General features: G+C 46.3%; 16 protein-coding genes, 3 long non-coding RNA genes and 1 other non-coding gene across 42 annotated transcripts; 8 read left to right on the top strand and 12 right to left on the bottom strand.

Annotated features, from left to right (window-relative positions):
• Positions 1-2,339: 2,339 nt before the first annotated feature.
• NUDT16L1 (nudix hydrolase 16 like 1) lies at positions 2,340-5,053 on the top strand. 4 transcript variants are annotated; one of them, XM_007181523.2, is made up of 4 exons: positions 2,341-2,538; positions 2,619-2,879; positions 3,605-3,827; positions 4,768-5,053. In XM_007181523.2, the coding sequence occupies exons 1-3, from the start codon at positions 2,386-2,388 to the stop codon at positions 3,824-3,826; spliced, it is 636 nt and encodes a 211-aa protein (XP_007181585.2). In that variant the 5' UTR covers positions 2,341-2,385; the 3' UTR covers position 3,827; positions 4,768-5,053. The 4 variants fall into 4 exon arrangements, with proteins under 4 accessions (XP_057384579.1, XP_028022216.2, XP_007181585.2 ...); XM_007181522.2 differs by having other exon boundaries at positions 4,763-5,053; XM_057528596.1 differs by lacking the exon at positions 2,619-2,879 and having other exon boundaries at positions 2,340-2,538; positions 4,763-5,053.
• Positions 5,054-5,265: 212 nt separating this feature from the next.
• ANKS3 (ankyrin repeat and sterile alpha motif domain containing 3) lies at positions 5,266-36,151 on the bottom strand. 5 transcript variants are annotated; one of them, XM_057528583.1, is made up of 17 exons: positions 35,962-36,151; positions 30,577-30,794; positions 28,189-28,387; positions 27,872-27,993; positions 26,592-26,673; positions 17,152-17,287; positions 13,232-13,390; positions 11,354-11,491; positions 10,733-10,842; positions 10,286-10,453; positions 8,011-8,135; positions 7,404-7,545; positions 6,861-7,033; positions 6,465-6,550; positions 5,918-6,001; positions 5,722-5,812; positions 5,266-5,645 (listed from the first exon to the last, which is right to left on the bottom strand). In XM_057528583.1, the coding sequence occupies exons 2-16, from the start codon at positions 30,744-30,746 to the stop codon at positions 5,733-5,735; spliced, it is 1,974 nt and encodes a 657-aa protein (XP_057384566.1). In that variant the 5' UTR covers positions 30,747-30,794; positions 35,962-36,151; the 3' UTR covers positions 5,266-5,645; positions 5,722-5,732. The 5 variants fall into 5 exon arrangements, with proteins under 5 accessions (XP_057384566.1, XP_007181581.2, XP_057384567.1 ...); XM_007181519.2 differs by having other exon boundaries at positions 5,266-5,625; XM_057528584.1 differs by lacking the exon at positions 35,962-36,151 and adding an exon at positions 35,635-35,919.
• Positions 36,152-36,650: 499 nt separating this feature from the next.
• On the top strand, positions 36,651-47,499 carry DNAAF8 (dynein axonemal assembly factor 8). Its single transcript, XM_057528593.1, has 9 exons — positions 36,651-36,863; positions 38,336-38,477; positions 38,954-39,082; positions 41,231-41,737; positions 43,333-43,450; positions 44,839-44,980; positions 45,867-45,995; positions 46,444-46,566; positions 47,385-47,499. The coding sequence occupies exons 2-8, from the start codon at positions 38,370-38,372 to the stop codon at positions 46,538-46,540; spliced, it is 1,230 nt and encodes a 409-aa protein (XP_057384576.1). The 5' UTR covers positions 36,651-36,863; positions 38,336-38,369; the 3' UTR covers positions 46,541-46,566; positions 47,385-47,499.
• Positions 47,500-50,017: 2,518 nt separating this feature from the next.
• ZNF500 (zinc finger protein 500) lies at positions 50,018-59,666 on the bottom strand. Of its 3 annotated transcripts, none has more exons than XM_007181516.2 (7): positions 59,486-59,666; positions 58,323-58,820; positions 56,178-56,361; positions 55,907-55,974; positions 54,801-54,912; positions 52,796-52,909; positions 50,018-51,781 (listed from the first exon to the last, which is right to left on the bottom strand). In XM_007181516.2, exons 2-7 carry the CDS (start codon positions 58,722-58,724, stop codon positions 51,156-51,158), a joined length of 1,506 nt encoding a protein of 501 aa, XP_007181578.2. In that variant the 5' UTR covers positions 58,725-58,820; positions 59,486-59,666; the 3' UTR covers positions 50,018-51,155. The 3 variants fall into 3 exon arrangements, with proteins under 3 accessions (XP_007181578.2, XP_007181580.2, XP_007181579.2); XM_007181518.2 differs by having other exon boundaries at positions 54,801-54,909; XM_007181517.2 differs by lacking the exon at positions 59,486-59,666 and adding an exon at positions 58,972-59,395.
• On the bottom strand, positions 59,300-66,210 carry LOC103000838 (uncharacterized). Its single transcript, XM_057529689.1, has 7 exons — positions 66,118-66,210; positions 65,051-65,115; positions 64,763-64,887; positions 64,043-64,307; positions 63,866-63,949; positions 63,254-63,414; positions 59,300-59,727 (listed from the first exon to the last, which is right to left on the bottom strand). The coding sequence occupies exons 1-7, from the start codon at positions 66,208-66,210 to the stop codon at positions 59,300-59,302; spliced, it is 1,221 nt and encodes a 406-aa protein (XP_057385672.1).
• Positions 66,211-67,114: 904 nt separating this feature from the next.
• Positions 67,115-67,854, bottom strand: LOC130704906 (uncharacterized). Its single transcript, XR_009005465.1, has 2 exons — positions 67,745-67,854; positions 67,115-67,394 (listed from the first exon to the last, which is right to left on the bottom strand). It is a non-coding gene; the product is annotated as an uncharacterized LOC130704906 (long non-coding RNA).
• A 4,028-nt stretch (positions 67,855-71,882) lies between these two features.
• Positions 71,883-82,088, bottom strand: SEPTIN12 (septin 12). Its single transcript, XM_007181515.2, has 9 exons — positions 81,926-82,088; positions 79,340-79,465; positions 79,181-79,262; positions 77,646-77,783; positions 77,392-77,509; positions 77,199-77,294; positions 72,954-73,050; positions 72,186-72,237; positions 71,883-72,102 (listed from the first exon to the last, which is right to left on the bottom strand). Exons 1-9 carry the CDS (start codon positions 82,086-82,088, stop codon positions 71,883-71,885), a joined length of 1,092 nt encoding a protein of 363 aa, XP_007181577.2.
• A 6,373-nt stretch (positions 82,089-88,461) lies between these two features.
• SMIM22 (small integral membrane protein 22) lies at positions 88,462-88,942 on the top strand. The gene is made up of 3 exons (XM_007181514.2): positions 88,462-88,597; positions 88,675-88,760; positions 88,859-88,942. Exons 1-3 carry the CDS (start codon positions 88,462-88,464, stop codon positions 88,898-88,900), a joined length of 264 nt encoding a protein of 87 aa, XP_007181576.2. The 3' UTR covers positions 88,901-88,942.
• A 308-nt stretch (positions 88,943-89,250) lies between these two features.
• ROGDI (rogdi atypical leucine zipper) lies at positions 89,251-95,369 on the bottom strand. Its single transcript, XM_057530021.1, has 11 exons — positions 95,216-95,369; positions 95,068-95,139; positions 94,293-94,375; positions 94,007-94,061; positions 93,203-93,283; positions 92,328-92,423; positions 90,987-91,085; positions 90,520-90,633; positions 90,390-90,439; positions 90,151-90,277; positions 89,251-89,845 (listed from the first exon to the last, which is right to left on the bottom strand). Exons 1-11 carry the CDS (start codon positions 95,285-95,287, stop codon positions 89,804-89,806), a joined length of 891 nt encoding a protein of 296 aa, XP_057386004.1. The 5' UTR covers positions 95,288-95,369; the 3' UTR covers positions 89,251-89,803.
• Positions 95,370-95,811: 442 nt separating this feature from the next.
• GLYR1 (glyoxylate reductase 1 homolog) lies at positions 95,812-132,237 on the bottom strand. 8 transcript variants are annotated; one of them, XM_028166336.2, is made up of 16 exons: positions 132,117-132,237; positions 131,031-131,067; positions 130,005-130,084; positions 119,502-119,640; positions 118,711-118,953; positions 115,026-115,112; positions 114,048-114,104; positions 113,235-113,285; positions 113,072-113,145; positions 109,954-110,053; positions 104,537-104,629; positions 103,745-103,846; positions 102,870-103,032; positions 102,372-102,551; positions 101,930-102,054; positions 95,812-98,016 (listed from the first exon to the last, which is right to left on the bottom strand). In XM_028166336.2, the coding sequence occupies exons 1-16, from the start codon at positions 132,152-132,154 to the stop codon at positions 97,942-97,944; spliced, it is 1,644 nt and encodes a 547-aa protein (XP_028022137.2). In that variant the 5' UTR covers positions 132,155-132,237; the 3' UTR covers positions 95,812-97,941. The 8 variants fall into 8 exon arrangements, with proteins under 8 accessions (XP_028022137.2, XP_057385030.1, XP_057385033.1 ...); XM_057529047.1 differs by having other exon boundaries at positions 104,537-104,647; positions 132,117-132,169; XM_057529050.1 differs by lacking the exon at positions 95,812-98,016 and adding an exon at positions 100,403-100,900 and having other exon boundaries at positions 104,537-104,647.
• Positions 132,238-132,309: 72 nt separating this feature from the next.
• On the top strand, positions 132,310-170,343 carry UBN1 (ubinuclein 1). Of its 3 annotated transcripts, none has more exons than XM_057529045.1 (18): positions 132,310-133,047; positions 137,266-137,553; positions 141,061-141,147; positions 141,705-141,800; positions 142,161-142,295; positions 143,017-143,120; positions 143,829-144,267; positions 150,923-150,993; positions 152,399-152,528; positions 152,705-152,823; positions 152,962-153,090; positions 153,275-153,418; positions 161,997-162,047; positions 162,148-162,190; positions 163,307-164,530; positions 165,585-165,828; positions 166,105-166,276; positions 168,201-170,343. In XM_057529045.1, exons 2-18 carry the CDS (start codon positions 137,305-137,307, stop codon positions 168,274-168,276), a joined length of 3,513 nt encoding a protein of 1,170 aa, XP_057385028.1. In that variant the 5' UTR covers positions 132,310-133,047; positions 137,266-137,304; the 3' UTR covers positions 168,277-170,343. The 3 variants fall into 3 exon arrangements, with proteins under 3 accessions (XP_057385028.1, XP_007181571.1, XP_057385029.1); XM_007181509.3 differs by having other exon boundaries at positions 166,105-166,194; positions 168,201-170,342; XM_057529046.1 differs by lacking the exon at positions 137,266-137,553.
• A 74-nt stretch (positions 170,344-170,417) lies between these two features.
• PPL (periplakin) lies at positions 170,418-215,136 on the bottom strand. 2 transcript variants are annotated; one of them, XM_057529043.1, is made up of 23 exons: positions 214,922-215,136; positions 194,345-194,444; positions 190,134-190,217; positions 189,703-189,857; positions 188,921-189,041; positions 188,201-188,326; positions 188,065-188,106; positions 186,829-186,990; positions 186,625-186,732; positions 185,593-185,688; positions 184,193-184,315; positions 183,952-184,098; positions 183,165-183,316; positions 181,770-181,867; positions 181,445-181,602; positions 180,346-180,524; positions 180,127-180,265; positions 179,179-179,372; positions 177,725-177,875; positions 176,877-176,960; positions 176,050-176,166; positions 175,456-175,548; positions 170,418-174,005 (listed from the first exon to the last, which is right to left on the bottom strand). In XM_057529043.1, the coding sequence occupies exons 1-23, from the start codon at positions 214,981-214,983 to the stop codon at positions 171,348-171,350; spliced, it is 5,349 nt and encodes a 1,782-aa protein (XP_057385026.1). In that variant the 5' UTR covers positions 214,984-215,136; the 3' UTR covers positions 170,418-171,347. The 2 variants fall into 2 exon arrangements, with proteins under 2 accessions (XP_057385026.1, XP_057385027.1); XM_057529044.1 differs by lacking the exon at positions 190,134-190,217.
• Positions 215,137-229,650: 14,514 nt separating this feature from the next.
• On the top strand, positions 229,651-271,304 carry SEC14L5 (SEC14 like lipid binding 5). Its single transcript, XM_057529055.1, has 16 exons — positions 229,651-229,817; positions 230,523-230,637; positions 244,964-245,113; positions 245,532-245,663; positions 247,944-248,072; positions 248,651-248,843; positions 252,446-252,558; positions 255,032-255,221; positions 257,142-257,230; positions 257,324-257,394; positions 258,992-259,163; positions 262,786-262,920; positions 263,694-263,828; positions 264,291-264,518; positions 265,868-266,046; positions 268,332-271,304. Exons 2-16 carry the CDS (start codon positions 230,575-230,577, stop codon positions 268,438-268,440), a joined length of 2,088 nt encoding a protein of 695 aa, XP_057385038.1. The 5' UTR covers positions 229,651-229,817; positions 230,523-230,574; the 3' UTR covers positions 268,441-271,304.
• Positions 262,913-276,699, bottom strand: LOC130704869 (uncharacterized). The gene is made up of 6 exons (XR_009005389.1): positions 276,177-276,699; positions 272,002-272,212; positions 271,284-271,455; positions 270,960-271,082; positions 264,270-267,734; positions 262,913-263,956 (listed from the first exon to the last, which is right to left on the bottom strand). It is a non-coding gene; the product is annotated as an uncharacterized LOC130704869 (long non-coding RNA).
• A 1,173-nt stretch (positions 276,700-277,872) lies between these two features.
• NAGPA (N-acetylglucosamine-1-phosphodiester alpha-N-acetylglucosaminidase) lies at positions 277,873-286,948 on the bottom strand. Of its 3 annotated transcripts, none has more exons than XM_057530249.1 (11): positions 286,831-286,946; positions 286,283-286,741; positions 285,151-285,290; positions 284,069-284,177; positions 282,843-282,971; positions 282,155-282,360; positions 282,003-282,050; positions 280,829-280,957; positions 280,537-280,668; positions 280,388-280,451; positions 277,873-278,880 (listed from the first exon to the last, which is right to left on the bottom strand). In XM_057530249.1, exons 1-11 carry the CDS (start codon positions 286,914-286,916, stop codon positions 278,757-278,759), a joined length of 1,626 nt encoding a protein of 541 aa, XP_057386232.1. In that variant the 5' UTR covers positions 286,917-286,946; the 3' UTR covers positions 277,873-278,756. The 3 variants fall into 3 exon arrangements, with proteins under 3 accessions (XP_057386232.1, XP_057386231.1, XP_007181570.2); XM_057530248.1 differs by having other exon boundaries at positions 277,874-278,967; XM_007181508.3 differs by having other exon boundaries at positions 277,875-278,967; positions 286,283-286,738; positions 286,831-286,948.
• Positions 286,949-294,525: 7,577 nt separating this feature from the next.
• C15H16orf89 (chromosome 15 C16orf89 homolog) lies at positions 294,526-307,232 on the bottom strand. The gene is made up of 8 exons (XM_007181507.2): positions 307,016-307,232; positions 303,051-303,200; positions 301,513-301,663; positions 300,093-300,210; positions 297,946-298,081; positions 297,168-297,272; positions 295,614-295,700; positions 294,526-294,847 (listed from the first exon to the last, which is right to left on the bottom strand). Exons 1-8 carry the CDS (start codon positions 307,224-307,226, stop codon positions 294,717-294,719), a joined length of 1,089 nt encoding a protein of 362 aa, XP_007181569.1. The 5' UTR covers positions 307,227-307,232; the 3' UTR covers positions 294,526-294,716.
• Positions 307,233-312,696: 5,464 nt separating this feature from the next.
• ALG1 (ALG1 chitobiosyldiphosphodolichol beta-mannosyltransferase) lies at positions 312,697-323,743 on the top strand. The gene is made up of 13 exons (XM_007181506.3): positions 312,697-312,908; positions 313,841-313,918; positions 314,056-314,159; positions 315,561-315,709; positions 317,187-317,276; positions 317,614-317,724; positions 318,475-318,596; positions 318,779-318,817; positions 319,134-319,193; positions 319,910-320,020; positions 321,155-321,269; positions 322,172-322,247; positions 323,362-323,743. The coding sequence occupies exons 1-13, from the start codon at positions 312,707-312,709 to the stop codon at positions 323,491-323,493; spliced, it is 1,389 nt and encodes a 462-aa protein (XP_007181568.2). The 5' UTR covers positions 312,697-312,706; the 3' UTR covers positions 323,494-323,743.
• Positions 323,744-324,311: 568 nt separating this feature from the next.
• EEF2KMT (eukaryotic elongation factor 2 lysine methyltransferase) lies at positions 324,312-337,555 on the bottom strand. 2 transcript variants are annotated; one of them, XM_057529524.1, is made up of 8 exons: positions 337,410-337,555; positions 335,179-335,241; positions 333,204-333,284; positions 332,491-332,592; positions 327,964-328,097; positions 327,585-327,880; positions 326,180-326,424; positions 324,312-324,449 (listed from the first exon to the last, which is right to left on the bottom strand). In XM_057529524.1, the coding sequence occupies exons 1-8, from the start codon at positions 337,503-337,505 to the stop codon at positions 324,363-324,365; spliced, it is 1,104 nt and encodes a 367-aa protein (XP_057385507.1). In that variant the 5' UTR covers positions 337,506-337,555; the 3' UTR covers positions 324,312-324,362. The 2 variants fall into 2 exon arrangements, with proteins under 2 accessions (XP_057385507.1, XP_057385508.1); XM_057529525.1 differs by having other exon boundaries at positions 326,180-326,329.
• A 9,447-nt stretch (positions 337,556-347,002) lies between these two features.
• Positions 347,003-384,384, top strand: LOC130704938 (uncharacterized). Its single transcript, XR_009005490.1, has 5 exons — positions 347,003-347,586; positions 347,742-347,915; positions 371,460-371,633; positions 371,995-372,052; positions 384,236-384,384. It is a non-coding gene; the product is annotated as an uncharacterized LOC130704938 (long non-coding RNA).
• A 58,194-nt stretch (positions 384,385-442,578) lies between these two features.
• Positions 442,579-1,012,708, top strand: LOC114237879 (uncharacterized). Its single transcript, XR_009005405.1, has 4 exons — positions 442,579-442,684; positions 665,520-665,558; positions 788,128-788,187; positions 1,012,618-1,012,708. It is a non-coding gene; the product is annotated as an uncharacterized LOC114237879 (transcript).
• The last annotated feature ends 134,099 nt before the right edge of the window (positions 1,012,709-1,146,807 follow it).

Raw genomic sequence — 1,146,807 nt, 5'->3', positions numbered from 1 at the left:
TTCTGCCAGAAGACAAAATGGGCAAGGCCCCCGGAGCCTGTGTTCTAGTCAGTGAGACACCACACAAGTAATCCAAGTCTTCCCAGGTCTGGTTACTGTTAGGAAGAGAGTCAGCGGGTCACGAGATGGAGTTGGTTTAACCTGTGGCTGGGGAGGGCTTCTCTGAGGAGATATTTCAGCTGAGCTCTGAAGGCTGCCAAGGAGCTCTCCGCGGAAGAGCACCCCAGGCAGGCGGCCCAGCAAGTGCAAAGGCCCGGAGGCAGGAGTGGACCAAGTGTGTCCAGCAAGTGGCTGAAGCATCAGAGTTGGGGGTGTGGGGTGCAGACACCTTGTGGGGTAGTTTTAGTCAGAGGCTTCTAAGCAAGGCAGCAACTTTCTCTAGCTGTCATGTGGGGAATGGATTGGAGGGGCAGGTTTGGCTGCCAGGATGCTGGAGCCCAGCCAGGGCCCTCTGCTTGGTCTGAGCTCCCCTGCCCAGTGAGCAGCCTCCCCGTAGGGAAAGGCTGGGGCTCCAGAACACCCACTGCAGCACTGCCTGAACCACCACCCACCAGCAGGGCCCTGGCTCCTTTGTAGACACAGTTCCAAGTAGCTTCCTCTGGTCCCCTCTGACTCAGGCAGCCTGTCCCTGCCCCAAGGAAGGCTTGCCACCCTCGGTCGTGCCTGGGTCTGGCATGGTCCCAGTGTGGGAGAAGGGCGTTCAGTGTCACAAGGGTTCTTGCATGGGCTGCACTGGATCTTCCTCCACACTGCCCCCAAACCAACCCACCTCCTTTCTTAATGTCTGCGGCCTGGAGGTGGGGTCCTCTCTGAATTGGCCCTTCCCCTTGATAATCTCTCCCCTTCAGACACGGTTACTTGCCCTGGAATCTGGCTTCCCCTTGCCAGCTGTGGCTGCCCCACCTGAGCCCTGACCCCTGGCAGAGGGCCATGGTGGCGGAGAGCCTCTCTCTTTGGGTCCTTACTCCCCACGTCTGACAGAACACCACCGAGGACCCAACGTGAATGAGTTTCTGGCGGATACTGCCAACCCTCGCCTGCCCTCTGCCCCTCTCCTTCTCAGCCCCTCTCAGGGCACAGAACTTGCCCTCGGCTGCATGGCTCTCCTGAGGCTGTGCCATGGCACCCATCCTATGAGCACAGGCTGTGGTGCCTTCACTCAGCAAATCCATGTCCACGGTGGGAGAAAAATGGAGCTTGGGCCCGCTGGTGGAGCGAGTGGCACCATAGGGTCCAGGGGAGCCCCGCTACTCTCCCTCCGATGCTGTTTCTGACGCTTCCGAGCCCTAGCGACTTCCTTCTCCAGTACAGACACCTGGTAAGTAACTCAGGCCCCCTTTTGCCGAAGCTTCACGGTTTTCTGTTGTGTACACTGGGTAGGAGACAGTGGGAATCTTGGGTGGGATCCTGGCTCTCACAAACTGCTGGGTGCCCTCAGGCAAGTCCCATTCATCTGAGCCCCAGGTTCCTCCTCGGAATAAAGTGGGGGAGACCCTATTTCCTCCAACAGTACCTGGCATATGGTGTCTGACAGGCAGGGTACTTGGTGCGCTGGGCTGGGAAGCTCCCTGCCCCGGGATTTAAATCACTTCTGCCCCAGCAGGCTGGGCTTAGGGAGCCCCAGGACTCCTCACCATGCACCCAGTTCAGTGCTGGGCGTGGACTCGTACTGTGAGGGCAGTTGGAGCTTTGCCAGACCCTGCTTTCCTGCTATTCTAGTCAGGCAGACCAGCAGTGACCTTGGATTCCAGTGCTTAGCCGGCAGCAGAACGATGGGGCTGGCGTGCGTGCAGGGGAGGGTTGTGTCCTCTGATCCCAGGGCTCAGCTGAGCCCCCTAGGGGAGGCAGGAGGCGCCCTCGCGCCCAGAAGCTGGAGCCGGCCAGGCCTGGAGCTGGCGGTGGGAAGCCCGCGGGGCGGCGCTCCCAGGCAGGAGCTGGGGGAGGGCCGAAGGCAAAGAGATGGTTGGGGCTTCTCCTGCCCTCTTCGGGGCGGGCAGTCTGAGCCGTGACTCCGCAAGCACCGCCCCCACCCCGCAAGCGCCGCGCGCCCGAGAACCAGGAGTCCGCGCTCCACTCCTGCGAGCTGGGCTGTCGCGTTGCATCCTGGGCTCTGTGGTTTTCGAGGACCGTGGGCGGGGCCCGCTCGGGGTGCGCGGCTATTGGGTGACGGCTGGGGCGCCAGCAGCCATTCCCTTTGTGCCCGCCCCTTCCGCCCCGCAACGGCGCGTCGGAGAGCCGTGACGGGCTCTGACCTGGTACGCGTCAGCGATTGGCGGGGGGGCGGGGCCCAGGGGCGCGGCTGTCCGCGGATTGCTCGGGCGCGGCGGGGGCGGGCCCGCGCATGCACGTAAGGGCGGTGCCCGGGTCGCGGTGGGTAGTGCCAAGATGTCGGCGGCGGCGGTCCCTGAGCTGAAGCAAATCAGCCGGGTGGAGGCGATGCGTCTGGGGCCGGGCTGGAGTCACTCGTGCCACGCCATGCTGTACGCCGCAAACCCCGGACAACTCTTCGGCCGCATCCCCATGCGCTTCTCGGTGCTGGTGAGGACGCGGGAGGACGCGGGCGGGCGGGTACGGGACGCTACTCGGACCTGCGCCCGTGACCCGGCGCTCCCTTGCAGATGCAGATGCGCTTCGACGGGCTGCTGGGCTTCCCCGGGGGCTTCGTGGACCGGCGCTTCTGGTCGCTGGAGGACGGACTGAATCGGGTTCTGGGCCTGGGCCTGGGCTGCCTGCGCCTCACGGAGGCCGACTACTTGAGCTCGCATCTGACCGAGGGCCCGCACCGCGTCGTGGCGCACCTGTACGCGCGGCAGCTCACGCTGGAGCAGCTGCATGCTGTGGAGATCAGCGCGGTGCACTCGCGGGATCACGGCCTGGAGGTGGGGGCCGCTGTCCGGGCCCCGCCCCCCGCCCCGGGGTTTGGCTCTGGCCCCGCGGAAGGCACCGATGGGTAACACGTTCTCCTGAGGGTCCCCTGGACAGTTTGGGAGGGTGTCGCTGTCTCCAGCTTTGGGGTGGGGAGAGGGACCAGGGGTCGGCTAGGGTGGGAGGCGGGCCGGGGCTGGGGCTCCCTCGGGGCTGTGTTCCATCTGCCTTGCTGCCTGCCATTGCCAATCCTGGGAATGGGGAGTGGGATCGGTGGGAGGATGGGAAGGGGCGGTGCCTGCTCCGGGAGGTGTGAAACTGCAGAGGAAAAAGAGGATCTTGTAGGTCTGGGTTTATGGTGTGGGGGATGAAGGCTCTACTAATGGGTTTTATAGTCTGGAAGACTGGGAGTGGCACTTGAGGTGTTTGGGATTCACCAGGTGAAAGAGGGAGCATGGGGGTGTGGACTGCGGGGCTTCCTGCCAGTGGATGAGGGCTGGGACTTGAGAGTGGGATGTGCATGGGGATGGCCTTGAAACTTGCTTGGGGAAGAGAGGGGCTGCATCGCACCAAGGGAGCTGGCTGGCTTCTACCTCACCCAACCCTACCCGGGTCTCCCATTATGTCCTTGGCAACCTGGCTGTCCTTCCCGTGGCCTAGCAGCTCACAAGCCCCTCCTGCCAAGGCTATGCCATCCGTGTGGGGGCCTGGTCCCAATCCTGGTCTCCTCTCCATGCAGGTGCTGGGGCTCGTACGCGTCCCACTGTACACCCAGAAGGACCGAGTCGGTGGCTTTCCCAACTTCCTGAGCAACGCTTTCATCAGCACAGCCAAATACCAGCTCCTCTTTGCCCTCAAGGTGCTCAACATGATGCCCGAGGAGAAGCTGGCTGAAGCTTTGGCTGCGGCCACGGAAAAGCAGAAGAAGGCCCTAGAGAAGCTGCTCCCATCTTCCTCCTGAGGTTGCTGCTGTGCCTTGTGTCTGTCGCCCTCCCCCTGGCTCTCTGTGCCCGTGGGCTGAGGCTGGGCCCTCCAGCTTCAGTGTGGGAGTGTGTCTTCTAGCATGTTCTGTGCTTGACCCATTCTGTGGGGGGGGGGGGGGGGGGGGGGCACTTCGTCATCTCCACTGCCCAGAGCAGTTACTGGCTGGTGGCCTGGGTACACTCACTCTGAAACGAGCTCTCTGCGCGCGTTGTGGGCTGGTGGAGCCCCAGGTGTTGCCTGATAGCCTCAGTGGGTAAGTGCGCATGCACTTGAACCCTGGAGAAGTTGCTTTGTTCTCGTGGCAGTTTTGTTCTTGTGGAGGCCAACTTTGGGTTGACTCCGTCCTGCGTCGTGCCCCGAGCCAGCCCCAGGGTCTGGAGAAAGGCCAGCCCAGGATAGGAGGTTATGTTATGAATTTTGGTTGTTAGCTTTATTTGTGGTGAGTTTTCAAAGCAGCTTTACCCTCTCTGTCTTGGTCCCTGTCCCTGCAGAGAGTCAGGGCCGTGGGGCCCAGATGTACAGGGAGCTGCTGGAGAAAGGACAGTAAAGTCATGCCTCTGCTGTTCTGTGTGTTCTTCGGTCCTGGCTACAGGCCTAGGGGTGGACGCAGGAGGGTGTCCCCTTCCCCGCCACCCAGGGACCTGAGGGCAGGGGCCGGGCCTAAGAGCGGGGCTCTGGGCACCATTCAGGTGGAGCTGATGCAGGCCTCCCCTCCCAGGTGGGGGTGCCAGCCACCTCCCCGTGTTGATGGTGGCACTGCCAGCCGTGGACTCTCTGGGCCATGGGCCTGGTCTGGTGGTTTCTTCACTGAGACTGACAGTGTGAGGCCCCTCCCTGATCCTGGTGGCTCTGGTGGCGCCTGGGCTGAGCCCACTGCTTCTTCCTTTGAGAGCCTCCCTCTTTCTGTTCCCAGCACAGTCTGCAGGCACCTCCAGGAAACAGTCTGGCAGCACTGGCCAAGCGTGCACAATGACAACAGCAGAGCCACCACAGGACAGGAAGGTCACCACTGGCGGTCTCCTATGGCCCTATGTCTGGAAAGACTCCTCAGCGAAGCTCACAGTTTCCACAGCGCCGGCCTGGTAAGGAAAGCAATGCTCCCGGCCCAGCCTGGGTGTCCCATCTTAGAGCCTCGATGAAGTGGCTGGCACATGTGGGCAAGGACACTCTGCTCTGTAAATAAAACACCTGTACTCCTCTCTTATTTCTGGGGCCTGCTTCGCTCTCCAGGTAGCTCTGTAGAATCGTGGGGGTTCTGATGCAAAGGTGGCCCTAGCTACAGGCAACAGAGGGATGGGGCAGCAGGAATCACCCATTCGGGCCTGCCCTGAGCATGGTGCTCTGGGCGAGGGCCCTGGCACAGCTTTCCTCTTGCTGTGGTTTATCAGCCAGTACCTCAGGCCGTGGGACCAGAACTGAACCCCTCACCAGCCAATCTTAAACTTTATTTTCCAGCAAATGACATATGCTGCCCAGGCGCGCCGCCTCAGTCCTCACCCATCTGGGCGAACCTCAGTGTGGCGCCTGTGGTGTGTGGGGACGTGCTCTCCCCAAGGCCCTGCCTGCTCTGGGCCCCACTCCCGGGTCTGGACAAGAGACCCTCGTCTTGCCTCAGTGCGGGCCTTGCTGCCCTCGCACCGGCCACAGTCCCGTCCTGTCTGCCAGCTGCTCCTGGGGCCCGATCCTCTGGCCCTGGCCACTGCAGCTGCCCGCTCGCTGGCCTCCTGTCCTCCAGGCACACAGCTTCAGGGTGGATTAGTCACCCCACGTCAGATTCTGAGAAGGGAAAGAGAAGACTGAGGGGGGGGCGCTCGCTCGGCTGCACAGCTGCCCTGCTCTCGGGGCCGAGGTCCTGGGCGGACAAACACTCACCGTCCCCCTGGCTAAGGCTCCCGCCAGTTCTCCTTCCCGTTCAGCACTTGCAGCTTCTCCAGGCTCTGGGTCACTAAGCACAGCACTCGCCCTAAGAACGGGGGCAGAGAGTTACTGCTTCGCAGTCTGGAGGGCTCGAGGGCACAGGAATGGATGACCTTGAGGGCTGGTGGGCTCTCCGGCCCCCTGGACTCACCCATCTCCCGGACTTGATCCTCCAGGGCTCCCGACAGCTGAGGGAGGCTCAGGGCGTGCAAGGCGGCCTGCCAGCCTTTGGAGTCTGTAGGGCAGAGAGCTGAGTAGGCCTGGGGTGTCTGTGCCCACAGGCCCTGCCTCTTCGTCCTGAGCCACTGCGACCAGGGGATGCCCCCCAAACCTTTGGTGGCATACGTCCCCCTCATTACATCAGAGTGTTCTCCCACTTGTGGAGCAAAGCGCTGACGGCCAGTCAGGGCTCAGCCCCAGGAATGTGTGTGAGGGCCCCTGCCTACTGCTGGGCTATGCCCTGGGGGGCCCCAGCCAGGGGCTGCAGAAGTCACTTGAGGTCTTGGACAGTGGAGGCAGCCATGGCCCAAAGGCCACCTGGAGGGACAGTGAGGACATGGGCTTGGGCACGTGAGAGGATCTGGGGTGGGGTGGTGTCAGTGTGATAACCACACTGAGACAAGTGGGAAAACCCAGCCTGGGGAGGCGTCCCTGCCCTCTGTCTACCTGTTCTGAGTCCAGGACACTGCTCTCCTTACCAGCTGTGGGGAGGCCTGGGCCCAGCGTGGCCTCAAGCGGGGATTCATCCTGCTGCACTCGGGTGGACAGCTCAGCTTGACAGGCTCTGCCGGACACAAGAACCAATCGCTGGTGAGGGGAGAGGCCAGGCGAGCGCAGACACCCTTCTCCCCAAGTGTGAGGAGGGGCTCTGCCCTGTGCGCCCTGCCAGCCTGTGCCTGTGCGGCCCGGGCAGAGAAAAGACCCACACGGGGCCCCTCTGCTGCCTGGTCTGCCCTGCAAGGAGGGACAGCCAGATGAAATTGGGGTGGCAGTGACTCCAGGAGGCCCTGAAAACGACCCATTCTTGGAAGAATCTGGAGGAAACAGTGACTTGGCCTGGCCCTGGCCCGGGGGCAGCTTGGACACCCACTTACCGCAGCTGGTCCAGGACGAGCGCAGCGTCCCGGGCGAGGGCCCAGGCCTCCTGCAACTGTGCATGGACGTCCTTGCGGGCGCCGTCCTGTTCCAGGAGGCAGCTCTCCACCACAGCCCGCAGCTCCTGCTCCTGCGACACCAGGCCCCGCATGGCCTCCACCTCCTCACAGCGCTGCAGCGGGAGAGGCAGCAGATGCAGCAGGCCGGTTCAGGGGTGGGGAATGACCACTCGGGCAGGGTTCCCCCACCCCAGGTTCCATCTCTGCCATCTGACTGCCTCCTCCTCTCCTGGCCTGGGGGGACCTGTCTCCACCTTGGAGCCCCCCCGGCCTGGGCCCCTTCCTGCAAGCCCTGCGGTGTGCGCTGCTGACACCCTTTCTCCCCCCTGTGCCCACCTGTGCGCCCCACTGCATCCGAGCCATGATGCTTCCCGGCCTCGCTGTCCTGTCACCCGCCCTGGCTGCTGCTCTCCGCTGATTCTGGGCATCTGTCTCCACGCTGTGTCCTTCTCTGCACATCCCCTGCCCCAGCTCTCTACTTACTTTGTGCAACTGGATGGCGAGCTCCTGCATCTCGGCTTCAAGCCGGTCGGCGTAGGCCAGCTCCAAGGCATCACTGGGGGGGCGGGCGCTGCTGTGCCAGCGGGCGATGGCAGAGGTCATCTTTCTCTTGGGCCCAAACAACCTACAGCAGGGAGTGAGAGGACACGGATCAGCACCTGCTCTACGTGGAGGCTCCATGGGCCGTCCTTCTACCAAGACTGTCTGCTAGAAAGATCCCAGCTTTGAAGGGGGAGAGGAGCCCCCAGGATCCTGGGACAGAAGACAGAAAGCGTCGTAAGGAGTCGTGACCTTCCCACCCTGCCTGGCTGCTGCTTTCACTGGACAGGGAGCTGGGCCTGCTAGGGATGCTCTCAAAGGTGGACAGTGGAAAATGTCAAGGTGCCCTGAGCACAGCAGTGTCCGCTGGGCCAGCTCGGGGCCTCGGGACCCAGGCTGCCTGCACCTGGGCTGGGAGCAGCTGCAGGAGTGGACAGCTGACAGAAGGGAGAAAGCCGGCCACTGGACAGGGAGGCTCTCCACCCAAATGCTGGGAGCTGCACCTCAGCTGGTTCCTGGGCATCGTGGCCACAGAGGCCCTGGGACTCACGTGATGCCGATTTCCTTCAGGTCGCTCTCAGTGAGGGTCAGAAAGATGCGGAGGTCCACGTCCTGCTCCTCAAACACCTGCAGGTATTTGAGGCAGCCGATCTGCTCCAGCAGCGTGGCGAGATCCTAGAGGGTGAGGAGCCAGGGCAGGTCAGAGGACAGGCAGGCCACGAAGACGTGGGGGCAGGAAAAGCCCCGTGCTGCACACAGAGCTGCCTTTCTCCTGCTGAGCACCTGGCCTGTCCTGAGCTCTGCTGACTCCCAAGTTCGGCAGAGAGCCTGGGCTGCCCCCTGTGTGTCCTCAGACAGGGCAGGCAGGGCGTCTCTGGACCAGTGTCTTCACTGCAGCAGGAAGCACACCCTGTGGCAGGTCTGCGGCAGCAGCTCCTCTCGGTCTCTGCTGACCCGGGACTCTCTTCATTTCTCCTTCACTCTGGGGGACAGTCTTGGCCGGACGTCGCACTGTTGGTTAACATGTCGTCCCATGTCTTCTGGTCCCTGTGGTTTCTGATGAGAAATACGCTGTTAATCGTCTGGAGATCCCCTTGTATGTGCTGAGCCACTTGTCTCTTGCTCCAAGATTCTTTGTTTAGTGACACTCTGATTGTGATGTGTCCAGGTGTGGCTGTGAATTTAACCAGCTTAGAGCTCATTCAGCTTCTTGGATGTGCAGGTTCATTTTCTGATCAAATCTGAGAAGATTTGGCTTTTTTTTTTTTTTCACTGAAAACTTTTTTTTTTTTTGGCCATTTGGATAGAAATGGGAATTTATTTGCCAGGAAGGATGATCCCATGGGACCAGTGCAGGGCCTCCTCTTTGCTAATTCTGTGTTTGACCACGATGCAGCCTGCCCTGCACTTCTTGTCTGCGATGCTGAAACCTGGCCTCCCCAGCACCACGTAGAGGTCCAGGCTGTAGGTACCAATGCCTGGTGTTTGATCCCCAGATCGACGTGTTCTTGGATCCTCAAACCAAAATTTCCAGTATCTGAGAGATTGTTTTTTCTTAACTTGCATTCTCGCACCTTTAGATGTTTCTCCAGGATTTCTTCTGCTTTGGCCCCACAGACTGTGCAGTGGACGGCAGTCTTTTCATTTCCCCTGATAAGATTTGGCTATTTTAAAACATTTTTTCTACTTTTCCCTCCCTCCTCCCCAGGAACACCATTACGTGCACGCTGTTACACTTGCTGGTGTCTCACAGGTTTCTGTTCATTTTTCCTCATTCTTCTTTATCAGATTGGATAACCTCAAGTGATCTATGTTAAGTTTTCTGGTTCTTTCTTCTGTGTGCTCAAACCTGCTGTTGAGCCCCTCTAGTGAAATTTTCATCTCAGTTATTGTACTTTCAGTTCCAGAATTTCTATTTGGTTCATTTTTATTTCTATCACTTTATTGATATTCCGTATTTAGACATGGTTTCCTTTAGCTCTTGGAACATATTTTATTCTTTTTTTCGTTTCTGTTTTACAAACCCTGTGTCAAGGGCTGACTTTCAGGAGGTGGCAGTGACGGAGCTGCTCTGCTACATAGGAAACCCCGACCCAGAAGCAGGTAGCTTCGCCCCACCGGCTCCTCTGCCAAGCACATACACCAAATCTTGGAACATATTTAAAGAAGCTGATTTAAAGGCTACGATCGGCATGTGTTTAAGGTATCGAGAGGTCAGCTGCTCACCGAGCCTGGGAACACAGGCGCTGGAGAGAGCTCCCCAAAGGGGCTGCGAGGAGAAACCAGCAAAATTACAGGCTTTTAGTGAAGAGCAGAGCTGTGACTTTAATAAATGGCAAATACTGACTTCTCTTCCACCTTCGTACCACTTATGCCCACAGAGGGTGGGAGAACACACTAGGCAGTGGCGCTGCTGCTGCACCTGTAATCCTGGACAAACTGCTCAGTCAGAGCAGCCACGATGAGAAAGGCAGCAATTAAGTTCTCATTAAGTCCCGACTAAGTGCCACTTTGACTCTGCTTCCCATGCAGCTTGTCACTGTCACCTGAAAGCAGCTCTGTGATGCTGGTCCTGTGTTTCTCCTCCCCAGGCTCAGGGAGGCTGAGCTGAGCATGGAAACCAGGGGGAGAGACGGATCCCTCCATGGAAAGGGATGAACAGAGGCCCGGCAACTGGCTCCTCTCACCATTAGGAATCCTCTCAGCCCGAGCAGCTTTCTAGGTCGTGTGGAGAAAATCATCCCACTCTTTTCTCTCGACAGTGCCGGCCCCATGGGAAGTACAAATAAATGCCTCACAAATCACGAGAAGCCCCACGGTCTTACCTGGGGTCCTGAGTAGGGGGACCTGGCAGTCTGGGGGATCAATCCTGGGGCACAGGAAGTCCCGGTGCCAGGAGGCCACTGGCTGTCGCTGCTGCTGTAACGATTCTTGGTCTTCACGTAGCTTTTAGTTTGTTTGCGAACCGAGCTTTTCCGCGCATGATCCGAATCCTGTGGTGAGAGGTGTGGTGTTTAAAGCAACTGCGGGGCCGGCAGCTGACGTGCTGCATCCAGGCTCTGCTCCCAGCCCCACCGCCAGTGTATGCGGCTTCATCTGCACGCTCCCCTCACGGTTGGGAAGGCCTGAAACTTCCCGAAACTGCCCCGCCTGCCAGAGGCCTCCCCGGGGACGGCCCGCACGGCCCTGCATGGACATGCTCCCCTAAAGTGAACGGCTAGGCAGCCCCCGCGACGCCGGGGGCAGGGGGCGGGGGGGGGGGCGAGGGTCACCTCGTTGCTCTCCAGGGAGGCCTCGCTGCTGAGTTCCGGGGCCCGGGCCAGGCCCTCACTGCTGCTGCTGCTCCGCGCGGCCCCAAGGCGGGCACAGAAGGCGTGCTCTTCTGACAATGGCGAAGACGAGGACGCCTGACCACAGGCCTCGCCCGTGGCGACTCCCCAGAGCCCTGTCCCCGAGCGGCTTCAGCCACAGCGCTCCCCGGCCCCTCCAATCGTTCACTGTTTGCTTCTGCTTCACGCCGACTGCCGGGCCAGGCCCTTCCTTTCTAGGCTCGGCAGGGTTTGTCTGCTCTGTTCACCGATAAATGCAAGCATCTAGCCAGTGCTTGGCACACAGGACACTCGGTAAACAGCTGTGGAATGGACGATGCACATAACATACGAAGACATTTCCTAAGGACTTACCAGTCAAGAGGCTAAGCCTGTCTGTCTGGACTGACTCCCAGATCCTGCTCAGAGAGACCCTGGGCGAGAAGTCTCCTCACCTGTCCCCACGCCAGATTATGACTCTCCTCACAAGAGCCAGAACCTTCTCTAACCTTCACCCTGTCCTCTGCCAGATGGACCCGTCACAGGGCCACGGCCCAGCCAGACTGGTGGCGGGGGGGTGCGTACCCCGGCTGCTGCCGCTGCTGCTCTCCACGTCCCGCTCATTGATAGGGGAGGTGACGTCCCTGTAGCAGAGGCCCCCCTCTTCCAGGGGGTTCTCATCGCTGCTGTTGAAGGTGACATAGCCCCGTGGAGGCACCTGCTCTGTGGACAGAATGGGGCACATAAATCCTCACGCATGCATAAGGAAGGACGAGTTCTTCCTTCCACACGCAACCACCTCCTCAGAGGGGTCTCGGCGAGGGGAGCCCCAGGACAGCATTCTCTACTCGCCACGGTAACCTGGACAGAGCCATGCCGTCTGCATGTGAGGAAACAGGCTCCAAGGGGTTAGTGACCAGCTTGTGCCCAGCAGCGGGTGCACGTGGAGCCAGGCCTGGCAGTGGCAGCCTATCACGCCACGCTGTTGCTTTGCCAAGAGGACAAAGTAGGAGACGGTAAGCTGTATTTACAGATTCCTGAGCCAAAGGAAAACTATACTACAAGGTGTTCTCGCAGCTGGAAACATCTACTCTCATACACACACAGGCCTGCATGGCCCCTGTGACTTTCCAGCACAGGGGCCAGTCAACCCCAGTCAAGAAGATCCAGCTGAACAGGAAGGTAAGAGGCCCCAGCTAAACATTAATGGCAGTGACAATGAATTATATGACCTCTGAATGTCTACCTGCGAGAAAACAAGGAGAAGAGGCAGAACACAAACCAGAGTGTTTAATTCCGCCTTTGCCCCTGCCTCTGCCCCACAGAAAGTACGTGTATTTGCATGAAAGAGCCTGGCTGGTGGGACCACAGGTAACTTATTTTCTTCTTTATACCTTTCTGAAGTTAGAGATTTTTTACATCAGCACATGCTATTTATCATTCAAAAATTTTTAACTTTTGGCAAAGAGCATATATGCACTTACAGAAAATTAAACTTTCACACAGTGTAAGAAGAAAAACAATCTCCTGAAAGGCCGGAGCTGAGAGGCTGGTGAACACTCCTCCCTATGCCCCGGCCACAGCTCAGGCGGGACAGGTGGCCTGGGCTCCTCCAAAGGAACAGACTCTGCCACTCATCCCAGAGCCCCGAGCTCCCAGCTGCCAGACCAGACGCCTGTGTCCTCGCCCGCAGCACCGGCTCACCAGTCAGCCCCCCGGACATGGGAGGAGGCAGGCCTGGTTACCAGCCAGCGCCAGGACCCCTTCCAAGGGTCTGAGAAGGGAATCAAGTCCTCACATGGTCTCCTGGCTGGGAGGGGGTTCTGAGGGCTTCTCGCTAGACCAGCGGCCTTGCCACTGATGGGCGAGACCCACACTGGAGTCTGGTCACTCAGTCAGGCCAGCACAAGAGACAGCGTCAAGCCCAATTCGCCCCAAGAACTCAGCGCCTGTGCTCCCCAAGAGCATTGCACTCAACACTCAGGAGCTGACGGTCTGACAAAAACTCAGGCCATCTGGAAACTCAGGGTCTAGGGTTCTGGCCCACCAGGTGTCTGGTAGGCAGTTCTCAAATCCACACCCTGAGAAAAGAGCGTGAGGGCAGAGTCCTCCCCAGGAGATGTGGCAGAGACAGGAAGGGGACTCAACGGTCACGTCCTCCCTGCTGGGCTGACCCACCCACGTGAGGAATGATCCGAGCTCAGCTATATCTCTCCTACAGGAGAGAATGTTCTATTTGTAGTTTTAACCAACAGAAAGGAAACTCAAAGGACGAACCGAAACCCAAGAGCGAGCCACTGACTGGCGTGTCTCCATCCCTGTGATGGACTCTTGAGTCCTTGAGCCGCTGCTCCCACCCGGCAGCCCAGGCGGCGCCCCCGCCAGGAGCCTGAGAGTCACTCGTTCTCTCAGACAGAATCCTAGACTACGGTGTCGAAGCCACCGGGATCGTGGGGCACTCACCATAGCAAGGCTGCTGCATCCTGCCTCCGAGTCCAATAGCTGTGAGCCTGGCCAAGGCTCGCGGCCCCTCGTGGATGCTGAGGCCCTTCTTCCGACAGGGCCTCTGTCTCTGAGGGATGGGGCAGGATTCATCTGAAGAGCTCAGATCTTCGTATTTTTCTGTGGGTCAAACACCAAAATTTAGACAGTATGTTCAGTGATGGACTAATTTACTAATCCTCATAATGAACTGAAATAAAGATCATTGTAATTGCTTTTTTCCTTTTCCTAAATTAAGAAAAGTGTTCCCAGGATGTCAACTGTAAGAAATGCCACAATGGGCGGGTCCACTGCTCAGATGGGCCACAGGGACATGGGGCGGGGGGGGAGTAAAATTGCTAAGTATGGTGAGCGGATCCAACTCATCCCTCTCGCTGAGTTTCCAGAATTTTTTACAACATGTAAGTATGTTAACAGTCAGAAATACATTCTGTTCTAAGCTGAGGTGACAAGTAAGATCCATCTCTTCATAAACATATGGCAACGGCAGTCACAACTTCTTAAACCATTTTATATTCTCAACCTGAACAATCTCTTAGGAAACAAGTGCCACATGACAGCTCTGTGTGCTGTTTTACGACCCGTCTGAGCTGAAGAGCTCAGTGTGCCCACAGCTGTCATTTTATAGCTTTTCATTGTTTTCCATATTTCATTACACCTAGAAGACAAAATTCAGGGGTTTATTTGTAGAAGGTACCCATTGGGTAAGATCTCACTTTGGAGTTGGTGAACTGGGGTGGAGACATGCAGAGAAGCCCCTCATTACCACTGTATCCCCTGTGTGCTGGTGTCTGTTACAAAGCAGTCCTGAGGCCAGGAAGGGAGCGGCTCACTCAGACGTGAACTGAAGGCTCAGCCCAGCCACTGCCCGAGAGCAAGAGAGTCACTGGCCCGGTTTCCAAGCCCAGGCCAGTGACGCCGAGTGGACCCCTCCCTCACACTCCAGGATCCATGCCGCCAGGAGGAGACTGGGGTCTATCCAAGCAGAAGCTGAAGGAGTCATAAAAAATAAATGTTCAGGCAGGGGAACCAAGGAAAAGGTGGCTCCACGAGTCTGAGCCTCCTGACGTGGCCCCTTGATCCCATACAGCTGGCAGAACAGACAGAACCACACGAACCCCACACCCCAACATGGCCCAGGTGGCAGGGAGCCCCACAGACGCCAGCATCCCTGATGCCCGGGAGGAGGCGAGCACCCGCTCCAGCAGAGACTCAGCACTCACCCCATTCTCTGCAGAGAGACTAGTGGGTCTAGGAAACACACCACACAGAAGAGAGACGTGGGTAAAGACCAGGCCCAGATGGTTTCACAGGAGAATCCTTCAAAGACCACATGGGGGACTTCCCTGGTGGTCCAGTGGTAAAGAATCCGCCTTCCAACACAGGGGATGGGGGTTTGATCCCTGGTCGGGGAACTAAGATCCCACGTGCTGCGGGGCAGCTAAGCCCATGCGCCTCAACTACTGAGCCCGCACTTGTGTGCTGCAAACTACAGAGCCTACGCGCCCTGGAGCCCACGCACCACAACTAGAGAGAAGCCCGTGTGTTGCAATGACAGATCCCACGTGCTACAACTAAGGCCCGATGCACCACCAAAAAAAAAAAAAAAAAAGACCACATGGGACCAATGCTACATAAATTGTTCTAGAGCACAGAAAGGAAGGGAAACTTTCCAGTTCTTTTAATGAAGTATAATATTGAGACCTATAACTGATAAAGATAGACAAAAGAAATTCACAGACCAACATCACTTATGAATATCCATACAAAATTAATAAACATTAGCAAACAGAATCTAGAACCACATTAAGAAAAGAGTACACCAAGTGGGATTTATGCCAAGAATGTAAAGTTGGTTCATTATTAAGAAATTCATTAACATAATATACTGTGTTAATAGGTGTAAGGAGAAAATTCACAATCATCTCCATAGATGTTGAAAACACCTTTGACAAAATTCAGCACTTACCCTATAAAAACATTCAAGAATACAGGAAATGACAAATACTTTCTTTTTTTTTTTTTTTTTTTTTTTAAAGGATCCATGGTATCCCATATTTATTATTATTTTTTTATAGCTACTTTATTTATTTATTTATTTATTTTTGGCTGTGTTGGGTCTTCGGTTCGTGCGAGGGCTTTCTCTGGTTACGGCAAGTGGGGGCCACTCTTCATCGCGGTGCGGGGACCGCTCTTCATCGCGGTGCGCGGGCCTTTCACTATCGCGGCCCCTCCCGTTGCGGGGCACAGGCTCCAGACGCGCAGGCTCAGTAGTTGTGGCTCACGGGCCCAGCTGCTCCGTGGCATGTGGGATCTTCCCAGACCAGGGCTCGAACCCGTGTCCCCTGCATTAGCAGGCAGATTCTCAACCACTGCGCCACCAGGGAAGCCCGACAAATACTTTCTTAACATGATAACATATATGCAGACCTTACTCTGCAAGCCAACATCTTACTTTTTTTAAAAAAACATTTATTTTTTATTCTTTATTTATTTTCATTTATATTTTTTATTTTTTGGCCGCACCACACAGCACACGGGATCTTAGTTCCCCAAACAGGGATTGAACCTGCGCCCCCTGCAGTAGAAGTGTGGAGTCTTAACCACTGGACTGCCAGGGAAGTCCCAAGCCAGCATCATACTTAACGTGGCACTTCTGCTAAGATCAGGACCAAAGTGAATGCTCACTACCTCATCTCATTCAACGGGGAACTGGAGGGATTAGTGAGTGCGATGAAAGCAAAGAAATCTGAAGTACAAAAATCAGGAAAAAAGTAGTAAATCTGTCTCTATTTGCAGGTTTTATGGCAGTGTACCTGGAAAACCCTAGAGAACAGATAAATAAAACGAATTCAGACAATGAAAGAACTCAATAAGGCAGCAGGCGGTAGAACTGTGGACAGACAGCAGTCGCCTTCCTCTGCACAGACAACAAGCCGTTCAAGGCTATGATGGCAGCATTAAGAGGGATAATGCGTTTACAGCAGCAATGACGAAAATCAGACCCTCAGGAATAAACTTCAGTTATATGCAAAATGTATTTGAGGAAAAATTTAAAACCCTCTTGCAAGACACGAAAGTACACTTGAACAAAAGGACGTCCCTTGGTCTTAGGGCGACTCAACAACACAGAGAAGCAGTTCATTTGTACATTTGCCACAGTCACAAAAATATCAGCACGCTGTTTTTAAGCAGCTAGACAAGCTGATGCTCAAGTTCACACAGAAAAGCAAGTGCCAGGAAACACTGGAGAAGGAAAGCTATGAGGAGGGCCGGCCCCACCAGGTGGCAACACATGTCAGAGAAAGCCTCTGTCATTTACACAGGGTGGGTCTGTGTGTGCAGAGTCCAGTGGAACAGAACAGGCAGTCCAGAAACAGACCTGAATGCAAACAGAAATTCAGAATATATGGTAAAGATCACTAGGTCAAAAATGGACTTCTAAACACATGATACTAGAACAACGGGGCAGCTGTTTGGAAAAAACCATCCGTGAAAATACATTGTGAATGGATCAGAGATCTACATGGAGAAATGAAACCATACACATACTAGAGAAAAACATGGGCAATTTGTTGTACAACCAGGGCATAGGGCAAGATTTTCTGTGACTTAAAACCCAGAGGCAATAAACGATGAATTTGACTACATAAAATTAAAACATCTGCATGGCAACAAACAGCACAAGCAAAGTCAAGAAACAAAAACCAGAGTGATCCCCTCTGTGAGCTGCCCTCCTCCTCCCTGTCCTGCCCATCCTCAGCCTGGCAGTCCCGCCCTACATTCTACACCCTCTCCCCTCAGCCCGGGTCCCGGCGAGGCTCCAGGAGCCAAAGGGGAGGAAGGGACGCCAGCAGAGGCCTGGCCGCAGATGCAGGTACCTGGGCTCCGGTAGAGGCTCTTGGGCAGAGAAGGTGAGTGAGCGTCTATCAGCCCCACAATCTTCATGTGTCCATACTGCTTGGCCAGCATCCGGGCTGTGGCTCCACTGTGGTCTCTCGTGTCCACTTTGACTCCCTGTGAAAGTTTGTGAAAGAAGAAGAGTTAGGAACCTCGCCCACAAAGCAGCCTGGCTTCGGGGCTGCAGACCCTGGAGGAGAGGGAGGGCGCTGGCATCTTCCTGACAAGCCCACATCCCTGCGAGAAAGTGGGGAAGGCAATCTATCTATCTATCTATCTATCTATCTATCTATCTATCTAATCTATCTATCTATCTATCTATCTATCTATGGCTGCGTTGGGTCTTCGTTGCTGCACAGGCTTTCTTTTTAGTTGCAGCGAGCAGGGGCTACTCTTCGTTGCAGTGTGCAGGCCTCTCATTAAGGTGGCTTCTCTTGTTGTGGAGCATGGGCTCTAGGTGCACAGGCTTCAGTAGTTGTGGCACATGGGCTCAGTAGTTGTGGCTCGCGGGCTCTAGAGTGCCGGCTCAGTAGTTGTGGTGCACGGGCTTAGTTGCTCCACAGCATGTGGGATCTTCCTGGACCAGGGCTCGAACCCGTCTCCCCTGAATTGGCAGGCAGATTCTTAACCACTGCACCACCAGGGCAGCCCTGGGAAGGCGCTTCTTAGTGACAAGAGTGTGGGGCGCCCGGCTGTCTCTGAAGCTGCAGACACACACTAAATGGGGAGCATGTGTCCCACTCGCTGCACCTCTCTTCAAACAGAGAAAACTGGAGACAACAGATTCACTGGAGGGCCAGCCTTTAAAAACCATAATCAGATTGGGAGCACCACCCTTCTGAAACAGAATTTGGTAACTTTTACCCAAAGCCCTAAAAAGTACTTATCGTCTTCAGCACAACAGTTCCACTTCCACACCACATATCTGCAATAACAAAAACCCGGAGACAACTTAAATGCTCAGGGGGGTGGAGAGTCAGCTATATTACTGCCATAAGTGCTGGTATTTACAAATAACAAAATTATAACCAAGATTTAAAAAGGACCACGATACAAAACTGTATATATACAACTGCGACAAAACAAAAAAGTATATAGAAAGTAATACTGGAAGGAAATATGCCCAAACTGTTAGTATTATTTTTAAGCAATAAGATAATGGGGATTTTCACATCTTCCTAATCTTCTATATTTTCTAAATTTACTACTATGAGCACGTTTACTTTTGAAACTGGAAAAGCCCAATAAGCTTTCCATTTTGAAAGCTTCAACCATGCAGCCTCGTAGTTGATGGTGGGACTACGAGCCCATGCTCTGGAGGGCAAGTCAGCAAGAGACAGTTGAAACCTGAAAAGTGTGCACGCCCTCCGACCCAGAAATTCCACTTCTGGAAATTTAACCTCAGGAAATAATGAAGGATATACACTAACATTTAGGATCTTCCCTGAAGCATTTAGCATAGTGAGAACTGAAAAGAACTAGTTCACTAGGGGATTAGTGAAATAAGTGAGAACACATAAAATGGAACACCACCCACCCACTTACATGACGGGGCCAAGTGTACGTAGAAACCTGGGCAGGTGTGCACAAGACATCGTTAAGAGAAAAAAAGCACATTACAAAACATCCTGTATAATGGAATTCCACTTTGACTTAAAATATTTATCCATAAAAAACTAGGATACTTGGGAATTCCCTCGCAGTCCAGTGGTTAAGACTTGGGCTTTCAGTGCCGTAGACCTGGATTCGATCCCTGGTCGGGGAACTAAGATCCCATAAGCTGCATGGTGCGGAAAAAAAAAAACTAGGACACTCAACAATGTGTTAATGTGTGCTATCTCTGGGTGATGGGATTATGAGTGATTTTTGCTTTCTGTTTGCTTAAATATACTTTCTAATTCTTTTATAGCAAGTATATATCGCTTGTATAATAAATATTTACATATGTACTTTTTTTCCCCTACTTTAGAAAACTATGATCAACTGACAGTCTTGGTTGAGCCCAGTACAGAAGGTGATTATCACACTTCCCACTGCTAGGAAAAAAAACGCATTTGTACAAGAGCCTAATTGAGCTTTACTTTCTATAATCCCCAACTTTCCAGAGCTCTGGTTAGAAATCAGCAATGAAACCTTCAGCCTTAAAAGATCATTTCTAGGGGGATGGCAGGAGGGAAAATTGGATGAAGGTGGCCAAAAGGCACAACATCCTGGGGAGAGGGGCAAAATAGGGGTAGCGGATTAAGAGGTATAAACTATTATGTAAAAATAAATAAGCTACAAGGATATATTGTACAAACAGGGAATGTAACCAATATTTTATAACTATAAATGGATATAACTTTTTGGGTTTTTTTGGCTATACCTCGCAGCTTGAGGGATCTTAGTTCTCTGACCAGGGATTGAAGCGGGGCCCCTGGCAGTGGAAGGACGGAGTCCTAACTACTGGACTGCCAGGGAAGTCCCTAAATGCAGTATAACCTTAAAAAATTGTGAATCACTATGTTGTATACCTGTAACATATAATATTGTACATCAACTACATCTCAATGAAAATTTTTAAAAAGGCACAAACTTCCAGTTGTAAGTAGAAACTAGGGATGTAATGTACAACATGATGACCACGGTTAACACTGCTATGTGTTATATAGGAAAGTTAAGAGAGTAAATCCAAAAGAGTTATCATCACAAGGAGACATATGTATATAGATATTTGTATCTATAGGAGATTATGGATATAAACTAAACTTATTGTGGTAAGCATTTCGTGATATACAGAGGTCAAATAATTATGCTGTACACCTTAAACAGTGATGTATATCAATTATATCTCAATAAAGCTGAAAAAAAGATAATTTTTAGTTTCAGTTTGATAGAAGGACCCAAAGGTTTCAACCAGAAAAACAATACCATCTTTTTTTTTTTTTAAACAAATAAAGCGATTTTGTCCAAATTCACTTATCTATTTCTGTGTAATTAACCATTCTTTTTTTTTTTTTTAAGAGGTCTCCCTAAGGACATGGTATTTTTTATTTATTTATTTATTTATTTATTTATGGCTGTGTTAGGTCTTCGTTTCTGTGCGAGGGCTTTCTCTAGTTGTGGCAAGCGGGGGCCACTCTTCATCGCGGTGCGCGGGCCTCTCACTATCGCGGCCTCTCTTGTTGTGGAGCACAGGCTCCAGACGCGCAGGCTCAGTAACTGTGGCTCACGGGCCCAGCCGCTCTGCAGCATGTGGGATCTTCCCAGATCAGGGCTCGAACCCGTGTCCCCTGCATTGGCAGGCAGATTCTCAACCACTGCGCCACCAGGGAAGCCCAACAATACCATCTTTACTGAAGGATTTTTTCTTTTTTTTGGCTGCGCCACGGGGCATGTGGGATCTTCTTAGTTCCTCGACCAGGGATCGAACCCGCACCCCCTGCATTGGAAGCACAGAGTCTTAACCACTGGACCGCCAGGGAAGTCCCTGAAGGATTTTAACTAATACCTATTTTTAAGCCTGGAAGACTTCAACTTCAGATTATACTAAAGGGAAAAAAGAGTAGTAACACTATTCCTTAGTGAGGAAGAAAACAGAACTGACAACAAGAAGGCTCCAAAGGTGAGGGAAGAAAATATTAGAATTTCCATCAATTTATTTATCCTTTAAATTTTTTTGTTTTTCTATTTTATAATGTACATAATATGTAACTAGAGAAGAACATGATAGAAGTTCATTTTAACTGACAGGAAAATGAGTTCATTTAACTGACAGGAAGGTGGGATCACAAAGCTGAGAGGCCGTGAACCAGCGTGATGGGGGGGGTTACTCCCCATGAGGAGGCCATAGCACCCTCAGCTCCCTCCTAGGAGAGGCCCAGCCCACCCTACATGGTCCTACTGGAAGGAGGGACATGGGGTACGAGGGAAGTGGCTGCAGCCCCTTCCTCCCCTGGCAAAGAGCACGGGGTGCCCGGCCTCCAAGTGTGGAGCCTGGCTAAGGGGGCAGGTCAGGGGACTGGGTGGGCTCACCCATGACTGAGCAGGAGGAAATCTGCAGCCAATGAGGAGCATCCACACAGGGACAGCCAGACGGCCTCCCTAGCAAAGGAATGACCCGGCCCATCAGCCAAAAAGCAACCACCAGAACTGACCAGCCCCTTCCACTCCTGATTAGTGCATTGGGGAGGTTCACTGTTGATTTCCTGAGTTTGATAACTGTACGTGATAATGAAAGAGAAAATTCTTGTTTTAAGAAAAACATACTAAAGTATTTAGGAGGGGGACTTCCCTCGTGGCAAAGTGGTTAAGAATCCGCCTGCCCATGCAGGGGACATGGGTTAGATCCCTGGTCCCGGGAAGATCCCACATGCCGTGGAGCAGCTAAGCCCGTGTGCCACAACTACTGAGCCTGCGCTCTAGAGCATGCGAGCCACAACTACTGAGCCCGCATGCCACAACTACTGAAGCCGGGGCGCCTAGAGCCCATGCTCCGCAACAAGAGATGCCACCACAATGAGAAGCCCCGCTTGCCACAACTAGAGAAAATCCGTGCGCAGCAACGAAGACCCAATGCAGCCAACAAATAAAGAAAAAGAAAAAAAGAAAATGGTTTCTTTAAAAAAAAAAAAAAAAAAAGTATTTAGGAGGAAAAGGGCATTATGTCAGCAACTTACTTTCAAATGGTTCCAAGAAAGATAATAGGTATATAGAGACTGATAAAGAAAATGAAGTGAAATGTTAACATTTGGGGAATTCAGTGAAGGTATGCAAATTCTCTGTACTATTTTATAACATTTCTTTAAGTCTGAAATTGTTTCAAAGTTTAAAATTTAGAAAATTTTCCAAAATAAATCCAATACAATTTGTTTTCCCTACATACGAGTCACCCACATACAATCTCAGACCCAGCCGGAGAGTAAAGGCACCAAGTGAGGGTGTAATCTGCACGGTACGTAAATGATCAAAAGTCTGATTCTCTAATACGTTTTCCTTTTAAAAAATTTTAACAGTAACTGTCCCTTATGGTCTCCAGTTCTACCTTATTTAAGATCAGGCTCTAAGCTCAGAGGCAGAAGTTATGCTTTTCACAGCCAGGGCTCCCTGCCCTGCATCGACGCCTGTCCCTTTGCTACGTCTTAAGGAGGCCTAGTTCATGTGAGTGGAATTACCTTCAAAGAATAATTATGTTCAGAAAAGGAAGCGCAGATGGCAAATAGATATATGAAAAGATGCTCAACCTCACGAGAAATCAGGGAAAGGCAAAAATCAACAGGAGACCACTCAGCTGATAGCAGGTACCAAGGGTTTTGAGGGGACAGGAGATGCAAGCTATGAAACGCTGTCGGAAGTGTGCAAACTGGGACACCTACGGGGGAGAGCAAGGTACACTCTCTAGTGAATATGCACCCAGCCTACACACCCAAAATTCTGCTTTGAAGAACACATCCTGATCTCCTATAGAAATCCCTTCACATATGCTCAAGAGGACAGGTAGAAAATGCTAACTGCAGCACTGATGGGAATAGCAAGGTGGACATGACTTAGGGGTCCACTGACAAAGGAATGGAAAATATACCGTATTCATACATTCAATAAATACAGAGGTGATAAAATGAGTGAACCCCGTCTACATGTACCACACTGTGTTAAATGACACAGTCATTATATAAATATATAACATATAAATAAATATATTATTTACATAAATCTTTAAAATATATAAAACAAGTCTACATGCTGCTTAAGGACACACAGCATGTGATGAGAGTATAAAGTCAGGGACAGGAAGGGTACAGACCAACATCTGGATAGTGGTTACCTCTGGATTCATGTGGATTAGTTGTATTAATATTATCTTCTGTACTATTTTGAATGTTTAAAGTACTTCATAATTTAAGAGTCATAATGCTTACTGCTGTGGACAGCGTTCAAGTTGGTACAACTTGGTCTTTGGATAGCAATTTGGCAACATCCACATTATGGCTGTACTTAGGCTACATCCAAAACTTCTACCTTTAGTACCGAACTGTACAAATGTGGTCGCACAAGTGTGTGGAGAAGTATGTGTGCAGATATCCCACACAGCACTGTGCATGAAGGCAAATACAACTTGATTCTATCTGCAGACCACTGTTAGAGAAACTGATTCATCCCTACAAGGGAGTGCTATGCTGCCATACAAGAGACAAGAGAGGGCTTCCCTGGTGGCGCAGTGGTTGAGAGTCTGCCTGCCAATGCAGGGGACACGGGTTCGAGCCCTGGTCTGGGAGGATCCCACATGCCGCGGAGCAACTGGGCCCGTGAGCCACAATTACTGAGCCTGCGCGTCTGGAGCCTGTGCTCCGCAACAAGAGAGGCCGTGATGGTGAGAGGCTCGCGCACCGCAATGAAGAGTGGTCCCCACTTGCCGCAACTAGAGAAAGCCCTCGCACAGAAACGAAGACTCAACACAGTCATAAATAAATAAATAAATAAATATAAGAACGTGAATTTCTTTAAAAAAAAAAAAAATCTTAAAAAAAAAAAATCTTAAAAAAAAAAAAAAAGAGACAAGAGAGCTTTTTTTTTTTTTTTAATTTTTTTATAGCTACTTTATTTATTTATTTATTTATTTTTGGCTGTGTTGGGTCTTCGGTTCGTGCGAGGGCTTTCTCTGGTTACGGCAAGTGGGGGCCACTCTTCATCGCGGTGCGGGGACCGCTCTTCATCGCGGTGCGCGGGCCTTTCACCATCGCGGCCCCTCCCGTTGCGGGGCACAGGCTCCAGAAGCGCAGGCTCAGTAGTTGTGGCTCACGGGCCCAGCTGCTCCGTGGCATGTGGGATCTTCCCAGACCAGGGCTCGAACCCGTGTCCCCTGCATTAGCAGGCAGATTCTCAACCACTGCGCCACCAGGGAAGCCCAAGAGAGCTTTATATCTACTGATATAGAACAATCCAGGATAGACAAGTTTAAAAAAAAACAAACAGGATTTCCCTGGTGGCGCAGTGGTTAAGAATCCACCTGCCAAAGCAGGGGACGCAGGTTCACTCCCTGGTCAGGGAACTAAGATCCCACATGCCACGGGGCAACTAAGCCCACGTGCCGTAACTACTAAGCCTGTGAGCCACAACTACTGAGCCCGTGCGCCACAACTGGAGAGCCCTCACACCACAACTACTGAGCCCGTGCACTCTGGAGCCCATGCGCCACAACTAGAGAGAAGCCCACGTGCCGCAACTAAGACCCAACACAGCCATAAATAAATAAATAAATAAGACAATTCATAAAAGAAATACAAATCGTCAATAAATAGGTTTTAAAATGTTCAATCTCACTAGTAAGTACAAACCAAAACGAGATGCCACTTTTCTCCTATCAAACTGGCAAAACTTTACGATGGTAACATCTAGGGCTGGTGAGGATGTGAGAAAATGGGCATCGTCATGTATTACTGGTGGAAAGGACAAAAGAGACATCCTTTTTAGTGGGAATTTGTTAGAACTTACTAAATATTTCCCCCGTTGAACTTTTTAAACAACTTTATTAAGATATAATTCTTCTACCATGCAATTCATCCACATACAGTTTACACTTCAATGGTGGACAACCACCACCACAATTTCAGAACGTCTTCATCACCCTGAAAAGAAATCCTGTACCTCCCCCCAGCCCTAGGCAACCACTAATCTACTGGTTTCCACAGATACGCTTATTCTGAACATTTCATACAAAAGGAATCATACAATATTCAGCCTTTGTATCTGGCTTCTCTCACCTAGCATATTTTCAAAGTCCATCCAGGTTGTAGCACAGGGAAGTACTTCACTCCTTCTTATGGCCAATTAATATTCCATTGTATGCATGTAATAATTTTATTTATCCGCTTATGGACATTTGGGTTCTTTTCACCGTTTGGCTATTACAAACAATACTGTTATGGACATTTATGTACAGGATTCTGCCTGGACCTGTTTTCAGTTCTCTTGGGTATATACCTAGGAGTGGTATATATCCAAGTGCTGGGTCATATGGTAACTCTATGCTTAACTGTTTGAGGAACTACCAGAATGTTTTCCAAAGAGGCTGCATCATTTTTCATTTACAGCAGTGTATGAGGGTTCCAATTTCTCCACGTCATTACCACCTCTTGTTATTGTCTTTTTTTATTATATTATTATTTTCCTGGTTGTTTTGATTTGCCATTTTCCCTGATGACTAATGATGTCAAGCATTTTTCCATGTGCTTATTGGCCATTTGTGTATCTTCTTTGGAGATGTATCTTTTCAGATCCTTTGCCCATTTTTTCATTGTCTTTTAATTTAACTGCCCTGTTTTTTTTTCTTAAATTAATTAATTTATTTATTTTTGGCTGCTTGGGGTCTTCGTTGCTGCGCGTGGACTTTCTCTAGTTGCAAAGAGCGGGGGCTACTCTTCATTGTGGTGCGCGTGCTTCTCACCGCGGTGGCTTCTTTTGTTGCGGAGCACGGGCTCTAAGCACGTGGGTTTCAGCAGTTGTGGCAAGCACACTCAGTAGTTGCGGCTTCGCGGGCTCTAGAGCATAGGCTCAGTAGTTGTGGTGCATGGGCTTAGTTGCTCTGTGGCATGTGGGACCTTCCCAGACCAGGGCTCAAACCGGTGTCCCCTGCATTGGCAGGCGCATTCTTATTAACCACTGCACCACCAGGGAAGCCCTAATTGCCTTTTTATTAGGACCTATTAAGTTCAAAATGTGAGCACCAGCAATCCCTCTTGTAGAAATACAGCATATAGAAATAACTGCATGCATGCTAAAGCTGTGTGTGCCAAGATATTCCCTGGAGCACTGCTTATAATTGCAAACTGTTAGAAACCTAAATTTCTACTATTAAGGAACTGACTGAACTAACTATGGCATGGATACTGCATGGAATACCATATAAGGGTAAGATGTCTATGGCATATTATTTTTTAGAAGCTGCAGATCAAATACACAGTAGAATCCCACTTTGTTCAAAACAAAAAGCCATGTATGTGTTTGCAGGTGTCTACAGACATACTTTCTCAGCAGAGGAAAATCCAGGGTCTCTTTATCAACCAACTGGGCATCTTGTGGGGGAACAGGGGGTGGGTGGAAAAGGAAGGAAGATATTTGCCTCCTTATTCTATATAAATTTTTTTAAGTGATAGGACGATGAGTGCTATTTACTGTTTTAAAATTTTTCCCATACTTTTCAAATAATAGTATTTTTAAAATTATTACAGGAATAGGTGTCTATAGTTGCTCACCACTGTACCCCTAATGCCTAAGCACCACTCAGCACTTGGCATCAACAGATACTCAATGAAAATGTGTTGAATAAACGGATGAAGAGCAGTTATTTCTGTGTAGGATAAAGTTCTGTTATAGTTTATTCTTCAGTGATATGATGCCTCACTTGCTGTGACTAAATTATAAGCTAATCAACAGGGTCACTTACATGATTCAGAAAATACTGCACAATTATTTCATGGCCAGCGGCAGCCGCTTCCATCAGAGGAGTGAATCCATATACGGGATCCCTGCAAGATGGAGACTGCAGTCAGATGGTGAGCAGAGGAAGCTCTCAGGGGCGGAAGCGTGCCTGTTGCAGACAAAACCTCAGCGACGCAAAGCCACCCATCCCCAGGCCCAGAGGGCTCCCTGAACGGGGAGAGATGAGAAAGTGAGTATCAACATATCAGTCCCGTGGTTTCTACCCCAGGTCTAGTCTTTTGTTCCTAAGACAATCTGTCTCCCATCTTCACTCCTCCTTAGCTGTTTCCCCCTGCTATGGCCTGAATCTCCACTTAATCACAGCAAAAAGCAGCTGTCGCCCTTCACTGCTCACAGACAGCTAGCACCTCCTCTCCACCTATCCAGATATCCTACATTTTGAGATCAACATCCTCCAGGAACCCTTCCAGGAGCTCCAGGACTAACGATCTCCTGCCCTCACTACACCTAATGCTTGCTTACGGTTAACTCAGCGCCCTCTTCCGAGTGCCCCCCACCCAGGTCCTCACTGGTTCACCTGGGCTAGAAGACAGGAAGCAAGCTAACCACTGGTTTTCATCCGTTCGAAGACACATGGTTTTCACATGCATCGCTGAAGTCAGAATGTCAATAAACGAAATGCATTTTAATTAGAAGCATGTTTTTTCTTTCTTAGTGGCCTGTAAACCTACAGTGTGTTAAAACGGCTGACACCAGCCAGGGTGTGCAGTGTCAGGTGAATGCTGGGTTGAAGAGGATTATCATGGAGACATGCTTTAGAAAACAACCCTACTTCCAGCTTATATTTAAAACTTATGACTGTTTTCAAAGTATCACCTCACCTGATATATACAGAAGGCAAGAAAGCTATAGGGATTTAGCATTTAATGCATGTCAATTCAGTGCCACGCACTATGTTAGGCCCCTGTTATATGACAGAACATGTAGTTCTTCTAACAGTTCTATGACATGGGCATTGCCATCCTGTTTTCAGATAAAGGAAATAAGGCACAGAGAACTTAAAATGCTGCACACAATGCCACCTGACAGATGCATGAGAAAGCTAGGACGATCCCCATGCCTCCACGCCTAGGCGGGACTGTCCCCTCTGTCCCTTTGTCTTGAGCCTGTCAAACCAAGGCAGGGGCTGCCTGCACTCCAGCCTCTAGCTGCCTTGTCAGTTGCCCTCCTCAGAGTCAGACATGACCACCCCCCTCCTGCGGCCACTTAAGACCTCGTAATCACCTCACATTGGCGTTCGCTCCACTGTCCAAAAGGAACTTGACCATCTGCTGGTGCCCAGCACTGGTGCAGTGGAAGAGGGCAGTCCAGCCTTGAATGTCCTTCATTTCTAGCTCAGCACCTTGCTTCAAGAGAACACAGAATGCTCGTTAAGGCCGCGTCTCCTCTGCACAGGGTGGGCGCCCTCCAAGCCATCACGCTGAAAGAATCGAAGTGATTACCCGAGCACACGCACGCACACAGGGGCCTGCAGTGGTTCACGTCTCTGCAGAGCGGTCGGGGGCCCCTCAGGTTTCTGGCCTGAGGCCCTCGTAGCTCACCTGGAGGAGGAAATAGGCGATGCTCTCGTTGCCACAGCTGGAAGCCAGCATCAGCGGAGTCTGCCCTTCCGGGGTCGGCACATTCACACTCACCCCCGCCTCGAGCAGCAGGTGCACGATGGTATCGTGTCCAATGTAGGAGGCATACATCAGCGGGGTCCAGCCACCACCATTCTTCTTATTCAAATCTAACTCTCTCCTAAACAAACGCAAGACATGCTAGACACGCCAGCCATCTCATAGGTGGGGTTTACCAAAGCCGGTGGCCAGGCCAGGCCAAGAGAAAGAGCAGGAAGTGCTGACATGCTGACAGGAAGCAGTCACATGCCACCCTGGATGTCACTGGCGGGGGAGGGGGGGGGAGTGACTACACTTGCCGGACAACTGCCTTTGCAAACTTCCTCAAGTTTGCCTCCCTCCTCTGATTTTTCGTTCTCATCTGCACGCTCCTCCTACCCTAAGGCCAGCAATTCTCTTTTTTGCTACCACCAGCTACATAGACGGTTCTCAACCACGGGAGATTCTGCCCCCAGGGGACAGTTGGCAAAGTCTGGAGACATTTTTGGTTGTCACACCTGGGGAGGGAAAAGCTACTGGCATCCGGTGGGTGGAGGCCAGGGACGCTGCCCAACATCTTACAGTGCACAGGACGCCCCTCACAACACAGAATGAGCCGGCCCAGGCTGTCAGCAGTGCCGAGGCCAAGAAACCCCGACCTGCAGCCTTGACTACCTCCCGCCAACAGACCAGTCCGCTAGTCCAGCACCAAGGGGAGAGGAAAGAGGAGGGGACTCAGACAGTGGACGATTTCTCCTTTGTTGTCCTACCCTACAGAAACATTCTTGGAAAAATCCGTGACCAAAGAATCCTGTCTTTCTCACTGATTTCCATTACAATTCTGGAAAAGTGTTTCCTACAGGAAAAACAATGCAGGCTTCCCAACCCAGAGTTTGGGGTCAGGGGATGGAAGTAAGACCCACTTCCAGGAGCATCCTGCCTGTTTCACGCCCCAGTCTTTCCTCCTCCACAATCCTTGCCTCCAGTGGAGGTACCAAGTGACAATCGACCCATGCAGTTCGTGCCTCTCCTAGGTACACACACTAAGCTACACCAGACAATTAGTTTCCATTCACCAGCACGTTCTACTGACCCTGGCCTTGGACCCAGGCAGCCACTTCCCAGGTCCTGATCCCAGGAATGCAGGGGTAGCCACTGGCTGGGAGAGCCGCCTGGAGACCAGCCCATTCTCACCACATGCCCGCCCACATGGACAGGGAGGCGCCCCCCACCCCCACCCCTTAGCAGAGCGGCCCAGGGGTTCTGGCAACCCCCTTCAGCCGAATCCTCCCTTCTGACCCCTCCAAATCCCCCTCGGGTCCCCAGTGTGTGTTTACTGTGCACCAGCCTCGGTCTCAGCAGGTGTCACAACCCCAATCAGAACACAAACACTTCCTAGAGCCGTTCGGGACTGTGCATTTTAACAGCACACCTGAAGGCTTAAAAGCCTGTGAATGTTAAAGGAGCAGAACTATAGGTGGGGTCGTGGTGACCCTGTCGGGGGATGTGCTGCCTGCACACCCAGCCGGTACAGGAGTACCAACTGGCCAGATGCTCATAAGTGATGGCTACGACCTGGGAGCCAGAAACGGGGCTTCCACGAGGCTCTGCTTTAACTCCCCAAACTGGAACTGGAAAAGGCCCAGGTAGGTATGGACATAGGTTGCTTCTCTAAGTTATCAATGAGATGATAACGGTGAGCACAAAGTGTGGCAGACAAAGTGGGAAGAGATGAGAAGATGGATCCCTTTCCAAAAATTACACTGAGTATCAAACCGTACTTCAAACAAGAAGGCGCTAAGAAGCAGTGCTGTTTAGGGGGACCTAATATGCATGTAAGATCAGTGAAAACGGCATGTGGGCAGTGAGTAAGGTGCAATCCTCCAGGTGGGGATAACCCCACCTCCTCCTCTATGGCAGAAGCTAAAGGGGAGAGGGTGGCAGGAGGGATTAAAATGAAGCTTCTGGGGAAAGAAGGCCATAGGGCGTTGCTTTCAATCTTTATTTTTGTTTTGTTTGAGCATTTCTGCAATTAGTGAAAACCATAAAATTACTCTGGTTAAAGTAAGCCTGAAATGAACAATTTCTAAGCCTATGAAAAAAGTTTAAGCTGCCTTTTTCTTCCTCGGAATCAAAACTGCTTTCCTTATCGGCGTCCAGCATAAATCATCACAGACAACAGCCCAAGAGAAGCAGCAGTTGATCTACCCAAGGATTAAATGTCTACAGCTGTGGGCAAGGCCCCCGCTAGCTTCCTGATGGCTCCACCTGAGAGCTGAACCATGGAGCTCAAAAATCCAAGAGGAAGGAACATTTCCCAAGATCTCTTACCGCTGCACACATTCCTTCACCACTTCATACTGGCCAATGGAGGCAGCTGTGTGAAGATCCAAGGGGACAGCCAGCTCCTCCCGGCTGACCTGCGCACCCAGCCCGTGCCACATGGACAAGCTGCGGCTCAGCAGCTCCGGCTCGCTGGCTTCATCGCTGAGCTCCGACATCGCTGTGGAGGGAGGCACTGGGGTCGTTAGGTCTTTCCTTCCTGGTAGCTACACGGAGTGAAAACGGCATGGTCACACTCCTGCCCACAGCAGGCAGCTATGTCACTGCCCTGACAGACTGTTGCCCAATGTACCCAACTCCTGGGACTGACCAGACAACTTCCTTTCAATAAATATCGTATGTGGTAATTCCCTGGTGGTCCAGCGGTTAAGTTTCCGCGCTCCCAATGCAGGGGGCCCAGATTCGATCCCTGGTCAGGGATCTAAGATCCCGCAAGCCCTGCAGTGCAGCCAAAAAGAAAAAAAATTGTATGGTTCGGGCAGCTCCATCATGCTAGTACTGGTGAGCTTGTCACTAGGCAGAAAAAGAGGAGCACATGTGTCATAAACTGTGGCATATATTTTCCTTTATCGACCCCCAGGCCCCACATTCTAGAAAGGCAACTCAAGGAGCCTGACAACCTCTTGGATGGGAAGCAGAGAAATGGTAATTAGGTCAGTGGACCAAATCAGCTCTCAGATGTGGTGAAAAAGAACCCTGCGGCTTCCTGGTGGCGCAGTGGTTGAGAGTCCACCTGCCAACGCGGGGGACACAGGTTCGATCCCTGGTCTGGGAGGATCCCGCATGCCACAGAGCAACTGAGCCTGTGGGCCACAGCTGCTGGGCCTGCGTGCCACAGCTGCTGAGGCCCACGTGCCTGGAGGCCGTGCTCTGCAGCGGGAGCGGGAGGCTCCGCCACGGTGGGAGGCCCGTACACTGCGGCGGGGAGTGGCCCCCGCTCGCCGCAACTAGGAGGGGCCTGCATGCAGCAGGGAAGACCCAACGCAGCCAAAAATAAATACATAAAATTAAAAAAAATAAAGAGTCCTGGGGCTTCCCTGGTGGCGCAGTGCTTAGGAATCCGCCTGCCAATGCAGGGGACACGGGTTCGTGCCCTGGTCCGGGAAGGTCCCACGTGCCGCAGAGCGGCTAGGCCCGTGAGCCACAACTACTGAGCCTGCGCATCTGGAGCCTGTGCTCCGCAACGGGAGAGGCCGCGACAATGAGAGGCCCGCGCACTGCGATGAAGAGTGGCCCCCGCTCGCCGCAACTGGAGAAAGCCCTTGCACAGAAACGAAGACCCAACACAGCCAAAAATAAATAAATTAATTAATTAATTAATTAAAAAAAAAAAAGAGTCCTGGACTTGGAATTAGATCAAAATTTAGCTCTGCTACTTAGCATCTCCAACCCCTAGTTCCTTACTCTTTAATGGGGACATGATATTTCCAAGGACTGCAGTTAAAAACACATGGCAGAATGGACAAACAGTGGCACGTCCACACAATGGAACACTACTCAGCCACAAGCAGAAGGAATAAACAGGTGATACACACAACACATGAACGAATCTCAAACGCATCATGCCAAGTGTAAGCCAGACTCAAAACGCTGCCTACTGTATGATTCCATTTACAGGACTTTCTAGGAAAGATAAAACTAAAGGGGGGACTTCCCTGGCGGTCCAGAGGTTAGGACTCCGTGCTTCCAATGCAGGGGTCGCAGGTTCGATCCCTGGTCGGGGAACTAAGATCCCGCATGCCATGTGGCATGGTCAAAATAAATAAATAAATAAACAATACAAGTGCATGTGTTTAAAAAAAAATTTTTTAAATAAAGGATAAGACTAAAGGAGGATAGATCACTGGTTATAAGGGTTAGAGGTGGGGGGCCCACAAAGGGACTGCAAGAGGGAATTTGGGGATCATGGACCTGTTCTGTATCTTGATTGATGGACATATGACTCTATACATTTATCAAAACTCATAAACCTGAACACCAAAATGAGTAAATTTACTGTATATAAATTTTAAAAACAAATTTTGAAACAAATGGAAAGAAAGCTCCAATACAGAAACCAGGGTGTGACCAGTGTTAACTGACTAGGAATCTACCTATGCATCCATTGAATGTGGGAGAGACGAGGGGGAATGGGATAGACTGGTTAATTTGTGGGGTGACACTTTCCCCAAGATGGGACAACAGCAGGATGAAGAGCCCTTCATTCTAGGAATCCTAACCCATCAAGCCCAAGTCATCAGCTTCCTAGTAGAACCCTTGGTCCAGGAGTGACAACTGTCTCCTGTTCTACCCTGGGTGGGAAAGAACAAAGACCAAAGTGTAGAAAAGGAAGAGAAGGAGAAAACAAAGAAAACCACTTCCAGTTCAGATGGCCTAAAGGTACCACAGCGGTTCACAGATGCCATTAGCACGTCAATCTCTACTAATGAATGCTTCCAAGCATGAGATACAGCCAAGATGGCCAAACAACAAACAAGCCACCAATTTGGGGGACAAAGAATCCGTCGGCCCTTGGCCAGAGTATGTGTAACAAAGTTCAGAGCAAAGCCCTGCTTCCTGGAACCACCTGTCCACACTGGCAGGGCCTGAGAGCAACCAGCTCTCTCACTTTTCAGGCGGGAACCCCCAAGCTGAACAGTCCAGGCCACAGAGCCTGGATAAGAATCCAAATAAGCTGAGTGTCAGTTCAGCACTCCTTTCAATACACCCCTCAAGCCTTTTTTGGGTGTGTTTCTTCTACTCCAAATGCCTCCTCCAGAGTGGGACCCATGTTCTCTCTCCTTTTATTGGAGGCTCACCTGTCTGACACCCTCCAGCACGCTGAGGAGCAATCAGAATCAGACCCCCACTCCAGGAGCCCATGGAGGGAGAACTCGGATGCCAAGAGACCATAAAGCTATTGGGTTGGCCAAAATGTTCCTTTGGTTTTTTTCCATAAGATGGCTCTAGTAGAGCTTAGTTGTCTTTAACTTCATTTGAAACAATTTTGTTAGATTGTATTGTGACAGCTGCCATATCAGCGTGCATTTTAAAAAAAACTTATCAAAATTGGTGAATTTTTGTGTAGCCATTTTAACAATGAAGATGGAAGACAAAAAAGCAACATTTTCAGCATATTATGCTTTATTATTTCAAAAAAGGTAAAAACACAACCAAAACACTGCAGTGTATGGAAAAGGTGCTGTGACTGATCGAACATGTCAAAAGTGGTTTGAGAAGTTTCGTGCTGGAGATTTCTCACTGGATGATGCTCCAAGGTCAGGTAGACCAGTTGAAGTTGATGGTGATCAAATCAAGACATTAATTGAGAATGATCAACGTTATACCACGTGGGAGATAGCCGACATACTCAAAGTATCCAAATCAAGCACTGAAAATCATTTGCACCAGATTGGTTATGTTAATTGCTTTGATGTTTGGGTTCCACATAAGTTAAGCAAAAAAAATCTTCTTGACTGTATTTCCACATGTGATTCTCTACTTAAACATAACTAAAACGTTCCATTTTTAAAACAAATTGTGGGGACTTCCCTGGTGGTCCAGTGGTTGAGAATCTGCCTTCCAATGCCGGAGATGCAGGTTCCATCCCTGGTTGGGGAACTAAGATCCCACATGCCGCACAGGGCAACTAAGCCCATGCACCACAACTAAAGAGCCCGCATGATGCAACTACAGAGCCCACGTGCCACAATGAAAGATCCCACATGCCGCAACTAAGACCTGATGCAGCCAAAAATAAATATTTTTACAAAAAAAAAAAAAAAAAATTGTGACAGGCGATGAAAAGTGGACACTGTACAATAATGTGGAACGGAAGAGATCGTGGGGCAAGCGAAATGAACCACCGCCAACCACACCAAAGGCCGGTCTTCATCCAAAGAAGGTGATGTTGTGTATATGGTGGGATTGGAAGGGAGTCCTCTATTATGAGCTCCTTCTGGAAAACCAAACGATTTATTCCTACAAGCTCTGCTCCCAATTAGACCAACTGAAAGCAGCACTCTACGAAAGCGTCTAGAATCAGTCAACAGAAAACGCATAATCTTCTATCAGGATACCACATGACCATTCGTTTCTCTGATGACCAGGCAAAAACTGTTACAGCTTGGCTAGGAAGTTCTGATTCATCCACCATATTCACCAGACATCGCATCTTCAGATTTCTATTTATTTCAGTCTTTACAAAATTCTCATAACGGGAAAAAATTTCAATTCCCTGTAAGACTAAAAGGCATCTGGAACAGTTCTTTGCTCAAAAGATAAAAAGTTTTGGGAAGATGGAATTATGAAGCTACCTGAAAAATGGCAGAAGGTAGTAGAATGAAACAGTGAATACGTTGTTCAATAAAGTTCTTGGTGAAAATGAAAAATGTGTCTTTTATTTTTACTTAAAACTCGAAAGAGGGCTTCCCTGGTGGCTCAGTGGTTGAGAATCTGCCTGCCAATGCAGGGGACACGGGTTCGAGCCCTGGTCTGGGAAGATCCCACATGCCACGGAGCAACTGGGCCCGTGAGCCACAATTACTGAGCCTGCGCGTCTGGAGCCTGTGCTCCGCAACAAGCGAGGCCGCGATGGTGAGAGGCCCGCGCACCGCGATGAAGAGTGGTCCCCACTTGCCACAACTAGAGAAAGCCCTCGCACAGAAACGAAGACCCAACACAGCCATAAATAAATAAATAAATAAATAAACGTGAATTTCTTTAAAAAAAAAAAAAAAAACCCGAAAGAACGTTTTGGCCAACCCAAGACTATTACTTCCTTTATCACCCTGCCGCATGCCAGATGCTCTACGATGATGGGGTATTCCTTACGAACAAAATTGTATTCACACATACATCACGTATACTTGTAGAAAATCTTTTGCATATCGCTTCCAGGATTTATTTCCAGGAAGTAGCACTAGGAACGCAACCCTCTGATTTTCCTTTTACCTTTGTGTTCTGTCCCTTCTGTAAAATGCTAAGTATTCGTTACTTTTAAAGCAAAACAAAAAACAAACAAAAAAAATTAACAACAATAACAAAAAAAATGACGTTGCTGCTGACCGTGGCATCCACAGGGAGGTGGTCTGTTAAAGCCGGAGGGCACCGCGTCCCGCCCCCGGGCGTGGGCCTTCCGCTGGCCCGGGGTATCCCAACCTCGTTCTCAGGCCCTGGGGAGGGTAACCTAGGGAACTACCCTAGCACTGACATCTCCCAGTAACCCTACACCGCACGTGGCTTTATCGTCCCCGCTCCCCAGCGGCAAAGCGGACGCTCGGAGTCATAAACTCAAGCGGCGAGCCAGCGGCGAGCCAGCGGCACTGCTGGGACGCCCCGAGAGTGCGCAGCAGGTGAGGACACCAGGCGGGGCAGGGCCGCCGCGGAGCCTACCTGCGCTGGGCCTCGGGCCGCGGGCAGCCCTGGGGCTGCCGCTGCCGCCGCCGCCGCCGCCTACCCCTGCCCCCTTGCCGCCGCGCTCCCTCGGCCGCGCCCGTCCGCGGTCTCTCCGCGCCGGCCGCCGCCACAGCGCGCGGACCCAGCGGCCCCGCTCCCGCCCCGGAAGTGGTTGCGAGAGGCGCGGAGCACGCCGGGACGCTCGCGGGTCCCCCGGGCGCTGTGGAATTCGTCCGTCCCGCATCCGGACCTTCCGGTCAGCTCGCCCGGCTCGCTGTGTGACGTCGGCGGAAGCCAATGAGCAGGGGGGATTCGCCCTACCCCGCCCCGCCTCTGGCCAGGGAAACCAATCGTGTTTCAGGAGAGACAGGACGCGCCAAGTCCCGAAAGAAGAGCGGGGGGTGGGAAGGAGTTGGCAGTCCAGTAATGTAAGACTCTGCTGAGAGGGGATTCCGAAGGCGGCGATAGCCTCAGTAATTGCGCCGCGGCCCAAAGGGGAGAACACAACCGGAGGGACGCGCTAGAGCCTGTTTATATCCCTGTCGGGACCGCGCCAGGAGGGGAGGATGAGGCCGAGGTGAACGGCCTCGGGCTTGCCGCAGCTGCGGAGATAAATGTTGGGAGTTGGACGGGGTGGGGGCTGGGGAAACGAGCTGGGGATCGGTGGGAGGACGCACGATGGGTTTCCTGTTTCCGACCTTTAGAATTTAAAAGCCTGACCCAGGAGGACTTTGGCGTCTAGTTGTCATAACAACCGGCTGACCGGCGGCAGGAGGGGGTCGGGGTCGGAGGTTTGGGCGGAGCTAACGGGCTGCAGCCAAGAAACGGACGTGGAGCCAGTCAGGATTCGGGGGGACCTGCTGTTTCGTGCAGCGTTTAGCGTAAACCTCGTCTGCTGGGTGAGCCAAGCTCCTCAACTTGGCGTTCAGGACCCTTCACGATCTTGTCCGTTTGCACCGTATATTCCAGCAACTGAAAACTTCTTCCGCCACATGTTGGGCACTTTTCACTCCTCTGAGCTCTTACGTGCTCTTCCCGCAGCCTGTAATGCCTTTTCCTCCCCTATTGCCTTGTCCTCCTGGAGAACTTAGAGTCTCTGGTAGTCCCCTTCACCCGGGTGATTCTGTCGCCCTCTGATCTGCCCTGCAGCCGGAGAACATCCCGTGATGTATATACCAGATATGTCCCCACTCTGCTGTTCCCAGGTCAGGTGCACCAAGCTCCTAACCCCACTCCTGTGAGCAAAGAAGAAGTAAGAAGCCCCCACTCACCTGCTGCTTTCCTGATGGGAACCAGGGCTGGGGCAGGAGTGTTCTTTTCCCATTTCATGGTTACAGAGGCCTCTCAGGCTGCAAGTATTCTCCAGACACTGGCTCTGAAGTACCATCGCCCCACATTTCTAAGCCCCCTTGACCCCTGAGTGACTGGGCCTTCTGTTAGACTCTGGGACGTGTTGCCTAAGTGGCTGGGTATAAGGGGTTGACTGTCAACTCCAAAAAAAGTGTCCGCGGGACTCCAAAATGTCTCTAGTCTGTTCCTTTGTAAGGGGGCAGTAAACAGTAGTGGGACTTGAAATCCCCTCTGACTTTGATACAAATTCTGTCTTTGTCTTTACTAATGATATAACCTCTCTGAGCCTATAAAATGTAGATAGGGCTTCCCTGGTGGCGCAGTGGTTGGGAGTCTGCCTGCCAATGCAGGGGACATGGGTTCGAGCCCTGGTCCGGGAAGATCCCACATGCCACGGAGCAACTAAGCCTGTACGCCACAACTACTGAGCCTGCACGTCTGGAGCCTGTGCTCCGCAACAAGAGAGGCCACGATAGTGAGAGGCCCGCGCACTGCGATGAAGAGTAGCCCCCGCTCACTGCAACTAAAGAAAACCCACACACAGCAACGAGGACCCAACGCAGCCAAAAATAAATAAATAAAATAAATTAAAAAAAAAAAAATGTAGATAATAATAGTGTCTGTTGTATGGGATATACATAGTTTACAAATATCTGTATGTCATACACATGTATCATTCTGTATACCATCCATATACCTACACATCAAGTACATATAGCATTATATATCAATACATATATCTATATATTATCATAAAATATCACTATGTACATACATCTGCAGGCTCCATACTGCACTACACACACATACACACTTGCACACACACACACACAATGCAGGGCACAGTGCCTGGCCCTCAGTAACAGGAACCTGCAGACTAGAAGGGAGAAGGGGTGGGTGGTCTCCCAATCTGTTTTCATCCCCCAAGGCAAGGGATGGTCTATGCTTTGAAAAGGCAGCCCCCTGAGCTCTTGACCCTTTGCTCCTAGACCCTCTCACCTCAGTCCATGTCCTCTGCAAGGTTCCTTGGATGATGGCACGCTGAGAAGCATCCCATGGCATCCCATGACAAAGATGTGGGGCCCTTACTGCCCAATCCCTGGGATACCATCCTTGAGGCCGTCAAGGAGCAGCTCCCATCTCTGGACTCAGATTCCTCCTCGGTAAGCGAGCACCTTCTTCCTACATCTTCCTAGGCCCCCAATGCACTTTCTTCCCGTGACAAACATGATGCTGACCAAGGACCGCTTTGGAGCTTATCAGCTCAATGTCATGTAAGTGAAGCGCCAAGGTTCCCTGTTGCAGAGGACGGGGAGGGCCAGACTCTGCTCTTTCAGCTGTCACCTCACTGCTCTGTTCATTCAGTGCCAGGCACTAAGTGAGCACCTGCTGTACGCAAAGTCTTAGGAGTGGCAGGCACGTGCAGAACTGGGCGCCCTGGATCTCACCTTCACCAGGTGGTGCTGCCAAGCCCATTTCTAAGTCAGCGGCAGGAACCAGCCATGGCGAGTCCCTTCGGAAGAGAACTGGTCTTCCCAGACAGCTGGAGAGCAGAGGGGCAGGGAGGGTGGGTGGAAGCTGAGGTGCACCTGGCCCTGCCTGCTGCCATATAATCCAGAGAACTCTCATTTGTCCACAGTCAAACTGCGAGGAAGAGGAGCTGATCATCTTCCAGCGAAATCAAACCGCCCTGATTCCAGACTTGTCAGAAGAACTGGCTGAAGACCCTGACAGGGCCTGGGTCACTTCCTCTGGGTCTCCTCCTGAGGTCTGTGGAATGCAGGATCCAGGGATCCACGAAGCCAGGACCCTTTAAGCACAATAGGGTGTGGGTGTGGGTCTGGGTGTCCATGACCCTCGCTAGACTCTAACAGCAATGTGGGTCTAAAGAGGTTAAAGCCCTTGGTATAGCATCTCTGCACACCCAAGCCTTTCTCCAGGTATAACCCAAGGAGTTCAGACACCAAATATCTAATGGCCTTGTGCACGTCATGCTCCCAGGAGCCCAGAACACTTAGAGCTGGGGGGAGGTGGGGACTAGATTTTCTATCTGATTTTGCCCCCTGCTCTTACCTTTGACCCCTCACCACACACACACACACACACACACACACACACACACACACATCTCCCAGCTGTCCTATTTCCACCTGAGCTGTCTGACCATTGTCACAATTTGTTGTCGTAAATGCCTCCCTTAACCCAGCTGGCTTCAGCACTATCCGGCTTCTCACAAAATCCTGCCCTCCCTAAACATCTGTTGATTGAATAAGGGCAACAGTGGGGATTCAGAGGTAAGAGGTGCCCCTCACTGGGGAGGTGAGATGAATACAGAAAACAATTAGCAAATGCCACAGAACGCTCAGTAATTATGTATCGTAGTTGCGGTCATTGCCAAATGTCAGAGGAAATTTTCCATCCTCTTGTCTCCCCATTTCCCAGGGTCCCAGGTAAGACCAAGAACTCTTAAATCTAAAGTTAATGTCTTGATGCTTAGTTAAAGCAGTGGAAGGAGGTTTTATTCAGTAACTACTGACAGCAGGGGAAAGAGCTGAGCTCCGTCTGATTTGTGCAGAGGTGACGGGTGTTTCAAAGGAAGACTGAGGGAGGGGGTGAGGAGGGCTCAGTGGAGTCAGAAAAGTGAAAAATCACAAAGAGCCGGTCAGTGAAGCTGCAATTAGGCCAGGTGTGTCTGCTACCTGGCAGGTGTGGGAGGCAGGAGCCTATCCTCCCACAGAGAAGGGAGGCAGAGGCCCTGTCCTTCCTGATGAGTACATTTCAAGGGAATGGCTCTCAGGTCAGTGACAGATGCTTCTGGGCTGTAAGAGTGACATATTCACAATTATAAGCCCTTTTTAGTAAGTGCTCTAAGAAAGAGACGTCAGGGGCCTATCATCAGGTGTTGGCTAGAACAAATAGTAAATTCTGGCAGCATGGAGCTTTCTCAGGCAGGCATTTTAATGGGGCGCTGGGGTAATCCTAGGGGCACAGGCTTACGCTGCCAGAAGCCATGCTGGAGTTTGGTATTTGGACAGAGTGGGTACATGCCGAGACTCTGCAGTTCTGAGTGCAAGCACTGACACAGGGTCATCTTACAGAGCCAGGGCGTGTCCCCTCCCAGCACCATGACAGAAATCACCCACACCCTCAGCCATGCCTAGAAATATATCTGAAATAACCTCAAACAGGAGAATTGCCAGGGCTGCGAAGTCCCCTGATTAGTTCAGTTGGAACCATGTCCATGTCACTTTATTTTGTGTTTTCTTCATTTCTGCAATTACCTCGGCAACTCTTCTGGACAATTATTTTTTAACCTGGGATGGGAAAGTCTATACCAACTCACAGGGGTTGAGGCCGTGGGCTCACTCTGGAGACAAAGGGCCTGGGTCTCATCTTGTCCACCTCTAACTGCTGTGTGCCTGTTCACAATGGCCAAAAGCGGGGAACAACCTGAGTATCCATCAACAGACAGAATGGTTAAACACAATGAGGACCATCCATACAACAGAATATTATTCATCCACGAAAGGAATGCAGTTCTAACACGTGCTGCAACATGGGTGAACCTTGGAAACACTAAGCTAAATGGAAGGACACAAGAGACAAGTATTGTGTGATTCCACGCCTATGAAATATCTTAAACAGGCAAACCCACAGAGACAAGAAGTAGATGAGCGTTTACCAGGGGCTGGGGGAGGGGAGGTACAGAGTTTCTGTTCAGGGTGATGAAAAAGCTTTGTAAATAGCCGGTGGTGATGGCTGCACAACATTATGAATATACTCAATGCCACTGAACTGTACATTTAAAAATGGTTCACATGGCAGATTTTATGTTCTATACACATCTTACCACACGCAAAAACTCCCCGAGGTATGTTTTGAGGCTGCTAACCGAGGACGCTTGTTTCCCCCCTAGCCAGCTGTAGTGCCTGTGGAATCTGCCGGAGAACCCTGGGGAGAGTGGAACGCTGGGGCCCAGCCCCAGAAGTCAGCCTCTCTGGAAGGAAGGGCCCCTGGCAGGCCTTTGCAGAGCTGTGACGAGAGCAGCTCTCTTCTCAGGATGCCTGCAGAGACCCCCACGTGGCAGGATGACAATGGGCGCACAGCCTTCAACACCAGTACATCACAAAGTCCTTGCCAGGGGCCACAGGGAGAGGCCACTCTCTCCCCTCAGGAAGCAGGCCTGCAGACAGAGCCCCCAGGCGCTGCCTCATGGGCCCAGGAAGGCTCAGACTCTGCAAACCGCAGAGCCCTCCGGAGGGAGAGAAGGAAGATGATCAAGAAAGACATACTTCACAAAGTCACCTGGGATGCCCAGGACCCAGCCTACCAGGACCTGAGTGGAGTGAAGGAGACGCCCTGTGATGCTGCGGAAACGCTGCCGGAGGGGCCCCAGGGGGGACTGCCCTTGCTCTCCCTCCAGGTAGGCGTCCCCCTAGCCCAGCCTTCCCCGGGGCGATGGTCCTCCCCAGGCCAGCTCGAGGGCTGGCCCACTACGCCTGTCTTAGTCTCTTTGGGCCACGGTAACAAAAATCCCATAGACTGGGGGGCTTAAACAACAGAAATTCATTTTTCACAGTCTGGAGGCTGGAAGTCCAAGGTCAAGGCTCCATCACATTTGGTGTCTGGTGAGAGCATGCTTCCTGGTTCATTTGTAAGGGGTGAGGGAGCTCTCTGGGGTCTCCTTTTTAAGGGCACTAATCCCATTCATGAGAGTTCCACCCTCATGACTTAATCACCTCCAAATACCATCCCATTGGGGGTTAGAATTTCAACACGTGAATTTGGAGGGACAAAGAGACTCAGTCTATAGCAACAACCTTAGGCCCATGGCACCAGGCCCACCATCAGGCAGGCAGTCCTACCTATCTGACAGACCATCCTCAGGTAGAGTTAAAGTGAACAAGGAAGAGCAAGGAGACCCCAGCCTTCTTTAAAAAAAGAAAAAAGAAAACTAATCCCAAGCATGATCATGAAGATATATGAGATAGGTAACAGATTTGACAAAGCATAATCTCAAAATGTTCAAGCCCTTGTTCTCATACAAATGGTGAGCCCCTGTATTTAGCTCATTAACAAGGGGACCAGCAGGATGACAAAGCCGGTTCAAAGAGATGAGAAACTGGGATTTTGTACATGGTGGGGTGGGGAGGGGGGAAGGAACGCGGAGATTAAATTGCTACATTAAGTACAATAGGTCAGCACCTACAGGGCAACAGAACTGGTACCTTTGGGGTTAGCTGCTCCAATGGACGGAAAAGAAAACCGTCACACTTCTCAGTTTTACGAAGTTGTCAAACAGGTGAGCCCTGGTCAACTGTGCACACCAGCCCTCCCCTAGAAAGATGGGTTCCTTGGAAGATGCTCCCACATGACACTGAAACATCACAAAACTCGTTTTTGCCTTACTTGATAAATTTTCTTAACAACTTAGAGAAAACTGGCATCAAGGTGTACATGGAGGTCACTTTCACCAATTCCATCCTATCAATTCCATTCTTTCCTTGAACCCCTTTATCTTCATTCCCCTATGGGGCTACAAGGAGCTGCAAGGCCATACACAAGACACAGTAATTCCTGATTAACATCTTCCCCCCTCATCACACCACTGCCTCCACACCTCTCTTCCAAGCCCTCCAGTCCTAGCACCTGCCTGGAACAATCTGTTTCTTAAAAGAGCAAAACGTTTTAACCTCCCAACATTCTAAACCTGCATGAACCTAAATAGTTTTAATATGACACTGAGTTTCCTCCAAGTCAGACAACGTCTTTGTGCCAGAAATAAAAGTATTGCGTAGGAAGGTGGGTGGCCTCACCAGCCTTCACGGAGGCAGCTCATTCTGCAACCCACACGGGGTGGGTGAGTGGGGGTGGGTGAACGAGCTGCCTCATCTCAGCCCTGGTTTCTGCCCAAGACATCCCAGGACTGCCTGTGTGGGTCACGGCAGCTGTGAAATCTGGTGCTCCTGTCCCTGGCACCCCACAGCAGCCTCATAATCACCACTTTAATTATTTCAGCAACTTGAAGAGTGGGATTTGGATCAAGTCCTTCAGAGTCTGACAGGGCGAGAAGAGGACCCGGGAGATTGCGCTTCTGGAGCCGCGTGGTGGGCAGCGGACCGCCTCCAGGTCCGAGGTCTGAACTTGAGCGCTAGGGCCCAAGTGCATCCCCACAAGTGGCTCCTTCCAGGGCCTCCCAGTAAAATAGGGCAGTGGGCTGGGCACAGTCAGCCCAGCAGCTCGCCACGTCTGCTGCGCCTCTCTGCTGCTCGGCCCTCGCTGTCCTGCACACCCAGGATGCAAGACTTTATCCACCCATCCATTCACTCACTGACATTCATTCATCCATTACATATGTGACTGCCTATGTTCCTGGGGTGGACCAGGCCTTGGGGATACGAGAGGAAGCCCTTCAGACAGGGTCCCTGCCTTTTCTTCCCCCCCACCTCCTCGGACCTGCGTCTCTTTCTTTCTGGGAGCAAAGTAATCCTGCATTTGGTACCCCTTCAGCCCGCTCCTAAACAGAATCCTGTTTCCACTGCCTCCACGTTTACCAAACAAAGCCAGGGATGATTCCTTCATTGCACTTGTGGCCTCGCTCTGGGCAGTTTCGTAAAAAAGTTCCCTGTCCCCTCCCGGCCACTCTGGCCCACAAAGGTGAGTGGAGGCAGGTCTGAGGCAAAGGAGCTGCAGGGGTTCTGGCCTCCGGTTCCAGAGCAAAGGCTCCTTTGTAGCCAAGGGCCCCTGGTGCTATTTTAAAAAGGATTTTGTTTGGAATTTAACCCCTTAGAGCATGATATGGAGAAACTCACTCTCCTACAAGGTGGGGCAGGGCTGGGGGGCTGTAGTTGGTGCCCCCTTTTGGCGGGCAATGTGGCAGAATCTGTTCTCTGTTTAAATGCACATAAGCCTTTAATTAAGCTATTCATTCCACTTCTAAAGTCTGTCCTAAACACACCCTCACAGATGTTCATTGCAACATTGTTCATACTTGTGAAAAACTGGAAACAAACCACATTCAATATTCAGAAGGAGTCTAGCTAATCAGTCAACCAGAGAATTCTCTGCAGCTCAACAAATGGAATCTATCTATCTATCTATTCATTTCTCTCAACACAGAAAAATGTAAAATATATTCAGTAAAAAAAAAAGTCTATAGAGGATGATCCCGTTGCTATTTAAAAAGAAAAAGCAAAGCAAATACGCAGAACTGTTATTGATGGTTCCCTCTGACAAGTGGGACCGGAGTGAGAATGTGGACTACACGGTTAACAGGACGTCACCCCTGCTTCCCGGGCTCACACACGGCTCCCTGCACAAGAAGACAGCGCCCCTCACCCTGCTGAGCTGGAGGGGGGCGACACAAAAGCTCTGAGCAGCAGAGGGTGGGCTGGGCCTCTGCTGGCCCCCAGCCCTTCTCCGAGCACAAGCCCAGGCATGTCCACACGAGGGGTCCTGAGGCTCAGGCTGCTGTGAGTCAAAGGGGGCTGCATCCCCACTAAGCTGCCTCCCCCCTCCCCACAGACCATGCCAAGCCGAGCACCCAGGACAGGCTCATGGAACAACTCACGCTCCTGTGTGCCACGCAGTCCAGAGCCTTTTCCTCTGCCTGGAGGGTGCCTTCTGACACGCCCCAGGACATCAAGCCGCAGGAGGCCGGAAGCAGGTGGGACCACGCATGGCCCCTGTCCTCTCTAGAACTGGCTTCTCTCAGCATTTATTGGGCCTTGATTTATGGGTGGGGCACTTGATGTGTATTTCTCTTTCATCTCAAGAATATGATTAGGTAGGTGCTACCATTACCCCCATTTTACAAACAGGGAAACTGAGGCTCAGAGAGGTTGCCTTGCCCAGGACATAAGTGGCAGAGCTGGGACTCAAGCCCCAAAGCACCTGCTCTTTCCCCACCCCACGGGAATCCTCCTTTCACCATCCACACGGCCTCCCCGGAGGAGGACCCTGCCCCTCTGGCCACCATTGATTGGGCCAGCCCTGGGCATCTGACCCCAGCCAGGCCAGCTGTGGTGAGAAAGGCTGAAGCTGGGTTATGGGGTAGGCAGATGTGGGGACAGGGCCCTGGGGTCCCTTAAGGCCCAGCTGTACCCTGACTCTTCCCACACTCTGGTTGTCCACCCTTTTTAGGAATCTGAAAGCCAGTAATTCCCTTTCTCGCCCGAGCTAGTTGGAGTGGGCGTCTGTCCCTGGCAACCCGTGTCCAGTAGAAAGGACACTGCACTGTCCAGTCAGTGGCCACTGGCTATGTGTGGCTAGTGCAGCTGAGGAGCTGAATTTCTAATTTAAATTAGCTCAAATGTAAATTTAAATAGCTACTTCTGGCAAGTGTCTGCCATACTGGAAAGTGCAGGTACAGAACAATTAATCATCGTGGCAAGTTCTATTGGACAGCGCTGGCCTAAGTCTTGAGGGTTGTTCTCAGGACCTGCCTCAGTGTCCTGCACGGGGGCACCCAGCTGGTGGCAGGAAGCCGCCCTGCACAGGTCACACAGTGATCACCGGGAGGTGACTCAGCCACCCCTCTCCTCTCACCCCAGATGCGCTTCCAAGGAGCTGGGCTTCCAGGCGCTGGCCATGGACACGCGGCTAAGGAGCCCAGCGGAGCCTCCCACCGTCTTCATTGACCTGCGGCCGACAAAGCCATCAGACCAGGGGCCCTCGGAAAGGTACAGGGAGCAGTGACAGCCCTGCCGCAAACCTGCTGCTTCGGGTTGCCACGTTGGCCTCAGGAGGAAGGGGGACTTGGACAGGCGGGTCCTGGGGGCACTGCTCACTTGAGAAGTGCTTTTAGCCAAGAACTGAGCTTGGCCTACAGTCCCACTGGGTCCCAGCAGCAGGCTCTCCCCGCAGGTTGGGAGGAAGCTGGGGCCAAGGGTTATCTTTTCCTGCCGGAGTCCTAAGCAGACTTAGCCTAGGCTGGGGTACCTGGCCCTGGCTGCGTCCCTCCACCACTTGCAGTGGCCCTTTGGTTTTGGCTGGCTGGGCTTTGGCTGGCCTGCCCATCCTCCTGCCCTGGGTCACCAGGGAGACCTGGGCGCTCCAAGTCCCTGGTGGGAACCACGCCTGGAGTGAACTGGTTATGTCCAGAGGAACCCACCTTTCCTGTCCCCGCAGCTGCAGCTGCAGCTCCAGCTCCAGCTCCCACTCCAGCTGCAGCTCCAGCTCCTCTGACAGCGAGGAGGAGGGGGAAGAGGAGACAGCAGCTCGGTGAGACCAGCAGGGCCCAGCCAGGCTACGGTAACCACAAGGGGGCTCTCGCCGCCTGAGATGCTCACCTCGGCCTCAGCAGCAAGCCGCGGCCCGCATGTTAACATCGGTGCTTTCAGCTGTCTGGCACCCACAGAGCTAGCACAGCAGGGTGGGAGCGGGTCTGGGGGGCGGGTCTGGGAGGCGGGCAGGGGAGCCCAGCAACGTCTGGCCTGGCCTGTTCTCCAGACATCCCCAAGGATGCTTAGCTCGGCTTGAGAAGGGATTACGTTTTCTTTCTGAAAAATTGCCCCCCAACTTGATTTGCTCCCTACTAGTGATGGCAATAAAAGTGAAGAGAAAGTGAAGGGATGGAATAAAGTGATGGCTGTCAGCCAGAAATGAAAGGCTTGAGTCAATTAAGTGAAATGTCAAATTCAGGGAAGGTTCAGGTCTCTGACACGCGGAGGCCACCCCGTGGTCGTGGGGTGAGTTCGCATTATATGCTCTGGCAGTCTCCATCATTTTTGGAATTACAGAGCCTGAAGATCCCATCCTTTGGGAACGTCAGAGTCTAATGTAGCTTTTCCCCAATGTGGCATGTAGCTAGGCATTATAGGATTAAAGAGGGAAACAAACTTGGGTTGAGAAGTGTCACACATGTTTCCTCCCAGAAGCCTTTAACATGCTGACACGCTCTGTGAATCGGCGAGGGCCGGAAGGCCGCAATCCTGACTTTTTAGTGTCTTGAGAGCCAGGCACACGCTCCGGAAGCGCTCTGGTTTTCCTCTGTATCCTGTTTCGGTGGCAAAGTATTGGGAGGTTGGCTCCACTGGGTGCTGACGGAGGTTGCTTCTCTTGTGTCACAGGGACTGCACGGGGAAGAGTCAGCTCCTCCAACAGCTCCAGGCCTTTCGGAAGGCATCGGCTCAGCCCAAGCTGCCAGCTGGCGAGGGTCCCGGAAGCCAGAAGGCTCAGGCCCCTGGAGATACGGCTGGATCCAGACCCGGGGGGAAGCAACATGTAACACTCTGGGCTGAGAGACAGAGTGCCCAGGCCAGACCCCCAGGAGGAAGTCCCAGGGCCCTGGGGGACCCTCTTGGGCCAGGGACAGCCAGGGAGGCCCTGGTGCCTCCTCCAGGCCAATTGTAGATGCCTCTGGTAACGGATCTGAAAAGGTGAATAATCTGAGGTGAATAAATGGATAATCTGACTTTCCATCGACACCCGAGGCCCTAGTGGTCCCCTCGCTCCCCCGTCTCCATCAGAATGTGCCTTTGCAGCACAGGGACCCTCCAACTGAGGATCTGCTGCCAGCCCTCTGCTAGAATTCAGTCAGAACATCTTCATGCACTGAGAGCAAAGATGCCAGTGCAAACTTGTACGTGTAGCATGACAAATCAAATGGCCCCAAATCCTCTGAAAATGGACCAGAAGGAAACACCGCGAAGACAACAGTTTTGTTCTGATAGTGGGACTTCGAGGCTTTTTCACCTTTTTCCATTTCTGCGTTTTTTTCTCTTTAATGTGCATCTATTATTATTATTTCTTTTTAACCACAAAACTGAAGTAAAACTCCTTTAGAGAATTTCAGGGTTGAAAAGGTCTTGAAAAATTTAGCTTCATTTTCTGAGTCCTGGATGTTTGCTCTTTTGTGTTCCTAAATTAACACACCACCACACACACACACACACACACACACACACGGACCAACTGGACTTTTTGATAGAGGGGCAGATTGAAATTCGCTTTTTTTTTCTTCAACCAAGACACAAAGGCATGTACGTATGTTTTAGGGTCCTTCCAAAGTAAAGGTGGATGGACTTCTAAATATAGATAGAATGTGAATGTTCTAACACCTGAAACTGTCTCCGTGGACAACCAGCAAGAGCTGGGGGCCGCAGGCAGCTCTGCCGTCTACTTTCCTAGAATTATCCCCCCGACCTCCCACCCCCGGCCCCGATGTTCAGAGTCCTTCCATAACTGTTGTTCTCAGCCCACCTGCTCCCAACAGGCTGAAGCCCTGATCTGCAGCACCTCTGTTCTCTCTCCAACTTGTTTCCAAGGTCTCAGAGTCTCAGCGCCCATCTGCCCTGTCTGCCAATGGGAAGAACAGAGCAATCACCTCGGGCTCCCCAGGCCATGGGATCAGGCAGCCCAGCAGGGTCCTTGGCATTTGGGCACATGTTCCAGCATTCAGCTGGGGTCACTGCCGGCTGCTATGCACTGAGGCTGGGCAAGGGCCTCTTCCCATCCAGCCCTGCACCAGGTGAGACAGGCCCTGCCCAGCCTCAGCCAGCCACATGCAGCCAGGATAGGCGCCACAGACTCTACTTGATGGGGCCACGGGGGCCTTACCAGCAGCCCCCATTCCCCACAAGGGACATTTTCATTACAAGCCAGATGTGAGATGGCTTCCACCAAGGTCATGGGAGGCCCCGGGGAGGCCTCTCCAGCAGGGACTGTGGCCAGACTACCATCACCTGGGACCCCCAGATCCTCTCCCCCGGCACAGGCCCCCCACCCTCCACTCCAGGGTGCACACAGCATGGTCAGGACTCAGCCGCTGGGCAGGCAGTCTGAACGTGGCACACGGCCTCCACTGCAGCCACTAGCCCTCAAGAACAAAGGCTATTTTTAAAATTCCATTTCCCCCACTCTCTACCCCTTTTAATGGCGGTAGGTTCACTCAGAATGTTCCCCCAACAGTGACAGTAAATAAACTCTTAGTTCCAAGTTCAACTCTGCAAATTACTGTCTATCAAGGAAGGCCAGGAGGATGAGGTGGTGGGAGCTCGGACCTGGGTTGAAAGCTGGTCCTGCCACCTGGACAAGGTGCTTCAAGCTCTCGGGTCTCAGTTTCCATCTAGAGCAGGAGAATCATGAAGTCCTGTTACAGGACTGTGAGAGAGAATGTCATGGAACAGGCATTGGATGGGCCCAGCTCTCAGGTGGCAGAAGGTAGCCACCTCCAGCACCAGCCTGGATGTGAGAGAAGTGAGCCTGTGAGGGGCAGGTGGGTGGTTGGTGACACTGGCCTGGCTGGATCTGGCTGGATAGTACGTGCCCCGCAGGGTTAAAAACCATCCCTAGGGGCTTCCCTGGTGGCGCAGTGGTTGAGAATCTGCCTGCTAGTGCAGGGGACACGGGTTCGAGCCCTGGTCTGGGAGGATCCCACATGCCGCGGAGCGGCTGGGCCCGTGAGCCACAACTGCTGAGCCTGCGCGTCTGGAGCCTGTGCCCCGCAACGGGAGGGGCCGCGATAGTGAAAGGCCCGCGCACTGCGATGAAGAGCGGTCCCTGCACCGCGATGAAGAGTGGCCCCCACTTGCCGTAACTAGAGAAAGCCCTCGCACGAACCAAAGACCCAACACAGCCAAAAATAAAGAAATAAATAAATAAAGTAGCTATAATTTAAAAAAATAAAAAATAAAAAATAAAAAAAAAAAACCATCCCTAAACTGGGCGGCCCCATTCTCCAGAGAATACACAGGACAGAGCACAGGGGCCAGAAGGACTGACGTCATTTATTAAGGGAACAGAGAAGAGCAGGTCACACACCCTGGAACCTGGGTTGTGTGGAAAGGTAAAAATATGTCTAGCAATTGGATGGAACATTCCAGAACCCAGTGGTTTCAGAGCTGCCCCACAACTTTACTAATGACTAAAGCAAACAAGGTCTCTTACTGCTCCCCTCAGCCACTATGAGACCATGGATGTGAACAGATCAGAGAGGCACATCCACCTCAGAAATTCAAAGTGGGGCAACCAAGGCCGGCCTGCGTCCTGGGACACGGCCACTTGGGCCGGAACAAAGGTAGCCCTGGCACTCTACCCTGGGGACTTCCTGATGGGCTGGGGGAGGTTGAAAGATGGGATCTCGGGGAAGCATTCCCGCACCAGCCATCCATCCTACAGAACAGCCGTGGCTCTGCGAAGGTGACCCACAACCACTGTGATACTGGAAACCGCCCCCAACAGGCTACATTTTGAAAGTACAGCAAGGTTCGGGGGGGAAGACAGGAGACCAAGCCCAGGTAAGGCTGGGGTACATAAAGCTGCAAGAGACCACAGCCATTGAGGCTTCCCCCAAAGTGGGCAGAAAAGTGTCCCCCCAAATTCATACCCAGAGTCTCAAAAGGTGACCTTACTTGGAAACAAGGTCTCTGCAGATGTAATTAGTTAAATCCAACGACTGCGTCCTTACAAGAGGAGATGACACATGAAGACACACACGGAAGAGGCCATGGGGAGGCAAGGCAGAGTGACGTGGCCACGAGCCCAGGTGCACCAAGGACAGCTGGCAGCGCCAGGAGCCAGGAGCGCCCTGGGACAGATCCTCCATCAGAGCTGTAGGAAGGACCCAGCCCCGCAGACACCCTGATTTTAGACTCTGGCCTCCTGAACCGTGAGAGAATTCCTGCTGCTGTAAGCGGCCCTGCTGCTGTGGTCCTTTGTGTGGCTGCCCCAGACCCTAATACACCTGCAGGGCCCAGCTTCCTTCCTCGGCCTGGGCCCCCCAAATGTCCCACCGCGTGTCCTCATGCTGAGGCCTACAGGAGCAAACGGAGTCTGAAGATGCCTGAAGACCAGAGTCTCTGGCTCCGGGACAGAAACGACTCTGGCAGCTTCCCGAATTGTCAGGCTCGGGTCCCGGGGTCGTCCTGGAGCCTCTGGGGTCTGTGAAGCGGCTGCTCCCCCCCATGCGTGCGCTGGTGCTTGCGGAGGTCGGTACCCCGGCGGAAGCCCCTACCACAGGCTGGGCAGGTGTGGGGCTTCTCGCCCGTGTGCGTCCTGCGGTGCGCACTGAAGTGCGAGCTGTTGTTGAAGCGCTTCCCGCACTCGGTGCAGGCGTAGGGCCGCTCCCCGGTGTGTGTCCTGCGGTGGATGACCAGGCTGGAGCTCTGGCTGAAGCGCTTCCCGCACTGGGCGCAGGCGTAGGGCTTCTCGCCTGTGTGCACCCGCTGGTGCGTGCTGCAGTTGGAGCGGTCGCCGAAGCGCTTCCCGCATACCTGGCACTGGTAGGGTCGCTCCCCGGTGTGCGTGCGCTGGTGCTTGGTCAGGTGGGACGTCTTACTAAAGGCCTTGCCGCACTCGGGGCACGTGTGCGGCTTCAGGACCCCAAGGGGCCCCCCTCTGTCTGGAGGCCGCTGGGGTCTGGTCGGACCGGGCCCCTGACCCGGACCCGGGAGCACCTGGCCCCACCGTGTTCTCATCGACGCGTCCGCCCTGGCATACTCTCCATCCTCAAACTGCCTCCCAAGCTCTGAGACAGAGAAAGCACAGTCGCTGAGGGCTCCACGGAGAGGGGGAGAGGGAAAAGGGGAGGCAGGGTGGGGCGGCCCCTGACACAGAGAAGTGCCTTCAAATTCCCCCTCCACACTCTCCGCAGGATGCATCAGTCAGAGCCTGATTCCGGGAACTAGAACCACAGGCAGACTCACAAGGCCGTGAGGTGGTACTGTGACAGTCCCATTTACACGAGGATGCTGAGGCCCACTGACCTGATGGGGGAAGGACAGGCCCTCCCAGCGCCGGGAACTGTCCCTGCCGAGGTGCTGTCCACCCCACACCCCCATGCAGCCCCCTCCTGCCTCCACACTGGCTTGTCCAGGAAGCCAGGCATGGGCTCGAGCTCACATCCACCTCATCTGTACAACTGAGACAGGATGGTACCAGACCCCTGGCCTTTGGTAAGAGTTTTTACAAAGGAACTGAGTCTGGCAGTTCCTCCAACGGTCACAGAGTGACGTGACTGAGCAACTCCATCCCAGGTGTAGGCCCAAGAGAGTGAGTGCCGCTGGCTGAGTGACACTCAGGGCGTCCTGAGGACCCCATGCCCAGCCCCTCTTGTCTCCCTTGGGAGCGGCTTCCCTATGGTGCCTGCGTGCAGCGCCATGTCCCAGCTCAAGGTGGTAGGATTCTCTTGCTGCTCGAGCCCCAAACCTTTCTTAAAGCCACCTGTCTCCCTCACCTTTCCTTCAGGGCAGGTGAGCCTGCCTTTGTAAATGAAGTTTCATGGCCACGCCCATGTCTTTTCATACTGTGACTGCTTTTGTGGCTGCTTTTGTGCCAGGACAGCAGAGCTGAGGCATCACCAGGGAGACCATACGGTCCATAAAACCTGAACTATTTACTATCTGGCCCTTTTCAGAAAAAATCTGCCAACCCTTGCTCTAAGCCCTTGAGCCTGAACTCCACAAACACAGTCGCCGAGGTCTAAGCCCAGGAGAGGGGAGAATCTCATCTGGGACATCCGTCTCCTCCCAGACCCCCTCACCTGAGCCAGCACTGCCAGAGACTTCCCTCAGCCCCGAGGCCGCACAAGCTGGGTCCCGCAGGCCTTGCCCTCGTCCCTCCTGGGCAGTCAGACAGGGCCCAGGAGCGGGGAGTCCTGCTCATGGGGAAAGAGAAGAGAGGGTGTGAGTGTGGCCGGGACAGAACACAGGACTGCAACCTCCTCCTCGTGAGGGCAAAGGGGCATCCGGAGAACCTGCAGGGAAAAACTCCATGCCGCAACAGAGGTGGGGGGCGCTCTACTTCTGTGCAGACTGCTTCCTCAGAGAGAGAGGAAGTGAGGAAAAACAGGGCCCAAGGCTCTCCCCGGCTCTGGGAGGGAAACCAGATGCCCCGAGGGGTCAGAATTTCATCACAACAGAGATAAGTAGCCAAGAGTTACAACACACAGCAGGACACAGCACAGAGCAGTGGGACAGCAACAGTGCACACAGCACGCCAGTATTCGCGGCAATAGAAAGGTTTCATCTTCATTTGTTCTACAGACAGTTTGGAATAAATGAAGATGTAAAAGAAAGTACGTGATCATTAATTTTCTGTGCCAAACTGGCCAGGCTACAGTGTTGTTGTTTGGTTAAATACCAGTCAATTTTTTTTTTTTTTTTTGGCTGCATTGGGTCTTCATTGCTGTGAGTGGGCTTTCTCTAGTTGCAGAGAGCAGGGGCTACTCTTCATTGCGGTGCGTGGGCTTCTCACCGCGGTGGCTTCTCTTGTTCCAGAGCACGGGCTCTAGAGCGCAGGCTCAGTAGTTGTGCCGCATACGGGCTTAGTTGCTCCGCGGCATGTGGGATCTTCCTGGACCAGGGCTCAAACCTGTGTCCCCTGCATTGGCAGGCGGATTCTTAACCACTGCACCACCAGGGAAGCCCTCAATCAATTTTTTATCTTTATTTTTTGACCGCGCTGCACGGCTTCCCAGATCTTGGTTCCCTGACCAGGGATCAAACCCACACCCTCAGCAGTGAAAGCACAGAGTCCTAACCACTGGACCGCCAGGGAATTCCCTAAATACCAGTCTAGATGTTGCTGTGGAGGTTATTTTGTAGATGTAATTAACATCTACAATCAGGTGACTGTAAGGAGAGCAGATTACCCTCCACGCTGGGGGGTGGGCCCCACCAAATCAGTTGAAGGCCTTAAGAGAAAACTTGAGGTTTCCTGAAGAAGGAATTCTGCCTCGAGACGGCAGCCTAGAAATCCTGCCTGGGTTTCCAGCCAACTGGCTTGCTGTATGGATTTCAGACTTGCTAGCCTCCACAACTGTGAGAGCCAATTCCTTAAAATAAATCTCTCTCTACACACACATATCCTAATGGTTCTTTTCCTCTGGAGAACCCCAACTGATACAAAGCAGGATCTCAACTCCTTTAAAAAACATTTCAGGGAGTGAACAACTGTCAAAAGTGGCAGGATGAGCTGAGAAGGGACAGCGTGGGGTGGTGAGGAGAGGCCATAGACAGGCAGGGCCTTGCCAAGAGCAGCTCTGCCCACGGGGGCCAAGGACGGCACAAAGGCTGAACTGACACTGGACAACCGTGTGGGTAAAGAGTGAAAGAAGGAACTCGGGACAGCTCTGGGCATCTGCCTGGGATGTGGGCAAGCAGCCACACTGCCCCCGCTGCAGATGGGACACTGATGGGACACTAGCAACCTTGGCAGTGCAGGGCTGCCCAGCGCTAGGACTCACCAGGGAATGCCCCCGGCTCACTAAAGCAACCCCTGGGCACAAGGCCCACAAGTTCCTATTTTTAATATGCTGCCCAGTGATTCCTCTGGCCACTAAAGTTTGAGACCTGCTGGAGCAGCTCCTGTAGGCGGGGGGAGCCAGGGAAGGTGCTGAGCAGGGAGGTGGCCTGGGCCTCGGGTCCTGGAGGCCAGCACACACCACAGCCAGCCCGAGAGAAGCAGCCACCCTCCCTGACACTCACCCACATCAGAGACACAAGCCGGTGTCTGACAGACAACAGCCAGGGTCTCCCTGCACATACCCTCATCCTCCAGCAGCATGTCGCAGCTGTGGTCCTGCTGAGCCAGGTCCAAGCACCCCCACTCCTCCTGGGACAGGTACACGGCCACGTCCTCCAAGGTCACCGGCACCTGCTGGAACGCAGCTCACTCAGAGCCTGGTGGGCTCACTGTCCCCTCCACTTGTGTGATGATGGCAGGTCCTGTTTACCTCCCCCTACTTCTTCCCCTCCCCAACCTTTCCCTTTCTGTATGTTGTTATGCACCCCTTCCTTCCAAGCTTGGCTCAGACACAGCTGGATCCTGCTCTTTGGGAGGACACCGTCACCACCAAGCTCTGCCCCAACTGCTGCAGGGCCAGAGACTGTGTGGACAGATGTGCTGCGTGGAACATCTGGATCTGCTGAGATCCCAGCCACTGGGGCCCATGCTCCTTGAGGACACGAGTTAGCATGCCCTGCCTCAGCTCAAGCCAGCCCCAGGACCCAAATGGGGTGACCTGGGGACTTCAGAATGCCTCTAGGCCAGTGGTTCCCAAATCTAGCACCAGACTGACCTGGGAGCACGATTAACACCCAAGAAAACAATATCCAGAAAAGGCAAATCCACAGAGACAGAAAGACTGGTGACTGCCAGGGGGCTGAGGGAGGGGGAGGGGGGAGTGACTGCTAATGGGTGTGGGGTATTTTGGGGAGGTGATGAAAATGTTCTAAAATTGATTTGATTATGGTGATGACTGTACAACTCTGTAAATATATTAAACACTGTATACTTTAAATGGGAGAATTGTATGGTAAGTGCATTATATCTCAATAAAGCTGCAGTTGAAACAAACAAGCAAAGGAGACTCTGCTTCCAGGCCAGGGCTGGGGGAAAAATCTATTTTTACCCAGATGCCAGGAGATTTTAACATACAGCTGGGTTTGAAGTGACTGCCCTAACTCACCATTGAGACTCCAGGATCCTCCAGGGCACACCTAATACTCAGGTGGCATCTGAGAACAGGGAGGATTTCCCAGGAGGTGAAGATCCGTCTTGGAAACCCACAGACCTGACCACGCAAGAGAAGTGTCCCCGTAACAAGAGCACCGGACACACGGGGATGCTGCAGATCAGGAATGCCACTCACCTGGGACCAGGCTGAAAGGAAGGATGTGGCCAGTGCCGCCGTCTCCTGACACTGGGAGGCCGCTGGGCCTGGGGAAAGAGCACAGAGTCACCTACCCGTGCACATGGAGGTGAAGGCTGGACACGTCCAGCTGCTCCCCATCAACACTCACCCGGCCGGGAGCCTGCCCACCCCACAGGCACACAAGCCTGACCCCCTGCCACACTCCTTTCCTTTCCCTTCCCTTCCCCAGTGCAGGGCGTCTCTTTCCTCAAGAGGGGCAGCTACTCACCCGTCTTTGGCCAGAGCTGGGGGCCTCTTTTTGGTCTGTAGCTCAGCTGGGCTGGGGACTGCTGGCTGGAGTGCTGAGCCCCTTCCTCCAGAGACAGCTCTGCTGGCTGGGCCTCCACCTGGCATTTCAAGAACCACTCCCCTGTCCCATGGGCCAGTGCGTCATCAGGGAGTACCTCCGGATCCTGCATACAAACAGAGATCTGCCCACTAGCTCCCAGAAGGTCAGGAGGAAACCCACAGGGTTCCCCATCCCTCCTGTCTCGGGCACCCTGGCCACCCTGTTGCCAGGCTCTGCCTTACCACCGGGTCACCTTGTCGTGTCTGATGGCCTCTGCGACCCTCCAAGCACCTCCCTCCAGTCAGACCCCAGGGAGAAGGCATGTGACCCAGGAAGAGGTCAGGCTCCCAACCTGGGGAAAGGGAGGCCTGCTCCACTCCTGAGACCCTGCAGTCTCTCCCCATCACACTGTGTTGCTGTCACCGTCACACTCTCACCCTTCCTTCCTTAGTGCTCCTGAAAAACCTGGGCCAGAAGGGCCCCAAATCAGGTCTCATTTTGGAAGCCTGAGTTACTGCACTTGCTACATTTTTTGAAATCATCTACAAACCCTCTGGAATCATCTATTTCCTAATTTCAGTGAAGGTGAATCAGAAAAACAGTCTCAGAGTTTACTGACGTCTGTAACAGTACTAGGGACAAGATACATCCCTGGGGAACTGAAACCAGCACCAGGGACCCTGTCTAAGGCTCAAAATTCCACACCTCTGAGAGGAGACAGTCCCCGGAGGTTACAGGGTGCCCAGTGACAGAGGAAAGCCATGACGGGAACCCCAAACGCCAAGGCTGGCAGGGCTGAGAAGGGCTCCTGGGTTCTTGTTGGCCACCACGAAGGCAGGATGTGCTTAATGCATTCAACTCACCTTATGGTCAAGTTTTTTGGGGGTTTTTTTTGGCGGGGAGGGTTGGGGGGGGTCTATCCTGCCAGATGCAAAAGAACAGCACTGTGTGGCCAGTGACACTGCCACAGGGAGAAAGGTGACCTGCAGAATTTGCCAAATATCTAATCAGTAGGAATTAATCTGACCCAAGCAGGAGAAATCTGTAAAAGACTTCGCACTCCGCAGATGTGGTTAGAAGGAGCTGAGTTTGCTCTAGAGTGGCGCTCTCTGTAGAATGATGGAAGTGCCCCATATCTGCACTGTCCTTGTCCAGGGCATAGCCACTGGCCATGTGTGATGACAGCCTTTGGAATGTGGTCAGTGTGACTTAAGAACTACATTTTAAATTTTATTTAATTTTAATTAAAAAAAAACACACATGGCTAGTAGCTACTGTATTGAATGGCGCAGCCCCAGAGAGACTGAGGAACACCTGCGGGCTCTAACCAGGGCACCCACCAGCACCTGGTCTTTCTTCCTAGTGCTTCTCCTTCTTTGGGGATCTCTTCAACTCCCAAGGCTCTGCCTTAGAAGGTCTCCAAACTCTCTCCCATCAAAACCTGCATCTGGGGCTTCCCTGGTGGCGCAGTGGTTGAGAATCTGCCTGCTAATGCAGGGGACACGGGTTCGAGCCCTGGTCTGGGAAGATCCCACATGCCACGGAGCAATTGGGCCCGTGAGCCACAACTGCTGAGCCTGCGCGTCTGGAGCCTGTGCCCCGCAACGGGAGGGGCCGCGATAGAGAAAGGCCCGCGCACCGCGATGAAGAGCGGTCCCCGCACCGCGATGAAGAGTGGCCCCCGCTTGCCGCAACTGGAGAAAGCCCTCGCACGAACCGAAGACCCAATACAGACAAAAATAATAAACAAATAAATAAATAAATAAATAAAAGAAAATCCTTAAAAAAAAAAAAAAAAAAAAAAAACCTGCATCTGGCCTACATTGGGATGGTGTTAACAAACCAATCCACACAGCTTAGAAAGGGCTAGCGGGGCTACAGTGGTTAATCAACGGGTGGACACACGCTGGCCAACGTTGAGAAACACTCTGCAGTTGCCTTCTTCAATTCAGTGTCTGGCCAGCCCCAGGTACTCCCAGTGACCGAGGCTGGCCACGGCTCCGGAGCCCAAGGAATCTACAAACACAGACCTCAGCAGCAGGGCCCCGTTTTCTCACCTCAGGGCTAAAATGCCCCCCACCTCACCCGCTGCCTTTGTTTCCTGGGCTCCCGCTGCAGCCCTTCCACGAGGACCACGGCCTCCTCACCGCTCTCTGGCTGCTGCTCCCGCACCCGGGCCTGGATCTCCCCTGGCAGCACCGTCAGGAACTGCTCCAGCACCAGCAGCTCCAGGATCTGCTCCTTGGTGCGCAGCTCAGGCCGCAGCCAGCGGCAGCAGAGCTCCCAGAGGCGGCTCAGGGCCTCCCGAGGTCCGGCCACCTCCTGGTAGCAGAAGAGCCGGAAAAGCTGGCGGAAGGTCTCAGGGCTAGGGTCTTCAATCTCCAGGGAGGGCTCCTCTTCCCAGCAGCAGTCCTCTTCCACCTTCACGATCAGGATCTCATCCTGCTCCAGGGGTGGCGGGTGCTGGAAGCCGGGAGAGGTCGCCATTGCTCCTGGTGGGCCTTGCTCCTTCTCTGGCCTGGAGCTCACACCTGTCTCTCCCTATACCTCTGGCCAGACACTGGGGAAGATGTTTCCAGGGCTCTGTGGAGAGACAATAAAGTCATGCAGGGTGCAGCACTGGGGCTGGATAAGTGTCTGAAACCCATAAGGCCCTGCCCTAGCCCCAAGGCCAACGTGCCCTCACTGGCAGAAAGAAACAGTTAAAGTAAATCCAACTGTCTTTGCTACTAACCCTCTAATTCCCAGGAGAGGTACTTAATCTCTGGGTCTCAGTTCTTCATGTGAAAGAAGACATGCTGACACCACCTACACACAGGTTGCTTCGAGAACTAAACGGGAAAATAGTTTATTTTAGCACAGTGCCTGGAACGCGGTCAGAGTTCTAGAAACGCTGAGTTTTCAATATTACAGTTGGCCATTTTTGGATGAGGTCCGTTTGGAAATATGATGAGAACCAGAGCCCCCTCTGCCCAGGAGGACGCAGATTCTGTCCCAATCTGAACCCCGATTTCGGGCTTCAGGAGCCTGAAGCCCATCCGCGGGCCCCACCGAATGGATGGTCACCAAGGCCTCTCCAACTCCAGGGTCTTGTGAGGGTCAGGAATCCCCGGCTGGGCTGCTCTCCCGTCTCGTCCCCTCAGCTGGAGGAAGAGCGGTGACCGAGGCCGGGCACAAACTAGGCTCCGGCGGGCGAGGGCCGCGGAAAGAAGCTCGAGCTGGGACCCTGCGCCCGCACCCGCACTCACCGGCAGCGCTGAGACTCGTGGGGGGGTTCGGGGCAGGCCCGGAGCGGCAGGTTGGGACGGGAGCGGGACAGCGCACGTGGAGGGCTCGGCGGGCCAGAAGCGAGGACCAAAACCCTTAGAACGCAGAAGCGGGACAGTCAGCAGCGACCACAGGCTGAGCCGGCGTCGAGCTCGAGAACGAGGCCGCGTGGGCGTCCCACTAGAAGCATTGTGGGTAATGTAGTCCTCGCACCTTTGGCCGGCTGTGGAGAGTGAGAAGGGCCTGGGTAGGCGGGTCCATGGGAGCCATTGTGAGTAACTACTCACATCGTGGGTCCTCGTACTACTGGTTGAACCGACTGTCAGGCATAGAAACGAGATACGTAGCGAGTCCGCGAGATGCACTGTGGGTAACGTAGTCATCCCCTGGCTGAGCCGCGGCCCGGGGTAGATGGGTCCTGGGAGGAGTTGCAGGAGACGGTTGTTCCTTCAACTTCAGTGCGCATGAGCGAGGCTCCGCAGTTTCTGGGCCATTCTCCCTGCTTCTCTTCCATCCACCCTCCCAGGCCTGAGGAACTCCACGGTGGAAGGGACCCTGGAAATTTACTCTTTTACTTACATAGTACTATGTATGTGCCAGGCTCTGTTCTAAGCGATTTGCAATTATTAAATCAGTTCATCTTTGAAACAAAGGGGGTACTATTATCCCTATTTTATAGGTGAGGAAACCGAGGTGCAGAGAGGTTCAATGACCTGCCCAAGGTCACAAACACCCAGTAAGTGCAGAACTGGGGTGAGGTTGGAACCCAGGTGTCTGTCTTGGTCCAACTCCTTAATTTTAGAGACTGCAAAATGAAGACTCACAAAGTTCTTGCTGGGTGCATCTTCGTTATCAATTGCTTATTTCTTCATTTGTTAATTTGATCAACAAATATGTATTTATTGGGCTCTGCTTTGTGCCAAGCAGGCACGATGAGCAGGAGGTGAACTGGACAGTCAGTCCTTGGTGTCCCTGTGGAGCCTGGGGGAGGGAGGTGTAGGCAGGTAGGGAGGTCTGAGCAGGAAGAGGGTCATGGTGAGAGCTGTGTGCCTAGTGGTGAGAGCTCCATAAACATCATCACTAACAACCAGACAACCCTTGAGTTTTTCAGCTTTGGCATCCTCAGGCCTAGCGCCTCAATCAACCCTCCCACCGGCTTCTTTCTTTCCTTCCATTTCTACTTTTCATTCTCTCTCGCATCCCACTTTTCCCCCTACATCCAATATCCAGTTTTTCTTGTGAGCACACAGGCAGAACAAGAAACCGGGCTGCCCACCACTGTTCTGGAGACACCCCCACACACACACCCCCGGTGGAAGGCAGGACCTTTTTAAGGGAAGATGCCAGATTTCAGGACAGCCTTGTGGTGGGGCTTGAGGAAAGGCAGGACCACATATGCCTCATTTTTGCCTTATAATCTTGGGCTGCTGTGCAATGCTGTGAAATCTCTCCTTGGAACCTGTGTTTTGGGTCCATTATTAAATTTTAGACAGACAAGAGGATACATCAGTTAACGGGTCAGGAGAGCCGGGATCTTAGAGGGAACCAAGGTGCGGAGCCATTCAGAGCACTGGCACTCAAGCCAAACACAAGAAGCCTGCCATTCCATCGTCCTCAGGAGGAGGGCATGGAAAGGGGTAATTTGAAGAAGTCACAGATGGGTATGTAGTGGGGGAGGAAGAAGAGAGATAGAAGTGGAAGAGGGAAAAGGAGGAAAACAGAAGAGACACTCTCGGCTCTGTCTGGAGGGACAGACAGGTGTGGGGACACCAGCATTTTCAAAGCTGCCGCACAACTTCCTGTTTCTAACTGCCTCCTGGTTAGCGGTGGGGCCCTGGCCTTGCGACTCTTCTCATCTCCTCGGGGCCAGATATACACAAGTTAGCAAGTCCATGAAGTGACCAAGGCCCGACTAACGTAGTCCTGGCCCTCTCCTCTCTGGGCAGTTTTCAGTGAGTAGAGCCAACAGAGATTTAAAGGTTAAACTTCTACTTTGCCCAGGATTTCTTTCTTAATTCTGTTTTGAGGGGGACACAGACATTCAGTCCATAACCAGCATACACCAGGATGAATTTGGGCCTACCCTGACATACACCCAAACCAGTGCTTCAGAACCACCACTTACTAACTGGGTAAGCCTTACCTTTGCCTCGTCTGTAAAATGGGGATTGTCATAGCTCCAACTTCTGAGAGCTGACAGATAGGCTTCGATGAGATTATGTTTGTAAAGGACCTATGATGATGTCTAGCACGTAACAGATGCTCCATAAACATCAGCTCGTGACCTGTAACCACACTGGGATGAAGTCTGCAGACCTCAAGATTTGTGGATCTTGGATGCCTGGGCCTGTGAAGTTTCTGTAAGAGGTCCACAACTCATTCAGGTGCCAAGCATCGTTTACAGTCTGAATTAAAAGCATTTACAGTTATATATATATATATATATATATATATATATATATATATATATATATATATAATCACATGCCACTGTTTATTCTTATAAATGTAGCTTGTTTTCATAGCATTTATGGAGTTTACAAAACAGTTCGAGTTAAAATGGCAGCCTCACACTCACAGAAGTTGGCAAACAACTGAGAGGCACACGTAGATCCTCCTCTGAAGACAGAGGGGAAGATCATCTCCAGGCTGATGGTACATAATCCATAATCACATACTGGGTGTTGGTTCAGCTCACAGTTACTCTTATGACTTAATTATGGCTGGGAAGAGATGGTCTACCATCAAGCACTTTACAAGTGTGGGCCATCTTTGGTAGCAATTTCCCAAAGTCCAAATGACTGAGAACCAACAATTCAGTACAAGTCAAACAGTTTAGCTAATTTGACTAAATTATCTAGAAGAGTCATCAGAGAACTACAGTTTTCAAAACCTGATATGTAATGGGTGCTTTTTACACTTTTTCTAAGGCCTTTGTGAGCTAACAATAAAAGCTAATGTTTTTTAAGTACTTCCTAGGTCCATGGTGCTTGTGTTTTTACTGTGCTACTTAAATCCTCACAATGACAATCGTGTATATATCATTATGATGCAAGTTTTAGATGAGTAAACTGAGGCTCAGAGAGGGGCAGAGCCCTGCCCAAGGCCACACAGTTAGGAAAGTAGAACAGCCAAGACAGACTTGGGCACGTAGGCTCCAGAGCCTGCTGCTCAGGCCACTCCCCTGAACGCAAACTTGAATGCCAGCCAGGTAATCACAGCTCTGTCTTGGAGTAAATATCCAAACTGTATCTTGGAAGACTCTGGTCTTGTCCCAAGATTCTCCTTTGAGGCGGGCAACCAGGGCCCCTCTGGTTTTCTCGGCACACTAGGCAGATCTGCTTGGCATATAGTAGATGCTCGGTAAATATTTGCTGAACGACTGAATAAATAATGGGGTGTAATTTGTTCTTCAGACACTTAACTCTGCTGCCCAACCTTATCACAAACTTGATTCCGACAATAATATAAATGGGGGTTAATAGTACCTATTTCCCAGAGGATATTTACTACAGTTAAGTGACACAGCACATTAAAATACTTTGCTCTAGGGTGAAACATAGGAGCACTCAGTAAACAGTAGTCGTTTTGTTATTATTTTCATCAACAGAAAGGATGAAGGATAAGAGGGCTTGCTGTGCAATGCTGTGAAATCTCTCCTTGGAGTCTGGCTGCGTTTTGGTTCCATTATTCAATTTTAGACAATAAATCAATTTATTGATTTACATTTGGATTACATTTACATTTACATTTGGATACATCAATTAACAGGGAGGCAGGAGATAGCCATTGTTTACACCTCGAACCACCCAGCATTTGAAACTTTATCTGTCTTTTCCCTGCAGCCAGCAAGTTAAATGAGAAGTAGATGGGTAGGACTTCCCTCGTGGCACAGTGGTTAAGAATCCGCCTGCCAATGCAGGGGACACAGGTTCAATTCCCTGGTCCTGGAAGATCCCACATGCCTCAGAGCAACTAAGCCCGTGCACCACAACTACTGAGCCTGTGCTCTGGAGCCCGTGTGCCGCAACTACTGAAGCCCGTGCACCTACAGCCCATGCTCCACAACAAGAGAAGCCACCACAATGAGAAGCCTGCGCACCGCAATGAAGAGTAGCCCCTGCTCGCCACAACTAGAGAAAGCCCACGTGCAGCAATGAAGACCCATCGCAGCCAAAAAATAAATAAATAAATCGTTAAAAAAGAAAAAAAAAGAAGCAGATGGGTAAGAACAGGCGTGCAAAACATGATGATTCCTTTGAGGGAGAGCTGCCTGTAGGATGAAGGCATCACGGAGAAAGGCTAGAGTGTGGAGGAAGAAGGGGAATCAAGGCCCACCAGGCATGCTCAGAAATCCTTACCCGTGGGGATGACGTATGCTAAACTCCCCTGCTCGCGGTCGGCCCAGATGTGGCTCAGAATAGGGTGAAGATTCACACCCTTCTCTTGGAAAAAACACATAGTGTCATAGTCTGCTCAGGCTGCCGTACCAGAATATCACAAACTGAGCACTTAACCAACAGACATTTATTACTCACGCTTCTGGAGGCAGGAAGTCCAAGATCAAGGTGCCAGCAGATTCGGTTCCTGGTGAAGACTGTCTTCCTGGCTCATAGATGGTGACTTCTCTGTCCTCACTTGGTGGAAAAAGACAGTGATCCCTTTCTTCCTTTAATCTTAGGTACCTCCTATAGACCCTGTCTCCAGATATAGTCACGTTGGGGGTTAGGGCTTCAACATGAGTTCTGGGGGGACACAGTTCAGTCCATAGCACACAGCCAGACCCACAAACACCACCAGTCCCTGGAACGGCAAAAGATTCCCCTCAGACCACCACCCACACCTGCTCAAACAAGGGCCGGCGGGGAAGGCAAGACTGGGCTTTCGACACAGACATGCATTTGTGCACCAAACATTCTGGAATATTCTTGTTTTCCGCAAAGACATGGGCTCTCTCCCATTTTTCTTAAAACACGTGTCCCTCTTGGTCTTTCTTCTCTATTACCGTGTGTGAGAGTGATGTGAATGTGGGGAATTTCTCTCTACAAGAGACACAACAGTGCCATCGTGACAGGTGGAGCAGGTGCAAGGCCTCAGTGTCAAGGCCACGGGAAGCAGTGGGGGATGCAGGCCCTACACTGCCTGCCAATCTGATCACTCCCCAGAAACCAGATATCTGGATGTTTAGGTGAAAATTCCCAGTTTTGAATGTAGACCCAAACTGGGTTTAAATCTTGTGTGACATAAACCAAACTCACCAACACGTTTCTGGGCTGTGTCTGGCACAAACAAGGATGTACAGGCAGACCTCGTTTTATTGCACTTCACTTTATTGAGCTTTGCAGATATTGCATTTTTTACACATTGAAGGTTTGTGGCCACCCTGCATTGTCAGATGATGGTTAGCATTTTTAGCAATAAAGTATTTTTAAATTAAGGTATGTACATTTTTTTAGACATAATGCTATTGCACACTCAATAGACTATAGTATAATGTAAATCTAACTTTTATATGCACTGGGAAACCAAAAATTCACATGACTCACTTTATTGTGATATTCTCCTCTTTGTGGTGGTCTGGGACCAAACTGGCAATATCTCCAAGGTATGCCTGTATACATAGACAAAAAATGATGCAGGTGGTAATAGTGCCATGAAGAAAAACACACCAGGGGAGGGGAAAGAGCAATGCAGTTGCTCTTTTGGGTAGAAAATATCTAGACAAAGGACCATTCATTCACCTGGGCTCCATCTCAGGAAGGGAAGCCAGCATCTCCTTGGCTTCAGTACTTTCTCCAAAGGCTTTCTTAAAAGGGGAGGAGGCCAGAGCTAAGAGAAGAGAAATAAAATGTCCAGCTTCCTCCAAGAAATCTGCTGTGGGCTGAAGCCAACCACACAGAGGAGAGACAGAGACAGACACACAGAAGCACAGCTGAGGAATGGGCTTCTTTCACCACTTCTAAAGAAAAAAATTATTCATGGCACTTGTTAGGGACCACTGAGGTTACTGAGTCCAAGCTTGTACTGCTTGTTGAACAACAGGCCAATAAATCAAGAGACGAGTTGTTGGGGCAAGGAACAGCGACTTTATTCAGAAAGCTGGCAGACTGAGCAGATGGTGGACTCGTGTCCCAAAGAACCATCTTGCCTGGGTTAGAATTCAGACTTCTTTTACACTAAAAGGAGAGGGAGTAAAGTCAAAATTTCCTGGTTCTGGCTAGCCTCCGGAGGGGATGTGTTAATTTCTTTCAGTCGTTCACAGGTGGGTCTGGTGAGGAATGTTTCCTGTGAGCTAAACAAAGGTATTTTAGCTTAATGCTCATTACCTGGGAGGCAGGGTTCCTAGAGATGGGCCATTATGGATAATTTAAGCTTATAGGCATCATCCCTTTAGTGACCTGTAATAGAATACAAAGGTTCTTGCCTGTTACACTGCAGTGGAATTTTGCAGTGGAGAGAGATCAGGTTCAACTCTGAATACAACAAGGAAAGGTGGGAACTTAGAGCCAAGGTGCAGGGCTGGGGGGAGGCATTGGAAAATTAACAAAAGGAAGCATCAGGGTAAGAGGGGTTTCTTGCTGAAGGAAGGCCAGGGTGATCAGACATCAATCACCTGGGGGATGCGGGAGGATAAGGAACCCAGTTGGGGTGGGGGCAGGTGGTTCTGGCTAAACTGGCTACAAGTGAACAATGCAGAGATGAACATGGAAGCCCAAAAGTCAGGGCCTAGTTGAGAAGAGAGTTCAAAGGAGCCTGAATAGAGTCTGATCAAGAAAATAATCTTTGCCACCACTTCCAGGGGTAACCCGGCTCCCCATTCCTGACAAAGAAGAGTGCTCTGGAGAAGCAGGACGTGCCCTTTGGGGGTTCCAAAGGCAGAAGTTGTCCACAATAAAACTGTAAAAGGGAGGCCAAGTGCCTTTGCCTACACTCTGCCTGGGAGATAAAGGCCTCCCATGTCAAGGCCTAGCCCTCCCTCCTCAAAACCCCAACAACTTCTAACCCCAATTCCTTGTCCTGCCTGCTTCTTTCTGACACAATAATAATGGCCACCAATTTCTGATCACCAGGCAGTACGCATTCGCACTCCGTTTGTTCCTAATTTAGTAACGCCAGAGGTACTGTATCTCTACAGGTTAAAAAAAAAAAAAAAAATCCTGAATCTCTGAGTTTTAGGTACTGAACCCACGGGGGATCATATGGCTAGGAAGTGACAGCAATGAGATTGGAACATAATTTTTTTTAAAAAAATAAATTTAGGGCTTCCCTGGTGGCGCAGTGGTTGAGAATCTGCCTGCTAATGCAGGGGACACGGGTTCGAGCCCTGGTCTGGGAAGATCCCACATGCCGCGGAGCAGCTGGGCCCGTGAGCCACAATTGCTGAGCCTGCGCGTCTGGAGCCTGTGCCCCGCGACGGGAGGGGCCGCGATAGAGAGAGGCCCGCGCACCGCGATGAAGAGCGGTCCCCGCACCGCGATGAAGAGTGGCCCCCGCTTGCCGCAACTGGAGAAAGCCCTCGCACGAACCGAAGACCCAACACAGCCAAAAATAAATAAATAAATAAATAAATAAATAAGAAAATCCTTAAAAAAAAAAAAAAAAAAAAAAAAAAAAAAATAAATTTATTTATTTATTTTTGGCTGCTTTGGGTCTTTGCTGCTGCGTGCGGGCTTTCTCTAGTTACGGCGAGCGGGGGCTACTCTTCGTTGCGGTGCGTGGGCTTCTCATTGCGGTGGGTTCTCTTACTGCAGAGTTCGGGCTCCAGGCACTCGGGCTTCAGTAGTTGCGGCTCGCAGGCTCTAGAGCGCAGGCTCAGTAGTTGTGCTGCACGGGCTTAATCGCTCCGCGGCATGTGGGATCTTCCCGGACCAGGGATCAAACCCGTGTCCCCTGCAATGGCAGGCGGATTCTTAACCACTGCGCCACCAGGGAAGTCCCTGGAACACAAATTCTTGATTCCAGAGCTACAGCTACTAAGTCCCGGGTTAATCCACCCTAGCCAGTAATAATATCGCAGACATCCTAAGGCCTGACTCAGTCGGCTACACTTGACTCTCTTCCTGTCCTTTTGGCTGAACTCGCTCTGTAGCGCGCCCGGTGACGCCACAGAGAAAAGAGGCCGGGAAGGGGAGGCAGTCCGTATTCGAGTCCCGCCTCTACCCCAAAGGCTGCGGCCGCACGCAAGTCACCGCCCTTCCCCAAGTTTCAACCTCCGCCCCCTGGAAGGAGCAGCAGCTCACCTCACGCAGTAAGCGCACAATAAAGGACAGCGTCTGCTGCGCAGCGACCGAGACCAAGAACGGACCCACCACCGCCGTCTCGCGCGTATTTCCCAAAGCCTCGCGCGAGGACTGTGCCCGCCGGAAGCGGAAGTCGCGGGCGCCGGAATCGGGGAGCGGGCTGGATTACTTTCCCAGCGTGTTCCGCGCCGCGTCCGACTGGCAGATACCCAGGGGACTCCTTGGGGCGGGGCGGGGTCACGTTGCCTTGAGGGTCTTTCCTGGAGGTGTCCTTGCGAGGGCCTGGGGAGAAGGGGCGTTAGCCTCTGGGTGTGACTTTGTCGTTGCCGAGGCCACGGGCCAGTCCCTTGTGTGCTCTTAGCCTCAGTTTCCACATGTGTGAATGGGGGAGGTTAAGTCGTTCAAAATCCTTTCATCCGTTCATACATACATTTTTTAAAGCCACATATGAGCGATCACATCTGCCAGCTCTGCTAGGTGCTGGGGTTTCGGCGGCGGTGGTGAGCAAGTGCTTTCTTTCATGGAACTTACGTTCTACAAAGAGGCATACAGCGGACAAATCATTGCACAAATAATTGTTTAGTCATCTCTTTGGTAAATGCTGCCAAACGGATAGAGAAGAGGGGACCTGTCCCTCTTAGGATGGACGTGACAGTTGAGCAAAGGAAGGAAGGTATCTTAGAGTTAGCCTGGGGAATGGGGGAAGAGGGGTCCACACAGAAGGAACCGCAGGTGTGAAGGTCCTGAGGCCCAAGAGATCGGGGTGCATTTGCGGGACAGAAAGGAGACCAGTGTGGCCCTGGTGCAGGGGGCCAAGCTTGGGAGATGAGGCTGGAGAGGTGAGACCAAGCAGGAGGGCCTGGGCGGCTCCTGTGAGGATTGAGGGTTATATCCTAAGAGGAAGGGGAAACCAATAGAGTTTGGGGTTTTAAGCAGGATAGTGTCCTGACAGGAGAGGAAGCTTTGTGGAGTACAGATCTCAGGGAGACCAGAGGCGAGCAGTGAGAGCAGCTGGAAGCTCCCGGGGCCCGGAGTTGAGGTAATACTAGTGATGGTGGTAGTCATAGAAGGAGGGATCTGACCCAGATTCCTAAAGCAGAAGACACAGAGCCCTGGGGTTGATTCGGTTGGGGTGAAGGAGGGAGAAGGTAAGAATAACAGATTAGTAGAGGATAGTAACACCTGGGATAGGTACTGTTGTGATTTAAATAGGCAATAGAATGCCTGACATAATAAAGGCTTAATATATGCTAATTTTGTAAATAATAAAGACTGCCTCTCTGTTCAGAGCAGTGTTCTTTGTAATGATAAAACCTAAAAACAGTTTCAATGTCGATCAACAGAATGATGGAGGGATAAATCTCACAGAGATTGTTTGTTTTTAAAATTTATTTATTTATCTGCGCTGGGTCTTAGTTGCGGCACACGGGATCTTTGTTGCCGCATGCTAGATCTTCGTTGCAGCATGCGGGATCTTTAGTGTAGGCATGCAGGCTTTTAGTTGCGGCATGCAGGATCTAGTTCCCTGACCAGGGATTGAACCTGGGCCTCCTGAATTGGGAGCACAGAGTCTTAACCCCTGGACTACCAGTGAAGTCCCTTAACGTGCTTTTTTCCCCCTATTTATTTATTTTTGGCTGCATTAGGTCTTCGTTGCTGCGTGTGGGCTTTCTCTAGTTGCAACGAGTGGGGGCTACTCTTCATTGAGGTGCGCGGGCTTCTCATTGTGGTGGCTTCTCTTGCTGTGGAGCACGGGCTCTAGGCGCACGGGCTTCAGTAGTTGTGGCACACGGGTTCAGTAGTTGTGGTGCACAGGCTCAGTTGCTCCACAGCATGTGGGATCTTCCCGGACCAGGGCTGGAACCCATGTCCCCTGCACTGGCAGGCGTATTCTTCAGCACTGCGCCACCAGGGAAGCCCCTAATGTGCTTTTTTAACAGCAGCAGCAACAACAACAACAAAACAGCCATTATTGGGAATTTGCATTCTTGAAATATTGAAACCTAGCAAATATTCTCATAAATAATTTTAAATAACTGCAGTACTAATTTTTAAGCAGGCATTATTGGTTGTATACTGTTCCTATTTTAATTTTTAAAAATTTCTCTTCACCATCTAAGATTTTATACTTGCAGTATAACATGGCTATGGTAACGTGCACAAATCTGAAGGGTATGGCTCAAAGAATCTTACAAAGCTGTACACCTGTGTAACCTCGCCCAGATCAAAATATAGGTCATTTTCAATTCTTTGAAGGCTCCCTCATGCCCCTCCCCACTCGGCACTCCCAGCCCTTGCCCAAAAGCACAAATCTGATTTCCATCACCTTCAATTGATTTTTCCTGTTCCTGTTCAGAGTTTCCTGAACTCTGTAAAAGGGCATCCACAGGGTGCATTCTCTTTGCTGGCTGGCTTCTTTCACTCTCCATTAGGTCTGTGAAACTCACCCATGCTGTTGTGTTTATCAGTAGTAGGTTCATTTTTATTGCCCAGGAGCGGTCCATTGTGTGACTCTACCATAGCTTATCCACTCTCCTGCCACCCAACATTTGCAGTTTCCGGTTATAGGCTATCATGAATTAAGCTGCTATGAACATTCTCGTCCGTGAAATCGGGGGAATATTTTATTATACCAGGTACATGGGAATTCATTTTGTGATTCCCCATTTTAAAAAATGCCCACTATTGTTAATACGATGACTGTATCATTATGACATGAACCTGATTAGTGTACCACATAAAAGAAACCACCGCCCCCCTCCGTGCCTACAAAACGGAACAAAACAATCAGTAAAATGGCTCCTTATGGGACCCGGGCATCTGTGAACAGGCTTGTCTTCACACACCCTGAAGTAGGAGGTCGGCGATGCTGTCCCTGTTTTCCAAAGGAGGAAGTGGATTCTGGGATGTCAGGTGACTTGTCTGAAGTCCTAAAGTCCTGCAGTTAAAAAGCGGCAGAGCTGGAGTTGTAATCCGTGCTTGCTGGGCCTGGGGAATCCCAAGATGTGTCAGCTGAGGCCTTCACCCACACCCAGCTGACCCAGGTCAGGAAATGCAGAAGAAATCGGTGCACAGCTGTTACTGGGGACACAACTGAATCTGTGCCAAGCATGGGCTGCAGCATCACTGTGGGCGTGGCAAGAGCTTCCAGAACTGGAGGTAAAGTCATCAGCAGAGAGCAGGACCAGCTGTCCTTGGAATACCCACCCCCCCAAAAAAGATTGCCCCAGTGACCAGGAGCGTGCAGGCCGGCAGCTAGGATACCACTGCTGCTCCCCATGGTCACTTCCCGAATGCTCACCGCCTGCTTGCGCCCTAGGGGAGCTTGGGTGTACCACGTGGGCTTCCGTGAAGTCCATTTCCTTTCAAGGGTTCCAGAGAGTCCTGGGAAGTGCTCACACACCCTGTGGGCACAGCCTCTGCCCTGTACCTGTGGTCTCTGCTGTTCCTGTCATCTCTGAGAGCTGTTTCTCCAGGGGTGGCAGGCACATTCCCTGAATCACTCCGTTTTGTCCACACAACAACACTGTGGGAGTGATAGTATCACCCCAGTTTTATAGATGAGGAAACTGAGGCCCACAAGAGTAAGTGACTTGCCCAAGGTCACATCGCACAAGGTCAGTGGCAGGGCGGGGATTTTCACATCAGCTTCGCCAGACTCCAAAGTTGGAGTTGTTTTCTCACCATTCTGGTCTGCCAGGGTGGGGCAAAAGGGAAGGCAGGAGTGAGGGGCACAGAGTTTGGGGAAGATGGCAAAGATGAGGAGTTTTTAAGTGTTTATGACGCCCCGTGCAGGAGGGAGGCTTTGGGACAGACGGCAGAGCCTGATACGGACCAGCAGAGCATGATTTGGAACTTGACTCTGGTTCTGGGGCAGAAGGCGCTGGTCGTCCAAGGCAGACCCTCCCAGGTCTTCAAGACTCCTGAGGGCCTGAGAGTCTCACACTATTTTAACAAGAACAATACTTTTATTTGAGGATAGCTCAAAGAAGTCATTTACAAAACGCCTTTTGTTTTCAAAGCACAGCTTTTCATAAAAAGCAACGTCCACCCTTTAATACATGCTCTAGTACACAGGTGTGTGTCAGGGGGCTGCCCAGGACTTGGGGAGCCCCGCGGGCCCGGGATGTGCCGGTGCTCAGCATTCCTCATCTGAGTTGTCCTTCGCCCACCAGCAGACCTTTGGGGGTCCGGGGCTGGCCTGGGGGCCAGCGGGGGCAGGGACGGAGGCCGGGGCCGGGGCCAGGTTCACCCAGCCGGGCCCTCGGGGCAGCACGTGGCTTTCATTCAGTCTGAAGATGCGGTAGTTCTCATAGTGGACGTTGTGTGTGATGTCCTTCAGGTCTTGGAGGTGGGAGCTGGGAGATGGGCGGCAGGTCAGCAGGACTTCCAGGGCATCCTCCAGGGCCCCCACAGCCCCCCGGGCTCCCCACATGCTCACCGGATGAGCAGATCTCTCAGGAGGGGGAACTCACAGTGAGCCATGTTCTCCACTGCAAGATACGGCACCAAACCCCTGAGCACAGGCTCTGTTCCACGCCCTGCCCTCGGCCAGCACCGAGTAAGCGCCTGCTGTATGCTGCACACCCCCTGCCACCGCCAGCCCTTCCCCCCATTTTTCCCTGTGTTAGCCCACCTCCCGTTCGTTTGTTAGTTCATTCATTCATCACGGCTGTGTCCCAGCCCCTGGTACAGGTGGCTCCTATAAACAGTTGTTGAATCAGCAGGGCCTTCCTCTGCTCCCTCAGGTACCCCCTCCCATCCCACATTTCCTTCACTGTGCTTTTTCCACCTGTCCTTGTCTGGTCAGCTCTGTGGGCACAGGGATATTATTGGTCCCGCTTTCACTGTATCCCTTCAGGAATTCCACATAGCATGCCTGGCACACAGTAGGCCCACAATCAATTCTAGTGAATGAATAGGGTGCCTCCTGGGTGCCAGGTATCATGCAAAGCGGAGGCTCTGCCCCCTCCAACCACCCTATGAGGTTGATGTTACAGTGATACCCATTTGACTGTGAGGAAACTGAGGCCCAGGGGGTCGGGGAACTTGCCCGGGGCTTCCAAGCTGCACAAAGGAATTTGATCCCAGGTCTGTCTGTTTCCTGTGCCGGGCTCTGTGGTGGGTGTAAGGATGCCAAAGGCAACAGGGCGTGCCCCGCTTTTCAACATGTTCTCCCCTGAGCCCTCGCCAGGGCCCCTGCACTGACCTTCAATGATGCCCCACTTTGTCTTCCGGCCCAGGACACACCTCCCATTCACAATGTGCTCTCGGTCAGCCCCGACCACAGCGAAGGGGATACGTTCCTGCAGGGAAGGGACAAGATCGGAGGGTTGGCCCCACCTGGGAAGTAGAGAGAGAAGACACTGAGATAGGAACCTGTAGGATGCTGTCCTTTGTGGGGAGAGAAAGTGATAGAAGGAACACAGATATCTGAAGTCAGAAGACACAAAGTCTAATCAGTGCCTCGGTTTCCTCATCTGTAAAATGGGAGTCATGACAATACTGATGCATGGCTCTGTGAATGTTTGGGAAGCATAATTTTGGGCTTAGCATAATGAAGGGGTTAGCAGAACAAGTCTTGGAAACCAAGTGTTACTCAGAGCTACACTAGTGATATAATTCTGCTCATGCCCAGTTTCTTACCACCTTCAACCATTATCATGAGGGTTAAGAGATAATTTTGTACTATAATTCAAAAAGATACATGCACTTCTTAGTTCATAGCAGCACTATTTACAATAGCCAAGACATGGAAATAACCTAAATGTCCATTGACAGCTGAATGGATAAAAAAGATATGGCACACACACACACACACACACACACACACACACACACACACTGGAATATTACTCAGCCATAAAAAAGAATGAAATAATGCCACTTGCAGCAACATGGATGGACTTAGAGATTATCATGCTAATTGAAGTAAATCAGAAAGAGAAAGACAGGGACTTCCCTGGTGGTGCAGTGGTTAAGAATCCGCCTGCCAATGCAGAGGATATGGGTTCAAGCCCTGGTCCAGGAAGAACCCATATGCCACGGAGCAACTAAGCCTGTGCACCACAACTACTGAGCCTGCGCTCTTAGCCTGCGAGCCACAACTACTGAGCCTGTGTGCCACAACTACTGAAGCCTGTGAGCCTAGAGCCCATGCTCCCCAACAAGAGAGGCCACCGCAATGAGAAGCACGCGCACCGCAACCAAGAGTAGCCCCTGCTCGGGGCAACTAGAGAAAGCCCGCGCACAGCAATGGAGACCCAATGCAGCCAAAAATAAATAAATAAATAAATTTATTAAAAAAATGAAAGAGAAAAACAAATACTATATGATATCACTTATACGTGGGAATCTAAAATATGATACAAATGAACCTATCTACAAAACAGAAACAGATTCACAGACATAGAGAACAGATTTGTGGTTGCCAAGGGGGTGGGGTGGGGGAGGGATGGACTGGGAGTTTGGGATTAGCAGATACAAACTACTATATAGAGACTGGATAAAAAACAAGGTCTTGGGCTTCCCTGGTGGCGCAGTGGTTGAGAGTCCGCCTGCCGATGCAGGGGACACAGGTTCGAGCCCTGGTCTGGGAGGATCCCACATGCCGCGGAGCGGCTGGGCCCGTGAACCATAATTGCTGAGCCTGCGCGTCTGGAGCCTGTGCTCCGCAACAAGAGAGGCTGCAATGGTGAGAGGCCCGCGCACCGCGATGAAGAGTGGCCCCCGCTTGCCACAACTGGAGAAGGCCCTCGTGCAGAAACAAAGACCCAACACAGCCATAAATAAATAAATAAAAATTTAAAAAATTAAAAAGATATCTTATAAAAAAAACCCAAACAAACAAGGTCTTACTGTAGAGCACAGGGAGCTATATTCAAAATCCTGTAATAAACCATAATGGAAAAGAATATGAAAAGGAACATATATATATTTATAAATATGTATATATAAATATATATATACATATACATTATATATATATATATATATATATATATATATATATATATGTATATATATAACTGAATCAGTTGGTGTACACCAGAAACTAAGACAACATTGTAAATCAACTATACTTCAATAAAAGAAATTTAAAAAGAGAGAGAGAGGACTTCCCTGCCCGTCCAGTGGTTAAGACTCTGCCCTTCTCTGCCCTTCCACTACAGGGGACATGTGTTCGATCCCTGGCGGGGGAAGATCCCACATGCCGCGGGGACCGGTCAAAAAATTAAAAAGAAAAAAAAAAACAGAGAGAATTCTGTAAACCAGGGGCTGGCAACCTATGGTTCCTGGGCCAAAGCAGGCAAGTTCGTTGGCATACAGCCCCCGCCATTCATTTACTCTTGTCTATGTTGCTTTCATTCTACTACAGCAGAGTTGAATAATTGCAACAAAGTCTAAAATACTTACCATAGTCTGGCCCTTCACAAAAAAAGTTTGCTGAGCCCTGTTGTAAATTCTGGTTGTTTACTTATTCATCACAGGAAGTGGAGATTAAACACACAAATGCTGCATGTAGGTTTGTTTTTCTAAGAATTAAGTTGTGATGGGGAATAAACTGATGCTAATAATAATAACTGTCTCTTGCACACTTATTATGCATCAGCCCGTATTTGACCCTCAACAGATGTTATATATCTGGATGATTTATTGAGAGGTTAATTTGAATACATTCTCCTTTATTTCCCCCAGCACTGTTCCAGCTGTGACCAGGCTGCTGTCCTTGCTGGCCTCAGGACAGAAAGCAGAAGGTCAAGGCTCTTTGAATCTTTCACAGGAAATACTGTTCATTGCTCCAATGGGGAGCGGAAAGAGGGAATGTGTGGAGAAACTGGATGCCAGACAAGAAGCAGGGCTTCCATGTACAGATGTGCAGTTTGTGTACTGCACAAACGTAACCCACCATGAGGCTGTGTAGGGCTGAAATCCCATGCAGGCTCCTTTCTGTGAAGGAAGCTACTGCCTTTTTCTAATTCAAGCTAAAGCGCTGTGTAGGTTAGCAGGGTCCCTGGGGGAGGGAGTGGAGGCCAGGTGTCTATGGATGAAGAATCCCAGGCCTCACCCAGGTGCTTTGCAGGATCCAGACAGACTGACATTGAATGTACCACAAGGACAGGAAGATGGGGGCTTGGAGGTGAAATTCAGTTGATTCAGAGAAAATGAAGATGTGAGCTATTTCCTTTCTTTCTTCCCCTCCCCCTTTCTCTCTTTCTTTCTCCCTTCCTCTCTCCCTTCCTTCCTCCTTTCCTTCCTTCCTTCCTTCCTTTCTCTCTCTTTCTTCAACTTTACTGAGTATAATTTACATACCACAAAATTCGCCCTTTTAGAAGTACAGTTCAGTAGTTTTCAGTATTCTCACAAGTTGTGCAACCATCACCAAAATCTAACTCCAGAGCACTTTCATCACCCCAAAATGAAAGCCCGTACCCTTTAGCAGTCACTCCCCATTTCCCCCTAAACCTCCCAGCCCCTGGCAACCAGGAATCTATTTTCTGTCTCTATAGATTTGCCTATTCTGGACATTTCATGTACTGGAGTCATATAATATTTGGCTTTTTGTGTCTGGCTCCTTTCACTTAGCATCACATTTTCAAGGTTTATCCACATTGGGTTTGGGTTAGGGTTAGGGTTAGGGTTAGGGTAGGATCTATCAGAACTTTATTCCTTTTTATGGCTAAGTAATATTCCCTTGTATGGATAGACCACATTTGTTTATCCATTCACAAGTTAATGGACATTTGGAATGTTTCCACTTTTTGGCTATTACAAATAATTCTACTATGAACATTTGTGTATGAGTTTTTATGTCAACATAGGTTTTCATTTCTTTGGGGAGTGGAATTGTTGGGTCATATAGTAACTTAGTGTTTAACCTTGAAGAATTGCCAGACTGTTTTCCAAAATGGCTGCACCCTTTGACACTTCCACAAGAAGTGTGTGAAAGTTCCAATTTCTCCACATCCTCACTAACACTTGTCATTGTGTGTCATTTTGATACTAACTACCCTAGTGGGTGTGAGGTGGTGTCTTATTGTGGTTTTGATTTGCATTTCCCTCATGACTGATGATGTTGAACAATTTTTCATATGCTTAGTGGCCATTTGTATAAATTCTTTGGGGAAATGTCTATTCAAATCCTTTGCCCATTTTTAACTTGGGGTACTTGTCTTTTATTGTTGATTTGTAAGAGTTCTTTATATATTCAGGATACAAGTCCCTTATCAGATATATCATTTGCAAACATTTTCTCCCATTCTGGGGGTTGTTGATATGACCTATTTCTTGCTCACCTTGAGTTTGTGGATGAGTGGAGATTCATACCTGCTAGAAATATATGAACTTTCCCCAAGTTGCAGAGAGAGACGAATCTTCAGATGGAAAGGATGAGTGGAAAGCACATCACCCAGCCTCGGTCCCACCAGCCTCCCCACCTCCCATGGCCTCCTACCCGGATCTTGCTGTTGAGGATCTTGTCATTGATGTCCTCATCGAAGCACTTCTGTGGATACACCTCTATGCCGTGAGTCTTCAGGTTTTCCTGGATCTGGGGACCACACACAGGTGACCTCAGCCCACCTATGCACTCTCCCCCGCCTCCACACCCCCACTGACCTCAGACTTGTCCCAGGTGCCCAGATCACCCTGTGCCTGAAGGCTTCTCGCTCCTCAATGGTCAGGCTGTCGGCCCGGGCGATCACAGGCACCACGTTCACAGTCCGGCAGAGCCGCTGCAGGAACTCAATGTCCAGGGGCCGCAGGCTGCTCAGGCGGGGCAGCGATGGCAGTGAGCATACGATGAGTGGGTGGCAGCCCACAGCCCACCCTGGGGGTCCCTCCTCCTCCTCTTATTCTCCCCACGCAGGTGGCCCTCTGCCCGCTGGCTCAGCCACCTCACCAGTGCCCGGTGGGCGGCACGAAGTACACGCAGCAGTGCACTCGGGTGTCGGGGATGTGTCTCTGCCGGGTAATGAGGATCTCCTCCTGCAGGTACTTCTCATACTGCTCACTGATGTAGCCCAGGATGGGGTCCCAGCTGGGGTGGGAGATGGCTCAGCCTCAGAACCTCGCCAGGAGCCCCCCTCAACCTAGGTCCTCTGGGTGCTCTCCCCTTAGGATGACCAATCGCCCCGTTTGCCTGGGACACAGGAATTTCAGTCCCACACAACCTGAGGCCCTTGGTCACCCAAGTACCATCCCCCCATACCCTTGCATCTTCAGAGAGACCCCTGCTTCCTCTTCCGTAAAATGAGGACAGTAAGAGAGCGCCTACTTTGTAGGGGAGGAGTGAGCATTAAAGGAGAGAAATTGCCGCAGCCTGGTTCAAACCACCAGGGACTCTCGCCCAATTGTTGCCAGGGTCCCTTCCCCCCACAGGACTATTGTCAACACAGCGGCCAAAAAGATCCTTTTCCTGCTCAGCCTCCAGTTGCCAAAGAAAAGCCAAAGTCCTTATGTTGCCCTACAAGTCCCTACCCCATCCCACTGCTGAGCTCTGCCTCCCCTCCCCACCCCAACCCCACTTCATGGCTTTTGCACCTGCCGCCCTCTGCCTTGATCACTCTGCTTAAAACTGCACTCCCCCACCAACTACAGCTCCATCCCCCTTTCACTCCCAGAAGTGTCCTGTGTTGGTGATAAAGAGTTCAGGTTCACCCTCCACATAACTGATTAATTTTGTTCACTGTTTGCCTCCCCACACCCATGACAATATACATTTCATGGAGACAAAGATGTTCATCAGTTCTGTTCATTGCTGTATCCCTGTGTCTAGAACAGAGCTTGCACATACTAAGTGCTCGGTGAGGTGCTGTGTGCTGGGCTGGCTTCACGGGAGTGTGGATGGAGCCGGCACTCAGGGCTCTGAACCAAGAAGGGCCCACGCAGGGCTGAATGCTCTGCGGGTGTGGTCTTACAATTCTTAGTAATTTTTGAATAAGGGCCCCACATTTTCATTGCACTGGGTCCCACAAGTTGTGCAGCCAGTCCCGATTATATGTGTGTGTGTGTGTGTGTGTGTGTGTGTGTTTCATCTCCTTGAGAGCCTAGAACAACTCTGCAAGGGGGATGTCGTCATCCCCAAGTTACGAAGAAGGAAGAGGAGGCTCAGAGAGCTTGCGTGGCCAGGCTCAGGTTATGCAGCTGGGAAGTGGTCAAACCCAGGGGTCCTGACTCTGGAGTGTGGGCTTCTATCCCCCTGCCATACCATAGCCTCTATCGAGTGCTTCCAGGCAACAAGCAAAGACCTTTACATACTTGACTCCCTTTGATCTTGGGGGGACAGTTGCACACACCCATTGTACAGGCGAATAAACTGAGCCTCAAAGATGCCACAGCCAGGTGGCTCCAGGCCTGGATGTTTCCCAGAGACTGGAGGGGCAGGGGCAGGGGCAGCCAGGGCTCTGCCCTCCCCACCTCCCCGCCAGGACCCACCACTTGTCGTTGTTGATCTGGTCCCCGAAGCCGGGCGTGTCGGTCACGGTCAGCTTAAGCTTCACGCCGCTCTCCTCGATGACTGTAGGGGGAGAGCAGAGGGCTGAGAGTGGGCCTGGGTGGGTGGGGTGGGGGTGGGGTGAGGGGGTGCTCTCTCACCGTGGGTCACAGACTGCAGCTGCAGCGTCTGGGGTGTGGGCACCCCCAGGCCCGGCATGGTGGACTTGCACATCTTGGACTTGAAGAGTGTGTTCACCATGGTGGACTTGCCCAGCCCGCTCTGTCCTGTGAGTAATCACATGGCAGCAACAATGGTGGATGCGTTAGGCATGTTTCTGAAATTCTTAAATAAATTGTTTTAGAAAGTAAACTGTTTTCTAAGTATAACAAATACAGAAAAGCACGTATTATCATAAGTCTCCAGCTCAATGCCTTCCCCCATTTTTTATTGAGGCAAAATTCGTATAATAAAAAATTAACATTAACCATTGAAAGTGTACAATTCAGTGGCATTGGGTACATGCACAATGTTGTGCAACCACTACCCCTATCTAGCTCCAAAACATTTTCATCACCCCAGCAAGAAACTCTATATCCATTAGGCACTCACTCCCCATTCCCCCTCCCCCGCAACCTCTGGCAACCACTAATCTGCTTTCTATCTATGGATTTGCCTATTCTGGACATTTCTTTTTTCTTTCTGGCCGCGGCACTCGGCTTATGGGATCTTAGTTCCCCAACCAGGGATGGAACCCGGGCCCTAGGCAGTGAAAGTGCCGAGTCCTAACTACTGGACCTTTGGGGAATTCCCTGGACATTTCATATAAATGGAATCTCGCAATATTTGTCCTTTTGTATCTGGCTGCTCCCACTCAGCATAATGCTTTCAAGGGTCAGCCACACTGTTGCATGTGCCAGAACTTCATACTTTTCATGGCTAAATAATATTCCATCAGATGGATAGACCACACTGTGTTTATCCATTCATCTGTTGATGGGCAGGTCGATGCATTTTTACAAATTAAACCACCCATGTATGCAGCACCAGATAAAGAGACAGAACACACAGCTCCGCCCAAGACCACTCCTGCCTCCTCGCAGTAACTGTTAACACAGCCCCAGGGACAGCCACTCTCCTGACCTCATCAGTAGGGAGCAGCGCTGCCCACCCTCTACTTGGGGAATCACACAGCACGTGCTCTTTCATGTCTGGCTTCTTTTAGTGAGATTCCCCTTTGCTGCCTGAGCTTGTAGGTGGTCCATTCTCCCTGCTGTGCAGGCTTCTCAAACTCCGAGGACCACACCCTGCAGTAGGAAACATCCTACATCACAGGGCAGGACACGCTTTTGTGTCTAAAACTGAAACTGGGACTTCCCTGGTGGTGCAGTGGTTAAGAATCCGCCTGTCAATGCAGGCAACAGGGGTTCGAGCCCTGGTCTGGGAAGATCCCACCTCCCGCGGAGCAACTAAGCCAGTGCGCCACAACTACTGAGCCTGCGCTCTAGAGCCCGCGAGCCACGACTACTGAAGCCCATGTGCCTAGAGCCCGTGCTCCACAACAAAGAGAAGCCACCGCAATGAGAAGCCTGCGCACCTCAACGAAGAGTAGCCCCTGCTCACCGCAACCAGAGAGAAAGCCCACACGCAGCAATGAGGACACAATGCAGCCAAAAATAAACAAATAAATAAAATTTAAAAAATTAAAGAAGAACTGAAATTGTCCTTTGGGCTGTGCTATCCAATATGGGAGCCACACCTGGCTATTGCCACTGGCAGTACGGCCATACGCCAATCTGAACTGAGATGTGCTGTCGGTGTAAAAGAACAAACCATATTTTGCAGACTTGTTATGACAAAAACAACGTAAATGATCTGATGAATAATGTTTTATATGGATTATATGTCGAGATGAATAGTATTTTTGGAATATATTGGTTTAAGTAAAAATGACAATTAAAAGTAAGTTGTCCTAAAAAAAAAAAAAAAGTAAGTTGTCCTGTTTCTCTTTACTTTTCTAAAGGAAGCTACTAGGGAATTTAAAATTATGTATGTGGCTCCTATGACATTTCATTTTTTTTGGCCGCGCTACGTGGCATGCGGGATCCTAGTTCCCTGACCAGGGATTGAACCCAGGCCTCCAGAAGTGGAAGTGCAGAGTCTTAACCACTGGACTGCCAGGGAAGTCCCCTCCTATGACATTTCTATCGGGTACCTCCACCTTAGAATAATGCCCTTAGTTGGTGCTACACACTCTGACATTTTATGTTCCATTATATACAGTTTATTTTGTGAGAAGTGTAGTTTTTGACCTACAACATTAATTTTGCATATATAAAAATGCAATTCCGGATAAAACTGACCCATGGGGAACCTCCTAGATGCCAGGCACTGTGCTAAGCCAGATGAGGAAACTGAGGCAGCGAGGGGTCAGAGGCCCTGCCCCAGGTCACACACTGGGGGTCGTTAAGGCCTGGGACCAGGATCTGAGTCCGGTGTTCCCTACTTCCTGCCACACATGGCCTCCCTTTTTATTGCTTTGTTTGCGTTTGGTTGGGGCTTCACGGTGATTTTTGTCTTTTCACAATTCAGTTTCCCAGATTTCCACCTACAACACTCTTGTGAGGTACGACTATCAGGCCCACTTTATAGATGGGGAGACTGAGGCTCTGAGAGGCGACAGGTCCAGGCCCACAGGGTGGCGTCCATTGGTGTGTCCTCCTGTGAGCCCGAGGCCCTTCACTCACCAACGACCATGATGTTGAACTCAAATCCCATCTTCATGGCCTTGATCTTCAGTTGGTCCAGCACAGCCTCGATGCCCACGTAACCAAGCATCTCGCAGGGTAGGGTCCTCGGGCTGGAGGCCCGTGACGAGCTGGGGGAGGGGGACTGCCTCAGGGGGTCCATGGGGCCGAGGAACAACGATGCCTGTCATCCGGGTGGGGTGGGGAGAAGGGGGTCACTGGGGCTCCAGAGGGGGACCACCCGAGTTCTCATTTCTGAACCCTGACTCCTGAGACCTGCTCCCAGGCACTCCCGTACTTCATGCCCCTTCACCTATGCACACCACAAGTCCCCACTGCCCACGGGGTTTGTTGAGGGGTGCCTGGGGGAGCTGCCTCTCAGGGGAGACTGAACCCGCTTTCTGATATGCACCAGCCCCAGGGATCTGTCTCTCCCCACTCAGACTCTCCCTCAGCAGAGTGTGGCCAGCCTGTCAAAACACAGGGGCTGGACCCATGGGGGACAGAGAAGGAGAGAAGCAGCCTCATGTGGCACCTGGTGGCCTTGGATCCCTGTGGGAGCCTTGGGGGGCTGTCCTGTCCTGGAAGACCCTGGTTATGTGCTGAGGGGGAGGGGAGAGGGTGACAGTTAACTGCAGAACCTGAGCTCCACCCCCTTCCTGTGACCCCACCTGGGGGCTCCTCTGCAGCAGGGGGCTGAGAACAGGGACAGGTAAGCTACTCCACCAGGCCCTTTCGGGTCACTGCCCTATAACCCTCACAATGACCCCGGCCTAGTTCTATAGACAGGAACCCCCTGCCCCTGCCCCGGGGAAGCGCCTTTGCCCAAGGTCACTTAGCTGGTAAGTGGTAGCTCTGGGCAGCAGCCAGTCCCTCTACTTCCAAGTTCATGCCCCTTAACCACTCTGTTGGGGAAGCAAACCTGTGACCCATGGCCAGAAAGTACAACATCCATGTGTTTTCTTTGGTCCGTCCATTGTTGGCATCGTAGTGTTTTAAATTGCCAATATAGCCAGAGTTTTGTCTGTGCACAACACTGTTTTAGGAGGCCTAGGATGTTAACTTGTTAATAATCATCAGAGCCCTGTGAAGTAAGTGCTGTTACTACCCCCAGTTTCCAGATCAGAGAGTCCAGTGAGTGGTTCAAGGTCACACAGTGAGGAAGTGGCAGGGCTGGGATCTGTGTCCACATGCTCACCCTCTGTGGCCTCTTTTCTTGTTCACACAAACCTCTAGATTTCTGGTGTATCTTAGAGATTATAAGCCTTGGCAACTCTGGGTCCAGCCTACAGCTGACTCAAGCTGCCCTCTTTTCTTTTCTTTTTTGGCCACGTCACGCAGCTTGCAGGATCTTAAGTTTGCTGACCAGGGATTGAACCCGGGCCCTGGCAGTGAAAGTGCCAAGTCCTAACCACTGGACCACTCGGGAACTCCCTAGCTGCCCTTTTTAGATGGGATACGTGCTCTCCAGTTTGCCATACTCCTCACCCCTCCCTAATGTCTCCCCAATAAGATGTTTCCTATACCAAGTTCATCTCACTCAGTTATTTCTTTCTCACCTGTTTCCTGGCACCTGAGTTTGCAAGCTCTAAGCAATCCTCTGTCTCCGATGTTGGCAAATATTTTCTGTAAAAGGCCAGATAGTATAGATTTTAAGTTTTGCCAATCATAAGATCTCTGTTGCAACTACTCTTTGGCTCTGCCGTTGCAGTGGGAAAGCAGCCACAAGTAGATGGACAGGAGTGGCTGCGTGTCAGACTATTTACAAAAGCAGGTGGTGGTTTGCCGCCCCCACTCTGCCCACCAGGACTCAGCAACTCTGCCCGATCTGCTCAGCTCAACTGTCCTGAGCTCCAGCAGCCTCTGTCCCTCCCTGCCCATGCGCTTCTGCTCCCCCACTTTCTACACATCTGAAGACAAAGGCTTAAACTTCACTTTCCAGGCTTGGAGGCAGAGCCTGCCCTGAACGCGTGCCATTCCTGCTGGAGAACTCTCTCAAGCTACGCCACAGCTCTTGAGGGACATGGAGAGGCTGGCCTCCTCATCAACACAGATGAGAACGTTCTGTGCGGATGACCAAACAGCGCTGCTGACATGGAGACCCACCTTGCGCGGGAGGAGACTCTGTCTCTGGGAATGTCTCCTAAGGAAATAAGCCTCTATGCCCAGAAAACACTTTCTCCAGGAGAGGTGTCACGCGTGAGTGATGTAGGAGTCTGGAAACCTGGGGGGAAGATGCCCACGGGGACTGCGGACTGGAGGATCAGGTCTGCAGAAAGCAGGACCATTCAAGGCGCTCTTGGCCATGTGGACTGGGGAAAGCCAAGGGTAAAGTCATCAGAGCAGAGTGCGGATGGCAGGTGAGCCCAATGTATCCAAAGAATCAAGACTGGAGGGAATCGTACCCACAGGTTGGGTGAGAGTAATACACAACCATTTAGTGCATTCATTGTGCCAAGGGAGTGTTTACATCGATTATTCCATTCAATCCTCAGCAGCCTGAGGAGGGGGATACTCTCCATACACCCACTTTACAGATGAGGAAACTGAGGCAGAGAGGGGTCAGGGGGTGGGCCTCCGGTCACACATGGGTGGGTGTTAAGGGCTGGGAGCAAGACCCGAGTCTGAGGTCTGACCGGCTTGAAATGCATCCTGCCATGGCCTCTATCCCATCATTGCTCTGCTTAGGTCCAAGGGGCTCTAAGGGTGCTTTTTGTCTTTTAATGACTTGGAATATCCCAGATTTTCTTTAATGAGAATAAACAAGAAATGAGGCACCTGGGCGTCTGGACAGGAAGACAGAGGGTCAGTGGGGAGAGGAGAGGACTGGCTCCTGCCCACTGGGCCAGGCCAAGGGGTGGGCAGGGGCCACAGTCGTTAAACCATCCCCCCTCCCCGCTTTTTTTTTTTCAATTGAGGTAAAATTCACAGAACATAAAATTAACTGCTAGCCATTTTAATGTGAACAGATCAGTGGCATTTAGTATTGATACGTTCACAATGTTGCAAATCTACCACCGATACCTAGTTCCAAGACATGTTCATCACCTCTAAAGGAAATTCCATTACCACTAAGCACCCTATCCCCATCCCCCTGCCCCTGGCAAACACTACTTTCTGTCTCTATGGATTTGACTATTCTGGACATTTCATATAAACGGAGTCACATACTATGTGGCCTTTTGTCCTTCTTTCACTGAGCATCATGTTTTCAAGGTTCATCCACTTTGTAGCATATGTCGGTGCTTTGTTCCTTTTCATGGCTGAATAATATTCCACCACATGGAGAGACCATAATGTGTTTATTCATTCATCAGTTTGTGGATATTTTGGGGTGTTTCCACTTTTTGGCTATTATGAAAACTGCTGCTGTGAACATTTGTGTACAAATTTCGGTGTGGACATGATTTAATCTCTTGGGTATATATATCTAGGAGTGGAATCGTTGGGTCTTATGATAACACTATGCATACCTTTTCAAGGGACCGTTTTCCCCAGTGGCTGCGTCCCTACCCCCTTTTGCAATAGAACAGTCATTTCAAAGTTACCCTCCCTGGGCAACAGGAATCTGAGATCTCAGAACAGGATGGAGGGGATGGAGGGTGTAAGATGGGGATCCCAGCACAGGAGACTGTATTACATGGTGGTCAAGGGCTCTGGGATCTGATGCCTGGGTTCCAGTTCTGACTTCTCTGCTCACTAGGTGTGGATGGAAGAATCATGGTGTGCAAAGAGTTCCCATCCGAATCCCCGGGAACCTGTGAATATGTTACCTTATGTGGCAAAAGGGACTTTGCAGATGTGATTAAGGATTCTGATGGGGAGATTATCCTGTGGGCCAGTGTAATCACAGGGGTCCTTATAAGAGGGAGGCAGGAAGAGCAGAGCCAGAGAAGGTGTGAGGATGGAAGCAGAAGTGGAAGTGATGGGGGTGGGGCATGAACGAAGGAATGTGGGTGTGTGGCCACTAGAAGCTGGAAAAGCCGAGGAACTGGGACTTCCCTGGCGGCACAGTGGTTAAGCATCTGCCTACCACATATATACAATGGACTATTACTCAGCCATAAAAAGAAATGAAATTGAGTTATTTGTAGTGAGATGGATGGACGTACAATCTGTCATACAGAGTGAAGTAAGTCAGAAAGGGAAAAACAAATACCGTATGCTAACACATATATATGGAATCTAAAAAAAAAAAGGTTCTGAAGAACCTAGGGGCAGGACAGGAGTAAAGACGCAGATGTAGAGAGTAGACTTAAGGACATTGGGAGGGGGAAGGGTAAGCTGGGACAAAGTGAGAGAGTAGCACTGACATATATACACTACCAAATGTAAAACAGATAGCTAGTGGGAAGCAGCCCCATAGCACAGGGAGATCAGCTCGGTGCTTTGTGACCACCTAGAGGGGTGGGATAGGGAAGGTGGGAGGGAGACGCAAGACGGAGGGGATATGGGGCTATAAGTATGCGTGTGGCTGATTCACTTTGTTGTACAGCAGAGACTAGCACAACAATGTAAAGCAATTATACTCCAATAAAGATGTTAAAAAAAAAAAAAAAAGAATCTGCCTGCCAATGCAGGGAACACGGGTTCGATCCCTGGTCCGGGAAGATCCCACGTACCGTGGAGCAACTAAGCCCGTGCGCCACAACTACTGAGCCCGCGCTCTAGAGCCCGCAAGCCACAACTGCTGAGCCCGAGTGCCACAATTACTGAAACCAGCGCGCCTAGAGCCCGTGCTACGCAACAAGAAAAGCCACTGCAATGAGAAGCCCACGTACCACAACGAAGAGTAGCCCCCGCTTGCTGCAACTGGAGAAAGCCTGCGCGCAGCAGCGAAAACCCAATGCAGCCAAAAATAAATAAATTAAAAAAATTAAAAGAAAAAAAAAAAGCCGAGGAATTGATTCTCCCCTAGGACTTTCAGGAGGAACACAGCCCTGCCCACTCATTTTAGACTCTGACCTCCAGAACTGTAAGATAATAAACTTGCATTGTTTTAAGCCACTAAGTTTGTGGTAGTATGTTATAGCAAGAACAGGAAATGAATACATGTGTGACCTGAGCTAGTTGCTAAACTTCTCAAGGCCTCAGTTTTCACATCTGTAAAATGGGAATGGCAATAATACCCACTTTAGGATTGCCATGAGGAATACAGGAGGTATGTATGTACACGCATCCTTCAGGGATATTGTGGGTACAGTTCCAGACCGCCACAATAAAGCGAATATTGCAAAAAAGTGAGTCACATGGCTTTCCCAGTGCATGTAAAAGTTGTTTACACTATATTGTAGTCTATTAAGTGGGCAATAGCATTGTATCTAAAAAAGACAACGTACGTACCTTGACTAAAAAATACTTTGCTAAAAATTGCCAAAATAATTACAATAATAACATCAAAGATCACCACTCACAGATTGCCATAACAGATATAATAAAAATGAAAAAGCTTCCAAATGCTGCTGGAAAATGGTACCGATAGACTTGCTCAACTCAAGGTTCCACAAACCTTAAATTTATCAAAAACGCAACATCTGTGAAGTGCAGTAAAGAAAAGTGTGCCTGTATAGCGTCAGGCACAGAGCCTAACATTAGCCAACATGTTTTCCCAGCGAGACCGTAAGCCCCACAAGGACAAGGAGGTGTGTCCACCTGATTTACAGCCGGTCCCAAGGGCCTAGCAGGCCTGGGCCCTGCTCTGGGGGGAAGGGGGGAGGCGAGGCAGCTCCAGGTGCTGTGTCAGGGGCCCCCGGCTCCAAGTTCTGGGGAGAGAGCTCATTTGAGCGACCATAACCATCGTCTCACAAGGGTCACTGTGAGGATTAGAATAGAGAAGGACCCCAAAGGCTGCTGCTGCGCTGCCAGGCACACAGTCGCTGCCCAGGCAAGGGCGGTGGTACAGAAACTTCTCCCTCCCCTCCCCTCCTTTCTTCTTTTTCACCTCCCTCCCTCCAACCTGCCACCATTTTTCTTCTGTCTTTTCTTCATTCATGAAGTCAACAGCGGCTGAGTGTCTGCTGTGTTCCAGGTTGGCTGTCTGATCTATTGAGAAAAAGTGAAAAATCCCTGGAATGAAGAGGCCAAGAGGCCTGTGGCCTCCTCCTTCCGCCGCACCTGCTGAGGTTGGGAGGCAGTAAGTACACCTGCGGGGCACAGGCCCCGCCCTCACCGGAGCTCCGTCAGCACCCCCACGGGCCCTGGGGGACTGGTGGGGGGCGGGGCTGGTTGCCAAGGCCTCAGGTGGTGTGGACCCGGAAGCAGGAAGTAGTCTGTATTCCCAGGACCTAGTACCTGCTTGGCTGGGAGATTTCCAAGGCAGGTGGGGGCCCACGGGTGGGGCTCCTGGGGGGAGTGGGCGGGGAGGGGCTTGCTCAGGCCAGGGCCAGGAGAGAAGTGGAAGCGAGGCTGGGGTAGGGGCTGGGGCCAAGAGGGGTGGTGTGGGAGGGCAGGGATGCGGCAGCCCCAGAGGAGCCCAGGGTTCTGAGGTGGCCCTCTGGGGGGCTGGAGCAGGTGGTACCCAGGACCATCCAGCTGAGATGGCCTCGTTAACGGAGGATGTGGAGCAGGAGCTGAGCGCCACAGCCCAGCAAGTGCTGGGGAAACTGTGGAGCCACCAGCTGTTCCAGTCCAAGTGGGACACCGGTGCCTTCATCATCTTCCTCGTCTTCCTCGGTGAGTGTGGCTTGGCCTCTGGCCCCCGGCAGCCTCCCAGGCCGAGGGCCATATCTGGATACCCACCCTGCCCGCAGGCGTCGTGGCGCTCCTGCTGCTGGCCGTCTGCATCCATTGCTGCTGCTGTGGCTGCTGCCAAAGCCGCTCCTCCAGGTCCCGGAAGGTGAGCCCGGAGCACCAGGGCCAGGCCGAGAAGGTGGCGGTGGGGCGGGCCGGGGACCGAGGAGTGAAGCCACCAGCCCCTCTGTGCCTCTCTTGCAGAAACACTCCGTGGGATTTGATAACCTTGCCCTGGAGCCTTAATGCGGAGAGTCCTTGCTCCCCTGCCTTTGTCCTGCTGGGCAGCAATAACAACGCCTTGTTCAGCCAAAACCTGAGTCTGGAGTGTATTCTGAACCTCCCGTCAGGGTGGGCAGTGTAGGCCCCCACTGCTTCATCCAGATGACCCCTGTGTCCCTCACAGCCTTCAGATGGCATGACTGTCACCAGGAGACCTCGGGTGACGTGCTGCAGCCACCCAGCCGCTGCCCATTCACCATCCCATTCGGCCCCTCGGAGGCCAGGGGTTCAGTCACTGGGTACTCGGCCCAGCTCCTGACTATCAGGGACCCCTGGACAGGTCCCTACTCAGACAGACAGACAGACAGAAGGGCTCCAGGCAAAGTCGGATGGTTTTTATTTCTTGAAGGCCCCGTCAGGGTTGCCAAGCGAACACAGTCAAGGGCACTACAGCTCGTGGTGGGTAGCTTCTGTCCTTCCCTCCCAACTCAGAGCTTAGGGCCACCACCCACCCCTCAGGCTCCAGTGGGAGGGGGTGTGTGGCTGCCCCTTGCCATCCTGGAGGAGCTCGACAGGCTGCGAAGAGGGGAGGAAGGAGAGCCCTGGGCCTGGCCCCAGCCAGAGTCCAAAGGTTCCTGCCTTGGGGGGAAGGCAGGGCTTGGACTATAGGCTACCTCGAAGCCCCGCCTTCCTGACCTCCCCCATTCAAAACAAAAAGCACGCCAGTGGCCAGTGTTCCTTCCTCCCAGTGTGTCCAGTGTTGACAGGCAGGGCAGGGTGAAGAGAGAAATAAATAGGCTGCAGTGCCGAGCTCTGGCCGGCACTTTGTGTGTGTAGGTGTGTGTGTGTGGGGGGGGGTGGGGGTGGGGAACAGGGACTCCTTGGGCAGGGGCCATTCCCAGGGAGACAGGCTCTTGGGTGCTCTGTTCAGAAAGGCCTGTAGCTCCAGTAGCTGGAGAACACGGAGATCTGGGGAAGGAGGGAGATGGGGGGACATGGTGAGTGGTGGTGCTAGGGGATCTGGCCCCTGCTGCACCCTCTGTGACCCAGGCGAGATTTGAAGGTCATCCAAGGGCCATGTGTCAGGAAAAGGATACTGTTGCCAAGCAACACCATGGCCAACGTTTGGGGTGTGCAGAGGGTACGACAGATCTTAAGGTTAGGGGGCGCTTTAGAGATGTGCCGCCCAAAAAAAGAAGGGGCTAAACAACCTGCTGTTTGGCTGGCCTAATCTGCGTGAGGCCCAGCCCGGCCCTGACCCCCCATGTCCCCACCTTATCCTTGAGCTGCTGGCAGAGCTGCAGGGAGACGGTGAAGAAGACGAGGGCGTCGTTCAGCCACGGGATCACACACTCCACCTTGTGCACGTGGCTCACCTCCAGACGCTGTGCACCCCACTCGCTGCGGGGAGATGGGAGTGTCCCTGAGGGCAGTTCAGCCGGCCAGGACCCCATCCCCTGAGTTGCAGATGTGCGAGGGTGCTCCAGGGACCTCTCCCAGGCAGCGTACTTACAACATGGCCCCAGGGCTGTGAAGCACGGCACCTCCGGCTGGGCGGAAGTTCTAGGCAGAAGAACATCAGACTGGATCAGGCCTGGGGCCTGGGGCGGGCAGGGGTGGGGTGGGGGGGGCGGGGTGCTCACCTTGGTGGAATTGGGCTGCAGGGCATGCAGCTGGTACACGGTGAGGCAGAGCTTGTTGAGGTTGATGTAGACGTTGACCAGCAGGTCAGAAGGCAGGGCAGGGGCGAACATCCGCTGTGGGGAGGGGGGCCGGGCAGGCACATCCCACGCCCGCCCCTCCAACCACCCTGGGGGACTCCCAGTCCCCATCCCATGGACTGGGGCTTCCAGAGTCTTCTCAGGTACCCCAGCTAGCTTCCTGCACCACTGGGCTTGGGACCCACTGATCCAGATCAGGGGGGTACATATCTGGGGGATGCAGAATGGAAGCCAAGGACTCCATCCCAGAAAACTGCACATAGGACTCTGTCGACAATTTGGGGCTTGCAGGACCTCCTGGCACCCCTGTGTCCCTCCCGGGTGCGAGCTGGGCCCCTCTGTGGGGACCGCCTCTCCTGGAGCAGGGGCCAGCCTGAGGCACCACTGACCGTAAGCCCGCTGGCAGCGATCTCAGGCAGAGTGAGGGTGGCTGGAGTGGTGAGCCGGTTTCGGGCTCTGGTCAGCTGCAGCATCACGGCATCCATCAGCTGGGAGAAGGGGGCTGGTCATAGCTGCTGTTAGGGCAGCGGGGCCTGGTCCTGATCCCATCCCCCTCCCCACCCCCGTATCAGTAGCAACAAAGTTATGGTAGCTCCTAGCTCCTTCCCTGGAGGGTCACAGTCTCAGGGCCCGAACCCCTGCAGCAGGAGGCTTGTTAAAGATGCAGGTAATTGGGCTCCAGCTGGGGGTCAGGGGCAGGACAGAAGGTTCTACTGCATGGGATCCTGGGTATTGGTCCAATGGGGAACAGAAGATCCCAGAAGTTAGTCCCAGGGGCATGAGGGCGTTGTGGATGAGAGTACAGGCAATGAAGGAGCTTAGAAGAAGGGATCCTAATTCAGCTTGGGTGCAAGGGGCCAGGGAGGGCTTCCTCAAGGAAGAAATGGGATGGCTAAGTTGAGGCCTTATGGTGGACACCAGCCCCATTTTCACAGGTGAGGAAACTGAAGCTCCAAAGGGTTAAGGTCACACAGCTAGGGAACGGTGGAACCATCTGCACTCATCCCCTCCCTTTGCCAAGGAGCAAAGCTTTGGCTCGAACTCAGAGCCCCAGCTTCCACTGCTTCCAGCTATTCATCCAGCTGTTGCCATGGCGCTGGGGTCACATGGCTCCAGGGAAAGGCAGAATTACTGGGTGGAGGCATGGGGGCTGCACATTACACCCCAGAGGGCAGTCACAGTTCTGAGAGAGACCTTAGCCCATCTGGTTTCAAATTTTCATGAGGTCCAGAGAGGATAGGTGAACCACCTGAGGACACACAGCAAGTCAGGGGCAGAGCTAAAGCATGAACTCAGGGCATCTGAGCTTCATCTTGTCCCTCCACAGCACATGAATTCATTTTGTTAATTACAAAAGTTTTTCTGTTGCTGGTACTAAAACCTGTAGCTACTGTTTACCAAGGGCTTACTAGAGACCACTTTACCTGCATCATCACGACTGGCAGTCACTACAGCTTGTCCCCCTTTTACAGGTGAGGCTACTGAGGCACAGAGTGGCTAAGTAAGTGACTTGAGGTTGCACAGCTCATAGTGGGGGCCCTGGGATCAGAGCCCAGGTCTGTTTCTGGAGCCTGGGCTGTGAGCCTTTCAACTGTGGCTGGATGGACATGTATACACTGAGAGGTGAAGGGTCAACCATCGGCTACACCTGAGAATGTGGGGGCAGAGCTTTCCAGGGGCCCAGTCAGAGGTCAGGGAACCTGGCTCTCCCATCCCTGCGGGAAGCTCACCTTGAGGACCTCTGCTCCTGTCCTGAACTGGTAGCTCTCGTCCCGGTTGGCAAGGAGGTAAATGGCTTGGCTCACGTGGTTCCTGGCGTCTTGGATCTAAAAACAGCACCCAATGAGCGGTTAGTGGCCTGGGCCTCGGCAGGGAGAGGAGCCAGCTTCACAGCAGCCACGGTCCCTGGGGGCCCCAGCCTATGGGCCCCCACCCTGAGGGCCTATCCTCCTAGGAGGGGCAGGGTGGGTGCCGCCTGCGGGCCAGGCCCTGGCTGCGTGCTGTGAGTCAGGCTTGGTCCCTGGCCTCATGTGGCTCACTTTCCAAAGGAGGACAGAGGGTAATAGAGTAAAGGCACAAGGTAACAGACTGTGCAACTTGCACAAGGAAACAAACAGGGTGATGAGGGCGGTGAGGGGGAGGCTCCAGGGAAGCGACTCTTGAGCTGATGCTCGTGTGATGAGAAAAGCTGAGGGAGTGGGCTCCAGGCAGAGGAACAAGCCCGAGCAAAGGCCCTGAGGTGGAAACAGCTGGTGACCAGTGAGAGGAGAGAGGGAGGGGGCAGAAGCCAGGCCCAATCACATAGGTGTTGTTAGGAAGCATGGACTTGGTCTCCAAGAGCCAGCGGAAGCCCCTGGAAGCTCTGGGCAGGGAGTGACTTGTTCAGGGCATCCCTGTGGCTCCCGCTGGGCTGGGGGCCTACACATAAGACAGACTAGGAGACCAGGCACTGCCCACCACAGCTGTGCTGCTAGGAAACACCTTCCCAAGCCTGCTGCGGCTGCAGGTCCCCACAGTGGCCAGCCCAGGAGGCCTCAGCGCTGCAAGGGACTGCCCCTGCCTGCCCTTGCGCCCCTGAGCCCTGGCCGGGGAAGGGCCCGGTTACCTGCTGCAGCTTCCACTGCTTGTCCTCCCTGAAGGCAAAGTGCAGCAGCTGGTTGTTCCTGGGCATCTTCAGGTTCACGTCCTGATGGGCAAGAGCGGGATAAGCTGGGCAGAAGGATGCCCTCCTGCTTTTGGCCACTCAGCCCTTGAGCCGGGGGCAGAAACGGGGTGTGTACGGTGGCTCAGGCCACAGCCACTCCATGGGGCAGAGGGCCTCTCAACACCCTGGCCATTTGGGGAGTGAACAGGGAGGTCAGGAAACAGGAACTCAGGCCCAAGAGGAACCACAGAGAAGTGAAAGGGAAAAGAGCCAAGAAAGGGGAAGGCGGCTTTGTCTGGGAGGAGGCGTGTAGTTGTGGGCAAACGGGGAACATGTGTACATGCCAAGGGACGGAACGCCCACCCGAGGAGAGGGACCTTCCCCCAGGCCTTGGCACCTGCCACAGGGTCAAGTGCAGCTGGAGCTCAGATGTTGGCTGATTGCACTTTGATCTGGGGCTAGCCTAATCCTGCCAATGCCCACGCTTCCTGGGGCCCAGAATCCAGGTAGGGCTGGGTAGCGCTGTGTGCAAAGCATTCCTCCCCCCTTCCTGCACCTGTCACTGAAGCCACACACCAATCTCATGAGCGGGTTAGGGAGGGTGTCATTTTACAAACAAGAAAACTGAGGCCCAGAGAGGTCAAGGATCCTGCCCAGAGTCACACAGCTGGCTGGCGGCAGAGCTGGGATAAGCAGGAGGCCCCACGCTTTTCCCCACTGGGTCCTGTGGCAGCATGGGAAGGGGAGAGGGGCCGGGAGACTCACCGCCTGGCTCAGTGCATCCCCTTGCAGAGTCAGCACGCCCTTCACCTGGTCTGTGCTACAACACGTGGGGGTCAGAGAAGCGCCTGCAGCTGCCCCTCCCACCACCCCATCCTCCCAACAGGCTGTCCCTGGCTGTCACAGGATGGTCCAGCCTGTCCCACTGCATACCCTCTGGACGTTGGAGCTGAAATCAGTCTGCAGGGCAAGGCCGTGCCACCTGTCCTAGAGGGTATCCCAAGTGTCCCCCCTCCCCAAGAGCCCACTCCCCAACCCAGCCCAGGCTCACCCACAGCTGCCCAGGATGAAGTTCTCCTGCTTTGTGGGCCCCTCGGTGCCTGAGCCCGGCAGAGTGAAACGGAGAGAGGCCTCCTGCGGGGCAGAGGGGAGTGGGGTAGAGTTCACCCACCCCAGCCTAGCCATGTGTCCAGAAGCCCCACTCCCAGGGCCCCTCCCCCACAGCCTGAGTTTCAGGTCCTACCTGAGCCGATACCTGCTCTTTCCACACTCCCTGGGAGCTTACTGTGTGCCCAACCCGGGAGAGAGAACCGAGAGATACCCTCCCGGCTTGGGTAAGGTTCGGAAGTGGGGAGCAAAGTCAGGGGAGACAGTAGTCATGGCAACCCGCAATTTTGGCTTTACTAGGCACTGCCTGGACATTTTTTTGTGATTCTATGGTCTTTTTTTTTTATCACAACAGCCCTGAGGCCGGTACTAGTATCTTCTTTTTGCAAAGGGAAGGCCCAGAAAGATCGAGTACTTGGCTGAGGTCAAAATGCTGGGTCCAGATCTGAGGTTAAATGTCAATTTCAAAGGAGGCCTTCTCCGACCCCCGGGCTCAATCCAGGCCCGCCGCGCTCACAGGGCTGCTTGTGGATTGGGTAATTATCTGCTACTGCCCCCCGGCTAGACTCTAAGTCCTCTGAAGGCAGGGCCTGGTCTGAACACGGCGCGTCGCGTACACAGTCGGCGCTCGGGCGGCAGCCGCGGGAGGCCGGGGAAGGAGCCGCGCTGGGGGAGGGTAGGGAGGGTGGGCGCCCGCACAGGCCCTCAAGGCGCGTTACCTTGAGGATGTCCTGCAGCTGCCTCAGCACGGCGTGCACCTCGTCATGCAATAGCCAGCGAAACTCCTCCTCCTGCGGGGACAGGCCCGCAGTCAGCCGCCCGGGCCCGCCGCCCCCCGCCCCACCCCGCCCCGCCCGCGCGCCTCACCAGCACCGCCCGCTCCGCCGCCGTCGCTGCCATCACGGTCGCCATCGCCGCCGCTCGCTGCCCAGCGACCATCACCGGCCCGCCGTCCGCTCCCAGCTCAGTCCTCCGTCGCGCCCGGGCCCACCCCCCTCGCCGCCGATTGGCTGCACGGGCGCCCGCCCCGCCTCCAGCTCGCGACACTGTGAACGCCCCGGAACCCGCCCGCTCCGGCTCACCCCGGACACCGCCCTCACCAGCCGCGGGCGCTGAGTACTCCGGAGCCGTATCCATCGCTACTCTCGGGCCGGAGCGCCAGGGCTGCTCGTCCCGCCCCTTCTCGGCCCTGATAGGGCGCCCTGCTCCGTGCGCACTCACCGATTGGCCGGCCCGATAGCTTGCTCTCGCCGCGCCCGGCGATTGGCCGACGGGGCACCTTGTTTCCGCCCGATCTCGCCTCCGGCCCACTAGTTCCGTCGGTCCGAGAGGGACTAACGCGCGGACCCTACAGTCCCATCGCCGTGCAGAAGAGGCCGCCGCTCCGCTCCACGCCTGGCCCCACCCCTCCCACCACCGCACGGCGCTCCATGTCTGGGCGCAGACCACCGCCAAGGTCACAGTTGTGTTACCAAGAAACGTTTTTATTTTGCTTGCAGTAGCTTTTTGTTAATTGCACAAAATCATGTTTTGTTTTTGCCATTTAAACATTATCACACAATCCTATTATGAAAGACAAATGTTCATTAAAAACAAAGCAAAAATAAAAATTCACAACCTTAATTACCTAGATTTGTCATTTAAAGGAGGTTTAAAGGAAAAAAAAAAGGGTGGTGGAGGAGGGGCTTTCTTACAAACTTTTTCACAAGTGTCACATTTTCTCCTTAAAAGGGAAGGATTTCAAAACAAAGGTGAAATAGCTTAAACAAATATTCATAAAAAGGAACTTTACAGAATTGTCAACAATATTAAGACAACATTGACTAACCAGTTTCATTACAGCATCTTCCCCCACCCCCACCCCCCCGTGTCCGACTAGGACTAGAACAGGCTTTGTGTTCAGACAGAATTCAAAATCCCAGTGAAATTAACAACTGTGCCAAAAACCACGGGCATCTCCCCTGCCTTCCACCCATGTCTTCTGAGATCCCCTGACCTGGGTTCTGATCAGTGGAAAAGGGCCAAGCCTGTGAGGGGGAGGGGCCCCACAACAGCGTGGGCACCTCGTTATGTTTATCATCACATATTCACTATAATTGCTGACCTTTTGCAGTGTGACTTTGGAAAATCCAACCCATGCAGAGGGAGAAAACACTGACATCCTTTAGGTAACTTCTCCTTGTTCTTATGCCACATTCTAAGCCCCTCTGGTCCCCTATCCAAGGAGAAATGCTAGTGTCTCGAGGATGTCTTAGATCTGCCTCTTGAGGGTCAGGTAGCTCTGGTTCAGTCAGGCCTAGTTCTCCTCTTCCCTCCCGACAGACCCCAGGACCCTGAAAGCACCGAAAACCAAGCTGCTGGCTTAAGTGCAGACACTCATTCCTGTTTCAAGAGCTGAGCCTAAGAAATGGTCATCGTTGGTCAGGTTGGGTCTGGACCAAAGAAGGAAGAGACAGAAAGCAATACTGTCTCCATGAGAGGAAAAGGGGGAGGGAAGGAGAATGGAGAGAGGTGGGCATGCAGGGGACTTGTGCAGGGATGGGCTGGAGAAGGTGGGACTGCTGTGAGGGGATGTGGGTCAGAATGGCTCTTCAGAACCAGGTGAAGGGTCTGTGGCATAACGGAAACAGGAAGGAACCCCATACTCCTTCCCTCTTCAATCCTCAGTGGTGACCCTCAGGACCCCCTTCCCAAGGACTGGAATGCAAATCCAAATACTACAACAGCCTGGTGAGGAGTGAGCACCCTTACACCAAAGCAAGGAAGTCTGATCCCAGCCCAGGCTCCACAGTCGCGGTGACTTCTGGGCAGGTGCTGAACAGCAGCGAGGAGAGAGGGCTTCTATGAAGCTCACCTAGGGGCAGGCTGTTTGCTGCTTTCCCTGGAAAGCCAGAGCCCTGTCTTCGCTTGACTCTGCCAATCCCTTTTCAGCTCACAAAGGCATTTATGGAGAGTTGGTTGCACATTGGTAGCTTAAACATGACAATCCTCATCAGCTGGTCACCTGAGGTGGGAGGGCCCATGGGACCCTCCATTTACAGTCTGCTGGCTCATCTTGGCCCAGAGCCTCTCCCTGCGTGGGATCCAGTGGGGGACAGTGGACAGAACCACAGCCTCTTCGTTGTGAGGGAAGCAGTGGGAAAGCTTCCACTTCTCACTGCTGATTCTAGTTCCTCAACTGGAAGGGGTTTGAGATAAGACAGCTTGGAAGAAGGGAAAAAAAAAAAAAAAAGCCAGGCAGCAGTTTCTGGGCAGCTTCTATCCTGGGGCGAGAGCCAGTATGGTGGGTTTTGTGTGTATGTGTGTGTGTGTGTGTGTGTGTGTTTGTGTGTGTGAACACACAGCCACCTAGTCCAAGGCCGGTGCCCAGCTCAAGAGCTTTCCCACAGGCCAATCCTGCTGACACCCCTCCCCTCTCCAGGACCTCCAGGGGAGGAGCGATGCTGTGTGCTGTGCTGATGGCAAGTCTCAAAGTCTGTAAAAAAGAAGATGGAGACAGGTGGACTGGTCCAGAGTTAAGTCCCAGGACCCCAACTCCATGTGAGGAAGAGGGGGTCAGAGGGAAGATGGGGGGTGGGGGTGGGGTCAAGGGCTTAGTGTATATAGGCTCGGTACACGGCAGACATGTCATTGTCAGACTGGTCCAGTGCCTTGGCTCTTTTGTACACCTGGAAAAAAATGACATGGGCTTAGTCTGGCCACAAAGCTGACTTAGAGACACAGATCTGCTTCCGAGAGGCAGTCCTCGATGTGGTTAGGTAGGTAGGTTCTGGAGTCTAGGCTGTCTGGGTGTGACTCCTGGATTCTCCACTGACTGGCCTAACTTTGGACAAAGTGCCTCAGTTTCTCTGTGCCTTCACTACTGCTTCTTGACTTTATGGAGAAGGTAACAGGGTTATTGTGAGGATTAATGGAGTGAGGAATGTAAAGTGCTCAGAGGCAGGGCTCAGCATTGTTAGTAGTTATAATCATGTTCCTTCCTGCCCCAAGGACTTCCCATGTTATTCTCTGGGCCACTGTCCCTGTCCTTCCCTCAGCATTGGCTGGCTCCTTCCCAATCAGCTCCAAGGCCTTTCCTGACCATCCCATCTGAAGCAGCGGCTACACCACTTTACCCAGCCACCTCCATCCCTTTACTCTGTTCCACTTTATTCATAATTCTAACCTTCTGCAATTCTTACTTGTTGAAACATTTATGTGCTTACTTTGTGCCTCCTTCCATTAAAATGTAAGCTCTACAAGGAAAAGAAGGGGCTGCACCCTGTGTCCCCAGAGCCTAGAATGGTGCTTGGCAATTAACAGCCACCCCAAAGGAACTAGATGAATATGAAAGAGTGTGAGAAAAATTAAAAAGCCATCGTTCAACAAGGGCAGCACAACATCCAGTCATGTTGAAAAAGTGCAGCTGGACACAGGTTCCTCTCACACAGTTGGCCGGCTGCATTTTTTTCTTTTTCTAAACATGATGTCCACTACAGCTCAGGTGTAGCTGTCAACTCAGAATGAAGACTAAATAAAGACCTTTTGAGATAAAAGAGAACTTAATCATTGCCAGCAAACCTGCATTCAGGAAATGCTAAAGCAAGTTCTTCCAGCTGAAAGGAACACAATACCAGAGAGAAATTCTTCAGAAAGGAAAAGAAAGCACTGGAAATGGTAAATTAGAGAAATATGAACTTATTTTTTCTCTTAATTTCTTTAAAATACATATGACTACTTAAAGCAAGACATTCTGACAACGGTGGGTTTAAAACAAAGACAAATGTAACACATAGGACATTTGTACCCTAAAGCAGGGGTTCTCAACCTGGGGTCATTTTGCTCCCCACCTGGAGTGACATTTGGTAATGTCTGGAGACACCTTCTATGAACTGAGGGGGTGCAACCGGCATCTAGTGGGTAGAGGACAGGAATGCTGCTAAACATCCTGCAATGCACCGGACAGCACCCACATCAAAATGTCAATAGCGCCCAGGTTGAGAAACCCTGCCTTAAAGGATGAGGGAGGGAGAGGTAAATGGATCTACATTTTATGTAAAGAGGTCTAATCTAGGATGTGAAATTAAGGATGCGTATAGCAATCCTTAGAGCAAAGACAAAAGAAAAATGATGCACTGTTAAAAAGCCAATAGATAAAATGGAATTTTTAAAAAATATATTTATTTATTTATTTGGCTGCGCTGGGTCTTAGTTGTGGCGCACAGGATCTCGGGATCTTCGTTGCGACATGTGGGATCTAGTTCCCTGACCAGGGATTGAACCCGGGCCTCCTGCATTGGGAGGGCGGGGTCTTAACCACTGGACCGCAAGGGAAGTCCCGATAAAATGGAATTCTAAAATATATTCAAATATCCCAAAAAAAGGATATCCCAAAAGAAAGGAGGAACAAACAAAAGCCAGAGGGGACAAATGGCAATCAAATGATAAAAGAGTAGCTCTAAATCCAACCACATATCAATAGACTTCAAGACAAAGACTAAATGTTAATGGACCAGTTAACCTCAAGATCCTGAACTCCAAACAGTGGCCAGAAAGTGCCGTGCTCCATCAAGAAATTAACCAAAATGTCTGTTTCCAAGCCAACGAATCCTGTAGTCAGGGGAGAGGCAAGTGGAAATCACCTCACAGAGAAGTGCTCCCAACACAAGCCACCATGGAACCCTTCAGAAGTAACCACAGTTACAAACTCAACGAAAAATTATATAACACATGAGGAATTCCACTGCCAAGAGAGAACCTGAATGTAAGAAAGGAGGAACCTGAAATTGTACTGCAAACTGGGAAGTGAAACAAGTACTCTGAGATGTTCAGACACACGAAGGAAGGACAGAGACACAGAATTCAAGGACAGAAGATTATAAACTATGAAAAGGCAGGTCTGAAAAGAACAGTACTGTGTATTTTTTATTTATTTATTTTTGGCTGCGTTGTGTGGCTTGCGGGATCTTAGTTCCCCAGCCAGGGATGGAACCTGGGCCTCCAGCAGTGGAAGCAAGGAGTCCTAACCACTGGACAGCCAGGGAATTCCCCAGTACTGTGTATTTTTACTTCTTCTTTGTCTCTATAGAACAAGCCACTTGAGACCTCTATTTAACCTGAATAAAAATGCATATAGCTTATAGCACTTGGAAGACAGAGTCTCTAAAATAAATGAATCTGTGTGATTCATGTATGTATGTGTTTCACAAAATGTAGTTTTTTAAAAATTTATTTTATTATTTTATTTTTTGGCTGCGTTGGGTCTTCGTTGCTGTGTGCAGGCTCTTCTCTGGTTGCGGCGAGCGGGGGCTACTCTTTCTTGCGGTGCGCGGGCTTCTCATTGCGGTGGCTTCTCTTGTTGCAGAGCACGGGCTCTAGGCGTGCGGGCTTCAGTAGTTGTGGCTCGCGGGCTCTAGAGCACAGGCTCAGTAGTTGTGGCACACGGGCTTAGAGGCTCCGCGGTATGTGGGATCTTCCCGGACCAGGGCTCGAACCCGTGCCCCCCGCATTGGCAGGCAGATTCTTAAAAACTGCACCACCAGGGAAGCCCAAAATGTAGTTTTTATTGTAATTCTATGGTAAAGACAAATATTGCTCAGCTGTTTTTTTTTCTTAAGCTTATACTTCTATCAGATTGAGATAAGAAAACTGAACTTCTAAAAAACTGTTTCCAAAAAGTACCTATGTAGGTGCTTAATAAACGTCATTCAAAAAAAATGTTAAGGACTAAACAACCCAATTAATAGGCAGACACTGTCAGAATGGATAAAAATGCAAGCCCCAATTATAGACTGTCTACAACAGACACAATTTTAAAACAAAGGTTGAAAGTAAATGGATGGAAAAAAATACATCACATGGAAACCGTAAGCATGAGAAGACTACAGCAGCCATATGAAAATCAGACAACAGACTTCAAGACAAAGATCAAGATGGACATTTCTTAATAACGAAAGAGCAAATTCATCAGGAAGACATAACAATCATAAACGGCTAAGAGCCCAATAACAAAGACATCAAGCAGAATAGACAGAATTAAAGGGAGAAACAGATGATCCCACAATCACAGCTGGAGATTTTAACATCCCTTTCTTAGCAATTGAAAGAACTAGAGAAAAAGGTCAGTAAAGATAATCTAAAAAAATACTACCAACCATCTCGACCTAACTGATATGTGCAGAACACAGCACCCAACTGCAGAACACGCAGTCTTCTTAAGTGAACATGGCACACCCACCAAGGCAGATCATGTGCTGAGCCACAAAACAAGTCTGAATCAATGCAAACAGTTAAAAGCCATATGTAGTATATTTTTTTGGATCACAGAGATACATTAGAAATCAATAACCATTAGGTATCTAGGAAACCCTTCAGGGTTTTTATTTGTATTTGACAAATAATCCACAGGTCAAAGAAGAACTCCCAGGAAAGTAAGCATGGCTCGGAGGAAACATACTTAGGAAAGGTCTAAAATCAACCACCTAAGATTCCACCTTGAGAGGTTAGACACAGAGCCAAGCCAAGCCAAAGTAAGCAGAGGGAGGAGTGCAAGGGAAACAAAGGAGGGCTGCTGGGACTAGCACCGAGGCTTCCTGCTGTTACCTCATTGGCTGCAGCTGCCATAGGAGTCGGATGGTTGACGGCATCACCCAGCGCAATGGCTAGACGGAGATCCTTCTGTATGTATTTCAGGTAGAAATCAGGCTTAAAGTTTCCTTGCAGGATATCTGAGGAGGGAAAGTCATTCATCAGAAGAACTGAAAGGATCCTAAATAAGAAACCACCTGGAGTCCTGTCAGAGGTCAATACCTAGCATTTCCTCCCCCTCGGACACCCAAGAGACAAGTTCCCAGCCTGTAGCCCCAAATCCTATCTACCATGTCTCTGGATGCTCTCTGACTGCGGGCCTGGACTGACTGGAGTGGGTGCATCATTCACACACAATGAGTCCCTGAAGAAGACACTGTTCTGTGACATCTGCCTGACCCAGTTCCCAGCTTCAACCAAAACTACAACACAAAAAGAGAGGCCAAAGGCAACTTACTTTGGCACTTCTGGTCCAGGAAGATGCTGGCCAACTGTCCCTGATTGAGGATGTCCAAGAGTGTCTGCTGGGACTGGCCTGTCACTTGGGCCAGGGTGAGCCCCTCAGCGATGGTGGCCATGAAGCTCCCCTGGACCATGTTCACGATCAGCATCATCTTAGCTGCGTTGCCAACCTCACCTGCCCAGGGCAAAGCATCGTGGTCACGTCCCAAGAATCCCGTGGGGAGGGACTTTCTGCCCACCCTCACCCCTGCTTGGACCCACCTCTACACCCAGAGGAGGCCCCATTCACCTGCCCCTGACAGAACTGGCTCTGACCCTTCTGGCTCTTCCTCCTTCCAGGCACTGACTGTGCAAGTCAAAGGAAACCTTCCCACGGGGGCCCCAGGCAGAGAGGCCGTGCGGGACTGACGGTGTCATCAGGGTGGTCTAGAGGGGATGTGGCCCACCCAGCATCCAGGCCTGAAGTGGCCCGACAGGTGGGCAGGCATGTTACCTAGAAAGAAGGAGGTCTTCCCCATTGCCTGGAAGCAGCTGCTGCAGTCCTCATATAAGCCCCTGTCTCCGGCCGCTAAGATCACCAACATCCCATCATTAGATAGCTGCTGATTCCCTGAGACCGGGGCTTCCAGAAAGCGGCCCCCCCTGGACACAATCACCTGGAAAGGAAAGTCACAGCTTCTGGAGACCTTGCCTCTCACGAAGGTCTTGGGCAGGAAGCAAGGAGCATACTGGGGCAGGAGCACTTGACCCTCCACGCCGAGGCCCCAAAGCTGACGCCCGTACCAAGGTGCTGGACTGACACTGGGAGGGTCAGCAGACTGTCCTCCACCAGGTGCCTGAATCACATGCGGTAGACAGAGAGAAGCTGGGGTGTCCTCACAGGCTCCCATTTACTCGGAGTTTCTCACAAAGACCAAAGACTACAACCAACGTTGACAACGCCAATGGCGTGGTCGACCACACTTCCTACAGACACTGTCCTACCTTGATTTCAGCCACCCTTAGAAGGCACATGGGCCACAAATCACCACCCCCTCACTTGGGCCCAGTGGCTCAGCGTGGTGGAATACTCTGCTAGTATCTGTAGAAAGCTGCTTAAATCAAAAAGGCCCTGCTGGCAGCCTAGATTGCTTCTGAGAGGCTGGCAGCTATAGGACCTGATGCCCATCCCAGCCAGGAAACAAGTCTCCTTTCACAGCCACTCAGACTAGCTGTAGATTTGAAGGCAGAGAGTGAAGACAGGCTAGTCCCAAAGTCTCTGGCTTTGGCTCTAGAGTAACTAAGTTGCCCACACTTCGGCATGGTTAGCCTGGGTCTTGGGCTCCAACTGAAAGGATGCTGGAGGGCCAGCCCGAATGAGGCCACTACCTGGGCCAGCTCGGTGACTGTGTCAGCATCCACTGTTGACATGTCCACGTAGCACTTCCCGGGGCGGATCCCTTGCAGCACACCACTGGGGCCCAGCACCAGCTGTGGGGACACAAGGGAGAAGCAATAGCCCAGGCTCCCAGCCAGACACCCAGGAGCCCCTTAGACCTAAGGTCAGTGTCCTGTTGATTTTTTGGCTCATTTCCCAAATAGAAGCTAAATATTAAGGCTCAAAAGGGAAGAGCATGTAAATAAGCAAGGGAAAGAGGAGAATTTATGGTATGCTCCCATTTATCTTCAAAAAGAACATGTGTTTCTTTTTATTAAAAACCTCCCATTGAAAAGATGGAACCTCAGTATTTATTTTTTTTGGCTTCTTTGGATTTACTTGGATTAGTCCAGTCATGAGTTAACAAGATGACTACTGCACTTGAACTTTTAAAGCATACAAATACAGCGATAGCTAAACATAGGAACTTGTCACATGGACCACAGGCACACCAAAGCTTCCAGCTCAACAGGAATACATGAGCCTATGAGGAACCATTTCACGTTTCAGCACAGACCTCAGGGACCCTAGTCAGTTTCATTCTTTGTTCTGAATTAAAGGAAGTCTGTATTCAATCCATGCAAACACCCTTCACAATGGGAGATGGCCCCCAAATAGGAAATCCACCGCCCACCCCTCCCCCAATGCAGACACTCACTCAGTGCTCAGGGGAGAAGGGGAGGAGGCCAGCCAGTTTTCCCAGCCACAACCTGAGACGCTGAGGGGAGGGAGGGGATCCTTACGTCCTTGGCTGCCTTTGGATCCGACACGCAGGCAAACGTGATGTCACAAGTTGAAACGACTTCAGCGGGGGTTCTTCCTAGGCGGGCCCCCTCCTGGATGAACAAATCACACTGCAAAAGTCACAGATCCTAATGTGAGCTGCAGGCAGTGCACAACACACACACCAGCCAGGCCAGAGATGCAGTGCCCAGTCCTCCTGAGTGGCCTTCCAAGGCAGGAGGCTGAGACTGTGAGCCAGGGACCCCAGCGGGTAGTCTGACTGCTCAGGGAAGTGGACGGGAGCCGCTAAAGCACAGTCTTGTGTTTTTTTTTTTTTTGGCCGTGCTCATGTGAGATCTTAGTTCCCTGACCAGGGATTGAACCCGCGCCCCTGCAGTGGAAGCGCAGAGTCTTAACCACTGGACTGCCAGGGAAGTCCCCAGTCTTGCCTAGGAGGATGTTCCATGTTCTACTTCACAGGAAGCACAAAACAAACGTCTGCTGAAGGTTTCCTGAATGAAGAACAGGATGTGAATAGTACTTGTCTGCAGCTCTTTGTGGCTGTCGCTATCTTGGCTGTGGTGAAATCTACACAGTGCCCTGTGAGCTGGGGAAGCAGGGTTGGGGCTAACAGGTTGCCATTCCTTACTGAATTGTTTCTGGGGGCGGTCTATAAGCACTAACTTTTCTTTTCTGAAAATTAAAATCACCCAGAACATCTCATAACAAAAATACATCATTAACATTTTGCTGTATTTCCTTTTTCTAAAGGCATTAAAAAAAGTATTTAGAATAATTTGGACCTATTATTTTGCATCTAACTTTTAATATTTTATATGATTACATCTATCAATATTATAGACTTTCATAATTACTGTTTATAATGCATGGCTGCAGGATACTCCACTGAGAGATATACCTGAATTTACCTAATGGCTCTCCTGCAGTTCAATATCTGGCCTGATTTTAATTATAAATGACCCCAACAAATATACATCTCTTCTATTTTTTGAATTTAGATCTCTGTAAGTAGAATATAACAGGCTCCGAAAATGGTTTTAAAAAATGTAGACAAATGGCTTTCGAATAGGGCTGTGTCCATTTATAATGATCTCTGGCAAAGTCTCAAATCACCAACACAGAGCACATTTTTTAAAAACAGCAAATAAGTACACATAAATACATTAAGAATTTGTCCTACTAGATGATTTAACAAGACAAAAATGGCAACTTTCTGCTTGATATATTTTGATTACTCCTGATTACTGAATCTCTTTAATACCTCTGTTTATTCATTGTTTCCTCTTTGTGAGCTACTTAAAAATCTTTAAATCATTATTACTATACTATTTCTTTAACAAGAAATTCCACTCCTGGTTTTATACCTAAAGAAAACAAAAACACTAAGTCGAAAAGATACACACACCCCAAATGTTCATAGCAGCATGACAACAGCCAAAATATGGAAGCAACCTAAGTGTCCATCAACAGATGAATGAATAAAGAAGATGTGGTACAAACCGCTTTGCAGGGCAGAAGTTGAGACACAGATGTAGAGAACAAACGTATGGACACCAACGGGGGAAAACCGCGGTGGGGTGGGGATGGTGGTGTGCTGAATTGGGTGATTGGGATTGACATGTATACACTGATGTGTATAAAACTGATGACTGATTAAAAAAAAAAAAAAGGATGTGGTACACACAGAGACACACACATAGAGGAGTATTAGTCAGCCATAAAAAGAATGAAATCCTGCCATTTGCAACAACATGGGTGGACCTAGAGGGTATTATTATGCTTAGCGAAATAAGTCAGAGAAAGACAAATACGCTACACTATCACTTATATGTGCAACCTAAAAAACAAACAAATAAATGAATATAAATAAAAGAAACAAGACTCATAGAACAAACTAGTGGTTACCAGTGAGGAGAGGGAATTGGAGAGGGGCAAAATAGGAGTAGGGGACAGTACAAACTGCTATATATAAACTAAATAAGCTACAAGGATATATTGTGCAGCACAGAAAAATATAGCCATCATTTTATAATAACTTAAATGAAATATAACCCATAAAAATACTGAATCACTATGCTGTACACCTGAAACTAATGTACTAATGTAAATCAACTATACTTCAAAAAAACCAAAACCAAACAAACAAAACCCCCAAACCCCCCCCACAAAAACTAGGGAAAGGGCTTCCCTGGTGGCGCAGTGGTTGAGAATCTGCCTGCCAATGCAGGGGACACGGGTTCGAGCCCTGGTCTGGGAAGATCCCACATGCCGCGGAGCAACTGGGCCCGTGAGCCACAACTACTGAGCCTGCGCGTCTGGAGCCTGTGCTCCACAACAAGAGAGGCCGCAACAGTGAGAGGCCCGCGCACCGCGATGAAGAGTGGCCCCCACTTGCCACAGCTGGAGAAAGCCCATGCACAGAAACGAAGACCCAGCACAGCCAAAAATAATAAATAAATAAATAAAATAAAAAAATTAAAAAAAACTACACAAAAATTGTTAGGGTAGTGGGAAATTTTTAGAAATAAAAAATTTTTAAATTCCAAAAAACAAAAAATAAACTAGTTGGCGTACCTTTCATTTTTGTTGTTGTTGTTGTTGTTGTGAGGAGTATTATCAAAAACTATTCATGGGGGTGCTGGGATGAATTAGGAGAATGGGACTGACATATATACACTACTATGTATAAAACAAACAGCTAATAAGAACCTACTGTATAGCACAGGGAACTATACTCAATGCTCTGTGGTGACCTAAATGGGAAAGAAATCCAAAAATAGAGGATATATGTATACGTACAGCTAATTCACTTTGCTGTACAGCAGAAACTAATACAACATTGTAAAACAACTATACTCCAATAAAAATTAATTAAAAAAAAATTCATCTTGGGCTTCCCTGGTGGTGCAGTGGTTAAGAATCCACTTGCCAATGTAGGAGACAGGGGTTCAAGCCCTGGTCGGGGAAGATCCCACATGCCACGAAGCAACTAAGCCCGTGTACCACAACTACTGCACCTGCGCTCTAGAGCCTGCGAGCCACAACTACTGAAGCCTGCATGCCTAGAGCCCGTGCTCCGCAACAGGAGAAGCCACTGCAATGAGAAGCCCGCGCACCACAACGAAGAGTAGCCCCTGTTCGCTATAACTAGAGAAAGCCTGCATGCAGCAACAAAAGATCCAACTCAGCCAAAAATAAATAAATAAATAATAAAAAAAAGAATCTGCCTGCCAATGTAGGGGACATGGGTCCGAGCCCTGGTCCGGGAAGATCCTCCATACCACGGAGCAACTAAGCCCATGCGCCACAACTACTAGGCCTGAGCTCTAGAGCACGTGAGCCACAACTACTGAAGCCCGTGCGCCTAGAGCCTGTGGTCCGGCAACAAGAGAAGCCACCGCAATGAGAAGCCTGCACACCGCAACGAAGAGTAGTCCCTGCTTGCCGCAACTAAAAGAAAGCCTGTGTGCAACAATGAAGACCCAATGCAGCCAAAATAAAAAATAAGTAAATAAATAAATTTATTAAAAAAAAATTCACCTTTTTCTTTGGTGACTTAAAAAGATAGACTTAAAAGATCTATGTTAATATTTAATTTTGTTTTCTTCTGATTTTTCCTTTTGAAAGAAATAGGACGGTAAGCAGCAGAGCTGTCTGATTCCAAACCCAAGTTCATAATTGCTTTGCTCTACTGTCTTCCCATAAATTAATCTGGAAAGAATGGCTATGTTTATAACAATTAAGCTTTCCAATCAAGAAAACAGGATGACCGGAGGCACTTCTATCAAATGGGAACATACTTATAATGCAAACCCTTAGATTCTACCGATGTTCTGCCAAGTATGCATGTCTAGATTTCCTGGTTACCCTGGCCTTGAATCAGAAATATCTGCCGACAGGGCCCCTGAGATCTCACTCCTGACTCAGGGCCCCGCAGCACCTACCCAATGCCCAGCACCTGAAGCCCACATCTCTTAGCATGGCCTTCAGTCTCCTTTCTCCCAGGCTCCCTCAACTCTCCAACCAGTTCCTTATTATTCTTGAAAAGGACTGTTTTAACAAAGTGAACTTCTTACTTTGCCTAGAACATTTTTGTTAATTCAAATCCACCAGCTCTACTACCTCCCTTCATTCCAGCTCTCACCTTGCTGCACACACAGGATGCTCACCCCATCATTTCACAAATACATGCTTAGCCACACCTTGTTCCTCAAGAGGCTGGTTCTTTCTTGGTCTCTTTGTTCCTGGCAAGTACAGTGCTTTAGTTTTCTGGTACTTAGACAATGGTTCTTTATTTTCTTTAATTTTACTTATTTATTTATTTATTTATTTATTATTTTATTTGGCTGTGTTGGGTCTTCATTGTTGCGCGTGGGCTTTCTCTAGTTGCGTCGAGTGGGGGTTACTCTTCGTTGTGGTGCACGGGCTTCTCATTGTGGTAGCTTCCCTTGTTGCAGAGCACGGGCTCTAGGCGTGCGGGCTTCAGTAGTTGTGGCTCGCGGGCTCTAGAGCACAGGCTCAGTAGTTGTGGCGCACGGGCTTAGTTGCTCCGAGGCATGTGGGATCTTCCCGGACCAGGGATCGAACCCATGTCCCTTGCGTTGGCAGGTGGTTTCTTAACCACTGCACAACCAGGTTAAGTCCTAGACTATGGTTCTTTACCTTTTCCTGGATGGGAACTTGATGGGAGCCATGGCCTCTCTCCATTACAAAAGACTTGGAATTCCATTTCAGGGCATGCACAGACCCCTTGAATCCATGAACCACCTTAGGTTAAGAACTTCTAAACCTGTCCTGTCCCATATGGTAGCCACTAGCCACAGGAGACTGTTTATTTTTAAGTGAAACAAAATTTAAAATTCTTCAGTCTACTAGCCATGAATCAAGTGTTCAAGAGCCACATGTGGCCAGTGGCTACCACACAGGCCAGTGCAGATATAGGACATCTCCTTCACCACAGAATGTTCTACGGCACGGTGCTGTTAATACAATCCAAACACAGAACATAGTGCAGCCATTAACAAGGACGAAGGAGATCTGTTGATACACACTCTCCATATCAATGAATTCATTACACACACACACACACACACACACACACACACACACACACACACCCCTCTTGCATGTGCATGGAAAAACCTGACAGGTTTTTTTCCTATTACTTATTTCAGGTACTGGCAGAGAGAGGAAAATTTCCACGTCATTTTATACCCCTGGGTGTTTTAAACGTTTAGTTTTTATGATAACATCCTACACTGGTATATCTACATCCCCACCTGCCTGAACTAAGAGCTTGGCTTCTACTCCATGGCATGCAGAACAATGAAGAGAGACAGGAGCGAGATTCCTATCCTCAGTTACCCCAACGGTCAAGGCTCTGTCCCACCCAACAAGCACCACTATGAATGCTTACTTTCTCTGCAGTCCGGTTCCAGACAGTCACCGTGTGACCCATTTTTAGCAAGTTGGAGACGATGCCACTTCCCATGAGGCCAAGGCCCAAAAATCCTATCCTGAAAAAGAGAGAGACTGATCAGTTCAAGGTGGGGGGTGGGGTGGGGGAGGACAGGGTGAGATCCTGAATGCCACACAGGCTCCGCTTCCTCATAAACCTGGGGAGCCTCACCTCAGACCACCAGGAACACTGCTCTGTGGTGTGCTGACACCACCACTGCAGAGCCAGAGGTAGTGCAGGCGAAGTGTGCCTTTTCTTATTATGTCACTGTTCAAAAGTGTTCATAAGTTTAAACAGGCATTTTTAAATCCTCAACTGCCACTGCAAGAAGTATGACTCATACGGTTTATGGCAAATCTTCCAAATCATTTCCTTGTTGCTTTGATAGAAGGTCTGAGCTTACAATTCCATTACAGTGAGAAGGCAGACATTTATCTTCAGATCCTGCAACAGTTCCCTATCAGCCACCTCGAGTCCTAGGCCTTGAGATGCCAATTTAAAGCACCTTGGGATCCATGACAAGTAACAGGAGCAATAAGTGCGCAGCCAGCCACCTTCCTCGACTGCAGGAGTCGGCATCCTGGTGCTCACCTCCCCTTCCAGCTCCACGCCGTGCACCACCTCTTGCCGTCAGCAGGGACAGGGCTTGCCCCGCTTCTTCAAAGCCTCACCTGAGCTTTGGAACCAATCTTTTTCAGTGCATGGATTCTTCTCCTGAACCTCTTTCCCCCCGTTGCTGCTCTACCCTGGCCCGTCCTTCTCTCCACCACGCCTTCTAACTGCAGGCCCATTATGATCCTTCTGTGACTGAAGCACTCAGGTGGACAGTATGTTCGGCTTACCTTCACTTCCTACAGCTTGCTCCTTCCTACAACCCCTAGAACTTGGGGGCTATGAGCTGCTACATGCTTTTATAGATGATTTTACCTTGCCCAAATGTCTCTTCTTGGTTCTTGCACTTCTGTAACTCTCCTTGCATGAGACATGGCTAAACAATGCCTCTTTCTTCATTTAATTAATTAATTTTTTGGCCGCGTTGGGTCTTCGTTGCTGCACGCGGGCTTTCCCTAGTTGCTGCGAGCCAGGGCTACTCTTTGTTGCAGCGCGGGATTCTCATTGCGGTGGCTTCTCTTGTTGTGGAGCATGGGCTCTAGGTGCGTGGGCTTCAGTAGTTGCAGCACGTGGGCTTCAGTAGTTGCAGCACGTGGGCCCTAGAGGGCGCGGGCTTCAGTAGTTGCGGCACGTGGGCTCAGCAGTTGTGGCTCGCAGGCTCTAAGGCACACGGGCTCAGTTGCTCCACAGCATGTGGGATCTTCCCGGACCAGGGCTTGAACCCGTGTCCCCTGCATTGGCAGGCGGATTCTTAACCACTGCGCCACCAGGGAAGCCCTCTTTCATTTATTACCTCATGTTCTTGTTTTCAGCTTGTGTTTCTCTCAGCTCTAGGATCCTCTGCAGCTTCTCCACTTTGACCCGTCTTATCCTTTCAGTATTTTCAGTCTCCTGGAAGTCATATCTGCAGCCACCTTTGCAAATTGGCTCAGAGGTTCCCCTACCCTTGCTGGAATATGCACTCTCATACTCTGTCCCAGCCTGCTCTAAGTCATTTGAATCAAATGCTGAAAATGGAACCCACCACCTTCCTCACCAAATGGCACCCTTGACCACTAAGTTTCAAGCCAAAGCTTAAAAACAAGGAGGTATCTTTTGTCATTCACAGCTATCTGGGTAGTACAAGTTTTCCCTATGATTCTAAATCATGACAGACTAATTCTCTTTCCTTTTCTTGGTGTTCCAGGACACCGAGAAGACCTGGGGATAAAGTTTATGCATTTTAAACACAGCAGCTGACAGCCCCTCATGGTGTCCTTGAGGCAAGATGGACAATGTGGACCAGGTGGACTGGGTACGATGCAGCTGGTCGGCTCTGCAGTTGGCTTTACACTCATGTTAACAAAGGGTTTGACGGATGGGAGAAAACACTGGACTCTGTCCTTGGCCTAGAGCTGGATTTTTTTAAAAAGCCAACAAAATCCTCATTAATTTAATGGGCAATACCCATTCCTCTTTTTATTAGCATATAACATGCCTCTAGCTCCTTCACTCCACTACAGAAGTTCACTAAATATAACTGACAGAACAAGTGACTTCAACAGTACAAAAAGTGATGAATAATGTAAAAGACACTGTTTTCAGTCTGAGAAAGAACCCTACAGAAGACTCAGATGGGAGATTCAGACTTAGCTACGTACTTCAAGAGAATGCTCCTTCTTCAAGAACCCTTTCCATCAACAAAACTGGCTGTGAGAATCGAGGGAAAGGCGAGTGTGGATGCAAGCTAAGGCCTGGGGACCACAGTCAAGCCCCCCACCTGTCTGGCTGGGGCGGAGGGCAGCAGGCAGGTGCGCAGGACGGACAGGGAGGTGACAACAGGGAGAGCCAGGGAAGGCAGGACAACGCGCTGCCTTCATCTTTTGCCCCCACCAGGACCAAGGACAGTGGTTCTGAGAGTGTGGTCTCCTGATGAGCACCAGCAGCTATCTGGGAATCTGTCCACCCCAGACCTACTGATCAAGAAACCCTAGGGGTGGAGTCAAGCAATCGGTGCTTTACGAGCGGCCTTCCAGGTGATTCTTTTTTTTTTTTTTTTAAGTTAGCTGTTTTATTTATTTTTTTGGCCATGCTGCAAGGCTTGTGGGATCTTACTTCCCCTACTAGGGATCAAACCTGGGCCCTTGGCAGTGAGAGCTCGGAGTCCTAACCACTGGACCGCCAGGGAATTCCCCAAGGTGATTCTGAGGCACAGGAAAGCCTGAGAAGCACTGATCCAAGTGTTCCCTGCTTGGAGACTCACCAGTGAGCACGAAGCCAAATCCACAGTACATTTATAGGGCAGCTTCTGTCTCCCACAAGTCAAATTACTCCTAGGCAAGTCGTAAGAATTACAACTTTCCCTTTCTCTTTCCATTTAGTCCCAGCAACGGTTGGGACACAACCCTTAACAAGCCACCTTGAGGTCACCCTCTGGCCCCAGCAGAACCAGAGGCACAGGAAGCCTCTTCATCAAAGGTCCTACTTTTTGTCTGTGGGTGTGATGCTGCCATTCACAGCCGTGCTGTCTGCTGCCTGGATGGAGGTGGACCCAGTCTCCTAGGGGAAGGAAGCACAAGTCGTTAGGTCAGCCTGTCCATGTGAGGCCCTGATGAAAATAAAAATGAGGAGGCATGGAACCTACGTACCTCTTCACATATTTTCAATTTCTTTGTGATTGCCTGGTAACAGACAGCTGGCTAATAAAGAAGAAGTGAGAAAACCACTTATTAAACTGAACATTTAACCAGTCTTCATTATGATTTCCCTATTAAGGTTAGGTCCAAAGCGGGAAGTTAACATCAAAAACTTATTTGGGGAAAAAAAAAAAAAAAAAACTTATTTGGTTTCCAACCTTACTGAATTCCAAACCACACATGAAAAGTTAACTTGCGTCACTTCATTCAGCTCTCACGCAGCTCTACAAGATGCTTTTGCTGATCATGACGTTGAAAATCAGAGGTGTTAAGTCATGTGCCCATAATTACAGACCTGGTCAGTATAACTGGGCCTGGAATACAGATCTGTCCAACTCCAAGGCCACATACCATCAGCAGATCCTATCAGGGCTCAGCCTAACCGATAGCCCTGTAGACACTTGGGGAAACTCCCCCCACACTCTCAGGGCTCATGGAGACTGCCTTCATCCAGCAGCACTGGCTACCTTGTGCGTGGTCGACAGCTCCTGAGGTTTCATTTCCATCCTAGACTCTGAAGGCAACCGCAAATGTCTCAACCACACAGCCACTAAGTTTTAAAAGCTTTTTTGGGTTCATTTTTAATCTTAACAGTGCCTGATTCACGAGTGGTCCTCTATGTAACTTTTAAACTTAACTAGTTGCTCTGGGCAGCAGTACAGGTAGAGTCTAACTTTTCAGACTAGGGTGAGGTTCCAAAGGAGCAGGACTCTCCCCTCAGGCCAGCTCCTGACCAAGGATGAAGAACCTCAAAGAACAACTTACCTTCTCGGTTTGGCTGAGCAGGAAGTGATGGAAATGAGGGTCTGCATCTTTAACAGGCTGAAACCAGAAAATGACTTAATAAAACAAGTTATCTTCCAACAAAGGTCACCTCCTTCTACCTGATAACCAGCTTCTCCTCTGGATGAAACACCTCTGGGAGCTGGGCTCATTCTTACAACTGCCTGGAAACTCTTCTCCCATTGCTGGTCTAAGCCTTTCATAAACGATGCCCATTCTACCTGGAGGAAAACTGGTTTCAAGTGGAAAAGAATGAACGTTTCTGCCAGGTTGGTGGATAAGTTATTCCCAAACACTGGAATAATATTTAAAAAGCATACTATTTTTTAAATCCATCATTCACCAGTCACTTCGGATGACCCAGCAGACCAAACCAAATTCTCAGACTTTTCTGATCTTAGGATTCTGGCCCACTTGTGCCTGGTGCCAGACCCTTGAGTGTCTTGACTCACTGAGGATCAGTATGAACAGAAATGAGGAGACAACAACTGCAGGACTGTCAAGGGCTTTTCCTAAGTAGGCCCAGCAACAGGGGGACAGTGCATCCACCCCAAGGATAAGGTAGTGTGCAGCTACCAAACATCAAAGCTGTATATACAGTGAAAGGGTGTTTATGAAGTACCAAGTGGAAAAAATCTGCAGAATGATCCCACTTTTGTGAAAACCAACATTACTCCCGAAAGTAAAAACTGTAACATGGGTATGTGATTATATAAATGATGGTTAAGTGGGTGCGCCAAAGGGTTTGGAGTGAGTTACATCAAGCTTAACAGTCAGGATGCCCCAGGGTGGAGACCTGTGCTTTTTAACTCATTCACTTCTGTACTGTTTGGCAATTAAAAAAAAAAAAAAAAGCCTCATACACAAGAAAAGTGGGGGAAAGGAAAAGCACATCACACAGTCAGGCCAGGAAACCAGCTCCGAGGCTGGGCTTTTCCTGGCCCACGGAGAGGTTATTACCTCGCTCACGGTTGGCTGCCATTTAAACGCGGCCATGGGTCCGGCCATCATCCCCTTCACAGTACTAGACTCGGGGATGGTGAGGTCCTACAGAGGGAAAGGCAGATGGTCAAAGCGCTGTGGCGCCTCAGGAGCAGGTGTCTTCCCGCCTAACGTGGGGAGCACCTCTTCACTGTTTTGCTCCCTTGAGTCACACTCCACCCCGAACCAGCCCTGCCGGCTCCACGGTCTCCCCAGGCACGGCTCTGATGACTGTCCATCGGGAGAAACAGGGCAAGTTCTTGTCAACACAGAGGGAGCCTTTCTTCTTCTCTGTTCTGGAAGTAACAAATGTGTTCCTGTGCCAAAATTTCATAAGGATGGAGGTAACGGGAAAGCCCAATTGTGGTCTGTAGTGTGGTCAGCAGGTCACAGAGAAAATTCCTTATGGCAAATAATGAACATTAAGACAACAGTACTGGCTTCAGAAGGAATCCACCATATCTCAAAAAAAACTAAGAAAGCCACATGGAGCAGTGAGGAGATCTGCCCAACTTTTTACAGCTGCTAAGTGACAAAGCCAGAATTAGAACACAGGATGGTCAGGAGCCAGGAGCCTGCTCTCTCCCCAGACAGAAGGTAGGAACCATTTGGGTGGGGGAGTCAAGAGCTCAGTGGGGCATGTTGAGATCTCCACTGGACAGCCGAGGCGAAATGCAAGGAGGGCCACCGAGGCTGGAAGACAGCAAACGGGGAGAGGGACATGAGGTCAAATCTGTGGTGGAGAGGCAAGAGCAGATCAGCTGTAGAGCTTTATCCCTAGACACCTGGCCCGCAGTGGAGACGCTCAAAAAAAAAAAAAAAAGAGGCCCAGTGCAGTACTGTCTCAGAGAAGTTTCTGTCATGACGGACACGTTCTGACTCCACTGTATCTAGTGCAGTAGCCACGAGTCACATGTCATTATGGAGCACCTGCTAGTGTGACTAAGAAACTGGATTTTAATTTGGGTTTAATGTAAATTAATTTAAATGTCAATGGTCACCAGCCTAGTGACTGGTCTAAGGCCACAACAACAGAAGGGAGTAAGGCGAGAACACAGCTCTCTGTCCAGTACTGACCAAAGGCCTCGACTCCTGGCTCCTTGCTCTCTGCACAAGTCTGGATCTCAGGAGAGCCACGGACAGTTCTGTCCTGTCCGGATGGTTCGTGCCCAGAGTTGCAGTTCTCAGCTCAGGACTCAGAAATAAGAGCCCCAGAGAGAGGGTGAGTGTGCACCCGTCACACGGCTCCCACACAGAGTCTAGACACAAACCCAGCCTTCGCCTTCCCGCACATAATTGACACCCCTGCCGTCAAGGTCAGGCTTTTCAGTTAATCCTCATGGGACAGAGAATTACGGCCCAGAACGGCAATCATCTGGGGCTCTGCCCAGTTATAAGCTAGGCTACTGTGCTGTTCCAGAGAGGAGCTCGCCAGCCAAATGACAATTACTATAGCAACACACACTCTTTTGTGAGGAGTCCCTACAAGTAAGCCTGGCAGCAGCCCCTGGGGTTGCACTAAAACAACCACACTCTCACTGCACAACAGGCTACTGCTAAAAAATAATAAATGTACAATGTTCATCAAATGTATAGTGTCGCAGGCACTAAGTACTTGGCTTGTGTTACTCATTTAATTCTTAAACCTAAGAGGCTTTATTATTTTCAATGACCAGACAAGGAAACTGAGGCAAAGGTAGTTGGCCAAGGTTGCACAGCTGTAACAAGTCACGGAGTCATGATTCAAACTCTAGGTCCTCCTCCTAACCTCTCCTTTATACAAAAAGAAGTTGTTTCTCTCCAGGGCGAGCACAGGAGTTGGTGAGATCCATGGCTTAAGATACCAGACAGCATGAATTTGGAGAACAGTATAAAACCTGATAGCCCAGATTTCTGTGAGTCCCCAGGAAATGAATTCAATTGGATCAAATCAGATCATACCCCCTGAAAAATTCTTCACGCACTGCTCCTGGCAATTTCTAAACTTTTTCCACCTTTGGCTGGAGGTTCCCTGCACTCATGGTCACCCGGGCTGTCCCCACCGCTACAGTTGCTCTCATCTACTCTCTGTCTTAGGTCATCTAACAGCGAGAAGGACCTTCTCTAACGCAGAGATTGCACAGTGGCAGCTGACAGGCTGAATCTAGTCCAGAGAGATGTTCCTTTGGACCTAAAAGTGTTTTAAAAATTTGAGTTAGCTTCTAACATTTAAAACTGGAACATTTCACTTAAAAAAAAAAAAAATCTGTATTTCCAGCTTCTCTTGAGAAAAACCAGACGATTTGGCAAAAGTTGGCTGTAACCCTGAGGGGGGGGCCTTGGCCTCCCCAGACAGCAGCCGCTGCCACCCCTAATGCTCTCGGCCCAACCTCCTGCTTGAGCACTCTCTCCCTTCCCTGCCTGGTCTCACTGGTGTCTGAACTTGCAAGTTTTGATCTGACATTCAGCATTTCATCACAGCCTCATCACCTGTCTGTGCCAGCCATCTGGCTTCTAACCCCTTGATCCTGCTCTAACAATCTTCCCCTGTGTTTTGACAGACTACCCTCTTCACCTCAAATTCTCCTCCCTTGGCTTCTAAGACTCATACACAAATCTTTTTGGGAAGAAGGTGAGAGGTATATTATTTCTGCTTTACTTTACTTTGCCGGCTCTGCCCACTTCTTCCAACCCTGAGCTATGTGCATTCTCTCTGCAAAGCCAACTTCTGCCCTTCACTCTTCTCTCTCCTTGCTTCCCCCGAAGACAATCCCTATCTGGTCTCATGGATCCAACGTCCTCTCTAGATATTTGCGCCTCCACATCTACATTTCCATCCTATGTTATTGGAAGCCTCCCTGGCAGTCCAGACATCACTCCAAATGCATCACACTCAAAACAGAACTGGTCCTCTTGCCCCGTAAGCCAGCTCCTCTCCTTACTCCTCTGCTCAGAAAAAAAGGCATCATCATTTCCCCAGGCACAGACTTGAAATCATCTCCCTTCCCTTTTTTCCATCATCCCCTATATGTAACCAGTTACCAAATCTTATGAACTCTTCCTCTGAAGTGCCTCTCACACAGTTCCTTTCAATATTTGCTAACCCACCCACCACCCACCCCCACCAAGGAAAGCTCCTTATGAACGCACACCTGAAGTTACCCTTCTCGTTGGCTTTGAGCCTTTCTTCTCTGCCCGCCATGATCCCTAACACACAGCTGGGCGCACACTGCCACCTCCACTTCCAGCTCAAACACCTTCACGGCCCCCTACTGACTCCATGATAGTATAACACTGCTTAAGTAGACCTCAAGGCTCTTCACAATCGGGTGACAACCTATCTTTACCTGTCAGCGCTTCTACCAGTACTGAGACTCTGCATGCCAACATCTAGCCCAGGTGGGCTGTGCCCTTCATGTATGGAAGGCCTTCCCTTCTTTCCTGCTCAGCCCTTTCCAGTGCCAGCCCTTGCACGCTGGCTCAGGTGGACCCTTCTCCTCCCTCGACCATCTGGTCCACCCGTGCATCCAGGCCGTGCCCCTCCCCTGGTCTGCAGAATTCTTTAGGGCAGCACATAGCAGAGGACTCTATGTCCATTCAGGGAGCTGAAGCATACCGTAGAGCTCAGCTCTCTGGTATACAAAAGAAAGTCACTAACCCCAGAAGCTACAGAGATAAAACAAACCTTCTCATCCTTTGGGGGCCGACCCCGCTTCCGGGGACTTTGCTCTTGGGCTCTTTTCAGAGGGGACTTGGAGCCTCTCTCTGAGGAGCCTGAAGACACCCTCTTCTTTCCTTCTCCCATGTTCTTCTTCACCTTCCCTTCAGACAGGCTAAGCTTGCGCTTCTCATCACCTGAGTTTGGCCTACTTCTCTCCTCACTGGAATTACGCCGATTCTTGTCATCAGCAGAACTGTGGGATGATGTCTGAAAGTTGAATAATAATAATGATAACCACCACAACAGCCGCCACCATCACTACCACGATTTACAGGAGCCACACCCTGTGATAAGTGCTTTACGTGTGTTATCCACACAACAACCCTATGAAGTAGGCTCTGCTGTCAACTCCACTTATATTTGCGGAAGTGGATTGAAAAAGAAATTCAAGTCACTTGCCCACAGTCCCCAAACTGGATTTACATCCAGGGAGTGGATATAGCCCAGAGGCCGTGCTCCTAATCTCCATGCTATAAAAGGGAGAAGGCCTGTGCTATACTCAAAAGCTGAGATACTTCTCCTGGGTCCAAGAGACTTTCCTAAGAGCAACAATCTATTCCAGAAAGGTCAGCCACATGCGTGGAGTTTCAAGTTGATTAGCAAAAACGCTGATACCTTAGAATTGAAGTAGCTCTCTCTCCACTGGCATTGCATTAAGAATAGTTTCGGGTTCGGGCGATATTTAATCTGTCAGTTACTATGTAAAAATAACTAGTCTGGAGTCGGCATAAAGTGAGAATTGTGGAGCCTCTCACCTGGTCTTTCCCTTTGGCTCTCCTGAGGAACTCTTCTACGGCATCCACAGCTTGCTGGAATCGTTTCCCCTTGTTAATCTTTATCATTTCCTCCTTATGTGCATGATATGGCTTGAGCTGTTCCACTTTGATCCAGGCACTGGCAGAAAACATAGAGAAAGGATATGATCCACACTGCCTATGCCCAAAAGTATCAAAGACCTCACCCCAGCAGAATGCAAATACCTGTTTGGTTTAACTGGACTTTGAAACAGGCCTGCCATTTTTTTTCAAAACATGCTATTGACCACCCCAAACTCTTGAGCCTAAAAGTATGTTTTCTTGAAACAAGTCAAACCACCACCACCAAAATCAGCATCCTCCAAATAAAATCACTGCACTGCAGGTTATTTCCACTCTTATTCACCAGCCTTCCACACTGAAACACACACACTCTGCCACTAGCTCAGGGCAGAGGAAACCTGTAGATGTGCTCCCATTCTTACTACACAGTACAAATGGCCCCACGTGGATCCCAGGGAATCAGGGCTCTTGGAAGCGTTATCAACCACGGCAGCATCACTGTCCGTCAAGAGCCTGAGCCAGAATGATGACCTGTCAATCCACTGAGAATGTGGGATGCTACGAGGGCTAAAGAAAGGCAACATCTTCAAAAATCTGCTGCTTCTACAAATGTTTGCAGCCTTGGAGCCTATATTTGTTCATAAATGATTGTACCCAGGGCTACTAAACCACACAAAACTTGTGACACATTGGAACAAGGGCAGTAGTCACAAAAGCAGGCTTTTAAAAACAAGATTCTACTTGAGATTAAAGGAAGGGGAACATACTCTTCCGATTTTTAATTCCTACCACCAATGCAAAACACATGAAAATGAAAAAAGCCATCAACTCTGGAATAACTGGCCTACCACACTAACCTGCATAAATCTGCCCCAGCTGGCTTTTGTGGTTTCCCTAAATGACATTCAGTTTCCAGAACACCAGTAATAATGGAGAGAATTTTATAGGCTTGGCAAGGTAAGAGTTGATTTACATATTTTACCATGTAATACTCAGAGGTTTCATAGCATAACCTTCAGAAAAAGTGGGTCAAGTCAAGGATATAGAAACTGGGCTATCACACTAACTTAGGATTCTTTCCTTTAGAGAAAGCTAGGGAATATTCACTAATAACAGTAAAAGTGCTAACCTCTGCACATAAAAATAGAGCTACCAACCCAGCAACAGCCACCTGTGCTTTGAGTGGTTGTGCTAATGGCTGTGATGATGGGTCTGCACAAGCACAATCTCTGGAACCATCAGTCTGCAAACTAGGACTAGGCATGTTATCTATGAGTAAACAAGACTAGAGAGAATGAAACAGTGAACGGGCACTCAGACGCTGGTCTTATTGCACAGAGCTCCAATGAGATGAAGTAAGCAGGTACCTTCCTAGTGACCAACTCATCTTGAGGTTTGAAATTGGACACAACAGACCCAATGGGTCTGATCTACAAGGAGGAAAAATGGAATTAAATTTTGACCCCACATTATTTAGCAAGTGCGTTTGTAGCATTTCTAAGGACAAACCAACCACCAGAGCAATCAGAAGAAAAGCCAGACACACCCTGAAAAGCAAGTCAAACTTTCAGATTAAATGGCAGCTCTAAGGTGACACAAGTGTCAGTGATGAAACTTAAAGTCCCACAGTCCTCAGGAGAAGCCTCAACCCTCTCCGAGCTTCAGGTCAGAAGCTGAGACCTGCCCAAGTTCCTAGCATAAGAAAGACTGGGTGGTTTTCATTGAGTCCCTTGAGATGGGACAAGAGACTCTAAGAACCCCTAACTCCCTCTTCCTCAACCCCCTCACTTGAACCTCTGATTCAAGTGGAAAGGTGAGAACATCTGTGGAGGAAGCACTAATAAATCCATGCCTATCTGTTAGTTGAAGCATTTTAAGTGCATTACTGACTTCTGCCAGGAGAACAGTATAGTCAAAATTCACTCATCCTAAATAAAGACTGGCATTTGAGATACTAAAATTTTCCTCTTATGACCATCTTTGAAAAGTGAAAATAGTTTGCTAAAAGAACTGACAGTATAAATAGGACTTCAATAGGATAAATGCAAGAAATGTTTATCTACTTAAGAAATCAACCTCTTGTTGGAGAAACATCCTGTCACGTCAGAAAAACAGTAAATAAAAAGCCAGGAAAAAAAAAAAAAAAAAAAAGCCAGCCCACTGGAGCCCTAGGAAGATTATCTCTTGAAAGCAAGATGAATTGAAATTCACTCTGGCCATCTCAATAATTTTCTCTCTGAAGGCTATATTGCAAAACTCTCTCTCCTTAAAAAGGGCAAGCTTGAATTTCAGCTGGAGCTTCAATAAGCCCCACTCTCCATCCACTGAGGCCCATCAGGTGGGGCCTGGCATGCAACTGGTGCTCAATAATCACCTAGTAAATGACACCTTCTAGGCACATTCAGGGGGGCTGGATTGCCGACCTCTGGGTTAAATAATGTATGGTTGCAGAGGCTTTTTGTAGTTGTTGCTGTTGTTTGTATGTTTTTAATGTGACTGTTCTGTTTCTTTGCTTGATATAAGCTGTAACTTGTGATTTCCCTCTTAATGAGCTCCCAATGCCTAGGTGGAGCTGTACCTTTTCCAACCAATTTGCTGTGGGCTGGGAAGTCAAAAAAATCAGGCTTAGTCAAGTTGTGTCTAACCAACCGGCTTTGCTTCTATATACAAAGAAGTTAATTACACGTTGTTTATAGAAGTAAATGCCCGAAAACAAGCTAACTGGCAATCAGTGAGATCATTACAAAGAATGAAATGGAAGGTCCCTTAAGATACTTGGCTAAGTGGAAAACAGCAAGATACACAGCAGTGTGTGTAGTATGCAAGCACTTGTGTAAAGACGAGGAAAAAGGAACATGTAACTTCCTGATGATGTGCAGTGTCTCTGGAGGGACTCGCCATAAGAAACTAGTATAATTGGATGCCTATGGGCCAGAAATTGGCTGTCTGAGGGATGAGGATGAATGGAATTGTTTCAACGGTTTACAGCTTGATTTGCGGGGAAACCATGAATATCTATTACTCCTAAAAAACAACGTATCAACGATAAAGGCCTCTGCTGTAGCACATGGGCTACTCTGACTGCCCAGAGGGTTCTCCCCCATGACTTCCTTGTGTAGGTCTGCTCAGGTGGGTAGCTACTGCCTGGCTGCCTGTGTAACAGCACCTGTAACACGGCCAAGAGCAGCAAACTTACCCTGGTATTCTGATACACCTCCTACAAATGCCTTCCATTTGAGAATATAAAACTTCCACTAAGCCACCTTCCGATCATACACTCAAAATAAATTTTAAAATTTCACATTTTCAAACACTTCCATAATTCTGACCCGCCTTCCCCTTAAATTAAAACTAAACTATGATATCATAGTAAAGAAGCCAGTCTATGAACAATCTCAGGCACCCTCGTCTATGTGTCTCAGACTTCACAGCAACAATGACCTGGGCGGGAGAGAGAGAGTACACACACGCAAGCACAGCCCACAGGTGAGAACAAGGATGAGGTCAGAGATGTGTGTTCACCTCTCCATCTGGATTTGGTGAGTACCGTAGTACTTAATAAATAATTTCTATGCTTGCCCCCTCCCCGCTTAAACCAATGAAAGAGATTGAGGATTACTGAGGTGTTACAGGTCCAAGTCTAAGCTATTCAGAAATCAAGACACCCAAAAAAATGCAAATCAAAAAACAAAACAACCAAAAAAGCCACAAAACAAATAACTAACAATTTCAGTTAATTTCAAGCAACTGATTATCATACAGACATCAACAAAGACTTGCAGGGATTTCCCTGGTGGTGCAGTGGTTAAGAATCCACCTGCCGGGCTTCCCTGGTGGCGCACTGGTTGAGAGTCTGCCTGCCAATGCAGGGGACACGGGTTCGAGCCCTGGTCCGAGAAGATCTCACATGCCGCGGGGCAACTAAGCCCGTGTGCCACAACTACTGAGCCTGCGTGCTACAACTACTGAAGCCCGTGCGCCTAGAGCCTGTGCTCTGCAACGAGAAGCCACAGCAATAAGCCCGCTTGCCACAACTAGAGAAAGCCCGTGTGCAGCAATGAAGACCCAACGCAGCCAAAATAAATTAAAAAAAAAAAGTTAAAAAAACCCCCCCAAAAACAAAGACTAGCAGAGAAAATAGATTTAGAAGATTTTTGTTTCCAAAACTTGAAAACATTCCCAAATGCTGGATAAGGCTCTCAAGCTGCACTGCCAACACCAACGTGGCCAGCCACTTTTCATTCATGACACCTATTCCTGGGGTCCACTGCCTCAGCCACGAAGGGAGTCACCTGTAGGACAGGAGCTGCTGTTGGCACTGGGAGGGGAGAATCTGCTCAGAGCTCTCTAGGATAACTACTGTTCAGCTCTGGCAGAGGGACACTGCTGGCTCACTCCAAATACTGGAGCAGTGGTTCTCAGTATCTGCTTGGCTCAATTCTCCAACCATTGCATGTGTTGGATGCAGGGAAAGTGGGTCAATCAGGTGCCAGGTGAAAAGAAAAGGGGATGCTCAGATGGTTCCAATCTGCTGTGCTTCTAATTATGAGCCACAAACTTTTCTAGAAGTTACGTCATTATTATTTAAAAAAATTTTTTGGCCGCACCTCGAGGCTTGTGGGATCTTAGGTCCCCGACCAGGGACTGAACCCGGGCCCTCGGCAGTGAGAGCGAGGAGTCCTAACCACTGGACCGCCAGGGCATTCCCTCTAGAAGTTACTTTAGCACTCACTCAGACACCTCACAACCAGGCTGTCCCACCTTATATCTAGCTTGATGTAAAAAGTACCTCAGGCTGGGACCTTGGACATCTTATCACTTAAATCCTTATGTTTCCTGACTCTTAGTTTCTACATCTGTTGAAAAATAAGAACCAGAAAAACTACGTTTCCTGAAAGAGCTATTGTGAGGATCAGATGCAAAGACTGCTATAGAAACTCTTGTTTGGGATTTACCCATTGTTTGCCCATGGTATTCTTTGAACTGGTTTGTTTCTGGTGGTTTTTTGAGCACCTGCAAACTAAATGAACTCCCTCCATTCTGCCATTCACGGCCACTGATGAAACTTTTAAACCCTGAGCTCAGTTTCTTCTCTGATGAGCAGCCACCTGTTCGAAGTGGGCCATCATGTGCCTGAGACTTAATCTTTGGTTGTGGTCATGTGGTGGAGTTGGCAAAATTACACTGAAGTTATTTTCCCCTCTGAATTTTTGCAAAATAGAAATGGACTGTGGGCAGTTCCCACGTAGCCACCTAGGCTCAGCTGAATCCAGCCATTTTATATTAAGTCCTTCCCCTCACAGGGGAGGCTGGTTGGGAAGGTCTATTCCTCGCTTCCTTTTTGTGAGGGGGAGCGAAGTCAGGAACGAACTATGTTGCCATCCTGGTGACATCACCCCTGGCCCTCTCTTCCTGGTTCCCTCTTCCAGTGGGAAGTCAACATAATTTGCTAGATGTTTTGGAAGAGGAAGAGAGAAAAATCAGGTTTCTAAAAGACTGAAATCACCATTGATCTTAAGAAGCTGCCCTTTTTACTCTTTAATAAAAGTCCCTGCTTAACATAAAAAAATCACATCTCTCTCTGTATTTTAAGTAGCATGTCAGTTTTGAAACTGAACATCCCTGACTGAATCCTATGTTCCTCAGGAATACAAGAACAGCCTCACTGGGTCAGAACATGTCCACCGAGGTCAGGGCCCAGTGACCAACGGAGCCCCTAGAACGTGCCAGGAGCACACGACCCTCTCCCTGGCATCAAGCATTAAAGGTGAGGTAGAGTCCAGCCTCTGCTGTAGCCACTTACAGCTTTGCCCATAGAAAGTCATTCTCATCCCTAAAAAATCCACTTGCATTTCCTGTCTAAACCACGTCTCACACAGTTCTCCTTATATATGTCCTAAACACAGTCACACAACATTTATTCTACTCACGGTGCCCCTTGTCAAAACACCTGAGGATTTATGAACAAGTCAGTGTTTATCTCTTTAAGGCCGCTCTTTATTTCACCAGTTCTGATGGTGTTTTTTTCTCAGTCTTCGCTTTTTCACATTAAAGAGTCCTCTCTTTCACCTGATTCAGTCCCCTTTCCCGATGCTGACTAGTTCCAACAGATCCCATTAGGATGATAGATTAGACAGCACATAGTACTCCTGGTGAGGCACGATACAGTTTTTACATAAAGGTGGAACGATGTAAAAATAAGAAAAAAGAGTAACAAGGAAAAAACAAAACCAACCAAACAAAAAAAGGTGGAACAATGTACTGTTTTGTGTTCAAAGCCTTTATGGTCAAAAGAACAGACCTGGCTGACATCCTTAGGAATCTCCAACTCCCAGATGCCTTTCTTTTCAAACACAGATCCTTCCCACTCTGCCCTACCATGGGCAGGGTCTGTCTGTCTCTCTCTCTCTCTCTCTCACACACATTTTCCTTAAAGCCACCTGCTTCTTATCAGCTTTCTTCTTTCGTAACAGATCTATACCCCGACCTGATGTTTGTCGAACACCTGCTCTTGCCAACCAATATTATGAGTAAGTGATGCTACTTCTTCATAACTACAAGGTAGGGGGTGTTATCCCCACATGTGGATGAGGACACAGAGTCTTAGAAAAGTGAAGCAGCCCAAATCACAGAGCACGCAAAAGTGGTATCTGAATATACATTAGGCTGGTAACAAGCCAGAGCTCTTTCCCCAAAGTAATTCGCTGCTACCAAACAATCTGGACATTTTGCCTTCAGTTAATACAAAGATTCTAAATAAAATCTGCCTAACACTGATCACTAACAACCCTTCTCCCTTTAGAGACATACTGCAGATCCTTACCCTTTGTTTCCTTTCATGAAGGCAACTGCTTAGCCACAAAAAGTTAACATGTTAGTTCCCTGGTAGCTTAATTTTTAAATGGTTTTTTACGAACACTATCAAGGAGGTTTAGAAGACTAAAGATATTATATCTCGCCACTGCTGTGTATCCACTTGCTTACGAATCTCCTCAAAGAACTTTAGTTAGAAATCACATCATCACCACCACCAACACGTTATTTTTGTGTCCAGGAAACTCATCCTTTTCACTGGCTTCAAAGGTTTGCCTGGTTGAGTGCTTGAGTGCTGAGATTCCCTCAGCTCCAATTTCCTGTGTCCTATTTGTAGTATTTCGTATACATAGGGACGACAGTTTATTCTTCTAGCCTTCCAGCATTTAAAAAATTATCATAAAAACACAATAGCTTTCAGGTCTCCTGTAAGCTGATTAACTCCCCACTTTCTATGAGGTCCCATATGTATTTCAGACTTGTGTACTTCTTCATTTAGCTAACCAAGCTGGGCCAACCACGTTGCCCCTGTTCTCCCCAAGCACAAGTTCTTTACCTCACACAGGAAGGCTCTCTCTGTCCACACATCCAACTTAACTCCCAGTGGTTTACAGTAGCCCCACTGCCTGGAATGCCTTTACTATTCTTGCCTGTCCAAATTCTAGCCGTCCTCCAGAGTTTGACCTAAATCCCGTCTCTCCAGCAACCTTCTTTGACCTAGCTGTTCTCCGCCGATCTCTCCTTGTTCTAGAACCCTTTAACAATAATTCTACACATCACTCATTCTGCACTTAATCCCATATAAAATGTTTATGTCTCGTCACCTGAGTTTATGTCTTGTCCTGAGTTCCTGGGAGATGGGGACCACAGCATTTGCTTTCCTGGGAGTTCCCTTTGGTGTCCAGCAATGTGGAGTGTGGCTGTACAATCATACTTGTTTGCATCCAGACAATCTTTGCTGTGAAATTCAAGGCATTACCAGAACATTCCCTCTTCCAGACTGTCTCTTGCTCTCACAGCTCTGGGCCAGTGACTCCCTTGAAATACTGCCACCAAAAGGCTGCTGAGTTGGTTTGTGACAAGAACTGGGGCTGGGTATGTCTGTATATGTTTTTGGTGAAAACAGACATGCCATGCAAACTCTAAACCAGGATGAGCACTCTGACACATAAGCTTGCCAGTGAAAAATACTGTTGTAAGAGATTTTCCTATGGAATATTATATATCGCTTTCTAGAAATGTATATTTTAAATGTTGGTATTAGATATATCCGAAAAGTCACAGACATTTTTCAAACCCAAAGCTACGTTTTCCTGTAAGAATCATAAATAGAAACACAACTACTTAAATCAAACCATCTAGCTAGACCCAGGCAATCAACTTGATGGAGTGATGAGAAAGCTAAACAAGTTGCTGGAAACTCAAATATACATTCTTCGCTTCACTGTGACTTCTTATATGGCCTATTGAAGAATCTCAAATTAATAGTCCTGATTTCAACTCTAAAACAGATCTGGTTAAAAAGCTTTACTGTTACAAAAGACCCCGAACAGCCAAAGCAATCTTGAGACAGAAAAACGGAGTTGGAGGAATCAGGCTCCCTGACTTCAAACTATACCACAAAGCTACAGTAATCAAGACAGTATGGTACTGGCACAAAAACAGAAACACAGATCAATGGTACAGGATAGAATGCTCAGAGATAAACCCACGCACATATGGTCACCTAATTTATGACAACGGAGGTGAGGACATACAACGGAGAAAAGACAGCCTCTTCAATAAGTGGTGCTGGGAAAACTGGACAGCTACATGTAAAAGAATGAAATTAGAACACTATCTAACACCATACACAAAAATAAACTCCAAATGGATTAAAGACCTAAATATAAGACCAGACACTATAAACCTCTTAGAGGGAAACATAGGAAAAACACTCTTTGACATAAACCACAGCAAGATCTTTTTTGACCCACCTCCTAGAATAACAGAAATAAAAACAAAAATAAACAAATGGGACTTAATTAAACTTAAAAGCTTTTGCACAGCAGAGAAAACCATAAACAAGACAAAAAGACAACCCTCAGAATGGGAGAAAATATTTGCAAATGAAACATCAGACAAAGGATTAATCTCCAAAATATACAAACAGCTCATGGAGCTCAATATCAAAAAAACAAACAATCCAGTTAAGAAATGGGCGGAAGACCTAAATAGACATTTCATCAAGGAAGACATACAGATGGCCAAGAGGCACATGAAAAGATGCTCAACATCACTAATTATTAAAGAAATGCAAATCAAAACTACAATGAGGTATCACCTCACACTGGTCAGAATGGCCGTTATCAAAAAATCTAGAAACAATAAATGCTGGAAAGGGTGTGGTGAAAAGGGAACCCTCCTGCACTGTTGGTGGGAATGTAAACTGATACAGCCACTATGGAGAACAGTATGGAGGTTCCTTAAAAAACTAAAAAGAGAACTACCGTATGACCCAGCAATCCCACTACTGGGCATATACCCTGAGAAGACCATAATTCAAAAAGAGACATGTACCACAATGTTCACTGCAGCACTATTTACAATAGCCAGGACATGGAACCAACCTAAATGTCCATCGACAGATGAATGGATAAAGAAGATGTGTCACATATATACAATAGAATATTACTCAGCCATCAAAAGAAACGAAATTGAGTTATTTGTAGTGAGATGGATGGACCTAGAGTCTGTCATACAGAGTGAAGTCAGTCAGAAAAAGAAAAACAAATACCGTATGCTAACACATATATATGAAACAAAAAAAAAAAAAATGGTACTGATGAACCTAGTTGCAGGGCAGGAATAAAGATGTAGACATAGAGAATGGACTTGAGGACATGGGGTGGAGGGGGAAGCTGGGGCAAAGTGAGAGTAGCATCGACATATATCACTATCGAATGTAAAACAGCTGGCTGGTGGGAAGCTGCAGCATAGCACAGGGAGATGGGCTCGGTGCTTTCCGATGACCTAGAGGGGTGGGATAGGGAGGATGATAGGGAGGATGAGAGGGAGGCTCAAGAGGGAGGGGATATGGGGGCATATGTATGCATATGGCTGATTCACTTTGGTGTACAACAGAAACTAACACAGTATTGTGAAGCAATTATACTCCAGTAAAGATTAAAAAAAAAGCTTTATTGTTAGAACGCTAGATCAAATCATCTAGTTTTACAAGAACAAGACTAAACAATTACTTTAAGATGAATGAAATTTTAGCTTTCACTGTATACCTCATGCCTGAGCCACGATAAACAACCATTAAAAGAGAACCAAACAGTTCCTGATAAAAAGAACTGCCTGTGGGGTTGGGTAAAGAGACGTGAGAACTGATCTCAATGAGGTTATCATATTTGGAAGGTGGCACCCCACTTCCCACCTGACTGACATTGTTATTGGTCCCAGGACAATTTCTGGGAGACAAGAATAGCACCTTTTACTTAGGTATGAAGCCAGAATGATATGCCATTTCTTATAGACTACAATGAGACTGAACTAGGATCCGCAGAATATTCACAAGGCAGCTTCAACCCAGGGCAACTCCCAAACGTAGGGAAAGTGAAACTGTTGGTGAGCACTACTCACTGATCTTCTGTTCCAAAAAACTTTACAAAGAAGCATTTCTTCCCACGCGGTTTCTTTAAGTCCTTGGGTGGGTTAACAATCTAGAGGATGAAAGGGAAAAAAAGGCTTTTTTCCACAGGTATAAGTTGGTAAGAAAAAAAATGAAATAAAACAAAAGAAATACATTTTAAAAAACAAAGCCAAACACAGGGCCTAGTTTATGTCCAAATCTGTCATTTTTCTACTGAGATATGTGGAAATGTGCAAATATTCTAGGAGTTCCCTACATCTACTATGATCTACAGTGTTCAGCAGATACAATATACTTTTTACTAAAATGACCCTGTTTTAAAAGCAGTTAAAACTAAGGCCAACGTCATTCCCCCCTGCAATGTGAGCCTGTCATCACTGAAGAAACATAGAGAATACTCTTAAAAATACTTCTGTGCAGGAAGAGTTGAGACAGGTAACAGCGACAATGAAGAACAACTGAGGCACTGAAAATGCCATATTGCAAAGAGACAGTCTAAAGACATTTCCTGGGCTCCTAGCAAGAATATAAAAACAGAACATTTGGAAAGCTATGAGGGCTCGCCTCATGCAAAATGTGGAATGCCAACTTCTGCAAAGATGCACTGGAGTAGCACATATGGTAAAATGGAAAAAAGATTTAAACTTAGTTGGGACAAAAATACTTTGACTTTTCACTAACCTACATTTAGATTTTTCTTCCTGGAAAATTTATTTGCTTCTCCTTTTGTTAGATTTAAGTGCAAAGCTAAATTCAAGTTAGAATGGATTTTCAGGGTTAAAAGACTTTATCACAAACCACCTCTGATTCAAGAAATAATAACTTACTGCAGATTAAAGGACCTGGTTTATATTATACTGTCGTTTCTAAATAAACTGATACTAAAGAAAAAAAAATTCCGAGTGTTATTTAAATAAGTCCAGTTTAACTCAATGCTAGAAACTGAGGGGGAATACATCTTACATTCTCCCCTTCCTCAAACCCGACTTCAGACGTCTTAGTAGCAAGACACTCACCTTTCCCGGCCAAGGAGGATACCGGCCGAGTTTCCCCCTAGAGAAAACACAGAGAGTCAGCATTTGCCGTGGAAAAGCCAGTCCATCTTCAACTCACTCAACATGCAATTTCTTTTCCTAAATCTCCACTTCCACCCTCAAGTGCCAGAACAAAAGCTGGCAACCCGGAGTTCTTAACGTGACTTCCACAGCTAGGCCCAAGAGGCCCAAGTCCCTTAGAAATGCAATGCAAAATTGTAGACTTATGTGCATAAGGTATGGGCATTCTGCTGGTGAGAAGGAACACAGAAAAACAAAACCACCAAGAGTCGTTTGTCTAGAGCCTCTCCGTGACGTGACGGGGGTGGGGAGGCAGTTCGCTCTGTAAACACAGACTTCCCCTTACAAAGTCTGGTTTAATTCACCAGCCCGGCTTTGACAAATGCTTATGGAAGCCCTTCCTCTGGGTCGAGAAACGAGCTACGCAGCTCGAGGGAGGCGGCGACAGTCAGTCTCGGTTCGAGCGGTTGTCTGGGACACAGAAGCAGACCACGAGAGGCACCCAAGAAGGTACTGGTCACTGCCAACCCTTCGGTTGTAAAGGAAAAGTCCCCCTTCCATTTCTTCACAGGGCAGCGCCAGCAGGCCGGTTTCGACACCCCCGGCTGAGCCGCCCGCACAGGTCAGTTCCATCGCAACGCAGGTTTCGACGGGCTTGCCCGGACGAGATGGCCCCGCGGGCTCTCCGGCTCTCCTCCTTTCCCGGGAGCCCCAGCCAGACCCCGAGGCGAGGACCGGGCGTCCCCCGGAGCCGCACGGCACCGGGCATTCCCCGCACGGTGGCCGCCGGCGTCCGGGTCCGGAGCGCAGCCCTCCCCGGGCAGCCTCGGAGCTCAGAGCCGGGCCCGCTGCGGCCAGCCTCGGGCTCAGTCCCCCGGGGCCAGGCTGCCCCTTCCGCCCGGCTTCGTTCCCAGCGCCGGCACCTGTCTCGCCCTCTCTCCACGACCTGGAGCGCATAGAAAAGTAGCCTCGAGGCGGGCCGTGCACCTCACGCCTAGGGAAGCAGCTCCCCGCGAACCTCGCTTGGCCCTGGCAGCCCGGACTCACCACACCAAATCGCCAAGCCGCAGACTCACAGCCGCCATCTTACCACCCAACCACCGCCGACGCACGGGCCGTCGGGAACATCAGGTCGCCCCGGCGCCGCCCATTGGAGTGAGCCCGGTCACATGACGGGGGCCGGCCGTAACCGGCCACGCCGCTGCTTTGACGTCACCGCGCCCGTCGGGACTTATTGGCCGGTCGAGCAGCACGTGACCCGGGAGCAGCGGTCTCCGCGCGCCGGATCCCGGAGACTCCCGGCTCCTTCCCCCTCCCTCCGGCTTGTGACAACGAAGCGCCGGGGTCTGAGGCGGCGGCGACGGTGCGGCCGGCCAAACGAGCTAGGGAGCCGGCCCTGTGGCCGCCCCGCCCCCGGGCCCTGGCCTCCAGCTCCCTCCCTCTCGGCGCTTCCGTTACGGCCGTTAGTCCCTCGCGGGCCCCGGGGCCGGCCGTGTTGCCGCGCCGGCAGCTGCCCTGACGGACTTCAGCGCGGCCTGGAAGACAGCCTCCGCCCGCGTCCGGGGCCCCGCACCTGGCGGGCTCTGCGTGGTCGCCCCGGGCAGCGGACAGGTCCTTCGGAGCGCGCTTTCTAAAGGCCGGCGTCCGGGGAGCCGCTCCGAGCCTGCGTCCGCGCCCCAAGTTCTCCAGGGGCGAAGTGCTGCCCGCCCCGAGGCTCCGAGTTGCCTGGCCGGCGTGGAGCCGGCGTCTCTCCGCTTCCTCTTGGGTTGGCGCGGCGGCACGGCCGGCGAAGCTCCCCCCGGGCGCGCGGGGACCCGGCCATGGGCCGCGACGCGGGCTGGCCGCCCGCCGGGAGGCATGGCTCGGGGGCCGGCCGCTAGCAGCGCCGCAGCCCGGGCTCCCGGGCCGGCATGAGGACGGCCGCGGGGGGACGAGTGCGGCCCGCGGGGCCGTAGCCTGCGTTGCGCCGGTGACAAAGGTGCGTGTGTTTGTCGGGACCGGGCTCTCATGTAAGCCTTGTTGTAGTTTGACACTTTTAGGGAAGTTGGGAGCAGGCTGTTGTGACAGCAGGAAGGCAGATGCTAGGCGTAGTTGCAGTACGTTAAAACTAAACCATTGAATGGGGAACTGTGAACAGCAGTTCAACACAGCGTCTGCCTAAACGTCAACATCCCAGGTAGAAAATAAAAAAATTTAAAGGTCCCAATCCCAGTTCCAGAACCCAAACAGTTAAGTCAGGTGTTGACTTAACTTAGAACCGGACTTTTCTTGAGTCACCGCCTGCTTGAAAAGGTGGCAGGTCCACACGCCGTTTCCTATGGGCGTTTTGTTACAGGGAGACTGGTTGTAAGCGGGTTTTTAGCGAACTGGCTTGTCCGCAGTCTGGTTTCTCTTTGGAGTTCAGTTTCCCTGAAGTACCGTCAGCTGTTTTCAGGAACTGTCACTTACTGTTAACTATTTTGTGTTTTTTTAAAGACGAGTTGGTCATTTAAAGCGTATTTGAGTTTCCAGGATATACCTTAATAAAATTCAGCACACTCTTTTAGTTTAGAAATTATTAATTTTTGAGGAATTGAAGGATACTTGAATGACTTCATAAAATACATGAATCTTAAATCAGCTTCACACTGGACCTAGAGACATTTCCGTTAGAGTCAGGAACATGGTAAAGAATATATTGTCTGATATCCTGGCAGTTCTAGCCAATGCAATAAGACATGAAACAAAAATAAAACATAATTTTTCAGAAAGGAGAAGACAAAATTCTCATGTCTGTGAATGATGGAACAGCCTATTTTTAAAAACAAAGTTAAGGGAAAACCATTAAAATAAATAAGAGTTCACTGAACAGACTAATTATAAAATCAGCATACAAAATTCAGTTTTTCTACGTTTCACCAATAATCATTTTGAATATATGATTAAGAGGATATGTAACAACAACAGAAAGTACTATTCCTGGTAATAACCTGAGATGGAAAAGGAGGCTAGTATTTCTTGGATAACATCAGTTGAAGTTTTTTAAGAGGGATGCTTTTGTTTGTAGAATACTGTACTTTTATTTAGAATTAATGGGGACTTCCCTGGTGGCGCAGTGGTTAAGAATCCACCTGCCAATGCAGGGCACATGGGTTCGAGCCCTGGTCCAGGAAGATCCCACATGCTGCGGAGCAGCTAAGCCCGTGTGCCGCAACTACTGAGCCTGCACTCTAGAGCCCGTGAGCCACAACTACTGAAGCCTGTTCACCGCAACTACTGAAGCCTGCACGCCTAGAGCCCGTGCTCTGCAACAAAGAGAAGCCACCGTAATGAGAAGCCCACGCACTGCAATGAAGAGTAGCCCCCACTTGCCGCAACTAGAGAAAGCCCGCGCACAGCAACGAAGACCCAACGCAGCCAACAATAAATAAATAAATAAACAAATAAATATTTATAATTAATGGTCAATTCATTAAAATTGAGTATTTAAATGCTTAGCTTTTTTAAAGCCTTTTAAGCTTTGTTGACAGATCTTTTATTTATAAATCTAAGAATGTTTACGTAAAAATAAATGTTTGATTTTTGACAAAGTTTCAATTAAGGCAACAGTTTAATAGATTAAATTCCCATAAACAATGAGCTCTTTTTTACGAAATTAAATTCCCTTAAATGTTTTACACTGCATTTAAAGCTTTATATGCTTGTTCTCTCAAATACTTCAAAATTCTAAAACAGTGAACTTGTAAACCTAGAAGTTAAATCTTTCCAAGGACTTAACTCTTTTAAGTCTAATAAACGTGTAAATGTAAGGTCTTTTAAAAGCACACTTTAAAATTTAGTTATGTTCCCTTAAGCATTTCAGATTAAAATTGTAAGTCTAACATCATTCATTAAAATGTCTGATTCTCTTAAATGTTTGAAATGACTTAGTAACAAGCAACAGCAATTATCACGATGACTGTAAAACTTAAACCAAAATCTAAGTGTTAATATGCTGTAGGTTTGATTTACTTTATTTTCTAGTCTTACTACTGTAATTTCTCAGGCCTGCAAAGTCACTTACACAACCAAGAGATGAATTTTTGCCATCTGGGTTGATTGAAGTTACACTATCTAAAATTTGGGCCGAGATAAGGTTACATTTTAAAATTACTGCCTGGTCAAGGGCAGGGACCTAGTTCCCACTTCTAAGATGACCTTTCTGCGTCCCATCAGTTAACATGCAGATTCTCTTCTTACAGTGAGAGTTTGCCTGCATTTATGAGTGGGGGACCTTTATGCCTTCACCTTCACCTTCACTTTGCCTGCTTTTATGAGTGGGGGACCTTTATGAAATCCCTTTCAGCTGGGATTTATTTCCACAATCCAGAGAATCACGACTGTTGTGGGGGCCTTGAAAGTTTCTTTTAGGGGAATTTCTTTTGACATCTTAGTGCATGATGGTCTTTTGCATCACCAACCTGTTTTGCTGCCAGTTGCTTTGTTTTCTAACTAGAATTATTTTAACTCTTCATTTTTAGATATTTTACTCCCTTACCTGGTCTTATAGATCACAATTTTATGGTCATGATAGAAGAAGTGAATATTGCATGTATACAGATACACATGATGTATATGGATATATAAGATATATATAAATCTTCCTGAACTAATTCACATTTATGATTCATTTACATTCAGAATGCAGTGACCTTTTTGGGGGAACTTATCAAAATGATTTTTAAATTGATCTGAAATAATTAATAGGCTAGAATAGCAAAGTATTACTTTTAAAAGAATAATAAAAATGAATCTTTAAGTTGTTGAAATATACCATAGAATTTTTCAAATCAGTGCTGTACTGGTTCAGGAATCTAGATACTAGATGGATATAACAGGATGAATTTCAGAAATAGACCTTAATATATTAAAGACATGTATAATATATGCCAAATCAGCAGGGAAAAGAGGGATTATTTGGTGATTGATGCTGGGGAGAAACCAGGTTAGGGCCTCACCTCTCACCTTATAGTAAATTCAATTTGGGTTAAAGAGCTCAATGTGAAAAATGCATCTATAAAACAAGAATGGGTAAATTCTTTTACAAGAATTACTTGGTTGGAGGAGGACATTCTAGGCATAAAAGAAATGGAAGAAGCCATAAGGGAAAAGAGCCTAGTTTTAACTGCATAAAAAGCTAAAATTTCTTTCATCATACCTCACTCTATGCAAAGTTAAACAGTAAATAGCAAAGCAGGAGAAAGTATGAGAGATATGACAGGCATTACATATTTATTATTTATATATCTATAACAAGTCAAAAGCCCTTACAAATCAATAAAAAAGCTGCGATTTTTTCAGCCATTCCCTTAATGTTGGACACTCAAGTTGCTTCTATCATTTTTCATATACAAACAAGGCTACAATGAATATTCTTATTTATTGGTGTGGTAGAATGTGGGTTTTAAAAGGTAGGACACAAAATTACACATAAAGCACACACACACAATATATAGTGTGATTTACATGTTTATATCCTGTAAATCCTTGGAATTCTGGAGTTCACAATATACTTTGATCATTTCCAAGGAACTTTGAAGGTCTTTGGCCTGTGATAATTTGTCATTTTGCTGAGGCCCAAGTTTGGGTGGTGAGAGGCTGGTGTTAAGAAGTTAGCCTAGCCATACTGCTTCTGAGACAGCAGTCTTACTTATCCTGGGGTAGGCAGTACTTCTCTGAACTGATGAAAACTGTCATTGTGAAGAATGGCCCTACATGAAAGTAAACTGCTGGTGATGAAAATAAAGAGGTTTTAAGAAAGAGGTTATTCTCAGCCAGGAGTAAAAAAAAATGTATTGGATAAATTAAATGAAAACCAATTTTCTCTAGGATTCTTTGCAATTCTGAGGATTCTTTAAGGCTCTATCAGCATGGGTTCTCTAGTGTCGAGAATCTAGTGAATATGCATAGAAAAAAAAGACTGGAAGGAAGTATGCTAAACAGTGATTATCTCTGAATGATAGGATTTGGGGTGCTTTTCATATCTATATGAAATTTTTTATATTTAAAATAAATAGTATTTAAGAAGAAAAAAGCAGTAAATGATAAGATAAATTTAACAGTGATTCTTCTTGACAGTGAAATTTTTTTTTTAAACTTAAATTGGTGTAACTGAACAAGAAAAATCACCATTTTTATCATCTCGGTTTGACCTGGCTCTTCTTTTCAATGTTAACAGAAGCCATGCAGTGACACCTGGTAAGACTTGTTGGTAGCCATGTCGGAGCCCCACAGGGTCCAGTTCACCTCTCTCCCAGGTTCTTTGAATCCTGCATTTTTGAAGAAATCCCGGAAAGAGGAGGTTGGGGGAGCAGAACAGCATCAGGACTCTGAGCCGGCTGCAGCAGCTGTTCGGATCACACTTACTCTCTTTGAGCCAGATCACAAGCGCTGCCCAGAGTTCTTCTACCCAGAGCTGGTGAAGAACTTACGAGGGAAGGTGAAAGGACCTCAGCCTGCAGACAAGGTATACCCCAGTGACCCCAGCTCACTCTGCAGATCTAATGCTCTGGGCAGCGTGTGTGGATGGGGCTTCCGGAGGGTGGAAGCAGTACTAGAGAGGCTTTGGGCTGCCCCCCAAAGCAAGCACAAGGTCTGCTGGTTTTTCCTCTGGCAGGAAGGGATAGAATTGTTTCTAGAACCATTCTCCTGATTTCTGCTAGAGAAAATGTATGGCACATCCAAGGCTAATTTGAATTATGGCTAACTAATATGAATAAATACCAAATTTTTTCATACCAAGTCTATAAATGTTACATGTAAGTGTGACTAGTCCCTGGCTTTTCCAGTGCTGGAATTTCGTGCTGGACATTTTTCTTTTCCAAGGGAATCTCACTGTGCCTAATATGAGGGCAAGCAAAAGACACAGCCTGTTCATCTCTTTTGAAAAGTAGTATTCTGGATAGTTTCTTTACCTGGATGGATAGAATCCTATTTTTGTGGGTTTTGTTTTTGTTGGGATTTCTTATCCCCCACTCCCCACTGGAATTGGGCAGCCTTTAGGGCTTTTGAGAATCAGTTTGATTTTTAATTAATTAATTAATTAGTTTATTTATTTATTTATTTTTGGCCGCATTGGGTCTTTGTTGCTGCGCACGGGCTTTCTCTAGTTGCAGCGAGCTGGGGCTACTCTTCGTTGCGGTGTGCGGGCTTCTCATTGCGGTGGCTTCTCTTGTTGCGGAGCACGGGCTCTAGGCGTGTGGACTTCAGTAGCTGAGGCTCTCGGACTCTAGAGTTCAGGCTCAGTAGTTGTGACGCACGGGCTTAGTTGCTCCGCAGCATGTGGGATCTTCCTGGACCAGGGCTTGAGCCCGTGTTCCCTTCATTGGCAGACGGATTCCCAACCACTGCACCACCAGGGAAGTCCCAGTTTGATTTCTTAAATGTTTTTTAAATGATCTATTTATTTTCCTGGCAGACTGTTTTACTTTTTTAGTATGGAATGTTTCAAACATGTACAGTGTAGAGAGAATAGTATAACAAGCCCCCATGTACCCATTACCCAGCTTCAGTTATTACTGATATTTTGGCAATTCGTTAACATTGTAAAAATTTTTTATAAACTTTTTAACTGAATTATGTACATAAGGAAAGTGCACATATGATAAATATACAGTTTGATGGATTTTAACAAACACCCATGTAATCTGCACCTGGATTACAAAATATAACATTTTCCAGGACAATAGAAACCCTCCTTCTGCCCTCCCAAAATACTGCCTCAGCCCTCAAGGGTAACAACTGTTCTGATTTCTAACAGCTGAGATCAGTTTTGCATGTTTTTGTATTTCATATAAATGGAATCATACAATTTGAGTAGGAGCTAGGTCAAGAGCATTTATTTATAAGCACCTACTGTATACCTGTGTGCTAGGCTGGCCTCTGAGGGAAAGGTGAGTAGGGTCCTGCATTTGCAGCATTTGGATCTCTAGAGTGGCTCTCAGTGAAATGGGGATTAGGCTAGTACCTGGCCCACAGTGTGTCTGCGGGGTAGGGGGGCGGGGTGTGTGGATGAGATCATGCAGGTGCATGATTTCTAGCAGATTGCCTCAGAGCCAGTGCTCCAGCAGTCTAATCCATGGTTGTGCTGTTTGGAGTGAGTGCCTTTGGTTAGAAGGATTATCCACTTTTCTTTACTCAGATAAAAATGTGTTTCCTTGGTAAAGATCTGATTGGCTGAATGGAAACCAGTTCAGTCTGTGCCAAGGGTCAGCCTGTTGTATGAGGGCCAGTGGTCAGGATGAGAAAAAGTAATTTCATATCCATTCATAAACTCTTTTCCAAAGTAGGAACAGGATTTTCTTCCTTGAGAGGAATACACAGTAGCAGGGATTGGTTAAGGTATTTATTTACGGGCTCAAACCAAATTAGTAGGTCAACTGAAATTTGAACTCCAGTGCTCTGATTTCACCTTTTTGGGGGTTCAGATGCCCTCCTCAATTGCAGAAAAATGCATGGGGCTTACACAGAGAACTTTGGATCCAGTTTCAGGGGATTCACTCCTGGCCTTCAGATTCAGAACTCCTGAATTAACATGTCTACTCTGCAGTGTTCAAAGCATAATGTAATCTGACACATTCATGTATTAACTCACTTAGCATGTATATCTTAGAAAGTGAAGGCACTGTGCTATGCTGAGGACTATGTAAACGTGGGGAAGTTGCCGTCCCAACCTTACAGGAACTTTGCACTCTTGTAGATGTTTTAGGAGAATTACACCAGCACAGGTAGCAGAAGTCACAATGTGGTAATGGTTTAAGTCTGGTACAAATACAGGCCCCGGAGGGCTTAGACAGAGAGGAGCTTACATTCCAGATGCTGTGTTGAGACAGAGCTGGACCTTCATACATTCAGGAAATAGTGGATGACTGCTGTTTGCAGGGCATTAAGGAGTATGCATTAAATCCAGCGCTGCTCCAGGTGGGTGGGTTTTCTTAAAATTATTTGAACCACTTAGGTTACATGTGATCATTGTAGAAAAATTAGAAGATACAGACAAGCTGTTTTAAAGACCACCCATTTATGGTACGTACATGTTCTGTAACGTCCCATTGTACGTGTGTGTCCTAAATCATTTAACTGATCCTTTATGGGTAAGTGGAGTTTCAGTAGGCAGAGATGGGAGGGTGAGATGGGAGAATTTTGTTTTCAAACAAGCATCTGATCTTTAGTGTTTTTGGACTCCAAAGTCTTAAGTGTATTTGGTACAGGAATTTTTTATTAAAATTAAGATTCCTTACCATGGAAGCTTAAGGTCCAACTCTGAAAAATTTTCTCAAGAAAAATGTAAGAGTAAGTTTATGGAATATAAATAAACTTTGGAAAAGCGCATGAAAGTATCTGGAGGGAGTATTGAGATTGGGAGGGAAGGGAGGTTATTGATCCTTCAAGATAGGCTTCCAAGGAAAGGTAATGCCATGAACTTGGGTTTGACTGTTTGTAGCTCTGAGAGAAGTGCAAGTTCATACCACTCTTCTAACCAATAAGGCTGAATAGCTGTCAAGAGCTTGTCCTATGCTCGGTGGGTTCTTAACCTTTTTGAGCCATTGACTGCTTTGGAAGTCTGGTGAAGCCTATGGACCCCTTCTTAGAATAATGTTTTTAAATGCATAAAATAATTTTTAGGATTACAAAGGAAATCAGTTGTATTGGAACACAGTTCTACACGGGTTGAGCATCCCCTGACTAAAGTCCCTTTGCCATATTTGGAGCCCTATAGGACCTAGTGCTGCGTGTGATGGGTGATTGTAGGCATTTAGTCAAGTTCTCTTGAATCTTGTGAATGGAAATTTTACTTTCTTACACAGCTAAGGTAAACACTGATGGGAAGTTAACATGTATTCTACCTTGTCTTTTCTGAAAAACAATTGTTTTTATTATGCAGTTTATAGGTGTTGAGTCAGTGCAGGCACTAGGAATAGCATTGTGGGAATTTTTTTGTGACTCCTATTTTTGTGGAATGGTCTCTTTACAGAAGAAAGATCTCTCGGATCCTTTCAATGATGAAGAAAAGGAAAGGCATAAAGTGGAGGCCCTTGCCCGGAAATTTGAAGAAAAATATGTAAGATTTCTCTGTTGGATAACAAAACAACCTTGTTGGGTGGGAGAGGTTTTCAGACATTTCCATATTCCTTTAGTGGTTTATCATCTAATCAACACTGATGTGGAAACAAGTGTAGACCTTGGAGAGAACAGAATGAAGTTATTAAACAAATGCATTAAGATAAGAAAACGCATATGGCAGGAACTCATGTGTGGAGCTAAACGGATGAATAAATAAGGGGCTTTTACCCTTAGAATTTATCCTGAGAATAACATTTTGGTGCAAAGCATATGAAGCCATTTAGTTCTTTCTTCTGTCTTAGGCCACTCTATGCATTTACAAATCTGTCCTATTTTGAAAGGTCTTCAGGGAATGAGGTTTTGGTGTGTGTGTGTGTATGAGACTGTTCCAGTGCTTTATAACCTTTAGTCATTAGCTGATGGAGTTCAAGGCAACAATTAATTCGGTGTATTAAAAAAACCCTGTGACCCTAGACCTAGAAATTTGTTAAAAGGGTCGTGTTATGTGTTCTTACCACAAGTACAAAAAAGCATGTGATCAATTTTAAATTTTAGGGTGGAAAGAAACGTAGAAAAGACCGAATACAGGACTTGATTGATATGGGTTATGGTTATGATGAATCTGATTCCTTCATCGATAACTCTGAGGCGGTAAGTACTTAATGAAACCTCTGAGACCACCAGAACCACTGCACCCTAGCATCTACCGACAGCGCCTGGAGGCTGGGGGTGGAGTCAGTGGATGTGCCCTTAGCCCGAGGAAAGAGCTTCACTGAAGGGAGAGGAAGTGACACCTTGATCGGGGCCTTGGTTCCCTTTATGAAAACGGTGATCAGAGATGTCCAAGACACCTTCTGACTCGGACATTGGTGATTGACCAGAAACATGTCTTAGCATGCTGCCTGAAATGTGACAGAGAAACATGGTCACATCTGCTCTTTCGAGACGTGCTCTGCACCTTTGGACTGTAGTACAGACCTTGGAGCTGACCGTGTGTTTTCCCCCCTTCAGTACGATGAACTTGTTCCTGCTTCTTTGACTACAAAGTATGGAGGATTTTACATTAACTCGGGAACGCTGCAGTTTAGACAGGCGTCGGAATCTGAGGATGACTTCATTAAAGAAAAGAAGAAAAAATCTCCAAAGGTTAGAACGTTGCTCGCTTTTGGATTTCAGAAGTGCTTTTTTACATGACCTTATGAGATCAGTAGGTGACTTGTCAGAATACGTGCTGGTTTAGGATGACTCAGGAGATTGGCGGAAAGGCACCAGCTGTGCCGAGGTTGGCGGTTCCCTTCTCACACGTGTGCTGTGGCGAGGTGCCGTGAACCTGGAGGTCTCGGTCATTGTATCCATGCCTGTGTCCTTGCAGGCTCAGCAGGGATTCATTCCTCGAGGTGGTCCCAGGGCGGGGACGAGGGCAATGAAGGGTGTGGAGTGAGGGGCGTTTGCACCAGCTTGCTGTGTCTCTTCTGTGGACATGTAGAGGACTTCAGTTCCCAGGGCTGTCACCCCAACGAAAACAAGTCAGCCCTAAGATAAGTTTATTTTGAAAGCTATCTACCACTGCCTGTGTGTTTAAAATGCAAGGTAGGCCCACACATAGCTCATTTTAAACCAGAAACTGTTCAGGCTGCAGAATGGCCTCTGTTGCCTCAGGCCCGGGTTTCCCAGAAGCCGCTGTCAGTTGGAATGCTGTCCTGACCTGTGGGTCTGTGGTCCAAGGACTGAGCGGAAAGCTTTTGTTCGTGAAGGAAGTAAGACAGCTCTCAGGATGTACCCTGGGCGGAGCAAGGCCGGTGCTGTGTAGTGCACTTGCTCCCAGAGTTAGGGAGCCGTGTAACTGTGCCTTGTCTTTAATTCTCAGAAGCGGAAGTTGAAGGAAGGTGGTGAGAAGATAAAGAAGAAGAAAAAAGATGACACTTATGACAAGGAGAAGAAATCGAAAAAGTCCAAGTTTTCCAAAGCCGGGTGAGAGGCAGCAGCTTCTTTGCTAGGATGACGTCTGAACTGTTAGGGCAGGACACCTGGGAGCTGACTCGCCCTCCTCCTCACAGCTTCAGAAGAGGCAGCAGGGCCTGGCCTTGCGTTTCCCGTCATGCCTCCCACGGTGCCATGTGGGCATAGTCTGTACTCTCACATCTCTGTGTGTCAGACATCAGAGTTCTCTCTGTCCCACTGTCAGTGTTGGCAGCTATTTCTGTCAGTGTGTGATTGCTGATGTTTCCTGTTCTCTTGGGCACCCCTCCTCTGCCCCAGTTCTCCTGTCTGTGTTCCCCCTTTGTCTTCTCCGGTCCTGCTTCCTTTGCCTCACTTGGTCTCACCCCAGTCGCCCTTCAAGTTGCTGCTGCTCTCTGCTGCTCCTGCTTTCTCCCTTTAAATATCTTTCTTACCCCCCCACTTTTTGCAACCTTTTATTTCAGCCTGGCAGTGGTTTTTAAAAACCCATCGGATATGTAGCATTTTGTGATACTGTTTTGCTAACCTATATTAAATCTCAAGCTTTGGTCCCAGCAAGAAGGAGCTCCGTATGCCAAGAGGAGGGAGGAGGAGTAACAGGGTGGACTTGTGACTGAGGTTCCTGGAGACCATTGCGCTGGGAGAAGGGCTGAAGCCCCTCTGAATTTCCCTTTTGAGGTGTACTGCAGCCTTAGTAACTGACTTCCCCCTTGCTTGCAGCTTCACAGCCCTCAATGCCAGCAAGGAGAAGAAGAAAAAGAAGTATTCTGGGGCTTTGAGCGTTAAAGAGATGCTGAAGAAATTTCAGAAGGAGAAAGAGGCTCAGAGGAAGAGGGACGAAGAGCATAAGCCCGTAGCAGTCTCGTCGGTGGAAGCTCAGGGCCTGCGGGAATTGGAGGGCGCCTCTGACCCTTTGCTCTCGCTCTTCGGCTCCACTTCTGACAACGACTTGCTGCAGGCGGCCACCGCCATGGACTCGCTGACTGATTTGGACTTGGAGCAGCTGCTCAGTGAGTCTCCAGAAGGAAGCCCCTTCCGCGATATGGATGATGAAAGCGATTCCCTTGGGGTGGGACTGGACCAGGAATTCAGGCAGCCCTCTTCCCTTCCCGAAGGCCTGCCTGCGCCCCTGGAGAAGCGCGTTAAGGAGCTGGCTCAGGTATGGTGACATGGAATGGCCGGGCTCTCCTGGAAGCAGTCTGGGCAGTTGATGCTGGTCCCGAACCACTCGAAGCTCGTGGCCTAGAGCAACCCTTAGTCAGTGGGCAGTTCCAGTGTCAGCTCTTCCAAACTTTCTTCTCATCCCAAGTGAGGGAACAGTGGAAGCTCTGCCTGTCAGGCATCATTTCTCAGCCTTTCATGGTTCCTTCACTCCTGGAGAATTTACTGTCTTCTGGAGAGATTTTCTCTTTTCCTACTTTCTGCCTGTCAGAGTATCTTTCCTTTTGTATGATAGACTGACACTAATGTTGGCAGCAGGCAGCTGAGGCAGAGATCCATATTTTTAGTAATCTTCTGAAGGTTTTGAAAATTCACAGAAGTTTGCAGTCATATGTTGGACGTGGGGCAATGCTTAGTTGCCACTGGGTTTAATTGCTCCCTGGACTTGCATGTCACCAGTGTTAGGTAGTGATTACAGGAATCCTAAATTGTGCTAAATAAGAAGGAGCTGAACCATAAATGCTGTCCATGCCCCATGTTAAAAACAATAACAGTCTTCAGAAAATAGCAGACACTGCTCCTGTTTTCCCCTTGGTGATTGGGAATTGATCCCTAGAGCACTAAGGACTGTCAAGTCAGTGATACGTGAATACTGACTATAAACCAAGCACGGGTCGTTAGTTATGATGACTTTTAGTTAAAATACCGTTTTACCGTGGACATCATGACTTGTGACACAACTCTGGTGGTACTTACACTCTATAGCTTAAGTTTTAAACCAGTGATTCAGAATCTCTGTTGTGTATAATATCCTTTGTGTTTTAGGGCAGGGTGAAATGTTAACCACTGCTACAAATGATTTTCTCACTTCCAAAAAACACTTGAACACAACATGTGAAATAATTCAAATGTCTTATTCAGAGCTCTAGTTCATCCTTGTAGAACATGCACAGTATTCTGTTTGAACATAACCATTTAAATGAATTATGCCATGTCAGGATTCAGAGTATATCTTAACAGGATGTTAAGGTGGAAATAGTTGAATCTGAACTTGGCATGTTTGAGCATACTGTCCTGTGCTCTCTCTCAGAATTTATGTTAGAAAACATTACTCCTTATTCTTTTCAATCCTCTGGTTTGTAATCAAATTATTTTGTAGCTTCTGAAAGCCTTGTTGAGTGAGCTAAGATCTATGTGGCAGTAGCCAGTCATTTTTTAGAGAAAAGTAAAAATGGCTCTTGGATGTGTCCCTATTCCCACCAAAGACTGTGTTCTAGTCTGATAATTTAGACTCATTATTTCATTTTCTTGGGAAAGATGGACAAATCTAGTGGAAACAGTGGTTTAATGTGAAATGGCGTTGGATTGTGACTTGCGAAAACCTCGCTTTCTGGAGTCTGTTGGGGGGACAGTGAGCAAGCTGTCCTTCCTCGTTGACTGCCAGGTCTTGGTTGTCTCTTGGGCACGGTGGAGACAGGGTTCAGGATGCCATAGGGTAAGGTAGGCTCGGGTTCTGGTGAGGAGGTGGTGACCAGGAGGCATACTGGCTTGAAAATATGTTCAAATGTGAAATTGATACTTCAGTCATCACCTGCCCCTTCTCCTATAACAGCATTAAGAAATTTGGGAAATGAAGTGGGAAGTGGGTATTACCCACCATCCCGCCACTCTGAAAACTATTTTCAATTTACATATTCTTTTCTAGTCTCTGTATATATGTATTCATGCAGTTGTAATTATAGTTGTGAATAATTTCCTGTTTTTTTCACTTAATAAATATTATTTATAAAGCCCTCATTACTTTTAATGGTTGCATGAAAAAGAAGGCTTAATTTAGAAAGTTACTTAATGCCACTCTAAAAGATCCCCAGCTGCTCCGTTCCCACCAGGGCCCTCCGCTTGGGGCACTTGGAGCTTCCTGCATGTGTGCATGAGTGCTCTAGACCCAGACCCTGTTGAGAGTCTTCTGGCAAAGAGATTCCTCCCAGGGAAAAAACGCCTATGTACACAAAAATTGCATATAATTTCAAAAGCTACGCATGGATATTTGGATCCTTAATAAGAGGCCCTGTCCTAGATCTTGAACTGGACATTGCATTTTTAAATTTTAAATTAAACTTGATGTATATAACTATAACATTAGCAGTGTTTATGTGTTTCTCACTTTATATTTCACTCCCCTTCTTTTTCTTTTTTACCCTCTTCTTTTATTTTTGTAATAGTTTGTTTAGATTTTAAATCTTGGCCCTAGAGGATACATGTATCAGTTTCTACCACTGTCTAAAAATCTACACCCCCCCCCCCCCGCCCCCAAACTTGGTGGCTTCAAACAGTGACTCATTTCTCCTGACTGTGGGTTGGCCGGTGGTTTGTCTTCTGGTCCTGCCTGGACTCGCTCTCGGGGCTGTGTTCATTGGGCAAGATGGGGGCTGGCGCTGGGACAGCCAGGATGGCAGGGCCTCTCTCTCCTCCCGTCTTTCATCCTGGGCTTTTTCAGGGCACGACAGTCTCAGGGCAGCATTTCACGAGGGAGCTGTAAGGTGGAAGCTGTAAGGCCCTCATGATCTAGCCTTAGAAGTGGTATGCACCACATCTCTTCTGCCACAGTGTATTGGTAAAGCAAGTCACCAACCAGAGGCCACCTCTCCATGGGGGAATGCATGTACTGGGAGGCGAGGAATCTGTGGTCCTGTTTGCAGTCCACCACTGTACTTAAGCAGATTCTATTCTTAACGTGTATCAGTCTCCCTGGGAGAAGTTTTTGCTGTTGGAAACAAAAGTTAGATTTGACTTCTAAGTAGATGTGATACTTAAAACTTTTAAAAAAACTTTTGAAAATTTATGTATGTTAAAGAGGTACTCCAAGAGGGCGACCTTGGATACTCCAGAAATGTTACTGTTTTCTTCTCATATTAGCTCATTTTCCACTTCTTACTTTCTTGTACTGTACATTTTTTTTTTTTTTTTTAATTTTATTTATTTATTTATTTATTTTTGGCTGTGCTGGATCTTCGGTTCGTGCGAGGGCTTTCTCTAGTTGCGGCAAGTGGGGGCCACTCTTCATCGCGGTGCGGGGACCGCTCTTCATCGCGGTGCGCGGGCCTTTCACTATCGCGGCCCCTCCCGTTGCGGGGCACAGGCTCCAGACGCGCAGGCTCAGCAGCTGTGGCTCACGGGCCCAGCTGCTCCGTGGCATGTGGGATCTTCCCAGACCAGGGCTCGAACCCGTGTCTCCCGCATTAGCAGGCAGATTCTCAACCACTGCGCCACCAGGGAAGCCCGTACTGTACATTTTTATGGGCCCCAGGGAACCCAGTGGTTTGATTTGATGGCCTTACCCCTGTCTTCTCTTAATATGTATTGGTTGTGTTTTTTGTCTTGATTGTTGAAAAGTTCAGGTATGTTGCGCCTTCATTTTACTGTCGTGATGTGGTTTGGCAGCTACTCAGCCTGCTCCATACAGATGACCCAGCTCTGTTTTGGTCCTCTTCAATCCAGCATAAAATGGAAATGATACTGATACTAAAAATAGAAAAGAAACAGAGACCCCATGTCACCCACCATTCTACCTGCTCACTGCTTACCCTCCTATACAGTTAGAACCCTTGCATTGCAAAACCAGGGAGACATGGATCCAAGGAGAATAAGGTAGAAAAAAAATAACAACTTGTTTGGTCTTTTTAAAAAAGAAAATCATGCCAGATTTCATTCTGTTCAGCAAAAACAGGTACAGTATATAAGGTTGTGATCTCAGTGCTGAAAGGCTACAAGTGGCTCTTATAATGAATAAAAGAGCTCATTAAAAGGCTATTGGAACTATTGTAAATCAGCATGATCTGGCTGTTTGGTCTAACTTCATTTCCTAGTTAATCTAGGATTGATTGATTCATACAACTCCTTGGGCAAGGGTGTCTGTCTTTAGGGTTGAGGGATGTCACTTCTTTCTGGTAGACTATCAAATATATATCCAATTGCTCTTTTAATTAGATTTATTTTAAATTTTATCTCTGAGGATTTTGTTTTATACTTGACTAATTATCTTCAGTATAAAACCAAATCCTCAGAGATACTGGTCTACAGGATTCAAAAGGCATCAGAAAAAAAAAAAAAACACATTTCAAAAGGCATCAGGAAAAAAAAAACTTAAAAAAATTTTATAGCCAGAAAGCTTCTGATATGGCTGATATCTAAAGATAAAATCTGATTGGCGGGAATGCCCTGGAGGTCCAGTGGTTAGGACTCTTCGCTTTCACTGCCAAGGGCCCGGGTTCAATCCCTGGTCAGGGAACCAGGATCCCACAAGCCAAACAGTGCGGCCAAAAAAAAAAAAAATTGATTGGAAACCTGAGCTGTTGATGGGTCTGACAAACAGGTATTTGAAATACGTGTTAATTAGGCTGAATTAACATGAAGGTGCTTCTGCATCTTATAACTAGCAGTGTATAAGCTAAAGCAACACAAAGACTCAGTTTTGTTTTCTCTCAGACTGAAGTCATAATCCCAGTACACTAAAGGTGCCACGGTGGATTCCAAATCCTCTGACAGTATAAGAAAGGGCAAGTGAATGGGTTACAGTGACACCCTTTCTTTCTTCCCTTTCCACCTGCTATCTCAGGCCTCTGCGCTCTCCTCTAGCCGTGCTTGAGTTTTGCATATCCTCTGCAAGTTTTGTTTGGTACTAAGCTTTTCTTCCTCGAGTCTTCATTCTTTCAGTGATAATCTGTTCATTTGTTTGTTCATTCATCCACTCAGCTGACATTTACTAAGTAGCCATTATGTGATAGGCAGCTGTGGGAAATATATTGATGAGTAAGATGCAGTTGTCCTTCTCCATGAGCTTGTTATACAGATGGATTGGTAGCCATGTAAACAACGGGCTGTGGGACAGAGCAGGATGAAACAAGCTCCGTCGTGTTTGGATGGCCAACTAGATGGTCAGGTGAACAGCCAGACTTGAGGAAGTGAAAGAGGAGCTCTTGGGGGTACATAGGAATCGGACTGGAGGCAGCAGGCTTGGCCAGCCTCATGGGAGAGAAGGCCTTATAGTAAGCCAGGGCACAGGGCTGAGGATGGGCAAGTTGTTGCATAATGAAGACTCCTGGTATGCGGTGGGAGGGGCTGGAGTGGATGGCTGGGGCCAGATCCTAAAGGACCCTAAATACCAGGTGGAGGAGTTTGGGTTTGATTCTAGGCTTGGGAAGGGCTGCCAAAGGGTTCTAAAGAAGAGTGGAAGGATTTAAGAAGGGTGGAGTGCTGTTATTAGAAGTAGGGACACAGGAGGAGGAAGAGCAGAAACTAGTAGGTTAGGTTTTGGACAAGTCAAGTTTGTATACTAGAGGGTCATTCATTCATAGAAGTAATTGAAGATTCTGGTCCAGAGCTTAGAAAAAAGTGTATAGAGTAGGTTTAGATTTGAGAGACCTGTGTGTGTTTATGTTATTTTGAAGCTGAGGGGGAGACATTATCAGGTGAAGAGGGTTCTAGATAGAACCTGGGAGCCCATCTGCAGCTAAGGAGCTAGTGGAGGAGACAGGATGCAGTCAAGAGGTCAGGAGAGGACCCAGAGGATGCAGTGAGAGGAAGGCCAGTGGGGCCAGAGGAAGGTGGGTGTTTCAGAGGGTTGATCAGGATTGATCATTTCATTTAAGACAATCACCTTATTGTCTTTGTTTGCCATCATTGTTATATATGAAGCCTGAAATTTTATTTTGCTTAAAGACTTTGGACCAGCAACTCTTGGGTTTAGATCAGTGGTTCTCGATCCTCTGCATGCTAGTCACCAGAGTTACTTTTTAAAAAGTACTGATGCCTAGGCCTCTTTTAAGGAATACATTATTCCCCAGAGATTTTGATGTGATGGGTCTAGGGTGGGGAAAGCTGCCAGGTACTTGCAGTGTGCAGCCAAATAGAGAACCACTGGTTCAGGCTTTTGCAGTTTGCTTTCCTCACTTGTGCATTCAGTGCCCTGGTTGCCCACTGTGGTTGCTTCAGGAGTCTCCAGGCTTGCCATCCAGGGTGTTATTAACTGTGTACTCATGGGAAGCAAAACACTGTATAGCAACCTGCTCTATCTTGTGTTAATAGGTAGTCAGGTATGTTAGTCATTCCAGTGGTCTGAGTAATAGAGTTCATGATATACCCTAATTAGATTATGAATTTTCAAAGAATTATAGTCCTTAAATGCCAAAGCAGCATATTATTATTGTTGCTATTATTACTATTATCATTATTTTGTTTGCTAAAGACCTTCAAATACTGCAGGTTTGTTAAAGTTCTTGATTGTTTGGTACTGTAGATGTATGGAGATTCCAGCTCACAGTTTAGATGATAGAGTGCTGGGCACAGGAGTTAGCTTGCTGGCTGCATCAGATGCTTCATGATTCCCTTGACTCTGATTTTCTTTTATGTGACTGTTGTTTCAAGTCCTGGGAAGAAGGGACAGTCCGTAGATGCTTCAGCAGCATGTGAAAAGAGCTGGATGTACCACTTCTGGAGCATACAGAGATCATAGGTGAACTTAATCTGGGATTAGGGCTGAGTAGGGAAGGGCATGGTGAGGATTTTATCATCAGGTGTTCTGTAGGCCTGTGGGTGAGGGTGAGGGCCTTGCGGGGAAAGTGCACTAACGGATGTTACTGTCTACTGTGAACCAGGCTGCCAGAGCTGCTGAGGGAGAAAGCAGACAGAAGTTCTTCACCCAGGATATTAATGGCATCCTCTTAGAGTGAGTATCTTGTTTCTTTGTATCTGCTGTTACCATGCCTGGGTTCAGCAGTCTGGGGGAAATTGGGAGTATGATTCAACTATGTATGGGATAGGAAAGCACTGATGAGATTTTTAAAGATTGGTTTTTATTTATTCTTATTCTTTTAAAAAGGGTCGGGGGAATTCCCTGGCCGTCCAGTGGTTAGGGCTCTGAGCTTCCACTGCAGAGGGCATGGGTTCGATCCCTGGTTGGGGAACTAAAATCCCGCATGCCGCTAGGCAAGACCAAAAAATACATACATACATACATACATACATACATAAATACAAAAATAAAAAAGGTCAGTGGCGGGGGACATCAAATGTTTGTCTCTAGGAAATGATAGACCATACTAATCTTAGGCAGCAGACATTATTAGAACACTGTACATAATAGTCATGGTGTGCTGGAAGAGGATTTTGTGCTACGCGTGAGATGAGAGGAGAGAGAAGGCGTTGCTTGTCCATCTCTGGGAGAAGTAAGAGACACCTTGGTGCAGGCAAGGCCCTGCCCTCCTGGGGCACTCCTCAGCATACCTGGTCATTCTCCTCTTATTCTCACTTTTGCTCCCAAGGCCAGTGCTCATCATCCCGTAGCCCGTCTAACAAACACCCCAACCTCGGAGACATCACACTGTATGAATTGGATTAAAAAGAAAACAAAAACAAAAAAAACCTCCACGTGTATAAATCCAAACCAGATTCTTTGTACCTGGCCCTCCAGCTTTGCCACCTTCTCTCCTGGTTGCATCATGTAGCAGAGGAAGCTTATTGCCCAACAGCTGAGGATTTTGCACATGTAAGAACAGTTGTCAAGACTAGGGAACGTTCTAGCAAAGGACCTTGCCTGCCCAGAATGGAGACTGGCCACTTGGGTCAGGGAGCACCTGAGAGTCAGCACAGATGAGGGGTTTGTCTCCTGGAGCGTGCCAGATACAGAGAACTCAAGGGATTGAAGACAGACTGTGTTCTGCTCATCTAGATGGGGACACTGGAGGGATGAGGATTTCCCTGACCACCTAGTCAGGGACGGAACTTGGAAATGGAAAAAAAAGGAAACTCTGCTGGAAAGTATTTCCTGTTGACCCCAAGTAACTCAATTACCTTCCAGTTTGAAAGCATTTATGCTTTCTTTGTTTATGAAACTCAGAAATTCAGACCTTGTTCTTTTAGGCTCTGTTTTCTTGACACCTTTGACTTGGTCTTGTCTTTGACCTGAGAGCCTGACCCACTCTACCTAACCAAGCTTATTGGGTCTGGTGACTGCTGGAGGTCTGTTGTGCTGGCTGCTCATTTACACTGTGACAGGCGAGATAAGGCTTGGCTTGCTCTTGGCTCCTGCAGACGAAAGGAGCTGCGGTGAATAACTCTGCTCTGTTCTTCAGCATAGAGGCGCAGACCCGGGAGCTGAGCAGCCAGACCCGTTCCGGGGTATATGCCTACCTTGCTTCCTTCCTGCCCTGCAGCAAAGACACCTTGGTCAAGCGCGCACGAAAACTTCACCTCTGTGAACAGGTGGGTGACTTTGCAGTGGAGCCCCTTGGCTTCGGGGTGCAGCGGAGTGGGTGATGGAGTCTTCATAGATGCCACATCTGCTGCTGCGCTGCCTCCGTGCGATTATTCCTATAGTGTGTGCTCAGTGTAAGAAGTGATGCATAAACCAGACTTATGATATGTCCTGCTCTCCGCAGGGGGGGCGTCTGAAGGAGCCTCTCCAGAAGCTTAAGGAAGCCATTGGCAGGGCAATGCCAGAACAGATGGCCAAGTACCAGGATGAATGCCAGGCACACACGCAAGCCAAGGTCGCTAAGTAAGTGTGTCCCATCACTCCCTGCAGCATTCTGACCTCCTTTTCTTAGAAGTCCTGGGGGGTGGGGGGAGATGGTGGGCAGAAGGAAGCAGTTCTGCAGTGACCTTAGAGTCCCGCCTAATTCTTTCTACCTCCTAGGATGCTGGAAGAGGAGAAAGACAAGGAGCAGAGAGAACGGGTTTGTTCTGATGAGGAAGAAGATGAAGAAAAGGGGGGCAGGAGGATAATGGGACCCCGGAAGAAATTCCAGTGGAATGATGAAATCAGGTGTGCCCAAACTGGGACCTTGCCTCAGTGGAGGGTTTGTGGGGCCAGTGTCTGAGCATGTTCCCGTATTTCTAATGAAGGTTAGAATCATTTACTTTAATCAGGGCTGGTGAAAGCACATGATTGAAACCTTGAAGAAGCATTTGGGGTAGTTTAAAGGTTCTGACTTCTGCCCACTCTTCAGGGAGCTACTCTGTCAGGTGGTGAAGATCAAACTGGAGAGCTATGACCTGGAGAGGAACAAGGCCCAATCCTGGGAGGACTACGTGAAGGCATTTCTGGATGCTGAGGTCAAACCTCTCTGGCCCAAAGGCTGGATGCAGGCCAGGTGAGGGCCCACGAGCAGCCAGTGTGGTCAGTGTGACCATAGGGTGGAGCGTTCTTGCGGTAAAGAGATGTCTGAGTGATTCTTTTGCACCAGGCCCCAGAGCCCCACCCTCAGAGAGTCACTGGCTAGTGGACTCGACTCTGATTTCACCTGAGCGACTGGGGGCTTCTCCGTCTCCCTTAGAAGAGGGAAGTTATCTGTGGGGTTTTGTCTTTGTCATTCTTTATCCCACTTCAGTTCAAAGTTGGCTGTATGCTTATCCCACTTCAACCTGCCCTTTCCTGAGATAATGGCTCCTACTAGAAGAAGTTGAGAGACAGATTCGTGTTAGGAACATTTTAATGTTCTGAACAGAATTCTTATTTGCAACTGGCAGGGGTGACTACTTCTTAGAGTTAAGTGCCAGACTTTCCTCACAGGCTACTTTGTGTTATATAGCTTCCCACGAATGGACTATGTCTGCAATACACAGAGAAAGTTACCTGGAACTAGTGTTCTTTAGAAAAAAAAATTTTTTTTTTTTTGGTGGTAAAATACACTTAATGTAAGTTTAGCATCTTTAATTGCACAGTTCAGTGGTATTAAATACACTCACATTGGTATGCAACCATCACCACCATCATCTCCATCACTTTTTTCATCTTGTAAAACAAACTCTGTACCCATTAAACACTAACTCCACATTTCCCTCTCCCCACAGACGGTGGCAGCCACCATTCTTCTGTTTCTATGATTTTGACTACTTTAAGTACCTCATATAAGTGGAATTAAACAAAGTGTTTGTCTTTGTGTCTGGCTTACTCCACTTAGCATAATGTCCTCAGAGTTCATCCATGTTACAGCATGTGTCAGAATGTTCTTCCTTTTTAAAGCTGAATAATGTTTACTGTATGTATACATTTTGCTTATCCATTCATCTGTTGATAGTACTTGTGTTGCTTCCACATTTAAGCTATTGTGAATAATGCTGCTATGAACATGGGCATACAAATATCTCTTCGAGACCCTGCTTTCAGTTCTTTTACATATATACCCAGAAGTGGAATTACTGGATCATATGGTGATGTTGTGTTTAATATTTTGAGGCCTCATCATAATGTTTTTCATAGCAGCTGTTATCTTGTTACATTCCCACCACCAGTGCACAGGGTTCCAATTTCTCCACATCCTCACCAACACTTTTTTCTGTTTTTTTGGTAGTAGCCATCCTAATGGGTATGAGGTGGTGTCTCGTAGTTTCGATTTGCACTTTGCTAATGATTAGTGATGTTGAGCATCTTTTCATGTACTTACTGGACATTTGTATATCTTCTTTGGAGAAATGTCTATTCAAGTCCTTTGCCCATTTTCTAATTGGTTTGCTTGTTTTTTTGTTGTTGAGTTTTAGGAGTTCACTTTATATTCTGGATATTAATCCCTTATCAGATACATAATTACCAAATATTTCTCCGTTCTGTGGGTTGCATTTTTACTCTTTGGATAGTGTCTTTCAACCTAGATGAAATGGACAAGTTCCTAGAAACACAAAACTTACCAAGACTAAATCACAAAGAAATAGCAAATCTGAATAGACCTATAACTGTGTTTATTGTTTATTCTCTAGTTTGCTTATTTCTGCTTTAATCTTTATTATATCCTTCATTCTGCTAGCTTTAGGTTTAATTCTTTTTCCACTCCCTTAAGTTGTAAGTTAGGTTGTTGATTTGAGACCTTTCTTGTTTCTTTTTTTTTTTTTTCTTTTAAAAATTAATTAATTAATTAATTTTTGGCTGCATTGGGTCTTCGTTGCTGCGCACGGGCTTTTTCTCTTATTGTGGCGAGCAGGGGCTACTCTTCATTGCAGTGTGTGGGCTTCTCATTGCGGTGGCTTCTCTTGTTGCGGAGCACAGGCTCTAGGCGTGCGGGCTTCGGTAGTTGTGGCATGCGGGCTCAGTAGTTGTGGCGCACAGGCTTAGTTGCTCCGTGGCATATGGGATCTTCCTGGACCAGGGCTTGAACCTGTGTCCCCTGCATTGGCAGGCGGATTCTTAACCACTGTGCCACCAGGGAAGTCCCTAAATTTCTCCTCTTATCACCACTTTTCACTTTGTCCCATAGGTTTTAGTATGTTGTGTTCTTATTTTCATTTGTCTTTTAAGTATTTTCTAATATTCCTTGTGATTTCTTCTTTGATCCATTGATTGTTTAAAAGTGTGTTCTTTTTTTTTTTAAAGAAATATTTCTTTTTTTTTAAGATTTTCTTTTTAATTAATTTATTTATTTATTTTTGTCTGTATTGGGTCTTCGGTTCGTGCGAGGGCTTTCTCCAGTTGCGGCAAGCGGGGGCCACTCTTCATCGCGGTGCGGGGACCGCTCTTCATCGCGGTGCGCGGGCCTTTCTCCATCGCGGCCCCTCCCGTTGCGGGGCACAGGCTCCAGACGCGCAGGCTCAGCAATTGTGGCTCACGGGCCCAGCTGCTCCGTGGCATGTGGGATCTTCCCAGACCAGGGCTCGAACCCGTGTCCCCTGCATTAGCAGGCAGATTCTCAACCACTGCGCCACCAGGGAAGCCCAAAAGTGTGTTCTTAAAAGTTGTTTTTGTCTAGTGTATCTGCCATTTGTTTTTTCCTCACAATTTTGTTAGTTTTCCAGTTTTCCTTTTATTGATTTCTAACTTCATCCCTTTGTGGACAGAGAAGATACTTTTTATGATAGCTTTCTTTTATTTATTTTTTTATTATTTTTTTTTAGCATCTTTATTAGAGTATAATTGCTTTACAGTGTTGTGTTAGTGTCTGCTGTATAACAAAGTGAATCAGCTATATGTATACACATATCCCCATATCCTCTCCCTCTTGCGTCTCCCTCCCACCCTCCCTATCCCACCCTCTAGGTGGTCACAAAGCACCGAGCTGATTTCCCAGTGGATAGCTATATTTTAAAATCTACTGAGAGTTCATTTGTGGCCTAACATATTGTTTATGCTGGGAAATGTCCCATGTGCACTTGAGAATGTGTGTGCTGTTGTTGTTGGGTAGAATGTTCTCTATCTGTCTGTATCTGTCTGTATCTGTTGTTGGGTAGAATGTTCTGTATCTGTCTATATCTGTCCAGCTTTTATTGTAGAACTGTTTATTTCTCCCTTCAGTTCCGTCAGTTTTTGCTTCATATATTGTATTTTAATGGTCCGTCAGGTGCATGAATGTTTATAATTGTTATATCTTCTTGCTGTATTGAACTTTTTATTAATATATAATATTCTTCTTTATCTTTTGTAACCTTTTTTTTTTTTTTAAGTAGAGGGAAGGATTATTTATTTATTTATTTATTTTTGGCTGTGTTGGGTCTTTGTTTCGTGCGAGGGCTTTCTCTAGTTGCGGCAAGCGGGGGCCGCTCTTCATCGCGGTGCGCGGGCCTTTCACTATCGCGGCCTCTCTTGTTGCGGGGCACAGGCTCCAGAAGCGCAGGCTCAGTAGTTGTGGCGCACAGGCTTAGTTGCTCCGCGGCATGTGGGATCTTCCCAGGCCAGGGCTCGAACCCGTATCCCCTGCATTGGCAGGCAGATTCTCAACCACTGTGCCACCAGGGAAGCCCTGTAACCTTTCTTGATTTAAAGTCTACTTTGTCTGATATTAAGATAGCCACCTCTGCTCTCTTGGTTATTATTTGCATGGAGTATCTTTTTCCATCCTTTTACTTTTAATCTGTTCTTGTCTTGTCTTTGGATCTCAGGTCTTTGGCTCTTTTTTTTTTTTTTTTTTTTTTTTTGGCTGTGTTGGGTCTTCATTGCTGCACGTAGGCTTTCTCTAGTTCTGGTGAGCAGGGGCTACTCTTGGTTGCAGTGTGCAGGCTTCTCACTGCAGTGGCTTCTCTTGTGAGGTGCGTGGGCTTCAGTAGTTGCAGCATGTGGGCTTATTAGTTGCGGCATGCAGGCTTATTAGTTGCGGCACACAGGCCCTAGAGCATGTGGGCTTCAGTAGTTGTGGCGTGTGGGCTCAGTAGTTGTGGCACATGGGCTCTAGGGTGCGCGGGCTCAGTAGTTGTGGCTCACAGGCTCTAGAGTGCAGGCTCAGTAGTTGTGGCACACAGGCTTAGTCACTCCATGGCATGTGGGATCTTCCAGGACTAGGGATCGAACCTGTGTTCCCTGCGTTGGCAGGCGGATTTTTAACCACTGCGCCACCAGGGAAGTCCCAGGTCTTTGGCTCTTGTAGATAGCACATAGTTAGATCATGCATTTTATCTATTCTGCCAGTCCCTGTCTTTTGATTGGAGTGTTGAATCATTTACATTTAAAGTAATTACTGATAAGAAGGGACTTACTTCTGTAAGTTGATCAACATACAAAAACTCTGCCCCCTTAACAGCTCTGCTGCTGTCACAAAAGTACATTTTTATACATTGTGTGCCCCAAAACATAAACTACTAGTTTTTTAAATGCCTCCTAAGTTTTGTAGAAGACAAGATTTGGAGTTACAAACCAAAGTTACAGTAATAATAGCTTTTAAACTAATTTTTTTTAAAAAAATATTTATTTTATTTATTGGCTGCGTCGGGTCTTAGTTGTGGCACACGGGATCCTCGTGGCATGCGGGATCTTTCGTTGCGGCGCGCGGGCTCTTTGTTGCGGCACGAGGGCGTCTCTCTAGTTGTGGCCTATGGGCTTCTCTCTAGTTGTGGCACACAGGCTCCAGAGCACGTGGGCTCTGTAGTTTGTGGCACGCGGGCTGTCTAGTTGAGGTGCACGGGCTCAGTAGTTGCAGCGTGCTGGCTTAGTTGCCCTGTGGCATGTGGGATCTTAGTTCCCCCACCAGGGATCGCACCTGCGTCCCCTCCACTGGAAGGTAGATTCTTAACCACTGTACCACCAGGGAAGTCCCTTAAACTAATTTTTTTTCTTTAAATGTATTAGTCTCTTAAATGATGTAGAAAACAAAAAGTGTGGTTACAAACCATTGTTGTTATAACACTAGCTTTTCTAATGGTCATGTATTCACCTTTTTGAGATCTTTATTTGTGCATGTAGCCTTGAGGTGCTGTCTGGTGTCCTTTCATTTCACCTTTAGGACCCTTGAGCATTTCTTACAGGGTAAGTTTTTTTTTTTTAATAAATTTATTTATTTTATTTATTTTTACTTTTGGCTGTGTTGGGTGTTCGTTGCTGCACGCGGGCTTTCTCTAGTTGTGGTGAGCGGGGGCTACTCTTCCTTGTGGTGTGCGGGCTCCTCATTGCGGTCGCTTCTCTTGTTGCAGAGCACGGGCTCTAGGCGCGCGGGCTCAGTAGTTGTGGCTTGCAGGCTCTAGAGCGCAGGCTCAGTAGTTGTGGCGCACGGGCATAGTTGCTCCATGGCATGTGGGATCTTCCCGGACCAGGGCTCGAACCCGTGTCCCCTGCATTGGCAGGCAGATTCTTAACCACTGAGCCACCAGGGAAGCCCTACAGGGTAAGTTTTTGATCATGAACTCCTTCAGCTTTTATCTATCTGGGAATGTCTTAATTTGTCCCCCACTTTTTTTTTAATTGAAGTATAGTTGATTTATATCTCCCCCACTCTTGAAGGTCAGTTTTGTCAGATATAGTATTCTTGGTTGACAGTATTTTTCTTTTAGTACTTTGAATATATCAGCCCACTGTCTTCTGGTCTGCAGAGTTTCTGATGAGAAATCTGCTGATAATCTTGTTGAGGATCCCTTGTGTGTGATGATTCAATAATATCTGGGTGCTTTCAATATTCTCTCTTTGCCTCTGGCTTTTGAAAGTTTGATTATCATGTGTTTTGGTGTGGGTCTCTTTGAGTTCATCTTACTTGGAGTTTTTTAAGCTTCTTGGGTGTTTATATTCATGTATTTACACTTACATTGTTTGCTTTCACATTTGGAAAGTTATCAGCCATTATTTCTTCACTATTCTCTGTGCCCCTTTCTCTGTCCTCCTTCTGGGACATCCACGCTGTGCTGGTGTGTGCTTGTCTGCTTGATGCTGTCCCACAGTTCCCTTGACTCTGTTCACTTTTCTTCAGTCTTTTCTTTCTGTTCCTCAAACTCGATAATCTTCATTGTCCTGTTTCACGTTCACTGTTTCTTTTTTCTGCCTGCTCAAAACTGCCTTTGAATCCCTCTACTGAATTTTTTTTGTTAATTAATTTTATTTATTTTTGGCTGCGTTGGGTCTTCATTGCTGTGCACGGGCTTTCTCTAGTTGTGGTGAGCGGGGGCTACTCTTTTGTTGTGATGTGCAGGCTTCTCACTGCAGTGGCTCCTCTTGTTGCAGAGCACAGGCTCTAGGCGCATGGGCTCAGTAGTTGTGGCTCACGGGCTCTAGAGCGCAGGCTCAGTAGTTGTGGCGCACGGGCTTAGTTGCTCTGCGGCATGTGGGATCTTCCCGGACCAGGGCTCGAACCTGTGTCCCTTGCATTGGTAGGCTGATTCTTAACCACTGTGCCACCAGGGAAGCCCTGAATTTTTTTTTTTTAATATTTATTTGTTTTATTTATTTTATTTTTGGCTGCATTGGGTCTTAGTTGCAGCACGTGGGATCTTCTTTGCGGTACACGGGATCTTTGATGCACCATGGGCTTCTGTCTAGTTGTGGCGAGCAGGCTCAGTAGTTGCAGCACACAGGCTCTCTGTTTGTGGCGCACAGGCTCCAGAGCGTGTGGGCTCTGTAGTTGCGGCACACGGGCTCTCTAGTTGCGGCTTGCATGCTCATTAGTTGTGGCACGTGTCCTCAGTTGCCCCGTGGCATGTGGGATCTTAGTTCCCTGATCAGGGATCAAACCTGCGTCCCCTGCATTGGAAGGTGGATTCTCTACCACTGGACCACCAGGGAAGTCCCCTCTACTGAATTTTTCACTTCAGTTACTGTACTTTTCAGCTCCAGAATTTCTTTTTGGTTTCTTTTCAGGTTTCCCGTCTCTTTATGGATATTTCCATTTTGTTCATGTGTTATTTTCTTGACTTTCTCCACATCTTCCTTTAGTTCTTTGAGCATCTTTAATACAGTTGTTTTTGTCTAGTGTATCTGCCATTTGGTCTTTTTTTTTTTTTTAATTTTATTTATTTATTTTTGGCTGCATTGGGTCTTCGTTGCTGTGCGAGAGCTTTCTCTAGCTGTGGCGAGTGGGGGCTACTCTTCATTGCGGTGTGCAGGCTTCTCATTGCTGGGGCCATTGCTGGGGCTTCTCTTGTTGCAGAGCATGCGCTCTAGGCACGTGGGCTTCAGTAGTTGCAGCACACGGGCTCTATAGTGTGGCTCACGGGCTCTAGAGCACAGGCTCAGCAGTTGTGGCACACAGGCTTAGTTGCTCCGTGCTGCCATTTGGTCTTTTTCAGGGACAGTTTCTGTTGATTTGTTTTTTTTCCTTTGAACAGGCCATATTTCCTGTTTGTTTGTGTGCCTTGTGATTTTTTGTTGAACACCAGACATTTGAGTCTAATATTGTGGTAACTCTGGAAATCAGATTCTCCCACTTCTATAGGGATTGCTTTTTTTTATATACTGTTTTTGCTTATCGGTTGTTGTTGTTGTTGTTGTAGGTTGTCGCTGTGTTGAGGATCAGCCTGATGTGTGAACTTAGTGTGTTACCCTTAGGTCATTTCTGAGCTTTTTGCTGGTACATGCAGTCACTTTCTAATTGTTCCCATGTAGGTAGTTTTTTTTTTTGTTTTTTTTCCTTTAATGTCTGACACCAGAAAGGGGAAAATCAGAAAAAGAGGAGGTTAAAAGGTGGTGCCAGCCCTTTAAATCCCCTGGCAGTCACTTCAGCCCGAGGTGCCACAACAACAGCTGAGTGCACCTCCCACCTCTGTGATCCGAAGCAGTGATCAGCCATCAGAGCACAGATCCCTCATCTTTGGAGACCAGGGTCCTTTTTGCCCATGCTTGTTTCCACAAGCTGTGTGCAAGCTGCTCCAGGAACACCTGCACAGGCCGCTGGGTGGGGGATGGGCAGCTGCTACTGTGTTGAGACCTGAAATTAACCACAGTTTACTCATTTAAGTCTTCCCCTGGAAGTTGTAAGCCTTGAACAGCCTCTAGAGTTACAGAATAGTTCCGTCAGATGGATTCTGCCAGGGTAGTGTTGTCCAGGTGGGCAGACCATTCCTGGTGCTTCCTACTCAGCCGTGTTCCCAGGACCCTCCTCTTGGAGCTAGTGAGTGTTCTTGGTTGGGCAGGCCTTTTCTTGTCTCAGTGTCCCTGTAAATAGAATTGCTCTTGTCACTTATAGATTGGACTCCTGAAGGTACGTAGGGGAGGGCGTAATGAAATTTTTGTTGTTTCTCTGGGAAAAGATAATGCCATGGGTCACTTCACATTTTTACTTTTGGAGAGGGATGAGAATAGGCAGTAAGGAAAGTGCTCCTGACTTTAGGGAAAAATCACTGTGAGAGGTTTGGGGGCAGACCCATAGCTTGTTTTGGTGAATTCTAGCTCCTTGGCTTTCAGGTGGCCAGTGCAGCTACTAAGGCCCTGTCACCAGCCCACTGACATTTAATGAGTGACAGCCGCTGAGTACCAGGGAGGTGACAAGGCTCTGAAAGCAGAGTCTGCTTTCAGGGGGCTTGTGCACACTTCCCAGTGTTCTCTGTTTGTTCCAGGACTCTGTTTAAGGAGAGCAGACGAGGCCACGGGCACCTGACGTCAATCCTGTGAGTGTCTCAGTGTTTTTTCACTTGTCAGGACTACTGGCATTTTTATCTCCTTCGTGGATCTCCTCTGAACCTTTCCTGTGTTCATTCCTTTGAACAGGGCCAAGAAGAAAGTAATGGCCTCTTCCAAAATGAAGGTGAAGGTGAGTCAGCCTGCCCAGGTCACATGTCATCTTTTCTCATCTCTCTGCAGCCATGCTCCTGGCAGCTCATTGAACTTTGCTGGTCTTGTGGGGATAGCTCTTTGGGATTAGGTTGTACCAAGAGGCAGCCTGGCCCACAGGAGTGGCCTGGGGTCGGCAGGGCAGAGACCTGAGTCGGGCCACTAGTGCCCTTCAGCCCCAGTTCTAGGAAACAGCACCCACCTGGCCAGTTCCTGGGGTCGTTGGGGGTCAGGTGAGGTCCTCCTGACAGCCCTCTGAGGAGTGGTGAGCCCTTGCAAATGTGAAAGCGTCACAGTGTGAATTGTCCGAATCTCTTATGGAGGAGCACCATCCTGGTGAAGAGCAGGTGAGCCTGGATCTGCCCCGGGCAGGGCGGGAGGCTTTGTCCAGTTGGCTAGCAGACGCGGAGGGGACCGCGACGGTTGGAAATTAGAGACTGTGAGACGACTTTGATGTGGCAGAGATCTCAGTGTAGTAAAAATTGCCATTTCACCAAAACTCTTGCCAGTTCCTGAGGCTTTGTAGTGCACTTCACCATACCTGAACAGTCCGAGGGAACAAGCATGCAGATTAGTTATTCCTAAGAGTCTGTTGAGCTCCTCCAACATCCTTAAGACTCACTGCACCAAGTGCTCGGGAGGCGGGAGTGACAGGACAGACCCCGTTCCTGAGCCCACGGAGGAGACAGGTGCCGGGGAAACCAAGGAGGGAAAGAAAACTAAGGCAGTTCCCCTGCCCCACGTCATTTTCTGATTGTGGCTAGGAGCACTGAGGTAGTATGAGGGCCAATAAGGAGAACATCTCTTTGCTCGAGTCTTGTAGTTTTTCAGAAACAGAGCGAAGAGTTTCCCTGTGGATGTGTGTGTGCGTGCTTGCGTCAGCCCAGCCCCAGCCCCAGGCGTGGGCAGAGGGTGGCGGGGTTTCGGCATTTCCAAGTTCACACATGCTTGGCACCTGCTCCTTTCTTCCCTGGCTTTGTGATCCACAGGAAAGCCTGCTGCTTTGTCTTGTATTCTCATGCATATGTCCTGTCAGCAGGGCCAGTGTTGGCATCTTTGGACATTTGTAAACATCGGCCTTTCTGCTTTCCTTTAGGAATCATTGACTAAGCCTGATAAAAAGGTTTCCGTCCCATCAGGCCAGATTGGCAGCCCCCTTGCTTTGCCTTCAGAACACCTGGGAGGAGGCCTGAGCATTGGGGCTGCAAACAGGGAGCTCTCATCCCAGGCATCTGGCAGCCTTGCTAATCCTGCTCCTATCAACGTGGAGGACTCGTTGGATGGAGACTTGATCCGTAATTCGGCCTCCTCGTTGGAGGCTGTGTCCAAGGAACTGGCTGTACTGAACAGCAGAGCCAGCGGGAGCTCTGAGTTCACACTGCCTGCACCCTCAAAAGTGCCTGCAGAGAAAGTCGCAGGTGTTTTATGTACGGAAGAAAAAAGGAACTTTCCGAAGCCCAGCCCTTCTTCTGCCCCACCACCCTCTAGCTCCCTGCAGTCACCCCTCAATTTTCTGGCTGAACAGGCTCTGGCACTGGGGCAGTCCTCTCAGGAGAAAAAACCAGAGAGTTCTGGCTACAAAGAACTGTCCTGTCAGGCTACCCTCAGCAAGGGCCTGCCAGAAGTGCAGCAGTCCAAAGCAAAGCACCACAGTTTGCCACGGACGTCTCACGCACCCCAGGCAGGAGCTCCTGTGCCCAGCCCCCAGGTCAAAGTCTTTCATGCAGGCACTCAACAGCAGAAGAGCTTCACCCCGCCAGCTCCGTTTGTCAATAAGCTTCAGGGCCCAAAGCCTGCCTCCCCTCAGTGTCACCGTTCCCTCCTCCAGCTCGTCAAGACAGCTACCAAAAGCCAGAGCTTCCATCCTTCCACGCCAGTGTCTTCAGGAGGCACACCAGCCTCCAGCAGCAGCTCTCATAAGACCCCAGCCTCGTCCTCCACTGCCCTGAGCCATCCAGCAAAACAGCACTCAGCCAGCTCTTCAGGGCCGTCTTACAAGAACAGTCCCTTTGCCGGCTCTATCTCCAAGCACGGGGTTTCTTCTGGCAGCTCTTCCTCTGGAGGAGCACCAGTCCAGAGCTCTGCTTCCGGGAGCTTGCTCCCTGCTGTGCAGCCTCCCTCCACAGGACAGTCCGCCAGCCGGCCCATCCCAGGCTCTGCAGTGAAAAAACCACCTATTTCCCAGAAGTTGACCCTGGTGGCCCCTCCAGGTGGTCCAAATGGAGATTCTAGTGGGGGGACCCAGGGAGTGGCCAAGTTACTGACCTCCTCCCTGAAGCCCAGTGCGGTGAGCAGCGTGACATCGTCTACCTCCTTGCCAGTGAGTATCTTGAAGCAGCCCTCTCCTCGTGGGCCTTGTGGGCAGGGCCGCTGGCCTTGCTCTGGTCAGAGAGTGAGATCTGACGCTGAAGGTCAGGTAGGAACAGAGCCCGGAAATTGAAAGGAGGACCGGGCTTCCTGTTTCCAGGTTTCTACTTTTCTGGTGGCAGGACTCCCAGTAGAGCCTGAAACTTCTCCTTGGGAGGACAAGTGGAGGGAAAGGACTGGTCAGCACCATGTTTGCAGGGAGGCTATGGATCTGGATGGCATAGAATGAGCTAGAAAACTTTCCTTTCATAGCCTCCTGCCTGTCCATCTCTCCAAGCAAGTAAATGAAATGCATACTGTCTCTCAGATCATTAGTTATGTGGAGATATTCATGCCCTAGGAAGATCAGTACCTTCTAAGAATGATCCTTTGATTGGGTTTGGAAAGACTCTGTAGGTCAGACAAAGGCGATTTGACAGAGTCCAGTGGTTAATGAGGTTTGCCTGTAGGTGATTACAAGAAGTTTGGATGCAGGTTGGGGAAATGAGAGCGAGCTTATTTTTTTCTCCATTTTTCCAATATATGAGACAACCATGTGGTTGGAAAGGACAAAACTATAGAAAGGTGTGTTGAGCAAAGTTTCACTTGCCTGTGCCCTCCTCCTACACCCCCTGTAACTGTTCCTTAGTTTCCAGGTTTTTCCTGTTTCTTTCTAAAAACAAAGATTAATACTTAACAAATGTGTGTGTGTGTATGTTTTATGGATATAAGTATACACATACACATATTCCTATATAGTTATATTTGTGGGTATCCTTCCCTTTCTTTCTTGCACAAGGAAGGCATATTTAACACCTGCTTTTTAAAATCAACTCTGTTCTGGGAGCCCTTCCATGCCAGTTCACAGAGACTCTCTTCCTCCTCCCTTTGGGGCTGCAGTGGAGGGGGTTCCTTCACAAGGGGCGGCTGACGTGCATGTGTCCCCCCAGGTATGGTAACAGGTTTGGTTTGTGAGTGAGCTCTGGATGGGGCTGGAGTGCTGATCCCTTTGTGTGCTTCCTCCCCAGAAAGGAACGAGTGGGGCTGTGCTGCTGACCAGCTCCTCACCCTTAAATCTACTGTCTTCATCCTACAAGGCAGGCAGCCCAAAGCTGCCTGGGGCCTTGAACTCGAACCCCTTGGGGATTATCTCCCAGCTCCCCCTCCACGTAATCTCCTTTAGTGCTGACTCCTCCGCTAAAGCAGGGGTCTCCAAGGATGCCATCGTCACAGGCCCTGCCCCTGGGACGTTCCACCACGGCCTCGGCCACAGTAAGTGTCTCCTTCCTCCCCACACTGGAGGTAAAGAAGGTGCCCCAGTGCCTCTGTGTGACCCACAGGTTCTGTTGTCATGTGCTGGGTTCCTGTGTTTGTCTGGTGTGTGACCGTGGGCAGCCTTCCCGGGGACCCTGCTGAGCCACCCCCTTGGGGTTTCCATCCAGAACCAGTGCAGTAGGTCGCCTGGGGCTCTGGAGCGCCGAGGATGCTTTCCACTCCTGTCTTCAATGTGTGTGCTTTGTTCTTCTCTCCCTTCCTGTTTCCTCTCAGGTCTCCTGGCTGGCTTGCACTCCAGCCCGCCCCGCGCAGCGCCCCTCCCACACGCTGCCGTGTCTACCCACATCCCGCAGAGTCTGCCAGGTAATTTCCAGGTGGTCAGAGTGCCACATGCACTGTGGGGCATTCCCCTCCCCCATCAGAGGCCTTGTCTGCTGCCAAGGACGTAAGTGTCTGCCTCTCATTGTCACCATGTTGTGTGGGTTTGTCCTCTGAGGCTCGGCTCTGTGGGTACTCAGACTGAGGTACACAGGCTCTGTCTACCGCTGTGACATCTCCTGGGTCAGCCTTGCCCTCTGTGATGACAGAGGAAGTCATGATGGCCTGTGTACAAGGCTGAGGAGTTTCCCACCCATAGCTCAGCATTTCCTCTTTAATTAACAAAAACTAGAAGGGTAATGGTGCTGATTTCCCAAGGGCTAGTTGGGGCACTACCGGCCTTTAGGTTCACACTGCTACCCCTTCTAGGGGGTACCAGCTAACAGAAGACTCTAAATTTAGTTTAAGTAAAAGGGAAAGTCCAAGTAGCAGCAGCAGGTGACAGTGGCAAGGCTTTGGGAGGGACCCTTATCCCTGATGTCAGCATGTGTCCAGGAGAGGAGCAGCTTTCGCTTCAGTCCAGGTGTCAACGCAGAGATTTGGGATCACGACACGACTGAGGCAGCGTTCCCTGTCTTCCCTGGGTCTCCTCTCCATAGAGCAGTGGCTTTCAGAAAGGGACTGGCCTACGGCCCTAGGTTCATAGCTGTGAGAAGAGGGCCCTGAGCCAGCACCTGCACAGTGAGTGGTCTGCCTTGCCCTGTCCTGGGACGTTGGCCCTTAGGCACACGTAATGCAGTGCTGCTGGGAACCCTCACGGGATCTTGGTTTTGGCCTGCTGCTCTTCTTACTACTCTAGACCTGTTCCAGAAACGACCTGGGGGCTACATTGCTCAGGGGAGAGCCATTCTTGAGGAAGCTGAACCTGGGTAGCCCTGGTGGATGGGTCCTGGGTAGACGTGAGGCGGGGAGCTGCCCAGCTGGACGTGCCTGGGACCTGCCGTGCTGAGAGCTTTGGCCCCGTGTCCGCCTCCAGATGTGCCGTGGGTCCCTGGCCCCGTGTCCACCTCCAGATGTGCCGTGGGTCCCTGGCCCTGTGTCCTGAGGCTGACATGTTCATAGTGACTGCCAGAGGCCAGCTGGGTGCAAGAATGGACTGTAAATCCCCAAGATGGAAATGTTGCTTTTTCAGAGAAAGAAAGTGGGGGGCTAAGCCTGTATCAGCAGTTACTCCGTTTTCCTCTGGAGAAGCAGTCAGATGCAGGGACTCATTCCACAAGCTGGTGGTGACAGAGCCATCCAGGCGAGAGCTTGTGGCTGTTGAAAGATTGCACTTTCTCTGCTTTCCAGAACACTCTTTCAAACAGAAAATAATTGAAGAGCCATTGAAAACATGACCATTGGTCTGTGGTATTTTCAGCAAAAAAGGGAAAAGCGTTTTCTTGTACCATTTCCTACCTGTTTTTCCTCTGGGTGTGGAAACGCTATCTGAAAAGCATCTATGCTAAAACAGGCTATTTGAATATCTCTCTTTTAGACATTCTTTGCGTTGTAGGATTACATTGAGTGATTGTCAGTGAAAAGATGTCTGCTTGTTCCAGCTGTGACTTGTATCTGCTTTGCTTTCTTTCCCACGTGGACTCAGAATGCCAGTGCCTTTGAGCTTGTCCTTTTAGGACCTGAGGGTCTTTGATGGTGTGGTTGCTCACTGTGCTTTTCAGTCCTCACCATGGAGTCCGGCTCTGCCCAGGGATGACAGCTGTGGCTGAGAAGTGGAGTGGCCCGTGTTGCACAGCAGAGCCGCGGTTCTGTGAACACGGTGCTCAGCCAGCAGCTGCCCTCCCAGCGCGTGGCACTCTGCACGCACCGCAAGGAGCAGCACACTCAGATAACCTGCCAGTGTGTCCGGCTCCTTTGAGCCTTAGAACATTCAGTGTTCAGAGGCTTTTGCTATTTAAAGAAGTGATCCCCTTGAGGTTTGGTTACTGGTGCCTTAAGGGAATCAGAGATCCTGAAAATCTTATGCTCTGTTTTTGCTTACTCTTTTTCAGATGCTTCTCAGCTTCATGGGAAAGGGCCCAGTGTACCACGGAAATTGTGACTTTCAAGGGAAAGGCTGGAAGCTGAACGAGTAGGTCTCGGAAGTCGGATAATAACTATGCTCTTTCTGCCATTGATTTTCTTCTGGAGAAGGCATGAGTGCTAAAGTGGAGCGTCTCTTGGCACGTGCGATGTGCCTTCAGTTAGGGGAGCAGCCCCGTGCTTCTCTGGAGGCCCTGACCAGCCTGGTGCTCCAGGCCTCTCAGCTCTGTTGCAGACAATCGTCGGAGGGGCAGCGCTAGGCTGGGGAGTGTGCCGGGTCGTGTTCAGAGCTCTGGTGGCGGGGCAGAGCAGGTGGCGCACCTGTGCTTCACATCTGCCCGACCCCCTCACATTTGGTCAGAGTACCTCATGGCACCCTACTGGTCCGGGCTCCTTCTGGCCACAGTGGGCTCCCTGGATGGTCACGGCGTCCGTCCATCCTCAGGCTGTGTGCTCAACAGGACAAACCCAGCTAACATCACAGCTGGGAGATGTACCTTGTTCTTTGAAAAATACACCCAACGTGTGCTCATCGTGGGGGCCCGTCTCTCCACTGAACATGACAATGAAGCTCTTTTAGAGAAAAGACCTTTGTAGATTCAACAATTGTGGTAGGATTTTTAAAGACACTTATTTTTGGCTCAGTTTTCATCCTTACCATTAAATGCATTGGATAGAATGGGACTATTCTTCGCAAGTCATGTTGTTCCTAGGAAGACATAATTCCAGTGCCTTTACGGTGGAGCAGAATTAGACACACATCCATTCAGCCCTCTGAGTGGATCTCAGATGAAGACCTTTTTTAAAGAGATGTCTGTATTTAAGACATAGCCAGTTTGAGTTTTTTATGGTTGCACATCATAATCTGTGCCGTCCTGACTTGAAGGTCATCTGGGCCCACAAATCCCAGGCCCCAGTTCAGCCAGGGCCCCCACTTTGTTTTTCCAGAGTTCATACAGGTGGACTGCAGAGCCCCAGAGCCCTTCTTCATCTCTTCGAGGGCCAAGGATATGAGGGGTTCCAAGTCACAGGTAGACATTCCAGTTTATTTAAAAACCATTCTCAGGCAGAGCTGCAGGAACAGGCCTCTGTGAAGCATCTGCCGTGTAGAAACAGGCCTGGAGGTCCTGGCTCTCCAGGCAGCAAGGCTATGCATTGACTTCAGGGTGACATGCTGACGAGCTTGGAGAGCACGTCAGAGACAGATTGGGACAGTTACCCCAGAGCTCAAGTCATCCCACTGTTCCCACTCACCCAGTGGCTGCTTCACAAAGATTTTATGGCGCTTGCCTGTCCTGTGCAGTCTGAACTGACTGCTCTAGCTAAGTGACTTCTGATACGTTGAGAGTAAACAGCCTCCTCAGAATGTACGCCTGTGTGGAGACACGGGCAGCTCTCTTGGTTCCTGACTCCCAGGATACAATGCTTGGTAACTCACGATTCACACAGAGGTTGCCTGGTTTCCAGGGGGAGCGAGACCTCTGCCAGCTAGTCGGCCAGGCCTGTGCTCTTTTTTACATAAAAACCAACATGTGTTTCACATTGGGCTAAGTGGATTCCTTATCCCTTTATTATATCTATTTTTTGCAACTTGGGTTTCCAGTTTACAGAATAGTCTTAGGTAGTAGCAAAAGAGCCAAAGAAGAGATTTGTATTGCTGAGCTCAGAGCCGCGCAGAGGCCGTCCGTGAACGCTGAGCAGCAGGAGAACACCCTGGTTCCCTTCCCTGCAGTGCTCCCTCCTCCCCGAGCACCACTGAGTGTGCGGCTGGAGCAGTACCCTCATTTCTTAGGAATCTAGTGATGCCTCTTGCCTCAGGGAAACGTTTCTTTGATGGGGAGTTTATGAGGTTTCTTTTCCTTGTTGATGCTTTATTTGTGGTAACGAAAGAGTGAATGACTTAAAGAGCCACGGCAAGGCAGGTCTGTTGGCAGAGCAGGCTCATGGGCCATGGCGCTGCAGGGCTTTCCTTGCCGGCGTTTCTTGGGTGTGAAAGGGCTGTGGCTTTCATGCAGCGACTATGTTGGTGTTGGGGGTGGTGTGGAAATTGTTAATCTTGTATAAAACCACCCAATAAATTGTTTCAAGGTTTCCAAAACATCGTTTCTCATTTATTTCCTTTTACCATATTTGCAAGTAATTCTTTCTCCCTTAGGAGCTGGTATGTAGGGAACATTCATTTTGGCTAAAAGCCAAGAGGGTGTTGGAGAATAAGCCTCACATGCAAAAGAGGAAGAAACACACTTACCATGAAATTAGAATCAAGCCACCAGGTGTTTGTTTATTTTTGCGCTATAAATAGAATTCCCTATTACTTCCCATTTTCTTACATGATACGTGAGATACAGAGGGCCCGAAATTTGGTAGAAAATCAACCGTGGAGTTTACTAAATGGCAGTGAGATAAGCAGGACTAGGCACCAAATCTAAGGCTAACAGCAACACAGTCCACTAGGAAAGTACTTTAATTTCAGAACATGAAATGTTCCCTGATGGTGCGTTTTCTTGGGACAGTCTGGCTTGACAGTTAAGCTTCATTCGAGCACCACGGTCAGATGCTGTTCTGGTTTCTTTGCACCTTTTCTGGCATAGAGCCCAGATCCGTCTCCCCAGAAGGCCTCTGACGAAGAGTCGGCTGAGCCAGAATCCCGAGGGGTGTGAATGCAGGTCACAGGCCTGGGGAGCTGTTGCTTTGCTGAAGGGAGGCCTTTCTGCCCTAGAGTTTCCCCTGCTGGGGTGTGGAAGCCAGTGCTGCATGGAGCGGGCTTGTCCACCCCAGTTGTTGGTCGTCGTGTGCTTTAGTAGTTTTCAGTTGCTTCCAGGTATCACACAAGGAGTCTGTTTATGGGACTGTGTGGGAAAAGGAGAAAGAAGAAGGGCACTGCGGGTTTGAATCATCGGGAGATGAAGCAGGTCACTCACCTGGTTGGATGACGGTTCAGCAGGTGCCTGTCCCGCTTGTGGTTGAGCTGTGCTCTGAGCAGCTGGGGGACACACGGGGTTGGTTCTGCACGGATTAAGAGCTGCACGGCGCCAGGGAGAAAAGATACCGAGGAGAGTACTGGGCAGGAGAGAGAGCCAGCATCTGCTTCCAGGAAGGTGAGGGTGGGGCCGTGCCTACTTCTCCCCGGACACCAGGACGGCCAGCTCCTGGATGGACATATCCTTGTTGACGTAGCGGTCGTACTGGGCAGGGGTCAGCCTTCCGTTCTGCAGGGCCTCTTCGATGGAGAACTTCTTGCCAGACTTCCTGTCGTGGATCACGGAGGACTCCCCGTTGGGACCCTTGACGGAGATTTCCTCCCAGTCGCACTCCTGGTTCCTGAGTTTCACAAACATGTTCCAGTCGATGAGGCCGGCCCGGCGGGCTTCCTCTGGGGACAGTTCGCGGCCCGAGTCGGGGTCGATGACCACGATGGAGCGCCGCAGGTGGTTCTCCCTTTGCTCCCGCTTGATGGCCACGGAGCCCAGGCGCCGCTGCAGCTCGTCGATCTCCAGGTCTTTGTCTCTGGAGAGCTGCCTGAGGTCGTCCAGCTCCTGCTCCAGGGACCGGAGGCGGCAGTCGAGCTGCGCCCCGGGATCCGCTGCCACCGGCATGCTCCTTAGGCCCCGCGTCTCCGCCACCGCCATCTCAATTTCGGACTGGAGCCTGCGGGCCTCGAGCTGCAGGCTCTGCCTCTCCAGCTGCAGTTTGTGGTTCTCTTCCCTCAGGAAATCCAGCTCCTTGGATGACTTGGAGTTACAGAACTCCAGCTCCGACAGCTTGGCCTCCAGCCGGCTCACCTCCGCGTCCAGCGCCCTCTTGCTCTGGCTCTCCGCCTCCATGCTGCTCTTCAGCTTCTGAATTTCCTGCTCGGTGTCGCCTCTCTCCACCTGGATGCTCTTGGAGAAGACCACCTTCTCCTTGACCTCCATCTTCTCCAGGTGCTCCAGCTTTTTCCTCAGGGTCTCGAGCTCACGCTCCAGGACCTGCCGCCGGTGCCGCTCTTCCTCCAGCTGCAGCGTGAGCAGGGTGTGCTCCCGGGCCTGCTGGGGGTCCTGCTGCAGCACCACCTTCTGCTTGAGGGTCACCTTTTCCCGGGCCTCCCCCGCCTCCTCCTCCAGCTGGGCCAGCCGTTGCTTCAGGTGCTGCACCTCCAGCTCGGCCTCCCTGCGTGCCTGCCGCTCGCACTGCAGCTCCTCCAGCTGGCGCCCCAGCTCCGCTCGCCTGCGCTGCAGCTGCTGCAGCTCCCCGCGGAGGCCATCGATCTGCTGCAGCTCCGCGTCGATGCTCTCGGTGAAGGCGTTCACCTCGGCCTGCAGGCCCGGCTCCTCCTCGTACCTGACGACCTCCTGCTGCACCGTCTTCTCCTTCACCTGGGAAAGCTCTTCCTCCTTCTGTTTGATTTTCTCCTCCTGGGACGCCCTCTCTCTCTCCAGATCCACTTGCTTCTTCTGTTCCTCGGACAGCTGGGCCCTCAGAGACTCCACTTCCTCTTTGGTCTGGGGGTCTTCCTGGAACTGCAGGATCTCCTGGACCACCTCCTTGGTCTGCACCTGGGGTTTGGCCTCTTTCAGGGACTGGATCTCCTGCTTCAGCTGGTAGATCTCCAGGTCACACCTTTCGATGAGTCTGGTCTTGTCGATGATCTCCTCCCTGAGCCTCTGAAGCTCTTTCTCCATCTCGGGGTCGGTCTTGTACTTGATGACCTCCTTCGTCACTTCCTTGACCTCCACCTGGGGGCCCCGCCTCCGGAGCACCTCCAGCTCGCTCTGGTAGCCCTTCAGCTGCTCCTCGGCCCCCCGGTACTTGCACTCCTGCTCGACCAGCTCCAGGCGGAGGTTGGCCACCTCACTCTCTGCCTTGGGGTCTGGCCGGACGATCTCCCGCACTTTCTCCTGCACAACCACTTTGGCGTTTTCCTCCTCCAAGGCCCAGATCTTTCGGAGCAGCCCTGTTTTCTCCCTCTTGTTGGCACGAGCCTTGGCGGCCTCGTCCTCATACTGGCGTGTGAGGTCACTCACCTCCCTCTCGGTTGCCACATCCTTCTCCACCTTGAGCACCTCCTTGATGGTGATCTTGCTCTCGGCCATGGCCCGCTCCTTCTCCAGCCTCTTCAGCTTGTCCTGGAGGAAGCTCAGCTCCTCCTCCTGCTTCTCCCTGAGCTGCTGCTCCCGCTGCCCGTCCTCCTGCAGCTTCCGGAACTCTGCCTCCAGCTGGGGGTCATTCTGCAGTTTCACCACCTCCTTCTCGGTGACCTTCTCCCGCACCTGGTTCTTCTCCTGGGCCAGGGCTGCGATGCGCTGCTGCAGGAGGAGCGCCTCTGCCTCCCGGCTGCCCTTCTGCCGCTGCAGCTCCTCCAGCTCCTCCCGCAGCCTCAGGACCTCGCTGGCCTGGGTTTGGTCCGGCTCGATGCGCAGAACCTCCTTGACCGTGTACTCCTGCCCCCCGTCCCTGGCCTCCTGCTCCAGGGCGCGCAGCCGCAGCTGCAGCGCCTCCAGCTCCTCCTGAAGCAGCTGGTTCTTGCGCTGCTCCTCCACCAGGGTCTGCTGCGTCTGCCGGAGGCTCTCCTCCAGCATGGGGTCTGGCACCTTCTTGAGCACCTCCTTCCTCACCACCGCATTCTGCGGGCTCTGGTTCTGCAGGGTCCGGATCTCCTCCTGGGCGCTCCTGACCTCATCCTCCAGCTGCTGCCTCCGCTCCGCCTCCTCGTCCAGCTCCTTCTGAATCTTCCACGTCTCCTCTGCTCCGGAGCCCGGGAGCAGGGCCTCATGGCTCATGCCTGCCTCAGGCTGCTGGGAAGGAGGAGACAGCGCAGGGTTAATGCCGGACTCTGCACGGCCCGACCCCACCTGGCCACCCGCCAGAGGTCAGACTGCTTGTCCTGCGGTCCCTAGGAGACCCCCTCAGTGCCGGGTTCACTAGAGTCCTAGGCTTCCTTTTTTTTTTTTTTTAAATATTTATTTATTTATTTATTTATTTATTTATTTATTTATTTATTTATTTATTTATGGCTGTGTTGGGTCTTCGTTTCTGTGCGAGGGCTTTCTCTAGTTGTGGCAAGCGGGGGCCACTCTTCATCGCGGTGCGCGGGCCTCTCACTATCGTGGCCTCTCTTGTTGCGGAGCACAGGCTCCAGATGCGCAGGCTCAGTAATTGTGGCTCACGGGCCCAGTTGCTCCGTGGCATGTGGGATCCTCCCAGACCAGGGCTCGAACCCGTGTCCCCTGCATTGGCAGGCGGATTCTCAACCACTGCGCCACCAGGGAAGCCCCTAGGCTTCCTTTTGAAAATGGTAAAACAACTAGTTTAAATGCATCTGGGAAAATATTTTAAAACCACAGAAGAGTGTGAAGCAGAGGCTGTCTGTCACCTCTGGTCCTGTTCCTACAGGATACTATCACCTTTGAGACACGTATGTTTTTGCGTGTGACACGTATTTATTTTTTCCACACTAACGGTGATGCCTGTTCTGCACACTGCTTGTTGCACTTATGGGAGAATCTGCAGCGGCACAGAGAGCGCCACCCCGTCGTGTGACAGCTTCGTCATTTTCCATTGTGTGGACAGACCCTGGCTCAGTCGCACACCCATTGCTGGTGAATATTGAGTTGCTTCCACTTTCTTAATTATTACAATGTTGTCGTTAACATTTTGGGCTTTTAAAAATAAGTTACCGGGCTTCCCTGGTGGCGCAGTGGTTGAGAATCTGCCTGCTAATGCAGGAGACACGGGTTCGAGCCCTGGTCTGGGAGGATCCCGCATGCCGCGGAGCGGCTGGGCCCGTGAGCCACAATTACTGAGCCTGCGCGTCTGGAGCCTGTGCCCCGCAGCGGGAGGGGCCGCGATAGTGAAAGGCCCGCGCACCGCGATGAGGAGCGGTCCCCGCACCGCGATGGAGAGTGGCCCCCGCTTGCCGCAACTAGAGAAAGCCCTCGCACGAACCGAAGACCCAGCACAGCCAAAAATCAATCAATCAATCAATCAATCAATCAATCAATCAGAAAAAAAAAAAAAGTTACCTTTTTCTGGGTACTCAGCAAATGTTTGAGGGATGGGACATGTAGGTTGGACTCATGTCCACAGGGGCACAGGCGTGGGCTGGCGTCTGCACTGGCGCCACCCAACCCTGTTCGCAGGGGGACACGCCCACTGGTTCACAGGCTGTTTCTCTGAGGCACAGTGAGTCTTATTTCTCAGCTCTTGGGATAGTTTTGAGTAGAATGCCTTACTGAGATCCATTACCTGTCTCAGGAGATTCAGAGCAAACTCCAGATTCTGCAGCCTCTGTCTGTTGATGGCATTAACTTCCGTGAACTTGGCAGCAAGAGCCGTTTCCTACAGGAGAGCAGACAGGAGTCAACAGACTAAGCAAAGGTGAGCTGGACGGTGTTTGAAAAGTCTGACATTTGGGGAGAGAGGGTACCTTCTTGCCCCTTCCTACCTGGAGTTCTACTACAGTCTCATCTACAGGAGAGAAAACTAGATTTAGAGTCAGAAGCCTAAACCCCAGCGAGTGACCTTGAGCAGGTCTGTCTCTGAGCCTTAGCGCGTTCGTGTATGGAAGGAGCTGATAACATCGGCCCTCTGTGTGTGTGTACTTACTTACGGGGCGCAGGGGGAGTCCGTGGCTCTGGCTCAGATAAGCCCAGCAGGCTGTCTTTCTAGGCATATCAATGTCGCCACCCCAGAATAAGTTGTTATCTCCTCTTACTGAACCTGTTGGCACCCAGGAGGGCTCTTGGGCCAGTTTCCCTATTGTGTGTGCGTCTCTGAGGCCTGCATGCCATGCTCTCTGGAGCGAGGGAACCCCGAGAAGGCCTGGCCTGCAGAGCTCACCTCTTCCCTCACTTTGGCGGCAGGGGACTGGAGCCTGGCCCTCTTGCTCATGTGGCTGCTTCTTCCATTCTCCAAGTCAAGGAGGGACCTGAGTTTCTCTGCTTCCAACTCATAGTCCTGCGTGAGAGAGACGTGGCAGAGGGCAGACAAGAGCAGGTGAGACCGAAATGTTCTTATACCCCTTCCAGCTGACTGCAAAGGTCTTCCGCTCAGCCACACCCTGTTCTGACTGCCAGGAGGTTTTGAGAACCATAGATCCATCAGTGGTACATATCTACATCCCTGAATAACATGTGCGATGAGAAAAAGTAGGCCCACAATCCCCCTCCATCCCCAAAGCATGCTCCTTCCAGGCCCTCCCTGGCCTAGAGACCATGGCATTCTGCTTTCTTCATTTAACTCCGTACCATAAGAGTTATGGCTTTTCTCACGTTGCCTCCTCCTAATCCTCCTGTGCATCAGTTTGATGACTTTAACATCCATTGTGTGGTTAGATGATAATTTACTAGCCGTTCCTCTGCTATTGGACATTTAGGTTATTTCTAGTTTGTCTGTTTTGCTATTGTAAATAATTCTGTTGTACAATGATTTTGTTAATCCCATGTTATTATTCTTTCATATTTTTTCTTTTAGGATAAATTCCCCCAGTTACTGCTTTAAACAGTAGAAAATCCTTTTCTGGTATTCGATGCCCAGTACCATCTTGTTTCCCAAAGGCCTGTGCCGGTTTGCGTGGCCGCCAGCAGTGCCTTAGGACACCCCCGCCGGACCAGCTGGTGGGAAGAGGCCCTGCTGCTTTACACTCCGGGCAGGGTGTCACGTCTCACCTTGACAGCTTGCTGGTACTGCTGGGAGTGGGCGTAGACTTTCTGTACTTCCTCTTCCCTTCTTGCTATCTCATCTAGCAGGTTCTGTAAAACAACAGAGACTTTGAAAACCAAAAATTAAAAAAAAAAAAAAAAATCCAAAACCTAGATAGAGTAGCTGGATTCCTTGGAGTCTGGAATTCTTCCGTAGCACAAAGTACAATGAATGGCTTCCTTGTTTACATTTGTTTGTTACAGAAGGCAATTCTAAGGCCCTGTGAAGAAGGGCCAAGAAGATAATTATCTTTGGCAGGAAAGTTGTGTTTATTGAGTGCATCAAAATGTCAGGCACTGTTCTAGTATCTTTCTTAGATTATCTCACTGAATCTCCCAACATCCTGTGCGGTAGGCACCGTCCTCACCTCCAGTTTATGAACGAGGAAACCCAGGCACAGTGCGGCGCAGTGACTGGCCCGTGGGCTCATGGCTAATGGGGGTGCGAGCAGGATTTGAGACCAGGCCGTTGGGCTTCCCGTTCCTCGTCCTTCACCCCAAGGCCCTGCTGCCTTCTGCGGAGCCAGGACTCTGGGCTTTGGAAATGGGTTTTTCCCCCTGAGGGCTCCCCTGTGTCCCTGTAGCTATTTGCTTAGTTAGCTGGCTTGCACGGAGTGTCCACTCTGGGCCAGGCCCTGTGCTGGGCACTGAGGACGGAGAGGTGAGAGAGACTCCGTCCTTGTTGTCAGAGACTCGGGTGCTGGGAGCCTGCCTGGCCAGGACCGCTGCCAGGCCCCCGTCCACGAAGGGGCTTGCTAACCTCCGACCCCCCCCTTGTGACCATCCTCCTGTGAACGCGGAAGTGGCCTTCTCACCTTCTGGTTGTTCAGCTTGGTCTCCATCTGGCCGAGGCCGTCTGTCTCCTGGGGCTCGTAGCTGGGGATGTGGGACAGGAACTGCAGCAGGTGGTCGCGGCCACTACAGAAGGCGTCGTGAGCAGCCCGGGTGCTCTGCAGGCTCTGGACCCTGCGGGGCAAAGCCCGTCAGGCCTTTGAGCTCTCAGGTCTCACTGAGAGCTGCCTGCCGTCCCTTTTTAAAGAGGTCATCAAAAGTAATTTAAGTGGAAATAACCTAAACGTTCACCAGGAAGGAAGTAGTTAGGTAAATTACAGAATATTGTGTTGGAATACTGTGCGGCCTCTGTAAAACGCAGGAAGGCCCGCCTGTGTGGACTCACAGGGATGCCCACTGTGAATTCTAGGACCTAAATAACTCATGGATCCAAGGGGAAATCACAAGGGAGGTGAGGAAATCTTTTGAACTCACTGAAAATAAAAACATCAAAATTTGTGGGACACAACGAAAGCAGTGCTTAGTGGGAAGTATGTAGTTTTAAATGCTTAGATTAGAAAAAAAAGAAAGCTTTCAAATCAACAATCTAAGCTCCTACCTTAAGAAAGAAAAAGAAGAGCAAATTGGACTTAATGTAAGCAGCAGTAGGAAATAATAATGAGCAGATGTCAGTGAAACAGGAAACAGGAAAACAGGAGAAAGATCACCGCAACCAAAGCTGGTTCATTGAAACCGTCAATGACGTGATAAACCTCAGACATAATGATCAGGGGGGCAAGAAGAATAAACAGATACAACAGAAGAAGATACAACATCAGGAATGAGAGAGAGGACGTTCCCTCAGATCCTGCAGATAGTCAAGGATAAGAGAATACTATGAACAATTTTATGCCAGTAAACTCAACAACTTGATGAGGTGGACAATGTGTCCTTGAAAGACACAAACTTCTGAAGTTGCTCAAGCATTAGATAACCCAAATGGTCCAATATCTATTAAAGAGGTTGAATTTGTAGTTAAAAACCCTCTTACACACAAAAAAACAAATTGCAGGCCCAGATGGCTTCAGTGGTGAATTCTTCCAAGCATTTAAGGAATTAACACCCAGTCTACACAAACTCTTCCAGAAAACAGAAGAGGAGGAGGGAACACTTACTGACTCACCAGGCCAGGAAAATATATGACAGAGAAAATAGCAAGACACACTGTATGTGGTGTATTGTCATTCGTACGTTAATCACCTACCCCAGCTCATAGAGAATGTTTTTGAAAGGACACACAAGAAACTGGTAGCAGTGCTGATCTTGGGGGAAGGGTTTGGTCATTATAATCCCTTTGTGTTTTTTATCTTGTATATGTACTGCTTTTTTCAGAAAGAGGAAATTCTTTAGAAATCAAACAGCCTTCAGCGTTGTCTGCAGAAATCCCACTTTGGTGCCTTAAGGCAGACTAAGCCGAGGCCCCCCGCCGCCCCCTCACCTGCGCTCCGCCTGCTGGCAGAGGCTGTCAAAGCGCTGGCGCAGCTTGTGCACCTCGGCCTCCTGGCGCTCCAGGTCCGGGCAGTGCTCCTGGAAGCGGCTGGCCAGCGAGCCAGAGCACCGCTTGGCAGCCTGCAGATTCTGTTCCACCTCGCTGAGGAGGGCCTTCCGGGCCTGCAGCTCGGAGGCCATGGCCTGCCGGGGCGGAGAGGCAGATGGCAGGTGCTGTGGCCAGAGCCCCGGGGCCCGGGATGGCGCTACCCAGAGCTCTTGGGGCTGCCTGCTTTTAGCGCGTGGCAGGCCTGGACCTGGGCGGGGACCGGCGCTTTGCCTCTGAGTTTCTCCTCAAACCCGTGGTCATTTCTGCAGTTTCCATTTCGTTACAATGACCAGTACCCTGGGAAAACTAGCTTCTAAAACCCTGCGGCACACGGCATGTGCCTATGACACCGTGCCCGGGACTGGAGTGGCCTTGGAGAAGGCTCTGGTCTCTGAGCCCGTTTCCTGGGCTCTGAGGTGAGGCCCTCACCACAAAGGGCAAGGGTTTTGTGAGATGCTTTGTGAATAAGGGGCCTCCCGCGGGCTCACAGACCCCAATGCTTAGAGCGGGCCCAGCGGCAATGGGGAAGAGGGCAGATGCTGGGCTGGGGCAGAGGCTCCTGTGCTCAGCGGACACGCTGTGCAGGCATGTGGGCCCAGGTGGCCAGATCTGCTTGTCCAGAGACACTGGGAATCTGGGGGGATTATGTGGACATTCGATTTTAAGACAACAGCACCTGATTTCCACAGGCCACAGAAACCCTGTGTACGGCTGAGACTCCAAACCTAGAGAGACTTGCTGCCCTGGGCCTCGGGCCCCTCGACTGTGCACAGGTGGGGTGGCAGGGGCGCCTGGAGCCCACGCCCAGCTCAGAGAAAGGCTCCTGAGGCGCAGGGTCCCCACACTCACCGCCAGCTCCTGCCTCTTGCTGTCCAGGGCATGGCCACTCTTGGGCACCGTGTCCTCCTGGGCCAGCTGGTTTTCGTATGAGGCCAGCACCTCCCGGCCCTGCTGCAGGCTCTTCTCCAGGCGGTTGGCGACGTCAACCCTGAGGACATGAGTCAGGAGTTGGGGGGCAGTGCTGGCCCTTGACCCCGCCCAGCCTCCCCACTGCCCGCCTGCACCCACTTCTCCTGGGCCGCGTCCAGCAGCTGCACTAGGCGCTCGTATCTGCGCTGGGTGTCCTCCACCCGTGTCCTCAGCAGGGCCGCACTGCCACTGCCCGGGAGGGCCTGCATGAACGCCTCGCCCTTGGCTGTGCTGCTCGCCTTCTCGGGCTCGATGCCCAGCAGCTCCTTGGTGATGCTCTGTGGGGACCAGAGCCCCTCGCGTTGACCACGGCCGGCAGCCACCCCCACCCAGGGATGTCCTCCCCGGGGGGGCCTGACTGGGGATCTGGGTAAAGCCGTGTTTGTAATGAGCATCCCTGGGAATTCTGACACACTGGATGGTGACTCACGAGTGATGAATATGAATAGGTTCCTGTTCCCACTACTTCACACGGCGCTACTCATCTTTGGGGACAACTCCAATGAGGTGGGTGCGACTCCAAGCAGCTTAGGAGGGGACATGGTGGGGCCTAGCCCCAACCCCACCCCTGTATCAGGCGTCCTCTGGCCTTGGCTCGGCCCCAACCAGACCAGCCCTGGTGTGAGCCCCGCCAAGGGCCACGGCACTTCTCCAAGCCCCGTTCCTCTCCTGTGAACTGGGAACAGTCACGCCCATCGTGGAGGGCGCCGAGGACCTGGGAAACTGTGTGTGTGTGTAAAAGAGGTGAGGAGTAGATGGTGTCCATGCGGCTCATCTTGCCCCATCCTGCTGAGGCCCCCTGAGTGCGGATCAGCCCATTTTACTGAAGACACTGAGGTTTGGGCTTGAACGGTGTGTCTGTGCTCAAGGCGAGTGAGCCGGCCCTGTCGCCCCAGAGCCCGTGTGCTGCCGGGCACCACGGCCTCTCACTCAGCTTAGTGCTGATCTGCTCGGGTTGCAGTCCTGCTGTTGTCAGCTCTGCCACGAGCCCTTTTTCCTGGGTGTGTCTTGGGGGCGCCAGGCCTCAGGGACCTCCTCAGTCTTCGGCCTAGAGCAGCCCCCGTCCCCACGACTCACTACTTCCTGTTACACGTGGCAAGTGGTCCCTTTTGAGCACCAAGACACCCCATGGGGATGAGACCTTGAGGAGGGGCCCCAGGGAGCCAGTGGGCCAGCCTGTGCCCCCAGCCTGGGGTACCTTGAGGTCCTCAGCCCGCTCAGCACTGTCCTGCACGGCCCGGCCCTGCTCCAGTGGCGGCCGCAGGATCCCTGTGATGGCCTTCTCCTGCCGGTCCAGGTCGCTGGCCACCTTGTCCAAGCCGGCCAGCAGCTGCCGGCCCTGCAGGTCAGAAGCATCTGCCGGAGGGAAATCAGAGTCGGGTGGCAGTGGGGATTGTGAGGCCCAGGGAGGGGGCGTAGGAGGGCCAGCCTCCCCACCTCCACTGTCCCATCTGCAGCACAGACCCTGGGCCCGGCCCCGCCTCCCTGTCCCCTCAGAGCCTCAGGCAGCATCTGGTACCCACCTCCAGAGTTCTCTGCCTTCAGCACCTCATGCCGCTGCTGGAGCGCCCTTCTGCTCCCAGCTGCCTTCTGCCGCAGGCTCTGGTACTGGCTGCCCAGGCTGTGACAGCAAAAACGGGCTGGGGACCTGGGGCAGCCCACTGCCCCTACTGCCCACTGACACAGGACCCTGGACTCTGGCTAGACAGACAGCCTCGAGGAGTCGGGAAGCTCATCAAAATGCTTTGAAAAGTTAACACGACACACGTAGAAAGGATTTGCTGAAACGCTGGTCTTTCTTTGCTCTTGGGTTCAACGGACCCCTTCTTTTCCTCCTTCCTTTCTTTGTCTCTCTTTTCTTCAATAGCAAGTCTTACTATCTAAAATTATCTTGGGCTTCCCTGGTGGCGCAGTGGTTAAGAATCCGCGTGCCAATGCAGGGGACACGGGTTCGATCCTTGGCCTGGGAAGATCCCACATGCCGCGGAGCAACTAAGCCCGTGCGCCACAACTACTGAGCCTGCGCTCTAAAGCCCGCGAGCCACAACTACTGAACCCATGTGCCACAACTACTGAAGCCCGCGGGCCTAGAGCCCGTGCTCTGCAACAAGAGAAGCCACGACGAGAAGCCCATGCACCACAACAAAGAGTAGCCCCCACTCGCCACAACTAGAGAAAGCCCACGCACAGCAACAAAGACCTAATACAGCCAAAAATAAAAACAAATAAATAAATTTATAAAATAATCTTGTTTGCTCATTTGTTTTCCCCACCAAGATGTTACCCCTGAGGGAGCAGTACACAGTATGTGCTCAATACATATTTGCTGAATGAATAAATGAAGGAATTCCTTGAATCACTCATTCAACAAGAGTTCTTGGGTACTTGCTTTGCACCAGGTACTGAACAATGCCCTGAAAATAGTAAATCTCAAGGAGCCCCTGCCCAATGAGACTGACACAGACGCAAAGCACCCTAATGAGAGCAGCATGAGCAGTGGGAGAAGGTGCTTGAGAAAGAAGCAGCAGCCCTTTTCCTGGAGCCAGGGTGGAGGATGAGGGGGCAATCAGGGAAGGCTTCACAGAAGAGGTGACCCCCAGGCTGGGTCTTCAAACCAAGAGGCCTGAGCCAACAGGTGGTGGGTTGGTGTGCAGGTAGAGGGAGCAGTATGTGCAAAGGCCCAGATGCCCTTGCAGAAAAACCACTCCCTGATGTGTGCCCAGAGCCAGAGATTCACACACAAGTCAGCTCGGCCAACGGGATCTGCTGCTGTCCCACTTGAGCCTCCAAGGGGGTGCAGGTGTGGGGATGTTAGTGGCACCCTGAGGTTGAGTTGGGGTGCCCAGGGCTGTGAACGTGGCCTGAGGGGCCCAGGGGGTGCGGCCAGTCCACGCTGGCTCCTTCCTTTGCCCCTGTACCTGTCGGCCAGAGCCACGGCCTCGGGGTCGGTGGGAGGGATCATGAAGCAGACAGCCGGGGCAGTCAGCTCATTCCCTGCGCTGTCCGTGAGGTCCCAGCTCTCCCCGTTGTTCCTCTGCAGGGTGTAGCTGTAGCCCCGAGAGATTAGGCCCTGGTGGGGACAGGCCAGTCAGAACACATGGAGAGACCTGCCCCACCTGGTGGCCAGGAGCCCAGTCACCATCTCAGCCCCACCCCTAACTCTGGGACCTGGGGAGTCTTAGTGTGTTTCTCAGACCCTCCCCCAGAGGTTCCATCATAGAGAGTTGAGAGGGGCCAGCACCAAGAGAACATGTGTCGGGTCTGCCGGCCGAGCACCCACCTGGATTTCCCTTTGGGGAGACCCCGTGCAGTCCCAGCCCATGTGTTCTCGTCCCTCCATTCCCTGACTTCTGGGGGTGGACATGTGACTCAGGTCTGGCCAATGAGAGAATGGCATCCCTGGCCACAGTGATTGGTTTAGGCTGGACACATGACTCAGAGCGGGCCAGTGAGAACCTTCCCTGGGACTTCTGCTGGAATGACTGGGGCCACTAAGCTGGTAGGACAGAAAAGGCCAGGGCAGCAGGTGGGGTGATGCAGGGGCATTGGCAGAGAGGACCCCATGATGGAGATGAACACAGGCTCCTGAAATATTTGAGACCCTGCATCCAGCCATGTCACTCCTAAGGCCTTTCAGTGACATGAGAAGAGGCAGATCTGGGCCCAGCCTGCCTGAGGCACCTGGAGCACCAGGCAGGGGCTCACCTGGTCACTCTCAAAGTCACAGAGCGCCTCCACGGAGATGGGCTTGAATGGCGTCTCCCGGCGGTACTTGAGGGGTACCACCTGCTGCCCTCGCTTCTGCAGGCCCTGCACCTCGTGCTCGTACTTGTCCAGAGCCTTCTCCTGGTCCTAAACATGGCGGGGAGTGCCCAGGTGAGATCACGCAGCCTTCCCCGGTCAGCAGGCAGGGAGCTGGGGAGGGGCCTGCTCAGGCATCACTCACGTCCAGCTCCCGCAGCATCAACTCAATCTGGTATTGGTCTTTGAAGTCGGGGCTGTATTTCTGGTTCAGGTCTGAGTCCACCTTGCACAGCAGCTCCTGGGCATCCTTCACGTCTTTGTGGAACTAGAGGAGACCAGGGGGGCCCTGTCACGGACAGGACAGTGCTAGGACACCTGGGGCTAATCCTGGCTGTGACTTTAAGCCCATTCCCAGGTGGGGCTGGGCCTCCCACTCACCCTGAATCCATGGGCTCTGCCACCTGGGGACACCCACAACCCTCCCCAGCCCAGCTTCCTGGGGGGCTTCACAGGGAGAAACCAGGTCCCTTCCCATCAATCCATGCAATGCCACCTCTATGATGTATTGTTTTCATGTGTATACACCAGTAAGCTTAGGGTTCTTCTCTATTCCACTCTTCTCTTTGTGCTAGGGACACCCTGACTTATTCTAAGTCTTAGTACATGGAAGATAAGCCTCCCCACTTGGTTCTAGAAAACTCTCTTGCCCATTCTTCAGCCCATTAGCTCTGGAATCATTCATTGTCAGCCGTCCCCTGGGCTGCAGCTATGAACATGACTTCGGGATCCCTGTGAAGCTCATAGCCCAGAAGGGCTGACACTGAACCAGGAGTTAGTTACAATAGTATCGTCTGAGTTCAAGTGTCCCCAAACCACCTACTCATAAGAATCACGTGCAGCTCTCTTGTTAAAAACACAAATTCCTGTGGAAACAATGCAGCATCCATCAACAGGTGAATGGATAAACACAATGTGGTCCATGCATACAATGGAATATTATTCAGCCACGAAAAGGAATGAAGTTCTGGTTCATGCTACAACATGATGAACCTTGAAAACATTATGTTCAGTGAAAGAGCCAGATACAAAAGTCCACATATCATGTGATTCTACTTCTATGAAATATCTAAAATAGGCAAATCCAAAGAGACAGAAAGTAGATGAGAGGTTACCAGGGGTTGGAATGGGGAGTGATTGTTCATTGGGTACAGAATTCCTATTTGGGGTGATGAAGAAGTTTTGGAAAGACAGTGGCAATGGTTGCACAACTTTGTGAATGTAATGAATGCACTGGATTGTACACTTAAAAAGGCCTAAAATGGCAAATTTCATATTATATATATTTTACCAAAATTAAAACTCCACACACCTACTCCTGTGCCTACGCTATCCTGGTGAGTCAGACTCTCCAGCCCCAGCCCCCAGGGAAGGCAGACAAGGGCCCAGCAAGCTTGGGGCACGCCCACGTCATCAGAAGTGTAAGTACTGGGAGGCCTGGGCAGGCAGCCCTGCAAGGCTCCTGGAGGAAGTAGCACTGAGGCCATGAGTGAGCCAAGCAGGCACTGGGTGCTCCCACCAATGGGGCCCTGGGCTGGCAGGTACCTGGTGGTACTCTTCCATGTACTTCAGATGGCTCTCCTCACAGATGAGCAGGTTCAGGTACTCCTTCCAATCTGCATGCACAGCCTCCATGTGAGCCTGCCAGGAGAAAGGAGGCAGATTGCTGCTGGCCAAGCACCGGGGACACGAAGGGAGGGATGGCAGGATTCCAGACCAGGAAAGGATAGAGGAGGGGGTATCTGGCCTCTGCGTATGTGTGGCTCCCAGCCACCTCCCGCCCAGGGGTGGGAGGAGGAGTGAGGGGAACGTGTTGAGGCACCAAGCAGGGCTGCTGTGTACGGGTGCTCAGGTTGTACACTGCACAAGGGACAAGTAGGGGCTGTGTCTGCCCAGACAAAGTGGTGCTTTTAAAAAAATCTCACAAAGGTACTCCCCAAATTCAGGTCCACCAGAGCTCAGAATGTGACTTTATTTGGAAATAGGGTCTTTGCAGATGTAATTGGTTAAGGATCTCAAGATGAAATCATCCTGGATTTAGGGTGGGCCTGAAATCCAATGACTGGTGTCCTCATGAGAAGAGGCAATGACACACAGGTGAGAAGGCCATGTGAAGACACAGAGGCAGATACAGGAGTGATGCAGCTCCAAACCAAGGAATGTCAAGGATTACCAGCAACTACCAGAAGCAAGGAGAGATGAGGAAGGATTCTCCCCTAGAGACCTCAGAGGAAACAAGCCTGCCAAAACCTTGATTTCGAATTTCTGGCCTTCAGAACTAAGAGAGAATAACTTTCCTTTGTTTAAAGCCACCAAGTTTGTGGTCATTTGTTACAACCGCAATAGGAAACTAATATGGGCACCACATGGGCTTCAGAAGTCCAGGGACTGAGGGCAGGGCATCGAGATAATGAGAGGATGCAGGGTCAGACAGAGCAAGAGGAGTCAGCAAAATGGAGAGACAGACAGATGCACACAGGACACCCACCTTGGGGCCTGCCTGAGTGTAGGCGGCCCAGAGCAGAGGCCACCCGGAGGGCAGCCTGGAGGAGGCGTCCCTTCCCGGGGCTCACGTACCTCAATGGATTTCCTTCCGGGGTGCTTGGCGGCGAGCAGCTGGTCACCCTCGCTGTGCAGCTTGTTAATTCTCTCCTCTTTGGCCTCCAGGTTCCGGTTGATGAAATTCTGCAGCAGGGGCAGTGGAGGGGCTCATTGTCCAGTCAGGCAGCCCCGTGCTCCTTCCCAGCCCCCTGGCCCGCACCCCCAGAGCCCAGTGCTCACCTCGTACTGGCGCCGGCGGCTGGGGTAGTCGAGGTTGCAGTCGCTCCAGTCATACTGCATGCGGCTCTGGGCCTGCTGGTCCAGCCAGTACAGCTCATTGGTGCAGCGCTGCATGTAGTCCTGCAGCGAGCTCAGGTGCTGCTGCCGTGCCTGAGACGCCGCCTGTGGGTGGGCACGGACAGGGCTGTGGCCTTGCCGGCAAGAGCCTCCCTCCACGCCTCCTGCTCCACTGCACTCCCTTGGATGAGTCACCTGACCGCCCCCCCACCCCGAAACCCCTTCATTCGTTCAGCAAATGTTTTCTGAGAATCTACTAAGTGCTGGGCACGGCTCCAGGCCCTGCGGATACAGCAGTGAACAAAACAAAACCCTCACAGAATTGACATGTTTGTGGAACGTTAGTTTACTTGTCTGCAAAATGGGAATAACGACAGCACTGATCTCATAGGGCACCAACCCTGGCATACAGTTGGTGCTCAATAAACATCAGCAGCTACACTTCCACTTTTTCTTTAACATGTCATGGTGCTAGGGGGATCGTGGCAAACTACCACAGGGCAAGGAGGAGGGGAAGGAGGAAGGATGTCTGCGTTCCACTCTGCAAATGAGAACAGCAGTGAACACACGTGTGGGGCCCACCACGTGCCAGGACTGTGCTAAGGACTTCTCCAGCATCAACTCATGCAATCCTCAAAGCATCCTATGAGCCAGGGACTGCAAGTGACTGCTTTACAGATGAGGAAACTGAGGCTCCCAGAGGCTCAGCAGCTTGTGCTCAAGGTTTCCCCACCAAAAGGGGCGGAGGCAGCCCAGCTCCAGAGCCTCCTACCGGCTCTACTATCACCGTCTCTGCATTCTCACATCTGAGGCGTCTGTAACGTCCACAACATTTATGCATCACTTGTGCAGTTTTAAAAAGAAGACATTCTTTAAAGGTTTTGAAAAAGGAAATAGAAAAACTTCCATTTATTAAGCATGTGGCATTGTATCTGGCACACAGTAGGTGCTCAATAAAGAATTAAGAAGCAAATAGTAAGATGAACTGTATCCATGGGGTCTCTTGGGGTTTTCCACGAGCACAGGGCAAACAGGGGCGCCTCTCAGGTAGGGGCTCGGGGTACTGCCTCTTCCCACTTCATCCCCCTCCGTCCTGTTTGAAGTGTTTACCGCACACACGTCTGTCCCCACGGGCCCGGCTTCCCATCCCCTCCCATCCCGTGCCCGGGGGCGTCTCACCAGCAGTTTCTGGTACTTGGCCTGGAGTTCGCCGTTCTGCTCCTGAGGACAGAGCCGAGGGCATGAGTTAGGGCGGGACCCGCGTGCAGGTGGGAGCCCCTCCTCCCCGGGGCCCCCTGCACCCCCGTGCACGTACCTTGCCCCGGTCCTTGGTCAGGTGGGGCCTGATGGCCTTGACTTCATTGTGGAAGATGTTGTGCTGCTCCACCTGGTGGTCCACCAGCGGCAGGTCCGACCCGAAGCTCTGGCTGCTCAGCTTGTCCTGGCCGGGCGGGCGGAGGGACAACGTGCATGGGGGTGGGCCAGGGACTCAGGACTCGCAGTCTACCCAGCACCCCATACCCCGGGAGCCTCGGCTCTCCTCCTCATGGTGCCGGCCAAGGAGTGAGTGAAGTGGCCCCGGAGGGACGCAGAGAGAGGCTGTCACATCCCAACTCATTTAATCTCACAGCAATCTCAGAGGCCCTCACGGTTACTGTTTCCATTTCACAGATGGGGAAACAGAGGCTCGGCCGGGGGAGTCACTTGCTTGGGGTCACCCAGTGCCTGGGCTTCTCCATGGTGGAGATGGGCTGGTGAGGGCACAGGAAGGGCAGTGGCTGGCCAGAAATCTGGCCACTGCCCCCAGCCTGCCAGGACTCCAACGAGCCCGGGAGGGTCCCAATCTCCACCACTTCTGCTGTGTGACCCTGAGCTAGGCACTGCACCTCTCTGAGCCTTGCTCATCTCATTGACACAAACATCAGGAAACACCAGGAACACAACTCCCTCCCTGGCAGGACTGTGGTGCCCGTTCAATGGTAGAGGTCCCCCCGGCCCACACACAGCCCCACCCCAGCTGAACCCGGGTCCATACCAGCTTTTCCTCCACCAGCGCCTCCCAGTTGACCTGCGGGTCCACCTCCTTCACTGCCAGGTTGTAGACCTGTTTGTGTTTCCCGCGGAGGTTGGTCACACGCTCCTTCAGCTGACAGATGCTGAGCGGGGAGAGTGGCCACCCTGGTTAGCGGGGCTGGTTGGCGGGTGCACTGCCCATGCCACGAGGGGGGGCCTCCCACCCCAGCCCCTGGCCTCAGCTTTCTGCTCAGTGGCCTGGTAGGACAGGGTGACTGTGGCCTTGGGTCCAGGCAATCACTCCCACGCTGCTCCTGTCCACTTTCCTTCATTCTACCTTCCCCCACCAATGTTTCCTGAGAGCCCTACTCTGCACCCAGAACCACAGGAGGTTCCAGAAGAAACAGGCAGATCTGCTGCTCTCTGGAGCCCACCATCCAGCAGGGCTAACGGGTGGTGGGGGCCGTGACAGTGAGAGTGCTTTGTCCACATCTAAGCTGAGGCGAGAGCCAGGCGCTCGGGAAGCCAGCTGGGCATTAGGCAGGAGAGAATGTGTTCACAAGCTTGGAGGTCAGGGGGCTGTGGTCACACTCTGACCAGGACAGGAGACACCAGCGCTCCGAGCCTCAGTTTCCCCAACTGAAAAATGGGTTGTCGTGAGGATAACATAAAGTGTTTGGCTCGTGCTGGCATCCAGTTAACCCTCAACAAACCCCAACTCGGGTTCCTGAATGCTGAGTGGCTGCAGCCCCCTTGCCCTGGCCCCGAGCAGGTCCCGCAGGACCCGAAGCGGAGGGGACCTACTCCTCGGCGATCATGTCCCCCTGGGGGTGCTTCATGTGCTTGGCGATGGCCGTGTCTGCCTCCAGCACATACAGCAGCTTCTCTGAGTCTGAAACCTTCTGCAGGGCCGAGTCCCGGTGCTCTGGCTGCCGGCCCTCCTGCAGCCGGGCCAGGTCCTGTGAGAGTCACAAGAAAGGGGAGGGGAGAGAGAGTGGGCAGGGACTCAGTGGGCACAGCTGGGATGGGAGGGACGGGAGGAGAGGGGCGAGCGATGGTCTCCCCCAGCCCTGCCCAGCCTCTGCTCAAGTGCCTGCTCTGGCCGGCTCGGGACACAGCCGTGCACAAAGAGACATGGCCCCCACCCAGCCCAGGGGAGAGGAAGACCCCCAGAAAGGCAAGTCACAGATAAACCTCACAAAGGTGACTGCAAGTTCCTACAAGTTGGTGCTTACCAAGGAAACACAGCAGAGATGGAACATGGGGGACCTGCTTGAGCTCTGGGGGTCAGTGAGGCCCCTCTGAGGTGGTGACACAGGCTAGGAAGGAAGGAAGAAAGGGAAGAGTGTTCTAGACAGAGGGAATAGTCTGTGCAAAGGTCCTGTGGGAGGAAAGGATGCCTGTGATTGAGGCCAGAAGGAGGGACGGGGGAGGAAGTGGGAGACGGGGTCCCACCTATCCTTAAAGGCAATTCCTCCAGGGGCTCTGCAGGGAACAGGGTACAAGCTGGGAGTACAGTCAGGGGTTGTGACAGGGCCCGGGTGAAGCTGAGGGTGGCCCACGCTGGGGTGTCACCAGTGAAATGGCAAGAATGGACAAAGTGGGTGGGCATCTGGGAGGTACAATCGATAAGTCGCTGATGAGCCCAGGGTCTCTGCTTATTTAGGGAAGAACAATGAATGGGCAGCGGGTACAGCAGGTTTCTAAACACAGCCCATGAATCCACTTAGTGGACTTTCAGGGAGCATGGCTGGGCACTGTGCCAGGCCCGGGGGACCCCAGGCCCAGGGGGGACGAGTCAGAGACTGGACTGGGGGTCCAGAGACTGGACGGGGGTCACATGGGGGAACTCGCGAGGCCAGTCCCCTCCCCTCGCTGGGTCTCGGCGTCCCCATCTCTGCAATGGGAGTAAGAGAAACCCCTGCTTCAGAAGAGGCATCCAAGTGACCCAAGGACTCTCCCTCAGCAGCGAGAAGGTGGGAGCACAGACGCGGGCTCGTCAGGGACGAGCCTTGAAACCATGCAAGTGAGAGGAGCCGGACACGGAAGGCCACGCTGCGCAGGACTGGTTTATGGGAACTGCCCCGAGTCGGCTAATCCACAGGCAGAAAGGAGGTGAGTGGTTGCCAAGGGCTGGATGGGAGTGGGAATCCGCAGTCAATGGACACAGGAGATCTTACGAAGGGATGAAAAAGTTCTGAAACCAACCTATAGAAATGACTGCACCACTTGGTGATGTTACTAGAAATCATTGCACTGTACGTTTAAAGGGGGTGCATTTTTCTGATCTGTAAAACATGCCTCAATAAAGATGTTAAAAAAGAAAAAGGAAGAAATGGCAAAAGGAAAAAGAAGTGAACAGAAGTGATGTGGTGCCTGGTACAGTGTCAAACGACTCAACTTCCTCTCGGAGGAAGAGAAGGTATCCAGCCCGTTCTTCCAGGTCTTTCCTGGGCCGGGAGGGCTGAGCAGCAAGTGGGCCCGGCGCCCTGAGGGGCTTGGGGGTGAGGTCGACATGGCAGAAGTCCAATGGCGCTGGGCCATCGCCCCACCACGGGTGGGTCTGGCCAGTTAAAAAGTTGCAACAAAATGTCATGGTTCTTGGCTTGGGTGGAATTTTATCAGCTCCACCATCACCAGCTGATCTGAAGCTCTGTTGGGCAGTTATAGTGTCAAAGATTAATTTTGCAAAAGGAGGAAGTAAATTAATCATTTCCTAATTCACACAGGTGCAGGTGCTGTGTGGGAACGCAAGCCCTCTCCAGCCAAGAAAGAACATCTAGTGGAGAGATGCCACGTGGGTGTTTGACAGTCAACAGTTGGACAAGACTGATCAATGGGAACAGAGGTCAGCACAGTGGTTACCTCTGGGGGATATTGATTGGGAAGGTCCCTTGGGACCCTTCGGGAAATGTCCTCTATCTTGACCTGAGTAATGGTTTCATGGGTACCTACTGAGGCAAAAACTCACAAGGGTGAGCTCTTAAAATTTGGACACTTTCCATAGACAAGTTTTTTAAAGTAAAAAAAAAAAAAAGTCATAGGGACTGACATATCTTGTAAATGACACACACACTGATGGACAGATGAGGGATAAAGCAAATCCAGGAGATGTTACTGGTACAAATCCAGGAGATGTGGTGAGGATATGGATATTCTCAATTCTTCCAACTTTTCTGGCGTTTAAAAATTGGGATAGACACAAAAGGTCACATACTGTATGATTCTGTTTATATGAAATATCCAGAATAAGCATATCCAAAGAGACGGAAAGCAGATTAGTGGTTGTCAGGGGCTGTGGGGAGGAGGATGGGGAGTGACTGCTGATGGGCATGGAGTTTCCCTTTGGGGCGATGAAAGTGCCTTGGAACCAGATAGAGGCAGTGGTCGCACAACATCGTAAATGTACAAAATGCCACGGAACTGTACACTTTAAGTGGTTAATTTTATCTTATGTGAATCTCACTTCCATAAAAAAATAGGAAAGTTCAAGAGAACATTTGGGTAGTAAAATTAATAATGATGTTTCCTTCCAAAAAAAGGAAGGAAGGAAGGAAGAGAAAAGACAGAAAGATTAGCCCATGCAGTCTTCAAAGCGTGGTTTCTTTTTTTAAGTTTGTTCATTTGAATGAAAAGAAAATAGTTCAAAATTATCTCCCTAAAACATCCTTGTTACTTTGAGTCATTACTCCAAGCAAATACAATGAGAGAGCTGGATGCTATTCACACACACAGGAAAAGGTCACAGATACACCAGAAGGTTAATGGATGATCGTTCTCTCTGGTGGTGGAATTATACGCCATCTTAACTTGCTTCGTTATACTTGTTTATCGGTCCTGAAATGTTTGTAACGAACACATATTACTTTTATTAGGAGGAAAAAGGGACACACTCCAAAAAGCTGTTTTCATTTAGGAAAGCACACGCCACCATGGCAGTCTCAAGAGAGGGGACAAAAAAATTGCCAAAGCGGCTGGGTACCAGGGCAAGGGCATGGCCAGAGGGAAGGATGCTGGCAGGGCCGGCTGAAGCCAGAAAGAAAGGCGGGAGGTGGAGGCAGGAAAGGAATGAGAGAGGGGAGGGGGGACCCTGGGGGAGGGGGGACCCTCTTGCCTTTCTTGCCCCACTCTCCCCATGTCCCCACTTCTCACCCTCCCAGCTGTGCCATCCCCAGCCCACCCCTGTCCCTCAGGTCTCAGGGGGACTGGCCCTCAGGTGGGTGGATCCCTTGGCTGTCAGAGGAATGGCAGCCATGTCTGGGCCTGGGGACAGCAGTGGGGCCGGCCGGACCTTGACCTCTCTCGTGACCTGGCCACCCTCAGCCACCCACTCCTCTGGACCCGCCTCTTAGTCATGCCTGGAATGCAGATGAAATACAGACGCCCAGTTAAATTCAAATTTCAGATTAACAATGGATAATTTTATAATATTATTATATCCCAAGTAGTGCATGGGATATACTTATACAAAAAAAAAAATTGTGTTCTAAAATTCAAACTTAACTGGATACCCTATATTTTTATTTGCTAAATCTGGCAACCCCACCTGTGGGATGCCTCTGGGGTCAGCTCTGTCACTGACATAGTCCGCCCTGGCCCTCTCTGAACCTCAGTTTCTCCAGCTACAAAAAAACGTATAAACTCAACCGCACTGGGCTGTGGAGGGTTCAGAGAGGAGGTGGTCATTTTAGCAGCTCACAGGAGTGAGCAGGGCTCCGGTGTGGCCCACGGTGCAGGATCCCCAGGAGAACCTTTGGGCTCAGGTCAGTTGTTATCCCCATGTTACAGGAGAGGAAACTGAGGCACAGAGAGGGAAAGTGATCTGCCCAGCCTGCATCTGAGTAGTGGCAATGGTAGGAGAAGTAAGGATGATGATGTTGATAATAATAGTGAGCCCTGCACTGCAGCTGCATAATCTGATCGAATCTTTACAGCAGCCCGGCAGGTGGGGACAATCGCTCTTATCCTTTCAGAGGGAATCGCATGAACAGAGAGGTAAGGTGACTTGCTCAAGGTCACACAGCAAGTGGCAAAGCTGGGATCCTAACCAGAGCCTGGATCCTGAGTCTGTGGTTGTCCTCCAGCTGGGGCCAATCAGCTGCAGCAACTTAGTACCCGGGGTGGAGGAGCTGCTATTACCAGCAATAATGAGGTTCCTCTTCAGTGCATCTCCACCTGGGCACTTTGACATTTGCAGCTGGATCATTCCGTGTACGGGGCTGTTCTGTGCACTGCAGGGTGTATAGCAGCATCCCTGGACTCCACCACTAGACGCCCGCCCACTGCACTCCCCCAGTTGTGACGGCTAAAAATGTCTCCAGATGTGACCACATGTCCCCTGGGGGCAGAATCACGCCCAGGTGAGAACCACGGGGTCAGACAAGCCCCTGGTCCTGAGCAGGGCTGGTGGCACAGGAGGCACCGGGGTGGGAGATGGGGCACTCACGCTCTGCAGCTTGGCCTCCGTGTCCACGATGTTCCTCTCCACCTGGTCGGCATTCTTCTGCAGCTGCTCAATCAGCTCTGACAGCTCCTTGATAGAGATGCTGCAGGCGGAAGAAGGGAGGTAGGCCGAGGGTCAGAGGGCAAGGGCCGGGTCCCCACCAGCACCCAGCCTCCCAGGCTGTCCCCAACCCCAGGCTCGGAGCAGGAGCTGTCCAGTGAGCCTCAGATGGAGCTTGGTTGTCCCCCCAGGGCAACGTCACTAAAGGCACAGAAAAGAGGCAGCACCTGGCAGGGAATCAGCCCTCGCTCTGGCCATCACTCTAACGCTTCTATTTTACCACGTTGGCAGAGCACACTTACCCTTTTTTTCCACATTTTTTACTGAGATGTAAAATTCACCCTTTTAAAAATTCAGTGGTTTTTAGTGTATTCACAAGGTTGTATAACCATCATCACTATGTAATTCCAGAATGTTTTCATCACCCCCAAAAAGAAACCCCGCATCCTTTAGTACTCACTCCTCACCATCCCGCCCTACAGCCCCTGGCAACCACAAATCCACTTTCTGTCTCTATGGATTTGCCTATTCTGGACATTTCATAGAAATGGAATCATACGAGTGAGGCCTTTCATGTCTAACTTCTTTCACCTAACAATATTTTTGAGGGTCATTCATGTTACAGCATGTGTCAGTGCTTCATTCCTTTTTATGGCTGCATAATACTCCACAGCTTGAATATCCCACATTTTATATATCCAGTCATCCACTGATAGACATTTGGGTTGTTTCCACTTTTTGGTCATTACTGATCAGGCTGCTATGAACATTCCGGTACAAGTTTTTGTGTAAGCAGCATTATTAAATACCTGATACTTTTAATCTACTCACTCTTTATATTTAAATAAATTTACTAAAAAAGGGACCTTGCTCTTCCCATTGCAAACATAAAACCAGAAGTCCTTGCCATCAATGGAGGTAACCACCAAAATAAATTCCACGGAAATAAAAGGACAGCATTAAGTTCTAGCCAGACACTCGGCCGCCTGCACACGTTGAAACTGAGCCTTGCCCTCACCTGCTTAAAAGCAGAGCTTGGCACATACTGCAGCCAAGTTAGAGCTGTGCTGGCACCAGGCTGAGACCTCCTGGGTGTTCTCAGAGCACCTGAGAGAGACCGGAAATCAGAACGGCTTTCTCACTTGGTGTTTCTGTGTTTCCTCCTGTCACATCTGTCTGCCCCCCGAAATCACACCACAGACCACTCTGGCAAACACTACTGTGGGAGTGAAGACCTTGGCTTTGGGCTCAGATGTGGGTTCTCGCTGTGCGACTTGGCCAAGCTGCTGTCCCTCTCTGTGCCTCTGCTTCCCGCTGTCAGATGGACCTTTCCCAGTGGGGTGTTAGGGATGGGAGTGAGGTTATGCAGGCAAAGAGCTGGGCGCCCAATAAATCTCACAAAGGTTCAAAGGTTCATGATTATAGTCGTTAAGGAGCCTTACTGATCCAGCTCCGACTTTGTTTTCTTTAAACAAAGGAAGAAACAAAGACCAGAGAGGGAAAGCAACTTGGTTAATGTCACACAGCCAGCCAGCCAGCTGGCCAGCAACGGTCAAGATTAGTACTTAGTCCTCTAATCTCCATCAAAGACCTTTTATACCAGCTCCACGGTGGGGCCTGAGAAGCTAAGCATCCAGAAGCATCATTCTGCCCACACTCAAGCACTTACTATGTGCCAGGCCCAGTAATGCACACAGGCACAGCCACCCCCAGACTGGGAGGAAATCAGCATTTATAGAAATAGTCACGAGACTGAGGCAGGCATGACCAGGCAAGCCTCCTGACCAGCTTGGTAGGAATGGGGGTGGTCAGTGAAGGCTTCCTAGAGGAGGTGGTGGTGGCTGGGTTCTGAAGGATGAAGAGGAGTTGGGGTTTGTGGGCAGAAGGCTCCAATGAAGAGAGGCCATAAAAGAGGCAGGTCCTGGGTGTGTCCCTTGGGGTGGGCCAGGGCAGGGCTCTTGACCGTCAAGCAGAGCGGGCAGCCAGCTCTTCAGAGTGGAATTCCTCAAATCAAGGCCTGGGACCCACCTATTGTGGCATGAAACATTCAGATTCCCAGGCACTAACCCAGAGCCTCTGAATCTGGATCTCCAGAGATGGACCCAGGAAGCGGTATTATTGCTACTATTGTTTTTACAGGTTCCCCAGGGGACCCTGATACCCTCCAGGGTTTGAGGTCCAACACCGCAGGTACTGCTGGCATGGGGGGAAGCTGGAGGGGGGTGGAAACAGGCATACAAACAGAAGCTGTGAGTCTGTCCAACCATGTCCCAAACCTTGCCTGAGGGCCTGCTCTGTGCCAGGTCTGGACACACAGGAACTAGGGGGAAGAGGGGAGGGTCTTAGGGAATAAGACCCAGGCCACACCCTCTGCAAAGTCAACCGAGGAGGCAGCCTTTCCCAAAGTGGGGCCCCAGGAACCCCAGTCCTGTAAATCACTCCTGGAATGAAGGCTTTGTCAGTCTAGGCAGTTAGGAAAACCCAACTCCTCAATAAGTTCAGGAGCCAGTAAAGGCTCTGAGAAGTCCTGCAGTGGAGAAAGCTGGCATTCAGTGGAGCATCCAGGAAGGCTCAGAAGAGGGGACTGTGGGTGGGGGATCTGGGTAAGGAGGGATAAGGCTGCCAGGTCATGGGCTGACCCCCACTGCCCTCCCTGGGCGGAGCACATGGGGAATGCGAGCACTTCTGCCCTCAGCCCTACCCCAGCCACTGACCCCAGCCTGGCCTCAGCACTCAGACGTGTTGAGTCTCAACCCAATATTTAACCCATGACAGTTGGGGCCACCACTGGGAACCTGCAGTGTAGGTTAGGTGGGGGCCTCATCCCTGTCAGGTCCAACGCAGCTCCACCTCAGGGCATGGGGCCAGCTCTCAACCAGCCCCTTCACTGGTTGGGGCAGGTTCGAGGAAAGTGCCTCCTGGACCCCACCCTGGCCAGCCCATTAGTCCAGCTGAAGCCCAGCACTGGAAGGGGACACAGGGTGGGGGTGGGGGAGACAGCCAGCCCCAGGGACCTGGTGCTCCTTGTGGAGAACAAAGGACAGCTCAGTGGGAGCTGTGGTCAGACAGGCATGGGTTCCAAGTCCTGTTGGACCACTTACTGCTTGGACCATCCCAGGTAAGCACCTTACCCTCGAGGCACCTCAGTCTCTCCATCTGTTGACTGGGGATGACCACAGAGTCACCGTGGTAATTGGACACTTAGTGCACACGCTTCACCAGACATCAGACACATTCACAGGCACTGCCTGGATAGCGTCCTCACCCTAAGCCCCTGGGGGAGGTTTGTGTGCCCCTTTACAGGTGAGGAAACCAGCAATTTTACTTGATAGATATCAAGAAAAATGAAAACATAGGTCCACACAAAAACTTGTACACAAATGTTCATAGCAGCACTATTTACAATAGGCAGAAAGTGGAAATAACACAAATGTTCAACTAATGAATAGATAAATGAAATGCAGAATATCCATACAATGGAATACAGCTCAGCCAAAAAAGGAATGAAACGCTAATACAGGCTACGGTAGGGAGAAACCCGGAAACCACTAGGCTAAGTGAAAGAAGCCAGATACAAACAGTCACAAAAGATCCACTTATATGAAATGTCTAGAATAGCTAGATTCCTAGAAGCAGAAAGTAGATTAGTAGTCGCGAGGGGCTGGGATGGGGAGGAAGAAGGGGAGCAAGTGCTAAAGGGTGTGGGTTTCTTTTTAAGGTGATGAAATGTTCTAAAATTGATTATGGTGATGGTTGTATAATTCTGTGAATATACTCAGAACGGCTGAATTGTACATTTTAAATGAGTGAATTACATGATATGTGAGTTATATCTCAATAAAGCTGTTATCAAAAACATTGGCAAGTGCCATTTGTAAGTGATAGGGGTTTGTTTCTTCTTCCTTCACCACCTCGAGTGGTCCCTGCCTTTTTATCCTGTTTTCCATGGAGGCTGGGCCAGCTCTGGGTTATGCCCAGCTGCCTGGAAGATGCTAGTTAAACACTCACAGAGGGATGACCATGTGCCCGGCTGGTGCTAAGCAAATCACATATAGATTAGCTCATTAATCCTACCACCCCCGAAGCAGCACTGTTCTGAGCGCACAGAGCCGTTAGATAACTTGACCACAGTCTCACTGCCAGAAAGCAGGGTGGAGCTGGGATTCCGATCCAGCCCTCTGGAGAACGTTTGCCTTTTGGGTTTGGAGTCCTGAATGAGTGGCCCCAAAGGGTCCTGCATTCCTCCTGCCATCTAGCTGGCCATGGGAGCAAACGTGTGTCCCCTTGAGAGCTGCAGAGCCCCACACCAGTAGTACAGGAATGTGGGTGGGTTGGGAATCCGCAGGGAGGGGGTGCAGATCCCAAGAGGGCTGGGAACTGGCTGGGCCGGTCCAGCTTTTCATCTGGCTAATGAGCCACACTAAGGCAGCCAGACGTGGCACCAGGGGGCTGTCAGCCCAACTGATGGAGGCCCAGATACAGCCCTTCCCTAGCAACCTCTTCTGAGTCTGGTCCCACCCACGGAGATGAAAATCTCCTGGCTGAGCCAGGAAAGCCGAGGTGCCCCCACCCACCCAGAGAAGGGAAGGGATCAGGGAAGCGGCTCTGAGTGACAGGCTGAGAGAGGGACAGGCCCAGCCTCCCTCCACTTACTCAGAAGTTTAACATGGACACAGGTGCTGCGGGCAGTGACCATGGGCACTGGTAGTTGCATTGAAGTCATCCAGCCCCACCTGCTCATTACATATGTGAGCAAACTGAGGCCCTCAGAAGCGAACACACCCGCCCAAGGTCACACGGTGGGCAGCCAGTGTCCTTAGTCAGACAGGGTTCAAATCCATTTGTGTAACCTTGGAGGAGCTACTTTACATTTCTGGGCCTCGGTTTTATCATTTGTCAAATGGGCGAGATACATCCTATCTAGGTAAGTGAGGTGGGCAGGGAGGGTCAGGGTCACTTCTGGAAACACCAGAATCTCAAGCTTCAAAGACCACTTTGGGGTTCAAGGACTGAGCTGGAGGTTGAGAGCAGCCTCTGGGGGCCCATAAGCAGATTAGACATCATGTAAGCTCACGAGTGGAGTGTCACCAGTTTTACCAGCGCCTAAAACAGTGCCTGGCACACAGGAGACACTCAACAAATACTTATGCTGTACAGCAGAAACTAACAACATGGTAAATCAACTACACTCCAATAAAAATTAAAAAAACAAAAACAAAAACAAATATCCATTCTAATCACCTAGCTTAGGGGCCCCATAAATGGTGACAAAGACTATTCATGAAACACCTATTCATTGCACTTTTACTCCCTGCAGGGCTTGCCATTCAAATGAGACTGAGCCTTTACACTGCTCCCTGATCTGTGCATGGGGCTCTGCCTGTGGACCCCCTTTCTCTTCTGGGAACCCCTTCCTGCCAGTGGTGCCTGGTCCTGTAAAATAGGTTCCTTCTAAAAAAACAGTAACTTGGGGGCTTTCCTGGTGGTGCAGTGGTTAAGAATCCACCTGCCAATGCAGGGGACACAGGTTCAATCCCTGGTCTGGGAAGATCCCACGTGCCGTGAAGCAACTAAGCCCGTGTGCCACAACTACTGAGCCTGTGCTCTAGAGCCCGTGTGCCACACCTACTGAAGCCCACGTGCCTAGAGCCCATGCTCCGCAATGAAGAAAAGCCACCACAATGAGAAGCCCGTGCACCACAACGAAGAGTAGCCCCTGCTCACCGCAACTAGAGAAAGCCTGCACGCAGCAACGAGGACCCAACACAGCCATAAATAAATAAATTAATTAATTAATTAATTAATTAATTTTTAAAAAAGAAGTAAATGTTAAAAAAAATTCTTATAAAAATAAAAACCAGTAACTTCACAGCGCTGGGGAGAGTAAGGTGAACAATGCCAGGGAGAAGGTGCGTCTACATGGAGGACACGGCACTCTCTCAGAATCCTCCTCAATAACGCACAACCTCCACGTCATCGCTGGGAGCCAGCAGACAAATGCAAATTGCGGGACGGTCTACAAAACACCTGACCAGACCTCTTCAAAAGTATCAAGGTCACAAAAGACCAGACTAAGGGTTAGATGACAGACCTGACGACTAAATGCAACCTGGGGTCCTGGAACAAAGAAGGCATCGGGGGGAACTGGGGAGGCAGAACAAAGTTCATAGCTCAGTTTTCTAAAAAAAGGTTCCTTCTAGATTTCCAGGTTTTCCAGCAAAACCCTATAGGAACGGATGCTTCTGGGTGATGGTGTGTCCAGGATGCCCACCTGGACAGGTAGGGCAGTGGGTGCTGCGGCCTGACACCCCATCTGGTAAAAGCTGACGGGGACCCAAGACTAGGCTGTCCCCAGAAACGGCCCTCTCAGCCCAGCCCAGGCTGCAGTCAGGGGATGAGAGTGGGTTTCACAAGCCAGGTATGGTCACACCCAGCAGACTGGGGCTGTTTCTCCAGAGAACCTGCCCTTGTTTTCTTTTCCAGGGCTGAGGAAGTTGGAGTCTGGCAAGGGTCCAGGAGGGTCGAGGTCCCATCCAAGGCACGACAAGGGGCCCAGTTTACTTGGTCTGTGTATGAGACTCCTGGTAAGAGGAGGGAAAACGGGGTGCAGACCACCCGGGGGGCTGCCTCAGAGCCCCGGGGTGGGTCTGAGGACACTGAGGGACAAACAATTGCTTTCTGGGTCTGAGCCCACAGGCACCAGCCTGGAACAGACGTCTCTTTGTATCTCAGGATGTACTCGGAGTGTTGGAACTGTGGGGAGACGGCCTGGGAGCCTCAAGTGGCATCGGGTACGCTCGCTCTGTCACCGGGAGTTAGAAACTCAATAACCACAGCCCAACCTGCTTTGCAGGTGGCCACTCACAGCCCAGGAGGTCAGCTGCAGAGTGGGGAGCTGGGGCTGGAACCCAGTGCTGTGATGTCCAAGGGGCAGCCCAGGACAGCCTGTGGTCTGGTCAGCGGGCCAGCAGGGATGCCAACTAGAGAAGTGAGGACAGAGGTGGCACTCCAGGTCACCCAGACTCTGTAGATGCTCCATATGGAGCAGAAAGAAAGAGAACACAGGCGTCTCAGAGGACCCTCAGCCCCACCCACCACTAGTCACTTCTTCTTGCTATAGTTTGTGTGGGGAGCCCCTGGCCCTTTCCCACGATATAGCTGTACTGCAGTAAAACCTGGTGGTTAAGCACCCAGACCAATGGCAGGCAGCCTAGATTCAGATCCTGACTCAGTCCTTGTTAAGCTGTCAGTTACTTAGCCTTTCTGGGCCTCAGGTTCCCCATCTGTCACTGGGGGTCATGGCAGTCCACACCCCTCAGGGCTGAGGCGGTTAATTGAGAGAGTGGATAGAGGACTTCCCTAGTGGCACAGCGGTTAAGAATCTGCCTACCAATGCAGGGGACACGGGTTCAAGCCCTGGTCTGGGAAGATCCCACATGCCGTGGAGCAACTAAGCCTGTGCTGAGCCTGTGCTCTAGAGCCCGCGAGCCACAACTACTGAGCCCGCACGCCACAACTACTGAAGCCCGCGCGCCTACAGCCCGAGCTCCGCAACAAGAGAAGCCACCGCAATGAGAAGCCTGCACACCACAACGAAGAGTAGCCCCCACTTGCCGCAACTAGAGAAAGCCCGCTCACAGCAACGAAGACCCAACGCAGCCAAAAATAAATAAATAAACAAACATATTTATAAAAAAAAAAAAAGAGAGAGAGAGAGAGGGGATACAAAGTGCTGCCTCAGGGGGAGCCCGGGGTTCTCTGCTTCCACCCGGAGTCACCACCCAGGGATTTGGGCTCCTTTTAAGGAGCAGATAAAGGCCAGCAGCTAAGGCTCCATGTGAGAACCCACGGGCACGGAGAGCTAAAAAAAGACCGCGGGCCACCCACACCCTCCACACCGATCCTTGTGCAAGCCCAGACGCACTCTGCTTCCACCTTGTGGATGTCACCTCGCCCGGGCGTGGAGAATTCACAAGTAAACTCAATATTTGGAAATGTCTCCTCCAACTCCTGCAGGGAGAGGCCGTGCACGTATACGGGTAATGAGGCTGCAAGGAGGACGCAGCTCCCAGGCCCAGTCTGGCTGAACCACCTTGGGTTTGGACTAAGGATCAGGTCACTAGGTTTGGGGATTTGAGAGGTTCAGGGTGTTTCTACCATGAGTTTGCTGCTCTGAGAACTCTCCCCTGTCTGCATCCGGGAAACCACAGGATGGAAGGGTGGGGAGGCCTCATCTACCAGGTCGTTTAAGCAGAACCCCAAGAACCACCCCAGATCCCTGCCTCTCCCTCCCCTGCTTCTACCTAGGAACAGACCCCTGTGCTCCCATCCTCTCTCGGGCCCTAAGGTCTTCACCTTGATCAAGAGCATCACCTCTCACCTGGACCAATGCAATAGCCACCCCCAACCATCTCCTTGCACCCTGACTCTCGCTGCCCCCAGCCAGCTTTGGCACATTTATCAGAGATCTTTCAACGATGCAACCAGATCTCACCATTGTCTGGCCTCAAACTTGCCAATGCTCCCAAACACTCTCAGAAGAGAGCTCACTCTCCTGCCCAGGACCTGCCTCTCCCGCCCCAACCTTTGCTGCCTTCAGCTCTCCCTCTCCTGGTCACCCTGTACCAACTGGCCCATTCCTCTCCATCCTGCCTGCAGGGAGGGAAACTGAGTCAGCCTGGACCAGGGAAAGAACGTAGACTGAGTTTGGGCTTGGGCAGGTTCCTTAGTCTCTCTGTGCCTTGGTTTTCTCATCTGCAAAATGGGTATAAGAATCAGCCCCACCCAGAGGGTTGAGACAATTCAAGGAGATGATCCTTGTAAAGCACTCTGGACCTTGGACGTGGCTGTCACACCACGAAGGCTCAGGTTTGTTCCACCTGCCTACGCTTAACTTCCTTGTCCGCACAATGAGGTTATTGCATCTACTGACCGGGTAGCAAACAGAAGCGGGTGGGGTTGGCTCTATGTCACTTTGCTTTCAAGGCCATCGCTGCCCAATAAAAACAGAATATGAGTATATTTGTAGTTAAGTCTTCCTAGTAGCCACGTGAAAAACATAAAAAGAAACAGATGAACTTAACTTTTATACACTATTTTATTTAACCACATATAGCTAAAATGTTATTTTGACAGCTAGTGAATAGAACATTATTAGTGAGATAGTTTACATTCTTTTTTTCACAGTAAGTTCCTCAATGTCTGGCATGTGGTGTACACTTGCAGGACATCTCAGTTTGTTCTAAGCACATCTCATGTGGCTGGTGGTTAACAAATAGGACAGCACAGTTCTGGGTGGTTCTGGGGCCTCTGGACCACTTTGCTCTAAGCCCATAGTGACTGCAGCCCATCAGTTCTGCCATAATGAAGCTGATAGATGCTCAGAGCATCTATCCACTTCACTTAGTGCCTGGTACCTAGGGACATGTAATAAAAGGTCATTTCCTGCCACTCTCCCACCAGACCCACACAGGCTGGCCAGACACCTGCCCAAGGCCAGGCCTCATCTATGGGTCTCTGGCTGCCTGACTTCAAAACAATCCAGGGCTCCCAGCTGTGCCCATCAGAGCATGATGCCTGGGTGTGCAGTGCCAGGGCACACAGACCACAGCCCCACACCCTTTCCCAGGCCACTGGAGCTGTAGCATCCTTGCCCATGGCCATGGGGCAGAGCCAGGGGCACATGGCCTGCTCCAGCCATCCCTCCCTCCTGCCTGAGAGAACGGCCTCTTTCCTGACCTGCCACTCCAGGGAGCAGCTCACACCCCAGACACCACGGAGAGGCCACAGCTCTGCCATAACCCCCCACGCCAGCTGTCACTGTGCCCCGTCGGTCACAGCCCAACTTGCTTTCTCTTTCCGGGTGTAGAGATGGGAACTGGCAGGTTAAGAGTGTGTCTGATGGGGACGGCCCTTCCTCCCTGGCCAGGGCCACCTCACCTTCCAGGCCTGAGTCAATCCCCATGTTCTGGCCCTTGATCATGTCCATGGTTCCTCCCTTTTGGGGTTAATTCTGTCTCTGTAGGTGCCAGCGGGGAGGATCAGTCTCGGAATGCCTGGAATGCACAGGAGCCCACACCTCTCCCAGGAACCAGCCTCCCCAGCCTCGCCCCTCCTAGAGCCCAGAGAAGGGGTCTGACCTCCTACTGTCCATGTAGGCAGGCTGCCTCCAGGGCCAGCCAGGCCCTAAGCGGCTCCCAGGCAACCTCCAAGCTCATCTTGGGGGCTAGGTGGCTCCCAGCCTCCACCTCCTTTAAACACCGCCTGGCTGAGAGAGTGAAGGCTATCACTCCAGGACACCTGCCCTGTCCCTGCCACAAAGGCACACACAGTAGGTGCAAGAAATGATTGCTGAATATGAACAACCAAACACTGAGAGGACTCACTAGGTGCCCATCACCCACTCAGCCCTTTCCTGCCACATCTGCTGAAATCTCGCAGCCCTGGGAGAAGGGCACCCTTATAGTAATTGGGGCGCTTTTCTTAATTCTGTGTATTAGGTTATAAACTTTTGGACAAAAAAGATTTACTCATCTCTTGGGTTGGCCCTTCTGTAGCCTTTAATTCCAGGCCTTGCACAGGCTTGGGGCTCAACAAATAGGTGTTGAATTGAGCAGACATTTTATAGCACGTAAACAATTCTTATTGCTCCATTTTCCAGATGAAGATAATTGAGGCTCAGAGGGGTTAAGAAACCTGTCCAAGGTCACACAGTTGAAAAATGGTAACGCCAAGATTTGAACAGGTGCCAGAGCCATCTCCTCAGAACATGGGGGATGTCAATACTATTCCACAAACAAAGTGACGGGAGATATTGGGGAGGCGGGACAAAGCAGCAAGGCGTGCACCACCCAGGGGAGGTATGGTGATTTACATCTTGTTGGCATCTTTATCAGTATAATTAAACCCAGTGGTTGAGTAACAATCAGTGGTGGTAGCTGAGGGTGAGTCATTCTCCTAAGATGTCACCACAAGGGGCTCCCAGCCTGTCCCTCTGAACAGGCCATTGTGGGGAATGAAATGGTATGAAGAAACCCCTCCCTGGGCTACGCCTTCCCCCAGCGCCAACACACAGTCCTGCTTTGATCCTAACAACCCATCATCACGGTTGGTACTATCATTGCTTGCAGTGCAGATAAAGAAACTGAGCCTGGGGAGGAAGGAAGAATTGTCTGGAGCCAGAGGGTCAGCATCTATGCTGGTGACTGCTGCCACACACACCCCCCCCCCCCCGCCAGTTTTCCAGATAGCCAATATTTCTAGATATTCAGTAATTGCTGAATAAATTTTCACCCCCACCCCCCAATCCTTGTCCTCTCTCTGCCCCTCTTACAGGTCCTGGGGATAGGCCCTTCTCCATTACCAAGTCGTGCCACAACTACTGAAGCCTGTGCGCCTAGAGCCCATGTTCCGCAACAAGAGAAGTCACTGCAATGAGAAGCCCGCACACCGTAACGAAGAGTAGACCCCACTCACTGCAACTAGAGAAAAGCCCGCACGCAGCAACAAAGACCCAATGCAGCCAAAAATAAATAAATAAATAAGTATATAAAATGTTTGCTCAATTCAACACCTATTTATTGAGCCCCAAGCCTATGCAAGGCCTGGAATTAAGGGCTACGAAAGAGCCCCCACCAAAAGATAAGTAAGTCCTTATTGTCCAGAAGTTTATGGTCTAATAGGCAGGATTAAGAAAAGCACACCAATAACTATAATTCCAAAGATTCAGATTGCCTGGGTCAGGGTATTTTCATCCATTCTGCCCCATTTAGGCCTTGTATCTTAACTTAATTGTGAAAATACAGCTCAGTCCAATAAAATGCAGGGAAAGAGCAAGAAGGAATCAAAGAGAAAGCATGACAATAGGAAATACAAAATAATATGGCAGGAGTAGGTCCAAACACATCATTCATTACAATAAATGTGCATGAGTTAAATTCACCTGCTAAAAGATAAGACTCTCAGGTGAGAACAGGAAAACAAAAAAAAAAGCCAGCTCTATGCCATTTTATAAGGCACGTACCTAAAGCAAAATAACACAGGAAGGTTGAGAATAAAAGAATAGAATGCGACAGACTAGGCAACTGCTGCTTTAGCTCTTTTAAAGGAAGAGCAAGGTGCATATAACTCTATGGACAAGTTATATTGCCCATATACTTAAGACGATCAGTGAAAACATGGGGTTTGATGGCTGCACATCAAAAGACTGAAGTCTGGGCCCTGCCTCACTGATTCTGACTTAACTGGTCTGCAACAGGACCTGGGCATCACCTTCAAAGCTCAGATGATTCTAACGTGGAGGCAGGGATGGGAACAAGGGAACGAACCACGGTCTTGTGTTACAGGGTTAGGGGAGCAGATTGAGGAAGAATCCCCAGGTCTCTGCAGGAAGGAAGTCTTGTAGAAAGCAATACCCAGGAAGCACCCAACAAATACCAGATTGACTGGTCAACTGACTGATAGGTTCCCTACTAGAAACTTCCATGGTAATTAGCTGGGTGTGGATGAATTTACTGTCTATTAATCCTGGGGAAGTAGGTTCTAAAGTGAGAGGGCTGCTGGTATAGTAACTCCGGCTCCGTTTCATGGCCCAATCTGTTTCTGCCCAGGGAAGACCTCCCCAAAAGCATGTGCTTTTGGGCTCTCATTACAGACACATACACAGAAGTTCAAGCCACTTTGGGTAACACCAAGGCGTGTCTTGGAGATTTTTGCAAGGTTTAAATGGGGCTCAAGCCAATCTCAACACTCCTGGTTGTTACGACGTCATTCCGGGTTTGAGACCAGTGGACAAGGAGTACTGGCCTTGGTTTATGAGGCACCTACTATGTGCCTGATGCTTCACACATGTCACCTCCAGTTCTCTCCATTATCCTACATGCCTCTGATTTGCAGATTCAAAACAGACCTCCCGGGCTTCCCTGGTGGCGCAGTGGTTGAGAATCTGCCTGCTAATGCAGGGGACACGGGTTCGAGCCCTGGTCTGGGAAGATCCCACATGCCGCAGAGCAACTAGGCCTGGGAGCCACAGCTGCTGAGCCTGCGCGTCTGGAGCCTGTGCTCCGCAACAAGAGAGGCCACGATAGTGAGAGGCCCGCGCACCGCGATGAAGAGTGGCCCCTACTTGCCGCAACTAGAGAAAGCCCTAGCACAGAAACGAAGACCCAACATAGCAATCAATCAATCAATCAATCAATAAAAAAAAAAAAGACTCCTCATTAAAAAAAAGAACAAAAAAAACAGACCTCCCACCACTGCTTACTGAGCACCTGCTGTGTGCTAGGCATCGTTCCAGGGATGTGGCAGTGACCACACAGCCTGCAAAGCCCCTGCCTTCATGAAGCCCAGAGTGGGGCAGGAATGTGGCCAGCAGCACAGCTGACAAGAGGCACAGCTGGACCTGGAAGTCAGGTCTGCATCTCCCAAACCCAGGCTCTTTCTATTCTACCCACCAAGCCCTCCATCCCTGCCCTTAGCTTCAGCTTCCCTCTCAGTAACATGGGGGTTTTGTTGCCCAGTTTATAGTTGAGAAGAGTCAAGCTCCTTATCCGGAGCAGCAGGACTGCAGCCCTCTCTGTTCTTGGTGGCATAAACTCAGAATCCTTCCTCAACCTTCAACTAGAACCAAAAAGTCTCCATGCCCAGGATGGAGAAGTGAAAACCTTAAAAGCCATGAGTCTGAAATCTGAGCCCAGGCCGCTGGCGCAGCAAAGAATTCTGCACGTGACTGTTTTCCTGCAGCTGCTCAGCCTTCCAGGGTCAGCAGGCCTTGATGGGGTGGAGCTACTGGCCAGCGAGCAGCCCATTGTGCATTTATCATATAAGACCTGACAAACCCTCTGCCCAGGAAAGGATGGGCTGGCGACCAGCTGGGACACCCTACCAGCCAGCTCGCCTGCTCCCAGCTCATAGCAGCTGAGACTCTGAAACTCTGAGCCTCACCTGGAAAAGAGAGATGAGGGTAGTATTACCTAAGAAAGACAATACAATCATAATTTAGGGAGGTTGTTCCAAGCTAGGACTCAACCTCAGAGGCTGTCATGTGTTCACACCTTTCCCAGTTCCCATCCTGTTGTCCCCTCTCCCACTTCTGAGACTCTCCCTGTGTGTCTCTCCATCCAGAACCCTCTGGCTTGCCCTCCATTTTTTAAAAAGATAAATAAATAAATTTATTTATTTATTTAATTTTTGGCTGTGTTGGGTCTTCGCTGCTGCACATGGGTTTTCTCTAGCTGCGGTGAGCAGGGGCCATTCTGTTGCGGTTCATGGGCTTCTCATTGCAGTGGCTTCTCTTGTTGCAGAGCACGGGCTCTAGGCGCGTGGGCTTCAGTAGTTGTGGCACGTGGGCTCAGTAGTTGTGGCACACGGGCTCTAGAGCGCAGGCTCAGTAGTTGTGGTGCACGGGCTTAGTTGCTCCGCGGCATGTGGGATCTTCCCGGACCAGGGCTCGAACCCGTGTCCCCTGCATTGGCAGGCGGATTCTTTTTTTTTTTTTTTAAAGTTATACAATTTTTATTTATTTATTTATTTATTTATGGCTGTGTTGGGTCTTCGTTTCTGTGCGAGGGCTTTCTCTAGTTGCGGCAAGTGGGGGCCACTCTTCATTGCGGTGTGCGGGCCTTTCATTATTGTGGCCTCTCTTGTTGCGGAGCACAGGCTCCAGACGCACAGGCTCAGCAGCTGTGGCTCCCGGGCCTAGTTGCTCCGTGGCATGTGGGATCCTCCCAGACCAGGGCTCGAACCCGTGTCCCCTGCATTGGCAGGCAGATTCTCAACCACTGCGCCACCAGGGAAGCCCGGCAGGCGGATTCTTAACCACTGCGCCAAGGAAGCCCTTGCAGCCTGTTTATGGAGCACACAGAAGATGAGGGATGGGACAGGGGACTCTCTGCTCAGGCCCTCCCATGCAGGAAAGGGAAGGGCTCCACCTGCCTGGAGGCAGGAAGGGGTACCTGGGGCCTCCCTCCCCAGGCTCAGGAGGATGCAAGACAGAAGACCCATCAAAAGCAGAGAGAACAAAGATCAAGGACCATTTCTGTCTTCCCACTCCTGAGACAGGCCAGGGCAGGCAGGCTGGGAGAGTGGCAGGTGGCACTGGCAACACCCCGCACAGCCCTGCCTAGAGCGGAGAGGAGCTGGGACTCCTGGGTCCTCCTCCCTTGACAAAGAGCCTTGGAAATACTCCCAAAGGCAGCTTCTCCCCCAGCCCCCAGGGCCCTCCAGAGGTCCCTCAGCCTCCTTAGAGTATTGCCTAAAAGGTATGAATTGAGCTCAGCCTCTCCCCACAAAACTCCCTGTCCCCAGATGAGTGCCCTGACCGTGCCTGAAATGCCACCATTAGCAGCCATTGTTATAGGTTCAGCTCTGTTCTGTTCTGAATCTAATTTACTAGGTCTCGTTCCTTCTGCCAAGCAAACTGGGCAAGTGAGGGCAAAGCCAGAGAGAGGAGAGGCGGAAAGGGCTGCTGGGTGGAGTCAGGGATACAAAACCCAATGACTCCACCATCTGGCCTGCAGCAGTCCCCAGAGACAGCTGCCCCCAGCCCCAAGTACAGGTGGGGAGACCTAGTTTCCCTCCCCAGGGGCCCTGAGCCTCCAGCATCAGCCATTTGTGAGTTGTAAGCCCAAGGTGAGTGTCTTTACTATTGGCCTCAGTGTTACCCTCTGTGAAATGGGACACCACCACCAGCCTGGCAGGCTCAGTGTCAGAATGAGATGCTATAACGTTCATGGCCATGCTGGGAGCACAGTAGGTGTTGAGAAATGGCTGCGTGGACCACTCGGTCCTGGTCACCCACATGGTGGGAGGTGGGCTTTGCTGACGGGTCCTCCCCCAAACTGTTCAAGCTTTCCAGCTGTCACTGATCAGTGCATGAGTGTCTCTCCATGTGTCTTCTTTTTTTTTTTGGCTGTGCTGCACGGCATGTGGGAGATTAGTTCCATGACCAGCGATTGAACCCACGCCCCCTGAATTGGAAGCCCAGAGTTTTAACCATTGGACCGCCAGGGAAGTCCCTCCATGTATCTTCTTTTTTAAAAAAAATATTTTATTTATTTATTTGGTTGCACCAAGTCTTAGTTGTGACACATGGGCTCCTTTGTTGCGGCTCGCTGGCTCCTTAGTTGCAGCATGCGAACTCTTAGTTGCGGCATGCATGTGGGATCTAGTTCCCTGACCAGGGATCGAACCCGGGCCCCCTGCATTGGGAGCTCAGAGTCTTAACCACTGCGCCACCAGGGAAATCCCCCTCCATGTGTCTTCTTAAGCGGGGGTCCATGTGAATGCTGGGGTGAATGAATGAGAGTCAGCTGACCTCCTGCCCCACTTGGGCTGCAGCCTCCACAGCTGGAAGAAGACCAGCTGCCTGGTCACCTCTGGTCTTAGCACCATCCTCATCTTTAATAGCAGTGTGTGGTTACCAATATTGGCTGCCATGATTTACTGAGCACTCACTGTAAGCCCTGGTCTGGGGCTGGGCCCATCACATGCATTATCTTGCTTGATCCACTAGTGACCTCACCAGCTGGGTGTTCCTGCATCACTCCCATTTCACAGATGAGGAAACTGAGACTCAGAGGTGTTACCTGACCTGTCCAAGGTCACACAGCTTAGGAGAGACAGAGCTGGGGCTTCATCTCACACCTGGATGGCATCAAACTCTATGCTTTTAACCACCGAGAGGCTCAGGGTACCCCGGCTGGCTTCCAGGAGGACACGCACCTCTTTCACCAGCCTCCAAAGCCTTGGGCCCTGCCTCCCACATAGGGCACCCCCCCCATTAGGACTGGGCCATTCTTGCAGGACTGTGCCCAGGTGAGGTCAGGAAGCAAGGCGAGGCTGCTGGGTGCTTATTGGGGCCCAGGCCTGTGTGGAGGGGCAAAATTAGCCCCATTTTACAGATAGGGAAGCTGAAGCTCACAGTGAGGCCAAATTTCTTTGCCAAAATCAAACACAGGCAGAATTCAGTCTAACTCCAGAGCTGGAGCTAACCACTCCATTTCTCCCGATGACAGGGCAGACACCTCCCCAGGAAGTCCTCCCTGATAGCCCAGGTCTCCCCGTAACCCTGACAGCCCTCACTTCAGACCAGTCAGGGAGAACCAGAGCCATCGGGCTGGAGACCTCGTCTGTCCAGCTCTACGTCTCCCCGCACCAGGCTCCCATCACCACCACAACACAGTCCTGTAACCACACTAGTAATTAAGCAAAATTCCATCAAGTGCAGAGAGACTGTCAATGTCTCTTCCACATCCACCCCCACCGCCCGGGAATGGTACCCCTGGAGTTGTGCAGTGCACTGCCTGTCCATCACAGCATCCAGCTCAATCCCAGACACATAGTAGGTGCCTATTCGAATTTATTCAATAGTTATAATCATCATAGCTGCCGTGGACTGAGGCTTCCTATAATTCTCAACCCTTCCCTGCATTATTTCATTTAATCCTCATGCCAATGATATCACCAGGCAGGTACTACTTTTATGCCCATTCTACAGGTGAGAAAACAGAGGCTCAGAGAGGCCAAGCAGCTCTCCTTAGGTCACACAGCCGGGAAGCAGGGGCTGGCTGGAGCTGTACTCTCAGCCACAAAGCAGGGCGGTAGGACCAGGGCCCCTCGAGACCCTCCCTGCTGAGCTGGATACTATCCTCAGTGACCTGCACCATCAGGCCTGACCCTGTCATTAGTTCAGGTGTGCACACCAGTTCCCACACCTGTCATTAGGAACCAGGGCAATGAGAGCAGCTGAGTTCACACCCAGTTTCAGCTGCTAAAAGGCTGACAAACAGGGAGGGGTGGTTTTCTCCAAGGGGGCTCTCCATTCACTAATTTCTGTTCACTTGTGCAGTCCAAAGCCCGTGACTGCTGGGTGTGAAGGTCGCAAGTCCTGGTTCCTGGATCCCCTTTGCTGGGGACAGGGATGCTGACCCTCAGCCTGGGTAATTCCTATGTGCTGGGGGCATTCTCTCCGTTGTTACATATGCTCCTCCCAGCAACCCTGTGCAGAAGATATTAGCACCATCCCTGCTTTGCAGACGAGGAAACAGGCTCAGAGAGGTTTCTGCCCATAGCAGATGTAGCAGAGCTGGGACCAGAGGTGAGGAGCTCCTACCCTCCTCAATACTGAATCTCACTGGCAACCCCGCCCACCTTCCCCCAGACAGAGGAGGAGGGCCCCAGAAAATTCAGGATGCAAGAATAACTTGGGGGTCAGCACCCTGTGACCAGCGACCACATCTTAGAGTTACAGGTACAGGGCTATGCACTGGGTAACACTCAAGAGATTCTTGTTGACAGAATTGGGCAAGAGGCAACCCCCCACCCCGCAATCTGGTCCATGAACTTGTCCCCACCAAGGGGAAGGGGCAGAGGGACATGCTGGGCTGGTACGACCATGGGCACCTGGCTCCTACCCAGGGCTGTGACTGTGCGAGGCCATGGGGGTGTGAAGGAAGAGTCTCTCACCCCATCTTGGGGAGAGAATAAGAAAGGCTTCCTGGAGAAAGAGATCTCTAAGCTGAGATCAGTCATTCAGCCAGGGGCAGAAGGTGGCTGCTTTGGGCCAGGAGTATTGAGAGGAGCAAGACCTGTGTCCTTGCCACCCTGAGTCCCCGAAGCTGTAAAGGATGGGAATTCCTTCCTTCCTATCCTCTGCTGGGAAGGCCAAGACCCTCCCAGCTTGTCTGGATTCATTATAACTTTTGTTAAGTCCAAGCCCAGCCCTTGGGGAACTGGATGGATGGAGAGCTGGAGGAAGGGGGAGCTTGAGGGATGGGGGAGGCAGAGGGCAGGGCGAGGCTGGCCCATCTCCTGGTGTGTGGGTGTGTGCGTGTATGAAGGACTGGAGGGGCCCCAGTCTTGGTGGGGGGAGAACAGAATAGTCCTCCGTGCCTGGCACGGAGCATTTGATTGTGCAACGTCTGAAAGAACAGTTCAGGGACTGGACGGGACCCCAGCTGGGTTTGAGAGCCAGCTGGACTCAGCCACAGAGGAACAGCGTGCAGGGTCCTGCCCATTCCCTGTGGATGTGAAAGACCAGGGAGGCTTGTGTGTACGTGTATGTGTGTTGGGGGGGGGGGCGGGAATCTTGGGAGGGGAGGGGAAGAAATGTCTCTGAGCTTGAAACAATGCAAAGGAGAGAGGGGGCAGTGGGGTCACAGGACAGGGGAGTTTCTGAAAGGACTGGAACTCAAAGAAATGGAAGGCCCACACTCCCCATGCCAGTGCCCAGGCCGCCTGCACCTGTCAGACAGGTCTGCCTGGACTGGACCACAGGGGCAGGGTGGGAGCCCAGGCCAGAGTGTCCTTGCTTTCATCTGGGGCCTGGGAAGGAGTGAGGGGCTGCTTCCGGTGGAGGGGGTGTCTCAGGTGAGGGCACTTTGGCGTGGATACTCACAGGCAGGTGGGCTATGCAATTGCTGAGCTCCCCACCTGCCTGAAGCCCCTTGTCGAGAGAAGTCTGGTAAAGGCTCCCTCCCAGCTAGGAGGCCCCGCCCCATTTTCCTTAGAGAGAGGACAAGGCAGGGTCTGATTCTGCCCCCACTCTCGATCTCAGCATCTCCAGTTATGAAGTGAATACATTAGGCTTAAAACCGACGTGGGCTGCCGTTTCAAAGCAAACACATTGAGACACGTTATTCCCTTCCCAGGCAGCCCTGAGAACCCGAGGCTTAGAGACGCCGCCAGTTTCGGGGCTTTGTGATTTCTCAGGGGGCAACCACGCCCCTGAGAAATCACGCAGGGAGAAGGCCCCATAGTCTCTCAGCCGATGCGCAGACCCCGGGGCGGGTGGTGGACAAGGGGTGCCTCAGCCCAGGTTCCCCCAACCCGACCCCACACCCACCGGTTCCCCTGGACCAGGTTCTGGAGCGCAGGATGGCAGGTGCTGGGAAGTACTGCCGCAGGTGGCACAGCCCCACCAGGCGCCCCCCCCCCCACGCCTGCCTGACGCCAGGAGCACCTGCGCGCTCTCCAAGAAGCACTGGTGAACGCCCGCCACTCAACGCCTCACGCCCCAGCTCAATTTCACGGCCCGGGTGCGCCCCTAGACGATGCTTCTTAGGTCCCCTGCGCACCCCATTCCCCGGCCTTGGGTGTAGCGTCCTCCAGAGGACACACCACTCTCCACCCTGGCGGTGCTTCCTGGCCCAGGAGGACCCTTGGCGCAAGGGCGACCCCGCAACACCGAGGTCCCCTGTACCTCCAGCTAAGTTCCTCGCCCTCTAAGCACCCAAGCCAGAACTCTCCGGTGCCAAAGAGCGTGTTTTCCCTCGGCTCCCCCAGCCCATCCGCATCCCCACCTTGGCGGTGCTTCCCAGCTCAAGGGTGGCCCCCGGGCCCCGCGTTCCCGCGAGTCGCGCACTCCTGGCTGGGTTCCCAGTTCCCTGGGCCTCCCAGGGCAGTGCTTCCTGCGCACCCCCCATCCCCCTCAGCCCTCGAGGCCCGGCTGTGCCCCCCACGCCCTGGGCGGCGCATACCGGCCCAGCGCGCCGCCAAGCGCGCTGCGCATGGGCGCCTCCTCACCTGCGGGTCCGAACCGTGGGGCTGTATTTGCCTTTGTTTCTCTTCCTGAAGAGCGAGTTCATGGTGGCGCTCGGGGTGGGCGGGTGGGACGTCGGGTCGCGGCGCCGGGCTGGGCACTGGGCTGCGGAGGCCCCGGCGCGCACCAAGGGGCGGGCAGCGGGCGCAGGTGAGCGAGAGCGACGGTACTGGAGCCCCGAGTGCTGTGCGGCGGCGGCGCGCGGTCACTACTCGCGGGGGGCGGGGCGCTCGCAGGCCACGGGCTCTCCCGGTCGCTCCCAAGAAGGTGGTGCTTACCTTCCCGGAGGAGGGGCACCAGGCGGGCGGGGCTTCCAGGCTCGTGCGGCGCCGGGCCAGAGCGAGTGGGGCGTCCGCTCTGGACTGGGGGTGGGGACACCGGGTCTTGTCAGGACGCAGCCCACCGCCCAGCACGGACATTCGAGATGCTGGGCAGGCGGGCGGGGGCTCACTGGCCACTTTACCGAGCGTGCTCAGTACCCCCTCATCCCCCCACTCCGGGCCTGGCGCCCCCCTGACTGAGGGCCCCATCTGGCTCTCTGCTGCCCCTCTTGGGCATCAGCGCTCCCTTCTCGTTGGCTGAACCCAGGTGGGTGCCCACCTCCCAGGTGTGGCAGACACTGGATGGGTCTCTATGCCTCGGATAGCTAGCGAATTACATTCAGGTGGTAGCAGTGTCGATGGCAATTGAGAGAAGGGGGCTCTGGAGTGCGCCTGCCTGAGTTCAAATCCTGCCGCTACAGTCAGCTGACTCCTTGGCAAGGCTTCTTGCCGTTCCCAGCCTCAGTTTCCTTATTTGTCAAACAGTGATAACAACTGCCCCCATCCCATAGGAGGTTCCTGTAGTTAATTCACACAAAGCACTTAGCACAGTGGCGGAAGTGCCAAGTTAGACTCTGTGCCAGCACGAGTCCAGGTTAGACCGTGGCCCCGTTGCGCCCTGTGCCAGTAGAGAAGGCTGCAGTTAGCAGACAGTGAACTGAGTCTGGCGGTGAGCTAGAGTGGGGCCCTGGCAGTGGGGAGGGTTCAGCACCACTCTGGAGGGCGCTGGGGGTTCTGAGCCCAGCTGGGAAGGAGGAGCACACAGTCCCCCGGGAGATGCCAGAAGGCATCGGAGATAAGCTATGGCCAAAGGGCTCAAATGGGGAGCAATGAGGTCTGAGGGGCAGGGAAAAAGGGGCCCCCACTTGGTATCCAGAGTCCTCAGGGCAGTCCCTTCCCCAGCTGTTTTTTATTTTAAAAATAAGGAGGTTGGTGGGGAAGTTGATGCCTACAGACTTTTCCTGTCCCAGACCCCAGAGCATCTGAGAACAATGTCCTTTAGGCCACTAGTGTCCCTGCCACCAAAGGACTTCAGTTTTGAAGTATTACAGAGACTTTAGGAAAACCTTATTCCTAAGGGGGCATCTGCGGATGGGCTTAAGCGGGTCTGTGGATCCTCCTACAGTTACTTTCAAAATGTGTGTGTCCAAATGTGCATTTTGGGGGGGAGGGTCTATCTCTTTCAACGGGTTCATTCATTGACTCATTCAACAGACATGAACACTCTCCCAGCCTTGGCTGCCTGGTTCTGCTGCGTTGATGAGGAAAGGGAAAAACCAATAAAAACAGCAAAGAGCCTTTCTCTTAAGGGAGGGGGAACAACACATATTAATAATAATAGTAATAATAAATTGACGACCTCAAATTGTTAACTTTTCAAAAGGGTCTGGGGACCTAAAAAGGATAAAGGACCCTGGGGGGTGCCGCAGCTCAGGATCTCCAGGGGAGTTTGTAAAATGCAGATTCCAGGGCCTTGACACACCCCCAGCTCCTGACTGGGGAGCGCAGGAAGGGTCCCAGGAATCTGAACTTTTAGCAAGTCCCCCTGGTGGTCCCTGGCCTCTTATGAGAAGCCAGGACTGAGGGATCCTGCCTGCAGCCCCCAACCTGCTCCGGTGGAGAACCCGGAACAGACCTTCCAGTCAAACCTAACCTTTCTTTCCCCTCTGAACTTGGCTCTGCCTGGCTCCTCTCTCAGACGCCCCTCCTAGGCGGGGAGTTCCTCACAAGGCAGCTGAGGGCTTGAGCAATTCCCTCCATCCTGAAGGGGCTTCCCTTCCCAAGTCTGAGGTTAGGACGGGGCTTGGCAGGCACCTAGAGACTGCAAGTCCAGCCAGCCGACATTGGGAGCAGGTGTCAGGGAGGAGCCCAGGCTTCAGAGCACAGGTTGGGCAGGCGTAGGGACCTGGGGTCTACAGAAGCCCGAACTGTGGACAAAGCGTGCTCACCCAGGACCCCTTCCTGCACCCCAGGTGAGCCAAAGGCTCAGGAAGGAACATTGTCCATCACGCTGCTTTATGGCACAGCCCTGCGTGGAAACCCTTTTCCTTCCTTCTCCTGATTACCTTTCCCTTGGAGGCTAAACCTACCTTAGGGAACGTTCATGGCAGTAGTGTTGCCAGGGAGGAGGCCCTGGAAACAACCTGCTGGCCACTGGGATCAGGGTCAGGTGGTTAAATAACCCAGGGCATATCTACACCGGGAAGACCACGCAGCTGGAAAAGAATGAGATGCCAGATATGTAGTCAGGCACCAGCAGCAAAGTGTGAGGGAGAAGCAGGGAATGTTGTGCATATACACACAGAAAACTTCTGGAAGGATCCACAACAAACTGTTAGCCATGAGCCCCCTCTGGAGAGAAATCTGAATTTTCATTATACGCTCTTTTATAGTATTTGGATTTTATTTTATTTTTTAAAATTTCCTTTGGATATTATTTTTATATGTGCTTAGATTGCTTTTCCAATGGCTTTTTTCAGCTACTCTTTAAAAACTCATTTCAAGGGCTTCCCTGGTGGCGCAGTGGTTGAGAATCCGCCTGCCAATGCAGGGGACACGGGTTCGAGCCCTGGTCTGGGAGGATCCCACATGCCACGGAGCAACTAGGCCCGTGAGCCACAATTACTGAGCCTGCGCATCTGGAGCCTGTGCTGCGCAACAAGAGAGGCCACGATAGTGAGAGGCCCGCACACCGCGATGAAGAGTGGCCCCCGCTTGCCACAACTAGAGAAAGCCCTCGCACAGAAACGAAGACCCAACACAGCCATAAATAAATAAATAAATAAATAAATATTTAAAAAAAAAAAAAAAAACTCATTTCAAAATGACCCAAGCCTGGCATTCCCTCTTCCCAGAGCCTTCCCTGCCGCCCCCTCCCCTGTCCCCTCCCCACTTTGTGCCCCTCTGTCAGTGCCCACTCAGTACCACACTCTATGGTAATCGGACTTTCTGACTGGACTGAAAGATACTGGTTGATAAGGATTATGGAAGCTATAACACTTGGGCAAAATAGAACCCATGCTGAGGAAAGAAGCCTCTCTACCTTCAAGTTGCTGATAGTCTAAGGCCAGAGACAAAGATACAACTACAAAGCCAGACTTCCCTGGTGGTCCAGTGGTTAAGAATCCGCCTTCCACCGCAGGGGACGTGGGTTCGATCCCTGGTCAGGGAACTAAGATCCCACATGCCGTGGGGCAACTAAGCCCACACGCCACAACTACAGAGCCTGCGCACTGCAACTACTGAGCCTGTGCACCACAACGAAGGACCCTGCAGGCCGCAGCGAAGATCCCACATGCCACAACTAAGACCCGATGCAGACAAATTAATTAATTAATCAATTAGTTAATTAAAAAACAACAACAAAACCAACTGGGATGAGTCTGGGGAGAAGAGCCTTATCAGGGCTCTGAAGATGGGGAGGAGGGGGAGCAGCCTGGGGAGCCCTGGGGTGGAGTCCTCGCTCAGTCCTTTTCAGCTATGTGGACAGCTTGTGGGTAGGTCATTTTGTCTCTCTGAGCCTCAGTTTTCCTCATCTGTGGAATGGGCATAACTATAGCATCCACCTCCTAGGGTGAGATCCCATGTGTTAAGCACTTGGTATGCCCCCTGGCACTGAGTGAGGGCTCCACAAATGGGAGGGGATTACCTCTGCAGCTGGAGGCTCATGCTCGTGGGGTTGAGTGTTACAAGCAATTACAGGAACTCCAAAATGCGTCAGAACTCTGGACTTCTCCAAACTTTCATATCTTCCTTCTCCACACCTCCTAGAAAAGTGAAATTTGGCTTTTGGGAGGGAACCTAAGTAGGGACCTTCAGGTTAGCAGGCTTGTAGCTCAGCTGCTGAGTGACAGCTGTGACACATGATTTAATGCCATTTCTCGTTTATTGAGGACCAACTCTGTGCCAGGCAACGTGGCATGTGGCCAACATGCTTCAGCTGATTGACTCTCCCCAGGGACCCATACCGGTGAAGCCTTCCCAGCCCTCCCCCATGGGAGGAAGCTCTCTTATCTCATGTTCCAGGGAAGAGCACTCAGAGGCCCCATGCCCAGCTGGGCTGGTTCCTGGATTAGCCTGCTCTGGCCCCGCGCTCTCAGACCCCCACCCGCCTCCACCCTCCTGGGCTCGGGCATCGGGGCCAGGCTTCCGCTGACTAGGCTGGGCCCAGCCCAGGTGCTTCAGGGAGAATTAGCAGATTTAGGGAGGAATTTGAGTTGTGCTGCACCATCCCTCCTCCCTCCAGTCTCTAAAATCTGGTTTCTGAGCTGGTGCTGCTGTGTATGTGTGTGTGTGTGCACGTGTGTACACACGTGTGCACGCTGCTCTGTGGGCAGGCCGGATGGGGTGGGAGCTGTGATCTGGCCCCGTGAATCCTCCTCTGGGCAGATGGGATTTGTTTGCTTCCATGGAGCCCTCTTATGCCAAGTGACTCATCTGCTCTGCCTGTGCCGTGGGGTGGGGTCTCGGGGAGAGTGTTTGCTTTCCTGCGGTTTACGTGATGGTTAACCTCACGGAGATGGTACCTGTAGGGCCATCCTGTTCCCTGGCAACCAGGCTATCCTTGGCCCCTGAACTCTGTCCCCTCCCTACAGCTGGGCCAGGAGGCCACCACCTTCTGAAGGGTCACCCACACCCTCCCTATTTGCTGTCATTGTTTCCCCAGCAGCTGGAGAGGTGCTCACTCACTCCCTGGCTGGCTCGGGTGTTTCTGTGAACCAGTTTGAAACAAGAAGGGCAGCATTGCCCCAGTCCTGGAGAGAGGGGTGTGCAACAGAGCCTTCTCCTCCCAGGGCGGAGGCCCAGCCCATTCTCCTGCAGACAGTCATTCTCCCATCTCCAATGGTATGGCCTCACCCCAATCTGGGGAGCATTTAAAAATGCAGATTCCAGGGTCCCTCTTCTGAGATTACAGGTGGGTGGGTCTTGGTAGAGCCCAGGAATCTGCATGTTAACAAACACATACTCCCTGGGATGCTGAAGCATGTGGGTTTCTGGGCCACCGTGAGAAACACAGCTGTGAACAGAAAGAGATGCAGCACATGCTCAGGCCCTGGTCTATATCTGCCTGGGAAGAACCCACAGGCTGTAGCTTGAGGCCAACCTCTGTTTGAATCCTGGCCTCTGCCATACATCCAGCTGTGTGACCTTGGGTAGGTGGCTTAACCTCTCTGAACCGGGTTTCCCCATCTGTAAAATGGGGATGAGCCAGTGCTCGGTGATGTGTGCAGAGCACCTGGCATGGAGGTCCCTCTCCTCCCTGCCCTCCAAGGGGACAGGAGTGGGCAGGCCCAGCTTCACCCTGTGTTCTGTAACATGTATTTACTTTTCTTGCAAAACAATGCAGGGGATGGAAAATCATGTTGGCCCTCCAGCCCACGTGGGCTGACTCACACTCAGCCCTGGTCTGGGGGCCTGGTGAGCTCCCCACAGCCCCCCTGGGACCAGAGGGGAGGCTGGGCCCTGGCAGCAGGGACAGGAGAGGGTCCGTGGTGAGTCACCCACTCGGCCTGCCCCTGAGTCATCCCCCAAGAATGTGCTTCAGGCCCCCACCGGCGCAGGGCCCCTGGAAGGCTGCCCCATCCTGGCCACCTCTTCACTGCCTGCCAGGCAGCCCCACTCTGCTGCTCCCCAAGGGAGCCACTGCTCAGATGACCTTCCTGCTGGCCCTCTCTGGATGCAGGTGTGCACCTGTACACCTGTGTCTGCTGTCAAAGTATTCAAACAGCTCCTGACCAGTGGTTGAATAGGGGCTACGCTGAGCCCCCAGTGGTCCTGCCCACCCTGGCCCTTGCCCCAGGACCCAGCCACTGAGGGGTTAACCCTCTGCTCAGCAGGGGAACTCTTGGACCTGGCCTCACCCACAGGCTGGCATCCACTCTGGCCCAGCCAGACTGCCCCATCCTCGCATCTTGCAGATCCAGGCTTCATCTTGAACCCTGGGTGGCTTTCCAGCACAACCTACTCCACATCTCTGGATACCTCATTTCAAGCCCATCCCTGGGCCTCTCAGATCAAGCTGTGAGGGCCACCCAGTGAGGAGGTAGGTCACGCTGTCAGGCAGAGAGTGGAGCTGGGTGGGGCCATGGGGCCAGAAGGCTCTGCCAGGCCTGGGATCCTCGCAGGACAGGTTACCCAACCCAATCCCAAAACTCCCCTCCCCACGACCAAGCCTACTTCCTCCTGCCCTGCCTGCCAGGGCTCATGCTGCCCGGACCGGTGGGGCTACATTTCTGGGGCCAGTGTGTTACAGCCCCTGGGAATGGCCCAGGTCAGGAGGTCAGGACCCCATTCCCTCCTGCGCCTGGGGGCCTGAGTAATGGCCAGGCCAGGCCACAGGGGAGAGAATATGAAATCAAGTCAGGTTTTAGCTTGAAGCCAACCTGGATTTGAATCCTGGCTCTGCCATGCGCCCAGCTGTGTGATCTTAGGCAGGGGGCTTAACCTCGCTGAACCTCAATTTCTCCATCTGTAAAATGGGGAAGAGCCAGGGAGCTAAGATGTCAAATCCCAGCTTCTTCATTTCCTAGCTGTGTGACCCTGGGGAAATGTCTTCAACTCTCTGAACTTGGGTTTCTCCATCTGCAAAATGGGGACTCTCTGGTACCTGCTCCATGGAGTCTTAATAGGATTCAGTGAAGTAAGACACGTAAAAATGACAGATAATAACAACTTCTGTTGAGTGTTTACTATATGCCAGGCCCTGTGCTAAGTGCTTGGCTCAGAGGGTCGGCACTGTGTTTTCTAGCTTCATTGAGGTGTGATGGACGTACAACAGAGTGTATATATTTAAAGTGTACCATCTGATGAGTTTTGACACAAGCACACAATGGTGAAACCATCGCCACAACAAAGATGACAAACTGGCCCTCTTCCTCTCCCCATTTTTCAGATGTGGAAACTGAAGCTCCAAGGCATTCAATGCCTGCTCAGGAAGGTCAGGAGGGGTCTCAGGATTTAAACCCTGTGGTCTGAGCCAGCACCCTTGTCTCCACCTCCACCACCATTCAGCAGGCGCCAGGCACAGAGTAGGTGCCCAGTGTCATGTTGAATAAATGAATGAATGAGTGAATGAGAGGGTAACTGCACCATGGTCCTGGGGAAGATCCCCAGAGGAGGACCAACCAAGGGCTAGTAGGTCCTGAGTCAGGACCATGGTGGAAGAGAAGGGAGTCATTCATCCATTCGTCCAATATTTATTGAGCACCTACTATGTAACAAGTCCTGCTCTAGGCACTCAGGATACAAGTGGAATACAATGGACACATGTTCCTGCCTTCAGGGAGTTGGTGGCAGAGGATTGGGGTGGGGGACGGTGTAAGTATGAGGTCCCTGGTGGATGATGGCACCTCTCCCATGGCCCGAAGGATGGAGCACCCCAGGCAAAGTCACAGACTGGGGGTCCCGGGGATACTGTGAGGAAAGTGTCCAGACCCCAGGCTGAGGCTGGTTGGAGCCTCTCACTGGAGGCAGGCAGGGACCCCAGGCTCCCTCCTCCTTCTCCTCCCTCCTGAGCATCACTGATGTTTCCATGGGAATCAGGTTTCCCTGTCCCGAGGGGAGGATCTTGACCTCTTGCCCCCAAAGTGCCTCCCACATGTTCACCCATCCATTTATGGAGCACCTACTGTATACCCCGTCCTGGGGATACAGCAGCTAACAAGATACAGCCTGTATACCCCGTTCTGGGAAAAGAAAGGGATAGAAAAGCATGCCAACAGCCACATTTAAATAAATGAAATGACTTAAATGCCCATCCACGGGGCAGTGGCAGATGAACGATGAAAGCATCAGGCTCTGGAAAGGCGGATGGGGGTCAGGAAGGTGGGGGTCCGTAGGCCTTGCAGGAAAGGAAGTCTAGGCTGTAGTAAGTGAACCAGTAGGTGCTGTGTTTTTGCCATTTGTGATTTAAACTAGGGCTGCCCCTATGTCCGAGAGTTTGCCTGTCTACCCCAGTCTGGACCTGCCCGGGCTCTTTGTCCACTCTCTCTGCTGAGGTCAAACATTCCTGCCCTGGACCCAGGAGGCCCAGTCACCACAGGCTGCCCTCCCGGGCCATTCTCTGGTCACTGGCTCAGTCTTAATCCCTCACCCGGGCTCAGGCCTCGGAACCGATGAGTCAACACAAGCCGGCTCTGGACAAACACCCCTCCTCCTGGCCCTGGGGTCCCTACTCCACGCCCACCCAGTTCATCCTCTTCCCAAGAAAGGGCCCAGCCTCTGCTGGTCCAGGGATGACTCGGAGCAGCCCCGGCCAAAGGAACTTCCTGCAATGCTGGAAATATTCTGTATTTTAAGGGAGGCACGAACCACATGGAGCTATTGAGCACTTGGAACGTGGCTTGTGCAACTGGATGTTTAATTTTGTTGTTTATATTTTTTTATTTACATGAATATATGACATGTTCATATCCATTTAATGAATTTAAATAGCTGCCTTTGGGACTTCCCTGGCAGTCCAGTGGTTAGGAATCTGCACTTCCATTGCAAGGGGTGTGGGTTTGATCCCTGGTTGGGGAATTAAGATCCCGCATGCTGTGCAGTGTGGCCAAATAAATAAATAACTAGCTGCCTGTGACTGGTGACTGTCACATTGGGTGGCCCCAGGCAGAGGGGAGAAGTGGATGGCCTGGAACTCTGGCCTCTCCTCAAAGCAGGGGCAGCTTGGGGTAGGGGCTGGTTGGGCAGCTAGGGCCTCAGGGACTGAGCTGTGGGGGTCACTTGGGGTCTGCTGAAGAGGCCAAGTTTAGCTTTTGGAGCCTGAGGCTGTCTGCCCCTAGCCCCTTGGTCTGACCCAGCTTGGGGGGCAGAATCATGACCCGAGCTGACCTCTTGATGTTGGAGTACCGTCTCCAGCACCATGGGCCAGCCTCCTTCATCCCTCCCAGACCTCTGACTCAACGCAATCGCAGCCCTACTCTCCCTCTGCTCGTCCCTACTCCCTGGCGCTGTTCTGACTTGGATGGGGGGCTGGCATAACATCTAATCTGCTGAAAGGCAAGAGCGACACTCCTCCTTTCAACCTAGAGGAGTCAGAGGCCACAGTGGTCCTGGCCCAGGTCCCCCTGAACACAGAGCTTGGGTGCAGGGGCTTTGCTTTTGGAAGTGACCCTCAGGCACAGGAGCAGGGACATGGGGGAGAGCACCCCAGGAGAGGCAAAGCAACCCAGGGTACAGTCGCAAGCTGGGCCCTGCAGTGGGCTGATGGTGGTCCCCCAAAGACAACAAGACCAAGTCCTAAACCCCTGCAACATGGGAATGTGAACTTATTTGGAAAAAGGGTCTTTACAGATGTAATTAAACTAAGGATCTCAAGATGAGATCATCCTGGATTTACCGTGGGCCCTGCATCCAATGACAGGAGTCCTTATAATAGAAAGGCAGAGGGAGACTGGAGACAGAGACACATCAGCAGAGAAGGCCATGGGATGCCCGACTTAGGCAGAGACTAGAGAGATGTGGCTTGAAGAAGGAGGAAGGGGCCACAAGCCAAGGAACACAGGCTCCAGAAGCTGGAAAAGGCAAGGAAACGGATTCTCCCCTCAGAGCCTCCAGAAGGAGCACATCCCTGCCGACACCTTGATCGTAGCCCAGCGTGACTGATTTCAGGTTCTGACCTCCAGAATTGTAAGATAATACATTTGTGTTGTTTTTTAAGCCACTAAAGAGTGTGCTGATCTGTTACAGCAGCAGTGGGAAATTCATACATGTGGTCCCTTCTTCCCTTCCCCACAGGGGACTTTATCTGCCACCATCATGGTGACTCTGGGCCAAAGGAAGGTCATGGGCGGAGGTGGGAGAGTAGGGGGTCGGGGAGTGGGTGTCTCCTTCCTCTTCCATCTCAACGCCAAGCTCTCAACAGAGTCTCGTGGGAGATGGACCCTCTCTCCAAGCTGGCACTATTTACCACTATTTTGTTTCAGACTTTTCCAATGTGATTTTTTTTATTATTGTGATCAAATATACATAACATAAAATTTACCATTTTAACCATATTTAAGTGCAAGTTCAGTGGCATTAAATACACTCACACTGCTGTGCAACCATCACCACTATCCATCTCCACAACTTTCTCATCTTGCAAAACTGAAACTCTGCACCCATTAAACATTAACTCCTCACTCCCCCTCTCCGTGCCCTGGCAACCACCCTTCTACTTTCTGTCTCTGTGAACTTGACAACTCTAGGTATCACATATAAATGGGATCATATAATATTTGTCCTTTTGTGTCTGCCTTCTTTCACTGAGCATAATGTCTTCAAGGTTCATCCATGAACCTTTCCTTCCTTTTTTAAGGCTGAATAATTTCCGCATTATCCCCATTTTATAGGAGGGGACACTGCAGCCACATACACTGCAGGGACACAGGAAGGAAACAGAGCCAGAACTCACACCCAGGCCAACCTGACTCCAGCACCCAGCGCTCACCACTCTGCCACCCAGCCCCCTCCCTAGCTCCCTGCTGACTCCCCTGGGGTATCCTACCTTCCTTTCACTTCCTCCCCTCCTCGCTGAGAGCTCCTGGGGCTCAGAGGCTTTACTCGCCTTTGGACCCTAACTCCACATGTAGCGCTTGCTGTAATCCCAAAGCGTGTATGGAAGTGACTGGACTTGGGGGTGGGCTGGGGGTTGAGGTGGGTGGGGCCTGGTTGTGTGGCCCTCTGGGTGAGGCTCCCCTGGACTCAGCCTCCGCTCAGTTAAAGTTGCCCAATGACCAGGACAACCACACAGAGTTGTGCAGGCTACAACCTGCACACCTGTACATGGCCACCCTGCCAATGACCCTGATGGCCCTGGAAGGTCCCCAATCTAGGAGGTCTCTGCGCTCTGCTCTTGGGAGGAGGAAGAAGGAACAGGATTAGGAGCAGCCCGGGACAAATGAGATGTGATGCAGAAAGCAGACTGAGGGTTGCTGGAGCTGGGGGGAGGGAGGAAGGAGGAGTGACTGCTTGATGGGTACTGGTTTTCTTTTGGGGTGATGAAAATGTTCTGGAACTAGATAGCAGTGATGGATGCAAAGCCCTGTGAATGTACTAAAAGCCACTGAATTGTACACTTGAAAATGGTTAAAATTTGTAATTTTTATGTTATGTATGTTTTATCATAATAAAAAAATGTCCCATTCTCTCCAGCTTCAGCACCCTCCCAGGGCCTTTATATATTCTAGGGCCCAGATCAAGGGCCACTTGTGTCCCCACAAGGGTCTGGACTCTGGACCCTCTCACTCCCCACCAGCTCCCCCGCCCCCTTCCCGCAGTGTCACATTGAGCTTTCTGAGGACATTTCCCTGCAGGATGCCTTCTGGGGGCATCTGTGTTTGGATCGGGCCCAGTGTTTTACTCAAATAAATGCATTACTGATGGTTGAGTTTCCTGTGGCAGTGGCCCGCCCACCTGTGGGAAGATATTCAAACATGCGAGGTGGTTTCTGGAGTCTTCAAAACCCACCATACCAAAAGGCAGCTGTGGCTGGGTCATTCTCACAGGGCAAGAAGGAAGCGGCAGATAGAGGCTGAACGTCCTGCCCCTGAGACTGACTTCATGCCTCCAGTGTTCCCATAGAATCAGCCCATTCTTTTGGTACCTCCTCAGTCCCGAACCAGGATGCCTGGATATCTTTGCAGCTCAGGCTGGGAAATCACATCTTCTGGGTACTTCCGCTGCAGCCCTGGGGCAAGAAGTCCTGGGTTTAAGTTCCTTACTAGCTGTGTGACCTAGGGCAAGTTACTCAACCTCCCTGTGCCTTAGTTTCCTTGTCTTTAAAATGAGGATTAACAGTTTTGGCCTTAAAAGGTTTTTTGCTTTGTTTGTTTTAATTTAGGTATAGTTATATAACATAAAATTAACCATTTTAATGTGTACAATTTAGTGGTATTTAGCGCATTCGCAGTGTTGTGCAACCACCACCTCTGTGGAGTGCAAAAACATTTTCATCACTACAGGGGTTATTTTTGAGGATTAAATGTGTGAATGTTTGTAAAGCCTTCGAACTGTGCCTGATACAGCACGTGCCAAGTAAGTGCTCAATAAACTGTAGGAGCGATTGATAGGAAAACGGAATAGGAAGCACGTGGCAGGTGGTGCTCTTACTAATTCACTTCCCTTGGCTGGAGGAGGAGGGAGTTAGGCTCTCACTCCCTTCTCGGCCCCATTTTCCACTTTGAGCTCTCTGTACCCACGCAGCGGTCGCACCCCTTCCCCCCCACCCAGTGGCCTCCTCACCGGTTGCGGGCAGGGGCGGCGCTGATGGTAGCCAGGAGACCTGGAGCCTCCCCGCAGTCTCAGGGCCTCTCCTCTGCTCCTCGTGACTTTTCTTGCCCCCAACCCCTGCATCTCCCACGCCAGCTCCTACTCCCCAAAGCTGCCACCTTCTGTGGCCAAGGAGACACGAGTGGGGTGGCCAGGATGATTCAGCCGGGGTGGAAGAGAATAATAGGAGCGTGAGCACGCCCACAACTGGGAGGAGCTCTTGCGAGCGGACCTCCCCCACTTATGAGCGCACCAGCTCCCTCCCCAGGGCTGGCATTTACTCCAAACATCCTGGGATCCCGAGGCGCTAGGAATGACCTCCAAGATCCCCCCACACTGCCAGGCCTGTCCACTTAGAAGAACCACTTGGGGAGCTTGTTAAACAAGCACGTTCCCAGGCTCTTCGAGCAGTGCACGGGACTCTGCATTTCAACATGCACCCTGCTGAGGGAAGTCTTAGGAGCTGGAGAGTTTGGGATAGATTGCTCCGCCCCACCTTTCCAGGTGTAAACATCCCAATTTGTGGTTACTTTGTGCCAACTCAATGCCTTTCGTGCTGTAACAACAGCCAACAGTGTCGCGTCCTGCACTGACGCCCAGGAGGAGCATGAGTTTCCCTGATGAAACCCGGGTCCAGCTATACATCCCGGTCTCCCATGTTGCGCGACAATTCCCCTTGGTGGCGACCCCAGGAGCCATGGACTGTCGTTTGCTGCCACCTCGTGGCAGGGATGGGAACCGTGCGCTCCATTTCCATTCTTGATAACCTTAAGAAAACGCACTGAGTACTTACCGTGTGCCATGTCCCCAGTAAGATCCTGCGAACGTGGGGAGATGAATAAGACAGACACGGTCTCTTGCCCTTGCGGAGCTCACAGTCTCCTGGTCAGACCTACAAATAAATAAAATGAATGAATAAATAAGGTGATTACAGAGTGTGACACACGCTAGGAAGGAAGCAAACGGGCTGGTTATCACAAGGTGCAACGATATATTTGCTAAACAGAGCGCTGTCTGTCTCTCTGTACACAGTCTCCCTGCCCAGAACTGTGGGCCACGCAAGGGCAGGCAGCTTGTCTGACTCTCTCTTGCAGATGGGTGAAGTCACACAGTGCTGGCACATACTAGGTGCTTAGTAAATGTCAAGTGAATGAATACACGGATGACAAGGCTGTCCAGAGCCAGCTTCTTGGCTCCTCCAGGACAAACAGATGCGGAGAGGGAAGGGAGGGCTATGGAAGGAAGGCTGGGTCCCCGGGATCCTGGGAGGGCCGGGAGGGTTTACGTGTGAGCTAAAATGAGAAGGATGGGAAATCGTCACCCTCCCGGGGAAGCCCCAGTCCACCCTGTTTTAAATTGCACCCTCACTCCGCTCGCTTCTTGAATCCCTTCCCTGGTTATTTTTTCACCTTGGTATTTTCCCCCATCTCACATAGTACTATATAGTTGCCTTATTTATTTAATGTCTGTCTCCCCCACTGAAATGTAAACTCTACGAAGGCAAGGATTTTTTACCTGTTCTGTTCACTGATGACTCTCCAGCGCCTAGAAAGTCCTGACACTTAGCAGGAGCTCTGTAAATGCAAGTATGTGAGTGAAAGATGCACGTTGGCGGCTTAGGGCAGGGCCAAAAGGGCTCTGGGGCGTAGCCAGTGGAGGGAGCAGACTCAGAGCCCAGGCGGAGGGGGTTGACCCGAGTTAGGGAAGGGGGCCAAACGTGAACTGTACTAGGGCCAGCAGGGCTGGGCGGGTCAAGGGTTCGCCTGGGAGCAGAGCTAGACTGGGGTTGGAGCCTTGGGGCGGGGTCTTCCTGGGGCTGAGCCACCCCCGAGGCTGCGTGCTTTAGGGGCGGGACCCTATGGAAGCGTGGCGGGCATGAGGAGTGGCCAGTCTGGAGAAAGGGCCGGGGTGGGGGCGTGGTCAAACAAGGATGCGTAAAATGAAGGGAGGGGCTAAGGCTGGGGTGGGGCCAGTCTGGGGCGGGGCCTGTCCAGGGGGTAAATCTGGGCGGGGCCGGGGCTGAGCGGAGTGGGAGGGCGGGGGCGGGGCCAGGCCAGGCCGAGATCTCCGCTGTCCTGGGTCCTGGAGCGCTCCCCCCTCCCGCAGGCCCCTCCCTGACCGGCCCGGACGCAGGGTGTGCAGGTCAGGACGCCCCACGCTCGGCGATCGCCGGCCCGGACTGCAGGGTCCAGCGATCGCGGTTGCGCCCCGCCCCAGGTGCTGCGCTCTGGGCCAGTCGGCCGCGGGGGATCCCGGCGGGCTCAGCTCCGTGCTGCCGCGGGGCTGCGTCCCGGAGACTCCGAGGGCTAGGGTGAGCGGGGCTTCGGGGGGCCTGTGCGTGCATGCATGTGGGCGCATGCATCAGTGTGTGTGCGTGTGTGTGAACCTCTATGCGCATCCGGGGAGCTATGTGCGAGCATGGAGTTGAGTAGGTGCGCGCTCCAGGGAGCTAGGCTTGTGTGCAAAGTTGAGGGCGTGTGCAAGGGCGGTCCCGTGTGGGAGGGGAGTCGTGCATGTGGGCGCGTGTGTGGCAGAGACAGTGCGTGTGAAGTTTGGTGAAGACTGTGTGCGTATGTTAGGGTGTCTTGGAGGAAAATGGGAGGGCAGGTGCAATGATTCTTGGGGGGACTGCAGGGTCGGGACGCCCATGGTAAGCTGTGGGGTGCAGTGGGTGAATGAATTGTGGGAGTGTAAGAATTGCGAATATGTGTGTTTCCAGGTGGGTGGCTTTATGGGGTTTTCCAGGGGCCCTCAGCACGAGGATGGAGGAAGGTTTGGGGGTACTGATTGCTCCTGAGGAGCGAGTGTGGTCCAGGGCATTGAGTAATGGACAGGGCAAGTGTTTGGGGCATGGCCCAAAGTAATTTGGGGATCACATCGGCCCCTTTGCTTTGAGGGCTGGGGAGATGTGCGGATGGGGCCAAAGGGATGGGCCTGCCCCTTGCTGGGGGAGCAGTGGGCAGGGTTCCTGCTTCCCGTGCAGGGAGCTGCTCCCTCACCAGATGCCCTCACCCAGGCTCTGTGCCCATTCCTGCCTGGCTGGCTTCCGCTGGTGGTCCTGCGAGAACATGGTGCAGAAGTACCAGTCTCCTGTCTGCGTCTACAAGTACCCATTTGAGTTGGTCATGGCGGTGAGTGACCCCTGACCCTAGGGCCCCTTGTGTAACAGTTGGAGGGAAACAAGAGGTCAGCTATGATGGGAGGGAGACGGAGACCCTCGGATCCCCAGATCAGAAGGAATTAATGAGCTACTCCACTAACCTGGTGGGTCCAGCTTCTAACCAGGCCATCCCACCTTTCCCCACAACTTCTAGAACGCTTGCCCACTGACCCAAACACAAGGTCTTTCTTTTCCTTACTGAAGCTTATCTGTTTGCATCTTGGTCTCCTTTGTCAGAAAACAAGGCTATCAAGGGCCGAGCTGTTTGCTGGCTGTCGTTTTGTGTACTGTTAGTAATAATAATAATAATAATAATGGTACATATTCTAATGAGGATGATGACAGCAGCCATTCACTGAGGGTTTGCTAAATTTACATACGTTGTTTTGTTTAATTCCCAGAAGCTCTTATTATTCTCATTCTACCTGCATTAAGCCAAAGCTTGGACAGGTGAAGGAATGGCCTTAAGTTCTGTGGCCAGGAAGAGGTAGAGCCGGGCTCGGATCTGCACGGTGGGCGGGGGTGGGGGTGGGGGTGGGGATTCCAGGACCACAACACCCCCCATGTCCTCCCTCTGCTCACACGCCCCCTCCCTTCCCTTCAAGGAAGCTGAGACCAGGGGGAGAGGGGGCGCGAGTGGGCAGGAAGGGTCTGGGAGCAGTTGTCTAACTATGCAACATAGAACTGTCTCCCAGGCCCTCCTGGATCAATGGTCTGTGCACCGTGGGGCAGGTGTGGGGGACAGGCAGACGTGGGTTTCCTTCTTGGTGCCAATCACTCTGCCTCTCAGAGCTTTCCTCCCCAGTAAAACAGAAGCAATGCTATGGGGCTGTGGTGAGGAGTGAATGAAATAGTGCCTGGTGCCTCTGGCTCAGTGCCTGGCACACAGTAGGTGCTCACTAAATGCAGCTGTCCCTGTTATTACACCACATGGTGTTTTAAATGATTGTACTGAAAGTGTAAGAAACACCAGAATCCACCCCCATCGTCCTCATCCCACCCTTGGTTGCTTAATCCCAGCCTACTATCCGAGGACTTTCATATCAGTTGACGGCTCTGTGTGTGTGTCCTCCCCTAACCTATTCTATGAATCTACCTACATATGTGTTTATAGTCACGTAAAAGATGAAAAAGCATCATTGCAGTAATCCATACATGTCGTGCTGTAATGTGTAGATGGTTCCAGGTCAGGAAAGAAGCAGGAGCAGGCCTGGGCTTGTATTGACAAGCTGGTGACCTTGGGCAAGTTACTTAGCCTCTCTGAGCCTGCACTTTCCGTCTCTAAAATGAGGATTACATGGTTTCCAAATCTGGGGTTCTGTTGTGGATTGAGTCAACACATGTAAAGCTCCCGGTACAAGGTCTGGCACAGACCAAATGCTATTACTGTTATTGTTACTGTTATTGTGTTGTTGTCTGTGGCTGTGTGACTTTCCTTCATTTGTAATGGGGGTGGGACACCCCAGAGACCTAGGGATGTGCAGTCAGAAGTGCTGCGTCCCTGCCGTTGCCTGGCTGTGCTCTGGCTGTGTGTCTTTAGAAAGTCACTGAATTTCTCTGAGCCCCCATTTCTTCCTTTGTGAAATAGGACTGGTTATATGCACCTCATAAGGTTGTAATTAGGATTGAAGGTGATTAGAGTGCATGTGTGGTGGGGGGTGGGGAGGGGAGGTGGCCAGCACAGGGCCTGGTCTATACTTAGTGGACAATAAATGGCAGCTAAATATAAATAATCATCCTCTGTCTAAGGCTCCAGACAGCTCACATATTCTGACCCTAGGACTCTTTCATTCATTCATTCATTCACTCAATAGAAGAGAGACACTGTCCCCACTTTTCTGGGATAACCTATGGCCCAGAAAGCCATGAAGCCAAGAAGCTGAGACAAACGACTATAGAATGGAAAACTAACAAATTTCTATTATTGCATGGGCTTAATAAATGTAAATTTAATTTAGTATGTTTAGGATTCTCCAAAAAATATTTACAATCATTGCATTTTAAAATAAAAATGCCTGCTAAGACTTAAGACTTAGCACTTAAGACTGTATTAATAGGACTGTTGGAATATGTGAAGTGTATTTTGTCAGCTTTGAGTTCCATAATTGACTCAGTTTACTCCCCTAGCTGTTAACAATCTCTAGGGGTTGATGGATAAATGCTTGTGGGTACAACAGGAAACAAAAGTTTTCAGATATTTATTATCTGTATTGTACTAATTTGTCATTTGTATTTTTCAAATACTATGTCACCTTATCTCCATACAGTCCTTGTTGGTGAAAGGGCCCCAAACTGCCCCAACATTGTCGACAAAGCCGCTTTGCCAACTGTTTACAAAACAGCATTGTCCCCAGAATAGCTGCATAACTCAACATAACTTGCTCGCTGTGTGGGCACAAAAGGGTTTTTCTGCACTTAATGTCGGTCTTTGTTTCTCAGCTAAACACTTGCCCTCAGTTTGGGTCAGATGCCAGGGAAGTTTCGGATGAACTCAGCTATTTTGACCATATCCGAGTGACCAGACAAGCTGGCCTTTTGGTTTTTCTGTTTAACAAACCTGACTTGAGAATCAAAGCATCCCTTCACTTCTTCAGAAATCCACCAAACCACTGAAGTTCACAAACCACTGAAACTGGGTTTGTGGAATTGGTTATAAAATAGTACTAAGGCAACCTTTCTAGAGCCAGCTTAAAATTTTTTTAAAATGATTTCTCTCTTTCATTTCAAAAATGTAACTAATCCACTGAATGGGTATCTCTCTCCTTGGGCCAAATTCCTTGACATGAATTCTGTTTCTGAAGGATGGAATTCTAGGGACCTTTGCTTTCTCCTTTCTTGATAGTATTCTGTATTATTGGGTTCAAAACAATGAGCTTGTATTATCTTGGTAAGCAGAGGAATACAATTAAGACAATGGAGGCAGCTGCCTATCCAGGGTTGGAGAGAATCCCTTGTCCCTTTGAATGTGGGGTCCCCGAAGGTGGGGGGTCTTTGTGGAGATCCCAGTATGTAGAACACAAAGACCATGTTTTGGACTGTGGACTGTGGTTATTTGAGCCCTGAAGGCCACTCTCTGGTCAGCCTACAGCCCATTGTGAATGATTTCCAGCTCATCTGGGCTCTTCTCCTGAATGGGTGGAGGTTACGAGCCAGACCCTCCAGGCCGGGTCCCTGCTCCAATTTCTTACCTGTGAAATGGAGATAATAAAGGCCGCTGCTCCTCAGAGAGCTGAAGTGAGGATTAAGTGAAGGGACATGTGTACCCAGACAGAGCCTGGCACGTTGTTTAATGCTCATGAAATATCCCTTAAGTGTATTATTATCATTTACTGTTTTAACAACTTTTTTGAGCTATAACTCACCTACCATACAATTCACCCATTTAAAGGGTCCAAATCAAAGGTCTTTAGTATATTCATAGAGTTGTGCAACCATCACCACTGTCAGTTTTAGAACATTTTCATCACCCCAGAAAGAAACCCCATACCCTTTAATCATTATCTCCTAAACTTCCCCATCCCGCCTGGCCCTTGACAACCACTAATCTACTCTCTGTCTATGGTTTTGCCTATTTTGGACACTTCATATAAATGAAATCATACACTATGTGGCCTTTTGTGACTGACTTCTCTCACTTAGCATAATATTTTCAAGGTTCATCCAGGTTGTAGAATCTATCAGTATTTCAACCCTTTTTGTGGCTGAATAATATTCACGTTATGTGGATAGACCACATTTGTTTATCCATTCACAAGCCTATGGACATTTAGATTGTTTCAAATTTGGGGCTATTATGAATAACGTTGCTGTGAACACTGATGCACAAGTTTTTGTGTGGACCTATTCCTTCCAAAGAAACCCCTGCTGTGAATGGTGGTTGTTATTTAGAATATTTAGGCAGATTCTATTTTAAATTTTATTTAACAAACATGTACACAGCACCTACTAGTTTTGAGTTCATTCAAATATTAACTCATGTGCTTCTCAGAACTACCCCATGAGCTAGGTTTGGTGGGTAGCCCCATTTTACAGTTGAGGAGACTGAGGCACAGAAAGGATGAATGGATTATCCAAGGCCACACAGCAAACACATGGCAGGTGTGGACTTAACTGCAGGCAGTTTGGCTCCAGAGTTTACATCTCCAACCATGAGCCCTGCTGTTTCTCAGGGCTGAGGATCTGAAGTTATTGGGGTGGCCTCTGGGCCGAGTAAGCCATCCCATGGGGCAGTTACCATCAGGATTGTGTCTGGAATGTCCACACCCCATCAGAACCCTGCAAAGGAGAGCAGAGCCAAAACCTACAGTCCCTGGCTTCTTGGAGGGCAGCTGATCACAACAGCCCAGAAAGGTTTAATGAACACTCTGTGTGCCCACCCCCTCAGGCCAGCTCAGAGGCAAGTACTTTAATAGCAGCCTCAGCTGCAGCAGAAGAGGAAACTGAGGCTTAGAGAGGTTAAGGAGACTGTCCCTGTGTCAGTGTATTTGTTTGCTAAGGCCACGTAACAAAGCATCGCAACTGGGTGGCTTAGAACAACGGAAATGTATTGCCTCCCAGTCCTCGAGGCCAGAAGTCCAAGATCCAGGTGTCAGCAGGGTCGTGTTCCCTCTGAAGGCGCTTGGGAAGGATCTGCTCCAGCCTTCTCACCTGGCTTCTGGAGCTCCTTGGCTTGTGGCGGCGTAACTCCAACTTTCACATGGTATGTTCCCTGTGTGTGTGCACCTCTATCTTCAGATTTCTTTTGTTTTGTTTTGTTTTGTTCTTTTTGACCATGCCTCGCAGCTAGTAGGAGCCTAGTTCCCTGAACAAGGACTGAACCTGGGCCCTCAGCAGTGAGAGTGCAAAGTCCTAACCTCTGGACCACCAGCGAATTCCCTAAATTTCCCCTTTTTACAAGGACAGCAGTCATCCTGGATTTATAAGGACACCCTAATGACCTCATTTTAACTTGATTACCTATATAAAGATTGTATTTCTAAATGAGGCCACATTCTGACGTACCCAGGGTTAGATATCCAACATAGCTTTTTTGGGGGACACGATTCAGCCCATAACTCTCAGTCAGTGACATCATTAGTAAATGGCAGAGATTTGAATTTAGGGAATCTGACCCCATAGCCTGAGCTCACAGCCAGACATTCTGGATTCTGTCTCTGACATTCAGTAAACCTCTGTGTGCCAGTGGCTGAGGTGGCTTCAGAAATGACCTGGCTGCCTCTTGTCGGTCCACTGCCCAGGGGTCCCTGTGGGGCTCAAAGCCCTGTGGTTTCAGGTCATCTCAGATTCTGCAAACCTAAAGAAGGAAGACGGCACGGAGTAGAATTTCCTGAGCAATAGGCTGGCTGTTCATCCGGAGGAAGGGTTATAGAGGTGAGGGCTGTTGGTGCAATTAAGTGTTAAAATATTTAAAGACCTGGACTTTGTATTGATAAACAGCTTGTAATTTAGCAAATGGGTTATTAATAAGGAGCAGCCTCTGAAGGTAAATCCTTGCAGCCCAGACCAGCTGCAGGCGGTTAAAGTTGGAATCGTTGTTATGGATGTAGTTTTAATAAAGCAGCTGGGGCCTTATTTAAATGAGTTTAAATTAGTTCTCTGGAGCCTGTCATCTGATCCCGTTGCTAACAGATTAAGGGAAGCAACATTTTCCACCCTGGATTTCTTACAGGGCCATGAAGGGCTCTGATCTGGGCTGGGAGAACGGAGGTGATCCACTTCCCAGCAAAGTAATCTGATTTCAGAGGGCCCTGAAATCAACTTTAGGCCCTCATTCATTAGTTTATGCATGTGTTAATTCTTGCACGTATGCATTCCACAAATATTTATTGAGTTTCCACTGTGTGCCAAGCACCGTGCCAGGTTGCAGGGGCTACAGACTAGGTGATTCTTAGCACTTTTTGAAATGCATCATTATTCTGTTAATTTGCTTGCCTACTTGTTTATATGGAATTTGCTTGTTTATTTGTTTATATGGGTCTTTTTCATTACATTAAGCTTCAGAAAGGGGGAGACCTGGTCTGTCTTGTTCTCGTTCTGTCTTGACCTGGTTCTCCTGACATGATCCCTTCCTGCCCTCATAGAGCTTGCAGTGTGTGTGTGTGTGTGTGTGTGTGTGTGTGTGTTTGTGAGACAGAGAGAAAGAGAGAGAGAGAGTGTCCAGGCAATGCCATGTAGCAGGATTTGTAATTGGGGCAGAACTTGTTTCTTTGAAGAAATGAATGTGGCTTAGTTGGGCCCCTGTGATTTAGAAAGTGGCTGGCGGGGTCAGTTCATTTCTTCAAGGACTTTGGGAGCTTGGGAAGGTGTGGAAAGTGGATTGGAGGGGGGATTTCCATCCCAGAGGCGGGGAGAGCTTGGGGAAGCAGAGTTAACCAAGGCCGGGTGCATTCCTGAGACACTTAGAAAACCTAAAATAGCATTTCGGAACTTCCCTGGTGGCGCAGTGGTTAAGAATCTGCCTGCCAATGCAGGGGACACGGGTTCGAGCCCTGGTCCGGGGAGATCGCACATGCCTCGGAGCAACTAAGCCCGTGTGCCACAACTACTGAGCCTGTGAGCCACAACTACTGAGCCCGTGTGCCACAACTACTGAAGTCCACGCACCTAGAGCACGTGCTCCTGCAACAAGAGAAGCCACCGCAATGAGAAGTCCGCGCACTGCAATGAAGAGTAGCCCCTGCTCGCCGCTGTCTAGACCCAATGCAGCCATAAATAAATATATAAATATATAAATATATAAAAAAATAAAAATAAAAATAAAATAGCATTTCCCTCCCATCATGATCCTGACATAGCACTAAGTGTCAAGACACTCTAGGTTGGCCTCGCTGCCGCCCTGCCTCTCCCTGAACCATCAGGGGTACCAGCTGATCCCGGAAGTCCGTGGGTGTGGAGCATGTTCAGAGGAGGGTTGCTCCCCACTCCGCTCCCCGCGAGTGGGAAAGAAGCCACAGCAGGCTTTTGTGTAGTGCCCTGGCCCAGCCGATGGGCTGCACATTCCCACAGGGCCGAAGAGGCCAGACGTTCCCCTAGCATGACCTCACGAGGAGGACACCAGGTCCCAGCCAGGCAAAGGGAGGCCGGCTTCCTTCCTCTTCCTTCCTTCCTTCCTTCCTTCCCTCCTTAAGCAAATATTGGCTGGGTGTCTATGGTGTCCCAGGTGTGCTGCGAGGCCACTGGGGAATCCAGTGGGGAAGGAAACAGACCTAGAGACAGAGGCATTGACTATAAACAAATAAACACAGACATGATACCCTATTCCAAATCACGATCTGGTAGGGCTATAAACCATCCAGAAGATGGCTTACCCTCTTAAAAAATTGTGGTAAAATATACATAACACAAAATTAACCATTTTTAGGGGTACAGTTTGGTGGCATTAAGTGCATTCACATTGTTGTGCAACCATCACCGCCATCCATTGCCATAACTTTTTCATCCTCCCGTACTGAAACTCTGTCCCCATTAAACACTAACTCCCTGTTCTCTCCCTCCCCCAGTCCCTGGTAACCACCATTCTACTTTCTGTCTCGATGAATTTGACGACTCTAGGGACCTCATATAAGTGGAATCATACAGTATTTGTCCTTTTGTGTCTGGCTTCTTTCACTGAGTATTATGTTTTCGAGGTTCATCCATGTTGTAGCGTGTGTCAGTATGTCATTCCTTTTTATGGCTGCATAATATTCCACTATATGGCTGGACCATATTTTGATTTTCCATTCATTTGTCAATGGATATTGGGGTTGTTTCCACTTTTTTGGCTACTGTGAATAATGCTGCTGTGAACATGGGTGTACAAATATCAATTCAAGAACCTGTTGGTTTACCCTTGTCCATTAAAAAAAAGAAATCTACTATGTGGTGACTGGCACTGTGCTAAATGTCTCACACATCTTATCTCCCTTTAATCTTTTCAGCAACCCTTACAGAGTCAGTATCATTGTCATCATCATCATCCTTTTTTTTTCTGAGGAAACTGAGTCTCAGAGAAGCTAAGTTGAGATCACCCCACTGGCAGGTGGCAGAGGCAGCATCTAAACCCCATGCGTTGTCTCTGCCACTTCACCATATCCCAGCCTTGCCCCCTGCAGGGTCCTTCTGACTTTTTGTCTCCATCGTTTTGTCTCCTGAGCTGCCTTTGACTAGAATAGCAGCAGGTTTCTCAGCTACAGGGCCATCTGGGTACAGCTGTTTCTATAGATTGTATACAGCAGTCATTTCAAAAGGTTCCAGAGTGATGTTGCCCTGGTTCACCCATGTCTGCTTGCCTTCATCAGCGGGGATGTAACTACTGCCATCGGGTGTCTGATGGCTCCTTCAGCAACTCTGAGCAACTCTGCCAAGAGCTGGGGGATCCACACAATGAAATATTATTCAGCTGTGAAAAGGAATAAAGCATTGACACAGGCTACAACATGGATGAGCCTCAGAAACATAATGCTCAGTGAAAGAAGCCAGACACAAAAGGCCACGTATTATATGATTCCATTTGCATGAAATGTCCAGAAAAGGCAAATCCATAGAGAGAGAAAGTGGATTAGTGGATGCCTAGGGCTGGGTTGGGGGGAAAGGGGGGTGACTGTGATGGGTGTGGGGTTTCTGTGGGGTGATGAGACGTTTTGGTGTTAGAGAGTGGTGATGGTTGCAAAACTTTGTGAATGTTCTAAAATCCACTGAACTGTACATTTTTATTAAAAAAAAAATATATATATATATTTATTCATTTTGGCTGCGCCAGGTCTTAGTTGAGGCACGCAGGATCTTTGTTGCGGCATGCGGGATCTTTAGTTGTGGCATGCGGACTCTTAGGTGCAGCATGCGGGATCTAGTTCCCTGACCAGGATCGAACCTGGGCCCCCTGCATTGGGAGCGCAGAGTCTTACCCACTGGACCACCAAGGAAGTCCCTGAACTGTACACTTTTTAAGAGTGCATTTTATGGTATGAGAATTATATCGCAATTTAAAAAAAGAGTTGGGGGAGTTGAGAGGATTGATACGTCTGTCCTGGGGTCTCCCAGGCTTGCCGGGGAAGCTGGGGGTGGACAGGAAAGTCCCCTGAGGAGTGTGACAGGGAGGGTACACTTTGTGCAGTGGTCACGGTTGTCAGTGCCGAATCCAGCCTGCAGCACGGAAAGAGAAGGTGAAGTGTTGGGCTAGAATATGTTGGTGTGGTTTGGATACTCTTTTCCCACTTTTGGCGGAAGGTTTGGGGTAAGCAGCATTCCAGCTTCCTTTGAATTTGCATGAGGAAGAGCAGGAAGGAAGGAGGGAGGGGAGGGGAGGAGGGAGCAGCTGCCAAGTGATTAGCAGAAATAGCTTTTCTGTACTTTATAGAATCTCACTCTTTTTTAAAATTTAAATTTATTGAACAAATGCTTATGTAGAACGAACCATGTGCCAGGCACTGTTCTCAGCTCTTAACCAAAACAGACTCCTTTATTCCCCTGATGGCTCAGTAAGAGAACTACTTTTCTTATTCTCCTTTTAACAAATGAAGGAAGGAGGGAATTGAGAGCTTGATGACTTGTTCAAGGCTACAGAGCTGGTAGTAAGCAGAGCAGAAATTCGAACCCAAGCCCCAGAGTCCACACCCTTCATGGCTAAGCTGCACTGTCATTCACTCCTTTATCATGTAATGTCTATTGAGTGTCGACTGCACGCTAGGCATTTTGCTAAGCACTAGGGATTCAGGGCTGATGAGTTTTTACTTCAGCAGTTGTGACACGGGAAAGAAGGAAAGAGGCACAATTGAGCACTCATTGGGAGGTTTCATGATTACTCCCCTTTATAGAGTAATCATGTTATAGACTAATTATGTTCTCAGGGAGAAACAGGAAGTACTGTGCTCAAGGTTACCCAGCCTGGAAATGGGCAAGTCTGGCTAGGAATCCAGGCTCCCCTTTCCACATGCTTAGTGTGTTGATGTGGATTTTTGCAGGATGGGCAGCTCATAGGAGACCTTCAATAGACGTTTCCACTGGCCTCTGCCTGCCCCAGCCCTGTCCCTGCCTGGGCAAGTTCTGGGCCTTGGACCAGCTCCCTTTCTGAGCTGGCACGCGTGGGTGTCCCTCTCCAATCACTTGGCGGACGGGCTGAAACCGAATCCTTCTGCTACCCTGTGTCCCTGAGGAGGCCACAGCATGTGTTTGTCCAGCTGGGAGAAGCTCAGGCCTGATTTGTGGGGATAGCAGTCAGCGTCTGAGGCTCTCAGGTAGGGATAAAACTAGCTGTGTGAGCTGGTTTCCAACACAGGGAGGGTCCTGTGAACTACATGATCCTGTAAGACCCTGTCACCTGCTAAAGGCAAAGGGGCCCTGATCTGAGGGTTTTGGGCCAGCAGGATTCAGGATTTCCAAAACACTGACATTTGTGATGTAGCCAGTGTCCCCTGAGAGGCAGGACTGGGAGGTTCAGGGCTGGGGGCTGGGTCAGATGGACCTGCGATCCAACCCCACCACTTAGTGGCCCTGTGATGCCAGAGTCAAGTCACTCTGCCTTCTCGAGCCTCAACTTGCTCATCTGTAAAATGGGGAAATACGAGTTTCCATCCCAGCAGGATGTCATGAGGACAAAATGGTGCAGTCAGCCCTCTGTAAATGTCACCATAACAACGGTGTCCAACACCAGCCCTCACAACCCCAAGGAATCTCTGGCTGACAGCCTCTGACCCTGGAGAATTAGCACTGGGGTAGACTCCTTATTTGGGGGCCCCCTGCCTTCCAGATGGAGCCTGGGCTCTGGGGTCTCCTCAGTGCTTGGGGTGGCACCATTGTTGAAACAGCAGTGCCTTCCCTCACACAGTCAGGGAAAGCTGGGTCCAAGAGCCCGTCTGCTGCTGATCAGCTCTGCCGTTATCTGGGGGTGCCAGACAGGGTTCTTCCAAGAGGTTTGTAACAAGAGGAAGTCGGTGAAGCTCGGTTGGCTGTGTGCACTGAGCTAACGGCCTGTCATTCCTCTCCCTGGACCCCTTTCTTGGGGCTTTTTGGGCCATTGGCAAGTTTGCATTCTTTCTTTCCTTGCCCATCGGCTTTTCTTTGTTAGCCCTAGTTAGCCCAAGAACTGAGATGGGCACAGGTCTGAGTTCAGTGCCGCAAAAAAACACATAGCCCAGGCCTTGGGTATGCCACGTGCAAGCAAGTATATGGTTAGAAGGTGCCATGAGTGCTACCAAGAAAATGAACAGGACAGAGAACAGTACAGGAGGCAGCCTTGCAGGGATGAAGGTAGGGGAGGATGTCCCAGGAAGGGGGGCCAGCACAGATGAGTCCCTGAAGCCAGAACATCTCTTGAGCCTCCAATCCAGGTCTCCTACCTTCTGGAAGCCCCTGTGACTCAAACCTCTCTCCCCCTTTGATGTCAAGTGGATTGATTAGTGTTCCAAGAAGAGGGAGCAGCAAGTGCAAAGGCCCTGTGGCAGGAACAAGCTTGGTGGGTATATTTGTTTCCTGTGGCTGCCATAACAAAGTACCACAAACTGGGTGGCTTAAACAGCAGACATTTTTTACCTCATAGTCCTGGAGGCTGGAAGCCTGAGATCAAGGTGTCGGCAGAGTTGGTTCCTATTGAGGGCTGCGAGGGAGAATCTGTTCCATGCCTCTCCCCTAGCTTCTGGTGTGGCTGGAAATCCTTGGTGTTCCTTGGCTTCACCCCAACCTGTGCCTTCATCTTCATATGGCATTCTCTCTGTGTGTGTGTTTGTGTCCAAATTTCCCTGTTTTAAAAGGATGCCAGTCCTATTGGATTAGGGGCCTGCCCCCTACTCCAATATGACTTCATCTTAATTAATTACATCCACAACAAACCTATTTCCAAATAAGGTCACATCTTGAGGTACTGGGGGGGTTAGGATTTCAACCTATGACTTTTGTTAGGGGTGGATGACACACAATTCAACCTATGACAGCATGTTCCAAAAACAGCAAGGCTGGAGCAGAGAAAAGGAGGCTGCAGTGGGAGGTGGGATGGTGGCACAGAGTAAGGAGTGTAAGAGTAAGAGTGGGATTTGTTCCGGGCATCCAGGCCTGTTCTGAGCATGTCGTTCCATCTGGGGAGCAGGAGAGAGACTGCAGAACAGAGGAATTGGAGATGCTCAGGGGCAGTGTGGCCACTGCTTGGCAGGAGATGAAGGACTGAGGGTGGAGAAATCAAGACCACATGGCCCCGGCGGAAAATGCCTGGGCTGTTTCCAAGCTGCTGAGCAAGGGGTTCCTGAGGGAGCAGGGGCTGGGCCGGCTTGGGATTTAAATCCAGGTTCACCATTTTGCACTGTGTGACATTGGGTAAGTTACTTAGTGTCTCTGGGCTCCAGTTTCCTCATTTGTCAAATGAGGGCGCCATACAGAGGATTAAATGGAAGAAGGCACACAGCTGGAGGAGCAGAGTCGAGGCCTCACTGTGTGCCAACTGCTCTGAGACGTGATCTAGTGACATCCTTACCACCAGCCCATTTTATAGATGATGAGACGGAGGCTCAGAGAGGGCAAGCGACTTGCCTAAGGTCACGCAGTGAGAAGGTAGCAGGAACTCAAACTGAGCCTGACCAGTTCTGACACATGCACCCCTTTCCCTCCATAAACTTTCAAACAAATGTCAGCATCCCTCTGCCCATCACAGAGGTGGGGCAGAGCCCAGCTCCTCTGGCTCCCTCTGCTCAGAAGGGGCTGGGAGGGAGTTGTTCGCAGTTCTTGCAAATGTGCACTGTGCCACCATTTGAGTCCTGTTGCCTGGAGAATAAAAACCCTGGGTGCCTACTATGCTCCAGGCTCTGCGTGAGATACTCAACCTGGTATATACCCATTTTCCAGATGATGAAACGGCTAAGAGAAAAGAAGGGACTTGCTTCTCCTGGAGGTGGAGCTGGGCTTCATGCCAGGTGCCTGACCCCACCCCAAGCTCTGCTTACTTTGCTATGCAGCTCCTTCCTCAGTGGAGAAATGCCTTCCTTTGAAAGAGGGTTCAAGGCAACCTGAGATGTGTAGGGGAGACACAGTTCTCAGGGGGCCTCCCTTGCCAGCCCTGAGACTAGGCCCCCAGGAGTGCCGTTGTGCATTCTCCCCTGAGGAGAGTTATTCTAACCCTGGTGTGTTTGTACAAAGCAACCAGCCTCTACACATGGAGGCAGCCCTGTCCTCCTGACCCTGGCGGACGATGCGCTGGGCTGGCCTCGTGGGGCCTTGAGTGACACCAAGAGCACCAAGCATTTCTTCCTTGTTCCTCCCGCGCCTCTGCCCTTCTGAGCTGGGTGGTCCCGCCTCCCTGCCAGGAGCCAGGAGGGATGGGAAGGAGGTGTGTGTCCTCAGATGCCGGCACTATTTTTGGAGCTCACTTTGATCCTTGATTCTGGGTCCCGTGGCTGTGACAGGCTCTTGGAGCAAACCCCGCTTGAATACAGTCAGCCACGGATGCTGGTATGCCCCCCCGCGGCTCTGACCCTGGCACTTCTGGAATTGAGCTCTCATCCTCCAATCTGGATACTTTTTCTTTCTTTTACTTGCCTAACTGCCCTGGCTAGAACCTCCAGGACAATGTTGCATGGAAGCAGCCAGAGCAGACATCCCTGCCTAGTTCCTGATCTTAGGGGGAAAGTGTCAGTCTTTCACCATTGAGTATGATGTTAGCTGGGGTTTTTGTAGGTGCCCTTTATCAGGCTGAGGAAGTTCCCTTCTATTCCGAGTTTGTTGAGTGTTGTTTTTTATTTTTTTAATCATGAAGGGGTGTTGGTTCTGTCGATTGTTTTTTTCTAAAAGATATCTTCTTTTAAAATGCCCCAAGCCATATTTAAAATAGATAACCAACAAGGACCTACGGTATAGCACAGGGAACTCTGCTCAATATTCTGTGATAACCTAAATGGGAAAAGAATTTGAAAAAGAATAGATACATGTATATGTATAACTGAATCACTTTGCTGTACACCTGAAACTAACACAGCTTTGTTAATCAACTATACTCCAATATAAAATAAAAAAATAAAAGACAAAAAGTTAAATAAAATGCCCCAAGCTAGCCCACTCTACCTTCCCAGGGCAAAAACTCAAATGTAGAGTCAAAACGTGATTTGCCAAGTCATAGCTCAGGCACTCCTGCGTCACTGCTCTAGAACAGATGTTAAGACGGTGGTCTTGGTAATACAGGCAGTGGTCACTGCTCTTTCCACAGGCCAGGACGCTCTTCTCTTCTCTGGATACCCCCTCTCGGAACTGAGACAATAGCCCAGGGAGGGCTGGAGGGAGAAGGGTTGTGCTCCGGCTGCCCCCAGCCCCCTTGGCGCTCACCCCCGCCCCTCTGTCCCCAGGCCTATGAGAAGCGCTTCCCCACCTGCCCGCAGATCCCGGTCTTCCTGGGCAGCGAGGTCCTACGCGAGTCCCGCAGCGCCGACGGGGCGGTGCACTTGGTGGAGCGGAGCTGCCGGCTGCGCGTGGAAGCCCCGCGGCTGTTGCGGAAGGTGGGCGCGGAGGGGGTCCTGGAGAACCAGGGACCCCGAGGAGGAGGGGACCGGAGGGGTGGTGGGGGATGGCGGGCGGGGGACGTGGGACCAGGGGGTGCGCTCAGGCGTTGGAGTGAGTGTGTACTGGTACCCGGAGGGCGTTCTGGGCTGGGGGCCTCCCGTGTCCAGGAGAGACGAGAGCCGGGAGGCTGGGCTGAGACTGTAGGAGGACCAGGGCCAAGAGGGAGTCCCGGGGTTCGGGAAGTCGGGGGAAGGGGGAAAAGTCGGGGATCCGGGCTCTGGCTGGTGGGCAGGCGCGGGACGGGGGCCCGGGGGTCCCGGGGTCCGAGGGTGACAGGGGCCAACCCTCTGGGTTCACGCCCCCAGCTGCCACCTCACGTCCAGCACGCACGTCCCTGCTGCCCTTTCCCTGCAGATTGCAGGCGTCGAGCACGTGGTCTTCGTGCAAAAAAACGTCTTGAACTGGAAGGAGAGGACTCTCCTCATCGAAGCACACAACGAGACCTTCGCCAGCCGCGTGGTGGTCAAGGAGAACTGCAGCTACACGGTGAGCAGAGGGCTGGAAGGCCCGGGATCCCGGCCCCCGCACCGGGCTGCGCGCTGACGTCTGTGTGGTCCCGCCCACTTCCTCCCACTTCCGCCCACTTCCGCCCTTCCACGGCGATGTCAGCTGGGATGCGGGACGCTATTTCTATCAGCAGTTCACATACACAGCTGATATATACATGTATATGTATGTATTAGTTTAAGCAGTCTCAAGAACTGGGACATACTTACTAAAATATTATTCGTGTTTATCTGAAATTCAAGTGTGACTGGGCATCTTGTATTTTATTGGCTAAACCTGGCAACCCTGCCTCCCCACCCCCTTCATGAAACTGTGCCTGTTTCTTCACCTGTAAAATGAGGTTAATGATTGTACCTACCACATAGGTTGTGGTGAGGATTAAATGAAGTAAAATATCCGAACCCCTTAGAGCAGTGCCTGGCACATACTAAGTCCTGTATATGTGTTAACTTTTTATAAAAATTTTTACTGGAGTATAGTTGATTTACAATGTTGTGTTAGTTTAAGGTGTACAGCAAAGTGAATCAGTTATACATATATCCACTCTTTTTTTTTTTTTTAGACTCTTTCCCATATAGGCCATTACAGAGTAATGAGTAGAGTTCATGTTAACTTTTAATATAATTAATGATAATTATTATTCTCCAGTACATACTGATTGAGCACCTACTATATGCCAGGCAACCTGACAAGTCCTGTGCACCCAGCAGTGGACCAATCTGCCTGACGATTGCCTTCACGGGACTTCCATTCCAGTGGGAGACACAGATGAGAAAAAAAAAATCAATATATACTTAAGACTTTGTCACAGTGCTAAGAAGGGATCCAGAATTACAGAAAATAAGAGGAGGTGACAGTGTCTTAGGTAACAGTGTCCCCCAGGCCTCTCCGAGGACATGCCGTTGAAGCTGAGATCGGAAGGTTGAGAGGGCTGGGAACAGAGTTCTGGAGGAGGAAACAGCATGTGTGAAGACCCTGAGGTGGATGAGCGAGGTCTGAGAATGGGGGCTGCGGGGGCCGAGTACTGCTGGCCTCGGGGCTGCAGTGAGGAGTTTGGAGGCATTTGCTGGGATGAACCCAGCTCTGCCACTTTCTTGCTGAGTGACACTGGGCAATTGCTTCCCCTCCCCGGGCCACCCTTCCATATCTGTAAAATGCAGCAGAACCCGCATCACTGGGCACTGGGAGGAGCAAATGAGGTAACGCAGGTGAAGCCCCTTAGCTGACGCTACATCCCAGATGGTTGGCTCAAGGTGGTAACTCCAGGGTAAAAAATGTGGCCCATTACAGGTGTTTTTTTTTTTTTTTTTTAATTGGTTGTGCCGCGTGGCTTGCGGGATCTTAGTTCCCCGAACAGGGATCAAACCCGCGCCCCCTGCAGTGGAAGCGTGGAGTTCTAACCACTGGACCGCCAGGGAAGTCCCCTGGGTGTTTTTGATGTGTCTTTGCCCAGCCTTCTGTACGGGAGACCTTGCCTCATTCATCTGTCTGGTCCCTAGACACTTTGTGTGGTGCCTCGTATACAGCAGGCATCCAGTAAATGCTCACTGCTTTTTCCTTCCACATTTTCAGCTCCTCTTGGAGCCTCCTGGAAACTGGGTCCAGGATGTTTACCTCTGGGGAGGTGTTGGTGGTAGTTTTTTATAAGTCACTTTTAGTGTAGTGTTTCTTAGAGTGAGTTCTGCCAACAGCTGGTGAGCAGTATCACCAAGGCTGCTTGTAAATACAGATTCTAAGGCCCTACCTTGGACCTGTTCAGCCCAGGCATCTGCATATTTAACAGATGCCCTGCTAATGCTTCTGCCCACGGAAGTTTGAGAGGCACTAAGCCTGGGTCTGCACAGTAGCTCTGTCCATGAAATTTGTCTTTGCTTACATATATATGCATATTTATTTATAATAAAGATATGATATATAAATACATATTTTTAAAATATAGTATTTATGTATAATTTACTTATAATGATATATTAAATATGTTATTTAAATGTATCACTATGTACAATTTTTAAGGGATGAGAACATTGGTCTCACTTTCTTCTGGTCCCTCCTGAGAAGGCTCTCTGTTCTCTAAGGCTTTAGACCTTGCATTGTTCTGGGCAGGGCCCTTTGGTACTGCTGCTGCCCTTGGGTGTTGCCAGGCTGTGACGTGCTGTCCACTGCATGCTCTGGCTGGTCCAGGTCTCCAAGAGAGCCCCCTGGGGAGGGCATGGCGTCTCCCACACTGAGACCATGTCACTGCCCCTGCCTGGCTTTCAGGTCCACCCTGAGAATGAAGACTGGACATGCTTTGAGCAATCTGCCTCGCTCGACATCCGGTCCTTCTTTGGCTTCGAAAGTGCCTTGGAGAAGATCGCCATGAAGCAGTACACAGCCAACGTCAAGAGGGTAAGAGACGGGTTCCATAGGTCATGCAGAGGAAGGTGCACAGACCTCAGAGCCTGCAGATCCCGATCTGCCACCCCAAGACCCTTAACCTTCCTCAGCCTCAGTCTCCTCATCCGTAGAATGGGTATTCTAATCAAAGTCATATCATATGAGATAATGGATGGAAAACACCCGGCCCATAATGGGGGCACCATAGTCATTGTCCCAAAGCTCCTAGGCTTGGGCAGTGAACTCTCTAGACAGAAGGACATTGTGCGCTGCTTGGTTTAAAGATCTCAGACCCATCACTGAGTGGAGGCCTGTTAGTGTAGTGAAACAGGTGAACTTCATTTTAATAATAATATATTTTATCCACGTGTTATCAATATAAAACTTATTCGCGTGCTATTTTACAATCCTCGTTTGGTACCATGTCTTGGAAATCCGGTGTGTATTTAACACTCCCAACACATGTCCCTTTGGACTGGCTGAATTTCAGCTGCTCAGTAGCCACATGTCAGGCTGGCTGGGGCCGGAGCCAGGTGGGGGCGACTTCCAGGCTGAACTCTGCGGTACTGATGTGTCTCTCTGACCTCCAGGGGAAGGAGGTGATCGAGCATTACCTGAACGAGCTCATCTCCCAGGGCACCTCTCACATTCCCCGGTGGACACCTGTCCCAGGCCCAGAGGAGGACACCCACTCCCAGGCTGGGCTGAGGGATCCTGGCTCCCTGGAGGTCTGCGGGCCTGGCAGTGCCCAGGGCCCTGCTCCCGAGATGGTCAGTACTGATGGTAGGTCTCAGCCAGCCAGCTGGGTCTGTTCTGGGGTCTGCAGCGTGTTTGCTCACTCTTGGGGGGAGGAGGTAGGGGTGGGGAGAGTTGCCAAGGGTCCCCTTGGTGTTGGGACTCAGCTTCCTCCCTCTCCGGGCTGCTTTGCCTTCTCTGTGCTCCAGCCCAAGAGCCAGAAGTGACTTATTTCTAGATCAGGAATTGACTGATCTGGTGCCTCAGGGCTTTCCTCTGTTTTATTCCTTTCTTCTGTTTTATTAATATTCTATATTAAATGAGTAATGCATGATCACGGTAGAAAAAAAATTGAAACTGCTCAGAAGATGTGAAGTAGGAAGTAAGACTCCTTTCCTCTTACTTGAGGCAACTACAGTTTTTCCTGAAATTATCTATATACGTACATAATATGCACACACATGTGTATACACTCATACACACATGTGTAACCTACATTGAACAAATGAGAGCATATATACCTTCCATTCGACATTTTGCTTTTTTTTCACTTACTAATGTTGCTTGAACAGCTTTTTGTATCAGTGCATGTGTCTTGGCACTTTGCAGTATTTTGTGGTGTGGTTGCACCATTATTTATTTATTAATAAAGATAGATTATTTATTATTTTAGTTTTTTTTTAGCCAGTCTCCAATTGATGGACATGTAGATTGTTTCCATTCTTTTTTAAAATACAAATAATGTGGTACCTCTTTGTACTTAAGGTTTTAAAAAATATTTTCATGAGCATATATATATAACACCTAATTTTGAGTTGATTTGCTGAGTCAAATGTCATATGCAACTAAAATTTTGGTAGATTTACCAATTAGGCCTGCAAAGAGGTATAGTAGTTAATGTTCCCACCAAAAATGTGTAGCTGCATCTATTCCGGACTTTACCCCAGCTACCCTGAGACTATTAGTAAATGTTTTAAACTTCTGAAGGGCAAAGAGTGACCAATGGTAGATTAGTGGCCATTTCTTTCTTTATGAGTGAGGTCGTTTTATTTTTTCATGTTTGGCAACTGTTTTTTCTTTTCTTTCTTTTTTTTTTTTTTTTCTGTGAATTCCTGTTCTTGTCCTATGTCCATTCTCCTGTTTTTCCATCAATTTCTTATTGCCTTGTAAGAGCTCTTTGCATATTAAGGCAATTAGCCCTTTGTCATATTTCAGACTCTCATCGACATGGAAAATATTCACAATATAGTGATAAAGGAAAAAACCTAGGACACACAATTGCACATGCCCCATGAATCCAGTTTTAACCATGTGCACTAATGCCCGCAATGACTGTTTTCTCTTTGGGACCACTGAAGTGTAAGCGCTTGTCTGACACAGAGATATGCCACAAAAATACATCTGGGGCTGTGTTTAGGGAGAACAAAATTCATTTGTTCAACAAATATTTATTCTGCACCAACTATGTGCACTAGATGGCTGCTGTTGTACATATGCTTTTAAAATATTAATTTTTTTTTTTTTTTTTACTGCACTTCTTCTGCCCTTTTCTGTGCGCACACTCTGCGTGTCATGCCCTGTGCCCTCCCCATTTTGCACTAGGCCTTCCCTTCCCTTTCTGTCTGTGCTGTCCACCAGCAGAGCCAGTACTCAGGATGGCTGGAGGGAGGCAGGATCATGCCCCTTCCACCCTGCTCTGTGTCACTGAGCCTTTGTGCTCAGAAGGAGAAAGGGGCCTCACATCTGCCTGGAGGCCGGAAGGAAGCTGGCGTCTACTGCCTCCCTCGTGTTTCCTCCCTCATACCCTCCTTGCCCCCTCCCTGTCTTCAGCATCTCCGCTTCTTACCAGTCTGAGGTGTTGCAGGGTCTGGGCGGTCCCTCCACAGCATTCCTCCTGACTCTGTTTACCCAGGAGGCTACTGGTGCAGTTGCCATGACCACCAGCCCTGGGCTTTTTTTGTTTTGGAGGGAAACGCTGGGTCCTGCTGCTGGATGCGCAGACATTCTGTTTGTTTTCTTATTGTGCCTTCTGCACACAAAGAACAGTCTATACCCATGAAGGCTGCTCTTTGTGGACCATCTGCACCCAGGGCTGAGATGCTAAGATGCCGAGATGCCTCACCATGCCAGCCTCTGCCACCACAGCAGTTCAGAGTGGGCAACAGGACCTCAGCTCCGAGTCCCGCCTCTAAATGCCAGCACATGCTGACCTCAAACAGCCCAATTGTGCGAGACGGGATTGAACAGTGGGCGTGAACCATGCAGCTCCCAGGCTGTATTTTGGAGTCAGGGCTGTGTCTACCCAAAACCTCGAACCCCACAAGGGGGCTGGGAGGTGGGAAGGCAAACAGAACTGGTACTTATCCGCTGCCTCCTTTATGCTGGGCACACCACAGGCATTTACCTGTTTGAGTTACGGAACCTCTCTTGGCCTCAGTTTTTGTCTTCTCTAAAGTGGGAACAATAGTGACACCCACCTCCCAGGGCTGTTGGGAGCTGGCTCAGATGACGCATGTCACTAGACATGAGCTCATATTGTCAATAATCTTCAGAGGGTGGGAATTTTTTTTTTAATTGCAGTATAGTTGATTTACAAGGTTTTACAATGATTTTTTTTTAACAACAAAAAATGATTTATTTGCAACACAGCCCAGTCCCCATCATTTCAATACAGCACGGGAGTAGGAAAGAGTCACACTGCAAGCATCACACTGCCAAGCTGCTGTACAGCAAAATGACTCAGTTATATACATATGCATTCTTTTTTTAATATTCTTCTCCATTATGGTTTATCCTAGGAGACTGGATATATTTCCCTGTGCTGTACAGTAGGACCTTGTTGTTTATCCATTCTAAATGTAATAGTTTGCATCTACCAACCCCAAATTCCCAGTCTATCCCTCTCCCTTTCCCCCTCCCCCTGGCAACCACAAGTCTTTTCTCTATGTCTGTGAGTCTGTTTCTGTTTTGTAGATAGGTTCATTTGGGTCATATTTTAGATTCCACATATAAGTGATATCATATGGTATTTTTCTTTCTCTTTCTGACTCACTTCACTTAGTAAGATAATCTCTAGTTGCATCCATGCTGCTGCAGATGGCATTTTGTTCTTTTTTATGGCTGAGTAATATTCCATTGTATATATATACCACATCTTTATCCAATCATCTATTGATGGACATTTAGGTTGTTTCCATATATTGGCTATTGTGAATAGTGCTGCTGTGAACATAGGGGTGCATGTATCTTTTTGAATTACAGTTTTGTCTGGGTATATGCCCAGGAGTGGGATTGCTGGATCATATGGAACTCTGTTTTTAGTTTTCTGAGGAACCTCCATACTGTTTTCCATAGTGGCTATATCAACTTACATTCCCAAAGGGTAGGAATTATCTTGATTTCTGAGGGTCAAAGGGACATATCACTCAGCACAGTGAGATCCAGGCTTGCCCCAGCATGAGTTTTTAGAATCACCTTGGAAATGGGTTGGAAACACTAGAAGATCTGAAGACCAGTGGCTATTTGGTGAAAGGGTCACTGTGCGCTTGGAGCTACGTTTTGGATTCAAGGTGGCCAGTAAGGCAAGGGTTTCAGAAAGGGTAGACCATGCAGCATCTCCTGCTTGTCCTGAACCCCCTCTTCTCCTCCAGGGAACAAGCTGGATGCGGACTACATTGAGAGGTGCCTGGGCCATCTCACACCCATGCAGGAGAGCTGCCTGATCCAGCTGCGGCATTGGTTGCAGGAGACCCACAAAGGCAAGGTGGGTCAGGGCTGGGGCTGTAGCGACTCAGCCTCAGGCACGGGGGGAGGAAGGGCCAGGTAAGTAAGTCTGTGTAATCAGCAATGCTGGACACTTCTATTTTTGCCTTCTTTTATTATATCCTGTCTCATGCATTCTGTACGTAGCACTGATAGCATGGTTTCCCATCCTCGGCATAGTTGACATTTGAGGACGGACAGTTCTTTATGGGGGGCCGTCCTGTGCACCATAGGGCATTGGGCAGTGTCCCTGGACCCCACCATGAGAGGTCAGGAGCTCTTCTTCCCCAGCTGTGACAACCAAAAGTGGCTCCAGACATCGCCAATGTCCCCTGGGGAGCACAGTCACCACACAGTCACCGTGTCACCACACAGTCACCGTGTTCACACAAAACCATGCATACCGTTCTTTTCTAAGAGATTTAATGATTTGCGAGGGTTGATTTTTTTTTTTTTTTTTTGTTTATTTATTTATGGCTGTGTTGGGTCTTCGTTTCTGTGCGAGGGCTTTCTCTAGTTGTGGCAAGTGGGGGCCATCTCTTCATCGCGGTGCGCGGGCCTCTCACTATCGCGGCCTCTCTTGTTGCGGAGCACAGGCTCCAGACGCGCAGGCTCAGTAGTTGTGGCTCACGGGCCCAGTCGCTCCGCAGCATGTGGGATCTTCCCAGACCAGGGCTCGAACCCGTGTCCCCTGCATTGGCAGGCAGATTCTCAACCACTGCGCCACCAGGGAAGCCCGCGAGGGTTGATTTTTGACTGCACATGGACTTTGCCTTTAGACTCTAAGCCCCACACATGAGTGTCCACCATGCATGGAGGTCCCAATCACGGGCCTGACCTTCAGCTCTGTTGAATAAGAGCTTCCAGCCTAGTCGTGAGTTGCTTGCCCTTCCTCCCCTCCCCCCACCGGGGGGCAGACAAGGGAGTTACTTTAGCGTTGGGCTGGGATGTAACCTGTTTGCCTGTTTCCTCACCTGTAAAATGGGTACAATGTGAGCACACCCCCTGCCCCCGGAGTGAATTACAAGGGACAATCCACTCCGTGTCTGGCTCAGCACAGCACTCAGGAAAGTGCACTTTTTATGGGGGCTGGCTTTCCCTTGACTGTTGATACTTGCCTGAGGGAAGGAAGGAGAGTGGTGGGCTTTAGCTTGTCACCTCTGCATGTTAGTTAGAGTCTGGGTTATATGTGTTAGGAATGCAGATTGAATCAACCAGACAAAAAAAAGCAGGGGTAGGGGTTTAATTGGCTCATATAACAAACTGTTAAGTGGGGTGTGTTAGTTTCCTGGGGCTGCTGAAACAAAATACCACAGACTGTGTGGCTCAAAGCAACAGAAAATTATTCTCACAGTTCTAAAGGCCAGATGTCTGAAATCGAAGTGTCTACAGGGTTGGTTCCTTCTGGAGGCTGGGTGGGTTGGGGGGAATCCGTTCCAGTCCTCTCTCCTGGCTTCTGATGGCTGCCAGCAGTCCTTGGCGTGTAGATACGTCACTTCCAGTCTCTGCCTTTGTCTTCACGTGGCCTTCTCCCCTCTTTACATTCTGTGTCTGTGTCCAAATTTCCCTCTTATAATAAGGACAGCAGACATTGGAGTAGGGCGCCCCCTAATAGAGTATGACCTCATCTTAACTAATTACTTCTACAGAGACCCTATCTCCAAATAAAGTCACATTCCGAGGTTCTGGGTGGACATGTTCTTGGTGGGACACCATTCAGCTGACCACACAGCCTGTCTCAGGGATGTCCCGAACCAGGACTTTTTTTTTTTTAATATTTATTTATTTATTTGGCTGCACCGGGTCTTGGTTGCAGCATGCAGGATCTTGTTAGTTGTGGCACACGGGATCTTTAGTATGTGGGATCTAGTTCCCTGACTAGGGATCGAACCCGGGCCCCCTGCATTGGGAGTGCGGAGTCTTAGCCACTGGACCACCAGGGAAGTCCCACAAAACCAGGACTTAAATGCTGTTGGGACCCCTTAGTTCTTGTATCTGTTTATGTCTGCTTCATCCCCTCAGACACACTACCTTGTTGAGCTTGGATCTGTGGCTGCTTACAGCTTTCAGTCTCCCCTTTGCCTCCATAGAGAAAGGGATTCATGCCCCTTTCTTCAGATGTAAAATTGTCTAAACGCTCTGATTGGCCTGGCATGGATTTAGTCCACCGGAGGCCATGGGAGTGGGGTCCTGTGATTGGCAACGCTAACTAAAACCACCGTTGGTGTTGGGAAGGGGGCAGGAAAAGCAGTTCCCCAAGAGAAAAGAGATGTCACCCCCAGCACAGGAGGGGGAGGTTAGGAAGCCCAAACACAGACATTCACTGCAGTCCACCCTTGGCTGCGTCGTGGTTGAGTGTAACGTCCTTTTCCCGGCTAAGTGTTTGTCAGATAAGACAGGAGACTCATTTTCCAGTTTCACCGCCCGGCTTAGGGAATTCCATGCTAAAGGCTTTCTCCTCCTTCTCTTCTCAGATCCCCAAAGACGAGCACATCCTTAGGTTCCTGCGGGCTCGAGACTTCCACCTGGACAGGGCCCGGGAGATGCTGTGCCAGTCCTTGAGCTGGCGAAAGCGGCACCAGGTGGACCTCCTCCTTCAGACCTGGCGACCCCCTGCCCTCCTGGAGGAGTTCTATGCAGGGGGCTGGCACTACCAGGACATAGGTGCGTCTCTTTACCTACATAACATGGAGTGTACACTTGGGTCACTGTCGAATGCACGTTGAATGCCCCTTTTCACCTTAGCATCTTATTATTTTTCCTTTTGGCTCTTCTGGGCATCTGGAGATGCCTTTGAGGTGACAACCCAGCCGTGAAGGCAGAGCTGGAATAGACGTTTGGGCTGGAGACAAGATGTTTCTCCCAGGGGCTGGGTCAGCCCACCATTACTTTGTGGCTGCATTAATACTGACTGAATTAGTGTCCTGGGACTGCCTTAGCAGATTACCACAAACTGGGTGGCTTAAAGCAATAGCAATTTATCCTCTCATTGTTCTGGAGGCTAGAAGTCCAAAATCAAAGTGTCAGCAAGTCAGTGCTCCCTCCGAAGGCTCTGGGGGAGATCCTTCCTGCCTCTTCCAGCTTCTGGTGGCCTCAGGTGTTCCTTGGCTTGTGGCCATGTCACCCCAATCTCTGCGTCTGTCTTCACACAGCCTCCCCTCTTGGTATCTCTCTGTGTCCTCTCCTCATCTTTTAAAGACCCCGGGTCACTGGATTTAGGGCCCACACTGATCCAGCATGATTTCATCTTGAGATCCTTAAGTAATCACATCAGCAAAGACCCTATTTCCAAATAAGGTCACATTCTGAGGTTCTGAATGGACATGAACTTTGGGGAGGACACTATTCAACCCACTACAAATATCATCTCTGGATTTTTGTATTAATCTGCCATTGACGCCAGCACCTGTTATGCTTTTCAATGTCCTTTAGTTAACAATTCATATGTATTGGGGCTTCCCTGGTGGCGCAGTGGTTGAGAATCTGCCTGCCAATGCAGGGGATGCGGGTTCGAGCCCTGGTCTGGGAAGATCCCACATGCCACGGAGCAACTAGGCCCGTGAGCCACAACTACTGAATCTGCACGTCTGGAGCCTGTGCTCCGCAACAAGAGAGGCCGCAATAGTGAGAGGCCCACGCACCGCGATGAAGAGTGGCCCCCACTTGCCACAACTAGAGAAAGCCCTCGCACAGAAACGAAGACCCAACACAGCCATAAATAAATAAATAAATAAATAAATAAATAAATAAAATATATCATAAAAAAAAGAGTAAAATAATATATATTAAAAAAAAATTCATATGTATTGATTAGGGCAAGTGCTTGAGTCTCCTGAAGAACCGGTTGACACGCTTGCTTTCAATATACAGTCGGTCTGTGTTATTCATGGATTCTGTATTTGTGAATTTGCCTACTCACTAAAATTTATTTGTAACTCCCAAATCAATACTCAGAGCGTTTTCACTGTCCTTCACGGACAGAGTGACGAAAAATCCGAGTCACCCGACGTGCACATCCATCCCCGGCTGAAGTTGAACAAGTGTCCTTCTGCCTCCTTGTTTCAGCTCCTACTGTAAATGAGTATCCTTTCTGCAGCCTATTTAGTGCCATTTTTTTTTTTCGCATTTTGTGCTTTTTTGCGTTGATTTCGCATCGTGCAGAAGCACTGTGTTCCTAAGTGCAAGAAGGCTGTGACGCACCTTATGGAGAAAATTCATGTCAGATAAACTCCATTCAGGCACGAGTTACACTGCTGCTGGCCATGCGTTCAATGTTAATGAATCAACAATGTAAATTAAACAAGGTGTCCTCAAATAGAAACACACGCAGGACAAAGTTACATACTGATCGATCGACTGACAAAAATGTCACGACCAGAGGCTGGCGGAAACTTAACCTCCTACTCCCCCCTTAGAAGCAGTGGTTCTGAGTTCCTTGATTCAGTGTTCGAGGTGACTTTATAGAAATTAACTACCGCAAATAACAAGAATTGATGGTACATATATAATATATATGAAGGATTATGTAAAAGTATGTAATTCTGTTTCCCTTTTGTCCTCCACTTGCTCGGCCCGGCCCCAAAGATGGCCGCCCCCTGTACATCCTGCGTCTGGGCCACATGGACACCAAGGGCTTGATGAAGGCCGCGGGGGAGGAGGTGCTGCTGCAGCATGTGAGTTGGGGTCCCCGCTCCTGGGAGCCCCCGGGGTTGCCTGCAGCTGGAGCAGCCAAGTGAACATTCGCCAGCACCTTCTCTGCCTTCCAGGTTCTTTGCGTCAATGAGGAAGGACAGAAGCGGTGTGAAGGGAACACAAAACAGTTTGGCCGTCCCATCAGGCAAGAACCCAGGCAAACTCCCCCAAACAGTAAAAACAGCCAAAGTTCACTGGGCATGGATGCCGTGCCAGGCAGCCTGCTAGATGCTTTACAGAAATGTCCTCACCTAATTCTTACAGTGACCCTACGAGGCAGGGACTCTCAGCATCCCTGTTCTTTATGGAGGGGAAACTGAGGCTCGGAGTGGTGAGGTCATCCAAGGCTGCTGAGCGGGGAAGGGGCAGAGCTGGAGTTTGAACCTGGTCCCATCTGGCTCGGGCTCACGGACTTTCTCCCCGTGCCATGCAGCCTCCTGGACTTGGCTTTTCGAGACCAGCTCTCCCACCCCAAGAGCCACCCTGCCAGTCTCCCAGGCAGGCAGACCTCGCAGGTGTCATGGCACATGCAGTGACCCACCACCTCCCCGGGCTGCCCCAAACTCCTATTCCTGAGCTGAGTTTCCCACACCAGTCCTTACGGTGGCATTGCCCCCAAAGGCACTTAACCTTTCTGAGCTGTGGCTTCCACTTCTGTAAACCCTTCCTAGGGTTTCTTTATGGCTTATCAAAAACAATGACTTAATGGGAATTCCCTGGCAGTCTAGTGGTTAGCACTCGGCGCTTTCACTGCTGGGGCCCGGCTTCAATCCCTGGTCAGGGAACTAAGATCCCGCAAGCCATGACTTTAAGAGGTGATGCAAACACCACATAGCACTTCCTGTGTAGCAGGGATTCTTCCAAGCTCCTTGAGTCATGTCACCCTACCACAGCCTACAAGGGAGGGACAGGCAGGACCTGCTACTGAAGTTTTTATCCTGAACTATCCTGATCTTTGTGCAAATTAAGTTCCTTTGCTATTTAGAGCTTTCCTAAAGGGGCGTCCATTGGGGTTGGAGTGGGGAATCAATCAATCAGCATCCTGGCCAGAAGCGGAATGCCCCCCAGATGGCTCAGATGACAGGGTGTCATGAAGGCACTCCTAGGAGTGGGTGGGCAAGGTGAAGGGAATGAAGCTGATGGACAGGCTCCCAGGGACCACTTGCTGCAGCCAAACAGTCATTTTCCTAATGAATTGGTTCTAATGAAATGGAGGCACAAAGAGGTTAAGTAACTTAGCCAAAGCCACACAGCACATGCCAGAGCTGGGATCTGAACCCAGGCCATCTGGCTCTGGAGTGTGTGCTCTATTTAGCAGTCAGCATCTTCTCAGCAATTAGTAGTAAAAACTGGCTTTTAATGAGCATGTGCTATGTGCCTGTCCTTGCAGAGAGCTTTACATAGACCATCTCATTCAATCCTAACAGTGGATGAGATGGGGACTGTTACTGTGATTGCTGCTGTCCTGATGAGGAAGTTGCCCGTGTCACACAGCTCTCAGGCACTTGAATTTGGGTGCTCAGCCTCGGTGTGCACACTCAGAACCTCCATGCCACGTGGCCTCCCCACGGTGGCAGGGTCCACAAGAGTGCCCTGTGGTCCCTGCCCCTTCCGCTCCCAGCACTGCCTTACTGAGCCTCTCCCTCCATCCCTGTCTGTGGGCCCCCAGGTCCCTGAGGATGGTGTTGGGGGCCCTGGGAGGTGGCCGAGCGAGGTGGAGTGAGGGGGCATCTTTGCCGCAGCTCCTGGACCTGCCTGGTGGACCTGGAGGGTCTCAGCCTGCGGCACCTGTGGCGGCCGGGGATAAAGGCCTTGCTGCGCATGATCGAGGTGGTGGAGGACAATTATCCTGAGACCCTGGGCCGGCTGCTCATCGTGCGAGCCCCCCGCGTCTTCCCTGTGCTCTGGACGCTGGTGAGAGAGAGCAGGAGGCTGAGACGGGAGGGGGTCCCTCTGTGAGCTGCTCCGCCCGATTATCCTGCATCGTTTCCTCTAATGACCAGCTTTATGGAGATATAATTCATTTCCCATAAAGTTCACCCTTTTGGGAGTTCCCTGGTGGCCTAGTGGTTAGGATTCTGGGCTTTCACTGCCCTGACCCGGGTTCAGTCCCTGGTCGGGTAACTGAGATCCTGTAAGCCACGTGGCGCAGCCAAAAAAAAAATCAAAAACAAACAAAAAGTTCACCCTTTTAAAGTATAGAATTCAGTGGTTTTTAGTATACTCACAGAGTTGTGCAACCATCACCACCAGATAGGTCTAGAACATTTTCATCACCCCAAAAAGGAAGCCCCGTCCCCATTAGCAGTTCCTCCCCATTCCTCCCGCCAGCCCCCTGCAACCACTCATCTACTTTCTGTCTCTGTGGATTTGCCTGTTCTAGCTATTTCATGTAAGTGGAATCATACAATATGAGGCTTTTTGTGTCTGATTTCTCTCACTTAGCATAATGATTTCAGGTTCATCCATGTTGTAGCAAGAATCAGTTCTTCATTCCTTTTCATGTCTGGATAATATTCCATTGTATGGGTGGACCACATTTTACATATCCACTGTCCTGCTTCGTGGACGGGAGAGCCACACTTAGAATTGTACAACGTTCCTGGGACTCCTGTGAGCTGATTCCGAAGAGCGTTGGGATCCTGTGCTATTGGGATTTTAAAACTTTTTGCCCACAACCCACTTTATGTTGCCACCTGGTCCCCTCGTGTGGCTCGTGCCTACACACACACACACACACACACACACACACCCCGAAACAACAGATTCTCAAGTGACGGTGATCGTAACTATTTACAGCATGCTCTTCGCTGTTCTTTTCTAGTCCACTCCACTCCAGATAGGCTAGTCACAGTACCAAGTTGATTTCACAGCCACTACCGGGTTGTCACTTGCAGCTGAAAACCAGCTCTGGGGCCCTGAGGCCTTGCTCCCGAAGTGTGGTCTGCAGGCCAGTGCAATGTCAGGTCCCTCTCCATCCTACAGACTCGGGGTCAGCATCTTACCGAGTACCCTCGGGATTCGGTGCCTGGGAAAGCCTGAGAATCTCTGCTGTACCTAGAGGTTCAATCAGGGTAGATTTGTGAGTTCAAAGTTAAGTGGATTCAGTGTTTTACTAAGCGCCTGCTGTGTGCCAGGCACCTCCCCAGGCCCTGGGGATGCAGAGTGTGTACCCTTGTGTCACGGGGTGTGTGTGGGAGAGAAACCCGATAGCCCCATGTGAGTAACTGCTTCACGATGCCCTGTGACATGGGCTTGGGGACGTTCAGGGTTCTTGGGGATACTAAGTCAGGGGGCGATGGGGGTGTATAATTTAGATTGGGGAGCTGAAGAAGCTTCCACTGAGAAGGTGACATGGGTTGAGACCTGAGGAAGGAGTGGGAGTCAAGCGGGAGAAGGGCGGGAGGAAGGGTGTGGTGGGTAACCTGCACAGCACGGACAAAGAAAGGCCTGGAGGCAGGGCCCGGCTGGGTGCTTCTGAGGGACTGAAAATCCAGTGGCCAGAGGAGGCTGGGAAGATGCTCAGGGCCCAGTGCCTGCAGAGTCCAGGCTGTGGCGAAGATGGGACCTTGTCCTGGGGCAGTAGGGAGCCCTGGCAGGACTGTTGGAGGAGAGGACATGAGCAGACTTCTGGGGCAGAAGGTTCCCTAGCTTCTGGGCTGCTTTACAGCTCTGCTGGGGATGGGCTGGGGAGCAGGAGCTGTGGGAGGCACAGGCAGGATCTGCTGCTGTAGCATTTTATCTTGAAATATCCTGATCTTTGTGAAAATTAAGTTTCTTTGCTGTCTGGAGATTTCCTAAGAAGATGCACGTCGGGTGCAGGTGGGAGCCAGTCGGTCGGGGTCCTGGACAGAAGCAGATTCACCCAGGTGACTCCAGTGGGGGTGTGACACACCAGAACTCCTCGCAGGGGTGTGGGCAGGATGGGGAGGCCCCAGGGGCTGGCCACTGCCATAAGCCCTGACTACCCCAGGGCTGGAGGGACACGAGGGGGGAATGTCCTTGTTACCGGAGCCCTGAGAGAGCTGCAGCAGGTGAGGGTGGCGGCTGCCAGGGGCACTGGAGCAGGGAGGGAGCGGGGAAGACGCACCCACTTCCCATCTCCTGCTGCCCCTGCCCCCCTTCCCCCACTGCCCACACCAGATGAAAACCAGTGCACAGAGCCAGGTTGCTGAGGCCCACAGGGACCACCTCCCGGGGTGGAGGCTGAAGGAGTGTGACCCACGCTGGTGAGATTTCTAGTTCCCAAATTATTTTTTAAAAATATTTGTTTAGGCTGCACCGGGTCTCAGCTGCAGCACACGGGGTCTTCGTTGCAGCATGTTTAGTTGCGGCATGCAGACTTCTCAGTTGCAGCATGCATGTGGAATCTAGTTCCCCGACCAGGGATTGAGCCCAGGCCCCCTGCATTGGGAGCACGGAGTCTTACCCACTGCACCACCAGGGAAGTCCCCTAAATGATCTTTTGCCTGTGGCATTCCTTGCTGAATTGGCTTGTGCTCTACTGTTGCTAAGTGCCTTCCTCCCTCCCTCCCTCCCTCCCTCCCTTCCTTCCTTCCTTCCCCAACTATTTCCTGAGTCAGACACCACCCCAGTATTGGGATGCCATGAAAAACCAGATTGACGTGCAGCTTAGAGCTTGGTGTTGAAATACTTTCCATCTGGGATAAACAAAACATGGTCATCCACACAATGGAATATTATTCAGCCATGAAAAGGGAGTTCTTTTGTTTTCTTTTTTATGTTTTTAATTAATTTTTGTCAGAATATAGTTGATTTACAGTGTTGTGTTAGTTTCTGCTGTACAGCAAAGTGAATCAGTTGTACATAGACGTATATCCACTCTTTTAGATTCTTTTCCCATATAGGTCTTTACAAAGTATTGAGTAGAGTTCCCTGTGCTATACAGTAGGTTCTTATTAGTTATCTATTTTATATATAGTAGTGTGTATATGTCAATCCCAATCTCCCAATTTATCCCTCCCCCACCATTTCCCCCTTGGTAACCGTAAGTTTGTTTTCTACATCTGTGACTCTGCTTCTGTTTTGTAAATAAGTTCATCTGTACCACATTTTTAGATTCCACATACAAGTGATATATTTGTCTTTCTCTCTGACTTACTTCACTCAGTATGACAATCTCTAGGTGACAAGGGAGTTCTGACTCATGCCACAACGTGGTTGAACCTTGAAAACATGATGCTCAGTGAAAGAAGCCAGTCACAAAAGGCCACATGTTGTGTCATCCCATTTCTATGAAATCTCCAGAATAGGCCAAAAAAAAAAAAAAAAAAAGCATATTGGTGGTTTCCAGGGGCTGAGGGGAAAGGAAAGGGGAGTGACTGCTAACAGGTCTGAGGTTTCCTTTTGGGGGGATGAAAACGTCTTGGAATTCGAGGTGATGGTTGCCCAACATAGTGAATGAACTAAAAGCCATCGAATTGTTCACTTTAAAACGGTTAACTCTATGTTCTGTGAATTTCACTTCAATTAAAAAAAAGACCATGTTCCATCTTGCCTCATCTCCCCCTCTCAGATCAGCCCCTTCATCAATGAGAACACCAGACAGAAGTTCCTCATCTACAGCGGCAGCAATTATCAGGGCCCCGGAGGCCTTGTCGACTACCTGGACAAAGAAGTGATCCCCGACTTCCTCGGGGGAGAGTGCCTGGTAAGGCCCCAGCGGGCCCTGTGCTTTCGGCATGGGGAGGGTCTGTGGCCTGGGAGAGGCAGGGCTGCCGATGGAAGGAGGCGGGAGGAGGGCAGGCCCTTTGTGTGTGCTCTGACCTGGGGAGGGCCTTGCTGGCTCTTTGGGGCAGAGCTTGTCCTCTCTGAAGGAGGGGCCTGACCTTCGTTCTTTCATACATAGTGAGCGAAACAGAAGTTTCCCAAAAGCTCAGAGACCAGGCCAGGCAAAGGCTTACCCCTCTGTATTCCCATCCAGGACGTTGCTAGGCAGCAGTTAGAGTTTAGCTGCTGGCTTTGCACCCTCTGCTGCAAGGGGAGGGGATTCAAATGTCCCAGCGGCCTGAACCCCAGAGCTGGTGTACCCAAAGGGACTTATCCCTAACCCACAGCCTCATGGCAGGCGATGATCAGGAAACTGCTTCCAGGGGAGGCGGCCCCAGACCCCCTTTTTCCCCCCAGACCACTTTTATTGCCTGCCCTGGGGGGTGAGATGATAGGCAGGGGTGACCCTATCTCATGACTGTGGGAGGGCAGGCCTTTTCCTTTCTCCAACAGAAATCTCAAACAGCAAGCTTTCATGATTTCAGGGTAAAGAGAGACGTTTCCTAGGAATTTTGCCAAGCTTACCCAGGCCTCCCCAATGGTCAGGATATGTATGCATGTTATAAGTGTGGCTTCAGGGGTCACAGAGCACCTTTCTGTGGGTCAGCCAGGCCTGGCTGGGCCCTGACTGTCTCTGGTGTCTTTGTCCCCCAGTGTAACGTCCCTGAAGGAGGGCTGGTCCCCAAGTCCCTCTATCTGACGGAAGAGGATCAGGAACACAGAGACCAGCTGCGGCAGTGGAGAGAGACCTACCAGGCGGCCAGTGTGCTCCGTGCGGCCCCGCATGAGGTGCCGGGGTCCTGGCCTGGGAGGGCCTGCTGGGCTGGGTGTCATCTTAGGTCAGGGACCCCGAAGTGGGGTCTGAGACAAGGGTTCTTGTGCCAGTGATTTGCAGAGGCTGAGGGCTCAGGAGAAACCTGTAAGGAGGGCGGGGGCAGAAGCTAAGCCAAGAGCCGGTTTCAGCCACCTTCTAGCCCAGCCTGATCCACGAGGAGAGCATGGCAGGGGGTCAGGCTTTTGTACCCTCACATCAGCCAGTCATTGGCTGTGGGTCACCCTGCTTCAGGGTGGATCCTCCCAGGCATTTCAGACAGAGGTGGGTCTGTTTGTCCAGAGCAATTCTTGGATTTGGGGTCGGGGCTGAGGGAATGGAGACCGGGGTGGGCACCCACACCCCTGCAGCCGACTTCCCCACCCCAGCCCCCGCCAGACTGGCCATTCAGACCTCACCTGTCACCTGTCCCCACGTAGGTCGCAGTGGAGATTCTGGAGAGGGAGTCAGTCATCACCTGGGACTTTGACATCCTGCAAGGGGACGTGATGTTCAGTCTGTACTACACCAAGCAGGCGCCCAAGCCAGGCCCCCGGGAGCCCGGGGCCAGGGCTGGCGGGCAGCTGACAGACAAAGGCTGGGCCCTGGGTGCAGATTACAGCCGTGTGGAGGCCCCCCTCATCTGCCGGGAAGGGGAGAGCATCCAGGTTCTGTTTCTTTTTTTTTTTTTTAATTTATTTATGTATTTATTTTTTTGCCCGTGTTGGGTCTTCGTTGCTGTGCACGGCTTGTCTCTAGTTGCGGTGAGCGGGGGCTACTCCTTCGTTGTGGTGCACGGGCTTCTCATTGCGGTGGCTTCTTTTGCTGCGGAGCATGGACCCTAGAGTGCGTGGGCTTCAGCAGTTGCAGTGTGCGGGCTCTAGGGCGCATGGGCTTCATTAGCTGTGGCTCGCAGGCTCTAGAGCACAGGCTCAGTAGTTGTGGAACACGGGCTTAGTTGCTCCGAGGCATGTGGGATCTTCCCGGACCAGGGATCGAACCCGTGTCCCCTGCACTGGCAGGTGGATTCTTAACCACTGCGCCACCAGGGAAGTCCCCAGGTTCTGTTTTTTGGTTCATTTATTCATTCATCACTCAGGACTGAGTGTCCACTGTGCGCTGGGTTCTGGGAATACAGCAATGGATAAACTGGACCCGGTCTCTGGCCTCAGAGACCCTGCGGGACAGTTGGGGAGAAAGACAGATTCTGGCAGGACCCCATCCTCAGAATCCCGAGACTCTTGTCGAAGATGCAGGTTGCTGGGGCCCACGGCAGGAGGGCCGGCTCAGAACCTCTGGGCATGGGGCCTGGTGTCTGTATCCCTCACCTCTCACCGTGATTCCTTATGCACAAGTTTTCAGAACCCAGGCAGCAGAGAAACTGTAGGTCTGGGAACAGCACTCGGACGTCTCACCAGAACATGAGCCACCCCTGCTGACCCCCACATTCTCCATGAGGCCGGTGCTTGCAGGTTAAACATCACCAGCCTCAAACACACATGCACGCACGCACGCACTGGCGAGCAGTGCAGATCTTACTGGAGGCTTCCTAAGGGAATTGAGCAGACAGTTGTCACATCATACACCAGCACCCCCGCCCCAGGGTCCCACCGAACATCCCAGCCTTTTCAAAGTTGCTCTTCTTATAAAAACTAACACCCTCCTTTCTTGCTGTCCCTCTGCCCTCAACAAACTCTAAGCACATTTAAGCTCCCTTTCCAGGTCTCCTCAATTTGCAAATCCCACTTGGCAGGACAAGAGCCCAACAAAATCCAGGTGTTTAACCAAACCACACCTCTGTTGTCCTATAGCCACACCCCCTAGGCCTCGACCCCCACCCCCCATCCCGATTAAGAGGAAGGCTCTCAGCTGCCAGGGATATGGGGTAACAGCAGAGGGGAAGCAAAGGTGGCTTTGGGACACCCCAAAAGGAAGGATTTGCTGGTGGACTGGTTTAGAAAGGGGCTCCTGTCCCCTGGTGGACCAGGGCCTCAGGCGTGTGGCTGCTGTGTTTCAGGGCTCCCACGTGACCCAGTGGCCTGGTGTCTACCTGCTCCAGTGGCAAATGCACAGCGCCCCTGGCCACATGGCCTGCAGCCTCCCGGGCGTGGAGGATGTCCTGATGGCCCTGCACAGCCCTGGCCCCAGGTGCAAACTCCTCTACTACTACGAGGTGCTGGCGTCTGAGGACTTCAGGTACGAGGGGCCCCGGACTCCCTTCCAGGCCAGGCCCACAGCACGCCTGAGGCCACTTTCTTCTGTGCTAGGGACACTGGATTCACCTCCTCTACTTGCCCTCAAGCTTCTCCAGGGGTGGGGCCCTGGCATGGGTGTTGTTAAACTTGCCAGTGGCTCAGCACCTTTTCATGAGCGATCAGATCACTATGCTGCTTCAGCCTCAGCTGCAGAACCTTCCCTTCAAATGAAACAATGGACAGAAGCCTAACATACCAGATTGATTGGTGGGGGGAGAAGGGGAGCCTGAGCCCTCCTATTTGTACCTCCCCTCACTCCTAGAATTCCATAAAACTGGGTTTGGACTGCTCTAGAACATTCTAGAATAATGCCTCACAGACGACTCTCTCCAAGTGTTGCTGTCAGAGGGACAGGGAAGTGTAGTGGTTAAGACCTCCAGCACTTCCTGGTTGCTCTGTGACCTCAGGCAAGTCACTTTAGTTCTCTGAGCCCCAACTGTTAAATAGGAGCCCCTACGTCATGGGGTTGTCCTGAGGATGAGATGGTTGGGGAAAGCCTGCCCTTCACCTGAGCATACAGTAAGCACTCAATAGTGGTTTCTTCCAGACCTTGTGTTTTATCTTTTAAAAACAAGTGTGATCTTGCATCCTGCTTCGTGATATATCTGTGTAGTTTCCTTCTAAAAATGACGCTTTAAATTCTTTACCAATGAGTAAATTTGAGGCTCCAAGAGGGCATTGAGTCTGGACCCATATCCAAGGCAGAGCTCCAGGGATCCTAGGGGCACATGCAGGTGGCACAGGAAATGCTGGGCCTGGGAATTCCCTGGCGGTCCAGTGGTTAGGACTCCGCGCTTTCACTGCTGAGGATGTGGGTTCAATCCTTGGTTGGGGAACGAAGATCCCACAAGCCGTAAGCACACCCCCCCCCCCAAAAAAGAAATGCTGGGCCAGCATCTTTACTCCAAAGGGAGACCCCACAGGGTGTCAGAGGGTGGTGATTCCCTTTGGGAAGCAGCCTGTTTTGGCCATTGGGGCTCAGTGTGGGAGAGAGAGACTGAGGTCCAGAGGGACTCAGACACACAGACACCTGCATCTGGGGGCTGCTGCCTTCGGAAGGGCAGGTGGAGGCTGAGGGGTGGGCCAGATGCTGCTTGCCAGCCTGTCTTGTCTGGTCAGTGTGGGGGAACCTTGCTGCCCTGACCTTCAGTAGTGTCAGGAGAGAACCAGTTCAAGGCTGCTCTCAGTGGGCAACCAGTGGCCCTGAGGGGACCAGACAGATAGGGTCTTCCATCATGGAGCAGGAGACCATGTAACCACACCCAAGCACCGATAGATGCCATGAAGTTATTCCAGCCTGGGGTCCTTGCTCAAGGTCACACTCCAGGAGGTGCTAGAGGCCTTAACATAGGGCGCTGTCAGAGCCCAGGACCAGGCCTGGCACAGGGTGGGCAGGGGTGCGGGGGTGTGGGGGAGGTGTCTGGGAAGTGACATCGGAGTTGAGATCTAGGCAGTGTGCACACGATCACCTGGAGGGCTCGTCAAGATGCAGACGCTGATTGTGCAGCTCTGGGGCGGGCCTGAGAGTCTGCAGCTCCAACAAGCTCCAGGAGACGCTGGTGATGCTGGTCCCCGGACCACACTTTGAGTAGCTGGGCCCTAAGGCTGCACTCTCCAACCCAGTAGCTCCTAGCCAAAGGTAACAATTTAAACATAGCGATTAGAACTAAATAAAATTAAAAGTTCAGTTCCTGGTCACACTAGCCACATCTAGAATGCCCAGCAGCCCCATGTGGCCAATGGCAGCCGTGTTGGACAGCGCAGATATGGGACATCTGTTATTTGTCATAGCAGAAAGGTCTCCTGGACAGTGCTGCTCCGTAGTCTGGAGTGGGATCTGACTGGACAAATTGGGCAGGAGAAAAAGGCTTCTGGCAGCAGGTGCAGACACACAAGGCCCCAAGATGGGAGGCAGGTGTCAGAGGAGCTGAAAGGAGGCGGAGAGGGGAGGCTGGAGATAACGGGGTCCCCTCTGGGCCATGCTAGGCCCCCAGGTCAGGGAAGCCCCTGAATGGTAGGTGGAAGGCTGGGCTCTTCTTGCGGGGAAGGGGGTGCAGGGAAATGGGCTGGGCTTCGTTTCTCATCACAGCTTCACTTACTTTTCTCTCTGCACTTGCCCTCTGTGCCTGGGGCGGTTACCAGCCTTGTGGAAAGGGCCCTGGGGCCTCATTTGCACCCAGGCCTGTGTCACCACCAGAAGGCAACGTGTGTGTGCTCCCTCCCCAGGGGCTCCATGTCCAGCCTGGAATCCTGCAGCAGCCGCTTCTCCCAGCTCAGCAGCACCACCTCCTCCTCCTCCAGCCAGTCCCACAGCAGCTCCCTGGTCTCCAGATAGTCAGGACCGAGCCCTGCGGGGCAGCCTGCTCGCCTCCCACATCCACAAGTATCCACGAGGCCTGGGACCGTGTGGGCTGCAGCCCTGGATCTGGACATAGCCAAAGTCGGGTTGGCTGGAGCCCCGTGGGCTCTTGAAGTGGTGAGAACAGAATCATCTCCGATGGGGCTTCGCGTATGAAAAGCCAAGGGGTGGGCTAACCACGTTCAGGTCTGGGGGCTCAGGGATGTCATCAGGCTCAGTGCCCCCCACCGCCACCTCTGGCTCTGCTTCCCTGGGGTGGCCTCCTTCTCAGGGGCCTTCTAAGACTATTGGGGCTCCCCCCATAAGAAGCAGGAATGTTGGGTGTTCACCATAGCATCTAAACCCGTAGCGATGCCCTGGGTCCCAGGATATGCTGGTGAGCAGTTATATGAGTTACAGGCTCCACTTTGTGGGGGAGCCGCCTACCCTGGACTTGAAATTCATTTTCCCAGCACATGACTGGGCAGGCCTAACCCTGACCACCCCTGACTTGAAGAGGGTGGGAAGGCCCAGCTTTTCTGCTGAGTTCCAGGCAGTGATAAAGCAGCTCTGGCTATCTTTATACTCTCTGGAGGTCCCTTTCTCTCCTGGGAATCTGTTTAATTTTAACTTTTTTGGTTGTACGTCACCTCCCAGTGGCTTAAACAAAAAAGGGTGACCATTCATGGGTGCATGTAACTGGCCAGTGTAGGAGGACTTGCTTCAGGTAAGGCTGGGTCCAGGCTCTCAATGTGTCATCAGGACTCCCCTGTGGGGTGAGGGCTATGACTTTGTTGCAGCTGCCCTGGGGCAAATCTGACCCCCAGAACCAGCTCCAATATTGAAAGACTTTCCCTGAGTTCCTGCATGGGAGGGGTGTGGGTCTCCTTGGGGTCTGAGGACATTTCTCCTTTCATTTCCTGGGCCTGCAAAAAGGCAACAGGTCAGAGGTCACCACTGGCAGCCTGCAGTCTGATCTGGCCTGCTTTTAGTGTTTTTGTTTTCTGCCTAAACAAAAGGTTTAAAAATTGGGGCATTTCACACAGAAATCAGGATTTATAGCTTCACTTAGGCATATAGGAGTGTTGGCCAAACAGAGCCACTATTGCTGTGTAAAAGACAACACAGCTGCGCCCCTGGATGGGGCCACCCCAGCCCCCACCCCTCTCTATCAACCCACCCCTAGCCCACATCACTCACTTGAATTATCTGCCTGGGAGGGACTTCACTGAAATAGCTCCACAGTCTGGGGCGAGAGACTCAGCGTTACTTTCATCTCACAGCTTTGCTTACAGTTGGGGTTGTCTCTGGCTGACACCCAGAGTCGCTGGGCCTTGCCCAAGGGGTGAGTTCACAACCACGGGGATGTCACCTCCATGCAAGCTCGGCATGACGGGGCAAGGACCTACTTCCATGCCACCCTCAACCCCATACCTGGAGTAGAGGGAAGGAGCCATCCTCAGAGAACCCCTTCTCCCCGCAGAGAGGGAGCCTTGCCCACCTTTAAGGTTTTCAGTTCACTTCTCAGATATAGGAACAAAATCCCAAACTCTGCATCCTGCATTAAGGTGTATGTGTACATGCATGAGGGAGAGAGGGAGGAAGATTGGAGACATTCTTAAAACTAATTGCTCCCATGTCACCAGGCGTTTATCGCTGGGAGCAATCTGCGATATTTTCAACTATCTTTAGGTGAATTTCTAGCTTGTCTCTACAAACTAGAAGCATTTTGGGGTAAGCTGCCCTGGCACTCCCCGCACACTTAGTGTCTAGGACTAGCCCCCAGTGAAGGATGGAGAAGCCTTTCCTTCACTTGAGGTTATAAGTGGCTTTTGACAAGTGGTACCTGGATCTGCTGATTCCAGAGAGGAAGGTCGGCTGTCAGCCGTCCAGACTTAGCAGCAGCGATAAGGAGCCTCAGCCCTCTCCTTTTGAGAGCTTGCTCTCCTCCCTCCCTCGGGAAAGCCCCAGTTCAAACACGTTTAAGCAACAAAGGGAATTCCCTGGCTCCTGTAACTGGGATGGCCAAGGGTGGTGCTTGCTTGCTCCAGGTACGGCTGCATCCAGGAGCCCAGTGTCCTCAGGCTCATGTGCTGATCCTTAGCCTCACCCAGGCCTCTTGGTTCTGCATCACTTTGTATGCTGGCCTGTCCTCTCCTCCACCTGCAGGGGAGGGTGGCTGCCAGCAGCCCCTAGCCTACAACCACAGGGCTCTTAATCTCTAAGCCAGAAAGAGACTCTTTCCATCTCAAATCCCAGAGAAGACTCTGACTGGCCCTGGGCAAGTCACGTGCTCACTCTTGTGGACATACTGGCCAAGAGGCTGGAGGTCCTGTGATCGACATTCCCTCCAGAAGCCAACAGTGGAGTAGGGGAGGGCCAGTCACCCAATGGACAAAGGGAGCTGGGCCACAGGAGCAGCAGGTGACCACAGTGGCATCTGCTGTTGTTCTTCTGTGCTGGAGGTCCCTGGGGCCCATGTTGGAGCATCATCAATCAGTAGCCATTCTTCTTACCTTTAGGAGGCTTGGGGTTAAAAATCCAAGGAAGCGCTGCCAAGCTCTTGGCTTCTAAATTTCCCCAGACCCCAGGGCTGGAAGCTCCTTGACTTGGTTTCTTTCTCCATCTTGTTCATTAACCTATTGTGGCCAGGACAGAAATGGCCCATTAGCAATAGGACCTGCCCAGGCACTGGGTTTAGGAGCCTGGGTCGTAAAATCTCGACAAAGTGGGGTTCAAGCCCCAGCCATCCTTTCACTAGCCGTGTGACCTCCAGCAGGTGACTTAACCTCTCTTTGCCTGAATATCCTTATCTGTAAAACAGGGATAGCAGTGCCTACCTCATTCAGTGGGTTGTAGTGGGATGAAACAAGAGTGGCTGTGAAGTCCTCAGCCTGGCACATGGAAAGCTCTTGATAAGAGTCAGTGGTTATTCTGATTATTTAATGCTTCTCATCCAAAGACTCCAGACTTCCTGTGAGGACAGCCGTCACTGTTTTACACACTGTGCATCTGGAGAAAAGTGGGAGATTGGGATACTAGTTACCTCTGACTTTCCCTTTTTAGAAACTGCTTGTGTTCTCTGGGCACATCCACTCATCTGTAAGAGCATCATTTCAAGTGGTGTTTCCCTCAGCAAGCTACAGAATGTTCCCCCCACGGGTTGAGACTTTTTTTCCTACCCTGCGTCTGGGATTTCTCCCCCCTGTAAAATGAACTGATCACACAGTCTGTTTCAGCCAGGAAAACACGATGTTTCTTGTTCACCTGACCGTTTGCTCCAACCAGAAGCATTAAACGTTTTAGATTTGGATATACCTCTGTTGTCCACTTCCTAGAACCCTGGAGGTTTCCCTGGGTTTGTTCAAGAATTACTCAGCTGTTGTTTAAAAGACTGAAGAGCGTGTTCAACAGGGGTGACAACACCCTCAAGGGACTGCAGATTGGTTCTTGGGGGGAAGAGGGGGGCACAAAAAAATCACGTTTTTAACATATAAAGCACAAATATAGTGTATTAGTTTCCTAGGGTTGCCGTACCAAATTACCACAAAGCTGTACCTTCAAACAGTAGAAATTGATTCCCTCACAGTCCGGAGGGCAGAAATCTGAGATGAAGGTGTTGGTAGGGTTGTGTTCCCTCCTAAGGCTTTAGGGGAGGATCCTTCCTGCCTCTTCCAGCCTCTGGAGGCTCCTGGCGTTCCTTGGCTTGTGGCCACATCACTCCAATCTCTGCCTCTGTCTTTACCTGGCCGTCACCTCTTTGTGTCTCCTGTTATATAAGGACACCCAGTCATTGGATTTAGGGCCCATTCAATCCAGGATGATTTCATCTCAAGACCCTTAACCAATTACACTGGCCAAGAATGCTGCTTCCATGTAAGGTCACATTCTGAGGTCCTGGGTGGACACGAATTCTGGGGCGACGCTATTCAACCCACCACATATGCATACAGTGCATGAACAGACACACGTGCAGTTTTCAGTGTATTAAATGTGGGCCTCTAGGACCCACTCATCACTGCCAACACCGAGTCTTGGGAGTGGGCTCCTGGATTCTACTTGCCAGGTATCCAGGTGAAGGTGAGGGCCCTGCTGTGCATCTTCCTGGGCTGCTCTGCCCTCTCCCCTGGGTTTTACCCAAGTCCCAGAATTGCATCAGAGGACAGCCAAGTCCTGACATCAGGAGGGGGCGGGGGCCTGTCTGGGGTGGCCCCTGTCCTTCCTGTGAGCTCCCCTGGGACACGGAGTAAAGTGTCACAGGCATCGTGGGATTCCCTTTTTTTTTGGCCGCAGCCGTGCAGCTTGCAGGATCTTAGCTCCCCAACCAGGGATTGAACCCGGGGCCCCAGCAGTGAAAGCGCTGAGTCCTAACCACTGGAAGGGTCCCTTGTTTTGGAGCAGGCGGCCAAGGACTGTCGGGGGAGCAGAGGAGGTGCGGTTCCTGTGGCTGCGTTAGGCGCCCCCCCATCCCCTCCCCACCCCCACCCGAGAGGGAGCAATCAAGCTGCTGCTTTTCCACTGGTTGCCCAGGAGCTGTTGGGCAGGGGCTCTCAGAACAGCCAGCCGCCATGGCTGTTCTGCGGTGAAGAGCTCCCTGTGGCAGGCGAGCTGGGGTCAGGTCCCACTGCTGACATCTGGGAGGCCCCTTGGGGTTTCGGTCCAGAGAGGGCAGAACACAACACACACAGCCTCCCTGTGGCCCAGAGGCTTCCTCTGGGACCAATTCTCCCTCCGAGGCCAGGGGGCCTCTGCAGAGGAGGCGGGTCTCAGGGTGCAAGCAGCTCTTGTGGGAGTTTGGGCAGAGCCTGGAAGGAGCTGGAAAGAGCGGGAAGGAAAGGCATGGGGTGGCTCTCAAACTTCTCCCCAGCCCATTTCCCCTCCCCTCCCTTCAGCGCCCACCAAGGCACTGCTGAGAAATGCGGGTCCCCAAAAGGCACAATTTGAAACCCCTGATCTAAGAGTCCTGGAGCCAGGACACAGACCCTTCGAGAATCCAATGAAAGCTGTGGCATCACACTTGAATCCCGTTTCCATTTCAGTGCTCCTGAGCCCACCCGTTGACCCCAGGATTGGAATCTTTTTCTGGGGTCTTTCCAGATACTAAAATTAGATAAGGAGCAGCGCAGCAGCTGAGACACATGTCACCATGGCAACTGCCCAACACACAGAACTCTTGGGGTTCCAAGTCAGGCCCCCAGGACTTCTAGTACACATTCTGTGCCCGGGAGTCTTCCATCACTCCCATGGGGTGGGGAAGGGACACTTGCACTGCCAGAACTAGTCCATATTAACCCCCGACCAGCAGTACTGATGACTTAGGCTCCTATATATTCGTGTCACAGGTGTTCCGCCAACACCACAGGTAGGTACTGGAATCTCAGACACTATTTTGCCTCCTGCTCCATGTCCCATCTAAGATCTGCAAATTCCCAAGTCCAAAATGTGCCCCTGCTGGGGTGGCATGTCATGAGTTTCAGATTCTTGGGGTTGCCAGAGACCCCAAAATCCAACACAAACTCTCTCAAGCAAAATGGGGATTTACTGGTCCATGTAATTGGGAAGTCCAAGAATGCTTCAGGTATAGCTGGATCCAGGGGATAAAACATCCCCCTTTCTTGGTTGGGTTCTTCTCCATATTGGCATCACTCTCCTCCATGTGGCCCACACCCTGGATGCTGGACAATCCTGGCAGAGTTTCTCACCCCCACTTCCAGCAGAAGTTCCAGGGTGGGCTCTGATTGGCCGATTGGGACAGATGCCTATCTCTGAACCATCCACTGAGACCACCTGGGACTTGGAGGGAGGTAACAGTGCCAGCCAAACCACAAGGATGGAGACTGGGGGAGAGGTATTACCTAAAGGCAACATGAGGGAGGCTCTCGCCTGTGGCTCTCGATGCCCTGCCCACCTTCCCTAGGCAGAGGACATTTGGATATATGAACCTGCAACTCTCTCTGTGATGGCTACCTCTCGTGGCTGTAGCATCCCCCCGTCCCTGAGAAGGGCAGACTGGAAGTGCCAGGGAGTTAACCCCCAAGAGCAGTTCTCAACCTGATGAATGAATGTAGGCTGATAAACACCCCCAGTTCCCCATGAGCAGGTGGCCAACTCCGAGGTGTTCTCTCCACCCCCCCAAAGGTCCCAGGGGTTGAGCCTGGCCGCCCACAGTGGGAGCTGCTCACTCAGGCACCATGTACGGGCTGCCTTCCCTTCCCAGACTCACTTTTCTGTCCCCCAGCAGGGCTTCCTGGGGTCGCCTCCCAAATAAACTACTTGCCCTCACATCCTAGTGTCAGGTTCTGCTGCCAGGGGACCCAGCCTAAGAAGGGAAGTTACTGAAAGAAGACAGACTGGATGCTGGGCAAAGATAGATACCAGTGGGTCTTCCCCGGTGGCCCAGTGGTTAGGACTCAGCACTTTCACTGCTGTGGCCTGGGTTCAATCAATCCCTGGTCAGGGAACTAAGATCCTGCAAGCTGCACAGCCTGGCCAAAAAAAAATATATTAAAATAAATAAAATTTAAAAAGATACCTGCTTGTGACAAATTTTTTAAAAATCCAAGGGCCACAGGGAGGGCAAATGTGGGCAGGACTCACATGGCTCAGAGTGTCCTAGGGACCCTCAGGCACGCCACGATGGACCCTCCCCGGCTACTGCTGTGCTCTCTCTGGCCTGGAGTCCACTAGGCCTGTGCCCAGCACTGTAACTCTCCAGCCAGCTGCCAGCACAGCTGAGAACAAAGATGCCCTCAGTGGATGTCAAACCCTTCAAGACAAGGGTTTCCACAGCCTGCTGCCTCAGGACCCCCGGGGGTGCTCCCTGTAAATTCCTTGACCCCCCCAACTCCCGCCCCTGAGATTCTGATTCAGTGGGTCATTCAGGGAGAATACATTCAGACCCACAGCCAGGCTTTAAGAGCTGTCTTAGGAATATGCCAAATCGATTCTAAGGTGCCTGGGAACTTGTCTGAGCTCTTGAAACTATTTCCTACCCCTGAATACTGGCAGCAAAACATCAAAGCAGCCCAGGGGTTCATTAAAAGAAAGCAAAATATGGGACTTCCCTGGTAGTCCAGTGGTTAGGACTCTGCGCTGCCGCTGCAGTGGGCATGAGTTCAACCCCTGGTCAGGGAACTAAGATCCTGCATACCACACAGCGTGGCCAAAAAATAAGTAAATAAAAGCAAAATACAAAACTAAACTTCCAGGTGGAGATGAAACACAAGGTCCCTGGAGGAACACATGAACTTGGTTGTTTGTATTTCTGGAAGAAGGAATAAAAACCTGCAACATTCTCCTGGATCTTTGGACAAGTGGTGGTCAAGTTCCTGGACATGCTGTGAAAGCCACTCCCCTCCTTCCTCCAACCTGGTCACAAACTCAGGACAGGGGCTGAGTGAGAAGGGAGAACTTTTGGTGGCTTGGTGGTGGGTATTGTGGGCTGTGGGCTGATGGGTCCACTAGGTGCTTGATGAGATGTGCCCCAGGACACCGACAGACCCTGGCCTGTGGCACCTACTGTAGGACCCAAACGTCCTGTTCCCTGTAGGGAATGTCGCAGACTGGCATGGCAGCTCTCCACACCCTGTCTCCAGGGGAGACAAAGACATACAGACCCACAGATGCATCCCTGCAGGAACCTGGAGGCTGGGAGCTGGCCTGTGACATTTCACTTCTCTGAACCGAATACTTCCTTTCTAAAGTGAAACTAGACCCGTGTTACAGTAGCTCACCTGCAGTGATGGGTTCAGTCAGCCTCCTGCATTCATGTTCCTTTGCAGCTTTTCATCAAGGGGTGAAGCTTCAAGAGGCTTCACATCTCTCGCTGGATCCCCATCTCCATGTTCATCCCAAGCCTGAGCCAGCCTCCTGGAGGATGACACCACACGGACCAGAGCTATGTCCTCAGCTGTGGCCACCCCAGACCAGGCCCCAGCTGGCCCATTAGCTGATGGCAGGCACATAAGTGAGCCCAGCTGGACTCGTTGATCCTAGCCCAGATCAACAGAATCACCCAGCTGACCTTAGAAGCACAAGAAACAATTATCTTTCATGAGAAGCAATGACTGGTTGTTTAAAGCCACCAGTTCTGGGCTCGTTTTCTGCACAGCACTAAGTAACCGCTAAGTTACAGTCCAAGATCAAGGTGCTGGCAGATTCCACTCTTGGTGATGGCCCGCTTCCTGGCTTGTAGACGGCCATCCTCTCACCGTGTGTTCTCACAGCCTTGTCCTTTTGTGTGCACGCGGAGATGGTGCTCTCCTGTCTTTTTTTTTTTTTTTTTAATATTTATTTATTTTTGGCTGTGTTGGGTCTTTGTTTCTGTGCGAGGGCTTTCTCTAGTTGTGGCAAGCGGGGGCCACTCTTCATCGCGGTGCGCGGGCCTCTCACTGTCGCGGCCTCTCTTGTTGCGGAGCACAAGCTCCAGATGCACAGGCTCAGTAGCTGTGGCTCACAGGCCTAGTTGCTCCGCGGCATGTGGGATCTTCCCAGACCAGGGCTCGAACCCGTGTCCCCTGCATTGGCAGGCAGATTCTCAACCACTGCGCCACCAGGGAAGCCCTCCTCCTCTTCTTATAAGGGCACCACCCTCATGACCTCATCTAAGCCTAATTTAATTAAACCAAAGGCCCCACCTCCAAATACCATCACATTGGGAGTTAGGGCTTCAACATACAAACCTTGGGGGGACGCAAACATTCAGTCCATCACATGCCTGGATCTATTTGAGGACCTGCTGGAAACAGCAGCACCTCCCCCACCTCCCCTCCCCCCAAAGCTTCTAAGCACACAGTGTGATATATATTCATGGGGCAGGGTGTCTCCAGGCACTTCCTAAAGACCCTTCGAGGCCACAAGTTACAAACTCTAATACTCGCAGGGATGCAGGTCACAGGCGAGGGAAGCCAGCTGCTGGGGCTGTTCTGAGCTGGAGAGGACAGATCCAGACCGCACCAGCCATTCTCAGCTCGGACAAGTCATTGCCTCCTTGCTGCGGCAGGAGGGCATCAGCTGGGGCTTCGAGCTCTCTCTTTCTTTTAAAGAGAAACCAGAGGACTTCCCTCGTGGTGCAGGGGTTAAGAATCCGCCTGCCAATGCAGGGGACATGGGTTCAAGCCCTGGTCTGGGAAGATCTCACATGCCGCGGAGCAACTAAGCCCATGCGTCACAACTACTGAGCCTGCGAGCCACAACTACTGAGCCCACGTGCCTAGAGCCCGTGCTCCGCAACAAGAGAAGCCACTGCAGTGAAAAGCCCGCGCACCACAACAAAGCGTAGCCCCCACTTGCCGCAACAAGAGAAAGCCTGTATGCAGCAACGAAGATCCAACACTGCCAAAAATAAATAAATGAATATATTTATTAAAAAAAAGAGAAACCAGAAAACTGGAGTTAATCTCTTGACTTTTAAGCGTTGGTAACTAATTTAAATTCTACTAAAACATGGTGCGGACTAAACTTTCCTCTTTCAAAGTGTGGTCCAGACACCTGCAGCCATCACCTGGGAGCTCAGTGAGACCTGCAGACTCTCAGGCTCCAGCCCAGGCCAGAATCTGCATTTTTAGCGAGCTCTTCCAGGTGATTCGAGTACACTTTAAAGTGAGAACCCCTGGATTAAACAAAATAGATAAGGGAGCTGGACATGCCCCTGACTCAGGTTAAGCAGCCCCACCTGTCAAAATCTAGGGGTCCCTCAATTCCACGATTCCGCATTCGGATGCCGCTCCAGGGGTCCTTTTATTGTATCAATTTATTCAAGTGGTAGAAAAACCCTCTGGGCGGCAGGACAAAATAGAGAGCCTGTAAACATGATTTCACCCCTCTTCCCTTTAAGGAGCTTCCCATAACAGGAAACAGAATTCTAGTTGGCAAGTTCGGTGATGAGGTCTGTGAAAAAGGGTCCCCTGATGTGGCCATAGTCTCTTCACCCCATCCGAGGGGGCTGGCTGGACCCTGCCACTTGGCCACGGTTCGGTCATCATGAGTTCCACTGGCAGCGGCCCCTGCCCCCGGAGGCCGGAGGCTCTTTGGCAGCAGCGGGGCAGGCCCTTGGGGGACAGACCTCGTGAACAGCAGGCACAGGCAGGCGGGGAAGGAGGCAGAGTCTCTCCAGGGCGCACTGTATTGCTAGGGCTGCATGTGCCACGGCAGGCGGCCAGGTGAGGGGCTGAGGCACAGGTGCTGTCAGAAGCCTGGCTTGGCACGTGGGTCGAGACCACCCAGATGGTCAGAGGCCTTGGAACTTACCCTGCAGAAGCCAGAGCTCATGGAAACGAGCCTCCAGTACAGGTCGTGACGGGCAGCTGGAGGCTTCAGTCCTTGAAGGGGTTACAGGTGTCACCTGCTGGCTCCTTCTCAGCAGCCGGGAGCTCCCCGTTCATCTCCTGCAGTGGGTGGTACACGTAGGCCCCATCCAGGTGCCGGCTCCTCGCTGCCCTTGAGCCGAGGAATAAGCACACGTTTGCCACCGTGCTGATCAGCAGAAGGAAAACCAGGGCCAAGGTGATGGCCAGCCAGGTGGTCCTGGGGGCAAGAGAGAAACCCCGAACGGGGACACTGTTGGGCGATTCGGGCTGGGGATGTGCTGGAGGGGCTCCCTCCCTCCCCTCACTTGGCTCCTCCTCCCAGAACAGGGGCACAGGGTCGGGGGCCTCCAGGGACCACACAGGAACTGTCGAGGAACAAACGGGCCTGGTGGGGTGGGGGGCACACTCCACGCATGTTCGGCAGCAGCGGGGACAGCTGTTATGTGGGACTAAGGCCGGTGCGGCCACATCTCCTGATATTTCAAGAGCAGCCGTGGAAAAAAAAAGACTTTTACGTGAACGTTACTGAGTTTCAGATGTTGCTAATAAGTGTTAATCTCAATGGGTACAGGCCACATATAATTCAGCTGGGGACCTAATCTGCCCCAGGAGGCAGCAGTTTGCATTCTGTGCTTCCGGGGATGTTGACAACAGAGGCTGGGTTCTCTCCAGGGTCCTCAAAGCACACAGAGCAGGGAGGACCCGCACCCCTTCCTCCAAGGCAGGGAGCTGGCGGGGACAGGTGGGGTCCTTCAGTGATCTTTTTTCCTTCACGCGAGTCTTTGTCTAAAGCCCTCAACGCAAAAGCAGACTGCTCGGGCAGCAGGGCCTGCAGCCGTGCCCCTCAGCACCCCATGGCTCCCCTTTCCCTCACTGCAGGACCACGTGGTCTCACACCCGAGGAGCCTGAGCTTGGGGTGCAGGGCTCCCGGGAACCACTGTCCCTGCTCCGCTGCATTTCCCAGCACACTTCCAGGATTTTCCTCCAGGCCCCACCCGACTCACAGGGTCAGGACCTCCAGGAGGGATCTGGGATCTGCGTTTGTGATGAGCTCCCAGGTGCTGCCTCCAGGACAAGGCCAAGGGGCTTTTCATTCACACCTACACCTGCTTCCCACTTTGAGGGGATGGGGCTGGGCAGGGCACCCAGGGGGCTATGGGACGTGAGAACCATGAGAAGAGAGGTTCTCCAAGTGGGGCTCCCAGACCGACAGCATTGGTTCTTGAACCCAGCTCTCTCTTTTAATACACTCCCCTGGAGATCAAGTTGAAGACCCCCTGCACTAGAAAATAAAGACCCAACACGAGGGGTGAACACCCCCAGGTGTCAGAGAAATGACATGAACTGCTCAGGGCCTCGTGCTTCTTGCACCAGAAGCTGAGAAAAAAAGCCCACACCCTGCCGCCTAGATTCCACTGCGGTGGTGGCCAGGGTCCTTCTCAGCATCTCCCTGGACAGCACAGGTGGCTGCGAGCATCACCTAGGACTCTCCCTGTGCTTATATCAGAGAATTGTCATCTGGTGCCCAGTTGCCACTTCCTAGCCCTGCCCAGGCCCTGAGCAGAGGCCACGCCTCGAAGGCAGAGGGAGGGGGGATTCCTCCCACCCCTGCAGCAGCTCCCAGAAAAGCACCTACCTGGTGAAAAGGGAGAGTTCTCCTGCCCGCAGGGTGTCCTCGGGTGGCGGGAGACACTGCTTCACTGCAAGATGCCAGGGAGAGGCTGAAGGTTGGGAGAGGAGGGGTCTGCCCCCTGCTGTCCCCGGGGAGCCTGGGAGGGGCAGTACCTTGGGAGAGGATGCTGTTCAAGGTGCGTGACCAGGCGAGGCTGCAGTTGCCGGTCTGGGGGTCGCAGGGACACTGGTGCTCACACTTGCAAGGGCTCTGGCAGCCTGGCCCATACCAGCCAAGGGGACACTCTGCAGGGAGGAGCCAGGAGGACAGAGGTGGAGGCCTCGGTGGCAGGGCCTCTCTCTGCACTGCCGGATGGGCCCAGGGGTGTGCTGAGCTGAGCCGATGCAGAAGCATCCCCTGGGCAGGGCTCCCTCCTGGCTGAGTCAGGGGCCCCTTCCAGCTTACCCTGCACACAGATGTCTCCAGTGAAGCCAGGGGGACAGGCGCAGGTCCCCCGAACTGGGTCACAGGTGGCTCCATTATGACACTGACACTTCTTGGCACAGTCCTCCCCGAAGGAGCCGTTGGTGCACGCTGGGATGGGGGAAGCAGGGCCTTTGCAAAATCTGGTCCTGCCCCCCAACCCCACCCCAGGCTGAGGCCAACGGGATTGCAAACGCATCTCTCTTGCCCCGAGTGGCCCTGTAGGTTCACATGTTCTTCCAACAGATAGTTCTGGAGAAGTTGGTACGTGGCAGGCCCCGAGGCTGTGGTCTCATGGAGGGCAGGCAGCCAGCAAGCCAGAAAACAGGTGTCAAAGGACAAGGGAGGACACACGCTGGAGGGACGGGACCGAGTGTGGCAGCAGCAAAGCACTGAGGAGGTGGGGTGGGGAGGCCTCTGAGGACCTGACGTTGAGGCTTGGAGAGCAGGGCGTGGCTGGAGCCCCCAGGGCCTGGCAGGTCATGCTGAGGAGTTCAAATTTTTCACTCAGAGCCAAAGAAAGCCACTAAGGGTTTAAGCTATGGAGGGTTAAAAGTGCGTTGAGCTGTGTCCTCCCAAAGATATGTTCTAATCTCCAGAACCTGTGAATGTGAGCTTATTTGAAAACAGGGTCTTTGCAGATGCAATTAAGTTCAGGATCTTGAAATGAGAACATCCTGCACTTAAGGTGGACCCAAGCCCAGTGGCCTGGGGTCCTTGTAAGAAGACAGAGCGGGAGACTGGAAACAGACAGGGGAGAAGGCTGTGCCTGTGAAGTCAGAGGCAGAGACGGGGGTGATGCAGCCACCAGCCCAGGAATGCATGGGGCCCCCAGAAGCTGGAAGAGGCAGGAAGGACCCTCCCCCAGACCTTTCAGTGCCAGTGCAGCCCTACTGACCCCTTGATTATGGAGTTCCAGCCTCCAGAACTGTGAGAGAATAAAGTAGTGTTTTAAGCCTGAGTTGGTGGAATCTGTCGCAGCAGCCCCAGGACACTAATACAGTGATTTACACGTGAGGCAAAAGCATAAGACAAGAGGGAAGCGACTTGCAGACCAGGGGGCAGGGATAAAGGCAGCTGAGGCTCGCAGCTGCCAGGCTCACCCTCTCCCGTGTGCCCGGGGGGCCGGGGAGGAGGCTGGCCTGGTGGCTTTTACCTTCACTGCAGTTGGACCCCGTCCATCCAGCTTTGCAGCGGCAGCCGGCTGCCAAGACAAGACCGAGAAGGTCAGGTGAGGGCCCAGGCAGGGCTGGGGCAGTGAGAGCGGGGAGCCCAGGCTGGAGCTGCCTCCCAAAGAGCCCCACTCACTCTCCGTGCAGAGCCCATGCTGGCTGCAGTTGGCGGGGCCACAGTCCAGCTCGCTGCAGGCGGCGCCCCGCCAGAAGCGCCCCGTGCACTGGCAGCGCCCCTCCACGCAAGTCCCGTGGCCGTTGCAGTCAGACGGCTGGCAGCGGGGCTCGTGCACACACACCACGGTGGACACGCGGCGAGGACAGCGCCACATGTTGTCCTGGCTGCAGAGGAAACAGGAGTGTGAAGAGAGGATGAAGTGCTGGCCACCCCAGCAACCCCTCAAACCCCTCCACTGCAGCCCCTGAGGGCTGCCTTTCCCTGCCTCTCTTCATTGTCCCTTCTCCAGCCTTTTACAGGTTCTTCCCACCCCCAACAATCCCTTCCACCCCAGGGCCTTTGCACATGCTCTTCTATGCCCAGAAGGCTCTCCCACGCCCATCTAGCCCCTCATCCTCCAGATCTCAGCTCATGCTTCACTATCCTCAGGTCTTCCCTGACCAATCACCCCCTTCCATCGGCCTGGGCAGTGTTGGTACACTACATATACTTCCTGTAAGCAGCGAGAAGCAGGGGTCTTGGCTCCTCCTGCTCTCTGCTGAATTCCCAGAGCTGGGCACAGAGTAGGTACTCGATATTTGTCGAATGAGACAGTCGGGGACAAGCTTGGCCTTGGACCTCAACAAGGGGGCTCTTGTATGCTTACCAGTGATCGGACGGGTAACTGGCCAAGGTCCCGTTGAGCACGAAGGTGGCAGAGCCCCCTCCATCCAGGTTGATGGCATTGACCACGTTCTGTTTCAGCAGGAACTCCGCCATCTCCCACAGGTTAATGCTGCGGCACAAGACCAGTGCTACTGACCTTGCCACAGCCGTTAATGTGGCAATTCTGGGTTAATGCATCTTACTTTCCACAGTGAACAGTATCACACACCCGCTATGGCAGGCAAATTTCTAAGTGCCCCGCCAAAGGTGTCCTGTCCCAATCCCGGGAAGCTATGACTATGACAAGAGATCACTCTCCTGATCATGTTATGATACATGGCACAGCTGTCTGCAAATGGGCACACTGTCCTGGATTATCTGGGTGGCCCCAGTGGAATCACAGGAGCCCTTAAAAGCAGAGAGCTTTCTATGGCTGAGGCAGAAAAGGAAGTGAGAGAGATTGGAAATACAAGGGGATTAGATGGATTTGACACACCTTTTGCAGCTTGAAGATGTACAAGAGAAGGGTATATACATAAGGGGGAATGTGGGCAGCCTCATGAGTGGAGAGGCCCCCAGCCAGCAATGACACAAAGACCTCAGTCCTACAACTCCAAGGAACTGTATTCTGCCAACAACCTGAATGAGTTGGGAAGAGGATTCTTCCCCAGAAGCTGCAGATAAGCACCCTGCCTGGCCAACAGCTGGATTTTGTCTATGGGGCACCCTGAACAGAGAACTCAATTGGGCCCCCCCCCCACCCACTGACTCCTGACCTACAGAGCTTTGATCTAACAAATCAGTGCTGCCTGTGCTAATTTGTTACACAGCAACAGCAGACTAGTGCACTCACTTTACAGAGGAGGAAACAGCAGCTCAGAGAGGTCAAATGACTTGTCTATGGCCACAGAGCCAGCAGATGGCCAAGCTAGGATTGGAACCGAGGTCTACTCCCAGCTAACTTTGTGATAATTTCCTTTCACCCAATCAGAGCTCAGGAGAGATGAGGCCCTAAGTTGGCGAGACTGAGAGCAAGTGTGTGGAAGATGATGAGTTCTTGGAAGTGGGACAGATCTAGGGACCCTCTGCCTGTGGGAAGACAAGGAACAGATGGGTGCGAACATCCCCACAGAACAGCTGGAGGTCAGAAGGGCAGCTGCTGGTGGGCAGAAGTTCCTCAGAGCAAGACTCAGCCCAGGCCTAGAGGCCCTGGCTCACAGCACTCACCCCCGCTGCTCCGTCTGCCCATCCACGTGGAAGAGCACCAGCTGCCCCTCCCGGTCGTGGCCCACGGCTGTCCTGGCTGACATCACGTTCACAAATTTGCTGAAGGAACCTGAAGGAAAGGCAGCCTGGCTGATCACCTGGCCCTTCGGGAGGCCTACTAAGCTCTGCCTGCCACTTCCTGCCAGTCCCTCTCCACAGAGACACCACTCTCCACCTCCAGGTCTATGCATGCAACATCTCCCTTCCCGTGCCCCGCCCCAGTCAGTCTCCACAGAGTAGCCAAAGGGCTGTTCTTCAATGTAAATCAAGATCAAACTCCAGGCGAAAATGCTCCAACAGCCTCCACTGTCCTTAGAACAAAATCCAAATGCCTTACCAAGGCCTGGCATGACCTCCTTAGCCTGCTTCTTCTACCTCATCTCCTGGGGGCCCACCCCTCTGAACACCCTGCAGCCACTTTCTACTTCTGGCTGGACTGCACTTCTCCCCAGCTCTTCCCATGGCTTGCGCCTTCTGATCTAAGTCACCTCCTCCATGAGGCCTTCCCTGACTGCACAGTCTAAAACAGCCCATTTCCACATCAGGGCCATGGGGAACCTTCCCTGTCCCAGTATTCCATATCCCAGTGGTTCTCAAAATCGAATGTCCATCAGAATCACACAGGGGGCTCCTTAGAACACACACTCTTGGGCCTCACCCCCAGGGATTCTGATTCCGTAGCGTTGAGGCACAGGGGTAGGGGCTGAAGTTCTGCATTTATAACAGTTCCCTCGGTGATGCTGATGGTCCACAGACATTTTAGGAACACTTCTCTATTCTCTTGTGCATAGCTCCTTTCCTCCAACTTTTTCTTTCTTAGCACTTACCACTTCTTTTCAGTATGTTTATATCTATTTCCTTTCTTATATATTCCACAAAGCAGGAATCTTATCTGCTTTAATCCCCACTGATCCCCAATACCTAGAATAGTACTTGTTGAAAGACTTCCCCCACCACCCGACTGGTTCTGGTTTTCAAGAGGCTTGTTGCCAACACCCCCACTCATCACCCACATCTCATCATACTCACTGCCCCTCCCCCACCTGTCTCCTGTGTCTCATCGCACTCAGCCGCCTGACTCTCGTTAATGTAGATGCTTCCATTGCGAATCAGCCACACGACCCCACTCAGCAGCTGCACAAACGGATTCTCAGTGTCCAGCACCTCCTCTTCAGACAGGTACCTAGACACAGGGAAAGCATGAGATTCAGTCAACAGCACTGGCAGCTGCAGGTAGTGCCCTCCCCCCCTCCCCACTACCCCCGCCCGCCCCACCGCCTGGCTACTTGATTCCTCCTCATGCCCAGGAACCTGCCTGGTCCTGGAAGCAATCTTTGCAAACAGTCCACGCATCCCAATCTCCACTTCATTTAACAGAAACAACCATCCCCAACAGTTCACAAGTCCACCTATGGCCCTCAATCTCTCAGGCCGTCACCCCAGCCAAACTACCATCTGATACCTGCGACAGCCTCTTAATTGGCCTCCTTGCTTCTACTACGGCCCAACCAGCCTAGTATCCAGCAGGGTCAGAGCAAACTTTTAAATAACCAAAGTCAAAATAAATAAATGACCAAAGTCGGTCCTGTCCTCCTCTGATATTTTGCTCCTTCCTTCAGTCCCTCACACACACCAAGCCCCTCTGCACCTCTGAGCCTTAGTGCTTGCTGTTTCTTCTGACTGCAGTGCTCTTCCTCCAGTTCTGACTCTGGCTGATTTGTGATTAATTTTCATGTCTCAACTCAAAGGTCACCTCCTCAGACAAGTCTTTCCTCATCACCTTCCCGAAACTCAACACTCTATTTACAATCTGTTCAACCTGTTCATTACTTCACTGCACATACACAATTTGAATTAACTTAATTATCTCCCTGGGTTTTGTTTATTTTTCCTAGTAATGGGGGGGGGGTGTCCTTTTTTGAAGGCCAAAGACTGTACTTTTTCACAGCTATATCCCCAGTACGCAGCACATTGACCGACACAAAGCAAGCGCTACAAGATACTGGAAAATAAATAAACTCTACAAGGAAGGCATTACTTTCCCAATCCTGAAGATGAGAAAACGGAGGCTCAGTTTGGTTAGGGGACTTGAACACGGCAGCACGGCTACACCTCAACTCTCAGGCCCTCTGCTCTAGAATCTAGGGCCTAGACAGGGACTCCCTGCCTCCTCACCCGGTGACCAGGGTCCCGTCGCGGCGGATCCCGAACTGCGCGTTCTGCAGCCCCCCGGCGCTGCTCACCCGCCGCCCGTCGCTCACAACGTTCCCCAGGCACTCGCCCCTGTCCATGCGGAAGAAGCCGCCATTCTGGGCGACGCTGCAGCCGGCCGCCCGCGCCGTCTCCTCCACGGTGGCGCGGCGCCTTGAAGCGCAGCCGCCGGGCTCGCCAGGCTCCAGCACCGAGAAGGTGCGCAGGGGCTCGGCGGCCCGCGTCAGGTGGCCGGCCACTGCGCGGTCTGCGAAGTGCGAGACGAAGATGCGTACGGTGGGACCGCGGGCGCCGGGGTTTGAGGGGGACGGCGGCCAGCTCTCGTGCTCGCGGCTGCCGGCGCGCACCCTTGTGCAGTCCCGGGCAGAGCGCGCCCGCGCGCGGGAGTAAGGCAGCAGCAAGTCATCGTCGCGGGAGGCCCTGCTGGGATGGGGCAGACGTGAGCTCGGAGTACTGTGCCCGGGTCTGGGGGAACCCCCCCAACGAGGCTTGCCCCCGGCAGCTGTACTCACCCCGAGCCGAGGTCGCCGGACGCCTCACCGAGGAAGCCGCGCAGTGAAATGAAGACGAGAAGGCAGCGACCCATGGAGGCCGCCATATTGGACTCGCGCCTCCGGTCACGTGGGCCCACCCCACATGACTCAGGACTGCTGGTGGCAGCTTTTAGCTCTGAGTTGCTTATACTTTTTTGGAAATCCCGAGATCGCTTCCTGTAATTTACTATGTTATTTTAGAAGGGGCGGGCGCTGGGGTGGCGGGAAGTTTTTACGTTGATGTAATTTGAAGTCTATGTAAAGTTAAAAAAAGTAGTATAAAGAATTCTCGTATACTTTTTACTTATCTTTACCAATTGTTAACGTTTGCGCTTTATTCATAGACTTTTTTTTTTTTTTTTGGAACCATTTGCAGCCAAGCTATGGACATCGTGAGCCTTCACCTAAACACTTTTTGTATCCTCTACAGAATATTTTCTTACATAAGCACAGGTCAAGTAAAATTAGGACATTTCACAGGTCAAGTAAAATTAGGACATTTCACATTGATAGAGTTCTATTAACTAATCCACAGGTCACGTTCAAATGTTGACAGTTGTCCACATAGCGTCCTTTGTAGCTCGCCCAAGGCAGTGTCCAGGGTTAGGTGGCCTTTTGGTGCCACTGTAATGCATGGGTCACCCAGGCGCCGGCACAAGTCTAGTTGTCCTTCAGTGCCAAGAGTTCTCAGAGCCAGGCCAGCCCCTTTCCACAGTGAGCACCGTTAGTGCTTGAACTCAGGTCTTTCTTTGAGCCACTGCTGATAACAAGCAGGACCCTGTGGGGCTCCTGGGCACGACAACCTTTCTGTGTCCCCTATTTCTTTTGACTACAGGAAATAGGTTTCATTCAGCCTCCTTGACCTTCCCTGAGTTCCAAAGGGCAGGTTCAAACATTTGCTAATCAGGGAAGGGAGGGGATGCGGAGATAAGGGAGGAGCAGTCAAGAAACAATAGTGCAGCCTCGGGGCAGAGTCCTGGTTCCTCCTCAAGGGACACACATAATATCTTTGAGCTGTTTTGCAGATACTGAAACCCCCACCAGGTGGGAGAAGTTAACTGTATGCTGCCCACAAACACTAGACCCCGGACTCGTTGGAACCAGAAGGTTGATGATGCCGACTCCCACTTACCTCACCACCAACCAATCAGAAGAAAGTCCACGAGCTGATCACGCCCTCCTCTTTGAACCATTACTATAAAACTCCTCACTAACTCCTCCAGGTTAGGACACATAGTTTTGAGGGCATTAGCCTGCTGGGGCTCCCTTTCCCTGGTAAAGCAATAAGGCTATTCTTTCCTACTTCACTCAAAACTCTGTCTCCGAGACTTAATTCAGTGTCAGGGTACAGAGGCTGGATTCGGCTTCAGTGCCCCTTAGAGCCAGTCAGGGTCAGTATACTGGGTTGGATAGTATCTCCCCAAATTTACATCCTTCCCAGAGCCTTAGAATGTGATCTTATTTGGAAATAGGATCTTTGCAGGTGTGATTAGTTAAGATGAGGTCAAACTAGGGTAGGGTGGGCCCTAAATTCAATCTGACTGGTGTCCTTAGAAGAGACTGGTGTCCTTAGAAGAAGCGAAGAGACAGACACACACAGAGGGAAGAAGACCACGTGAGGACAGAGGCAGAGCCTGGAGTGATGCAGCTACAAACCAAGTGATGCCCAAGATTGCTGGCAACCACCAGAAGCTAGAAGAGAGGCACAGAAAATATTCTTCCCTCCAGGCTTCAGAGAGAGAGCAGAGCCCTGCTGACACCTTAATTTCGGAACTAATACTGTCAGAGACCTCAAATGGGCTCCCACCACTGGCTCTGGGGCCTTGGGGGAACCACAATTAGTTCACTTTAGTGAATCACATTCAAAGTGACTGATCCTCTGGGAGTTAAATGACCTGGCCTGATGCAAATGTATTGATGTGGAGTGAATGTCTTGCTGATCTTTATATCCAGGTGCCAAAAATCATCAGCAAACAAGCCAAAGTCTGCCACCAACTTCCCTGCCCCTGGAAGTCCTCTGTTCTCAGTCAACTAGGAGTTGCAGTTGGCAGGCAGTCTATGGCAAGTTCTGACCTTTATTCTTCTCCCTACTTAGATGTTTTTCACTCCTTTGCCAAATTGTTGTAAGTGTAAGAGGGAGAACAAATCTGACTCCACATTAGATCTGTTTCTTTAACTTTCGTATTCTATTGCTTTTGCTACAAGTTAAGAATGTTGCCTATAGCCTGAAATATACAGGATAGCCCATTCTCAAGCCTCTGACCTTTAAAGGTATAACACTTTTCCATTCATATGGAGATAAAAAGTTGCAGAACAGAGGATAACATTTATCCTGTTGGAGGTTTACATGAACATTGTAACCTGACCTTTGTGGGCAGCTGCAAGAACAAAGGATTCTGGCACCAAGAAGTCTGCAACAACCAACAACACCCCTTTCCCTTTTTAGTATAAAAGAAGCCTGAATTCTAATTTGGGTAAGATGGGTCTTCGGGACACTAAGTAATAGGGAAGAACCTTTTGTATTCTATTACAAGTTAACCACTAAAGGCATGTTGCCTATAAGCTTAAATTATACATACTAGGCGATCTCTGGGAACCCTGCCTCCCAGGTAATGAGCATTAAGCTAAAATACCTTTGTTTAGTTCACAGGAAACATCCTGACCAGGCCCACCTGTGAATGACTGCAGGGAGGAAGAAATTAACACATCTCCTCTGGAGGCTGATGGAAGCCAGGAAGTGTTTGACTTTGCTCCCTCTTTTTAAAAATTAATTAATTAATTATTTGGCTGTGCCAGTTCTTAGTAGTGGCACACAGGATCTTTGTTGAGGCATGTGGGATCTAGTTCCCTGACCAGGGATCAAACTCAGGCCCCCTGCAGTGGGAGTGCAGAGTCTTAACCACTGGACCACCAGGGAAGTCCCTCTCCCTTTTAGTGTTTTTTCTATTTTTTAAAATAGATTTGTTTATTTATTTATTTATTTTGGCTGTGTTGGGTCTTCATTGCTGCACATGGGCTTTCTCTAGTTGTGGCGAATGGGGGCTACTCTTCGTTGCAGTGCGAGGGCTTCTCATTGTGGTGGCTTCTCTTGTTGCAGAGCACAGGCTCTAGGTGAGCAGGCTTCAGTAGTTGTGGCTCGCAGGCTCCAGAGAGCAGGCTCAGTAGTTGTGGCGCATGGGCTTAGTGGCTCCGCAGCATGTGGGATCCTCCAGGACCAGGGATTGAACCCTTGTCCCCCGCGTTGGCAGGCAGACTGCCAACCACTGCGCCACCGGGGAAGTCCCTCAGTTTGTTTTTTAACAAGCCCCAAAATACAGTTCTAGCCAAACCAGCTAACTAACCCAGGACTTCCTCCTTTGCTCACACCTACTTTTTTTTTTTTTAATAGATCTTTATTGGAGTATAATTGCTTCACAATATGGTGTTAGTTTCTGTTACACAACAAAGCACATCAGCCATATGCATACACATGTCCCCATATCCCCTCCCTCTTGAGCCTCCTTCCCCTCCTCCCTATCCCACCCCTCTAGGTCATCGCAAAGCACTGAGCCCATCTCCCTGTGCTATGCTGCTGCTTCCCACCAGCCAACTATTTTATATTCGATAGTGATATATGTCGATGCTGCTCTCACTTCACCCCAGCTTCCCCCTCCAACCCCATGTCCTGAGGTCCATTTTCTATGTCTATCTCTTCATTCCTGCCCAGCAACTAGGTTCATCAGTACCATTTTTCTTTTTTTTTTTTTGGTTCCATATATATGCGTTAGCATATGGTATTTGTTTTTCTCTTTCTGACTTACTTCACTCTGTATGACAGACTCTAGGTCCATCCACCTCACTACAAATAACTAAATTTCGTTTCTTTTTATGGCTGAGTAATATTCCACTGTATATATGTGCCACATCTTCTTTATCCATTCATCTGTCAGTGGACATTTAGGTGGGTTCCATGTCCTAGCTATTGTAAATAGTGCTGCAATGAACATTGTGGTACATGTGTCTTTTTGAATTATGGTTTTCTCAGGGTATATGCCCAGTAGTGGGATTGCTGGGTCATATGGTAGTTCTATTTTTAGTTTTTTAAAGGACTTCCATACCATTTTCCATAGTGAATGTATCAATTTACATTCCCACCAACAGTGCAGGAGGGTTCCCTTTTCACCACACCCTTTCCAGCATTTATTGTTTCTAGATTTTTTGATAATGGCCATTCTGACCAGCGTGAGGTGATACCTCATTGTAGTTTTGATTTGCATTTCTCTAATAATTAGCGATGTTGAGCATCTTTTCATGTGCCTCTTGGCCATCTGTATGTCTTCCTTGGTGAAATGTCTATTTAGTCACCCCTGAAAGTCCTGAATGTGACTCCATTTGTATTGAACATCCAATCTGGAGAGATAGCAAGGAGATTAGTGGTTGCCTGAGGGCCGGGGGGTGGAAACAGGGAGTGATTGCAAAGGACCCCAGAGGGTTTTAAGATAAAGCTGACAGGATGGGGGTTGGGGGTTGTGGCCTCTCCTTGGAGCCCTCAGTCCACAGGCTGTGACGGTTTATGGTGTACGTGGTTTACGTGTACTCTTCAGCTCTGAGTCATACATCTCCTGAAGATGCCTCTTCTGTTGCTGTTACCTTGTTCATACATTTTAGCAGGCTCTCTGGCTGGGAGCTCTGAGCCCCGGCAGGGCGTGGAATATAGGAAATAAGTTTCCCCCACTAAGAACACGAACAACGTTTATGCATTGGTATACGTTAATCAATCGAGGGAAAGAAGAAAGTTTAAGCAGTGTACCCAGTCTTTGCCTACTATAAACTCAGTCTGCTTGATTACGATTGTTTCCTATGCTTGTCTCCTCACCTGACTGTCATCTCTATGAGGGCAGAGACCACCTCTGCTTTTCACTGCTTTTCCCAGCACTTTGCACAGTGCCTGGTGCACTGGAGGTGTTTCACGGATATTTCTTGAATAAATGGATGGGAACAGGGTCCTTGTTTGTATTTTCAGCTGTATTTTCCATGCCCAGAGCACAGCTTGGCACACAGTATGTTCTTAATCAATATTTATTGAATGAATGGGTGGAGTATTTGTCTGGGAATGACATTGTTTGCTCGTAAATAATAGGCGACTGATAACACCCCAGAGGTGGTGTGGATGTTGGGTTTTCTAAGGAAACTCACAGCTAGGAGTCCCCCAGCTCATCTAAGCCTCAGGCAGTGTGCAAGGGGCTTAACCTGCACCATTTTATCAAATCCCTTCATGAATCCTAGAAGGTGGGTATCATTATGCTATCCATTATACAGAAAAGGAAATGGGGGCACAGAGAGGGCAAGCTACTGGCCCAAGGTCACACAGCTGTTAGCAGAGGAGGCAGCTGGCTCTGAAGCATGAGCCCTTAGCCCCTCTGCTCTCCTGCCCAGGAGGAACTTCTTTCTGGGGGGTGGGGGGCAGGGATGCATGTTTATTTTGGAGTCTGGGAAACCAAACTTGCTCTTATAAAACCCTTTTAGGAATTATAAACCAAGATCAATTTCTTCTGTCTGCACTGTGTTCTGTATCTCTTATGTAAAGTACTATGAGGGTATTTACAATATGCTAGAACCTGGCTTTGAGGTTTCCAGAGGCAGGAGGTTCTGTCATACGCTCCATGTGTGGGGGTGACCTTAGGGGCCCTCATCCTGCGTGGACTTGCCAGACCAGGCTCAACAATGTTCAAAGCCCAAGCCCTCTTCCACCAGCTAAAACTTGGACACACATCCTAAAGAGCCCGGTTTTTCTTTTCTTTTTTCCTATTTAATTCTGCGAACATCTATTAAACACTTCTCTGCTCCAGGCAGTACAGTAGGAGCTGGGCACACAAAGAGAGCACCATATAGCCCATGCCCTAAGGTGATTTAGCATCTGATGATAGAATCCACAAGTACACAAGTGTCAGAATAAGGTGCCCAAAGAGCCGTGTAAAAAAGAGGGAGGCAGGTGGGAGAACGGGAGAAGACTTCATGGGACAAGTGGCGTTCTAGGTGAATTTTACAGGACAAATAAAATCTTAACTGAACTGGGGGATGGGGTCAGGATGGGTAATCCAGATGGAAGAAAGGGAACAGTGAAGACCTGGGAAACACAGAGTGTCTTGGTGAAATGTTGCCGGGTCCAGTCTCCCTGACCACTGGTGTGGGAGGAGAGCAGAGGCACAGTCGCTGAGGGACAGAGAACCCAGGGACAGAGAATGGGACATGCTGACTTCAAGCTGATCTAGCTCTCGCTGTCACATCCCTTCCCTCCTGGTGGCTGAATGAGAATCCAGCCTGCATGTTTAACAGGAGACCTCAGGTGGTTCTGACGCAGGCAGCCACAGGCCACAGGTTGAGAAACTCTTCTAGGGAGGTCATGAGCAGTGACAGGTTGAGAAACTCTTCTAGGGAGGTCGTGAGCAGTGACAGAACAAGGGAAATGAAGCCCCCCCTCCACACCATGGTAAATGCTCACAGGATCCATCTTCAGTAGAAGCTCAGGTGAAAAGACTCATCCACTGTTTTCACCTCTCTTCAGTGCCCGCGGCAACAGAAATCCAAAGAAGTGATTCAGGTAGGGTTCACCTTGTAAATTTTTCTTCCCCGTTTGGGTTAGGATTCCCTTTCCTTGAAAGTGACTTGTAAACTCAGGTTTCTCCTAGATCATTCCGTCCTGGTTTGGTAACTCAAGCCTTCCAAAAGTGAATCGGTGTCAGGCTCCATCAACTAATCCATCACAAATTCATATTAATCTTATATTACCCCCCGCCAACGCCCCCTGCCCCGGCCTACCCGGCCCAACCCAATCTGATTCTGTGCCTCTCTTGGTAAATTTTGTTTGAGAGGTAATGTGGAAGAAATTCCCGAAGAATACAAAGTGCCAAGTGGGTATTAAATTCTGGCTCCTGGTTTCCCAAGAAAACTACAATCTCAAAAGCAAGTCACACTTGCCAACAAAATCCAGGAATGTTCCTGTGGGCCTGACAGTTTAAGAGCACTTTCGGGAAGGCATCTGGGGGCAGCAGCAAAGAGGAATAGATAGAGGAGACCAACTCTCAAAGGACAGATTTAGAACTATTCCTCCCACTGGATTATTCAGTTGGGCAAAGAAAGAGCAAAGGCTATTTTAATTTAGATTCTCAAATATGTTTAAATTGTCACATACATACGACCATCAGCCACTAAGAGCCTTCCAGTCCGAAGACTGGGTTTTTAGCTTTTTTTTTTTTTTTTAACACCCATGTGCACGTAGCCTGAAATCAGCACCATAGACACACCTGGACCTATAATTAGTTTCCAGGTCTTTTCCCAGATGAGATTAGTGTCAGGGCTCCACCTGACACTTTAGATATACTCACACTGAAGCAGAACAGGAGGGAAGAGAAGCAAGCTGGGAATGAGAGAAACATTGATGAGCCAGCTCCCCCCCAACCCCTGGCCACTGCCTCGGGACAAGCTCCCACGGGATGCGACATCATCACTGCAGGAGCAGGTAACATTTACCTGGCACCTACTACATTACAGGTACCGTTCTCAGTACTCTACAGACATAACTGTCACAGCTGTGGAGGTAATATTGGGATGGGTGCTATAATTATCCCAAGTGAAGTTGTCTGAAAGGCTGAGGAACAAGACCCAACTCCCCACTCAACTGCACTCTAAATTTATTCATCTGCTCCGTGCCTGGGTTCATTCCAGCCCCACCTCCCCAGCCCGGCTCCCCGAGGGGATGACACTGGATTGCTTTGCTTCGGCTGCCTCCTTCTCAGGGTGAGACCCAGGCCCCAGGACTAAGGAAGGAATGACGAAAGGCGTGCGTTTCACCTTCCTGGCGGGTGGCAGGCGTGGAACCATCCTTGTCAGTGGCTGCTGGGTGGTGTCGGTGTGGGCGGCCGCAGCTCTCCATCTGCTGGTGGGAGTTCCGCCAGGATGGAGATGAAGCCACCCAGGGCCGCGACAGCCATGGCCGTGTTATGGGAAGAGCAGCCATCTGGGGAGGCAGAGGCCCTGCTGTGAGTGCTGGGGGGGATGGCCACCGTTCCACTGAGAGTACTTTTCAGATGTTCCCTCGGCCAGCCTGGGGACGTGCGGCCACCAGAACTGTGTTCGTCACTTGTCCCCTGGCTCAACGATCCCCCCTCTACCCTTCTTTGCTCCAAACCCCAGTGCACCAACCCCTCCAAACTACATTTCCCAGACTGCCTTGCCCACCACAGGCAGGCATAGGTGGGGTGAGGGGAGAAGCCAGTGTATTTCTCCCCTTGCCCTTCTCTGTCTCCTCTGCGTCCAGCCTCTGCAGGCTCCACTCACCCCATCTCCTCTCACGGTCCCTCCAGCTCTGCCTCCAGGGAGGATGGGGGCTTCCTGCAGTGGTTAATGTCTGTGTTTTCTCACCTTTTCTGTTTTCAGCTCTTGCAGCACCTCTGAGTTCCCTATATTCAATTCCCTCTGCTGAAGTTCCTGATGCAGTTTCTGTTTTCCTGACTAGACTTTGACCGAGAGGGGTTATCTCTGTGACTTTCAGTGTGTAATACACCAAACCTTCTCTTTTATGTTCCCTTCACTGGAGACAGCATCTCTGGACTCCCCACTTTCAAAGAGGAGGGCATCAGAGACTCCTACCCTTCCCTCTAGCTCCCAAACACAAAGGCCCTCCACCCTGGCTCCTGGGTGGTGCTGGGAGCCTGTTTTCCTTGAGTGCAAGCCGTGTGTATCCTTTCTAGGTTTTGGTTTCATGTCTTGGTTATTTTCATTACCTGTAAATTGTTTTTCTCGCCTCTTCACTCTTCTCAAAAGATGCTGTTGGTACTGAATGGCTTTGGGTAATTCTTCATCTTCAGCAGCTGAGAGAAGAATGAAAGGTGAACTTCTCAAGATGGGTTTTTAAATATTACTGGCTAAGCCCCCTACTCTTCACAACACCTCAAGCAACTCAAGTCTTCTCTTGAATCTGGAGGCTCTTCTGGAAGTTTCCTCGTGCCCCTGCGTAGAGATACTTCCACACCACCTCAATCTGCATCTACTGATGTTTCCCAAATTGTGGTCCCCCAATCACCCATATCAGAGTGGCCAGAGGAGCTCATTGAAAATGGGGGTCTGCAGCCCCTCCACCTGCTGAATCTATAGGTCTGGAGGCCTGAGAATCTTCATTTTATAAATGCCTCTGTTTTAAAACAGACTATCTTATTTCAAAAGCTTTGGTCTTTGAGCATCCTAAGCTTCTCATTTGGGAAGCCAGCATTTACTGGGAGCCTTGTCTGTACCTGGCAAAAGCTAGGTGGTTTCATCTGTATTATGTCTACTCCTCACAGCTCAGGAAGGTGGAGATTATTTTGCTCATTTATTTATAGACAGGAAAATTGAGGCTCAGAGAGGTGAAGTGACTTACTCCAAAGAGGACCAGCTGTCTGGTGTCACATGGCTGGAAAGGGGCTGCATCCTCTGCCTTTCCACCCTCTGCTTCTTCTTCTTTTTTTTTTTCTCTATTTCTTCTTTTTATTCTTTATTTTTAAAAATTTTTGGCCACGACTCGCGGCATGTAGGAATCTTAGTTCCCTGACCAGGGATCAAACCCTGAACCCGTGCCCCCTGAAGTGGAAGCATGGAGTCTTAACCACTGGACCGGTGGGGAAGTCCCAGATTCTTCTTTTTAAACAAATTTTATTAAAGTACAGTTTACAATGTTGTGTTTAATTTCTGCTGTACAGCAAAGTGACTCAGTTATACATATACATATTCTTTTTCATATTCTTTTCCATTATGGTTTATCATAGGATATTGAATATAGTTCCCTCCACCCCTGCTTCTATGTCACCACCTCTCAGACATCTCCCCTGACTATTCTGCCTAAAGAAGCTTCTCCAGTGTTCTTTTCTCTCTCAGCCTGATGTATCCTTCACAACCATTATCAGAACTCGCATTTCACTTACTGGTTTGTTTAGGTGGTTTCTGTCTCTTTTCCTCTTTCCTCTTTTCCCTGCCTAGTTTCTCCAGAGCCTAGAACTGTGTCTGGCATATAGTAGGTGCTCAGGGAATACTTGATGAAGAAATGAATTTGTTAACACAGGTGCAGGGGTCCAATATCTTCCAACAAGACCACCTCTCATCCTGCAAAGTTTTGGCTTCCAAAACTCCGAGCCTATTTCCACGTGTGTGTGTGTGTGTGCGCGCGTGCATGTGTGTGCATGGACATGTATGTTGCACATCTTTCTCTGCACCCCAACACCAGTGCATCCTTTCCCCAACTGGCATAGAAGCCCAGCGCCCCCACCCCCACCCCTGCTCCCAGCCAGGGAGGAAGTACAGCTCACCTGGCTTCCCAAAGCATCCTTCCTGCGGCTTCTGCCAGCTGAGAATGGCCTCCAGCCACCGGAGTTTGTAGAAGTCGGAGAAGCCACCGATTCCACAGAACATGACTGGAAGCAAAGACAGGGCACCCTCTGCAGGCCTACCCCCCAGGCCCACCTCTTCCCCCTCCCCAAGGCCACCATGGTGCCACCTGCTAGAGAGAGGCGGCACCAGGAGGTGGGCACTCAACACAGTGGCTGCAAGGAGGCAGCCCTGAGGGTCTGCCTTAGTAAGCAGGGGCCCCCAAACCTGGGTCCTGCCTTGGTCAGTCTGTCCAGAGCTCCGTCACTGGGTCAGATCTTTGGGGCAGGAAGCAGTCAAAACAGTGGCAGATAAAATGCAGGATGCCCACTTAAATTTATTTCCAATAAATGACAAATTAAAAATTGTTAAGTAGGACTTCTCTGGTGGTCCAGTGGTTAAGACTAAGTGCTTCCACTCTTCCACTGCAGGGGACGCAGGTTCGACCCCTGGCTGGGGAACTAAGATCCAGCATGCCACTCGGTGTGGCCAAAAAATTTAAAAAAAGAAAAAAATTAAGTATAGCCCATGCAATGTTTGGGATACACTTATACTAAAAATGTATTTGTTGTTTATCTGAAGTTCAAATGTGCCTGGGCCTCTTATATTTTCATTTGCTAAACCTGGCAGCCCTAGTGTGTGTGTGTTTGTGTTTGTGTGTGTGCCCGGAATCAGGGACACCCCGCTGCTTTGTTCCTAGAGCAGAATGCGGGGGCCCACTGTTTTCCATGAAGAGGTCCCGGGTGGGGTAGGCATATCCGATGGCCTCAGCTCTCCGGTTCAGGTCCATCATGTTGGCACAGAAGAGGTTCATGTAGCGCTGGCTCTGGCGGAACAGCCCCTTCGTGCATCCCCTCTGGGGGAACAAACACCAAGAGACAAGGAAGTTTGTGGTCTGAGCGACACATGCGCGCTGTTACGGGAAAAGACCTGCTGTTCGGAAACGGTTTTTTAAGTGGCTGCCTTTGGGGCAGGTCTTTTCCCTTTTCCCAAAATTTCTTCCCTATCCACACTCCCAGCCTGGTGGGGCTTAGTCACTGGGGGACAGAGAGAGCTAAGTTCGAGCCCTGGCTCTGCAGCTTAGGAGCTGTGCGACTTCCACCCACTAAGTTAACCTTTGTGAGCCTCAAGGGTTTCCATGGGGAAAGGGCGATGCCGATGGGAGCTGCACCTGAGGGGCGCTCATGTCGGGGGCGGGGTGGGGGGCAGTACCATAACCTGGAAGTGCCTGACACGACGCCCGACACCAGGGGGCGCTCTAAAGCACTCTGTCACCGCATTCTGATTCCAGCCTAACCCCGCAAGCAGGCAGCTACAGCGCTGCTCAAAGCCTGGGCCGCGGAGCGGTTGCACGGAGAGGACAGGGGATGAGAACAGGCTTTGGAAACTTCTATAGCAATATGTCAGAGCAACTTTCTATCTGCTGACTCTAGTAATCACAATAACTTTCCTTGTAACTTGGCTTTTATTGTATTTACAAAAACACTGGGCTGTGACAGCTTACAAATAAATAATAATAAAAAAATCTATTAGGGCTTCCCTGGTGGCGCAGTGGTTGAGAATCTGCCTGCCAATGCAGGGGACACGGGTTTGAGCCCTGGTCTGGGAAGATCCCACATGCCGCGGAGCGACTAGGCCCGTGAGCCACAATTGCTGAGCCTGCGCGTCTGGAGCCTGTGCTCCGCAACCAGAGAGGCCGCGATAGTGAGAGGCCCGCGCACCGTGATGAAGAGTGGCCCCCCTCTTGCCGCAACTAGAGAAAGCCCTCACACAGAAACGAAGACCCAACACTGCCATAAATAAATAAATAAATAAAATTTAAAAAAAGAATCCTAATGTGATTTATTTTAAAAAAAAATCTATTAGACAAAATCAGCAAGTCCTTTCTTGGCGAAGAATTTCTGGACATTGAGTAACTTTTTTTTTTTTTTTTTAAAGGAACTCCTTTATTTATTGATTTATTTATTTTTGGCTGTGTTGGGTCTTCGTTTCTGTGCGAGGGCTTTCTCTAGTTGTGGCAAGTGGGGGCCACTCTTCATCGCGGTGCGCGGGCCTCTCACTATCCCGGCCTCTCTGGTTGCGGAGCACAGGCTCCAGACGCGCAGGCTCAGTAGTTGTGGCTCACGGGCTTAATTGCTCCACGGCATGTGGGATCTTCCCAGACCAGGGCTCGAACCTGTGTCCCCTGCATTGGCAGGCAGATTCTCAACCACTGCGCCACCAGGGAAGCCCTGAGTAACATTTTTGAATAGAGATAGCAAGCCCTACTTTGTATATAAATAAATATATGTTTAAAATGAGTATTTAGCGGGAGTTCCCTGGTGGTCTAGTGGTTAGGATTCGGTGCTTTCACTGCCATGGCCCGGGTTCATTCCCTGGTCGAAGAACTGAGATCCCACAAGCCCCACGGTGAGGCCAAAATAAAATAAAATAAAATGTGTATCTAGCAAATCTTGGCCTTGGAAGAGTGTTTGGGCACAGGAGAAGTGATGGTGGGGCTGTTTTGGTCTTGGTTTGGTTTTCTGGAAGCAGCTAGCTACTGACTTTGTTCTAAGACCTTTTTCCATCTCTTGTTTATTGAGTTCTTTCTGCTGCTTCCCTCTCTCTTTTTCTAATGCCCTATGATCCAGTTCAGCATGCAGAGTTCTCTGTGCAACAGAATCTCATCCCCACCCCCCCACCATTGTGGTTGGATTTCATGGCTGAATAATGACAGGCTACTCACTTCCGCCTCCTGAGGTCTGAAGCAGGGGTTTAAAACCTGCTTATTTTCCAGCTGTGAACATACGAAACCACACTGTCACGAGCCCCTTTCAGTCATTCTTCCTCCTCCTTGGGCTGTGGCTGAGCCCACACCAGGCACTCACCATTCTGGCCGAGAGGAAGAAGAGCAGCTGGTGAGACAGGCAGTAGCCAGAGCAGCCGGGCCTGGTCATGAGGGTCTTGCAGAAATCGGAGAGCCTGCAGGGCTGGCTGCTGTTTGTCCTGTGGGAGAAGTGGTTCCAAGCTGTTAAAAGCGTCCTGAATGAAACCCGAGGGCACAGAGCCTTTCTTGGTCCTGATGCCCCCTCTAGTTATTAGACCCCCCGGTAGGGTCCAGGCACACAGCTGTGCCAGATAAACACAGGTGTCCTGTGTCTGGATTGGCTACATTGTTCCCCCCGGCACAGGGGAGGCGATGCTGGAGCTATCCTGGGTGAGGGGAGCCACCAGGGGCTGCGACTTCCCATTTCTCCGTGGGACCCCCAAGTACCATATTTCCCAGAATTGCCCTAAACAGCAGATCCCTGGACCCAGAACAGCAGATCCCCGGGCCTGGCATGCCCACCCCCCCATGCCAGGCCTGGCCTGCCCCATGGAAGGGACAGGGCAGGTCCCTCACTGGAGCATAGCCCCTCTGCAAGCCCAGCTGTGTCCTGGCCCGAATACCTCTCTGAAGGATGCTGAGAGGGTGGGAGCTCGGACATCTGCTGCCCCTTCTGCTCATGGGTTCCATGGGTCCCTGCACCTAGGGCTGCCTCTCGGGGGTTTGCTCCAAGCTCACTGCACAGCAGGTGAGCTAAACTAGGCTGGGTCCTTCTTTCTGGGGCCTACAGCCCTGTTCTGCTTTCTGGGACTGGTTCTCCTAGCCAGATGCAGTTCACATTTGTTCTACAGAACCATAAAACAAATGTGAACTGCATCTGGAGAGGAGATCCGGTCCACCATGGGAGGTCAGCCCCCTGCAGTAGGGTCAGGTAAGGTTCTGGAGGAAGGATGCTGGAGCTGGCCCTCAAGTGTGAGCAGAGTTACTTAGGCACAGGGCCTGGGGTGGGGCAGGGTGGGAGGAGGCCCCACAGAGGCAACTGCCGGGCACAGGCAAAGGCTTTAAGTGGGAGGGAGCTGGTGCCTTTGAGAGTCTGAAGAGAGGCCCCAGGGCCTGGACCGGAGTGGCCTGGGGACCTGGAAGGGCAGAGGAGTTGGGGCTTTTCCTGAGAACAAGGAAGCTTCACACTGGGGTGGGGTGTTCACATGTGCTTTTTGGAAAGATCCCTCTGGTGTGGGGAGACCAGCCAGTTGGGGAGTGCAGGGCGTGGAGGTAGGTGATTGGAGCGGGCTGGAAGCCTCGGGTGGAGAGAGGGGGGCTGACTCACAGGGATGAGGGTGGGAGAAGGAACAGCTCTTGGGGGAGCTTGCGCCTGGTTTTGCCCAAACCCCTGGGGATTTGGAGAGTGAGTGGGACGGGAGGACTGGCGGAGGGCAAGCACTTTGGGGTTTTTCGGAAGCGGGGCCGTCCAGGGGGCCCACCCGGTTCCCAGCAGCTGCACCAGGCACAGGTCACTGTGCTCCTCTGAGAAGGGGTCCTGCTGCTCAAACGTGGAGTAGACCATGGAGGCCCTGGTGCGGGTCCAGATGTGCGGGAGCTTCCAAAACCCAGGCTCAATGGTTGGCTGGAACTCTGGCAGAGAGGAGAGGGTTGCGGGGAGACCCAGGAGCAGTGGGCCATGCCAAGCTTAACCGCCCCCCAGGTTCCTGTGGTTTTGAGCCCAGGAACGGGCTGTCCCTCCCCCGGCAGCCCTGAGCACACTCGGGTGCCTTCAGGGCTCCAAGCCTGGCCTGAGGGTTGGACACTGCATTTGAAACACTCAGGAAGCTCTTTCTCTAAAAAAATTTTTAAAAATCACTAGGAACAGTGTTGGGACGGGCTCTGACTAAATCTATCGCATCCCATGGAAGCTTGAGACATATAAGTAGGGTTAGTTGCCACCTTTTGTTCCGTTAGACTGTGGAGCTCTTATGGAACAGACTTCACGGTGATACGGGTTGGGATGGTCTTAAGGACCAGGCCTGGGAGAGGGTGGGGGACGCCGACTGCAGAGGGACAGGCCGAAGCTCGGGAGGGCTGGGGTCTGGTCATGATGTCTGGCCAGTTATCTCCCCACTCACCCCCATGGACCTGGGAGCTGGGAGCCTGGGAGGCAGGGCTGGACCATACAAGGAGCTGGTTTATATACCCACCCACCCCCAACCCAGGAACAACTTAGGCCAGGGCTTATAGGGTGGGACTCTTGGTAGGGTGACTCAAGGCTGACAAAGAGACAGAAGCTCTGCATTATAGGGCACAAGAAAGATGCTAGCAAGGTGCTAATGTTTGGGGACTTCCCTGGTGGTACAGTGGTTAAGAATCCGCCTGCCAATACAGGGGACATGGGTTTGAGCCCTGGTCTGGGAAGATCCCATATGCCGTGGAGCAACTAAGCCCACGTTCACAACTACCGAGCCTGCGCTCTAGAGCCCGCGAACCACAACTACTGAGCCCACACGCCACAACTACTGAAGCCCGTGCCCTCTAGAGCCTGTGCTCCGCAACAAGAGAAGCCACCATGATGAGAAGCCTGCGCACCGCAACGAAGAGTAGCCCCCGCTCGCTGCAACTAGAGAAAGCCCGCACGCAGCAATGAAGACCCAACGCAGCCAAAAATAAACTAAAAAAAAAAGAAGAAAATTAAAAAAAAAAAAAGATACTAATGTTTGCCATGCAAAGGGCCGGATTACCTTTTAGATCTCTAACCTCCCTCTCCTCTGGTTTAGGATGGAGGCCCCCAAGCCTGGACGTGAGCTGAACAAATGAGGGAGACCCGTTCCCTACTTTCCACCGGCTCTGTGTGGGTGGGAGAGGTCATCTCAAGCTGAAGTCAAGGATGACCGAACATCCCCAGGGCAGCTGGTTACAGATCATCCGGGACCCTCCCTTACACCGGAAGGAGCTCCACTAGGTTATTTCAGTAGACACTCCCAGAAGCCGTCTGTGTTCCTGAAGAAACAGGACTCCACCACGCTCTTACCTCTTAGGTACTTGGGGTCACTCAGGTTGAGGTAGAAGATGGATCTGTGGAGAAGAGGAGCCAGCTTTTCCGCCAGCTTCCCTGCACGCAGGCCAAGTGGCTGCACCTGGGGGTCCCGGGCCCACTTCTCCTGAACACTTTTGAGCTGCACTGGGCGAGAGCAGAGTTCATTCATTCCAACATTGGACAAATCACATGGGCAGGAAAAAAATATCCCCAGTTATAATGCTTACTGAGCCTCTCAGCTTCTTCCAGCTCCTGAGGGGAAAAAATTCCCAGAGCTTTTTGAAAATTAGGCCTCTGTGGGGCTCAGCTGGGTACTGGGGGTGGGGCCAGAGTGAGGGAAAGTGGTGGCTAAGAGCTTGATTTCTGGAGGGGGACCAGGGTTCAAATCCTGACTCTAATGCTTTCTTGTTGGGTGACCAGAGAAAGTCAGTTAATTTCTCTCTGCTTCACTTTCTTCATCTGTAGAATGAAGATAATGATAGTCCTTACTCCTTGGAGAAGGGGGTCATAAGGATTAAATGAGCTAATGCATACAGAGGACTTAACATTGTCCAGAGTGCAAAGGAAGCACTTAATAAAGTTTAGCTATTACTATTAGTTACAGAGACTTAGGGTTTGTGGTCCAGGAGAAGAAAATGAGGGAGGGACCCAGATTGCAGAGTGGAGAGCCACTGTGTACAGTTGAGCAGGTTGTACACTGCACAAAGGCAGCACACACTAATATCATGGGTTTGTAACATGTTTTAAGACAATTTTCCAGCAGATGGCAGTCAAGTGACTTAAGAAAGGTGGCACCTTTTTCTAATTCTCCCAGAGGTGCCCTGTGGACTAGCAGTGGTAGGAGAGGATGGTGGTGGCTGGAAGAGGAGGTCACGAGGTAGCCAGAAAGAGAGGAGATGTGAGGGAGAGCATCAGTGCAGGGCTGAGAGGGTGAGATGATGTAGGGCAGTTGCCTTTAGGTAGGGCACTGTGTGGGGGAGGGTGGACGAGGTTTAAGGAGGGTGCTGAGCTAGTCTTGTGGGGTGATGGGCTCTGTGACACCCTCCCCCAACTTGGCTCCCTCTCTGAACTCAAACCAGGCAGTCTAGTTCTGAAGCATTGTTCTAGACCATTGGCTCTACCTGTAGATGGAGGGTCCTGCAGTGGCACCCAGGAGGGATGCTGAATCATCAAAGAGACCAGGTGAACCCAACCTGGCCTCATGGTGATCCTGGGTCCTGAGGCTTGTTTCTGTTTCTTCCTGCATGTGTGGCAGCTGCTGCTACATTCTGGAACCCCCTCATGGCTGACAGAGGCAGCTGGAGGGACCCTTTGCTCTCTTAGGTCAATGTCCACCTGTCTAGCACCAAGTGGAGAGGACCCGGGTGATCCATGGGTATTTTGTTGCTACTGGACTCCTTCCAGAATGTGAACCCCTTCTCTCTCTCCTGCGAAGGCTGAGAATGCAGGCAGGACCCTCAGAAGGAGTGCTGTGGTAGGCAGCTAATTTTCAGGCCCCTTCAGCCCCCTCCCACTTGGAATGGGGCTGACCTGTGAAACCAACAAGAACTTAGGGAAATAGTGACATGTGACTTCCAACGCTCGGTTGTAAAAGACATTGAGGCTTCCACCTGGCTCTCTCCTGGGTCACTCGCTCTGGGTGAAGCGGCCGCCACGTTGTGAGGATGCTCAAGCAGCCCAGGGAGGGGCCCGTGTTGTGGGGAACCGAGGCCCCCAGCCACTAGCCAGCACCACCGCTCCAGGCCTGTGAGTGAGTGAGGTGGCTCATCCAGCCCCAGTGAAGTCTTCAGATGACCACAGCTCCGCTGGCCTCTGGATGGCAACCTGAGTCAGAACCACCCAGCTAAGCTGCTCCTGGATTCCTGACCCATAAAAACCATGTGATAACAACTGTTGTTGTGGTTTCAAGCAGCTAAATCCTGGCGTAATTTGTTGTGCAGCCATCGGTTATTGCAAGGAGAAGGGGCAGCGACCGTGGAGAGGGGAGGAGGGTGCGGCCCTGCTTGAGGCTGTTACGTGGCGCCCACTTGGACCACCGCTTCCCTCCTTCCAGCTGCTGCTGCCCTGGAATGACTCAAAGAACAGTGCAGAGTCAGACAGTGCAGGGTTCGAATCTACCTCCTCTGACTCGCTGTGTGACCTCGGACATTTTCTAAAGCCTATCCCCTCCTTGGCAAAAAGGGGATGATAATAATAATGGACTTATGTCAAGGGTTATGGGGAGAAGTCAGTGAACACCCCATGTGTGCGCTCAGGTCTGCCAGTGCTTAGCGGGTACCCAGTGAACATCAGCTTTTACTGTCGCGGGCACCCCAGAGGGCACGGAGCCCAGGTAGCCACCTGCCCCTCCCCTCCCTCTCCATAAGGAAACACAGACCCATGGGGCTGCTACTAAGAGCCTGTCACCACGATCTGGAATGTTCATTCAACCACTTATCCACGACCAGTGCTGTGCTCAGCACCCAGGGGGGACATAAAAGTCAGGACGATGGCCACATTGCCCTCAAGGGGTGTTACAGCAGGTGGATTTGAATCCTAGACCCCCTTCTTATCAGCTGTGAGGTGTCAGGAGGCCACTGAACCTCTCTGTGCCTCAATTTCCCCACCTGTAGAAGGAGCAAAACAGAGCACCCTCTCTGGGTTGTTGGGTGATTACATGTGGCAGGTGCCTAGGCAGCACCCAGGCGTGTCTGTGGGGCCCTGTTGAGGCTTCGTAGGCCCGAGACGCTTTTGCCTTTGTTGGCCCCCTCCTCCATTAAAAAAGTACATTGACGATTGCTTTACAACTGGGATGGTATAAAGACAGATAAAGACAGAATGTAATATATTGAAGCATTTTCTTTGACCTAAAAGTTCACTTTTTGGGACTTCCCTGGTGGCCTAGCCTAGTAGCCAAGCTTTCACTGCTGTGGCCTGGGTTCAATCCCTGGTCAGGGAACTGAGATCCTGCAAGCCGCGTGGCATCGCCAAAAAAAAAAAAAAAAAAGTTAACATCCTTCTTCCTATTTTAAGAGAAATTAAAACATTTTCATGGGTCCCTAAAAGTATCGTGCACCTAATGGGGAAATCGGCCCTGTGTGTTTATTATGATTAATTTCTAGAGGAGTAAGACAGGGCTGGGGTTAAAAGAAGGAGACCATGGCATCTGTCTTGCCGCACCCTGGTCCTGGCCTGGAGGGGAGGGGACTGGGATCTTGAGGGTCTCCAGGATGCAGCCTGGGGGAGAGGGGGTCAGAGGTGTGGGGAGGACACAAGGAGGCCCCGAGGCAGTGAGGCCAAGATGCAGGTGCAGACCCATCCCAGAGCCCCACCTCCTGCTGGGATCTGGAGTCCTGGTGGGTGGAAAGCAGCCCTGGCAACGCAGAGGGGGTGATACAGGAGTGGGGCCAGCCAGAGCCCCAGGCCGACACCAAGCTGGCTCTTTGTCACTTGGGTCAGGGAGCGTCTCCCTGCAACCTGTGCTGTGTGTGGGGTGGCTCCCTGTTTTTCTTGGCCTATCTCCAGCCCCCTCCTTGGGGATCTTATATCCCTCAAAGCTGAACAAACACTTGGCCCTTTTCTAGGAGACTTCAGGCAGCTTTGGCTGGACGTGGTGGGAGCTGAGGCTGCCACCCTCCCGTGACTACCCCTTCACAGGGCCCACTCCCTCTGCCCGCTTTTGTCCTGGCATGTCAGGAGGAAGGGACTGTCAAATGAATCATTTCCTCCTGGGAAAATAATAATTTCCAAATCTTTTCTTGAGGGGCCTCTGAATCCTTCCTGCTTCTAAAAAAATTGACCACAGCGGGGCTCCAGACACCCAAAAGGAGCAAGCCACCCTGTGCCCCTCTTTCCTTATAGTTAAAGCAGACTATTTGGGGACCAGAAGGTGGGCAGGTCCCAGGGGTGCAGAGCAGGCAGGTGACAGGCAGAGAACTGGATTCCCGGTGGCCAGTCCGGGACAACGAAAGCGCACCCACCTTCCAGCACCCGGAAGCCCACCACGCCATCCAGGTTGATTTCGGGCAGCCTCTTCTTCAGGAAGGATGTGGCTCTCTCCAGCGCAGAGAGGATGAGGCCCATGATGGTGGCCTTGCCCTCTGGGGTGTCCAGCGGTGGCAGCAAGGAGGGCTGCAGTGGCCGGGGTGCCAGCAACAAGAGCAGGAGGAGCAGCAGCCCTGGGCTGGACATGGCTGGCCTTCTGCGAGAGTCTGGGGAGCGCTTCAGCCCCGGGCCAGCCCGCCTCCACACTCCCTCCTCCTCCTCCCCCTTTCCCTGCAGAGCTGCAGAGGAGTGGCCGGGTAGGGCTGATCCAGCAGCTGTTGGGGGTGGGGGGTGGCCTGGGCAGAGAGCTCTCAAAGGGCAGCTGCAGGGGACTGACTCTGGGGGTGGTAGCCCTGGACGTGGAGCCAGCTGGCCGAAGGCTGGAGAGAGGGGCCTACCCTTTCCTTCTCACCCCTGACTCTCCAGGCCCACAGGCTATCTTGATCTAGCGATTGCAAAGGTTTTTTTGGTTTTTTTCTTTTAATTTTATTTATTGTTTTTGGCTGCGTCGGGTCTTAAGTTGCGGCATGTGGGATCTTTCGATGCAGGATGCGGACTCTTCGTTGTGGCGCGTGGGCTTCTCCCTAGTTGTGGCGTGCGGGTTTTCTCTCTCTAGTTGAGGCGCGTGAGCTCAGTAGTTGTGGCACGCAGGCTTAGTTGCCCGGCGGCATGTGGGATCTTAGTCCCTGACCAGGGATCGAACCCGCATCCCCTGCATTGCAAGGAGGATTCTTTACCACTGGACCACCAGGGAAGTCCCTTTTTTAAAAATAAGTTTGGGATAAGCTCATTTGAGGGCACACCTGCCCCCTGAACTGAACAGAGGATTTCTTAGAGTGGAGCCTGTCCAGTAGGGACAGAATATGAGCTGCAAAGGGTGAGCTTCGTGGGTGCTTCAAAATCGTCTAGTGGCCACATTAAAAAAAAGCAAAGAGAAGCAGGTGAAATGAATTTTAACAATCTATTTTATTTGAACAAATAGATCCCAATATCCAAAATATTATCTTTTCAACTTGCTGTCAACATGAAAAATCAATAAAAATTAATTTTTTGCATTCTTTTTTTAATATCATTTTTCTCCTACAAAGTCTTTGAAATCTGGGGAGTATTACACTCGTGGCACATTTCAGCTCAGGCTGGGTACATTTCAAGAGACCCACAGCCACGTGTGCTTCTCGTATCGGGACAGTGAGGACTTAGTGCCCTCATGCAGCTCACTCACTGTGAAAGTACATCTTTTTCCCTGCAAAATGTCACTGTTGGAGTACTGGGTGCTGTCCCGAACCTCACTGGAACTACTACGTGTATGCATGCCATATGCCCTTTCTAAAGAAATCTGAATTCAGAAACATATCTGGTCCCCAGGGTTTCAGTTAAGAGATTATAGATCTGTAAGAATAAAAATACCACCACCAAAATGTGCATCTGATGTTCCTTGTGGGCAGGCTCCAGGTCAGGGTCTCTCAATCTTTTTATTTTTCATTCTTGCCCTTCTCCAGCCTTGTAAGACATTTCCCTGTGAACATTTAAAAATAATAGCTTTTTTGAGATATAATTTGTTACCGAGTCCAAGCTCGCTCCATTCGCCACACGACAGGCCAATGAATGGGGAGACGAGGTGTTTTGGGAAGGAGTATGACTTTATTCGGAAAGCTGGCAGACCGAGAAGATGGCAGACTAGTGTCTCCGGTAAACCATCTTATGGGGTTTGGATGCCAGTTTCTTTTATAGTACAGAGAAGGGGAGGAGATGAGGAAGTAAAGTAAAAAGGCCATAATTACAAAATTCCCTGGTGAGGGGATGTGTTAATTTCTTCTTTCTTGAAGCCATCCACAGGTGAGCCGGGTCAGATTACCTCCCTGTGAGCTGAACAGAGGCACTTGAACTTTCAGGCAGAGGGGCAGGGTTCCCTGAGGCAGGCCATTATGTATGATTATAATAACAAAAGCAACGAAAAGAAAAGGTTAAAGTCAAAGAAACAGATTGAACATGGAGTCCAATTTAGCTCTTCCCTGTTACAAATTCACATGCCCTTTTAAAGTATACACTTTGGCAGTGTCTCTTAAAGTATATTCACAAAGTTGTGCAAACACCACCACTGTCTAATTCTGAAATATTTTCATCACCCAAAAAAGAAACCCCACATCCATCAGCAATCACTCCCCATCCCCCGTGACCTCAGCCCCTGGCAACCACTACTCTGCTTTCTGGTTCCGTGGATTTGCCTACTCTTGACATTTCACACAAATACTCATTCAATATGTGACCTTTTGTGTCTGACTTCTTTCACTGAGCATAACGTTTTCAAAGTTCATCTATCTTGTAGCATGAATCAGTGCTTCATTCCTTTTTTATGCCTGAAAAATATTCCATTGTATGGATAGATCACATGTTATCCATTCATCAGTTGATGGGCACTTGAGTTGTTTCCATCTTTCTGCTACTGTAAGTGAGGGTGATATAAACATTCATTTACGGGTTTTTGTTTGAAAACCTGTCTTCAGTTCTCTAGGGTATACGCCTAGGAGTGCAATTGCTGGGTCACGGGGTAACTGTACGCTTACGTTTAACTTACCGATGAACTGCCAGACTACTTTCCACAGCAGCTGCACCATTTTCCACAACCACCAGCGATGTGGGAGGGTTCCTCCTGCACAAGTTTTTGTTCAGAACTCCTGTGAAATTTTTGTTTGGCCGCACTGCGCAGCATGTGGGGTCTTAGTTCCCCAGCCAGGGATTGAACCCATGACTGCTGCATTGGAAGCACAGAGTCTTAACCACTGGACCGCCAGGGAAGTCCCCTGTTGAAAATTTTTTTTAAAGATTTATTTATTTATTTTTGGCTGCATCGGGTCTTAGTTGCTGCACGCGGGCTCTTCGTGGCAGTGCTTGGGCCTCTCTCTAGTTGTGGTGTGCGGGTTTTCTCTTCTCCAGTTGTGGTTTTTAGGCTCCAGGGCGTGTGGGCTCTGTAGTTTGCGGCATGTGGGCTCTAGTTGAGGCGTGTGAGCTCAGTAGTTGTGGCACGAGGGCTTAGTGGCCCCGCGGCATGTGGGATCTTAGTGCCCTGACCAGGGATCGAACCCGCATCCCCTGCATTGTAAGGCGGATTCGTTACCACTGGACCACCAGGGAAATCCCCTGGTGAAATTTTAATACTACAGATATATTGCATATTTGTTTGTGTGCTGTATCTGTATCTGCGCTTTATACATAAAAAGAGTAAGTTTTTCTTTACTCCTCAGGAACCGTTTTTTGCTGGCTTGGGTGTGCCACTGAGAACGACTGTTCCAGGTGAAGCCTGTCACTGTCATCACTTCTGTTAACCCCTACAACAACCTCTCAAGTGGGTACTATTCTTATCCCCTTTTGTACCTTAAAATCTGAGGTTCTTGGGGGGGAAGTGACTTATTTTGACCCCCTGTCTCACAGCTAGGATGAGGTAGTTCAGGGATTCCAACACCTGAGTCCACATCTTTTTTTTTTTTCTTCTTTTAAAATTTTTATTATTATTATTTTAAAATTTATTTGTGGCTGCGTTCGGTCTTCGTTGCTGTGCGCGGGGCTTTCTCTTGTTGTGGTGAGTGGGGGCTACTCTTTGTTGCAGTGCCCGGGCTTCTCAGTGCGGTGGCTTCTCTTGTTGCGGAGCATGGGCTCTAGGCGCGCGGACTTCAGTAGTTGTGGCACACGGGCTCAGTACTTGTGGCTCGCGGGCTCTAGAGCACAGGCTCAGTAGTTATGGTGCATGGGCTTAGGTGCTCCGCGGCATGTGGGATCTTCCCGGACCAGGGCTCAAACCCGTGTCCCCTGCATTGGCAGGTGGATTCTTAACCACTGCGCCACCAGGGAAGTCCCCCGAGTCCACATCTTAATCTTGGAAATTCTGCCAAGGTTCAGCCTCCTGTCTCTGGAAAGGGAAACAGTACCCTCTTGACCTCTGGGAGGACTGAATTTCATGTGTGACGTTGGCCAAGTGGGCCAGCAGTACAAGCAGGACTGGCTTGTGATGCATCCTGCTTCTCTATCTCCCTAGAGAAATGATCCCAACGCCTTCCTCAATCAGGCTTTCATATTCCAGGACGAGGCGTTTACCTCTGGTTTGTCACAACCATGGTGCCTGGTCCTTATCCTCTTAGATCATCAGAACAAGAGGGGCGCTCTGAGATGTGAAGTCCCCCTCCCTTAATTTACAGGTCAGGAAAGCCAACTGATAGAGAGTGACTTGCTCAAGATCAAGGCACCCCTGAGGCCGAGGTCTCTGGATCCCAGTCCCGTCCCACCTCAGAGGGTGCCCGGAGTGGGCAGGGCATGTGTTCCAGCTTCACACCCCTGGCAATGTAACCGAAGGCAGAGGCCTCCCTGGGAACTGGGGCATTAACGAGGCCGCCCATGGTGTCTGTCTGCCCATCCCTCCATCCGTACGTATGTACTCGTCCTCCCTTACCCTCTTCTACCCTTAGGTTTCAAGCCCTGCCTCTGCCACACACTCCCTAATGTTGTGACCTTCAATGACCTCATCTGTAAGAAGGGGAGTCACAGGGCTATTGGGAGAAGCAAATGAGATACATGCCAAGTCCTGAGCTGGGTTCTAGGGTCCCTGGTGTTGCCCCATCCAGGCTCTCACCAAGGGAGGAGGCGCTGTGTCATTTTTCTAATATGTGGGTGGGTGAGGTGGGGCTGAGGGCAGGTGGTCGCTGTGCTTGACACGGCAGCTCCCAAGGCGAGGGCAGAGGGGGTGGCTTCAAGGGGACCCCTTTCAAAGTCAAAGCACTGTCACATAGATCCACACAAAACTCTTTAGTGTGGTTACTTTGGGAGGTGAGACAGGAGGGTCAGTGGGGAAATTTTCCCTTCTTACTATGGATACTTAAAATCATTCTGTTTTTTATTTCCTTCATTGTCCTTCTCTCTCTCTGTCTCTATCTTTTCCTTTCCTTTTTTTTTTCTTTTTTGGCTGTGCTATGCTGCTTATGGGATCTTCGTTCCCCCGCCAAGGATTGGACTCCGGCTCTCGGCAGTGAAAGTGCAGAGTCCTAACCACTGGACTTCCAGGGAACTCCTTCTTTCTCCTTATATTTTAAATGTTTTATTCAAGTACAACATACATCCTGAAAAATGAATGTTTGCTGCTTGATGAATTTTCCCAAAGGGACCACACCCACCTTACCAGCACCCAGATCAAGAAACAGACCAGGACACCCCCACCAGCTCCCCACTGCCCCCTCCCACTCACTCCCCGACCCTCCAAGGCAGGTCACCCCTCTAACTTCTAACAGTAAAGAGTAGTTTTGATTTTATATAATGGAACCAGTCAGTATGCACTCTGGCTGGTCTCTTTTCTCAACATTATGCTTATGCGTTTCATCCAAATTGTTATCTCACTATATTTTAAATTATCTTAGAACTTTGAATAAAAAAATGTTCCTAGATCCCTACATAGTAACAACTTTACCTTAATACCACTAGACCTCCGCTCCCAGGTTGGAGGTTCGCGGGCCCCGGCTTAGGGAACAGGGAACCACGTCCCCGCCTCCCTTCCCTCCGCCCACCTAGGAGGCTCGGTCTGCGGCTGCGGACAGCTGGCCCAGCCGGCGCGAGCGCGGTCACGTGATGGTTGCCGGCCCGCCAAGATGGCGGCTTCCTGCGTGGCCCTGCTGGCGCTGGCCCTGCCGCTGCTGCTGCTGGTGGCGTGGAAGCGCTGGCGGTGGGGGCGCGCGGCCCGCCACGTGATTGTCGTGGTGCTGGGCGACGTGGGCCGCAGTCCCCGCATGCAGTACCACGCACTGTCCTTGGCCAAGCGCGGCTTCTCCGTGACCTTCTTGGGGTTCTGCAGTGAGTGCCCGGGGGCCTGGGAGGGAGGCTGCTTTCTCAGCCTTTGACCCTCGGCTTTGACCGCCCCACGGGGGCCGAGGCGGGGACGCCCCTTTTCCCTCTCCTCCGTCGGGCAGCTCTCCGAGATTGGACGAGCCGGGCTGTGGCCTGGATAGCGGTTGCCAGGTTTCTGCCCAGCCTCTGCTGGGTGGGTCTCTAGGAACAGTCAGCATTAATCGAGCGCCTGCCATATGCCAGGACTGCGCTAAGCTAAATGAACTCAGTGCATAGTCTCACTTACTCCTAGTAAGTGGAAAGATGTACTGGAACCCGGGTGGGTGTGACCCCAGGGCAAGTGCTGGTAAGCACATCTCTGAGGCTTCTGTCAGGCAGTGTCTGAGCCGACAGGCAACTTGTCTCCTCTCCGTTCCTCACCCTCAGCGCAGAACTCTGCACGCATGCGATGTTTCCTTTTCGCAGGATGTCCAGCGGTTTTCCCTCAGTGTGCGGGGGCAGGGGTGTCCGCTCCTCCATCTTCCCCCACTTTGACATCTTTAAAAGGTAGCTCTATCCCATGTCAGGGGAAAGAAGGAATAGCACTGGTTGCCTCTGGTCCCTGTTTAGAGTCTGCTACCCCAGGGTGAGGGGCTGGAGTGAGACTTCCTAGGGGTCTCCCTATGGTGTGATAATTCCACCGTCCAGGGAACCTAGGTCAGCTTGAGTGCCTACTATGTGCCAGGCATTGTGCTAAGTAAAAATGGCTAAGGTTCCAGCCCTCCCTCTGTGGGTGGTCAGGTGGAATCTGGACAAGAACTGGCCTCATTCTCTGTTCTGGCTACTGAGGAACAGAGAGGTTCCAAAACACTCTCCCCTCTTCAGCCTGTGGGGCGGGGATCATCTGACTTTAAATTAGATCATCTTCTCCAGCACATTAAAAGGGACATTCTTTTCAGCCTCCAAACCCCACGATGAGCTCTTGCAGAGCGACAGAATTCGGATTGTGAGGCTGACAGAACTTCAGAGACTTGCAGGTAGGAAGCAGTCAACTCCCGATTTCTCGGAATCTGTGTGTGTGGGGGGGGGGGGGGAGGGCGGGGAGCACGGGGTGGGGGGATCTGCAAATCGCCAAGAACTCCTTTACTAGTGATGGTTGTTTTCTGACTTGCAGTTGGGCCCCACATTCTCCAGTATGGAGTCAAAGTTGTGTTTCAGGCAGTGCACTTGCTGTGGAAGTTGATGTGCAGGAAGCCAGCAGCTTACATCTTTCTCCAGGTACGTGTCAGCTCCACTTCCTGCTGTGAGAACCACTGTTTTAACAGTTTTCCTTACTTTCCAGTTTAAAAAGATGTACAGATTGGTAAATAAATTGCATATTCACATGTGTGTGTATAAACTTTTAAAAACATGAGTAGGAGCTTATGGTATGTGTCCATTCTATTTATGGTACTCATCCCTTCTGTTTTTCAGTGTTTTACAGGTAGTCTTATTTTGTACTTGTTACATATCTAAGTGTTTTACATGCATTATCTCATTTAATTCTTCACAACAATCCTGAGAAGTAGGTTCTTGTGTTACCTACACTTAGAGATGAGGAAACCTAGACCCAGAGAGGTTCTGTAAGTAACCCATTGTCACACAGCTAGGAAGTGCTGGAGTCAGGATTTGAACCATGTTGTCACTCTAGTTCTGGAGTTCCACTCTTAGACTCTTACCTTCACTGCTTCTTAACGTAGAGAAGCTCCTTCTTTTAATTGACTGTATTGTATCCTGATATGAGATGTATTCTAATGTATTTGTTTAGTCTCATCTTAATGAGCACTCAGATTCTTCCTGATTTTTTTACTTAAAAATTAAAAAAAAATTTTATTTATTTATATTTCTTTATTTTGGCTGCATTGGGTCTTCATTGCTGCTCATGGGCTTTCTCTAGTTGCGGCGAGCGGGGGCTACTCTTCGTTGCAGTGTGTGGGCTTCTCATCGCGGTGGCTTCTCGTTGTGGAGCATGGGCTCTACGGGCTCTAGAGCGCAGGCTCAGTAGTTGTGGCGCACAGGCTTAGTTGCTCTGCGGCATGTGGGATCTTCCTGGACCAGGGCTCGAACCCGTGTCCCCTGCATTGGCAGGTGGATTCTCAACCACTGCACCACCAGGGAAGCCCTTTACTTTTAAAATTGTATGGTGGAGAGTATCAGTGAACATAAGTCTTTTGCATGGGTTCAGTTTCTTCCTTGGGATAAATTCCTAGGATGGGAAGTGCTTGGTCAGAGTCCATGCACTTTTAAAATGTTGTGACGTGTTACTGGATAGTTCTAGAGTAAGGTTGGGTCAATTTATCCCCCACCTAACAGAGAGGCCTCTTCCCCCCATCCTCACCACCACCAGGTATCATTAGGTGTTTTAGAGTTTCCATTCTGATAGGTGAAAAATGGTACCTCCTTGTTCCTTGAGTATTTTTTGTTTCCTTGAGTATCAGTGATCTTGGACTTCTCAGATTGGTCAATTTTCTTTTATGACTGTTTATACCTCTTGGTGAGGAAGAGGGTCTTTCTTCTGCTTATCGATTATCAAGAGCTCTGTAAAGATAATTGACTCTTTGCCATGTACTTTATTTTTGCTTGGTTTATCCTCGACCGTGGTCTGGTTTCCTTCTCTTCCTTCAAGTCTCTCTTTCCCAGAACCCTCCGGGCCTGCCCGCCATTGCCGTGTGCTGGTTTGCAGGCTGCCTCTGCGGGAGCAAGCTCGTCATCGACTGGCACAACTACGGCTACTCCATTATGGGTCTGGTGCACGGCCCCGGCCACCCCCTTGTTCTGCTGGCCAAGTGGTGAGAGTCTGGGATGAGGGTGCCGACATCATCCCCAAACTGTGGTGGGAAGAAGGGCCAGTGTGGAGACCCGGGGAAGCTGATTCCCGTATGCCCTGTGGGGGTGAGGGCAAGGCTGGGGAGTTGGGCTGACGCTGGTGACAAGTGATAGAAACAGGCCTGAGCAAAGGAGCGCATTTGTTGGCCCATGAAACTGAAAAGTCCTGAGAAATGGCTGACTTAGAGCTCAAAAATGGTGTCCTCAGGACCCCTCTCATGTCTCTCCACACTTCCTCCAGAGGTGTTTCTCAGGCTCTGGGAGCCCCTCGCTCTCATCCCCACCCCACCAGGCTCAGTGGAGAGAGCAGGCCTGTGGTTGGCTCCTGCTCACCTGGCGTCCTCTGACCCCCTCTGAGCCTGCAGGGCTTCAGTACCCCGTTGTCTCAGGCTTGGGACAAGTGCTCCACTGGAGAGCTGGGGTCCCAGGTGCACCCATACCAGATACCCAAATGGAAACTGGGGACTGCTGCTGGCAGACGGGGACGTGGGTCACAGTCTGCTGCAGCTGATGAGACAGGGAGAGGGAAGAAGGGCCTTGGGAGCAGGTTGGACCTGGAGGAGGAAGCAATGTTGTGTTCTGAGTCCGAGTTATACCATCTGCCTCGGTGTGGACTTGCAGCCTCAAGCCATTGGCCGGCTGTGGCGTTTCCCCTGATGGGTCATTCGTGGGTGATGGTCACAGCAGCAATCAGTGAGCGCTTGCTGCATGCCAGGCCTCAGGCCAAGCCTTTATCCCATTCAGACTCCAGTGCTGCCCAGCAAGGGTGTCCTGTGATAGCTGTCTTTTTACAAACCAGGAAACTGAAGCTGAGAGCCCTCATGTCACTTGCCACACAGCTAATACGTGTGAGCTCCAAAGTTCCATCCCAGGCAGTCCAACTCCAGAGCTTTCTCTGCATCCTGAGTGAGGAACAGGCCATGGTACCTACACACGTGAAATAACCCTGTTCATTTCCAGTTCTTTTTCAGTCCTGCCCTGTCACCAGGGCTCAAGTCTCAGTTTGGAGCTAATCTGTTGATAACGCCTTTCTAGCATTTGCTAAACTCCCTTTGTAACACATTGGGAGCGAGCCTCAGCCCCACAGCCTTTGCAGGGAATAGTGCAGTGTGGCTGAGATTTAATAACAAGATTTTATTGTATTTCTCCTTCATTTTATGGCAAGAGAGACTGGATTTTCCATTCTGTAGTGATATATGGTTTCTCTTGAAAGTAATTGTATTTAAGCTGAAAAGCAATCTAAAGAAAGGTGTGAGGGAAATAATAGTACAGGCGGTAGAACTCAGTGCAAACACGGGGAAGGTGCCTCGCCAGTGACCTGATTTGGGAGATCCCAGCTCTGCGGCCTCTTCTGTATCAGAAGGTGTCGAGTCCCATGGGGTTGGGGTGGTGGTTCCTGGCCCAGAGAGCTCTGGGCTGACCACTGATACGTCTTTTCAGGTATGAGAAACTCTGCGGACGCCTGTCCCACCTGAACCTGTGTGTGACCAATGCGATGCGGGAAGACCTGGCAGAGAACTGGGGCATCAAGTAGGGGCCTCGGGAGGCGAGGGGTCCCTTCCAGTGCCGTTGACTCCCAGCTGCTGTGTCATGTTGCAAGGCATTGGGAGCTCTCAGGGTTCCGGGAGGTGGTTACTGGTTTGGGGAGGCTGAGGGAGGAGGAAGCTAGAGTTTCTTTCCCAGCCAGCCAGATGGTCCAGGAAGTGTTCATGTTAGAAATTCTCTTTGTGCTTCTCCAAGTAATTCTAAAGCTTATTGTTGAGACTTGGATACCTAAGCACCCTTCTTCTTTTGGATACTTCTGGGTCTTATGTTCCTTAGGCCTTTCTTCGCCCCTCCCTAGAGCCCCCCAATGATCTCATTGCAGAGCTGTGACCGTCTACGACAAGCCAGCATCTTTCTTTAAAGAGACGCCTTTGGACCTGCAACACCAGCTCTTTATGAAGCTGAGCCGCACCTACTCTGCATTCAGGGCCTGGTAAGTCTGCTGTCTTCAGCTTTCAGCTGCCTTGTTTTATTCTCACTGCTGACCTGGAGATCTAATCCAGGGGATGGCAAACTATGGCTGCAGGCCTGCTGCCTGTTTCTGTAAAAAAAGTTTTATTGGAACACAGCACGTTCATTCATTTACATGTTGTCTGCGGCTGGTTCCACACTACAAGAGCAGAGCTGGGCTTTGCAACGGAGACCGTATGGCTCCCCAAAGCCTACAGTGTTTACCCTTTGGCCCTTTAAGGAAGTGTTTGCCCTGTTCTAGGCTGTGGGTGTCCTTACCCTCCTGCCAGTGGTTCCTGACCGCATGGCAGTGTCTGTGCACCTGTGTGTTCTCTGGGCGTGTCCCAGGGGTAGGGAGAGCCCTTCTGAGCGGCTCTCCATACAGCTGGTCTTTGTTCCTCTCAGTAACGTGGGGGCAGTTGGAGGGGTCACAGCGTCCTCATCTTAAGTCTAGGGGATGATTAGAACAGTAAGGCCCCGTGAAGGCAGGGGCTGAGTCGGCCTTGTCTGCCGTTGCGACCTCAGCACCTAGCAACACATAAATACAGATAAGAGACAAAGCAAGGTGCAGGTCTGTGCCCAGGCCTTGGGTGGTAGGGCCGCCTGGTGGCTCTGACGTGGCTGCACCCCGACAACTGGGAGCCTGCGGGCCTCACTCTGGTGGGAGAATGGCCGTGTCTCAGGCCCAAGGGCCTGCTCTGTGGCAGCTCACGGGCTCTCTCTGCTCCTTCAGCTCAGAACCCTCGGACCCGGGCATGGAGAGGTCGGCCTTCACGGAGCGGGATGCCCAGAGTGGAACGGTGACCCACCTTCCCGGGCGGCCGGCCCTTCTGGTCAGCAGCACGAGCTGGACAGGTCTCAGGACTCGCCCGGGCACTTGGGGCTCGTATGGGCACCTGGCTGAGCCTGTGTTCTCGCCGCTGCCAGGCCTGCACCCCACACGTATTCGGGGCCTCGATGAGAAAGGGGAGCACATTGAGCTGGGTGGGGAGGCATCTAGAAACTGGCCCGTGACACTCGGTTCTCTTTTCCCGTAGAGGATGAAGACTTCTCCATCTTGTTGGCAGCATTAGAAAGTAGGTGTATGGCTGTGATCAGGAGCTGGGCTTGTCGGGGGCTGCTGAGCTGCAGGATGCTCACCTGGCCTTGCGTGATGTCCTCGGCAGAGTGTTCCTGACCCCAGGGCCAGGGCCACTGGGTGGAGGTGGCAGGCGTGAGTCCCCGTTTGGGTCAGCGAGTGACCAGCCTAGCTCTGAATTGCCACCTCCAGGAGAAGGGATTGCATGGTTGGGAGCAGTGCTCCCTCCTCCTCTCCCCCATCCCCTCGCATCAGCCCCTCACTCACCCGACTACATGAGCTTGGTTATCATATATTTATTTTCCTAAACACAGAGTTCGAACAGCTGATCGACGATGGAGAAAGGCTTCCTCCTCTGGTCTGTGTTATAACAGGTATCCACCTGGGACCATCCCTGTTCCTGTATTAAACGGGGCAGTGGAGGCATGTCAGGCCTGTGATGTTTGTTGTCTCGTTAATTCTCACCCCAACTCTCTGATGTATGGTTTTCTACACCAGCTTGACAGGGGGAGGCTGAGGCTCAGAAGGGCTTCATGGCAGGGCATGGAGTCTAGACTTCAATCTCAGATAGCGTGACCTCAGAGATACTGAGTTTCCAAGCATCTTTTTTTTTAAAAAATGAGAGTCCACTGTCCAATGTCAAAGTGTTTCCAAAGAGAGGCAGAGGAGGTTTGGTTGGAGGAGGAGGGTCCTCAGCCAGCTGCCCCGCCTTGGACGCTCCTCTCCTCCAGGCCCTTGGACGCCCAGGGGCGGCAGGAGCCCACTGCTCATGCTGTGCCACCTGGGGATCTGGGCGGGGCACAGGGGCAGTCTGTGTGAGAAGCTGTATTGGTGGGCACTCTGGTGCCCGGCCAGAGTTTATCCTGGCTGTGTTCCCAGCCCAAGGCCTGCTGGGGGAATGGCCATGGCCTCAGCAGTCCAGGTGCACACCCCTTGGGGGTCGTTTCTGGAAGGGGCCCAGATGGGGGCCTGATTGGAGCTGCTGCCGGTGGGCCTTCTGCTCACGCCCTTGCAGGGGCTTCTCAGGCCTGGGGCTGGGGGACAGGGCCAGATGTGGGCCCAGTGCAGTGACTCTGGTTTTCTCTGTAAGGCAAAGGGCCTCTGAAGGAGTATTACAGCCACCTCATCTGCCAGAAGCATTTCCAGCACATCCAGGTCTGTACCCCATGGCTGGAGGCCGAGGACTACCCCTTGCTTCTAGGTAAGAGGCCTGCAGGGGGAGGGCGGGGGTTTATAAGGGAATACCTGAGGGCAGGGGACAGAGTTTTTCTGAAGAGGGCCAGATAGTGAATGTTTTACCAGGTTCTTTTGCATATTCTTTGTTTTTTTTAACCCTTTAATGATTTCAAGCCATGGTCTGCTCAGGGGCCCTACACTTGTAGGTCTCAGGCTGGGATGGGCCCTGGCTGGACTCCTGGAGAATGAGGCTGTTTCCTGGTGTGCCACCTCCTCCCTGCCTGTTTGCCAGAGTTACTTCCGAGTGCTCTTGGCCTCCACGCCCTCCACTCATCCTGCTCTTCCTCTGGGCAGAAGGGCTGGGCGGGGCTTGGGTTGGGGCCAATTCCCAAGTCTGGGAGGTACAGAGACCACGAGGTAAACAGTGTGGACTCTCCCAGTGAGAAGGGGCCGCCCTCCCTTCTCTTGCTTTGTTGACCCCTGGGGAGGGCTTATTGGCTCGGTGCTGATAGGTCTCAGCAGCCACTAAGCTGTCTCCGGAGTGGGAGGCGGGGAGCCTTTTTGTAGGCAGGAGCTCCAGCGGCACTGAGTGATGTGAGGTTGCTTCCTTGGCTTTATCTTCACAGCGACAGCTGGTTTTCTGTTGGGTCTGCTTTGGGTTCTTTTTCTAATTATTGTGATAAAATACACATAACAAAATTTGCCATTTTAACCATTTTTCCATTTTTAAGTGTATGCAGTTCAATGGCATTTATTACACTCAACAGTGTTTTGCAGTCACCGCCACTGTCCCTTGCCAAAACATTTTCATCACCCCAAGCAGAAACTCAGAACCCATTAAACAATCATTGCTGTGGCTTCTTTTAAAATATAGCGTGGTTAAGGAGAAAAAGGGGGTCACTTTAAAGAAAAACACTGGTGACAGGGCAGGTAGTTTTCAGAAAGGGCCGAGAGGCCAGGAGCGGCAGGTGGGAAGCACCTCTGTGTCCCCGCCTCCTGCCAGGCTTCTCGGCCAACCCCAGGCAGTCGTACGCGGGGTTGGGGCCTTTATGACCCCCTTTCCACTCCTCCCCGCAGGCCTCGGTCCACAGTCCTGCAGGATGTGTGGTCACCGGGCATATAGCCAGAGCTGACGGGCCCCCTCACCCTCGCCCTGCAGGGTCTGCGGACCTGGGCGTCTGCCTGCATCGGTCCTCCAGTGGCCTGGACCTGCCCATGAAGGTGGTGGACATGTTCGGGTGCTGCTTGCCTGTGTGCGCCGTGAACTTCCAGTGGTAGGAGCGGAAACCCAGTCCTCCCAGGGTTAGGTTCTCAAATCAGCAGCTGGGGGGGAACCAGCAGAATTGCCCGGGAGAGCTCCCTGGAGGGCTCCACCTCCCCGTCTGTGCAGCTCTGCCACCCATAGGGAGCAGGAGCCCTCTGGTCCCTGTGGGTGGGCTGTGCCCCACCAGACAGGGTGGCTTCTAGCTAGAGCTCATGTTGAATAAAAATTGGAGTCTTAAGTACTCTACTTGGGGGCTTGTGCTCACAGGGTGGAATGGTGGCTGGAATTGCCCGCACAACTCACATGGACTTATCTCTCTCTGTCCCTTTAGTCTGAGCTCATGTAGTTGGGTTCGAATCAGTTGAATGAATGTATTTCTGTCTCCGCTCTTCCTGGCAAAGATGGGCAGGAGAGGGCATTTGGAGATGATGGTGTTAGAAAAGGTTCTAGAAACAGTGGCCCCACCATGAGCTGAGGAGCCAGCTTCTGAATGGGAAATCCAGGATGTTGGACCCCGAGTTCAGATCGTGTTGGGATCAACCCCTTGATCACCTCTGAGCCTGCCTCCATCAGGGTTGCCTTTTACCTGGTTTCTCTGCTGTGGAATTAAGAAAAAAAAGGCAGAACTTACCAAGAACGTTCTCACTGAAGACAGCATGTAGCACAAAAAGTCCAAATACCCCTTTACTGTCCCTCCTTCCCCAAATTGGTTTGGATTTTTAATGTGTATCCTGCCAGTTCTTTTTTCTATTCAGACGCCAAATCTAAGAACAGGCTTCCTGAAACCAGACTGACTGTTCCTGCCTCCAGCTTAGCCTGCGGGTGGGTGGAGTTGCGGGGGAGCAGGTGGGCAGCTTGGGTTCTGTATCTCCTCCAGGCAGCTCTCAGACCTCCCCCCCATTCTCTCTGCAGCTTACACGAGCTTGTGAAACATGAGGAAAATGGCCTGGTCTTCGAGGACTCAGAGGAGCTGGCAGCTCAGCTGCAGGTAGCGTGTCTGCTCCCACACTGCGGCTTGCAGGGTTTTGGAGATTCCTTGTTCCTGCAGCTGGGTGGGTGGCCCTGGGCTGTGTCTGGGTGAGCGAGCAGCGGTCTCAGAGGCTGGGCTCCATTGGGCCCCGGGGGGATCAGGGCTCGCCCCACCTGCCATCTAGGTTTACGGAGCTCACACCACACAGTGATGCTAGAGCCAGGTGGACCGTGTGCTGTTTAGGGGGTGATTGGATCTGAGAAGGGAGAGTGAGGAGCGAGGGAGCTTCCTGTGCCGGCCTTATGAGATGGGTGGGCATCTTCAAAGGATACTTATTTCTTACTACAAATTACAAAAAGTAACACGTCATCATTCTTGATCATTGAGACCAAGGGCAACAGACGTTGGAAAGGCCCAGAAAAAAAAATTTTAGATTTTGCCATAGTCTCTGTCAGAACTACTCAACTCTGTTGTAACGTGAAAGCATCCACAATCTGTGGATGAAGGGGTGTGGCTGTGTTCCAATAAAACTTTATTTACAAAGACAGGCGGAGGGCCGCATGTAGCCCACAGGCTGGCGTCTGCAGACACCTTAGTTTAGCAGAGTTGGAAAGAACGCAGGCATCACCTAGTTCTCAGCACGTGGGCAGGACAGTGCTGGGTAGAGGCCAGCTCTTGGTGGAAGGAACAGCAGAGCATTGCAGAGGCAGAGGCGGGGGGCTGCCGGCAGAGCATGGGGTGTGGATGGTGAACACTGCAGCTTGGCTGTGCCATCAGGTTGGAGCAGAGCAGGAGATAGAGCATAGCTGGGCCATGAAGGCTCCCCTGCGCCTGGTGAGGGAGGGGGCTTGCTGGGTCAGGGACACTGGGGTCAGAGCTGTTGAGAAGGGTTAGTTAGCCAGGCCTGGTGTGGAAGCTGGGCCAGAGCGGGAGTCCCGCTGGAGACCCCAGGACACTGGTGGTGGTTCTGGAAGTGTGGTGAAGGAAGGAGGGTTTTGGCAGAATGACTGGCCCGGCAGCTGGGCTTGGGGTGCAGCAGGAGCCTGGGCTGCTGGGAAGGAGGAGGGGCAGCTCGGGGTGGAACCTGGGGTGGGGGCAGGAAGCAGTGATGAGGTAAGTTCTGGTCTTCTAGATGCTTTTCTCAAAGTTTCCTGATCCTGCTGGCAAACTGAACCAGTTCTGCAAGAACCTCCGGGAGTCAGAGCAGCTTCGCTGGGATGAGAGCTGGAAGCAGACAGTGCTCCCTTTGATTACAGACACGTGACCCCTCGGGCCAACGACTGAAACTCCTGAGGTGTCCTGTGCTCGACGTCATGGAGAGACCCTCACGCTGACACTCACCCCTCCTTACCTTTCATCTTCCTCCCCAGGAGCCGGCCCACTCCCCTCCTCACAGCTGCCACTGCTGGCCAGTCCCTGGGCAAACTCTGTAGAGCAGCGCCTCCCGGTGGATGGCAGCTGAAAGGCTGGCAGTGGGCACTGCCTGGGGAATGAAGTTACTTTTAATAATCAGGAGTTTTTGTTGCCCAGGAAGCTGGCTCAGCCTGCTTTCATCTTTGGAGGATCTGAATCCCTTCTCTTTCTTCTCTTCCTGTCTTATGAGTCTTTCTTTCCCCCAGTTTATGACCTTTCTGATATTTGTGTCGTCTTGAACATCTCTGCATCCTTGTTTTGTCTCCTGGTGTCTGCCTTTCCCAGCATTGCTTGGTCGTGTCCCTAATATTTTGATTCCTGCCTTGAAAACAGACTTTGCAGCCCACCGCCCTGCAAGGGCAGTCAGATGTGCCACGTGTGCAGCGGGCTTGGCTCTGCGAGGGATGTGCGTCCAGGTTGGGGGAAACATACTTGGTATGTGTTTGTTTTTATTTGCGCAAATGAAATGCTTATCTCTGAGCCAAAAATTTCATTTCTGATTTATGGTGATTTTCTTAAGAACTAAGCCAGCTGGCAGAGAGGGGTACCTACACGCTTGAACAGTTTATATTTTATTACAACAGTTTGTGGTTCCCGATTCAGAACTTAACATTCTTCAAACATTCAAGTCCAGTGGAAGTTTTATCAGATTCTTTCCAGGACAGTGATTTAATTTTCACATTATTCTTCAAAACCATTTTTAAATCTACAGCATTAGTTTCAGAATTGCCATCTCTGAGTGCTCTTCGTAGGGAAACAGTTTCTGGTCGTGACGAGGCACTTCTTCCCACGGGATCCCAGCCCGGCCTGGAGACAGAACATATGCGTCTCAGGATGTGGGGTTTGGGGATGGGACACCACCCTATCAGTGTGGGGCTTTGGGACAGGCCTGGGGGTGGGGGGAGTACAGACTACAGATTTCCAGGCCCCATCCAGACACCTGGAATCAGCCTCCAGGGGTGGGACCAGGAATCCCATTTGTAAGCAGCTCACAGCAGCCAGGTTTGCCGCATCTGCCCACTGGGCCGTGTGCATTCCTGGAAAGTCATGGCCCCACCTGGGTCCTCCATCCCGTTACCGGGCACAGCTCAGTAGGAGCTGAGGTTTGAACCCACGTCTGCCTGACTGCTCAGCCTGGTGCCTTCAGAGGCTGGACCTGCATCAGAGGGGCTCACGTCCTCTGTGTAAGCACAGATGTCTGATGAGCCCCTGGCAAGAACTGTCTTGTCATCAGTTTTTTAGGAATGAAAAATTAGTATTTATAAGAATGAAATACTAGACATACAGTGTGTAAGTGTCATGATACTGCCATCTAGGTGTAACATGTTAATAATAATGTTAATTGGTGTGTATGGAGTTTCCCCATATGTGTATTAACATAATTATTTTTTTTTAATAAAAATGAGCTTAAAAAAATGAGTTTATACTGTGTATGCTGTTTAGCACTCAGCTTTCTTAAAATACAGCGTGGATATTTTTTCACATAAGCATCTGAAGAAGGACTTCGTTATTTTTTGAGGCCGAACACCCCGTCAGTCAGCGGGACACGCTGTACAGGGGTGGGCGCTGGTCCTCTCTGTTGGCAGAGGCAGCTGTGGGAGAGCTTTGCTTGGGGGGTGGGGGTTTGGGGCAAGCGTAGGGCTCTGCACTGCTGCCCGGTCATGTGTAGGAAACCCTGATCAGGCCTGGCTCGTGGTGGGGATTGCAGGGTGGGGGTCATGGGGTGGGGGGATGGAGAGTGGGAGCCGGCTGCCTGGCTTCAGTCCATGGGTGTCTGGGTGATTACTCAGCTGGCCTGCACCCTGGTGTTTTCACGGGTGAGACAGAGGATGGCAGCACCCCGCCCCCCCCGCCCCAGGTGCTAGAGGGGCTGACGCGGGTCAGGTCTGAGAACAGTGCCTGCCTGCAGCAGTGCCAACTCAGGCAGACCCCACCCCCTTCTCTAAAGCATCCCTCACTCTTCCATTTACTGTGCGCTTGATCTAGTAACAGCAGCTGCCGTTTTCCCGAGCACACCCTTCGTGCCAGCCCTGTTCCACCTCTGAGGTGGATGTTTCTGCTGTGCAATGAATGAGGACCTGGAGAGGGGTGGCCCAGCTCCACCTGGGACCCACCTCCAGAGCCTGCACCTGACTGCTGTGTGGCCAGAACTCATCTACCCTGATACCAGCTGGCATCCACCATCCTTTCCGTTTTACAGGCAAGAAAACTGAGGCCTGAAGCCTATCAAAACCTGCCCTAAACACACAGTAGGACTGCTGGTCTCAGACTTCTGAGATCACCGCGTCAGCCGTCTCCTCCCCAGAGCACCAACTCCCTGGCCCTGGCTCCTCTGCTGACCTCCTGGGCGGAGGGTGGGGGGTCGTTGGCTCAGCACATTGTGGTCTGGGGCTTCCTGGCTTGTCTCCAGGGCCCCATTCTTTTACTTTCCTGATTTCTGCCTTCCTGGAGTCCTGTGTGTGGCCAGTGCAGTGGCCCTGCAGGCCTGGGTGGCAGCCCCTCAGAGTCAGCAGCCCGGCCAGGGGCCCGGGGCTCACCCAACTCCCTGGTGAACAGCTGACACGTCTCCGGGTTGCGGATGGTGAAGGCAACGTAGGCGTCAGGAGCCCGCTGGTCCTTCTGGCAGGCAGAGAGCTTCTGCAGGACCCCAACCAGGGAGAGGACAGTTTCTGGGCAATACAGCACATCTGCGATGAAAACCCCAGGTTACTGGAAGGGGCTCCTCCAGGACCCCAGGATGGAGGCCTCTGGGTTGTGCCAACATGGGCAGCAGGGTGAAGGCCTGGAAAGCAGCAGTTCTATTAGGTTCGTGCTGTTGGACGGTAAGAAAATTACGGGGGTAAAAAAAAACCCTTAGCAGAGAAAAAAAGCTGCTGAAAGACACTGCAACACGTGAAAAATATCCAGGACTCACTGGTGTTCCTTTAAAAGAAAAAATCAATTCTCTGCCTATGGCCTGTTTAGAAGATGCTTAATGAAGCAAACTCTGACTGCCTCCGACTTCTCGTTTCCTTCCTGTGGGGGACAAGCCCCCTCCCGCCCACCAGCCGGGCCTGCAGGGGTGAGCTGCTTAGCCTCTGTGCTCCAGCCGCTCTGGGCCTGGGTCTCAGGGCCATGGCCAGGCCAGAGCACAGTACCAGCGGCCAGATGGGGCTGGCTGAGCGCCGTGGAGGGCAACGGGCCCGTTGGTGCCCACACCGTATGCCCCTTCCCTCAAGGGTCCCATCCTTGCACCAGAGTGGGTGGTCCCTCCTTGTGGGACTCGTTTTGAGGACCTAGGACAGAGATACACAGGCAGAGCCCTCGGCCTCAGGGACACACAAGTGTGCACAGAGAAGGAAGCAGGTGCTGACAGAGGTGGGGGCACCCAGAGCTCCTTCCCCGACCCTCGGCCTGGCCCAGGGCACGCAGAGGAATCAGGATCATGCCGTTCTTTGTGGTCCTGAAAGGAAGGCTGCTGTGGCCACTTCTGCCCCCATCTGAAGACGGGGTGTAGGTGGGGCCAGCTCGGCTCCCTTGCTTTGTGGGGCTGCTCTGGCCTATTCATTTAGGTTCTGGATGGCAACTGAGAGGCCTCCCTCAGGCTGCTGGAGAGGGACGTGAAGTCTGTCCGCTGGGTTGGGGCCTGGCTAAGACTGGTCACCCTAGTCTGGCGCCCTGGGGCCGGTTCTGTTCATCGCAGGCCTTGCTGGGAAGAGCTGGTTCCTTTATAGGATGGACCATTAGCGTGGCAGTAGGCGTAGCCACTGTCTCAAATGGGAGGGCTGTGGCTTTAGGGCACCCAAGAGGCACGCTCTGTGCTTTGATGTCACCCTGGAGGCCCACACGACCCAAATCCCATCATTCCTCCCACCAGGCAGCGCTCACCGTCCCCTTCCCAGCACTGAAAGCCAGGTGGAGCTTCAGGGAGGCCACACTCCAGTGGCCTGAGCTGGGCGGTACCTGCGGCAATGACGATGTCCGGCTGGAAGGCAGCAAGCTGAGGGGCCGTCACAACGTCCCAGTCCACCTGGGCCACTGTCACCCGGGGGCTCTCTGCATCGGCGGTGTCGTGTCCTGGGTGCTGGGCCAGGGCGGTGACATTTGGCTCCAATGACAGGCCGTTGAGAAGGACGTTCCCTTGGAGCTGCTCGAGGACATGGCTGTGACAGTCGCTGAAGACGTATGCTCTGGGCCGGCACATCTTGCAAATGGCCAGGCCCGTGAGGCCGGCTCCACTGCCAAGCTCTAAGACAGTCCTGCATGACGGGGAGAAGAGGCTGTGTCTGTGATGCCCCTGTGGCAAACCTCCCTGGTGCCCAGCCCTGCACCCCCAGGTCACCTGTGAGCAAAGCCCGCTGGGTTCTCCATGGCCCACTCCGCCAGGTAGAGCGCAGCGTTCCACGTGACCAGGCCCGTGGTGCCGTGGGAAATAATGGCCGTGCTCTCGGAGAGCGTGACAGAGTCCCCGGAGGGCTAGGCAGAAACAGGGAGAGAGAATTAATCCAGCAACCAGGGCAGGCATGGATCACATAAGGAATTAGGATTTGAGTCTAAATGTGATGGGGAGCCACTGGCGGGTTCTGAGCAGGTGACACAACCCTCGTGAGCTCAACGTGTCAGTGGAGACAGAAGAGGGAAGCAACAGGGCATGTGGTGGACCCGAGGACAGTGACCCCAGAGCCCGCCTAGGAGGGAACCTGCCTGCTCCGGTAATGGGGGTGTGAGGGCCCCGGGGCAAGGCCTGAATGGCTACTAGAAACACTTAGAAATGTGTGACAATAACAGAAAACATCATTTCAGAAATAAAGGCTACTCAAAAAAGCATGAGCATAACAACAAACCAAAACATAAAAACAGATAAACCTTAAAGAGAAACAGGAAGTGAAAAGGAGCGAAATTTTAAAAATCAAAAATAAATTAAGAGATTGTCATGGTTTCAATCGTTTCCCCCCAAAATTCATATGCTGAAGTCCTAAGCCCCAGCAACTCAAAATGTGACCTTTTTTGGAGATGAGGTCTTTTTTTCCTCTTTTTTTGGCTGCACCGTGCAGCTTGCGGGATCTTAGTTCCCAGACCAGGGATTGAACCCCTGCCTTTGGCAGTGAAAGCACGGAGTCCTAACCATTGGACCGCCAGGGAATTCCTGAGGATGGGGTCTTTATAGAGGGAATCAAGTTAAAATAAGGACATAAGGGAACCCTAATCCAATCTGACTGTGTCCTTATAAGAAGAGGACATTAGGACACACATGCGGGGAGAAGACGGCCATCTGCAGGCTGAGGAGAGAGGCCCGGAGCACATTTCCTCGCAGCCTCAGAAAGGACCAACTCTGTCGACACCTTGATTTTGCATTTATAGCTTCCAGAACTGTGAGATGATAAATTTCTGTTGTTTAAGCCACAAATTTTTAGGGACTTTTAATGAAACGAAAGCAAAGAACAAATACTAAAAATTATAATTCAAGAAAGCATTCCTGAGAAAACAAACAGATTTGAAATGAATACTGAAAGAGTATACACTACACCCGAGGTCACTGACCCAGAATGATCACAACCTCGAGACGTAGTCTAATAGAATTACTGGACTTTAAAGAAAAAAAATGCTTTGGCTATCTAAGAGAAAAGGGCATGTGACATAAAAGGGAAAGAAAATTAAATTATCCTCAGGCTTTTGCACAATGATGCTTTATGCCAAAGAAAGTGGAGAAATATATTTAAGAGACTCAGGGAGAGAAGGTGTGAGTCAAGATTCAAGTAAAAATGGCTCAATCTGTTATCAACATGCAAGAAGTCCGGGAAGGTCCATCCAACGAGCCCTTCTTAAAGAACCTCCTAGAAAATGAACTTGAGACAACCAAAATGACTACAGAGACATCAATATACGGACCAATACAGAGACTGAAAAGTAAGAGACTACAGTATGTGCACGAGGTCGCTAATGTTTCTGCCTGTATCCCAGGAGGACCCTGTGATTGTGCTCTGCTTCTTGGCAAAGGGACTCTGAAGATGCATTTAAGGTTACAGAACGTGACATGGGGAAATAATCCTGGATTATCCAGGTGGGCCTGATTTAATCATCAGGGCTGATGTCTGGGAGATGCAGAAGAAAAAGAGGCAGGAGGGATTTGAAGTGGTTGCTGGCTTTGGAATCAAGGGGCCATGAGTCAGGGGGACAGGGTGACTCCTAGAAGCTGAGAACAACCCTGGGCGAAGAGCCAGGAAGGAAATGGAATCTCATTCCTGCAGCCGCAGAAAACGTAGTTGTGCCAACGACCTGAAGGGCCTGGAATGGTCCTCCCCTGGGGCCCAGTCCTAGAGACACCCTGATTTTAGCTCTGTGAGACTCAAAGAAGAGAAAGCAGCTGAGCCCAGCAGACTTCTGACCTACAGAACTGGAAGATAGTACATTTATGTTGCTTTGAGCTGCTGAGTTTGTGGTAATACTATGTAACGGCTCTATGATGACTATGTAGGGAGAATGAGGATGACACATATAAAAATTTATGCTGTTTTCAGTAACCACAGTTGGTGTGAGGGATTAGTGCTGTTGTTCTGAGATCGCTGCATGCACGAATAATATGGGATAAGCCAAAGGCAGTTGGGGGATATCCTAACATCATGCCCATGCTCTTGAGAACCAAAATTTCCAGAGCAGAAGAAAGGAGATAGGGATCCAATGCAGAAGAGGCTGAGTGAAAACCCTTCTGATCCTGAATCAGAAACATCAATATGGACTCATGAGGTATTTTCTCTTAAGAAGTATGGATATGTATCTCCACCCATATCCTAGCTCTGTCCACGGAAAGGCCTAGACAGCAGCAATGATCATCCCTAATGCCCAGACTGTGGTCTCTAAATATCATTTCCCACTAAAAGAAACTAGGGCTTCTTGAAGACATGGCTGATTCCAGGTCTGGGGCAGGAAACATACAAGATGAGTCTGGAAAAGCTTGACATAAACTAAAGTAAGAAAACTATGAGGTGATGTCAAAGGACTCAGAAGCCTATTTGAGGGGACTTCCCTGGTGGCGCAATGGTTAAGAATCTGCCTGCCAGTGCAGGGGATACGGGTTTGAGCCGTGGTCTGGGAAGATCCCACATGCTGCGGAGCAACTAAGCAAGTGTGCCACAACTACTGAGCCTGTGCTCTAGAGCCCGCAGGCCACAGCTACGGAGCCCGCGTGCCACAACTACTGAAGCCTGTGCGCCTAGAGCCCGTTCTCCACAACAAGAGAAGCCACTGAAATGAGAAGCCTGCGCACCGCAACGAAGAGTAGCCCCTGCTCGCCGCAACTACAGAAAGCCCATGCGCAGCAGTGAAGACCCAATACAGCCAAAAATAAATAAAATAAAATTACTTAAAAAAAAAAAGAAGCCTATTTGAAGTGACTCAAAATAGCACATTTTGAGCTTCAGTAACGATGCGATTTGCAATGGTTTGAACCCCTACTGGGAATGACAGGAAACCAATTCACTATCTTGAAAAGGAAAGAAGTCTGTATTCTGCCTTTCCTGTACCAGCTGTACCAGTAGGTAACCAAATACGAATGAAAGGAGGCATTTCCTTATAAAATTTCTCCAGCTAATGAATGAAAACAAAATGATAGAAAAATCACCGGGACTTCCCTGGTTGCGCAGTGGTTAGGAATCTGCCTGCCAATGCAGGGGACACGGGTTCCAGCCCTGGTCCGGGAAGATCCCACATGCCATGGAGCAACTGAGACTGTGTGCCACAACTACTGAGCCCGTGTGCCTAGAGCCCGTGCTCCGCAACAAGAGAAGCCACCGCAATGAGAAGCCTGCGCACCGCAATGAAGAGTAGCCCCCGCTCACTGCAACTAGAGAAAAGCCCGTGCGCAGCAACGAAGACCCAACACAGCCAGAAATAAATAAATAAATAAATAAGAAAAATCACCTTTTTGCATCCTTCAATGAATTAATGAGTCTAAGCTTTAAGCACCCACAAGTGCTACCATGAAGAGGATAAAAAATAGATGATGTGCCTTCTAGGACCCAGGCGGTTTTCTTGCCAAAGGGGTCAAACAGACAAGAGTCCGAGTGAACCTGTGAATCCAGCCGCCAATTTTTCGGGAACAGAGGACAGAGGAACAAGCTGAACAGCACCACGTGTGTGCGACCAAAAGCCAGCCTGTGGAAAGCTGTCCAGGCCAAACCGCCAGGAAGAGAAGGAGCTGGGGGGACCTGCGGATGAAGGGAAATTTTGAGCCAGACCTAGTTAATGGGCAAGACTATGTCCAGAGGTGCACATGGCAGTGGTATGACCTCAGAGTGATTACTCTGAAGAGAGGGAGGGCTGGGGTGGGTTAAATGAGGGCTTTGTGGGCTGGCTGCCAAAGTCCTTAGCTAGATTGGTAGTTACCATGGTGGCCGCCTTGCGACAATTCGATAATCTAATTCTTTTGCATGGTTTTCTGTATCTTTGTTTTACAATAAAAGGTTAAAGAAGAAAGAAAACAAAAACTGTTGTGTGTAGAATGGACTTCTGTGGGGTAAGAAGCCAGGTGACCAGTGAGAAGGCCAAGCACCAGGTCAGCCTGGTGATGGTGGCAGTGGACAGCGGGGAGAGACTGCTGTCCTGTAACATCCATCCATCAAATATTTATTGAGGTCTGAGTGCCAGGTCGCTGCTGTGCAATTCATGTGTGTTACCTAATTTAACGCCAGTCACCCCATAAGACAGGTGTTATTTGTTGAAGTGCTTGGTTTACAGGTGGGGAAACCGAGGCTCAGGAAGGTTAACTGACCTCGTGTAAGACTGCAGAGCTGAGGCGTCAGGATTGAAGCCACATGAGGCTGACTGGAGCCTGAATCAACTGTGTGTGTGGAGGAGGGCGCATGTCTCCTACCAGCAGGTAGCTCCGGTGGCACCGGGTGGGCTCCTCGGCCATCAGGATCTCCGCCAACGCCTCGTACAGCTCGTCCAAAGGCTCCGTGTGGATAGCTTCGTGCTGGGGGCGGGCAGGGCGAGAGCTTCAGCAAGAGGATTAAGTTGACCCTCGTGAATCAAACCAAGGTTCCACCTGCTTGCTTTTACTATGACTTGTAAAAATGGCTGGAGGATTTTCACCAAATTTGGAGGGAAGACTTGGGATGTGATTGACTTAATACAGATCACTTGGTGGGGGGACCTGGGGGACCTCAAAGAGAGGTGTAGAGAGGATGAGGGTGAGGTGTAGTGCAGGGCAGGAGAAATGGGATATGTGAGAGCTGGCAGCACAGTGGGAGAAGGTGGCATTTCTCACACTCAGGGGCTCCTGGTTGGAGTGGGAAGGTTCCATGGGGGACCAGGACCACAGAGGAGATGCAACCACTGCTGGAGACCCCTCAAAGCACAGAGGAAGTTCCCTGGCCCCTCCTTTCCTCCCCCCCTCCATGGCTTCTCATTGGTGGAACCCAGCTGGGAGCAGTTGCCCAGGGAGCCCCCTGCTATATGGGGATCTGTAGAGCAGGCAAAGAGTATGGGATGGATCTGAGCTCCAACAGGCAAAGCCCACGTTTGGAAAGCCAGCCAAGTCCTAGATGCTGCCTGGTTACCAGATGGACAGTGCCCATCACTGACCTTTCTGATGAGCTCTGAGAGAAAGCTCCAGGCATACTTCACTGACGGTGGATGCTTCACGCACAGAGGATGCTTCACGGTCTGTGACGAGGAACACAGTGTGGGTTGCTGGAGAGACTCCGCCTTAAGTCTCCCATGCACTTCAAGGGAATACAGGGCAAACCCCAGTTATCCGATTCCTGGAATTCTGGCCCTGGGTGACCCTTATGCATCTGAAAGAGTTTAATATATAAGCCCTTTCCTAAAAATATTTCTCCACTACAGTGGCACAGACCATGGCAGGTTTTCTAATGCCCTTTCTGGGCAGGAACATAGGGCGTATGGACTCAAGCTAACACCCTGCTGTAGACTGAATATTTGTGTCCACCCTACATTCACATGTTGACTCTAACACCCACTGAGATGATATCAGGAGGTGGGGCCTTTGGGGTGTGATTAGGTTATGAGGGTAAAGCCCCCATAAATGGGATTAGTGTCCTTATAAAAGAGACCCCAGAGAGCTCCCTTGCCCCTTCTGTCATCTGAGGACACAGCCAAGAAGACAGCGTCTTTGGACCAGGAAGTGGGCCCACATAGGACACTGAATCTCCTGGCACCTTGATCTTGGACTTCACAGCCTCCAGAACTGTGAGACATAAATTCCTGTTGTTCACAAGCCACCCAGTCTGTGGGGTTCTGTTATAGCAGGACTAAGACATGCCCCTTCCCAGAGCAGCCAGCAGGAACTAGAGTTTGTAGTGAGGACAAATGTGGGACCGTCTGGCTCCATAGAAGGGGTGAGAGCTCCAAGTGGTATGACAAGGCAGATTCAGCACCTGCCCTCCTGGAGCGCACACCCCCGGGTGGAGTGCTGCGCTGGCCAGGAGAGAGGAAGGTGGGGGCTCTGCCTGGGATGCAGTGGAGAGGGATGGGGGCTCTGAGGGCAACACTTCGGCTGAAGCCGAGAGAAGCAGAGAGCAGGGGAACGAGTTCCAGGCAGCTGGGTACTTGTGCAGGCCCCCACCTGGCATTTTGGGAGGGAGGGCAGGGGACGGGAACAGTGAGAGTAGGGGCTGTGTCACATGGGACCTGCTGACTGGAGGGACGTGATTTTACTCAAGGGCAACAAAATGCCCACACAACTCTTCAGGGGCTTGGCGGGTGTTAGGTTTTAACCTTGGGGTGAAAAATCAGAGCAGACTGCATGACAACGGCCTCAGAGAGGTCTGAGCTCGCAGTCCTGAACTGCTGGATCTCCTGGGAATCTTCCCTAGCTTGGCTGCATCTTCTCGACACGGTGGTCAGATGGATACTCTTGGTTCACCCTCCAGACAGGAATTCTGACCCTGGGCTCTTTGGACAGGACCAGTGGTTGGAGGGGTGTGTATGACTCCCATGCATTTGTACACAAAATGTACTCTTCTGGAGCATTTTTTCCTTGGGGTAGTGTCCACACCTTTGGGTTTTCAGAAGGATTCATGACCCTTAAAAGGGTAGAGAGCCCGGATGCAGTGTGATGTACACCTGACCCACATGGCCAGGGGCAGGCAGAGTGGGACAGGCCAGGCAGAGTGGTGGTCCTTCCTCTACCCGCACCCAGATGCACCTTAGAGTCCAAACCCCACCTACAAAAAGCAGGGGCCCATCCACAACTAGAAAAGACACACGGGTGGGCAAGACTTGCCTGCTTCTTTTCCCCTTAAACGTAAAGAAAAAAAGTCTCTGAGCAGCTAGCAAATGCTAGAGGATGTTCCTACAGCTGTCATCTCCACTTTCTTTGCAGATGGTTTAAAAAAACATCCCTCAGATTCCCTCCTCTCATGCAGCTTGTTGTATATTCTGATGTCTTTATCTAAGAAAACAAAAGAGCCGGAGCTGTCTGAGGTGCTCACACCCAGATGCAGCGTCTTTCTTTTTAAAGGATACGTGTGCACCCGTTACATCTTCATGGGCAAATCAGGCCACTGATGCGTTCCAGTGATTCTGTGATTCTTACCTTCTGCAAAATATCCAGCAGCAGCCCAGAACCTGACGAGTCCCTTAATTTCTCTTCTAGGCTCTATTCAAAGAGAGAGGGGGGAAGAGAAAGAAATCTCAAGGGCATTATCACAGGAACATTAAACATGCAGTGGGGGCTTCCCTGGTGGCGCAGTGGTTGAGAATCTGCCTGCCAATGCAGGGGACACGGGTTCGAGCCCTGGTCTGGGAAGATCCCACATGCCGCGGAGCGACTAAGCCCGTGAGCCACAATTGCTGAGCCTGCGCGTCTGGAGCCTGTGCTCCGCAACGGGAGAGGCCACGATAGTGAGAGGCCTGCGCACCGCGATGAAGAGTGGCCCCCACTTGCCGCAACTAGAGAAAGCCCTCACACAGAAATGAAGACCCAACACAGCCGTAAATAAATAAATAAAAAAAAAAAAAAAAAAAAAAAACATGCAGTGGGACATGTTGGCAAAATGCTAAGTGATCTCTCCCCAGGGAACTGGGGCCAAATGATGTGGAAGGCACAGGCAGCTGAAAGCCTGACCTTGAGAAGTCCCGGGTTACACCTGGATGAGGCAGAGAAAGAACATCAGAAGACAGACTCTTGGTTTGCATTAGCCCTGGCAGCTTAGCCTTGCCTGGGTCACAGACCAGCTCCGTGGCTGAATTGGAATTACAGGGGGAGGCACAGCATTAACACCTGGTGGGCAACCTGAAACCTTCCCATGGCAGGTTGGCTGCTTCGCTGTTCAGGTCCCAGCTCCTATGTCACCTCCTTGGAAGGCCTTCCCGACTCTCCTAAATTGATACATTTCCCTGTTTTATTGACTTTCCAGCCACCATCATCTCCCCGTGTTTTCTTGCTTATTCATTTACTTGTTTATTCTCTGGCTCTCCCATCTAATCAGGGCTTTGTCTGTATTCTGCTGATCCTGGTGCCTGGCTTGTGGAAGGCATTCTGTAAACATTTGTTGACAGAATAAAAAATACTAGCTAACACATATTCATGTAATACTGACAAAAGCCCTATGAGGTTAAGCATCATTATACACCCATTTTACTAATAAGAATATGAAGGCACAGAGAGACAAAGTCACTTGCCCAAGGTCACACAGCTTGTGTGGGGTGGGGCAGGGCCAGAATTCAAAGCAGGCTGTCTGTCTCCCAGGTCTGAGTGCTCCAATGCTGCTCTCAACTTCTTTTCTAGTCAAACCAATGGTAAGAATAGTTCTCACCACATGGGTGCTGTGGGTGAGCCTAAGTGAGCACTTAGCATGGGACTGGTGCAGAGTAAGCACTCACTCGTGCACAATTATAGTCGATATGAATTGGGCCCAATGGATGCTGTCATGAAGGTTTAAATTTGGGGTTAAAAAATGTACACATTCCTTTCTGACGGGAAATGATCTCCCAGAATGCTAAATGGTTTATGTCAATGAAACACAAATGACTAACCTCCACTCTTAAGATGGGGCAGACCTGGGGAGGAATACATGTCCAAATTGAGTCATCCCAGTGAGTTCACCGCACTTGAATTATGGATTATAAAGGACGCAGTGTCATTAGAGCCCTGGCCTTGGCAGAAAGAAGCTGCTGCCTCGGCCATGCGCCTCTGTGTGAACGGCAGGTCCCCAGGGCAGGGAAGTGAACTCTTTCGTCTCTTTCCTGGACTGTTTTGTACCTCCCTGTCTCTTCCATCAGCTGCCTCTGAGAAGGCTTTGTCCAATGCTGCTGACACAGAAGAGAACACCCAGGCCCGAGGGGTCTGTGACCTGGTCGCTGAGTTCAACGCAGCGTGGTCTCCCGCTGCCCAGAGGACGTGGGCTGTTTAAATGAGCAGCAGCAGCTGTTACCCAATGGCCAGAATAATAACTCGCTAAAAAAAGGCACAAACTGTCCATGACCCTAAAAACCCAGCGAAAAAAGGAGTTGGGAGGAAACCCCGCATTCCTTCAATTCGTGGGACTCGGTCTGCAGAAACAGCGGAGGGCGGTAAGGGCCCAGGGGAGGAGGGAGCTGGGGGCTGAGCGCAGGGTGGGCCCAAGGGTGCTTAGGTGGACCTCCTGCTCCCCGCCGCCAGCCCGCCCGGGCCCCAGCGATGCCCGGGGAACCGGACGTGATGCCGGGACCCGCGAGGGAGCAGTGGCCGCCGCGTGGCTGGGCGAGCAGGGGTATGAGGCCGGAGCCCCGCCCCACCGCGACCCCGGCGCCCCCCACCCGCCCTCCGCGCTCCCCACCGCCCACCTGCCAGGGGAAAGAGCGCAGGGCGCGCGCCGCCAGGAAGCGGCGCTCGAAACTTCGCAGCAGGGGCGCAGCCTCAGCGCTCTCCTCAGGCGCCATAGCGGGGCGGGGCCGCTGCGTTGCCCGAGAGACGGGGGGAGCGGGGCTACGCCGGGAGGCGGCCCGAGGCAACGCGCGGAGCCGGGGTGGGGCTTGGGGCGGGGCCAGGCGACGCTCGGTTCCTGGGAGGCGGGGCTTAGGGAGGGAGCCGGGGTTCAGGAGGCGGTGCCAGCCGGAGGTGCTTGCGGAGGTGGGCGGGGGTGGGGGTGGGTGGGGGTGGGTCGAGGAGTTGCAGGGGTCCTGGGAGGCGGGACTTGGGAAAATTGGAGGCGGGCCCTGAAAGCGGGCTCTGGGGCAGATTTGGGGCCCGGGAGGCGGGGCCAGGGTCGGAAGGGGGCGGGGCCAGGGCTTCGGTGGGGCGGGGTCAGGGTTTGGCGCCAGGTTCCGCCGGGCGAGGCAGCGAAGGCTCCCAGTCAGGCCAAGGGCCAGGTAACCATTCTCGCTGTTCCAGCGCCTTCTCGAGGGTCTATTTTGGCAGGGGCCCTCTGGGCAGACGCGTCGTCCCTTGGGCTTAATCCTAGCCCTCCCCCGACCCCTCTGGGACTGCGCCCTCAAGCTCAGCCTCGGGTGCGGGGGTCTCCTCAGGTCTGTGGGCCGGTGGGCTCACGCTTTCGCAGACTTTTCTCGCCTTGGTAAAAGGCACCGAGGCAAAGGTGTTGGTTGGCAAACTGCCGCGTACACGGGGGCAAGGAGAGACCGAAGAAAGCAGCAGGTCCCTCCAGGTTGGTAGGTGGCAGTTTTAATAAGTGAGGGAACTTACGAGGCATGTCGTGGGCACCGCAAGGTGAATAGATAGGTCGTCGGTGGTCCTAACCAGTCTTAACCAGCTTGAACTAGAGACAGCTGATTCCAAGTTCCTGGAAAACAACTTGGACAAACATCTTATTGTTTAGGCTCCATCTGATTGTTTAGGCTTAGAGGACCTGCCAGTCTTTTATAGCAAAAACTAAAGCGAGCTTGAGCGGTGAAGGCAGGCAACAGGTGTGATGGATTTAACAATGATTACCCTCGATTTCATTGACCTCAATGACGTCCTGCCTCTGCACACCCTCCTGCCAGAAGCTTAACAGTTTATAGCGAGGCCTTAACGGAGTCCAGTCAGTACACAGTCCAGTATCTCCACAGAACACTGCTCTCAAGGCTGAATTTTTTTTTTTTCTTTCTTTTTGGCCGAGCTGTGCGGCATGCAGGATCTTAGTTCTCCCACCAGGGATTGAACTCACGGCCCAGCAGTGAAAGAGCCAAGCCCTAACCACGGGACTGCCAGGGAATTCCCCAGGCTGCATTCTTGAAACAGCTTCTGTTGTGGGAACAGGGGGCAGAATGTACTTCTGAGGGCGGGGTGGGGTGAGGAGACGCTGGTTGACCGGGACCAGCTCGGAGGGTCAACCGGCGGTCACCGTGTTACCCAACAGGTTTGTTTGCCAGAGGCGCAGCAAGCCAGACGCTGAGGCGCCGACGTTTGCAGCCGAGAAAGGGTTATTCACAAGGCAGCCACGTGAGAAGACGAGAAAAATCTCAAACCTGCTTCCCTGTGGCTGAGGGGCTGGGGTATTTATGGGCTAAAGAAGCAGGGTCGTCTAGGACGGGGAGGGCGTGGGGTAAGGTGATTGGAAATAGGAAAAATGTGAGGTAATGGTCGTTTCACGCAGGTGCAGCTGAGCTACAGGCATCTTCATGGGACGCTTGTCCAGAAAATGGTTAGCGGGTTCTGAGGGTGGGGTTTTTGGCTGACGTCAAAAGGTCAACGAATGGACACTCGCGCATGCCCAGTTGGAGGGTCGGTGGTGCTAACCAGTCTTAACCAGCTTGAACTAGAGAGAGCTGATTCCAAGTTCCTGGAAAACAACTTGGGCAAACATCTTATTGTTTAGGCTCCATCTTATTGCTTAGGCTCCATCTGATTGTTTAGGCTACATCTTATTGTTTAGGCTTAGAGGACCTGCCAGTCTTTTATAGCAAAAACTAAAGCGAGCTTGAGCGGTGAAGGCAGGCTACAGGTGTGATGGATTTAACAATGATTACCCTCGATTTCATTGACCTCAATGACGTCTTCCAACACAAGGTAGGAGCCCCTGATCCCCCAGCCCCAGACCCCAGTTAGGGTCTGTTTCTAACCCATAGAGTCTTTCGTTCACTAAATACTTACTAAGCACCAACTATTTGCCTGGCATTATCAGGCATTGAGGATGCAACAGTGAGAAGAACCAGGAGTGGTTCCTGCTCTCCAGGGGCTCAGGGTCTCGTGCGGGAAGTAGGTATTGAACTAATTATCACACAAACAAATAAAGAAGTACAATGGCAATATGTACCGCGCTGGTGAGCACATGGGACTATGAGGGCTTAGAGTAGTAGCTTTGACTTTGCAGGGAAAGGAATCCGGAAGAAGAGTAAGAATGGTAAAGAGGTGGGGATGGGGAAGAAAAGAAAAAAATTTACTTTCATTTGACCTTATTATGTCTTGAGTGAAAAGCAGAACAGTGAAAGGCACTGGTGCTGCCTCTGGAGTTTGAACTGTGTTCAAAGTCTAATACATTTACCTTCACAAATCTCTCATAAAACTCCATTTGGAAGTGTCTTGGGAGCTAATTTGTTAAATGTGCTTGCACAAGGTAGATGAGGGGGACAGATGAAATCTTATGACTCCTTTCAGATGAGAAACACTTGAGCCCTGCTCAGCTATGAGAACGAGAGAGGAGAATTAATTCTAGTTGAATGCATTTATTCTCTTATATCTGTTCTTCTTCCACTAGAACCACATGAGCACAGCATCTGACACAAAAATTGTTTTATTCCATCAACACTTGATTTAAATAAAGAGGGTGGACTGTGGTTATTGCTGTGTTTTTACACGGAATTAAAGGTTTCTGGGTCTGAGATGTTGCATAAATCCTTTGAGTCACAGCGTCCTGGGGTAGAAACACCTGACGTATGATATGGTTGCATCTTGTCTTGAAGGAACGATGTCAGAGCTTGGTCAGGAGTACTGGTTCACCTGTGCTGTTTTGATCAGCTTTCTGCCTGCAGTAGACAGTGAACACCAAGAGGAATGGGTCAGTTAAACTCATAAATACCACACTTTCTATTGACACACATAATAGCTATTAATTACCTTTCCTCTGAGGAGCAAAAGGGCATGCACAGTTAACACCAGAGTAAGTGATACTGTATGATGTTATACTAAGATATTAATAAATCTAGGCTGGTCCAGCCTTCCTGATGCCATAGATGGCTAGCAGATTGGGGAAGAACCCTGAGTGGGCCACACCACTGACCTGCACACAGAAGACACCTTTATCTTTGTGTGGGCTCTTGGTGTGGGGACAAAGATCATAAGGTAATACATCTCAGATCTGAACTTGGAAGGATCAAGGCACTGACGGGATTTGTAATGTCCCATGGACCTCACAGGTGTGGTGTGTTCAGGTGTAAGTGAAGATTAGGACTGCTGTTTAATATAAAAAGTGAAAATTCCTGGTGGTGTTGATGTTTAAAGAAGCATTAGGGTATATCCAATCAGTCCTGTCAGTGGCAGAGGAGATGTGTATGTGCACATGTTATAGTAAAGATTCACCCTTTGGGTTTGAGGCTTTCTTTAATGATGATGATAAAAAGCTAATGCATTTTAACTGTATGGAATGGTTGCCTTCTAGGAATTATGCTGTGGGACTGGCCATTCAGTCAGTACCTTGAGGTTTTTCCTTTATCTCTCCTATGGCTAATGGTTTCTGTAGAAAAAGACCAACTGATTTCTTTCTAAAATGTTGCTTCAGGGTGTAGAGACCTTTATAGGTCATGTTTCAACTTATAGGAAAATTTTATAGTTCAAATATAAATTACGTTAAATGTGGGCTTTGTAATGGAGTTAAGGTTAAGTAAAGTTCTGACTTTCCTTAGGCTGTTTACAGTGTTCAGGAGGCCCCCGTGCTGTTGAGTCAGGGACTCTTTGAACGTAGAGGAATGGTCAGGATTGGGTGTGATAAGGGTTGCGGGTGGCTCAATCTCCTGATATAACTATGGAAATGTAGAAGGAGGTGCAACAGGTCCATAGAATGCTTTGGTTGGTGGCAGGACCAGTGTTATGGGTTGAATTGTGTTCCCCCAAAAGGATATGTTGGAAGTCCTGACCCTGGGTACATAGGAGTGTGACCTTATTTGGAAATAAGGTCTCTGCAGGTATTATTAAGATGGGAGGAGGTCATACTGGAATACAGGGGGCCGTAAATCCCATGACTGGTGTCCTTATAAGAGGAGAGAACACCATGTGAAGACAGAGACACAGGGAGAAGTTGGCTGTGTGTCGGTGGAGGCAGAGATTGTGTCTACAAGCCAAGGAATGCTGAGGATCGCTGGCAACCACCAGAAGCTAGGAGAAGCGAGGAAGGATTCTCCCCTACAGATTTCAGAGGGATCATGTGCATACCTTGATCTCAGACTTCTAGCCTCCAGTTCTGTGAAACAACAAATTTCTGTTGTTATAAGCCACGCAGTGTGTGTTATTTTGTTACAGCAGCCCTGGGAAACGCATGCAACCGGAACATAATGTTTGGGGCCCAGTGCAAAATGAAAATGGGGCCTTTGTTAAAAAAATCAAGATTTTCGAGATCAGACCAAGCTGGGGGCTGTTCTGAGTCCTGGGCCCTGTACGACTGTCCAGGATGCAAGCCCACGAGGATATCCTTGGTTACTGGGTTGTCAAAGTGCTGGACCCCTAGGCACACAGGAAGTGGTTGAAATGGATTATTACTATGTGCACTGATCAACCACAGAAAACCCGCAGAGACTACTCACTTCTTTTCCAACCAAAGGCCGTGAATGTCACACCAGCAACAAACAGAACCACAAGAACTCCTGCGACAATCCCGAGACCAATCGCTGTGTTTTGGAGAGCAGATGCCCTCTGCATGTCCGCTCCTGTTAATAAAAAATCAGGTGGTTTTAAATGATCTGATTAAGAGGCTGCTCCTGGGTCCCTGGGAAGTTTCCCATCGAGGTGCTAGTGAATATTAATTATGGAAACAAAATGTACATTTAACCCAAGAAAGTGCTCACTGTAGAGAAATCTCTTAGGGCAAGTCGTTGAAAGCCGATTTACTAAACAACCTCTTCGCCAAATGACCCATTTGCCTAGTGACCACTTTGCCAAAAGCCAATTCGCTGAAAATCAGTTGGTGGGATGTCCTGCTTATCAGTAACTGGTGGTCAAACACACCTTACCTCAGGCTCCCAGGACTATGGGACAGGCGGTAGGGGCCAAAGAGTTGTAGCAAAACTCTAAAACTTAAAAAAAACTTTCTCATAACTTAGAGAATTGGCATTCATTCACTTAGTTTTCTGCAAAACAGCCTGCTTCCAGTAAATTCACAAGAAGATTGTGGGCAGTGGCTTGGAAGGAAGGAAAAGGGTGCAGGAAGCTGTTCTTTGTACTCCATTTCAATTAAGTGTGGTTGCTCTAAGCATTTGATAAATCATCCGGCAGTGTTCTAAGTCTCTCCCCGCAGAAGAAAAGCTGGCCAGTGTTTGTAAACAAATGAATTCCCAGAGATGCTTCCTTTCTTCCTTTATGTCACCCAGATTTAGGATTTTGAAGTCTTCAGAATTCGCAACCTCATTTACAGGAACCCCTGCCCCTCTCTTTAGCCATGAGTAGAGTGCTAAGGCTTCGTTCCTCCCCTGTGAGCAGCTTTCCTCCAGGCACCCGCATGCACAGAGTTGCTGAAGGAAGGCTGCTATTCAGAATCTACAAGGGGCATCTGGGGGCAGACTACAAATGCTTGCTGAGGCTCAGAAGGATTATCGCCTGACTTCCTCTATGGAGAGCCTTCCTTTTTGCCCCAAAGGCACTATATAAAATGTCACCAACACAGTGAGGGATTTCCTACTTCTGCTACCTGTTCAGAGCTGCTGATGATAATCTTGTGCTGGGGGCACTGAAGCTGCCAGGAAACAGGATTATTCTGCTTGACTTTTCCCCCATTCAGGAAACCCCTTTTTGAATCTTTTCTGTCTCAGGACACACTACCAGTCTCTTAGTGGTGGCTTTTTTATCTTACCTGGCTGCTGGTCATAAGCATCTATAAACATTTCCTGGGTGACTGCCAGGGAGCCGTTGTGGGGCACAGGGGTAACCCCCAGGAGCTTACACATGCGGGGGTAGATGTGGATGCTGTCAAAAGGCTCAGCCAGGTGATTCTTCTTGAGGTCTGGCCCAAAAGCTCTGAATATGATCTTCATGTCCATGTAGACATTATCAAAGCCATGATCTCCTTTGCTGAAATATAATTTGCTAAAAAATAATAATAACAAAAGAGCCATTTTAGATTCCAGTCCCCTGTAAGAAAACTGCCCTTTAGTTAATGTCATGCTTGTTGGATCCAGGAAATCTTTGAAAACTTAAATGACAGAGGAAGGACACTGCTGTCTGCAGTGGCAGAGAGAGGAAGGAATGGAAGATCTTTAAGGAAGAGAATAAAGAAAAACATACCCATTAGAAACAGCATTAAGATAGTAATACTGACAGTTATAATAGGCTTAAACATAGAGGGCTTACTGTGTACTGTGAATTGTTCTGAATGCTTTATAACGTGAGGGCACTATCATTATCATCCCCATTTTACAGATGAGGAAACTGCCCTGAGTCATGTTGTAGTAGCCAGTGTTGGAGCAGGTTTCTGAACCCAGACTGGTTCTAGAGCCAGGTATGTTTCTTAAGGCACAAAAGTGCATCTATCTATCTATATCATTTTGGGGTCGGGGAGAGGATTAGAGAGGAGGGAGTAAGGACTGTAGGTAATTGCTTAATGAATGCTGGGTAGGTTTTTGTCTGTCCTCCTTTTCAAATGACTAGGTAACATCAGTCACAGCACAGCACTGTTTATCTTTTCTTAGGACCAGCATATATTCTGGCATGTAAGACATGTGATGCTCTGTATATTGAAAAGTTGGTCTCCTAGTTGGCTTGTTCAATATAGAAAGCGCTTGTCTGTTCAGCTTAGGCTCCCTCACCTGTCTAAAGGAACTGGTCCAACGGCCTTTGAGGCCATGGAGCAGCCTGTTAAGAACTGTTAAGTGCCCCCCAGTGATGGCCTCATGTGCTTTGCAAGCTCCTCAGTCCTGAAGTGAGAAGAGTCACGCCCATCAAGGCAGGCAGGTGGGTGGGAATCTGAGAAGTGGATTTAACGAGAGCATTGAGACCCAAAGGATTTTCTGTCTAATGGTCAGTTTTCTGGAAGATTAAACTCATCACAGCATCCTGTCCCTCAGACTAAATGGTTGGTCACTCTGGGAATATGACTGTTTGATTAAACGTCTTAACATCCCTCTCAACCTGTTACATCATGAACCAGGTTTAAAAAGAGGCCAGTGGCTATGGAATCTTTTCTTGGCAAGGCCTTAGCTCCAGGCCACTTGAAGGATTACAAAATACCAATAAAGTGTTGCATTTTACTGTGAATGTTTTCACTAACAATAAACAATAAGCTTATGAGTTTTCCCATACCTGTTATACTCTGGACTTGTAGCAAGCTGAGTATACAGATTGCAAACATAATGTTTGACTCCTGTTCATAGCCTTAGACAGGATTCTTCAAGCTGTACCTGGGATGGTCTTCTGTCATGTGATGTTTAAACATCACCTAAACTTTGTTCTGCCATGAATTATTGGTTAGTAGTTAAAAAAAAAAAAAAAAAAAGACCTCACTTATGTCTCACAATTAGCATTGATTTTGGTACTTTCTTCTTTAGGCTTCCTTATTTTTTTCATAATGGCTTTGTTGAGATATAATTCATAAACAATGCAATATACCCATTTAAAGTATACAATTCAGTGATTTCTGGTGTATTCACAGAGTTGTGAAACTATCATCACAACCAATTTTAGAACACTTACATCACCCCAAAAAGAAAGCCTGTACCCTTCAGCCATTACTCCCCATTCCCTCCAACTTCCCCCGGCTCTAGACAAACACCAGTCTATGCCCTGTGTCTATAGATTTGTGTGTTCTGGACATTTCATTTAAATGGAATCATACAATATGTGGTCTTTTGCATCTGACTTCTTTCACTGAGCATAATGTTCTCAAGGTTCATTCAAATTATAACATGTATCGTACTTGGTTTCCTTTTTTTTTTTTTTTTTAAAGGATTTTCTTATTTATTTATTTATTTATTTATTTATTTCTGGCTGTGTTGGGTCTTCGGTTCGTGCGAGGGCTTTCTCCAGTTGCGGCAAGCGGGGGCCACTCTTCATCGCGGTGCGGGGACCGCTCTTCATCGCGGTGCGCGGGCCTTTCTCTATCGCGGCCCCTCCCGTCGCGGGGCACAGGCTCCAGACGCGCAGGCTCAGCAATTGTGGCTCACGGGCCCAGCTGCTCCGTGGCATGTGGGATCTTCCCAGACCAGGGCTCGAACCCGTGTCCCCTGCATTAGCAGGCAGATTCCCAACCACTGCGCCACCAGGGAAGCCCCTTGGTTTCCTTTTAATCGTTACATAATATTCCACTGTATGGATAGACCGTAATTTGTTTACGCATTCATCAGTTGATGGGCATTTGGGTTGTTTCCACCTTTTGTTTATTATGAATAATGCTGCTATGGGCATCTGTGTATAAATTTTTAAGTGAACAGGATTGCCTTTTTCTGGATATATGCAAATGGGAACCAGAAGGTGTTTTTTTGGGTCAATCTCCTGGTGATCTGTGCATAATGATCAAACACATAGGCTTGGGTTCAGATATCAGCCTTACACTTCTAATCCCAAATCACTTCTCTCTAGCTTTAGTTTCTTCCTCGTTAAAATGGGGAGATAAGAGTACCTATCTTTAGGGTTGTTGGGAAGACAAAAATGAAATAGCTCATGTTAAATTTTTAACATAGCCCTGGGCACTTAACCTTGGTCAGGGATGTGTGTCATTATCATTGCATAATGGTAACGTGGGACGGGATGGGTTGTCTGGGATGTGGGGTGGGGGGTGGGGAACACTTGGAAAACAGTGGGTTGCAACTCATCATGCATGCACTTATGTTTTAATTTTTTTCAGAACGGTCCTTCCCTAGTGACTGCCTTCCAAATTCAAGATGGAATTTATTCATTTTAGAATCTACTCACCCCACTGATGTTATAACCAGAGTCAGCATACATCACGATTGGCAAGACCCGCTCGTGTTTGGCAAAATGGAAGTGTTCTGGAAATTCCTCCCTCTTGTAGACATTGAGGTGAAGGTGTGCATTTTTCAGCGCTTGGTAAACGGCTTCCTCTTGCCCTGGTTTGGGCAGGAGCATCCCAAAGCTGCCATAGTCCACAACATCAAACTTGACCAAGTCCCTGAAGCTGATGTAGTTGGTCAGGAGGATCTCAGTGACTTTGGGCTTCTTTTTCACAGTGGTCATGCCATGGTTAGATGTGATGATGACATTGAGGTGCTCAGTCAAGCTGTGCCTCTCAGTGGCTTCCAACAGGTACCCGATGGTTCTGTCGATCTGCTGAGTCATCACCCTCCTGTTCTCTGTCTCAGGCCCAAAGCGGCGTCCCACGTTATCCGGCTCTCCGTAGTAGAGTCACGAAGTCAAAGTCTTCCTTACTGAACCAGTTCATGACGGTATCGATGTTCTCCCTCCACTCCGTCTCGTTGCTATCCGGGTCGGTGTACGGCTCCACCAGGGACCGCTGGATGGCCTCCCCTTTGTACTTGGCGCCTCCCCCGGGATAGTGGAATGACGCTGTTTTCCTCCCCTGCAAGTGCAAGAAGAAAAGTCTGTCAGGGCCATTTCTCCTATCTTTCTCATAATGTGCAAAGTCCAATGTGTCAGCATCCCTGCCCCAGTCCAAAGGCGTGGAAAACATGTGGCTTCAGAGTCAGACAGGATTGGGCTTCGTTCCTGGCATCACCAGGCTCTCGTGGAATCTAAAACACCGTTAATTGTGAGACCTGCCGTTATGTTATGTGCTCCTACGAAGAAAAATGCTGCCTATGAAACCACGACACTCCAGTGACTGGCATATGCGTTCCAATTTGGGACGGCAAAATGAAGAAAACAGTTCCTCAGAATGGAAGAAAAATGGCACTTTCTAAGTTGGTGATGGTGAGTGAGTTTAATCTCTTAGTGGTTCAGTGTTCCTACCTGTAAAATGCCAAAAAATTGATGGGATTTTTGTGAGGGTTAATCCAGGTAACTTTAAGATAAAGTATTGGGCATTGTGTTCTGGCCATAGTAGGCACTCTTTTCTTTGCCTCTAGACCTAAGAAGCCACCACAAGCCTTCCCTGGTGTGTGCAGTGGACAGCTATTATGATTGCCTGCCCAGCACCCCCTCCCCCGTCTGCTGGTTTGGAACATCTGACATCCCCTGGTGGCTCTCCTCCCTACTCTTGCTCCATGCAAGATGTGTTGGGTCTACATCAGGCTCCAGAGGTAGGATGTGGCTCTGGCCTGGCCAGTCAGAGGATGCTGCATTCCCTGGCCACAGCAATTGGTTCAGCCTTGGGCCCAGGTCCCAGTCAGAGCCAATGAGATAAGATCTGTGGATTTCCTCTGGGGCTATTGGAGAGGGGAGAATCTGCCTAACTGGTTCCCATGTATAATGTTTATGAAATTTGGGGGTGTTTGCGTGAAGGGGGGACTGTCATCTTGTTCCCTGTGCAGATGTCTGCTCAGCCACTGGGCTTGACTCCCAACCCAGAGGCAACAATAGGGCAGTTAAAGGTGTGCTCGATGCTGGATTGCCTGGGTTTATCTTTTCTCTCCCACTTGGACGCATGTCACTCAGATGCTCTCCACCTCTGTTTCCTCATCTGTAAAACGGGGATGTTAATGCCACCTCGTGGGGTGGTTGTGAGGACTAAATGAATGTGGAGCATGTTAGTTAGTGTTCATTGAGCTCAGCTTTTAGTTTCCTGGAGAGGAACAAAGAGCAATGGGCCAGACCGCATGGTCAGACGAAGAGGGGGCAATGATTATCTCCTCCAGTTTCTGTCTCCTGAGGGGTCCTGAAGGTGGATCTGAAATGTGACTGTAGACCCCAAGGTTGGAGTCTGCAGAAGGAAGATGAGATTGGAGCCTCCAGTCATGGCAGAAATGGCTGCAGCATGGGGCATGGGATTCCTTACGTCAGAGGAATGGGGTGGGTCAGCCATGAAGTGCAGCTGAGTCTTACAAGGCCCGGGCAGGGCCTGGGGTTGCTGCTTGACCCTGAAGCCCTTGTCAGTGGGGCCCAGTGACCTTTATCTTCTGTGTTAGGCCATGGCAACTACACAGGGCAGTAGATTACAGCCAACAGGAAAAGGGCCCTGGCCTACCACCAAGCCATCATGGGAGGAGCTGCCATCTCTTCCCTCTCCTTGTCACCAGTGGGTAAACCAGGGAAAGAGGTGTGGGGGGCCTGAGAGGAGTAGACCATACTCCTTCTACCCCAGGCTGCTGGGGCCACCAGAGGGCTTACGGTGAGGGTAGGGAGCATGCAGGGGAGCAGAGCTTTGACTTGGTTACAAGATGAAGGATTTACTCTGAGCCGAACTGAGTCTTAAGACCGAAAATGAGGCTGTGTTAACAACACAAGTGATTTCAAAGTCATGAAAATATTAAGCGATTTACTCCCCAGCAGAAAGCTAGATTTTGACAAAGCTTGGTAAAATTGTTAGGAAAATAAAATCATTTTATGTACACTCACCAACGAGTTAACAATAAGATGGACCCATCTCACTAAATGGTTTCTGTTGTAAAGCAGCTCCTCAATCAGGACTGGGCACATAGTATGAGCTTGATAGATTTCTGGTTCTATGAAAGACTGACCTGCTTATTTGGGGAGCAAGTATTTTCCTTCATCTTGGCTATTAACTTGAGGGCTGTTCTGGGACACTTCTTGTATCACCCAAGATTTGGATGTTCTGAAAAACACTGTAAAGTTCATTGGCTTTAAAAGAACCAAGAGAGGGTGCTGGTGTAACGGTGTCAGTTTGGAGACTAAATTACAGGGAAGAATTGTGGGATAATGGCACCTGGGTTGTGGCTATCTGGTCTACAAATGGGCAGAAAAGTATAACTAAGCGTAATGCCAAAACTTCCCATGTACCATTTGAGAGAAAGAAGCAGGAAACAAATTTGGAAGTTGTAGGGGATGCTGTTGGTACCCCACCCAGATCCCCTTACTGGGCCTGCACCCACACCCATTTCCATGAGGGTGGTTGCTAATGTCTCTCAGTTCCCCCATGTTCTGGAAAATTCCCTTGCCAAGTGGCCAAATCCTGCCTCACCTGGGCAGGTATCCTATACGGCTCCTCTATCCCCAGCAGCTCATGGCCAGTGATTGACGTCAGGACATAAAGCCAGCTCCCTGGCTTCAGGGTGGGATGACTTGGGGGTGCAATTCATGTTCCAAGTGCTCCCCGTGAGATCAGGCTGAAGCTGGTCTCCAGCTGAGGCCACGTCTCACTTAGGTCCTCCTCCTGCCCTGTCAGTTTTCCTCACTCCCATCTCCTGAGAACTCTCCCTCAATACATTATGAGCACCACATCCCTGCCTCAGGCTCTGCTTTTAGGAAGCTTGACCTAAGACAGAAGTCTTAATACTAAGTACTTTGCAAAGTTCCAGAAGCTCTGCTGTCCGTAACTGTAGGTGAAATATTGTCCCCTCTGCCCTCCAGCATTAATTTCCTATTTTGAGATCCAGTTTTATTTTCTTTAAAGCACTTTCCCCAACCTGAAATTACCTTAATTTGCTTACTTTTTTACTATCTAGTTCCCTCCTCTAGAATGTGAGCTCTTGGAAATCAGGGGCTATGCTGATCTTGTTGAACGTACTTTTCCTGGGACCTAGAACAGGCCTGGCTCAGAGTAAGTGCCGACTGCTGATTAAATGTGTGTTGAACGAATGCATGAATCATGTCCCCTTTTAGGGGTGGAAAACCCATCCTATTCTCACTCTTGATTAACTTATGGAAATAGTTACAGAAATGCTTTCGCTTTTGGGTTCTAGCATCTTATTTGTAACCTCTACAGGTAACACATTTTCCTTTCTGATAATAGAATTTCTGTGGTTGCTTTAACTTGAAAATCCTCTAATATTTATTGCATTTCTGATTGGCACTAGACATAATTCTCAGTTTTTAGCGACGGTACTTTAACATCCATGTAAATTGACTTTGCTGTCAAGTATGGAATTGACTGGAAGGATGAAGCTTCTAACATTTTGTAGAACATAGTTTGACTGGCTATTTTATTATTTAGAATAAGCTGACATTGACATTGTGAGGGTCTTAGGCAGCCCTGCATATCCAGTTAAGTATTTGCCTGTTAAATCTCAGATGTTCCCAACTTGAAATTGTTTTCTTGTGCTATGTTCTCAACACATATTGTTTCTTTCTTTCTTTTTTTTTTTTTAATTTATTTATTTGGCTGCGTTGGGTCTCCGCTGCTGCATGTGGGCTTTCTCTAGTTGCAGCGAGCGGGGGCTGCTCTTCGCTGAGGTGTGCGGGCTTCTCATTGCGGTGGCTTCTCTTGTTGCGGGGCATGGGCTCTAGGCACGTGGGCTTCAGTAGTTGTGGCACGTGCGCTCAGTAGTTGTGGCTCGTGGGCTCTAGAGCACAGGCTCAGTAGTTGTGGCGCATGGACCCAGTTGTTCCATGGCATGTGGGATCCTCCCGGACCAGGGATTGAACCAGTGTGCCCTGCATTGGCAGGTGGATGCTTAACCACTGCACCACCAGGGAAGTCCCTCAACACATACTCTTTCTTTAAAGGTATCCCAAGCTGTAGTCTTAGGAAACTATGATTTTTCTCACTTGGTCCCATAAGAATTTGAGGATTTATGCTGCTTTGTGAAATGAGCTTCAGAGAGAAATGTGTGTGTGAGCATGTGTACACACAGACACACAGACACACAGACACACACACACACACACACACACACACTTGACTCTGTTTATTTGGGACCTATGATAAGCAAAAGTGCTATTTTCTACAGATACTTCTGAGAAACAATCTCAGCACTTAATTGGATGCAAAAGAGTGGGTATTTACTATTCTGCCCTTTAATTAGCATAATCAGTGTTTCCAGTAGCAATAGCAATTGGAAAATCGCTAGTTTTACTGGGTGCATTATCCTTCCTTAGTGTAGTGTTGCATCAGTGTGGCTATTACTCTTAAGTTGCTTCTTTAAAACAAGAGTTGGTACTTCTTATGGCAAAGCCTGACTGTTGGGTTTTGTACAGAATCTACCAAAACTCTTCAGAACCAATCATTAAAGAAAGAGTTTTAGTTTGGTTTTTTCTGTCTTGTCCCCTTTTTTAGGGGACTGAATTAATGTCAAAAAGCACACGGGTTTTAGGAAGGCCTGTGAAGTGTTCATCACAGTTGTGCTTTGGTGGAGAGTATGTTTAGTGGTTTAGGGAAAGGAGTTAGTTACTTGTTCTAGGGAATGGCTGAGAGGAAAGAGATGGACTCCATGTTTTTGAAATTCAGAAGTTGAGGTTGGTTCTGAGTGTTTTCATTGCTTTTCTGTATTCTGGAGGCGTCACTGAACAGAAGGAAGCTAGATGGCCAAGATTCTGTGTTTTCTCCCCCTCCCACACGTTTTCGGAGGTCGGATTATTATTCTCAGAATCTTTATGATGCATGATAGACAAGGCTTGAGCCAATACTGGGATGCATTATGTTTCTATTAATACTTTTCTAAGCAGAAGCTGACGGCACCCTCTTTCTCACACCTCTTCCAAGTTTGGAAGCTATTGTCTGGAGACCTGGCTGACACCAAGAACCATAGCTCCCCTCCCCACCCTCTCTCCAAATCCCCTCCTGGTGGTAGCCTACCATGGTCCTGTCTTGGAAGACATGAGGATCTCACCCACATCATCCCTCTGCCATTTCACATCTTAATATGATCTGTGGCTCTTCCATAGAGAGGAGAAACATGCCCCTAGGTTTTTATGGTTTTCCTGGGTCTCACAGTCATGGCTGTCTGCCTTTCTCTGAGAATTAGGACTTACTGAACTTGGTGAAACACCTCAGCCATTGATCAGGTTCAGTTATCCCAGGAGCTCATTTAAAATCCCAGCCTGCTCTCATTGGAGCCTCTCTGTTCATAGCCTGACCATTAGGGAAGTCCTGATGGAGTGTGGATACACTCGTGGACCGTGGATGGTGGAGACAAAGGTGGTTGGGAATCCCATCTCCTAGGCATCATCTGCCAAGGGACACTGATTCTCATGAATCATGATAGACTCTGGCAGTATTAATGTCACTGACGGAAAACATTTTAGTCCTATTAAAGGTTAATGCATCAGTCTCCACAAAGCTGCCTGGAAGAGACTCAGAAGAAGGATGGAATTTTCCAGTGATGGGTACAGGGCAGGCCACCCTCCTGCAGCCCTGCCCGACAATGCAGATGTGCCCCCGAATGGCATTTGGCATTTGTCCCCCTGTTTCTGGGGCAGGAGGGGTTGACCCGGGGCCGCAGGTTTGCTCTGATTACAGGAGCTTTTGCACCACCTCCTCAGGGAGCTGGCTGATGGCCCTGTCCCGGGCAGGAGCTGCTAATGGCAGAACACGATGCACCAACTTGACATTCGCTTGCCAAACAAGTGGTGTGTTGTCAGTCGCCTGGCCCTGCACCAGACCCTCTTTTTGCACAACTGCTTATGAATTCAGCAAAGAAGAAAAGCACTCAGATTATGAATTGAGCAGGAGGAAACAAAGTCCTGCAAATAAATGACAAGGAGACAAGAACCATGTATAAGAAAACACCAGGAAGGGGGAATGCCACCAGAAGCCTCATGCCAGTGAACAAATTCCTTAGCAAGAGAGGCCCTGGGTTTTGAATAGTGAATTAAGGAAGACTATCCAGACCTTCTTAGCAGCTAGGCAGATACAAGATTCACTCTGAAATCCATGACTAAATGCTTTGGCCACTGAAGAAATATTATGTCATGGTTAAGAGTTAAGAGTTGCTGAACCCAGAGTGAGTTCAAATCCTGGCTCTGCCTCTCACTAGCTTTGTGACTGTGAGAAGTTATGGTATCACCTGGTGCCTCAGTTTACTCATCTGTTAAAGGGGCATAACCTTAGCACCCACCTCAGGGTTGTGATAAGTTAATATACGTAAAGCACTTAAATCAGGGCCTCGTGCATAGTGAGTGTTATGGTTGTTATTTTTCTTGTATGGACAGAGTTTATTTGCATGGTCTATGCCTCAAAGTTTAAAAATGTGACAGAAGAGGAAGGACTCTAGAGCCCAACACTTAGGGGGAGAAAATGAACCTGAGGTAGAGTAGGGTCATTGACAGCCCCCTGTGATTCTTCTAGAGCTGTGTTGTCCAATATGGTAGCCCCTCGCCTGTGTAGTATTTAGATTTAAATTGAAGTTAATTAAAATGAAATACAATTAAACATTCAGTTCCTCAGTCTTACCAGTCACATTTCAAGGGCTCCATTACCACCTGTGGCTTGTGGCTTCCACATTGGACCATGCAGAATAGAACATGTCCGTTATCACAGAATGTTCCATTGGATAGTTCTGGCCTAGAGCTGTAGTGACCTGTAGCTGAAGTCCTGCTAAAATGTTTCAGCCTCCATTCATAAGAATGACTGATCATTTCGAGCAGTTAGTGCCAAGCAACTTACATGCGTTATCACAGTTAATCCTCCCAACAAGCCTATGAAGCAGGGATTCTGTCCATCCTCATTCTACGGGTGGGGCAAATCAAGCACAGAGTGGAGGTCATTGCTGAAGGTCACATAGCTGGAGAAGGGTGGAGCTGGTTGGACCCAGCTCTGGGAGTATAAGTCTACAGACTGTGTTCTGAGCTGCTGCAATTACACCCCCTTGCAATGTAATGTGCACGGCATGGGCTGGGAGCACAGAGATGAAGTGTCAGGACCCAAGGAAGCTTTGGAGCCAAGGCTGATGTCTTGGGGGAAGAGGAGGAGGATCTGTTCTGAAGTGATGACTCTGGAAGCTCATTGAGAAAATGCAAAAGCTGGCAACAGGTTTGGGGCTGGGAGTTCAATGCACAAATCTGATTTCTGCCTTTTCAAAGCAATAATGAATGGCTGCTGGGATACTTTCAAGCAAATGTTCTCATCAGAGTTTTCATGCCTTGAGTGGTCAACTTTGTTCCTAAGGGCTTTTATGCCTAAGTCAGAGGCAAGTGTATGAAGAGATATTTATTAAAGAGCTGCTGGGTCCAGACCCTATGATGAACCCTGGAGGTACAATCATGATTAAGCCAACTCTGCCCTCATGGAGCCTCATCCATCCATAACAGCTAAAACTTACTGAGATATGCATTAAGTGCACATCTTATTTAATCCTTACATGAACTCTATTAAATAAGAGCATCATCATGATCCCTATACCACATTTAGGGAAACAGACGCTTAGAGAGGTTAAGTCATTTGCCCAAGGCCACCCAACGTCTAACCCCCCACCCACATGCCTAGGAATGAGAGACGATGTCCCAGGAAGTCAGCCCAGGGTTTCTGGTGGTACCTGTCTCTGGGCTGTGATCCAGAGGGGGAGAATGCCATTGTCCCACCACTCAGTCTTGTTCTGTGTGGTCTTGAAGGAATACTTCCAGAGTGTCTCTGTGTTAAACATCATGTTGTGAATGACTCCGTGATCTTCGATACAGCGACCTTGGGAATAAAGGAGAGAAGGTACTGGTAAGTTCTGTGAACGGATGCTGCCAGGGGTGTCCATGTGTTCTTAAGGCCACCTCCCCCAGCATCCTTCCGGTTGGCCTACTTAATCCTGGGGCTGTCCCTCTGGGCTTCAGACTTGTTTCTCTGGGATGTAAACATTGGCAGCCACAAAGGAAGGGTCATCACATCTCACACCTGTCAGATTGGATCTGCTCCCTGGAACAGACCTCACAGCCCTGGGAGAAGTTGGTGTTGGCTGTGGAAGCTGATGAGGGAGGCGGGAAGGCAGGGGGTGGGGAGGCCAAGTTCCTCGGGTTATTCTGTGTCCAGAAGCTGAGAACCTGGGATTTGGACACTTCCTGTGGGATGAGTTTCGTCATTTGCTTGTGACGATCTGATTCTATATGGAACATCCAGTGGGCCTGATTCTCGGCAAACATCCCAGGGTTTCTCCTAGGACTCCCACGGGCTGTGCTGTTTGAGGCAACCAAGGGAATCAGGAAGGATTTCTTTCTTTCTTTCTTTTTTTTTTTTTTTTTTGCCACGTGGCATGTGGGATCCTCATTCCCTGACAAGGGATCAAACCCGCCCCCCTGCCCCTGCCCCACATTGGAAGTGTGGAGTCTTAACCACTGGACCACCAGGGAAGTCCCAGGAAGGATTTCTAGACATAGATGGGTGCAGACTTCTTTCTTTCTGCTTAGGGAAAGAAGACAGATACTGGGGGAATGTAAGCTAGATTGTTCTTGAGAACAATTGAACCAGATATGGAAAAAACCCCTGTGATCTTACATTGCACCAAGGAAAAGGGGACTGCATGTGGAGGCCAGTCTAAAGAGGGAGCTGAAAGATCCAAGGAGAGAGCTGAGTGTCCACTCCCTCGCCTCCTGGGAGATGAAGCCTCTGGGTGACCCTACTGACTGTAATAAGATAATGATGATGTCTCCAATATCCATGGTAAGAGGGACATTCTGTGACTAGAACTTGATGGTCATGGGCACAGAGAAGGGAAAAGCTCTCCACTGGGTCAGAGTCACTGCCAGACTGCTGGTGGGTAAAGTCCCCCTAGGGTGGCCAAAGCTTTCAATGGGGAAGGAGCAAACACAGTTGTGGTTTCTGCCTTGCCGGCAGGCCTGACAGCCAACCATGAGTGGGGTCACCAGAAAGAAGTTGTGCTGCTGCCAGGGATTGGGACCTCGAGGTGTCAAGATTTGGTCAGGGATCAAGTCAGACGGTTGACAGGGGAAGAGCATGGACTTCGAGTCCATGAGAGCTGGGTGCCAACCCTGAGTTGGCTTCTGAACTTGCTGTGTGAACTTGAACAAGCCTTGGTTTGCATGTGTAATGGGGAGTAGGGTCTATGTGATGGAATCATGGCACACATTTACCATCATGCCATACGCCAACGCCTTTTTCCGAGTTACTTTGGGAACATTAACTCATCTAAAGCTCCCAATAGCCCTGTAAGGTGGGAACTATTATAGCCCCCTTAGAGCTTTCCCTCTTTGCAGGAAACGGAGGCACAGAGTTTGCTCAAGGTCATGAGGCAGAGTAGGGTGTGGAACCTGGGAAATTTGATTACAGCCCCTGCTCCTCCCCACCCCAGGTAAAATTAACATAAAATTAACCATTACCTTTTTTTTTTTTGGGCCGCACCGCGCGGCATGTAGGATCTTAGTCCCCGACCAGGGATTGAACCTGAACCCCCTGCAGTGGAAGTAAGGAGTCTTAACCACTGGACCTCCAGGGAAGTCCCAACCATTAGCATTTTATTTTTTAAAAATTTTATTTATTTATTTATTTGGCTGCGTTGGGTCTTTGTTGCTGTGCGTGGGCTTTTCTCTGGTTGCGGTGAGTGGGAGCTACTCTTTGTTGCGCTGCGCAGGCTTCTCATTGCGGTGGCTTCTCTTGTTGCAGAGCATGGACTCTAGGTGTGCGGGCTTCAGTAGTTGTGGCTCGTGGGCTCTTGAGCGCAGACTCAGTAGTTGTGGTGCACAAACTTAGTTGCTTCGCAGCACGTGGGATCTTCCCAGACCAGGGCTCGAACCCGTGTCCCCTGCATTGGCAGGTGGATTCTTAACCACTGTGCCACCAGGGAAGCCCCATTAACATTTTAAAGTGAACAATTCTGTGACATTTAGTACATTCACAGTGTTGTGCAACCACTACCTCTTTCTAGTTCTAGTACATTTTCATCACCACCAGAAGAGACTCTACCTGCTAGCAGTCACTCCACAGCCTTCTGTTCCCACGGCCTCTGGCGGCCACTAATCTGCTTTCTGTCTCTATGGATTTACTTATTCTGGACATTTCATAGAATTGGACTCATACAATATGTGGCCTTTTGTGTCTGGCTTCTTTCACTGAGAATCATGTTTCCCAGCTTCATCCCCATCATAGGATGAATCTGTACTTCATTCCTTTTTATGGCTGCATAATAGTCCATTGTCTGGATAGACCAGAATTTGTTTATCCATCCATCAATTGATAGACATTTGGGTTGTTTCCATTTCTTGGCTGCTATGGATAATGCTGCTATGAACATTAATGTGCAAGTATCTGTTTGAGTCCCTGCTTTCAATTCTCTTGGGTCTAAACCTAGGAGTAGAATTGCTGGGTCATATGGTAACTCTATGTTTAACTTTTTGAGGAACTACCAAACTATTTTCCGCAGTGGCTGCATCATTTTACATTCCCACTACCAATGTTCAAGGGTTCCAGTTTCCCCACATCCTTGCCAACACTTGCTATTTTCCTTTTTCTGATTATGGGCAACTTAGCAGGTGTCAGTATCTCATTGTGGTTTTTAGTTGCTTTTCCCGAATGCCTGATGATGTTGAGCATTGCAGCCTTTGAATACCACGAGTGAGAGTACTCTGTTAGGGGTAGGTAGAAGCCAAATGGGCAAGAATATTTGGAGCCTTACAAATGAATAATGGAAGGCTCTTGAAATCTACAAGAAACCCTCTTGTTACAGCTTCCTGATGGCTGAGCCATGCCATCGCAGCAGATGACATGGAAGCACAGAGATAATTCACCCAGGGAGTGCTCCTTTGCCTTTTTTTTTTTTTTTTTTGAAACCTGTAATATCCTGAATCCCGGTCTATGTGACTCTCCACCCAGTAAAGAGAAAAATCCCTCCGGAATTATGAACACCTGCCATTTCACCAGTTCTAGTGTTTCTCCACGGTATTTTCTACCATCAACATTTGAATCAATTGAGTAGCTTGTTAAAAACAGATTCCCGGGTCCCCACTGTAGCCCTTGCTGAATTTACAGTCATGGGGTGGGGTCCAGGAGTCTGCATTTTAACAGTCTCTCCAGGTGGTTTTAGTGCCCGCTGACATGTCAGAACCACTGGTTCAGGGGCTGTTTGTTATTCACACTTGCATGTGGATTAGTTCCAGCAGACTACCCCTTGCTCCAAAATCTGGGTTGACAGTAGCCCACTGCCCCCCTCCTTAAGGGACCAGGGGGAGGGCAGGCAGCCATCAGAACCTGGATCCCTCTGGTATCTGGGGAAATATGGGGTCCAGAGCCACTGGGAGGACGTGGCAGGAGGGATTGGAGGAAGCCATGGGCAAAGAAAATTCCTCTTCCTGCACCCTATGGATTCTGGCTTCCATGCCCTGGGACCCGGAGGTCAATTATAACGTAAGTTAAGTAGGGTAGCCTGGGAACCAATCATAGAATCCATTTTCCCCTCAAAGCGGTATTACCCAAGTTTCGAACAACTAACCTAAAATGAGCTCAGGGAGCATGACCTTTCCATTCTGTGGCATGGCTCGTCCCAGTAATTGTACAAAGGGAATTGTCTCCATGGTGTTTGGGTTATTTCCACCCTGACACTTAAAGGCATGTTCTAAATCCAGCCGGTGGCTGGGGACCACTCATGAGACCCAGCAGAGTTTCCACTGCCCTGTCAGTTCCTCCTTCCCGCCTCTCAGGCCTCTTTATCCTGGTCAAGGGCCAGTTATGGAACGTGGGCAAAACAAGACAGAGGAGAGGGGAAGCTAAGAAACAAGCAGCTGCAGGGAGCCGCTATCATGGTTTTACTTGAATTGCATTTTCTGTTCTGGAGACCATGGGGGGACCTGGCTGGAAAAACTACGTGAAGGCGATAGTGTTGGCTGTGCCTGGAGTTCCAGAGACTGCAAAGGAGCTGGTTTCACTTGGGTCACATGATGCTGCACAAGTGGGGCTGGGCTTGGAGGCAGGACACCTGGCCTTGGCTCTTGTAAGCCCTTGCTCTCTCTCTGGGCCTCAGTTTCCCTGTATGTAGAATGAATGTGGTTAATGGTTTCCAAGGGGCTTTCTGGCTGTATCATTCTGAGAGTCTGTCATTACTGTCATTTCAGTGTCTGGCAACGTGGGTAATTATGCAAGTGAAACAGGAAGTAGGATGAGCTCTCCTAGTGAATGGGATTCCTGCTGCTTGCTAATTATGCTTTAATCAGGGTACAATGCATACTCCCACACTGTATCAGTTATGGCAAGGTACAGGTATTTCACCCAGCCGAGCATTTCAGGTCTGGGAAAGAACCCAGCTAGATTCAATTCCTTCCCCTGGTTCTCAGGGACTGATGTTTATTTATTTCCAAATACTTGCACCGTGAATTTAGGAAACCAGGAAGTCTAGAGTTTGATCCAACCCCTTCCTTTCTCCCTCCCTTTCTCAAATATTTTGAGCCAAGTACTATCGTAAACTGTCTCATGGTATTTACCCTCTAGGGGGCGGGAGAGAGTTAAAAAATAGAGTGTGTTGGTGCCTGCAGTACTCACAGGTATTTTCTCTTGGAATTCCCCTACTCATAGGCCCTGCTGAAAGGCAGGTTTAGGCACCGTATTTGTACCAAGTCTCCTCCCTATGTTCAGTTGGTTGGCCGGAAACCCAATTCTGTCTTTCTCAAGACTTGAACCAAGAGACACAGTAACTAACCAGCTGGTGGTGGGCTCTGCTGTCTCCCATGAGGAACCAGGAGTGAAAAGAGAAAGGTGGTCACAAGCGAGGGAAGCAGAGACAAGAAAGCCCATGGGGCTGATAAGAAAGACCACAGGGCTTCTGAGAGCCAGAGGAGGAAGTTTGGTTTCTATAATTGCAGTTTCTATTCCCTGATTCCCTCTAATTTGGTTCCCATCCTCATGAGTTTCCCTGTTAGAGCCTTGCCTTCTGTTTCTTACAACTGTTGCTCCCTGACGTGGCTGAGAGTAGGGCTGTGCCTTATTTATTTTGGTGTCTCCCTGGCACAAAGCAGAGACCTTTGCCCTTAGTAGGCATTCAACAAATATTTGTTGGATTTAATTGAACAAATTCCCTCCCATCCTCTGCCCCATATGTAGGCGGCCAGGTACAAACTGAAGAAGTAGGAAGCTGACCTTGATTTAGTCCAAAGTCAATTTGGGAAAAAAATACTGTAGTGGGATGAAAATAAACCTATACATAATAGTTAAATCATTAAATAAACCTATAAAATAAACCTTTAGTGGAATTAAAATAAAATGCATAACCTAATATACTCAATAAGAGCATCTCCCTTCCCTCCCCCCCTCCAAACATTTGCTCAATTCCTACCTACTAATTTTCAGGTGGAACAGTAACTATTTGCCAATAGACCATTTGGGCATAGACACACTTTATTATGCATTCAGTTGTTTAACAATATTTTAAGGACCTACTTGTTTCATTCAGTAGTTCCTTTGAACCAACCTACCATATTAAGCTGTAAACATGTCTTCATTTTCCTCCTGATTTGTGGGGTCCAGCGCTTCATTAAGTTCACATTCCCCAAACCAAAGAAGAAAGGTCTTATTAACCAGCTAGTGTGAAATCAATGAGGACGAACAGCTGCTAAATCAAGTCAACCAAACACCTTAAATCAACCCAGTGCTCCAATCTCAAGCAGACAAGTTCAGACCTACAGCCAAGACACTGGTGGAAAAACAGCCCCCACTGGGGCTCAAAACCACACTTACCCAAGTCTACACATCCAGAGTGCTACCCACTGATGATCCACTAGACCTGTAATAAAAGTGCTGGGGATGAGAACAGGTGGCTCAGTGTACCAGTTGAAATTTAAAACCTTATCAACTCCTGCTGCAGACATGAGGCTTGACCCCAACAGGACACCTCACGATGGGAGCCCTTTTCTGGATGGGGAAATAAGACCCTAGTGCCCATTTTACCAAACCGCTCTTGCTCATGTGTAAGTGCAGATGTAAAGTGCTGACTGCTTCTTTATTGGCATTGCTTTTTAATTATGGCCATCAATAAATCATTCTATCCTTGAACAAGACTTGAGAATGGCCCTAAGGCAGAGGCATGATTCCTCAGGAACTAGACCAACAGAGAATGGCTTTCTCACTCCCCACCTCTTCCTTTAATCCACTGTCAGAAACAGAAACGTTCTCTCTTCAAGAAGCCGGAAGCAGACGGCTGCACTTGCGTTCCATCTGGGAACTCTGTTAACACACAGTTCTACGCTTGGACCCTTCCAACCCTTCCTCTGTGTGACGCATGGACCTGCAGCACTGGTATCACCTGGGAGCTTGTTGGAAATGCAGACTCTCAGGCCCCACCCCAGACCCACTGAACCAGAGTCTGCATTTTAACCAGATCTCCGGGTGATTCATATACACGTTCAAATTTGAGAAGCACTAGTAGGAGAAACTCTAAGGTGTCACTCAGATCTTTTCTCCAAGTATCCTAGTTTCCTCATGTCAAATCTGTTAAATATGACATGGAGGTTTTGTAAAAACAGACCAAACCCTTAGGTTAGAACTGCATGCTGATGTGTTATGCATAATATGACATGATGTCTGAAATTTGCTGTAAAAGATTCAAGGAAGGAAAGAAGGAAGGAAGGAAGGAAAGGAAGGAGGAAAGACAGGGCCTTGGGTGAGGACAATGGAACAAGACTGGCAAAATGTGGACACATTTTTGCAGCTCAGTGCTAGGTACAAGGGGCTTCATTGTGCAGTTTTCTCTGCTTTTTTCTGCAAGGTGGAAATTTCCATAGTGAAAAGTTAGGGAATATCTTGGTTTCCCAGCCTTCCTTATTTTCAGTTTTTTTCCATGAATCCATTTTTATCCCTTAGTGGAAATGGCTGGTGTTGGAGGGACATCTTTTCTATCTCAGTCTGTGGTTTTCTTCGCTCTGTTTGTTCATGTTTGTGGTTTTGCTGGCTTTCAGGACTTTTTCAGCAGAAAGTTGTTTCTGGGGGAGCAGGATGGGAGCTGATTAAGGTTTATGGCATGTTCTAACTGGGTTTCCAACAACATCTGCTGGGCTTGTGTTGTTACTGGCAGCAGGAATTTAATTTCCTTTCTCTTTCCTTACCTCTCTTACCTCTTTCAGATTTTTTGTCTACTGACTAGAGTATCATGTATGTGACCTTCGGCTCTCTGATTTACATGTGATTTGCATATTACACATCTAGTCCAGAGGTTCTCAATTAGGGGGTGATTTTTACCTCCCAAGGAACATGGGGCAGTGTCTGGAGACATTTTTGACAGGCACAACTAGGAGAAGGATGCTGCTGGAATCTAGTGAGAAGAAGCCAGGGATGCTGCTAAGCACTCCACAACGCACAGGACAGCTCCCCCAAGACAAAGGAAGATCTGGCCCCAAATATCAATAGCGGGATGTTGAGAAACCCTGATCTAGTCTTAAAGATCATCCAAGCGTATTTCGCCACACTTTCTTTGCTCTGTCCCATGAAGGAGAGGTGGACTCATGACTGATTACAACATCTCTGAGGAATTTTTACTTCTTGTAAGTTGATTTTTGGGATAGAATATAAGTGACTGCTCATTTGTGCAAGTTGTGCCCTGCACACCTTCAGGGGACACCACCCACATAGTATTCATGAAAACAACCCTTTCAGAATTGCACAGTACATGGTCTACACAGCTATAAGTGGTTGCTCCAATTTTGGGGTTGCCCTGGGGGTTCTGGAACTGGGAGAGACTTTATTTCTGGCCACCGTGAGCCCTGAGCATGCCAGCGAGTGTCCTTTCAAGAAAAGAGGAAATGTGGAACTGCGAGGACCTCACTTGCATTATTCTAGACCATCGTCTCGTTATGGAACGTCTCCTCTTCACCCCTGGGCCATATCCATTTGACTAGATCTAAAATTGTCAGATTATAATATCGTGGCTTTTGTTTGAAACATGGTGGTGATAGCTTCTTATTTTCAATCAGTTCCTTGGGGGAGGAAATACACGCTGCTGCCATAAGACTTCCTATCCACCCACTATTTGCTTGGCGGGATTTCCTTAGTTTCAGCAGCATAACTTATTCTTGCTGGTCTTCAATCACTTTGCAATAAAAACTGTGATTGCAAAAATGTTCATTGTCATTACCAGTGATGGAGCAGTAAGTACAGGCTTCTGGAGAGAGAGAGGGACTCTTTCTTAAACTAGCAGAGACTAGCGTGACTTAAACTAGCAGAATGAGCTGCTCACCCCCAGAGAATGGCTTTTCATTTCGGCAAGGTCTGAGGGAAATTATGACAGAGTTCAGAGACACAGAGGGACAGTGCTGGGAGGTGTGGTCACTGAATCCACTGGCAGCCCGTGCCCTGTGGGCAGCCCCATGGATGGAGTTGGGGTTTCTTGGGACTCAGGAGTACTCTGGGTCATCGATTGCAACTCACCCCATCCCCACACTGTTGGGCTCAGGCTGGGTGGTGGATCACTGAGCTTTCTGCCGGTCCTTCTTCCATTGTTCCTCCCTCTGATAACAGTCCCTGACTTTCCATTTGGGGCCCACTACCATCCCCCCAAAATGGGTGACGTGGTTTGTGTGGGACTTGCCATTCCCCACCCTGACCTGGGGGTGGGCATGTGGTCCCAGCTTGGGTGGTCAGCATCATTCCATCCCCCCACAGAGATTGGTTCTGAGAAGCAAATTGGTCCAATGAGAGTCAATCTTGGGAATTTTGTGGTCACTCTTAAGAAAGAGAAATAGAGAGGAGAGGGAGAAGTAAAGAGAGAGCTCGATCGTTCTGATGATATAATTTGAGGATCTGGATGTAGCCATGCCTGTAACTATCAATTAATTATGTGTTATGGTTTGAACTGTGTTCCTCAAAAAAGATATGTTGGAGTCCTAAACCCCAGAGCCTCAGAATGTGACCTTATTTGGAAACAGGGTCATTGTAGAGGTGAGGTCCTACTAGAGTAGGGTGGGCCCCTAATCTGAGTGACTGGTGTTCTTGTAATAAGATGGTCATGTGAAGACACAGACACAGGAAGAACTCCATGGTTTGGATGGAGGGTTGGAGGGATGCATCTGCAAGGCAAGGAATGCCAAAGATCACCAGTGAACCACAAGAAGCTAGGAAGAGACAAAGAATTCCCTACAGCTTTCAGAGGGAGTATTGCTCTATCGACACCTTGATTTCAAACTTCTGGCCTCTAGACTGTGAGACAATAAATTTCTGTTGTTTTAAGCCACATAGTTTGTGGTGCTTTGTTATGGCAGCCCTAGGAGATTAGTATAAGTACTTTCAAATCAGTAATCTTCCTCTTCCTCCTCCTCCTTCTTCAAAATCATCATCATTATCATCGCCTTTGCCTAAGCAATAGAGAGGGTCTGCTATGGATGTGGAGACTGTGATGTGGGGTGTCCAGCCTCCATGGTCAGTCAGTGCCCCTCTTGCATCGGCCCCTGGGCCTCCAGGGTTAGACCATAATTCTGGGGCTTTCTGGAGCTCCATGCTGGGACATCATCCTGTTACCTGTTGCCTTTACACAAAGACTGATGCTCACCCCCTGGTTGTCTGAGCCCCATCCAAGACCTATTCATGGTAGGCAGAATTAAGATGGCCCCAAGATTCCTGCCTCGGATATATACGCCTTGTATAATTCCCTCCCCTTGCACATGGCTGGACCTGTGGCTGGCTTCTAACCAGTAGACATGGAAAAGTTGAAGGGATTTTGCAGATGTAACTAAGGGCCCTAATCAGTTCACTTTGAGTTAATCCAAAGGGAGATCATCCCAGGTGGGCCTGACCTCCTCAGGTGTGCTCTTAGCAGAGGGTCTGGACCCAAGCTGCCATGGGTTCTACAGCTGCAAGGAAATGAAGTCTTCCAACAATTGCGTAAGCTTGGGAGAGGACCCCGAGCCTCAGATGAGACACCACCTCAGCCAGCACCTTGATTGCAGCCTTGTGAGACCCTGAGCAGAGGACTAAATTCAGCTATGCTTGGACTCCTGACGACAGAGAGATAATAAATGGGTGTTGTTCTAAGTTGCTAAGTTTGTGGTTAATTTTTATGCAGCCATAGAAAATGAATACGGCATTCCATTTTAAGGAACTACCAGGTGCTGTGGCCAAGACCCCTGTGTGTGTGTGTTTCTGTGTGTGTGTGTGTGTGTGTGTGTGTACGTGGAGGTGGGGGATGATGAAGGGCAGGGGATGGAGCCAGGTGGGAAGAAGAAAACTACCTTGGAGGAAGTAATTGCCCTTCTTATGAGAGAGAAGAGCAGTTTGAGCAACATGCAGATCTGCCCAGTGCCCAGCCCTGGGAGCTGGAGGGAGAACATCGCCCCCAGTGTCAGGTCTTGGGAGCCTCCACCCTAGACAGAGGCCCCACTTCCACTGTCTTGCAGGTGGTGCTGGGGGGCAAATACTTGGAGGAAAAACACACCCTTTATAAAGATGCAAAGAGTTTCTCACGTGAAGAAGAGATGATGAGGTGAGATATTTTGAATTAATAGTCAGCTTTATTTTTAAAATCCTTTCTCCCTTATTCTTTCCTTTCAAACAGTCAGGATTTTTGTTTTTCATGCTCCGAGGAAAGGATGCCATGGGAGAAAGTGGAGAAAGCAGAGACTCCTTCTGGCTTTGGGGTGTCACACGCTCAGCCCATTGTGGGAGCCATGGAGGAGTTCGGGTGTAGAGGAAGGTTTGGGGGGGACCCAGGGGAGGAAGAACAAATCTCTCCTGTCTGATTCCCTGAGAGAGGAAGCAAAGAGGTGGAAGGATCCCCAAGAAAGGGGCTGTTTGTCCTTTACTCTGGCGGAACTCCAGAGAGAAGGAAACAACCCCCCCAAAAGATCTGTGGGATTTGGGAGCAGAGGGGGCAGGAGCCTGAGCTGTGCGTCAAGCCCTAGAAAGATGGCCAGACCCTGGAGACATGTACGTGTGTAGCTGGCCACCGTCTACACTGCCTGGTCCAACAGAGATGCTCAAAACAATATTCGTCAACTGAAAGGATGAATACATTGTAAGCCCTCTAACAAATTCTCCGGGAAGACTTTCTTCACCAGCATCAGGAAAGCCGATGAGGGTCCATGTGATTCTAGCTCTGGGGTGAGGGCTCAGATATTCACACACCTGACAGACCCCAGGCATGGAGAGGCCCTGCTGCCCAGATGTGGACCCAGGGGGCCCAGAGTTCTGACCTAACGAGCCAAGTCAGCTAAGTCTTATGCCCAGGGCATGGCCTCTCCCTGCTGTGCTCCTTGCCTGGGACCACGTGGTCCCTGGTCCCTTGGTCTCTGTCTAGGAAGCTTGGAGGGGTGGTTACGTGGCTTGTCAGACCTGAGCCCTTACGTGAGCTGCCTCCTTGTGCAGCTGAGCTGAGAATCAGGGAAGCAGCATCATTTCCTCACCTCTCTTCCGAGCTAACTTGCCCCGAGGTGTTCGTAAGAACTCCATTTAATTAGTCGTTGGGCCCAGAGAGCCCCTTTTATCATACTTTGTGTCAGGCCTACCCCTGGAATCTGAAGAGGTCTTTGGGTGCTGGCAGCACCAATTTTTATCCATTGTTTTTTCTATTACGGATGATGCTTTTCCACACTGGAGTCAGAGGTCGGCTTGAGCCCAGCTCATGAAGACAAGTGCTGGTGCTTTTTGCTGGTTCTAGGGTGGCATCTGTGTCATTAATACAACATATTCAGGGTGTTTACCCGCTGCCTGGGAGCTCTGAGGATATGCAACATTTAAAGGTATTTGGAATACCTTTGGACTACTTAATTAGAAGGAAGGACACTGGAGGGCTGTAGGCATGCTAGAGGCAAGAATTGAGGACCAGTGTCTGGAACTGTCCAGGGCTGAGTTCAAATCCTGCTTCTGCCCCTCAGCTGCTGTGGGATCTCGGGAGAGATTTGTACATTCATGGACCTTGGATATCTCAACTGTTCTGACTTCTTGTCACTGTTAACGAGAATCGAAGGATATGATGATCATGGTACTTGCTGAGCATTTTTGTAAGCCAGGTAGTGGTTCAACCACTCAAGACAGGGGACTGAGTGGAAGTTTTCAGGACTTCCCTGATGGCGCAGTGGTTAAGAATATGCCTGCCAATGCAGGAGACACAGGTTCAAGCCCTGGTCCGGGAAGATCCCACATGCTGTGGAGCAACTAAGCCTGTGCACTACAACTACTGAGTCTGTGCTCAAGAGCCCGTGAGCCACAACTACTGAGCCCTCAAGCCACAACTACTGAAGCCCGCGCGCCTAGAGCCCGTGCTTCGCAACGAGAGAAGCCACCGCAATGAGAAGCACGCTCATCGCAATGAAGAGTAGCCCCCGCTTGCCGCAACTAGAGAAAGCCTGAGCACAGCAATGAAGACCCAATGCAGCCAATAAATAAATAAATAAAATAAATTTATATATTAAAAAAAGACGGGTTTTCAGCTGGGGGCCAATTTGTCTCCCAGGTGGCTTTGGGCAATGTCTGGGGACATTCTTGGTTGTCGCCGTGGGAGGAGGGGGCACTCCTGGCACCTAGAGGATAGAGACCAGGGATGCTGTCCAACATCCCACAGTGCACAGGATGGCCCGCACCACAGAGAACCATCTGGTCCCAAATGTCAGTAGTGCTGAGGCTGCAAAACCCGTTTTAAAGCAGTGACTCTTCTCCAACTCAATAAATGGCAGGTCGGTTATAAATAAGAGGGACAGAAGAACATGTTTTTTCTATAAGGGGTGAATTAAAAAGAGTACCTTATGTATATAAATTTTGTTATTTATAGGCAATACATCCACATGGTCCAAGATCTAAAAGGTACACAGGATGTACAATCCAAAGTCTCCCTTCTACCTCGTTCTCTTCCTGGAGGAATCAGTGTTACCAATTTCTTGTTTATTTCTTTAGAGGTCCTCTGTGCATCTATAAGAAATTGTATGCACATATATACACACATGTTATACACACACATATATGCATGCTGCACATATTCTTTGCATCTTGCTTTTGTCACTTAATCCGTCTTGGAGATAATTTCCTACTGGACACAAAAAGCTTTCTCAGTTTTTCTTTTAAAGGTGACAGAGTATGCCGTTCTATGCATGTCCAGTATTTTACTTAGCCACTCCCCTCTGGATGGATAGTCATGTTGTTTCTATTTTCTTTTGCTCTTACAAACACTAATGTAATGAATATCTTTGTATGTACATCATTTTCCACCAAGCAAGTATGTAATGGTAGGATAGAGTCCTACAAGTGGAATTGCCAAATAAAGTTTGTGCATTTGTAATTGTATGGGATGTTGCCAAATTACACTCCACTGAAGCTGTACCGGTTTCCATTCCCTGCTGGCAGTGAATGTAGGAGAGGTGTTGGGGTGATTTTGTAATTTAAAAAATTTGCTCTCACTGTTTGTATCTTCTCATCAGAAGCCTTCTGGGAATAAATAAAAGGTGAGCGTGCCTTACCTCACAATATTATGTGCCCATTGTATTTTCAGCATTCAGGGACCCAGAATCTGCCCATGGGAGATCTTTTAAGTGTTATGAAGTTAATGCCACTGGGAAGTGGCGTTCGCTTTCTCCAGAAAAGGGCTCTTTAGTTCCTTCTTCCTGGTGCTAATAGTTCCCGAATGACTTGCCTCTCGAAGAGTTTACATGTAGGAAAATCTCTCTCAGCAAATCTCTCTCTGAGCGGTTGCTCAGCTTTATTTTTTGAGTTTCTGATTCAAACACACCTTTGAGAGTCAGGTGGAAGTGATGAAAACCTCTTCCAGCAAAAAGGCACCAGCAGTTTGCCCATCATGTCAGAGGTTCCCAGAGCTGCCCTCGGACCCCAGTGAGCGGCTCTCTGGGTGGGGGTGAGGTTCATGCTACCAGTACCCCTCCTTGCCCTGTGAGAGGGGTCTGCAGATTCCCAGATCAGAACCGGGCAGAACCAGTTCTCTGTGGCCAGGGGCACCCTTGTTCCTAGCCTGGCTTCTCCTTTCCCAGTTTCTGACCGAGTGACTGGTCAGTTACTCAGCCTTGCTGAGTCATCGTTTTCTCACCTGTGGACCAGGGACAACGCTTGCTTTGCAGTATCGTACCGGTGATAATGGAGGCAAAGCACCTGGCACAGAGCCCTGCATCAGGCTCACATTTGAGAAATGGAAGCTAATGTTAGTCTTATTATAGTGGAGTCCTTTGCATCCTGACTGCCTCCTTTTCTTATTTTTTTTTCCTTTTCTTCCCCCATCCTCAAAGATTTTTATTTAATTGTTATGTGGTAGGGCCAAGTATTTTTATTTTTTAAAAAATTAATTAATTTATTTTTTGGCTGCATTGGGTCTTTTTTTGCTGCGCACAGGCTTTTTCTAGTTGCAGCGAATCGGGGCTACCCTTCCTTGCAGTGCGCAGGCTTCTCATTGCGGTGGTTTCTCTTGTTTCAGAGCACTGGGTCCAGGTGCGCGGGCTCAGCAGTTGTGGCTCGAGGGCTCTAGAGCGCGGGCTCAGTAGTTGTGGCGCACGGGCTTAGTTGCTCTGAGGTATGTTGGATCTTCCCAGACCAGGGCTCGAACCCGTGTCCCCTGCGTTGGCAGGCGGATTCTTAACCACTGCGCCACCAGGGAGGTCCCTATTCTCAAATTTTTATTGGAGTGTAGTTGATTTGCAATGTTGTGTTAGTTTCAGGTGTACAGCAAAGTGTATCAATTATACACATACATATATCCACTCTTTTTTTTTTTTTTTAAATATTCTTTTCCCATATAGGCCATTACAGAGTATTGAGTAGAGTTCCCTGTGCTATACAGCAGGTTCTTATTAGTTATCTGTTTTATGTGTAGTAATGTGTGAATGTCTTTCTGCCTCTCTTTTAGATTGGAATCTATTTGCTTAGTGGCAACTGAAATTCTGGAACAATCACGTTCCTTCCTGTCACAAAGACCTTGTACATGCTGTTCCCTCTGCCTGGAATGCTTTTCCTTCCTCTGGACTCCTGAGGTTTCTTTCACTCGCAGCTCAACTGCCCCTTCCTCAGAGAACCCTTCCCTGCCTCTCCGAGTTCAAGTCAATTTGCCCTTGCTGTCTTCTCCTGGAGAAGCTCTTCTCTTCCTTCTTGGTGCCTCTCTGACTTGTAATGACATCTGTTGGTGTGTTTACTTGTCTAATGTCTGTCTCCCCCATTGGACCACATGCTCCAGGTGAGCTGGAGGGACCAGCTTAGGCAAAGGTCCTGAGGCCGGTGGGAGCTGGTTGGAGGCCCAGGCAGGGGACCTTTGTGATCTGGAGGGAAGCTTGTGAGGGGAAGAGAGATGAGAGAGGTCAGGAGAGAGCAGGTCGGGGGCCAGGCCATGGGGACCTTCTGGATCACTGAAAGACAAAATTTGAATTCTCTTCAAAGATCATACGTGTCCCTCCAGTGCACCAGTATTAAGCAGGGGAGTAACCTGATCTAACTGATTACTTTAAACTTTAATGTTTTATTACTTTTATAAAATTCTTTTAATGATTTACTTTTTAAAAAGATCACCGGCCACGATGTGAAAGGCAGGGTGGAGGGTAGGGTGGGCCTGGGCATTGGGGAGATCCCTTAGGAGGCTGCAGCCGTGGTCCCCATTCTGCCTGCAGGCCATGGGTTCTAGAAACAGCCCTGTGCATCCCTTAGTATTCTAAGCTAGTGCTTCTTCCAGGGGGTGACCCCAAGTGGCATTGGCTGCCTCGGTCTCCCCAGAGATGACTGAGAATCAGCTCTGTTTCAGGGAACTACGGATGCGGGGTTTCCGCCCGCATCATGGCCTGGCTGCAGGGCGGAGCTTACCCGAGGTGGTGGTGAAGTGAGACGGGGAGGTCATTGTCACGAAGGGCGGTGTGAGGGACTTGGCCTTCACGCCCTCCCGGCCAGGCGGTCCATGTCGGGGGTGTCCACGTCCTGGTCGTAGTCCCAGCAGAACCCATCAAAGGAGACCAGCAGCAGCTTGTGGAAGCTCTTCCTCCTGGGACGGGGTGGCAGCCAGCGCAGCCCAACAGGACGGGCAGCAGCAGCATGAGGGCCCTGGGCCCCGTCATGTCCCCAGTGCCTCACACGCTCACATCGCTGAGTTCACGGCCTGCTCCCATTTTCTCCCTTTTTTTCTTATCTGCAGTTGATCAAAGTTCACATTGATAATTCTGCCCCAGCTCCGCTGTGGATCAGAACACCTGGAGCGTAACGAGCTGGCACGTTCGACGTGATGGAAAAGTTCTGGAGGTGGATGGTGGTGGCGGCTGCACAGCACTGTGAATGCACTTAATGCCGCTGCACGGTGCACTTTAAGACGGTAAAAAATGCTAAGTATTATGTGTATTTAACCACGATAAAAAAAGACAGATAGTGTGAAATATTTTGGACTCTTACACGAATTCCACTGTTGTGAACATTTGGAGAACAAATTAGATTGGTGCTTTCCTTTACTCAGCATAGCCTGTTTTTATAGGGAGAACAAATTACTGTTCATTATGACTATGGAAACAGCCACTGTGGATTGAGTGCCCACAGGGCTGGGAACTGTATATACATCATCTATTCTATCCCATTTAATTTTTTTGAAATCCTAGAAAGGTTATTAGTTGAAAATTCCCTATAAGAATTAAAAAAAATCATTGTGGTCCATTAACAATAAAATTTACCATTTTTTATAGGTCAGAAACTTGGTTCTGTATAAAGAAAGGAAGAACATCAAAGAAGGAATAAGTAAAGGTAAATGTAAAATTAAAACTTTTGTTTTCCTTCTTTTTAGTTGATCTAACAGGTAATAAGTTTGTTCATACTAGTAATAACAACAATGTATTTAATTATGTATATATCATATATATGTGTATATATGTAAGTAGAGAAATAAACGTAAATCTAACAAAATATGTATGAGATCTATATGAGGAAAACTAGAAAACTCTGTTGAATGAAATCAAAGAACTAAGTAAATGGAGAGATGTTTCATGTTCATGGATGGGTAGGCTTAGTATCATCAGGATGTCAGTTCTTCCCAACTTAATCTATAGATTCAATGCAGTCCCAATCAAAATTCCAACAAGTTATTTCATGGCTATTAACAAACTGATTCTAAAGTTTACATGGGGAGGCAAAAGACCATTCTACTCTTGTTTGTATGAGTTCAACTTGCCATTTCTTTTTTCAGGTTCTACATATAACTGATATCATGCAGTATTTATCTTTCTCTGGTTTATTTCATTTAGCATAATGCCCTCCATGTTCATTTATATTGTTGCAAGTGATAAGATTTCCTTCTTTTTTAAGGCTGAATCATATTTCAGTGGTGTGTGTGTGTGTGTGTGTGTGAGAGAGAGAAAGAGAGAGTATCACATTTTCTTTATCTGTTCATCCATTGACAGGCCCTTAGGTTGTTTCCATACCTTAGCTATTGTGAATAATGCTGCAATAAACATGGGAGTTCAGATCTCTCTTTGAGATTAAAAAAAAAAAAATTACCATTTTAATCATTTGCAAGTGGACAAATTTAGTGACATTTAGTACATTCACAGTGCTGTGCAACCATTACCACTATCTAGTTTCAGACTATTTTCATCACCCAAAAGGAAACTTCATACCCATTAGCAGTCCTTCCTCATTCCTCCCTCCCCCAGCCCCTAGCAACCACTAATCTGCTTTCTGTCTGTTTGGCTTTACCTATTCTGGACATTTCATATAAATGGAATCACATAATATTTGGCCTTTTGTGTCTGGCTTCTTATACCGAGCACCGTGTTTTCAAGGTTCATTCATATTGTAGCATTTGTCAGCACTTCATTCTATTTCATGGCTGAATAATATTTTTATATATCCATTCACCGGCTGATGGACATTTGGGTTGTTTCCACCTTTTGGCTATTGTGAATAATCTGGCTGTGAACATTTGTGTATGAGCTTTTGTTTCAATACCCTCTGCTTTCCACTTAAGTTTTTCAACATATTTATTATGAGGTGGTGGTTTTTACTTTGTAGCTGAATAAACAGCTCAGAGAGGCTATAGAACCTCTCCAAGGCCACACAGCAGAAGTGAGGCTGGGACTGTAATTTTAATACTTGGCTACACATTTGCTGCACACAGGGGTTTAAATTCCTCAAGGGAACAGGCTTAAGCATCCACCCATCCACCCCACATTTATTGAGCACATACTATGTGTCAGGTGCCAGAGGCACAGAAGTATAGATGCCGAGGTTGCCTGTGGGTGGCTCAGAGTCCAGGGGACAGGCAGACAAATAAGGGGGGTCCTGCCAGAGGTGTGAATGGGAGGTGACACAGGAGAACAGGGAGAGGGTCCTAACTTGGAGAAGCCAGGAAGAGGAGGGCTCCCTGGAGGAGGTGGTGCTAGAATTGAGTTTTGCAGGCTGGGAAGAATTAGCCTGTTGGAAGCATCTTCACTCAGCCGCTCATCCAGATATGACAACAGTCTCCTAACAGATCTGCCTGTGGCTGCTTTCTACAGGTACATGGATGACATTTACCTTTACAGCTTTGGAAAGATCTGTGAATTGTATAAAGATGTCACCAGTGGGTTTTCTAGTGACAGGAGGTGACAGTCTGCCTAGGTTTTCAGGTGAAGTTTTCAGAAGGTTTTTATCTTGATGTGGGTGGACTGTGGGCTGGATATCAGACCCAGATGAGATGACACATTTCCCTCTTCCTGAAATTGCCTGAGAATTCTTTTCCAAGTATTTGCTTAGGTTGAATTTTTGGGGTGAGGAGGTGGTGTGTCAGGGGTGCTCCATTTTGTATTTGCATAACTTGGCCTCTCATTAATTAGCACGGTGTTTTGCTATACAAGGGAATTTTGTAGAATTTTGTGATGAGTATGCAGCGAAGCAGTTGAGGGTATTTTGCAGCTTGCAGGCCTGGGCTCACATCTCTGCTCTGGGCTTACATTTTACACTTGGGGCAAATCTCATAACCTCTCTGTGCCTCTGTTTCTTTCTCTGTAAAAAGGAATAATGATATATTTCCTGAGGTTGTGAGGCTCCAATGAGATAATGAATGTTGACAGGAATGCTTACTGCTCATGGGATATCCACATGCACCCCCTCACTTCCCAGTCCCCTTGTAATCGTGGGCCATGTGTTTTGAGTGGAAGCCACATCTATGACTTCCAGCCTGAAGCTTTCAAGTGCTGGTGCATAACCATCTCACCCTCTCATCCCCTGCCACAGTAACTGTGGAAGTCTTGCATTGAGATGGTAGTCTCCATCATTCTGGGTCTCTGAGTGACCAAATAGAGCATAGTCCCCAGCTAACCCGTGGTGGACATGGAATGTGAGAAGTCAGCCTCTGTTGCCAAGCCACTGAGATTTTGGGGTTAATTTGTTATTGTGGCATAACCTAGTCTACCCTGGCTAATGCAGCAGGTAAAGCACTTACATGGGTCCTTAGTACTGGTAAGTGCTCAACAAATGTTAGTTACTTTCAGTACAATAATAAATTGCTACTGATAGTTTCTTTGTCTGATCTAATGATGCCAATATGCTATTTTGTGCTTGGACAAATTGGACTTGGCACTCCTTCCAACACGTGGAAAAGACAGATGATTGAGGGCCAATAAAGCATCATTATCTTTAGTTTGCGTCCCTGGATACCCTTGGTGGCAAAGAACAACGTATGCTACTCTGGGGAAGCCAGGTCTGGAAGGGAGCTGTTGTTACCAGGATCAGGACTGTCCAAGGCCAGGCGTTCTTTGGTCAGGAGAGAACTTTGAGTCCCTGGTATGTAGATTCTCCAAGGGAATGTGAATACTGGTACTAAGTAGTCTGGCTCTTTGGGAATTGTATATTAATCACTTAGGCCCTTTTAGGGACAACACATATATATCTCAATATTCTGGAAAAACATAAAAACACATAAAACACATAAAAAACAGCCAGCAGTCATTCAGCAATCCACCATGTCCACTGAAACTTCCCCAAAGTGCAACATTTTGTGTAATCAACAGAGCTTAGTGGAGGTGGCTGGCTAGAGAGAATTCTAATTGTAGTCACTATGATGCTTATGGTCACAGCATTGCAGTGTATCTTGGTTTCTCTTTGGTGAGCTCTGGTTTGGAAGGTATAAATCCATCATCTGTTTTAGCAAATATTTATTGAGCACTTTGGATGGGGTGGAAGATGAAATATGGAGGAGAGAGTAAATCTCTTCCTGGCCACTATGTTTTCAAGCTGTCCTAGTACTCAGCTGTGGGTCATGCAGGCTTGAGGGTCCCACAGTTCCAGAAGCATCTCCCACCCATGCCATTCTGGACTAGATTCTTCTTTGCCAGCCCGGTAGAGCCATCTCTGACTCTTACTTTCTTTTGCATGGCAGTTATATCAGTCACTGGGAATTGTTACAGAAGTGCAGTGCATTTTGTGAAACTTACGGTTGATCAAGAATCCCATTAAACTTTGTTAAGAAATCTACATATTTATGACATAGTTACTAGAGTGGAGATGGAGAAATTTCCAAACACATTATAGGAATCATCCCAACAGAAGGTAATAGTCAGAACTCTTGGTTGCAAGTGACAGAAACCCACATCTTACTAGGGTAGGTAAGAAAAGGGACTATGCTTTAGTCTGGTTTTCCCTCAAAGCAGACCCTGAGGGACTTCCCTGGTGGCAGTGGTTAAGAATCCGCCTGCCAATGCAGGGGACACAGGTTTGATGCCTGGTCTGGGAAGATCCCACATGCCATGGAGCAACTAAGCCTGTGCACCACAACTACTGAGCCTGCGCTCTAGAGCCCGTGAGCCACAACTACTGAAGCCCGCATGCCTAGAGCCCGTGCTCTGCAACAAGAGAAGCCACCGCAATGAGAAGCCTGCGCACTGCAATGAAGAGTAGCCCCCGCTCGCCACAACTAGAGAAAGCCTGCGTGCAGCAATGACGATCCAACACAGCCAAAAATAAATAAATAAAACAAATAAATTTATATATATTAAAAAAGCAGACCCTGAAACAAGGATGGGAGTGCAAGTGGTTTATTTGAGAGGTGACTCCAGGGAGCACCCATAAGGGAGTGGGGAAGTGATTCAAGGAAGGGAAGAAGGCCAACATGGCGAGTTTTAGTCTGGGGTGCATGCAGTACTAGAATGGTGAGTACCAATGGGCTATGGGCATGGCATCTGCAAGAGGCCTTTTGAGGCATGATTTCCCATGTCACTGAAGTCATTCTGCAGAAAGGCAGGGATGCAGCTGAGCTCTAGGAACCAGGGGCTCACACATTACCAGATCTCTCTCTCCATCTCTGTGTCTGCCTTTGTCTGCATATCACCTCAATTTTCTCTCACTGGGGACTGGCTTTCTCCATAAGGTGAGGAGTGTGGCCACAAACACTCCCCTTTGTCTCACTCCAAAGTTCCTGTCATCACAGAGCATGTCTATATTTTCCCAGTTCCAGCTAGGAAAAACAAACCTGAGGGAGGAACTCTGATTGGCCTGTTTGGGTCAGATGCCCATCCCTGAACCAATCAACTGTGGACAGGGGGGCGGAGTCGTGTAAGAACATGGCAGCCCCCACCAGAGCCATGTGACTGGGGTAGGAAAAGGTGCAAGTCTCAACAGAAGGGAGGGGCCGGTAGGCTAAAAAAAAAAAAAAAAAAAGAGATGTCTGTGATGAAAGGATTAGGAGATGCATCCTGTTAAACCTGTTACTGATTGGGGCTTTGAACATTTTTCTGAATATAAAGTTTCACTGTGGTTCTTTCAGCATGATTTAGCAGAAAGGGAAAATCCTAGCATGAGCTGAACATTTCCTATGGGCAGGCTGTTGCTGTGGATTCAAATACTTATTGATTGATCCAAAGATCAATTACAATGCTTCTCAAGGGATGTAAACTCTGATAGGGTCTGCTTTTGATGGGGCTGAAGTCACGCAAGAGGAGAACTGGCATGTAGGACACTCTAATTTCTTTCTTCCATTGAGTACTGTCAAGTTTAGGTTCTGGCTGGCATTGGATGCACCTGGAGGGACGGTTGCATAGAAAGGATTGTGTGTTTGTGTGTGTGTGTGTATGTATGTTAGGTATTTTCCAAAGATGAGTGCAGCATCCCACAAATGCCCTTTTGCAGTGTGATTGCAAACTCTTCATTAAGAGGTGGAGTTTATTTCTCTCCTCTTGAACCTGGGCTGGCCTACGACTTGCTTGGACCAGTAGAATGCGGCTGAAGTGAGGGTGTCTGATGTTTGGTCCTAGGCCTTGAGAGCCCTTGTAGCTTCTCTTATTTTTGCTCTCTTGTAAGCCAGCACCAAGTAAGCCCTGGATCTCCTGCTCAAGGGGCCATGTGGAGAAGGGCTCTGGAGGACGAGAGGGCACATGAAGAAAAACCAAGTTCCCAGCCACCAGCAGCGCCATCTGCCAAGCGTGTGCGTGAGGCCATGTTGACCTTCCAGCCCAGCTGAGCCTCCAGCTGCATGTAGCCACACAAGTGAGCCCACATGAGACCAGCAGAGGAAATGCCCAGCCATCGCACAGAGTCATGAGAAATAACAAATTTTGTGGTTCAGAGCTACTAAGTTTTGTGTGTAGTAGAAATAGCCCACGAGGGTGTGAGCATGTGGGGTACACAATTCCCATCTGCTGAAGATCCATGAGTTCCTAGGATCCAACCCAGAGCCAACTTATGTCCTCAATGTCCTTGTTTGAAACTTTTATGAAAATTTTCTTTAAAGACAATATTTTTAGAGCAGTTTTAGGTTCACAGCAAAATCAAAAGAAGGTACAGAGATTTCCCATATATCCTCTGCCCTGCACATGCACAGCCTCCCCCATTATCAACATCCCCACCAGAGTGGGACATTGGTTACAACTGATGGACCTAACACTGGCACATCATAGTCACCCAAAGTCCATAGTTTTACAGTTCACTCTTAGTGTTGTACATTGTATGGGTTTGGAGAAGTCCTATGAAATTTTCACAGATTTGGACCATCCTCAGGGAAATCCCAAAGCTCAGAAATTATTTTGCCTCCTGGAATCTTCCACATGTGGTTGAGCCTTAGCAATTCCTAAGAAGGATCTGAAATGAAAGAAAAATGTAAAAAATGTATTCCTATGGCTTCGCTTCGGCAAGATTCATGTTGAGTGTTCAGCTAAGTGCTAGTGTTAAGCCAGATAATGGTTTCAAAGACTGCTATGGCCTCAGGGTTGGCAGGATTCGAATGGCCTCCCAGCATCTCTGACATACCTATAAGGGTTGGATTCAGCTGGAATGGACCCAGGTCTCTTTGGGCTAATATGCTATTTCCTTAAGGCAAATGCCACGTCACATCCCCTCCTAGAAATCTCCACAAATGCAACCCCAGAAGCATTGACAGAATATTGCTTTAACTGAAGATTTCAGGAGAACATAGAAGAGGTAATGTCACACATCACATGGTTAAACCTCCATCTTTTGTAAAGTTCCTCACTATATGGCCACGTCACTCTGTCCTTCCTCCCCATAATTTCTCCCCTCTGCTCTCTTTAGCCACAGCCCTTTCTCCAACCACACCGTGCCTTTCAAAACCTCTTCAACTTGCATGCTTCCTTTAGCAAAATCTTTAGCAAACCTGCATGCCTTTGGGGGACCTTAGTCCACTTGACACATGTGGACATCCAGTGACATAATCTTCACTCCTCCAGGCAGCCCTTCTGGTGTGGATTGCATGCCTGCTGGAGAGCTCATCCTTATCTTCAGCTGAACTCTTGTCTTGTAACTTCAGATCTGTTGCTCCTTGTTTGATATCTTGGGCCATGCTAAACAAATCGAATTCCTCTTTCTTACAATAGATATTTGGAATACAGCCATATTTCCTCTCTTCCCCTCCTTCCCTCCCTTCCTCCCTCCCTCATTCCCTTTTCTTTCCAGAGCAGGGGTTGGCAAACCTTTTCTATGATGAGCCAGATAGACCTTGTGTGCCTGACTGTCTCTGTCACAACTACTCAGCTCTGCCACTGTAGCATGATAAGCAGCCATAGACAATACGTAAACAAATGGACATGGCTGAGTTCCAATAAAACTTTATTTGCAAAAACACACCGCAGGTCTCGTTTTTCCTGACCCCTTGCACTGGCATATTCTCTCTAGACTGAATATCTCTAACTCTTCTTTTTTTTGGGAAGATTTTTATTTATTTATTTATTTATTTATTTATTTATTTATTTATTTATTTATTTATGGCTGTGTTGGGTCTTCGTTTCTGTGCGAGGGCTTTTCTCTAGTTGCGGCAAGTGGGGGCCACTCTTCATCGCGGTACGTGGGCCTCTCACTATCGCGGCCTCTCTTGTTGCGGAGCACAGGCTCCAGACGTGCAGGCTCAGTAATTGTGGCTCACGGGCCTAGTTGCTCCATGGCATGTGGGATCTTCCCAGACCAGGGCTCGAACCCGTGTCCCCTGCATTGGCAGGCAGACTCTCAACCACTGCGCTACCAGGGAAGCCCTCTCTAACTCTTTTGACCATTGCTTATTTGTTGTGGCTTTGATTTTCTTCTCCATTGTGGCAACCATCTTCTGAATGCCTGTTAGTTTGTCTGTCTCTCTTAAAATGAGAACAAGACGCATACTCTGCAAATGTGATGATGTAACACTCTCTCCTGCTGCATTTTGAGCAGGAGAAAGAGAGCAGGAGTGACTGTCACACTTGGAAACTCCAACTTTGTGAAAATTTGGTGGGACATCTCTGTGAAGGATGTAAACCTATTCATCCACAGGCTGGCAGGAAAGAAACCAGAAGCGTGATCTGTCGAGCGTGAATTTAATATTTGATGTACAGAGATCTCTGGCTTGTCTGATTGAGATTAGAAGGGGAGGTCTTGTCCACAGAAAATAATTTCTATCCCCAGGTGAGGAACCAGCAGATAATCATGTGAGCAGAACTTCCTGAGAACAAAGACGAGGGGAAACAGAGGTGTTAGAAGAGTGAAAAGGTCAATAATTAAGGCTATGACTGTGCTGGGAGAGGAGAAAGAAAAAAATTAGACTGCCAGGTGTGAATAACGAGAAATCTGATGGAATTAGCAGTAAAGGACAGACACTGAAGGCTTCTTTATTCCTCTCATAGTCAAAAGTTTTTGCTTAGACTGGGTGGGGGAGGAAAAGGCACATATGTTGAGAATCCTATTTCACTAAGTATGGAAGGAGGATTTTGGAAAAGGTCTCAGAAGAAAGAGAGACACGTGGGAGCTCATTGGAAGTCCCCAGAGGCTGAGCCCCCTCTTGGCATGATGCAGGGTTGAGAGGGAGGGGGATGGCATTCAATCAGGTCTTTGCTTGTCCAACACAATCACCTCTTAAACGTTGGCTGTTCTCACAGCCTAGTCCAGACACGGTCATCTGCTCTCTCTGGACTTGCTCCTAGGTTGGCCCTTCCGTTTCCATAGCTTTAGCTGCCGCTCCTTGGCTGATGACCCTCAAAGGTCCATCTCTGTCTCCTTTGAACACCAGCTTACACATCCAGTGTTTTTCTTTCTTTTTTCCACTTGTCAGCAAAGTCAACATCTCATGCTTAACATGTCCAAAGCCAGCAAAGGCAAACTCTTTCTTTTCGTCCTCCTCCCTCTCTGTGCCCCAGCCATGCCTTCCCCATTCCTTAAATAGCGCACTGGCTACCCAGCTGTTCAAGGCAGTAAACCAGGCATTGTCCTCTTTTCCCCTCTCCCATCAGCAAGTCCTGTGATTCTGAACTTTATCTCAACTTGTCTGTTCTCTCCATCTTTGCTGCCAGGACAGGACATCATATCTCAGCCGGGCTACGGCAGTGGTCTCCTAACCAGTTTTCCTGCTTCTGCTCTCAACCCTTAGCAACCCATTTCCCACCTGGAAGCTAAAGGGATCTTAGGGTCCCTGCTTTGGCTTCCCACTGCATGGAGAAAACTATCCAGACCTTGGGTCTCCTTCAGGCTCCTGCCCACCTCTCCACCTCCTTCCTGCTTCCTCTTCTTTGCCTACTCTGCTTCAGTCACCCTGGCCTCCTTTTGGGTCTTTGGACTCAGCAATCTTTTTCCCACCCCAGAACCTGTTATTCTAGCCTGGAATGATTCTCCTCTGCTCCTCCCCAAACTAGCCTCTGATCATCCTTTAAGTGTTAGCTTAAATGTCCACTCCACAGGGAGGTCTTTCCTGATCCCTTTTATAAAGAGGACTCTTGGTTATTCTCCACTTCAGCCTCTTGCTACTCTCTTCATGGACTTTATTATTTTTTCTTTGTCTCCCCCAGTAGCAATAAGCTCCTCAAGGGCCAAGGCACACCTACCTTGTTCATTGTTGTGTCACCAGCACCCAGCCCAGTGCCTGACACATTGCTGGATAAATAAGTCCAGAGTGAAGGGGTAAAAAAATGGAGAGTTACTTCTCTGAACTATAGATGATGAGATTAAACACCTTGTGTTTTCCTTAGTCAGAAATTATGTGCAATTAGGCATATAATAAATGATGATGATGACAACATCTGTGTCTTGCCTGATGTTCATCGCCAATCACTAAATTAGTCAGTTGTGCCTCTTTTGACAGTTCTGTTTTCAATATAATGATTTGTTTCTTTTAACTTATGTCTGTTGGCTTTGTTTGGGCTCGTTAGCCTAACAAAGTGGCAGATTGTGTTGATATTTGCTCTATTATTTACAATGTCATTAACTTTAAAAGTGCCTTTGCTTTGGATAAGAAGCCCTAGTTAGGACAGTGTATTAGTCAGGATGGTTTGGGTTATGCTGTTGTAACAACAATCCCCCAATCATAGTGGCTCAATACAGCAAGGTTTATTCTTGGTCATGTTATGTGTCTAGTGTATATCTGGGCATTTTGGAGGTAGTCTGTCCATTCTTAGTCACTCAGGAGTCCAGGCTTTTGAAAGTTCCATCTGCATGTGTCTCCTTGATAACCAGCACAGGGGAATCCCACAGTCTCTTAAGTGTTCTACCTGGAAATGACATGAGTTACCTCTGCTCATGTTTCATTGGACAAAATAGATCACATGGTCATGCCTAACTTCCATGTGCCTGGAAGAAGGAGAGCCAGAATATTTGTGAACAGCCTCATTGGCTGCTCCCATCAGTTACACAGAAGAACTCACTTAAATACAGTTACTTATTTGTGATTCCTCCCAAGTTCTGAAGTGAATTCTAATCCATTAGCCTTCAGAAGATATGTGCATTTCCAAGCTCTTATTGGGCACTGTTTTGTTTCAGAATGTCAGAATTAAGACTGTTCTTGGAGGACGGTATGGTGTAATGGTTAAAAGCAGGGCTCTGATGTTAGTTTGCTTGAGTTCAAGTGCTATTTCTACTGCTTGTTGGTTGTGTGATCTTTGGAAAGTTTCTTCTTTCTTTATCTTTTTATGCTTCATCAGTAAAATGGAGATAACAGCAACAACAACAATAATAGTATCATCTATCCCTATGGGGATAGCCCAGTGATTGAAACATATGGGCTCAAAGTACTATTTATTATTATTATTGGTTTGGGGGGTTAGTTACTAAATTTTGTCAAAATTAAGAGTTCAGCAACTTTGAACACTTGGTTGGGATTTATCAAAGGAACAGGTTTCTGAAGAGTAAGGATTAGGGAGAGGGGCAAAACTTAGTGGGTGTTTTAAAGATTGTGGATTTTATTTGTACAGACTTGGGGCTGAGTTCTATCTCAAGTGCCAGATAGTGAGGCAGCCTTTGCTAAATTCCATTGCTTTCCTGGGCTTCAGCCTCATCTATAACAAATGGAGTTAAGAGCATCCATTTTTCAGAGTGGAGATAAAGATGATTAAGTCAGAGGGAATGGAAATAACTTCCATCGATGATCAAAAGTGTTAGTTTACTTCCATATTAAATTTCTGTTACTGGGTAACAAATTACCACAAACTTAGCTGCTTAAAATAGCACCCATTTATTATCTCACCGTTTCCATGGGTCAAGAGTCTGGGCAGAGCTTAGCTGGGTCTCACAGGCTGTAATCAAGGTGTCAGTCAGGGCTGGGGTCTCATATGAGGCTTGGGGTATTCCTCCAAGCTTATTCAGTTTGTTGGCCAAATTCAGTTTCTTGTGGTTGTGGGGCTGAGGCTGTCAACTCCTAGAGGCTGCCCCTCTCTACAGGCAGCTCACAGCATCACCCTCTGTTTCTCCTTGGAGGCCAAGGGGTGAATCTCTCTGAAACTTCACTTTCTTTTTTTTTTTTTTCAATTAATTAATTAATTTATTTTTGGCTGTGTTGGGTCTTCGTTTCTGTGCGAGGGCTTTCTCCAGTTGCGGCGAGCGGGGGCCACTCTTCATCGCAGTGCACGGGCCTCTCACCATCGCGGCCTCTCTTATTGCGGAGCACAAGCTCCAGATGCGCGCAGGCTCAGTGGTTGTGGCTCACGGGCTTAGTTGCTCCGCAGCATGTGGGATCTTCCCAGACCAGGGCTCGAACCCGTGTCCCCTGCATTGGCAGGCGGATTCTCAACCACTGCTCCACCAGGGAAGCCCCTGAAACTTCACTTTCTTTAAAGGACTCCCCTGATTAGGTCAGGCCCACCCTGGATGATCTGTCTTTTAACTCCTGGTAGACTGATTAGGGACCTTAATTACATCAGAAAATCCCTTCCCCTTTGCCACGTAACCTAATCACAGATTCTGACCACACTCAAGGAGAGATTATACAGGACATGGATAACAGAGGGTGGGAATATTGGGGGCCATCTTAGAATTCTGCCTACTGAAACTTCCTTCCTCCCAGACGAGCAGACATTGGTGGGGGAGGAGGGGTTATCACAGCTGCGTGCGTCCCAGAGGTTGAGAGAGAGCCTGGTGTTGGCCTAGGATGGAGGAGGCTGAGAGGTAAGTGTGAAAAACTTTGTCCAATTTGTGCTTTGTTGGGGCCGTGCTTTCCTAACCAGCCACAACCAAGGTAAGACCTGGTTGTTTAGATTCCTTTTCTCTCTTCCTCCCGAGGCAGTGTCTGCAGTCCCCCAGCCCTCCCCCTCCCAACCTAAGACCCACGAGCCATGAGCTGGAATCACGAGGTGCCATGATCAGAGCTGCAGGTGAGCAACAGGTGGGACTACAGGAACAGAGCAACACCCTTGATGCTTCTTCGCAATGGCTCCGCAGACTGCCAGCCAAGGAAAACAAGTCTTGGATGAAATAAAACTCAGAGAGAAGACGAATTTTTTTTTTTAATTAATTTATTTATTTATGGCTGTGTTGGGTCTTCGTTTCTGTGCGAGGGCTTTCTCTAGTTGCGGCAAGTGGGGGCCAGTCTTCATCGCGGTGCGCGGGCCTCTCACTATTGCGGCCTCTCTTGTTGCGGAGCACAGGCTCAGTAATTGTGGCTCATGGGCCTAATTGCTCCGCGGCATGTGGGATCTTCCCAGACCAGGGCTCGAACCCGTGTCCCCTGCATTGGCAGGCAGATTCTCAACCACTGTGCCACCAGGGAAGCCCAGAAGACGAATTTTAAGTGGTGATTTTTTTTGGAATCTACCAGATGTCAGAGGCTCTTTGAAACAACACGAATGCTGTCTCATTTCCGCAGAAGGAGGCCCAGGGAAGCTGGTGTGAGGTTCAAGAACCAAATTACCAAGCACCTGTGCAGAAAAACAGTGTCTTCGTGCTCACGGGGCCGTGGGGTACACTTAATAACAAGTGATATAGAAGTCAAGGTTGGCTAGACATAAAAAGCCACTAACCCTGAGGTCTCTAGGTTCTTCTCAGCCAAAGCTTGAGTGTAACGAGGTTATTGCCAGGGAGCAAGTTGAGAGGGTCACTTCGAGACTGCTTTGGGCTGGCCTGTGACAGATGCCCACAGCTCCCCTAATGGAACTGCAGGGAAGGAAGCACCTGGTGACATCTTGATCACCCCCAGAGCCCCCTTCCCTCCCTCTGCAAATGCAGCTCCTTCTGGGCTTTGAAACACACTCTTGTCAATAGCTGTCCCACAGAAGGGACGGAAATTGCTTGCTTGTATATCACTGCCAGGCAGGATGGGGAAGGACCCTCCTCTCTCAACAAAAAGGGTGGCATGATAGAGTAAGGTGGAAGGTCAATTTGGATTATGAAGTATTCTTAGAATTGATGCAGCTCTAAAGGAGGAGGGAGGGCCCCAGCCGTCCTGGGTTGGGAATGACATTGATAAAGCCGGTGTCACCCATGGGATACAGATTAGAAGAAGCCTTTGTCCTCACCCAATGCTAAATGGGCTGCCTGTGTGATGAACTAAAATTCAGAGTGGGGAAACAATTGCAAAAGCCCACGTATCATCGAGCTTGTTGATAAATGTTAATGAGACAGGAGCAAACACTGATATGGGGCAGTATTGATTAAGAAAGGAAATAAAAAGTGCCGAGCAGTTCCTGACATTTTGTTTAAAGTGTCTCTTACCACAGCATACAATCCTTGTAAACCTTTGCTGTGATACATGTTATTGTGTCCCCCTCTTCTTCCCTGCTCTCTGCCTTCCATTCATTCTGTTGCTCATTCATTCATTCATTTATTCATTCATTTAACAAATATCTGAGTTCCTACATACATATCCACATAGTGCTACATACTAGAGTTAAAATAGTGGACAAACTCCCTCTGGGAGTTTATGGACAGTGGTAGGAGAGATACTCTAAAAGGCAACTTCAAGGCATGGCATATAGCTTGGGAAAAGACAAGGGCCCCTTAATGGGGGACTTGGGGTGAGAAGGTTTCCCAGGGGAAGTGATGGCTGGGCTGAGACTGAGATGGGGGCCTGGAGGAGGAATGCTGAAAAGCATCCCTGCAAAGGGTCAGGGGACAGAGCTTCCCAAGGTTGTGGTGGGCAGCTGCGATGGGCAGGGAGAAGGGTAAGAAATGAGGCAGAGGGAAGTGTGGTTAGTGGTGTACACAGTGGGTTAAATTGTGTCCCCTGAAAAGATATGTCCAAGTCCTAACACCTGGCACCTGTGAATGTGGCCTTATTTGGAAATGGGGTCTTTGCAGATGCAATCAAGTTAAGGTGAGATCATACTGGATTGGGAGTAGGGAGTTCTAATCCAATGACTAGTCTTCACAAGACAAAGAAGAGGGAGATTTAGATCTAGAGACACAAATATACAGGGAGAAGGGAATGTGTGATAAAGGCAGAGACTGGAGTGATGCAGCTACAAGCCAAGGATGTCAAGGCTCGCCAGGAGCCACCAGCAGCTGGAAGAGGGAGGAAGGAGTCTTCCCTAGAGTCTTCAGAGGGAGCACAGTCCTGTTGGCACCTTGATTTTGGACTTCTGCATCCAGAACTCTGATAGAATTAATTTCTGTTGTCTTAAGCCTACTTGTTTTCTATAGCAGCCATGGGAAACCAACACAGAGGGGTGGAACGTGTGCGGGGAACATACCTGTTCCTCCAGTTTCTACGAGGAGGAAAGCCGTGTAAACACCAGAAATGTGATATCGGGAGTTGTCGACTCCATTGCCCACGGGGCTGGATGGGGCTGGGGGCAAACAGAGGCCCCACCAGGAGGTACAGCCACCCCTCTGCTTCGGTTGACTGCCGTGTGGTATGATTTTTTAGTAGAAGTTAGAAATCAGATTTTTAAAAATACGTGGAAATCCTCATTTAAAAATATTGGCAGCTAGTTAACAAAAATGTAAAAACAGTGTGCAGGCAAAACCAAACAGGTGTGCAGCTCTGATTTGGACTGTGGTCTAACCATCTAAGACCTCATGAGAAAAGTTTCAAAGTAAGTGAAATTATCTATGTAAATTGCCAAACACAATTCTGTTTGTTTCGGGACAGTATAAAATTGACCGATTTCCCGTTAATATGGAAAAAAACATATACTGGAGAGGAGCTGGGTGCTATCTCCAGGGAGACCTGGAATGAGCCTCACAGAGACAGCAGAGGTCTATTATCCTCCCACCCCCAAACTTTCTGAGGCAGGGTCCCTCCATATGAAGAGGATTTCAGGCCCTATTCTGAGGACAGTGGGACCTCACACTTTAATGTGTACATACAAATCACATAAGGATCTTACTAAAATGCAGATTCCGATTCAGTGGGTCTGCGGGAGCGGGGGAGGGGGCTGAGGTTCTGCATTTCTGACGAGATCCTGAGTAGGTGCTGATGACGATGCTGCTGGCCAGAGGACCTCGCTTTGAGCAATGAAGTTTTCAAGGCACTGTGCACATCAGAGGAGAAATTCCTCAGCTCTGACACGCGTTGAATGTAGCCTGTCTGCCCATTGTCTGGAGACAGATGAGGGGATAAGCAGAAAAGGTGGAAACTACCTTCACTTTCAGAAGCAGGGGGTAGGGAGAGTCGCTCAAGGTGACAGAAAGGTTTGGGAGAGGTTCTTCTTGCTGCCTTTGGCTCAGGAGATGGAGCGGGAAAAGAGTGAGTCTGATAGAGAGGAAGCAAAGGCATCTGGGGAACCAGCTGCCCTTCCCGAACCAAATTCCGAGTTTGTCCTGGTGGAACACTGCTGTCTCTCTTTCTCACCCAGGCCTGTGGCGTCTGGCCTCTCTTCTCGTGCAAACATTTTTCTTTGCATTACTGGAAAAATTGGACCCACAGACTGAATTCACCTTCGGGCAGTTTAACTTGCGTGACCAGCACTTATTCAGCAGATAATCACCAGCCTCATTAACCTTGGCTCATTCTCAAGAGGGTTTTTTTTTTTTTTTTTATCGGGGGGAGAGTTGGTGGTAGTTGTGGTGGAACGTATGAATTATTCTTTGATAATTTCTGGAGTGTGTCGGGAGCAGGGTCATTAATTTTGTTGAGTCAACACAGCTGGTGTTCCAAGACCTGTTTGTTGGTGTTGTTGATGTGTGCATGTGTGTGTATCATGTGAGGTCACATGTACACATTTGTTTTAAAAGCTGACTAGTGACCTCTCCCTGGAGGCGTCTCTTACCCACCTGGTGTTGCCAGGAGATATGAAAACTAATGCCTTGGGTTCTATTAGCATTGTGTTTCTCAAAACAGGGTCCTTTGTCCACCTGCATCAAATCACCTGGAGAGTGTGCTAAGGTACAGATTCATGGGCACCATGAGGGACCTGCTATATTAGAATCTCTGGTGCTGGAGCCCAGGAATCTGCATTTTTTCAAACCCTCCCTGGTGACTCTGATGTACAGAATCTGGAGAATCACTGCTATAGGTGAGACTCACAGGGTTCTTTCTGCATGTCTGCTGGGCAATCCCACCTACCTTTGGGTGGTTGTCTTGATTATACTTGTATTTTATATTACAAAGCACTTGTTTCTCCCGGATCACTGGGTTGACGTTCTAAATGAACACTGTGGCCCAGTGGAGTGACCTTTGCTGCTCACCTTCATGTCCTCGTATTCTGTCGACAGCCCTGGTTATCAGCTGGGTACTCCCTCAAGACCCCACAGCTTGTAGGTGGTGGAGTCAGGATTCCACCCCCTGCAACCTGGCTTCGAAGTCTGCTCTCTTGTCCACTATAGCATGTGGCTGTTGCAGACACTCCTGTGTACACAGAGCTTCTTCTTGCACCCATGACCACCTGCTTAGCTGTACAGGGGGTAGACCAGATGTACCAGGAAGTTACCACACCGGGAACATCCTCAGCCAACCACAGGCAGCTTCCTTCCAGAACCCAGCTTCCTTCCACTTCAGGAGACAAGGTTCTGAGACTCGCTCCAGGTTGTTTCCCTGAGTTTCCCAGTGTGACTGAGCCCCAGTTGCCCATAGTAGGGACCTGCTCATCACACCTCCTGTATTGGCTTCCTCACTATCTCACATCCCTACTCCCCAGTCGTGTTTCTTAGGATCACCTCCCAGATCAACTACTTGTACCCAAACCCTTATCTCAAGGGGTCTGCTTCTGGGACATCGTCTGCTTAAACTGCCTTAAGCATATCATCTCATTTAATCTTCACATCAGCCTTGCCCAGTAGGAACCATCATGCCCCACTTTATAGATGAAGAAATGGGGGCTTAGTGAATTGAAGCCACTTGGCCAAGCCAGGACTGGAACCCAGGTCTGTTGGCACCAATGCCCAAACTCTCAGCCTGTACTTTGTACGGTGTTTTTAGGTAAGTGGTGGGTGGTACGTGGTGTGTGTCGGGTTGGGCGAGTTCTGATCTTCTCTTGCCACACCTGCCACCCTCTGAGCCGAGAGGGCATTCATGGTGCACCTCTTTAAACTTACAGTATGGGTACAGAAGGCAAGAATCCTGACATCAGGCACCACGCCCCGTGTTGAGCCAGTGTGCCTACCTTGGGCCCAGCTTACTTGTGTCCAAGCCTTTTGATAACTATGTGGGCTGAACTTGGCAGAGCGAACCCCAGGCAAGATAGACTCTTTCTGGTGGAGCCCCCTGCTCCCCACTGCCCTTGGCCTAAGCACTGCCGCCAACCCCCAACCCCTGTGAGCAGACCTCTGGGTCCCAGCAAAATCCTTCTGTCAAAACCGACTTTTCCTGGTTGGAAGGCTTGCAGGGTTTTTGTGTTGATCGATTTCAAGTCTGTGATCTTGTTTGTGGCTGCCTGGGTGGTTCCCAAGGTCTGCCTTCATGTTAGAATTTTGCACTTGAGCCCACAGGCTATTCTGCCAAGAGCAGAATTTCTATTTTAAAAGAAGTAAATAAATAAACCGCTCCGGAATGGTAATAAACTTCCAGAGTCTCCTGGGGTCCAGTCTCTCACTTGCTCATTTGGTGAATTCAGCAAGTTCTTGGGCACCAGAGGTATGAGGCAGTGAAGTCACACAATCACTGGGCAAATATCTTTGGAGTATTAATATTTGCGGGACTGTGAATGTGTAATCACATTGACGAGAAGTGCTATTGTGGAAAAGAAATGGTGATTAGAGAGAGAATAAGAGTGGGCCAAATTTTATCACTGTTACTGGGTTTGTTGTATAGATTATTACAGAATTTATAGAGTTCATAATTAAATCATTATAGATCTTGTAATTATTATGCATAATAATAAGTATAGATGATTCTCCATGCTTAGTAATATAAAGCACACATACACATACAAATAAGTGGGATTATACTGTATATATTATTCTTCAATTTGCTGCTTCTTTTAATATAGAATATATCATGAACATCTTTCCAAGACAGTGCAGAAAGACTGCCTCATTAAAAAAAAACTCCTTGTGACAGAAACTTTCAAACATAAACAAAAGTAGAATAGTGAGATGAATCCCCCTTTACCCAACTCAACAATGATCAACTCTTTTTTTTTTTTTTTTTTTTTTTAAAGTTTTATTTATTTATTTATTTATTTATTTATTTATTTTTGGCTGTGCTGGGTCTTCGGTTCGTGCGAGGGCTTTCTCTAGTTGCGGCAAGTGGGGGCCACTCTTCATCGCGGTGCGGGGACCGCTCTTCATCGCGGTGCGCGGGCCTTTCACTATCGCGGCCCCTCCCGTTGCGGGGCACAGGCTCCAGACGCGCAGGCTCAGCAGCTGTGGCTCACGGGCCCAGCTCCTCCGTGGCATGTGGGATCTTCCCAGACCAGGGCTTGAACCCGTGTCCCCTGCATTAGCAGGCAGATTCTCAACCACTGCGCCACCAGGGAAGCCCAACAATGATCAACTCTTGACCAAACATATTTCATCTAGGTGCCCCCTCCATCCGCTTCCCCCATTCCCACATTATTTTAAAGAAAATCGCAAATGTTGTATCACTGAATTTATAAATATCTCAGTGTACCTTATTCCTTTTTAACTATTATTTAATATTCACTGATAAACATACCATAACTTATTTATCCTGTCTCCTGTCGATGGGCATTTCAGCTGTGTTTAATCTAGATAAAGACACATTTTCGAGTTGCAAAGTGAATTAAATGAAAGTATTTTCTCCTCCTCTGAAGGGGACCTTACACTGCGGACGCAGACTGTCTAGACTTGTAAAACGACAGCTCACTTCGTTGTTGCCTCTTGCCATCCCAGACCCAGTGGAGAGAAAGGAACAGGTCTCTGAGCCAGGAAGGAAGGGAGGAGGTGTGCTGGCCATGGTGTGGGGGTGAGGTGGTCATCCCCACAGCCTGGTCAGGGAGGCACAGCAGTTTCACCAGTGGGTCCCAGCTAGTGTTAGGGCCATGGAATAGACTTGAGTGTTGTAGATTCCTGGGGCTGCTGCAACAAATCACCATAACTGGGTGGCTTAAAAAACAGAAATCGATTCTCTCACAGTTCTGAAGTCCAGAAGTACGGAATTAAGGTGTTGCCATGATCATGCTCCCTTGGAAGGCTCTGGGGAGAATCCTTTCTTGCCTCTTCCAGATTCTGATGGCTCCTGGCAATCCGTGGCTTGTGGCTGCATCACCTCAATTCCTGCCTCTGTCTTCATATGGCCTTCTTCCCTACATATCTCTATGTCCTTTTCTTATAAGGACACTGTCATTGGACTTAGGGCCCACCCTAATAATCTCATCTCAATTCTTACCTTAATTATATCTGCAAAGACCCTATTTCCAAATAAGGTCATATTCTGAGGTTGGGGGTAAATGTGATTATTTTTGGGGGATACTCTTCAACCTACTACAGGAATTGTCCTGGTATTTCCAAGTGCCCAGGCAAAAGGCCAAGACTTTTCTGAGGCTGAATGGGTGCTACAGGCCAGGCCACAGAGCAGTTAGGGCACATTCACCTGCAAGCAACCAAGAACCCACCTCTTGGCACGTGATTGGGAAGATCCACAAGAAGCCTAGAGGTTGGTGTTTCTGGGGATGGTTCAGAAGCTCCATGATGTCAGGGCTCTGAGATGGGGATTCTGCCATTCTCTTGGCTTTTCCCCCATGGTTATAAGGTGGTTGCTGTGGCTCAAGCAGGAAATCTTTATAGAGCTCCATGCAAAGGTCTGGAGAGAGAGAGAGGGAGGGAGGGAAGAAGGAGGAGGTGGGAGAAGTGGAGGAGGAGGGGGAGGAGGAGAGAAGAAGAAGAAATGAGATTAGTCTTTCTATGAAGGAGTAGACATCTTCCCAGGAGACATCCCTTTGCATCCCATTGGTCAAGACTGGGTCACGTGGCTGCCCCTAGCTGCAAGGGAGGCTGGGAAAGCAAGCATCTCTTTTGTTCAACCTCTGTAGATGGACCTAAGAGAGAAAGAAAGAGCAGAGGAGGGACCTCTACCTATGGATGAACAACCCCTCCCAACTCTTCCAAATAAATTTCCAACTAATGCATTGTGCTCTTCTATGTCACTATATTCAGTCTCCCCACTGCAAGAAAGTCCTGTCATCTTGTTATCTCTCAAGATCTACGTGCATGAAATCAATCGATGTGATACACCATATTAACAAATAGAAGGATAAAAACCATATGATAATCTCAATAGATGCAGAAAAAGCTTTTGACAAAATTCAACGCCCATTTATGATAAAAACTCTCCAGAAAGTGGGCATAGAGGGAACCTATCTCAACATAATAAAAACCATATATGACAAACCCACAGCCAACGTCATTCCCAATGGTGAAAAACTGAAAGCATTTCCTCTAAGATCAGGAACAAGATAAGAGTGTCCACTCTCACCAATATTATTCAACATAGTTTTGGAAGTTTTAGCCACAGCAATCAGAGAAGAAAAAGAAATAAAAGGAATCCAAATCAGAAAAGAAGAAGTAAAATTGTCACTGTTTGCATATGACATGATACTATACATAGAAAATCCTAAAGATGCCACCAGAAAACTACTAGAGCTAATCAATGAATTTGGTAGAGTAGCAGGATACAAAATTAATGCACAGAAATCTCTTGCATTCCTATACACTAATGATGAAAAATCTGAAAGAGAAATTAAGGAAACACTCCCATTTACCATTGCAACAAAGAGAATAAAATACCTAGGAATAAACCTAACTAAGGAGACAAAAGACCTGTATGCAGAAAACTATAGGACACTGATGAAAGAAATCAAAGATGATACAAACAGATGGAAAGATATACTATGTTCTTGGATTGAAAGAATCAACTTTGTGAAAATGACTATACTACCCAAAGCAATCTATAGATTCAATGCAATCCCTATCAAATTACCAATAGCATTTTTTCACAGAACTAGAACAAAAAATTTTACAATTTGTATGGAAACACAAAAGACCCTGAATAGCCAAAACAATCTTGAGAAAGAAAAACGGAGCTGGAGGAATCAAGTTCCCTGACTTCAGATTATACTACAAAGCTACAGTAATCAAGACAGTATGGTACTGGCACAAAAACAGAAATATAGATCAATGGAACAGGATAGAAAGCCCAGAGGTAAACCCACACACACATGGTTACCTTATCTTTGACAAAAGAGGCAGGAATATACAATGGAGAAAAGACAGCCTCTTCAATAAGTGGTGCTGGGAAAACTGGACAGCTACATGTAAAAGAATGAAATTAGAATACTTCCTAACACCATACACGAAAATAAACTCAAAATGGATTAAAGACCTAAATGTAAGGCAAGACACTATCAAACTCTTAGAGGAAAACATAGGCAGAACACTCTATGACATAAATCACAGCAAGATCTTTTTTGACCCACCTCCTAGAGAAATGGAAATCAAAGCAAAAATAAACAAATGAAACAATGAAAACTAATGAAACGTAAAGGTTTTGCACAGCAAAAGAAACCATAAACAGGATGAAAAGACAACCCTCAGAATGGGAGAAAATATTTGCAAATGAAGCAACTGACAAAGGATTAATCTCCAGAATATACAAGTATCTCATGCAGCTCAATATCAGAAAAACAAACAACCCAATCCAAAAATGGGTAAAAGACCTAAATAGACATTTCTCCGAAGTAGACATACAGATTGCCAGCAAACACATGAAAAGTTGCTCAACATCACTAATCATTAGAGAAATGCAAATCAAAACAACAATGAGGTATCACCTCACACTGGTCAGAATGGCCATCATCAAAAAATCTACAAACAGTAAGTGCTGGAGAGGGTGTGGTGAAAAGGGAACCCTCCTGCACTGTTGGTGGGAGTGTAAATTGATACAGCCAAAATGAAGAACAGTACGGTGGTTCCTTAAAAAAATAAAAAGAGAACTACCATATGACCCAGCAATCCCACTACTGGACATATACCCTGAGAAAACCATAATTCAAAAAGAGTCATGTACCACAGTGTTCATTGCTGCACTATTTACAATAGCCCGGTGATGGAAGCAACCTAAATGTCCGTCGACAGATGAATGGGTAAAGAAGATATGGCATATATACACAATGGAATATTACTCAGCCATAAAAAGGAACGAAATTGAGTTATTTGTAATGAGGTGGATGGACCTAGAGTCTGTCATACCGAGTGTAGTAAGTCAGAAAGAGAAAAACAAATACTGTTTGCTAATGCACATATATGGAATCTAAAAAAACGGTACTGATGAACCTAGTGGCAGGGCAGGAATAAAGATGCAGACGTAGAGAACAGACTTGAGGACACAGAGTGGGAAGGGGAAGCTGGGACGAAGTGAGAGAGTTGCCTTGACATATATACACTACCAAATGTAAAATGGATGGCTAGTGGGAAGCTGCTGCATAGCACAGGGAGATCAGCTCGATGTTTTGTGATGACCTAGAGGGGTGGGATAGGGAGAGTGGAGGGAGGCTCAAGAGGGAGGGGATATGGGGATATATGTATACATATAGCTGATTCACTTTGTTGTACAGCAGAAACTAATTCAACATTGTAAAGCAATTATACTCCAATAAAGATATTAAAAAAAAAAGATCTACATGCATCAACACATGTCAAGGATTGTCTCATGAGGCAGCTTCTGTTTGGAGGGCTCCTGCCCCAAGGAGGGGGACTTTCTGGAGAAACCCTATTATATCAGTAGCTTTAGGTTCTTTCCCCCCACAGTTAAGACTGTGCTGAAGTGAACATCCTTGTCCATAAATATTTGTACATCCATGATTGTATTTTGGTGGGTTGCATTTCCGGATGTGGGATTGCTGTGTTGGAATACATACCTCATGCATTCTTTTTTTAAAAAAATAAATTTATTTATTTATTTTTGGCTGCATTGGGTCTTCGTTGCTGTGTACGGGCTTTCTCTAGTTGCGGTGAGCGGGGGCTACTCTTTGTTGCGGTGTGCGGGCTTCTCATTGTGGTGGCTTCTCTTTGCTGTGGAGCACAGGCTCTAGGCACACGGGCTGCAGTAGTTGTGGCACGCGGGCTTAGTAGTTGTGGTTCGTGGGCTCTAGAATGCAGGCTCAGTAGTTGTGGCACACCGGCTTAGTTGCTCCGTGGCATGTGGGATCTTCCTGGACCAGGGCTCGAACCCCTGTCCCCTTCATTGGCAGGCTGATTCTTAACCACTGTGCCACCAGGGAAGTCTCATACCCTGTGCATTCTTGGTGGGAGCTTTCTCTAGGGCCGGATGCAGATCCCACTTGCTCATCTTCAAGCTGACAGTAGCCCACGGTTTTCAGGGAAAGCTGAGCAGGAGTATGCATGTCCCTTGCTTCCCTCTCAAATCCATTATCTCTGCCCGCCGTGCCTTCCCTGTTTTGGCAGCTAGGTTCTCTGATGACTCTGGAGCTGTTGTATACATTATTTATACATCTTTTTATATCACCTACTGTGGCACCAGCTGGGGACAGCAAATACTACAAACATGGCACCAATAAAAAAGAATGTGTAATCAGTCTTTAAAAATTCCTTCTTGTCTGCCAAGGGCAGCACGTGAGGGTGGAAAGTGAGCAGCTGGCTGGTCCTTGCTAATTTTGAGGCGGCTTCACTCAGAAAATGATTTCTGCTTCACCATCATTCTCTCCCTGACCTCTGGAAGAGGCAGATCCCAGGAACCCAGCAGATTTTATGGGGAGGGTGTACATGTCTGATCCCATGAGGGGAAAAATAATTTTTAAAAACACATTATATATTATGACATGGTATAAGTGTGTTTCATGTTTGGTAATTGCAATCATTGTTGCTTTTGTTGTGGTCATCCATGTACAATGCTTGGTGTCAGTCTATCTATCTCTTGTAAAAATAAAATACAGTGTGTGTGTGTGGAAAAAAAAAAAAAAAAAAGAAAGTAGGCAGGATTTATAAATTATAAGTAATTATAAAAAAAAAAAAAAAAAAAAAACACATTATACCTTCACCATAAGTGGGGGGGTATTATTACTGGCTCTGTCTCTCAGATGCTGACAGAGAAGTGGGGCTTTTTGGTTATTGCTTATTTATTTTTTTCCTTCCATTTTGTTTTATCGAGACATAATATTTACACAGTAAAGTGCACTCATCTTAAATGTGCAATTTGTTGATTTTTTTTATACATGTGTACACCGTTGTTGTGGGTTGGATTGTGTCCCCACAAAAACTATGTTGAAATCCTAACCCACAGGACCTCAGCATGTGACCTGATTTGGTAACAGGGTTGTTGCAGATATAATTAGTTAGGATGAGGTCATAGTGAATTGGGGTGGGCCCTTAGTCCAGTATGACTGGTGTCCCTGTAAGAAGAGAGAAATTTGGGCACACGCACAAACACACACACACACACACACACACACAGGGAGAAGGCTATGTGAAGATGAAAGCACAGATTGAGATGATGCCTCTATGAACTAAGAAGTCAAGATTGCTGGCAACCACCAGAAGCTTGAAGGGAGGCATGGAAAGATTTCTCCCCTAGGGCCACTGGAGAGAGAGCACGGCCCTGCTGACATCTTTATCTCAGACTTCTGGCCTCCAGAACTCTGAGACCGCAAATTTCTGTTGTCTTAAACTGCCCGCTTTGCGGTACTTTGTTGTGGTAGCTTAGCAAGCTGATATCCCGTGTAACCACCAGGGAGACGCAGATACAGTATATTTTCAGCACCCAGACATTTCTCTTGGGCTCCTGCCCAGACCATCACCTCCTACTCCACTGAGGTAACCATCTATTTTGATTTCTACGGTCATTGATCTGTTTTGCCTGTTCTTAAACTTTGTATAACTGAAATCATCCAGTAGTAACTCTTCTGTGTCTGGTTTCTTTCACTCAGTGTCATGTCTGCGAGATTCCTCGTCCTGCTGTATGTGGAGATTACTGCTGATTTTTCCCATAAACATTTACTAATCACCTACAGTGTGCTGGGTGCTGTGTTGGGCCCTGAGGATAGGTGGACCATAGGGCTTCCTTGTCCAGTTTGGAAGAGAGAATTAGAATTGTAAACCACTCACCATGAGACGGTATGGATGCTCGCTGATTGGGGGTATGGGCTAGGAGAGCCTGCAGAGCACAGGGGAGCCAGGCAAGTATCCACAAAAGAGGTAGGATGCTCATGCTGGACATTCTGGGATTGTGGACTGGCTGGAGTGGAGGCATGGAGTAGGGGTGCAGCATGTGGGCAGGGGGCTGTGAGGGGTCCGGTGTGGCTCAGGAATCAAGTGTTGTAGGAGAACGAGAGAGATTTAGCGACTGGCAAACTACAGTCCAAACAGGCCGACAACTTGCTTTTGTAAATATAGTTTTATTGGAACACAGTCACGTCCATTCCTTTACATATGGTGTTTGGCTGCTTTTGTGCTACAAGTGCAGCCTTGAATAATTGTGATAGGCTGTGTGGCCCACAAAACGTAAAATATTTACTATTTGGTCCTTTACAACAACAACAAAAAAATACATGAGCTCTGGTCTAGTGTATGTCAGGAGCCATACAATTTCGCTTCAATTATATCCCTGTTTAATAACCACCGCAGATCTGCAAGGGAGCCATTGTTGCTCCCTTATCTTAAAGACGAGGATCCTTTGGCTCAGAGAGGTAAAGTGATTTTTTAAAAAATCTTTTCATTGAAGTATAGTTGATTTACCATGTTGTGTTAGTTTCTGCTGTACAGCAAAGTGATTCAGTTATATATACATATATATATCCACTCTTTTTTAGATTCTTTTCCCATATAGGTCATTACAGAGTTTTGAGAAGAGTTCCCTGTGCTATACAGTAGGTCCTTATTGGTTATCTATTTTATATATAGTAGTGTGTATATGTCAATCCCAATCTCCCAATTTATCCCTCCCCTCCCTTTTTGCCCCTGGTAACCATAAGTTTGTTTTCTACATAACATCTGTGACTCTATTTCTGTTTTGTAAGTAAGTTCTTTTGTATAATTTTTTTTAGATTCCACATATAAGTGATATCGTATGGTATTTGTCTTTCTCTGTCTGACTTACTTCACTTAGTGTGACAATCTCTTGGTCCATCCATGTTGGTACAAATGGCATTATTTCATTCCTTTTTATGGCTGAGTAATATTCCATTGTATATAAGTACCACATCTTCTTTAGGTAAAGTGATTTTTTTAAGGTCACAAATGAGCAATAGGAGGAACCTGAGTTCAAAGGAGCTTTTCCAGAGTAACTGGAATCTCTCCAACATTCAGAGATCATTGGAGGAAGTAGGTGGAGGCCAGATTGTGGAGAGTCAGGCATGCATTTTTTATCTTTGGAGAATGAGGAAACACTGAAGGTTCTTAAGGAAAGGAATGGTGTGATCAGACAGTCTGAGACTGTCACATCCAAGCCCTTTGCTGGGTGTGGGGTCCAGGACTCATCAGGCAGGGTTTGCACTCATCCATGAAAGTCTTCTCAGGAGGGTCATTCATTTGGGAAAGGAGAGAACGTGCTGACCAATATCCCGCATTTCTGAGTTAGGCCTTGGTGCTGGGGGTCTCTCTTGACATAGCCTTGAGGATGGCGGGTAGAGAGGAGAGGCGTTTATCAGCCCAGTGCCTGGATTTAGATCTCAGCATATGTTGTATGTCATTCACTGCACAGTGTGTTACTACACACCATCTCATCTCATCCTCATCACAGACCAATAGGCGGGTGCTGTTACCAGCCCTTCTGTGCAGATGGAGAGGAAGAGAGTCTGGTCCCTCAGAACCTAGATTAGTGGCTTCAGGGTCTGCAGGGAGAGGGGCATGGGGAGTGACTGCTAATAGGTATGGGGTTTCTTTTGAGGTGAAGAAAATGTTCTGGAATTAGATAGGGGCGATGGTTGCATAACTTTGTGAATATACTAAAAACTACTGAAGTGTATACTTTAAGAGGGTGAATTTTCACTACTATATTTAAAATAGATAACTAACAAAGACCTACTGTATAGCATAGGGAACTCAACTCAATATTCTGTAATTGCCTAAATGGGAAAAGAATTTGAAAGAGAATGGATACTTGCATGGGTATAACTGAATCACTTTGCTGTAACTAACACATCATTGTTAATCAACTACACTCCAGTGTCAACTATACTCCAATGTAAAATAAAAATTAAAAAAAAAGAAAATACTTATTAATAAAAGAGGGTGATTATTACAGTAAGAGTCATATCTTAATGTTAATAATAATAATAAGAACAACAACACTAATAAAAGACTCTCAACCATGATGACACAAGGAGTATTGTCAGGGCCAAGGTTGAACTCAGGCTGTTTCCAGGGTCCAATACCGTCCTTTCCAGATCCTTATCCACCCATGTCAATCCTAAGAAACCCCAAATTACTAGTTTTATATGCTTCAGAGGGGAAACATATATGGATCCAGGAGATGGTGGGGCAGAGTGGTTGAATCACTGGATGGAAGCCCAGCTCTGCCACACATCAGCGGTGCCTCGGTTTCCCCATTTGGCAAAGTGGTTGGTAGTAACAATACCGATCTCATAGTGTTGCTGAGAGGAGTAAATGAGTTAATACAAGTGATATATTCTGAAGTGTGTCTGGCTGGTAGCAAGTGCTGAGTAAATGTTCTCCTGTCTCTTTCTGGGTTGTCAGGAATCTCAGTCTGGACCTGGCTCATAGTCTTTGAGCTTGGGCGTGCCTGCAGCTGCCTCCTCTTGGTTGTCCAAGAGATCAGGCTGATGCTGTGGTCCAGGTACAAAGGTGAGGGGAGAGAACCCCCCCCTGGGACTGATAACACTAGACCAACCTTTGTTCTTGGGTCAGTTCTCCACCACCCTGATTTTGAGCATGATAGAAGTAAGGCTTAAAAAATCTGATGGTACGGGTGTTGGGGGGGGTCACATAATAATTGTAGTGAGTTTTAATATTCAAATTAGAATTTGAGTGAACTTGGATAATCAAAAACTTTTGAATTCGACTCGACTCCCCATTCTAGTCTAGGTCTTTGCAAGGCTGAATAGCTTTGAAATGGCCATACATTTGCATAATAGCTCCCATAAAGCTAATCATTTTAGGTCTGGAAGCATTTTTGACTGCTATTTTTTTTTTGCTATTACAGTCTTCCACTGGTTCCCTAGCTGATATATAAAATCAGGGGAATTGAGGATTTTTTTAGGTGGAACAAGGGGTGTGAAGGGCCTAGCTGTGGCCCATGTGGAGCATGGAAGGACAGACCAGGCTCCAGGAAAGGTGGCATTGGCTGTGTTCCTTTTGCCATTTTGGGGTGTGTTCGGGGAGGGAGAAGAACCCAGCGGAGACTGGAGAAGGTCTGTAGTATCGGCTTATTTATTATTTGGGAGAAACTTCCCAAGTCAGTCCTGAAAGGAACCACTGCCCAACTCCCTTTGAGTTGATGAATGCCATGTAGGCAATGAAATCTGGTAAGATTTTCCTCCCATTTTTGTCTCTGCTTCCCAGATACCCAGGAGCCCCAGCCACTGGGTAGTGATCACTCTGTTTCCGTGCTTCTTGAGTTTACACGTTTAAAATAACCTGAACCTTGAAAATCTGTACATCATGGTAATGGAAGGAGGTTTATTTTAATTGAAATTTTATTGTTTTTTCTAGACAAACCATTCAAATGGTACAAAACTCAAAAGGTACAAAGGCCTCCTACAGACTGAATGTCTGTGTCCCCTGCCCCCCAACCCTGACCCCATCAAATTCATAAGTTGAAATCCTACCCCCCAATGTGATGGTATTAGGAGGTGGGGCCTTTGAGAGGTGATTAGGTCATGAGGGTGGAGCCCTCATGAATGGGATTAGTGCTGTTATGAAAGAGACCCCAGAGAGCTCCCTCACCCCTTCTGCCATGTGAGGACACAGCAAGAAGACACCATCTGTGAACCAGGAGACAGCAAATCTGCTGACACCTTGATCATGGACTTTCTAGCCTCCAGAATTGTGAGGAAGAAATTTCTGTTGTTTGTAAGCCACCCAGTCTATGATATTCTGTTATAGCAGCCCGAATGGACTAAGACAGGGATACACATTGAAAAGTCACCCTTCCATCCCTTTCCTCTGCCTCCAGTTCTCCCCACAGGCAATCAGTGTTATCAGTTTCTTGTCTCCTTCCAGAAAGTATACTTATATCTATAACTATATCTATACCTATACCTACCCATCTCCTATGAATGATAGCTTACTATAAATACTGTTTTTCATCTTATTTTTTCCATTTAAATGATATATTGGTTCCCTATTTGCTGCTATAACAAATTACCACAAACTTAGTACTTAAAACAGCACTAATTAATTTTTGTACAATCTGGAGGTCAGAAATCCCAAATGGGTCTCTCCGGGCTAAAACCAAGTTTGCTACCTTGCCTTGTCTAGCGTCTAAAGGCTGCCTGTGGTCCTTGGCTCGTGGCCCCTTCCTCCCTCCATCTTCAAAGCCAGCAGCATAGCATCTTCAAATCCCTCTCTGACTCTGACCCTCCTTCCTCCCTATTATAAGGTCTCTTGTGATTGCACTGGACTCACCTGGATAATCCAGAATAATCTCCTGATTGCAAAATCCTTAACTTAATCCTACTTGTAAAGTCCCTTTTGCCATGTGAGGGGACATAGTCTCAGGTTTCAGGGATAAAACATAGACTCTTTTGGGGCCATTGTTCTGCCCGTTATATTTTATCTTAGAGTTTGTCCCATGTTAGGGCATAGAGAGTTCTTTTCCTTGTATCGGCTGCGCAGATCTATTCCATTGTTTGATGTGCCATAGTTTATTTAAGCAATCCCCTCTTGATGAACACTTAGCTTGTTTCCAGCCTCTTGCTCTTAGAACCGCTACTGCAAGGAATAACACTTTATTTGGCACTTTTGCTAGTATATCTGATGAATTTCAAGAGGTGGAATTGCTGTGTGAAAGGGAACGTAATTTTATTAGATATTGCCAAATTGCTCTAAGGTGGTTAAAAATTTATTACAGGAAATTTCAAATATATTAAAAGTAGAGAGAGTAGTTTAATGCATGCTGTGTACCCTTGACGCCATTCAACAATTCCCAACTCATGGCCAATCTTGTTTCATCTACACCCCTCATACACTCTCCACCCCCGCCCCCAACGCCTCTGTACTAAAGAAGCAAAATCCAGACATTGCATATTCCGAAGGAGAGATTTTAACGTTTTAAACACAGTAGCATCTGTTAATGAGATTCTTGTGGTGGGACTGAACAGAGAGGAGAATCCTTCACAGATGTTACATTCGGAACACCTGTGTTCCTAGGACAGTGACCACCCCACCCCCAACCTGGGAAAGCCTGGGCATCTGCCATCTACTATCATTGCCGCTTGTTGTGGAGACAGTGGCCCATCCCACCCAACCTCCCCAGAGGATGATCTCAGAAATCAGCATTGCACTGCAGATTTGCAGAGATGATGTTCTGGAAGGTTGAGTGGCTGGGAACGAGCTGACTCAGCCCGCTGCTTTGGAACTCTGATACTGAGCGGCCCCAGAGCAATAAAAAAGTACTTCTGACCTGCCGTGTCTGCACGTCATCAGCAAGTGAGAGCCCTCTCTGTCACACAGCAGAACTTTGGTATCTTGCCTAATCAAATTTTTGCACCATTTTTCTGACAGTAATAAAAGAGGATCTCAGTGGGGATGGGCTTTTGGGGAGACTGGCTCTCTGTGTGTGGGGTGTGGTTTTCTCCACCACTCCTATCTTGACGGAGGATGGACTCTAGCTTCGCGAGTTCGAGGGTGTTACATTTATGACAGCATAACCGGGAAGGTAAGTTATCCTCCCGTCAGTGTCATGAGTGTTGGTTCCTTTCTGAGTCACCGAATCTAACGAAACATCCCAGGGAAGCAGGCAAGTTGACGTTATGCCCAATTTCAAGATGGGAAAAAGAAGGCACAGAAATGTGAAAGGACATAGAAATAAAATCACTCCCAAGATTTGCATCCCCCTCCCATTCCAGCAGTGATTCCCAGCAGTGATTCCCAAGGGCTTCTCCCTGCCTCTGCCTCCATAGCTGCCTCCCTGCTCCAGGCCCACTGCATCTCTCCTCTTGGTCATTAAAGTGCCTCTGACTGGCTCTTCGGCTCCTGTCCTTCCTCCTGCAGCAGCCAGAATATGTCACCCCCATGCTCACATCACCTCCTGCAGCTCCATCTCACTGGGCAAAGCCAAGCCCCCCACCTCCTGCTGCTCTACGCACGCCCTCCTCACCTGCTCTGGGTGATTCCTGCAACCAACCAAGTTGCAGGTCACTCACTCTTGCTGTGCTCTCCACCTGGAATGCTCTTCTCATAAGAGAGCTGCAGGACTTGACCCTGGCCTTCAGGGTCATTTTCCCTGGCCACTCAGCTGAGGCTGCCGCCCATGCCCCGCACTTATTCCCTTTCTTGCTTTACTTTACCCTTTAGCACTTAGAACTCAGTCACTAGCTTTCTAACTGTACTTATATATGTATATGTAATGTGCATGTATTATACATATAATGTCTTAATACATAGTTATATATACATATATTATTACATTACTATATATTAATTAGCTATAACTCTGTATTAATACATTCCATACATGATATATTAATAACACATTTAAAAAAATTTATTTTATTTATTTATTTTTGGCTGTGTTGGGTCTTCGTTGCTGCGCGCGGGCTTTCTCTAGTTGTGGCGAGTGGGGGCTACTCTTCGTTGCAGTGTGCAGGCTTCTCATTGCGGTGGCTTCTCTCGTTGTGAAGCACAGGCTCTAGGCACGTGGGCTTCAGTAGTTGTGGCATGCGGGCTCGGTAGTTGTGGCTCACGGGCTCTAGAGCGTGGACTCAGTAGTTGTGGCACATGGGCTTAGTTGCTCCGCGGCATGTGGGATCTTCCTGGACCAGGGCTCGAACCCGTGTCCCCTGCATTGTCAGGTGGATTCCCAACCACTGTGCCACCAGGGAAGCCCCAATAACACGTTAATATATTAATTTTTTTACTGTCTGTCTCCCTCACCTAGACTGTCGGCCCCATGAGAGCCATGATTTTTGTCCATCTTGCTCACTGCTGTACCCTCAGTGTCTGAAGCACTGCCTGGCACACAGTAGGTGCTCAATAACCATTTTTTGAGTGATGACTGGATCCAGGGCTGATCAGGGAGCTCTGATTACAGCAACCCTGTCTTGGAGTGGACAGGCTGTCCATTATCTAGAGAGCAGTGGTTTAATTTTTTTTTTTTTTTAGGTGTGCAGTAGTATAGTAGTATTGCAGAGTTTAGAAGGATTTTTGTTTCCTTGATTGACAAGATTTTCCTGGTTGTTGCATCTGGGGCCTCAGCCTTAAGCTTTTCGTTTCTACTCCCACCCCCTGAGCCCTGGGCCGTATAGGGAGAGTTTGGCTGCCCTGCTGCTGGGCCCTGAGCCAGGCACCACCATCGCAAGGAGACTTCATCAGAAATTCAACTGGTACCTAAAAGACAAAAACAAACAAACAAACAAACAAACAAAATGTAAGTGAATGACTGGTTTTAGGCTAGAATTTAATTATAAAACCTGCAGAGAAACATTCCAATTTAGGCTGAAATTTGTGATGAACTTTGGTGTTTCAGATGTGGGAGGGGAAAGCGCTTAACCATTTGGGGTCTGCTGGTGCCCAAGTTGGATCTGAAAATGTTCCAGGATCATTCCCAGAGCCTAGAAGGTTTGATACAAGATGGGGCTAAAGGCACCCTTCCCCCAAATCAGGGCGGAGAATGAGTGGGTGTAGGGGGGGTGCAAGGGGGCCTCCATTCGAGGGCATGTGGGTGTGCTCCTGCGGCATCCCTCAGTGGGGGTAGTGGGGCTGCTGTCCTGCTCCTTCCAGGACCACATTTTATATCCCATCTGCTGTTACATCTGTGGTTATAACATCAACCTTGGAGTTCACAAAGGCATATCAAGCCAGACCCTCAGGAATCAAACTCCATTCTAGTATTTAGCTCTTGGCCAGATGTAGGACTCTTAGGCGCTGGGTGAACCTGCAATGGGACAGGTGGGGCCGCATAAGACGTCTCCTTGGGAGACCCTCCTTTGAGGCATTCTCAGACCAATTCTCAGTCACTTTTCCATCTAGGTCTGCTTTTAGCTTTTCAGCAACTTCAAGTCAGTTGGGATGTTGCCTCAAAGGAGGTTTAGGTGTTTCTCTAAGTTCTTTTTTCTTTTAAATTGTGCAACATTTCCAACATGCAGAAAAGGACAGACAACAAGGAAATAATACTCCCATTAACAACATAACTTTGCAATATAGGCTTCAGACCTTTTTTCGTTTCTTAAGAGACAACATCACAGATACAGCCAAGCCACCCCACCCAATCCCATATCCCTCCTTCCCAGAGGGAAGCACCGTCTGAAGCTCCTTCCTACACATGATTCCCCGAGTGCACACTTGCCCCACATGCTAACCTGCACTGTGGCTCCTGGAAAGGGCCTCATATGTCTGGGACACTACCCCAGGAAAAAGTTTGTAGGTGGCCACCTAGTATATGATGAGACAAATGGCCTGAAGAGGTAAAGAGAGATAAATATACAATTGGTTTCATCATTTTCTTTTACACATGTGTGTATATTATTTTACACTCTTGTCACTTTTCTTTCTCTCAATTGCAACCTGCTGCCAAAAGTTAAAATGAGTGTTGAGATGGCTCAGTGATTGGCTTTTAGTTTCTGCCTAGATGCTCAACATGGCAGAAGAGGGATGCCTGGGGGATTATTTGTGTCTGTCACTGCACAAGTTTGCAAGTGTGTGCATGCTCACCGTCCCTTGCCCCCACTGTCTGCCCCACCAGTAACACATAGTTGCTCCTACCATGGTTGTGTTGCTGCACAATTCAGCTCAGTGTTTAGCTCTCTGGAAGAAAGAAGTATGTTCTTATCAATTACAGGTCGCCATAAAAGTAGGTAGGGGGTGGAATAAGCAACCACTGCCTCCTAGAATAACATGATGAAAGTGAAAGCCAAGTAGCTGAATGAATCCATGTGAAAAAAGGCATAAAATATACAGTTTTGTTGTCATTCAGTTGTAAATATTTAGTAATTTCTATTGTGATTTCTCCTTTAACTCATGGATTGTTCAGAAGGATATTTTTAATTTTTCAAATGTATGCTTGTGTTTAGCTGTCTTTTTACTGTCAATTTCTAATTTTGCTGCATTATAGTGAGAAAATATCATCTGTATAATGACAATTATGTGGATTTCGTTGAGATTTTCCTTATGGCCTATATATGTGGTCAATATTTTGCATTCGTGCCATGTATGCTTAAAAGGAATGTGGATGATCTGCTTTGTAGGATGATCTGTTTTTTAAATATATAATCAAAATTAGCAGTGTAATTGAAATCTAACTTCTTTCTCTGTCTGTTAGATCTCTCAGAACCTTATATGTTAATCAGGGTAACACTAGACAGTGCTGTTGTGACAAAGAAACACTGGAATCTCAGAGGTTTCACACAATAACCATTTACTTATCACCCACATAACAGTCCAGTGCAAGTCAGGAGCTTTCTTGGTGGCCCTTCTCCAACAGTGTTTCAGAGGTCATGGAGGTTTCCATCTTGTAATTCTGCCATCTCCTGTAGCCATGTGGATGGGAAAGAGAGGGAGCATGGAGAACCCACACTTGCTTTTAATTACCTTGGACCAGAAGTGACATGTGATTTCTTACATTCCTATTGGTGGAAATGCAGTCACATGGTAACCACAAGAGAGGCTGGAAAATGTAGTCTTCCTACATGTTCAGGATGTGCTCATGGAATGGTAGTACTTTGAGGGGGCCTTGAAGACCCTTCTACTCCTCCATTTCACAGACAAGAACAACTGAGTTCTAGAGGGGGAAGTCATTGGTTCCACCAATTAGTGGCAGGATTGAGATCAACACTGCAATATCTTTGCCTCTCCACCATCATGTTCTTCCTCTATCTCCATTCTACTGATTTCTTCACTTTCTCTCTACAAACCTCCCATTGCTGAATACGTAAAAGATAGTGATTAATCTGAGCTTCTCCAGAAAGTGCTTTTCTGGTTGGCATTGGGAACAAGAAATCTCAGTGGATAAAAAACATCAAGTAGTAGCACTTCTGTGAATGGCTCCCAAATTAGTCCCTTTACTGTTTTTCCCCCACGAAGTGCAGTTGCAGGAAACACACGTAACCTGAGATGAAGCACATATTAGAGCAAGGTTCTCTCCATAGCATTATCTGTTACTCTAATGAGCACGAAAAAGGGGAGAGAGGATGCTGTCTCTCTAGCTATTATTACCTCCACTATAGAGTTGACATACACTAGCTCATAATTGCATTATGTTTTATTCAACAAAATAACTTTAATGTTGTAGCTTAAATTGAATTCGCTAAAACATCTTCATCTCCAGCATAATGTGCCTCAAGTGTCTTCTTGGTGGCTGCGTTTTCTCCAGAATTATAGTGCTGAAGCTATGGAAATGGAGAGATTATATGCAATCTGCAAAACAATGTGGCTATAACATGGTAATTGGCCTTCCACATAATTAAAGGAACATTTCCTCATCAGAACTGTACCATCAGAGACCCAAAGGCTATCGTTGTAAAAATCATCCACTTAGGAAACCTTTATTCCCAGTAGCCTATAAACATCTGGTTATGCAAACAGATTTGCTTACTCCGTAACATTAATGGCTACTCACAGTTAAAAAATAATCAAGGTGATTGACCTATAATCTGCCTCCTTCGTGACCGACTGTCATTTTTATTTTGATGGTCGGGAGCTTTTTGACTCTGTGAAAATTATTCACAGGTGACATCAAGACCCAGGGAAGGAATCTCAAAAACCAACAACCTGTGTATTCCCAGTCTGTTAATCAATAGAAAATCACTTCAACTGGATTAGGGTCTTGTACCTGGCAGAAGGCTCTTATAGACAATGGAATTGGATTCTTACACTTGATGTGACACCCACTTGAGTCAGATCAGATTTTTGTTTGATAGACACTTGCTGGAAAATTGCTTTAGGGTCTGTGTAATAACGGAAGTCCTGTTTTTTAGATTTAATCTTAAAAAAGCAATATTAAATGTTTTGAGTTATTTTGAATATGATCTTTAAATATGGTCCTGAATAACGCATACTGAAGAAACCACCAATCAGTGTTTTTTGGGAAGATGTCTGAGGGTTGGAAGATCTCTTCCCTTCATCCATCCCCCGGGTTCTATTCTTATTCCTCTGAACCTTCTTTTGGGGGATCACCTACTCCCAGGATCCTTCTGTTGCAAGAAGGGGGACCCCTTCCAAGTCCTGAGAGTGGACTCTTGTCTAACACTCGGAAATGAATTGTCTCAGGAGACACACGTACTGACAAAGCAAAAGACTTTATTGGGAAGGGGTACCCAGGTGGAGAGCAGCAGGGTAAGGAAACCCAGGAGAACTGCTCTGCGATGTAGCTTGCAGTCTCAGGTTTTATGTAATGGGGTTAGTTTCTGGGTTGTCTCTGGCCAGTTATCTTGCTTGGCCCATATTTGGTCTGACTCAGGGTCCTTCCTGGTGGCACGTGCATCTCTCAGCCAAGATGGATTCCAGTGAGGAGGATTCTGGGAAGTTGGTAGGACATATGGACTGGCATCTCCTTCCTCCTTTTGTCGCTTCCCAAATTCTCCTGGTTAGTTTTCACGGCAGCACCATGTTCCTTATCTGGATCTCTCACAAGACAACTCATGTAAGTGGTTATCATCGTGCCTGGCCAAGGTGGGTGGTTTCAGTCAATGGTTCCCTAACACTTCAATCTTTATTTACATTCCAGAACTCTCTGCATGACTCCACTCTGGTGTATCAAACTGTACACGGGTCACTTCCACTTGTATGTCCCTCTTGCTCTGACCTCAGCTTACCCTTCCTTTCCTGACTTCTTCTGCTTTGGTTCATCAGGTCCAACTCACCCCACCATCCATCATGCTTCCAAAAAACTTAGATGCCATCCTACATTCTCCCCCCGCCCCCACCTCAATCAAGTTAGTCCATCTTCTCCCCTCCATCCACATGGCCACAACCTTGGTTCAGACAACTATCTTGTCTCACTTGGCTTATAGCATCCTCCCACCTGGTATCCTTCCCTCCCATCCATCCTCCAGAGCCAGATTTCTCTTTTTATAGCACAAAGAGGATTGTTACTCCTCTGCTTAAAGACACCTACTGGCTCCCTTTGTCCACACGATAAACATGGCTGATAAACTTTATGGTTTGGCTCCAACTTACTTCTACATTCCTCACCCCTTACTCTAACGATTAAATGAACTTCTTTCAGCTCCTTGAACACACTTTCTTTTTCTTTTTTTTTAAAGGATGAGAGGACTTTCTAAATTCATTCATTTTATTTTAATTATTTTTTAAATTAAATTTTTATTTTTGGCTGTGTTGGGTCTTCGTTGCTGGGCACGGGCTTTCTCTAGTTGCAGCGAGCAGGGGCTGCTCTTCGTTGTGGTGTGCGGGCTTCTCATTGAGGTGGCTTCTCTTGTGGGGAGCATGGGCTCTAGGCGCGTGGGCTTCAGTAGTTGCAGTGCGTGGGCTCAGTAGTTGTGGCTCGCGGGCTCTAGAGCGCAGGCTCAGTAGTTGTGGCGCACAGGCTTAGTTGCTCTGCGGCATGTGGGATCTTCACGGACCAGGGCTCGAATCCATGTCCCCTGCATTGGCAGGCGGATTCTTAACCACTGTGCCACCAGGGAAGTCCCTCGAACACTCTTTCATCTCTCATTTTTTGCATATGCTGGTCCTCTGCTTGGAACAATCTTCCACCATCTTCCTTATTTACCTAGATAACTCTTATCACCTTCTAGTCTTCAACTTAAGGGTTGTCTGATGGGGAAGTATTTCTGATCTGACACTTGATTAGGTGCCCCTTCCACTGCCCATGCAGACCCTTATCCTAGCACTTTCCAACAACCAAAGCAGATTATAAACAACGGTTTGGCCCAGAGCTTGGGAAAAAAAAATTTCCTCCCACACCTAGATTCTTTCTCTTTTTTCTTTTAACATTTTTATTGGAATATAATTGCTTTACAATGCTGTGTTAGTTTCTGCTGTATAACAAAGTGAATCAGCTATACATATACATATATCCGCATATCCCCTCCCTCTGTGCCTCCCTCCCACCTTCCCTATCCCACCCCTCTAGGTCGTCACAAAGCACGGATCTCCCTGTGCTATGCGGTTGCTTCCCACTAGCTGTCTGTTTTACATTTGGTAGTGTATATATGTCCACGCCACTCTCTCACTTCGTCCCAGCTTACCCTTCCCCCCGCCCCCTGTCCTCAAGTCCATTCTCTACATCTGCGTCTTTATTCCTGTCTGGCCCCTAGGTTCTTCAGAGCCTTTTTTTTTTTTTTTAAGATTCCTTATGTATGTGTTAGCATACGGTATTTGTTTTTCTCTTTCTGACTTACTTCACTCCGTATGACAGTCTCTAAGTCCATCCACCTTACTACAAATAACTCAATTTACTTTCTTTTTATGGCTGAGTAATATTCCATTGTATATATGTGCCACATCTTCTTTATCCATTCATCTGTCGATGGACATTTAGGTTGCTTCCACCTCTTGGCTATTGTAAATAGTGCTGCAGTGAACATTGTGGTACATGACTCTTTTTGAATTATGGTTTTCTCAGGGTATATGCCCAGTGGTGGGATTGCTGGGTCATATGGTAGTTCTCTTTTTAGTTTTTTAAGGAACCTCCATACTGTTCTCCATAGTGGCTGTATCAATTTACATTCCCACCAACAGTGCAAGAGGGTTCCCTTTTCTCCACACCCTCTCCAGCATTTATTGTTTGTAAATTTTTTGATGATGGCCATCCTGACTGGTATGAGGTGATATCTCACTGTAGTTTTGATTTGCATTTCTTTAATTATTAGTGATGTTGAGCATCCTTTTTGTGTTTGTTGGCCATCTGTATATCTTCTTTGGAGAAATATCTATTTAGGTCTTCTGCCCATTTTTGGATTGGGTTGTTTGTTTTTTTGATATTGAGCTGCATGAGCTACTTGTATATTCTGGAGATTAATCCTTTGTCAGTTGCTTAATTTGCAAATATTTTCTCCCATTCTGAGGGTTGTCTTTGTCTTATTTATGGCATCCTTTGCTGTGCAAAAGCTTTTAAGTTTCATTAGGTCCCATTTGTTTATTTTTGGTTTTTTTTCCATTTCTCTAGGAGGTGGGTCAAAAAGGATCTTGCTGTGATTTATGTCACAGAGTGTTCTGCCTATGTTTTCCTCTAAGAGTTTGGTGGTGTCTGGCCTTACATTTATGTCTTTAATCCATTTTGGGTTTATTTTTGTGTATGGTGTTAGGGACTGTTCTAATTTCATTCTTTTGCATGTAGCTGTCCAGTTTTCCCAGCACCAATTATTGAAGAGGCTGTCTTTTCTCCACTGTATATTCTTGCCAACTTTATCAAAGATAAGGTGACCATATATGCGTGGGTTTATCTCTGGGTTTTCTATCCTGTTCCATTGATCTGTATTTCTGTTTTTGTGCCAGTACCATGTTGTCTTGATTACTGTAGCTTTGTAATGCAGTCTGAAGTCAGGGGGCCTGATTCCTCCAGCTCCGTTTTTCTTTCTCAAGATTGCTTTGGCTGTTTGGGGTCTTTTGTGTTTCCATACAAATTGTGAAATTTTTTGTTCTAGTTCTGTGAAAAATGCCATTGGTATTTTGATAGGGATTGCATTGAATTTGTAGATTGCTTTGGGTAATATAGTCATTTTCACAATGTTGATTCTTCCACTCCAAGAACATGGTATATCTCTCCATCTGTTGGTATCATCTTTAATTTCTTTCATCATTGTCTTATAGTTTTCTGCATATAGGTCTTTTGTCTCCTTAGGTAGGTTTATTCCTAGGTATTTTATTCTTTTTGTTGCAATGGAAAATGGGAGTGTTTCCTTAATTTCTCTTTCAGATTTTTCATCATTAGTGTACAGGTATGCAAGAGATTTCTTTCTGTGCATTAATTTTGTATCCTGCTACTCTGCCAAATTCATTGATTAGCTCTAGTAGTTTTCTGGTAGCATCTTTAGGATTCTCTATGTATAGTATCATGTCATCTTCAAACAGTGACAGCTTTACTTCTTCTTTTCCGATTTGGATTCCTTTTATTTCTTTTTCTTCTCTGATTGCTGTGGCTAATACTTCCAAAACTATATTGAATAATAGTGGTGAGAGTGGGCACCCTTGTCTTGTTCCTGATCTTAGTGGAAATGGTTTCAGTTTTTTACCCTTGAGAACGATGTTGGCTATGGGTTTGTCATGTTTGGCCTTTGTTGAGGTAAGTTCCCTCTGTGCCTACTTTCTGGAGGATTTTTATCATAAATGGGTATTGAATTCTGTCGAAAGCTTTTTCTGCATTTATTGAGATGATCATATGGTTTTTCTCCTTCAATTTGGTAATATGCACACTGAGATTCTAAGATGCTGAACTGGAATTCCCCTGAAACCTCCTGCTTTCTCACCTAAGTTCAGTGTCATCTGGGGGCTTGCAGGGCAAGGCTGGTGACCATTTAGGGAGGAGCAGTGCTTTGAAAAGTCAACTGGAGAACAGTGTCATTGACAGATGGCACCTCAGAGTGCAAGTTAACCCAGAGAGAGAAACTCACCCCATGGAGAAAATTTGCCCAGCCTAACGGCCATACCAGAATAAAGGGCTTTTCCTGTGGGCTCTCATAGGTGCAAACAGCTGGAAGGTTTTGATTTCAGCTGGAACCATGTTCCTCTGTGGCACATGCCACTCGGCAGCAAATGTTCACTCCTGTTTCACTGATTCAAAGTGCTTACCGAAGAGGTTTAAGGGGAGTGGTGACAGTGTGCATTATGGCTCTGCCAGCTGCCAGTGGAGCTGGCCACTCTGCACAGCTGTGCAAGGGTATTTTGAAAAGTGGCTTGGCCCAACAGGAGCAACTTATCGTGCAGCCTGATTGGGGCTATTTTTGCAGAGTCCCAAACCAGGGCACTTGTTCAGATGCATAAAAAAGCTTACCTCTCTACCTCCTCTGCTGAACTCCATTTGCTCTTTACCACACATCTCTATCCGTAAGTGCTTTTACCAATAGTTACCCGTAGCCCTCCTCCAGTCTCCCTTTGTCACTGCCTCTCAGCAGGGAGCAGGAGGAAATCCTTGATGAATCTGCTTGGATGGTTTGGAGGACTCTGGCAAGACCCTTAGGTGTTTGCATTTTTAAATTGGTTACTAGTTATCTCAAATGAGCTTCTAATGAGTAGAGCTTCAGGCATTGTAGGGAAGTGAAGTGAAAATATGTTAATATTATGGCGGAAGTTTCCCTTCTCTACGTCTGCCCCACGAGTGAATTTTACTTTCCCTAGTTTATTTTCTTTCAGTCCATTGGTTTTCTAAACTCTTAGTTGGGGTCCTTGGGAGTGGGTGATTGGGGTGGTTATTTTAAAGTCAGGTTTGTAAGTTAGGACAGTCTGGTGAAGTCATGCATTATCCTGTTTGCTGTGGCCGATCGTAATGTCAATACTATCTCCCATCCTATGGATTCTTTTTTTTTTGGTATAAATTTATTGTTTATTTATTTGTTTATTTATTTATTTATTTATTTATTTATTTATTTATGGCTGCACTGGGTCTTCATTGCTGTGCTCGCGCTTTCTCTAGTTGCAGCAAGTGGGGGCTACTCTTCGTTGTGGTGAGCAGGCTTCTCATTGCGGTGGCTTCTCTTGTTGCGGAGCACAGGCTCTAGGTGTGTGGGCTTCAGTAGTTGTGGTGCGTGGGCTCAGTAGTTGTGGCTCGCGGGCTCTAGAGCACAGGCTCAGTAGTTGTGGCGCACTGGCTTAGTTGCTCCGCGGCATGTGGGATCTTCCTGGTCCAGGGATCGAACCCATGTCCCCTGCATTGGCAGGCGGATTCTTAACCACTGAGCCACCAGGGAAGTCCCATCCTATGGATTCTTTTAGAAACCCGTCACATCCCCACGGAGAGCCAGACTATGATTCCGCCCCCTTTGAATCTGTCTGTTTCCCCAAATAGGATGCAGCGGCAGTAGCTCTCTGTGACTTTGGAGGCTAAGTTCTCTTTGCAAACTTATTCTTTGAATCCGCCACCACGCTGTGAGGAAGCCCAAGCAGCCCGTGGCAAGGCCCATGTGGAGGAACTGAGGCCTCTGGCTCACAGCCCTGGCTGGGATCTCAGCTGACACTGACATCAACTCTCTAGCCACGGAATAGGCTGTCTTGAGAATGGTCCCTCCAGCTCCCACTGAAGTCACCCCAGCTGATACTGCGAAGAGCAGAAATAAGCCTTTCCTGTGGAGCCGTGAACAAATTATGTATTTTTTTGGCCACTAACTTTTGGAGCAGTTTGTTATACAGCAAAAGATAATCAGAACATCTACTTTGCATAAAGCTCTGTGGGGATAATTAATAGGACACTGGAGTCAGAATGCCTGGGTTCAAATCCCCTCACCACCCTACATCATCTAGGTGACTTACAGCAAATTCCTTAACCTTCTTGTTTCTCAGATTCCTCACCTGTAACATAGGGATGATAATAACATCTACCTCATGGATGTCATGAAGGTTTAATAATAACAGTAACAATAATAATAATAATAATTTGGATGGGTGATTCTATCACATGAATGTGAATTCCTTCACAAATGTTTTTGGAATGCCTATTAGATGCCACACTTTGCTACGCACTGGGGAGAGAGTGATGAGAAAAATAGCCTTGGTCTCTCCCTCCTGGAGCTTACAGTCTAGTGGGGCATATGGACCCAAAACAGATAAACAACAAGGCAACAACATATTATGGCCAATTATGATAGCTTTTCTGAGGGAGTGACATTTAGACTGAGGCTTGGATGAGGTGTGGGTGTTAGAAGATGGGAATCCCAGGGAAGAGCATGTACAAAGGCCCTGAGGCTCTAAAGGAAGGACCTCCCCCAATTTGAACCTCATTCAGTACATCACTGTCATACACATTTCCTCAAGCATCTGTAGGTGCTTCTTCCTGACAAGTATCTAAGTAGTTTCTGGCTCCTTTTTATAGAATTGCACCAATGCCCATGATTTGAAATATCCTCAAGGCTGCTGGCTCCAAAACCCAAACCCAATGAACACAATGAAGTGTGCATTAGTCAGGATTCTTGGCTGCAAACACCAGCAACTAACCTGGTCTATGAAGCAAGAAGAGAGTTTACTGTAAGGTTCTTGGGGGCTCGCAGAATCCACAGGTAGCTGCAGGACCAGGCTTGGGGAATGGGCAGGAATGCTCTGTGTGTGTGTGTGTGTGTGTGTGTGTGTGCATGCGTGTGCATGTGTGTGTGTGTGTGTGTGTGTGTGTGTGTGTGGCGGTTGGAGCCAGCCAGCTGGAGCTACCTATTGGAATAGAACTGACCCCTGTCTTTGCAATCCTTTATCAAGAGTCAGAGTCCTGGTAGGAAGCATCATGGGTGTTTGGGAAGGGGGTTGGCAGTGCGAAATGGGCTTTGGGATTTACCTCCTGCCAAGGCTATACACAGTGAGGACTTCTCCCCAAAGAGAGATCAGGATGCTAATGGGGGTGTCGGCACAGACCGACAAATGTCCACTCTCACATCTTTCTTGGAATGCTTTTCATGGAGAAGGAGACGGTGGCTGTCTTCCCTGGCCACCCTGGCTTCCTTGAGAGAAGTAGTGACTCCAGAATTCATTTTGGATTCATTTCTGCCTTTTCCTCACCTTCTCCTGATGGGAGGCACCATCGGGGTCTGAGCACTTGTCTGACCAGGAGGTGAGCGCCAGCCTCGTTGCAAGGCAGCAAGCGCTACATAAAGATGTTCTCACATGACATCACTGCTTTGGACTCCTTCCTAATTCACTTGTGGCTTTTATAGCCTTGGCTTCCTGACATGAGTGTACAGCATTTGTCATTATGGGACTTGGTGCAGCTTCAGGGCTGGTTTTCCTCATTTCTCCTCTTCTCTGTACTTTCATTTCATTGGAAATTATCCAAAGCATTCTCTCCTTTGTGCCCAGTGCACAGACCTTGGCTCTGAAATTGAGATGGAAAATTGTGACCCTTTGTCAATACATGGGTGGATTTGACCATGAGGCACTCTGGGCCTCCCTGGGCTGGGTTGATGGAGAAGGACAGGGAGACTGAGCAGAGTGGGGCTGGAGGAACCGAATCAGCTTTAATGAGGGGATGGTGAACCCCAGCATTCTCATTACTATGTAAAGAAGGGGTGGAGAATGTAGGCAGGCTTTGGTGGGGGTTGATGCTATCCAAGGTGGTCTAGCCATGGGCGTAGAGCCAGCAACTGCAATTCTGAACCAGTGCTGACCCTTGATCCAATTTTGGTGGCCTGAGAATTGGAGAAAAGGTGCTACCCAGTGCCTGAAGGTGTGGGTGTCAGTGATAGAGTCCATTATCTTGGAGGAGAACCGGGAGGGTCTGGGCAGAAGTGCACCCTGGCATTGTGGCTTTGGAGTCACAAAGAGCTCATTTGGAATCCTGGCTGTGCCATTGACTTGGTGAAACTGCCTTAATTTCTCTGAATTATAAGACTATAAATTCTCCTCATCTGTAATATGGAGAAAAAAATGGAATCCATACCTCATAGGGTTATTTCAAGAAATAATTGTTATGATGGCTGGTAAACTCTTACCATAATTCCTGGCACCTAGAAAGTACATGTTAACTATTGTTAATAAAGACTAGGGAGGCTGTAGCTTGCTGGGTATGCCCCTGACTTATCCCAGGACCACTACAAATAACTCCACAGCTGCAAGGTGGCTTCCAGGAACCACTGCTGGTGACCTGAGCTAGGTTGTCCAAACTGGGTTGACATCTTTAATGCCCATTTCTGAGGCTGCAGGCTTCCTCTGAAATGTCTACAGCCACTATCTCATCTCCATAGACAGTCCCCTCCGACTCTCCCATTTCTCTTTGATACTCCCCTCCCCTGGGATCCCCAGATCCCATCCTTCTGCCTAGACTCTTTGGATACCCAGTTTGCTTCCTTGTCTCCCAGGATTCCACTTCTCTTTAGGTAGCCCCGTGGCTAATGGTGCCCACCAAGTGCCAGGTTCATGTTCTTGAAAATCCAACCCCAGGCAGTCCAAGAGGCGGGTCAGGTGCCCCTGATTGCTGGGTTTCTGGGTAGGGGTTGGTTTATATAAAGGAGGAATAGGGTCTTCCCCAGTTCCTGCAGCTGAGGAGGATGGAGGGGCAGGAACCACCAGCCTTTGCTCTTGGCTGGTGAGATTCTTGGTCTTTTGGGTTCTGTCAGCTAAGTTGGGTATTGAGGATCAGTTAAAATATGTAAACATTGACTTCAGTAAAGGTCAGAGGATGGGTGTCTTGTCTTTATCTCTTCATGGGGTATTTTTCCAGGCTTCAGCATCTATCCCACTGAAGCAGAAAAGGGAATGTGTTGGTTGACATAACCAGACCACGGAACAGCTTTCTCTTGCCCATCTCCTCTCCATCTCTCACTTCTATATCTTAGTTTCTTTGCTCCTACAGTAGATGGAATTTTTGTATATGGTGGAGATCTTGGCAAATGTGTCTTGACCATTCATCCTAATGGCTTTGCCACCAGGAAAAAAATTGATTTCCCTTTCCTAGCTCCAGTATGAAAACTCCCAGAAAAGGGTTGTGATGGGCCCTCCTGGGCCACTTGTCCACCTGTAGACCAGGGGTTTGAGATACTATGATTGGCTCAGCCTGAGTCCAGGGCCAGGGTTGGATGCATCTGTTACCAGAAGAAGGCTGCTGGTGGTGGGGACACAGACAAGACCATCAGGAGAAATCACTTGTTAAATCAATGTGTGACTTGAGTCTACCGCAATGGGTGATTCTGGCAAAGCTATTTCCACTGCACTGTTTTCTTAGCCACTTCAATCCCCCTTTGGAATAAGGCAGGGCACCAGTACATTTATCAAAAAAATATATGATTCTGGGACTTCCCTGGTGGTCTAGTGGTTAAGACTCCGCACTTCCACTGCAGGGGATGCGGTTTCGACCCCCTGGTCAGGGAACTAAGATCCCGCATGCCGTGAGGTGTGGCCAAAAAATATATATATAATTAAAAAAATATGTATGATTTTGTTATGGAAGAAAGGAGTGTGAAGTTAAAAACAAAGAAACCCACAAAGAATTACCAGTAACCAGGAAATGACAAATAAATCAGTTCTGCCTTATTGTTCTTGATTATTTGTAGCTTTGAAGGTGTGGGTGAATATGAGATCAGGGTGAGGGTGAGTTCTTAGGCTCTCAGCCTGGAGACAATTTGAAAATGGAAAGCCAGCGCTTCAAATCACCATGGGAGCATCTTTACAAACCTTGACTATGCAGAGGATACAGGCTACATGGCCATATGAGAAAATGATTCCAAGACTTAGGAAGCTCTGCAGACCACCCGAGGCAGCTTCAATGGGATGCCTCAAGTTATAAGTACAGCCAAAATATTACATTTGAGGCTCCTGTGTAGAAATATTTTGGAACTACGTTTATTTTCTTGTATGTACAATTCTACATTGCCCTAGAGGGTGGCCTGCATGGCTTTTAGCTTCATAATATACAAGGTGGGTAGTGTTTGCCGAGGGATGAGGTAACTTAACTACAGAAGCAGTGCCACATTTTTAATTAACTATTGATTTGTAGGATTTGTGTATTGAGGTTAATCAGGTACAACAAGAACAGATAACTTTACTTGGCTTCCTTTAAACTCAAGTATATAAATCTGATGTGGGGTGACTGTATATTAGAAACAGAACTCTTTTTTTTTTCTAGAAGTAATCAATGCAGCCTCGAAGCTGAGAATAACAAACACAATTCAACCTTCTCCTATTTGTGAGAATCTATGTTTTATTTTCTTCTCGGGTTATGGAGCAAAGGGGACATATTTCTTTCTTGGGTTTGGAAAAACCTCATTATGTATGGTGAGGAACAACCCTTCCTATGGAAGGGACAAATGCAGTATCTTCCCAACGAAGAGTCACGTTGCATTCCCAGAGATCGCTGGAGCTGAAGGGCAAAGATTTGTCAGGAAAGAAATAATGCTGAGCTTCCTACTAACTCAGGAGTATCTTCGGGTTAACTTTGAAGTTCTAGTGACAAGGCTGAGAAAAATACACCAAGTAAGATTTCAAACTTGCTGAAAGGTTACTGTTTCTTGATGCCAGCCATATAGAACCATGATTGCATTTTTCGTGAGTGCGGGCTCCAGGAGTGAATTTTAACCACATGGTTCTTTAACTGGCAGCCTCCCAAGAGATCCTGGAGCTTACATCTTTCTTTATTGAATCAAAACCAACCAACAAACAAGCAGCTCACCCAGTTGTCCTTTTGGAATTTGGGAACAGCTGTAGTTTTGGGGTTCCAGAGCATTACCTGATACTGTCTTAGAGCCCTTTGTGATTTCCTGACTTCTTCAGATCATGCTTGTTGACCACTGGGTACAAAGGACAGGTCAGCACCTCTACCTTAGGTGGACCACTCTCTCCCACTTTCAGAATAATCTTGTTCAGTTCCTGTGGTTCAGGGTAGTCATGTGACTCAAGCTCATCCAACTGGAAGGCTTGATCCCAACGGCTATTGATTGGTTCAGGAATGGCATATTATAAGAATGGGGCCCATCATGGTTTTCCACAAATCTTTTCTTAGAGGTTTCGGGAAAGATGGTTCTTCATAAATTGGCATTGAGAGCTGTGTCTAGGACGTAGACTTGAGGCTCTGAATTACCATCTTGTGTCCACCTGGATCAAGCTTGTCTGATAATAAAGCAGAGCTGAGATGAGGGATAAAAAGAGAGAGAGAGATACAGAGAGCCCTGATGACACTGTTTGAACCTGGATCCAGCTGAGCTTGAAGCTAGGACCATTCCCTCAAGCTTCCTGGGTATATAAGTCAACAACATTTTAATACAAACTAGTTTGAATTGTTTTTCTGCTGTTTGCAAGTCAAAGAGTCTTAATGAATGTATTGGTTGAGTCTGGAATGTTGCAAACATATTACTCCATCCAGAGAGAGGTGGTGTCAACAAATAAGGCAAAAATATGGGACTTCCCTGGTGGTGCAGTGGTTAAGACCCTGTGCTCCCAATGCGGGGCCTGGGTTTGATCCCTGGTCAGGGAACTAGATCCCACATGCATACTGCAACTAAGAGTTCACATGCCACAACTAAGGAGTCCGTGTGCCCCAACTAAGGAGCCCGCCTGCCGCAACTAAGACCCAGCACAACCAAATTAAAAAAAAATATATAGTGCTGAACTGTTTTTATTAAAACAAGAATATCCAATGGCTCCAGTTGGAATGGTTCTGACCAACCCCCCTCCCACTGAGAGGTGGGATCTCTGTTCCCTCCCCTTGAATCTGGGCACGTGACTATGGTGGGAATGGCAATTTGTGACTTCTGAGTCTATGTCATAAAAGGCAATATAGCTTCCTCGTTCCTCCTCTCTACTGGGACACTTGATCACGGAACCTAGCCACCATGTCATGAGGAAACCCAAGCAGCCCACTGATAGGACCACATGGAGAGGAACTGAGGCCCAGAGCTCACAGCTTTCACTGAGCTCCCAGCCAACAGCAAGCACCGATTTGCCGTCTTGAAAGTAAACAGTTCCATTAACCAGGGTGAGGCTGCATGGAACACAGGTGAGCTGCCCGGCTGAGCACTGCCAAGACTGCAGATTTGTGAGCAGAATAAATAGTTGTTGTTGTTTTAAGCCACTGAGTTTTGGGGTCGTTTGTTATGCAATGATAGACAACTGATACAGGCCCTAAAGGAAAAGTGGGGGTGACCTCACTAAGAGAAAGGGGAATGTATGCTTGGTGGGCAGTAACATCAGATGTCCATCACAATGCTGCCACTTGGCTGCTGGCTTGGCAATTTACTCCAGACCTCATGTGCATTCTGTTATATCAGCTTGCTCACAAACACGAAATCCTGGATTGAAAGAACTTAATGAGGGACTTCCCTGGTGGTCCAGTGGTAAAGAATCTGCCTTGCAATGCAGGGGATGTGGGTTCGATCCCTGGTCAGGGAACTAAGATCCCACATGCTGCGGGGCAACGAAGCCTGCGTGCCACAACTACTGAGCTTGCACGCCTCAACGAGAGAGGCCAGGTGCCACAAACTACAGAGCCCACGTGCCCTGGAGCCTGCGTGCCACGACTAGAGAGAGAAAAAAACCCTGCACGCCACAACTAGAGAGAAGCCCGTGCGCCACAAGGAAGAGCCCAGGCTGCAAGGAGAGATCCCGCACGCCTCAACAAAGACCCCGCGTGCCGCAACTAAGACCCGATGCAGCCAACAAATAAATAAATAAATAAAAGAACTTAATGACAGTCCTTGTGGTTTAAAAGGAAAGAGACAAGAGCATTCAAAAGGAAGTACTATTTTACCCAGTGGGTGATAAACTAAAATAGAACCTTGTTGGTCTAAGAGGCAGTGTTGACTGAAACTAATAAACAGGGGTGTGGTGGGCATTGGAGTTGACTGCTCAATGGCCTTTATACCTCATCTGGCCAGTTAATCCAGGGGCCAGTAAACTCTTTCTGTAAAGGGCCAGATAGTAACGATTTTAGGCTTTGTAGGTTATGTGGTCTGTTGCAACTATTCAACTCTGCCACTGTACAGAGAAAGTAGTCATGGGCAATATATGAATGAATAGGCATAGCTGTGTTCCAATAAAACTTCATTTACAAACCCAAATGGTGGGCCAGGTTTGACCTGCAGATTGTAATTTGCTGACCCCCTGAGTTAGCCTAATTAGTGTATGTCATTACCCTGGTGACTATTTTTTATTTTCTTCATTATAGTCAGGCTATAGTTTATTACAGCAAAGGGATAAAAAGCAGGATCAATAAAGGACAAAGGTACATCAGGCAGAAGCTGGAGGATACCAGGTATAAGCTTCCAAGAGTCCTCTCCCAGGGGAGTCACACAGAACATACTAAATCCCCCAGCAATGAACTGCAGAAACACATGCAAAATGTTTTCTGCCAGGGAAGTTTGCTTGAGCCTAAAAGTCCAGGGTTTTTATTGGGGTAACTGCAGTGCTGATTGCAGTTACTGAAACTTCAGACCCCCCAGAAGGAAAGCAGGTGTTCACCATAAATCACATTTTTTACACAAACTATCCACACAAGCTGGTATAGTGTGGTTCAAGACCTCAAGCATGCACAGTGCCCTAATCAGTTAGTAGCATAGGGAACATTCTAAGACCTCAGTTCCTAGGAGCCAGCCAAAGTCTAGTCATACAAGTAGGCCTTTCTGAGAATGTACAAGATTTGAGTAACTCAAGGCTGCTGGGTTAATTATTTACTTCACAGATAGGTATCAAATTATCGTGAATTTAATGTACTATATATACATATATGATAAAGCAGTACATTATAAAATATATCAAATTATTAAATTATAATTAAATGTAAATAAATATATCATAAATGTATATGACATATATATATGATAAGCAGTACATTAAATGCAAGGTATTATTATTACAAATGGGTAGTGAGGGCTAGAGCTGTCCTAGGGTGTGACTGAGCAGAGTAATAATGGACATTTGCAAGGGAACTCCTCAGAGCAGTGAATGGGAGGCTGTGAAAAAATCCCACTGAAGAGTTTTTCTCTCTGATAGAGATTATTTTGTCACTAGAACCATTTTGTCCCTCTCCAGTTTGACACCGTACATTCTTATCATTAGCTACATATTTCTTGTACCCTGGTGACTATTATCTGTCTGGTCAATGTGTCCTCAAGTTGACCTAGTTTTGCTGAAGGGAACTTGCATTTCCTGAGTGACAGAGAGAGTTTCCCTGCATCCTCCTGGACATGAAAGTAGAGCATGAAGCCCCAAATACCATCCCATCCATCCTGTGACCAGGAGGGGAAGCAGCCTCAGGATGGAGTGCAGATTGAGGTTGGCAGAGGAGAGAAATGGAAAGAGCCAAGATCTTGATGGAATTATCCAGATGCATAAGGCACCTGGACCCTGCCCTCCCTCTGGCCTGCCACTTGTATGAGAAAATACATTTCTTTACTGGGTGAGCCAGCTTGAGTCCAGATTTTTTGTTACTTGACTCCAAAAGCATCCTAACCAATACAAGCTTCACATGGATTTGGATGAGTCTGTGCATCACCAGTCACTGAGTGAACCTGAGTGGTTTGGGGACATGGCCTTAAACTTTTGAGAGCGATGTCATGAGGGGAAGGCATGCATCCTTCAAACCACACAAAACCAGGACCAATTATCAGGGTGGAAATTCCTGTTAGGTGGAAAATGTGCTCAGAGCAGGAGAGTGTGAATTTGGGACCCCTGAATGTTGTCGTGGAGCCACCGTCTGGTCTTTTGACTAAATTTGAAAGTAATTTATAATTGTCACGGATCTATTGATTTAGGATGAGATATTTTCTCAAAGAATATCAAAACAAAAGGCTTCAACCAACTGCTTTAGGTTGAAGGCAGGGGGTAGGGTAGAGGCACCTGGGGTGAGAGGTGGGTGGTACTCACAGCTGAGCCACTGTCGCCAACCCTGATCCCATTCATCTCCCTCATGTTTTTTCTACATGGATTTCCATGGATTTTCTATGTGGTTTAGGAGAATAGCGTATTTTTAAAAACTTCTTTTTTTTTTTGGTGGTAAAATAGATGTAACATAAAATTTACCATTTTAACCAATTTTAAGCGTACAGTTGAGTGGCATTAAGTACATTCACATTATTGTATAGCCCCCAACACCAACCATCTCCAGAACTTTTTCATTTTCCCAAACTGAAACTCCTTACCATTAAAGACTCATTCCCACTCTCCCCTCCTCCCACCACCATTCTACTTTCTCTCTCTACAAATCTGACTGCTCTAAGAACCTCATATAAGTGTATTCATGCAACATTTGTCCTCTTGTGTCTGACTTAGGTCACTGCACAATGTCCTCAAGTTTCATCCATGTTGTAGCATGTGTCAATTCTATTTTCTTTTTAAGACTGAATAATATTCCATGTGTGCATATACTACATTTTGTTTATTTTTTATTTTTACCTTTTTATTTTATTGATTTATTTTTTGGAGGATGGCACGTTTTTAGAAAGTGTTATCCCAAATGCTGAAGTCCGAAAGAGAGAGACAAAACAAGACATTGGAACTAGCGGAGAAAAAAGAGCCAGTTCATACTCCCAGGCTCTGCTCAATGTCAGCACTTTTGGCTGTTTTAGCTTCTCTTTATCTGTTACCAGGATGGCTCCTTGGAGCTGTGCTCTGATCTCCACTGTGTCTCCCTGTGCTGAGATCCTGTCACAGGCAGAGTGGGTAAGAGTGTAGGTTGTCATTTCCTAGCTGTGGGATCTTAGGGTTCTGAGCCTCAGTTTCTTCATCTTTAAAATGTGCATAATGACTGTGGTGTGTGTGTGTGTGTGTGTGTGTGTGTGTGTGTGTGTGTGTGTGTGCGCGCGCCTGTGTATTTAGAGGCACAAATGAAGCCATCCTCTCTACAACATTCTGCAACTTTTTTTTCATAAACCGTATTATCTTAGAGATCTTTCCATGCCAGTGCATAAAACTTTGCTCCATTTTTAGTAGCAGCATACATTCTGCTTTAGGCTACACCATAAATTCATTTAGCCAATCTTCCATGCATGGACATGTAGACTGTTTCCGGCTGTTTGCTTTCTCAAATGATGCTGCAGTGAATTTCCTTATACGCCACCTTGGTTCACTCATTTGAGCATATCTCTAAAATCAATCCCTAGAAGTGAGATTTCTGGGGCAGAGAGTATGAGCATTTAACATTTCGAAAGATATTACCAAATTAGACAGTTTAATTTGCAAGTGTGTCTTATTGGTAGAAAATTTGTTAGATTAAGTCCACCCTGTAAATGTTATATTTGAGTAGTTCATTTATTAAATTGATTTGTGTTCTGCCTCTTCCCCAAAAGGGCTCAAGGAGGCTTATAGCAAGAGGCAAATCAAATAAAGCCTGAAAATAATAAACATACAGAGAAAAGCCAGTACGGTAACAGTGACAGCTAACACTTATTTTCAGCGCTTGCTGTGTGCCAGACACTGTTCCAAGTGCTTTCCATGTATGAATTCATCTAAACCTCACAGTCTTACTAGGAAGGGACTATTAACACCCTCATTTCATAGATGGGGAAGCTGAGGCACAGAGGGGCTAGATTACTTGTTTAGTGTCACAGGGTTAGTAAATGGTAGAGCTGGGATTTGAACCCTAGCAGTTTCACAGTATGCTTTCTTAGCCATTATGAGTCTCTACCTCCCCAAATCAGGAGTTACAGAGAGGAGGGAGGAAGCTGGACAAATAAGGGCTATCGTCGTTGCTGCGATTCACTGATTTATTCAATCATCAGTTTATTTACTCACTCATTCAACAAATATTTATCAACAGCAGCTTTTTGCCAAGAGTGCTGGGGATTTCAGTGAACAAAAGAATATGTGGTCCGTACCTCTGCTTGATTTTGAAGGTCAATCCACTTTGTGAGTGTGCTCCCCTGTTCGACGTGTTCATTTGAGAGTGAGGACCCTCTGAGCCCTGGGTCCTCAGTCCCTGTATCGTGGCCTCTGCCCAGCTCTTGTACCATCAGGCAGTGCCCTGGGCCTGATCTTTGCAGCTCATCAAGATCCCCTGGGAGGGGCAGGTGGGGCAAGATTGCAGCAGCCCTGTAAGCCCATTCCCTGGGCCTGGAACTGAGCTATGACTTCCTTTTTGCTGAAGGTGTGGTGGTCTCAGGTCCCAGAGGGAGAGGGGCAGCCCCAGGTTTCTGCTTCCTGCCCTCTGGTGGGAAAAGTGCTGGCCACACAGCTTTTGCCTTGCTTGGACACCTGATTGACCAGGCTTGGATAAATCGAGGTTTTCAGTCTTAGTTTTCCATTTGTAAAATGGTAAAAATCAGTGCCATTTCTGCTTTGTCTCTCTAAAGCCTGTGTGAGGTGAACATAAAACAAACAAACAAAATTTCCATTCATTTGACAAGTATTTTTTTAGTATCCAGGTGTGCCGGGCCCTGAACTCGGCCGTGGGGCTCTTATGAGAAACAGGATGACCAAGCTCTGTGCTCTTGGAGCACACAGGCACGTGGGGGGACAGACATGCATCAAACAGTCACAACACAAGTAGCAGCAAACATTGATGGAGTGGTTACCTCCTGCCAGGCGCATTTCTAAACACCTTACAGATGTCAGCTCAGTTAATCTTTACAGCTGCTCCAAGAAGGGGGCACTTTTATAACCCCTACTTTACAGGTGAGGAAACTGAGGCTGACAGTGATTGAGTCACTTTCTCCAAGTCAGCATCTAATAAGAGGAGAAGTGAGGAATCATTCTCAGGTCCCTGGCTCCCAAACCTGCATCCTTAGACAAGATGGTGTTTTGCTTCTATGCTATAAAGTGATATGGGGAAAAAGAATAGGATGGTCCATGAGAGAATATCATTTGTACCAGTGTGTTTTGGGAACACCCCTAGGATGAGGTGGCATTGGGGAAAAGAGATGAAGGAAGAGAAAGGGCCAGCCTTGCAGGGCTGGGTGTGTGTGGGAATTGGAGAGAGGCAGAGGGACCACACATGCAAAGGTCCGGAGGTAGGCAAGACCTTGGGGGCATTTGCAGAACAGAAAGACAGCCCTCGTCACTGGGATCGTTGAACTAGAGGTGCCTTTGAGACTTGATGCAGTGCCTGGCCTGTTGGCAGGACTCAGTGGAGGTTAGCTCTTGCTGTGTCCTTTATGAGAGAAATCAGAAGAACCAGGAAAACAGGAGATTTCAGGGAAGGCTTGCTTCCTCAAGCCTCTGGCTGAGCACAGCAGGTATCATATCAAGGTATTAGCATCAGGAGCAGATAAACCCCATTTAGTGACCTCTGGCCTCCTTCTCCAGGTGTGAGTCCTGCAGGGGACCCCCCCCCTTGCTAGGGAATCCTGGGAGGGTTTTGGGTCCCCACCTTTTGAGGAATCCTCCTTTGTCAAATTTAATGTGTGTGCTTCCTTTTTTACCATCAGCCCTGGAATGGGAAGAAGAAAGCTCCAACCTGCTTTCAAAGCTGAGCAAATAAAGCTTTTTTACAATTGGTTCCATTGTAGAGAGAGCATTAGACTGATTATTCAAATCAATTCTGGGTAAAAGCCATAAAAGAGAGCTTAAGAATGAGTTCGGTTTCCCCAGGAAACCTAGCTGATGGATTAGCACCTGAAGGGGGTGGGTAACTGGCTTCAGAGGGGACTGGGAGGCAGCTGGCACTGCAGGCAGACTCAGCGAACGTTTTTCTGGGGGACTGAAGTCAGATGTGGCCCCCACTGGTGGGGGGTGGGGATGCCCTGCTCCTTAATCCTTAATCTCCTCGGTGGGGAGAGAGTGTCCAGTGCTGCTGTTTTTTTTTTTTCTGCTCTTGAAAAGAAGGAGGCCTTGTCATGAAGCACCTTTTGGGAACATAAGCACTACCGTAGCTGGAAGGATCAGATAACCTGGTTGGAGCCCCTCCTTTTTGGTAGCTGGACGGTGGGTGGAGTGGAGGGAGGCTAAGACCCAGAGGACTGAGCAAACTATCAGAAGAGCCAGAATTCAAATTCAAGCCTCCCAGTTCCCTTGCCCAGTGCTGTTTGCATCACAGCATTAATGTCCTGGCTTAAAAAAAAATACACCCTGACAGTAAGGTCTGTCATTTATCCAACTAAAAACAATTATGCTTTGATTTGTCACTTTTCTCTTCTTTGGTATCCCACACACATGGAGAAGAACTCATCAGCATTGTCTTTATAAAAATTCTTTGTTGAGATTGGAAGACAGGGGAAAAGATAATCTCCAAGCTTGTGAAACCCTAATTCACTGAACTTCTCTGCGTAGGACTAGTTTCTGCCCTTTAAACCAGATTGCTCTTGCTTTTTTTATGCTCATGCTTATGTCTGTCTGTCACTTACTAGCTGTGTGACTCTGATCAAGTTACTCAACCTCTCCGAGCCTTAGTGTTCTCATCTGTATAACGGGAATAGTGCCTACCTCATAGAGTTGTCATGATTGGATGGCATGATTCATATAAAGCAGTTATCAGTGCCTAGCTGTGTCAATTGCTCAAAAATGTTAGCTATTTTAAGATTATTTGCACAGGGTAATGAACCTGTCCCCAGGTAGTTAACATCTGTTGTTTTTTTTTTTTCTGTTCTCGGATTGATCTGGACTGCATCTCATCCTATTACTAGGGCTGTTCGTGGACACCTCCCTCTCTCCCGAATCCTCCCTGCCTACCCCACAGCATATATGTACATACAGAGCCAATTACACACACACTTGGGTATACATAACACACACTGTCCTTTCTTAGTTTCAGGTAGGAGAGGGTAGCAAGTGTGGGCAGTGAGGAAGAACCTGAGTGCTCACTTCTTAGCCCATTTATTCCTCAATATTTTCCCTGCTCTGGACTCGGATGGAAATGTCATGTTTGGAGTGAGTGCATCCTAGGACTGGTAAATGCAGTGTGGTTCTCAGTATTTACGCTTTTGACCCCTAGTCCCTTCTACAGGGGCTCAGTGCCCAAATGATTCAGACGTCAGAGCCAAGACATGGTATCTCTAGGTGGTGCTCGTGCCTGGGAAACTGTGTTTTCTTGGCCAGCTGGATTGTGTCTCTGTATCTGTCATAGCAACTTCTCTCCTTGGGAAAAACTTTGACATCACCGCAACAGCATTAGGTAGAGGCAAAGAGCAGTAGAGCGTAGGAGGGAGGATGAGATGGGGAGGGAGGGGGTAGAGAGAAGGAGAGCAAGAGGGAGTGAAAGGGATGGATGGGGACAGAGAGTGAGTCAGAAATTTAGTCGTCCACTGCCCTGAAGGAAAGGGGGAGATTTGCTCTGGCCATGGTGCTGAAGTACAGGTCCAGCTTCGAGGGATTGGAAAGCAGGGAGCCAGCCAGCAAGAAAAGGGGTATGTGGCTAGGGTTATCAGGGTTTATGTACTGATAAAGCCTAGGAGGAAGAGAGATAATAGTTAGGAGAGAGAGAGAGAGAGATTAATCCTACCTAGGTGTAGATGAGGGGTAAGATGCCACAGGTCCATGGTAGGGAGATAACACATATCTTTTTTGCAAGTGTTCATTCCCTCAGGATCATTAAATTTTGTCTGTGTATGTATGAATATGTGTGCTTGTGAGTGCATGTGTGTAAGAACAGTGGTAATTATTACTGTATGAATTCTACTCAGCATTGGAGGCATTGCTTGGAAACTGATTTTACTCATGCTCATAAAATAGTACAGTGGCATAGCTGGGATGCAAACACAGGTAGCCTTACCTGCTGGGACTCTTGCTGAGTGTTGTCAGCAATGTGGGAGGAAAGATGAAAGCCACTTCTGTTCTGTCTTAGGAGACTCTTTTCTTAGCCCAAGGGATGGAGAATTTCCTCCTCTATCTGGTTAATCAAGGGTGTCTTCCAACCTACATGGTTGGTATTTGGTCTTCTCAGGTATAATCATCTGGAGGTGACCAGGGGTTTGCCGTCTACCTTCTGTGCCTCACATGGACCTTCCAGGGACCTCGCTGCCTTCCATCAAGCCAGGGCTTTCCGTGCAGGAAGGTAAGATGTTGGGCAGGTGACTTCATTGTGGCTAAGAGCTCAGGCTCACAAGACAGACATACCTGGCTTCAAACCTTATTTCCATCACTCACTGTGGTCTTGGGTGAGCTTTCTTCACCTCTTGTTTTTTTGCTAGCATGGATATGCAGGCTTTGGGTGTCAAGTGGTGTTTGAACTAAGGATGAGACTTGCTAGTGTTAAACCTGGAATGATTACAGAACACATTGTGGTCTTTGCTGGTTCTAAACAGTCAAGTCAGCCTGATCTTACAGTGATCACCAGAAAGTTCTGGGATGTGGTGTCACTGAAAGGTTAAGAGCATGGGCTCAAGGCAGATAATGGAGATGCAAGTTTCAGCTCTCTCCTTCAGCTTCCTCACCTATGAAATGGTGATAGTATTAATAATAATAATAATAACAATAATAATCACCTCAATGGGCTGTAGTGAGGATTTAATTAGTTAACATACATAAAGTGTTTAGAACAGTGCCCGAGACATAGTAAGGTCTCAGGAACATCAGCAATTATTATCTTGCTGATATTATTACCATAGCTCTTATCAACTGGATGGCATGTGGAAGTAACTTGTACTCTCTGTCCTCAGTCTCCTTATCTAAAAAAGGGGGCTGTTGATAATAAGTGCTTCATAGAGTTAATGTGAAAAAGAAATGAGATGGTTCACATTAGTGCCTTGTGCAGTGGAGGCATCCAGACAATGACATTTCCCCTTTTCTCCTATCCTTGGTCATATTCAAGATCAAAGTATATTAAATATTGAAGTGAATGCACAGTTTGGTTGTTCTTGCCTTGGGGGCTCAAGGAACCCTTTGTGATTTTGAATTCAGAATCTTTCTCTGAGAAAAAGGGAAACACACACATATAATCTCAGTGGGTTCAGTAGTGCATGAGCTATTATGGGTTTTTATCCCATGGCCCACAGAAACTCATTTTAATCTCCCCTTCACACAATGCATTACATAGAGTTTTCTGGAAAAAAAAGTGACACACAGAAATGAGCCCTTAAACATCAAGATGGTGATGGTGAGATGTTGAGAGTCCTAGGGCCACAGAGGGCTTGGCTTTGGTTCTGTCCAGAAGCTCTGAGCTCAGGGCCTCTGCCTGCCCCAGGACTCACTGTGCTCACTCCCACTGCTGTCCCACGACCCTGTCTGGGCCGCTCATGACTCAAGATGAGGGTGCTGGGGATGGGGCTGCTTCCCTCCTCTCCCAGGGCTGTCTCTCGCGAGCACAGGCCGTGTGGGCGCTGCCTTTGACGCTCTCTTCTCTAAACTCTGCAATTTATGGTACAGTCGTGCCAGAGAAAAGGCAGGAATTCGTCTTTGTTCTAAGTGTTGTATGTGTATTAAAAGGCTCTTGCAGCAATCAGCACCTCATGGCAGAAAACAGTGGGACACAGTGTGTACCCACTTAGTAAGAACAAGAGGAGGGGAGATTTGGATAATCAAGACAAATATCCACGTGCCCAGGACGCCTGTAGGGAGGGCTGGCAGGAATGGTTTATATAAACGCTGATGTCTGGTGTTTGCGTTCTCATCCTGGCGGATGCCTGCTCACCAGTTTGGTTCAGAGCTGAGGAGGGAAAAATTTGGGTGCTGGAGGCTTAGACGAGACCCTCAGAAATACTGTGTGTGAACTGCTCAAGTAGATGAAGAGTTGGATTGTGATGATCCTTGGGAGGAGGGGAAGAAAAACACGGGATTCCAGTCACATCCCAGAATTAAAGGTGAGATGTGACAAAGGCAAAAAGTGACATTTTTGAACCTGGAATCTGGTGACTTGTTGGACTGTCATTTGCACCTTGATAGTATAAAACATTTAACAAAAAAATTAAAGTTAAGAATAAACCACCAGCAAGATTATGCCCTCATAGTTGGGCTGATGGAAAGCTCATTGATGGCCCTGGTAGGAACTATGAGTCCTTGTGTAATTATAGGTGCAGGACACACAGGTACATGTGCATTCCAAATGAAGTAGAAGCCGAGAGATTCTGAGCAAAGATGCACAGTGACCTGGGATACAGTGTGGGGGAGAAAATTACCTAACCCCAGTGACTGCTGATGGAAGTAAGATGGGATTTATGGGATTCTCAGGAATGCTGCAGAACAGCACAAATCCTGACTTTTCAGTTCAGTACATTGGGGTTCCTGGCTGACATTGGGGGTCATGGCTAGCATTGGGGGGTCCATTGGGGGTCCATACAGGCAATGGACATGCTGTGGGTGATGTGTAGTTGGCACCAGGAGATACATGGCTTGTGGGTCAGTTGCCTGAAGAAGTTATGGGTTTGGAGGGGTCAATACCCCTGTTGGGATTTCTCACTGGAGAGGAAACAGCAATTCCTTGGGATCAGGGGTCTGTCCTTATGGGAGGATCAGTGCCCAGACAACCTGGATGGATGGGAGCTTGGGGAGAGTGTTTGTCTCATCTTGATGGAGCCCTGTCCCTCAGCTAAAAACCTAAGGCAGGTGTTAGTGTGAAGAGGGTGGTCCCAACCACTGGATTCCTCCCTACACCTCCCCGATAGCTAGATATTTGCGAGAAGGATGTCAGCAGGGAAGCAATGGGGTTTACGTTCCTCATGCCCCAATTTATGACCAGCTTAAGATGTCAGACGCACAGCTTCTCGTGGCTGACCTGGCTCCAGTGTGGGATGCTGCTGTCCCCCCCGCCCTTGCTCTGACTTCCTGACTTTGGCTGTCAGTCTCATCCTTATTCAGTCTCCCTCCTTCTCTCCACCACTGCATCTGGAAGCCTCAGGGCCTGCCAACTTCAGGGCCAGACTTGCCTTCCCTGTAAGAAAAGCACATGAGTTAACGATTTTATTAAATATACACTTTTTAAAAAAAATTTTCTCCCCTCTACTTATTTATTTATTTATTTTCTTTTTTGGCCATGCTGTGCAGCTTGTGGGATCTTAGTTCCCCGACCAGGGATTGAACCCCGGCCCCGGCAGTGAAAGCACCGAGCCCTAATCACTGGACCGCCAGGGAATTCCCAATAAATACACTTTCTTTTTGAGCCCTTATTATATGTTAGGCTAAGAACTTTATATACAGAATTCTGTTCACTTCTTACAATAATCCACAAGGTACTATTACACTCATTTTACAGGTGAGAAAACTGAAGCTCCTAAAGGTCTGTTTTCCTGCCTGAGGTTGTGTGGTTAAGAGTAAAACCAGAACCCCACTGATCTCTGCCCCGACAGCCCCAGCTGAGCTAACCTGCTCTCTAAGCCCTACCGTGGACGGGTGAGAATTCAGGTACCTTTGGGACCTGCCAAAGGATGGGGTTCAGCTTTGCAGCAGATGTTGTTGGTGCCCTTGCCCCCATCCCTTGCCCTCACCACTTCTGCACATGCTGACTTGCCTTTGCCTGAGGCTCTCTATGGCCGCCAATACCCACTTTGCCAGACTCACACGGGAATTAGGACCCTCCAGGGAGTAACTGTCAGTCAAGAATGAGTGAATACCCAGCTTCCGCACCCCTAGTTGGGATAACTCTGAGGTGCACCATCTACACTTTCTCCAAGTTGGATAAGCTCTATGTCCACAGTGGTAACTTGGCTGCCAACAAACCCCTTATAAGCTGCCGTCCCTGCTCCATCTCATGTCCTCAATCATGAGTTTCCTGGAATCACCTCCAAAATAGACTACTTTCATTTAAATCCTTGTGTTGGAATCTGCTTTTCCAGGCTCTCTTTGGGATCAGGTGCATCTTTTTTGTGGGTGTGTGGGTTAGGATGGCAATCCAAAGACCCCACCAATGCAGAGGGCGTATATCTTCTTTCAAACAGTCCATAAGCTCTTTCACAGTTTCCATCACTGTAGCTTGTTGTTTTATTACTTGTTTATTTTATATCTGAGAGGCCTCCCAAACAATTTACAGACCTTTTCCCAGGTGAGAGTAAAAGGGCTTACCTTTGTTCTGGCCTTTGCCCCACCTTGACCATCAGATCTAGTCAAACTGCTGGGAAGGTGAGGAATGGTCCCGGGGGATCTAGCCCAACTGGCTTAGTAAACTCATGTCCTTTCTTTTGATGTCAGGCGCCTATGACCTTTTGATTGTCTCTAATTTTCCTGCCTAGTTTCAAGAAAATAGGGTTAACACCATGACCTTGGGCTGGGCTTGGGGCATGGGGACCGAAACCCTGAATTATACTTTCGTTTTTTTTTTTAAACCCAGGGGGTCACTGAGCTTGATGTTGACCCCATGACGATTTTATTATTTATTTATTTATTTATTTATGGCTGTGTTGGGTCTTCGTTTCTGTGCGAGGGCTTTTTCTCTAGTTGTGGCAAGTGGTGGCCACTCTTCATCGCGGTGCGCGAGCCTCTCACTTTCGCAGCCTCTCTTGTTGTGGAGCACAGGCTCCAGACGCGCAGGCTCAGTAGTTGTGGCTCACGGGCCCAGTTGCTCCGCGGCATGTGGGATCCCCCCAGACCAGGGCTCGAACCCGTGTCCCCTGCACTAGCAGGCAGATTCTCAACCACTGCGCCACCAGGGAAGCCCCTACTTTCTTCCTAGAGACGTCAGACTGTTTTGTGGTTAAGAGCACAGCCTGGACATCCTGGGTTTGAATCCCAGCTCTGCCACTGTGTTAATAACCACTGGATGGGTTTGGGGACCCACTGGGCCCACTGTGAGACGGTGGAGCTAAAACTACACTGATCATCTGACCCACATAAGCCCTACTCTGACTGGTGGACCCCAATGATGTTTTGGGTCTCCTGGAATTAGTGTCAGTTCAGAGCCTGTGTTCAGTGATCCTGGAAATGTCTGATTTTTCCCCTTTTTCGCAATGCAGTCACTCTGATAAAAGGCATGGGTCCCTTTGGGGAAAGCTGGGAGAAAGAATAAGAGCATACGTTTTTGGCAGTGTATCAAGGTCCTTCCTCAAGGGGACCCAGCCTCCCTGGGTCTGTAAACTGGTCATGTCTGGGAATTGATTGAGGGGTCCTGACTATCTGTTTTTTTTTTTTTTACATCTTTATCAGTGTATAATTGCTTTACAATGGTGTGTTAGTTTCTGCTGTATAATAAAGTGAATCAGCTATACCTATACATATATCCCCGTATCCTCTCCCTCTTGCGCCTCCCTCCCACCCTCCCTCCCACCCCTCTAGATGGTCACAAAGCATGGAGCTAACCTCCCTGTGCTATGTGGCTGCTTTCCACTAGCTATCTATTTTACATTTGGTAGTGTATATATGTCCATGTCACTCTCTCACTTCGTCCCAGCTTACCCTTCCCCCTCCCTGTGTCCTCAAGTCCATTCTCTATGTCTGCACCTTTATTCCTGTACTGCCCCTAAGTTCTTCAGACCCATTTTTTTTTTTTTAGATTCCATATATATGTGTTAGCGTACGGTATTTGTTTTTCTCTTTCTGACTTACTTCACTCTGTATGACAGACTCTAGGTCCATCCACCTCACTACAAATAACTCAATTTCCTTTCTTTTTATGGCTGAGTAATATTCCATTGTATATATGTGCCACATCATCATTTTCCATTCATCTGTCGATGGACACTTAGGTTGCTTCCATGTCCTGGCTATTGTAAATAGTGCTGCAATGAACATTGTGGTACATGTCTCTTTTTGAATTATGGTTTTCTCAGGGTGTATGCCCAGTGGTGGGATTACTGGGTCATATGGTAGTTCTATTTTTAGTTTTTTAAGGAACCTCCATACTGTTCTCTATAGTGGCTGTGTCAGTTTACATTCCCAGCAACAGTATGAGAGGGTTCCCTTTTCTCCACACCCTCTCCAGCATTTATTGTTTGTAGATTTTTTGATGATGGCCATTCTGACCGGTGTGAGGTGATACCTCATTGTAGTTTTGATTTGCATTTCGTAGTTTTGATTTGCATAATGATTAGTGATGTTGAGCATCCTTTCATGTGTTTGTTGGCCATCTGTATATCTTCTTAGGAGAAATGTCTACTTAGGTCTTCTGTGGTTTTTTGGATTGGGTTGTTTGTTTTTTTGATATTGAGCTGCATGAGCTACTTGTGTATTTTGGAGATTAATCCTTTGTCAGTTGCTTCATTTGAAAATATTTTCTCCCATTCTGGGGGTTGTCTTTTCGTCTTGTTTATGGTTTCCTTTGCTGTGCAAAAGATTTTAAGCTTCATTAGGTCCCATTTGTTTATTTATTTTTTTTATTTCCATTAGTCTAGGAGGTGGGTCAAAAAGGATCTTGCTGTGATTTATGTCATAGAGTGTTCTGCCTATGTTTTCCTCTAAGAGTTTGATAGTGTCTGGCCTTACATTTCTGTCTATAATCCATTTTGAGTTTATTTTTGTGTATGGTGTTAGGGAGTGTTCTAATTTCATTCTTTTACATGTAACTGTCCAGTTTTCCCAGCACCAATTATTGAAGAGGCTGTCTTTTCTCCATTGTATATTCTTACCTCCTTTATCAAATATAAGGTGACCATATGTGCGTGGGTTTATCTCTGGGTTTTCTATCCTGTTCCATTGATCTGTATTTCTGTTTTTGTGCCAGTCTTGATTACTGTAGCTTTGTAATGCAGTCTGAAGTCAGGGGGCCTGATTCCTCCAGCTCCGTTTTTCTTTCTCAAGATTGCTTTGGCTGTTTGGGGTCTTTTGTGTTTCCATACACATTGTGAAATTTTTTGTTCTAGTTCTGTGAAAAATGCCATTGGTATTTTGATAGGGATTGCATTGAATTTGTAGATTGCTTTGGGTAATATAGTCATTTTCACAATGTTGATTCTTCCACTCCAAGAACATGGTATATCTCTCCATCTGTTGGTATCATCTTTAATTTCTTTCATCATTGTCTTATAGTTTTCTGCATACAGGTCTTTTGTCTCCTTAGGTAGGTTTATTCCTAGGTATTTAATTCTTTTTGTTGCAGTGGAAAATGGGAGTGTTTTCTTAATTTCTCTTTTAGATTTTTTATCATTAGTGTATAGGAATGCAAGAGATTTCTGTGCATTAATTTTGTATCCTGCTACTTTACCAAATTCATTGATTAGCTCTAGTAGTTTTCTGGTAGCGTCTTTAGGATTCTCTATGTATAGTAACATGTCATCTGCAAACAGTGACAGCTTTACTTCTTCTTTTCCGATTTGGATTCCTTTTATTTCTTTTTCTTCTCTGACTGCTGTGTCTAAAACTTCCAAAACTATGTTGAATAATAGTGGTGAGAGTGGACAACCTTGTTCCTGATCTTAGTGGAAATGGTTTCAGTTTTTCACCATTGAGAACGATATTGGCTGTGGGTTTGTCATATGTGGCCTTTATTATGTTGAGGAAAGTTCCCTCTATGCCTGCTTTCTGGAGGGTTTTTATCCTAAATGGGTGTTGAATTTTGTCAAAAGTTTTTTTTCTGCATCTATTGAGATGATCATATGGTTTTTCTCCTTCAATTTGTTAATATGGTTTATCAGATTGATTGATTTGCGTATATTGAAGAATCCTTGCATTCCTGGGATAAACCCCATTTGATCATGCTGTATAATCCTTTTAACGTGCTGTTGGATTCTGTTTGCTAGTATTTTGTTGAGGATTTTTGCACCTATGTTCATCAGTGTTATTGGCCTGTAGTTTTCTTTCTTTGTGACATCTGTGTTTGGTTTTGGTATCAGAGTGATGGTGGCCTCGTAGAATGAGTTTGGTAGTGTTCCTCCCTCTGCTATATTTTGGAAGAGTTTGAGAAGGATAGGTGTTAGCTCTTCTCTAAATGTTTGATAGAATTCGCCTGTGAAACCATCTGGGCCTGGGCTTTTGTTTGCTGGAAGATTTTTAATCAGAGTTTCAATTTCAGTGCTTGTGATTGGTCTGTTCATATTTTCTATTTCTTCCTGGTTCAGTCTCAGAAGTTTGTGCTTTTCTAACAATTTGTCCATTTCTTCCAGATTGTCCATTTTATTGGCATATAGTTACTTGTAGTAATCTCTCATGATCCTTTGTATTTCTGCAGTGTCAGTTGTTACTTCTTCTTTTTCATTTCTAATTCTATTGATTTGTGTCTTCTCTCTACTTTTCTTGATGAGTCTGGCTAATGGTTTATCAATTTTGTTTATCTTTTCAAAGAACCAGCTTTTAGTTTTATTGATCTTTGCTATCGTTTCCTTCATTTCTTTTTCATTTATTTCTGATCTGATCTTTATGATTTCTTTCCTTCTGCTAACTTTGGAGTTTTTTTGTTCTTCTTTCTCTAATTGCTTTAGGTGTAGCGTTAAGTTGTTTATTTGAGATGTTTCTTGTTTCTTGAGGTAGGATTGTATTGCTATGAACTTCCCTCTTAGAACTGCTTTTGCTGCATCCCATAGGTTTTGGGTCATCGTGTTTTCATTGTCATTTCTTTCTAGGTATTTTTTGATTTCCTCTTTGATTTCTTTAGTGATCTCTTGGTTATTTAGTAGTGTATTGTTTAGCCTCCATGTGTTTGTATTTTTTACAGATTTTTTTCCCTGTAATTGATATCTAGTCTCATAGCGTTGTGGTTGGAAAAGATACTTGATACAATTTCAGTTTTCTTAAATTTACCAAGGCTTGATTTGTGACCCAAGATATGATCTATCCTGGAGAATGTTCCATGAGCACTTGAGAAGAAAGTGTATTCTGTTGTTTTGGGTTGGATTGTCCTATAAATATCAGTTAAGTCCATCTTGTTTCATGTATCATTTAAAGCTTGTGTTTCGTTATTTATGTTCATTTTGCATGATCTGTCCACTGGCGAAAGTAGTGTGTTAAAGTCCCCTACTATGATTGTGTTACTGTCAATTTCCCCTTTTATGGCTGTTAGCATTTGCCTTATGCATTGAGGTGCTCCTATGTTGGGTGCATAAATATTTACAATTGTTATATCTTCTTCTTGGATTGATCCCTTGATCATTATGTAGTGTCCTTCTTTGTCTCTTGTCATAGTCTTTATTTTAAAGTCTATTTTGTCTGATATGAGAATTGCTACTCCAGCTTTCTTTTGATTTCCATTTGTATGGAATATCTTTTTCCATCCCCTCACTTTCAATCTATATGTGTCCCTAGGTCTGAAGTGGGTCTCTTGTAGACAGCACATATACGGGTCTTGTTTTTGTATACATTCAGCCAGTCTATGTCTTTTGGTTGGAGCATTTAATCCATTTACATTTAAGGTAGTTATCGATATGTATGTTCCTATTACCATGTTCATAATTGTTTTGGGATTGTCATTGTAGGTCTTTTCCTTCTCTTGTGTTTTCTGCCTAGAGAAGTTCCTTTAGCATTTGTTGTAAAGCTGGTTTGGTGGTGCTGAATTCTCTTAGGTTTTGCTTGTCTCTAAAGCTTTTAATTTCTCCGTCAAATCTGAATGAGATCCTTGCTGGGTAGAGCAATCTTGGTTGTAGGTTTTTCCCTTTCATCACTTTAAATATGTCCTGCCACTCCCTTCTGGCTTGCAGAATTTCTGCTGAAAGATCAGCTGTTAACCTTATGGGGATTCCCTTGTATATTATTTGTTGTTTTTCCCTTGCTGCTTTTAATATTTTTTCTTTGTATTTAATTTTTGATAGTTTGATTAATATGTGTCCTGGTGTGTTTCTCCTTGGATTGTCCTGTGGATTTATTTATGGGACTCTCTGCACTTCCTGGACTTGATTGACTATTTCCTTTCCCATGTTAGGGAAGTTTTCAACTATAATCTCTTCAAATATTTTCTCAGACCCTTTCTTTTTCTCTTCTCCTTCTGGGACCCCTATAATTCGAATGGTGGTGTGTTTAATGTTGTCCCAGAGGTCTCTGAGACTGTCCTCAATTCTTTTCATTCTTTTTTCTTTAACCTGCTCTGCAGTAGTTATTTCCACTATTTTATCTTCCAGGTCATTTATCCGTTCTTCTGCCTCAGTTTTTCTGCTACTGATCCCTTCTAGAGAATTTTTAATTTCATTTATTGTGTTGTTCATCATTGTTTGCTCTTTAGTTCTTTTAGGTCCTTGTTAAACGTTTCTTGTATTTTCTCCATTCTATTTCCAAGATTTTGGATCATCTTTACTATCATTACTCTGAATTCTTTTTCAGATAGACTGCCTATTTCCTCTTCATTTGTTTGGTCTGGTGGGTTTTTACCTTGCTCCTTCATCTGCTGTGTGTTTCTCTGTCTTCTCATTTTGCTTAACTTACGGTGTTTGGGGTCTCCTTTTCCTAGGTTTCAGGTTCCCGTTTTTTTTGGTGTCTGCCCCCAATGGGTAAGGTTGGTTCAGTGGGTTGTGTAGGCTTCCTGGTGGAGGGCACTGGTGCCTGTGTTCTGGTGGATGAGGCTGGATGTTGTCTTTCTGGTGGGTGGGACCATGTCCAGTGGTGTGCTTTGGGGTGTCTGTGAATTTAGTATGATTTTAGGCAGCCTCTCTGCTAATGGGTGGGGTTGTGTTCCTGTCTTGCTAATTGTTTGGTATGGGGTGTCCAGCACCGGAGCTTGCTGGTCATTGAGTGGAGCTGGGTCTTAGCCTTGGATGGAGATCTCTGGGAGAGCTCTCGCTAATTGATATTACATAGGGCCGGGAGGTCTCTGGTGGTCCCATGTCCTGAACTCGGCTCTCCCACCTCATAGGCTCAGGCCTGACACCCAGCCGGAGCACCAAGACCCTGTCAGCCACACGGCTCATCTGCTGGTGCCTGGCAACGTGCTCCAGGTGCTGAAAATGGTGCCATCTGTGAGGTTGCTCGCAGGCCTGCGTGAGATGCCTGCCATTGTTTCTGCCGAGAGCCCCTGACCATCTGTTTTTATAATTCAAGTTAGAGTTTTGTTCACTTGACCTAGAACTCTTTTGGTTATACAGATCAAGTAAGAATTCAATATGCTTGCCATCTATTTCATTTCTAGGAACACTGTGCTGAACTGGCCACTGCTACAGTTCTGTGTGAGTTGGACTTTTCTGACTTCTGCTTTGACTCTGCCCATGACCTTGGTTGTTGAGAGCCACCGCTTGACCTCTGCCACCCTGGGATCCAGCGACCGCCCCCCACCCCCCCACTGCATTTAGGTTTCCCAATTCAGTGGCAGCAGTTCTCGCCATAGGGTGCCTCGGACACATTGCTTGCCTTCTTTACGCCGCTGTCTCCTCCTCTGTATAGTGGGGATAATAACAGGGTTTTATTTGTGCTGGAGCAGAGGGAAGAGATGGAGAAGAGAGGAAGGGACTGAAGCAAGAGGGGAACATGTAGGATGCAGAGAACCCTGGGCAGGAGCAGATCCATTTACTCATCCAACAAATGTTTCTTGAGCACCTACTGTGTGCCACCCACCATGATAGCTTTTAAGGATAAAATCACAAACAAGGCAGAGGCAGCAACTGCCTGCTGGGGCTTAGCGGCAGAAAAAATTTAACAAGCAATTGCAGCATGGTCTCAGCTCTTGGTTGGGGAAGCTCAGGACATATAGGAGCCTGGCGCTCATTGAGGCTTCCCTGTACACTGGGTATAACCCTTAAATGTCCAGAATATACCTCCTGGCTCAACTCATCACACAGCCGAGGAGGGAGCCCCATCTTGGTGCTTAGGGCATGTGTGGGGGCACACTCAGAATTATCAACCCATCACTCCAAAGTAGTTCTCAATGTCTCCTCCCTTTGTCCATTTGCACTGCTGCTGTGCTGAGTCCCTGCAGTGGTCCTCTATCTGGTCCTGCCCTGCATGCCTGGTTCCCGACAACCTCTCCACCCACCACACCACTCTCCACTCACCCACACTGCTGCAGCCCCACAGGCTTCTTGCCTCCCTCTCAGCCTCTGGGCTTTTGCGTGTGCTGTTCCCTCTGCCTGAACACCCTTCACCTGGCTGAGAACTACTCATCTTGTACACCTCCATTCAGTGTTCACTTCCTCTGCCTTTCTCCCAGCCCCAGACCTTCTGAGGCTCTTCTGTTTTAGGTTCCTGCATCCCCAGCACATTCCTCTGCAGCCCTTTGCCCCGTTGGCAATGTCAGTCAATCATCGCCTTCCCCCCCCAGGCGCTGGGCTCCACCGGGCAGAGACAATGCCTGCCATGGTCACCATTGTAACCCCCTCCCGCAATGCCATGCCTGGTTCATAGCGATGCTCAATAAACATCCTTGATAGCTAAGCACAGCTTCTAAAGATGGTGCCTTTGTATTAAGCACATCATTCTCCAGGCCGAATTCTCCTTGTGTTTTGAGCAGCTTCTGTTTTCCAGCCACATCCAAACCATTCAAGATGCAGAACAGTACTGAGGGACCAGGGTGTCCATCCTCGCAGGACGTTGGAGAAGTGGACGTCTGCTTGTCCCTACTCCCCTCCCTTCCTTGGTCAGGGAGACCGTCTGTGTGTGAGCTGCGGGCCAGGATTTGCCTGAGCGGGCCTCTTCCACGCGTGCCCGCGGTGCACGCGAGCAGCCAGCAGGTGGCGGCAGAGAGACAGGAGTGGTCCACAGAAGAGCCCAGCTCAGAGCCGAGCCGCGCGAACCCACCGAGCCCGCGCTCAGAAGCCAGATCTCCCACCGACAGGCCGCTGGTTTCGGAAGGCTGCTGGGTCCTTCCTCTCTCCCAAGTGCAGGCAGAGCCCCCCTGGAGCTATGGCCAGCCCTTCCGGCAGCCCCGAGGACACGGGCAAGCTCAGAGGCAGGGATGGCCGGCAGAGGCGGGAGGAGGAGGATGCCCCTCCGGAGGAGAAGAGGTTGAGGCTGGGGCTGGAAGGAGGAAGCGCAGCGAAGGAGGAAGGAGAAGACGCGCCACGACTGGGCAGGGAAGAGACCGGCATCCAGACAGGTGTTGAAGACAGAGGTGTAAGTGAGCGGGGGGCGCAGGAGGGACGGGGACTGGGGGGTGGGCAGGGATGCTCCCCGTCGGCGGTCAGGTCTAAGTTGATAATTGGGCAGCAACTCCTGCGGGCGGGCGGGCGCGGTGTGACAGCTTGTGGGGACCTCCTGAGAAACTAGATGCTCCGTCGTTGGTGGCAACTCCCTTCTTGTTTATGTAGGATCGACTTGCTGATTCTCCCACGACGTCGTCGCTGGCTGGGAGACCCGCGGGCTCTGCGGTTGTCCAAAAAGGGAGGGGGAGCTCTGTGTCCTGGGGGCGTCCTGAAGGGAAAGGAGGCGGGGGTTTACTCTGAGCAGCCCTCACTCTGCACACCCCATCCTGGGCAGAGGTGTTTTAGGCGTCTCTCTGGGACTTTGCTGGTTGCCTTCCATCTGGTAAGGGGCTTGGGTGGGAAGTACCGGGCACAGGCTCTGCAAACCCTGCCCTGTCAGCGTGTGTGCCGGCGGCAGCTCACCAAGCTCCTCACCTGCCCCTCGTCTTCCTGTCACTGCTCGCCAGGCTGGCTGGGCAGGGAGAGTTGAGAGAGAAGGCAGGTGGCTTCCAACCCTGAAGTCACTCTTCTCTCCCCACCCCTCCAGAGAAGGACAGTGAAGCAAAGTTCTGTGCATCCCCTCAGGTGCCGCCTAGCTCTGGTCCCCACTAGCCGAGGGTACGTGTGCGGGTGATTTGTAGCATATGTGCGTGGGTATGTGAGTCACCAGGTGTGTGTGGGATGGAGCTCCACGGCCAGCTTGACCTCCCTGGCCACTGCTTTCTGCTTCCTCTTCTGAATCTTCCAGTTGTGACCTGGCTGACCTTACATTTGGGGGTCACAAGTGTCTGGAGAACAGATGAGTACTGGCTGGACAGCTGTCCCCGTGGTGAGGGCTGCCACCTTGAGAGTTTTAAATTGATAATGGGTTTGACCTTTTTGTTTCTTCCAAACGTTTTTATTCTTGACCATTTGCTTGGCTGAGCTCGTCTTAAAAATTTGATTTGTGACTAGTGAGCCCCACAAGGGAGAGGTCCCCTTGTTTCTCCTGAATTCACGCAGGCGGCAGCAGCCTGCCTCGCATTCACTAGGCTGCATCAAAGCCCGGCTGACTCCCAGGCGCTGCTTCAGAGCCCTCACCTACCCGTGGCTGTGATTGTTCAGATCATGGGCCACCTGGACACCAGAACCAGGAGAATTTCTCTCTGAGATGCCAGGAGAAGGATAATATTTATGGAAGGTTTATTGGGACACATCGTGGAAAGAGTGGGAAGGGATGTGTCGCAGTGTGGTGAGAGGAGAGGTCCCAGGTCTGAGACACAATTATGTGGGCCGTGCAATGCTGTGAAACTTCCACTGTCAGAAGCCCTCCCCTCCTCCTGTCACCTCCCTCTTTTACGTGGAACTTTGCCAAAGACCAGGACACCAGAATGGAATGAAGTGACTAAGTGCAGTGGGATGCTTAGGAATGTGGGTTTGGAGCTAGTCTACTCGGGTGTGAATCCTGGTTGTGGCCCTCCTAAACTGGGTGACCGGGGGCAAGTGACTTAACCTCTCTGAGCCTTAGTGTTCTCAGTGGTGCAAAGGACATGTCAATAGGCCCTGTTTCATGGGGTTATTGTTCCTGAGGTTAAGTGAAGGTTATCCATAGAAAGCACTTAGCATTGCACCTGGTGTGTAGTATGTGCTCAATGAATGTGATTTAGTGCTGAAATTCTCTCTGTGCACCTTGCTTGCAGCCATGTTTGGTTCTGGGGGTTCATTACAAGAGATAAGGATCTTAGGCAAGACTCTCCATGGTAAATGCCTTTTGGAGGTTAAAGGATTTATGTGCAGAGGATGATATTTTTAAAAGGCAGAAACCCCACTAAACTTTTTGGTTCATGAAGGGAAGTGGGGATACCATGGTTTGAAGGGTTATGTCATAACTGGACAGAAATCGTCCTTGTTTTCTGAAACTGAATACGATTCTCTCCTTTTGGGACACCTGGATCTTCTGGGGACAGTGGCTCCTCACGGAGCTGGTGTCTTGGTTTTCAAGTTTAAAGGCTGGCCAAAGCACAGGCTGCCCAGAATGCCCACCAGACAGATTTCTTTTTTTTAGTTTCTATAGGAATATTCTCTTTAAAGAACCTAGAAGCAGTTTCAGGCTGGTGCCAGGAGCAGCAGCTATTTCTTTAAGGAGGAGAGCCATTTCTTCATTCACAGACCACGTTCAGATGCATCAAGAAAAACAATGCTTCTTCATGGGATTTTGTCTGTGTAGACCATTAGCTTGGCTGAAATGTCAAAATCATCTTTGTTCTTTAGTAGCAGATTATTTTTGGATGTAGATCATTTTGGGCTTTTCTCTGCAGAAGCTGCATGGGCAATACCTCCGTGTCCATGTTGTATCTAGATGTTTTTAAGGATAAAATACCCTTTCCCATTACTGTATCCAGTGCTCTGGATGGTTGAGGTTTACATGTGACTGGTTGTCCCTCAGAGTGGCTCCTGGGCTCGGGCCTTGTCTTTAAGCAGAGTGTTGCTTCCTCTTCTGGCTGCTAGGGGATGCTTTTAGGAGCTAAACTGGAGCCCCAGGATGCCGCTCAGCACCCGAGTCCTGCTGGATGTGCGGTGGAAGGAGGGTGTGTGACTAGTGAGGGCTGACCCTCCACCAGGGATCAGAAGTTTTACAGTCTTTTTGCCCCCTCCAGGACCGGTGATGCTGAGAGGGTATTGAAGAACTGGTCCTCCCAGAGCCTTTATTGATTCCTTTAGAGAGACCCCAGGGTGAATCTGACCCACAGCTCTTCCTGGAAGGAGAGAAAAGTCTTTCCTGTAGGTAATTGGTTATCAACCTCAGGTGTTTGTTCAGCTTTTCCCAAGATCAGGCAGCTTGGCATAGATTTCTGAGTTGTTGCTGAGCAGAGTTGAGCTTTCAAGGGTAATAACTCATCGGAATCCCCGAAATCCCCTGATGGACTCTCCACTCAAGAGTCCCTGGGGTTGAGACTAGAGCAGAAGGTTGTTGTCAGCATGGGGCTCCCTGTAGGGGTGAATCCAGACTGTAGGTCTTTCCCCTTCTTGGTGGTGATGGTCTGCACCTGGATATCTCAACTTTGGCACTGTTGATATCTGGGGCCAGATCATTCTCTGTTATGGGCAGCTGTCCTGTGTATTGTAGGGATGCTTAGCATCATCCCTGGCCCCCACCCACTAGATACCTGTAGCATGGATACCCTACCCCCAGTTGCGACAACCCAAAGGGTCCTCAGACGTTGCCTGTGGTAGCAGGAGCAGGCAGTCAAAATCACCTTGGCTTAGAGCCACGAGTCTACACTTGCAAAAAATATTTCAGAGTGTGGGTGTTGAGTTTGGGTCTCTGCTGTACCACTTATGAGCTATGTGGCCTTGGGAAGTTTATACAACCTCCAGGGGCCTCAATTTCCTCATCCATAAAATGGAGATAATCTCAGTGACAGGTTATGTATGCATTCAATAAAACAACAAGATAATAAATAGAAAATGCTTGGAATAGCATTTAGACACAGAAAAAGCACAAAACAAATGGTCATCTCCGTTTTTAATTATTTGGGTGAATCAGACTCCGTCCTCCATCCCCTTATCCATTGGTGACATGTAACGGGGGACACCGTCCACCTAAACCTCAGATTGGATTCGGGTAGCACCTCAGCTTTCTGCATGGAACTCATTGACATCCCCCAATTTCCTCCTTGGTTCTGGGGGTGCAGGATTCCAGGGAGCAGGGGTGTGGGTAGGCAGGCCAGATGGCAGGAGGGGTTCACTTCCACAGTGGAGAGTTCCAAAGCTGACTGCCAAGACAGGGCGTTTGGACCAACATCTGGGTTTCAGGATTCCCGTTTGAGCACAGTGGGACTCCACAGGGTGGAAGCTCTCTCTGCTGAGATATAGATATTTCCCTGGTAACGATCTCTCAAGCTGACATGAAGACATGGCCACCCACTGGAGCGTGGTGTGTCTGCCACAGCTCTTCTGTAATTTATGAGGCAAGCATCTGTGGAATGCTGTGCTGGAGAGGGAAATGGCAGGAGGTTTCCTCGTCCTCCAGGGGCCAAGAGTGGGGTGCAGGATGGTGGAGGGTCCTTGGAGGAGGAAGAAGCATGGAGGGTATTCCTTTCAGCAGGAACAGAGAGGCACAGGCTGCATACTGGACAGTTCAGACCCCTCAGCCCCTGGGGAGGTGGCTGCCTTTGTGTCTGGAGTAGTTTTAGCTGTGTTGCCCTTGGCTTTAATCATTTCAGAAATATTTAACCCCAGTGCTAGCAAACTGGAGCTTGATTTGGGCTTCTCAGCTGGAAAGAGTTGGACTGCAAGCCAGTGTCTTCCTAATTTAAAAAATTTCAGCAAGATGGTCATTGTCCCTTTGGGTCCTCTAGAACATGACTTGGAGCTCAGGGAACACGAGGGAGACCATTTTGGGGGCTGGGACAGGAGTCTTTGCCAAGGATGCTTGTGGCCTGGATGATGGCAGTGGTGGTGGTGGTGGCGGTGGAGTTGTGTACCTGAATTGAGGACCTTGAGTTGTGTACCTTATGAGATACATTTCAAAGGATTTAGGATCTATTGGGTATTGGGAATGAGCAAGATGCAGAGTCAAGTCGACCTCCAGAAAGGCAGGGAAGACCATACATTTGATTCTGGACTCTGGCTGACGTTGCTCTGAGACCCAGGTGGCAACATCTAATGGATAAATGGGTCGGGGATGGAGATTCAGACTTGAGGGTCATCAGTGTTGATGGTAGTTGAGGCCAAGAGGACACCCGAGATTGACTGGGGAAAGAAGAGGAGTGGCAAGAGAAGGGGCTTTACTATAAGCCTGGGAAGTGTTAATGATGAGAGGAGAAGAATCCATGAGAAAGGTTGGAGGACCAGCAGGCAGAGAATGTGTGGCTCCACAGACAGGAGAGGGAGAAAGACAGGGGTCATTTGTGTTGAAGAGAGCCCATTGGATTTGGCTCTTGCTGGAATTTTAATAGAGGCCAACTGGGGGGTGGAGTACAAAGATTCACCCTAAGTCTGGACACTCTAGCACCCAACTACAGTGTGTGCAATGAAACAAAGGACACTCCATGGTCTTGACACTCTTGCAAAACTATAGTTCGTGTGTGTGACTCCAAAGCCTCTGTCCTCTTAAAACACTCAGCTGTCACTTTTCCATGCTACCTTGGAAAAGGACCCAGCCTTGGTGGAGAGCCCTGCCCTGGCTGTGTTCCTCGGCACAAGATGATGTCATGGGGAGACCCTCACCTCTCTACATTGGGGGCCACTTGCCTTTTTCATTCCTTCTCCAAGTGTTTGAGCAGCTCCTATGGTGCCAGGTGCCAGGCTAGGTGCTCTTCTACAGGATGGATCAGTCCCTGTTCTCCTGGAAACCCTACTCTAGCGGAGGAGACAGATTCTGGTCCATGGGCCTAAGCCACCCCCCACCTGTGTTTGTAAATAAAGTTTTACTGACACACAGCCACACCCATTTATGTGCATATTGTCTGTGGCCACTTTCCTGCTGCAGTGGGAGAATTGAATAGTTGGAGCATAGACTGTATTGCCCACAAAGCTGAAAACATTTACACTGAGAATCTCAGGTGCGGGGTTTTGCACCCCCATGGTGTCCCATGGGGGCATGAGTACAGCGGCCCTTGAAATGCACACAGTTCTGAGCTGGGTTTGCTACAAGTACCCACCTTGTGGGACCCCAGAGGAGACGGAGTCAGCTCCCCTACTCTCAACTTTTTGGGTCTTTGGTGTCAGGCGAGAACTGAGATTCTGAGTGGGCTTTCCTTATCCCTGTGGCCGGGCACCAGGCTAGTGCTGTCTGACTTTTGGATGGGGGCGAGAAAGGAGGGAGGGAATGGTGACTTGGTGGCCCCCTCCTAAGCCTCTCTCTAAGATTGGTCCCCAGTGAGTGTTCAGGGTCCCACTTTGCACAGCTGCCAAAATCTGGTGAGGTCAACCTTCTTGGCACTGTGACTCTGGGGTACAGAGCCTCCAAATCACTAAGAAGAGAGAGAAAAGAACGGTGTTTTTTTTGCAAGCACAAGAACTTGGGTTATTGAAATTAACATTTACCCCAAAGTTTTATAATGTCTGGGCATGCATATTTAAGCATCTGCTTCAAAATCTCTCACTAATAAGCAGATGGTGCATTTAATTCCCCCTTTTTTTGTTCTCTGAGCAATACACGGCTTCCTGCACTGCGTTCCTTGCAGGCAAACTGCACATGGAGGTGACAGTACTTCTGACCATCAGCACAGATCCCCCGAGAGGCCACTGAGAGCCCTGTATTTGTGGGGCTGTTGTGAGGAGGAGCTGGCCTTTTCCCTTATCAGCTCCAGTGGGAAGTTGTCAGGTTACTCACAAGTCCACAAGACTCCTGCCTTTGCTTTTCCAGAGAGTCTCAGCTGCATCTGAACCCTAGACCTCACTGGCCAGAGAGCCAGTGTCCCAGGCAGGGTGCAGTCTGAAGGGGGAGGGGGCCTGGGAAAAGCTTCAGGGGAGGAACTCCAAAGAGTGGGTAGAGGCAAACAGGCAGAGAGAAGAGCCGGCATGCAGAAGCAAGGACCTTGAAGCCACAAAGGAGAAAGGTGGATTTCCAAAAACAGAGAGAAGAGTAGACACTATTAACGTGCTCCAAGTGTGTCTGGGTTTTGTGAATTTTGCTTGTTTCCTTCCCCCTGGCTCGTCTCACTGTGTTCCAGGGTGTCATAGAAACAGGCTCTCAGGGGCTCTGTGCAGCTCCCGGTTCTGAGGGTCTTTGGGGAACGAAGGGGCTGCCCAGTGGGTTCCCTTGGCTCTGTGGCCCCTCCTGCCTGGTCCCTCCACCCTTGACTGTGTGCGGACCCGCCTTGCCTTGCCTGTCAGACCTCCTTCTGGGAGAAACCTGGGCAGGGCTTGTGTCTTTGCTGTGGGGCTGTGTCTTGTGTCTCTGCATATGGAAGACTTTGTGACTTGGAAATGTGTTGGCTTAAATTGGAAGGCGTGTGATGCCTGCGAGGGAAAATCTACTGCCCTTTTCATTTTTCGTTTTGATTCTGTGTTCCGTGTTGTCCTGATGGAGTGGTAAGCCCTGGCCTCTAGGAATGGGGCTGGATGAAAGCATCTACATGGTCTGAGTATAATTCCTTGGCTTTTGTTCTGCTTATTAGCAATACACATTATTATTTGCTCATTGTAAAGAATTTTAGCAATACAAGTACATATAAAACAGAAAGCAAACAACTCTTTTATCTGCCTCTCTTCAGCCTTGCTTCCCAGAGGTGACACCAGGAGGGGAGGGGTTGACATATACCCTTCCACACCTTTCTCTTTGTATTCAAGCATATATAGTTGCACATAAATAGTTTAATCTTTTTAAAATAAAAATGGGATAATGATCCATTTACTGTCTGGAAAAGCTTCCTTTTCACTCAGTGATGTGTCTTTGGCATCATCTCATGGTGGAACCTGGGCTCCACCTTGCTCGTAAGGCAGTTATTCTGCTGTGTGGATGCGCTGTAATTTATTTGGCTGACCCTAGATTGATGGGTCTTTGAATGGTTCCTGCTTCCTCCCTGTTGCAGATGGCGTTGTGATGAATATCCTGGCACACATTGCTTGGGGTTCTGTGCCTGTGCTTCTCTAGTAAGTGTCTAGGGCCAGGATATCCAGGGGCAGAGGGGGATCTGTGCTGAATTTGCATCCTGGTTAAATATCTCCCTGCCTCCCCAGCCCTACAAGACTCACACGTACCATCCTCTATAGGGGTCACCCTCTGAAGCCTGAAGGGCACTGGTCAGATGGCATTGGCCGCCTCACTTCCACCGGGGTCAGTCTACACCCTGCTGCCCCTGGGGGCCCAGCAATCTCACCAGCTCCTCCTGGCAGGACCTGGCTTCTGACTGTGGCAGGTGGCCTCACCCGAGGGAAAGTTCACTTTCCCAAACATTCTTGGTTATGTTACTGCAAGTTCCAAGGTTGGCATGTGCCTCCTTTAGACCTTGCTGCTTCCCACCTGTGTGCCCTTGAGCAAGCCATTTCAGCTCTCTGATCTCAGTTTCCTCAAATGTAAAATGGGGATAATACAACAATGAAGGCTGCCTCCTTGGCTGTTGGGAGGATTCAAGGAAATGACCACCACTTCTGCGATGTTTGGCTTGTTGTGCACGTTCAGCCAGTGCTGGGCAGGTCATTGCTGAGTTTTCGGCATGCTGGTCTGTGGCTTTACCAGGGGTATGTTTTTTGTGTCGAGTCCAATGCCAGGCCCTTAGTAGCTGCTCAGTAAACACTTAGTGAGTGATTGGCAGGGACGGAGATTGGGGCGGAGGCAGCGGGAGCAGACGAAAGGCAACGGGCTCATTAGTGAGCCCCCAGCTAGTGGGCTCCAAGATGAACCTCCGTCCTCAGAGCCCCTTGCCCCTTGCTATACTTGCCAAGCACACAGGGCTCTGCTGTGTCTTCCAGGCCAGAGCCCAGGCAGGTGCCGGTCAGTGTCCTGGTGCATCAGGGCACCTCCAGCCCCAGCTTGGTCCTGGATGCCAAGTGGCCCCAAGGTGGCCGGGACTCTGCTGGTTCTGAGCCCAGACACAGAAGACAGGGAAGTGGGGGGGGGGCAGCACCCACAATTTGACCCTTTCTTTCCCCTTTGCTTTGGACCCTGCGAGGCACGTGGGCTTGTATGTGTGCATGTACTTGTGTGTGCCTGTATGTTGGTGTTCTTGTTTGTGTGTGACCTTCTCTGTGAGTTTCCAAGTCTTGGGTTGTTTGTGCCAGATTACATGCAGGAGGTCCAATTAAACTTGACTTTCAAATTAACATTTTTTTTAAAATAAGTGTATCCCAAAGCAATATTTGGGACATACTTACACTAAAAAATAATTCGTTTTTTATCTGAAATTCAAGTTTGAACGGCATCCTGTCTTTTTACTTGCTACGTCTGGCAATCCTGTGGGGGGTTGTGGGTATGTGTTGGTGTATCTCCACATGAGGGACTGTCTGTAGGCACCAGGATAGGGATGGAATGGGAAGACCGTCCAGGGCCGCTTAGTGGCCCAAAGTCTGTGGGGTTGGATGCTCTGGTTGCTGGGCCTGGGCAGTGCTCCCCAGCACCTGCCTCCACCTGCCACCTCCATTGGTTTCTCTCCCATCCCTCTCTAAACACAGGGCAAAAGCTGCCCCATCCACCCTCGTTTGGAACACAGCCGCCCAGCCAGACGAGATGCAAACAGCGTGCCAGATGGCTGCAAAGCTTTCCCCAGCTCCCTCTGGAAGGGGCCTGCAGATGAAATGGATGCCCTCGTCTGCATGGCTCCCCCTTCCAGAAAAGCCGGGCCGACAGACACTCCTCCTTCCTGGCAATTAAACTGCCCCGTGTTTTGCCAAACAAATAAAGCCCTTCATTTCCACCATAAACTTGTTCACACGCGCGGGCTGATTGATCCACCAGTGTGCCTGATTCATCAGCTCTCTCACTGGGTGGGATGAGAGGCTCTTCTCTCAGGCCCCAGTGAAGAGCTGCCTAATTTCCATCTGAAAGACTCGGTAGAAACCAACCACAGCATTGGAAGAAAGCTGCCTCTTCCCCCTTGGCAGGTTCCTCGTTTTTCTTGACATTTGACTGTGATTGAGGGGGCATTTGCATCCGGCTGGCTGGGGGCTGTCAAGGAGGATGTTGGACTTGGCCTCTGAGTCCACTGCAGCCCTTCATGGGAAAAGCCAGGAAGGAACCTTGTCCTGTGTTACTGTTAAGTCTTTTACTGAACTCGTTATAGACAAGGTCTCTGTTTCCTTGCAGCTCCTCTGTGAGGCAGGTGCTATGATCATCTGCACGCTCACTTGCTCTCTCTAGTGTCTTTCAAGCTCCTGTACACATGCTATGCGCTTTTCTGCCACAGGGACTTTGCACATCCTGCTCTCTCTGCCCGGAGAGCACTTTTCCTCCCCCCTTCACCTGGTAAACATCTCATCTGCCAGCTGAGTCACCACTGCCTCAGGGCAGCCTGGCCACACTAAGTCACAGCAACTCCTATTACCTGTTCTTATAGCACCAGCTGTCTCTCTGTTTAGATTTGGCCCAACTAGAGATAACTGTTTCTTTGGGCATGACTCTTTGATGAATATCTGCCTCCTTCTACACTATGATGACCATGAGGGTAGGGGCCATGCTTGTTCTTGATTCCCACTGTGTTTCTGGTGTTTAGCATATGTCCAGGTAGAATTTGATTAATGAATGAGGCATACCCATTTTACAGATGAAAAAACTGAGGCTCAGGAAAATTACACAATTTGCCTGGTGTTATGCAGTCACTCAGAGGTGGGGCTGGATTTGAACCCACCTGGTTGGTCTCTGGGTTCATGCTATTAATGTGGTAACTCTCCAACTGCAGAAGTGAGAGAGATTATGCAGGACATGTGTTGCCAGAATCCCAGGCGTCCTCTAGAAGGTGATATAGGAACAATATCTGCCTATGGACCTTTTTACCGTTGCATAGAATGCCCCATTAGGCATTGCATAGAATGCCCCATCTTTCTGTCTTACCCTTAGCAAAGGCCTTTGTAATATTTGAAGAGCAGTTGTCGGTGTGGGAGGATGGAGCCTATATCATATTTGGATCTCATGGTCTGCCATGGCCCCCTGATCTTCTTTAGCTTCAGTTATGCAAAATCCACACTGTCTCTTTTGGTAGATGTTCAGTTTCTTTTCCCCCTTCAAGTTTGCTTAAAACTTGATTCCACAACTGAGGCCTGCTCCCTAGCCCCATCCCTTACCCAGGTTGACTTGGATTTTGTCAACAACTACTCCAGCCTTTGGTGAAGGCCAGATTGAAGGAAAGCCTTAGAAAAGAGGATGTGTGAAGAAAGTGAAGCTACCTGATGGGTGGGCAGTCACTAGGGTCAATCCAAAGGCTGGAAGAAGGGCTGACTTGGAGAACTGGAGGAGTCTCAGGGCTGAGGGTCAGGTCCAGGTTGACTAAAGGGGCTGAGTCTGCCGGGGTGAACTTCGAGTATTTAATAAACCCCTCCTTCTCCTCATGGGTGGGGAATAATTGATGAGACTGCTAAATTTGATGGGGATTAAAGATCCTTTGGTGGAATTTACCTAGAATGCCAACAGTGTGACACCGCCAAGACATTGATTATTGATTGCCCAGCTGTCATCAGTTCATCAGCCTTCAGTTCTAGCCGTAATTTACATTAATTATCAATGCAAGTTTTTACTTTCCTAGTCAATAAAAGGGGTGTTCAGAGAGCAGTGACCAAGGCTGGGCACTACCCAAAATGATGTGTATTTCCTGGGCAAGCTTCTTGCCTGCTCAGCCACAGGTGGAAATGCATCCTAAATAACTCATTTGGTTCTTTAGAGGGCTCTGAATAAATGGCAAACAGCTCAAGTCCATTCCTCTACCCATCCATCTACCCACCCACCCATCCATCTACCCATCCACCCATCCACCCATCCACCCATCCACCCAACACTCCCCACCCTCCCTCCATCCATTCATCCACCCAATGCTCCCAACTCTTCCTCCATCCATCCATCCATCCATCCATCCATCCATCCACCCAACCCTCTCTCCCTCCTTCCCTCCATTCCTCCATCCATCCGTCTGCTTGTACCTGTGTTCATTTATTCAGTAAACACTCATTAACCACCTAGTAGATTCTGGGAAGGCACCTACTCTAGTGGCTGAGAACACAGGCTAAACCTGGGCTCAAACCGAGTTCCACCACCTCCTAACTAACTCCTTAGGCAAATTACATAGTCTCTCTGTGGCTCAGTTTTCTCATCTGACAATTGGCTATTAATAACTCCTACTGTTGCAGGTATAGTGAGGATTAAATAAGGTGCCACATAAAAAGTGCATCATCCACACTCAATAGATATTAGGTTTTACCATTTATTCTTAATCTTTGTAGGTGCTTCAGCTAACATGGTGAGCATAGGGAAGACATGTATTTGAATAGGAGAAGGCCAGACAGTTATGGGGGGGCCTGGACCAATCTTGGTGGCTCAGAGAAATGTTCCTTGAGGAACTGCTGTGTCAGCTGAGACTTGCAGGGTGGGTACCAGTTAGCACCTGGAGATCCCAAGACAGGGTGTGGTCAAGTAACCAGGGCCTGGCGGGGTTGGGTCCTGGTCCCCACTGGCAGAGTTGAGTGACCCAGCCTTTTTGTCCCCTCTGCCAAAAGTCCACCAGATCTGGGGGTGGCTCTGTTGGGAGGGCGCTGGCCATGATGGTTGGCCTTTACCCTTCATCACACTCCCTGTGTGGCATCTGGAAAGCCTGTGCCTCAGTCTCCTGTCTGGGGAGTGGGGTTAGGAATACCAAGCCTGCTTCCCTCCCAGGACTGTTAGGAGGATAAATGAGATGGTAAGTGAGGGCCCTTTGAAAATGAAAACATTCTGTTTGAATGCAAAGTGTTCTGTGACGGATATTATCTATCCTGTGAAATCATTGTTGACCTTGAAAATGTCTATTCAAAAACTGAACGGAGTAGGGACTTCCCTTGTGGCACAGTGGTCCAATGCAGGGGACACGGGTTTGGGCCCTGGTCTGGGAAGATCCCACATGTCACAGAGCAACTAAGCCCATGTGCCACAACTACTGAGCCCGTGTGCTGCAGCTACTGAAGTCCATGTGCCTAGAGCCTGTGCTCCGCAACAAGAGAAGCCACCGCAATGAGAAGCCAGCGTACCGCAACGAAGAGTAGCCCCTGCTCACCGCAACTAGAGAAAGCCTGCGCGCAGCAACGAAGACCCAACACAGCCAAAGATAAATAAATAAATAAACAAATTAAAAAACCTGAATGGAGTTAACCCTTCCTCCCTACCTACACTGGGGGAGGGGATCTGTCAAAGATTGTTGTTGCTATTTTACACACGGGGAAAACTAAGGAAGGTGCAGAAATGGGACCAGAACCCTGGACTCCTGACTCTGTCAGTGTAGGGTCTTAAATGAGTGAACTGCTTTGTATTCTTTCTACAGGGTTGCTCTGTAAGAAATATCCCTCATCTAATATTCAAAGGGGGACCTGAGACAGTTTCTAAAAACAAAAGTGGCTGTTGGGTGGGTTCAATTATCTCTACAACTGGGACAGCTCTGGGAATGAAGCAAGAAGAGACATCTTTGGAGTCAGAGGGATTTGGGTTTGAACCCCAGATTTTGACAGTTACAAGCTGGGAGAACTTGGGCAGGTTATTCAACATCTCGGAGCCCCAGTGACCTTGGAAAATAGGATGCATTGTATTAAAACTTGTAGGAAGACTCCCACCTGGCCCCTGTAGGCGGAGGGGTGACCAGCAGGGCAGGGTTTGAGTCTCACAGGTGCTCTGACTGACAACACCCACAGTCATTCCTACAAATGCTTCCCTGGCAGAGTTTTCTACGTATCAGGGATCATGCAGATGGGATGTTAACACAGTAGTCAGCACAGAAATCAACATTTGCGGGTTTATTTTAGCGCCTTTTTTGTTGTTCTTCATATTTCCATATTTCCCCAACCCTCAGGAGCATCAGAATCACATGGGAGAGGGTGTTTATTAAATATACGAATTCCTGGGGCTCATGCCCAGAGATTCTGATGCTTAGGGGCTCACCCCGGATGTATGGTTACAAAAGCTCCCAGGTGAGTCTCTTGTAGCAGGGCTGGCTCTGCCTCGGGGACCCAGTTTGGCAACCAGTCCTTGGCGCTACTTTGTTTAAATGTCAAGGTGGGCTCTTCTGCTCCATCTCGTATTATCCTCATTTGTATTCAAGGCTGTGTCTTCCCCCTGGACTGTAAGCTCCTTGATGTCAGGATTATCTGTCGTATTTGCATCAGTGAACCAAGGTTTCCATAGGTGCTCCGTGGAACAGCATTGCTTGCTGAATGGGGTCAGGCTCTAGGGAGGCGTGTGTGTGTGTGTATGTGTGTGTGTGATGTGAATCTTTGTTAAAAGAACCTTTTTGTTTTTCATCTGCATTTGCTGTGAGTCAGTGTGATTTACTCTAATGGCAGCCAGTGCAGCTTAAGCAAGGCTTTGCCCTGAAATGGAGTGAGGTTATGGATGGGCAGAGCAGCCAAAAGCAATTCCTTGGAAAAGCTTCAGTGTCATCCTCACTAATTGAACTCAAATTTTCACTTCCTTTTAACACTGCCATGAGGGCCATGTTGATTCTCCTGTGGAATGGGTACTATCAAATCGCCTGTACAAGTGTATGTGAGTAACTGGGATTGGGTTTGGGGATGGATGCATTTCATCTGTGAACAAAAATAATGGGATAGGTGTCATCATTGGTTACCACCGTGTGTGAGATGGGACTTGGCATCCAAAGGAGGAGCCTCCTTTACATCCTCAACCTTGATCAAACTGTTTCTGAATTCCTCACACACACAGTCAGTACCATGATTGGTACTGATTGGATAATACTTCAGTTTCTTCCTCTGCTGGGTAGGAAAATAAACTGTGGAATCAACTTCTCGAGGGTCCTTTCTTTTGTATCAGAGCTTTTCATGCTGGCCTTAGAACACCTGTGAGGGAATATCTGAGGTGGTTTCTAGACCTACAGTTTCAAGGTCCCACCTTTTTGAATCAGAATCTCTGATGCTGGGACCACAAAATGAACTGATAACTCAGGAAGTTTGTAATCAAGTAGGGAGATCAGAAGTGTATATGAGTAAGTGTAATACAGAGTAGGTTAAAAAACCAATACCTTGATTTTTAAATTTTTTATTATTTAAAAATTTTTTTTGGCCATGCTACGCGGCGTACGGGATCTTAGTTCCCTGACCGGGGATTGAACCCATGCCCCCTGCAGTGGAAGCACAAAGTTTTAACCACTGGACCATCAGGGAAGTCCCTACCTTCGTTATTTTTAACAAAATAGGTGTTTAAAAAATTCAAGGAATACAGAAAAGTACAAGAAAGAAAGAAAAATCACCTCAAATCTTACCACCCCAAGAAACAAACCTCCTTACTATAAAGTGAACATCATCCCAGACTCAGTCTGTATACAGATGGAAGGTTGGCTAGAGAGATGGACAGACACTTCTGATCAGACAAAATGGGATTTTTTAAAAGAAAAGGTACTACATTTACTGTTGCATAAATGTAATTGAAGAAAAAGAAACTGAAGTGACCCTGAGGTACCTGGAGATGCGTGTAGGGTCCAGGCTGATGAGGAAGGCAAAGCAAGAAGGGTGGTGAGGTTGTGAAGAGCAGATTTAGAAGGGAGGAGGGGGTGAGGGAGGTGGAAGACAAGCAAACGTAGCTAGAGTGGGAATTCTAGATCTTGAGACCAGATGGCTTTACAGTGATGATGAAGATCAAAGTGGGGGCATTAGAATGAAGCTATAAAGCCCCCGTTTGAGGCTGGGATGCATAGATGCTCCCTGTGAATGTCTGCTCATTGATGGTGAGAAATGTGAGCATCCTGGCCCTGCCAGATCTTTCCTAGGGACTCTGTGCTCTATTCCTGGGGCCTTTTTATCACCTGGCTCAGAGCAGTGGTCCCCAAAATGGTGTTCTTTGTACCATGACCATTCTATGTAAAATGTTCATGGGTCAAGGATGAAATGAAAAACAACTGGGAAAATGTTGTGGGAATGTGCACATTGGTGAAAAATTGCTTTTTATCCTTTCTGGGGGATTGTTCTTTATTTTGAAGTGATGTCTGTTCTGTTCAATTTTATTTGGCATTTTTGGATTTTTTTTCTTTCCTGAAATACTATGGGGTAGAAATGTCTAATACTTACGCATATCCAGTTCTTGTTTCCTTCTTGGTAGTGGGAGGATGACACCCCCTTCCTCCATTTCCCTCGGTGAGGCGGGGGGAGGGGTGTGACTAGTATTGGCCAATGGGCTGGGGCAGAAGTGCGGTGTGTGGGTTCTAGGCTGGAGCATTTAACACCTAGTGCATGGTCTTCTGGCTCTGTCTTCCTTCTGCTGCCCTGACGGGTGATGGAACCTCTGTTAAGTTCAACGTGGAAACAGAATCCCTTCCACCCTGCTCCTTGACATGGAATGCACATGAAGCGTGAGTGAGAAAAGCAACTCCTAAATGTCCTAAGGCACTGACACTTAGGGGTGGTTTGTTATTGCACCAAAACCTAATCCAGGTTGATTGATTATGGTAGTATTTTTTATGAGGGGGGTGAAATTGGTAGCTTAAAAATGTCCTTTCTTAACCTCACCAACCCTCCAAAAAAAGGGGAACATTATGTTGGTTCCCAAAATTAAAAAAATATTTTTTGGCTTATGAAGTAGAACAATCTGGGAGTCAAGCGTAGAGAACCACAGTGCGGAGTATCTACAAGCCCAGGTTATTTCCCTTAGCCAAGTTGTGGAGAATTTCTGTCTTTCCTATTCCACATTCCAGGGACTCTTTTTCTTTTAATATTAACATATTTGTGTTATTATATTTTTGGCTGCATTGCGTCTTCGTTGCTGCGTGTGGGCTTTCGCTAGTTGTGGTGAGCGGGGGCTACTCTTTGTTGCGGTGCACAGGCTTCTCACTGTGGTGGCCTCTCCTGTTGCGGAACATGGGCTCTGGGTGGGCTTCAGTAGTTGTGGCACGCGAGCTCAGTAGCTGTGGTTTGCGGGCTCTAGAGCTCAGGCTCAGTAGTTGTGGCGCACGGGTTTAGTTGCTCCGCGGCATGTGGGATCTTCCTGGACCAGGGCTTGAACCCGTGTGCCCCTGCATTGGCAGGAGGATTCTTAACCACTGCACCACCAGGGAAGTCCCTCCAGGGATGCTTGAAGAGACTTTGATAAAATGTTACAGCTTAAATGGTGCTGGGAGCCGCAGACTACCCTGACTCAGTTCTAGGGGTAGAATCCCTTCCTGCTTCAGAAGGAGCTTCGTGCCTTTGTGATAGTTCAACCCTTTAGAGGGATTCTGTACTAATTACATTAAAACATGGCCATGGCTTCTGCTTCGTTGTCCCCCAAATTAAACACCTCAATCACACAGACACACCCTGTCAGATTTAGTGCAACTGATTCCCAACTGTCACTAAGGACAAAATTAGCTTATATTTTTTCCAGTTCAACTGAAAGAAAATTGACAATAAAATGCTGATCAATATGTGCAGCTCAGGAAGTACTGCCTGCTTTGAGATGCAGAAGTGTTTGTTTTAAAAATCTATACTCTTGAGTAAAGAAAAAAAAATCCATCTCTCTTTTCTAGAGGGGGAAGACTGAGAGCTGGGCTTAGCAACAGCTTGACTGTCGGAGTCTGAATTAAACCAATAAAATAGACGTTCCCCTGGAAAGAAGGGTGCATTTCTGCTTTTCTGGAGGACCATGCTTTTATGGTGAAGTTTGCTCTCTGTCTTTGGTGGTGTGTGTGTCTCCGGGTGTGTGTGTCTGTGGGTGGATGTCTGCATGCAAATGACAGTGTGTACCTGTGTGGGTGTGTGCAAAATTCCCATACGAACCTCAGCTTTGCGGGAATCTTAGGGTCTTGAGTCCAGTGGATGCCATTTTAAGAAAAATCACTCAAAAACGAGACAGAAAGAATTGAAATCAAATCCCAGCTTTAAAAGCCCAGGTTTGTGGGCAGCTCTGGATTTTCTTTGTGTGGGAGTCTACCTGCCTCCATATGACATTTTTGCTTCTTTTTTAAATGATCAGAGTCAAAGGGTTAAAACTGATCATGAGCACAAAAGAGTAGATAGCGTATCTACTCTAGTAGATAGTGTAACCCTCTTTACATGAGGGTTTCTCAACTGAGAGAGAGACTATTGACATTTTAGGTTGGATATTTCCCTGTTGGGGGCTGCCCTGTGCAGGAGTTCTGTAACAAGGGGTACGCATGAGGTTCGAGTTGAGATGGAGAATCACGGTGAGACTGAGGAATTTGGCCATAGTGTCTTGAAGATACCCACAATTTCTGGAGTCCTGACTGAACTTCTGTGGAATCAGGACTGGGTGGAATTCCCAGTTGCCACCTGTCTCCTATTCATTCAACAAACGTGCAGGGAACCACTATGTGCCTAGAACTTGCCAGGAGAGGAGAAGAAAAAGATGATTGAGACATGGATCCATCAGAGGTCACTCTACCCTAACACAAATCAGATAAGAACACAGGGTCTTGTGGGGTAAGTGCCTTGATAGACCTCATCCTGCAGGCTATGTGAGAATGAAGGACTTTAAAAAAAATTACACATGAAAATGTATTGCACTACATATATTCAAATGTGATTTGTGTTAACTCTGTAGTATAATTATGCCCATATTCTTAGCATTATTATTATTATTATTTTTAAAATAAATTTATTTATTTATTTATGGCTGTGTTGGGTCTTCGTTGCTCCCTGAGGACTTTCTCTAGTTGCGGCGAGCGGGGCTACTCTTCATTGCCGTGCGCGGGCTTCTCATTGCGGTGGTTTCTCTTGTTGCGGAGCTCAGGCTCTAGGCATGCAGGCTTCAGTAGTTGTGGCACATAGGCTCAGTAGTTGTGGCTAGTGGGCTCTAGAGCGCAGGCTCAGTAGTTGTGGCGTGTGGGCTCTAGAGCGCAGGCTCAGTAGTTGTGGTGCACGGGCTTAGTTGCTTCGCGGTCTGTGGGATCTTCCCAGACAGGGCTCAAACCCATGTCCCCTGCATTGGCAGGCAAATTTTTTTTTTTTTCCAGGTAATACTTTTATTTATTTATTTATTTATTTATTTTTAACATCTTTATTGGAGTATAATTGCTTTACAATGGTGTGTTAGTTTCTGCTTTATAACAAAGTGAATCAGTTATACATATACATATGTTCCCATATCTCTTCCCTCTTGCATCTCCCTCCCTCTCACCCTCCCTATCCCACACCTCTAGGTGGTCACAAAGCACAGAGCTGATCTCCCTGTTTAGCATCATTTTTTTTTTTTTTAAAGGATTTTCTTATTTATTTATTTATTTATTTATTTATTTTTGGCTGTGTTGGGTCTTCGGTTCGTGCGAGGGCTTTCTCCAGTTGCGGCAAGCGGGGGCCACTCTTCATCGCGGTGCGGGGACCGCTCTTCATCGCGGTGCGCGGGCCTTTCTCTATCGCGGCCCCTCCCGTCGCGGGGCACAGGCTCCAGACGCGCAGGCTCAGCAATTGTGGCTCACGGGCCCAGCTGCTCCGTGGCATGTGGGATCTTCCCAGACCAGGGCTCGAACCCGTGTCCCCTGCACTAGCAGGCAGATTCTCAACCACTGCGCCACCAGGGAAGCGCTAGCATCATTTTTTGAAAGAGATTTGTTTCTTAGCAAATCATCTCTAGATTATGCTGAACTGGAAATTTACTTAGAAGCAATAAAAAACACAGGAATGCCAGGACTTATGCAGGAGATTCTAAAGTCAGTGGGCAAAGCAAAAAGTTCAATGCAGTTCATGTTACTCTTGAAAATCTCCTCCATCTTTCATAAAGTACAGAGGTCAGACTGACCACGGCTCACCAGCTTCCACCCAGCACGTCTTCCTCCAGGTTGGAACAGACAGTGGTTTCTTTGGTGAGCAACTGATGAAGTCATTGAGGGGTCACCTTTTATGAATATTTGTGTCTTCAACCCCAAAATCATTCATCAAAGTGAGATGTTCTCACTAAGGAAAGCAAGCACAAGCTCCTGCATGAAGGCTTTGCTCACAACTCCTACTTCTCTCTCTTTTCCCCCTCTTTGTTCTTGCCAAGTACTGATGGTTCATTTCCCACAGATTAAAAGAGCCCAAGTGGATGTATACCTATGAGTGGAATTGCTGGGTCATGTGGTAACTCTATATTTAATTGTTTGAGGGGCTGCCAGACTGTTTTCCAAAGTGGCTGCACCATTTGACATTCCCACTAGCAGTGTGTGAGTGTTCCAATTTCTCCACATCCTCACCAACCCTTGTTACTGGCAGTCTTTTTGATTCTAGCCATCCTATGGGTGTGAAGTGGGATCTCATTGTGGTTTTGATTTGTATTTCTCCAATGGCTAAGGATGCTGAGTGTCTTTTCATGTACCTATTGGCCATTTGTATGTCTTACTTGGAGATAGGTCTATTCAGAAATGAAAACATAGGTCCACACAAAAACTTATACATGAATATTTACAGTAGCATCATTCATAATAGCCGAAAGGTGGAAATAGCCCAAATGCCCTTCAACAGATGAATAGATAAACAAAATGTGGCATAGCCACACAATGGAATATTATTTGTACATAAAAGGAGTGAACTTCTGATACCTGCTATAATATTGATGAATCATGAAAACATTATGCTGAGTGAAAGAAGCTAGACACAAAAGGTCACATATTATATGATTATATGATTCCATTAATATGAAAGGGCAGAATAGAGAAATCTACAGAGACAGAAAGTAGATTAGTGGTTGTCTAGGCCTGGGGTGTGGGGCTGGGGGTGGGGGGTGAGAGCTAAAGGATATGGGACTGCTTTTTGAGGTGGTGAGATGTTCTCAAATTGACTGTGGTGATTGTTGTATGTATCTGTGAATATATTTAAAATGATTGAAATGAAAAAAGTGTAAAAGAAATGTAAAAAACCAAAAGAAGGCAAGTTGCAATTCTATTGATCACTTGATGGGCTTAAAAATACAGATTCCTGGGCCCTACCTCCAGTGATTCTGACTCAGTCGATCTTGGGTAGGGCTTGGGTATTCCTGAGGGATTCTGCCATTCAGCCTGATTTGGGGCCTACTGTGTCCATGGGGAACCCTCTGTCCTCTGAGATCTAGAGGTCACGGTGATGGTGGCTCATATTTCTGGAGAGCTTGCCATGTTCTAGGTACTGTGCTGATCACCTTCATCTCCTCTTTTTTTTTTTTTTTTTTTTTTTATAGCTACTTTATTTATTTATTTATTTATTTTTGGCTGTGTTGGGTCTTCAGTTCGTGCGAGGGCTTTCTCTGGTTACGGCAAGTGGGGGCCACTCTTCATCGCGGTGGGGGGACCGCTCTTCATCGCGGTGCGCGGGCCTTTCACTATCGCGGCCCCTCCCGTTGCGGGGCACAGGCTCCAGACGCGCAGGCTCAGTAGCTGTGGCTCACGGGCCCAGCTGCTCCGTGGCATGTGGGATCTTCCCAGACCAGGGCTCGAACCCGTGTCCCCTGCATTAGCAGGCAGATTCTCAACCACTGTGCCACCAGGGAAGCCCCTTCATCTCCTCTTAATCACACAATAACTTCCTTATAAGGTAGATAATATGTCCTTTGCTTTAGAGATAAGAAATTGAGGTTTTAGAAACACTTGAGTAACTTGTTCATAGCCCCAGTAGGAAGTGGTGGAGCTGGAAGATGTACTGGGAGCATCTACTCAGGAACCAATGCTTTCAAGGCCACAAATTCTGTGGTCCATGGACACCTGAAGCCCTACCTGAGATTTCTGCTGAGACTGGGGTGGGGCTCAATATCTTACAACCTTCCCAAGGTCCTGGGCATCTGAGTCCAAGTCTGCTGTCTTTATCTCCCAGTCTGCTTTGATTTCCAAAGCATAAACCATTTGCACCAAACATGAATGGATTTTGTTGACTTGTTGAGATTTGGGGTCAAGGACAGGGTCACATTGCTCCCTGCTTGGTCTTGGCCGACTCACTGACTTCTCTCACTTTGCTTCACTCCTGCATTTTTCCACATACCTCCTCCATCCTGGATTGCTCTGAGAACTCTGAGTTCTTGTCTCTTTATTTTACAGAGCACCTTCACTATTCCCTGCAAAAATCCCCAAAGTATGTAGTTGAGCCATGTCAGCGTTCGACCTGCAGAAAATTCCACAGACAGGATCTGCCCTCTGGAAAGTGTTGATACTTACAGATTGATGAGATGTTATTTTGTTTTTCTCTCTAAAATATACTGCTTACCTATCAAACCTTTGGCGCCTGGCTGCAGTCCTCAGCTGGAGGCAAGTGGGGGTGAATACTGCTCCTTTGCAACCTGAGGAGGAATGCTGCCACTTAAAGAAGGAGAAACTGGCTCTTTTGAGAGGCAGAGGGAGACTTCCGGAGCTGATGTCAGTTTGTTTGGAGGCAAAATGGTTGTTGTATTAAAATTGCCCAAACTTGGGCTGGTGCCCTGTGTGTTCAGAGCTCAAAGGCATGATTACTTGAATTTTTTTTTTTTTAATTTGTTGGTTTTCCATTCTGTTGCTTGGCTGTCTTCTGCTAATAGCTTCAGTCTCAAGGTTCAGTTCAACAGACACTAACTGCACCTACTATGTGCTGTCCTTATAGCACCTACTATGTGCCAGGCCCTGGGGATGTAGTGGCAAGCAAGGTAAACACAGCACTTGAACAGGAGACTGTGGTTCCCACTGTCAACCCCCCGCCCCCCACCAAAGAGAGAGGCCACCATTGGGCTTCTGAAGATCTCAGATCACCTTGCATCTTCTCCCTAAAGAGGGAAGGTGAAGAGCTTTGGTGTCCAAGGGCCCTTGAGGAGGATTTAGCTGAGTTGCCACCAAAGTTTGGAGTGATGGGGAGGAGCTAGCATTTGTGTTTAGAGGTGAGAAAGTGAGGGCAGCTTGATTTTAGAGGCAGTTAAGATGAACAGGAGGCTTTTTGGGATTTCCATGTGTAGTGGAGACCTGCTACAGTGAGGGTCCCTGTGGCTGAGCTTGTGGTCAGTGGAATGACCATATGAGGGTCCCCAGATATTATCAGGAGCAGCTGCAACAATGGTGACAGCTCATGGAGACTCATGGAGAAGGAAAAGAAGCCCTGATAATGACAAGATCGAATTCCCCACCTGCCAGGCGTATGGGTACTCAGAGAAGATTTAACTGGAGTTACTGAAATAGGAATGTGCCATTTCTTACACCCGGGAGGGGTGGAACAAAATATATTCCCTCTGGCTTGGAGGGAAGGAGAACGCCAGCAGACATGACTCCACCTTTCCGTTCTTAAACCCCGTGTCTAGAAATGCAGTTCCTACTGGGTCCACAGACCAAAGCTCCATAAACACTGCTACCACTGTTGCATTTCTCCTGCCTGGCGCTCTCCCCAGTTTCCCCTCTTTGGTAGATAGAGGGAGGAGGTTCCAGCATCACTTTTGAGGATGAGCTGGGAGGGAAGCTTCCACATCTCTCTCCGCCCCTTTTGTGAGAGGACACATTGATCTGGTTGGCGAGACAGAGGAAATGCTGACTCTATCCGACCACGTTCACGTATTAGTGGATGGGTTACTTTGCCTAAACTGTGGCAGTGGGGTTCACCTCCTTGGTCCCTCACACAGACCCCAGGCTTTTTGGGGCAAGTAAGACAGACAAGACCTGCCTGGCAGAGCCAGCCAGCAAGTGACTGTCCACCCGTCTTGAACAACAGGGGCTTATTGTCTCAAACACTAAGACCAGAGGTAGTTGACTCCAGGGTTTGCAGAATGAATAGCTCGAGATAACGGATTTCTTGTTTGCCTTTTCTGTGATGCTTTTGCCTTTCCCTCCCATCACGGAGGGATGGAGGAGGCTGCCACAATCCAAATATGAAGTCCTTATGTGACAACAGACAAAGGCAAGAAGGAAGGGACACAGCATCTTTCTGCACATTTCTATATTAAAACCTCTCCTGGAAAATTCCAGCAGACTTCCTACATCTCAGCCACATCAGCCCTCAATAGAGCAGGTAGAATGGAGTCTTGGACCAGTTCTAAACCAATCACTGGCTAAGGGGGGTTTGAGTAACATTACTTTAGGATCTAAGCCTCAGACTAGGGAACGACAAACTTTTTCTGTTAAAAAAATGGTAATATATTTTAGGCTTTTTGGTTTAGACACCCTCTGTTGCAACTTCTCAACTCTACCATTGTAACATGAAAGCAGCCACAGACAATGCATAAATGAATGGGCATGGCTTTGCTCCAATAAAACTTTATTTACAAAAACAGTCAGTGGGCCAGATTTGGCCCTTGGGCTGTACTTTGCCAAACCCTGCTTAAACTAATCATGATTCATTCTCTGAGGCCAACACTTCTAAGAAACATACCTGAGTGAAATAGGAGTTCTGCGAACAAGGTAGAAGAAAGGAATAACCAGTTTCTGGGTAGATAACTGATAGTGTCAGGGCCAAAGTAGCTCTTCAGTCCACTTTGTAATAAATAAAGGCAATTGAAAGATCCCCATATAGCTGTCTGTCTTTGTATCAGTTAGCTATTGCCACAAAAATGCTATGTAACAAGCCACCCCAAATCAGTGGCTTTACACAACAACTACAGTATATATTTTTGTGGATATGCAGGTCAGCTGAGGGTTGGTTGATCTAGGCTGGGTACATCTGGGAAACTCTACTCTGCTCCTTGTGTCTCTTATCTTCTTCTGGGACCAGCAGACTTGCCTGGGTGTGTTCTCATGGTGATGGCAGAGGAAAAGAGAGCAAGAAGGATTGAACACCCACTCTGCAAGCTTCTGGTCACATAATGCAGACCAACATTCCTTTGGCCAAGGCAAGACATACAACTAAACCTGATGTCAAGGGCTGGAGAAATATACGCTGACTCTTTAGTGAGAAGAACTGTGAAATCATATGGCAAAGGGCCTGGATTTAGGGCATTGTGAAGAACTGGGTCCATTAATACACTGTAATCGACTACAACCCCCAACCACCAATAAAATCCAATAAATACTTGTTTAATGCACCTGTGCCTGAATGCTTCTGGCTGCAGTCCAGGCAATGGGGACCTGGCTGGGGAGGGACCATGCAGGGCATCGCTGTCCCGTAGGTCTGGGTGTAATTGCATGTGGCCAACTCTGCACTGACCATGGCTGACTTGCTTTGTCCTGAGTCCCCAAGGGACAATGCTTGGCCTCATTCCATTCCTGAGTAATTTTGACAAAGCTGGTTTCAGGACCCTAGAAAGAAAATCAATTGTAGATTTGAATTTTGCAGGAAGTGAGAATGGTCGAATATATATACGCTTTTACATGCTGGTAATTATTTCCTCACCACAAAGAAGGCTGGCTATTAGGAAGCTGCTGTTAGATTCATTTGCCCCATGGACTCATGAGCTGTGTGTGTGTGTGTGTGTGTGTGTGTGTGTGTGTTTGTGCGCGTGCACACACCTACTTGTTGGAGCTACTTCCTTTTTTTTTTTTACGTGATGATCCATTCATTCATTCATTTATTTATTTATTTATTTATGGCTGTGTTGGGTCTTCGTTTCTGTGCGAGGGCTTTCTCTAGTTACGGCAAGTGGGGGCCACTCTTCATCGTGGAGCGCGGACCTCTCACTATCGCGGCCTCTCTTGTTGCGGAGCACAAGCTCCAGATGCGCAGGCTCAGTAATTGTGCCTCACGGGCCTAGTTGCTCCGTGGCATGTGGGATCTTACCAGACCAGGGCTTGAACCCGTGTCCCCTGCATTGGCAGGCAGATTCTCCACTACTGCGCCACCAGGGAAGCCCTGGAGCTACTTCCTTTTATAATAACATTAGCCAACATTTTAAAATAAAGGGAGGACATTAAATAGGCTTCCCCAGACAGCCACTCTGCCCTTTCAAAGTGTTTCACACATCGTAAAATAAAACAAATAAAACATAGTCACGTTAAAAAACAAAAAAACAAAAAAACAACCTCTTTGTTAAATTGGTTCTGGCTTCAACAAAAACTCTGCCTGAAGAGTGGAAGGTCCTTGTGACCCATGGTACTGCACACAGGAGTCCCACATTTCATTGCCTTTTCTTAACATCTTCAAGTTGCTGGAAAAGACCAGATGGATCTATGTGAATTTTTGAGATTTTTTTTGGAGGAGTGGAGGTTGGGATGGATTCATTTGTTCAGTATTCAGCATATATTCATGGGGTGCCTATTCCATCCTAGACACTGTACCAGGAACTGAGGATATGATAACTTGCAAAAGCAGGCAGGGTTCCTGCCTTCAGGGAGTGAGAAGTTTAGGATTGCACTTTCCAGTAAGGTAGCCACTAGCCATGTGGGGTTACTGAGCACTTGAAATGGGGAGTGTACAAATTGCAATGTGTCGGAAGTGAAAATACACACTGGATTTTGAAGACAATATAAAAAAATAACGTGAAGTGTTTCATTACTATTTTAAAAACTGTTTAATACATGCTGAAATGTTATTTTGGGTATACTTGGTCAAATAAGTGATACTAAAATTACTTTCACCTGTTTCATTTTATTATTATTATTTTAAAAGTGACTGCTACAAATTGTGAAAGGAAGCATGTGGTTACATCATATTTCTATTAGACATTGATGGTCCAGAGGGGGTCTGGGCATTAAGTTGAAAGTTAACCAGGTCATTGACACGTTTGTCACAAGTGCTCTGAAAGAGAAGTGAAAGGTATGAAGAGAATGTACACATGGTGAGAGGGAACCTCAGTCTCAGAGGGTCAGGAAGGGCTTCCTTAGACTGTCTGGAAGTTCCTCAAAAGTTTAAGCATAGAGTTTTCATATGACCCAGAGATTCCACTCCTAGGTATAGACCCAAGAGGAATGAAAACATGTCCACACAAATGTGTAAACACACGTCACAGCAGCACTATTCATAAGAGTCAAAGAGCAGAAACTACCCAAATGTTTATCAACTGATGAATGGATAAATAGAATGTGGTCCATCCGTACAATGGAATATTATTTGGCCATAAAAATGAATGAAGCACTGATACAGGCTATAACATGAATGAACCTTGAAAATATGAGGCTCAGTGAAAAAAACCAGACACAGAAGGCCACATATGGTTTGGTTCCATTTATATGTAATGTCTATAATGGGCAAATCCATAGGGACAGAAAGAAGATTAGTCATTGCCAGGGGCTGGGGGTTGAGGGAAATGGGAAGTGACTGCCAATGGATACAGGGTTTCTTTTTGGGGTGATGTATATGTTCTAAAATTGTAGTAGTTGTTACCCAACTCTGTGGATACACTTAAAACCATTGAATTGTATACTTTAGGTGGATGAATTGTATGGTATGTGAATTATATTTCAATAAAGCTGTTATATTAAAAAAATAAAGTCTTCCTTGATGAGATGACATTTAAGGGGAGACCTGGAGGGCGAATGTGTTAACGAGGTAAGAAAGGTTGGGAAGAGCATTTCAAGGTGAGGAACAGCATATGTGAAGGCCCTGAGGTAGAAAGGAATGGAGCAAATTTGAGGGACATCAAAGAGGTTCATGTGGCTGGAGCCTGGATGACAAGGGAGAGTATGAGGAAAAGGATCTGGAGGAGGGAGAGGCAGGCTCACGTAGGTCTCCTATGAAGGCACTGGAACGACACGCTAGCTGTGTCACCTTGGGCATCCTGCTTAACCGCCCGTTAGAGAAATAAAATGTGTTGTAAGGATGAAATAAGATAATTGTGCTCAGTAAAGATGAGCTTGTGTGATTGTTAACCCACAGAGCAGTGGGGAGCCATCAGAAAGGAGTGATCTGTTTGGATGTGCATTCTGAAGGTATTCCTTTGGTCTCTATGTGGAGTACGGGATTGCAACAGGAGAAGGAGAAATGGAGAGACCAGTTCAGAGGTGTTTATAATCAAACAGGTGGAGACTGTGGCTTGATTCATGATGATATCAGAGGGTGGCTGAGCAGTGAGTGGATTCCAGAAAGATTCAGGAGGTAAAACCAACAAGACTTGGCCATTGAAGGTGGGTTGAGTGGGCTGGAGGTCTGGAGAGAAAGGGTGTGAACAAAAAGCTTTGCTAATTGGGTCTTCCAGTCTGAGAAGCCTTGGGGCCTCTGCAACCAGGAGTGCTGGCATTTGTGATGAAGACATCTAGACTTGGAAATGCCATTTGCAGTATGTTCTTGTACAGTCAGCAACTCCCACCCCCCACCCCTTGTCCTGAGCTTATTAATTCTTTGTTTTAATTCATCGCAGAGGGATGTTCATTTGCTTTTGTGAGAAATACGAATGCCACTGAGAAAGCATATTAGAATAATCTGGATTGCTGTGGGGAGTGAAATCTATTCAGATTTGCGCCAGTGTTATCATATTGGTCTAAATCCACTTCTGGCCAGCTACAGGAGGACAGTCCGCGCTCAACTTGGTTTGATTTGAAAGACCCTAGCAATGAGCACATTTGGTGTTGCCAACCGAACCCTTTCATGCAGAGAAAGCAATGTTAAGGGTCTCCTCTGCTGTTTTCTCCCCCAAATCATTTGGCAGAAATGTTGCTGGGAGCTTGTTGCTGGTTTTCTTGGGTTTGATATTGCTGTGGAAAGCCTGCACTAACACTCAGCCATGTTATTAAGCCGCAGCTCCAGCGTGGGCTGTGATTTGTTTTTCCTGTGAGTGACACGACCATATTTTCCATAAAAACCCGATGCAAATAGACTCTGGAGCACCAACACCATCACTTCCCCTGATTGGGAAGGGAAGGCAGCTGGGGTGATTCTAGTTGGGTACGTGCACCAGAGTTGTTTGCGGAAGCTCATTCCTCCTAAGTGAACTCTGGGGTGTCCCACTTTGGTTTTGGGGCAGAGTTTCTAGAAGTGGCAAGTCAAATTTCAGAAGGAATTTGGAAAGTTAGGTTGGGCCCATGGCTGGGATCAAGGCTGGTCTCTGTATATACCCCAAGGGAAAATAGCATGAATTTTCTTTCCAAACGCCCTCTCACTGGGTTCCTTGGCCTCCTGTGTCTTAGAGCTGGAGAACCCACGAAATGTATCAACTGGTGAGGATCCAAAGGAGCTAAAATGTGTCCCCACATGCTGGGATTGGGGCTGCTGTTGTCACGCCTTACTCCCATCCCTGCAGTAGCCAGGCGTCCACACATGGTCATCCTTAATGAAATGTCCCTCTCTCCCCCGACTGCCTTATTTGATTCAGTCTGAACTGTGTCCATTGCTTAGACCAATGGGTCTTGACCTTGGCTGTACCTTGGAATCTCCTGGGAGATTAAAAAAATACTGATGTCTCATTCACTCAGTGTAGTGTTTTTGAGGTTTATCCACGCTGTAGTGTATATTGGTACTTCATTTTTTTTATGGCTGAATAATGTTCCGTCATAGGGATAGTCCACATTTTGTTTATCCATTCATCCGTTGATGGACATCTGGGCTGTTTCCACCTTTTGGCTATTGTATATATTATGTGACTGCATTTATATGAAATATCTGACATGGGCAAACCCATTGAGACAGAAAGCAGTTTAGGGGCTGGAGGGAAGGTGGAGGGACTGCTAACGGTATGAGGTTTCCTTTTTTTAATTTTAATTTTTATAATATTTTAAATTAATTAATTAATTAATTAATTAATTAATTTTTGACTGCACCACAGCTTGTGGGATCTCAGTTCCCTGACTAGGGATCAAACCTGGGCCACAGCAGTGAAAGCTTGGAATCCTAACCACTAGGCCACCAGAGAACCTCCATAAGCTCTATTTTCTTTTTTTTTTTTTAAATTTGGCCACGCTGTGCGGCATGCGGAACCTTAGTTCTCTGACCAGGGATCCAACCTGAGGTTTCCTTTTGAGAACATTTTGGAACTAGATAGAGGTGGTGGTTGCATAACATTGTGAATATCCCAAATGATACTGTATTGTCTGTACACTTTAAAATGGTGACATTTATATTATATACATTTTACCGCAATTAAAAAAAATACCGGTGCTTGTATTCCACCCCCAGAGGTTCTAAAGTAGTTAGTCCGGGGAGTGGAGCCTGGATTTGGATTTTAAAAGCCCCCAGGTGGTTCAAATGTGCAGCCTGGGCTGAGATCTCCTGCTTAAGACTCTCCTCCTAGGACTTCCCTGGTGGCGCAGTGGTTAAGAATCCGTCTGCCAATACAGGGGACACGGGTTTGAGCCCTGGTCCAGGAAGATCCCACATGCGGCGGAGCAACTAAGCCCATGTACCACAACTACTGAGCATGCGGTCTAAAGCCCACGAGCCACAGCTACTGAAGCCTGTGTGCCTAGAGCCCATGCTCCGCGACGAGAAGCCACTGCAATGAGAAGCCCACGCACTGCAATGAAGAGTAGCCCTGCTCACGACAACTAGAGAAAGCTCGCGCACAGCACCGAAGACCCAATGCAGCCAAAAGTAAATTAAAAAAAAAAAAGTATAAAAGGACTCTCCTCCTGGAATCGACCCTTTCATGTTATATTTGTGTTCATGTCTAGCCTCTAGCATGGCTCTGCCTTTCCATTTTCCTTCACATTTTTGGGTTAATTTGTATGCCCCAGGATCCTTGCTAACTGTGTAGCTTCTCTGAATCCAACTCTGACCTATCAAGTCAGAATCTTATAAGTGAGGCCCAGGATGGTACATATTTCACAAGCAACCCCAGGCAACTGTTATGTGCCCAATGGTCTGCGAACTACTTATGCGAACTCTTAGGTTTCCCCACTGTTCGCCTCTCCGTGTATCAGCGACTAGGCCGTTGCCCTGTGGATGTGGTGTGAACAAGGCCGAGGTGGTCCCTCTCTCATGGAGCTCTCAGTGAAGCAGCAGAGCACACAATGATACATTTGGCACAGGCAGCAGGGCCCTTGTGTTTGACTCGCGTTTGGGAGACTCCTGGGCAGAAAGAGGAGAGTGATCACAGCCCTGCATCACTTTCTCCCAGGTTGGGTCTCCCTGGGGAGGCTGAGAGCACAAGTCTGAAAACAGGTTCAAATCCAAGTTCTACATCTTCCTTAGTCTGTCAATTATGTAAGCTTGTTTTTGTATTTGTTGTCTATTGTTGTGTAACAATATTACCGCAAACTTAGTGGCTTAAATTAACACACATTTATTAGGGCATAGTTTCTGTGGGTCAGAAGTCCAGGTGGGGGGCTTGGATGGGTCCTCTCCTCTGGGTCTCACAAGGCTGCAATGCAAGGTGTTGGCTAGGCTGTGTCCTCATCTGGAGGCTCCAGTGATGATGGGTCTGCTTCCAAGCTCGCGTGATTGTTGGTGGCATTCAGTTCCTTGCAGCCTGCCAGACTCAGGGCCTTCGTTTCTCATTGGTTGGGTTTTAGTGAAGATTAAATGAGAGGATTATTTATTATTATCATCACTGTTACCAATGTTAATATTATCAGGTCATACTGGTCTTTGGTCTCCTGGATATGAAAGGCTCCCTCTTTGGCCCCAAATTTCCTCCTGAGATCTTCCTATGCTGTTCTCACAGAATCTCCTTCATCTCACCTTGGAGATCTAACCCTGGACCCTGTATCCTTTCCCCAGTTTGACTTGTCTGGAACATGGACTAAATTAACTGGGTGTTAAAGTTGGGTGTGACATTTTATAAAAAGCAGCGTCTTTACCTGAGTTCAAGATATCTTTGAGGGACTCTGTCCCTGGTAGTATCTGTAACTCTGGTTTCTTCCCTACTTTGAGTTCTTCACTAGAAGAGCAGGAGGGAGCTCCCGTCCTGTTTTAAAAGTCTGCCTCTCCACTGCATTCCAGTTTCCCGCTTGAGAGATGTTTATATACCCAGTGCCCATTGAGTCCATTTAATGAAAAAATATGTTAATGCTCTGGGCCAGATATTGTGCTTGGTTCCAGGGATGTAAAAATCAATAAGATATATCCCTGATATATCCCTGTTCCTCGAGGAGCTTAGAGTTCCGTGGAGGAATTTAGACTTGCGGTAGTGTTTTTCATTTCAGGACTGGTGTTAGTGTTTGCATACAAAGAGATTTTTAGGTGGACTGAGAGCTGAGTGTAGGTGCTACACAGACTTGGTATTAAATAATGTTTCAGTTACAGTGTGATAAAGTTATTTACTTTTTAATTCTCTCATCTTTATGACTGTGTCAAGAACAAACTCTGTAGGTGCTAAAATGTCTTAAACACTTTATATTCTCCCTTTTAAACATAAAGAGCAGGGTATAGCTCAGACGCTTCTGTAGCCAACAGTATCCAGCTAGAATTGAATAATATTATGTTGCCATTGACTTTATTTTTTGCAGACATAGCAGTAAATGAGTCCTTTAAAAAGAAATGTATTTAAGTAAAAAAAGCGATCAGCTGCTCTTTGAAAAGAGGGTTGCCATATTTTAGCACCAGTTGATTATTGCTGTATCTACTGATGGTTTAAACAAATCTGGAAGTCTGGACTTTGTGTGAAAAGGTCTAATTATTGTATGTTGGCCCAAATAAGAAATGCTGTGTGGTTCAAACAAAATACACTGGTAAGCAGCTGGTTTGTAACCTTGGTAGTGAGAGGTGTAACACAGGCAGTGTATTAATTTTTTTTTAGAAATTTATTTATTTATTTATCTTTGGCTGCTTTGGGTCTTCGTTGCTGCATGTGGCCTTTCTCTAGTTGCAGCGAGTGGGGGCTACTCTTCGTTGTGGTGTGCAGGCTTCTCATTGCGGTGGCTTCTTTTGTTGCGGAGCACAGGCTCTAGGCGCGCAGGCTTCAGTAGTTGTGGCTCTCGGGCTAGAGAGCAGGTTCAGTAGTTGTGGCGCACAGGCTTAGTTGCTCCGAGGCATGTGGGATCTTCCCGGAATGGGGCTCGAACCCATGTCCCCTGCATTGGCAGGCGTATTCTTAACCACTGTGCCACCAGGGAAGTCCTAGTGTATTTAATTTTGAAGTAATAGTAAGATCAAATCTTGGGGGAGTGTTAACAGTAAGTCTCAAAATCATGGAGTTGGATTTCTAGAGTGCTCCAAAGTAAAGACTTTGTTACTGATATGTGAGAGGTTGGTCCTATACAGCTTGGCTGGAAACATTCAGGAAGACTAGATGGTATGCCAGGGCTTGGCTTGTTGGGAGAAAGTCAGAAATCAAGAGGCATAAAAGAAATGAAAGTGACACTGAGAGTGTTGAAAAATTCAATATTCTGCAGAGTGCAGGCTGCACTGTTTGAAAAATCTGGAGTTGTGTGTTCTACTTGATTTTCAAAAAACATACAATGAAACACACAGATCTTAAGTGTTCAATTTGATGAGTTTTGACAGTTGTGTGCATCCATGTAACCATCATGCCAAACAAGATGTAGAATGTTTCCATAGCCCTAGAAAGTCCCCTGGTGACCCTGCTCATACAATCCTATCACCTCCTAGGGGAAATCACTGTTCTGATCTCCATCACCATAGATTAAGTTTGTGAATTCTTGGGCTTCATATAAATGGAATCATATAATATATTCTCCTTTTTGCCTGGCTTTTTCCCCACAACAAAATGTTTTAGAGATTGATCCATGTTTTGTGTATCAGTAGTCCTTCCCTTTTTATCTTTTATTGGTGAGTAGTAGTCCATTCTATGAATGGTCCATAATTTGTTTATTCATCCACCACTAGATGGGCATTTGTTTCTAGTTTTTTTTTGTTGTTGTAGTTGTTATTCTGAATAAAACTCCTATGAATAATTATTTGCAAATCTTTGTGTGGACATATATTCGCATTCAGTAAATACTTAGGAGTGGAATTGCTGGGTCATAGGGTAGGTGTGTATTTAACTTTGTAAGAAATTGCCAATGCATTTTCCAAAGTGATTGTACCATTTTACATTCTCATAAGCAATGAAGGAGAGTTCCAGTTATTCAAAATCCTCACCAACATTTGCTATTGTCATTATTTTTGATTACAGCCATATCAGCCAATATGAAATGGTATTTCATCATGGTTTCAATTTGCATTTCCCTGATGACTAAATAATGTTGAGAAGATTTTCATGTGCTTCTTGGCCATTTACTTATCTTCTTTTGGAAAGTTTATGTTCAAGTCTTTGTCCATTTTTCAATTGGGTTGTTTACCTTTTTATTATTGATTTGTAGGGGTTCTTTAGATATTCAGGATAACAGTCCATTGTCAGATGCACGTGTTGCAAACATTTTCTTTCAGTCTGTGGCTTGCCTCATCATTTTCTTTTTTTTTTTTTTTAATTTTTATTTATTATTTATTTATTATTTTTATTTTTGGCTGTGTTGGGTCTTCGTTTCTGTGTGAGGGCTTTCTCCAGTTGCGGCGAGTGGGGGCCACTCTTCATCACGGTGTGCGGGCCTCTCACTATCGCGGCCTCTCTTGTTGCAGAGCAGAGGCTCCAGACGCTTAGGCTCAGTAGTTGTGGCTCACGGGCCCAGTTGCTCCGCGGCATGTGGGATCTTCCCAGACCAGGGCTCGAACCCGTGTCCCCTGCATTGGCAGGCAGATTCTTAACCACTGCGCCACCAGGGAAGCCCCCCTCATCATTTTCTTAATGGTGTTCTTTGATGAGCAGCCACTTAAAATTTTGATGGATTCCAATTTATCATTGTTTTCTTTTTTGGTTAGTGCTTTTTGTGTTTGTCTAAGAAACTTTGCTAACCCCAAGGTTATGAGGATATTCCCCCTGTGTTTTTTTTCATAGCAGTTTTATGGTTTCAACTTTGTGTTTAAGTCTCTGATCCATCTCAAATGAATTTTTGTGTATGGTGTGAAGTAGAGGTCAAAGTTTCTTTTATTCCCATGTGGATGTCTAGTTGTTTTGCCACCAGTTGTTAAGAAAGCATTCCTCTCCTCATTGAACTGATTTGGCATCTTTATAAAAGGTCAATTGACCATATATGTGTGGGTCTATTTTTGAATTCTCTAATTTGTTCCATTCATCTATTATCCTTCCTTACACCAATACCACAGTATCTTGGTTACTATGGCTTTATATTAAGTCTTGAAATCAGGATGTGTAAGCTTTCCAATCTTGTTTTCCTTTTTCAAGATTGTTTTGGCTATTTTAGGTTGCTTGCATTTCCATATACATTTTAGGGTCAGATTATTGAGTTTCACGAGAAATGCTTTTGAGATTATGTTTGGGATTGCACTGAATCTATAGATCAGTTTGGGGACGACTGATGTTTTAATAATATTGAACCTTCTAATCCATGAACATGTTCTGTCTATCCATTTTATTTTGGTCTTTTAAAAGAAATCTTCAGTGTAGAGGTCTTGTAAATCTTTCTTTCAGATTTACTCCTAGTTATTTGATTTCTTTTGATACTGTTTTAAGTGGTATTGTTTTAAAATGTTATTTTCCAATTGTTCATTGCCAGTATATAAAAATTTAATTGACATTTATATATTGACCTTATATCTAGAAATATTGCTAAGCTCCTTAATTATGGTGAAGTTTTTATAGATTTCGTAGGTTTTTCTATGTACACAATCATGTCATTTGCAAATAATGATAGTTTTACTTCTTTCTCTTGTAATCTTTATGCCTTTTGTTTTTCTTGCCTTATTGCACTAGTAGGAATTCCAGCAAAATGTTGAGTAGAAGAGGTGATAATGGACATCCTTGCCTTGTTGCTTATCTTAAGGGAAAAGCATTTATCGTTTTACCGTTAAATATGATGTTAGCTGTAAGTCTTAAAATAATGCTGTAGCATATTGAGGAAGTTTCCTTCTATTCCTAGTTTGCTGAGGGTTTTTTTTTTTAATCATGAATGGGTGTTAAATTTTGTCCTCCTTTTTTTCTTAATGTGATGAATTACACTAATTGCCTTTTGAATGTTGAGCCAACTTTGCATTCCTGAGATAAACCTCATTTATTCATGTTGTGTTATCCTTTTTATCTATTGCTGGATTTGATTTGCAAATATTTTATTAAGGATGTTTACATTAATGTTCATGAAGAATATTAGTATGTGGTTTTTGTTGTTGCTGTTTGTATGTGGCTGGCCTCATAAAATTAATTGGAAATGTTCTCTCATTTTCTGAGTGTGGGTATATTTATATCATTTATTTCTTTTTTTTTAATTATTTAATTTATTTATTTATATTTGGCTGCGTTGGGTCTTCATTGCTGTGGGCTCTCTCTAGTTGTGGTGAGCGGGGGCTACTCTTCATTGTGGTGCGCGGGCTTCTCATTGCAGTGGCTTCTCTTGTTCTGGAGCACGGGCTCTAGAGCACAGGCTCAGTAGTTGTGGCACACGGGCTTAGTTGCTCCGCGACATGTGGGATCTTCCCGGACCAGGGCTTGAACCCGTGTCCCTTGCATTGGCAGGCGGATTCTTAACCACTGTGCTACCAGGGAAGCCCTATATCATTTATTTCTTAAGTACTTGATAGAATTTTCCAGTGAAAACATCTGGGACTGGAGTTGTTCTTTGTGGGAAAATATTAAATTATGGATTCAATTTGTTTACTAGCTATAGGGCTATTCATATTTTATATTTCTTCTTTTTTTCTGTTTTGGTACTGTGTCTTTCAAGGAATTTGTCCATTTTATCTAGGTTGTTGAAGTCATTGACACGATGTTGTTCATTTTATCTCCTTATTATCCTTTGAGTATCTATGTGATCTATACTGATATCAACTCTAATTCCTGATACTGGTATTTTGTGTTTTCTCTTTTTTTCCCCTTGATCACTCTCACTAGATTTGTTTGATAGACAGCCTCTAAAATGGTTCCCAGTTGTCTCTGCCTCTTGGTGTTCACACACTTGTGTAATCTCCATCACTTGAGTGTGAGCTAAACCTTGTGAATCACTTTTAATGAATAGAATATGGAAAAGGTGATAGGATGTTACTTTGTAGATTAGCTTACAAAGTTAAGGAAGCTAATCCTTGAGGAAGACTCTGGCTTCCATTTTGCAAATCCTTTCTTGCTCTTTTGCTTGTATTTCTTATAAATAGAAGTATAATTGTTGTTGCTTTTTAGTTCAGTCTATCAATCTGTGCCTTTTACAAGGAGTGTTTAGCCCATTTACATTTAATGCAATTACTGATATTGTTGGATTTAAATCTACTATCTTGGGTTTTATTTTTTATTTGTATCTTCTGTCTCTTGTTCCTCCATTTCTCCTTCCCCACCTTCTTTTAGGTTAATCAAGTATTTTTTTGTATTCTCTGTGTGCTTTGAAGTATCCTTTTGTTTAATAAGAAAACTTCAAATTAGAAAATATCTTTATTATTTTTGATCAGAAAAAAAACTGCCATAAGCTTATACAGAGAGGCTGTTGGTCTAGACTAGAGAGGATGCTTCACTAGTTTCATTAGTATGATCATCATGTTGTTGATGGATCCATACAGCACAGGACACATTGGATATCACCCCTGTTTTCTCTGGGATTTGCTGCCAGGACGTAGCACACAAACCACAGTGGCAGAGGATTCTATGCAGACAATCCACACAGGGCTCAGTCTGTGGTAAATGCTTTCTTTTGGAGTGTGCATTTCAGTTCCACGGTCAAGCTGTGTCTCTCTCCAGGGGCTTCCAGACTTCTGCTTTTGTCACCTCTCTTTCCATCACAGCTTCTTCTCTCAGTTTGATAAGTGGCAGGGAATATTCTGAAACCCTAGAGAAAAACTGTTTGTGGGAGTCACAGATGCCAGTGTTTTAGAAGAACTTCAGACATACTTCTGAGTTTGAGGGGCTTGAATCCAAACAGTGCTTTGGTCCCCTCCCCTACCCCACACCATGGTGCATATTTTAGGAAAAAAGAACCATGCCTTATAGGTGTTGAATTATCATTCACTCCATTCCTCTCCATTTTTGCTTTGTTTATGACTTAGATTAATTCTGAATCTCTTGTACCTGGACTCCTATGAAAATTCCAATAAAGTAAAAATGATTAAAATTGGATTGCCCATAGAAACTGAGATGCCGTTTTTCCCCTGGAGCTAAGTTCAGCATCTAATAACGGGGGGAGGCCCAAACTCTGCATATCAGCCTTTTAAACAAGGCACAGTGGGAATACCTCCATTTGGATCCATAAATACAAAACAGGAAATCTTAAATGGGACTTTTCTCTACAGCTTTAAAAAAAATCCAATATGAGATTATAGCTTTGATCATAACTTAATTTTTCATTTCCATTTGAACTTTAATTTTACTTAAATTTTCTTCTGACAAATCTCCAAAGGAATATTTAAGTGACACAGCATAATGCTGACAGATTATTCATATACCAGCCCTTAGGCTACCAAGAAAGCCTTCATCATCTCAGAGAGAGTTTTATTGGAATCCGTGGCTCACAAAGTATTGCTTCATGACAGCCCCTGTGCAGTAGAATTTAAAGGCTTAAGTTTTGGGAGAATTTACACTTTGGTAGCATCCTCTGCTACACCTTTTAGGAACATTAAATCAGCAGGCTCCCCAGTGATACTCCTGTGGAAAGGTGTTAGGTAATTCTCTTGCATTTTTCTCCAGACAGGTGTGTGGGGCTGGGAACAGCCCTTGTCCCTCTTACTCTTTGGGGCAGTATGAGTGGAAGGCAACAGCTGTGCCCTTCAGTTCAGTGTACTTTCCAAGGGGAGATTGGTCTGTCTTGGTGATGTGAACATGGATGCAAATCCTGTCCCAGAGCTGCTGCAAAGAGCTAATTGTACTTCATTCATTCATTCACTGAACAAATATTTATTAAGCACCTACTTTCGCCAGACACTCTTCTAAGTCTTGAGGACATACCGGTGAGTAAGTCAGACATTGTTGCTCCCTTCATGGAGCTCGTGGGCTGGTAGGGAAGACAGAAATTAAACTAAAACACACACACACATACATCCATCATAACTGGTGATGAGAGAGAGCTATGAAGAAAATAACATCTCTATGGAAGAGGAATTTCAGCTGAGATCTGGAGGATGGGTGGAAGTTAGCCAGATGAAGGGATTTTTCTCAGATAATATAGAGAAATGTTTTCATTCACGTTTCCCCTGTTCCCCGTGTGATTGAACCTCTTTGTGCAGTTATTGGCAACTTGGATCTAGTTTCATGAAATTTGCCTCTTCATGTCCTTTCTCTTTTTTTCAGTGAGTCGTCTTTTGCTTATTGATTTGCAGGAGTTTTGCTTTTCCCAGGGAGGTTTCAATCCACCTGCACGTTGTGTGGTATTCTCCAGGTGGGCTTGCATGTGGGTGGGGACTGAGTGGTGACCGCACTGCATGGAGCAGTCTGAACTGGTGGCCTCAAAGAATGCTGGTTTACTAGGATCAGTTTGGGACCAAGTGGGCACAATGTGCTGAGTCTGCGTGGGGCCCATTTTATCTGCTACACTGGATTACAGAAGCCAGGGCTTGTATTGAAGAGAAATAAAGGTTTCTCATTCTGAACTCAGCACTGCACTGGCTTCTACTGTGAGCGGCAAAATCCTGGCAGGGATTTTCCCCATGGAGCCTCTAAAACACCTGCTTTTTGTCTTTCACCAGGGGGCCTCTTACATCTCTGGAAGGTAACTGATCCGGGTGCGGGCTGGTGGTAAACACTGGGGTGCTGTTTTTCTCCTCAATGCTGTATCTTTTTTTTTTTTGGTCTGAGTGGTGACAGAATAAAAGCCCAACTTTGTAGGACTGGGAGAAGTATATTGACTTTGTCATTTAATTCCTCTTTTTTTTTTTTTAATTCCTCTTTTTTTTTCCAATTTAAGATGCTCCTTTTTTTTCTTTAACAGCAGGTTTTTATTAGTTATCTATTTTATACATATTAGTGTATATATGTCAATTCCAATCTCCCAGTTCATCCCACCACCACCACCCCTGCTCCGCTTTCCCCCCTTGGTGACCATACATTTGTTCTCTACATCTGTGTCTCTATTTCTGCCTTGCAAACCGTTCTTCTGTACCATTTTTCTAGATTCCACATATATGCATTAATATATGATATTTGTTTTTCTCTTTCTGACTTCACTCTGTATGACAGTCTCTAGGTCCATCCATGTCTCTACAAATGACCCAATTTCGTTCCTTTTTATGGCGGAGTAATACTCCATTGTATATATGTACCACAACTTGTTTATCCATTCATCTGTTGATGGGCATTTAGGTTGCTTCCATGACCTGGCTATTGTAAATAGTGCTGCAATGAACATTGGGGTGCATGTGTATCTTTGAATTATGGTTCTCTCTGGGTATATGCCCAGTAGTGGGATTTCTGGGTCATATGGTAATTCTATTTTTAGTTTTCTAAGGAACCTCCATACTGTTCTCTACAGTGGCTGTATCAATTTAGATTCCCACCAACAGTGCAAGAGGGTTCCCTTTTCTCCACACCCTCTCCAGCATTTGTTGTTTGTAGGTTTTCTGATGATGCCCGTTCTAATCAGTGTGAGGTGATACCTCATTGTAGTTTTGACTTACATTTCTCTAACAAATAGTGATGCTGAGCAGCTTTTCATGTCCTTCTTGGCCATCTGTATGTCTTCTTTGGAGAAATGTCGCTTTAGGTCTTCTGCCCATTTTTGGATTGGGTTGTTTGTTTTTTTAATATTGAGCTGCATGAGCTGATTATATATTTTGGAGATTAATCCTTTGTCCGTTGATTCGTTTGCAAATATTTTCTCCCATTCTGAGGGCTGTCTTTTCATCTTGTTTATAGTTTCCTTTGCTGTGCAAAAGCTTTTAAGTTTCATTAGGTCCCATTTGTTTATTTTTGTTTTTATTTCCATTACTCTAGGAGGTGGGTCAAAAAGGATCTTGCTGTGATTTATGTCGAAGAGTGTTCTTCCTATGTTTTCCTCTAAGTGTTTCATAGTGTCTGGTCTTACATTTATGTCTTTAATCCATTTTGAGTTTATTTTTGTGTATGGTGTTAGGGAGTGTTCTAATTTCATTCTTTTGTAAGTAACTGTCCAATTTTCCCAGTACCACTTGTTGTAGAGACTGTCTTCTCCATCGTATATCCTTGCCTCCTTTATCATAGACTAGTTGAACATAGGTGCATGGGTTTATCTCTGGGCTTTCTATCCTGTTCCACTGATGTATATTTCTGTTTTTGTGCCAGTACCATATTGTCTTAATTACTGTAGCTTTGTAGTAGAGTCTGAAGTCAGAGAGTCTGATTCCTCCAGCTCTGTATTTTTCCCTTAAGATTGCTTTGGCTATTTGGGGTTTTTGTGTCTCTGTACAAATTTTAAGATGTTTTGTTCTAGTTCTGTAAAATAATGCCATTGGTAATATGATAGGGATTGCGTTGAATCTGTAGATTGCTTTGGGTAGTATAGTCATTTTCACAATGCTGATTCTTCCAAATCAAGAACATGGTATATCTCTCCATCTGTTTGTGTCATCTTTGATTTCTTTCATCAGTGTCTTATAGTTTTCTGAGTACAGGTCTTTTACCTCCTTAGGTAGGTTTATTCTTAGGTATTTTATTCTTTTTGTTGCAGTGGTGAATGGGATTGTTTCCTTAATTTCTCTTTCTGATCTTTCATTGTTAGTGTATAGGAATAAAAGAGATTTCTGTGCACTAATTTTGTATCCTGCAACTTCACCAAATTCATTGATTAGCTCTAGTAGTTTTCTGGTGGCCTCTTTAGGATTATCTATGTATAGTGTCATGTCATCGGCAAACAGTGACAGTTTTACTTCTTCTTTTCCAATTTGGATTCCTTTTATTTCTTTTTCTTCTCTAATTGCCATGGCTAGGACTTCCAAAACTATGTTGAGTAATAGTGGTGAGAGTGGACGTCCTTGTCTTGTTCCTGATCTTAGAGGAAATGCTTTCAGTTTTTCACCATTGAGAATGATGTTGGCTGTGGGTTTGTCATATATGGCCTTTATTATGTTGAGGTGGGTTCCCTCTATGCCCACTTTCTGGAGAGTTTTTATGATAAATCAGTGTTGAATTTTGTCAGAAGCTTTTTCTGAATCTATTGAGATGATCATATGGTTTTTATTCTTCAAGTTGTTAATACAGTGTATCACACTGATTGATTTGCATATATTGAAGAATCCTTGCAGCCCCTGGGAAAAATCCCACTTGATCATGGTGTATGATCCTTTTAATGTATTGTTGGATTCTGTTTGCTAGTATTTTATTGAGGATTTTTGCATCTATATTCATCAGTGATATTGGTCTGTAGTTTTCTTTTTTTGTAGTATCTCTCTCTGGTTTTGGTATCAGGGTGATGGTGGCCTTGTAGGATGAGTTTGGAAGTGTTCCTTCCTCTGAAATTTTTTGGACGAGTTTGAAAAGAATGGGTGTTAGCTCTTCTCTAGATGTTTGATAGAATTCACCTGTGAAGCCATCTGGTCCTGGGCTTTTGTTTGTTGGAAGATTTTTAATCACAGTTTCAGTTTCAGTGCTCGTGATTGGTCTGTTAATATTTTCTGTTTCTTCCTGGTTCAGTGTTGGAAGGTTATACCTTTCTAAGAATTTGTCCATTTTTTCCAGGTTGTCCATTTTATTGGCATAGAGTTGCTTGTAGTAGTCTCTTAGGATGCTTTGTATTTCTGTGGTGTCCGTTATAACTTCTCCTTTTTCATTTCTAATTTTATTGATCTGAGTCCTTTCCCTCTTTTTCTTGATGAGTCTGGCTAAAGGTTTATCAATTTTGTTTATCTTCTCAAAGAACCAGGTTTTAGTTTTATTGATCTTTGCTATTGTCTTCTTTGTTTCTATTTCATTTATTTCTGCTCTGATCTTTATGATTTCTTTCCTTCTACTAACTTCGGGTTTTGTTTGTTCTTCTTTCTCTAGTTCCTTTAGGTGTAAGGTTAGATTGTTTATTTGAGATGTGTCTTGTTTCTTGAGGTAGGATTGTATTGTTATAAACTTCCCTTTTAGAACTACTTTTGCTGCATCCCATAGGTTTTGGATCATTGTGTTTTCTTGTCATTTGTCTCTAGGTATTTTTTGATTTCCTCTTTGATGTTTTCGTTGATCTCTTGGTTATTTAGTAACGTATCGTTTAACCTCCATGTATTTATGTTTTTTACGTTTTTTCCCCCTGTAATTGATTTCTAATCTCGTAGCATCGTGGTCAGAAAAGATGCTTGATATGATTTCAATTTTCTTAAATATACCAAAGCTTGATTTGTGACCCAAGTTGTGATCTATCCTGGAGAATGTTCCGTGTGACTTGAGAAGAAAGTGTAATCTGCTGATTTGGATGGAATGTCCTATAAATATCAATTAAATCTATCTGGTCTATTGTGTCATTTAAAACTTGTGTTTCCATAGTAATTTTCTGTCTGGATGATCTGTCTATTGGTGTAACTGAGGTGTTAAAGTCCTCCACTATTGTTGTGTTACTGTTGATTTCCTCTTTTATAGCTGTTAGCATTTGCCTTATGTATTGAGGTGCTCCTATGTTGGGTGCATATATATTTATAATTGTTATATCTTTTGCTTGGATTGATCCCTTGGTCATTATGTAGTGTCCTTCCTTGTCTGTCTTTTTTTTTTTTCAACATCTTTATTGGAGTATAATTGCTTTACAATGGGGTGTTAGTTTCTGCTTTATAACAAAGTGAATCAGTTATACATATACATATGTTCCCATATCTCTTCCCTCTTGCATCTCCCTCCCTCCCACCCTCCCTATCCCACCCCTCTAGGTGGTCACAAAGCACAGAGCTGATCTCCCTGTGCTATGCGGCTGCTTCCCACTAGCTGTGTATTTTACATTTGGTAGTGTATATATGTCCATGCCACTGTCTCACTTTGTCACAGCTTACCCTACCCCCTCCCCGTATCCTCAAGTCCATTCTCTAGTAGGTCTGCATCTTTATTCCCGTCTTGCCCCTAGGTTTTTCTGACCAATTTTTTTTTCTTTTTTTCTTCTTCTTTTTTTTTTAGATTCCATATATATGTGTTAGCATATGGTATTTGTTTTTCTCTTTCTGACTTACTTCACTCTGTATGACAGTCTCTAGGTCCATCCACCTCACTACAAATAACTCAGTTTCGTTCCTTTTTATGGCTGAGTAATATTCCATTGTATATATGTGCCACATCTTCTTTATCCATTCCTCTGTCGATGGACACTTAGGTTGCTTCCATGTCCTGGCTATTGTAAATAGAGCTGCAATGAACATTGTGGTACATGACTCTTTTTGAATTATGGTTTTCTCAGGGTATATGCCCAGTAGTGGGATTGCTGGGTCATATGGTAGTTCTCTTTTTAGTTTTTTAAGGAACCTCCATACTGTTCTCCATAGTGCTGTATCAATTTACATTCCCACCAACAGTGCAAGAGGGTTCCCTTTTCTCCACACCCTCTCCAGCATTTATTGTTTGTAGGTTTTTTGATGATGGCCATTCTGACCGGTGTGAGATGATATCTCATTGTAGTTTTGATTTGCATTTCTCTAATGATTTATGATGTTGAACATTCTTTCATGTGTTTGTTGGCAATCTATATGTCTACTTTGGAGAAATGTCTGTTTAGGTCTTCTGCCCATTTTTGGATTGGGTTGTTTGTTTTTTTGATATTGAGCTGCATGAGTTGCTTGTGTGTTTTGGAGATTAATCCTTTGTCAGTTGCTTCATTTGCAAATATTTTCTCCCATTCTGAGGGTTGTCTTTTCGTCTTGTTTATGGTTTCCTTTGCTGTGCAAAAGCTTTTAAGTTTCATTAGGTCCCATTTGTTTATTTTTATTTTTATTTCCATTTCTCTAGGAGGTGGGTCAAAAAGGATCTTGCTGTGATGTATGTCATAGAGTGTTCTGCCTATGTTTTCCTCTAAGAGTTTGATGGTGTCTGGCCTTCCATTTATGTCTTTAATCCATTTTGGGTTTATTTTTGTGTATGGTGTTAGGGACTGATCTAATTTCATTCTTTTACATGTAGCTGTCCAGTTTTTCCAGCACCACTTATTGAAGAGGTGGTCTTTTCTCCACTGTATATTCTTGCCTCCTTTATCAAAGATAAGGTGACCATTTGTGCGTGGGTTTATCTCTGGGCTTTCTATCCTGTTCCATTGATCTATAGTTCTGTTTTTGTGCCAGTACCATACTGTCTTGATTACTGTAGCTTTGTAGTATAGTCTGAAGTCAGGGAGCCTGATTCCTCTAGCTCTGTTTTTCTTTCTGAAGATTGCTTTTGCTATTCGGGGTCTTTTGTGTTTCCATACAAATTGTGAACTTTTTTGTTCTAGTTCTGTGGAAAAGGCCAGTGGTAGTTTGATAGAGATTGCATTGAATCTGTAGATTGCTTTGGGTAGTAGGGTCATTTTCACAATGTTGATTCTTCCATCCAAGAACATGGTATATCTCTCCATCTGTTTGTATCATCTTTAATTTCTTTCATCAGTGTCTTAATTTTCTGCATACAGGTCTTTTGTCTCCTTAGGTAGGTTTATTCCTAGATATTTTTTTCTTTTTGTTGCAGTGGTAAATGGGAGTGTTTTCTTATTTTCACTTTCAGATTTTTCATCATTAGTGTATAGGAATGCAAGAGATCTCTGTGCATTAATTTTGTATTCTGCTACTTTACCAAATTCATTGATTAGCTCTAGTAGTTTTCTGGTAGCATCTTTAGGATTCTCTGTGTATAGTATTATGTCATCTGCAAACAGTGACAGCTTTATTTCTTCTTTTCCAATTTGGGTTCCTTTTATTTCTTTTTCTTCTCTGATTGCTGTGGCTAAAACTTCTAAAACTATGTTGAATAATAGTGGTGAGAGTGGGCAACCTTGTCTTGTTCCTGATCTTAGTGGAAATGGTTTCAGTTTTTCACCATTGAGGACAATGTTGGCTGTGGGTTTGTCATATATGGCTATTATTATGTTGAGGAAAGTTCCTTGTATGCCTACTTTCTGGAGGTTTTTTTTTAATCATAAATAGGTGTTGAATTTTGTCAAAAGCTTTCTCTGCATGTATTGAGATGATCTTCCTTGTCTCTGTAACATTCTTTACTTTGAAGTCTATTTTATCTGTTATGAGTATTGCCACTCCAGCTTTCTTTTGATTTCCATTTGCATAGAATATCTTTTTCCATCCCTTCCTTTCAGTCTGTATGTATCCCTAGGTGTGAAGTGGCTCTCTTGTAGACAGCATATATATGGGTCTTGTTTTTGTATCCATTCAGTGAGCCTCTGTCTTTTGGTTGGAGCATTTAATCCATTCACGTTTAAGGTAATTATAGATATGTATGTTGCTATTACCATTTTCTTAATTGTTTTGGGCTTGTTATTGTAGGTGTTTTTCTTCTCTTGTGTCTCCTGCCTAGAGAAGTTCCTTTAGCATTTGTTGTAGAGCTGGTTTGGTGGTGCTGAATTCTCTTAGCATTTGCTTGTCTTTAAAGCTTTTGATTTCTCTGTGGAATCTGAATGAGATCCCTGCCGGGTAGAGTAATCTTGGTTGTAGTTTCTTCCCTTTCATCTCTTTAAATATATCATGCCAGTACCTTCTGGCTTATAGAGTTTCTGCTGAGAAATCAGCTGTTAACCTTATGGGAGTTCCCTTGTATGTTATTTGTTGTTTTTCCCTTGTTGGTTTTAATAATTCTTCTTTGTCTTTAATTTTTGTCAATTTGATTACTATGCATCTCAGCATGTTTCTCCTTGGGTTTATCCTGTCTGGGACTCTCTGGGCTTCCTGGACTTGGGTGGCTATTTCTTTTCCCATGTTAAGGAAGTTTTGGACTATAATCTCTTCAAATAGTTTCTCAGGTCTTTTCTCTCTTCTCCTTCTGGGACCCCTATAATGTAAATGTTGGTGCATTTAATGTTGTCCCAGATGTATCTTAAGCTGTCTTCATTTCTTTTCATTCTTTTTTCTTTATTCTGTTCCATGGCAGTGAATTCCACTATTCTGTCTTCCAGGTCACTTATCCGTTCTTCTGCCTCAGTTATTCTGCTATTGATTCCTTCTACTGTATTTTTCATTTCGGTTATTGTATTGTTCACCTCTGTTTGTTTGTTCTTTAATCCTTCTAGATGTTTGTTCTTCAGTTCTTCTAGGTCTTTGTTAAACATTTCTTGCATCTTCTCGATCTTTGCCTCCATTCTTTTTCCAAGGTCCTGGATTATCTTCACTATCATTATTCTGAATTCTTTTTCTGGAAGGTTGCCTATCTCCACTTCATTTAGTCATTTTTCTGGGGTTTTCTCTTGTTCCTTCATCTTGTATATAGTCCTCTGCCTTTTCATTTTGTCTATCTTTCTGTGAATGTGGTTTCCATTCCACAGGCTGCAGGACTGTAGTTCTTGCTTCTGCTGTCTGCCTTCTGCCTCAGTGCTGTATCTATGGGTGTTTCCCTTGACTTCTTTAAAGACCATGTTTTGCTCCATTGATTAGGAAAACAAAGCAGCATTTAGAGCCTGGTGTTGTGATCTCTGAGATTTTATTGAATATTTCTTCTCCATATTTCTTGCCCTTGCAAGAAATTTCTTGTGAAATTCTTCTCTTGTGAAAATAAAGGCTGTAGAAGAAGAAAAGGGAAATCCCATGTCATTGATCCTCCTGGATTTGTCAGTAAATTCCATGCGCTGGGAAGGCAGATATCAGTGGTGCTATCCCCTCATTTTGTGCAATGTGCAGGCACCACTAATCAATCCCAGCCCCTGCCCTGGTCAAATCTTCAGGATCCTCATCAATGCAGCACTCTAGTAAATTGTTGTCAATGAATCGCAGCTGGCATATGAATGGAAATATCTTTGCCTTCCTTACCAGAATTCTTTCCCTTTCACTTTCCTACTCCAGTTAGGTCCCCCCATATCTCTTTAGCCTAGAATTTTCCAAGAAGCACTAATCTGACAAAAGAGTTTTGAAGTCAAATAAGTTTAGGAAATACTACACACTAAGATCATTAAAGGATCTCTATTACTGGAGTGAAGAAATGTGCATAGGGCTTCCCTGGTGGCGCAGCGGTTGAGAGTCTGCCTGCCGATGCAGGGAACACGGGTTCGAGCCCTGATCCGGGAAGATCCCACATGCCGTGGAGCAACTGGGCCCGTGAGCCACAATTACTGAGCCTGCGCATCTGGAGCCTGTGCTCCGCAACGAGAGGCCGCGACAGTGAGGGGCCCGCGCATCGCGATGAAGAGTGGCCCCCGCTCGCCACAACTGGAGAAAGCCCTCGCACAGAAACGAAGACCCAACACAGCCATAAATAAATAAATAAATTTAAAAAAAAAAAAAAAAAAAGAAATGTGCATAATTTAGTTAACTTAAAAAAAATAGCCCCTACCAACATCCTAAAAAACATGGAATTTGCTGTCAGAAATGGTGTTCTATTTATTCATCAATTGAAGACATATTTATTATGGTAGCTACTCTGTTAGGTACTATTCCAGGTGATAGGTGCTCTAGAGATAAATAAAACAGAGAAGGTGGATAGTATGTTGCAGGGTTGAGGAGTTTCAACGTCAGCAGGATAGTCAGGGATGAAATGGTGGTACCCGAACATGAAGGAGATGAGGGAGTGAGATGTGTTGATAATCAGGAAAAGACATTCCAGGCAGAGACAGCAGCCGGTGCGAAGGCCCTGAGGTGTGGGCATGTCTGCTGTGTTCAAGAAGAGCAACAGGGCTAGTGTGGCTGCGGGAAAGAATAAAGGGTGAGGACTAGATGAGGAGGATTGAAGGGCTGTAGGAGGACTTATAATTGATTGGACTTCCAATTTGGGGTTCAGAATGGTGTAAGGTGGCAGGTGGACAGAGAAATCAATGAAGAGGCTATTAACAGCATAATCCAGGAGAGAGATGATGGTGGCTTAGGCCAGTGGAGATGGTGAGCAGTGGTGAAACTCTGAATGTATTCTGAAGGTAGATTTTGAAGGTGGGATTTCCTGACAGGTTGGTTGTGGAGTGGTGTGATAATAACAGAGGAGTCAAGGATGCCTCCAAGGATTTGGGCCTGAGCAATTAAGGATGGAGTTGTCATTACCTGAGGTAAGGAAGATTTAGGAAGAAATAAGTCTTTTTGGGGGGTGGGGTGGGGTGGGGTGGGGTGAGGGAGAAGATAGCATGGGGAGGATATCAAGAGTTCATTTAGGACATGTTAAGTTTGAGATACCAATTAAACATGGAAGTGACGGTACTGAGAAGCAGAACGCAGACTCTGGAGTCAAATTGCTCTATTACTTTTTAGCTGTGTGACCTTGGACAAATGACTTGGTGTCTCTGTGCCTTACTTTTCTCATCTATAAAATGAGATAATGATAGTCCTTACCTCATAGGGTTATTATGAGGTATAACTTGAGTTAGTATTTGTAGAATGCATAGAACAATGCCTGGCATACAGTTAGTGCTAAGTGCTTGCTGTTGTTGTTGTTACTGTATACACAAATCTGGCTCATGCTCTATCTCTTGGTGTTGGGCAGCCATTTAAGTTTCTAAACAGGGAGTTACACTGAAGTTTTAGAAGGATGAGTAAAGAAGATTTAGAACCTTTGCTGATTTGGATACAAGCTCCTACCAGCATTCCAGACACTCCTTTTTGAAAGGGCGGTATTTTGTAGAATTCTGATGATTGGAGATTTATCATAAAAGATTAAGTTGGATACAGGGGTCATTTCCCAGAGAGCGTGCCTTTTCTTCGCTGCCCCGCATCACTGGATTCTTTATGCTCTCTTTCTCTATTGTCAGCAGCCTCTGTCTGTCTGTGCTGCTCTCTGCAAGACCTCAAGGTGAAGTATCAGATCACCGACGGGTCAGAACAGCCTTTAATCTCCTCCATATTCTCTGCTATCATCAGGGTTTGCAAGATAATTTGGTGTAAAGCAAGAAGAATCATTTCTAGAAGCAGCAGCCACTGGGAGTGAGGCTTATTTCACCTCTCCCATGGCTGGCATCTCAGCAAAACTTTGGCAATCTCAGTTGGCTGGTTGGAGCAGAAATATGAAATTAGTATTTTCACTTCCACTTAAGCTTCTCAGTGAAAAAAAACCATGGCTGTTCCTGGGGCCTGGCAATGGAGTTGGTTACTCGCTTATTAAATTTCAGTTGGATGGTCCTCAGGCTAGTCACTGTCATTACTCTGCTTGCATTTCATGCCTGGCAGGGTTGAGGGTGGCGTTTGACAAATCCCATTTCTGTACTCAGACCAGGAGATTTTTCTGGGCACACAGATGTGCAGACCTTTTCTCTCTTCTCTTGAATCTGTGTCACATCCACCTACCCAGTATCTTCTGGACTCCTGATTCTCTCCCTGCCATCTTCCCCACCACCCACTTAAAAAAAAAAAAAATCACAAAAGTAACACATGCTTGTGGTAAGACAAATTAAAACAGCAAAGAAGTTTGTAGAAGAAAAGTGAACTTACTTATGGTGGGACTTACCACCATAGCTCAGAAAATATGTGTATATCTGTGATTCAGTTATTATTAATTCAGATTTCTCCTTATCTCACCCCTTCCTGTGGGGACACCTCACTCCCTCTCCCTCCCCCGCCCGCCCCCCCCCACCCCCCCGTTGATAGTGTGGAGTGTTTTATCCCAGACTTTTTGGTGCATTAACTAACACATACCTGATCTCAGACACAGACGTCTTAAAATACAAGTAATTTTATTTTATTTTCTTCATTTTTGCAAAACAGCTTAATTAAAAAAAGGTGAAGAATCTGAAAAAATTGGGAGGTGGGGGGGAACCCAAAAGAGCATACCATGTGAGTCCACTGGCTCAGTCACAAAGAAACCGTCATCAAAAAAGATATTTAAGTTTAATACAAATTTTATACAAAGAAAATGTGAAAAAATACTTCCATATGCTAAAAGCAATTAAGCTTCACAAATAAGGCCAGCTAGGCTATTTTTTTTGACAACTGCAATTCAAAAATGTTCTTTCTCTCCTATTTTCTTCTAATACTCTCTTTTTATTTCTTCTCTAATATGGGTAACTAGCTGGAAACTGTATAGTTTGCATCCTCTTATCAACAATGAAGAGAAAGTAAATGAGACTAAAATGTACAACAGAATGTACTGGAATGATATCGTACAATTAATTTTTCTCATATACATCCATCGCCTTTTTGCTCTGTTCAGTGCTTCTTGTCTTATACAACATACAAAATGGTACTACAGCATACGTAGTGTGATAGCATGGCGGTGTCCTGCTTCCTCTCACACTGTCTTTGAAATGCAAGTAATTTTAAATGGTCATTCTTGTGGTTAAAAAAATAAAGTAGTACAAAAAGGTTTATAATGAAAAAAAAATCACTTTCTACCTTGGTTCACTTCCCAGAGGCAATCTTGAATTCTTTTAGCTTCAAACCCCTGGTGGGACTTACCACCATAGCTCAGAAAATATGTGTATATCTGTGATTCAGTTATTATTAATTCAGATTTCTGGCTGTGACAGATGAGATTTAACTTCATTTCCATCCCATATCTCCCCTTCCCTCAACCTTGACAGGTTGTCATTTTTATTATATTTAGTAAAATTAATAAATAGAACTTATATTATTTTGGCTATGTAAATAGTGCTCTTTTCAGAGCAGTACTAAGATGATATTTTATTTCTTTTTTTTTTTCTAGAGTTTATAGTTGCTTTTTTTCTTCCTTTAAACCATTTGCCTTTGTTGTGTCTTAATTTTTTTTTCAAGATTTTTCTTATATTAAGTGTATGGTCAAAGTGTTTTTTTATTTTTCCTGACGACACCTAAGATTCCTGCTGGTCCAGTCTACACTGTACAGCTGTAATCCTGGGATTTCCCTGCTAGATGCTGGGGGTTTCACTGGGCTTGGCATTTTCAGGCTCTCTGGGCTTCCTGAAGGCAGGCTGGTTTCCTCTGTGTCTGATCCCTCTCATTTCTCATGTTGTCTTGGCTGGAGTTTTTTTCCACCCTGCTTCCTGTTCCCACTTGCTCACCATGCTCCAGGGATTTATTAAAATTTGTCTTTAACAGATGATTCCCCCTCTTTCTTTTAATTCTTGCAGGTCTATTGCTTTTAAAATTCCTTCACTGTCATTTTAATGGGTTTTTAGGAGGAGATAAATGCATGTACTTAGTCTGCCATTTTGAACCAGAAGTCTCACTTAAGGTTAAAAAAAAGTCTCAATTTCTGTCTTTCTGTCTGTCTCTCTCTGTATTATTATTTTCACTTAGATATAATCTAGTGATTGATGACAGTACTTTCAGACAAAACTAGATAGAACTTAGTGCTTATACTCTATAGTGAATAACATCAGGGTTAATTCACCCTGAAGTTTACCTAGGGGTTCATAATGCTTTGTCATGCTTTATAAGTGTCAAGCCATCTAAATTTTGGTAATGCTTTTCAATGATTATGTATGAGGGGGATGTGACTTTATAAAGTGATGAAACATAAGGAAAGCAATTTTATTAAATTATACCATGTGGGCATAGATATGCACAGACGTATAAGACCGCAATTCATCTGATTCCTAAAGACTTTGTTTATCTGCCTGACTTTTTTAGATGTATCATGGACATCTTTCTTTGAGCCATTTTCAAATTCAAACTGGAGCTGGAACTTCTCCTTCTGATACTATGATTTCGAGTGAACTGCTGGTTCCTCTCTGCTTACTTTGGCAGATAGGGAGCCTGAAAACCAGGCTCCTGTTTTTCTCTTAAGAGTCAGCTTTAATATCATCTCCTCTCCAGAATCTTTCCCAATCTGCCCAGGCATGAGCAGCAGAGGATAGAGTTGAAAAGTGTGGATTTGGGGATTAGGGAGACTTGTGTTAGAATCCCAGCTTCAACATTTTCCAGGGATAGTGAATGTGGTTATGTGATTTAGCATCTGTGAGTCTCTGTTCGCTCACCAGTATAATGAGGGAGAAAACTGTACCTGTCAGTGTCATTTTGGCTGGGTTAGAAATCTGTGGGCAGAGACCACACCCACATACCACTGTAAGCTTAGACTCAATTCTCAATTCATGAGAAACTTGAACAGGAGGGTTGGTGCTCACCTAGGGTGACATTGTCTGTAAATAGCAAGATCCCACTAGACTTGAGAAATTAATTTCTTACTGTGCCATCATCTGCCACTTCTTTTTTAATATCTGGTGTTTGCATTATTATTTTTCCCATACATGAAGATATTTTATTCATATCAAAGAGGCGCCACAGAGCAGTGGGAGAGGATACTTCTCAGTAAATGACCTGGAGTCCACTAGTTATCCATAGGGAAAAAAATTCATCTTGACGCATCACACTACAAGCCAAAATCAATTCCAGGTGGATTTTAGATCTAAATGTGAAAGTTTAACATTCTATTCCTAATAGGTAACATAAATATTTTCATGACCTTGGAGTAGGCAAAGATTTCTTAGAACAAAGCACACGAACCATAAAGAAAAATTGATAAATTGGGTCTTATTGAAATTAAGAATTTCTGTTCATCAAAAGACACTTTCAAGAGAATAAAAGAGGCAGGCACAGAGAGAGGATAAACATTGCCATATATTTATCTGACAAAAGACTCATATCTAAGATATGTAACTTACTAGCAAAAAGTTATTTAGAGAAAGACAGATAATCCACAGTAAAAAAAAAATGGGCACAGATTTGACTAGGCATTTTACAAAAAAGATAACTGAATCATAATAAGTATCAATGAAAAGGTGCTCCACATGGTTACTCATTATGAAAATGTAAATTAAACCCACGAAGAGATACCACTACATGTGTACCACAAGGGTTAAAATGGAAAACACTGACAAGAGCAAATGTTGGTGAGGCTGTGGAGCAACTGGAACTGCCATACGTGGCTGTGTTGCTGTTAAAACCACTTTTGTAAACACTTTGGTGGTTTGCGTTATTTTTCAGAAGGAACTCACACAAACTACACCCTTAAGAGGGGATAATTACAGAGATGTTGGCTCCTCCTTGTTATCAATCCAGACACAGCTTCAGCAAGCCCGAATTGTTCACGGGAAAGAGCTCTGAAATTGTTCCCTTTCTAGACTCTCATAGTCACGTACCGCAGCACTGTGATACTGGAGCACTGTGTGTCCTCCCCAACAAGCCTTGAGCCCTGCAAGGCAGGGACCATATTCTGTTACCTTCTGGATTTCCCAGTGCTTAGGACAGTGTCTGATACCTAGAAGATGCTTAGTAAGTGTTGAGGGGCTACATGAATGAAACCCCGTATGAATTACACAAAGGGTCAGCTTGTTATTTCTTTACATAAAATATCCAGGTAGACTTTACGTGGAAAGCAGGTTTAGGGTATTCTGATTCAATATAGGCCATGTGTTGTGAGTGGAACTCACTTGGGGTGGGAGAAGGTCTTTGAGGCACATCTCAGAACATACAGGCAGTCATCTTCCAGGGCTGTTGAAACGTAGGATGGATTTTCTCCCAACGGGGAAGACCTGGCTTAAATTATAGATGAGATGGGATGAATTAGATTCATTGAGGGGGCTCTGGGGCCCAGGGAGAGATGCATCATCCTTTACAGGGGCTGACACCGAGCTTCAGGGAGTGGCCCACGTGGACAGGCCGAGACCTGTTGAACCTCATAAGATCCCTTGGACAGAGAAAACCAGATGCAAGCGCAGAACAGGGAGGCACAAGGGCAGACGCTACAAGTTGCAGGTTGGATTTGCCACCTTGCTGCTTGTCACACGGGTGGCTGTGTTTAGCCTGCTCCAGCTCGAGGAGCTGCAGGCATTCACATGTTTAGTGACGTTTAATGACATTTCCCCAGGCGTGTAAGGGAGCAAGGCCCAGTGAGGTGACGGCATGCTTCCATTTGTGCTGGATGCCCAGCTGTTGCTTTCCGTAAGCTGTTTAATTTTGTCTTTACAGCCACCCTGAAAGATAGATACCGTTGTCCTGCTTTAGAAATGAGGGGACGAAGGCCCAGCAGCGATGCTAACTGCTTGGAGTTGTGCACAGCCGAGAGCTGTGATTTGAACGCGGGCCTGTTGCTCCATCCACTGCAATGTGGGGGGGGGTGCTCCCCGTCCCTGCAGTCCTCTGGGGAGGCCCCCAGTGTGGCAGTGGATGACGGAGCAAGGACCAGGCGACAAGGCTGCCCTGGGTGTGGCTGTCCCCACAGTGCTGTGACTCAGCATTAGTGCCATTCTTTATTTTGGGGAGATTAGGCTGGAAACAAGTCTCGGTCGGGCTCATCTTCTTCACCAGGCCCCTTTCCTGCAGAACCAAGAGGGTTGTCTAAGCGTGGGCTTCTTATTCTGTGGTCCATGGGTTCCAACATCGATGCGTGGGTGGGTATGAGAGATGGGGGTGGGTGATGATGGTCTGAACTCCCCTGGAATGTTTCCTTTCTCTGGGTAAGGTTATAGCTCCCATCAGATTCTCAAGAGGGAGGGATCCACCAGCACTACTATTTACATAAATCACCTGTTGTTCATGGTGCACTTTCCTGGTTTTCTCTCAAACCCTCCTGGTAATCTGGTGAGGCGTGTGCCGTGTTCTCCCTACTTACGTGCAAGGACACAGTGGCCTGGAGAGAGAGGTGAGGTCACTTGGCCGAGGTCACGCAGCTGGTACTGAATAGAGCTGGCGTCCAAAGGACTCTGACTTCAGGACACGTGTCCCACTGACCCAAGAGGAAACCAGCCCTCGGGTGGATACATCACTGTTGTTTGCTAGGGAAATGTGGGTGCTGCAGCTCAGGGTGCTCCCAACGGGAATGGGGGGAGGTGGGGCAGTGGAGCCCCCACCCCATGGCACGGGTGGGCTTTGGCTTTGGAGCAGCTGTGAGTGGTCGCTCTCCCATCTCCTGGGGCATCTGGAGAGAGGAAGCGTCAGGGGGGACCTCTCCATGAGGCACAGCAGGCACAGGGCTCTGAAAATGTTCTAATTTCTTTTAAAATCGGATGGAAAATAAAGAATTTTTAGGTAGAAGAAAAAATTTAAATATATGATAGTGATATATTCATCTTTATACCAACAAGGTAAAAAATACATACATACATATATATATGTATATGTATATGTATATAATTTTTTTATGGAGGAAAGGAGCCCATGAAGGCAAAAGTGCCCAGGCCCACAACAGCAGTCATGATGTGCCCCTGGAAAGGGCAGCGTGGGTCTCTGTGAGATGCCCTACCTCATGCCAGCCGTTCCGAGGAGCCGGCCAGTTTGCATCAGAAGCTGGTTTATCTGCCTGGGAAATTTATTTGGATTCTTGAGCCTCATGAATCATGATGGAACCATTTGGAAAATGTGTAAAATGAGAAGTACGGATAACAGCTGTGTGCAGTGTTTGGGGGCTGATGGGGCAAACGAGCCTGATGTGTGGAGCGGGAGACCCTGGCTGTGAACTCTCAATGTGGCCCATCTGCTGCGGAGGGAGGGAGGAGGCTGCCCGTCTGTCCGGGTGAAATGTCTCAAGTCAGAATTAGTATTTCCACGTTTAATTCCACCGTTATTGCCCCTAGGCCACATCATCATCACTGGTGATTAAATGGAGACAGAGGGAGGTGCTTGGAATTCCTATCTGCCAGGATCTAAGTAAACAGTGTTAAAAGTACTGCTGTGATTTTTCTCAGTTCCCAGCAGTGGAAATGACTGGTGTTTCTTGGAGCAGCTCCCGGGGAGTGGTCTCTGTGTAGGTGGGCTCGGAGCTGCTTCTGCAGGTGTTTGGGGCCGGGGTGACTTCCCTCCATTTCAGGGGCCAGGCAGTGTCAGGGGACAAGAGTCCCAATTATGTCCGACATGTGTTTAGCAGGGACCATTGGTTAAGTGCAGTGAGTGCTTTTGCAGGAAATTATTTAAGCCCTTTTACATTTGCGTTGCTGATGAATGTGTTCTGGAAGAGCACCAAGGAGGAAACTGTGTGAGTTGCAGTCCTGCACTGTTTCTTTCAGTAGATGGAGGTGGGGGGGACCTTCTGTCTTTCTCCTGAGACCGCCTAGGTGGTCACACTGGTTATCCAGCCTTCTATGCTTTCACATCATCTAGAACAGGGGTCCCCAACCCCCAGGCTGTGGACCACTACTGGTCCACAGCCTGTTAGGAACCGGGCCACACAGCAGGAGGTGAGTGGCTGGCGAGCGAGCAAAGCTTCATCTGCCTCTCTGCATCCCCCCCACCTATTGCTCACATTACCGCCTGAGCCATCACCCCCACCCCCACCCTGTGGAAAAATTGTCTTCCATGAAACCTGTCCCTGGTGGCAAAAAAGTTGGGGACCGCTGATCTAGAAACTTCAGAAGCACCTGAAGCCAGAGTACAAAGTTAACTCGTTATAAATGCTTATGCACCTGAATTTGGAGAGTCACCTGTTAGTGGATAAAGTGGGATTTTGTGACAGATGCCACCTGGCCCCTGTGGTATCAAGTCCCTTCCTCTTTAGGTTCTCCCTCCTCTAGCCATGAGAGATCTCATCTGCCCCACCCTTCCCCTTGCTCTCTCTGCTCCAGCCATACTGGCTATGGCTCCTAGATTGAACCACACTCCTGGACCTCAGGGCCTTTGCATGTGCTGCTCTTTGCCAGACATGCTGTTTCTACCCAGGCAACTCCTATTCATTCTTTGAATCTCAAATCAATGGTAACTTCCTCAAGGACACTTTTTCTCCCTCTCTCCTCTTTGTCAGTTACCATATCGCTTTTTCCATTTTTTTTAAACTTAAAAAAAATTGTGATAAGATATATGTACCATGAAATTTGCCATTTAGGGACTTTCCTGGTGGCACAGTGGTTAAGAATCCACCTGCCAATGCAGGGGACACGGGTTCGATCCCTGGTCCAGGAAGATCCCACATGCCGCGGAGCAACTAAGCCCGTGAGCCATAACTGCTGAGCCCACGCACCACAACTGCTGAAGCCTCTGAGCCCTAGAGCCTGTGCTGCACAACTAGAGAACACACCGCAATGAGAAGCCCATGCACCGCAGCAAAGAGTAGCCCCTGCTTGCCACAACGAGAGAAAGTCTGTGCGCAGCAACAAAGACCCAACGCAGCCAAAAATAAATAAATAAATAAATAAATAAATAAATAAATAATTTGCCATTTAAACCATTTTTGAGTATAAAGTAGCATTAAGTATTGGAATGGCCAAAAAGTTCGTTCGGGTTTTTCTAGGAAAAACCCGGAAGAACTTTTTGGCCAAGCCAGGACATTCATGCTGTTGTGCAACCGTCACCACTATTTATTTCCAAAATGATTTTCATCATCCTAAATAGAAACTCTGTGCCCATTAAGCAATAACTCCCCTTCCCTTCCTCCCCGCAGTGCTCTGTAACCTCTATTCTACTTTCTGTCTGCAAATATTGCTTTTTAAGACGCAGGAGAGGGCTGGTCTGTGAAGGCAGCCCTGGGCCTTCAACACTGATAAAAAAGAGCAGAGTCATGTTCTGGGAAATTCACGTGGATATCCGTAGGTCTGGATTCCAGCTAAGACACTTTAACTAGGTTATTTCCTCCTACTGATATTAAATCTGGCCAGCGCTCCTGAATTGGGCCTCAGGTTTTCCCACTCAGGGTAAGCAATCCTGCCTGCTCCCTTCACTCTGTGGATTGGTGGGAATTATTTAGTTGGAATTTGTGTTGATTTAAGCCAAAAAGTAGACTTTATCATACGGAGACTGAGAGTCCTCATTGTGGTGGACAGAATTCCGAGATGGTCCCTCAAGATTCCTGCCCCTGCTGTACATGCACCTTTTCCTAGTTATTCACACACCAATCCAGCCACTGCAGTAAAGGGATTTTGCAGATTAAGGTCCCAAGTCAGTTGACCTTAAGATAGGGAGATTATCCAGCTGGGCCTGATCTACATGAACCCTTCAAAAGCAGAGAGTTTTCTCTGGTTGCAGATGGGCATGTCAGAGATTTGAAGCGAAAGAAGGACTGGACCCCCTGTTGCTGGAGGTGGCCACATGGCCAGGAATACGAGTGCCTTGTAGGAACTGAGAGTGGCCCCTGGATGGCCCTCAACAAGGAATTTTGTGCCCAGGAGGAAAAGGAAGTGGGATTTGGTGAGCACATGACAGTGTTCTCTCTGCCGGAGGTGTGCACAGGGCTTCTGGGGGCGCAGAGGAAAGTCATTCCAGGGTTCAGAGAAAGGATCTGGAGGAGGTGGTGCCTGAACTGTGTCTTGAAGGGTAGGTAAGACTTAATGAGCTAAATTTGAGTTGGGGATGTCATTTAGGCAAAGGCATCTAGTGGGAAGCGCATTGGTGTGGATGGGGAGCTGCCAGTATTTACACAGAGCAGGAGCAATTGTGCTGAGCAAGTTTAGTGCTTTGCAGGAGTTTACAAAAAGCCCAGAATAGAAAGCGGTAGGTTCAAGAACAAGGCCCTCCAAAGACTACTTTCTTTTTCTTAGAAGTCTTTTAGAGGGCTCGAGGGTCTCCATAAAACTCATCACATCTGACAGACACCAGATCTGCCATACTTTTTGCTGCAGAGTCTGTGAAATGTGTCTTGAGAGAGAGAGAGGGAGGTGCCCCAACATGCCTTTGCTCTGAATCTATCTAGAGAGGACGGAGAAATGATGTTTCTGGGCAGGTATAGTCATGGCTCTTTTTGTGTAACTGTCAGGAAGTGGCTTGGAGTCTGCAGGGGGGGGTCCTGGCCTCTGTCCACATTGGGACTGCAGCCTGATGCCCCAAGCTTTGGATAAAGGGGGCTGGGGGCTCCAAGGAGTCACCAGGAAGCCCCGGGCATGATGGGGCTCTGGGATGTGTATGTACAGCCGAGCCCACGGTTTCATTATTCTCCCTGGTGCTGCTCCAGTGGCTGCCCTGTCTCTGGCTTATCACTATGGCTCCAGGGGCCTTCCATCTGTGGGCAGAGGTTTTGATTTTCAGATGCTGCTGCTGCTTCTGGTCCTGTGTCTTGGGTCACAGAGAAACTGTACTTAACTTGTGTATATCCAGTCACTGGGGACTGGATGCATTTTGACTAGACGCAGTTTCTCGACAATTGGGGTCACATCATCCTTGTTGTGGGCCCTGTCCTGTGCACTGTAGGACACTGAGCAGCATTCCTGGCCCCTACCCACTAGATGCCTGTAACACCCCTGGCCAAAAAGGTCTCCAGACATTGCCGGAGTCCCAGGGTGGGGAGGGGTGGGGTGGGGGGTGCAAAATCGCCACTGGTTGATAATCATTGGGTTAAAATCATGAGAAACAGAGATCATAATTTAATTCAAGCCACTAGGTTCTGGGGTGGTTCGTTATTCTGCAATAGATAACAGCAGTGGTGGTTATCACAGTCCCTCCTCCAGCCCCACCTGGGACTCCCGGTGGCGGTTTGGGTAAACGGAAATCTGGATCACTGGCAACAGGAGAGAATCTGCATGATGTGCTGCTTTTGCAATTCTGTGTGATGACCAGTCAGCGGGGAGGGTTCTGGGCCTGACTTCACCCAGGGTGACTGCATTGTTAAGCTTCCTTACACTGATGCTAATCACTAATTGCCCACTGAGCGCCCTGTGTCCAGCCACCCTGCTAAGCTTTTTGTAGGCTTTCTCTGGTTTCACCTTTATACCTACCATCTGCTGTGGGCCCTGGATTATTCCCATTTTACAGATGAAGACCCTGAGGCTTAGAAAGGTGAAGCACGTTGCCCACGACCTCAGAACATAAATGGGGCCTGAACTCTGGCACGTCTGATTCTGAAGCTCAGGCTCTTCACTATATTTTCCAGGTCTGGTTGTGCTCTTAACACAGAGCATTTGGGTTCTTTCCAGCTCTGGGAGCTTCTGAGAAAAAGCATAATAAAAACATAAGCAGAAGCAGTAGAAAAAGCCCTGGAAGGGTAGATGGTTGAAGGAGTCTCTCAGGTAGCCCATCAGGTACAACTGTAACTCAACCGAGTGTGCACTGCTGCTGGGGACAGCAGAGCTGGACAAGCTTGCATGTGTGTGTGCACACTTGTGGGTTGGGAGTAGGTGAGCCTTTTCGTCTGGTGCTGGGTTGGGCTCCCTGGGAGGTGGGGGGTGTGGGGGAGCTCACTTTCAGCTTCTAGGCTGTTTCTCTCCATGGCACCACTCCTGTCTTGGGAGGCATCTTTTATGCCCCCAGTGAGGCTAGTCTGCCAGGCAGCTTGAACTGAGCCGTCCCTATCAAGCAGAGAGGTTCCCAGTGCGTCAGAAATGCTCTTGCTCAATCGCTTTTGTTCTCTTAGAGCTTATGTGCAACGGGACACTTGAGCGTCCAGATCTTCCCCATCCTTCACGGATCAGCTCAGATCCTGTGGCGCCCATGACACCTCGTCCAACTGTTTCACTTATTAGCTCTGTGACCTTGGGTGAATCATTTTTTTTCCTCTGACACTCAGTTTATGATCTGAGAAATGAAGATAATAATAGCGCCTGCCTCATTTTATTTATTTTGCAGGTTAGTTTAAACAATGCATGTGGAATACTTAGAGTAGGAATCACATTCCCATGGTAGTGTATTTCATTTTAAAATTAATGCACACTAAAATTTACTTTTTGGGGGGGGTGTATGGCTCTGTGTAATTTAACACGTGTATAGATTCATGTATCCATGACCACAGTCAGGATACAGGACATCTACATCACGCCCCAAACTTCCTTGTGCTACCCCTTTGCAGCCACACCCAACACCACAGCCCTGACCTCTGACAACCACTGATCTTTCTGTCCTGGTAGTTTTGACTTTTGGGGAATACCCTATGAATGAAATCATACAGTATGTAACCCTTTTCAGGCTACCTTCTTTCATAAGCATAACACCTTTGAGAGGCACACGAGCTGTTGAATATATCAGTAGTTTCTTCTTATTGCTGAGTCATATTCCATTGTATGGATGTGCCACAGTTTGTTTAACCATTCACCCAATGAAAGTCATTTGAGTTTGTTTCCAATCTTTGGCAATTATGCATAAAGCTGCTGTAAACATTCATGTTCAGGTTCCTATATAAACTTAAGTTTTCATTTCTCTAGGGTAATACCCATGAGTGGAATGGCTAGGTCCCATTGTAAGTGCCTATTTAACTTTATGAGAGATGCCAAACTGTCTTCCAGAGTGGCTGCATCATTTTACATTCCCATCAGCAATGTACAAGGGTTCCAGCTGCTTTGCGTCTTTGCCAACACTTGGTATTGTCAGTATTTATTATTTTAGCCATTCTAATAGGTGTGGTATAGCATCTCTGAACCCCTTTAACCATTTTTATTTTCCAAGACTCACTCTGCTCCTGGCACTGGGCCCCCTGGGTCCTGGGGTATTCTAAATTCAGAGAGAGAGAATGTGACTAGCGGAGTCTCAAGGTGTATACGCCCCGGCATAGACATGGGAAGCAGGTCATTCTCCCACCCGGCAGACTCAGAGAGGCTTACACAAAGGTTTTATCAGCACCGAAAATAACAAAATAATTTTCCAAGTCCCTTCCGAGCACTTTAAGCCCCATCCACACACTTGAGGATAGGGAGAAGTTACAGGAATTCAGGAGGACAACGTTTCTGTTACATCTATTTGTTCAATAAGGACTTTCCCCATCCTCTGGCATTCCAAATCGGTGGTGACTGGACAGACCCCCTGATGTCCAGGCCCTCCATCCCCATTCTGGACCTTATATCACAGAGAATGGAAGGCAGACGGCCCTCACTTTTCCTAGCTAGGTTTCAGAGGGCTGTGACTCCTCTGACATCTGTAGGAATGTTTGTTTAGCAGAGGTAATCCATCTCTATTAAACAGAGAAATGTTTTGAAGCAGTCTGTTAATTCAAAGCCAGGCAGCCTTGATGACGATGATGTCTGGCAGCAAGTGGGGGAGGGAAATACAAGAAAGTTTTCTGCCTGTTAGGCACTGTCTGCTAATTCCATTTTAATATCAGACATCCAAATGATTAATATTATATCTCAGCAGAAAGCATAGCATGGACTCAGATATTAATTAATTAATTCATCTAGTAATATCGAGCGAGTACTATGTACCAGGCACTGTGCTAGGAACTGGGGATGCAGTCGTGAACAAACTCAAAAATCCCTGCCTTGTAGGGCAGATATTCTGATGCAGGGAGACCTTGATTGCTGAAGTATGTTAGAAAGCGATTAGTGCTATGGGAAAAGCATTAGAAGAGGGCAAGGAGTCAGAAATACTGGGGATGGGGACCTGATCTTGGAGAAGAACGTTTACTGTACCTTATGAAAGAACTGGGAACAGCAGATTCTGAGTAGTTGAATAAATTTTCATCCAGAGATTCTGAAAGTCTTGGTTAAGGACCCCCTGCATCAAAATGTCCTGGGACTCGTGATGTAAGCAAGATCCTGCACCAATGCTAATCGGATCCTGCCCCAGGCCCTGCCCTAGCCTGCAGAATCTGCATCCTTGGGCGGGGTGGGGCCTGGGGGACCGGGGGAATCTGCATGTCCCATAGCTTCCTGCGTGATTCTGAAGCACCCTAAAGTCTGAGGAAGTTTGAGGACCACTCTCTTAAGAATCCAAGTTTAAAATAGGACATAAGCTTTCAGTCCCAGGAAATGATCAGAATCGTCTCAAGCTGGGTCCAATTAAAAGAGCATTCACTGGTTTAATTCAAGTCTTGACACTGCCTGGCTTTGAAACACGCAAATGTTAATGTCGCACCTGCCACCGCTTAATTTTAGCCCTCAGAAATACCCTGGCCTTCTCAATCGGTTCCTGGGACCCTGATAGGCAAACACCCTATCCCGACCTCCCCACTCTAATCAGGGGCCCAAGCCTCCTAACTTTGGAAACAGCAGAGCTGCATCCCCCTACCCAAATCCCTGGTCTCAGCTGTGAGCTGCCCTACTTTGCAAAACGTGAGTCTCTTAACTCACTAAACCAAAATGAAGATGAAATCCAAGAAAATAATTTTCTTCCTAGCACCCCTCATAAAGCCACCAGCAGCCTCATCCATAGCTAAAACTTCTCACAAGCTGCTGTGGTCTGTGGTTGGGAATGGTTGGAAGTAAAGCTTAGGAATGGTGTCATCCTTCCTTGGGTTTATATCTTTCTGATTGTGGTTGTTTCTAAGAATGAGGAGAACCCTAGGGGAGGGGGAGAGAGATTTCAGGAAAGTTGAAGGCCCTGCGTGGGGACCAGAAAGTTCTAAAGCAAACAGCCCCGTGTTGGTTAGGAGTCAGGCACCAGGACCAGTGGTGGCTAAATCTCAGGCTAAATCAAAGCCGTTTGGGCCTGTTATGGGCTGAATTTGTCTCCCCCCCAACCTCCCCAATTTATATGTAGAAGCTCCAACTCCTGAGGCAGGGCCCGAATATGATTGTATTTGGAGACAGGGCCTTTATTTTATTTCATGTTTTTTATTGGGGTATAGTTGCTTTACAATGTTGTGTTAGTTTCTGCTGTACAGTGAAGTGGATCAACTGTATGCATACATATATCCCCTCTTTTTTGGATTTCCTTCCCATTTAGGTCACCACAGAGCATTAAGTAGAGTTCCCTGTGCTATACAGCAGGTTCTCATTAGTTATCTATTTTATACTAATTAGTGTATATATGTCAATTCCAATCTCCCAATTCATCCTGCCCCCCCTTTCCCCTCTTGGTGTCCATATGTTTGTTCTCTACGTCTGTGTCTCTATTTCTGCCTTGCAAACAGGTTCATCTGTACCATTTTTCTAGATTCCACATATATGCATTAATATATGATATTTGTTTTTCTCTTTCTGACTTACTTCACTCTGTATGACAGTCTCTAGGTCCATCCACGAGAGACAGGGCCTTTAAAGAGGTAATTAATTTAAAACCAGGCTGTTAGGGTGGGCCCTAATCCAATCCTACTGGTGTCATAGTAAGAAGAGGAAATTTGGACACAACAGGGGACACCAGGGATGCACGCAGAGGAAAGACCATGTGAGGACACAGCGAGAGGTGGTTGTCTGCAAGCCAAGGAGAGAGGTCTTATCGTAAACCAACCCTGCTGACACCCTGATCTTGAACTTCCAGGTTCCAGAATGTGAGAAAGTAAATTTCTGTTATTTAAGCCCCCAGTCTGTGATGTTTTGTTATGGCAGCCCTAGCAAACTAATACAGTGCCCTCAAGGAAAATTGTCTTGATGGTAAAGAATTGCTAATGCCCACACACAGACCACAGAACTTTTTCTAGGCAATTTTATTTAGTCAAACACAATTTTTGAGGTCCGTCAAGCCCCAGCTCTGCACATGGCAGATATAATATGGAAATGTCCAGCCCTGCTCAGTCCTGACTGGTCCCAGGCTTGTGCTGAGCTGCCAACTGGCCACTTAAGCCCATCCCCTGGCCACAGCTGATTGGCCCAAGAGTGGCCACCAAATTCAAGCTGGGCCAATCAGATTCCCACATCCAGGAATCAGAGGGGGAGATGTGAAACCCACATGGAGATGAGACCATGTGACCCCAGAGAGAGAAAGTGAGGCTATGCCTTGATTCCAGGTCCCACCCAATTCCTCCTACATATGTGTGAGGGTCCAGTGGGGGTGGGATAATCCAGATGTGGCTTGGCTTGAGGGTTTGTTCTTTTCCACGCCTTTGTCTGTCTCCCCATCTGTTCTGGGGCCAGTAGGCCAGCCGAGGCATGTTCTTCTCATGGTAGTGGCAGAGCCCAATCACATAAACTTTTTTCAAGCCTTTGGTAACATCAAATCTGTTGACATTTCATTGGCCAAAGCCAGTTACATGGCCAAACGCAAGGCAGGGGTGAAGAACTAGGCTCCGCCCTCTTTAGTGAGAGAAGCTACAGAGTCATGGCCAAAGGGTCGATGGCCAAAGAGTCAATGGCCAAAGGGCCATTTCATTGGCCAAAGGATGGGGTGAAGATTGGGGCCATGGCTGCAATCCATCATAGGCTCTCAGCAGCTCAGCTGATGGCCTTTGGGGAGTCACTGAGGAGACATCCACCTGGAGGGAGGAGCCATTGACCCACAGGCAGATAACCATGGCTACTCTGGGTACCACCTTATCCCCCCAATGGGGTCTGCAAGTTCCTCCCTTCCATCAAAACACCTCTGTAACCTTCAGGAGGGAACTCTCACTTTCCCCGCAAGCTGTCAGGTCCTAAGAGGGGAGGGGTTTTAGAATCTGGACCTATTTCTAGGTCTCTGAATATAAAATAAAGACTCAGCCCCAAATCAGGGCCAGCCTTAATTAAACCGATTTGGGAGCATGGTATCTCTGGGATTCCCTTTCTCCTTCTTGTGTCTGACTCCTGAAAAATCTCTGCCTTTCTCCTTGGCTTCTTTTGAGCAGAACCACTTTTAGGTGTTATGTAACAACACTTAGGTTGTCACCCACCCAAGGGCGTTTCCTTCTTAACAGGGGGCTTTTAAAAGCCAGAAAAGCTTTTAAGATTCAAAGAGATATAGTTTTATTTTATATATTACAGTTATTGATAGTATAATATATAATTATGGTATAGTTATTATATATAATTATATATATATATTACTACATATTTAATAGTATGTTTATAAATGTACATATATTTTCTTTTTTGTTTTCTTTTATTACAACAATAACACCCATGCATGGTAATAAAAATTCAAATGATATAAAGGAGTGAAAAATAAAAAGTGGAATGCCCCTTCCATCCACCTGTCCATTCTCCAACCTTCATCTTACTCCTCAGTAATTACTTTTAACCCCTTCTGCTATTACTTGTTCTGGAGGTCCCCTCCATGGGTCTAAACCATGCTTATACTCCTATTTCTATATCATTAAAATTTTTTTATTGACCCTGAACCTTGTGCCTCCAACTCAGAGTGAATATTTGTGGAATGAATGAAATGAATAAGAATAAATGAATGGAGGACCTTCAAGATGGCAGAGGAGTAAGACGTGGAGATCACCTTCCTCCCCACAAATACATCAAAAATACATCTATACGTGGAACAGATCCTACAGAACACCTACTGAATGCTGGCAGAAGACCTCAGACTTCTCAAAAGGCAAGAAACTCCCCACGTACATGGCTACGTGGCTGACAGGGTCTTGGTGCTCCGGCTGGGTGTCAGGTCTGAGCCTCTGAGGTGGGAGAGCCGAGTTCAGGACATTGGACCACCAGAGACCTCCCGGCCCTATGTAATATCAATCGGCGAGAGCTCTCCCAGAGATCTCCGTCTTAACGCTAAGACCCAGCTCCACTCAATGACCAGCAAGCTCCAGTGCTGAACACCCCATGCCAAACAACTAGCAAGACAGGAACACAACCCCACCCATTAGCAGAGAGGCTGCCTAAAATCATACTAAATTGACAGAAACCCCAAAGCACACGACCAGACATGTTCCTGCCCACCAGAAAGACAAGATCCAGCCTCATCCACCAGAACACAGGCACCAGTCCCCTCCACCAGGAAACCTATACAACCCACTGAACCAACCTTACCCACTGGGGGCAGACAACAAAAACAATGGGGACTACGAACCTGCAGTCAGCAAAAAGGAGACCCCGAACACAGTAAGTTAAGCAAAATGAGAAGACAGAGAAATATGCAGCAGATGAAGGAGCAAAGTAAAAACCCAGCAGACCAAACAAATGTAGAGGAAATAGGCAGTCTACCTGAAAAAGATTCAGAATAATGATAGTAAAGATGATCCAAAATCTTGGAAATAGAATGGAGAAAATACAAGACACGTTTAACAAAGACCTAGAAGAACTAAAGAGCAAACAAGCAATGATGAACAACACAATAAGTGAAATTAAAAATTCTCTAGAAGGAATCAACAGCAGAGTAACAGGTAGAAGAACGGATAAGTGACCTGGAAGATAAAATAGTGGAGATAACTACTGCAGAGCAGGTTAAAGAAAAAAGAATGAAAAGAATTGAGGACAGTCTCAGAGACCTCTGGGACAACACTAAATGCACCAACATTCAAATTATAGGGGTCCCAGAAGAAGAAGAGAAAAAGAAGGGGACTGAGAAAATATTTGAAGAGATTATGGTTGAAAACTTCCCTAATATGGGAAAGGAAATAGTCAATCAAGTCCAGAAAGTGCAGAGAATCCTATACAGGATAAATCCAAGGAGAAAAATGCCAAGACATATATTAATCAAACTATCAAAAATCAAATACAAAGAAAAAATATTCAAAGCAGCAAGGGAAAAACAACAAATAACATACAAGGGAATCCCCATAAGGTTAACAGCTGATCTTTCAGCAGAAACTCTGCAAGCCAGAAGGGAGTGGCAGGACATATTTAAAGTGATGAAAGGGAAAAACCTACAACCAAGATTACTCTACCCAGCAAGGATCTCATTCAGATTCGATGGAGAAATTAAAACCTTTACAGACAAGCACAAGTTAAGAGAATTTAGCAACACTAAACCAGCTTTACAACAAATGCTAAAGGAACTTTAGGCAGGAAACACAAGAGAAGGGAAAGACCTACAATAACAATCCCAAAACAATTACGAAAATGGTAACAGGAACATACATATTGATAACTACCTTAAATGTAAATGGATTAAATGCTCCAACCAAAAGACATAGACTGGCTGAATGGATACAAAAACAAGACCCATATATATATATGCTGTCTATAGGAGACCCACTTCAGACTTAGGGACACATACAGACGGAAAGTGAGGGGATGGAAAAAGATATTCCATGCAAACGGAAATCAAAAGAAAGCTGGAGTAGCAATTCTCATATCAGACAAAATAGACTTTAAAATAAAGACTATGGGGCTTCCCTGGTGGCGCAGTGGTTGAGAGTCTGCCTGCTAATGCGGGGGACATGGGTTCGAGCCCTGGTCTGGGAAGATCCCACATGCCGCGGAGCAACTGGGCCCGTGAGCCACAACTGCTGAGCCTGCGCGTCTGGAGCCTGTGCTCCGCAACAAGAGAGGCCACGATAGTGAGAGGCCTGCGCACCGTGATGAAGAGTGGCATCCGCTTGCCGCGGGTAGAGGAAGCCCTCGCACAGAAACGAAGACCCAACACAGCCAAATAAATAAATAAATAAATAAATAATAATTAAAAAAATAAATAAAGACTATGACAAGAGACAAAGAAGGACACTACATAATGATCAAGGGATCAATCCAAGAAGAAGATATAGCAATTGAAAATATTTATGCACCCAACATAGGAGCACCTCAATACATAAGACAAATGCTAACAGCCATAAAAGGGGAAATCGACAGTAACACAATCTTAGTAGGGGACTTTAACACCCCACTTTCACCAATGGACAGATCATGCAAAATGAAAATAAATAAGGAAACACAAGCTTTAAATGACACATTAAATGAGATAGACTTAATTGATATTTATAGGACATTCCATCCAAAAACAACAGAATACACTCTCTTTTCAAGTGCTCATGGAACATTCTCCAAGATGGATCACATCTTGGGTCACAAGTAAAGCCTTGGTAAATTTAAGAAAATTGAAATTGTATCAGATATCTTTTCTGACCACAATGCTATGAGACTAGATATCAATATAGGAAAAAAATAAAAAATACAAACACATGGAGACTAAACAATACACTGCTAAATAACCAAGAGACCACTGAAGAAATCAAAGAGGAAATAAAAAAATACCTAGAAAGAAATGACAATGAAAACACTACGACCCAAAACCTATGGGATGAAGCTAAAGCAGTTCTAAGAGGGAAGTTTATAGCAATATAATCCTACCTCAAGAAACAAGAAAAATCTCAAATAAACAACCTAACCTTACACCTAAAGCAGTTAGAGAAAGAAGAACAAAAATACTTTCTGTCCTAGCAGAAGGAAAGAAATCATAAAGATCAGATCAGAAATAAATGAAAAACAAATGAAGGAAACAATAGCAAAGATCACTAAAATGAAAAGCTGATTCTTTGAGAAGATAAACAAAATTGATAAACCATTAGCCAGACTCATCAAGAAAAAAAGGGAAAAGAGTCAGATCAACAGAATTAGAAATGAAAAAGGAGAAGTAACAACTGACACTGCAGAAATACAATGGATCATGAGAGATTACTACAAGCAACTATATGCCAATAACATGGACAACCTGGAAGATATGGACAAATTCTTAGAAAAGCACAACTTTCTGAGACTGTACCAGGAAGAAATAGAAAATCTAATCAGACCAATCACAAGCACTGAAATTGAAACTGTGATTAAAAATCTTCCAACAAACAAAAACCCAGGACCAGGTGGATTCACAGGCGAATTCTACCAACATTTAAAGAAGAGCTAACACCTATCCTTCTCAAACTCTTCCAAAATATAGCAGAGGGAGGAACACTCCCAAACTCATTCTATGAGACCACCATCACCCTGATACCAAAACCAGACAAAGATGTCACAAAGAAAGAAAACTACAGGCCAATATCACTGATGAACATAGGTGCAGAAATCCTCAACAAAATACTAGCAAACAGAATCCAACAGCACATTAAAAGGATCATACAGCATGATCAAGTGGGGTTTATCCCAGGAATACAAGGATTCTTCAATATATGGAAATCAATCAATGTGATACACCATATTAACAAATTGAAGGATAAACCATATGATAATCTCAATAGAAGCAGAAAAAGCTTTTGACAAAATTCAACACCCATTTATGATAAAAACTCTCCAGAAAGTAGGCCTAGAGGGAACTTACCTCAACGTAATAAAGGCCATATATGACAAACCCACAGCCAATATCGTTCTCAATGGTGAAAAACTGAAACCATTTCCACTAAGATCAGGAACAAGACAAGGTTATCTGCTCTCACCACTATTATTCAACATAGTTTCGGAAGTGTTAGCCACAGCAATCAGAGAAGAAAAGGAAATAAAAGGAATCCAAATTGGAAAAGAAGAAGTAAAGCTGTCACTGTTTGCAGATGACATGACACTATATATAGAGAATCCTAAAGATGCTACCAGAAAACTGCTAGAGCTAATCAATGAATTTGGTAAAGTAGCAGGATCGAAAATTAATGCGCACAAATCTCTTGCATTCCTATACACTAATAATGAAAAATCTGAAAGAGAAAGTAGGCAAACATACCCATTTACCATTGCAACAAAAAGAATAAAATACCTAGGAATAAACTTACCTAAGGAGAAAAAAGACCTGTATGCAGAAGACTATAAGACACTGATGAAAGAAATTAATGATGATACAGACAGATGGAGAGATATACCATGTTCTTGGATTGGAAGAATCAACATTGTGAAAATGACTATACTACCCAAAGCAATCTACAGATTCAATGCAATCCCTATCAAACTACCAATGGCATTTTTCACAGAACTAGACAAAAAATTTCACAGTTTGTATGGAAACACAAAAGACCCCAAATAGCCAAAGCAATCTTGAGTAAGAAAAACGGAGCTGGAGGAATCAGGCTCCCTGACTTCAGACTATACTACAAAGCTACAGTAATCAAGACAGTTGGTACTGGCACAAAAACAGAAATATAGATCAATGGAACAGGATAGAATGCCCAGAGATGAACCCACATATGTATGGTCACCTCATCTTTGATAAAAGAGGCAAGAATATGCAATGGAGAAAAGACAGCCTCTTCAATAAGTGGTGCTGGGAAAACTAGACAGCTACATGTAAAAGAACAAAATTAGAACAGTCCCTAACACCATACACAAAAATAAACTCAAAATGGATTAAAGACCTAAATGGAAGGCCAGATACTATAAAAACTCTTGGAGGAGAACATAGCCAGAACACTCTTTGACATAAATCCAGCAAGATCCTTTTTGACCCACCTCCTAGAGAAATGGAAATAAAAACAAAAATAAACAAATGGGGCCTAATGAAACTTAAAAGCTTTTGCACAACAAAGGAAACCATAAACAAGACGAAAAGACAACCCTCTAATGGGAGAAAATATTTGCAAACGAAGCAACTGACAAAGGATTAATCTCCAAAATATACAAGCAGCTCATGCAGCTCAATATCAAAAAAACAAACAACCCAATCCAAAAATGGGCAGAAGACCTAAATAGCCATTTCTCCAAAGAAGATATACAGGTTGCCAACAAACTCGTAAAAGGATGCTCAATATCACTAATCATTAGAGAAATGCAAATCAAAACCACAATGAGGTATCACCTCACACTGGTCAGAATGGTCATCATCAAAAAATCTGCAAATAATAAATGCTGGAGAGGGTGTGGAGAAAAGGGAACCCTCTTGCACTGTTGGTGGGAGTGTAAATTGATACAGCCACTATGGAGAACAGTATGGAGGTTCCTTAAAAAACTAAAAATAGAACTACCATATGACCCAGTAATCCCACTACTGGGCATATACCTTTACAAAACCATAATTAAAAAAGAGTCATGTACCACAATGTTTTTGCAGCACTATTTCCAATAGCCAGGTGATGGAAGCAACCTAAATGTCCATTGACAGATGAATGGCTAAAGAAGATGTGACACATATATACAATGGAATATTACTCTGCCATCAAAAGAAAGGAAATTGAGTTATTTGTAGTGAGGTGGATGGTCCTAGAGTCTGTCGTACAGAGTGAGGTAAGTCAGAAAGAGAAAAAGAAATACTGTATGCTAACACATATATATGGAATCAAAAAAAAAATGGTTCTGTAGAACCTAGGGGCAGGACAGGAATAAAGACACAGATGTAGAGAATGGACTTGATGACACGGGGAGGGGGATGGGTAAGCTGGGACAAAGTGATAGAGAGGCATTGACATATATACACTACCAAATGTAAAATAGATAGCTAGTGGGAAGCAGCTGCATAGCACAGGGAGGTTAGCTCTGTTCTTTGTGACCACCTAGAGAGGTGGGATAGGGAGGGTGGGAGGGACACACAAGAGGGGGGGGATATGGGGATATATGTATATGTATAGCTGATTCACTTTGTTATACAACAAAGAAACTAACACAACATTGTAAAGCAACTATTCTGCAATAAAATGTTAAAAAAAAAAGAATAAATGAATGAAAGGTATAGACTTAGCTCATGCCCTGTCCTATACCCCTCCTCCCACCCCCATTTTTATCTCTCTCTCTTCTAATGATTAATTTCATAGCTTGAAATAACACACTGTGTTCCTTTATTAACACTGGGCAGCATTTCTTGACTCTGTACTAGGTAAGGCAAGGAAATTAGTATTTCTCATTTCCTTCCACCTCTCCTGCACTCCTCAGTCTGCCTTCTGTTACTTTCATTGATGAGGTTTATTGTAGCATTTATCTTCTCTTCTCTGTCTGTAGGTTGATTCTGAACATTGAACACCCAGTAACTGGAATATATGATCTTATGGCTCTATAACTGTTACTGCAGAATCTAGTTGGGATCAAGTCCATGAAAAGGAGATGCATTCTGGACATTTTATATAGATAGAATCATATGCTGTGTGGCCTTTTGTGACTGGCTTCTTGCACTCAGCATCATGTGTTCAGGGTTCATCCATGTTGTAGCATGTATCAGGATTTTATTTCTTTTCATTGTTGAATAATATTCCATCATCTTGATATACCACATGTATTTATTCATTCATCAGTTGATGGAGAGAAAGGGGAAGAGTGGTTGCTTAGGGCTAGGAGTATGGGCGGATTGGATGGTGATGGCTAAAGGTTGTGGGATTTCTTTTTGGGGTAATGTAAACATCCGAAAATTAACGGTGGTTATGGTTGCATAAATCTATATCTATACTCAAAGCCATTGAATTGTACACTTTAAGGTGTGAATTGTAAGGTGTGTGAATTATATTTCAGTAAAGCTGTTTAAAAAAGGAGTTGTACTCCTAGATCACTAAATTAGTGTTCAAGGGAAAATGTGCCATATTTCAGTGCTTCTAAGACGTACTGCCACCCCCCGTTCATTTTGATTTATACGTGTCTCAAATCAGGGTGACATGTCATAGTTTAATTGTCAGTGCTTTTTCTGTCTTGGTGGTTCCTAAAATAATACTGCATTTTAAAACTGATGGTATCTTAGAGGCAATGAAATATATAGCAAGTAAGAATATCAGGAGGAGGGGAGAATTAAACTAACTATTTAATCGAACTAATATAAGATGCTTTTACTTTACCACTAAGATCATCCAGAGTCTCATTTCTATTTTCTTTTCTTTTTTTTTTGGCCACACTGCGCAGCTTGTGGGATCTTAGTTCCCCAACCAGGGATTGAACCCGGGCCCTCAGCAATGAAAGCATGGAGTCTTAACCACTGGACCACCAGGGAATTCCCCAGAGTCTCATTTCTATATGTGTTACCTGCCCGTTGTTATCACCCTCTATATAGATATGGCCTGACCCACAGGTGGGTGTAAATAAACCAGCACCATTACTCCCTGTTTTTCTAAGAGGTCAGGTAGAGACAGGTTTTCTTTCAGTAAACCACCTTAGAAAGGTTAAATTGATCATTAAATACAAGGGTTGGCAAACTATGGTATGTGAGCCAAATCTGATCTGAGGCCTATTTTTGTAAATAAAGTTCTACTAGAACACAGCCACGCCACCCATTCATCTGCATATTGTGTATGGCTTCTTTCAAGTCCAATGTAGAGTTAAGTGATTGACACACATACCATCTGGTCCAAAGCCTAAAGTATTTCCTGTCTGACCATTTACAGGACAAGTTCGCTGATTCCCTGACTACATAGACAATGAAAGAGATGCTGCTCACTGGGTCTGCCCCTTCTGTGCCTCCTCTGGTTTTGGTTAGAAGTCCTGCAGATGCAGAATGCCTCCAGGGGCCCTAGATCCTCTCAGGGAGGAAGCCAAGTCCCTAAGTGTATGTCCTTCTCCCCTCTCTGGGGACCAACTCAGATCTAGAGCTTCTCATGGGGGTCAAGCAGTGTCTGGGCCATGTTCAGTTTTGGAGGATTCTAGTAAATTAAAGAAGATGAAGAAGGAGCAGAAGAGGAAGGATGTGAGGAAGGAAGCGAGGAAGGGAGAAGGAAGGGAGGGAAGAAGGTAGGAAGGGAGGGAGGAGGAAAGGGAGGAAGGGAGGAAGGCAGGAAGGGAGGGAGGAAGGGAGGGAGGGAGGAAGGAGGGAGAAGAAATAATTCCAAAATGGGATTAAAAACACGGTGGTATATTTTAAATTAAACTTCTGGCACACGCACACATGCACACACACGTGCAAATAATGTAATCCAGTCGTTCACCTTACAGTGTAATTATGTGGTTCATAAGGACAAATCCTTTCAGAGTGTGGTCTGGCAATGGGACACAAGTTAAGGTTGGATGATGAAATGACTTTTCTCTCAGTACTGTCCGTGGATCTTGGTGGTTCCCTATAATTGAACTTGGAGATAATCTCGAAAGTCTGAATGTGAGACCCTTCATGTGTTTTGGCCCAGGACAGACATTCCTTTTTGCTGCCTCTGGGACAGACCCCTCTCAGCCCCTGAGCCCCCTCCCCTGAGGTTTCCTGGGGTGAGCTGACTCTCTGGGCCACACACTTGGCATTTCATTATGCAGTGCTGGTGACATCTAATTGGAATGTGATTTTATTCTCGTCTCAGTTGCATGACCTATGATACATTTGTCTCCCTAGGTTGCAAGCAGGGGTGATGCCTTATTGGATTCTTGCTGAGTTGTCAGGGAACCTTTGGAAACTGAGAAATGCTTTTCAGGAGTAAGATATGATTATTATCCTTTGTGTCTTCTTATGTCCTAGTATGCCAAGCATGGTCATATGCTTAAGAAATATGTATTTATTTCCCGATATATATCTTATGTATCTGAGACTGCAAATAGAATAAAATACTCTAGTAGAAGATAATTTTGATATAGTGAAATGTTTCCCATGACAACACTAGCTTCCTGAGGGCCAGGATTGGGTCTATCTTATTTATTCTTCTTCCCCCAAACTCTTGAAGAGTGTCTAACACATAATAGTTGCTGAATAAATGTTGAATGTTGAACACATATGTGATTTCTTTTTCTCTTAAACAACTTTATCAGACATGATTTATATACCATAAAATTAACCCATTATAAGTGTACAACTCAATGATTTTCAGTAAATTTACTAAACTTACTAAAAATTGTTTTTCAAATTATGAGTGCTGCATATTAATTTGTAAATTTTGGGCGGGGGGGGGGAAATTCAGCAATGTAGAAGGTAAGAACTAAAAGTTCTCCCTATTCTCCACCAAATTCCACTTGTCAGAAGTAACCATTTCTTTTTTTTTAAAATTAATTAATTAATTTTGGCTTCGTTGCTGCGCTCGGGCTTTCTCTAGTTGTGGCGAGCAGGGGCTACTCTTTGCTGCGGTGCATGGGCTTTTCATTGTGGTGGCTTCTCTTGTTGCGGAGCACGGGCTCTAGGCATGCGGGCTTCAGTAGTTGCAGCGTGTGGGCTCAGTAGTTGTGGCTCGCAGGCTCTAGAGCGCAGGCTCAGTAATTGTGGCGCACGGGCTTAGTTGCTCCATGGCATGTGGGATTTTCCTGGACCAGGGATCAAACCCTTGTCCCCTGCATCGGCAGGCGGATTCTTTTTTTTAATTTATTTTTTTATATTTATTTTTGGCTGTGTTGGGTGTTTGTTTGTTTCTGTGCGAGGGCTTTCTCTAGTTGTGGCAAGCGGGGGCCACTCTTCATCGCGGTGCACAGGCCTCTCACTATCGCGGCCTCTCTTGTTGCAGAGCACAGGCTCCAGACGCGCAGGCTCAGTATTTGTGGCTCACGGGCCCAGTTGCTCCGTGGCATGTGGGATCTTCCCAGACCAGGGCTCGAACCCATGTCCCCTGCATCGGCAGGCAGATTCTCAACCACTGCGCCACCAGGGAAGCCCCCGGCAGGCGGATTCTTAACCACTGCGCCACCAGGGAAGTCCAGAAGTAACCATTTCTAACAACTTCTAACATTTCTAACAATTCGATATGGTCCTTCTAGACTTTTTTCTGTGTCAAAATAACACACGATCACAAAAGTAGGCTAGTATCATCTGTATTGTTCTGCCGTTTGCTTTTTCCACCTAGCGATATATTGTAGTCTTCTTTCTCGATGGACTTAATGCATTTTTGAAAACAGCTGCATAGTGTTATGTTGTATGAATAAACATATTAAACTTTATTTTACCAGTTCTCTGTTAGTGAATATTAGCCTGTTTTTTATTTTGTTTTTGCTATTATAAATGGGGCTCTAATGAAGAGCATTGAAGGAATAGTTTTGTTCACTTGTTTTTAATGTTCCTGTAGGATAGATGCCAAGTGACTTATTTTGCTAGATCAAAGGGTTTGCACAGTTTTCATAAGCTCTGTCAAAGTGCCTTCCAAAAATTGTTTCAATTTCTGCTCTCACCAACAGTGTTTGGGGTGTCTCTTTCCTCACAAACTTGCTGAGACCAGGTTTTATAAATTTCTTACCTCTTTGGTTGTTTTCTTCCCCCTAAATTGCCAGTTTACCTCATTAGTAATTTAAAAAATTCCCTTTTTTCTTACAGGTTCAAGGGAATTCACAGTATATCACAGATATTAGCCTTTTGATTTATTTGTTGGGTAAACTGTTTATTGGATGGCTTGCTAGTGTGGGACAGAGGTGAAACTCTGGGGGCTCCTAGGTCTTCCAGGGGTTTGGATTGAAGAGAGTGAAGGTGGGGCTGGTTTTCCCCATTGTGTGGGACCTTGGGGGCAGTGGCTTCGCTGTCACCTTCATTTTCTCCATTGCACATAAATGACCAGATTAGGAGACAAAATGGAAAAATGCTATTTTTTTTTTGTCTCCCCTACTAGATGGTAAGCTTGGTGAGGGCAGGGCCTGAATCTTCTTACTCACTGCTATGTCCAGAGGACCTAGCAATACTGCCTGGCACTTAGCCAGTGTTCAGTAAATATTTATTGCATGAATGAGTGAATGGATCCTATCATAGGGTGTCCTCAGACTGTTGAAACTTTGGGGTGTTGATCATGGTGATGATGATAATATCTGTCATCTATGGACTCTTCCTTTAAGCCAGGCACTCTGCCAAGTTCTTGGCATTTCTTGTTTCATGTAATCCTCCCAGCAAGACTGGGTTGTATAGGTTATCATTAGCCCCAATCTACAGATGAGAAAACAGGCTCTGAGAGGTTAAATGACTTTCCCAAGGTACCACAGCGAGGAGTTAACCCAAGGAGGTGTGGCCCTAATGTGTGAACTCCTTATTGCTGCGTTCTCTTGGGTCAGGGCTCATCTTTCCTTTAAGATGCTGGAAATTTATCTTGGGGGACTTGAAGAACCAAGGACGAATGCCTGTCCTACCACTCTCTGACAGAGAGAGCAGCACTGAGACCCTAGAAATGGGTAAGGACTAGGGAGGCTGGAGGTGGGGTCTCTTACTCAGCATTTCCCTCGCTTGCGAGATAGTGACTCAGGGCACAAGTTCTCAATTCAGACAGGCCTTGGAGTCTGTTCCTTATTATCTGTGTGACACTGGGCAAGCTAGCGTCGCTCTGAGTCCCTAGTTTTCTCAATTGTGAACCAGAGATGATACCAGACTTCCCTTATGGGCTTGTTCTGAGGGTTGGATGAGATCATGCATGGAGGTGCCATCCCTTCTCCAGGCTCAGAGTTGGTCTCGGCACTTGTGGGTTGTCAGCGGTCAGCACTGTGGAGAGCTTGACCCCTGGTCCTGCAGCTTCTCGGGTAGGGGCAGGGGGCAGTAAGTATGCCTTGCCACCTCTGTGCACACTTGAATTTCCCTCCTGGCCCCTTGTCAGGCAACCTCCCTCTTCATCTTCCTCTGTGAGGCAGGTGTGCTTGGCTGCCCTTGGAGATGGGTAGCGATGGCTCATTCATGAAGCTGAGGGAGGAGCATCACCCGCCTGTGGGGTACAGCCGTCTCCAGAAGCTGACCGGGCTTGGACAAGCTGCCCTCTTTCCTACAGGCACTGGCTCCTGGGCCAGCCTTGCCTTCACTCACAGCTCTCAGGTGGACTTTAAATGTGCTCATGGCTTTTTAAAAGACTGCTTTATCTTCTCAGATGCCACAGCTAATGGATTTATAGATTCCTCCTTCCACTGGGGACATATGAGATGGCTTCTCTTCTCTCACTGGCTGCGTCCTACAACCATAAGTACCTTCCTTGCTGGAGCACAGGGAGATTTAAGAGGCGCCAAATTAATTGCTTTCCAAGCCCAGCTGCAGAAAGGCAGCCAGAATCTTGCTGTTTGCTCTCCAAGTGGGTGGGGAGCAGAGGAGTGCTCTGCAGAGCCAAGGAGATGGCTGACCTGTGAACAGCTGCCTTGACGGTCTGGGGTTTAGATAGTGCAGATGGCTCAGGTGACGAAAGAACTTCCCCTAACTGGGCTTAGCCTGGTGGGGCTGTCACTGGGTCTGTGAGAAACTCTCCTTTTACCACTTAGGAATGATGGCCTGTTGGGATGTGTTTAAGATGTATATTTTTTATTTTGTAAATGTGTAATGGTGAGTTTTCCCAGAGACCACTCTCCTTTCCTGGGGGCTGCCACCTGGGCATTGGTGAGCGCGTGTGTCAGATTTAACCAGTTCATTCTGATTTCAGTATGTATACAGACAAGGTGATTTGCTAAGTGTATGGATTAGTTTATAGACCCTTTAAAGGCTTTTTTTTTTGCATAAGTAAATGCAGAAATTAAAAATAGCCCCTCATTATACTTCGGAACCTAATACTTCTGTCAGTTTTGTTGTAGCCTAGTTCCTAGGACAATATCTGGCATAGAATTAGGTACTCAATAAATATCTGCCTAATAAACATTGTTGAGTGTCTGGTTTGGAAATCATGATCATCTTACCTCTAGGTTATGTAAGTCGATGGATAGATAAGTTGATAATATTATTCTGGAGGAGATGAATTTTTCTTCAGGCTCATGAGCTCTGTGCCTGACCACATAGTTGAGAACCATAAGTGGCCTGCCTACTGAAGATAGAAACTCTGGGAAGGCAGGAAGGGGGTTGCATTTTTAGAATATAAATAATTTATAGCCTTGTTTTAAGGATAGAGCATGACACAAGGCAGAGAGGCTTTTGGGATGATCATGCTGGCCACTGTGGTTGTTACTAATCCTTTTTGAAAAGTCTTCTCAAGTAACAGCTCCTCTTCTATGAGAACAGAAACTCATGTTATGCCTTAGTAGTCATGTTTTTTTCCTATGCAGACTCTTGGCCAAAGCTGGACAAGAGGTGGGCACATGACCAAAGCTGGACCAATGAGATTCTCTCTCCTGGGAATTTATAATTAGGAAATAGAGTCTTGTTAATTTCGACCATTGTTTCTCTGTGTGAACTTGAGAGCTGCGAGGTGGGTGTTTCTTGTCAAGGAGAGACAGAGACAACTGATTTGCAGAAAGAAAATGAAGGAGTCCTGGAGAGAGAAGCAGAAACTTAAGGTCATTTGATTCCAGAGAGATGGGGAGAGTAATTTTGTGACAGCTTCCCATGGAGTCTGTCTGCCCCTCCTGCCATTGGGTTGCATGAGACATTACTGTTACTGTAATATTTAGTATGTTATAACTGTACTGTTATAATAAAATGTGAATTTAAACCAGTTCAGGTGGATTTCTGTCACTTTCAACCAAACTGGCCTTAACAAGTCAATGATCATTAAGAGACCAGTCTCAAGTTAGTTTTTGGTGAAGAATTTAGATGTCTCCAAAGGCTAGAGCTAGCCTTGATAGTGAGTCCTCAGAGAAAAATGGACAGAGTAAATGGGTCGGGGTGATTGTGAACCTACCAGTATGGGGCCCTGAAGCTCAGACAAGGATGCTTTGGAAGTCAAGTGGGAGAGCTTTCCTTGCCTGGGGACTGAGAAGGAGCCACAGAACCCAAGGTGGCTGCAGGATGACAGGAGGCTGAAGGTGAGCCACACCTCAAATTTCAGGTGACCCTGGGAATCCCATCAGACGTTAGAGTGGTGCCAAATTTAAATTCCAAGTTGTTTAGAAATGAGTGGAGAAAGATTAAGTGGTCTGTTTTCCCAGTGAGCAGTGCCAGTAAAACCAACATGGGACTAGATTTGAATTACCTTAGAATAAGGAATCTGAGCTTTACAACCCATCCTTTTTTTCCCTGGTATTTTGTTTTAAGTGAATTTTTTCAGCAAAAGTCTAACTTACTCTAGGTTGAATTATGACAAAAGACAATTTTCCACATCTAGGGTTGTTCTTTGTTTGCCCATAAATGCAGAGTACATTGTGTGGCTGCATTAATGTACTGTCCTCAGTCTATTAAGAATATTATATATTAAAAACTGGGGTGGAGGGAGGCAATTGGACCAGAGTAATGATTTTCACATCTTTTCTTCATATTGTTAAGTTTGTATAGAGGTGCTAAAAATATTGCTTTAAGCATAAACTTTTATTATTAGTCAAGGTTTCTTGGAAGGTTGTTTTGAGAAGGATTCTGAGACTATGTCCTGGTTTAGTGGGAAAGAATTCTATGATCTATTAGTGATGCCTGCCTTGGGCACATAATTAGGAGTGCTGACATCTGTCATTCCTGAACTAGGAGAAATTTTTGGTAATAGTTAATGAACACATTCATGAAGCATCTAGTTGATGGGTGGAATTGAGGTCAGTGATGTAAAGGTTTTAGAGATGTGAACTGGCCCTTGCCCCTAGGAAACTTCCACTAAAGTTGATATAAATCAAGCATATAGACATGGAACAGCAACTAATAGTTTAAAGTAGTATGTGATTAATCAATTCACACAGAATGTTTGCCCTATACTAAGCACTGTCCATGGTGCTGGAGACACAGTGATGAATACACAAGACAGATCAAATTGCTACTATAGTGTGGGAGACAAAATGGCAAACGAGCAAAACAAACAAACTATATAATTCCAGATAGTGACAAGTGTTCAGGAGAAGTGTAAAGCTGGGTGAGTGGGAAGAGAGTGAGGGAGGTATATGGCTATTTTAGAAAAGGTTTTGGGGAAATCTTCTCAGAGAAGATGACAGTTGAGCAGAGACCTGTATGATACAAGGGAGCCAAATAAACAAAATATACATGAATATCTGGGGAAAGGGTGTTCCAGGTGGAGGGAACAGCAAATTCAAAGACTCCGAGGCAGGAACAAGCTTGGCGTGTTAGAGATGCAACAAGGAGGCCAATGTAGCTGGAACAGAGTGAGTGAAAGAGGAGTGGGGAGGGGGGAAATGAGGTTGGAGAGGATAGCAAGGACCAGACCATGCAGGGCTTCTTAGATCATGGTAAGGAGTTGAGAGTTTTGCTTTGAGCTGGATGGGAAGCCATTGGAGAGTTTGGAGTAGGGAATGACATGGTCTGATTCATGTTGAACAGTTGCACTGGTTGCTATTCGAAGACTCGGCTGTTGATGGGTGAGAGAGAAACAGGGTGCCCACTTAGGAGGTTGCTGCAGTATAGTACACAAGAGAGATCATGGTGGCTAGAATGATGTGGTCATGATGGAGCTGGCAAAAAGTGGTGGATTCAGGCTATATTTAGAGTTGGGGCTGACGGCACTTGCTGATAGGCTGGATGTGGGGTGGGGAGAGAAATTGAGATATCTCATAGGTTTTTTACTTCAGCCCAGAGCCAGCATCATGAAAATGCAATCTGTACAGTGGCATGGGGTCTGGCACTTACAGGGGCCCAAAGCTTGGTTTAATGCTCTGCCATTGACATCTTGAAATTCTTTTTTTTTCTCCATCTGATGACTTTTTTTTTTAACACCTTTATTGGAGTATAATTGCTTTACAATGGTGTGTTAGTTTCTGCTTTATAACAAAGTGAATCAGTTATACATAGACATATATCCCCATATCTCTTCCCTCTTGTGTCTCCCTCCCTCCCACCCTCCCTATCCCACCCCTCTAGGTGGTCACAAAGCACCGAGCTGATCTCCCCGTGCTATGCAGCTGCTTCCCACTAGCTATCTATTTTACATATGGTAGTGTATATATGTCCATGCCACTCTCTCACTTTGTCCCAGCTTACCCTTCCCCCTCCCCATATCCTCAAGTCCATTCTCTAGTAGGTCTGTGTCTTTATTCCCATCTTGCCCCTAGGTTCTTCATGACCATTTTTTTTTTCTTAGATTCCATATATATGTGTTAGCATACGGTATTTGTTTTTCTCTTTCTGACTTACTTCACTCTGTATGACAGACTCTAGGTCTATCCACCTCACTACAAATAACTCAATTTCCTTTCTTTTTATGGCGGAGTAATATTCCATTGTATATATCTGCCACATCTTCTTCATCCACTCATCTGTTGATGGACACTTAGGTTGCTTCCATGTCCTGGCTATTGTAAATAGAGCTGCAATGAACATTGTGGTCCATGACTCTTTTTGAATTATGGTTTTCTCAGGGTATATGCCCAGTAGTTCGATTGCTGGGTTGTATGGTAGTTCTATTTTTAGTTTTTTAAGGAACCTCCATACTGTTCTCCACAGTGGCTGTATCAATTTACATTCCCACCAACAGTGCAAGAGGGTTCCCTTTTCTCCACACCCTCTCCAGCATTAATTGTTTGTAGATTTTTTGAAATTCTTAATAATTTTGAACAGAGGCTTTTGCACTTTATTTTGCACCATGTCCTACAAATTAGGCAGCTGGTGTTGCTTGGGCCAGTAGACGAATGGTGGCCCCATTTATGAAGGTAGAGGGGGCTAGAAGAGAGACATTTGGGGGGTAGATATGGAGTTTGGACCATGGTCAGTTTGAGAGGCCAGTTAGGCACCCCAGTGGAGCTGCTGGGTTAGTTGTCTAGAAGAGTTTTCAGAAGGGGAAGCCTCCCTGCCAGGACTGGAGTCATGGAGGTCATTTTGAAGGAGGTGAGATTTGAACTGGCCTTTTGGGAAGAGTATATGCCAAGTCCTGTCCCCTCCCTCTGCACAGAAGAGGGGTCAGTGGTTGGCAGGGTATTGGTTATGTCCTTTAGTGTGGACTTTGTCTTAATTTTATTCTAGAGCATAGGGTGGACAGTACACGTTGACTTACTGAACAGGCATAATTTTTCACCTCCTGATTGCTTTGCTCTTATCTGCCCTTTCCCCCCAAACAGTTGTTTTGCTGATGCCTGGGGTGACCACCAACTCCAGAGGTGGGTTCTGCAGCAGTCTCTGGAGATGTGAGGAAACTTAGTAGCCCTGCCTTTGGAAACTCGGATCCACTATGCTGACAAGTCTCAGGCTTTGAGTGACTCTGTCAAAGGTGGCTGAGACAGCCTTGGGGGACTACAGAGGAGGGTCCCTGTGGGTGCTGGGATTTGTTGTTAACCCTTCTAGATACAGTCTCTAGAGTATCTAGATACAGAGGGCTTGGACTCCATCCCTTCCTTCTCTGAGACCCTGGGAATCTCATCAAGTCTCAGTGGACCTTGGTTTCTCTATTTGTAAAAGATGAATAATAACATTTCCTACTTCATAATGTTCTTGCTAAATGCTCCTTCTCCCCTCGAGGACAGTACTCCCTTCTGCTCTGGGGAAGCAGAGCTGGACCTAGACTGCATCATGAAGGAAGACTTGGTAGTCACCTACTTGTACCTCGAAGCTCATTTAATCTCTTTTGGCTTCCTTGGTACACATCCAGACCCTAATTAGGATTGGTAAAACGACATCCAGCACAGAGAGCTGCTTACCTGCTTTCCTTATTATGGGCATGTGGCTGTTTCTCCAGCACCTACTACTCCCCTAATCATATAGCAGGGTCGTGCAGTTTGTGTGTGTGTGTGTGTGTGTGTGTGTGTGTGTCCCCAACCCCACATCCAGGGATGGGTCCTGATTAGATCAAAGCAATCTGGGTAATTCCTCTTCTTTTACCCCAGTGATTGGTTCAGGGTTGGACTTACCATCCAGGCCCAAGTCAATGTCATTCCATGACCACATTGATAAGGAGTGGACACACAAATTAGAATGGTCCAATCAGAATGAGGCTTAGGACTTTTGTCCCGCCCCCACTAGACATGAGTAAGGAAGCATGTGTCCCTAGTCATTTTTGACATTCATCCAATACCTAAGGTGGGAGGCAGAGTAGGGGGAGGGAAAGAGACAGAGTGTTTGGTGACATCGTTTCTTGATCAAACCATACTTGAAGTCCTACCATTGTATTTTTCAGTTAAAGAGTTATTAAATTCCCTTTAACATTTTCATTTCTCTGAGGTTTTAAAAATTACTTTCATCCAAAATCATCCTACTGATACAAACATACTCTGGGTGCCAAGTCCTCAAATAAATAGTGAAATAAGATTTACACAGTTCGTATCTTTGCATCTAATAATATTTGGAGGATTATTCAACTCAGGACTTTTTGAATATAGCAAAGGGGTTATTTAAGAATGATGACACTCATATCATGGAGTCTAACTGTAAATCTTACTAAATAGTTCACCTGGGGTACTTATTTTTGCATGTGTGTGCTATGCAGTGGATATCTGCTATGCTTGTTTCTCTTTAAGGAAATAGTAAAAACCATTGGGCATATATAACTAAGAGACTAGTCTTTCTTCGGGTTTGATTTGATGTGTCCTGCTGACGCCTTCTACAGTATACTCCTCTTTCCTGTGCTTGTATATGCTGGGGTGAGGTGCACATCTTTATATCAAGACCCTATTGCTATTTTCAGAGAAATAAAGTTTTCTATATCAGTCATTTGTTCAGGGATTCACCTTAAGAACTGAGTCTTTACCTTCAGTATTTCTATGGAAGTTTGTTTTCCTCTAACACCTTCTGCAAACACTTACTACTGTCTCCCTAGTACATTAGATTTGTGTTCTCTGTGTCCATGGGCTGCAGCTCCCCCCTCACTAATCCAAGTGCCCCCGTCCTTTGGTCAGCTCTGTGTTCTGTGTCATTGGTAGGAGCTGTAGAGCTCATTTGTTTTGGCACCAAAAATGACCTGATTGGAGAGCAAGCTAAAAAAAACCTACTCTTCCCACTGAGTAAGAGCACAGTGTGCCCAGTTGAATCACATGCACTGCCTGTTTCCCATCTTGTTTCTCCTTCAATATTCCACCCTCTGCCCAAATTCAAAACTTGCCAGTTCAGTGTCTTATGATATTTATTCTCATTTAGGTTTATAGATTTCATACTCAAAAGGCTGTTTTTCCTCATAGGGCCCTTTTCTCTGCCATGAGGACACCCTGACATCAGGTCATGTTGGGGAAACCTGCTTGGAACTCTACTTCAATGTGGATTTTATCTACGTTTATTCCAAATTTTATCCATTGAGATTTCACATTATTTTTTTGTTGGCAAAATATAACTGTATTGCAAAGAGTAAACAAAATGATTCAACTTTGTTTAAAAAGCACTTGCACAGCACACTTAGAGGAAATAGGAGTGTCACCACAGTATCTCCAGGTCTTATCATTGATCATACTGATGGAGGCATGTTACTATCAGTAACCCCCAAGTTCATGTTTTTGCCTCAGTCTATATAAATGGGACATCTAGGTCCCACCTTGTAAAATTCCTCTTTCTCCCAGTATTTGGACTTTACAAATGCCCATCCACCTTCCTGCCCATGCAGTTACCATCATGAGGATGTCCCCATCCATGCCCAAGGGGGGCTGCCCCTGACCTTCCTTGAATTGCCCACCCTTGAGTGAGAGGCAGGGCTGTGCTTTCTACTGAGAGGGGACTTGTGCCTCCCTAGTTCTCATTGTACTTTGTCACCCAGGCCCCACTGCTGTCACCCAGGCCCCACTCTACCGGGGTCCAAAGTCTCCCCAAGTCCGAGCCAGGTCAAAGGGCCCCTCGAGAAATAGGTGTCATGTTCTTCCCTTTATCCTCGCATGTCCCTCCTCCCCTCGGTGCCCCTCACAACAAGATAGCAAAACACACCCAGTTCAGACCCAAACATCAGCTCTCGTGAATGTCCACACTTGCAGACACATGCCCAGGGAGGTCAGCCACCCTCCAGCTACATCAACAGCCAAACTGTGAGCTTCAGATCGGACTTAGCATCTCCTAAACCACGGAGCACAGCTCTGTCTCCCCGACTCTCAATGGAGGGTTTCTGTTTGTGTGAAGCAGCAGCACTAGGAAGATTTAATTTCTGTCTGCATTTGGCCCCTCACTCAGAGGAGGAGTTTCCTTCCAATGAGTGGGAGAGTGGGTGGGAGCCGATGGGCTAATGTATCGCAGGCCACTCCCACCTCCCTCCAGGTTCATGGTTTAACAAGAGGCCTTCTGGAAGTAATACCTAGACTTACAGGAATGATGTTAGTGGCACTTCAATGGGCTGGTGGGAGACGTCTTAAGAGAGCTTGACCCTCCAGAAGCTCCCCAACCATATTGTGTGGAAGAAACCCTGATAATTATGCCCGTGTGAAACTACCAGGGAAACTTGCTTCCCTCGAGACACGCAGAATGGTGTGGTTTAGAGGACAGTCACCAAATGCTTGATTGGTGCCTTTTGGAATCTGTGCTAGGACTTGGAAACTCAAAGGCTCTTTGCTTCCAGGAGCCCACAGTGTGGCAAAGGACACAGACAAACACATAGATAACTCTGGCAAACTGCATTACCTCTGCAGAGCTCCTGGGCTCTGGAGGCAGACAGGGGTCGAATCCTGCATTGGGTCCTTACTGTCTGTGTGGCCTCCTGCAGGTTGCACCCTCTGGTCTCAGGATGCCCAGGTATAAGATGAGGAATAAAAACGGTACCCATCGTATAAGGCTGTGATGAGAATTAGTGAGCACATGCCTGGCACGTCTTCAGTGCTCATAAAGTGTCTGATTTAAATCATTATCATTATATAACTTGTCATGGGAGTAAAAATGAGGGAGGAATTAATTTTGTAGAGAATTATGGGGAAGTGAAGACATTTGAACCACATCTCAAGGGCTGCATAGGATGTCACATGACGGATGAGAAAGAGGGGGTGCCATGCAGAGAGAGGTGAGAGCAAGAGCAAAGGCCTTTTGTTTCTTTAACCAAGTGCTCTCGAGGTTTTTCTTGGTCTGGTGCTCCTGCTTGGCCGTTGCATTTATCATTTGCTTTTCCCTGTGTGCATGTCTTGCCATCTCCCCTGGGTTTTAAATGCCCTGTAGTGGAGTGGAACATGCCCTGGCAGGGAGGGTGGATCAAGTCCTGGCTCTGCTGTTTTCTAAGGTGTGACCCCGTCTTGTCAAAGGTGTCATGGTACAAAGCATGGTCTCTGGAGCTGAGCTGCCTCGGCCCAGTCCCAGCTCTTTCATCAAGTGACTTCGTATCTCTGCTCCTCAGTTTTCCCATCTACAAAATGGGGATGATAACAGCACCGCCTCAGGAGCTGGTATGAGGGTTAAATACCTGATCACATGTTCAGCACTTAGGACAGGACCCAACACAGGGCAATGCCCTATCCCTGGTGGTGGATGTCTGCCCTTTGCACTGGCTGCTCCCTCTGCCTGGAAAGCTCTTCCCCACTGGGCTCGCTCTCTCACTCCTTTAGGTCTTCACTCAAGTTCACCTTGTCAATGAGACCTTACCTGGCTGCACTATTAAAAATCACAGTCTACCTCCTGGCACCTGTATTTCCTCTTCCTGCTTCATGTTTCTTCCTATATATTTGCCTTATTTGTCTGTTATTGTCTGTCTCTCCCAAATAGAGTATAAACTTCATGGAGGCAGGGGTTTTGTTTGTTTTGTTTGATGCTGAATCTGTTCATGTCAAATAGTGTGTGACACATAGTAGGTGCTCAACAAATAGTCATCAAATGAATGTGAATGAACTCAGCCCCCTTGAGCCATACTTTCATCCTCTGTAAAATAGAACTAGTAGCCAATGTCAGATAGATTACAAGATGCTGCTTTATAAGTAACAAAACCCTAGATACATAGATTAGATAACAGTATAGTTGAAGGCAAGGATTATGTCATACATATGTCTTCTTATTGACACCATACACCTAGAAAACTACTATTTATCCACCCATCCACCTACCCACCCACCCATCCATCCATGCATCCACCCATTCACCCACATACTCTCCCAGTTATCTATATGCCCATCCATCCATCTACCCACCCATCTATCCACTCACCCATGTATTTCATTCCATTATATCCCATTCCCCACCCATCCATCCATCCATTCACCCATCCACTCACCCACCCATCCATCTATTCATCTATCTGTCATCCATATACTCATCCATTCATCCACCCATCCATCCACTCATTCATCCATCTCATTCCATCCTATGCCATCATCCATCCATCCATCAACAATAAATGTTTATTGGATGTATGTTGATTACTAGGCATTGGAATAACATTAATGACTACTATGAATAGGTAAAAGTTACTGAGAACTCACTACATGCCACACACTGTGTTAAGCATTTTGCAAAGAACATTTTATTTCAACAGCCGTATGAAGTAGACACTATTACCACACCCCTATTTACAAATGAGGGAACTGAGGCACTGAGAGGTTAGAGACTTGCCTGAGATCCCATGTAGGAAGTGGTAGAGCTTGGGTTCACACTCAAGTTGGCTGCCTCCATTACAGTTTCCCTTAACCCCTGTATGTCCCTCTTCATACAGAGTTCACAGCCTGACAGTAAAGACAGATGCGGAACAAGCAATTATGCAAAGAGCAGGCACTCAATAAAGGTATTTAATGGATGTGTGCTCTCTGAGTGTTGGTTAAGAATGAGGACTCCCTTTCCGGGGAGAGAGCCAGGTTGTGAAAATTCCCAACACCCAGTGCTGTTTTGGAAACCTCACTGCCTTTTCTTCATCCATTCGTGTGTGGATGGACATTTAGGTTGTTTCCATATCTTGGCTATTGTGAGCAATGCTACAATGAACATGGAGGTGCAGATATCTCTTTGAGATCCTGATTTAAATTCTTTTGGATAAATACCCAGAAGTAGCATTGCTGGATCACATAGTAGTTTTATTTTTAGTTTTTTGAGAAACCTCTGTACTGTTTTCCAAGTAGCTGCACCATTTTACATTCCTACCAGCAGGGTGCAAGGGTTCCAATTTCTCCACATCCTCCCCAACACTTGTTGTCTACAACAGAATATTCTTCAGCCTTCAAAAAGAGGGGATTCTTGCCCTTTGTGACAACATGCATGAACCTGGGGGACATTATGCTGAGTGAAGTAACAGTCACAGAAGGACAAATGGTGCATGATTCCACTTATACATGGAATCTGAAACAGTCAGTCTCATAGAAGCAGAGAGTGGAATGGTGGTTGCCAGGGGCCGGGGGAGGAGAATGGGGATTGCTGTTCAATGAGCAGAAAGTTTCAATTATGCAAGATGAATAAATTATAGAGATCTGCTGTACAACATGGTGCCTATAGATACTATATTGCACACTTAAAAATTTGTTAAGAGGGTAGATCTTATGTTATGTATTCTTATCACAAAACAAAAAAGAAAGAAAGAAAAGAAAACCTCCCAGCCTCTGACTGGTTTGGAAACCACCACTGTGGATCTCTGGGTCTGGCGGGGTCCCCGGGAGCTGAGCTGGGTTCTGGCTGCTGTGGTCCCTGTCCCGCAGCGCCACTCAGAGGCTGGGGAAGCAGCCTGCCGCCCAGAGAGCCCTCCGTGGCTGGGAACACTCTGCACCGTCCTCCAGTTCCTGCTCACCCTGCGTTCGTTCCCACCACCAGGCATTTTTCACTCCTCTATAATTACCCAGGCTAATTAAATAAATTGATCTGCTGATGTACACTGCACAGTCATTTCTGTGCTGTAATTTGGCTTTAATAGAACTGCCGCTTGAACGAGAGGAAATGAAAGCCCCGGGTAGAAGTGGGATCTTTTAACTTTCAAGAAAAATAATTTTTCAGGGAGTTTTGGTTCCCTGCATGTGCATAATGTATGCACTTGCTGTCAGAATTAACTGGGAAACAGCAGCTGTCTGGTAAGGAGAATAATTTGGGAGCCCTTCTGTCATGAGAAACTCAGACTGACTCTGAGTCTTGACAGGAAGCTCGTAACTTTGGAGGCAAATGGGGCTCAAAGCATATTGTTGGCTCTGGGTTCTGACCTCCGTGGGGATGTTCTGGTAAATGGCTGTTGGTTCTGGATGATACAGGGGGTGTGTCAGGCTCACCCACTCTGGGGACAGGAAGTGAGGTGCCCCCTGGACCGTGTGATGGTTAAGAATGTGATTTTGGGCCTAATACCATCTGGTTCTCATGTCACCTTTGCCATTTACTAAATGTGCATTTCTTTCTGCACATTGCTCTGTCTACTGGGAACTCAGTCCCTCTTTTGTAAAATGTACCACCTTGCAGGAGTGTGGTTGAGGAATAAATGAGCTCGAGACTGCCCCACATGTGGTGAGAGCTTCAGAAACATTAGCTGCTGTTTATGTTTGTATCAAAAGCCATCGCTCACCCACCCAGCATTTGTTAAGCAATAACCATGAAGTAGGTACTGTGCTGGTGGGGCAGGACAACCCGACAGGCTTAAACCTTGCTTAGATGAACGTCTCTAAGGGGAGCCTGCTACCCTGGTTCTGCCCATGTTCAATGGGAGTCAGGATCTTGACAGCATCAATAATGCATTACTGATTTATTTCCCCTTACCATGTCCAGGCACTGCTCCAAGCACCTTATAGGTACTAGTTCAATAAGTGATAATGATTGTTATCTATTGAGCTCTGTGCCAGAGCTTTAATATGCATGATGTCATTTTATCTTCCAACCACCCTATAAGGTAGGTACATTTATCATACCCCCTTTAGAGATAAGGAAAGTGAGGCTTGGAGAAGTTAAGTGATGAGGGTCACATGGCAAGTGGGAAGGAAAGGCAGGACTTGAAGTTGGGACTATGTGACACCAGGGTTTAAACCATCTTGTCAAAGTGTCGTCAAATATGGTGCTCAGGGTGGTCACTCAGCCCCCTAACTTACGTGTGATGGCATACATTCAACTCAAGGTGTTATGATGATGACAAAAGATTTTGTTGAACATGGTTGAGCCTTTGCCCTCTAGGAAGACTTGTGTGCAAGTTACTTTATGCCTGTGAACTTAGGAGCTGGTGAGACCCTCCAGCTAATGTGGCTGAGGGAGGAAGTCAGCTTGGACCCCTTGATCTCCCAGGCCTGGGGACTCTGCCTGCGTGCCCCTTGTTATTCCTTTCGGTGGCACCATTGGTGTCTGCGAGAACTCAGCCACGATTGCACCACTGTTAATTGTGCTTTGTTGTCTTCTCCTGCGATGGAAATGGTATTTATTGATTTATTTCCCCCTCCTTAAGAAAAAAAGCTTTATTGAAGTATACTTTATGTACTATAAAATAAAATGTACTAAGTAAAATGTACAATATGTACAATAAATATGTACAATAAAATAAAATGTACTAAAAATTTAATGTAAGGGCACAATTCAGTGATTTTTAGTAAACTTACAGAGTTGTGCGACCATCACCACGATCCCGTTTTGGACTATTTCCATCAAGATATACCAATAGCCAATAAGCACATGAAAAGATGCTCAACATCATCAGTCCATTAGGCAAATGCAGATAAAAACCACACTGAGACACCACTAGGATGGCTGTGATAAGGAAGATGGACAATTAACAGGCACTGGTGGGGATTTGGAGAAACTGGAATGCGTAGACATTGCTGGTGGGAATGTAAAATAGTACAGTTGCTGTGGAAAGACAGTTTGGAGTTTAAAAAAAAAACGTTTAGCATACTTTTACCATATAACCCAGCAATTCCAATTCTAAGCATGTTTCTTCTATCAAAAGTTCATAAATAACAGAAGCAAAACCTGTGAGTCACCAAAGTAGTAATTAATAAAAGTTTATTGTGCACACACCAGAAAGACTCTGCAAACTGGGAGCACTCAAACTGAAACGTGGAATGAGGCTCAGGGGTATATTGTTCTAAAGCAGCTTATTAGTGAAAAAGCAGTGACTGTTTATTTTTCACAGTGATTGGTTATAATATTAGAATTTTCTTAAATGATAGGGAATTGGTCAGCGGTTACCTCACATCCACCTTGGGAAACAGTTTAAGTTTCACTCACAATTTCCAGAGGCATAAGCCAGAAATGACCCAGGTCAAGTTAGTCTTGCAAAATAAGCTAAAAGAAACTTTGTGTGACTAAACTGGTTTTGTCTGCTCAGGGAATTTTCAAGGCATGTCTCCATTTGTTTTTGATGTTAACACACCCAATTTTTTATCTCAGAAAAAATTTAAAACCTACAGAAAAGTTGCAAACACAATTTAGTGAGTATCTATATACCCTTCACCAGTGGTTACATATTTTCCCTCATTGGATTTCTCTCTCTCTCTCTCTTTACACATGCACACACATATGCACTTTTTATTAAACTAAATTGAGAGTAAGTAGCAGATACTGTGACACTTCACCTTTGAATACTTGGTTACATATCACCTAAGATCAAGGACATTCTCCTACAAGACCACAATGCAATGACCACACTTGAGGAATCTAATGATGATATAATACTCTTACTTAATGTACACTCCATAGTCAGTTCCCCAGTTGTCCTAATAATATTCTTTATGGCTGCTTTAAAAAAAAAGTCTAGCATCCAATCCAAGACAATACAGTGCATTTTGTTTTCATATTTGTAAAGACTTCTTTACTCTGGAGGAATTCCCTAGCCTTTGTGTGTGACAGTGTGTATGTATGTGTGTATGTATGCATGAATGGGTGTATATATGTGGGTATGCATATGTGTATGTATGTGTGTATGTTTATGTGCATGAGTGGGTATATGTATGTGAATGTGTGTGTGTGTGTATGTATGTGAATGTGTGCATGTGTGTGTGTTTTAGGCCATCCACATTTTTAAACAGTCCAGGTCAGATGTTTGCCAGAATGTCCTGCTTACAAATGCAGGATGGATTTATCTGCTTGCTGCCTCCTGCTTGGACTCAGGTGAGCCATTTTGGCAATAGTCGTACATAAGCCATGCCGTGTCCTTCTCCATGCATCACATCAAGAGATGCGTGATGTCAGTGTGCCATTATCCATGAGGTTAAGGGAGAGGCATTTTAAAGTCACTTTGGTGAGAAGAGTCACTTCCTGCTTGAAACCCAGGCTGGAAACCCATTTCCCATTGCGGAACAGAATGCTGTGTGGACTGTTGAGCACCTGTGTGGGATACCTGGGGATTCTGTGCTCTTCCTCCTGCCCAGTCCTGCGTGGTTACACGGGGTGCTGGGGGACTGAGGTGAATAGACACAGTCCCTGCTCTCAGAGGGGCTAGCGTCTGGCGGGAGCAGCTGCGGGACACGTAAGCCCAGAGCAGCATGGTAGGTGGTGAAACTGAGGGTGTGCACAGGGAAGGATGTACGCAGGAGCTGTGGGTACCCATCAAGGTCTTGGCTGATGACTGCTGGGCACTGAAGGACGAGTCTCTGTCTTTCTTGTCAGACCTTAGGACTTTTCTCTCTCCACTGTTTTTCAGTCTTTCTCTCTCTGCAACCCGGTCTAACCTTGGAAAGTGATGGACTTGAATTACAGCCCTGCCTGCATCCCTCGTGGACTATGTGACCTTAGGCAAGTTACCTTGCCTTGCTAAACCTCAGTTTTCTCCTGTGGGATGGAGTTATAGTGGTGCCTCCCCCAACCAGGCCACCGTGCTGGTTGAATGAGGCAGTACATGTTGTGCAGGGCCTGGCGGAGAAGCGATCAATACATTTGCACTATTACTATTTTTCTTTTTAATCTTGAGCTTCTTTCCAGGCCTCATCCTCTGTACAAAGTGTGCCATGCCAACTCTTTATCCCAATGTCCCCGTTGGGTAGGACACCTCTATCTTTTTGGAGCATGCTGTCTTAGGTGCTGCCCTGCCCATAAGCCAAACCTCGGACAGTCTCATTGATTGGGAAGATACCAGAGAAGGTTGGAAGGAGTGGAGAGCCCAACCCCACCTAAGGGGAGCTTCTCAGACTCTTGTCACTTGAGCCACTTGTCAGCATGAGCTGGGCAGCCCTGGATGGCATTGGCTGACATAGATAGAGGGTCATTCAGGGCTCTGTGGCTTGGTTTGTGATCAGTAGAAATTGGAAGGTATGTGTGTGTGTGTGAGACAGAGAGAGAAAGAAAGAGAGAGACAGAAAGAGAAATTCAATACTTGGATCTTCTCAGCTCAGAAAAGTTGTGCCCTTATTGGATTTGACACCTCAAACTTTGAGGAAATGGAATTTTCATGAGTTTTTCAAACTTGAGTCATTCCCTACGTCAGTAAGGGCCTGGCAGGAAACAGAGGGCATGCTTGAATTAGGATAATTCGCAGCAGCTTTAATAACAGGACCAGGAATGGTAGGGCATAGGGAGAGTGGGCCTGGAGAGGTGAGGGAAGGAGCTGTTGGTGGAATCTTGAAGGAGCTCAGGGTATGCGGAGGGCCACTTTGCAAGGAGCGATGGCCTCGGTCAAGGGCCACAGCCAGATCAAGGCAACCTGGAAAAATGTGGGGGACAAATACCCTAACCTCACTTCTCCCTCCCCCTGTGCATTATTGTGAAGCCTGGGGGAAAGGGAGCCCTCTGATGCTATTTATCAAGGTCCAATTCTGGGGCAGAGAGGAGAAGGATGGAGGGTAGATCTGGGGGCGGGGGCAAACAGGAGACAATTGGCATCTTCCCACACGTTTGTACATTTTTGTGCATGTACCCCCTCTACTTATTAATTAACTGCTATTTTTTAAGTCAGTGCACATTTTAAATTTAACTAACTCTATTTCAAAAAGAAATAACAACAAAAAATTACAACCAGCTTCACTAGCCATAAGTGAAAGGTAACTGTAAAAAAATACAATGAAAGCTAAGTAATGTATCATTCTAGTTGGGTACCTTTGCCAGGTAAAGACTCAGAACCAGAGGTCGACTGAAGCCGGGCTTAAGCATGCAGACTGGCCAGCTTTGAAGAGGTGTTAAGCGCATTGCATCACAGACAGAGAATTTCTCCTTGATGTAATTAGGAAGATTGAATGAGGGTTGGAAGAGGAGTGCAGTACATTAAATAGTGTCCCCCCAAAGACATATCCAGTCCTAACCCTCAGTACCTGAGAATGTGGCTTTATTTGGAAGTAATGTCTTTGTAGATGTAATTAAGTTAAAGATCTCAGGATGAGATCATCTTGGATTTACGGTGGGCCCTAAATCCAACAATTGGTGCTCTTAGAAAGAAGAGGGAGGTTTGAGACCAGAGACACACAGAAGGTAAGGCCATGTGAAGAAGGAGGCAGAGATTGAAGTGATGCATCCACAAGCCAAGGGACGCCAAGAGTTGCCAGCAGCTATAAAGGAGGCACAGAATGGATTCTCCCTCAGAGCCTGCAGAAGGAAACAATCCTGCCCACATGTTGATTTTGGACTTCTGGCCTCTAGAATTGTGAGAGGATATATTTCTGTTGTTTTAAGCCATTGAGTTTGTGGCAATTTGTTATGACAGCAATAGGAAACTCTACAGGGACTAGCTCTCATTATGACTCAACATTATTTACTGCTGTGCTCATGTTCTCCTTAAGGTCACCTTCATAAAGTCCTCTCTAGGACCATCGGTTGTATGTGCCTGCACTTTAGGGGAAAAATTGATTGGATTGTGAGTTTTGACTTTTGTCTCTTTCTTGTGTCCCCACTCCTGCCAGGTGTCAGGCTCTGAGTAGCCATGCAAAGCATACTTGTTGAATAAATCAACAGAAACCAAAAGGTAACTAATGACATTAGTCAACGTGATGGCTGAAAATGGCAAACTTAATGTGTGCTGTAAGGTGAATTCAAAGACTGTGGTCTAAGTCTCCGTAGAAATCACTAGACTTGTTGAGGAGGAAATTGGTTGACTTGATTAAATTGATGTTGTCTAGATGTCATCATCATCATCTTCATCACCAGTACTAATAACAATAGCTGATATTTATCAAGTGCTTGCTTTGTTACTAGGCATTGGGCTAAATGCTTTATGTGCATTATTTCATTCAAGCTTCACAGGTACCCAGTAAGATAGGTGCTATTACTTTATTACATCTGATAGATGAAAAACTGAAGCTACAGTTTAAGCAACTTGCTTAAATGGCCATACAATTCAAAAACAATGGAGCCAGAAGTGGAACACCAGTAGCCTGATCCAGAGCCTGTGCCCTTTACCACCATGTTCTGCCACCACTCAGATGTGAACCCCATGAGCATTTATTGAACGCACCTCTTGAGTTGGCTACCCAAGCCCTTCTTTGGGAACTGTACCTCCCACCCATCACCACATGATGCAATGGTTGGGTTCCCAGCAGCCATTCTGTTCTGTGTGGTCAAGCTCCTTGGCCATAGCTGATTGGTCCAGGGATGAGCATCTGACCATGTCTGGACCAATCAGAGACCTCTGCCAGGAATTTAAAATTGGGACTGAGAAAGAGGGAGCCATAGCTCACCCTGAGATGTAGGCAGGTGCAGAGAATGGCCATGGTTCTGCGTTGTGGACAGGGAACAGAAGAAATCAGTCTTACAGGGAGAGAAGAGTGAAGTACATATTCAGGCATGAGAGAGGGAGAGAGAGAGAATTCTGAAGTCCCCACAGCAGTGCATCTCAAACTTTAATGTGCATATGAATTCCCTAAGATCTTGAAAAAAATGCAGATTCTGATTCAGTAGGTCTGGGGAGGGGCCTGATTCTTCATTTCTAACAAACTCCCAGGTGATGCTGATGCTGCTGGCCCATGGACCACGCCCCAGGCTTTGGTTCCAGCCCATGCTAAGGTCTGACAGTGTTCCTGTCCTTGGATTCTGACTTGCCAGACACAGGTCATACCTGTATCCTTAGCTGAAATTTTTCCCTTTCCATAAGCTACCACAGAGAATTTCTGTTCTTTGAAACCAAGATTCCCAGCCACAATGTACCTGGTGGGACCTCTGTGCTGGGGTCATGGACCCACAGCTCTTGTCTCAGGGCATGATAATTGTCTGTATGTCTGGCCCCACCCCTGATTAGATTCCAGAGACCAGGTCACGGGCTTCTTGTAGCCACGTTGTATCTTGTTCATTACTGTGTTCCCTGCACCTGGCACATAGGCGACATTCAAGAAAGGTTTGTTGAATGAATACAAGAAAGAACATCACATAGGATGCAGGAGTCCCACGGGAAAATCTTGGCTCCAGCAGTGACTTTCTGGCTAAATTTCTTACTTTATCAAATTGTTATGCCATTTGTTGTAGAGGTGCTGTTGAGAATATGACCTGTTAGATTTCTCAGCATTATCTGTCTTTATATTGTTCAGCACCAAGAAAGATTTCTATGCTTGATCATATTTCTGTTTTGGCATTGCCTAATAAGAAGCTTATAGTTCAATTTGTGGTTTAATTAGTAATATGGTAGGACTTTGTGGGTCTGATTTTACCCTCTTTTTTTTTTAATAGAAAAGTTGCAAATTAACTTATATTTTATTGCATTCATAAAAAGGTATAACAATTAACAAATACTCAAAATAATTAATTTACCTGTAATATAATTAAATTCTGAGTTTTTAAAAACTTCTTTTTTTTTTTAACATCTTTATTGGAGTATAATTGCTTTACAATGTTGTGTTAGTTTCTGCTGTATAACAAAGTGAATCAGCTATATGTATACATATATCCCCATATCCCCTCCCTCTTGCATCTCCCTTCCACCCTCCCTGTCCCACCCCTCTAGGTGGTCAAAAAGCACGGAGGTGATCTCCCTGTGCAATGCAGCTGCTTCCCACTAGCATTTGGGAAGTGTATATACATTTGGTAGTGTATATATGTCAATGCTACTCTCCCAGTTCATCCCAGCTTACCCTTCCCACTCTCCGTGTCCTCAGGTCCATTCTCTCTGTCTGAGCCATTATTCCGGTCTTGTCCCTAGGTTCATCAGAACAATTTTTTTTTAATATTCCATATATATGTTTTAGTATATGGTATTTGTTTTTCTCTTTCTGAATTACTTCACTCTGTATGACAGACTCTAACTCCATCCACCTCACTACAAATAATTCAATTTTGTTTCTTTTTATGGCTGAGTAATATTCCATTGTATATATGTACCACATCTTCTTTATCCATTCATCTGTCAATGGACACTTAGGTTGCTTCCATGTCCTGGCTATTGTAAATAGTGCTGCAGTGAACATTGGAGTACATGACTCTTTTTGAATTATGGTTTTCTCTGGGTATATGCCCAGTAGTGAGATTGCTGGGACATATGGTAGTTCTCTTTTTAGTTTTTTAAGGAACCTCCATACTGTTCTCCACAGTGGCTGTATCAATATACCTTCCCACCAACAGTGCAAGAGGGTTCCCTTTTCTCCACACCCTCTCCAGCATTTATTGTTTGTAGATTTTTTGATGATGGCCATTCTGACTGGTGTGAGGTGATACCTCATTGTAGTTTTGATTTGCATTTCTCTAATGATTAGTGATGTTGAGCATCCTTTCATGTGTTTGTTGGCAATCTGTATATCTTCTTTGGAGAAATGTCTGTTTAGGTCTTCTGCCCATTTTTGGATTGGGTTATTTGTTTTTTTGATAATCAGCTGCATGAGCTGCTTGTATATTTTAGAGATTAATCCTTTGTCAGTTGCTTCATTTGCAAATATTTTCTCCCATTCTGAGGGTTGTCTTTTCATCTTATTTATGGTTTCCTTTGCTGTGCAAAAGCTTTTAAGTTTCATTAGGTCCCATTTGTTTATTTTTGTTTTTATTTCCATTTCTCTAGGAGGTGGGTCAAAAAGGATCTTGCTGTGATTTATGTCATAGAGTGTTCTGCCTATGTTTTCCTCTAAGAGTTTGATAGTGTCTGGCCTTCCATTTATGTCTTTAATCCATTTTGAGTTTATTTTTGTGTATGGTGTTAAGGAGTGTTCTAATTTCATTCTTTTACATGTAGCTGTCCAGTTTTCCCAGCACCACTTATTGAAGAGGCTGTCTTTTCTCCATTGTTTATTCTTGCCTCCTTTATCAAAGAAAAAGTGACCATATAGGTGTGGGTTTATCTCTGGGCTTTCTATCCTGTTCCACTGATCTATATTTCTGTTTTTGTGCCAGTACCATATTGTCTTGATTACTGTAGCTTTGTAGTATAGTCTGAAGTCAGGGAGCCTGATTCCTCCAGCTCCATTTTTCTTTCACAAGATTGCTTTGGCTGTTCAGGGTCTTTTGTGTTTCCATACAAATTGTGAAATTTGTTGTTCTAGTTCTGTGAACAATGCCATTGGTAGTTTGATAGGGATTGCATTGAATCTGTAGATTGCTTTGAGTAGTATAGTCATTTTCACAATGTTGATTCTTCCAGTCCAAGCACATGGTATATCTCTCCATCTGTTTGTATCATCTTTAATTTCTTTCATCAGTGTCTTATAGTCTTCTGCATACAGGTCTTTTGTCTCCTTAGGTAGGTTTATTCGTAGGTATTTTATTCCTTTTGCTGCAATGGTAAATGGCAGTGTTTCCTTAATTTCTCTTTCTGATTTTTCATCACTAGTGTATAGGAATGCAAGAGATTTGTGTGCATTAATTTTCTATCCTGCTACTTTACCAAATTCATTGATTAGCTTTAGTAGTCTTCTGGTAGCATCTTTAGGATTCTCTACGAATAGTATCATGTCATCTGCAAACAGTGACAGTTTTACTTCTTCTTTTCCGATTTGGATTCCTTTTATTTCTTTTTCTTCTCTGATTGCTGTGGCTAAAACTTCCAAAACTATGTTGAATAATAGTGGTGAGAGTGGGCAACCTTGTCTTGTTCTTGATCTTAGAAGAAAAGGTTTCAGTTTTTCACCATGGAGAATGATGTTGGCTGTGGGTTTGTGATATATGGCCTTTATTATGTTGAGGTAAGTTCCCTCTATGCCCACTTTCTGGAGAGTTTTTAATCATAAATGGGTGTTGAATTTTGTCAGAAGCTTTTTCTGCATCTATTGAGATGATCATATGGTTTTTCTCCTTCAATTTGTTAATATGGTGTATCACATTGATTGATTTCCATATATTGAAGAATCCTTGCATTCCTGGGATACACCCCACTTGATCATGCTGTATGATCCTTTTAAGGTACTGTTGGATTCTGTTTGCTAGTATTTTGTTGAGAATTTTTGCCCCTATGTTTATCCGTGATATTGGCCTGTAGTTTTTTTTCTTTGTGACATCTGTGTCTGGTTTTGGTATCAATGTGATGGTGGCATCGTAGAATGAGTTTGGGAGTGTTCCTTCCTCTTCTATATTTTGGAAGAGTTTGAGAAGGATAAGCGTTAGCTCTTCTCTAAATGTTTGCTAGAATTCACCTGTGAAGCCATCTGGTCCTGGGCTTTTGTTTGTTGGAAGATTTTTAATCACAGTTTCATTTTCAGTGCTTGTGATTGGTCTGATTAGATTTTCTATTTCTTCCTGGTTCAGTCTCGGACGATTGTGCTTTTCTAAGAATTTGTCCTGTTCTTACAGGTTGTCCATTTTATTGGCATAAAGTTGCTTGTAGTAATCTCTCATGATCCTTTGTATTTCTGCAGTGTCAGTTGTTACTTCTCCTTTTTCATTTCTAATTCTGTTGATTTGAGTCTTCTCCTTTTTTTTCTTGATGAGGCTGGCTAATGGTTTATCAATTTTGTTTATCTTCTCAGAGAACCAGCTTTTAGTTTTATTGATCTTTGCTATTGTTTCCTTCATGTGTTTTTCATTTATTTCTGATCTGATCTTATGATTTCTTTCCTTCTGCTAACTTTGGGTTTTTTTGTTCTTCTTTCTCTAATTGCTTTAGGTGTGAGGCTTGGTTGTTAATTTGAGATGTTTCTTGTTTCCTGAGGTAGGATTGTATTGCTATAAACTTCCCTCTTAGAACTACTTTTGCTGCATCCCATAGGATTTGCGTCATCGTGTTTTCATTGTCATTTGTTTCTAGGTAGTTTTTGATTTCCTCTTTGATTTCTTCAGTGATCTCTTGGTTATTTAGTAATGTATTGTTTAACCTCCATGTGTTTGTATTTTTTACAGTTTTTTTTCTTATACTTGGTATCTAGTCTCATAGTGTTGTGCTCAGAAAAGATACTTGGTATGATTTCAATTTTCTTAAATTTACCAAGGCTTGATTTGTGACCCAAGATATGATCTATCCTGGAGAATGTTCCATGAGCACTTGAAAAGAAAGTGTATTCTGTTGTTTTTGGATGGAATGTCCTATAAATATGAATTAAGTCCATCTCGTTTAATGTGTCATTTAAAGCTTGTGTTTCCTTATTTATTTTCATTTTGGATGATCTGTCCATTGGTTAAAGTGGGGTGTTAAAGTCCCTTGATCATTATGCTTATTTATTTATTTGTTTTAAGATTTTTGATTAATTTATTAATTAATTTATTTTTGGCTGTGTTGGGTCTTCGTTTCTGTGCTAGGGCTTTCTCTAGTTGTGTCAAGCGGGGGCCACTCTTCATCGCGGTGCGTGGGCCTCTCACTATCGCGGCCTCTCTTGTTGCAGAGCACAGGCTCCAGACACGCAGGCTCAGTAGTTGTGGCTCACAGGCCTAGTTGCTCCGTGGCATGTGGGATCTTCCCAGACCAGGGCTCGAACCTGGGTCCCCTGCATTAGCAGGCAGACTCTCAACCACTGCGCCACCAGGGAAGGCCCCTTGATCATTATGTAGTGTCCTTCTTTGTCTTTTGTCATAGTCTTTATTTTAAAGTCTATTTTGTCTGATATGAGAATTGCTACTCCAGCTTTCTTTTGATTTCCATTTGTATGGAATATCTTTTTCCATCCCCTCACTTTCAGTCTGTATGTGTCCCTAAGTCTGAAGTGGCTCTCTTGTAGACAGCATATATATGGGTCTTGTTTTTGTATCCATTCAGCCAGTCTTTGTCTTTTGGTTGGAGCGTTTAATTCGTTTACATTTAAGGTAGTTATCGATATGTATGTTCCTATTACCATTTTCTTAATTGTTTTGGGTTTGTTATTGTAGGTCTTTTCCTTCTCTTGTGTTTCCTGCCTAGAGAAGTTCCTTTAGCATTTGTTGTAGAGCTGGTTTGGTGGTGCTGAATTCTCTTAGCTTTTCCTTGTCTGTAAAGCTTTTGATTTCTCCATCGAATCTGAATGAGATCCTTGCTGGGTAGAGTAATCTTGGTTGTAGGTTCTTCCCTTTCATCACTTTAAATATATAGTGCCACTCCCTTCTGGCTTGTAGAGTTTCTGCTGAGAAATCAGCTGTTAACCTTATGGGAGTTCCCTTATAGATTATTTGTTGTTTTTCCCTTGTTGGTTTTAATAATTTTTCTTTATCTTTAATTTTTGTCAGTTTGATTACTATGCATCTCAGCATGTTTCTCCTTGGGTTTATCCTGTCTGGGACTCTTTGCGCTTCCTGGATTTGGGTGGCTATTTCCTTTCCCATGTTAGGGAAGTTTTCAACTATAATCTCTTCAAATATTTTCTCAGTCCCCTTCTTTTTCTCTTCTTCTTCTGGGACCCCTATAATTCGAATGGTGGTGCATTTAATGTTGTCCCAGAGGTCTCTGAGACTGTCCGCTGTTCTTTTCATTCTTTTTTCTTTATTCTGCTCTGCGGTAGTTATTTCCACTATTTTATCTTCCAGGTCACTTATCCGTTCTTCTGCCTCAGTTATTCTGCTATTGATTCCTTCTAGAGAACTTTTTTTGTTTGTTTTTTGGTTTTTTTTTTTGTTGCATTGGGTCTTCATTTCTGCACACAGGCTTTCTCTAGTTGCGATGAGCGGGGGCTACTCTTTGTTGTGGTGTGGTTTCTCATTGCAGTGGCTTCTCTTGTTGCAGAGCACGGGCTCTAGGTGCGCGGGCTTCAGTAGTTGTGGCACGTGGGCTCAGTAGTTGTGGCTCACGGGCTCTAGAGCGCAGGCTCAGTAGTTGTGGTGCACGGGCTTAGTTGTTCCGCAGCATGTGGGATCTTCCTGGAGCAGGGCTCAAACCTGTGTCTGCTGCATTGGCAGGTGGATTCTTAACCACTGCGCCACCAGGGAAGTCCTAGAAAATTTTTAATTTCATTTATTGTGTTGTTCATCATTGTTTGTTTGCCCTTTAGTTCTTCTAGGTCCTTGTTAAACGTTTCTTGTATTTTCTCCATTCTATTTCCAAAATTTTGGATCATTTTTACTATCATTACTCTGAATTCTTTTTCAGGTAGACTGCCTATTTCCTCTTCATTTGTTTGGTCTGGTGGGTTTTTACCTTGCTACTTCATTTGCTGCATATTACTGTGTCTTCCCATTTCCGTTAATTACTGTGTTTGACGTCTCCTTTTCGCAGGCTTCAGGTTCGTAGTTCCTGTTGTTTTTGGTGTCTGCCCCCAGTGGGTAAGGTTGGTTCAGTGAGTTTTGTAGGCTTCCTGGTGGAGGGGACTGGTGCCTGTGTTCTGGTGGATGGAGCTGGATCTTGTCTTTCTAGTGGGCAGGGCCACATCCGGTGGTGTGTTGGGGTGTCTGTGAACTTAGTATGATTTTATGCAGCCTCTCTGCTAATGGGTGGGGTTGTGTCCCTGTCTTGCTAGCTTTTTGGCAGGGGGCATCCAGCACTGGAGCTTGGGGGCCGTTGAGTGGAGCTGGGTCTTAGCGTTGAGACGGAGATCCCTGGGAGAGCTCTTGCCAGCTGATATTACATGGGGCCAGGAGGTCTCTGGTGGTCCAATGTCCTGAACCTGGCTGTCCCACCTCAGAGGCTCAGACCCGACACCAGGCCAGAGCACCAAGACCCTGTCAGCCACATGGCTCAGATGAAAAGGGAGAAAAAAAGAAAGAAAAAAATAATAATAAAGAAAAAAATTTTAGAAAGTTATTAATATAAAAAATTTTTAAAAAAGTAATAATAATTAAAAAAAAGAAGAGAGCAACCAAAGCAATAAACAAATCCACCAATGATAACAAGCGCTAAAAGCTATAGTAAGATAAACATAAAAATCAGAAACAAGTCAGTCGCAGACAGCTAACCCCAAGTCTACAGTTACTCCCAAAGTCCACTGCCTCAATTTTGGGAACATTCGTTGTTTATTAAGGTATTCCACAGATGCAGGGTACCTCAAGTTGATTGTGGGGATTTAATACGCTGCTCCTGAGGCTGCACAGAGATATTTCCCTTTCTCTTCTTTGTTTGCACAGCTCCTGGGGTTCAGCTTTGGTTTTGGCCCCGCCTCTGTGTGTAGGTTGCCCTCAGGCTTCTGTTCCCATCCAGACAGGATAGGGTTAAAGCAGCAGCTGATTAGGGGGCTCTGGCTCACTCAGGCTGGGGGAGGGAAGGGTATGGAATGCGGGGCAAGCCTGCGGCAACAGAGGCCAGGTTGACGTTGCAACAGCCTGAGGTGCGCCATGTGTTCTCCCAGGGAAGGTGTCCCTGGATCACAGGACCCTGGCAGTGGCGGGCTGCACAGGCTCCCAGGAGGGGAGGTGTGGATAGTGACCTGTGCTTGCACACAGCCTTCTTGGTGGCTGCAGCAGCAGCAGCGTTAGCGTTTCATGCCCTTCTCTGGTGTCTGACCTGATAGGCGCGGCTCGCGCCCGTCTCTGGAGCTCATTTAGGCGGTGCTCTGAATCCCCTCTCCTCGTGCACCGTGAAACAATGGTCTGTTGCCTCTTAGGCAGTTCCAGACTTTTTCCCGGACTCCCTCCCGGCTAGCTGTGGCGCACTAGCCCCTTCAGGCTGTGTTCACGCAGCCAACCCCAGTCCTCTCCCTGGGATCTGACCTCCGAAACCCGAGCCTCAGCTCCCAGCCCCCACCCACCCCAGCGGGTGAGCAGACAAGCCTCTCGGGGTGGTGAGTGCTGGTCGGCACCGATCCTCTGTGCAGGAATCTCTCCGCTTTGCCCTCTGCACCCCTGTTGCTGTGCTCTCCTCCGTGGCTCTGACGCTTCCCCCTGCCACCCCCCGTCTCTGCCAGTGAAGGGGCTTCCTAGTGTGTGGGAACTTTTCCTCCTTCACAGCTCCCTCCCCGAGGTGCAGGTCCCGTCCCTATTCTTTTGTCTCTGTTTTTTCTTTTTTCTTTTGTCCTACCCAGGTACGTGGTGATTTTCTTGCCTTTTGGGAAGTCTGAGGTCTTCTGCCAGCATTCAGTAGGTGTTCTGTAGGAGTTGTTCCACGTGTAGATGTATTTTTGACGTATTTGTGGGGAGGAAGGTGATCTCCACGTCTTACTCCTCCGCCATCTTGAAGGCCCCACCTTACCCTCTATCCCTGACTTGTTTCATTTTTTATTTTTCCTGGTGCTTTTTCTTATTTATATATGTGTATTTTTCATCTATTCTATAAATGATGTTTGAAATCCTTGATGGAATGAGATGGGATATAAATCATATAAAGATGATAATAAGTAACAATAATAACAGTGAGTTTGGGACACACAAAGAGTTGCCTGGGGACTTTATTAGTTTCCTAGGACTGCCAGACAAACTGGATGGCTTAACCAACAGAAATATATTATCTCACAGTTATGGAGGCTGGAGGCCCAAGATCAAGGTGTTGGCAGGATTAATTTCTTCTTAGAACTGTGAGGAAGAATCTGTCCCATGCCTCTCTCCTAGCTTCTGGTGGTTTGCTGGCAATCTTTGGTGTTCCTTAGCTTGAAAATGCATCACCCCGCTCTCTGCCTTCATCTTCACATGCTGTTCTCCCTGTGTGCGTGTCTGTCTCCAAGTTCCCTTTTTATAAGGACACCAGTCATATTGGATTAGGGCCCACCCTATTCCAGTATGACCCCATCTAAACTAATTATAGCTACAATCAAATAAATCACATTCTGAAGTACTGGAAATGTTAGGACCTCAACACATGAATTTGTGTGTGTGTGTTGCGGGGGGAGCAAAATCCAACCTATAACAGGGATCTCGAGTAAACAATTTCTCCTCTAGACCTCAGTTTTCTCATCTGTTAAATGAGGTTGCTGGAACGGATGATCTTTAAAGGACTTTCCAATTCTGACATTTGATGTTTCTTGATGATCCTTTTTCTCTGTCCCCACTCCAGAGTCTTTGTTCCAGTGGGAAAGCAATCTAGAAAATAAATTTATGTTGAAGGTTGGTCAGTGATCTCTCATGGGCATCTGCTTATTCAAAGGACTCTGCAAGGATGGAGCAATCGCTGTCCTACAGGACAGATCACTCCTTTGGGGGCAGAGGCCGTTGTGGACGTTGCTCCATTGCCTCCTCCGCATCCCACATCTGCAGCTGCCTACTCCATCTGTAGAGGTGGCAGACCTGGGGCGGGCCCTGCCTGGCCAGCTCCTTGCGCTGCTGACATGCTGTGGGAAGGCTGGAGGACAAGGGATAATTGGAGGACAGGCCCCCTCCCGAGATCAGTGCTGCAGACTCGAGGGCCCCTGTGCTTGGGGAGCACGTCAGTGCCAGGCAGCTCTATCTGTTTTCTGGGTTCTGCAGCTTGAGACGGAACGTGTAAGCATTTTCCTGTGGGAGGAAAGGCGCTGGGCTGGCTGGCTTGCCAGGAGCCTTCCCTTGGGCCAGGTACACACACGTCTCCCACCTGCACAGGTACTGGAAGTGAGTGCATCCCCCTTTACACCAGTGATCAGCTTTGTGCTACCCTGGGCTGGGCCTGATGCTCTGAGTTAAAAATCTGGATGTCTGCCCACACTCCCCCAAGAATGGTGTCTGAGTTAGAATCTTTGGTTGCAAACAACAGAAGCTACTGTGAATAATGTAAGAAAGAAGGGGGCTTATTGGAAGGATACAGGGGGGCTCCCAGGGCTAAAAGGAAGGCTGGAGAACTTGACAGCTCCAGAAGGTCTCCACAGTTGACATTGCCCAACAGTCTTATCTGGAATCAATGGATGATTAAATCAACGAAAACATGCCCCAAAGTCTCTCATCTTTATTGTTCCAGCCCAGTTTAGAGAAGAGTATGATTGGTAGAATTTATGACCTGCTCCCCCAGCAGTACCAGCACCTCAAGAGGAAGACCTAGTGGGAGCAGCGTCCAGAGCTCCCTTTGGCCTCTGTGGTGAGGAGGCATGTGCCCTGACCACTCTCCATGCCAGGACTGCACACAGAGCAGGGAGAGAAAATGGCAACTCGGGAAAGGCTAGTGGCGAACACAGAGTGCTGATGACGTGCGCGACACTCAGCATCCCGGTCTCATTTAACCTCCGTGACAATCCTGGGCTTCTGTTATCTTTTCAGCTTTAGAGATTTAGAGGAAATGGGGGCTTGAGAAGAGGTTAAGTGTCTTACCCCAGGTCACCTAGTGACTCAAAGGCAGAGTTGGGATTTGAACCCGTGTCTATGCAGGTCCAGTGTTATTACTTTTATCGGTGACGAACTCCTGGCTTCTGATGCTGCCAGTTTCCCCAACATGGTGAAAAGAAGAGCCGTAAACATGAGCACAGTTGCTGTCCAGGGATCCCAGCAGTTCTTGGCCCCAGAAATAGGTTAAGGAGTGGGCCAACTGGGTAGCTGCCCAGAGGGCCAGGTTATATAACAGCCCCAGAGATATCACTAGAAGGAAACAGCTTTGTTCTTTTGACCATCGCTGTTCTTGTGAAAGGGGCCGTCGGTGACGGGGATGCATGGACTTTGATCACCTGCTTGGGGGTGAGGCAGGGGCAGCTGCATGATTTGCAGCATCCAGTGCAAAATAAAAGTGTGAAGCCTCTTGTTTAAAAATGAAGAATTTCCAGAAAGCAACAGTGGAGCACTGCATGTGGGGCCATGTGTGACCACTCAGGTTGCACACCTGTGAGTCCAGCTCTGGGCTTGGGAGACAGATGATGGTTGCTGAACCTGACCGAGAAGGGCCATCCCAGTTACCTGCAGAGCTAGGGAGGCCACTGAGGCATAGAAAAGGTACTTCTGGCGCTGTAGTGTGGGCCTCTTTCCAGCGCACCGTTCATGAGCGACCACAGAAATCATCTCAACATTCTGAGAATAGTTTCAACAGCAGGTGGAGAATGTCCAGATAGCATCCCATGAGCAGAGCTAGTAAAGACACCACCACAGTTAGGATTTCAATTAATAGTGAGAGCCTATGATATGCCAGACCCATTGCAGAAGTTATCTTGTTTAACTCTGCCCTCCCTCTCCAGCTTCAGTCATGAGAGCCTTCTTTCAGACCCTCCAAGGTGCATGGAATTCAGTGTTTCCAAGCAGGCTCTTTGCTTTTTCTGGAACATTCTTCCTTTTTCTCCCTCCCTGGAGCACTCACCCTTCAGGTCTCAGCTGATCTGACCTTTCCAACCCCCAAGACTAGGTAACACCTTGTGCTTTGGAACTGTGGTTCTTCTGTACACAGTAGGAAATTACTTGTGTGGTTATCTGCTTGTCTGTCTCCCTGAATGTTCATGTCCTTGGGGCAGGGACCCTGTCTAATGGCTATTTCACCAGGATCAGAAGAGGCAAGGGTATCTCCCTTGGGCTGCCAGGGGCTCCCTGGAAACTTCATTTCCCGTTTGCTTGAATGATTCTGTCTACTCACTTTTCTGCCAAGATATTTGCTCAGGTGGGCCATGCATGCGCACAGAGCCCTCCCCTGAAATCATAGCTCCCAAATGGTCTCCTTTGTCATCCTAGTCAGAACCTTCATCCAGAGAGTCCACAAGTGAATTCACAATTGCGCTGTCGGTTTTTCCAAGAGAAGGAAAAAACCAGCCTAGAACTGATAGTTCTTCCTTCCCTCCCTCAGGAATTCCCCGACTCGGGTTACCAGACGCAGAAGCCGGCAGCCAGATCCCCTTAATTAGGAAAGCGTTGGAGGGTGTTTTGAAAAATGTCAGTGCTCACGTTGCCCATACCTTTATTAATTTGTAATTTTCCTTCACATTTATTTAGGGACAACTCCTTCTAGAAGTTCCAACCAAGTGCTAAGTTTTAACTTGGATGTGTGCTGGTTTGAGACGGGAATGTACTAACAGTCCCCTAGGGTGAACGAGGAGGGCACAGAGCCACTGGGTAGTGCTTTTTTCCTTACCTCTTGAAGACTTAAAAGTTGTTCTGCAGCCGTCGTTCATTTTTCTAGAAAAATAAATCAGTCGCCGATCGACTTGGCAACACCTAAGAAACGTTCCAGCTCCAATTACAAGCTGCCAAGGGCAAGTGTGGCCTCGGCCAAGGAACCAGCTTCTCTGGCCCCCAGTGCTAAGGGTCTGGCAATAAGACCAGCCTTTTATGTTCCTAGAGAAGTCTTCTCTCCCCATGATGATAGTCACCTCATTCTCTATCTAAAATTTTCTCCCCAACGAATCCTTGAAGTGCTGTTCTTTGGAACTCATTCCTTTGTGCCAAACACTCAAGTTCTCCAGGCATCTTTGGAAACCTTGGCTACCTATTGATACTTCTCTTTAGGAAGCTCCAACCAGCTAATAAAAAGCTATAAAGATTGAACCTACTCTGTGCCAGAATCCTCCCTAAAAGCCCTATGAGGTAGGTATTGCTTTTCTGATGGGGAGATGGAGGTCCAGAGAGGGGAATTAATTTGCTTGCACCACTAGTAAGTGGCAGAGTTGGGATTTGAACCCAGTCTGTCAAATGCCACTGCCCAAGATCCCTCCATATGCTTTGTTGACTGATGGGGTTGCATAGAAGCTGGGATATGCCGAGGAGGAGGAAGCCTCATTTGGATTGTCTTGGTTTGGGTTCCTCAGATTCTGAGATGAGGATTTGGATACAAGGGTTTATTTGGGGTGATCCCATGATGAGGGAGTGGGGAAGAGAGGAAATGATGAAAGCCAGTGAGCAGCTTCCCTCTGTGGGCAGGTGGTGCTCAGTCCCGCCAGGGGACCACGGGGGATGGCCCACAACACCCCTAAGAGCTTTCCCATCTGAGGTCCAGCTGTTCTCATTTCTCACTGGTTGAGGGTCGCTCCAGGGAGTGTCACTCTGCAACTCCCAGTCTGCCCAGAACACAGGATGACCATGCTCCTGGGCTGGAGAAGGGAGCCATCAATGTGGGTGGGAACTGTCCCCTGAAGCTGCTGTGACTGCCAAGTTGGCCTGAGCAGGTATGGGCTCCAAGCACATCTGCTACATGGACAGCAGAGAAGAAAGAACCCAGAGTGACATCAGTACTGTCATTGGAGTATTAGATTCCTGCAAACCTTCCCTGATGGGTGCTCCTGAATTATTTCAAATCTTAATAGCAACACTCCCAGCTAACATTTACTAAATGCTTGCTCTGTGCCAAACATTGTGCTAAATACTTTATACATGTTATTTTACTTAATTCTCACAGCCACCCCAAGAGTTAGAGATCATTATTATCTTGATGTTGCAAATGAGCAGGGTCCCACCTCCAGAAAGTAGCAGAATAGGGTATCCAACCTGGGTTTGTTTCCTGAATAGCAATATTTAACCTCCAGTCTAGTGAGATTTAAACCAATCTTTGAAACAAGGAGAGGTTTTTCCATTTGCTCACTGAATGATAGACCCTGGGCAGTGAGAAGATCTACACCTCACTCACTTGACCTTGGGTTATAAGGAGTTTCCCATTCCTTATTCCAGTGAGATGTTATGGGTTCCATGGGGTCCTTCGTAGTCAGAGAGGATCGTTAAGTAAGAAAGGTGACCACAGTCAGATAGACCCACATGAGCTCCAACTAGTAACAAATCAGGTCAGACTGTTAGCTTTGTCATAGACGTATGACAGATGGTAATTCCCCGGCCTCATATCCAACCTCTGGGAGATATATGTTTGAATGATGTCACTGCATAATGTTTGAAGCCGCTAATGTGATTATCTTGAATCACTGGAGAAACACGAGGCTTGAGCAGATTTCATAATAACTTTCTTTACGCTTGCGACTGCATTTTCATCTCTCAGTTCTGTTTTCATACAAGGAAAACCTCCCAATTTCTTCTCCATGGCTATTGCAATATTAATGCTGATAAGAATTGCTTTTCAATGTCGAGGCAACTGACCGATGTGGTGTGTGTTCCCTCCTCCCTTCCTTGTTTTTCTTGAGTAAAGAGTAATAAAGAAAATAGCCTACCTTTGCAGCAAGGGAAAATAACATCTATTTAGAGGAACTTTAGATGAAAGTATGCTTCTTTCATATTGGGTAATCTAATTCGGTAACTCTTGCTTAGCTACTATTTCCAATGATTTAACAAGCTTCAGTACATGGTTTTTTAAAAACTCTCATCATTGTGCACATTTCTGAATTCTGTTTTAAGAAACAAAAGCCCAAATCCCATCCTTTAAAGAAACCTGGCCCTCCCAGGGGTCAGGAAGAGGTTGACCCTTGGTGCCATGGTTCCATGGGGACCTCTCCAAGCAGGAGGTCTTAGTGTTGATTCCTTCCCTTTAAATCTAATCCAGAGTCTTTTGGGGTCTCCTTGTCCATCCCTAGACCCCCCCCAGTGCTCTGTCTCTTGTCAAGGAAGGACATCCCATAGCACTGCATTCCCGTTCTTAGTAATATGAGCTGGGAGGGGTTCCTTGGCCTCTACCCTCAATTCTTACATTTGTAACTTTAGCCCACATTCATTTTATATTTTCAAGGGTGCTGAAGAAGCAAAGAACACAGGGGTTAAAGTTTTAAGTGAACAACTAGAGTTTCCATCTATCCTCCAGCCCTCTTTTTCCTTATGAGGTCGATAAGGACGCTTGGAATAACCAGGGACAGGCAGCTGACAGATGGAAGTGTTTCTAGCATTTTCAGAGGACCTACTCTGTGCCAGGTACCATGCAAAAGTGCCTCTGTGTATGGTTTCATTTAAGGCCTGGACACCCTCTGTGGTATGGGCTGTGATCCCCCCGTTCAGGGAGGAAACTGAGGTGTAGCATTGTTCGGTAGTGTGCCTAAATGTTCAGACATTTACAGAGTGCTAGTGCTGAGAATCCATGCTCCTTGACCGCCAGGCAAACTGCTCCCCCAGGAAGTTGGGCCAACCTTTAAAAAACCTACAGGTATTTTCAGAGCATACCCACTTAAAAGGTGGGTCTCAGTCAGAACACTGGGTCTGGTTGGCATCACCCTTTTCCTTCCCTTATTTCTTACCCTCTTTTCTAATTAGGAAGGCGGGTCCTGCTCCCAGCAGTGGTCATTTTATTTTAGTTTATTATTATTTAAAAAAATTTTTATTGGAGTATAGTTGCTTTAAAATGTTGTGTTAGTTTCTACTGTATAGCAAAGTGAATCAGCTATACCTATACATATATCCCTCTTTTTTGGATTTGCTTCCCATTTAGGTCACCACAGAGCATTGAGCAGAGTTTCCTGTGCTATACAGTAGGTTCTCATTAGTTATCTTTTATACATAGTAGTGTATTATATGTCAATCCCAATCTCCCAATTCATCCCACCCCCCTTTCCCCCTCGGTATCCATACGTTTGTTCACTAAATGATGGAATATAGATGACTGAGCACGTGAGAAAGAGAAACATGATGGGATTAAGGATCTGGGGCTGTTTGTAATGGTTTCCTGTCAATGTGGTCCTGGACCTGCATGCAGTTCCCTCCTGTGGATTTCCTTTTATGCATTCATTCAGTTTACTGAGCACCTGCTATGGGCTGGGCACTGTTCTACATGCTATAGATACAGCAGGGAAGGAAAGAGACAAAAAGACACGCTCTTGTGGGTGTTCCACCTCCTTTTGGAGCTCCTGGGTGCTCTCCTGCCCACTCTCGGGTCACACTCTGAGCATCACCTCTGCAGAACCCAGAGATGGACCAGCTGTGTGCTCTTCATTCAACACAGCCCAGCGATGGAAAACCATCCCTGAGACAAACCCAGCCCCTGAGCATGAGGTCTCCAGCACTGTCATGAATTTCATTTCCTTTCTCTCTAGTTTTTCAAATATTTGAGTACATCCTTGGTGCCAGATGCTATGCGCCATGGATGCCATGAACTGAGAAAGGACATGCCTGGGGCAAAGATGGCTAACTGGCCCCCCAGTACATCTTCCCCTTCCTATCAATAGCCACCCCCCCGATTTTTAGCAGGGACATGGCTCCCCAGGATCAAGACTACATTACCTGCTGTTATCGGCTGATTGTTTCTGCTCCAAATTCATATGTTGAAACCCTTCCCCCAGTACCTCTGAATGTGACTGTATTTGGAGATAAGGTCTTTAAAGAGGTGATTCAGGCTGTAAAAATAGGCTGAGTGGGCCATAATTCAGTCAGACTGGTGTCCTTATAAGAGGAGGTAATTTGGACACAAAGAGGCCCCAGGGATGCACACAGAGGAAAGACCATGTGAGGACACAGGGAGAAGACAGCCACCTGCAAGCTGAAGAGAAACCAAACCTGCAGACACCTTGATCTTGGACTTCTAGCCTCCAGGACTGTGAGAAGATACATTTCTGTAGTTTAAGCCTTGCAGGCTGTGGTGTTTTGTTGTGGCAGCCCTGGAAAATGAGTATCTGCCTCCCTTGTGACTAAGGTCTGGCTGGGGGGATGTGTGTAGGATGGTTTCCATGGTGGGGGGGATGTCATGCTCTTCTCCCTTTGCTGCCTCCTTTGGATGGGACGAAGGCTTGGTAATGAGCCATCTTGGCCATGTGACAAGGGTGGTCGGGAATTTGGGGGAAGGAGCCCAGCCCCTGCGCCACGTCGGTCATGGACTGTGTATGCCCAGGCTCTTCTGCGAGGGAGAAAGAAACTTCCACTGTATCTAATGCACCGCTATTCCGGCCTCTGCCTCCCCCTTCAGTGGGAGTACATTGGGGTTCAAGGTTGGTGAAACGGGACGTTTCTCCAGGAAAGCTCTCCTTCCTACCTCGAACACAGCAGTGTGGCTTTTCTCATGTCACATTTTTCATGGATTAAACAGCAAGCAGTGCTGTCCGCAGAAGGGGCCACATCTATCAAGATACGACTTCATGAAAGCAGAAGGGGGTGGGACCCGGGTGCTGACCTGAGCTGTTTTCTTTTAAGACATCTATGAAGATGTTTTAAAGTGAGTTTGAAGTGGGTTAGGCTGCACTGGTGGCAACTGAGGTGGGCTGGGATGATGCGCTGGATCAGAAGGGTTTGTGGGCTACTATAATAAATTGCAGAACTTTATCTCAGTTTTCCCTGCATCCACCACATGAGTCAACCAGGTGAAGCCCTCTTCATACCAGCCACTGTCTCCCTGTAAAAGATGGTGGTGGTGGGGAGTGATGTCTGCTTATTGGGTGTGTGGATGAAAGAGAGAAGATGCAAATGGCTTAGCCTCCGAGACTGATTGCTCCATCTGTGGTCCACAGGCTGGCCCATGCTTCTGTGTGCAGTGGAGGTGGTGTAACAGTGGAGGTGATGCTGATATCACCCTGGGCCTCAGCTCTCCTGCCTTGGGCAGAGGAGGGGAGCCCGGTTCAGATCTTCTGCTGCTATATGACCCTCCTCCTTGCCTGTCAATCAGAACAGAATGGGCTTCACAAAGAGTCATGGAGTTGAGTCCTTGAAGGCCGTTGCAGGTCCATCTGGTAGCTTTCCTCTGAGGTCCAGGTCAACTCACATTAGCGCAACCGCTTCATCTTACATGGGGAGGTAAGATTAGTAAATGAGAACATTCTTCAGTCTGGGTCGTGTTGACCTGCACGATACCGTTTTAGGATACTTCCGGAATCCAGACATACTCACTGTTTAAATCCTGTGTATTAGTATGACGTTGGCTTCATTATGTTTCCAAAGGTTGGGAGATGAACCGCCAGTGGAGGAAATTTCCAGACTCAGGCCAACTTCTGCTTCATCTTTTCCATTTCAACCTTCAAGTTTTTTGGAGTTTAAAGAAATATCTTCCCTGTCTTGATACCAGCCCTTGCCACTCCTGTAGTGTGTAGGGGCCTTCATGGGGCAATTGGAGGAAGGGATGGAGTGGGGAGGAGGCTTAGCAGAGTATTTCTTGGCAGAACAATCACCCCCTGAAACCCCCAACTTTGACATTACTTGTGGGTGCCCATTTTTGCAGCTTCAAGGTGTTGTGTCATGCACAGATTACTGGGTCAGGGAGACACGTACTCACAGTTTTAGATAGATGGTGACCAGTGCCCTATGTGATACAGAGATAAAGAGGCCCGGAGGTTGAGAGGAAGAAAATGTCAGCTCCACTTGGGAAGATCAGAGAAGGCTTCCTGGAGGAAGTGGCCTTTGAGTTAGTCCTTGAAGGACAGAGCTTGGATGTGCAGAGACTGTGAGGAGGAATTGTAGGAGGAGGGACCCGTGTGAGCAAAGACACAGGAACGGGAAGGATGGGATATGTATGAGGAGCAGTGAGCAAGATTAACTGGATGAAACACAGGGTGTGTGAAGGGAGAGGTGGGATGTCAAATTGAACAGATTGGTGGGGATGAAGCTAAGAGGCTTTGAATGCTGGGGGTGTAGGCTGGGACTTACTCCAGAAGGGAAAGGGAGTCTCTGAACGTTCCCGTAACACAGGAGCGCTAGGAACTGGACTTAAGGAGATGTGACTGATCAGTGTCATGATCAGGGCTGGGCAAGCTACAGGCTGCTCCCCAAATTCCACTTACTGCCCATTTATGTGTGATTGGCTTTCACATTTTTAAAGAGTTGAATGAAAAAAAACCATAACAAGAATGATATTTCATGACGTGAATATCATATGAAATTCAAATTTCAGTGCTCATCAATGAATTTTTGAATTCTGCCAATAAAAAGTATGTGAAAATGTGTTTTCTGTCTTGTTACATAAGCCCAAATGTAATATCCTCAGCTTTGCCTCTTGACTCACAGAACCTAAAATATTCACTAACTGGCCTTTACAGAAGAAGTTTGTGGATTCCTGGGATAGATGACAGGGAAGAGAGCCTGGTCAGGAATTCCAGAGGGGCTGCCATTGTGAGAGACCCAGGCAGTGGCTCCCAATCTGTGTCCTGTGTCCTGTGGTGGAAACAGATTTTAAGTTGGAAAAAAAAGGATTGTGTAGCATGTGTGTTTGCTAAATGTGGGTTACAAAGAATTAAACAGATCTCGTTGCAGGACTTCTCAGAGACTTTTCCGTCTTAATGTTCATTGTGACTCTTAGGGAAGGGCATATGACATGGGTATTTTCCAAAGACTGTGGAACCCCTTTTCTGGGGACCAGTGTTCTGGGGAGCCCACTTTGGGAAATGTTGGTGAAGGGAGTGGGAGTGAAGAGGGAGGGCAGTGGGAATGGCAAGAAAGGAATGGATGTGGCCAAGCAGTGTGGAGGCTGAATGTCTAGGACTTGTGGGAGGAGGTGTCAGGAATTGGGGCTGCTGACAGTGACAGTGACAGGAGAAGCGGTGCTCTGAAAAAGGGGCAGGGGGAGGGGAGGGGAGGACTGTGTGAGTCATGTCTGTAGGGACTCCTGGCCACTGCCCTCCTCTGTAAAATGGGGTAATGAGAGTTCCCAGTGTTCAGAGTTATGAGGACTGAAAATAAGATAACATGCGAAGTGCTTAGCACAGAGCCTGGCAAATACAAATATGAATACAAATAATACTAATGCTAATACTCTAATGTCCAATATTCATTAAAGCACCGGAAACCACATGCCAGGGATTGGCAAACTTTTCCTGTAAATGACAAGATAGCAAATATCTGTAGCTTTGTGGGGCCCTACAGTCCCTGTCCTGGCTACTCAAGTCTGTCATTGTAACGTGGATGCAGCCACTACCTGTAAACTGAGGGGCGAGGGTGTTCTAAAGCCTTATTTACAGAACCAGGCGGTGTGCGGGCGGATTTGGTCTGCCAGCTGTAGTGCACTCACCCCTGCTCTGTGATGAACACTTTAATGTACTGGGGTTTAACTTGTCCAAAGCTCTCACCTGCCCTTTCGGTGGGACTTTCATTATCAGCCTTTTTGAGAGAGTTGGTAACTTGTCCAAGTCCAGAGCTGCTGAGGAGTGAAGGCAGCGTTTGAGGCCCGGCTGGCTGACTCTGAGAGTGTGCTCTTAACCACCACACTATGCTGCTCAAACCCTTACCCATTACTGTTACTATTGTTGTGTTATTTCTGCCAGGTGGTTGTAAGTTGGGGCAGGAGCTTAGTTGAGGGGACCTCGGGATTGGAATGACCTGCCTGGCTGTACAGTTTGCTGCATTTCCCAGGGGATGGCAGGTAGAGGATGGGGCAGTGGTGGGGCTGCCTTCATTGGTAAGAACGGCAGGACAAGCATCAGGGATGGATGAGCAGTCAGGGCGAGCAGATGAGTGGTGGGACCAGAATTGGGAAAACCAAGGGGGGAGGCATTTTAAGATGGAAAGGGTGGTCCACAGGCCAGTATTGCAGAAACACATTTTCGGCAGGACAAGGATCTCTGAGACCAGCGGACTTGCTGATTGGGGTCGCCAGTTGTAGCAGATGCTGCAGGTGCCCCATTCTTATGCCCTTGGTATTCACCACTGTGGCCCATTCTGATTGTGTCCTACAGCAGCACCCTGACTCTCTGCCAGGGGGCTTTCTTTTACCCCAGCAAGGGGCAGATCCAAGGTGCCAGGGATGATGCCCCTGTAGCAGCCCTCAGCCAGTGGTGTTGCACCTGGCAGGGGAGCAGGTAAATCACCTGCCCACATTGGTAGCCCTCTTGATGACACACACCTGTATTGTCTTCCTTCCCTTACCCAACTCCCTTCTCCCCTCCAAGATCACCTCCTATATAAACCACCTGTACTCATCATCCAGAGAGCAGGTTGGGAAAGAGGCTAGGAGTCATTCACTCAGTCATGCAGTTGCAGATATTGGTGCAGTACCTACTATGTCTGCCAGTCATGGGGACAGGCCCTGGGGGTACAAGCGTGAACAGTGACACAGTGTCTGCCTTCACCAAGCACATGAAACCGCAGACTACAGGGCATGATGGAGACACACACATCAAACCTACGAAATGCAAGCTACTATGTATAAAATTAATACGCTACAAGGTATATTGTACAACACAGGGAATATAGCCAATATTTTATAATAACTTTAAATGAAGTATAATCTATAAAATTATTGAATCACTAGGTTGTACCCCTGAAACTAATATGTTTCAATTAAACACACAAACATGAAATAGCTACAAGGGGTCGAGTAAGTGCTGGAAGGAAGCTGCAGAGTGCTGGCAGGGGCTGGGGGTGTCCTTCAGAGAGAGGTCAGGAAGGCCTCCCTTAGATGGATGCCCAACAGCTGAGACCTGAAGGATGAGAAGGAGCCAGTCAGGCAAAGCGCAAGGGGAAGAGCGTTTGAGCTGAGGGAACAGAAAGTACAAAGGTGTAGAGGCCAAAGGGAGCTTGGTGAGAAGAAGCAACGGGGAGAAAGCCAGTGTGAGCTGTTCAGAGGGAGAGGGAAAGGGAGAGACAAGGAGGGGGTGGAGGGGGAGGGAGGCTGGCAGGGAGGGAGGGAGAGAGAGAGAGAGAGAATAAGGGTGGGAGAGAGACAGGGAGGGAGATGCTGAGATTAAATGCAGACAGATAGGGGGCTCTTCATGGTGGGGCCTCTCCAGTCCCAGGCAAGGCTTGCTGCCCTGGGGAGGACTTAGCACTCATCAGAGGGGGGCAGAAGACAGGCCTTCTGTCTCCCCATTAGTCAATAAGTGCTCCTAATGCTGACTCTTAGCAGAGGAAGGAAAATAAATATGCAAAAAAGACTTTTGAAACATTCAGGGAACATTTTAAACACAAGTTTAAAACACGATAACAGGGTCAACATGCTTTCTCTTGAGAACAGTTTTCCATTTGGAGCCTTTTCTTACTTCCCACTAATAGGAACCTATTCAGGCAATTTTCTTTTCTTTCTTTCATTTCTTTTTAAGACTCATTTTAAAGCACTGTGACCTTTACATTTTTTTCTTTCTATAGTCTTTCACATTGAGAGCAAGACAACAGCACACAGTATCATGTTGCCTGCCAATTTGAGAGGGGAAGAAAACTAAAAAATCTAAAAGAAAAAAAGCAGGGTGAGTAGACAGAGATGTGGAGCACGTACTTGCTAAAGTTGTGTGCATTTTCTGGAATACTTAGCAACAGTTTCTAATGGGGAAGTAGGGTGACCGATTATCTGTTTGCCTGGGGCTAAGGGAGTCATGGGGACTTTCGGAACTTAAACCTGGAAAGTCCCTGGCAGAAAGGGACTGGTTGGTCATCTCCCTCAATGCATCAGAAATGTGCCGTCTGCATCGGTCACCTCGGTCACCCAGACGGGCCCTCCATTCTCCAACACCTGCATCCACCCTGGCAGTCTTTATTTTTATCCCACCCAGCCCAGAAGCAGCAGTTAGCACCTCTCCTAACTTCCCAGGAAAAGCCCCAGTTAACCATGTGACTTTGCTAAAGGCACCCCTTAGCAAAGAACTTAACCATTCATACTAAGTATTTCTGTCCTCTGAGCAGCCTCAAGCCAACTCTCCACTAGGGTGACCAACTCTCCCAGTTAGACTGAGAATGTGGGATTTCCAGGACGTGGTACTTTCAGTGCTAAAAGCAGGACAGTCCTGGTTAAACTGGAATGGCTGGTCATCCTTCTGGGAAGGGTTTTTGGATCCTGTTTGTGCCACTTATGAACTGGGAGATTTGGGTGATGTATGCTTGCAGAGCCTCAGTTTTGTCATCTGTAACGTGGGAGATGATGCTAGTGCTGTCTCATCCTCGTAAAGTGTTAAGTATAGTGCTGGGCATGCAGTAAGTGCTCAATAAATGTTTGCTGCTATTATAATTGTGGATTAGGTAGAGCAGACATTATACATGAGATTTCAGGGGCTTGGGATGACTTTCCCCCATTGAAAAATCTCTCCCATATTCTGCTGCCTAGAATTTTGCCATTAAAGAGTCATTCCTTTAGCTCAGTGTTTCTCAGACTTTTCCACCAAAGTACCTCAGTGACAGGGGAGAGTGACTCCATGTCATTAGGGGCCAGGGCTGGGTGTATGATATGGAGGATTAGTCTGAAGGCACTGACTCCGGGGGCAAGATTTCTTTGAAATTTCTACTTTAATCCTAGAAGTTCATGTAGATTTCACATTAATTTCTGATTTCTATCAATTTTTAAATTATAAAAGCATAGTACTTCCCTGGTGGCGCAGTGGTTAAGAATCCGCCTGCCAATGCAGGGGACACGGGTTCGAGCCCTGGTCCGGGAAGATCCCACATGCCGCGGAGCAACTAAGCCCGTGTGCCACAACTACTGAGCCTGTGCTCTAGAGCCCGTGAGCCACAACTACTGAAGCCCATGGGCCTAGAGCCCGTGCTCTGCAATAAGAGAAGCCACCACAGTGAGAAGCCCGCACACTGTAATGAAGAGTAGCCCCCGCTTGATGCAACTAGAGAAAGCCCGCGTGCAGCAATGGAGACCCAACACAGCCAAAAGTAATAAATAACATAAATAAGTTTATTAAAAAAAAAAAAAGAGAAGCCACCGCAATGAGAAACCTGCACACTGCAATGAAGAGTAGCCCCTGGGCTTCCCTGGTGGCACAGTGGTTGAGAATCTGCCTGCCAATGCAGGGGACACGGGTTCGAGCCCTGGTCTGGGAAGATCCCACATGCCGTGGAGCAACTAGGCCCGTGAGCCACAACTACTGAGCCTGTGCGTCTGGAGCCTGTGCTCCGCAACAAGACAGGCCACGATAGTGAGAGGTCCGCGCACCGCGATGAAGAGTGGCCCCCACTTGCCGCAACTAGAGAAAAGCCCTCGCACAGAAACAAAGACCCAACACAGCCATAAATAAAAATAAATATAAATAAATTAAAAAAAAAAAAAAGAGTAGCCCCTGCTCGCTGCAACTAGAGAAAGCCTGTGCGCAGCAACGAAGACCCAAAGCAGCCAAAAATAAATAAATAAATAAATATTAAAAATATATATATAAAAGCAGTGTTTATAATTTTTTCCTAGTTGTTATTAATATTTAGCTTTTCCACACCTAAACGCCTGATCCAGGAAGGTCTGCTTTGTTTATTTTGTGGGTTAACGTCCCCTTCGTGAGCTCCAGCCGCCAAATCTGAAAAACAGATCAGACCAGATGAATGGTTTATCAGCTGCATTCTGGAGGACCACGGGGGTCTCAGGGAGAAGACGAGGCTCTACATTCCCAGCTCTGATCACCCAGCTCTGTCCAACCAGGGCCTCCCTTTTATCTGCTTTATAATTTAAGGTTCTGAGTAAGGTTTCTGTGTACTGTGTTAACCAAGTCATAAAGCTTCTGTGTTCCATCTTTCATGTCCCCAACAGATGAACACTTGGGGCAGTGCAGGAGGGAGAAATTTCCGTGGAGCTGGAACCCTTGTTTTCCAGAACCTGGAGGTCTGGGTGTGGCCTCGATGTGAGTGGTTTCAGGGCACAGGGAGGGGAGGGGAAGGCACAGCAACCAGCTGTGACAGGAAGCCAGTGAGTAATGATGCGCTTCCCAATTTGGGAAGGGTTAAGGACAATTATTTATTTTGAGTGTGCCCCAGATTGTCGTCATCCTTCCTGTCCTTGGCAGGGACTCTGATGAGACCATCCTCCGCCTAGCTCTGCTTCCTAGCTGCTCTGCTTCCCAAGTCTGACATGCTCGGAGCTCGGCTAGGAGCTCGGCTGCCTTTGCATATCCAGTTCACTTCCAGTGGGAAAAAATGGGAACAACCTAAATGCCTACCAGTAGGATTCCTACTCTGGTTCATCCATCCAAAGGATGGACTTATATTGCTGTTAAAAAGAATGAGGGGGGGGGCTCCCCTGGTGGCGCAGTGGTTGAGAGTCTGCCTGCCGGTGCGGGGGACACGGGCTCGAGCCCTGGTCTGGGAGGATCCCGCATGCCGCGGAGCGACTGGGCCTGTGAGCCACAGCTGCTGAGCCTGCGCGTCTGGAGCCTGTGCTCCGCAGCGAGAGGGGCCGCGATGGTGAGGGGCCCGCGCGCCGCGATGGGGGGTGGCCCCCACTCGCCGCAGCTGGAGAGGGCCCTCGCACAGAAGCGAAGACCCAACACAGCCAAAAAAAAAAAAAAAAAAAAAAAGAATGAGGGGTATGTCTGTGTGACTAGTATTAAAATATCCCCATGGTTTGGTTCAACTGTAAAGCAAGTTGCAGAACCAAGGTCCAGTGTGATCATCTTTATGTGAAAAGTGCACTTGTATTTGTAGGGTACATATGTAGGAAAATGCATAGCAGAGGGTCCAGAAGTCTTCATACCAAGCCATTAATAGGGCTTTTCTCTGGGGAAGGAAGTGGGAGCAACAGGGATCACCAACACATAATATGTGCCAGGCTCTGAGCTAAGCATTTCTCAGGCATTGTCACATTTAATCCTTGAACAGATCTTTGGGGCACAGATGAGGAAAGTGAATCACAGAGAGGTTAAGTAAGTTGTCCATGGACACACAGCTGTTAAGGAGTGGAGCTGGGATTTAAACCCAGGCAGTCTCGGTCCAGAGTCTCTGCTTTGATGGCTTCTGTGATGAAAAGGACTTTTGCTGTGATGAAAAGGACTTTTGCTTTGTACTATATACAGTTGTATATAATTTGAATATTTTATACTGAGGATGCACACATGCATGGTTTATATAATTTTAAAAGTAGAAAAAACTAGAGAGACAGAGTGTGCCTTATTTTAAAATTAATTTTTATTGGAGTATGGTTGCTTTACAATGTTGTGTTAGCCTCCACTGCGCAACAAAATGAATCAGCCATACACATAGAGATGTTCCCTCCCTTTTGGACTTCCCTCCCATTTAGGTTACCGCAGTGCATTAGGTAGAGTTCCCTGTGCTATACAGTATGTTTCCATCTATTTTATACATAGTATCAATAATGTATATGTCAGTCCCAGTCTCCCAATTCCTCCCTCCCCACCTCTTTCCCCCTTGGTATCCATACATTTGTTTTCTACATCTATGTTTCTATTTCTGCTTTGCAAATAAGATCATCTATACCATTTTTCTAGATTCCACATATATGCGTTATTATATGATATTGGCTTTTCTCTTTCTGATTTACTTCACTCTGTATGACACTCTCCAGGCCCATCCACATCTCTACAAATGACCCAATTTCATTCCCTTTTATGGCTGAGTAGTATTCCATTGTATATATGTACCACATCTTCTTTATCCATTCCTCTGTCAATGGACATTTAGGTTGCTTCTATGTTCTGGCTATTGTAAATAGTGCTGCTAAGAACATTGGGGTGCATGTGTTTTTTTGAATTATAGTTTGATGTCATCATCTTATGCCCCTGGAGTGGCTAATGTGAGGAGGGCATGGCCCAGTGCTTAAGGTGTGCTGGCAGAGGTCCATCAAACAGGGGCAGGAAGCATGATTTGAGCTTTGCAAGTGTCCCTGGGAGAGGCAGCACTCGGCATGAGTCATTCACATCATAGTGTGAAAGAGATAAGCCAAGGAGAGAGGCACAGAATGCTGAGGGAAGAATGATGGCTGAGGAATCAGAAGAGCTGGATTGGAGTCGAAGCTCCTCCCCTTATGACAGCTGGCCTTTATCCATATTGAGAGAGACTTCCTAAAAGGCCGGGCAGACCTGATGCCCTTGGGGGTGTTTGGTGTTGACAAGGTTCCTCTGTGAGATCTTTGCCACATCCATGCCTGTTATGACTCAGAGTCTGACCTTAGCGAACCTCTCTGTAGGCTACAGTGATGACAATGCAAATAATGAACAGTTATTTAGTGTTTACTTAGGAGCCAGGCACTGTCCTTAGCATATTGCTTCTCAACCTCTGTCGCGCACATGAATCACTTGGAGATCTGCCCAAAAAAGCAGAGTTAGACTCAGTTGGTCTGGGGTAGGGCCTTAGATTCTGCATCTTAAGCAAGCTGCCCGTCTGTGGACCACACTGTGAATATGGAGAATGAAGAGGTCAAGACATAGGCTGCCGAGGTTTGGAGCCTGCTCCCCCTACAGCAGTGAAGTCTTAGCCATGTTATTTACTTTATAGGGTTGTCATAAATATTGAATCAAATAAGACACATACAGGCTCTTGGCACAGTGCCTGGTGCATAGCGAGAGCTTGTTGACTGGGAACCATTATTATTATTAATATCGCATCAAAACCTTCTGCAACCCTCCGAGGTAGGTCCTATGATGTTCCCCTCATTTCACAAATGAGGGAACTGAGGCTTGGAGAGGTTAAATGACCCCTCAGGCTCACACCGTTAAAAGGCATCCTGGCTAACTCCAGAGCAGGGCTTCTCAACCTCAGCACTACTGACATTTGGGGCTGATTATTCTTTGTAGTGGGGGCCATCCTGTGTCCCTAGGAGGTTTAGCAGCTTCCCTGGTCTCTACCCAATAGATGCCAGTAGCATTCCCATCTACCCAAGTTGTGACAACCAAAAATGTTCTCAGATATTGCCAAATGCTCCTGGGATGGCAAAATCACCTCCCCCCACTCCGCCACTGAGAACACCGGCTCTGGACTGAGTCATGTCCCCCACAAAGATTCAGGCTCTTTTCCAAGGCATCTTGGAGATGTGATATTGTTATTCAGGCCATCTAAGGGTTAATGGAGACTTGAGCGGTATTTGAGAGAATCATCTCTAATTCAGTGACCGAAGGAGTCACATCTTTTTCTTTTTAAATGCTTGAATGGTTCCAATTCAGCTGTTATTCAATCGTTATTCAGCGCTTTGAAAAATTTTGGGTCTGATATTATATATTACCGCTTGTTTGAGTTTGGTGCTGTGAAATCATGCCATTTTTGTCTTTTTTTAAAAAAGAGACGTTGCCAACACCATCTTTAAGTATGCTTTTATTTGCCTTCTGGTATCTGCATATAACAGAGCTCCTGGAAAATGGAATTTATTATTTGCAATCTGTGGCCATTTCTATAGAGTTCTGATTTGCAAACAGGATTCACCTCCTAGTCTGTATTTTTCTTGTGTGCTTCCTTATGTTTGACTAATTTAAGGTTCTAATAGACGTGCTTGTAAAAATTTGCCTTATTTATCACTGAAGCTGCCGGAGCGGCTTCAATGAAATCATGCTGACCTCATTTAATTATTTGTAAAACATGTGTTCTGATTCAGTTGGCAAGGGTTTGGGTGTCTTTTTGTGTTTAAGAAAATTAAAGAGCAAACATCAGATAATTTTTGAGTGCTTGCAATGTGCCACTGTGGTTTATTTCTCTGAATTCTCCAAACATTTCTTGGAGGTATTTTATCCCCATTTTATGGATTGCAGAACCCAAATCTTACGTCTCCATTTAAGATCACACAGAGGATAAATGATAGGGGTGGGGTCTGAGCCCAAATGTCGCAGGGTTCATGCTCTTTCCTGCTTTTCAGGGCTGCATTTAGTGATCAAGAATGGTCTGGAATTAATGCCTTCTTTGCCCACACACTAAAGCAACCAGCTCCGACTGTCTGTTTGATGCCACGGTTTCCAGATGCAGAGCAGTCCGTTATCTGGATGTTCCATCTGCCTAATTTCACGCTCCAACTGCTGAGAAATAGCTGGATTTCCAAAGCCATAGAGACACAGCCAACACGTCTTCATTAATTCTTAGGGAAACAGAAGGATTTTGAGGCAACCTTGAGGGCCTGGTGGAATCTGAAATCCATGAATGTATAAGTGGTGCCAGTGTGCATGGGTGTAAGTCTTTCTCAAGTGGGCTCAGGAGCTGGGGGCAGTGGTGGTGGCTTAGGGAAAAAAGTAGACTGTGTTCATTCATTCAGGTTCTAGGCCTGCCAGGCGGGTGGGGTGGAAGGAAAAGGTGTTCGGCCTGAAAGCCATTTAGACCTGAGCCAGCACCACATCGCTTGCCAGAACTCAGCCAGTCTCTGCTAAACCAGGACAGCAGAATGCTAACACAGGAGCAACTGGCACTGATGAAGCCCCAACTGTGTACACACTGAAAAACATTAGGAGAATTATCAAAGACATGGCACAGATGGGCACTATGATTATTTGGAACAAGTTTCTTAAACTTTCTGGGCCTCACTTTCCCCATCTGTGAAATGGGAATAAGACTGCATACTAAATCCCCAGGATCAACTGAGGAAATGAATGCCTTGAAATTTCCAAATTGAATTTCATTTCAACATACGTTTGCAGGATATTTTAGACTATGCCTCAGGCACTGGGAAGATGAGTTACACAGGGTTAATCTTAGGGGACCTCAATTAAGGTCTAGAGATTGTGCTAGTCTTTCCCAAATAGTGTTTTGGGGAAAACCAGTTTCATAGGCTATAACAGGTGTTGCCTGAAAGAAGGACAGAATAGTCAAATGTGTTGTGATAAATGCTGGGTCCAATATTCATAATTATTATTAGAGTAAATATGTGTTATGTGCTTACCATGTGCTAGGCAGTATGCTTTACATGTTTTTTCCCCTCTAATTTAATTCTCACAACCTGCAGGGTTACACAATAGAAAGTGGCAAAGCCAGAATTAAAAGCTAAACATGTCTCACTCTGGATACTGAGGTGTTACTCCTGACGCTACACTGATTGCTTTTTTGTAGGCCTTCTCAGAGCCTTTATATTCACATGTGCATTGAAGGTGTCCAATTTCCAGGTAGAGAGAATATACAATGTTTCCCAAAGATATTGAATCAAAACCTCCCCTGACCCTAGTGCATTTCATGGGATATGAAAACCAGCCTCTGAGCAGAGAGTGCTTAAACACCACCAACAATGACATTAGTAACAAGGAGGTCTTCATCCATAAAGTGACACGGAGAAAGAGTGAATCAGAGAGCACTCCCCTCAAGGAGCCACGCTGCTTTTCCTCCCTTAAATTACCTGGACCAGCTGCTGAATGGGTTGCCGGTGTCCTTTATAAGCCAAAGTGACGTGGACATGACAGAATTTGCTGGAAGGCTCCTCACTGCTCCATTCCATTATCTGTGTGGTTGCAGCTTCTCTCTGGCTTTTTTTTTTTTTTTTTTGCTCAGGGAACAGAGGTGAGTACCATCCCATTTAATGGGCTATTTGTTAGGGCCACCCTTGACCCTGCACTTTAGCAGTGACCTTTCTGTTTTCTGTGAATCCCTCAATCAGCACCACTATTGAAATTGTCAGGCAAGCCCGACTGATACAATGCATGATTGATTGGCCTCGTCCTCTGCTGGGGAGACAAGTGGGGACAGGAGTGTGGCGAGATCTGCATTAGAGTAAAAATGCTGAACCATATTTTTGCACATCTAAAACACAGATGCAAAGAGAGGAGGAAATGAATGCCTCTTTTAAGCTGTTGCCAGCAGTTCACATTGCCTAGGGAAGGGACTGTGTCTGCCAAGACAAATCATTTATAGATCCCATTTTGAACTTTGAAAATCTGCAACTTTTTTGGGGGGGTGTTGGGGGTCAAAAGTAGTTTGTTTTATCCAGGTTTATTAATAATCACCAACTAGGAGTTCGAAGCTAACAACAAGAAACTTAAATAGGAACTAAAATCAGCAACTGTGATGTGGAAGGTATAGTGACAAGAATTAGGTTCTGGAAGCCTGAGAGGGGCTAGCTAGGGTATCTTCTTCCTTCACTGAATGACCTACGGTAGGGGATGGGGAAGGGTCCTGAGAGCATTTGCATCACGGGGACTCACAAGAACAGGAATATGGGCTCAGACACTTAATACCTGCCCCCTTGCTGCTCAGCCACCCAGCTGGCTTTTCCTAATGGCCCCAACATATAAGCCAAACTCTTCAGCCTCACATACCTAAACTTTGCTATTTTTCCCCCAAATTACCTATCCTGCCCTCCCACTATGCCCATTTGGCTGTTGACCCACTGACTGTGTTATTGTTTCCTCCCACTGGAACTTTGTGTGATTTTTGCCTTTGTCCACAATGTTCCTGCTGCCTAGAAGGCTCTCTCCCCTTTACCAGCTGCAGCTTCTACACATTCCCTTCTCCCTAGGCAGAGCTGATGCCTCTCCAGCCCACCTGTCATACTTCTAGAGAGCAGGCACCACACTGTGTGGCAACTTACGCTTGAACTGTCTCTCCACGAAGCCATAAACCCATGGGGTCCAAGGACCTGCCTATGGCAGGTTTCTGTTTGTATATCCATCATCTAGCAGTCTGCTTGCACTCAGCAGGCTCTTTATACATGTTGAGGGATAAATGAATAAATTAATGCTTTCATCCTCAGAATCTGTAAGGAAGTTCATTTTATTGTGAGAGAACCTGCTCCCTGCCATAGCAATTTAAACACACAAACTTTTACTCTACCACATGTAAATACGTGCAAGGCAGGCCCTCTAGGTTGGTATGGTGACTCCATAAAGTCATCACAAATACAGGCTCCTTTCAGCTAACCATTCTGTCATGGCTATGTGGTGGTATTGTCCTGGCCCAGTATGGCTGCTGCAGCTCTAGCCATCACATCTGATTTTAGATAGCAGAATTGAGGAGGTGCTATGAAGGGAGTATCCTCTCCTTTTAAGAAGACTTTCTGGAAATTGCAAGAACATAGGATACATAATATCTTGGGGACACCTAGCTGCAAGGGAGGCTGGCGTTCTTTCAGAGGGGTAAGGGCCTAGATGTCTGATACGGTTGGCAGAATAATGACCCCTGAAGGTGTCCACACCCTAATCTCTGCAACCTGTGAATATGCTATGTTACACAGCAAAGGGCATTAAGGTTGCAGAAGAAATTAAGGTTGCTAATTGTCTGACTTTGAGATGAGGAGATGATCCTGGATTATCCAGGTGGGCCCAGTGTAATCATAAAGGTCCTTAAATAGGGAAGAGAATCAGAGTCAGAGTGATGCCATGTGAGAAGGACTCTACCAGGCACTGCTGGCTTTGAAGATCGAGGAAGGGGCCACAAGCCAAAAAATTCAAGCAGCTTCTAGAAGGTGGAAAAGGTTAAGAAAATGAATTCTCACCTAGAACTGCCAGAAAGGAACCAGCCCCACCAACACCCTGATTTTAGCCCAGTGAGAACGATTTCAGACTTCTGATCTCCAGAAATGTAAGATAATAAACTTATGTTTTAAGCCATGGACTTTGTGTTAATTTGTTACATCAGCAATATGAAGCTAATACCTACATCTGTGTAGGCAGCTAGTGGTTTCTGCTGTACCCTTCTTTCCAGAATGCATCTCAAAGGATGTTATTACATCACTTAGGACAGGGGTGGGCATAAGGATCTTTTTAGTGGGAAATTTACAAAAAATCATGGTCTATATCAGAGGTTAGCAAGCTTTTCCTGTGAAAGGCCAGATAGTAAATATTTTAGGCTATGTGGTCATTAGGCCAAATCAATGATGCTGTGTAGATACGTACAGAACCAGTTAAAACGCAATCATTTAAACATGTAAAAACCCTTTTTAAGGATCATACACCATGATCAAGTGGGATTTACCCAGGGATGCAAGGATTCATCAATATATGCAAATCAATTGATGTGATACACCATATTAACAAATTAAGGAATAAAAACCATATGATCATCTCAATAGTTGCAGAAAAAGTTTTTGACAAAATTCAACACCCATTTATGATAAAAACTCTCCAGAAAATGGGCATAGAGGGAACCTACCTCAACATAATAAAGGCCATATATGACAAACCCACAGCAAACATCATACTCAATGGTGAAAAACTGAAAGCATTTCCACTAAGATCAGGAACAAGAAAAGGATGTCCACTCTTGCCACTCTTATTCAACATAGTTTTGGAAGTCCTATCCATGGCAATCAGAGAAGAAAAAGAAATAAAAGGAATACAAATTGGAAAAGAAGTAAAACTGTCACTCTTTGCAGATGACATGATACTATACATAGAAAATCCTGAAGATGCCACCAAAAAACTACTAGAACTGATCAATGAATTTGGTAAGGTTGCAGGATGCAAAATTAGTGCACAGAAATCTCTGGCATTCCTATACACTAACAACGAAAAATCAGAAAGATAAATTAAGGAGACACTCCCGTTTCCCATCACAACAAAAAGAATAAAATACCTAGGAATAAACCTATGTAAGGAGGTGAAAGACTTGTATTCAGCAAACTATAAAACACTGATGAAAGAAATCAAAGATGACAAACAAATGGAGAAATATGCCATGTTCTTGGCTTGGAAGAATCAATATTGTGAAAATGACTATACTACCCAAAGCAATCTACAGATTCAGTGCAATCCATATCAAACTACCAATGACATTCTTCACAGAATTAGAACAAAAAATTTTACAATTCCTATGGAAACACAAAAGACCCCGAATAGCCAAAACAATCTTGAGAAAGAAAAATGGAGCTGGAGGAATCAAGCTCCCTGACTTCAAACTATACTACAAAGCTACAATAATCAAGACAGTATGGTACTGGCACAAAAACAGTAATATAGATCAGTGGTACAGGATAGAAAGCCCAGAGATAAACCCATGCACATATAGTCACCTAATTTATGACAAAGGAGGCAAGAACATACAGTGGAGAAAAGACAGCCTCTTCAATAAGTGGTGCTGGGTAAACTGGACAGCTACATTTAAAAGAATGAAATTAGAACACTACCTAACACCATACACAAAAATAAACAAATGGATTAAAGACCTAAATGTAATACCGGACACTATAAAACTCTTAGAGGAAAACATAGGAAAAATACTGTTTGACATAAACCACAGCAAGATCTTTCTTGACCCACCTCCTAGAGTAATGAAAATAAAAACAAAAAGAAACAAATGGGACCTAATGAAACTTAAAATCTTTTGCACAGCAAAGGAAACCATAAGCAAGACGAAAGGACAGCCCTCAGAATGGGAGAAAATACTTGCAAATGAAACAACAGTAAAAGGATTAATCTCCAAAATATACAAACAGCTCATGGAGCTCAATATCAAAAAAAAAAAAACCAACCCAATTAAAAAATGGGCGGGAGACCTAAATAGACATTTCACCAAAGAAGACATACAGATGGTCAAGAGGCACATGAAAAGCTGTTCGACATCACTAATTATTAGAGAAATGCAAATCAAAACTACAGTGAAGTATCACCTCACACCGGTCAGAATGGCCATTATCAAAAAATCTACAAAGAATAAATGCTGGAAAGGGTGTGGTGAAAAGGGAACCCTCCTGCACTGTTGGTGGGAATGTAAATTGATACAATCACTATGGAGGTTCCTTGAAAAACTAAAAATAGAACTACCATATGACCCAGCAATCCCACTACTGGGCATACACCCTGAGAAAACCATAATTCAAAAAGACACATGTACCACAATGTTCATTGCAACACTATTTACAATAGCCAGGACATGGGAGCAACCTAAATGTCCATCAACAGATGAATGGATAAAGAAGATGTGACACATATATACAATGGAATATTACTCAGCCATAAAAAGAAATGAAATTAAATTATTTGTAGTGAGATGGATGGACCTAGAGTCTGTCATACAGAGTGAAGTAAGTCAGAATGAGAAAAACAAATACCATATGCTAACACATATATATGGAATCTAAAAAAAAAAAAAGGTACTGGTGAACCTAGGGGCAGGGCAGGAATACAGACATAGACCTAGAGAATGGACTTGAGGATACGGGGGTGGGGAGGGGGAAGCTGGGGCAAAGTGAGAGAGTAGCATTGACATATATACACTACCAAATATAAAATAGATAGCTAGTGGGAAGCAGCCGCATAGCACAGGGAGATTAGCTCGGTGCTCTGTGACCACCTAGAGGGGTGGGATAAGGAGGGTGGGAGGGAGACACAAGAGAGAGGGGATGTGGGGATATACGTATGCATATAGCTGATTTACTTTGTTATACAGCAGAGACTAACACAACACTGTAAAGCAATTATACTCCAGTAAAGATGTTAAAAAAATTAAAACAAAAAACACCCCTTTTTAGCTGGTGGGCTGTACAAAACTAGGCAGTGGAGTGGATCTGGCCACGGGCCGTGGTTTGCTGACCCCTGATCTAGGTTGTCACCACGAGGGGTGTTTCTTTTATTTTGTAAAAATTCCAAAGAATGAAATATAAAAGAGGAAAAATAAGTAGAAATCCTCTTTCATAACTCTCCTTCCTCAAATTTTACCTGTACAGCAGAGCTTCTCAACCTTGGCACTGTTGACAGTTTGGCTGGATCTTTCTTTGTTGGGGGGCTGTCCTGTGCGTTGTAGGACATTTAGCAGCATCCCTGGGTTCTACTCACTCCAGGCCAGTGGTATTCCCTTTCCTTCTCGTTGTGACAACCCCAGATGTCTTCAGACATTGCCAAATGTCTCCTGGGAGGCAGTATCACCCTGGTTGAAAACTGCTGTACTCCTGCATATGTAACCACTCAGCACCTGGGGAGTGTCCTTTTGGCATTTCTTTTTCTACTTTTTCTATGTCTCTGTCTGTCTGTCTCTGTGTTTATTTATAATTCCTTCCTTGTTTCTTCCCTCTGTTCATCCTTTTCTCCTTCTTCTCCTCCTCTTCTCTTTAGAAATAGGTCATACTATACATTTCTATTCTGTAACTTATTAAAAAAAACCCTTTTATTGAAATGCAACATAGATACCTAAAAGTGCACACATAGGAAGGGTACAAGTTATAAATTTTAACAGACTAATTATACCTATGAACTAGTGCTCAGATTAAAAAACGTTAGCCCTCATCAACTTTTTATTTAACAGTATATTTTATGAGTTATATACATCATATCATTTATCTATTATTTTATAAACTATAGATGTACATAAAATATGTAAATTTACACAATATGTATTTTATATATTATTTTAAAATATAACAAAGTATTGTGGATACCTTTCTGTATCAGCCCACGTAAATCTCCTTCATCTTTGTTTCAAGGTGGCTGGAATGCGGCCCAATCCCCGCATCCCTAGGGATGATTTGCATGTAAGCCAATCACCATATTGCATTCCCTAGACCAAAGGATTTGTTTCAGAATGGGCATGTGGCTTAAACAAAGCCAAGGAGTCAGGAAAGAGATGCTCACTCTTTTCCTCACTGGACTTAAAGGAGAGTGCGTGTGATGCTGGGGCTTAGGCAGCCATCTTGTCTCTTTAAGGGGAGGCTGGGGCCTACCTGGAGGAAGCAGAGCCTAGACATGGAGAGAGAAGATTGGATCCTGGTGGCATCTTTTGAAGCCTGATTACACTGTACCTGAAACTAGACTTGCCCTGGGGTAGTTGATCCAGCATCCTGGCTGGTAAGAACTCAGCCAGCTGGTGCAATGTCTTCTAATTTCCCACCCTTTTATACCTCATGTCATGCCAATCAGACTGCAGGTACATTTCCTAGAAATACGACCAAACACATATACTGTTTTATCTTGTGAAAGCCACTTTGCAGGAAGCTCTAAAGAAATTTGGTGCATTAGTTTCTTATTGCTGCTGTAACAAATTACCGGAAATGTAGTCACTTAAAACAATACAAATTTAGGGGCTTCCCTGGTGGAGCAGTGGTTAAGAATCCTCCTGCCAATGCAGGGGACACGGGTTAGAGCCCTGGTCCAGGAAGATCCCACATGCCGCGGAGCAACTAAGCCTGTGCGCCACAACTACTGAGCCTGCGCTCTAGAGCCTGTGAGCCAGAACTACTGAAGCCCGAGTGCCTAGAGCCCATGCTCTGCAACAAGAGAAGCCACCACAATGAGAAGCCCACGCACAGCAACGAAAAGTGGCCCCCGCCGCAACTAGAGAAAGCCCACGTGCAGCAACGAAGACCCAATGCAACCATAAGTTAAAACAACAACAACAACAAAAAAACCACACACACAAATTTATTCTCTCATAGTTTTGGAGGTCAAAAGTCCAAAATGGGTGTTATGGGGCTACAATCAGGGTGTAGGCAGGGCTGTGTTCCTTTCTGGGGGCTCTCGGGGAGTTGCTGTGGCCTGTGATGGGGGTGGCAGCTCTGATGGTCTTGGAATTGCCTTTGTGGTCATACTTCCGTTGTCCTGAATGACAGCGCCTGGCTTCTGTTGAGCTGCTGCTCCGTACCATCTCCTTACCAAACGGCCACTTGTCCTGCCCTCAGAGCTGTCCCGAACGGACTTTCTCCTTCTTTTCACTATGGATAGGCTGAGAATTTTCCAAGTCTTTTTCTTGTTCCTTTTTGCTTAACAATTCCATCTTCAAATCATTTCTTTCTTCTCACATTATCCTCTAAACAGTCAGGTGGGACCTGGCTACTCCTTCAACACTTGGCTTAGAGGTTTCCTCAGCTGAATATCCAATCTCATCACATGCAAGTTCTACCTTCCACAAAACACTAGGACACAAACACAATTCAGCCAAACTCTTTGCCACTTTATAATAAGGATCGCCTTTCCTCCAGTTTCCATAGCATGTTCCTCATCAGAATGGCCTTTACCATCCATATTTCTACCAACATTCTGTCATGATTCCTTAGGTATTCTCTAAGAAGGTTGAGGCTTTCTCTAAAACTCTCCTCTTTCCTTTCTTTCTTTCTTCTTTCTTTCTTTCTTTCGTTCTTTCTTTCTTTCTTACTTTCTTTCTTGTTTTTTTTTTTTGGCTGTGTTGGGTCTTTGTTGCTGTGTGCGGGCTTTCTCTAGTTGTGGTGAGCGGGGGCTAATCTTTGTTGTGCTGCGTGGGCTTCTCATTGTGGTGGCTTCTTTTGTTGTGGAGCACGGGCTCTAGGCTCGCGGGCTTCAGTAGTTGTGGCACACGGGCTCAGTAGTTGTGGCTCGCGGGCTCTAGAGCACAGGCTCAGTAGTTGTGGCACACGGGCTTAGTTGCTCTGGGGCATGTGAGATCTTCCGGGACCCAGGCTCGAACCCGTGTCCCCTGCATTGGCAGGCGGATTCCCAACCACTGTGTCACCAGGGAAGTCCCCTGTTTTCTTTCTGAGCTGTCACCAGAATTGCCCTCAATGGTCTGTTCACAGCCATGTAGACCTGCCTCTAAAAACTCTCTAGCCTTTACTCATTACCCACATCCAAAGCCACTTCCACATTTTTAGGTATTTGCTACAGTGGCACCCCACTTCTTATTATCAATTTCTGTTTTAGTCTGTTTGGGCTGCTATAGCAAAATACCATAAACTGGGTGGCTTATAAAGAACAGGAATTTATTTCTCACAGTTCTGGAGGCCAGAAATCAAGGTGTCAGCAGGGTTGGCTCCTTCTGAGGGCTGAGGGGGAATCTGCTCCAGACCCGTCCCCCAGCTTCTGGTAGTCTTAGTTATTCTTCAGCTTGTAGATGACGATTTCCCTGTATCTTCACATCATCTTCCTTCTGTACATGTCTGTCTCCTTTTCCAGATTTCTCTTTTTTATAAGGACACAGACATATTGGATTAGGCTCACCCCAATGACCCTATTTTGACTTGGTCATCTGCAAAGACCTTATTTTCAGATAAGGTCACATTCACAAGTACGGGGAGTTAGGACTTGGACATCTTTTTGGGGACACAGTTCAATCTGTAACAACATCTTTGAGGGTTATTATTTTGTCTACTGCACTTGGGATGTAGTATGTTTCAGAATGTTTTTGAAACTCCCTCAATCGTCAATTTTTATAACTTTTGGGAGAGAAACAAATGCAGATGCAGGAACAAACGCATCCACCTGGACAAATAAAGCCTGCCCTCAGTCTGTTTCTGCATTTGCTGGGGCATCACCCCGGAGCCTGTGTGGACCACAGGAGGACCTCACAGATCCTGCACGCTCCTCTGCCCAACAGCTCAAGTTGTCCACAGTCTTTGTAACCTTGCATTTATCTACTCATTTTGCAACACACGAGCCAGGCTGATCTCATTCTTTCATTGCAAATATAATGGAGTACTAAGGAGATGTCGAGGGGGATGCCGTAACCCTGAGGTGCAGGTTAGGCCTTCGGGGGGAAATGGTACAAAGTCAGCCGGAGTGTGAGCCTGGGATCCAGGAGAGCGGTCAGGGCAGGGCCCTGAATCTGGGGTCTCTGTGAGGAGGTGGCTCCCAGAGTGATGGGAATGGCCTCTTGCTCTCTACCTGTCTCCCCAGCCCCTGGGCTGTGAGCTCCAAGCTGTGGTTGTTCTGAGTCGCTGGCCCCCAGTATTGGACACAGGTACAACCTAGAAACCCCACAGTTCTTCACTGAATCAGTCAGTTGAATGAATGCTTGGGGTGTGGGCCTGGCTTCCTCAGAGAGCAGGGCCGATCCAGGCAGCCCTGCAGGAAGGGTTTGCAAGGAGGTAGCCCTCCCCTTCTCTGCTTTTATTCCTGCCCCTTAAGTCATTAAACAAATACATTTAGATTCTGGTTTTGACAAAGTTCGAAGGGAGCTGACGACCAGGGACATCCATTAGACTGTCACTTTTGATTAATGGCTCTTTCTGAGAGCTGGCACCTGGGGGTTTTGTTCTGTGAATGTGGCTTCCATTGGAGGGGAGCAGACCATGGCGCCGGTGTTTGGAGGATGCTCAGTTGTGCCATTGCTTCCAATGCCTCCCGGTCGCCTTTCCCAAAAGAAAAGGGCTTTTCCCCCTTTAGAGCTGTGATAAAATACACACAACATAAAACTGATCATTTTAACCATTTTAAGTGTACAGTTCAGTGGGATTAAGTTCATTTACAATGTTGTGTCACTACTATCCATCTCCAGAACTTTCTCAGCTTCCAAACAGAAACCCTGCACCTGTTAAATACCAACTCCCCCTTCCCCCTCTCAGAGGCCCTGGTCACCACCATTCTACTTTCTATCTCTATGAATTTGCCTGTTCTAGGTACCTCATATAAGTGGAATCATGCAATATTTGTCTTTTGGGGTCTGGCTTATTCCCTTAGGACAGGCAGTTTAACAGTGTCTTTTAAACAATTTCCAGGGAGCCCATATCGCTCCATTCTCTACCCTCCTTTGACTCCTTGGCACGGCAGGAATCACTGTGCCCTCTTGTTCTGTTCAGGGCCAATTATGCTCAGAGACTGAGATTGTCTTTGCCAGTAATTTATTTGACACAGATTCACTGTGGGAATTTTGATTTATAATAATAACATTTCACAAACCAATAGCATACAGGATAATGTTTTTTAATAAGCCAATAAAGAAATAACACAGTCCAAAACCAATGATAGATTAATTACACTACTGTTCCCAGCAAAGAGGAGATGAAAGAAAGTCCAAATGTAGTTGAGGTGTACCTTTCTACACTTTGTTCTCGGTAGAGTCAGTCTCTGGGTATCAGCTGGGTATCAGCTGCCCACTTAGGTCCTGCGCTGCTGGGGCGCGTAGCTAGTGGGCTAGCTAGTGGTACCAGTGTTGGCAGCCAAGGTGGGCTGCTCCGAAGGTTATTACTCCAGGGATGTTACAGGGCTTGTGCCACTGCCCACGAGGAGTAGCCTCTCCAAGGCAGGAACAGGTATCCCTTCACTTCCTGAGCCTGCTGCATGGTTTTACAGCACTGCCGACCAAGAGTGGGTAGCCTGGCCACGGCAGGAGCAAGTGTCTCATGATGAGACACTTGGAGAGCTGTCAGATCAGCAAAGAGTAGCCTTGCCTAGAGAGAACACTCTCGAGTTGCTGGTCAAACCTCTTGGTGTTTAAAGTTTAAAAGTCCAACATGTGATGGGCACTGTTGCTGTTACTATGGTGTCAAAGATGTAATGGTCTGCTCCACTCCAGGTGTGAGAATTCAACACCCTTCACAATCTATCTCCAACCTGCCTTCCCCTGTTGAGTCCTGTCACGCCTCCTTTATTTTATTTTATTTTATTTTTTTAGATTTCAGCCACACAAAATTTTCTGGAAGTGTTGGAACACACCAGCATCTCAGACTGCTTCATTTTTGTATTTTTTGTTACATCCACCCAGCATTCTCTCACATCTCTTCTCCATCGATCTAACTCATCCTAAGGCCAGGCACAAAGGGCCCCCAAGGCAGAGCCAACCTTCCCCCCAGTCCAGGCTCTTTGTAAATTCATCTGTTAGATTCTTGCCAAGTTGGATCAGCAGGATCTGTTGCTGTCTCTACTGTAGGTGAGGGAGACCATGACTCCTTAAGGGCAGTGATGCTTCTTTGAATAATGCACTTATGGATGAGATCATGGGCCTTGGAGTTCTTCAAACTTGGCTTCTAATTCCAGGTCCTTCACTTGGCTGTGTGACAGAGGGGAAGTGTTGTCTACCCTTTGAAGCTTTTTTTTTTTTTGGTCTGTGTAATACATGTGGTGGACAGACTTTCAGGTGGTCTTTATGATCTCTGCCTCCTGATGTTCATGACTTTCTGTGGTGCCCTCCCCTTGACTGTGGGTGGTACCCATGACTTGCCTCTAACTCATAGAATGTGGCAAAGAGGATGGGATGCTGCTCCCATGATTATGTTATTGTCTACAGAATTCCATCTTGCCAGCAGACTTGCTGGTCTGGAAGAAGCAAGCTGCTATGAAGCACGTGGCCCTGTTGGAGAAGCTTGCAATGGCAAGGAGCTGTGGGCAGCCTCTAGGAGCTGATGGTGGCCTCCAGCAAGAAACTGAAACCCTCAGTCCTGTAACGACTAGGAAGTACATCCTGCCCTCATCCTGCCCTGAGGGAGCTTGGGAGCAGGTCTTTCCCCAGCTGAGTCTTTGATGAGGCCACAGCCCCACTGACATCTGAATTGCAGTCTGGTAAGACCCAGAGGTAGAGACTCAGCTAAGTTGTACCCAGACTTCTTACTTATAGAAACTATGAGGGACTTCCCTGGTGGCGCAGTGGTTAAGAATCTGCCTGCCAATGCAGGGGACACAGTTTCGAGCCCTGGTCCAGGAAGATCCCACATGCTGCGGAGCAACTAAGCCCATGCGCCACAACTACTGAGCCCTCGTGCCACAACTACTGAAGCTCGCATGCCTAGAGCCCATGCTTCGCAACAAGAGAAGCCACCGCAATGAGGAGCCTGCATACCACAGCGAAGAGTAGCCCCTACTCACCACAACTAGAGAAAACCCGCGCGCAGCAACAAAGACCCAGTGCAGCCAAAAATAAATAAATAAATAAATAGATAAATAAATTTATAAAAGAAAAGAAACTGTGAGATACTAAATGTTGTTGTTTTAAATTTATGAGAATCTGTTATGTAGCATAGGTAACTAATACAATGGGTATATCAGTATCTTCCCTAGGTGACAGTCCTCATTGGGATGGGTAAATGAAGTGAAGCATTTAGCATGATACCACGTGGTAAAACGTGCATGAAGGTTAGATGTCATTGCAATTATCATCATCCCTACATCCGCCATACCTGAACTTATAATAGACAATCAGGATGGTAGCTAGGTGGCCGAATGGATGAATGAACTAGTGAATATCCTCCACTCAGTGTTAGATTCAGGGCCCCTGCCCTGCAGTCATGGGCTCATCTGAGTCTTGGCTTAACCTAGAAAAACCAAAGATAAATGTGATTTCTATTTAGTTGGAACATTTTATTATCTCCTTGAAGTCTGGAGACTCCAGCAGAGAGAGTAGATTGATTTCTTGAACTTGCTTGTCTCAAAGAGGTAAACCTCTACCATGATTTATAGAGCTCCTCAGCTGGAAGGGAGTTTGGGTAACCACCTTGTCCGGAGTCCTGTCAAACACCTCTGGATATGTTCCCACCTCCCAGCCTTTCTGTAGCTCGTATCAGCTTCTTGTCTTTAAAGACCAAGTTCTCTAGCTTTTCTGGGCCGTCCATTCCAAAGGCCACGACAGGGTCTAGGTAAGAGCACATGGGGGATCAGCAGGATAACCTACAATAATCGGCTCATCCAAAGGCAGAAGTAGGAGCAAAGTCAGACTGCAGACGTCTGGTCACTTAGACCCGCCCCCAGAGTAACTCTCCAATCCGCAGAGAAAGGAGGATTCCCAAGGGCATCTTCTTGAGGCCTTTTACCCCCTTCTGGTTCCATGTGTCCTCTCTAACCAGGGTGCTCAATACCACCTCCTTCTGGAGCTGCAGCCCCTCTGGGTCCCAAGCTCTGAACAGTTCCCAGATGGAGTGGTGGGATCCACTTTATCAGAACAGGATCAAGCAGGTGTTCTCTGCTTTGAGCTGACCTGAAACAAAGGGTGGATGTAAGGTCTGTGATACCTGCAGAGTCTAGAGGGTAGGACGCCACCCCGGGAGTCCTGGCAGGGGCAGAATGCCATGTCAGCAACCCCCTGTCACAGGCCCCTGTTATAAAGACATTGATTCAAGATAGGGAAGTCGTTTCTGAAAATTAAATGTAGGAGGACAAATGACCCAGTTTCATCAACAGAAGAAGGGCATGAAGAACAGGAGAAGAACTGTTACGGATGAAAAGAGATTTAAGAGATTCATCACCCAAATGCAACGCATGGACCTTCTTATAGGATCCTGATTCACACACACAAAAACTACTAAAAGATATTTTTTTAGACCTGAACTCATTTGATTTTATTAAGGAATCATTGTTAATTAAGTTGAAGGTGAGAATGATATCATGGTTATGTATCGAAAGGCTTTTACTTGTTAGCAATACACATTGAAATATTTATGGGTAAATGCATAATGTTTGGGGTTTGCTTTGAAATATTGTAAGAAAACCAACCAACCAACCAACCAACCAACCAAAGTGGGAAGGATGGGCAGATGAAACAAGAACTGCAGAAAATGAGTAGCAGTTGACGCCGGATGGTGGCTACATGGGGGTCTGGTAGTGCTTGCTCTTCTGTGTGTGCATTTGAAAATGTCCATAATAAATGTGAATGAATTGTCTGTCACCTCCTAGGGCTGAGAAAGCTGAGTCCTGGTGACTGCTGATTCATGCTGGGATCAATGTCTCCATCTTTAAAATAGTACAACAACTTCTTCCTTCCCAGTATTATTCAGTGACTTCCATGTACCATAACTCTACGTGCTATGTGCTTGGTGAGCAAGGCAGAAGGTCTGTGTCCCCCTGGAGACAGAGAGATGTTAAATAGACATTTGCCCAGGGAAATATTTAATGGAAGCTGTGGCCGGAACTGCAAAGGAAAACCAAACAGTATTTCAAGAGTTTGTAAAGGGAGATCTGACCCAGACCCAGACAAAGAGTATCACAAAGGCTTTCCTGTTTTCCTGACATGTAGGCTGAGACTTGGAGGGTGGTAGCTTGGACATGTGTGTGCATGTTTGTGCAAATACATATATGAGTATGCAAGTGTGTGGATATGTGTGTATGTGCATGTACTTGCCTGTGTTGGGAAGGACCGGGGGCAGAGTAACAGCTGCAAAAATAGGAGGCACATTCAGCACGGAGGGGCGGCCAGCAGAAGGGGAGTGAGTGGAGGGGGTGGAGGGGAGGAGGCTGAGGGCGCTGGTCTCCTGATTGGAGTGAGTGATGATGCCAGGGGTTCAAGGAAAGATATTTGGGACAACTCTGGAAAGCTGCAGCAACTTGAGAGCCCTGGGCTCATTTCTGAGGAATCAAATTTGAGTCTGATTTAAGTTAAATGTTTCAGGCATGACTCACAGCCTCCAGGGACCCTATTATATGCTTCATTTCACGGTTGAGGCTCTGAACCAGAAAGGCGGCCGAGGGTGGTGTTTGACATGGCACCCTGCTCTCTGCTCCTGGGTGCTCTCCTTCTCAGCCCAATTCTGGGCCCTCAGTGATAGCTGCTCTCTGGGGGATTAAGCCCCTTCCTCACAGCCTCTCTGACCTTGGTGTTTGATGAGAATAAACGGCTTTTGGCTTTTTATTTATTCTCAGAGACTAGCACGTCTGTGTGTCAGGGGAGAGAGAGGTCTCTGGAGTCTTGGGTCCAACTCCCAGCTCTGCCATTCACTCACTCTGTGACCTTGGATAGGTTACTTGACCGTTTGGAGCCTCAGTGTCTTTATCTGTAAAAAAGGGGACAATTGTAGTCCCTCTTTCACAGGCGATTGGGAGGAGTCGGTGAGCTAAACAGAGCACGTGGTATGCCCAGTGATCATGAGCTATTATTGGCAATGTTACTTAATTATTAATATTCATTATACAACTCCAGGATTTGTACTTTAGCCATAGGTGGGGTCAAAGGCTCGAACCTTCATTTATGTCTTCTTGAGCCAAGACTAGATATTAGAGCATGTTAGAGAGGCAAGGACACTAACATGTATTTTGAAGTCTATAAAACATTCCATTTTCCTCATAGAAGATTTGGGAAGTAGAAAATAAAGGAGAAAAGAATAATTGCATTTAATCATCCCACCAGGAGATGAACACCACTCACATTTTTGTGAATTGCCTCCCGAATCTTTCTCTTCTTAAAATTGGATTAATCACAGTCCTTAGTCATGACATAATCTCAGCGTTGGTTCAGTCATGGCTAGTTTTGTCTGTCTGTCATCTGCCTATTCATTAAAGTGAACTATTAAAATTGCCATTTTTGAAAATCAAAAGTAGTTGATTACTAGCAATTTCATATGGTTTATCTAAATAGTTATTTTATTTTTTATAGTGTAATAAGAACCTGTGGACCCACCACTCCAAACAAAAGCTACATCCTTGACAAGAACCTCTATCTAACTATAGGGTTGTTCTCTCCCCATCCTGCCCTTCAGGACCCCCTCCCCACCAGATACCCATCACCTGGAACAAGTGTTCATGGCTTGCTTTTCTTTTTTTTGTGCAACTATATGCATTTCCACAAAGCATGATATTTATTTTTTCCAGTTTTCATACAATTCTCTTTCAAAACAAAATTGAAATCATACTATAGATAGCTTTTTTTTTGGTCCTGATGAAAAAATATTACCTCCTGAATGTATCCACTTCTCATTAAAAAGTCTCTGGGAATACAAAATGTAATGCTTGCATAATATTCCATATTGTGGTTGGACCATCATTTATTTATAATTTCCCTTTCCACTTGGGCATTTTTGATTGATTTCTTTTCTATTTTTAAAATTTTTTATTTAAAATTTTTTTAATTGAAGTATAATTTTTTTACAATGTGTTAATTTCTGCTATACAGCAGAGTGATTCAGTTATACATATATTCTTTTACATATTCTCTTCCATTATGGTTTATCACAGGATATTGAATACTATATAGTTCCTTGTGCTATACAGTAGGACCTTGTTGTTTATCCATCCTATATGTAACAGTTTGCATCTGCTAATCCCAAACTCCCAATTGATTTCTTTTCTACTGCAAGTAATGCTGTATAAACTTTTGAAGGATTCTCAGTGTATTTTGTTAAATTGCTTTTAAGAAAGGTTGTAAAAATTTTCACTCTCTGCCTCCCACTGTGTCCCTCACTCCCACCAAGTCTTTTTTAAAATGTTGCCAGTTTGATATGGGAAAAATGCTATTAAATATATTTTCATGTGTTTATTGGCTATTTATATTTTTTTCTGTGAATTCTCCATCCATGTCCATAGCTCATTTTTTCTGCTGGGGCATTAGTGTTCTTATTGATTTGGAAGAGTTCTTTATATATTAAAGAAGATACTCCTAATCTATCATAGTTGTTTTGGATATTTTCCAGGTTTGTCATTTGCTTTTCAATTGAGTTTATGATGGTTTTGAAATAGAGATTTTTTTATTTTTAGATAATCAGTTCATCCAGTCTCTTCCTTGGTAATTCTTTTCCCCATTGATTTCGTGCTTTGAAAAGCCTTTCCTATCTTAACATCAGCTAAAAATTTATCTAGATATTCTTCAAGTGTTTATGGTCAGTTTTTACATTTTAAATCCTATATGCATTTGGAATTCATTTTGATGTATGTTTGAGGATCTAACTTGGTTATATTCCCACAAACAACCAATTTTCTAGAAACCGGTTTGTGAGTAGTTTTCCTTATCCCACTGGTTTATGATGCCTCCTTTAACTTATGGTAAATGTTTCTATCTGTGCTCTGGTGTGGTTCAGGGATGTCTATACTTTAACTTTGTTTCCCATCGAGTCTTACACCTCTCACATGCTCCAATGGCTGCAGCCTTATGGCAGAAAATCTCTTCTTGCTATTTGTCCTCTTTCACATTGTGATTCTTAAGCATTCTTGGCATTATTCTTTATTTCACAATAATTTTGTCACTCTTCCCCTAAAAACAATTGAAATTTTGATTGGGACTGTCTTAAACTTATAAGTTAATTTGGGCAGAATTGATATTTTTTTACATATTTAGTCTTCCTATCCAGGCAAGCTTCTGTAGGGCCGATTCATTTTTGGTTAGTATTTTGCTTGTCTCTCACTCTCTCTGTCTCGTCAATTTTTATTGCTATTGGGAATGGAATCCTCACACCCAATATAGGTTGATGTTCTGGCTGGAGACAAATTGGGTAATTCAAAGAGAGTTTATACATGGACTCTTTACCAAGATGTGGGTAAGGAGGACTATAGGAAAATTGTAAGATATTAGATAATCCTACTGGGCTCATAACAGGGGGGCAGTTAACACCCCTAGTCTGAAGAGGCAAGAAGAAGGAGCAAAGACCAGAACGTGGAAGGGAGAGTCACGTGGAGAGGGCCTCCCTGACAGGAGCTGCAACCTTGTGTTGGGACACCCAGCCTATCAGAGGAGACTGGGAGGGAAGGAAGTTGGTGAATAAATACCCCAAGCTCTCCTCCCTCCCTTTGACATCCTGCTGGTGTTCTTCATTGGCTAAACCCAACTGGAAGCTAGGGATCCAGGGGCCCGACGATGTCGTCCACATGGACCAGCTTCTGGGATGGATGGAGACGGGCAGAGAGGAGGCATGGAGACAGATGGAAGATGCCCACCCAGCAGCCTTCCCTCAGCCTGTATTCTTCCCCCACCATCTATACCATCTGCATTTGTCCAGGAACAATTGATGCCTCTATCTTCATTCAACTACCCAAATGGTTTTCTAAATTCTTGCTCTCTTGCTAATTCTCAGAATTTTCCATTTGGTTCCCTTGGGTATTCCCAATGTGTAGTCATATGATCTACAAGTAATTATTTTGTCTTCCTGCTTCCAGTGGTTGTGTATTTTACCTCCTGTTTCTATTGCAGGAGCTGAGCTGCTATAAAACCATGTGTGGTTTTAAAGAGGCTCTTTTAAGAGGCTTAATTTCAGCTCTTGAGAGTCATGAGAAATCTATGGCTTGGTCTCCCTTTCCTCTTCCTTCTGTCCTTCTTTCTTGAACCACATTCAAGCTCTGGGCAATTCAGCGGTAAACAAGAGAGACCATAAGCAAGCAAACAAACAAAAAGAACAATAAAAATATCAGAGCAGCATTTCTCAAACGTTTTGAACTCATCCCACAGTAAGAAATTAATTTGACATTGTCTCCCCCTGGCCCACACACAGAGAAACATAAGTTTCATTAAACTTTCACTACATATAAGGCAGTGCATGAAAAGTGCTGTGATATTTTCTATTCTAATTCACTTTATTTAAAAAGAAAGAGGGGAAAAAGAAAAAGCCCTACTGGTTGCCAGTCACTCAAATGATTTCATGCCCCATACCTGGGTCCCGATGTGCAGTTTCGGGAGGGCTGAGTCAGTGCGATGTACTGTGCCAAGGAGCAAAGTGGAAAAGAGTGACTGGGTCACAACTTCAGTCAGGTGGGCAGGGAATACACCTCTGAGGAAAGACGTCTAATGACAGGAACACCTAACTGTGTGTAGATTAAAGTTGTGCATGGGGTGGGTGGGAATAAGTGTTCATGCAGAGGAAAGAGCAGGTGGAAACAAGCTTGTCTTGCTTGAGTCTCGGTGGGGAGGACAAGGGGGCTGGAGCGTGACGGTGAGTGGGAGACGGAAGCGAGGTGAGATGAGGCTTGACAGGGTGCAGACTTCTGTCATAGGAGCAGGGAGTCTGTGTGTACATACGTATATGTTGCTTAAATAAAGGAAGAGCACAACAAATGATGTATTAGTTTTCTATGGCTGTGTAACAAATTACCATGAACCTAGCAGCTTAAAACAAGACTGTGATCTCACTGTGATGTCCCAGTATCTCCCCGGGATCAGGAGTGTGGGTAAGGGTCAGGTGGGTGCTGTTCAGGTCTCACCAGGCAGAAGTTTAAGTGTTGGCCAGGGCTGAAAATCTCAAATGAGGCTCCAGGTCCTCTTTGAAGCTCCTTCATGTCGTTGGCTGAATTCATTTCTTTGTGGCCCAGTGACTACAGTCCCCATTTTCTTGTTTGGTGTTTGCTGGAGACGGCTCTTAGCTCCCAGAAGCTGCCCACAGTTCCTTGCTATGTAGCATCCATGGACAACACACACCACAGCTGTTTGCTTTTGTCCAGGCCAGCAGAGGAGAAAGTCTCTGATTTCCATGTTTTAAGGTGCTCACCTGATTAGGTCAGGCCCACCCAGTTCCTCCCTTTTGAGGAATTAACTCAACATCAACTCATCACAGGAGTGCTATCCCATCCCATTCATGGTCCTCCCCACACTCCAGGGGAGGGGACTATACAAGGGCATGTATGCTTGGGGTGGAGTGAGAATCTTGGGGGTCATCTGGGAATCCTGCTCACCACAATGGGCAGGATCGAAAACCAGAATCCCTGAAGTGATGAAGCCACCAAAGCGTTTATTCCAAAAGCACGTCAATCTACCACTGAACTCAGAGTGAGCTCTCTGGGGGCACAGAGTCTTATCAAATTAGCAGAATGCTGGAAAGAGTCCTTTCAGATAGCAAGTCCCCTGAAGGTTACGGAGGGGAGGGGGCAGCTTTCATGCCCCACTCCATGTCCTGGGCTCCTACTTGGATGTTTTCCAATCTGAGAGACCCCTTTAACTGAGAGAGTCTCCCTGAGCAGCTGTCTCTGTGGACCTCCCCTCGTGAGGCCCCAGGAAGTCTCTGTATGCAAATCAAGCTTGGGTGTAACTGGGCCGAGGACAAGTGAGCTGGTCCACGGAGCTGGATTCCCACCTGTCAGATCTTTCCCCTCACCTGAGGGCTCCCAGAGGGGTGACATTAGCCCTGAGTTGATCAGGGAGCTCTGAACTCCTTTGTGTGTTCAAGACCTGCCCTGGTTACCTGGGAGGTAGGGGTGGAGGGGCTCCTGCATGACTCGCAGGTGGCGTATGCCCTCAGGAACCTGCCAGGGTCGAGATCTGGTGACAGCTAGAAAGATGAGGAGCCAGACCAGACAGTGTGTGATAAGGGCTTGATAAACTCTAAAGGGAGAGAGACAGAGAAAGACACACAGAGAGAGACACAGAGAGACAGAGAGACAGAGAGAGAGGATGGAACCATCTGGGCCTCAACAACAGCCAGGGAAAGAAAGCTTTTCTGCTTGGTCGTCGGAATGTTTTAGAATGGTGAGGAGTACCTTCTGGGTCTGAGGAGCATTCAGATTCATCATCGTAGGAACTACTTTTCTAGCGCTTTCTATGTGCTAGAAACCTTTTTGTGAGTTAGATACTATTATCATCCCAGTTTTATAGAAGTGGAAACTGAGGCACAGAGAGGTTGAGTAGCTTGCTCACTTTCACACAGTTGGTAAGTGGCAGAGCTGGGACTGAACCTGGGCTGTTGCAGCTTCTTACCCTATGCTGTGCTGCCCAGGGTCCTTGGACATCGTAGTATCCCATAGTACATGCTCAAAACAGAGTGAGACAAGGAGTTGATGGGTGAATCAGTGTATCCCTCCCCTTTCCACAGCTAATAGAAGCCGAGTTTGGTTCCTGTTTTCGGTGGCAGTGTGCTCAGGGGAGGGGGTTCTGGCTTGAGGGGATGAGTAATGGTTGGTCTAACCCAATAGTGATAATCCCACTTCCCTTTGCCAGTGATTCATGAAGGAGTGGATGCGTGATTTGGGCTTCTGGGAAATGTTTTCCTCCTTTGCCATCTTTGAGTATGACTGTGTAAGGAAGAGGGGCCTGGGGTGGTCCAAGTCACCTCCCCTCAGGCTGAGGACAGACTAGGGGCTGGTGATAATGCTGGGGAGGAGGCACTGTCATGCAGACACAGAGGCACGCCTGGCCTTGCCTCTCTCTGCACGTCTTATTAGAGCAGATACAAGGCCCTATTGCTTAGGTCACTTTTACTTGGGAATTCTCCTACTTGCAACTAAAAGCATTCTAACTTATAACTTGTATTTGAAATCCATTTCTTCTTTCATCTCTTAATTCATTCATCCAGTAAATATTTATTGTGCACTTACTACATGACGGGTCCTGCCCTAGAGGCTGGGGATTCCATAGTGACTTCCATTATGAATAAGGCAGAAATAGACCCTTTAAGGGAGGCTGTGTGGGGAGGCATCAATTATGTAGACAGATCAGTGGGTATTCATCACCATGAGAAGTGTTGTGAGGCGGAGTATATGTCAGATTGTGTGATATACGGCTTAGTCCAGTAGGTCGGGGGCTTCCCCGAGGGAGTAACGTTGAGGTGATGTCTAAAAGGAGAGTGGCGATTTGTTTAGTAGGGAGGGACGAAGGGGGTATGTTCTAGGCAGAGGGAAAACAAGATCAGAGAACCTACAGGGCGAGGGAAGTTGGGTACCTGGGGAGGTAAAGAAGGCCTGTGGGTGGAGTATGGATCACTAGGATGTATCACCAGAGAAATAGAACCAATGGGACACATACAGATATATAGAAAGAGATTTATTACGAGGGATTGGCTCACATGATTATGGAGGCTGAGAGGTCCCACCACCTGCCATCTGTGAGCTGGAGGCCCAGGAAGGCTGGTGGTGTAGTTCTAGTCCAAACCAGAAGGTCTGAAAACCAGTTGGGGCCAATGGTATAAGTCCCAGTCCAAGTTTGAAGGCCCAAGAACCAGGCTTGGTGATGTCTGAGGGCGGGAGGAGATGGACATCCCAGCTGAAGCAAGAAAGCAAATACACCTTTCTTCTGTCTTTTGTTCTATTCGGGTCCTCAGTGGATTGGTTGGTGCCCACCCACTCTCATTGGTGAGGGTGATCTTCTTTGCTCAGTCTATGGATTCAGATGCTAATCTCTTCCAGAAACATCCTCACAGACACACCCAGAAGTACTGTTTAACTAAGCATCCCTTAGCCCAGTCAAGTTGACACGTAAAATTAACCATCAGGTAAGGACAGAGGAGGGAAGATGGGCAGGGCTGGCCTGTGAGGAGTCCTGGGTGTCATACCAAGGCCTCTGGCTTTGTCCCAAGACCTTTGGGAATAATCAGACCCACATTTCCGGAAGATCACAGCACAGAACCACCGTTTTGGTTGAAAAGCTGTGACATGATCCTGCAGTACAATGACTATTCTGAAATCATGGCAGGGCTGTGCGCCCTTTTCTGCCTCCCCGTGTGGCCCTGATTAGAGCTCTATGCACTAATGTGTTTAACTCGGTTGCTTATTTAGATGCAGTGAATTATCTTTGATTGGGCACAGATTTCTGTTTCTCTCCTTTATTCTCCTCTATGGCTTCTGTTTGAGGAGAAAAGTGGCGTGTTTTCCGCTGCTCATGGTGTTCGAATGAGTGTTCTGAAAGCAAGGCGGGCTGTGGGCAGAATGGGAGGCCACTGGGATGTGGAAAGAATCTGAACTATTCAGGGCCTTAAACTGCAGTCTGTACTCTGTGGTGGGAGTGGATTTTGCCCCCGTACTGTCTCACTCAAGCCGGGTTTCTGAGCGATATCTCTTCCTCATGGACACTCCTCTGCGTATCAGGGAATGTCCTTCTAGCTTTGGGTGGGTAGGTAAAACCTGTGGATGTCCGGCACTGTTGGAATTTGGATGGGGTTGTACAAAGTGTCTTGAAGGCATGGACATAACTTCTGCTCGACCGTCCATGGCAGAAAGAAGAAGGAAGCAGGAAGGATGCCTTCAACAGATGGCACACTCAACAGCTGCAGTGGCCTTCAGCACAGGTGAGGTGTGACAAATCCATTTAAATGGCCAGGGATGGACAGGAGGCATTGACGGGCCTCCCTGCGCATCCTTGGGGCTGGTGGACAGAGTTCGGCTGCCTCTCCACACTGACTTCTCCCCATGTGCCCCCTGCCCCCAGGTCTGGTCCCCTCAGAGGCTCCACTGACTCCCCCAGGTGGCATCGGATCCCCTTCTCTACCCTCTTCCAGCCTAAGTGATACTTGCCAAATTTGCTTTTATGGACTTTTAAGTCTCAAGAGGCTTTTTCTTTCTCAACAAGCTGTCCTCTTGCAAATCAAAAGTTTGGCGCTTCCAACGATGGATTCTGATGTAGCATCAAGAGCCCTCTTTAAAAATTAAAAAAATGGAATGAAATTTTTTTCTTGTTGTTCTCACCCAACAAATATTTACTGAGCACTTATTTTTTTTTCTTTTTTTAAAAAATTATTTATTTATGGCTGTGTTGGGTCTTCATTTCTGTGCGAGGGCTTTCTCTAGTTGTGGCAAGCGGGGGCCACTCTTCATCGCGGTGAGCGGGCCTCTCACTATCGCGGCCTCTCTTGTTGCGGAGCACAGGCTCCAGACGCGCAGGCTCAGCAATTGTGGCTCATGGGCCCAACTGCTCCACGGCATGTGGGATCTTCCCAGACCAGGGCTCGAACCCGTGTCCCCTGCATTGGCAGGCAGATTCTCAACCACTGCGCCACCAGGGAAGCCCTACTGAGCACTTATTATGTGCCAGGTATGTTCTAAGTGCTAGGGGTATAGCAGGGAATAAAACAGACATCCCTGCCCTCTTGAAGCTCATATTCCAGTCGGGGGAGGTACAAAAATATGCATGTCTCCTTGACCAGGGGAAGATGTGAAATGGAAAGGCGCAAGAATGACTAGTTCAAGATATCATCTTGCTTCATCCTCATGGAACATTTCTTGAAAAGCAGCCAGGATGGCACAGCCAGATTCAATTCTTGCATGTTCCTGCAGAAGAAGGTCCGTTTCTGTTGCTCATCACTCAAGGTCTTCTCTGTGACTTCCACTTGCATATTTAAGTCTTGTCCCTACTCCTTCCCTTCATAAGCTCCGTGTTCCTGCCAAACCAAGCCGATCTGTGGACTTCTGCATGTGAAATATGCTTTTCTGCCTCCGAGCCTTTGCTCCAGCCCTTCCTTCTGTCTAGAATGCCCTGACCTCTCCTTTCTGACTTTCTTAATTCAATCTACTCTTCAAAACCCAACTTTTTAAGTACTGACAGTACTTGAATTCAGTTCAGAGTGAGTCAGCTATACCTGATTTCAAATCCTGGCTCAGCTTGGGCCAATCAGTTGGCCACTTTGAGCCTTGAATTTCTCATCTGTACACTGGGTTGGTATGAAGATTAAGTGGGGTAACACATAGCAAGCACTCATTAAGAGTGAGCTGTCAGGGCTTCCCTGGTGGCGCAGTGGTTGAGAATCTGCCTGCCAATGCAGGAGACACGGGTTCGAGCCCTGGTCTGGGAAGATCCCACATGCCGCGGAGCAACTGGGCCCGTGAGCCACGACTACTGAGCCTGCGCGTCTGGAGCCTGTGCTCCGCAACAAGAGAGGCCGCGATAGTGAAAGGCCCGCGCACCGCGATGAAGAGTGACCCCCGCTTGCCACAACTAGAGAAAGCCCTCGCACAGAAACTAAGACCCAACGCAGCCAAAAATAAATAAATAAATAGATAAATTTCTTAAAAAAAAAAAAAAAAAAAAGAGTGAGCTGTCATTATTTTCCCCTGTAATGAGTTGAGACTTTGGGGGGATGTTGGGATGGGGTGAATGTATTTTGCATGTTGATGAATGTGAGTCTTTTGGGGCCCGAGGCTAGACTATGGTAAGCAGAAAAATGGCCTTTAAAGATGTCAACTTCCTAATCCCTGGAAAGTGCGAATATATCATCTTACATGGCAAGAGGGACTTTGCAGGTGTGATCAAGTTAAGGATCTTGAGATGGGGAGATGATCCCGGATTATCTGGGTGGGCTTGATGAAGTCTTTATAAGAGGGGGAGGCAGGAGGGTCAGAGTCAGAGGCTGGTTGGAAGGTGAGACTCTGCTGGCTTAGGATGGAGGAAGGGTCATGAGCCAAGGAATGCAAACATCTTCTAGAACCTGGGAAAGTCAAGGAGACAGATTCTCCCCTAGAGCCTCCAGAAGGTGCACAGCCCTGCCCACACTTGATTTTAGCCCTGTGAGACTCATTTCAGACTTCTCACTTACAGTGCTGTAAGATAAACAAACTTGTGTTAAGATACTAAGTTTGTGGTAATTTATTACTGTAGCAGTAGAAAACTAATGCACACCCATCTTCAGAGATTCATGCTCTTCCTTTGGTAAAAACCTGGAAGATTCCACGGAGGTTATTATTATCTAGTCAGTATTTCTAGTTGGCATGAAAGCCATGGGCACTTTCCTTAAGTACCATTTGCCACCTAGATGCACAGGAATTTCTTGCTTTCCTTATGTCTGAGGAAGTCTGCATTATAGAGGTGATACAACCTGACAGTGCCTGACTGAGCCCAGAGGTCAAAGGCCTGAGCTCTGTACCCATACAGACCTGGGTTTGAATCCTGGGAGGCCTCTGAATGGCAGTGAGAACTCGGGGAAGGGACTACCCGTCTCCAATCTTGTATCCTCGTCTATAAATTAGGAATACTACTTCAGGGTGGCTCTAAAGAGCATATGAAACGATGCATGTAGAACTCTCAGTACCATGCCTGGCACATAGCAAATACTCAGTACATATTAGTGGTTATTATTATTATTATTATCCTTAATTGTTATTTTTAGTCTGAGGTGATCACAGGCTTGTGACTGTTGTAGGGTAATTTTCAGGTTTTCAAGGATTGTGGATGCTGTAGTCCTAAGAAATCCAAACATTATTGCTCATAGATTGCTGTTCCACAGAGCACACATGTGGACGATTTGTTATAAATTGGTACATGTGTAGAGAGGAGTGGAGTACAGAGGGATGGGCAAGATGGCACCCCAGGAAGAATTTTGGGTGGGGTGGAGAGGCGATCTGATGTAATAAGTAACACTGAGTCCTCACTCTGTGCCCAACACTAAGGGCTTTGCATGCATTTGCTGATTCATTGTCCCTAACGGCCCTCTGCAGAGTGGGAATTAGCATCCCCACATGACAGAGGAGAGATCAAAGGCCAAGGAGGCTAAGCAGCTCACCCCAGGTCTGGCACCTAAACCTGCACCCACCCGGCCTTGCTGCCTCTAGAACTTCACATTCTTGGGGAGGATCCAGGAGTCCCCAGTAGCACAGCTGTGAGCAAACGCTGGAATGCCCCAGGGAGAGGTGCGACCCACCCAGGACAAGAGCTTTCCCCTTGAAACAACGCAGCCCCTTCGCTCGCCGTGGAAGGAGGTGGAATGGAGCTGGCAGTGCCTTCCTGGCGACAGCTCTGGATAAAGCCATTCAGGCGTGTGTTTTGAAGCGAGGCTGCCCTAGGGGGTGCGTAGAAGAAAGGCTGTGCTATTGATGTTTCCCGTCGCGACGCTTACAGTTTCTTCATTTCTGGTCCCTGAGCCTGAGGAGTCCTTAGTGCAGCTGCCAAATTGCTTCATGCTACAGAAAGTGGGGTGCCTCTTAACTAAGAAAAAAAACTGGCATTTTCTACCAAGAGCCCCAGCTGTTAGAGCTTCTTATAATATTAACAAGATGTCCACAGCATTCCCCAGAGAGCACCATGCTTCTTTCTCTTTCTTTCCTTTCCCTTTGTCCTTTCTTTGTTCTTTCTTTCCTCTTTCTTGACTATTGAAGGGACTCCATCTTCGCCTTGGTCTGGGGCTGAGGCATCCATTACAGTATCCGGAATGTCCATGTGGCTATTTAAATTTAAATTAATTAAAATAAAGGAAAAACTGAGCTTCTTCGTTTCAGGAGCCACATCCCGAATGCTCATTTACCACTGTGCTAACCATGTGACCAATGGCTGTGGCCGCCATGTTGGACTCCACAGACATAGAACATTTCCATCGTTGCAGAAAGTTCTACTGGACAGTGCTGGTCTGGAGCCTTCATTCATTTGCTCATTCAGCTCTTATTTAATGAGTACCTGCTATGTGCTGGACACTGTTCCAGGTTCTGGGAAGTAAGTTGTCAAATAAGAAAAGCAGTTCTCTTCCCTCATGGAGTGACTTCCATGGTGGGTGAGACAATCAACAGAAAAATCATTGCAGAATGTGAAAAGAGCCCCAAAGGAAACCAGTAAGGGTGAAGTAAAGCAGAGTGATGGTGGGGGTGGGTGGGTCACAGGTATAGTTGGGGAAGGCAGGCACAAGGTGAGTGCTGAGCCATGTCCCTATATGCTCATGACTTCAGCCTACTCGCTGAATCCTTTGGTCAGGCTGTGCTTGCTCAGAATGCAGGGGAGTGAAGAGGGGCATCCCTGGAATGGTGGCCTCTCCTCTGTGTGGGGTTGTGTAATACCTCGTGAGAGGCTGGTGAAGGCAGGGTGTCAGGTCTTTCCCTCGGGGGGAAGAGAGAGTGTTGCCATGGGGCGGGGTGGTCTCTGTTCCAAGGCACAGTCTCCTCTCCCAGTTACCACTCGGTTGCTAAGGAATTAGTCTGGCTTTATAGTTGACCTACTTCCACCCTCCGATACTGTGGATTGATATTTTCCTCCTTATAAAGGACTTGCCTAAAGCAAAAATGGCAATGCCAGCGACTTGTCACTGACGAGAGATTTATTACCTCCAACCAACGGAAAGAAGGGTCACAGTGGACATCTGTCTGCTTCTGCCTGTGGGTAGGGTCCCAGATGAGGGTTGGTCGATGGTTGGGGCCACTCTGGGTGTGGTGTCTTCCATCATTGCTTCCAGCTGGTGTCCAGTTCCAGAGAGCTTAGCTGGAGGTGACAGGTGGACCCCCACGGCTTCCCCCAACATTTCCATTTGAGTCAATGATATCACGTCTTCCAACTTTGAACACTGAAATTTGAAATGACCTCTGGCTGTTTATTCACCATCAATCAAAGCAGAGAATTACTGCTTGGATCTCAGGGATGAAGTTGGCAACTGACAGGACACAACATGGCAGAAAAAGTTTGGGGTATCCTGTTGCAATCATAATTCTGGGTGGCATTTGGCTGGAGGGAATTATGGAGCCAGTGGAGGCTGTGAACGTATGTTTCATCCAAGGAATATGGGTTCTGGGGTAATAATTCATGCCTGTTCTCTATCCTTGATGGAGACTTTCATTCTCTCTGTCTTGTAACTTTTATTTGTTGTGTGTTTACCATATGTTAGGCTGTATGGCTCCATCCTCCAGGTTGTATGTCTCAATGCTTGTAACAACCCTGTACATTTGGCCCCATTCCTCATGCCCATCTTACAAGCGGGCGAGCTGAAGTTCAGACATTTGAGATAATGTCTAGTCACACAGCAGTTGAGCCATAGACCTGGGTTCGTATGTTGGAGTCCAGGCCCAGAACCTACTCTCCTCATTGGGATGGGTATGCCTTTAACAGAAAACACTTAGGAGATGAGGCTTGGCTCTGAGGCTTGGCAGGCAACAGCGCCCAGCCAGAATTCGATACCACTGTTTGTTTTCATTGCTTTTGTTTTTATGATATTGGTTTTCTATTTACAGTAGTGATAAAAGTTTCTAAAAGTCAATGTATTTTGTGTAAAAAAAAGTGATTCTGTTTAAATAAAAATATGAAGGAAGTAATTTTAATATGATGTGGATGTGGCAAAAGTAGCATCAGTGACATGAGAATGCCCACACCTCCTGTGAAGGCTGAGATGCAGGGCCATTTGTTGGTTCCCAGAGCAAAGGGCATCATAGACGGGCCTTCTGGGCATTCAGAAGGTGAAGTGCTAAGTGCTTCTGTGTGTGTGTGTGTATGTGTGTGTGTGTGTCCTTATGGACCACGGTGGCAGAGCTGAGAGCTGGAATGCACTGACTGTGGCAAATGGGGGGATTTCTCTGGAATGTTTCCTTAAATGAGAGTTGACATGAAGCCTTTGCTCTGTTCTAGCCTCTGGTGTTCATCATCTCGTTAAATTCTCACAACACCCCCTGGACAGTTGTGGTTCCCATTTTATAGATGAGGACCCTGTGACTTTGGAAGGGTATCATTTGTCTAAGCCAGACATTTATATGCAATGGAGCAGGATATACATGTAGGAAGTCTGACTCCAGAGACCCTGCTCTTAGCCTCTGCATTATAGTTAATCACTGGAGCTGCTTATATTGATACATATTCTGTTTCTCTTCTTTTGACCTCAATTCTCTGATGGATCTAAGAAGAGTTGTTGATTTTCAGTTCTTTTTTTTCCCTTGTCCGGATGCGAGTGATGACTTCCAAGCTCCTTCTGTGCTGGACTGGAAATCTTCATTTTTGAAAGATATTTTCATAGGGTGTAGAATTCTGAGTTGACAGTTCTTTTTTCTTTCAGCACTTTAAATTATCTCTCCATGTTCTTCTGGATTGTGTGATTTCTAATTAGAGGGCTCTTATAACACTTATCCTTGTTCTCCTGGATGTAATGTGTCTTTTTTTCTCTGGTTGTCCTCAAGGTTTTATCTTTATCTCCTCTTTTGGGGCCATGGTTGGACTGAACTTTCTTCCTGGCATTTGAGTGTAGGTAGGACCAAAAAACTTGCTTTGGCCAGTGGAATATGAGCAAAAGGTTCAAGAGACCTTGCACACTTTCCCATATTCTCTTTGGTGTTTAAGTGTTTAAGTGTTTAAGATACTCTGTAGATCCAGGCTCTGTTGTGATGACAGAGTGGACCAGTGGCTCCAGCTGACCCATCATTAGTATGTAGCATGAAGTAAAAAATTTTTTATGGCTGTTAAGATTTAAGGGATATTCATTATTGCAGCATAACCCAGCCTATCCTGTCTGATAGGCTATACCACTTTCTTTCAGATGAAATAAAGGGAATGATTTGCGAGAGAGAGCCCAGTAATAAAAAGTTCTTGCTTGTAAACCTAACCCACTGACAACCAAAATGATGGAGTGGTAACAAGGAGGAAGATTCTGTAGAACAAAAGAAAAAAACACGCAACCAACCCTACAGAATTCTCAAAGACCCCTACCTCATCTTGCAAACAGAAATAGTGCTGTTGGATAATTAAGATGCATATGCCACCTGACATTAAGCAGCCTTTTGTGAACTGTTAATTAAGGTTAAATCAGTCACATATTTTATTCTTACTGAATTAGAAGATTAGTGTTAATTTCTGGCAGGGTTCCATTACTCCCTGTTGAAGGAAATCAATGTATCTGAACATAATTTAATGAGAAGAAGCTGGTACCATAGTGAAAACAGGCCAGGGAGACATTATCTTGACATTTTAGGTAATTCAGTTAAGTCCAGCAAAAGAGGAGTGATTGACAAAGTCATTATTTCTCACACCGAGGGGTAGAAAGCACATTTCTGACAATGAATTAAGATTTTGGTAGTGAAGGAGCATGGTGAGAATTAAGAATGGGGTTGATGAAGTGCCCACTCCCCACCTTGCGTGTGGCTTCTGGACAAGTCTCATCAATCATGGAGTTTGCATTCCTGGCTTGAGATGAGAAAAATACCATAACAGAGCACAGGTGTGCAAGCGTGGGCTGCTGCAGGTGGGATGCTTATTTATTTATTTTTTAAAAATTTTAACATCTTTATTGGAGTATAATTGCTTTACAATGGTGTGTTAGTTTCTGCTATATAACAAAGTGAATCAGCTATACATATACGTATATCCCCATATCTCCTCCCTCTTGCGTCTCCCTCCCACCCTCCCTATCCCACCCCTCTAGGTGGTCAGAAAGCACCAAACTGATCTCCCTGTGCTATGTGGCTGCTTCCCACTTGCTATCTATTTTACATTTGGTAGTATTTATAAGTCCATGCCAGTCTCTCACTCCATTCCAGCTTACCCTTCCCCCTCCCCTTGTCCTCAAGTCCATTTTCTACGTCTACGTCTTTATTCCTGTCCTGTCCCTAGATTCTTCAGACCCATTTTTTAAAACTTTTAGATTCCATATATATGTGTCAGCATTATGGTATTTGTTTTTCTCTTTCTGACTTCACTCTGTATGACAGACTCTAGGTCCATCCACCTCACTACAAATAACTCAATTTCGTTTCCTTTTATGGCTGAGTAATATTCCATTGTATATATGTGCCACATATTCTTTATCCATTCATCTGTCGATGGACACTTAGGTTGCTTCCATGTCCTGGCTATTATAAATAGTGCTGCAGTGAACATTGTGGTACATGACTCTTTTTGAATTATGGTTTTCTCAGGGTATATGCCCAGTAGTGGGATTGCTGGGTCGTATGGTAGTTCTATTTTTAGTTTTTTAAGGAACCTCCATACTGTTCTCCATAGTGGCTGTATCAATTTACATTCTGACCAACAGTGCAAGAGGATTCCCTTTTCTCCACGCCCTCTCCAGCATTTATTGTTTGTAGATTTTTTGATGATGGCCATTCTGACCGGTGTGAGGTGATACCTCATTGTAGTTGTGATTTGCATTTCTCTAATGATTAGTGATGTTGAGCAGTCTTTCATGTGTTTGTTGGCAATCTGTAATCTTCTTTGGAGAAATGTCTATTTAGGTCTTCTGCCCATTTTTGGATTGGGTTGTTTGTTTTTTTGATATTGAGTTGCATGAGCTGCTTGTATATTTTGGAAATTAATCCTTTGTCAGTTGCTTCATTTGCTAATATTTTCTCCCATTCTGAGGGTTGTCTTTTCGTCTTGTTCATGGTTTCCTTTGCTGTGCAAAAGTTTTTAAGTTTCATTAGGTCCAATTTGTTTGTTTTTGTTTTTATTTCTATTTCTCTAGGAGGTGGATCAAAAAGGATCTTGCTGTGATATATGTCATAGAGTGTTCTGCCTATGTTTTCCTCTAAGAGTTTTATAGTGTCTGGCCTTACATTTATGTCTTTAATCCATTTTGAGTTTATTTTTGTGTATGGTTAGGGAGTGTTCTAATTTCATTCTTTTACATGTAGCTGTCTAGTTTTCCCAGCACCACTTATTGAAGAGGCTGTCTTTTCTCCATTGTATATCCCTGCCTTCTTTATCAAAGATAAGGTGACCATATGTGCGTGGGTTTATCTCTGGGCTTTCTATCCTATTCCATTGATCTATATTTCTGTTTTTGTGCCAGTACCATACTGTCTTGATTACTGTAGCTTTGTAATATAGTCTGAAGTCAGGGAGCCTGATTCCTCCAGCTCCGTTTTTCTTTCTCAAGATTGCTTTGGCTATTTGGGGTCTTTTGTGTTTCCATAGAAATTGTGAAATTTTTTGTTCTAGTTCTGTGAAAAAGGCCAGTGGTAGTTTGATAGGGATTGCATTGAATCTGTAGATTGCTTTGGGTAGTATGGTCATTTTCACAATGTTGATTCTTCTAATCCAAAAACATGGTATATCTCTCCATCTATTTGTATCATCTTTAATTTCTTTCATCAGTGTCTTATAATTTTCTGCATACAGGTCTTTTTGTCTCCTTAGGTAGGTTTATTCCTAGGTATTTTATTCTTTTTGTTGCAATGGTAAATGGGAGTGTTTTCTTAATTTCACTTTCAGATATTTCATCATTAGTGTATAGGAATGCAAGATATTTCTGTGCATTAATTTTGTATCCTGCTACTTTACCAAATTCATTGATTAGCTCTAGTAGTTTTCTGGTAGCATCTTCAGGATTTTCTAAGTATAGTATCATGTCATCTGTAAACAGTGACAGCTTTACTTCTTCTTTTCCGATTTGGATTCCTTTTATTTCTTTTTCTTCTCTGATTGCTGTGGCTAAAACTTCCAAAACTATGTTGAATAATAGTGGTGAGAGTGGACAACCTTGTCTTGTTCCTGATCTTAGTGGAAATGCTTTCAGTTTTTCAGCATTGAGAACAATGTTGGCTGTGGGATTGTCATATGTGGCCTTTATTATGTTGAGGTAAGTTCCCTCTATGTCTACTTTCTGGAGGGTTTTTATCCTAAATGGGTGTTGAATTTTGTTGAAAGCTTTTTCTGCATCTATTGAGATGATCATATCGTTCTTCTCCTTCAATTTGTTAATATGGTTTATCAGATTGATTGATTTGCGTATATTGAAGAATCCTTGCATTCCTGGGATAAACCCCATTTGATCATGCTGTATGATCCTTTTAACGTGCTGTTGGATTCTGTTTGCTAGTATTTTGTTGAGGATTTTTGCATCTATGTTCATCAGTGTTATTGGCCTGTAGTTTTCTTTCTTTGTGACATCCATGTCTGGTTTTGGTATCAGGGTGATGGTGGCCTCGTAGACTGAGCTTGGTAGTGTTTTTCCCTCTGCTATATTTTGGGAGAGTTTGAGAAGGTTAGGTTTTAGCTCTTCTCTAAATGTTTGATAGAATTCGCCTGTGAAGCCATCTGGTCCTGGACTTTTGTTTGTTGGAAGATTTTTAATCACAGTCTCAATTTCAGTGCTTGTGATTGGTCTGTTTATATTTTCTATTCCTGGTTCAGTCTTGGAATGTTGTGCTTTTCTAACAATTTGTCCATTTCTTCCAGGTTGTCCATTTCATTGGCATATAGTTGCTTGTAGTAATCTCTCATGATCGTTTGTATTTCTGCAGTGTCAGTTGTTACTTTTCCTTATTCATTTCTAACTCTACTGATTTGAGTCTTCTCCCTTTTTTTTCTTGATGAGTCTGGCTAATGGTTTGTCAATTTTATTTATCTTCTCAAAGAACCAGCTTTTAGTTTTATTGATCTTTGCTATCGTTTCCTTCATTTCTTTTTCATTTATTTCTGATCTGATCTTTATGGTTTCTTTCCTTCTGCTAACTTTGGGGTTTTTTTGTTCTTCTTTCTCTAATTGCTTTAGGTGTAAGGTTAGGTTGTTTATTTGAGATGTTTCTTGTTTCTTGAGGTAGGATTGTATTGCTATAAACTTCCCTCTTAGAACTGCTTTAGCTTCATCCCATAGGTTTTGGGTCGTCGTGTTTTCATTGTCATTTGTTTCTAGGTATTTTTTGATTTCCTCTTTGATTTAGGTGGGATGCTTATTTGCAAGGTGTTTTCAGGTTGCATCTGGTGAGGACTGCCATTTGCAGGAGGTCTGCCTGGTTGGAATGCAGCAGGCTTCATAAATGTATATTGAACAGACAGGTCCATAGATGTGAATGTCTTCAGAGAATAGCAGGTGTCCCCCTACTAAGATCAGTAAAATATGCAGAAATGTCCTTGAATGTGCCACACGATCTCAGTGCATTAAAACCTTCTTTTAGGCCCAGTTAAAAATGCAGGACATGCTCAGTAGTTTAATGACAAACATAGTAGATGTTATCTGTTTATGATGCTGATGTTGGGGTACTATGGCAAGGCAGGTGGAGGTGGAGAGGGTGGGCTGTGTTCAAGCCCTGGGTGGTGTCTGGGAGTGAGGCAGGCTGGGCCCACAGGTATCAGTGAGATGCAAAGGGGGAGCTCAGGCAGCTTCCCAGGAGAAGCTGGTGGACCAGGGGCACAGTCTGAGGCATCAGGTCTGACGTGATCAAGCCAAAAGTAATGACTAAGTGAGACTGGGAAAGACCAAAGCATTGAGTCTAGAGGCCAGGAGATGAATTCAGGAGCAATTTCTGCTGGTGTTAAAATGTACAGAGAGAGAGAGAGAGAGGCCATCAGAGGATGCTTGGGCCTTGCCTGCGAGAGGGAAGCTAAACCAGTTAGTTACAGATTTTATAAGTTAAGGAGGGGTTCCTATTCAACCTCTTATACCTCCGTTCTCTCCTCCCTTCTGCCCTTCCTTCCATCCTTTCTCCTATGCTTCCCTCTCCCTTTACTCCTTTCTCCCATCCCTTCCTCACTCCTTCCTTCCTCCCACACTATTTATGGAGAACTTACGGTAGTGCTATGTCTCTGTTAGCAAAGAAGAAAGAGCGCAGTCTATGGAAGACCTGCATAAAGTGCCAGTTGTACAGTGTTGCAGGCAAACAATATGGGAAGGATTAGCCCCAGACTTGGGAGAACAGGTAGTCAGGAGAATGTCTAGCTGAGGTCTCAGTCAGGTTGGGGATGCTGCAAGGGCCGGAGAGAGGAAGGTGGTGGACACACCTCTAAGAGAGTCCAGGCTAGGGCAGTGAAGGACCAGCTCACCAGAGCCTGGCTGGTTTCTTAGGGTGTGTCATGGTTCCCTGGCATGGTAGGCAGGATTTCTAGGAATGGACCCCATGACTCCACACTCCCCTGATCCCCAGAACCTGTGCATGTGAAGAGATAGCACCCCCATGACTGTGGACTGTTATATGGCACAATTCCTAGTGGGTCATTCCAATCCCATGAGCCCTTAAAAGTAGAGAACATTCTCTGGCAGGCGTTAGAAGGGGAAGTGAGAGACCTGAAGTGTGGGAAGGACTCAGTGCTGCTGCTGGTTTGAAGATAGAGAGGCTACATGAGGCTTAGTGTGGGTGGCCTCTCAGAGCAGAGGGACCCCTGGGAAATGGGAGCCTCAGTCCTACATCCACAAGGAATGACAGCCTGCGTGAGTTGGGTGGCAGAATCTTCCCCAATTCCTCCAGAATCTTCCCCAATTCCTCCAGAATTTACTTGGTTGTCCCAGGGCAACCAACACTGTGATTTTGGCCTGGGAGACCCTGAGCAGAGAGCCCAGCCAAGGCCACTGGATTCCCCACCTGTGAGATGATCACTGGGTACTGTTTTAAGCTGCCAAAATTATGGGAATTTTTTACGAAGCCATAGCAAACTAATACACTGGGCCTGATTTGACCAGATTCATACGTAAATCTGCATAATACAAATCTGGGTTGGGGCAATGAGGTGGATTTAAATAAATGAGGTAGGTTTATGTTCTGTCTTTGGTTAACATGGCTTGGTTGCCTTAGATAATGAGGGAGTAGAAGGGAAATAGAAACCCTTCAATATGCACATTTAGATTCTGTCAGAAGACATTTAAAAATAGCACTGAAGATTTTTTTGTGAATTTTTGGTGAATTCATTACACATACACACACGCGCACGTGTGCACACACACCTCATACAGACTTTGCATCTACCTTTTCCTTAAATGAAAAAAAATGAGATTCTGTGAAGATGGCGCTGAATTTGGCTTCTTTCTCCCATGCTATCAATGCAAATCCATCAGCCTGTTGAGCCACATGACTGCAGGGCCCTGGGAGTGGCTGGATGCAATTGTGGCCTTTGGCTTTCTGAGTTCCAGCAGAGAGAATGGGGTGAGCTCAGAATGCAGTGGGCCCTGGGAAGATCTTGGTTCTGAGAAGAGAAGTGAAGCCCTGGAGGGAAAGTGGAGTGAGGCTTCTGGCCCCACTGAGCCTAAGAAGGAAGATACCCCCCACCGAAGATGGTCTGGGAACACACAGGCGTACAAGAAGAGTCAGGCAAATTCAGTTCTTAATGATTCAAAAAGACATTTGAATGGCAAAACATATCATAAATAAAGTCAACAGATGAATCATAGACCTGGAAAATATTCTGTGAAGGATATGAAAAGGAATCTTACAAGTCATCCAGATGAGCTTAAGAAACAGACTAGAAAAATGGGCTGGAAGAGGCAGTTGACAGATGAGCAAATTCAGATGGCCAACAGACACATGAAATCACGCTCACAGTTAGTGATAAGGGAACCAAAACCCAGTATCAGTTTACATTTTTCTGAAAGTCCAGAATATAAAGCGATTCCCTGCTGCTGGTGGGAATTCAGGGAAAGGATGTCCATACCCTGCTGCCAGGAAGTGAAGGATTTCCTTGAAAAGCAGGCTATAGCTTTTAGTTAAAATTAAAATACACAAACCTTTCAACTGAGCTATCTTACTCCTGGAAATCCAACCCATGGAACTGAAGGCATAAAAGCAAAAATATATGTCCAAGTGTGTTTATTGTGGCATTGTTTTTAGAGGCAGAGAGGGGGGCAGAAACTGTGAAGATCATCTGTAGAGGAATGGCTGAATTAATGAACAAATTAATTTTTCTGCCGTTGAAAAGAATGAATCAGGAATACCAGTTGTGTTGACGGATATCTGTGAAGTACCGTTGAGTGAGTAAAGATGCTGAAAGGGGCATATAGCATCCTATTTTTTTTTTTTTTAACTGTTGAATGAATGGTGATTCTGCCATTAGGTGCAAGCATCTAACTTCATTGTATCTTTTCTTTTTTTTAAATTAAATTAATTAATTAATTAATTAATTAATTTATGGCTGTGTTCGGTCTTCGTTTCTGTGCGAGGGCTTTCTCTAGTTGCGGCAAGTGGGGGCCACTCTTCATCGCGGTGCGCAGGCCTCTCACTATCGTGGCCTCTCTTGTTGTGGAGCATAGGCTCCAGACGTGCAGGCTTAGCAATTGTGGCTCACGGGCCTAGTCGCTCCGCGGCATGTGGGATCTTCCCAGACCAGGGCTCAAACCCGTGTCCCCTGCATTGGCAGGCAGATTCTCAACCACTGCGCCACCAGGGAAGCCCCCAACATCCTATTTTAATGAAGATAGAAGCAACCATGTATGTACGTGTACGAAGCGTATACATACTTATTTGAGAATAGAGAAAAATTTGGAACAATGCATTCTAGATTGTCACATGAACTACTGGTAGGAGACCTGGAGGGGGAATTCATGCATAAAAGGGCAAAAGGAAAGACTACATGAGAAAAGCAAACTCGATACATGTGATGTGATTACATTTAACCGTTCAGATAAATTTTTATAGATGTTTGTGTAAAGAAACTTAAAACGGGCATCCATTTGCCAATGGAATAAGGTTCTGACAAGGCCCGCAAATAATGTGGGGGAGATCAAAGTGTGAAGGAATATATATTAAATTCTTGTAAAATGCAGCCCAGTGTAATAATCACTCATCCCTGTAACACGATGTAGGCAGCCACAGCCAAGTGCTGAACAGGATAATTGTTCTCATCCATTGAGGCCTTTTTATCTTGGTGACATCATCAAATTGTCCTCAGTAGTGAGAAGGAGAGGGAGAAGGAAAGAGAGAGAGAGAAAAAGAAGGAAGAGGAGAGGGAGAATGAGGAGGAGGAGGAAGAGGAGGGGAAGGGGGAGGACAATGAGGAGCATCTTTTAAAAAACGTTGTATTTTGATGCAAATCAAAATGAATGGATAAAGAAGATGTGGCACATATATACAATGGAATATTACTCAGCCATGAAAAGAAATGAAATCGAGTTATTTGTAATGAGGTGGATGGACCTAGAGTCTGTCATACAGAGTGAAGTAAGTCAGAAAGAGAAAAATAAATACTGTATGCTAACACATGTATATGGAATCTAAAAAAAAAAAAAGGTTCTGAAGAACCTAGGGGCAGGACAGGAATAAAGATGCAGATGTAGAGAGTGGACTTGAGGACACAGGGAGGGGAAGGGTAAGCTGGGACGAAGTGAGAGAGTGGCATGGAGTAATATATACTACCAAATGTAAAATAGATAGCTAGTGGGAAGCAGCCGCATAGCACAGGGAGATCAGCTCGGTGCTTTGTGACCACCTAGAGGGGTGGAATAGGGAGGGTGGGAGGGAGACGCAAGAGGGAGGAGATATGTGGATATATGTATATGTATAGCTGATTCACTTTGGTATAAAGCAGAAACTAACACACCACTGTAAAGCAATTATACTCCAACAAAGATGTTTAAAAACAAAACAAAACTCTAAAAAGCTAAAAAAAAACCAACAAAAAAACTACCATGAGGTATCACCTCACACCAGTTAGAATGGGCATCATCAGAAAATCTACAAACAAATGCTGGAGAGGGTGTGGAGAAAAGGGAACCCTCTCATACTGTTGGTGGGAATGTAAATTGATACAGCCACTATGGAGAACAGTATGGAGGTTCCTTAAAAAACTAAAAATAGAATTACCATATGACCCAGCAATCCCACTACTGGGCATATACCCAGAGAAAACCATAATTCAAAAAAACACATGCACCCCAGTGTTCATTGCAGCACTATTTACAATAGTCAGGTCATGGAAGCAACCTAAATGCCCATCGACAGACGAATGGATAAAGAAGATGTGGTACATATATGCAATGGAATATTACTCAGCCATAAAAAGGAAGGAAATTGGGTCATTTGTAGAGACGTGGATGGATCTAGAGACTGTCATACAGAGTGAAGTAAGTCAGAAAGAGAAAAATAAATATCATATATTAACGCATATATGTGGAATCTAGAGAAATGGTACAGATGAACTGGTTTGCAGGGCAGAAATAGAGAAACAGATGTAGAGAACAAACATATGGACACCAAGGGGGGAAAGTGGCGGGGGGTGGTGGTGGTGGGATGAATTGGGAGATTGGGATTTACATATACACACTAATATGTATAAAATAGATAACTAATAAGAACCTGCTGTATAAAAAATAAAAAGAAACAAACAAAAAAACATATTTTGAAATAAGTACAGACTCACAGGAAGGCAACAATAGTAAGTGGAGTCCAATGATCCCTTCCCCCAGCTTCCCCCAGTGGTGACAGCTTGTAGCAGTGTCACAACCAGGAAACTGACATTGGTGCAATCTGCGGACTAAACTACAGACCTTATTCAGTTTTCTCGTTTTACGCGCACTCTGTGTGTGTGTGTGTGTGTGTGTGTGTGTGTGTGTGTGTAGTTCCATGCAGTTTTCCCCCATGTATAGATCTGTGTAACCAGCACCACCATCAAGATGAAGAACAACCCATCCCTACAAAGGAGCCCCCATTTTTTGTCCCCCCAATCCCATAGGAAGCACTATGGGAACAGGAACCTAAGCTTCCCCCGCTGTGTCCTGGTGAAGGTTCCAAGGGCGCCAGGCACACTGTTGCTCTGAGTCCCTCCCCTCCCCTCCCTGTGGCTTTTGCTGCCTCTCTGTGCCCAGGGGCGGCTCATCCTGGACCATGCAGATCTATTCTGATGTTGCTCTGTCCCGCTTCCCTTGACACTTGTGGCCTTGAACAGCTCGTAGACTCATCTTGTGAAATTGGCTCTTTTCATACATCATTCTCACCCTGTCTCAGGTTGCATCCGGCCTCGTTTTGGCAGGAAGGGCTCTTGTTATCTTCTGGAGCTACAGTGGCCTGGCTAACTCTTTCTGGGCATTGCCTTTTTTTCAAGCATCTTACAGTAGTTTACGAAATAAAATGCATTTCTCTGACAACCCTGAGAGGTTTCCTGGGTGTTATTACCCAAAGCTCAGGGCTCTACAGTTCCCATTTCTCAGGCAATTCAAGGAAAAAGAAGGAGGAATCAAGCAATCCTGACTGTCCTGGGGACCCCTATGCCTCTTTGTCCTTCTGGTCTGGCTCTGGTCCACTGGTCACCTTCAACTTTATGCATTTACTTGTCCTCTAGCCTTACTTTCCCTACTGTGTGCCCCTTACTTAGTAGGTATTCAATATTCACTAATTGCTGAGAAACTAAGGAGCTGGGGAGCAACACAGCACACTGCTAAGGCCTCAGTGACTATCTGCTGAATTGCACTGAAAGTTAGCAGCACCTAATTTTGGCCAAATTACATTTATTATAACTTGTCCATGCAAGTCCCAGTTATGCAGAGCTTGATGAAGGGCTATGTGGTTTATCAGTGTGATGTGTTGGATCAAGGTTGGTCTGGCTACACAGCCTTGGACAATGTATTTAATCTTCCTGAGCCCCATCTGCAAAATAGGGATGATAGTGTGAGAAGTAAAGGAATATGACAAGCCAAGCACCCAGCACCCAAGTAGGATTTTGTTAAGGTTGGCCTCTAACTTCTTTTCCCTCCTGCCACTCATCCTGTTGCAAATGGGGTTGCCTGGAAAGCTAACAAGACGGAGGTTAGTGTTCATTAGGATCAATACCTGTGGAAGGGAGGTGGGGTGGGCAGAGGGGGAAGTGGGGCAGTAGTGCAGCCTTGCCCAGATCTCGAAGCCAGGAGGAACTTGAGAGGTGTCCCCCCACTGGGACTAGGAGCCTGGCTCTTATAACCCTATAACCTAAGTCCCTGGATTCGGGCTGCCCCAGCCTTTGACAAGTTAGGACTCTTCAATTGAGGCAATCTCTGATGGGGGCTGATGGCTCGGGGCTTTCTGCCGGCAGCTCTCCCAGTACCCCGAGGAGTAAGATATTCCTTACTGAAGGAGGATCTGGACAGAGCATCACAACATCCACCAGATACATGCAGGCTGGTCTCCCTGCCCCAGAGTATCTCCGTTGTCCGAGGGTAAGATCCACAGTGGTAGTGGTGGTGGGGGGCAGCTGTTCACTTTAGCTTTCAGTGAGGCAATTTGTAAAGTGCATCTTAATTTTTTTCGTGAAGACAAAACTGTTGACATAAGTGGATGCTTTAAACATGAATATACCTAGGTTTTGATTATGGAGCATTTATGGAGCATCCTGGGAGCACCTGATCCTGGAATCAGAGTGGACCCGTTACCAGATAATTGGAGCTCATTCAGTTCAGCCTGGCAAGGGTTTCTAGAGGTCATTCTGTACTTTTGCCTTGTCTTTAGGTAGAACTAACATTGCATCTGCTTCCAGAGTGGCCTTCAAGAGACATAGAAAACAGGATTCCACTATGTCCTAGAATTATCCACAGAACTGAGAGTTCGTTCTCTTTTATTTAGAGCCAGACCTGGGAAATACATTCAGGGCTGCAGAAATATAGCCCTCTTGACCTCTGCCCTGGTTTCCTGGCCCCTGAAGGCAGTTGGCTTCAGGGTGGTTCTTTACTCCCTAGAAGAGTCTCAGCAAATCAGTATAATAGGGCAGAGCAACTCAGGCTAATAGCTCATAGGTGCCTGAGTCACTGTGTGCAGGATTCTGTGGAACTATCTAGGTTTAGCAAGAAAAAGCATCACGACTGAGTAGTAACATCTGCCAAGGTACAAGGTAGCATGCTATTCTGGGGTGTGCTGCTTCAGTCACCACATTTGCAGGAACCCCAAGCCAGCACGAGAGAAAGCTTCTGGTGGCAAGAGTTATATGCTTCCCAGCCTAATTCCGTCCCCTCCTCTCCAGGGATCTTTGAATGGTATTCAGGGAGGCTTAGCAGCATGTGACATCTGTTGAGGCTGTTGGTGCCCTGCCGCTATATATTTTTTTAAAAACAGATTTGGTTAAAATATTCCCTGAGCAATGCTTTTGTTTTTCCTAAATGTTAGTTGGGTATTCCACGCCATACTAAGAACAATGATTTATTATGTATGGGTACGTTTATATGTAATAAAACAACATTTGGGGATGTTAATTTTATTTATAATATCTTAACATAATTAATAAATAATTATAGCCTATAATAACAATAGTTATTATTTAATGCATGCCTAATATATGCAGGCAGTTTATATTCCTTAACCCCTTCAACTACATAGATGCCTTATCCTCATTTACTGATAAATTGAAGCCCAGAGAGGTTAAGTAACTTTCCTGAGGTCACACAGTGGATATTTTTTATTCCAGTGCTCATGCTCTTTCCACTAGGTCCAGGATCCCCAACCCCCAGGCCACGGACCCATACCAGTCCATGGCCTATTAGGAAACGGGCCGCACAGCAGGAGGTGAGTGGTGGGCGAGCGATTGAAGCTTCATCTGTATTTATAGCTGCTCCCCATCACTCGCATTATCACCTGAGATCTGCCTCCTGTCTGATCAGCGGTGGCATTAGATTCTCATAGAAGCATGAACCCTACTGTGAACTGCGCATGAGAGGGATCTAGGTTGTGTGCTCCTTATGAGAATCTAATGCTTGATGATCTGAGGTGGAGCTGAGACAGTGATGCTATCGCTGGGGAGCGGCTGCAAATACAGATTATCATTAGCAGAGAGGTCTGACCGCACAGAGACCATAATAAATCAATTGCTTGCAGACATATCAAAACCCTATCAGTGAGTGGCACGTGATAACAAGCTTAGGGCTCCCACTGATTCTGCGTTATGGTGAGTTGTATAATTATTTCATTATATGTTACAATGTAATAATAATAGAAATAAAGTACACAATAAATGTAATGCGCTGGAATCATCCTGAAACCATTCCCCCCACCGGTCCGTGGAAAAATTCTCTTCCATGAAACTGGTCCCTGGTGCCAAAAAGGTTGGGGACTGCTGCCCTAGGTCACACTGCCTCCTCAGAGACTCCCAGACTTTTATTTTCATGCTCTTTTAGCACACTAGTATTCCTTCCAGGATTCTTAGGGTGTTCCTAATGACACCACAAGATAGGGGAACAAGAGGCTGATGTCCAGAGAGGTTCCCAGGCAGCTGCTGCCGTTTGGTGCTCAGACTCTCATTTCCTGATCCTTGTGAGTCTTGAGCTGTGCAGACACAGTAGGTAATTAGGCATCTCCTTGTATGCCTCAGGACTCTTTGGCTGCAAGTATAGAAACCAGATTGTGGTAGCCTAAACAGGGAGCATGTGGGGAACTCGGAAGTCAGGGAGCCAGCTGGGTCTGAGGAGCCAGCACTGGAGCTCCTGGGGACCCGGGCACGCCTCTCTTCCTCTGCTTTGCACCTCTGCCCCTCTCCGTATACCGAGCACATTTTCCTCTCTTATTGAAGGCTGGCTTGCTTTATTTCCCTGTCTACACGACAGGAAACAGCTGTTACCAATAGCTCTCAAGTCCTCATGGCCCCTGTTCAAGACAGCAGCCGGAAAGACTGGACTCTTGTTTCAACTCCAGATTCCTAGGAAAGGAATCTGATTGGCTCAGCTTCGGTCAGGGGACCAAACAACTATGGTCGGAAAGTGTCTTTATGTTGTACAAATACGGCTGAGTTTGTGCATGGGAGAGGAGTTTACCATATTCCTTTAAAAGAGCAGCAGAATTCAATAAAAAAATCCAGTGAATTGGGCAATATGAAACTTGGATTGTTTTCTAAACCTGCCACTACCTAATGTGATTTTGGAAAGCAGCTTAACATATTTGGTGGGTAATAATAGCTCACATTTATGGAGAGGTTTTACATTGCCAGATGCTCATTTCAGTGCTTTACATTTCTGGCAATTCTGTGGGTCAGGATAGGGCAACAGGGACACAGAGAGGTTAAGCAACTTGCCAAGACCCCACAGCTAGTAAGTGGTGGAGCTGGGTATTGAACCCAGACAGTCTTAGGTCAGAGTCCGTTGTCCCAACCAATGCACTGTGCTGCCTGCCATGTAGGAAATGAGGGTATGTTCCCATGTCTATAAAGTGGGGGTGATAACCCCTGCTAATACCAACTCTCCAGGAGCAGAGCTGAAAAATGATGGAGAAAGCCCTCAAAAAGTGACCTGCAGTGAAAACATGCCTTTGTCCAGAGGCAGCCTGGACTCAGCGTGGACCAATCATATCCCTAGGTATATGCTAAGGACCACTTGTCTGGCTCTCATGGGAGTGAGGGAATGGCCATGCCCAGGATCACCTTTCTCTTCCCTGGCTATGTGTCCATTCTGCATTTAAGGCACAGGGTCACATGAAGCCATTGTGATCTCCGACTCTTCCATCTGGGGCTTCTACCATATACTTGTATGAAGTTCCAACTGCATTTCTTTAATCTGGAGATTAAGAGGTGTACATCTCTCTGTGCCATATCAGGACTGCAAAAGGAATGAGAAATTTCTAAAAATACAGACTGTGCAAAATCCCATTTCAAATCCCATTTCATGGAGGTTCAGGACGTCTTTGGGGTTGTTGGTGCCAGCATTAGACAGGTTAGAATTCTGACTGACTTTCCCCAGGTCTGGTTTTGCCTTTTTCTCCCATGAGATGATGGCATGAAACATCTTTATCTCCATCCTAGCAACTTCATCTCCTCCTGAATGAGGTTTTGAAATTATTTGCTCATGTCTTTTTTCCGCTGATGGAGCATCATTTCCATGAGGGTCAGGTTCTGATCCATCTGTATTTCTCACACATTGTCTTGCCCACAGTGGACACTCTGCACATCTTCGTTGAATGGGTAAAGAAATTAAACATCTCTTTGCTAGCCAAGTGAAATTCGTTTTCTATCTTGAATGCTTTCTCCTGCAGTCACTAGATTTTTGTGTGTGTGATGAAATCTTGTTTATGAGGAAAGGGCTGTCAGAGTCTTTGAGATGATGTGATGGTTGGATTTCACATTAAAGTTGCCTCTTGGAATTTTGTGTAAAGTGTTCTCTCCCTTTGTCTTAATTTGAAGCACTTTCAGTTACAAGCTTTTCTGGGCCAGAGTTGATACTCTCAAAGACCATCATTGCACCTACTGTGCAAACACATCCCATATCAGAATCTATAGCTGAGTTTGGAGAAGAAAGGGGGTCCAGCGTCCACAATCAGTGTTGCCTACACTGGGTCCCCAAACCTCCTAAATGAAGGGGTCCCTTTCCTGCCACAGCCCCCAAATCTCTCGTTGCATTGATGACCTCCCAGGAAAAGAGGATGCAGTGATGTTACTTTTCAAAGTGGACCCTGGTGTAAAGTCAACCATGGGACTCCCCTCCTTCTTGGTCCCCATATCCAAGAAAGGGAGACCATGCCCTTTCTCTTCAAATGTGGGAAATGGGTCAGGCTAAGCAGAGCAAGGTTTGTGGAGAGCAGGGGGCTGTGCAGGAGTAGGGGAGAAGGACAAAAAGGGCTTCCATGGAGCATTCGTGCATATATGGAGTGAAACCACGTACACACTTACGCTGGATTACACTGCCCACCTCTCCCAGCTGATCTTGGGACCCCCTGCTGCATCCCCGAAAGGGGGCTTGGCAAGACTCGGGTCAGGTCACTCCAGCTCTTAGTGATAGGCTTTTTTTTTTTTTAAAATTAGTTAATTAATTAATTTATTTTTGGCTGTGTTGGGTCTTCGTTTCTGTGCGAGGGCTTTCTCCAGTTGTGGCGAGTGGGGGCCACTCTTCATCGCGGTGCGCGGGCCTCTCACTGTCGCGGCCTCTCGTTGCGGAGCACAGCTCCAGACGCGCAAGCTCAGTAGTTGTGGCGCACGGGCTTAGTTGCTCCGTGGCATGTGGGATCTTCCTGGCCAGGGCTCGAACCCCTGTCCCCTGCATCGGCAGGCGGACTCTCAACCACTGTGCCACCAGGGAAGCCCAGTGATAGGCTTTTTGCTGCTAGTGGAATCCCAAACCCCAAATCTCCCTGGGTGCAGCTGTGTGTGCCTTCATGAGCTCTGATGCTAACCTGATGGCTTCCTCGAATTCATTTCACCCCTGGAAGAAGAGAGCAAGGGGGCGGATAGAGGACTAGGGCAGAAGTGGTGCTGGCAGAAAGCAGTGAAACTTAAACCGCCAAAGTGAAATCCTTTGAGCCTCCCTGTTTCTTTAAAACTGATTTAACGTTCAAGTGAAATTCAAAGATGTGTTTTTTCCCTAAAGTGAGTCCGTTCTTAACAGATGAAGTCATAATGACTCCAAACCCACCCATTTCCGTTTAGGGCACATGTGGACTTGGTGGTCGCACCCGAAGAATTAGGTTGCTGTGTGTCTGAGGGAGCTTGCAGGGACCCACACCTTCATGGGGTGTGTGAAGCATCCCCGAACTCCTGATCTGATTTAGGACGTCTGTAAGGAGGAGAGTTGCTGCATATTTTTTTTGGAAAAGAATAAATAATTTAAAATCATCAGATGAAAGTACCAATTCCATTGAACCTAAAAGACCCAAATTCGACCCAGTATTTGCAGCCGCTTCCAGGGTAGCTGTCAGTAACAGAAGGTCTGTATGAGGAGCTCCTCGGGTCAGCACAGAGCTCCCGGCTGCCTTCTCTCCAGGGATGCCACAGATAATGCAGAAACACTCTTCCCTCTTTTTGTTTCTGAATTCTTTGCTGGAGGAAATGGCTGTTACCTGCTCAGCATTGAGTCTTGAGATGGCTTTTCACCAGCCTGTTTGCTACTAAAATGGACTCTCTGGAGAGCAAAGAGCTACCTGGCAGCTTTTTCTGTTCTCGCTCCAGGGAGGACGGCAGAGAAACTTCTCCTGATTGACCCCAGGGGAGCGGCTACTCACCATCCAAGGGCTCCTCATTTGCAAGAAGGTGCCCACTCAGGCCCTGTTACCATTAGACAGTCCTGGGGAGGGGGGCCAGGCCAGGTGGGTTACAAACATCTGAAGGGCCCAGGATCTGCAACCATCCCCATTCTACAGATGAGGAAACTGCCTCCAGATAGTGCCTGAGTAAGTGGTGATGCCTGTATTCAAATCCACGTCGGTATTGGTTGGGTCCAGTCCCAGGGCCCCTCAGCACCCCACCTCTGTTCATGGGTGCCTCCCATGTTTTCTTGTCTCTCACCTGGGAGTGTGTCATATGCAGGCCTGGGGGCCAGCCATCCTCTCCCCCATTCCCGATCTTCCTGATGTGTCTGGGGCTGGTTGTGACCTGGAGGGAAGGTTGGAGCCCTTGAGAAGTATATTAGGGTTCTCCAGAGAAACACAACACGTAGGATGTGCCTGCCTGTCTGTCTCTCTCTCTATGTACGTATAAAGAGATTTATTTTAAGGAATTGGCTCACATGCTTATGGAAGCTGAGAAGTCCACAATCTGCAGAGTGGGTTGTCAGGCTGCCTCCCTGGAAGGGCCAATGGTACGGTTTGAGTTCAAAGGCCGTCTGCTGCAGAATTCCCTCTTGCTCTGGAGAGGTCATCCTTTTGTTCTATTCAGGCCTTCCGCTGATGGGGTGAGGCCCACGCACATTATGGAGGACAATCTGCTTTACTCAAAGTCCACCGATTTAAATGTTGATCTCATCTAAAAACATCTTCCCAGAAGCATCCAGAATAACATTTGACCACATATCTGGGCACCATGGTCCAGCCGAGTTGACACTTAAAATTAATAACCACAAAGTAGAGTCAGCTCAAAGTGGAAACCCTTGACCTAGCAGCTGCTGCCATCCACGCAGACGCTGTGGGGCTCAGGGGGTTGCGTTGTTAATTGTTAGGCTGCAGGGGTGGCTTTGCCTGTGGGCGCTGTCTCCTGGGGAGTAGAAGCAAGGGAGCCCTGGGCGTTGCAACGGACTTCCGGTGTGTGTGTGTGTGTGTGTGTACACGTGTGTGTACATGGGGCACGACACAAGCAGTGGGACACCTTACCTGCACTTTCCCCATTTCAGAAATAACCGTGGGAACGCCTCTCGGAGCCAGAAGGACGTGGACCTGCCTCTTGTGGCTTCATGAAATGACTCACACTGTGGCTCAAGCATCCAGTGCAGTCCCTGGCACATCGTGGTTACCCATACGTGGGTGAATACATGGATGGCTTGATTAAGTACCAAGTGTCCCCAGCAGAGTTTCAGTCCTTTACTCAACAGCAACTGAGTGGGTGCCTGCCAACTAAATGCCAGATGCTGCCTTAAGCCGCGGGCAGGGACTCCAGGGGGACTGAGAGACACAGTTCCTGCCCTGTGCTAGCTGCATTCTAGTAGGGAAAGTGCAGCAAACAAGTCGTCAAGCAGTGAAATAAAAAGCTTTCAGGTTATCCTGAGAGCCATGAAGGAAGCAAACCGCCTGCTGAGATGGAGGGACCAGAAGAGGGAGGTCTGGGAAGGATTCCTGGAGGGGTGACGTTTAAGCTGAAACTTAAAGGGAGAGGAAGAGCTGGCCTGTGGACATCTGGGAAGATTATTCTAGGGAGATGGGCATCAAGTGGAGAGGAAGCCAAGACCTTGGTGGGTTCAAGAAAAGTTGAATAGAATTCAATATATAACAATCTGTAGTGATGTATGATTTTTGGGGAATGTAGCCAAGTTGGGGACCATGTGCCCAGACAGAGTCACATGGAAGTGCCTCCTCTGGACCGTCAGTATTTTGTTCTTTCGACAAGGTCATCTTTTTGGTTTGTCCGTATGTGATCAGTGCAGGAGGTTTCCTCTGTTCCAGGACAGCCCTCAGTGTGAGGCTTTTTAAATGGGAAGCCTCGGGGAGGGTCTGCTCAGCCATGAAGGCATTATTCCCTCCTGGCTCTCCGTGTGGGGAGGGGGGCCAGGAAAATCAGACTGCTCTGAGCCCTTGCCTCCTGCCCCTAACTCGCTGAAGCATTGCTTTCTTTCCATTCTCCTTTCATCCTCTCCAGCGGGAGCCTTTTCATAATGATTTACCCACAGTAATCCCTTTGCTTAAGGCAGTGACTCTGGGGAGTGAGCGGGAGGCGGGGTGTGTATCGAGCTCTCTGCGGCTCCTGGTCCTTCGTGGTTTGTTGGGATTTGTCTGCACTGGGGTCACTCTGCCCCGTGAATCCCCGTGCTGTTCAGATGCTCAGGCCCTGCGCATTTATTGAAGGATAGCTCTGAAGTGGCAAGGATCCTTAATCTCAGTCATCCGGGGGTTTCCAGGAGGATTTTGGGGGCATGGGGTTCTGGGATAGTGGCATGAAGCACAGCTGCGGCAGGTGCTACCTCTGATGAGGGTGGGATAATCATGTTTGTAGTGCGTGGTCCTGCCCTGAGCCCACAGGGACGAGGTGTGGGCAGCCACAAAGGCCTGGAAATTTCAACCCTGCCTGGGATGGGCAGTCATCCCTCCCTCAAAACCATCCCAAATGTACCACTGCACCATAATTCTGGTGTTATCGATAAGAAAACAGTGCCAATGTCTGGTCTGTTGTGGTTGATTGATTGATTGGTTGGATGAGTACCTATCGGGCCCCTACTATGGGCCACGCCCTGTGTCAACTGCCGGGGTTACATCAGTGAAGGGAACAGACCCAGATCCCTGCCCAGGAGGCTAACATCCCTGTGAAGATTTTCCTAGAAAGTCTTCATCCTGAGGGCGTCTGGGGCAGCTTTCCATTGCACTGACCAGACAGGGAGGCAGAGAGAAGGCTGTTATTATCTCAAGAACTTTGCATACTGAGTTTGGGTTTCACTCATTAGGAAGTATTTATTGAGCACCAACTATAGATTCATCACTATCTAGTTGGGGGAGATACAGTGAGGAAGGAAGTAGGAAGAAGTCCATCTCATGGAGCACTGAGTTGCCGAAGAAGGCGGATGTCAAGCAGATAATCACACACTAGTTAATTACAGTCGTGGTCACTGCTCTGCAAGAAGTACAGGCAGGTGGCCGGAGCTGACCTGGGTTTGAGAGTCAGGGGAAGCCTCTCAAAGAGGGTGATAGCTGAAGGATAAATGGGAGTTAGCCAGGAACAGTCCAGGAGGGGGAAATTTCACGAGCAGAGGTTCTGTGGTCGGAAGGAGCACGCTGTTTGAGAAATAGTCAGAAGGCGAGGTGGCTGGGGTGTGGTGAGCCAGGCAGACAAGGTGAGGTTGGAGGGGTGGGCTGGTCAGGGGCCAGGGGAAGCAGAGCGTGCACGCATGGGAAGGGGTTTCAAGACCCTGAGCTGGGCTCGAAGGGCAAGCCCAGCTGCGGGTGTGAAATCTGGACTGTCAGGTAGGGTGACTCCAGGCACCCAGCGGCCAGAGCTCAGGGCCAGCCTTACCTGGCCAAGGTTTTTGCATACAAGCAATGCAGACTATTGGCAAAGCAAAAAATGATTAGAGTAAATGCCACTGTTTTATAACAAATACTTTGCCTCAACCCTTTCCTACCCCGATGAACATACAGATAATATAACCCACCTTTACACATAGCATCAAAAGAAATCTTGCCCTAATATAAAGGAGAAATAAAAAGGACGCAATTTTTTTTTTATAGATCTTTATTGGAGTATAATTTCTTCACTGTACTGTGCTAGTTTCTGTTGCACAACAAAGCAAATCAGCCACATGCATATACATGTCCCCATGTCCCCTCCCTCTTGAGCCTCCCTCCCCTCCTCCCTAACCCACCCCTCTAGGTCATCACAAAGCACCGAACTGATCTCCCTGTGCTATGCTGCTGCTTCCCACCAGCCAACTATTTTACGTTCGGTAGTATATATATGTCAGTGCTACTGTCACTTCACCCCAGCTTTGCCCTCCCACCCCGCGTCCTCAAGTCCATTCTCTATGTCTACGTCTTTATTCCTGCCCTGCAACTAGGTTCATCAGTACCATTTTTTTTTTAGATTCCATATATATGCATTAGCATAAGGTATTTGTTTTTCTCTTTCTGACTTACTTCACTCTGTATGACAGACTCTAGGTCCATCCACCTCACTACAAATAATTCAATTTCATTTCTTTTTATGGCTGAGTAATATTCCATTGTATATATGTGCCACATCTTCTTTATCCATTCATCTGTTGATGGACATTTAGGTTGCTTCCATGTCCTGGCTATTGTAAATAGTGTTGCAATGAACATTGTGATGCATGTCTCTTTTTGAATTATGGTTTTCTCAGGGTGTATGCCCAGTAGTGGGATTGCTGGGTTGTATGGTAGTTCTATTTTTAGTTTTTTAAGGAACCTCCATACTGTTTTCCATGGTGGTTGTATCAATTTACATTCCCACTGACAGTGCAAGAGGGTTCCCTTTTCTCCACACCCTTTCCAGCATTTATTGTTTCTAGATTTTTTGATAATGGCCATTCTGACCGGCATGAGGTGATACCTCTTTGTAGTTTTGATTTGCATTTCTCTAATAATTAGTGATGTTGAGCAGCTTTTCATGTGCCTCTTCGCCATCTGTATGTCTTCCTTGGTGAAATGTCTATTTAGGTCTTCTGTCCATTTTTTAACTGGATTGTTTGTTTTTTTTGATATTGAGCTCCATGAGCCATTTCTATATTTTGGAGATTAATCCTTTGTCTGTTGTTTCATTTGCAAATATTTTCTCCCATTCTGAGGATTGTCTTTTCGTCTTGTTTATGGTTTCCTTTGCTGTGCAAAAGCTTTGAAGTTTCATTAGATCCCATTTGTTTATTTTTGTCTTTATTTCCATTAGTCTAGGAGGTGGGTCAAAAAAGATCTTGCTGTGGTTTATGTCAAAGAGTGTTTTTCCTATGTTTTCCCCTAAGAGATAGTGTCTGGTCTTACATTTAAGTCTTTAATCCATTTGGAGTTTATTTTTGTGTAAGGTGTTAGGTAGTGTTCTAATTTCATTATTTTACATGTAATTGTCCAGTTTTCCCAGCACCACTTATTGAAGAGGCTGTCTTTTCTCTCATTACCTCTTGAAAAGGAGGCAATTTATAATAGGGAGGTACTTCAATATGTAAATGCTCAATTATGCTGGAGGATAACTGCTCTCAATCTACTTCTAATGGATACTGGGACTTAAGATGACAACATCTAAATGAGTAGCTGTTATGCTCTTTCTTTAAATGATGTTTTGGGATGGGAGCCACATCAGAATGCTGTAAGCATGGAAGAAAGCTTAGAGATGTAGAGTTACTCTGTGGCATCTACCAATGCAGATCAGTTGTCCTGGGAAGTTGGAACCATGAGGTGTGTTTTTCTTGGTGACTTAGTTTCCCCAAATGCTGAACAACCCTTGGTCAAGTTCTAAATGGCATAAAGTACAATCTTTTATTTACATGTCTGAACAGTGTTTATTTCAACCATGCAAACATATTTTGTATTTACATGTGAAACAGAGTTAGGTTCTAGGTGAAGATCATTTTAAACAGGCTTATTTATTATTACTCTTTGCTATTGAGACTGTTTGATGACCGATCCAGAGTTGTGCGGGACATAGCGTGTGGGTCTGTCCCTTACGCTGTGGGATGCCTAGCTTCTCTGCTCCCAGAAGGCCAGTGGTGTCCCCAGAATCACTGTGATGACCAAAATCATCCCCACAAATTCTCACAGCTCCCTCTAGAGGGCAGCACCTTCTCCACCGAGGACCGCAGTTCTAATAGGACTTAAGCCCTGAATGGGTTAATAAAGGGACTTTTGGGGTGGGGAGTGTCTACAGATACAGTCGGCTGGCCTGGGGGTGGTGGGCAGAGAAAAGAAGGTAAGTTATGGCCATGGATGGTTCTCTCTTGGAGGTAATAAAGATGTTTCTTTTGGAGACTATGCGGCCCTGAGACCTTGGGGTTCAGGCCAAGGGAGACCCTTGTAGGCTGTGGGTCTCAGGTATAGAGAAGAGCTGTGGCGATCTGTATGAGGAGGCCCGGATGTCACAACCATTTGAAAGCTTTTGTGTCATAAATCTGAAAAACTCAATTCTGAAAGCGTGGGACAGAATCAAATTGGCCCGTGAAAATAAAAACATGGTTACGATCAAAATGAGATGAAATGGGAAAAGGCAGGCGCTCGCTACAAGGAGCCTGTCGTTGCCTCTAACCAGATTAGCCGTGTAATAGCCCTGGCGTCAAGCTCTCCGTCTCTGTCCGGCCCCTGCGAGTTAACTGTAGGACCAACCTGTGTTTACCGTCGGTCATTAGCCTTCTCTATTGCTCTTTATTGGTGTTGGATTAAGTTAAGGGCTCTGATTTTCTATGGTTTTCCATTTTATAGTTGTAGCTTTTTTTTTTTTTGCTCTTCCAGCAAAAATAAACTGCAAAACAAAAAGAATCACTTTGCTTTTTGCTGTTATCGGAGAGAACACTGCAGGTCAGAGGCTGATGACTGTGGATGCCCAGACCCCCAACTTTATGGACGGCCCCCTTTTAGCTATCCCCGGATTAATGAGATCCATATTTTTCATTGCTTCCTTGGTTCTCTTGGATGTTTGTTTTGGCTGGGGAGAAATCCGTGGAAATCTCGAAAAGAAGCCCCGACTGCAAGCTTGTGTCATATCAGAACCTCACTACAGGCAGGCATGTTTTGGGGGGAGGGGTCCTTGTTCATGCTCTCTGCCTGCTCTTTCCACTCCCTGCTGGGGGTGAGAATGTAAGACACGTGCAGGCAGCATGCAGTCACTCTGGCCAGTTGCCAGGGTTTCAGGACACGGATTTTATGGTTGCAGCTCATGATGGCTTGGGGGGCAGGATTCCAGCCCTTGCTTGGAGATGGAATTATAGCTCCTGATGGCGTCTTCGGGAAGGACAGAGATGTTGACCTCCAGTCTCTGGGAAAGGGAGGGGCTGAGTAATTAAGGGATTAAAAAAAAAAAAAAAAAGAGGGTGGGTTTAAAAAATGTCATCCATTTCCTCCAGATTACAAAAATAATGCATGGTTTTATCATACCCTTTGTGTAACATTTGCTGTGATTAAAATGTATTAATGAATGAGTCATTTGCTGAATAACTTCTTCCCCCCTCCCTCCCTCCACAGTAAGTCCCTTGGTAGAAGGTCTTGTCCACCACCTGATCCCCCGCATGTAGAACAGTAGGTACTCAATAGATAGCTGTTGCATGGATTGATGGAAAATTTAGGAGATGGAAGACATTAGGAAGATGATGATTCTACCCGTATCGAGTCAGTGGTTCTCAGCCCTGGCAGCACGTTGGAGTCACCTGGGGGAGCTTTCAATTTAACCATTCATGGGCCCACCCCAGACCCATCCAATCTGAAATCTGAGCTGGGGGCGAGGCGGGGGGGTGGTGGGGGGCGGGGAGTGTGGTGCTCGTGCATCAGAGCTTTGCCAAACTCCCAGTTGATTCCGCCTGCAGACAGGCAGAGAATCTCTGATGTATTCTATGTCCTGCCTGTCAAAGCTCCATTATGTTTTAAAATTGTGCTGTTGTTGTAAAATGTGCATGTGCTATGCAAGTCAAGGCATGCAGATGTGTGTTGCCTTAGAAGCAAAGCTTCCCTGTGTGCCTCCACCCTCAACCCATACACTGGAGGTAATGGCTTGGAGCCCTGCCTGTGTTAAGTTCTCATGGCCACCTCTGTTCCTCTAAATCGTGGGACAATACCTGTATTTCTTCTTCCCAATTTAAAATGCAATATCTATTGATTCTATCAATATTGACTCTAAAAGATAAATATCTGTCTATTGACGAATGAGGACTTCAGCTCATTTGCAATACCTTGCACATTCCCTTCTCTCCATATCCTGATTTTTGGTGGTTCTATCATTAATATTAGACATCCTATTGGTTACCTCTGTACCTTTAAATAATGATCTTCAGCCTCTATTTTTCATCTTATTTACAGAGTACCTCTTGATCACCCACTAAGTAAGATGAAAAAAAAAAAATTAGGACCCTAACACTTCTCTCCATCTCTCCTCCTGCTGTTAATTTTACATTGTCAGGGTTTATAACATTTCTGTTTTCTCCTGTAACTGGCCTAGTCATCCAAACTTTTGTAGATTGATTTAAAGGAATTTAAAAACAGTTAAGGATATTTATTGTAGAACAAATAATGCAACTGGTCTCAAGAGAAGGGGATGTCTCTTTACAGATACTGGTGTGGGTTTCCTCTGCTGAGTGTGAGTCTGTTTCCCCATTAGACCTCCCCTATGCATTGAAGGACTGATTGTGGTGTGTGGGTTTGTGTGTATGTGTAAATATCTGATAGGCTTTGCTTTATGTTGTGCAGGAGTGGAGCTGGCAGGCAGGCTGGTCAACCTCTCCCCAGTGCCCACATGAGCAGGGCTATCCTGAGGGATAAGAACACTGGATCTCCCTTAGGAAGAGGGGTCAATTTCTTCATCAAATGCCATTCCAGTTGTAGTGTTCAGGTAAACTTCATTACTTCAGTTGGGACGCAGAGAGGATCCAGCAAAAGCACCCCACTCTTTCCAGTTCTTAGCACCATCATAGGCTTCTTGTTTCCATGGGATTTGGGGAGTAAGAGAAGGTAAACATATGTCCTCAAGCTGCCATATTGAAATATCCAGACTTTTTCTATGGCCAAAGCAATTATATAATTGCTTTGTTACCTGCTTTTTAAAAAAAAATAATATTTAATCTTTATTAAATTAACTAGCCATGTGTGGCTAGTGGCTGCGCAGTTAGTGAGGACTATTAGATAAGCACCGTTCGACAACTCCCAAGCAGTAGATCTTTATAACACAGCAATTACCTGGGGACTCAGCAAGGCAGATACAGTGTGCCATGGGCTTCAAAACATTTTCCAAAAGAGCAATATTCTGTTAAAGTATCTTTATGGTGATTCCATTTAAGGAAATTCCAGTTCAGGACATCTGGGACAAGCAGCGCCCAAAGCTGGGCAGTGGAGTCCCTAAGAAGGGGTGGGGCTCAGGGAGCGGGTCTCTTCTCCCCATCTGTGTGGGGCTGGCAAGATCCAGCGAGGGCAGGAGTCCGTGACTCCCACCTGGGGCATGAGACACGCTCCCTGCTGCCTGAGACCGCTGAAGGCTGGTCTTTCTCCACCCCTGCCAACACTAACCACCTTCAGATGTGCAGCTCTTTTTGGCCAGAGTAGGCTGACAAAACCCACGCCGGCGCTTAGATCAAAAATCTGACCCCTCAGGCTCCTTTTCACAGTGACCCACCTCCCCAGACAATACCCAGGGCTACCTTTTTTTTTCCATGTCGCTAAATGTTTTCTGTCACTTAATTTTTCGAAATCACATGGCATTCCACTGTATGAACGAATGTACATAACTTATTCAGCCAGCTCTCCATTTCTGGTTGTTTCTGTTATTTTCAAGTGGGAGTAGAATTGCAATGACCAACCCTGGTGCCTCAATCTGGGTACATACCTTAGACTATTTCCTTAGACAGTTGAAGCTCTTTGAAGACTTTCGGCACATGGCTCTAGAGTGCCCCTCACAGGGAAGCTTTTAAAGGTTCGTATCTAAGTAGAGAAACTAAAAAAGCTCCTTTGCAGATTCAGTCATGGCAGGGATGGGGCAATGCCAGGGGGAGTGCAGCGTGACGGGACCCTGATGCTTCCCTCCCTCCTTTGTCTTGGGAGAGGGGGCTTGGTGCTCTAATTCCCACCCAGGAACACTCAAACAGTGGCTTGTGACTTAGGCTGGCCCATGTTGCTCTTCTTCAACAATGGCAGGGACAAAGAAGCCATTTGGTCATTTGGTAGCCTTGGTTTCAAGGTGTAGGCACTGGTTTTGGTGGATGGGTCCAGGGCCAGAGAAGACCCAGGTCTAGAAATTCCCATCACTTTGCATAGCTGAGTGATTTAGACTCATACAAAGCCTGGGCTTCTCTTCTCTAAGCTCGTTGCTTTCAGGCTACATTATTAAGAAGTGCTTCTTTTGAAAAGATAAAGGAATCCTCAGAACTCATCTTTTTTTTTTTTGCATACAAGACAGGGCTATATTTGAAATACCAGAAGAAAATAGTTCTTTTGGATCGCTTAAACTCTTTGAACTGAATTTTTAATTTCATCTCAGGCCAAGTCAATCTCAAGAGTCTTTTCTTCCATGTTGAGTTTTCTGCCGTTGATACGTACCTGCCCCTGTTGCTGGCAGGAAAGGACTGTTGTGACATGTCTAGAAGACTGTGAGGGACAGGCATTCTGATTGGTTAAGCCTGATGTCCAGAGCTGCAACCTGAACTATTGCCTCCATTGCAGGACCAGATTGTGAACTTCTACACACTGTAGCAGGAAAATGCATTGACTTAGAATTCTGTGGTGACAAATGGAAATTCATGGGTGAGAATTTCATAGGAAAGAAATGGGAGGTAAGGCGCTGAAAGCCTCTTTTGAATTATGTCAGAAAATACTTAGGAACAGAAGAGAGAGAGCCAAAGTCAATGTCACTCTGCTGAAAAGCAAACTCGTTTTTTTTGTTTGTTTGTTTTGTTTTTTTTAAGGTAATTTACCACATCTCTTTTGGGAAACAACTTGACAATATAGATCAAACGCCTTAAAGATATCTTTAACATTAGTCCAGAGAGTCTGAGAATTTCTCAGAAGAAAATCATCTGAAGTATTATAAAAGCTTTAAGAATAAAAGTGTGCTCAGTGCTGTTTTAATATTGCAAACAACCAAAATTGCAAACAACCCAAATGTGACTTAAGGTCCATCCAGTTGATGCAGTCTTATGCAGTCCTTAAAAATTCTGTTTTTAAGGAGTCTGTTATAACACCAAAATAGTGGTACTTCTCATATTAATTAAAAATAAGACACAATGTTGTATAAATCTAGCTCTGTTAAAGATGATTATGCCTAGAAAAAAAATCAGAAGAAACTAGCCCTCAATTGCTGTGTTCAGATGATAGGGCTGTGAGCAATTATTCTGTTCTTTCTTATGCTCTGTGTTTTTCAAGTCTTTTCTAAGGAGCATGCCCCTCTTTCATATTAAAAATAAATATTAGAAGAACCACTGAAATATACATTAGAAGCACTAATGAAGACAGGGCATTGTTCATTGGCTGTTGAACATTATATTCCCATGTACATTTCTCCTTCTAGTGCTAATGGGCGAATATTCAGAAAGAAAGAGTCTGACCATGTTTCCATGTTGTAAAGATACAGGGAGTGAAATGGTTCAGATGAAAAATAAATGGAAATGTTGAACAGGTGCTGGATAGAAGACTCATTCTTCAGCCATAACATTTGTACATTTGTAGTTTAAATAAAACATTGCATTGATCTTTTCCTTTATGGATATTATACTTCCAATCCACAGGGAATCCTGAAGAAACAGAGCTGGTTAGCTCACAGGAGAGGCAACACAGGGAACCAGAGTCACACTCACTCCCCATCTAGCCACCTTCTGAGTTGTGAAGTGTCCAGATAGTCAAACCAAAGGTGGGAAAGAGGGAGGGCCTATCGCTTGGGATTCATTCCTTCATTGATCAAGTATTTATAGAGTAAATGCAATGTTCCAGGCGCTGGACATAAATCAGTGGACAAGTGTATGGTAAAGCCTAAAATTTCAAGTGCTGCCTTGACATCTTTGGGTCTCACAGGCCCCCTTGGTTTCCCCTGCTCTTGTCAGAGGTGCCCCCCACCTAGCAGGGAAGGCCCCTCACCCTGCTAGTTCCCCCACCAGCCAGACCAGCTGCACTCCACCCCATCCTCAACCTGAGGGGCTTCAGTTCCCTGCCAGCCTGTGAAATTATTCCAACAAGCCCCTCACATTCTCTTGCAGGAACCAGGGGCACCCCACCCCCCCTGTTACTACACAGGTGTCCTCCTCCCCCAGCTGTGAGTATATGTATGAATCTCACCTGTCCAAGGCTAGGTATCCTGTGTTCTGCCATCTCGTACCATTGAGGATGGGGGCCCCTCCCTCAACAGTGGGGTGAAGGGGGGGTGATCAGAATAACAAGAGGAGCTGTTTAGGAGCTAGTGTTTTAGTAGGAGTGTGGATGGAAAGATGGTAAGGAAGTAATAAATGAGTAAGTATGCTAATTTCCAATGATACTAAATATTGTGAAGGAAACAGAATGATGTGATAAAGAGCAATGGGGACATGTAGTGATTCTGCTTTGGGTAGGTGACCAGGGGAGGCTCTTTGAGAAGATAACATTGGGCTCAACTGGCAGGTTGGGAAGAAGCCAGCCTTGGGGAGGGCTGGGCAGCAGCAAGCAGGGTGGGCCAGGGCTTGACTGGTGCAGCTAAGACCCTCGAGAGTCAGGAGGAGAAGGAGCCGGCAGGATCTTGGAGAGGTAGTTCAAGGACCAGACCCACGTTGCTTTGGAAGCCACGGTGCAGAAGTTGGACTTGATTTTACATGTAATGGGGAATCCCTTGCTGAAGACGTTTAAGCAGGGAAGTGACATGATATGACATGGTTCATATTTTTAAAAGATTATTTTGGAACCAGGGTAGAAAATGGATGGTGGGGGAGGAAAGGGGGAAATAGTTGAGTTGGGAGGCTCCTGCAGCAGTTCTAGTGGGAGATGATAGAGGTTTGGATCAGGAGGATGGAGAGAATGGACAGACCCAGGATATGTATGTTGGAGGTAGAACCAGTGAGACTCGCTGATGAATTGGGCATGAGGGATGAGGAAACAGAGAAGAGGATGTCTCTGAGGTTTTTGGTCTGGGTCACTGGGTGGAGAGTGGTGCCATTTATTGAGATGATAAAGACGGGAAGAGGATGCCTTTGGGGTGGAGAATGAGACTGAAATCAAGAGTTGGGTTTAGATTTTGTACTGAGTAAGTATGCAAGTGGCGATGTCAAGCTGGCAGCTGGGAATACTATTATGTAGCTCAGGATAAATGCCAGAGCTAAAGATATTAGTTTGGCCATTACCACCATTTGATAGTATTTAAATTGGTTCAATAATATGGGGAGATGATAAAAAATTCAGAATGATTTATCCTCCTAGAGTGAATGTCATGTTAGATATAAGTTTGACTATATCAGCGGAATAATGTATAATAAGACCACTTGAAAACTGTATAGCACTTGGCAGATGCAGGGACTTATTCACACTGCCATTGTGTCTGGGCTTCCCACAACCCTTGTAATTCTGGGACCTTTGGTTCTTTGGCCTGAGCTTTGATTTCAGGCACAAAATCCCCTCCCCATCAGATACTCCCATTCAAGTTCCTTAGAGGGCACCTGCCCTTCAATGTAGACCAATGCTTTAGAAAGAATTCTTACCAAGTATCGGAATACTGGAGAACACAGATAAAGCTTCAGAGAAAAAGATTATCTTGTGTTTAGTTGAAAAAAATTTCAACTGAGTTATTTTAGCCTTAACCTAAAAGAACCAGGGTCTCTAGGGTTTTTTCCGACTTGCATGGGAGTTTAGAGAATGTGCAATGTTCAATTTTTCCAGGAGATTTTCGGCTGAGGCCAAATTGGAACTCTCCATGGCTCTGGGTAACAGTCAATATTTTATCCCTGTGAAATTCTGGAGATTATGATTTAGCAGCAGGTTTGGCTGGAGGCCATGCTCTACCTGGCCAGGGATCACATGACAAATGGATCTCCTTTCAAGGAAGCTGAGCATATGTTTTACAAAATTTAGTTGTTGGTGGTGGATGGTGGGGATGAATTCAAGGGCAGTTATTTGAATTTCAAAGAAACAGAATGAGATGCTTATGAGTTAGTCTTCTAGACTAACCCACCTGTTTAATAGCTGAGGCTACAGAGGCCCAGAGAGGTTAAGTGATTTTTCAAAGGTCACAGAGCTGGTTAGAACCACATTTTCCCAACTCACTTTGTCCTACTTCTCCCAAGCAGCAAGCTTCTCTTTGCTCCTTATATATGCATGTATGCACGTATGGATGTAGCTTTTCAAGAACAAATTGAATGTGAAAATTAAAGTCTTATTTCCAGGATCATGGTGCCTTGACTTAGGCCATCGTTCTGGCCTAAAATAATGTTGTTTGGACTGTTCTGGCTTTGCCCTGAGCCGAAAGAAAATCAGGTAGTGGGTCCCTAATTAAATGACATGTACAATTTCAATCTCATATTTATTAGGTTCTTATAGGTAGAGCTGTGAGAATTCATTTGTTGATTCTTTCATTCATCGGATTTTCTATGAGCCTGGCTCTGACCTTAAGAAACTCTTCCTATTGCCAAGGAGATAGGCATGCAATCAAGCAATTACACTACAGAGAGACAGAGAAATGTTGTTTTTTTTGTTGTTGTTTATTTATTTTTTATACAGCAGGTTCTTTTTAGTTATCCATTTTATACATATTAGTGTATATATGTCAATCCCAATCTCCCAATTCATCACACCCCCCCCCCCACTTTCCCCCCTTGGTGTCCATACGTTTGTTCTCTCCATCTGTGGAGAGAAATGTTTTGATAGAGGTAGGCAGGCAATACACAATAAGACACTAAACTCAGACCTGGAGGCTCAAACCAGGAAGGCTTCCTGGAGGAGGCGATGCCTTATCTGAGACTGGAAAGTAGAGCATGACTTAGTGGGGACACATTCAAGAAGGAGACTGGAGGTGGAGCTGGAGCTGGAGCTGGAGAAGGAGGCAGGGTCAGACCATGAGGCCAAGAGAGCATGGACCCTGTCCTGAGGGCTCTGGGAAGCCAAGAAGGGATGGACATTACCACAGGGAAGGGCCCATGAGCGCTTGATCTTATCTGCCTGTAGAAAAGCCCCCTCTGGTGTCTATGGGGAGAATTGCAGGGCATTCAGAGGCGATGACTCGGCAAACTGTTGATGTGCTGGTAATAACCCAAACTGGGCATGAAAGTGGGGAGAGAAAAACCAAATAACCAAGGAAAGTGAGGACAGCTGTGCTTCCAGGAGAATGTGCAGCTCTTTAGAACCAAGCGGTCTTGGGAAGTGTAAATTAGAGTAGTCGTTTCTATGTCTAACTCCTTTTACTGAGCCCTACTATATGCCAGCTCCTGGCCAAGCACCTTAAGTGCAATTTTCTCATTTAATCCCCCTAGCCATTCTACAAAGCAGGTCGTATCATTACCCTGTGTAGTGGGTTGAATAGTGTCCCCTCCCCTGCCATTCAAATCTACCTGGAACCTTGGAATATGACCTTATTTAAAAATAGGGTATTTGCAGATATAATTAGTTAATGATTTAGAGATGAAATCACCCTGGATTTAGAGTGGGGCTTAAATCCAATGACTGGTGTCCTTATAAGAAGAGGAGATACACAGAGGCAGAGATTGGAGTGTTGTGGCCACAAGCCAAGAAACACCAGGAACCCCCAGAAGCTGGAAGAGGCTAGGAAGGATTCTCCCCTAGAGCTTTCAGAGGGACCTCTGGCCTCCAGAACTGTTCAAGAGTAAATTTATGTTGTTGTAAGCCACCAAGTCTGTGATAACCTGTTAACAGCAGCCTCAGAAAACTAATAAAGTAATAGAATAGAATAATGCCCATTTCAGAGTTGGGGAAAAAACCAAACTCATGCTTAGAGAGGTTTGCTCTAAGTCTCAGGTCACCCAAACTAAGAAATGGCAGAGATGGGCCTTGACTTCATCATGTGACTTGCAATCTGTAATCTTAACCCCTCTAATCTTCATGCCTCCCCCAATTAATAGCTAATATTTGTTTAGCAATGACTCTGGGTCAGGCACCATCTTAAGCATTTTGCTTCGGTGATTTCATTTATCTTTTTTTTTTTTTTTTCCAAACATCTTTATTGAAGTATAATCGCCTTACAATAGTGTGTTAGCATCTGCTTTATAACAAAGTGAATCAGTTATACATATACAATATGTTCCCATTTCTCTTCCCTCTTGCATCTGCCTCCCTCCCACCCTCCCCGTCCCACCCCTCTAGGTGGTCACAAAGCACCGAGCTGATCTCCCTGTGCTATGCGGCTGCTTCCCACTAGCTATCTATTTTACATTTGGTAGTGTATATATGTCCATGACACTCTCTTACCCTGTCACATCTCACCCCACCCCCTCCCCATATCCTCAAGTCCATTCTCTAGTAGGTCTGTGTCTTTATTCCCGTCTTGCCACTAGGTTCTTCATGGCCTTTTTTTTTTTTTTTCTTTTTTTTCCCTTAGATTCCATATATATGTGTTAGCATACTGTATTTGTTTTTCTCTTTCTGACTTACTTCACTCTGTATGACAGACTCTAACTCCATCCACCTCATTACAAATACCTCCATTTCATTTCTTTTTATGGCTGAGTAATATTCCATTGTATATATGTGCCACATCTTCTTTATCCATTCATCTGTCGATGGACATTTAGGTTGCTTCCATGTCCTGGCTATTGTAAATAGAGCTGCAATGAACATTTTGGTACATGACTCTTTTTGACCTATGGTTTTCTCAGGGTATATGCCCAGTAGTGGGATTGCTGGGTCGTATGGTAGTTCTATTTGTAGTTTTTTAAGGAACCTCCATACTGTTCTCCATAGTGGCTGTATCCATTTACATTCCCACCAACAGTGCAGGAGTGTTCCCTTTCCTCCACACCCTCTCCAGCATTTATTGTTTCTAGATTTTTTGAGATTTCATTTATCTTAAGGATTATCTTGCAAGAGATAAGTTCATTAGAAAATATAGATGGGGGGCTAGCTCTATTTTAAAGGGCAGTAAACCATTTTTAAGGGCCTGGACTTTTTTTTTTTTTTTAAGCTTGTCCCTGGCATCTCATTTGTCAAATGGAGACTTTCCACCTTGAGTGAGCTAAGCGGTATGAGAGGAAGTGTCAAGCATGTCAACCAGTGGCTCATGAAATATTTCATCTTGTAATACATTAATAGAGAAAACCGAGACGATTTTCAGCCCATTCCAGTAAATTGGTTTTAGCACTAATGAATTGCTCTGTTTGAGCAGAGTGTTATTGGGAAAATGCTGACGTTAATAGTGACACTGAGGCATTTGAAACTCCGTCAAAAATTATAATCTCAAAATAAAAGGCTGGGAGAATTTCTGTGTTCTGTTAATTAACATAGGTTATCCGATCAATGTTTTTAATTGGTAGCAGTTTAAAGTATGGATTTGCACCATGGCAAATCTGCAGATTGGCTGTCTTGCTACCTGTTGCTTCTGATGACCTCATTCCAACATTTATATTCAAATCTGATGGCTCAGAGCTTCAGTAGTCAGTGGATCATAAATTTCACCCAGTTCCTCTGGCTGAATTTCAAGCATGTAGACCATGTGCTAACAGTGAGAGTGATCGGAAAGACAGTTGTAGACAAACGGAGCATGAAGAAAATCATTCTTATTGGAGGATGTGGCAGAAACAATTTTCCTCTGTGCTAGGCAGATGTCAGCTCTGCGGAGCTGGCCAGAAATAAAGATCACTCCACTGATGGGCTGTAACAAGGGGAGAAGGAGGCCATTGGGCTCCCCCAACCCAGATGCCCATGGAGCTGGCAGCCTGGCTGCACAAATGGCCAGGGGGGTTTTTGCAAAGCAAGAAGGTAGGACTGAGCAGAGGGAGAAATCTGGAGGTGAATGCCAGCCACTGTTCATGGAGCCTTCCTGTGTGTCAGGCGCTGTGCTAATCTCATTTCATCTCACAGTAGCTCCATGATGGGTTGAACCACATGGAATTGTCATTGCTGTAGGTCAAAAAGAGCTGAATATCAGCGATTTTTGTTTAGTTCAACCTGTGCTATGATTAGCCTTAGTTTGTACCTGAGGAAAGTCAAGCTGAAGACACTTGCCCAGAATCACATGCTAGGAAAGTCCCAGCAATGCAGCACTAGCTCTGGGGAAAGCACCCCACCTCCCCTCTCCTCTTCCTCTCCTCCTCTTTCCCCCTCCTCTCCTGTTTCTTCTGGTGGGCTTTATCGGTGGGTGGATGATCGGATGTGCACTTTGAAGACCCTTCTGGGTTACTCTGATAGCTATGTGGGGGGTGTATGTGGGGGAACCAGAGTGGATTCCAGAAAACTATTTAGGAGGCTGTTACAATAGTCCAAGTAGAGTGACTTGGTGGCTTCAACTAGAGTGACATCAGGGGAGGTGTCAAGAAGCAGACTCACTTGGGAAATATTTAGTAATGAAAATCGACGGGACATGGTATTTGATGGAAGTACTTCATCCCTGGCTTCTCCTCCCCTGGCTCCCGTGTCTCCCTGTGATGCATGCTCATAACATCCAGTCCTTTCTCTTCGCTACATGTCTCCAATAACTGTAGGCTCCCTGAGGGTGGGAGTCACGGCTCTCATTTAAGGGTGTCCCTTGGACCATCATAGTGTCTACTACTTAGTAGGCAATCAGAATTTGTTGGATAGATGAAAGAATTCAGAACAAGCAGTCAGTTTCAACTCTCTCGAATCCTTCCTGCAGCAGTGAATCTCCATTTCCTTAAATTCTGGATTTCCTGACATGGAGACAGTCAGAAGTGGAGAAATAATATCCACGACCCACCCTGCACTCATCCTTCAATTTCTGCAGTATCGTCTCAGTAACCCTGGTGGGACTGTCTTGAACTCAGCAGCCTGTTATTCAGTGTTCACATTTACAGGGTGACATGTCTTTATCCATTTAACTCAGCTAGTTTGGACCATTTCCATTAAATGTTTCTGGACTATTTAATGAGGGACACTCTGACCAGTACTATATGCTAAATTGCTTTTAAACAAGGGAAGTTCTGTCATCTGCAAAATAAAACATCTTTCCTCCAGTTTTTTTCTTTCTTTCTTTCTTTTTTTTTTGAGTGGAAATGTGAGGAGTAAAAACGTTTAGCTTAAAGAATCTTTATTGCCCAAACAAGTAAAAGACCCTTTAACAATCACATTGGTTTTTGCTGATGAATTGTAAAGAGTTTTGAACACGAGTTCTTACCCTGGGCAAGACCCACGTGGAGATGCCAGGGTTGTACTGCACCCTTATAAGACATTAATGGTGAATGAAGGAAGACAAATTTTGCCACAAAAGTAACAATTCCAACTGATGATTTGCATCAAGGGGACATGAGAAGTTAAGTCACTGATATCCAAGTGGAGACATTTGTCAGGTAGAAGGGACAATGATCTGGTTGCTGTTTTCTGTTAGCAAAGCATCAGAGAGGGTGCAGTGGCCTTGAGACACTCAGAAAATCCAAAATGGGATGTGGACGGAAGGATGGAAACTGGTAGCAGTTATAGAAAAATCCAGGAAATGCTTAGACTCAGAAGCCATCACTGGAAATGTTACTTCCCTTCTTTGTCCTCATCTGTCTAAGAATTGTGGAAGGTTCTACCTCTTTAGCCTGTTGGACATCCCTGGTTGTGTCCCCAAATGGTCCCCTGGGTGAGCTGACACTTCATCTCCTGAAACATCCTTTGGGCCCCTCCTCTCCATCCCTGCGGCCTTTCGGGCCTCACTGCTGGGCTCAGCCTGGTAGAAAAGTCACGCATCAGGCAGCTGTGTGGTCTTGGGCAGCAAACAGACCTGGGTGCATACCCTGGCTCCACCGGGAAGTGGCTTTATCATCTGTAGTATAGATTAATAACAACTCCTGCATAGACCTCTAATGGTGGGGGGTCACTGGGTAAGTGAAATGAGCCTTTGGCATATTTGCTGGCATATATTCGCACTCGAGTCAAGGCTAAACCCCAAAGAAAACACACCACCATGAGCAACAAAGAAGATGATGCCGCAAGTACAGCACAAGCCTCTTGGCAGGTCTCTGCTTTCAACAGCTTCTCCTTTCACTCTGCAGACCCCTCTCCATTCCCCAAATAATCTTCCCCCCAAAGCAGTTTTATCCTGCCACCCTCCTGCAGAGAGCAGTGTGTGTGGTTGTAAGAACTCAGTAGCCTGGAGTTAGGCTTGGGCTCAAATCCTGGCTCGGGCACAGCTGTGTGACGTTAGGTCTGTGACTTACCCTCTCTGTGCCCCTTTCTCTCTCTGGCTTGTGCAGACTGCCATCAGCTTCTCTTAGAACATATCCACCCCCCCTTTTCTCTGTAGCTGGTGGTGATCTGGCTTCGCTCACTGCTCACTCTCTTCTGTGTCTGGCACATGGCTGTACATAGCCAAAGTGGCTGTGGCCACTTTGTGGTGGTGCTGCCACCACCCTTTGCTGCATGACTTTTCAGTTCATCAGCCTTCGACTCAGACTATGGCCTCTTCCCGCTCATTCTATGTGAGTGAATCTGATTGCTTGCCCGTCATCCAATGGATTTGTTCCCTCTGGGTCAGGTCTCAGCCTCCATCTAATCAGTTGAGGCTGGTGGTGAGGTCATATGGGGCAACATGGTGGCCATGGAAAGTGAATATGTGATGGAGGTCAGTTCCTAGACAATGGACTGCAGATGCCCTTTGACCTCAGGTTCCTAAGTTAGGAGGTGTTCAGGTTGCCAGGAGGGAGCAGCCTAGTCTTCTGAGACTCTGAGAACGAAACCTCCATTTGTTCAACTCTGAGTGATATAATATTAGACACAGACACCATGTCTGCACCTTCACTGGACCCCAGTTTAAGGTCTTAAGTCCTCCTCTAAGTCACTCCCAAACCCCACACTCCTAACTGGGTCAAAGACAGAAGGGAAATGCTCTGTGTGTTCCAGAGGCAAAGAACCTGAATTAGATGTTTGGGGGACATTTTACCATGAAATGGGGCTATTCATTGAAATATAATGAACAGCTGGGAAATAAACATCTCTCCTATGTGGGCTGTTAAGCGTAGAATTTCCCTGAAAATTACTTCACAAGGAAAGTCTCTTACTTTCCAAGGCCTGTCATGGCACACCTGTGTTTTCTGTGCCTCTGGCTCAGACAGAAGGCTGGATTAAAGATCCTGGGCAGTGGCCTCCCATGACTGTTGAAAGTCTAGAATGCTGGACCGCCCTCTGGCATTGCCCACCATGGGTCAGGGCTTGATGCAAGGTGCATCCACCTGTAAGTGGCTGACTTGCTAAAAATAAGCTATATGAGCTCGCATTTTGTAAGTTCAGCAAATATTTTTTTTTTAAATAAATTTATTTATTTATTTATTTATGGCTGTGTTGGGTCTTCGTTTCTGTGCGAGGGCTTTCTCCAACTGTGGCGAGCAGGGGCCACTCTTCATCGCGGTGCGCGGGCCTCTCACTGTCGCGGCCTCTCCCGTTGCGGAGCACAGGCTCCAGATGCGCAGGCTCAGTAGTTGTGGCTCACGGGCTTAGTTGCTCCGCGGCATGTGGGATCTTCCCAGACCAGGGCTCGAACCCATGTCCCCTGCATTGGCAGGCAGATTCTCAACCACTGCGCCACCAGGGAAGCCCCCAGCAAATATTTTTTGAGCACTATCTATGTGCCTGGCATTGCTCTAGGCATCTGGGCTAAATCAAGAGATAGAAATCTCTGCCCTCTAAGACATTTATTCCTGAAGTTGGTAGGGTCTGCCTGCTGCCTGCCTCTCCAATTTCAGCTTGGGACTCACATCCAGACCATCTTCCATCCCACCACAGGGCCTTTGCACGTACCATTCTTATGCTTGAAATGCTCTCAGTCCTCTTTACCTGACTGTCTCCTATTTGCCTCATCTTCCTCAGGGAAGTCTCCCCCAACTGCTGCCCCTCATCCCAGCAGTCAGTCCACCGCAGGTTGCTTTGTTATTTTACGCTCTCACAGTCATGCTGCTTTCCTTCCCTTTCCCACGGTAGCACAAATCTCACTTTCTGCTTATATGTTTATTTGCATAATTATTTGTCTACCTTTCTCTCATACTTGACCCTAAACTCTGTGAGGCTCAGAGAGGTTAAGTAACTTGCTCAAGATCCAGAGGGACAGAGTCAGGATTTGGGCCAAGTCTGCTCTGTGCTCCTTACAACAGTCTAATATTGAACTGGAAATGTAGAAGTACGTGTGCCACCCTGAGGCTTTTTATGTCTCCCCTCCTAATTTATCTGTAGCTTTGCAGACTCTTTACTTGCAGTCTGTGTAAAGATATTAATAACAGCTAACCTTTGCTGAAGTCTCACTGTTCACTAGGCACTGGGATAAATAAGTGCCCTCCAGGCATTAGCTCCTTGTATCTGAGCAGACAGGAGCTATAATTAACCCCATTGTACAGATGAGAAAGGTGAGGCTTGGGTAGGAGAGATGATATGCTTACTGTCTCACAGGCAGTGTTCAAACCCAGTCCTGTGGGATTCCCAGCCATTGCAACTTCTGTGCTGTCTCCCTCCTGGCACTCTCACCCCGGAAGGAAAATGGAAGTGGGGTAACGAGGGACCAGCTCACTGCCCTGGGTCCTGGTTACATCCACAGACCCTGAGATTTACGAAGGGTTCGGTGAGATGGGTGATGATGGATCACCTGCAGGTTTATTCCTTGTTGATTTCTTCCGCCTTGGCACGTAGACATCTGAGAGAATCTAACCAGTTTGGAACTTCCCTTCTGATGGTTCTTTCATGCTCAGACCCTGCTGGGGTAAAAATCAGGGGACTGTGAGGGGCGGGGCTCTCTGGCATCAGATCTTTCTTTGCTCTCCTGGGGTGCACCATTTTGCTTGGCTGTACACAAATGATTCTACGGGGGAATCTCAGTGCCAGGGAAAAGAGAAAGGATTGTTGTCTGAGGTCAGAGTAAGGAGGAAACTTGTCACTATTCTTACTCCCAGGTGACATTTGGGCAGGGGATGCTCTGAGACCCCTTGTGACTTCTAGGTGAGCTCCTCTGGGGCCCCAGTGACTCAGAGCTGAACATATGCACCAGAGATGCACAGCAGCCTGCTTTGTGGGAGTGTGGACAGACTTTGAGGCAGGCCTGTGAAGCGTGATAGCTCCATGACCTGGGCGGCCTCCTTCGTCTCTCTGAGCCTCAGTGTCCCTACCTGGAAAATGGGGCTGACTGTAGTCCATGGTCCATCGTCCATGCCTCTCACTGTTGTGATGGTTAAATGAGGTAACATGTAAACCGCTCAGCCAGTACCCAGTGTGCAGTGGGCACTCAACGAATGCCAGATATATACTGAAAATATCAGTTTGATGGAGGCCCCAAATAAGCATTCTGTTTATTCCTCTTGAGCAATAGGATTCTGTCTGGAGTGGGCTCCTTGAGAGAACCAAAGTGTCTCTTCCTCTGGTCTGGTTGGTCCCGCTTGTTAATTTCCAAGACCCATTTAATTTTTTTTTCCCTTCACTCTCAAGAACAAAGATATCCTGCTGAAAAGTCAGCAAATGAGAGATAGAAAGGGGACTTCTCAGAGAGCGATGATCTGTAATGACCCATCACCAGGGATAAACTCCACTGTGGCAAAAAATAATGAAACATCGATTCTCAGAACCTATTAAAAGTCAGATTTATATGAGACTTTAAAAAAGCAATTAGTCTGGATTGAAACTAATTAGTGATCCCCCGCCCCCCCCCATCTTCAGACAGTTCAGATACAGGGAGGTTATTAAGGACCTACTATGTGCAGGACTTCAAAGATGGTAAGGAATTCTACTCTACTTTAGAGAGATTAGATACAAACAGAAATGACTGTTATTTAAGAAATCAGTTCCATGATAGATGTACAAGCACAGTGTCATGAGGATTCAAAGACATGCATCTTCTCTCGTTCTGGTGCAGCTCCACGCAGGATCCCTCTTAGCTCCTCTGTTCAGCTTTTCTTTCTGCACCAGACTACCCAAGTTTTATCTCTGGCCCTTTAAAATATCATTTTGCATACTTTCTGGATGGGTTTAATCGTGCACATGGCCCCCAACTACCTCCGTATGTGCTGACACCCAGCTTCCCTGTCTCCAGGCTCCAACTGTGTGGCTGACGTCGCTGCTGGGAGGTCCAAGGTTAAACTCACCACCTCTCCTGCCCCCAGACCCATCGCCCCTTCTGTGTCCCTCTCTAGATTAATATCACCACATGGGCCTAGTCTCCCAAGTGTCCATTCCATGGTCACTCTGGATTCCTCCATTTTTCTGCCTCCCACATTTAAATTGGTCACTCCAGATGCTCCAGATTTTGCTTCCTAAACATCTCTTGAGACTGTTTGTCCTCCCCATCCCACTGCCTCTCACCAGTACTGTTAGCTATAATAGTCCTCTAATTGTTCCCCTGTCCCTCATCTCTCCTGCCCCCTTCCCCTCTCCCCCTACCCCCACTGCTGCCAGGATGACCTTTCTGAAATGCAAACCATATACTTTAACTTTTTTTTTTAAATTAATTTTTATTGGAGTATAGTTGCTTTACAATGTTGTGCCAGCCTCTGCCGTGCAGCAATGTGAGTCAGCCATAGGCATACACACATCCACTCTTTTTTGGATTTCCTTCCCATTTAGGTCACCACAGAGCACCGAGTAGGGCTCCCTGTGCTATACAGCAGGTCTTCATTAGCCATCCATTTTATACATATATACTATTTTTTTTTACCTGAAATTCTTCTACATTTCTTTTTTTTTCTTAACATGTTTATTGGAGTAAAATTGCTTTACAATGGTGTGTTAGTTTCTGCGTTATAACAAAGTAAATCAGTTATACATATATCCCCATATCTCTTCCCTCTTGTGTCTCCCTCCCTCCCACCCCCCCCATCCCACCCCTCTAGGTGGTCACAAAGCACCCAGCTAATCTCCCTGTGCTATGCAGCTGCTTCCCACTAGCTATCTATTTTACATTTGGTAGTGTATATATGTCCATGCCATTCTCTCACTTTGTCCCAGCTTACCCTTCCCCCTCCCCATATCCTCAAGTCCATTCTCTAGTAGGTCTGCGTCTTTATTCCCTTCTTGCCACTAGGTTGTTCATGACCTTTTTTTTTTTTTTTAAGATTCCATATATATGTGTTAGCATACGGTATTTGTTCTTCTCTTTCTGACTTACTTCACTCTGTATGACAGACTCTAGGTCCATCCACCTCACTACAAATAACTCAGTTTCGTTTCTTTTTATGGCTGAGTAATATTCCATTGTATATATGTGCCACATCTTCTTTATCCATTCATCTGTCGATGGACATTTAGGTTGCTTCCATGTCCTGGCTATTGTAAATAGAGCTGCAATGAGCATTGTGGTACATGACTCTTTTTGAGTTATGGTTTTCTCAGGGTATATGCCCAGTAATGGGATTGCTGGGTCGTATGGTAGTTCTATTTTTAGTTTTTTAAGGAACCTCCATACTGTTTTCCATGGTGGCTGTATCAATTTACATTCTGACCAACAGTTCAGGAGGGTTCCCTTTTCTCCACACCCTCTCCAGCATTTATTGTTTGTAGATTTTTTGATGATGGCCATTCTGACCAGTGTGAGGTGATACCTCATTGTAGTTTTGCTTTGCATTTCTCTAATGGTTAGTGTTGTTGAGCATTCTTTCATGTGTTTGTTGGCAATCTGTAATCTTCTTGGGAGAAATGTCTATTTAGGTCTTCTGCCCATTTTTGGATTGGGTTGTTTGTTTTTTTGATATTGAGCTGCATGAGCTGCTTGTATATTTTGGAAATTAATCCTTTGTCAGTTGCTTCATTGGCAAATATTTTCTCCCACTCTGAGGGTTGTCTTTTCGTCTTGTTTATGGTTTCCTTTGCTGTGCAAAAGCTTTGAAGTTTCATTAGGTCCCATTTGTTTCTTTTTGTTTTTATTTCCATTTCTCTAGGAGGTGGGTCAAAAAGGATCTTGCTGTGATTTATGTCACAGAGTGTTCTGCCTATGTTTTCCTCTAAGAGTTTGGTAGTGTCTGGCCTTACATTTAGGTCTTTAATCCATTTTGAGTTTATTTTTGTGTATGGTGTTAGAGAGTGTTCTTTTTCATTTTATTCTTTTACATGTAGCTGTCCAGTTTTCCCAGCACCACTTATTGAAGAGGCTGTCTTTTCTCCATTGTATATTCTTGACTCCTTTATCAAAGATAAGGTGACCATATGTGCGTGGGTTTATCTCTGGGCTTTCTATCCTATTCCATTGATCTATATTTCTGTTTTTGTGCCAGTACCATACTGTCTTGATTACTGTAGCTTTGTAGTATAGTCTGAAGTCAGGGAGCCTGATTCCTCCAGCTCCGTTTTTCTTTCTCAAGATTGCTTTGGCTATTTGGGGTCTTTTGTGTTTCTATAGAAATTGTGAAATTTTTTGTTCTAGTTCTGTGAAAAAGGCCAGTGGTAGTTTGATAGGGATTGCATTGAATCTGTAGATTGCTTTGGGTAGTATGGTCATTTTCACAATGTTGATTCTTCTAATCCAAAAATATGGTATATCTCTCCATCTATTTGTATCATCTTTAATTTCTTTCATCAGTGTCTTATAATTTTCTGCATACAGGTCTTTTGTCTCCTTAGGTAGGTTTATTCCTAGGTATTTTATTCTTTTTGTTGCAATGGTAAACGGGAGTGTTTTCTTAATTTCACTTTCAGATTTTTCATCATTAGTGTATAGGAATGCAAGATATTTCTGTGCATTAATTTTGTATCCTGCTACTTTACCAAGTTCATTGATTAGCTCTAGTAGTTTTCTGGTAGCATCTTCAGGATTTTCTAAGTATAGTATCATGTCATCTGTAAACAGTGACAGCTTTACTTCTTCTTTTCCGATTTGGATTCCTTTTATTTCTTTTTCTTCTCTGATTGCTGTGGCTAAAACTTCCAAAACTATGTAGAATAATAGTGGTCAGAGTGGGCAACCTTGTCTTGTTCCAGATCTTAGTGGAAATGGTTTCAGTTTTTCACCATTGAGGATGATGCTGGCTGTGGGTTTGTCATATGTGGCCTTTATTATGTTGAGGTAAGTTCCCTCTATGCCTACTTTCTGGAGTTTTTTATCATAAAAAGGTGTCGAATTTTGTCAAAACCTTTCTCTGCATCTATTGAGATGATCATATGGTTTTTATTCTTCAGTTTGTTAATATGGTGTATCACAATGATTGATTTGCGTATATTGAAGAATCCTGGCATTCCTGGGATAAACCCCATTTGATCATGGTATATGATCCTTTTAATGTGCTGTTGGATACTGTTAGCTAGTATTTTGTTGAGGATTTTTGCATCTGTGTTCATCAGTGATATCAGCCTGTAGTTTTCTTTCTTTGTGACATCTTTATCTGGTTTTGGTATCAGGGAGATGGTGGTCTCGTGGAATGAATTTGGGAGTGTTCTTCCCTCTGCTATATTTTGGAAGAGTTTGAGAAGGATAAGCGTTAGCTCTTCTCTAAATGTTTGATAGAATTCGCCTGTGAAGCCATCTGGGCCTGGGCTTTTGTTTGTTGGAAGATTTTTAATCACAGTTTCAATTTCAGTGCTTGTGATTGGTCTGTTCATATTTTCTATTTCTTCCTGGTTCAGTCTCGGAAGGTTGTGCATTTCTAAGAATCTGTCCATTTCTTCCAGGTTGTCCATTGTATTGGCATATAGTTGCTTGTAGTAATCTCTCATGATCATTGGTATTTCTGCAGTGTCAGTTGTTACTTCTCCTTTTTCATTTCTAATTCTGTTGATTTGAGTCTTCTCCCTTTTTTTCCTGATGAATCTGACTAATGGTTTATCAATTTTGTTTATCTTCTCAAAGAACCAGCTTTTAGTTTTATTGATCTTTGCTATCGTTTCCTTCATTTCTTTTTCATTTATTTCTGATCTTATCTTTATGATTTCTTTCCTTTTGCTAACTTTGGGGTTTTTTTGTTCTTCTTTCTCTAATTGCTTTAGGTGTAAGGTTAGGTTGTTTATTTGAGATGTTTCTTAAGGTAGGATTGTATTGCTATAAACTTCGCTCTTAGAACTGCTTTTGCTGCCTCCCATAGGTTCTGGGTCGTCGTGTTTTCATTGTCATTTGTTTCTAGGTATTTTTTGATTTCCTCTTTGATTTCTTCAGTGATCTCTTCGTTATTAAGTAGTGTACTGTTTAGCCTCCCTGTGTTTGTATTTTTTACAGATTTTTTCCTGTAATTGATATCTAGTCTCATAGCGTTGTGGTCAGAAAGGATACTTGATACGATTTCGATTTTCTTAAATTTACCAAGGCTTGATTTGTGACCCAAGATATAATCTATCTTGGAGAATGTTCCATGAGCACTTGAGAAGAAAGTGTTTTCTGTTGTTTTTGGTTGGAATGTCCTATAAATATCAATTAAATCCATCTTGTTTAATGTATCCTTTAAAGCTTGTGTTTCCTTATTTATTTTCATTTTGGATGATCTGTCCATTGTTGAGAGTGGGGTGTTAAAGTCCCCTACTATGATTGTATTACTGTCAATTTTCCCTTTTATGGCTGTTAGTATTTGCCTTATGTATTGAGGTGCTCCTATGTTGGGTGCATAAATATTTACAATTGTTATATCTTCTTCTTGGATTGATCCCTTGATCATTATGTAGTGTTCTTCTTTGTCTCTTGTCATAGTCTTTGTTTTAAAGTCTATTTTGTCTGATATGAAAATTGCTATTCCAGCTTTCTTTTGATTTCCATTTGCATGGAATATCTTTTTCCATCCCCTCACTTTCAGTCTGTTTGTGTCCCTAGGTCTGAAATGGGTCTCTTGTAGACGGCATATATATGGGTCTTGTTTTTGTATCCATTCAGCCAGTCTGTGTCTTTTGGTTGGAGCATTTAATCCATTTACATTTAAGGTAATTATCGATATGTATGTGCCTATTACCATTTTCTTAATTGTTTTGGGTTTGTTATTGTAGGTCTTTTCCTTCTCTTGCATTTCCTGCCTAGAGAAGTTCCTTTAGCATTTGTTGTAAAGCTGGTTTGGTGGTGCTGAATTCTCTTAGCTTTTGCTTGTCTGTAAATGTTTTAGTTTCTCCATCAAATCTAAATGAGATCCTTGCTGGGTAGAGTAATCTTGGTTGTAGGTTTTTCCATTTCATCACTTTAAATATGTCCTGCCACTCCCTTCTGGCTTGCAGAGCTTCTGCTGAAAGATCAGCTGTTAACCTTATGGGGATTCCCTTGTATGTTATTTGTTGTTTTTCCCTTGCTGCTTTTAATATTTTTTCTTTGTATTTAATGTTTGATAGTTTGATTAATATGTGTCTTGGCATGTTTCTCCTTGGATTTATCCTGTATGGGACTCTCTGTGCTTCCTGGACTTGATTAACTATTTCCTTTCCCATATTAGGGAAGTTTTCAACTATAATCTACTCAAATATTTTCTCAGTCCCTTTGTTTTTCTCTTCTTCTTCCAGGACCCCTATAATTCCAATGTTGGTGTTTTTAGTGTTGTCCCAGAGGGCTCTGAGACTGTCCTCATTTATCTTCATTCTTTTTTCTTTATTCTGCTCTGTGTTAGTTATTTTCACTGTTTTATCTTCCAGGTCACTTATCCCTTCTTCTGCCTCAGTTTTTCTGCTATTGATCCCTTCTAGAGAATTTTTAATTTCATTTATTGTTTTGTTCCTCATTGTTTGCTTGCTCTTTAGTTCTTCTAGGTCCTTGTTAAATGTTGCTTGTATTTTCCCCATTCTATTTCCAAGATTTTGGATCATCTTTACTATCATTACTCTGAATTCTTTTTCAGGTAGACTGCCTATTTCCTCTTCATTTGTTTGGTCTGGTGGGTTTTTACCTTGCTCCTTCATCTGCTGTGTGTTTCTCTGTCTTCTCATTTTGCTTAGCTTTCTGTGTTTGGGGCCTACTTTTCGCAGGCTGCAGGTTCGTAGTTCCCGTTGGTTTTGATGTCTGCCCCCAGTGGCTAAGGTTGGTTCAGTGAGTTGTGTAAGCTTCCTGGTGAAGGGGACTAGTGCCTGTGTTCTGGTGGATGAGGCTAGATCTTGTCTTTATGGTAGGCAGGTCCATGTCCGGTGGTGTGTTTTGGGGTGTCTGTGACCTTATTATGATTTTAGGCAACCTCTCTACTAATGGGTGGGGTTGTGTTCCTGTCTTGCTAGTTGTTTGGCATAGGGTGTCCAGCACTGTAGCTTGCTGGTCGTTGAGTGGAGCTGGGTCTTGGCGTTGAGATGGAGATCTCTGGGAGATTTTTGCTGTTTGATATTATGTGGAGCTGGGAGGTCTCTGGTGGACCAATGTCCTGAACTTGGCTCTCCCACCTCAGAGGCACAGCCCTGACGCCTGGCTGGTGCACCAAGAGCCTTTCATCCACACGGCTCAGAATAAAAGGGAGAAAAAATAGAAAGAAAGAAAGAAAGAAGATAAAATAAAATAAAATAAAGTAAAATAAAATAAAGTTATTAAAATAAAAACTAAATAATAATTATTAAAAATTTTTTTTAAAGTAAAAAAAAAACACACAAAAAAACGGACAGACAGAACCCTAGAACAAATGGTAAAAGCAAAGCTATACAGACAAAATCAGACACAGAAGCATACACATACACACTCACAAAAAGAGAAAAAGGGAAAAATATATATATATCGTTGCTCCCAAAGTCCACCTCCTCAATTTGGGATGATTTGTTGTCTATTCAGGTATTCCACAGATGCAGGGTATATGAAGTTGATTGTGGGGATTTAATCCACTGCCCCTGAGGCTGCTGGGAGAGATTTCCCTTTCTCTTCTTTGTTCGCACAAATCCTGGGGTTCAGCTTTGGATTTGGACCCGCCTCTGCGTGTAAGTCACCTGAGGGCGTCTGTTCTTCGCTCACACAGGACGGGGTTAGAGGAGCCGCTGATTCGGGGGCTCTGGCCCACTCAGGCGTGGGGGAGGGAAGGGTACGGATGCGGGGCGAGCCTGTGGCGGCAGAGGCCGGCGTGACGTTGCACCAGCCTGAGGTGCGCCATGTGTTCTCCCGGGGAAGTTGTCCCTGGATCACGGGAGCCTGGCCGTGGCGGGCTGCACAGGCTCCCAGGAGGGGCGGTGTGGATAGTGACCTGTGCTCGCACACAGGCTTCTTGGTGGCGGCAGCAGCAGCCTTAGCGTCTCATGCCCGTCTCTGGGGTCTGCGCTGATAGCCGTGGCTCGCGCCTGTCTCTGGAGCTCGTTTAGGCGGCGCTCTGAATCCCCTCTCCTCGTGCACCTGGAAACAAAGAGGCAAGAAAATGTCTCTTGTCTCTTCGGCAGCTCCAGACTTTTTCCCGGACTCCCTTCTGGGTAGCCGTGGCGCACTAGCCCCCTTCAGGCTGTGTTCATGCCGCCAACCCCAGTCCTGTCCCTGGGATCCCACCTCCGAAGCCCGAGCCTCAGCTCCCAGCCCCCGCCCGCCCCGGCGGGGGAGCAGACAAGCCTCTCGGGCTGTTGAGTGCTGGTCGGCCCCGCTAGAGGAATCTCTCCGCTTTGCCCTCCGCACCCCTGTTGCTGTGCTCCCCTCTGTGGCTCCGAAGCTTCCCCCCTCTGCCACCCGCAGTCTCCGCCCGCGAAGGGGCTTCCTAGTGTGTGGAAACCTTTCCTCCTTCACAGCTCCCTCCCACCGGTGCAGGCCCCGTCCCTATTCTTTTGTCTCTGTTTTTTCTTTTTTCTTTTGCCCTACCCAGGTACGTGGGAAGTTTCTTGCCTTTTGGGAGGTCTGAGGTCTTCTGCCAGCGTTCAGTAGGTGTTCTGTAGGAGTTGTTCCACATGTGGATGTATTTCTGATGTATCTGTGGGGAGGAAGGTGATCTCCGCGTCTTACTCTTCTGCCATCTTGAAGCTCCCTCTCTGCATCTCTTCAAGGCCCTTAGGGTACTTCACTGCTCATGAGCACTTCGAATAAGGTCTTCTGCAGTTTGGATTCTGTTTACCTCTTACTTTGTCTCTTACAACTTTCTAGCAACTTCCTCCTCTAATTTTTTCCATCCATCCAATATTTATCAAGCTCCTACTATGTGAAGGCAGTTGGGTAAGTGCTGAGTTTACAGTGGTGAACAAGATGGACATGGTCTTTGACCTCCTCAAGTTCACAGTCAATAAACTAACAGGTAATTAGTAAACTAAATGTGAAAGGTGCCATAAAGGAAAAACAGGGTGATACGAGGGAGAAAATGGGAGGAGGGAGGTGCACTAAGGGTCTTCCTAGATTCAACTAAACATTCAGACTCATAAGAATTCCACAGTTCACTCTCAGCATCACAAGCTCTAGGAGGATAGAGGATGGGAAACGCAGCTGGCTGCTAGGGCAACACCAGGTGTTCCTCCTCCTCAGTGGATCATGCAGCATCAGTGCAAGAAGACTTCACCTTGGGCAGGGGTGGGTCTGCCCTGGCTTAGAAGCTGCATGTGTCACAGGAGCCAGTATCTCTTGTCACAGTGCCATAAGCAGAGCTCTCAGGAACTCTGCAAGGAGCATCTTAATACAGAGGAATGACATCAAAATTATGGCATCCCATCAGGTACTTATAGTTCATTTATAGTTCTTCCTAGACCGGATGCCACATACCAGTGAGAGGTCACTTATACTCTGGGTAATGTTGCCTAGTAATAGAATTGACATCTCAGCTAATTAGTTTACCAGGGAGACAGTGCTAGGAAGTTAACTGAAGGTTAAGTTCTCATACAGAAGGAAGAAGGGTTTTGTTATCCCTTTGCTCATTGGGGGGTTTCCTTAGGTAGAGTGGTCAGAGATCATACTGTTTTAGTTTAGTTCTCAAGTTGGAAAAAGGTGGGGGAAGAGTATCTTAGGCAAAGAGAATGGGAAGAGTTTGGTGTGTTCCAGGAAGGGAGAGTCAAAGGAGGTAGGCTGGAGAGGTGGGCTGGGGCCCATGGCATCCTGTGTGAGGAGGTTGGGTTTTATTTGAAGTTTGGATTTTATTCCTTGTCCTTGCTGACTTAGAGTGAAATGCAGTCTTCTCACTAAGTGATTGCACGCTTCCAGTGTTTCAGGTACGAAGTTGCCTGGCCAAAGTCTTTTATGCCATCCTCTGTAGGAGTCTATATCAAGGGGTGTTCTAATTTATTTTTTTTCAGGGGAAGGAAGGATTTATTATTACTTGCAGCAAGTAAGAAGAACACCGGGATTTTTCCCAAAGTAGTGACTCTAAGGGGTGTTCTAATGTTGCATTGCTATATAATAATCCACACTAAAAAAACATAAAACAACAACTATTTTATTAAACTCAGAGAATCTCTGGATCAGAGGTTTGGACCAGTGTGATGGTTAATTTTGTGTGTCAAACTGACTGGGCCACAGTGCCCAGGTATGTGGTCAAACATTCTTCTGAGTGTTCCTGTGAGGGTATTTTTGGATGAGATTTACTTTTAAATTGGTGGACTTTGTGCAAAGCAGACTGCTGTCCATAATGTGGGTGAGCCTCATCCAATCAGTTGAAGGTCTGACTAGAACAAAAGACCTGCACTGAGCAAGAGGGAATTCTGCAGCAGAAGGCCTTTGGACTTGAACTGCACACAGCCAATAGGGTGTGTAATATATAGAAAGACATTTATTTAAAGGAATTGGCACACACATTATGCAGCTTTGCAAGTCTAACACCTGCCGGGTGGGCCAGCAAGCTAGAGACTCAGGGGAGATGGCTCCCACATCCCAATAGAGTGTTAAAGGAGTTGGGGCCATGTTTCTAAAACCAACACAGTATGTTATCTGGCTACAAATTATTTGCATTTATCTCACCTGCAAAATATACTTGACTCTCCTAAGATCCCCTAAAAGTATCTCCCACTATACCATCAAGCTTGGCTTGAGGCCAAGGATATCATAAACCTTATTTAAGGTCTAGATGTGGTTGAGGATCCTTGAGTTTGGTTCCTTGGATATAGTTCCTCTAGATCTGAAGACCTGTAAACTGAAGACACAAATTACCTGCTCCCCCTCTCTACACAATATGTAATGATGAGACAGGTGTAGGATAATTTTAATAAAAGTTCTTATTCAAAAAAAAGGGGAAAACATAGCAGTCAGTTGTCCATAGTAATTCTAAAATTCAGCTTGGCATATAAGGACCATTTCTTGATTAAGGTTCAAAACAGGTCTTTGGGAATGATTTTTGTGGCTTTTGGCTCCATCCTCTGAGATCTTGATTCTGACCTTTGAGTCACCTTCTTTTACCGCCGTAAGAAATAGGCCATATTTGCAGCTGAGTAGATTTCTCAACTTTCTTTCCGTCTGTAGAAGTTTGGGGATCCAAAGAACCCCTTTTATTAGTACCATCTCAGTTCTTCTTAGTCCAAGCTGGTATAATTACTTTAAAAACTTTGTGGATTTCTTATGTGGCAATTCATTATCTGTTTCATTTGACCAAAACTACACACATAAATCTCTCTGAGATAAGTCCTTCTGTAATTGGGCCTCCTGTGGGGCTCCTGTGGGATAGCACACTTAATATCCTTAGAAAATCTATTGTCTTCAAGTACCTCCTTAAGATTCTCAGATGGGATTTTGTTCGACTGAAATGGTCTCTAGGAGGCACCACCTTAAATATTTCTGAGATTTTTTTTAATTGAAGTATATTTGATTTACAATATTATGTTAATTTCAGGTGTATAGCATAGTGATTAAGTATTTTTGCAGATTGTATTTCATTACAGGTTATTATAAGGTAATGGCTATAATTCTCTTTGTTACACAGTAAATATTGTTGCTTATCTATTTTATATGTATAGTAGTTTGTATCTGTTTATCCCAAACTCCTAGATTATCCCTCCCCCCTTCTCTGTCCTCTTTGAAATTTCTGAGATTTTAACAAATGGATGTCAGTCACCATTGGCCTCATCTTTACTCCAGAGCAAGCATAGTGTTCTGATAACAATCTGGAATTGATGTGTCCTTTCTTACTTTGAGTGCCTTTTGCTGGGTGGAAAGATTGTCCTTGGCTTTTTGTATTTACTCCCAACTTTCCCCCAAATGATATCATTTATTCTTTAATTGAGCTCTGTCCGTCCTCAGTTTAATACAGGCATCTAGAAGAAGCCAGGAGACACCTTCAATACTATGGAAATCTCCTTAGATGCATCCCTGAGTTCATTCAGAACACTTTTAGTTTCCAAATGACTGCAACCAACAGTGCTGTCAAACTTTCTTCCACTACAGAACAAGGAACTCCTTTTTCCTCAGCTTCTAATAATGGTTTCCTTCTTGCCCTCACCAACTGTTTCCTCGAGGCCTGTCACATGGTCGCCAAGTGAATGCCACATGATCTGGGTTTTGATTTAGTGGCATCCCACTTCTAGGAACCAACTTTTGTTCCAGTTATCTGTTGCTCTCTACCAGATCACCCCAAACTTAGCAGTAAAATAAGATGACGATTTTATTGTGTTTGTTGGTTCTGTGGGTCAGGAATTTGGACAGGGCATAGCTTGTCTCTGTCCTCTAATGTTTGGAGCCTCAACTAGGGAGACTCAGATGGCTGGGGGTGACTCATACAGCTTGAAGCTAAATAACCAACTGGAAACTTCTTTACTCACATGTCTGGTGCCTGGGTTGGGATGATTGAAAGGCTGGGCTCGGCTAGGGTTCTTTTTTTTTTAATTGTTGGTTTACAATATTGTGTTAGTTTCAGGTGTACAGCAAAGTGATTCAATAATATGTGTGTGTGTGTGTGTGTGTGTGTGTGTGTATATATATATATATATATATATATTCAGGTTATTTTCCATTATAGGTTATTACGTATGTTGGATATTGTTCCCTGTGTTATACAGTAAATCCTTGTTGCTTATCTATTTTATATATAGTAGTGTGTATCTGTTAATCCCAAACTCCTATTTTATTGCCCCCCTCCCTTTCCCCTTTGGTAACCATAACTTTGTTTTCTATGTCTGTGAGTCTGTTTCTGTTTTGTAAATAAGTTCATTTGTATTATTTTTAGATTCCACATGTAAGTGATCTCATATAATATTTGTCTTTGACTTACTTCACTTAGTATGATATTCTTCAGGTCCATCCATGTAGCTGCAAATGGCAATATTTCATTCTATTTTATGGCTGAGTAATATTTCATCATATATATATATTGTGTATACCACATCTTCTTTATCCATTCATCTGTTGATGGGCACTTAGGTTGCTTTCATGTCTTGGCTGCTGTGAATAGTGCTGCTATGAACATTGGGGTGCATGTATTTTTTTGAATTAGGGTTTTCATCTTTTCCATATATATGCCCAGGAGTGGGATTGTTGGATTATATGGTAGCTCTATTCTTAGTTCTTAAAGGAACCTCCATAATGTTTTCCCATAGTGGCTGTAACAATTTACGTTCCCACCAACAGTGCAGGAGGGCTCCCTTTTCTCCACACCCTCTCTTTGGCTAGGATTCAGGGACAGAGTGCCTCCATGGGACTCACCCATGTGGCTTGGACTTCTCATTACATGGTGGCTGGGTTTTAAAAGGAACCATGTCAAGAGGGAGTGCCCGGAGAGTGAATTTTCCAAGATACTAAGGCAGAGGCTATGTGGCCTTTTATAATCTGGCTTCAGAAGTCACATAGCATCACTTGTGCTGTTCCTTATTGGTTGAAACAGTCACGAGCCCACCCAGTTTTGAGGGATGGGACATAGACCTCCCCTCTTGATGGGAGGAGCATCACCTGATTTAGGACCACGTTTTAAAACCACCACAAGAAGCAGACTTTGGAGACTACTTAGGAGTCTTTCTTTCATCCTTACCCAAAGTGACTGGGTAAGTTTCTAATATTTCTCTTCTCCTCCTTAGGTTTCTATAAATGTTTGATTCAACTGGATCCTCTTCTTCCACAGAGAAAGACCCGTTATTTCCCTGTATAGTCTCCACACATGTGATTTCAACAACCCAGAAAGTCAGTGCTTTGGTATTTATTTACATTCTCTTTGCTCACTCTCTTAATGGGAAGATAGAAAGATGGTGGTATAGCCATGATAATGGTCATGAAGAGGGAGATGGGGGTAGGGGTCCTTGGCCAGAGAGCCCTGGTCTTGAGAAATAAGTCCTTGAAATAAAGCCTGTTGGTCTTGGAACAGAATTAGCCTTTGACTTCACCCCTCAAGTTAGGGAGGACAGTTCATAGCATTAACCCAAGGCTTCTAGTATTTTCATTAGGTATTGTTTGGATGAAATTGAACCTCATGAGTTTTGTTTACATTTACAATGTTATGAATACCAAAGCAATCCATGTGCACTATGGAAAAAAAAAGGAGAATGTAGAAAAATATAAAAGAAATGAAAAATTAACAGAAAATGAATGTTAATATTGTGGCATATAGAACTAAAAAACCCACAACCATGTGCTTAAAATAAGCAGATTACTCTATGTACCCTGACACTTAAAAAAATGTAGTGCATAAGCCCATTTCTTCATGTCATTAAATATAACAGTGGAGCATGATTTCTAAAGGTTACATAATATTGAATTGTATGACTGTGCTATACTTCACTTAACCAGTCCCCTTTTGTTGAACGTTTAGGTTATTTCAATGTCATGTTGGGTTGTTTGGCTCATGTAGGATGAACCCAAGTGAAACCCACTTTGTCTATCATCACCCTTGGCACCTTCCATGGGTTACATTTATTTGGGGGAACAGATCTGACAGGTTGTGGAAGTTGCAATAGACTTATTCTGTGTCGTCCCCAAGAGTGGCACCAAGACATTGTCAATCATGATGATGATAGTGGTGATGACAATGATATTGACAACTAACATCGTTTAATGCATCCACCCAGTTGTTCATGTTAAAAACGCACATGTCTTTGCTTTGTTCCTCTTTCTCACCTGCCACACCCACTCACCAAGACCCATCAATTCAGCATCCTAAATATTTCTTGAATCTACTTTCTTTGCATTTCCATTGACACCTCTCTTCTTTCGATTAATTTAATAGATATGGGCTGTAGAACTGTCTTCTAGTCAGTGTGTTACTTCTAAAGTTCAGCCCCGGTCATTCCAACGTGTAAGTCTCATCACCTTGGAATAATATCCAAACCCCTTCTCGTGGCCCACAAGACCCAATCTCACCCCTACTTCTCTTCTCCATTCATTCTGAACTTCTCTTGCCTCTGGCACAACCTTGTCTCTGAAGGCCTTTGTCCTAGTCAGCTTGGGCTACTATAACAAACTACCATAAACTGGGTGGCTTAAACAATAGAAATTTATCTCTCACAGTTCTGAAGGCTGGAAGCCCAAGATCAAGGTGCCAGCTGATTTGATTCCCGGTGAGGCCTCTCTTCCTGGCTTGCAGTTGGCTGCCTTCTCACTGTGCCCTCAGGTGGTGAAGAGATATATCATCTTTCTCATGTCTCTTGTTTATATAAGGGCACTAATCCCATTCACAAGGGCTCTACTTCTATTACTTAATAACCTCCCCAAAGCTCTACCTCCTAATACTGTCACACTGGGGATTGGGGCTTCCACATGTGAATGTGAATTTTGGAGGCACACAAACATTCAGTCCCTAGGAGCCTTTGAGTCAACTCTTCCCTCTGCCTAGAATGCTCTTCCTTCCTTTCTCCCAATTATATCAGTTCATATGTTTCTTCCTCCAAGAAGCCTCCCCTGACTATCCCCCAACCCAAGTCTGAGTTGGGTGCCCTGCTAGTGCTCAGTGTGACTATCTGTGTAGATTTCCTTCCTGGCACTTATTTTATTTGTCACAGAATGTTATCTTACCTCCCAGTGAATTGTGAGCTCTGAGAGAATAAGGACCCTTTTCTCTTCCCATCAGATCTTAGCCCAGTGTCCAGCACATAGTATGCCCTCATTAACTATATGAATAAATGAAAACCATGGCTGCTGCTTGTTGGCCAAGCCCACCCACAAGTTGACAACTCTCTCCCACATACAAGAACCAGCTCAAAAGCCCTCCCGTATTTGCTTTCTAGGGGTTAGAAAATTATCTTCTAGGTAGAAAAATGCTTTAAAAACAGAATAAGCAAGTACTTGTGTAAATCATTAATAAATCTGTTTACTATTTTTATTTGCATTAAATATCAAATATTGCATTGAGTTAAATATTAATATTGCATTAAATATATATTACATTTTAAAAATTGAGTACTAGATGCTCTTCCTCAGAGTTGGATTATGAAGGCTTTAGCACAATCAACCCAGCATGTGCTAACTGTGTATGGTTGTTTTCTGTGTCATTGTTGATTTATTAGGGTCCTCAGGAACAAGAGAAAAGGTGAGAGGCTGCGGGGGCCCGCAGATGGGTGGTATGGCTAGGAGGGCAGCGCTGCACAGTGAGAGTTGATATCTGATGGCAGGAGGAGAGAGGAAAGGAGAGGAGGAGGGGGAATATACAATTTATCATGCACCTGTTATTTGCCATACATTGTCCTAAGGGATTTGCATGGGTTATCTCATTTCATTTCATTAGAGACCAATGAAACAGGTACAGTTATTATTCTACCTCACACAGGTGAGTCTCACAGAGGTTGGGAGATGTGCACAAGCCCTCGTAGCCTTGGTGGGGCTATCATAGGCAGTCTGATCACACTCTTAACTATGAGCCTCTGCTGTTGCTTGAGGGAGGAGTTTAAAGGTTGCTATTAATAAAAATGGACACATGGGTTTTAAAGAATTTTAAATTTTGGCTGTCTTTATTCCTAATGACAAGGGAACATGATGGAATTTAGACCCACCTATCCACCCACCTATCCATCCATCCATCCACCATCCACTCATCCACCTATCCATCATCCATCCATCTTACTGGTTCTTGCTGAGCTCCTGATGGGTACCAGGAGTGGCTAGGTCTGGGAATATAGGAGTGAACGAGGCAGATACAATCCTTATGCTGATGGATCTCATAGTTCAGTGGCAGAAGCCAGGACCACTTGACTTTTAATATCCCAGGCTCTTTCCCCTTCACCAAGATGCTTCCATAGTTTGAAACACTCTTGGCTCATGTGGTGTATCCTGTGTCTTGTGTCTCTGAAGAGCCAGGATGGGCTATGGTACTGAAGGGAGCTCTCTGGCCTGCAGTACTTACTATGCCCTGACCTCTTGGTGACTTGCTCAGAGAGTACCTGGTCAACATCATCTCTTCCTGATGACTGGATTCGCCCATGCTAGGCAGGATTGTCATCCGATCTGTTGTGCCCCAGTGCTCTGAGGCCACATGTGAACATGCATTGGAGTCTAGGTTAGATATGGCCCTGGGTCTTCAGGGAAGACCCTTGTCCCCTGTGTTAAGGACCTCATCCACATGGCTGACAAGCTGTTCCCTGTCCCACCTGTATGACAGATACAGCGTACCTGTTCAGGTGGGTCCCAAGGCTTCGTCACATCCCTGTGCACTGTCATGGGGCTGATGGGACCAATTAGATTCTAGCATAGACCAACCGTAGCACTTTTCTAGACCAACTGGTAGGGTCCCTCAGATCCTAAATTCATACTTCAGTTCAGACTTCTCATCTGAATCCCACACTGACATGTCCAGCTTCTTTCTGGACCATTCTAAATGGATGTCTAAAGGACATCTCAAATGTCATGTGTCCACTTGTCCCGTGCCTATCAAACACTTTCTTACTCTTCCCCCAATTTTTCCTTCTCCCCAAATATTCCCCGCTCAATTATTAGCATCACCCATCACTTTGCACCAGATATGCAACTCAGAAAACAAGAGGTTGTGGTATTCTCCCATCCCCACCCCCTGGCCTGCAAACACACACACACACACACACACACACACACACACACACACACACACACACACACACACACACACACACACACACACACACACGGTGAACCACCACCAAGTCCTCTTGATTCTATCTCCAAAATATTTCTCAAGTCTGTCTCCTTTCCTCCATTCCCTCCAACACCACCTTAATTCACACTTGTATCACCTTTTGCAAAAACCACAGGTGCCTCTCAACACATTAAGCTATCTCTACGCTTGCTCCATCCAAACTATTGTCCATGTGAGAATTAAAGTGATCCCGTCCCTTCCTGCCGTCATGTTTAGTGACTTTCCATTGCTCTTGGGAAGACTCCGGACTCCCAACTTGGGCTGGATCCCAAGGCTCCTTTGATACTGTGCCCGCCCATCCCTCCAGCCTTGCCTTATAGCACCTTTTCGCGTGCTCTGTCCCCCTAACTAGGATGCAAGCCCCAGAGTTCAGGAGCTGCTGCTGGCTCACTCTGGATTGCCAGTTCACCAAGCACAGTGCCAGGACAGAGCAGGCCCCAGGAAATAGTGGTGGAGAGAATAAATGAGTGAATGAATGAGGTAGCAAGACAGATAATGATTCCTTCCAAGTTGGTGGTTCTCTTATTTGTTCTCTTATTTGCACACTGGGGGAGTTTAAAAGTGGGGTGGAACCTTGATCCTGTTCTTCCTGTGTCCACACTATGGCAGACACAGAACTCTCCCTTCGAGAAGGGACGCATAGCCCAGCTGTGAACGGTGTGGACAGATGACAGCCTCCAGCTGTTAATGCCTTGGGCCCGCCTCAGCCCTCGAGCTGCCCTTCTCTTCTCAGGTCGGCGCTGGCCGATGACTGCAAGACTGTGGTCCTAGGGCCTGACCCTTTCTGCCAGACACAGGACTCCTGTAATGCGCACTTGGCTCTGGAGTCCCTGGCGAGCGGCCAGGAACTGTCAGGTCTGCATCCCCACTGATAGCTTCCCTTGTCCCATCCTGCCTCCTCCCTTCTCCTTGCACAGCTTGTGTCAGTGTCCTGTGGCTGCTGCAGAAAATGATCACGAACTGGCGCTGTAAAAAAACAGAAGTTTATCCTATCACAGTTCTGGAGGCCAGAAGTCCAAAATCAAGGGAGCTATGCTCCCTTCAAAGGCTCTAAGAGGGGACCCCACATGCCTCTTCCAGCTTCTGGTGGCTCTGGGCGTTCCTTGGCTTGTGGCTGCATCGTTCCAGTCTCTGCCTCTGTCTTCACATTGCCCTCTTTGCTGTGTCTGTGTCTCTTATGTCTCAAATCTTCCTTTTCTCTCTTAAGAACACTGTCTTTGGATTTAGGGATTCCCTCCCTACCCCACCCCAGTCCAGTGTGACCTCATCTTACCTTGATTATATCTGCAAAGACCTTTTCCCAAATAAGGTCACATGCACAGGTTCTGGGGAATTAGGACTGAACATATTTTGAGGGGGGGACACTATTTAACCCCCACTCAGGTGTTACTCCCCAGTAAACCTTTTGCATGGCTAACTCCACCTTGACATCTGCTTTCTAGGAGACCCAGTTGACAGACTTTCTTCCCTCATCTGGAGTGTTCTGCTCCTTGCCTGTTATGATATTCCACTTCTGCTTAAATATTTTTTTGCCTTCCCAAGTCACTTGGAAGTTCCCTGAGGGCAAGTGTGTGTCCTTCTGGACAATGCCAAGTGTGACCTTTCATTTATGTGAAAGAATCTGGGGACAAGAGAGGTCTTGGAATTAGAATTAGACAAAGCGGGTCTGAATCCTATCTCGCCAACCACGGGGACCCTGGGACCTTTACTTCCCTCTTTTCATGATCTGTGAACCAGACATGATAATAATATTCACCTTTCTTGTGGTCTTTTTGTGAGGATTAAATGTTTTCATTCACGTATGATGGGGGTAGTTCGCCACTGTTCTGTCTACACCATTACAACTTCTCTTCCTCACCCTCTATCTTTTAAGGGGCCTATAAGTCTCCTTTGAAAAAGGAAAGGTACCCGTGAAAAGGGGGCGGGCACATGGAGAGGTTTCGTTGGGGCTCTGCAAAGGCTTGGGGCGTGAGCAGGACTCCTTCTGGACCATCTACAGTCTTTGGGTGGCTGTTTGTGGAAGACTCTTTCCACATGGTGATGGAGCTCCTCATCCTGGGTTATGTGATCTCCCTCAAAGGGCAAGATTGTTCTGTAGGCATTGGATTGGCAGCTGCCTTTGGATATCAAAAAAGACTGAACACTATTTCTTTCTCTTTTCACTCCTGCTAAAGCAATCCTAATCCTCTCAGAGGCAAGGAGGAGGCCTCTGATTGATGGAAAGTCTTATATAAGGAGGGGCACCAAGGAAAAGTGCAAAGATTAATCCAAGTTCTAATCCTGTTGCAGGAGCAAAGTGTGTCACCTGCTTGGGCATTGTGCAGCAGCTATTATGAATATTGTTGCTTGATATCCCATTGTCATTGTCCTTGTCATCAGGGTGGGGAGTGAGGGACACGCTCAGATGTCAAGGCGGAAATTCTGCTCACGAAACGGATGACGGGGAAGGAGTGTCTGCAGAAATACTCCACTGGGTAGAGGGACAGAGATGCCGCAAGCAAACCGGGTTCTTTCCTGCAGTTTTGCATTCTTGCTGTGCCTTCTAGGAGATTGCAGCCTGGAGAGGAAACAAGAAAGCCTGCCCAGAGGTGACTTCACCCCGTCACGGTCTCCCTGTTTTCAAGGTCATGTGAGCAGAGGACAGATCCATTTTTAAGAGTGATGCGTGGAGTGGCAACATCTGAGCTTCCAGAGAGTGCAATGGTGTGATGCTGAGAGACACAGGATCCTGCTCTGCCCTGTCCTCTGCCCCTCCTTCCTCCTCTCCTTCTTCCCTACTCCTTCCTTCCCCTTAAGGCACTCGTGTTCCCAGACGCAGCGAGCAGAGGGGTTGGGCAAGGAGACTAGCCTGCAGGGAGGGAAGGTACCTCATTATTGTACTGGACACTGTTCAGAATTAGAGCTTTGGGCCCCACAGCTCCTGCAGCAACCAACCAGGCTCTGGTGAAAGTTTCAGGCAGTTTTCTCTTCCCTTTAAAGCCTGTTGGGACATTTTCAGTAGACGAGAAAGGGGTAGAGTTCACCTTAATCCTTCTCTGTCCCATATTTCTGCCTTTAAGTGGATCCAAGCCCAAGCCTTGTAATTATCTCAAAAATAGACCTGATAGCCATGGTGCATTCGGTAGGTTTCCTTGGCGGTGTCTAATGAAACAGCGCAGCGAGGAGGAGATAGCCTGTTGGTGGGTGGATAGATGGCCCTGCGTCTGTTAATCTCACATTTCATCTCCGTTTAAGCAGTCACTGAGCTCATTAATTGTCTTTCTGAGAAGGGCCAGGCATTTATCTTTGAGAGCCATCTAGCTTCACTGAGTTCATCCAGGCTAAAGAGAAGGGGAGGGGCAGACTGTAGGTGTCCACCTAATTTTACTGAACAAGAAATAGATAGTTAGACAGAGTGATGGCTCTTGATCTGTTTTGCCTGATTGCCCGGCCACCATAAAAGTGGTACCGGTTGCTGCCCCCACCAGTGGTGGATGAGAGTGCCATCTCCCCATATGCCGTCACGGCACGGAAGATCACCCGTCTCTTTCTGACATAAGGTGGAATTCTGTCAACGCCCACGTCATAGGAACAAACATAAAAGAAACTCACAGAGCTGCCTAATGCACACAGAGTGCCTGTCTGTTTTAAACAAGCCAGACACACAAGCATTCAAACTTTATGAGAAGGATAAAGTAAAATGACTCTTTATACGCTGCCACGATATTTTTTTAACCATCAGGTCCCTCTGATGCATTTAAAATAGATTCTGAATGTTGATGAATAGGGGAATAATTAAATAAAATATGGTTCATCCATAGTATGGAATTCTATGCAGCTGTTAAAAAAGGAAGCGATGGCTCCACACGAGGGGTTCTCAACTGGTGGTCCCCTTGGGGGACCCTTGGCCGTGTCTGTAGACATTTTTTGTTGTCATGATTGGGGGAGAGGATATGGTCCTGGCATTTAGTGGGTAGGGGCCAGGGATGTTGCTAAACATCCCACAATGCACATGACAGCCCCTCACAACAAAGAATTATCCAGGCCAAATTTTCAACAGTGCTGGAATTGAGAAACTCAATTCTACATGAATTATCTGGAAAAGATTTTCATACTCTATTGTTAAGTTTATAAAAAGCAAGTGTTCAGATCAATATCTACAGCTCCAATCCATTTTTTAAAATTAAGAAGTATATATTATGTGTATCTGCATATGTATATATAGGCAGATATGTTTGAACATGTTTAGGAAAAAACGCAGGAGAATAGATGTCTAATTTGTATTGTTTTTTGAGGGGTGAGTTTGGTGAATAGTAGGGGCTTTCTTCATTTATAATTCAGAAAAGAGTGGTGAGGAAAATAGTATCGATCGTGATTTGTATGGATTCAATGGAGACCCTACCTTTCCAGGATCACACATACTGCAAAGTGGATTTTCACAGGGCAGCACGTACATTGCTTTTCAAGGGACTGTTACATGAGGCTCTCTAGATGAATGCTATGAATGAGATTTTTATAGGCGACTCTTTCTTTTCATTGCCCAGTGTCTGCCATTAGTTACAGCTGAGCCTGGCAATACTAGGTCTCGATTCCTTAAACAAACAAAATAAAATGAAACTCTGAATATGGGGGAATAAACAGATCCTAGTGCATAAAAATTCTTTAAAACCACATCATGGCTCACTAAGATGACCAACACTCAGAAAAACAACAGCCATGGAATATTCGTTTTGACCAAATTGTCCTTCTGGTCCCTTTGCTTTCAGCCAAATTGTTTTCAGTAGCACAAAAAGACTTGTCCAGAAGCCTTTGAAGCATCTATTATTATGCAGTAACCAGACCAGGGCGGAGAGTGCAGTGCAAGAGGCACAGCTGCCGTGGATCAAGAGGGTTGGAACATGGGGATGAGTGAGAGGAGGTACCCAGGCTTCAGGCTCAGGAGGCTGGCAGAACTGGGGTGCACTTCTCCAACCCAGGAGATGAGGAGGCACAATTGGTGGAAAGAGGAGGGCATGGCTTGGACCGTGTGATGTTGAAATGTCAGTGGGACACCCATGTGGAGAGAGCAAGCGGACAGTCAGTTTGTTGGGTCTGGAGCTCAGGATGGCAGCCAGGACCAGACACACACATACGGGGGTCCTAGAGGAGGTAGGGGTTGAGGTCTGGATGGGACAGGAAATGGTTCCAAGGGAAGGGGAGTAATGTGCATGCAGAGGCGGATTCCTAGAGGATGCTGGCGTTCCCGGAATGGGCATAGGAAACGGAGCCCAAAGGACGAAGGGCTTTGGGAAAAGATGTCAGAGAGGGGACAGATAGACTCACTGCAGAGGGTTCCTGGCAAGGTGAGAAGGGACAAGGGTCCTGGGCTGTGCAATAAAGCTGTCTGGGTAACGGGGGTGGGGGGGCGGGCGTTGAGGAGTAAATGAGAAGGCAGAGGGCCCTCACATTCTCTTCCTTGGAGCTGTAGCCTTACTTGGATTTGTGATTCCCTAATTCCTGTCTGCTTCTCCTCCAGACTGTAAGTGCCCTTGGGGACCATGTCCATTTGTTCTTCTCACTGTGTCTCCAATGTTGAGCACAGTTCTGGAGGGTGGACAGAAAGAAGCAAAAAGAACTGAGCTTTTACAGTTGCTAAAGGAGGTGAGGGAGCAAGGAAGAGAGGGGCTCAGAGGAGGAGCTGGCGTAGAAGGAGGGTTTGGAGATAAGGGGAGGGATGCTGGACAGAGGAAAGACCTGGGGAGGCACAGGGCTCGGTTCTGAGACCCCAGGAGAAAGATCTCTGTTGGTCCACCCCCTTGTATGCAGACCCTGGGCTCCACCTTGCCTCTACCCACCTTTCAGCCTGTGCCTCCCTTGTAAGCTGAGGTCAGAGACCCACCTGAGCCTGCCCCGTGGACCAGGCACTGATGGGGGAGAAGACGGGTGCTCTACCCTGCCTGTGCCTTTCAACACAGGCAGGCAGGACAAGCCTTCTTGTTTACACTTTGCAAACAGGAGAGAAACGCCACAGGCGTGCCTGGTCTAACAGCCTTTGGGAGGTGGTAGGAGAAGCAGCTCAACATTTATTCCACGAGTTACCTGTTTCCAAATTGTGGCTCTAGCTCTGTCATGTCCCCGAAGATTTCTCTTTATGTGGATGGTCTGTGCTGGCTAGTCCTAGCCCACGTTCATTGTTAATCTGTGGGGCGTGGACTTGACCAACAGTGGTAATAAACATACTAATAATGGTTCTAGGTATTTTCGCCCTAAAGCTTCTGTGCTGTAAACATCTTTGCTGCAAACATTTTCACCCCATAACTAATTGGCCTTAAGGCAATTTTGCTGTAAAAGATAAAATAACTGGAAAACAGTTGGTTTCGTTTCTTCACTGACTCAGGACTCCCATTTTTATATTCCATCCATCTTCGCCCTCATGATGGTCTAAACAGTGATGAGTAGATGTGGTCGTCTTAAAACAGTGGATGGTAACAACTACTCTATCGAAGTAGTTGATAGAAAACATGGTGATAAAACTTACTGGAAATGTGAAATTGAGAGTGCAAAGCCAAATCACATATTATACTAGAAAACGATAGCATCAGTTTGCAAATCCTTCGGTGATTTGAAGGCGCAAAGTTGAACCCATGTTTCCAACAGAACTTTGGAACATTCACCAACGGCCATGTGACAATCTGCCAAGAAGCAGCAGCAGTGATACAGAGCTCAGTTACAAACACGTATCCTGGTGTTTGAGATGGATCCTTCTCAGTTATTTGCTCAGTATTGCTGTGAATCTACATGCATTTTATTTCACTTTTATTTTTTAGATTAATTTTTTGGAGTATACTTGGTTTACGATGTTGTGTTAGTTTCTGCTGTACAGCAAAGTGAATCAGTTACACATATACATATATCCATTCTTTTTAAGATTCTTTTCCCATATAGGTCATTACAGAGTATTGAGTGGAGTTCCCTGTGCTATACAGCAGGTTCTTATTAGTTATCTATTTTATATACAGCAGTGTGTATATCTCAATCCCAGTCTCCCATTTTATTCCTCCCCTCCCCTTTCCCCCTTGGTAACCATAAGTTTGTTTTCTACATCTGTGACTCTATTTCTGTTTTGTAAATAAGTTCATTTGTACCAGTTTTTTTAGATTCTACATATAAGTGATATCATGTGATATTTGTCTTTCTCTGACTTACTTCACTCAGTATGAGAATGTCTAGGTCCATCCATGTTGCTGCAAATGGCATTATTTCATACTTTTTTATGGCTGAGTAATATTCCATTGTATAATATTTGCATGCATTTTAAATGTGTGAAAATATTTTGTATTTCACGATAGTCTTAAATTTTGTTATTCATTTTTCATGTTTCATTATGTCCTTTTTAACATCCCTCTTTACTTTTTTGTTATTTTATCTTTTACAGTAAAATTGCCCTACAGCCAATTAGTTTTGCAGTGAAAATATTTGTGGCGAAAATGTTTATGGCAAAAAGGCTTGCAGCAAAGATGCTTTGGGCAAAGATGCTGGTCTAGGCTAATAACAGCTCTTGACGCTGGGGCCTTTGCTGAGTGGTGGCCATGAACCAGGTGTGTGGTATCTCACTTAATCCCCATGACCACCCTGTGAAGTAGGAGGGGAGCCCGGAGCTCAGCCTGGGATGGATGGGAGGTGACGGTGGAACGTTGTCTTCTCAGGTGGCCTGGTCTGCTGTGTCCAAGACCTTGGGCAGCAAAGCAGAGCAACCTCCCATCGCTTTGTCTTTAAGGTACTGGCTTGGTTAAGCTCCCTGCAGCTTGTTGGGCCTGGAGCCCTGGCTGGGACTAGCCAGTGCCAGGGCATTTTCTTTGGTTCAGCAGGGTCCAGGAAAGGGGTTCTCTTGTTTCTCTGCCTTGGAGTCCGAGGTGCTGGGGGAGGCCACAGGCATGTGATGAAGGGGCTCAATCTGAGCTTTGGGCAGGGAAAAGGGGAGCTTGTGGTGTCTTCTTTCCCTTTAGGTGGGAAACCATCTCGACCAATAGGAAATATGGTGGAAGTGCGAGCAGAGGGCGGAGAGAGACAGGAAGGAAGAGAAGATTTACTTGGCATGGATAGTGATGTCCCAGGCCCGGGGGCCACCTGGCCCTGGGATTTCCATTTCACAAAGTGTCCGTGCAACTCACCTTTTCCCTTTCGTCTCAGCCGGGGCCCTTCCTGTGCTGGGAGCTGCTTCGGCATTCTGAGAACAAGTGGAGCATGTGCGTGGGTCAGTCCACAGCATGGGGGCTCTTTGGGCCTACTGAGTAGGGTGTGGCTTTTGGTTCCGTGAAAGTGTGCTTAAAATCTTCTGGTGGCTTCCGAACTTGCTTAGAGAAAACCCAAATTCCATATGTTGACCTTCAAGGCTAGACATGATCTGGCCCCTGCTTACCTCCCTGATGTCTGACTATCCCGATACTCCAAACTTCCTGCTTCCTGGCCCTTGTCCACTTGTGCCTGCCCCAGGGCCTTTGTAACTGCTGTTTCTACACTGAAAATACCTACTCCAGATATGTCTGGCTCCTTCTCGTCATTCAACTGTCAACCCTCCCCAACATAAAGTAGCACCTGTCATTCTCCATCCCACAACCCATTTTGTTGTCATCATTGGACTTATTACTATCTGACATTATCTTCATTTATGGTTATTTATTACCTTATTTGCCACGTCCTTCCTCCTCTCTCCCACCCAGTGGCAGGGACTTGCCATCCGTTTATTGCTAAAAACACAGAGCCTGCAATAGCACCTGGCTTGTGTTAGGCACCGCATCAACATTTTCGGAATAAATGAATCAAATATTTCTTTCCAAGGAGCACAGTTATTTTGTCTAAGAGAAAAACAAAGGAAAAGCAGTTGTTTCAATGCGAAACTCAACATTTCTTGTCTTTGTATTTTTTTATGCAGGATCTACTGTCCCTGCCATACAGCCTGGTCGAGGGTGAGGTAAGTACCCATTTTGTCCTGATTTAGGATTTTTGTTAAGTCTGATGGAAATGAAGAGGTAAAAAAGTCTCATCCTCTCTATTACTGTGCAAACCCAGCCCAGCCATGCAGTGGGCATGCTAAGGAGAAGGGTGGGAACTACCAGTGCTCATAGCCTATAGTTTTCTTAACCTCCCCTCCCAGTTGGAGGGGCTCCTGGACATAACTGGCACAAACTTGTTACCAGGCATGGCCGTCCAATCCCGTGCCCAAGGCAGACATCTGTAATCAACCATAGCACAACTCAACCCTTAGAGAGAACAGTTACTACTGATTGATCAGGGAAGGCTGGTGAGATGAAACTTATTCGCACCTTTGATGTATGAGCTCTAGATGGGTGGTTAGGTGGCTTCTCATTAGGAATGATGAGAGTGGTTGTGAGGATGGGAATCAAGCCCTTCCCTCTATTTCATCATTCATTTGAAGGCAAATAAAGGAAGCCCACATCTTCCGGCATCACGCCACATTTTTATTAGCATTGGAGCCACCAGAGTTTGGCCATGTAAGAATATAATTGAAGCAAATGGATCTATACCTTGGGGCAAAACATTTTTTTTTATTGATTCCAACTCTACATTATTATTGTTGCTTAATGAGGAACTAATGTAATTTCTAATGAAGCCACATGGCCCTCAGATAGACAAAGTAAGGTTTTATTTCCCTTGTGATGCTGTATGCTCTCTTCAATTAAAACCGGGAAGGGAAATTAATACAAATGTAAGAATTTTTTTTTCTAAGATTAGTGTCAAGACGGCAGCTTTTTATTAAACATGTAAATTTCCTGTGTGATGGGATTGGAGAGACGTGTGGCTGGCCCTTGAGTGGACTGGAGATGGTTTAAGTGGCGAAGGAGGCTTCACGGAGAGTCTGAATCTGGGGTCTCTGTCATTTGAGGGGTGATTAGAGTGGGCTCTGTGCTCCACGGCCCCCTCCCCTCCTCCCAGCGTTCTGTCCCCTGGAGCCGCACTCCCCAGGCTCCTGCTGTTGGCTGCCGGTTATTGGTAGAAGAATTTGAGGAACTGTGGGGTTTTTTTGGAAGTAATTTATTGATGTGAAATTCGTATAACATAATAGTAGCCGTTTTAAAGTGAACAATTTAGTGGCATTTGGTATATTCACAGTGTTGTGCACCCACTGCCTCTAAACGTGTTCATCACCCAAAAAGGTAACCCCATTAGCACTCACTTCCCCTTCCCCCTCTTCCCAGCCCTAAGCAACCACTAATATGCTTTCTCTCTCTCTGGATTTGCCTATTCTGGACACTTCATATAAATGGAACCAACAATGTGTGGCCACTTGTGACTGGTTTCTTTCACTGAGCATAATGTTTATGAGATTCATCTACGTGGTAGCTGTGTCAGTACTTCACTCCTTTTTTAAAAAAAATTATTATTTATTTTATTTGTTTTTGGCTGCATTGGGTCTTAGTTGTGGCACGCGAGATCTTTTGTTGTGGCATGTGGGCTTCTCTCTAGTTGTGGCTTGCAGCCTCCAGGGCACGTGGGCTCTGTAGTTTGCGGCACGTGGGCTCTCTAGTTGAGGCTCATGAGCTCAGTAGTTGTGGCAGACGGGCTTAGTTGCCCCGCGGCATGTGGGATCTTTGTTCCCTGACCAGCGATCAAACCCGCGTTGCCTGCATTGTAAGGTGGATTCTTTACCACTGGACCACCAAGGAAGTCCCTTCACTCCTTTTATGGATGAATAATATTCCATTGTACGGATGGACCACATTTGTCTATCCATTTGTCCGTTGGTGGATATTTGGGTTGTTTCTACCTTTTGGCTATGGTGAATAGTGCTGCTCTGAATATGTGTGTACAAGTATTTGTTTGAACATCTGTTTTCACTTCTTTTGGGTATATACCTAGCAGTGGATTTGCAGGGTCATATAGTAATTCTGTGTTTAACTTTTTGAAGAACTGCAAAACTTTCCCATCTATAACAAGAGGAAAAGGAGTCTCGGCAAGGTCTCTGGTGTCTGCTGGGATTTGAAGCCTGGCAGGCTGGCTCCAGGGCCTGTGTTTCCAACCACCATGCTTTCCTGCATTTGGGGGTGTCAGCCCCATTTAGCACATCCTATTCTGTGCACTGCCCCAGGGAAAGCAGGAGTGCAGGGAAAGTGGAGGGCAGTTAGGCTCCTCTCACCTCAAGGGACCAAATGTATCATTCCTGGCCTGTCTCCCTCATTCCATGTGGCATCTTGACCTTTAAACTCTGAAGAGTCTGTGCAGTTGCTGGGCCAGTTGATTGAGTAGTCACTTGATTTGCTGATAGGTTGTTTGAACTGGTTACTCAATCTCTTTCTCTTTCTCTCAGGGCTGACAAGGTCAACTTGACAAAGTAATAACAGTTCATTGGGTATCAGCTGTAAGCCGTGTGATAATACTTGAATTAGTCTCAGTCTCCACAGCACATAAACAGACTAGGTCTCATCATCCCTCTTTTCCTACCAGGGTTTGTGGGTGGAAGCCCAGAGAGGTGAAGTAACTTGCCCACAGTCACACAGCTTGTAAGCAGCAGAGCTGAAATTTGAACCTGGGTCTATGCATCTCTGCAGCCTGGATTCTCCCTGTTGTGTCTGCAGGCTTCTCCAGACTCCCCCAGCCGTCAACATTTTCCACACTAGTGTGGTGATTTTTTAAAAAACCCATTACAGTTTGGGTTTTCCTAGACCTACACAGTCCCTAGAACATCTTGAGATGCTGGGAACTTCTAAGTCAGTTGTGAGAAAATGAGAATTCTTTTTTGGGGGAATGACATTCCACTCTTCTGTCTTCCAAGTAAAACCACTAGGAAGCATATTGCAAAACAGATGATCTGGCATCTATGGTCAAGGTGATTGTTTTTTAACTGACTTTGTATCCTGCGTTCTCAATGCTTTGGCAGTAACTGGGGTGAGGTCTGAATTTGTTGTGTGGAGTTGTTCATCTTTCTACCCCCAGTAGGATGCTGCACAAAACTGCACAGGGAGGCTCTAGGTTCCTAGCATTGCTGGCAGCCCAGGAAGCTGGAGATGGGATGCTTCTCAGGTGAGAGGGAGAAGAGGGTGATACAGGTGACATGGGCAGGTAGGTCCTGTCCCCAGGGAGTTCCTGGCTCCCCAGGCACCAAGTGGTTAAATGCTCTGCCTGGAAAGTAACTTCCCCCAGGTTTCCTCTCCTGAGCATGATAAAGCACAAAGGGGAGCTGGGGCATATTTACACCTGCTCCTTGCACAGGTTTCAATGGCAGTAATTCTCTGACCTTTTAAATGGATAAATCTCCTTGGCAGTGGCATATTTCTCAAGCTTAGCTCAGAGTGGGGGCCGAGGAACTGGGAGACATGGCCAGGCCAAGGAGAAGATTGATTAGCCCCAAGGGGGTCTGTTCTGGAAAACTGCCACGACCATGGCTGCACTCAGGGTGGTTTGGGTAGAAAAAAGTGTGTTTTTGGCCGGAGTGTGAGTCCTTGCATCACCTCCCAGGTGGATGAAAGCAGGCAGGCTGTTTTTCAGATTGCAGTGGATTTATTCCTCTGATCACCTGCCTTATTCTGCCTCCTCTGTGCGTTCTGGTGGATGCTCTGCTCTCGTGTCTCTGTTGTTCTCCGTCACAGGGAACACCGGGCGAGAATCTTATTATCACGGGTTCTTTAACTCCCTTGCAGCATCACCGGGGAGCATAATAACCTCTATGGTTGGCAGTTCTCTTCCTTTTATCCTCTTTTCCTTCCTCCTCCCTCCAGAGCTTCCGACCAAGAGGTGTGGGAGAACCCAGAGAGAAGGGTCTGGCGTTTCTCAGCTCTACTGTGTGCCCGGTGGACTCCCACAAGAAAGGTCATTAGTAAACCCATTTGCGGGTGGGGAGCCTCACACCCAGAGAGGCAAATAACCGTTCCAGGTCACCCAGCTCCCTGGAGGAGGACAAGGATTAAAATTTGGGTCCGACTGACTGTGGGATTTGTTCTTTCTGGTGCTGCCTTGAGGACAGGAAGAGGTGGTGTGGACGTTCCAGCAAGTCTCTTTCCCAGCGTCCAGGCTCCTCACTTACTTCTCAGGGTGGTGCCTATGCTCCCATCTCACCTCCTTCCATCCGCTGTTTGTAAATTCACGGCACCCTCCCTGTTTGGGAGGCTGGGACTGGCTTCCCAGTGATCATTTCCTAACAGAAGGAATGCTCTTTCCAGCTCAGCAAGTGTCAGTTCATAATTACCAGTGTAATTAGAGCAGGATTTACCATCTGAGCCTCTGTGGATGCTGCAAGCCTGCCGGCATAGGTAGCTCTGGCTTAGAAGGGTGTCTGGTTCCCCAGGGAACCCAAGGCGTCTTCTGGGCCCGGCAGAACCATATGGTATTACCCGCTCAAAGTACCCAGGCAGATCCAGAGGCTTCCCGTGGTTCTAAGAATAATGCCCAGACACCCTGACATGAGCTGGCTCCCAGGCACCTTTCTGACCTTGGAGGCTCTCAGACCCAATGCCGTCTCCTTTTAGGAGCCTCTGATGACTGGCCAAAGAATCAGCGTCTCTCCTGCCCCACACAGGTTCTTTTCTATTGCTCTGTTTTATCTTCTTCATGGCACTTAGCACTATCCGGAATCATATTCTTTTCTTGTGCTCATGTTTACTTACTCGACTCTCTCTTACTAAAATATAAGCTCTTCAAGAACCACATCTTGCTCACTTGTCTTCACATGTCTTGTTGAATGAAAACCTGAGACCTTTGCTGACACATTATTACTCCTGTTACACTCTGTCACACCCCATTGTTTATGATCATGCCTCTGTTTTTAATAACTTTGTCAACTTTGTCTACTTTTTTCTTTGTGCTTGGAGGAGGTCTGTAAAATTCCTAATAGCAAGCACCGTATCTTTCTATTTCATTGGATCCCCAGCACCTTGTGTAGCACCTGGTAGAGAGTAGATTCTCAATGCACATTGGATGGGTGGGTCAGTGGATGGATGGGTGGGCAGTTAGGTGGATGGATGGGTGGTTGGTTAGGTGGATGGGTGGGTGGATGGATCAGTGGATGGATGGGTGGGTAGGTGGATGGATGGATGGGTGGGTAAATGGGTAGCAGCGTGGGTGGTTGGGTGGGTGGATGGTTGGGTGGTTGGGTGGGTGGGTGAATGGATCGATAAATGGGCAAGTCTGGCTAAATTTTCCTGAAATACCCTTTGGACACTTGTAAAGTTGTGCTCTCTATCTGACAAACCTTATTAATTTTACAATAAGGGCCTTGGGTCCTTTTTTAATCTGAGATGGGTTGGTTAGGGTCTCCCAGAGCTACTATATTTCTGTTGGTTTCTCTTGGTACTGGCCACAGTTTGTGTTTTATATATTTTGAGTCCATGTTCTTTGACTCACAAGGGAGATTTACTGACTAGTACTGGTTACGAAGCTTTTATTAATATACAATGACTATCTTGAGCTTGGGTAATGCTTTCTGCCTTGGGTTTTCCTAAAATCAGTGTTGCTTTCCATCTGTCTTTGGTTCCCATGGGCCAGGGCACATCCTTTCATTGTTACTCTTTTTAAATTTCCTCTTGGAAATGCAGATGTCTCTTGGAAGTAGCCTATAGATGGATCTTGTTTATTCACCCTGTCTGTAGCCCTTTAACTGAGGAGTTCAGCATCAGTATATTTGCCATTATATGTGTCTGATCACCTGTCATTTAAAAAGTTATTCCCTAAAAGAACTTTTCTTGCTGTTTCATTTATTTTCTGTCTTCTTGGTGTTGCAGATTCTGTTTGATTTACTTTTATCTTACCTGCCGATTTGGAAGGTAGGCATTATACATGTGGTTGCCTTTCACTTCTTTGAAAAGGTTGCTGTAACCCTTGTTTTTCTAATAGTCAGTCAAGAGTGAAATGGCATCTTTGAACTCCATCCAGGCAAGATGAGGACATTTAGCTCACCTGCACTTTGCATTTCTCTGCACCCTCTTCTGTGTTCCCAGGAATTGTCACTATAACTGAGACTTCAGAGCCAGCTTAATGCCCATAAGTTGTAATTTTGACATTGTCGTAGTAATAGATAATGCTGGTGGAGGGGTTAATACGTAAGAGGCACTGTGCTAAGCACCAGATATAGAATTTCCCACCTAATCTTCTCAACAACCCAGTGAGGAACTGTCCTTTGCCTCCACTTTTAGACAGTGAAAGTGAGTCTTTGGTGTTTCATAACTCGCAGGAAGTCACACATTTGAGTGGGTGGCAGAGCCATTAGTACCTGGCTCTGGCTCTGGCTCTTAACCATGCCTGTCTTGCTCACTGTCAGGGATGACTGCTGCTGGCTGTAGGTGGCTTTGGCAATGTATTTATACCCAGCAGCTCCTCGGGGCTCTTACCTGCTCTGTTTCCACCCACAGTGCCCCTTCTCGAACTAGACTTACGATATCGACCCCCAACTTCCAGACCAGCAACACCCACATTTTCATGTGTTGAGGAAGCCCCTGGAGGATCTGGTTAAGATGCAGAACCTGATTCAGTAAGTCTGGAGTGAGGCCTGAGAGCCTGCATTTCTTATAACCTCCAAGGCGATGCTGCTGCGGCTGGTCCAAGCGCCTGTCTGTGACAGCAAGATTCTGGGTTAACCCAGAATCTCGTCATTCTGCCTGCTTAATTGGCTTTGTTTTTATTGGTGCTCTAGCTCGTTACTCTTTAATGCAGTGGTTAAGCAAATGGCCCCTGAAGACAACTGCCTTGACTCAAATCCCAGCCCAGCTGCTGACTCACTGGGATAACAGTGCCCACATCACTGGGTTGTTGTGGGGTTTAAGCAAAGCAAGATAAATGAAGTGTTTGGAACGGTGTCTGGCACATGGTGAGGGCAAGGTACACGCTTGGTATTATTATTTGCTCCGTCGAAGGCCTTCAATCTATCACAATACAAACCTTTTGCTGCCTCCCTCCTCTCTTCCTCCTCCCGCCTCCCACAGCTCCTTTCCCAGGCTATGGGATTTGTGCAGACCCTGTCCATAACCTCCAGATTCTTCCTGTTTTCTCTACATGAATCATTTCGAGATGGCTGGAGTCTCACCTCTTCCATGCAGCCCTCCTGGTTAATCTTTCTCAGTCCAGTCCTCCCAGTTAGTCTTATGAAGGTGTCTTCCTCCCCATCTAGCCGCAAGAATTCATATTGAACTATTTGTAATGGATGTTTTCGTGGATATGGATTTGGAAAATGCACTTTGACAAGCTATTTTGGATTGGGGGGCAAGACCCCTGGGGGCGATCTGAGTAAGAACAGAGCGCTACTATTCTTCCTGAGGGAGCTGTATAAGCTTAGCTTCAAAAGGGAATTGGTTAGGATAATAGAGGCTTAGAGACCGCTGGGCGGGAAGAGCAATGGAAGAAGAAGTGAAAAGAGAACAAAGCAGCTGCCGTTTGGAGGAAAACTATGGGGAAAGATCAGAGATTTTTGAAGGGAATTGTCAGGAAGCTCTGCACTGTTAATGTGCAACATTTTCCCCTTCCCACCACCTCGTGAATGTTCAGCAACATGTCCATTTCCGGTTAGTGTTTTGTGGCATTGGCTTTGTTTGGGGGATGGTGATGAAGTGCTAGGTATGGTCTCAAGCAGACATGGCAGGGGTCAAGTTGACAAGTTGGCCGCCATCTGCATTGGTAGCTCATCTACACTGAGGTGGGACTCAGGTGTTAGTATCTTTGAAACCTTCCAATGTACAGCCATGGTTGGGGACCACTAACTTCAAGCAATGTGCCCCACATTTGTTGTGTAGGGCATTCATAGTGTTAAGTGCCCAGAGCAGTTTTCTAAAAAGGTGGTAGTCATGTTACTGTGGTTGTCTAAGTTTGGGGAACAAAGCTAATTTGGTTTCTTCACTGCAGGGCTTATCAGCACCTTTACTATGCTTATAATATGCTGTGACCATACAACCTTTTTGGGGAATATCTTTTAGCATGTGGGTATTTGATGCCTGCTTATCTGTGGTCCCCAGAGCCAGTTTAAGGAGAACTGAAAAATTCCCTTGGATGCCTTTACTTTGGCGGATTTGATGATGATGATGGTGCTGATGAAGGAGGTAGTGATTTTGATTATGATCATCTCACCACCAAGTAAAGACCCAAAGAATGAAGAGGGAAATGCTCAACCCCCCTCCTGGAGACAGGCTGCCTTCCCTACCAGGTGGCCTGGACGGTCACTTCTAATTTGGGAACTGGTCTTACTTTGCATAAGTGATTGAAGTAATTGCACTGGCTGTTTCTCTTAATCTACAAGATGCTGAGTAGGGATGGGACACCTAAAGGAGTTAGTTCTGATTTTCTCTAGATTGTTTTTGATCCCCAGTCACTGCCTTATTGCTCTCTCTAATCGCAAGCTCCATATCGAGGAGCTGGGGTACATATGGTACCTAACTCTCCCCTCTTATGATGGGCTTGTACTTCAGGATGCATTCCTTATGGCTACTTCTCTTGTGGGTGCTTCACAGCTTTCTGATTGCAGAAAGGTCTCCCTAGAGATGCAGAGTTGCAAAACAATGTGTCTTGTCCCTGAAGGGAATTTCTGACACAGGCCCTATTGTCCTTCCCCAGCCATTAGTATGAAGCTTTCTGTCAGCTCAGGCAGAAGGGATGTGATGGAAAGATCAGCTCACCCAACCCAAATGTAAGTCCTCTTGCTTCTCACTGCACAACCTGGTGGCCAGCCTGGCTTCCCCACTTTTAGGCGACCACTTCTTTTTGCTTCAGCAGCTCAGTAGGGAGGGAGTAAGGAATCCACAACCCATAGAACTGCAGCTCTGCATCCCTGTCTCCCTTGGAGGCGCAGGTGACGGAAGAGGCAGCCAAACATTCCCGATTCCACAGCCAAATGTTACTTCCTCCCTGGAGGCTCAGCTTGGTGAGCAAATTCCAGAGCCTTGGTGTTTTTCATCCCAATTTAGGCTAGACTAGCAAAGGGGGTTTGATTTCTAAAAGCGGGGCAGTCTTCACACTGTCCAATCTGAGTGGACCAACAGAGAGAGGGAAGGCTGTGAGCATTTACGGGGCTGCGTGCTGCTGGCAGTAGTGTTCTCAGTGTGCCTTCCAGTAATGGGTAATAAATGTTCAGTTATTTAACCTGGAATCAGAGCTGCAGCATTATCGATTACCTGGAACGTCTCAAGCTCTAGACAGCGAAAGCCCCTTGCATGAAGAAGTGTATCTGTAGAAAATCACTGAGAATTAAAGTTAAACAGACGTGCATAAAACATACACAAGGTAATTCTCATTGGCCTTACGAGTGCAGGATTAGAAGTGCTGGTGAACTCTGAGGTGCCAGCCCAAGACTCAGAGATGCAAAAGGATGGATGGATGGATAGCATCAGTTTCTCTCTCCAGATCCACCCACTGCTCTTCTCTACCCTCTTTGTGACCTGGGAGCCTTCCCTGTATAGATCAGAGTACCAGGCTCCCTTGCCCACTGGCTTCTGGTTGGGTTTGGGCAATGGGGAGCCATGCAGGTTATGGGAGGAAGAGGAGAGGGCAGGGCATTTACAGACCCTGCTCCCTCCCATGGGCTGCTGCATTCCTAAACAAGACAGCAGTCAACCTTCTCTGTCTGTATTCAGGCTCAGAGATGGTGGCAGAGCCTGAAATCCCACTGTTACTAGCCCCAGAACACTGTATTATCTCTTGTGGTTGCCCTAACCCCATCCCCACCTTTACAAATAGTCCCTTTATTAAATTCCTCTCAAATTATCCTAATTCGAGTGTACCATCTGTTCCCTCCTGGAACCCGGGCTCATACAATGGGCAAGATGTGGCTTATTCCACTACGTATAAATGGAGTCACAGTTTAAATGCCATCTTCTTCAGAGAGACCTCCCTTCTTCTCTGTTACAGCATCTGTTTGATTTCCTTTATGGCACTTGTCACATCTTGGTGCTGTCATTAGATTGGCTTGTTGGCGTGTTTGTTGCTCATCTCCTTCCCTAAGACAAGGACTTTAAGCACAGAGAAGTTAAGTGACTTGTCCAAGGCCACACAGCTAGGAGAGGGTAGAGATGCAATTCGAACTCAGGACTCTGATTCCAAAGACCCCCCTTCCAGAGCCATGCCCAGAGGTCGAGCTGCAGGTGGGGTAGTTCCATTTCCTTAGAACCACTCCACCCCTGTTACCTGTACTCATGGGCAGAGAAGGTTGGGTTTCCTGAAACAGTCTATGAGCCTGAAGTTGCCTCCTCTTGCCCTCTAGGCATTTTGCCCAGAAGCAGAGGCAGAGACTGGTCCTCAACATCCTGGTCCCTTCCCTTCCTCTGTTTCCCTCTCCCTCTCCTCCAGTTCAGTCACCAGGAACTTGACCCTTGTCCACAAGCCCTTTTTTCTCCAGTCAAGAGGTGGATTCCATGCACGGGTCTGTTGCATGTCGGGGCCGCTCAGATGCTCAGGTGGCAGGGTCCTCCCCAGAGATGGGAGCTGTCTCAGATTCACAGAGCGACTTGTGATCTGGTTTCCTTTCAAGGGAGAAACGCAAAAGAAATCCCCGCTGTGCTCTGCAGAATTGCTAATGGTGTGTATTGAAGCATTTGACCACAGGTTGAAGCCCATGAGGGATTTTCTCCTAATCTCCCTCAGAAGTTCCAAGGAGGTGAGATAAAAAAAACACATGCATACCTGTTTACACATCTAGAAACACCTCACCCATCTATACATCATACATAGATTAAAAAAAACAACACCTACAGCTTTGTTTCTCCAAAATACAAGTATACAGGAAGAAAACAAAAAATATTCTGTGATCCCATCACCTAGATAACTCCTGCTGGCATTATAGATGCACTTGGTTAGACAATTCACGGGGGACAGAAAGGTACAAAATGCCTCATCCCCCGGCCCCCCAGCCCAGCCTGTCCTACTTCCCACTGGCTTTCTGAATTCCTTCTACAAAGATCATCTAAGGCTATGCTAGTGTGTGTGTGAATGTGTATAGCAGCACTTTGGTATTCAACGCTGATACCAAAGTGGTCACACAGAATACACTTTTTTGTGACTTGACTTCTTTTTCTTGTATCTTGGAGCTCTTTCTATATCGGTACAATCAGTTCTTTTTTAAAATATTTATTTATTTGGCTGCACTGGGTCTTTAGTTGCTGCATGTGAACTCTTTAGTTGTGGCATGCAGGCGGGATCTAGTTCCCCGACCAGGGATCGAACCCAGGTCCCCTGCATTGGGAGCGCGGAGTCTTACCAACTGGACCACCAGGGAAGTCCCCAGCACAATCAGTTCTATTCCTTTTTTCTCGATGGCTGCATAATATGTCATCTTATCTCTGTGCCATGATTTGTTTGATCGCGACAGTTAGGCTGTTTCCATAAATTCGCTCTTAGAAACGATATTTCAGTGAACATCAGTGTGCATACCTCTTGCTGTATTTTGCAAGGAAATCCATGTACACTATATCCCTGAAGGTGGAATGGCTCGGGCAAAGGTCAGAGCATTTTAAATTCCCATAGATATTGCAAAAGTACCCTTTGTGATGGTTGTAGCCACATGCACAATCTTGTCATTGATTATCAGTGCAGGGCTTCCCACACAAGTATAGTAAGTCTAAAAATATCCAAAGACGCTCACTGTTGGCAGTGGAGGACGTAGTTTGTTATTCCTCTTTACACTTGCATTGGTCCACACAACCTCTGTGGTGGTACTTTCCATGCTGACTTGAATTTTCTTTTCTTGTTTGGCTCCTTCATTACACTAGTGTCATCTAAGGCTGGATTGGGGTCTTAAATTAAGCATCTTCCCCCAACTCAGTAGCGAGCTTACGGCTGACAACCATACATGCTGGCTTGAATCTCTCAACTGTTCCATATGACAAGTGCCATGGAAACATATTCTCAGCTCTCAAGGATGAGATTATCACCTAGCTGTGTGTCTTTCTTCTTGATCATGACCAGTTGCTGTGTCCTGGAAAAGGTAGATACTGTGTACTTCCTTAGGCTGAAATTTCTTGGTCAGCCTTTGTATTACTGTGCTTGGTTGCTGTAATGAATTAACCACAGACCGGGCAGCTGAAACAACAGAAATGCATTTTCTCACAGTTTTAGAGACTGGAAGTCCAAGATCAAAGTGTTGCAGGGTTGTTTTCTCGTGAGGCCCCTCCCCTAGGCTTGTAGATGGCTGTCTTCTCCCTGTGTCCTCACATGGTCGTCCCCCTGTGTGTATGTCTTCATCCCAATCTCCTCTTATTAGGACACCAGTCATATTGATTAGGATCCACGCATATGACCTCATTTTACCTTAATTACCTCTTTAAGACTGTATCTCCAAGGATAGTCACATTCTGAGGTACTGGAGGTTAGGACTTGAACAGATGAATTTTGGAGGAGGCACAGTTCAGCCCATAAAACCCGTTCTCTTAGGTAGTGATGACAGGGGTGCTTGTCCCAGGCAGGATCCTACACTTGCAACTTTCACTATGGTGAGTCACACGACAAGCCCATGGGACATCACTTTTTGCCATTACAATGCTTTTTCCAATCTCTTTCGGAGACCCAATGCCTATAAGACTCCTGGCCCAGGTGGGCCGTGAAGTGTCTGGGGCTGGGCAACTTGGACCTTATTATTTCTCAGACTGTGAACACGGATGACTTTTCTGTGCCTGGTGGTCCTGCAGGCTGAAGGAGTCTTACAATCCATGCAGCACTTGGAAACAAGGAGTTTGCCTCCCAGGCCAAGGAGAAGATGGGCAGATGTGTGTTTGGCTGCTTCTCCTGCCTCTTGGAGCCCAGCCAGGGTTGGCAGGTGAGGTGCGACTTTTCATAGGTGAAGCCTGTGGAGGAAAGAGAGCCAGGGTGGCTCGTTGCAAAACTCAGCACGTGAGCCAGGAAGGAAGACAAAGCAGGCACTTGATTCAAATCTAATTTCCATGCTAACACCGATGGCTTGTAGGCAGTGCTGGAAGTGCTGTGTGTACTCGGACTTTGAGACCACACCCAGGTTCCTAAGAAAGAATGTCTTGATCAATAAAAGATGCCTGCCAAGGTCATAGGGCTACTTGTGCTATTCCTACTTCTAAATGTGCCACTATTGTGCACAGAACAGGCCATCCTGGCATGAAGTAACCTTCCAGAGACCTCTGGCAAACGGCTCTTTCTGGGAGCAAGAAGGAGTGATCTTTGGGCTGAGTGGGCTCCTGGACAAGGGATATTCTCAAGGTCTTGAAGGGCAAATGAAAGGTGAGAACAATTGTCCTTCGAAGACTGTAAGCAGCTTGTGGGTCAGAAGACCGTTTTCCGATCCCTTGCTTTAGAATTTTCTCTGAGAAGTGACCATAGGGCAGATACAACCCATCATCTGTCACAGTCAATGAAATTGGTCACACATCAGTGTCCCAGAGTTCTAACCCCAGCGAGAGCCTTCATGTCTGTGCCCCTGTGTAGGGGAGCCCTTAAAATATTTTACAAAGCATCATGTTGGGTAGGGGGGATTGATGCAAATATTCTTTGTCAGAGTTCAGAGTCCTTTATGACTTGGGGTTCTACAGTGGCGTATAGTCACCTTTTGTTCTGGAGTCATTCTAGAAGCACCACAGTAGGGGTGGCAAACTTGATGTACATGCCAACAGACGCTCTTGGCAGACATCCCTAGTCCATCAAGACACACTTGGTCTCTGCTGATCTGTGATCACCACTCTTCCCCAAGTCTGGCTCCAGGTGCCCCTAGAGGAAGCCTTGCTCGGCTAATCCTATAAGGCATGTCTCCCACCCCTACCCTCCACCCCCGTTTATAACACACTGGAGTTGCTTTAGATTTCTAAGGCTCTTTCAGATCTAATTGTCTCCGGTTTCCACACCCTTCAGATCTTATCCTGTAGAGCGACAGCTTCCTGTCTATATGGCTGTCTTGGCTGTCAGGCTGCATGTGTTGGAGTGTGAAATACAGTGTACCTCACTACTTCTGGATATGCCAATTTGTCTTTCATAATGCTCCAGACAGGATCAGAGCTGAAATTCACCTTTGGATCTGCTGATAAAGCACAGGCCTGTTGAGTGAATACAAATATGGATGAGCATATTAGTTATCTAGCACCGTGTAACAAATTACCCCAAAACTTTGTGGCTTAAAACAACAAACATTTATCATCTCATGGTTTCTGTGGGTCAGGAGTTGTGCAGTGGCTTCGCAGGGGCTCTGTTTGAAGATCTCTCACAGACTGCAATCAAGATGTCAACCAGGGCTGCAGTCATCTTGAAGCTTTGCTGGGAAGGAGCCATTTCTAAACTCACACAGGAGGCTGGCTGAACAAGAGCCTCAGATCTTCACTGGCTGTTGGCTGGAGACATTAGTTCCTTGACACATGGGCCCCTCTAAAGGGCAGCTTATGAATACCAGCTTCCGTTAGTGAGAGACGGCACCCAAGACAGAAGCTGCAGTTTTCTGTAACCTAACCTTGGAAGCAATATCTCATTGCTTCTGCTTTATTCCTTTCATTAGAAGCAAATCAGTAATCACTAAGTGGAGGGGATTATACAAGGATGTGAATACCAGGAGGTGGGGATCTTTAGGGACCATCTTGGAGGTTGCCTACGATACTTAGAGTAAATGATGATTGTGCTTAGTAATAATGATGACATTACAAATATTAAGCATGTACCAAGTGCCAGGTACCATAATTGGGAACTTATATGGATTTAAAAATTTATTCCTCATTATAACTCAAGGAGAGAAGTACCATTGTCTCCATTTCACAGATGAGAAAATAGAGGCTTAGAGAGGTTCAGTAACTTGCCCAGGCTGTCCAACTCTGAAGCCCAGATTTTTAACCATGAGGCTCCATTACTCGTGAGCAACTTTAAGAAGTTTCTTTAAACACTGTCAAGAACTTTAGAAGTGAATGTGCACCCTGTGTGGGAACATAAGAATGGACATGGGTTGGGAACCGAGATAGAACGTGTGCTCAGGTTCCTTCTCTGTCACTTAACACTGTGCCCTGAGGGATATTATTATCCTCTTGGACCTCGTTTTCTCCATCTGCAAAATGGAGATGATCATAGTTCTTCTGTTATAGGATTATTGTGAGAATTGAAAGAGGCAGCACATGCAAAGTACCCTGCTCCTAGTAGGAATTCAGTATGAGCTAGTTTCCCTTCTCCCTGCTTCCCAATAAGTTATTCTCATTTTGACAATTATTTTCTCTCCCCTGAAGCACTTCCTCTACAAACCGCTTTATTCCAGTCATTCTTTAAAGAAACAACACTTACAATCCTATAAAAATGCTCTGCAACTCAGAATGCCTCCCGACAAGGAAGTCTCAGTGACAGATACTTGACTGCAGGGCTGTCCAAGTGATGGAGGCTAACTTAAGTTCCATCCAGGGTCATCTTACTTCCTGAAACTGCCCATGATGGAAAGACCATTTGGAGGGAGGGACAAGGGGGCTGCATGAAGCTTCTCATTCTCCATCTGACCTCCAGTGTGGATGTCTCGTCTTCTGAGCAAGGGGAGAGGAGCCAAGGGGACCACTGAGAGCCTGCGTTCCTGGCAGACATCAGTATTCAACTCCATCACTGTTTGGAGTGAACAGTTTTAAGTATGGACTCCCTGGCATGGGCAGACGGGGAAGATGGAGGAAAGAAGGTTTGGGCAGATGGCAGCAGGTGCGTGGAATGCCCAACTGCCAGTTAGCTGTCAGGTCTTCTTGATTTGGAAGAAACGATGCTCTGCTCAGAGAAGTACCTGGCGTGTCTTTCTTCCCTGGTCAACTTGCCCAGCCCATCAATGGTTTTTTTTTTCTCTCTCTCTCTCTCTCTGAGAGTGTGAGTTCCCTTCTGGTTTTACTTGGATAACTCCCAGGAGATAGAGAAGACATCGACCAAGGCTCAATGCCCTTCTTATTTCTGTGTATGAAGCAGGCATTGGTAAGGCTCAGGTATTTTTTTCTTTTAAGTTTTTCTTTAATGGCTTCCAGGAATTTAAGAATAAAATCCAAGACTCCTTCACTTGGCTTAACAGACCAGGCAAAGTCAGAACCCCCTTGATCTTGTCAGCCTCATCTCTTACCTCTTCCTCTTTATCCTCAAACACTCTTGCCTCAGTGGAGATTGTTTCCCCCACAAAATGCCTCCAAGCCTTTGCACCAGCTTTTTCTTTTTCCAAGAATGCTTTCCCCCAGCTTCTTCCTGTCCCTTCACTGTGAGAATTCCTACTCATCATTCAGGGCTCAGCTTTGGTGTCACTTCCTCAGGGAAGCTTTCCTGGAGTTCCTCGATTAGGTCAGGCTCCTCCTCACACACTATCAAAGCTCCTTGTGTTTTTCCTCCTGGAACCCATTGCAGCTATAACTACAGCTATAATTATCTGTCTAGTGTCCAGCTGCTCCCACTGGATTGAAGGCTCCCTGAGGGTGGGGATAAGGACCATCTTGTTCTGTACTGTTTCTTGAGTTCCTAGCATAGGGCCTGAGAAGGAGAAGATGGTAATTTATTTATTTATTTATTTTAAATGAATGATTTGGCTAAACAGAGAGGAGGGAGCCAATGATGGTATGAGACTCATACTTCTTGCAGGACCTGGCAGCATGGATCTGCCACTCTGCATTTTTGGGGGCAACCTAAGGATGAGGTGGACTTGGGCCCTTTTCTCTCTTCTAGGAATTCAGGTCTGGAGGGGCTGGGCCCGGTCCCTATACTGGGATCAGAGGCTATATTCTGGGGAAATGGAGGCACTAGAGACTATAGTACTATGCCTGGGATTCTCCTGTGTGCTTGAGACAATGGCATATGGAGTCTAAGGAGCAAGCTAGAGAAAACAGTTATGCTTCCAAGATGCTAGAACTCATGTCTGCTCTACACGGAAGGGAAGCTTTACCACACCTCTCCTTGTCCTCGGTATGCTATGCCTTCAATACACATTATCTCCTTGGAATGCTGATAGTGTTGGTGATGATAATGGAAGATGTTGGCGATGATAATGGAGGATGATGGGGATGATGATGGTGATGGGGATGATGATGGTGATGGTGATGATAACAGATGATATTTGTGATGATGGTGATGGAGGATGGTGGTGATGATGGAGGTTGATGGTGGTGATGATGGAGGATGATGATGATGATAATGGATGATATTGGTGATAAGGTAACAGAGGATGATAGTGATGAAAAAGAAGGTGATGATGGTGATGGTGGTGGTGTTGATGATGATATAATAGCTAAAAGTCAAGTGCTGATTTATGTGTCAGTACTCCACCAAGCACTTCAAACACATTATCTCATTTAATCCTTGCAAGGATATTTTCTGGTAGTTTCGCTTTCCATTGTTATTTGCATTTCCATAAATGAGGACACCACAGTACAGAGGGGTCACCTAACTTCCCTGAAGTCACACTGCTAGTATGTGGCAGAGCCAGGCCTGATCTCCAGCTCTGGCCGACACTGAAGCTCTGTGGGCAGAGTAGGGACAAGATTGGAGCACTTCTGCATATTGGGAGTCCCAGGTCACTGACAGCCTCATACAGCTTTCTTTTCTGACCTCCCCTGTTCTCTCCCTTGACTGCGCTCAACTCTGCACTTAAGGTGAAGAGTCAGGGACCATGTGGTGAGTTGAGAGTTGTTAGCTTTCTTGGAAAGAGGATGAAGGACAAGGAATGGGGCATAAACATCCTCAATGTCTAGGGCTTGCCCCCGACGGCTGGGATGAGGCAGTGGCTTAAGTTTTAATACAGTCAGGTGGGTAAAAAGCACAGTTTTGAAACTAGACAGACTTGAGTTCAAATCCAACTTTTAGCCCTAACTGGTCGTGTGACCTTGGGCAAGATGATATCCTTGTCTTTCCTTGTCCTAGGACTCAGTTTCCTTGTCTCTAAAATGGGGACAGTCGTACCTGCCTGTAGGGCTGTCATGGCATGGAGTAGTCCTCACCTATGAGCTGGTATTATTATTGTTTCTATCATTATCATCTCATTAGGTCAGAGTCACCCAGAGGAGGGGAGCCAGCACCCCCTGAGCTCTATTATATGCCAGATGCCTGACAATGCCTGCCTTTGGCTCTCATTTAAATCCTATAAGATGGGTGATTTCCCTGGGAAATAGATGGCTCTCTGAGGGGTCAAATAGCTATTTCAGGGCCATGCAGCTAATTAGGTGCCAGAGCTGGGATGTGGAACTCAGAGGGCTCCCAAGATGGCATCTTCCCTCCACCAGACCTGGGTGTTCCAGGTAGCTGCCAACCTTCTTGGCACCATAAGTGCTGAATCGTAGGACATCTCAAAGCACAGAGCATCTGGAAAGAGGTCAGCCCCAGGCCTGGGCTATTGTTTCCAACTGTTGTCAATCTTCATGTTGATCAAGGCAAGGCTGACCTCGGCCACCATGTCTCAGACCAGAAGTCCATGAGCTGCAGCCACTGGCCTGGCATGAATTTTGTCGTCAGCTTCTCCAGGAGGCAAGGCTGGGTGGTCTAAGGAGATGAATTCCTGCTGCCCTTCTGTGATCACTCTCTCTGCTGGTGTTGTCTAGTTCCGTTCAGTAGGAATAACAGCTACTGCTTACATTCTGAGTCAGACACCGCAACCCCGCGAGGTGGGTGGTATCACCTCCTCCTTTTACAGAACTGGAAATGGAGGTAAAGTGCTTTGTTCAGGGTCACCCAGCCAGCAATGACAGTGCCAGGACTTGAGCCCAGCTCGCCCTGACTCTTGACCAGAATGCCCCTTTCTGTGTGTACAAGCCTCGGGGAGGTGGAGAGAAGGGCCCTGGGAACCCAGCATTGCTATCCTGAGCTCCCTTGGTAGTATTGCTTTGGGATGCTGAGAGCTTTTGAGAACAGAATTTCCAGCCTGCTGTGGTGCTCAGCTGAGGGCCGGGAGAGGTGAGTGTGGCCAGGCCTTGCCCCAGCTCCTCTGGGAACTCCTGCCTGTGAGCTCAGAGCATCTGCTGCTCCTCAAGCGGCCCTGAAACTTCAAGGAGGCCTGGCCTGCAAGTTTCCAGACAGGAGCTGGGAGAGCAGAGTTCATGAGGTGGCTGCGCCCCCTGCAGGCCATGGGCTGCCTCTGCATCTGCCTCTGCACTGCCAGTGTTTTACTTTTAACAAAAACTTTAAATGGGAAGGAAATCCAAAAAAGAGGGAATATATGTATATGTATAGCTGATTCACTTTGCTGTACAGCAGAAACTAACACAACATTATAAAGCAACTATACTCCAATACAAATTAATTGAAAAAAAAACATTGAAGTATAATATACCTACAGAAAGGCAACCAATCTCCAGTACAGCTTGATAGGCTATCACAGAGAGGATATATCTGGGACATCATTACCCAGAGCTACCCTCCCCCCCAGCACTTACCCTCCCCAGCACTGACTTCTATAGGTTAATTTTACGTGTTTCAACTTCATATAAATGGAGTCACATAGCGTGCTTTCTTTTATATCTGGCTTCTTTTGCCCCAAGAAATGCGTATGTTCACCAAATGATGTGTACTAGAATGTTTATAGCAGCAGTATTCATAGTAGCCCCAAATCATCGACAGCGAGTGGGTAAAAATACTGTAGTATATTTATACAGTGGAATTTTTACGGCAATGAAAACAAATTAACAACTGCTATGCCCAACTACTTTAATGAATCCTCACTGAGCTTTGCTTGGTGGTCATATGCCTCTCAGATGTGCCCTGGGAGCTGTCCCATCAGGTAGCCCTGAGCTTGCCCTGGCAGGGGGGACGCCCCAGGTCCTTCTCAGACTGCCACTGCTAAAGCCAGTGCAGGAGCCCAGGCCCCGAGGACAGCTCTTGCATTATAAACATCCTGTAGCTTAGTATTTCTCAAGCCTTGCTGCAAATTCGAATCTCCCATGGAGCTTTAAAAAACAAAAGGAGAGCACAAAACAGAAAACATCAGAGATTCTGATATATCAGTAATCGGTCTGGGGAGGGACCTGATGTTGGTGTTTTTTTAAAGCTTCCCCGGTGATTCTCATGTGTGGCTGGAGTTGGGAGTTGAAAGTGTGATCCTTGGACCAGCAGCATCAGCATCACCTGGGAGCTGGTTGGAATCGCAAATTTCCGGGCTCCGCCCCAGACTTACTGACTCAGAGACTCTGGGTGTGGGGCCTGGGGGTCTGTTTCAGTGAGCCCTCCATGGGGGTGCTACTGCACAGTCAGGTGGAGGAGCCCCTGCACGACCCCCTTCTCTCTCTGCAGAGACGGAGGGTTTCAGTGAGGATTTGTTGGATGAGGGGAACTCAAAGATCACAGGTAATCGTGTTTTCCAATTCAGATGAAAGCCTTTCATGCCCATTTATGTAATGCCTATTCACTCAATTCTTCCCACATGCCAGGCTCTTTGCTATGTGCTGAATGCTGACTTCATGGAGTTTGCAGTCCAATGAGGGAAGAGGAACTGTCAAGACACAATTGCAATAAAACCAAAGTGCAGAATGCTGAGTGCTTGGCAGGAGTGGAAAGCACCAGGCAGGTCTTCTCTGAAGGCCATTTATAGTATAGTAGTATAGGTTAGGATGTAACCTTAGCTGAGACCTGAAGAGGAAGAGGATTTAATTGAGTAAAAGTGGAACAAAGAACATTTTAAGCAGAGGGAGTACAATGTGTGCAAAGGTCCTGTGGCCAGAGGTCTGATGGGTGATGAAATAATATTTACCTTCTTCCACTAAACCATCAGCCATCAAAGCGAGATAGGACTTGACTCTTTTCTTCTGACCTTCAAGCAGTGATCTTTATGGGGGGAGAAAGCTGATCTTGATTTTCTCCATATTCACTATGGGATCCTATTCACTTCTTTCGACCTTAGAGCCTAGATAAGGGATTGACAAACTGTGGTCCATGGGCCAAATCTGGTCAACTGTCTGTTTTTGTAAATAAAGTTTTATCAGAATACAGCCATGCCCATTCGTTTATATGTTGCCTATGGCTGCTTTCGTGGTATAATAGCAGAGTTGAAAGCTGTGACAGAGACTGTCTAGCCCTTTACAGAAAAAGTGTGCTGACTACTAGCCTAGATAATTTTGGAAACTCAGATACCCAAGACCTAGCTTTCACTGTTGTCCTGATCTTTTTCCTCAAGACAAACCGTCTCCTGTCTCCTTGCTTTTTCTCCTCCTGCAATAAGAACCATTTGAAATCTAAGGTGTGACTTAGAACTAGAAAGAATTAACTTCAACCTTGAAGCACAAGAAAACCCCGTGTCTCCATCAGCCTAGCAAAACTTTGCAAAGTCCCCACTCCCATTGGCTTTCCCTAAGCGCTGATTGATTTAACAGAATATTTTCCATGCACACCCAGGTTGGGCAAATGTAATGAGAGCTGAGAGTGATGACAATACCAATCTGGGGAGATTGATGAACTAGCCCAGGTTTCTCCCCAGTGAGGCCAAGCTGGGTGTTGACACAGCAATATGTTTGCCTGCTCTGCTCATTAAAGTTTAATGTTTGAAAACCTCTTCTTTGCCTCCCATCAGAGATGGTCTCAAATGCAATAGGTAGCCACACTAGAGACTGATTAAATCTTTCCTTTTTGCACCAGGGTTTGAAGAAAGGTATTTCTGCAACGGTAGCCAAAATAAGAAATTAATCACCCTGTCTCATTTGTGGCTGTTTTGAAAAGACAGCAAGAGAGGAAAGTAAGAAAAAAAAGGGATTTCAGAAAGGCAGGGCTAAACAGCCTTCTTGTGGGGCTTTGCAAAGACTTTTGAATGTGGTGATTTACTTCATGATGGAGCAGAAGGTGGGACCCCAATGTAATGACAGTATATTCTGTTCTCCTTTATCCTTGGTTATGTGCCTTGGTGTCCTAAGGAAGCTGAGTCTGAACTCTTAATATGCTTTCTTCCCAAAGAATTCTGTGCCATCTCATTGGTGGACCTTGTCCTCATTGAATACCTCGTTCCCCAAATCCAGACATTTGGATTCCAGTCTTGCGATAGAATCTGCAGACTACGTGACCTGGAGCAGACACTTGACTCTTGTGTCAAAGGAGAGTTGTCAGACCCTGGCCTCTCTCGTGTCAGGGAATGCACAAGAGAATGGAGGACTAAATGTATCATTGCTTTCTTTCCACATGCATGGAATCTGGCAATGATGAATCACTCCAAGGGCATCAATGGATCTTGGGTAGGTGCGCAAGACCTGACTCTGAGAGTCCCTGCTTTGGAGGGCATGGGGGAGCTGACGGCAAGTGCTGTGTCAGTGGGGTGAGGGAAGGAATGGACAAAGAGGCCTTTGCCATGCACCCCCTCCCCCCCACTCCCTTAAGGTCTCTTGGAGACAGTGTGTTCCTGTAGCCTGGGGGCCAATGGCAGAAGGGCCACATCCACCTGGCAGCTGGCGGGCATGTCTGAATTGGGGTTATGGGGTTACTCTATAGTAGAAATGGGTGCAGAGGGATCAAGATGAAATTTGGATTCAGATACTCTCTTAGTCTGTTCAGGCTGCTCTAACAAAAATACCATAGACCGGCTGGCTTATAAACAACAGACATTTATTTCTCACCGTTCTGGAGGCTGGAAGTCTGAGATCATGGTTCTTGAGAGCTTTGGTGTCTGATGAGGGTCTGCTCCCTGGTTCATAGATGGCCATCTTTTCGCTGTGTCCTCACATGTTGGAAGGGGTGAGGGAACTCTCTGGGGTCTCTTGTATAAGGGCATTAATTCCATTCATGAGGGCTCCACTTTCATGACCTAATGACTTCCCAAAGGCCCCACCTCCTAATACCATCACCTTTGGGGTTAGGGTTCCAACGTATGAATTTTGGAGGAGACGACAAACATTCAGTTCATTGCGGATACCCAATAGCTTTTGCTTGCTGAGTATCTAGGGTGGACCTGTTGAGGGACCTCAGAGATGGTGGATCAAGGTGATTGAAAGCCCCAGTAGCAAATATGATCCTAGATGGCCCCCTCTCCACCCCTTGCTCATTATGCTCCAAACATACTGATTGTCTCCTAGCTCCTCTTATTGCCTTTGCTTATTCTCTTTTCCCTGCCTTCCCACGTCTGGCTCCTTCTCACCACTGGTCTCTGAGTGGCCTCCCCATATACAGTGGCCTCTCCAGTCACACTGCATTTCAGCCCCCTGTTTATTACCTTCATTCACATACCTCAATCTGTCATTATCTCATCTACTCATTTGTTCACACATGTCTATCAGGAGCAACCTTTTCTATCTGGTTTACAGCTGGTGACCACAGGGCGGGCACAGAGCACTCAGTAAATGAGTGAGAGGGAGCAAGGAATGCTTTGAGGGGAAATGATTCCTTCTTTGAACTCCCTACATTGCCAGAGAGTTTGGTGGTCATTACATCTTTATTTGCAATCGGCTGTTCCATCCCTGTGTTGTGATTCCTTTCTAGTTAGAGATCATTTTCAATTAAAATGCGCATAAACCACAGCCAAAGCACTAATACATTTCTGCTCAGTAGAAAGGCCTAGATCATGCGCAAGAGGGAGGAGATATGTATAGCTGATTTACTTTGTTATAAAGCAGAAACTAATACACCGTTGTAAAGCAATTATACTCCAATAAAGATGTTAAAAAAAATTAAAAAAATTAAAAAAAAAAAAAGAAAACTCATTGTCAGGTGCTTACACTACACAGAATAAGCTTTACACTGGTGGTTGTGATTGGTAGGGAAATGGGACAGTTATACAAGTATTCAGTTTTCAATTTTCTATTAAACGATGCATTTGTGTTTTATGGATTTTTCTATAATTGCATTACATTTCACAATAAAGTTGATTAAAAAAAAAAAGAAAGAAAGGCCTAGATCATGGATTTTATCATTTGCCACCATTGATTTTCCATGAGTAATAATTATATTTTGTACACAATGTCTGCACTAAGTGATATTTATATCTGCAATTATCTGGAGTAACTTTTAATGTTAAAATATGTTTTTTGGGGGGGGGAGGGGGATGTGGAGTAAATTGAATTTTTTACTTTTGCCATTGCTTTTTATCCAGACAATGCTTATTCTCATATGAAATAATAATTTAGCAATCAAGCCTGAAATGGTTTTATAAATGAAGTTTGAATTGACATTTCCACCAGCTGGGATGGTAATTTTCAGCTTTCACCAGGGTTGGTGAATTTAGATCCCCTCTTGAAATTTACTTTGCTATTATTATCTTAGAAATCCTCTGGAGGGCTTTTCTCAGATAATACAAGCTCTTCTTTCATTGTGCTGGGTATTGCTCCTTCTATGAAGTTCTTGGCATATCGCCCCTCTCTCCTTAGCTTGGCATTCAAGGCCTCCTCTAGCTGATGCATTTTTTTTGTGGATTCAGAAAATGCTTGTTAAGCCTCATCCACACACTATGTGTTCCAGGTGCTAGAAATTCAGTGGTGACTGAGACAGATTTCTGCTCTCCTCCTGGAACTTGCAATATGGGTGAGGAGACACACAATAAAGAAGCAAATTTGGGCAAAAGAGTTCACAGATTCTGATTGTTGCCCAAGAGAAACAGGGTGATTGATTAAATAGAAGTTTAGGGGGAGGATGCTTTAGGTAGGTTGGCTTTGAGGAAAGCATCTCTGAGGAGGTGGCATTTGAAATGACACCTGAAAGATGAGGAGGAGCCTCTCAGAGAGAGAGAGGAGGAAGGAGTATTCCTGGAAGAGGGAAAAGCTAGTGCAAAGGCTGGAAGGTGGGGGCAAGCTGGCACTTTTGAGGAATAGAGAGGAGTGCAGAGTAGCCGGAGTGAGTGAGGGTGGGGAGGAGCACGCAGAGGCCTGGCCCTGGAGGGCACTGGAGGTCTCATTAAGGGGACTGAATTTTATTCTGAGAGTGCGGGTTGGGGAAATTTAATTGGTGGTAGTGGTTTATGAGTGCTAGTCGTTGTTCAGTTGGTTTACTTTGTATTTTTAGAAGGTCACACTGGCTTCTGTGAGGATGATAAAGGGTGGAGGGCAGTCTTGGCACCAGGGAGACCATTGAGGAGGCTGTGGCCTTTGTTCAGGCAAGATATGGAATGATTGTACCTTGGACCAGGCTGCTGGCAGTGGGGATGGAGAGGGGTGGGTGCATTTGAGAGATGGACAATCACACATCCAACCTGATGTTCTCTTATTTCCCAACAGAAACCTTCTGACAGTGGTCCCAACATACGATGCACATTATCCCAACGTGGGATTGTGGTTTTGAGTCTGGGTCTCATGTTCCCCACCCTCCGAATTGCTCATCACTCCCTCCCCACCTGTTGTCACCCCGTGTTCTTAGGCTTGGATCCACAATCTCTCCTTCGTGAATCCTCTGGCCACCGCAAGGTCTGCTGACTGCCCCCCACCGCCCCACTACCTCCTTCTCAGAAGCACTAAGTCACTGGTTGTCAGAGTTGGAGTGTATAAGTTGTTCCCATGCAGCTGGGTGAAATGCAGTTTCCAGAACCTCACCCTGAAAGGATTGTGATTCACTGGGTCTTCATGGGTCCCAGAGGTCTGATTTCTCACAAGCATCTCAGGTGCTGATGCTGGCAACCTTATCTGGCTCTGTTCTGTCTTCAGCCATTTCAGCCGGTTTATACTGTATCTTCTGTTCTAGATCATAAGCCCTTGGAGAGTAGAACCAGGTATTATTTCATGTTTGTCATCCCCCTGTGCCTGGGTCCAATGCTGTGCATGGAAGAGGTGCTCACATATCTGTCCCATGGCTGATCAGCCTGTCCTGGCACAGATGGCATTGCCCTCTGCCCCCTTTGCTGGACTCTCCCTGCTCAGGTCCCAGATTTCCACCCTTCCTTCTACTCTCTAAAACCCAGAGATCATTCAGTTCTGATTTGAAAGTGGTCTTCATTGATTCTTTCACTCCCACTTTACAGAAGGACAAACAGAGGTTTAGAGAGACTACATCACTTGACCAAGACCCCACAGTTAGAAAGGGTAAGATGAAGATTTGAACCCTGGATTCTATGACTCCAAAATGGCCATTCATCATTTCATTCCCTCATGCAGCAAATATTATGTGCCAACCGCGTGCCAGGCACCAATCTTCTGCTGTCTCTCTTCTCCCTCTTCCTATTTTTAAATTCTCCTGGGTCTGCCCTCAAGGAAAATACATCAGGTCTACAATCTTGCAAGTGTCAACCCTTCAAATGTTTGTAGGTGGCTCTTAGGTTTCCCCCAAGTTCTTTGACTCTTGACTCATGATACCTCATGATTCAGAGTTCACTCCCACGCTGGACACCTCCCCAGGCACACCCTTCTCAGCCAGTGCCCCTCAGAATGCGGAGCCACCTTTGGAGGCTTCAGGTCTGGTTCCATCAGGGCAGAGTGGTCGTGTCAGCATCTAATTCCATAAGCCGCTGGGGTGGTAACTTCTTCACCACACAGTTGATTCACCAGCTTGCTGGTCTTCCATCCATAGTTCTGAGTTGCCTCTGGGATTGCAATTTTGGCTCCATTTAATCTCTCATCCTCCCCAAATCCCAGTGAAACAGACTGTAAGGACAAGGAATGTGTGACTAAGAGAAGTTATGCCTCAGTGGTGTCTCGCAATGACCAGACATCATAATTTTAATACTTTTTTTTTTTTACAACAACTGCTTTCAACATTACATGAGCCCTATAAAAGAAAACATGATTATCTACTTCCCAGCCAAGCAGGCTCCCAAGTTTCTAAATCAATTAATAGCAGTGAACTATATGGTCACCCTGTCCATCAGGTGAAAGGGTTGGTGGAGGGTAGCGGGGGAGACAGGGTGACTCCTGCATTGAGAGGGTTGTCTATGGAAGCAGATGGGGCTGTAGTCAGACCCCAGGCTGGCTTTGGCTAAGTTACTTAATGCCTCAGAGCGTCAGTTTTCTCACCTGCAAAATGAAGGCAACAATGGCATCTCGCTCCTAAGTTGCTGAAATATTCAATGAGATAGTGCGTGCAAATCTCTAAACACAGGATGAGGTACATGGTCAGTGCTTAGTGAAGGTCAACCTGACTATTATCGTTATTGGGGGAAGGGGCAGGCAGGTAAGCAGCTACAGAGCAGAGTGATCAGTGGAGCAGGCAGAAGGGAGCTAGCTTGGGCTTAGCTAAACCAGGGGAGGGAGTCCAGAGGGGCTTCTTGGAGGAGGGGGTGAATGAGATGGTGCAGAGGGTGGTTGATACGGGCAGAGGGATCAGAACATCCCCAGGGCAAGAAGAGAGGCTGGCCCTCCTTTCCATTTGGTGTGTCCCAGTGGGTGGGGCCTCTCCAGAGAAGGGATGGGGAGAAGGCTGCCGAGTGTTCTTCCCCAGCCTGGCCTGAGGGTCTGGGGAGGACTTGGATATCAGATCTCGGGCTTCGGCCCATAGTGCCCCATTTCTCCCCTGAATTGCCCTGCTCTGTTTCTCCACGTCTGGCTGGAGAACTGCCTTTTGTTGCAGCTGCTGTAGGTGGCAGCAGAAGCCCGACAAAGCCCATCTTTTTAGGACAGTGAGAGGGGAGAAAATGTAATCAGGACCCTATAGTCTCCAGCCACAGAGGTTAGACTGGGAGCTGAAGGGGTGAGGGCAGGCGGCAACCATATTAACAGAATTCTCTATTGAGTTACAGCCTTTCTACAGACATCTACGGCGTCTGCAGTGCCGGAGCCTGCCCCGTGAGTCGGATCTTTATCAGATTGACTTCTGTTGGCTCCAGGCTCCCCTTGCCAGAGCAGGGACGCCAGGGCACAGATGCTGAGTTGGATCAAGACCTTGTGAGACCTAGTCCCAGAAAAGACAGACTCCCCACTACAGTGTGTACTGAAATGCAGCGAAGTTCTGTTCTTGCCCACGATGGGTGCTTTGATTATTCTATTCTATCAGATGTGTCAAACACATACATCTCTCCTACAATATTGTCTCCTCCTTCCCTGGTGCTCCAAGCAAGTGCTAAGGTGCTTATCAGTCAGAGGCAATACAGCCCAGTGGTTAAGAGCACAAGCCTGTTACTGGATAGGCTGGGGAGGAACCTTGACTGCCATTTGTTGCTGTGACTTTGAGCAAGAGAATTAACCTTTCTGTGCCTTAGTTTTCTCCTCTGTGAAGTACCTTATACATCTTAGCTCTTATTTTTGTGCTTATGGCAGGGTCTGACAGGACCTTTGGTTTTGTGGACAAAGAGTCATGCCTATGGGAAGTCATTCTTCAACCCCCTTCCCCAAAACTCTCTCTCTTGTTTTTATAACAACTTTAAGATATAGTTCACATACTACAGACTTCATCCACTTAAAGTGTGGAAGTCTGTGGTCTCAAGTGTAATTCACAGTTGTGCGATCATCACCTCAATCATTTTTAGAGCATTTTCATCACCCCCAAAAGAAAACCATACCTTTTAGCTATCAAACCACAATCCCCTCACCCTCCCCAGCCCCAGGCAGGCACTAATCTACTTTCTGTCTCTATGGATTTGCCTCTTCAAGATGTTTCATAGAAATGATCTCCTTCCTTCTTGCTGGGTGTCAGCCATCCCTGCCCTGCCTCCCATCATAGCGAGGGGAGCTGGCTTACCTGTTACCCCTGGAGCTGGTTTGGGGCTATCTCCCCAGCCCCCTCCTCTGGTTCAGAGGGGGCGGCATGGAGGCAACCTGCCAGCCAGGCCTTGTCGCTCACAGCACAAACAGCTTGGCTCCTGATTACTCATTTCAAACTCAATTTGTGGCTCTGCCAAGGGCAGCAGCATCCCCTGAGCATGTAACCCGATTATTCCCACGCCTGCCCCAGGCCCTGGGAGCCTGGAGCACACAGCAGGCAGCCTCCCAGGACTGACAGCTGCCCGGCGAGGCCGGGCCTGCCAGGAGCCCACTGGACCTCTTTCTCTGCTCGGTGGTGCCTGCCCAGCCTGGCCCCGGCTGCTGGATAACAAGGCCACGCTTGGCTTTTGTCTTCAGGCCACTAAGAGACAGTTTCCTGCAGTGAGGCTAGTGGTCCTGACCATTAGGACCACAAACTTGGCCAGACTCACCGTCCACATCGGCACGATCCTAAAAAGGCCCCATTCATTGAGCAGGCTCTGGGTTAACCTCCATGTGCGTGGACCCTTTTTATTTTCATGGAACCTGGCACCGTATCTGTTATCTCCAAGAGGGAGGACCCTGTGCTGTCCCCATCGAGCAAGCCAGGCAAACACACAAGAGCAGACGCACATCTCCCATTTGCTGAGCACCTACTGGGTGCAGACACCACGGCGGGTGCTAACTTATGTAATCCTCCCTGCAACTTGATGGGTGAAGGACAGGGCTTGGCTCCACTTTGGATGAGGATGCTGAAGCTTAGGAGGACAGAATCACTACCAGGCCATGAGTGGCAAGGTTGGAGAGGGGCTGAAGCCAGACATTCTGGCTGCAGAGCACAAGCTGACCCCCAGCAAAGAAAGAAGGAGACCATTTCTATGAGACATCCAGACTGGGTAAATCCATAGAGACAGCAAGTAAATTAGTGGTTGCCAGGGGCTGGGAATGCTGGGGCATTAGCTAAAGGTAGGGTTTTTTTGGGGGGGCGGGTTCCTTTTGGGGGTGATGCAGTGTTCTAAAATTGATTGTAGTGGTGGTTGCACAACTCGTGAATATATGAAAAACCATTGCATCATATGCTTAAATGGGTGAACTGTATGGTATGTGAATTATATCTCAATAAAGCCGTTACAAAAAAAGAAGAAATGAGGAATTGATGTTGCAGGCTGCATAAACCTCTTGTCTCACAAATTCTCCTCCATCCCCTAGTTAAAACCTGGAATTTCTCATCTTCACATTTAACCGAAGGGTCATTGGGATAACCTTGAATGTTGTCCAAAGCCTCGAGTTGTTCTGCCCGGTGGCTGCTCACAGAATCCCAGGAATGTGCCATCTTTTATTTCAGATCGCAGCTACCTATTTCCACAGAGTCGGGAGAGCCTGAGATAGTTTTAATCCACCTGGCTGGTCCCCGAGCAACATTTGCAGTCTGAGATTCCAGGTGTGATCTGTGCGGTGGGCAGAGAGCCCCCCCATCCCGGGGCCTCTCTCCTGTTGCATCCCTTGCCCTCACAGTGGCTTAGCTTTTGGGAGAAGTCTGAACACAACCAGACCCGGGCCCTGTGCTGAGGACCACCTCTCCTGCATGGGCTCCTGCCTCTTAATTTGCAGAGAGGGTTTCTGTCTCCTTGTCAGCCCTGATTGCATGACAGGTGACCTTCTTAAAGGAGGGCTGAGAGGGAAGAAAGCCCCATTCCAGCACAATTTTGAAGCCCGTGGCTTTTGCAGGGCTGGTTGGGGGTTCCCTGTCGGGGTGTATTTGGAGGGGCTGAGGGCTCACGCTGCCAGGACACATCTGCTGGTAAACCTAGGCGCAGCCTCACCTTCCCTGTGCTGGAGACCTTTTCTTACCCTCCCTGCCCACTCTGGCCTCATCGTGTTTCCCTGACCTGTGTGCCTTCCTGTTCAGAGAGGAGGGACAATGTTGCCTCAATTTCAGGCTGGCTCTGGGAGTCCTGGATCCTGAAACCCCACCAGGAATGAGAATGAGGATCCCTGCCCTTGCCTTTGAGCCTGTACCACCTTATACACATGGGTCGGAGACTGGGCTTTAAAATCATTAACATGAGCATCTCTCCCAGCGCTGGGAAACCTCTGAAGGCAGGAGCCCCAAAGCCCTCTCGTCTACTCCTCCCAGCGTTCAGCTCGGCACCTGCATTAACAATAAGCTCGGACCACGTTTGGATGAAGAAGATGCTGGCAGCTGATGGGCACAGAGATTTAGGGCGGACAGACCCTTATCCAGTCTCTTCCTGCCTCTATCCTTCTCTGACCCCATGGACTCAGTCTCTCCTCCTTCCTCCTCTGGTCTCCTGGACCATCCCTTCTCGGTCTCTTCCCAGTCATCCACGTCCAGGTAGGTGAAGCCAGATCAGAGAAAAACAAACAAATTAGAAATGTCCCCAGTGTAAAATGAATATAAATAAGGATGCAGAGGCTTCTGCTCACCCACTGATTACTCACACACCGTTCCAGAGGCGTCGCTGGCCTAGCTCAGCGCCATGGAACTTAATGATAAATTAAACCTATTACTCACCCCAGGCAGTGGGGCTGGCCTGAGCCCACACTGGGAGGGCAGGCTACAGGATGGAGATGAGGCATCAAGAAGGGGACCAGGGGTGCATCACAGCATCCCTTGGGGGAGACAGCACCTTGCTTTCTAAGAAGCCCTTGCTTAAAGTGCTGTAGGTTCCACCCAATCTCCATTCTGTTTGATGTGGCCACTGGATATTTCCACCTTGGGAGGGAGGCCTGAACCCTTCCACAACTAAAGATCATTTTGCCATCTTCACACCCTCCATTTACATTCCCTCTTCCACTTGCTGCAATCTGGCATCTGCCCTACTGTTCGTTCAAGCCTTGACTCAAAAGTCCCCTCCCAGGGACTTCCCTGGCAGTTTACCAGTTAAGACCCTGCGCTTCGAATGCAGGTGGTGCGGGTTTGATCCCTGGTCAGGGAACTAAGATCCCACATGCCACGTGGTGTGGCCAAAAAACAACAAAAAAGTCCTCTCCTGGAGACCACCAGATCTCAAGTCCTATTCCTTCCTCCTCCAACTCCTTATTTTCTTCATAGTGGGTCCCTGGAGCTCAGCGGCCTGGGTTCGAATCCTGGCTCTGCCATTAGTTATGTGCAACCTCTCTGTGCCTCAGTTTCCCCACCTTTAAAATGGAATTAAGCAGTAGCTACTTCATGGGGTTGTGGTGAAACGAAGAGTGCAAATTCACGTGACGTGTTTAGAACAATGCCTTGCACGGAGTCAGCAACATTAGCTGCTGTTGCCACCATAGCCCCAGCTACTACGGCTGCTGTTAATATTCGTACCATTTGCCATGATCAGAAACCATCTCCTTATGTGCTGGTGTTAATTGTCTGTCTTGCTCCCCACAGCAGAATGTGAGCTCCATGAGAGCAGAGGTTTTCTCGCCCCTGTTCCCCCCAGTTTCTCCATTGTGGGCAACACGTGTGGGTGTTCAGTAAGCATGGGGTGAATGAATGACCAGGCGTTGGTGGAAATTGGGGTGAATGGGCAGTTTCCCAGGGAGCTGGAGTTGGCAGAGGCCCACATGCTCTGTTTTCTGGGTATGAAGACAGCGTCTCCTGTGGGTTGAATTGTGTCCCCCCCCCCACTGCAAATGGTATATTGAAGTCCTAACCCCCAGTACCTGTGAATGTGACCTTATCTGGAAATGAGGTCTTTGTAGATGTAATCAAGTTAAGATGAGGTCACACTGGATTAGGGTTGGTCCTAATCCAGTGACTGGAATCCTTATAGGATGAGGGAATTTGGACACAGACACACATGTAGGGAAGAAGGCCATGTGAAGATGGAGTCAGAGATTTGAGAAATGCATCCACAAGTCAGGGAATGCCAAGGATTACTAGGAGCCACCAGAAGATAGGAAGAGGCGAGGAAGGAGTCTTCCTCGAGCCTAGCTGACACCTTGATTCTAGACTTTTGCCATTCAGAACTGTAAGAGAATGGGTTTCTGTTGTTTTAGGCCATCTGGTTTGTGGTGATTTGTCATGGCAGCCCTAGTGAACTAGCACAGCATTTTCTATGAGCACATGTCCCATCGGGATGGGAAAAGAAGTGGGTGTGTCAGCCAAGGTCAGTGTGTTCACTTTCTATTGCTACATAATAACATACAAACTGAGCAGCTTGATACAACACATTCATTATTTCACGATGTCTGTGAATCAGGAATCTGAGCAGGTCTTAGGTGGATCCTCTGCTTCTGAACCATATAGGCTGCAATCAAGCTGTTGCCAGGGCTGAGGTGTCATCTGAGGCTCAACTGGGCAGAGTTCCATCCCTTGTGGCTGTAAGTCCGGGAGCCTCAGTTCTGTGCAAGATGTTGGTCAGAGGCCACTCTCCATTCTTTGCCTTGTGGGTCTCCCCACCCCAACGTGGCCACTTGCTTCATCAAAGCCAGCAAGGGTGAGAGAGTTTCCAGCAAGGTGGACATTGCAGTTTTCATGTAGTGTAATCACCTTTGCCATATTCTATTCATTCAGAGCAAATCACAGGTCCTGCCCACACCCAAGGGGAGGGCATCACACAGTATGACTCCCAGGAGTCACCTCAGAGTGTGTCCCACAGAGTGAGGATAGTAGAAGTTGAGAGCCAGCCAGACCTCTGACATCTGGTAGGATTGTGTTCCTTATGGACAAGCCGACTTGGAGGCAGTTCCTATGGCAACTGGCAGTCTGGGGTTCTGCCATGTCCCTCAGGCCATGGGGACTCTGCATCTTTGCCTGTTCCTCTTAAGCCAGAGATGCACATAAACCCGGGGGTCTTATTGTAAACTAGGCTGATTTCTCTCAGCTACACTCTACTCAGTCATATTGAGCATAGCTGTGTCTGAAGCACCGGGGTTGTGGCATGAAGCAGAACTGGGTTGAGTTTCCACCCTCACAGCCTTAGAGTCCAATGTGCGATTTAGACAGTAAACAGCCGTGCACATCTGAGTGTGTGATAACACACCAGGGTTTGTGCTTTGATGTCCAAGTACAGTGTGAGAGCAGGAAGCCTTGGGATCAGACTTGGCCCTGGGTGATGAGGGGCGACTCCAGGGAGGTGAAACTGCAGGTGTGAAGGTTCTGCAGCTGGATGGATGGTGGTGCTTTCTGGGAATGGCACAAAGGCTGGCGGGGTCCCATCTGCTGTCTCCCCTGAAGACTGTAAGCTTCAGCAGGGCAGGGGCCTTGGTCATCTTCATGATTGTGTCTCTGGCACTAAGCACTGTGCTGGGCTCTTAGCACTCAAGGAATATCTGTTGATTAAGTGAGAAAACAGAGAGTGAGGGGGAGAGTGCGATGAGAGGAGGTGGTCAGGGACCCAGAGTACAGGCCTCGTTAAACTCTGTTCTTTATCCAGAGAGCAGTGGGGGGCCCTCCGAGGTTCCCCCCACTCTCCAGGGGAGGGCCACCATAGGAATGCATTTTCAACAGTCCCTGTGGCTGTCATGTGGATGATGGATTGGAGGGGCAAAAAGGGATGCCAGGAGGGCAGATAGTGGGGGCAGGGGCTCGGGCCAGGCTGGTGGAAGTTCAGGGCCAGGTGGATACATACACAGAGAGGAGTGGATAGATCCAAGAGATATTATTGGAGGTAAAATTGATGGCTCGGCCGTGGGTATGTAAGTAAGAGCCTGAGAGGTGTCCCAGATGGTGCCTGTGTCATGGCCTGGCTGAGTGTCCCCTGAAGTGGAAGTTTGTCTGTTATTTAATTCTTTTGCTTTTAGCGGGTGGCCACGTGGTGTCAGGGCAAAAGTACACTGGTGTTCAAAGCTCAGCTCCGCCTTCCCAGGGCATGCCGCTAAAACTTCTGATGTTTCATCACCTTCCCTACAGAATGGGCCTGAAATTCCAGCTTCTCAAAACTGTTGTGAAGATCCATGATGATCCAGTGAGTGAAGGCACCAGCACGTGGCCTGGCACAGAACCTACCAGCTGTGTGACCTGGGCAGGTTATTTAAGCTCTCTGCACCTCAGTTCCCTTGTTGCTAAAATGGAGCCCACTGTTCTGCTATTGCAACAGAACAGACCATCCCAGAACTCGGTGGCTTTAAATGACAGCCACTGTTGCTCACGTAGCTGTGGGTTACCTGGGGCTCATATGATCTTGGCTGAGTTTGGCTGGGGCGACTGCTTCTTACTGCAGGCGTGTGAGTCAGCGGGGTGGCTCTGTCCTTGTGTTTCTCATCCTTTGGGGTCAGTGGGACAGGCAGGGCCAGCTGATCTCGTGGAGTTGGCAGGGGTGCAGGAGGGAAGCAAAAACACGTGGAGCCTCTGAAGGCCTAGCCTCAGAACCAACACGTTGTCAACTCTGCACCTGTCCAAGGCAAGTGACATGGTTGAGTCCAGACTCAGAACAGGGAAGAACACCCTGCCCAGAGTGAAGCAAGTGTGAAGGCGAGAATGTAGGGGAAGGTGAAGAATTGGGGCTGTCAGTTCAGTCTTCCAAGGTCGGTAATTAACAGTGGTGCCCTCCTCATAGGTGGGTATGATGGTTAATTTTATGTGTCAACTTGGCTGGTCACTGCGTGCCTGTGTTTGGTCAAACATTCTGCTTGTTTCTGTTAGGGTGTTTTTGGATGAGATTGACATTTAAATTGGTGGACTTGAGTAAAGCAAATTGCCCTCCCTATGTGGATGGGCCTCATAAAATCAGTTGAACACCTGAATAGAACAAAAGACCAGCCTCCCCTGAGCAAGAGGGAATCTCTAGCTGATGGCTTTTGGAATTCCTCTGCAACATTGGCTCTTTCTGCCTGATGGGCTTTGAACTGGAACATCAGCTCTGCTTGGGTCTCCTGTACTCCTGGCTCACCTACAGATTTTGCACTTACCAATCTCCTTATGGCATGAACCAATTCCTTTTGATAAGTCTCTCTGTCTCCCTGACTATGTCTGTTTGTCTGTGTCTGTCTCTCTACCTATTCCATTGGTCCTGTTTCTCTGATGAATGTAGTGAGCAATGAGCCACTACATGCAAAGCTCTTAGAACCCAGCCTGACACATCATAAATGATCCATGTAAACTGGAGTGTCTCAGCCCTCAACACTATTGACACCTTGGGCCAAATAATTCTTAATTGTGGTGGCCCATCCTGCATATTGTAGAAAGTTTAGCAGCATCCCTGGCCTCCGCCCACAAGATGCCAGTGACACCGCCCAGTCATGACAACCAAAATCAAAAATGTCACCAGACGTTGCCAGATGCCCTCTGGTTGAGAACCACTGGTATAAAGGTTAGTTATCCTTAGTATTATCTGAATCAGTGCATATTATATGATCCATATGACTATTATTTTTCTTTTGCTGTTTTACTTAAGTCATTGCTGTAAAAGGGGAGGCCTTTTGGGAGGAAGAAGAAGCACAGCATGACACAGTCAGCTATGAAAAAACAGTGCAGTTTGTTTTCCCAATTTGTCTTCAAAGGAATTAGAAAGTTACAAAGAGCTCAGCCTAAGCCCTGGCTCCCAAAGGTTTTGGAAGAACAGACGAGCAATTCTTGTCACTAGAAGCAGCAGCAGCTGCATTTTAAACAATGGCACGAGCTGAGCACAAACACACTTAGTTTCGGAGCTCTGGTTTGAGGACATGTGCAAAGTGAAGAGGAGTGAGGATTCTTGTCTCTTTGCTCTATTTACTCTGCAGAGATCATAGCGGGGTGCCTTTATTTTTCTTGTCATATAAAAGGTTTCCATTTTGTTCTCTTTCTCTCTGTCCCCCCCCCCCCTCCCTCTCCTTCTCTGCCCTCTGTCTCTGTCTCTCTCTCTCTCTCTCTCTCTCTCACACACACACACACACACACACACACAATACCATGAATAATTAATAACCTTGTGAGTTAGGTTCCAATTTTATCCCTGTTTTATAGATGAAGAAGCTGAGACCCAGAGAGGTAAAGCAACTAGCCTGGAGTTGCACAGCTAGGAGGTGATACAGCCAGGATTTGAACCCATGTTGGTCTGATTCCAGTGTTCAATGTCCTAACCACAATGCAGTACTTTACCAAGGTGAATCTAACTATGTCCCCAAAGGTCTCAGAATTGCACGGTGGGGGGAGGCCAGAAGATTGAACCAAATCGTTACTCCCCAACTGTGTGGAGTACATCCTGAATGAAGTGTATAAAGCACCAGGTATTAAAGTTTATGAGTCTATTAATCCACAGCTTTGGAGGAATTAAAGTTTCATATTGATGATAAACCTTCCCTAATAAAACATAATGAAGCAGGAATAAATCTCTGATTTCAAAGGACCCCAAACCACTTAAACAATTGTATGTAAAATGGATGGGTACGATGGCAATGGGGTGATATGTCTTGTCCGGTGGAGGGTACTTTGGCAAAGTGGTTTTTGCTTCAGCTAAGTGGTGGAGATAAAATGATGGATGTGTGCTATTGATTTCATGGGAGTTTGCACGAGGGTGAGCACAGCTGGATACGAAGCCCCTGGTGCAGCTGAAAGCTGCTGAATATGCATTTAGGAGGAGAGGAGACAAAAGGCATTTCAAGTGGCCAATTTCATCAAAAAGCGAAAAGCTGGCAAATATGTGGCAATCATCTCCCTCCGTCCCTCTTTTTTCTATTTCTTTTCTCCCTTCCTTCCTCCCTCCCTCCCTCCCTCCCTCCCTTCCTTCCTTCCTTCCTTCCTACCTTCCTTCCATCCTTCCTTCTTCCCTCCCTCCCTCCCATCCTTTCTTATTTTTGTCACATGGAAAGTGTCTCAGTGGGAGTAGTTGAGCTGTAGGGTATACAGTGTTGGCTCAAACACAGTCCTGGATTAGAATTCTAGCTTTGTCGTGTATTAGCTCTGTGACTTTGGGCAATTTACTTAATCTCTCTGGGTCTTGGTTTATTTATTTGTTAAAAAAAAACCATTTGTTTTAGAATAGTTTTAGATTTACAGAGAAGTTGCAAAGATAGTTCAGTGAGCTCCTGTATATCCCATACCTAGATTCTCCTATTGTCAACATCTTACGTCATGATGGTACATTTGTCACAATTGATGTACCAGTACTGATGCATTTTTTTTATTGGAGTATAATTTCTTTACAATGTTGTATTAGTTTCTACTGTACAACGAAGTGAATCAGCTATATGTATACATATATCCCCTCCCTCTTGGACGTCCCTCTCACCCCACCCCCCATCCCACCCATCTAGGTCATCACAGAGCACTGAGCTAAGCTCCCTGTGCTATACAGCAGGTTCCCACTAGCTACCTATTTTACACATGGTAGTGTATATATGTCAATCTTAATCTCCCAATTCGTCCCGCCCTCCCTTTCCCCCAACTGTGTCCACATGCCCGTTCTCTACTTCTGCGTCTCTATTCGTGCCCTGGAAATAGGTTCATCTGTACTATTTTTCTAGATTCCACATATATGCGTTAATATACGATATTTGTTTTTCTCTTTCTGACTTACTTCACTCTGTATGACAGACTCTAGGTCCATCCACATCTCTACAAATGACCCAGTTTTGTTCCTTTTTATGGCTGAGTAATATCCCATTGTATATATGTACCGCATCTTCTTTATCCATTCATCTGTCTTTGGACATTTAGGTTGTTTCCATGTCCTGACTATTGTAAATAGTGCTGCAATGAATAGTGGGGTACATGTGTCATTTTGAATTATGGTTATTAACTAACACCCATACTTTATTAAGGTTTCCTTAGCTTTTAGTCATGCCGTTTTACTGTTCCAGGATCCTATCCAGGGCACCATGTCAGTCACCAGAGGTCCTCAGACTGTTCTTGTTTTTAATGACCTTGACAGTTTTGAGGAGGTCTAATCAGGTATCTTACAGACTGTTCCTCAGTTGGGATTTGTCAGATGTGTTTCTCATGATTAGACTGAGGTATGCGTTTGGGGGAGGAAGACCACAGAGGTAAAGTGCTGTTCTCATCACATCCCATCAAGGGCACCAGCTCTCAGCACGACTTATCTCTGCTGATGTTGATCTTGATCACCTGGCTGAAGTGTGTTTGTCAGGTGTGTCCACTGTCCAGTTCCTCCTTTCAGCCCTTCCTTGGCTGTCATCCTTGAAAGGAAGTCATTGTGTCAGCTCACACTTAAGGAGTTGCGATTGATGATTCCCTTCCTTGATGGGGGTGGGTGTCTACATAAAAATTGTTTGGATTCTTCTGTATGGGATACTTATCCATTCTTCCATATTTACTTATTTATTCAATCATTTATTTACATCAGTGTGGATTCATGGATATATATTTTATGCTTTGAGTTATTTATTTTGTTGCTCAAATTATTCCAGCTTCATCTGGACCATACTTTCTTGATAGACTTATTTTTATAAGGAATAAATGGGGATAATCAGGGCTGAGAATATGGTGAGGTGAGTGAGTGGTACACAGTTTAAGGAGACACCAAAAAAATCAGTAATCAAGGTAAATAATATATTAATGCAAGATTTAAAACAGATAAAAATTAATGAAACAGATTTCATGATGAACAAAATATTAACGTTTAAAATCAGGACAGGATCCATAATGTATATTAATGGTTTAACCAGTTGCCTAGAATTTAGTACATATTTAATAGCATTTAATAGATTAATTCTATCAATTCATTTGGATGTGCTAGTATATCAGTGATTTCTTTCCCAATAATGTGTAACAAACTACCCCAAAACTTGGTGACCTAAAATAGCAAGCTTTAGTTTAGCCCACAGGTCCGTGGGTCAGCTGGAGGGTCCTGCCGGCTTGCCCAGGTTCACTTATGTGGCTGTTGGTCAACTGTCTGTCTGTTGGCTGATCTTGGATGGCCTCAGCTGGAATGACCAGGGCCGCCTGGCTTTGCCTCCATGACCCTTATCCTTACTCTGGGACCAGCAGGCTCGTCTGGGTTATGTCCTTCTGGTGATGGCAGAGAGTAAGAGGGAACGTGGAGACATGTAAAGCCTTTTGAAGTCAAGGCTCAGAATGGTGCATCATCATTTCTGCTTATCATCTGCTGGACAAAGCAAGTCACAAGGACAGCCCAGATTCAAGGGGAAGGGGCAGTAAGATCTACCTCTTTAGTGAGAGGAACTCAAGTCACGTGGCAAAGGGCATGGTGTGGATACAAGGAGAGGCAAAGAATCGGGGCCCTTCATGCCATTTGTCTACCACGCCCAGGCACTGTTCTAGGTGTTGGCAGGACATCAGTGAACAAAGCAGACTCAAATTTCTGCCCTTGGGGAGCTCATTATGATGATGATGAAGAGGAAGAAGAAGGGATAACTTTGTTCAGTCTCTCAGGAGGCCTGTGGCTACTGTCAGCTCCACGTGGACGTGTGGAGCGGTTATTGGCACCGTCTCTGCAGCATTTGGCACTTTGCGGGGGCCTGCTTCACTGTCAGCTATGGGTGGGGGCATGCAGCGCAGGGAAGGAATCCAGTCTTCAGGAGGTGTGTGGAGAGGCATGTTGTCCTCGCAGGGGCCTTCTATCTTATTGATCTGCTTGTTCAGTAGAATCACATTAGCAGCTCCTACCTTTGCAAAATGGAGGCTGTTTTAATTGAGATATTGGAAGATGTATTTACTTAATTTCTGCCTAATGGAAAATCCTTATGCCTGATCAATTCGGGTCAGTTTGAAGCAGTTGCTGCTGTAAATGAAGTTCATCTAAGGTTATTCGTGTTAAAAATCAATACCCAATAGCTTGGGGAAATGTGGCAAGTTCTGCTGTCGGGAAGCTTTGGAAAGTATCAAGACTGGTGGGACTTGCTGGTTCATGAAAAGTACCATTCCGTTTAACTTCTAAGATGTCGGTAAATAACTCCTATCACCCCTCAAGTGGCTTCTCAGGCTCAATGCTGGGCACTTTTGCATGCATTGTCTTACTCAGTCCTCACAACAGCCCAGTGAGGGCTATTATTATTTCTAATTTGTACATAAAAAAACTGAGGCCCAAGATAATGTCACTGAAACTGGGAGTGACAGCCGGGATTTGAGCCCAGGATCTTAACCACTATACTGCTTCCCTCTTTACTATTTCCCAAGGTAGCTGGTGCTAGTTGAGTGCATGTTCCCACCTCTGTCTGGAGATGGTTGGCAAAGAACACTGATTAAGTTACAAAAACCCTGAGTTTTGTATCTGGTCCCAGAACAGAAATGCCTTCCCTCCAAAGGAAGTTAAACTTGATAGGAAATGAATAAGCTATGAAATCAGATCAACCTATCTTCCATCATTTCCAGTCATCCATTACTTCCTGTCTCCTGTGCTTTCCTGTCTCCCACTCATTTCCTATTTCCCATTACTTCCTGTCTCCCATGGTTTCCTGTCTCCCAGTCACTTCCTATTTCCCATCACTTCCTGTCTCCCATCTCTTCCTATCTTCTGTCATTTCTTATCTTCCATTCCTTCCTTGCTGTTGGCCTTAGATAAGTTACTTGGCCTCTCTGAGTCCTAGTTCTTGGGTTGTTTAAAAAATATAATAATACCCATGTTTCAAAGTAACAATGAGGATTAAATATGTTCATGTATGTGAACTGCCTACTCAGGATGGTGATGTTCTTTATTTCGTTTCTCATAGTAAGCACCCAATAGATCTTGATTCCTCTCCCAACTTGTTTCTTTCTGGCTCTTGTTCTCAAAAGTCTCCTGGGCAAGTTGGTACATACAGAGGCATGAAAGTGATGAAATGGTTGTGAAGATACATGAAACAAGCTGAAGGCCATGTCCACCGGGGACAGAAACTCACTCAGGCTAGCTCAAGTCAAAGGGGTTTGCAGAAAGGAGACAGGTGTGGCGTCTCCAGCAGGTCTCCTGGGCCTGGAGCTGGGATCTGGGAAGTCAGCAGGATTGCATAGATAGTCTCAGGCCCTTCTCAGAGGCTGCCATCCCTGCTTCTCTCTGCCCAGCCACTTCATTCTCATCTCGGTACAGACTGGCTTCCTCTACTCGTGCATCCTTACACAGCACTTGATGGCTTCTCCTGAACGGTGACCCCCGCTCTGAGTCTGCAGGACCTGTCAGCTTGGCTTGCAACAGCTTACTGGCTCAATTTCTCAATATATTGATTCCAAAATCCCAGAAGGGAGAATCTGATTTGTCTGTATTTGAACAGTTGTCTTACCCTAGTCCAATCAACTGTGAATGATGGTTCTGCCTCTACCAGGGGTTGAACAGGGCTAATTCTCTAAGAAGTGTGATTGAGGAGGTAATGTCTGGCATCTCCAATGTGTTGAACTTTATGCAAATTCATTAAGGGGATAAGGAACAAACCAGATCAGAAATAAATTGAGGACTATCTTCTCTTTGCTCATGTCCTTTTAGTTCATGTAGTAATTCTTATCCAAGGGCTCATGAACTATAGAACAATGCTATATAGTGCAGCATTTCTCAAGCTCAAGCATTATATAGATGGTGGCCTTTAATGGGAAAAAAATTTTCTCATGGAGCCCCAGTGTTGACTTAAATTATTTTATATTAATGTTAAACTTAAATTAATATTATTTAAGCAGTACAAACATAAAACTACCTGTAAATGCCTTATGCATATTACTCTTCTACAGCTGTAAAGCTAAAACAGATTTATAAGTTAAATACAAACAAACCTATAAAACCAATAAAATCCAAATTAGCAACATTAATTTAATGTGATGGATGATGTTCCTTGGCTGAAACTAAATCACTTCACATAAAGTGCATCGGGTACTGACTGCTGGAGTGTGGTTTCTTTTGAATTAGAAGTGTCTGGACTCTTGTTTGTCACATGAAAACGCCATTCATCCACCACTTTCTGTCTCCAAAATGACAGTTTTTGACCTTGACTGTTGACCTTCATTGTGGATGTGTCAGGATTGCTTCTCTTCTTTCCTATCAGCTCAAGACAGTTCAAGTTGTACTGCTTGGCACCAAAGAGATTGTAAACACCACCACAAGTGCCCAAGAATGCAGCAGGATGAACCAATTAAGGGAGTCAACCAGGTGATACAGAAAATGCGTATGTTACCCTTGAAATTAAAATTTAGAATTATTAAAATAAATAATTTCAGAGGAAACTTGTAAATCTACGTGGATGTGTCCATGCCAGAACTTGAGGACGAGACTTGGACTAGTGGGTTCTGGTTTTAACTCCATTATTCTCCAGAGGTGCAGTCATAGGGGATTCCTTTTACGTCTTGATTTCCTCACTTGTGAAGTGGGGATTCCTGCCCTGCCTAAGGCACAAGCCTAGTGTAAGGAACACATAAGATGGAGTATCTGAAATTGCATTGAAAATCACAAATTCAAGAGGTGGTGGTTATGAGCTGAACTATGTCCCCATTCCCCACCCCGAAATTCATATATTGAGAGCCTAAACCCCAATGCCTCAGAATGTGACTGCATTTGAAGATTTTATAGATAGGGCCTTTAAAGAGGTGATTAAGATAAAATGAGGCCATATGGGTGGGCCCTAATCCAATAGGATTGGTGTCTCTATAAGAAGAGGAGATTAGGATATGGACATACGCAGAGGGACCACCATGTGAGGACACAGGGAGGAGACAGCCATCTGCAAGCCAAGGAGGGAGGCTTCAAAGGAAATCAACACTGCTGACACCTTGATCTCAGACTTCTAGACCCCAGAATTGTGAGCAAATAAGTTGCTGTTACTTAAGCCACCCAGTGTGAGGTACTTTGTTATGGAAGCCCTAGAAAACTAATACAGTGGAAAAATTGGCAAGTATGAAGTATTGGCAAGTTGGTGAGCAGATTCTGAGTTATGGTGCTAGCATGGTGGTTTTCCATGCCTGGGGGCACTTATTTTCTTCTTCTGGTTTTACTGTCTTTACAAGATGGAGAGATCTATAGCTTCTTTCTTTCATCGTTATGCGGTATGTACAGGTGGAAGGGGTGTGCTCATCCATGCTTCATTGACAAAAAAAGCTACAAAGTACCCCAAAACTATTATCTATTGATAAGGCAGGCTGGGTGATTTGCTTCCTAACTACTTGGTAACCTACTAATTCTTTTTTTTTTAAAATTTAATTTAATTTATTTTTTTTATACAGCAGCTTATTAGTCATCCATTTTATACACATCAGTGTATACATGTCAATCCCAATCGCCCAATTCATCACACCACCACCACCACCCCCCTGCCGCTTTCCCCCCTTGGTGTCCATACATTTGTTCTCTACATCTGTGTCTCAATTTCTACCCTGCAGACCGGTTCATCTGTACCATTTTTCTAGGTTCCACATATATGCGTTAATATACGATATTTATTTTTCTCCTTCTGACTTACTTCACTCTGTATGACAGTCTCTAGATCCATCCACGTCTCTACAAATGACCCAGTTTCGTTCCTTTTAATGGCTGAGTAATATTCCATTGTATAGATGTACCACATCTTCTTTATCCATTCATCTGTCAGGGAGTCTGATTCCTCCAGCTCTGTTTTTTTCCCTCAAGACTGCTTTGGCTATTCGGGGTCCTTTGTGTCTCCATACAAATTTTAAGATTTTTTGTTCTAGTTGTGTAAAAAATGCCATTGGCAGTTTGATAGGAATTGCTTTGAATCTGTAGATTGCTTTGGGTAGTATAGTCATTTTCACAGTGTTGATTCTTCCAAGCCAAGAACATGGTATATCTCTCCATCTGTTGGTATCATCTTTAATTTCTTTCATCAGTGTCTTATAGTTTTCTACATACAGGTCTTTTGTCTCCCTAGGTAGGTTTATTCCTAGGTATTTTATTCTTTTTGTTGCAGTGATAAATGGGAGTGTTTCCTTAATTTCTCTTTCAGATTTTTCATCATTAGGGTATAGGAATGCAAGAGATTTCTGTGCATTAATTTTGTATCCTGCCACTTTACCAAATTCATTGATTAGCTCTAGTAGTTTTCTGGTGGCATTTTTAGGATTCTCTATGTAGAGTATCATGTCATCTGCAAACAGTGACAGTTTTACTTCTTCTTTTCCAATTTGTATTCCTTTTATTTCTTTTTCTTCTCTGATTACCATGGCTAGGACTTCCAAAACTATGTTGAATAATAGTGGTGAGAGTGGACATCCTTGTCTTCTTCCTGAACTTAGAGGAAATGCTTTCAGTTTTTCACCATTGAGAATGATGTTTGCTATGGGTTTGTTGTATATGGCCTTTATTATGTTGAGGTAGGTTCCCTCTATGCCCACTTTCTGGAGAGTTTTAATCATAAATGGGTGTTGAATTTTGTCAAAAGCTTTTTCTGCATCAATTGAGATGATCATACGGTTTTTATTCTTCAGTTTGTTAATATGGTGTATCACATTGATTGATTTGTGTGTATTGAAGAATCTTTGCATCCCTGAGATAAATCCCACTTGATCATGGTGTGTGATCCTTTTAATGTGTTGTTGGATTCTGTTTGCTAGTATTTTGTTGAGGATTTTTGCATCTATATTCATCAGTGATATTGGTCTGTAATTTTCTTTTTTCGTAGTGTCTTTGTCTGGCTTTGGTATCAGGGTGATGGTGGCCTCATAGAATGAGTTTGGGAGTGTTCCTTCCTTTGCAATTTTTTGGAAGAGTTTGACAAGGATGGGTGTTAGCTCTTCTCTAAAGGTTTGACAGAATTCTCCTGTGAAGCCATCTGGTCCTGGACTTTTGTTTGTTGGAAGATTTTTAATCACAGTTTCAATTTCATTACTTGTGATTGGTCTTTTCATATTTTCTATTTCTTCCTGGTTCAGTCTTGGAAGGTTATACCTTTCTAAGAATTTGTCCATTTCTTCCAGGTTGTCCATTTTATTGGCACAATGTTGCTTGTAGCAGTCTCTTAGGATGCTTTGTATTTCTGCAGTGTCTGTTGTAACTTCTCCTTTTTCATTTCTAACTTCATTGAAACTTTTTTTTCCCCTCTTTTTCTTGATGAGTCTGGCTAATGGTTTATCAATTTTGTTTATCTTCTCAAAGAACCAGCTTTTAGTTTTATTGATCTTTGCTATTGTTTTCTTTGTTTCTATTTCATTTATTTCTGCTCTGATCTTTATGATTTCTTTCCTTCTGCTCACTTTCGGTTTTGTTTGTTCTTCTTTCTCTGGTTCCTTTAGGTGTAAGGTTAGATTGTTTATTTGAGATTTTTCTTGTTTCTTGAGGTAGGCTTGTATAGCTATAAACTTCCCTCTTAGAACTGCTTTTGTCACATCCCATAGGTTTTGGATCATCGTGTTTTCATTGTTATTTGTCTCTAGATATTTCTTGATTTCCTCTTTGATTTCTTCAGTGATCTTTTGGTTATTTAGTAACGTATTGTTTAGCCTCCATGTGTTTGTGTTTTTTACGTTTTTTCCCTGTAATTTATTTCTAATCTCATAGCGTTGTGGTCAGAAAAGATGTTTGATATGATTTCAATTTTCTTAAATTTACGAACGCTTGATTTGTGACCCAAGATGTGATCTATCCTGGAGAATGTTCCATGCGCACTTGAGAAGAAAGTGTAATCTGCTGTTTTTGGATGGAATGTCCTATAAATATCAATTAAATCTATCTGGTCTATTGTGTCATTTAAAGCTTGTGTTTCCTTATTAATTTTCTGTTTGGATGATCTGTCCGTTGGTGTAAGTGAGGTGTTAAAGTCTCCCACTATTATTGTGTTACTGTCGATTTCCTCTTTTATAGCTGTTAGCAGTTGCCTTATGTATTGAGGTGCTCCTATGTTGGGTGCATATATATTTATAATTGTTATATCTTCCTCTTGGATTGATCCCTTGATCATTATGTAGAGTCCTTCCTTGTCTCTTGTAACATTCTTTATTTTAAAGTCTATTTTATCTGATATGAGTATTGCTACTCCAGCTTTCTTTTGATTTCCATTTGCATGGAATATCGTTTTCCATCCCCTCACTTTCAGTCTGTATGTGTCCCTAGGTCTGAAGTGGGTCTCTTGTAGACAGCATATATATGGGTCTTGTTTTTGTATCCATTCAGCAAGCCTGTGTCTTTTGGTTGGAGCATTTAATCCATTCACGTTTAAGGTAATTACCAATATGTATGTTCCTATTACCATTTTCTTAATTGTTTTGAGTTTGTTTTTGTAGGTCCTTTTCTTCTCTTGTGTTTCCCACTTAGAGAAGTTCCTTTAGCATTTGTTGTAGAGCTGGTTTGGTGGTGCTGAATTCTCTTTACCTTTTGCTTGTGTGTAAAGCTTTTGATTTCTCCATCGAATCTGAATGAGATCCTTGCTGGGTAGAGTAATCTTGGTTGTAGGTTCTTCCCTTTCATCACTTTAAGTATATCATGCCAGTCCCTTCTGGCTTGTAGAGTTTCTGCTGAGAAATCAGCTGTTAACCTTACGGGAGTTCCCTTGTATGTTATTTGTCGTTTTTCCCTTGCTGCTTTCAATAATTTTTCTTTCTCTTTAATTTTTGCCACTTTGATTACTATGTGTCTCGGCGTGTTTCTCCTTGGGTTTATCCTGTATGGGACTCGCTATGCTTCCTGGACTTGGGTGGCTGTTTCCTTTCCCATGTTAAGGAAGTTTTTGACTATAATCTCTTCAAATAATTTCTCGCGTCTTTTCTCTCTCTCTTCTCCTTCTGGGACCCCTATAATGCAAATGTTGTTGTGTTTAATGTTGTCCCAGAGATCTCTTAGGCTGTCTTCATTTCTTTTCATTCTTTTTTCTTTATTCTGTTCCGCAGCAGTGAATTCCACCATTCTGTCTTCCAGGTCACTTATCCGTCCTTCTGCCTCAGTTATTCTGCTATTGATTCCTTCTAGTGTATTTTTCATTTCAGTTATTGTATTGTTCGTCTCTGGTTGTTTGTTCTTTAATTCTTCTTCTTTTTTTTTTAATTATTTATTTTTATTTATTTATTTATATATGGCTGTGCTGGGTCTTCGTTTCTGTGCGAGGGCTTTCTCCAGTTGAGGCAAGTGGGGGCCGCTCTTCATCGCGATGCACGGGCCTCTCACTATCACGGCTTCTCTTGTTGCGGAGCACAGGCTCCAGACGCGCAGGCTCAGTAATTGTGGCTCACGGGCCTAGCTGCTCTGCGGCATGTGGGATCTTCCAGACCAGGGCTCGAACCCGTGTCCCGTGCATTGGCAGGCAGATTCTCAACCACTGCGCCACCAGGGAAGCCCTCTTTAATTCTTCTTGATCTTTGTTAAACATTTCTTGCATCTTCTCAATCTTTGCCTCCATTCTTTTTCTGAGCTCATGGATCATCTTCAGTATCATTTTTCTGAATTCTTTTTCTGGAAGGTTGCCTATCTCCACTTCATTTAGTTGTTTTTCTGGGGTTTTATCTTGTTCCTTCATCTGGTACATAGCCCTCTGCCTTTTCATCTTGTCTGTCTTTCTGTGAATGTGGTTTTTGTTCCACTGGCTACAGTATTGTAGTTCTTCTTGCTTCTGCTGTCTGCCCTCTGGGGGATGAGGCTATCTAAGAGGCTTGTGCAAGTTTCCTGATGGGAGGGACTGGTGGTGGGTAGAGCTGACTGTTGCTCTGGTGGGCAGAGCTCAGTAAAACTTTAATCCACTTGTGTGCTGATGGGTGGGGCTGGGTTCCCTCCCTGTTGGTTGTTTGGCCTGAGGTGACCCAACACTGGAGCCTACCCGGGCTCTTTGGTGGGGCTAATGGCAGACTCTGGGAGGGCTCCCGCCAAGGGGTACTTCCCAGAACTTCTGCTGCCAGTGTCCTTGTCCTCATGGTGAGTCAGAGCCACACCCCGCCTCTGCAGGAGACCCTCCAACACAAGGAGGTTATGTCTGGTTCAGTCTCTATGGGGTCACTGCTCCTTCCCCTGGGTCCCGATGCACACACTACTTTGTGTGTGCCCTCCAAGAGTGGAGTCTCTGTTTCCCCCAGTCGTGTTGAAGTCCTGTAATCAAATCCTGCTAGCCTTCAAAGTCTGATTCTCTATGAATTCCTCCTCCCGTTGCTGGACCCCCTGGTTGGGAAGACTGACATGGGGCTCAGAACCTTCACTCCAGTGGGTGGACCTCTGTGGTATAAGTGTTCTCCAGTTTGTGAGTCACCCACCCAGCAGTTATGGGATTTGATTTTGTTGTGATTGCACCCCTCCTACCATCTCATTGTGGCTTCTCCTTTGTCTTTGGATGTGGGGTATCTTTTTTGGTGAGTTCCAGTGTCTTCCTGTCGATGATTGTTCAGCATTTAGTTATGATTCCGGCGTTCTCGCAAGAGGGAGTGAGAGCACGTCCTTCTACTTTGCCATCTTGAACCAATCTCCCTAATTCTTTTTTTTTTTTCCCTCTTTGAAATAAAGTTTATTGGATGATCCCAGAATTATCTTTTACAGGACTGCCAGCTATCAGATTTCTTTACAGGAATTGTTTGCTTCAGGGCAGTGTGTCCCAGTTCGTTTCCAATTATGAATCCTTAGTACCGACTTCATATCGTTGCTATTTCTACTTTTTCTCTTCTACTTCCCCTGCACAAAAAACACACAGATTATTCCCATCTCTTGGTGCCCTGAAGATTATAGGCCTTGAGAAAGGAAGTGCATGCATTCTACCATTAGTTTTTTTTTTTTCCTTAAGACATTTTCTCTCCATTTTGTGTGGTTTTATAACCTTACCCAAAATGACCGGCCTAAGCCTTCCCAGGCACCAACTCTTTTTTTTTCTTTTCTGTGTTCTTTTATTTATTTATTTATTTTAAAAATTAATTTTTATTGGAGTATAGTTGCTTTACAATGTTGTGTTAGTTTCTGCTGTACAGCAAAATGAATCAGCCATACATACACATATATCCCCTCCCTTTTGGACTTCCTTCCCATTCAAATAAACTACTAATTCTTTAAGACCTATCTTGAGTCTCATCTCATCCCATTCATTCATTCAACAACTCTTTATTAAGCCCCCGCTCTGTGCCAGCTACTGTAATGAATAAATGCTATAGTGATAGTGGTCGATATAGCTCCTATCTTCATGGAACTTGCAGTCTATTGGAAGAAGATATTAAAGGGGTAAACTAATAATCTTATAGTTACACAGTGTGTGTTGTGTGGTGAAGCAGTGGTAATAAGATGGGATAAAGACTTTCAAAGAACATGGGGAGCAGCATTCCAGGTGACGGGAACTGCCTGTGTACAAGGAGGGAGAGGAGGTCAGTGTGTCTGAAGTGGTGAGTGAAGGGGAGAAGATTGCAAAGGCAGAGAGTGGGGCTGATTGACTTAGGATCTGGTAGGTTGAGAAAAAGGTTTTGGATTTCTTACCCATTAGAATTTTTTTCAGCTGAAAAATGTAGCAGAAATGTCAACTTGAAATGACTTAAACACTAAGAAGATGAATACTTTCTCATAACAAGCAGTCTGGAGGCAGGGGAGTAGGGCCAACTCCTTTGAATGACTAACTAAACCCCCATCATCTTAGCCACCTTTCAGACATGAGTGTTCATGTGATCTAGTTTTGGCCAATGAGCTGGAAGTGAAGCTGCTCTGGAGTTTCTGGGAAAATTTTTATACTACTCTCTCCCTTCCTATTTCTTTCTGCCTGGACTGGGACAAGATGGCTAGAGCTACAGCAGCCACCTTGCAACCTTGAGGGAAAAAGGCCACGTGGTAGATTTTGTTCTTGATCGCATCTACTTGCTCTTCTCCTATAAGGATACTATATGTCCTCTTCTTCGTATCTGGCTTACCAAGTCTCCCTGTAGGAGAAGCATGCTTCTGTTCTCCATTGCTAGGCATGGACATATAACTTTGGCCAATAGGATGTGAGCAGATGTGAAGTTTGATTGTCTGAGCAGATGCCTTAAATGAAGTTGTGTGGCTAGATTTTTTAATTGGAATTCCCTTTGTCAGTAGCATGGTCATTGCCCATGTAGGGTCTGCTCCTTCAGTCTGCAGCCTGGAATGAAGTCACATGGGGCAGAGACACAGCCACCTGCAGCCTATATGTCCCTTGAGTGAGCCATGCATATTGTTGTTGAAGACCCCTTAGATTTTGGGGTCATCTGTCACTTTAGCAAAGTGGGTTAATAGAGGCCAAGAGGACACCCTGACCCACTCCTTGTTTCTGAAATTCTTATTTTGTGAGAAAATCCCCTTTCTAAGTTGTTGTAGTCGAGTCTTCTGACCCTTGCAGCCAAAAGCATTCCCAACTGAGATGAGGAGTTACAGGGTTGGTTGACTCAGAGGCCAGTGGAATCACCAGGACCCCAAGCTCCTTTCGTCTTTCCATTTGCTATGCCTTGTGTATTCTCAAGCGAAGCCCACTCAAGTCTAGAAACCTGTACAATTACTGCCTTGGGTCCAACAATCCATGCAGACTCAAAAACTTCTGCTGGGGAAAATAAAAGACTGTCCCAGCCGTGCACATCGATTTTAGCATCTAAAAGTAATTTCTTAGAAGTCTCCAGCAGACATCTTGCTCCCTCCCCCACCCCTCCCCCACCCCACTATCTCATTGAACTGAACTGGTTAACACGCCCATCCCTAATAGCACTTAGGTTGTTGGTAAGTGAGAACACCATGGTCGGTCTAGGTAGATTAGAATTTCGCAGAATCACATGGGGACAGGTGGACCCCACCATGGAAGGGAAACTTACCGCTGGATGAGCAAGCAATAGTATCTGCTAGGATCTCCTCTGGAAGCCATTTCTGACTCCAGGACAGGGTTAGGGGCTTCTATCCCCTGTTCTCAAATACCCCAGGTACTCATCTTTTTTTATACTGGACTGCAATGCTATTATTTACTAACATGTCTGTCACCCCAGGAAGTTCATATCTTATCCCTCTCTGTACACCAGGATTTGTCCAGAGCCTGGCAGATAGCAGGTGCCCACTAAATGTTGAGATGGATGGGTGGAGAAGGTGACCCATTGGAGCTGTCAGACTATGAAGGGGCTGGGTAGGGAAAAGACTGGCTAGGTGGTAAGATATACGAAGGCAGTGACTTCTCACCTCTGTATTCTCAGTGCCCAGGATTTAGTGGGTGGGGAGTTCAGGAAATGTTTGTTGAGTGAATATTTGTATACATGCTGGAGGCAGCCAAATCCTCTGGGATAATTATCCTGCTTCATTCACCTTTAAGGAGCTGTCCCCATTTTTGAAGTAAAGTCCACAAAGGAATTAAGATCTGGGTTCAAATTTTGACTCTTTTTTGTTGTGTGACCTTGAGCAAGTCATTATGTCTCTTTGAGCCTCTGTTTGTTCATCTGTAAAATGGGGCTAATAATAGGTCTTATCTCAATGTCATAATGTGTGTAAAGCTCTTTACGTATCTAGAGTGTGGTTAGCTCTCAAGAAATAGTGCTTTCCCTTCTCACTGCCTCCAAGGTGGGCAGAGGAATTTGGAAGTGGGGAGGGAACAAGCTGCAGAGCCCCCTGGAAGACAAAGCAGAGGGTTCTTTAGAGGCAGCACTGAGGGGCTATTGCATTATCCTGGTTCTACCAAACAGCCGACCAGAGGTCAGCAACCCCTCGCCTCCTGCTGGCCCAGGACAAGAAAATGGTCTTTAAGTGTGGTGCCTGTTTAAAGCTAGACAATCCACTGACACCTCATAAACTGTGCTGTTAGTAATTTAAAGGGTTTGTGGTTGAGAAAGTGCCAAATTCCTTCCACCAGCCCCACAGGATGCAGCAAAGACACACTCTGGGAGAACCTATTAAAGAAAACTAAATGTGAGATAGGCGGTCATTAAAAGCTGAAACCAAGCCAAGCTTTTCAGCTTCCTGAGCATCTGTGCTTCGTGTCCAGACCACGATTACCTGAGCAGGGTGTAGACCTCTTTCGGCTGGTGTTATTGGAGGAGAACCACACTCTGAAACTTCTAACTCACTCCCCACTGTTAAGCCATTATTCCTTTGGGTCAAGCATTGCCTTCAATAAGCTCTTCTTTTAAAATTCTCTGGGGAGGGCCAACCCAGTAAGTCACTTAAAAATGTGTGAATTTCCTGATTAATTGGAGAGTTGGCCTGCCAGGATTTCTTGGGTCCTCTGGGGCTTCAGGAGCCCTGAAGTGGAACTTAAGGGAACAGAGGGATGGTTTAACTTCAGCAAAGCCTGTCCTTCCTCCGTAGAAGTTTGCTTGCTTCTGGCTGCTCTTCTTTTGTTCCCTCAGGCTTGGCATCATTCCTCATTCCCCAGGACCTTTGCACACAAGGTTCCAGCTGCCTGGCTTGATCATCCCTCCTCCTTTTCACTTCATTAATTCCTGTTTCTCATTCTGCTTTCAGCCCCTTCATCGTTTCCTCGGGGAGACCTTCCTGATGAGTCCCCCACTCTCCCTTATCCTCCCACCCCACCAGCTGCATTTCTTTCAGACACAGTATCTTTGTTGTAATTTTAAATTTGTGTGATTGTGTTATTAATGTCTGTCTTCCCCAAGAAAGCTTAACATTTATCAGGGCAAGGAATTTGTTTGTTCTTTCTCAGCACTGCTTTCCTGGTGCCTAACACGTAGGTGCTCAATAAATATGTTGACTAGATGAATGGAAAGAGGGTTGGAATGTTCCCAGGGAAGAATGTCTTGTCAGGTGGCCCAGGGTCTTGCCTTCCTCCTTCCAGGGTCAGGGACTTGGTCTGATCACTGGCCCTCAGTTGAGCAGACGTGGGGATTAATAATCAACCCTGACATTTATGAAGTGCTTCTAAGAGTTTTACATGAGCTATCTCAGTTGTTTCACACAACAGCCCTATGAGGTGGGTACTATTACTCTGATTTTACAGTGGAAGATACAGGCACAGAGGGGGTGAGTAGCTTACACAAGGTCACACAGGAAGGGTGGAGCTCCGGTTCACACCCAGACAGGCCAGATATAGAGCCCGCACTTTTTTTTTTTTTAATTTAATTAATTAATTAATTAATTTATTTTTGGCTGTGTTGGGTCTTCGTTTCTGTGCGAGGGCTTTTCTCTAGTTGCGGCGAGTGGGGCGCCACTCTTCATCGCGGTGCGCGGGCCTCTCACCCTCGCGCCCTCTCTTGTTGCGGAGCACAGGCTCCAGACGCGCAGGCTCAGTAGTTGTGGCTTACGGGCCCATTTGCTCCGCAGCATGTGGGATCTTCCCAGATCCATGTGGGATCTTCCCAGACCAGGGCTCGAACCCGTGTCCCCTGCATTGGCAGGCAGACTCTCAACCACTGCACCACCAGGGAAGCCCTAGAGCCTGCACTTTTAACACAGTGATTCACTCTAACAGAGCTCCCTGGTTGGTGCATACACCAAGTGCTGACTTTTTAATTAATGTTCAATATGACATAAAAGGTCCAAGGCTTGCCTCTTTCCTTGAAGGCAGGCCTCCTGTAAACCAAATTGTCATGTGAAATCTGCTTGGGAAGCATGACCGCAGAGAGAGGGGAACAGGTGTCAGGACTGATGCTTGGGGACCGTATGACTGTGACAGTCTGATCCACAGTATAGGTGGACCCAGTCCTGGGACTGGAGGACACTGACCCCTGGGCAGTGCGTGGTGGACGCTGCCAGTCACTCTGTTTCCCTTTTCTCAGTCCCCTTGGCTGCTCAGGCCCCTGCCTGCTTTCAGGGGGGCTGAGGCCACAGCCTGGATCCAACTAAGCCACATGGGTTGGGAGCTACTCTGCCTCTGGGTTGACTCTGCCTGTCTCTCTGTCTTGTTATTTGTATGTTTATTTTATAATTAAACTTTTAGAAGGAAGCTTTAGTTTCCCCTAGTTTCCAGAGTCTTCTATGTCCTGGCTGCAACCCTAAGCAACAGGAACCGTTTCCTCTCCCTTTTATGAGGCTCAGAGAGGCTAGGTAATTTTCCCGAGGCCGTACAGCCAAAGGAGCAGGGCTGTCATCCAAACCCAGGTCTGTTCGATTGCAGCGTCTGAACAGCTTACCCCTGCTGCACCCCTCTGTCTCCTCCAGGATAAACCTACATTTTAGAAAGCCCATGGCCAAGTGCCTGGTGTGCGGTAACCATCCATAAAACATTCGTGGCAACATATGTGTCATTGTGCGTAAGAGTGTGGGCTTTGAAATAAGACTGCATGGATGGGAATCCAAATCTGATGGGTTGTGTGACCTTGGGCATGTTTGCTAGCCTCTCCAAGCCTCGGTTTCCTCATCTGGGCAGTGGGGTAATAACAGCAATAGTCCTTCATGGGATTTCTGGGAGGATTAAAGGGGTTAGTGAATAACTAGCACAGTGTCAGTGGGGGCTCTTTCAGTAATTGCGACAAAAACTCGACTCTCACATTTTTAAAGGGAATTAGGTGGCCCATTAACTGGAAAGGCTGGTGGTAAATTGAAGCTCGAGGCTTGGCTGGATTCAGTGGTTGTTTCCTTCTCTGAGCGCTGACTTTGGCCATGGTGGGTCCTGAGCATTCCAGGCCCCTGTTATGAGTTGTGACCACGTCTACCTCCTTAACGGCGCAGACAGAGGCCCCAAGCCGGGGCCCATTACTTCTGCCCATCCTACTTCAGATCATGTGCCCATTTTTGAGAAATTCTCTGTCGTGGCCAGCGCAAGGTGGTACATGACTCCATCTCCTGGGTTCAAGAGGAAACAACCCCATCAGAACCAAATTGTCAGAGAAATGGGGAGGAGTGATTCCCAAATCAGGGTGAATGGACACTGGGTGAGGAACTGGGAAATGGCCACTTGATACCATTATTACTGTCATCATCATTATCATCATCACCTTTGTTACTCAGTCCCCCATGATAATCTGGTTGGGTTAAATAGGTGTGTGAATGTGAAAGAGAACAAGTCATTATTTCAAATCCATTTACTGGACGCTAATACTTTTGCTCACATTTCATTGGCTAGGACTCAGTTACATGACCACACCCAACTGCAAGGGAGGCTGGGAAATGGAGTTCATAACCCTCCCACACAGCATCCTCCATGCTCTTTCCTCTTCTGCTGGCTGGATGCAGATGAGGATGGCCATTGTGGGAGCCACGTGTTGGAGACGGCGATGGAAAGATGGAAACAAGATGGAAAGAGCCCAGATCCCTGCATCACTGCGGGAGGAGAGCTTCTTTCTGACCTAGAATAGTTGTTTTGGACTTTATGTGAGCAAGAAATATTTTTCTATTGTGCTTGAGCCATTATCTGTGCAGGGGCTTGTTTGTTACAGCCCCCAGTGTTGCCTCTCACTAACACAGTGCCTCATCACCCTCGCTTCTCCCCTGCCTCCCACTGGAGGGCAGGGGAGGGGTTAGGGAGTTCTTGGTCCTGAGTCTGAGCAGCAGACATGTGAGAGAGCCACAGGAGACTTGGTTCCTACAAGTAGCTCCTGATCTCTCCTGGAATCATCACACTTTGTGTTTGAGGGAGCCTTAATAGGCCCCGTATGTGACAATCCATTGTCATGAGCCTTTGGGTTTTGTCTTTGATACCCCAGGTAACAAAATGGGCTTATCCAAGAAAATATTAGGTCAGTTTAATTGTAAAACATAGAGGCCCCCCTGAGAGCATGCACAACAACTTCTACCTTTATGAGAGATTTTACGACTCCAAATTGCCTGTCAGGATGTTTAAACAGCCCCTCGGAGCATCCAGTAGTGCCCTCATAGTCATTACATACCACTAATGGGTGCTGAGCTTTCCAAACACCTATTTACTGCGTGGATTTAGTCATCCCAGAGGACCTATTTCTAATTAAATAATACATGATTTCAAAGTGTCTAAGTACAGTGTATGTGCCAGGGCTGTCCTTCTGGGTCCTAAGGTTCTCTAGCTACAGACATTCCCATGAGCTTCCTTGATGGGGACCAGAGAAACTTTCCTCTTTGCCAGAGTTTTGAAGCAACATTGTCTGTCCGTTTTCCTTGGGAAAGTGTAGGAAATGCAGACTCCTATGCTCCACCCTAGAGAGTCTGGCTCAGTAGGTCTGCTGTGTGAAACCTGCACTTTTAAGAAGCAGATCCAAGTACTTCCTTCATTCCGTGAATATGAATTGCATACTTACCTTGGGTCAGGCTCTGTGCTATGTCTGAGAACAGAGCAGACCAGATTGCTCTCTGTGTGGCATTTACTGCCTAAAAGGGACAGAATTGTAAGGCAATGCAACTTGTGGTCCTGCATATTTCCCCTGCAGTTCTTTATTTCTTTTTTGGCTTCACCCTGACTGATCCCTAATTCTCTAATTTTCCAACTATTACCCCGAAACTTGATTGTCTAGTTGCATACAGCAGAGTAACCACTGGCTCCCCCACTCCCTCCTTGGGTCTCGTGCTTGGGCCAAAGACCACCCCCCTTTCCCTCCTTCCAACCCCTGTAGGATTTCCTCCTCAGAGCAAGTCAGGTGGACAGAAGGCTCTCCTAGGCTGTGCAACTATGTGCAAAGTGTCTCACCTTTCAAGGCCTCACTTGCCCCATCTCTAAAATGGAGATGATCATAATTTACCTGCCTGAGGGTGCATGACCTTAAGACCCCCTTTATTATGGTTTGAATTATGCCCCACCCCCAAGTTCATATGTTGACGTCTTAACTCCCAGCACCTCAGAAAGTGACCTTATTTGGAAATAGGGTCATTGCAGATGTAATTAGTTAAGATGAGGTCATACTAGAGTAGGGTGGGACCCTAATCCAATATGACTGGTGAACTAGTGTTCTTATAAAAGGGGAAATTTGGACACAGACACAGGAGAATACCATGTGAGGACTGGAGTTATCCTATCACAAGTCAAGAAACACCAACGATTGCCAGAAAACTGCCAGAATCTAGGAGAGAGGCCTGGAACAGATCCTTCCCTTAGCCCTCAAATAGAACCAACCCTGATGAGACCTTGATTTCAGACTTCTGGCCTCCAGGACTGTGATACAGTGCATTTCTGTTAAGGCACACAGTTTGCGGCACTTTGTTATGGCAGCGCTGGTGAATGAGTATACCTTTTGAGCCTGAGATCTTTTATTCTTGAGCACAGTTGTAAGGACCTCATTCCTAGCAGTCCAAGGGCCTGGGCCACGTGCCCACACCATGCTGAGGTCTGCAGCAAGACAGCATCCTGATGTGATGATGAAGATGGTTATGACATCCCCACCTACTGTTCATTGACTGCTGTTATTGTGCCTGGTGCTTCTCTCATTTACTGCTCTTCTCCATCCTGTGAGGTGACCTCTAGAAGCCCATTTTAGGGATATAGAATTGAGGTTCAGAGATATGGAAGTGACCTGTCCAAGGACAAGCAGCTACTAATTGGGAGAATCAGGATGTGAACCCAGATCGCTTGACTCTAAGGCATAGCAGCTTCAACCACTACCCTGTAAAGCCTCCAGGCTCTCCTCTGTATATTGGTGTTCAGCAGGAATTTCTCTCTACAGCAGGGTTTCTTAACATCGACACTATTGCCATTTAAGTTCAAGGAATTCTTTGCTGTGGAGGCTGTCCTGTGCATTGTAGAATGTTTAGCAGCTTGCGTGGCCTCTATCCATGAGGTGCTAATAGCACATCCTCCCGTCCCTAGTTGTGACACCAAAAATGTCTCCAGACATTGCCAAGTGTCCCTTGGGGGGCAACACTGCTTCAATTTAGGACCCCTGCTTCAAGGGATGTATCTTTTAAAATTACTGTCCATTTGGTCCAGGAGAAATGTTATCAGGCAGTAGGACATTTTAGAGCATGTTCAGAGTGGGGCTTCTCCACTGTGCATAAGAAATGCTGTCCAGCCTGGAGTGCGGGAGCCTGTTAGCCCACACACTGCAGGCTTTCTGGGGTGAGCTGTAGCTCCAGCAAAGAGGCAGAGAAAGGAAAGGCTGGGGTTCTGTGGCCAATCTTGGTTACCCTTTGTCCATGTGGCCATAGATCTTTAAAGTGTGGAGGAAGAGAATTGGGAACTCCCATAGACCCAGGAATGGGGGAAATAGAATTAGTTTATTTCTTTAGCTCATTATTTAATTCATTTCTTAAGTACCTTTTCGCATGGGCCAATGATGAAGGACTTTCTTTAAGAACTGTGTTTGAGTCTTGGCTCTGCTGCAACCTAACTGGTGACATTGGGCATGTGTCTTAACATCTCAATTTTCTCACCTGTGCGATAGGACTAATCACACCACGTACCTTAAGGGGTTGTCGTGAGGATTAAACGAATCAATGTATTTATTTAAGGTGCTTAAATCTTGCCTGGTGCAGTGTAAGAGCTCATCAAATATGTAGCTTTTATGAGGTCTCATTTCCAGTGGTGGAGCTAGGTTATAGGGACACAGCAAGCTCTTCTTGAGCAGGGTTTCTCAACCTTGGTGCTGTTGACATGTGGGGCTAGACAGTTCTTTGTGGTGGGAGCTGTCCTGTGCCTTGTGGGATGTTGAGCAGCATCCCTGGCCTCTACCCACTACATACCAGTAGCACTCTCTTCCTCTAGTTGTGAAAACCAAAGATGTTTCTGGATAGTGCCAAGTGTTCTTGGGGGACAAAATTACCCTTAGTTGAGAACCACTGTTCTAGACTGTATTAAAATAAGTTCCTTGAGGCCTTCCTACCCAGCAGCAACATCACCTTGGAGCTTGTTAGAAATGCAGAGTTGCAAACCCTGTCCCAGCTTTACTGATCAGAACCTGCATTTCAACAAGATCCCCAGGCAAGTCAGATGCATCCTGAGGCTTGAGGAGCAGGGCTTTCAGGAGCAGATCCAAAGGGCACAGCTCAGAGTAGGCACCGGGTTCGTTGAATGAATAAATAAGTGAATTGTGACCAAGATAAAAATTCTTCCCTTAAAATTCTAACAGTCACCTGCATTTTCCACTACCATGCTCTGAGCTTGTGGGCTCAGACACAGGCCTGAGGTCAATGCTTTATCAATGGCTTTACCCAGGAATCCTAATTCATCCAGGCCCTCCTAGATCAGGGTGAATTGGGGTGATGGGTGGTGGAGCAGGTAGAGGTAGCTGTGGACAGAGTTGTGAAGTCTATGCAGTGTATTCCCAGCCCCTGAGTGGGTTATGCCCCTTCCTTTTCCATCTGGAGACCTTGATGTGAACGATCTGGGGTGGAGACCTGGAATCAATGTTTTAAAATGCTTCCAAGATCATCATAGTGATGGCTGAGGAGCTAAAGCATATAAATAAATTATATCCTCCTATTTTTTTTTTTAAAGTTTGTGTTGCAGTGAGCTTATAAGAGAACACATTGGAAGTAGCTTCAGATGTAGTAGCTTCAGGATTTTTTCTTGTTTTGCCCCTAAAAGTGCAGCAAGTGTGAATGGAGCAGGAGAAGCAGCATTTCTCATGGCAGGCAGGAGGAGGAGGCAAAGAGGAAGGTGGATGCATTTAGAAGGGAGGTAAACACTCTATCCCAGCCCAGGGGCTGGTGACTTTGAACCGGTGCATGAAGGCAATTCACTGAGCCCCTTTTGCAAGCCTCAGTTCTGAAATGTCAAGCAGAATTGTGGAGACTGAACACTAATGCTTTGAGAAACAAGAGTTATGTTTTAATAGGGCTTGTGATAGCTGCTGAGCCAATTGCAAGAGGAAATGTGCCTTAATAAATACTCTTGATGGTGGTGATGAGAATTATCCTTCAGTGTGGATAATCTTGCTGAGGAGGAGATGATGGGCTGCTGCAGGTAGACCGAGGGAGTCTCCCTGCTTAAAAACACATTTTTCTGTTGGTGGCATGTGTGCGCGTGCGAACAGAACATTTAAAGTCTGAGCAGACTCCATGACAACTTCAAATAGAGGCTTGGCTGAAATCCCTCCTGGGCCCCAGTAGCCATCTCAGCATGGATGAGGTATTATCAACTCCTGATGAAGACTGATTTTAAAATAACTGGGTTCTCGAAGATCCTAATTCTGGAAATCAATTAGATTAATCGGCCTTGTAAAATGACCGTGCAGAATGTGTTTCAAGGTTACTGGGGAAATTCTGAACCCATCAGAGTGATTAGCTCACTGAGTGTGAGGTGGTCTGTGCGGTCGGTGTGTTTGATTTGGTTTACAGTGTGGCTTCGAAATGGAGCTGAGTTACCTTCTCCCAAGGTGCGCTGGGTAGGGGTTCTCATTAGAGTTCTTAGATGCAAGAGACAGAAAGGAACACTGGTTGATTTTGGAGAACAGGAATTCCTGAGATGGTGACCAGGAGCCCACACAGTCAGAGGCCGCATAGCCAGGGTCATTGCCAAAAGTCACACAATTAAACTAGTCACAACAGGAGGGGTTTTCTTAAACATAAGAAGAAGGCTGCAGATGCTCTGTGACCCCAGAAAATGCCAAATGTTCAGTATAGTGGAATAAACATTCATTCATTCACTCAAAATATTCATTGAGGGCTTACTATGAGCCAGTTCCGTGTGCTTGGGAAATCACAGTGAGCAAAACAGAAGAAAATAGCTATTCTCACAGGGCTTATGTTCTATTGGAGAGAGACAGAAGAGAAATAAGTTATGGAGCTGTGTTGACCAATATGGTAATCACTAGCCATGTGCAGCTACTTAAATGTAGACAATTGATTTAAATTAAATAAAATTAAACATCCAGTTCCTCAGTCATGCTAGACACATTTTAAGTGGTCAATATCCTATGTGGCTAGTGGCTACTGTATTGGACAGCTCATAAACTCAGAGTCCAAAATCTCATCAGTTCATCTAAATTATCCAAATTCAGTATGGGGAGGCTATGAGTATGATCCATCCTGGAGGACAATTCCTTCCCATCTGTGGACCTGTGAAACTATAGAAAGAAGTTATCTGTTCCCAAAGCACAATTGTGGGGCAGGCATGGGATAATAACTATAGGCATTCTCGTTCAAAAGGGGAGAAAATGGAAGGTCAAAAGGAATCACCAGTCCTAGGCAATATATAAAACCAGCCAAGAAAATTCCATAAGGTTTTGAGCCCCAGGAATAATCCTCTGATTTGTAGCTCCACCCTTCAGATTCATAGCTCTGCCTTCTAGGCTCATGGCTCTGCCCTGTGGGTCATCCTTCCTTTTTCATGAAAGGTAGCAAGTATTTTGCAATTGAATAGTTTTATCAGTGTGTTTCTTGACTATAGAATTTGGGGGACTGACAGTTTTCTTTCATTTTGTACTCTCCTTTCAGTCCAAGCTGGCAGTGTTTCTGCTGATATAAGTTTCTTAAGAACTTTGTGGAACTCTCTTGTTTGTCACCAGGATTCACTGCATTAGACAAGAGGCTTGTTCATAGATATTTCTGAGATAATCTCTAGTTTTGGCTTCTGCTGAGATGGTTTAAGGGGCCTAGGAGTCACACCCTAAGTCTTTTCAAAGAGCCTTTCTTAACTGAATTTTTCAAACCTGAAAATTTTACCTTCCTGCTGAATTAGCAAGACGTACAGCCACACACTTGGCTTTTTCTCTAGAGCACCCTCTCCTGAGTGTGAACCTCTTAATTTTAGCATCTTTTGCCATCTGGGTAGGCTTAGAAGTTCCCAGATCATTCAGTCCTGCTTTTTTTCCTGATCAGTTTTTCCCTCAATTTGTTTCTCTCCTCTCATATTTTACAATAAGCAAGCATCAAGAAAAAAACAGGTTGCACCTTCAACACTTTGCTTGGAATTATTTAAATATTCAGGGTCATTGTTTATAAGTTCTGCTTTCCACAGAACGGCAGAAAACATTCTGCTAAACTTTCTGTCGCTGTATAACATCTTAACCCCAGTTTTCAATAACATGTTCCTCACTTCCTTCTGAGTACCCACTGGCAGCATCCTTAATGCTCATGTTTCTCATATTTCTACCAACAGTCTGTTCATCTTGAGTTAGATATTCTCTAAGGCAATTTGGGTTTTCCTATAAGGCTCCTCACTTCCTTCTGAGCCCTCACCAGCAGTGTCTTTGACATCCATATGTGTACTAACACTCTGTTCAGGGTGACCTAGGCTACTTCTATCATGGTCCTTAAAATTCTTCTAGTCTCTACTCATTGCCCAATTCCAAAGCCACTTGCACATTTTTAGGTGTTTGTTATCGTAGCACTTCACTTCTAGGTACCAAAATCTGTATTAGTTTTCTATTACTGCTCTAACAAATTACCACAAATTTAGTGGCTTAAAAGAAAACACATTTATTATCTTATGGTTCTGTAGGTCAGAAGTCTGGCATGGGTCTTACTGGGTTGAAATCAAGATGTTGGCAGGGCTTCCTTCCTTCGTGGAGGCTCTAGGAAGGAATCTGTTTTCTTGCTCATTTGGGTTGTTGGTAGAATTCAGTTCTTTGTGGTTATAGGATTGAGGCCCCTATTTTTCTGGCTGCAAACTGAAGGTTGTTCCTAGACTCTAGAAGCCGTTGTACTCCTTGGCTGTGTCCTCCTCCCTCCGAATTCAAATCCAGCAGTGGTGGATTGAATCCTTCTCACGTCACATCTTTCTGAATCTTTCTTGACTCAACTGGAAATATGTTCTCTGCTTTTAAGGACTCATGTGATTAGGTTGAGCTGACCTGGCTAATCCAGGCTAATCTCCTTATCTCAAGGCCCATGCCTTTAATAACATACGCAAATGTGATTTTGCCATGTAGGGTAACATATTCACAGATTCTGGAGATTAGGATGTGGACATCTTTTGGGAGTCATTCTGCCTGTCCTAAGAGTCTTACAGAGTTTTTCCATACTCACTGAAAGCTGTAACCCTCAGTACTCAGGTCAAGGGAAGAGCCACAGAGATACCAAGGACTCTCCCTCTCATGTCTTTGGGGACACACCAACCTGGGCTCTGGAGGCACAAAGCTGTGGTTGACTGGGGCAGGGTCATTTATGGAGACATTGATAACCAGAAAGTCTGTGCTCTAGGAAAAGAAGGTGAAGGCATGAAGCATAGAGGCTGAGAGCCTGAACTTGTCAGATACGTATGGATTTAAATTCCAGTTTGTCCACTTGACTTTGAACAATTTATTGAACAAGAAACAATTGAACAAGTTAATTAACTTCTTTGAGGCTTGGTCTTCTCATCTGTAAATGGGTATGATGAAAATACCTATGTCAAGAGTAACTGTTGGAAGAGAATTCAGCAGAACAAACCCTGTGAAGCTTTACTATCATGTCTGCTGCACACAGGTGGCTTTCTGAGGGCCCTTGAAGAAGAGGTTGGGAGATGTATGCTGATCTTTGAAATGCTACAGAGGATACACAAGATAGCGCCTTTCAGCCTTCCTTGTGCCTGACTAGGGACTCATAACCCTAAGACACCATTGTGGTTTCAGGAACAGCAGGAAATGTGGGAAGAGAATGGGTCCAGGGGGAGGCCCTGGGGATGCTGCAAAGTGCATAGGGACCTGAGCTTCATCTCCAAGGGATAATGTATGGGAATAACTTTATATCCCTGATTATTTTTTTTAAACATCTTTATTGGAGTATAATTGCTTTACAATGGTGTGTTACTTTCTGCTGTATAACAAAGTGAATCAGATATATGTATACATATATCCCTATATTCCCTCCCTCTTGCGTCTCCCTCCCTCCCTCCCTATCCCACCCCTCTAGGGGGGGCACAAAGCACCAAGGTGATCTCCCTGTTCTATGCAGCTGCTTCCACTAGCTATCTATTTTACATCTGGTAGTGTATATATGTCACTGCCACTCTCTCACTTCGTCCAAGCTTACCCTTCCCCCTCCCTGTGTCCTCAAGTCCATTCTCCACGTCTGTGTCTTTATTCCTGTCCTGCCCCTAGGTTCTTCAGAACCATTTTTTTTTTTTTAGATTCAATATATATGTGTTAGCATACGGTATTTGTTTTTCTCTTTCTGGCTTACTTCACTCTGTATGACAGTCTCTAGGTCCATCCACCTCACTGCAAATAACTCAATTTTGTTTCTTTTTATGGCTGAGTAATATTCCATTATATATATGTGCTACATCTTCTTTATCCATTCATCTGTCAATGGACACTTAGGTTGCTTCCATCACCTGGCTATTGTAAACAGTGCTGCAATGAACATTGTGGTACATGACTCTTTTTGAATTATGGTTTTCTCAGGGTATATGCCCTGAGTGGGATTGCTGGGTCCTATGGTAGTTCTGTTTTTAGTTTATTAAGGAACCTCCATACTGTTCTCCATAGTGGCTGTATCAATTTACATTCTGACCAACAGAGCAAGAGGGTTCCCTTTTCTCCACACCCTCACCAGCATTTATTGTTTGTAGATTTTTTGATGATGGCCATTCTGACCAGTGTGAGGTGATATCTCATTGTAGTTTTGATTTGCATTTGTCTAATGATTAGTGATATTGAGCATCCTTTCATGTGTTTGTTGGCAATCTGTATATCTTCTTTGGAGAAGTTTCTATTTAGGTCTTCTGCCCATTTTTGGATTGGGTTTTTGTTTTATAGATATTGAGCTGCATGAACTGCTTGTCTATATTGGAGATTAATCCTTTGTCAGTTGCTTCATTTGTAAATATTTTCTCCCATTCTGAGGGTTGTCTTTTCATCTTGTTCATGGTTTCCTTTGCTGAGCAAAAGCTTTGAAGTTTCATTAGGTCCCATTTTTTTTTTTTATTTCCATTTCTCTAGGAGGTGGGTCAAAAAGGATCTTGCTGTGGTTTATGTCATAGAGTGTTCTATGTTTTCCTCAAAGAGTTTTATAGTGTCTGGCCTTCCATTTAGGTCTTTAATCCATTTTGAGTTTATTTTTGTGTATGGTGTTAGGGAGTGTTCTAATTTCATTCTTTTACATGTAGCTGTCCAGTTTTCCCAACACCAGTTATTGAAGAGGATGTCTTTTCTCCATTGTATATTCTCGACTCCTTTATCAAAGATAAGGTGACCATACGTGCGTGGGTTTATCTCTGGGCTTTCTATCCTGTTCCATTGATCTATATTTCTGTTTTTGTGCCACTACCACACTGTCTTGATTACTGTAGCTTTGTAGTATAGTCTGAAGTCAGGGAGCCTGATTCCTCCAGCTCTGTTTTTCTTTCTCAAGGTTGCTTTGGGTATTCGGGGTCTTTTTTGTTTCCATTCAAATTGTGAAATTTTTTGTTTTAGTTATGTGAAAAATGCCATTGGCAGTTTGATAGGGATTGCATTGAATCTGTAGATTGCTTTGGGTAATATAGTCATTTTCACAGTGTTGATTCTTCCAATCCAAGAACATGGTATATGTCTCCATCTGTTGGTATCATCTTTAATTTCTTTCATCAGTGTCTTATACTTTTCTGCATACAGGTCTTTTGTCTCCTTAAGTAGCTTTATTCCTTGGTATTTTATTCTTTTTTTGCAATGGTGAATGGGAGTATTTGCTTAATTTCTCTTTCAGATTTTTCATCATTAGTGTATAGGAATGCAAGAGATTTCTGGGCATTAATTTTGTATCCTGCTACTTTACCAAATTCATTGATTAGCTCTAGTAGTTTTCTGGTAGCATTTTTAGGATTCTCTATGTATAGTATCATGTCATCTGCAAACAGTGACAGCTTTATTTCTTCTTTTCCAATTTGGATTCCTTTTATTTCTTTTTCTTCTCTGATTGCTGTGGCTAAAACTTCCAAAACTATGTGGAATAATAGTGGTGAGAGTGGACAACCTTGTCTTTTTCCTGATCTTAGTGGAAATAGTTTCAGTTTTTCACCATTGAGAACGTTGCTGGCTGTGGGTTTGTCATATATGGCCTTTATTATGTTGAGGTAAGTTCCCTCTATGCATACTTTCTGGAGGGTCTTTATCATAAATGGGTGTTGAATTTGTCAAAAGCTTTTTCTGAATCTATTAAGATGATCATATGGTTTTTCTCCTTCAGTTTGTTAATATGGTTTATCACATTGATTGATTTGCGTATATTGGAGAATTCTTGCATTCCTGGGATAAACCCCACTTGATCATGGTGTATGATCCCTTTAATGTGCTGTTGGATTCTGTTTGCTAGTATTCTATTGAGGATTTTTGCATCTATATTCATCAGTGATATTGGTCTGTAGTTTTCTTTTTTTTTTGGACATCTTTGTCTGGTTTTTGTATCAGGGTGATGGTGGCCTCGTAGAATGAGTATGGGAGTGTTCCTCCCTCTGCTATATTTTGGAAGAGTTTGAGAAGGATGGGTGTTAGCTCTCCTCTGAAGGTTTGATAGGATTTGCCTGGGAAGCCATCTGGTCCCGGGCTTTTGTTTGTTGGAAGATTTTTAATCACAGTCTCAATTTCAGTGCTTGTGATTGGTCTGATTTATATTTTCTGTTTCTTCCTGGTTCAGTCTCGGAAGGTTGTGCTTTTCTAATAATTTTCCATTTCTTCCAGGTTGTCCATTTTATTGGCATATAGTTGCTTGTAGTAATCTCTCATGATCCTTGGTATTTCTGCAGTGTCAGTTGTTACTTCTCCTTATTCATTTCTAATTCTGCTGATTTGAGTGTTCTCCCTTTTTTTCTTGATGAGTCTGGCTAGTGGTTTATCAATTTTGTTTATCTTCTCAAAGAACCAACTTTTAGTTGTATTGATCTTTGCTATTGTTTCCTTCATTTCTTTTTCATTTATTTCTGATCTGATCTTTATGATTTCTTTCCTTCTGCTAACTTTGGGGTTCTTTTGTCCTTCTTTCTCTAATTGCTTTATGTGGAAGATTAGGTTGTTTATTTGAGATGTTTCTTGTTTCTTGAGGTAGGATTGTATTGCTATAAACTTCGCTCTTAGAACTGCTTTTGCTGCATCCCATAGGTTTTGGGTCGTTGTGTTTTCATTGTCATTTGTTTCTAGGTATTTTCTGATCTTCTTTTTGATTTCTTCACTGATCTCTTGGTTATTTAGTAGTGTATTGTTTAGCCTCCATATGTTTGTATTTTTTACAGATTTTTTTCCTGTAATTGATATCTAGTTTCATAGTGTTGTGGTCGGAAAAGATACTTGATATGATTTCAATTTTCTTAAATTTACCAAGGCTTGATTTGTGACCCAAGATATAATCTATCTTGGAGAATGTTTCATGAGCACTTGAGAAGAAAGTGTATTCTGTTGTTTTTGAATGGAATGTCCTATAAATGTCAATTAAGTCTATCTTGTTCAATGTACCATTTAGAGCTGTGTTTCCTTATTTATTTGCATTTTGGATGATCTGTCGATTGGTGAAAGTGGGGTGTTAAAGTCCCCTACTATGATTGTGTTACTGTCGTTTTCCCCTTTTATGGCTGTTAGCATTTGCCTTATGTATTGAGGTGCTCCTATGTTGGGTGCATAAATATTTACAATTGTTATATCTTCTTGGATTGATCCCTTGATGATTATGTAGTGTCCTTCTTTTTCTCTTGTAATAGTCTTTATTTTAAAGTCTATTTTGTCTGATATGAGAATTGCTACTCCAGCTTTCTTTTGATTTCCATTTGCATGGAATATCTTTTTCCATCCCCTCACTTTCAGTCTGTATGTGTCCCTAGGTCTGAAGTGCATCTCTTGTAGACAGCATATATACGGGTCTTGTTTTTGTATCCATTCAGCCAGTCTAGTCTTTTGGTTGGAGCCTTTAATCCATTTACATTTAAGGTAGTTATCAATATGTATGTTCCTGTTACCATTTTTGTAATTGTTTTGGGTTTGTTATTGTAGGTCTTTTCCTTCTCTTGTGTTTCCTGCCTAGAGAAGTTCGTTTAGCATTTGTTGTAAAGGTGGTTTGGTGGTGCTGAATTCTCTAAGCTTTTGCTTTTCTGTAGGGGTTTAATTTCTCTGTCGAACCTGAATGTGATCCTTGCTGGGTAGAGTAATCTTGGTGGTAGGTTTTTCCCTTTCATCACTTTAACTATGTCCTGCCACTCCCTTCTGGCTTGCAGAGTTTCTGCTGAAAGATCAGCTGTTAACCTTATGGGGATTCCCTTGTATGTTATTTGTTGCTTTTCCCTTGCTGCTTTTAATATTTTTTCTTTGTATTTAATTTTTGATAGTTTGATTAATATGTGTCTTGGTGTGTTTCTCGTTGGATTTATCCTGTATGGGACTCTCTGTGCTTCCTGGACTTGATTGACTATTTCCTTTTCCATATTAGGTATGTTTTCAACTATAATCTCTTCAAATATTTTCTCAGTCCCTTTCTTTTTCTCTTTTTCTTCTGGAACCCCTATAATTCGAATGTTGATGCATTTAATGTTGTCCCAGAAGTCTGTGAGACTGTCCTCAATTCTTGTCATTCTTTTTTATTTATTCTGCTCTGTGGTAGTTATTTCCACTATTTTATCTTTTAGGTCACTTATCTGTTCCTCTGCGTCAGTTATTCTGCTGTTGATTCCTTCTAGAGAATTTTTAATTTCATTTATTGTGTTGTTCATCATTGCTTGTTTGCTCTTTAGTTCTTCTAGGTCCTTGTTAAACGTTTCTTGTATTTTCTCCATTCTATTTCCAAGATTTTGGATCATCTTTACTATCATTACTCTGAATTCTTTTTCAGGTAGGCTGCCCATTTCCTCTTCATTTGTTTGGTCTAGTGGGTTTTTACCTTGCTCCTTCACCTGCTGTGTATTTCTTTGTCTTCTCATTTTGCTTAACTTACGGTGTTTGGGGTCTCCTTTTTACAGACTGCAGGTTTATAGTTCTCATTGTTGTTGGTGTCTGCCCCCAGTAGGTAAGGTTGGTTCAGTGGGTTGTGTAGGCTTCCTGGTGGAGGGGACTGGTGCCTTGTTTTGGTGGATGAGACTGGATCTTGTCTTTCTAGTGGGCAGACCACATCCGGTAGTGTGTTTTAGGGTGTCTGTGAACTGACTATGATTTTAGGCATGCTCCCTGCTAATGGGCAAGGTTGTGTTCCTATCTTGCTAGTTGTTTGGCATAGGGTGTCCAGCCCTGTAGCTTGCTGGTTGTTGAGTGGAGCTGGGTGTTAGCATTGAGACAGACATCTCTGTGAGAGCTTTCACCGTTTGATATTACATGGGGCCGGAAGGTCCCTTGTGGACAAATGTCCTGAACTTGGCTCACCCACCTCAGAGGCTCAGGCCTGACATCTGGCCAGGGCACCAAGACCCTGTCAGCCACTTGGGTCAGAAGAAAAGGGAGAAAAAAAAAAGAAAGAAAGAAAGAATAAAATAAAATAAAATTAAATTAAAAAGTGATTAAAATAAAAAAATTATTAAAATAAAAAAAGTAAAAGAGTAAAAAAAAAAAGAAAGAAGAGTACAACCAAACCAAAAAACAAATCCACCAATGATAACAAGCACTAAAAACTATACAAATAAGCAAAAAAAAAAAAAAAAAAAAAACACCCCAAAAACCAGACAGACTGAACCCTAGGGCAAATGGTAAAACAAAGCTATATAGACAAAATCACACAGAGAAGAATACACATACACACTCACAAAAAGAGATAAAGGAAAAAAAATATATATATAAAGGAAGAGAGCAACCAAATCAATAAACAAATCTACCAATGATAATAAGCTCTAAATACTAAACTAAAATAAACATTAAACCAGAAACAAATTAAACGCAGAAAGCAAACCCCTATTCTACAGTTGCTCCCAAAGTCCACCGCCTCAATTTTGGGATGATTCATTGTCTATTCAGGTATTTCACAGATGCAGGGTACATCAAGGTGATTGTGGAGATTTAATCCACTGCTCCTGAGGCTGCTGGGAGAGATTTCCCTTTCTCTTCTTTGTTCACACAGCTCCTGGGGTTCAACTTTGGATTTGGCCCCACCTCTGTGTGTAGGTCACCTGAAGGCATCTGTTCTTCGCTCAGACAGGGTGGGGTTAATGTAGCAGCTGATTAGGGGGCTCTGGCTCACTCAGGCTGGGAGAGGGAGCGGTACAGAATGTGGGGTGAACCTGTGGTGGCAGAGGCCAGCGTGATGTTGCAGCAGCCTCAGGTGCACCGTGTGTTCTCCCGGGGAAGTTGTCCCTGGATCGCGGGACCCTGGCAGTGGCAGGCTGCACAGGCTCCCAGCAGGGGAGGTGTGGATAGTGACCTGTGCTTGCACACTGGATTCTTCGTGGCTGCAGTAGCAGCCTTAGCATTTCATGCCCATCTCTGGTGTCTGAGCTGATAGCCACGGCTCGCCTGTCTCTGGAGCTCGTTGAGGTGGTGCTCTGAATCCCCTCTCCTCAGGAACCCCCAAACAATGGTCACCTGCCTCTTAGGCAGTTCCAGACTTTTTCTTGGACTCCCTCCCTGCTAGCTGTAGTGCACTAGCCCTCTTCAGGCTGTGTTCACGCAGCCAACCCCAGTCCTCTCCCTGGGGTTTGACCTCCGAAGCCGGAGCCTCAGCTCCCAGCCCCCACCTGACCTGGCGGGTGAGCAGATAAGCCTCTCAGGCTGGTGAGTGCTGGTCGGCACCAATCCTCTGTGAGAGAATCTCTCTGCTTTGCCCTCCGCACCCCTGTTGCTGCGCTCTCCTCTGTGGCTCCAAAGCTTACCCCACCCCCACCCCCTGTCTCTGCCAGTGAAAGGGCTTCCTAGTGTGTGGAAACCTTTCCTCCTTCACACCTCCCTCTCAGAGGTACAGGTCCCATTCCTATTCTTTTGTCTCTGTTTTTTCTTCTTTTTTTTTGCCCTACCCAGGTACATGGGGAGTTTCTTGCCTTTTGGGAAGTCTGAGGTCTTCTGCCAGCATTCAGTAGGTGTCCTCTAGGAAATGTTCCACATGTAGGTGTATTTTTGATGTATTTGTGGGAAGGAAGGTGATCTCCATGTCTTACTCTGGCATCCTGAAGCCAGCTCTGATTATTTGTTTTTAAATCTTGTTCTAAGGGAGTGGTGGAAACCATTGATTCACAAGTATGAGGAGATTACAAGAATCTTTTTCATTTTTCCATTTCCCCCCTCCAAATTATGTTCTTATGTTGGGCAATGAAAACAAACAAACAAACAAAGAAACACTGAATTCTGCTTACATATATTTTTTAAGCATTATGGTCTTGCAACTTGGATTTATAATTGCAAAAGTGACATGGAATTTTTAAAAGGACTTAATTCATTTTGATCACTAGGGAATTTAGGAAGTTAACATGTAAGAGGCGAATAAGCATTTTTATGCATATTTCAAGGAGGATTTTGACTTAAAAAGGTAAAATTATTTTTGATTAGAAAAAGTATGTTTTAGCATTTAACCAAGATCAGTGTATTACATTACTTCACAGATTTTTCTCTGTTCTGATTTCTGCCAGTCTTCTTGACTGGAAGGCAATTGTTTTTCTAAAGCACAGACACAGGTAAGGATGAAGATGTAGAAAATAAAGAGTACTGAACAGGAATAAAAAGGAAGCAAAAGCCTTTTTTTAAAATCAAAAGGATCTAGAGTCTTAGACACCATTTGGCACTCGAAAATATCAGTTTGTTTATGCCCTCGAGCATAGAGTTCTCCAGACTATTGACTCTAGCCTTCAGGCTGTTAAGCCAAATATAGGAGAAGGAAGGTGGAAGATTCCATGTTCAAATAAGTTTGGGAAAAAATTGGCATAAATAAGTTAAACTGCTTTTATTAATACTACAAAACTTTTCAGAGATGATGTGTATTATGAAGCATCAAGAGTGGGACTAAGTAGCCAAAATTTCCCCAACTGATTTGGCCACAGTTTTACTTATTTGCCTGTTGGTTTGACATATGACACACTGATTTACTCTTAGTGTTCCAAAACTAGGTTTGAGGAATATTGCATGTTTCTCTCTGGATAAATCTGGTTGAAGGTGAAAGGAGTGCTGTAGTAAAACCTGGGAAATACAGTAATTGTACGGGAGTAGCATTCTCTAATTGTGGCTCATGAGACCACCTGTATCAGAATCATCTGAAGGGTTTGTTAGAAATCCAGAGATCTGGGTTTGATTTTAGATCTCTTGTATAAGAATCTCTGGGGCTAACACCATGGATTCTGTGAGCCATCAGCATCAGCATTGCCTGGGAACTTGTTAGAATGCAGATCTCAAATGCATCCCGGTCCTACTGAATCTGCATCTGCATTTTTAGGAAGATGCCTAGGTGATCCCTAGGTGGTATGTACATGTGAAATGAGAAGCAATGGATTAGAGAATAACACATCTCATTTACTTAGGTATTTATGTATTTTTTATATCTTGCTCTATGTATTTTGTTTAAAACGCTATTTGAATATAGAGTTCTATTTTAGTTAAAACAAAATCATAATTATAGAGATAGACTTGGTTACCTCTCTCTTAGATTACTCTGTGGCAAGCATTACTGTTCAGATCAGGGACCTTTTTATAAACACCATTGTTCTATTGCCATCAGTGTATACTGACTTTATTCAGATTGCCCAAAGAAAATAATCTCTTGGGGGCTGGTCTTATTCCAAATTTATGGACATGATGATAACTGTCAGATGCAGAATGATTCTGGAATGTCTTTCAGGAGTAATTGACTCTATATAGCTTAATTCCACCTCCCTTTCCATACAATCCATGAAATGCTTGTAGTCATCTCAATTTAATAACTCAGATATTGATTTTACTGAATATAGCCACCTTGTATCTCAGTCTAAGAAAACAATGAAAGAACACATTTTGAGTGGACAAAAAGACCACCCAACACTTCCACTGTTATTTATAATTGCATTGATTTTTTTAGCAAGGAGAGCCAAAACTGTCATTTTGAAATACTAGTTTCATGAGTTTTTGAGTAAGTAGGCCACAGGTATGCTTTATTTCTTTGTACGTCCTATGATTTGGCACTTGACCATCCATGTTAATCGATGATAAGGCAGGATCCCAGAAGCCTCAGTGACCCATTCCAGGAAACATAATCCAGTAGTTGAAAATCACTTTCAGAGCCATTCATAAGGATTAGAGGGAATGGTACCAGGTGCTCACCCATGGCTGAAAATAATGCCTGTTTCCACCAGCAAGAGTAGAAAACCTCATAGTTGAGACATTGGATGAAGTACTCAGAAGAGTCCTGCCTCAGTATTGGGGAATAATTAGCCATGGCTTTGGTCTCATCTAAGAAATCTTAAAAGAAAGACTGGAAGGGATCAAACCATTTCCAAGTAACTTAACTGCATCCCAGAACAAAGTTCAAGAATATTTATAAGAATACAAAATGTTCAGTCCAAGCAAGGTATAAAGAATCTTAAAAATGCAATCTAAAATGAGGAGAAAAATCAATCAACTGAAACCAGTACAGAACTTACACAGAAGTTAGAAGTAGTAGATAAGGACAAGTTAAAAAAATTTAAAGAGAAACCTGGAAGACATAAAAAAGACCAAAATAAAAACTCTAGAGATAGAAACCTATAATATCAAAGACATAAATACACTGAATGGCATGAATAGCAGCTTAGACCTTGAACACACACACACACACACACACACACACACACACACACACACACAAGATCAGTGAACATGAAACACAGCAATAGAAATTATCCAAAATGAAACACAGAAAAAAGAATCATCATGGAAAAAAAAAAGTAAGCACAGAACCAGTGACCTCTGGGACAACTTCAAGAAATTTAATATATTTATGATTGGAGTCTCTAAAGGAATGAGAAAGAGGGAGAGATAGGAAAAACTATCTCTTTGTGTGTGCCCTCCAAGAGTGGAGTCTTGGAAGAGTGGAAGGCAGTGGCCAAAAATTTTCCAAGTTTGAGAAAACCATAAATCCAGAGACCCAAAGAAGCTCAGTGAATACCATGCACAAGAGAAATGAAGAAAACTGCACTAAGGCACATCTTGATCAAGCACTCAAACCCAGAGAGTAAAGACAGGTTACTTGCAGAGGACCAAAGATAAGGGTGAGAGCAGATTTCTCATCAGAAACAATGCAAGTAAAAAAGGATAGTATGACAAAATATTTAACATATTGAAGTAAAAAAAACTACTAACATAAAATTTTATGCTTAAAAAATCTTAGCCATAAATACTTTTTTCCCTCATATGAAAGCTGAAAGAATTAATCACCAGCACACCCACACTGTAAGAAATGTTATAAGGAGTGCTTCAGGCAGAAGGAAAATGATACCATATGGAAATAGGGAATCTACAGAAAGGAATGAAAAACACCAGAAATGGAAACTAAATAGATAATACAGAAGTTACTTTAAAAAATGATAGAGGGAGAGAACGAGATTGGTTTAAGATGGCGGAGTAGAAGGATGTGTGCTCATGCCCTCTTGCGAGACCACTAGAATCACAACTAACTGCTGAACAATCATCGACAGGAAGACACTGGAACTCACCAAAAAAGATACCCCACATCCAAAGACAAAGGAGAAGCCTCAATGAGATGGTAGGAGGGGCGCAATCACAAAAAATCAAATCCCATAACCACTGGGTGGGTGACTTACAGACTACAGAACACTTATACCACAGAAGTCCACCCACTGGAGTGAGGGTTCTGAGCCCCACATCAGGCTTCCCAACCTGGGGGTCCGGCAACGGGAGGAGGCATTCCTAGAGAATCAGACTCTGAAGGCTAGTGGGATTTGATTGCAGGACTTCAACACGACTGGGGGAAACAGAGACTCCACTCTTGGAGGGCACACACAAAGTAGTGTGTGCATAGGGACCCAGGGGAAGGAGCAGTGACCCCACAGAGACTGAACCAGACATAACCTGGTAGTGTTGGAGGGTCTCCTGCAGAGGCGGGGGGTGGCTCTGACTCACCATGAGGACAAGGACACTGGCAGCAGAAGTTCTGGGAAGTACTCCTTGGCGGGAGCCCTCCCAGAGTCTGCCATTAGCCCCACCAAAGAGCCCGGGTAGGCTCCAGTGTTGGGTCACCTCAGGCCAAACAACCAACAGGGAGGGAACCCAGCCCCACCCATCAGCACACAAGTGGATTAAAGTTTTACTGAGCTCTGCCCACCAGAGCAACAGTCAGCTCTACCCACCACCAGTCCCTCCCATCAGGAAACTTGCACAAGCCTCTTAGATAGCCTCATCCCCCAGAGGGCAGACAGCAGAAGCAAGAAGAACTACAATACTGTAGCCAGTGGAACAAAAACCACATTCACAGAAAGACAGACAAGATGAAAAGGCAGAAGGCTATGTACCAGATGAAGGAACAAGATAAAACCCCAGAAAAACAACTAAATGAAGTGGAGATAGGCAACCTTCCAGAAAAAGAATTCAGAAAAATGATACTGAAGATGATCCATGAGCTCAGAAAAAGAATGGAGGCAAAGATTGAGAAGATGCAAGAAATGTTTAACAAAGATCAAGAAGAATTAAAGAGGGCTTCCCTGGTGGCGCAGTGGTTGAGAATCTGCCTGCCAATGCACGGGACATGGGTTCGAGCCCTGGTCTGGGAAGATCCCACATGCCGCAGAGCAGCTAGGCCCGTGAGCCACAATTACTGAGCCTGCGCGTCTGGAGCCTGTGCTCCACAACAAGAGAAGCCGTGATAGTGAGAGGCCCGTGCATCGCGATGAAGAGCGGCCCCCACTTGCCTCAACTGGAGAAAGCCCTCGCACAGAAACGAAGACCCAGCAAAGCCATATATAAATAAATAAATAAAAATAAATAATTAAAAAAAAAAGAAGAAGAATTAAAGAACAAACAACCAGAGATGAACAATACAATAACTGAAATGAAAAATACACTAGAAGGAATCAATAGCAGAATAACTGAGGCAGAAGGACGGATAAGTGACCTGGAAGACAGAATGGTGGAATTCACTGCTGTGGAACAGACTAAAGAAAAAAGAATGAAAAGAAATGAAGACAGCCTAAGAGATCTCTGGGACAACATTAAACACAACAACATTTGCATTATAGGGGTCCCAGAAGGAGAAGAGAGAGAGAAAAGACCCGAGAAATTATTTGAAGAGATTATAGTCAAAAACTTCCTTAACATGGGAAAGGAAACAGCCACCCAAGTCCAGGAAGCATAGCGAGTCCCATACAGGATAAACCCAAGGAGAAACACGCCGAGACACATAGTAATCAAAGTGGCAAAAATTAAAGAGAAAGAAAAATTATTGAAAGCAGCAAGGGAAAAACGACAAATAACATACAAGGGAACTCCCATAAGGTTAACAGCTGATTTCTCAGCAGAAACTCTACAAGCCAGAAGGGACTGGCATGATATACTTAAAGTGATGAAAGGGAAGAACCTACAACCAAGATTACTCTACCCAGCAAGGATCTCATTCAGATTCGATGGAGAAATCAAAAGCTTTACATACAAGCATAAGCTAAGAGAATTCAGCACCACCAAACCAGCTCTACAACAAATGCTAAAGGAACTTCTCTAAGTGGAAACACAAGAGAAGAAAAGGACCTACAAAAACAAACTCAAAACAATTAAGAAAATGGTAATAGGAACATACATGTTGGTAATTACCTTAAATGTGAATGGATTAAATGCTCCAACCAAAAGACACAGGCTTGCTGAATGGATACAAAAACAAGACCCATATATATGCTGTCTACAAGAGACCCAATTTAGACCTAGGGACACATACACACTGAAAGTGAGGGGATGGAAAAAGATATTCCATGCAAATGGAAATCAAAAGAAAGCTGGAGTAGCAATACTCATATCAGATAAAATACACTTTAAAATAAAGAATGTTACAAGAGATAAGGAAGGACACTACATAATGATCAAGGGATCAATCCAAGAGGAAGATATAACAATTATAAATATATATGCACCCAACATAGGAGCACCTCAATACATAAGGCAAGTGCTAACAGCTATAAAAGAGGAAATCGACAGTAACACAATAATAGCGGGGGACTTTAACACCTCACTTACATCAATGGACAGATCATCCAAACAGAAAATTAATAAGGAAACACAAGCTTTAAATGACACAATAGACCAGATAGATTTAATTGACATTTATAGGACATTCCATCCAAAAACAGCAGATTACACTTTCTTCTCAAGTACGCATGGAACATTCTCCAGGATAGATCACATCTTGGGTCACAAATCAAGCCTCAGTACATTTAAGAAAATTGAAATCATATCAAGCATCTTTTCTGACCACAACACTATGAGATTAGAACTGAATAACAGAGAAAAAACGTAAGAAACACAAACACATGGAGGCTAAAGAATACATTACTAAATAACCAAGAGACCACTGAAGAAATCAAAGAGGAAATCAAAAAATACCTAGGGACAAATGACAATGAAAACACGACGATCCAAAACCTATGGGATGCAGCAAAAGCAGTTCTAAGAGGGACGTTTTTAACTATAGAAGCCTACCTCAAGAAACAAGAAAAATCTCAAATAAACAATCTAACCTTACACCTAAAGGAACTAGAGAAAGAAGAACAAACAAAACCGAAAGTGAGCAGAAGGAAAGAAATCATAAAGATCAGAGCAGAAATAGAAACAAAGAAAACAATAGCAAAGATCAATAAAACTAAAAGCTGGTTCTTTGAGAAGATAAACAAAATTGATAAACCATTAGCCAGACTCATCAAGAAAAAGAGGGAGAGGACTCAAATCAATAAAATTAGAAATGAAAAAGGAGAAGTTACAACAGACACTGGAGAAATACAAAGCATCCTAAGAGACTACTACAAGAACTCTATGCCAATAAAATGGACAACCTGGAAGAAATGGACAAATTCTTAGAAAGGTATAACCTTCCAGGACAGAACCAGGAAGAAATAGAAAATATGAACAGACCAATCACAAGTAATGAAATTGAAACTGTGATTAAAAATCTTCCAACAAACAAAAGTCCAGGACCAGATGGCTTCACAGGTGAATTCTATCAAACATTTAGAGAAGAGCTAACACCCATCCTTCTCAATCTCTTCCAAAAAATTGCAGAGGAAGGAACACTCCCAAACTCATTCTATGAGGCCACCATCACTCTGATACCAAAACCAGACAAAGATACTACAAAAAAAGAAAATTACAGACCAATATCACTGATGAATATAGATGCAAAAATCCTCAACAAAATACTAGCAAACAGAATCCAACAACACATTAAAAGGATCATACACCACGATCAAGTGGGGTGTATCCCAGTAATGCAAGGAGTCTTCAATATATGCAAATCAATCAATGTGTTAAACCATATTAACAAATTGAAGGAGAAAAACCATATGATCATCTCAATAGATGCAGAAAAACTTTTCACAAAATTCAAAACCCATTTATGCTAAAAACTCTCCAGAAAGTGGGCATAGAGGGAACCTACCTCAACATAATAAAGGCCATATATGATGAACTCACAGCAAACATCATGCTCAATGATGAAAAACTGAAAGCATTTCCTCTAAGATCGGGAAGAAGACAAGGATGTCCACTCTCACCACTATTATTCAACATAGTTTTGGAAGTCCTAGCCACAGCAATCAGGGAAGAAAAAGAAATAAAAGGAATACAAATTGGAAAAGAAGAAGTAAAACTGTCACTGTTTGCAGATGACATGATACTAAACATAGAGAATCCTAAAGAGGCCACCAGAAAACTACTAGAGCTAATCAATGAATTGGGTAACGTAGCAGGATACAAAATTAATGGACAGAAATCCCTTGCATTCCTATACACTAATGGTGAAAAATCTGAAAGAGAAATAAAGGAAACACTCCCATTTACCATTGCAACAAAAAGAATAAAGTACCTAGGAATAAACCTTCCTAGGGAGACAAAAGACCTGTATGCAGAAAACTATAAGACACTGATGAAAGAAAGTAAAGATGATACCAACAGATGGAGAGATATACCATGTTCTTGGCTTGGAAGAATCAATATTGTGAAAATGACTATACTACCCAAAACAATCTACAGATTCAATGCAATCCCTATCAAATTACCAATGGCATTTTTTACAGAACTAGAACAAAGAATCTTAAAATTTGTATGGCTACACAAAAACCCCCTGAAGAGCCAAAGCAATCTTGAGAAAGAAAAACGGAGCTGGAGGAATCAGGCTCCCTGACTTCAGACTATACTACAAATCTACAGTAATTAAGAAAATATGGTACTGGCACAAAAACAGAAATATAGATCAATGGAACAGCATAGAAAGCCCAGAGATAAACCCATGCACCTATGGTCAACTAATCTATGACAAAGGAGGCAAGGATATACAATGGAGAAAAGACAGTCTCTTCAATAAGTGGTGCTGGGAAAACTGGACAGCTACATGTAAAAGAATGAAATTAGAACACTCCCTAACACCATACACAAAAATAAACTCAAAATGGATTCGAGACCTAAATGTAAGACCGGAAACTATAAAACTCTTAGAGGAAAACATAGGAAGAACACTCTATGACACAAATCACAGCAAGATCTTTTTTGATCCACCTCCTAGAGAAATGGAAATAAAAACAAAAATAAACAAATGGGACCTAATGAAACTTAAAAGCTTTTGCACAGCAAAGGAAACTACAAACAAGACTAAAAGACAGCCCTCAGAATGGTAGAAAATATTTGCAAACAAATCAACGGACAAAGGATTTATCTCCAAAATATATAAACAGCGCATGCAGTTCAATATTAAAAGAATAACCAACCCCATACAAAAATGGGCAGAAGACCTAAATAGGCATTTCTCCAAAGAAGACATACGTATGGCCAAGAAGCATATTAAAAGCTGCTGAACATCACTAATTATTAGAGAAATGCAAATCAAAAGTACAATGAGGTATCTCACGCCAGTTAGAATGGGCGTCATCAGAAAATCTACAAACAACAAATGCTGGAGGGGGTGTGGAGAGAAAGGAACTCTCTTGCACTGTTGGTGGGAATGTAAATTGATACAGCCACTATGGAGAACAGTATGGAGGTTCCTTAAAAAACCAAAAATAGAATTGCCATATGACCCAGCAATCCCACTACTGGGCATATACCCAGAGAAAACCATAATTCAAAAAGACACATGCACCCCAGTGTTCATTGCAGGACTATTTACAATAGCCAGGTCATGGAAGCAACCTAAATGCCCATTGACAGTTGGATGGATAAAGAAGATGTGGTACATATATACAATGGAATATTACTCAGCCATAAAAAGGAACAAAATTGAGTCATTTGTAGAGACGTGGATGGATCTAGAGACTGTCATACAGCGTGAAGTAAGTCAGAAAGGGAAAAACAAATATCGTATATTAACGCATATATATGTAATCTAGAAAAATGGTAGAGGTGAACCAGTTAGCAAGGCAGAAATAGAGACACAGATGTAGAGAACAAACATATGGACACCAAGGGGGGGAAAGTAGCAGGAGGCGTGGTGGTGGTGGAATGAATTGGGAGATTGGGATTGACATATATACACTAATATGTATAAATTAGATAACTAATGAGAACCTGCTGTATAAAAAAATAAATAAAATAAAATTCAAAAAATTTTAAAATAAATAAATAAATTTGACAATTCAGAAAACATAAATAAATAAATAAATAAATATCCCAAGTGCCACAACTAAAGATCCCAAGTGCAGCAACTTAGATCCGGCACAGCCGAATAAATAAATAAATAAATAAATACATTTGAGTGTTTAAGTAAACATAACAACAGCATGGTGTGGTGATTATAATATATGTAAGAGTATAATGTATTACAGGAATAACACAAAGGCTAGGAGGAGAGAAATGGAAGTATGCTAGTCTTAGGTTTCCATAGTATATATGAAGTGATACAATGTCACGTGAAAGCAGACTGCTATAAATTAAAGGAGTATATTATAAACACTGAATCAGCCACTAAAATAAAAAAATCAAAGAGTTATAGTGGATAGGGCAACAAAGAAGATAAAATGGAATCATTAGAAAAAATCGAAGTATTTTTGGTGGAAAATGAAGTCACAAAAAGAAGGAAAGTGAGCAAAGAACAGATGTAACAAGTAAGAAACAAGTGGCAAGCTGGTAGACCTGAAGTAACCATATCAATAATCACAATAAATGTAAATGACCAAAAACACCCCAATTAAAAGTCAGTATCAAACTATATGTGTTCTGTAAGAAATATACTTTGAATATTAAGATACAAATAGAATAAAGGTAAAAGGATAGAAAAAGATACAGAATGCTAACAATAACAGAAATAAAGCCAAAGTGATTATATTAACATCAGACAAAATAGATTTTAGAGTGTTGATTATTATCAAGGACAAAGAAGCCTTTTTAAAAATGACAACGGGTCATTTCATCAGGAGGACATAAGAATATTAAATTTTTATGCCCCACATAACAGAGATTAAAATGCATGATGCAAAACTGATATAAGTGTAAGGAGACATGGACCAAAGCTGATATAACTGCAAGAAACAGTCAAATTCATAATTACATTAGTATATGTCAATACACCCCTCACAACAATTGATACAAAGAGTAGACAGAAGATCAGTAAGAATATAAAAGACCTGAACAGCATAACCAACCAACTTGACCTAATTGACTCTTGTAGAGTTCTCTACGCAGCAACAACAGAATACACATCCTTTTCAAAAGCACATAGAACACTTAATAAAATAGATTATATTCTGGACCATAAAACCAGTCTCAGTAGATTTAAAAGGATTCAAGTTACACAAAGTATGTTCTTTGGTCACAATGGAATTAAATTAGAAATCGACAACAGAAGGAGCTCTGCAAAATGTCTAAGATTTTGGACACTAAATAACACATTCTAAATAACCCATTGATGGAAAAAGAAATCAAAAGAGAAATAATAGAGTATTTTGAACAGAGTGAAACTGAAAATATGACAAATCAAAATTTTGTGAGATTCTTCTAGAGAGATACTTGGGGCAGGGAATTTTTTTTTCTTTTTTTCTTTTTGGCTGCATTGGGTCTTTGTTGTAGCATGCGGGATTTTTTTTTTGTCGCAGCATGCGGGCTTCTCTCTAGTTGTGGTGTGAGGGTTTTCTCTCTCTAGTTGTGGTGCTTGGACTCCAGAGCACGTGGGCTCTGTAGTTTGCAGCACTCACGCTCTCTAGTTGAGGCACGGGGGCTCAGTAGTTGTGGTGCTTGGGCTTAGTTGCCCTGCAGCATGTGGGATCTCAGTTCCCAACCAGGGATCGAACCTGGGTCCCCTGCATTGGAAGGCGAATTCTTTATCACTGGACCACCAGGGAAGTCCTGGGGTGGGGAATTTATAGCACTAAATGCCTATATTAGGCAAGAAGAAAGGTCTCAAATTCGACCTTAAGAAACTAGAAAGAGAAGAGCAAATTAAACCCAAAGTAAGCAGAGGAAAGAAAATAATAAACATCAAAGCAATGAAATGAAAAACAGAAAAATGATAGAGAAACTCAGTGAAATCACAAGCTGGTTCTTTGACAAGATGAGTGAGTTAAACATCTAGCCATAGTGGTCAAGACAAAAAATCCCAATTAGCAATATTAGGAGAGGTGACAGTACTACAGTTTCTTTAGATATTCAAAAAATAATGAGAGAATATTATGAACAATTTTATGCACATAAGTTCAACAACACAGATGAAATGGACAAATTCCTTGAAAGACACAAACCATCAAAGCTCACTCAAGAAGAAATAGATAACTGGATTAATTGTTTACCTATTTTTAAAAACATCTTTATTGGAGTATAATTGCTTTACAATGTTGTGTTACTTTCTGCTGTGTAACAAAGTGAATCAGCTATACATCTACATATATCCCCATATACCCTCCCTCTTGCCTCTCCCTCCCACCCTCCCTATCCCACCCCTCTAGGTGGTCACAGAGCACAGGGCGGATCTCCCTGTGCCATGCAGCTGCTTCCCACTGACTATCTATTTTACATTGGGTAGTGTATATATGTCAATGCCACTCTCTCGCTTCATCCCAGCTTACCCTTCCCTCTCCCCGTGTCCTCAAGTCCATTCTCTACGTTTGTGTCTTTATTTCTGTCCTGCCCCTAGGTTCTTCAGAACCTTTTTATTTTTTTTTAGATTCCATATGTATGTGTTAGCATACAGTATTTGTTTTTCTCTTTCTGACTTACTTCACTCTGTATGACAGTCTCTAGGTCCATCCATCTCACTACAAATAACTCAATTTCGTTTCTTTTTATGGCGAGTAATATTCCATTGTTTATATGTGCCACATCTTCTTTATCCATTCATCTGTCAATGGACACTTGGGTTGTTTCCATGTCCTGGCTATTGTAAACAGTGCTGCAATGAACATTGTGGTACATGACTCTTTTTGAATTATGGTTTTCTCAGGGTATATGCCCTGTAGTGGGATTGCTGGGTTGTATGGCAGTTCTAGTTTTTTAAGGAACCTCCATACTGTTCTCCATAGTGGCTGTATCAATTTACATTCCCACCAACAGTGCAAGAGGGTTCCCTTTTCTCCACACCCTCACCAGCATTTATTGTTTGTAGATTTTTTGACGATGGCCATTCTGACCAGTGTGAGGTGATACCTCATTGTAGTTTTGATTTGCACTCCCTAACACCACACACAAAAATAAACTCAAAATGGATTAAAGACCTAAATGTAAGGCCAGACACTATAAAACTCTTAGAGGAAAACATAGGCAGAACACTCTATGACATAAATCACAGCAAGATCCTTTTCGACCCACCTCCTAGAGAAATGGAAATAAAAACAAAAATAAACAAATGGGACCTAATGAAATTTAAAAGCTTTTGCACAGCAAAGGAAACCATAAACAAGACGAAAAGACAACCCTCAGAATGGGAGAAAATATTTGCAAACGAAGCAACTGACAAAGGATTAATCTCCAAAATATACAAGCAGCTCAGTATCAAAAAAACAAACAACCCAATCCAAAAATGGGCAGAAGACCTAAATAGACATTTCTCCAAAGAAGATATACAGATTGCCAACAAACACATGAAAGGATGATCAACATCACTAATCATTAGAGAAATGCAAATCAAAGCTACGTTTACCTATTTTTAAAAATTAAATTTGTAGTTAAAAATCTTCCCACAAAGAAAACTCCAGTTACAGGTGGCTTTACTATTAAATTCTAACAAATATTATAGGAAGAAATAGTACCAATTCTACACAAACTCTTTCAGAAAATTGAAGAGGAGAGAATATTTACTAATTTATTTTATGAGGCCAAAATTACCCTGATGCCAAAACATACAAGAAAGGAAACTACAGACCAATGTCCCTCATGTATATAGAGGCAAATATTTTAAACAAAATTTTAGCAAACCTAATTCAACAATGTATTAAAAGGATAATGCATCATAGTCAGGAGTGGCTAGAGTATGCTAGGTTATGGTCTGTTGGTTTAACGTGCAAAAGTCACTCAATGTAATTCACCATGTTAAGAAACAAAATGTTGAAACATATCATGTCAATGGACACAGCAAAAAATATTTGCGAGAATCTAATATCTATTTATGATTTTAAAAAATCCTCAACAACTTAGGAATAGAAGAGAATTTCTTCAACCTGTTAAAAAGCATTTATGAAAAACTTCCAGCTAACATCATACTTAATAGTGAAAGACTGAATGCTTTCCCCCTAAGATCAGGAACGAGTCAAGGATGTCTGCTTTCAATACTACTGTGGAATAAGTCACTATAGTAAGATAAGAGAAATAAATAAAAGACATCAGGATTGGAAACGAAGAAATAAATCTGTTTATTTGCAGGCGACATGTAGAAAATCCAATGAGATCTACAAAAAAATCTAGCAGAACAAATACATGATTTTAGCAAGATTGCAAAACAACAAGATCATTATACAAAAAGCAATTGTATTTCTATATGCTAGAATTGAACAATTGGAAATTGAGGTAAAGGATACCACCTACAATAGCATCAAAGAATACAGAAACTTATTGATAAATTTGCCTAAATTTGTATCAGATCTGTACACTGAAAAACTATAAAACATTTATGAGAGAAATTAAGACCTAAATAAATGGACAGATGTTATTGTTAAGGTGTCAATTCTCCGAAATTGGTCTATAGATTCAATGCAATCCAAATCACAATCTCAACAGGGTTTGTAGGTTTTTGGGTAGAAATTGGCAACTGATTCTGAAATTTGTATGTAAAATAAAAGACAGAATAGCTAAACTTTGAAAAAAAACGAACAAACTTGGTTGGCTAACATTACCTGATTTCGAGATTCATTATGAAGCTATAGTAATCAACAGTGTAGTATTGGCATCAAGACAGATAATTAGATCAGTGGAATAGTAAAGAGAAAGAACAGTCTTTTCAACAAAAGGGGTTGGAACAATTGGATATCCACATGTAAACAAATGAACTCCAAACTATACCTTGCAGTATATTCAAAAATTAACTGAAAACGTATTTTACATCCCAATGTGAAACTTAAATCTTTGAACCTTCTAGAAGACACTATAAGAGAAAAATCTATATGATTTAGACATAGATTAGGCAAAGATTTCATAGATGTGACACCAAAAAAAGCATGACCTATAAAAAATTGATAAATTAAACTTAAAATTTAAAACTCTGCTTTTTGAAAAACACTATTAAGAGAATGACAAACCACAGACTGGCAGAAAATATTTGCAAATTGTATATCTGATAAAGGACTTGTATCCAGAATTTATAAAAAATTCTCAAAACTGAATAATAAAACATGTAATAAAACAATGATAAAATATTTTGACAGAGACTTCTTCAAGTTAGGTATAAATGGCAAATTATCACATGAAAAGGTTTTCAGCATCATCAGTTATTAGGGAAATATAAATTAAAACCACCATGTAATACCACTTTACATCTAGTAGGATGACTAAAATTAAAAACACTGACCACACCAAGTGTTGACAAGGATCGGGAGAACCTGGAATTCTCATATGCTCCTGCGGGGGTGGGGCTTGGTCATAGGATGTAACCACTTTGGAAAACAGTTTGGAAGTTTCTTAATTAAACATACACCTACCATGTGATCTAGCCATTCCACTCCTAGGTACTTACCCAAGAGAAAGGAAAGCATATGCCCAAAGACATATGCATGAATGTTCATGGTGATTTTATTTGTAATCACCAAAACCTGGAAACAACCCAAATGTCTGTCAAAAGGTGGGGGAGAAGAAACATTTGTGGCACATGCATCTAATGCAATACTATTGTGCAGTAAAAAGGAATGAACTATTTATACGTGCAGTGACATGGATGAGTCTGAAAAGCTTTGTGCTGAGTGAAAGACACCAGATGAAAAAGACTCCTTACTATATGATCCCATTTATATGAATTCTAAAAAATGCAAACTAATCTGTAGGGACAGAAAGCAGATCACTGGTTGCCCAGGGTGGGGGTGGGAAAGGGTGGGAGGGAGGGATTACAACAGGGCACAAGGAAACTTTTGGGGCTGATGACTATGGCACGGTCTTGAATGTGGTGATGGTTTCATGGATATATATATATATATATAAAACTTTCCAAGTTGTACACTTGAATACTAAATTCAGCCCTCTGTCGGTGAAAACACCGATTCTCACCTGATATCAGGGATCAGGTGAGAATCAGCCAGGAAGAAGATGGAGGTGCCACATGGGTGCTTTTGCCAGATGAAATGCCCTCCACATTGTACATCTTCTCTTTGCTGTTTCTGAAAATTGTCTCTTATTGATGGCAAATCGAGGGTGATTTCATTTACAACAGATTCTGAAAGAGCTCTGTGCTGGTCTCAAAGCGTTGATATGTAGATCCTCTCCTGAAAAGGGAGATGCTCTTGAAGGAACCCGGCATTCGAGGATTAATTTGAATATATTTGCTTTCTCCTCTGTCTGCACGTCGTGGGTGGGCTGTCCCTGAGGTGGCCATAAGGAAGTGGAGAAATTGTTGAGAAGGAACTGAAATGCAATCAGTGTTTGGGAGAGCCAGGAGCCCCATCTTTCCAGCCCCTAACATTTCTACTCATTGTCACATTCTCTGAGCTTGACCATTTGACCTTTCTGGGGTAAACTCTGCCCTCTCTGCTGGTAACCTGGTTTGCTTATGGTCACCCCCATAACCACGGTCTGATGGGTAATACTGATCAGAAGGAAGTTTTACTATATCAGAATTTAGATAAGTTAATAGGTGTAAGAAATGTATCTTGTAGGTGGTTCTATCCCTGAGAAAACCATAATTCAAAAGGAGTCATGTACCACAATGTTCATTGCAGCACTGTTTACAATAGCCAGGACATGGAAGCAACCTAAGTGTCCATCAACGGATGAATGGATAAAGAAGATGTGGCACATATATATGGAATATTACTCAGCCATAAAAAGAAATGAAATTGAGTCATTTGTAGTGAGGTGGATGGACCTAGAGTCTGTCATACAGAGTGAAGTAAGTCAGAAAGAGAAAAACAAATACCGTATGCTAACACATACATATGGAATCTAAAAAAAATAAAAAGGTTCTGAAGAACCTAGGGGCAGGACAGAAATAAAGACACAAATGTAGAGAATGGACTTGAGGACACGGGGAGAGGGAAGGGTAAGCTGGGATGAAGCGAGAGAGTGGCATTGATATATATACACTACCAAATGTAAAATAGATAGCCAGTGGGAAGCAGCCGCATAGCACAGGGAGATCAGCTCAGTGCTTTGTGACCACCTAGAGGGGTGGGATGGGGGGGTGGGAGGGAGACGCAAGAGGGAGAGTATATGGGGATATATGTAGACGTATAGCTGATTCACTTTGTTATACAGCAGAAACTAACACGACATTGTAAAGCAATATACTCCAATAAAGATGTTAAAAAAAAATAAAAATTAAAAAATGAAGTAAAAAAAAATTAAAGTTACACTTACTGGTTACGAATACTTGGAAATACTTTGGTAGAAGAGATGACTTAGCCGGCAAGATGCTTAGAGATGCAGAAGTGATAACTGGAAGATGATACAGTCAGTTCTGCTATCATGTGACATGTGTGCTCCTAAAAGTCATTGTGCTGTATAGAATTGCACAGTAGAACTGTGTTGAAGCACATCGTTCAAAAACTTTGTCAGTGAGACATTAAAAAAGGTGGAAACCTAATAAAAACAGTAGCACAGTTTTATACATGTTAAATGGTTAAGAAGTACACATAGACTACAATAAGTATCACACTTTACCTTGAAAAAAGACATGCAGTTTGGTTGGAAGTGGGCATTGGAAGGAGTGTAGTTTGCAAGTTACTGATGGTGAAAGCAGGGTTGTCTGAAATCCTAGGGAATGTTGTAACCCGGATGTGGATAGGTGTGGCTCCTAACATAGGCAGTGAGCTGACGTAGCTGCTTCATGTTTGAGTTTGTGTGTGTGTGGGTGTGGGTGTGTGCACATACCTGTGTTTTGCATACTTCCAAGTGCCTCAGTTCAGCTGGTTACAGCTTTCTACGTTTACCTCGTGTTTCTCTCACAGGCAAAATCATGCATGAGCAAATGCAAAATATGTGTTATGCTCAAATTGTTCCCTAATGGATCAGTTGCATTGGAACAAATTCACATTTTCAAAACCAGCGTTATTGCAGACCTGACTGTGTCACGGTGAGAGAGGGGCTGTGTGCAGGAGCATTTGAAAGGAGTGTTGGCAGAGACCAGTGACTGAGTTTACATGGGAAAGGCTTGAGGGTAGGACTGAGCCTTAAGATCTCAAGAGCACTGAATTGTGGCATCTGCCCTTCGTTTTGCTGTTCATAAGCCGAGAGTCTGTGAGCCATGTTTCCTTGTCTGCCCTGCCAGTGTTGCTACATGGGAGGGGCCAGAAGGGGCAGCTCATTCTTCTGGTAGCTACTGTGAGTTGACCTGATATTATTCCCAGACGTTATTTTAGACCAGTATCATTTAAAAAATATTGAAGTCACTGACCTACTATTGCCAAAGGAATAAAAAAATTATTGATATATTGAGCACCGACTGTGTACCAGGCACCATTCTAGGCACTTTGAATACATTAGCAAATAAAGCAGACAAAAATATCTATCCCTGTGGAGTTAATATTCTGGTAGGACAGTCAGATAAATGATGTTTAGTGTTTCCCAATGAAGACATAAATATTTAAAAATTATCAGTAACGGGACTTACCTGGTGGTCCAGTGGTTAAGATTTTGCCTTCCAATGCTGGGGGTGTGGGTTTGATCCCTGGTCGGGGAGCTAAGATCCCACATGCCTCGTGGCCAAAAAACCAAAACATAAAACAGAAGCAATATTGTAACAAATTCAATAAAGAATTTAAAAATGGTCCACATCAAAAAAATCTTAAACAAAATTATCAATAACAATAAAAATGCATCCCTTCATTACAAAAAAATTAGGGAACTTTATTTTCAAAGGGCTTAGTTACACCGAATGCACAGGGCTGACATTATTTCAGAATAAAGGGCTGGTCCTTCCAGAAAATGTTACATCCATGTATAGGCTCTTGGACACCACAGCTGCAGAGCAAGGAATGGTTAGGCCATGAGAAGGACCCCAGTGGGTGTCTTGTTTCTGGCCTGTGGCCTCAGAACTAAACTATATTAAAAGCTCAGAGAGCTGATGTGGGCCATCAGTTGTGGAAACACCCCTGGGTTAAAGTACATTCCTAAATACCCACCCCCTGGTCCTTACTTGCTGGGCACTTTCTCTTGCCAACCTTGCCTAACTTTCCCCTCTGAACTCTTGAATGTTGAAAGTGGCTTCCCTTCTGGTTTTGGGTAAGCAGCTGCCTCTGGAGCTTTAACTCTATCTCAAAGGCGAGTGACTTTCTACAACAAGCACTTTCCTTCCCCTCCCCATGCTGAAAATTCAACAACGGCTATTTTGAGGACATGGTGCAGAGATGTCGTTGCCTTGAACAGTGTTAGTCTTAAGAGTGGATGTTTATGGTCCTAGATTGTGCTGGGCCAGCCTGACAACCAAGTCTTGGAAGATAGAAGTGCTCACGTTTCTTTAATAAATTTATTTTTGGGGGTCCATCTTTTAACTCTTAGTTTTATTTTTTTCTCATTGAGAGATAATTGACATGTAATTTACTATTTTGTGTGTTTGTGACTTGTGGGCTTTCTAAAGCTCAGGCATAGTATAGGAGCCCCTCTTGCCTGGGTCTGTGGGGAGTACTGCCCACCCCGTCACCAGCTGCCCCCATCTCCCTCACTGTGGATGTGGTGGTTTCAATTCAATGGACAGAATAGAATTAATAGAAAGGAGTTTGAAAGTTACTGTAATTCTGGAGCTTGTTGCCTATTTACATAGGTCTCTCTGGGGTTGGGCTTGCCCTGGGACGTGCTGTCCATGACGGGGGGCTTCATTTGCTGGCCAATAAAATATCCTCCAATTCTGTTGGTAAAATGATGTATCTAATTTACAATTTCAGGAGCTTATGGAGGGGGGTATGGCTTGGAGATGGGTCTTGGATAGAACAGTATGTAGAACAATGCTGGGCATATGGGTGCTGGATGCTGGATGGATGGATGGATGATGGGTAAATGAGGAAAATAAGTAAATCTCCAGAAATACTTTGGATCTGAGATTTTATTACTATTTAAACAATAGAGGGTACAGAGGGATCCCCAAAGTGTCTTTATAAAGACACTTTATGCCTCAGAATATTGGTTGGAGGGGGACAATGGTTTGTAGTTAAGAAAGTGCTGGCTTAGTAATATGGGAGTGAACACGTAGGATATAGATGAAGAGCCACCCTGAAGCCAGAGGTACTACTGGCTTCTGTTGGGTCCTTCCTTTTTTTGTGTTGGGCACATTGGTAATGAATCCATACAGCAGGACCCGTAGCATGAAATCAGCCCAGCTCAGTGGAAGTACATATAGGATGGAGTTGAGGAAAGCCCCCCTTAAATGCACAATGTGACCCCTGGTAGATGGAGATCTTACCCTTGAACCAACTTCATCCCCCTTCTGTAGCCAAGAGGCTGGTGGTGGCCAAGGCAAGCTGATCCCCATGGTTTGAGACTTGCGTTGGAGGCAGAGGGCTGTATACAAATGATACATGGAGGGGTCTCAAGTTTTTATAATAAAATTATTTTATAACATTATACCTTTACAGTGCAATGGAGGCAGGCTCCTAGTTGTAGCTCTTTTTGAAGTGACAGTTGAGGGTTGGGAAGTTTTTGACCAAGTGTATTCCTTAGAAAGACCCCCTCCTTCTATTCTGCTCCTATGATTTATGCCTAAGCCAGAGTTTTAGAATTTATATCAGGGAAGAATGAACACGTGTTAGTTAAAGAACACATTTCCCTCTTGTGGTTGTGTTGGTAGAATCTGCAGAGGGTCCTCGTCATATTAATGCAGGGTTTGCTTTGCCTGAAGAATAATTCCAAGCCTGCTATCTACAGAGAGTGTTATCAAAGGGATCGCAGTGTAAACGGTGACATTCGTGACTGGCTGCAGTGGGGGCTTGCCCACCCTCCCTGGTAGCTGCTGAAATTGAGCTGTCAGACAAGGAAGATGAAATGCTACTTTGTTCTATGGCTTCAGCTCCCAGCGGCAACGTTTCCAGGTCATTTGACATTAGTTCAGAGAATGGGAAACTATTTATCTTTTTCCCCCCTTTTTTTCTAAAGCTTAAAAAAATGTTTTCTGCTTGTTAGTAAGTAGGAAGTGACAGCTCTCCAGGTTGGCTGCCTGCATATTTGAAGGGAGACATTTCCCGGGGTGGCTGGTGGTGCTGGGAGAGGATGCCAGCCCCGCCCCTCCTGGGCTTACGTTCCAAGCCTCAGTGTTCAAGCACCTCACATACTGATAATCTTAAAGCAATGTTTTCCGAAGAGTGTTCCTTGGGACATTAGTTGCACAAGATGTTCCAAGGAAAGAAAAATGTCATGAAAAAGAAATGTTCTGTGGCCAAATGAGTTTGAGACACACTGCATACTATATTTCTCCCCCTCCTGTTGACACGCAACTCATATTATCAATAGTATTTGAAGTCTGTGAGGATTCCTACAGGCAAGAAACTTGTTAGGCTTTGTTTAAGCTGGAATTTCCCAAATTTATCTGAATTTTTGAAATTTTCTAAAAGATTTTTGAGTTTCTGTCATGTGTCTGGCACAGATATTACAATGTAAGGAAGGCAGATGGGCCTTTTTTGGCCTCATGGAGCTTACAGATAGATAACAAACTGGTAAACAAACAAGACAATGAACAGTTATGCATTGTGGTACATGAAATGAATGAATAAGTGGGGTACTGCAGTAAGGAATAGTGGGAGGGCTGGATCTGGTGGAGGACAGGGAGGGACGCTCCAATAAGGCAACTTTTAGTTGATAACCAAAGCATGAGAAGGAGACTGCCTATGACATATAGGAGAAAGATTGATGGGGAAGCATGTGCAAAGGCCCTGAGGTGTCACACACTCTTGATCTAAGAAATGCCATTTGAAGATCTATAACCTTTGTAAACTACCCTGTGACCAGAGAAGCTCTTAAGATCTTTATAAAGGGACTGGTACAATATACACAACCCGAGTGGAATTGGTCCCCTCCCTTCCCTTGTCCCCGAGATTCTGAACATGGCCATTGAGAAAGGCCTTGCTCTTGGGCAAGCTCCATGGCTCTTATCCTGCATCATCTTAGGCTCACTTAGCAGTGTGTGGGGTGGGACTCTGAGACTGTTGTCCCCCCCTTGGAATGGAAAGGGTCAGTCTTTGTAGCTCTCTGGCCGAAGCCCCCAGTTCACACAAGCCATATAATTTATACTCCATTTGAGGTGCAGTAATGAGAGTGCAAAGGTATTAGACTTCTAGAGAGGAGTTCTCAAACATCAGTATATGAAAGAGACACCTGGAGAATTTGTTACAATGCACAGTCCACGGGCCTACCCTCCTCAGACCTACCTAGGATGCTTTGCACACCTGGGCCCAAGAATTATTGATTAGGCTCACAGCGTTCTGGTCCCTCTTCTGGTTCTGGGATGTTTAGGCACAGTTTGTATATTTTTTGATTTATAAACTCCATTAGGTACATCTTAAGGGCCATAGTAAACTTTGATTTAGAAGCCATTCCGTTTGTAATCTAGTACGGCTATGATCCTCAAATCTGAAATATGGCAGCTGGTGGGATAATAAATCAGGAAACAGGCTTATTTATGTAGTCTTAAAACAAGGAAAACAAAGCCACAGAGTTTCTGCAGGTAAATGAAACACACACTGAGAGGTCCCAGCAGGGTCGGGGCTTGGTCGTTTGGGGCAGGGAAGGGTGGTCTACACCTCGTTCTTTGAACCTGATCTGATTCTTTGTTTTAAAGGGACCCTTCCACCTGTGATCTCCCTTCTCCTGGAAGTTGCTCTATCAGTCTTCTACTTCTTTTTCTTTTTTCCTCTTGGTATATAAATAAACTACGGCCTTTCTCATCCTAGGAAGGAAAATTCCCCCTTGACTTCGAATCTCGTTCTTGCTACTCACCATGCTGTCTTGCACAGCTCCAGACCTCTTCAGCGGTGATTCATCCTCTTATATTGCTGTTAGCAGGAAGCCCAGCTCCCTAATATGGCTCTGTGTAGACTAGCCCTGCCTGCCTCTCCCAGCTCGCATCTTCCCTGAACTCCTTTCATTCTGCCCATTCCCCACTTGTGCCTTTCTTAACAGGATCTATTTGTGTCTGGATGACCGTGTTTGTTTATTGTCTGCCTCTCCCTGCCTAGAATGAAAGGCTAATGAATTTGGGAATCTTATCTGTCTTGTTCCCTGCTCTATTCAGCATCTAAAACAGTACTTATGTAAATGGACGATAAATATTTATTATTTAAATGAATACATTCATTCTCTTTCTTCTGGGTATTTGCATATGCTGTTTCATTCGCCTAACAATCTCTCTTCTCTTATCCCCTCCAGATGCACGCTTTGCCTGCTAACTCTTCCTTATCCTTTAATTCTCAATTCATAGGTCACTTATTCCAGGAGGCATATGCCACTTCCTCCAGGAAGTATATGCCACTTCCTCCAAGTCACCATGTGACTTCCCAAGTTTGAGATGGGTTTCTCCTGTGTCTCCCACAGTACTTATTACACTATTTACAATTGACTGTTCATATGTTTTATTCCTCTATAGACTGTAAGCTTCATGAGCACAGGGTCCCTGGATTCTTGTATACCTTTGACTCTTAAGCTCCCTGCCATAAGGTCTAATATAGTGCCTGTACTTGGTAGGTCTGCAATTAATATTGATTGAATAGTGATTTTTAACCCTCTGTCTCCTTTCTCTCATTTTTATCCAAACATCTCGAGTGGTCTATACTCAATGTCTTCTTTTATCTCAGCCTACTGCAAGTTGACTCTTGGACCTGTCATTGGACTTCTCTGGGGGAGATGCCTGTGGATTCTATGCTGCCAAACTCATCAGATACCCTCCAGCCCTAACCTTATTTGTCCTCCCTGTGGCACTTCATACCGCCAGCCAGTCCTCCTTGACACTCTGTCTATAATGGCGACCATGGTGCCCAGGTCTTGCAACATGCAGGCAATGCAGGGGCGTTTTGGCTAGCAGAGAACAGGAGATTTCGTTGGCTACTGGCAAACCCCTGTAGCGTGAGAATGGGTAATGCTGAGACCTAACTTCCTGCAAAGAATGGGAATTTCTTCAAGGTTTTATTATAATTTTGGGGTCTGTAAATTCCCACATTCCTTCTACCAATTCTGTCCTCTTCTCAATACAAAACTGGGACCATTCTTAGGGCTGGAAGGGTGGGAAAATGCATGGAAGCAGCTTGCTGCCTATCCTTAGTCTCTGGAGGTGGGGGGGGTGGAGGGCTTTCACATTAACATTTCCAAGAGATCATAAGCATTCTCCTCTGTGGCCCGTGGTCAAAACTCAGAGATTCTTAATTCTGTTATTTTGAATACCACATGGTGGGAAACAGACATTTTCCTCCTTTCATGCCTTATAGACATTTCTGGAAGCAGGTCTGTTTAACAGAAGTTTTCTAACTCAATTAGCTGGGAAGAAAAAGTACAAAAGAAAGCCATTATGCAAATGTCAGGCCTTGTGGGACACCAGGGAAAGGGTGACAGTATAAGCTTTTGAATGTGTTTCCAATTCTATTTTCATATTAGACCTTTGTGTGATGACTATTACCAATAATATACCTTAATGCCCTTTGCCCTTGGGATGCTCTTGGTTCTGTTTTCTCTAGGAGGGTCCCAGGTCCTCTATGCTGGATCGTCTTCTCCCTTCTTTTAGGGTGGGAGGGTCACTTGTCCTACCTTCATATGTATTTCAGTAGAAATTACTTGAGGACCATGGCCTTAGTTTTTTTTACAACTTAAGTTTAGGGTTATGACCCTGGAATTTATGAGAATTTTTTTCCCCCCAGTGTATCACGTCTATTGAGTCCACCCCATATTATTCTTTCCAGGACCTCATTCCCCTTGTCACTTGTTCATTCACTAGTTAATGTGTTCACTCATCCAATATGGTGCTGTGGCTATGAGGACACAGAGAATATGATCTTTTATTGGCTGTCTTTTATTTCCAGGGTGAGAAGCTTTGAAATCCCCAGCACTAATTTTGTCTCTAGCTCTAAGGCAGAGTTCTTCCTGAGCTCATGGCAAGGTTAGAATGACCTCTCATCATTCAGGAAAAAGAAAGATTTGATGAAACAGTTTTATTTCTGTTCCATCCAAGCTTATTTCCAAAGACACCATCCGTGGCAAAGTGTGGTAATTGGGGATCTGCAGTGATATGTCAAGTTGGATCGGAGCCTCCAGCAATTTTACTTAGAGTCTGTGAAGGCTGCCTTTTTCCTAGATACTGGAACTGCCAGGGTCAGGACTCAATGAAAGAACCTCTTGGTCTTGTCACCTTTGGTTATGTGTTGGATCAAGGCTGTGATGGTCGATTCTGGTGCCAGGAGCTACTATGAAACACCCATAGTGTACAGAGCAATTTTTCAGGGTCAGGAGGAGAAGAAGCGGAGAGAACTGGGGGAGGAAGGAAAACTTCAGCGGGAATTCTTCTTAGAATCGGAGGATCACACATGCTGGCACCACTGGGCTCTTTTCCTGGGGTGGATAACAAGGTCCTCAAACTTGCAAGGGCTGGGGAACCTGCCTTTGTGTTCTGGGTGCAAGACAGCCGATCTAGTGGACCGCAGGCCGCATTCCGCTGCTCCTGGTGTGCTTGCCTCTCTATAGATTTTTGTTTCTTGAATAACATTTTTATTGAGATATAACTCATACGCCATACAATTCACCCATTTAAGGAGTACAATTCAGTGGTTTCCAGGATGTGCAGCCATACTCACAGTAAGTTTTAAAACATTTCCATCACCCCCAACATCCTCATACTTATTAGCACTCACCTCCCACTTCCCATCCCCCTCCCCAGCCCCCGGCAACCACTGATCTGCTTTCTGTCTCTTACCACAATTTATAAATGTACATTTACGTGTGTGTGTGTGTGTACTGTCTCTCACTGCCAATAGACTGTGAGCTCCACGTGGGTAGGAGCCACATGTGTTTTATCCACCACTCCAAGCACACAATACACATTTGTTGAAAATAATAGAGAAGGGAGTTTCTCCTCCCCCCCTCCCCACAACTATAATGCGTCACCTTCTCTACTTGATTATGCTTCTCTCTGGATTAAATTTTCACTTCCTCCCACTGAATCTGTCCTTCTGGCTCTCTTCTTGGATTGTTGCATTTCTTCAGTCTAATAAGAAATGATAATAATAGCTTTTATTTGCATAACGTATCTGTGTTTTTTCCACCTTTATTGAAATATAATTGACATTTAACATTGTGTAAGTTTAAGGTGTACAAGGTAATGATTTGATATATGTATATATTGCAAAATGATTATTACCACAATGAGGTTAACATCTATAATCACCACATTTTTGTGTGTGTGTTTGGGGGGAGAACTTTAAAAATCTACTCTCAGCAACTTCCAAATGTATTACAGCTCAGTGCTGTTCGCTGTAGCCACCATGCTGTTCACTACATCCCCAGAACTGTTCGTCTTATAACTGCAAGTTTATGCCTTTGACCACCTTCACCCATTGCGCCCACCCTGTGTTTGTTCCCGGGTGTGTACAAATATTTCTATTCAATTGTATGGGCTTTCTCTTCTGATTTCTTTCTCTTTGCTAAGGAAATGAATCCTTCTTTTGGGTTTATTCCCTCCTTTCTGTGTCATGTGAGGCCATGTGTGGTGTTGCCAAAAGCAAATGGTGCAATCCCAACTGCCTGTCACTTAAAGAATAGATTGATCATTTACAACCCCAAGAAGACTTGTTATGGGGTGAAAACCATACATTTTGGACAAAGGGCCAACTGTCCAATAAATTTTGGGAATCCATCCCAGTGTTCTTGCTTCTCTAGCGGATGCACAATCAGTCGTCTTGGTCATCTCACCTCCTAAACAAAGAATTGGAGACAGGTGTCCTCTGGTGAGATGCCATTGGATCAGGCCTTGACCTTGGCGGCACGACCAGTTTCTTATATGGATTGGTTTTGTAGCTTCTGCAGGTTGAAGGATGGCACTTGAAATAGTTCCAGTCACCCAGACCCAACATTTGCTCTGCCCATCATCAGTAAGCAGTAGGCAGTGTTGATGTCAGGAAGAGGTATCTGGGATTCGTTACTGTGGCTGCAACCTTAGGGAGACACTGGGTGAGAAAGATGACACAGATCAGCCGAATAAACAGGGCTCAGAGCAAACAAGAACTGCCTCTTCCTTGTCCTTTGCTGAGCTACCTCCAAGGCATTCTGGAGTTCAGAAGGAAAAGTGGTACGTGTGTGTGTATGTGTGTGTATGTGTGTGTGTGTGTGAGTCACTCTGCATTAGAATTTGGAAGTCAATTTTCCTCTTTCTTCACGACAACCTATGGAATCTTATCTGTAAGGAGTTCTAAGATATTTTCCCATAACCAGTCTGTGTAGGCTGGTGCCACATGGAAATGAGATGCTGGAGAGGCTCCTGGGGGTGGGAGTCTTAATCCAGCCAAGCCTGGTCTTGCCCGTCCCGGTCACTCTCAGTTTTTATACTGAGGTTAATGTGTGAGCTGTTTAGACTGGCTTATGGCAGCTCTCCAGTTGCCTTCCACACACCAGGAAGATAGACAATAGACAAATAATCAAACACAAAAATATCCATTTGCAAAAGGTGGTGCAGTATGTAAAGTGTGTCATGGCATTTACTTTATATGGAGTGGTTAAAAATAAAAATTTTGGAGTTGGAGTTCAATACGTGCTGACCCACTCCTTCTGGTTATTACATTTTGCTTCTGGCTGATTTCCTGGTATTGGCTGATTTTTTTTCATAATGTGTCTCATTTCCTAGAGATTGCAGGAAAACAAGAGTAAAACAAAAATCAACCGCAATATGGAGAAACCGCCTGAATGGCTTTAGAATGCTTTGGAACTGTTTAGTTTTTGTTTTGTATTAGACAGGGAGACACTCACAAATGAGCCACAAGACAATTCACCTGCAGACACTCCACATCGACTCAATCCCTTCTTGTGTATTTAATCAAATAGCAGCATAATAAATTAGCAGCGATTCATTTGGACACCAAATACCAAGTTGTTCTCCTAAGTGACCTGGATTGATTTCCACGTGTCGCAATTCATCAGAAGGAAGTGGCTTCACTGCTGGGAGTCCAAATATTCTTAACACATTTCTGGTCTCACTTTCACTTTAACGGGCAAAAGACATTTGGTTTTCTGCCTTAGATGGTAAGCCTCACAATTAGTGAGACTGGAAATGCCAAACAAAGGCCCTCAGATGGATTGGCTTTCCCAGAACAGAAAGGCCCTGGGAGCAGCTGGGGGAAACCAGATGGAGCTTGTACGTGGGAGAGGAAGGATGGGCCGTCTAGCTGTATCCCACATCCTGTGGCCTCATGGATATATGGGCATGCATGGCCCCAGGGCTGCATCACTTTGGAGTAGTTGTGAGTTATACCACACTTGTTAGAGTAAATGCTGATGTCAATAGCTAACATATATCGAGTTTTTACGATGCAACAAGCATCCTTCTAAGTGTATTTCAAGTGCTGACTCATTTAATCTTTACAACCACCCCACGAGGCAGATAGCACTATAGGTTCCACTTTATAGAGCAGGAAAATGGGGCATCCAGAGGGAAAGTAACCTGCCCAGGGTCCCAGAGTGAGGTGGTGGTGGATCAGGTCTTCAATACTAGGCTTTCTATAAAGAATGGGGCGAATTTCTATGTCTGTACATGGAGGGGAATCCAACTCAAATGGTAGTAGTGGAATATTCAGATTAACAGCAAAAGGGCCTTGTGGTTGGAAGGGCTCTGTGTACATTTAGGTGAAATCACCATCTAAACCACCATCATCGTCTCCGCCACCACTTATCGTCACTGTATTTTGTTGGTAAATTCGTTGTCACTGTTGGTGGAGATGGGACAGGTAGCAGAGCAAAGTTTGTGGGGATAAGCACATAGTACTTTGGAATTCAAGAGTTAGGTACATAGTAATGTAGGGATGGGTGAGTGTTGTCACTTTGTCAGTTTTTGTCATCAGTAGTGAGCTGGCATAGTTTGGATAAATTCTATGGTTTCCTGCAGTTCCTTTTCTGCCCACTGTCAGTGTGGGTATGTCCTCTCCTGTGCTTTCTCTCTCATCATACTCTCCTCGTGTCCTCAGCTTTGCTCAGTGATGGCCTTAAGAACCCATGTTTTTCTTTTTTAAATTTATTTTTGTTGAAGCATAGTTGAATTACAATGTTGTGTTAATTAGTACTGTACAGCAAAGTGACTCAGTTACACATATAAATATATATATACTCTTTTTTATGTTCTTTTCAATTATGGTTTATCACAGGATATTGAATACAGAAGAACTCATGTTTTGAAGTCAATACCTAAGATGTTTGATTTTTCACTCATCCTGCCAAATAACTGGGTTGGAAAGTCGTGGCACCTCTTCTTCATGTGTCCTCGTGAGGGGTTGAAACCTCTCTCCTGACTCGAGGCATTAGTCAGGGAAGGTAGACTATCTCTTAAGGGTTGACTGCCCCAATGTGGGTGCCCTTGGAGCTAAGTGAATAGGCTTTGAAAACAGACACATTTTTGAAACCTGGTTCTGACTATGTCTCACCTTGGGCAGGTCACCTATATCAGCTGATTTTCTGATTACCTCTCTGTAAAATGGAAGGAATGATATTCTCTTCAGAAACTTTTGGTAAGGAGTAATGATAAGAGTTAATGTTCCTTTTGAGCACTCCCTATATTTTGGCCACTGTGCTAGGAACTTAAATTTACCATCTCATTGGATACTCAGAACAGCTCCATGAGGCAGGGACTTTATCATTCCCATTTCACAGATGAGGAAACTGAGGCTTAGAGGGATGAAATAAAATGCCCAAAGTCAATGAAATGGTGGGACCTGGAAGCTATATGACTCCAGAGCCATTTCTCTTAACCTCTCAGCATGACAGAATGGGTCAAGTATTCAATGACTCTCCTTTTTCCCTTCCTCATGACCCCATGGTCTTTATTTTGGGCATCCTGTGTGGGCATGAGAAATAAGGATTATTTTTCTCCTCTTTCTTTCTTGATGTGGTTCTGTCTGTTTGGGGTTCATCCTGTTCTGTCTCCTACATAAGAGGATCCTAGTAAAAGAACAGGACATTATGTCAGTCATATTGCAGATATCATAAAGATTAAAAACCCGGAGTGATGGCAACTCGACAGTTAAGGGAGAATTTCCACATTAGGACTGGGGTTTAAACTTTATCAGCCTTTTCATAGCACCAACACGTGGTGACATTCACAGAGGAGCATTTTATAGGGCATAGAAACCCAACACATGGTGAGGCACCTGGGTGTGTCCTGCTGACCCGATGAACACAGGACCAAGCCTCAGAGCTCTCATGGCTGCTCCTCTGTCTGCTTCCTCTTTTTTCCTTCTAACCCACAGTGTCACACACAGCTGGGTTTGCATACAGCATACACTATTGGTTTGAACCAGAAGGTCTGGTTTCTAATTCTGACTTTATCGCTTCCTCACCATGTGCTCGAACCTCCATTTCCTCATCTGTAAAATGGGGATAAAACTGTTGTTGTGAGGTTTCAATGTGAATTAGTACATGTCAAGTCCTTAGAATAGTTCCCAGTCCCCGGTGAGTCGTCAATAAATGTCAGCCATTTGACCATTCTGAGTTCTTAATCACCAGTCAGGCCAGGTTAGCCCCCATGGGCAGACTAATGTTGGACATGAAAAACATTTCCTGTATTATGCTTATTAAATATCTTGGAGACCTTAAAAAAAAAGTAAGACAGTGAGTTCAGAACTCTAAGAGTCGGAGATCAGCCAAGGGTGTTTTCTTCTTTGTGGCCCAATGATGAAGCGACTCATCTTCTACTTTCATAAGTAAGGTGTGGATCCTTTCTTATCTCTAATAGGAATATTACAAAGTACACCGTATGCATCTCTCATGGTGCAGAGCAAGCCTTTGCTGCACATCTCAGACGTGTCCCCTTTCCCTTGTGGAACTTAAGTAAATGGTTTCTTGGGAATAGAAGGGTTTAATCCAGGTGGTTCCATGGACTCCCCGGAATCTTTCACCAAGTCCATCCTGTATCAGAGGATGGAGACTCTAACGTGGCTCAGAAGCTCCCCAGGCCTCCGCGAAGGCCCCAGTCATTTATTTGTTCTTTCACATCTTTTGACAAAATTTATTGCATGGATACTCTGTTCACAGTGCTCTTCTGGGCAGTGGGGACACAGCAGTGGACGAGACCGACGAAAATCTCTGACCTCATAGACCTTATATTCTTGGCAGGATTTCTCAATCTTGGCACTATTAACATTTGGGGCCAGATGATGTCTCATTATGGGAGGCGGTCCTGTGCTTCGTAGGGTGTTTAGCAGCATTCTTGGTCTCTACCCACTAGAGGCCAGTAGCATCCCCTCCCACTGTTGTGACAAGCAGAATCTCTCCAGGCCATGCCACGTGGCCCCTGGGGGGCCAACCGCCCATGGCTGGGAGTCATTTTTCTATGGGGAAGGAGATGATGACCTGTAAAACAGCATCATGGAGAACAACTAACAGGGAGAAGGGGGGCGGGCACAGAGGAGGGGTTGGCTATTCTACAGAAGGTACAAAGCAAAGCCCACTGAGATGACATCTGAGCCAAGATGTAAAGAGGTGAGGGAGTGAGCCCTGTGGACATCCAGGAAAGGGCACCAGGGGGATAAGGCCAGACGGGTAACAATGGTAGGAGCTAGGGGAAGATGGCTGCTGAAGGCTCTTCCTCTGAGGGAGGTAGGAGGTGCTGAAGGCTTTAAGCAGAGGAGTAGCATGACCTGGCACTTTTTTTTTTTTAATTTATTTTATTTACTTATTTTTGGCTGCGTTGGGTCTTTGTTGCTGTGCGCGGGCTTTCTCTAGTTGCAGTGCACGGGCTTCTCATTGTGGTGGCTTCTCTTGTTGCGGAGCACGGGCTCTAGGCACGCGGGCTTCAGTAGTTGTGGCTCACGGGCTCAGTAGTTGTGGCTCGCGGACTCTAGAGCACAGGCTCTGTAGTTGTGGTGCACGGGCTTAGTTGCTCCGCGGCATGTGGGATCTTCCCTGACCAGGGATCGAACCTGTGCCCCCTGCAGTGGAAGCGCAGTCTTAACCACCGGACCACCAGGGAAGTCAACCTGACTTGTTTTTATGAAGGGTGCCCTGGCCGTACAGGGCAAGGGCAGGCACAGGGAGGATACTGAGGAGGCCGCTGTAATGATGGTGGTCCAGACCAGGGTGGTGGAGATGGAGATGGTGAGACTCTGGTTGTTGGCTGTGTTCTAAGGGTGAGGCTGGGAGGATCTACTGATGGATCAGAGGTACAGTGGGAGGGGAAGAGAAGTATCGGGGATGATGCTGAGGCATCTGAACTGAGCAGTGGAAGAAAGGCATGTCAGAGTTCCCCCTGGCAGCTGTTGGAAACGCTGGTCCTTGTCCCCAGCCTCGGGTGGGGTGGTGAAGGCCTTAAAAGTGGTTCCTCTTCAGTTTTCTCATCACTGCTTTGGCCTGAGCTGTTCCACAACCCCTCCCCTACCTGCATCATAATCACTTTTGGGTGCTCTTAAAATGCAGATTCCTGGGCCCCACCCAAATATACTGAATTAGAATTACTAGGGGTGGAGCCTGGGAAACTGCATTTCAGTAAACGCTCCAGATGATTTGGACATGGCTTGTTTTGAGAGCTCCAGCCCCAGGGCATGCACCAGGAATAGATCGCAGCTTCCTGTAGCAGAGCCTTCCTTTGCCTGGCTGTCTCCCTGGTCCCAAATCTTGGCCCCTGCATTTATCCTCCCCTGCCCCCTGCCAGGCCTCCCAAGGCTCCTCTCTATGGAACAGGCCTGTCCTGTACCACATCCTGTTTATCTTTCAGCTTCTTCATTTTGCCCACCTGATGCCATTCTTTCTGATGAGATCTTCAGGTTTTCGAATTTTATTTTGGGTGGAAGGCTGACAACAGGCAGAGTTATAATCTTAGAATGGTAGAATTTCATACCTGCAAGGGACCTGTGAGGGCATCACAATCGTTTCATTTTCTTCCAGGTGAGGAAATTAAGGCTCAGAAGGAGAAATAAGTTTGTGCAGTTTGACCCAACTAGTAACGCTGCTAGCTGCTCTCGCCTGGAAAACATAAGATTCAACTGTGTTGCATCAGAGTCTTTCCCTTTGCAGCCCCTGTGAAGGTTTTTCATCCCCTCACAAGCCTGTCCTGCCACGTCTCAATTGCTGTTTTTGTTTTTACCTTAAGAAAATGATTACATATTTTGAGTGGAGTGTCAGCACTTTTCTAATTCCTCCATATTACAGTCTCCGAACCCTCTGAACTCTGGAAAATCAGGAAATTGTGGAAACTTTTAGGAGAATCGGAGGCTGTAAGTAAACTCTTGAAATTCATGATTTTGTTTTCTTTTCATTTTGCAAGAAAGTATTGTCTCCAGAAGGGGAGGCTTCACAAAGCCAGACCTGAGCTGTAAAGACAGTGGGAGCCCAACTGCCGTGCAGAGAGCCTGGCTTTTCCAATCCTGCTGCTTGATAAATACTGTGCTAAATGGCTTTGGCCCCATCCCCCTGACTAACCAGATAACAAATGGATACTTTAATAACTTTGTGATAATAAGGGTCATTCACCCTGTGGTACAACTGCCTCTGCTGAGGGATTTCACGTTGGGGTTATTTTATTATCATGGAAGCATATTTGCTTTATAAAAGGGACTTACTTCATCACAATTATGAAGCTTCCTTTACCTAAGAACATCCTAAATTGCTCTCTCTGAATAGGCTCTTTCTTAATTTTAATTCTGAGAAGTCGGATATTGAGGAGTGGGTGAAATAAAGAAAAAGTAAGTCACCATCGTCATTACTGTCAACATCATCATCACCATCATTAGCGTTATATCATCAGTTTCATCATCATTGTCATTATTGTCACCACTATCATAGTCATTTTCATTGTCAGCCCCATTACTGTTGTCATCATTATCATCATTTTCATCATCCTCATCCTCATCAGTACAGCCACCATTTACTGGTAACTTGTCCTTCATGTGTTCTAGCTCAGATGATCACCCTAACAGCTCTATGTCAGGCAGGTACCACTTCTCTCGTTTTATGGATGATACATCTAGAGCTCAGAAGAGTCAACTTCCTTGTCCAAAGCCTCTCTGGAAAATGGCAATTTCTGGCACCACATTCCCTGGCACCTACTCTTACCTGATGGGTGTGGAACACATGCCCCTTGCCAACTAAGGTTGGAGCCACCTGTCTCAGAGGTAAAGCTTCCAGAGGCACATGGAGTAGTCAGAAGTGCCACATGGTGTAGACCATGGGTCCCCAACCTCCGGGCCACAGACTGGTACCGGTCCGTGGCCTGTTAGGAACCGGGCCTCACAGCAGGAGGTGAGCAGCGGGCAAGCGAGCAAAGCTTCATCTGTATTTACAGCCCCTCCGCATCGCTCGCATTACTGCCTGAGCTCTGCCTCCTGTCAGCATTATGGTGAGTTGTATAATTATTTCATTATATATTACAGTGTAATAATAATAGAAATAAAGTGCACAATAAATGTAATGCGCTTGAATCATCCTGAAACCACCCCCCACCCTGGGTCCGTGGAAAAATTGTCTTCCACGAGACCAGTCCCTGGTGCCAAAATGGTTGGGGACCGCTGGTATAGACCTAACCAGTAAACAATCAACTAACCTCGATTGACCTAATTGGGCTGATCACCTCTCTGTCAAAATAGGAAGAAGTACTAACTCCGTCTCTACTTGGAATGCGATGTAACCTCTTCTTGAGCTGGAATTACCACCCAGAGAATCTGGTGCCGAGATACCCAATTTCCCCTCATTTTTAATAATAGCATCCAAAGCTGGCATTATATGAAGCTTGTAGTAAATGGATCACCAGTGTTTGCACTTTGAAGTGAGGTTGTCTGCTCATCTGGGCTGGGGCTACTGGGGTTGGGAGCTTTGCAGCCATTTCTTCTCTTGATGGAGTCCTGTCAAGATGGACTTCATGTTCCTTCTTCCTCTTTTCCTTTGTTCCCTCCCTGCTTATCTTTCTGTTGAGTCCAAAGTCCATATCAATCAAGAAACTAGTTTAAAAAATCAAAGCAAATAGCCTCCACCCACCCACCCAAGAGAGGAACTAAAAAATTTTTTTTCCATTTGTCAGTACTGCACGTTGGTTAACTGGGTACTGATAATTTTCCAGATGAATCCAAAAAGATGTGCATCCTGGCCCCTTTCTCCCAAAGATCCAGATGATATTTTGCATTAACAGGAACTAGGAGAAGGGCCAACATCAATTTTGGGTTGGTTTTGGAGATACTGCAAACATGTTGACTCATTTGTCTCTTTGGTCCTTTTGCTTCTCCATTATGGGGAGTTTCCATCAAAGCCCATTTCTTAAAGGCGCACCTTCTGGGTTGATATGTCAGGAGCTGCACTGTTGATAAAGAAAGTGAGGTGCAAACGCAGGTATCCTGGGGAATAAGGAGCTGCAGTGTCTGAGTGCTGGAGAACTAAATAAATACAGGGAAGGGATATTTCAGAGCTGTTATTGATTGGATGCTGAGGAGTTATTAAGTTCTAAGAATGGCTTATTACACCTCTTGGGCCAAGATTAAAGAGGAGTTAAGCCATGGATATCAATCGGGAACCATATCTACAGTTCAGAGCCCTCTGCTGAAGCCCCTTCCCTCCTGACCTGTGTTTCCTCCCCCGCATCCCCCGCTTTCCCCGTCCCCTCGCCTCCAGGTTGTCGGATATAAGACACTGTCAGGACCTTTTCCAAGTTGGTTTATCTCTCTCAGTTGAACACCCCTAGGAGCCCCATGTGGGATGTCTTTATCGAATCACACATTTCCCCAACTTCAAGAAAACCATTTTCCAAGAGAAAAGAGCAGTGTAATTATTTCGTGGGGATCTGAAAACAGGCAGACTTGGGATGTCAGGAGCATCCTATTAGGCTGATTGGCTCTGTAACTAACAGCTTCCACTCTTGGTAGCTAAATCAGGGGTTTCCTTCACATTGGGGGTGTTAGGGAGGCACGGACCTGTCTTGGGGGTAGGCTCACCCCAGCATTGTGAGGTCAAAACAGTGTGGGGCTTCAACAGCTAAAATTGAGTGGGAACAGTGGTGCCTTATCTGTATAATTGGCATTCATGTGCTCTTTTTCCATCCTCATTCCCAGTGAAGCATCTGATGTCCAGTCCCTTGCAACATAGAACATTCCCCATAAATAGTTTTAATGACTTCTGTTACTACAGGTTTGCAAACCTGTAGTAATAGAAGTCATTAAAACTTCTAATGGGGCCAGGTGTGGTCTGGAATTCATCGTTTTTCAGATTTTAGAAAGGCTCTGGGGTGCCTATGCTACACATTACATCACACCTCCAGTGGCGCCTGGGGCAGCACTTCATAACCAAACACGTGAATATTTCTGCAAATAAGCCAGTATTCACACTAAGCGGGATAAATAAATATCATTAGGCTGATGAATGGCTATTCTTTAGGTCATAAACAGTCCAGTTGAATATTGGAGATTTCTTTTGGTTCAACCTAATATAAAGCGTCTCATGTTAAGTCAGGGGAGATTTCCCACCAGATGAATCTAAGTGAGTTTTAAGAAGAAAGTTTCTGTTTGCAAAGAGGTTTTGGGTTTTGGAATTTCTGATGAATGACCTGGGTTTTTACTTACTTGCCCTCGTTTGTCAGAAGGAATACTGGCCTCTGTTCTTCTGAGAAAACAAATTTTACTTGTTGGAGGGTGTGTGTGTGTGTGTGTAAGTGTAAGTATAAATGTAAGTGTAAGAGAGGGAGGGTGGGAGAGAGAGAGAGATGTTTCCCTCATCCTTCCTGCATGTCAAGAAGGACCTTGGATCCCAAACCCTGCCAGGAAAACCCTATCCATGGTCTGACATTTAGAAGTTTATTGACTAGAATGAAAGAATTGTCAATTTCAAAACATGAAAAGCCACTGGGAGATCAGGTGCTTTCTGCAAACATTCCCGCACAGTGACTCATGGCATGAAAAAAAAGAAAAAGAAAAAGAAAAAGAGAAGCTGCCTTGTTTTATTAATTTAGTTCTGACAGCTGTTAGTTCTGAGGCCTTCAAGGTTCTCAACAGATATTAAACGAATCCTCAGGAACCCCTCTGTGAAATACCAACAATGAACCATGGTAGGAAGTGGAGGTTAAATGAAGATTAAACCCCCCACCCCGGGGCCAGGTTGTTTCCGCCCCCTCAACCCCAGAGGTCCTGGTGCACAGAGGCTGCACATCCCTAATTCTCCAGCGAGGTCAAAGTGGAACGCGGCATCTTCTCCCCAATTTGCACTTTCACGGGGGTCTCTCAGCTCAGGGAGCAGCACAGATGGCTGCCCAGGTGCTTATACAGCAACCCTGGAATCATCCTTTCCTCTCCTCCCTCACTCCCACACCCCTTAAATTCTCCTGTCCTAGGAAATCCACCCCCAAACACGTTCCCCTTCACCTCCCTCTTCTGTCCACTTTCCCAGCATCTTGGATCCTCGGATCCTCCTGCAGCCTCCTCCTGCTTCCTTCCTGCCCACTCCTGCACCCCCTTAAATCCAGAGCAGTCTTTTCAAACACACCTGACCTTGCCCAGACACCTGCTGCTATCTGAGAATGGTTGAAGTTCTTGGCATGGCCTTTAAGACCCCGAATTTCCTGTCCTGCCCACTCCAGTGATACTAGTTTGGCTTATAAAGTGCCAGCCTAGGGTCTTTGCTGAGGCTGCCCCCTCTGCCAGGATTGCTTCCAGCCCCACTTCTTCTGCCAACTCCTGTCATTCTTCGGATCTTTATGCACCGGGGAGATCTCATAGCATCCTGGACTTTTCCTTTCATGGCTCTTCTCACACCTCTCACTACCCAATTAATTCTGTAATTCCCCACTTAACATCTCCCACAACAGACTCGAAGCCCCGAGAGGGCAGGGCCCCCGCCTCTCTCCTCTGCAGCGGTCTCCCCAGGTCTAGCGCAGTGATGGTGCAGGTCTAGCCACAGGTGGGTGGGTGAGGGTTGTGCCTGGAGGGGTAGTGAGTGCAGTCTTGCTTTTCTGGGTTCGCGTGAGCACTGGCTGATTGGATTCCACTCTGATCTGGGAGCAGCTGCGGAGACTGATTGGTAATGGAGCTTGTGGGAAAACATCCCCAGCTGCATGGGTCTCAGCTTTGCCTGGCACTGCTTCCCTGGGATAAGTGCCGACTGAGCTTGTGGATCTTCTCAAGGACTGGGAGAAGTGGCTCCCTCCCCTCCCCGCCCCCCCGCCTCGGGGGGAGGTACAGACTTTTCACTTCATCACCCGAGTGACTTGGATGCTGCCCATGCCAGGCTGCCAGCAAGGCGGGCATTAGACCAAGGCCAGGGCTGCTCGGCTGGGTTGCCTCCTCCAGCTGGTCCTGCTTCAACACTCATCATTCTCCCTGGGAGGTGCTGAGCCTCCAAACATCTGCTTTATGTGGGCTTTGAGCTCCCCATGCATGCCATCTTTGGGGAGTGGATGGAAATGTTACCTTTTGTGGTATCTGGTGCTGCCCTGGCTTTGCTCGTGGGCAGTGCCTCCAGATCCTATTGCCTGCCTGGAGATGGGGGACTCCTACAGTCAGGTTTAATTAAAGGCAAACTGATGGGATTCCAGCCAAGGGCAACCCAGGGGCAGGAATCTGTTCAGCAGATGACCTTACATTTATGTCATAACCCGTCTTAATGATCCCATTCCTCAATGGCAAGGTGAGCCTGGAACCATATACTCAGAGGCAGGCACCTCCCTGCCACTTCCCAGTCTTACCAGGTGGGGATGGGGAGGTTGTGAGAAGAGGCCAGAGCTCTCCTGGGACAGGCCAAGCAAGGGGCATTTCCTTCATCTTGACTCCTCCAAGCAGGAGCAGGAAGTCTTCAGGCTGTGAAAATTCAAGGAATGTCAGTGTGGGCAGGGCTGGGATGTGTTCTTAATGAGATGGAAAGGGTTGTCTGTCTTCCTGGGTGAGTGCAAGTACCCAAGCTAAGGGCCCTCAGAGACTGTACTTGACTGGATCCAGAGGAGGACGGGGAAAGGCTGCCTTGGACTCATGTTTGCATTTTTCTGACAAAAATGAAAATAGTAGCTAAAGCATAAGTCTGCTTAAAAATGCTGCCAATTCAGACTGAACACTTTTCATGTGCTAGGGACCATGCTAGGTTCCACAAGGAACCGAAATATGGCTAAGACCCAGGCCTTACCTTGAGGAGATTGCACTCATTAGGGAGAATAAACCATTTGCATGATTAAAGACACTCAACACATACGTAGTGATACCTTCTATGTGCCAGTGGGGACTTCACTGGGGGTAGAAAAAGCAGCATCCATGGGACACAGATGGGGTACAGTTCTTGGCGGAGACAGTTATCCACATAATTATGCAAATGATGCAAATTAGTAATCTCAGGCTTTAGGAAGTGCCATAATGTACGTGACGCTGCAAGGGTATGTCACAGGAGTTTCTTGCCTGCTGTGGCACATCACAGAAAGCTTCCTGGAGGAGGTGATGTTTGGACTGTGGCCTAAAGGATGTGTAGGAGTTCAACAGCAGAACCAAACTAGCTTTCCAAGCAGGGATGACAGCAGGTGTATCTGGAGCTCAGAGAGTGAGAGGGTCAAGAGTGGAGGAAGAGGGTGAAGAAGAGAGCTGGGGGGCTTCCCTGGTGGCGCAGTGGTTGAGAGTCTGCCTGCTAATGCAGGGGACACGGGTTCGAGCCCTGGTCTGGGAGGATCCCACGTGCCGCGGAGCGGCTGGGCCCGTGGGCCACAGCTGCTGAGCCTGCGCGTCTGGAGCCTGTGCCCCGCAGCGGGAGGGGCCGCGATGGTGAGAGGCCCGCGCACCGCGATGAAGAGCGGTCCCTGCACCGCGATGAAGAGTGGCCCCCACTTGCCGTAGCTGGAGAGAGCCCTCGCACGAACCGAGGACCCAACACAGCCAAAAATAAAGAAATAAATAAAAATAAAAGTAGCTAAAATAGGTTAAAAAAAAAAAAAAAGTGCTGATAAAAAAAAAAAAAAAGAAGAGAGCTGGGGGCAGACCATACACAAGGCCTTGTTGCCCCAGGTAGGGCGTGTGGACTTGACCCAGGAACAGGGAGAAGCAGCCAGAGGTAGGAGCGATGTGAGCTTTAGGATAGGAGGTGAGGATGCTCTAATGTAGACAAGAAAGTGTAGTTGAAAGCAAAACTGAGACACCCATTTGGGGTTTGTGCGCGAGGCAACGATTACATTTAAGCAGCAGTTGTTGCGAACAGAAGGTGGCTTCTAATTGCAGTTGTTCGGCATGGAATCCACATTCAAACTTGCAATTATTTCACTGTTAAAAGAGCTGACGGTTCCCTCTTCTGCAGGAAGACAGTCCCAAGGGAATCCTAATCCCAGGGATTTGGCTTTCCTGCGGCCCCCTGAGTACCAGACCACACTCCCGTGAAGCTGTTCCTGTTGGCTGGCCACGGAGACAGATGCACGTGGGCCATGGGGTAGAGATGGGCTGAGGAGGGGGAAGGGCCATCTTAGCAAGGACTCTGGATGCATTCAGAGCAGCTGAGTGAAAGGAGGCAATGGCACAGCTTAGTAAAATCAGTGTCTCTCCTTCCACACGGCATTGACTGGAGCCAGCAGAAAGCACTGACGTTACCACTTATTGAGGTTTCGATGTGCTATTATGGTCCCCACCCCCCCTTAAAAATGAGGACACCAAGACAGACAGGTTAAACAACCCTCTCTGGTCACATGTCAAAGTGAGAGCAGAGCTGGAATTGAACCCAGCCTTGTCGGGGCCCGAAGCACACTGTCTTAACCTCTACGCTGTGCAGTGTCCCGGGAGGGGCTGGGAACTTCCCAGAAGAGGCAGTCGCCAGTTAAGCCCCAAGTGCCTACTGAATGATGCAAAGGAAAGAAGAGTGATATAGTCAGACAGACTCTATCCCTTATCAGCTTAGTGCAAATGTAGCCAAGCAAACGCTTGGGCAACTTGCTTACCCTCTCTGAGTCTTGTTTGTAAGATGAGCTTATATCAGCGATAATATTGATAGTCACATTTATGAGCATGTGCCAGGCTCTTTTCTCAGACCTTTACACATAGTAACTCATTTAGCCTTGCAATGGCCCTCTAGGGAAGGTGCTACTATGATCGCCTTTATATCAGAGGAGGAAACCAAGGCACAGAGAGGTACTATAACATGCCCAAGATCACACAGCTAAGGAGAGGTCCAGTTTGGCTCTCACAGGTTGTTCTAGAGGTCAAATGATATGATTTATGCAAAGTTCTTGCTGCAGGATGCCACACACGCAGCAAAAGCCAATACATACGTTAGGGACATCCATGAATGTTATTTAGCTCTCCCGAGCCTCAGTTTCCTCTCTGTGAAATGGGGATGATAACAGCTATGATTTACTGGGTTTTTTTTTTGAAAAAAATGGGGAATTTAATAAAATAAACAAATATAAATTGACAATACACTTCCCCCTCTTAATCAGAGCTGTATACAAAGAATAGGTAATTCCCTAAGTAGTGTGATTTATAGTGTTTTAAAAAGATTGTATTGGGCTTTTATGATCATCTCATTGAACAGTCTCCTGTGATGAAAGCTGTTATCCCATCCTACAGATGGGAAAGCCAAGGTTCAGGGAAATGGAGAGAGCTGTTCAAGGTCATGCATCTACTAGAAGACAGAGCAGGGTGCTTGAATGAGAGCCCACGCTCTTTCTTAACTTCTGTAACGTAGCGGTTCACTGGCTGGTGCCCTCTTCCTTCTCAGGGGCTTGCCTCCAGGTTTGGCCCAGAGATCTCAGGCTGCCCTAGGCATCTCTGGTTCCCCTGAGTCCGGTCCACATCCCTCTAATCAGCCTGCCCAGTGCTCCGTGCCCCAACTGTCCCATTTCTGCAGAAATAGCCCATGATGTCATGTGGGTTACTGACAACGTCTCTCTCAGGAACCCTGAAGAAATCCTGGGCAGATTGGATAAAAAGCCCTTGTCAGACATCCTAATTTTAGTGTTCTCCCTAGTGAGTCCATTCAGGAAGTATTTATTTAACACTTCACTTGTTTTGCCATTCTCCCTGACTTCATTTTGCAAAAGCTCCTGTAGGAACCCACGTCTCCTTCACCAGTGCCGCCGCTGCTCCCGTCCTTGGGAAAACCTGAGTGCTGTGTTCAGCATCTCGAGCCAGATATATGTCTGGGTTTCATCTTGCATCACTAATGCCCTCCTTTATCTCCACGCAGCATATTCCAGCATTTTTGCCGGGACTTCTGTATGTCCCATCTCCCCTCATCTCATTAGATATTGTGGCCCATGTGCCAGTGGACAATTATCACGCCTTAAGTTTCCTCGCAAGGGCATGCTGATGAATCATTGCTTCTCTCCCAGACTCATTTTTATCATTCCTCCCCAGCTTCTACTTTCAAACTCTCCTCATGACAGCATGAGCAGGTGGGCTGTCCTCTCCTGAGTGTCAGGTACCCTTGGGGGTCAGAGGCCATCCCTGCACCACAGATGGGCAAGGAGGGGGCTGTAGTTACCCGCACCTCACTCGCTCACAGGAGACTGAAATTCTCCATGCGTTGGGGGGACCACAGTTCTGTTCTTGCTTGTGCTTGTTTCTTGATTCAGTGAGTCGGTAAGTCTGTTAGACATTCCTGTTACAGATCCTATTAATTTTAATGGCTTTAGAGATTAATAGAAGAGAAAGCTTCTCTTGATTGTAGAGATGTATGTAGAAGTGTGCTTTTATATATTTATTTTTATTTGAAAAGAAATATGGTCAAGGCAGCAAAAGAGAGACGTCTGGGTCTGTTGGGACTTTTTTGGTTCTTATTAAGAAATGAAAAGAGGTAAAATTTACATAACATAAAATTAATCATTTTGAAGTGAACAACTCAGTGGCATTTAGTACATTCACAATATTGTGCAACCGTCATCTCTATCGAGTTCCAAAACATAATCATCTCCCAAAACAAAACCCTGTATCCATGAAGCAGTTATTTCCTATCCCCTTCCCCTCCCAGCCCCTCAGAACCCCTAGTCTACTTTCTGTCTCTATAGATTCACCTATTCTGGACATTTTCTTATCAGTGGAATCATACAATATGTGGCCTTTGTATCTGGCTTATTTCACTCAGTATAATATCTCCAAGATTCACCCATATTGTAGCATGAATCAGAATTTCATTTCTTTTCATGGCTGAATAATATTCCATTGCATGGATGGACCACATTTGTTTATCCATTCATTCCTTGATGGGCATTTGGGTTGTTTCCACCACTTGGCTCTGTTTGTTTGTTTGTTTTTAACTTTGCAGACATTGTCTGGGGTCTATGGCTATGCTCTGCACTTAGCTGGTTTTTTCTTTGTGAATCTCCTATGTCTCAACACACTTGCTTCTCCCTGGAAAGAGCAGTTAGAGGTTTAGGAGCTGCTGTGGTAGATGAGAACTACAGAATCTCACAACTGGGAATCTGGCACGGCTACTTGCACATGTCCTGCCACCCCATGGGGTAACTTTGACTCCTCAAAGGACAGCCCCTCCAGAACCACCAAATCCTCTGCTCTGGGTTTAGACCCATAGTTCACAGGCTGGCAGCATATTGTCATCATCTGGGGAGATTTAAGAATTACTGAAGCTCCCACTTCACCTCCAGAGAGCCTGGCTTGATTTGTGTGGGGTCAAGTCCTGGCACAGGACTGTTTGTCTGTTGAAAACATTGAATAGTGGCCTCCAAAATGTATGTCCAGGTCTTAACCCTCAGAGGGAGCCAGGACAGAAAGCTCTGAGGAGGTGCTGTGACATTGCCCCATTGGTTGCTTACCTGTAACAGACAAGCCCCGGCTACTTTAGTATAAGACATTTTTCAGAAGTGACTGGACAGCCCCAAATATTTGCCAATGATCTCTCTGTTAAGGGACTTGTATCTAGAATATATGAAGACAATAACCCAATTTAAAAATGGGCAAAGGATCTGAATAGACAGTTCTCCAAGGAAGATACACAAATGGCCAACAAGCATATGAAAAAATGTTCAACATTGTCAGTCATCAAGCAAGTGCAAATCAAAACCACAAAGAGACCCCACTTCACACCCACTAGGTTGGCTATAATCAAAAACAAAGGTAATAACAAGTGTTGATGAGAATGTGGAGAAATTGGAAGCCTCATACACTGTTGATGAGAATGTAAAATGGTGCAGCCGCTTTGGAAAACAATGTTCCTCAGATGATTAAACCATATGACCATTATGCTTTGCCATATGAGTTACCATATGACTCAGCTATTGTACTCCTAGGTGTATACCCAAGAGAGTTGAAACATATGTCCACATAAAAGCATGTACACAAATGTTTATAGCAGCATTACTCATAATAGCCAAAAGGTGGAAACAACCCAAATGTCCATCAGCAGATTAGCAGATAAACAAAATGTGGTCTCTCCATACAACGGAATATTTTTCAGCCATGAAAAAGGAACGAAGTTCTGATATATGCTACAACTTGAATCAACCTGGACAACACAATGCCAGTCACAAAAGGCCACATATTGTATGATTCCATTATTTGAAAGTCCAGATTAGGGAAATCCATAGAGACAGAAAGTAGATCAGTGGTTGCCAAGGGCTGGGGGTGATGGAGCGATAGCAGATGAGAACTGAAGGGTACAGGGTTTCTTTTTGAGATGATGAAAATGTTCTAAAAATGACTGTGATGATAGTTGCACGTATCTGTGAATATACTAAAAACCATTGAATCATACACTTTAAATGAGCAAATTGTATGTTATGTGAATTATATCTCAATAAAACGGTTTTTAAAGAAAATGGCTGGGATCTGTGGTACAGAGCCCAAGTCCCCTTCCAGCTTCTAACAGGTAACTAGCTGTGCCATTATATATTGAAGCACGTGGTAAATGCTCAGTTAACTGAGTTTTGTTTCTTTAGCCTTACTTCCCAGGAGGTCCGGCACTTCTTCTGTAGCTGCACCAGGGCTAGCATTGTCATGTGTGGTCTGTTCGGTGTCTCCATGACGGAGTGACCTGTTAAGGAGACAGACCTTGATGCGTCCCCATGTAAACGATGAGCAACACTGTGCAGTGTTCCCGTGACCCTGGCCGGGGGGTGGGCGGAGGAGACTTGAAGGGTGTTTAAGTGGGAGTGACACAAACCGATTTACACTTGAAGACAATCCCTCTGGCGTGGAGAATGGACGGTAGGGGAAAGTGGAGTCAGGGAGGCCCTACTTAGTTGGAGCCACTGCAGTGAACGTGATCTGAGTTCAGGCATGAGCATTGGGGTTGCCATAGTGAGACAGGTTTCCCACAGGTGGAAACATTTCTGTGGTATGGCTTGGGAGCTGATTGGATGGGCAGGTGGGAATATGGGGCTGGCTTATACAGAAACAAAGAGAGGATGGTTTGGTGCCTCTTGGCTATCCTGGCTCCTGGGGGCACCTAGATGTAGCTGAAAACTGAATCCCATGTGAGGCTGTGGGTGAGGTAAGGTCAGGACCTGGGTGGGAAGAAACCTGTTGGGACACGTCCCAGCGATGGGCTTACCCATCTCCTGGGTTCTGGACCAGCCATGGGAAGCTGCTGACCCCATTCTGTGACCTCTTCACGAGAGGGGTTTCGGGGTGGTGGAGGGAATGGGCGTGTGCCATGGAGAAGCCTTGTTCACCCGCAGGGTTTTCAAGAGAAAGAATTATGGGGGCTCCAACCACCTGCCTGAGGTTCTGGGGTTTATTTGGTGCCTCATCCACCACGGGGCCAGGTAAACCAAGAGGCAGTGTTCCAGGGCCAGGATGTAAGAGGCATGATGGCCTGGGGCAGGGGTTCCAGGGTTCAGACCTGAGCTGCTCTCCTACGTTGGGTGACCTTGGGCAAGTCTCAACACCCTGAGTCCAGTTTTCTCCTCCACGATACAAGTGTGGTAGTTCTCTCTTTCTAGAAATGGGTAACGTCGTTATTCCCAACTTCCAGATGAAGAAACTCAGGGCCTAATAATTAAGTATCTTGTCCAAAATCAAGTAGCTCACAAATGAAATTGGGACAGTTTGGATGCCAGCAGTCACACTCCAGAGCCTGTTTCATTAATTGCTATGCTACTGTGTCTCTTGATGAAGGGTAACTACAAAACCCTGGGTATCTAACCTTTGATAAAGTCCGCAGTGGACTGGGTTGATGGGTCCCATAAGATGACCTAGCCCTCATTTTATTTTCAGGTTTTTAAAAAGTAATTTTACAGATATAGATTCAGAAGCTCAGAGAGGTTAAATGACTTTCCCAGAGTCACACAGCAGGTCAGCCAGATTCCCTCCTGGAACTCAACTTTACCTGACCCCCTTTGCAGCCCTCCTTCCACACCTCTGCCCTGACCTGCAGAGGATAGTTTATCTGAGTCCTGTTGACCCTATGCTTCCCAAATTCACCCTCAGCACCATTGGGCCACGAGGCCAGGGTCTCGCCTGGCGCTGCTGGGATGTGAAACCCAGTTTTCCATAGCTGCATATTGATGCCTTGGACAACAGCCTAGCATTTCATAGGAGTTTGCAGGTTACAAAAAAGGGCAGCAGGTGTTATTTGGGCTAAATTGACCTTGAAATTGATTTCTTTATTTTATGACTTACTGAGAGGAGATTAATACTTTTTTTTTTTCCTGCAGTCTGAAACAATTTACATGGTAATAGAAGGCATAGCCAGTCAAATAAATTGCTGGAAGTGGTTGTGTTCCAAGGGAAAAAAATACGAAGCTTACTCACATTGATTTCTTTGCCCTGGGGAGAAGCAGAGATTTTAACATCTGGGAATAGGGAGCTAAATTTTATCTCTCATTTTAAAAGCAGAGGCCTGAAGGGCTTAATCTGACATTTACACGGAATTTTCTAAGTTGGGGGAAACGAGGGAGCCCGAGTTCCTTACTGAAGGTTAACCAGCGTTTACTCAGAAGGGCTCTGGCGGTTTGATTCAGGGATGGCAGGTGGGGCCCAGATGACGTTTTCAGAAGATGGGCCTTGGGAAGCTGGCTGCCTCGCTCCCACCTGTGGGGGAACCGGGGCGCTGAGAGGCTGGTGACAAAACCTTGCGCCCAGGCCCAGGTTGGGTTGCTGAGGAACCATGTGAGCAGAGACCCTGCTTCCAGGTTTCTGGCTTCGCCCTATGGCTGCCCTACCAGGGATGGAGTTTGATTCCAGCCGGCGTGGCAGTGTGCATGGATGGGGTAGCATTTCTGAGTGTGTTGGGTTGGATTCTGAGACTGCATCTGGGCTCAGCAAGAAAATGCAGCACTCGATTAGTACTGCTTGCCCTGGGAACAGGATGGGGAGGTGTAGCTTGTGTGCCACATACTTGAATTTCCTGGTTAAAAAAACCTTTAAACTATCCCCCCCAACGCCAACATTCCTGTCTTCAGACCACACTGACAGGGCTGTTGTCCTCCAAAATGACCCCAGATCATTCGACACATCATGCAAGCTAAATTACTTTTCAGAAAATGTTAGAAATGACTCCCTACCCAAAGGGCTCTGATAGTATTGCTGCATGCTATTCCCTTAAATTATTTTCTTTTCAAAATAAAATTAAAATTTTAAAGTAAAAAAAAAAAAAATCCTAATTGATAATACATGCCAGAGCACACAATTCAAGAGTCAGAAGAATAAAATTAGTTTCTCTCCTATTCCATCCTGCTCAGCCAACTAGTTCCTCTCTCCACAATCAGCGTTTTTTTTTTTTTGTTTTGTTTTGTTTTTAAGCCAGTTTCTTATCTATCTTCTGGAGATTTCAATGCATGTGATACATATGCATATATTCTTAAAACAGGGAACAGATTGTGGCATGCTATACATACCTCTCTGCATTTTACTGTTTTTCCCTATCATTCTGTATTGAGCTACCTCATTATCTTTACTGGGGGTGTCTGGATGCACCATAACTTAGTTACTTGGTCTCTGAATAATGGAAATTTATGTTGCTCTCAATACTTTGTAATTACAAAAAATTGCTTCAACGAATATCCTTGGCCTTGGGCATTTCCCACAAGTGCAGCCATTCTATAGCAGAGATTCCAAGACATGGGATTGCTGGTTTAAATATTACCAACTTTTAAAGTTTTGCCTGATGTGTAATTCTACTATGTATAAGAATACCTGTTGCTCTACACTCTTACGAGCTTGATACTTTATCGAAATTTTATCTTTTCTAATCTCAGTAAAACAAATGATACATCATCCTAATTTGCATTTTGTTTATTATGTGTGAAGTCAAGGATTTCATAATGTCAGTGACAGACATTTGTACCACCACATCCTTTGTGAATTGGCTGTACATCTCCTTTGCTTGTTTTTTCCTTTGAGTTATAATTTTTTCATATTATCACTTGTTGTCTTTTATTTTATGGTATTATTTTTCATGCATAAAACTATTTTGTTCAGAGTTTTAAATTTTATGGGTTTTGGGTTGTAATGAGAAAGGTGTTCACCACTCTGAGTTGATAAAAACCTACATGATTGGATTGAGTACGTTATGTCCTTTAATTTGTCCACAAATTAAGGTGTTATTTTGATTTTTTTGCTTTGGAAAATGCAGTCTTTGTGGGGTGGTGAAAATGTGTGTTGTCTGGGATCACCTAGGGGCCATGATCTGGCCTCACAGGCTCCTCAACCCACCCTGTTTCTCTCGGCATCCAGACTTTTCAAGGAGCAATCGTGGTCAGGGTGTTTTAGGGTGTAATGAGACAGGGTAGCAGACATTTGGAGAGCTGACCCCACCTGTCTTTCACAGCCGGGATCCCTGCAGGTCTTTACTGGCTCCATCCCTGGGACCCCCCCGTGGCCCCGACCCCTCACCTTCTGTCCATTACTCAGGAGGCTTTAACTAGTCATGGTCTTGGCCTTCTGTTAACCTGAAGGATAAACCCTTTAAAGTTCATTTTTGTGCAGGGAATGTCACATTCTAACGCTGCCCACCACTGCTCTCCAGGCAGTTCAGTCACACCAATTCATGCCAAATCCCTGAGAGGGTGATGCTTCATGGTCCCACAGGCTCTCTGCCTTGGTCATTGTTTAAACTGGCTCAGTCCCCACTGCTGGTGATTTGTACCCAAGCTTCTGAAAGCTGTAAACCGAGTCACAAAACGGCAATAATTCCAAGGGCAGAGTACTAGACTTCCAAGGAGGGGGTGAGGCCCAGGGAAGGGGGCAGCTGCACTCGGGGCAAAGGGAAGAAAGGGGGCGACACCCAGGGAGACAACCAGTTTAGGGGCTGGTCTGTGACCCACGAAGGGGAGGCAGTCAGATCTTCTCTCTCCTTCTGAAAAATCACACAAGGATGGACCAGCTTGAGTTGGAAGCTGTGGATGTTTGTACTAAGGACTGAGAGAGACGAGCGAGGCTTTCTGGGAACGAGAACAGTGTCAGACAGCTGCTGCCTCCCCCTCTCTTTGAGAGACAACATCTCTTATCTCGTCTCTGTCTCTCCAATCTGGCGTAGAACCTATGTCTGTGCTTCTCACTGTTTTCAAGGTAAGGAGGGAGACAGGGACACAGGGGCTTGGTGCACAGCCAGCTGCTTTGCCCAGGATCACACAGGGACTGTGCTAAGCAGGGTGGGGGCTGCCAGTGTGGGCAGGAGCGTGAACCATTACAGATGTGAGAAGGTCTGTAAGAGGTGGGCAGGGCAGAAGGAGTCTTCGGAGGATGGCAGATTGAGTTGGTACCACCTCCATCTCCTTGGGGTGAAGACTCCTCTGCTCCTGCTAATTGACCTGAGAAGGAAGTAGGGCACAGTGAGGGGGAGTCAGCTGAGTAGAGCCCGGGCCTCTGGGACCCCAGGCTCAGGCATGTGGGGAGGGTAGGCCCCCGGCTGGTGGAAGAGAGTGGGAAATGAGGATGGGGCAGAGAGAAGGGAGAGGCTCTACAGGGGCAGCTGGATAGGAGTTCCTTGGGTGCTGAGGCTCCCAGTAAAATCATACTTGATCATACTTGGGTATAAGTAAGTTGTCTCGTTCCAGGCCCAGGGATGCTGGCCCCTGTGAGAGGGACAGCTCACCTGGTGTTTCTCTCCCCTTCTTTTACAACCTGCTTCCTCTGGAAGGCTCTTAATTTTGTCTTAACCCCAAGTTCATCTTTCCAGAGCTAGTGGTTGCCATGAACCCACTGGCTTTGAATGAAAGTGCCTTGGACCCCTGGCCCAGTGACCGTTTCCATCTTGGTTCCTGTTCCTGAGAGAGAGCCTGTGACTGGTGCTGCTTGGGCAGCTGTGCATCCCTAGACTAGCGAGAAGTGGGCAGAGGGATGGGTCACCTTGCACAGCTGTGGCTGCAGGGATGGCACAGGAGACAGGGGTCCCAGGGGATCTGTTACACTCGGATCTTGTCTGATGGTTGACATCTGCCGTTGGGCTGAACTCATCACTCAAGCATGGCTTTTAGTTGGCTCATTTATAAAACAAGCCCAAGAAGGAAGCAACCAAAACCAGCCATTCTCAGGCCAAAGGACACCTGTCAAAGGAGAATCAGTGTATCCGTCAGAAACATCACCCCTTCGGCAACATCCTCCCCCTTGTCTCCTCTTCAGGCTGCTGCTTTGGGCGGTTGCTGGATGGGGGCCTATGATTTAAGTCCATCCCTCCCTCCCTTCCTTCTTTCCTTAATTCATTAATTCATTTTTGTAACCTGGGGGGTGGCATGAGGGCCAATCTCTGTGTAGAGGGAGGAGAGGTGCAAACACAAGTTTGATTTTCTGTTGTCAGCTTTTTCTGTGACCATTGACTATGGGAAAACTGCAAAAAGGGAAATGAGAAGTAGTGTCTGTCTTCTCCTTGCAAGTTCAGAACCATTTACAGAAGCGGCGCTCTCAGGACTGTGTGGGTGGGTGTGAAGAACTGTGGCTGGTCCGTTCCTTCTCTCTGTCTCTTCTGATCTCTGTGTCTCAGTCTATATTTTGATCTCTTCCGTGCATGAACACACGTGCACACACACACACACACACCCCCACAGATACACACGCTCCTCTCTCTGCCCAGGAGGTTTAAGGCGTGACTTGAGGTAAACCCCCGATGACTTAAATGAAAATTTGGAGCTTCAGGCACTGCTGGCATCTTCTGGGGGACCTGTTACCCAGACTTGGATGGTGACTGGCTATGGCAGGCTCCCATTTGGTGAGCATCACGGAGAAGTGGATAAAGGCATCAGGGGGAGAATGTGACCACAGTGATTAAATCAACACCCAACCATTAACACCGTGGTTCAAGCCCTGGCTCTGTGGCATCCCTGCTGAGTTACTTTGGATGAGTTCTCAGCCTCTCTGTGCTTCTCCACCTGTAAAATGGGGCTGAGATCAAAACCTCCTTCTTATATCCTTGTGAGGGTTAAAGAAGAAAATGCTTGAAGATCACTAAGCACACAGCATCCCAGGTGCTCCATAAACATGAGCTGTCACCGGCGTGAAACAGTGGAAAGGAACAGAGCGACTGGGTGTGGGTCTCGCGGGACCACCTGTATCCTCAGGCTAGGATGGAGTGTCCACACTCAGAAAAATCTAGACCAGCACTGCCTAACAGAGATGTCATGAGAGCCACGTATGCGATTTAAATGTTTCTAGTAGCCACATTAAAAAGTAAAAAGAAACAGATGAAATTAATTGTAACAATATATTTTATTTTAAATGTTCATAATATATTTATATATTTAAATATACTAATGTGCTTTATTTTATGTATTATTAAATATTATCATTCTAACATGTAATTGATATAAAAATATTAATGAGATATTAATATTCATAGGATATTTTACATTTCTTTTTTTTTCTCGTTGGTGTCTCAAAATCCAGTGGGTAATTTGTACTTCCAGCACATTTCAGTTCAGAATAACCATATGTGGCTAGTGGCTGCTGTATGGGGCAGCTTGGCTGTAGACCCCCTCCAGGAGAGGGGGGACAGAGGGGGTGGGGCGAGTGCCTCGGTGGCTCAGTGTGGTGAAGGACTCAGGTATCATGCTAAACTGGGTTACTCCAAATCAGAATTTTGTTCCTCAACCTGGCCCCCCAACCTATTTTTGTCTCTGTTTTTGACAGGACTACACATCTGAAAATTCAGCCCTCCTCTCCAGTGCCAAGAACAGTCCACAAGACTCAGTAAGTAGAAGCACTTTGCTGAACAGATTAGAGTTTGAAACTGCTTTTGCATCCTTTTTCGCCTCCTTGGTCGCTGTCATCAATCACCGGGAGTGGTTTTTACCTGAAACTGATCTTGCTGGAGAAGTAACTGGGTTTGAGGGAATAAAGGTTCCCAGGAACTCGCAGAATTTCTATTAGGAAACACCTGGGGCCAGAGTCTCAGCTGCGGTACATGATGTGAAAGATGAGGACCTCCCTCTGAGGAGGGCCAGGTCCACTGGGGAGCATCTAGAGGAGCAGCGACTGGGGGAGGGGCCACAGGCTAATCTCTTTACTTCTTGATGTGAGGATGGACCCCACGGTGCTGGGAAAGTAGGAAGGAAGTTTAACGTCATTTGCTTGTCCCCACGGTAAAGATAGGGATGCTAACTGAGCGCTTTGGGGCCCCACATGGTGGCGGTGGACTTGGGTCTTGAGGGCGTGTGACTGTGGATGGTGCCAGATGTGGACCCTGTGCACCCCCCAGCTGACATCCAGGTGTACAGCGGCAGAGATGCTCCCTGCACTTACTGTCCCCAAATCACTCCTGCCCAGCCTCTCCAGGATGTTTAACTGTGTGGTGCATTCCCCAAGTGCGGTCTGCTTGTGTACTGGTGGGGACCCTGAGATGATTTCAAGGGTCACACGGACTTTTGTTGTTGTTGTTTTGTATTGATCATTATTATTTGGTTTTATGATGATCTTCTCTTTATAGCAAGTGATACTGGCTTTCTATTTATGGTAGTGATCTGAAATATCTTTTGAAAATATTTAAGTGAGAAAAAGGTGAGTTGACTTAAAGAAAAAAAATAGTACAGGAAATAAGAGTATGGAAGGAATAACAATGCAGATTATGGCAAGACATTGTGGTAGTGATAAGTGAATGGCTGAGAATAGATTCTTTTATCAGAGATGTTTGCATGGCTCTGGGCAGTGTCCGTGTGTGTGCTCTGATTTGGAATGCTTCCCTCTTATGCCCCAATCATGCTGATACTTTGTACAAAGCTGGACTCTCCAAGGTCCCACCTTTTGGCCTTTGTCTATTCCCCCTAAAAGACTTTTGAGGTTGGATTTTTTTATAATAAACCTCATTGCTGGATCACCTGAAAGAAGAATTTATCTGAGATGCTGAGAGGAAGAGGAAGAGGAGGAAAGATGATAAGAAATGGCAACCACACAACTGACTTTCAACGTTGCAGTTGACCAGTCATTTCTTCTTTGTTCTCGCTAAGTCCGCTCACCAACCCCGTAAGGTAAGTGCTGTCTCTGTCTTCATTGTACAGATGAGGAAACCAAAACTCAAGTGCAGTAAATGTACCCCAGAGCACAGAGCCTGGATCCACCCTCTGACCCACTCCATCACTGGGGCACAGTCTTCTGGCTTCACCCCAAGTTTGTGAAATTGTCTCCCCATCTTGTGGATGCGAAGATGGTTAATGGAGCAGGAAAGTGTGTTAGTTACCTCTTGCCACATAAAAAAATAACCCAGGGCCTCAGTCCAGGTACAAGGACAAACATTTATGATCTCACAGTACCTGTGGGTCAGGAATCTGGCTTTGATGGGTGGTTCTGGCTCATGGTTTCTCATGAGCTGGGGCTGCCATCATCTGAAGGCCTGACTGAGGCTAGAGGATCCACTTCCAAGATGGCTTAGATCATTACTGTCAGCTGGCCTCAGTTCCCCCGTGTGGACGTCTCCATAACGCTGCTTGGGTGTCCTTATCACATGGCTGGTGGATTCCCCCAGGGTGAGAAATCTGAGAGAGAGCAAGGCAGAAGCCACGATGCCTTTTGTGACCTGTCCTTGGGAGTCACATGCTGTCACCTCTGATGTATTACTGGGGGCCACTTTGGAGGTTGGCTACCACACTTTTCATAATCTTAAAATAACCACATCTTATGGTTGCACACAGGATTCTTGTAACCCCACACCAAGTCTATGAAAAGAAAACATAAAGATCCTAAACACATTTAGCAGATGGGAAAATGAAGCCTGAAGCAGGAAAGTGACTCACCAAAGAGTCTTGCAGTTGGGGGTGCAGTGCAGAAGCTTTTAAGGAGAAAGTAGTTGGAAAAGAGTGGAGAAAACTCTCCACCTCCTATGCTCACTGTTCACAGTAAGACCAGTGGTGGCTGAGATCTCCATTTTCCATGAGCTTAGAAGACCACCCCCTGGATTTTCTGCTTTCTTGGGTTGGGTTAGGGATTCCCCAACCACCAACCTCACCTCATGAAGTCTGACGGGTTCTTTTTACTGGAAGCAAAGATACTATCCTGCTTGATTCCCCCTGGAGGCTGCAGACTTTTAGAGGTTTCCTGAGATTCAAGCTGTGAACATCAGAAGACCCTAACCCTCCCGTCCTTCCCCAATTTGACCTTAACAGTACCCTGGTCTGGGTCCTTCTGGCTGGAATCCACAGGTCAGCCTCCCAACCCAACATGTCATAGGTAGCAGCAGTCATTTGTGTGACCTCCATTGGTGGCAGCATATGGTGAACCAACCATTCTGGGTGGCAGTTTATCTCACATGTCTCAATGTGCAAAATGTGTTCACTCTTTGATCCAAGTAATCACCTTTCTAGGAATTTACACCTTGGGGATGACTATACGAGTGTGAGAAGCTGTGTTTGTGTATTTGTTGAGGGATGATTGTATTAGCAAAAATAATAATAAAAAGATATACCTTCAATATCCACCAATAAGGAATTATTTAAGTAAATTATGTGCATCCATAAAGTCTAATTCTAAGCTGCTGCTAGGATTTCATGGTGAGGATTTATATTTATTGACTTGGAAAGATGCTCATGACATATTGTGGAGTGAGAAATACAGCATATATCATATGATTCCAATTATGTGCAATCATATTCATATATTAATTTTCTCTGAAAAGCAGAGAGAGATGTCAGAAAGGCAGATGGGAAATTCAACTAAATGGTGGTTTTTGCACTTTTTTTGACTCTTCAGATTTTATTTCTTTTTTTTTTACATTAAGCGATTGTTTTCCTTGATAGTAGAAATAATAATAATAATATTGATAATGACTATTTTTGAAATTAAGCAGTGAGTTCTGGGCTGTTAAGGGAGATTTCCAGGACAGCTGATGGCATTTTAGTAAAGTTTCATTCTCAGTTGTCATAGAAATGCTGCATTCCCCTTGGAGGGGTGAAAATGAGGTTTACCAGACTGAACCAGGGCCCAAAGACAGACTTTTTCGTCTTTGACTGCCCCAGGAGGCAGGATGCCTCCGGCCCTGGCACCTTTCCACTCACTGCCCTGTGGTGCTAGCCAGCTCTGCAATTGCTGACCCCAGCTTTCCACTTTGGTGCTGTCTTCCAGAAAGGGCCTTTCCTGGACACATTAGATGCCACTCACTTGCACCCAGAATAAGGAAATAATAATGATCGCTAGCATTATTAGGCACCTAGGAAGTACCTGGCATTGTGCTCGGTATTTCAAATGTATTATCTCATCTATCCCTGGAGCAGCCCAGTGAGGGAGGAACTATCCCTAACCCCATTTCACAGGTGAGGAAACTGAGGCTCAGCAGAGAGTGACTTACTGAGTCTTACAGCTAATGGGTATTGGATCTGGAATTTGAACCTAGATTGGGCTGTTTCCTGAACTGAGCATAAGGCCACCTGGTTCTGTTTGGTGGTTCAGGGAGCATTTCTGGGAACATCTTAGATGTGGGGTTGAGTCCAGAGTCAGCAAGTAAGGCAAAAATCACACCTGGTCAAAGTTACCTGCTAAAGATCCCATAGGAGGATGTCAGGCTGAGACCAGTCTTTCTGCCCCTCCACACATCTGAGACAGCCATGCTTTCCTCGAACAGTAGAACAGACCGGAGTCTTTGCTTAGGCACTAGGTGAAGTGCCTGTGTTGAGGTCATCACACTGGATGCCTGGCATATGCCTGTCTTTAAACATTGGGGTCACTGCAGTCAAACGGTCATGTGGTGAGAGTCGCTTAGGAAATGAGACAGATCCACACTCAATTTGGGGGTTTGCTCTGGAGTGAATGCCTCCTAAAGCAGATGGAGGTGACACTGCTGAGCACAAATAACATTCTGCTCGCATTTTTCTCTCTTTCTCGATTATCCTGGAGACATAATGCAGTTAAGTAGCAGAATCCAAATTTCTACTTTGTTTTGCCTCATTCCAGAGCCATCTTTCATAACTCCTATACATTTCTGTAACAGATATATACTGTATTCACTTTCTTTTGTTACATAAAAAATCACCAGAAACTTAACAGCTTAAAACATCTGTTTATTATCTCACAGTTAACATGTGTCCAAGGCCCAGGCCTGGTGTGGCTGGGTCCTCTGCTTAGGGTCTCATGAGGCTGCAATCAAGGTGTCAGCCAGGGCTGGGGTCTCACTGTTGTTGGGAGAATTCTGTCCCTTGTGGATGGAGGGCGGTGGACCTCTGCTCCTAGAGGCAGCCCTCAGTTCCTCACCACCTGGCCCTCTCATGGGCAGCTCCCTGCTCATGGCAAGTGGGAGAGTCTCTGTAGGGCACACTAGCAAATTGGAGCCTTAGGTCTATACATCCTAACGGAATCATGCGAGTGGTATCCCATCACCTTTGCTGTTGATTAGAAGCAAGTCACAGGTCCTGCCCACACTCTAGTGGAGGGGATTATAAGTGGTGTGAACAGGGGGCAACCCTGGGGTCTGACCACCACTGATTCTGTGCTATGAGAGTCCTAAGATGAGTCTAAAGTTCTCCTTGTCTTGGGGTGCAGGGTCTTTCCGTCCAGTATCCTCCCTTCCTCCCCCAGGAGAGGGCTCACAGTCCCCCATGAGTGCTGGACCCTCCAGGCATCCTGACCTCTGCCATCTAGCCATCTGGGTGCCTTAACTTCCTCCCCATGTTAATTATGTGGGAGGCTCCCTGCTGCAGCCTCAGCAGCAAATGAATATTTAATGGAATGCTGCCACCTTTTGGAATTTAGCAAAAGTGATCTGTGTTGTTTAGAGGGATGGATGTGAAGCTCTGGGAAGAAAACGTGATCCCATTCCCTTTTACACCCATACCCGCTTGCCCAGCCTTTATTCTGCTGGGAGTTGACCAAGGTTTGACGCCAGATTCTAGAAGAAAGAAAGAAAAGGAGCCAGTTTCTTCGTGAGGCACGTTAGTTGGTCATTTCTTCTCTGGTTCATAGTTACTGTTAGTGCTAACAGGCCTGTGCCCTGTTTTACATTCCAAGAGGCAGCAGGACATACAAGAAAGAGCTTTGGTGCTGGATTTCATCCCCGGTTCTGCGACCAGCTCATCTGTAAAGTGTGGGTCCACCAGGCTCTTTCAGCTCTCCACCCCCTGATCCCCCGTTGTGGTGCCTGTGCCCAGGTATGGGAGACAGGTAACACCCCATTTATAGATGCCAGTCAATGGGCGTGGAGCTAAGGCCACTCCTGTCCTCAGCAGAAAGGAGTGGCACCTTCGATTATAATGACTGGCAATTAGGGGGGAGTGGCAGCACAGGTGCCATGACAATGCCAGGTGGCTCCTGGAGACTCACAGCAGCCGACTTGGAGCTGCCTGGCTGTCTGCCTCCCCTGTTGGTTCTCTTCCTGTACATTCAAAGGCATTGCTACCCTCCTGTCCCCTGGCATCCTTGGCATTTCCCTCTCTTACTCCCCATCTGAAGTCAGCAAAGCTTATCCATTCTCCCCTCAGTACATCCCTACTGGGCCCACTGCTCTGGTCCATGCCTTCCTTACATTGCGTCTGGATTTTATAACCAGCTCTAACCAGTCCTCCACTTCCAGCTCTTCCCTCTCCAACTGGTCAGCCTCACTTGTTTGACCAGGATTCTCTCCTTTTCATCATGTTTCAGTAGCTCCATGGGATGTGTGAATACAGTATAAACTCCTCCAATTCCAAGTTGGGCTTGGGCCCCATCCTGCCACTCCTCCAGCCTGGGTCCTCCTGTCTCCATGCGCCATCTTCCCTGACTGTGGACCCTGGCTCAGTTTATCCCCTCTGCTCGAGGTCACCCCCACCGCCAAATCTAACTGTCCGGATTCCTCACCGTCCATCAAGATCCATCAGAAAAACCTTGCCCCCAAATTCTTCCTAAGTCTCTCTGGCTGCACTGAGTTTCTCCATCCACTAGATGCCCTCCGCCCTCCACTCCCCCTTCCTTCCTCACCTGCTCTCTTGCTTACCTCCCCTTCTCATCATCTATCCCTTCCTCCACTCCCCTCCCCTCCCCTTAAACAAACTCTGTTGCAGTCGGTGCTAAGAGTCCGAAGGTACAAAGATGAAAGAGACCCAGACCCTGCCTTCCAAGGGCTTGCAGTCTATGAGGGAAGGCAACAATGAACACAAAGAAACCCATAATGGAGGCACGATCTGATTGCTCCTCAGTGGAGGCAGAATACAAAATTTGGTAGTGGCACAAATAGGCAGTCAGAGAAGGCTTCCTGGCAGAGGTGACACAGAGGGGCAGCGTGGGCTTGGGCTTCAGTCTGGCTTAGGTTCTGGAGGAGGGGCTGTTGGAGATGAACAGGAGGGGCGGGCACACCCCCGTGCTCCACGGTGGGCAAGGAGTTGGGTTTTTGATGTGGTTGTTGTGGGGTCCCTGGAGAGTTTTAAGCTCATGATTGTCTTGATCCGATTTGCATCTTAGAAAGAGCTCCCTGGGACCTGGCTTGGGAGCCGCGGACCTGGAGGAAGCCTTGGTCCTCCTCAGGCATTCTTCCCTCCTGCACCCCACCGGAGCTGGCCTCCGGGGCAGAGGTGTCACCGGCTTGACACCCAGGCTTCCAGGCACGCTCTGCTTCTCATAGCTAATATGCCTTTCCATAGCGTCTGCTCGGCAGCACACCAAGTGTGAGGATGAGATAACAGCATTAAGAGCGGAAGGACAAAGCTGATGCTCGGGGCAGTGAGACATGGAGGCTTAAATTCTTTCCCTTCAGAATGTCGCACATGATTTTGGCCACGTGGTTCTGATGAAAGCAAGCCAGGCTTGCCAGGATGAAATGCTAAGTGGTGCTCACGACCTCGGGCACAGCGAGTGCAGAGGTCTGCTGCTCTGATGAGCAGCCATGCCATTTCTCTCCACCGCTTGCTGCCAGATAAAAGGGGGGAATCTCTTCGGTGATGTTCCCAAATCCCTGAGGATGGCTGTGTCCCCTGGAGACACAGGGATCCTGATAGGTTTCCAGTGCGAGCGTCACACTTCTGGTTGGGAACGAGCTTTCTCCCCACCTCCTGAGGGAGGGTCTAAAATACAGTGGGCGCTCAATAAATGCTTGCTGCTGAATTGAATGAGTGAGTGGCAGAATCAGTTTTACTGATTCAGGGCACCCCCAAAGGCTCCCTTGTGCCTCGTCCAAGTCAGGACTACCTCTCACCAGCTATCCTCCTGATTTTTATCACCAAAGGTTGATTTTGCTCATTTGTGAACTTCATATAAATGGACCCCTGCAGTATATATGCATATACCTTCTTTCCTTCAAGATCATCGCTGGGAGATTCAGCGACGTTATTGCATGTATCAGTAGTTGTTCTCTGTAAAATTGTTGAGTAGTACTTCATCATTTGCTTATACCGTAATTATTTCATTCACTCTCCCACTGACGAGCAGTTGTTCTCGGTCTGGGGCTCTGCACACTCGTGTACCTGCTGTTTGATGGACATATACACCCATTTCTCTTGGGAATCCACCACAGGGTATATTTGGTCGCAGAATAGATACATGTTTAGTTTTAGTGGATACTACCCCAAACTTTTCCGAAGCAGTTGTACAAATGACCATTCCCACTGTCAATGAACATGAATCCGCTTGCCTGCTAAGCCCTTTGAAAGAGTATGTTGTGATTCGTCATAATGCCCCAGAGTGGCAGATGTGGTCATTATCCCCCTCGATTCACAGAGGGACACACTGAGTCTCTGCTGACTTGGTGAAGGCCATTCAGGGAGTCAGTGATGGTGGGGGGCTTAAAGCAAGGACTCTGCTTCCAGAACAGCAGGAGCTCTTAAACCAGCATCGTGTACTATGGATTCTGGGCAACTGTGCTCTGCCATGGAGATGCTGGGGTCCAGGAATGGCTGCGAGACAGAGGGCAGGATGGCGGAATGGTTACGTGCGCAGACTCGGGAGCCAGGCTGCAGGCACTGACTTCTAGCTCTGCCACTAACTCCAGATGTAAGACTGGGCAAGCGGCTGGACCTCTCTGCACCACACTCCATGTCTGGAGTTGATAAATCAGGTTGTTGTGAGGATTAAGTGAATTAATATAGGTAAAGCCTTAGGGGCGGGCACCAGGGAAGGGTTAACTCATATTATTATTATTGTTGCTGTTATTTTTAGCTCTGCCCACTTTAATTGCTGGACTTAGCTTTTGGGGAAGAGGGCTGCAATCTCAGCCAGCTCTAATAGTTGTCAGGCAGGCTGCATAATTCTCACCCCCTTCCCCTGCCCTCTGAAGGTAGCTGGCCTTCCGGATGAAATCTGGAATCTAATTTTGAGTCCTGATCATTGGTGTCATGAAGCCTGCTGGGGTGCAGTCCGGCTGGTCACTTCTGAAATGAGTCTCTCCTCTTTAGTGCCCCTGATAAGAAATGCAGTCTGTTTGCTCAAGGTTTTCCCCTTTATAGAAATGGTCAGATTCCTTTCTTTCCACCATCTCCATCCAGCAAATCCATGCCAAATATTGATGTTTGGTAACTACAAATATCACACATAGCTTTTAATCAAGAGAGACAGAGGGAAGATAAGGGAAGTAAATATGTCTCTGTAAGGTAGTTCAATATTCTCAGTAATGATTTTGCTAAGAAATAAAATGACTGGAGGGAGAGGAGAGGCTCTGTGATGTGCATTGTGAAATGGGCTGGACCACCTGGAACAGGCTGGACCATGTCTGGACCCTTGCTCCCAGCCTGAGGCTTGAATTTAAGTTAGATGGTTCATTACCCGAATCGGTAGATATGATCTCATTTACAGAAGGGAGAGCAGTATTTTAAAATGTGAATTTCCAATATGCCATCAGTCTCTCCCATTCCCAGCCAACTTCTGTCCTCCGTTGTCGCTTGTCTGAGATGGGAGTGGAATGTGAATGTTGGGTGCTCCACTCTGGAGAGAAGTCAGCCTGCTGGAGGCTGAGGGGAGGTTAGCCTCCAGGCTTTTGCCCACCAAGGTTATACTTCCTTCATGTGGGGACAAAGGGCAGTACCCTCCTGGAAGGTTGGCAGGTGTCACACATCAGGAGATGTTTGGCCAAGGTTGACCCAGGGCTACCCCAGGCCAGTGGGTGACCAAACCAGGTGAGACCCCATGACTTGGAACCAAACCCTGGTCCACAAGGTGGGCCCCAGTAGCTCACTGCAACCCAGCATCATCCCAGTGCCTGCATGTTGGAGGAGCCTAACACATTCTGAGTGAGTGAATGAGTGAATGAATTAATGAATGAATTGGTGCGCTTGCCTCCACACCGGCATTATTGCTCTTGCCTTCTTTGGCTCCTACTTTGGCTTTTCTCACCCTTCAGTAGCCTTTGCTTTGGATTTTGATGTCTTCAGCTTCTTTTAGCTGATAAAAACGACAAATCTCAGAAACCACTGTCAACAAAAACCAGTGATCCATCCATCCACCCATTCATCCATCCATTCATCTACCCAGTTTTGGGCACCACCATGTGTCAGGCCCTGTGTAGCTGCTCAGGCTGTAGTCATCAGCCAAGACATGCCAAGGCCTGCCCTCCTGAAGCATACAGTCTAGTTGGAGAGACAGAGTAAGCAGATAAACAGTAAAGGATGTCTACAGATGGAGGATGTTGCCCTGGGAGGGCCTGTTACAATGAAACCCGGCCCAGACGGTGGGCATACCTGGGGTCCCCCCAGGAGGGAGCTCATGAACTGAACTCTGAAGGAGGAGAACAGGATCAGGACAAAGGCAGGGAGTAGAAACTTTCAGACAGAGGGCAGTATGTGCAAAGGCCCTGTGGCCAGAGGGGCATGGTTATTTCCAGGAACTGTCAGAGGTCTGCCAGGGTGGCTGTTTCCCAGATGAGGCCAAAGGGATGGACAGGACAGGGGTCAGCCCACACAGGGCTCCCCAGCCATGGGAAGACACTGGTCTTTATCCCAAAGCAATGGAAAGCCTTGAAAGGTTTTGTGGGAGGTGATCCAATTTGCATTTTGTGATGATCCCTCTGGCTCCTTTGAGGGGCCTCACTTGGAGTAGGGGGCAGAATTGCAGAGGCTACAGAAGGAAAAACAGCTGTTGGCATGACAGTGGTCATCTCCTCAGGCTCCAGGAGGACGTCTACCTGCCATCCAGGTGGACTTGCTTCAAAAGTCTTGACACATATGCCCGCACTACACTTGCAATCGCACAGTTGAAGATGGATTCCCCAACATAACCTTCTGGATTTTTGGCAGAGGGGGAGTAAGTAGATATTTCTGTACTTGGGCTGCAGCATTACCCCCACCCCACCCCATGCATACAGGATCTTCTGCTTGCTTTTATGCTTTTATGTCTGCCCAGCTGCTGATGGAGCCTGGTAACAGCCCAGAATAGGACTCCCAGAAGCTGAGGTTAAGTTGTCTAAAAATAGGAGGCAGGGGGAGAATGAGGGAGGCATGTCCCAATCAGGAATTTTCATTCCTAGATGTCTGTGAGCTGATAGTGACCCCAGAATATCAGGTCCAGCTCATGGGACTGGTTCAGACTATCATTTTGCGGAAGGAAGCCTTCCAGTGCTGGGGCCAGGCTGGGGTCGTGTTAGTGGGGCCGGGGTCCATCACTGAGTGGAGGGGTTGTAAGAGTACTTGATACGCACGTGCTTCTATGCCTTATCCTTATTTTATTACTCAAAGAGGGTGGCATTTTTTTTCCCCGGCTGTCATCTGATGGGTGGATTCACTGGTGGGCCTCAGAAGTCCCTCTCTCTGATGTTTCTCATCTCCCATTCTCCTCATCTGGGGTCCCCTTGGACTTTTTATCTTGCCGCCACCCTCTAGGGTCCCAGTCACCCTTCAGTTTTCCCCTCGTGGGGACGTGGGAGGGAGTTATATCCCTTGGGGGCCCTGAGAAGAAAGTCCAGCCTTTTCCTTGCTAAGACTGGCCACCTCTCTTGGAACACTCTTGTGTATTCTCACACTCCCCAGGTGTCTTTTCTATCTTATCAAACACCCCTCTTGGTTGGAAAGTGGGATCGGGTGGGGGACCCTGTTCTGTTACACACAGCCTGGGACTTGCATTTTTCTTTCAACAACTGGGACTGCAGACATTTTTAAACTAGAAGGAAAAAGCCATTTTGGGCACAGATTAGAAACAAACTCCATCACCCTCCAGGTCCCCCGGGGACTGTTGAGGAGGGCTCCAGACAGGTGGGGGTATTGTCAACGCAACTTTCATCTTTCTGGTTTTCCTCCCTGAGTCCACGGGGATTTCATAAACATTATGTTGCTCAATTTCAGTTCAGTGGCACGGAGTCATTCCAATGTGTTCTAATTACTCAGACATAAATGATTTCTGGTGCACTTTAAATGATTTTGGATGCACTTTTGTCTCTCAGGCTGCTGATTTATACCTCCCTGGGACTTTGATGGTGTGCTTCATTGATTTCTTTTAAGGCTCTTCAGAGGTATATTGATTATAGATGGAGCATTTCCTTGTTCATTTGCTCTGTAATTCTGAAACACTCTCATTTTCCAGTCGTCAACACTCCACCCTTACCCCCTGCACTTATACTATACCAACAGCAAGAGGACACATTTATTGAGTGCTTACTGAATGCAGATCCGGGTACTAGAGGCTATGGGGAAATACACAAATTACATTAAACACACATTCCTTCCAAGGCATCCTTATCATTTAGAAAAAGGGAGAACACACACACGGACTCATGGGACATGACAGGGAGGCCATGGGAGTTTGGTCCACAAGCTGCAAAGGATGCTTGGCAGAGAAAAGGAATGAGAGATGGGTGGGGCCAGATCTCTGTAGTGATGGTCTGTTGGTGTGGTGCTTTAACAAGGCAGCTGGGTGTGGTCCTGAGGATATGGTAGGGGTCCCAGCTCATTCCCATGCTCATGGTCTTGAGCTTACCACTCGATGTTCTTGAGCCTTAGTTTTTTCATCTGTAAAATGGAACGCATCCATCTTGTCAGTTAGCCACTGTGGGTTGAGCACTTAGTATGTGCCGGGCAGGGGCAGAACCATGTTTTGTGGGACCTGAAGCTTAATTTTGGGGGGCCCTTTAAGAAAAAGAACCCCTAGTTATGAATGTCTGACTGGGTTTCTGCCCTGTGGTGGAGCCCACTAGGGTTAGCACCAGGGTCTTCAATGCTTTTTAAGCCCTGGACTTGTTTTCCTCCCAAATTATTTGTTGCATGGATGTCCGGTGTGTAAAACAAATAATAGCGGATCTTCTGCGTTTGGGAACCCTTCCTTTCCTCGAGACTGGGCTCTTAGGTGCCTCCAGGAAATGTGTTCTGTGACTGCTCTGGGGGTGGAGTCAGGATCAGGACTCAACCCTCCTCCCCCCTCCCCACTCAGGATGTTTCTTGGGGAGCATCTCTAAGGCAAGCCCCGTCTTGAGAGGGACAGCATGGACCCACTTAATGGACAGAAGAGGAGACGATCTGGCCACCACAGGCTGCTCTGCCATCCCCCGGGGCTGCCTGCAGGCGTCCATCAGTGGCCAGACCCTCCCCTTTCCTGAGGTGCCAGCCTCAGGATCCCACAGCTGAGACCTGCAGAAGGGAAGATGCTGAGCACCCGCCACCTAGTGACCGTTTGCCAGAGCTGCCACTCCCAGCACCACCTGGGAGGAATCTTCTCTCTGGGCAAGAATGAGGTGGCGGAGGCTGGTCAGCAAGGTTCCCAGGCTGCCCTTTGAGAGGGCATGGCTCAGATTAGCACCTTGCTGCTGCCTTAGAGCAGGAGTGACTCATGTCAGATTGCCCCGATTCTCCCATGGAGCCTCTGCCACTGTGCACATGGGCTCCCAATAGTGACACCTCCCTGCCTCTTCTCCCCTCCATCATCACTGCCCTCTCTGTCCTCGCTCTCTTCTCCTGCCCTCCCTTCCTCCCTTCCTCCCTTCCTCCCTTCCTTCCTTCCTTCCTTCCTCCCTCCCTCCCACCCCTTCCTCCCCTCCTCCCCTCTCCTCTTCCTTTCCAGTCTCCTCCTTCCCCTCCACCTCCCTCACTCCTTATCCTCTCCCCCGTCCTGCCCTCTTGCTCCCAATCCTTCCCATCCTCTGCCTCCTTCCTTCCCTCCCATCTCCTTCCTCCCTCTTCCCGTGGCTCAGCCAGCCTTTCTTTAACTAAATAGATATTTTTGGTGGTTCTGTTATTTGGTCTAGGTGGAAAGCGGGTCAGTTGTTGAGTTAGAGGCTAAGCCACGAGCCCTAGCTGTGGATGCTGAGGGGTTAAGATTTCCCTCGTTCATTCATTCATTCGTGCAGGTGTGCATGCATGCACTCACTCATTCACCGAAGCATGCACAGATTCAATAAATACATTTTTGAGGCTAACTGTATGTCAAGTATCATGCTGGGAACAGACCCCATTTCTGGCTTTGACCCTGGATGTACAGCACAAGGTTTTTCCTCTCTCTTCTCTTCCTGGAAAGCTCCTACTCACCTTCAAGTTCGGGTAAAGACTAGGCTGTGAGAACTCACTCCTCCCACCCATTAGCCCTGGGGTTTTTTGAAGAGTTTACTGCTTCTGTCTCCTCCAAAGCCAGTCAGTCCAGGGTTGCCTAGCAGTCAAAGCCATCCTTACACTGAGTCACCTCACCACCAACCCCCCACCCAAAGCTGGTTTTTGTCTGCCTGGCACTCTGTGCTCTCCAATGGTTACTCTTGTTTCTCTCTCTAAGGGCACTCTGTACACAATAGCACCCCTAGAAATCCAGAAATTGGAGCACCAACAATGTGGGAAGGGCAGATGAAAAGTTTTCTGCATCCTTGGGTTTTACCAATCCCATTCGAATAGAGTTCTGTTTATTCCTAGGGATTTCATGAAAATGAGTGCTTTCTGAGGACTGACTCCTGGATGTCTTGTGTTCTATTTTGGTTTTGCTCTCTTCCTCTGTTTTCCCAAGTTAATGGTAGGAACAGGTAAAGTAGGCTTGCAGTTACGTTTGTCATTACAGAGTGCAGGTCAGGTAGCCAATTATAAGATGAGAAGGAAGGACGGTGAGAGCGTCTACACTTGGCAGCATCTCCCAGCGTTCTCTGTGGAAGACACCACTCTCATCTGAGGATAATGTCCAAATACCGGTGTCTAAGCTCTGGTACAGTAGGTGCTCAATAAATGATTGGCAATTTGAAAAATCCGGGTATAACTTACAGATCATAAAGTACATATCTTAAGTGGCAGCTCCATGAATTTTCACGTGTGTGTACCCCTGGGATACCACCATCCAGTTCAAGATCTAAAACATTTTCATGCTTGGAAGGTTCCCTGGTGTCCCTCGAAGTCAGAACCACCCCACCCAGAGCCTCCACTACTGGCTCACTCCCTCTTTAGATCAATTTTGTCTGCTTTTGAACTTCACATAAATGGAATCCTGACTTCTTTCACTCTACATTATCTGGGAGCATTGTCCATGTAGCAGATGGTTGATGAATCTGAACTTGCTTGTTGAATTTATTGTCCGTGCTTTGGACTTCTCATCCTGGGTTGAGTGGAAGCCATCTCAGGAGGGTGAGTCAGGTTAGTTTCAGCTCAAGTTTGCTCCTCCTTACCTTTAACAAGGACTTTACTGAGCCCGGCACCAGCGAGTGTTGGATCTGTCACCCAGCCTCCCATTGCTGCTGGGTGGGATCATGGGATCCTAAGAACCCGGTGTGGGCAGGGGACATTGGGTCACCAATGAGCTCTAATTCCTCCCAGATACTCACTCCCTGTGGTTTCAGGGAGTCTGGGCTCTTTAGGTGTCCTGGACCGGACACGACGCCTCATGTATCTATCGTTGCTGTAGCTCATGCCCGATTTGCGGCAGTGCAGGAGCCTCAGGAGGACGTTGACTGGTTTACAAGCCACCCCGAGGGGTCACCTGTGAGGCCATAGCTCTGAGGCTGTGTTTATTCTTGGAAAATAGCATAGGCCCCATTCTCTCCCCACTGAGAAGTCTGTAGGATGCCCAGTGACAGGCCTTCCAGGCTCCCGCTGGACACCAGGGCAGACAGCCAGCCTGGGACGGATGGCCTGAGTCCCTGGACAGGAAGTGCCGTGGAGGGACATGTTCACCATGCGATTAACGGGCTCTGGAGGGAGGCTTGGGGACCTGGGGCTCGGACTAGATTGCTTTGCAAGGTAAGCTCTTGAGGTCATGACCTCGTCTCTCGCCCCAACCTCGAGACTTCACTCACAATCCAGGTTGTTAACACGGAGAGATCTTATCCTGTTAGCCTTTCGCTCAAGAGAAATTGGATTGAAAATCTTGCCAGACTGCCTCTGGACAGAGCTTTTCCATCAGCTGTGAATGACCCTCTGGCATGGAGAGTTGTTTTCCTTTATACACCATTAGCAGGTGACAGAGGGGAGGGTGTCCCTCTGTCCTGCTGCCGTCAGAAACTCTTGGAGACAAGTTCCTGCAGGGAGCTGCTGCATGACCCATGGCAAGATGTGGGAAAATCACCTCCCCTCTCTGTGCTGGAATCAGCCCGCTACATGTGTTCATCCCTCAACAGTCTCAAATGAAGACAGTCACACCTGGGTAGGTCACCTGGGGACATGGGAGTCAAACCCTTCTCCAGGTGCCCCAGGTGCCTCCCAGGGGCCTTAGGGAGGGGCACATCTGCTCTGCTACACCCATTACTTTTACTGTGCCCATCCTGCTTTGTATTAAATCTCTGTGTGGTATGGTAGATTCCTGGGCCACATTAAAAAATCCTTAAAGTTCCCCAGGATATGAACTCATGATGCCCCCGGTGTTGGTGCCCCCCGTCTCCTTGGCTTGGTATACTCTCCTGGTCCAGGAAAAAGTAGCAGTGGCTCAAGCTGGAAAATGATCCTCCAGCTCTGCCTCTCTGGATATCCAAGACTTGGAAAAATCCAGTCAGATTTTATCCAGCCAGGTGGCCTGACAATGGCTTGGGTTGGCCGCCATGCTTCCAGAATCCTGCAGAGCACCTGCATGAGCAGTTACTGTAGCTCAGGCGCTGGGCTGGGTGCTTTGTGCTCATTTTTGTGCGATGCTCACATTATCCTTGCATTGTCAACATTTTGTGGATGAGGAAACTGAGCCCCAGAGGGATCTGACACACCCCGTCTGAACTCAGGTCTGTCTGATTTCTAAACATGTTCCCTTACCTACTTCACTGCATTGCCTCTCTGCAGGGTGGCAACAGCTAACATCTACTGAGGCTTTTTCTTCCAAGTGCTATATTGGCTTGCTCAGGTTGCCATAATGAAGTTCCACAGACCGAGTGGCTTAAACAACAGAAATACATTTTCTTACAGTTCTGGAGGATTGCAGTCTGAGATGAAGATGTTGGCAGGGCTGCTTTCTTCCGAGGCCTCTCTCCTTGGTGTGCAGATGGCTGTCTTCTCCCTGTGTCTTCATAAGGTCGTCTCCCTGTGCGTGCCTGTGGCCTAATCTCCTCTTCTTTTTTTGTTTTGGCCGCGACCCGTGGCTTGTGGGATCTTAGTTCCCTGACCAGGGATCAAACCTGTGCCCCCTGCAATGGAAGCGCGGAGTCCTAACCCCTGGACCACCAGGGAAGTCCCAATCTCCTCTTCTTATAAGAACATCAATCGTGTTGGATTAGGGCCCACCCTAAAGACTCATTTTAACTTAATTACCTCTTTAAAGAGCCTACCTCCAAATAACAGTCACATTCCGAGGTACTGGAGGTTAGAATCACCTAAGCAGTTGCTTAAAATGCATCTTTCTAGGCCCTTCTACTGGTGATTATGGGATGGGCCCAGGAATTTATTGTCATTAATTCAGCAGATATATACTGCGCACTTACTATATGCCAGGAGCTATTCTAGGGGCCGGGTATACCCAGTGAACAAAACAGGCAAAGTCCCTGCTCGTACGGGCTTACACCCTAGTGAGAGAGCACTAAGAATCATCACACACAGGTACATCCCCGTGCAGGGTGAGTGGTGATAAGGTCCCTGAAGAAGGGAGAGCAAGGCTGGGATACAGACAATGACAAGGGGCGGCCGAGAAGGCCCTGCTGCTGTGGCAGCATCTGAGTGGAGACCTGAGGGAGGCAAGGCAGAGAGACTGCATGGAAAGAAAGCCAGGGAATGGAACCTGCACACTGGATCCTTACACACTCCCTGGACGATGCCGTGCAGGTGGCCATATAGGACCACACTGTGACGGCTGCTTTCTTATGTTCTCTGAGAAGTTATTCTCAGGGGCTTCTTCCTGTGTCCCTCTCAGTAAGCTGGTAACTGCCCCTACCCCCCAGCTACTTGTAGTGTCTTTCTCTATCCCGCCACCTCTCCCTCTCCCCCAGCTCCCCACTGAAACCGGTTAAGAGCTGACTTGAAGTCCTAGGATGGCAATACTCCTTTACAGTTTATAAAGGCTTTTCTTTTCTTTTTAAAAACAGCTTTATTGTGATATAATTCACATACTATACAATTCACCCATTTAGACTGTACAGTTCAGTGGTTTTTAGTATATTTACGGAGTTGTGTAACTATCACCACAACCAACTCTAGTATATTTTCATTACCCCAAGAAGAAATCCCATACAAAGTCTTTTGCAGACTATTTTATTTTATCCTTGCAGAACCCCATAAAAAGAGCAGGACAGTTTCCACCCCCATTTTACAGAAGGGCAAACAAAAGTCTTGGAGAGTTTAATGATTGGCAGAAGAAGCTTAAGGGAAAATTTTAGGTCCTTTTTAATACTAGAAGGTGTCAGGGAGTCCCTAAAAACAAGCATGTGGAATCTGAGTTCCCAGGATTTCTTAAGCTCAAGCTCCGGTCCCTCACCCCTCACCTGATAGGCACAAGGACAGTGGTGGTGACAGCCTGGTTAATGGATCCAGGCTGCCAGCCACTCTCTGAAGGGCTGGCTCTGCCCCGTCTTGCATATGCATCAGGCCGGCTGGCCTGAACACAGCCACCAATGAAGGGTGACAGGGCCCCGGGGCTCACCTCAGGGACCCTTCAGGGACCTCATACGTTGAGTGCCGGGTGGCACCACAGAGCTCTTATTGTGGGACAGGGAGACCGAGGGAGTCGCTTGCTGAGTGGCTCTGGGAGAGGAGACAGACCTTTTGAGACCATCAGGTAGGTTTATCTGGAGCCAAACGGCAAAATGCACAGACATCTGCAAGGTCTCTGCCCTGATTTGGGGAACTGTGATTGAGGGTGACTGTGGTGCCAGAGAGCCTGGCAGGAGAGAATATTAATGTCACCCATCTTGGGCTATTCCAGATTATATTTAAAATGGGTTTCAGGATCACTACATATAGTGCACTGAAATGGACCAAGCATTAGAATTTTGCATTTAAGCTGTCCTTCCCTTTCTTACTAAAGGGCCCTTATTATAATTATTAGCTAACCTCCACCAGAAGATCGGCACTGTAACGTAGGATGTTTTGTCAGTATCCTCATATCTAGAGCAGTTCCTGGACACCGTGTGGGCTCAGGACATATTTGTGGAATGAATGAAGCAGTGAATTTGCCGAGTGGTCCCCCTGGGTCAGGTGTCACTCTACTTGGATCCTGACTGCAGTTCTCAGAGAGGTCAAGGAACTGGCCATGGGTCACAGAGCTCCTCAGTGGTCTGGTTGGGATTTGAACTTGGGCATTCCCTCCCAGGCTGGTATGCCTAACCACTGTGAGGTCCTTCCTAACCAGCCAAGTCATAAGGACTAGTTTGGGTTTACTTTGTAATTTCTCAAGTCTTCCAATTTATCCTCTGAGGGAAGAATGATTCAGTTAATAAATCTGCTTAATTCACCACTGGTACAGCGATGCTGAAATAAACACAGACTCTGCTCTCAGTGGAGTCGCAGTGTAACTGGAAGAAAAGAGACAGATTTTGTAGGCTAGCCAGGATATCCAAGACCCTGTATTAGTCAGCTAGGGCTGACATAGCAAAGAACCACAGACTGGGTGGGTTAAACAACAGAAATTTTGTTTCTCACAATTCTGGAGGCTGGAAGTCCGAGATCAAGGTGTCAGCAGGGTCAGTTTTTTCTGAGGCCTCTCTCCTTGGCTTGTAGATGGCCATCTTCTCTCTGTGTCTCCATTTGGTCTTCCCTCTGTTTGTGTCTGTGTCCTTGACTCTTCTTATAAGGACACCAGTCACACTGAGTGAGAGCCCGCCCTAATGACCTCATTTTACCTTAATCACCTCTTTAAAGACCTTATCTCCAAATACAGTTAACATGCTGAGGTAATGGAGGCTAGGACTTCAACATATGAATTTTAGGGGGTTACTGCTCAGCCCGTAATAGACCCTAATCACAAAGGGTCAGGAATCCTACTTCTAAATTCCTGCAATAGCATTTCTGCCCTCAGCCCCCCTGCCTCTCCCATGGGAATCAGATGTCAAATGTTAACATGATGCCCATATTTGCCAATTCTAAATGGCTGGTTATACTCAAATGTTTAGGTGGAAGTGAGTTCCCTTATTTTCTTGTGATGGATCTTACTTGTGAATTGAGTGGAGGTTTCAACCAGAGGTTAAAAAAACCCCTCAACTCTCCTACTTTCTTCAGCTCCCTTCTGAGCACATTTAAGCAATCATTTTATCTGTCATTTTTTTTCCATAAGAAAGAATTTTGCTCAATTGGGTCTCATTTCTGTTCTCCCCATAACAACCAAGTGTCTACATTTAGGATTGAAAGCCTCAATCAGTTCAGATAAATCAGCTTCCTTTTAAATTATGATCTTGGAGGAAATAATGATCTAACTTACTTTTTGTTAATTACTTTTAGGTGAATTAGACATCCCAACTTTGCAGTCCTTTATTTCCTCAGAAGTATTTAAGCCCTCAAATCTATTTAAACCTTTCTTTTACTCAAATTAAGATGCTGAAAAATTCCGCCATTAGAAATAATTTAGTTGTTTTTTTTTTAAAGTTCAGCTTCATGGCTCTGTAGTTTTAAATAATTTGAGCTGAAAACTATTCTATTACATCCCATGTAGTGGCACCAAATTGCTATTTTTCCCTTCAAAATTGTCTCATGTTATTGATGTGTCAGACTCAGTAAACAAATATCAATAAATAGAACAGAGAGGTAATGAATAATACAATTCGTCAGGTAGAATTGCAAAACATAAACCAAATTGTGTACCCCACAGATAGGAACTATGACTTTAACCATAGTAATCATGGGGTGTGTGTTTCTGTGTATTCCCAAGAAAATAATCAATTGTAAAGGACAGAAAATGCAATAGGTTTAAGCACAAAACAATAGATCTAGAAATGAATGATTCAGCTTTATTATACAAAAAAATTCTAAACCTTTGGAAGTAAAGCAGTAAGCTCATTAATAACAAAGATATTAAGAAGGGAATTAATATTTCACAAGAGAAGAAGCACATAATTAAAACATAGTGAGAAGTGGCCAAAGAAGTACTTAGAGGCATTCTCATAGCCTTAGGTTTTACCATCTCTTCTGTCATCCGAGAGAGGAATTTCTTATATTTTGAGTACTAAGTTAATTAGTGTAAGCATGGTGGTCTTTCTGCCTCTGCCACCTCCTTCCCAATCAGTATGAACTTTGTACAGAGTTTCAGTCCTTGGAACAGTTTAGTGTTTGGCACTGGGTAGCTGCCTTCATATCAGATAGTTTATTGATAAATATAGTGCAGCCTAGTGTCTGAATTAAGGATTTGGGGATGAAGGAACCCAAGAATTGAAGTCTCCCTCTACCATGCAAAATGGTGGTCTTATCTGTGATGCCAATTTTCATAAACAACATTCTTCTTTCTCTCTTTTATTTCTGCTCTTTATTGCCCTCTCTGGATCCTGGGAACATTCCCCATTGGAAACCAAATCAGAAGGAGCTCCTGAGTTCTGGGGACAAGGAGCCATTGATATAGTTTAGGTTCCCAGGATCTGGGCTGAAAAAGGAATGCTTTAAGCCAGTTTTCTAGTATTTAACTCTAGAAAAGATCCCAGATCCGAGGCCTGAAGTCTCCTGGTGTTACTGCTCTGTCTTTATCCCCAGTGAGAGGGGAGACACTCCAAGAACTTTCAACTGACTGGGATAAATGATGGAGGAAACCTTGCTATTATGGTCCTTGATAGCCAGCCAGGGCCTGCAGAGCTGTCTCCCGTTTCTTACCTGCCAAGTTCCGACTAGAGCATTCCACATCCCCAAGAAATGCCAAATCTGAGCAGTTTCATGGCTAAAGTGAGATTCCAGGGGGGCCTGTGTTCATCCTTTGTCAGAATGCCTCTTCTCCATGTGCTGTAATGAGTCCTACGGCATCTGACCAGTTAGTCCTCACCTTCGTCAGATCAGGTACAAAGGAATCTTGTACCTTTGTGTGGCTACACGATGTGCTGATGCCAGATGTCATCAGAGTAAACTGTGTGATCAAATGCCTTCCCAATGATGCTGTCCAGGCCCTAAGCACCCATCATAGAGCAAGCAAATGCTGTGGAGCTGCAGTAAACACTAAAGAGAAAAGACAAGCTCATGCTCCAAAGGGAACAAGCTACTGTACTCTACATTCTCCGAGAGTGCAAGACTAGAAGACTCCGTGGTGACAGGGGTGCCGCCAGGACCTGAATTCAATCCAAAATGATCCTGGAAGACCTCCCTTCTATCCCCACTCTTCAATATTTTAAGGAGGTACCAAGGTAATATTCAATGTTTAACAACCCATAGGGCTCAGATACCAATCAATACAAATAGATGCAGCAACTAAACAGAGCAGATTCAGCTGTAAAGCCTGTACAGCCGTGCCAGGTGAACCAGCTGACTAACAGTGGTTTACCATGCCCTCTGTTGCATCTTTAGGACTTTGTCTACAAGTTCTCAGACAGTACCCGAGACTCAAAGCCACTACCCAAAGAGTAATGCATAGGCTGTATAAGCACTGGAAAACTCAGTAACAAGAGAAGAGAGTGGATAGTGTCTGAATAAAGACTAAGAAGCCAGTCCAGCTGAGGGCCGATGCCACAGCTGCCTCCTTTTTCACACAAATGATCTCAGCCTTGGCACCTGCTTGGGTCCTGGAATGACAGTGGTTCCCTGCGCCTTAGTTTTTCTGTCCTCACCTGCCTTCCTTCTGGCTTAAGGTTATATTTAGCCAGCTGTCCATTTCAACAGGAACACCTGGGCTCAGTGGTTAACGCTGTGCATTCGGTTGGAGGCAATAGAGCAGATAGGTTGAGAGGGCAGGTTTTGGAGTCCATTAGAACTAGGGTCAAATCCTGACTTCTTACAAACTTAGTTTCAAGTCTCATTTTCTAAATCTTAGTGATCATGAAAGTACCCATCTTATGGCATGGTATGATTCAGTGAGCAAATGCTTATGAAGCACTTAACTCTTAGCAGCACTCAGCGCCTGGTAACTCTTCTTATTTGGTTGGGGATAGGCTCTCTCTCTGTCCTGGGGCTGTTCCTTGCAAGAGGTCAGTGCAGATGCATCCCAGGACCCTCTGTTTTCCCTTCTCTATCTCCATCCATCCCTCAGAGGTCATTTGAGGCTCAGAGCTCAGGGATATGGTGCCTTCTGCAGGAGGAGGGAGCGAGGAGCAGGCATCCGGACTAGACATTGCTCCCCATCATCTGATTAATAACGTGTCTACAAAAGTTTTTCAGGCTCTGTTTACGGATTCCCCTTAAGACCTTTAGAGCATTATTGGGCAACTTGCATGACACTCTCCATGGACAGGACTGGGGTCTCTCATTATTGGTACCAGTGCCCTCATCAGCCAGCAGTTCCCAGAGACGAACCCACTCCTTACTGCCTTTTCCATCCTGATGAGGGACAAAGGCTTGTCATTCAAACCTAGGCAGGATCTAGGGGGCCGACCTTTAACTCTCACGTTGTTAAAGCAAGTTGTTAATTGTTGGAGGAAAGCCTGTGTGGATGAGGAAGTCATTTCAAAGAGGAGCAACCTGAGCTTTACATGTTTTGGTTGCTGATGTTTAACGACCAAATATGGTTTTTAGATGGATTCTGATGTTATTTTCTCCATTTATTGCAAAACAGCTGTAGAATGGCAACAGTTGACATTGAAGAGGGGGAAAGTAGGGCAGTGAAGTTATTTCCCTTGGAAAGGTCACACTTGCATCTGGTGGTTGTCCACAGTAAATGACCAAACCAGTTTCCCAAACTGTGAGTGTAGACACTTGGAGGTGCTGAACCTGTGTTTAAAAAACAAAGGAAAGAGAACAAAACTCTTCTGGTTGTTAACTGTATGTCAGAATTTGCTCTGATGAAGTTGATGAAGTTGATGATTGTGATGATGTTGATGACCCATGTTACTGGTTAGGCTCTCTGAGGCTCTTCCTAATTCCCCCATATGCGTTTTAAAGTCTCTCTTCTATGCACCCATTTGCAGCTCTTGCTTTACTTCTATTACATATAATTTATCACACGAGCTTTTCTCTTGAGGAGCCAGAGTTTTGCCAAAGGCATCTCCCAGTGTGGGATCATTTCCTGGGGTGGATACTGGGGTGACAGACAGGTGAAATGGCATCCCTGCATTGCAAAGAAGGGCTAAGCCTCCACATGTTTGCTCTCTGTAAGCTTGTATCCAGAGATCTCAAGAGAAGATTGGACACCTGCGATTTCTTTTCCAAGGCTACTTATGTTAGGGAGCCAGGGAGGGCATGGAGTTGCCAGAGGTCTCTTCGCAAAGGACACAGAATGCAGATCAGCCACTTACCATGACACCTGTCACATGTACGCAGTCAATACATTATTATTATTACATTATAATTAATATTATTTTATAGCAGAGAAGGTGTGAGACAACTCAACTAGCCATGATCTAATGTTTGAGAACAGGATGGATTTCTGATGGGTTCAAATTCCACATCACTAACTGTGTTCCTCGGGCAAGTCATTGTACCTGAGTTGTCCTGGCCAAAGTTTCTCCCCTGTGAGATGGAGACAATTATACCTACCCTGTATTTTGTGGTGAAGATCAAAGTAAGTAGATGAAACGTGCCTAACATAGTAACGATTCGGTGAGTGAGAGCCATCATTTTTGTTATTGTTGTTATTTTATTGTTCAGAGAGGCAAGGGCTTTGGTGTCTTTTAGGAATAGTTGAATTTTGACATTACACATATCAGTGGTGATTCATCCAGAAATAACAATCACCTCCAGTCTCTGCCCACAAGGCACCTAGCCCCACCTGTGTTTATTTTGTCTTCTGCTTTCAGAGCCTCTGAGGGGACAGGGGGAGGGGTGACTATAGTAAGCACTATAACTGTGCTTTAGTGAGCACTTCCTCTATGGCAGATACTGTGCTAACGCTCGACAAAGATGGTCTTGACTTAGTCCTCTCTTCGTTCCTGTGAGGTAGGTACTATTACCATTCTTCTTTAACCAGGGAGAAAATTGAAGCACATAGAAGTTAAGTAACTTTCTCAAGTATATCCAGGAAAATGCGGAGCTGGGAAACCACTCACTTATGGTTGCTTTTCTCAACCCAAAGCATAGATAGATGCACATTTTACAGCCAGTTCCTTACCATTAGCAAACCTGCCATGAATATAATGGTGAGTGTTCCCTCTGCTGCCACCTATGCGCTTGAACTTAAGTGATAAGTGGTGTGTTGTTGCACAATTTCTGATGTTGCCCAACTTTCAAATGACCCTCATTCTTTGTCTGTTAACGCATTAACATTTTGGGTTATTGCATGCTGGTGCTGCCTGCTGGCTACTGGTTCAGGTTTGGCAAAGTCTGCAATTTTGTCCTTAATGCAGTGTTAGTGCAACCATTTGACTATTTCCTTCCGCTTTCATCCTTAATATTTTACAAAGAGTGGAAAACAGGCAAATTAAAATGCTCATACAAGTGATAAAAAGCAGGGACCTCAAGGACAATTGAGACAAAAATAGAGACTATTTAGCTTTAATTGGATACTTACTAGATTTAAACTAATTAATCATTTTAAATTGCAAAGGAGGAAAAACAAAATCAAAGCACTTGCACAAAATGCTAAGTATTCATTATCAAATACCTAAGTGTGATTAAAGATACATATCCATCCTTTCTGTAATTGAGTACAAGTCAGGATGTTTTCAGTGACAAACACTACTTCAAATTGTTTAAGCCAAGGGAAATTTATTGGCTTACATAGTTGGGAAGGATCCTAGGTCCGGAGAGTTAAGGAAGAATTGTAGGACACAGGGAGTTGGGATGGAGACCCAGCAGTCAGGGCCACCATGCTCTTTCCATCTATCTTTCATTTCTGCTCATTTCTGATGGGTTTCATTCTGCAGACAGACTCTGTCTAGATAGCATAGATGGCGGGGAACGTATCCACAGCTCCTTGGCTTTGTAACCTCATATTTAGCAACACCAGAGGAAAGAGAATCTTCTACTCAAAGCATTTATATATCAATCCCAGGACAGATTCTGATTGGCTCTCCTTGGATGCTGCATCCACCCCTACACCAATCATTGTGTCCAGGAGAAAAGAGTTACCATGATTAGGCAGGAGTGGGTCACATGATCATTCATGTGATATGGAAAGCCCAGAGTCTGTTACTGGAAGAAGGAAAGTGGAGGAAAAATATGGCAAACAGCTACCATTACAGTCCATCACTGAACCACACTCCCTCCCTATCTTTCTTTAATATTTCACTTTTGACTTTTGTGTAGTTTCATCACATTTAAAAGAAAGGGACTGATTGTATTGGTGGTCAGCCATCTGACAGAGTCCCAAGCTATTCAGCTGTATCAACCTCACTGCATAAATTGAATAAATAATTTACATTCTGTACAAAGATCATACAAATAGTTTTGGCATAATGGGAATTTGCATCCTCTCCGCCCATCCCTCTCTCTGAATGTGGTTCCCTAGGCAGCAAAGTAGCGACATCTGTTTTGAACACCTGGTGGCCTCCATCCCTCAAGGAGGTAAGCTGAAAGTTAAAGAGAATGGAAATGGGGCCAGTGACTGGAGGGACTTTGTTGAGTAGAGCCTTCTGGCTTTGAGTGACAAATGTGTTGAGATGTGAAGGAGAGAAATACATATCCCATACAGATTTGTTTTTCATGTAAATAAGTGTTTTAGCCTCAAACTTTCTGGCATTTCATTATGCAGGTGACTTAGTCATTGACATGCATGCAATTTGCATTTTCCCACTTCTTTGCCAAAAGGGCAGGGACTGTAACTTGGCCACATTACACATCCTGGGTGCACAAACAGACCGCCATCTTGGCTGCATTTGTAAATACGGAGGGATAGACCCAGCCAGAACAGGACTCAGATCCTGTTGATTTGTAGTAATAGGCTTTTCTAGAGGATTTTATCCTATATGATTGCTAACATGTAGCCCTTTCTCGTGTTAAGGGTGTTGCTACCAGACATGTCTGGGGCTGGGTATGGAGGGATGATATTAAAAATATTTAACAACCAATCAGGTGTGGACACCAGCAGATCAGAATGGATTCTGGCCAGAGTGCTGGAATGGGATCTGAGGACCTTCAAGGTGCCAGACATTAACCCTCTAGTTGCTGGGTCATAGAGAGGTCGGGAGGGTGATCCTGAGCCATTTTGCAGTGTCAGGGCAACCATTATTTACTAACTGGTATGGCAAGATGCCAGTGATTTACCAACTGGTCTCGCCACTCTGGTGCGTACGAGCTGACAGCCAACTCTTGTAAGTGTGCAGGTTTATGGACTGGTAGACTTGAGATCAAACCCTGGGAGAGCTGCCTAAGGAGACCTGGGCAGCAGACCAGGCAGGATCGTGGGGCTGCCTTCTAGAGCTGCTCCTGCTTGTTCTCATTTTCAAATAGGAATTTGATTTAGGACCGGCCTTTGGTTTCTCCCAGACCTAGGAAGTAAACATTTCTCATTCTCAAAACCCACAAATTAATCATTTTTGCAAATCAGAGCTGAGCTCTGAGCCTCTGACCAGGAGGCCTGAGCCTGCTGGCCTCAGGAGCCTGGATTTGCCAGCGTGCACTGCTAATACATATGCATTTGTTCTTCTTGTGGGAGCTCGGGCCCGCAGGCTTCAAGGGGTGAAGCTCTGCTCACTAATCATAATGCAATATCAGTGTTTTCTGCAAATCCCCTTATTATCTCTGCATCATTAGCAGTTTCTGAGCTTGTCTACAACTAATTTCACAGTGAATCTTATTTCTACCCGGTATTTTAAATAAGCTATCATGCCGGGCAGCAGCTGACACACCGCTGAGAAAGAAGCAAATCAACCTAAAGTGAGCTTTCAAACTGCCTCGAACAATTGAGCATTGGGTCATCATCCAGGGTGGGAGAGGGTAGCAAGTTTCTTAGAACCCCTGTCTCTGACTGCAATATATTTAGTCATACCTTACTCATTAGAGAGGTGATCTCCAGAGCCTGGTTTCCAGGGGTCTCATTTCTGCTCTGCTACTTCCTTCAGGTGACCCTTAGTATGTAATTTAATGTCTCTGAGCCTCAGATGATAAAATAATATCTACTCATAGGTCGTGTGGGCTTAATGAGCAAATGTTTATAACATGTTTAATGTAATGTACCTGGTATATTGAGCACCTTGTGTGATCCATAAGTATGGCTTTTATTATTTTTCATTCCTCTATGAACTATTTAACGAGGGATCACTGTGTGCCTTGCGCTGCACAAGGTGCAGACACCATTTATCCACTCTCCACTTCTGCTCAATCCAGTAGGTCACTGAGGAAGCTGATGGGGGAGAATCCTCTGAGGGTCGAGACAGGTTTGTACATCCAGGCTGCAATAAGAGATAACTTGTGTTCCGTGTTGAAGACCTTCTGTCCCTGGTTGAATGGTGAGGAAGGAGGGCAGCTAGGTTTATACCCACTCTGGGTTCCAGGGACCTCTCCCACCTGCTAAGCTATGGACGGCTGCTGTGCCCTGGAGGAAACACCACCTTTTCCTTGGCTGAGCACCAAGACTCTTTAGGAAAGTACCAAGAAATCCAGTTTTCTGAGATGTTTCCTCTCTGAAGGTGTAGGAAGTCCATGGCTATACTGTCCTTTAGGTAAAATGGGCTACGCTCCCCCATCCCCCTGCCATCCATATTGGAGCTCCTTTTCTAAATAACTGAAAGCAGCAAGGAATTAATCATAGCAAATGTTACGGAGAATGTACTGTTCCTGTATACAGTGCTGAGCATGGTACATATGATTATTTAATACCCACTATAACCCCATGGAGAGGGTACAATGACTACTGCCACCTTATAGCTGAGGAGGTGGGGCTTGGTAAGGTAGTGTAATATGCCTCCAACCACCCAGATAGTAGATGGAATAGCCTAGAGCCCAACCCAGACATTCTGATTCTGTCACCACCATCCTACCCAACCTGTGGCATGGCTTTAACTGAAGATGCTAAAGGCTGTTTGGTCAAGGTGGTTTGTGAGCAAACAGCCTGGGCACAGGGTTGGCTGCTGATTTTGTAGGCTGGAGTTTACAGGGGCTTCCATTCTATCTACCTTCACCTCTGCCTATTGCTGCCTGGAATAATCCCCCTGCCACACCCCTGCTCCTCTCAATAAACATACTGCTCCCCTGCAAATGATCTAGTCTGATGTCTCTGGGGTCCAAAGGAGGTATGAGAAAGTGGGATTGTAGGACTGGGATTGTGTCTTCACCTCCCCCTCTTCTCACCATTAACATCTGCAATTAATACTTTTTTTACTCCCTGTAGTTTCTAGATGGGGAAGATTAGAATGGGAGAAGGAAGGGAATAAATTTTCCATTCACTCTCCCCATGGATACTATGTCATAAAGCTTCAGGAGGACACTGTGCTAGTTTCAAAGGCATCCAAGGAGGGGAAAAAAACGGAGTTAGATTCTGGGCTGAGTGGGCTCAGAGAAGGCAGGAAGAGAAGATGCTTTGGCACTTGTGGTTCCTCTGCACCATATCCTTCCTCTGAGTAAACTCCTACACATCCTGTAAAACCCAACCCAAATAGCTCCTCCATTATACCCTCCTTGATTCTTACAGAAAATACCATTCCCTTCTACAGCAGGTTGGAGGAAGGAATAGCACACTTGCTCAGGAGAACTGGGCCTCCTAAGAATGCTGAGACCAGTTCTGATCCCCTACACTCACCTCCCTCTACCCCATCCTCTACTCATCTCTATCTGTGAGATCCCTACATTCCTCTAGGCTAGACACTGAGCTCTGTTTGTATCTAATCCTGAGGCAGAATGGGCTTTCACTACCCGCTTGGTCCTTTCCTTGGCTTCCTATCACAGAAGATGTTCTAGAATTGTGTGTGCACACTCATGCATATGTATACAGGAAGGGCCCTCATTAAATGCACAATTGTGCTGATGAAGAACTACATAAAGGCTGGAACTTCAAATATCTAAGCTCTTATTCTCACGAGTATGACCTATGGGTATGTCTCATCCACAGATGTACTTTATTTGCTTGCAGAGTTGTCAAAATTTTGGATTTACGTGTTAGTGTTTCAAAACGAAGAGGTTTAATAAGAGTCTTGATAAATCAGAGGATCTGGTAACGTTGGGTCCATATCCCAAAATGATGCTAGTCAACCAATCAACAGCTGCCCCCTTTAGAAGGAGCATGAACTGTTTGCCACAGTCTCCACCACTCTCTATTGCCCCCCAACACCCAGGTTCTGGGTGAGTTTCCATTCATCATCACTCTGATGCTGCCACCTTTATCTGTCCTGCTTCACTCATGTATATGTCCTGTCAGGCTATAGGTCCTGAGGCAGGGGCTTGATCAACGTGTGAGTGGAACCAGATGACCATGTTTACCTGGGTGTTGGCAGAGTGTAGGCATGGTCTCTAGTCCCCTGGGTTGGTGGCACTTTGGTCTCCTTGTTATGATTGTTGATTCATTCACCTTGTGCCTTTGAAGCCACACAATGTTTGGTTATGAGCTGTTTTCTGCTAAAGTAAGAACCGTTATGTTAACCAGACAAACTAAGCGTCTTTGACCCCTACCTGCAGAGAGCCTTGCTTTCCAATCAGTGGGGTTCACCGGGCATTTGACTATTTCTTGCCATGGTGCTGGGTGCTGCATTTGATGGCAACTAAGTGGGTCACCTTTGCTTTATGCACAGCTGAGGGAAATTCGAAGAATATAAAGGGGCTTCTGTAGCAGCTGAGGAACAGAAGTGGCCTCTTGCCTAGATGTGGGGACCCTTTCTCTGGCATTGAGCTGGACCACATCACTCTCTGAAAACTGTGCAGAAATGAAAGGGGTTGATTTGCATGAAAGTGCAGTTTATCCATCAGTCCCAAGTTATTGTGAATCAGGGAGAGAGAATATTTAACCTTATACATGCACACACATGTGTGCACATACATTTTCACGCATGCACACATGCAAGCACACATTGTGTACTAGTTATTAGATAGGCTCTGTTCTAGGTGCTGAAAGTTCAGTGTGTATGTGTATGTGGGGGGGGGGGTGTGGTGGCAGATACAAAGTCCCTGATTTCATGGAGAATGAATTCTACTAGAGAAAGACAGGGAATAAACTACATACGGAAACAGATATATGATGTGATGTCAGGTAGTGATGAGTGCTATGAAGACCAATAAAGTGGGGTTGGGAGGAAAGAGTCACAGAGGTTTTTTTAGCTAATGGTGAGCAGGGAGTCTTCTTTGAAGGGAGGGCACTTACCCAGATCCTTGCACAGGGCAGCCATGCCACCCAACACCTGGGGACACTGCGCATATTGTAGGCTGGGGTTGGGCCACAGGCGGTGGTGCCATTTATGTCCACGGCCGTGTGAATGGAACCCCCTGGAGGTGTTCCCAGATGTGGCTTGAGGAAGCACACCTGGGCAGAGAGCACAGTCAGGGCAAACGTTTTGAGACTGGAGAATGTATGCTGAGTTTGACAACAGCAAGGAGGCCAGTGAAATAGAGTGAGGGGACGGGTCCCATATCCCAGAGGTGGTCAAGGGTCAGTTCATGAAGGGCTTTAAAGACCAGAGCATCTCAAATTTTAACGTGCACACAAATAACCCGGAGATTTGGCTGAAGTGCAGATTCTGGCCCAGCAGTTCTGAGGTGGGGCTCCCAATTCTGCGCTTCTAATGAGCTCCCAGTGATGCTGCCTCGTCCACACTCTGATGTGCAAAGCTGGGGGCTGTGGTCTGGACTTAGGGAAGCCACTGGAGGGTCTCAGGCTGGTAGTTTATTCTGCTTGGCTGAAGAATCATTCACTTTAGAGTCCGAGCATTCATCGACTGACCGCGAGGGAGCGTTTTTGATCCCTTCACTGCCTAAGCGGGCACAGAGAGGCTGCCGGGAGAGATAAGGAAAGGTTTATTTATGTAGCTACTTGAACTTGGGGCTGTTTATAGTCGATGCATATCTGTCTTTAAGCAGCTGTGTGAATTATCCAAAATACATGAAAGCAATCCTTTTGAGATCAAAATCCTTAATTCCAGACTTTTCCAGGTTGATACGTCTTAAAAGAGGGAGGTTTGGTAACATTGTTGAACATTAATTAGGTAACACTTGTGCGGGACTTGGAGGATGAAAAGCCTTCTGTGTGTAAGTGCTTGGGAGCATTGCTGTGAAATGGTGCAATCTGAGGCTGGGATTGAAAAGAAAATTTCACATAAGCAAGTGCTCATCCCCATCAGGTGCGGTGATTGGAGATTGTGTGAGTTTGAATGTGCCTGGCCGCCCCCGCCCCCCCAGCAGCACAGCCTCAAGTCCTCCCTGAATAGAAACCCGCATGCAGATGAATGGGAAATTTACTAGAGGTAATTACAGATGGAGGGAGGGAGGCCCCACGTGCTCCGGGGAGGGGAGGGGTCTTTCTTTTTCTTTGTCACAAAGGACTGTTTCCTGAGATGGTGTTCTTGTAGCCTGTGTTCTACCCATGACTTGGTTAAGAGAAGGTATCAGAGGGAAGGTGCTCTTTGGTGCCACCTGTGGCCCCCTGGAAGGGGTCTGTATTCAAAAGCACACATTCCATGCCCATTTCGCCTGTCCCTGCCTCTGTGGCCAGCTGGTCTTCCTTTTCAGTTCCACCTGGGGCTTCCAATCCCAAGGGCAACATGAATGGAACTCCAGGGATGCGGTTCCTCTGCTGCCCTGTGTACCCACTCCTCATCCAGCAAAGCCCACTTCAGTGCCATCCCCTGACCTGAAGTCTCCATTGATGCCCAAGGCAGGGCTCCCACTGTCTCCTCAAGGAAGGACTTCCTGGAGCTCTGGCGGGAAGCAAAAAGATTATGTCCTCACGTTAGTGCCTGATCTGTTCCCTCTCCTGCAGGTCATGTGACATGGGGAGGTGCTCTGTGTTACTTCTGAAAAGGCCTCAGCAACAACCCCACCCTGTGGGAGATCACCATCTCTACCGTAGATATGAAAACAAAACAAAATGACATCAGGATAGGGATAGTGAGGAAACTTGATTCACCTTCTTTGGCACTGAGTGGCGTGCCTCGCCGTTAGCCCAAGACTGCCTCTTCATTAAGATGTCTGTGCCTTCTTAGCCACCCTTGGTCCTCCTTTTGCTGGGGCATGTTGGCTTCTGCTCATTTCCTTGGGCACTTGGGAAGGTAGCTGAGCCTCTGGAAACAACATTTCCTTCTCAGTGCTTCTGTGCATGTGGACTTGGCCCCGTGCCCCCCGCCCTGCAAAAAAAAGCACCGGAAGGCTTCCTAAAAGCACCATGTAGCGTTGCTCTGCCCCGAGGTGTAGAGATGCTGTGATCTGACTTCACAAACCCAACCTAGGGATATCCAGAAGTACACCCCTCATCAACTGGGGTGGTGAATATTTCCCGATTTATTGTTGTCAGACACTGTTGAATCACAGCAAGATATTTTTTAACAGGATCCCCTGGCAACACTTAAATAATGATTTGATGTCCCCATGCCTGCTCTACCCGAATCCTGAGTCTACTCAGATGTGGATGATGGCACCCTCTATTTTATTTATTCTTTTGTTGATTCGCGACTCCCCATTCCACCAATGCTGGTGGCAGAACCTTTCCAGTCACTGGTGTCCCAGATCATAAGTTCAGCCGATAATGTGTCAGATGCAAGAAGGGATTCGTATGGAACCGAGCTCACCCTGCACGCACGTAAACAATATGAATAAAAATTAACTTAAAAATCTTTTCTCCCTCCTTCACAATGACATTATACCAATGGGGCCACTTAATTTCTTACATTTGTACCTTTTCAAAAGGGCCCGCTGTTTTACGATGTCAAATGTGACCTTTACAACAAAATGTGCCAACTGCGTTGTACACAGAGGACTCTTCAAAGCTAGTAATTTTCATGATGCAAATTTCAGAGCAGAATGAGCCCATTAACCAAATTAGCAATTCATAAAAGCAAAAGTTCATGGTCAGGGAACAATCACATCTTTTTGTAAGGTATAATTTTAGCCCATTGTAGAGTTAAAGTGGGTTTTCCCTCCCCTTAAAAAAAGTTAATTAGGACTCTAATTAAATAGGTTAAAGCTATATATGAAAGAGAATGCAATTTATTTTTCTTTTTTTTTTTTAACATCTTTATTGGAGAATAATTGCTTTACAATGGTGTGTTAGTTTCTGCTTTGTAACAAAGTGAATCAGCTATACATATACATATATCACCACATCTCCTCCCTCTTGTGTCTCCCTCCCACCCACCCTATCCCACCCCTCTAGGTGGTCACAAAACACCGAGCTAATCTCCCTGTGCTATGTGGCTGCTTCCCACTAGCTATCTATTTTACATTTGGTACCATATATATGTCCATGCCACTCTCTCACTTCGTCTCAGCTTACCCTTCCCCCTCCCCCCGTCCTCAAGTCCATTCTCCACATCTGCATCTTTATTCCTGTCCTGCCCCTAGGTTTTTCAGAGCCTTTTTTTTTTTTTTTTAGATTCCATATATATGTGTTAGCATACAGTATTTGTTTTTCTCCTTCTGACGTACTTCAGTCTGTATGACAGACTCTAGGTCCATCCACTTCACTACAAATAACTAAATTTTGTCTCTTTTTATGGCTGAGTAATATTCCATTTTGTATATGTGCCACATCTTTTTTATCCATTCATCTTTCGATGGACACTTAGGTTGCTTCCATGTCCTGCCTATCATAAACAGAGCTGCAGTGAACATTGTGGTACATGACTCTTTTTTTTTTTTTTTTTTTTTTTTTTTTAAAGTTACCCTGCTCTTTCTTTTTATTTATTTATTTATTTATTTATTTATTTATTTTATTTTTGGCTGTGCTGGGTCTTCGGTTCGCACGAGGGCTCTCTCCAGTTGCGGCAAGTGGGGGCCACTCCTCATCGCGGTGCGGGGACCGCTCTTCATCGCGGTGCGCGGGCCTCTCACCACCGCGGCCCCCCCCGTTGCGGGGCACAGGCTCCAGACGCGCAGGCTCAGCAGCTGTGGCTCACGGGCCCAACTGCTCCGTGGCATGTGGGATCTTCCCAGACCAGGGCTCGAACCCGTGTCCCCTGCACTAGCAGGCAGATTCTCAACCACTGCGCCACCAGGGAAGCCCACATGACTCTTTTTAAATTATGGTTTTCTCAGGGTATATGCCCAGTAGTGATATTGCTGGGTCATATGGTAGTTTTAGTTTCCTAAGGAACCTCCATACTGTTCTACATAGTGGCTGTATTAATTTACATTCCCACCAACAGTGTATGAGGGTTCTCTTTTCTCCACACCCTCTCCAGCATTTATTGTTTGTAGATTTTTTGATGATGCCCATTCTGACCAGTGTGTGGTGATATCTAATTGTAGTTTTGATTTGCATTTCTCTAATGATTAATGATGTTGAACATTCTTTCATGTGTTTGTTGGCAATCTGTATGTCTTCTTTGGAGAAATGCCTACTTAGGTCTTCTGCCCATTTTTGGATTGGGTTGTTTGTTTTTGGATATTGAGCTGCATGAACTGCTTGTATATATTGGAGATTAATCCTTTGTCATTTGCTTCGTTAGCAAATATTTTCTCCCACTCTGAGGGTTGTCTTTTCATCTTGTTTAGAGTTTCCTTTGCTGTGCAAAAGCTTTGAAGTTTCATTAGGTCCCATTTGTTTCTTCTTGTTTTTATGTCCATTTCTCTAGGAGATGGATCAAAAAGGATCTTGCTGTGATTTATGTCATAGAATGTTCTGCCTATGTTTTCCTCTAAGAGTTTTATAGTGTCTGACCTTACATTTAGGTCTTTAATCCATTTTGAGTTTATTTTTGTGTGTGGTGTTAAGGAGTGTTCTAATTTCATTCTTTTACATGTAGCTGTCCAGTTTTCCCAGCACCACTTATTGAAGAGGCTGTCTTTTCTCCATTATATGTTCTTGACTCCTTTATCAAAGATAAGGTGACCATAGGTGGATGGGTTTATTTCTGGGCTTCCTATCCTGTTCCATTGATCTATATTTCTGTTTTTGTGCCAGTACCATACTGTCTTGATTACTGTAGCTTTGTAGTATAGTCTGAAGTCTGGGAGCCTGATTCCTCCACCTCCGTTTTTCTTTCTCAAGATTGCTTTGGCTATTTGGGATCTTTTGTGTTTCCATACAAATTGTGAAATTTTTTGTTCTAGTTCTGTGAAAAATGCCATCAGTAGTTTGATAGGGAATGCATTGAATCTGTAGATTGCTTTGGAAAGTATAGTCATTTTCACAATGTTGATTCTTCCAAGCCAAGAACATGGTATATCTCTCCATCTGTTTGTATCATGTTTAATTTCTTTCATCAGTGTCATAGTTTTCTGCATACAGGTCTTTTGTCTCCTTAGGTAGGTTTATTCCTAGGTGTTTTATTCTTTTTGTTGCAATGGTAAATGGGAGTGTTTCCTTAATTTCACTGTCAGATTTTTCATCATTAGTGTATAGGAATGCAAGAGATTTCTGTGCTTTAATTTTGTATCCTGCTACTTTACCAAATTCATTGATTAGCTCTAGTAGTTTTCTGGTGGAATTTTTAGGATTCTCTATGTATAGTATCATGTCATCTGCAAACAGTGACAGCTTTACTTCTTCTTTTCCGATTTGGATTCCTTTTATTTCTTTTTCTTCTCTGATTGCTGTGGCTAACACTTCCAAAACTATGTTGAATAATAGTGGTGAGAGTGGGCAACCTTGTCTTGTTCCTGATCTTAGTGGAAATGGTTTCAGTTTTTCACCATTGAGGACAATGTTGGCTGTGGGTTTGTCATATATAGCCTTTATTATGTTGAGGAAAGTTCCCTCTGTGCCTACTTTCTGCAGGGCTTTTATCATAAATGAGTGTTGAATTTTGTTGAAAACTTTTTCTGCATCTATTGAGATGATCATATGGTTTTTCTCCTTCAATTTGTTAATATGGTTTATCACATTGATTGATTTGCATATATTGAAGAATCCTGGCATTCCTGGGATAACCCCACTTGATCATGGTGTGTGATCATTTTAATGTGCTGTTGGAGTCTGTTTGCTAGTATTTTGTTGAGGAGTTTTGCATCTATGTTCATCAGTGATATTGGCCTGTAGTTTTCTTTCTTTGTGACACCTTTGTCTGGTTTTGGTATCAGGGTGATGGTGGCCTCGTGGAATGAGTTTGGGAGTGTTCCTCCCTCTGCTATATTTTGGAAGAGTTTGAGAAGGATGGGTGTTAGCTCTCCTCTGAAGGTTTGATAGGATTTGCCTGGGAAGCCATCTGGTCCCGGGCTTTTGTTTGTTGGAAGATTTTTAATCACAGTCTTAATTTCAGTGTTTGTGATTGCTCTGTTTATATTTTCTATTTCTTCCTGATTCAGTCTTGGAGGTTGTGCTTTTCTAAGAATTTGTCCATTTCTTCCAGGTTGTCCATTTTATTGGCATATAGTTGCTTGTAGTAATCTCTCATGATCCTTTGTATTTTTGCAGTGTCAGTTGTTACGTCTCCTTTTTCATTTCTAAATCTATTGATTTGAGTGTTCTCCCTTTTTTTCTTCATGAGTGTGGCTAATGGTTTATCAATTTTGTTTATCTTCTCAAAGAACAGCTTTTAGTTTTAGTGATCTTTGCTATTGTTTCTTTCATTTCTTTTTCAATTATTTCTGATCTGATCTTTATGATTTCTTTCCTTCTAACTATGGGGATTTTAAAAAATTCTTCTTTCTCTAATAGCTTTAGGTGTAAGGTTAGGTTGTTTATTTGAGATGTTTCTTATTTCCTGAGCTAGGATTGTATTGCTATAAACTTCCCTCTTAGAACTGCTTTTGCTGCATCCCATAGGTTCTAGGTCATTGTGTTTTCATTGTCATTTGTTTCTTGGTATTTTTTGATTTCTTCAGTGATCTCTTGGTTACTTAGTAGTGTAATGTTTAGCCTCCATGTGTTTGTATTTTTTACAGATTTTTCGCCTGTAATTGATACCTAGTCTCATAGCTTTGTGGTTGGAAAAGATACTTGACACGATTTCCATTTTGTTAAATTTACCAAGGCTTGATTTGTGACCCAAGATATGATCTATCTTGGAGAATGTTCCATGAGCAGTTGAGAAGAAAGTGTATTCTGTTGTTTTTGGATGGGGTGTCCTATAAGTATCAATTAAGTGCATCTTGTTTGATGTATCATTTAGAGCTGTTTTTCCTTATTTTTTTGCATTTTGGATGATCTGTCGATTGGTGAAAGTGGGGTGTTAAAGTCCCCTACTATGATTGTGTTACTGTCGATTTCCCCTTTTATGGCTGTTAGCATTTGCCTTATGTACTGAGGTGCTTCTATGTTGGGTGCATAAATATTTACAATTGTTATATCTTCTTCTTGGATTGACCCGTTGATCATTATATAGTGTCCTTCTTTGTGTCTTGTAATAGTCTTTATTTTAAAGTCTGTTTTGTCTGATACGAGAATTGCTACTCCAGCTTTCTTTTGACTTCCATGTGCATGGAATATCTTTTTCCATCCCCTCACTTTCACTCTGTATGCGTCCCTAGAAATGAAGTGGGTGTCTTGTAGACAGCATATGTACAGGTCTTGTTTTTGTCTCCATTCAGCCAGTCTGTGTCTTTTGGTTGGAGCATTTAATCCATATACATTTAAGGTAGTTATCAATATGTATGTTCCTATTACCATTTTCATAATTGTTTTGGGTTTGTTATTGTAGATCTTTTCCTTCTCTTGTGTTTCCTGCCTAGAGAAGTTTGTTTAGCATTTGTTGTAAAGCTGGTTTGGTGGTGCTGAATTCTCTTAGCCTTTGCTTGTCTGTAAAGGTTTTAATATCTCTGTCGAATCTGAATGTGATCCTTGCTGGGTTGCGTAATCTTGGTGGTAGGTTTTTCCCTTTCATTCCTTTAACTATGTCTTGCCACTCCCTTCTGGCCTGCAGAGTTTCTGCTGAAAGATCAGCTGTTAACGTTATGGGGATTCCCCTGTATGTTATTTGTTGCTTTTCCCTTGCTGCTTTTAGTATTTTTCCTTTGTATTTAATTTTTGATAGTTTGATTAGTATGTGTCTTGGCGTGTTTCTCCTTGGATTTATCCTGTATGGGACTCTCTGTGCTTCCTAGACTTGATTGTCTCTTTCCTTTCCCTTATTAGGGAAGTTTTCAACTATAATCTCTTCAAATATTTTCTCAGTCCCTTTCTTTTTCTATTCTTCTGGGACCCCTATAATTCGAATGTTGGTGCATTTAATGTTGTCCCAGAGGTCTCTGAGACTCTCCTCAATTCTTTTCATTCTTTTTTCTTTATTCTGCTCTGTTGTAGTTATTTCCACTATTTTATCTTCCAGGTCACTTATCTGTTCTTCTACCTCAGTTTTTCTGCTGTTGATTCCTTCTAGAGAATTTTTAATTTCATTTATTGTGTTGTTCATCATTGTTTGTTTGCTCTTTAGTTCTTCTAGGTCCTTGTTAAACGTTTCTTGTATTTTCTCCATTCTATTTCCAAGATTTTGGATCAACTTTACTATCATTACTCTGAATTCTTTTTCCGGTAGACTACCTATTTCCTCTTCATTTGTTTCGTCTGGTGGGTTTTTACCTTGCTCCTTCATCTGCTGTGTGTTTCTCTGTCTTCTTATTTTGCTTAACTTACTGTGTTTGGGGGTCTCATTTTTGCAGGCTGCAGGTTTGTAGCTCCCGTTGTTTTTGGTGTCTGCCCCTAGTAGCTAAGTTTGGTTCAGTGGGTTGTGTAGACTTCTTGGTGGAGGGTACTGGTGCCTGTGTTCTGGTGGATGAGGCTGGATCTTATCTTTTTGGTGGGCAGGACTGCGTCCGGTGGTGTGTTTTGGGGTGTCTGTGACCTTATTATGATTTTAGGCAGCCTGTCTGCTAATGGGTGTGGTTGTGTTCCTGTCTTCCTAGTTGTTTTTGCATAGGGTGTCCAGCACTGTAGCTTGCTGGTTGTTGAGTGGAGCTGGGTGTTATCATTGAGATGGAGGTCTTTGGGAGAGCTTTTTCCGTTTGATATTACATGGAGCTGAGAGGTCTCTGGTGGACCAATGTCCTGAACTCTCCTCTCCCACCTCAGAGGCACCGGGCTGACATCTGGCTGGGGCACCAAGACTCTGTCAGGCACACAGCTCCAAAGAAAAGGGAGGAAAAAAAGAAAGAAAGATAGAAAAAAAGTAATAAAATGAAGTTATTAAAATAAAAAAATGATTAAAAATTAAAAAATTTAAAAGTAATTAAAAAAATGAAAAAAGAAAGAGAAAAATAAAGAAGAGAGCAACCAAACCAAAAAACAAATCCACCAATGATAACAAGCACTAAAAACTATACTAAAAAAAAAAAAAAAGGACAGAGAGAACCCTAGGACAAATGGTAAAAGCAAAGCTATACAGACACAATCACACAAAGAATACACATACACACTCACAAAAAGAGAAAAAGGGAAAAAAATATGTATATATATATAAAGAAAAAAGGAAGAGAACACCCAAATCAATAAACAAATCTACCGGGCTTCCCTGGTGGTGCAGTGGTTGATAATCTGCCTGCCAATGCAGGGGGCACGTATTCGAGCCCTAGTCTGGGAAGATCCCATATGCCGCAGAGCACCTGGGCCCGTGAGCCACAACTGCTGAGCCTGCGAGTCTGCAGCCTGTGCTCCGCAATAGGAGAGGCCGCGATGGTGGGAGGCCCGTGCACCACGGTGAAGAGTGGCCCCCGCTTGCTGCAACTGGAGAGGGCCCTCGCACAGAAGCAAAGATCCAGCACTGCCAAAAATAAATAAATAAATAAATAATTAAAAAAAAATCAATTAGGATAGTTAAAAAAAAAAAGAATCTTTAAAAAATAAATAAATAAATAAACAAATCTACCAGTGATAATAAACTCTAAATACCAGACTAAGATAAACATAAAACCAGAAACAAATTAGATGCAGAAAGCAAACCCCAATTCTACAGTTGCTCGAAAGTCAACCACCTCAATTTTGGGATGATTTGTTGTCTATTCAGTTGTTCCACAGATGCAGGGTACATCAAGTTGATTGTGGAGATTTAATCTGCTGCTCCTGAGGCTGCTGGGAAAGATTTCCCTTTCTCTTCTTTGTTCACACAGCTCCTGGTGTTCAGCTTTGGATTTGGCCCCGCCTCTGCATGGAGATTGCCTGAGGGCGTCTGTTCCTCGCTCAGACAGGACGAGGTTAAAGGAGCAGCTGATTAGGGGGCTCTGGCTCACTCAGGCTGGGGGCGGGGAGGGAGGGGTACTGAGTGCAGGGCGAGCCTGCGGCGGCAGAGGCCAGCATGACGTTGCACCACCCTGAGGCGCGCCGTATATTCTCCCAGGGAAGTTGTCCCTGGATCACAGGACCCTGGCAGTGGTGGGCTGCACAGGCTCCCGGGAGCGGGGGTGTGGATAGTGACCTGTGCTTGCACACAGGCTTCTTGGTGGCTGCAGCAGCAGCCTTAGTGTTTCATGCCTGTCTCTGGGGTCTGCACTGATAGCCGTGGCTCACGCCTGTCTCTGGAGCTCATTTAGGCGGTGCTCTGAATCCCCTCTCCTCATGCACCCTGAAACAATGGTCTGTTGCCTCTTAGGCAGTTCCAGACTTTTTCCCGGACTCCCTCCCGGCTAGCTGTGGCGCACTAGCCCCTTCAGGCTGTGTTCACGCAGCCAACCCCAGTCCTCTCCCTGGGATCTGACCTCCGAAGCCCGGGCCTCAGCTCCCAGCCCCCACCTGACCCGGCGGGTGAGCAGACAAGCCTCTCAGGCTGGTGAGTGCTGGTTGACACCGATCTTCTGTGTGGGCACTTCTCCGCTTTGCCCTCTGCACCCCTGTTGCTGCGCTCTCCTCCGTGGCTCCAGAGCTTCCCCCCATCATCCCCCGTCTCTGCCAGTGAAGGGGCTTCCTAGTGTGTGGGAACTTTTCCTCCTTCACAGCTCCCTCCCAGAGGTGCAGGTCCCGTCCTTGTTCTTTTGTCTCTGTTTTTTTCTTTTTTGTTTTTCCCTACCCAGGTACGTGGGGAGTTTCGTGCCTTTTGGAAAGTCTAAGGTCTTCTGCCAGCGTTCAGTAAGTGTTCTGTAGGAGTTGTCCCATATGTAGATGTATTTCTGATGTATTTGTGGGGAGGAAGATGATCTCCACGTCTTACTCTTCTGTCATCTTGAAGGTGTCTCTTAGAGAATGCAATTCATGTGCAAGAAAGTGAATGAGTGATTCATAAGAAGCCAAAGATCCTTGATAGGGGCATAGTAACACTACCCCAAATGTGAATGAGTGATTTTGGCCTTTGTGGAGGGAAACCCCTATGGCAGTGGTGGTGGAGGAACGGAGAAGTTCGTACGGTCACATTAAAGGCTCTTGGGTTAGGTGCAGGTTGAGGCTGGACTGTATGGAGTGGGGGCAAAGTTCCACCCCACACGCCATAACTACCTGCACAGGCCCGCCCTGGGGATGAGAGCCTGGAGTCGGCCCAAGATACTCATGTTTTCAGGGACTCAGCTGACGTTGAAGCAGGTAGGGCTGGGCGACCTGAGACTGGCAATGTTGCTGATAGTCTATATTTTCCTCCAACAATTGGGGAGATAAAACCTGATGCATCCTATAGTCTCTTTCCGATGATTCACTGAAATCATATACATGAAAAGCCCCATGTATGGCTGAATAATATTCTGTTGTTTGTTTATGCCATCTTTTGATTATCTGTTCATCAATTGATGGACATTTGGGTTGTTTCTACCTTTTGACTATTGTGAATAGTGCTGCTGTGAACAAGTTTTTGTTTGAATCCCTGTTTTCAACTGTTTTGGGTATATACCTGGGAAGCATGAGGTACCGATACATGTCACAACATGAATGAACCTTGGACACATGATGCTCAGTGAAAGAGCCCAGACACAGAAGGCCGCATAGTGTATGATTCCATTTCTGTGAAATGTCCAGAATAGGCAAATCCATAGAGACAGAAGGTAAATTAGTGGTTTTCAGGCACTGGGCGGTTGGAGCTGTGGGGAGTGAGTGCTTAATGGGTTCAGGATTTCTTTTCAGGATGGTGACTGTTTTGGAATTAGAGGTAATGCTTGCATAACACTGATTGTACTAAATTCCACTGAACTGTTCACTTTAAAATGGTTAATTTTATGTGTAGGTAGATTTTTATGTTGTGTGATTTTTGTCTCATTTTTTTAAAAAAGCCCCTTGTAAATGGGAACAGGCTGTACAAGTTGGCCTGTTTGTGTATTGTGAGCTTCCCTGGGACAGAAGCCATGTTTGCTTTATTTTGAAATCCTGGTTTCCAGCAATGTTTGGCAACTCATAGGCTCTTGGTGAATGACACCAACTACTGCAATAGTTACCTTGCATTAAGAACATGTGACATGCTGGATACTAGACCAGGCCCTTTAGAAGAGTGAGGAGATGAAGAGTTTGTTCTCCTATTTTGTTCAGGAAGAGAGGAACGTGCAGAGGGGGGCCTGCTCTGCTGGTAGGTGGCATGGCATGGGGGAGGGGAGGGGCATGCCAGGGGGCTGGGCGGACAGGGGGAGGCCAGGGTGACGGCAGAAAGACAGCATGGAGAAAGAGAGGGCAATTGTGAGGGGCTGCTGTAGAGGCTGCGAGGGAGGATACAGATGCAGATGTTATTCTGATGTGATACACTGTATAACTGTGCTCCCCTTCCCAGAATCCCTTCATTGTTCTTAAATGCTTATGTTGCCAAAAGTGGGGTCTGGCTGCACCCGCTGGAAAGCCAGTACTAGAGAGGCAAGGTTGGTGGAAAGGAAAGTTTGCTTTATTTTGGAGGCTAGCAATGGGGGGTGGGGTGGAGGTGGAGAAAGGCAGACTCGTGTCCGAAGGCCACCCCCATACCGACAGTCAGTGGGCAAGAGCTCTTAAAGGGGAGTTTCAGGGGTGTACAGGCAGAGGGAGGGGCTCCAGGCAGAAAGAGCACAGTCAGCTCTGACAGTCATCTTGAAATTGGTTCTGCAGTGGTCTGATCAGCGTCATCTTGATTGTTTTAAGTACAGTTAGTCTTCATTTCCAAGGTTGGTTTGTTTCCATTTCTTTGAGGCCAGTTCTCGGAATTGTGGCAGCTTATGTCATGGCTGCAGTCTTGTCATCATGCAGTTAACGTCTTCCACCTGGTGAGGGTTTCAGTGTCTACAAAACAGCTCAAAGGATACGGCTCACAATATTATATACAGCCCTCGAGGAGGAACTAAATGTTTTTGACTTTAATGACTAATCTATTATTATTTTGTCCTGTTTGACTGCTTTCCTTTGCTTATGCATTTTCTTACTTCTCTGATTAAATTTATTCTTTGGCTAAAGTTTTTCCACAGACAAAAGGCAGGCAGAGGACATGGTGAGGGGAGGACCATAGCGTCCTGCTCCGTTTCACTTATGGGGTGCGCGCGTGCGCGCACGTGTGTATGTGTGTGTGTGTGTGTGTGTGTGTGTGTGTGTGTTTAATGCATCAGTGGACAGAATCGGACCTCAAGGCAGCCCAGTTATATTTGGGTTACACATGTACCGTTTCATTGACTATGATCCTCTCTGGGTTTATAGATATAAAGAGTGGGGCATAGGGAGGTGAGCTCATTCACCCAGGTTCACGCAGCTTGTAAGTGGCACAGCTGGGATTTAATCATATTATACTGCCTCAGAGGAAACTGGATTTTAGAAATACCAGAAGGCCCCTTTTACTCTTCAATGTGCCTGCTGTTGCCACAATTAAATATGATTTTTTGGTTTTATGTTGTTTCTTCGGAATGTGAAACATGAATACTATTGTCTAGTTTGCAGGACTATTATGTAGTCAATAGAGATAGATTATTGAAAGCTCAGGGCAAACAGTAGGTGCTCAGCAAGTGTTAGTCCCTTTCCCCAAACACCCCTCTCTCCTCTCTTCCCTCCACCTTCACTTCTCCTGTATTGGGGGGAGGGGGAAAGAAGAGTGAAAGTTAGTAAGAGTTGATTCTCTGATTATTAGGGTAGGAAAGATGACACTTGGCTTAGCATCAAGAACCTGAAGGCCCAGGTTCAAGACCACATCCTGCCCCTACTCAGCTGCAGGGCCTGGCACAAGTTGCCTGGCTTCTCTGAGCCTCAGTTTCCACATCTAGGCAATGGGATAATAACCCCACCTCCTTGAGTGATACAACTCAAAACCAACCTAAGAAAATGAATGCAGATATCCTCAGAAAACACTAAAGTATATGTGTGTGTGGCACACTGTACCAGAAGAGTGAAATGGAGAGTTTCATTTAGCCAGTTCTCGGTTCTCATCTGAGAGTGATTTCACTCCAAGAGGACATTTGTCAATGTCTGGAGACATTTTGGTCATCACAGCTGGGGGTGATCTGCTACTGATGTCTAGCAGGTAGAGACCAGGGATGCTGCTAAACATCGCACAGCGCATAGGACAGCCCGCCCTCCCTTCCCCACCCCACCCAGTAAAGAATTATCCTGCCCGAAACGTCAGCAGTGCCGAGAAACTGACCTAGAAGGAAGAAGGCGACACATGGAGATTTGGGCAGGAAACCATTGAGGGTATAGAGATCGTTTTTCTTTTGTCCATGCTCTGTTTTTGCATATTAAAAAAATCAGATGTAGTTTAAAGGTACATAAAGGTACAGATAATGTTATAAAATGGAAAATAAACCATGTTCTCACCACTCAAAATTGGCTTTTATATGTCTCTTCAAATATTTTTAATAAAATTTTTAAAAATCACAGGTAAGCTACCCCATCATCTCCCTTTCTCATTTCCCTTTCCTACTCCAGAGATACAGCCTCTATCATGAATTTATCTTTATCTTTTCCATCCATTTTTTTTGTATTTTACAAATATCAATAGCCATGAACAAAGTATTGTGTGCATTTACATTTTTTTTCAATGAACACAGATGGAAAGGTATCACCTGCAACTTGCTTTTTTTACTCAACAGTGACTCATGTTGACAACGTGTAGGTGGGTTGGATTTGTTCTGGGTCCCTGCAGTCTAGTTGATTGCCTTTGAGTGGAGCTTGTTAGTCCTTGATAATGTAGAGCAAAGTGAACTGTTTCCTCAGAGTGGGGTGGCACTTATGTTCCCGAGAATCATCTTGGTTTGGTACCTCCCATGGTGGGAGATGAGCCCGTGAGATTAGATGAGAGTAGATGCCATGCACTTACCATGTCTCTCTGCGTCCACTTTCAGCCAGTGGGCTGTGTAAGCAAACACAGGCTTTGAAGGCAAATTGGGGTCCTTGTGAATGAGCTGCCACATTATTTTTGCTCTCAACAACCCCTGTGGTTTGGGCAGGAACTCCACAGCCTCCAGCCCTGTACTCCTGGTGAAATGGCCTCAAGACGAGACTCTTGATCTTACCTGTACAAACAGACTGATGCTTGTGCTGGAGAGGTTGACGCTGATGGCATCACAAGATGTGAAGTGACCCTCCTGGGCTTTCTGGCCACCCTTATTACGCTCTTCAGAGGCAGCTGTGGCCACAGTGATTTAGGGGAGAGGCAGGCTGCCCTGCTGAGGGACCCCTTCATCATCCTGGCATCCTGCACTCAGTGGGTGAGAGGCGAGGTGAATGCCCAGTCTGCATTTTTAGAGACAGAGATGGAAAATAAAGCAGTGGCTTCCTGCTATTAAATGGGAGTGTGATTAGTTATAGGAAAATCAATTCATTCTTTGGCTTTGGGGAAGGCTTTTAAGTGTGAAAGGGGATGCTAATCCCCTGGGAAATGTTTTTTAAGCAAAACTGCCTTTCTGCCAGCCGCTTAGATAAACACCAGAGGGGAGGGGACAGCTTGGCTTTTCTCCCCAGATAACAGGGGTTCCAGAGGAGCCTACCTTCCTCCCTCTCTCTACTTCTTTCTTTCCTCCCTCCCTCGTTCCCTCCATCCCTCCCCCCCTCAAACATTTATCGAGTGCTCACTATGTGCCTTGACCACAGATAGGAACTGTCTTTGCTCTCATGGAGGCTGGGGCAGCAGGCAGTGGAGACAGAAACCTAGCGAATCCATGGTGTATAGAGAACGCCTCAGGGCAGTGTTGACTGCCATCACTCCCTTCACCCGCACCTTCTTCTTTCTTATCTTTCACTCTTTCCTTTCCCTCTGGTTCATTTCTCTCCCTTTCCTTTCCCCAACCGACCTCCTTTGCTGTCACTTCTCCCTTTCTCTTCACTCCCTTTCTCCCTCTGTTCCCTGGGGGAATCCTAGCATCTTCACAACCATCTCTGAAGCAAGCTGCAGAGTGTTGGCTGGAGGACATAGTGAGGGCCTCTGCAGATCACCCCATGCGGAGACACACAAAATCCCGCCCCCGGCCACTCCCAGAGCTTCAGGACCCTTTGGGATCTGTATCAGTTTCTGCCCTCCCAGGACTGTCAGGAGCCAGCATTCCTTCGGGAAAGGAGCGCCCTTTGTTCTGTTCTGCGCATGGCCTTGTTAACCGCCACTCAGCTGTGGTCCTCCATCTACTGCACGGTGCTCCTGGTGTCCCCCCGTGAACTGTTTCATCCCGCTTGTGTCTACACTGGCTCCCATCCCTTCCTCCATCTTTTGTGCTTTCCTCTCTGGATATACGTGGGGAGTGCTGGTTACATAATTTCTTCTGATCAGTCTTACACAAACATTAGCTTCACTCGCATATCAGTGAAAGCGTATAATGATAACAAAATATTTTTAATAACGATGATGATGATACTTACAGAGCTAACATATCCTGAGAGATTACTAGTCATCAGACACTATGTAGCACTTCATATATTCGATCTCATTTAAGTTTTACAACAGCCTCATAAGGTGGCTGCTGTCATCAACCTTTATTTTTCAAATGGGAAAACTGAGGCTCAGTGAGATTACCTAACTCACCCAGAGGACCAGACCTGGGAGGTGAATGCAGAGTTGTCTGACCCCAGAGCCTGTGCTCGTAATCACGGGCTTTCCTACCTGTGTGGCATGGTAGGCACAAGGGGAGGAGCCACATGTTGTAGGAGGCTAAGAATAAGTTATTATTCTTTAGCAGAGTCCTCCCTCAGCAGGAGTGGTGACAAGGCCATATTTGTGTAACCTTTTCATTCTTTGCCAAGACCCTACGAGCTTGCCCTCCATTCCACAGGTCTTTGCACATCCTGCTCCAGGCCCTGGCCAGCCACCCAGCACTCAGAAACTTAGCCAGGACCAGTGGGTGTGGAAGGTGTCCTGTGTCCCTTTCATGGAGGTACAGAGGCAAGAAGAGAGGATTTAGAATCAGACAGACTGTAACCCAAATCCCTGTCCTGTCACTTCCTGGCTATAGGACCTTGGATAGATTACACATCTCCTTTTCCTGGCTCAGCTATTGCATCTGCAAAAGATTTCTGAGTCACAGGTTAACTGCAAGGACGGGTGGGTCACTGCGTGTAATGCACCCAGCACATAGGTGGTTGGCATCACCCCTATCTTTTCTCAAGTCAGGGTAGGAGGGAACCCTCCCTCCCAGGCCTCTCTCTGCTCCATCCTGCACATGGACATGAGCTCGCCTGTGTGGAGAAGTTGGGGTACTGAGTTCTGTGACGGGCTTGGGGTGACTGCCTCTTGCCTCTGTCCTTAGTGAATCCCTCCCCTAACAGAATAACTTTTGTGCTTCATAAATAGCTGCCCTTCTCTCTTTGGAATGCTTGACTTCAGGGGCAGGTGCCGACTATGGGAGATATTATTCATTTTCCAAAAGTGCTTAGAATTGCTCATTTCCACAGGCCAGGGCTGGGGTGGCTCAAGCCCAGCTGGTTTACCTGCAGCCACTGAGTCCAGGCCATATGTGCCCTCTCGTAAAGGATGCTGAGTTCAGGGGGCTGTGCAGAGTCCAGCCAAAGCTGGTAGGCAGGGGGGCTTCTCTCAGCTCTTGAAGGGTGAGGGGATAAATCCGGTGTCTGCTCGTCTGTCTTGCTTCTCACTTTGTGGATGTTCTGGGATCCCATCTGGTCGGTCACTCACCCAGCAGGGTGGGCAGGTGGGGGCCCAGCTGGTGTGAGCTTTTGGTTGATGAGTTTGATGTTAAGAGTTTGATGCCTGTGGTGGAAAGTGCATAGACTTTGCAGGGGGATAAGTTTAGGTCAAATCCTACCTCTACCATTCTCTTGCTGTGTCGCTCTAAACAAGTCAATTTATTCTCTGAGCCTCAGTCCTCTCATCTGTAAAATGGATTCACAATTATAACTCCCTAGCATTGTGACTGTTCGTTGAGATAAAGCATGTAAAGTGCTTCAAGCCATTCTTTGTCCCATAATCAGTGATGTGCTAGTGAGCCTGCCCATATTAGCTTCTAAGAGCCAATTATTAAATTTTTAGGAATCTTGCAAGCCAGTGGTTAAGCTGCTGTAGCTTGAAACTGGCCATGCCATAGTGGGAGTATATACACCATGGGAATCAGCAAACACTACAAATCAAGCCTCCCTTGCCCTCCCTGGAGCCCACAGGACTGTGCATGGAGGTTACTAAAGGATTATTTGTTCCCTTCCTTTTTCCCCCCTAGCTATGGTCTCTTCTCCAATCAGAACCATCCCCCAAGACTCAAAGTACAGATATTTCTGGGCCAGCCTGGCCTGTACTGGACGTGAAAACACACTACTCCTTTCCTGCCCAGCCCCTCTGAGCCTCTCAAAGCCCGAGGTTCTCTCACATCTCCCTCACAGGCATGGGGGGAGGTGCAGTCTAGGCCCCCAAGGATCCTACTGCCTGGAATGTGCCCCTCCTTCCTGCAACTCCTGTAGTTTTCATTCTCTTCCTCCCTCCCTCTCTTTCATCACTCTTCTGGCTTCTACTGTGTTCTGCATTTATTTATAGGCTCCCGGAGGGTAGAGTCTCTTCCACATCTTGGCACCTCTTTCCAGTCAGTTGAGGCTCTCTTGCTGTGGGTTATATTTTACACTGTATTGCATCACACTCTGTGTCCAGCCTGTACCCCCTACCCCAGACCAACCTTTTCAGATCCAAGTGAGGGTGCACTCACTGGGGCTTATCTTAGTGCCAGATCCAGCACAGTGCCTAGGACATTGGCTAGAACAGTGGTTAGTTCTCATAAATATTTGAATTAATGAATTATCTGCAACTCCTTTGTCTTCTTTTAATAAACCTTTAGAAATAAAGCAAGAATCAGATTAGTATCTCTTGATTTGATTTTGTTGGAGTGGAGAAGTGCAGTTGTATGGCTGGAACATTCAGTAGATTATAGCATTTTCCTTTCTATTATGTGAGCATCATGCTCTTTCACAAAGAACTAGAGACCCAGGGACTTCCCTGGTGGTCCAGTGGTAAAGAATCCACCTTCCACTTCAGGGGAAGTGAGTTCGATCCCTGGTGGGAGAACTAAGATCCCACATGCTGCAGGACAACTAAGGCCGCGTGCCACAACTACTGAGCCCGTGCTCCTCAACGAGAGAGCCTACATGCTGCAAACTACAGAGCCACAACTAGAGAGAGAAAAATCTGCACGCCACAACTGGAGAAAAGCCTGCACACTGCAACTAGAGAGAAGCCCACACGCCCAATGAAAGATCCCGCATGCCTTGATGAAGATCCTGTGTGCCGCAATTAAGACCCGACGCAGCCAAAATAAATAAATAAATAAATAAATAAATAAATAAATAAAAATTAAAAAAAAAAGAACTAGAGACCCAGACTTTGATAGAAGTTTTCAGGAAAAATGAAAAGATCCTAATAATTCCTTTCTCGGGAGCTCAGAGATCTTCCTACCACCACCCTAAACGGTAGTCTCTACTCTATCCCAAACTTTGGGCTAAAAAAATAGGAAGAAAAAACCAAATGCTAGTTACTTTGAGTCATTTACTACCAAACCCTATTCATTTTGGAACCATCCTGATAACTAATATATGGCTAATAGGGCTAAATTTTCATTGAGTGATTATTTTGTGCCAGGCTCAGTGTTCTACGTGAATAATTTTTACATCCCTGTGTAGTGAACATGATAATTCCCTCTTTACACAGTGGGATGCTGAGGTCCAGAGAAGTGAACTAGCCAAGGTCATTTGATTAAGGAGAAGCACAGCCTATGTCTGTGCACACATAATCTTATGCCAGAGCCTGGCTGTTTAACTGTTATGCTAACTTGCCTTTTTATTTTATTTTTCTGACATCTAGAAGATATTATTAATCAACCATAGACAGTCTGGTTAACCAGCATTTGGGACCTATAGGTTCTTGTCCAGTCCAAATGACTTGCTTCTGTATCTCATGTTAGGGAGAAGTACATTCACTGGGTACCCACCATGTGCCAGGCACAAACCTGGGCATTTGGATACTCTGTTGCCTCATTTAATTATCCCTACGATATTAAATATTAAAGACTACTTAACTCTGTCCATTGTCCAGGTGGGAAAATTGAAGCTCCTGGCGTTTAAGTAACTTGTCCAAGGTTGTACAGTTATGTCCAAAGGTCTGAGCCAGGGTATTAATCCATGCATTGATCGACTCTCCATATTTTTTGTGCCTTGTTTTGTAATCTAAGAATATTCTTAAACTGCCTGCTCTTGGGAAGGGAGAAAATGTGTGATAGGTGTAAAAGAAACAGCAATATGGTAAATAATGTGTGAAATGGGTATTAAATCAATTGAACCAGGTATAATAGATTGAATATGTATTTAATTGCTGCCACGTGCTAGGCATTAAAGTGGGTTAATAAACACTACTGTGTGGATAAGAAGGGCAGAGAATTTAAATGAACTTCAGTAAGTGAACTCTGGGCTCCTGTTTCTCAAAGGACTGTGAGGTTGGAAAGGATTTCAGAATTTCAACCCTCGGCCTCATGCAGAATGCCCGCTACAATGTCCAAAGACTCCAAATGAATACCTCATGTATTCCAAACTCACTGTATTCCATTCCTTTCCCAGATAGCTTTAATTATTAGAGAAGTCACCCACACAATGCATTTCAGGGGTCTCTTGTGACTCCATCCATTGCTTCCCAGAGTTTGAGTTCCATGATAGCCCACACCATGTGTGTTTTGCTTTCCACTGTTCCTCCAGCACCTGACACAGGCCTGGCTCATATTAGGTGCTCAACAAATATTTGTTGAGCAAATGAGTAGATGGATGATGAATGATCCTAGTTCTGCCCTGAAAACCCAGAGTAAATTTGATCTCTCTGCCTATGCCATTTCTTTCAGTATTTTTGAGTTAGAAATCATATCTTCAACAGGAGACTCTTCTATCATCTGTTATTTTATGTATGGAGGGGTATGGGGAAAAGATATAGATGAAGTACTTTCTTTGTGCCAGATGTGTTAACTACTTTTCACGTATTATTTTATTCCATCCTCTCGACATCTCAGTGAGGTTGGTAGTGGGACAATTTCTACTTTATAGGTGAAAAAGCTGGTGCATTGATAATTTGTGTGGGTTACCCAAGACTGCACAATGGCTGAATCTCCTGATAAACTCATGTATCTCATGAACCCTTTTAATGCTCCTCGAGTAATAGTGCTTGAGTTCACTTGAAACTTGGGGTTTTCCCAACATTTGATAACAGTGAGGAGAAATTCAGGCCTTGAATTTTCCACCCTCTGAATCAGAAAGAAATCATGAATAACAGGAGATCTGCATTTCCTGTAATGACATGGCTTCTGTAATTATGAAAAGTACTGTTTGTGATAAAATTGTGGGGTCAAGGACTATTGATGGGAAAACGTGTTCCATGAATCTTTTCAGTATAGACTTCGTGATAGTTTTTTTTACTCATTTCGTGGGGTGAGATTGGTGTGGAAAAGATGGTCAAGAGTCTTGCTGTCTGAGAGCAGAAAGACCTCAAAAGTTGCAAACGTTGTCCGGCTGGTTGGGATTGGAGGTCGATTGAGGCTTTTTATGAACACATCTGGCAGGAAGTGACATCTGTAGCAACAGCTGGCTGCAAAAAGACTGAAGATGGGGTGGGTCCAGGTTCAGTGATGAATAGTGCTTTAAATTCCTTCCCAGAGTTTCCCAAAGCAAGTCGTGTTACAGCTACAGAGGGAAGAACTGGGTGAGGAGCTGTCACAATTGTCTTCTGTGCAGCAAAGTGTCTTCTGTGTCCTCGTTTAAGCTTTTCAGGCAAATGAAATGAGTGTGCATTTTGTGCTTTATCCACCTCTCACAGGCACAGCACAATCCTTGAGGGGGTTGGGGGTTAGGAGTGGGACTCAACAGCTTCTAGGAACTTGAGAATACACCTAAGCCTTAGCTTCTAAGCAGTATAAATTAGTAGGAGGTGCCATCGAAGCTCTCATATTATTTTGGTTTCTCCTTGGAGCTACATTTTACACTGAAAACTATTTTAAAAGTATGTGTAATTACTGACCAGGTATTGCTGTAATCTGGTATCTCCAGATTTTGAGCTCCAGGACAGGGGAGGGATGGTGTCTGTGCTGTCTGTCCTGTCCATCACTCTGCCATCAGCCATGTTCAGTGTCCAGCTTGTGGTAGGTGCTCCATAAATGCTTACTGAGGGATTAACTGGGAATCACTGTTCTAGAGTAAAGAATAGTAATATCAATTATTATCAATAATAGCAAACATATTAATAACATGAATGATTTGGGACTCAGGAAAAACTGGGTTCAAATCTTTGCTTCACTATTTGTGAAGTGGGTGTGCTCAGGCAAATCATTTTGACTCTGAAGTCTTGAGTATCTTAGTTATTTTATAAATTGTGAACAATAATACCTGCCTTAAAGGGTTGTTGTGAAAGCTGAAAGAAATAATGCATCTCAAGCCCTTGGTAGAATGGCTAACATACAGTTAAAATTGTTCTTTCTTGTTAATATAATTTCATTATTTGCATGTCTTGCAACTCTCTCACATTCATTTAAAAGTGCTGGTTGGGAGAAGATTGCATTATTATTATTTTTTTTAAATTTATTTATTTAATTTTATTTATTTTACTTTTGGCTGCATTGGGTCTTCGTTGCTGCACGCAGGCTTTTCTCTGGTTGTGGCGAGCGGGGGCTGCTCTTCGTTGTGGTGCACGGGCTTCTCATTGTGGTGGCTTCTCTTGTGGAGCACGGGTTCTAGGCGCGCGGGCTTCAGTAGTTGTGGCACACAGGCTCAGTAGTTGTAGCTCACGGGCTTAGCTACTCCGCGGCATGTGGGATCTTCCTGGACCAGGGCTCGACCCCGTGTCCCCTGCACTGGCAGGCGGATTCTTAACCACTGCACCACCAGGGAAGCCCGCATTATTATTTTTTAAACCACTTTATTGATGTATGCTTGACATAAAAAAAGCTATATATATTAAATGTATATAGCTTGATGAGTTTGGAGATAAGTACATACCCCAGAAACCATCACTGCAATCTGTACCAAAAATCTGTCCATCACCTCCAAAAGTTTCCCTCTGTGCTCTTATTAATGATGATGATGATAAGAACGCTTAACATAAGATCTACATCTCCTATAGCCACCACCCGGTATGTGTGGTTTATATCTCTAATTGAGGATCTATTTACTAATTTTTCTTTGGGAATGGCCTGTTTGAGTTATAAACCTCTGGTTTCACCAACTTAAGAGCAAGCTCTAATGGTCTTAAGAACCATAATTTTCTAACAGCAGCAACACTAATATAACAGCTAACATATAAACACAGTATGACAAGTTCTTTGCAGTCTTCCTCATACTTAATCCATTAACAAGACTGTGTGGTGGATCCTTCTATCTCCATTTTACAGAGGAGGAAATTGAAGCTGGAGTGAATGAAATACCCACAATCATGGGGCCAGTCAGTGGTGGTGGGATAAGAATGTGAACCCAGACAGTCTGACTCCAGAGTCTGAAATATTGACCAGTGCACTCCAGTTCATCTCTCACATAGAGATACTCTCAGCATTCATTTGTTGAATAAAGGAGGAGGTAGATTGAGACTTGCAGATTCTTGATCCTATTTCACTATCTAGACTGTAGGACAGAGCTGGAGAGGAAACCTGCTCTGGGCTACAAGTTGGTTATGCACAGAACCAATGCCAGGATTAACCCAACAAGTTGGGCGGAGAGAGGGGATGAAGAAATGCCAGCAGACCTGGGGTGTTTTAGTCTCTTTAACTGTTTGAGAACTTAGGCAAACAACCTGCTAGGAAGCTTAGACCCCAAGACTAAGACATCATTTAGGGTTGGAAAGTTATCCTGATATAGCAGAGCAAAATTCTCATTGCAATCCAAGTTTGGGGCTGAAAGGAGCCGACAGTAACCAGGCTGTACTCCTGAACGTGAACCTTAAATGAATTTTTTGTAGGGTCACCATCTAATTATGATCATCACATCAGGACACTTGATTTACTTGATGAAACTTGGACTGGTGCTTCTTGATTCTGGACAAATTGCAGTGAGTTTCCAGTTCAATCACTCTGTTGATGGGTCATCCATTCTCTGCTGTTCCTTTACTAGGACAGAGTTTGACCATGGGTATTACATGGAGGGGAATTCTGGGCCTCAGTATCAGACTGGAAAAGGCAACTGGACATTTTCGCAGAGGGGGTAAAATACACCTGCAATCGTGAATATCAAAAATATAAAGATTAGTATGCCCATCCATCCACCCATACACCCATCCATCCACCCACCCTCCCACCCATCCATCCATTCACCCACCCACACACACATACTTATCATTCCATACAAATGTCCGTCCATCCAACAAATATTTATTGAGTGTTTCTGTATATTGAGCACTGGGAGTATGGAATGAACATCAAAGACATGGTGCCCTGACTTCAGAAAGGCAGTCTTAGGGAATGAGGATCTGTAGCCTCTAGTGGTTGGGAACTGTGTCTTTTATCTTTGTTTATTTCAGGCTTGAAACCCTCCCTGTTACCCAAGAAATATATGTTGTGTTGTGTTAAAAGGATGAAAGGTCAGGGAAAGAGGAAGCCCAGCCCAGTTAGGGAGACAGGGCATGAGGCTAGGAAAGAAGGGAAGCATCAGTTTCGAGCCATAGGATGGTAGGGCTAGAAAGGCAGAGACAATTTCAGAGGGTGAGCCCTGGGACCAGAAATAAATCTTCCTCCAACTGGCTGTGGTTTGCAGTAACCACGGCCTAGATTCCTGAAGGTTCTGGAGCAGACATTTTAAACCTGGGATCTGTGGGTAGAATTCAAGGAGTCTGTGAACTTGGATGTAAAAAAAATGACATCTTTATTTACATTCACTCTAACTGCAAAGCTAGCATTTCCTTCAATTATGAATGTAGACAGCAAACTACAGTGGTTTTTAGCAGAATCTGTGAGTGTCATCAATCGAATCATGGAGCTTTTCTTATCACATTACAGCTGTTGCTGATATCCCCAAATATTATTTATGCACATCATTCACTACTTGGAAATTATGGTAGTTATTAGGTCTACTGCTAGATCTTGGTTTTTTTTTTTAACATCTTGATTGGCGTATAATTACTTTACAATGGTGTGTTAGTTTCTGCTTTATAACGAAGTGAATCAGCTATACATATACATATATCCCCATATCTCCTCCCTCTTTCATCTGCCTCCCACCCTCCCTATCCCACCCCTCTAGGTGGTCACAAAGCACCAAGCTGATCTCCCTGTGCTATGCGGCTGCTTCCCACTGGCTATCTATTTTACATTTGGTAGTGTATATCTGTCCATGCCGCTCTCTTACTTCGTCCCAGCTTACCCTTCCCCCTCCCCCTGTCCTCAAGTCCATTTTCTACCTCTGTGTCTTTATTCCTGTCCTGCCCCTAGGTTCTTCAGAACCTTTTTTTTTTGTTTTTTTAGATTCCATATATATGTGTTAGTGTACATTATTTGTTTTTCTCTTTCTCACTTACTTCACTCTGTAAGACAGACTCTAGGTCCATCCACCTCACTACAAATAACTCAAATTTCGTTTCTTTTTATGGCTGAGTAATATTCCATTGTGTATATGTGCCACATCTTCTTTATCCATTCTGTAGATGGACACTTAGGTTGCTTCCATGTTCTGCCTATCGTAAACGGAGCTGCAATGAACATTGTGGTACATGTCTCTTTTTGAATTATGGTTTTCTCAGGGTATATGCCCAGTAGTGAGATTGCTGGGTCGTATGGTAGTTCTATTTTTAGTTTTTTAAGGAACCTCCATGCTGTTCTCCATAGTGGCTGTATCAATTTACATTCCCACCAACAGTGCAAGAGGGTTCCCTTTTCTCCACACCCTCTCCAGCATTTATAGCTTGTAGATGTTTTGATGATGGCCATTCTGACTGCTGTGAGGTGATACCTAATAGTAGTTTTGATTTGAATTTCTGTAATGATTAGTGATGTTGAGCATCCTTTCATGTGTTTGTTGGCAATCTGTATATATTCTTTGGAGAAATGTCTATTTAGGTCTTCTGCCCATTTTTGGATTGTGTTGTTTGTTTTTTTGATATTGAGCTGCATGAACTCCTTGTATATATTAGAGATTAATCCTTTGTCATTTGCTTCGTTAGCAAATATTTTCTCCCACTCTGAGGGTTGTCTTTTCGTCTTGTTTATAGTTTCCTTTGCTGTGCAAAAGCTTTGAAGTTTCATTAGGTCCCATTTGTTTCTTTTTGTTTTTATGTCCATTTCTCTAGGAGGCGGATCAAAAAGGATCTTGCTGTGATTTATGTCATAGAATGTTCTGCCTATGTTTTCCTCTAAGAGTTTTATAGTGTCTGGCCTTACATTTAGGTCTTTATTCCATTTTGAGTTTATTTTTGTGTGTGGTGTTAAGGAGTGTTTTAATTTCATTCTTTTACATGTAGCGGTCCAGTTTTCCCAGCACCACTTATTGAAGAGGCTGTCTTTTCTCCATTATATATTCTTGACTCCTTTATCAAAGATAAGGTGACCATAGTTGGATGGGTTTATTTCTGGGCTTTCTATCCTGTTCCATTGATCTATAGTTCTGTTTTTGTGTCAGTACCATACTGTCTTGATTACTGTAGCTTTGTAGTATAGTCAGAAGTCCAGGAGCCTAATTCCTCCAGCTCCGTTTTTCTTTCTCAAGATTGCTTTGACTATTCGGGATCTTTTGTGTTTCCATACAAATTGTGAAATTTTTTGTTCTAGTTCTGTGAAAAATGCCATTGGTAGTTTGATAGGGATTGCATTGAATCTGTAGATTGCTTTGGGTAGTATAGTCATTTTCACAATATTGATTCTTCCAAGCCAAGAATATGGTATATCTCTCCATCTGTTTGTATCATGTTTAATTTCCTTCATCAGCATATTATAGTTTTCTGCATACAGGTTTTTGTCTCTGTAGGTAGGTTTATTCCTAGGTATTTTATTCTTTTTCTTGCATTGGTAAACGGGAGTGTTTCCTTAATTTCTCTTTCAGATCTTTTATCTTTAGTGTATAGGAATGCAAGAGATTTCTGTGCATTACTTTTGTATCCTGCTACTTTACCAAATTCATTGATTAGCTCTGGTAGTTTTCTGGTAACATCTTTAGGATTCTCTATGTATAGTATCATGTCATCTGCAAACAGTGACAGCTTTATTTCTTCTTTTCTGATTTGCATTCCTTTTATTTCTTTTTCTTCTCTGATTGCTGTGGCTAAAACTTCCAAAACTATGTTGAATAATAGTGGTGAGAGTGGACAACCTTGTGTTGTTCCTGATCTTAGAGGAAATGGTTTCAGTTTTCACCATGGAGAACAATGTTGGCTGGGAGTTTGTCATATATGGCCTTTATTATGTTGAGGTAAGTTCCCTCTATGCCTACTTTCTGCGGGCTTTTATCATAAATGGGTGTTGAATTTTGTCAAAAGCTTTTTCTGCATCTATTGAGATGATCATATGGTTTTTCTCCTTCAATTTGTTAATATGGTTTATCACATTGATTGATTTGCGTATATTGAAGAATCCTGGCATTCCTGGGATAACCCCACTTGATCATGGTGTGTGATCATTTTAATGTGCTGTTGGATTCTGTTTGCTAGTATTTTGTTGAGGATTTTTGCATCTATGTTCATCAGTGATATTGGCCTGTAGTTTTCTTTCTTTGTGACACCTTTGTCTGGTTTTGGTATCAGGGTGATGGTGGCCTCATGGAATGAGTTTGGGAGTGTTCCTCCCTCTGCTATATTTTGGAAGAGTTAGAGAATGATGGGTGTTAGCTCTTCCCTGAAGGTTTGATAGGATTTGTCTGGGAAGCCATCTGGTCCTGGGCTTTCGTTTGTTGGAAGATTTTTAATCACAGTCTCAATTTCAGTGCTTGTGATTGGTCTGTTTATATTTTCTATTTCTTCCCAGTTCATTCTCGGAGGTTGTGCTTTTCTAAGAATTTGTCCATTTCTTCCAAGTTGTCCATTTTATTGGCATATAGTTGCTTATAGTAATCTCTCATGATCCTTTGTATTTTTGCAGTGTCAGTTGTTACTTCTCCTTTTTCATTTCTAATTCTGTTGATTTGAGTGTTCTCCCTTTTTTTCTTGATGAGTGTGGCTAATGGTTTATCAATTTTGTTTATCTTCTCAAAGAACCAGCTTTTAGTTGTATTGATCTTTGCTATTGTTTCCTTCATTTCTTTTTCAATTATTTTTGATCTGATCTTTATAATTTCTTTCCTTCTAACTATGGGGATTTAAAAAAATTCTTCTTTCTCTAATAGCTTTAGGTGTAAGGTTAGGTTGTTTATTTGAGATGTTTCTTATTTCCTGAGGTAGGATTGTATTGCTATAAACTTCCCTCTTAGAACTGCTTTTGCTGCATCCCATAGGTTCTAGGTCATTGTGTTTTCATTGTCATTTGTTTCTTGGTATTTTTTGATTTCTTCTTTGATTTCTTCAGTGATCTCTTGGTTATTTAGTAGTGTATTGTTTAGCCTCCATGAGTTAGTATTTTTTACAGATTTTTTTCCTGTAAATTATATCTAGTCTCATAGCGTTGTGGTCGGAAAAGATACTTGACACGATTTCCATTTTCTTAAATTTACCAAGACTTGATTTGTGACCCAAGATATGATCTATCTTGGAGAATGTTCCATGAGCACTTGAGAAGAAAGTGTATTCTGTTGTTTTTGGTTGGAATGTCCTATAAATATCAATTAAGCCCATCTTGTTTAATGTATCATTTAGAGCTCTGTTTCCTTATTTATTTTCATTTTGGATGATCTGTTGATTGGTGAAAGTGGGGTATTAAAGTCCCCTGCTGTGATTGTGTTACTGTCGATTTCCCCTTTTATGGCTGTTAGCATTTGCCTCATGTATTGGGTGCATAAATATTTACAATTGTTATATCTTCTTCTTGGATTGATCCCTTGATCATTATATAGTGTCCTTCTTTGTCTCTTGTAGTAGTCTTTATTTTAAAGTCTATTTTGTCTGATATGAAAATTGCTATTCCAGCTTTCTTTTGATTTTCATTTGCATGGAATAACTTTTTCCATCCCCTCACTTTCAGTCTGTATGTGTCCCTAGGTCTGAAGTGGGTCTCTTGTAGACAGCATATATACGGGTCTTGTTTTTGTATCCATTCAACCAGTCTATGTCTTTTGGTTGGAGCATTTAATCCATTTACATTTAAGGTAGTTATCAATATGTATGTTCCTATTACCATTTTCGTAATTGTTTGGGGTTTGTTATTGTAGATGTTTTCCTTCTCTTGTGTTTCCTGCCTAGAGAAGTTCCTTTAGCACTTGTTGTAAAGCTGGTTTGGTGGTGCTGAATTCTCTTAGCCTTTGCTTGTCTGTAAAGGTTTTAATTTCTCTGTCAAATCTGAATGTGATCCTTGCTGGGTAGAGTAATCTTGGTGGTAAGTTTTCCCCTTTCATCACTTGAAATATGTCCTGCCACTCCCTTGTGGCTTGCAGAGTTTCTGCTGAAAGATCAGCTGTTAACGTTATGGGGATTCCCCTGTACATTATTTGTTGTTTTTCCCTTGCTGCTTTTAGTATTTTTTCTTTGTATTTAATTTTTGATAGTTTGATTAATATGTTTCTTGGCGTGTTTCTCCTTGGATTTATCCTATATGGGACTCTCTGTGCTTCCTAGACTTGATTGTCTCTTTCCTTTCCCTTATTAGGGAAGTTTTCAACTATAATCTCTTCAAATATTTTCTCAGTCCCTTTCTTTTTCTCTTCTTCTTCTGGGACCCCTATAATTCGAAGGTTGGTGCATTTAATGTTGTCCCAGAGGCCTCTGAGACTGTCCTCAATTCTTTTCATTCTTTTTTCTTTATTCTGCTCTGCAGTAGTTATTTCCACCATTTTATCTTCCAGGTCACTTATCCGTTCTTCTGCCTCAGTTTTTCTGCTATTGATTCCTTCTAGAGAATTTTAAATTTCATTTATTGTGTTGTTCATCATTGTTTGTTTGCTCTTTAGTTCTTCTAGGTCCTTGTTAAATGTTTCTTGTATTTTCTCCATTCTATTTCCAAGATTTTGGATCATCTTTACTATCACTATTCTGAATTCTTTTTCAAGTAGACTACCTATTTCATCTTCATTTGTTTCATCTGGTGGGTTTTTACCTTGCTCCTTCATCTGCTGTGTGTTTCTCTGTCTTCTCATTTTGCTTAACTTACTGAGTTTGGGGTCTCATTTTTGCAGGCTGCAGGTTCGTAGTTCCTGTTGTTTATGGTGTCTGCCCCCAGTGGGTAAGATTGGTTCAGTGGGTTGTGTAGGCTTCCTGGTGGAGGGGACTGATGACTGTGTTCTGGTGGATGAGGCTGGATCTTGTCTTTCTGGTGGGCAGAACTGCATCCAGTGGTGTGTTTTGGGGTGTCTGTGACCTTATTTTCATTTTAGGCAGCCTGTCTGCTAATGGGTGTGGTTGTGTTCCTGTCTTGCTAGTTGTTTTGCATAGGGTGTCCAGCACTGTAGCTTGCTGGTCGTTGAGTGGAGCTGGGTCTTAGCGTGAGATGGAGATCTCTGGGAGAGCTTTTTCCGTTTGATATTACATGGAACCAAGAGGTCTCTAATGGACCACTGTCCTGAACTTGGCTCTCCTACCTCAGAGGCTCAGCCTTGACACCCGGCTGGAGCACCAAGACCCTGTCAGCCACACGGCTCAGAAGAAAAGGGAGGGAAAAAAGAAAGAAAGAAAGAAAAATAAATAAATAAAATAAAATAAAGTTATTAAAATTAAAAATTAAAAAATTATTTAAAAAATGAACAAGTAATAAAAATAAAATTAAATAAAGAGAAGAAGTAAAGAAGAAAGCAACCAAACCAAAAAACAAATCCACCAATGATAACAAGCATTAAAAACTGTACTAAAAAAACCCCCAAAAACGGACAGACAGAACCCTCAGACAAATGGTAAAAGCAAAGCTATACAGAGAAAATCACACAAAGAAGCATACACATACACACTCTCAAAAGGAGAAAAAGAAAAATTAATATATATCTATATATAAACAAAAAAAGGAAGAGAGCTACCAAATCAATAAACAAATCTACTAATGATAATAAACTCTAAATACTAAACTAAGATAAACATAAAACCAGAAACAAATTAGGTGCAGAAAGCAAACTCCAAGTCTACAGTTGCTCCCGAATTCCACCACCTCAATTTTGGGATGATTCATTGTCTATTCAGGTATTTCACAGATGCAGGGTACATCAAGGTGATTGTGGAGATTTAATCCGCTGCTCCTGAGGCTGCTGGGAGAGATTTCCCTTTCTCTTCTTTGTTCGCACAGGTCCTGGGGTTCAGGTTTGGATTTGGCCCCGCCTCTGTGTGTAAGTCGCCTGAGGGCGTCTGTTCTTCCCTCAGACTGGATGGGGTTAAAGTAGCAGCTGGTTAGGGGGCTCTGGCTCACTCAGGCCAGGGGGAGGGAGGGGTACGGTATGCGGGGCGAGCCTGCGGCGGCAGAGGCCAGGTTGACGTTGCAACAGCCTGAGGTGCGCTGTGTGTTCTCCTGGGTAAGTTTTCCCTGGATCACGGGACCCTGGCAGTGGCGGGCTGCACAGGCTCCTGGGAGCAGAGGTATGGATAGTGACCTGCGCTTGCACACAGGCCTCTTGGTGGCTGCATCAGCCTTAGCGTTTCATGCCAGTCTCTGGTGTCTGTGCTGATATCCTCGGCTAGTGCCCATCTCTGGAGCTTGTTTAGGTGGTGCTCTGAATCCCCTCTCCTTGTGCATCCTGAAACAATGGACTCTTGCCTCTTAGGCAGGTCCAGACTCTTTCCCGGACTCCCTCCCAGCTAACTGTAGTGCACTAGCCCCTTCAGGCTGTGTTCACGCAGCCAACCCCAGTCCTCTCCCTGGGGTTTGACCTCTGAATCCGGAGCCTCAGCTCCCAGCACCCGCCCGCCCCGGCGGATGAGGAGACAAGCCTCTCAGTCTGGTGAGTGCTGGTCGGCACCGATCCTCTGTGCGGGAATCTCTCCGCTTTGCCCTCTGCACCCCTGTTGCTGCGCTCTCCTCCGTGGCTCCGAAGCTTCCCCCCGCCACCCCCCGTCTCTGCCAGTGAAGGGGCTTCCTAGTGTGTGGAAACTTTTCCTCCTTCACAGCTCCCTCCCAGAGGGGCAGGTCCTGTCCCTATTCTTTTGTCTCTGTTTTTTCCTTTGTCTTTTGCCCTACCCAGGTACGTGGGGAATTTCTTGCGTTTTGGGAAGTCTGAGGCCTTCTGCCAGCGTTCAGTAGGTGTTCTGTAGGAGTTGTTCCACATGTAGATGTATTTCTGATGTATTTGTGGGGAGGAAGATGATCTCCACGTCTTACTCCTCTGCCATCTTGAAGGTCTCCCTAGATCTTGTTATTTAATGCATTAATAAAGAAACTGACCTCTTGCCAAATTACAAGTTTGTTTTAAAAATACTCGATAACTCTATTGCAATAGTATTACAAAACATTCTGAGAAGGGATTCATGGTCTTCATTAGACCAAAAGCATTGAAGGCACACACACAAAGTAAGAACATCTGGTTTAAGATACAAATGCCTTTTTCTGCATTTGGGGAGCATGAGACTCAGACTGATTGGGGATGTGGGAGGATTGAGGTCAGGGAAATGATGTTTACAGCCAAGGTCTTTTGGTTGACTGGCTGGTATTATTAAATGGTATTCCCGAGTGCCCCATTGAGAGAGGGTAATCTCATGCAAACTCTTGACTCACTACTGAGTTTTTATGACCAGATTTCCTCAGGACCAGGAAGACCTCACAGAGCTTCCTTCACTGCCCCCTAGTGGGCCTCCGTGGCAAAGCCCATTGACTAGAAAGAAAACCTCAGCCAAACACGTTACACCTAGAACCCAGAGGGAGGCAGGCACTACCCTCCAGATGCTTGTACCACACTTTCGAATTTGTTATCATTTCAGTGTGAGTAATGTATGCCATGTGTTGTGCCATGTGTTCCTGTAGGTTTATTAAACCACCCGAGTGCCATTCCAATTGGGTGTTTTCATCATCTCTTGAAGAGATACGCAATTTACGGTTGCAGTTTGCTCTGTTTAGATAATTTTGACATTTTTTCCTTCTGCACAGTTCGTTATTTTTTGGTATTTGCCATAGAAGTAAAGTACTTAAAGTAACTAGTTTAGAGCTAAGCTGATAAAGCTAACAGATCCATAAATGGGGCCATGAATGATCCTTCAAGATGCCTGCTGTGCCTGAGAGGTGAGCCTAAATGGGCTGGTGGTGGATGAGCCAGTGTGTCCCGAGACAGAGCAGTAGACTGGGATGAGAGTCTAACGTAGAGCAGCGAGGACTCCAAGCTGGTTTCAGTCGCTGCCGCAGCTGCTGTATATGCAGACTGAAACTGAATTGTCAGTGCCTCCAGGAGGGAGTCCTGTCCCTCCAGGAATGGCTTGAGTTAGGGTTGAGGAGGTGAGCACCATGTTGAATTAGCCCCAAGTTTTGTCCTGATGTGACCAAGAGCCATGGCTCAATGGTGTGTCCATCCAGTCATGGGCTTACTTTACCCCTGCAATTTTCCTTGTGAGATTTAGTTTTGAGAAATGGAAAGCCCTCCTGTCTTTCTTCACCATACTTCTTCATGACTCAAAGCTGAGTCTGTTTTTCCAACTTATTTATTATTAAACACACATAGAATTTAAGAGAATAATATAATGAATGAACCATATAATGTAGGCTCATACCCACCACCCAGATCCAATGAACATTTGCAACTTTTGCTATGCATATATGTGTATTAAACGGTGTGTGTGTGCATGTTTGTGTGTGTGTGTGTGTGTGTGTGTGCGCACCACTGTAAGTTGCAGGTATCAACCCTAAAACCTTCAGCCTGCACCTCCTAAAAATACGAACATTCTCCTTCATAACAACGATTTTCACACTCCCAAGAAAAATGAACAATAATTCCCTCATGATATATAAAATACAATAAATATTCAGATTTTCCCAGTTGCTCCCCTAAATATTCATTTAAGTCCTCTTTTAAAAACCCAGGATCCCATCAAGGTTTACACATTCCATTTGACCATTATACCTTTGAGTTTCTTTAAATCTAGAGCAAAGGTTCCCAATCTTTTTGGTTTCAAGGTCTCTTGACACTCTTAAAAATATTGAAGAGATTTTTGTTTAGGTGGGTGCTATCTGTTGATACTTACTGTGTCCGAATTTGAAGGTGAGAGCTCTTAAAACACAGGAATACATGACCACAAATTCCATTATCTGTTACAGCAGTGATATCATCACATACTCTGTGATATCTTGGAAACTCCACTGTGTGTTCATGAGAGAGGACAGTGAGGGAGGCAGATAACATAATAGACTTACCGTGAAACAATTCTGACCCGGAAGATCCCCTGTAGGAGTCTTGGGGGCCTAACCACCCTTTGAGAACAAATGACCTGGAGTAATCCCCTATAAGTTTTGTTTGCTGACAGTTTTTTTTCTTTCTTTAAAAATTTGGTAATGGAAATTTAAACACGTGAATAGTAGAGAATTGCATGGAATTCTTTTGCATCTTTGCAATACAGTAGTCCCTAGTGACACAGGAAGTGGGTGGAGTGGTGAGAACTAGTACTGGTTAGAGCTGGACAGTTAGGTTCAATGTCCAGCTCCACCACTTCTGAGCCTCTGTTTTCTCATCTGTAAAACGAGCATAGTTGCACCTATCTCACCATTCTGTTGCAAACATTAAATAAAAAGTGTATGTCATATGGCAAAGATAGTGCCTGGCATATAATAACTGCTGGATAAATGTTACTTATTATTATCTATAGCAGTGGTTTTCATTGGGGAGTGATTTTGCACCCCACCCCAACCCTGGGAGGGTATTTAACAATGTCTGGAGATACTTTTGTTGGTTGTAAGTGGAGGGAGGGGATGTGCTATTGGAATGCAGTGAGTAGAGGCCAAATGTCCTAGTCTGTTCAGGCTGCTGTAACAGAACATCATATTTCTCACAGTTCTGGAGTCTGGGATGTCCAGGATCAAAGTACTGACAGATTCGGTGTCTGATGAGGGCCTGCTTCCTGGTTCATAGACGGCCGTCTTCTAACTGTGTCCTCATGGCAGAAGGGGTGAGGAAGCTCTCTGGGGTCTCTTTTCTAAGGACACTGATCTCATTCACAGGGGCTCCACCCTCATGACTTAATAATCCTCTCCCCAAAGCCCCACTTCCTAAAACTATCACATTGGGGGTTTGGTTTCAACCTGTGAATTTTGGGGGGGTGCAAACATTCCATAACACCAGGGACACTGCTAAACATTTGACAATACACAGGACAGCCCCCTGACAACAGAGAATTATGCAGCTCCAAAATACTAGTAGTGCTGAGGTCGAGAAATCCCTGTCTATAGCCAACTAAAATGGGTTTAGTCAAGTTGATCTCAGTTGAGAGCTTAGGAGATGTGATCTGATTTTTGATGTTAGCCTCTTCCAAAGCCAGTTATGTATTGATTGTAGTCAGTAATTACAAAGCCCCTACTCAGTGCAAGGCACTATGCTTGGTGCTGTAGGGGACGCACCCGTGTAGAATGCTGTGTGGACAGCCAGCATGAAACCAGCTGGAAAGCTGGAGGAACTACACCATATTCTGGGTCACCACTTGCCTGCACTTATCCTAGCCATTTGTGCTTTCCATGTCACAGACGATCAAGAGGCAGCTGTGGGTCTTAAATCTCTTCAAGTTGGTAGCTGAAACTTGTGGAGGAGCCTGCCTTGGATTCTTCTATTTTTCTGCTCCAAGTGAAGCAGGTGTTCATCAATGGGGCGGTGGTAGCCTTCTCTTTAGGGACCAGCCAGCACTCAAGATGTTCCAGAGGCTGTGAAATTCCTCGGCATGTGGGCGTCAGAGATGCTCCCTGGGACCCCTTACATTGAGGAGACAGGTGTTTTTGGCATGCCGTTTTCTCCCACGGATCCCACCCTTCTTTCATTCACCTTTTCACCCTGGCTGTCTGCCTGCTTTGTGCTTCGTTTCTTTCAGTGGCTGACTTTTCAGTCGTAACACCTTGAAGGAACTGCATCTTTGCTCAGGGGTTCTCAAGCCAAGCTGTCCACAAGAATCAGTCATTATCTAGTTAAAAACACAGATTCTGGTGCCTCCTCCCAGACAGTCTGCGACAGGACTCAGTAATCTTGATGTTAAGTTCCTCTAAGGGTTCTTGTAGTCGAGGTGGAGAATATATGACTTTGTCCCAGAAAATGTGCTTTACATGTCAGAAAATGAGAATTCCACTCCTGGGAAATGCTGCTACTGGGTGCTTGTGGTCCAAGTTCCTTTCCCTTTTTTTCCTAATTCCTGGGACCCATAGAAGGATAATGCTGCTCTTAGTTTAAAACCCTCCTTTGGCGTCTCAGTGTCTTCAGAGTAAAATACCCCCAGTCCTTTCCTGATGTGCAAGCCCTGCACACTCTGCCCCTTGTACACCCCTCTCGTCATCCTGGGCTGCTCTCTCCCTGTTCACTCTGCTCCAGCTGCAGTGGCCTTCTTTCACTTTCCTGGACAAGCTGTTTCCTATCTCAGAACCTGTGCACCTGTGAGCCATCCCCTCTGCCTTAACTACCCTGACTCTTGCTTTCCAGGCAGCTGGCTGCTTCTCCTTCAGGCTCAACTTTAAGGCCATCCCATCAGGCAGGTTGTTTCTGAGCACTTCACTGCTAAAAAAGCATACTTTCTTATCTCGTATACCATTCTCTTCGTTCCATTTCTAGCAATAGTACCAGTGACATAATATATGGGATTGTGTGTTTGCTGTCTCCCCAACCAGTGAGGGCCACAGCGGGAGGGAGCTTTGGGTCAACATTGTGGGCCCAGCATTTAGCATATAGTTGGCACTTAGTCAATATTTAGCAGATGAATGCATGAATGAATGAATGGGTGGATGGCTAGACTTTCTTTAGCTGTTTTCCTGTGTTTGCCAGGTGCTACTAATCTTAGAGCAGATCCCAGAAAACTCAGGCTGGGTAGAAGGAGAGGTTCTGTTCCAGCCCCTTGGGCCTTCATGTGGGGTCCTGGACCTGCGTTCAGAGACCTCCCGTCCACATGCCTGCAGAGGCTAGACAGGGCCACACCATGCCCCCAGAGCCCACAGAATTGGGGACTGGTGTCAGCAGGCCCCCACCTCTCAGAGGCGTCTGCTGAAAGCAGTTGTTGGTGTGAGTGTCGAGAGAGAAGCAGAGCCGAGGAAATGTCAGAGGGTGAATGGGATAATCAGGTCCCAGCCGTCAAAACTGCCACCCACTCAAGCCTGTCAGACTCTACAAGAGAAATCTTCCAGACGTGTCAGCTTCTTCCTGTGTCTAATGGCTGAGAAAAGGGTGCACCCAAGCAAGGCTCACGGGGCCAGTGCCGATTGACTGCAGCCTTCTCAAGCCCCGGCCGGGCAAATCCAACGTGGGTATGAAGGCCATTCAGAGGGGGCAGCAGCTGGAGAGGAAGGGAATGGGGGTTCTATCTGGAGTGGGGTGTCAGATTAAGTTCCCAATGTGTGAAATAAATGCTTCAATGAGCCTCATTATCTCATTTCCATTTCTCTTCTCATATCTTCCATGTGGGTGCCCACGAAACAGAACAATGGCCCAGAAGTCCCTTGGCACAAAAAAACAGAGCTAAGGGGAGTCTTCAGTAATATTGCGTATTATTCCCATGACTCCATTTAATTAATTATCATTTAATTAATAATTAATTAAATGCATTACTCCATTTAATTATTATTTCATGGCTCTCTCAGGTATTATAGAGAGTCTGGGGGAGAGAGCAGCAAACAAGACAGACCAGATCCATCCCCTTAGAGCCTGAATTCCAGGAGGGACAGACACAAGCAATTAAAATACTTATAGACTGTGATAAATTTCACAAAAGAAGGAAGCGGGTGATGTGACAGGGAGTGGCCTGGGGGGTGAGGTGGAGGTGTCTACTTTAGATGGATGAAGAAGCTGGAAACCTGAAGGATGAGTTATAAACCCATGTTTTCCCACTTTAAATTTTTTTCTGATAAAGAATAGATCTCTATTTCTCCTGTTTAAAGAATCAAAGAGAAATCGTGATTTGAAAACGTCAGGCTGACAGAGATGTTATGTTTGTGAGCTATGCCAGGATTTTTCACTGAGCCCCAGGAGGACCAGTCTTGATTTCACCATGGCTCACTTTGTGTGGATTAAACATCTCTCAGCTTGTGGCCATAAGTGTTTCATTCTACCTCCTAATAAAACATATGGATGAAATGGGGAAATGTTTACAGATGTGTGGCTCTGGGGGTTTGGCTTGTTCTTCTAAGGGCTGTTCAGGGTCCACCCCAGAGTTAAGTTGGGGTCAATAAAGATGCCTGTGCTTCCACATACGTTCAGGAAAAATTGTTACCTATTCTGCTGATACTTACAAAGTAAAAGCATTTGGCTTTATTGATATACCCCAGTGTTTTTATGGTGGTTGTTGCTTGTTTTGTTTTCTGGTTACATTATCAGTTGTTTTTAACTTTAGTAATTATTTACTTATATTTTCTTTGGGTTTATTTCATTCCCTCCCCACCCCTTTCTATTTTTTTGAGCTGAAATCCTGGTTTAGTTAATTACTTTCTTGTTTTCTAATACATACATTTAAGGCTATACATTTTCCTCTGAGAACTACTTTGGCTGTATCCTGTCATTTTTGCTTTGCAAAACCTTGCCATTCAGTTCTACATAGTTTGTAATTTCCATTTTGATTTTCTCTTTAAAAGTATTATTTTAAATTACCAAGTGTATACACACATATAGATAGATAGTTGGGGGGCCAATTTTGGGTTATTTATTTCTAATTTTATAGAATTGATGGAGTGAATGTGCTTCATTAACTGTCAACTTAAACGAAATCTTGAGATTTTTTCTGCAGTCTGGTTCATAGTCAACTATAAAAATATGTACTTGAAGATCATAAGTATCCAGTTTGTATTATTTGGGTTGATAAATATTCTGTAGCTTTTCTTATTTTCCTGCTAGATCTTTTAATTTATCCTTTTTAGTTGGCTTTTCTGTGAGGAAGCTCTTTTAGAATTAGTTTTTCTTCTTGCCTAGCTCTAGCACCAAGGCAGAAATTACAAAGTAACAATAATTAAAAGAAATAACCCCTTCATCACCTCTCCAGATTGGTCAAGGGAATGGGTCTGACAATGAGACTTTATAATGAGCTTATTGATGCAATAAAATTGCCCATGGCAAGGATGTTCCTACAGAGACAGAGGGATCTGCCTCTGGACTACTTTCAGGGGGTGGCAGTGGTTGTGTTGGTTGGCTTCTTAATGAAGCATTTCTAGAAATGCAGCACTTTGTCCACCGGGAGGGAAAAACATTCTAGCAACCACATCATCAACCAGCACACTTTTAAAAAAGGACTTTTGAAAAGGACTGGAAAAAAAATAAAATTAAGGTCATCTCTGAGGTCTTTAGCTGAGCTGAATAAACCTTGAAGCAAAAATCGTATCTTTTTCTGAAGCTTAACACAGAGCTTTAGAGATCTGTGACAAAGAACAGCACTTTGAACATAAGGCTTGATTGGTAGCATAAAGCACTAGAGATGGCTCTAATAACTGCAGGGGCTGCTGGAAAGTACTTCTAGAGTGATCAGTGACACAGTTGTACATTCCCAGGCGTCTCCACAATCCCTTATCTGGGAGCATAAACAGACTGGCTCTAGGCTGGATCGTTTTTTCCTCTTCAGATTAAACTGTAGCCTGTGAAGGCTTTGGGGAAATGACAGGTAGGTGGGTGTGCATAACTCTTCATTTAACCAAACCAGCAGCCTCTCCCTCCCCTTTCCACTGTTATAAAGATGTCACTGTTCATCCTTTGTGTGTGGCAAAGCTTTTGACAGCAGGCTCCACCTCTCCTCCCTCACACTTCTGTTTTATATACCTCTTTTAACACATGAGGTCATTCACCATTATCTTGGAAACGTGTCTGTCTGGTCTGAAGACACTGGACAGGTGGCAGCTGGAGCGCACTTTTGATTCTTCCAATGTGGCAGATACTCCCTGGCTTACTGATCTCATTCAGTTGCGCTGGGGCTGGTTGTCCATGTTGTGAGTAGGGGAAGCATTCCTGCAACACTTAGTCAGGGTTCTCCAGAGAAACAGAACCAAAAGGGTAGATTATATAGGTATATAGATACACACACACACATACAGTTATTGTAATGAGTTGGCTTATGCAATTATGGAGGCTGAGAAGTCCCATGATCTGCACTTGACAAGCTGGAGACCCAGGAGAGTCAATGTCAGAGTTCTAGTCCAAATCTAAATGCCTGAGAACCAGGAGAACTGATGGTTTAAGTTCAGTCTGAGTCTGTGTCTGAAGCAGAAGAAGACCACTGTCCCAATTTGAAGACAGCCAGGCAGAGAGACAACAAATTCTCCCTCACTCAGCCTTTTTGTTCTATTAAGTCTTCAAGGAATTGTGTGGGGTCCACCCACTTTGCGAATTGTGTGGGGCCCACGCACTTTTGGGCAGTCTGCTTTACTCAGTCCACTGATTCAAATATTAATCTCATCTAGAAACACTCACATAGACACACTCAGAACAGTGTTTAATCAGATATCAGGGCACTCTCTCGCCCAGTCATGTTGACGCATAAAATTAACCATCACAGCTGCATAGGTAGTATTCATGGTATGTTACAAAATTTAAGTTCAAACAATCCTTGCCCACTCGATTCATCACTATTGTCTGAGCACCCATATAAACAGTTGGACAACAACACCAAAAATTCTCAACTCAAAACTAAGTTCTACAAAACAAAATGTTACGTTACAAAACGGAACATTCTAGAGGGTCGGGTTTTCCTGTTGCCCTCATGGAATCTGGGTCCTCTAATGATGCCTTGAGGGATCTGTCTCATTCCACCCCTATCCTCTGTTTTGGCTTCTTCTCAGACAGGCTTTCTCCTCTCAGTGGGCTGATGGCCACTAGCAGCTCCAGACTTGAGTTTTACCACCTTCGCCCACCCAGTCCCAAGTGAAAGCTGAGTTTCTGCAAAAACCCCAGGGTTTTTGTTCCTTGGGTTATCCCGGGTCAATTTTCCATCCCTAAACCAGTCCTGTCAAAGAGGATGAGAGTAAGCCAACTGCCTGAGGTCAAACCACAGGGAAGGATCATGAGGAAAGGGTGATTCTTGCATAGAAATGTAGGGTATCAAAACTAGAAGTTAGGGCTTCCCTGGTGGCGCAGTGGTTGAGAATCTGCCTGCTAATGCAGGGGACACGGGTTCGAGCCCTGGTCTGGGAAGATCCCACATGCCGCGGAGCAGCTGGGCCCGTGAGCCACAATTGCTGAGCCTGCGCGTCTGGAGCCTGTGCCCCGCGACGGGAGGGGCCGCGATAGAGAAAGGCCCGCGCACTGCGATGAAGAGCGAAGAGCGGTCCCCGCACCGCGATGAAGAGTGGCCCCCGCTTGCCGCAACTGGAGAAAGCCCTCGCACGAACCGAAGACCCAACACAGCCAAAAATAAATAAATAAATAAATAAGAAAATCCTAAAAAAAAAAAAAAAAAAACTAGAAGTTAAACTACCATATGACCCAGCAGTTCCATTCCTAAGTTCATAGACCCACACAAAGACTTGTACTCAAATGTTCATAGCAGCACTACTCACAATAGCCAAAAGGTGGAAATTATGTCCATCAATGGATGAATGGATAAATAAATGTGGTATATCCATACAATGGAATATTATTCAGCCATATAAAGGAATGAAGTACTGATACGTGCTACAAGGTAGATGAACCTTGAAAGCATTCTACTTGGATGAAAGAAGCCATACACAAAAGGTCAAATATTATATAAGTCTACGTCTATTAAATATCTACAGTAAGCAAGTTCACAAAGCAGATATATGGTTGCTAGAGGCTGGAGGAGGGGAGATTAGGGAGTGACTGCTTAATGGGTGTGGGGTTTCATTTTGGGGTGATGAAAACATTCTGGAACTAGATAGTGGTGATGGTTGCACAAAATTGTGATGTACTAAATGTTAGTAATGATAAATTTTATGCATATTTTGCCACAATAAGAAAATAAATATTAATCCATCTTGAATTAGAAAAACTAGAGGAAGCAAAATAGAAATGCTGAATGGGTGAAATCATTCTACAGCCCATGTCCATAGGAGACTCATCAAGAGCAAAACCAACGCCAATAAAACTAGTGATTATGGTGTGAGATGTGGAAGATATGGAAACATCTATGTATACACCTCTAAAGCTGCAAGGTCTAATTTTCATTTGCAAGTTTCTGCTTTTTGATACTGTCTGAGGTCCTGACCATCTGCAGAAGAGGCAGCTGTCACTCCTTACAATGTGAGCCCTAGACTCACACATGCTCCTTTCTTTTTTATTTAAATACAATTTAAAGTCCTGGGCACCTCACAGAGATGTTTTTCTTATGGGTTCAACCATATGAGTTTATTGAGTTCTTATTAGGTGCCTGGTACTTTTCTTAGACATATCAACCACACTTGGGTGTATGTTAATGGTAAATCTAATAACTAAGTTTAATTAGTACTATGTGTCAGAGTCTCTGCTAAAGATATTATTTACTTTCTCATCGCATTCTCAGAACAGCTCTCTGAGATAGGTACTGTCATAATCTGCACTTTACAGATAAGAAAATTGAGGATCAGAGAACTTAAGGAAATGGCCCAGCTGCTAGATGGCAGAGGCAGGATTCAAAACACAGAGCCTCCTAATGCCGAAATCCCGGCTCTAAACCATCCCACATAGTAAATGTGTACATCAGCAAATGCTGGGTGCTCTTAGCCCCACACAAACCAGAAAAAGATCCATTAGAAAGCACAAATTAGACCATCTTGCTCTCTTCTCTGGATTCCCTATTTATAGAGTGCCCAGTGGATGCTATTTCTAACTTAAGCTAGAAGGTTTTCTTTGAAAGTTTCAATCTGCAACTTAAAAGCAAAGCAAGAGAAGAAAAGAGCTGGGAGTGCACTTCTCCAAAAGCTGTTCTGAAATCTAAGAGCAAGGACACAGGAGGAGAAAGATTACCATCTTATTAGCGTAGGAGGATAGAGATGATCAGGCAGGGATGCTCCATTATTTATAGGAATCCAGCTCTTTTCTATACACTTCACTGAGGCATTTGATATATTTGTGCTGGAGATTAACACTGATGTTATTTTCTTTAATGTCTGTTTTTAGCGTATGCGATGCATGTTGGCATTCAGGAAATTCAGCCAGAGGAGAAAAACAATAGTATTAATTAGGAATGTCAGTCATGGGTGTTATGAAATTCAAAACTGCCAAGTTTCTGGAGTATTTAGTGGTAATTATAATAGACTGTGGAGACAAGCTGTTCTTAGTTTCCTATACAGAAATGCACAGTTTGATGGGCAAATGATCAAAGTGCTAATGCAAACCTTTGTGAAAGAGTGCCTCTTTCACCCTGTTATTTTTAGGACTCAATGCTTTTGCTAATTCAGAGCTGCCCAGAGAGAGGAGACCATCTAGTGAATATAAGACTCCTTGTCTTTTTATAATTTAAAATTACTACTTAATTTTTTCCAATATCTCCACACAAGTTGGAGTGTGTGTGTGTGGGGGGGGTATAAATGATACCACCCACCAACCTGGCAGAATATTCAAATTTAAATCACAGCCATAGCATTTTTCCAGGTAAAGTCACACATATAATCAGTTTTCTCTCTAAGTGATGAATAATAATAACCCATGCTGTGTTCTTTGGATAACCCAGTTAAATAGGTAGAGAGATTTGCATTTTTGAGAACTGAAATAAAAGAGGTGCTACTTCTCTGGGTTTTCTCAGGTTTCTAGTTAAAAGTTTATGGTTTTTTATTTGTTTTGGAGTATTCACATCAACCTAGGGGCAGGGAATGGACGAGGTGGAACCATGGGGATGTAAGGATTCCACTGTCGGTACCCAAATTCCTTGTATTACCTTGTATGAGCCGTAGAGTGGCCCTTTGAGGCTATCTGGGCAGATCCCACCCCACCTGATGAGGAAACTCAGTTTCAGAGATCAAGAAACTTGCCCAAGGTTTATTTGGATGCAAAGTATCAGGAGGGCTCCTGACTCCATGCCTGGTGCTGTCTGCACTTCACTCTACTACTTCCTGCCATTTCTGGACATGCCACATGGCCTTTGCACATGCTGTTAGCTATAACTGTTAATGCTGAACCTCTTGAGTCTGGCTTTGGGCACAGTTCTTTCTTAAAGAACATGTACTACTCTCTAGACTCTAGAAAGGACCCAACTTATAGGAAAGGGTACGTGTGCTATATTACCTATAAGACTGATATTTTACCTGATTAAAAAAAAAACAGTCAAACAGGGCTCAAAGAGTAAGTCATATTGTCCTAGGAAATAGCACAGCAGTGGAAGAGCCAGAAACATCCATCTCTGAATTCTTTTTTTCATAATCACTAACTCCACTAGCTGGAGATAATGATGTCAAGAGGAGAAAATTCTGGCTCTTGTTAGTTTGCCTGTAACTTGCGTGAATTACAAGAAGCCTGGCTAAATTCAGTGGTCTGATGGTCCTGGCCAGATGTTTAAAATAAAGGAGGTATGTTAAGAGGTCCTTCGCCATATGTGTATGTCTCTGGGATTTTGTTTTTAATAATTAATGGTAGGTCCTTCTCCATCCTGAACTTTTTCAGAAATAATTGGGGAACTTGGGGTTGGGCCAGTAATTGCAGGGCGATGTGCTGGCCGTGGACAAGCCTCCACTCTAGGGCTGGTACTTTAGTGGGAAGGCCCCTGCCCCCTCCCAGCAGTTTGGAAGAATGTCTAGCAGCATCTCTGCATCCCTTCGAAAAACAGGGCACGTTTTCCTGCTGACACACACAAGCCTTATAATTTAGCATTAGAAAAGAAAAATGGTTTAGAACAAGAAAATATATTTAGAGCTCATTATTCAAGTAGGAGTCACAGAGAAGGGGCAAGGACGGAGCCAGTCAACGAGAAACAGCTCACATTACAGGGTCAGAAGGAAGCATGTGCCTGGCACTCAGAAGCCAGGCAGCAAGGGTGACAGGGTCACTATCAAGGTCGAGAATCAGTAAGGGAAGGTGCACGAGGTTGCCATCTCCCTAAGTAAACCCGTCCTGAAGACTCGGTCCAGAACTACTCCCTTGCATGTCCCCTCCTCTCCCTGGCTCCCAGAAAAGGTCAGTTCACAGTGAATTTCCATGTTCCAGCCCCAGGGAGGCCTCTGCTTGGCATCCAAATATTGGCATCACCGTTACCAAGGCCAGAACTAGTTGTTCCATCAAACGGAAGGGGTCTGTGACTCAGCTGTTCTGACTCTGTGAAGTCACGCCTACCTTTGGGTGGGAGACCATAGCTGCAATTTCCCCCTACCTTTGACTTGCATTCCTTCACTCCCCTTCTCGCTACCTGCTGTGCCAGCCTGCCAACCCTCTGTCTCTACCTACTCTTCTACCTTATATATAAGGGTGGGGGGATAAGTCTCAATACAACCAGAGGAAGAGGAAAAAGAACTCATGCTTTTTGAAGACCTACTGTGTGCCAGGGACTGTGCTGGTTGCTTATAAACATCCATTGTAATACCATAATTATTTCTTGCTTATTCATTATATGTTTAGTACTGTTCGAGGAGGTGGTTATACAGAGGAAGACAGAGCAGTTTTATATCCCATTATCAAGGCTCTTAGAGTCTAGGACGGGGGACATGTAGTTAAGAAGGAATTACAAGCATAATAAGTGTTATATGAGTAGAAGCACAGGGTATTGTGAAAATCTTTAAAAGCAACCGGATTTAACTTGATTTAGGGGCCAGAAAAGGTGTTTCTGAGTACCTGATACTTACACTAAGACTTGGACGATGAATATGCTTTTTTTTTCTCTCATGTAATCTCCACTTTCCTCTAAAGTGGACATAATACTCATATCTAGTTTTCAGGTGGGGGAACAGAAGTTTAGTGAGATGTGATGCCATAGCCAGGTGCAAGTCAACAGAGATGGGTCCAGGTTTGTTCGACTCCAGAACCCACCTCTCTTCTGCCAGATTCTGGTTCTTCCTGCGGCTTTTCCATCACATGTGGTAAAGTCTTGACAAAGGGATTTAGAAAGCAAAGGTAGAAGGAGGCTTCCTGGCAGTGCTCAGGTTCTGTTCTGCTTAGAACTAGAAGCACCTTATAGTATGCACGGAGCATGATATAGTGGCAAAACATCAACTTTGGAGAAATGTTTGGATGCAGCTCCTGTTTGGAGACGTGTATAAATCTAATTTTGGGTCTGCCACATCTCCATCCCTACGGTGGAAACTGGTTATACAGATTCAAAGACAGATGGGCCGGGCCGTGGCTCATGGTAGGTATTTGAAAACAGTGCGTCTTTGGGTCCTAAGGAAGGAGGAGAGGGATGAACAGCCCAGGAGATTCTCCTGTTTGTAAGAGGTCTTTTACTACAGAATCATTTCTGGGCTTTGGACTAAATATGTTTGTGCTGGAAAAGAGACAAGCATCTCTTTGGGTTTTCAGCCAGGCGGCCACAGATGTGGACAATAGAGAACTCAGCTCACGTGCCCAATGGGAAGAAGACAATCGCTCCCCAAACACAGCTGCCTCCTTCTCAATTGGACCCAACTTTGCCAGATAATGGAAACACAGAAAACAAGGCACGGGAAAAGCAAGCTGTTTATGTTTAAACATGGCAATCGAACCTCAACACTGAGCCTTCTTGGATGGCCTCTGGGTGTCATCTCACAGCCCGTGTGACTGCTGGGCCCAGCCTATGGATTTCCAAGACTGTGCTGTGGCCCATCTGTCAGGGAGAGATGGGTGATTAATAGCATCTGTTCCCTCATCCTCTCTTGTTGGGTATGGTGTGTGTGGGAACACTCGCTCCCCTCATCTCCTCTAGCAGCCCCTAAACGTTATAGACATTGCTTGGAAGTAAGCAAGTGAGTACAGAGCTCCTGTTGGATGCAGTTTTAGGAGACTAACTCCTGTTTCTGGGATCATCATCATCTGTGCATGAAGCCTCCATGGGCTAGTCCTTGTCTACAAAGCAGGCCATGATAGGGATCATTTAAAGGATAAAGATGTCACATCTTTCTGCCCATCTACCCATCTTTCCACTCATCCACACATCCATCTGTTCATCCATCTCATATTTATTAAAATTACATTTATTAAACAATTATTGTGTACCTGTCACCATACATTATATAGATTGCACATAAAATTTAGGGAGATGTTAAGAGTTAAGGGGACTTTGGGACTAGGCAGCCTGCTTTGAATCCCAAATCTCCTTATTACTAGTTGTGTGACCTTGAGCAATCCTCTCAACCTCTCTGAGATTTAGTTTCCTAATGTTTAAAATGCAGATAACAGTAATACCAACCCACTGGGTGGTTGTGATGTTAGAATGAGATTGTGCATGAAAGTGCCTAGAAGAGTGCTGGTTACACATTAATATTCAATGCATGACTGTTTTTATTCCTAAAAATTTAAAGTTGAGGTATAATTGACATATAGCATGATATTAATTTCAAGTATACAACATAATGATTTGATAGTTGTATATATTGCAAAATCACCACAATAAGTCTAAAGTGTCTGTTGATGGATAAATGGATAAAACACACACACACAGAGGAATATTATTCAGCCATAAAAAGAATGAAATCTTGCCATTTGTGACAACGTGGTTGGACCTTGAGTGCACTATGCTATGTGAAATAAATCAGACAGAGGAAGACAAATACTTGTATGAGTTCCCTTCTATGTAGAGTCTGTTATTTTTAAACTTATACATTGATAAGTAACACTGAGGTAGCAGGATTGGATCTCAGTCCACAAACAGGTATAAAAGAAATATCTCAACTTTTTCTTTCAAAAAATTGTCTTAACCCTAACTCCAATTCCCCATCCTGCCAGCTTGGTGGGAAATATTAGCTCTGTCATTACTGAGAGCAAGGCCAAATGGCTAATAGGGGAAGAGTCAGAAGTTGAACCCAGGTCTCTCATTTTGCTCACTACAGTGGCTTCTCTTGGATAAATAACAGCCAGCTATTTGGTGCTTCCCTGTCCTTCTGAAAGGACAGTGGTGCTAACTCTCTCTGGGCATCACCAGAGAGAAGATAGTTGCATACAGAATATTCTTACCGAGAAAGCAAAGGTTCCAGTGTGAAATTCACCTGCACACTCATGTATTTGTAAAACTGTTTCATTTTTTGAGCAGTAAGGGCTAGCAAGAGGCAGCCAAAGAAATACTGGAGAAAATTGACTTACCAAAGGTCCATGTTTACAATGCACACTGCAGCCCACTGAATCCAGGGAAAAATGGCATAAATAGGCCAAATGGATACATGAGCAAAGGGATGAGGCACAGACTTTACCTACTCTTCCTCTGCTTCCTGCATGTTATTTTTATTTGATGTCAGGGTTGAGAGAAATTCATCAAACACATACATATTGAGCATTGACTATGAGCCAGAAACTCTATTAGCTGTTTGGGTACAGCAGAGAACCCTGAAGACATGTTTCTGCGTTCATGGAATGAACACACAGTGCAAAGAGAACTTGTAAGAGGGGCTCTCAGTGGAGCCTGGAGCAGGTTTCTCTGAGTTCAGAGGTTGAGTAGCACGTATCTAGGGGAAGAATGTTCTCGGCAGAGGAAACCATGTGTGCAAAGGCCTCGTGATGAAGAAAGCGCTGTGTTCTGGAGGAATGCGTAAAGGACTTGTGAAGATGCATTATAGGTGCAAGGGTGATGAAGTGAGAGGCATGGCAAGGGAGATAGGAGGTCTTTAAGACCAAGGTCTTCAAGGAGCTTTGTCTTTATCCTAAGAACCATTTGCTGAAATGAGCAATAGGAGGGTCATGCATGGTGGAGGTGTATATGTGTGTACATTTTAGCAGCTCAGCATCTGAACTCCTTTCCTGTGTTTAGGGAATCATTGTTGTGTGGGTGTAATGGGAGTCAGGAAGCTAAAAACACCACATACTCACTCTTCCCCTCTCCTGGCAGCTTGGTGTGGGCATGTGAGTGTGGGCCAATCCAATACTTTCTCTTGGCTCTGGAGGGAGAGCTTAGAGCCTGTTCTTGTGACAGTACCAGCCAATCAGCAACCTCTGAAGAGGGCAGTGTGGTCCGAACCTGACTCTTGTGTGGTCATCCTGGTTATGGTGGCTGGTTTTATTCTTCAGCCTCCATGGCAAGTTGGTGAGCAATCCAGTATCCTTCCGAAGAACTCCTTTTCTGATTAAACACATCCCTGCCAGTTTCTTTTGTTTGTAACCAAGAACCCCAATCAATACAGGAAGTGAACAGGTCTAAGTGTGTGCTGGGGGTGGGTGGGTGGGGATGGGGATGAGGGAGTTACGATTATCTTTTTGACATTTGAAGTCAGACAGTGCTCAGGGGCTTCCCTGGTGGCTCAGTGGTTAAGAATCCGCCTGCCAATGCAGGGGACATGGGTTCGATCCCTGGTCCGGGAAGATCCCACATGCTGCGGAGCAACTAAGCCCGTGAGCCACAACTACTGAGCCTGGGCTCTAGAGCCCGCGAGCCACTACTGAGCCCACACACCACAACTACTGAAGCCTGCGCGCCTAGAGCCCGTGCTCCGCAACAAGAGAAGCCATGATAATGAGAAGCCCGCACACTGCAATGAAGAGTAGCTCCCACTCGCCCAACGCAGGAACAAAAACAAACAAAAAACAAACAAACAAAAAACCCCACCAGTGCTCAGTAGTCAAATAAGCACAAAGAGGGAGTCTTGTCCATGGTGCTGAATGGTTACCTGGTTAATCAGTGCTTTCTTCTGGGTGTTTGAATCCCTCCCCAGGAACCTATTAGCCACCAAAGGCAGGTGTAAACCTCAGCTGAGGTCTCTACGCTTCCTCTGCTACTTCCTACTGCCTGTTTTCTTTGGATGTATACAGCATGGAGTTTGTCTACATTTGTGTTCTCAGAGGAAGGTGGTGACAATATGTGCAGGATTGTGGTCATTAAAATCTATTTTGGGTCAACCCCCTGTTCCAGTAGAGTTATATATGCTTCTCAGACCTCTCTCTTCCCTTCCTTATTTGCTAACCCAGCTCACGAATAAGGGTGGACAGATTCCTGGGAAAGAGCGATGGCTTAATTAATGGTAATGCGAAGGATGTAGGTGCCTCAGTGATTGGGGCTCCGTGAATGCAGAATTGGATGGAAGGCTGAGATGCAAAATGGGATAATTGAACTGTTAGCTGAACTGGAATTTAGCAGTTAATCACTTTTATGAAACCTGCATCTCAATTCATTACTCCATTTATGCCTTGTTGCAATACAGAGCTGTTCAGCTAATTGGTAAACAGGAGCCAGGCAGTGTACCCCGGAAAGGGCAAGGCTATCAAATGTACTGTGATATTTTCTATGAGTGCACATCTCCATTCTATCCAGCCAGGAGTTACCTATCAGCTTGGGCTCTATGCTGTTTCTCAGGTAGGCACTAAACATCGTAGTGAAGTCGTACTCTTACGTCCCAAACAGAACTGCTGACAGTCAATTCTGTTTCATGAAGTCCCCTACCCAATTAATACCTGGTAATGAACTTTTTAGTATGGTGATTAAAGTAATGCGTTTTGGCAGCAGAGCTTTCCAAATTGGAGATGGGACTCTACATAGATTCCCTGTGTGACGCTGGATAAGCTAATCCCCCTTCTGAACCTCTGTTTCAGTTGTGCCTACCTCAGGAGTGTTGTAGTGAGGATTATATGGGGCACATTTCATAATGAGAGCGAAGTGTCTACTACAGTGCCTGATATACAGTGTGCATGTTCACTCAGTGCTAGATCTTACTATTATCTTTCACCTAGAAATTCTTTTTTTGTTGTTGGTTATTTGTTTTAAGAAGAGGAGGAGAGCTTCCCTGGTGGCGCAGTGGTTGGGAATTCTCCTGCCAATGCAGGGGACATGGGTTCGAGCCCTGGTCTGGGAAGATCCCACATGCCACGGAGCAACTAAGCCCATGCACCAAAACTACTGAGCCTGCGCTCTAGAGCCCGTGATCCATAACTACTGAAACCCGTGTGCCTAGAGACTGTGCTGTGCAACAAGAGAAGCCACTGCAATGAGGTGCCCATGCACCACAAGGAAGACCCAATGCAGCCAAAAATAAATAAATAAAATAAATAAATTTATTAAAAACAACAACAACAAAGAAAAGGAGGAGTAAGAAAATAATCTCTCCCATTTGTTTATTAAATCAGAGACAGAAACTGAAGGGGGAAATTAGAGTAAGTAGCTAATTGATTTAATAGAGGGAAGTTTATCAACAAAGACTTCAAAAAAAGGGGGACTTTTATGAGACTGACTAGGAACAAAGGAAAGTGTAAGGGGCATAAGGTTTGGATTGGAGGTATGGATATAGGACATCATCAATAAACCTTTCATTATTTTGGGGGGGGGTCTTAATGAAAATAGGGCCTTAGTCTCCTGAAGATCTACTTGTTTTGTTTGATGGAGGAATAAAGAGGCCCCATCTGAAAAAAAAAAAATCTTCATTTTGAAGCCAAGACTGTTATACCCCAATATTCTAGTGAACCTTCCTTTCCTATTTAATTTCAGAGCTCTCTCTCTCTCTTTCCTAGAACGCAGACGTGAAACCATGGGGGGGAGGGCTAAGTTAGGCACAAATCTAAGTGAAGGACTCCACTGTATACTTGGAATTGCCTTTAATGACTAAAACTTTCATACTGAGTCAAGCTATACGTTTTGGATTGCCTAGTAAATACATTTCTACTCCATCCCAGCGGACAGGCCTGCTGGAGGCATGGAATTAGCAATCATGAGTGTAGGTGGTAGGAGTCACAACAGTGAATGAGGGAGAAAGTGTTGAGAAGGAAGAAAAACCTGAGGATACAACCTTGAAGAATGCCAACCTTTAAGGACCATCAAAAACATTGGGCTCTTGTGAAACATTTTTGGACTTTGAGAGAAGATGCTTATGTGAAGATGGTTCACCATTTATTCTCACATTCAACAAGTATTTATTGAGAACCTGCTGTGTTCCAGGCATAGTTCTAAATGCTAGAGATAGACTAATAAACAAAATCTACATAGTCCCTTCCCTGTAGGGCTTGCATTTGTGGGGGTAATAGGACTATAAAATTAACAACTATAAACAAGATAAACTTGAAGTGTCATAAGTGCCGTGAAGGAAAGAAATAAAGTCCTGATGTGTTTCTAGGGAGGACCTCTTAGATAAGGTGGTCAGGAAAGAAAGACCATTCTGAAAAAATAAGATTTGATCTGAGACCTGTAGGGTTAAAAATATCCAGTCATGGAAAGAGCAGTGAGGAGGGGGGATGTTTCAGACAGTGCTATCGGTGTGTGCAAAGGCCCTGAGATGGAAATAAGCCTAAAGTGTGTGAGGAATATATAGCACGACTAATCTAACTGAAGAAGAGTGAGTCTGAGTGTTCTGAGATGAGTCTGGAAGAGACAGAACTTTGAAGGCCACGGTAAGGAGTTTGAATATTTTCCTGTGTGCATTGAGATGCATTAACACACCTTCCCCTTGTTGAAATGCCTGAGCACTGGGTCTAGAGGCCTGTGATACATTAATGCATGTAGGACACAGTCATAGTTTGGTTTCAGATTACTGTTTCATGTCAGGCACTGGAGTATATGACACTGAAAGCTATTAATGTAAATTAATGATTGCTCCTGCTGGCTTTGTTACAGTTTACTCCAATGAGGAATTAATAAATGTGTCATGCCTTGCAAATTTGCATCCATTAAAAACCTTACGGTCATGGGGGCACCATTGATCCCCTTTGGAGGGGGTCTAAGAATAAAAAAGGAACACCATGCAGCTGCTGCACCTAGTATTCGATATAAACTGGTTAAAATAAGATCATCGATAGGGAAGTACTTTGAAAAGAGAAACTCTATAATTATCAGGTGGTGCTAGAGATAAGAATGCAAGTCACAGTCTAGGTACCTCTGACACATACTTGCAGTGGAAGAGATTACCATGTGTTAATCCCTGACTCATGCTAGGAGCTTTCATAAATGTAATTACTTTTCATCCTGATAACCCTGGGAGGTAGGTATTATCCCCATTTTACAGATCATGCAACTGAGTTTCATAATAGATTAATAATTGGCCCCAAATCTCACAGCTGGGAACAAGAAGAGCTCAAGTTTTTATCCAAGATTATCTGACTTGAATAACACTGCATTGAAAGAGAGATGTCTAAATCCTCGGCAGCCATACACTGAGTTGATGGAAGAGTTTGAGAGGTCCTTGAATTTTCCTCACCAGAATTGACAACCAGATATGTGAACTATATTACTGCTCTTTCTTTAAAAGTGAGAACTTCACATTTCAAAGACTGGCTGCAGTAAAATGTCGGGTGAAACGCAGAGCTTCGTAACTCATGGAGGTAGGTATGAGTCCTGGCTCTGCTTCTTGCTTAAATAGTGTCTGTGGACAAATTATTTAACCTCTTTGGGACTCTGCTCATTCATTATAAAATGGGAATAATAACAGTGCCTACCTCTTAGGGATGTTGTAAGGATGTACAGAGATAAGGCATGGAAATTGCTTAGCACCATGCATGGTGTATAATAAGCTCTTACTAAAAGCTACCTATTATTTTTCTCTTCCCAGAGAGATTTGACCAATGTAATATAGAGAAAGTAAAATTTATAGTTGCAACTGCCATATTAACAGCCACCATTTTGTTGGAAGAGCAGACAAGGCAATGATTGTTTTGATTTTGCTGAAGTCTAGAAAATATTACTGACGTCTCAGATTCTTTGAACTTGAGTTTCTCAACCTTGGATGCAAAATTGAATCACTTGGGGAAATTTTGATAAATACTAGGGGTCCTTCCCCAGAGATGCTGACTTAGTTGCTCTGGGGTGGAGCCTGGGTGTTGACATCTTTTAAAGCATCCTGGGTTGAGAACCACTGCTTTCTATTGGCTGTGGAGTTCAGAGGTCATGGGGTGCATTCCCTATGCTTCACCAAACTTGACCTAGTTGGCATAGATGGATGACACCATAATAATGTATATCTCCTTCATGGCAACAGTTCTCCTCTCTTTCATAGCCACTGACTGGTGTGTGTGTGTGTGTGTGTGTGTGTGTGTGTGTGCGCACGTGTGTGCACGTGCCTGCCTGTCTGTCTTCCAGGACTAGCCTCATGCAAACGTCAATTTCTCTTGGTTCTCTCAAGCCTTCCAAGGAAGGACACCTGTTTATAAAAATGACCCCACTACTTAGTGACTTCTGGATGTGTTTTTAATGGGACACAAAGTAGGGAGTGAATCAGCCTTTACAATCAGCTTCTTCCTCAGCAGGGAGACATTGAAGCTATCAAATTATATTTCAGATATATCACCTCACACTATAATGAAGTGTATCAGAATGAATGCTTGGCTGGTGTATCTGGGTCCTGTCCTGGGTTGTTTATATTTATTTATATTTTAAGCTTGCTCAGGAGTATTTGGTTCCCTGGGTTGTGATTCAAATGAGTCTTTAAAATATTTTTATGTGATGCTGCATTTGAGTTCCAGGCATCAGGGAGCCCCAGAGCATGGGGCAGTGACAATTTATGTGGTTTAGATATGGATAGACCAAGTCATTAAAGAATGGGGGTGGGCAGCCAGCCTGTGCCTGGTTTTATTAGGATCCAGTATAAAGTGCATGTGATAGTGATTCTCCTCCTAGCTGAGGTGAATTGGTCTCATAAGCAGACACAGAGAGAGGAGGAAAGAAGTATGTGTGGGGGTGGTGTGCCTTCAGCAAGATCAGCAGCAGTTGGTACCATGTAAGTTGGACAACTACACGTTGCAGCTCCAAGAGGAAGGTATCACCAACCTATTAAAGACGTCACTGGCTTTTTGATTGGACATCCAGAAATTGATGCACTGCCTTTGGTTCTATTATGTTTTCAAAGTTTAATTGAGTTTATACCTCTCCCACCTGGACCTCATAAATAGCCTTCAAGTAAGTCATTTGTCATGGAAGGGCTCTTATGAGTAGATTCATCTTACAAACAACATTATTATTGCCTAAAGTCTTGCCTTAAATCCATCAATTCAATACAGGCTTCAGTGCCTTACTCAATTTTGACATATTATCCCAAGGGGTTATTTTCTGATTGGCAAGTGGCTAATTCATTAACTTATCACAAGGTGGGAGAATGAGGATACATTATTAGCTTCTAAAATGATGCAACTGGTGATTAAAGAGAATTATATTGAACTTCAGGGGGTCTTTTTTTCCATGTAAGTCAATCCATTCTCTTTTGTAAAAGGTCAAGCTCTTGGTCCAAGTTGAGGTCATCTCAGCCTATATCTAAAGATATCCCTGTTTGCGGTTGGGGGAGATTCTATGTTCCTTAAGGGCTCATGGGACTGTATATTGGCATGGCCTCTTTGAGAAACAAATTGACAGAATCTGCAAGTTTGAAAATGCATATTCCTAGGACATAGAAATTCCACCTTTAATCTTGTGCCTTGGACAAACTTTTACATGTGTGCAAAGAGATGTGTACAAGAATGTTCACTGCAGCCGTGTTTGTAATGGCAGACATTAGGAAATAACATAAATGCCCATCAATGGAGGCATGGATAAGGAACATGTGTGTATTTATGTGATAAACTACATTGCATCAGTTAGGAATACAGGTAGTTCTTTTAATGTAGTGCTGCACCTTGATTCCTTGCATCAATACGGAGAGGCTCAAACACAACATACAGAGCAACACTGGGTAGGGAAACACATCAACAGAAGGACACACACTGAGCTTTTGTCAGTGGCTATCTGGGAGGGGGCGTTGGGTGGGGGGAATGGGACTGAGCACCATGGTGTCAGCATTATCTGTAATGCTCTGTTTGTTTTAAAGAATGGAAATAATTATGACAAAATATAATATTTATATCTTAAGGTAGTAAGAATATGAGTGTTTTCTCCATGATTTTTGTTCCTCTTATCACTTTTTAAAGTTCTCAAAGGATGTTGAGCGGAAGCAGGAAGGGGGAGTTCCGTTAGAGGCAAACCTGGGGTCTGCCATGGCGAGCTGTCTTCCGTACCTCCAGGGAAGGATTCCAGCTTAACCTATTCAGGAGGCTATTGAGGGATTTCTACTCAACAATTGGGTCTCCTTTCTTGACTTCTGATTATTCACTGAGGAATTTGGTCTTAGTATTTGACCTACTGCTTCCCCTAGGGGGCATATAAGTCAACTTTTCTCTGTATTTGGGTTTGCCAAAACACCCCATTCCAACTACTTGACACTTATGTTGCTACGTAAGAAGATTCATTGCTTTTAATGAAAATAATATCTGTGACGATAGGGGGAAAATTATGTGTCAGTTGAAGGTAAGATCCCAGTTGCTGTTCGATAAACTCCCTGGACTTCTCTGCCTGCTTCTTCTCCTGCCACTGGTTCACAGTCATCCTGGGATGGACATCAGATTCCCAAAATTTGGCCAAGAAAGGGAAAGAAGAGGCTTGTTGCTTCTGAGATGACATAAAGATTTTAGTCCCTAGTGTCAGAAATTCCAACCAGTATTTTTTTTGGCACTTGGACACTTACTCAGCATTTAGTTTAGGCATGGTGTGATTGTGACTTCAATGACAAGCATGAAAATGAGGGGGTAGCGAAGCCAGTATTGGACTTCAGACTGCAGGGCAGGGTGGGGCTGGCTACTGCCTTTGCAGTTTTCACTGGTGTCATGAGTGGGATGGGAACCAGGGAGGTAGACTGACTGAGAATGCATGAGGCTTCCAAGAGAACAATCCAACCTCCCAATGCTCTTCGGTTTTGTCTTTGCCTTGGAACCCGTGACTTACCTATTGATACCTTATTTGACACTTGGAGTGGTATTTTGAAGTTATTTTCTAGAATGTCATCTAACTTTGGAGTTAGATATTCATTAATGTATTAATTCAACTGATGCTTATTGACCTCCTAACCATTTGGTAGACCTTGGGCTTGTTACTTAGGAAAAAAATGGTGCAAAGAAAGACTTGTACCCTCAAGATGCTCCCAATATAGTAGGACAAAGAGACAATTAAGGTTGAGTGTAATGTATGTTTAATAGGCATTGAACATGTGCAAAAGTTCAAGACTGGAGACTGTGGTGCCCTTGTGAAACTCAAGGCACTTCAGTATCGTGGAGTGTGGACTGAGAGGGAGAGGGATGTAAAATAGACTGCCTATAACTCCCTTCTCACTAATTACTGGCTGTATGACTTTGGGCCAGTCATTTAACTTCTTAGCTCTCTCATCTGTAAAATGTGATACTGATAATAACCTCTTAAGGCTAGTATGAATATTAAATGAGGCAGCAAAGATAAAGAGCCACTTTGAAAGCTATGTTCAGATGCTTTGGTACTATTACACAGATTAGGTAAATGGAACCAACATAAAAGTTATCCTAAAGTTTATGTCTAGGACATTGGCTTCCCTGAAAGACATGTTAGAGAAAGTCATTGTAATGTCACTCTCAAATCAGCATCCCCCTAGGGTGACCAACTACCCCAGTTTGTCTGGTTCTGTTTCAGTTTTAGCACTGAGAATTCCATATCTGGGAACCTCCCCCACTGCCCCCACCCACAGTCCCAGGCAAACTGGGACAGTTGATCACCCTGATCTCCACTCCTGGCTCCACTGTGAGAGTCTAAAGTATCTGGTACCTATGGTCTCAATGTTGAGTACACATTTTACATTTTAAAAAATTACTTCAGATTGTGGTTGCCATCTCCATCCACCAGCTTCAGAGAGAAAGCTCTCTCCACTCTGTACAGTTAAGGAAATAGACAGAGGATGAATTGGTTTTGGGTTTTTTACCTAAACTCATAGTTGAAGCATTTCTTCTCTTTCTCTGCAAGAGTCCAAGTTTTAGTAAAAAAATGTACTTTGAGAAATCAATACAAGATTTGATCCAACCAGGTCAAGGTCTCCAGCTGACCTAATCTTAATTCATTGTGAAAGTATTTCTATTTATTAAACTCTTTTAAGTCTACGCAAAAGCTGCAAGGAATGGTGTTTAGGTATGAAAGAAAGGGAGCTCAGAAGGCTAAATTTAGATAACACCTGAGTCACTTTGCTGCTAAGTAGAATTTAATAGAGGTGCATCTCTGCAATCTTTATATGTGTTTGGCATGACAATTTATTTTGTTTGCCAGGAACAAATACCTAAGGGAAAAAAAAAAACCCTTTTTGAATTGCAACCTGAATTTCATATCAACAAGGGCCATTTTGATTTAAAGGCCCATTTTCCATAGCAAGGGATAATTTATGTTTGGTGCAAAGCTGCTGCCCTTGTTTTGCCGGGCAGAATTCTTGAATACATTTTAGCCTCTTAAAACATGTATTTCCTGTTTGTGAGAGTAGAGGGAGGTGGTTTCTGCATATCCAAAGTGCCCTAGGATACCCTTTTCTCTCCAGCTCTGAGATATTGTGATTGGACTGGTCCAAACTTGAACTGGGTTGTTAGTGGCCTGAACTGGTCTCCATGGGTTATATTAGAGAGAAGTTCATTACCTACCCAGTGCCTCACATGCAATTAGTGAGACAGGTTGGGCTACAAAATGGCAAAGATTAAATTAAAGATCACTCAGACAAAATGGAGAATTTATTGCAGATATATTAGTACATCCCAGGTAATCTGAGGACATGGCATGGAACATCTGGGCCTCAAAAAGACTAGAACTAGAGACTCAGAAGTTGCCAGGATCCTCTTTTTCTGTCTCTCATCACTGCTTATATGAGTTTCAACATCTCTTCCCACAGACCAGCTATGAGAATGTGAGTGGCAACTCTAGAGGCTCAAACCTTATGATTCCACCTACCAAAGAGGGACCCCATTCCTTCCTTTGATAACTACTCAAAAAACTCAAAGGCAAGATTTTATTTGGACCATCTTGGGTCAAGTACCCAACTTCGAATCAATAATCTCAGGTCTGCAAGCCTTGGTTATGTAACACAAACATGGCATCTGGGAGTCCCACTCTGGGTATCAGGGTCATGTCCAGAGACCTGGAATTGTGGGGGTGGGGGAGGACAGCCATTCCAGGTAATGTTAACTATGGTGCCCACTAGTGGTGTTCGTCTCAGCTCCATCACTTACAGTTGTAAGGCTTGGAGCAAATCATTTACCAGCTACCTGGTAATATGGTTATCACAATATCTACCTTATAGGGTTGTTAGAAATAGTTAAATCACATATATTCAAGACATAGTATGGTGCCTGGTATACAGGAGGCAGCTGATAAATGGTAATAGTGATTATAATAGTGTGAATTTGGTGATGGTGATAAGGAAAGGGGAAGATAGTATTAGTTGCCTGCTCAAATTTCTGTGGAATCTTAAAGATTGTTCATCATATAGGAAATGTTGCACTAAGCTGAATAGGAGGTCTTATTTTGCATATCAGCAAAGTCTTCTTTGGGTCTTAGAACATTTCTCTTTGTCCTCTGCAAATACCAGAGACTTATCAAGACAAAGATTTCTTTTTTTTTTCTTAATTTATTTTTTATTGAAGTATAGTTGAATCACAGTGTTGTGTTAATTACTGCTATACAGCAAAGTGACTCAGTTATACATATATATACATTCTTTTTCATATTCTTTTCCACTATGGTTTCTCACAGGATATTGAATATAGTTCCCTGTACTCTACAGTAGGACCTTCTTGTTTATCCACTCTATATATACCAGTTTGCATCTGCTAATCCCAAACTCCTAATCCAACCCTCTCCCACTCCCTCCCCCTTGGCAACCACCAGTCTATTCTCTATGTCCTTGATTCTGTTTCTGTTTCATAGATAGGTTCATTTGTGTCGTATTTTAGATTCCACATATAAGTGATATCATATGGTATTTAAGACAAAGATTTCTTTTTTTTTTTTTTTTAATTAATTTATTTATTTATGGCTGTGTTGGGTCTTCGTTTCCGCGCGAGGGCTTTCTCCAGTTGTGGCAAGCGGGGACCACTCTTCATCGCGGTGTGCGGGCCTCTCATCATCGCGGCCTCTCCTGTTGCGGAGCACAGGCTCCAGACGCGCAGGCTCAGTAGTTGTGGCTCACGGGCCCAGTCGCTCTGCGACATGTGGGATCTTCCCAGACCAGGGCTCGAACCCGTGTTCCCTGCACTGGCAGGCAGATTCTCAACCACTGCGCCACCAGGGAAGCCCAAGACAAAGATTTCTTATAGAATTTTCTGTGCTATGGTCACATTCATTCATTCATTCATTTATTCTTACATCAAATGTATATTTGAACTATTATGTCCCAGGAACTTTTCAGAACAGGTTTTACAGTAGAGAGCAACACAGATAAGGTCTGTTTCATCTTGCAGCAATCACTTTAGTTGGGATGGGGTGTGGACACAGACGAACAAAAACTGGAGGAACAAATCACTCAATAAGTTAATTGTATATTGTGGTAACCACGAGGAAGGAAATAAGCTGGGTGATGTGGGAACAATGGAATGGGATGGTCAAGAGAGGTCTTTCTGAAGAAGTGATACTGCCACTTAGAACATGAGAAGCAGCAGCCCTGCAGAGGGCCAGCGGGAGATTGTTCCTGGCTGAGGCCACAGCAGTAGCAAAAGCTTTGAAAAGGAAAAGACCTTGTGTGCTTGGTGAAGCTAAAAGAGAGCTGGACACTAGTAAATGGGGAGGAGCATGGCCTGAAAGGTCAGTGAGGTCAGCCCAGTTAAGAAACCCTGATTGGATTGTTTTTCCCAGAAAAGGAGTCTTAGTTTTCACTTAATGGTCTCATCTCTTTAACCAATTATAAGGCATATGTTGAGGACAGTCATTCATTAACTCCACCCAAGTGCATTTTTTTGTTATCACAGCATCATCAGTGCAAGTGAAATCCTTCTACTATATTACAGAGGGAATCCTCTCCCCAAAGGAACACTCCTCCACCAGCCAGTGATGTCCTTAAGAAGGGCTTGTGGTCCTGTCTGCCAATCTGTTGGGGTTCAGGCAAATCTGTGTACAGACAAACACTATAAACACTATTGTCAGTAGGTAATTACCTACCACAAAATGTTGTGAGAATTGGATAAGATAATGGATAATATAATAAATGTAGCCCCCTTGGCACAGTGCCTGACATGAGGAAGGCACTTAGTAAATACAACTATCATCACTACCATTACTAATTTGCTTTTGTTTAACCTCTCCCATTAGACTTTGAAGGAGTTGAGGGCAGTTTCTTGAATTTACTTCCCTCTGCATCTCAGAAGCTTAGCAGAAGGTCTAGTATATAATTAGCATTAAATAATTGTATTTTGAATGAGTAGATGGATAAAGAAAACTGATTTTTTAGGAAGTCACCTCTTTCTCTGAGAAGTCGTGTTCTCTTGAATTGACAGCAGACCCTGACAATGTACACTTCTGATTTTGCGTGCCTAGGATTCATTTACCTTTATTGCAACGGCACCTGGATTTTGCTTTGGGGAACTACTTGTTCCCAGTAGGTAACAGTTTTACAGGAGACTGTAAAGGAGCCCCAAACTTCCAAAGAAGGGAGGCAAGTGACTCAACACAGGTCAATCTTACTCTTTCTCCCAGAATCAAATCTTGAGTGGGGTGACACAAAGATGGAAAATAGTATGGGCTTACTCACCCTGACTGTAACTCTCAGAGGAGGCTAGCCAATAGTCTACTGCCTGGATTCCCAGAGATGGCTTTTAAGCTTTCCTTCATTTCTCTGAGCTTCCCAATATCCCTATAATAAAATATCTGTTTTGCATGCTCTCCATAGTTAGTTTCTGTTGCCTGCAACCAAAGAACCCTGAGTGATAAAAGAAGATTAGGATGTAGGTGATGAAGCAGAAACCCCACCTGCAACACATAGGCTCTGGGAGGCCGGTGGTCCCTTCATGGTCTGTGTTGGTGGGAGATGCATCAGGGGTACTGAGCTGGTCCGGGCAGTTTGGTAGATCAGTTCTCTCCTATGGGACATGCACAGTTGGAATGGTTCTGCCAAAGTCAGAGGCCAGCCAAGTAGACTGTGATAGTAGGAACATTAATTTGTCTCTACAAAGAAGAAAACACACTTTAGTAAATTTGAAAGGTAAACAGTAGATGGCAGAATGTTATATAATACTCTCCAATGACTGTGTTAGCTCAGGTTCTTTGTAACCGGTGAAATGTAATAACAATTGTATCGTCAGAAATTTTCTTCAAGAGTGCTACATGTTTGTGTGTGTGTTAAAACACACTGGCCTCACAGGCTTATATGTGGCTGGGTTCACTTGGGAATGCACTTAGAGTAGGTGCTCTGACCTGCTTGGGTCTCCTGGGACTGAAGTTTCTAGGCTGGGATTGGGGTATTCCTTATTGGATACACATTGGACAGAATTCTGTATCAGTTCAACCGCCATTTATGGTGTGCTCTCCATGCTAGGTACTGTGCAGATGTGGAAAGACTTTGGGTGATTAGGAGGTGTGATGGAAAAATTGTAACCTAACCCCAGTAATTCATGCCTCTGTATAATCCCCTCTCTTGAGTTTCGGTAGACCCGTGACTTAATTCTAACTGATAGATTAAACAAAGGTAATGCAGTGAGATGTCACTACCTTGATTACATTTATATATATACACACTATGTGTGTGTGTGTGTGTGTGTGTGTGTATATATATATAAATATATATATACACACACATATATATATACTCCTTCCGCTATTATTGTATATATCTATTATATATACATACACACTTATAAGTATATATACTTATAATACTGTTATTATATAATACTTATATCTAATATATTTGTATATAACACAAAATATACATGTGTTCATATATACATATATATGTTTGTGTATGCATATACACTTGATGGTCATTAGTTACAGTAGTTACATTCTATAAAGTTGCCATACTTTATAGATATATATGTACATACATACATATATATACATACATGCATAATATATACATATATATGTATATATACATACTTCCCCTAGGAGTAATGGAACAGTGGTTTGGGATTTACTACTTCACTGTTCCCAGTGAATGTATGTATATTATGTATTTGTCTCACATAAATTATAATCTTAAATCCTGAAAACAATTTATCTTGGTAGATTCTGTTTTCTCTATTTTGCAAAAGAGAAAATGGGGTTTAGAAGTGATAAGGGACTTGCCTGAGGCCACCCCAGCCAGGTGCCAAAGTTGGAATTTAAACCCCATCTACCTGGCCTCAAAGCTGGAACTTTTTGCACTGCTCTTAACTGCCCTCTCACATCTCCATCCTCCCGTCATCTCTGTAGGAGAGCTGAAACAAGAAGTCAGAGCATTGCCTTGTTCTGCCTCAGCTGGGAATGTGTATCGGGCAACTCAGATTTTTCCTGCTATGTGCATTCTTGCACAAATGTCACCAAAAGCACTTCAAGTATTGATTTTGAGGTTACAAATAAATTTTAGCAAGTAGGCTAATTCACAAATACAGAACCCGCAAAGAGTGAGGATTGACTCTGTGTGTGTGTGTGTGTGCGTGCACATGTGTGTGTATTAACACTAATAGATGCATAGAGAAACTCCCCTTGCTGACTTTGAAGAAAGAAGCTGCCATATTGTGAGAGAGGCCTTTGGAAATGGCCATGGCAAGAAACTGCATGCAGCCTCTAGGAGCTGAAAGCAGCTCTGACCCGCAGCCAGCAAGAAAAAGGGACCCCAGTCCTATAGCTGCAAGGAGATGAATTCTATTGATGGTAACGACCCGAAGGAGCCTGGAGTGGATCTTTCGTCATTTGAGCCTCTGATGAGACACAGCCCCAACCAGCACCTGGATTTCCATCTGGTGAAGACCCTGAGCATAGGACCCGACTAAGCTTTGCCTGCACTCCTCATCCAGAGGTACGATATGATAATAAATGGGTTTGTTTTAAGGTTCTGAGCTTGTGATAGCTTGTTATTGCAGCGATAGAAAAGTCATGCAGGGAGTGAGTGCTCACACATCCTACATGGGGACCAGAATCCCTGGTGGAGGAGCTTATCTTCTTCCTGTGATCCTAGTGTGATACCTGGTTGTTGAGGATCCAAGCCAGCAGGTATGGTGGGGTCATCAGGACATGGCCCACCAAATGCAATAGGGTCCTGAGGCCAGGCCAGAGGGAAGTGGTCATTTGGCAGCTGAGAAATAAAGAAGTGAGGCCACACCTGGAAGACAAGGTAGACAATGGAGATGCCAAGGCTAAAGCTATGGCACAAGCAATCTGTCAGCCAAGAGGACAGAGTAGGTAGGTTCTGAGATTAAAGCATTTATGCAGCTTTGCAAATGTCTAGACTCACTACATAATTCACTGTTTTCCCAGCCACCCCTGACCTTGGGATGTCACATTAGGGTGTTTTAAGTGTCAGGAAGTTTTCAGATCTCTGCGAAGGCAGTATTCTGGTTGCCATGGAAGAGAGCTTAGTGGACAGACGTGGGTGTAATGCATCCTCGTGTGAGTTGTTAAGCACATCAACCTTTCTGTTGCCAGCAGTCCCCTTAGATGATAAATCTCCTCCCTCCTGCCAATGGGCACTTTAACCCTTTCCTGACACTAATTTCATAAGTAGGAGATGACAGCTGTGGGTAATGAGACTTGGAAACCATCCAAACTGTAGACTTCTGTATTAAGAGAAAATGATTTTCAGTTTACAATTAGTGCATTTCTAATTTCCTTTAAAAATATGCATAAATACTCACACATGTACATGCACACACAGAGCCAAAAAAAAAAAAATCTGAAACTGCATCAAAACATTACAATGGATGTGCCAATGTGGAGGATATGGGGATGAATTTTATTTACTTTTTTCTTTTTCACTTATTCCTTTTTGTTCTACACACTTCCTGTGGAACAACAAAAGGTTGAAAAACTCATTATGTATTGGGGGAAAGGGAAAATTCTTTCTTAGAGGTCAGGCCCTTCTTTCAATCATGCTGCCATGGACAGTAGGTGGTGATGGATTTAAGTGTGGGTGTTTGCGAAGGATGCAGCAAGCATTCTGGTTTCAGAACTTTTGGTGCCAGTGAAATTAAATAATCTTAAATGTCACCTTCAGGGACTCCCTCTTTGCTGCTCTCTCCAAGCTGAAACTTGTAGCTTTAATTCCCTTTGCCTAGAATGCCCCTCTCTCCCTTCTTGCTCCTCAAAGCCGGCTCAAGTGTTGCCTCTTTGGGGAAGCTCCCCTCACTCAGAGGAGGCTGGGGGTTCATTAGAGGACCCTCCTCTTTGCCGCCTCAGTCCCCCACCCACCACATGTTGTAATGGCCCCGGCAATGCCTGTTTTCCCTAGTTCGGGTAGATGTCTTTTGTATCTATTGCCAGTGTCTGTCATAGAGCTTGGGGGCACAGAGTAAAGTGCTCCATAAGTGAGAGAAATTTGAGCTTAGCTCTCGTTTTGCCTCAGAGTGGAAAATGGATCCCAGCTGTGCTTGGCTCAGAGGTAACCCTAATAGGGCGAGAGCGAACATTGTGCGAAACCAAGATGGTTAGCCAGGGATTTTGCATTCTGCATTTTTCATGCCCTAACTGGGGTGTGCATGCAAGCCTGAGGGGTAATGATTTACCAACCTCATTTTCCAAGACTGTTATCCTTCATCTTGACACACTATTAAAATCATTTAATTATCATTATTTTGCCTTGTCATTACGGAGCCACTGTGATCCATTATTTAGGGTTTTCAGGTTTTCTGCCTTCTACCTACTCCATGGGGGCAGAAGTTGAGATATCCTGTGTGATTTGGGTTCTGTAACTTCAGGAACACAGACTTATGAGTGAAATCAGCAGGAATTTGGGGGGTGATTTGGAGGATCAGCTGGTCTTCATGTTTACTAAGAGCTAAATGATGCTCAGCGCACTGTAGTTTTTCCTTTTCCACAAACACTCTAAGATCACCACTGCCCTGGGATTCAGGTTTTCTCTGCTTGGTGTACTCTTTCCCAAGGGCTTTGCCAAACCAGTTTCTTCAAATGATACCTCTTAGAGATGTTGGACCTGAATCCCGATTTAAATTGGACCACTTACCTCTCCTGCCATTATTATGTTACTCTATGATTCTGTTTGATTTTCTAATTAGAAATGTGATACTATATCTTTTTTCTTAATAAATCTGGAAATACAGTATGTATAAAAGTCACACCAAGTAATCCTACCACCTTGGCATTAATGATGGTAATACATTTGGGGTATTTCCTTTCAGTTTTTTTTCTATGCGTTTAGTTTTTTTACCTTATTTTTATTTTATTTTAAAAAATGTATTATAGAAAATTTCAAACATGCTGAAAAGTAGAAAGTATAACAAGTTCCCATGTACCCACCACCCAACTCCAACAATCATTATCTATATATTGGGGCAAATAGTTAAGAAGGAGAGCTCCTTTATAGAAAAACCACGGAAATAAGAGCAAGCAGGATGGTAAATCACCCAGCAATCCCTAACAATCACTAGAAAATCACCATTTTGCAGCTCCTAATGAAATAATAGAGGTAGTCAATAATGATCAATAACTGCTAAAACCATGAGGTGACATGATGATTGTGAATTTGATGATGGATGGATCAGGATGACACCATCTGAACCCGCTGTTCAGTCAGGTGGGAAAATCAGATATTATATATATGCAGTAGGTAATGCCCAGTACCATGCATGATGTGGTCATGCTAAAAAGAAAATAAATTGTACGTGAATCCAATGAAGCTTTTAGGCCTAATTGACAGTTATAGGAAATATGAGGTTAGAGGAAAATGTTAAACATGATTTTAAATTTGGATAAAATCAGAGAAATCCAGAAAGTAGGAAATCCTAGAAGAAAATTAGAGAATAATATAATGAACCTCCTATACCCCGACCTTCTAGCTTTATTACATCTCTATTTTATATCTCATTATTATATATTCACTTCAGAATTTGTAGAGATTTTTAAAAAACTGATTGAGTTGTCACCCCAATGACCATTCCCCCTTCCCGCTGTCTTCCTTTGATGCCTGAATTATTATTCCCATAGATATTGTCTAAATAGTTATGAATCCACTGGCAAAATATGATAGCTCATGCATCTTTCCTCAACATTTTTTTATTTATCTATGTTTTCACAGGCAACACTAGTCTATTCCATTTATCTTCTGTGTAGTATTTCCCTGCATGACTATACTACAATTAGTTATCCCTCTCATACTGATGGACATTCAGGTTATTTTGTACTTTTTCAAACAAGGCTCCAATTAAGTTTTGTCAATTTACATCCTTGTGCTGAGGTTAAATGTGTAGAAGTGAGATTGCATAGTCAGAGGGTATGTGCATCCTCAGGTTTACCAGATGTTTCTAAAACTATTTCCAAATGCCACAAAGACTTCACTATTTTTAGTCTGTTGCACATCTCTATGAATTTAAAGAACAGTGTGTTAAAGTCTGCTGAAAAATTATTATAGCTTTTATATGAAGTACACTGATTTTACAGATTTATCTGAGAAGAGTTTATATCCTTATGATATTATTTTCTTATCTATGAATATGGTATATGCCTCACCATTTTTGAGGACTTCCTTCATGTCTATAAATTATATATATATATATATATATATATATATATATATAAAGCTGTTTGTATATTAAAATGATTTAAGTACAAATTCTCTCTCTATATGTATATATAATATGTATTTATATTGAATTAAAATAATAAGAAAATCTATGTCTTGGTATATTGGAGGTTTTTGTACTATGTGAATGGGATATTTTTTTCTCATGTAAGTTTGAGTTTTTTGCTTTATTCCGGACATAACAATGCTATTGCTTTTTGTGTTTTGATCTTTATCCAGAAATATTGCTAAATTCTTTATAATGCTAATATCTTGCTTGTGGATATTCTGGTTTTTGGATATTCTGTTTATGTTATCCATATCATTTGTCAAGACTGTTTTGGCTCTGCCTTTCCAATCTATAGATGTTATACATAATATAATATATTAATTATATATTATTTTTCAAATTATTGTATTATATTATATTAATATTAATTGATACCACATTTATAAACCCTATTTGATTATGGTGTATTATTATTTTTAGACCTTGATGAATCCAGTTTTACTGTGCTGTATTTGAGACTTTTACATCTTTGTTGATAAGTGAGAATGGTTTATAATCTTCTCTTCTTATACTGACCTTGTTTGATTTTGTTACTAAGGTAATACTACCCTCATTAAGTGAGTCATGGCTTTCTTTTTATATTTTCTGAAAAAAATTATATAAGGCAGAAGATTATATGTTCCTTGAAAATTTGATAAAATTTTCCTAGTTTCCTTTTATTTTTTTTTTTTTGCCTTTAGAATGAGCATATTGGACAGGAAAAGCAACTTTGATCACCAATTCTGTTTCTTTTCTAGTTATTGGCTTGTTGTGATTACTCTATTTTCTCTTGAGTCAATTTTAGTAATTTAGGTTTTTCTAGAAAATTATACATGCAGTGTACTTTTTTTGGTTTTTAGTATGTACCTGCTTATAGTTTACTCTTTTGATTTTAAAAATATACCTAACAGAAATACCATATGACCCAGAAATTCCACTCCTGGGTATAAACACCAAATATCTGAAAATGGGTGTTAAAAATATGCATAAATATTTAAAGAATAGTTCACAATAGTCAAAAGGTGGAAACAACCCAAATATCCATCAACTGTTGGATGGATACACAAAACATGATATATCCATACAATAGAAAATTATTTCTTCACAAAAAGACGCAGCTAAGTGAAAGAAGCCAGGCACAAAAGGTCACATAGTGTATGATTCCATTTATATGAAATGTCCTAATTAGGCAAATCCATAGAGACAGAAAGCAAAAAATGTCATTAGGATTTTGATAGGGATTGCATTGAATCTGTAGGTCACTTTGAGTAAAATAGTCATTTTAATTACATTAAGTCTTCCAATCCATGAACCCACCACTCTTTTAAAAGGTGAATTGATCTATTTACATATATTGTGATACAGAAACATTTAGACTTTTATAAACCATCTCATTTTATTATTATTATTCACCATATTTTCGCTTTACTTCTTTTCCTCTTTTCCCTCTTTCTCTTGGATTAATCAAGTTTGCTTTGGAGACAATAGATGGTATCATTTATTAGTGTAGTGGTCTCAACTAAGAGGACAGTTTTGCCCCTTGGAAAACATTTGTCAATGTCTTGAGACATTTTTGGTTGTCAGTTAGGGGCTGGAATGTTCTACTGGCCTCTAGTGAGCAGAGGCCAAGGGTGCTGCCTATCATCTTACAGTACACAAAACAGCCCTGCACCACCAGAATTACCCAACCCAAATATCAGTAGCGCTGAGGTTGAGAAACCCTTAGTGGTTCCATGGCATGGATGTCACCAAACATTATCTTTCCATTCTGTTTTGTTTTTGGCCGCCACGCAGCTTGCCGTATCTTAGTTCCCTGACCAGGGATTGAACCCGGGCCCTTGGCAGTGAAAGCATGGAGTCCTAACCACTGGACCACCAGGGAATTCCCCATTCTGTTTTTATTAATTGAAATTTTAGCTTAATCTCTTTCAAAATAGTTATTTGTAGTTAACATTTAAAACAGATTGTCAACATATTTTATCAATTTCTGGGTTCAACTTTGTTTCTTACGTTCTTCTGTGTTTATTATCTTTATTCTGAAGCCCACTTTGACAGTTCTTTAGACGAGTGTTAGTAGATGGGTAAAATCTCTTAGCCTTGCTATACCTGAAAATATCATTGTGTTGCCTGCACTGCTGAATCATAGTGAGATGGATCCTAATACATTAGATTCATGGTAATTTCTCCTGGTATATCATTGACTTGTGTTCCTCATGAATGTCTTTTTTTCAATTCTAAGTGTCATTTCTTTGTAGGTTGTAATCTTTTCTCTATGTCAGCTTTTAAGATTTTTCTTTATTCCTTATGTTATGCAGTGTAGGTATGACATATCTAGGCGTATGTTTTATTTATTCTGATTAGGACTTTCAGAAGACCCATGTTGCTTCAACTTTGGAAAATTCTCCACGATGATTTCTTCAATTGCTCGTTCTTTATTATTGTCTTCGTTCATTTCTGGGACTCCTATTAGATGCATGTTGGAGCTTTTCAATCATTCTTATCTCTCGCTTACCCTCCCCTTTATCTCTCTGTCTCTCTTTAGTGCATTCTGGATGAATCCTTCAGAGTTATCTTTCCTGTGATCCTGATTTGGCTCCCATGCCCAAGTGTGAGCCAATCATGTGCTGGCCAGGCATAGGTCACATGTCCACTCCAGGAGTAGGGGGTGGGTTTGGTCCAGCCCATAGAGGTTGAGAGTAGGCAAGGGAAGTATGGTTATTCAAAGAAAAATAAAGGAATGCTACTAACTCCAAAAGGGAGAATGACACTGGGCAGGCAGAAACGAGATGTTCACTGCAGATACGCTGTCTCCTTGATCTGGACTTTCCTTCTTTTCACTGTCTCTCATCTCCATTTCTCCTTGCCCTGACGAGCTTAGCAAACTCTGTTTATTGTTGAAGATCCTAATGAATCAATCTTGGCTCCGTGTGTTCTGTGTCTTGCACTGCATTATTGGCTAATTGTCTGTCTGCCCTGCCAGACCATGTACTCTCAGCATCAGATATGATGTCTTCTCCACACTTAGAGCTGACATAGGGCATAGGCAGAACTTGGGCTCCAAAGTAATAAAAAAAAATGCAAAAGGAAATCATGTGAAAGTTTATTGTGTTTGTAAAGTTAAGAGGCTTCACAGGGGAAAACATCGTGATACTTAAGCTTGCTTCAAAAGACTACTCTGTAGCCTGAATTGTAGAGATTACTGAAGTCCTGGCTTCCTAAATGTGCAAGTGGGTGGAGAATATTTTGAGGACCATCTATCCAGAGCCACATATTATCTGTGACATCCTTGAAAAATAGGTTGTCTAGAGGATTTCCAGGTCCTTTCAGCTTTCCTGGAGCTTAGGTTTGAATGCCAATTTTGAATAGCCTTAACTTCCTAATTTTTATGTACCAGAGGAGTCTGTAAGTCCCTTCAAACAACATAAGCTACAGGAGAGTGGAGACCTCTGTCTTGTTTGATGCCGCTCTTTCAGTGTCTAGAGCAATGCCTGGCAAAGAGCAGGAGCTCAGTAGATACATGTTGACTGAGTGAATAGAAAGCTAGGTTGCCATCAAGGTCGTGAATAGCTATTGGTAAGAAGGATGTGGGGAATTAGCGGGAAGTCCTCAACACTTACTTGACCAGTGAGGAAACAAAAGCGTAATTGCTGTGCAGGTGTCTGAGGATTCAAACCATTCTTCCCTAATATCCCTGGAGGGGAACAGAGGTCGGGAGAGGGTTCTAAGTTTTCTTGCTTGCTTTTGTCCAATATTTAGATCTATTTTAACAACAAGCTTCTATGAGCTTAATAAATGTTAACCATGAGGCTATGGGTGAGACTACAGGTATTAGCCCATCTCTAAAATGGGGGTTGACCTCATAAGGACTTTGGGGGATAGAATGAGGTGATGCATGAACATGATGCAGGGGGCCTGGCATGCAGTGAACTGTGTACCTGTATGGTGCAACTGAGCTTAGTAAATACTCTCATTTTAAAACAACACTCCTGATGCCCAAATCATTGGTCTTGGTGGTTGTGAATATGGGGAAAGGGTGGATACTTCCATTTTATTGTGTCTATTCCAGTTTGACAAACTTCAGAGTGCTTCAGTGTGCCATGATGTACCTTAAAGTTGTTCCTCTATTAGGACATTCAGTAAATAGTTTTTATGTGTTTTCTCTGTGCCAGGGCCAGTGTAGGTACTAGGGCGACGATGATGAAAAATATACACCCAGCCCTTGCCCTCATGGCATTTACATTCCAGGGTGTGAGAGAGACAGGGAACAAATAATCAGGCCCATAATTATTTAATTGCAATGGTTCTACATGTTATGAAAATGAAATACATGATACTATGAGGACATAACCTAGCTGAGTATGGGACAGGGGGACCTTGGGAAAAGGCTTTCTGGAAGATGTGACATTTAAGCCAAGTCTTTTTGAAGGGTGTGTAGGAGTTGGCCAAGCAGACAGGTCAGGGAAGGTCTACCCTGGGAGAGCGTCACAGCCCCTGACCAGGATGGAGTTTGTTTCATTGGAGGGTCAGCAGGAGGACAGGATGGGAAGCCCAGAGAGCAAAGAGGAAAGTGGCAGGAGTGAAGCCAGGGGTGAAATCTCTCAGGCCACTCTCATATATCCTTGTAAGGATTTTGGTCATTATCTTCTGAGTCATGGAGAGCTATTTAAAAATTTTAAGTGAAGTAACAATATAGACATTTTAGTGCAGTCATTAAGAACATAGACTCTGAAGCCAGGATGTGGGATTTGGAGTCCAGCTTAGCTACTGAGTAAGTGACTTAGTTCTCTGAGCCGCAGTCTTCTCCTCCATGAAAAGGGGGTAATAAAAGTCCTTATAGGGTCATTGTATCAAATAAGTGTGTATGTGTATAAAATAAGTGCAGGAATGTGTGTGTATGTGGTTTAGAAATATGACTGGCATACTTGATATTCTATAGAAATTTAAACTATCTCTATTTGAACTATTACTATTATTATTTTGTCTGGGTTAAACCCTCTCACATCCTTACACAGAAGTGCAAATCTGTTTTGTCTTCAGAGAGTAAAAGGGGCCAAGTTGTGCTCTTGGGTTTGCTGGGACAGACTTTTCAGGAGAGTGGAAGTCAGCCTTGCAGATTCTTTCTCTTTAAGCAGCTCTTTGGGCCAGTAGAGAAAAGCCGGGACCCGTCTCCCAAAGTCATCTGGTGGGATGTGCAGTGAGAGGAAGCTAAGAGTGTTTAGTATTCCAGCCAGAGGAGGGCACGCACCCCAGTTAGCCTCAGGAACTGCTGGATAAAACAGGAATAGTTTGGATCAAACTTGTGCAAAGAGATGCCCAAACCATTCCCGTGCTTGTCTGGAGGAACTCTGGAGGCTAATCCATCACTATAAGGTAGAAATGAAACACCCGCTGCTTATCTCCCAGAGAAGAGTCACACGCAGAGAGGCCCCCAGGGTCTGGGGGTCGCTGTGACACACAGCGAGGGGTGGGGTGTGATTTATTAGCATGTGCCCAGCTCTCTTGCCTTTTTGTCCTTTGAGCAGTGCTGGGAGCCAACCAAGCCCAGCTACTTTGCATACTAATAAAGATTGGTGCATGTAATTATTCAGCAGTCACACCATTATTCCTCGGAGATAAATCATCCCTGGTTTATTTACCCTTCTTCCTTCAAGTTATTTTAAGTTGCCTTTAATGCACCGCATCTCAAGTTGAGTGGAAGTACCAACGATGGTAGTTTTTCAGACGTTCTTAGGTGGCGAGGTTTCCACTGGCTCCATCTACATTTACGAGGGGCTCTGCCAGCACCAGTACCCTCCCCTCGTTCCTCATCTCTGCTTGACGATCACGCGTGCCTGTGGAAGCACGTACAATAGCAGGGTGAGTTGGGTCAGGGCCAGGACCCCTCAGCAACTAAAAGCTGTTGGGAACTTTTGACGTCCTGGGGTAGTTTGAATCGGGAGTGAGACCTATTTAGATTCCTACTCCTTGAGGGGTATATTGCCCTCCTTCAACCAAAAAGTCACAGGAATGAGTCAGTGGGACCTGCTCCTGTTGCCAAGGGGATGTACATGGACAACCTCTCCCCTCACCCAGGAACCTCTTCCCCCTGGTTCATTTTTTTGGCCCAGTTTTATCTACTTTGCACCCCAAACGAGGAGTAGGTCAAACTTCATCAGCAGAGTTAGAATAGGATGCATCATTTGGCTCCTGCAACCATTGACCTGTGTCCTGGAAGGGCATCTTCCATAATGCCTTGTTTCCTTTCTATATTCACCAAAACCAGTAAATCCATGTTTCCCTTCATACCTTAGCTCTTGAGTACCTCTGTGATGAGCAAACATTTGACATCTGTACATACATTTTTTTAGACTAGCAACAGAGTAAAAACATTCAAAGACAAACGGAGAGAAGGCAATCAATGTGGGGTCATGAAGCGATGGAGCAAAGAGGAGAGGAGGAGAAGAGGCTTGACTTTATGGTCTCTGGCCATCCCAGCAAGGGAATGGAAGAGCTGAAGCATGTGGGGGCTTCTGGGGGTAGACAGAACTGCTTTATCATTCCCCTGGAATATAATGAGTAAGGCCCCTTTGCTTTACTCACCAACAGATTCAAAGTGCTTAGAACAGTTTAGGGGGAACACAGTAGGTATCCAAAAAATGTTTGTTGAATGAAGAACTGATCTTCTTACATTTTTTTCTTCATGTTCATATCCTACTTGGAAATTTACACAAAAGAAGAAAATGTGAGAAATGTGGTCAGTTTAAACATGTAGTATGTCTGAGAAGATGGGGGTGGACATACAGCCCGAACCACGGTGCCCGTTCCCCCCAGTCTTCGAGCACCGTCTTGCTTCTCCTTTAACAGAGAGTCTGCCCTCTGATTTCCCTGGTGTTCTCCCTTCATTGGTGCCCAGTGAGTCATGATGGAGAGATGATTTAAAACATAGCCTGAGTGGGAGGGAATCGGTCATTAAAAATGTATTTTCTCTGGGAATTTGTTTTTAAAACTTTGGGACAGAAAATATGTACAGGAATGTTTGGCTTTTAATAATTAAATCTTGCATTGTTTTAGTTTTCTCCGGAGTTCCTCTCTGGAGGAAAATAAAGTTGCAAATCCAATATTTATGTCTTTCCTAAAGCATTGGTTGCCAAATGAAATGAGTTTTGCTATTTTTTTCCGCCAATGGTTGATTTGTCTCCAGAGGGCTCCCTTTTGAATTTGCAGGAAGGGCTTAATGTTCCATGAGAGTGGGGAGGAATCACTGGAACAGGGGCAAGTGGGTGTGGGTGTTCTTTAGGAGGATGTGGGATTTAGAATGCGGTCCTAGGTTGCCGGCATCTTTCCTTCACCTCATCCCACTTCACAGGCCATTTTCAGCAGGGAGCAGAGGCCTAGCATCCTGTGCAAAATCAATTATTTGTCTGAATGCTTTAGGCAGTCTCTCCTTCCCCCCTCCCCCAACCTGCCCATAAGGGGGTGTCCAGACATGTGAAATGTGAAAAACACGCAGCACACTGAACAGGGATTTGCATTTTCTAAGACCCTTCACTTCCCAGGCAACAGGAACCTCGTCCCTGGGTATTTTCCTTCCAGCCCCCCACAGTGGGACCCACACCTGTAACCATCTCAGAATCAACCAAGCCCTGCTTAAGCCAAGAGCGGAAGGCGGGGACCAGTCTGCCCTGCGGTGTACGCTTGGAACTTCTCAGCTCTGCTGCAGCTGTTTCAGGAGACGAAGAGCTTCTGTAATTGCTGCTTCTGATGTGTTTGACTCTCCAAGTCAGTTGTTCTGTAAAGACCTTGAGGCGGTGGGGGGGGGCTTTCTCACAAAGCTGGGGCATCTCATGCCTCGAATGGTGAACATTAGTGCCCTGCTCATAAAGCCAGTTGAACCTGCATGTGGTTTAGTAACCACAGAAGGTGCGGGGTCCTACCTGGATGGCTAGCACCTCTGTCTGCCATCTGCAAGGACCCTGGAGAGTAGCGGAGAAGGGCTGATATCTGCCTTCCCCCAACACGCTAGCTATAATACAGTGTTTAAAAGCATAGTTGTAAAGCACTCCAGGGAAGATACAACTGGCATTCAGCACAGCTCTGTGGTTTACTAGCACTGCATCCTTGGGTGGAAACTGTAACTTCTATGAACAGCAATAGCTTCTTCCGTTACATAGGAATGACGCTGGTGCCTTACTGGGATCCTGTGAGGGTTGAAAAGACCCATGTAAAGGACATGGCACAGTACTTGGTAATAAGGCACTCAACAAAGATTTCTTAGAAAGGAAGTATAGGAGCATTTATAATTATAGTTCAAAATTATATTTCAAAGAATATATTCCATGCACATAAAACCAAACCAGAGTCTGCAACAGTGTCTGAAGTCAGGTCTTCTGGGTTAAAAAAAAAACAAAAACATTGGGACCAAATGGACCTGGGATCAAATTCCAGCTCTATTACTTACTACTATTTGTGACCTTGGGAATGCTTTTTCTAAGCCTTCGTTTTACAGTCTTTAAGTGAGGGCACTAATACCCACCTCAGAGGAGTTTTTAAGGATTAAATTCATCAGTATATCTCAAGTGCCACCTGGCAAGTCATTGTTGTTTTTGTTGTTGGTGGTGAAAGAGGGAATGGATAACGGAAGTTGCTGTCCAGGCCGACCAAACCTTAGGCTGCCTGTTCTCTGGGCTCCTCCTGGAATCCTCTTTCCTAAAAACCCAGAGTAGTCCGATTGGAACTGGGTGTATGGAGAGAGAAACACATTCTCTCTTGAACTTGAATTTGCCTGACTTCATGCATTCATTCATTCATTCACCCGATTTCATTTGTGTATTCATTATAACTTCATTCATTCAAAAAATATGTATGGGGGACTTCCCTGGGGGTCCAGTGGGTAAGACTCCGTGCTCTTAATGCAGGGGGCCTGGGGTAGATCCCTGGTCAGGGAACTAGATCCCACATGCATGTCACAACTAAGAGTCTGCATACTGCAACTAAGAAGCCCGCATGCTGCAACTAAAGATCCCGCACGCTGCAAATAGGACCCAGCGCGGCCAAAATAAATAAGTAAATAAATAAATATTTTTTAAAAAAGCAAAGAATATGTACGAGCAAAAAAACAATTGCCATTTGCAGCAACATAAATGGACCTAGAGAATATCATACTAAGTGAAGTAAGTCAGACATAGAAAGACGGATACTATATGATATCAGTTACATGTGGAATCTAAAAAGTAATACAAATGAATCTGTATACAAACAGAAACAGACTCACAGACATAGAAAACAAACTTACGGTTACCAAAGGGGAAAGAGGAGGAGGGGTAAATTAGGAGCATGGGGTTAACAGATACACACTACCATATATAAAATAGATAAACAACAAGGGTTTACTGTATAATGCAGGGAACTATATTCAATATCTTGTAATAACCTATAATGACAAATAATCTGAAAAAATATATGTATAACTGAATCACTTTGCTGTACACCTAAAACCAACACAATGTTGTTATTGTATCAACTGTACTTCAATAAAAAAAATATGTGTGAGCATATGGACTGTCACGCAGTGTCCTAGATATTGGAAATGAAGGACAGAAAGAGACAATACCTCCTCTCAAGTCCAGAACAATAACTCCTAAACTTCTATATGTAGAAATTATTTTGAGAGTCTAATAAAAGACACAGCTTTTCTCTTGAACAGTGGTGCAGGAGACAAGAATCTGCACAGACATTTAGTTTATAATTTTAAGCCATTAATAGACCCACCTGTGTCCAGCTTGATCTGCACCTTGCATCTAGCTTGATTCCTTTGTATCTGCCATTCTTACCGAAATAGCATCCCAGCGCTTTCAGAAGCTGATGCCGCATCCACTCCAACTATATGTTTTCCAGTTTCCAGGAATTGGCACATTTCATGGACACCCCCCATCAACACACACACAGACACATACTCATCCACCCACCCCCACACACACAGAGCACCCGCCACTGCTTGGTCCAGTGGTATATATAATGCAGGCTTGGCTGCTGAGAGTCTATTTGGAATATATTCAAACTGGGCCTGAAAGATAATCAGCTCTCTCTGAAAGAAGAATATGTGAGATGAGTGGCTTGAGAGCTTCCAACATTTGGGAGAAACAAGTCTATCATTATTGAGAATGAACCTAACTTTCAAAGAGAAGCAGATATGAGAGTCAGAGAGAAAGAGAGAGTGCGATTCTGGGGGCACCATGGTAGTCCTTGAGCCCCTTATTTAATTTATTCCTGAGACTCAACTCCATTTGGCTCCTACCCAGAGTTTGGGTCTTCAACCCCATGATGAATTCCATGAGTCAACATTGCTACTTCCATTTAACCTTGTTCAAGTTGAGTTTCTGTCACTTGCAACCCAAACAACCTTGAAGAATAGAGCATCTGTGGATCAGCCTCCAGTGAGAGACAGATTAGAAAATGTGATTTTATGGCTCGGTGGGATCAGGGTCGGAACAGAAGAGGGCACAGGGTGCCGTGGCAGCACAGAGCACGGGCACTGACTCAGGAGTTCTGTGCAGAGTGGTTCCATCGTGTCCCTTCGGGGAGAGGAAGGGCTGGCTCTTCTGCCCTTTGACGAGTGAGATGTGACCTACCGGAGATGAACCAACTGGGCTTAGTCAACCGGCAGAGTAACGAGGGTTTAAAACAGATTCTCATGGTGGGAGGTTTTATTGTTCACTTCCTTTCACATCCCCAGGTATCGTGGGGTGAGTCTCCAGGAGGACAAATGGCAGCTCCTGGCCTGTGTATGTCAATCACAGCATCAATCCATCTCCCGTCCACCCAGGCCCCCCTCCTGACACTCCTGTTTAACAGCAGGCCTCATTAGCTGGTCGCATCAGGTAACTTTCCTGCTGCCTTCTCCCGAAGGGAAATGTTGTCTCCTTCATTCAGGAGGTGAAATCAACCTGACACCTGCTATCCCACCGTACATATATAATGTGCACATAAGGAGGCCCTCAAACTAATAGCTCCACTTATGAAGCCCCTACCATGTATCTGTTTCCTTTTATACATCATCTCCTTTATTTTTCATAATGGCTTTGCGACGTAGGTATTACTGCTTTTGGTTGCTGATGAGCATCTAAGAGGTTGGGGCACTTCTCCAAGAGGCTTTGGGTCTCTGACTTGGGCCTGTTTGAATCCACAGCCCATGTGCTGGAGGGCAGTGATCTTTAGCCAACAGTGAATCTTCAGAACCTGGGTCAGCTCCTGGCACATTGTTGGCCTTGGGTAATTTGTGCTGACAGATGGATCATCCATGTGTCTGAAGATACGTATAAGTGATTATAAACTCCCAGGAAACGTCTATTCCGACACTCATGAGTTTAGAGTTAAGGGTTAGGTGATATTCTCCCAATTTACAGATGAGGAAACTGAGCCCTAAACTGTGGATCAGGCAGCCCTGTGTCGCACAGTGTGTAAGGGTTAGAGTGAGGTTCGGCATCCCTGCTTTTTGCTGTTGCTTCCACTGCCCTCTATGTTGGATGTGGGTATGGCCACCTTCTTCTGCTGCTGCTTTTGATGGATCCCCTTCATCTGTCTGCTTTCCGGCCTTCTGAGGTTGCAGGCCCCAAAGATGGGGAGGAGAGACTTTGCTGGGGCTGCTACCGCTGCCGTGACAACACAGGTTACAATGCCACCCTAATTGCCTGTATTATAAGCATAGCAGGCCTGGCATGTGGGTGCTCGCGAGGCAGTTCCCAATTAATCTTTTCTTCTCTGATTAAGGCTCCCATCCTGCATTTGTTGTGGTTGGGAGGGTTGGGTCGCAGGATGTTTTCAAGAGTTCCGTGCGTTGGAGTGAATGGAGGAATTTGGGGTTAACCATGCTCACATTATCTCAGACACGATCACTTCATGGTCCGGAACATCCGAAACAATATGGAGCCCATTACCGGCTCTGTGTCCCTGGGGAGCCCCGGCGTTTGTGGGCTTGTTGGCAATGGTTGCATTAGTGCATCAAGCAGGGCAGGGCTGTTGCTGCCAGTTACAAGACCTGGGAAGGTCAGAAGGGGTTGGAGAGGCCTCTCTATCTTGGCAGACGCAAGGAAAATATTGATGTGTGTTGTGTGTTGTTTCCCTTTATTAATCAAATACATATTTATCATGAACCCATCCTGCACCAGGTGTTGTGCCTGGAACTGGGGTACAGTGGGGAGCACAAGGAGACATGCCCCTGGACTCCTGGAGCATTTGCTCTTGAAGGGGAGACAGTGAGTAATCAAATTATCATGGTAATGAGTGCATAATTGCAGAGTAAGAGAGATTCTCTGGAGACAAGGGACAGTTTATTAATTTGATTTGGTAAACACTTACATAGCACTTACCATGCCTGACATTATTTTAAGTTCTTTAATAATAGTAACTCATTTAATCTTAATAGTAGCCCTATGGGGTAGGTATCATTATTAATTATTGTTATTATCTACATTGTACAGATGAGGAAACTGAGGCACAGAGAGGTTAAATAAGTTGCCCAAGGTCATGCAGCTGGTAAGTAGTGAAGCTGGGATCTACACCCTTGTAGTCTTGATTCAGAGTTCATGCTCTTAACCACTCAGGATACCCTCTCTCTGCTGAGAATATATTCCAAAGGAATCAGTCTCTGGCTTCGGAAAGGCTCCCTTGCAAAGTGACATTTGGGGTTAGATTTGAAGGAGGAGGACCTGTTAACTAACAAATCGAGAAAGACAATTTCAGGTGGAAGGAACAGCATGGACAAAGGCCCTGCGGCTGGATGGCAAGTTAGAGAGACTGAAAGACGGCCACTGAAGCTTGATAAGACTGGGGAGGTAAACTGGAACTGAACCTTGCAGGGCCTTGAAAGGCCATACTAAGGATTTTTTTGGTCTTTGTATTCAGGAAAATGAGAATGCATCAAAAGGTGGTAAGCAATCAGATTTGCTTCTTGCAAAAGGTTTCTGTGAATCTGGGAAGTCCATGTGTATCTACAGAACCTAGTACTCGGCAGGTTGGAGACCTTTAGGGGATGATGATGATGACAACAACAACAGTAATATTAACAACTATTATTTACCGAGTGCTGATTCAAGATTGAGCACCTGCTAAATCCTTGATTAGCAGTGTCTCATTCGGTTCTCACAACCACTTTCATGAGATTAAGAACAGTGTTACACCCATTTTACAGATGGGGGCTCTAAAGCATAGAAGATTTCAGCAGTTGGTTGACATTATGTGGCAGGTACCCGGCAGGACCAGTTATTGGACCCAGTCCTGTCTGATTCCAGACGCTGACCTATACCCATGATGATGACTTCTTGTTCTGAGAGAAGAGGAGGAAGGGCATTTGGGAACCTCTCAGCTAATGATCCTTAGTTAGATGCCAGCGCCCAAGGGGTTTTTCATCGAGTATTATCTCATAACAATCAAGTGAGTTAGACATTATTGGCCCCATTTCATAGATTGGGAAATGGAGGCTCAGATAAATGTCCAAAGTCACACAGTTCATAAATAGCAGAGTCTGAATTTTAACCAGGTTATCTGGCTTCAAGAAAGCCATTGGTTAGTTACTTAAAGAAATAGCCCTCACTCCTTCTGGTCTAAATTCCCAGACCTTCATGCTACTTCCTTTAGCAGATGTGCTTGGCTGTCTACGCAACTGCTATACCCCCACTTTTCCAGGCTGCAGAATTCCAGTTGTTTTAAAGTAGTAAACAGTCATGCTCTTCAGGGGAGGCAGGGCGCCCCACCCCAAAGGATGTATCCTGATTAGTCTCTGAGGCCATCCTCGTAATGAGTGCTAGTGGTCCATTTAAGAATGGTGGCTGTGACTTTATTCTGGCCAGTGAGAGGTGAGGAAAAGTCTGCTGGGTGGGGGGAATGGGGAAAGTTTTTCCTGGCTTTAGGGAGGAACTCAAAGCTTCTCTGCAGTAGAATTAACCAACCGTGAACCAATTTGCCTCTGGATTTCTTGTTATATGTCATAGTAAGTTTTTTATATGCTTAAGCCACTTGGAGTTAATTCTACTGTTACTGGAGGCCAAAATTATCCTTAAATAACCCTTTTGGTTAGCCTTTCAGTAACCTTTGAGCGAATGAGGAGAGCAGAGGAGATGAAGGGGGCTTTCGGAGCCCTCCTTACCCTTTAAACTGTAGGGATTGGTGGAACCTACTCTTGTTTCACTCTTGCTGTTTTTTTTTTTAATTAATTAATTTTATTTATTTATCTTTGGCTGCACTGGGTCTTCGTTGCTGCGTGCGGGCTTCCTCTAGTTGCGGCCAGCGGGGGCTACTCTTCGTTGTGGTGCACAGACTTCTCATTGCAGCGGCTTCTCTTGTTGCGGAGCACAGGCTCTAGGTGCGTGGGCTTCAGTAGTTGTGGCACGCAGGCTCAGTAGTTGTGGCTCGCAGGCTCTAGAGCACAGGCTCAGTAGTTGTGGCACACAGGCTTAGTTGCTCCATAACATGTGGGATCTTCCTGGACCAGGGCTCGAACCCGTGTCCCCTGCATTGGATTCTTAACCACTGCGCCACCAGGGAAGTCCCAACTCCTGCTATTTTTTTAAAATATTTATTTATTTATTTTTGGCTGTGTTGGGTCTTCATTTCTGTGCGAGGGCTTTCTCTAGTTGTGGCAAGTGGGGGCCACTCTTCATCGCGGTGCACGGGCCTCTCACTATCGGCGGCCTCTCTTGGGAGCACAGGCTCCAGACGCACCGGCTCAGTAGTTGTGGCTCACGGGCCTAGTTGCTCCACAGCATGTGGGATCTTCCCAGACCAGGGCTCGAACCCGTGTCCCCTGCATTAGCAGGCAGATTCTCAACCACTGTGCCACCAGGGAAGCCCAACTCCTGCTATTTTTGAAGTAAAATGGTGCTTTCCCCACCTGAGCTAATGTGGGCTTTGGTTCCCTGAATTCCCCATCTTGCTCCCTCTGTGTTCTCAGGAAGGATGCCTGCCTTTCCAAAGGTTACCTCTTTTAAGGTTCTAAAAGCTGGCAGTGGTTGATCTGGAAATTTCTAGATTTTTGATTCTTTTAAAAGGTACATTCTATAAGGAGCTGTGAGGAATTTTGTCTGCTTAGCTGTGTAAGAATTTATAGATAAACTCTCGCTCTGTTTCCTCGTGGTCTTGGAGTGCACACAGCATCACAGAGAGACTCATTGGACATCCTGGTCCTGTCACCTGGGAAAATGGCTCCATTTCACCCAAGTCATTAAGGGTTGGAACTCTGAGGGCTCGACCATTGGACAGTGAACTAGGATGGTGTGTATCGGTTTTAGATGAGGTACTGAAAACTCCAGATGTGCTGACCTCCTTGTTGGAAGTCGAGGGGAAGCCCAGAGTGTCCACTGTGTGATGGATTAGCTGTGCCCTTCAGTGACCTCTCTGGAGGGGGTGTGGGAGATGCTCTGACAGAGCTCAGGTCTGCTGTCATATTCAAAGTTTCAGGAAGCTCACTCTGTGAGCTCTTTAACTATTTAGGAGATAAAGAAAGACAACAAAGTACCAGTTAATGGCACCCGGAAATTCACTAGGGTTGCCTGGGGAACTCTTACTCATGGTACTCTTACCTCTCAGCTGGGAGCCTTCTTGAGCCCTCTCTTCACAGTACCGCTAGGGACTGTCTTTTATTTCCATGGCATCTCTGTGTAGACATATGTGGGATAAATTGCAATGATAGTCCTAGTTAGTCACTCTTCTCTCCATCCATGCCTTTTGCTGTGTGACTCTTCAGTCCCCTTCCACCCTGAATCCGGGCACAGCCACGTGATTTGCTTGCTTTGGCTGGTAACACAGGGCAGAAACAATGGTGTCCTGATTCTGAGACTAGATTTCCAAAGGTTCTACATGTTTTTGTTCAGCTCTCTTTGAACGGCTGCCATTACCATGAGAAGAACATGCCTGGACCAGTGCCTGGTTACAGGAAGTAGATATGAAGGTTGTGGATACACCCAGCTGAAGACAGCATTGACCAACCAAAAGTTGACCAACCCCAGGCATGTGAGCCAATCCATGTGAGAAGGCAAAGCCCTCTGGGCAACCCCTAGTGGACCTCAGATGTGTAAGCAATAAACCCTGACAGTTGAATGTCACTGAGGTTTTGGTGTTTATTGCATAGCATTGCTGTGGCAATAAATAACAGATACAAGATATGTCAGCATTTATCACATTGTTTAGTAACAGTCTTGGTTTGCCATCTCTGCAAAACTATAAACTCTTTGCAGGCAAGGAAATAATAACAAAATAACAAAATCCATAACGATGATGACGTTGGTGGTGGTGATGCTGCTGCTGTATTATATGCAGTACAGTAGGTGATTTATCACAACCATCGCAGCTCCACGAGATGGAAACCATTATTGTCTCCACTTTATAGACATGGGAACTGAGGCTTAGCCCAAGGTCACATAACTAGTACTCATCTCAGTGCCTTCAGCACCAAACACAGCAGTAAGCAAAGAGTCAATGCTCATATGTCTGTTGGATGAATGAGTAACTATAGTTCAAATTATGTTTAATTGAATAAGCCTGAAGCAGATTAAAGTAAAATAGAACATCTGCCTTAAGTGAACATAAATGAGAAGGATAACTTTTCCTGCTTCTCCCATCTTTAGCTTATGCATCCTCTTTGTGCAGTGAACCCCAAATACCTTACATTTATCCATTTTGCTTCATCCCTTGGTAACGCGTTAACACTAACCATTGGATTATTGTTACAAACAAGAAAACATACCCTGTCGTCTGTGTTTTTTTAACAGCACTATAAATCAGGTTTGCCTTGTTTCAAAATCTAATTCAATTACAGAGAAACTATACCTTGTGGATGATTAAACTGTATATCGTGGGTATCCACTGGGTGATTAGATTACTAAATGTGTTCCCTGCCATAACTTACCTCTGTCCCTGTTGTATATTGTCCATGCCTACCCAAGGATGCGAACATTCCAGCCGACATATACCCCATTGAAGGATATTTATGGTGCATCTCAAACTTAGAATGTCTTCTTCAAGGGGATACCAATGCATCATGCAAACTCTTAAGACTTATTATGCTTCTGTAAGTGGAAAAGTCCACTTGACAGATTTCTCTTTTTCTCTTGCCAGTGCTCAGGTATTGGAACACAGAATTATGAAATGTGACCTTTCTTCTTTTCCACAAAAATAATCTCTGAGCTGTCTCTTCTAGGTCAAGGCATGAAGGCTAAAGGCCTTGCCTTCTCTGTGATGAGTTTCTCAGGAAAGCAGGCAACGTGCTGAGGTTGGGAGTCTTTGAGACACGTGCATCTGCAGTAGAAGCCCACGGCTGCAAGTAGGAAATGCTGGTTACCAGGGCTTCCTTTGTTCCAAGGCAATCAGCAAAGGAAAGGGGTTTGATTTCATTCACTGACTCATTGTTCCTTTAACAAATATTTATTGCGTTCAGAGTGCCAAGGCCACTTAAGTACTGTAACAACATAGAGCTATTTGTCTAGTTCTTCACAGCTTATATAGCATCTTCCTAATAATTCTCTCATTTGCTCCTCATAAAAACCTCATGACATGGGCAGGGCAGGAATAACCATAGTATTTTTAAATTGCCAGTGATGATGTTTGGCATTAATTTAGCAAATATTATATACCAGGGATTATGTTAAGCACTTCACATGTGTTATCTCATTTAAGTTTCAAATGAGTGCCCTAATGTGGGTACTATTATAGGGCTCCTTTTTTTTTTTTTTTTTTTTTAAATAAAGTATAGTGAAGTTGAGCTTTTTATTTTATTTATTTATTTATTTATTTATTTTTCACACACACACACACACACTCTATTTTATTTTTACAAGAGATAAATAGACTGACACCAAGCATTGTACATGGATGACCACAACAAAAGCAACAATGATTGCAATTACCAAACATGAAACACACTCATACTATGTCATAATATTGACATTCAGTCCAGTAATCCTCCACTGTAACAGCTCCTTTACTTTGCAGTGAAAATTGATTTGTATATTCTTTGCCTCTGAGTCCTTGTGGGATTTTTTTTTTAATTCAGACAGACAGAAAGTCACAAAAATTATACTCATCCTCATCAGTTCACTCAGTCCCATGTAATTAATTTTTTTTTCATCTTGATCTTTTGTTAGCACTTTTATGAGTTCATCAGTTTCTCATTAGAGTTCTGAAAATGCTTATTCATTCAGTTCAGCAGTACAGTCAGTTACCAGAAACCTGTACTTGTCAGAGCCTTTTCCATGAATTTCTTGAAGATGAAACCCTTTTATAGGAACATATTTGCAAAATCATCAGAGTACACCCAGAACTGTCTGTAAATGACAAAAGACTTAAAAATGACCATGGTTAAAGATTTGATGAAAGTTCATAATAATGCAGTTGACAAGAAAATTAGTTATTTCTGAGATATACATTTTAAAGTAATAACTAGGATTATTACTTATAACATTATACCAGAACATATAAGATTTTTAGAAGTTTCCTGTAATGTCTGAAACATTTATATTAACATATTTCCATACATATTTCCATACAAATACAAATATAAGATTTTTAGAAATTTCATGTAATGTCTGAAACATTTATATTAACATATTTCCATACATATTTCCATACAAATACAAATATAAGATTTTTAGAAATTTCATGTAATGTCTGAAACATTTATATTAACATATTTCCATACAAATAACCCAATGAAAGTTTAGTATTAGTTGTTTTGTTTGTTTTTTTATACTGCAGGTCCTTATTAGGCATCAGTTTTATACACATCAGTGTATACATGTCAATCCCAATCGCCCAATTCAGCACACCACCATCCCACCTCACCGCAGTTTTCCCCCCTTGGTGTCCATATGTCCATTCTCTACATCTGTGTCTCAACTTCTGCCCTGCAAACTGGCTCATCTGTACCATTTTTCTAGGTTCCACATACATGCATTAATATACGATATTTGTTTTTCTCTTTCTGACTTACTTCACTCTGTATGACAGTCTCTAGATCCATCCACTTCTCAACAAATGACTCAATTTCGTTCCTTTTTATGGCTGAGTAATATTCCATTGTATATATGTACCACAACTTCTTTATCCATTCGTCTGTTGATGGGCATTTAGGTTGCTTCCATGACCTGGCTATTGTAAATAGTGCTGCAATGAACATTCGGGTGCATGTGTCTGTTTGAATTACGGTTTTCTCTGGGTATATGCCCAGTAGTGGGATTGCTGGGTCATATGGTAATTCTATTTTTAGTTTTTTAAGGAACCTCCATATTGTTCTCCATAGTGGCTGTATCAATTTACATTCCCACCAATGGTGCAAGAGGGTTCCCTTTTCTCCACACCCTCTCCAGCATTTGTTGTTTGTAGATTTTCTGATGATGCCCATTCTAACAGAAGTGAGGTGATACCTCATTGTAGTTTTGATTTGCATTTCGCTAATAATTAGTGATGTTGAGCATCTTTTCATGTGCTTCGTGGCCGTCTGTATGTCTTCTTTGGAGAAATGTCTATTTAGGTCTTCTGCCCATTTTTGGATTGGGGTGTTTGTTTCTTTGATATTGAGCTGCATGAGCTGTTTATATATTTTGGAGATTAATCCTTTGTCCGTTGATTCATTTGCAAATATTTTCTCCCATTCTGAGGGTTGTCTTTTCGTCTTGTTTATGGTTTCCTTTGCTGTGCAAAAGCTTTGAAGTTTCATTAGGTCCCACTTGTTTATTTTTGTTTTTATTTCCATTACTCTAGGAGGTGGATCAAAAAAGATCTTGCTGTGATTTATGTCAAAGAGTGTTCTTCCTATGTTTTCCTCTAAGAGTTTTATAGTGTCCAGTCTTATATTTAGGTCCCTAATCCATTTTGAGTTTATTTTTGTGTATGGTGTTAGGGAGTATTCTAATTTCATTCTTTTACATGTAGCTGTCCAGTTTTCCCAGCACCACTTATTGAAGAGACTGTCTTTTCTCCATTGTATATCTTTGCCTCCTTTGTCATAGATTAGTTGACCATAGGTGCGTGGGTTAATCTCTGGGCTTTCTATCTTGTTCCATTGATCTATGTTTCTGTTTTTGTGCCAGTACCATATTGTCTTGATTACTGTAGCTTTGTAGTATAGTCTGAAGTCAGGGAGTCTGATTCCTCCAGCTCCATTTTTTTGCCTCAAGACTGCTTTGGCTATTCGGGGTCTTTTGTGTCTCCATACAAATTTTAAGATGATTTGTTCTAGCTCCGTAAAAAATGCCATTGGTAATTTGATAGGGATTGCATTGAATCTGTAGATTGCTTTGGGTAGTATACTCATTTTCACAATGTTGATTCTTCCAATCCAAGAACATGGTATATCTCTCCATCTGTTGGTATCATCTTTAATTTCTTTCATCAGTGTCTTATAGTTTTCTGCATACAGGTCTTTTGTCTCCCTAGGTAGGTTTATTCCTAGGTATTTTATTCTTTTTGTTGCAATGGTAAATGGGAGTGTTTCCATAATTTCTCTTTCAGATTTTTCATCATTAGTGTATAGGAATGCAAGAGATTTCTGTGCATTAATTTTGTATCCTGCAACTTTACCATATTCATTAATTAGCTCTAGCAGTTTTCTGGTGGCAGTTTTAGGATTCTCTATGTATAGTATCATGTCATCCACAAACAGTGACAGTTTTACTTCTTCTTTTCCAATTTGTATTCCTTTTATTTCTTTTTCTTCTCTGATTGCCATGGCTAGGACTTCCAGAACTATGTTGAATAATAGTGGTGAGAGTGGACATCCTTGTCTCGTTCCTGATCTTAGAGGAAATGCTTTCAGTTTTTCACCATTGAGAATGATGTTTGCTGTGGGTTTGTCATATATGGCCTTTATTATGTTGAGGTAGGTTCCCTCTATGCCCACTTTCTGGAGAGTTTTTATCAGAAATGGGTGTTGAATTTTGTCAAAAGCTTTTTCTGCATCTATTGAGATGATCATATGGTTTTTCTTCTTCAATTTGTTAATATGGTGTATCACATTGATTGATTTGCGTATATTGAAGAATCCTTGCATCCCTGGGATAAATCCCACTTGATCGTGGTGTATGATCCTTTTAATGTGTTGTTGGATTCTGTTTCCTAGTATTTTGTTGAGGATTTTTGCATCTATATTCATCAGTGATATTGGTCTGTAATTTTCTTTTTTTGTAGTGTCTTTGTCTGGTTTTGGTATCAGGGTGATGGTGGCCTCATAGAATGAGTTTGGGAGAGTTCCTTCCTCTGCAATTTTTTGGAAGAGTTTGAGAAGGATGGGTGTTAGCTCTTCTCTAAATGTTTGATAGAATTCACCTGTGAAGCCATCTGGTCCTGGACTTTTGTTTGTTGGAAGATTTTTAATCACAGTTTCAATTTCATTACTTGTGATTGGTCTGTTCATATTTTCTGTTTCTTCCTGATTCAGTCTTGGAAGGTTATACCTTTCTAAGAATTTGTCCATTTCTTCCAGGTTGTCCATTTTATTGGCATAAAGTTGCTTGTAGCAGTCTCTTAGGATGTTTTGTATTTCTGCGGTGTCTGTTGTAACTTCTCCTTTTTCATTTCTGATTTTATTGATTTGAGTCCTCTCCCTCTTTTTCTTGATGAGTCTGGCTAATGGCTTATCAATTTTGTTTATCTTCTCAAAGAACCAACTTTTAGTTTTATTGATCTTTGCTATTGTTTTCTTTGTTTCTATTTCATTTATTTCTGCTCTGATCTTTATGATTTCTTTCCTTCTGCTAACTTTTGGTTTTGTTTGTTCTTCTTTCTCTAGTTTCTTTAGGTGTAAGGTTAGATTGTTTACTTGAGATTTTTCTTGTTTCTTTAGGTAGGCTTGTATAGCTATAAACTTCCCTCTTAGAACCGCTTTTGCTGCATCCCATAGGTTTTGGGTCGTCGTGTTTTCATTGTCATTTGTCTCTAGGTATTTTTTTATTTCCTGTTTGATTTCTTCAGTGATCTCTTGGTTATTTAGTAACGTATTGTTTAGCCTCCATGTGTTTGTCTTTTTTACGTTTTTTTCCCTGTAATTCATTTCTAATCTCATAGCGTTGTGGTCAGAAAAGATGCTTGATATGATTTCAATTTTCTTAAATTTACTGAGGCTTGATTTGTGACCCAAGATGTGATCTATCCTGGAGAATGTTCCATGCGCACTTGAGAAGAACGTGTAATCTGCCGTTTTTGGATGGAATGTCCTATATATATCAATTAAATCTATCTGGTCTATTGTGTCATTTAAAGCTTGTGTTTCCTTATTTATTTTCATTTTGGATGATCTGTCCATTGGTGTAAGTGAGGTGTTAAAGTCCCCCACTATTATTGTGTTACTGTCGATTTCCTCCTTTATAGCTGTTAGCAGTTGCCTTATGTATTGAGGTGCTCCTATGTTGGGTGCATATATATTTATAATTGTTATATCTTCCTCTTGGATTGATCCCTGCATCATTATGTAGTGTCCTTCCTTGTCTCTTGTAACATTCTTTATTTTAAAGTCTATTTTATCTGGTTTGAGTACTGCTACTCCAGCTTTCTTTTGATTTCCATTTGCATGGAATATCTTTTTCCATCCCCTCACTTTCAGTCTGTATGTGTCCCTAGGTCTGAAGTGGGTCTCTTGTAGACAGCATATATATGGGTCTTGTTTTTGTATCCATTCAGCCAGTCTATGTCTTTTGGTTGGCGCATTTAATCCATTCACGTTTAAGGTAATTATCGATATGTATGTTCCTATGACCATTTTCTTAATTGTTTTGGGTTTGTTTTTGTAGGTCCTTTTCTTCTCTTGTGTTTCCCACTTAGAGAAGTTCCTTTAGCATTTGTTGTAGAGCTGGTTTGGTGGTGCTGAATTCTCTCAGCTTTTGCTTGTCTGTAAAGCTTTTGATTTCTCCATCAAATCTAAATGAGATCCTTGCTGGGTAGAGTAATCTTGGTTGTAGGTTCTTCCCTTTCATCACTTTAAGTATATCATGCCACTCCCTTCTGGCTTGCAGAGTTTCTGCTGAGAAATCAGCTGTTAACCTTATGGGAGTTCCCTTGTATGTTATTTGTCGTTTTTCCCTTGCTGCTTTCAGTAATTTTTCTTTGTCTTTAATTTTTGCCACTTTGATTACTATGTGTCTCGGCGTGTTTCTCCTTGGGTTTATTCTGTATGGGACTCTCTGCGCTTCCTGGACTTGGGTGGCTCTTTCCTTTCCCATGTTAGGGAAGTTTTCGACTATAATCTCTTCAAATATTTTCTCTGGTCCTTTCTCTCTCTATTCTCCTTCTGGGACCCCTATAATGCGAATGTTGTTGCGTTTAATGTTGTCCCAGAGGTCTCTTAGGCTGTCTTCATTTCTTTTCATTCTTTTTTCTTTAGTCTGTTCCGCAGCAGTGAATTCCACCATTCTGTCTTCCAGGTCACTTATCCGTTCTTCTGCCTCAGTTATTCTGCTATTGATTCCTTCTAGTGTAGTTTTCATTTCAGTTATTGTATTGGTCATCTGTGTTTGTTTGTTCTTTAATTCTTCTAGGTCTGTGTTAATCATTTCTTGCATCTTCTCAATCTTTGCCTCCATTCTTATTCCGAGGTCCTGGATCATCTTCACTATCATTATTCTGAATTCTTTTTCTGGAAGGTTGCCTATCTCCACTTCATTTAGTTGTTTTTCTGGGGTTTTTTCTTGTTCCTTCATCTGGTACATAGCCCTCTGCCTTTTCATCTTCTCTGTCTTTCTGTAACTGTGGTTTTTGGTCCACAGGCTGCAGGATTGTAGTTTTTCTTGCTTCTGTTGTCTGCCCTCTGGTGGTTGAGGCTATCTAAGAGGCTTGATGGGAGGCTATGGTGGTGGGTAGAGCTGACTGTTGCTGTGGTGGTCAGAGCTCAGTAAAACCTTAATCCACTTGACTGTTGATGGGTGGGGCTGGGTTCCCTCCCTGTTGCTGTGGTGGTCAGAGCTCAGTAAAACCTTAATCCACTTGACTGTTGATGGGTGGGGCTGGGTTCCCTCCCTGTTGGTTGTTTTGCCTGAGGCAACCCAACACTGGAGCCTACCCGTGCTCTTTGGTGGGGTTAATGGCAGACTCTGGGAGGGCTCACGCCAAGGAGAACTTCCCAGGACCTCTGCTGCCAGTGTCCTTATCCCCACGGTGAAACAGAGCCACCACTTGCCTCTGCAGGAGACCCCCCCAACACCAGCAGGTATGTCTGGTTCAGTCTCCCCCAGGGTCACTGCTCCTTCCCCTGGATTCTGATGCACACATTACTTTGTGTGTGCCCTCCAAGAGTGGGGTCTCTGTTTCCCCCAGTCCTGTCACAGTCCTGCAATCAATTCCCACTAGACTTCAAAGTCTGATTCTCTAGGAATTCCTCCTCCCGTTGCCAGACCCCCAGGTTGGGAAGCCTGACGTGGGGCTCAGAACCTTCACTCCAGTGGGTGGACTTCTGTGGTATAAGTGTTCGCCAGTCTGTGAGTCACCCACCCAGCAGTTATGGGATTTGATTTTACTCTGATTGCGCCCCTCCTACCGTCTCACTGTGGCTTCTCCTCTGTCCTTGGACGTGGGGTATCCTCCTTGGTGAAGTCCAGGGTCTTCCTGTCAATGATTGTCCAGCAGCCAGTTGTGATTCTGGTGCTCTCGCAAGAGGGAGTGAGAGCACGTCCTTCTACTCCGCCATCTTGGTTCACCGAAGTTGAGCTTTTTAAATGGTAACTGGATAAAGCCTATAGGGCTCCTTTTTTAATGTGAAGAAACTGAGGTTCAGTGAGGCTCAGAGACTTGTCCAAGAGCACACAACTATTAAGTGGCAGATCTTAGACTCAAACTTGGGTCTCTCTGGCTCCCCGTAGTCCATGCCCTTATTCACTGAGTAGCCTGCCTCCCAGCATGGGAGCTTGGATTTGCTCTCTTCTGATATGGCTCTTCCCTTGACACCAGAATGCTCTCAGGGCTTCATCTTGGCACAAGAAGCTGTATCAGCAGCAAACTCTTACCCCCTAAGATTTCACCTCTATTTTCTTGTTTGTCCATTAGAAATTAGAAATTCTTGGAGGTACTATTCTCTTTGAGAAGGTCCGAGAGTCCAGTAAAAGAACCCAATTTTCTGGGACTTTCATGAGTCCAGCAGAAAAGCAGAAATTCAAAACAATAACAGTAATTTAAAATATCTCAATTTCTTCATGTGTTATTTTCAGAAGGGATTTCTTGGGTGACAGGGACTTTGGTTATTCTACACATTTATCTGCGTGCTTCCATTTCTGCTTGAGAGGCTCCACAAGGCGATCTTTCTAATCTTTGGAGGTCTTTGGTAAATACTAATAACAATATTCTTCATGTTTTCAGAGAAATTCACTATCAAAGAACCTCTCACAATCAGTATTTTATTTGATCTTCCTAACCATTATGGTAGATATCAATAGACATTTTCAATCACCTGTACAGATGGAAAACTCCAAAAGGTAGAAGATCTTGAGAGTCTTTATTTGAGGCATGTATGTCTCTCAGTGGTAGACGGAATGCTTGATCACAATGCTTTATTCCCCGTCCTGGTATTATGCAGCCATGGACTCATGATGGGCAGAGTAGACTTCCTCACTCCTTGACTTTGGGTTTGGCCATGTGACTTGCTCTGGGTGTTAGAAAATGTGACACAGACATAGGATGGAAATTTCCTTACACAGCAGGTTTTACCCTCATGTACCTCTGTCACTGTCATGTCCCCCCTGGATAGCTGCTGTGCTTTCCGCCTGGGCCCCACAGACTCCATCTGTCTTGATGGGCAGAGACCAACTCAAGCGCCATTATTAAGTATACATGTGGAGCACCTGTGACTCCTCACCTGCAATGAGAAGCCAGGTCCAGCCAGACCTGTGGTTTGAGGTAGAGCATCCTACTTAGTCTAGCCCAGATCAGCCACTGTCCAGCCAAGCCACATATATGAGAATAATTGAGTGCTGTTTTAAGCCACTGAGTTTTGGGGTGGTTTGTTATGTGTCATTGTGACTATAGCTAACTCTCATTAGATGGGAAGGCTGGACTGTGTGTATCCCTCTTTATCTCCAGTGTGAAACACAGGACCTGGCACTGAAACCAAATCAAGAACAATTATTAAGTGCGTGGAGCTTTGACTGAGACTTTCCTGGGTTTGATGCTATGTCAAAACTGTGTTAAACATTCTGGCATTGTGGCCATCACATGTGTAGTGAAGTTAGCATTCCTATCTTCATAAGGTTTTTGTTGGGTTTGAATGAGATCATATATATAAATGACTTGCGTATGTCAAGCACTCAATAAAAGTTAGCTGTTATGAGCGTGTCCTTAAGTAATATTTGTTGAATACATTTTACCCATTTAAGCATGCAATTCAGTCGTTTTTAGTATATCCATATAGTTGGACAACCATCAGCATAATTAATTTTAGAGACTTTTTAACACCCCCCAAAGAAACCCCATACCCATTAAGCAGTCACTTCGCATTTTGACTTCCTTCTAACCCTGGGCAATCACTAATCTCCTTTCTGTCTCTATAGAGTAGCCTATTCTGGATATTTCATATAAATGGAATCATATAATATGTGGTCATTTATGACTGGCTTCTTTCACTCAGCATAATGTTTTCAAGATTTCTCCATGTTGTAACATGTATCTTCATTCCTTTTTATTGCTGAAGAATATTCCATTGTATGGATATACCACACTCTCCATTTATGGTTGGTATGCATTTAGGTTGTTTCTACTTTTTGGCTTTTATGGATTATGCTGTTATGAACATTGGTGTGCAAATATTATATTTGCATGGACACATGTTTTTATTTCTCTTGGATATATATTTAGCAGTGAAATTTCTAGGCCATGTGGTAACTCTATTTTTTAAAAACAATTTGAGGAATTGTCAAACTGTTTTCCAAAGAGACTGAATTGTTAAACATTTCCTTTCCCTTCAGCATCAAATGACAGTTCCAAACTTTCTACATCTTTGCCAACACTTGTTATGATTTAAAAAATTCTATCCATTCTAGTCACTGTGAAGTAGTATCCCATTGTGGTTTTGATTTGCATTTTCCAAATGACTAACGATGTTGAACGTCTTTTTATGTTCTTGTTGGTAATTTGCATATCTTCTTTGAGAAACGTCTATTCAGATTCTTTGCCCATTTTTAAACTGGGTTGTTTGTCTTTTTAATATTGAGCTGTAAGAGGTCTTTGTATGTTCTGGATACCAGTTCTTTATCAGATCATGATTTTCAAATAGTTTTTCCTATTCTGTGTGTTGTCTTTTAACTTTCATGATGATATTTCCAACACAAAGTTTTAAATTTCTGTGAATTCCAATTTATGTTTCTTTTTTTATCAAAGTATAGTGGATTTATAATATTGTATACCTGATATTTTCTCTTTTGTAGCTTTTGCTTTTATTATTGCCTAACCCAAGGTCATAAAGATTTACTCCTGTGTTTTCTTCTAAGAGTTTTGTAATTTTAGCTATTACATTTAGGTCTATGATCTATTTTGAGTTAATTTTAAAAGTATTTTGAAAGGAGGTCCAACTTCATTCTTTTGTATTTGAATATCCAGTTGTTTCAACATAATTTATTGACAAGGTTATTCTTTCCCCATTGATTCTTGATACTTTTGTCAAAAATCAACTGATCATAAACATAAGGGTTCATTTATGGATTCTCAATTCTATTCCTTTGATCTCTATATGTTGATCCTTACGCCAATACCACACTGTCTTAATTACTGTAGCTTTGTAGAAAGGTTAGAAATTGGGGTGGGGTCAGTCCTCCAACTTTGTTCTTTACTTCCAAGATTGTTTTGGCTATTGTCCCTTGTACTTTTCTGTGAATTTTAAGATCAGTTTGTCAATTTCTGAAAAGAAAAATGCATCTGGAAATTTGATAGGGATTGTGTTGAATGTGTAGATCAATTGGGAGGGTATTTTCATCTTGACAGCACTAAGTGTTCTAATTCATGAATGCGGACTGTCTTTTCATTTATTTATGTATTTTCAAGTTTCTTTCAAGAATGTTTTATAGTTTGCAATGTAAACATTTTGCACTTAAGTTTATTCCTAAGTATTTCATTCTTTTTGATGCTATTGTAAATGGAAGTTTTCTTAATTTCACTTTCAGGTTGTTCATTGCTAGTGCAAAGAAATACAATTTTTGTTTTGCATATTGCTCTTGTATCATGCAATCTTGCTGAACTTGCTTATTCTCATAATGTGTGTGTGTGTGTGTTCTCTAGGCTTTTCTGTATACAAGGTCTTATCATTTGCAAATAAAGATAGTTCTACTTCTTCCTTTCCAATATGGATGCACTTTGTTTCTTTTTCTTGCCTAATTGCTTTGTCTAGAGCCTCCAGTATAACGTTGAATAGAAGTCACATGAGCAGACACCTTGTCCTGTTCTTGATCTTAGGGAAAAAGCATTCAGTCTTTCACCATTAAGTGTGATGTTTAGCTGTGGTTTTTTCATAGATTCCCTTTATCAGTGTGAGGACTTTCCCTTCTATTCCTAGACTGTTGAGCACTTTTATCATAAAAAGTTGTTGAGTTTTGTAAAATGCTTTTTCTACATCTATTGAGATGATCATGCCATTTTTGTTCTTTATTCTATTATCTGCCCACTTTTAATTGTTATGCCCTTGATTGTCTGACCTGTCCCAACCTTTCTCATGAGACCTTTGCAAAGGGCCTGCAGCTGGAGCATCCCAACACTGAACAAGCCCCAAAAAGAAGACCAAGTGCAAGATTCCCAGCTTTCAAATCCAGAAAAACAAATACAGATTTGATTTTATGCCCTCTTTGTTGGGAGGGGACATCTAGGTTTTGATAATATGTGGTATGTCGACTTTTCCCTGGATGGGTTGGGTTCTAAGCAGAGGCCCAACTTGGTAGAATCACAAATTTGTGGTTTGGGGCTCTGTCAGCCAAGAGCCCTTATAGAACCAGGTTGCTCTACTGACATTCTTCCTTTTCCATAGTTACATTGGATAATATAAGCAAGTCCTATAAAATTAAAATCAAGTTTGAAATAGGGTTTGTTAATTACAGTATTTAGCTGTTGTCGTTATTGTTTCCTTGGAGATTAATGAGGTGAGTTATTGTAACATAATTAGGCTACAGTATATCTAATCTCTTACAAACCCTTGTGATTCAATGTTGTTCCAGTATAGTCTGAAGGTTAATTTCACTTTGCTGATATAGACTTGGCAATGTGCTTTCTATTGAAATATGTTTTTAATTATATTTGAAAGTCATTAGTCAAGGGCTCTGCTGGGTTGTTCTGCACACGCTTGGCACGGAGAAATCAGATACAATTAGACTCATCGTGGCCATCCATCCCCATGCCCGGGGGTCCCCAGGGCATTGAGGGGGATTCGCCAACAGATGGTAAGTGCAACCTGCTCGAGCCTCAGTCTGGTACCTGGCAGGCATCTTTGTTGGTGAAATTTTTGGGAAAAGTCCCCGCCATGGACTTAGGTCTGTGCGTCAGCCTCCAAAGTGGAATCTTAGGTGGCCTCAGAGCTGTGGACTTTCTCAAACACACATAGCTCTTTCCCACCTTAAGGCTTCATGGATACAGTTACTGCTACATGCTTAGAATATTCCTTATTTGTCTTACTTCTGGTCATCCATCAGCTTAAATGTCACTCCTTCCAAGTGGTCTCCCAGGACCTCTCCCTCCCAATCCTCATTAGCTCCTCTGTTGTCAGCTCCCATTTTACCCTGTGTTTTCCTGTGTGGAATTTATCACCGTGTATAATTGCACATGTCTTTGATTATCTGTTTACTGTTTCCCTCCTCATAAGGCTGAGGCTCTGTTTGCTCACTGCCCTACCCACAAGTGCATAGAAAACCCTCAGGTGTGGTGGTTGAATGAAAGCATCGAGGACTAGCTTGCTAACCTCCGAAACCTCAGTTTCACACCTCTTCCTTGAACCCTAGTTCCATGCATGCTGAATGGCTGGACCACTCCTCCCCACTTCACCTTTTTTCCTGTCTCAGTTCACTCATCTGCATCCTGGGGGAAGCACAGAGGATCTTCCTCAAGAGGATGTCCCAAGATGGTAGAGTGATCGCCCCAAGGCAAACATTCACCAAAGGCCAATTTCTCATTTGGCTGAATTGTGAGGGGCTTTGTCTGGACAGTGTTTTAGGTCTGGCTTCTAAGAGCCTCACTCTGAGATTGAACAGATGGCCCACAGGAAGCTTTGGAAGAGATGGTGGGGTTGGCAGCCCTGCCGACAACCTCAAGTCAGAAGTCTGGTGCTCGACTGGGTCTTGCTCCACAGCTTTCTTTATAACAAAGCAACTTCTATATGGGAATCTCTTTAAAGAACTCAAGCCAAGTAAGGTGTTTCACAATGGCTTCCATTTTTAAAAATAGATTCTCCTTAAAAAGCGTTTTGGACTGGCCAGATTCAGAGGAGAAGAGCTGACTGTTCTGTTGGTTGACTGTTCCCAACGCTAGCAAAGCTATTTGTGTGTGTGTGTGTGCATGCGTGCTTGTGCACATGGGTGTGTCTGTGTGCATGCATATAGACTGCTCCATCCTGTTGTGGAAAGACAGAAAATTGTGCTTTTTATTATGTTCCTAGGCTTATAAAGTCATTTCCTGAAGGGCTTCATATAATTTGAATAGAAGTCATTCTTTGGATCAGTGACCTAAGCAAAGGCTTGGAGACTGGAAAAGTCTCAAAACAAGGCCTATGTCTGGGTGCTTGTCAGAAAGGTTGACTGGGACCCTTGCCCACCCAAAAGGCCCGGTGAAATTATGGTCCAGAGCTGGCTGTCACTGCTGTTTGGGGAGGTGACGCTGAGGTGCAGGTGTGAACAGCATTGCAGGGGCAAACTTTGACTCTCCCTGAGCCTCCATGTCTTCATCTTCAGGGAAGAAGAATGGTGTGGTGGTTCAAGTGGAAACTCTGGAGCCAGAGTACAGGGGTTGAAGCCTGGATCCGCTGCCTCCTAGCCTTGAGGGCATGGGGAAAGCATTTGACTTCTCTGAGCTCCACTTCCCTCCAGTGCAATCCTCATGGGGTGGTTGTGAGGATTAGAGAGACTAATGAATGTTTGGAGTAAGTGCCACACCAGTGTGAGTCATTCCTTCTTTGAAAATAGGGATGCGTTGCCCCTCCCCACTGCCACCCCTGCCATCACACAGAGCAGTGGGTGGAATGATAAAAAGTGAGAGAAGGGGCTTCCCTGGTTGCACAGTGGTTAAGAATCCACCTGCCAATGCAGGAGGCATGGGTTCGAGCCCTGGTCTGGGAAGATCCCACATGCCACAGAGCAGCTAAGCCTGTGCACCACAACTACTGAGCCTGCGCTCTAGAGCCCGCGAGCCACAACTCCTGAGCCTGCACACCACAACTGCTGAAGCCCGCACGCCTAGAGCCCATGCTCTGCAACAAGAGAAGCCACCGCATTGAGAAGCCCATGCACTGCAACAAAGAGTAGCCCCCACTCGCTGCAACTAGAGAAAGCCCGCACGCAGCAACGAAGACCCAACACAGCCAGAAATTAATTAATTAATTAATTTTTTAAAATTTACTTTAAAAAAAAAGTGAGGGGGCTTCCCTGGTGGTGCAGTGGTTGGGAGTCTGCCTGCCAGTGCAGGGGACACGGGTTTGAGCCCTGGTCTGGGAAGATCCCACATGCCGCGGAGCGACTAGGCCCGTGAGCCACAACTGCTGAGCCTGCGCGTCTGGAGCCTGCGCGTCTGAAACTTGTGCTCCGCAACGAGAGAGGCCGCGACGCTGAGAGACCCCCGCACCGCGATGAAGAGTGGCCCCTGCACGCCGCAGCTGGAGGAAGCCCTCACACAGAAACGAAGACCCAATACAGCCAAAAATAAAATAATTAATTAATTAGAAGAAAAAAAATTTTTTAAAAAAAGTGAGAGGCAAGGAAAGGATCTGACAAGTTCTGTGCACCTACTAAGTGCATGGCTCCGCTCCATACTGGATACTTTGTGTTCTTTACCTTGTTGAATATTCACACAAACCCACTGAGGTGGGTGAGATCATACCCCTCCTGGAGGAAATAAAAGTTGTCCAGTCCCTACCTTGCACGTGATTCTCTCTGGGAAAGTCAGCTCTCCCATCAGGTTCCACATGGAGTTTCTGTGAACCATGCCATGTATATGGAGTGAAACCAGCATCGTTAACATGGCATTGGAAGCAAAACACGTATAGGCTGGGTATGGGAGAGGCCAACGTATGCAGAGGTGTCTTTGCACTAACTCTGCTCAGTGAGGATGTTCCATATTGAAGGGTGAAACCCAATCTGATCAGCACTTTCATTTGGGCGGTACCAGTGCCAAGTAAGGGGAGATAGCTCCAACTCTGTCCCTAATACTAATGAGATATTTGGGGCATCTTCTAGGAAGCCTGATACACATTGCAGAGGGGCATAGTATGTTGGTTAATGAGCATGCCAGAACAGTCTCTTGTGTTGTTAACTCCCTTGCCTGGATTCTTAAGATAAATCCCTATCACCAAGCACCTATGAGTGTGTGGGTCTCTCCCTCCAGCCCACAAGAATGACAGTATGATCCCCGTTTTCCACACAAGGAGACTCAGAGAGGCAGTTTGAGGTCCACATAGAGCTGGCATGTGGCAGAACCGTTGGAGCACCTTGTGGCTTGCTTACCTGTCAGGACCAGCAATGGGGCCAGCTGCCATCAGCGCCTGGCCTAGAACCTGTGCTTCCCAAGGTGGCACCACCAGCTGCCTTCTCCCCCATCAGGGCTGGTCCAGAATGTTAGATTGCCAGGTCTCCTTGTTCTCAGCCCCTTGGCTGACACCTGGCCAGATGAGGCTGCTGGGTTTAGCAGGTTAACTGCAGGTGGAATTTGATCTCTGCACTGGCTTCACAGCATCTAACCACATACAACATTGCATTCCTGAGGTTGGGTACCAAAGGGGAAAAGTGGTAACTTCCTGTTCCATTGTCTTCTGACCGAACCTGAATCCTGCTTCTCCCCACATCTTTTTTATTTTTTGCACCTTATTTTTTAAAAGCCCTTTTCTTCAGGTGGAATAGGTTTCTCTGATTTAAACTCCTTCCGTCCCAGTTTAATTTCCCTTCCCTAACGTGCCATATTGGCCTTTGCGAATCAATCAGTTTTGTCATACTACATCAGATGCCTCCCTGAAATGCAGATAAATTGCCCATTATGGAACCATTGTCTCCCAATTCTGGGATGTATTCAGAGAATTCAAACAGATTTGTCAGGCCTGACCTTCTTTTCAGGAACCATGCTATGACTGGCTCTCTCTAAATTAAATACTGCTGAGCAGCCCCCCTCTGATGGGACCTTGGATGTCTCCCTGCCCACCCACCCCTGCCTTAAACAACAGCCCCTCCATTACCAAGGAAGTGGCCAGCATGCCAGGTCCTCGGCTTCTTAGACCCACTCTCCTCCACTCTTCACTGGCCTGCAGGCCTTGAGGTCAGCCAGGGGCAAAGCCTCATCCACAGCCTGGAGCCCAGAGAAAAGGTGCCCAGAGAAAGGACTCTGCCACTTCCTGCCTCCCTGTCTGCTCTTGCCCTGAACACCAGCATTATTATATTAGTATAAATCTCATAACTAGTGTATATTATTAGCAATATTACTAACTATAGGTATTATGATCAACAATATAATATTATTGCTCATATTGTGACAGAGGATCATTACGAACATTTTAATATTATCAACAGTAGTAACAATAGCATATGCTGTGTGCTACAAGGCCATGCCTTTTATGCATTGAGGCTTTTTCTATCAACTTTGTGACTCAGGTACCATCGTAACAACAGTAGCAACTACAACAGACAATAGCAATGAGGACAAGAGATTTCTGAGCCCCGTTTGTGTTCCAGGCGTCTGCCGAGTGTACAGATTTCACTTCTCCCAATAATCCATGCATTGAGTCACTCACTCCTCCCAATAACCCAGTAAGGTAGATAATTGTACTTTTAGTGTCATTTTATGGTTAAGGAAACTGAGGCTCAGAACGGTTTTATAACTTTCCCAAGGGCACATGGGTGGAGACTCTTATACCTGGCCTTGAATTCAAACCTAGGTGTGAAGACTGATTTTGCATTTTTATTTATACTGGTTAGGAGCTCTTATGTGAAAAGTTCCTAAGTAGAAACTTCCATGAGCAAAGAAGTGATCTGATAGGAGCTCTATGGGAATATTTGCATATTTCAAGAGGTTCATTGGCACCTTCACCCAAGGGAAGGCAACCATACCGGGTGGGATTTACCCAGAGGAAGGGACACATGGGGACAAGCACCTGCTCACCCACTTAGTAGGCTTCCAGAAGGCAGTAGAGGTCCCTGTGGGTCAGGAAGGAGGAGGAAGTGGGAACACCGTTCCCTGCTGCCACAGCGCCCCTCTGATTGCTGCTCCTGGCCCGTGAGGCAGCATGACCCTGGCTGGTCTGGTGGTTCCTCTGAGAATCTCCATCTCTGAGCTTCTAGCTGCTCTTCCTCTCCCCATGGCCTGGAACCACCTGCAGTGAGATTCCTTCTCAGCATGGAGGCAGCTCTATGTGTGGGGTCTGATGAATCCCTGCCACTGTGTGCTGTCAACCTCCTTCCCCACTCCCACCTCTGGCGAAGCTCCAAGACCACCTCTAGTCTGTCCATCCTCACCAGCAGTATGTACCTGAAACACCCCTTCCCGTGGGCACCCAGACACAATACCATCTTTCACCTTTAAAGGATGGTGACGCTCACTGGCAGGGTGAACTTTGCCTGCACAGCCCTGACTCATACCCAGTGTCTCCACTGACAGGTGAGAACCCTGAAATCATCCCAGGACTTTCAGGATCTAGCTGTAGGGCAGAGGGACAGGGAGGCAATGATGTACTGAGGACTTGCTGTTGCTGGGGAATGTAACCAGCTAAACATAGACTTGGGAAACTGGCCGACCGACCTACATCTGTCTCTTGCAAGCTGTGTGTCCTTGGGTGAGTGACTTAAGCATTCTGAGCTTCAGTTTGTCGGGATACCAGTTCCTTCAGTGGAGATACCTGTATGATAGGGAGTAGGAAGTCTTTATTAGTTTTCCGGTGATTTCTAATATGTGTCTTTCCAACTACCACGAGGAAAATAAGGAGGCACCAACACATCTCACACATTAGACTCTCAATCAGTGGCCCATTATCTCGTCTGTTCAGGTGTTTCATGGAAGCTTCTCTCCCCTGCCGACCTGAGAGCTTAATGAATCTAGAATCACCCAGCCTGCATCCGTGAGCTGGGCATTCCCTTGCAAGATAGCCTCATTGCAGCCATGAACAGGGTAATATTTCTCCCTTTCTTCATATTCTAATGAATAAATGATATTCCCATTGGTAATTTATCTACTTTTAGAATTTGAATGGAATTCTACTGATAATTACGGCATTTCACCATTTGATAGGAAATTGGCACCTGCTGCATGGAGATAATAGCCCAATTCAGCATCTATGAAATATGGAATTTTCTGCTAATTCCTGCCTTGAAATTTGTAAATCATCAGTGGAGTTGGTTATTAAAATTCAGGAGTTTAAAGACCTGGAGCCAGGGGGGAGCGGCCCTTCTTCATTAAGATTATGGAAACTAACAGTGACTGCCGGGCCGAAGACTCTCAGCCCAGGAAGGCTCAGAGCAACTCGGAAGCGGGAAGCTTCTTGGTAACGTGATTATCCAGGAGACTCAGCCGCAGAATTGGAGCTAGCTGGCTGTGGGGCGCTTGTCAGAATTTGCAGAAATGAGAGGTGGCAGCAAGGCACAGAGTAAAAGGCACAGGCTTTCGGGTCAGGCAGATAATGGTTAGAATTCTAGCTGCTTTTCCGAGCCTCCATGTCTGCACTGGCAAATTGAAAAAAAAACAATGCCCTTTTTGGTGATGCATAGCTACTTTCTCTTTAAATTGATCTAAGATCAAATCTATACATTTCTCATCCATTTACAACAATTTACTACAGATCACCTAAGTGCCAGATATTCCACCAGGGTCTGGGGGGTACACTGGGGAGCAAAATCAGGCTTATTCCCTGACCTTGTGGAGATTATTCACCAAAGATGGGGTTTTAAGTCTTGAACGATGTTGTCATCAATCCTGAATGAATGTAAAGGCCCAGAAAGGAAAATTTAAAAAGTATACCATTCTCCCTGATTGAGGAGAATACCTGCCTTCTGTTAGCACCTAAAAAGTTGACTTGGGGGAACTTTTGGGGGTAATGGAAATATTCAAAACAAATCAAAATATGTTTTGATTGTGATGGTGATTAATGCGACTGTATATGTTTGTCAAAACTCATTAAACCGAATGCTTAAAAAAGGATACATTTTACTGTATGTAAGTTATAGCTCGATAAACCCGAGTTTCAGAACAAATACAAACAACACCGTCTCTGGAAATGAAACACGCAATGTGACCTACTGTAGTAGTTGCTAGACCTAAAGATTTCACTGACTGGGAATTCAGAATCCCAGAGGACTAGGCACTAACACAGGGTCTCTAACCTGGCACTTGGATGTGTAAGAATATACAGACCCCTCCAACTGCCATTGACTTTCACCAAGAGCTCATGACTCTGGGCTTTGGGTGGGCCCCCCCTTGTCTTGGTGGCCACTGGGAAAGCAAATTGTCATAATTACTTCATCTCAAGCTAATTTAAAGATAAACCCCAGTGTGCCAGTGGGCTGTCTCCTCCCCAGCCCTGGAATGTCCTTCCAAGCAGCAATGTTGCCAATGGAAGAACTGCAGCAAGATGGTGGTGGTCATGCCTAGTTGATTTACCTGGCCTTGTGCAGGTCAATGAACTCAGGCTTCAGTGCCCAGAAAACCTTTGAACTCAGCACTGTCACTTGATGCCCAAGGTCATCCCTCATGATGACTACCTGCACAGACTTCTCCCAAATGTTCTCCCTCCCTCTTTCCTTCCTGCTTCTTTCTTCCTCCTCTCCTTCCTCCCCTTCTGTCTCTTCTCTCCTCTCTTACCCTCTTTCCCATTCTCACCCTTCCTTCTCAAATCTACCTGCACTAATCTTTCCCTAGGCACTTCCTTGGGGAGGCTGTTTGTAGCTAAAAGAAACTCCTGCTTCCTCACCCCCTGCCTGGTTTAATGTACTTCTCCTTGCTTGCTGGGGCACGCTGGTAGGTGACTTCTCAAGTCAAAGAGCATATGCTTTAATCCCCACTGAAACCTGATTTCCACGGAGCCCCATGGAGTCTTGCTGTTGCAAAAGAAACCCTTGGTGAGGAAATGAGGTAGCATCAGCTTTTGATCTTCAGCTCAACTGATAATCTTGCTGAAGTCTGCTGAGCTCAGAGCCAGGTTCATGAGACACAGGGTGAACTTGGCTGACATTCTCCTCTTTGGTGCCAAGTGTCCAAACTTGTATGTGGGCAGCCCTGGGGTGGCTTTAGATCCTAACTTCCGCCCTGGACAGTGAGCTCGTCCAAGGCAAGGACAATGTACTGTTCTCTGCAGCCCCGGGACTTAGTGCAGGATTTGACATGTAGTAAGATGTCCAGATGAACCTGGTTGAGCCAAACTGACCATAAAGAATGACGAAAGAGACCAGAAGATGTCTCCAAGGGCTGCATCACGAGAGAAGCACGTACAGCCCACAGTGGCAGGAACGGTAGCGGTCTTTCCTCACAAGGATGGAATTTGCTCAGTTCTCCTTAGTTCTTTGGTGTCCACACTGGATGCTCCTCTGGTCACAGAGATATTGGTTTTGCCTAGAAAATATTAGGGGGTCATTTTTAATAGCATCCTTATCTCAGTTTAACTAAAGGGAAGTGTCAGGTCCCCTGACACATTTGAAGGAGATGCCTTCAAATCTCTCTACATTTCATGGTTCCCATAGCTTTATTCAAACCCAGACAACATCAGTCCTGAAACTGTACAGAACAGAGCAGGACTGTCCCGGCTCCATTCTTCTCAGTCACATCTAAACTCCCTCCTAACAGGTAGCAAAGGTGCCCCATGACCTTGGCATTAGAAATGCATTTCCTTCTCTGTAGGCAGCTTCCCCTCTCCAAGGCCACCTGAGGATATCTCTCCTGCCCTGTCCTTCTACAATTTCCTTCTTCCTCCCCCACCTCGACCCTTCTCCCGTTCTGATTAGTAAGCATGTCAGTGTTTGCTACCTGAGTAGAGGAGAACTTAGGAACATACCTGAGTCTTGTTCAGGGAACTGTGTCCACATTCATGTCATACGTGCACAGTAGATGGATGAAGGCATGGGCATGCGTGTGCTCTTTAAAGCTGGGATGTCTCCCCGTTTGCAGAGGGAACCATGACAAAGACTTGTTGCCCACAGAGGGATTCTGGCATCCTCGATCTCATTGCACTTAATTTCCAGCTCTGATGAGGTGTCCCGTGGAGCAGTTCTTCACCCCTTTGCTGCAAGCCTGGACATCCGGCACCTTGCTACCTGTCTTGTGCAGGGAGGAAGTGAACTCAGCATCCTGGAGAGATGCTGGGACCTGTGTTTTGGGAAGTTTGGGGTACAGGGCTTTGAAATTCTGAGCTGCCTCCTTTGTTTCAGAATCAGACACATCACTATCTATAGCAACACTCTCTGCGATCCTTTTCACTTTGCTAAAAGTGCACCAGAGTAGCACTGGGGGGAGGTGTGATTCAGCCACCCACGGCCATCTGGGGCCGCTTCTTCCCCAGCATCTGCTCCTGCCTCCCCTCCCCCCTTCCTGCTTCCAGTGAGAGAGAAGGACTCTGCCCCCCAGTTTCCTAGGTGACCTGGAGGGAGCAAAGGGCGTCTGAACACCCTGTGAAGAGTTCACGATGAAGGTAGTAGAGGTTAAAAATTTTCTTAATTTATTTTTTAAACACACTGTATCTCTCTGCATTTTCCTGGGCCAGTGTCTCTCTGACTGTCTGTCTCTGTCTCTTTCTGCCCCCTCCCCTCTCTCCATCTGCATGTGTCTGTCTCTTTGTATCTCTGCCTTTCTCTCCATCTGTTTGTGTGTCTGTAAATCTGTCTTCCTGTCTCCTTTCAATCTCTCTCTCTCCTTCTTCCTCCCTCCCTCCTCAATTTCTTTCTCCCCCCATCTTTCTCTCTCTGATTTTGTCTTAGTCACCCTCTCTCCGTTTTCCCCAGCACCTCCCTGGTAAAACAGGGCTGTCAATAATCGGTATCTCGCATTTTCCATAATTTACTTGGGGTCCAACATGGGCCCCCTTTTCACTGGATGCCTTACTTCAGCAAACAGTGTTATCACGCAAATTCTGTATCATTAAAATAAAATGACTCTGGAAAAGTAATTGGGGCTTAATATTGCTCAGTTCCACACAGGCCCTATAATTTCCCATGTCATCCTGCCCCTATGTGGCTAACTCCATCCTATTTTTGTAAGTCAGTAAATCTGCGTTTTTCTCACTAAGCAAAGGGTACTGAGGGTTTTCCTTCCTACCCCAGTTTTCCCCTATATAGAGCTCAAGCTTGGCTTTAGAGCTGTGTGAATAAACTAAAAACCATTGACTTGTATACTGTGTGGATACCACGTATGGTCTGTGAATTATTTCTCAATAAGGCTGTTTTTTTAAAGTAAATCTAAAGGAAGTATAAAGCACATTCCAGTGGTTTTCGTCCAGTTTCAAATTTTCCACTGGGTCATTTAAATTTGGGGGGCCCACAGCATGCGAACCAGAATTTATTTATGACTCTGTATAAATGCATCACAGTGAAACACCAGACATTATCTGCTGCTGAAATCAGCTGGCTAATCTAAACCTTGGCTAGAGGGGTCTCTTGAATGTCAGCATTGAAGCAGAAAACAAGGGAAGATGGATGAACTCATAGTCGGATATGCTCTCCGTGGGTTTTCTTCTTTCTGACGAAGACAAGCCAACTTCTACTTATGCTTAGCATAAAACCCTTCCTCCAGAAGGCCTTGCTTGCCAACCTAGGTTTAGAGAAAGCTCCTTTATTGCTGTATTCCCCAAATACCCTGAAATCCTTCTGACAGTTATCATGCCTTTTTATCCTTCTTGGGTTAAGCAGTAGACATCTTCTCCATTGGACTTATAAGTGCCTTGAATGTGGGAATTTTGTCTCTTTTGCACTTAGTAGGTATGAAGTAATTGGGCAAGGGCAGATGAAAAAGAAGGAAGGGGGAGATGAATAAACAAATGAATAAAGAGAACTTGGTGTCTAATATGGACATTACGCTGGTCCCAATCAAGTATTCAATGGCCAGCACATACCTGTTGATCGCATATACAGGCAGACTTTTGTTTTATTGCACTTCACTTTATTGTGCTTTGCAGATGTTATGTTTTTTACAAATTGAGGGTTTGTGGCAACCTTACATCAAGCAATTCCATCAGCACCATTTTCCAACTTATTTGCTCACTTCGTGTCTTTCTGTCACATTGGTAATTCTCATGATATTACAATTTTTTTCATTATTATTATATTTGTTATGGTTATCTGTGATCAGGGATCTTTGCTGTTACTATTGCAAAAAGATCGCCACTCACTGAAGGCTCAGATGATGGTTAGCAATTTTTTGTTTTGAATTTTATTTTTTTTTATACAGCAGGACCTTATTAGTTATCCATTTTATATATATTAGTGTGTATATGTCAATCCCAATCTCCCAATTCATCACACCACCACCACCACCACCCCTGCCGCTTTACCCCCTTGGTGTCCATACATTTGTTCTCTACATCTGTGTCTCTATTTCTGCCCTGCAAACCAGTTCATCTGTACCATTTCTGTAGGTTCCACATATATGTGTTAATATACGATATTTGTTTTTCTCTTTCTGACTTACTTTGCTCTGTATGTCAGTCTCTAGATTCATCCACGTCTCTACAAATGACCCAATTTCATTCCTTTTTATGGCCGAGTAATATTCCATTATATATATATGTACCACATCTTCTTTATCCATTTGTCTGTCGATGGGCATTTAGGTTGCTTCCATGACCTGGCTATTGTAAATAGTGCTGCAATGAACATTGGGGTGCATGTGTCTTTTTGAATTATGGTTTTCTCTGGGTATATGCCCAGTAGTGGGATTGCTGGGTCATATGGTATTTCTATTTTTAGTTTTTTAAGGAACCTCCATACTGTTCTCCATAGTGGCTGTATCAATTTACATTCCCACCAATGGTGCAAGAGGGTTCCCTTTTCTCCACAACCTCTCCAGTATTTGTTGTTTGTTGTTTCTGATGATGCCCATTCTAACTGGTGTGAGGTGATACCTCATTGTAGTTTTGATTTGCACTTCTCTAATAATTAGTGATGTTGAGCAGCTTTTCACATGCTTCTTGGCCATCTGTATGTCTTCTTTGGAAAATGTCTATTTAGGTCTTCTGCCCATTTATTGATTGGGTTGTTTGTTTTTTTAATATTGAGCTGCATGAGCTGTTTATATATTTTGGAGATGAATCCTTTGTCCGTTGATTCGTTTGCGAATATTTTGTCCCATTCTGAGGGTTGTCTTTTCGTCTTGCTGTGCAAAAGCTTTGAAGTTTCATTAGGTACCATTTGTTTATTTTTGTTTTTATTTCCATCACTCTAGGAGGTGGATCAAAAAAGATCTTGCTGTGATTTATGTCAAAGAGTGTTCTTCCTATGTTATCCTCTAAGAGTTTTATAGTGTCCAGTCTTACATTTAGGTCTCAAATCCATTTTGAGTTTATTTTTGTGTATGGTGTTAGGGAGTGTTCTAATTTCATTCTTTTACATGTAGCTGTCCAGTTTTCCCAGCACCACTTATTGAAGAGACTGTCTTTTCTCCATTGTATCTCCTTGCCTCCTTTGTCATAGATTAGTTGACCATATGTGCGTGGGTTTATCTCTGGGCATTCTATCCTGTTCCATTGACCTATATTTCTTTTTTTCTTCCAGTACCATATTGTCTTGATTACTGTAGCTTTGTAGTATAGTCTGAAGTCCGGGAGCCTGATTGCTCCAGCTCTGTTTTTTTCCCTCAAGACTGCTTTGGCTATTCAAGGTCTTTTGTGTCTCCATACAAATTTTAAGATTTTTTGTTCTAGTTCTGTAAAAAATGCCATTGGTAATTTGGTAGGGATTGCAGTGAATCTGTAGATTGCTTTGGGTAGTATAGTGATTTTCACAATATTGATTCTTCCAATCCAAGAACATGGTATATCTCTCCATCTGTTGGTATCATCTTTAATTTCTTTCATCAGTGTCTTATAGTTTTCTGCATACAGGTCTTTTGTCTCCCTAGGTAGGTTTATTCCTAGGTATTTTATTCTTTTTGTTGCAGTGATAAATGGGAGTATTTCCTTAATTTCTCTTACAGATTTTTCATCATTAGTGTATAGGAATGCAAGAGGTTTCTGTGCATTAATTTTGTATCCTGCCACTCTACCAAATTCATTGATTAGCTCTAGTAGTTTTCTGGTGGCATCTTTAGGATTCTCTATGTAGAGTATCATGTCATCTGCAGACAGTGACAGTTTTACTTCTTCTTTTCCAATTTGTATTCCTTTTATTTCTTTTTCTTCTCTGATTGCCATGGCTAGGACTTCCAAAACTATGTTGAATAACAGTGGTGAGAGTGGACATCCTTGTCTCGTTCCTGATCTTAGAGGAAATACTTTCACTTTTTCACCATTGAGAATGATGTTTGCTGTGGGTTTGTCATACATGGCCTTTATTATGTTGACGTAGGTTCCCTCTATGCCCAATTTTTGGAGAGTTTTAATCATAAATGGGTGTTGAATTTTGTCAAAAGCTTTTTCTGCATCTATTGAGATGATCATATGGTTTTTATTCTTCAATTTGTTAATATGGTGTATCACATTGATTGATTTGCGTATATTGAAGAATCTTTGCATCCCTGAGATAAATCCCACTTGATTATGGTATATGATCCTTTTAATGTGTTGTTGGATTCTGTTTGCTAGTATTTGGTTGAGGATTTTTGCACCTATGTTCATCAGTGATATTGGTCTTTAATTTTCTTTTTTTGTAGTATCTTTTTCTGGTTTTGGTATCAGGGTGATGGTGGCCTCATAGAATGAGTTTGGGAGTGTTCCTTCCTCTGCAATTTTTTGGAAGAGTTTGAGAAGGATGGGTGTTAGCTCTTCTCTAAATGTTTGATAGAATTCACCTGCGAAGCCATCTGGTCCTGGACTTTTGTTTGTTGGAAGATTTTTAATCACAGTTTCAATTTCATTACTTGTGATTGGTCTGTTCATATTTTCTGTTTCTTCCTGGTTCAGTCTTGGAAGGTTATACCTTTCTAAGAATTTGTCCATTTCTTCCAGGTTGACCATTTTATTGGCATAGAGTTGCTTGTAGTAGTCTCTTAGGATGCTTTGTATTTCTGCGGTGTCTGTTGTGACTTCTCCTTTTTCATTTCTAATTTTATTGATTTGAGTCCTCTCCCTCTTTTTCTTGATGAGTCTGGCTAATGGTTTATCAATTTTGTTTATCTTCTCAAAGAACCAGCTTTTAGTGTTATTGATCTTTGCTATTGTTTTCTTTGTTTCTATTTCGTTTATTTCTGCTCTGATCTTTATGATTTCTTTCCTTTTACTAACTTTGGGGGTTTTTTGTTCTTCTTTGTCTAGGTCCTTTAGGTGTAAGTTTAGGTTGTTTATTTGAGATGTTTCTTGTTTCTTGAGGTAGGCTTGTATTGCTATAAACTTCCCTCTTAGAACTGCTTTTGCTGCATCCCATAGGTTTTGGATCGTCGTGTTTTCATTTTCATTTGTCTCTAGGTATTTTTTGATTTCCTCTTTGATTTCTTCAGTGATCTCTTGGTTATTTAGTAACGTATTGTTTAGCCTCCATGTGTTTGTGTTTTTAACGTTTTTTTTCCCCTGTAATTGATTTCTAATCTCATAGCATTGTGGTCAGAAAAGATTCTTGATATTATTTCAGTTTTCTTAAATTTACTGAGGCTTGATTTGTGACCCACGATGTGATCTTTCCTGGAGAATGTTCCGTGCACACTTGAGAAGAAAGTGTAATCTGCTGTTTTTGGATCGAATGTCCTATAAATATCAATTAAATCTATCTGGTCTATTGTGTCATTTAAAGCTTGTGTTTCCTTATTAATTTTCTGTTTGGATGATCTGTCCGTTGGTGTAAGTGAGGTGTTAAAGTCCCCCACTATTATTGTGTTACTGTCGATTTCCTCTTTTATAGCTGTTAGCACTTGCCTTATGTATTGAGGTGCTCCTGTGTTGGGTGCCTGGTTAGCAACTTTTAGCAATAAAGTATTTTAAAATTTAGGTACATACATTATTTTTTAATACATAATGCTATTGCACACTGAATAGATACAGAATAGTGTAAACGTAACCTTTATTTTGCCCTGGGAAACCAAAAGCTTCGTGTGACTCACTTTATTGTGATGTTTGTTTTATTGCCATGGAACTGAACCTGCAGTATCTCCGACGTTTGCCTGTTCTATGTGCCAGACGCTATTCTAGGCACCCGGCAGTGAGCCAAACAGACCTCTCTTGTGGACCTTGAATTATAGTAGTGGGAAGACACAGACAATAAAAATACATCAGTTAATCATGTGGACTATTAGAAGGTGATACAAGTTGTGGAGGTGTGTGGCCATTTGTTAAATATTTTTCCTTGGTCTTTATTCATCTGGCATCTGTAGGGAAATGAGCCTTAACATAGAGGGAGAGAAAACTGGAGAACTTTCTACAGCACAGAGACAGAGAAAATGGTCATGCTTTGTTTTGTTCCGTGCATCCTAAGACTTGAAGCTGGGATTCTAGGAGCAAAAGAAAAACACGTGGGGCTGGGACAAACAGCCCTCTTGCTGTAGAAACAGAACACAAGGTAGGGGAGTCAGTGCCTGAGTTAGAGCCCAGTTTTACATGCTCCATTCCAGTTTTGTAAGCACAAGCCTTGGCAAGTTAAAAAGCTAAAAATGATACGAGAAATAAATGGGTGCAAACCACAGCTAGAGACAGAGGAAGCAGGGTAAGGCTGAGCTGCTGCCAGGCCCTGGGGGGCAGCGTGTGGCCAGCTGTGGGAGGGGTTGAAGCTATGAGCAGATCTCCTTGAACTTGATATTCTTCCACAGCAAACAGAAGCCCAGGCCTTGCTGGCAGTGGAGCCACATCCCGAGGGTAGAGAGGGCAGAGCGGCTGGCTGTGGGGAGCTGGGCTGGGAGGAAGCAAACATGGGGAGGAGCCTGGCTTTCAGGGCTTCACAGTCCAGGGCTCCCCGGGGAGCCAGGGCCAGTGTTAATATTCACCAGGTGCCCCACCAATCTGTCATGGAAAGGGGGAGGAGAGCAGGGCAGCAGGTCGCCAAACGTGGTGTGATCCCGGGAGGTTGGAAGGGGGCTCTGCCAAACAGGTGCACAGCACAGTCCCCAAGACACAGTGTTGGCCACAGACAGTCGTTATCTCGATGATAACAGCATCTGCTAGCGCCTACTGAGGACTTGCTTGTTGGACTTGATGCACGAAGAACATTTTGAGGATTATCTCGCTCACCCTCACCATGAATCATTCTATCCACTAGGACTCATGTGGTTACAAGTGACGGAAAATCAAACCCCAAATGATGAGAAACTGAAAGGGAATTTGTCAACACGTGCAACTGAAAAATCCAGGAGTATTAGGCTTCAGGCCTGGCTGGATCCAGCTTAAACAATGTTCTAGGGTCCAGTCTTTTTCTGATCCCTTGACTCTGCTTTTCATTTCTTGGTACCATGCTCAGACAGGTTGCTGTGATGGCAAAAGGGCTGCAGCTACTCAAGCCCACGTTCTCTCAAGGTGAAGTCCAGCAGAAAAGAAAGTATCTTTCCCATCCTCAAAGTTCCAGTAAGTCTCATGACTTTTCATTGGTTCAAATGGGCGTCATGTGCCCATTCTTGAAAAGATTACTCTGGCTGCAGGGCCTTCTCTGCTTCCCACGTGCTACCCTGGTGTGAGAGGTAGACGCTCACTCATAAGGAGTTGGGATGGGTGCTCAAATGAACATTAGGGACAGTCCTGAAAATAGGTAAATGGAGGCAGGTGGTAAAAATTAAAATGCCCGTCTCCTGATGCTAGGATCATTTCTATTTTGTAGGTGGGGAAACTGAGGCTTGGAAAGGTGGAGGCACTTGTCACAGTGAGTCTGTGGTGGAGCTGGGACAGCAACATAGCATCACCTGCGGCCACTTTCAGCTCATCTCCTCCCCCAGCCACAGCCTCACCCCCTGCTGCTTGCTTGTCCCTGTCCCCTCCCTCTTTCCTGCTCTGTCCTTGGAGCTGCCAAGTCACTCCAAGACACCTGGGTGAGCGTTAGGCTCGTCCTGAAGACAGCGGGAGTTGTCACAAGGCCACGGGCCCATTAATCCTGTCAGTTTCAGAGGACCATTCCCAAGGCAGAGGGTCATCGATAGCATCATCTCCATCTTCTTTAATGCTAATTACTTTTCTTCCCACGTCAACGTAAAAATCATCTTAAATGTCCTCATTAAAGCGAATGTGATTTCTGACCACAGAATCATCAACTCAGCCTGGGAAAGACTTTCAGGGGAGAAAATGTTCTCTGAGCCACAAATGGCAATTCCGAGTGATTTAGAATATCGAGTTTGTATGATTTTTAATCATTAACGGAGATGTAAAAACATATTTTATACACAATCTTTTATCTTACACTTATTTTTATATTTCTCTATAACAATTTATTGCAATGCATATATCACCATTACATCAGACATTTATGGCTCCATTAAAATTCAATGCCATCATAAATTTGGGCCGGTTAAAGTGGTGACATTTGTAACAGCTTCCACAAGGACATATTTTATATTTAAAGTGAAACTTCGAGAAGAAACTTTAAAGAAAAAAGAATCCTTGTAGGGAAGGAGAGGGATATAAGATTTTCCTGCTGTCTAAAACACTGTCTAATGCCTACCCTAATACCTGCTGTATTAAGAAGCCAGACTTTTGCTAAATACTAGGGGAGCTATTTCCTGTATATAGGGATTAACGAGAGTCATATGATAATGCTATCATTGACTAAAATGCTCCACTCTGCCCAATCCTTTGGCAGACTGAGACCTGGGAGAATTTCAGAAGTAAGAGAAAATATTAAATCAGACTTTTAAACAATGCACTGTCCATATAATGAGAGCTTTTCTGATTCTGGAGTGTAAGAGTTTTCGGAGAGGGATAGGATGAGGGACTTGTTTTTCTATCATTTGGTCCAAGATGGTGAGTGCTTCTACTGGGAAATTTAAGGTCTGTCTCTCTCTCGCTCTTTTTCAATCCATCAGAAGGTATTAGAGCAGCTTTTGTGAGCCCAGTGCTTTCATAGATGATTTGAAAAGTAAAAATGGGGATATATTCTTCATTGTGATGGAACCTTCTATACTAGGATACCCTCAAAGGAAAGGACTTTTGCATCCTCAGGAGCCGTGAGAATATCTGACACATGGTTGATATCCACTAACACCCTTTGTTCAGCTCACTGGAACTATTGGACAAGGCATCCAACAAAAACAACTTTGGACAATAAGCACCCAACTGGGCATGACTGAGGGTCCGGTTGTACGGGACAGAATAGGTATCACATATGACTTCCAGGCAAGAGGAGTATGTGAGGACTGTGCAAGCCCGAGCTGGGTTCATGGAAGAATGAGGCTTCAGGCGGGTACGATTTGACCCTCCAGAAGTAGCACAAAGGATAGTCTAGGCTGGAAGAACCAGTTGGGCTGAGTAAGAGCAACTTCAAGAAACTCCCTGGAGAGAGAGCTGGCTGAGGGGTGGGATCAAGGTGTCCTTGAGCTTAGTCAGCCTCAAGATCTGTGTAATAACCAAGGGCAATAAAATCTCACTGAGCATGTGTTGTCAGGCAGGTTGCCTGTGTGCATAATAAAGATAGCAAAGGTCTGTTTCCACCTGCTGTGAGCCTGGTTCTCTTCTAAGTTCTTTTCTCAGAGGAACCCATTGTAATTCTCATGACCCTCAAAGGTGGAGCTTCTGCTATGTTCTGGCTGGAGAGAATGGAGAAAAGGAATAGATATGCAGATGTTAGATGCATTCTCTGTTTCTCCCCTGTTTCTCCAGGAGAGAGTCCACTCACCTGAAGAAATAGAAGCTGGAACACTCATGTCCCAGGGGTAAATTTAATAGGGACATTGGGTGGGAGACTTTTGTTCTCTGACTTTTTCCTGACTGATGCCACTGGTTGTGGGTTGTAATCAAGTTTTGTCAGAGGCAATGCCATGAGATCGGAGAAATCAGAGTTCTTTTAAACCAAATAATGCCCGTCCAGAGCATGCCCTGGGGAGGGAGGAGGCTTTTATGTTCTCCCAAGGAGATCATAACAACTTAGTGCTGTGCCATCCAACACAGGAGCCATCGGCACATGTCACTTAGCACGTGAAACACGGCCAGGGTCACATTAAAATCATCATGCTTTTTATGTATTAGGTTAACTAAAACATTTAAAAATAATTTTACCTATTTTTTCTTGTTTTAGTGTGGCTACTGGAAAGTTTAGAATCCCATGTGTGGGCTGCATTGTATTTCTATCGGACAGTGCTTTCTTAGATTGCATCCTCTCAGTAGAAAGGACATATCTTATGCAATAGAGAAAGACTTCTGAAGGGCTCCTTCCTCCTGTCACCAGCTTCTGGGCTGGGAGTATAAAACTGCTTTAGTATAAAACTTTCAACCACATCTGACTGGTTACCATGCCCTGAAAACACTCATACCTCTTTGCCTTTGCTTGTGCCAGGCTCTCCCTCTGGACTTCTTTCCTGTTAGCCCTCACCTTGCTCGCCTGGCATGCTCCTTCACATTCCTCAGACCCCATCTCAAAAGTTTCCTCCTTGTAGCTGCTCTTTAATTAACTGCTCTGTCCTCTGGGCTTCCACATCACCTGGAACCCACTTCCTCCACTATTACTCTAATCAGCTTGTGTTTATTTACCTGCTCACAAATCGATCTTCATAGCTGCTCATGGAATCCCTTGAGGCCAGGGACTCCGTGATTTTGAAGTCATTGGAGGCAGTGTGGGCTGCTGGAGCTGGCTCAAACCAGATCAGAAGAAGCATTGTGTGTGTCTCTTCCTAACTCCACATTCAGCAGCTTCCTGCTGATAACTTGAAATTGACCACAGTGGAGTATTGACACCACAGGAATTGGCAAACAGTGAACATCAGGGCTTTTAATGGAGTGAGGGGAGGGGGAGAGACAGTGGTTAAACATTTACCTGCTCACACTGATCTCAGTGAAAATGAAGTAAAAGGCTTTTGCCACCTGAATCAGCCTCAGAAAACGGTGGTCATTTTCTTGTGGTTAGGTGACCTGTATGTGAAAAAATGTCACTTTCTCTCCATACAGGCAGTTTAAGGAGCTCTCTCTGCAGGCTCTAATATTTAGGGTCTGGTAGAGAGATGTTGGATTAGACTGGGTGATTATAAAGTTTCTTCCCAGCTCTAAAATTCACTGATTCTGGGCATTATGCATATCACTTGCAAGTAATTAACATTAATAATGCCCTACATTTGTGCAGCCCTTATCTTTCTTTTTTCCCAAAGAGCTTTCCTATCCATTATGTCATTTGACACCTCTCAGAAGCCACTGAATAGAGAAGTTAATATATCCGGTGTAGACGTCTACTTAAATTCAAATAGATTTGCGCATAGTTGACCTTGGTCTCAGAGAGGGGATGGGGGCCACAGGGTGACGGTGGATCATAATGTTCTCAGTTCAGTAGGATGAACAGTGAGGGTCAGAGAGGGCAAGACAATTACCCAAAGTCACACAAACACAGAGCAGCAAAACTTCATCAGCTCCAGGATTGCACTGAAGGTGAGGAACATTTGGTGTGGGTGGTTGCCCAGAAGAACTGAAAAGTAGCAAATCTATATAATATCAGCTATTTTAATAGAAGGAAAAAAGTGCACTGTCTCAAAACTGAGATAGCTTATCTTTGATTCCAAACAGCTGAATATTCTATCCGTTTGGAGGGCTCCCTTCCATTTTTGCCGCTCACCGAGCTGTTTGAGCCTCATAATCATGGCGCCGGGCTTCCCAGGAGGCTGCTTGCTTCATGGGTCATAGAATCCTTCTTTTCCCCTCCAGAGAGAATGCCCCCCACCCAAATTGAAGATGAACAGGCATTTTACAAAGGTTTCAGAAAAGGTTGGTAACTCATCTCTCTGAATTACCTGTGATAAGAGAACCTATTAGGAGACTAAGGAGGAGAGGCAATTTGGGTTGCATGAAACTACTGAGTAATTTAGACAACGCCTGGATATAGAACTTTGCTCACTCCTCACTTGGGATTCGTACAACTGTGAGACACATATTGTGTTTCAAAGTAGACTGAAGGAAATAAATTTAGAGCAAAGGAAAACATGTACAAAACATCATTCAAAAAAGAATGCAAATATTTGTGTGTGCACACGTGTGTGCTGAACTTTAATAATGCCCCCCCAGTGACAACAATAACTGAATAATAACAATGAGTATAGCTCAGTCCTCATAATGTGCTTATTAAAATTCTAGAAGTAAATATTGCAGTGCCATTATGTAGAAAATTTAAGAGAAAAATATCTTGGTATATCTTGTAAGTTGTCTATAAGTACTACACTTTGTACACTAGTTATTACTTTACTGTTTATTCTCAAAAATGTTTAGAATATAATTGTGTAGACTTTCGGCTGCATTTTTCACTTGAGAAAGAGTTACAACTCTGCTTCTATGTGGCAGACAGAGAGAATCTCTCCAAATATGTGCAGTGAAATTGCCTCTCTAAGAGCTGTCTGTAGGGCCTGCCCTCCCATGGTGTGTTGGAGCCAGCTCATACTGGCTGGGAAGAATGGACTGTCTAATTTCAAGGAAATCTACCAGTTGGTTGGTGTCATATTGGCACCTTGAAATCAGCCATTCTTGGAATTTTTACACCATGGAAACCAGAAAACACTACAAGTCAGTGATTTTCACCTAGAGAGCTGGGTGATTAAGCATTTATCATGCCACCACTGCTATTCTCTCTCTATAGGGTACTACTCCATTTATATCATTCTATCTCATTTAATTTACATATCCATGAACAAGTAGACAACCATGTGGAAGTCATAGAGTTTTAATAGGAAAACCAAAGACCTGAACCCTGCAAAAGCAGAAACAATAAAGGATTCCCTACTCATTACCCATTAACCTGTAGGTATTTGATAATTATCTAATATCGCCTATCTTTTTGTTCCTTTTCCTAATCTAGCTTAACAGTCCTCAAGCTTTAGTGCATGAGTTAATGTACAAGTGTTGATAATGCGAAACCACATGTATGGTACTTTATGGGAGTATTAGGGGGCTTTTGAGGGTAGCTTTGGCCACAAAAGTATTTTACTGGAGTTGGCAAAATATGGTAGTTGAAACCCAGAATACCTGGTTTTGAATCTAGGCTGTGCCACACAAGCTATTTTACCCTCTCTAAGCTTTAATTTCTTCATCAGTAGAATGAGAACAAAAATGATACCTTGCCTCTAAAGTTCTTATTAAATGTGTTCATATATGTAACATGCTTAGTATCACTCCTCGGACCTAGTTAGTGCTAGGTGCATTTTAGCTATTATTATTATAGAGGAGTGTTTTAGTTGATGATCTTGGTAGCTGAGTGAGGGTTAGATTGGATGGAACCAAGACTGGGAGAGTCTTGGTTAGAAGCCCATTGCTTTGGTCCAGCCTGACCCTGTTGAATGAATCACTGATGCCATGTGGCTGTTGGGTGTTACATAGACTAAGCCAGTGTCTTCTCCTGAAACTTAGCCTATGACGTAAAGGGCCTTGGTTGACCATTAAAGAAGACCACTTTCCCTAGGAATTTATTTTACCAGCTTCCATCCAATTCATTTGGCACTGGAGGGTATGATGAAGAGGGGAGGATGGTAGCAGATAAACTTCGAGAGCATGCAGGCCCCAGATCTTGGAAGTCCTCAGAAGTCATGGTGAAAGTCTGGATATCCTAGTAAGCATAATGAAAAGCTATGAACAAATTTAGGCACTAGGTAGGCACTAGGAGAGATACAGAGATGTAGTCGGTCCCAGGGACTTGCAGACTAGAAAGGTCCACACCCTCCCCTTTGTCAGTTGTAGCTTAATCTCATGAGTCCAGTTCTTACATTTTCCAGATGAGCAGAAAGATCCCTTCTTACCTCCTGCAGTGGATTGACATGCAAAACGCCGCGGGGTTTTAGTACATTGTGATAATTATAGGGAAAGGGCATGCAAACTGTGGGATTTCCTTAGGAAAACTGGAAACCCTACAGAGAGGGCAGTGAGCAAAGATTAACATAGCTTCCCTGGTGCCTCTTCCTCTCTCAGTGGCTCATAAATAGCCTCCGTGAGGACCATATTTGCTGTGAATTTCGTCACATCTCTCAAATGCCCTGGCTGGTCTTTTACCTCCTTCCACGTCCAGGCCCTGTCTCATGTCCAGGGGCCAATAATAAAGATAAATTTGAGAAGTAATGGATAAAGACCCAATCCTTGTAGAGCAATAAAATTTATCGTGGCTTAACTAATCTGGCACCATTTATGCCTGCCGCCTGCCTTCCCAACCATCGAATGACTAATTGATAACTAATTTCCTCAATTTGTACTTCATTACTTATTGCAGCAGAAAAGCTTACGCCTAACTCTACGAATCAAATAGACTCCATGAAATCAGCAGAGATGGTATTTGCCAGAGTTCTTGGCAAATTGACCACCTTTTCAGGAAAAGTGACCTCTTCTCAATAATACACCTAACAGATACTGCTTTTTCATTGTGTGTCAGGAACTGGGCTAAGCATGTTGCATTTGTATAATTAAAGGTTGTGCTAGATGATAAAACTGCAGTAGCTTATCACAATAGAAGTTTATTTCTTTATCAATAACTTCTTAATTCAGGTGTTCCCGGTTGGCAAAGGATGGGGGAGCTTTGGTCCATGCCGCCATTCAAGTTGATTTAGTCCCCAAATTAAGCTCAGATGATCCGCCATCATTACTGAATAGCTTCCAAGGTTGCCCGTGGTGTTGGCATTCATCCAGCAGACGGGGCAAAGAGCATGGAGGGGCATAGGTGGGAAGCTTTTTAATGGGCTAGCCTAGAAGAATACATCATTTCAACTCATACTGCACTGGTCATAACTCAGGAACAGTAGGACTGGGAAATATAGATGTGAGCCAAGAGGAAGTGGGTTTTGTTGGATAGGTTGCCACACACTGCGATTTCATTTAATCCTTACAACAATGCTATGAGGTTGGCCATTATCCCCACTTTACAGATAAGGAAACTGAGACTTGGAGAGGTTCAATAACTTGCTTAAGGTCAAAGAGCTAGAAAGTGGAGGAACAGAGTCTTCAACTCAAGTCATCTGTCCGATTCCAAGTCCCTGCTTTCAACCACTGTGCTAAACTACTTCTATCAAGTCTTAAGCGATGGGAAGGTCTGACAATGAATCCTTTTCCCTCCCTATGCTCTGGTCAACGTGAACGTACTTGACCCCGACCCACCATGAAGTTCTCCACTTCAGGGGTAAGCTGTTACCCCTGCCTACAACATGGACTCTTCTAGTGAAAGCAGACCCAGGACATCTTGTGAACTTCCAGAAACCCAGGTTGGGGTTCCCGATGGTGCCCAGGTTCAGTGACAGTGAATTCTGAGGCTGACCACCCACATGTGCTTCCTCTGTGGGAGGCACAGAGCAAGTGTCAAACTGAGCCAGGAAAGACTCCACTAATTAAAGCTTTTCTGAACTCTGCCATCCATTGGCTTTTTAACAAGTGATGCTATTAATCCTACATGTTCTCAGTTTTTCATTTGTTTGTGGGGGAAAAATGTTGAAGGCGATATTGTGGTATTTATCCTTGGAATAATGTTGCCATAGTTACCTCTCGACTTTATTATACCAGTGGTGCAATAATTGAAGCAGGGGGACCTGGAGATGCTCTCGTAACTATGAGCTTGGTCCCCAGGATGGGCATGAAATGCGCCCCTTAGACTGGGGGGAAAAGAAGGGAGCTTGGCCCCAGCAGTTAACTCCAGAGCGCAGCACAGCAGTTCTGTGTATCTGATGAGGGTGCTGCTTGGTGATGTCCAGAGTGAGCCATTTCTATGAAGTTGCTTTGTTTTCACATTGTTTTATAGTGACACTCTTAGAATGCTAGAATGTAGTGTCTCCATGGAAACTGGAAATGTACAAAATTAAGACCCAGAATAGGAAAGCTCCTATGAGCACAGTTCTGCTGATCCCTAATAAAGAAATGATGTGTTGCAACTACAAGGTGTTGGATGTTAAAAGAGACAGGGAATGATAAATTTGACATCCTAATCTAACCAAAGACCTTCACTTTTTGGACATGGTGGAGAAAGGTTATGAGTGCACATCCAGGTAATTGTGGTCTGTCAGACAGGAGGAAGGCTCCTTAATTCCCCATTGTGGGGAAAGAGCTACTGACCCTCCAAGGAAAGTGCACCTTGACTCCACTTCCCTGTTGAGCCCATTCAGAAGGAGTTAGTGGGAAATGAGAGAGGCAGCGTGATACAATGCAAAGACGAGGCATTTGCAATCAGAACAGGATTAAGTCTCAGCTCCTCCATTTACCATCTTTTGACTTTAAGCAAATCCGTTCAGCTTGCTGAACCTCTGTTGCCACATCCATAAAATGGGGGTGCTAATAGTGTATACATTTCTGAAGTGTTGTAGCATTGAAAGCATGCACACACACACACTTTATAAATATATGTTTGTTTCCTTTCTTCACTTTTCTTCAGAGATTTATTTTTAGCAGTGTCGGAAGGGGTTCTTTAGCCTGACTACTTATATAGAAGGACAAGGTTTAGTTTAGAATGCCTGAATTAATAATGGCATAATGGCATGAAATGTACAGCTTTACCCAATCAACAGAAACATGAGGCCCTCTTCGGGTACACATGCTGTTTGTTCACGGTGGGGATTGGCGAAGTCAGAGGCGTGTCTGTTCTGATGCTCCCACTTCTTTTGTGGCTCCTCCTCCGAGTCTCTCACGGTCCTGCCTGTTTGATCCCTGACTTCTCTTTTGCCTCCCTCCACACACACCTCACACATTCACTGAAATGCCATCCAATTCTATCAGGACATTCAAATACACAGAATTCTCAGGCTCTCCTTCTGCGGTCACTGCAAGTTCAGAGTCTTGTCAACAATTTGTGTAACTATTCCCATCTCTGCTTTTAAAAAAAATTATTAAAAAATTTTAACCCCCTTTATTGAAGTATGCTGACATACAAAAACTGTGAACATATTTAATGTATACAACTTGATGAGTCTGGAGATAAGTACACACCCATGAAGCCATCACCACAATCTATGCCATAAACACAACATTACCTCCAAAACTTTCCTTCCACCCTCTTTATTATTATTATTATTTTGTGATAAGAGCACTTAACATAAGATCTACTCTCAGCAAACTTTTAAGTATATGACGCAGTATTGTTCACTGTAAGCTCTATGCTGTAAGTAAATCTCTAGAACTTGTTCATCCAAGATAGCTGTACCCTTTGACCAACATCTCTCTGTTTGTCCCCTCCACACCCAGCCCCTGGTAACCACCCTTCCACTCTCTGCTCCTGAGTTTGACTATTTTAGATTCCTCATTTAAGTGGTATCTTGCAGTATTTGTCCTTCTGTGTCTGGCTTATTTTGCTTAACATAATGTCCTCAGGTTCATCCATGTTGTCACAAATGGCAGAATTTCCTTCTTTTCTGAGACTGAATACTATTCCATTGTATGTATAGATCACATTTTCTTTATTCATTAATCCTTTAATGAACATTTAGGTGGATTCCATGTCTTGGCTATTATGAATAATGCTGCAATGAACATGGCGGTGCAGTATCTCTTTGAGATTCTAATTTCATTTCCTTTGGCTATATACCCAGAAGTGGGATTGCTGGAGCACATGGTAATTCTATTTTTAATTTTTGAAGGACCTCTATACTATTTTCCATAGTGGCTGCACCAATTTACATTCCCACCAACAGTGCACAAGGGTTCCCTTTTCTCCACATCCTTGTCAACAACGGTTCTTTTTCTTTTTTCTTTTTTAGTATAATAACCATTCTAACAGGTGTGAGGTGCTATCCCATTGCTGTTCTTAATGGCACAGAATGGAAGGAGGTTCCTTTACTTCCAGTGCCAAGCGCCTGCTGGATCTCTACTTGGTTAGAACCAAAGCTCTCATAACTAATCTCCATCCCTGTCTGAATGCTCTGTGGTATTTCCCACAGGCCTCTGCCTTTCTCTAAAAAGATAGCAGTTGTGACTCTGCCATGAGCAGTGTTTTTCTGATCTGCCTGATCTCACTTAGTATAAGGAAAAAATATTCTGCTCTGGTTTTTGGCACATGAAGCTGCTCTTCCTCACCAGCGCAGGGAAGCCTTGATACTACTTGAGTGTCTTTATCAAACAGCCTTAACACTGCAACCACCTACAGTTTCACGATTGAAAACTTCCATGCTCCCTTCTGTGTATGCTTCAACTGCACTGAAAGTGTGGGTTTCTGTCATCTTATAGATTGCTATTAATACCTCATTGCGTTAAAAAACCTCCCCTTTAAACCTCAGTATGCTGAGACATGTCGTGATTAACTAAATGCTGAATAAATGGCAGGAGCTTTTAATTTTAAAAATATTTACTGAGTAGCTGTTCCATGTCGCATAACGTCCTAGACATTGGTAAAGTGGCCAGCTTGTCTAGATTTGTCTGGGATTTTCCCAGTTTTATCACTGAAAGTCCCATGTCCTGGGGAATTGAACAGCCCCAGGCAAACCAGGGCGGTTACCTTAAGCTCTAGGGGTAAATTGGTGAGCAAAGCCTCCTCCCTCAAGGATCTGACAGTCTAATGAACCAGAAAATAGAAACAAACACCCAGCAGTTCCACTCCTAGTTATAGACCCAAATGATGTGAAAACAGGTCCTCTAATAAGTACATGTCCACGTGTCCATGGCAGCTCTATTCACAGCAACCAAATGGTAGAAACAGCCCAAATGTCCATCATCAGATGAATGGATATTCAAATTCTGGTCTATCCATACAATGGAATATTATTTAGGCATAAAAGGAATGAAATAACTGATATGTGCTGTAACATGGGTGAACTTAGAAAACGTCATGCTAAGTGAAAGAAGACAAAAAAAGCTCACATATTGTGCGATTCCATTTATATGAAATACTCAGAGTAGATAAGGCTACTTCTGAAGCGTATATAAGAATGTGAAATCTGTAATTGCCCTGCTTCTAAAATGGTTCTTTAGCTACTCTGCTGCAGTGAGAAAGATCTGGCCCAGCCATTTGGTAGTTACTCTTTCCAAGTATTTCCTAGGGAACATATTCCTAGAGGCTCTTGGGCTAAAATGATAAAAATAATTTGAGATGGCAGGTTCTCTGAAGAAGCCATTCAGTGTCCAGTGACTTGGGTGCGGAGGCAGGACCCCAGGGTAAGGGCCAGAGCATCTTAGTTCTGGCTCTTGCACAGTTTCCCTCGACGGAGTGACTCCAGAATCAAAGAAAGTTTAAACACCTCCCAGGAGACAGTGCTGGGCACAAGCTTCCATGGGGGAGTTTGATTTCTGCTTCTGCCCTTGACCCTGCATCCTAGGACAGGTATACCCCCCCCCCAAGGTGTACATCATCACCTATAAAATGGGGACAAAGATGGATGTGTTGTAAGGATACGTGTTTCCCCTCAAAGCCAGGAGTGTACGCTGTCTGGAAAATAACAAGCACTCAATAATTATTAATTTTCTCCATTCTTTCCTCTTCATCCTAAGACTCAATTAAGACATATTGTTAAAGCTATGAATAAGCAGTTCACAGGAGGGGAAATCTAAATGACCAGCACACATGGAGAAATGTTCAGGCTGGCTAGCAACAAAGGACTGAAAAATGAAACAACAAGACATCATTTGTCTCCTACAAAATTGGCCAAAGAAAGGAAAAAAAGTCAATGTTGCCAAAGAGTTTGGAAGCCAGGTACTTGCATCCTAGGCTGGTAGCAGTACAACTTGGAACAACGTTTTGGGGGGCGATTTGGCAATAAGACAAATATGCTTGTTTCAGAAGCCTTAAATGCACACTTGTGTTTTGACCTGGCAATTCCAGTTCGAGAAATTTGTCCTCAGGGAATAATTAAGGATGTGCTCGCAAACTTAGCCGCAGAAGGCACTCTATAAATAATTGTTAAATGAAGGAGTGAGCGATGCTCATCACTGCATTGTTTATAATAATGAAAATTCCAGTAACAGGAAAAATCAAATAAATTATGGTCTGGCCATAAAATGGAATCCTCTGCAGCCATTAAATCTGATTTGGTAAACACATTTGGATAACTCTATCATTTACATGGGCCTGGGAAGATATTTCTGATTCCTTGAGTGAAAAAAATTATGTTAAATGACAGATCGTATGGCTATGGCTTGTTTAAAAATATGTATCCACAAATAAGACGGGAAAGAAAAACTCTCGAAGGGTGTACAGCACAACGTGCAAAGCCGTTATTGCTGAATGGTGTGACACCATGAATGATTTTTATTCCCTTCTTTCGGCTTTTCTGTGTATTCTGAGCATGTACTATTTGCACATATTTTTTAAAAACTTAATGTTAAAATAGAGGGACTCGCTAAGATGGGGGTGGGTGGTTAGAAACCAAGATAAGAAACTAGGACGAAAATGTGCTAGTCAGGAGAACGTAGGGTGTCTGGCTAGGTTAAAAGAGCTGCATGATTTGGGCAGCCTTCCCTTCCTTTCATTTTAAGCTATTTTGACTGCAGATCAACCCTCAGACCTCGGGAGGCTTGATTTGGCTGCACCCTCCTTAGGATGTGTCATGTCTGGGAAACACACAAATGCTCTCCTTTGTCTTTGCTGCTTGTGGCCCGAATTGGCTGTGCTTGAGGGTGACTCACTCCTGGCTGTGTGCATTGATGAGAGCTGGTTTGTACCTGGAAATCAGAGCGCACACCTGTCCCCGAAGTTCTGAAGACAGCCTGGACCAGCATCCTGGAGAGAGAGAAAGCCAGCTCCCAGCCATGAGGAAAGACCCCAGCTCAGGAGGCCCTTGTGGGGAAGGGGATGTGTTTACCTTTTTTGCTCCCCAGATTTTCGCTGAGTAAATTGCTGTGATGGATCATAATTACTTTTCATTTTATTTTTAAAAATTGCTGCCAAGGCAGTCTGCTTGTCTCCTGAAGTCAGCACAAATCTGAGAACACTTTACTCCAAGGGAATATTTTTAAAACTTGGGTTTGAAAAGTGATTTCCACCCAATAATGAGCAGGTCGAGGTCCCACAGACCACGGTGACTCGGTTGCACTTTAGACCCAGAGATTCACAAAGCTCATCAGCTCGTTCCTTTCACTCAGGTCTTTGCTGAAATGCCACGTCCAGAAAGAACCCTCCTCCGAGCTTCCTGTCTAAAACAGCACCTTCTTCTGTCGGCTTTCCTGGATTGGTTTTTTTTCCCCCAGGAATCTATCCCTCCCCGGCATTATATTATTTCTTTATTCTCTCTATCCCCCCAGAAGGATGCATGCGCCTCAAGTGTTCAAGTGCTGTATCTTTTTCATGGCAGCATCCCTGTGGTTAGAACTGGGGCAGGCACATAGTAGGTGCCCAACAAGTATTCGACCACATGAATATGTGAGAGGATGTGAAAGTCTTTTACAAGCTGGAAGATGCGGTGGGGCAGAAAGATGTGGGGCAGGATGGTATGGTTGCATTTGGGCTTCTGAACTCTCCGGCTCACCACCAATGCCATCTGGGCCCCATGTCCCAGGGGGATTGACTGTTATGGCTCCCAGAACACCAGCAGCATCTATGATAGAGTTCAGCCTCCATGCTAGGAGGTTCCGTTGGCCTTGAGTTTCCCTTGGTGGGAGGATAGGGCTCCAAGCTGTTGGCTGCTCTGTTACACACATGCTGCCAAGCTGGCTTTCACCATCCAACTGGGCTGAACTCTCTGGTATTGCAAACCACCCTCAGCACCCCAGAAGCAAAGACAGTAACAGCAGTAACCTGCGGGGCTGGGAACACTTACATTCTCCATTTCTCGTTCTTTCCATTAGTGCCTAGAACTCTGGGAATGGGCATTTTTTACTTGCAGAAAAGCGAGAGCTGTATGTGCAGAGGCTGCAGAGTCAAACACCAGTCTGAGTTGCTTTGCTGGCTGATTCTGAAAACACAGGGCATTCCTCCTCCCTCGGGGTGAGTCCAATACCTGCCATTTTGGGTTCCATTGAAAAGTGCCATGTTTCTCAGCATTTTTACGGAAGATTCACAGCAGCCACCTGCTAGACAGTCATTCCTTTAGTATGCACCTACCGTATGCCAGGCACTGAGTATGTAACAGTGAACTAGACAAGGTCCCTGCCCCCATGGGACCTCTTCATGCCCTTTCATACCACTTCAACCAGTGGTAACTGGTTGAGTTTGGGAGAGAAAAGCCAAAGGGCGATTTGATACCCAATCAATTATCATATTTTGTTAAGAGTTTTTAACGGTATTTTTTTCAAAAAGACATGGGCATTGAAATTTGACTCCCCCTGCCCTGACCCCCTGGGAAAACAACTGGTGGATTGGTTAAACCTGGCACTTTATGAAACCACATTCATTTGCTTTGGTTTTGGGGGTACTCTGCTGCCAGGTACCCTTGGCCCTGCCTTAGTTGGGTCTGAGCTCCAGTGATCAGAGGTAAGAATGTTCTTGGGGAGTGGACATATGAATTTTCTGAGCCTACCTACTTCAGTTTGGCTGAAAATAGTCTCTCAGCTCCCACCTAAGGGCTTCCCAATAATTAGAAGCGATGCTTGCAAATCCTTGTGGAGACATCGGGAAAGAGACTTGTAGCATTCGCTGGTGCTTTGTGATTTGTAAAACACATCAACAAGCACCCTGTGAATCTTGCTCTGACATCTGCAGCGGAGTGGACTTACGCAAGTGTTTATCCTTCTCTGTGTATCAAATGGGCAACGTGATTTCGTTTGCTAAGGCTATTGTGGGAACTGAGTGAGATGCTGTATGCAGAGTGCCCACTTCTGTGAGTGGCATATAATAAGTGTTCAATACATTTTAATGATTAAAAACATGAAGATGGTTCTAATGAAAGGTAGGCAAGGAAGATTGTATTCACCTTACTTGAGGGATGGAGACATTGGAGCTCAGAGAGGTTATTTGGCCCAAGTCCAAGTATTCAGGGGTGAGGATACTAAATCCAGGTCAGAGAGTATAATGTATGCCCTAGGCACCTCCATTGGGCTTCTGACCAGGTCCCAGACTGTAGGCATCTGCATACAAAGGATGGGTGCTTACCCCCGACCTTTCCATACAACTCCCCTTTCACTTACATCTTGGGGAAATCACAGAAGCTAAGGCAACACCTCCTCTGCCATAGAGGTCCTCTCCATCCCTTCCCACCAAGTCCCAACTCATTTCCCTTAAGCTCTCATTAGGGAGCCACTATCCCAAACTCCTCTAGTCTTTAAATGTCTACTGATGGTTTATGCTATGTCTTGCGGATAATGAGTCCTCTACATTTAGTGCCCATCATCTTACTGCAGGGTTTTGTTTGTTTGTCTGTTAGTTTGCTTCCGGTTCTGGTTTTCAAGTTGCAGAAACTTATGTCTCAGTCACTTGTGCAAGGCAACTCCCACCCTTTGAGACAGAGTCTGTGTCTTTCACACCGTAAGTGTCCCCTCTAGAGCCCCTGGCTTAGAGCTGGGCATTCAGTACTGACCACAGATTAAAACGGCAGGGGTGGGTCGATGGCAAGGCTGTAGATGTAATATGGATGCTTCAAGACAGCAGCTCATCTCAATTTCGTAGGGCCCGTGCTCTTTTCCTGACTTCAGGATAAAGTAGGGAGCTGCTTGTAGGTGTGGGATTATGGGAAGGAGGGGGATTCTTTACATCCAGGTAGGTCAAGATGGGATGCTGTCCAGAGGCCATCCATGGAAATCCATACTGAGATAAACGGAGCCATGAGAGTGAAAGGTGGTGGCCGAACCTCCTAGAGAAATGGAAATAAAAACAAAAATAAACAAATGGGACCTAATGAAACTTCAAAGCTTTTGCACAGCAAAGGAAACCATAAACAAGATGAAAAGACAACCCTCAGAATGGGAGAAAATATTTGCAAATGCAGCAACTGACAAAGGATTAATCTCCAAAATGTACAAGCAGCTCATGCAGCTCAGTATCAAACAAACAACCCAATCTAAAAATGGGCAGAAGACATAAACAGACATTTCTCCAAAGAAGATATACAGATGGCCAACAAACACATGAAGGGATACTCAACATCACTAATCATTAGAGAAGTGCAAATCTAAACTACAGTGAGGTATCACCTCACACCAGTCAGAATGGCCATCATCAAAAAATCTACAAACAGTAAATGCTGGAGAGGGTGTGGAGAAAAGGGAACCCTCTTGCACTGTTGGTGGGGATGTAAATTGATACAGCCACCATGGAGAACAGTATGGAGGTTCTTTAAAAAACTAAAAATAGAAATACCATATGACCCAGCAATCCCACTACTGGGCATATACCCTGAGAAAACCATAATTCAGAAAGAGTCATGTACCCCAGTGTTCATTGCAGCACTATTTACAATAGCCAGGACATGGAAGCAACCTAAGTGTCCATCGACAGATGAATGGATAAAGAAGACGTGGCACATATATACAATGGAATATTACTCAGCCATAAAAAGAAACGAAATTGAGTTATTTGCAGTGAGGTGGATGGACCTAGAGACTGTCATACAGAGTGAAGTAAGTCAGAAGGAGAAAAATAAATACCGTATGCTAACACATTTATATGGAATCTAAAAAAACAAAAAAGTTCTGAAGAACCTAGGGGCAGGACAGGAATAAAGACGCAGATGTAGAGAATGGACTTGAGGACAAGGGGAGGGGGAAGGGTAAGCTGGGACGAAGTGAGAGAGTGGCATGGACAAATATACACTACCAAATGTAAAATAGATAGCTAGTGGGAAGCAGCCACATAGCACAGGGAGATCAGCTCGGTGCTTTGTGGCCCCCTAGAGGGGTGGGATAGGGAGGGTAGGAGGGAGATGCAAGAGGGAGGGGATATGGTGATTTATGTATATATATATATATAGCTGATTCACTTTGTTATAAAGCAGAAACTAACACACCATTGTAAAGCAATTATACTCCAATAAAGATATTAAAAAAAAGAAAGGTGGTGGCTGAGTTCCCGCATGGCCCACCAGTTGGGGAAGGGTGGGTGCTGTGTTCAGAAAGGAATGGAGCATGGGGTGCAGGCATTCAGAGACCCCTTACAGATGTCACGCTCAGATGGACCTGTCCCAGTCTCACCTTGTCTGGGCATTCAAGCTCACAGACATCTCATTTCCTGCAATTGCCACCGGCCTTTTGAGTACCATTATCCCTCAGTATCCTCAGGGGATTGGCTCCAGAAGCCCCCACAGATACCAAAATCCATGGATGCTCAAGTCCCTTATATAAAATGGTACAGTACAATGAATACAGTCGGCCCTCTTGTATCCGCGGGTTTTGCACCTGTGTATACAGAATGCCAACTGTACAACAGGGCTTGCTGGGGTACTCTCAATATCTTCCCCATGGTATTTATAGGGTGGCTTTCCTCTTGACTCCTAAAAAGGCATAAATGAAGCTTTTTGTTTGAAAGGGGAAGACTGTTTACTGTAATTAGATATTTAAAAACCCTTATTAGTCGTCTTTGCTGGACCTAATACTCAGCAGTATCAAAATGAGAGGCTTTCAGCTCTGTCGCCTCCGCCTCCTTTCCTTCCCCCAATATCATTCTTTGAGGATTCCTGTTTGCATTTCTCCTCAGTCCTTAAGCCTCATGACCATACTCTTGACCTAATGAAATCCCATTAGTTTCTCTCTGCAGATGAAAAAAATATATACATTTTTTCCAGTTAGAAAAGGTTAAGAAACAGTCAGGCCACCCGGCAGAGTGAATGCACAGCTCACCCAGCTATGCAATTATCCAAAAATAACCCATTTCCATTTGCAAGAGTAGACTGCATTTAAATAAGCATTCTCTTCAAATAAACTTTCATTAAGTCAGATTTCTCTATAGTGTGCCTGCTAATTGAATGCGTGTGTGCCCTTGTGTGGTATATAGCATTTACCGCCATGCTTAGTTTTTGGAACATAAGAGAGGCTAAACTGTAATGAGATAAGTGAATGTATTTTGGCAGAGGTACCACTGACTTAACAAAGGAAACACTGAAATGTGCATCAAATGGGGGATAGTAAGATATCCGCACTTCTGAAGAAATGGCTGTTAAAATTTTGTAGGATACCATGGCTTTTTCCCCCATCACATCTTATTAGAAACTCTGAATCCAACATGCCCTCACTGCTTAGACCCCTTTAGAATACCCTTTCCCTCCCTCCTCAACGGCATCATTGCGAAGTGATGTGTGGCTGACAGGGACCATGGCTACAGGTGCAAAATGCAAAATACTATTTTTCTAGTGTTTTCAACCCAAATGAAATACCGGCATGGATACTGTTCAAAAGCTACCAGGTGGTAGCATTTATTTTGGCTGAAACTCTGCATCGTCGCCAAAATCTGCTCTTCTGTGCATTACTGTTGTGTGGATTTGAGCCTGCCTGCTGTGGAGGAAGCAGATGATTCTGGGTTCAGCCCACGTGGGCGCCACTGAAATGGGAGGTCAGGCCAGCCTCCACTGCTTCCCTGGGGAGCTTTATTAGAAAATGACTTTTGTTGTGTCCAAATGGACCCACTCTCTGTGGGACATAGGTATGAGATGCCCGGATGAGGAGCTCAATCACACTGGCCACCTCTGTTGTTGTTTTCAACCTATTGTACTCAAGTGTTTTACATTTCCAAAGGAAAGAAAAAATAGAAAAGTCAGAGAGTGGGATAGAGAGGGGGTAGATTGGGAGGGGTGCCTTTGGCCCCATTAAGAAGTTTCAAATAGCTCTGTTAGCAGAAAGCCTTGTTGTAGAGCCTATAAACTACCATAAGATGGAAGAAAGATTAGAGCCAATTAAATATTGATGCAACCGGAAGTAGAAGGGAGGTGATGGACTGAGTTCTAAATCTGACCTTTTCTGTCGAAAACATTTCATCAGTGTGTTATGGGGTGAAATCTGTCCCCTCAAAATCCATATGTTGAAGTCCTGACTCAGAATGTGACCTCATTTGGAGATAGGGCCTTTACAGAAGAGATCAAGTGAAAATGAGGTCCTATGGGTGGGCCCTATTCCAATATGACTGGTGCCCTTATAAGAGGGGAAATTGGACACCAATAAGTATGGTGGGAAGACCAGATGAAGACACAGGAGAAGATGGTCATCTACAAGCCAAGGAAGGAGTCATGGAACATATTCTTCCTCACAGACCTCGGAAGGAAGCAACCTTGCCAACACCTTAATCTTGGAGTTTTAGCCTCCAGAACGGTGGACAATAAATTTAAGTCACCTGGCTTGTGGTTTTTTGTCACGATGGTCCCAGCAAACGAATGCGGAATGTACGTAGCAAGGACCTCTTGGAAGAAAATCAGGTTGTGATTATGTGTAACTCCTGGATATTTGTTCTCCTCTGGTTAAGGGAGAGATTACAGAGGGTTGAGGTGGAAAGAAGCTGACCTATGAGGGAGGTGCACTGTGGGAAAGTCTGGGAACTTGGAGGCTCTGAAAATTCCAAGAGGTGAGAACAAATGAAGCTTTAGCCAGAGTTATATTCTAGATGTATTTGTGTGTGAGCGTGTGTTGTGAATGTATTAATGTCTGAGGTGATGTCATAAGCTTAAGTCAGAAACTCTCATGTTGAACTGATGGTACTGTTTAAACATCAACTATCCAATCAAGTGGCAGGATGAACACAGCCCAGAACAGGGTAGCACGCATCTCATAGAACTCTACCCAATGCCCATGACAGACATCACTAATTGATCACAGCACTCTTTCCCTCTGAGCTGAGTCTTGCCTCCAAATCTTTGTCTACTGGTAAGCCAGGCAGGCACAACCAATCATTCCAATGTGGCATGTGAAGTGAAACCTATGTTTTGTCTCTGGTCAAGACCCTTTCTACTGAAGATGTGGTCTCTGGGCTGGCATCATTGAGCAACTTGGGGGAAATGCAGAATCTGGGACCCCTCCCACACCTACTGAGTTGAAATCTGCATTTTTAAACAGGATCCCTAAGTGATCATTATGCACATTAGGTGTGGGAAGCTCTGACCTGGAGGGAGAAGGGAGTCGGGGTGAGTTCTACATATACCTGAGCAGTAAAATCTATTCTGATTAAACCAATAACCAGAAACTGTTGTCTCTCTTAGGAGAAAGCACTTCACTTTGGGATCAGGCAAGTGAAGATGTCCAATGTAAAATTTGATTCTTGCTCTGTTCTAGCTCTTGTGTTATATGTGTCACAGTGTCAGTTCAATCAGTGTGTTGCTTTTTTAAAGTCTAGCATGTGAATAAGAATAGTGAATTCATGGGACAGAGAATTACCACCAAAAGGACCTCCAGAGTGCCTAGTGGAAAACAGCGGGACTCACTGGCAGGCTCCCTGAAGTGGACCACCTCTTGCAGAATCTCCCCGTGTGCTTCTCAAGAATCTAGATTCCTGGGCTCCACCCTCAACCCACTGACTTAGAACCTCAGTGATTTGAGGCCCGAGAATCTTCATGCTGAGCAAGATCCTCAGGTGATGCTTATTCACCCTCCAGTTTCAGAATCACTTGAAGATTCAACCCAATTATGTGACAGTGAACTTTATGACAGAGTAGATAATAAGTCATTTATACTATAGTATGAATTAGTATATCTGAAAATATTTATTAATAACTTATATGAGCAAGTGAGTAGGAAGGATGCTGGTTGCTGGTCTATTCTGGAAGAGATAGACAGCTAAGAGGGAGGAAAGGGGACCAATGACGACTGACCGAAAGGGATAGGCTTGAGGGATAAACCAGTGTTCCTGGGCTCCTGGAGCTTACATTCTGACTCGTGAAGACAGCAACCGATAGCATGGTAGTAAGGAATGAGTGCTTTGCGAAAAGCAGAGCAAAGGGTTGCCAGTTACAATTTTACATAAGAGGACAGGAGCAGGTCATGAAGAAGAGGGAGGTTGTTTTGTAGAGAGCTGGAGGAAGGATTTTCCAGGCAGAGGGAGCAGCCTGTGCAAAGGTCCTGAGGCTGGAACATACCTGGTTTGTTCAAGGAAGCCCCTTGGCTGGAGAGGAGTGGGCAAGCCGAGAAACTGGGGGTACAGTCAGAGAGGGGCGGGGTACACAGCCTTCTGTGGAGATGGCAAGGACTTTGGCTTACGAGTGAGCTGGGGAGCCTTGGGAGGTGTTGAGCAGAGGATGGGTATGATCTGGCTTAGGATTCAGCAGCAGGACTCCATCTTCTCCAGGGGGTAAGAGCAGAAGCAAGGAGATCAGTTAAGAGGTTATGGCAATAATTAAATGTATAAATTGATAAAGCATATAAAGAAAGAAGTGATATTCCTTCCTACCCATTGTAGCTCACTCCGCAGAAGTAAGTATTACTAACATTTTCATGAGCAACCTTCCAGATTATGTCTATGGTCATGCATGCACTTATATACACACACTTTTACATATATGAGATCATGCTATACATATTGGTACACAATTTATTTTTTAAATCCATCATTCATATTTTCTATATCCTATCCCATTCTAAGAGCTGCATAGCTTTCCATAACATGGATGGGCCACAGTTGTTGTATTCAACATATTAGTTTCTTATTGATTGACTTTAGGATGTTTTCGGGGTTTTTTTTCCTATTGTGAGCAGTGCTATGGTGATCGTTTTCCAATGTCTATTTTTGTGCACCTGAGCATGCATGTGCATGGGATTATTTTCTTAGAAATGGAATCACCAGGTTAAAGGGCAAATGCACTTTATATTTTAATACATACTGACAAGTTGCCCTCCAGATGGGTTGTAGTAATTTACAATCTCACCAGGAGGGCGATGTCTGCTTTTTATGTAGTTTTATGTTTTACACAACCCTTTAGCTGCATTATCAGTCGGTCTGATGATGTGAAGGAGGGAGAGTAGTAGGTTTATTCCCATAATGCAGATGAAGAGATCAAGGCACAGCACAGGACCTTGGGGGAAAGGGAAGAGAAAGGCTCTGTCAGCAGGCAGATGGACAGATGCAGACCAACATCACTTTTCTATTTCTGCATTAATAATACATTGCTTTACTTTGACATTTCTTTTCTTTCTTTCTTTTTTTTTTTGACGTGGACCATTTTTAAAGTCTTTGTTGAATTTGTTACAATATTGCTTCTGTTTTATGTTTTGGTTTTTTGGCCACTAGGCATGTGGGATCTTAGCTCCCCAGCCAGGGATTGGACCCGCATCACCTGCACTGGAAGGCAAAGTCTTAACCACTGGACCGCCAGGGAAGTCCCAACTTTGACATTTCTCTGTTAGTGGAAATACTTGATTGTATCATTTGTTACGGTATATGAGCTGATGTTTTAGTTTCATATAGATTTTTGAAAGGACTTTGCTTTTTTAGAGGAGTTTTATGTTTACAGGAAAATTGAGAAGAAGGTGCAGAGATTTCCCATATATCCCCTGCTCCCCCACATGCATGGCCTCCCCACTATCAACAGCTCCCACAAAGCAGTACTTTTGTTATAATTAATGAACCTATATTGACACATCATAATCCCCCAAAGTCCATAGTTTATAGCAAGGTTCACCCTTGGTGTCGTATATTCTACAGGTGTGAACAAATATTTAATGACATGTGTTCATCATTATGGTATCATACAGTGTATTTTCACTGTCTGAAAAATTCTCAGTGCTCCATCTATCCCCCTCATTCCCTGCAAAACCCCTGGCAACCACTGATCTGTTTACTGTCTCCATAGTTTTGCCTTTTCCAAAATGCCATGTGGTTGGAATCATAAAGTATGTAGCCTTTTCAGATTGGCTTCTTTCACTTAGAAATATGCATTTAAGGTTCCTCCATGTCTTTTCATGGCTCATTCATTTTTTTAATAGACCTTTATTGGAGTATAATTGCTTCACAATACTGTGTTAGTTTCTGTTGTACAACAAAGTGAATCAGCCGCATGCATACATATGCCCCCATATCCCCTCCCTCTTGAGCCTACCTCTCATCCTCCCTGTCCTACCCCTCTAGGTCATCGCAAAGCACCAAGCTGATTGCACTGTGCTATGTGGCTGCTTCCCACTAGCTATTTTACATTAGGTAATGTATATATGTCGATGCTACTCTCACTTTGCCCCAGCTTCCCCCTCCCACCCTGTGTCCTCAAGTCCATTCTCTATGTCTACATCATTATTCCTGCCCTGCAACTAGGTTCATCAGTACCATTTCTTTTTTTTATATTCCATATATATGTGTTAGCATACGGTATTTGTTTTTCTCTTTCTGACTTACTTCACTCTGTATGACAGACTCTAGGTCCATCCACCTCACTACAAATAACTCAATTTCGTTTCTTTTTATGGCTGAATAATATTCCATTGTATATATGTGCCACCTCTTCTTTATCCATTCATCTGTCGATGGACATTTTGGTTGGTTCCATGTTCTGGCTATTGTAAATAGAGCTGCAATGAACATTGTGGTACATGACTCTTTCTGAATTATGGTTTTCTCAGGGTAAATGCCCAGTAGTGGGATTGCTGGGTCATATGGTAGTTCTATCTTTAGTTTTTTTAGGAACCTCCATACTGTTTTCCATAGTGGTTGTATCAATTTACATTCCCACCAACAGTGCAGGAGGGTTCCCTTTTCACCACACCCTTTCCAGCATTTATTGTTTCTAGATTTTTTGATAATGACTATTCTGACCAGAGTAAGGTGATACCTCACTGTAGTTTTGATTTGCATTTCTCTAATAATTAGTGATGTTGAGCATCTTTTCATGTGCCTCTTTGCCATCTGTATGTCTTTTTTGGTGAAATGTCTATTTAGGTCTTCCACCCATTTTTTAACTGGATTGTTTGTTTTTTTGATATTGAGCTCCATGAGCTGTTTGTATATTTTGGAGATTGATCCTTTGTCTATTGTTTCATTTGCAAATATTTTCTCCCATTCTTAGGGTTGTCTTTTTGTCTTGTTTACGGTTTCCTTTGCTGTGCAAAAGCTTTTAGGTTTAATCAAGTCCCATTTTTTATTTTTGTTTTTATTTCCGTTACTCTAGGAGGTGGGTCAAAAAAGATCTTGCTGTGGTTTATATCAAAGAGTGTTCTTCCTATGTTTTCCTCTAAAAGTTTTATAGTGTCTGGTCTTACATTTAAGTCTTTAATCCATTTGGAGTTTATTTTTGTGTATGGTGTTAGGTAATGTTCTAATTTCATTCTTTTACATGTAGCTGTACAGTTTTCCCAGCACCACTTATTGAAGAGGCTGTCTTTTCTCCATTGTATATTTTTGCCTCCTTTGTCGTAAATCAGGTACCCTTACTTGCGTGGGTTTATCTCTGGGCATTCTATCCTGTAGCATTGATCTATATTTCTGTTTTTGTGCCAGTACCGTACTGTCTTGATTACTGTAGCTTTGTAGTATAGTTTGAAGTCAGGGAGCCTGATTCCTCCAACTCCGTTTTTCTTTCTCAAGATTGCTTTGGCTATTTGGGGTCTTTTGTGTTTCCATACAAATTGTAAAATTTTTGTTCTAATTGTGTGAAGAATGCCATTGGTAGTATGATAGGGATTGCATTGAATCTGTAGATGGCTTTGGGTAGTATATTCATTTTCACAATATTGATTCTTCCAATCCAAGAACATGGTATATCTCTCCATCTATTTGTATCATCTTTAATTTCTTTCATAAGTGTCTTATAGTTTTCTGCATACAGGTCTTTGGTCTCCTTAGGTAGGTTTATTCCTAGGTATTTTATTCTTTTTGTTGCAATGGTAAATGGGAGTGTTTCCTTAATTTCACTGTCAGATTTTTCATCATTAGTGTATATGAATGCAAGAGATTTCTGTGTATTAATTTTGTATCCTGCTCCTTGACCAAGTTCTTTGATAGCTCTACTAGTTCTCTGGTAACATCTTTAGGATTCTCTATGTATAGTATCATGTCATCTGCAAACAGTGACAGCTTTACTTCTTCTTTTCCGATTTGGATTCATTTTATTTCTTTTTCTTCTCTGATTGCTGTGGCTAAGACTTCCAAAACAATGTTGAATAATAGTGGTGAGAGTGGGCAGCCTTGTCTTGTTCCTGATCTTAGTGGAAATGGTTTCAGTTTTTCACCATTGAGGACGATGTTGGCTGTGGCTTTCTCATATACGGCCTTTATTATGTTGAGGTAGTTCCCTCAATGCCTACCTTCTGGAGGGTTTTTATTATAATGGGTGTTGAATGTTGTCAAAAGCTTTTTCTGCCTCTATTGAGGTGATCATATGGATTTTATTCTTCAATTTGTTAATATGGTGTATCACATTGATTGATTTCCATATATTGAAGAATCCTTGCATTCCTGGGATAAACCCCACTCGATCATGCTGTATGATTCTTTTAATGTGCTGTTGGATTCTGTTTGCTAGTATTTTGTTGAGGAGTTTTGCATCTATGTTCATCAGTGATATTGGCCTCTAGTTTTCTTTCTTTGTGACATCTGTGTCTGGTTTTAGTATCAGGGTGATGGTGGCCTCGTAGAATGAGTTTGGGAGTGTTCCTCCCTCTGCTATATTTTGGAAGAGTTTGAGAAGGTTAGGTGTTAGCTCTTCTGTAAATGTTTGATAGAATTCGCCGGTGAAGCTATCTGGTCCTGGGCTTTTGTTTGTTGGAAGAATTTAAATCACAGTTTCAATTTCAGTGCTTGTGATTGGTCTGTTTATATTTTCTATTTCTTCCTGGTTCAGTCTCAAAAGGTTGTGCTTTTCTAAGAATCTGTCCATTTCTTCCAGGTTGTCCATTTTATTGGCATACAGTTGCTTGTAGTAATCTCTCATGATCTTTTGTATTTCTGCAGTGTCAGTTGCTACTTCTCTTTTTTCATTTCTAATTCTATTGATTTGAGTCTTCTCCCCTTTTTTCTTGATGAGTCTGGCTAAGGGTTTATCAATTTTGTTTATCTTCTCAAAGAACCAGGTTTTAGTTTTATTGATCTTTGCTATAGTTTTCTTTGTTTCTATTTCATTTATTTCTGCTGTGATCTTTATGATTTCTTTCCTTCTACTGACTTAGGGTTTTCTTTGTTCTTCTTTCTCTAGTTGTTTTAAGTGTAAGGTTAGATTGTTTATTTGAGATTTTTCTTGTTTCTTGAGGTGAGATTGAATTGCTATAAACTTCCCTCTTATAATTGCTTTTGCTGCATCCCATAGGTTTGGGGACATTGTGTTTTCGTTGTCATTTTTTTCTGTGTACTTTTTATTTCTTCTTAGATTTCTTCAGTGATCTCTTGGTTATTTAGCAGCACACTGTTTAGCCTCCACTGTTTAGCCTTTCTATGTATTTTTTATTTCTTCTTTGATTTCTTCAGTGATCTCTTGGTTATTTAGTAGCACACTGTTTAGCCTCCATGTATTTGTGTTTTTACAGTTTTTTTCCTGTAATTGATTTCCAATCTCATAGTGTTGTGGTCAGAAAAGATGCTTGATACGATTTCAGTTTTCTTCAATTTTCCAAGGCTTGATTTGTGACCCAAGATGTGATCTATCCTGGAGAATGTTCTGTGTGCACTTGAGAAGAAAGTGTATTCTGCCACTTTTGGGTGGAATGTTCTATAAATATCAATTAAATCTGTCTGGTCTATTGTGTCATTTAAAGCTTGTGTTTCCTTATTTATTTTCTGTTTGGATGATCTGTCCTTTGGTCTAAGTGGGGTGTTAAAGCCCCCTCCTGTTACTGTGTTACTGTCGATTTCTCCTTTCATGGTTGTTAGCATTTGCCTTATGTATTGAGGTGCTCCTATGTTGGGTGCATAAACATTTATAATTGTTATATCTTCTTCTTGGATTAATCCTTTGATCATTATGTAGTGTCCTTCTTTGTCTCCTGTAACGGTCTTTATTTTAAAGCCTATTTTATCTGATACGAGTATTGGTACCCCAGCTTTCTTTTGATTTCCATTTGCATGGAATATCTTTTTCCACGCCTTCACTTTCAGTCTGTATGTGTCCCTAGGTCTGAAATGGGTCTCTTGTAGACAGCACATATATGGGTCTTGTATTTGTATCCATTCAGCCAGTCTCTGTCTTTTGGTTGGGACATTTAATCCATTTACATTCAAGGTTATTATCGATATGTATGTTCCTGTTACCATTTTCTTAATTGTTTTGGGTTTGTTTTTGTGGGTCTTTTTCTTCTCTTGTGTTTCCTGCCTAAGGAAGTTTCTTTAGCATTTGTTGTAAAGCTGGTTTGGTGGTGCTGAATTCTCTTAACTTTTGCTTGTCTGATAAGCTTTTGATTTCTCTGTCAAATCTGAATGAGATCCTTGCTGGGTAGAGTAATCTTGGTTGTATGTTTTTCTCTTTCATCACTTTAAGTATATCCTGCTACTCTCTTCTGGCCTGCAGAGTTTCTGCTGAAAAATCAGCTGATAACCTTATGGAGATTCCTTTGTATGTTATTTTTTGTTTTTCCTTTGCTGCTTTTAATATTTTTTCTTTGTATTTAATTTTTGTTAGTTTGATTAATATGTGTCTTTGTGTGTTTTTCCTAGGGTTTATCCTGTATGGGATTCTCTGTGCTTCCTGGAGTTGGGTGACTATTTCCTTTCCCATGTTAGGGAAGTTTTCGGCTATAATCTCTTCAAATACTTTCTCAGACCCTTTCTTTTTCTCTTCTTCTTCTGAGTGGGACCCCTATAATTCGAATGTTGTTGCGTTTAGTGTTGTCCCAGAGGTCTCTGAGATTGTCTTCAATTCTTTTCATTCTTTTTTCTTTATTCTTCTCCTTGGGAGTTATTTCCATCATTTTGTCTTCCAGCTCACTTATTCGTTCTTCTTCCTCAGTTATTCTGCTATTGATTCCTTCTAGTGTATTTTTCATTTCAGTTATTGTGTTGTTCACCTCTGTTTGTTTGTTCTTTAGTTCTTCTAGATCTTTGTTAAACATTTCTTGTATTTTCTCAATCTGTGCCTCCATTCTATTTCTGAGATTCTGGATCATCTTTACTATCATTATTCTGAATTCTTTTTCAGGTAGATTGCCTATTTCCTCTTCATTTATTTGGTCTTGTAGGTTTTTACCTTGCTTCTTCATCTGTGACATATTTTTTTGCTGCCTCATTTTTTTTTTTTGTGGTGGGATTGTGTTCCTGTCTTATTGGTGTTTGGCCTGAGGCTTCCAACACTGGAGTTTGTAGGCTGTTGGGTAGATCTGGGTCTTGGTGCTGAGATGAGGATTTCCGTGAGATGTCACTCCGATGAATATTCCCTGGGGTCTGAGGTTTTCTGTTGGTCCAGTGGTTTGGACTCCGAGCTCCCACCGCAGGAGCTTTGGCCCGACCCCTGGCTCATGAACCAAGATCCCGCAAGCTGTGTTGGGTGGCAAAATAAATAAATAAATAAAAGAGAACAATAACAAAGTAAAAAATAAAAGTAGACTAAGAAACTAACAGATATGTTAGAAAGAATATAAAAATATAAATATAGATGAATCAACAACTGGAAGGTACATCAGTACCACAATAGTGGAAAAGAAAAAAAAAAAGAAAAAAAGAAAAAGAAATGGGGGAAAAGGCCTTGGCTGTGGAGGGCGGGGCCTAAGCAAGGGCAAGGTTTGGGTGGTGGGAGGGGCCTGTGCTTAGGACCTACAGGGCTGGAAAAGGCCATCTCAGAGGGCGCAGGACCTCACCTGGGAGCCCAGCAGGCTTCCTGGGCTAGAGTGGGCAGGGCAAACGCCCTCTGCTCCTCTCCTGCTCGTCTCTGGCTCATCCCGGATGGCTCCTTCTGCCTGCCTCTCCTGTTCTCTCCAGCCTCCCTCCTGTGCCCCCAAGGACCCACGTGGCCTGGAGGGGTTTTGGAGGACAAGGGATCAGCCTGGGAGCTCAGCAGGCTCCCTGGGCCCAAGTGGGTGGGGCAGTTGCCCTCTGCTCCTCTCCCTCTCCTCCCAGAGGACCCCTCCTGCCTGCCTCTCCTGATCTCCCTGACCTCCCTCCTATGCCCCAAAGGACCTACAAGGCCTGGAGGGGGCTTTGGAGGACAGGGGACCCACCTGGGAGCTCAGCAGGCTCCCGGGTCTGAGTGGGCTAGGTGATTGCCCTCTGTTCCTCTCCTGTTCCTCCCAGAGGGTCCCTCCCATCTGCCTCTCCTGATCTCCCCGGCCTCAGGGGCGCTGATCCTGTCTGGCCTCCACTTCTCCTCCCGCCTCAGTGCCCACACGTCCTACCGGTTCACTTAGGGGTTCCTCCCCATCTCCTTGGGCATCAGAGTCCCCCACCAGTGACTGGCTGGCACCCTAGTTTTGGGGAGATGCTAACTCTGGGTCTTCCCACACCACCATCTTGACTCCACCTCTCTCATTCATTTTTAGTGTTGAGTAATATTCCATTGTCTGGATGTACCACAGTTATTTATCCGTTCACCGCCTGAAGAACATTTTGGTTGATTCTGAGTTTTGGCAATTATGGATAAAGCTCCTATAAACAATCTGTGGGCACGTTTTTGTATGAAAATAAGTTTTCAACTCATTTGGGTAAATACCAAGGGGCATAATTTCTGGACTGTATGGTGAGAATATGCTTAGTTTTGTAAGAAACTGCCAAACTGTCTTCCAAAGCAGCTGTACCATTTTACATTCCCACCAGCAATGAATGAGAGTTCCTGTTGCTCCACATCTTCGCCAGCATTTGGGGTTGTCAGTGTTCTGGATTTTGGCCATTCTAATAGGTGTGTCATGTAGATGTCTTTAGAAATTATTTTCACAGAGGCAACATTATAAACATACATACAATATCTACAAAAGTTTAATAAATGTTCAATAATGTTCAACAAATGTCAGTTCCCCTCTAATCTCTTTCTACAGACAGAGGTTACCCAACTTCTCCAACATATCACAGTAGGTGGTAAATATCGATAACTAAGCAACTGATTTGTTTAATAATCCATTTAGTATTCATCATTCCATACCATTTACAAGAGTGCATACTATGTGTCAGGGCTTCAGGATACCAGCAGAGTTTCCTTTCCTGTGTGCTGAAGGATTTAAAGTTTATTTTAAAAATAACATCTCACCCTCCCTCATTATCCTGCAACCAAACCTCATACGAAATTGGAAAGTCTGCAAAGTGCTTATAAAGTTATGGTGCATCTTAATCCCTGAGCGGTGGGGCAGACAAAAGAACAGAGTCCACACCCTCAAATCGACTCACAGAAACTCGCATCACTTTCTGGGGCTTTCTGAGTACCCCACAAGGGACACCATATCCCAGACTTCATTCTTTTCCCTCACCTGCCATACCTGCACCCCCTTCTCTCACCTGCCATAGCTGTTCCTAAGCTTCTCTTCAGCAAACCTTCCCCGCCCCCGAGCCCATGAACCTCTTCTTTACTCGCTTTTCTCCCAGTTCTCTATGCCCGTTGTTAAACCTGGGTCTTTCTTGAAGAGGAGAAGCCACATGCAGATGGGAGAGGCATTGCATCCAAAGGTCTGATGCAGGCCAGACCATAATTATTTATAAGGCAGGGGGAATATAAGCAAAAAGAGCTGGAAACCCACATTTTTATAATGTTTTGTCCCATGAAATGTAAATTATAAACTTATTTGGTCAGAGGTGAAGTTCTGAAACCAGACTCACTGGACCCACCCAGTGCCCACTAGGTCTCTTTGCTCTCTGTTCGTCCATCCATGCATCCATCCATCCCCTGGCCTGCCACAGGAGCATGGCCTCAATGTAGCCTTGGGAGCTAGAAAACAAAGGTTTGAAAGCCGGGATCTGCTATTCTGCATTCTTGGAGCTCGCTGACATACTGGAGCCTCATTGTGCGGCAATATCCAGAATGAGGGTTTTGAAAGAGAGAACAAGTATCTGTCAGTGTCCAGATGAAAGAAAATCATTTCTAATGGTGGCAACACAGGCGTCTGTGGGAGAAGGATTGGGGAGTGAGGACAGATAATTCTTCTTCTGTTTTGGAGGTGCTGTTTCTTGACCCTGAGGTGCCCCTGTTCTTGTCTGGGTGACTGTTTTTGGCTCCCCAGGATGAGCTCTCCATCACCTGGCCCAGCCTCAGGGCAAAGAGCTCTTCAAGAGCCCAATGAATCTTAATAAAAGATGGAAATGGCTTTCCCCCTTCATTTTAATTAACATTATGTCTACATTTCTGGGATAATGGATAATTAAGTGAGTTCCCTCGGCATTACAATGTTCTTGGAAATAATTTATGGTTTCGTTTCACTCTGTGAAGGCTGTTTGGGTTGGTGCTGAAGTTTCATCATAAATATTTCCGAGGAGTATTTGTACGTCAGTCATTTGTATTCACGTGGCTGTGTTACCACATTCTGGGGAAGTGTCTTGTGTAATATTTTTTCACAGGCAACACTTCCATTCTTTGCTTGCTTTGGGGCACAGAGTCAGTTTCAGAATTTGTACTCATGTGGTAGCATGAGATAGCTGCCATGGTTTTAACCTGTGTTCACCTGTGGTTGGCCTGAGACAGAAACCCAGTGGACCTTCTGAAACTGGGCTGGGCTTCGACCTTCCTGTCTAAAAGGGAAATGCTGATAATGATAAGGGTTCATATGTATTAAATGCCCACTAATCTGTGCCAGGTACTGTGCTCAAACGTTTTGCCTTTATTGTCCATATTCACTCTCGTAATAAAGCAATGGCTTAGGTGCTCCTATTGTCGTCCCTAGTTTATGCCAAGCTAAGAGGTGGCTGAGCTGGGGTTTGAAGCCAGGCAGTTACCCTCCATCACCCGTGTGCCCGACGAACCCCTTTGGCCATCCTTCCAGAAATACTTGCGGGCATGCAGACATGCCGACCTTCTCCCTCCAAGAGACTTTCTATGATGATGGAAATGGCCCTGTCTGTCCAACACAGTGACCACTAGCCATGGAGGGCTACCGAGCCTGTGAAACATGACTAGTGTTACTGTGGAACTGAATTTAACAATTACATTTAATTACCTGTTTAAATAGCCATGTGTGGTTACTGGCTGCCATACTGGACAGCACAGGCATAGAGCAAATTGTCTGGTCTTATGCAATGATACTCTGACCTTACCTTTTGCTGCTGTAACAAATTACCCAATCCATGGTTGAAAAAAACACAAAGTTATTACCTTACAGTTCTGGAGGTCAGAAGTCCTAAGATCAAGGTGTCAGCAGGGCCATGTTCCCTCTGCAGGCTCTAGGGGAGAATGTATTTCCTTATCTTTTCTAGCTTCTAGAGCCTGCCTGCATTCCTTGGCTTGTGGCCCCTTCCTCTCTTTTCAAAGTCAGCAGAAGAACATCTTCAATTCTCTCTCTGATTCTGACCTTCCTGCCTTCTTCATATAAGGACCTTTGTAATTACATTGGCGTGTCTGAATAATCCAGGACGATTTTCCCACATCAAGATCCTTATTCACATGTGCAAAGTCTTTTTTTTTTTTTGCTATATATGGTAACACCTTCACAGGTTCTGAGGATTAGGGCCAGGTATCTTTGTGGAGGGGCATTATCTAGCCTCTTGCATCACTCAGATATCTTTGTGAGAGTATCACTTGGAGGTTAAGGACACGCTCTGAAGCTACCCTGACCTGGATGTGAATCCCTTCTTGGTCACTTAATCCCTGTGGAACTTGGCTTTGAGCAGCTTGCTTCATCTTTCTGAGTCTCAGTGAACTTATCTTTGGAAGGGGAATAATGCTAATACCAACCTGATAGCATTGCTATAAAAATCAAGTGAGATGCTGAGGGAAAGTGCTTAGCACAGAGGGGGCCACATTATAAACATTCAAAATTGTTTGATGCTACTTTTACTTACTTTTTATTATTATTTGGTGCAGTGGTATACCCTTACTTTCCTGCTTAGTTCCTTTTAAAAAAAATCCCTGGGGTCAGAGCATTCTAGAGATGATGACAACCATGATTGTAAATAGTAATCTCTTTCATTTAAAATTCTTTTTAGAGGACTTTCTTTTATTTCACTTAATCTTTTTAACCGCTATGTGAAGTATGTGGTAGCATCCTCGATTTGCAGAGAAAACAAAGGCTCAGAAGTGTAACGCTCCTGGACAGCAGAGCTGGGACCCAAACTTTTACCTACTGGCTCCAAGACTGATCATCATTCCACATGTCACACCTGCCTTTCCTTCTATGGTGAAATAAAGAAGGATGAGGGTCTGTAAGTTTGCACATGGGGTGGAAGGGTAAATCAAGGTAGGTGGGGAGGAATGGTGATCATGTACCAGTTGAAAGTCACTGGCCCAGAGTCATCCATGTGTTGCAAGAATTGAAATTTCACGTGCTTCCTTGAGATCTTGGAGCCATACAGGGCCCCAGAGATCTAACCATGAGTTTTCCTGCTCTTGCCACATCTGCTCTCCAGCCAGCAGGAAAGGCTCTCTGCCTGTCTGCTTCCCTTATGAGCTGGGCCAGCAGCTGCACCCCACCTGATCCTCCACCTAGTGGGTATCGCTTCCCTGCCAGCCTGCAGAATTATTCCAGCACACCAATCACATCCTCCTGTGGGAGCGGGGTGGGGGGGGGGGCGTCTCACCCTCTTGTCACAAAGCCTGGCTCCACAGCCCCTGCTGGTTCACTGTCCGCCATGTGGCCCTGTGTGTTGTGCAGTGTCTTAGCTCTCCTGGGCTGTGTGTATATGTGTGACTAATAAACTGTGTTGGTCTCATCTGTCCACTGTGGGGTGTTGTGTGTTAGGCCATCTCATTCTGCTTAGGGTGGGGGGACCCTCCTTCACCAATGGGGTGAATAGGAGGTGATCAGAACAATCCTCCTGAGTTTGGGTCTAACTCTACCCACTCAGATACTATACAATCTCACACCCTCTCAGTGCCTCAGTTTCTTCATCTATCTTTGGTATCTACCCAGTATGAGTCATATGAAAGTTAAACAAAATACATGTTTATGTATCTGGCATATTAAACACTCAACAACTCCCTCCCTCCCTCCCTCCCTCCCTCCCTCCCTCCCTTCCTTCCCTCCTTCCTTCCTTCCTCCCTCCCTCCCTCCCTTCCTTCCTTCCCTCCCTCCCTCCCTCCTTCCTTCCTTCCTTCCTTCCTTCCTTCCTTCCTCCCTCCCTTCCTTCCTTCCTTCCTTCCTTCCTTCCTTCCTTCCTTCCTTCTTCCCTTCCTTCCTTCCTCTCCTTCCTTCCACAAATGTATATTAAGCACTCACTGTTTTGTGGGAATGGAACAAACTATTATCAGAAAAATCCAGACTCCCAATTATGAGTTGAGCTGCCAGGCTATCAATGACTACCTGGACATGAACTCAAGATATTTTAATGACAAGTTCAGGGAGATTTGAAAATAAATCGTATGCTTATTTTTCAAAAAGTGATAGTATTTCCATTTTCCCTACTCCCCCACCCCTTGCAAAAACCCCTCTGGATCTGGTCCCTTAATGTATCTTGAATTTAAATTGTGAAAAGTTAAGCCTCACACAGTTGTTCAACTTCTAAACTTGAGCTTTGCTCATCCCTGCATTTCCAACCCAGCAAAAAAGCGTTTTCATTACATGATCACCCAAGCTGTAGCCGGTGTTCTACAATTCCATTCAGCACATAAAAATGTATTTCTTTGTGACTGCATTATATTACTCTACTTATTGAGCCATTTATCACATAGTGTGATGCCCAAGCTTTGTTTTATTGAAATTACAGAATCCAATATCCATGTGTCCACATATCCCCGCATCTCTGCAGGTCCTTTTTGGAGAGAGTTGTTTCTTATGAATGTTGACAAGCTAAGCAGTCTTCCCTCTCCATTCTCCTGGGTTCAGTGTGGATTCCATTGGAAATATATGCATCCTAGAAAAGGAACACCCCCCCACACACACACTCAAGTGGGATGATGGGATTGCATTACCCCAGCATTTAGCATTGGATGCAGAATAGTGGAGTGATTATGGGTCCTGATATGGGAGGCTGCCAGACCTGAGTTCAAATCCCAGCTCTTCCACTTTCCCACCCCTGGACCTTGGGGCATTTTTTTAAGTTGGCTGATCTTCAGTCTCCTTACTTGTAAAATAAATGGAGATGATAAGAGCACCAAAATCAGAGAGTTGTTGAACTGAATAAATGAGCCAAAACACATACATATTTAGAAGAGTGTTGGGTACCTTTTACATATGTTAGCTATCATTTTTTATTTTCTTTTATACCTTACTATCATTCTATAATTCCTTCTGGGTAGAGGGAAGGATAGAGAGGATGAGATGACTTTTATTCATTCATTCATGTATTCATCCAACATTTATTATGTGCCTACTATGAATTATGTACGATACCAGGCATTGAGGATGCAAAGAGATTAAGATGAATAAGGCTTAGCCTCAGCCCTCAAAATGCTGAGTTTACTGCAAGACAGACATTTAAGCTTTCACAGGCAAAATAGGTTGAATCCTGCCCTACTTCCCATCCCATGCTGTAGCCTGACATGCTCTCGAAAGGTTGCTCAGCCTCTGGAATTCCACTGTTAAATTGCTTGAGCACAATATTAATAGGGAAATCCTGAGAAAGGCCTGCTGACTTTGAGATTAAGTTCAGGTTACCCACTTAAATTTGAGCAAATCACTTCTTTGCTTTCTCCTCTTTAAAATCGGGAATTACTCTTTCTGCACAGCCTACCACACAGAGCACAACCTACTGTATCCAGAAAGTACTTTGTCAACCCAAAGTGACAGTTCCAATGTGAGGAGCAGAGCACCCTCCCTAGGTCCCGCAGGGAGACGTGGAGAATGTGTGATAACACAGGTTCGAACCCCAGCGGGTATTTCTGTCTCCTTCTATTTAACTTGGGTTTGGCAACTTTTAAAACCCTCCTCCTTGATTCTAACACTAGGCCCTAAGGGAACCTGTGAGACAAGTTGTTAAACAATAACTGAAAAGTTAGGTAAAGTTAAGGAAGCTAAGAGGTGGGTGCTTTTTTGATGCTCCTTGCGTAACGATAGAAAAACAGGGGGAGGAAAGTGCATCTCTCTAAATGGGGAAAACAAAATTGTGCAGAGTTATAATTTGCTTGGAAGCCTAAGTCTTGATGGTGGCCACCTCCTCTAGGTTCTGAACCTACTTGGAGAGCGAGTTTCTCAGTGGGGTCCCTGTTCAGGGCTGGGCAGGGTGGTTTTCCACTATGCAGTTTAGTAACTGTGCCAAATAAATGCCAGTAGCAGCCTCAACTCAGTCCCTGTGGCAACCCCGAACACCCATACATGTCCCCAGATGTTTTCTAGGGAAAGACTCAGCAAGTTTTTTCTGTAAAGATCCAGATAGCAAATATTTGGGGCTTTGCTGAACGTACAGTCTCTGTCACAACTCAACGCTGCACTGCAGAATGAAAGCAACAATAGACATGGGGACAAATGGGCCTGGCTGTGTTCGAATAAAATTTTGGATGGCAGACTGGCATTGGCCTATGGGTTGTCCTTTGAGGAGCCCTGTTCTAGGGGATTGTGCCACCCTGTTGAAATTCCCTTATCTGTAAGGAGAAGAGTGGGCAGAGAAATGAGCTGGTTGTTCTTGATAGCATTGATCATCTCTATGATGGCTTCTCCTTAGAGAGAGAGAAGAAGAAGGGAGTGCTAAAATGAGAGGTTTTGTTTTGACTTCCCTCCACCCCGAATTAGGGTTCTTCAGAGAGACAGAACCAATAGGTGGATAGATAGATGGATAGGTGGATGGATGGAAGGATGGATGGATATATAGATAGAGAGATGTGTGGGTGGATGGATGGATGGATAGCTAGGTAGGTAGGTTGATAAATAGGTAGGTTAGTAGGTGGATTGATTGGTTGATTATGAAGGATTCGCTCACATGATTATGCAGGCTGAGAAGCCCCATGATCTCCCATCAGCAAGCTGGTGACCCAGGAAAGCTGGTGGTATAGTTCAATACAAGTCCAAAGTCCTGAGAACCAAGGAAGCCACTGGTGTAATTCCTAGTCCTAGGGCAGGAGAATATGAGATGAGATGTCCCAGCTCAGGCAATGATGTAGGAAAGAAGGAGTGAATTCCTCCATCCTTCATCTTTTGTTCTATTCAGGCCCCCAACAGGTTGGATGATGCCCACCCATATTGGGGAGGGTGATCTGCTTTAGTGAGTGCACCATTCAAGTGCTAATCTTATCTGAGAACACCCTCACAGACACACCCAGAAATACTGTGTGACCAAATATCTGCGCATCAGCTGATCCAGTCAAGCTGACACATAAAATTAACTCTCACACTCCCTATACTTATATTTTAAAAATTGAGGCATCATTTACATACAATACCTACATACAATTTACATATAATAAAATACACACATCTCAAAGGTACAGTTCAATGAGTTTTTGACAAAAATATACCCAGGTGACCATCACCTCATTCTATATGTAGGCCATTTCCCTACCTTCAAGAAAGTATCCCATGTCCCTGGCCAATCCAGGATGCCCCAACCTGAGGCAACAACTGTTCTGATTTCTATCCCTACAGATTAGTTTTGCCTGTTTTTGTACTTCATATAGTGGGATTATACATTTTATACCTTTTTTTTAAAAATCTTGTTTTGACTTTTTTATTAAATAAAAGGTGGCTATCAACAATAATATGGGGAAATTTTATCATAAAAATCATCCTAATCCCATCACCTGAAGAGCACATCTGTTTTCACCAAGGTAAATTCTCTTCCAGATCTCACCCATGTGTGCACATACTTTAACGTAATTATTTTCAGAGTTTCCACACCATTTCCCCTGATTTTTTATTTAATGATACACCAGACACGTTTCCCTTGTTTCCGTGGAATTAACTTAATAATTGTTTAGTGGTTGTCTAAAATTCTAGCCTGCTGATGTGCTCAAATGTAGCAGACCCTCTCCCTGTCGAGGAGAGGGACTGTATATCTAGCTACACTTTGAGGAGGTTGGCCCCCAGGTCCAAATCCTGGCTGTAGGCCTTGGTTGCTCGTCTACAAAGCAGGGGTCATAATGGGACTGACTTCGTAGGGTTGTCGTTAGGATTCAATGAGTTCTTCTGTGTCAGACACTCAGAACAATGCCGGGGACGTAATAATCGCTATCATTATTGGGCATTTAAGCTATTATCCAGTTTTTTATAGATGATGTTGTCACAGGTATTTAAGGGCATACAACGTTTTACCATTCACAGAAGTCTCCCTGAGATAGATTCCTAAGAGGACAGTTAAAGAGGTGGGGTGTCCAGCGGCCCTCGCTGTGTGTTGTCCACGCTCCTGGTTCCCTTCTCAGCTAATGGCACCCTCCCCCCCAGACTTTATCTTTGACGATCCTTCTCTCTTACTTCTTACATCTTATATGCTATCAGGTTCTCTGGAGAGTGTCTCCAATTTCTTGAATAAATCTGCCTTTCTTCATTTCCACCATCATTACCTTGGCCCTTCTCCACCCATGAGGATAAAAAAGCCCCGTAGATGATCCTGTCATTTCTCCGGGATCTCCCCAACTATTTTGCCCTGAGGATGAAATTCAGCCTCCTCAGCTTACTCCTTGCCCGAGACCCAGACCTGGACTTCATCCTCGATGAAGGATCCTGTTGCCTGGCTGCACCTGGCATCCCATCCCGTTTCACGTTTGACTAACTTTATGGCAACTCTTAATGAGATAGATGACAGTGCAAAATTGAAGTTTGGTCCCATTAGGAATGGTGGTAGGGAAGGAATAGGAAGGGGTCAGAAAGGTAGGATGAAACAAGAGGAGCTAGTGATATTTCCCTTTGTGAAGAAGACCTTGTAATAACTGTACAGGGCCCTCCATTGGGAAAAAAAGGAGCATGTGAACACCTGCAGGGCACAGTTGTCTGGGATTCTTCTCCTTGGGGACCTGGTTCTAATGAACGTCAGAGGTGTTCTCCAGCACACACAGAAGCTTATCACAGTGAATTAGGTGGAAGACCAACGATATTTCCTGACAATGTTCTGAACAATGAATTTATACTCTGGGAGGTGCAATGTAATCCTCTCTATAAATCAGTCAGTGGTGTTCCACTGAGGAACACTAAGGTTATTGGAGTTTGTGGTGGGCTTGCCTTAGGCTTATCCATAAGGGGATGGCAATGTGTAAACCTGACTCCTATCCTCAAAGACTTTATGGTTTAGGTGGGAAGACAAGATATGCAACAGAGGAAAAGATAAAGTTATAGGTAATTATATGTGATTGCTGAAGAAGAGGAAGACATGAGAGAGCTTTGTAGGGGAGATGGCTAAGAGCAGGTGGGGCTTGGCAAATGCAGAGAAGGGGGCAGGCAGCTCCGGAGAGGGTTACACCACTAGCAAAGGGGTGCAGGTAGAGGGAGCCTGGAACAGTCGAGGTTCCATGAAGATAACTTCCTGAGGACATCTGATAGAGGGTGCACGTCGGCAAGAGCTGGTAGACCACATTGGAAGGGAAGCATGTGCTGGGATTGGAGAGTGCTCGCGCTCAACTAAGGGAGTTCAGTTCTCTGTAGTAGGACACTGGGCTTCTTAAAAGCACTGGGCAGAGACTAGAGAGAGGCAGCACGGGACACAACACTAAGCCTTCCTGACTCTGAGCTTCTGAAGAGGTCATTCCCTCTATCCCTGCCAGGAGGGCAGGAAAAGAAGCCACACTGCCTTGGTCGGTAGCGTGGGGCTAATCTAATAATTGATGTGTAGGGGTGTTGGGAACCCCCCTTCCCAGGAGCTCAAAGCATCATTCCGGAAGAGTAGCATTTGGCCACCCTGGGGTCACTTCTGGGGCTGCAACCTGCGTCTCCACTGCTTGTCAGCAATTTGCATTTTCCCTGGATGGAGAGGAGAAATGACTGAGTCTGTCAACCCAACTTTTGATTTTATTATCCGCTGTCCTCATTAGAGATACTTAGTGCAACAAAAGCATTTTTAAAAGAGCAATTGTCCCCCTTCACAAGAGCCAACATAAGCCTTGTTTACCAAGCTGTCAGCTTCATCAGCGAGTGTGAGACACACACAAACCCCACCCATCCTGAGAATGATGTTGTCAATGAGAGTCAAATTTTGTTCCAAAATAATAAAAATTATAAATTATATTAGGCCCCAGAAGCAATTCACATCTGTGAAAAAAAGCCCACCCCATCCCACCCCCATATGGAGGGCTTTCCTGTGTCCCAGGGATGGAGAAGCCCCTTTCAAGACATCCCCCCACTCAATCCAGCACACATGGCAGCGGGCTGTCAGCCAACGTTGCTCCCCTTCCAGCTGATTCTCAGGTGACAGACAAGCAGTCCATGCTAGCCAAAAGTCTGAGAGGAGCCCTTGCGCACAGATCCTTCCCCCCTCTCCCCCTCTCTCACACAACACTAAGTAAGAAGGCCTATCTGTGTAAGGAAGATTCATCAGAATCTCTAATTAAATACATGGCAGCTGGTGAATTAAAGCATTTGTCTTAGCTCTGCCATCCTATAATACCTTATAATCCTGAGAGTCCGGAGTATGAATTAATTATTATTTCTAAGAACCCAGGGAGCCAACAGCATTGAGGAAGGAGGGGTAGAGAAGTAAAAGCTATGAATGGTGACGATAAATGCTTGTGAAAAAGGGACAGAGCCATCATTGTTATTATTTAGAAGAAGAAGCCACCTTAGGGAGTTTATAAGCCTGCATATTTGTATGTTTTTTGCGTGAGTGAGTGTGTGTGTGTGTGTGTGTGTGTGAGGGTATGTGTGCATGCACATGTGGGTATATTCTGGGTCAAGTTTCATGCTCTTGCTATTGGGCATTTAACAATATCAGTTTAATCATTAGTAGTAGTAGCAGCAGTACTTTACCAGCTACTGAGAGATTGTTGCGTGCTCTTCGTAGGATAAGCACTTTTCCCACCGTATCTTAAGACCCATGACTGTATGCTGTCATGACTATATGTTGACAGAGTTAGTATCACTCTTTTACCAATGAGAAGATGAAGCTCAGGGAGGTTAGTTAATCTTCCCCAAGTCTCCCACAGCTCACAAGTGTCAGAGCCAGTGCTCAGATCCAGGCTGACCTGATCCCAGAACCCCTTCCCCTAACCACCAGGGCAGCCTGCCTGAATTTACTATGTGCCAGGCCTCTTGCTGGGTGCCCAGAGTATAGAATTTAATAAGACACGATTCTTACCCTTAAGGAAAGGAGCCTGCCTTTCAGTGGGATGTGCTGGATAAGACACCGTGTGCTGCTGTAACGGACGAACCTCCGTGTCTCAGGGGCTTAATGCAAGAAAGGTTTACTTCTCCCTTGTGCATTGTGTGACCACGCACACAGAGTGGGCACTCTGCCTTTGCAGTTTACTCAGGACCCAGGCTTCTGCCGCTCTGTGGCTCCTCCGTCTTCACTTTCTGGCCTCCAGGGGAAAGAGGGTGAGGGCCTTGTGGAGACTTTGTACCTGCCAGACCTGGGAGTAGTGAGCAGTCCTTCCCCTCATGCTCTGCCCACTGTAACTCAGTCACGGGGCTATGCCTAGCTGCAAGGGAGCTGGGAAATGGAGGCTACCTGTGTTCCCAGGAAGGAGGGTATGTGGGAGTACATGGGAAAGGCTTGTAAGCGGGAGAAATCCCTGCCTTTTCCACATGTACAGAGACCGTACAGAGAAGGATGGGACTATACGAATAGCTTTATTTTTGTCTCTTTCCCCTCCAGAAGTGACAAGGTCAGTCTTTTAAAAAAAGGATGATGAAAAGAAGATGACTCATAACACTAAAAAATAAAATACATGCAGTGAAAGGAATATTGCCCTTGGTGTTGTCAGGGGTTTGGGTTCACATCCTGCCCTACCAGGGGAAAACATTTCCTACCCTCACCATGCCTCATCTTCCTCCATGAGAGAATGAAGACAAAGCACGTACTGCATGGGGGCTGCCGTGACAATGAAAAGAGGCGGAAAAGGAGCACTGAGTGCCTGGCACATGATGCATGCCCGAACATCACCGTTTTCCTGTCTGCAGCAGCAGGAGGCTGTGTCACAGCCTCTGTAGCTGCTCTCAGATTCCTGTGCTGCTTTGGGGGAAGTAGATGTTGGGTCTTTCTTTCAATTTCTTACGTAGCAAGTCAGCTAAATCATCAAAAAGCTCATGCTTAACAAATGAACATATTTACAAAACAGAAATTGAGTCACAGATGTAGAAAACAAACTTATGGTTACCAAAGGGGCCGGGGGCGGGGGGGGGGGGGTGGGGCAGGGGATAAATTGGGAGATTGGGATTGACATATACACACTACTATATATAAAATAGGTTACGAATAAGAACTTATTATATAGCACAGGGGACTCTATTCAATACTCTGTAATGGCCTATATGGGAATAGAATCTAAAAAAGAGTGGGAAAAAATAAAAGTGCATGCTTAAATGCTCACCAAACTATAGAAACAACTGTTTTCAAATTCCCTATTGCCCTAAAAATTATATAGCTCTACCCAATTTAAAAAACTGATCAGGAGAATGATAGTCATAATTTATTATTATTATTGTTGCTGCTGCTGTTGTTGTTATTATTATTTTGGCTGCGCCGTGTGGCTTGCAGGGATCTTAGTTCCCCGACCAGACCAGGGATTGAATGTGCGCCCCCTGCAGTGGAAGCGCGGAGTCCTAACCACTGGACCGCCAGGGAATTCCCCATAATTAAATTATTTTAACAGACATCATCTGTTGAGCGATGGCTCACCAGGAGGTACTGTTCTGAGACCTTAACATGCAGTATCTCTAACTGTCACACCAAACCTACAGTCTGGGTGCTCTTATTATCCCCACTCAGATATTAGCCAAGAGCTCTGAATTTTGGTCTGCCTTGTTCATAGCTCTACTTTCAGCACCTAGGACAGTGCCTGACACGCAGTAGGCACTCAAAAGTTTGTGGGCTGAAGGGATAACTCTCCCATTTTCAGGAACAGTGAGGCTTAGCAAAGTTACATGACTTGCCCACAGTCACATGGCAGTAGGTATTAGAGCTGATCCAAAGCCAGATCTCTCTGGCCCCAGACTACATTTTGCAGAGTAGAAAAAGTTAGCCAAAGCAGAGGTTGGCCCTCATATATTCAAAAGGAAGTGATCCTACCACCCTATGAAATGTTTGATCCATCTAAATGCTCTTTGCTTGATTTACACTTAAAGGAACTTTGTTTTATGGAAATAAAGAGGTAGGGAAAATCATGATTGCTGCTATGGCCCAAATGGTTACTTCGAAAATAACCAGCAAGGTGACTGAGCCCACCATCTGGATTTCGTGGGGTTGCCTCTGGGGCTTGGAGGTTCCCAGGATGCCAGGGACTTTCAGGATGACCTTGGCAGGGCTCTGTTCTCACGGAGCCTGTTTCCTCTTCTGTGAAACCAGCAAGGTGGAAGACATGGTTTCTGAATCCCACACAATTGATTATCTTAGACAAGGGATTTAGAATCTTGGGACCTCAGTCTCAGATTCTGTGAAAGAGACCGTGGGGCAAAACCATTTTTGAAGAAACGGTGTTGTGTGTAATCCCGGCACAGAGCGGCTTCTCTGTAAATGGTCAGCACTGTTACTATTAGTGTTCTAACCCTCTGTTATCCTTTCCTAAGTTCTTTTGAATATACTGGAGAGACAGCACCACAGCTTATATACCTCATGTTTTCTAAACCTTAGGCTAAGTCCCCCATGAACCCCTCTCTATGGGGCTGACCTCAGTTTTCTCTAACTTTGTGATTCATCCTTCGAGAAGAGCTCAGAAGGGCCAGGATTCCAGCCCTGGTGTGGCCCTCTGTGCTGAATGTCCCCTCTGGCCACTCCTTGCTGGCCATAGGCAGCCCCCACTGCTCTCACTTCTTGCTGGCTGGGCTCCGAAAGCCAGCTTAACCATGTCTGTTTCTGTCTTTTCTTGTTTTGTCAACATACCACTGAAAAGGAAATGTAAACCTGAGCCTTGATTAGACATCTCCCTTGGTGCGGATTTACCCTGATTTTCAATTCAGCACATTGGCGTAGGTGCTGGGGCACAAGCTTCTTGCCATTGAAAGGTCCTGGAGCTGACATGGCCCTGGCCAGAGTCCTGAAAGGGATTTTCTGGGAAAAGGTGGGGTGTCCCCTCCCTCCTCCATCCCTGTCTTTCCTACCTGTTAGCTATTCAAGAGCAGTGCTCTGGGCTGAAATGCAAGCAGGAACTTAGCAAATTGCCAAGGAAGCTAGGAGGGTCCTAGACCATCTCACTAAGAAGGTGTCCCAGGGGTATTCCAGGTTTGGAGGGAACCTGAATCTGTGTGTGCACGTACACACACACACCCATATAAACACACACAATCAAAAACTTCCTGGGAGACTGGAATCTAGGATTCTAGCTCTGATCCTCATACAAAACTGTGACATTGAGTGAGTAATTTAATCTCTCTCAGCTTTATTTCCTTATATTATGGGTAAGATCATAAAACTGTGGGGTCTTGATCAAACCTCTTGTCTTCTCTGAACTTCACTTTTTCTCATATATATGATCATTTGTAGTTAAGGAATGAGCATTACAAGTCTCAACCTTGACATCCAATCCCATATGTAGTCTTGGGCATATGATTTAATCACTCTGGGCTTCAATTTCTGTATCTGTAAAACGAGAGCAGTAACAATCTCTACCTTGTGGCATTGTTGTGAGCATGGCATGAAAATGGACAAACACTTAAGGAATGGTCCCACTTCCCCTTTCTTTTTCTTTCTCTTCCTCCTCCTTCCATCTTTGCCTTCACCTCCTTCTTCCTTCTATCCTTTCTCCTCCTCTTCCAACATCATTGGCATCATTGGCATCATCTCAATATGAGGCCAAATTCAATTACATCCCTGAAAGAGCTTTGTCATCTGTAAAACATTACACATACTGACATAACTATGATATTATATGTAGACTCACCTTATGTGAAACTCGACGTCAGCGTGTGTGTATGTATTCAGCCTTTTAGGTTTGCTCAGTGGTGGAGTATGGCTGTAGGGCAGGTCAGATGCTGTGTGTCAAGGCATGTGGTGAGTGAAATGAGTTTGCCTGTGGATGGCGGATCCAGCTGAAGGAGTCAGGTGGCCCAGCGAGGGGGAGAACCAACCAGAACACCTCAATGATGGCTTAAGAAACTTACAAATAAGGCTGAGATTCCTAATGTTTAATTTCAAGTGACTGAACATTAACATTTAATTAACTCCTGACTGCTAAACCAATATTAAATCTTGGCAGAGGCTGGTGGCATCTCTTAAATATTAGCAGCCAAGAGGCGGCGGTCCCGTCATGGCTACTTAAGTGAGATGGAAGCTCACCCCATCATGCGGGGTCCCAATCTACACACTCTCTGTGCATTTCTTAGACATATATCCATTCTCATCTACCTGGTTCTTAGAATGAGAAGGGGAATCACATGCAAACCAGTATACCTTGCTTCAGACTCCTTCTCCCTCTCCCTACTGAATTGACTACTGGCCAGCCTACTCAAATGATCTGATCTCAGGTTCTCACCTGGAGAATGGGAAAAGCAATCCCTACCTTGTTATGCTGTTTCTACAGATCAGTGGCAATAGATGGGAAACATCAACAGAAGACCTAACCTACTGTTATGGACGGCATGCTTGTGTAATCTCCCCCAAAGTTGAATGTTGAAACCCTAACCCCCAGTGGGATGGTATTAGGAGGTGTGGCCTTTAGGAGGTAATTCGGTTTAGATGAGATCATGAGAATGGAACCCCCATGATGGAATTAATATCCTTATAAGAAGAAAAAGAGACTAGAGTGCTCCCCCAGTCCCCGCCACCACCATGTGAGGACACAGCAACAAGACAGCCATCTGCAAACCAGGAAGCCTTGAGGCCCTCACCAAACGCTGTGTCTGCCAGCACCTTGATCTTGGATTTCCCAGCTTCCAGCACTGTGAGAAATAAATGTTTGTTCTTTAAGCCACAGTCTATGGTGTTTTTGTCAGAGTGGCCCAAATGGATGGAGACACCCACAAATGTCAAGACATGATTCTGCTTCTGCTTCACTTTCCTCCTCTCTCCTTCTCACTTACTGTGCCCAGCTATGCTGGGCTTCTCAGTTCTTGTTAAGGACCAAGATCTGTTCTACCTTGTGGTCTTCAATGTGTTGTTCCCTTAGCCTGGAATTCTTTTTCCTCCCAATTCCCTGGCCATTTCTCTTGCAAGTCTCAACTTAAATACCACTTCTTCAAGAAGCCTATTCTGGCCCCCTTAGATAGATCAGTTTTCCCCATCATACATGCCCACGTCTCCCTCATTACCTCTGACTTTAAGCCTGGAAGATATATGATTCCATTCTTCCCTTCTGCTTGTGTCCAAGGGAAAGCATCTGCTTCCTTTCATTGCCTTCCAAAGCCATTAGGGTCTCACAATATCCCTCATTCTCTAATGAGTCAGTTGTCTTGCTTACTCTGCTAGTGACAGCTCTGACAATACTCACCACTTACATCAATAGTCCCCCTTTTCAGACTTTGGCACTGCACTTGGTTTTTCACGTTTGCATAGGGCTTAGCAAGGCATTCTAGATGGTCAAAGGCAGGTACTGCATTTCGGCTCTCAGATTTGGGGGTACGAGCCATCTCTTTGTGAGGACATGGTTGGGCTTTGGTGAGCTATTATGGATGGTCATCATCTGCTCACGGGCTGGGGTCAGGACTGGTGAACCCCTACATCAAGGGACCCACCAGAATCTGGAGCTGGATTCTGAAATGCAAAGATTTGGATCTGGAGGGAAGTAGATGCAGCCCACATGGGGTAGATTCCAGGGCATGGGAGATGCAAATTTGTCAGGGGAACGAGGCCAAGAATAAGGAATTAGGGTTGCATTAGTCAATCCAGCATGAGAATGAGTGTCCGTGTTGATTGGGTGTCATTTCCTGGTAGGTCCTGGGACAGTGGAAGAATATGAGTGTGATCAGTGGCTACAAAGAGTATCATACAGGGTCAGAGAGAGGAAGAGGAGGGGTGGTGCTGTCACAGATTAGGTTTCAAGGATGAGCTAGAATAAAGCTAGAGAGGAAGATCCCATCCCAGGGGTGATAATGATGATGATGGTGGTAGGTGATGATGATGATGATAATGATGAGGATGATGATGAAATGATGATGATGAAATGATGAGGATGACGACGATGATGATAATGAGGATGACGATGATGAGGATGAGGATGAGGATGACGATGGCAGTAGCAGCTAACCTTTCATGAGCACTAATTATGCTCCAGCTACTCTACTGAGTATTTTACATATCAACACATTTAATACTTTTACTCTACAAGGGAGGCACTGATATTAACCCCGTTTTACAGATGAAGAAACTGAGGCACAGAGAGGTTAAATAATTTGTTATGGTCATCCAGCTAGCAAGAGGCAATGCCAAGATTCAAACCCACCTCTGTGTGACTCCAGACCTGGTAGGCTCCATCTCTGTTATCTGTTGCTTCTTGTTTCAGATTAACCTCTGTGTGACCCTCTCATCATTCGTCAATTCATCATCATTCATTCATCAATTATTTACTCATTTGACAAATATATATTGAGCATCAACTATGTGTTAAGTGCTGTGCAAGGTCTCTGCCCTTTTAGAGCTTATACTCTTGCTGCAGGGTGGGGGAGGAGGGTGCAAAAGACAATTACACACATACATAAAATTCCTGTAAACGATTGCAGAGTCTCATGAGTGCCATAAAGAGAATTAAACAGGGCTTTGTGATAACTACTTGAGGGGGATGGTGGGGTCACCTTTACGAAGGGGGTTTGGAGGGCACCCTGCAGCAGTGACATTTACACTGAGACCTGAAGAGTAAGAGGAACCAGTCTGCATGAACCCTGTGGAAGAGCATTCTCTTTCCCCATCTCTCTTGATTTCCTTTTGGGTCTCTGGGGGTAAAGGCCATATGTTGGGTTCTCATCAGCGGTGTAGCGTTTCAGGACATCTGTGGGGTGGGCCGGCTCAGAAAGGTGGCTGTGTGCATCCTCTTTGCGGGACGCTCTTGTGAGCGCTCCTGAGAAGTTACTCCCTGCTGTTCCATTTCTGCCCTTCCTCTAACTGAGGACATATCTGTGTTGTCTTGGTCATATTTGGCTTCCAAACCCTTGTCTAGATGGCTCCCCAGGGTGGCTCGACTCTAGGTAGCTGGAGACCAATTATGAAGCTGTCCTCTTCCCTTATTCACTGCTGAGTGCAGCCATAAGCTGACGCAGAAAATCCTAAATCTGGTTAAGTGTTATTTGCTTGAAATATTTGAAAGAGCCAGCTTGGCCCATCTTCAAATATTTGGTTAGCTAATCAAAGCCAGATTGCGGTCAGAGGCCATATCTAAATTTATTAGGAAAATTAATAGGCCATTTAGATTTTATTGGAATCTAGCTAAGATGCGATAAGCAGTCACACCAGCAGATAGTCATTAATTATTACCCTGACCTGCATGATGGGCTCATAATGAAATGCTGACTTCTAGGTAAGTCATGAGGCCTTAGGACAAACAGGGTAAGGGCTAGAAGGGTATCCTCACTCCATCTGCTTGAGGTTAATTGGATGGGACACAGTAGGAGAGGCTTTCACTAAATACGCACCATTTATTCTTTCAAACAGCATTTATTGTGCATCTACTGTGTGCTAGGCCCTGGGAATATATAGTACAGACAGCTTGGGTTTGAATACTGGTGCCAGTACTTCACAGCTGTGTGACTTTGAACATGTTACTTAACCTCTCTGAATCTCCATTTCCTTACCTGAAAAACAGGGATAAATGTGACAACTAGGGTTGCTCTGAGAGGCCATGGAAATGGTGCATGTGACATGCTTATCGCAGTTCCCGCACATAGATGTTGCTATGATTTTAGTCCCCATTAGTAGTAGGATAAATAAGACAGATTTTCCCCTCGGAGAATTCAAACAACAGATTACGATACAGCTGACACTCCAAGCAGAGTTGGTTTATCCCTGCGGTGTGCCACATACATTCTAGGGAAGGTCAGCGGATGCTTTGATGAGAAGGAGACGTTTGGGCTTGGTTTCAAAGGGTGAGAGGGTTTGTTTCCTAGGTGGGCCAGGGAGATGCGGGGCATAGGCAAAGGCAAGGGGGCCTGAACAAGCTGGCACTCGGTGGAACTTGAAATAGTTCAGCATGACGGGACAGCAGCATCTCCACTAGGTTATTATTAGGGCAACAAGAATTGGAAACTGCGTGTTGTGCTCTAATTACTCACCTTTGTGCTTTTCTCCATGAAATGTACATGGATCACATATTGCCTCTGAAGATGACTGTTCTGTTTACTTACATTTGCCAAATGTTCCGTTTTTCCCAATGGAATCAGAAGGGAAATCTTATATGTTTCCAGGGTCAACAATTTTGCTCAAGGAGTCTGAGCCATGAGGTTCCCCCTGGGTACCGCTCTGTATGGGCATTGCATACACTCCTTCAAGGTCAGTGTGGGTGTGGCCTGGAGTTACAGACCATTGCCTGAGTCAGAGAGGCCTGGCTTCGGGACCAGCTCTGCCACTCGCTTCCTGTGAGACCTCGGGGGAGCCTCTCTGGACCTCAGATTCCCCATCTGCAAAAGGGAGGTTTCTAACCACCACCCCATTGGGCTGTAGACAGGATCACTGAAAAAAATTGAACAATATATATATAGCTCTTCGTGTAAGCTTTTAGTACATCTACATATTCAACAAATGTTAGTTCCCAGAATATAATGTGATATGTTTTTTTAATTAATTAAAAAAAATAACAGGGGGAGGATTGCTATATCTGGGTGTTCTGTTTCATATACTAAATATACATCTGTCCTCAGAAAATGAATATGCATTTCTCCAAAGATGTATGTGCATGTTCCATTTGCCTATTAAGTATATATGTCTGTTTTATGTATATATGTGTGTGTATAATTACATAAATATATAAGCTCAAGTATATAGATATATATCCTACTTATACACTGAGAGACATATATAAGGAGGAAGAGTAGACATAGGAAACTGTGGAGTATGCCAGATTGCTCCAGAAAAAGTGTGAAATGTTCTGAGAACAGGAGAGCCAGATTAACCCCACGGGCCACACGTGCTGATCTGCTCCGAGTCCAGCGGTGTGCTGCTTAGCTTTGCATTAGCCAAAAGTGCTGGGGGGACTTGATCACAGAGCCCATCCCCTTTCTTCTGGATAACGGTGTCCCTTATAACAGGAAGTGAACAAGGCAAAAGGAAGTGAAGAGCACACTGTGGCGGGACATACTGTGACCAGGACTTGATGGACGGGGGTGGAGGGAGGGGTGGCTTGTGCCTTTGTGTTGCGAACAGGCTCCACCCCCACAGCCCCAATATGCCCTGAGCCCTGGCCAGGCTGCGGGTGGAGCTACAGCGGGATCCTTCCGCAGGGCTATGAGAGGAGCTCCAGGGAGCAAATAAAGTCTGCCTTGGCCAACGACTTGTGGAATCAGGGGAAACAGGGCCTGACTGTGATATATTACCTAGTTTCAGGGTGACTTTGGGACAAATTGGAAGAGAAAAAATTCAATTCTACTACTATTGCTACTGCGTCATCGTCATCATCATTGTCGTTACAGAGAAGACTGACCAGAATTTCTGTCCCCAACGGGGGGGGGGCTCCTCAGATAGCAAACAGGGCCACATGGCAGCCCAAACAGGGAAGGCCTCCTGTCTTCTTGGCTTGGGCTGCTTGCTGCTGTTACATCCCTTCCCCAGACAGAAGTATAGACAGGCCTCTGCTTGAATGGATGAAAGAGCAAGGGAGGGAAATTCCAAGGGAAATGAGTTACTGTTGAAAAATACCTTGCCACATGGGGACAAATGGGATCTGGCCTTTCAGACTTGTAATAGACTCACTGGGTATCTTTAACAGTGAGGCGGATAGAGGGGATATTCCATACAAAGGGCCGTCTGATCACAGGCTCGCCAGTTTTGAAGAAGATGCACACAAGTTAAAAATAGTCCCCAGTCCGGAGTGCGGAGGGAAGCAGGCCTCCAGGTTCCTGGGCGCATGTGTGACAGAAATGCAGTGGGGCATTTTAATGAGATCCCTTTACCAGAAATCCCGACCTTCTGTGTAGCACATTAATGTATTTTGCTAATTATAAATGCAATTAAAAAGTACTGAAATAAAATTAGGCTGATCTATCTAATTTACATTAAGCACTTTCAAATTATGCAGATTTTAAAGCCTCTCATCTCGCTCTCTCTGTCTCTCTTTTTTTCAATTTAGGTTTCAGGGTAAAATTGTCTGCATTAAAACAGCTGGAAAACAACCTTGTAGGAAAACAAATTTCTTTTCTGTGATTATTCTCAGTGTGTGAGTTAATTTTCGAGACAGTAATATACTTAGCTGGCATCGAGCAGTGACTCATAAAGCCAAAGACATATGTGTCTGGATGCAGGCGCGGGAACAGGGTCCATGGGGGGATTGAGCATGGTTTGGTTACTTTGGGAATAAGGTTGAGAGGCTAACTAGGCAAGAAAATAGTGACGTGATGGTCGCTAAACAGTTGAGATTTACAAAGAGTGAGATGTAACGGCAGGCATAATGTGCAGTTGATAGAGATGAACCATCTGGTGGGTTTATCCAACAACACAGGATTTGTTTTTTTTCCCCTCTATGCTGACTGGTGAAGAGAGTGATCCAGGTGATGAAATTACTGCCCAGCATTATTAAGAATCAGGACGTTCAATTTTGCTGGCGCTGGAAGTTACATATGCAGAGCAGCTATATATTAGGTGGGGAAATGGAGCATAAAGGAGAGTGGATGTTTATGTTGGACGCTCTCTCCGCAACGGCTGGCCATGTGTGTGCTTTTCTGCCGAGGCTGGAGAGAGAACCGCCATTCAGCCTGGGTCTGCTGGAGGCTGTGTTCGCCCGAGGAGGAGAAGACCTTGACAGGGCCTCTTTACAGATTAAATCTGATCCGCAGTTTCCGTGGAAGCAGAGATGTAATAAGCTCTTCTCCGGAGTTGCATATAAGTTCCTTAACATGTTCCTGGTGTGGTATAACTCTCCTTTGCTCAGTGCACGCAATTTTATTTACAGCCCAAACTATGCTCTTTTAGCTCCCCATCAAAAGGAGGCCTAAAATAATTCTCCAAATTGGCTGTTGAGTTTGAGCAAGGAGAAGATTTAGAGAGCCCTTTTTCTTCTTTTCTTTCCCCCTTTTTGATGCTAAAGGAGTCTTTCTACTTTAGATTAGGGAAGCAATCTTGCCTACTCTGATGTGGAAGCCAAGGTGGATGCTGGTTTCCATCATCTTCCCTAAAAGATGGTTGAACTGTAGGGCATCAGACAAGCGTAGGAGACAAGGGTCCTTGTGTTCAGAGATCTCCCAGCTGGGGAGGGGTCAGGTGGGGCTCACTAGGGTAAAGAGATTCTTTGCCCCTCCATCCTCCAAGCCTCTGCCACCATAAATTCAAGCAGGAAGTACTATTAACTACTTGTTAATCCATGGAGAGAAAGTGTTAAGATCTTTCTCTCCAGAAGGACCATATCTGGACCGATGTGGATGGCCAGATGCTAAATTGGAGCTAGATCTTGTGGGTTTCTCTTTTATGAGGACCCAGCCAACAGCAGGACTTGATTAGATGGGAATACAGCCACAGTTTCCCCCCGCCAAAAAAACAATACAAAAAACTTACCTCCGACGCTTTCATTTCCATTCTACAATCCTCCCTGGGTACCTTGGCATCAAGCAAAGTGCCCATCACCCTTTTGGCTTGGTCCTTCTCTGACAGACAGCTCCAAGGAATCCTTTGTCCTATGTTATGTTCCTCTTTCTCCTGACTTTGGGAGGGATGCTGGATGTATGGCATGGAAATAATGGATGCTTTGGAAACAACACACCTGAATTCCAATCACAGCTCCCGCCAACCCCAGCTGTGGGGTCTTAAGCAAGTTACTTAACTTCCCCCAGCTTTAGTCTCTTCATCTGCTTTTGAGAACAATACCACTTTCCTTGTAAGGTTGCAGTAAGCATTAAAATGACATCATGAACATGAAGCACATGCATGACACCTGACATTCATTCTTTTACTGAACAAATGGTCATGGAGAATCTGCTCTGTGCCAGGCACGGGGGGCTCAGCCCAGATGTATTAGGGTTAATGAGTGCCCAACATATGTGCCAGGCATGCCTGGATGGGCATTCACTAAGCACTTGATGAAACAGGGCTGACTTAATAAAATGATGGAATTCTACAAATAGTTATTGGGCTCCCACTGTATTTAAGATACCATATCAGGTACAGAAGGGACATGGCAAGTTGGATAGGTTGTTTCTCCTCTCCAGGACCTCATGTTTCACCATGATTATGTTGCTTCATTTAGGTATTTCAAGACTTCAGAAGTTGTCTTATTCTCTTTCTTGGTCTTTTGCCTCACCTCTTATAATTCCCACCAGTGATCAAACTTCCATGCCTTTGCATATGCTGCTCTCTCTGCCTGGAGCAACCTTGCCCATCCTGATTCATCCAACTCATGCCCTTCTCTACTTGTCGAACTCCTGCTCATCTTTCAAAACCCAGCTCTGAGATTTCCTCTGGGAAGTCCTGCCCCAGCACTGCAGATGGTCTGCTGCTATATTCATTTTCCCTGAGACCTCTTACCCACGTACACGTCTGTTTCTTTCTCTAGACTGAGAGCTCCTTGAGGTCAAGGACCTATGTCTGATTCATCTTGGCATCCTTCATGACTACCATATTGCTTGGAATTGAGTAATTGCTCAATTAATGCCAGTTGAGTGAAGAAATCACTTCATGAATTACTGAATGGATTGTTGGATGGATGGAGAGATAGAGAGAGAGGACAAACATTCATAATTGAATGGATGGAGGGGTGGTTGGTTAGATGGATGAAGGGATGGAGAAAGTGAGAGAGAAAGAGGCACGCAAACATTCACACATGAATGCATGGGTAGATGGATGGATGGACAGACAAGTGAAACAATACACAAGTGAATGCCTACGCTTGGTTTAATGATGGTAGTGATCGAGACTTTGTCTGTAATCCCAAAGGGCTTTAGTTAGTGAAACAACAAGGCAGAGCTATTCTGTTCTGATCGTGTTTGAACCCTGAGGATAATTTTGCAGGGAGTTTCCAGGGCGTTTTAGGAGCTAATAAATCTGAGGACAAATGAACATGTCAATGTTCTGTGGACCCCAAGTATGAGTTGCATTCCACGCAGTCCAGGGGGAGCCTGCCTTCTGCGTCCTGCATCCCCCCTCCCACCTGCTCCGCCCTCCCTTCCACTCCATGTGTGCTGTGATAGCCAAGTGCTAATTAATTATGGTGGCCTTTCAGCCCTGGACACCATGGTTTTCTCTGCAGCCACGGCTGCTGCTGCCCTCGCTTCCTGCCAAGCTCACCTCCCAGACAAACATACTTAGCAGGTGTTTTCCCCACATTAATAATCAGAATTGACACATTCTAAAAGAGGGCTTCCTTGTCGTGAAGGGCAGCGCTGATGGATATGTGGGAGAATTGACAGCCCCAGAGAAATGTTTTTGCCATTACCAGCATTTCTCTGACAGGTTTTTAATAAACCCACTAAAACTGCAGTATACTGGAAAATTTTGTAGATAAAGTGCAAAGGGCTGCTCTGACTCGGAGGATCTGGGGTAGAAAAATACAGTTTGGGGAACACTGAATTCCTCAAAAAATGGTGCTCTTAGAAGAAGCTGATCTGGTATTGGGTTGGCCTGAAAGCTGGAGAGGGGGCAACAGCCGAGGGTCTTTGAGGAGACCTGGGTTACAGGTGGCCCTGAGCAATGATTCCTGTGAACTGTGTATGAAGCGCATGTGAAGCCCTGGAATACAGACAGGATTTAAACCCTAGATTAGGGAGGACGGGATTGAATGGGTTCATTCACTCATTCACTCATCTATTCAATAAGCACTATTCACTTCTGACTCATGGGTCACAAATGTAAATTAGACACCATAGGTTGAAAACTCTAATAGCTAATTTATGGCCTTGGGCTCTCTATGCAGATTTGAGGTCCAATGCAGATTTTCTCATCTTCAATAGGAAACTAATCATGCCTATTCTTTAGAATTGTATTTGAGGGTTAGGGATCAAATAAGTTAGATTCTGTATGGGTCAGGGTCCCTGCCAGAAACAGATGACATATACTAATGGGAGAACTGAGGAGAGTTTAGTATGGGGATTGCTTATGAGAGAGGGGGCACGGTTAGGGGAAACAGATGAGGGAAGACGCAGTGCCCTGGAGCTAGCAACAGTGGGGAGCTGTTACCACCACCCCTAGGCATCAAGGAGCCAAGGGAAGGGGAGGTCCTGGAACCCAGACATTGCCTGACATGGCTGTGACCTTCAGGAAAAGGTCAAGTCATTGCTAGACTGCATTCCAGCAGAGAGGGAGTCAGGAGATCAAATATTCTGATCTCCCTTTCCTCCCACCCTGTGCTGTCCTGGTGACGTCTCCCTTTGGCCAAACTCCATGGAGAAGGGGACTCATCACTACAGTCCATAAAGGTGAACGTTCCAGGGCACAGAGCAGGGTGGAGAGTGGCCGTGGGGGGACAAATGAGGGCTATCCCTTCAGCACATATACCAGCACAGCTGGACTCTCAGTGAGTCAATATACTGTGGTCATACGGCACTAACATCCCCATGATGGTAAGGGGCTGGCTGGTATTATTATTTCCATTCGACACCGAGGCTTAGGAAGATAGGGTGGTCCCCACATCTTTGCTGGCAGACCTGCCTCCCCCATTATTTCACATTCTCTCATTTCCTCTCGTTCTTGCTTGGCCACCAGAGGGAGGCCAGCAGGTGGCAAGGGTGCTTTGCTTTTCAGGGGTTAAAATCAGACCCTGAGAGTGAAAGAAGCTGTTCACATTTCATTAGGAAATCGGGTCCTTGCCAGGGACTGTAGTCAGTGGGAGAGATGGGATCTGAAAGCTAAACAAACCCAGTGATGCCCTGGGATAAGCTTCCCTAATTAGCAGAGGCGGCTGCCGGATCGTTGATGCTCTCCGCCTGGCTCAGCCCTCCTGGAGCTGACACACTTGGGGGGCTCTTCTTACTCCTTAGCCCACCGATCCTCCCAAAGGCTTTCTAAGCCTCTCAGAGCCAGTTTCCCAAGCAGTCAGCCTTTCCAACTGGAGGGGCAGGACCCCCGGGAAAAGATGGGATGGCCTGATAGAGAAATGTCTTTGCAAGACCTCAGGCGGAAACTAGTGTTGTCCCCAGCGACCCTAACAGCAACGGCTGAGCCTGGCCCGGTGTGAATGGTAGGCACCCAGCTGTTGTTATCAGACGTCTGGGTCCAAATCCTGGCTCCTCTGTTCATTCGCTGGATGATGAGAGCATGATTACTTAACTGCTCTGAGCCTCCTTTCTCTCCCATGAAATGCAGTGACTGAACCAACCTGCATCAGTGTCGTGGGCCTTGGGACAATTGTGGCCTCTCGCTCCTTTCCCTTCACTGGGCCTGGGGACCTCTGTTGCATCTCCTCCGGTCCTCTGTTTAGAGCTCCAACCATTTCAGCACCTCTCCTAGCATTTCTTTCATCATTGTGCAGCATCCTGGGGAGGCCACAGGGCCAGGACCCCTTGTGAGCTCGCTGCTCCAGGGTCATCTCTGAAGGCTGCCTGGCTGAGAAAGGCGGAGCTGGATTTCTGGACTAATTTCACATCCTATTAAAGCGGGTCATTACTGAGCACATTTGCACAACCAGGAAATCAATTGGGTGCAAACCAGTTTGCTAATAGTACTCCTTAGAGTCTTTTTATAGCTTAATTGTGTAGGTAGCCACACAAATGTATAAACAGGGGTGGAACAAAGTTGGGGAGGGGGATTCTGAGCAGGGATCAATTCTGGAAATCCTGGCTTCTGTGGGGGAGGGAGCTGGGAAGAAGTTGAGAGTCTAGATCAGTGCTTCTCAGACTTGAGCAGGAGCAGGAATCACCTGGGAATCTTGTTACTGTGCAGGCTGGTTTAGTTAGTCTGGGGTGGGCCCGGAGATTTGCCTTTCTAACACGCTCCTGGGAGGTGTCAGTGTTGCTGGTCTGGGCCACACATTGAGGAACAAGGAGCTGGACCACTCAGCACTTGCTGGAGTCACATCTGCCTGAGACAGCACAACCGATAGAGAACACTCCACATCATAAACCTTATTTGGATGTCACATCTGGGGTTTCCCCATCCTTTTCTTTTAGTATCCTCCTCCTTCCTTGCTGTGGCTCCTGAATACCTAAGAGCCTTGCTGGTTCTACACCTGTATCCTCACAGGGTGTTATGGGCTGAGTCGTGTCCCCCCCTAAAATTCAAATGTTGAAGTCCTAGCCCTTTGACTGTACTTGCAGATGGCATCTTTAAAGAGGTAATGAAGTTGGAATGCAGTCATTGAGGTAGACCCCATTCCAATCCTGGAACTCTTAAACAGCTATGCTATTCTCCCTTCTGCATGATCAGACTTCAAAAGCAGGGTCTCCATAAAATAAACCTACATTTCCATCCCCCTTGGGACTGAAACCTCATAGTTAACTCTGTTTAATACTGAACATCACCCCTGGTATCTCCCCTCTGAGTCATGAGTGTGTTTGCAAAAGGTAGTAGCCCCGAAAAATCAGGTTGTCCTCAGCTGGGAGTCTTTCATCCTTAAAAAAAAGATTGGGATTAACAGATATACACCACGATATATGAAATAGATAAACAAGGATTCACTGTATAGCACAGGGAAATATATTCAATATCTTGTAATAACCTATGATGGAAAAGAATCTGAAAAAGAACATATATATCTGAATCACTTTACTGTACATCTGAAACTAACACAACATCGTAAATCAACTATAGTTCAATAAAAAGATTGTTGAGGTCTAAATAACACCCAGAAAACTGCATATATTTAAAGAGTAAAATCTGATCTATGTTGCCATTTGTGTGTACCATTAAAACCATGATCACAATCAAGACAATGAAAATACTCATCGCTCACTGAGCCCAGCCTCTTTAGGCAACCATAGATCTGCTTTCAGAATCTATAGATTGGTTTGCATTTCCTAGAATGTTATATAAATGGAATCATATAGCATATACTGGTTTTGTAGTGAGATATAATTGACATACTGTAATATTCACCTAGTATTCATGTAGGATGCAATAATTTTTAGTAAATTTATAGAGTTGTGCAACCATCATCACAATCCAGTTTTAGATCTTCTCCCTTACCCCCAAAATACTCCATTTGCAGTCAGTTCCCACTCCCCCAGCCTCTAGCTCCAGGCAACTTCTGAAACCTCAGGATTAAGGTTTGATCCTGATCTGATTCCCATCTTTATGAATTTGTTTTTTGGGGGGCATTTTATAGAAAGTGAATAAAAAGTAGACTGTCCTTTGCATCTGGCTCTTTTCACTTCTTGTAATGGTTTTTGGGTTCACCCAGTATTTCATTCTTTGCATTACTGCATAGAATTCCACTGAATGGATGTACCGCATTTTGTTTATCCATTTACCAACTGATGGACAATTGGTTTGTTTCCAGTTTTGGAGTATTGCAAATAATGCTGATGTGAACATTTGTGTACAAGTCTTTGTGTGTGGAATTATGCTTTCATTTCTCCTGGGTAAATACCCAGAGGTGGAATGCCCGGATCATTTGTTGGTGACAGCTTAACTTTTAAAGAAACTGCCAGACTATTTCCCAAAGCTGTTGTATCATTTTATACTCCTACTAGCAACATATGGGCATTCTAGTTTCCTACATTCTCACTGATATTGGTATGATTAGTACTTTTAATTTTAGACATTCTAATGGGTGTGTAGTGCTATTTTATTGTGGCTTTAATTTTTATTCCCCTAATGACTAATGATGTTGGGCATCTTTCAATTGCTTATTTGTATACTGTTGTCCTTGGTGAAGTTTTTGTTCAAATCTTTTGCCCATTTTTAAATTTGGGTTGTTTATTTTCTTCTTATTGAGATATTTTTATTGTGGTAAAATGCTACCAACTTAAATCTCTTTAAAACATACTATTCAATAGTAGTAAGTACATCTACAATGTTGGGCAACCATCAGCACTGTGGTTCCAGACCCCAAACAGAAACTCCCTACCCATTAAGCAGACACTCCCCATTTGCTCCTCCCATGGCCCCTGGCAACCACTAATTTGCTTTCTGTCTCTGTGTGGTCTATCCATACAATAGAATATTACGTAGTTATAAAAAGGAATGAAACACTGATACATGGTACAACATGGATGAACCTTGGATATATTATGCTCACTGAAAGAAGCCAGACACAAAAGGCCACATATTATAGAATTTCATTTATGTTAAATATCAGAATAGGCAAATCTTATTATTGAGTTTTAAGTGTTTTTTTATATAATATCAATCCTTTATCAGATATGTGATTTGTAAATAATTTCCTCATGTTATGGAGCTACAGAGTTATTCTGAGGGTTAAATGAGCTAATATATCAAGTACTTAGTATAGTGTCTGGCGTAGACCAAGTACTTAATATATATTAGCTGCTATTGGTATTTCATTATTTGGATCCAATATCATTGGGAATTTTAGTGATTTGTTCTGACCCTAAGCTCAGTACAAAGTTCTTTATGTGTAATTAAAGATACACATGGTTGGGCTGGGTCCCTGGAATTATGGTAGATGCAATTCCAGCACATGGTAGGTTCTCAACTAATTTTTGAACACTGTGGCTTAAACAATAACAACAATAATCATAACAATAATAATATACTTTAATGACTAACCTTCTGTCTCCGAGTTAACTAACCTGTCATTACTCTTGCCAGAGGGCACTTTCCCCTGTTTAAAATCCTCCAGAGAAGGAGTCTCCACACCCCTCCTCGGTTGCCTGAATCTGACTGTCAGGCCCCTCATCCGCTCTGGACCACATCCCATGACTATTCTTTCTCAGCTTTAGCCAAAGTCTCTCTTCGGCAAATTGTCCACCCATTTCCTTGTATGCTATTCCTAATGAAGGAGAGATGAAGGAATTTTATTCCCTAAAAGGCCTTTAATTTATGCAAAGATCACCCTTTACCTTAAATCCCAGCCTCACCAGCCTTTTCTCTCCTCTCAATATATCAATAGCAATAACAGTAACAACAAACATAGGTCCTGTACAGAGACTTAACTTGTTTCAGTTCATTGAATCCTCCCCCAGTTCTACTAATGGCCATTCACAGGTAGGGAAATTCAGGCCCAGAGGTCATGGAACCTGCGCAAGGTCACCGAGCTAGTGAACGGTGGAGTATAGTGATTTCAAGCCTGCCGTCTGGTCCACTTGTGTATAAGGCTGCTTAGTTCTTTTTATTTTTATTCCTGACTTACATTCTGATGTCTTATCACATGTGGGACTCCTTTAAATTCCCTTCCATCCCTCAAGCCCCGGCTCAGAGGACCCAGTGGTCAGCAACTGGCCTGGGTCTTAGGCGTCGAGAGTCTGGCCCTTCATCTGCCCTGCACCACTCCTCATGATTAGAGAGGGGCAGCTCTGCAGACCAGAAACCCAAGCCAGGGTGGCTAAGAAAAGAGCCTGAAAAATGGGCATTCGGTCACTAATGGACCAAGAAGAGGCCTGGATTCCGTTTGGACCCCACTCAGAAAGTCCATCTTCCTCTCTCGGGAGGAGCCTGAAGAGAGAAAAGCGGACCGTGTTCCAGGAAAGAAGCCACAGCAGCTTCCACAGAGGCAAAGAGAATCATTTTTCTTAGGTGTGTGAGGGTCCTCAAAGAGTGAGGTAATAGGTTTCTTTATTAAAAATTAATCTCCTTGTGAAACCATTGCAATACAATACACTTTAATAAATCACCCCACGCTGGCAAACACATTTATTATCCTTTCTCGGGAAACCGTGGAGCCCAGAGAAACTGGTGCTGCAGAGGGCACCGACGCAGTGCTCAGTAATGAACTCGGTGGGGGCGGGGCTGCGGGCCGGGTTCTGGCGTGGATACTGCATGGGTATCACTGTCGGTTAATATCTGTTGGGATTATTTGGATATCACAGCTCCTAGGTGTGTGGCTTGTGGGACCTCTGGGTTGGGAAGGGGGCAGTGAGTGGGACAGCAGCTCTTGCTATGGCCGATGGGGTTGTGTGAACCTCCAGTTCTTGATGTGGGTGCTCTTGGGAAGATGGGAAGCTTTGGTTCTGATTTGCAGATCAGCACCCGATAATTCCTTAAAGATGCTCTTCCTCATACGTCTCCATTTTGTTTTACTTGGCTGCATCCTTAGGCTTTGAGGTAGTAGGATGTCAGCAGCAGGCGGGGTTTTCTGACACACCTTTACCCTACACTACCTGTTCATCTAAGCTCTATTCCCACCTCATCTAGGAAGGCTTCCCTGACTTCTAGTACTCGAAGTTATAAAACCCTCCAGGTCCCTTTGAGTCTCACTGGCTGAAGCAACACAGTTTTCTCTGTAGAAGAGACAAGACCAACTCTTCTTCACCAGATGGGTCAACTGGGCCCCCAGACCATGCCACCTGAACCCCAAGTTCCTCAGTGTCTCATGAAAGCTGCTTCTTCATCTTCTATCTGAAGCTGTTTTCTCTGCAATTCTTTTTTTTTTTTAATATTTATTTATTTATTTATTTATTTATGGCTGTGTTGGGTCTTCGTTTCTGTGCGAGGGCTTTCTCTAGTTGTGGCAAGCGGGGGCCACTCCTCATCGCGGTGCGCGGGCCTCTCACTATCGTGGCCTCTCTTGTTGCGGAGCACAGGCTCCAGATGCGCAGGCTCAGTAATTGTGGCTCACGGGCCTAGTTGCTCCGTGGCATGTGGGATCCTCCCAGACCAGGGCTCGAACCCGTGTCCCCTGCATCGGCAGGCGGATTCTCAACCACTGCGCCACCAGGGAAGCCCCTCTCTGCAATTCTTTATCCAAAGATTCAGGCTAAGAAAAATGCCATTCCATCCTCTCTGTGTTGTCTTCCTTATTGGGAATCCAAGAAAAAATATTTCTTTTCATAGTCTCTCTTCCTCCCATGCAAGTAAACACCCTGGGCTGGAGATCCACCCACCTATCAGTAAATCCCACAAGAAACAGACTCCGATTTCCATTTTGGGTTCAGCTGAGGACACCCCCTTTCCTGTACTTCCTTCCTACTTTATAATCCAATTTGGGTTTTCTATTAGGACATACGTGTATGTGTGTATGTGTGTGTGTGTGTACATGTGTGTGTGTACACGAGTGTGCACACACATGTGTGTACATGTGTGCACACACGTGTGTAGTGTGTGGCGCACGCGTGTGTAGTGTGTTATGTGCGTGTGCGTGTGCGTGTACGTGTGTGTGTCGGAGGTAGGTGTTTCTGGGAGCAGCCATACTTCTATTACTGTAATTAAACAGGTGTGGAGAGCAGCTGGGGTCTCTGGGATCAGTGACCTTCTATCCTACCTCATTTCCCCTCACATTTCTCTGTAAACCGAGCTTGCTGACAAGTAGGCACGGATGGATGATGGACTACGCACTGATATCCCATTCATGGCTGGAATTTCAGGCACTTCAGTTTTTACAGTGCCTGGCACAGAGTAGGCAGTAGATAAATGACTTTTGAATGAGTGTGAGAGTGAGAAATTAATGAGAGAACAAGTGAGTAGGCCAAAAATCTCACAGCTTAGAGTACAGGAGAAGGTCTTGCTGATATTTGGCAGGATGGCAAGTCACCAAGCCCCTTAGTGAGAGAGAGAGAGAGAATATGAAAGAGAGAATATGAGAGAGAGAAAGAAAAGGAGGGTCCATCAAGTCAGGGCTGAAGATACAAGCAGGAGTCAGACAGTAGTGGGTCATGTTGGCCATATTAGGTATCTTTGGCTTTATCATGAGAGCAGCAGGTGCTTTGAAGCAGGGGAGTGGCGGATGAAGACATTAAATAATCTTCATCATCATCCAGATCAATAGTAGCAGCAAATCATTGGAATTGTCACCATTATTAGCATCATTACCAACTATTGAACTGCTGCTGAGCCAGGCCGTGTGTTGCGTGGTTTCCATACCTGGCTCAGTGATGCTTCCAGGTGATCAATACCATCATCATTGTGCATGTGGGAAAACTGAGGCTCAGGGAGGGGAAGAGACTTGTCCAAGTAGGGGATCCTGGGTTTCCTTGTAAGTCAAGCCCTGCAAGTGCCTGCATCATATGGCTCTCAAATTCCACATGTAGGGGGACACTGGGAGCCCTGGTTCCTGCTCTTGGGGATCTGTAAACAGCACAGGAGCTTCTGCCTTCCTTCTCTCAGTCAGCAGAGCCCTTGGGCACCAATCCCAGTCAGACACTGTGCCAGACACATCTTGTGAAGCCCTTCTCTGGAGGCACACAGACCCTCTGGATGGGAGATGGTTGAAGTCCATTTCTAGAACATTTCCCTCTGCTTGCTTTGGGGACGGAGCAGAAGCGTAGGACAGGATCTGGTTTTCAAGAGCTGTTGGTGAAGATGAAGAGTCGTGACCATGGAGGACATCAGGGAATGGGACTCAACATAAGATTTAGCGGCACAGCTGGGTGCTGCTGCCCACAGCTGAACTCCCTCTGAGTGTTGGATCTCTGTATCCAACAGACGCATCCCTTGTATGTCTCGTCCTCCTCACTCAACAGGGCTGCCCCGGAGACTCCTCCTTCTGTGACCCAGTCTCAGTAAGTGGCTCTCCATCCACCAAGCACATCACCCTGGACTCATGTCTCTCTCATTCCCACCATTCCAAGCATGAGCCTGCACATCCCATCATTCCAGCCTAAGTCCCCCTCGTATTGCCCCCAACCCCATCCTTTCCCCTCCCCTCCTCTGCTTTCTCTCCATCCGCAAGGCCACCCTCCTGCTCTGGGAATTTAGCGATATCTTCCACCTGAGGCTTCTCTGCTTCCAGCTGTGCGCTGCCTCTGCTCCAGTGATCCTTCAAAAGCTTCCCCTCATGAGGCTGCTTTGCCGTTTGACCCTGCAGAGGCCCCACTTTGCCTGCAGAAGCAATGCAAACTGTCTCTCTTGGAAACCAAGGCTCTCTGAGCTGGAGCCTGGACCCCTGCTGCCTTGCCTTCTGCAGTTCACCCCTCGGGAGCCCGATGTCCCACAAAGGTGGATCCACCTGACATCTTATCAGCGTCCCGTCTCCAGGCCTCTGCCCACGCGGTCCCTCTGCCTGGATGCCCTCTCCATCTGCTGTGTCTGCCTGGGGAAGCACGGCGCATCCTTTAAGACTTGGCTTTAGTTTCTCTCAACAGATATGTTTCGAGCCCTTTTTCTACATGCTAGACGCAGCTCCAGGCAGGCTCCGGAGCCGCAGAAATGACTCATAGGTGTTCTCCACCATGAGGGGCTGACTTTCTACCCTAAATGTCACCTCCTTGTTTCCTTCATGACTCCATCAGAGAAGACTGGCCTTTCTGTTTGCCTCTTGTTCCGTCACATTCAGCTGAAATAACTTGTACAGAAACCAGTTGTCCTGCACTGGACTGGGAAATCTGGCGAGGCATCCTAGCCTTCAGGTAAACTGATCGCACGTTCATCCTGTATGAGGACCACGCTGCTGCACCGTCCTGTGGATTCACATTGTCTCTTTCGTTAACTCTATGAAGAAGGAGCTGTCATCCCATTTCACAGGCAAGGGAGCCGGGGCCCGTGGGACTAAGACACTTGCCCGTGGTCAGCACTCAAACCACACCCTGAGCCAAGGTCTTTTCTCTTCACCACCTGCCATCCTGCCTTTCTCAGCTTTGTGTCTTCAGTGCCTTGTGTGGAACTGAGTACACAGACATTTGCTAAAGGAATCTGATTGTCTGCAGCATCAATCCGAGGGAGGGGAGGAGGGGGAGAGGGCATCGGGGGAGCAGGTGGGGTGAGGAGGGACCATCCACATGGCCCCAGCTGGTGGCTGGACTGTGCCGGGGGCATCAGCTTGAGGGAAGCAGCCCCGTCAGGCTTCCAGGCCGCAGGGAGGGGAACCCCCCCTCCTGAAGCCCCGCACATTTCTTCCCTGGCTCCGATGCTGTGCTTGCTGGTCAGTTGTCAGGGGCACCTGAAAATGAGCTTTGCGAGGAGGAACGTGTTCCCTGTGAGAAAGAGATGTGAAATCATTCCTCCTGAATCGTCGTCGCCTGTGACTCCAGCAGCATCCTGGTGACACCGTCCCCCCCCCCCCCATCTGTCTCCCGGGCTCTCCCAGCCTCACAGGGTTTTAAGTGGATCAGACAGTTAAACACGCCCATCTGCATCCAGCCGTCTCTTTGACAGCAATTTCTTAATCAGAGGAAACCTTGATCCCAATTTCAGGGAGTGCTGTCCCCTCTCTGAGTGACAGTTTTCCCAACCTTTGGCCCCAAAGCCCCACATGGTTAAGGTGGTCTGTCATCACAGCGCCAGCCCATGAGCCCACCTGCCCTGGGAGAGCGGCGAGGGTCCTTGCCAGCCATTGGCCCCGCAGAAGCTGGCTTCTCCCCGCCCTTCCTCTCCCGTAGACCCACTGCCCAGAGCTGCTCCCACCAGGATCTGTGCAGCCCACCCCATCAGGACAGAGTCATCGCACGGAGAGGAGGAAAGCTCCTTTCAGCTGACTGCTGTCACTTCCTGCTCATCTGGCCTCAGAGATAATACGGGAGCCACCTAGGGTGCTGGAGCCCGAGGCCACGGCCAGTCTGGACACTGTCCATCCCAGCTGGGGCAGGGGGAGTGGGTTCCCATCGTTCTCTCGGTCTCATTGCTGCCAGACCACTCTGCCCTTCCAGCCGGGCCTGGACAGTTCAGCCCAACAGATGTTTACTCACTGTGGGGAGGGGGTGGCACGTAGTATAATAAACTGGTGAAGAGCATCTTCTCTGGAGCCAGATTCCCAGGCTGGAAATTCTGCTCCACCACCTACGATCTGTGAGACCTCGGGCCAGTAGGTTAGCCTCTGCTCCCGGTTCTTTCACCTGTAAAATGGGGCCAAAAAGAGCTTTTCTGTCAGAAAGTTGTGAGAGTTTAGTGCAAGGCTTTGGAGCACTGAGAGCAATACCTGGCACGGAAGAAGCATCCAGTAAAGAGTATCAACTGCTCTACCATCATCAGCAGCATCATTATGATGCTGCTGATGATAATGATTACTATTATTGCTGGTGAGAGCCCACCCTGCACCTGGCTCAGAATCCCACCCCTTTTAGCACATTTAACCCCCAGTAGTACCCATCACCTTATGTGTTTGCCTCCCCCCTGTTTGACTGAGGGTCCTGGAGGGCAGTGGTGGCCCCTGAGATGTAGAGGGCGGTCAGATATTTGGGCCATGAATGGACAAAGGCCCACTCCCTTTATTCTCAGCTGCCAGCACAAGGCCTGGCACAGAGTGGGCACTCGGTAACTATTTTGGGAGTGAGATGAGGGCTTGCGCCTGGGACTTGATAAACACGTGGTTGAACGCCGGGCGGCGAGTTTCGGGGAGCTGACCAGCTCGCAGAGTCACACACCATGTGACACAGCACTGAGGGTTCTACCAGAGGCAAAGGAGGTGTTGCTCGCTGAGAGCCTGGTGCCCTCGGGCAGCGTCCTCTACAGGGTGGGAGTTAAGGTTCGGCGGCCAGACTCTGGCTCTGAATCCAGGTTCTCCACTAACTAGTTATGGGAACTTGAGTGAGTTGCTTAACCGGTCTGTGCCCCAGGGCTGGAGGGACTCACCCCCACATGAAGGGGTACGAAGCCAAGGTTGAGAGTGACTGCATTCATTTTCTCACGGTTATGGTTGGGAGGACGGGGCTCCTTCCTGTTATTTCCAAGCACTCGGAAAGGGCCCTCCGTGATGCTGGATGAATAGGAGTAGGAAGACTGTCCAAGGTGTAGGGGGCAGGGGCTGCTTCCCTCCTCAGTCCCCCGAGCCTATCACTCTGCAGCGTGAAGATTGTCTGTCTCCCTCCTTGACAGGGAGAACAAGCGCCAGACAGTGTCCTGGAGTCTGGGGCGAAAGGCCATCTGGTGTCTCCATTTGTCTCAGAAAAGCCAGGGCACGTTCCCAGGGCCCTGCTCATGCTCCCTCGATGCTGGTTGACTTCAGGCTCGTCCATGGCCTTTGGGGGTGATTGACATATGCAATTTCTCTCCTCCTGTCTGGCCGAGGTGTGAAGAGAAAATTGGATGTTGTTGAATAATCAAAAATGAAAATCCCTCCAAATTGATTCCTATGAAAACAGAATTGAGTTCCACAATTAGGCATCCTGCCTTTGCAGGGCATCTGAGGCCTCTGTCTTCCCAGGCTGCGGGGCGGGCTCAGACGTGGCTTTACACGTGATCCCTGCATGCACGGAGCCCTGTGGCTTTAGAGGTCTGAGGGCAGCTGTGCGGTAAGTAACATGCCAACCCAGAGAATCACTAAATGGGACCCTTGAGCCCTCCTGTGTCTAGTTCCTGGGTTCCTGAGGTGGGGTAGGAGATTTATTTTTTCTTGCACTTCCCCCGGCCACCCCAGAGATGGAACCATATGCTCTGTCCTGGCTTGTGTGCCCAAGGGACTTGGAAATGGGCTCTGTCTCTCTGCTTCCCTCACTAGGAGGGTCAACCTCTTGCTTTTACTCCAGCACCCCAGCATCATTACACTTTCCAATCCACGGCCTGAGTGTTTCTCTAAGAACTTAGACTCCTGGAATATACTTGGATTTTTACCTGGAGTTCGTGGATGGAATTCAGGGGGTCCATGAACTTGGATGGAAAAAATATATCCTATTTTTTAGTGCATTTTTTGGGTGGTAAAAACACAGAACATGAAATTTATCATTTTAACCAACTTAAAGTATATGATTCAGGGACATTAAGTACATTAAGTATTGGGCAACCATCCCCGCTGTTCCAGGACCTTTTCATCACTCCAGATGGAAACCCCTTATCCATTAAGCAGTCACTCCTCCCCCCAGCACTTTTTACCTAACCTTTACCAGAAATTTACTCCGCCCCTCAGTGTGAATTTCAAAACAAACCTCAATAGTGCTGGTAGTACCTGTGGTTCTATTGCTAATAGAAATTTCAGGTATTTTCATATTGTGTTACAGATATCTTGAAAGTCCCTTATGCCAGGAGTTGGCAAACTTTTTCTGTATAAGGTCAGGGAGTAAATATTTTTGGTGTTGTGGCCCATATGGTTGCTGTCTCAACTATTTAACTACACTGTATAGCATGAAAACACCCTTAGTATGTAAACAAAAAGGGAGTGGCTGTGTTTCAATAAAACTTTATTTACAAAAACAAGTTGTGGGCCAGACTTGACCTGTGGACCATGGTTTGCTGACCCCTACTTTGTGCTCATCTCTACTTCAAAGTTACTATAGACCATCACTGGATTTTGTTATTTAGTGTGTCAATTAAAAAGCACAGACAGGGCTTCCCTGGTGGTGCAGTGGTTGAGAGTCTGCCTGCCAATGCAGGGGACACGGGTTCGAGCCCTGGTCTGGGAAGATCCCACATGCCGCGGAGCAACTAGGCCCGTGAGCCACAACTACTGAGCCTGCGCGTCTGGAGCCTGTGCTCCGCAACAAGAGAGGCCGCGATAGTGAGAGGCCCGCGCACCGCGATGAAGAGTGGCCCCCGCTCGCCGCAACTAGAGAAAGCCCTCGCACAGAAACGAAGACCCAACACAGCCATAAATAAATAAATAAATAAAAATTAAACTTTAAAAAAAAAAAAAAAGAAACACCATGATGGTAGAGAAACAGACCCTTAGGAAAAAATATCTTTTATAAAAAAAAAAAAAAAAGCACAGACATATTGTTCTCTTACAAATTTTTATCTGTATTTTAATATAATTTATAATTTATATATTCTGTGTATATATTTGTGCATTTATAAGTGCAATTCTGAGAAGTGGTGCTTAGGTTTCATCTGACTTGTAAAGGAGTTCATGACACAAACAGGTTAAGGAACCCTAAATCCTTGACCAATGAATATCTTTACAATGTTCTGGAAAGTGGTTTTTTAGTTTTCCCTTGCATACCTCCAAGGCAGAGTGCTCACTGATTCCCTGGGAAGCCTACTTTTGGGAGTAGCTCTGAATCTAAGAATATTCTGTTTCCTGTTGAGCCCACATCTGTCCTTTTTTTTACACATTGGTACTGTTTTCTACCCATTTAAAGCTACATAGAACAACTTATATTCTACTTCTATGCAGTACTTGAAGACACTCCTTCCACCCGCCCTAAGAATCCCCTCTCTCTAGATCAGGAGTCAGCAAACTTTTCCTGAAAAGGGCCAGATAATAACTATTTTAAGCTTTCAGGTCACACTGTCACTGTCTTGACTACTCAACTCTTCTGTAGTGTGGAAGCAGCTATAGACAGTATTTTAAAAAAAATGGGTGTTCTAATTAAACTTTAGTTGCCCACCCCTTCTTTAAGTTAAAGTTCCAAGTCCTCTTGCTATATTAGCCATCTTCCTCTGAACACAAATCAATGTGCCTGTGAGGCTCTTTCTCCTCCTCATCCATCTATCCATCTATCCATCTATCCATCTGCCCATCCATCTATCCAACTATCCATCCATCCATCCATCCATCCACCCTCCCACCCACCTGTCTATCCATCCACCCATCTGTCCATCCATGCATTCATCCATCTGTATATATGGGAGAGAGTCATTTGCCTCATATATCAATAATTTATAATTACTAACCATGATCAGATCTACAAAGGGAATTAAAGAACTAAAGGGTATTAAAGAACACTGGTGGGTGGAGAAACTACTTAGATGGTGTGATCAGGTCACTTCTCTGAGAAAGTGACATCTTAGCCTAGAAATAAAGGATGAAAAACATGCAGCCATGTGGAGGGTGGGGGTGGAGCGTTTCAGGAGAGGGTAGAGTATGTGGGGCTCCCGGAGCAAATAAGACAATGATATACCTGTAGGCTGAAAGGAGAAAAATGTGGCTGGATACATGAGCTGTCTACTGCTGTGTAAAAAATTACCCCAACAGTTAGCACTTAAAACAACGTTTCTTAGCACTTTGGGTCAGTAGTCCAGGTGCAGCTTAGCTGGGGCCTCGGTTTCAGGGTCTTGCAGGCTGCAGTCATCTAAAGGTTTGACTGAGGAAGGACCTGGTTTCAAGCTCTCTCACCTTTGTTGTCTTCTCTTCATTAGAAGCAAATCTCAAGGTCTGGTTCACAGTCAGGGAGAGGGAACTTCACAAAGGCATGAATGCCCAGAACACGGGATCTCGGGGACCATCCTAGAGGCTGCTGACCACACGGGAGTGTAGATGGAGACTGAGGCAGGGGCCAATCCTGCAGAGATTTCTAGGCTGTAGCAAGCAAAGAGGTTATTCTAAGTACCCATAGGAAGCTCTAGAAGGGTTTCAAGCTGGGAGTCACATGATGAACTGTGGGTTTTGAAAAGATCATTTTGACTGCTATGTGGAAAATGGATTGAAGGGGCAAAGAGAAGTGAGGGGAACCAGCGGAAGGCTGTTTAAGTCCTAATGATGACTCGGACCAGGGTGGTGGCAGCAGGGGTGGAGGGAGGAAGAAGGGTGTCAGTTGTATTTTGGAGGCAGAGCCTGAGCACATTCTGAGGAACTGCATAGGAGGACTCAGGGGTTCTCCTCTGCTTCCTCCCTTCTCTCCCTCCATCCCCTCCTCCTCCTACCCCCTCGGTAGACCCCCTGCCACCATCTCCCTGGGCTCCTGTGGGCTGTGTAGCTCTGCTGTCCACAAGCCAGGCATTGACCCAAGAGAACAAAGGCATCGCTAATGTCGTAAATCCTGGATGCAATTTATTTGTTACTTCCACTCATTAGAAACGCACCTGTTACCCCAAAGGTCTTTGAATGCTATCACCAGCAACTACAGAATCAAAGATAAATTGGAACCTTTTGGAAAAACTCTCCGTTCAAAGGGGAAACAAACAGAAAAAAAAAGTTGTTTTTTTTTCTTCCTTAGATAACTTATTGGCATAGATGGCATGAAAGACCCCCAGGGGCAAGATCCGAGGATGTTTGCCTTTCCTTTCTTCTTGATTCCAGTTCCTTCATTTGCTCTGTATATTCAGATGGCCCTGACATTTCATTGCAGGGTTTTTAAAACATCAAATTGCCACTTTTGTCCAGGCTAGGATTGTCCAGCACCCACGCATGGGCTGCAAAGCCGTTTGCAAGTTGTCTCCGATATTGTGGCTGCTCAGGGTCTGACATCACCTGGCTACCTGCATGTTGGGTTAGAAACCATGTGCTTACAGTTGGGTGGAGTTGGTGAAACTTCATCATCCACACTGGGCATCAAGCCTTACTAGGCATTTTACGATGATATTGGGGGTGGGGATCATTTCAGCCCCACCAAGCCTGTTCTGTTGTCCACAGGCACTCGGGAGCATAAAGGAATCATTGAACTTCCAATTATCTGCTCTTTGTTGTTCTTATTTTTTTTTTCTATAAAAATGAATGCAACTCCATGAAAGCTCAGTATCTATTATAGACTAGCAGCTGGAGGAAAGAGGATGAGATGGGACCAGGATTGAGGGGAGCTGAGTCAGGTCTGGAGGACCCTCAGGAGGGTGGGGACAAAGTCCCAGCAGGAGTGGAGCTTCCAGCTCCTTTTGGGTGGGTGTCTGTGGGTCTGGTTGGGAGGGGAGACCCCTATGGGTGAGACCCATGGGAAGATGACATACAGCAGCTGGGATGATCTCTGAACCCAAATCAAACCACACTGATGCCTTCTCTGCGTCGCCACTGTCCACATACAATGACATCCACATCCTCTCCACGGCTGCAGTGTGCCCATCTGGTCTTGCTGCCACCCGTCCCCAAGCAGGATCTGCTTCCCTGCCGTTCTTTGTGTCTCTAAAACTGACCATATTGTTTCAATGGCCCAAGGTCAGTCCTGCCATCAGGCTGTTTCCTAGCTTCTCCCTCTGACCCCCGTGCACAGAATGACCAGCATCTTCTGGGCATTCAGGTCTCCTCTCACATGCCACCTCTTCCACTGGACATCCCAGACCATCCCATCTAAATGAGGCTCCCACCTGCCATCCTGGCATATCCCGCACCTGTGTTTCACTGTGACCCTTATCACTGTGTAAAATAAGCTTGCTAATGTACTTGTTGGCTAGTGGAACATCTGTTCACCTTCATCACAATAATACAAACGTCTACACTTCATGTCACACAGTAGTTCATTAAAGATTTCGTTTAAAAATGAATGTATAAGCTCCTTTAGATCAGGGACTCAATCTTGTTCACACATGTTTCCATTGCCTAAAATGGGGTCTGGAACATGGGAAGCTCTCAGAAAATGTGTATCGAGTGTCCTAATTCTAGAGGGAAGGAATGTCCGTTTGGCTGAAGAAAGACCCCAGCCAGCAGCAGGTTATGGTCCAGGACCGCACGGAGGAGGCAGGACCCAGCTAAGGGCTCGGGGCAGAACTGGGACCTGGAAGAGAAGGAGAACTGGGTGGGCAGGAAGCCAGTCACCTGGGTCAGGTATAACCTGAGAGGTCTAAGGGAGGCTGAAGCTCAGCGGATACGGGGTGGTGCTGATCTTGCCCCAGGCCCTTCTGAAGTTGGGGTGAAGGCAGTGAAACTAGATCCTGAGCCCAGTTAGTTCCAAACTGCACTGGCTAATGGAATGGGGAGGGCAAATCCATAGAAAGAAGGCTGAGGGAGGCAAGGGCATGCTATTCTGCCACTTCCTAGCTGTGTGACGTTGGGCTGGTTTCTTAGCATCTCTGTGCCTTAGTTTTCTCATTATAAAATGGAGATGAATAATAGTCCAGTTCTTGGGGCTGTTGCGAAGATTAGACAGTATGCTATATATGAAATGCTTAGCTCACAGCCTGGCACACAACATCATTGCTATGTTTCTGATTGTACTGTAATTCCATCTTATTGATATGTCTCTGCCCCATGAGGTCAGGTACACATTCATGGGGCATTCTGTGCAAACCTGTTAAATGTCCAGTCGCTTCTTAATTAGGGCCTCATGGACTCAGCAGAGGGAGAAAGCTGGGTTCTGGGTCTTAGAAATAGAACAAAAAGAGGAGGCATTCCAGAAAATGATCTCTTACGGACATCATCTCTCTGGGACCCCTGCAGGAAAGGGCATGCCTCTGGGAGTGAATGGAAGCCTCCTGCAAATGATAAGGTTAAAAGCTCCTCAGAGGTCATCTTGGTCATCTCCCTGCTGTACAAACCTGACAACCGAGAAGGAGATTCTCCAATAGTGCTTCTATCCCTTTTAGGGCCACAAATGTTTCTGAGAATCTGGGAAAAGCCAATGACCCCCACCAAAATTTATATTTTACATTCAATTTCAGGTTGTCCACAGACCTCTAGAAGCTAAGTAAGGGGGCCAAGGGTCTGGGTACAAATCTCATTCTAGAGTCTTAGTAATAAGTCTCACTACCTTTGCCAAGAAAGCCCCCTGTGAGGAATAAAAGGTGACAGGTCATCATGATTTCCTAATTCAACAAATATCTATATTAATAAGACGTTGGCAGAATGGTACAAGTGAGGGGGGGCAGTCCACTGTATCTTTCAATTATAAAGGTAACTTAGCTGATACAATGTTGCCTGTTAAGCCACTCTTAGAGGGTCTCCTTTCACTGAAAGTTAAGGATGGTGTGTGATCAGTAAACCAAGAACTGACATGTGCGTTGGTCCTGGCAATGTTTGAGGCTGGAGAGAGAACAGAGATATCCCTTTCTTCAGTCCAGCCCCTGTCCAAATTATTATAATATTATAATTTTGGAAAGATTGGAGGGGCTTCCCTGGTGGCGCAGTGGTTGAGAATCTGCCTGCTAATGCAGGGGACACGGGTTCGAGCCCTGGTCTGGGAAGATCCCACATGCCACGGAGCAGCTGGGCCCGTGAGCCACAATTGCTGAGCCTGCGCGTCTGGAGCCTGTGCCCCGCGACGGGAGGGGCCGCGATAGAGAAAGGCCCGCGCACCGCGATGAAGAGCGGTCCCCGCACCGCGATGAAGAGTGGCCCCCGCTTGCCGCAACTGGAGAAAGCCCTCGCACGAACCGAAGACCCAACACAGCCAAAAATAAATAAATAAATAAATAAATAAATAAGAAAATCCTTTAAAAAAAAAAAAAAAAGAAAGAAAGATTGGAGTCTCTCGTGTGTTTATTTGGAGGTAAAAATGTTCATGCATATGCTGCTCTCCCTCTCCAAGCCCGAGTGGGGAGGATGGCATTCTGCTACCCGTGGTTGAAGCTCCCTTTCAGAAACATAACTGACCTGCTTGTCCTGCACATGCATGTAAAATAGGGGAACGTGAGGGACTGGGGGCCCCTATGGGACAAGACGTGTGTCCTCCCCAGATCAGGTGCCTGACTTGGACGTCCTAGGCGACAGGACACGTGAGCTGAGCACAGAATGTGGGGCAGGCATTCCTGGCAGGGCAGAGCAGGGCGTGCTAGCACAGCTGCACAGGGCTTTGTGGGACCTGCACACGCATTGATCAGCTTTGTAGGAGATGGTATCTGATTAATTCTGATGCGGAGGACTGAGGAAGCTTAGTGGAGAATCTGGGATTTGCGGACCTCAGTCCTAGCACAGCCAGATTTTATGGGTGTCAAAAACCTGGCCTATTTGTTTCAAAGCATCCATATTCCTGCCCACCCCGACCGCCCCCCCCCCCCCGCCCTTGGATCTACTGGATCAGCATCTTCAGAGACAGAACCCAGGAATATGCATTCCCAGCAAACCACCCCCAACCCCCGCCAGGGGATTCCGAGGCAGGTGGCCCTTTGAGAAACATTGGAATAGATGGTCTCCAAGGACCCTTCTTTCTCGAGGTCTTATGAGGAAAAGAGTCTCATCTGCCACTCCGCTAAAACGTGTTTCCTGTCACCCATTTTAGTTCTTGATTAAACTCAATTTGGCAAGTTGTTACATCTGATTACTTATTCATCTTCTTCTGCAGTCTTTTTGTGGTGACAATTGATGACAAGCTCCTTAAGGAGCCACGCCCATAGCCTCCTGTCCTCCCCCCGCACCATCCCGGGAGATACCCCTAACCTGTCCTCTCTCCACTTCCTTTGGGTGTTGGGGACACAGTGATGTCCAGGGAAGACAAGGGACACTGGGGGGCCGAGGCTGCTTGGAGGAAGGCTCTGGGCTTCAAGTTGAGAACTCAGATTAGTCCCTGCCAGAAGTTGGAGCATGAGGCAATTTAGCAAATTGTAGCTTGCTGCAGATGTCTAATTAGTCATGAGGCTGGGGGGGTGACTGACGTCTGGGGAGTGGAAGGGCAGCTCTGTCTGCTGCTGGCGCTGCCGTGGCTACTGAGGGAGATGTGGGCTCTGCAGCTGGGGGCAAGGTTGCTCCAGGAGAGCCAGACTCCTGCCCGGAGAGCTGGGCCACCAGGAAAGAAATGCAGTGGGCGGGGCTCTGGATATGGGAGGCCCAGGTGGACGATGGGGAGCTGAGAAGCTCAGTCTGGGGGGACAGGGAGCCGCTGACATCCTTTGTCCAGACAGCTGGGAGCTCTGAAGGCGTTTTACTCTGCTCATGTCCAGGACACTGGCCTCACTGTGCCCCAGATTGCGTTACTCTCCTTACCCCTTCTTTGCTCCTCCTCCTCTGTGCTGCCCATGTCAGTGGATGGAACCATGATCCTTCCTGTTACTTAGGACCTGTTACTTGATACTTCCTAATTCTTCAGCCTCCACATCCAATTCATCGCCAAGTCAGCCAACTGTACCTTCTGAACACAACTCAAACCCACCTCTCCATCTCTCAATGCCAGGACTTAACCTTGGCACTGTTGACATCTTGGGCTGGGTATTCTTTGGGGGTGGGGTGGGGGGGCGTCCTGGGCACTGTAGGATGTTTAGCTGCATCCATGGCCTCCACCCACTAGATGCCAGTACCACCCCCGCTCCCAGTTGTGACAACCTGAAACGTCTCCCATCATTGCCAAGTGTCTGGGAGGGCAAACGCTCCTGGTTTGAGAACATGTTCTACATCAGCCCAGGCCACCTCTTTCTCCCCAAGGATCTTTCTCCCTAAGTTCCAGCTTCCTGACTTGTCTCCCATCTCCAGCCTTGCTTCCCCCAGGGCATCCTCCAACTGAAGCCAAAGGGATGTGTCCCTAATGGGAACTGGATCATGTGATGCTCTTACCTACGACCCGCCAGTGGCCCTGGGCACCTGCAGAAGGATCCAGATTCCCTAATGTGATTTGGAGGTGTCTCAGTATAAGGACCCTGCCCACACTTCCAGCCTCATCATCTCCCAGGGTCCCTCTCACCTGCTCTACCTCAGCCCCACTGGACTCCCATCATCTTCCTGACCTCCCCTCTTCCCCATCTTCCATGGAGACTTTGCATATGCTCTTTATATTCCAAGCCTCCTGGACTTTCCTCAGTGCCTTGAGTACACACACTGCTCCCTCTGCCCGAAACACCCTCAAGGATGTAGCCCCAGTTGTCCCAGGGTAACAAATTACGACAACAGTTTGTCCAGCTGGCAGAATCCTAAGCGATCATATTGGCCATGTGGTTTGTTCTCTTGTCCCCATCCAAATCTGATCAGAGATGGCTTTCTCAGAAATTACATAAGCCTCAGAATCACAGTGATTCCCAGCTCCACACCCACATCTCTCTGCTCTCAACCCCACCGGCTACCACCCACACCCTCTTGTTGGGGCAGGAGGAGGTGGGGAAATGCCTTTTCGGGAAAGCCGACTGGCCGATGCCAGTGTTCTCCTCTATCTTGGGAGCTTCCGGCCCCTCATTTGGGAAAAATGTGGCAGAACTGGAGTTTTCTGGGTCTACTTCCAATTTTGGTTTATTTCAGGGCTCCGTGTGATTCCAAATGCACCTCATCTGTCATTATCTGTGTAATGTTGGGTTTTCCAAGCAGACTTCATGAGGGCAGGGTAGACCATGCTCATCTTACTGAGCACTGCATCCCTGGTATTTACCATGATGTCTGGTGTGAAGTCTGTTCCCAGTAAACACCCTTGAACTGATTGGAGTTGAGGGTCCTGTGGGAGTCAGGGCAAGGCTCTTGGGGAAGGCTGGTTCAGATTTCCGCTTCAAAAGAGACAACACAGGTCAGCATTCAAGATACTGGACTCTGCTTCTGGGGCTGTGACACTGGCCAGGTCACCTTCTCTCTCTGGATCTGTGTTTCCTTATCTGAAAAATGGGGAGTTGGATGAATACCTACATTCCTTTCAGCTCCGATGAGTGCCAAGTCCTGAAGCAGGCATGGCACAAACCACCTCAAAGAACAGTAATCATCGTAACAGTTCACATCGACTAAAGCCCCTTCTGCAGACTACCTCGGTGAACACTCTCACCAGCTCTAGCACGTAGTTCTCTTATTATTTGACAGATGAGGAAAAGGATGTCCAGAGGCGTCAGTTCCGTTGTTCACAATCTATTAGAGAGGTGTGTTTCTCATCCAGGAAAATTTGCACCCCAGGGGGCATTTGACAATATCTGGAAACATTTTTGGGGTCACAACTTGGAGGAGGCAGTGCTCCTGACCTCTAATGGTAGAGGCCAGGGATATTGATAAACTTCTTATGAGAGCCCCTACAGCAAGGAATTATCTGGCACCAAATGTCAGCAGTGCTGAGGATGAAAAACCCTGACTTAGAAGAGCTAGACTCACTTAGACTCAGCATATCCAGTTCTAGATTCCATGCTCTGCACCACATTGTGGCTGGCTAAGATGCCAGATAAACCTCTCCACCCTCTGCTCAATACTCACCAGGGAGAAAAAGTCTTACAAAAGTCACAGAAAATCATGGGACTTCCCTGGCGGTCCAGGGGTTAAGACTCCACACTTTCACTGCAGGGGGCACGGGTTCGATCCCTGGTTGGGGAATTAAGATCCCGCATGCCACACGGCTTAAAAAAAAAAAAAAAAAGTCACAGAGAATCAGAACCAGAAATCTAATATCTCTAACTGGGAGGAACTAAGTTTTTTCCAAGACCCACTTTCCATCAAAAGGTATATGCTTGGTTTTGGCCATAATTCTTTCAGCCTCTTTCCCTCCCCAGCCATTATGTGTCTTATTGGCTTTATCTGGTCCTGACTCACTAGGTGGAGGCTTCCTATAAGCCCCCCAACCGCCACTGCCCCAGTACAACTCAGGAGATATTTATCAAGTGCTCCATAAACTAGAGTGCCCTGAGCTGCACACAACACACGTGGCCAACAGAGGCTTATCAATACAGGCACGAAGTGTCTCACTCAACAAGAAGACTGGAGTCAGGTGGTTCCAGGACTAGTTCAACAGCATCAAGAATACAAACTTTGCTTCACAATTTTGCTTTGCCACCTTCAGCACAGACTTTCATCCTCATGTTCATGGTTTCATGATCACAAGATGGCTGCCACAGCTCCAGGCATCACAACATCCCACTGTGTTTCAAGGCAGGAAGTGGGTGAGTGGAAGCTTTTTCTTCTTGAAGCTCTTTTTATCAGAAGAATTGCTTTCGGAGAAGATGCCCTCACTGGCAGTCCTCCCTGTGCAGCTCGTTGGCTAGAATCAGTCTCCCTAGGCTTTGTCAAGACTGAGAAACTAAGACAGTAGAGAAGGTGGTTGGGAATGACTGTTGGGTAAACAGCCAGCAGTGTCTGCCATAAGGTCCTGCTGTGTGCCAGAGACGCTGCTAGACCCTGGGAATAGTGACCAAGACACTCATGGTCCCTGGTTCACAGTCCATCTAATATCTAACTTAGTAACACTCCCCTTCCTCAATTTCCCCACATCCGAAGTCAGAAAAGAGTCATTAGGTTCCTGCCATGTTTTAGAAACTGACCTAGGCCCTGTGTCACGAACCAAGTGACAAATACAGGACAGTTTTCCGGCACCTCAATCCCAGCCTCCTCTTTCCTCCCCGACCTCCCTGCGGCTCTGTCCTTATGTGAACCAGAGGCAGTACATCTGCACAGCAGTGAATCAGACAGCTTTTCTAAAGAGTCTGGAAGAACAAAGCCGTTCCCAGAGAGGCGGCACCTCTCCCTGGTGTCTGACAATGCAGGGGACGAGACTGGGGCCCCAGGGGATGCTCCGCTCTGCTGAGGAGGAGGCTGCTGCCCGCCGGCTGGCCTGAGGGTGACTTGGCTTTGCACCTCTCTCTTCTGTGCCTTTGGTTCACCTAGAACACAGCTCCCCCTGTGCTGTCAGTTTTTACATAAACACAGAGCTCTTGGATGGAGGAAGGAACTCCTGGGATGAGAATCTGGGCTTCACATATGTGAGGTGATGACAAAGGGATGGAAACTTAGGTTAGTTAGAAGTGGGGCCCGTGGTCAAAGTTACCTGGAGGCCCGTGTGGGCACAGCAGAGGGAATGAACCCTGTAACAGCAGGTGGGCTCCAATGAGGACAGGGCCACCTACCTGGGGAGGCAGTGAGTTCCGCATCCTGGGAAACACGCTGGCAAATCCTGGAGGAGCGCCTCTCAGGGCTGCCCTGAGAGAGAGCTTGGGCTGTCAGAGGGCTTCCTGCAAATGCGTCACGGTGCCTCTCTTGCTCCTAAACGTCCTGGTCTCTTCCACGCTCCTTGGCCGTTGTGGGAGAGCGAGCTTCCTGCCCTGGAGAGCATTCCTCATGCTGGCCGCTGCTTCTCAAGGAGGCTGCAGGGGGCACCTCCCCAGTAGGTGAGGCCTGTTGAGAGTGTGTGTCTTTGAGAAAGCGTTGCCTTCACCTGGGTCAGAAGCACTTGAAGGAGGGGGAAGGAAGCGGAAGGCTCCATGCGTGGAGGATGGTCTGGACGCCTTCCCTTTCCTGTAGGTGCTTCCCCCTCCTCCTGCTCCCCAGCCCAGAACCTCTCACCTGCCAGGCGTGAGAGCCCGGAGGGGACCCCAAGCCCAGTCACACTCTGCAGGTTTACAGGGGTTCATTCTTCATTCCCAGGTGCACGGCTGGGATGAGAACAGGTTAGGGTGGTGGCCTGGCATCTGCCTTCTCTGTGACCCCTTGGTGTGATAGTTTGAATAATTACGCCTCCAAATATGTCCATGTCCCCAGAACCTGTGAATGCTGCCTTACATGGAGAAAGGGACTGCGCAGATGTGATTACGTTAAGGATCTTGAGTTGGGGGATTATCCTAGATTATCGAGGTAAGCCCAGTGCAATCACAAGGGTCCTTATAAGGGGAAGGTGGGAGGAGCTGGGGAGAAGGTGACATGGTGATGGGAGCAGAGACTGGAATGTTGTACCTTGAAGATGGAGGAAGGGGCCACAAGCCAGGGAATGCAGACAGTGGCCTCTCGGAGCTGGAAAAGGCAACGAGAAGGATTCTCCTCTTGAGCCTCCAGCATGAGCACAGCCATGCCAACACCCTGACTGTTGCCCAGAGAGACTGATTTCCGACACCTGACCTCCAGAACTGGAAGAGAATAAATTCGCATTGTTTAAGCCACTGAGTTTGCAGTAATGTGTTGTAGCAACAATAGGAAACTAAAGCAAGTGGTTAGATCAGGGATCGGCAAACTTTGTCTTGGGCCAACTAATAAATATTTTAGGCTTTTAGAGCCACACAATCTCTACGGCAACTACGCAACCCTGCCCTTGTAACATGAAAGCTGCCACAGACAATATGTAAAGGAATGAGTGTGGCTGTGATCTCGGGTGGCCTCGGCCTGTGGCGGCTTGAAGCAGGATCTCAGTTCCCCAACCAGAGATTGAAGCCAGGCCGTGGCAGTGAGAGCGCTGAATCCTCACCACTAGACCACGAGGGCCAGTGGCTAGTGACAAGGTCCTGGCTTGTCTGCTTTGGAGAAATGAATTTCAACAAAGAGACGGAAAGTAGTGAAACAAGTAAAGCGTTTACTAGGAGGAAAAAGCGTCCGTGTGGATAGACACACGTGGGCGGGCACAGAGAAAGAGTGGCACCTTCATGGAAGTTTAAATCACTTACACGGGGCAGTTCTTCCGGGTTTCCTCTGACCAATCATCTTGGTTTGCCTGGCTCTGGGTCCATATTTGGTTTAACTCAGGGTCCTCCCTTGTGTGTGTGCACGTCTCTTAGCAAGATGGATTCCAGCACAGAGGCCTATGGGGAGGTTGACACCACCTATTTTGGGGTGGCGCCCTCTCCCTTTTTTGACCCCTGAGGAGCCTTTCTGTGCATGTGTAGTCAGGGAGCCCTCCTTGACCTCAAGAATGAGAAATACTTGGCCTCTTTATCTTGTATCCAAGCAGGACTCAGCTCCTCCTTGCTCCTGTGATTATCTTTATCTTGGAGTATCTGTCTGCAGGGGACAAGTTCCAGCTGCTCAGCCTGGGGCCTATCTATCTCCTGCCTCAGCTGTGTTCCAATAAAACTTTATTTACAAAAACAGACAGCAATGGGAGTTGGCGGCCCGTGGGTTAGGGAATGAAGGAAATTGCCTTGTACTGCAGGTCACTGTTCAGGCAGGTTAGCAAGTGCTCCCTAGTTGATTTGCAAAGACCCCTGTAATAACTATGGTACATAATGACACGGGTTGAGTGATTTCCAAGCATTGCATCCAGCACTTTATATAGATGATTCCACTTAACCATCCCACGCACTGTATAAAATAGGTACCATTACACCACCAATCCCAGATTCAACGGCTGAGAAGCAGCAGAGCCACGATTTAAACCCACAGAGCTGGACCTAGAGGCTGTCCTCTTAACCACAGCATCATACTTCTGCTCAAGTAGCTTCAGACTCTGAATAATCCACCCATTTCTCCATGGTAGGGAGAGGAGGGAAGGATCTGAGAGAATGGTTTCCTCACCTTGCCCCTCCCACAAAAGGTTGCCAGATGTAGCAAGTAAAAATGCACGATGCCCAGTTACCTTGGAATTGCAGAGAAACAATAAATATTTGTTAAGCATAAGTATGTCCCATACAGTATGAGGGACATACTTACATTATTGAAAAACCTTTGGGACTTTGCTGGTGGCGCAGTGGTTAAAAATCCGCCTGCCAGTGCAGGGGACACGGGTTTGAGCCCCAGTCCAGGAAGATCCCACGTGCCGCGGAGCAACTAAGCTCTTGCGCCACAGCTACTGAGCCTGCACTCTAGAGCCCGTGAGCCACAACTACTGAGCCCATGTGCCACAACTACTGAAGCCAGCATGCCTAGAGCCCGTTCTCTGCAACAAGAAGCCACCACAATGAGAAGCCCATGTGCCGCAAGGAAGAGTAGCCCCCGCTCACTGCAACTAAAGAAAGTCCCCATGCGGCAACAAAGACCCAGAGTAGCCAAAAATAAATAAATAAACAAATTTATTTTAAAAAAAAGAAAAAAGAAAAACCTTTGTTCACTGTTTATCTGAAGTTCAAATATAAGTGGGTGTCCTGTATTTTAGGGGGCAACCCTACTCACACAGCCTCAGGGACCTGGTTCCCTGCCCACCACCAACCAGGTCTGGTGCAGCCCAGTTGTCATTTCAGCCAGGATCAAGAGCTTCCTTCTACTGACAGACAAAAAGAGGCAGCAACAGATGTGTCTGCTTTAAATACACCGCTCACCGCTCATTCCCTCAGCCGCCTCTGCTCAAAGTCCAGAGTCCCAGGTGTGATTTGAAATAAAACACCGCTGTCTTTTCTCTGGGAAGGGTCACAGCCAGGCCCCACCTTCCTCTTTCTCTGTTCCTTCAGGTCAGGTTGGGAGATGGTAAATCTCTTCCCAGAACCATGGACTTTGCATGTCAGGCTCCTGGAGGGAGCTCTTCAGAGAGAAAAGGAAAGGGAGCCACTGAAATCGAGTTCAGACTTGTTAGAGGGAATCGTGTTGAAAAGGCGCCCCAAACGTGTGAACTGCAGCTGTTCCCAGCACTGAGAGAATGGCGATGATTTTCCTGGCGAGATGCAGGAGATCATCATATGAGAAGTAGTTAAGCAATAATTTAACATCGTTGTTCTGCTGTGAGCTGATGTGAGCTGCTTCTGGCAGGAGGGTTTGGGGGGAATTGGTTCTCTCTGTGGGAAATCACAAAGCCCTTCCATTTGATTTTCATTTAAATCCCTGAATGTTTGGATGTAGGTGTTCCTTCATTTATTCATTTATTTCATTCATTCACTTATTAAGCACCTCCTATACGCTAGGCACTGATTAATTTCTCTTCCTAAACGTTTGTTGCAGGTATTCATTCATTTTTCATTCATTATGAATAAATATGCAGGCATTTATTCATTAATTTATTAAGCAAATGTTTTCCAAACCAAGCGCATGCCTGGCTCTGTGCTAGGTGCCGGGGAGACTTAGATACAGAAATTAATGAGGCCCGTGCTTTTCCTTCAAAGAATTGATTGCCCAGTGGGGGAAGTGGACATCTAAGCAAGTAAAGAAAATACAGAGGGTCAGTCTGATAATAAGAACACGGTGGGATTCCATTTACTGAGCATCTACTATGTACTAGTCACTTTATCCCCATTATTATTTATAACACATCATACCCAAGCCATTCCTTGAAGCAAGGTACCATTAACATCCCTATTCTGTGGGTGACAAAAGAGAGGTTCTGAGAGGTAGAATACCTTGCAGCAAGCTACGCAGCTGTAAGTGACAGAACTAAGATCCAAACCTCAATCAGAGTCCAAGCGTCCACTCTGCCATGTTCCCTCAGGCACAGATGGGAGAGAAGAATGCAACAGGAGCAAACAGAAGCAAGTAGCAAGCTCTGACAGGGGAGTCTGCATTGTGTTCCGGAAGCTGAATTTAAGAGTTTTGCCGTCAGAGGAGATCAGGAGAGCTTTCCTAGGGAGGCGAACATAACATCTTCAAAGAATGAGGTGTTTGGGCGCTGAAGGAGGTAAACGAGAGACTTTGGAGGGTGCAATGTGGGAACCCAATTCTGGGCTGCCCAGCTGATCTAGAGTTGGTTTGTTCTGCTGCAGCAAAGGGTTGAGAGTCTGAGGCTCTTCCTAGAATGAGAGCTTAGCAATTCAGAGAGCCAGCCATCACCCACCCGGAAGCCCGAAGTGTACACAAAGGACAGTTGCCATCCGTGTGAAAGTTTCATCCACCTTACTTGGAAATCTCAGACTTGGAACCTCCACCCACACATCAGGGCAGAATTGCCAGTAAGCAATGATGTGTACTGCATTTTAAAATCTAGTTGGTGTGGTTGATTATATATGCTGTTCGCAGAGCCCTGGAATAAAGTTTCTCATCCCGCAAGAGTCAAGGCTGGTCTCCAATGTAATTGGCATTGCATTATTGATAAAGGTGTTGGGCCACACGAGCCCCACGGAATCCATCTCCCTCCCTGACATCGGATTCCTCCGTTCACCTTGGGCATGCGTGCAGCTCCGGAGGCACAGGTTCCTTCACTCATTGACAACTTCAAAATGTGTGCTGTGTCCAAGGGAAAAAGAAAGGGAGGGAAATGAGCAGTGTGTCAGTTTCGAAATATTTGTGCTGAATTTTTTTTAAAAAGGGGACTTCTGTCCTCTTGTGCTTTCTCTGCCATCTTAGAAAGTAGATTAGTCATTATTAAACATTTTGAAGTGGAGTAAAAAAAGGAAGAAGTTTCCAAGGGCACGCTGCAACTTTGGTCTTAACAGAGCCGTCATTGTCAGGAGCCGACACAAAGGCGGCTTGCGTTACACATGGAGATGCTGGTAATTAGACCCGTTCCAGAAAGAAACAGCTCTGTTCCTTATTTGCCATTAAGAACAACCAAGAGTTTATTTGCAGAGAATTGGGTTTAATTCAATTAGCAGGAATTGCGAGGCATTCGCAACACAAGGTATATTAGCCTGGCACTTGGTTTGTAATGACACCCAAAAAGCGTTTAAGGAAAGAAAAGCTAATTTTCCAAGATACTTCTTCTTCTTTTTTTTTTCCTTTTTTCCTTTTCAATAACATGGAGGGTTTAGTCCAAATTTCAGAGGCCTGTATTCCCAAATCCCTTAAGCTTTAATTAAGGATTAACAGAGCAGCAGGATATGGAGAGGGACAGGAAAGCTTTGCCATGGAATCAGTGCCAAGGGGGAGACAGCACTTGTAGTTTACAAAGCATTTCCACAACCATTATCTGCTTTGAATATTCATTTCCTTCTCCTTCTGGGCCAATTCCCCAGCCCTGGAAATATTTCTCTCCCAGACTGTCTTGAGTTTCAGATCTCGGCTCGTGTGTCTAAGTCCACGGCCAGCCTGACCGTTTGGTTTAGGAGATGCCCTCGGGAAACTGGTGATGGTGGATGCAGCTCTGACCTCCACCTTCCTCCAGGTTTAAGGCCTTGGGCCGTTGCCGAACTTCTCCAAACTTCAGTTTGTTTTTCTTTTTCACCCCCATCTGTAACTCTGCTATCCAACTTGGTGGCCACTTTCACCTGTGGCTAGTGACATGTAAAGTGATTAAAATTTCAACGAAACACCCAGTTCCTCGGTTGCACAAGGCACAGTTCAAGGGTTCAGCAACCAGTGGCCGGCGTTTGCTGTATTGGGCAGCTCAGGTGTAGCGCATTTCCATCTTCGCTGCGCGTTCTTGGGACTGCAGTCTATGAAACGGGAGACACCTGCCATCGTTTGAGGGCAGAGAGGGAAGAATTTGGTGAGAAGAGGCACAGCAGGCATGTGCTCATGACAAATGCTCACTAATAGCGTCTGTGATGAAGGAGGGGGAACGGGAGAGAGAGAAAGGGGGCACCCCCATGCTCAGCTCCTGCTACCTTCCTGTTCTTTTTTTTTGATGTAGACCTTTTTTTTAAAGTCTTTATTGAATTTGTTACAATATTGCTTCTGTTTTATGGTTTTTTTTGGTGTTTTGGCTGAGAGGCATGTGTGATTTTTAGCTCCCCGACCAGGGGTCAAACCCGCACCCCCTGCATTGGAAGGCAAAATCTCTGGGCCACCAGGGAAGTCCCAACCTTCCCGTTCTTGACACACATGATCGAAAGAATAATGGAGCAAGAGTTATGGAAGGGAGAGAAACTTCTTTTAAGCATATTTGATGTGCTCTCTTATCTGTGTCTCTTATAATTCAACAAATATTTATTTGGCGCTTTTTCACACATTCCTCACAGTAACCTAGTGAGGAGATTTTCTGTCCCCCACTGGACAGGTAGGTGGGGCATTGGAGGCTCAGGCAGGTGGCATGGGGCACCCAGGCTGCAGAGCTGGAGGACATCCAGGGGGCCAGCAGTGTCCTACTTCACAGTCCTTACGCGACGAACTACTTGGTCTCTGAAGGGACTCCAGGGAGTCCCTCTGCCTGCTTCACTGGGGACTGGGAATTTCCTTGAGAGCAGTGGTGGAAAGGGAATGCTTTTGCAAATAGCCCAGCGGTGCACACAAACTGTCTCATTAGCCAATAAATCAATTAGTGCATTAGGGGGGCCCAGGCCACACAGAGCAGCCCGGACAGTCAGTCTGTCTCTATCCCCTTAGCCAGGGCCTGCAGATCCCAAGAAGGAGAGATATGACAGCCTCCAGGGGGGCGCGTAGAGCTGGGAGCCTCTTAGAGCCTGGACCAGGGAATCCCACGATGGCTGTGTGAGGGCCAGGTGATTCTCTGGGAGTCATTAGGCAAATGAAATCGAATTTCGTGATGGGTTCACGGAACCTCGTGGACTAGGAAACACATGACTCTCAGGAGGAAAGCATATTAGCATCATCTTGGCAGAGATGCAGCCACTGGGAGAAGGGGGAAGGGCACTTAACTGGGAACAGGCGAGACCTGGATTCCACTGCCAGCTTTGCAGCTAACTCACTGCACGGCGTCAGGCAAGCCATGTAACCTTCTGGTCCTCAGTTTGTAAAAAAACAACAACAAAAAATTGAACAGATCTAAGAAGAGATGCTGCCTGCCCCGAAGGATTAAAACACATTTGCAGATGTTACAGGAGAGACATCCATTTCCAGGTTACAGGAGCTCCACTGCTGTTTGTAAGGAAAAATGACGTGGACATTGGTGGACATTTTGGAGTCTTACCGAAGGCGGAGGTTTTGTTCAAGGTATGTCACGGTGCTGCCTAAAAGCTGGTGGGATAACGTGGTTAGGAGTTGCGTGATGTTTGTTCATTCATCAGCTTGTCCTTTCTTGGTATTTTCAGTAAAGCTAGCTGGTGCTAGGAGCCTGACTTACCTGCCTTCGCGTCCCATACCAAGCCTTCCAGCTGTGGGGCCCGGGGCCAGCTCTTCTGTCACAGCTTCTTGTCCCATGTCCGATGAATAGAGATGGCAGCCACCGCTTAGGGTTGTCATGGGGGTCAAACAAATCAAGACCCATAGGGTTTTTGGTCAGAATAAACTTTCAGACTACATTAGCCGATAGTATCGCCAGCTAAGTGCCTTTGATAGTTGGCACTGGAGTGCACTCTGGGATAAGAGACTAAGTAAGGTGTTACCGGGTCCGTGAGGAGCTCATAGTCTGGTGCAATGGCTGTGATATTTTCTGGGGTCGGAAAGCCTCTTGATAATTAGATAAAAGCAATGGGTCTCCTCCCCAGAAGCACACACACATACAAATGTGATTCTGGGTCAGGAACCACCAAAAGCCCGTAAACTTGAAGTTTTCAGGTTAAGAGACTGGTCTAGTTTGGGACTGTGGATTAACCAATATTTTAATCTTGCGCAAGAATCTCTTGTGGCGATAGGAAAGCGTTGGTTGCTGTTGGAGTTGGTAGCAGGGGCAGAGAATGCTTCCTGGAGCACCTGATGCTGATTGAGTTGGAAGAAGCAAGAGTTCATTAGAATAAGTTGGGGTGGGCGCAGGGCAGGAGCTCCAGGTTCGAGAGACCACAGTGTGCAAGGCTAGGGGAACAGGAACCTCAGGTAAGAACCCTTGGGTCTCTGGTCTCCTGTCAGGAAGAAGAGGGCAGAGTTCATTGGAGTCTCTCGGGGGTCAGAGATAAAGTAACGTTTAACTGGTATTTCCAAGGTTAGCTTCCTGCACGGAGGAGGTCCCTGACTTCGGGGGTGACAAGGATATGGGTAATGGCGGTGACAAGTCACCAGGTGCTTGATCCAAACAGGAGTCTTGAGGCCACCTGAGCCCCCGTGGGGATTTTGTTGACTTTGGGACACGTTTGTGCACAGCGTCCCTCACTCAGCTAAGTCATTAGCCTCAATCCTGTCTGCCCGCCACCAACATCCTGTCTTTGGTTGAATTCCTAGAAGCAGACCCCGAGGTAAAGCTTTGCGTGCAAGTGGCTTATTTGGTGAGTGGTCCCAGGAAGCAGTTGGAGAAGGGAAAAGGGAGAGAGGGTGATGGGGAGGCCAATGGAGGTGCGTGACGGAGCAGGTCACCACGTGTGCCACTGGGGCTCAGCCCCAGTGGGGCCCCTGGGCAGTGCTGTGGGCCGCGTCTGAGCCGTCCACCTAGGGACATGCAGGCTGTCCCTAGCTGAGGGTTGCTCCCAGGGCCACAGTGCCGACACCCTTCCAGCCTGCTGTGTGCACGAGGAAGCACACTCCTGTGGTCAGAGGAGCCGCCAAGAGAGGCCGACAGGAGCTGCATTAGGAAGACCTCAGCTCGGGAATGGCGAGGGGATGTGAGTGAGGTACCGATGGCCCTGGAACAGCCATCACCGCCAGTCCTGCCTGGAAGGCGGGGGTGGGGGGCGGGCGAGGCCCGGCTCCGGCCGCCTCGGGAGGCCTCTTCTCTCGTGCACTCCGCCCCCTCCTCACTCTGAGGCACCGGCCGGTGTGTGCTCCAGTGATTACTTATTAGCATCTCCCCGACGCGCAGCTTCCCTGCAGCCCTTGTGTGATCCTAGGCAGAGCCCTCTCCTCCCGTGTCTTTGGAGCTTGGAGCCGAACTGTCACTTGTTCCCGAGAAGTAGACACAGAGGCTTTTTGTTCCCCTCGAAGCATTTGCAGCTACTCCCGGTGTTAGCCCAGCGGGATCATTCTCAGAACTCAAACGCAACGTTGTATCTCAGACTTGTTTGCCTTTGCACATCATCTGCTCGCAGGTGTTTATCCTTTGGCTTGTTTCTTTTTCTAATTAAGTTTTGATTAAGTTTTGAAACACCTTCTGTCTCCACCAGTTCCCGCCCCCCCCCCCAGGTAATCCTGTTTACTCTGAACCCAGGCTGGGAACCTGGGCTCTCAATGGCTCTGCAGTCCCAGTGGCCGAGAGAGGATGGGGCTTTCAATTAACTGGTTAAGTGGTCTTATCCCTCTTATCCAGACAAGAGAGGATGATGCTTGGACTAAGCATGGGGGATGGAGAAAAGCGAGCGGATCTGAGATATCTCTGGAGGGGCTGGTTGGAGTGGAGGCAAGGGAAGAGTCAGTGCTGGAAAGCACCTGCCAGAAAGCAGAGGGTGCGGACGTTGTGGTGTGTACTAAGAACACATGGGTCCACATGCAATTCCATGTCCTTTGAACAAGTAACTCCATTCTCTGGAGTTATTTAGAGAAAGGAGGGAGAAGAAATGAACAAAAACACCAATTGCTAGTAGCCTGTATACTAAGCACTGTACTAGGTTCTCTAACAAAGTAGCAGCAGTGGTGGCCGCAGGAGAACAATAACAGTAATTGTGCATAATCATGGCAGACAACACTTGTTGCCTCTTTACTCTGCACCAAGAACTGTTCTAAATGCTTTATGGGCGCTACCAATTTACTCCTTAAAGAACCCTATATGGTCCCCATTTAACAGATGAGGAAACTGAGGCACAGAGAGGTTAAGAGACTTGCCCCAGCTCACACAGGGATGAAAGGGCAGGGCTGAGACTGAGCTTGGGCAGGAGACTCCAACGCCTGACCTTTCATCTTCTTCACTTACCACCTCCCGTGGACCTTAGACCAGGTGTGAGTTCAGATTTGAGTCACCAGGCAGGAAGACAGCTCAGCCTGGGAGAGAAGGTGAGGAAAGCTGAGTTTTCAGAGGCTGGGACAGCAGGTGTGCAGCCCGGCTAGAGAAAAACGTTGGGTGTGTCGTCCTGCACTAGCCGCCTGGAACCTTCTCCTGCCTGTTGACCGCAGCTTCCCTGGGCAGGGTGCACCCCAGCCACTTCCCTGTTCCCAGGCCCTCTGCATTCCTCCCTTCTGCACCCTTCGCTTGTGGACTTAGCCTCAGAAGTCATCCCAATACTCCTGGACTGTCATGCCAGAATCTATTATGACAATACTTCTCCGGATAGTTATCATTATGATTCTGAAGTGTGTTCTGCACCAAGCAGGAGGGAGCCCCGTGTCCGTCCAGATCGGTGCTGTAGGTCATTGCTTCACCTGAAACGAGCTGCTTTTCCCTCGCGCTCCGTGGGTGCTCTGCCTCTCACCTCCAAACGCCCACAGATGGCAGAGGTGCTAGCCCAGCATTTTGCCTGCGGACGTTTCCCCAAGCCTGGCCCTTCTGCCCCAACACGCCCTCCTCAGTTTCCCTCTGTGTGTTTTCCAAGGCGTTTTCCACTCTGCCAGGGGTGTCCTAGAACCTGCCAGCCCTGCCAAAGAAGATGAAATACTCAGGGGTCACCAGGCAGAGCAAGGCAATAAGAAAAGCAAACGGACAACAGCAGGCCCAGCCCCGCTGAAGCAATTACCAAGTTTCTCCTCCATTTCGAGATTGCAGCGGGGAGAGCAAAGATGGTGGTGGCGGAACATAAATTATGTCATCTCTGTGCGAGCAAAGGTTCTGAGCATTCCTTCATGCTGTCCTTTTCATCTGGGCTCCGTAAATACTGTGTCCTTTTAAAAGGAGTCATTGAACGTGTGCATTCAAAGGTGACAGAGAAACCACAAGCGTGGTGTCCTGTGTGTGGGTGTTTTAAAGGAACTCTCCGTTGCTGGGCGGATTGGTGAGTGAAGGAGGCGGGGTGTCTTGCCCAGGTGTTGAGACTTTCTGAAGACTTGGAACATCACGTCTGCAGAGCAGAGACTCTGTACTCAGACCCACCTGAAGTCAAATCTCCCTCTGCCACTTATTAGCCGTACCCCTTGGGGCTAATTACCTCACATCGGACAAACTATTTTTAAAATTGGGAACAATAAGAATCTGCATCGAAGAGTTGCGATGAGGATTGAGATGATGTTTAAAAATACCGAGAACAGAGTTTTGTTTTGTTTTCGCAGCCTACAGGGTAATCCTTAGTAAATGTTAACTTTTTTATTATTATTAATAATATTGCATAAAAAGCTTCCTGACCTTCCAAAATCGCATGAGCGCTTGCCTTCAAACCTTTGTCCGTATCGTCCCAACAACCTAAAATGCCCTCCCTCCTGGCCTTGGGTCAGGTTCTCTAGAGGCAGAGCTGAGATGTGATTCTTGTGCAAATAATGAGTATTGAAGGAGTGCTCTGAGGAGGAACCTATCAAGAAGCAATGGGAGATTGGGACTGACATATATACACTAATATGTATAAAATGCATAACTAATAAGAACCTGCTGTATAAAAAAATAAATAAAATTCTAAAATTCCAAAAAAAAAAAAAAAAAGAAGCAATGGCAGCAGGGTGAGGCAGTCAGCAAAGATGTGGTTTGGCTGAAGTCAAGCCTTAGCCTGATCCCACAGGGAGTTCTGGGGTGTGAGTCACACCACACAGTTTTAACACCTTGGAGCAAGCGAAATGTATGTTTATACCACTGTATCAGTCGGTCACCGGCTGCAGGCTGCCCCTGAGCAGGGAGGGGTCAGGGCTTCCCCTCTCTGGCATCTTTGGATAAGGTGTGATTCTCCAGAAGAAGTGTTGGTAGCCAACACTCACAGCAGCTGGGGGTGTGATGCACTGGATTGATAGAAGGGATCTGGGTCAAGTACCACCTTTCCCTTCTCAGAGCTCTTCTACCCATCCTCCAAGACCTAGCTCTATGCCACCTCCTTCTGAGGACCCTTTCTCTCTTCCTTATTCTCTGCCCTTATTCTCTCTGGATCCAGGAGACTTCACTGTGGACACCTCGGTTATAGCACTTATCACACTGTAATGGAATTATATGTTTATGGATAAGACCTGCCCTAGCAAAGGTGACTGCAGATGTCAGAGTCACCTCTTACGTGGAGAGAGAAGGCAGCGATGAGGTGGTGTGAGCTGATTGGGGAAAACTCAGGGAGGGAGTGGGCACCCCAGGGTGAGAGGTGGAGCCGCAGACTCTCCATTTCAGCCCCAGGTTGGGTTTTGTGTCCTGGAGTTGGGCAGCTCTGATCTCCCAGCCAGGTGTGGGAAGTGCCTGGGAATAGCTGGAGGGATTATAGAAAGTCAAGGGATTGCACAGTTAAATTTCCCAAAGGTGGCTGACAGGAGTAAAACCTGGGGAATATGCTAGACCTCTGGCCTGGGGTGCAGCCGGCCCTGCCCTTTGCTTCCATGGGTTTAGCAGGCAGCATCCCATTTCAGCCTGAGTCAGACCCCAGGCCTGACCAGCTAATTGAATCATTTACCGTCTAGCTGTGCCTGACCACACAGAGCCTGCCTTGGTGATTTCCCTTGAGGATGACGTCCTTAACTGTAGCAACAAGGTCCTCCCTTTGGGAGATGGTGCTGACGGTTCGAATGAGCCCTCAGAAAAGGGAGACCAACAGTCTGGGATTAGTCCAGCTCAATAGAGAGCAGAGATGCAAAGTCCTGGGGGTCAGGCAGTAGAGAGGCAAGATGGCATCTGGCTGAGGCTGTTGGGTTTCAAATTCAGGTTTGAAGCTGACCGGCTGTGTTACCTAGCATACGCTTTCTTGGCCTTTGTTTCTGTGTCTTTAAAATGGGGATAATAATGGTATGCAATTGAGGGTGATTAGTATTTGATGAGCTTCTACAGGGTTTTCTGGCTCTAACACTCGTACCATTTGGGGCCAGATAACTCTTGGTTGTGGGGGTCTGTCCTGTGCTTGTAGGGTGTTTAGCAGCGTCTCTGGCCTCCACCCACCCTAGAGAACAGTAACCCCCTATCCTCAGTATGACAACCAAACAAGTCTTCAGACATTGCCACCTGTCCTCTGGGCAGAAATTAGTCTCTGGTTAAGAACCACTGACTTACTACAGGTGAGACCCTTAGCAAAGAGCCTGGCATACTATACCCAAACAACAGACATAGAGAACAGACTTGTGGTTGCCAAGGGGAACGGGAGGCCGGGAAAGGATGGATTGGGAGTTTGGGATTAGGAGATGCAACCTATTATACACAGAATGGATAAACAACAAGATACTATTGTATAACACAGGGAACTATATTCAATATCCTGTAATAAACTATAATGGAAAAGAAAAAAAAACCCCAAACATTAGCTATAGGTATCAATATTACTGTTAGTATCCTCATCATCATCACCAGTAGTAACAGAATGTATTCGTGAGGATAACACCAGCCCCTGTTAAAAAGCAACCCCAGTTACAGTCCTTTAACACAATAAAGTTTATTTTTTGCTTCCATAGCAGTCCAATGCAGGTGTCCCTGGTGGCCTGCCAGCCCTCCACAGGGTGATTCCAGGATCCAGACTTCTTCCCCTTGCAGCACTCCCCTCCTCTCAGTCCTCAGAGGACCCCAGAAACATTTAGAAATGCCTGGGGAAATATTCAGAAATGTATTCAGAAGTACTTGGAGAAAGAGAGGCATACCTGCCTCGTAAGCTCCTTGGCCTGGAAGTGACTTACATCACTATCGGTCACATCCCATTGGTGAGAACTAGTCACATGGCACTGTCTAGACTTACGGGAGCCTGGGAAATGTAGTCCCCGGCTGGGCAGCCATTTCCTAGTGGTGACTTCATATGAGGGAAGAGGGAGCATGAATCTTTGGAGGGTGGTTAGTCACTTCTACCATTTATGAGCAGGAGGGTCTAGTGGTCCTGGAACTCTCCTGCCTGCCTCTGTGTGGTCCTCTTATGTTGCCTTCTGGTCCTCGTGACCACATTCTACTGCTCCTGGGTTCAACAAAAGGGAATCTGTTGGAATGGGGCTCTCAGAATCTGTAGGAAGGTGGGAGAACCAGCTTGGAAAGAGGCCAGAGCTAAACTGGCCCTGCAGCTCTGGGAAGCAGGAATATCCTCCTAGCAGACCTGGTCCTGGCAGAACCCCACCATCCATGGGATAAAAGCACCCCAGCCATTTGTTTCTGCCCTCATGTCACTGACTCAAGGGCTTGAGATCTCAGGAGAGAGGGGCCAGTGCTTTGTTATGTGTACCCCCTGCTGACCTGGGGATATTGAGAAGAGGCATCTGGTCCAGCAGTCCTCAACCCTATCTGCTCATCACTGCCACCTGGATAGCTTCAGTGAGTACCGATGTCCAGTCCCCTCCCCATATCAAAGAACCTAGAATGCTCGGGGCTGCATCCTGGACAGTTGCCTTTTGTCAAACTCCCTGTGACCCTAAAGTGCAGCCAACGTTAAGAATCACTGGCTCTGCCCTTTCAATGTCTGAAGTGGGAAAAGGGGCCACTTCATTCCCTCACTGAGACTATGCAGGATTGGGGAGAGGCAATTTCTTGGAATAGAGATTGAGATGTTTTTAAGAAAAGGGATGAGCTGCTGGGCAACCCCCAATGGTAAATGTCCCCCCCACCCCCCATTATAAATTGTGCTCTGCATCCCTCTCCCCACCATGAGGACACCCCAGGTCAGGGTGCGTTCCCCAACCTCCACCCGCCCTGTTACCTCTCCCAGCAGGATACACATTTTCAAAGATGACACATAGACACAAGGGTTATGGCAGCTTTCTAACCTAAAGGAAAGCATCTCCAGTTATGGAATTCCAGGCACTGGAAGAAATGAGATGGCGGGGGTTGCTGGGGCATCCTGGGATGTTTCCACAGCAATTTACATCTTACCACAAGGGCTTTGGAAGGAAAGGCTGTGACCGCTAGGGCACCACCGGGGCTGCTCTCCATCTGGGACTGAAATGAAGGAGGGAAGGGAAGGGGATTTGGAGTCAGCCCAACCTGAGCTTACATTCCCACGCTGACTCAACTGCTCTATTGCCTGGAAATTTTCCTAACTTATTCTGACTCTTAGTTCCCACAACATTGATAAGATGGTGATAATAGCACCTACCCGGCAGGCTTTGAGGATTGAATGAAGGAATGTAACCAAAGTCCCAGCACAGTGCCTTACTCATGAAGTACACAAAACTCATCATGTTAGGTTTCTTGTCTCTCTGTTTTGTGCCATCTGGAGTCACACAGCCCAGCTTTGCTCTAGAATCACCAATCTCTGGGGAAGATATAGTTAGGAAAACGGGTAGAATATTTGAAAAGACTGGCAGGAACTAGATGGTGTCTAAAGAATAACTTTCTGTACACTTGTTTAGTAGTGAAAACTTGGAAAATACAGAAAAGAGAAAGAAGAAAATGAAATATCCAGTTTTACCTCCCCCCAAAAAACACTGTTAATATATTTTTTGTCATTTCCTTCCCATGTTTCTTCTATTCATGTTTTAACATAACTGAGATCATGTAGTACAATATTTATGTCATTTATGTTCTGGGTTTTTTTTCTTCATATATGAGCATTTTCCCATGTTATTTCGAACTTTGCTGGACCATCACTTTTGTAGTCATATAGTGGTCCCTGAAAAGGGGATGATTCAGCTCCCTGGTGCAATCCCCAATTGTTGAACAGCTAGGTTGTTTCCAATTGTTTTTTCCGTTACAAAAACGTTACAAAGCATTATTTTGTGCCACAAACTTTTGATGTATTTCCAATTCGTCCTTAGGAATGATTCCCAGGAGCAGAGTTACTGGTTCAAAGAGAAGGGGGGTTTTTAAAGATCTTTAACTGCATTTCCAGATTGCTGAGCTAAATTTGAAAACAGAACCATTTTAGGAGCCTTTTTAAAACTTGCAGCCTGGCCTCAAAAAAGCAACGAGGAGCTCTTTGGAAGGAGACGTGAATGGCGGCAACTTTTCCGAAAGATTCCAGGATGCAGGGTGGGGTGGGGGCAGGGCACAGGGAGCCTCAGCGCTCCCTCTTCACCCCCACCCAGCCTCCTGTCGGCCTCCTAATTAAGCTTCAGATAATGTTTACAATCTCTCAGTGTTTGCCAGCACGCGTCAGGGTGACTGATGGGCCCATCACAGCTCAGACACCCATCAGCCCAGTGCTGGAACTACTTTAACCTTCCTTATACACCAACTTCAAGGGCAAACCAAGGGCAGGGATTCGTCAGCCCCTCCCTCCCCGCTCAGTCTCCCTGCTGCAGCTCTTTCTACCCTGCATCCTCTTGGTCCTCTCAAAATTATCTACAAGATGGACCTAAGGTAGTTGTTCAGCACCACAAGTAAAACTGTTCTTAGGTTACAAGCTGCCAGCATTTTGAAGCAAGTGCATGTAAATATTTCATTTCTGACAGTGAGCATTATTAAGAGAAAACGTGCATTTTCTAGAAGAATTTTAAGAGCCGTTTATTCATTGGACATTCTGGAGCCTACGGAATTTGGCTTGGGGAGGGAGGGGATGTTGAATATCATCTGTGAATGGGCTCTTTCCTTTTTTACACTCACATTTAAAAATCTGGGCTGAGTTCTGGCAGCTCCGCGGCTGGAACCAAGTCCTGGGCTAGAGTAGAGGAGAGAGATGGTGAGGAGAGGGGAAGCTGCCTGCTTTCGGAAATACCCCTTTAGGGGGTCTGTTCACAGGCTGCTCCATTAAATGCAGTGGAGCTCAAAACATCAGTGTTACGACTGCTGCTACTATAACAGTTACGACACCAAACTAACCGAAACTACGGTTGTTCATTCTCAATCTCCAACTCTAGGCCAGGCATTCCCATGGAATCTATGCCAAAAAGGCAGCGAGATAGATTTTTGTATCTGTTTTCCAAATGGGGAAACTGAGGCTCAGAGAGGTGAGGTAGCTCTCTCTTGGTCATGCGCACAGCTTGTAGATGGCAGCACAAGGATTTATAAAGCCCAGGTATTTCTGAGTCCAGAGCAATCCATATACGTTTTACCATCTGGAAATCAAATTGAGTGCTCTGAGAATCATCACTTGACAGTAAATCAAGACTATTGCACGTGGGCTTCCCTGGTGGCGCAGTGGTTAAGAATCTACCTGCCAATGCAGGGGACACGAGTTCGATCCCTGGTCCAGGAAGATCCCACATGCCGCGGAGCAACTAAGCCCGTGCGCCACAACTACTGAGCCTGCGCTCTGGAGCCCGCGAGCCACAACTACTGAGCCCGTGTGCCACAACTACTGAAGCCCGCACTCCTAGAGCCCTTGCTACACAAGAGAAGCCACCGCAGTGAGAAGCCCGCACACCGCAACGAAGAGTGACCCCCCCTCGCTGCAACTAGGGAAAGCCGCGCACAGCAACAAAGAACCAAAGCAGCCAAAAGTAAATAAATAAAATAAATAAATGTATATATATATATATAAAAAAAGACTGTTGCATGTGGAAATGCACAAAGAACAGCACACATGCTTGTGAGATAAAACAGCTTGCTGTGTGCCAGGGACCGTGTCAAGCACTTTAAACATAGATTTTTTGCTTAATTCTTAGAACAGTCTTGTAAAAACATACTTTCTCCTTTGTAAGTATGAAATTACAGGCTTAGAGAGGATACGTACCTTTTGTTGTGATCATCTACTGCTGTTAGCAAAGTACCCTGAAACTTAATGGCTCAAAACAGCAACCATTCATTATAGCTCAAGATTTTGTGGGTCAGGAATCTGGGCAGGGCGTGCTGGGCATGGTTTGAGTGAGGTCTCTTGGTGGTGTTCCGCTGGCAGATGTACTGCCTGGAGGGTCCGAGGTGGCTGGCACATTGGCCAGGGAGGCTGGAGGTTTGGGCTCAGCGGGTACCGTCGGTCAAAATGCCTCCAAGTGGCTGCCCCAGCGTGGCGGTCTCAGGGTAGTCAGACCTCTGATGCGCAGCTGAGGGCACCCAGAGAGGCCCCCCAGGCAGCAGTGGAAGTGGCCGGTCTTTTAAGGCTGGACCAGAACTGGCACAACCTCCCTTCTGCCGTCATCCCCTGGTCAGGGCAGTTTCAGAGCCTGCCCAGATTCAAGGGTTGGGAACATAGACCCCACCTCTTTTTTTTTTTTTTTTTTTTTTTATAAATTTATTAATTTATTTATTTTTAGCTGTGTTGGGTCTTCGTTTCTGTGCGAGGGCTTTGTCCAGTTGCGGAGAGCGGGGGCCACTCTTCATCGCGGTGCGCGGGCCTCTCACCGCCGCGGCCCCTCCCGTTGCGGAGCACAAGCTCCAGACGCGCAAGCTCAGTAGTTGTGGCGCACGGGCTTAGTTGCTCCGCGGCATGTGGGATCTTCCCAGACCAGGGCTCGAACCCGTGTCCCCTGCATTGGCAGGCGGACTCTCAACCACTGCGCCCCCAGGGAAGCCCTAGACCCCACCTCTTGACGGGAGACGCGCCAGAGAACGTGTGGCTGATTTCAGTCACCGCACATGCGCAGCATGGCACACCTAGAGAGAGGGAGGGGCGGGTTTGCAAGACTCAGCTGCACAGCGTGCTTAGAATCCCTGGCGTCGTCCGGGGGTGAAACATGGCAGGTAGATGCTGGAGACGCTGGTGCTTACTATTCATGACACAGCACAGAATCCGCACCACCGTGGGGAAAGGTTTCCCTATGCGCAGTAGAGAGAGAAATCAGCTCTTTCAGGTCAGGGAAGTGACCCTCTCAAAGCCCGCCCAGCCGTGGGGTGGCAGGAGCCCCATTTGTCTTGTTCCACACGCTCCATGCTGCGTCACCACCCTTTGATGATAGCACTTTAAGGTGTTCTGTTTACACCAGTGAAAACAACCCAGAGATTCAATCCGTTCAAGGAAAGACTTGACCCAATTTGGTGACACATTCACAACCCTTTGCAGGGTGCTTTGGTCAAGGTGACTAAGACATTTCCCGTTATCCCAGAACAGATCGTTAGGACCCCAAGTGAAGGCAGAGGAATGCTGAACGTCTCTTACACTTGAAAGAGGGTCAGACACAATGGGTTCAGCCACCTCCTCAGATCTCCTTGAGGGGGGATAAGCCACCTCTGCTGTTATCAGTACTGACTAGATAAATAAGCAGAAGATCAGAGAGGATTCAGGGGAGAGAGGAGTTACCAGTGCCAACCTGAAGCCAAGCTGAGCTCCAAAGGGATCTCTTGTAGACACTGGGATGCCAGCAAGAAGAGGACTCGGTCTGCTGGTGTAGCTTCTTATCACCCCTTTCTGCTTATTCGAGCAGGAGGAGAAGAAAACAGGAGAGAGAGGGCATGGAGGAAGGGACAGCTTCAATCTCTGCTCTTGCAAAAGGACTTGTTAGTTTCCTGTGGGTCCAGGGGATACCACAGAAGATCTGGGTTTGAGCCATGTGGCTGGTGTCCCCCAGAGGACCAGCTGCAAGGTGAGGGGACCTCAGCGACAGGAGACTGTGTTAGCTGCCAGAATTCCATCACTCGGAGATGTTGGGGGAGGTCAGGTGGAGATGAGTTTTCTATTAGGGAACCGTGTAGAGGGATCTCCGGCAAGGCAGTGCTGCAGTGAGGAGGTGTGGCCAGGCCTGCTAGCTCTGCTCTCCAAAACTATCTTCTCCTCTCTGATATACAGCTTGACTACATGTCCAAACCCCTTGCCATTGTGTGTGGCCCTGTGACTGAGCTCTGGCCAACAGGATGTGAACTGAAACGATGCATGACACTCCTGGGTCTGGTCCATAAAGACCACCCACTCGTGTTCCTCCATGTATTCTCCCTCTTCTGGCTTTCTGGTCACGGTGACCTGAAGCCACATATTAAAGATGGCAGGGCCTTTTTCAGCCTGGGTCCCTGAATGATTGTGTGGAGGAGAGCTGGCCTCTAACGCGTTCTCCCACCTAGAACTGCTATGTGAGCAAGAGATGACTATCCATGTGTCAAGCCATTATTTATTTGGTTCTATTTGTTACTGTAGCTTTGGTGTCCCTGCCAATTACAGGAGGCCTGCACCCACAGGGCTGCCCCTAATCTACCTGTGCCCCGCAAAGTTGCCAGCGTTTGGACATCTGTACAGAAGGCACCTATGACCATTGAATTGCCTGATAATCAGCATTGAGAGCAGATGATTTTGTTTGTTGCATGCTCAAGTGGAGAGGAATGTGCCCTTTCTCTCTAATTGGTCTGCTCAGACCCAGTGACAGAGCTGTTAAAACCAGAAAACCAAAGGGAGAAGAGGGCAAGAAGGAGAAGACCATTCATTCTCCCCAATTAATCCCTCTGGCCAAAGCCTGGCCAGCACAGTTGGGGGACTGGAGGAGATGAACATGAAATTGGACATGAGATGGAAGTTTTGCACTGAGCTAGACTGGGCTTCTCATGCCTGAGGGTGACTGGGAAGCTCTGGGTTTCCCTGAGATGTCCTTACAGAACTGAAAAAGGACACTAGATTGAGGGATAATTGGTGGAAAAAGAGAACCTTCATGTTGGTGTTGTTCTAGGTCAGAACTTTCCATAAAATAGTTCCATCAAAGCCAAGGACACCTGGCAGCCTGGCAAACTTAGTAGATGACAGGGCACAGGGATACATTTTTATTTGAGTGACTGTGAGTAGAAGAAATCACCAAACTGCTGGTGCATGAATAATATCCTCACTGGCCCGGAAGGCCTGTTTAGGTGACACTTGACTTCACAGATAAAGGGTTCACTGTTTGGTGTGAACGGTGGTGTCCTTTGCTGATGGGAGACAAATCTGAAGGCCCAACAGGGTAGTGTTTGAGGAGGGATGTGATGATTCTCTCTTCCTACCTGGCAGGCCAGTGTGGCATGTTCAGCACAGCCATGGGGACCTCATGGTGATTCCTGCAGGAAGGAAGGGGAGAGAGGGAGCAGGAGGCAGAGAATATAGGTCATTCAGTGAGACTGGGATGGGTTAGAGTCTAGACAGGGAAAAGCACACAATCATTGAGTCCCTGGATTTGTGCGTGGGAGTACTGCAGAGCAAAGTCTCCAGTCATAGAGACCTGGGTTCCGTTTCTTGCTCTGCCACTTGCCAGAGAAGTGATTTAACCTCGTTGATCCTTACCTGGATCCATTTAAAGTGAACTCTATCAGTTGAATGGGCTAATAAATTCTTTTGTGTTCTTAAGCTTTTTTGAGTGGTTTCTATCCCAGCAACCAAAAGGGACCTGTCTCCCACTACCACTGCAGAAGTGGTAGAGTGGTAGCCAACACATTCAGCACAGATGATTGAATAGCATGGAGCATCAGAACCCCGGATGGTGATGGGTGTCTCAGACACATGGGCAGAGGAAGACCAGGTGGGTGTTCCTGAGCCATGATCACCCATCTATCCATTAACTCCGTTCTCATATCTATTAATGTGTGGGAAGTCCCAGGAAGAATCCATATCTCCATGGGAAAAATCCCTGCATGGTTTTTGAGGGCAGTTTTGGAGTATGACCTGGGTTCAAACCCTGCCTCTGACAGCCCCAACTGTAGGAAAGGAACTTAGCATCCCAACCCCAGTTTCCCCGTCTGAAAAAATGGCATGAGAACCAGCTCCTAGGGTTGAGGAGAGGATTGAAAGGATCACGTACATCAAGTTCCTGGCACAAGCAAGGAGGAAACCCTTAATGTCGGCCTTTGCAATTTCAAACACAGGCAGAGAAAGTGAAGGAGAGGAAGGGAAATGATTAAAAGGATGGGAAATCGCTGGAACAAAGCTCTAAGGAGTGTCCTGCCGGGAGTTTCCTGCATCCCTTCTGTGCCCTGTGCTGGTCCACAGAATGGCCCACCTCAAACATGGCTCTAATCATATCAGGCCCCACGCTGGGAACCCTCTGATGGTGGCTGCGGCTGACAACATAAAAGCCAAACGCCTCAGTCTGGCCCCCGCAGCCCTTAAAGAGCCCTCACTCCCTCCCCAGCTGGCCTCCACAGTTCTCTATCTGCTGAACATGCCACAGTGGATGACAGACAGGCCCTGAGGTCTGTGGTGCCGTGTTCCTGAATAACCCTGAGCTACCTGTGTTGGAAGTGAATCTAACATAATTATGACTATAAAATCGACACTGAATGCAGTATATAGAGGATTCTAGTAAATGTCAACATTTGCTTTTCATAGATTTATCTAATACATAGAATTTTAAATCAAATGAACTGTGGTTTATCTCCAATTGGCCACAAGCCCCACCACTCCCTATTGCATCACCATATGACCCACCTTCTACTCTGTGTCATCAGATATATGAATGGGTGAGAGAGCTGTTTTTAGTCCTCTCTTCAGTGAGACAAGCCAGCATTTCTATAAAGTCTCTTATTAACCTTGAGGAACTGTAAAGCTTTAGTTTTAGCATATTTTAAATTTATGTTTAACTAGACAAATAATACATGGATGCATTCTCAATGAAAAAATTTCAAACAATTCAGAAAAAGAGAATGTTCCCCATGACTTTCCTCAAACCATCAGGTCCCAGTCACGTTCCAAATTCCTCCTAGAGGTAAAACTTTTGTTGGTTCGATTTGTATCCTCCCAGAGGGTAAAAAAAAATTTTTTTTTAAATTTTTGGCTGCGTTGGGTCTTCGTTGCTGCACATGGGCTTTCTCTAGTTGTGGTGAGCAGGGTCTACTCTTCGCTGTGGTGCGTGGCTTCTCATGGCGGTGGCTTCTCTTACTGTGGGCCACGGGCTATAGGCACATGGGCTTCAGTAGTTGTGGCTCATGGGCTCTAAAGCACAGGCTCAGTAGTTGTGGCACGCGGGCTTAGTTGCTCCGCGGCATGTGGGATCTTCCTGGACCAGGGATTGAACTGATGTCCCATGCATTGGCAAGTGGATTCTTAACCACTGCACCACCAGGAAAGTCCTCCTCCCAGACATTTTTCAGACATACATCTGTGTGTGTGTGGTGGGCGAGTAAGTGTGGAAGGAGGAATGTTACCAGTACAAATTTGGGTCCGCTTGCCCACGTGCAGTCAGGCCAATCTACTGACACCAGGTTGTGGTGAAGGAAAGTGCAGTGGTTACTGCAGGCGCCAAGCAAGGAGTCCAGCTAGTTCTCAAAAGACCCAAACTCCCTGCTGGGTTCCAGGGAGACATTTTTTTTTTTTTTTTTTTTTTAAGGATTTTCTTTTTAATTAATTAATTTATTTATTTTTGGCTGTGTTGGGTCTTCGGTTCGTGCGAGGGCTTTCTCCAGTTGCGGCAAGCGGGGGCCACTCTTCATCGCGGTGCGCGGGCCTTTCACTATCGCGGCCCCTCCCGTTGCGGGGCACAGGCTCCAGACGCGCAGGCTCAGCAGCTGTGGCTCACGGGCCCAGCTGCTCCGCGGCATGTGGGATCTTCCCAGACCAGGGCTCGAACCCGTGTCCCCTGCATTGGCAGGCGGATTCCTAAGCACTGCGCCACCAGGGAAGCCCCAGGGAGACATTTTTAAAGGCCAGGTGACGAAGGGGAGTCACAGGGTATGTGATCACCTCCCACACAATTCTCTGATTGGTTGATGATGAAGTAACAGTGTGGTGTCGTACGGGTTAACATTATCAATCCTCAGGCTCCAGTAGGTCTGGAGACTACGTGCTCACCATCATTAACTAGTTAACTTCTTCTATTTGGTGGGGGTTTTAGCATCTGTAAAACAACTCAGGAATGGGCATCAGATACTGTTATCTAGGTACTTCAGAGAGGGGCTAAAGTCCTGCCCCGTTACAGGAATATATAATATATACATACTTCAGTTATTTTTTTAGAATATTGGTATCATCATATGTGTGCTGTTCTCCATCTTTTCTTGTCCATTAACAGTATGTAGGGACTTTCTTAGCGGCACAGTGGTTAAGAATCCGCCTGCCAATGCAGGGGATACAGGTTCAAACCCTGCTCTGGAGGATCCCACATGCCACAGAGCAACTAAGCCTGTACGCCACAACTACTGAGCTCGTGAGCCACAACTACTGAAGCCCGTGCACCTAGAGCCTGTGCTCCGCAACAAAGGGAAGCCACCACAATGAGAAGCCTGTGCACTGCAACGAAGAGTAGCCCCCGCTCTCCGCAACCAGAGAAAGCCCACACACAGCAACGAAGACCCAATGCTGCCATAAATAAATAATAAATGTCATGCTTTAAAAAACACAACAACAGTATGTACTGTTGAGTTTTTCATGTCAGAACGTTAGGATTCACCCCATTTATTCTGGCAGCAGCATAATGTTATATAATACGGCTGGAGCATAGTTGATTGGGCTTAGAGGATGGTAAACCGGCAGCCTGGCAGCCACAGCCAGACGACATGTGTGTTGTGTTTGGCTGGAACCATGTTTTGCCTTTACAAACTGAATGCAAATGGCTTTAAAGTAGGCATCTCACATTTCCCCACAGACCTCACCATTCCCTATTGTCTGGCAGGTAGTTCACTTTATATACTTTTATTACTTGCTTGGCCCCTGGAGGCATTGGAGTGTTCAAACCCTGTATTTTAGCCATTCTTTTATCTGTGGACACTTAAATGTTTTAGAAATGTCTTGTTATCCTGAACAATGCTTCAGTAATCAGCCATGTCTATGCCTCTTTATGTTGGTGTGTGTTTATCTAAGGTAGATGCAAGAAGTGGGCTTGCCTAATAGGGAGGAATGAAAGGGGCCGTGTGACCCAAAATTCACAAGTTGGGAGACACAGATGAAGATTCTGAAGTGGAGGAAATTAGAGAGGGCAGCTGAGAATGGTGTCGCCCATGTGCTGCTGGAGACCTGTAGCTGTTGAATAGCAATGCTTCTCCCTCACAAATTCCTACTGGTTTACAGCAGGGAAATGTTGGTGTATACAAACACGCATACACACACACACACACGAGGTTATGTAGCAAGGGATCTTCTGCACTTGTGCTTTATGGATGTGGGCACTTGCTTTGGAATCAGCTGCTCTCCCAGCCCCAGCTCTGAAAGGACAGAGGGGAGGGAGGAGAGGGGAGGACCTGGGCTCTGACATTCATCACACCTTGGAAGTTTCTCCAGGGCTGGCCCTGGGATATGCCTTGCTAAGCCACAGGCCACAGCTAATACATCCTCTTGGCTGAGGTCAGTCTGAAGCCTCCCGTTTAGGAGGCTAATGACGCGTGAAAGCTGCCCAGTGGGCAGCAGGCATTGCCTGAGCTACTTCTGGGGCTGATGGCTTCAGTGAGGGCTGGTCTGATACCTTGGGGGTGAGCATGGGGGAGGGAGTGCTGTGAGCTGGGCCAGTGTGAGCTACAGGGGCTGTTCATCTAACTCAGGAACCCATGCATTCTTAAGCCCTTAGTTGGATTCACAGCTGTGAGCTGGTATCTGCTTGTCTTAGTAAGCTTGGTTACCATAACAAAACACTATAGACTGGGTGGATTAAACAACAGGAGTTTGTTTCTCACAGTCTGGAGGCTGGAAGTCCACCGTCAAGGAGCCAGCAGGGTTGGTGCCTGGTGAGAGCCTTCTCCTTGGGTTTCCGGTGGCTGTCTTCTTACTGTGTCCTCATATGGCCTTTCCTTCATGCAAGCAGGTGGAGAGAGAGAGACAGGAAGCAAACTTGCTGGTGTCTCATAAGGGCATTAATACTGTCCAGGGGGCCCTACTCTCATGACCTTATCTAAACCTAATTACCTCCCAAAGGCCCACCTCCAAATACCATCACATTGGAGGTTAGAGCTACATGAATTTGCGGTGGGGGTGGACACAGTTCAGTTCAGAGCCAACTGGTAGGAAAATATGGCTGAGGATGGCTGGTCAACCTCAGGTATAAGTAGAAAGTTGCAGGGCGGAGAGTTCCTGGAGTTATCAGGGAAAAAAAAACACCTTATCTGCCCCTAGATAGGAGATCTCTTCTAGGCATATACGAACATCGTGGGTGGAATCTTTATTCCTTTATTCCAAAATCAAATCCTTTAATACAGAATGGGCTGTGTGTGGGTAGGAGCCTGAAAGTCTATATGACTTTATCTTGTGTTTAAATCTAACTTCCTCTACTGAATAAATTTCTGAGCTTGAAAAAATTACTTAACTACTCTTCCAAGCCCAATATTCTCATCTGTGAAATGGGTTAATGAAAGTCGTTCTGGGGATGACATAAAGAGCTTGGCAGAATGCCTGGCACCACTCTTTAGTTCACAGTATTTTGAGGCATTTTGGAAACTGAAGGCTGTAGTTGCTGTAGTTTGAAGTTTTACCTTCTCAGAACACTGACTCGAAACTTTAAGGGGAAAAAAAACCCCGCAATGTCTTCAATGGCTTTGCTTTTTCGGTGTTCATTTAATCATTAACAGTGCATGGGTATTGCACACAGCCCTCCCCCTTTTTTTTTCCTGTCAAGATTGTTATAATGTGTTGAAAATATTAATTATCCTCTTCACCTTATACACAGGACTGGAGAAACAAATCTCCCTCCTGTGCTTGCTAGAAGGAAGAGTGCCTCTGTGTGTGTGTGTCTGTGTGTGTGTGTGTCGCGCCCATTGTCCCCTCGGGTCATAACAAATTATTGATGCCAATTCCTTTAAAAAGACAATTAATCCAATTACCTTCTTATTGAATCAATACTAATGTCTTTTTTTTTCTTTAACTTGCAGGTTTCGGCGGGCCTGGCTGCCAGCAAAGCTGAGGTAGGAAACGTGATTTTGCTGTCCCTTTGGAGGACATTTTGAAACGGTTTTCTTTTGTGATGAAGTGAAGAGGGTATTCTGGTTGCAGCTGTGCTCTGCACAATCTCCTGGTGGTTTGTCTGGTGTGTTGTCAGCTGTGCACTTTCCACGGCGCTAGGTTTGGGGCTGACCGGGTCACCCCTGGTACTCTTTATGCAGTGTGTACTGAGTGGCCTGGTAAAGACGGCTGATGGTTTCACATTTGGATCTGCTCTTGCTTCTGTCTTGGTGACTCCAGAGTCTGTATATACACATTATGATTCTAGCTCCATTCAGAACAGCCCTTGCTTTGGCAGTGAGACCTCCATCTGTCTCTCTGGTGGTTTCCATTCCCTCCCTCTTTTTCCTCTCCCTGTTCATCCTCTGGGGCATTAAGGGAACTGTGGCTGATGCTGACAACAGGTAAAGAATTTAAAAAGATGTTGGTCAGAGGTCACCAGCAAGGTGACCATCCATGGGGAATTGTGTGTGGCATCACTTAATGGGCACTCCAAAATATATCCAGGGCCATGGAGCCGTTGTTCTCCTCCTTCTGAGTTACTAGATGTGTAGAGCAAAGAGCATCTACCTGGGCCTCAGCAACCCTGGGTTCTGTGTGACATCGTGCATCACTGTAACTGCTGAGACTCACTTTTCCCATGCACTCAGTGAGGATAATTCAGCTCCTTTTGGCCCATCGCATGGTTGTTGGAGGGTCATATGGAGTAAGGAGTGCAGAGGCGGATTCTGACAGCGTTCTACAGAATGTAAGGGGAGATCATTGCAAGAGTGGAAACTCCAGTTCAAGTGTCTACAGTCTTGTATAGAATAACTTGGTGTGCAAAAGTTTTCTAGGAACTGTGGTTCGTTAATGGTGTAAATGTTATTTTAGATGCCTAGGGAGGTAGATCAGTGGGAGGGGAGGAGGGTCAGGAAGCAGAAAGATGGGATGAGGTCAGGAGGCACTAGTATCACCTGCTTCCCAATGATCTTGTGACCAGTTACTTAAGCCAGTCATGTATCTACTCAAAGCTCCTTTCTTCATCTTCAGAGTGAGAACAGCAATACACATCACACGAGGTTGTTGAGAGCATTAAAAGGGCAATGTCCGTGTTTACTTTTTTGATTTACTCCACACAGGGGACCAGTTTCCATGTATCCAGTACCTAATATATACCATTCACTATGTAAAGATTTCACATACATCATCTTATGAAATCTTCACAAAAATCTTGGGATGTACGAGCTATTATAATCCCCATTTCACAGAAGAATAAACTGAGGCTTGGAAAGACTCAGTGACTTTCCTAGAACCATTCAGCTAATGAGTGATAGAGCTGGGATTTGTAATCATGTCTGGCAGGGCTGGCTATTAACTGCCATGCCATGTGTCTTAGCTCAGGCCGCTGTTACAAGGTAGCATGGACTGGGTGACTTAAACAACAGAAATTTATTACTCACAACCGTCACAGCTCTGACGGTTGGGAAGTCCAAGATCAAGGTACCAGCAGATCTGGTGTCTGGTGAGGACTCTCTTCCTGGTTTGCAGATAGCCATTCTTCTCATTGTATCCTCACGTGGCAGAAAAGAAGAGAGAGGAAGCAAGCTCTCGTGTCTCTTCTTATAAGGGCACTAATCCCATTCCTGAGGGCTAATCACCTCCAAAGGCCCCGCCTCCTACTACCATCACGTTGGGGGATAGAATTTCAATATATGAATATATTCAGTATATGAATAACAGCATGTAAACCACCCAGATCACGGCTTGGTGCATAGTGAGTGTTGATAAATGTTAGCTCTGCCACTCCTTAAGGGCTGATTCTACTTTCTAGATCATACCTGAATATGTCTCAGTGCACTGGGGTCAGCACCACAGAGAGATGCCTATTTCCTGTGATTTTCCATCTTCCTTTCTCTAGCACAGTCTCACATTTGTGCCACATTTGGCAGTTTAAAACACACAATCAACAATAAAACACCTTTACATATGTTGCCCCTTTTCAATTTCACAGAAATCACACATGGCAGGATATTTGTTATCACCATTTTCAGATTTAAAAATGGAGTTTTGGAGAATTGCAGTACTTTAAACATCGGTGAAATAATGTTTAATGATCTAGCAATTCCACTCCTGCTTGTGCGCCCAAGAGAAATGAGTGCTTATGTCCACCAAAAGATGTATACAATAATTTTCATAGAAGCTTTATTTCTCATAGGCAAAAGATGGAAACAAACTAAGTGTCCATTAACAGGATAATCAATAAACAAATTGTGGTATATTCATGCAATGGAATACAAGATAGTAATCAAAAAGAATCATCAATGGATATATGAAATAGCCTTCATGAATTTCAGAGATATAATGTGGAGTTAAAAAAATACACCCTGTATGATTTCATTTACATATAAATCAGCACCCACTTCTGGTGATAAAAGTAACAGTCGTGGTTACCTTTCGGTAGGGGGACAAAAGAGCCAGTTGGGAGATGGGAATATTCAATGCCTTCATCTAGATATGGTTACATAGGTTACCATCACATGTAAAATTTATGGAGCTCTACACCTAACGTGTGTACTTTATAGTATATAATTTGTATACCAAGAAAAAGAGTGAATCTACTTGGTTAAAAAAGAGCAGCAGCAAAAATGAAAAGGAAAACAACATAAAAAGTATAAACCAGGATAATGAAAAAAAGGGGAAGGAGGAAGTGTAGAACTCTCAGCACATAGACAAAACTGTAGATCAAAAATAGCCTAAACTCACCCATTCATCACGCATTTATTCATTCATTCATTTTTACTCCCGACTCCTATTTCCCAGATGGAACAGGTTTTTTAAAAAACACACAACTTTTCCTTTCTCCTGACCATGGTTTCTAAGGCTGAATTGTAATTGCTGCAGCCAGATCATATGTTTTGCACTACTGCAGGGAGATAACCTTTTATTAATTGAATTTCTAATGGCAATTCATCAAAGCAAGCGATCGCCGTTATTTAGTGCATGATCCATATTCACGGCATGTTCTGTTAGGTAAATAATAGTGGCTCTGGGAACGTGCTTCTGTGAGGTCCTTTTCCTTCTCAAATGACTTTCTTTTTTCCCCTAAGCACAGACAAACAGTTGTAATTTAAGCAGGACAAACCCCACCTGTCGAGGAGATGTTGGTTAAAGGGAGACAAGAAGAATTAAAAACCCACAGAATCAGTGAGAGTGAATGGCTTTGCCAGTTCCCTTTCTCTCTGCAGATTGACAGTGAATATGTGAATAACGTTTGCTAAATCTGGACTTTGAAAACATGACAGTAAGCTGTTTGTGCCAATAATTTTCCATGGCATATGCCACCCCTCCCCGTACCACACACAGTTTTAATAAGATGGCACATGGACTATTGAGAAATGTTAAAACCCTGCAGAGGAAAGAGCTTTATCTTCTGACCAAATTCTGCCCAGCAATGTTTATGACAGCTGAAGAATTTATCTTAAATTCCCTCTGCTAGCCGCAAAGCACATGGCCCTTTGTCCCCGAGCAGCCTGTAAGAACCAAACTAAGATGTCACATACATAATATAACAGATAAATGGCCCAATTTCCATGTCCACATGATGAATGGAATGCAAGTTCAGCACACACATATTTGCACATTAATTGGCCCTGCATGGTTCCAGTTTGTTCCTGAGTTGCTACTGTATGTCTCCTGGACTCTTTCCCCTTCAGAATCATTAAGCCTGTTTTATCGCACAAATGCATACACATCTCCCCCCTGTTTACCGTCACGCAGCTTGCCCTGCTGAGAGAGAACCAAGTAACCTGGGCGCAGCCACTGGATTGCAAATGCCTACGTCTGAGTTCTCTCCACCTCCAGCTGCAGGGTAACAGTGAGATCTGAGACCCAGCCCCACAGTGGCTATGCTGACAGCCAAACAAAGGAGGCTTCGGGAGAGGATGCTTAAAAAAAAAAAATCATTTCTTTTCAGTTACCAGTCGGTTCCTTGCCTCACCTTAAATGATTTCCTGTTGATAGTTTAATGGCAATATAAACCCAGTGGAGGGCCTCAATTTTGATAAATTGGCCTGTTCCTATTTCATGGCAAAGCAATCAAACTGAGATTGATTAATATTACAGTTTTGCTATCCCAAATGATTGCAGTGGGAAACAGTGCTGGTGGCTAAACCCAGTGGCCTTCCGGAGACATACGTGGAATCTTGCTTCCACCAATCTCTGTTTCCATCCAGAGATTTTTATCCCGGGCCAAGGAATCCTATATTTTTCCTGTCTCAAACCTGAGTCTCAGAAAAGCAGATCCAAGAGCTAGAGAGCCTTTTAGAATACTCTGGCCCATTTGGAGAGAAACCAGCACTTTTGAGAAGGGACTGAATTTCTTTTGCTGTGAACAAAAGACCAGTCCTGGCCATTTCAAGTCACTTCAGAAGCCAGAACATTTTACAAGGGACAGTTGAGTTATTGCACCAAGAGCATTACAGTGGAAAAAACATGAGCTTTGGAGTCTTAGAGATGAGATATGAATCATGGGTCCACAATTTATAAGTTATGTGCCTGCGGGCAAGTCGCTTAAATGCTAAACAGGTCTCTTATCAGTAAAATGGCAATAATGAACACCACCCCAAAGGATTGATTTGAATTTTAAAATTTGATAATCTGTGTGCAATGCCTAAGACAGTACCTGGCACAGAGCAGATGATCCACAGTTGTTATTTCGCTTCCTCACACAATCCCCGTACTTTATTTCTTGTGTAAAAGTAAGACAATAAATACATAACTAGAAGTTTATTTTGAGACCTGTGGCTTTGAAAACTTGCTGTGATGATTTTGCATCATGGCTGACCCAGAACCTAAGCAGGCAGACGTTTACTTACATGGCTTAATTCATGTTGGAGTCCATGGCCCTCTTTTCTCCATCAAGGGCAAGATCCATCTGAAGATCAGCAATACTTTCCAGAGAGCATGCTTGCCCTTGTCTAATTTGTCCAATCACACTTTGATAGTCTTCCCTGTCCTTGAAGCCAGCTCAAAAGAATGTTTAAAGAACCTGCAAAAAGTAATCAGGTCTTAATTCAAGGTCCCAGGATTCTCAGTTGGAGATATCGTTGGCCTTTTTAAAATTTGATGGGCATTTAAGTGATAGCTATTCTATACTAGGCAAAGCAGTAGGCACTGGGATACATATATGACTTGGACATATAATCTTACCCTCAAAGAATATACGATCCAATACGCTGTGGGGGGATATATCATAAATGATATAAGGTCATTTGTTTTGTGATGGCCAGAATTCTCATGAGAGCAAAGCCCTCTCTATCAACCCTGCTCCATATTCCTTAAGTTTGGGGTCTGGGTTCAGACATAAGTAAGCCTAGATGGGAATGGGATATGTATGGAGGCTTCCCAGTGGATATTACCTCCAGTAAAATGCAGACTGGAGCCTTGAAGTCAAGAAAAGTAGAGAACACGAGAAAAGGCACAGATGGGAAAGAGCTTGCATGTTCAGGGAATAAGTGTGAAAGGGGTGTGGGAGCTGTGAAAGAGAGTGGAAGTGATCGGAGCGAATGCAAGGAAACCAAGACCAAGATCCTCCTGGAAACAGAAGGGGAAGAGGGTTACAAGAAAGGAGCAGGGCACTGAATGATTCACTGGGGTCGCGGGGAGTGAGCACCGGGTTGATGGCACTGGGTTTGGCAGGTATACAATCATTAACGTCCTCAACGAGAGCCTTCCCAACATAGGTGGCGGGAGCGGAAGTTAGATGTGGATGGCTTAGGGAGTAGATGGAAAGAGAAGACACATAAGTACAATACAGACCAGCCTTTCAAGGGGCAAGTGCTTGAGCCAAGGCAATGATGCTCCCTGGCTTGAAGGAATTTTGAAGGTGACAGGGGCTTGGGTATGTCACAGGCTTGCAGAATGGGCCTCAGAAGATACAAGGATGTGAATCAGAGCACAGATGGGGTTTACCTGCTGAAAGGTGAGCAGTATACCTGAGGGTACACTTGCCTTGCTCACCGTTGTGTCACCAGGGCTCAACACCGTGCCAGAGAGCTATGGCATTAATTGGACTGGGAAAGGACATTTTTCATGTGACATTGAGAAAGAAAGGATGGAGAGTAAGTGTGGATGAATTTGAAGAAGGGAGAGACTGAAAGAGGTTATGCCTGGCAGCCTTCATATACCCTGTGAATAGCAGAGGGAACTGCATGTGCTGAGAATAAGGGGGGCAGAGGTAGAATTGGGTGTTAAAGAGGAAAAATAAGCAGGAAGAGGGAATGCTGATGGGAGGCACTGGTGAGAGGCTGACTGACCAGTGAGATCTGTCCAGCAGCACCAGGGGAGGGCGCTGAGTCTGACAGCAGCAGCCGTGAACACATGGCGTCATTCACCACGTGTGTACTGCGTGCCAAGCACTATGTTAGCTTCACAACAATCTTTAAAATGAGTGTCACCATCCCTATTTCATAGAGGAGGTGACCGAGACTCTAAGAGGTGAAGTAGGTTAACCAAACTTACTTAAGAATTAAATAGCAGGACCAATGTTTGAATCGGTGTCTGACTGCAGCGCTGGGGCATGTTCCACCATGAACACAACTGTTGTTGGTACAGGTTGTGGAGTCTGATGCCTAGGTTCAAACCCCAGCTCCAGCATTTCCCATCTCCAGTCCCTGCTAGAGGTGAAACTCAGGCAAGTTTCTTACCTTTGCGTGTCTGGTCTGTCTCCTCCATAGAATGAAGATAATTAAAGAATGAAACTTACAGCTTTTTAGTGAAGGTGAAAAGGCATGATAGAAGGTATGGGAAGTAATTAACATATTACCTGGTACATAAATAGCCATTCACATATGCTAGTCATTGTAGTTATTTTTATTAGTGTTGTTGGAAGCTCATTCTGTGCTACAATAATAGGAAAGAGCAGAGGTGCCAACTAGGACCAATTCATATCCTCTAAACCAAATGGATGCATCTGTTCTTGAGTCTTCCAGAAGCACCTTACTCCATGGAAATTAATTAAGGGTCCCTGGAGAAGGTGGGCAGTCAAAAAAAAATTCTGTTTCTACTGCCTATATCAGAAAAAAAAAATTGGTTTCTGTTACTGCGAGGTTTTGAGGATGTTAGAAGAATCTCACCACTTGTACATTGCAATGGGGTTAATGAAAAAGAGTAGCCAAAGGAAAAAAAGTCCACTAACTTTTAATTAGCATCTGACTATATGCCAGGCACTCTACAAGTCATTTCATATACCTTATCTCATTTAATTTCACCCTTGCAAGAGCCCTATGAAGTGAGTACTATTTTTTTTTCCTATTTTACAGATGAGCAAATTGAGGATCAAGGTGGCTAATTAAATGAGTCAGGGAGGTTATAGGAAGGGGATCAGGAATCTCATCCGTGACTCTCAGACCCCAAAGTCAGCTAAGGTGATGAGCTGAAACCAGAAGTCCCCTCTCACCTCAGAGGCAAAGGCTGGACCTTCCAACCGTCACAAGAAAAACCTAGTCTCTCCTCTTCTCCATCCTCTCTTCTGCCAGCCTTCCCCTGCCACAGCTCAACCAACCTTGTCGACTCTCTGTTTTAAGATTTTGTGAGTGCTCTGTGATCACAGAACCCATTCCCACACCATAAATTATTTCCTACAGTTTTGACACCATTTATTTCCATAGCATTATACATTCCAACCTTCTGACTATTTAAGATCAAAAGATGTGCTCCGGGCTCACATTTCACTCTAGCTCTCAGACTCGATGCACCAAATTAGACTGAACAGAGGAGGCTCCAGCCTGTCAGTGCCTGTAACGTTGCATAATTCCAAGGGTTTAGCATGTTTTTGTCAATGGCAAAGGAGAAACGGACTGATCCACGGTGATAGGGCTTCCGTGGAGGAGATGGGAGAAGGGTTAAAGATGTGACAGTTGAGGGGGAGTGTTGGGATGCTCAGAATCGGCCTACGTGGTGGGAGTGCGACTGGTTGATTGTGGAAACCAAAGCCAAAGGCAAAGGTTTATAAAGGATCAGATGAAAAGGAGAAGCTCCAAATAGGGAACTGTGGGCCCCCCTGAGAGAATCATGGAACTACTGGGTCTAGTGAAGAGGAAGGAAGAGGGATTGTGGCTGGAATCCAGGCTGGGCTCAGCGGTGCTGGAAGTGCAGGGACTACATATGTATTAGCAGATGGACCTCTTTGGAACAGCACACACTGATGCAACAAGCTGAAAGAGCATCTACTATTCAACTGCTACTTTCTTAGACCCTGGTCACGTAAAATGAGTAAGACCCATCTCCTGCTCTCATGGAGCCTGTGATCTAGTAGAATACACAGATGGGTGAACAGATGCTTTTAGCCAAGTTCTAAAACAGAGATGGGTTCAAGGGAGAGAGTGAACACCTAGAGAGAGTGACAAGTCTCCAGGAAGACTCGGGAGAATTTCAGATGATGCATCTTCCTCTCCCACATCCCCGTGCCCTAACTCTAAGGTCAGTAAGAGGCATCGGGTGCCGTATACCTGGGCACCACGCTGCATGGCATATTTTAATAATCTGGACCAAGTTTGGCAAACAGCAAAGACTGCTTTGGGTTGACTGTGTTTATGGATGAGGGATGGAAGAGGAGAGGAGAATTGGGAAATCTGTCCGACGTGTGGATCGGCACCTGACGGTAGGGACAGCAGCAAAGGAGACTCTTCATGATGGCAGCGGTGGTGGCAGTGACAGTAGCCAACATTTATTGAATGTCCACTGTCTACCAGGCACAGTGCCGAGCATTTTACATAGATTACGTCATTTATTCTTTCCAACAGACTTGGGCGAATGAGTATCCACATAACCTTCATTTAATGAGTGAAAAACCAAGGCTCAGAAGAGTTGATGGGATCCATTCACGGCTGTACGGCTAACAGGCAGAGTTAGTGTTTGATTCTAGGCAATTTGCCTTCTGAACCACCAGCCCAGCTAAGATGGGGGAAGCAGGCTTGAAAACCCCCTTGGGTTAAAGTCTGATTGCTCAGCACAAACCTCTCATGACAAATGACGCTAGCACACTTTGGAGAAACTTTGTGACTGTGCCTGATTCTCAGCACTAATGTAGCTTGACTAGAGACTGACATTCCACTTATCTCACCAGAATGACAATTAGGAGGAGAAAAAAAAGAGTTATTGCTATTCTGGCTTCCTCTATTGAGCTATGAATAAATGATGATAGCTGTGAAATAGTGTGGTGTTTAGATCATTTCTGGTAAATTTAAAAAATAAAAATTGAATAAAGTGGTAATCCATGTAGCCATTGAAACAAGAGGAGTGGAACAAAATTAGTAAACTCTTTTAGTGTCTTCCTGGCCTTGTCATTCTAATGTAATTAGTTTGCAAAAATATTAATACTCAAACAGCTGACGCGTTTTACATGTTGATTTGAAATGTGTTAATTACGCTTTACACTTTGCCCCTGTACTGTCCTCAGCAGCGCCACAGACGGGAATTCTAGTCCTACACCCACTCCTCCTCACACACTGGCAGCCGCGTGGATATTGAGAGCTCTTTGCAATGCTCAGAGCTCCTTGCACCTTTGGAGAGAAGGAGAGAGAATGGTGTATAGAAATAGCAGCTTAGTGGTTTCAGCTAATGTGGGCACTGTCTACAAACATGGTATCTCGAGAGGCTTCCTGAGTTGCAATGAGTAAATGATATGCTGGGTCAGCAGGGTTTTCAGATGGTACATAGACACGAGAGCGAGTGACCTCTGAGCATCTCTCCTTGGACTACATTCAGTTTTTGGACTAGATTCTGCCCAGACCTTGCAAATGGATTGTCTACTCATGTCCTAGCAGAACGTGCTGAATTCTAGGTGTGTCTCATGTAGACCTAGCCATTGTCATCATGAGATGTTGCAGATGTCATCTGCTTCTTCATGGTTTTCTTAGTTAATATATTAGTCAGGAGACGTTAGGCTATGCTGAAGTAACAGGTTAACCAGAAATCTCAATGGCTTTCCCAACAGAGGCTTATTTCTTGCTCATGGGGACCGGTCCAGTGAGCATAGGGTGACTCTCCAGGGTAGCTCTCTCCTAGTGATCAAGAGATACAGGCTGCTCTGTCCTGTGGCTCCGCTGTGTCAACACACACCTCCGCCATCCATGTGGCAGGAGAGGAAAGAGAATGGGGAATCTCTCTTGTAGTTTTCATTGTCTCAGCGCAGAAATGACACCCATCACTTTACCCATAGTCTGCCAGCTAAAACTTATCCCATCGCGCCCACTGCAAGGGGTCTGGGAAATGTGAGGCACGCATGGATATTCCATGAGAATTAAATACCTGCCACAATGTGATCATGATGACAGTAATCATCTCTACTGTCATCCCAACCACTGTGCTTCACCAAGCCCTACACTGTGGTTACATGCCAGGCACTCTGCTTTGCACTCGGCACAGCTTTCCTTATTTCACTGTCATTCTCTCCATCATAAAGACGAGGAAACAGAGGCTCAGAGGGCTGAGACTGTCCAAAGACACAGAGTTAGCAAGGGGTCTGGCCAGGATCCAGCTCGCAGTATGACAGCAGTGCCTCCAGTGGTTCCCGCCTCCCACAGTTCTCGGCAACCTTCCTTCTGCAGCACCTAGGAGGGGGACCTGGGAGCAACAGTCAGAACAGCCACGACGGATCAGGAGAAGGATCTGTTAAACTTCCAAAGGATGATACGGTTAGCGTCCCAAGTTTGCACAGAACCTATTCCTTTCGGCCAGTAGCCTCACATTCGGCACCACATTTGACTCTTACAATCCTCCTCCAGAGGATCTGGGGAAAATGTGATTAGCTCCTCATTATAGATGCAGTAGTGGAGGGCCCAGGAGGACACCTGCCAGAAGACACCTGGGTGATCACCAGCAGGTGTCTGGAGTCCCGACCTAGCCTCTTTGAGTGTATAGGACTGAGGGTCCTTGAGACCCTAGACATTTTCTGCTCCATGAGCCCCTTTGGCATCTGAGGAGAACTATGGGCCTTTATGAAGAATAAAGTCTTAAAATACATAATTTGAAATACTTAAGATCACTAAGGAAACCATGTATATTGAAATGCATTTACTAAAATAATAAATGTAATCCAGTAAAACTGTTGCTTGCTTTATTAATACATTAAATAACAAGCAAGTCTAGTAATTACTGTAATTTGGAAATAGTGACAAGCGTCATGATATTTTGAGGTATCTGTGACAATTGTAATGTGACTAAAAAATTCTGTGGTCTCTGTTGGTGACAAAGTCACAGGTAGTGGTAATTCCACAGTGATTTGTTGCTTACATTTATAATTAAAGGGAATGCTAGATTACAGTTAGAGGCTACTGGAAATAAAGTTGTTCTTTTTTCCTATCCAAGTCCATGGACCCACTGAGTCCTACCTAGGGGCACTTTATGGGTCTAAGGTCCTGCGTTAAGAACCCTGTCTGTCCTTGCTTCTGGATTGCCTCCTGATTCCGGTTGGTCAAAGTCCAGAACTGGGGGGTGCCAAGATCATATTACGGAAAAGGTGAAGTGTGGTGTTGGTGCGTTTACCCACTTGTCTCTACAGCCTCTGTCACGTCATCCATGCCCAGTGCCTGGTCCTGACCCTCAGAGCCTTCTTTTCCACCAGAGCACATGTGGCATTGAATAGGAGGTTATTAGAGGCTTATGGTTTTTCAATACTAGGTACCACGGTAAGGCTTTATACCCATTATTTCACTTAATTCTGGTAGATTCTATTGTTGCACATATTTTACAGAATGTAATGATAATAGTTAACATTTGTGAATAGTACTATGTGCCAGACACCCTTCTAAGCACAGTAATTATTATCATAGCAGTAGTAATAGTAGCAGCTAGGACTTACATAGTACTCACTAGATGCCAGGCTTATTATGTTCTAATCATTTTATATCTTTATTTTTAATTATGTCCACCACATTACTAACAGTGAGTATTAGTTATTCCCATTTTCAAGAATGGGAAATAGATGAAGAGAGTTTTAAAAACTTGCCCCAAGTCTCATAACAATGAAGCAAAGCCTTGAACTTTGATTTCACAGTCCATGAGGTCAACCGCTAAGTTCTGCTGTCTTGTTTTTACTTCATTAAATATTCCTGAAAACAAGTCCAATGGTGGATCCTATGTTTGCCCCCATTTTAGAGATAGGCAGTTGAGGAACAGAGAGGTTAAGAAAGTTGCCTTGGAGTCAGCTTCGTTCAGCTCGAAGATGGAACAAGAGAGAGTACAGGTGACTGTCCAGGGAACTTGTTAAGGGCCATGCTTGGAGAAGTCATACATCACTTCTGCCACCTCCCATTGGCCAGAACTCGGTCACATGGACCTACTGAACTGCAAGGGAGGCTGGGAAATGTGGTCTAATTGTGAACCCAAAGGGGAAAATGAATGGGTTTGGGTGAACTCAGAGCTGTCTCTAACACAAGTGCTAAGCAACGTTCGGAGAGCTCATGCCTCAGGGGAAAGTCTGTCCACGGCAGAGGCAGGATTAGGGTGAGGCCACCCTAGTCCCATGCCTGATCCACAGCCCCGTGTGGTGCCCGGGCTCAAACTATAGGTGCTTTCTCAGCAGCACCAAGCCCAGTGTTATCCCCTAGGGTGACCCGTAGACCGAATTTGACACAAATATATTACTGCAAATTAGAGAATGTGAAAAATCTCATGCTGTGGGGATTTGGACTCTGGGTCTATTTTTAAAAGCCATGAAGAGTCTGCAAATGAAGTATTGTCAAATAGAAAACAGATTAAAACGTATAAAAGTTTATTACTACACATTCAAATGAATATTTCAAATGTAGTCTTATTTTTTTAAATGAAAATGGTTGTTGGCTTCCCCCCTTTAGTTTGGTTTGTATTTTTAATTTCAGTGAGTCAGCCCATGCCCTTAGGATCTTCTGCTCAAAGCCTCCACATGTGGCCAGTTTGCTGTCACAGGATTAGGCCCCTAGGGTGGATGAGAGAGGTGGATACTCCAGTCCTGAGCCATTCAGTATCGTGTGCTCTATTCCCCCTATTCTCAGGTATCATGGGTTGTAAATCACAGCCTCACTTTAATAGTTCTGTTTTGGAGAGAGGAGGAGAGGATGGGGAACAGAAGCAACACGACATTGATCTAAAAACACATTCTGATTTCATATGTTTACAACGTTAGGTCCATCTCACAGTTGGAAGAAATCTCCCCACACCCCAAAAGGGAAAGCAAGCCAGTAAACAATAATAAAAATACAACTCGGTCCCTGATGATTCTCTTCTGCAAATTCTCCAAGAAGAAAACTAGGCTACTTGATAACGACCCATCTCTTAGTGTTCCCATCTCACCATGTAGGTAAACAGACTGACAGCCTCAAGAAATGTAATCCCAGATGTGGATGAGAAACACCCGTGGGTCCCCACGTAGGACTCCAGGAATTGTTCCGAGTGAGGAATTTAACCACACGCATCTCTCTTCTTCTGGAATTAGAAGCGTGTTTGTTTGAAGCTGAGAGCATGCCAGGCAGCTCTGTCTGATAAGCATGGGAATTTTGGCCATCTACCCTTTGTTTCTTTCTTGTTCTGACTAGAAAACCAGTCATGTAAGGCAACCGGGTGAGAGAATCACTTTGATTAGTGACTTTCCTGTGGATATATTTCTTTTCTTTCATATTTCACATACTGAATATTTTATGAAAATGTTTCCCTTTCCAAGTGAGCTAATGCTGTGGTTTAAATAATATGACTAGAAGGTAGAAACCCTATTTCTCAACACAAAATCTTACTGATGGGAAGAAAGAAGCACAAACATATAAAAGCCAGTGGCACAAGCACTTGAGCTCTGAGATCGGGTTACCTGGGTGTGATTTCCAGTTCTCTTGTGACTTGCTCTGTGACCTCTCAGCATTTCAGCTTCTCATCTGTGAGATGGGGACGGTCACTGTCACTACATAATACCATCAGGGTGAGGATTAAATGAGGTAAGACAAGTATAGCGTGGGGTACAGCACCCGGCGCATAGCAAGTTGTCAGTAAGTAGTACCTCAGTTTTACATTTGAGCAGCATCCCAGACGACTCCAGAGATTCCCAGTTGATAACTTTTACCTCTACCCGCTCTGCCCCTACTCACTGTCCAGTGATAGATTTGAAAGCTTTCATTGTAACTCTGGGGGTGGACAAGATGGATGATTGAAAGATGATAGAGTATGTTTTTGAATCTGGCTTCCCAGACTCATTAGAGCTCCCCAGAACTTTGCTTAGTATTTGTGGTAGAGACAACTGAGTTCACCAAAACCCGTTCCTTCATCTCTTTGGGTTCACAGCTAGACTACATTTCCCAGCATCCTTTATGTTTAATGGGACCATGTGACTGAGTTCTGGCCAATGGAAGGTGGGCAGAGTGATGTATGACTTTTCCAAGTGTAGCCCATGAAAGTTCCCATGGATTGGTCATGCTGCAGTCTCTCTTGTTGCATCTTTGAGCTGATAAAGCCGACTCTGAGGCAAGTTTCTTACCCTCTCTGTGTCTCAGTTGCCTGATCTGTAAATTTGAGTCCTAATGGTCAGAGGAACAAACAGTTATCATGAAAGACCTTGACAGGTGATGGGTGAGGTCCAGAAGGTGCTTACAAGAGGCTCTGTGAGAGGACTTTGGTGCCTGGAAGGCAAAGTGTGGCATTGGCTTGGGGAGAAGTTCTTTCTCCCATTTCACCAGGCTCTGGTGCTTCTAGAGTCCTGTTAGAATCTCCTATAAATAGCTGGAGGTTCTGTTGGGGGAGCTAATTTCCCACTTGGGCCCAGCAGTGGGGGAAACTCGTGAGCCATTGCCGTGAGAGCCTGCATGTCAATGATGCTCTATTTTTTAAAGTCTGGGCACTGAGGCCAGATGTTCTTTGGATCCCTTGTGGATGAGCATTTTCCAAATGGAGAAGCCCCCAGATCTCTTCACCTTTCCCACTTCTCCTAAGGCAGGGGTGGCAGTCACAGTTTACCAGGCTGATGGAGTCTCCTGCCACGTTCCTCTCTGCCCCATTGGTGATTTGCCACCATAAAGAAATTTCATACATCATTAAGAGAGATGTCATATGCATACACATGATGCTGTGTTCTTACCCAGAATGTCACAGTAGACTCCTGGAGGTATTTAAAAACAAATACTTCAAATACAACCACATTTTTTCCCCCTTAAATCATCCAATCTGTCATCTGATGCCCCAAAAGGAAGCTGCTAGTAAAATAGCAACTTACAAAGTTAAGAAAAGCATCACACAGAATGTTAGCTAAAAATGTGAACTTTTGCAACCTGAGCTCAAGGAATGGAGTCAGGGGTGCACAAATAGAGGTGTCTTGCTATTTCAGACACTCCTTTCCCTCCTCAACATAATGGGCAGAGTGATTGGGACGTAGCTAACGTTCCCCAAAGATCCTGGCTTGCTTTGAGCTCTCTGCTCTATGCTCCCTTTCAGAATTTTCCCTGTGCTAATGTTTCTCGGAGAAATTTGCTTTGAAGCTAAAATAAAGAAATAAATTATACTTACTCATGGAGTTTGGAGGCAGGAAGTGATTTTCTTCCTTATTCACTCATTGACAGACATCTGCTTGGTACCAGGTGCCCAGATGGGTCCTGGGGCTTCTGCTATGAACCCCGGTGGTTCTGGCTCTCAGGTCACTTGCTCGGGGTGGGGCTTGAATAATCACTGAGGACAGTGCTCTGCTGCATGTGTGAGCAGTACCTGCTGGGAGTCCCCCAGCAGAGAGGGTGACCCTATGATTCTGCGCCAACAGTTGGGAGGTGCAAACCATTCTCTGACACCAGCTGGGTGTCCTACAATTCAACTGAATTCTGATGTTAACTACCTGGAGACAACATCTGATCCCACAGGTGAAAAGTTCAGCCGTACAAGACTGCCGCTCCCCGCCCCAATTCAGATGCCAATCCCAGGTACATGTAGCCGCCTGTGCTTCTGTCTGACTGGCTATAGGTCAGAGGTTCCAGTGACGACACAGCCTCCCTTGGGTTCAGTTAATTTGGTGGAGTGGCTCACAGAACTTAGAAACATTTTACTTACTAGATTACCAGTTTATTATAAAAGGATATAACTCAGAACAGCCAGATGAAAGAGGTACACAGGGCAAGGTATGTGGGAAGGGGGTGCAGAGCTTCTGAGCCCCCTGCAGGTACCACTCTCCCCAAATTTCATGTGTTCACCAACCTAGAAGCGCCCCAAACCCTGTCCTTTTGAGTTTTTCTGGAGGCTTCCTTAAATAGGCGTGATTGATTAGGTCATTGGCTATTGGTGATTGAACTCAATCTCTGGCCCCTCTCTCCTCCCAGGAGGCCTGGGTTAGGACCGAGAAAGTTCCAAGCCTCTAATCCCTTGGTTGGTTCCACTGGAAACCAGCCCCCATCCTTAGGTGACCTAGGGGATTTCCAAAAGCCGCTAATTAACATAACAATTAACATAACAAAAGGCATCTTGATTGCTCTCAACACAGGAAATTCCAAGAGTTTTAGGAGCTCAGTACCGGGAATGCAGATGAAAACGAAATACATATTTATTGTGAATCACAACATCACACTTCTACCCAGCACCACCACCAGATGCAATCCTGGGTGGTAGTTCCGCACCCATAGTTTGGACCCAGAGGCCTGGGTTCATGCCCCTTCTCTTCTACTTACTAGCTGTGTTACCTTGATGAGGTAATTCTGCATCTCTCTGCATCTCTCTTTCCTCATGTATAAAACTGGGAGGAGGAATGTTTTTGAGAATTAAACAAAGTAATACACATAACGTGCTTAGCCCAGTGCCTGGCAGAGTAAGGCTTACAAAATATTGATTATAACCAGTCAGGAGAGGAGTTCTGAAACAGAGTCAGGAGTTATGTTCGGTTCACATATGTTCCTGGAATTGTGGGGAGCTCCGTTTTTCTGTAGAGCATCAGGTGCCCAGGGGTGTTTTAATTAACAACAACTAACATTTGGTCACCTGGTGCAAATAAAAACCATTCAGTTGTTAAGTGGAGAGATGCATTATTCAAACCATCCATCCATTCGTTCATTTGTATGACCAATCAGTCCCTTATTCCAGGGTTTCTCAACCTTGGCGCTATTCACTTTGGGGACCAGATAATTCTGTCATGGGGCGTTCTGTGCACTGCGGGGTGTTTACCAGCATCCCTGGCCTCCCCCCGCTAGATGCCAGTAGCACCCCCTTTCGTCTGGTTGTGACAACCAAAAATGTCTTCAGATACTGCTAAAAACTGGCCTTGGCCTCAAGGACAATTAAAGCCCTAAGAGGACTTTAGAGGAGGTCCTGTTCAGAGAGTCTTGCTTTTGTGGGAGTCCCCATAGCTGGCAGCACAGCCTCAATGCTGGTGCCTGGCCCCGCACACCACAGCAGCCCCAGTTAGTGCAACAACCCTAAACCGTGCCCTTCTTCAGATGCCCTGTAGGCCACAGTACTGGTGGCCTTGGGTGGATTTCCACCTTGTGTTCCTTTTCCCTGTTTTTTGCCAAGTTGGAGGGACACGTGGCTAGTGACATGAGCTCCAATAAAATGATGGTTAAGATTTCTGGTGTTCTGAACAACAGAACACACACACACACACACACACACACACTCTCTCTCTCTCTCTCTCTCTCTCCCCCTCCCTCCTACTGGACCTGCGAGGTCTCCCGAGACTGGTCCCCTGCTCCCCTCAGCAGCCTCATCTCAGGCCACTCCACACTGCTCATCTCCCAGTTTCACTGACCCTCTCAGACCCTCTGTGGTACCAAGTTCTTCCTGTCTCAGGGCCTCTGCCTGGAATGACCGCTAACTGGCCTTCCACTTGGTCAGCTTCTCCTCATCCTTTCCCAGGTGCCTTCCCTATCTCCACTCTAAAGTAAGTGCCTTCCATTATTTTACATATGATGCCTTTAAAAAAATGTGACTTCACAATTTATATCCATTTGACTCATTTATCTGCTCCAAGCTTGTTTTATTCCATCATAGCTGTTCCCTGGAAGTATAAGCCCCACGGTCAAGGTCATGTGTTCCTGCCTCCACCATTCAGCCCATTGTTGGTAAATACATATTTAATGCATATTTGTTGAATTAAACAAGGAATTAATAGAAAACAAAATGAATGAATGATTGCACCACGCACAACCTTGCCTAGAAACTGGGCACGGCGGAGAGTTCTAACTTCATGACTCTTCCAGGCTAAGGGTAGTGTCCTTTCATCTCCCCTTTGGGCCCTGAATGTCTCTTTGCTGGGAGTGTTAACTGAGGCTCTAGGTTGGTCAAGATTTCGCTGAATAATAAGCTGATCCTCACTCTTCAATAAAAAATGCCACAATACATTCATTCATTCATTCCCAAAATTTCTATTAAGTACCTACTTTGTGCAGACACCGTTCTGGGCACTGAGAAAATGGTGCAGACAGGTTCCCTGCATGTCCTCATAGCGGGGCGGGCCCACAGGGACAACTCGCTGAGAGCAGGCACCGGTGATGGGGAGCAGAACCTAGAGGGATCTTGCCCATCGAGTTAGGGAAGCCTCTCAGAGGGCTTCATGTTTAAACTGAATCCCGACAGATCAGCAAGTGACGGCCAGACACAGAAGCAGCAGCCTGTGTCAGTGCTAACATTCACTGTAAAGAACTGAACCCATTTCTGTGTAGGCAGGGAGCAGAGAGCCAGGACACAGCCCAGCGCAGTACCGGGCAGAGAGCAAGGAGCCGGTATCCGGTCCCCGATGTAATTATCATGCTGCTAGGTACAGCCGCTTCTTTCCCTGTCCACTTTCTCAGAAGCAGCAAGGCAGCCCAGGACATGAGACGGGGGCATGGTGACTGGAGATTCTGGGTGTCCGGGTTCACCATGAAAAGACGGCGAACTATAGATCTTGAGCGAACTCTGTCATTGGCTCATTTGTGGGGGAAAGCACATAAGCTTGGGGACGAGATTGGCTCCAGATTCCAGCCGTATATCCCTGAGCAAGTTCCTTTATCTCTCTAAGCCTCTTTTCCTCGTCTACAAGGAGAATAATAATAATACAACGAGCGTTCGTTTGTAATACTTATTATTTGTCAGACACTGGGTAAGGTGCCTCTCCTGCCCCAGATCACTTCATCCTCACCTCCACACAGCACTCGTCTTACAGCCGAGTAAACTAGGGTGGTGAGAGTTAGCTGTCTCGGCCTGAGGTCCCGGAACTAACACGTGGAGGTACTGATATACACCCACATCCTTCTGACTCGGGAGCCTGAGCTGTTAATCCTACACCATACTGCCATTTAGGTTTATTAAGAAGATTAAGTGGACTAATCCATCTCCCCAGCATTTTGTCTGGCACAAATTCAGAAAATATGATCAGACAGATGTGGGCTCTAATCCCAGTTTTATCTCTTACTGGTTGTGGGACTCCTTTAGTCCTTTCATCTTTCTGGGCCTGTTTCCCCATCTGCGAAATGGGAATGAACTGAGATGCAATCTCATCTGCTAGGAGCTTTCAGGGAGAGAATGTCTACAAATCCCTCAGCACAATGCCGGGGACTCAGTACTCAACGCGTGTCAACTCTCATTATTATTAGGTATGCAGTAGGTGCTACACTAATGTCAGCCCTCCCACCTGCTCTCTCAGGTTTCCCTCTTGGCACAAGGGGTTTCAGAAAGTGCAAAGCCCCTCATCTTTCTCGGGCGTGTAAGAGACCGCGGTGTCTCCGATAAGAGGCAGTAACCGAAGCCAAGGGCGCGAGGTGGGGCCGTTGGCGCTGCTTCCCTGCAGCTGACTGTGAAGTGCGTCCAGGGAGGGGGATGCCCCTGGCTCCAGGTTCTTCGTGTTCCTTCCCCAAAATAAGTGCCTTCCAAGCCAAGCCATCTTTCCTGCACAGCACTTTAATTTACATCTTTTAATAACTTTGGTTGCCATGGAAGCGTCGGAATTCAGTTTTAAAATAGACAAACTAATTGTTTCAGTCAGTTTGGGTATTAGCTGTCAAGGAAACAGCCAGCTTTCCCCCACCACCAAGAGCCCACCTAATTGGGTATATGAGGTGGCAGAATGGCAGAGGGGTATTTACCACGTCATGGCCAGGTGGAGGAGGCACCATCAGGCATGAAAGGGAACTCACCCAGTCCTGGCCATGTGCTTAAGAAAGGGAAGGTCTGGACTAACGGAGGGGGCCATGGAAGGTGGGGGGGAGTGAGGCATGGAAGGACCATAGGGGGACACAGCTCCTGGGGCAGAGCCAGAACAGAGCACAGGACTCGGGACATTCTGACAGGCAGACATGGTTCCTCTGACCTTGGATGGAGGCCCAGAGGCCCTCCAGCCTGATCTGAGGGATTCTGGAAACAACAGCAGTAACAGCAACAACAAAACATGTGGGCCCAGGGCTGGAGCCTGCCTCCTCAGTGAGACAACTCTTTCATCTAACAACAAACATTCCCTTACCTCCTTCTGGGAATACCGCTGATCCAGAGGGCAGATGGCATAGTTCAGTTATTCCATCATTCAACAGATATTTCTTGTGTTCTTGTTAGATCCATCAGCAAACACGCTAGTTCTCTGCCCTTGTGGAGCTCATATTCTAGCAGGGTAAACAGACAATGAACAAGAAGAAGAATGGGTTATATGGGACGATGAAAGCTAATACATGGAAGCTCAAAAGGAAAGAGTGGAATGGAGAGCAGGGGTACAGAATTAATGGTGGGTCTGGTTATGCTTCCCTGAGAAAGTGAGGTCTGAGCAAAGACCTGATAGAGGTGAGGCCATTAGCCAATAGCACCTTGGTGATTAAGTGTGGTTAGGAGTGATTCAAAGTTCTGCCTCTGTTACTGGTGCACATCTGAGGTGGAATTCCATTTTCTATCACCTACTTCCCAAATGATGTCTTCCCATGACTGCACCTCTTTACGCCTCAGTTTCCTTACCTTTATGGGAGGGGGTTTAATAGTAATTTAAATCGTTAAGTGAGTTAATGCTTGTAAAGGGCCTGACATAGAGTGAGAACTCTGATGATGATGGTGGTGGTGGTGGTGATGGTGATGATGATGATGATGATGAAGATAGAGTTAATAAACCAGGGAATAACAAGAAGTAAGAGATAAGTAGAGAAGCATCGACCATCTGTTACAAGATCCACTAAGCGGTAGATGTAGCCCAAGATCCTGTGAAAGCTTAAAAGAGCTCCAAGTCCACCCTGTTAAAGAAGACTTTCCAGAAGTTATTCCTAAGCCAAAATCTGCAGGACAGGCAGTGGCTGTCCAGGTGCACTGGTGAGGAAATGATGTTCCACTTTGGGGGAACAGCATGTGAAAATGCCAAGTGGGAAGAGAGCACAGCCAAGTCAAAGCACTAGGAAGCGTCTGTGGGATCTGAAGCTGAGTGTGTGAAGACCTAGGTGTCTTGAGTTGAGGTTGCAGCTGTCAACAGATGCCAGGAGGCCTTGATAAGAATGTTGGATTTTATCCTATAGCTGGGCTTCACATAATTTTCTGACAGAGTCGTCCTAAGGATAAAGAATGAATAAGAATGCTCTGGGGGTGAGGAATGGGGTATTGAGGTGCCTGGAGTTCTCAGTGGTCTAACCCAGTTGGGAAATATCTTCAGAGTCCTCTGTGTCAGTAGCAAACATGTATGGACATTTGGCACTTGGCTGCATGTTATATCACATTTCTTTTACTGTCAAATTGGTGTTCTAAAGTATTCACCATGGAGTTAAGCAGGTGCTCCAGAAAGATGTCCCCATTCTCTTATGGCTTTAAGTGACCCGCACACAACTTTGCACTCCTGTTTAGAAGCATATTGAATATGCAGGTGCCTTTGGAGGCTTTTAGATCACCTAGTGACAGAGCCAGGTCTTTGTGTACAGTGATTAGTTAGTTGCGAAATGGAGAATTTAAGGAGAGGCAAAGAGTAAGTCAAGACTTGCCCAAAAGCATGTGAAAAAAGTGTTCAAATGTTTGGTTGTCAGAAAAATGGATATTAAAGTGACTAAGAGATGTCACTTTACGTCTAGTGGATAGGCAAAACATTATGAGTTATATTTCATTGCTGGCAGGGATATGGGGAACTTGTGCTTCCTTATATTACTGGTGCAAAATATGAATTAATAGAGTTTTAATGCAGGCAATTTGACAACGCCTACTAACATTAATAAATGCATCGTTTGATCATGTGAATCTTTCCTACATGGATACAATGTACAAATATGTCAAAAGGTACACCCTAAAGCATTTTCATAGTGGGCAAGAACAGGAAACAATATAAATGCCCATTAGTAGGAGATTAAAATGAAAGTGTTACATCATGTGCCCGTTAAAAAAGAAAAACTAAAGTAACACTTGGTTATTTGGAGAGATTTTCAATAAGAAATTTTAAATGACAAAAGTAATATGCAGAGGATGTGTATAATAGTATCCTGCTTTATAAGACAATGATAACAATCTCTAAGATAAAACTGTAGATATGTGTGTGCATATGGATATGTATGTGCACACATAGAAACATGTAAAAAGGGCACATGTCACTTGTTAGCATGCATGAGTATGGATAGTGGTGATAATGGATGGAGGAAAAAGGTAACTGCAAGAAATATTACATGGTTCTTTTTTTGAATTTTCTTTTATTTTTTTATACAGCAGGTTCTTATTAGTCATCAATTTTATACACATCAGTGTATACATGTCAATCCCAATCGCCCAATTCAGCACACCCCCACCCCCACCCCCCAGTGGTTTCCCCCCCTTTGTGTCCATACGTTTGTTCTCTACATCTGTGTCTCTATTTCTGCCCTGCAAACCGGTTCATCGGTACCATTTATCTAGGGTCCACATATATGCGTTAACATACTATATTTGTTTTTCTCTTTCTGACTTACTTCACTCTGTATGACAGTCTCGATATTCATCCACGTCTCTAAAAATGACCCAATTTCGTTCCTTTTTATGGCTGAGTAATATTCCATTGTATATATGTACCACAACTTCTTTATCCATTCGTCTGTCGATGGGCATTTAGGTTGCTTCCATGACCTGGCTATTGTAAATAGTGCTGCAGTGAACATTGGGGTGCATGTGTCTTTTTGAATTATGGTTTTCTCTGGGTATATGCCCAGGAGTGGGATTGCTGGGTCATATGGTAATTCTAATTTTAGTTTTTTAAGGAACTTCCATACTGTTCTCCATAGTGGCTGTATCAATTTACATTCCCACCAACAGTGCAAGAGGGTTCCCTTTTCTCCACACCCTCTCTAGCATTTGTTGATTGTAGATTTTCTGATGATGCCCATTCTAACTGGTGTGAGGTGATTCCTCATTGTAGTTTTGATTTGCATTTCTCTAAAAATTAGTGATATTGAGCAGCTTTTCATGTGCCTCTTGGCCATCTGTATGTCTTCTTTGGAGAAATGTCTATTTAGGTCTTCTGCCCATTTTTGGATGGGGTTGTTTTTTTAATATTGAGCTGCATGAGCTGATTATATATTTTGGAGATTAGTCCTTTTTCCTTTGATTCGCTTGCAAATATTTTTTCCCATTCTGAGGGTTGTCTTTTCGTCGTGTTTGTAGTTTCCTTTGCTTTGCAAAAGCTTTTAAGTTTTATTAGGTCCCATTTGTTTATTTTTGTTTTTTATTTCCATTACTCTAGGAGGTGGATCAAAAAAGATCTTGCTGTGATTTATGTCAAAGGGTGTTCTTCTTATGTTTTCCTCTAACAGTTTTATAGTGTGCGGTCTTACATTTAATTCTCTAATCCATTTTGAGTTTATTTTTGTGTATGGTGTTAGGGAGTGTTCTAATTTCATTCTTTTGCATGTAGCTGTCCAGTTTTCCCAGCACCACTTATTGAAGAGACTGTCTTTTCTCCATTGTATATCCTTGCTTCCTTTGTCATAGATTAGTTGACCATAGGTGCGTGGGTTTATCTCTGGGCTTTCTATCCATTGATCTATATTTCTGTTTTTGTGCCAGTACCATATTGTCTTGATTACTGTAGCTTTGCAGTATAGTCTGAAGTCCGGGAGCCTGATTGCTCCAACTCCGTTTTTTTCCCTCAAGATTGCTTTGGTTATTTGGGGTCTTTTGTGTCTCCATACAAATTTTAAGATTTTTTGTTCTAGTTCTGTAAAAAATGCCTTTGGTAATTTGATAGGGATTGCATTGAATCTGTAGATTGCTTTGGGTAGTAGAGTCATTTTCACAGTATTGATTCTTCCAATCCAAGAACATGGTATATCTCTCCGTCTGTTGGTATCACCTTTAATTTCTTTCAACAGTGTCTTATACTTTTCTGCATACAGGTCTTTTGTCTCCCTAGGTAGGTTTATTCCTAGGTATTTTATTCTTTTTGTTGCAATGGTAAATAGGAGTGTTCCCTTAATTTCTCTTTCATATTTTTCACCATTAGTGTACAGGAATGCAAGAGATTTCTGTGCATTAATTTTGTATCCTGCAACTTTACCAAATTCATTGATTAGCTCTAGTAGTTTTCTGGTGGCATCTTTAGGATTCTCTATGTATAGTATCATGTCATCTGCAAACAGTGACAGTTTTACTTCTTCTTTTCCAATTTGTATTCCTTTTATTTCTTTTTCTTCTCTGATTGCCTTGGCTAGGACTTCCAAAACTATGTTGAATAATAGTGGCGAGAGTGGACATCCTTGTCTTGTTCCCGATCTTAGAGGAAATGCTTTCCGTTTTTCACTATTGAAAATGACGTTTGCTGTGGGTTTGTCGTATATGGGCTTTATTATGTTGAGGTAGGTTTCCTCTATGCCCACTTTCTGGAGAGTTTTAATCATAAATGGGTGTTGAATTTTGTCAAAAGCTTTTTCTGCATCTATTGAGATGATCATATGGTTTTTATTCTTCAATTTGTTAATATGGTGTATCACATTGATTGATTTGCGTATATTGAAGAATCCTTGCATCCCTGGGATAAATCCCACTTGATCGTGGTATATGATCCTTTTAATGTGTTGTTGGATTCTGTTTGCTAGTATTTTGTTGAGGATTTTTGCATCTATATTCATGAGTGATATTGGTCTGTAATTTTCTTTTTTTGTAGTATCTTTGTCTGGTTTTGGTATCAGAGTGATGGTGGCCTCATAGAAAGAGTTTGGGAGTGTTCCTTCCTCTGCAATTTTTTGGAAGAGTTTGAGAAGGATGGGTGTTAGCTCTTCTCTAAATGTTTGATAGAATTCACCTGCGAAGCCATCTGGTCCTGGACTTTTGTTTGTTGGAAGATTTTTAATCACAGTTTCAATTTCATTACTTGTGATTGGTCTGTTCATATTTTCTATTTCTTCCTGGTTCAGTCTTGGAAGATTATACCTTTCTAAGAATTTGTCCATTTCTTCCAGGTTGTCCATTTTATTGGCATAGAGTTGCTTGTAGTAGTCTCTTAGGATGCTTTGTATTTCTGCGGTGTCTGTTGTGAGTTCTCCTTTTTCATTTCTAATTTTATTGATTTGAGTCCTCTCCCTCTTTTTCTTGATGAGTCTGGCTAATGGTTTATCAATTTTGTTTATCTTCTCAAAGAACCAGCTTTTAGTGTTATTGATCTTTGCTATAGTTTTCTTTGTTTCTATTTCATTTTTTTCTGCTCTGATCTTTATGATTTCTTTCCTTCTACTAACTTTGGGTTTTGTTTGTTCTTCTTTGTCTAGTTCCTTTAGGTGTAAGGTTAGATTGTTTATTTGAGATTTTTCTTGTTTCTTGAGGTAGGCTTGTATAGCTGTAAACTTCCCTCTTAGAACTGCTTTTGCTGCATCCCATAGGTTTTGGATCGTCGTGTTTTCATTGTCATTTGTCTCTAGGTATTTTTTGATTTCCTCTTTGATTTCTTCAGTGATCTCTTGGTTATGTAGTAACGTATTGTTTAGCCTCCATGTGTTTGTGTTTTTTACGTTTCTTTCCCTGTAATTGATTTCTAATCTCATTGCATTGTGGTCAGAAAAGATGCTTGATATGATTTCAATTTTCTTAAATTTACTGAGGATTGATTTGTGACCCAAGATGTGATCTATCCTGGAAAACGTTCTGTGCGCACTTGAGAAGAAAGTGTAATCTGCAGTTTTTGGATGGAATGTCCTATAAATATCAATTAAATCTATCTGGTCTATTGTGTCATTTAAAGCTTGTGTTTCCTCATTAATTTTCTGTTTGGATGATCTGTCCATTGGTGTAAGTGAGGTGTTAAAGTCCCCCACTATTATTGTGTTACTGTCGATTTCCTCTTTTATAGCTGTTAGCACTTGCCTTATGTATTGAGGTGCTCGTATGTTGGGTGCATATATATTTATAATTGTTATATCTTCTTCTTGGATTGATCCCTTGACCATTATGTAGTGTCCTTCCTTGTCTCTTGTAACATTCTTTATTTTAAAGTCTATTTTATCTGATATGAGTATTGCTACTCCAGCTTTCTTTTGATTTCCATTTGCATGGAATTTCTTTTTCCATCCCCTCACTTTCAGTCTGTATGTGTCCCTAGGTCTGAAGTGGGTCTCTTGTAGACAGCATATTTATGGGTCTTGTTTTTGTATCCATTCAGCAACCCTGTGTCTTTTGGTTGGACATTTAATCCATTCACGTTTAAGGTAATTATTGATATGTATGCTCCTATTACCATTTTCTTAATTGTTTTGGGTTTGTTTTTGTAGGTCCTTTTCTTCTCTTGTGTTTCCCACTTAGAGAAGTTCCTTTAGCATTTGTTGTAGAGCTGGTTGGTGGTGCTGAATTCTCTTAGCTTTTGCTTGTCTGTAAAGTTTTCGATTCTCCATGGAATCTGAATGAGATCCTTGCTGGGTAAAGTAATCTTGATTGTAGTTTCTTCCCTTTCATCACTTTAAGTATATCATGGCACTCCCTTCTGGCCTGTAGAGTTTCTGCTGAGAAATCAGCTGTTAACCTCGTGGGAGTTCCCTTGTATGTTATTTGTTCTTTTTCCCTTGCTGCTTTCAATAATTTTTCTTTGTCTTTAATTTTTTCCAGTTTTATTACTATGTGTCTCGGCGTGTTTCTCCTTGGGTTTATCCTGTATGGGACTCTCTGCACTTCCTGGACTTGGGTGGCTATTTCCTTTCCCATGTTAGGGAAGTTTTTTGACTATAATCTCTTCAAATATTTTCTCAGGTCCTTTTTCTCTTCTCCTTCTAGGACCGCTATAATGTGAATGTTGTTGCGTTTAATGTTGTCCCAGAGGTCTCTTAGGCTGTCTTCATTTCTTTTCATTCTTTTTTCTTTAGTCTGTTTGGCAGCAGTGAATTCCACCATTCTGTCTTCGAGGTCACTTATCCGTTCTTCTGCCTCAGTTATTCTGCTATTGATTCCTTCTAGTGTAGTTTTCATTTCAGTTATTGTATTGTTCATCTCTGTTTGTTTGTTCTTTAATTCTTCTAGATCTTTGTTAAATATTTCTTGCATCTTCTCAATCTTTGCCTCCATTCTTTTTCCGAGGTCCTGGATCATCTTCACTATCATTATTTTGAATTCTTTTTCTGGACGGTTTCCTATCTCCACTTCATTTCATTGTTTTTCTGGGGTTTTATCTTGTTCCTTCATCTGGTACATAGCCCTCTGCCTTTTCATCTTGTCTATCTTTCTGTGAATGTGATTTTTGTTCCACAGGTTGCAGGACTGTAGTTCTTCTTGCTTCTGCTGTCTGCCCTCTGGTGGATGAGGCTACCTAAGAGGCTTCTGCAAGCTTCCTGATGGGAGGGACTGGTGGTGGGTAGAGCTGAGTGTTGCTCTGGTGGGCAGAGCTTAGTAAAACTTTAATCTGCTTGTCTGCTAATGGGTGGGGCTGTGTTCCCTCCCTGTTAGTTTTTTGCCCTGAGGCGACCCAACACTGGAGGCTACCCGGCTCTTTGGTGGGGCTAATGGCGGACTCTGGGAGGGCTCATGCCAAGGAGTGCTTCCCAGAACTTCTGCTGTCAGTGTCCTTGTCTTCACGGTGAGACACAGCCACCCCCTGCCTCTGCAGGAGACCCTCCAACACTAGCAGGCAGGCCTGGTTCAGTCTCCTGTGGGGTCACTTCTCCTTCCCCTGGGTCCCGATGCACACACTACTTTGTGTGTGCCCTCCAAGAGTGGAGTCTCTGTTTCCCCCAGTCCTGTCAAAGTCCTGCAGTCAAATCCCACCAGCCTTCAAAGTCTGATTCTCTAGGAATTCCTCCTCCCATTGCCGGACCCCCAGATTGGGAAGCCTGACGTGGGGCTCAGAACCTTCACTCCAGTGGGTGGACTTCTGTGGTATAAGTGTTCTCCAGTTTGTGAGTCACCCACCCAGCAGTTATGGGATATGATTTTATTGTGTTTGCGCCCCTCCTACCATCTCATTGTGGCTTCTCCTTTGTCTTTGGGTGTGGGGTATCTTTTTTGGTGAGTTACAGTGTTTTCCTATTGATGATTGTGCAGCAGTTAGTTGTGATTCTGGTGTTCTTGAAAGAGGGAGTGAGAGCACGTCCTTCTACTCCGCCATCCTGAACCAATCCTCTATTTGTCCTCATTCTTCAATCTAACTCAAGTTCTGAAATCAATAATGAGTCCTACAAGATTTGAGACATTCCTTTTTCATTTTCCTATGACTCATACTTCTTTCTTCCTGGCAGGGGGTGGGGGTACAAGGGGGAACTCTCCAAACTCTGGAACTGCACACTCTGGAGGCAGCTCTTTGGACCGAAATATTATATGTATCACTTAATTTAAATTGTGTATGTAACAAGGTCCGTGAAAAAGAGGTCAATAAAATGTTAATATGTTTGTATCAGAATGTTGGGACTTAGGTGATCTTTACTTTGTTCAATGCATTTTATGTATTATTTGAAATTTGAAAAATAAATACCAGTGTTGAAAATACTAAAAAAAAAAAAAAAAAAAAAACGACTTGCTGGCCCACCAGTAGGCATTTGCAGTCATCCAGATGGGAGTTGATGGTGGGTTGTGATCATGGCAGAGCTGGTGGAGTGGAGGGATAGCAATCAGGGATATTTAAAGAAAAATGCCACCAGATGGGAATACAACCTCAGAGGTCCAGTTTTCCAGGTGTTCCCTCTAACAACACACAGATATACTTGTAGTCTTTTACTACGCCTATTTAAAAATTTGGAGTGGACTGATACAGTCAAACATAAATAAAACACATAAAAACTATTCAAAAACATTGTAAGAGTCGACATCCAAGATAGAGCTTATATTTATCCACACTGAATTTATCTCTGAGCTTCCTGGCAGCAAAGGCAAAATGAGAAACATATTGGGTTATAGAAGCTATATTTCATGGTGAGAAGGAACACAAAGTTCTTCTGCAGGAGGGAACATTGCATAAGCACTGAACTCTGAGAGGGAGTCAGTCACTTGCATCATATTTAAGGGGTATTTTACAATAGAAAACAATGTCTTCAGCAGAAAGATTGTCCGCATTGACATTTCTTGCTCTCATCTGTTATAAATGCTGAAGTCATGGTGTTAAATTTTAACTTGGTTGAGGCAGTTTCATGAGGGGAGATAATATGGTCCATGTGCCCGTCTTTCTAACTTAATACAAGACTAGAGCTTAGAGCATCCTGAGAAATGGATGACTCACATGCCCATTAGATTATCTGTCTCAGGTATTAGATTTCTCAGATGAGCTTCTGGAAGTAGGAGCTGGATTTTAGTCAACTCATGGTGGGACTCCCTCATAAATGCCACCGTCTGAGTGAAGAAGGAAATGTACGTGCTTGAAATACTGGGGCTACAGGGGTCTGCATTTCAATTCTGAAATGAGAACTTTGCAGCTTGATATTGATTCTTATTGAGCTGGAGAAGGACCCAGTATGGCGTATCGTGTAGCAAAACGTGTTGGAATCGAACAAAAACCTGGTATGAACCCATTTCTGCCACTAACATGTTATGTGACTAGGGACAATTTAGTTTGCCTCTTGTAGACTCAATTTCCTCATTTATAACCTAGGGTAAAAGTGGGCATCTTATAGGGATGTTGGGAGGATTGAATGATATAACCAGTGTCAAGTACCTAAAACAGTGCTTAGAACAGAGGCATTCAGTAAATTATAGATACTATTATTTTTTTCATTGTAAATGGAAAGTGATTTAACTGTTTTGCTGAACCTTACAGCTAATCTCAGACTATTACCACAGCCCAAGATGCACATTTCTAAATCCAAAAGAATGCAAGAACTAAATCTATATTCCCGAGATTTCCTGGGAAGGGGGACTTGGAGGAGGAGGTGGCATCACAGTGTAAAACTTCCTGTCTTAGGTGCCCTAGAAGCAGGAGTCTGAGAGGGCATTCTTGTTAGGAGATGTACTGGGAGAGTACTTTCTGCAGAAGGGGAGTGAAAAAAGGATGAGGAAGATAAGAGTAAGCAAGGATGTGGATTCAGCAAGGATCTAGTCTCAGACTGGTCCCACAGGAGGCCCTGGAATGTGAATTGCACCACAGAGTTGGTTCCATCTTTTATCTTGGAGGGTAGGCATAGCCTCCCAGGTGAGGACGTTTCCATTTGGAGGGGGGAATGTGTGAGTTATGTCAGCCAACACTCCAGCCTCTGGGGGCAGATGCTCTATCAGTTAAAGGAGGCACCAATAGCATCCACTACACTTCCTAAAACTCACCTATCAGTTCCCAGTTTCCTCCCCTTTTCATCAGCTGCCCATATCGCTCTCCTTTCTTGCTACAATCCTCTCTTGCAACCTCCCTTACTCCTTTTCTTTAAGTCAAAGTCTCTTCTTTCCTCCCCACCACTTGAAGCTACCCAGGCCCCCTTTAACACAGAACAGTTATTCCATTCTGCTTTCTTTCCTTTGCATCCTTATCCAGCCTCCTTAAAGGCTTGTAGATACTTACATGCTTTAATATTTCATATTTCTATCATTACTATCTCCTGGGAAACATGTAAGTAGGATCAATGTTATTCTCAAAAATCAGCTTTGAATCTGCCAGAACACATGGGGAAAGATACAGTAGCTACCCTGGAGGTTTGCTCCACTTAATTTAAAAGAGAAACTTTGTGTTAGAAGGATATGCTTCAGCACCTAGGAAAGCAACAAGCCTCAGGGTGGCCCTCTCTTGGATGCCATACCTTTTCATCCCTACTGCAAATCTCAGGAGACTCAGCAACTGTCCCCTGGCTTTTTTTTTTTTTTTCCCCAGTATCGTGATAGCCATATGTAAGAGAATATCACTAGACAGCCTATAAATCATGCCTTTTATTGCTGTTCCCTTAACTCCTCTCTCTTTGAGCAGACTGGTTTCACTCTGAAATGTTATAGGTTTGAGCTTTAAGCTCCAAATGTTTTTTCATGATTCCCTAGAAGGCCGAGGATTTAGGAAACAGCCTCTGTGTATCATAGAGCAAGGTTCTGACTGTGCTACCTGAGAGGCGGGGAGAGGCTGACTCACGATGTGTTTCTGAAAGATCTGGTGGACCTCTTGCTCAGACACAAAACCAATCAAACCTCAGATGCATTCAGGCCTAGAGAACGATCCTGGGGCCAGAGTCCATTGTCCCATTTGACCTTCATGGAGGAGTGACGATAATATTAGCTAATAGTGGCAGGCACTTTGGGGCATCTGCATGTAAAAATCATATTTCATTCTTTCCACAACGTAAGTGGGTTCTATTCTCAACACCACTTTGCAGATGAATAAGTCAAGGCACAGAGGGGACATTGCACAGAGGTGTATGAGTGGGCGTGCCTAAAGCTTGGCAAGAGGTCCTGCAACAAAGTTATCTAAGTTCATAATTGCACCTTGACTGGGGGCAGTCATTGATTAGTATCTAAGCTTTCTCCCTGCTCTCTGGATTTCACGGGTGGGGGTGGAAACCTATCTCATTTTGTCACTGTGGTGCACTCAGTTTCTAACACAATTATAGGCACATAGTAGATGCTGAACACATTATTCATTGATTCATGAATGGATGCATGCAGATGTGGATGAGGAGAGTGGAGGGGAGGGTAGAGTATGTCTTCCAGGCAGAGGGAATATAGTATGTGACAAAGGGGTTAAAAAAAAATAGGAGAAAGAGACAGACAGACAAAGAAGAAAACTCCCCAAACAACTGCAATTCTGTGAGGAGATTTATTTCAGTAGATGTGAGTACAGAGATGGAGATTCTATTTCCTCCTTAACCCTTTTGTCCTGTTCATCCCAGCCTCCCTGCTCTGGCCTCATGCAGCCAGTTTCTCATCTGTACTCTTCCCAGGCCATCCCTCCAGCCCAGTAATCTGTTTCTGTCCTTTCAAGAAGTTAATAGGACAAAAACAAATCACCGCTCTCCAGCAAGTCATGCAGGGTTCTTGGGGACCTGGCGGCCAGCTCTGAGAAGGACATGAGAGGAGTGGGCAGTGCCAGGAATGCCAAATCAGCCTCCTTTCCCTGGAAGAAATCACAACCACCATCAAGACATCCAGGAAGGTGCAGAAGCCCCCTCTAGGTCCCTGGGACTCCAACCCCCAAAAGCCAAGCCTACGCAGCTCAGACAGACCTTTCCCCTGGGAGAGTGGCTAGTGCAGCAGTTCTGTTTGGGAGGCATGAGAGGTTCAGAGAAGCTGTTGTTGTATCAGTCATCACCACGTCGGCCCCAAAGATACCCACCTCCCCTCCTTTATCCAACTCACAATTCCTCTCCACTCTCTCCTGTGCCTGGTGTTGCAAGACACAGACGCTCTGATTAAATTTCACATCTCGGCATCCCCTTAGTCACCTTTGTTTCCCTCGACCGTCTCAACCCACCATCTCCTGACGGCTGGATGTGAGGCTGTTTCTCACAATTGTCCTCGCCTCTCCATTCCCACTGTCACTGTTTAAGGCAGGATCCTAATTACTGCTCTTTTGAACAATTTTAGTCTCTGACAACCTGTTCCTCTCACCTCTGGGGTCCCCTTTTAGAATTCATCTTGCACTCTGTAACTGGAACGGCTTTCCAGAGCCGAACTGTGATTGCTTAGACTCTAAGGATGAAATGTGACACTTAGCACGGCACTCAAGGCCCTGCCTGGTCTGATCTCAATTCATTTGTTCAGATGGCTTGCTCCTAATCGCCATTCACACCTGTGCTAGCCAGTACAGTAGCCATTAACCATGTGTGATCATTACATTTATATTTAAATGAACTAAAATAAACTTAGAAATTCAGTTCCTCAGCTATAACAGCTCTGTTTCAAGAGCTCAGTGGCCACATGGAGCTCATGGCTACCTTATTGGACAGTAAGTATTTAGGAAATATCCATCACCACAGAAATTTTTGTTGGGCGTTGCTGCTTTACACGTCATAAACCCAACCTGAAGGATACTTTTTGCTATTCTTTTTTTCATAGCCTCAGTTTTTCCATCTTAATGCTTTTGCTCACAGTCTCACCTCTACTGGAAATGCTCTCCCTCAGTCTCCCCACGCCCAGACATTCCTGATTCTTCAAGGTTCCTTTAGGAAGTCTTCCTTGCTTCTCCACCTACAAGTGACTTGTCCTCCCTTTAAACTCTCATAGCCCCCAGTACTTCTGATGGCACTTGTAACTCATAGTCATTCGTAGTTATACAAGTTGTAGTGCCTGTAACATGTACTGGGCTCAGTGGATGTTTGTTGAATGAGTGAATAACCATCCCTCTTTTGGGTTGTAAGCTCTAAATACTGACAAATGCTCATTATCGTTCACCTACCATGAGTCAGGCATCCTAGGAAACTTATTTATAGTGTCCCCAACCCTTGGAACAGAACCATTAGGTAGGAATTAATATTCCCATTTTATAGATGAATAAACTGATGCTCAGACATTCAGCATCCCTATCCCAAGGCCCACAGTTGAAAAATAGGAGAGCCAGGGTTTGAACCCAAGTCTGAATGACTCTAAGACTCTATTTTCCCACAGAGTAACAGTACACTGCCTTTCTTTGAAGTGAAGTTCCTTCATTTTATTATAGGGGAAAAAAGTCTTCATCACATTTCTCCGATACTCCTGCCCACCCTCTTCTCCTCTACTCCAAGCCCAGAGACCGCTATGTAGTTGTTACTCTTTAAACACTGAATGACAAACTCAGAAGTCACAAAGAGACCCCCAAGACCTGGTACTCACCTTCAAGCGCTGCTCTCATGGTCTCTTAGGCCTGTGGAGTTGACTGTACTGTTAACTTTGCCCTTGGCTATAATAGTTCTCACCTCGGGTGAGTCAGCCGAAACCCCTCCACCCTCATCACACACAGGTACCCCTTTCCAGCCCCCCATGGTTGGACTCTGGGCTTCCAGCCTTCTCTTGAACTCGCCTGACCTGACTTACTTCTATCAGGGGTGTGTGTACGTGTGTGTGTGTGTACGTGTGTGTGTGTGTGTGTGTATTTTGGGGGAAGTATGTTCTCTACTGGAAAATACAGATAAACCCCACCCAGGTTTTTTAGAAGGTGGTTCCCCCAATCAACACATGCCGTAATAATCTGCACTCCACTTCTTTGTTCCTAAATATTTCCAAGGCCTTTTCTCCCTCTTTCCACCCTTGTTCATGGTACCACATTGCTGTTTCCTTCTCCAGAAGTCACCCTGATTCCTCTGCCCTTCCTGGTGTTTCAGTAGCCAGCAGAACCTGCGCTACACAAAGACACGGCCGGTTAGATGCTCATTTGCATACGGGGGGCATTTATTAGACCCACTTACTATATGTTTCTCTAGATCTTCTAGTCCATAAAACATCCCAAGCTCAGTTGGACAGAGGTGGGTGATAAGTGACTAGGAAGGAGGGGGGTTGGGGCCAGGCAGACAAAAATACTATTTCAGCCGTCGGAGTGTACCCACCTCCATTCTATCTAGGAGACTTCAGAGGCTCAAAAACGTAAAGCTGTTTGTTCCAAGTCACCCTCTAAGAGAGGAACTTGTAGTCAAACCCAGACGTCTGACCTTATTTCATCAGCCTCTATTTCCCCCTCTCCCCGGAAAACCACCTGTCAGGTGTGGGCTCACTTAGACATTGCTCTGCCCCCCGGATGCATGCATCTTCCCCCTTCACCAGTCCTCATCGAGAGGACCGTAGGGAAGCAAGTTTGGGGGCCTCGGCTGTGCGAGCCATGCGCGTGCACTGCCGAGCTGGCACCCTCTCCCCTTGCCGAGGGAAGCTGGTGGAGGCCCATTTCCCTCTAAGCCGGGCATATGTCACCTGCGGGCAAAAGATGAGCTAATAGAATTGAGATGAATGTAATTGGCGGAAGGTCAGCGAGGGGGCCATGTGCGTCTGGAGCTTCCCGAAAAGGCCAGTGTGTTTCCTTCTCCCCTGTCTCGCGATTAGTATGCAGGTAAGGCAGATGGGCCTCTGCAGAGTAATTGGATCATTTGGAGATTGGCAATGCCTGGTGTATGTACAAAGCCTCAACAGTGATTAGATCCTGCCCGCTCATCTCGGCAAGCCTTGAAATTCTCCCCACTGTGAAAAACTAATTTTCTGTGGGAATTTATTAAATAAGAAATCTGCATGCCAGTTTACCTTGTAAGTCAGGCCAGCGGAATACAAAGATTCCCCTCAACTTTGATGCCTGTTCTTAGCAGAGACCTCCCCATCACCTGGGGAGAGGTGTTTGGGAGCTGGTTTTGTTTCAGGGCATGTGAGTTTTTCACTGTGTTCTCAGGGCGAGAAATATGGGGAAAGCCCCCTAGTAAAAGGCCATAATGAGAGAGAGTAATTGGGAGAAGCAGAATGCAGGGTGGGTGGGGGTGGGCACGCGGAAGTCAGGCCCAGGCATTGGGGTCCTGGTGTGTTCTCCTTTCCTGCTGGGGACCGAACTGTGTCCCCACAAATTTACATGTCAGAATCAGTCCTAAGCCCCCAGCATCTCAGGATGTGTTTCTCTTTGGAGATAGGGTCTTTAAAGAGGTAAGTTAAAATGAGGTCATTAGGGAGGACCCTAGTTCCACATGACTGGTTTTCTTGTAAGAAGAGGAGATTAGGACCCAGACATAGAGGGAAGACCATGTGAAGACACAGGGAGAAGACGGCCATCTGCAAGCTGAGGAGAGAGAGGCCTCAAAAGGAACCAACCCTGCTAACACCTTGATCTCAGACTTCTAGCCTCCAAAGCTCACATTTTAAGCTCACAGTTTGTGGTACTTTGTTATGGCAAATTAATACACTCATGTGATGCCTCGTCCAGAAGAATTCCAAATTGATCTGCTTGGAATTAATCTCTTTTCCTCCCCCAATCAAAGATAAATAGGTTTCCTCTCTATGTCAACTCTTGGTGGCAAGTGGCCACCTGAAGCTCTGAGGCAGGATGCGATTCTTGGGCTGAATCCAGACAAGGGGGGTGCTGTGCACCGTTACGGCTTTGGCCATGGGTGAGGGTAGAGGCCACCCACATGCCCTACTTGATGAGTCTCTTAGCTAGCACTAAAAATGTAACTAGTATTTTCTGGGACTTCCCTGGCAGTCCAGTGGTTAAGACTCCGTGCTTCCACTGCAGGGGGTGTGGATTCGATCCCTGATAGGGGAACTAAGAGCCCACAAGCTACGCAGCACGGCCAAAAAAATGTAACTAGTATTTTCTTTGAAAGGAGTGTTACAAGTTGAATTTATACCCCCAAATTTCATATGTAAAAGTCCTAACCTCCAGTACCTCAGAATGCGACCTTGTCTGCAGACAGGGTCATTGTAGACGTGATTAGTTTAGATGGGGTCCTACTGGAGTAGGGTGGGCCCCAAATCCAGTAGGACTGGTACCCTTATGAAAGGGGGAAATTTGGACTCAGACACACACATAGGAAGAACACCATGAATAGATGAAGGCAGAGATGGGGCTGGTGCTTCTAGAAGGAACATCAAAAGTTGCCAGCAAACCACCAGGAGCTAGGAGAGAGTCATGGAACAGACGTTCCCTCCCAGAGCTCAGAAGGAACTAACCCAGCCAAGCTGAATCTCCAACTTTCAGCCTCCGGAGCTGTGAGACAACACGCTTCTGTTGTTTAAGCCACCCAGTCGTTAGGGCAGCCCTAGGAAACCAATACAAGGATGGCGATTCTTTCATACGGAAGAGCCCTGGACTTGAATTCCGGACACCTGGGTTCTGGTTTGTGGCTCACCTCTGAGGTGGGTGTGCAGGGCAGGTGGGTTTCTGAGGAAGCAGGCTCTGAAATGGTTGGCGTATGCAGGAGGCTTATCGGGGAGGGGTCTCCAGGATCGACGCCTGTGGCAGGGAAGAGACCACAGCAGGGGTTAGGTAGAGGAAGTGGTTGAGCTGCAGTGCCATCTTGACAAAAGCCTAAGCCGACCCAGTGGAGAGTCTCAAAGATTGAATGACCATTCAGAACCGCCCACATTGGGGCGAGGGGCTGGATCTTTTGTACCTGAGCTGCCCCAGGAAGAGGGCAGCTTCAGCGAGGTGGTCCCTTCAGCTGAGGCGTTCCCAAGGGAGGGCTGAGAGCTGAGGACCATCTGCTGCCTGCGTTCCCAGAAACTGGGGAATGAATCCGTGATTCCTGAAGGCGGTCTGGGTGGCTCATGACAGCATCCAGCACAAGGCCTGACCGTGATCAGATCTCTGGATGGGAAAATGCTGGGTGTTCAGGAAGGTGCATGGTTGAATTGTATGCTCTTCAAAGGATGATTTCCTGATTTAGAGAACTGAGTCGCTCAGGAGGGGTGAGCGCTCTGCCATTTAGAGGGTATCCAAACAGAAGCTCTGTGCCTTCCGGAGGCATTAGGGAGGAGAGCAGGGGCGTGGATGCATGCATTTGGTGGATACTTTCTCCAGTCCTTCAAAACTTGGAAACTTTGCAGATTATCGACCTGTGGCTTCAGGGCAACACGAACAGACCCAGCGATTTACGTGAGAAAAAATCATGCAATTGAAAGAGGATGGGATTTGGAATTGAGACACCATCCTGCCTGGCACTTTGTGCGTGACCTGGGGCCAGCATCTTCCACGTTAAATGCCTCAGTCTCCCCAGCTGTCACGAGAAGAGATTAAAGCAGATAAACGTTTTTCTGTCTCAAACAGTTCTCATGGAGCCGTGCTCGTCCCTTCAGAGCACATTGCACTTTGTGATTATATAGTAATTTGTGTGACACTGCAATCCACATCATCACCTTCAGCTGGCTGGGAGAGAACGGACTCACCTTGTTCATATTGCGTGAGCTTACACGCTCACATTTACTGAACACGAACACATGTCCAGAACATGAAGACTCACTCAGTCCTCACAATAACCCTGTGAGGTGGGACTCAGTACACCCAGGAGCACTTGGGGAAACCGTATTATGAGGCCATGCTCAGTAAGGGGTAGAGTTCAGATGTGAACTCAGGTAACCTCTTTTTTTAATTTTTAAATTTTTATTTTATATTGGAGTATAGTTGATTAACAATGATGTGTTCGTTACAGGTGTGCAGCAAAGTGATTCATTTATACCCATACATGTATCCATTCTTCTTCAAATTCTTTTCCCGTTTAGGTTAGAGAATAAGTTTATGGTTACCAGGGCGAGGGATAGATTGGGAGTTTGGGATTGACATGTACACACTACTATATTTAAAACAGATAAGCAACAAGGACTTACTGTACAGCACAGGGAACCTTATTCTTAATTACTATGTAATACTTCCTCCCAGGACCCAAAACCACAGAGGAATATGGCGAAACTTAGTTTCTATTTGATGCATATGTGAATGAAAAGTGTTGGGCCCCTTTCTTTAAAAAAAAAAAAAAAAATCTAATGGAGATGCCCCACATTACACCAATGAAAGGAGAGCTGCTCTGTTTGTGGGAGGGGATGCCACTGCAACCCCACCCCGTGCCAAGAGAAGAGATTCCTCTTACCTTTCGTCCTGCACGGGTGAAATTACCAGGGAGCCAAGCAATGCAACCACTCCCACTCTAGGCATCGCTACCGTCTGAGGGCTGTTTGGCAGTTCAGTTGCTGGAGGGTGGCTGCTCTGGGTGGCTCACTCACCAAGGGTGGGGTAAAGGTAGGGAGCGACTCCAGCCTTGGTAGAATGTCAGAGCTTTGAAATCATCTGTGACCTGTTCGTATTCCCTGCTAACCCTCTGAAGGGCAACCTGACCACAGGGGGTTCATGAAGCCGTCTCTGTCCAGCAGTCTAGAATGGTCACCAGAAATGCTCAGAATTAAAGAGAAGTGCAGTTGGTGGAGACCTCTGTACAGCCTGGACATCTCCTCTGTTCAGGCTACTCTTCAGGGAGAAGTTTCGCTGAGCATCACGTAGAGAGGGGCATAGTTTCCACTGCCTGGCTACGGGGTACCCCAAACTCAATGCACGGGCTGGGAGGTGCCAAAGTCCTCTTACTGGAAGACAGTCATTCTTCAGCTCAGAACACTTAACTGAGGATCGGTTTGTCCATCCTGCTGCTTTTAAGACGAGGAAAGTCCTGACATGGCAACTCTGAGAATCTTTTCTGAGCACCAGGATGGGAGGGACCTGGTAGGGTAGGTAGAAAGTTCGGGAGGCCTGGAGGCTGGTTAATGGACTGGAGCAAGGTGACATCTTTGAGTCCCGGCTGGGCTTGCAGAAGATGGAAAGGAGCTGTCCAGGATAGCTAGCTTCCTGGTCAGAGGAGGAGAGGGGCTGCCAGGCTCTCAAGTTTGTGCCTCCGTCAGTGTCTTGCTCCTGTCCTTACCACTGGGGTGCACAGTAACCCAGCTTCCAGGTGGCAGCATCTACATCTCTTCCTGAGAGTTTCATTTTTTGGAGCCATTTTAGTTCCTCTGTGTGCAGTGCAGGCTGGAAGTGCTGGCAAGTTAACTTTTCCTGGAAGGGCTCCCTGTTCCATGACAGATGGAAGTTGGTGTACAAATACTCCAGATCCCCCTACCCTCTGGGTAGGACCTTGACCTGACCTTGGCTCCCAGTATTCCCTGGGGTGGGGGTGGGGTGGGGTGAAGTTTCCCACAGTGAGAATCTGCCTGATAATACAAGTCATGTCCCTTTCCCACATCCCTTATCGACAGTCACTTCTCAACTAAATTACTTGTGCTTGGATCTTTGACCCAGCATCTGCTTCTTGGGGAATAAACTCTAAGATGCCCTGTCATTTGGTTGCTTCTGTTGGCGTGGAGGTAGTTGGCAGAAGGGGTCTTACCATTTGGGCTGGATGGAGTCGCTCCTTCCCTACACCTCACACCTGGACTCCGCTATCTGTTTGCACCCCAGAAGTACATTCATCCTCTGTTTTGACTCCAGAGTTATCACTAATGAGGATTTTCTCTGGATACTTGTGGAAGATCTGAAGCACTGAAGTTCCTGTTCCCCTTATCTTGTGCCACAGCCGTATCTTCAGAGACCTCTCGCTGTTGAGATAAGCATAGCCTCCCTGGGGGACCACCCCAGTCTCTCACTCTCCAGCCCCACCTCACTGAGTACATGTTTATTCTCTTTTCCAAGAAGGTTAGACAGCAGAGCAGCTGGCGTGCATTGAGAGCCTTCAGTGCATCAGTAACTGCACCATGTGCTTAATCCCACTTAGATCTTCTGAGGGAGACACCGAGGCATCCTCATGGGGAGAGGTTTCAGTGCAAGGAGAACCTCTAAAATAAGGGTCCTCTTACTCCATTCTCACTTCCCCACGCAGGTGCTACCTAAAGTAGAGATTAGTGGAAAGAACAAGCATTTTAGGGTGAGACAGACCTATCTTGGCCATTTGCTAACTTCTTGGCTTTGGCTAACTTATTTAGCCTCAGTTTTCTCATCTATGTAATGGGCATGCTGACAATTACCTCTTAGGCTATTACAGTGGTTAAATGAGGCAAGACCCATCCATTTCCTAGAAGAGCACTTAGCCTATAGTAGAAGTATAATAACGTTAGCCATTGCTTTCACTTTGTCCCCATTGAAGCACACACGTTTAGCCCTTTCTGGGGAGGATTTGACCAGATGGCAGCTTTGTACTAATCAGAGATCAGGAGTCTACCCTGAAAACAGCGTGGTTTGGGGACACCTTGGAGACGTCGCTGATTCTCCAGCTCCTCCCACCTCACTCCAGTCCCCTCCACGTCGCAAACTTGCAGGGGGAGGATTCATCACAAGTTGAAGGATGTTCATGACAAAGTCATTTTTTCCTGCTTGTGACCTCTTGTTTTTGTACAAGAACTTAGGTATCTGGCAAAGCATTAACCACAACCTAGACAAAAGTATAACTATTTCCTATTTGCTTGCTGGGGTTTTCAAATCAGTGCGGTAATTTAAGCATGACTCTTGGAGGCTTACAAAACGATGTTATGATTAGTTTTAACTCCTTTGTTAAGGAAAAATAATTACAGTGAAATAATTAGAGGCGGCAGAGTTGACACGAGATTAGGAGAGCTGGCTTGGCAATGAAAGTGAAGTTCTAATGAGGAAAAAGTATAATAAAGGGATGGGTCCACAGGGAAAGTGCCAGCTCTGGGCTTAGAACTCAGTAACAGAGGGGAAGTGTATGGCTGTCTTTTGTGGCCACTCAGGAAAAGCATTCTCGTAGGTGTCATAAGACCCAAGTCTTAGTTCAGACTCTCGCACTGCCAAGAATGTGACCCTATTCAAGTCCCTCGGCATTTCTGAGCTACATAATAGCTGCATGTCGGCTTCTCTTTGTCTAGAAATGAGTTTCATGGAGATGTTATAAGGATAAAATGAGAGTCACCTGGCTTAATAAGTAGAAAGCCACACACATGTACATTCTTACCATCTTGCGTATTCCACAGTTATTTATTTTCTGCTCCCTTCACATCACGTATGAGGTTGTTTGAACTTACACAGGTGTATGATCAGGTCCTTGCTCAAGAGCAACAATGTTCTGAATGCTCTGGCAATTCAGCCCAAATACCAAGGATTCTGCACCTTTGTTAATAACCCAGTAAGATAAAAATAACAACATTGTGTTAGCACCTACCCTGTGCCAAGCACTTTGAGTGTATTAACTCCGTCTTTCTTTACCCCAGTGCTAAGAGGTGGACAAGGTAGATCCTGCCACTCCAACCACTCTACCCATGAGGAAATCGAGGTTAAGAGGTAGTAAGGAACGTACTCAGTTCTTCCGTGCAACTGCCCTTGCAGTTGGCAGGGTCGGGGTTCAAACCCAGGTCTGTTTGATTAAGAGGTAGAGACATTAATTCCCAATTTTCATGAGGTCCCTTGGGGACTTCCAAGCTGTTGTCTCCTTGTTTGGTGATGGTGGCCAGGAGGAGAGGAAGGCATGGACCTGAGGCAATCCAAGAATAACGTGGGAAACTATCCTCATTCTGAGTCAGCAGTGCCTAGAAGATGTCTTCCCATGTGCATTAGTTGTCTACTGCTGTGTAACAAATTATCCCAAAGCTCAATGGCTTAAAACAGCAGATGTTTATTATCCTCTGTTTTGGGGGATCAGGAATTAGGGAGAGGTTTGGCTGTATGCCGCTGGCTCAAGGTTTCTCATGAGGTTGCAGTCAAACTGTCAGCCAGGGCTGCGGTCTCATCTGAGGGCTGGACTGAAGCAGGAGGACCCACTTCCAGGCTCAGTCATGTGACTGCTGACAGCCCTCAGAAGACCTGCTTCTGAGCTCACTTATGTGGTTGCTGGTCAACATCAGTTCCTCACAATGTGAACCTCCCTATGGACTGCTTGAGTGTCCTCACAGTGTGGCAGCTGGTAATCTGAGAAGAGAGAGAGAAGGGACTGGGGGGAGAGATTGAGAACCAAAAGATTCCCAGTTAGAAGCCACAGTCTTTTTATAACCTAATATTGGAAGTGACATGCCATCACTTTGGCTGTATTCTGTTCATTAGAAGAGAATCATTAGGTTGAGACTATACTTAAGGGCAGGGGAACCACTCAAGGGCATGAACACCAGGAGGTGGGCATCATTGGTGCCCACAACACCATTTTTTACTGCTCGCTCTTTTTTTTTCCCCCTTAAGTGTCTGGAATGGAGATGGACCATTTTAGTGCATCCTCCATGAGTTCATGGATCCTAAGAGGGCAAGATCGTCACTGATTTGGCTTGTACTTTCCATTTCCGTACATTTGCTTCCATGCAGTGTGGATAGAGTCAAGGGGACTCAATTGGATGTTGAATGCTTTCCATGTTTAGGGATGCTAGATTTGGCTGAAGAACTACAGAGGCTAAAATACCACTCAGTACTGGTATGTTAGTGATGTCCATTTATCCAGTCAACAATAAATTGAGTGCCTACTTATTCTTCAGGGGTGAGAAGACAAGTGAAGAAGAGCAACATGGAGCTCACATTCTAGTGGGGAAGACTGACAATAAATAGACAGTGTAATTTTGGATTGCACTAAGTTCTATAAAGGAAATAAATAGGATGGTAAAATAGAGAATAACAAGAGAGACTGACTTCTGGTGGTCAGAGAAGATTTCAGAAGACAGCTACTATGACATATGACTGTCATGGGCCATAAAAAGTTGTCACCATATTCAAATCCATGATGACCACATTGGGAATGATGCTCCTTGGAGTTGTTCAGTGCACTACCCTGTGAACTACACATAGCATCCCTGGCAGGAGCTGTCTTACTCATCTCTCCAGCCTTCAAAGCAGCTGATGCCTGTCCCTGGCAGATGTGAGATTAGATTGTGTGAGTCCCTGCAGACCATGTTAAGGATTTTAAGCTCTATCTCAAATACAAATGGTAGGCATTGGACAGCTTGAAGTAGGAGACTGTGTCTGATAATCCATGCCGTGCCTGAACTGGCTCTCTGATACTTGGGCAGTCAGCACAGATGAAAGGACTACTTTCCCTTCATCACCATAGCAGGTTTGGTAACTTTATCTATACAGCCCTGATCATTCCTAATTCCCCTCTCCCTTGTTGCGAGATGCTATTCTCTTAGTTCTATTTTCCTGGCTCATTTTCTCTCTCTTTTCTTTCCCTTCCTCCTTTTCCCAGCTCTCCACTCATAAGCTCAGAGAAAAGTCTTAGGAAAGAGACCTCTACTGACCATTTCTTCTATTAAAACTGGGTCATTTACCATCAGGCTTAAGCTTTTGTAGAGGTCTGGGTTGCCCTCCGCACAACATTTTCCCTTTATAATTCAGAAGTGCTGAATCCCCCCCACTGCATTCTGGCCTTGGAACTAATTTCTGAGGAAGCAAGAGGACGATCTCCCAGGAGGAAAAGATAATTCTCGTTTTCCCTTCTCATAAGCTCCACAAGTGTCAGGTGAAAAGCTGCCAGGTCAGCACCAGCCCCCATGCTAAGCCGCTTATCACTGCCACCACGGCCACTGCTTTATTAGCTTAACTCCTCAAAGGCACAGCTCCTGGATGGAGCTGGGAGAGAGTGGGAAATGACATCCTCTTAGTGGAGAGAGAAAACTCTCTCACTGATGGGGGGAAAACAGTTTAACATCCCCTGGGTAACTCCCGCCTGGCAGTGGAATTTGGCTGTGCTGGGAGGACGAGCGGATGAGTATTCTCACCTGTCTCGGATGCATGAGCTGTGACCTGCATCCCATGCCCATAGGATGCCCCCAGGGGGGTGAATTGAGTCAAAAGGGGTCCTGATTTATCTCCTTTCTCCCTTCACCCCCACCTGCCAGCATCACCTCACTTTAACCTGCTTTACAACTTGCAATTCATGGGTCAGTCTTCATTCCTATTGTCCCACATCAGACAACTGTTTACTGGGCACCCACAGGGTATCAGGCTCTCATTCAAATATGGGAAAATAGACCAAGAATCTGCCCTTAAAAGAGTCCACACTCCAGAGAAGGAGCTTACCAAAGGGCTCCCCTATTTCAGAACATGATAATATTGGTAATAATAGATAATACTTAGTGCATTAAGTACTTGCCTCCGGGCCCTCTGCACTTTATGTGCATTTGACTTTGAATCTCCCCAAAGGCCTGAGAGATTTGGGGCTTTTATGACTCATCTTAATTTTATAAAGAAAAGGAGGGCTCGAGATGCTGAGCAGTTTTCTCAAGATTATCGAGCTGCAAGGCACCTGATGATGAGCCCCGTCTAAGAATGTGGGAATCCCCAGATGGTTCTGACTCCACCTATGGGAGCTACGTTGCGCGGTGGGGTGGCTTCTGGATCTCCGACAGTGGTCCCCTGGCATTTAAGAAAAGAAGGGAGGAACTGGGGTACGAGGAGGCCCAAGGTAATCTCTGGACAGCACTAGGCACATATAGGTGAATCCTGCTTCCTTTCTCCTGGGAGCTGGGAAATAGTGTCGCACAGAAATGATCGTGCCGCCGTCATCTCTCACCTGTATACTTGACCCCTGAATGGATTTTCTTTCTTGCTTGCTTGCTTTTTTTTTTCTTTTAGAATGGAAGACTGCATGTTACAGATCCCAGACTCTCTCTCTCTCTCTCTCTTTTTTTTTAAATAAATTTATTTATTTAGTTTTGGCTGTGTTGGGTCTTCGCTGCTACGCACGGGTTTTCTTTAGTTGCGGTGAGCGGGGGCTATGCTTCGTTGCGGTGCACGGGCTTCTCATTGCGGTGGTTTCTTTTGCTGTGGAGCACCGGCTCTAGGCGTGCGGGCTTCAGTAGTTGTGGCGGGCGGGCTCAGAAGTTGTGGCTCACGGGCTCCAGAGCACAGGCTCAGTAGTTGTGGCACACGAGCTTAGTTGCTCCACGGCATGTGGGATCTTCCCAGACCAGGGATCAAACCCGTGTCCCCTGCACTGGCAGGTGGATTCTTAACCACTGCGCCACAAGGGAAGTCCCTGAACGGATTTTCTAATCTATTCTCAAAGTGTAGCCAGAATGATCTTTACAAAATGCAGACTTCCCTATTCAGAATGACTTACTGTTGCAGGGTCTAGCTCTTGGTCCTCTCTCTTCCCCTCTCCTGGCAACCACTAATTTATGTTCTGTCTCTATAGACTTGCCTATTCTGGACATTTCATCTAAATGGACTCATACAATATTTGTCTTTTCGTGTCTGGCTTCTTTCACTTGGCGTCATGCTTTCAAGGTGCATCCATATTGTAGCGTGTGTCATCACTTCATTCTTTTTAATGGCAGCATAATATTCCATTGTATGGATATTCTACGTTTTGTTTATCCATTCATCAGTTGATGGACATTTGGGTTGTTTCTACCCTTTGGCTCTTATGAACAGTGCTGCTACGAACATTTGTGTACAAGTATTTGTCTGAATACCTGTTTTCAGTTCTTTTGGGTACTCCTGGGTCATAGGGTAATCCTCTAACTTTTTTAGGAACCAGTCACAGCTTTGTGAGTGTTTGCCCTGCTGGTCTTGACCTGGCTCTCTTGTCCGCATCACCGCAGCTGGACAGGCAGCTCTGTGCCAGGCACTGGGAGGGAGTGTCCTCGCCAGGGGCAACTGAAAGCCCTGTCCAAGGAGACCAGCCTGGACACGAGGTGAATGCATGGATGAGATCCTGGTCCTTGTGACGCAAGGCCTTCACTGAATAATTAGGTTAGCATGGGATCCGGAATAAAATATCCTTCAGGAGGGCAATGGCTGAAAACTGCTCCTGCTAAACATTACAATTTTCAAAACTGATTGAAAGGGCAGAAAATTAAAAAATTAAAGAGATGCATCAAAGCAATGGACTTAATGGAAAAACACAATTATTTCCTGTTTAGTGGAGTTGCATATTCATATTTGTGATGGTGGTATGTGAATATGTACAGTGCAAGAAGGGTACCTGCGGACTCTGTTCTCCTTTTCCTTGCGTGATGTTGAGCAGGAGACCCTGTGGAAAATGGGAATCATCCATTCTGACCCACGTTCCATCTCTGATATGATGGAGGGAATTTAACTTAACTCCTCCAAATTCTATGCAATTCCATAAATTTTACTGGGCACCTGTTGGGATACAGGTATCATGCCCAGCATCTTGGAGAATGGATAGGTCATAATAAGTAGTGGGGTTTGGGAGAAGACTGAGAAACAGGGGCTCTGGTCCTGATCGAGTTCATAATTGACTTTCTGATGGCTTCTGATGAGACAGGGATCTTTCCCTGTCTCATCTACCCTCTCTAGGAGAGTATCTTTCCTTATCAACTCAATTGTTCAGATCCTATGCCTTCAGAGCGCTTGCAATTTTTATATAAGTCACTTATAGTGCAAGGTAGAACCTGATGAAAGGTAGAAGCAAAATGCCCTTGTTGGGGGAGAGAAAGGGGTTAGGGGAGCATTCAGATGGGAAAAAACTCTTATCTGACTTAGAAGGGCCAATGAGAGCATCAAGATGAAATCGATTTTGAGATGGAGCCAATCACTGATATTGAGACTATTGATAATAGCAACTATTTCTTGAAGGGCAGTGAAGGGAATGAGAAAATGGGAAAAGGAAGGCAGGAAGGAGGGAAGAAGGAAGGAAATAAGAGGAGCTGCCGGTGGAGGGGACCCAGCTGAGGACAGACATTGCCTACTCCCTAGTCTTGCTGGAGCAAGGTGAACACACCAGAAGTTCCTGCCTGGCTCTGGGAAGAACAGTCCCACCAACCAGGCCCTACAAGTGCTTGTGAGAGCCCACCCCCTCTCCCTGATGGACGCAGGACCCAGGTGAGAGGCAGCCGTGGTGCAGAGTCTCCAGCCCACTCTGGCAGAAAGCTACTGCTGGCCCCTCATCTCCATCAGTAACCACCTCTCCCCCATGTAATTTATTTATCTATTCATTCTCCTTACCCAGATTTCCATAAAATTCTCCAACCCGGTAGTGTATTCAGATGGAAATAACCGAGTTTAATTACTTAAAGTAAATTTGGAATTCAGGGGCCATCGCGCTCCGTTCTGCATGTGAGCCCAGACACAGGAGGAAGTGTAAAATATTCAAGCCTTTGAAAGATTGCAGCCACTGGGCCTGGAAGACACTGGCATCGTGCCTCCTTCCCTGGCCGTGCTCCCGAGATTGGCTCCCTGCTCTCGCCCAGCCCTGACTGGGGAGCGAGCAGAGAGACAGCCTCAGCCAGCTCTCTCTTCTTGCCTCTTCCCAGGGGACTCCAGGGAGGCCCGGGACGGTTTCCACCTTAACCTCTCCAGCCACTTGCTGGGGCAGCTGATAATTTCGCTCTGCACCCAATGATGCATGCAAGTGATCAGAAAATCTGTAACCAGAGGGGAAAACGGCTGTTAGTGTCGTGGTAATAGGGCAGTTTGGGCGAGACTTCCAGGGAAGGGGAATTTACAATTTAAATAAGAAAAATCGGAAACTCTAAATTAACAAAAAGAGAAGAAGGATGCTCTGGCTGTGGGGGGGGGAGGGGGTCTTCCTTCCTGAACCTCCCCTTCTATATATAAGTCACTGAGCTGTCTGAGAGCCTCAAGTGTGGCTGAAGGGGACTTTGGGGGCCCCCAGAAGAAGGCGGGGAGGGACCCCACTGAGGGAGAAGGGAGCCATGGGCTGCTGTTGAGTAGCAGCGCCTTCGTATCAGTCCCAGCTCAAGCAAAGGCACCGGGTGGGGGCCACCATGGGTTGGAGCATTTGCCTTGAAGTCGTGCCTAACGTGGCCGACCATGAATTTAGACCCAGACACTCTGCCTCCAGAGCCAGTTCTTAACCATCATGCCTTCCTGCAGTTCCCTTAGGGAACCCCAGAGACCTCCCTGCTTTCCTGCCATCCCAAGAACATCCTGACCATGTGAGTCTGTCTTCATGGTCTTTACCCTCAGCTTTGTGACTTGAGACGTTGTTCTCCTTCCCCAGAAGCTTAGAAATTCTGTGGTTCCCTGGGACTGCGGAGCAACGTCAGGCTGCAGAGTCTCCTTTGCAGAGGCTGGGAACACTTTCTCTAAGCAAAACCACAGCAGAGAACCCTAAGTTGGTGCCAGGGACCTTCTCTTTCTCCTCACACACTCTTGGTTCTTCCAGCGAGACGTCTCAGCTTTCCTGCTCTCTGATTCCCTTCAGCATAGACTCCCACTGGAGCTGGTCACCCATGCTGTCCTGCTGTCCCTCTGTCCACATCAAAACTTGCCCCTCCTAAGCACCGGTCCTCAGACCCCTCACCTTTGCAGGCAAATTTCCATTGATTTACGGTTGCCCCATCGTCCCTACCACCTGCGCACGAACGTTCATAGCATCATTATTCACATTTGCCAAAAGGTGGAAACAGCTCAGTGTCCATCGACTGATGAATGGATAAACAAAACTGTGGTCTATCCATACAATGGAATGTTATTCATCCCTAAAGGAATGAAGCATTCGTTGATACATGCTACAGCATGCACGAACCTTGAAAACATTCTGCTAAGTAGAGAAAGTCAGGCACAAAAGGTCACATATTTTGTATGAATCCATTTATGTGAAATGTCTGGAATAAGTAAATCCATAGAGACAGAAAATAGACTGGACTAGTGGCTGCCTGAAGCTGGGGGAAGGTGGGATGGGGAGTGACTGCTAACGGGCGTGGAGTTTCCTTTTTGGGATGTTGAAAACGTTCAACATTGTGAATGTACTGAATGCCAATGAGGAACACATTTTAAAATGGTTAAACAGTGAATTTTACATTGTGTGTGAGTGCATCTATCTATTATGTATCTATCTATAGCTATACCTATCTATCTACACACACACACACACACACACACACACACACACACACACACACACGCGGAGGAGGGAGCTGGAGGGGGGAGGCACATGAGAACCAGGTTTCCTTCACCGTCTCTCAGATCTGCCCCATCCCCTTCCCTGAAAGAGGAGCTTTCTTTGCTCCTGCATCAGCACAGGCCTCCACAAGGCCGTCTTAGCCTCTCTCCCCTCAGCTGCCCCAGTCCTGCTTGTTATCACAAATGGCAATTCTAAGTGTCTAGTGAACCAAGAACCAAGCTTGTCTTTCCTTAGGTCGTTCATAGAACATGCATCAGGAGTTCTCTACCCTCCCCACCTGTTGTTCTGTTTACCTGGTGAGAGGGGCCCTGCTCTCTTGGGGTGGTTTTCTAAGTCCACCCCAAAGTGGGATTGGAAGAACAAAGTTAAGCCATTGCGATGTTAGGTCATTCTAAGCCGTGCGGTTATCTTTCCCAGTGAAAGGAGGAGGGAGAAGGCTTGAGAACAGTGCATCCCTCTCAAATCCAGTGCTATTTGACATTAGATGTGTGTGTAATTAATCCCATGAGCATGGAGCCAGGCCCATCCGAATCTGCTGCCTGTGCTCACCAACATCGTTCACTAGCAACCTGGTTTCTAAAGCAATCCTGGCAGTATAAGGGAGGAGGGTTGGAATGGATAGAGGACGTCTGGAGGTTTTTAACCAGGAGGAGGTGCTACCTCCCTAGGGTGTCTTCAGAAATGTGTGGTGAAATTTTGGGTTGTTACATTGACTCGGCGGTGGGCGGGGGGGGGGGGGGGGGGGGGTGCTTTTGGAATTTAGTGTAGGGGGAGAAGGGAATGGGGATGCTGAATAGGAAAGCAATGAGCAGACAGGCCCACACAATAATTAGTCCGTCCCAAAATGTCTATAGCACATTTTAAAAAGGAGATTTGGATTCCACTACATGTCTGATTCAATCACTACCAAAAACTATCATTCAGTAGTTCAAAAATATATCATTAAATAGTTGTGTGACCTTGAATAAATCACTTAAACCTCAATCTCTTGATTGATGGATTGATTGACTGATAGTAATGCCTAGATCCATGGTTTACAAATTATGTCCTTCCTTAGCCATATGCTTGGGGTTTGCAAAAATTTCCATCATTAGAATTGTTTTCCCTCTAAAGGGGGTCTGTTTATTATTTAAGTTTGAGAAACATTAAGCTAAATGGTAATCTTACTTTTAACAACATCATAGAAAACTTTCTGAATGATTGCTTATTTTATAAATCCTCAGAGCAAGCTTAACTTAGATGTTTTTACTAGCCCCATTTTGCAGAGGAGGAATGTAGGTTTACACAGTTTAGGTGGCTAGTAGGTGGTAAGCTGGGATATGAATACATGTAGTTACTCTGTAATCCAAACTCTTAGCCACCAAACCAGTGTCCCCAATCTTGGTTTTCCTCAAACTCTTTATTTTTATGGTATCCATGTACCAACATCACTTTTGCTGTATTTTTATCTTCTAGCTCTGTTATTCACTTAGTATTTTTAAATTGATTTAATTTTAATTGAAATGTACTTAAATTGGAGGCTATTATCATTTTTCTTAAAATATAATGAAAACAAAGCAATGTTACTAAATTCTGTGCAGATCCCTAAAGCCCTCCAAGTGTGAGATAAGAAAGCATGAAGAGTTAAAGATATATGTGTAACAAAGTGAGACTTTTTGCTTGATAAATTCCAAGATGTTGGCAAAAAAGTTTAACTGAAGTGATTTTTTAATTCCAGGCATCCATGGCTTTTGAGGCCACCTATGAATGATCTAATACTGTTTCTTTAGGAACCACCGGTGGGAATCACTATACTTTTCTACTTCCATTCACGTCCATTCCAGCCCTCTTTTCCACCAGAACAGACACTGGACGAGGTTCTATGCTCTTATTCCAGTGCGGCTCAGCCCAGGCAAAAGAGCCCAGCTGTCTTCTTGGCTGCCCCCAATCCCTGTACTACGGACGGCCATTTTGGTTCTACAATTGTCTGACCAGCTCCTTCCGATCTTGGCTTTGGAAGGTTAGAAATCTTTTGTTTTTCCTTCTTTTCAATTACAAAAGCCTGTTTGAACAGCCTCTGTGACGGCCCTTGTTCAAACAAGCTTTTGTAATTGAAAACAGAGCTTGCAAACTGGCTGCAGGGACGCTTGCCTCAAAAGGAGGAGATGCAGAGCATGATGTGAGCTGGTCCCTGAGGCCACTTTCAAAGTGTTTAAAGCTTCCTTCCAATTAAAAAAAAAAAAAAAGGAAAAGAAAGAAAATCCTATTTAAACACACAGTCTAGACCGACTGGCTTGGGTGATTGAAAATGTAGATTTTGACCCAGGCATTTCTTTGGGCCGCGGAACAGTGGTCTTCTTGGGAAGGGATGGAGGAGGGTTGCTGCTTCTGGATGGGCATTTTCACCCATCCTCTGAGCCCCTCTTGCCATTATTTTGAGGGGTCTCCGAGGTTGGCTGCACAGGTCTCCTCAACATGTTCAAGTTTACGCTCACATTCAAGTTTCATCAGTCTTTCTTTCTTTCTGTCTCTCTTTTCAAGCATTGCAAAACGTAGTGGCCAAGAGCAATGCTTCTGAAAGGATAATTGGGTTTAAATTCCAGTTGTGTGACCTTGGGCAATCATTTAACCTCTCTGGGACTCAGTTTCCTTGTCCGTAAAACAGCATCACATTAGCGTTTGTCTTAGAAGATTGTTTTGAAGATTAAGAGAATCTATTTAAATTATCTCTTACCATGTTGCAAGGCAAAGGCTCACTGTGTGAAAATGTTTATTCTTACTATCAATATTAGTAACAGTATTAATGGTAATATGATAATTAAGTGAAAGACATCATAGTGGTTAAGACTGTAGACTTTGGTTTCGGATTGGTCTGACATAACCTCCCTGAAGCTCTCTTTCTTTTATCTTAAAATGGAAATGAGGGTAGATTCCCACCCCACCCCACCCCCAAACACACACACAGAACTAGTCACTTACTGTGTGCCACACCCGGGGATGGGATGTGAACGGGACTAACTAAAAGGAGGTGGGACCAGAAGGTAGGTAGGTACAAAGTCTTCTGAGAGTTAAGAAAAGGAGCAAATTAACTCTTAATGAGGATGGGGAGGGTGGTAAGACATCAAGAACAGATGTCATTTGAGCTGAGCACCATGTGGAAAAGCAGAGGAGAAAGATGGACGTGCCAGGCAATGGGAGCATTGTGGGTGAAGATGAAAGCCCAGGAGTGGCAAGGATTTCAGTTTGAGTGGAGAACGGGCAGGGGAGGGGAGGCTGTGCTTGTGAGAGAGTAGAATGAAAGAGGGGGATGGAGACTGGCAACTGCATTAGTATTATGATGGCAAGGGACAGAAACTCAACACCAAACAGCTTCAAAGAATGAATGAGGGCTTCCCTGGTGGCGCAGTGGTTGAGAGTCTGCCTGCTAATGCAGGGGACACGGGTTCGAGCCCTGGTCTGGGAAGATCCCACATGCCACGGAGCAGCTGGGCCCGTGAGCCACAATTGCTGAGCCTGCGCGTCTGGAGCCTGTGCCCCGCGACGGGAGGGGCCGCGATAGAGAAAGGCCCGCGCACCGCGATGAAGAGCGGTCCCCGCACCGCGATGAAGAGTGGCCCCCGCTTGCCGCAACTGGAGAAAGCCCTCGCGCGAACCGAAGACCCAACACAGCCAAAAATAAATAAATAAATAAATAAATAAATAAATAAGAAAATCCTTAAAAAAAAAAAAAAAAAAAAAAAAAAAAGAATGAATGAATGCACAGATGGATGGATAAATGAATAAATTAAATGAAAGAGAAATAAATTAGTTTGTCCAATGGTAGTCTAACTTCAGTACAATGAAAAGGCTCAGATGATGTAATTAGAACCTATTTCTAGGGCTGCTCTTCTGAACTGACTTCATTATTAGGCTCCACCTGGTTACCCATTCGACTCCAGGTATATCCCCTTATTGTTCATAGCCTCAGGGGATAAAAGAACAAAGCTCCTTTCTGGCTGCTTGTACCAATCTATCTTGGGTCAGCTTGGGTCATTCAAGCACTGAGGTCAAGAGGAGAGGGGTCTTAAATTGACCAAATAAGCAACACTTGCTCATCCTTAGAGCTGAGATGGGGCTCTTGTCTGAGCCACATAAGGTTAAAGTGGGAGAACAGTTGGACAGGAAAGGAAACCATGGGACATTAACAGAGAAGAAGAGTGGTTTCCAGAAAAACCAACAGGTGACCCCCATGGCCTTGCATGTCCAACTCCATTTTGACTTTCTATGTAGGCCATTGTGGGGGAGGGCATGATGAATTTTTGAGTCACTGAGTCTGAAAAAAGAGATTAAAGAGCCAAGATCAATCTGAGGCCATTCAGGTGGTCCAAATGGGAACTTCCAAGCTCAAAAGGATCAAGCAGAAGTAGATCAAAGTTCTGTGGGACCTGGAGCTTAGACAGTTTGGTGCCTCTCCTTGTGGTAGGCAGAATTCTAAAATGGTCCACTGAGATTGTCCATCCCTCTCATGTACATGCCCTGTGTGTCCCTTGGGACTGTGAATATGGTGGATTTTACTTCCATGATTAGATTGATATATGGCACAGTTGACCTTAAGATAGGTAATATGATAGTATGGCTGGGTCTGACATAATCACGAGTTTTCTCCAGTTGGTTGGAAAAGAGGAACTCAGATTCAGCAAGAAGGATTTGATGCACATTTGTTGGCTTGAAGATGGAGGGGACATGTGGTAGAAAAAGAGAGGTCTGTAGGACTAAGGGCAACCCCTAGCTGACAGCCAGCAAGAAAACCAAACCTCAGTCCTACAACCTCAAGGAACTGCATTCTGCCAACAACAAGAATGAGCTTGGAAGCAGATTTTTCTTCAGTGCCTCCAGATGAGAACTCAGCCAGATCAGTGCCTTGATATCAGCCTACTGAGACCCCAAGCAGAGACCCCAGCCGCACCATGCCAGACTTCTGTCCTAAGAACTCTGAGCTAATACGTGGGTGTTGTTTGAAGCCCCTAGGATTATGGTAATTTGTTAGACAGCAATAGAAAGCAAGTATACTCTTTAAAAGACACAAAATTATGATTATAAAAGTAGGCAAGGGCTGATTCAGTTGTGGGGTCCTGAAGTTTAAGTTTCATTAACCTCACGGAAAATCCAGCTCTGGGGTCAGGGGTTCCAATAGCCATGTTTCCCTGCATTTCATGTTTTTTCCAATTGTTTATAAACATGAGACGGGGAAGAATTCGTATATATTCTTCACAGTGACCTCTAGAGCCCAGTTTTCCATGCTTTGGGGCCCCAGGACCCCATATCTCCCACCTTCCCATTTCCATGATACTGAGACGGTGCAAAGCTATTTGGTCCATTTCCCTTCCCGGCAAAGAAAAAAAAAAGTAAAGCTCTCAAAATTATTAGGTAATGATATCACTTTAAAAAGCGACACAATATTTTAACAGCATGACGCCACTTAGCTGTGGTTTAATAAAATGTAGAAAGCTTGGAGCCGGGGAAGCTGTGGCAGCGTCAGGTGGGGGCAGACAAACAGCTCTCAAAACTCACATCAGGAAAATTACTTTTTCTTCAAACGGAAACTTTTCAATTGCTTTCAAATAGCTGGAGCTGATGGAAATAATTTCCTTAGCACGTTTGCATATGCTGCCTGTGTCTTCTCCACACGGTGCCGGTGCCGGGAGCTTCATTAACAAAGATTGTTGCGAGGTTCTGATGTTGCCAGGCTCTTGTTATTTAGAAAAGGCACCAAACCAAGCCAAGGGGAGTCAATTGATTACTAAATGCAGTTCCTGTTCGGTGTCCCCGAGGCAACTGGAGGCCAGTGGGGGAGCACGTGCGTGCATGTGCGTGTACACGTTTGGACATCTGAGCGAGAGCAGCTCTGAAATTCAGCCCGATCCTCAGCCCATTTCGAGGGATCTCCGAGAAAATGGGGACTGTCAGGGTCAGGTTTCTGCATTTTACTGATGGGCAAACTGATGGGAGGGAAATGAAGACTTAGGGACATTCACAGAGAAGACCAGAGATGGCCTAACCCACTTCGGGGGGGCCAAGCTACTGTTTAGGTCTAGCAGACATTTTTGTGTTTTTATAACATGCGTAGGGAATTAGACTTTGGTATTCTTCTCCTGGTTTTTTCTGCCCTGAAATGCCACGTGGAAGCTTGGTGTAGAGGATGAATGAGTTCAGCGTTTCCAATAATGAGGTCTGGGAACATTGGTGGCCACACAGTGGTTTTATGTGGACATGGCACAGGACGTGACAGAGGGAAAAATGCTCCCATTCTATTTTCCCTCCTCTGTCGAGCTCTCTGATTCCGTCGGGGGAAAGGCTCAGATGGCTGCAAGTGTGGCTTTCATGCCTCTCCAGAGCTCACCAGCTGCCCTTTATTACAAACAGGCACAGAGCCTTGGAAAGACAACTGGGCCTAATTCATTATATTTATTGCATCCGTTGTATGTATTTTTATGACTGCCTATTATTTATGGCAAGTGATATTGATTCTGCACTTACGTAAAGCTTCCTTTTAAAATCAATTTCTTTTTGGAAAGGGAGTCCTTTTAAAGAAATGCATAAAGCATGGCAAGAATCACAAGACTTCAGAGTGATGTCAAGAAATCACGAGGGTATGACTCTCCTCCAGATCAGGAGACCGAGGCCGGCAGTGAGAACATGAACCACCCAAGTGTGTTAGAATCTAGTGTGTTACTCTGAGGTATAGTGAGGCCAACAGATCAGAAGATGACTGCCATTAAAAGATAGTTTGTTACAGTTCCCAAGACGAGGGTGCAGCCCAGACTCAAGGTCAGGTGGGGTGATTGGCTCCACCTTTGGAGAGGAAGAATGTCAAAGAATCTGTGGATGTAATTTAAAACCACTGCGCTGACAGTTGGAACCTCATACAGAGAATTGGAATGTTTAAGTAGACTTTTTTTATGGAGCCATAGCCATACCCCAAGCACATGGACATGGGGGTCCTGGGCATATTGAGGCTTAGTTCTAGGTTGACTGTGTGGTGGGCTAAGAAAGGGTGGGCTTCACAGTCTGATGGGCTTCACAGTCTGGTGCACTTGGGTTGGAATCCTGACTTGAGAGCCTACTTTGCTGTGTGACGATGGTCAGGTTACTTACCCTCTCTGAGCTTCAGTTTCCTTATTTGTAAAATAGGGCAGATGCCCATTCCTCATAGGATTATTATTATTATTTTATTATTTATTTTACTTATTTATTTTGGCTGCACCAGGTTTTAGTTGTGGCATGTGGGATCTTCATTGCAGCATGCAGGATCTTTAGTTGCAGCATGCGGACTTCTTAGTTGCAGCATGCGGACTTCTTAGTTGTGGCATGTGAACTCTTAGTCATGGTATGCATGAGGGATCTAGTTCCCTGACCAGGGATTGAACCCGGGCCCCACCACCCGTATTGGAAGTGCAGAGTCCCATCTACTGGACCATCAGGGAAGTCCACTCATAGGATTATTGAATCAAAGGGACTAGAAAACTGTGAGTGTAAGGTAAATTTAAAGTCCTTTGTTTTTCCCTCTCCTGCCTTCCATGTCCACCCCATTTTCCATACTGATTAGAGTCACCTGGGATCATGAGGCAGCGGAGAAAGCATTATGAAATATTGGACTTGTAAAGATACTAGAATAACCATTGAAAAACCATGTCTAGTTGTGACCTTAGGCAAGTTACTTCCCCCTTCTGAATTGCAGTTATATTCAGTGTTTGGACTCAGTTAGCTTAATGTCAAGAACATAGTTTTCCAGAAATGCCCTAAGAACTTGACATACCCCTTCCCAGTTGAACCTCATAACAACCCTCCAAGGTGGGCAAGGGGAAATCCAGACACAGAGGCGGAAGGACCCTCCAAGGTCAACCTCTGGGAAGTAATGGAGAGTTGGCAGCCTGAGCCTAGACCAATGGGGAGATTAAGATGCTAGCTGTGAGGTTTGTGGAATTTTAATAACAGCTTGCTTGGGGAAAGCAAATTTATAATTCCTTAAAAATTTCAATCAGGGCTCTCAGAAGAGCACCAAAAGGCCCCTTCAGGAAGCAATTAAAAGGCCTGCCCCATAGTGGGAACACCCGTGGTAAATCAGCATTTCAGCAGAGCGGTTTCTAGGCCAGGAATCAGAGGGAAAATGAAATCATTCAAGTGGACGGAAGAGAAATGAACTCTTTGCTGAAGCTGTGGTTGGGTGGGCTGGCATGCACAGGACTTTGGCAGGAGGCTAAGATGTGTAACGTTTTGGCTTTGGATCAGGGTTGCATGGGGTTGGGGGTGTCACCATCCCTGGCCTTAGACATCAGGCAGTAAGTATGCTGAAGGGGCTAGGAGTCTGGATTTGGAGTCAAACTGCCTGGGTTTACATCTCAATTCTGCCCACTTAACTGAGTGACCTTCCAAGTCTATTTCCTCATCTTTACAATAGAGGAAATAATACGTTTATCTCTGGGTGGGTTGTTATGAGAATTAAATGAGATGGCGCATGCCAAGCCTTGAGCATATGGCCATCCTCAGTAGAATAGCCTTGACAAACAAAAGATATTTGAATAAGATTTTCTTGGTATGAGGGGGAAGTCAGTACAATAGTTTAAGACAGTAAAAGGGCCTTGGGTTAAGAAATTAATATTTACTAAGGGTCCAGTGAGAGCAGAGATTGTGCTTATTTTGCACACAATTGTCTCCAGTAAAATACCCAGCACATAATATGTGCTCAATTAAACATTGCAGACGTATAAGACCTTCTGGGACATCCCACCTGGCCATTTGAATTGAACTAAGCAGGAGTTGTTCCACCTTGTTTTTCCTCACAGAGGTGGAAACTAAAGCTCAGAGAGAGAGAAAACCCTTCCCAGGAGCTCATAGCTTATCACTGGGTCTCCAGTGTGTCTCACTCCGTGCAAAGCAAGAACGAGCAGGAGCTTTAGTATGGGAACTCCAGAGAATCCTCTTTGCAGGCTTGGGTCTGCTCCAGAAAAATAAGGAAATGTGCTAGTTTGAATTTTCTACTCAATGCTGGAGAGCAAGAAACAGCATTGTTTTGGTATTTTTCTAAATTAAATTGGACACTGAAACATCAGCTTCCTGGATGGAGGGAAATCAGAAATCAGTCATTAGTAGGGTGCCCTCCTCCAGTCCACTGGCTTATTTAAGAATCCTAGACCAACTGAGGGCACGGGAAGTCGGGGGGTGGGTGCAGGAGGCTGATCCTTTGTCCACCATGGCTGCCACCTTTACTGTTGCTCCTCGGGATACATAGTATCTCTTCTGGTGCTGATACCGTGGGTACCATCTGGGAGTTTGATTGCTCCAGAGGGGCTGCCAAGCTCCCCCCTGAGGGGCTCAACCTGATCACAAGCTCAACATGGGGGTCCCTGACCACTGTTCTCCAGCCTCTGCTCCTCTGCCCTCCTCAGAGATTCTACCGCCCCTAGGGGGGCTGTCCCTGGACCTCAACGTCCAGACACAGGTCCTCAGCAGGCCAGATCAACATCTCCGTAAACCCAAGACAGTTTGTCCAGGTGTAGCCTATGGACCAACTGTTTTAGCATTATCTGGGATAATTATTTAAAAGTGAAGTTTCCTCTACTCCACTGCAGACTTATGAAATAAAAATTTCTGTGGGTGTGGCCCCGGAATCCACAGTAGACTCCACAGTTCATTCTTCTGCACATTAGTTTGAGAATCACTCTCCAAAGTCCACATACCCAAGAACTCGGACCTTGGTGCCTGCTTGAGTGGGGAGAGGTTGGGAAATAACTCTGTGTCAAAAGAAAATGACACAAAGAATTCCTCAATCCAGTCACAGGCTCAACTGAGATTCAGGGCATCTGGTGCCAGGAGAGGATGGAAGAAGAGGCCAAGACAAAGCCCTGGGAGACGCTGAGTCTCCTGGCTCTTCTGTCACTAACCCTCTGGGTCACCTTGGCCAAGGCTCTTAACATCTCTGCATCTTTATTTACTTATCTGTGAAATGGGGGTAATGAGGCATCCTCAGAAATCTGAGGAGTATTCCAAGGAGGTTGACCTGGTGAGGCTGAATTTGTCAGCAACAACGTACCAGGCAAACTGCAAATTGTGCCTGAATAGGGCCCAGTGGATCAGTAGATTTCACCCTCATCCGCCTACGTATCCATTCATCCATCATCGTTCTTTCCTTCCTTCCTTCCTCTATCCATCCACCTACCCACCCATCCATCCATCCTTCCTTCCATCCATCCATCCATCCCTCCCTCCATTCTCCAGCCAATGCATATGTATTGTGTCTACTCCATGCCAGATATATGGACACAGTAATGAACAAGACTTAGTATTTATCCCGACGTATAAGACAGTATCGAGCGAATGATCCTAGCAATGAGTGAACAATTATGAGATGGTGTTCTGAAGGAAAGAACCAGGTGCGATAGGTGTCTGTCACAACAGCTTTTGTGGGCTGCACACCTTGCCTTGTGTAAATTCAGCTTTACTTGCCCACATAAATGACATGTATGTCATCAGGGGTTGCAGCTGTAGGGGACTCCAAACAAATGGGGGGCAGCAGGATTGGCGGGGAGGGAGAGGCAGTAATGTGTGAACATAGCACACAGTTATGCGAACCCCTTCATGGATTACACTCTTGTCATTCAGCCTGGTGCTGGTGGCCTGGCCATGGGAGAGCCGAGCCAGCCCTGCAGCGGTGGGGGTGGGAGCAGACATCCAGGGACAGAGCAGCATCCAGATTCGACCCCTTGGGAGCTGTGTGAACTGAGCCTCAGTTTCGACACACGTGAAGTCAGATGGAGGCGAGGGAGGAAATCCATCTTTCTTTCCTCAACATTGTAACCTCCGGAAAGCCCTTAAGAGCATGCTGTTCCCTCTTCCCGCTGGGATTGTTTTGGAGGGAGACGCCAGCTTTGTGTGGGTTTAAGTGCTGTGAGACAGGCCGTGGGTGCTCCCTGGTAGACCACCCATCTGGCTCAGACATTTCTGGTGGGGTATCGACCAAGATGTTGCAGAAACACCTGCAGGCTGACCATGTTCCAGAAGGTGAAGGACTTGGATAAAAAGGCCCCTTGGGGGTCCTGGCTTCGCTCTTGGCCAGAGGTCTTGTCTGGGGTCATCTTCACTAGGGATGAGGGGCAAGTTAGGATGATGATAACGAGACTTGGGGCAGCCACTGTGCCTTGAGAAATGAGATTCTGCTGCTTTTGGAGCATCAGCCGTGACTCTCAAGGTCCTTGCTTTGCCGGGAGCTAATGATGGTGGCATTTCTTGATCTTTCAGCACATGCGGAGTTGGGGTTGAGAGCTTTAGCTGACTGACTTATTCTAACCCTCACTACCCTCTGAAATGTGTATGGTTACGATACCCTCCTTGTAGAGGGGAAACTGAGGCTTAGAGAGATGAGAAAACTCTTAGGGTTACAAAGTCAGGGCAGAGCCAGGATCGGAACCCAGAGCAATCCTCTGCTACCCACGACTGCCCATTACCTCCCCAGATCTTGATGGGTTTGGGGGCTACCCGCTGAGGCTCTGGAATTCACAACCTGGCTCCAGCACATCTCACTCGCTAGTTGGTGAGAAGTCTAGATACACAGTCAATATTCCTGAGCCCCTGGGATGGTGTGTCTAACCCTGAGTGAGAGACAGATGGAGATGCCATAAAGCCTGCCTTCAAATCTAGTCCAGAACAGACTGTCCACTCCGGGGCTGGACAGGAAGGAAGCTGTTTTGTCTGCCAGAAGGATGGGGTGGGGGGACTGTCCTCTAATTAGCCGACTTATCGGCTGCTCCTCTCCCCCTTTTCTTTAGAGTTTGGAAATAGCTCCACCCACACATCCTGACATGGCACGATGCAGTAAAAAGCACACAGAGGCCCCAGGCTGCAGGGCCAGGCTCTGCCACGTCAGAGCTGGCGCCTCTGGCCGATGCCCGAATGTCTCTAAATCTCGGTCTTCTCGTCTGCAAAAGGGAGATAATAATAGTCCCTCCCTCAGGATTGTATGAGGCCCAAGTCAAATAATGGATGTGAGCCTGTATTCATTGATTTACTCTTTCATTCATACTTTTTATTCACTCACAGCCATTTATTGAACGCCAATCAAGTGCCAGATGCACTGCTGGGCCTTGGGATGGAGCCGTGAAAGCTCAGCCAAGGTCTCCGCTCTCATGGAACTTACGTTCTCGTGTGGGAGGCAGACCATAAATGCAGTTTCAGAATTACCCAGTAATTACCCAGTACGGTACTAAGGGGACAGGGAGACAATTAAATAGTGTGTAAGGATAGCACCTGGTGCAGGTGGTCAGAAAGCCTCCCTTGACAGGCAACACCTGAGCTGAGGAAGGCGTGAGGGTGGTGCATTCCAAGTGGGAGAAATAGCGAGTGCAAAGGGCCGGGGGCAGGAATTCACATGGAGTGTTCTTGAAGCAGAAAGGAGGCCAGCAAGGCCAGAGCACAGTGGGCAAGGAAGAGGGTAGTCAGATACCCCTAAGAGGGGCATCCCCCCCCCGCCACTACAAACATGCATTATACATCACGGCTTCAGGTACTTTTATTGCTACTCTCGCCATCTTTCTTCTCCATAACAAATTCCCTGCCATCCTGGGAGACTGGGAATTGGGATTTCTGGACTCGTTTTACCCTTCAGTTTCTAAGCGGGTTTCTCCAACTGGGAGTGCAAGGACACACCTGCTTATTGCATTCTTCATGAAGGAAATGGAAACTGAAGTCGCTTTTTAAATTTGCCAGAAGTACCTGTTGTAATTACCATGCCACCCGTAACGGGAGTTTATGTAATTATTAGTTTGAATGGCTCTGCTCATTATGGTACAAATTTTTAATTTGCAAATGCATAACCAGATTCTTGATTGGATTTCCTTTTGATCGTGAAGCTGAGGACATATGTTCATACATTTTCATGGCTGAAACTCTTTGGTGAGAACCACTGCTGCTCCGAAGGGGCAGGTGTAGAAGGGTGATGGGCAGGGGCTGGCAGGCTTGGTGAGACCCATGTTTCCAAGGAAGGCTGGGTCAATGGGAAGAGAGCAGTGGCACTGCTCTCCTTAATGTGGTGTTAGAAGGCGTCCTCTGTTTGCCATATAGGAGAGGAAGGGGCCGTCTTGCATGTTACATTGAGCCTACAAAGCTGGGCTGGCTGGGCTGCAGATCTGAGGAAGTCTTTGGTGCCACTGATGTTGTACCATGGCTGTCCCTGCCCTGGACACCGATTTCTGTGATTTCAAGGAAAGAAGGCACCCAGGGCTTTTGTGGGAGACATGTGTCTACCCTCCAGGAAAACTCAGTGCACTGAGTACCTACCTTGCAGAGTTCCAGGTGCCAGGAGGGAGGGACCTGGGAGGTGATACGGGATTAGTCAGGAGGAACATCCAACCCAAGCCAGGTACTTTGGGATTATGGCCATCATCCTACATATCAGAGAGAGCAAGTGACTTACCCAAAGCCCCACAGGCAAAGCTGAGCATTTAGCTCAAGTCTCCTCACTTCAAGTGTAGTTCAGGTCCCGTCAGTGTATGTCAAGGTATAATCTAGCTGTAATCTATGTCAGGATCACCTGGTGCTTACCAAAAATGAAGATTTTGAGGCCTCACTAAGACCTATGGAATTTGAATCAGTAAGCGGAAGGACTCTGAGATTTTCATTAAAAAGAAATAAAATTAATGTTAAATAAATAATAAATTTCATTTTAAAATAATAATAAATTTACACACACTATGTAATCTTCTTACACTACATAAAATTGATGCATGCAAAAGAGTTTTCTGGCTATATGTAAGTTTTGAAGGCTAATATTAAAAGGAAACTTCTAGAACCCACCACACCACTAAAGAATGCGATGATTACCAACACCATTGAGTTTACCTCCATGATCCCCTGACTCATCTCTACAGGTAGCCACTTCCTTGGATTTTGATTTTATCCTTCCCATTTTATAGGCTTAGTAGACATTTATGCATCTTTAAAGGATGCAAGGAATATACTGAGCCACTTGTTTTTGAGTTTTACAAAAACGATATTTTGGGGGTTTATATTTATCATTATATTCCTTATAAGTATCAATGCTGATGCATGCAGCTGTAAATTATTCATTCTCACTGCGACATACTATTCTGTGGTGTGGCTCTACCATGGTTTATATAGCTCTTCTCCCACAGATGGACAAGTGTGTTTTCCCTGTGGCAGCCAGGATTAGTATGAGTGTCCTGTGCACATGTGTGAGTCTTTCTAGAGCATGGCCTCCCATACCTACCTGCCGATTAGAATCACCTGAAACACTTGGTAAAAATACAGGATTATCAGGCCTTGGCCCCTGAGAATTATATTTCAGTAGGTCTATTTGGGGGGACTAGGAATCTTTTGTTTGTTGATTTTGGTTTATTTTGACAAGCACTCCAGATATTCATATTATCATTGGGGAATTTTTGGAAAAATAGTGGCAGCAGTTCTCAACCTGGCTGCATAGTCAAACCTCCTGGGCTGATGAAAAAAAATGAAAGTACACATGACCTGGCCCTGACCGTACGGATTCTGGTTTAATTGGTCAGGGGATAGATGTATTTTAAAAGCTTATCATGTGATTGTAATATGCGGTGAGACCAAGTACCCTGGACAGTGTTTCTTACCCGAAGGGGGGGTTGATTTTGCCCCTCAGGTAGAGTCACCAGACAAAATACAAGATGCCCACTTGAAGTTGGCTTTTATTTTATTTTTTAAATTAATTTTTTATAGGTGCTTTACAATGTTGTGTTAGTTTCTGCTGTTCAGCAAAGTGGATCAGCTATACATATACATATATCCCCTCATTTTGGATTTCCTTCCCATTTAGGCCACCACAGAGCACTGAGTAGAGTTCCCTGAGCTATACAGTAGGTCCTCATTAGTTATCTGTTTATACATAGTATCAATAGTGTATATATGCCAATCCCAATCTCCCAATTCATCCCACCCCCACCCTTTCTCCCTTGGTATCCAGTGTTTGTTCTCCACGTCTTTGCCTCTATTTATGCTTTGCAAATAAGATCATCTATATCATTTTTCTAGATTCTACATATATGCGTTAATATACGATATTTGTTTTTCTCTTTCTGACTTGCTTCACTCTGTATGACAGTCTCTAGGTCCATCCACGTCTCTGCAAATGACCCAATTTCATTTCTTTTTATGGCTGAGTAATATCCCACTGTATATATGAGCCACATCTTCTTTATCCATTCGTCTGTCGATGGACATTTAGGTTGCTTCCATGACCTGGCTATTGTGAATAGTGCTGCAATGAACATTGGGGTGCATGTGTCTTTTTGAATTATGGTTTTCTCAGGGTATATGCCCAGGAGTGGGATTGCTGGGTCATATGGTAGTTCTATTTTTAGTTTTTTAAGGAAGCTCCATGTGAAGTTGGCTTTTAGATGACTATTTTTTAGTGTGTGTCTTAAAGAGTGTATAGGCATACTTATATTGAAAACGGTTTGTTGTTTATTTGAAATTCAAATTGAAATGGGCAAACTGTATTTCTCTTTACCACAACCATACCCCTGGGGGGACAACTGGAAATGTCTGGAGACATCTTGCCTTGTCACAGCTGGGGTGTCTTTGCTACTGGCATCGAGTGGAAGAAGACCAGTAAAAGCTGCCCCAAATCCTACAATACACAGGACAGCCGCCCACAACAAAGAATCACCCAGCCCAAAGGTCAGCAGTGCCGAGATTGAGAAGCTTTGCTCTAGTGTATATTTCTGTTTTAATTTAGTACCTCAGTTTGATAAATAACTTTACCATACCTGACTGGCCACGGTCTAGTGGAAGGAAGGGGTTTCCTGGGCTTGGGACAGGTCCCCCTCCTTTGGGCTGAACCCACATCAGGAGAGATGGGATGGGCCCCTCTGGTCTCACACAGGCCAGGTCGGGGCAGGGAATGAGCTGGCACGAGCAGGCGGTGCCCCTGCTCCGTGTTCAGCACAGCCGCCGGACGCTGCTGGGGGAGAGGCATTTAACCCAGCAGAAGATGACCTCGGGGAAGGTGCACAACAGGGAGGTTTTTCATCCTGATTTCATAGTTGCTCGCAGTGCCCTTGTGTGGCGTCTTGAGTCCTCCATTATTAAAGCTGTTCTTAATTAAAGTGGCTTATTACCTTCCAAGGGGCCAGGCCAGAAAGGGCATTGTTTTTGTGGTTCTAAGCAGAGTTTTTCAGCTCTGAGAAAGGTGACGAGGACCCAGGAGTTAGCAGAGCAGTCAGTAACACCCCTTAACTCTCGGCAGGCCCCCAATTGTGTGTGCGCGAGCTATTATTTAATCTCCACAAGCCGGAGCTCGGCCAAACTGCAGAGGCTGCATTTAAAATGCTTCCCTCGCTCACCACCTGCAGCCTCGTCACCTCTCAGCCAAGATTTCCAGAAAGTTGTGGAGGAAGAGCGCATGCCCAGGACTGAGGGTGGACTAAGTTGGCAATTTAGGGAGGATCTCACTGCTTCTAAACAAATGGCCCCATTCGGCCAGCAGATTCCTGAAGAAGGAACCAAGTCACGATGAAACCGCAGCCAGTCTTTCTTTGGTGCCAGAGAGCTAACTGTATTCTCTCGGGCATTTCTACCCTGGAAGCAGTGAGAAATAGACTTTTGAAAACAATAATAATAAGAAGAAGAATAGCAATAGCTAAGGTTTGCTGAACACCTGTCATGTGGTAAACACTGTTGAAATAAATTTATAAGTTACTCCATGGTTACTGTAATGGTTAATTTTATGTATCAGCTTGACTGGGCCTTGGGATACCCAGACATTTGGTCAAACCTTATTCTCAGTGTGTCAGGAAGGGTGTTTTAGAATGAGATTAACATTTAAATTAGTAGATCAAGTTAAGCAGATTGACCTCCCTAATGTGGGTGGGCCTCATCTAATTAGTTAAAGGCCTGGATAGAACAAACAGGCTGAGTAAGAGGGAACTCCTCCTGCTTGCCTGATTGAACTGGGACATCAGTCTTTTCCCACCTTTGGACTTGAATGAAAAATGGGCTCTTCTTGGGTCTCTAGCCTGCAGCTTTCAGACTGGAACTTACACTGCTGACCCACTTTCATGACCTCATCTAACCCTGATTACCTCCCAAGGGTTCCATCTCCAAACACCATCGCATAGGGGGTGAGGGCTTCAACACATGAATTTTGGGGGTGACACAAATGTTCAGTCCATAACGACACCTCATTCCATTCATCTAGCAGCCATCCTTGTTCAGATACAATTACAGGGATGTTTTCCAAGAGGAATATTCTTCATTTATGGGGTAGAGGATAAGAAAACGGGAAAAAATTCAAAAAAGAGTTTCTTTATTATAACTTATGATGAGGGGGAAAATCACATGGTAAACCTAATGCAGAAACACAATTGAGTCTGGATCGAGCTTTAAGAATCTGTAAGGAATGGCCAAGTTCACTCAAACACAGAAAGACACCTGCAGGTCCTAAAGGAATTGTCAGTGGGTTTCTCTCCTTGTCCTTCTCTAGCTCCATCAGGTCATCAACACGTGTTTTATTTTATTTTATTTGGTGTGTATTTTATTTTATTTTTATCTTTTGGCTGTGCTGCACAGCACGTGGGATCTTAGTTCCCTGACCAGGGATTGAACCTGCCCCCCTGCATTGGCAGTGTGGAATCTTAACCACTGGACCACCAGGGAAGTCCCAACATGTGTTTTAGATGAGAAGGACCCCGGGTTCACTAAGCCCTTTTATCTATACTATTTCACTTAATTCTTACTGCAACTCACTTTTCAGCAGGCATAGTGATACCCAGTGGAAGAACATGACTTAAATCTATCAGATTTCATGTTAATACCAGCCCCATGCTTCTTCCACATGACATTCTCTTTTTTGTACCCCAAACTGTCACATCAAAACAATAAATACAGAGCTGTGACGATGTCATTTTCAAATATATCCCCCATGTGGAGCTAGAACTACATTTGCAATTAAACTATGTGCGTTTCCACCCACTTTTTTCTTGCCCTATGCCTTTCCTGGAGCAGTCATATCTTAGAACCTTCTAGCTCCTCCTGAAATGTTTGGGGAGTTTAGAAGCGGCCTGGTTTCCCTGAAAGAGTTTTCAACTTCACAGAGCTCTAGCCCCGCCTCCTCCACCACCCTGTCACTGTTTATCAAACCCAACATGTTGAAAAGCCAAACATCCCTTTGATTTAATCAGACCCTTTTATGCAGAAACGAAGCCAAGAGCCTCTTCTTCCCAACAGCACAGCATTTCCTGGAACATGAAGATCAACGGTGTTGCTACACCATTGATCAAGTGTTGCCCATAAGCCCATTAAATAGGATGTGAAACTGGAATTGTGGTCAAAGGCCCCATCCTGAGGTGGCCAGGAGCCAGGATGGCCAACAAAGCCACTTTCTCTATGCTTTTCAGTTTCACAGCACAAGGGTGGTCCTGGAAGGGGGCAAGGAAGCCTGAGAAATGAGTTTTCCAAGAAGCTTTTGTAATTCCCTCCAACCTTCTAGCAAAAGTGGTCACCCCATTCTCACTCATACCTTCTCCCCAAGAATTGTGTGTCATCTTCTCTTGGGGACATCACATTCCACTTTGCATTGCTTAATAAAAGTGGCACCAAAGAGCATGCTGAGCATTTTACCCCAGTCACTGCATTTAATCATCCCAAGAGTCCATTAGGTAGGTACTAACTATTATTATTGTACGTTTAACACTGGTTGAAACTGAGGTGCTTGCTTAAGCTTCTAAAGTTACTATGTAGCAGAGCCAGAATCTTAAACTCAGGTGATGGACACAAATCCTTAACTTGTACCTCAAACTATATTTGTTGGGCTTGTTCTCTAACCTGCCCTGTCCTGTAGGACTAGATTCAGTTACTTCCAATAGAGCCTCCAAATAACAGTAACTTAAATAAGGTAAACATCTGTCTTTCTCTGGTGCAAAAGAGATCCAGAAGTAGGCAGTCCTTGGTTGGTATGATAGCTCCATGAATGCATTGGGGCCCCAGCTCTTTGCTTCAAATTCCTTTGTGTGTGCCTCTGGTCCTCATGGTACAAAATAGCCTCTGGAGATCCAGCCATCAGTTCTATGTTCCAGGCAGTGTGATGAATGAAGGGGCAAAGAAGGATGCACCTCCTCTTTTTAAGAAGACTTCCCAGAGGCCCCACATCACATTCTACTCATATACCATTGGCCAAAACTTAGTAACACCCACTCTTTACACCTAAATCTTTGGCAAGGCTCACATCCCATTAAGGCTGAGCTTTTGCAATTGTTTTCTAACTTGTCTCCCTGCCTCCAGTCTTTTTCTGTTCTAATTTTCATCCTGTACTGCTGCTAGGACAATTGTCTTTGAACAGTGCTTTGTCATGCCAGTCCCCTGGTCTGAAGATTTCCCATGGATCCTCTTTATCTAGAAGATTAAGTATAAATTCCATTTCCTGCCAAAGATGCTTTTTCACGTTCTCTTTATGGGGCATGTAATCCCCATCTCCTTTGTTGTATTCACATTATTCCCTCTGACTAGAATGTCTTCACCCTTTTGTCTCCACTGGTATAAATGCTGTGTTTCCTTTAAACCCCTTTTCTACCCCACATCATTCATTCATCATTCACCACAAAACAAATGTTTTCATTACTATAGATAAAGCACTCAGAACAGTGGCTAATTGGGAGTAGAAGGTGACTATTATTATTAATAGTGAGGATAATAAAAGTGGTAATAATTTGTGTTTCCTGCTCTCCAGCCTCTGGATTAGGGATTGTATCATTTCCTTCTCAGTAATCTAGAACCTAAGATATGAGATGTGAGGGATTTTATTGATAATGATAATGGCGAGTATGTTCCCTTGAGAGAAAGAAATTGTTTTTACCTGATAGAACTTACCTTTGGGGCTCCACCCAACGATCCAAGCTCAATGTGGTCTTTTAATGCTTGGGAAGTAATTGCCTCCACTCCAGTCATGAATTTAGAAAGTGTTGACTTAATTAAGAAAGAATGACATTTTACTCATTTACAACTGCATTGTGTCACTAATTGCAATATATGTGCATTCACATTTGAAATTGTATTTTTATGTTTATAAGATATATCACAGCTTTCAAAAGACTCTTAAGAATCTACATGTTTATCTAAGAATATGTTAGATGCCCGTGTCGGTCAGTTTAGGTTAGGTAGTGCTGCCGTAACAAACAAGGCCCAAATCCAAACAGCTTAATATAGCAAAGGTTTAGTTCTTGCTCCCATTGCATGTCTATTGTGGGTTGGTTAGTGGGGATGATCCAAGGTGACAGAGCAGTTATCATCCGCAGCACTGCCAGTTGCTGGGTCAGAGGGAAGAGAACATCTTTTTGTTTCTCTGGAGGCATTATTTTCATGTTTAATTTCCCTTATGGTTTTTCGAGTTTATTCTTCATTACTAACGTTATTTTTTTCTTTTCTTTATAATTCTTGAATTCTGTCACCTCATTTCTAAACTTTTCTAATGCTGATTTATATTGTTTTCTGTATCTTACATCACTTTCTTAATGCCTTTGGGCATGTTTTGAAACAGTAGGTTATGAAGCTGATCTTATTTTTGACAATACCTATCTGGAATGCTTTTGCTACCCGTAAGGATTTTATTCGGCTCTTTATCCTATCTTTTTTTTTCCTTTTAATAAATTTGTATGAGGTGTGCCCATGATTCTTTTCTGTTGCTCATTTTTATGTGAAATTATATTTCATGAAATCTTAGAAGGAGCCTTGTTTTATGTGGCTTTGCTAACTTCACAGAGTTCCCTCTTCTCTTTCTCTTTTTCTTTTTCCATGTAGTTTAAAAAAACTGTGACTTACTACTGTATATAAAATAGGTAACTAATAAGGACCTACTGTATAGTACAGAGGACTCTACTCAATGCTCTGTAATGACCTATGGGAGAAGAATTTTAAAAAGAGTGGATATATGTATAGGTATAACTGATTCACTTTGCTGTACAGCAGTAAAGAAACTAACGCAACATTTTAAATCAACTATACTCCAGTACAAATTAAAACAAAAAAACAAAAAACCTGTAGCTTGTGCTCTGTGATTTCCCGACTCTTCTTCCCCCCTCTCACTTTATCTGGACATTCTTCTTCCATCATTTCTGCTATTCTTCTCAGCTTACTTCCAGCAATGTCATCTCTGTGTGGGATGGTCCCGGAAGCGGCCCTAACTGGTCAGTTTTGGGGGTTTTCAAGGACTGAGCTGCTTCTGCCCCTTCCTATCTTCCGGGGAATACATTGTACTCACCCATTATGGGGTTGGAAAATATCCTGTTAGTGTCAGCTGCTGTTCTCAGGCTAGCACTCCACATATTCCTGCTGGTCATATTGGGGTTCTCTTCTTGTCAAGCTGCCACATGACCTGTTGTTTCCTTCTGCTTCCTCCCACACGGATGCTGGTAGCACAGAAGTGTCGGGGATGTTGATGGTTTGTCCCCACCTGCTTGTATTTTGACAGTCACATCAACACTTTATTATTTGTCATAAATGTTGTCTATTTTTTACTTGTATTAATTTGTTACTCTGTCTATTTTTAATGTGGGGATTTTGGAAGAATCGGAAGCTATGTTGCTACTGCTGCCACCATATTTCCAGAATTCTAAATAATATTAACTACATGTTCTGATGGGGAATCTGAAACTCCAGAGGGTAAGTGGCTCGCTCATGGCCATCTAGGGTTAAAACCAAGGCAGACTGCTCTCTTAATTATCAGAGTGTATTGCTGCTAAAATTCATGACCATATACTGTAGGTTTTAACCCAGAAGCTTATGCTGCATACTCGTCACAGTTACAACCTTGACCAGTGAACTGTTCAACTATAAATAAGATAGATTGCTTATACGTGGAATCTAAAAAAAGGCTACAAATGAACTTACCTACAAAACAGAAATAGAGTTACAGATGTAAAAAATAAACTTACGGTTACCAGGTTGTAAGGGGCAGGATAAATTGGAAGAACGGATTGACACATACACACTACTATATATAAAATAGATAACTAATAAGGACCTACTGTATAGCACAGGGAACTCTACTCAATACTCTGTAATGGCCTATATGGGAAAAGAAGCTAAAAAAGAGTGGATATATGTATATGTATGGCAGATTCAATTTGCTGTACACCTGAAACTAACACAACATTGTAAATTATACCCCAATAAAAAATTTTTAAACAAATTAAATAAATAAATAAGATAAAAACCTTTTCCTGAGTAATTTTATAGTCTGTAGGGGAGACAGACTTGGAACCAACCAAGTCAAATTAGTACCTCCATGACTGTAATAAGAGCTAAAGCAGCATTAGAACCTGGCTCACGTATACAAAGTCATTGTGTTATAGAGCTCTTTCCTTTTTTAGGGAAAGGACCCTACCAAATTGACAGAAATGACAATAATGACAGCAAGAGTTTGATGTCCATGACTCTGTAGCCACGTTTTCATTGCAACAGCAAGATATTCAAAGTATTCACATTGCTATGTATTCATTTGTCATTGTCTCTTGGAGTTGGTTGGACCATAATACACAAATATAGTCCCTGTTACCAAGCATGTGTTATCAGTGTACCCTAAACCACATACCCAGCTCTGTTTTATACCCAGATGTTTTTTCCTGAACCATCTTGTGCCACAAGTAGACATCTTTATCCTGGCTTTTGAAGCGTCTGTACAAAGGAAGGTTCCCTGTATGAGGTGACATGATTATGTGCCTTTCCTCTTTAGGTGTTTATCTTCTCTACTCTACTATCCAGCTGTCCAACAGTCAACACATTTATTGATGACCTACTATGTGCTAGGCACAGTGCTGACTCTGGGGCTAGAGCAGTGAAGCAGACCTACTGAATACCTTTGCTCAAGAATTTACATCTTAATGGCCAGAGTAAAGACCTACCTCAGGACATATTTCTGAACTGATTATGAGCCATGGCAGTTAAGGTTCACATAATAGGCCTCATCATGGGAGAGGAAGTAACATCAGAAAGTTGTCCTCAGCACAAGCAAGCTTTGTGGTTCATACAGAAGAGGCATGAGGGTGGAGAAGCAGGAAGTGCTTGGCTTGGGGATCTCAGGAGGTTTCAAGGATGGAAAAAATGTGACTCAGTCTTTTTCCTCTGGTACCAAATTTTATGTGTCATGCTATAGGGTATTACATTTATTATGATACAGAATTATTATGTTTTAAGGAAACTGGAATAGGAACTAGAATAGCTTCATAAGTTAAATTCTGCAGCTGATTCAATAGCTCTAGGACTGCTGGATAAGTTACTTAAACTATTTAAGCCACAGCTCCTGTCACAGTAAAATGGGGATAGTGCTGCCTGCCCTTGGTCAGGGTCAGAAGAGAGTGTATGAAGGACCTCTATAATCTGGAAAGTGGTCTCCACACCATGTGGGATTTATTACTTTTGTTATCATGATGTTTTTGTAATGGTTAATTTTGTCTATCAACTTTCTGGGCCATGGGGTGCCCAGGTCTTTGGACAACCATTATTCTGGGTGTTTCTGTGAGGATGTCTTTTGGGTAAGATTAACGTTTATATAAATAAACTGAGTAAAGCAGATTGCCCTCTCTGATGTGAGTGGGCCTCATCCAGTCAGTTGAAGGCCTGCCTAGTATGAAAGGGTTGACCCTTCCCTAAGTGAGCGAGGGTTCCTACTTCCTAACTGCATTCAAATTGGGACCTTCTTCCTGCCTTTGTACTCAAACTGAGACATCAGCTCTTCCTAAATCCTGCCGGCCTTTGGACAGGAACTACACCATTGGTTCTCCTGGTTTTGGACTCAGACCGGAACTTATACTGGGGGCTCTCCTGGGCCCTGCCAACTTGCCAACTCACTCTGTAGATCTTGGGACTGTCAGCCTCCGTAATTTCATGAGCAATCCTTATAATACAACTCTTTCTAAATATATACATTCTATTGGTTCTGTTTCTCTGGAGAATCCTGACTAATACAGTTGCTAAGTAGATTTCTAGAACAAATATTATTTCCATAGGCCACAAATGGAAAACAAATTCCAGAATCAGCCTTAGAACGAGATGATGTAGCTGATCACCACTAGTGCGTGATCTGAACCATGATAGATGAGTTCCTGTTTTGAAACCTGCCCCTCACTATCCATCCAGCGCCTGAGAATCCACCATGCATTCCATCAAGTATTCCAGAGTCCCTCTTAAAATGAGATTGCTTCCGGGGAAGTGAAAGGACTTTGGCCCTTAGGGATTACCCTCTAGGTAAGAGTAACCCTGTTACAGATGACTAGATGAGATATGGCATCCAGAATACTTGGCTGCAGGGAATCAGGCAAAGGACCAGGGGATAGGTGACCAAGAGATGGGAAAGTGTCCTCTTCATCATATGTCCTCCAGCTGGCTCAGGACTGCCTACTCTCTACAGGTTCTCTAGTGACAACACCCCACTGGGCTATACATTGTTCTCGACCTCTCTACTCTGGAGGGTCTGTTATATGTTTGTCACACTCCTGGCCATTTGGATACCTGAAGAGCAGGGGAGTTTGCTCTTGTCTTCAAGATCCGCTTGGGATGCTTGCAGGAGTTCGTGCGACACAAGCTACGATTCCCTCAGCTCTTGCCCAGAGAAAAACAAGTCTTTGTGTGAGTTATCATTCTCATTGGTACTGTATATGCACAGAAAGTGTGAGAATGGGTGCAACATACCTGCCTGGCAGGGCTTGAGCAGATGCCAAGAGTTCAGCTGTCCTGAGATGTACAGGGTGTGTGGCAGCAGGTGGAAGCATTGATTGACCCGCCCCTATAAAGAAACAAGCCAAAGAATGTTGTTTTCTACTTTATGATGTGGACAAATGCGATTACCTTTGTTTATACACGGAGGATAGAACTTGACTCATCTTTATAGCTATGAGGCATGCACATGAAAGGAGGAGAGCACTGGAAAATATGTAGATGGATTCTAAGATGGGCGTGTTGATTAGAGCCTCACATGTCCTAGATGGTGAAGAGCAGTAAGATTTACATCACAGGTGAACTCCCTCTTCCCCGACCTCTGTTCACCACCCTGCTCTTTTCTAAGACACTGTTTCCTTAAAATTTACTATAGTAGTATAGTTTGTACGTCTGTACCTGTGCTTATTTGTTTGTTCGTTCATTCATAACTCTTCCAGTGGAGTTATGTTCCACGCCCACAGGGTTTCTCCAGTCTCAACCATCACTGCGTCTCCCATACCTTCACTTAGTAAGGCCCAGGAAATACTTACTGAATGGATGGATGAATGAATGAATGAAGAGCATGGACTCAGGTGTCATGGCAACCTGTATTTTAATCATCAGCCCAACTTCTGACTGTGAAACCTTGGATTAAATTAGTTTAACATCACTAATGCCTAATTTCCTCACCCGTAAAATGGGGATGATACCAGTACCTACCTTGCAGAGTTATAATGCACATAAAATGCAAAAATAGGCATAAGGGGCTTAGTCTAGTGGCTGGAATGGAGTAAATGCTCCATTACTTTTGTCTGTATGGCCATTCTTCTACCTCTGATTGGCTAGCTATATTCCGTTTAGCTCTCAACTATTTCACTTGCCCCTGGAGCCATAGGACCTGCCAAGAGGAGGGGTAACGAGTAACTTGGTGAGGGCTTATTTCCCTTCATGGAAGAGAAACATACCCGTTTAAAGGTGATTCACCTCAGCCCACATCTTACCTTTCCTAAAGGCTTCATCATTCATACTTGTTCATGTAGAGGAAACTTATCATTTAAAAGAAAAGCCAAAACTACAAAAAAAAAAAGTTTTCTTCTTTTTTAATAAGTTAAGCCAAAGCAACAACAAAAAGTGTCTTGGATACCTTTGTTGTTTATTGCTTTCTAAATCACGGCACATAATTATGTTGATAAGTTCCAGCAGCCTAACCGAGTCCTCTTTCTCAGTGCCGGCTTGGGACGCCCCTGATAAATCAATCTCGACTTTCCAACCGCGGCGCTATCCTGCTCGGGATCTGCTTTGTTCCTCCATTGCAGTATGTTGGGGCAATACATCAGCCGAGCCCTTCATCCTTCTTCCATATCCTTAGAGCAACAGCTGGTTCTGATAATGCACTAATGTAATACATCACAGAGCTGGGTGCCTGTCTGCTACATTAGTCAAAATCTAATGTGGTAGAGAAGGGAAAAACCTAGTGTGCTGATAACTCCGAAAGCTGGGGCTTTGTTTTATAATTTCAAGCTTGGCACTTGAAACTTCAGGGTCCAGATTTTCCCCTTTGCAATCTGTTTTCACATGTTCCGCTAAGTTTGTTTTTTCCAACGTCTGCTCCTGTTTCCTGAGTCCAGAAAGCTGCTTTATCTGTGATCAATTCCGGAGTAGAAGCCCTAATGCCGTAATCACCGCTCTTGCCAGTGTTTGAGCAGCTCCTAGTGTGATGTAAGGTCGATGTCAGAACACTTAGGTTAGAGCCCAGGTTCTTCAGTTTACCAGTCGTGTTGCTTTGGGCAGAGCAGTTGTATGATTCCACGAGATGATGTATGTCAAGTGCTTGACACACAGTAATAACTCAGTCAGAATTAACTGTTAATATATGTTATTCTTTCCTAGCCCACCATTTACCAAATCAGGTATTCCAGGAGACTGTTATTAACAAGTAGTATAAAAGAAAAAAAGAGTTCTGTGGGCACATAAGTCAGGAAAGCATTGGGTTGAAAAAAATCAGACTTTTACACTGCAGGACGTATCAGAGTCTTTAATGTGCTAAAGCAGTTTATGTGCGTCCTAGAGAGGGATAGAATAAATACTGCTTCTCAAATTATTTGGCTTTTTGAATATTAGGAGTGATGTCCCTTAGAATACCATTGGGGAATGTGAATGTGATCCAATTCTCTTATTAAGACCGTTGAGGTCTTGGTCAAGATGCAGAATGCAAATTAGATGCAGAATGGGGCCAGAACTCAGGACTGCTAGAGCTCGGGTTCTTTCTCTTCTTCCTCCAACCCCTGTGCCTCTCAAAGTATGAGCCGTGATCACCTCTATGAGGATCACCTAGGGAGGGAAGGGTCAGGAACACACACTCCTATGGCCTCCTCAGACCTGTGGATCGGAATCCCTGGGGTCACAGTGCAGGAATCTGGATGCAGCAAGCATCTCGTGCGATCTTCTTGGGAGCTGAAGTCTGAGCGCCCCTGTGCTAGACTGTGGTTTTGTGCAGTGGTATTGTATGGGCTGAACCGATTTTACTGCACCTTCTAAAAACTCCGTGGACTCTGGAAAACGCTTGCTGCTTGCTCCTCGCTGGCCCTCTGCAGGCCCTCGTGACTCTGGAGGAGGTCTGCCTCTCAGGAGGATGCCGGAGGCATCTGTGGGTTTTCACAGGCCAGCCCGCCGGTGCAGATGCTTCCACAAGACCCCTTCCGGCCCTCGGCGGTCAGTGTGAGAGCCTGTTCCCTGTGATCCCGGGTAATGCTCCTCCAGGGAAACGTGTGCGGGGGAGATTAGTTGGAAATGGAGAGACACATACTCAGAGCCCTGCCAAGTCACTCTGGAGAGAGCATGACAACGCTTCAGTTTCCATGGCGACCAGGTGACTGAAAGCTCACCTTTGGCCCTGAAAACAGCCTCCAGCTTCTGGGAACAACTGCAGGCTGCTGTTTATTATGAGAGGAGAGAACACCAGCAGAGAGGAGAAACCAGCTGCCCATTCTGAACTGCAAGGAAAGTTAGAAAGAGCCCCACAGCAAAGATGCAGAAGGTCCAGCAGGGCCTCCAGCCAAGAGAGGCGGGTGTGGGCAGGCGCCTACTCCACCTTCCTCCTCTGTGTTAGCAGAGGCCACCAAAGGATTTCAATGTGACCCTCCTGACAGCAACAGTCAGCATTTAATTTATGTCCTTCTTTTTAGTCCAAGAGAAGAAACATTGATTCGGTGTGGGACTAGTGACTGTTGAGGGCTAATTAACTGAGAATTTACCGTGTGAAGGTGCTTTCTGTGCATTACCCCCATTTAACCCACTTTCTTTCAGGTAAGTTTCATGTTGAGGAAATTAAGGTGCAGGGAGGTTAACTGATGCCCCCTGCTCGATCCCCAGGTGGCAAGTGATGGAGCGGCGACTCCACTAGGGACTGTAATGGGGTGTTTGACCAAAGGACCCTGAAAAGCATCCAATCAGCCCCACCCACAGCCCTCTCGCTTGGGACTTTGACTCCTTTCTTCCAACAGGCATTCCTCTCTGAAAGGCAGGAATTGCCGTCTCACCCATCATAAACAGTTCTGTTTATTTAGCTTGGGATATAAAGGTCAAGTGTTAAAATGCTTAGTGCCTCCTACCACTGTTTGCCTGTCCCCTGGCTAAGTGAGTGCCTTTCGAAATCGACCGCTTCCCTCCAGCAGGATCTGTGACCAGGCTGTGGCTCGCAGAGAAGTGGGATTCTGCAGGGCAGTATGGGCTGCCAGGGAATGACTTCCCAGACAGACAGGACCTTGCCCCAGTGAAATCGGCTGGAAATGCAGATGACATTGGTGGCTGGGGAGCCTCCAGGGTCTCCAGACCTCGAAGGAAGCAATACTTACTGGTCTAAGAATGGCAGGCAGGAGACCCTAGTGCTGATCACAGTTTTCACCAGCTCCTGGCCGGGCAGTGAGCAGCGAGCAACGCCTCTGTAGCCCTAGCTCTTTAACAGGGAAAGTTGGACTAGAGCAGCGTTCCTCAGAGGTGAGGGATCTGCAAAGTGTTGTAGAAGGTATTTGGGATAATTTTTGATGGGACACAGGCCTGGCACAAAAATAACAATAATACAACGAGAAAGTTTCACTCCATCTTGGTTCTTCGGGTGGCCCCACTGAGGGAAGAGTAGTTGGATACTTTGTGTGTCTTTAACGCCTCTTTAATCCTGGCTCATGTCCCCTTTTAGCACTAGAGGGGACAGACCTCAGACTCCAGAGCTTTGGCAGGAAACAGCATCTCCCTGCAATTTAGCATGGCTTTGTCCTTACTTTTTATAGCTCCCTTCTGTGTTCGGCAAGGAGAGTTGCCATTTGTGGACGTGATGGAGAGTTTGAGAAGTCGGAGGACAGTTCTGCAAGCCATCAGCTTCCCAGGGAGCTCATTGGAAGTTCGAATTGGACCCTCCCCTCCTCCTTCCTCCCCACTCCCCCAGCCCTAGGTGTGTTCTCAGGATGCTCAGTGGTTTCTGCACCTTTGAGATCAGTATGAGAACTCCTGGTGTAGAATTTCCCTTTTTGGAATCAATATTTAAGTAAAAGGAATGGGCCAATTTGAGGACACATAGGCCTAAATAACAGTGTATGTGCAGCAGCCGTGTGGAAGGGCAACGGGAGAGACAGGGATTGGAGAAGGGCTGGGTTAGATCATTGGGGTGCACAGCCGGAGAGAAGTTTTCTATTCATATTCTGGGGCCTATACCCCAGAGAGATTGGTTCTGTAGATCTGGGGTCATGCCCCTGAAACTATATCTAGGGGGAAAATCTGCCTCCCAAAGGTGCAAAGAGGTATAGAAACTACTGGGTCGGATTGTTCCTTCTCTCCAAAAGTCACGTGTTGATCTAAAATAGTTGTTTTCAACTAGGAACCCCTCAAGGGACCTTTGACAATGTGCGAGGCTATCTTTGGTTATCACAGTTGGAGAGCTGCTACTGGGGTCTAGTGGATAGAGGCCTGGGAGGCCGCTAGACATCCTACAATGCATGAACAGCCCCCAGCCAAAAAAAAATTATTCAACCCCAAATGTCAATAGGGCCAAGGATGAGAAAGTCTGATCTAAAAGGATTTTATATTATCCAAGGTATCTGGGTAGAGATCAGTAAAATGCCCGGTCACAAAACAGCCCTGCTCCAAACCCTTCAGTTTCCATCTCAGGGACCATAAAAGCCAGGGGCCTTACAATGGCCTTTAAGTTTCCCCAGCACTTAACCCCATTACCCCCTCTAAACCCGTCTTGTCCTACTACCTTCACCCCAGAACACTCAACTTCAGCCACACTGGCCTCCACATTGTTTTTGGAACAGTCCAAATATACAAGTATGTTTCTACCTAAGAGCCTTTGCACATGATTAAAAAAAAAAAAAAATCCCTCTTGTGCCCAGAACTCCCATCCGCACTGTCCTATCCGTTTTCTTCAAATGGGCCTCTGCTCAAATCTCATCCCACCAATGAGGCCTTTCCCGACCACCTTGTCTAAGAAGAAACCCCTTTATCTCTCTCTCCTCTTTTCCCTGCCATGTCCTTCCTTAAAGAACTTCCCATGAGAATATATGTGTATTTCCTGTCCCCCTACTAGAATACAAGTACCATGAGTGTGTATTCACTGTTATACTCCAAGTTGCAACAGTGTCTGGCAAATGAACGCTTTAAATGAACAAGGAGTGAATGGATGGACGAATAAATGAATGCCTGGATTATAGTCCCAGAAGGGCCAGTGTCTGGTCACCTCCCTCTCTGCCTCAGTTTCCTCCTCTGTCAGGTGAGAGGGTTGCAGAGGTGGCCTCTAGGTCGATCCCAGCCCTGATGTCTGCCAGTGTGACTCAAGAGCCAAGACAACTTCATTTCTCACCTATGTCCCTGTCTCTCCAATTAAGTGCCTGTACCCTCCTAGCTCCACGCCCCCTCCCCCATTACCCCAGATGCCTTCTGTCAGAGCTGAGAGGCCTTGGGGAATTAGGGATGTCAGAAATGCTCAGGAAGTGGCAGATCCATTGTGTGAACCACTGAATTGGGTAATTAGGGAGGGTGGCACTTCAGTCGTTTTAAAAGCTTAGTGGGTGGGGAGGAGAACAGCTTCCTGACAGCTCCTGCACATCCACTTAGAGGTGGAGCTTTTGCTGGGGAAAGTCTGGTTTTGTCACCGAATAGTGCTTTATCGGTCTCCAAAGGAGAGTGCGGAGAAAGGGGGGAAGGGCGGGTGGCCTGTCACTGACCCCTGGACCTTTGAGTTAAGGGAGGAGGGAGGCCGCCTGCCAGCCCGGCACGGGGACCACCATGCCTGGTGTGAGAAACACTGGCCTCACGGGCACGGATAGCGATCCATGAGCTCACGTGTTCAGCAAACATCTCCTCCTTTGTTCTTTATAACCAATTTCATTTCTGACCCTGAACTCTCATTCTGTGGGGCTGAAGGAAGCTTAACCTCCATCCTGCCTGGGGCTCCTCCACCCCCAGGGAGTCATAAGGTCCAGAATTAGATTGTTTCTTCCGCTTCTGAAGTCACAGATGTTCCAAACAGTGGTTTCTAATAGGGGCGAGGCTCTGAGGGGTCAGGGTCTGGCTGCTTTAGGGTGTTCAAGCTTTCCCATCTCCCCTCCTCCAACCCCCCCAGGGTCACCAAGCCAGGGACATCTTTCTTGTGGAGAGGACAGAAGCCCCATTTTTTTCCTGCTTCCCCAGTACATTTGCCTCTCCCCGTCTCGGGGCTTGAGCTTTTAGAGATGAAGGACAGATAGGGAAATATTTGTAGCAACCTCGACTTGCCTGAAGCAATGAACTACTTAAATGGAGGGAAAGAAAAAGGCTGTAGGGAGAAGAGGAAAGCATCCATTAATTTCTCAAATTATCATCCAGCCATGGTAGTAATAGTGAACCGTGTCACCGGGAGCATCACGAAGTCTGGCACTGTGCTAAAGGCTTCGTTTACACAAATGACTTATTCAAGCCTTGGAACAGCCTTGTGAAATAATAACAGGAACACACACATAGACATACATATATGCTATATAGTTGCTGTTATTATTGCCATTTTGCAGATGAGGAAATGCAGCACAGCGGAGCTCGGTGATGTGTCCAAGGCCACAAAGGCTGGTTAGTAGCAAGAGTTCAGACGCAGGCAGGCTGACTCCAAAGCCAGAGCACAGGACGGCTCCACTGGCCTCCCAGGTGAAGCGGGGTTAGCTACCTCACCTGGGACGTTCTTAGTAGCACTCTCCCTCTGTCTTGCCATGTTGGGACACTATTTGTACCTTTCAGGCAGTTACATATCTGAAGCTCACCTGAAGCAAGCTGGCCCCAAAGGCAAGAATCTAATGCACAGTCAGCTACTGCGATGGCTCAGTGGGGGAAATGAAACACCTGGCTGCCTCCAGGGGGCCGCTCAGAAGGCCAGATACTCCACAATCCAAAGGAGGATGTCTCAGTAGTAGCACTCAGAGCTGGGAAGAATGAGGTCAGGGCAGCCTGTGCTATGATTTCATGTGGACTTAAGAATAAATTGGTACCCACCAATATATCATCCAAGACACATTCCTTTTTATAGAAATAATTGGGTTTTTTTCCATCAGAAGACCCTCCATGTTTTTTCAACTTAAATTTTTATTGAGATAATTGTAGATTCATGTGCAGTTTGAATAAAACATATATAGAGAGAGATACTGTGTGTACTTTTCCCACTTTCCGCCAGTGATCAACATTCTGTAAAACTACAGTATAACATCTTAAGATACTGGACAGTTCTATCACTGCAAGCATCTCTTCTATAAGCATGTTCACCTTCCTCTCACCCCCAACCCCATTTCTAACACCCTGGCAACCACTCATCTGCTCTCCATTACTAAAATTCTGTCATTTCAAAAATGTCATGTGAATGGAATCATAGAGTATGCAACTTTTAGAACTGGCTTTTTTCACTCAGCATAATTCCCTGCAGATTTATCCAAGTTGCGTGTGTCAATAGTTTGTTCCTGTTCATTGCTAAGTAGTATTTCAGGGTGTGGATATAGCACAGATTGTTTAACCTGTCACCTGTTGAAGGACATCTGGGTTGTTTGGGGTATTATGGGTGGAGCTGCTATGAACATTCACGTACAGGTATTCATGTGAACCGAAAGTCTTCATTTCTCTGGGATAAGCACCCATGAATGCAGTTGCTGGACGGTATGGTAATTGCATGTTTAGTTTATAAGGCACTGACAAATTGTTTTCTAGAACGCTTGTACCACGTTACAATCCCAATAGTAATGTATGAGTACTCCAGTTTCTCCACATCCTCACATTTGGCATTGTCATTACTATTATTATTAATTTTTTGCTGTTCTTATAGACTGTGGTTATATCTTATGGTTTTAATTTGCATTTCCCCAATGGCTAATGATGTTGAACATCTTAGGCTGTCTGTATATCCTCTTTGTGTGTCTGTTCACTTCTTCTGCCCACTTTTTGATTGGGTTGCTATTTTTTTCCTGTTGAGTTTTGAGAGTTCTTTATATATCCTAGATATTATTCATTTGTCAGATACGTGGTTTGCAAATATTTTCTCCCAGTCTGTAAATTGTCTTCTGTTCCTCTTTATAAAATCCTTTGCAGAACAAAAGTTTTTAATTGCGATGAGGTCCAATTTATCAATTTTTTTTTCTGTTTGGGTCATGCTTTTATTTTTAAATCTACAAAACTCTTTGCCTAGCCCTAGATCACAAAGGTTTTCTCCTGTATTTCTCGAAACATTTTATACTTTAAAATTTTACGCTTAAGTTTGTGGTTCATTTTAAGTTAATTTTTGTATAAGATGTGATGTTGAGGTTAAAGTTCTTCATCTTTTTCCCCCTACAGTGTTCAACTGCATTAGCGCCATTTGTCAAAAAATGTAGCTAATTTTTTGAACCTTTATGGTGTGTTGATGCTGACCTAAGAAGCACTTTTAAGCATCATTTTATGTAATCCCCACAATTACCCTACAAAGTGGGAAATGTGTTCCAGATTTTATGGATGCAGACACTGAGTATCAGAGAGATTGTGTGATTTTTCTGAGGTCACACAGCCAGAGCCAGGCCTCAGATCTCTGCCTCGCTCCAGCCTAGCCCTTCACCACCTCTATTTCATTTTCTGAATGACTGTGTCTATACTTGTGCTCACCACATCATCACAGAAAATTCAGATTCATTTCAAATCAGTGCCTATCTTGGGACCTCTCTTTGGGCTGTAGTAAATCAAATTTTCAGGAGGTGCAAGTGTAATATAATATGGAATATCTGTTCATCATTTAACTCAGGGAAGTCTTTTCCCCCTCACTAATATCCATGATAAAGCATATGCAAATGTCTGTAATTGAACATAATTAAAATAATGAGAGTTGAAAGAATGTGATATTCAAAATAAATGCAATAGGAGTTGGACATAGCCATTATCCTAATTCAAAGTGATTACTTTATGATTACATTATCAGGGCCTCTAATATTTCTGTCTTTAATATAATTTTATTTACTTTGGGGAGGCAGGTGCTCCCTGGTTGGGAAGGCTTCCTGTCCTAGGTCTGTTTACCAGCCACTCCACACTTGTTAGAGGAAGGCAGTGCCATTTTGACAAGGGCCACATGCCTTTGCCACCTTCCTGCCATCCTGCCCAAGCATAACCCTGCGCTGAGATGACTAAGAGAGTGCAGTGGTACCAGACAGCCTGGCATTCTGTGAACACATCTAAACCTGCCCAAGCGCGAGCAAGCTGGAGGAATCAAGAGCCAGGGCTTACATCCCAGGGTGTGCCTGTCACGGTGCCGCCCTTGTACTTTTGTAGTCTGAGTGATTCAGAGAGATTTCCTCGCTCTGCTTTCTCTTGAGTGTTTTAGATAAAACTCAGGTGCATAGTCAGAGCTTACAGAGGCTTAGACATTGTCTAATGCAGCTCTTTGGTGGGTAAGAGCGCATAGTATAATACAGAGACCATCCCTTTGACCGCTGCGGTGAACTCGCTGTGTGACCTTGGGTGAGTTACCTACCCTATCTGAGCTTCAGTTTATTTTCTTTAAATGGGGAGACGAAAACTTAGCTTACAGCATTTTTCCCTATGAAATGAGAGAATATTGTGAAGAATTCAGCATTGAACGATGCTTAACAAATGCTGGATGTTGAATATCATAGGAAACAGAGGCAATTTTAAGTGTTTTATTCAAAGTTATTTGCTGCAAGAGATGAGATTGGGGATGAGAAGGTGAGGCCGTGGGCTTCTGGTTCAACACAGGTTCATTGACTGGGTGGGTGCCAGCAGGGTGGGGAATATGGGCAGAAGACTATTCCCATTCTTTTCTGCTCTTCTGCACCACCAACCCTTAGAAGACAGTGGCATCCAGAAATGAGTTTAAATTCTTTGGAGGCGAGGAAAATGATCTCACTCACTTACCTTGCTTTGGGCTCGCTGACTTATGCTGGTCATGACAGTGACCTCTGCTAAGTCATCCAGATAGAGGCTAGCACCCACAGGACAGAACTCTATGAGAAGTGAGGGTAACCCCCCAACACACACCCAACACCCCTGCTTTAGAACAGATGGAGTCACTTAGAATGAGCCGGGGCTGAACCCACAGAAAGACAGTGGGATGTGGTGTATCTTCCCTGGTGAGTCTCCCCAGAACAGCTTGTATGAAGGTTTCCACTGGCCCCCACTGAAGGGAGTCAGCTGGCCTTGGACCATGATGACAATGTTATACACCATGGGCTGGGCACTGGAGTATTTCACATATACACTATGACCAAACTTAATCACATCTGAGGATCCCAAGCCCTTTTACTCCCGGTAACTGGATTCTGGTTCGACCTATTCAATTTATTCCCTTTCCTTGCTCTCCCAAGAGATTTCTTCTTCAGGCACACTGCTTCTCCAGGCTGCAGAATCAGAAGGAAAGAGAATAAGAGCACATGGGCTGCAGCTTTGGGGAGAGATACGTGGAAATAGCTGCAGTATCTGAAGGAGGCGGGTGGGAGGGGGGCTTGCAAAGAAGTCCTGGTTTTGGTTATGCCTCCATCAAGGTTCTCATAAGCAAAAAGAAGAAACTGAGTTTATTTTGAAAGCATTCTTTGTGTTCTTGAACTCCCCCCTCCAGTTATTGAACTTGGGCCATCTGAGACCTGCTGGTCAGGTTACAATAACATTGTGTTATAGTGACCCTGAAACAATCCTTAGTGGTTAATTTTAATATCCCCAATTTACAGATGCGCACCAAGGCACTAGCTCAGGACCACACAGTCAGGAGGCAGATGCTTAGGGTTTGAATCCAGACCTCTCTGGTCTGATTGTGCCGCTTTCCTGCCCACTCATGAGCTGCAGCTCAAAGTCAGAGAGCAGAGCAGCGTGTCCCAGGCTGGCTGTGCGCAGAAAGAATTAAACAATGATCGTCATTGCAGCTCTGTGCTGGAAAATGGCAATTAGCCTCTAGTTTGTTTGGATTAATATCTCTGGAGACCTCTATGAAGTATTATTTATTGATAAGGAATGTGCAGGACAGCCCAATAGGAGTTGGGAGTTCTACCCTCAGTGTTCTTGGAGGAGCATCTATACGACATGAGCCTCTCTCGTGATCTCAGATGTGCTGCTATTTGGTTGGGGAAATTATTGTGTAGTTTCTGGGTTTTCTTTTTCTTTTTTTTTTTTTTTAAGGTTTGTAACTTCTATGGGGAAGTGTGCTCTGAGGGATGAGCTTGCCTTAGGAGCTGGACGGACCTGGACAAATTACAGCCCTGCCAATAATCAACACTGTTGCTTTGAGTAAATAAGGCTCTTAACCTCTTGGAGCTTTAGTTTCCATCTGGGGGCAGGTTTGGGAAATTCGATATGATGTATGTGAAGTTCCAACATCTGAGGTATGGAAGGCATGTAAAAACAACAATCATTATTGTCACAATTTTAAAAATTTAAACCCATGTTCACATGAATTGCCAAGCACACGCACACTGGCCTGAATCAAGTAGTGAGAAAAAAAATACTGAGATTCAAAACAAAAATTGAAGATAAATTGCCCGCTAAGTAGATATTCTGCACAGTAAGAGTTAAGGGTTGAGCTTAAATACACAGAGAGACGAACTGTAAAAATCCTTCAAATTGCAATCTTTAGGAATGGGATCAGGTTGAATTTACCTTGACACAAAACGTTAAAAACCCTTTTAAAAAGAAAAAAAAAAAAAGAGAGAGAGAAACAGGGAGAATAACTTCCGTCTTCAAAGAACAAAGAGTTTTCGAATTCTTTAGAAGGCTCTGTTTATGTGAAAAGGATGCAGCTGCAGCATGGTTTGCGATGGAGGGAAAAAAAAAGGTTAACATTGCTTAGGCAACTCTCTTCACAAAGCTACTTCTGTAATTGACTCAAATTTTATCTATTCATTAAAGTGAGATCACTAATGGGTAACCCTTTCGTGGCCATCACTGAGTACCATGTACCATGAAAACCGAGAATCGTGAATTCCTTTGAACAGTAGCCCCCAACTTGAAGCTTTTCAAATGACCTTCCTGCAATTAGTGTGAATCACTGAGCCTTCAAGCACGTGCCTGTATGTGTGTGTGTGTGTGTGTGTTGGGGTTTTCACTGTAGTTTTTCTAGAAATTCAATGAGGAACTAAAATTCACTGTCAGGAGGCACTATGTAGACTCAACACAGCAGCAGACCTCCACTGACCTGCGTCAGTGTGAAGACACAGCTGCTCCAGGCAGGGCCTCTGGCTTTGAGCTGCTGGTCCCCTTTCTCTCGCCCCCAGGCTCTCTCAGACCCACAAGGACCGTCCTGTCTAAACTGAAACGGATACAGAGCATGCTGTGCCCACAAGGTTGAACCAGCGACCTTATGTCCTCTGGGTTCCTTTTCCTGTCCACTTACACATGATAAATAAGCGGAGGTATATGGATACAGGGACCTCAGAGTGAAAGTTACTCACTGGGCTTGGAGCCATATAAGCCCATCAATTTCCCTTTCTCTCTGTAACACGTAAGTGAAAAGCCTCGAGAGAAAATTCCCGTCTGCCTGCCTATCTGAAAAGGCTGTGTCCGTGTGTGTATGTGTATGTGTGTGTGAGAGAGAGACAGAGACACACACACACACAGAGACAGACTAATTTTAAGCCTATTTCTTTACAAAGCTCTCAGTAAATCCATCTGGGTCAAGGAGGCGGAAAACACAACCACGTCTGTAGGATTTGCTCCTTACCCAGCGAGCATGAGGCTGTGTTCACTGAAATGTTGGCTATTATTCTATTTGACTTCACTGATGTTCTCAGGTTGGTATGTTTAAGATTAATGAGGCATTAGTTCTCAATCAAGGAGCCATAATCAAGAATACCCATTTAGCTGCAGCGAGTTGTGTCGCTGCATTAATGAATATCATTTGACCTTTGTATTTTGGGTGGGAAGATGTATTCTCCTGAGAGGTGCCGTAAAACTGATAGCTCGACTCTTGCCGCTCACGTGGCCGAATGCTTCGTTTAAGTTGAATGCTGTGCTTGTAATTAATATAGGATAGGTGAGTCTGGGCAGATGATATGTATTAATTCTTATTTAGTGGAGCAGACCCTGCTGGGTGGGAGATGCAGTGCTTGGCGGCCTCATCTGGAGCACTGATGCTGAGAGGTTGTCTCTGGCAGGAAAATTCTCCTAAAGGTACCTCTTGAGGAGTCTTTTTCTAACTCAGGGACCATGTCTACACAGACATTTAAATATGCAACATGGAACAGAGCTATGGGGGCTTGTTGGACCCTCTACATTAGTGCTTCTTCAATTATAATGGGTGTATTGCTCAAATGCAGACTCCAGCTCATAGCGTCTCAGATGACCTGGGATTTTTGCATTTCCCCAGGTGGTGCTAATGCTGCTGGCCCAGGTACCCCAGTAGCATGTTTCTAGGCCAGGGATTGGCACACCTCTTCTGTGAAGGTTCTGAGGGTAAATATTTTTGGCTTTGTAGGCTGTTCGGTCACTATCACAATGACTCAACTCTCATCTCTGCCCTGGAGTGAGAAAATAGCCATAGATAATATGCACACAAATGGGCATGACAGTGTTTCCATAAAACTTTATTTACAAAAGCAGGTGGCTGGCTGGATTTGGCCCTTGGGCAGGAGCGTTCTGGCCCCTGCTCTAGACCATAAGTTCCACGTGGGCATGGCTATATTTTATTCACTACTATGTATCAGTGCCTAGCAAAGTGCTGGGTGCATGATGGGGAATTCAAAAACTATCTTAAGAATGGAGTGAGCAATTTCCACATTCCACATTCGATGGCAAGAGCAGATCAAGCTGGCCCCCAGTATGAGTTATATCCACGGACTCAGGAACCCAGAGCCCCAGCTTGAGACTCCTCTCTGCTCTCACTGGCTGTGGGTCAAGGTGGAGGGGAGGGAAGAGGATCTGCCCCCTTTCCACAACCACTGGTTGATTTTACATGAGTTCCAAATATACTCCAATCTTCTCAAAGTACTTTTTTGTACATCTCCATTTATATATTCTGTTTACAGAAACTGAATCACAGATGCACATATCACGCTATAACCTGCTTTGAAAATTCAACAATGTTTTAAAAACATCTTTCTACATCAATAAATACTCTTTACACCATTATTTTTATTGTCTGTACCACATTCCATACTTTATTTAACCAGTCTTCTATGGGAGGGCATTTATGTTGTTTCCTTTTTCTCCAATTGCAAACTGTTAATCATGGTTGCACATATGTCTTAGAGCCACATATTGTCTTAGAATAAATACCCAAATAAGGAATTTGTGGAATGGCAAGCACATTTTCAAGGTTTTTGATACCTTGAGACAAATTACCCAAAATTACAAATTTTAGACTCCTACCAGAAGTTCATGATAGTACCTGCTTTTATGAAAAATTTTGAGGAGGAACTTAGAAAAAAAAGATAAAATCTGTTTAAGGATGATTATTATGTCATGTGAAATAGGGAATGCAGAAATGTGCGGGGGAGGGAGACAAATCTTTGTGTGTGTCGATGAAAATAATCAATAATCTATAATAGGAACAGAAAAGAGTTTTATGTGAGCCAAACTGAGGACTATAGCCCAGAAGACAGCCTCTCAGATAATGCTGAGGAACTGCTCCGGAGAAGCAGGGTTTTCAGCACAGATTTATGTCTTGTTAGAACAAAGAACATCAACCAAGTCAGGGATAGATTCCTACAGGCTTTCGAAAAAACAGATCAGAATGTACACAGAGAGGCAGTATGGCCTTGGCACCTGGGAAGGGAGTCTTATCATTGAGGGAGGACCAGCACTGGCGTCCCCGGGAAGGAGACATTTAATCTTTATTTTTAACTTGGACATTCTTTACTTCTGGTCATTGCGCCCTTCTCTTTAAAATTAAAGCAGATGTACAATGTATGTTTGATAGGCCACAAACAGGCTGTTCTAGTTAGCATAACATTAAAGTTAATTCATGAATAATCCAGAATAACTCCTCCATACCTCAAGATGTGAAAATTTATTTTATCATGGGTCTAACTGTTGCCCTGGAGCCTTGACTTTTGAATTGAGTTCTCTGACATAGGAGGACAGTCAGAACTCAGATGCTCCAGGCTTCCTTACAAGCAAAGATTATGTTCAAGCTTGGTGGCCAGGCTTTATGCAGACAGAAGAAGAGGTCCTGGACTCTTACATCACACTGATTTATGCAGCATCATAACGAGAATGAAGTAGGATGGGGCTGGGTCAGTCTCGCCGTTGCATTGTAAGGGAGGAGGCACTGCACTCACTGCAGAAATGGTCATCTTTGCAAGGGCTCTGGGATCTCTGCAGTCGGGGACTTTTCTCTGCATCCTGCGTGGCATCCATTTACCATGGGATATAGACCCCACAGAAGCTGTGCTTCTTCTGAGTAGAAAACCACGAGAGCCAAGGTCAGGACAATTACTGTGGACAAGAGTTGGGTTTCTTTAATGTCATATTCAGAATTGGCTTTGCAGCCAGGTTGGAGGAGTTTAGGGAGGTGTGAGGTTGGTATATATTTTTTTCTTGCTCTCAATGAGCAATGAGAGTTTTGGTGTGTGCAGTGGTGGAGGTTCCAGCTTCGGGAAACTGGAGGTGTCGTCGAACCCAAGTTTGTGTGCCGGAAGCACAACGAGGCCAAACAAACTGAAACGTCGGAGTTTGGAGCAGGGAAAGTTTTACTGCAGGGCCGAGCAAGGAGAACAGCTGGCTCGTACTCAAAGACCCAAACTCCCAGGTGGTTTGCGGGGAAGAGTCTTTATAGGCAAAGCCTGGGGGGAGGGCTGCAGTGTGTGTCACCTTCCTCTCATTGGTTGGTGGGGAGGTAACAGGGTGGTGACCCAGGAATCTCAATTATCAGTCTTCTGGTTCCAGCCAGTCTGGGCTCTGAGTGCCTGTGCTCAGCCTGAAGTCACCATCCTCCACCTGGGTGGGGCCCTTCCTTCCTGGAGAAGAACTCAGAGATCTGTATCAGATTGTTATGCACACGCCCCAGGAGGACTGGGACCCACCCCATGCTGCACTGTTGTTTCTTGATGCCTTTCCTTTGTTTCTGCATTCCCTCACTCCTCTAATTAGTAACTGTTTGAATCTGCCCTTTGGAACCCAGGGAAGGTCTAGGAGGCTAAAACCTTTTTCCCACAAACAAGAAATGGGGGACACAGAAAGGCTTTTGTGCTTGGGAGGCCCCCACAGGGTCCTGCTGGGTTTCAATCCCCCCTTTTCTTTGATACTCCTCAATCTTGAGGGGAACAGGTATTTGACAAGAATGGGAATAGCATTTTTTTTTTAATTGGTGTATAGTTGCTTTACAATGTTGTGTTAGTTTCTGTTGTACAAGGAAGTGAAGCAGCTATGTGTATCCATGTATCCCCTCCCACTGGGACCTCCCTCCCACCCCCCATCCCACCCCCCATCTCACCCATCTAGGTCACCACAGAGCACCGGGCTAAGCTCCCTGTGCTGTACAGCAGGTTCCCACTAGCTAGCATTTTGGATAGAGAGGTTATTCGTAAACTCGGCAGAGGAACTCAGTTTTCGGGGGACTCCGTTTCAGTGGCACACTCAAATTGCATAACTTAAATGAGGGACTATTTACCAAAGCGTGGATAGGGTGTGGGGAAGTCACACGGGATTATTCTGTACCCTGGGCTGGTAATAGACAGTCACGGCCTCAAGGATTGAAGGAGCAGGAGTGGGAGCAGTTACTGGGCCTTTGGGCAGAGAGAACTGTGGGGTTTAATTGAGGGGTGCAGCCAGCTCACAGCTACCCTGCAGGGAGAGAGTCTGGGGAGTAAATACCCCTCCCTCCCTCCCTCCCCCCCCCCCCTGCTGGCACTCCCCACTGAAACCAGAAACCCACCTGGAAACCAGAGGCGTTAGTTTGTCCAGATCAGCCTCTCGCCTGAGCACAGAGCACAGGGGAGACGGATGGAGCCTGGCACCCTCCGGGTAAACAGAAGGTAACCAGCTCAGTGTGGCTGCATGGATTATTGCATTTTACTCTGTTGTCGAGGGCAGTGCACTTTGGTGTAGACCTGAATGTGAGAGCCCCATGAATTTGTAGCCACATGATATGATTGGCGATATGATTTTAAAAACAGTAACAGCAACAACCCCAGAGTCTAATCAGATGCCAACTATGGGATACCAATATGGCAATATCATGACAGTAGCAGGTAAAGTGGCGCATGCCTGCCCTTGACCTGATAGATTTCTTCTAGGTTGCTTCAAGAGCTCCTTGAAGAATCACCAAATCTCTAGACTGACTGGACATTCAAATCATTTCTCCTGGGTCCCAGATGATAAATGAATTCTGCCAAGGAAAGCAAAATATTGATTTCATTTTTAAAGATGGAAGAGAAATGGTTTTCACATTCATCCCAAGGCAGCCCATCCAAGAGCAAAATGAGCCTCATTCCTGTCGAGTTTTCCCTTAAATCTAACTGTTTGCCAGAGCATCAGCGTCAATGTGTAAACCTGTTTTGTTTGGTCCTTGTGGTGTTTTATGTTGTTGTCTATTAATTTAGTTTAGTTTTCCTTTTTTGCTTACTATGAATCATTTGCTAATTTTTAAAAGGTTAGAATATGTGATATGAAATCTGAATTCCGACTTCTCTTGAGAAATACGAAAATTTGACAATATTGGGTTTTTATTCCCACTTAGGAAAAACAACAACAACAACAGTGGTGCTGAGAATGGGTTTCCCTCCTTAGCGGGTGTCTCCCGGGCTGCTCCCAGTCACCAGTCCTGAGCTGCGTTAGTAGGTGTGTGAGTTTTCAGTCTCTATAAACTCTGAAGTCCCTGCAGACAGGGCAGAGTCTCAACCTACTTTTATTCTGTTCTGAGGAGAATTCATGGACACAAACTAGCTTCTCCAGATATGGAAGCTTTTTCCTGGAGTGACTTACATTTCTTTGAAAGTCTCCAATATTCTCAACATCAGACCTCACTGCAATTTTTTTTTTAATTTAGGGGATATTGGAGTAAACTACACTGACGTTTACATTTGCATTTCCCATTTAAAAAAAAGGAAGAAAGTGAAGAATCGTCAAAAGCAAATCATAGTATAGATCAGATATTGGGCAGGGGCGGGGTTATCAGGGGGTCTACGTAGGCAGACTTGAATCTTGGGTGTTTAGGCTTCGGTGTATGTATCCAGGTCTGGTATCTTTTCAACAAGGTGATGGAATTCTCCTTCTTTGAGTGGAATGTATGTGGGTGCCCAACATGTAAAACAGATCAAAGCTGAGGGGTTTTCACTGAAACACTGTTGAGGGGAGGGTACAGGGCCGCCTTTCTCACCCTCCTCCACACTTCCATCCTGGGGGTGGAGGAGACCTGCTGGTGTCTCTACTGTGCCCTGAAGTACAAAGATGCTGTCTTCCTATTCCAATGACCTTTCTGTTTGCAGCCCTAGAGAACTTGGTCAAATATCTGATTGTCCACAATTAATATGCAAATGGTATTTTTCATATACTCCTTCTTGTCTGTCAGTGTCTTGCTTGGCACCTGTGTTAGATGTTATAATTATTAAAAAATTTGTATATCGTATTGCAGTCAGATTTTGACTACTTCCAACTGACATCCCCTTGACTCCATAGGATTTTTTCTGGTTTTATGATCTATGAAACATCTCTCTAAGGAAGACGCTGGCATATCTGCATTTCCCGGTCCAGAAGACCTATGTGAGCAACATTTTGTGGAAAACATTTATCCTGAATTATCTGAACTCCTCATCAGTCACAGGCTGTCTTAGACCTCTGTCCAAGGAGCATGACAGAGTTCTTCAGGTGAAGAAGGGAGTTCAGGAATCGTTGGCAGTTCATTAGTCAGCGGCACACGCTGAACGGTGCTCTTTGTCTTCAACCCTTAGAGCTTGTGTCCAGCATCCTGCCAGCACTGCTCTTCCATTATTTACTCAGTCCCTCCCTCCTATTTTGTCTCTACCACAGGGCCTTTGAACATGCTTTTCTAACTGCCTGGAATGCGCCTTCATGCCTCTTCCCCAAACTAATCAAGTTTGCTTCTTCCTCTATCTCAGTCCAAACATCACTTCTGCAAGTGGAGCTTTCTCTACTCTTAGACCAGGTCAAACTCTTCCCCATCGAAAGATCTCATAGCAACTTGTAAATATTTGCTTATTTGTAGGGTTATTTGATTTTTTTTTTTTAAAGTTCATGTTTCCTTGAAAATAGAACCTGAGATAACCCTTACGTGCTAAGGCTTTGTAGAAAGGTACAGTACCAGGGCAGCTTGAATGAAGGAAGAAGGAAGACAAGCACATGCAAAACAGTGTGTTACTGAGCTGACCCCAGCTTTGTAAGAAACCACAGTGAGCTGCCCCATTACATGGGAGGTCTTCCAGGTCGGCTGTGTAGGAAAAATTTGTTGGAACAGAAAAGGATATGTCTGTTATTGTCTTTCCATCTCCTTCAACTGGTCAGATTTATTCTTTGGGAGAATTAACTCATCAACATTTAGGGCAGCTCTTGAGGCAAGATCCCATGCCTTGTACTGTGATACTTCTTCCGAACCTGAAAGTTGTGGGAGGAACCCGAGCCTTCGTGAGTCTGGTTGGGTTAGACTTGGGTTATGAAATCACAGCAGGCATGATGAATACCAAAGCAACCCTCATCCAGAGGAGGCTGTAGCAGCCAGGGGTTGTTAGGAGATGAGGCATTGCAGTGAAGACTGACTTTCCTTTGAGGGAAGGGCCAAGTCCCGAGAGATAGGTTGGGCTGAACAAATCTAGGGAGTATAAGCACGGGATCCTGTGCACGTGTGTCTCTGTCTTCCGCTATCTTGTAAGCACTATGAGGGTAGGAACTACATTTGTTTTACTCTGGTTCAATGTTTTACATCCACCTCCTAGGACAGTGCCTAGAAATGGAGTTACTGAAATATCTGTTGAATGAACGGACAGGTGGATGGATAGATGAATAGATGGATGATGGATGGTAGATAGATGGATGAATAAGTACGTCAACATTAAGTGAAATCTCCTAGTCTCTGTTCCTCTTAGAAATTACAGGTAGATTCTTACCGGCCAGTGGCAGCCATATTTGACTGACCTGAGAGCTGTCTTTGCACATTATGAAAACCCTATGCTCTGCCACATGGAAGTCTGGAGCTCTCCAGCTTCTGGGTGGGACCTGGAATTCTGAGACTCCCTAACAAGATACAGTTTCTGGATTGTCACTTTTCTCTGAGGATTTAAGTAAGTGTTAGTGGTATATACACACCAGGGTCTAGGTGAGCTAGAAACCATCTAGGTGTGGCGTGTGGAGCTCTGAAATGTATTATTTCCTGAGTGCCTTCCATGGGCCAGGCATGGTGTTAAGTACCCTACACAAATTATTTTATTTAGTTCTTGGCCAGTTGTACAAGGCAAACCTTCCTGAGTGATGCAACTAGGACTTGAACCCCGTTTTGTCTGAATCCTGAGTACACGCCCTTACCCCCTACACTGATATTTCCCATGCTATGCATGTGTGTGTTATTGAAAATACACAAGGAGCGTTTTAGATATTACACAGACAAGATTCTTCATTTTAGTGGTTATGTATTTGCTTAAATCTATAGTGGAACAATACTAGTAATTAATTTAGGTTAATGATATTTGCATCTCAAAATACATTTAAATAAATTTCCAATTTTAAGAAAAAAATATATCATAGTGTAGCTGGTACAGATATGGCAAAAACCATGAGGGTGGCACCTGTATGACTCAAGTTTGGGAAATATTGCCCTTTGCCAGATGACATATCCAAAGAAACCCAGAACCCCTAAGTCCTTCCTCAACCCCCTAGTTCTTTGCCCCCAAATTTACTGTAGGATTAGAAATCTTCCCTTCAAGCATGAAGGGTCTGTAGCTCTTAAGCCATTGTCAACTGCTGCATCCTTTATATGTTTCTTTTTCATCCTAGGTTAGTAGGTTAATCAGCTATTAAGAACTAAGTGAGTTGTACATGAGAAAGGTGAGTTTTGACATCGAAAACAGAGGAAGAGGTCTCTATAGTTACATTAGTTAACAGGACTCATAATCAGCATGGGATGCACCTTTGCATTTTCAACTTTTTTGGTTCCCTTTCTTTTTATAACAGGAAGTCTTCTTTGCCCATGGGTTTGAATGCAAGGCTGAAGCAGGTTGAGATGTGATAGCATAATCTGACCTCATCAGAGAGAAGAGGACCGCTAAGATGGCTTTCACTCTTTTGTTCCCCATCCTTCCAGGTTTTCAGAGAAGGTTCCATGCCTAGGACCTGATAGGCACTTAACAAAATGAATCAATCTATGTAAAGTTCTTGGAAGAGTGGCTGATGTGTCTTGAGCACCATATTTGTGTTTGCTATGATCTTAATATTATTAGACTATCACATGGACTGAGTAGGTCAGAGCAAGTGAAGTGGGAAAAGCATGGCATTCGGAATCCAACAGGAGTTGTGTGCTGGGTGTCTGCGTTCCCTGCTGTATGCACTCTCTATCCTCCCCCATCCTGCTCTGCCGTACAAGATCCCAGGCCCTTCACCTGTCACTTGGATTTGGCCATTGGGGTGCGCCCTGGCTAGAAGGGAAGGAGAGGAAGGAGGTCAGGGTATTTGTTCCCTGTGAGATTTGCTGTGCCCCTCACCGGAAGGTAACTATTCCTTCTCTCACAGCACCTGCTCTGAACAAGTCTGTCCTCACCTCCCTCCCCTTGTTCCTTGTTCCTGGGGATAATGATGGCTGCGTTGACACTAGTCTAGAATTACTGCTACACACCTGCCACGCCTTTGTTACCAGTCCTTTTTTAAATAAAAGGACATCTCCCTGAATTGCCTCAATTGGAGTGTGCCACGTCTTTTCCACTGGGACCCTGCCAAGTTCAAATCCTAGCCTCTGCTGTCCGCTAGATCTGGGGCCTTGGCCAGGTTCCTTAACCTCTCTTAGGCTCAGCATCTTCATCTGCAAAACAGATAAGCCAGAGTCGCAAGCTCAAATGTCAGGGACCAGGCAAGTGTCTCAAACGAGCGAGGTGGGTGTGTGCCTCACCTGAGACCTCTCCTTAGTTCCCAGCCTGGCTGTGCCAGAAAACAGGCATTTTGATTTGTCTAGAGAATCCAGAAATCCAGCTTTTGTGTGACGTCTCCTGATTTTCAAACACTGGCGACTAAGTAAAATGTTAATTTTGGAATATCAGGCAGAACAAAATGTGGGTTAAGAGTTAATTGAGAAGATTGGGAACATCGACTCTGGAGCCTGACTGCCTGGCTTTGCCTAAGGTTTGCTCTTCTGCTTACCAGCTGGGTGACCTTGGGCATTTCACTTAGCTTCTCTGAGCCTCAGTTCCCTTATCTGCAAAATGGGGATAATGTCATACCCATGTCATAAGGTTGTAATGAGGATTGAAAGAGTTAATATTTGGAAATTTTAGGAGACTGTCTGGTACGCAGAAAGCACTACAGAAGTGTCGGTAAACAGAAATGAATAAATGTGATCTGCCTGACCCAGTGCTTTGGCGCATCGGGGACTTTCAGTTCACGGGAGCTTAAACAAGTGAATGTCCAAGTGAGACTATAAGCACACATTCCTCCAGCTTTTTGTGTGTTATTAAGTTAACATGAACTCAAAAACTAATGGAAGCTTTCAATTTTATTTCTCCCTCCAGAATGGTCTATTTAATGCCACTTGCCTTGAGATAGTGTCTGACTTCAGAGGTCCTCATCAGGCTACACTGATACTCAGCCCGAAGATTGTTCTAATAAGCTTTACTGACTTGCTGAACCTCGGAGTTCTTTTTATTGACATGCAGTGTAAATCATTCCATCTGACATTTGAATGTCCTTTCTGAGAAACGTGTTAGACCTTACATGGGTACTGAGCTCCTGAGGATATGTGCATTCCTTAGTCAAGCATGCAATGGCTTAGATGAAGACATCACACACCTAGCCTTGTTTTAAACTAAAATTGGATGGGGGGAAAGGGCCATGAAATTTTGTTTCCTTGAAAAAAATTTTTCTGAACTTTGAGAATGGTGTACCTTTTTATGGGAGCAGAGCTATTGCTTCTGTCTTAAGAAATGGCCTCTTGGCTTTGTATAATTTCTAAATAATCGGTAGTGTGAGAGGTACAGGGAGTAATAGACGAGTTTGCCTTGCAGAGAGACTCAGGTGACTTTGAGTTCAGAAACTTTTTGTTTAAGTTTATTTTGCAAGGTGGGAGGAAACACACCCTGCGGCTGAGAATTTCTGATACAATAGCCATTTAAGGAACCGTCATGCCTTCCAGGAACGCGGTTTCTTGGATAATGTTTCACAAGCCCATCTGGACACTCACTCCCTTCCCTCAGTTATTCTGCCAATGTTTAGTGAGCATCTGCTATGGGCAGGCTCCTGCTAATGCTGGGAGTACATTGTCAAATCCGACGGTGTCGCTGCCCCTGAGAAGCTCAGGATCTACTTGGGAAGATATAAAATCGATCATTATAATACAAGGCGTTAAATGTTACACTGGAGCAGGAGTTTTGAACTCTGGCACAGTTGACGTTCTGGGCTGGATTGCGCTTTGTTGTTTGCGCCTGTGCGCTGGAGGGTGTTGGACAGCCTCCACCCACTAGATGCCAGAAGAGTCCCCCCTCCAGCGACGACAGCCCGAAATGTCACTAGACATGGCCAAACATCTCCTGGGGAACAGCACTGCCCCTGCCGAGAACCACTATTAAATATAGATATTTACACAATTTCTTGGGAAAGGAGCAACAGATTCAGCCAGGAGAAGTGGGGTAGGCTTTTCAAAAGGATGATGGCATTTGAGCTGGGTCCTGAGACAGAAATATAGCTCAACGGGCGGTGAAGTAGAAGTTCACCACTCCAGCAAAGGAGATACAGCGGTGTGACAGAACACAGACTATTTCAAGAACAGTGTATCTTTCTTTGTGGGTAAAATTAGACTACATGGCAGATAAGGCTAGAAGGGCAGGCATGAGCCAGTTCCTGGAGAGTCTTATAAGCCAAGCAAAGGTGTTTGGATTTTATCCTATTGGTAATGGGGAGACAATGAGATTATTAATTAGATAAGTGGTGTGTTAATATTTGCATTGTATTACCGATCCAATTATTTGATGGTTCAGCACCTGGTAATAGCACGCCTGTTTCCTTTGGGGGGAAACACCTGTCCACCATTCTGAGACTGAGTGGTTCAGTTAGAATTGATCCCATACCCTGATTCCACAGATACGGCTAGCCAGAGTGCTGTATCCACCTGGTCATGTGATCGGTTCAGTGATGGACATCTGATCCCATCCAGAGCAGTGGGGGCATACTCTAGGAATTTTTCTAGAACTATTGAGGGGAAAATGGATACTCTCTTTCTGCTGGGGTTACTAGCGCAGTAGAATATTATATTCAAGTCTGGACTTCTTGGAGGGCATCTTGACCTAGCAATTGAAGAGCTCACTGAAGACGATGCCAACACACCATCATTTACAGAGGGTGGTGTCTAGGCAGAGTGGATAGAAAAACAGACAATTAGGGAGCAGTTCAGAGGCAGAGGCAGGAAGATGGCCAGAAGTGTTGTGTTTCTGAAGCCAAAGAGAGTTGCCAGGAGGTTGTCAACACATCAGATGATGAAGAGACAGCAACCAAGATCAAGGATTGAACATGGCTGTGGCAGTGGGGGTGGAGGGTTATCGATTAAGAAGATGCTAAGACAGTAGCTTCAGTGGAACGGTATGAACAGAAATACCAGATTACAGAAAGTCATTGGATGATGGAGAAAGGAAGTTATCCACAGGGATTGAATGACTGTTTTCAGAAAGCTTGGCGATAGAGGTAGACCCAAACTAGTAGTACACTAGGTGAGGAAGAGTTGAGAGAGGAGGGTTAACGTAAGGGAGCTTTAGCGTGTTTATATCCTGAACGTTTGATGACAGAGCAGACAGAGGGATTAACTGGTGGAGGAAGATGGAAGCAAGGCAGGGCATTTAGCCTTGGCACTGAGAAGTGTGTTCAGATAAGTACTTACGTTTTGCTTCAACATCTGTCCTGTGCTGTGCTGTGCTGTTCTGTATTCTCTGTGAACTACTCTAGAAAAATGTGGTCGCTTTTATTGCCAAGTTGCTTAATTGCCTTACGGAATAATGGCAAGCAAGCTAGTCTTGGAGCTTTTGAACACGGAGAGGAATCAAAGCAAGAAGAGGTAGAGAAATCAAATAGACCGATGGCCTCTTTGTTGACAGTCTCTCAAGTTGGTTACCCCTTCGTCTGTCAGCCTATTAATGGTTGCTGACATCTGCGAAATACTTTTTAAGCTAAAAATAGAGAGGGATGCAAGAAAACTCTACCTGCTCTCATAAAAGGCACATACGGTTTATGCTCTACTTCCTCTCTCCACTTTTGTCCATTAATAAAAGAACTTCTCTTTTAAATGCCAGGTCTAGAACATTCTTTGACAGTGATTTGAGGATTACTGCCACTTCATACTCTCTAAAAAAGACCTGCCAAAAAGGAATAATGGTACCTTACTCACTTTGTCTATCACCCCAAACTGCCAGTGCCTTTTCACCTGGTTGTGCTTTATCCTCACACCTGTGAATCGAGGAGGGCTTTGATATAAAGAAACTGGTTCAGCAAAGGTTTGATTCCTCCACGTTGCCTGCCTGGGACAAGAACTGGAGCCTCCTGAAGCCTAATTTGTTTATTCTCCCTAATACATGACATCACTGTTTCCTTGTCCTACTTAGGGCTCCAGAGACTCCAGAATGGTGCTTCCTGAGTGGTCCCATCAGTTCCCTGCAAAATACCTGTAGATTTTAATATATTCATGGTGCATAATCAGTGCTTCAGAATCCTAACAATAACCTCCTTTCTGTGAGTTTGAGAGCACAAAAAGCAATCGTATTTTCAAAGAGAAGGGAAATATCCATGCGCAAAGCCCTCGGATCCTTAAAAATATGTGAAACTCCCACTTGTCCCCACCTCCAACCGTGTTCACAAGTCATTCTGCTGCTGGATTAAACGCATGGTGTTCACATCAGGTACTTGGAATACCTATGATAGGAATGCATGGTGTGTATGTGTGTGTGTAGGGGATTTAAAAATTGAGATTCCCTGGTCTCATCCCAGACTTCCTGAATCAGGATCTCTAGGATGGTGCCCAGGATCTGAATTTTGATATGCATTTCAGACAACTCTTATTTTTTTTTTTTACAAATTTATTTATTTTATTTATTTATTTTTGGCTGCATTGGGTATTCGTTGCTGCACGCGGGCTTTCTCTAGTTGCAGCGAGTGGGGGCTACTCTTCCTTGTGGTGCGCGGGCTTCTCATTGCGGTGGCTTCTCTTGTTGCGGAGCACGGGCTCTAGGCGCGTGGGCTTCAGTAGTTGTGGCACGTGGGCTCAGTAGTTGTGGCTCACAGGCTCTAGAGCGCAGTCTCAGTAGTTGTGGAGCACGGGCTTAGTTACTCCGCGGCATGTGGGATCTTCCCGGACCAGGGCTCGAACCTGTGTCCCCTGCATTGGCAGACGGATTCTTAACCACTGTGCCACCAGGGAAGCCCCAGACAACTCTTATCTACACCACAGTTTGACATCCATAGGATATTTGGACCCTTGGTCAGTGGAGCTTCATAGATGATGAGAGATACAGGAGCTTTTCATTCCTACAGGACACGTCACTGACTGCTCCTGTGAAGCCAACATTTCCTCTTCTTTCTTCATGGGGACATTGAGCGTATAGAAGATGCTACCATTGCCCCACATCCCGTGACCCCAATCCCTAGGTATTTACCATTCCATGCATGCATTCTGGACTTCCAAACACCAGCACCATTGCCTAAGGACTCTCTCTGACCACTAGACTCCACTCTACCTGTGCCCAGGAAAGGCTGGAAGTGGCATTGGATTACCACTCCTTCCCACCCCCGCTCCATGCACAACTAACCCTTAACCAATGACTGATGGGAATCAGTGTATGAGTACTCAAGCTTCCTTGCCCCCTGGATGGGATAACTGTATGGGGCATGTTCTGCCCTGGCTTCCAGAAGTTTTAGTGGAATTAATTTCCAGTTTCCTAACTTGGTCGACAACACATTTACAGTTAGCTCCTGTCCCTTCCCAAGCTTTCTTCCCCACTCCCTTGCCATTGTTTCCAAGGTTCACCTCCCAAATGCATACTTGCACTCAAATATTTGTCTCAGGGTCTGCTTCTGGGGGAACCCAAAAGAGTGTCTACAGATTAATACAGCGAGACATTTTGAACCAAGCCTAAAGTAACAGTGTGGGGAAAATCAGAGAAGGTATGGAAACATGCTTTATGGAAGAGAGTTCACTTTTGACCAGATACCCAAAGTGTATCCTTTGGATGTTTATATTCACTGCCAGAATCCCAAATTTTTAGCCGTTGACCCATATTAACCCATGTTTCCTCATACTAACTACTATGTATTCTTGAAAGAGATTCCCAGTGATTTTTTGGGTAAATTTAGAGGTTTGTGCCTTTTAAGTGAAGTGTAAGGAATAAATAGAAGTAATAAATGTATAAATGGAGAGCATAGTAATGCATACTTTGACCATGATTTACAGATATTTTACTGCTCAGAACATCTATAACCCACCAGTAACCACTGCAAATGCATATTCTTCCTTGTAAGGTTGCATATTTCATCCTAAATGGCTTAAATATCTTTACTTATCCATTTGTAATAAAATGACGAAGACTTAAAGTAAGTGCATTTGAAAGAAATCGATTGTCAATACTCTGGCTGCTAATACATGGAACAGTTATTTCCCCCCTGAGGTGTTAGTACATTAACGCAAAACTATGTATGTTCTGATTATAAATTCATTACCTATTTACACCTCATGACTTACAACTTATTTTTTTCTTGAGAAGGATCACTTTCAACCTTCATGGTTGACTTTAGTGGAACTACTCAAAGCACAGTTTATTATTTTAAAAAATATTTTTAGTAAGACTTTAGAATATGTACAGGATTTTATTGTCTTATTGGCCTTTGAACTTTCTATACCTAAAGAGAGGTTTTGAGATGCAGCAAAGGATGCCATAGCCCTGAACTAAGACTTGCAACAATTTAAAATGAGATTTTGAGCTTGTTAGGTTTATAAGCTTTGAAAATTTGCTTTTTTTTCTCTGAGCCTCAGTGTCTATCTGTAAGATGGAAATAATAATACTACCTGCCTTATAGAGCTTCTCTCTGAGGTTAGATGTCATATCTGAGGCTTAGCATAAAGTTCTCAAAATTATTTTTAATTTTCCTCTTTTTTTCCCCTCAAGTCCTAAGCAGGTATATAATTACTTCTTACTACCTTATCTAGCAGGAGAATAAAACTGGCATCTAACTCCCAGTTCAATGTTTAATTGTGAATGAGTGATTTTGGCAAACACTTTTTGCTAATCACCACTCAGACTCAAGACTTACTGTTACTTTCAAAGCTGGAAAAAAAAGGAGATTGTGGTCAGCTCCGCAGAGGTTGTCTTGATGGGTTATCAAGGATTGTGGTGATTTTTTTCTCTTTATTACTTTAGGGCAGTTTGTGTGTTGGCTGGAACACTCAGTCACTATGAAGCGTCTAGAGGAATGAGCTAAAATATTTGGAACTGCGGAAAGCAACCCAAGATCACATTGCATTTCTTAAAGATGCTCCGGCTATAGAGTTAGGTGGAAGTCACCATGCACTTTGAGCAGTTGCGGTGCCAGGCACGAAGCTGAGGGACTCCTCGTGCATCATACCATTTAATTCTCATGACAACCTTGAGTCAGAGGAGTCATCCTGAGCTGGGTTGGAATTCTAAACCAACTACTTACTAGCTTGGTGACTGTGAGCAAATGCCTTCATTTCTTTGGACCCCAGTTTCCTCATCTGTAAAATGAGGATAATAATATAACCTGGTTCATGGAGTTGTTTTGAGAACCCAATGAGAATATGAGTGAAGGTATAGTACACAGTAAACCTGAATAGATGCTAATTGTTATTACTACATTACTAGTAGTAGTACTACTTCTACTAATACCATCAGCTTATTGATGAGGGTGCTTTTGACCAATGGTTCTCACCTGGGGTAATTTTGCCCCTCCCCCCAGAGATCATGTGGAAATGTCTAGAGACGTTTTTGGTTTTCACAGCTTTGGGGAGCAGTCAAGGGTGCTGTTAGCATTGAGTGGAGGCCAAGGATGCTAGTAAACATCCTACAGGGCACAGGTAGCTCCCCTCCCACTAAAGGATTATGTGGCCCAAAGTGTCAATACTGCAAAGTTTGAGAAACCCTGCTTTTAGACCACATGTCAACTTAAACAGGATTTTGCAATAAAGGATGTATCATCACAGGGAACAGGGAATGCAGTGGTGGGGTAGTTTTGAATGTTGGCTGATTTAGCAGCTCTGTAACCTCAAAGATGTTACTGGTTCTTTATTCCTCCCTGCCCTGTCATTCTCTGGCTGGTCATAAGATATTTGTGGCAGATCCAGAAGTTATAGACACACAAGGAAACATCTGGAGGGATAAGAAAAAAAAAATCTTTTCCTGTGGCTTTCACTTGGGTCAAAATATTTTCCATAAGCACGTTGATCACCTTTTCCTGGATTAGATGACATGGACCCTAGGACAAGTCCTAAACCAGTCACATACAAGGAGGTCAGAATTATCACGCTTGAGGATGGGGATCAACTGCAGTGTCCTCTATATTAATAGTAACTATTATTATATTAGTTATGTTACCATCATCATCTTCACTATTATCATCCGCATCCCTATTTTACAAACAGGGAGTGGAAGATTAGTGATGTTTAAAAAATGTTGCTTGGTTCACATTGCTATTAAGTAGTAGATTCAAATTATGAAAACAGACTGTCTTACTCCAGAGCTTTATCCACTTATTTCTTAAAGATGTACTTTTTAAAGATATATGAAAGTAGATTTCTTAAAGATGTACCAAATGCATATAAACTAGCTTTCCCTAAACCAAAGACATAGCTTAGTCTCTACTTATTATTGGCCAAGCATTAGGAGTTCTTTGTTCACTTGATTCTGACAACACTCAAAGTATTTGTTTCCAAAATGCTTTTTATATAGGCAGGCTCCCTTTGGTGCTGCGGATCACTGAACCTCCCTTTTTATTTTTCTTATTCCAAGACCAGTGGACTAGGCATCCCTACTTTCATGATCATAAATCACTGATATGATTGTAAGCCCACCTACATGGAGTATGAGCCCTAGTATGCAGAAAGACAAGATGCATCATAATTTATGCTTCATGAACTCGGCTCTGCCACAAAACAGACTTAGTTTTGAGTCCTAGCCTAACCATTCACCAACTCTGTGGGGCTGGCCAAGTTACTGAACCTCCTCCTCTTTTTAAGCTTAGGTTTTCTCATCTATATAAAGGAAACCATAATAGTACTTACACTCAGAGTTGTGAGGATTAAATGAGATAATACAGCTAAAAAGCTTATATAGTAGATGCCACATGCTTGTTTTTTTTAATTTAGTTTAATTTTTTTATACAGCAGGTTCTTATTCGTTATCTATTTTATATATATTAGTGTATATATGTCATTCCCAATCTCCCAATTCATCCCACCCCCACCCTCACCCGGCTTTCCCCCCTTGGGGAAAAGCTTGTTATTTTTATTGCTATTCTTATCATCGCAATTGTTCAAAGTGTTATTTTTTGTTACCGTGGCTATCTTCATCATTATTTGGGGGATGTAGGCAAGGGAAGAAAAAGGATGAGCCCAAGGAGAGGTGGAGAAACCATCATGTTTACTATTTCAAAGACATTTTAAAACAGAGTGTGAAAGTTTGTATCTTTTCAGGAGAAGAGAATTCAACCCTGGACACTGGCTAGCTCATTCTCAGTATTAGATGCCTTGGTTAATATCAAGGCCCTGAACTACATGATAGATGGTGACTTAGTTCAACCAATCAGTAATTATATATTGAGTATCTGCCACGTGTCCAGTGACTGAGGGGAGAATAGAGAATATAAGGTGCAATCCATTCCCCTGTGGTCCTCAGGCTGTTTTAATTAGTTCATTAGTTGACCAGACTGTGATAAAGCTTTCAGGTAAGCCCGAAGACTGAGAACTTGAGGGCAAGCAGGTCTTACATAGTATTGGGATTGTGAGAAGTACTATGTTGAATCAGAGTCATTCATAAATAAATTTGAGCTATACATCTTCTCTTCAGTGACTGCTGTGGAAAGGTGTCCTTTGGAAAGAGACACAGAAGGATGCTTGGCTACTTCAGTTTGTTTTAGTTTGCTTTTTTCATCCTTTTCCTATCCTAATGTACTACTGATCATCCCTAAAAGTCCTAGAATACTTTGGAGTGACCTATTAGTCCCCAGAATTTGCTAGATGTTTATACTGACCATCTGGAAAAGTTCTTAAACAAATATAAAATAATAAGGAGAAAAATGGTCATTGAAGTGAAGGCAGATGAAGTCCAGGCCATGACACTGGAACTATGGCAATGGTGGGTCTGGACAAGACTTGGAGTCATCCTATCAAAAGCTGCCTTGGGGTAAAGCAAGCACACTTTTTGCTTCAATTCAGGGCTCTTTATGAGCTTCCCCCAGTTTATGCCTTCAGCTTCATTGTTCACTGCCTTGCTTCCCCACCACCTTCCAGACCCTTGAACTTAGCATGATTCTATTAATATAGAACAGATTTGCTGCTCAAATCTGTTCAATACTGTTCAAATACTGTTCAGTATTGAACAGTATAGCCTCCTTGAAGGGGCTATACTCTGTTTGGCTTCAGACAGTCTCGTAAGCTGTGTTCTTCTCCAGGAATGTCCTTCACCCAACTCTTTGGGTAATTCCTACTTATCGCCTATGTTTAGAGGAGATCTCCTCTAGAAACCTTTGTCTGGCCTTCCCCTTTTCACTCATGTCTGGTTGTATCCTCCCATTCAGTACTGGCCAAAATCTTTCAAAACCCTTGAGATCACTTATATATGTGCCTGCTTATCATGTTAGACTATAAGCTTCTTTTTTAAAAATTTTATTTTATTGAAGTATAGTTGATTTACAATGTTGTGTTAATTTCTGCTGTATAGCAAAGTGATTCATTATACATACATATATATATTCTTTTTCATATTCCTTTCTATTATGGTTTATCACAGGATATTGGATATAGTTCCCTGTGCTATACACTAGGACCTTGTTGTTTATCCATCTTATATATAATAGTTTGCATCTGCTAATCCCAAACTCCCACTCCATCCTTCCCCTGCCCTCCCCCACACCTTGGCAACCACAAGTCTGTTCTCTATGTCTGTGAGTCTGTTTCTGTTTCCTAGATAAGTTCATTTGTGTCATATTTTAGATTCCATATATACGTGGTATCATATGGTATTTGTCTTTCTCTGACTTACTTCACTTAGTACGATGATCTCTAGGTCCATCCATGTTGCTGCAAATGGCGTTATTTCATTCTTTTTTATGGCTGAGTAGACTGTAAGCTTCTTGCGTGCAGAGACTGCATCTAGTTTATAGACTAAATGGTTTACGACTAGCCTCTAGTAAAATACAGGTTTGATGGCTGAAAGGAAGGATTAAATGAATGGATGAGCAGGTTGATCTCTCAAACCATCTCCAAGAGGCTAGCCTGTTTCGATAGAAATCCCCACGATGGTTCACCAAACATATATTGAGCTTATTATGTGTTTGGTCCCATGGACTGAGAAAAACTCCCTGACATCAAGGAGCTTTCAGTCTAATGGAAGTGAACATTTACAATAGGCAGAGACAAATGATGTGATAAAGTTATGGAGAGGTGCTCAAGGAGTTCACAAGAGAGACACTGGTCGTATCTTGTGTGTGAGTGGGGGTTGGCAGGGAGAAGTAATGTCCAAGTGGAGATAAACAGAAACTATCCAGGAAAAGAGAGTCTGTAGGAGCATTCCAAGTTGGAGGAACAGCATGTGCAGAGGATTGGAGACAAGCAAGGGAAGATCACCTCTGGATCATAGGGTCAATGTAAAATGAGAGACAGAGAATCCAGGAGCTTGTAACTCATGTAGAAGACCCTAGACTTTATCTTGGGGAACAATGAGGAGCCATGCGAAGTTCTTAAATTTGAAAGTGAGATGATGAAATTTACACTCCAGGGAGATCGTCAGCATTTTGAGTAGGGTTAATAAACTCTCAGCCAA

This window comes from Balaenoptera acutorostrata, chromosome 15, assembly GCF_949987535.1.
Source record: "Balaenoptera acutorostrata chromosome 15, mBalAcu1.1, whole genome shotgun sequence".
Lineage (NCBI taxonomy): Eukaryota > Metazoa > Chordata > Mammalia > Artiodactyla > Balaenopteridae > Balaenoptera > Balaenoptera acutorostrata.
The sequence above is the reverse complement of the archived record's forward strand: the minus strand, read 5'-3'. Positions and strand labels throughout refer to the sequence as shown.

Bases quoted from the DNA above. Each gene is read 5' to 3' on its own strand.
- NUDT16L1 (XM_007181523.2), top strand. From the start codon at position 2,386: ATGTCGGCGGCGGCGGTCCCTGAGCTGAAGCAAATCAGCCGGGTGGAG. The intron at 2,539-2,618 runs GTGAGGACGCGG...GCTCCCTTGCAG, and splicing joins CCATGCGCTTCTCGGTGCTG to ATGCAGATGCGCTTCGACGG. The intron at 2,880-3,604 runs GTGGGGGCCGCT...CTCTCCATGCAG, and splicing joins CGCGGGATCACGGCCTGGAG to GTGCTGGGGCTCGTACGCGT.
- ANKS3 (XM_057528583.1), bottom strand. From the start codon at position 30,746: ATGTCGGAGCTCAGCGATGAAGCCAGCGAGCCGGAGCTGCTGAGCCGC. The intron at 8,136-10,285 runs GTAAGACCGTGG...CTCACCCTCTAG, and splicing joins CCCCCTACTCAGGACCCCAG to GATCTCGCCACGCTGCTGGA. The intron at 7,546-8,010 runs GTGAGTCCCAGG...TCCCTGCTGTAG, and splicing joins CTGAAGGAAATCGGCATCAC to GTTGTTTGGGCCCAAGAGAA.
- DNAAF8 (XM_057528593.1), top strand. From the start codon at position 38,370: ATGGCATCCCATGACAAAGATGTGGGGCCCTTACTGCCCAATCCCTGG. The intron at 41,738-43,332 runs GTAGGCGTCCCC...TAATTATTTCAG, and splicing joins TGCCCTTGCTCTCCCTCCAG to CAACTTGAAGAGTGGGATTT. The intron at 44,981-45,866 runs GTGGGACCACGC...CTCTCACCCCAG, and splicing joins CCGCAGGAGGCCGGAAGCAG to ATGCGCTTCCAAGGAGCTGG.
- ZNF500 (XM_007181516.2), bottom strand. From the start codon at position 58,724: ATGGCGACCTCTCCCGGCTTCCAGCACCCGCCACCCCTGGAGCAGGAT. The intron at 56,362-58,322 runs GTGAGGTGGGGG...GTTTGTATGCAG, and splicing joins CCAGGAAACAAAGGCAGCGG to GATCCGGAGGTACTCCCTGA. The intron at 52,910-54,800 runs GTATGTGCAGGG...CCCCATGAGCAG, and splicing joins CATGCTGCTGGAGGATGAGG to GACTCCCCGCTCCTGGGCCC.
- LOC103000838 (XM_057529689.1), bottom strand. From the start codon at position 66,210: ATGTTCATCTCTGCATTGTTCACTTGTAGCCAGTTTAGCCAGAACCAC. The intron at 64,308-64,762 runs GTGAGTTTGGTT...TTGCCGTTCCAG, and splicing joins CACAGCCCAGAAACGTGTTG to GGACTGGTGGTGTTTGTGGG. The intron at 63,950-64,042 runs GTGAGTAATAAA...GTTTTTTCCAAG, and splicing joins GACTTCCTGCCTCCAGAAGC to AGAAGGGTGTGAATCTTCAC.
- SEPTIN12 (XM_007181515.2), bottom strand. From the start codon at position 82,088: ATGGACCCCCTGAGGCAGTCCCCCTCCCCCAGCTCGTCACGGGCCTCC. The intron at 79,466-81,925 runs GTGAGTGAAGGG...GATTACTCACAG, and splicing joins GTTCAACATCATGGTCGTTG to GACAGAGCGGGCTGGGCAAG. The intron at 79,263-79,339 runs GTGAGAGAGCAC...CTCCCCCTACAG, and splicing joins GCTGCAGTCTGTGACCCACG to TCATCGAGGAGAGCGGCGTG.
- SMIM22 (XM_007181514.2), top strand. From the start codon at position 88,462: ATGGCCTCGTTAACGGAGGATGTGGAGCAGGAGCTGAGCGCCACAGCC. The intron at 88,598-88,674 runs GTGAGTGTGGCT...CCCTGCCCGCAG, and splicing joins CATCTTCCTCGTCTTCCTCG to GCGTCGTGGCGCTCCTGCTG. The intron at 88,761-88,858 runs GTGAGCCCGGAG...CCTCTCTTGCAG, and splicing joins GCTCCTCCAGGTCCCGGAAG to AAACACTCCGTGGGATTTGA.
- ROGDI (XM_057530021.1), bottom strand. From the start codon at position 95,287: ATGGTCGCTGGGCAGCGAGCGGCGGCGATGGCGACCGTGATGGCAGCG. The intron at 94,062-94,292 runs GTGAGCCTGGGC...CACGTGTTGTAG, and splicing joins TTCATCCTGGGCAGCTGTGG to CACAGACCAGGTGAAGGGCG. The intron at 92,424-93,202 runs GTAACCGGGCCC...TGCTGTTTTTAG, and splicing joins AGCAGTGGAAGCTGCAGCAG to ATCCAAGACGCCAGGAACCA.
- GLYR1 (XM_057529049.1), bottom strand. From the start codon at position 132,154: ATGGCGGCTGTGAGTCTGCGGCTTGGCGATTTGGTGTG. The intron at 131,068-132,116 runs GTGAGTCCGGGC...TGTTTTCTCTAG, and splicing joins CGGCTTGGCGATTTGGTGTG to GGGGAAACTCGGCCGGTATC. The intron at 118,954-119,501 runs GTGAGAGGCTCC...TTCAACTTTCAG, and splicing joins GAGCCAAAGGGAAAGACCAG to ACATCATCCCACAGTTCTGC.
- UBN1 (XM_057529045.1), top strand. From the start codon at position 137,305: ATGTCGGAGCCCCACAGGGTCCAGTTCACCTCTCTCCCAGGTTCTTTG. The intron at 164,531-165,584 runs GTGAGTATCTTG...CTTCCTCCCCAG, and splicing joins CATCGTCTACCTCCTTGCCA to AAAGGAACGAGTGGGGCTGT. The intron at 166,277-168,200 runs GTAAGTGTCTGC...ACTCTTTTTCAG, and splicing joins CCTTGTCTGCTGCCAAGGAC to ATGCTTCTCAGCTTCATGGG.
- PPL (XM_057529043.1), bottom strand. From the start codon at position 214,983: ATGAACTCGCTCTTCAGGAAGAGAAACAAAGGCAAATACAGCCCCACG. The intron at 176,167-176,876 runs GTGAGACGTGAC...TCTCTCACGCAG, and splicing joins AGTACCAGCAAGCTGTCAAG to GACTATGAGTTGGAAGCAGA. The intron at 175,549-176,049 runs GTGAGCTCTGCA...GCTCTCCTGTAG, and splicing joins CCGCCAAAGTGAGGGAAGAG to GAAACGGCTCTTGCTGCCAA.
- SEC14L5 (XM_057529055.1), top strand. From the start codon at position 230,575: ATGGTGCAGAAGTACCAGTCTCCTGTCTGCGTCTACAAGTACCCATTT. The intron at 262,921-263,693 runs GTAAGGCCCCAG...TTTGTCCCCCAG, and splicing joins TCCTCGGGGGAGAGTGCCTG to TGTAACGTCCCTGAAGGAGG. The intron at 264,519-265,867 runs GTTCTGTTTCTT...GCTGTGTTTCAG, and splicing joins GGGAAGGGGAGAGCATCCAG to GGCTCCCACGTGACCCAGTG.
- NAGPA (XM_057530248.1), bottom strand. From the start codon at position 286,916: ATGGCGGCCTCCATGGGTCGCTGCCTTCTCGTCTTCATTTCACTGCGC. The intron at 280,958-282,002 runs GTAAAAGCCACC...CCCCCATCCCAG, and splicing joins GGGGTCCAACTGCAGTGAAG to CGTGCACCAACGGCTCCTTC. The intron at 280,452-280,536 runs GTACTGCCCCTC...GGCATCTTGCAG, and splicing joins GAACAGCATCCTCTCCCAAG to TGAAGCAGTGTCTCCCGCCA.
- C15H16orf89 (XM_007181507.2), bottom strand. From the start codon at position 307,226: ATGTCCAGCCCAGGGCTGCTGCTCCTCCTGCTCTTGTTGCTGGCACCC. The intron at 300,211-301,512 runs GTGGGCCCCCTG...CTTCTCCCACAG, and splicing joins GTGCAGCTGCTGGGAACCGG to GACAAACAGCAGCCAGCCCT. The intron at 294,848-295,613 runs GTAATGAAAATA...CTGCCTCCCCAG, and splicing joins GCGAGAAAAACAATTTACAG to ATGGCTGCTCTTCCCATAAC.
- ALG1 (XM_007181506.3), top strand. From the start codon at position 312,707: ATGGCGGCTTCCTGCGTGGCCCTGCTGGCGCTGGCCCTGCCGCTGCTG. The intron at 318,597-318,778 runs GTCTCAGGACTC...CTTTTCCCGTAG, and splicing joins CAGCAGCACGAGCTGGACAG to AGGATGAAGACTTCTCCATC. The intron at 318,818-319,133 runs GTAGGTGTATGG...TCCTAAACACAG, and splicing joins CTTGTTGGCAGCATTAGAAA to AGTTCGAACAGCTGATCGAC.
- EEF2KMT (XM_057529524.1), bottom strand. From the start codon at position 337,505: ATGGCGCCTGAGGAGAGCGCTGAGGCTGCGCCCCTGCTGCGAAGTTTC. The intron at 335,242-337,409 runs GTGGGCGGTGGG...CTCTTTGAATAG, and splicing joins TGCGCTCTTTCCCCTGGCAG to AGCCTAGAAGAGAAATTAAG. The intron at 324,450-326,179 runs GTGAGCCCCGGG...TTCTGTCTCCAG, and splicing joins GCTGTTCACCAGGGAGTTGG to GCCGGGCTGGGATCCCGTGG.